The sequence below is a fragment of the Trichomycterus rosablanca genome, chromosome 12 (assembly GCF_030014385.1).
Source record: "Trichomycterus rosablanca isolate fTriRos1 chromosome 12, fTriRos1.hap1, whole genome shotgun sequence".
In the NCBI taxonomy this organism is placed as follows: Eukaryota; Metazoa; Chordata; class Actinopteri; order Siluriformes; family Trichomycteridae; genus Trichomycterus; species Trichomycterus rosablanca.
In genome coordinates this window covers 17,225,875-18,379,307 of record NC_085999.1, presented here as the reverse complement: position 1 = coordinate 18,379,307, position 1,153,433 = coordinate 17,225,875, and the positions used below count along the sequence as shown (strand labels likewise).

Below are 1,153,433 nucleotides of genomic sequence, written 5' to 3'. Positions count from 1 at the left end.
GGTAAACCGGCGACAGGGTCATGGGCGGCCAAGGCTCATTGATGCACGTGGGGAGCGATGGTTGGCCTGTGATGTCCGATCCAACAGACGAGCTACTGTAGCTCAGATTGCTGAAGAAGTTAATGCTGGTTCTGATAGAAAGGTGTCAGAATACATAGTGCATCACAGTTTGTTGTGTATGGGGCTGCATAGCTGCAGACCAGTCAGGGTGCCCATGCTGACCCTTGTCCACCGCCCAAAGCGCCAACAATGGGCACGTGAGCATCGGAACTGGACCACAGAGCAATTAAAGAAGGTGGCCTGGTCTGATGAATCACATTTTCTTTTACCTCACATGGATGGCCGTGTGCGTGTGCGTCGCTTACCTAGGGAACACATGGCACCAGGATGCACTATGGAAAGAAGGCAAGCCGGCGGAGGCAGTGTGATGCTTTGGGCAATGTTCTGCTGGGAAACCTTGGTTCCTGCCATCCATGTGGATGTTACTTTGACACGTCCCACCTACCTAAGCATTGTTGTAGACCATGTACACCCTTTCATGGAAATGGTATTCCCTCATGGCTGTGGCCTCTTTCAGCAGGATGATGTGCCCTGCCACAAAGCAAAAATGGTTCAGGAATGGTTTGAGGTGTTAACTTGGCCTCCAAATCCCCCAGATCTCAATCCAATCAAGCATCTGTGGGATGTGCTGGACAAACAAGTCCGATCCATGGAGGCCCCACCTCTCAACTTACAGGAGTTAAAGGATATGCTGCTAACATCTTGGTGCCAAATACCACAGCACACCTTCAGGGGTCTAGTGGAGTCCATGCCTTGATGGGTCAGGGCTGTTTTTGCAGCAAAAGGGGGACCAACACAATTGTGCATTTATTTTTTAAAATGCCTTAATATAACATTCAGATGTGGAGATTACAAACACAGACACATTAGTAAGAGTGGACGAACAAATCGTTGGGTCTTTCATTAATCAAGTTCTTTATTTACCATGCTAGAAAACCTGCTTCACTTTTTAACAAAGTAACTTAGGATGCATACATGTTAAATTTACTTATAGTTACAAAAACACTGGAAGCCACCTTAAGAGAAAGCAGCAAACTTAAACACACCTCGTCTGACTTTTGTAAACCTGCTGAATACATCTTGTTCTTGAGTTCAAGAGGCTTTTTGTTTGTATTTATTTTTACTGTGTAGCAGTGGCAAGAAGGTAAATACCAATCAAGCCTTTCTTGTCTTAGTCCCCCACCAGTTTCTATCTTGGCGCAACTTTGGCACATTCATCACTTGACCCTTTTGCTTAGTGCGAGATTTGACAACCCTGCCACACTTGTTGTCTGATTCTCCTCCCCATGATGCACCATACATATTCAGTAGGAGACAGATTCGGACTGCAGGCAGGCTAATCAAGCACACACACGGTGTCCATGAAGTCAAGCTGTTGTAGTGCATGCAGAATGAGGCCTGGCATTGTCTTGCTGAATTAATCATCGACTTGGCTCCTTCCTTTTCCAGCATGTGCCCTATGCACAAAGCAAGGTCCATAAAGACATTATTTAAGTTTGGTGTGGAGAAATTCATGTAAGCTCTGACCTCAAGCACATTAAGCACCTTTGTGATAAACTGGATCACTGATTTTGAGGCTTCTTCAGTTCACAAATTCTCTTTTGTTTAAATTCTCACATACTTTCTAAAAAATCTTGTGGAAAGTCTCCTTAAAACAGCAATGAGTTCCAAAAAGACCATTCCTAAACAAGATTCTTCTGGTTTGTAGAAGGGTCAACTTGGCATCCCAATAAAGCTGCTAGATGCTGAGCCAGGTCATTGCTGGACTTCTTCCAGTCACTCGAAGAAGAAACTTTCATCAGATTTTAAAAGTAAAAGCCTTCCAGTTCTTTTTTGTCTTTGACCTCTTTTGATTCTTTAATTTTTAGTATAACTGTTGGATAGCACATCTTGAGTATCCAGTTTTAGCTGATTTCTTTTGAGAGTGGCCTTGCTGATGAAAAATGATGTTTTGTTATGTTATGTCAGTCATGTAATCTTTGCCATTTTTAATGAACTGATGTGTTACTCTTAATGATTTCACATTTGAACTACATTTTCTGTTGTTTTACTCCGAGGTGGTTCTGACGGAAACATGTTTATCCACCCGAGGTTGTCGAGACTGCAATGGCAACAATGCTGCTCCTGCTAGATTTGACGGGAACCTGGCATGTTTGCACTAAAAAATGTCAAGAACTCACTGCAGACTTTATCACAAACTGGACATAATAATGAAGAACTCCAATAATTTTTTTGCTAGTTATAACTTTTAGTTTAATTTAATTTTGTGTATGTATGATTTGTGTGGATTCTGTTCATTCAAATTGTCCTCCAGGCTGCCCAAGGACGATGGGGGTCCCTGCTGAGTCTGGTTCCTGTCAAGGTTTCCTTCCCACTGTTGACCTCAGCTTGCTCAACAGCGGTTTTTGGTCTGTCTGTCCTGGATTCTGTAAAGTTGCTTTGAGACAATGTCCATTGTAAAAAGCGCTATACAAATAAATTGACCTTGACCATTGAAAGTTGGCCTTATACATATGGTAGTTTATAGCTGCGGGGACTTCCATAAGTACTAAGCACATTTGGGAAGACTGTCCTGAAGTGTTTTGTAGTAATTTTCTGGTATATATTTATCTTTAAATATGCTTTCACTGCATTAGCATTGTGCTTGGGATCATTATCATGCTGAAAAATAATTCCCAATCGGGTGGTTTCCAGAAGGAATGGTACATGATGAATTAAAATCTGTCTGTACTTTTCAGCATTCATTAATCATGTAGTTTGAACAATATTACCCACAACACTGGCAGAAATGCAGCCCCAAACCAAGACAAACTGTCTACCATGTTCACTGAAGGCCTCCATCTCTCTCCAACTGATCCTCTTACCAGTTCTTTTTTGTCCTTGACGTCTTTTGATTCTTCAGTGTCTAGTATAACTGTTGGAATAGCTTGAGTACCTTGAGTATCCAGTTTTTTGCTGATTTCCAGCTGATTTTCCTTTGAGAGTGGCCTTGCTGATGCAAAAGTATGTTTTTATGTCTGTCAAATTCTGTGATCTTTGCTATTTTGAATGAAATTATGTAATTGAAAGTTGGTCTTATACAATTTGTTGTTTATAGCTGCTAGGGAGGGGTGTAAATTCCATGGTTTGTTTGTTTTAAATGCTACAGAAAATGGCTTATGCAGGCAAAAGTCAGTATTTAGTGTGACTTCCTTAGACAGTAAGCATATTTGGGAAAACTGTCCTAAAGTTTTCTGTAGTAATATTCTGGTATATTATACTAGGCTTCTTTCAGCACTTCCCAAAGGTCTTATTTAGATTCAGTCTGTCTTTTATTTCTTTCTCTGTCCAGGTTTGTTTGTTTATTAGGATTTTAACGTCATGTTTTACACTTTGGTTACATTCATGACAGAAACGGTAGTTACTCAATACACAAGGTTCATCGGTTCACAAGGTTATATCGAACACAATCTTAGACAATTTTGTATCTCCAATTCACCTCACTTGCATGTCTTTGGACTGTGGGAGGACACCGGAGCACCTGGAGGAAACCCACGCGGACATGGGGAGAACATGCAAACTCCACACAGAAAGGACCCGGACCGCCCCACCTGGGGATCGAACCCAGGCTCTGTCCAGGTGATCCCATACTGCCTGTATAGTATAGTAGATAATCTGTGGAGACCAATCTATGAGATCATTATCAGCTGTTTTTCTCTATAAATATGATTTCAGTGCATTAGAATTCAGATCATTATTATGCTAAAAAATAATTCCCAGTCACATGATGAATTAAAACCTGTCTGTACTTTTCAACATTCATTATTTATTCAATATTGCCAACAACACCAAACCAAGACAGACTGTCTACCATGTTTCACTGAAGGCTTCCTTCTCTCTCTCCAACTCTTTCTCTCACCAATTGTGAATGATTAATCCAAGTTTGCAATGTTTGGGTCCAATCACTGTACAGTATTATACTCTTTTCACTGATGTTTATTCCAATATTTGTGAGGTAAGGCATATCTTAGCCTTTTGACCCTGTTTCCTTTCCACTTTCTGTAAAAGTGACTACTGCTGAACAAGAGTCTTCTGGTTTGTAGAAGAGTCAACTTGGCATCCTGATTAAGCTGCCAGATTCTGAGCCAGGTCATTGCTGGACTTCTTCCAGTCGCTCAAAAAAGAAACTCTGAAAAGATTAAGCGTTCCAGTTCTTTTTTGTCCTTGACCTCTTTTGATTCTTCAATTTCTAGTATAACTGTTTGAATAGCACATCTTGAGTATCCAGTTTTAGCTGATTTTCCTTTGAGAGTGGCCTTGCTGATGAAAAACGATGTTTTCTTATGTTATGTCTGTCAAATTGTGTGATCTTTGCCATTTTAAATGAAATGATGTGATTGAAAGTTGGTCTTATACATATTAGCAAGCTTCCAATTAATTAAACGGTTCTGTTCTGCTCTTTGGAGTATAATGTTTTATATACTGACCAGCCATAACATTAAAACCACCTCCTACACTCACTGTCCATTTTATCAGCTCCACTTACCATATAGAAGCACATTGTAGTTCTACAAGTACTTACTGTAGTCCATCTGTTTCTCTGAATGCTTTGTTAGTCCCCTTTCATGCTGTTCTTCAATGGTCAGGACTCTCCCAGGACCACTACAGAGCAGGTATTATTTGGGTGGTGGATCATTCTCAGCACTGCAGTGACACTGACATAGGTGGTGGTGTGTTAGTGTGTGTTGTGCTGGTATGAGTGGATAAGACACAGCAATGCTGACGGAGTTTTTAAACACCTCACTGTCACTGCTGGACTGAGAATAGTCCACCAACCAAATATATCTAGACAACAGCGCCCCGTGGGCAGTGTCCTGTGACCACTGATGAAGGTCTAGAAGATGACCAACTCAAACAGCAGCAATAGATGAGCGACCAACTCTGACTTTACATCTACAAGGTGGACCAACTAGGTAGGAGTGTCTAATAGAGTGGACAGTGAGTAGACAGTATTTAAAAGCTTTAACAGCGCTGCTGTGTCCGACCCACTCATACCAGCACAACACACTCTAACATACCACCACCAGGTCAGTGTCACTGCAGTGCTGAGAATGATCCACCACCCAAATAATACCTGCTCTGTGGTGGTCCTGTGGGGGTCCTGACCATTGAAGAATAGGGTGAAAGCAGACTAAAATGTATGTAGAGAAACAGATGGACTACAGTCAGTAATTGTAGAACTACAAAATGCTCCTTTATGGTAAGTGGAGCTGATAAAATGGACAGTGAGTGTAGAAACAAGGAGGTGGTTTTAATGTTATGGCTGATCAGTGTATATTGCATGTGCTCATCCCAAATCTCCTTTAAAGCTTGGATCAACATAAACAGTGGAAGAGTGGACCACAAGGCCAAATGACTGTCAGGCACTATTGGCAGCATGTGTGTCATCTAAAAAAATGCCTTCTTCTGACAGCAAAAGTTTATGCTGTGCTGAGTCTGTAACTCTGAATGAGATGTTATTTCATGCCCTGACTTCGGGTGTGCATCAAGGCAATTTACAGACACATAAGTCAGCCTTTGTCTCTGCAAATGGAAGGAACAAAGGCTTTCTAAATAGCTTTCCAGTCGTAGTCATGAGGAAAAAAATTGCCTTGAACTTGAAATCACCACCACTCACAGGGATGTGGACAAGAAAAAAGAAAAACATTTGTTAAAGGTGCAGAGGTCAGTGCTTTTTTGTTTTTGCTATTTCAAACAATATGGAAATATTTGGAATGCACAATGAAACCTAACTGCTAAAGCAATATTTTTTACTTCCCCCTTGCCTGTCATTTTATAGACAGGTCTTCAAGAGCCCTTCACTTTTGCCCATCTTTACAAATGCAAACTCTTGTTCTAAATCAAGGATTCACTTAATAAAAAAGTAAAGCTACTACAGCCATAAAGAAAATGAAGTGTGGTGGCAAGGTAGCACATTTGATGGAGTGAGTACTCTACAGCAGTGGTCCCCAACCACCAGGCCAAGGACCGGTACTGGTCCTTGAATCATTTATTACCGGGCCGCACAGAGTAGTAAATAATTAGAGATCGCTACAAAAGCAATGAAAACACTGCTTCCATTTCCAACACACTACGGGTGTTATTGTCTCCTATCACCCCTAGGTGGGAGTGTTTTTGCAGCGAAAAAAGCTCAGGGTTCATACTGATTTTCCATCATTTGTGAGTAGTATTGTTATTCTATTTTAAATCTCCCTGCTCCCGCTGGTCCGTGAAATTATATCCAGAGGTGTATAGTAAAAAAAGTAGTTTTTTGGAGTATCTGTACTTTACTGGAGTATAAAAATTTTCAGCAACTTTTACTCCATTACATATTCTAAAGAAAACATTTACTTTTACTCTGATACATTTGACGTATGCAAATTCATTACTACAAAATAAAACTACAAGATTTTTTTTTAGCTAAATGATGTAAGATGTGTGACCTGTGTGCAGGTTTGGCGAATCTGCGCTCGTAAGTTAGATCGGCTGTTAAACACCATTATTGCGCAAGTGCAAACAAGAGTGCGCAATTGGAGTGAAGCACATCGTTCACCCAAAGACACGGAAATACCGGCATTTCAGGACCTCCCCGTCCAACACACTGATGTAAGTTAAGAATGATTAACAAAGTAAAGCCACAGCATCATTGTTTTTATTTCTTATTATTAGCATTAACAGTGTTCAGATATCTAGCTAATATTTTCGATTACATTTAAACCACAAATATAATGTATCGCTAAATTTGTTTGAAATTAATTCAGTGCAAAACTCATGAAGACATGTCCATCATATTCAAAAACTTACCTGCCGAGAAATATTTATTCAGATAACTTTTTTATTACACCGACAGAGAAAAGATTAATGTTGTTGAGAGAAATGCACGTCTTTAACCCTTTAATGGTCTCAACAAAAAAATAATGTTAAAAAAATCATTTCTTTGCTTTTTCTAGTTTTCAACTTTTCCAACTTTTCATGGATGATTTTTCAGCTGCTGACTGTTGACATATAAGTTAGAAATGTTGTTTTCTTAAAGTAAGAATACCAGTATTTTTTTTGTTTAACACATGCCAATCAGGGAGTAGATACGGCCCAAAAAAGATAATTTAAATACAGCTAATTTTTACCCAGGTATTTCAACTTAAACAAATGGTTGAGCAGATCATTAAAGGGCTAAAAGTTCCACACGTTTAGTTAATTCTGCCAAAATTCTGTGGTTTTAGATTATTGGGATATATCTATGCCTTGAATGTACTACCCAAATCAAAAAATTGGGACAGTATAGAAAATGCAAATAAAATAGACACAGTGTTTCTTACATTTACATCGACTCTTATTCCATCTTATGTGAACCCAAAATATTTCATGTTTTGTCAACTTCATTTCAATTCTTAACATACACATGCATGCATTTTAGGCCCACAACACATTCTAAAAAAGTTGGAACAAGGCAATTTAGGGCTAGTAATAAGGTAAAAAAAAAAAAAAACTAAATAATGACATGATTTCAAATAGGTAATGTCAACAGCTGATTATAATCATGAATTGGCATGAATCATGCTCAGATGGAAGGAAGAAAATAGGTTAATTGTTAAGGTGGTTTACAGGCTAAAAAGAACAATCTCCATATTTTTTAAAATTCTAATCACTTCCATTTATACTAACAGCATTTACTTTTACTTCTACTTTTAATACTTAAGTACATTTAATATCAGAAAATTACTTTCGATACTTAAGTACATTAAACATCAGATACTTTTACTTCATGTACTTTATCCACCACTGATTATATCTTATATGAAACGGTCCATGGTGCAAAAAAGGTTGGGGATCGCTGTTATACAGCAGCATGGTTCTTGAGGTCCATGGTTTGATCCTCATTCTGGTCACTGTCTGTTAGGGCTGTGAAATGTTCCTGACCTTTTACTAAAATATGCAGAAGGTGAATTGGATGCACTAAAGTCTTCCTAGAAGAATGCAGGCTGTTACAGATTTAAACATTTAATCCCATGGTTTTGAAATAAGGTTTTCAATAAGATTGAGGTCAGGTGTCCACATAATTTTGGCCATATAATGCAGATAAAAAAGAAAGGTAATGGCAGTAAACCTAACAAAAACTAACATTTAACCTATCCTCAGAGACTTCCACGTTTTTCACTGTGAGCCACAAAGAAGTTAAAATGTGACTAGGAGCTGAAAATTGCTTGGCGCTTCTCTCTGGGTGATGGTATTCCTGTAGATCAGGTGGCGCCCACCATTGCAGAGTGTCTGCTAGCTTGTGTGAATGGATTTTGGATAAGAAGCTTGAGTGTATTGACACTGCTCGGGTCACAGCTTGTAAAGATGTGGTAGCTGGATTCACATGTCTCAGAGGAAGCACAGGCTTTGTTACCTTATGTAGGCTTTAAAAAGTTAGCTACATTAAGCTGAGACAATGCAGTTGATCTCTGTCAGCCACCAAAAATCCTGGGAGGTAATGGCCTCATGTACAACAAACCATAATGTACACTGATCAGCCATAACATTAAAACCACCTCCTTGTTTCTACACTCACTGTCCATTTATCAGCTCCACTTACCATATAGAAGCACTTTGTAGTTCTACAATTACTGACTGTAGTCCATCTGTTTCTCTGCATGCTTTGTTAGCACCATTTCATGCTGTTCTTCAATGGTCAGGATCCCCACAGGACCACTACAGAGCAGGTATTATTTGGGTGGTGGATCATTTTCAGTACTGCAGTGACAATGACATGGTGGTGGTGTGTTAGTGTGTGTTGTGCTGTTTTGAGTGACACCTCACTGTCACTGTTGGACTGAGAATAGTCCACCAACCAAAAATATGCAGCCAACAGCGCTCTGTGGGCAACGTCCTGTGACCACTGATGAAGGTCTAGAAGATGACCAACTCAAACAGCAGCAATAGATGAGCGACCGTCTCTGACTTTAGATAGGAGTGTCTAATAGAGTGGACAGTGAGTGGACACAGTATTTAAAAACTCCAGCAGTGCTGCTGTGTCTGATCCACTCATACCAGCACAACACACACTAACACCCCACCACCATGTCATTGTAACTGCAGAGCTGAGAATCATCCACCACCTATATAAAACCTGCTCTGTGGTGGTCCTGACCATTGAAGAACAGGGTGAAAGAAGGCTAAAAAAAGTATGTAAAGAAACATATGGACTACAGTCAGTAATTGTAGAACTACAAAGTGTTCCTATATAGTAAGTGGAGCTGATAAAATGGACAGTTAGTGTAGAAACAAGGAGGTGGCCATAATGTTATGCCTGATTGGTGTATAAACCTTCTATGGCTGCCAGGTACAGGGTGATTTGATTTCCATCACATCATGAAAATATGATAAGCTATAAATGCTGATGATAATAATAAAGGGAAGAAAGTGAAGGAAGAAAAAATTGAAAACACATGTATTAAGGGAAACTGGCTGTTTGTGCACTGTGTTCAACATTTTATGTTCTATAATTTCCCATTTTACAACACAGAAACTGCAATGTTTTCATCAAGAACAGCCAGTTGCCCCACAGGCAACAGAATTACTACTTTTTTACACTTGGAATTCATCAGTTCCAGTCTGTGTGATCACACCAGACGCCACCTTTCTGATTCTGCATTTTCATCTGCAGTGCTTTGATTTCAGTGCCATCTGTCGAATGCATTTGTGAATTTCTCAGTCTCCACAAAAGCACTTAGAAATTCAATCAGCCTGGTTCTGAAGAATTATGAATATGAAATTTTTTTTTCCCTCTTGGGCACTCCCTGGAAGCTTCGGAAAAGTCACCATGAATTATGGCTTCAATGTTTCACTTACTGACTAATCCCATGTTGTCTAGAGTCACTTTCACTATTGTTCTTCTTTTTTCTGAATCACATAAATGTAAATTAATAAATAAATAAAATGCTTGACATTCCCAAAAAAAATAGAGCCAAATGACATCATGTCTAGTAACCAAGAACAGGTCTGTGGTATCATATTATATTTGGACACTGTTAGTGCACAAGTTAAAAAATTAAAACAAAGCAGTAATGTGCAGTACTGAAATCTCACTCTTTTATACCTGTGACAGTTGCAAGATGTCACTTTGTTAGCAGTTAATTGTTTGCTTTCTGTTTGCTAATGTTATCTTAAGAAGATGATTTGAATTACAGTATATTTAAAACAGGTTAAATAAATCACTAAACATATTAGTCATAAAAAACATTACTGAGGTCAGACATTTATGTAGTATAAGAAGGTTTGGGGTCTGGGCTCTGTATAGGTCACTGTAGTTTCTATACAACAAGCTCATTACATCCTGCTAAAAAGGGGCATAAATAATCAAGACAACAAATGTGATTTGATAAGTTTATTACTATGTTATTATGTGATGGCAAGTAGACATGAAAGCATTTTAATCACCTTATATTAAGATGTTATGATTTATTTTTGATAAAGGCATAAATGTGGATATGAGTCACAGGCCATCGGCTTTAAATATCCCACATACACACAAGAATGAGATGAGATTTCCTTTAATGATATTAACTTACCCCTTCAGTAAAGGAACCTGCAGCAAATCTATAGCTGTCCCAGTGGAAAGTGACTTTGTTCCATGCTCACCTCTACAGCTCAAATAAGGACTCTATAGATCAATACCTGCTCTGTAAAGGTGACCTCTTCACACCGTCACTTGGACCTGGCTCTCCAGAGATATAATATTCTGTGCATCTGAGTGAGTCATGTGTATGCTCTACAACAACTAATGACTTGAAAATCAATCCATGGCTCACAGCTGGAGTTGCATAGCTGTTGCAATTTGTGTTCCCATTCGGAGTTTTATTTTTGGATTGTCTTATACGCCTCACTAACCGTTTGATTGGCACTAGGTATTCGGCTCACCTATCAATCACGGAAGTGCAAAAAAAGAAATAAAAAATTGAACACTTGCCAAGTAGAGAAATGCCTTGTGTTTATCTGTTCTCTAAATAATCACAATCACTGAACGGAAATATGACACTGGAGACAATAAGACTGTTTACATGGATATTGCTTCTTGTGTTCTCACTCACTTACTCTCTCACTCACTCACTAAATCATTTAGTTTTTTGCCCCATTGTGTTTTTTGACTGGGCAACATGGTGGTGCATGTAATAGAATAGATGCAAATTGCTGTCAGTAGTTTGGCATGCCCTTGTTGGTTTTCTTTTGTAAGGCAAGCCAAACAGGAAATATGTAGCAAAAGCTGATATATATGGAATGAAAACCGATATACAGTATACTGGTTTTCTTTCCATATATATCAATTTTATTCGATATATATCGGTTTTCATTATATATATACAGTATAATGAATATTATATATATGTATATGGAATGAAAACCGAAATACATATATATACAGTATATACTGTATATATACAGGGGTTGGACAAAATAACTGAAACACCTGGTTTTAGACCACAATAATTTATTAGTATGGTGTAGGGCCTCCTTTTGCGGCCAATACAGCGTCAATTCGTCTTGGAAATGACATATACAAGTCCTGCACAGTGGTCAGAGGGATTTTAAGCCATCCTTCTTGCAGGATAGTGGCCAGGTCACTACGTGATGCTGGTGGAGGAAAACGTTTCCTGACTCGCTTCTCCAAAACACCCCAAAGTGGCTCAATAATATTTAGATCTGGTGACTGTGCAGGCCATGGGAGATGTTCAACTTCACTTTCATGTTCATCAAACCAATCTTTCACCAGTCTTGCTGTGTGTATTGGTGCATTGTCATTCTGATACACGGCACCGCCATTGGATGCACATGGTCCTCCAGAATGGTTCGGTAGTCCTTGGCAGTGACGCGCCCATCTAGCACAAGTATTGGGCCAAGGGAATGCCATGATATGGCAGCCCAAACCATCACTGATCCACCCCCATGCTTCACTCTGGGCATGCAACAGTCTGGGTGGTACGCTTCTTTGGGGCTTCTCCACACCGTAACTCTCCCGGATGTGGGGAAAACAGTAAAGGTGGACTCATCAGAGAACAATACATGTTTCACATTGTCCACAGCCCAAGATTTGCGCTCCTTGCACCATTGAAACCGACGTTTGGCATTGGCACGAGTGACCAAAGGTTTGGCTATAGCAGCCCGGCCGTGTATATCGACCCTGTGGAGCTCCCGACGGACAGTTCTGGTGGAAACAGGAGAGTTGAGGTGCACATTTAATTCTGCCGTGATTTGGGCAGCCGTGGTTTTATGTTTTTTGGATACAATCCGGGTTAGCACCCGAACATCCCTTTCAGACAGCTTCCTCTTGCGTCCACAGTTAATCCTGTTGGATGTGGTTTGTCCTTCTTGGTGGTATCAGTCAATCACAGTCAAGATCACAGTCAATCACCCTCACTCTGGAGCTCCATGCAAGATCTCACCTGGTGGGGTAAGAATGATTCTGAGAAAGGTGAGGTCAGTCCAGAATTTCACGGGAGGAGCTTGTCAATGATCTCAAGGGAGCTGGGAGCACAGTCACCAAGAAAACCATTGGTAATACACTTCGCTGTAATGGATTGAGATCCTGCAGTGCCCGCAAAGTCCCTCAAAGGCTCATGTACAGGCCCGTCTGAAGTTTGCCAATGAACACCTGAATGATTCAGAGAAAGCTTGGGAGAATGTGATATGGTCAGATGAGACCAAAATTGAGCTCTTTGGCATCAACTCCACTCGCCGTGTTTGGAGGCAGAGAAATGCCCAGTGGGGATGGTGTTCTTGGGGTCATATCCAGCATTTCTCTGCTCCCAGCTCCCTTGAGATCATTGACAAGCTCCTCCCGTGTAATTCTGGGCTGACCTCACCTTTCTCAGAATCATTCTTACCCCACGAGGTGAGATCTTGCATGGAGCTCCAGAGCGAGGGTGATTGACTGTGATCTTGTATTTCTTCCATTTTCGATTTATCGTGCCAACAGTGGTCTCTTTCTCACCAGGCTTCTTGCTGATGGTCTTGTAGCCCATTCCAGCCTTGTGCAGGTCTACAATCTTGTCCCTGACGTCCTTTGATAGCTCTTTGGTCTTGCCCATGGTGGTCGAGAGATTTGAACGGAAGAAACTAATTCTGTGACAGGAGTCTTTCATACAGGGACAGGACTAATTTGTGTGCCTTTTGTGCATAACATCTACTAAGCTCTCGTGGAAGGCGGACGCACTGTTCCCTGCTCCCTTATCTCTCCTGCTTGGCTTCTTCTGTATATATTGTCTCGTCTACTCTACTCTTCAGAGATTCTCTTAGCACTGCTCTTCGAAGAACAAATTATGGATTTGGTTAAATGGTCTCTGAATGCTATTGACACCATCTTCTCAACGAGGAGTTCGGGTTCGGGGGAACCCACATGCCCCGGCGGAACGCAGATGGCAGGATACGCGATGGACTCGTGGGCGAAGTGGAGAGTCGTGTGCCTGGCACCTCTTTCGTTAGAGGACATAGAAGATGTTTACCTATTCTGAACTTTGTGATTGTGGGGTTTTTGCTGATTGGATTAGGCTTTACTCTGCTGTATCGGGAAATTAAAAGAGTTGGGTCAGTTGTCAAGGGTCCCCAGAAACTGCCCAATTTGATTGATATGATGGGCAAAGCCGTCGGAACTCAGACTGTGACTATGAATCGCAATATGGAATTTATCTTGGAGAAACTAGCGGCTTTGCAAAGGGATTTGAATCAGAGACCGAATCAATCGCAGAGCATGTGTTAAGGAAATCTTTAACCGTGTTCGGATTACAAAAACAGGTCATTTCTGCTCTTTGGCTTTCCCTGCTATCAGCATGGCCTCGCTGATAAGGAAATTCCTCCGGAAGATCTGCGCTAAGGGTCATCTCACCCTCCCTCCCCTGTTCTATGTATGTTGACTGTTTTCATTCTGGGCAGCAACTGCTGTGTCGCCATCTTATCGCGAACTTTGTACAGACTTTTTGCAGGAATGAAAGAACGGACATTTTCCCAACCCATCACCCGACGCCTTCCAAACTTCTTAGCTTAATCCCACCAATACGGCAGGACGGGTCTGCAGTGCGCGCCGGCATACTGGCTGCGAATCGCTGGGGCTGCTTGTCGTAGTTTGGTTACTTTCCTATCCCTACATCCCTAACCCGTGGCTCGTTGTGTGACTATGTTATGTTATTATGTTTACATGTGCTTGTGTGCTGTAAGGAGCTTTTTTTTCGTGTTACCATAGTGTGCTCCTTATCTCCTACTCTCCCAATGTGTTACCATTTCTTGTTTAACGAATTTCCCCATTGTGGGACTAATAAAGGATTATCTTATCTTATCTTATCTTAACCGGTCTGTGGGGGTCAGAATTCTTGCTGGCTGGTAGGGGATCAAATACTTATTTCCCTTAGTTAAATACAAATTAATTTATAACTTTTATTTCATGTTTTTTTTCTGGATTTTTTGTTGATATTCTGTCTCTCTCTGTTAAAATAAACCTTCCATAAAAATTATAGACTGTTCAAGTCTTTGTAAGGGGGTAAACTTACAAAATCAGCAGGGGATCAAATACTTATTTTCCTCACTGTATATACAGTATATATGTGATGTCATCATGGAGGAGTGGAAGAGGATTCCAGTAGCAACCTGTGCAGCTCTGGTGAATTCCATGCCCAGGAGGGTTAAGGCAGTGCTGGATAATAATGGTGGTCACACAAAATATTGACACTTTGGGCACAATTTGGACATGTTCACTGTGGGGTGTACTCACTTATGTTGCCAGACATTTAGACATTTATGGCTGTGTGTTGAGTTATTTTCAGAAGACAGTAAATCTACACTGCTATACAAGTTGTACACTGACTACTCTAACTTATATCCAAGTTTTATTTCTATAGTGTTGTCCCATGAAAAGATATAATAAAATATTTGCAGAAATGTGAGGGGTGTACTCACTTTTGTGATACACTGTATATATATATATATATATATATATATATATATATATATATATATATATATATATATATATATACTGTATATATATATATATATATCGTTTTCATTCCATATATACCGGTTTTCATTCCATACATATCAGTGTTTGCTATATATTTCCTGTTTGGCTTGTCATACTTCTGGTACTCTGTTTTTTATATGAAAAGGCGGGACTGGCTACCCTTAATTGCCCCCATATGTAAGTAAATACATGGGTTAACCTGTGGTGTCCTGTCCAGAGTTTAACCCTGCTGGGAGCCCAGTCTTTGGTTTAACATGCCCCAGACAGGATGCCTATTCATCACAGGGCTTCGGCCACCGCCCCGAAAACATAGCCAATCATGTCTGTATCTAGACGCCCCACTGCGCCAGACAGAAGCCCCTATTATTATTATTATTATTATTATTATTATTATTATTATTATTATTATTATTATCATTATTATTATTATTATTATTAGTTGTAAAAAATTCTGAGCCAGTTTGTGGTTACAAATTTGAAAAGAAATTATGATCCAGTTCAAATAAACAGACAGGCATGATTGTGATCTGTGGAGGAGGCTGGGTACAGCAGTCATCTTTTCATTTTATGAAATTCAAGTAAACTCATTACCATTTTTATACAATTTGCATGAGACTGAGTTGCACAGAGCAGTTCTTCACTCCCATAACTTAGTTTAACCTAATGACTAAAAAGGCATCTGACTAAATCTGGTTCCCAATGGCTCTTTTTAGGGGGAAAAAAACACTTCAGTGAGGAGAATATAGTTCAGAATTGCAGCAAAAACAAATCAACCTCTTCAATCTATGTTCTCTTTTGCTTAGGTGCAAGATGCATTCATCCTGCAAGTGATAAAAGTCCTTTTTAGAAAGCAGTAATGGATCAACAAATTAGCATAAGAATGAGGTTTTTTGACATTGTTGAAACACATTGCTAAGTCTATACAGAAATAGGTTTATCAACCTGCTCTGAAAGAATCACTTTTGTGAGTGACATCAGGTGAACTACCCTTCAAAACAAAAACACGAGTTGCCATTTGTACCCAGTTATTTATTTCTCAATATGTAGCCATATTGTACATATGTAAAAAAAAAAAAAATGTCTTGTTTTCCAAAAAAGGAAGTTATTTTTGCACTTTGATGTAGCCATTTGGGAATGACACAACCCTTATAGTTTAAGACTACAACAACAAACATTTAATTAAGAGCAGTGCCATGTAGGTTTAAGATTCTTATGAACATCACAGATGAATGAGGGTAAATATTGTGAATTCAATTGTTAGATTTTGGTACCTTCATAATCTAATCTACAACCACAAATCAGAAAAAACTTGGGACAGCATGGAAAAGGCAAATAACAAAAAAAACACAGTTTCTTACATTTACTCTGATTTTTATTTGATTGCAGACAGGATGAACCTGAGATATTTCACGTTATATCTGCTAAACTTCATTTCATTAATTAATAAACATCCATTCCTGCAATTCAGACCTGCAACACATTCCAAAAAAAGTTGGGACAGTAAAGCATTTACCACTTTGTAATGTTGCCATTCCTTTTCACCACACTTAAAAGATGTTTTGGCACAGAGGATACCAAGTGATTTAGTGTTTCAGCTTTTATTTTGTCCCATTCTTCCTGCAAACATGACTTAAGATGTGCAACAGTACGGGGTCATCGTTGTTGCATTTTTCATTTCAAAATTTTGTATTGGGGACAGATCAGGACTGCAGGCAGGCCAGTCAAGTGCCTGTACCCTCTTCTTTCGCAGCCATGCCTTTATAATGTGTGCAGCAGGTGGTTTTGCATTGTCTTGTTGAAAAATGCATGGACGTCCTTGGAAAAGATGACGTCTTGGAAGCAGCATATGTTGCTCTAAGATCTGCATTAATGCTGCCATCACAGAAGTGTGAATGACCTTTGTCAAGAGCACTGACACAGCCCCATACCATGACAGACCCTGGCTTTTGGACTTTGCTGATAACAGTCTGGATGGTCTTTTTCGTCTTTGGTCCGAAGCACGCAGCGTCCATTTTTCCAAAAAAAAAAGACCTGGAATGCTGATTCATCTGACCACAATACACATTTCCACTGTGTGGATGGTCCAACCTAGATGCCTCCGAGCTCAGAGAAGTCGACGCCGCTTCTGGACATGGTTAACGTAAGGCTTCTTTTTTGCACAGTAAAGTTTTAAGTGGCATTTGTGCATGTAACTCTGTATTGTAGTGCTTGACAAAGGTTTCCCAAAGTAATCCCTTGTCCATGTGGTTATATCAGCTATTGTTGAGTGGTGGTTTTTGATGCAGTGTTATTTGAGGGATGGAAGATCAAATCTGCAAATTTCTTCCAATCTTTCTTTGTGGTACATTGTTTTTAAACATTTCAATAATTTTCTCAATAATAATGCTTTATTTCCTTCAGCTGTTATGTGTTATACGAGGGTTCTTCAAAAAGTTTCCACACTTTTATATTGTCGTAGAAACTGGTGAGGGTGGGAGGAGTAGTAATTGGTCAGATCTGAGAGACTGAGAGAGCTTATAGTCTGGATTTCCACCTTTTTGGACCATTCAAAGTAGCTTTAAGGGAAAAAGATTTTCAAGTGATGATGATGTTAAAGCATTGGTGCATCAGTGGCTACGCACTCAACCAAAAACATTAATTGCTGATGGCATTAAAAAGTTGGTACGATGCTGAAAAAAATGCATCGGAAGGAGTTTTAAAAAGTGCGGAAACTTTTTGAAGAACCCTAGTATAAGTAAGAACCAGAGATGTGTTCAAAGTGTGTTGCAACCATTGTGAAAACTAAAGAGCTGTCACAAAATCTGAAAGAGGAGATCATTTTATTGCACCTACCAGGCATTGAGTATAAGATTTCCAGCAAACCTTCTCAGCCAAGCCGCTCAGGTGGTGCAGCGGTAAAAAGAGACGCTGCAACCAGGGCTGGATTCTGAGTACCTCGTATCGAATCCAGCTCTGCTTCACCGGTTCGAAGCTGAGTGGCTGTATGAGCAACGATTGGCCGGTTGCTCAGTTGGGGGGTGGGACAAAGAACCGGATGTGGGTCTCTCTCTGTCAGAATGCGATTGTGACCTCTGCCGGCTCATTAGAGGTGCCTGCACAGAGATGAGGAAAAGTGCCCTTAGAGTGTGTCTCTCCGCATGCAACGCTAGGTGGCACCACACTCATCAATGTGTGGGTGGCAAAAATGCATCCGGCTGCTGCCCATGTTTCGGCGGGGATATGGGTTAGCTTCGATCTCCTCGGTCAGGGCAGGGTTCGGCATAGACAGAGATGCAAATTGAACATTTGAATGCGCTAAAGGGGGAGAAAAAGGGGAAAAAAGAAAAAGAAAAGAAAAAACCCTCCCAGCCATTGAAGGAAGACCAAAATGTATTCCGAAGGCCTCAGCAATCTCATCAGGACAACAAACAAAACCTCCTGTGTTACTGCAAAAGACCAAGGCTTCTTCAGAAGAAATTTATGTAATCTGTGGTTAAATTGAACATTGGTGATAACTGGACTTTCTAGCAAGACAATGATCCCAAACCAAAACTTGAATAAAGAATCAATCCCTGAATATGCTGAATTTGTAATCGGTCTGCTTGCTGTGAAGATTGACAGGGGGACCAATCTACAGAATCGTGTTCATTAAGGCCAGTAGGGGGCATAGGGACGCAGATGATTCACTATGTCAGTTCCTTTGTCAAAAACCAGTGGGAGTCCTTCTATTTAATCATGGTTTGCCCAGCCAAGTTTGTCATGATGGCCAAACAGTGTGACACCGGCTGAGTTTCTTGCTAAAGTGCCTCTGGTTTAAGCCTGGCATTATGGTTTCAAAGGAAAGAGCAGGGGGTTTTTTACAGAGCAGGTCCCACATATGATCAAAGCTTCGCTAGTTGGTGAAGAGCTGTCCTCAAGTTTCAAGTTTGTCATTTGTTCAAATGTTTAGCAGCAATTGTACATTGAAATGTGTGTTGGAAGGCTTGGGAACTCTATGCTATAATAAAAAAAAGTACAAATAAAATAACAATATAATAAATAGGCTTATATATGTATATAAAATATAAACAAGAAAAAGAAAAATATAGAAAAATATATGTAAAAAATTGCAGTTAAAGTGCAGATATGCATTGTAAACAAAGTGAACATTGCAGGAATTGTAAACATCGAACCATAGTGAACATTGCAGGCATTGAGAACATTAGAGGGATTTCCATCCACCAACTTTTGGCAAATTTCGAAAATGCGCATTAAAAAACCTGGATGGAAAAGCTCAAAATTCGAAAAAAGACCCAAATATCGCAAAAAAAAATTTCACGCTTGAACGAGGTGGAAAAGTTAAAATATCGCATCGGCAAAATGCGTAAAACGGGGATGGAAACGGGTTTTGCGAATAAACTATGACGTTTACTGCTATGATGACGTTTAGGATTGGAATGTGTGTACCATCCAGTGCACCGTACACCTGTGGTATGTGAAGCACTGCATAATTACTGCTATTTCGTCTGCCTCCTGCACATTTGGTAATACGACGTAATGTTTCATTAGTTTTGATGTTATTGCTTGGCATACAGCGTATACACTACGGTGAACTGTTGTTACGCTTACGCCGAACGTCTCGCCCACTACATACGCCCACCACTGTATTCTGCACAAGTGGCCAGCTTGTACAAGGCAATAGCAAACCTCTTTTCAGTTGGCACGGGTGGCCGGTGACTGTAAACTTTTGGCTCTACAGATGACCCGATCATGGTGCATAGCTTATCAAAGGCTGATTTTGACATTCTGAAATTCTTGATCCAAAGCTAATCTGAAAAATGGTTCTGCACAATGTTCTCCCAAAATCGTTTAGTGCGTTTACGTTCCCAGATGCGAGGTGAACGTTGCCGTGGCACGGAGATTTGAGCCCACAACATAACCATAAAAAGATGGCAAATGGTTGTAAATATAATTCTACTTAAAGCAAAAACCAAATTAAATCTCTCCATCTTGCTCGTTTCATTGCAGCACGTTGACACATTTACATTTTCAGCATTTTAGCAGACGCTTTTATCCAAAGCGACTTACAGTTATGACTAAACACAATTTTGAGCAATTGAGGGTTAAGGGCCTTGCTCAGGGACCCAACAGTGGCAACTTGGCAGCGGTGGTGGGGTTTGAACCGGCAACCTTTTGATTACTAGTCCAGTACCGAATCCACTGAGCTATCACTGCCCCACGTCATGTAAAGGTTTTTTCACATAACTGTAGTTGATGGAAACGCAACATTTTTCGCAAAAAAAATGTTCTGCCGATATTTCGTAAATGCGCATTACACTTGCGAAACGTTTGGATGGAAACCCGGTTATTGAGCCATAGTGAACATTGCAGGCATTGTAAACATTGATCCATAGTGAACACTGCAGGCATTGTAAACACTGGCAAGATTAAAACAGCTGTTAATAATGCTAGTAATAATAATAGTACTACTACTACTAATAATAATAGTAATAATAAAAATACTGCAGGAGTCCAGATTGCCACATCATGTATGAAGTGATGTGGTGTTGAAATTGCACATGCCCAAATGTGAGTGTTGGTGAGTGATAGACAAAAAGGTGAGTTATGCATTGTTTAGCATTCTGATGGCCTGCAGGAAAAAGCTGTTTTTTAGCCTACTGGTCCTGGATTTTATGCTGCGGTATCGTCTGCCTGATGGCAGTTTTGTGAACAGTCCGTGTGCAGGGTGTGTGTGGTCTGAGGTAACTTTTAAAGCTTTCTTTGGACAACGGCTGCGGTAGATGTCCTGTAAGGCTGGCAGCTTGTGACCAGTGATGAGCTCAGCTGCTCTCACAACTCTCTGAAGGGCCTTGCGGTCATGGAGAGAGCAGTTACTATACCAGACAGTTATGCAGCCTGTTAGTATACTTTCGATGGTGCACTTATAGAAGTTCTCCAGAATTTTGGGTGGGAGACCAAACTTCCTGAGCCTGCAAAGATAGTACAGTCTTTAACGAGCAGACTTCATTACTGACTTAGTGTGGAGGAACCACACTTGTTCCACAGCAGCTCCTCTGATGTACAATGGGGCATGTCCATCCTCATGCCACTTCCTGCAGTCTACAATCATCCCTTTAGTTTTGCTGATGTTGAGGTGGCTGTATCATTCAGCCAGCTCTCTGACCTCTTCTCTGTAGGCCGTCTCGTCAGGACAGTGGTGTCATCAGCAAACTTAAGTATGATGTTAGAGCTGTGTTTAGCAACACGTCATGAGTAAAGAGAGAGTACAGGAGGGGGCTGAGAACACATCCCTGTGGAACTCCTGTGTTAAGAGTCAGAGTGGAGGAAATGTGGTCACCAATCCTTACCACTTGAGGTCTTCTCAATAAAAAGTCCAAAATCCAGTTGCAAAGATTGGTGTTGAGTCCAAGGTTTAAGTTTAGTGGTGAGTTTCATAGGGATTATGGTGTTGAATACAGAGCTGTAGTCAATGAACAGCATCCGCACGTAGGAGTTTTTGTTGTCAAGGTGAGTCAGTGCATTGTGTATAGCCATAGCAATGGCATCCTCAGTGGACTTGTTTGGTCGGTACACAAACTGAAGGGGCCTACCCATTTTAATGCGGTAGGACAGGTCCAAGGTTTGTTTTGGGTTTTTTTACCTTCTGTTTTTCTGAGAGCTTGGTTGTCTCAGGCTGGTAAATCAAGCCTTCATTGGATTAAGTTTTCATTTTTATTATTTTTTATTTTAAATCTTGCAGGTACAGGGCTACACCTGGCACCTTAGTGTTAAAGCGGGACATATTAAATCACAGGAGTAACCTTTTCAGTCTCCAGATTTAAACCCCATAAAATCTGTGGGATTTTAAGTAAACAGTTGCAGTAGGAAAGCCATCAAACGTTAATCAGCTGGAAGCTTTTGCATGAGAATAATGGATGAAGATTCTTCTCTGAGGCTGGGGCTTGAATAATAGTAGATGCTTGTCAAGGGAACTAGATTTCTGTTAAGTCAAATTTATGTCTGCTTACATTATCAAAATGACCTTTGTGTACCAATAAATATTTTAATCAGGTGGTGCAGCGGTAAAACACACTAGCACACCAGAGCTGACATTTTGAGCTCGTCGGTTCGAAACTCAGCTCTACCATCTGGCTGAGCTGGGTGGCTATATGATTGGCCTGTTGTTCATACAGGAAGGGAAAATCCGGATAGGGACCTCATAACTGATGCAATTACGACCTCTGCTGGCTGCATTGAGTAGAGGAATAATGCAATCAGGGTGTGGCTCTCTGTGCACAAAGCTGAGCAGCATATGCGTGCAGTTGAAAAGATGCAGTCAGCTACTGCACACATGTTGGAGGGGGCGTGTGTCAGTTCGCTCTCCTCAATCGGGGTGGGGGTCAGCACCAGTAGAGAGGAAGCATAACGCAATTGGGCAAAAATTTGATGCGCTAAAAATCGGGAGAAAAAGGGAGAAAATGCATTAAAATAAAATGAATAAACAAATATTCTTTGTGTATTTACTATGTCTGTAAGTTACACACTACAGTTTAATCTATACAAATAATAATGTTGGTAATATAAATTTAACAGTGGGGGTTAACATGGTCGACATCAGGTGCAAAGATAGTGATTCTGGCACATTAAGTAATCATACAGTGCACAGACCAGTGTAAGTTCATAGTATTATACATAGTGCATATACTTAAACTTATATAACTTATATACAAAAGTTAAGACTACAGTACATCCCAGCATTCAGATTATTCTCCTTGACCCCTTAAGTTTATCCAAGAATCTGACTGAGGTGGAAAGGTGCATCCAGATGTGTTGACACATTGATTACTGTTTCCTATCAGCGCAAAATGACCACAGCATGTGAGAATTAAAAGAAGCTTCATTAAGTCTTATTAAAGCACGTGCTGCTGCTGAGAGGGATTTCTGAGAGAGTGTCAGACTGATGGAGATGTTCATTAGTCATGCCAGTGCCATGAAAGCAGTACGTCTAATGAGTTCATTACCAGCTATGCTTATTTAATGAAGTACCTCACATGCATTTAAAGAATCATTTTAAATTGTATGTGTTAATCTGTTGTAACTTTTTTAAACTATAATAACTGAAAGATTTACTTCTTATATCTCAATATGAATAGACTATTTAGAGACTTGTCCTGAAGCTAGTGTTGTTTTGGCTTCATGCTTTGGGACATGCCAAAAGATGAATGAAGAAAAGAGGTTTTCTTAAAGAATTGCTTTCATCAGGTGTGATGCTTGCTGAGTTTAATTTTTATTTCTTTTTTCATGTTGCCAGAGTCATTTACATGCTTCCCCCTTTGCTTAGATGGCTTGAATATGCCTTTTGAACTGCTGCAGTGGTCCATATTTTGGAGCTCTTTTAGTGTGACCACTGGGGTCTTTCCAACCTTAAAGGTTTGTTTGTTTCTTTATTAAGATTTTAGATTTAGACAAACTTTATTGTCATTCATTATACACAAGTGTACGCAGAACGAAATTTTGTTGCAATTAGCTCGCATGGAATTTAAAAGTAGAATTGATACATGGTAGCATAGAATTTAGGATATAAAAGCATATGAAAATAAATGTACAGCAGCACAGATTTAAACAAAAAAAGTATATGATATAAATGGCAGCACAGAATAAAAAAAAGTATATGAATATATAGATATATAGCAGCAGGAATTAAAATATAAAGGTATATGATATATAAATATATATATACAGTATATATATAGAAATAGCAGCATGGAATTAAAATATAAAGGTATATGAATATACAACAGCAAAAAAAGAAAATATTATAAGGTGCAATAGTGAAAAAGTGGCCTGTGAGATTAAAAAGTGTTCATATATATTTACAGAGGTAGATAAATGAGTGCACAGAAGGGCATGGTGTCCAGTATTGAACCTAGAATAGTTCAAGCAACATATAGCCATTTAAAAGTGTTATGAGTTCAGCAGTCTGATGGTCTGGGTGAAAAAACTGTTACAGAACCTGGTAGACCTGCACCGAATGCTCCGGAAACTTTTTCCAGAAGCCAGCAGGGAAAACAGTCCACAGTGAGGGGTCATGTTTTACACACTTAGGTTACATTCATAACAGAAACAGTAGTCGTTCGTTACACAAGATTTATCAGTTCACAAGTTTAATGTCCAACACAGTCATGGACAATTTAGTGTCTCCAATTTACCTCACTTGCATGTTTTTGGACTGTGGGAGGAAACCGGAGCTCACGCAGACACGGAGAGAACATGCAAACTCCACACAGAAAGGACCCGGACCGCCCCACCTGAGGATCGAACCCGCACCTTTTTGCTTTGAGGCGACAGCGCTACCCACTGAGCCACTGTGCTGCCCCCAACCATAATGGGTAAATACATGTATGCTGATAATTAAAAATTGCAGTTATATACATTCACAATTTAATACATAACACAACAAGAGTCAAGGGAAATACTTTCGAATGCATTTACTAAAACAATATAGATGGTTGGTCAAATCATTACAATATTTACAGAAATTAATGATAATTACTGCTAGTTTGATTGCAGTGGATAATCACACTTGTTATTGGATATTCTTTTATTATTATTGTTATTATTATTTAGCCAACACCTTGCCAACCACCTATCAACACACTAGCATTTGCCAAGTATGCTAGTGCAAACAATAACACACATCTCATCAAAATTAAGACCGGGAACACCCCACAAAAGCTGCAGTTTTGGAGATGCTCTGACCCAATCATTAATGAAAATTAATGATTTAGTAATGGGCAGCACGGTGGGTAGCACTGTTGCCTCACAGCAAGAAGGTCCTCAGTTTGATCCCCAGGCAGGGCGGTCCGGGTCCTTTCTGTGCAGAGTTTGCATGTTCTCCCCGTGTCTGCACGGGTTTCCTCCGGGAGCTCCGGTTTCCTCCCACAGTCCAAAAACATGCAGTCAGGTTAATTGGAGACACTGAATTTCCCTATAGGTGAATGGGTGTTTGTATGTGTGTGTGTCTGCCCTGCGATGGACTGGCGCCTCGTCCAGGGTGTTGGTGTATGTCTTGTGCCCATTGAAAAGCTGGGTTAGGCTCCAGCCTCCTAGGACAGTTTTGTTCTTGCATGTTCCTTAATGTTTAATTTAGTTTAAATCAGTGCTTAATCCTGGTCAGGGTTGATTGAATATATATTTAATCAAACTTTAATTTATTAAACACCTGAGTCAGAAATTGAATTATTCTAAGAATATAGCATTTTGAAGGTTCATTAGTGTGTTATAGGCTGTTTACAAAACAATTATTTTCTAATATTTCTTCAACCAATAAAAGTCAACTTAAGGATTTACTGTTTAGGTCATTAAAACCAACTTATATCATTTTTTCTCACTTTTTTCCATAATGTTTTAGTTTAATTTAACTGGGCTAGTCAGGATATCTGCTAGAGAAGAATAGCTGCAGATGTTGCAATATCTATCTTCTACCTTCTGCTAAGCTTAATTTTTTAAAGTCACATACATTCAGCAGCTCTGTGAGGGGCACCACAGCAAGTTTCACGGCATGGATCATAACACTCCTCAGCTCATCATAACACAGTACATCACACATAAATACAAATCATAAGCTCTATGCACAGCTGACAAGAAAACTCATCACTGGTGTCCACAATGCAGAGCTGCGGCTGAAGAAAGACTGGATTTACTACTCTCACAGATCTATCATAACAATGTTGGGCAACATCACACACACACACACACACACACACACACACACACACACACGTATATGCTAATACATTTTCTAAAAGGCAGCATTTTTCACTTTACAAGTGCAATATTGGTTTCCAGAAACAGCCTATGTTATTAGTTTGCACCCAGATAAGATTGAAAATGGCATCCCTATAATTCCAGATTGCATTGCTGAAAATACGTTTTATACTTTTCTCAGGGGTATTTTTCTCCGAATATCACTGATTACACAGGGGACAAGGAAGACAAGGAAAAAGGGTTTATGCAAGTAAAAAAATAATAAAATATATAAATATATATTCTACACTCACTGTCCATTTTATCAGCTCCACTTACCATATAGAAGCATTTTGTAGTTCTACAATTACTGACTGTAGTCCATCTGTTTCTCTGCATGCTTTTTTAACCTGCTTTCACCCTGTTCTTCAATGGTCAGGACCCCCACAATCCACCACAGAGCAGGTATTATTTAGGTGGTGGATCATTCTCAGCACTGCAGTGACAATGACATGGTGGTGGTGTGTTAGTGTGTGTTGTGAGTTTTTAAATACCATGTCCACTCACTGTCCACTCTACTAGACAGTCCTACCTAGTTGGTCCACCTTGTAGATGTAAAGTCAGACACGATCGCTCATCTATTGCTGCTGTTTGAGTTGGTCATCTTCTAGACCAGGGGTATTCAACTAAAATTTAAAGAGGTCCAGTTAGAGAGAATTTCTTGAAGCAAAGGTCCGGAATGCCTAACTGTTTAATTAATATCAACATCTGCATGTAATCAATAACTGACTGTCAAATCAAATTTTGTTTTTAGGATTTTAACCTCATGTTTTACACTTTGGTTACATTCATGGCAGGAACGGTAGTTACTCATTACACAAGATTCATCAGTTCACATGGTAGATCGAACAGTCATGGACAATTTAGTGTCTCCAATTCACCTCACTGCATGTCTTTGGACTGTGGGAGGAAACCAGAGCATCCGGAGTAAACCCACGCAGACACGGGGAGAACATACAAACTCCACACAGAGAGGACCCGGACTGCCCCACCTTATCAAACTTTTCTCTTACCAAAATAAGAGAAAATAAAAAAAATTGTGCTTCAGTGGGAAGTAAGAACAGAAAAGAGTCTGTCCATTCCAGATTTATACTGTATTTTCGCTGTACATGTTTCCTTTTTGGACAGTGCTATTTGTTCCTTATTTTTCTCTCCCTTTCTGTCTCACTCGTCTTATTCTCAACTTTCTCCGGCACAGTCGTGTGTATCTCTCCCTTCTTTTTCTCTACATTTGCCGTCTTTCGTTTTCTCTCTACCGTCTTTTCATGTGTAACACGCCTCTAACTCTCTCATCTGTCTGCACTGTAGAGTAGCTGTGTTTACTGTCTGGAATGCACAGACTTCATTGGTTAAGTGGTATCACGTGGGAACTCGCATGCAAATTGGTCTGTGCGTTTCCTCATCCACTAAACCACTACCGTAAAGACTACAAAAGCTGTGCCGGTTAAAATTGAAGCGCTCCGTCAGGTTTTTAACCATAACTTTCTGTTTTGGCTGTTGGTCCGGGTCCGTAAGGGACAGCTTCTGGGTCCGGACCCGGACCGCGGTCCGCCTGTTAGTGACCTCTGTTCTAGACCTTCATCAGTGGTCACAGGACACTGCCCACGGGACACTGTTAGCTGAATATATTTGGTTGGTGGACTATTCTCAGTCCAGCAGGGACAGTGAGGTATTTAAAAACTCCAGCAGCGTTGCTGTGTCTGATCCACTCATACCAGCACAACAAACACTAACACACCACCACCATGTCAAAAACTCCTTCAGTGCTAAGAATGACCCACCACCCAAATAATACCTACTCTGTGGTGGTCCTGTGGGGGTCCTGACCATTGAAGAACAGCATGATACTAACAAAGCATGCAGAGAAACAGATGGACTACAGTCAGTAATTGTAGAACTACAAAGTGCTTCTATATGGTAAGTGGAGCAGATAAAATGGACAGTGAGTGTAGAAACAAGGAGGTGGTTTTAATGTTATGGCTGACCGGTATATATATTTATATAAAATGTAAAAGGGTTTTTAAGAAAATATCACTGAAATCTTGTTAGTGTAACATAAACCGACCTTTTTAAATTTAGATAGAAGAGTAAATGTCAGGAAATGCATTTTAATGCTGTGTACCATTTCATCTGAAATGAGAGATTCCTCTTACACGCTCTAAAGGTTTATTATAGTATTAAATGATAACTCCATTATGTCTATTAATGGACCATAGTTGGAAATATGACCTGAGCTGGAGCTATTGTTTCTGTAATTACAGTTAAGTGTGCTCTATTTGTTCTGCAGCTCTGACTTCAAGGTCATAGAGCTGATGTAAAATACCCTGATCAATAAATTAACATGTAATAAATTAACTTTTAACAGACCTTGCTAAATATTTAAAAATGAAGCCACTCTAGGAATTTGCAATTCACAAAAATTTGAAGTTTAGTGGTCAGATTGTTACAGTATTTACAGAAATTGATAGGGAATTTATTTAACAATCATTATAAGTGTAAAACTAATTTGTGGATAATGTTGTAAAAAAAACTATTAGTATGATAGCAGTACACAATCACACTGTTGGTATTTAATAATAATAATTAATATTATTATTCAGACTGTTTTTAGCAACCAGTTGGCAACCCTAAATCTTTAACAACATGTTATCATGGCAACCGTCTAGTTATATCCTAGCAACCACCTAAGAAAACCTTAACAATCAGCTGAAGTCATGTTCGCTGAATACGGGTGTCGTTTTGTTCCGATGCCGGTTTGCCACAACGCTATTTATTAGCAACAGTCTATGCTCAGTACATTGGTCTCGGAGTGGCTTATTAGGGTCGTCGCGAACAGTGCTGGTCACAAGGCATGTTGATTGGCGTGCTCGATAACGGGGTTGTATAGAAGTCGGGGCTGACAGTGACTGTGTGGTGCTGATGGGACATGAACATTCCTGCTGCTTAATGGTATTTGCTGTTTAATGGTATTTACACTCTAAAGGTCCTATACTGGTGGTGCTCTGGGTACCAAGGACGGAGTCTTCAGGTCAAATACACTGCTGTTTTGCCTATGCTGGAAATTTGCGTGGGTTATTTGCAACAGATTGTCATGTAATGTTAATTCTTTGCATTTTATAACATTATAATTGTTCTTTTGGTTTATTTGCTATTTTGATATTCTTTCATCAGGTATATTGGTAGTGCCCTTTCGCATTCTTTTTACACTTGGCTGGTGGAATCGTCACTATTTTGGGGGTTTGTAGTGAGCGTGTGATTTCTTAGTGTGGTTTGGAGAAGTAGAACAAAGTGCAAGAATTTGCCCAACCAATATACCTGATTTGCTTGATTGTCTTTTTGTTATTTCATTTGTAGATCTGTATGTTTAGGCCCTGTGTTATATTAATATCGAAAGATCTTAAATTGTATTGTATTTTATTATTGATACTGACCCTTTTAAAAACATTTAGTAAATCTCAATTGAACCAGATCTCCCGTCTCTTTTAAAATTTCAAACGTACCTGTGTGCTGGTGGGTTTACTGGTATTATATTCCTAGGGTGAGATTCCCTAGGTAGCGTTGTCAGACAAAACAATAAAATAATAAAATAAAATAAAACTTTGTAGCTTAGGTGAACCGTCTCTCAGTGTGGTTGGCTGTGTGCCTCCCCACACTCCTGAGACTTCTGCCCTTCTCCCCTGCCACGCACACACACCTGTCTAAGCAAAAGTATTCATATCCCACCAAATACATACTTACACAGACATTATCACATACACCGATCAGTCATAACATTATGACCACCTTCCTAATATTGTGTTGGTTCCCTTTTGCTGCCAAAACAGCCCTGACCCATCAAGGCATGGACTCCACTAGACCCCTGATGGTTGGTTGGCAGCAGATCCTTTAAGTTGTGAGGTGGGGGCCTCCATGGATTTGACTTGTTTGTCCAGCACATGCCACAGATGCTCGATTGGATTGAGATCTGGAGAATTTGGAGGCCAAGTCAACACCTCAAACTCGTTGTTGTGCTCCTCAAACCATTGTTGAACCATTTTGCTTTGTGGCAGGGCGCATTATCCTGCTGAAAGAGGCCACAGCCATCAGGGAATACCGTTTCCATGAAAGGGTGTACATGGTCTGCAACAATGCTTAGGTAGGTGGTGCATCCTGGTGCCGTGTGTTCCCAGGTAAATATAAGCTAATAGATTTGTGTTTGTGTGTATGTGGGGGTGGGAGTTGTGTAGTATGTCTTGCAACATGGTAAAGAACCAGAAGTGAAGACTAATGATTGAGTAATACTAAATACAAAGTTTCGTTCTTGCCTGTTCCTTGATGTCAGGTTATGTCATTATAATCAACTGCTTTATCCTGGTCAGGGTTGCGGCAGATCCAGATTCACCAGGAAAGAATAGACCTAGGACAGGAATACTTTGGACAGGGTGCCAATTCATTAGTAGGCTTCGACCGTATTCCTAAGACATAGCCATACGTATGTGTGAGTGCCCAACCAACCGATAGCACCACTGAGATTTTTTTTACCAGTTGTTCTCAACAATTTAGATCTTGCCAATTTCCAGCAAACAATGGGGCCTTTCCTAGCACACAACTGCCAGCTATTCAAGAGGGTGAAGCTAACACTTGCTCCTGCTAGACACATAAAGCTAAACACAAGCGACAGCTCATGCAGTGTGAATGAGAAGATCAAACCACCTTGTTTAAACTGCCTTTATAACTAAGCCAGAGCACAAAACTTTCTAATTGACTGGCAGGTGTAAATTTACACTGGTGTAATTTAAGGTGTAATTTTCTCATAATGGGACCGTTCTAAAATACATCAGATTCAACGTTTAATCAAACCTATATATCAATTTGAAAAGTAATTATTACAGCCAGCACAAATAAGAGTAATATTACATCCAAATGTAGTTGTATTATGTTTGAAACACACAAAACTTGAATGGAATCGGAGACACAATAGATAACATTAAGCAACTGACAGCAGCAATAAGGATTTAACAGAGCAAGAAATCAATACTACAGCAGAGAAAAGGATTCAACAAACTGGAACACTGGAATTAGACAGTTTTTGGAGAATCTCTTAAAGGAAATTAACCCTTGACTTGATAATAGACTTTACTACATCAATAAATGTTACACCTAAACTGTTTTATTTGATTTGTCATTACCCTTAATGTACAATTAAACTATCAATGTTAATATGCACATTAAATTATTATTAGTCTACAGTCTTTGAATCAATAAGCAACTCTAAAAATAGCTATAAATTGTCATAAATTTTCCTATAAAATAGAAATTTTAAAGTATCTAGTTATGCTTGTCACGAATCCAGCCTCGCTGTGCTCCCAGAGCTCATGTTTATGTGCCACGCCCCTGTCTCCAGGAGCACATGGTTAGGATGGCCTTGTTCATAGTTCCAAGTTGACACCCCTCATGATGATTGGCTGATTATGCTAACGATCCACAGCTGAACCTCATTGTATTGTAAATGCTCAAGGCATTTAGGCACGTTGCTGTGGATTATTTACCAGAGGCTATTTTGATGGTGCCTCGTTATGGCTTTCATGGTTAGACTGGTCAATGATAAAAATTTCTATTTTTAATCTGTGGTAGCATATAGGGCTGTGAAAAAGTATTTGTACCTTCTCATTGATTAGAGAATGTTAAACAGAATGCTATATAAGACAAAGATAATTCAGGTAAAAAAAATAAACATAAAATGCACAAAATAATGAAGTTAAATTATCTCTCTAGCGGTCAGGGTCTTTTTTTGTTTTCTCCATCACAAGTCTAATGACATGCAGTTAGACATGCAGAGACCTGTGTGGCAACCTGTTCAGGGTGTTTCCTGCATTTTGCTTAATAAATCAGACCCACCTCAACCCTGACCAAGATGAAGAGGTGATAAAATAGACAATGAATGAATGATCATCAATAATCATGTCTGTATTCTGGCCAAGATCACCATTGAAACTTTGAACCCAGATCTCAGCAGTGGTGGGTTTACATAATAGACTACCTATCACCTGAACACCTATCAGCAACCAAATGCTTCCAATTCACTAAAATTATTTACACTGACGTGGGATTTTATGACACTTTGCAGATTTGCTTTTATTCAACATCACTGAAAGACATTGTCTTGAAAAAATGTGTTTACATTCATAACAGAAACTGTAGTTACTTGTTACACAAGATTCATCAGTTCACAAGTTTTATTGTCAAACACAGTCATGGACAATTTTGTATCTCCATTTCACTTTACTTGCATGTCTTTGAACTGTGGGAGGAAACCCACGCAGACACAGGGAGAACATGCAAACTCCACACAGACAGGACCTGGACCATCCCACCTGGGGATCAAACCCAGGACCCTAGGGCTGTAGAATAATTATTTTTTATCCTGGTGGAGTACTCTGAAGCTTTAAACACATTTTTTATAATTAATATTAAATTATGTAGTTGCAGTGTGGTATTAAGGGGGAAATAGTTTTACAAATTTAAGGAAATATATCTAAAGAATCAAGACTCCCAAAAGACTTACAATTATGACTGAATACAATTCTAGCAAATAAGGCCTAAGGATCTTGCTCAAAGGCCCAACAGTGGCAATGTGGCAATAAACTAGGGGGCTTGAACTGGCAACCTTTTGATTACAGGTCCAGTACTTTAAAACTGCTGAGCTATAACTGCCCTATGTTGCAGATGCAATACTACAAAAAATGCCAAAAGATCCTCATGGGACTAAATATCACTCTGATGTTTACTTACCCTGAGGCTCAAAAACCTTGTCCTGATTTGGCTTGGTACCATTTTTTTTCTCCATTTATGAGTGTTAATAGTACACAGTGTTAATCTTTAGAAACTAGAAAATACATAATTAATGCATTTTTGTAACCAAGCCCCCAAGTTTTGTGAATAATTACCATGTATTTTTGCATAATTTATAAATGTATTTATATAAAATGATATCATTACCATGCATAATTTACTGCGGTTAAAGACATATTAAAGAGGATAATCAAGGCACCCTGTAGGCATTTTAAAAGATGTTATAAGAGAACATTAAGAATCTATACCAACCTTTGGCAATGTGGTTACTGAGATTGTGAGAGTATGTATCATTTAACTGGTTGTCCAGGTTTGATGGCACCATGTTTCTCTGTCATGTTTGGTGCACAGGAGTAAATGTAGTACCCCCCCCCCCCCCCCCACCACCTTATTAACATATCTGTGCTGTGTATAAAAAATAAAATAATGTTACTCATCCTCATAGAGAGGGTAGCTGTACAATAGTTGACACCCAGTTAGTGGGAAGGAAATAACTATACAGGAAAAGAAAATTGACAAAAGTCATTAGACTTAGCATCAACAGCTAACTGAACTGCCACTGATATCACTTTATATCCTATATTCCTTCTTCATTTTCATGTTTACGGTGGGTACAGAGCATATCCAGTTAACACTAGGTGCTGGGTGAAAAAACATATGAGAGGGTGACAATCCATCCCAAGACATTATACACATACACCAGAGGCAATTAGCTTTTCCCTTCATCTTTTGAAAGTATCCAAATCAAAGAGTGGTACCTTGAAACTGGATGTCAATTGGTTCTGGAAGTGGCGTTGAGTTTAAAAGGTGTTGAGTTTCAAGGTTTTTTTCCAATAAGGATGTATAGGAAACCTGTTAATGCGTTTCATGGTCCTGTGGAACTGCATATACAGGTGCTGGTCATAAAATTAGAATATCATGAAAAAGTTGATTTATTTCAGTAATTCCATTCAAAAAGTGAAACTTGTATATTATATTCATTCATTACACACAGACTGATATATTTCAAATGTTTATTTCTTTTATTGTTGATGATTATAACTGACAACTAATGAAAACCCCAAATTCAGTATCTCAGAAAAGTAGAATATTACTTAAGACCAATACAAAAAAAGGATTTTTAGAAATGTTGGCCAACTGAAAAGTATGAACATGAAATGTATGAGCATGTACAGCACTCAATACTTCGTTGGGGCTCCTTTTGCCTGGATTACTGCAGCAATGCGGCGTGGCATGGAGTCCATCAGTCTGTGGCACTGCTCAGGTGTTATGAGAGCTCAGGTTGCTCTGATAGTGGCCTTCAGCTCTTCTGAATTGTTGGGTCTGGCGTATCGCATCTTCCTCTTCACAATACCCCATAGATTTTCTATGGGGTTAAGGTCAGGCGAGTTTGCTGGCCAATTAAGAACAGGGATACCATGGTCCTTAAACCAGGTACTGGTAGCTTTAGTACTGTGTGCAGGTGCCAAGTCCTGTTGGAAAATGAAATCTGCATCTCCATAAAGTTGGTCAGCAGCAGGAAGCATGAAGTGCTCTAAAACTTCCTGGTAGACGGCTGCGTTGACCTTGGACCTCAGAAAACACAGTGGACCAACACCAGCAGATGACATGGCACTCCAAACCATCACTGACTGTGGAAACTTTACACTGGACCTCAAGCAACGTGGATTCTGTGCCTCTCCTCTCTTCCTCCAGACTCTGGGACCTTGATTTCCAAAGGTAATGCAAAATTTACTTTCATCAGAGAACATAAGTTTGGACCACTCAGCAGCCTTTTTGTCTTTAGCCCAGGCGAGACGCTTCTGACGCTGTCTCTTGTTCAAGAGTGGCTTGGCACAAGGAATGCGACGGCTGAAACCCATGTCTTGCATACGTCTGTGCGTGGTCGTTCTTGAAGCACTGACTCCAGCTACAGTCCACTCTTTGTGAATCTCCCCCACATTTTTGAATGGGTTTTGTTTCACAATCCTCTCCAGGGTGCGGTTATCCCTATTGCTTGTACACTTTTTTCTACCACATCTTTTTCTTCCCTTCGCCTCTCTATTAATGTGCTTGGACACAGAGCTCTGTGAACAGCCAGCCTCTTTAGCAATGACCTTTTGTGTCTTGCCCTCCTTGTGCAAGGTGTCAATGGTCGTCTTTTGGACAACTGTCAAGTCAGCAGTCTTCCGCATGATTGTGTAGCCTACATAACTAGACTGAGAGACCATTTAAAGGCCTTTGCAGGTGTTTTGAGTTAATTAGCTGATTAGCGTGTGGCACCAGGTGTCTTCAATATTGTACCTTGTCACAATATTCTAATTTTCTGAGATACTGAATTTGGGGTTTTCATTATTTGTCAGTTATAATCATCAACATTAAAAGAAATAAACATTTGAAATATATCAGTCTGTGTGTAATGAATGAATATAATATACAAGTTTCACTTTTTGAATGGAATTACTGAAATAAATCAACTTTTTCATGATATTCTAATTTTATGACCAGCACCTGTACAGTATTTTAGGCTAATGTAAAATAATGGGGTTGTTTTTGACATGTATACACTGAAAACAACACAAATATAATATGAAGAAGACTGAAATGCATTTGAAAACAGTTAAAAACTAATACAAATACAATAAGACCTGTACTTTACCCTTACATCCTTATGCTTATGTTTTCTTATGCTTCTTAATTGTGGGGATGCTTGATCTTGGAATACCGTATTCCGTTCAGTAAAGGCACATTTACATGAGAAGCGTCAAAATCGCTTTCGTGTGCCGGTGCACAAAGCTTAACGTGACTTATTGTACTAAATCGAGCGAGAAATTTCATTAGTGAAGAGATCTTATGAGCAGTAATAATTAAGAGAGGTTTAGTGTTCTCATGTTGTTCTTTTAATACATTGAGTCACATTAAGCTTTTTTTAAATGATAAGTGTTTTAGACTCTCTTGGAAAAGTTGATTCTCACAATTTCTCAGAACCCCGAGCTATAACACAAGTTTAAAAGTGAAACAGAAGTCCCAAAAAATCCAGATAAACACAGATGCATGTGGAGCTTTCAGAGTGAATCTGATGATTATTCCACACACATGCAGAATCGTCTCATATTCGCACTTTGATGACGTTTTACTGGGTCGCTCAAGCTGAGCGCTGAACAACGCGTCTGTTCATTGTTAATTTAAAATGTAATAATAATTTTTTAAAAAGCTGAACACGCCGCTCAGGTGGCGCAGCGGTAAAAAGACACGCTGCAACCAGAGCTGGATTCTCGAATCCAGCTCTACCTTACCGGTTCGAGGCTGAGTGGCTGTATGAGCAACGATTGGCCAGTTGCTCAGCTGGGGGGCGGGACAAAGAACCGGATGCGGGTCTCTCTCTGTCAGAATGCGATTACGACCTCTGCCGGCTGATTAGAGGCACCTGCACAGAGATGAGGAAGAGTGCCCTTAGGATGTGTCTCTCCGCATGCAACACTAGGTGGCGCCACACTCATCAATGTGTGGGTGGCAAAAATGCATCCAGCTGCTGCCCATGTTTCCAAGGGGATATGGGTTAGCTTCGATCTCCTCGGTCAGGGCAGGGTTCGGCATAGACAGAGAAAAAGCACGATGCAAATTGAACAATTGGATGCGCTAAAGGGGGAGAAAAAGGAAAAAAAAAAAAAAAAAGAAGAAGCTGAACATTTACATTTACATTTTCAGCATTTAGCAGACGCTTTTATCCAAAGCGACTTACACAATGAGCTGAACACAATGAGCAATTGAGGGTTAAGGGCCTTGCTCAGGGACCCAACAGTGGCAACTTGGTGGTGGCGGGGCTTGAACCGGCAACCTTGTGTTTACTAGTCCAGTACCTTAACCACTGAGCTATCACTGGCCCACTGAACATGAGTTTAAGGTAAACGTCGAGTTTAAAGGTACACATTTCTTGACAAAGGGTGTCAAGTTTTAAAGATTTCGAGTTTAGGAGACGTTGAGTTACAAGGTACCACTGTACTTGGAATAACTTACAAGGACAACAATGTAAACTTAAGACAGGTGGTAATCAGGGTCAAATATCACAGCCAGGAGCCAGTCTCCTGAATCTGTGCAACATTTGTGAACAAGTTGTAAATACCACAAATGTTGGCAATTCATATGGAATAATTTCCAGCCCATAATCACAATATATATTGGGGGGATTTTATTCAAATATGGTTAAAATATCGCCCCTATATACCAATGTAAAAATATATATATAAATAAACATATTGCACTCTCTAGCTTTGCTTGTTATAATCCAATCAGTATTCCCATCAGTTGTTGATAGGGCACATACTGTATTATTGTAACACTGCACATCAGCACTTCTCTTCAGTCTGTATAACAGCTCTGCATGAAAAGGCAGCATTAATGTCAATATGTCATTTTGTGCTGGAACTTAAATTGTTAATTTGCTTGTCAGTAATTGTCAGCAATTGTATGAAGTAAAAGCAAACATGTATAGGTGAAAACAGGCTGATTTGTGAGTGCTAATCATTCCACCATCACTAATGTTAGATTTACACATAGCGACCAACAATAGTCAATTAACATTAATGTCTGTCTATCTATCTATCTATCTATCTATCTATCTATCTATCTATCTATCTATCTATCTATCTATCTATCTATCTATCTATCTATCTATCTATCTATGTATAGAAAGTCAGTGTGAAGTCTCATTAAATTGTTAATCATTGTAGTGATGCATGTGTTACGTAGTAAACGATACCAGCTTTCATTTATTGCGAGTTGTATATATTGCATTTTATGGTATACTGTTTGTAAAAAATAGAAGCACTAGTGTTAAAAGTGCAAGTAGTTTGCTGCTCAGGTGGTGCAGCGGTAGAACACTCTAGCACGCTGACATGTCGAACTCGTCGGTTAAAAACTCAGCTCTGCCATCAGACTGGGCTGGGCGGCTACATGAACAACGATTGTATTGTTGTTTATACAGGGTGGGAAGCCAGATATAGACCCCATAACTGATGCAATTACAACCTCTGTTGGCTTATTGATGATGCCCGCACACAGTCGGGGAAAAAATGCATTGATCAGGGTGTGGCTCTCCGTACACAAAGCTGATCCACATATAAACTCGTCTTGTGCAGGTGAAAAGATGCAGTCAGCTACTGCACATGTGTCGGAGGGGGCGTGTGACAGTCTCGCTTTCCTCAATCAGCAGTGGAGATCAGAATCAGTAGAGAGGAAGCATAATGCAATCGGGTCATTGGATATGACTAGATTGGGAGAAAAATGTTGAAAAAAAATAGTGCAAGTAGTTTTGTGCAGCTGTAGTTGGTTAGCTGTAGTTGGTTAGTCTATGGTAAGAAATACAAGTTGTGAGGCGCCCAGGTGGGATAATCCGCTAGCACTCCCTGAGTTCTAACCACAGCTCTGCTACCAGTCTGTTGGGTGCCCCCTAGCAGGCTAATTGGCAATGTCTGCAGCAGACAAAATTGGGTATTAAACTCTGCCAGGTGGGAAAAAGACAGAACTGAAAGTGGGTGGGGTCTTCAATGCTGTGCAAGGATTTTGGTTAGTAGTTCAAGGTGCCTGTACAGACAGTGGAGGAGCACAGGGATCAGTGCATGGCTCTTCGCATGCAAATACTGGCCTGACAGGTGAATTCACTGTATGTGTAGGCAAATATGAAGGGGTCAGTGGACTGCGCACGCATTGGAGGGAGTGCAAGGCAGGCAAAAATACCCTCCTCGAAGTCTCCATCAGCGAAAGCAGGGAGAAATATAAAAAAAATAAGTATAAAAAATATAAAAAAAGTTGTTTTTTGACAATATTTCTTTAATGTTTATTCTGGTGCATTCAGGGTGTGCAAGGATGCTGACAGAGCAGTGAGAGCAGGTACCATAGAGGTGAGTGAGAAAATGAGCAAATATTAAAGAGGAGATTAGAATGTAGGACCAGAGGAGGAAAAAGGGCTAGTGAAGATAGGTTGTGAGGAGAGCAGAGCAGAGCAGAACAAATGTTCATGCTGCCCACTATCGTGTACTCATACGTAAATAAACCAACAATTTCCTAAACCTTGGTCACAAGCTGCAATTGGCTTCATATAGCAAAGGTCACAGAACTCATGTGTTATGTATATGTGCCACACCTTCTGTCTCCAAGAGCACATCGTTGAATTGTTTATGAATTTATGTTGACGCCTCTCCATGTTAAGCTAATGATCTACAGCTGAACCTCATAAAAAGAAGACTGCTCATGTACATCGACCAGGTAAAACATTATGACCACTGACAGGTGAAGTGAACAAGACTGATTATCTCTTCATCACGGTACCTGTTAGTGGGTGGGATATATTAGGCAGCAAGTGAACGTTTTATCCTCAAAGTTGATTTGTTAGAAGCAGGAAAAATGGACAAGTGTAAGGATTTGATTGAGTTTAACAAGGGCCAAATTGTGATGACTAGACGACTGGGTCAGAGCATCTCCAAACCTGCAGCTCTTGTCGGGTGTTCCCGGTCTGCAGTGGTCAGTATACAGTATATCAAAAGTGGTCATGGACGTGGGGAGCGAAGGCTGGCCTGTGTGGTCTGATCCAACAGACGAGCTACTGTAGCTTAAATTGCTGAAGAAGTTAATGCTGGTTCTGATAGAAAGGTGTCACAATACACAGTGCATCACAGTTTGTTGCGTATGGGGCTGCATAGCTGCAGACCAGTCAGGGTGCCCATGCTGACCCCTGTCCACAGTCGAAAGTGCCAGCAATGGGCACGTGAACATCAGAACTGGACCACATAGCAATGGAAGAATGTGGCCTGGTCTGATGAATCACGTTTTCTTTTACATCATGTGGATGGCCGGGTGCGTGTGTGTCGCTTACCTGAGGAACACATGGCACCAGGATGCACTATGGGAAGAAGGCAAGCCGGCAGAGGCAGTGTGATGCTTTGGGCAATGTTCTGCTGGGAAACCTTGGGTCCTGCCATCCATGTGGATTTTACTTTGATACGTACCACCTACCTAAGCATTGTTGCAGACCATGTCCACTCTTTCAATGAAACAGTATTCCCTGAAGGCTGTGGCCTCTTTCAGCAGTATAATGTGCCCTTCCACAAAGCAAAAATTGTTCAGGAATGATTTGAGAAGAACAACAACGAGTTTGAGGTGTTGACTAGGCCTCCAAATTCCCCAGATCTCAATCCAATCGAGCATCTGTAGGATGTGCTGGACAAACAAGTCCAATCCATGGAGGCCCCACCTCGCACTAACACACACCCCCGCTGACGGGTGTGCAGTAGCCGACTGCATCTTTTACCAGCACAAGACGAGTTCACATGGGGCTCAGTCTCACAAATGAAGAGTCATGCACTTAACTCCATAATCCCCCATCTCTAATGCAGATGCCATTGATCAGCCAGCAGAGGTCGTAATTGCATCAGTTATGAGGAACCCCCTCTGGCATCCAACCGGACAGATAAGCCAATCATGCTTCATATAGGCACCCAGCCTGTCGGTATTAGAGCTGAGATTCGAACTCAGGATTTCTAATATTTACTTATTACTAATAATTTACCACACATTTATCTCTGGTGCTAACTGTGTAAGGACATAGATACTAATAATATCCCCCCTCTTTTTGTACACAAAAAAAGCTAAATATGATAAGAGAGGCACAAAATTATAGTTCCAAGGTTCCCCGTTGTTCTTATTTGTGGTGTGATTTTAAGAGCAGTTCTGTGAACAATGCACCCCTGAACTAGACTTTCCACATCTGAAAGAGCGCAAAATTATCCGATGGGATAAATACAGCAAGTGATCAATGAATACAGGGAAGAGAAAATGGCAAAAATGGTTATAAGCTCTGTGAGCACTACAGTACAACTCGGCATGAGTCGTCTAATGGATACACTTTCATTATTTAGACTACAGATAAGAGAAAAACATCACTCAGTCAGCTTTAATGATTGATGAGTCCTATAAGGGATTTTTTAGCTATCTCATGTCAGTGTTTGGGGTTAAACGTAAAAACACATGGGGAGAGCTAAATCATGATGGGATTTCAAGGTTGGATAAGTCCTGCAGTGGTCTATATATATATACGAGATCTTTTTGAAAATTTCTGCTATGACAAATATTTATTACCAGTAAAAATATACACCGATCAGCCATAACATTAAAACCACCTTCTTGTTTCTACACTCACTGTCCATTTTATCAGCTCCACTTACCATATAGAAGCACTTTTTAGTTCTACAATTACTGACTGTAGTCCATTTGTTTCTCTGCATGCTTTTTAAACCTGCTTTCACCCTGTTCTTTAATGATCAGGACTCTCACAGGACCACCACAGAGCAGGTATTATTTAGATCATTCTCAGCACTGCAGTGACACTGACATGGTGGTGGTGTGTTCGTGTGTGTTGTGCTGGTATGAGTGGATCAGACACAGCAGCACTGCTGGAGTTTTTAAATACCGTGTCCACTCACTGTCCACTCTGTTAGACACTCCTACCTAGTTGGTCCACCTTGCAGATGTAAAGTTAGAGACGATCGCTCATCTATTGCTGCTGTTTAAGTTGGTCATCTTCTAGACCTTCATCAGTGGTCACGGGAAACTGCCCATGGGATGCTGTTGGCTGGATATTTTTGGTTGGTGGACTATTCTTAGTCCAGCAGTGACAGTGATGACCCACCACCCAAATCATACCTACTCTGTAGTGGGAGACTCCTGGGAGAGTCCTGACCATTGAAGAACAGGGTGAAAGGGGGCGAACAAAGCATGCAGAGAAACGGATGGACTACAGTCAGTAATTGTAGAACTACAAAGTGCTCCTATATGGTCAGATGAAGGTAAAGGATGACCCACCTGGTTCAATCAGTTCTAAATCTGACTATTCTTTTTTGATTAAGTTGTATACATGAAGATATTATATTCCGATCCAGCTGTTATATCGGATTATTAAACTGCAAGTAAACATGGCTATTGGGTGGTGTTGAGTTTAGGGGGTATTCCCACCTCACATCCATAGATTTAATATGACACCAGACCCACCACATTTACATTTCCGACATTTAGCAGACACCTTTATTCAAAGCGATGTACATTACAGTTACAGTATACAGTCTGAGCAACCGAGGGTTAGAGGCCTTGCTCAAGGGCCCAACAGCAGCAACCTGGCACTGGTGGGGCTTGAACCAGCAACCTTCTGATTACTAGTCCAGTACCTAGTCCACTGTCATCAAGGACACCGTGGATCTGGTTTCCTAATAAACAGTGAACGCCAGGCAGGATTTCGCTCTAGACAGGGCCTCGATCCATCACAGGGCTTCAAACATCCCCTGAAGATGTTGCCAGTCATGTCTGTGTAGGCACTGCTGTAATAGACTGCTGCACCACCCATGCACTCATCTATAAAAAGCCATGTTTTTCTTAATGTAAACATAGTATGGAACAAACTTTGACCTCAAACTGTCAGTCAGAATCTTTATTTCGCCAGGTACCAGGTATACAGTAGTGTTCAAAAAAATAGCAGTGATTTTAAAAAAGCGAATAAAGCACAAAATCATTATAATAACTTTTATTTCCATAAATGCAAATGCACTGAAAATACTACACTTTTAATTCTAAATCAAAACATTAACAACATTTAGCCAGTTTGTGTTAATCCTTTACAGAAAGTTAAGAAAAATGAATATTAGGCTGTTCAAAAAAATAGCAGTGCCAGCATTTTTCTTTAAAAACTCAAAAAATGTGTCTATAAACTGAAAATGTTTGAGGTTTCACTTTACTTTAAATTACTGAACTAATATTTAGTGGCATAATGATTGTTTCCGAGATCTGTGTTGCATGGAGTCGACCAACTTCTGGCACCTCTGAACAGGTATTCCAGTCCAGGATGATTAGACGACATTCCACAGTTCTTCTGCAATTTTGGATTTTGCCTAAAAAAAAAAGGGGATTGGGCTGGTCACTCTATTACCTCAATCTTGTTTGTCTGTAACCAAGATGTTTTGGGTCATTGTCATGTTAAAACACCTATTTTAAGGGCATTTCTTCTTCGACATAGGGCAACATGATCTCCTCAAGTATTCTGATATATTTAAACTGATCCATGATCCCTCGTATGTGATAGACATAACACCATGGTATGAAAAACATCCCCATATCATAGTTTTGTACCACCATGCTTTACTGTCTTCACAGTGTACTTTGGCTCGAATTCAGTGCTCGAGGGTCATCTGACATACTGTCTATGGCCACTTGACCCAAAAAGAACAATTTTGCTTTCACCAGTCCACAAAATGTTGAGCCATTTCTCTTTGGACCAGTCAATGTGTTCTTTGGGAAATTTGAACCCATTCAGGACGCGTCTTTTTCTTAACAACGGGACTTTGTAAGGAGTTCTTGCTGGTAAATTGGCTTCACTTAATCATCTTCTGTACTCACTGGGAACTTCAGATGTTTCTTGATCTTTCTGGAGGTGATCACTGGCTGAACCTTTGCCATTCTGGCTATTCTTTGATCCATTAAAACAGTAGTTCCACGCTTCCTTCTGCATCTTTCAGGTTTTGGTTGTCACTTTAAGGCATTTGAGATCATTTTAGCTGAGCAGCCTATCATTTGCTGCACTTCTCTGTATGTTTTTTCCCTCTAAAATCAACTTTTTAATCAAAGTACCCTGTTCATCAGAACAATGTCTGGAACAACCCATTTTACCCAGTATTTCAGAAGGAAATGCGCTATGACCAACCTGTGCAACATTTGCCACCCTCCTACCTTAAATAAGGGCCAAAATTGACACCCGTACTTCTGCAGAATGAATGACTTCACCAATTGAACTCCTCACTGCTATTATTTTGAACAACCCCCTTTCAATCAATGCTTTGATTACTCAGAATGAACGGCATGCATGTCCTAATTGTTGGGTTTGTTTTGTTTTCAATACACTTTCAAGTAAATTTTTTGCTATGTAGAAATAGCATTTCTACTAAAAACATTGATTTATCAAGTTAATGGTGTTGGACTGCTATTTTTTTGAACACCACTGTACAAGGAATTTCTGTTGGTGCAGGTGTCAACATATAAACATCTAATTAAATAATAGCAAGGTATACTATATATAAACATAGAATGAAATAACACAAGGTATATAATGAAGATGTACAGTACACTGAAGACTTTAAGTAGAGAATTGAAAAATTATACTATATGTATAACTTAAAAATGAACAACACAAGAGCAACACAAATGTATATTACAGTACAAGTATAAAAAATTGTGCAATAGATATTCCAAGTAAATAAGGTGCAAATGTGCAGCATGTTTGTTGAAGTCCATGTGCTTTTGTTAAAGCGGGGGAATGTGGGAATAGTCCTTGTGGGAATAGTCCTTGTTAAGTATGGTGATGGCCTGTGGAAAGAAGCTGTGGAGGTGACGGTTGGTCCGAGTCATTAAGGCTCTCAGTCTCGGTCTCCACTGGGATGTAAACCACTGGAAAAACGAGTGACCAGGGTGTGAAGAGTCTGCCATGATCTTCTCTGCCCTCTTTCTCATCCTAGAGGAGTACAGATCTTCAAGTGTGGAAAGCTGGCAGCCAATGATTTTCTCTGCACAATCAGATCTTTATCTCAATCCAACAGAGAAATTTTACAGAAAAAATATGAAAAAATGCAAACAAGCAAGCTGCTCCAGCATTTAAAACGGAGGTAAATGAAATGTTTGTATAATAATGTATAATAAAAACTAGTACTGGCTCGATACCACTTTTTCATGTCTGATACCAATATTGATACTGCAAATTGAGTATCTGCCGATACTGATACCAATCTGATACCGCAATTTCTCCTCTCAAACAACTAAGCAGTAATAATACATGTCTCAATGCACCATGGTTATAGTAGCTATCTAAATAACAATGCTCAGACTGTGTAACAAATATACTAAAGGAATAAATACAGAACCTACAACATCACACTTATGCAAAACTGCCCTTTTTACTTTCACTTTTACACACAGAACATTTAGCAGTAATTTTGATTTCACTTACGTTCGAGTTGTTGTTCACGTGACACATTTCGCTTTACGGCATGTCGTCCAAAGTGTCTATAATTGAAAGATGTGGATGTCAATCAAACGCGATGGACTAATTAGAATTGACGCAGGGTTGAGATTTTCCGTTAAAGTTCTGTCACGTTTTTAGATTATTAAACCCTGCTGGATTTTGAGGAGGACATCTGTGGCTAAACGGGAAACAGTGTAATTTGTTTTATTTCGTAACATTAATGAATTCATCATTGAGGTTGTGAGATATATCCAAGAGATAAGATAGGTTCAAGATAGGGGACAAGGTAGGTTTTCTCAGGTGAGCGAGTTATCATTTATAAAGTGATTTTTATTGTGTTTAAACAGTGTTTTTAGTTGTGGCAGTAGTAGATGATTTTTTTTAATGCTAAAAGTTTAAATAGATTAGTTAATGTTAATGATGTCATCAAGTTACGGCAGTTGCCGAGTGAGCTGGCAATAGACGGCGCTCTGTTGGAACGTATCCTCGTGTGTTATTTGCTTTACACACAAACAATGGCCTTATTTACATTAAGTGTTATTTAGATTAAGCAACAGTATCGGATCGGATTACATGTTTTTTTCCTTCGATATCCGATCCAGTGATTTGGGCCAATATCGGACCGATACCTATAAAGAGTATCGAATCGGTGCCAGCCCTAATAAAAACGATGGAATTAAATATTATGATGCTTTTACAGTGTTTAAAACAAATATTTCACCCTTTTACCCTCATAAGTCTGTGTCAAATCAACTAAGAAAATATTTGGATTATGGTGAACTATACATTATTTTCCTCACCTAAATTTATTATATGAAAACATTAAGCAAATACATAATTACACTAAAATGACAACAACTCAGTTTGCTTTCTGCCATGATGGTTGGTAAGCAGTGGTGTACAGCAAGTTTGTTGTCATACCACAGATGTAAGATTAATATTAGGACATTGAATGCAAGTTTCTAATGCAAAAAAGTGTGACTTTACTGTGTATTATCTGACTTTACAATCATATAGATTTGTAGGTGCACTGGTTTTAATTATGTATATATAATTATATAACCATTCATTAGTTATAAATATTAGGATTGTAAGAGATTAAATTTGACTGTAGTCTGAGCTGTTAGTAAAATAACAACCAATAGGCAAATTGAATCCAGCTGCCCAAATTCATGTCTAGTTGGTATTTATTTTTATTGTTACCTGAATTTTTGTATTGATTTCCACATTATACAGGCTCATTATAGCACACCAGTATAGCTCTTTTGTATTGTAAATTAAGCTCATTGTTTTATCTGTCTCATTCTTTCTGATTGCATGTCTCCCTCCAATCATTCTTTAGATTTGTATTTAATTAAATGAAGAGGCTCTCCTTAGAGTCAAATAAGCAAAATATGTCTTCCATTGACAGAAACTCAATATGCTGTGTCAGTAGTTTTGTGGTAAAATTTTCATTATGGGTATAAATGTGCTTAGATAAATAAATTGCCATTCATTATATAAAAAGTGTTATATTTAAACAGAGTAGCAGAGTTTACACATGTCTGTCTGTCTTAATTTAAAATCTCTGGTTGAAAATGAAAAATGCACATGGACGTTGTGTGAGGTTGTAGGTGCATCGGTAAAACACGGTGAGAATTATGTCTAACTTCATATAGAACTTATATTTAAACAATTTAAATAATGTTAAAAACAACATTTAATTTTGAATTAATACTTGCATTGTCATTTTTGTCCTGTTTATGTATGTACGAGGGATCTTCAAAAAGTTTCCACCCTTTTATATTTTGTTGGAAATGGTAGCAATTAGTCGTGTCTGAGAGACTGAGAGAGAGTTTATAGTCCAGATTTAGCGCCATCTGATTTTCTCTTTTTGGACCACTTGAAGAAGCTTTAAGAGAAAGAGGATTTTCATGTGATGATGATGTGACTATAAATTATAAAAATGTTTAAAAACAAAGTTTCTCAAAGAAAAATCTGTATCAAGAACAAGAACCGTCATCCATCAATAGCAGATATAACAACATGAGCAAGAGATTACTTTGGCAAACCTTTGTCAAGCTCTACAATAAGGAGTTACATGCACAAATGCCATTTAAAACTTTACTGTGCAAGAAACCTTATGTTATCCACGTTCAAACATAATGTGAGGTTCTCTGGGCTCAGAGGCATCTGGGATGGATCATCACACAGTGGAAATGTGTATTGTGGTCAGATGAATCAGCATTCCAGGTCTTTTTAAAAATGGGCGTTGTGTGCTCTGGACCAAAGACTAAAAGGACCATCCAGACTGTTATTAGTCCAAAAGCCAGGGTCTGTCATGGTATGGGTTTGTGGCAGTGCACTTGGCAAAGGTAATTTACACTTCTGTGATGGCAGCATTAGTGCAAAAAAGGACATTGAGATTTTAAAGCAACATATGCTGCCTTTAAGATGTCATCTTTTCCAGGGACGTCCATGCATTTTTCAACAAGACAATGCAAAACCACATGCTGCACACATTACAAAGGCATGGCTGCAGAAGATGAGGGTACGAGTACTGACCTGTCCACAATAACTAATGTGATGGAAAAATGCCAAAATGAAAACCTTGTACTGTTGCACATCTTAAGACGTGTTTGCAGGAAGAATGAGACAAAATAAAAGCTGAAACACTAAATCACTTGGTATCCTCGGTGCCAAAACATCTTTTAAGTGTGGTGAAAAGGAATGGCAACATTACAAAGTGGTAAATGCTTTACTGTCCCAACTTTCTTTGGAATGTGTTGCAGGCATAAAATGCAGGAATGGATGTTTATTAATAAATATAATTAATGCAATGAAATTAAAGTCAAGGTAAACGTAAGAAACACTGTATTTTTGTTTCATTTTTAGCATTGTATGACAGCACTTTGTTGTGAAATGTTAAGATGAAATTAGTTTACTATTTTTCACATACTAAACCAGTCAAATTAATACACACACACACACACACACACGGGGCAGCACGGTGGCTAAGTGGGTAGCACTGTCGCCTCACAGCAAGATTGGGTTCGATCCCCAGGTGGGGCGGTCCGGGTCCTTTCTGTGTGGAGTTTGGATGTTCTCCCCGTGTCTGCGTGGGTTTCCTCCGGGTGCTTTGGTTTCCTCCCTCAGTCCAAAGAAATGCAAGTGAGGTGAATTGGAGACACTAAATTGTCCAAGACTGTGTTTGATATAACCTTGTGTGAACTGATGAATCTTGTGTAATGAGTACCGTTTCCTGTCATGAGTGTAACCAAAGTGTAAAACATGATGTTAAAATCCTAATAAACAAACAAAACAAACACACACACACAAATGCAAAGAAACAAAGACTAGTATAGTGCATAATAAATTTATGTCTTAGACTTTAATGCAAAAACAAATGTTTGCACAAACCATGGAGCACAAAGCATTTTATAAAACAATATGATGTAACCTCAAAATACAAAAAAGTCAAAAGAAACAATAATCCTCATTAGATATCTCTCATTCTCTTAATTCAATTCAAACATAGCTTTATTGGCATGAGAAATACGGACATTCATATTGCCAAAGCTTCTCTGTTTCTCCGAGTCTTTCTCTCCCTGTGGATCCCTGAGTCAGTCTTTTTCTTTCTCTGTCTCACTCTGATTCTCTCTCTTTAGTATAAGCTGGAAAATAGATCTTTATGTACTACAAATCCTAAATGGTCGAAGGTGAGAGCAATGCAATTTCTCCACATGAATAATTAATTGCCGTATTTACATCAGATTAAGCTGGACTAGAAATGTCAGAGAACTGAACTGAGAACTGAAAAAACGGCCTGATTTAAATAATAATACAGTTTATTGGGATATATTTCAGCTGAGTAAGTTTGGTGAGTTCATTTGTGTGAGAATGGAATGAAAGTTAAATTACCCTGCACTGTGTCCTTCAAGCTTTGACGCAAATTATTGTTCATATTCACATCAGTAGGCTGCACTGAAAAAAAAAGTATGTTGGATTTACATGAAAAAAATATGTACATCGGTTGCACATAATAAAGTTATGTTTACTTAAAATTAAGTATTCATGTTCTACACACTAAAGTATTATTTGTTAAATCAACATGACTTTTTTATATAAATGTAAATCTTTTCATTAACGTAAAGTATAATCAATTATTATTTGTTAAACTAACATGACTTTTTTATACAAATTTAAAGCTTTTCATTAATGTAAATTATTTTGAAATATCATTTATTAAACCAACATGACTTTATTATGCTAAGTACACATAGTGTGTTAAACTAACCTATCCCCAGGTCAACCTGATACTATTTAGTTATAAACCTTTGGCATCAATTTTACATTTTCAAATTATTTTGTAACCTGATTCATGTTAAGTAGTGTATTTTGTACCTAACTAATTTTGCCTAATCTTTTACCTACAACATTATTTTTTCAGAAAGCCAACATGGCAATAAACACACACACACATTTCTTTAAAAAACACAAAATATCTGTATTTAGTAACAATACCAATCATTTTTATAAATTTACTCTGAACTGCACTATTGTGAGGATTTGGCCTTTTCTTCCTCAAACAACTTTACCAGGAAAATAAATAAGTCATTAAAAAAAAAACCTCTGTGTGCATATACACAAAACATATAACATTTGGGAAAAAAAAAAAAAAAAAAAAAAAAAAAAAAAAAAAAAAAAAAAAAAAAACACCAATCAGCCATAAAATTAAAACCACCTCCTTGTTTCTACACACACTGTCCATTTTATCAGGACCCCCACAGGACCACCACATTATTATTATTTGGGTGGTGCATCATTCTCAGCACTGCAGTGACACTGACATGGTGGTGGTGTGTTAGTGTGTGTTGTGCTGGTACGAGTGGATCAGACACAGCAGCACTGCTGGAGTTTTTAAATACCGTGTCCACTCACTGTCCACTCTATCAGACACTCCTACCTAGTTGGTTCACCTTGTAGATGTAAAGTCAGAGACGATCGCTCATCTATTGCTGCTGTTTGATCTTCTAGACCTTCATCAGTGGTCACAGGACGCTGCCCACGCTGTGAACACGGTATTTAAAAACTCCAGCAGCACTGCTGTGTCTGATCCACTCATACCAGCACAACACACACTAACACACCAGCACCATGTCAGTGTCACTGCAGTGCTGAGAATGATCCACCACCTAAATAATACCTGCTCTGTCATGGTCCTCGGAGAGTCCTGACCATTGAAGAACAGAGTGAAAGCAGGTTAAAAAAGCATGCAGAGAAACAAATAGACTACAGTCAGTAATTGTAGAACTACAAAGTGCTTCTATATGGTAAGTGGAGCTGATTAAATGGACAGTGGTTTTAATGTTATGGTTGATCAGTTATATAATGTGTTTTATAAAGAAAATGCATAGTAAACATCCATTACTACTGGAACCCAAAGCAATATCATTCAGTAGTAGTATGCAGTGGTTAAATCAAATTTTCTTTTCAGTGGTGATTGGAACATGGGTTCACAATGTCTGCAACACAAATATAACTATTCACTATTTAGCATGAATATTACATATAAAAACTGCAAATTTCTCTAAAACAGAGCATTTCACACCAAACTACACTGAATGAATTTGTTGACATGCTAACCATTCATTATGCAAAAACATTAGAGAACAAAGAGTGATCCACATGACGCAAAGAATTCTTACGTACAAGGCTGTAAAAATCTATTTGCACCTTCCCAAATCTTCTACTGTTGCCAATGTCACATTCCAATGTTTTACAGCTTTCAAATAACATTAACACAAAATAAACAACACAAGCAAACACAAACACAGCTTTTAAATGATCATTTAGTTTCATGAAGATGTATTCAATACAGATAACACCGATAACCGATAATCCAATTGACAAATGTGTTCGGTGTTACTAGGCATGACTGCAGCTTTTAAATAATAGTTTAGTTTATTGAACATGTGAAATAGTAATGTGTTTACTCATGTTGACTATCTTATATTAAAATTAGTTTACAACTCATAGACATTAAAATGTAACAAATGAACAACAATATAAGAAATTGGGAAGGAGCAAATACTTTTTTTTACAACACTGTAGTTTTCAACTCTGGACAGCTAATATCTTTGATAAAAGCAGTAGGTATTGGTCGAACCTCAAACAAAACAGTAAGACTTTCCTTATAATATTTGTGTTTACCTAACAATGTAGTGTTGTAAATCTGTTAATAACAAAGGCCCCATAAATGTGCAAGCGCTCAAACGATTATAATGACTTGCTTCCCACCATTACAGTCTTCAACAGTAAATAATGCATGAACAAATCACCCCAAATCCAACAGGAAAGGGGGTACTGTACCACTTATAAATAATATATGCATATATAACAAAGCATTTGAATGCAAGGTTCACATATGTTCACAAAAATCAATGAGAGGGGTCAGAACAGAGGCTGAGGCCAAGATACCCTCTATTCAGTGATTCATTCCAAAACATGTCAGTTTACTGATAAAGTCTGTTTTTAAGGACTTGGACTTTCTTAGAGAGTGTGTTGCCTTCCAGCTCCATGACAACCTTCTGAAGCACTTCGAAGGTGTACTTGAGTTCAGGAGGGTAGTTTAGGTTTAGAGAATACATTAGGCCAAACAACATTGCAGAAGCTAATGCAACGTTATCCAACTCCTGCAAGACCACTTGACCCTCAAGGACAATCCCAATGTCGTCTGGTTTATCACTGGCATCTCTTTTTTTTAAAACATATATTCCCAGTGTGGTCTCCTCAATGGATCCCTGGATGAGGGCTTCATCTGCTGCCTGAAGAACACACAGTCACAAAATAAGATTACACAAACACATTGCTTATGTGTAGAGGAAATATTGTACTGCAGAATGAAAGGACAGGTTCTGAAGTTAGCCTACACATTTTTGTGAATGATCGCACTGGGCCCCAAAATGGATTTCAACTGCAATATTCTCATCAGAATTATTATTCTATGTACTGTATTTTATTACCCATATTCATTTACATGCTAACAAGTCACTGGCAATAAATTGCCAAAGAGCAGGCATATGTTGCTTTTTCACCATAGTAAAAATCCATACTGTCACAGCCCCATCATTACAATATTGATATCTGACTTGGCTGATATAGAATTTCAATAAATAGACATTGTAAATAGTACTCACCACATACTCTCTCAAGAGGTTTTCTGGATCCTCGTTGAGGTACACACAAATTGCCTTGATAATACATTCTCGTCCTAAATCAACATCATCATTCTATTCAAAGGGAATAAGCAGAGCAAGTTGTTTGCTTAAAGTCTTTTTCCTTTTAATCAAATGCTACATCAACAAAGCAGTACTTTTTTCAAGGAAGTATACTTACTTGAGCCATGGGTGCTATGATGCTCTCTAGGTGTTTGCCTATTTGTCCTCCTCTCTTTTTAAACAGAACCATCAGTTTCTCAGAGTGCACATCTAACTGAGAGAGAAATCTGGACTGAAGGGGCATGGTGGTAATCCGCTTAAATTCAGCATTTATCTGAAAACAAGAATGATTAGACATAAACGTGCTGTGAAGCAGGAATTTGGAAAGAAATACAATGAAAATGTTTGTCACCCGTTTATTTACTATAAGCAAGAGGAAGCTTAAGTTTAATTTGTACAGCAGTTCCTAAGTTCACAAATAATTAGTATTATGACCTCTGGAGCTTGGCCTGGGGGTAGTGTACGACGGGGAGTTCCTGGTGGCTATAGGCAGCCCACATAACCTGGTCAAGCTCAGCCCAAAAAGGCAACATGGAAGGATCTTGTGGACCCACTACCCAAAAAATCCAAAGTAAGGGTGTGGTGCAGTGTTTGTTGGCCACATGTTTGTTGGGCACATAAGCGGACTACATAATGACGATAATTTGTCTAAAACTAAGGGGGGCCGTCAAGCAGCCAGCAGATAATTTTACAAAAATATGCCAAATGTTTAGCTTTGTGGCAAAGCTCAACAGTTAGGCTTCATACAAACAGCTTTTGTTTTAGCTTGTTCATAACATCTCTGTGTGTAGAATGTTATAAATTACATACCTCGCTTACGTCAAAGAGTGCTGGCCATCTTGCCTGAAAGTCTTGTATCATTGGTGTATCACGAACCACTTCATGTCTCCTGTATGCAAATGTCTTTTCCATTTTCATTCTCAGTACTTCCCTGTTGCTCTTCTTCTTAACATCTGAAAGAAGCTCAACTCTCACACTCTCAAGGCTCTTAACAGATTCTCCAGCAGGATAGGAGGGACAGTAGTTCACTTCAGACCTCCTAGGTTTTTTTATGCCAAAAGCAGCACTTGATTTGCCCTCTGGTTTGTGCTTAAGAGAGTTTATTGTCACCTCTGGACACCCAAGCTTTCTCAAGTGAGTGCGGTAGATTGCCAGTTTATTCTTCAAGCTAGCTTTCCATCCAGCAAATCCAGTGAGGGAGCCTTTCTCAGTCAGGCAAGGATGCTTTGAGATGAGGGCCTCTCCAACAGTGTTAAACTCTTTATCAGTGACATAAACTTTAAACGTAACTATTTCTTGCACCAGGCCGTCAAGAATGTTTGACTTCAGTTTTGGATCTGGAATAAGCAATGTACCATTTTCCTTGTAAGCTGCATTGCCCTGATGAAGTTTCAACTCTGCATCGTAACAAAACTTAGGAACATGAAAGATTCTAGGCCAAAATGACCGAGAGCTTGATGATGATGACTCTGACTCTGGTGAAGAGAGTATATCTGTGTCAACACTAGACAGAGATGAGGATTCATCAACCGAGCGATGGGCAGTAGCTGAGGTAAAAGAGATATTAGCACAGTGGGGAGCTGAAGCGTCGGTTATGGGAATTACTCTGATTGTCCCTCTATCCTGTACTTCATCAATTGAAGTAAGGTTCATAAACTCATTTGCAAATAGTGCATCCATAAATTGAAGCCTAAAATTAAAGTGAACTTCACACTGTCTTTGTACCTCATCAACAAGTTCTTTGATAGATTCAGGAAGTCCATTTTGGAAAGTTATCCTCTGACTGCTGTTGTCACCCAGGATAACTCTGAGAACTGCTGGGGAATACATCCTTCTATGCCTTAGTCTGTTAAGAGAAAGTAAGAATAGTGATTAGGTTAAAGCATAATTACTTATTATTTTAGGTTAATCAGATTTTTTATTTTATTTATTTATTTTTATTGTATTGAAACAACCATGTATTGAATAGGATGTCAGGTTTCTCATTTTTAAACTGATTCTAGCCCAGGCTTTTATTTTGTAGTCAAATCATAAAACATCATCAACTACTCCACTTATCCTTTTAGGGTCATGGTGGCAATAGGGCAAGCAAAAAACCCAGATGTTTCTGCCAGGGGCCCCTTCCCCCACACTGTGCCCAACAAACACTGCACCACACCCTTAATCTGGATCTTGCGGGTAGTGGGTCCACAACATCCTCCCACGTTGCCTTTTCGGGTTGAGCTCGGCCAGGGTTAAATGGGCTGCCTAGCCACCAGAAACTCGTTGTTGGACACTACCCCCATGCCAAGCTCCAGGGGTAGGTCCTGGTAACCCTTTCCTGGGCAGGGCACACAGTGTGCTCTCCTTTGGGTTCATAAGGGCGAAATATGGATCGTGTTTGTTTGGATCTTCACTCCAGACCTGTTCACCTTGGGAGACCCTACTGGGAGCTCTTGGCAACCTAGCCCTGGAGTTCATTAGATCACACAAGTCAACAAAATTGCATATATGTACAAAACAGAACACTTTTAATGACAACTTTGGGGAGAGTTAACCAACCTTTAATAATGATATGCCTTTTTAAGGTCACCATACGGCTTGATCCAACCATGTAACAGGCCAGTGGATATGTGTCAGTGAGTTCACTGAGTGCCACAAGTTTTATTTCTCTGGACGGGGACAAGCTTAGTTCAAAGGCTCTGTAGTGTTCACTGTACCACCCACACAGAACTTTTACAATAAAAAACAGACTCTCATGTATTACACACGTCTGAATAATTTCAGCAAACTCTGGTAATCCACCTGCTGATCCATGGACAACTATCATGCCATTACTGTAGGCTATGCCACTACTTGATGCATTCTTGGCAAGATGAACTTCAGACATGCTAGGGCATTTTAGCCTAATAGCCTCAGCCACTTCCTCCTTCAGTACATCAACTGGAACTGTGGATACATTAGATACATTTAGGCTAGATGTACCATAGGATGGCGAGTTTATGTGAAAAGCAATCATCATTTGATGTTTTGAAGCCAAAGTAAGAGGTATATTCTTAAAGCACCTGGTGTGTTGCACAATGTTCTTAAAGAAGCCATGCTTGGCTTCAAATCGCATTGTCCAAACTGCAACTACTGGTCCAAAACATCTTATCATCTGAGGATAGTGCTCAAGATAGTGGTGCTTCGGTAGAATTCGGACATCAGGGAACAGCTCTTGGTACCTCTGTCTGTGGTCAACAATTTTGCTGTCAAGGAATGAGATGGATTCATCAGTATGCACGGGAGCAACAACTAACTCAACAATATCTTTCAAATCCATCAACACAAGCCACGCTGGCTCATTTTCTGGCACAAGATGCCCAATCACAAATGGAAGCAGCCTCAGTAGGCTCCAATTTTCATGAGCGTTGCCGCCAATAGTTTTACGAACCAAGACACTCTGTGGTACAATGTGTGGCTTATTCGTTTTGTCTGACCATTTATAGGGAAAAGCCAATATAGCTTTATTCAAGTGATCCAATGTAAATAACTTTTTTGAAATCATTGATGCCAAGCAGTACGCCAGCTCAACAGGCACAATGCCCTCAAATAAGTCATGAGCAATGTCAGGAGGGAAACCGGAGACAACATGAAAATGAGACAGATTTTTGGTAAAAACACACTCCCTTTTAACTCCAAAGCAATGTGCATTGATCTCACAAGCTGTTTTTACATGTTCTGCATGGTCCTCTTTAGTTCTCAGCCTGAAAGCACCAGATGCAACACAATGATTCCTAATATCACAACTCCTTCCTGTGCAAAACCGACAAAAGAAATCACCAGAAAAACTTTCTATGAATCCAGCAATACTGTGAGCTCCCAAGTTATCAGCCACAATACACAACACTGTACCTTTAAGAGACCTGCCAAACAAAGGCACATACACACCATGGTCCTCAAGAGTTTTTAGATCTTGAAGAAGAGGTTCCAAAACTTTGTCATAACCGTAAGTTTTTACAAAACCACTCTTACAAAGTACTGCAAGATAAATAGACGACAACGACGAGTGGGAGCCTGGTGGCAAATTACCTAAAATCCAGTAAATACCACAAAGCTTGTGTTTTTTCCGGGAAGTGCCTAGGGGGTTGCAGGTCTCAAAATCATCAATATAGAGACGCAGTGATATTCGCAACTCATCTGCATTCAGGAAGCTGTTTTCCTTAAAATGTAAACCATCTTCAGGTGACCTGAATTCATAAGATGGGTCAAGTTCGATGTCCTGCTGTTCTCTATGATTTTGAATAATCCTATCAAGAATGTCTTTTCTATTTAAAATTTGCTGCAAAGATTTTAACAGTGGAACATACTGAAAAGTGTGTTTTTTTTTATGATCAAGTATGTAAGTAATTGGTTCCACAACATTGAATTTTTCCTTGTAGTACTGTTTGCGTCGATACGAAGTGCTTAGAGGGCCACCTTTTTCAATTGCTTTTGGAACAGGGTTAGATGAGCAAACCGCTGTGGTGATTTCTGTAACTACAAATTCATCAACATGTAGGTTGTGATGCTGAAAGATATCCCTTACAGCATCTTTTGATAGTGGAACTGATGCAGAGTTTATCAAGTAAAGTTCTTGTAAAAATTCATCAATAGCTGTACCTGGCACATGGACTAAATATTCCAACTTCAGTAAGGCTGCTGCAAGCTGCTGCTCAATTACACTTGGAAGTGCCTCATGTTCATTGCTTAAATCAAGAGATGTATCAGAAACTCCCTCTTTCACACGCTCGCAATCCTGACTATCAGTAAAAAAATTATCTAATGATGGAGCTGTTAGTGTAGTTGTTTTCACAATACCTGGTAAGAAGTCAGTTAACTTGTGAGGTGTGTGTCGGCGACTCTTATGAGCTTTAAAGGTTCCATAAATACTGGTTTGAAAACTACAGCCAGCAAACATGCAGCTGACGTTTTCATTTCTCTTTAGATGCGTGTTGATGTGTATAAAAAACTCCCTTTCATTAGCTAAATTCTTGCATGCACATAAGTGACAGCTAAATATAGACAACTCTTTATGTGTCTGATTATCATGTGTGGAATGCACCCTACTTTGATGTACGATTAAAGCATTCCATGTCTTAAATGTACATGGACATTTAGAATATGTACATGGATAGCGTATGGTGCGTCCAAAATGTGGGTGTTTAAGTTTGTAATGGTTAAGTAGTTGTAACCTACTTCCAACAGCTACTGAACACCCTTTACACTGCCACATTTACTAGAGAAAGAGAGACAAACTATGGTAAGGTCAGGTTATTTACAAAATAAGTCTTGCCTCACAAAATAATTAAATGCTGCATACCACTATTCTCTACCACTCAAAAGCATACATTTAGATGCCACCTTTAAAACCAAAACCACTGTAGTGTAATTCAACAGCCATCCAATAAATCCCACCATCATAATGGTTGTCATTTTTAGTCACCTGTGTTTAATGGAAGTGTTAATTAACATTCACAGCAACTTTAGGTGCTGTAGTTTGTGGTGCTGTTTAATTTGTGTTGTACTGAGGAGTGTTAATATTTAGAATAATTAGGTTTAACTATATTAGTGACACCCATCTAAATCAGTTTCAACAAAAAAATGAACATTAGAACCTTAAAGAAAGTAAGACTCACTTCAGGGCTGTTGGAAAAAAGTTCATAACAATGATGTGCATCTAAAAAAATAGAAATTATCTATATTCTTGCAATTCTTTTAGCACATTTTTTAAGATGAATAGCATCAGTCATGCTGTGGAACAAGTAAACCAACAAATGCATTTGAATAATAATGCTCACCACTAAAGAGCCTTTGACACAGCACTCAGAGCAAAGTTGGAGGATACCTATAAAGTACAAAATAAATTGTATTATTTCATTTAAAATAATTTTAAACTTTATTTTTTTTTAACTAACTACTTCATAGAAATCAAGTAAATCTAACATCTAATCCACATTTCAATTTAGAGAAACACATTTGTGGTCTGTTTATATAAATTTCAAACATATACTTTTAAGTGTTAAATCATTACATTTACATTAAAATAAGATTTTGTTCAAAATGAAAAAAAAATGTACTCACCACAATTGCACAACCTTTGGAACAGCACTCAAGAGGCCAAACAATGGCACTAGATGAAAAAAACGTCTAAACAGTTTAAAAAAAAAGTTATTTGTAAAGTAAAATAAACCATAGGAATTTACAGTGAGACTCCATAAAGGCTTTTAGAATGAGAAAACTGACCAACACCGTCTAAAGAATTATAATATTATTTAACTAATGAAGTTATCTCATATATATAAAGTCTATTTTCACAAGCGTTAGCTTGTTTTACAATAGTAACGTTTTAAAAAAAACTACCATTTATTACGGATTTTAAAAGAGAAGTTCTGTCACATACATTTTCAAAATCTAAGACACATTACCGCATTATTAATACTGATAAAAAAAAGTTAACGTTTAAGCATTAACATAAACTTCGTTTCGCTCGAAATTATCGGCATATCAAAAACTAAACTTGTTCAAATATTGCATGTAAACAAACTACCTCTAACACTGACTGAAACTTAATAAGTTTTAATTACCTTTTCCGTGTAGTTTGCGGTCCACATCCACAGTAAATCTTTCAAAAGCGAGGGAAAATATGGCGTGCTTCAACAGTGACGGTTTTCTGTCCTCGAGACTGACCCCCGAAGGCGAAATTTCCCGGGTAATAAAACATAACTACTTTAATTATTCTTAACATGATTGAAACTAGCAGAATTTACATACCTAAAAATTGAAATATATTTACAAGATTTAAACATGTTCTGAAGAGAAATATAAATAAATTATGTAATATATACAAACTGCATATTTGTAATTTGAACAGCCCTCGAGTTTCCATTTTTTCAGTGTGTCTACAGTGATTATTTAAACAATCTCTCACTTTTGTGGCCTTTTTGTACACCCGAGAGTTTTACAGGCCTATAGGAACATCCTGCTCATTCTTTTTCCTCAATATACTGTATCTGTCCCTAACTTTATAAGAGCAGAAGAATAGAGGTAGCTGATGTTGTTACATTTACATTTTCGGCATTTAGCAGACGCTTTTATCCAAAGCGACTTACAATACTGTGACAGTATATTGTCTAAGCAACTGAGGGTTAGGGGCCTTGCTCAAGGGCCCAACAGTGGCAACCTGGCAGTGGTGGGGCTTGAACCAGCAACCTTTCAATTACTAGTCCAGTACCTTAACCACTAGGCTACACTAGGCTACAACTTCTACATAAAGTTTATAAACAAGAGCCCTTTTGTTCCTGTTACTTTTTTGTAGCTAAATCTCAAATGTCATTGACTTTGACTTAGTGCTCTGATAATGGATCAGTTATTTTAAGCTATGTGAGGAGTGACTGTGAAGTGCTAAGGACGTTATTTAGGAGTCAGTATAAGTGTTTATGTTACTCAGCCACATTCTAAACAGTTGTGCTCAGAAATTAAACAAAAACGTCAAATAAATTTGCAATAAATTTAAAACAAAAATACAGTGGTGCTTTAAAACTCAATAGCTGCATCCGAAATCACATACTTCCATACTCAATAGTATGCGAAAGCAGTACACAAGAGCGGTTAGTATGTCCAAATACATAGTATACGTAAAAAGGTACGCGAGAGATACCCGGATGACCTACTTATTGGGCAGCCATGTTTGAGTATGCAAACGATGCACACTTTCGGTCCACTAATGTATCCCATAATTCAACTGGAGCTGCATAGGCGTTCGAAGCGGAAGAAGAAACAAGAAAGAAAACGAAGAGTCCTCTGTTTACAAGTGTAATTAAGATAAACAAAATAAAATGTTATTATTGCGTACAACCCCAAATAACGTTATGATTAGCGCAAAAAGACGATAAATATCCAAAATTTTCGCGAGTGGGGCTTGTAATGAGCACGCGATCTGTAACTATGGTGATATTACGTCATCACGTCCTCACGTCATCACTTGACGTTGGTAAGATGGCGGATGCATACTGCACACTTCTGTATTGAAAGCGCGTACTTCTTTACCGGCCGAGCGGTGCGTACTTCCTCAAATCTAGTACTAGATACTAAAACATTGAACCTTGATACCATGAATAGGGTGTCAGTCCATTTCAGGAGAACACACACTCACATATTCAATTACTCACACCTAAGGTATAACCCCCCCCCCCCTCCCCCAAAACAGTGGTAGCCTAGTGGGTAGAGCTTTGAGTTATCAACTGAAAGGTTGAGAATTCAAATTCTAGCTCTGCCATGCAGCCACAATTGGGCCTTGAGCAATGTTCTTAACCCTCTCTGCTTCAGGGGCGGTGTATGATAGCTGACCCTGTGCTCTGACCCCAGCTTCCAAACAAGCTGGGATATGCAAAAAAGAATGTACTATACATGTATATATGCTTATAGTCCGAATTTAGCGCTATCTGATTTCCACTTTTTCGGACGCTCAAAGAAGCTTTACGGAAAGAAGATTTTCATGTGATGATGTAAAAGCAGTGGTGCATCAGTGGCTATGCGCTCAACCAAAACATTTTTTTGCTGATGGCATTAAAAAGTTGATACAATGCTGGGAAAAATACATCGAAGGCTGATTATGTAGAAAAGTGATGTAATTTGTTTTTGAAATTCTTAATGAATAGAGTTTAAAAAGTGTGGAAACTTTTTGAAGAACCCTCATATTATTCTAGCTCCAGCTAAAAATTTCAGCAGTGCTATCTCATTGCTAACTGATTATAAACACATCTGGTGTATGAATAAAGCAAGGAGCATAAGTCTTTATAAATGTACTTGAGACTCAGGGTCGGCTGTCATGAGTAGGCGAGCACCTGGCAACAACGGCGCCAGGTATAACTTAGCACATGCAATGTTAGAAGGTTGAATCCAACTGTAGGATACTTAACTAGGGAAGAACAAAACTGTAGCTAAAAAGCCACAATTGAAGAATAAAGAAAGGGCGCTCAGGTGGCTCAACGGTAAAACACACTAGAACACCAGAGCTGACATTTCGAACTCGTCGGTTCAAAACTCAGCTCTGCCATCCGGCTGGGCTGGGAGCCTACATAAACAACGATTGGCTGTTGTTCATACAGGGTGAGAGCCGGACGGGACCTCATAACTGAGGCAATTACGACCTCTGCTGGCTGGTTGATAGCGCCCACACAGGGTTGAGGAATAATGCGTTGAGCAGGGTGTGGCTCTCCGTACACAAAGCTGTTCCGCATATGAACAGGTGAAAAGATGCAGTCGGCTACTGCACACATGTCGGAGGGGGCATGTATCAGTCTCGCTCTCCTCAATCAGGGCAGGGATCGACGTCAGTAGAGAGAAAGCATAATGCAATTGGCTAATTGGATACGCTAAAAAACGGAAAAAAACGGGGAGAAAATGCATTAAAAAAGAATAAGGAAAAAATATAACTTTAAATAATAAAACCACAAAACAAGACCACTAGAGCAGAAACACTGCACTTCACGTGATTGCCAGAAAACTCAAAAAACACAGTGATGGAACGTAAAAACAATCCAATGCTGGAATCCCCCCCTAACAGCTGCCAGATACACAAATGAGTTGCAAACAAAATGCTTACCAGACAAACAAAGAAAGTAAACTTTGTAAACTGGCAGCAGCTAAAAATGAGGGATGCTGCTGCACCAACCACGGAAAAACTAGAACCAGACAGAATACTGCTATCATCCACCATCTGGGTTCCCAAAAGCCAGAGCAGGAGATCAGCAGCCAAAATGCTAGCAGAAGAAGCTGGGTATTTGTCATATTTTTTATCTAAACCAGGGGTGCCCACACTTTCATGGCTTGAGATCTACTATTTCAGTGGGCAGGTCATCGCGATCTACTAAAGTTGGCCTCATTCTTTTTCAAAAAAGCTTTGAAGCTTTTTTAAATGCACTTCAGTTGCCTCTATTGACATTTAGCTTTACAGGGCAAACGACTGAAAATCACACTAACTTGGTGTCGGCCAGGTTTATGTAGTCTGGTCAATAGCTGCTGATGCCAATTCTCAAGCAGGCTTTCAAGTGTTCATCAGTAAGAGTGGACCGATATTTAGATTTAATTGTGCTGATTCACACAAGTAGGTTGATCCAAAAATGCTGTCAAATATGTGGCACATTTTCTTACGTTTGGATATTTTTCCTCAGTCAGCAAGTTCCAAAACTGTCCAGCAGAGGCCCTTGACTTCATATGAATGTCAGATTGTAGGGTTAAAATTTCTGTATGTAGCATGAGATCTGAATATTCTCTGTCAGCTTCTTCAGCGTATGAATGAAACAGCCGTCTTTGCAGTGTTCTTGCCCGAATCGAACCGTTTTTGGTTTCTTTGTGCTTGGTTGCACACTCCTCTTCACAAACAGTGTAGGTTACACAAGCAAAAATGCAAAAATGGCACAAACTGGCAACTGATGAATGAAAACGTAGTAGATTTGCTTTACGTGGGCTGAGGCGTAGCTATGGTAACAAACCGCAAATTAAAGAAACAGTGGCCACATTTCATGTCGATCACGTTGACCTGTTTGAATGAGGCGTGGTCTACCAGCGTGCACTGTGCGATCGACTGGTAGATCGCGAACGACGTATTGGGCACCCCTGATCTAAACGAACAACAAATTGAACTAACAAACAAAAAGACACGTCACAATTCCAGCCTCTATGTGCTCCTGGAACCTGGAACTCGGGTGCACCTGCCACGCCCACCTCTCCAGGAATTGGTCCCCGCTGCTAATTAGATCCAGCTGCACCTAATTTCAGAGGATTTAAGTGTCGCTGGGGAACAGGTGAGCGGAGACTATTTTTGTTAGTGATGGGCAGATGAAGCCTTATTGAAGCTTTTGAAGCTTCCTAATTGTGCTGAAAATGATTTAAAGCATTGACATCAGAGCAGAGTGACTCCTGGTTGCTTTAAAAATTTATTGCAGCCTGCAGCTACTCAACACTATGAAATATACAACCTTGGTGGTTTAATGGATCACCAAATATTTGTTTTCATCTGCAAATAATTATCTTTACTTTAATAAAGCATTGTGTTGAAATTTGTCATGTACAATTCTCTGAGACTCAAAGGAGTGATCAGGGGTTTGACTGTCTCTTAAATAGTCAGTAAGATAAGGGACAGCACCAAAGAGGGTGAGGGTAGGGACTTCAATACAAGCTCCGATACACTGATACCCCTTTTCCACCGACGCAGCACTGAGCCCGTTCCGGTTCCTGAACTTGATTTTGAACCGGTTCCGCGTGTTTCCACCGGAAAAAAGAGGTTCCAGACAGCGAACTAGCGGGCCAATCTGCCACCACAGAATACTTGGTTTTTCAGCCCGAACCGTGACGTCCGTCAGTGGGCGTGTCATGTTGTACAGCATAGCACGTTAGCAACAATGGCGTCAGCTGGTGTCTCATATGGAGCTTATCGCTGCATTTTTATCTTTTAAACTTCACCTGATTACATTTCGAGCCAGTTTGCCGCTGATATTTTCAAAGCGCCTTTAAAAAGGTGAATTGTGTGATATTACGAGATAAAAGTGACCCGGACAGAACGAACACCGCTTAACATGGAAAATAAAGCCTGAAGCTTTTTCAACTCCCCAAGCTGCATAAACACCACACGTGAAGTGAATACAGTTAAACACAGATACATGTAGTATTTTAGACGGGATTTGATGTTTATTTCACACAGATGGATGTTCGTGTTGTGGAACTTTAATGATGTTTTATCGCTCAAGCCGAGCGCTGAGCAAATCGGTTATTTGCGCAGAGAGTCGCGGTGAAAGCGAAGCGCAAAAAGCTTCTCACGTTAATAAACTAAAGAAAACAACAACTGAGACAAACACGTCACGTCTTCTTATCACCGATAGTTAGATTGATGCTTTTTACATAAAAACAAACATCTGTAACAGCAGCACAAATGCTCGCACATAATCCACACACTCCGCCATGTTATTACTTCTCTTAACTCTTAGTAATAACGCCCACCGATGATGACGCTGCTTGGTTCTCAAAAACTGGTGGAAACGCGCGTCGGTTCGCCACAGAACACCAAGGTTCTAAGAAACCTGACTTGTCTTTGTTTGTTAGCCTTTGTCTTAGCCTGTTTAGCTCTGTTTAGTTCTTGTTTAGCTCAGTGTTTAGCCTTTAGATTAGATTAGCATCGTTCATGTGTGTTTAGTTTAGGTTAGCTTAGCATTTAGCTTAGGTCATGTCTTGTGTTTGTTTGTTTACTATTGTCTTCAGTTATTAATAAAAGTTTTGTTAGACATCTCTGCGTGTGTGTCCGCCCCCTCTTGTCTCGTCCTAGCCCATAAACATGGCTGGATTACTGACCGGGCCAGTGGGGCCAGCGCCCAGGGGCCCTTGAGGTCAGGGGGCCCCGGGGGGGCCCTGGCCCAAAACATTTTGCGATGCCTATCAACATTTATGATACAATATATTTTTATTTCCGAGGGCCCTCCATTTTAAGGATCCTCTGACTATTAGGGACTTTGACCCCAGGGCCTCTTGGGGGCCCTAGCCATGCTTTTGGGGCCCCTAGCCATGCTTTTGGGGCCCCTAGCCAACTCTTTGCCCAGGGGCCCAGACTATCCTTAATCCGTCCTTGCCCATAAAGCGTTACAACACACAGGAAGTCAGAAAACTCATGCCTGAGCTGAGTTCAAAAAACAATTATGAAGAACTGTATCATGGTGCAGCTAGTAATGATTAGCCACAGATGATGCTTTGTAGTGCAGGTAAAAAATGCACCTTCACCTCAACCCCCCGTCAGCCGGCATGAGCAATCATTAATGAATCAGGTTTTATTTCAGTTTTATATTCTAATTTTTATACTACCTCTGGTTTGCTGCTTTTCTTTTGTACATTTCAGTATATTCACTGGACTGGTTTGTTTATACGCAATATTATCAATATGTACCAAATTCATTGTAAGTATACAGTCAGTTTTTAATTTAGAAGCATGGAAATATTATGATTTAGTGCCTAACCAAACAGCAGTGTCATTAGAAAAGTTACTGCAAATCTAAAAACAAGTGTGATTATTATGTGAATGCATGATGGATAATTAGGGCTTGTTTCCTTCCCGGCCATAAAAATTACAAAAAAAGAAGAAAAACAAGAAGTACATGGTTATTTTTGCTAATGATGCAACATAACCCCTCTGTCAATCTGCATGTAACACTAACTCTTCCACATTAAAACCAGAAAGGACTAATGGCTCTAATATGATATAACAGCCTAGATGCCACCTTTAATTGAGGCTCTGATTGTCTGAAGTGGGCTCAGTGTTGCAGTAATTAGTAATGATACACTGTTAACCCCTTGACCTTCCGCCAGATACGACACCGCCCTTCTCTTCTTCCTTGGCCTAATTGCAGCTTCCCCACGGAGGAAACTCGATCTAATGCTGAGCTTTCACTCTAAACACATCTGAATTAAATGTCTATCAGACCACCATAGTTAATCACGCTGTGTGCTCTTAGATTTGTGTTGAGTATACAGTAAGTAGTTTGAAGGTGACATGGTGAACATGCAGTTCACGTCATGTATATTATTGAATTAAAAATACATAGTCTGTATATGAGTGTTTAATGGAAATGTCTATTTTACAAAGGCTTCTGTCAGTTTTAAAGTAACCAGGCAACCTACATGCAATTTGAAAGGTAAAAATAGAAGTAGAAATCTATATGTCATTGACAAAACATACTAATCTCGACAAATACTGGAGCCAGATGCATGGACGACATACAGGTACCAAGGACCCTTTACAGCAGTGGTCCCCAACCACTGGGCCATGGACTGGTACCGGTCCATGGGTCATTTATTACTGGGCCGCACATAAATAATAAGAGATTGCTACAAAAGCAATGAAAACACTGCTTCCGTTTCCAACATCCTATCTTTGTAAAGCAGGATTTTCTGCAGTGATGGCAACCAAAAATAATTGGAGACCGCTGCTGTACATCATCTACACAACCTGCAGTGCATTGTGCCCTCTGAAGTACTTAAGAAACTATTATACAAAATGTTTAGATACAATTTTGCACCTACTCTTACTTGAAATATTGCTCTAAATTGGGTACTTGTTTTAATGATATCATGCACAGCAACACTGGTCACTATATATACACAACCCCAAATCAGAAAAAGTTGGGACAGCATGGAAAATGCAAATAATAAAAAAAAAACACAGTTTCTTACATTTACTTTGACTTTTATTTGATTGCAGACAGAATGAACCTGAGATATTTCATGTTTTGTCTGCTCAACTTCATTTCATTTATTAATAAACATCCAGTCCTACATTTCAGGCCTGCAACACATTCTAAAAAAAGTTGGGACAGTAAAGCATTTACCACTTTGTAATGTTGCCATTCCTTTTCACCACACTTAAAAGACATTTTAGCACCGAGGATACCAAGTGATTTAGTGTTTCAGCTTTTATTTTGTCTCATTCTTCCTGCAAACATGACTTAAGATGTGCAACAGTACGGGGTCGTCGTTGTCGCATTTTTTGTTTGCAAATTCTCCACACATTCTCTATTGGGGACAGTTCAGGACTGCAGGCAGATCAGTCCAGTACCCGTACCCTCTTCTTCCGCAGCCATGCCTTTGTAATGTGTGCAGCATGACCTAGACCTAGAATGCTGATTCATCTGACCACAATACACGTTTCCACTGTGTGATGGTCCATCTTGATGCAGTGGCGTCTGAGGGATCAATGATCACGGGCGTTCAGCTTGAGCTTGCGCCCTTGGCCTTTACGCACTAAATTTCCTCCCAATTCCTTGAATGGTTTAATAATATTAGGCACTGTAGAGGAAGAAATGTGCAAATCCCTTCCAATCTTTCTTTGAGGTACATTGTTTTTAAACATTTTAATAATTTTCTCACACATTTGTTGAGATCTGATCATCTTTGCTCATCAAAGACTCAGCCTTTCCTCGATGCTGCTTTTGTACCAAACCATGATTACAATCACCTGTTGACATCACCTGTTTGGAATCACATCATTATTTAGTTTTTTCACCTTATTAGCCCTAAATTGCCCCTGTCCCAACTCTTTCTGGAATGTGTTGCAGGCCTAAAATGCAGGAATGGAGGTATATTAACAAATAAAATGAAGTTGATCAGACAAAACATGAAATATCTTGGGTTCAAACTGTCTGCAATTAAATAAAAGTCAAAGTAAATGTAAGTAAATGTCCCAACTTTCTGATTTGGGGTTGTACATAAAATTTCCCAAGGTGTGTGTGAGTGAATGTATAATATACAGTATATATGCATGTGTGTTGCCTTGTGATAAATTGGCACCTTAATTCGTGAGTATTTTTTCCCTGGACCAAGTGTTTCCATGAGCACCAGACCCAAGGCAACCCTGACCAGATTAAAAGGGTTAGTGATAATTTATGTTTACAAATTAATGTTTGATGTTCAGTAAATTACAAACTGCTACAATAGTGAACAAGACAGAAATGCATCACCAGTGTTTACAGATTTGCTTTCTGAAAGTAATTTTGTTTCATGCATCTGGTTTGATGAAATAAGTGAAAATGAAAGCAGTTTAATCACCCATCATAGTACAAATTCACAGAAAATGACAGCTTAAATCGGTTGTCACAGTGATCATCATCATTTGTTATCATTTGTGTGCTAATACATGCAAATGCAACCCCCACAGGAAGACATTATGGGTTTCCTGTTGGGATTAATCATGAGTGAAAATGAAAAACGTACATGTCCAATCACTGTCATATCTCTTTAGAAACATTTATATGTCAGTTATCAGATTATGTGGGTCTTAAAATGATTAGAGCTGGTTTATTGTGAAATATTTTAGGAAGTTCTAAATAAACTACAGCTGACAGGAATTTAGGCATGTTTTGATATACAGATGAGGGCTTAGAGTTTATGATTGATCCTTTAAAATTAAAAGGAAGAATTTGAAGAAGTCTCCTGCAATAACACAACAACCCAAAACATGCTATCACATCATTTATTTTAATAAACAAAAGAAAGGCGCTTACTGTGACCCTTGTAGTCTGTATTTGACTTTTATTTATTTATTTATTTATTTACAGTGGTACCTTGAAGCTCAGCGTCAGTTGGTTCTGGGAGTGGCATTGAGTTTTAAAGTTGTTGAGTTTCAAGGTATTTTTTTCCCATAAGGATGTATGGGAAACCCGTTAATGTGTTCCTTGGTCCTGTGGAACTGCATATATTTTAGGCTAATGTAAAATAATAGGGTTGTTTTTGACACTTATACACTGAAAATAACACAAGTATAATATAAAAACACTAAAATACATTTAAAACAGTTAAAAATAAAATAAAATCTACAATTACCTTTATATCTTTATTGTTTCCTTATGCTTCTTAATTGTGGAGATGCTTGATCTTGGAATACTGTATTCCTTAGCAAGTTCAGATGAGAAGCAACACAATAGCTTTTGTGCTGGCTGTCCCGTTATTTCCTTTGGAGTGTGCAAGTGCACAAATCTTAATGTGACTTCTTGTACTTAAACAAGCGAGAAATGTAATTAGTGGAGAGAACTTATGAGCAGTAATAATTAAGAGATGTTTAGTTTTTCTGTTGTTCTTTTAATACATTAAGTCACGTTAAGCTTTGTTTTTAACGATAAGCATTTTAGACTCACTTATTAAGCTTATTCTTACAATTTACAGTCAGAACCCTGAGCTATAACACAAGTTTAAAAGTGAAACAGGAGGAAAATCCAGATAAACATAGAGATGAATCTGCATTTTTGTGGAATAACCATCAAATCCACTCTGAAAGCTCCACATGTATCTTAGTCGCACTTTGATGATGTTTTACCGCACTGCTCAAGCCAAGCACTGAGCAAAGCAACGATCGCACACACGTCAAGGTAAACGTCAAGTTTAGGGGTACAAATTTCTCGACAAAGGGTGTCGAGTTTAGGGGGCATCGAGTTACAAGGTATTACTATTTATTTGTTTATTATTATTATTATTATTATTATTATTTTTATTATTTAATTTATGTATGTGTGACTGTGTATGTATGTATGTATGTTCAGTTGGTTAGTATCCTAATCCGAAAGGCCATGACGCATGATAAATAGGCCAGACAGTGACATATGACAAGAATCACTTGCTGCCCCACTGTGACATATTTGTATATAAAATGTGGCAGCATTATTAAACATGCAATAAAGGTATTACAACTGAAAGAATAAATAAAAATGTGCTAAGGGTATTTAATGAGTTCAAATGGTATATAGACAAAATATGCTGATAAAACTCATTAAACAGCATCTACATCATGCAGAAAGATATGTAAACTGCAAATTGTCAGAAATGAGAAGACTTGAATACCAGTACACCAGTAACAACAATACACTCAATAGTTATATTCATTTATATCCTGGTCAAGGATGTGGTGGGTTTGGCTTCCCAAGAATCACTAGGTGCAATGCAGTATCACACACTAGACAGGATGCCAATCTGGGCCTCTGCCACCCCCTCCCCTTCCCAGACATAGCCAATTATGTCTGTATGTTGCTGGGTTGTTGTTGCTAGTCAGTTAATATGCTAACAGTTGAGTTGCTAAGGGGTTGCTAAGTTGTTGCTAGGGTGGTGTTAGCCAGTCGTCAAGGCATATAAAGTGGCTGCTAAACCATTACTAAGTGGTTGTTAAATTGTTACTAGATGGTACCTGAGGTGTTGCTAGGTGAGTAGTAGGATACAGGGGTGCCAAGTTGTACTAGGGTTACTAAGCTGTTACTGGGTGGTTGCTAAGGTGTGTCAAAGACATAGCCAATCATGTCTGTATGTAGACACAGGCCTACAGATAGCTAGCATAATTTACTGGTGCATCTTCTGAGCTCCCTTCACAAAGTAGTGCATCATTTAAAGAGCTAAAACTTCTAGCATTGTATCTTTAGTAAAGCTGCATCCATCCTTTAGTCATTTGAATGTTTATAAAGTGAAATAGCAGAGCAATATAAATGTTATATATATTTTTTATATATTTTATATATATTATATATATACAGTATATATTACATGTATTCCGATTTTCATTGTTATTGTAATATTTTACAATACCCCTAGCCACTTGCTAATGTAGAGGGTCGGCTCACCTAGCGGCTGCGGGGATGCTACGTGTCTTTTGCTGCGTGAGGTGGTGGAGCTGTGGGAATAAAGGCACACGACAAGGTAGAGTTCACTTTAACTGTTTAGTCAGGACTTTAGTGAGCGTTACAACACTTTAGCCTAGCTCCAGCACCCAAACTATCTATTGGGTTCAATGCTGGGGCCATACGCGAGTCTGATATACAAAACTAACTAACTGCAGAACGTCCAAACGCACATGTATAAACCGGGTGCTGCTTTCTGATTGGCTGAGCTGAATGTCACTCACATATCGCCGCTACAATATTGTAATATAATAACGACCTGTTGCAGCCAATAGGCCCCAGTGCACCTGCCCTTCTGGTAGTTACACCCCTGGTTCTGAATGATCATAAAATAATTATCATGTGCAGGATTAACATTGGTTAATCTAAGTGCTTGTTCCTCTTGGTAACAAAATATTGTACATGATTTGTTACATTACATGATTAAGCTAGTAAACTGACATCAAACACAACTCTGCCAGCAGAATATATATATATATATATATATATATATTCTGCTGGCAGAGTTGTGTTTGATGTCAGTTTACTAGCTTAATCAGAATTAATGATATTCCCTGGTCCTCATAAGTCAGAGTTTTTGCAGTCTTCTGTTTAAACAGTCTAATACATTTACTCAAGAACAGCGAATCCCTTCCCTTTCAGGGTACAGATAATGTAATTCAGCCACGCATGGCTGCGTGGTACGTATATTAAAGTGGAGGATAGACTTCCTTTCTTACATTATCTTACCTATTTGTTACCCAGTCATTACAATAAAAATGAAAGTTGACGGCTGGTGCACTGAGATTAATAAAAGGAGGAAAGAGCACAGTGATACAGTTGGTAATTAATCAATTATATATATATTTAATACAATTAAATAAATAAGTGCCATTCTTTTTTAGTTTATAAATGTAGTCAACTAAGGGCGTCTTGTTGGGTAGCACTGTCTCCTCACAGCAAGGAGGTCCTGGGATTGATTATTTTACTGCTTCAATACAAATTGCATTTATTAAACACAATGTCTAGGTTTCTACTCTACTTTATTGTTTTAAACATTAACCTAGTTTAATTTAGTAGGGAGGTTCCTCTCAAGGTTTCTTCCTGTATGCTGTGGTTCCTCTCAAGGTGTCCTATCAAGTTTTTCCTTGCCACTGTCGCCCTCGGCTTGCTCAACAGGGTTTTTGGTCTGTCGGTCCTGGATTGTGTAAAGTTGCTTTGAGACAATGTCCATTGTAAAAAGCACTATACAAATAAATTTGACTTGACTTGACTTGAGTAGGGAGGGAGAGAGGAAGGATGGCTGGAGTGTGCAATTTTAGTTTTAAATAAAATCAGGAACTAAGGAAAATTAAAGGGATGTGAGATGTATTCCCCCACCCACGTGATTTACATTGCCTTTGTGCCAAACCCAATTAGATAGTCCCTAACTTGTTTAAATGATTCTTGTCATAAATAAACTACATAATCTGTGATTACATGTCAGACGTAGTTGACATAGATTAGTAGATTAGGAGTCAGAAGATTGGATGGATGGATGGATGGATTGGATAGATTGGATGGATAGATTGGATGGATAGATTGGATGGATGGATAGATTGGATGGATGGATGGATAGATTGGATGGATGGATGGATAGATTGGATGGATTGGATGGATGGATGGATGGATGGATGGATGGATAGATAGATTGGATGGATAGATGGATGGATAGATTGGATGGATGGATGGATAGATTGGATGGATGGATGGATGGATAGATTGGATGGATGGATGGATGGATGGATGGATGGATGGATGGATGGATGGATAGATAGATTGGATGGATAGATGGATGGATAGATTGGATGGATGGATGGATAGATTGGATGGATGGATGGATGGATAGATTGGATGGATGGATGGATGGATGGATGGATGGATGGATGGATAGATTGGATGGATGGATGGATGGATGGATGACAGATAGATAGATGACAGATAGATAGATGACAGACGGATGGATGGGTGGGTGGGTGGGTGGATGGATGGACAGACGGATGGATAGATTGGATGGATGGGTGGGTAGACGGACGGACGGACGGACGGACAGACAGACAGACAGACTTTATTAATCCCAAAGGAAATTAAGGCCTCAGTAGCAAGTTACATAATCAAAAGTAATAGTACACACTACAGAGATTTACATTATACAAACAAGAAGAGCATTATGTAATACCATACTGGGGTACTGTATAGTGTCCTGAAGAAATTTCTGGATCTATTTTTGACACTTAGTTAATAATAGATATTGGAAAGAGTCAAGTGAGATGGGCTCTTTAGAGACTGTACTATTTTAGCTCTTAAGGCAGTTTCGTAAATAATTGGTAGCATAATGGCAATTTCTGTTGTCGTTTCAGTTCATTTTTGTTGTTTTTTGTTTGTTGTGAATTTTATTTAACCAAAACAAAAAAACAACAATTGTAAAATTAATAGTAGTAAATAGTACAACTCTCTCCTGAACTTGTGATGTCCACTTATAAAAAATAGAAGATATTAAGATTTTTTAAACACAAAATAAGTGGATAATAACTTGTAGCATATGAAGAGCAATTAGTCTACAAATTATAATTAGTTTAAAAATATTGCAGAAATATACAGCAATTTACAATATCATAAATGACTTCCTAGCAGTTTTCATCTTATAATGACTTGTGCAAGTTAAATACAAGGTAAAGTACATTTTATACACTACGTTTGTAATAAGTAGTACTTATAGACAAAACTGTGTCCAATGTCTGACACAAAAAAAACATTAAAAAATTAGATTAATATAAACTTGATTAATATAAACTATGATTCCTTAGGTGTACTGAGGTTGCTAAGCTGCAGCTAGGTGATTGCTAGGTTGTTGCTAATCAGTTGCTATGCTAACAGGTTAGTTGCTAAGGGGTTGCGATTCCTAGGCTGTTTCTAGGTGGTTGTTAAGGTGCTGCTAGGCGGATGCCAAGGTATATTGAGCTAGGCAGTAACCAAGGCATATAAGGTGGTTTTAAAGCTGTTACTAGGTGGTTGCTAAGGTGCTGCTAGGCGGATGCCAAGGTATATTGAGTGCTATACCTAGAGTGTTGCTAGGTGGGCAGTAGGATGTAGGGTTGGTTGCTGGAGTTTTTGCCAAGTTGTACTGTGTGCTAAGGTGTTTCTGATGATTGCTAGGGTGTGTTCAAGTAAATGTGTGTGGGAGGGATGTAAATAGTAGATAGGTGATTGTGTGTGCAATCATGTATTTTGTGGAGGTGTGAATACTTTTGCCCAGATAAATGATTGTGTGTGTGCAAACATGTATTTTGTGGGGTTTTGCTCAGACAGGTAATTGTGCAAATGCGTGCAAGCATGTATTTGCGTAAGGGCAGTTGTAGCCTAGCGGTTAAGGTACTGGACTAGTAATCGAAAGGTCACCGGTTCAAGCCTCACACAGCCAGGTTACCACTGTTGGGCCCTTGAGCAAGGCCCTTAACCCTCAATTGCTTAATTGCTCACAGCACTGTAAGTCGCTTTGGATAAAAGCATCTGCTAAATGCCGAAAATGTCAATGTAAATTTGGTGGGGGTGTCAATACTTTCCTTCAAGTAGGTGATTGTATGAGTGCAAGCATGTATTTGGTGGGGTATGAATACTGTAGCGTCACCGCTAGGGGGCCGCCACGGGCTTTACCCAGAAGCCCTTGCGGCCATGCTGTCCAGGCTTACCGTAGTCGTGTAGCCCAGTGATGGGGCTGGGGTGGCTGTGGTGAGAGCTGGATAGGCAGTTTATATGTTTGTCTGTTGTATGAATGTCTGTGTGTGTGAATGAGTGTCTGTCCAAAACCACTGAGTGAACTGCCAAGGGCAGCTCACTCGCGGCTCCGACGCTCTCCTTCCTACTCGCCGGCGCTACAATACTTTTGTTCAGGTAGGTGATTCAATGTATGTATGTATAGGAGTGTGAATATTTGTGGTCACATTAGTGATTGTATGTATGCATGTATTTATGTATGTATGTGGGGGGTAAATACTTTTCTTGTGATACCTGATTGAATTTATGTATGTGTATTGTGGTAAATGGGAGTGAATGTAGATCAGCGTTACTGAACATGAGAGAACGGGACAGAAAAGGGGATAAAAAATGGGTGTGACGGGTGAACGAGCGTGCATATCTAAAAGTTGTACACAAGCACATCTTCATCGATCAGACTGAACATGCTGGAGTTGGTACCGTGTTGATATTTCAAAAACTGTGAGACAAGTTTTTGAAAAAATCCACCAGAAAAAATACTACTACTACTACTTCTATTTCTAATAATAATAATAATCATTGTCATAATAATAGAAAAAGAAAAGTAATAAGAAAAATAAGATAATGTTGGATAACAATAGTAACAATTAAACTTGAGCACTTAACAATATATAACATTCATTTGTTCATTGTATAAACGAATTCATTTGTTATCACTTACCCTTTGCCTGTTGTGAAGACATCTGAAAAAGTAATGTAAGACTGTCCCCTGCTGGATTAAACTTCACATTTATTTTTACACACACACACACACACACACACACACACACACACACATATTTGGCAAGAAATGACATAAGCATAAATAAATGAATGACAAAATGTGCATATGTATAAATAAATGCACATATTTAATAGTTTAATAGTTATTTGTTTAAACAGTTAAATATTGAAACAAATAACTGAATAAATATTGTTGTTGTAAATATGGCATGTTAAAATACAACTCCAAATCAGAAAAAGTTGGGACAGCATGGAGAATGCAAGTAATAATAAAAAAACACAGAGTTCCTTACATTTACTTTGACTTTTATTTGATTGCAGACAGGATGAACCTGAGATATTTCATGTTTTATCTGCTCATCTTCATTTCATTTATTAATAAACATCCATTCCTGCATTTCAGGCCTGCAACACATTCAAAAAAAAGTTGTGACAGTAAAGCATTTACCACTTTGTAATGTTGCCATTCCTTTTCACCACACTTAAAAGACGTTTTGGCACCGAGGATACCAAGTGATTTAGTGTTTCAGCTTTTATTTTGTCCCATTCTTCCTGCAAACACGTCTTAAGATGTGCAACAGTACAGGCTCGTCTATGTTGCATTTTTCGTTTCAAAATTCTCCACACATTCTCTATTGGGGACAGATCAGGACTGCAGGCAGACCAGTCCAGTACCCGTACCCTCTTCTTCCACAGCCATGCCTGTGTAATGTGTGCAGTATGTGGTTTTGCATCGTCTTGTTGAAAAATACATGGACGTCCCTGGAAAAGATGACGTCTTGAAGGCAGCATATGTTGCTCTAAGATCTCAATGTATTTTTCTGCATTAATTCTGCCACCACAGAAATGTAAATGACCTTTGCCAAGGGCACTGGCACAGCCCCATACCATGACAGACCCTGGCTTTTGGTCCTTTTCGTCATTGGTCCCGAGCACACAGCGTACATTTTTTCCAAAAAAAGACCTGGAATGCTGATTCATCTGACCACAATTCACGTTTCCACTGTGTGATGGTCCATCCTAGATGCCTCCGAGCCCAGAGAAGTCAACTCCGCTTCTAGACATCTGATTTGGGGTTATAAATGTCTTGGGAGAAATTGCATAAATATAAATAAAAAAATGCACAAAATATTAATTTTATCTATAGATGAATCAATAAATTTTTGTCATAACAAAAGATATATTAAAATCAGAAAAGTGCATTTTCTGATGAAAATTATGAAGTGGTTGTGCAGCTTAAATGATTCATAGGTGATGACAATGGTAAAGCAAAATAAACAAATTATTTTTTAGGACAAAGGTTGAACTCTTTAAGATTGCTGGAGTTTTTAAATACCATGTCCACTCACTGTCCACTCTATTAGACAGTCCTACGTAGTTGGTCAACCTTGTAGATGTAAAGTCAGAGACGATCGCTCATCTATTGCTGCTGTTTGAGTTGGTCATCTTCTAGACCTTTATCAGTGGTCACAGGACACTGCCCATGGGGCACTGTTGGCTGGATATTTTTGGTTGGTGGACTATTCTCAGGCCAGCAGTGACAGTGAGGTGTTTTTAAACTCCATCAGCATTGCTGTGTCTGATGCACACACAGCAAAAAGATCCAGGGTTCAATCCCCAGGTGGAGTGGTCCCGGTCCTTTCTGTGTGGAGTTTGCATGTTCTCCCCATGTCTGCATGGGTTTCCTCTGGGAGCTCCTGTTTCCTCCCACAGTCCAAAGACATGCAAGTGAGGTGAATTGGAAATACTAAATTGTCCAAGACTGTGTTCGATATAACCTTGTGAACTGATGAACCTTGTGTAATGAGTAACTACCTGTTCTTGTCATGAATGTAACCAAAGTGTAAAACATGACGTTAAAATCTCAATAAACAAACAAACAAACACAAATCATTCCTCACAATAGTACAGGGCAACATCCCATTAAGACATCAGGCGTCACCTTCTTGTGAGTAATCAGTTCGCTACGGCTGCATTAAGGGGCTTTCCTGAGCACAGTTGGGTGGTTCTGGGGAGATTTGTGGTGAGTACTATGGTGTTATAAATATGTTATCTAGTGTTGAAAGACATTGTTTGTTCCTGCTTTTTTAAACATTAAAAATGATCATATTCATCAAGATTCCATCAACAGAAGATTTGAATGCAGTGTAAAGCGTTTTAAAATTAGAATACAGTAGACCCTTGACTTACGAATTTAATTGGTTCTGAAGGGTTGTTTGTTAGTTAAACCTATTTTTCCCATAAGAAATAATGTAAATAGAATAAATCCGTGCCAGACCCCCCAAACCACCCCCTTACCTAACCTTTCTAATGTCTTAAATAGTCTTTTTTGTTATAAATACAAGTATATTGTCCCTTAAATCTGAATCCTTTAATAAACAATAATAAACAACAATACACAGTAGTACTGTACTGTACATAAACACACATCACATTTCAGTACAGTACGTGTGCTGTACTATACACCATAATAAATTTCCTTCTTCTCTCTCACTCACTGTCCCCTCTGTCTGATACACAGTGACAGCTACTGGCAGGAGTAATTATATAACAACAAATGTAATAGATTTTTTCATTTTATCACCATTGCACTTCCTCTGCACCTTCTCTGAGGACATTTTAATATTGAATTTTACAAAATACACCAAAAATGTCCGAATGTTACACAAAATTAAATTGAACTAAAAGTTATAACTAGCAGTTTGGGTGGGTAAACAGGTTTCCGTCAGAACTGTGTGCTCAAGTAACTACAATTCTTAATATACCCAAACCTCTTGATCTTTCCTTTTCTTTTTTAAGACATCCAGTTCTGTGAGTGTAGTGGGTGCTTCTGTTCTACTGTTTAAGCTCAGCAAATTCTTTACTTTGTTCCGTCTGCTGAGATTTAAAAGCCTCAGATATTTGAACTACTGAGTAGAGGTAAGTGCCTTTATAGTCAAAGAAGTTTCAATAGCTTGCAAGAAAAAAAACTTATGCTTATGTTTCTTTGGGCTATTATTAAATGTTCTTCCTGTCATCAGTTCCACAGCTGGAATATTGGAAAGATCGACAACATCATTAAAGCTCTGCAGATGTGAGCAGGTATCCTGTTTATTAGCCACCTGCTTGTTAGTAATCAGTTCACTACAGCTGCATTAAGGGGCTTTCCTGAGCACAGTTGGGTGGTTCTGGAGGGACTTGTGGTGGGTAATATGGTGTAATAAGTTTGTTATCTAGTATTGAAAGACGTTGTTTGATCCTGCTTTTGTTAAAGCAATAAAATGAAGAAATAATACACTTATTATTTTCAGGGTCTTACATTTTTTTTTTACATGTTTAATCACTCACTTTTAATTGGATTCTTTATCGCTTTGTATTTTACCAGGAAAAAACACTGCATTACAAATATGCAAAAACTACACTATATTGCCAAAAGTATTCACTCACCCATCCAAATCATTGAATTCAGGTGTTCCAATCACTTCCATGGCCACAGGTGTATAAAACCAAGCACCTAGGCATGCAGACTGCTTCTACAAACATTAGTGAAAGAATGGGTCCTTCAAACTTCATGTGGCCTTCAGATTAGCTCAAAAACAGTGCGTAGAGAGCTTCGTGGAATGGGTTTCCATGGCCGAGCAGCTGCGTCCAAGAAACAAGTACATCACCAAGCGCAATGCAAAGCGTTGGATGCAGTGGTGTAAAGCACGCCGCCACTGGACTCTAGAGCAGTGGAGACGTGTTCTCTGGAGTGACAAATCACGCTTCTCCCTCTGGCAATTCGATGGAGTCTGGGTTTGGCGGTTGCCAGGAGAACGGAACTTGTCTGACTGCATTGTGCCAAGTGTAAAGTTTGGTGGAGGAGGGATTATGGTGTGGGGTTGTTTTTCAGGAGTTGGGCTCGGCCCCTCAGTTCCAGTGAAAGGAACACTTAATGCTTCAGCATACCAAGAGATTTTGGACAATTTCATGCACTCACTTTTGTGGGAACAGTTTGGGGATGGCCCCTTCCTGTTCCAACATCACTGTGCACCAGTGCACAAAGAACACCTTTGGGATGAATTAGAGCGGAGACTGTGAGCCAGGCCTTCTCGTCCAACATCAGTGTCTGACCTCACAAATATGCTTCTGGAAGAATGGTCAAAAATTCCCATAAACACACTCCTAAACCTTGTGGAAAGCCTTCCCAGAAGAGTTGAAGCTGTTATAGCTGCAAAGGGTGGGCCAACATCATATTAAACCCTATGGATTAAGAATGGGATGTCACTCAAGTTAATATGGATGTGAAGGCAGACGAGCGAATACTTTTGGCAATATAGTGTATGTACCATGCTATTTGCCAGATGCTGACTGGAGTACACTACACTGCTTTATTCTGGTTACAATCCTGGTTGGTCCAGCTTCCCCAGAAATCCATTGCGGGTCCTAGAAACAGGGAAGTACATGAGACTATAGGAAATGAATATGGTCCAGTGACTACTGTGTGTGTGTGTGTGTGTGTGTGTGTTTGCCCTATGGTGGAGTGGCAACCTCTCCAGGGTAATTCCTACCTTGCACCCACTGCTACCCTGACCAGAATTAAGTGTAAAACAGACAATGAATGAATAAATAATTCCCAAGGTGTGTTAGGTGTGTCTTGTCTTTTTGTTTTACTTGAGCAACTATAACTGACTATTCAGCACATAAATGACCATAATAATACTGAACAATGCAGCATATACCAAAAAGTATAATAAAAAGAACATCCTGACCAATCAGCTCTTTAAATCATCATTCCACCACTTTACCATGACTGGGAGGCTCGTTCAGTCTTGGCAGGAGCTCAGCTGATCAGGAAAAATCCTAGGCAGTGTGTCCACTTCTCGGGTGAGCCTCTGACAGGCCGGGAAGCACCCCCAGGCAGTGTGACTCACAGACAATTGCTCTGTTTCAGTTAAAGCCGAGTAACATGCCAACAATTGTTTCTCAAATGGAGTACAGCTTTCTCCAGCATCTGGCAACATCTGCGACCAAAACCCAAGAGGAGCATTTGTTCCCCCTGTTTTTGCCCCAGACTCCAAGTAGCATACATTCCTTGTATTGTCATTGTAATTCAATGTCCCCATCATGGAGGTGTGCTAAATCCAAGGCCTACTTGATGGCTTCTTTAGTCAGATCAAAAGCAGTTTGTTGCTGTTCTCCCCATTCAAATTCTTACTTCTTCCTAGTCACATGATGAAACTGACTCAATATTTGAGACAAATGTGGAATATGATGTCTCCAAAAACATCTGTGTGTGGGGAAAAATACTTTTTATCAGGAATTTGATTCTATGTACTGTATGTACTGTATGTGTAATGTCAGTGTGTGAAAAAATGTGAGTAAAAGGGCCAAAAAAGCGTATACACACACATAGATATGTTATGTTATGTTATGTTATGTTATGTTTGTTATAACCATCTCTGTACTGTTTGGTGGTTGCACTGTTTTAATTTTTGTTTTTTCAACTTTTTAGTACCTTAGGAGAAGACACTAGAACATTGTTGTATGGCCACTGTTATTATTATTTATTGCCAAAGAGTGTGCAACAAGATAGCAATTAACCTCCACATGATAAAATGGGGGATGCCAAGGATAAAGTTAAACATTTGTATCGGTTTCACAAATAAAAAAATACACATCTCCTGGCACAGCAGCATCAGTTTCTTAGTATTAGAATAATGAAATTGATTTGCAAGATACTGTTAATAAGGTATTTTGACTTCATTCTTGAAATCTGGTGTGTGTGTGTGTGTGTGTGTGTGTGTGTTGGTAAATGATTTTTTTATTTAACTGACATTAGATTAGATTAGATTAGATTCAACTTTGTCATTGTGCAGAGTAAACAAGTACAGAGCCAACAAAATGCAGTAGCATCTAACCAGAAGTGCAAGATAGAGATTATTTACATATAATACACAGTTAAAGTGCAAAAGTGACCAGATAAGTGAAATGAGGAGACATATAAGAATATTAAGACTATTAAACAGATAATGATGATTGTACAGTGTACAGACTAATATGTACTTACTGTAAGGAAAAAAATGGAACAGAAGGACGTCTCTCCAACTTGGTGAAAATGGTCAATCTTTATTACAGGTAGCAGTAGCAAGACACACAAATGTATCTTGGGAACAGCAGAGCTTGACTGAAACCACTCATGTTTAAAACACACAACATATATACATTTAAAAAGAACCATATATGGGCTTCCTCTCTTGCCCTTTTACGGGTTTCCTGTAACGTATGTGTATTACACAAAGGCAGTGCAGACAAGATGGAACTGTCACCTAGATCCTAATTGGTCTAATTGTCTTTGAACACCTTCATGTCTAGGCCGATCCCTTTGTCTGTGATGGCTGTTGATTACTCATTATTTTCATCCCTTTCAAGTTGGTTAGAGCCTGTGAGAGCTGTCTCTGCACTTCTTATTTCATATGAAGAAGAAGAAGAAGAAGAAGAAGAACCTTTATTGTCATTATACTTGCATACAACGAAATTTAGTTAGACACTCTCCGAAAGATAAAAAGAAGAAGCAAAGTATTTACATAAGCATATGGTTATTAAAAAGAGGCAAACATATTTACATAAGCATATGGATATTTACACAATAACCAGTACAATCTAAAGTATGGATTTCAAGATAAATAATAAAATAAAATATGGGTGAATATGAATATGTAAAGTGACTGTGCTGTGTGGAGATACCAGTTCAGTTTCAGAAATGATTTATGTTGAGTGGGAGAATGGTTGTATGAAGATGTGCAAATACGCAATGTTCAAGTTCACAGTCTATGAGGTGTTGGGAGGGGTGATGGAGGCCACTGCTCTTGGAAAAAAGCTGTTTCTCAGTCTGTTCGTGTGTGCACGAATAGCTCTGTACCGCCTCCCAGATGGTAGCAGGGAGAACAGATAGTTCCCAGGGTGTGTTGCATCCTTACTGATGCTGTCGGCCTTGTTCTGTAAACGGCTGTTGTAAACACTGTCCAAGTTGGGGAGTTCGGTCCCGATGATACGTTCCGCCGCTCTGACCACCCGATGTAGGTCCTTCCTCTCTGAGGCTGTGCAGCTGGAGTACCACACAGTCATGCAGTTTGATAGGACGCTCTCGATGGTGCTGCGGTAGAAGTTCACCAGTTTTAGCTTTCTCAGGAAATAGAGTCTTTGATGTGCTCTCATGTTCAGGTACGAGGTGTTCTGTGTCCATGTTAGATTGTTGGATATGTGGACCCCAAGGAATTTCACACTCTCCACACGTTCCACTACTTTTCCAGAGATGTGAAGGGGGTGATGTTCAGACCTCTTTGTTCTCCTGAAGTCCACGATGATCTCCTTTGTCTTGGAGGTGTTAAGTACTAGGTCATTGACTTTGCACGATTCACCCAGACATTTCACCTCGTCCCTGTAGGCACATTCATCACCATCTGTAATTAGGCCAACAATTGTGGTGTCGTCAGCAAATTTAATTATCGTGTTGGAGGTGTGGATTGGGGTGCAGTCGTGCGTGAACAGGGTGAAGAGCATGGGGCTCAGCACGCAGCCCTGCGGGGTACCGGTGTTCAGGATCAGAGTGGAGGAGGTGTGACGTCCTATCCTGACACATTGTGGTCTGTCCGTGAGAAAGTCCAAAACCCAGGAGCAGATGGAACTGTCCAGGCCCAAGCACCCCAATTTCTTGACCAGTTTGTGAGGAATTACGGTGTTGAACGCAGAGCTAAAGTCCACAAATAACATCCTCACGTACGTGTTAGACTGTTCCAGATGTGACAGTGTGGTGTGAAGTGCCATGGAGACAGCATCTTCAGTGGATCTGTTTGTTCTATATGCAAACTGATGTTGATCCAAATCCGGGGGTATGATGTCTCTGATATGTGAAAGAACCAGTCTCTCAAAGCACTTCATGACTACCGGTGTTAGTGCCACTGGTCGATAGTCATTAAGGCATTTCACTGCAGACTTTTTGGGTACTGGTATGACTGTGGAGGTTTTAAAGCACGTCGGGACGGCAGCTTGTTTTAGCGAGAGGTTAAATATGTTTGTAAAAACCTCAGCTAGTTGGTTGGCACAGACCTTTAGTGTCCTTCCAGAAACTCCATCTGGGCCCGCTGCTTTGTTGGGGTCCACTTTCTGCAGGGTGGTTCTCACCTGATGACACTTTAGAACCAGTGTCTGCTCCTCAACAGGTGGTGTGATGTGAGAGGCAAGTCCGCTGTTTTGCTGATCAAAGCGAGCGAAGAACTGATTTAACACATCAGGTAGACTGGTGTCATTACTGTCCTGCAGGGTGTTGGTCTTGTAGTCCGTCAGTGTTTTAATTCCATTCCACATGCTGCGGGGGTTGTTGTTCTCAAAGTGCTCCTCAATACGCTGTTTGTATCTGCGTTTGGCCTCCTTAATGCCTTTTTTGAGGTTCCTTCGAGCTATTGAATAGGCATGTCTGTCTCCAGTCCTGAATGCTGTATCACGTCTTTTAATCAGAGTCTGTACGTTCCTGTTTAACCATGGCTTCTGATTAGGAAACACTTTTATTGTTTTTGTTGTGAGAGCATTCTCAGTGCAAAAGTTTATTTATCCCATGACTGATGATGCATATTCCTCCAAATCTGCCCCCTGTGCAAACAAATCCCAATCTGTGTTATCAAAACAGTCCTGCAGTATTGAGGTTGTATCCTCACTCCACACCTGTACAGTTTTGATTGTTGGTCGTGTCCTGCAGATCAAAGGTTTGTACACTGGGGTCAGGTTCAAGGTGATGTGGTCCGAAAGTCCGAGGTGTGCAGATGCTTTGGCTTTGTATGCATGTGGAATGTTTATGTACACCTGATCCAGAATGTTTCTTTCTCTCGTGGGAAAATGCACACATTTATGAAGTTTCGGCATGACCGACTTCAGGTCTGCGTGGTTAAAGTCCCCTGCCACAATAACAATTCCGTCCGGATGTTCTGTCAGCTGGTTGTTTACAGCGTCATGAAGCTTGCTCAGCGCTAGCTTAGCATTAGCTTGTGGAGGAATGTATACTGCCGTGATTATAACCGCGGTGAATTCCCTCGGAAGAAAGAACGGTCTGCATCGCAGTGTTAAAAACTCCAGATCCGGTGAGCAGTGTGTCGCTGTGATGTCCGTGTCTGTGCACCAGCTGTTGTGGATGTAGATGCACACACCTCCACCTTTGCGCTTCCCGGAGTCCTCTGTTCTATCCGCTCTGTGGACGGAGCGACCGGCTAACTCGATAGCAGCATCGGGAACAAAGCGATTCAGCCAGGTTTCTGTAATGATCATCACACAGTTGTTTTTATCGTGTGAGGTAATCCGGAGCCTGATCTCATCCATCTTGTTGACAAGAGACCTGGAGTTGGTCAGAAGGAGACTCGGAACGGCTGGTCTGTAGGGGTTAGCCTGTAGCCTAGCGTGTAGCCCGGCTCGCTTCCCCCGTTTCTGCTTTCTGTCCCTACGCCGCCTTCGTCGCTTTGCCGGGAGGATAGCTCCATGGGGCTCAGGTGAGCGAAGTATCTCCGGTGGAATGTTTTTTGAATTAAAAGTATACTCCTTGTACTGTTCACTGATGCAGATAAGTTGTGCTCGAGTGTATGAGCAGCTCACTGCTACTGTTACATGTACTGACAAACATAGAACAAGAAAAAAAACGAAAAAACTACAAAGGAAGGGAGAGCATCGAGCCGCTGCGTCTGCACGCGCCGCCATCCTATCGAAAAAGTTAAACTAAGCCAGGTGGTCCTCAGGAAGAGACACCCTGGTATATACGTTTGATTATGATAATAATGCCATTGAGTGCAGTGGGGTAAACTAGTTATAATTGGGTCCATGCTGTAATTCTTACATTACAGCGTAATGAAGGTGACTAAAGTGGCTACATGAATGGGTAATGATGAGAATAAATAAAGTGAAGTATAGCAAGTACAGTGTATCACAAAAGTGAGTACACCCCTCACATTTCTGCAAATATTTTATTATATCTTTTCATGGGACAACACTATAGAAATAAAACTTGGATATAACTTAGAGTAGTCAGTGTACAACTTGTATAGCAGTGTAGATTTACTGTCTTCTGAAAATAACTCAACACACAGCCATTAATGTCTAAATAGCTGGCAACATAAGTGAGTACACCCCACAGTGAAAATGTCCAAATTGTGCCCAAAGTGTCAATATTTTGTGTGACCACCATTATTATCCAGCACTGCCTTAACCCTCCTGGGCATGGAATTCACCAGAGCTGCACAGGTTGCTACTGGAATCTTCCACTCCTCCATGATGACATCACGGAGCTGGTGGATGTTAGACACCTTAAACTCCTCCACCTTCCACTTGAGGATGCGCCACAGGTGCTCAATTGGGTTTAGTCCATCACCTTTACCTTCAGCTTCCTCAGCAAGGCAGTTGTCATCTTGGAGGTTGTGTTTGGGGTCGTTATCCTGTTGGAAAACTGCCATGAGGCCCAGTTTTTGAAGGGAGGGGATCATGCTCTGTTTCAGAATGTCACAGTACATGTTGGAATTCATGTTTCCCTCAATGAACTGCAGCTCCCCAGTGCCAGCAACACTCATGCAGCCCAAGACCATGATGCTACCACCACCATGCTTGACTGTAGGCAAGATACAGTTGTCTTGGTACTTCTCACCAGGGCGCCGCCACACATGCTGGACACCATCTGAGCCAAACAAGTTTATCTTGGTCTCGTCAGACCACAGGGCATTCCAGTAATCCATGTTCTTGGACTGCTTGTCTTCAGCAAACTGTTTGCTGGCTTTCTTGTGCGTCAGCTTCCTTCTGGGATGACGACCATGCAGACCGAGTTGATGCAGTGTGCGGCGTATGGTCTGAGCACTGACAGGCTGACCTCCCACGTCTTCAACCTCTGCAGCAATGCTGGCAGCACTCATGTGTCTATTTTTTAAAGCCAACCTCTGGATATGACGCCGAACACGTGGACTCAACTTCTTTGGTCGACCCTGGCGAAGCCTGTTCCGAGTGGAACCTGTCCTGGAAAACCGCTGTATGACCTTGGCCACCATGCTGTAGCTCAGTTTCAGGGTGTTAGCAATCTTCTTATAGCCCAGGCCATCTTTGTGGAGAGCAACAATTCTATTTCTCACATCCTCAGAGAGTTCTTTGCCATGAGGTGCCATGTTGAATATCCAGTGGCCAGTATGAGAGAATTGTACCCAAAACACCAAATTTAACAGCCCTGCTCCCCATTTACACCTGGGACCTTGACACATGACACCAGGGAGGGACAATGACACATTTGGGCACAATTTGGACATGTTCACTGTGGGGTGTACTCACTTATGTTGCCAGCTATTTAGACATTAATGGCTGTGTGTTGAGTTATTTTCAGAAGACAGTAAATCTACACTGCTATACAAGCTGTACACTGACTACTCTAAGTTATATCCAAGTTTCATGTCTATAGTGTTGTCCCATGAAAAGATATAATGAAATATTTGCAGAAATGTGAGGGGTGTACTCACTTTTGTGATACACTGTATATACAGTATACACATTACTGTTGTGCTGGTGTAAACACAATAGCGCCATGTGCAAATTTGCAAAATACTGATGGGTATATACAGTCGAGATGGTACATTTGTAAAAAGTACAGAGTTGAGTTTGGTACAAAGTGCAGTGATATTTTTACAATGGTGTGCTAGAGTTTAGCAGGGTTAAAGGAAAAAAGCTCTTCCTGAGCCTGCTGGTGCGAGAGCGAAGGCTCCTGTAACGCCTGCCAGACGGAAGTAAAGTGAAAAGTCCATGGTTAGGATGAGAAACATCCTTGATAATGTTCCTCGCTCTGCCCATGCACCTTTTATTGTAAATGTCCTGTATGGTAGGTAACTGGGTGCCGGTGATGCGTTGGGCGGTTTTAACCACCCGCTGGAGAGCTTTCCGGTCAGCTGCGGAGCAATTGCCGTACAACACAGAGATGCAGTTTGTAAGAATGCTTTCAATGGTACAGCGATAGAAGTCCACGAGTATTCTGGGACACAAGTAGGTTTTTTTGAGTCTCCGTAGAAAGTAAAGGCACTGTTGTGCCTTTCGGACCAGGACTGATGAGTTGAGGGACCAAGAGAGATTGTCGGAGATGTGGACGCTGAGGAATTTGAAGCTGGGCACCCGTTCTACTACAGCACCGTTGATGCAAATAGGGGCGTGTGCCTGACTTCCTGATCTTCTGAAATCCACAATAATATCTTTTGTTTTCCCTGTGTTAAGCTCCAGGTTGTTGTCCTCACACCAAGCAGCCAGATGCTGAACCTCCTCCTTGTAGGCCGTTTCATCGTTGTCTTTGATTAAGCCTATCACCGTGGTGTCATCCGCGAACTTGATTATAGAGTTGGAACCATAAACAGGAACACAGTCGTAGGTGAACAGGGAGTATAAGAGGGGACTCAGCACACAGCCTTGTGGCACACCAGTGTTCAGGGTAATGGAAGCTGAGTGGAGGTTGCCTAACAGACTGGGGTCTATTAGAAAGTCCAGAATCCAGTTACAGAGTGATGTGCTGATGCCAAGCTGACTGAGCTTCAAAATCAACAGCTTGGATGGAATCACTGTGTTAAATGCTGAACTGAAGTCGATGAAAAGCATTCTAACATAGGTGTTATGGCAGTCCAAGAATCACAAAGAATTACAAAGAATCAGAATGTTTATTATTTGGCAAGTACAAGATAGATTAGATTAGATTAGATTAGAATAGATAGATAGATAGATAGATAGATAGATAGATAGATAGATAGATAGATAGATAGATAGATAGATAGATAGATAGATAGATAGATAGATAGATAGATAGACGGATAGACGGATGGATAGACGGATAGATAGACGGATAGATAGATAGATAGATAGATAGATAGATAGATAGATAGATAGATAGATAGATAGATAGATAGATAGATAGACGGATGGATAGATAGATAGACGGATGGATAGATAGACGGATGGATAGATAGATAGATATATAGATAGATAGATAGATAGATAGATAGATAGATAGATAGATAGATAGATAGATAGATAGATAGATAGATAGACGGATGGATAGATAGACGGATGGATAGATAGACGGATGGATAGATAGATAGATAGATAGATAGATAGATAGATAGATAGATAGACAGACAGACAGACAGACAGACAGACAGACAGACAGACAGACAGACAGACAGACAGACAGACAGACAGACAGACAGACAGATAGATAGATAGATAGATAGATAGATAGATAGACAGACTTTATTGTAATTGTAGTTATATGAAACTTTGTTTGGTAGCTCTCAGTGTTACCAGCAGCAATAATATAATAAAAATAAGATAAAAATATTAAAATATATAAGAAAGTACAAATATATATAAAATTATATATACATATATAATTATATATATATACATATATACATATTTAATCTGGTACAGCACAAAAAAAAACTTGGTACAGCACAAACAGGTAGTATTATTATTATTATTATTATTATTGTGTTATATACATACAGTGTATCACAAAAGTGAGTACACCCCTCACATTTCTGCAAATATTTCATTATATCTTTTCATGGGACAACACTATAGACATGAAACTTGGATATAACTTAGAGTAGTCAGTGTACAACTTGTATAGCAGTGTAGATTTACTGTCTTCTGAAAATAACTCAACACACAGCCATTAATGTCTAAATAGCTGGCAACATAAGTGAGTACACCCCACAGTGAACATGTCCAAATTGTGCCCAAAGATCCTATGATACAATGGAATGGTTCACAAATAAACTTATCCAGGTGAAAATGGCCAAGTCAAAGTCCAGACCTGAATCCCATCGAGAATCTGTGGAAAGAGCTGAAAACTGCTGTTCACAAACGCTCTCCATCCAACCTCACTGAGCTCGAGCTGTTTTGCAAGGAAGAATGGGCAAAAATTTCTGTCTCTCGATGTGCAAAACTGATAGAGACATACCCCAAGCGACTTGAAGCTGTAATCGCAGCAAAAGGTGGCGCTACAAAGTATTAACGCAAGGGGGCTGAATAATATTGCACGCCCCACTTTTCAGTTTTTTATTTCTAAAAAAAGTTTAAAATATCCAATAAATTTCGTTCCACTTCACGATTGTGTCCCACTTGTTGTTAATTCTTCACAAAAAATTACAATTTCATATCTTTATGTTTAAAGCCTGAAATGTGGCAAAAGGTTGAAAAGTTCAAGGGGGCTGAATACTTTTGCAAGGCACTGTAAGTGAGTACACCCCACAGTGAACATGTCCAAATTGTGCCCAAATGTGTCGTTGTCCCTCCCTGGTGCCATGTGTCAAGGTCCCAGGTGTAAATGGGGAGCAGGGCTGTTAAATTTGGTGTTTTGGGTACAATTCTCTCATACTGGCCACTGGATATTCAACATGGCACCTCATGGCAAAGAACTCTCTGAGGATGTGAGAAATAGAATTGTTGCTCTCCACAAAGATGGCCTGGGCTATAAGAAGATTGCTAACACCCTGAAACTGAGCTACAGCATGGTGGCCAAGGTCATACAGCGGTTTTCCAGGACAGGTTCCACTCGGAACAGGCTTCGCCAGGGTCGACCAAAGAAGTTGAGTCCACGTGTTCGGCGTCATATCCAGGGGTTGGCTTTAAAAAATAGACACATGAGTGCTGCCAGCATTGCTGCAGAGGTTGAAGACGTGGGAGGTCAGCCTGTCAGTGCTCAGACCATACGCCGCACACTGCATCAACTCGGTCTGCATGGTCGTCATCCCAGAAGGAAGCTGACGCACAAGAAAGCCAGCAAACAGTTTGCTGAAGACAAGCAGTCCAAGAACATGGATTACTGGAATGCCCTGTGGTCTGACGAGACCAAGATAAACTTGTTTGGCTCAGATGGTGTCCAGCATGTGTGGCGGCGCCCTGGTGAGAAGTACCAAGACAACTGTATCTTGCCTACAGTCAAGCATGGTGGTGGTAGCATCATGGTCTTGGGCTGCATGAGTGTTGCTGGCACTGGGGAGCTGCAGTTCATTGAGGGAAACATGAATTCCAACATGTACTGTGACATTCTGAAACAGAGCATGATCCCCTCCCTTCGAAAACTGGGCCTCATGGCAGTTTTCCAACAGGATAACGACCCCAAACACAACCTCCAAGATGACAACTGCCTTGCTGAGGAAGCTGAAGGTAAAGGTGATGGACTAAACCCAATTGAGCACCTGTGGCGCATCCTCAAGTGGAAGGTGGAGGAGTTTAAGGTGTCTAACATCCACCAGCTCCGTGATGTCATCACGGAGGAGTGGAAGAGGATTCCAGTAGCAACCTGTGCAGCTCTGGTGAATTCCATGCCCAGGAGGGTTAAGGCAGTGATAATAATGGTGGTCACACAAAATATTGACACTTTAGGCACAATTTGGACATGTTCACTGTGGGGTGTACTCACTTATGTTGCCAGCTATTTAGACATTAATGGCTGTGTGTTGAGTTATTTTCAGAAGACAGTAAATCTACACTGCTATACAAGTTGTACACTGACTACTCTTAGTTATATCCAAGTTTCATGTCTATAGTGTTGTCCCATGAAAAGATATAATAAAATATTTGCAGAAATGTGAGGGGTGTACTCACTTTTGTGATACACTGTATATATATATATATATATATACAGTGTATATATACAGTGTATCACAAAAGTGAGTACACCCCTCACATTTCTGCAAATATTTCATTATATCTTTTCATGGGACAACACTATAGACATGAAACTTGGATATAAGTTAGAGTAGTCAGTGTACAACTTGTATAGCAGTGTAGATTTACTGTCTTCTGAAAATAACTCAACACACAGCCATTAATGTCTAAATGGCTGGCAACATAAGTGAGTACACCCCACAGTGAACATGTCCAAATTGTGCCCAAAGTGTCAATATTTTGTGTGACCACCATTATTATCCAGCACTGCCTTAACCCTCCTGGGCATGGAATTCACCAGAGCTGCACAGGTTGCTACTGGAATCCTCTTCCACTCCTCCATGATGACATCACGGAGCTGGTGGATGTTAGACACCTTGAACTCCTCCATCTTCCACTTGAGGATGCGCCACAGGTGCTCAATTGGGTTTAGTCCATCACCTTTACCTTCAGCTTCCTCAGCAAGGCAGTTGTCATCTTGGAGGTTGTGTTTGGGGTCGTTATCCTGTTGGAAAACTGCCATGAGGCCCAGTTTTCGAAGGGAGGGGATCATGCTCTGTTTCAGAATGTCACAGTACATGTTGAAATTCATGTTTCCCTCAATGAACTGCAGCTCCCCAGTGCCAGCAACACTCATGCAGCCCAAGACCATGATGCTACCACCACCATGCTTGACTGTAGGCAAGATACAGTTGTCTTGGTACTTCTCACCAGGGCGCCGCCACACATGCTGGACACCATCTGAGCCAAACAAGTTTATCTTGGTCTCGTCAGACCACAGGGCATTCCAGTAATCCATGTTCTTGGACTGCTTGTCTTCAGCAAACTGTTTGCTGGCTTTCTTGTGCGTCAGCTTTCTTCTGGGATGACGACCATGCAGACCGAGTTGATGCAGTGTGCGGCGTATGGTCTGAGTACTGACAGGCTGACCTCCCACGTCGTCAACCTCTGCAGCAATGCTGGCAGCACTCATGTGTCTATTTTTTAAAGCCAACCTCTGGATATGACGCCGAACACGTGGACTCAACTTCTTTGGTCGACCCTGGCGAAGCCTGTTCCGAGTGGAACCTGTCCTGGAAAACCGCTGTATGACCTTGGCCACCATGCTGTAGCTCAGTTTCAGGGTGTTAGCAATCTTCTTAAAGCCCAGGCCATCTTTGTGGAGAGCAACAATTCTATTTCTCACATCCTCAGAGAGTTCTTTGCCATGAGGTGCCATGTTGAACATCCAGTGGCCAGTATGAGAGAATTGTACCCAAAACACCAAATTTCACAGCCCTGCTCCCCATTTACACCTGGGACCTTGACACATGACACCAGGGAAAGACAACGACACATTTGGGCACAATTTGGACATGTTCACTGTGGGGTGTACTCACTTATGTTGCCAGCTATTTAGACATTAATGGCTGTGTGTTGAGTTATTTTCAGAAGACAGTAAATCTACACTGCTATACAAGCTGTACACTGACTACTCTAAGTTATATCCAAGTTTCATTTCTATAGTGTTGTCCCATGAAAAGATATAATGAAATATTTGCAGAAATGTGAGGGGTGTACTCACTTTTGTGATACACTGTATATATATACAGTATATCAGTATATATATATATATATATATATATATATATATATATAATAGTGTATATGTACAGAATGTAAAGTGATCTGTGCATTAAATAGCAGCTTGGGGAGGGCAGGGTTCAAAACAGTTTGATTTGTTGACAAGGAATTTCTTTTGGTGCAGGTGTCAACATATATAAATCTTATTGAATAATAGTTAAGGGAACACTATACATAAACATAGAATAAACAATACAACAGCAACATAGACGGTACAGAATCATATAATGTGTGCTGCTGTGTCTGATCCACTCATACCAGAACAACACACACTAACATACCACCACCATGTCAGTGTCACTGCAGTGCTGAGAATCATCCACCACCTAAATAATACCTGCTCTGTGGTGGTCCTGTGGGGGGCCTGACCATTGAAGAACAGGGTGAAAGCAGGTTCAAAAGGTATGTAGAGAAACAGATGGTCTACAGTCAGTAATTGTAGAACTACAAAGTGCTTCTATATAGTAAGTGGAGCTGATAAATGGACAGTGAGTGCAGAAACAAGTCGTTGGTTTTAATGTTATGGCTGATTAGTGTATGTTTGACCTGTGATGGACCCTGGCGGTAGTAAAACAGACAATGAATGAATGAATGTTCTGGTGCGTGTTGTTAGTCATGATCAGGTGCGTCAGTAGGGGGCGCTGCACGTTTCAGTGTGTGGGCGGCTGAGAGTCAGCACGTGTTTCTGGAGACATACCGCCTCACAATGTCATGGCGACCACTACTTAGCAAGTTTACCTTGTTTTACTAATAGATCATCAGAGATAGAGGTTAGTACATTTCGTTCGTGTTTGGAACGGGTGCTGTTTTTATAATCAGTATTAAAAGCGATTAAATGCGACATAACTAGAATTAATTCGTGTTGCTGTGTAAAAAGCTGGCCATGCTTAGCTGGCCTGCTAAGAGGCCGGGTATCGGTTCGCCTTTGTTAGCGTAATTAGCAGTCGGTTAGCGTACAGAATGGTAATCACTTATTTGTGTTTTTAGCTACTTCTTTTATGTTGTTTACTGGGTTAAACGCAATGTTTTAATTTAAACGACAATGCTTTGCTAAACTAGCGCAGATATCCAGGCTATGAAGGTTTGTTCTGGTAACATTAGCTTATAGGCTAGTTGGGAGCGAGCTAGATGCTTTTGACTGCGTCCTAAATCCCTTCGTAGTTTACTAAGTAGTGTGGTAAAATAGTGCGCAACAAGGGATGTCGTTTCTTGCTTTCTAGCGCGTAGGGTGTAATTTGGGACACAACCCGTTTTCAGTTACTACTGAGACGAAACAACCGCTATCACTTGTAGCAGGAAAGTTGGGACTTGAAGGTAATTTATAAACGCGTCAATCGTTGTTTATACAGTATTTTATAATATTAAGTAAGTGTTTATGAATTACATATGTGTAGTTTATTCCTTTTAATAATTCAGACCAAGTTCAAAACGTTATGTCAGCATTTCTGTGGCTTCATCTCTTTAACGATATTCCGCACACTGTACTTACATCCCAACGTGTTTATTTTCTTACAAAAGATTATTTGCTTTAGTTTTCGACCACACGATGTTAAAAACAAGTAGCTGAATTTTAATGCTTTATTTGTGATAATAGTAGATTTGGTTAGTGTTGGGTGGCTAATTCTAGAATCATCTGTACTTAAAACGCTAATGCAGCTACACACCGGATCCAATCTAAGTTCATATTTCTAATGTGGCTTGTTTGTTGATATTTACATTCAGCTCCATATGAGACATTTGACTTTATTTATAGAACAGAAAACTCAGCACCGTCCAGCTAGACTTGGCGGGAATTGTTAGTTACAGTAACTGACCACTAGGGTTAGATAGACAGACAGACAGACACCGTATTTATCCCGAGTAGGCCTGGGCGGTATGACGGTATACCGTCTTTGATTCCTCATACCGTATGGATTGTACAAATACTGCAGCATAGTTAATACAACAGCTGTAGGCTTCAGTACGCAGCAAATCATATAATATTCCTCTATAGACAGTTGAGAACGAAGCTTTCAGAGCAGTAATTAAAACAGTGGATTTCAGGTTTGTCTTACAGGTCGAAAATACTTCAGGTCAGTTGCTAAACCAACGTTATACGCTTTTATTTTATTATATTATATAAGTTTTATTTGTTAAAGTGGGAGCTAAGGGTAACAGTTTAAGACTTAAATATTAAATAAACAATAAAATTGTATTTATCGCAGCTGTTCCATGTGTACTGATTCCATCACATTGTGTCATTTTGTTGGGCCAAGCAAATATTATAGTATTCAAAACCTTCATTATAGACAAGGTGAAATTAAAACTGTTTATATTCTATGTACTTATGACAGTAGAATAAGCCACAGACATTTAAAAAGTCCCAGTAATACACAAAAAAAAAAAAAAAACGCACAGTGACATACTGTGAGACCGTCAGAATTTTTAAAAATACCATGATACACATTTTTGGTCATACCGCCCAGCCCTAATCCTGAGGACAATTATTGATGGAATTATTGGGTTGCACCAGTGTTGACACTCTCCATTTTAAGAATTCCCAAGATCTTGCCACAAAAATCCCAAGATTGTACTAAAAATCCCAAGTAACTGAAGTAACTTATAATAACATATTTTCACAATTATTCACAAAAATCCTGAGTGACAGGAGTTACGCTACCGTGGAAATTAGCGTTTGGTTATTATTTTAATTAGTATTCACTTTGTCTTAATAACGCTGTGTGTGCGTGGGTTATATCAGCATAACAACGTGTTTAATACACCGCTGTTTGTGTAGCGCAGTGGGCAGAGCGCGAATATTTTTGCGCCCTAGGTCCGAATCCGGCTTAGGGCGAAACTAAAGTAACACAAGCAAAGCCTATGCAGCGCTATGGGGGCGCTGAGGTGGACATAGCGCTGCTTTTTTAATTGCTTGAGTGCAAATTAAAAATCCCAGGATTGCTTGGCAAAGTCCCCAAATTTTAAGTCGATCCCCCAAATCCCGAGGTCTTGGGAAAATCCAAAGGAGTGTCAACACTGGGTTGCACAGATAATCGTAATTCTATGACTATCAAAACTGTTTGGCCCCTCAGTCAATCAGTTTAGCAATCACATTTGACATCAGTGATCTAATAGTTAGTACATGGGATATGTTTAACTGCTGATAAAGATGTTTGATGTAGCTCATAAATAACCAGCTGTGCAAACAATTTGTAGATGTAAGTTAATTTACCAAGTGCACACTGTCCATTTCAAAGTGATACAATATAAACACACCTGGATTATGAATAAGTTCTTAATGTTGCCATTAACACGTTTGTCCCAGTCTTCATCGGGTCATCCTGTAAGTATTGTACAGTAACATGTTTTTCCCCCCTCATTTGTTGTCCTGATGAGATTGCTAAGGAATCTGGACAACATTTTGGACTTTGAAAACAGCAGATAACCTGCCTGGCTGTAAAAGAATTTCCCAACAGTACTCCCAGTGGTGTCTTTAGGAATGTTCAAGGTTTTGGAAAACATCTTTTGGTGCAATTAAGTAGTTTTTGTGTTAGCTTCTTAGTTTTCACTGTGTTTGCAAAACATTTAACTAGGGCTGAAACGATTCCTCGAGTAATTCGATTACAAAAAATGATCGATTCAAATTTTTCGCATCGAGGAATCGTTTATTCCATACACCGATACCTAGCTCACGGTGTTCCGCACGGACTTTCACTTTCACAACGCGTTTACGCTGTGTTCAGGTGACGCGAGGAAGCCCCAGGGCTGCGTCCCAAATCTCTCAATTAAACAGTACCTAACAGGACTTAATCCGGGTACTTTTCACCTGTTTGTACACGCTCGTACTGTCCAGTATGTAGTAGCGATTTGAAACGGAGCCGAGATTTGAAAGCGCGGACTGTAAAATGGAGGGAGAGAGAGAGTATAGCGGGATGAGCAGAGAGGAACAGAGAAAACGACTGAAAGTTTGAGATCAGTTGCACAAATCAGAGGCAATGTTTATGTATTATTGTTTATTATATATGTATATATATATATATATATATGTGTGTGTGTGTGTGTATATATATATATATATCAGTCCCCTCCAAAAGTATTGGAACAGTGAGGCCAATCCCTTTATTTTTGCTGTAGACTGAAAACATTTGGGTTTGACATTAAAAGATGAATATGAGACCAAAGATCAACATTTCAGCTTTTATTTCCAGGTATTTACATCTGGATCTGATACACAGTTCAGAAGATAGCACCTTTTGTCTGAACCCACCCATTTTTCTTGTGAGCAAAAGTATTGGAACAGGTGACTGTCAGGTGTGTTTTGTTGCCCAGGTGTGTCCTGTTACACTGATTATTTAAACAATAAATAGCGCTGATTGTCTATGCTCACAAGAAAAATGGGTGGGTTTAGACAAAAGGTGCTATCTTCTGAACTGTGTATCAGATCCAGATGTAAATACCTATATACAGTGTATCACAAAAGTGAATACACCCCTCACATTTCTGCAGATATTTAAGTATATCTTTTCATGGGACAACACTGACAAAATGATACTTTGACACAATGAAAAGTAGTCTGTGTGCAGCTTATATAACAGTGTAAATTTATTCTTTCCTCAAAATAACTCAATATACAGCCATTAATGTCTAAACCACCGGCAACAAAAGTGAGTACACCCCTTAGTGAAAGTTCCTGAAGTGTCAATATTTTGTGTGGCCACCATTATTTCCCAGAACTGCCTTAACTCTCCTGGGCATGGAGTTTACCAGAGCTTCACAGGTTGCCACTGGAATGCTTTTCCACTCCTCCATGACGACATCACGGAGCTGGCGGATATTCGAGACTTTGCGCTTCTCCACCTTACGCTTGAGGATGCCCCAAAGATGTTCTATTGGGTTTAGGTCTGGAGACATGCTTGGCCAGTCCATCACCTTTACCCTCAGCCTCTTCAATAAAGCAGTGGTCGTCTTAGAGGTGTGTTTGGGGTCATTATCATGCTGGAACACTGCCCTGCGACCCAGTTTCCGGAGGGAGGGGATCATGCTCTGCTTCAGTATTTCACAGTACATATTGGAGTTCATGTGTCCCTCAATGAAATGTAACTCCCCAACACCTGCTGCACTCATGCAGCCCCAGACCATGGCATTCCCACCACCATGCTTGACTGTAGGCATGACACACTTATCTTTGTACTCCTCACCTGATTGCCGCCACACATGCTTGAGACCGTCTGAACCAAACAAATGAATCTTGGTCTCATCAGACCATAGGACATGGTTCCAGTAATCCATGTCCTTTGTTGACATGTCTTCAGCAAACTGTTTGCGGGCTTTCTTGTGTAGAGACTTCAGAAGAGGCTTCCTTCTGGGGTGACAGCCATGCAGACCAATTTGATGTAGTGTGCGGCGTATGGTCTGAGCACTGACAGGCTGACCCCCCACCTTTTCAATCTCTGCAGCAATGCTGACAGCACTCCTGCGCCTATCTTTCAAAGACAGCAGTTGGATGTGACGCTGAGCACGTGCACTCAGCTTCTTTGGACGACCAACGCGAGGTCTGTTCTGAGTGGACCCTGCTCTTTTAAAACGCTGGATGATTTTGGCCACTGTGCTGCAGCTCAGTTTCAGGGTGTTGGCAATCTTCTTGTAGCCTTGGCCATCTTCATGTAGCACAACAATTTGTCTTTTAAGATCCTCAGAGAGTTCTTTGCCATGAGGTGCCATGTTGGAACTTTCAGTGACCAGTATGAGAGAGTGTGAGAGCTGTACTACTAAATTGAACACACCTGCTCCCTATGCACACCTGAGACCTAGTAAGACTAACAAATCACATGACATTTTGGAGGGAAAATGACAAGCAGTGCTCAATTTGGACATTTAGGGGTGTAGTCTCTTAGGGGTGTACTCACTTTTGTTGCCGGTGGTTTAGACATTAATGGCTGTATATTGAGTTATTTTGAGGGAAGAATAAATTTACACTGTTATATAAGCTGCACACAGACTACTTTTCATTGTGTCAAAGTGTCATTTTGTCAGTGTTGTCCCATGAAAAGATATACTTAAATATCTGCAGAAATGTGAGGGGTGTACTCACTTTTGTGATACACTGTATATATATATATATATATATATATATATATATATATATATATATATATATATATATATATATATATATATATATATATATATATATATATATATATATATATATATATATATATATATATATATATATATATATAATAAACTCTTCAAACTGTCCTGTATGCAATTAATAAAAACATATAATATATAGTTTGTTTCAAGAGACATGTCGTATTTAATCTTACGTATTATGTATTTATTTTTGCTCTTTATTAAAGCAAAAGTATTTCTTATCCGATTACTCGATTAATCGCTGGAATAATCAATAGAATACTCGATTACAAAAATAATCGATAGTTGCAGCCCTACATTTAACACATCACAGCTACAGCAAATAAATGGTCTAATCATGTTGTAACCCAACTTTAGGTATTACAGACAAACAGTAAGATTTAAGATCAGCAATATTATGTAGTAGGGATGTAACGATACACTCTACCCACGATGCAATGAGATTCACAATACAATTTTTTTCTGATTTTTTTTTTTACTGAAATTGAAGACAAATTATGATAAAGTTTCTTTTTATTATTTCTCTTAAAAAAAGAAAATTAAATACTGTATTTGTGATTATCTTTTATTTATCTAAATAATGAATGAGGTTTTATTGCTGAGGTAGGTACAAACTAGGGGTGGGCGATATGGCCTTTAAGTAATATCACAATATTTTGGGATTTTTTTGCGATAACGATATTCACTAGCGATATATAAGAACAAGCGTTCCGCTTAGCACTTTTGTGTTTTAAACGTTCTCAAATGGTAACGTGTATTCTATGTTCGTTCACTGACAGATTTTGGCCTCACATCATTCTCGGACTCATACAGTGACTGACGCTCCTCAGACTCACGCAGGTGCTTTTGCTTTAGGTGCTGAAATAAATTTGATGTGTTGCCACTTTTTGTCGTCTCAGTATTTTTGCATGTTTTGCAAATTACAGTCGTTTGCTTGGGGTCTGACCTTCTGTATCCGAAAAACTTCCACACTAGTGATGTAGCTCCCCTTTTAGGGACTAGTTCGTCCTCAGTGCTAACTCCGGTACTACTCTCTGCATTGGTCGCCATTACTTCACTGTTACTCGCTTGAGAGCGAGTGACGCGCGTTTGCTAACAATATCGCGATATGACAAAAATCATATTGCATTTACAACTAAACCGGTATTATCATGAACGATATCATATCGCCCACCCCTAGTACAACATATGCAAAACAATTTTGAATTAAGCCGCAATTTGGCTGAAAAACCCTGAATTCGGCAACCAGGCGAGGTGTATAGCGCCAGTGCCTTCTGCTGTTTAAAGTGAATATCGATTCATTTTACATGTCAAATCGATTTGATCAGTTATTAACTGTATTGTGGTCCATCGTTACATCCCTATTATGTAGTGGTTGAACAATTGTGATGTCGCAATTTTAACAAAATATCCTGCTACCGTAAACTACTACAATACTCTTCATTTATTTATTTGCTGCATCTTTCATCTGAAAGACTTAATTTAGAGCAACAGAAATGTTTAGAGTTATAAATCCTTATTTTTAGGGGAGTTAAGTATTTGTGTAAGGATGCTATTGCCTAAACCTAAAAGAAATGTAATTTAGGGTCAAGATGGCCCTATGCAACAAGAAAACAATTAAAGCAACACAACAAGCCCACCTTTAAATTATTATATATATATATATATATATATATATATATATATATATATATATATATATATATATATATATATATTTTATACATTAGTGCTTAATCTTTAGGAAAATTCTGGCAGTATGGCTAAGTGATAACACTATAGCCGTTGTTGGTAAAGCGTACACTGATGGTACAGTTTTTGTTGTACTGTTTATATGGTACACTTAGACTACTAAAGATTTGTAAACCTCTTTCAAAATAGTGCTGATAATCTTGAATAAACTGTTTTTTGTGAAAGAAGTGATTAAGCTTGGCAGTAGAGAGAGATATTATTGTGTAATTAAAGGGTACACCAGATCTGCATTGCGAACATTTAAATAAAACAAAAAAATTAACATTTGGTAGAAGTAGTGTATCATGTAGTGCACCAGTTAATACATAATTCTAAATACTGGCTGGTTCTGAGGGCTTATACCAACTTTATGTAGCATAATACATTGTTTTACATATCATTCTTAATATGTCTACAAATCCACTGTTAAAAGATTCTTTATACATGTTATTAAAACATGACTACTCTATTTTGTTTTCAACAGTGACAATCACAAGGGGCCCTCTTCACACCGAAAGGCTGAATATAACGAACTTTCCACCAGTCTGAAGAATGGAATGTGTTGTGAATGCCAGTGCTGGTATGCCTTTTTTTTCCTGGTTTCAGATAGGGATGCAAAGTAGGGCTGAAACGATTCCTCGAGTAATTCGATTACTAAAAATGATCGATTCAAATTTTTCGCATCGAGGAATCGTTTATTCCATACACCGATACCTAGCTCACGGTGTTCCGCACGGACTTTCACTTTCACAACGCGTTTACGCTGTGTTCAGGTGACGCGAGGAAGCCCCAGGGCTGCGTCCCAAATCTCTCAATTAAACAGTACCTAACAGGACTTAATCCGGGTACTTTTCACCTGTTTGTACACGCTCGTACTGTCCAGTATGTAGTAGCGATTTGAAACGGAGCCGAGATTTGAAAGCGCGGACTGTAAAATGGAGGGAGAGAGAGAGTATAGCGGGATGAGCAGGGAGGAACAGAGAAAACGACTGAAAGTTTGAGATCAGTTGCACAAATCAGAGGCAATGTTTATGTATTATTGTTTATTATATATGTACAGTGTATCACAAAAGTGAGTACACCCCTCACATTTCTGCAGATATTTAAGTATATCTTTTCATGGGACAACACTGACAAAATGACCCTTTGACACAATGAAAAGTAGTCTGTGTGCAGCTTATATAACAGTGTAAATTTATTCTTCCCTCAAAATAACTCAATATACAGCCATTAATGTCTAAACCACCAGCAACAAAAGTGAGTACACCCCTTAGTGAAAGTTCCTGAAGTGTCAATATTTTGTGTGGCCACCATTATTTCCCAGAACTGCCTTAACTCTCCTGGGCATGGAGTTTACCAGAGCTTCACAGGTTGCCACTGGAATGCTTTTCCACTCCTCCATGATGACATCACGGAGCTGGCGGATATTCGAGACTTTGCGCTCCTCCACCTTCCGCTTGAGGATGCCCCAAAGATGTTCTATTGGGTTTAGGTCTGGAGACATGCTTGGCCAGTCCATCACCTTTACCCTCAGCCTCTTCAATAAAGCAGTGGTCGTCTTAGAGGTGTGTTTGGGGTCATTATCATGCTGAAACACTGCCCTGCAACCCAGTTTCCGGAGGGAGGGGATCATGCTCTGCTTCAGTATTTCACAGTACATATTGGAGTTCATGTGTCCCTCAATGAAATGTAACTCCCCAACACCTGCTGCACTCATGCAGCCCCAGACCATGGCATTCCCACCACCATGCTTGACTGTAGGCATGACACACTTATCTTTGTACTCCTCACCTGATTGCCGCCACACATGCTTGAGACCATCTGAACCAAACAAATTAATCTTGGTCTCATCAGACCATAGGACATGGTTCCAGTAATCCATGTCCTTTGTTGACATGTCTTCAGCAAACTGTTTGCGGGCTTTCTTGTGTAGAGACTTCAGAAGAGGCTTCCTTCTGGGGTGACAGCCATGCAGACCAATTTGATGTAGTGTGCGGCGTATGGTCTGAGCACTGACAGGCTGACCCCCCACCTTTTCAATCTCTGCAGCAATGCTGACAGCACTCCTGCGCCTATCTTTCAAAGACAGCAGTTGGTTGTGACGCTGAGCATGTGCACTCAGCTTCTTTGGACGACCAACGCGAGGTCTGTTCTGAGTGGACCCTGCTCTTTTAAAACGCTGAATGATCTTGGCCACTGTGCTGCAGCTCAGTTTCAGGGTGTTGGCAATCTTCTTGTAGCCTTGGCCATCTTCATGTAGCGCAACAATTCGTCTTTTAAGATCCTCAGAGAGTTCTTTGCCATGAGATGCCATGTTGGAACTTTCAGTGACCAGTATGAGAGAGTGTGAGAGCTGTACTACTAAATTGAACACACCTGCTCCCTATGCACACCTGAGACCTAGTAACACTAACAAATCACATGACATTTTGGAGGGAAAATGACAAGCAGTGCTCAATTTGGACATTTAGGGGTGTAGTCTCTTAGGGGTGTACTCACTTTTGTTGCCGGTGGTTTAGACATTAATGGCTGTATATTGAGTTATTTTGAGGGAAGAATAAATTTACACTGTTATATAAGCTGCACACAGACTACTTTTCATTGTGTCAAAGTGTCATTTTGTCAGTGTTGTCCCATGAAAAGATATACTTAAATATCTGCAGAAATGTGAGGGGTGTACTCACTTTTGTGATACACTGTATATATATACAGTACAGGCCAAAAGTTTGGACACACCAGCCAAAAGTTTGGACACACCAGCCAAAAGTTTGGACACACCTTCTCTTCAATGTTTTTTCTTGATTATTTTTATTTTCTACATTGTAGATTAATACTGAAGACATCCAAACTATGAAGAATTATGTAGTGAACCAAAAAGTGTTAAACAAACCAGAATATGTTTTATATTTTACCAACTCTACCTCTGCACAACCCAACTGATGGTCTCAAACACATTAAAAAAGCAACAAATTCCAAAAATTCACTCTAGACAAGGCACAAACATTCATTGAAAACCATTCCAGGTGGAAACCTAATAAAGCTGGTTGAGAAAATTTCAAAGAGTGTGCAAATCTGTCATTAAAGCAAAAGATGGCTACTTTGAAGAATCTAAAATATAAAACATATTCTGGTTTGTTTAACACTTTTTTGTTTACTACATAATTCCATATGTGTTCCTTCATAGTTTGGATGTCTTTAGTATTAATCTACAATGTAGAAAATTTAAAAAAAAATTAAGAAAAACCACAGGAATGAGAAGGTGTGTCCAAACTTTTGGCCTGTACTGTGTGTGTGTGTGTGTATACATACATATATATATATATATATATATATCAGTCCCCTCCAAAAGTATTGGAACAGTGAGGCCAATCCCTTTATTTTTGCTGTAGACTGAAAACATTTGGGTTTGACATTAAAAGATGAATATGAGACCAAAGATCAACATTTCAGCTTTTATTTCCAGGTATTTACATCTGGATCTGATACACAGTTCAGAAGATAGCACCTTTTGTCTGAACCCACCCATTTTTCTTGTGAGCAAAAGTATTGGAACAGGTGACTGTCAGGTGTGTTTTGTTGCCCAGGTGTGTCCTGTTACACTGATTATTTAAACAATAAATAGCGCTGATTGTCTATGCTCACAAGAAAAATGGGTGGGTTTAGACAAAAGGTGCTATCTTCTGAACTGTGTATCAGATCCAGATGTAAATACCTATATATATATATATATATATATATATATATATATATATATATATATATATATATATATATATATATATATATATATATATATATATATATATATATATATATATATATATATATATAATAAACTCTTCAAACTGTCCTGTATGCAATTAATAAAAACATATAATATATAGTTTGTTTCAAGAGACATGTCGTATTTAATCTTACGTATTATGTATTTATTTTTGCTCTTTATTAAAGCAAAAGTATTTCTTATCCGATTACTCGATTAATCGCTGGAATAATTAATAGAATACTCGATTACAAAAATAATCTAGTAATCACACTAGTAGATAGCGCCTTATATAAACAGGTTATCAAAATTCTTTACTTTTGCTTTACTTTCAAAATTCGCATCTCCACTTTATATATTAACTTTTTTATCTAGTCTGTTTAGTTTCACTGCAGCAAGTGTAAACTTGCTCCGGTCAAGGGTCAAATTGGCCTCATTGCCTCAGTTACTTTTTTGTTGCCCCAAGTCTGTTTTTAATAAACTAGTTTGAACAATAATAAACTACATAAAATATACCCCAATATCAGCACACACCACAATCAATGCCAACTAACAGAATGGAGCAATCTATATGGACTAGATGCCGCATCAGACACACCCAATTAACTCATTCACACCTATTGAGAGGGCGACCCCCACCAACATGTCAAATATGCCATACTATCATAACAATAAAACACATCATTATTGAATGTCACAAATACAGTACAATAAGGAATCAATTAGGAATTCCAAGTAATATAATAGCTTTCCATTGTAAATGCTATAAAAACAGAAATAAAATGTCTTGCAAATACTGGACTAATTAAAAACATCTGAAAACAGACAACATAGAAAACAGAATACATCCAAAATTTAACAAAACGCCGCTCAGGTGGCGCAGCGGTAAAAACACATGCTAGAACCAGAGCTGGGATTTCGAATACATCGTATCGAATCTCAGCTCTGCCTGTCGGCTAGGCTGAGCGGCCACATGAACAACGATTGGCCTGTTGTTCAGATATGGGCGGGTTTAAGCCGGATAGGGTCTCTCTCTCATAACTAAGGCAATTACGACCTCTGCTGGCTGATTGATGGCGCCTGCACAGAGATGAGAGAAGAGTGCTCTCAGGGTGTGTGTCTCCGTACACAGTTCTGAGCTGCACTGCACTCGTCAAAGTGTAGGTGATAAGATGCATACGGCATGCTGCACACGTGTCGGAGGGGGCGTGGGTTAGCTTCGTTCTCCTCAATCAGAGCAGGGATCGGCATTGGTGGAGAGGAAGCATGACGCAAACGGGCAATTGGACACACTAAAAAAAGGGAGAGAAATTTTAACAAAACACCTCTCAGCCATGATTGTTAACTTCGTGTAGACATGGCATTAAACCTCCCAATCAACCAATCGTTTACAAACTGAAAAACTGAGGACTCACATATGAAGATATGAAAAAACAAAAATGAAACAAGAAAGACTATGACTTGATCTATTAATAAAAACAAAATTCAATGATCCTGCCATGAATGTAACCAATGTGTTAACATGCCGTTAAACCAAAAACTGTTGCAGTATTCCTGCACCATTGCACAACCCTACATATGTTTTTACTATGCATTTGGTAGAAATGTGACTATTGTTTCTTTGCAGCAGAGGGTGGGGATCCATCTGAAACTGTTCTGCATGAAGACATTGTGCTTAAGGAGGGTAGTGAAACCCCGAAAAAGAAAAATAAGAAGCACAAAAAACATAAAACTAAGAAAAAGCGCAAGAAGAAAAAAGATGAAAAGGATAGCAGCTCTGAATCTGGAGTAGAATCAGATGGTGGTTCACAAACAAAACTAAGGTAAGATCTTGGCTTTGCTGCTAACAGTGAACTCTTGATTTGTGTCATCACATGGGTTTTAAAAGTACTTTTTATGTGTAACGCAGTACGAAAAAAGACACGTCCAATTTTGAGACTGGTGAACATGAAGACAAAGAATCCACGAAAAAGACTGTTACAGGTAAGTCTAATCAATTGTTTGTCCTCAAAACAATACAGGTGAGTGGATTCTGGTCTGATTGGTAACTTATGTAAAATTGTTTTTAATTGACAGAACATCACGCTGGTGATTCCAAGGCCCGTAAAACCAAGCGTCACGCAGGGAAAAAGAAGAAGAAGAAAAAACGAAAAGAAGAAGAAGCGCAGCAGAAAAACTCTCCTCGTTCACAGTCAGTCAGTACATCTGATTCAGAGTCAGACTCGGAGACTGAATCGAATTTTCCACAAGCACCCAGCTCGGACAGAAAGTCACCAGTGAGCGTTTCAGTAAAGCTTTCAAACAACGGGTGTAAAGACAAGAGTTTCCAAGACGATGAGAAAAAAGAGCATGTGACCGAGCACAGTGAAAAGGAATACACAAAACCAGCATGGGGGGAAAACGAGTCCCTTCAAGATGCACACACTCAGGCTGTAATTAAAGACGAACACAGTGAGAAGGACACAGAAATGGAAAATTCTGACACAAATGGAAGTTTTACTAAAACCCAGGAGCTCCCTGATATCATCCCCAAGCAGGAGAATGTACACAAAGAGCAAGTTGTCCAGAAGAACACAGCCAAGGCACCAAATGGGGAAAAGGGAGACAAAGATAAGGAGTCGGTTTCCAAATTGAGGTCTCGGTCACGTTCTAAAGATAAAAGAAGTAAACTAAGCCACAGTCGTTCAAAAACTCCAAAGAAATCATCAGGTCGTCGCAAAGATAGATCACCATCGAGAGAGAGGTCTGTTTCTATCTCAAAAAGAAAAAGTACCCGAAGGAGAAGCTCACGGTCTCCATTAGATAGTCGAAGGTCTAGATCTAGATCTGCCAGAGGACCAAGGCGTAAGTCGAGATCCCTCTCCGGTAAGAGAAGGCAACGTTCTGACTCCAGGTCTCGCGCCAGGACTAAAAGATCACGAACCAGGTCCCCACGGCGTGGGCGCAGATCAAGATCTAGATCTCAAGTAAGGCTACGTCGTTCAGCGTCAAGGTCAAAACGATCCGTTTCCCGCAGAAAGAACCGCTCAAGATCACGCTCTAGATCAGTTCGCAGAGGCAGGCGCTCACGGTCACGCTCCCGAAAGAGGTCACCAGTGTCCCGGACGCGCAAATCTCGTTCCAGGTCAGTCAGGAGAAGGAGACGAACTCGCTCGAGGTCCGTCGTGATCCTCAGGAGATCTAGATCCCGTCTAAGGAGAAACAGGCATTCCAGGTCAAGATCTAGAAACCCGAGAAGACGAAGCAGATCTCCCTCTCCTGTCCGTTCCAGACGCTCTAAATCAAGGTCTCCAGTTCGAAAAAGGTCACAATCCCCACGTAGGAAATCGGAATCAAGATCTCCTAGACGCAAAAAGCTTTCAAAATCCCGATCTGTCTCTCGTCATTCCAAGACGGCGTCTCCCAAATTAAGTAGAGCGTCAAAACAAAGTAAAAGCAAGCGATCAAGATCGAATTCACCAAGGCACACATCTAGATCCAGTTCAAGAGGAGTTTCCTCAGATAGAAGTCCTAGTCCAAATAGGAGTAGGTCGAAATCTTTATCACGCGCCAAGGAATCGTCAGTCGAGCTTCAGAAAGAAATTAAAAGTAATTCTAAGGAAATATCAGAGACCAAAACACAAGAAGCCAGAACTGAGGAAGAACCTGCTGCCCCGACAAAAGGGTGGAAACCCCTGTCAAGTGTATCTGCATCTCCAGAGAAGGAATCAAATGAGAATCCTGAACAGTCAGAACTTGAATCAAAAATAGAAGACTCTGTGAACGAGACTGAAAGAGCTTTGAAATCCACTGATGGACCAGAGAAATCTAGATCAAGGTCATCTTCATCAGAACCTGAGCATGAAAGTAGTGGATCAGAGGATGTGCAGTCTGATCATTCAAGATCATCATCACCAGGTCCAGTAAAAAAAGAATCACCAGTAAAACCCCAAAGATTGTCCAAGTCACCTGTACCTAGAAAGAGGTCCAGGTCTGTTTCCTCTCCACGTAAGGCGCCTTCCAAATCTAAATCCCTTAGTGCTAGAGAAGTATCTAAATCTCCTGTACGGAAAAGAAAATCTAGATCTCCGTCACGAGGCAGAAAGAAGAGATCGACATCTAGATCACCTACCCGGAGAAAAAAATCGCTTTCGAGATCAGTCACTCGTAGGGGTAAATCAAGGTCCAAATCTCGAACAAAGACCAAGCGCTCGAAGTCTAAATCTCCCAAAAGGAAACGTTCCAAGTCCAGGACACCAGTGAGAAAAAGACGCTCTAGATCCCGCTCCCCTGCCCGACGGAAAAGATCAAAGACTCCTGATAAAAGCAAGCGCTCAAAGTCCCGCTCTCCTAACCGGAAGAGGAGGTCCAGATCCCGATCAAAGGGCCGGCATTCAAGATCGAAGCGATCTCGCTCTATTTCCCGCCGTAAAAGACCCGTTTTCCGAGGGCATTCCTTTGACAGACGAGATCGCTGGAAACGTGAGCCAAGCCATTCTCCTGTTCTCATCCTGCGCAAAAGAAGGTCCACCTCAAGAGCCCGGCGTAGCTCTAGCAAGACGCCACCACGTCTTACTGACCTAGGTACGTGACCTTGTTTATTAATGCAGTTCAAAGTATCCTGTTATGAGTAGCTTAATTCAATCATTTCTAATCTTTCTTCACAGACAAGGATCAGCTGTTGGAGATCGCTAAGGCTAATGCTGCAGCAATGTGTGCTAAAGCAGGGATGCCTATCCCGGAAAGCCTTAGACCAAAGGCTATTCTCCAGTTGCCTCTGCCAACTCCCATCCCAACTCCCCTGTCTTTGCCGTTGCCCTTGCCAATTCCCAGCTTGCCCCTGAACTTGTCGATGGGACTACCTGGTATGTCTGCCTTGCCAAACATGCCTATGAACGCTGCTGTGGCTAGCATGACGGCAGCCACCATGACTGCAGCTCTATCGAACATGGGAGCTTTGGCAACCATGTCTGCCATGCCTCCGTTGCCCACCATCACCAACAAACCCCCACCGGCTCCTACTCCTAATCTTGCAAACATTGAGGAGGTGAAGAGAAAAGTAACACAGCAGGCTAACAGCATCAGTATCAAAGAGCTGACGGAGGTGAGAGAATACCAGTGGACACACAAGTTTAAATTAAAAACCATTATTATTTTAGAACTACAGTTATTTAACTCTAATTTTGTTTTTGGTCAGTATAGCAAGTTGAGATTTTTTTTTTCTTTAAGACTGGATTGGTACAATTACAAGGGATCTTCAAAAAGTTTCTGCACTTTTATATTTTGGTTGGAAACGGTGAGGGTGGGAGGAGCGCCTGGTCGTGTCTGAGAGACTGAGAGGGAGCTTATACTCCGGATTTATCACCATTTGATTTCCACCTTTTTGGACCGCTCAAAGAAGCTTTAAGGGGAAGAAGATATTCATGTGGTGGTGATGTGAAAGCAGCGGTGCATCAGTGGCTCAACCAAAAACATTTTTTTGCTGATGGCATTACAAAGACGCTGGGAAAAATGCACCGGAAGGTGACTATGTAGAAAAGAGATGTAATTTGTTTGTGAAGTTCTTAATAAATAGAGCTAAAAAAGTGTGGAAACTTTTCAAAGAACCCTCGTCCTACCAGACGGTCACTTACTGTATGCAATTAGATAGGACGAGAGCAATTTATTTTTGGTCTTTGCTTCTTGAGTTGGTTTGACCGGAAAATGTTTAGTAAGGTTAGCATAAATGGTTTTTGTGATGTCTCAATATTGTAAAGTTTCCAATATTTATGAAAGTATGCACATGCAATGAGTGTTAAATGACAGCAATCGTACATAGCAAAGCTGTCTCCTAATCATACCTCCACATGGGTACCCGGGGCGGCGCGGTGGCTAAGTAGGTAGCACTGTCACCTCACAGCAAGCAGGTCCTGGGTTCGATCCCCAGGCGGGGCGGTCCGGGTTCTGTCTGTGTGGAGTTTGCATGTTCTCCCCGTGTCAGCGTGGGTTTACTCCGGGTGCTCCGGTTTCCTCCCACAGTCCAAAGACATGCAAGTGAGGTAAATTGGAGATACTAAATTGTCCATGACTGGTTACATTCATGACAGAGACGGTGGTTAAACAAGATTCATCAGTTCACAAGGTTACATCAAACACAAAGTGTGGAACATGACGTTAAAATTCTAAAACAAACAAACATGTTTAGCCACCACAGTCAAGTACAGTTAACATCCCCTCTTATCTGTTTGGCACAGATACTTTGATTTTCCACATCCAAACCCTTCATCACCCTAAAAAGCTTTAAAAGAATCCAGCTAGGATGCTACATACACTATGAAGGGATAGTCTTCTCATAAATTTATAAAATGTGTTTGTTTTTGCATTGCAATTAGCTATAAAAGTTTCCTGAAAGCACTAGCTACTAGTAAACAAACAAGTTGACTTCATTTTGGGTAATTTGTAACGTGGTTGTATATCATTAGATGAATCATGTCCAAGCTAAAAATTTTTTTTTCCTGTTTTTAGAAATGTAAACAAATTGCATCAAGCAAGGAAGAGATGGCTATGGCAAGACCTCATGTTTCTTCTGATGATGATGACGACTAAAACTGGTAAGAGGTCCAATTTTAAAATGTGTTTGTTGGCAATTGATAGAATCCCAAGATTCGCCTGTTTAGGGGTGAACAATATGACTACAGATGTAGGTTCCAGTATCATTATATAGTGGAACCTCGCTTTAATGGACTAAAAGGGGGGAGGGGGCACTGGTACGTAAAATGTGATTGTCAGAAACAGTGAGATTTTTTTCCTGGAGGTGCAAAAATATACAAAACACAGCACTAAGAAACACAAAAGTTCTAAACGGGCACATATGATAAACAGTAAAATGAACGACATAAATAGATATGTAAATATGCAACGTAAAACCTGTAAATAAACATTAAAATTGATGTACTGTACTATTGGGAGGAAATTTCGTTTAGCTTGTGTGGTGGAGACGTTTTTTTGCCGTGATCGTATAGTGGAGACTCAGTCTGAAGCAATGCTGGTGGCTACTGGAGCAGTGCAAGTGCATTACTAAGTACTAGAACTTGCAAAAATCAAGCATAAAACACAGAGAAGAAGGCGAGAACAAAGCGAACCTCCCAACAAAATAAAGCCCATCACTCATGTAAAGAGAGACGTCGCCGACTAGTGGACAATTACTGAACTACCGGTCTTGGTACGCTTATCGCTGGAATTTTAAACAATCAGACCACACATTCGGCCTTCCAGATTTTGTCCGTTAAATCCTTAATCGATTAAATGGAGGTCCGTTAAATCGAGGTTCCACCGTATTTGTATTTTTTTTTGTCTTTTTGTCTTTATTCACCAATATAAACCTGTTTCCAAAACATTCGATTACTTACCAAGGACAGAAAATTATTATACAAAATATTGCAGCATGCGGCACATGAAAGATTATGCAATTGGTAGATATGGAAAGCGAGAATATACTTGTGCTACTTGTGCTACACTTTTGTTATGTATTAATTCAGCTGTAAGGGCTTCACAGTGGCTCGGTGGGTCACCTCACAGCAAGAAGGTCCTGGGTTCGATCCCCAGGTGGAGGTGGAGTTTGTATGTTCTCCTCGTGTCTTTGTGGATTTACTCCGGGCGCTCCGGTTTTCTCCCACAGTCCAAAGACATGCAAGTGAGGTAAATTAGAGACACTAAATTGTCCATGACTGTGTTTGATATAACCTTGTGAACTGATGAACCTTAATAAGTAATAAGTAACTACCGTATCATGGATGTAACCAAAGTGTAAAAACATGATGTTAAAATTCTAATGAACAAACAGCATCATTAATACCATAGATGTATTTTGGACTGCGTAAATCAAGTAACGATGCTTTAAATCATAGGTAATTAGAATAGAACAGAACACCTTTATTTGTCATATATACATATACAGGTGTACAGTACAATGAAATTCTTTCTTCGCATATCCCAGCTTGTTTGGGAGCTTGGGTCAGAGCGCAGGGTCAGCCATTGTACAGTGCAAAGGGTTAAGGGCTTTCCTCAGGGGCCCAACAGTGGCTGCGTGTGAGCTGGGATTCGAACTCTCAACGTTTCTGTTGAAAGCCCAAAGCCCTACCCACTAGGCTACCACGGTCCCTGAAAATTCAGCATCTCTGTTAGCAAGTGCATGGCAAATAATCATAATTTATTATTTTTATCTTAGAAGCATGGCACATATAAAAATGTTGTAATCCATTTAAATGACATTCTGTTGCCTCTTGAGTATATAAACAGTCTAAACTTGGATTTTTCTTTGTTTTCCAGTAAATAGAAGCTTCTGGATTCTAACTTTGGCGCTACATTGCTGAACGGAAACCTGTGGTACCCATCACTGAATGAGATGAAGAGAAGGCACCACTGGTTGTTAATCGCCTGTAAATTTTTAAAAGCATAAAATGACACTGTAGAAAGCCGTATTCTTCTTACTACAGGATTTAAATTACTGTATCAGGTCATTTTGTGTGTCTTTGTGTAGATTAAGGGGCTTCATTATAGATCAAAGCAAATGTACTGCTTGGTCAGATTTAGTGAAGTGTGACTCTGGTCTAACAGAAAGAAGCAGTTTATTTCAAGCTTCTGTTGTCTTTACCCTTTTTTGGTTAATAGTATATGAATATTAGGCCACCTGACTAAATCCCACATTAAATGTAAATCTCATGAAGTATTTTTTGCGATTGAGGATTCATTGTTCTTAACTCTTTTGGAAAGTTTTTTTAATGGAAAATTATGGAGGAAATAGATTCTTGTGCACAACTGCAATTTTGTGTTTTCTCACCATCATCTTGCTTTAGGGGGGGACTTCAGGGCACAGTGTATTCGGTTTTAGAGCCTGACAGGTGTTCAGTACAATTTTATTTCACACGTTTTTGAAATGATTTTGCTCTTGCACTGTAGAAGTTTGTGCTTGAGTGCTTTGTTAGAGCAGATCTGAGAAAATGATGCATATGTATTGAGAACAGGAACTGTTCTTGTTAATAGTTTAGGTCGTGTTGTGTGTTTAGTTCAATCCTTTTTTTGCATTTGTTTTTACAGTTTCAGCAGCTTATTTAATGATACTAATGCATTGTAAGCTCATGGCTGATGAGAAAATATTTTCAAAATGTACACAAGCAATTTTAAATCAATAGTATGTACTTCACATCTACCACAATGCTGAATTAATACTTGAATTCATGAATATAGATCAACAAATACATTGATGTTAATACAAATCTGTTCAACACTGATTGTTTTGTGCAGTTTTCAACATCTCTACATTGCTTGGTCCAAATTTCACATTTATTAATACAATGTGATTAGACTTGGGGTGCGGTTTCACTGGCGCAGCGGTAAAAACACACGCTGGAACCAGAGCTGGGATCTCGATTACATCGTATCGAATCTCAGCTCTGCCTGTCGGCTAGGCTGAGCGGCCACGTGAACAACGATTGGCCAGTTGTTCAGATATGGGTGGGATTAACCCGCATAGGATCTCTCTCTCAACTAATGCAATTACGACCTCCGCTGGCTGATTGATGGCGCCTGCACAGAGATGAGAAAAGGGTGCTCTCAGGGTGTGTCTCTCTGTACACAACGCTGAGTTGCACTGCACTCGTCAAAGTGTAGGTGATACGATAGCATACGGCATGCTGCCCACGTGTCGGAGGGGGCGTGGGTTAGCTTCGTTCTCCTCAATCAGAGCGGGGATCGGCATTGGTGGAGAGGAAGCATGACACAATCGGGCAATTAAATGCGCTAAAAGGGGGAGAAAATGCATAAATAAAATATATATAGAAGTTTGGTTAAGACAAGGGTTGAAGGGTTGATCAGACTACTTTATTACAGCAGGTCTTTTGTTAAAAAAAAAAAAAAAAGAGATACCTAGCCCAAGCAAAGCTATATTGTAACTTTTTTCATACAAATACCATTCTCTGGCATACCATTTAGTATACACAGTTTCAATTAAACAGTGGGGTTTGGATATGCCTTGCTGGTAAGGTAAAATGGCTTGCTTTGTACATAATGCAACATGCGATTATTAAAAAATAAATTCCCATTCTCACTTTTCGTTGACAGTTTTGGTTTCATAATTAATTCTGTAGTTATGGTGTATGTGATTCATATCTCTTTGCATTATATACAATGATAATTATAAATGTAGACATTTCAACAAGTATTAGTGTACAAATGTCTCTTGTTGTAAATACACCGTTATCCTTGCTGTATTTTATACAGTTTCTAGCTGCATAAGGGCCAGTAAAATACCATAATGGCAGCATACAGTACAAAGCTGTAATCTGTTGCATCATGGAAACTGTGATGACAATCTGCAAGTACTGGATAATATAATTTGTTTACAAATGATGATACATCACAGTGTGAATTCTTTTTGAAAAGCACAAACAACTGAATTGTAGAGAGATTGTACAGAGAGATTAAAACACACAAACCCTTATTCCATTGGTGTTTGCACAATCATTGTATTGGTCCCATGATTGTGCACTGCTGTTGTCTTTTTGTAATGGATAAAAGCCAGTAAGTAAGACAATAACAGTGCAGTTGCCATCCTATTACTTTATTTCGTAAAGATTTTTTAAAACATATTAATGATAATGGAGCTGAATTATTTGGTTTGTATCATGTTTAAATTTTTCATTAATAGTAATTAATAGTAGGGCCATTAATAGTAGGGCCAGTGATAGCTCAGTGGTTAAGGTACTGGACTAGTGAACAGAAGGTTGCCGGTTCAAGCCCTGCCACCATCAAGTTGCCACTGTTGGGTCCCTGAGCAAGGCCCTTAACCCTCAATTGCTCATCGTGTAAGTCGCTTTGGATAAAAGCGTCTGCTAAATGCTGAAAATGTAAATAGTATGTGTGTGTGTATATACAGTGTATCACAAAAGTGAGTACACCCCTCACATTTCTGCAAATATTTCATTATATCTTTTCATGGGACAACACTATAGACATAAAACTTGGATATAACTTAGAGTAGTCAGTGTACAGCTTGTATAGCAGTGTAGATTTACTGTCTTCTGAAAATAACTCAACACACAGCCATTAATGTCTAAATAGCTGGCAACATAAGTGAGTACACCCCACAGTGAACATGTCCAAATTGTGCCCAAATGTGTCGTTGTCCCTCCCTGGTGTCATGTGTCAAGGTCCCAGGTGTAAATGGGGAGCAGGGCTGTTAAATTTGGTGTTTTGGGTACAATTCTCTCATACTGGCCACTGGATATTCAACATGGCACCTCATGGCAAAGAACTCTCTGAGGATGTGAGAAATAGAATTGTTGCTCTCCACAAAGATGGCCTGGGCTATAAGAAGATTGCTAACACCCTGAAACTGAGCTACAGCATGGTGGCCAAGGTCATACAGCGGTTTTCCAGGACAGGTTCCACTCGGAACAGGCTTCGCCAGGGTCGACCAAAGAAGTTGAGTCCACGTGATCAGCGTCATATCCAGAGGTTGGCTTTAAAAAATAGACACATGAGTGCTGCCAGCATTGCTGCAGAGGTTGAAGATGTGGGAGGTCAGCCTGTCAGTGCTCAGACCATACGCCGCACACTGCATCAACTCGGTCTGCATGGTCGTCATCCCAGAAGGAAGCTGACGCACAAGAAAGCCTGCAAACAGTTTGCTGAAGACAAGCAGTCCAAGAACATGGATTACTGGAATGCCCTGTGGTCTGACGAGACCAAGATAAACTTGTTTGGCTCAGATGGTGTCCAGCATGTGTGGCGGCGCCCTGGTAGGCCCTGTAGGCAACTGTATCTTGCCTACAGTCAAGCATGGTGGTGGTAGCATCATGGTCTTGGGCTTCATGAGTGTTGCTGGCACTGGGGAGCTGCAGTTCATTGAGGGAAACATGAATTCCAACATGTACTGTGACATTCTGAAACAGAGCATGATCCCCTCCCTTCGAAAACTGGGCCTCATGGCAGTTTTCCAACAGGATAACGACCCCAAACACAACCTCCAAGATGACAACTGCCTTGCTGAGGAAGCTGAAGGTAAAGGTGATGGACTAAACCCAATTGAGCACCTGTGGCACATCCTCAAGTGGAAGGTGGAGGAGTTCAAGGTGTCTAACATCCACCAGCTCCGTGATGTCATCATGGAGGAGTGGAAGAGGATTCCAGTAGCAACCTGTGCAGCTCTGGTGAATTCCATGCCCAGGAGGGTTAAGGCAGTGCTGGATAATAATGGTGGTCACACAAAATATTGACACTTTGGGCACAATTTGGACATGTTCACTGTGGGGTGTACTCACTTATGTTGCCAGCTATTTAGACATTAATGGCTGTGTGTTGAGTTATTTTCAGAAGACAGTAAATCTACACTGCTATACAAGCTGTACACTGACTACTCTAAGTTATATCCAAGTTTCATGTCTATAGTGTTGTCCCATGAAAAGATATAATGAAATATTTGCAGAAATGTGAGGGATGTATTCACTTTTGTGATACACTGTATATATATTTGAGCGTCTTTGACAAGGGCCAAATTGTAATCTGTGATGGCTAGACGGCTGGGTCAGAGCATCCCCAAAACTGCAGCTCTTGTGGGGTGTTCCCGGTTTGCAGTGGTCAGTATCTATCAAAAGTGGTCCAAGGAAGGAACAGTGGTAAACAGGCGACAGGGTCATGGGCGGACAAGGCTCATTGATGCACGTGGGGAGCGAAGGCTGGCCCGTGTGGTCCGATCCAACAGACAAACTACTGTAGCTTAAATTGCTGAAGAGGTTAATGCTGGTTCTAATAGAAAGGTGTCAGAATACACAGTACATCACAGTTTGTTGCGTATGGGGCTGCATAGACGCAGGCCAGTCAGGGTGCCCATGCTGACCCCTGTCCGCCGCACCAACAATGGGCACGTGAGCATCGGAACTGGACCACGGAGCAATGGAAGAAGTTGGCCTGGTCTGATGAATTACGTTTTCTTTTACATCACATGGATGTCTCGACAGGTCAGGGCTGTTTTGGCAGCAAGAGGGGGACCAAGACAATATTAGGAAGGTGGTCATAATGTTATGCCTCAGCTGATCGGTGGATCCTCCTTGGGTGGCCTGGAGGACAACTTACAAGAGCAGAATCCACACAAATCATACATACACAAAATTAAATTGAACTCAAAGCTATAACTAGCAAAAAAATAATTGGAGTTCTTCATTATTCAGTCCAGTTTGTGATGAAGTCCACAGTGAGTTCTTGACATTTTCTGGTGCAAAACACCTTTGGAATGTCAATTGCATTCATTAGTGCCTGACCCAAATTCTCTCAGACAGGATTCACATGAGTGAGATGAGCAACGTGATGGTCGTGCACATACTTTTGCTTATACATTGGATGAATGTAAAGCAAGCAAGGTGTTTCTATTGTTTTTCACATGACAAACACAGTAATCTAGTGTTTTTCCACAGATTGAAAAGATTATTTGTAGAATATGTATGTATTATGTTTTTTTTTTTAATTCCCCCATAACATTGGCTACCCCACCCAGATAAAGATAAATGGGATCAATGTGGATTCAAATGCTGGAAGAGAACAGTCTTTGACAAGTGACAGTTAAGTGGTATAAATTTGATGATCCAAAGTTTAGAAAATACACCCATCAGGCATAACATTAAAACCACCTCCTTGTTTCTTCACTTACTGTTTATTTTATCAGCTCCACTTACCATATAGAAGCACTTTGTAGTTCTACAATTACTGACTGTAGTCCATCTGTTTCTCTACATACTTTTTTAGCCTGCTTTCACCCTGTTCTTCAATTGTCAGGACTCCCACAGGACCACCACAGAGCAGGTATTATTTGGGTGGTGGATCATTCTCAGCACTGCAGTGACACTGACATGGTGGTGGTGTGTTAGTGTGTGTTGTGCTGGTATGAGCGGATAAGACACAGCAATGCCGATGGAGTTTTTAAACACCTCACTGTCACTGCTGGGCACGGTGGCTAAGTGGGTAGCACTATCGCCTCACAGCAAGAAGGTCCTGGGTTCGATTTCCAGGTGGAGCGCTCTGGGTCCTTTTTGTGTGGAGTTTGCATGTTCTCCCAGTGTCTGCGTGGGTTTTCTCCGAGAGCTCCGGTTTCCTCCCACAGTCCAAAGACATGCAAGTAAGGTGAAGTGGAGATACAACATTGTCCATGACATTGAAGACATGAACTGATAAATCTTGTCTAACGTGTTAACTACATGTCCTGTCATGAATAACCATGTCAGTAACCAAAATGTGTCAAACATGACGTTAAAATCCTAATAAATAAAAAAACAAATGTACTGCCCTCAATAAATAAAACCAGAACTCAAATATTAGACGTTCACTGTCAGTGTCTGGATTGAATTTATGTTGGATAGGTGGGTCATTCTACAGAAATGGTGGAAATGCATGTCCCTTACTTTTTCAGCCTGCTGAAACATATGATTAGACTGAGTAATCACATTAATTGTATATATTAAATAAATATGGACTGTCTCTGTAGTAATGAAACAAAGTTTATTTATATAATCTTCATTGTTTTAATTGTAACTTTTTATTTAAAACGCCAAGATTAAGAAAGTACCTTGTCCCTTAGATCGTACATGGGTGATAAGCTTTGTACTTTTCATTTAAATATATTTTTTATTAAATAAAATCTCATTTATATTTACCGTTAACATTACATAAAATACATAGAATATTGAATTGGTAAAAAAAGTATTAGAATATATATAATTTCAAATAAATATTTGTCCCCACAAACTATGTCATATTTTTAAAAACTTTCTAGCAATATATAAATTGTTATATAAATTAGTCCATATTTCAGAGTTTGTATAAAAGCCTCTTTGTTTGGCTTCTCCTGTTTTTGTGGTTTTTAAAGAAAAAAGTACAACTGCAAATCAAATAATTTCATGCAATGATGTGCAAACATGTACAATTACATTAAAAATATGAACAATCAACTATTTTTTCTTGGTGTCATCATTCCACCACTCTACCTTTAACTAAATCCTGAGGTTGTAATGAGAATGTCTTTTAAAAAATTCACATCAATGTTGGTTAAATCCAGAGATGGAAAGTTACTGTAATTGAGTAGTTTTTTTGTGTACTTGTACTTAGATTTTAGATTTTACAATCAGTAATTTTACTTTTACTTGAGTGTGTTTTGTATTAAGAATGGTAATTCGCTACATTTAAAATAACATCCGTTACTGAGTAAAAAAAAAAACTGGTGCTAAAATAAAGAAGCTGTAATGTAGGTATAGAGGAGGGAGGGAAGGAAGGGTGATTTTAAAAGTTTAACATGTTTGTCTTACATCTTAAAGGTTTTCTTTGAATCATTTAGTGAAAGTCACAACACTTGTAACCTTGACTTGTTTTGAGTTATGAGATTTGCAGTATGACGTTGTTTGGTATTTGTTGGTGATGAAAAGAAGGCTGGTTTATAGAATCCACAATTCATGCCAACTTTGGTGGTTATACAGTTTGAAAACGTTTTATGGGATGGTCTGTACTAAAATGACAGATGACACACCCCTAATTGTTTTAATTTAATTGTTTTTTTTTCTATTATATTTTAATTAAAAACAACTATTGTGTGTCCACTGTCCTGTTTGCATTACACAGAAGAGACACCCTGTCCTGTTAAAAAAGTAACTAAGTAACAATTACTCTGAGTACATTTTAAATGAGTTACTTTTTACTTGAGTACAATATTTTAGTACTCTTTCCACCTCTGGTTGAATCTTTGGTAACACCAATGACAAATAAACAGCTCATAGATTCTTATAAAAATACATATTAAAATACATAAATAGATTAGGGTTGACTATTTGTGGATTCATCAGGTTTAGGGGTTAAATAATGTAATTAAAGAAGTTTAGGGTATGTTGGAAGATTTTAATTTTAGCAGGTGTGTCACCCAGTTTTCTCCTTTTTTGTAGAATAACCCAGGTAGTTCGAGGCTTTTATTTTGAAAACGGATTTGTCGTTATTGACAGAACAAAAAAATCTAGCTGGTTCACATATTTGATCTGGTCAGTTTTGTGATTTAAGATTTTGTAACATATGATAAATAAATGTCCATGACTTCGGTCACGTGGTCAGTTTAGTTATTATATACATAAGCAGTGCAGCAGTGATTCCACACAGCTGAGTCAGGTCAAAGCTGTTCGGATCCTAGATCTAGATTAGCTACCTCACGGAAAACAATAAACCGTGCTGTTATTAAAACATTAAAACATTGAATCACCATGCAGCAGGCAGACATGCTGGAGGATGAAGACATGGTTAATGTGCAGTTTGCGCCTCTTCCTAATTCTTTAATAGCGTATAAAGTGGCCGAGGATGTTCTGAGACAAGGACAGCTTCGAGTGAGTACTGCTAACTTGACTGCTTCTAATGTGTTAAAGTCTATAGTTTAAATAATACATCATTATTCATTTACAGATTAAACAAAGTACATGATACATTTGTGCCTGATTTAATTTGAGTGTAAGCTCGTGTGGTATAATTGTTTTCTTTATAATATGCAGTGTAGTATTGTGACCACTGTGTGGTACAAAAGAGTATAATGTGATGAGCCAAGCCAAAACATTATGACCACGCCCCTTCCGTACCAAAATTAGATGAGGTATACTATAGTAAAGTAGTCTTGGCCTTGGTCGTGTTTATTTGAATGCATTTACATTCTAAATGGAGAGACAGGCAAATCAGTATACTATGGAAAACACAGTCTGAAGTGTCTCTTATTTTTATATTTAGAAGCACTCTGTAGTTCTACAATTACTAACTGTAGTCCATCTGTTTCTCTGCATGCTTTGTTAGCCCCCTTTTACCCTGTTCTTTAATGGTCAGGACCCCCACAGAACCACTACAGAGCAGGTATTATTTAGGTGGTGGATCATTCTCAGCACTGCAGTGACACTGACATGGTGGTGGTGTGTTAGTGTGTATTGTTCTGGTATGAGTGGATCAGACACAGCAATGCTGCTGGAGTTTTTAAATACCTGACTGTCAATGCTGGACTGAGAATAGTCCACCAACCAAAAATATATCCAGCCAACAGCGCCCTGTGGGCAGTGTCCTATGACCACTGATGAAGGTCTAGAAGATGACCAACTCAAACAGCAGTAATAGATGAGCGATCGTCTCTGACTTTACATCTACAAGGTGGACCAACTGGGTAGGCATGTCTAATAGAGTGGACAGTGAGTGGACACGGTGTTTACTCATACCAGCACAACACACAAACACACGACCACCATGTCATTATCACTGCAGTGCTAAGATCATCCACCACCTAAATAATACCTGCTCTGTGATGGTCCTGACCATTGATTAACAGGGTGAAAGCAGGTTAAAAAAGTATGTAGAAAAATAGATGGACTTCAGTCAGTAATTATAGAGCTACAAAGTGCTCCTATATGGTAAGTGGAGCTGATAAAATGGACAGTGTGTGTAGAAACAAGGAGGTGGTTTTAATGTTATGGCTGATCGGTGTGTGTAATATTAAAGGTAGAAAAGTAATGATTTATGTAGGTCTTATTTATTACATCTCAAAACCTGAACTATATACATGTGACCTATAATTTCTACAATTCAGTTGAAAATAAAATAAAAGACTAAATATGAACACCTTTAAACTAATACTTTGTTCAAGCACCTTTTGATTTTATGACACATCAGGCACATCTTGCCTTTCCAATCTTTGCCCACTCTTTCTTGCAAAGTTACTCCAAATCTGTCAGATTTCTAGGGCATCTCCTGTGCAAAGCGCTCTTCAGGTCACCTGCCAGATTTCCAATTGGATTCAGGTCTTTGCTCTGGCTGGGCTATTTCAAAACTTCTGGTGAAGCCATTCTCTTGTTGATGTTGAGGTATGCTTTGGGTCGTTGGGCTGAAATGTCAAATTCTGAAAAGTTGACTAAAAGTTTTGTGCCAAAATTGACTGATATTTGGAATGGTTCATAATTCATGCCAGCTTGACTAAAGCCCCAGTTCCAGCTAAGGAAAAAATAATACTGCCACCACCATGCTTTACTGTTGGTAATGGTGTTCTTTTGGTGATGCATAGTGTTGTTTTTGAGCCAAACATACTTTTTGGAATTGTGTCAAATAATTCATATGTAGGCCTCTTGACAGCTAACCGAGGACCAGTTTTCTTCTTGACATTTTTATTTTATTTTGGAGGGACGTACAGTTCTTGGTAATGTCACTGTTGTACCATATTTGATTTACTTCTTGATAAACATCTTCACTGTGTTCCATGTTATATCTAATGCTTTGGAATTCTTTGTCCTACTAGAACAGCTGAACTTTATGGGGTTAATCAGTCACGTAACTGATGGCAGGTGTCACTGAGTGTAAATATGATTGATCATTCACCTTTGAGTGGAAGCACTGGAATGCATTTAGTTCTAAAGTTCAGAGTACCAAAACAAATACAATGAAATCTACACTATATAACCAAAAGTATGTGGACAGCACTTTAAATTATTGAGTTCTCCATTACACCCAGTGCTGGAAGGTCTATAAAACGAAATATACTTATAAAATCATAACCTTACAACTTTGTGGCAACAGTTTGAGGAATGCCTTTCCAGTTTTGGAACTGTCTGATCGTCCCCCTGTGCAGAAAGTAAAGTCTGTAAAGACATTGTTTGACAAGTTTGGTATAAAGAAACCCCAGTGGTCTGCACAGTGCCCTGACCTCTACCCCACCAAACAGCTTTGTGATGAGTTAAAACGCTGAATGTCATCCATGCCATCTTGTTCAACATCAGTTCTGCCTAACCCTTTAAATGCTCCTTTAACTGAATGGGCACAAATTCCCACAGACATTACTCTACAGCAGTGATCGACCGATATGGGTTTTTTAATGGCCGATGCCGATACCGATATTTAGACGAAAGAAGTGGCCGATGGCCGATATATAAAGCCGATAATACCATTTTTTTACAACTAAAAAATACAATAATAATAATAATAATAATACAACAAAACAGAATTAATGATCTTAAATAAACATTTATTTATCACTGTATATTCTTGTTTGCTCTTTTGGCCGTTCAAAAAATTAAATAAAAAAAATTAAAACTTTAAATAAAATACAAATTATTTCAAAGGTTTCACACAAGCAGATAGCAGTATCTTTTTGTTTTTAAGAATGAACAAACATGCTTAGTGAAGACAGTTGCACATAGAAGAACTTCTTTTAAGGAGCCATTATTTAAGCACCAAACTGTGTGTGCATTGTGTTTGAGCATTTAGATAAGTAATCAAAATATAAATAAAATATTAACAAAAATATTTGTGAATAAAAAATAATGAAGTTAAAGTTAAAGTTAAATATTTGGGAAAAAAAAAAGGTTGTAAACCCTGTCCAAGTCAAGAGCAGCAAATTGTAGGAAACAGTTTCCAGTCTTGAAATAAAATGGCAATATCCTCACTGAATGTTTTCTCAGCCTCTCTTTTTTAGTAGTCCCAGTCTAAAAGCAGCAAGTTGTAATGCAGGAAACAAAGTTTCTCTGCATTTTCTCCAGTGAGCCTGTTCCTTTTCTTCTCATAAATGGTCCCAATCTCACTAAAAATTCTCTCACTGGGAACAGAGGAGGGTGGAGGACAGAGATATTTTCTTGCCAGTGGTGCAAGAAGGCTTAGACGGGTACTGTTCTGTTTCCACCATTCCAGTGGCTGACCAGTCTTGCTGTCAATTACCGGCTCCCGGAGGTAACGGTTAAGTTCATCAGAGATGTCCTCGCGGTCCTCCTTAGGATGACTGTGAGTCCCAAGAATGTTTGCGAACATTTGGTCAACAAGACCAGAGGGTTTCTTCTCCTCCACCCTCATTCGTTTGGACTCCGATCTTTGATCCTCAGTGGTCACTTGTTTGTCAGAATCACAGGTAACTGCTTGTTCCTCTTTTAGCCATTGTTTTGCCTTGTCCATCGTGCCCTCTGCTGCAAACACATGGCCCTTATATCGAGGATCCAGCAGTGTTGCCAACACCAAACATTTGGTCTCCTCAATCTTAGAGAATCTCTTCTTCAAGCTCTGCAACATTGTCTCACGGAGTGTTTTGATTCCCCTAGCAGTGGGACCCTCTGCCTGAAGCAGCATCTTCAGCACTGCAATGCTTGGGATGATGCAGGAGATGCAGGCTTCTGCTTTGCTCATCTCAAGAGTCACTTCTTCGATAGGGCCCAGTGTGTCGACCAAATTTGAGATGATATCCCATTGTTCTGCGGAAAGACTTGCAAACTTCCCATGTTCTCCTGAATACACACTCAGGGCACGCTTCTGCTCCAGCATCCTCTGCAACATGTGCAGAGTGGAGTTCCAGCGGGTGGGAACAGCTTGAATGATTCCATGCTGGGGGAGGCCAAGGTCTTCTTGAATGGCCATAAGACGCTGTTTTGCTAGAACAGAGTGGCTGAAGTGTGTTGCACATGTCTTCAACTTGCTTATAATGTCTCCGACTGCTCTCTGACTGTTGATGCCCTCATTTACCACAAGCTGCAGTAGGTGTGCACTGCAGCTGAGGTCTGGTATCTCTGCCAGTCTCATACCTCTGATCATGTTTGCACCACTGTCTCTGAGCACAAGCACCACTCTATCTAGGTCAATACCCCAATCACCCATCATGTCAAGAAACAGCCCACAGATATAGTCCCCAGTATGGGAGCCAAACATGGCTTTGACATTCAAGACAATTTGTTTCCTTTCCCAGTCTCCGTCTATGAAATGACATGTTAGACTCATCAGTGATTCAGTTTCTCCTGACCAACAGTCTGTAGTGAAAGACAAATGGGGGCCAGCATTGTCGGGTGCAGTCAGTGCTTTGATTTTCTTCACAACCTTTGTATGCACACTGTCCAACATCTCTGTGCGGTAGTACTTCTCACTTTTGAGGTTATACTTTGGCTCCACTACAGCCATCAATCGTCTAAAGCCCACATCTGAAACAACTGTGAATGGCTGGTTGTCTGTGGCTATCATTTCAGTTATTAAAGTGTCGATTCTTTTTGACCTGGGATCTGACTTTATCCATTTTCTTTGAGCATCAAACAGCTGTGTTACAGTGAGCTGAAGTAAGTCTTCTCTAGCTGCATCTTCTTTTTTCTTCTGTGTCTCTTTATAAACAGGGAGGTGGTGATGCTTCAGGTGATTCCACATGTTTGTTGTGTTTTTTTTCTTCCCTGTTTCAGCCCCCATGCTCACCAATTCACTGCAGATATTGCACTTTGCCTTTCCTGGTGCTGGCTCAGTGAAATGCTGCCACAGAACGTTAGATTTCTGTCCAGCCATCTGAAATTATTAAAACAGAAATATAGAGGGTGAGTATTTGGGTAAAAAAATTTATAAATCCTTTTTTCCATACAAATTACAATTAAATATACATGGTTATCTGAGGATAGCCATTATAGTAAGATATTTAAAAAATATATTAAGATAATAGAAAAATACATTCAGCAACACTTTCAGAACTTGACTAGAGAGCAGAGTTCAGCACGGTCAGAAATTACTCACTCAACTGCATTATTCTACACGCAACAATACTTGATACATTTAATACTAGCCAAAGATTGGCTAGTGATTTAGGATGGCAGAAAAAAACTATTACCATTAAAAGATAACCATGGTAACTGAAAATATATTAAATTATTTTAACAAGGTGCATGGGAGTTACAGTACAGGGCTCTATAACTAACTTGTTTCACAATCTTCCCAAGACATTCCTAAAACAGATATTTAGACAGATATTCAGATTATAGATATTTATTGTTTACCCATTCAGTTAAACACACTCACACGTGTGAGGAGAGACACACACACACATAGGGAAAGTGTAGAGGAGGTGCTTGTGCAGAAACTAAAAGCCCATAACGTTCGTTTCCTAATGATGTTACGCTAGCTTTCGGACCCCCGTTGATGTAAGCTAACAAGTTAGTCATAGCAAGCAGAGCCGACTCGAAATACTAAATAACGTTGGGTATCTTGGGTTATAACTATCAACTCAGTCCTTTATGATAGCAGATTGTTGAGGTGAAAAACACTTTTGAGCCCTGTAAGCTAGCGCTAACTAGCTAGCGCTGATTAGCGTTAGCTCACCAGTTTAGCTGGTCAGAGGGTTGCTAGCATTTACATTTCCAAATAAGATTATTGGCATTTCCTCTCTACATAACAGAATAGCTCTAATTATGCAGACACTTTATATGTTACAAAGAGCAGACAGTAACAAGTACTAGCTAGCGCTAACTAGCGTTAGCTAGCCGGTTTAGCTGGTCCAAGGCTTGCTAACATTACAAATAAGAAGAAAAATAAGCCAGTAACAAATACTTAGAGTTGAAATGGAGAAATTATTACCGTTTTCTCTGATGAGACGGCATGCAGCTACAGGCTGGAGGATTACAGTCCTTGTTCTTGTGCATTCACTGATGTCTGCCTGGAGTGTGGCAAAATGGACACACGGGGCGCTCTAACAACAGCCAGACCAATGACTGTATACAGTCACTGAGCTGACGGAGGCAATGTTTAAATATCGGCCTTGTGCGCACATATATCGGCCGATGCCGATTATCACAAAAATGCCAAAAATCGGCCCGATTAATCGGCCGGCCGATTAATCGGTCGATCACTACTCTACAGTCGTGTATAATTATTAGAAAAGAGTTAGAGCTGGGCGGTATGACGGTACATTTGGTATACCGGTTTTAATTCCTCATACGGTATGGATTTTTCATATGCCGCCATACCGTAGCAAAGTTAATACAACAGCTGTAGACTTCAGTAGGCAGCAAATAGGCAGTTGTGCAGATTAGATACAACTTACCAGGTAGCGTTATCATAACAGTGTTAACAAATGAGAGAGGTTTTCTCAATATGGTGGAAAAAAATAAACAAAAACAGCAAAGAAATGAGCTGTGTCTGCAGTTTAGAGTTTTTTTTATTGTTCCAACACAGATTAAAAAACACTATACTGTACGGTTTGTCGGAGCATGTTTGTTGCAAAAAAGCAAACGGTGGAGCGACATTGCTACCAGGGCAAAAATACTTCAGTTTAATTGCTATACTGGCATTATACCAACAACACCGAAGCAAGCTGGAAGCGTAGATATGTAAAGTTGTCCACTTTTCTACAACAGACCTGTGATCAAGCTGTACAATCAGTGGAGTCATACCTCAGTATAACAGTATAACTGTGCATTTCATCAGTGGTGACCAGAGATGTTCACAAGTCACAAAATACGAGTCCGAGTCAAGTTACGACGCCTTAGGCTAGAGTCCGAGTCAAGTCACAAGTCTTTTGGCTAGAGTCCTAGTTAAGTCACGAGTCAATATAATAAACACAAAACATATATTGGAAATGTAGCGTAGAAATAAACAAATATGTAAGTTCAGATAAAAAACAACAACAGATTAGCAACTGTATTTTGCCGTTTTATTTAGTGCCTTTACTTTCCTAGTCATTGTGCAAATGAATGTAGTAGTAGTAGTAGTAGTAGTAGTAGAACTTTATTGTCACTATAAATTGCAACAGGTACAATTACAGCGAAATTAGCCATCAACCCGTCCAGAACATTCAATATGACAAGGGGGGAGACAGGACAGGAAGACAGGATAAGAAACAAGAAATGATAACACATTGGGAGAGTAGGAGATTAAAAAAAACCCAGCAACCAGATTGTGCTCCCTGAGGAGCACACTATGGTAACACGAAAAAAAGCCCCTTACAGCACACAAGCACATGTAAACATAAGAACATAACATAGTCACACAACCAGCCACGGGTTAGGGATGTGGGGATAGGAAAAGTAACCAACTACGACAAGCAGCCATCCGGCGATTCGCAGCCATAACCAGCGCGCGCTGCAGACCCGTCCTGCCGTATTGGTGGGATTAAGCTAAGAGTGGAGACGTTGGGTTGGGGGTTGGGGCAGCTCTTCATTCCTGTAAGCAAAAAGTCTGTACAAAGTTCGCGATAAGATGGCGTTTTACAGCCGTTGCTACCCAGAATGAAATTTCCGTAACAAGAATTTCCGTAACAAGAAGGTACAAAAAGCTTTAATTGCCAGATTTCCAAATTTAAAAGCTTAAATTGATACGTTTTGTGTTCACTGCAAAACAAAAGCGCGCGATAAATATTGGCACAGCGGCCAAAATCCAAAACACAGCAAAAAAAAATCAAATCATAACCACTGCTTACCTTAGCTTATGTTCTTCCAGATGCTATTACATTTAGAAACGTGTGTTGTCCCATTAGAAATATAATCCGTTATTTTGTAAATGTGCTTATAATTAAAAAACCTCCAAACTTTTCCCGGTTGTGAAGTAAAACACTAACTCGTTAGAAAGCCAATCAAGCATTTCATTAACACATCATCTGTGTGACGCAAACTGAATAAATGCAAATAGCAGCATTTCTTACTAAAAATTAAAATAAGAAGGTCTGATTGGTTCAGAAAGTGGTCTTTAAACTATTAGCACCAATTCTGTAAGAGCGTTCCATTCACCACAGTTGTTCCTGTGAAGTGCACTACGTAGGGTGTTCCACCATTTTAAGTGAGATTCCAATCCAAAGGTAACGAAAATGTTAAAATGAAGTGAACTTCAAACTGTGTAGGGAGTAGGGAGCGACGCTTCATCACTACGTCGGAAGCTGGTTGTAACATTTGCCCATTGCGTGTATTGCGGGTTAAGACGGCCGGAGCGTTATTAGAGAGCAGAATATTTATAATAATAATTATTATATATACATATACAGTGCCATCAGAAAGTATTCACACCCCTTCACTTTTTCCACATTTTGTTATGTTACAGACATATTCGAGATCCGATTTGAGTATAGTTTTCTTTTAAAAAAATCTACACGAATAGCCCATAATGACAAAGTGAAAACATGTTTTCAGACATTTTTGTAAATCTTTTAAAAATTTAAAAATTTAAACATAATAGGTACATACAGTACGTATTCACACCTTTTGCTATGACGCTGAAAATTGAGCTCAGGTGCATCCAGTTTACCCTGATCATCCTTGAGATGCTTCTACAACTTGATTGGAGACCACCTGTGGTAAATTCAGTTGATTGAACATAATTTGGAATGGCACACACTTCTATAAAAGGTCTCACAGTTGACAGTGCATATCAGAGCAGAAACCAAGCAATGAAGTCAAAGGAATTGTCTTTAGACCTCCGAGACCGGATTGTGTCAAGGCACAAATCTGGGGAAGGATACAAAAAAATATCGGCAGCATTGAAGGTCCCGAAAAGCACTGTGGTCTTCATTATCCGGAAATGGAAGAAGTTTGGAACCACCAGAACCCTCCCTAGATCTGGCCGCCCGACCAAACTGAGTAATCGGGGAAGAAGGGCCTTGGTCAAAGAGGTGACCAAGAACCCAATGGTCACTAAAGCAAAGCTCCAGTGTTCCCTTGTGGAGATAGGACAACCATCCAGTAGGTCAACCATTGATAACACACTCCACCAATCAGGCCTTTATGGTAGAGTGGCCAGATGGAAGCCGCTCCTCACTAAAAGGCACATGGCAGCCCGCTTAAGGATTCTCCTTCTTCTATTTTGAAACCAAAATAGAACTTTTTGGCCTGAACTACAAGCGTCATGTCTGGAGAAAAACAGGCACTGCTCATCGCCTAACACCGTCCCTACTGTCAAGCATGGTGGTGGCAGCATCATGCTGTGGGGATGTTTTTCTGCGGCAGGAACTGGGCGACTAGTCCGCATAGAGGGTAAAATGACAGCAGCCAAATATAGAGAGATTCTTCAAGAAAACCTGCTCCACAGTGCTCTGGAACTCAGGCTAGGGCGACGATTCATCTTCCAACACAACAATGACCCAAAGCACACAGCCAAGATAACAAAGGAGTGGCTTCAGGAGCAGTCTGTGAATGTCCTTGAATCCAATTGAACATCTCTGGAAAGACCTAAAAATGGCTGTCTACAGACGCTGTCCATCTATGTACCTATTATGTTTAAATGTTTACATTTTTAATAAATTTACAGTAATGTCTAAAAACATGTTTTCACTTTGTCATTATGGGCTATTTCATGTAGATTTTTTAAAAGAAAACTATACTCAAATCGGATTTCAAATATGTCTGTAACGTAACAAAATGTAGAAAAAGTGAAGGGGTGTGAATACTTTCTGGTGGCACTGTATATATAATTGTCACACGTAACTAATGTTAACATATGCTGACGCTAGGGACTCGTTTGTTTACGAGTCTTTTTTTTTTTTCGAGTTATGAGTCGAGTCCGAGTCATTTGAAACGAGTCAGAGTCGAGTCTAAAGTTGCTGTGTGTGCTGGAGCCTATCCAAGCTTTTCAATGGGCGCAAGGTACACAGTAACACCCTGGATGGGACGCCAGTCCATTGCAGCGCAGACACACATACACACACCCACCCATTCTCCTATAGGGCAATTCAGTGTCTCCAATTAAACTGACTGCATGTTTTTGGACTGTGGAAGGAAACCGGAGCTCCCGAAGGAAACCCACGTAGACACAGGTAGAACATGCAAACTCCGCACAGAATGGACCCGGACCGCCCTGCCTGGGGATCAAACCCAGGACCTTCTTGCTGTGAGGCGACAGTGCTACCCAGGCACGTGCACAGACACTTTTGGGGGCAGGTGCTCAAGCCAAAAAAAGGGCACCCATCGCCAAAATTATTAGTAAAAAAAACAACAGTAGGATATTTAACTTATATTTTTATTTTGTTAACACAATCAATACACATCTAATCAAATAACCCAAATTATCAAATTGCATAAATAAATAAAAAACAGGCAAAAACAAGGGCATATTGTGCACGCTTTTTAATAACCAAACATCTGATACTGACACATCTCCCTCATTTGCTTGACTGCTAGATGGCCTAATCCAGGATAAAAGAGAGCTGCTACCCTGAGCTGCTTGCTGTAGTTCCTTTTCTTTCTGCTTTTGTAACCTTTCTTTTCTTGGCATTATGCTGCAAAATTTTTAAATAAGATAAATCAATGTTGTGCATAATAATCAAGAGTGACTTACTGAATCTCCATAAAGGGGAGAACACAGTATACATCATTTTACTGTTTTCTGACAGAGTTGAAGCATTACACTAATAATATACCCTTACTAGTATCAATTTACCTCACCAGACTGTCATGTAGCTCAACTTAAGACCTACCTTTGATTTCAAATCAGAAACCCACTTTGGGTAGTTAATGTTAACAATGGGCCTATTATTATGCCAATAAAATCAAATAGACAGCTAAATAACATTTTCCTATTTATTCATCATTTTTTGTATGTTGTTCTATATCATAGAGCATTATATTTAGCCTTCTACATATATTAGTTTGTAATGTTAATTACCTAGCAAAATTATTCTTCATTTGTAAACCTCAACTGTTGAAGTATAAATGCTTGCATGAAAATAACTCCTTGACTAAAGGTGACTTTTCCTACACAGCGTTTTGGCCAGGATGCTGTAATTATAAAATATTGTATATTTGTATCTATTTTCAACACTTTACTGTGAGAGATACATGACGTTCTCCTGCAAAATGTTTGTGCTCATGCTTTTTTTTTTATCTTCAGGCTTTCACATCAAAATAAGTAAGATTTTAAATGAAACAAAACTAGTGAACTTGTAAAACAGTAAAACTGTCTTTAAATTCTGTGTCTGTCTGTCTGTCTGTCTGCTGCAGTTTGTCCCCTCCCCCTTCATTAAACATGACAAACGTCAGTAAACAGCTGGACGAGGCTTTGAAATCACGTATTTCATCACTCATGAGTACAAAACGTGTAGGCAATGCGTTATGCATGGATGCTCTTTGTATGAAACACTGTCATTACCTGTCTGTCTGATGCTGCGGGTCAGATGAGTGCTAACCGGAGGAGGAGGAGGGAGGGGCAAGGCGGGGATCAGATCGGGGCAGAGTTCTCACAAGAACTCAAATAAATGCCCGTCAGATATCTAAACACTTTTGGGGGGAATAGATGACATAGAGGGTAATTTTTATTTTTAAATATTAATGAATGTAGAAAAAAATTGGGCTCCAGCAGAAAGGGCACTTTTCTCATCCAGGGCAAAAGGGCAGGTGCTTGAGCACCACTAGGGGTCTATCTGTGCAGTGCCTGGTGCTACCCACCAAGCCACTGTGCCGCCCTTAATGTATCCTGTATCAATCTGTGTGTACAATACCTTCTCGTTGACTATGTCCTCTTGTGTCCTCCTAAGACCTAAACACTTCTACTGCTTATACTAAATTAAAGTGGTAAAATGCTGAAGATCATCTAAAAACAATCTTTCAAACATGCAGAACATGTTCTTGTAAAAATGTCAGTCAGCTGATAGTAGGGTGGTGGAATATTCCACTAGGTTTAAAGTATTTGGAAAGTCTGGAATGCACTGAACTGAGATGTTTCCTTAAAGCTCATGAAAACAGTTCAGTCAGTGGAAAGTGCAAAGTGGAAAGTTGTTCCTCATAATTATAATTCAGGCTTTTGTACTGAAGGACAGTCGGAACAAGACAAGAGAAGCATTTAAACAAAAGACACTGACTCATTGGAAAACTTGAGCGTGATGGAAAATCTGCAAGTGTTGTAACCCACATTTAAATATCAGCTGGTGGACTTTTGCCCAGTCACAACATGACCACACTGTCATTATCTAAAGCCTTGTTATTGATGTTTGGCTACACGATGATCAAAAGTTGTCATTAATTATAGTTGCCTTATAATGTGTCACTATGATGACTTTATTAGTATTAGAAGTGTTGTAATCTTCTAAGTTCAGAAATAAATTATTATATTTTATAAGTAATATAGTAGATTCTAAAGGTGAATAAATTACAGGTTTGGTTTTTCAGTAAATAGGTTCTCTGTAATTTGGTTAAATACTGTTTTCACATCTATATGTTGCTTCAAATGTACTTCTAAAGAACTTTCCACTTTTGTGCTATGAACAGTGTGTTGCTGTGTGGTCATATGCTAAATTGCCACTGTATTTAAATACATGGTGTGGTTGCGTGCAGAAGCTTGTTAGTCCTCTGTGTGGTCTTTACATCAGCCACTAGCTGTTTAAAAATTGTAGATGTAGTAACCGTTTTTCCTTTCCTGCTCAAAATTGTCAGTAGTTAGTCTTTTGATGAAATTGTTATTTAAATGTAGTAATCTAAATTAAAAGAAACCTTAGTCAAGATTATATACACCCACAGTAATAGGTACATCTGAGTGTCTTCATGATTTTATAAGCTACAGACCAAGTTACACCGATCAGCCATAAGATTAAAACCACCTCCTTGTTTCTACACTTACTGTCTGTAGTCCATCTGTTTCTCTGGCTCTCCGTACACAAAGCTGATCCGCGTATGAACTCGCCTCGAGCAGGTGAAAAGATGCAGTCGGCTACTGCACACATGTCGGCGGGGGCGTGTGTTATCTTGGCTCTCCTCAACCATGGTGTAGATCAACATGAGTAGAGAGGAAGCATAATGCAGTCGTGTAATTGGATACGACTAGATTGGGAGGAATTTTGGGGAAAAATGCAATAATTATATAATAATTATCACTTTTTTTAATAATATAAAACTGAAAACATATACTGTGGTACCTTGTAACTAAACGTCACCTAAACTCTAAATCTTTGAAACTCAGCGCCTTTCGTCAAGAAATTTGTACCCTTAAACTCAACGTTTCCCTTAAACTCAACGTGTGTACTTTTTATAAAATGTATTTATTCAATTTCAAATAAACAATGAACTGCCGCTTTGTTCAGCACTCGGCTTAGGCGGTGCGGTAAAACATCATCAAAGTACGAATATGAGACGAATCTGCATTTGTGTGGAATAACCGTCAGATTTACTCTGAAAGCTCCACATGTATCTGTGTTTAGTTGGATTTTCCTCCTGTTTCACTTTTAAACTTGTATTATAGCTCGGGAGAAATTGTAAGAATCAGCTTTTTATTTCAGTGTTTTTATATTGTATTTGTGTTGTTTGTAGTGTATAAATGTTAAAAACATCCCCATTATTTTACAGTAGTTTAAAACATATGCAAGTGTACGGGACCATGGAATGCGTTAACAGGTTTCCCATGGGGGAAAATACCTTGAAACTCAACGCCTTTTAAACTCAACGCCAGTCCCAGAACCAATTGACGCGGAGTTTCAAGGTACCACTGTATACGAAATGAATAAAACTAGCATAAAAAACCAATTCCCGTTGTGAATATCATAAATATGACAACATGGCGTTATAAAAACAAACATCTACCATACAGATAAACTTTGTGAGTACACAATTACTGACGGTAGCACATCTCTTGCTGTGTACACGTTATCACCCTTATGTACCTCATTTGTCAATCGATAGGGACCCCCAGTGAGCCAAAATACATTCTGTACATCATTATACCAGCACCACCAAACTGTTGACTCGTTATTTTGACCTTACGCAAGTCACAGCAAAAATGTAGATTCATCAGACCAGACAATGTTCGTTTTCCACAGTAGGATCAGATTACTTTTTTGGCTGACAGGAGTGGAACTGTATGTATGTTTTTTCTGTTGTAGCCTATGCGCCTTTTAACGTTTAAGGTTTAACGTGTTGTACATTTTGAAATGCTCCATGCTCCCTTCGGTTGTAAGAGTGGTTATTTGAACGAGTCTGTTATTCAGCCTTTGTCATCAACAAGGCATTTCTGTGTTGCAGAACTGTCACTCCCTGGATGTTTTTTTTTCTCTGTATTAGTTCAAGCGATTGTTGTGTTCAGGAGATCTCAAGAGATTTCTACCTATTTTGATGTTTAATATACACTGCAATAAGTTTTGAATTATTCAAATTGACCTCAGTCTGTTTGTTTGTTTATTAGGATTTTAACGTCATGTTTTTACACTTTGGTTACATTCATGACAGGACAGGTAGTTTCTCATTACACAAGATTCATCAGTTCACACAAGTTTAATATCAAACACAGTCCTAAACAATTTAGTGTCTCCAATTCACCTCACTTGCATGTCTTAGGACTGTGGGAGGAAACCAGAGCACCCGGAGGAAACCCACGCAGACACGGGAAGAACATGCGCTATATACAATTAATTCCAGAATTGTATATACACACAGAAAGGACCCGGACCGCCCCACCTGGGGATCGAACCCAGGACCTTCTTGCTGTGAGGCAACAGTGCTACCCACTTAGCCACTGTGCCGCCCTGTCTCAGTCTGTGTGCTGTCATATTTAAAATATGAGTAATAATATTAGTAATAATTCTGGAACTAACTGTATATAACGTATATGTAGCAATTTATTACATTTGGTGTATCCTAATTATTCTATGATCGTATATATTAAGTTATATTTTCAAAGTAATGCAGTTGATACATACAATAATAATAATTCTGGAACTCCACACAGAAAGGACCCGGACCGCCCCACCTGGGGATCGAACCCAGAACCTTCTTGCTGTGAGGCAACAGTGCTACCCACTTAACCACCATGCCGCCCGATCTCAGTCTGTGTGCTGTCATATTTAAAATATGAGTAATAATATTAGTAATAATTCTGGAACTAACTGTATATAACGTATATGTAGCAATTTATTACATTTGGTGTATCCTAATTATTCTATGATCGTATATATTAAGTTATATTTTCAAAGTAATGCAGTTGATACATACATGGGATAATGTTATGCTTTAACATCATACAGCTGAGCTTTTTAGGTTAATAATACAAATAAAAACAGATGTGATATGTTATATTTTGTCCTCTAGCTACTATGAGATGCATTTGTTTACATAATGTGAGTAATGTGAGGTCACAAATAAAATTTTTTATTTAACAAGTCAAAAAAGAACAATCCAAGTAAAACTTTACTCTGGCGATTAAAACCAAAACAAAGTTTGGTTACAGATCACTTATTTAATGCGCTTATCGGTGAGTAGCACTGTCGCCTCACAGCAAGGAGGTCCTGGCTTTGATCCCCATGTAGGGCGGTCTGGGTTCTTTCTGTGTGGAGTTTGCATGTTCTCCCCGTGTCTGTGTGGGTTTCCTCCGGGAGTTCCGGTTTCCTCCGACGGTCCAAAGACATGCAAGTGAGGTGAACTGGAGATACTAAATTGTCCATGACTGTGACTTGTGAACCGATAAATCTTGTGTAACGAGTAACTACCGTTTCTGTCATGAATGTAACTGTTCTGTCATGACTTGTACCAGCATAATGATTTCACACTGACTGTTCAGCTCTGTTGTGTTTTCCATCCTACATTCTTTCCATTTGTTTTAGTTTGGTTTCATATTTCCACCTTTCCAATACACTGGAACAATGGTCGCACTCAGCACACACACACACACACACACAAATAGATGGCAGATGATGTGTGTCCTGACGGTGCAGTTATTGACTAATGTGTATTTAGATATAGCCGCGCTCCTCTGACACAATGCTTGGACTATTTCACCTAATAGGCTTTGGGTTGGAGAAAGGATCGTGTTTGTACTGCCTGCCAGACGTGGAGAAAAAGACGTCATCCGGGGTAAAAATAAGTCTGACGTCTTAAAGCCGAATGCCACTTGAAGTGATAGAAAGGCCGCGGTCCAATGAAAGGACAAATCCGCTGGCTCTGGATTCAAAGAGAGAGCATGAGAGAGAGAAAATGATAGAGCGAAAGAAAAAGAGAGAGACACGAAGGGAATTAACACCCATGGAAAGTATGCTGCAGAGAGCTCTTGATAACACAGCTGCTCATTGCACAGCTCAGCTGATTTAGATTTTCCATCCAGCTTATGAAGGGAGGAGGGTCAATGAGAAACAGAGAGAGAGAGAGGATTGCAGAAGTGTGATAGATTACATTTTTCCAGCATTACATGCCCAGTCAGAATGGAGTAGAGTTCAACAGAATTTGGTTCATGCTGTGACACTGACTTTCCAGGCCATGCCGTGTCGGTTTGTATAGAGATGACTCAGCATAGACAGCAGTCTGAATGGAAATGAGGTACGGAACGAGAACTGTGCTAGTTTCACTCCCTCCCTTGCTCCCTCCCTCCCTTGCTGAAGGGGCCGGGCCTGTCGCTGTACCTCAGTAGGGGGGCTCTTACATAAAGTGCACAGAACCACTGTGTTGAGCAGTCTGTCCGAGTCTCAAAGATGTCTAATCAGAAGTAAATCCTTCCAGAAGATTCCGCCTCACTCAATTCCATATTGTTTGGCTTAGACTTGTTTCTGGCTCATTTGCCTGTGATCTATTCTCGGCCAGTCAAACACAGCTCCGACTGTAAAACAGGAAGAAGGAAGAGAAAGAAAACCAAAGCAACCCGTTAAGGAAGTCAAAGTGAACTGGAATTTATTTCTGACATAGATCTCATTTCGTCTTCACGCTGGGGAAAGCAAAGCGGACCCCTCTTCGTTTTCTCAATTCCCAAATCCGCTACAGGATTCAGCGAGCATCCGTCATGCATCTGAAGACTATGAAGTGCAACCCCTTTTGCCTTATCGCATCTCTAGAGGATGTGAATCTGTTTAACAGACCTGATGCCAGGGTAGGGTATTTTTATTCTGATTCTGATTAAGGACTATTTTTAGCTCAAGTATTGGTGTAAATAATACTGGTTTCTAGCCATAAAAGTGATCGACAGAATTGTCGACAATAGTGTAACACATAGATCTGTTTAAAGATTGGTACAGATTTATAGGCGTTCGTCTTGTTTTAAATTGAGGTGGCATAATTGGGGCAGAATATCATTTAATTTCTGGGAATTTAAATCAGCTAAAATGTATGCAGGGTATTGTGTGTGGCCTTTTTGTCCACAAAGTTGCAAAATAACATAACTTTAAAGGTGTTGCAATTATAAAAAGACTGGACAGTACACTGTCCACTGAAAAAAATGGCTTTTATATAGGTATGCTTTTAAGAAATGAGGATAGCATACAATGTAATAGGATTATTTGGTTCAATCATTATTCTGAAATTTTTATTCTGAAATGAATTGGGTATATATCCCCAATCGAATATTTAACATTTAAACAAATCAGAAATAAATCTACGCAGGCTGTTCGGAAGGCCAAAGTTGATTATTTTAAAGAACAGTTCTCTCTTTGTGGTTCTGATCCGAAAAGATTCTGGAAGACGATAAAGGATCTTGACCTTTTATAAACCCTCTCCTCAGCTCCCTTTTTCACTTAAGACTGATGGAGGTGTAGTTACTGATAAGGTGCGCATGGTGGATATTTTTAATCAACATTTTACGCAAACTGGGATCAGTATTCCATCTTCTTCAAACTCCATTTTCAATACTCATGAAATTCCAAATTTGACTGCACCCATTAAACGTCCTGATCCTAAACACACTTTCACTCTTCAGGCTGTGTCAGAGGGTGAGCTCTTAGATGAATTGCTAAAGTTAGACTCTAAAAAAACAGCTGGGTCTGATGAGCTGGACCCCTTCTTTTATAGGATAGCAGCTCCCAATATTGCTGCCCCCATTGCATACCTTATAAATCGGTCCTTCTATACAGCAGAGTTCCCACAGGTATGGAAAGCAGCATTAGTACGACCTTCTTTTAAAGGAGGAGATCAGACGGACCCGAACTGTTATTGACCAATTTCTATTCTCCCTTGTATATCAAAAATAACTGAAAAACTTGTAAATAAGCAACTCACAATTTTTTGGATGCTTACAATGTTTTATCTGATGCTCAGTCTGGTTTTAGATCAGGATATGGGTGTGTCACTGCAACACTTAAAATTTTGAATGATATAGTTTCTGCGTTAGATTCTAAACAGTGTTGTGCAGCTATATTTATTGATCTAGCTAAGGCTTTTGACACTGTTGATCATTCAACGCTTTTAGATAGGTTGGGCAGCATTGGAGTCTCGGATCACTCACTGGCGTGGTTTTGAAATTATCTTGCGGATAGGGTGCAACGAGTTAAATCAGAACAATTTCTCTCGCAGCCTCTCTCTGTTACTAAAGGTGTGCCTCAGGGTTCGATCTTAGGTCCAACATTATTCTCTATATACATAAACAACATTGTTTACTCTGTTGAAGACACATTAATCCATCTTTATGCGGACGATGCAGTTCTGTATGCTATTGGTCCATCTCCGGAGGCAGTATTTTCATCGCTCCAGAATAGCTTTTTGATGGTCCAACATGCCTTTTCTAATTTGGATCTTGTGTTAAATACCACCAAGACTAAGGTTATGTGGTTTGGCAAAAGAGGTTCGGTTCACCAAGCAGTCCATGACATCATCACTGTCGATGGGGCTACTTTAAGTCAGGTCTCTGAGTATAAATATTTGGGCATATGGCTAGATAGCACACTGACATTTTCATATCACATTAGTAAATTACAATCTAAGGTTAGATCAAAAATAGGCTCTCTGTATAGAATGCGGGCCTCTCTTAGCTGATCTGCTAAACTGAAACTTGTACAAATGACCATCCTGCCCTTGTTAGATTTTGGTGATGTTATATACAGGTCAGCTCGAAAAAGTGATCTTCTGAAACTTGACGTACTTTATCATTCTGCCATTCGGTTTGCGATAAATGCTCCATATAAAACACATCACTGTACCCTTTATTCTACTGTGAACTGGCCATCTTTACACACTCGTCGTGCTATTCATTGGTTTATGCTCATATACAAAACCCTGCTTGGTTTGTCTCCTCCCTATTTGTGTCATTTATTGCAAACCTCATCTTGAGTTTATTATACTCGCGCTGCTCATCGTATTTCACTGAAGGTTCCTAAAACGAACACCATTTTTGGTCAGTCATCATTTCAACTGGCTGCAGCCATAGACTGGAACAAACTGCAAGAAACTCTAAGGCTGGATACATTTATTTCTAAGACAACTTAAAAACAAAAACAAATTACAGATATCTTAAGACATACATGCAGCTGTATGACAAACTGATTTTTCTTTTATACTATTGCTGGATGTTTCGACTATGTGTTGTTGTATTGTGATCATCGTTGTTTGTTTTCAGTGTCTTATGTAAATTTGTTTGTATGATTGTTCAAGAGGCTTTGCCTTTTGCCAGGCCGCCATTGTAAATAAGAATCAGTTCTTAATGACTTGCCTGGTTAAATAAAGTTTAAATAAAATAAAATGAAAATAAATATCCAATCTTCCCATACTCTGGCACCCCCCACTGCTGGCTGAGGAAGGCCGCTGGCTCCTCCGACATGTGAAGCCAATACAGTAGACTCTTGAGTTACGAACGGTTTACCATACGAACAACTTTAACGTACGAACAAATTTCAGATTATGAACCGAAATGCTCGAAACACGGGACATCACGAACAAGTTTTGGTGTTTTCTTTATATTTTGTAAAATTCAATATTAAAATGGCCTCAAAGAATGTGCAGAGAAAGCTTAGTGGTGAGAAAATAAAATGCTATTTTTTGTTGTATAATTACTCCTGCCAGTAGCTGTCACTGTGTATCAGACAGCGAGGACAGTGAGTGAGAGAGAAGAAAGCATTTATTCTTTCGTGCAATTACACCTACAAAATACAACACTATCGAAATAAAGAAGGAGATAATAGAGAAATATGAGTTATTGTTGTTTCTGGTAGATATATTTTATAAAAAAGAAGGAACTGTATTATGGTGTATGGTACAGCACACGTACTGTACTGAAATGTGATGTGTGTGTTTATGTACAGTACTACTGTGTATTGTTGTTTATTATTGTTTATTACAGTAAAATAATAGAATGTCTATTCTATAATTTAAGATTTAAGGGAAAATATAATTGTATTTATAACAAAAAAAGAGACCATTTAAGACATTAGAAAGGTTAGGTAAGGGGGTGGTTTGGGAGGTCTGGCACGGATTAATTCTATTTACATTATTTCTTATGGGAAAAATAGGTTTAACTAAGGAACATTTTGACTTAAAAACAGCCCTTCGGAACCAATTAAATTCGTAAATCAAGGGTCTACTGTAGCTGCTTATTACAGAGCGACATAACATAAGTGACACTTCTCTCTGTAATCTTCCACCACTCTTGCTGGCACCAGACAGCAGGAGGCGCTGGTGCAGTGGGTATATGGTACGTCTAATAATTTTAAAAAATAAATAAAAATTGTGATCAAAACAAGTGTATCATGAGCATATTACAATGGCAGACCTGTGTTGGCTTGTTTTCATTACTCTTGCCAGTCACTTTTTACACCCCAATCAGTTCATCACAATCTTTACCGCTCACAAATGAAACACAGCAGATGTCCGTGCTTAACAACTAACATTTGTTAATAAGAGGTGGAGTAGCACAATCTGCTGCTGTAATTCTCCTTGTAATGATTTCAGCCAATTTGACCCTTTGTATTTTTAAAAAACTTACCAGTTAGGAAAAAAAAAATGTATGTATATATACCGCTCACAAATACAACCCCAAATCAGAAAAAATTGGGACAGTGTGGAAAATGCAAATAAAATAAAAATGCAGTGTTCCTTATGTTGACTTTCACTTTTATTTGATTAAAGGCAGTTTGAATCCAAGATATTTCATGTTTTATCTGCTCAACTATATTTCATTTGTTAATATACCTCCATTTCTGCATTTCAGTCCTGCAACACAAAAAAGGTGGGACTGGGGCAATTTAGGGCTATCAATGAGGTAAAAAAAACTAAATAATGATGTGATTCCAAAAAGGTGATATCAACAGGTGATTGTAATCATGGTTTGGTACAAAAGCAGCATCCAGGAAAGGATGAGTCTTTGATGAGCAGAGATGACAAATGCATGAGAAAATGATTGAAATGTTTAAAAACAATGTACCTCAAAGAAAGATTGGAAGGGATTTGCATATTTCTCCCTCTACAGTGAATGATGTCATTAAATGATTCAAGGAATCGGGAGGACTTTGAGTGCATAAAGGCCAAGGGCGCAAGCTTAAGCTGATGGCACTGCATCAAGAACCACCACTCAACAATAGCTGATATAACCACATGGTTGAGGGATTACTTTGGCAAACCTTTGTCAAGCACTACAATACAGAGTTACTTGCACAAATGCCACTTAAAACTTTACTGTGCAAAAAAGAAGCCTTATGTTAACCATGTCCAGAAGCGGCATCGACTTCTCTAGGCTCATAGGTATGTAGGATGAACCATCACACATGTATTGTGGTCAGATGAATCAGCGTTCCACGTTTTTTTTTGGTTTTTTTTGTGGAAAAAATGGACCAAAGACGAAAAGGACCTTCCACACTTATCAGCAACAAGTCCAAAAGCCAGGGTCTGTCATAGTATGGGGTTGTGTCAGTGCCCCTGGCAAAGATCATTTACACTTCTGTGATGGCAGCATTAATGCAGAAAAGTACATTGAGATCTTAGAGCAACATATGCTGCCTTCAAGAAGTCATCTTTTCCAGGGACATCCATACATTTTTCAACAAGACAAAGCAAAACCACCTGCTGCACACATTACAAAGGCATGGCTGCGGAAGAAGAGGGTACGGGTACTGAACTGGCCTGCCTGCAGTCCTGACCTGTCCCCAATAGAGAATGTGTGGAGAATTTTAAAACGAAAAATGTGACGACAACGACCCCGTACTGTTGCACATCTTAAGACGTGTTTGCAGGAAGAACAGGACAAAATAAAGCTGAAACACTAAATCACGTGGTATCCTCGGTGCCAAAATGTCTTTTAAGTGTGGTGAAAAGGAATGGCAACATTACAGAGTGGTAAATGCTTTACTGTCCCAACTTTTTTTGCAACGTTTTGCAGGCCTGAAATGCAGGAATGGATGTTTATTAATAAATTAAATTAAGTTGAGCAGATAAAACATGAAATATCTCAGGTTCATCCTGTCTGCAATCAAATAAAAGTCAAAGTAAATGTAAGAAACTCTGTTTATTTGGATTTTAACATCATGTTTTACACACTTTGGATACAAATAATACAAAAACACAAACAAACATCATCATCATATGAAAATCTTCTTCCCCTTAAAGCTTCTTTTAGTGGTCCTATAAGCTCTCTCTGATCATCCGGACTATAAGCTCTCTCTCAGTCTCTCAGACTTTACTACTTTACAATTACTACTCCTCCCGCCCTCACCAAAATATAAAGTCGGGACAATAAGGTCAGGTGAGGACTCTGTCTTTTAGAAACAAGTGTGGCATTGATAGAATGTACGAAACCCTATCCGGCTACACTTAGCCCTACTGAGAATAAACAAGTGTTCCAGGCACAGTCAGGGTTTCAGACGCTAGAGCGTAAAACTGGAAATGATCTCTGGTGGGATGACGTTAAGTGTATAGGGACGTGAGCTGGATCTTTGAGTTTGACGTGAGCGGTTATTCAACACATTTTGGGATTTTGGCTCAAATCCACTTCGTTTGGCCACAGGGTTTCTCTCTCTTTTATCATTCATCTGCTCTTCCACATCCCTGATTCTTCTTCGTTACCCTGGAAACCAGCATCTTGCAGCACGCTACTGGAACATGGTCATTTATAGGCCTCGTATTGCATTAGCATTTCGTGCGTCACTGAGGATTAATATAGAAACACTCCCACAAAGTCAGTCTGTCAGAGCTGGTAAAAATAAAGCAATGCTGTCATATCTCTCTGATGTATTTTTGTGTGCATACGTTTATATGCTAGTGAATTGATTTGAGTTAACTCCAATCGTTTCTGTGTTCGTTTTCTCCCTCAGGCAAGTTTTGAGGAGCTCTTCCGTGCCTTTGACAATGAAGCCACCTTTCAGTTTTTCAAGAGTTTCAGGAGGGTGAGAATAAACTTCAGCAATGCACTGGCTGCAGCAGAAGCAAGGGCCAAACTTCACAAGAGCGATTTCAATGGCACAGAACTCCGACTTTATTTCGCTCAGGTATACTACTTTCTATATTTCACAAAGAACAAAGCCGTCATTTTTCTGGTTTTTCAGTTTTTTAAGAGGGAAAATGATTAGAAATTCCTACATATCTAATAATTGGTCTTTAATAATGGTAAAACGGCCGCTCAGGTGGCGCACGCTGTTCACCAGAGCTGAGATCTCTAATACATCGTATCGAATCTCGGCTCTGCCTGCCGAGGCTGAGGCTGAGCAGCCATATGAACAACGATCGGCCTGTTGTTCACATAGGGGCGGGATTAAGCCGGATGGGGACTCTCTCTCAGACAAGCGCGATCACAACCTCTGCTGGCTGGTTGGTGGCACCTGCACGGAGATGGGAAAGGTGTGCAATAGAGGGTGTGGCTCTCTGTACACGGCGCTGTACTGCACTGCACTCGTCAAGTGTAGGTGATAAGATGTTCAATTGTTGTGCACGTGTCGGAGGGGGCATAGAGCAGCCTCGTCCTCCCCAATCAGGAGCAGGGACCAGCTTTAGTGAGAGGATGATTGACGGGCAGAAATTTGGATGCGCTAAAGTGGGAGAAAAAGGAGGGGGATAAATAAAAAAATAATGGTAAAACATGTGCCCAGGTGGCACAGTGGGATATTTTGCTAGCACACCAGCACTGAGATTCTGAACTCCTCGGTTCGTAATTCGGCTGGGCGCCATCTAGTGGGCATAATTAGCAGTGCTTGGGGCAGACGTTGTTTCTGCTAGGGCGGGATGACCGGACTATGTGGGTGGGGTCTTCAAACACTGTGTAAGGACCCTGATTAGCAGACAGAGAGGTGACCGTGCTGAATGCATGGATGAAAAAGGGTTCCGCTAAGGGCTGCACGCAGGCCGGAGGAGACGTGAGGAGCAATGTACCCACCTCGACTGCAATCAGGGATCCCCCAGCAGAGGAAGACAAATTGACTACGCAAAATTGGGAGAAAATGCATAAATAAAAAAATACATAAATAATAGTAAAACACGCTAACACAGCAGAGCTGACATCTCGAAACTTCGTGAGTTCGAATCTCAGCTCTGCTACCGGCAGGCTGGGCGCCTACATGAACAATGATTGGCTAGTTCGCAGGGAGGGTTCAAGAGGAGATTCCTAATAACTGATGTAATTATGACCTCTACTGGCTGATCGATGCTGCCTGCACAGAGACCTGGGATAATGGGACCAGTGTGTGGTCCTCAGGTCACTGTCTCCCTTTTTGCATCGTCCCAGTTTGGATATACTCAGTTTTACTCTGGTGACATCTGCTGGTTGCATGACACCTCTGCCAATGGCAACTTTTCACCCAGCACAATCCTCTGTCCGTATTCTTTTACTGCTCATGCCCATGCCTTGACCAGAACGTAGGACTTCACACCTTCACCTTCACAACTGGCCTTCCCTTCCTCAGACATGGCCAGTTGTGTCTGTTAAGTGTTAGTCATGGCTTCAATGCATTTTTAACCAACACCAGAAATGTCCATGTACACGCAGACTAATTTTGATTTGATTCCAACAGCAATGATTCAGATATCTGACAGTACGATGTCTATACTGACACTCTTATCATTGCAATAAAAGTGAACCCAGTAATGGAAACTTATCACTTACAAATTTATTACACTTATCATCACTTATCACACTTACAGAAGGGGTCAGTAGATCAGATCAGAGAATACTTTGGATCTGATATGATACAGATCCATTTTAGGTCAGTGTTGTTTCTGATAATTAGTTTGAGAAATAACTGAATAAAAATTCAAATACTTATACACCAATCAGACATAACATACAGTCACTGTCCATGTTATCAGCTCCACTTACCATATAGAAGCACTTTAGTTCTACAATTAGTGACTGTATCCATCTGTTTCTCTGCATGCTTTGTTAGCCCCCTTTCATGCTGTTCTTCAATGGTCAGGACTCTCCCAGGGCCACTACAGAGCAGGTATTATTTGGGTGGTGGATCATTCTCAGCACTGCAGTGACACTGATGGTGGTGGTGTGTTAGTGTGTGTTGTGCTGGTATGAGTGGATCAGACACAGCAGCGCTGCTGGAGTCTTTAAACAGCTCACTGTCACTGCTGGACTGAGAATAGTCCACCAACCAAAAACATCCAGCCAACAGCGCCCTGTGTGCAGCGTCCTGTGACCACTGATGAAGGTCTATCAGATGACCAACTCAAACCGCACCATGTCATTGTCACTGCGGTGCCGAGAATGATCCACCACCCAAATAATATCTTCTTTGTGGTGGTCCTGTGGGGGTCCTGACCATTGAAGAACAGGGTAAAATCCGGTTAGAATAGTATGTAGAGAAACAGATGGACTACAGTTAGTAATTGTAGAACTACAAAGTGCTTCTATATGGTAAGTGGAGCTGATAAAATGGACAATGAGTGTAGAAACAAGGAGGTGGTTTTAATGTTATGGCTGATCAGTGTATATATGTATAATACTTACACAGTGGTACCTTGAAGCTCAACGTCAATTGGTTCTGGGAGTGGCGTTGAGCATCAAGGTATTTTTTCCCATAAGTATGTATGGGAAACCTGTTATTGCGTTCCACTGCATAACTGCTTATATTTTAGGCTAATGTAAAAATAATGAGGTTGTTATTGACACTTATACACTGAAAATAACACAAATATAATATTAAAAAACACTGAACATGTTAAGTTTAAGGTAAACGTTGTGTTTAAGGGTACAAATTTCTCGACGAAGGGTCGAGTTTCAAAGGTTTCGAGTATAGGGACATCGAGTTACAAGGTACCACTGTATAAATAAGTGCTGACTATCATAGAAATGTCTGTTTAAGGGCTTTAACATTATTAGCCAAATCAACATTTGCTCCACATCAGTCGAATACCGTATCTATTACAGTCTATCAACTCTCATGCCCATTCCTGTAATTTCTGTGCCTGACTGTTCTGGAATGTTTCCACTGTTAAGTAAAGCCAGGAAATTTTCAGTACCACTAACATTCTCCTTTTTCCTCTTCAGTCAGTACATATAGGAAGTGCACGATTGGAGCCTCCCAAACCAGACAAGCAGTTCCTTCTTTCTCCGCCTCCTTCTCCTCCTGTGGGCTGGGAACAAGCTAAGGACGCCACCCCAGTCATCAACTACGACCTTCTCTGCGCCATCGCCCGACTTGGCCCAGGTGCCGTAATTAATGGATTTACTACTGTAGACTGTCTTAAAAAGATTCAGATATTAATATTAATGGGTAAGCTTAAGACTGCAGAATAACTGGACCTACCGTGACCCTGAACAAGATAAATTGGTGGTAAACATAAAAAAAGTGAAATAAAATTATTTTTTAACATTAAGATAGTTGGAAACCAATGTATTACTTTTTTTTTTTAAATTAATTTACGTTTAGAAACACGTTAGTTTTAGTAAAGCAAAAAATTGATTGAAAAGTCATGGCATTAAAGATATACATTATAATATACATTATTATTAACATATGGCCAAAAGTAAGTGGACACCTGACCATGAGTTTGTTGTACATCTCTTTCCAAAAGCATAGGCATTATTACAAAGTTTCCAGCCTCCAGTCAGATTCTAAAGTTTCTATAGAGATTCAGTCTGAATAGCACTTTTTTAGGGCAGGCACTGATGTTGGAAGAAATGGTCTGATTCGTTCCTATTCAGCCCAAAGGTGTTCAGTGGGATGGAGGTTAGGGCTCTCTGCTGGAGAGTGGCCCTCCTCGGTCAGGAGTGGTAGTCTGCAGCAGTAGAGGTGCTTTACAATAGAATAATTGGATATGACCAAATTGGGGGAACATTAGGGGAAAATGCAGAAACAGAAAAAAAAGAATTAGAAAGTGCAGAACTCATTTTGAGGGATTCAGAGAAGTGTAAAGGTAGTTAGAGTTGCAGCTACATTACATTTGTTTACTTTTTGAAAGCAGCGGTTATATGCTTGTTAAAAGTACAATACATTATTATATCAAAGTAGTGAAATTACAAAGCAGTAAGAGACAAGACATTAGTTGTCGGTACTTTTTACAGATTACTGATAAACAGAACACTACAGTGCCAATAGCTTTCTTTACTCAATATTTTTTTTAAACGAAGTTTAGAGTTTACACTGATCTCTGCTTTTACAAAAATACAACAATCCAAAGAATGGTGCAAATGGAGGCATTTCTCTGGTGACAGGCCAATCAGCTGCTGTCAATGCTCTCAATCAGATTCAGATTCATTTTCCACCCTTTTGTTCATCTAAACATACAAACTGAAGTGAACATATGATTATGCTCCTCCATAAACACTGTCTATATCAAAAATAAAAAGTCTGATTTGCAAATATTTTAAAATAGTTCTTAGCAGAGTCCAGTGGTATGTTTGAATTACTTAAAAGTTTATGATAAGAATTAAAATGGTTCGTCTGTCTTCACCTACTTGGGTCAATCTAATTTGTCTTAATTGTCTTACTTGCTGACTTTCTGTAGGTGAGAAGTACGAGCTCCACTCCGGAACCCCCACAACTCCCAGCGTAGTGGTGCACGTGTGCGAAAGTGATCAGGAAAGTTCCGGCGCCGAAGACGACACGGAGGGCCTCAGGCGGCCACGCCCCAAAATCATCCAGACCCGCCGCCCGGATTACAGCCCCGCCATGGCCCAGTGAGTGTGAGGGGTGTGTCCTTGTGCTTTTAAGTTCGTTTTAACGTCTCCGGGCTGTGGGGCCTGAGTCAAGTCTTTTTTTCCAAAGAAGAAACCCGGAGTCAGCTCAGCCCTGCAGAGACAGTCTACGTCACCATGATCCGTCAGGGGAAAGTGGGTTCATTGCATGCATTTGTCGATATAAAGTGGCTCATTTTTCCACATCTAAAGGTCGTGGGGTGTCATGGATGGTTTCCTTTGGTGTCTATGGCAAGAAGATCAAAAGAGGCCTGCTCCAGTTGTGGCTTTATTTGTTTCCTTTCATTTGGAAAGCATGTTTTATAACAGAAGGGAGCGTTTTTAATGAAATCTATTATTACATATTTCTTTAAATGATTGTCTGTTTCTTTTTTAACATCAGTTGAGATGTAAGGCAATAATATTAGTAGGTTTTTAAGAAAAGTTAACTAATAGTACACTTTGAAAGATTGTGGTTATGGGTCTTTTTTTGTACCTCATTTGTTGTTGTAGACAGTGACGAAATTCCAAAAGATACACATTTCATCTCGTTCATTTCTTTAAAATATTGTAATGGTAAATAAATGTTGTCTGGTAAATTTGTCAAATATGATTGAGCTGGTTTACTGGCGGGTATTTCTGTACAGCAAAAATCAAACGTTTGATTTGATATGTTGGCCTAAATGGTGGTAGTTTTGTATAAATAATATCTATGACTGAAAATTAATTACCTTCATTTTATTCAAGACCATAACACTGTAAAACAGTTTGATTACACCCTTTATTAGGATTTGCACACATTATATTAAGAACATGGTAAAAGTGAGATTACCGATCTCTCAAATGCCTTGATGCTGTTTGTCTGTACATATTTGTTTACCTCATTGTAACTGGTTCATGTTTCAATTAATTTGCTTGATTTTGCAAGGTTGTTGAGTTGGTTTGGATGGATGTATAACTTTACATTAACAGCCAAAATAAACAGAAACTTTGACTTGTACTTTTGTCCTTATTTATTTATTTATTTATTTATTTATTTATTTATTTATTTTTTACAACCCAAATCAGAAAAAGTTGGGACAGCATGAAAAATGCAAATAATAAAAACACAGAGTTTATTTAAACATCCATTCTTGCATTTCAGGCCTGCAACACATTCCAAAAAAAGTTGGGACAGTAAAGCATTTACCACTTTGTAATGTTGCTATTCCTTTTCACCACACTTAAAAGACGTTTTGACACAGAGGATACCAAGTGATTTAGTGTTTCAGCTTTTATTTTGTCCCATTCTTCCGGCAAACACGTTTTAAGATGTACAACAGTACGGGGTCGTCGTTGTCACATTTTTCGTTTCAAAATTCTCCACACATTCTCTATTGGGGACAGGTCAGGACTGCAGGCAGGCCAGTCCAGTACGCAGCCATACCTGTGTAATGTGTGCAGCAGGTGGTTTTGCATTGTCTTGTTGAAAAATACATGGACGTCCCTGGAAAAGATGACGTCTTGAAGGCAGCATATGTTGCTCTAAGATCTCAATGTACTTTTCTGCATTAATGCTGCCATCACAGAAGAGTAAATTACCTTTACCAAGGGCACTGACACACCCCATACCATGAAAAAATAATTGGAATGCTGATTCATCTGACCACAATACATGTTTCCACTGTGTGATGGTCTATCCTAGATGCCTTTGAGCCCAAGGAAGTCGACACCGCCTCTGGACATGGTTAACATAAGGCTTCTTTTTTGTAGAATAAAGTTTTAGTTGGCATCTGTGCATGTAACTCTGTATTGTAGTGCTTGACAAAGGTTTGCCAAAGTAATCCCTCACCCATGTGGTTATATCAGCTATTGTTGAGTGGTGGTTCTTGATGCAGTGCCGTCTGAGGGATCGAAGATCACGGGCATTAAGCTTAAGCTTGCTCCCTTGCCCTTTACGCACTGAAATTCCTCCTGATTCCTTGAATTGTTTAATGATATTATGCACTGTAGAGGGAGAAATATGCAAATTCCTTCCAATCTTTCTTTGAGGTACATTGTTTTTAAACATTTCAATAATTTTCCAAAGACTTAGCCTTTCGATGCTGCTTTTGTACCAAACCATGATTACAGTCACCTGTTGACATCACCTGTTTGGTATTACTGGAATGGATCTTTATTAATAAATGAAATGAAGTTGAGCAGACAAAACATGAAATATCTCAGGTTCATCCTGTCTGCAATCAAATAAAAGTCAAAGTAAATGTAAGGAACACTGCATTTTATTTTATTTGCATTTTTCATACTGTCCCAACTTTTTCCGATTTGGGGTTGTATTTTAGTAAATGTGAAGTTGAGCATGCAAACCATTAAGTGTTCTTTTTATGTACCCAATTATAAATAACGAGTGGGCAATCTTTGCACTGCTGTAATGCCAGAATGATGCATGCAGAGGACTTTTCAAGGTGAAGTGTGGATTAATCCAGAAATAGAATCTGTGAGGCTCAAAAGTACGGCATGTCATTACAAATTCCTGTAACAATGTGCGGCATTGTTCCCTCTCAGCTGTAGAGCAGTTCACCAGCAAGGTCATAGAGTGATGTGATCACACAGTCCTTTGTCTCATGTTAATAACGTCTGTCTGCAGTCTGATGTTTGATATTTCTGATTCATTGGAGGCTTAAAAATACTCTCACAAATTATTATATTAAAAATATACTAACACATTACATATAAAGTGTTTCATTGTTTGTGATTTTTTTTAATCTAAAAGAGAGTGGTTTTTTTTCTTCATTTTTATCAATGGTTTAGCGTGGTACAGTTCCACGAGGAAATACTTGGTGCAAGACATTAATATACCCTGGACAGGGCATTAATCCCTGCGCCACCTGATCACTCTAGAGTGGCATTTTTTTCATTTAATTTTTTTGCTTTTTTCCCCAATTTTCCTCCCAGTCTAGTCGTATCCTATTACCCGATTGCATTATGCTTCCCCTCTACTGATGTTGATCAGGTTGAGGAGAGCCGAGACTGACACACGCCTCCTCCTGCCCAAGGTGAGTACACATGCGGATCAGATTTGTGTATGGAGAGACACACCCTGATCAACACATTATCCCTCGACTGTGACTCTCTTTAATAAATATTTTTTAACTAACAGGTTTCACAGTGATTAACATTTCTAATGAAGTATGTTACAGCAGTGGCGGCTCCTGCCAAATCTCTCAGGTGGGGCAATTGTTGCGATGATGGCCAAGGTGACCCGTTCAATGGGTAAATTAAAGCTTAAATAATTAACATCTTAAGTCATCTGTCAGTTTGCCCTCACAAATAACTTTGAACATGGAGAGAGACCAGCTTTACCATTAATCATAAAATTAAGTAAAGCCTTCACACTAACAATTTAATTCAGTCTTCATCAGATAGCATTTTATTTTAGGTGCAGCAGATCCAGAATAAAGATTGGCATCGGGGCTGATGTGCAATGAATAAAGAAGTACAATTTAACAGTTGGGGAGATACAATAAGTGCAATCACAATTCACAATTTAAAAATTACATTACTTACTTGTAATTTACTTGTAACTTATATGATTTCCCTCCTTTGTAGATACTTGCTTGATGTTTAATTTTTGTCTGGGTGGCCCTAATTCTTAAGTTGCTAATTTATCCTGATTACTACGACGACTGAATGGCATTTCCCTTAATGACACGATGGAGTTGCTCCGAACTGAGGTAATGGTAGTCATGGTGACGAGATCGCGACACCAGGTTACGTGTGGCGCAAGCACGTAAGTGCGAGCCCTCCCGGAACCCATTCAGATTGTATTGCAGCTCGAAAAAAAGAGCCTTGACATGAGAGTCTATGAGAGCAATCCGGGGCGATTTTCAATCAGACTGAAATCACCCCAAAAGGGGCGGTACTGTACGGAACACAACTCGACGCTGATTGGACTACCATATTCAGAGGCAAGACAGACTGTCCAGAACAGTCACAGCTGTAATAGAAAGATTTCTTCCCTTTCGCCCTTTGGTGGTGCGTCGCCCGATCGACCCTAAGAAACGAGCCGCCCCTGTGTTACATTATTATAATGAAACTGAAAAATGTAAGCCTGACAATCGGTCACATTTAGATATTTCTATTGAATGAAACTGCTGTGGAATTCTAGAGCTTAGAACAAAAATCTATTACTTTTACTCACAGTTTTACTATTTTTAAGATGAATGTTGAGGAAGAAATGGACCAGTGACACCACTGTACCTGTACAATGAGTCAATCTGTGGTGGAATTAAACTACTGTCAAGGACTATTCAAACTCTTACATGAAACTTGAAAATATTAAAGCATTTTTAAAGCATGTTTGGCCAGAGCAAGTCTGACCAGTCTTATGAAAATTTTGTACTGACCGTAATGAGTGGTTTAGGTTTACCTTTACTGACCTTGACTCTTCAGATTCATTAAATGTGTTGATGTCCTGAATGAGAGGGTGTGTGTGTATGTGTGTGTGTGTTTTATATATATAGGAGGGACTATAATCTCTAATCTCTCTTTGCTTCTTTCTTTGCTTCTTTGCTGAGTTGAGACACAAGAAAATCACTACATATACAGTATTTAAGTTATTTAACTGCCCACCAGTGCGAAAGGTAAGTCTTCAAGTATTTTTTCTCAAGTCTAAAGTTTAGACATTTATGTAAAATGCTGAATTATCTTTTTTTTTTGTCATTTTTTCTGCTCAAGAAAATATGCTATTGCAGAACACTACATATATACCATCTTTTCTCCTCTCCTGGCTTCACGACTACCTGAATGAAACCTGGAGCTTTTCAGCAGCTTCTCTATATACTACTGCTAACCAGACAGCTCAGCCTGTCAATGCTGTGCCAATCAAAACACAGAGCCAAGGATTCATCTACATTTTACTGATGGTTGGCCTCTTCAGCTTCTTTACCTTCGGCATCATGTTCAGCTACATCCGCTCTAAAAAGCTGGAGAACTCGCAGGATCCGTATCATCAGTATATAGCCAGAGACTGGGAGAAAGTCCTGGTCCCCTCTGCAGTGAGCAGCCAGGCTCTCAGAGGAGCTAAAAAGGAGTCTGTGGTTATTCAAAACCCTGCAGTACTGGAGCACCTACCCGGGTGAAACTTCAAGAAGCCATAGCAGTGTGAGTGAGTGAACCTAGAAAACTCCTGACTACTAAATGCAAACATATTGCTTCTAAATTACATTTAAGAACAAAACCTAATACAGCACTTCAAGTAAATTGGAATATTGTACTGCTGTGATATAATGTTAATACTGGTGTATTACTGGTGTCATCTAGAACAGAATGTACCTTCATATGTAATTAAAATAAATGTAAAATATTACTGCACATGCATACTTTTCCGTCCTTACTAACTAAACTTACTGTATCTCGAAATAGTATGTCATTATTTGTAAAAGAAATGACTTAAAGGAATTTTAAATAAACGTTTTATTGACTGATTTGTGACACTGATTCACATGCAAGTTATTATAGCTTTAACATGAATTAAAATTATTACCCAAAAGTTTTCAGCAGTCAGCAGTTTTCTATTATTATTACATTACTTACTAGCTCAAATAGACGGTGTCACATAACCCCGCTGTTAAGATCTCTACACAGGCTTCCTGTGCAGTATAGGATCCAGTTTAAAATTTTAACTATTAATTACAGGGCATTGCATGGTCAGGCTCCCATGTATTTATCAGAGCTAGTCTACCCATATGTATCGGGGGGGCTCTCTTAGGTCTAGCAGGTTGAACTTGCTGTCTGTTCCACGCTCCCGCTTAAAGACTCGTGGGGATCATGCGTTTGAGGTCAGCGCTCCAAAATTATGGAACGCTCTACCCAACTTTTTAAGAGCCGCAGATTCAGTAGATTCTTTTAAAAAACAACTAAAGACTTATCTTTTCAAGCAGGCATTTGTATGATGAATGTTTTTCAAGTTTTTTATGTTTTCATTGTTGTGCGTTTTATTATATAGATGTGTGTGTATATTTTGTCATGTAATGTTTTTGTAAAGCACTTTGTGATTCTTATCTGTGAAAAGTGCTATATAAATAAATTTTACTTACTTACTTACTTACTATTAGTAAAAAAGAAATTTAACCAACCCTTTTTAATTAATATAATGAAAATGTAGTGTTCTTTGATTTCATACTTTTCATTTATAAACATATTCAAATGCAGTGGAGGCCAAAAGTCAAAGAGTACTAGTAAAAATACTTTTACTTTGCTTCTTTTCCAAATACAGTTTGGGTGAAAATTTGAATCATGAATGTACATGCATTTTAGAATTTGGTATGAGTCTTTCTAAAGATTTATTTATAAGTATTTATTTATAAAAGAATGGCTGCAATTTAGATGAGATTCCGATGAGTAAATCAAATTCACATACACGTCAGTCTTCTGAGAGGCACCATGGCGCCTTTTGGTACGACTGTAGCCTCACACGGTGGATAGCACTGTCACCTCACAGCAAGAAGGTCCTGGGTTCGATCCCCAGGCGGGGCGGTCCGGGTCCTTTCTGTGTGGAGTTTGCATGTTCTCCCCATGTCTGTGTGGGTTTCCTCCCACAGTCCAAAAACATGCAGTCAGGTTAATTGGAGACACTGAATTGCCCTATAGGTGAATGTGTGTGTGTGTTTGCCCTGCGATGGGCTGGCACCCCGTCCAGAGTGTTACTGTGTGCCTTGCGCCCATTAAAAAAGCTGGGATAGGCTCCAGTACCCCCCGCGACCCTAATTGGATAAGGGGTTAAGAAAGTGAGTGAGAGTGAGTGAGTGTAGCCTCACAGCAAGAATGGCCAGGTTTTGATTCCCTGGCCGGGCTGAGCTTGAGAAAACTTTTTACTTGAATTGTTATGCTAATTATATAATTTGTAACAAAAAAAATGATATTCAATTTAAGAAAACACTTAATAGAACCATGTTCACTAGTGGTCTCTAAATTTTGCCAACCTTTATATTACTGGCAGAGGAACAAGTGTGCACTTACTTTATTTAAAAATGTGTATTTGCAAAGCATATACAACTCCAAATCTGAAAAATCTGGGACAGTATTGAATATGCAAATAGAAAACACAGTGTGTCTTACATATAACATTTACTTTGATTTCATTACAGACAGTATAAACTCAAGATATTTCATGTTTTCTCTGGTAAACTTAATTTCATTTGTTAATATATAGCCATTGCTGCCTTTCAGGCCTGCAACACATTCCAAAAAAAGCAGACATGGGGCAATTTAGAGCTAGTAATGAGGTATTTAAGTAAATAAATAAATACATAAATAAAGCCTTGTGTATTTTAAAACATAAAATGGTGAGTTTGGTGTGAAAGAAACTCAAATTGTCGGCAGAGAGCTGAACACCTTTGGGATAAATTAGAAAGCTGGTGTCACAGGCCCAAAACTAGCCAAGTCTAGGAAAAAGTAGTCCAGTAGTCACGAGTGGCAAAGAAATACAGGAAGCACAGCCTACTCCCCATATGCTGAGGACTTTCGGGGGGGGAAATACTGTAGGTTGATAGCTATACACATGAAAGAGATGTTTGCATGCAGCACAGGTCGGGAGTGCAATAGGGAATCGGAAAAAGTGCCATGAAGACAAAGATCGAACAAACCATTAACTGGTAATTTCTTAATATATATTTTAATTAAATTTTTTAAATAGAATGCCTTTATTTGTCATATATACATATACAGATGTACAGTACTTTATTTGCATATCCCAGCTTGTTTTTGGAAGCTGGGATCAGAGCACAGGGTCAGTCATTGTACGGTGCCCCTGGAGCAAACAGGGTCAAGGGCCTTGCCCAACAGTGGCTGCATTGCAGAGCTGGGATTCAAACTCAACCGTTCAGTTGATAGCCTAAAGCTTTAACCACTAGGCTACCACTGTCCCACTGTGCAACTGCAATGGTTAAAACAAAGTGTAAACACAGTGCAAACATCCCAGCTTTAATCATGATATATGCTTACTGCTATCAGGTCAGTGATTCAGACTTGTAATTACATTTGCTATCAAATTTTTGCAAATCTTAGAAGTCATTTTATTTAAGCAGACTCTGCATCCACATAATAATTCCCTTTCTGTTGTTTTGCTGAGACATATCCACTTTCTCTCTCTCTTCCTTATGCTTTCTCTCTTTCTCCTTCTCTATTCTGTGTTCCTGGTCAGCTCTGAGCACCTTCTCCATCTCCCTGTTCACATTAAAATGAACCATCTGCCAACTCATTAGGGGCACGGTCAAGTTAAAATCATCTACTTTCTTGTTGAGCTTAGCCAGGTCACTGGTAAAAGCAGCGCAGTGTTCTTTCCACTGGATCTGCTCTGAGTGTTTCATTGGGCTGCCCAGTCTGGCACGGACCTCCTGCAGTCTGTCACGTAACTTCCCGATTGTCTCCCTAATCTCCTTCTGGGTCACTACCCACTCAGGCTGGTAGCCATTATCTATAAGGATACGGTTCAGGTTGTGGGTCATTGGGTCAGCGTAGGGGTTGTGCTCAAACTTGCTAAGCGGTTTGCCAGCACCAGTCAGGTTGTGGAAATCACCACGTGCCATCGACTCCTGGATGAGGTCCTCCACTAGCCTCTCGACAGCCTGTGTGATCTGGATCTTCTTGCTTCGCAGACGCGTGTCCCTTACCGCCATGGCTCCTTCATCTGCTGCTGCTTTCTCCATCTTTTTATAGCGATATTCCAACACTCCATCTGTAGCTTGGTCCATGCGGAACTGCTGATACTGCCGCTCTCGCTGGCTCGGTGTTCCAAAGCCCACGCCTTCGTAGCTTAGGTACTGTCTGTGCTGTGGTGTCTGTCCTTTAACCTTTTCCTCATCCTCCTCACCCTCCTCCTCTTTTTGAGTGTACCGGGATTTAGATTCTTGCTGGGCCAGATGGGTCAGGACAGCTCGGTAAGCCTCTTCTATGTTGGAGAACAAAGCAGCATTAGCAGTAGGAGCACCAGAGTCTGGGTGGTAGAGTTTGGCCATGCGTAAGTAGGCCTCTTTGACTTCAGCATGGCTGCAGGTGCCGTCCTCAGGCAGCTGCAGCAGGCGGTAGCTTTTACTCAGATTGCGGTTTGGACGAAAACCAGATGAGAGCAAACGAACTGTGATGGTCCAGCATACAGGGAGCATAACTTTATGGTCTCCACTGCAGAGTCGGAGCAATGTAGAGCAAGTCATTGTGCTCTGCTGAACAGATCACCTGCAATATATGTAAACAATAAATGACATTTAGTTTATTATTAAACATTTACAACATAATCTACATACACTATATAAACAAAAGTATGTAGACACCTGACCATAAGCTTGTTGGACATCCTATTTCAAAACCATAGGAATTAATATGAAGTTAGCTTCCCTTTGCAGCTAAACCATTATCCACTTAAATAACACTTTACCCAAGGTTTTTAGTGTGTAGGAATCTGTAGCAATTTGAAGTGGTCAAAAGAGCATTTGTGAGGCTCCAGTTTATATAAAAGCTTTTAATTGCGGTTGAGGTTAAGGCTCTCCACAGACCACTGGAGTTCCTGCACACCAGTCATCAAACCATGTCTTTATGGATCTTGCTGTATGCACAGGGGCACAGTCATGTTGGAACAGAAAAGAGCCTTCTTCACACTGTTGCCACAAAGTTTGAAGGATATACATTATTTATATAATTGATTTTAAACATCAATTAGCAATAGATATAGCTATAGCACCAAACTGTGTTTCCATACACTTTAGGACAAAATGTGTCCTAATTGTGTATTATAATTCTTTCATGTTCTTATACTACTATTTTAGTTTTTAAACACTTCACTGTCACTGCTGGACTGAGAATAGTCCACCAACCAAAAATTATCCAGCCAATAGCGCCTTGTGGGCAGCGTCCTTTGACCACTGATGAAGGTCAAGAAGATGACCAACTCAAACAGCAGCAATAGATGAGCGATCGTCTCTGACTTTACATCTACAAGGTGGACCAACTAGGTAGGAGTGTCTAATAGAGTGGACAGTGAGTGGACATGGTATTTAAAAACTCCAGCAGCGCAGCTCATACCAGCACAACACACCAACACCATGTCAGTGTCACTGCAGTGCTGAGAATGATCCACCACGTAAATAATACCTGCTCTGTGGTGGTCCTGTGGGGGTCCTGACCACTGAAGAACAGGGTGAAAGCAGGTTAAAAAGAAGTATGTAGAGAAACAGATGGACTACAGTCAGTAATTGTAGAACTATAAAGTGCTTTTATATGGTATGTGGAGCTGATAAAATGAACAGTGAGTGTAGAAAGAAGGTGGATTTAATGTTATGGCTGATCAGTGTATTAAATTGAAGTAAAATGCAAAGTAAGGCATGTTCACTAATGGTCTAAAAGTATTGGCCCCCACTGTATGTTACTAATATTAATAATTACATGGAAGTATGTTTAATCTTTAACTAATACATTTATGCTAACAAAGCATTTAGATCAGACGTGAGTTAGATCCTATATATACGTATCACGACACTTTTGGGAAGCTCTGCGTTCGTCCAGTTTAAGATCAGATTTTTAATGTACACATTTTTTTGGTGAATAAGCTCCAATGACAGGAGTTTTGGGTCACATCCGTGTAGCTTAATTGCTAACCGTAGTAATATATCGATACCTCACTATATCTAGTCTATAGACTACTATATCATTATGACACAAAAGAGGTAGCTAGCATACCTCAGTTTATTCCCAAAGTGCTCCCATTATAAAAGTGTACGTCCTGGATATGAAAACAGGTTATGTATCAGAAACACGGGGGTTTGTTATGGTTTAAGTAGAAATGCATGCTGGGATTTGTAGTGTGCAAGCTTTAAAAAAATCCTGCAGTACAGGCACTTAACCTCTAGATGACGCCAAACACCCTTTACATTTACGGCATTTATCCAAAGCGACTTACAGTACTGTTGCAGTAAATTGTCCAAGCAATTGAGGGTTAAGGGCCTTGCTCAGGGGCCCAACAGTGGCAACCTGGCAGTGGTAAGGCTTGAAACAGCGACCTTTCCATTGCTAGTCCAGTACCTTAACCACTAGGTTACAACTGTCCACTCATAGTTCTTACTTTCACTTTGATGGCATTTGGAACACGCTGTTCTCCAAAGCGATTTAAAACTGTAACTGAGGACAACCAAGGAGTTAAAGGGTGAAGAGCCTTGCTCAGGGGCCCAACAGTGGCTTGAACCAGCGACTTGCCGATCACTAGTGCACAAAGCCACCACTTTTGTTATTAAAAATAGTTTCAATTCAAAATAGATTAACTAACGTGAATAGTATTTTAGTAATTAATATACATTGAAGTACAGCGGTACCTTGAAACTAGACGTCAGTTGGTTCTGGGAGTGGCGTTGAGTTTAAAAGGCGGTGAGTTTCAAGGTATTTTTTCCCATAAGGATGTATGGGAAACCTGTTAATGCGTTCCATGGTCCCGTGGAACTGCATATATTTTAGGCTAATGTTACATAATGGGGTTGTACACTGACAATAAACCCAAATATAATATAAAAAACAATTGAAAAACAGAGAACAATCAATATAAAAATACAATAAAACCTGCACTTTACCTTCACTTCTATGGAAGAAAGAAACTCATTGTTTCTTTCTTAATCGTGGATGCTTTCAGAGTGAATCTGATGGTTGTTCCATACAAATGCATATTCGTCTCATATTTGCACTTTGATGATGCTTTATCGCACCGCTTAAGCCGAGCGGCAGTCGCACGCACGTCAAGTTTAAGGGAAACGTCAAGTTTAAGGGTACAAATCTCTCGACGAAGGGCATAGCATTTCAAAGATTTTGAGTTTAGGGGACGTTGAGTTACAAGGTACCACTGTACATCATAGTACTGTATTCAAAATTCATTTATTTATTCATTACCCATTATTTTCATTAGCCACTTAATAGTGGTCAGAGTAATGGTGGGTTTGATACCACCTGGAAACACTGAGTGCAAGGGAGGAATAATGCCTGGACATGGTGCTAATCCACTGCTGGGCACCACCAAATTCTCAGACATAGGAGCAGTTAGAGTAACCAATCTACCTTCTGTAAAACTTCCTCCAGAAAGAGATGTGAGGTGGTGATTAGACATGTTGCTGTGCAGCATTCTGTACTAGCTGCATCACTTTAAAGCCTATATAATAATAATAATAATAATAATAATAATAATTGTTATCAACATCATTTATCATTAATTTCTTCATTTTATTTTCATGTTTTACCACTGATTTATCTTGGTCAGGGTTGCCAGTCCTTCATGGGGCCTCTGTCTGACAGATGCAATTAAGTCTGTATGTAGATGCCCAACCAGCCAATTGATCCCGGGACCTCAGTGATGCTGGGCTGGAGTAATTTACTGCTGTTGTACTGTATTGTGTTTCTGCCACGTACCCAGTGTTTCCTGATTAACAGGACCCACCGCAACCATGACAAGGATAAGGCATTTGAAGAAAATGAAATGAAATATTATTAATAAGGCATTTTTATGTAAAATCTAAGCATACATATTGTGAATCATGAAATTACTATCAATATTTGAGCCATAAAACTAAAATCAGTATTTAAAAAAAGGGTGGCATAGAGGCACAGTGGGTAGAGCCTGGGTTTGATTTACCAGCCAAGTGACTAGGATTATTTTTGTGTGAAGTTTGTTTTTCCTGAGTCCATGTGGGTTTCCTTTGGGTGCTCAGATTTTCTCCCACATGTCCAAAAACATGCAGCCAGGCCAGCCAGAAGTGTGTGTGTGTGTGTGTGTGTGTGTGTTCAGAGTGTTTCTTGCCTTTTGTCCAATGAATCGGACCCTGACAGAATAAAGCAGTGGTACAACAATGAATAAAATGGATGAATATTTAATATTTGTTCTGTCCTGTAATGTCTATTCTAACCAGCAGAGGGGGGCACAGGCCAACTGTAGTTCTAGGAGAACTACACTTCCCAGCGTTCTTTGCGCTCGTTAGCGCTCATCTCTTTCAGCTGTGTCTGACACTTTATTAGCAGTATGCATCCTGCCAAATCCAAGATGAAAAATCTCTAAATTAAATGAATGCCAGCATCGCAACGGCCTTAACCCTGAACAACTGTTAGTAATATAATTAATTAGTAATATTGTTTAGTTTTTGTTTAGTCATATTTGATAAGAAATAATTAGCTTTTTGCAGCATTGTGGGTCAATTTTGTCTCTAGGAGTTTCTTCTAGAAATTAGTCTTTAATTTCTCATGGTTACAAAGATTCCTTTGTTCAGCATGATGCATGCATTTCTAAATCCTCTATAAACATTAAATGAGACATAAGTCAGAAGATTGGCAAGACCATGCAAGCCTCTTAACCTGTTTTTAAAAACAATGAACACAAAATCCACAAGGAATCACTATTGTGTTTTTAACACTTACCCTGCCACCACTTATGTCTATGCAAAAATCTCTCACATTCAATGAAGCAACGGTGAACTGAATAGTATGCAACCATATAGCTTTAAATAATATTATTGATGAACAAATGTGATTACCTCACATTTATACTAGTTCATTCTTTCAGAACACGGTATCTGATGGAGAACATGAACTTCACACCGGTGGACTGAGTAGCTGAGGTGACATTCATATGTTCTGTTTTTTTGTGTTTTGTTTACCAAGCACTATAATAGTGTTCTTCTTTGTGTTTGTATTGTCTCTTTATAAAAATTAATTGATGAGAGACTGATTCCATAGACTTTATTTGCACACACAGCCAATAAATTATGTGCTAAAAGATTGGAAATGCAAGTCTGTACAGTATGCAATATTGTGCAATTATTACAATAATCTGTAATAATGTGCAATATCTGTATTCATGCCATAATATTTAAAAAAGGACTAGGTTACTTTGGAAAATTCTATGTAATTTTAAGAATAGCTATGCCATTGTATGTAATCAATGGACACAGTGTTTTATTGCTATTTTTATGCTTACCACATTTTGCAAAAAGGTCAACAGTAAATGGAATCCATGTTTACGCTATTTCTCCTATTTCTAATGTTAACGGACATTTATATTTCTAACACTGTCAATACTAGCCAGTAATGAACTACCAAATTTAGGTCACTGGCATTTCACTGGAGTCTAAATTACTTTTTTAGTCTAGAATGTTTATAATAACAATAATAACTATCATTGCAAACTAGTCAGGTGAAAATGTGATGGTGGTCATTTATCAAAAAATCTAGATTATCTAGATTTCTCCCTTTGTTTACATTTCTGATCAGTTTAATGTGGGTTGTATGAGTGGATTAGGCTGCCCAGTGGACCATGGAAGCATTTTGCCATCTAAAAAGATCAATACAATTAGATCAATCTGGTGGAGTGCTTTTCCAGTCGTTCTATCCATGTCACATGGATTCGCTCACAAAAGAAAAGTATTCCATATTGTAGAAAGTGGGACAGATTTTGGCTGCTCAGAATTATAAAGGAAATAAGAGGACAAAAGCAGAGGAGATACAAAGGAAAATGACAACCTTCACTGAAGAAGATCTGAACCACTATTTACAATCTCAGGTAACCTAAATAAGTACACTTTATAATAGAATTGAAACATTTGCCCAGTAGAGATATTTTATTGGAAATATTACTGTTTACCCTCAGGTGGACCTTAGACACAGACAGGTCTCAAAATCAGTAGAGGATGTACACAAAATAATAAAGGACTTAACTACTGCGGTCAGCTTAACGGATGCACGCTTCCAATCCATTGCCAACTCTGAAGTACACAACAATGGCTTTAAGGTAAAATAAACAATCGCATGTTTAGTGTCTTAAGCTTGCTGAATGTATTGCCATTAGGCTAATGTAGCTAAGAACTAAAAGAAGCTTATACACTTTGTAATCAGAAGTAGTAGCAGTCAGAAACCCTTTTTCTTTCTAAGCAAACAGTTTTTTAGCATTGTCTTACATGACCGTCTTTTAGTCTATCTTTGCTTGACTGTGGACAGTATCACTTATATCTCTCACTCATATAGCAGCTACTGATTCTTAACATATCTGTTTTTATAGTTTTTGGATACATCTCTCATTCTTTTGCTTTTTATGCATGAAAAATGTATAAATACAACTTACAATGCTGCAAAGTACAACCCCAAATCAGAAAAAGCTGGGACAAAATGGAAAAGTTTCTTACATTTACTTTGACTTTTATTTGATTGCAGACAGGATGAACCTGAGATATTTCATGTTTTATCTGCTCAACTTCATTTCATTTGTTAATAAACGTCCATTCCTGCATTTCAGGTCTGCAACACATTCCAAAAAAGTTGGGACAGTAAAGCATTTACCACTTTCTATTGCTGCCATTGCTTTTCATCACACTTAAAAGACGTTTTGGCACCGAGGATACCAAGTGATTTAGTGTTTCAGCTTTTATTTTGTCCGATTCTTACTGCAAACACGTCTTAAGATGTGCAACAGTACGGGGTCGTAGTTGTCACATTTTTCCTTTCAAAATTCTCCACACATTCGCTATTATGGACAGTTCAGTACTGCAGGCAGGACAGTCCAGTACCGGTACCCTCTTCTTCCACAGCCATGCCTTTGTGATGTGTGCAGCATGTGGTTTTGCATTGTCTTGTTGACAAATGCATGGACGTTCCTGGAAAAGATGACGTCTTGAAGGCAGCATATGTTGCTCTAAGATCTCAATGTACTTTTCTGCATTAATGCTGCCATCACAGAAGTGTAAATTACATTTGCCAAAGGAATCACATCATTATTTAGTTTTTTCACCTCATTACTAGCCCTAAATTGCCCCGTCCCAACTTTTTTGGAATGTGTTGCAGGCCTGAAATGCAGGAATGGAGGTATATTAACAAATGAAATCAAGTTTATCCTGTCTGCAATCAAATAAAAGTCAAAGTAAATGTAAGGAACACTGCATTTTTGTTTTCCATACTGTCCCAACTGTTTTTAATTTGATGTTATAATACAAAATGCTGCAAAGTAAAAATGCTTTTAAAAATAGAAGTGTTAATAATTTATTTTTTTATGTCAATTAACAAAATGCAAAGTGAATGAACGAAAGAGAAATATAAATCAAAACAGTATTTGGTATGACCACCCCTCACCTTCAAAACAGCATCAGTTCTTCTAGGTCAGGGGTTTTTCCATGATTTTTTTTACATGACCAAGGCAACACGATGCATCTTACTCTCTCTATACAAGATGTAACAGGGGGCATGGTGGCTAAGTGGGTAGCACTGTCGCCTCGCAGCAAGAAGGTCCCGGGTTCTTTCTGTGTGAAGTTTGCATGTTCTCCCCGTGTCTGCATGGGTTTCCTCCGGAGCTCCGGTTTCCCCCCACAGTCCAAAAAACATGCAATTCTCTGCGATTCATTTTTATCCAAGTGTTGGTCCCTGGGTGTAAAAAACCCTGTTCTAGGTACTCTTGTAGTAGGTAAGGGATTTTGTAAGATATATTATATTATATGATATATTATGATTTACACTTTTGTTTTGTGTTATATATAGGATCAGCCTGCTATACTGTCAAAATGGGCTGCATTACTTCAGGGAAAAAGTACATTCAATCCTGCCATTCAAGTACGGTCAATGACATTACATTTATGCACGCTAACTATCACTATAGTTATTTTCATGCTTATATATAAGATTATAATATAAGCTTTATTTATTACCAGGTGCTGACACCCACACTGTTTCTGATGTCTGTGCCACTCCGAGGATTGACAGGCTATAAGAGGAAGCCAACTCGGCAATGGAGATATTACACCCTGAATGGCTCACGGCTTCTTTCTCCAGTCCGAGAACCAGAAAAACTGCACCAGTGGCTAGAACTGGAGAATTTTACTAACCCAGCTCAGGAATGGCATGATGCCAGTGTAGCCATGGAGGGTGATATTGTGCCCTCCAAAGTGGTCAGTGTCTTCAAGGAGCTGGTAGAGGCAGCTATTAAGAGATGTGGGCTTAAAGGTAAAATAGGATTTTTTTCCCCCTTTTCTCCCACTTTAGCGCATCCAATTTCTGCCCGTCAATCATCCTCTTACTAATGCTGGTCCTTGCTCCTGATTGGGGAGGACAAGGCTGCTTCACGCCCCCTCTGACACGTGCACAACAATCGAACATCTTATCACCTACACTTGACGAGTGCAGTGCAGTACAGTGCTGTGTACGGAGAGCCACACTCTGTACCGCACTCTTTTCCCATCTCCGTGCAGGCGCCACCAACCAGCCAGCAGAGGTCGTAATCGCATTAGTCCCCATCCGGCTTAATCCCGCCCCTATCTCAACAACAGGCCAATCATTGTTCATATGGCTGCTCAGCCGGCAGGCAGAGCCGAGATTCGATACGATGTATTCGAGATCTCAGCTCTGGTGAACAGCGTGTGTTTTTACCTGAATGGCCCTTTAAAGAATTTTAAAACATCATATGGAAAATATTGACCCTCCCACAGCCAGTAGTTGTCCATTGGCATGCAAAAGAATCAGTTTTGTTCATGCAGTGATGGTCTGAAATTTTAATATGTGCATGTACTGTTAGCATATTAGTGTTGTTTTTCAGACAGATTGTGTGGATGCTCAATTGTGAAAAAAAATCTGGAAAACCACACACAAATCTATAGTATAGAGATTCTGTGGGGCCTGTGCTTTTAGTGTTAGCATAACTGCCTGTGTTAGCCTCAGGCACAATGTCAGTTGTAAACAGGCTTGCAAATACTGTTGCACATTCAGACATATGTATATATATGTGTGTGTACACCGATCAACCACAACATTAAAACCACCTCCTTGTTTCTACACTCACTGTCCATTTTATCAGCTCCACTTATATAGAAGCACTTAGTAGTTCTACAATTACTGACTGTGGTCCATCTGTTTCTCTGCATGCTTTGTTAGCCCCCTTTTCTGCTGTTCAATGGTCAGGACCACACAGGACCACTACAGAGTAGGTATTATTTAGGTGGTGGATCATTCTCAGCACTGCAGTGACACTGACACGGTGGTGTGTTAGTGTGTGTTGTGCTGGTATGAGTGGATCAGACACAGCAGCGCTGCTGGAGTTTTTAAACACCTCACTGTCACTGCTGGACTGAGAATAGTCCACCAACCAAAAAATATCCAGCCAACAGCGCCCCATGGGCAGCGTCCTGTGACCACTGATGAAGGTCCAGAAGATGAGCAACTCAAACAGCAGCAATAGATGAGCGATTGTCTTTTACTTTACATCTACAAGGTGGACCAACTAGTTAGGAGTGTCTAATAGAGTGAACAGTGAGTGGACACGGTATTTAAAAACTCCAGCAGCGCTGCTGTGTCTGATCCACTCAACACTCACTAACACACCACCACCATGTCAGTGTCACTTCAGTGCTGAGAATCCACCACCTAAATAATACTTGCTCTGTAGTGGTCCTGTGTGGGTTCTGACCATTGAAGAACAGGGTGAAAGCAGGTTAAAAAAGTATGTGGAGAAACAGATGGACTACAGTCAGTAATTGTAGAACTACAAAGTGCTCCTATATGGTAAGTGGAGCTGATATGGACAGTGTGTGTAGAAACAAGACGGTGGTTTTAATATTATGGTTGATGTGTATGTCAGTAGTGGTAGCTCAGAGCTTATGGAATTTAACAACTGATTGGAAGGTTTTCAGCCATAATACCTCAAAACTGCAACTGCTGGACCCTTGAGTGCAGCCCCTAACTCTCTGTTGCTGAGAAGTTACTTGAATGAAGGTATTTATTAAATGTTTAAGTGTAAATGTTCAAGGGAGGAAAGGTCTCTGTGGGTGTCCTTTGTTCAGAAGAGCAAAAGCAAACATACCTGGCATTTTAAATAGCTGTGTGTTTGGGGAATGATTCTGAAGGCAACATCAAGGAGAAACTTCAGCTAATGCACCATCCAATTCACACTCTATACACTTTTCTTGAAATGTTGGTACATGCTAGCTCCCTGTCCTTTAGTTTTCCTTACTAAGTTCTTTCCATTGATGTGCTAGATAAAGTGACTCTGCTGGAGTCACTGGGCTCAATGGTGCGTGTGGCTGTGGAGACGTCAGAGGTACAAATAGAGGTGGAGCTCGTTCCCACAGTGGAGGTGATGAACTGCTGGCCGAAGAGAGCTCGCTGGCCCCGACTACTACAGAGATGGCCTTTAACAGAGTGCAGTAGCTGCATCAAGGTGAGAAAATAAGGTGACAGACACAATCTGCATGCCTTAAATACCACTAAGCACCTGCACTTTATACTGTGGCTGTAGAGCTGTGTAGAGTATTTTTTGAGAGAGCACATGTCCTCTAAACCAGTTTTCCCCAACCACCGGGCCATGGATCAGTCCGGAAACTGGATTCTCTTTTTTGAGGCATATACCTATTTCAGTCACGTAAAACCCCCAAAATAAAGTTAGCTAAAATGAAACAAAAAAAAGCTTAGGGTTCCCACTGATTTTCCATCGTTGGTGAGTAGTATTGTTATGCACTTTGTGTTTGTTATTATTCTTGTCATATAATTTTATTTTAAATCCTCCCGACCCCACCGATCCGTGAAATTATATCTTATATGAAACTGGTCCATGATGCAAAAAAGGTTGGGGACCGCTGCTCTAAACCAATCCCATGTTCTTGACAAGAAAGAGAACAAAATACAAGCCGCAAGGTGGCGCAGCGGTAAAAACACACGCTGGAACACCAGAGCTGGGATCTCGAATACATCGAATCGAATCGAATCTCAGCTCTGCCTGCCGTCTAAGGCTGAGCGGCCACATGAACAACGATTGGCCTGTTGTTCAGATATGGGTGGGATTAAGCCAGATCTCTATCTCATGCAATTACAACCTCTGCTGGCTGATTGATGGTGCCTGCACAGAGATGAGAAAAGAGTGCTCTCAGGGTACTCAGTGTCTCTCCATACTCAGTGCTGAGCTGCACTGCACTTGTCAAAGTGTAGGTGATAAAATGCATACAGCTGCAGCCCACATGTCAGAGGGGGCGTGGGTTAGCTTCATTCTCCTCAATCAGAGCAGGGATCAGCATTGGTGGAGAGGAAGCATGACGCAATCGGGCAATTGGACGCGCTAAAAAGGGGGAAAAAGGGGAGAAACTGCATAAATAAAATAAAAATATTAATAAAAAAAGAGAACAAAATACAAGCTAAATAGATCAGAGGTATTTTGTATAAAAGTGGCTAAAGAGTACATTTTAAAATGATGTGTACCCATATTTAGGGTTTGTTTGACAATAGGGACATGCATATACAATAATAATGGCATACATGTTTCAAATGCCTAGATATGCTCAGTGCCAACTTCATGAAGTTAATCATTGTAAAAAATGGCTTGAGCATGAAAGCAGAACTAAAATAATAAAAATACTAATACTGACTGAGCCTCACATCGTTACAAAATCATCCTTAATGTTGCATTTTAAACACATTTTCTTCTTTCTATTTGCAGTCCTTTGGTTTCAACCTAATGGCCACTTCTAATTACCACTGGATGCTGTCGTTCTCCCGGGCGGAGCAGGTACTGCTGGCAGGGATAGATGAGGACGGTGGTTGCCGTAGAAATTGTTACAGGATGGTGCGACAGTTAAAGGAGGATATTTGGTGTCCAGGGAGCAAACCTGTCATTACTGCCCACCATTTACAGGTACATGACTAATGTGCTTTATCACCTCTGGCTTGTCCCAGAAAATGGTACTGTAGAAGTGAACTGCAGTGCATTTCCAAAGTATTGCTTATAAACCCTAGTTTTTTATTTTATTTATGCATTTTTTCCCAATTTAGCGTAGTCAATTTGTCTTCCGCTGCTGGGGGATCCCTGATTACAGTCGAGGTGGGTACATTGCTGCTCATGTCTCCTCTGACCTGCGCGTAGCCCTTAGTGGAACCCTTTTTTACCCATGCGCTCTGCACAGGCGCCTCTCTATCTGCTAATCAGGGTCCTTACACAGCGTTTGAAGACCCCACTCACATAGTCATCCCGCCCTAGCAGAAATGTGTCTGCTGCAGGCACTTCCGATTATGCCTGCTAGATGGCGCCCAGCCGACCGGTGGCAACGCCGAGTTTTGAACCGAGGAGTTCAGAATCTCTGCGCTGGTGTGCTAGCGGAATATCCCGCTGCGCACCTGTACGCCAACCCTAAGCTTAAACGGTTTCTCATCAGAGGTCACTGTCACCTAACACTAGCTCTAATCACATTCATCTTATCACTCTGATCCATCTGTTTTTCTTTTTGCTGATCCTTTAGACACTACTCTTCTGGACGTGTGAGAAATACCCGAGTTCCAGACACTGGATTGACATGAGAGAGTGTGTGCTGCGTCTGGTGCAAAAGCTACATAAATGTGTATCACAGCGCTACCTCAAGCACTACTTTGTTCGCACCTACAACCTGCTGAAATATACAAACAGCAATGAGCTAGATGATATGGCCAAAAAGATTTCAGCATTCCTTGATAACCCAGGCACATATATTCATTAGAAATATTAATTCACCTCTATAAACATTTGAATCTACTTCAGATTTAAGATTTAGATTTTTACTAGCAGTGTTTATATAGCTGATTGATAGACGTTATACAGTCGGGATGCATAGTTCAGCTTGGTAACAGTGCTTACAGATACACAATGCTTGGATCTGCTTATACTGTGTAGAAGAAATACAACTGAATTAAATAAAATTCTGTTGAATGGTATGCTGTTGATGTTTGGCAGTTTATATACACTTATTACATAGTTAACAGAGCACAAATTCTTTGGACAATTAAGTACTAATGTTAAAGAAATTATACACCGACAAGGCAGAACATTATGACCACTGACAGGTGAAGTAAATAACACTGATATATTAGGCAGCAAGTGAACATTTTATCCTCAAAGTTGATGTGTTAGAAGCAGGAAAAATGGGTAAGAGTAAGGATTTGAGCGAGTTTGACAAGGGTCAAATTGTGACAGCTAGACGACTGGTTCAGAGCATCTCTAAAACTGTAGCTCTTGTGGGATGTTCCCGGTCTGCAGTGGTCAGTATTTATCAAAAGTGGTCCAAGGAAGGAACAGTGGTAAACCGGCGACAGGGTCATGGGGTTCACGTGGGGAGCGAAGGCTGGCCTGTGTGGTCTGATCAACAGACGAGCTACTGTTGCTTAAATTGCTGAAGAAGTTAATGCTGGTTCAGATAGAAAGGTGTCAGAATACACAGTGCATCACAGTTTGTTGCGTATGGGGATGCATAGCCGCAGACCAGTCAGGGTGCCCATGCTGACCCCTGTCCACTGCTGAAAGCACCAACAATGGGCACGTGAGCATCAGAACTGGACCACAGAGCAATGGAAGAAGGTGGCCTGGTCTGATGAATCACGTTTTCTTTTACATCACGTGGATGGCTGGGTGCATGTGTGTTGCTTACCTGGGGAACACATGGCACCAGGATGCACTTTGGGAAGAAGGCAAGCCAGCGGAGGCAGTGTGATACTTTGGGCAATGTTCTGCTGGGAAACCTTGGGTCCTGCCATCCATGTGGATGTTACTTTGACACGTACCACCTACCTAAGCAGTGTTGCAGACCATGTCCACTCTTTAATGGAAACAGTATTCCCTGATGGCTGTGGCCTCTTTCAGCAGGATAATGCGCCCTGCCATAAAGCAAAAATGGTTCAGGAATGGTTTGAGGTGTTGACTTGGCCTCCAAATTCCAGCAAGAACAATTATATATTGACCATTGTCCCTTTAAACTGACATCCAGTTTTGGTTCTGTAGTTATTGTATTTGAAAAATAAAAACCTGCTGTCTTTTTTAGACATGATAATAAGTCATATTTACCTGAAGAACTAAAAAATCTGTTTTATTATTCCATTCGTTTTTTTTGTCCATAAGTTGTATATATGTAAAGCCAATAACAGAAGTACTTTACATCAGTTAATGAGGATTGATACCAGTGTAACCTAGCTTTTTTCTTTCAGAAGTATACTAAAGTGTTCTGTAGTTATTATATTTTTAATAATTACTAGACATGATTACAGGAACATGCATAAGAAAGATAATGACTACATAACTTTTTTAACAGTGATATGCATTATACGGTATAATTATAGTTTTTTACATTGTTGTTTTTTTTGACAAAAAAAGTAAACAAATAAAGACACTGTTGTCTGACAAATATGAAGTAACCCAGGAGAGAGCTGTGCCAAAGCTGGCTGACTGTAGAACAGGAAGTGTGTTGTGGACTGCATAAATAGCAAGCAGGACTCAAAAGAAGAAGAGTGTTTAGCTCTCCAGAATCAGCATCAAAGAGGAAGGCATTGATGATTCTAGGAAGAGTCGCTTTGGTACCCAGAGACTCATGAAAGAGTGTTAAAAACAAAATTGGATTCAATTAAAAAAAAATTTTTGCTTATACAATTTGAATAAGTTTGAGAGGAATTTTATATATTTATATATTGTTAATGCTTTTTCTCCCGACTTTTGGCACATCCAATTGCCCAATTGTATTATACTTCCTCTCTACTGATGCTGATCCCCGCTAGGCGAGTTCATATGTGGAGCAGCTTTGTGTACGGAGAGCCACACCCTGATAAACGCACTCTTTCCCTGTCTCTGTGCAGGCGCCATCAATCCGCCAACAGAGGTCATAATTGCATCAGTCATAAGAGAGTCCCTATCCGGCTTTTCCACCCTGTATGAACAACAGCCAATCATTGGTCATATAGCTGCCCAACCCAGCCGGATGGCTGTGCTAACTTGTTTAACCGCTGTGCCACCTGAGCGGCTAGTTTGAGTGGAATTAGGGTGATTAATTAACAATGTTTTATGCTATGGTTATTGTTTTAATATATGTAGATTGTAATTGACATTGTAAACATGACATAAAAATACATTTTAAACATTGATGTTGCAATTAAAAAAGCTCTCCTGCAAACTATAAAAGACATTGTCAGTGGTCACAAATATTTTAAGCAACAATTAGCAAGTATGGCTAAGGTAAAAGAGTTTTTTAAGTAAAAAAAGCTATACAACCATAGCTTTAACACCCTAAAAATCTTTGTCAGGAAAATAGATTTTAATAATCCACAAGTGAAAAGTGGAATCAGAAGCAGCTGTCCCCAGGCAGGGTAAATCATCTTTAGTATCCCTTAGAATAATAATAAAGAGAAGCAGTCACTGGAAAATAGTTGCAGGAAGAGCTGACAGCAACAGCAGCTACACAGCAAGCTACACAACAAGAAGCAATGAACTGCAGTAACCCCTGAACCTACACTGCATACAGAAGCACAATCAGACCACATTTAATCAGTTTAGCCTTCTTTTATTTTTGAATCTGGTCAAGTTGCATTGAGTTGACATGTATGTGTGTCTTCCTTTGGAGAAAATTCAGGGTATAAGATGGATTAGGGCTGGATTCAGGGAATTAATAAATGAAATGTAGAATCTGTTTTGTCTGACAAGTGTTTATGGTCATTGACCATTCATTTAGCCTAGTGGTCCCCAACCGGGCCGCACAGAAAGAACTAATAATTTAAGATCGCTACAAAAGCAAATGAAACACTGTTTCCATTTCCAACATCCTGTCTTTGTGAAGTGAGATTTTCTGTAGTGACGGCAACCAAAACAAAGTTACGGAGTAGACTGGACATAAGGAACACACTCTGGGTGTTATTGTCTCCTATCATCCCTTGGTGGGAGCATCTTGTTTCAGTGAAAAAAGCTCAGGGTTTCCACTGAATTTCCATCATTGGTGAGTGGTATTGTTATGCAATTTGTGTTTTTCATTATGCTCGTTGTATAATTTTATTTTAAATCCTCCTCCACCGGTCCGTGAAATAATATCATATATGAAACCGGTCCGTGGTGCAAAAAAGGTTGGGGACCACTGATTTAGCCTATCTAGGAGCAGGTTAGGCATCCAGCATGGCCATTTTTGGCTGGTGGGTCTGTTGCCACTTGCATCAATCCATTGCAGGGTAAGAAACATCTTCTTATTTGTTCCTTTATTCTAGGGACAAACTAAATCAGTCTGTTAACTTTTGCATTGATTTTAATAATTTGTTGATGGAAGAAATAGGAATCAGACACAGCAAAACATACAGGTAAAACTTTTTACAGACAGTGACCGGAGACAGTGAACTAAGGTCCTCTGGATCCATTCTGCTGATTTGATGAGAGAAGAGCTTACTTAGTGATGCTGCCAAATAGAATGCTATGTCATGGTTTAAAAATGCTTCTATTTTACCTTCAAATGTAATTTTTTTTGTTGTCTCTTGTTCCAACACATTACTGACTAACCATTTATGTAGCTTCCAGAATTAGTCCTGTCATAAGACTGCATTGTGATAATGAATTTTATCATTTTTCTTTCTGAAATGTGTTTTTGGCAAAACAATGTTGGCTCTTTAAACCATATTGTTATTATACAGTATAATTAGGATTGCTGTGGACATTTAACACAAACTCTGAAGTTGTGATTAGTTGTAAATACAGACTTGGCAAGCTGTGAGAAATCTTATGACTGCCAGCAATAAATCGATTGCTGGCAGCATAATCCCTCACAGAAGATGATTAAAATACACAAAGCCTAAAAGACAAACCAAGACTTCACAAGATCTAAGAGCAATTTTGAAGTGAACACTGTCGGCCGTAGCCCCTCAGCCTGTATAGTGATGACCTTAAAGGGCTCAATCATGAAATTATGAAAAGAAAAGAAAAAAACACTAGTCATAAAGTCTTAAAGTAATAATTTAATATAATATTAAAAGTGCAAAGTTAGATATAACTTCTTTTTTCTGTTTTACCACCGCTTTATCCTATTCAGTGTCGCAGTGGGTCCGATTCACTGGGCAAAAAGCAGGAAAAACCCTGGGCAGGTCACCAGTCCATCACAGGTCAAGCACACTTTCAGACATTCACACACACTTACTCATACCTAGGAAAACTCTTGTATTTCCAATTAACCTGACTGCATGTGTTGTGGAAGGAACCCCTTACAGACACAGAGAGAACATGCAAACTCCACACAGAAAGGACCCAGATCGCTCCACCCGGAAATCTCTTCTTAATGTGCAGTACTCAGTGCTACTCATCGAATTACTGTGCTGTCCACAAAGTTAGATATGTAAAACTATAAAGAACTATAAAGTGCTTCTATATGGTAAGTGGAGCTGATAAAATGGACAGTGTGTGTAGAAACATGGAGGTGGTTTGAATGTTATTGCTGATCGGTGTATATTAGAACAACACTACAAATAGATTTTGTGGGCAATCTCACTTCAAAGTTCTCTTTATAGTAAAGATCATGCAGCTTAGTTTCATGGCTTACGGTCCATATTGCTTGGCAACAGTAAAGCAGGTTCAGCTTTGGCTACCATCTTCTAGAATTTAATTTCCTGCTCACCAATAACTAAGGCCAAACAAAACTAATCCTCACCAGCCATAAAGCTGCTGACTGTTTGCTTGCACACCAAGTATGCTAATTATTGGCTTGACCTGTTAGTCCTACAAAATGAAAAGAAAACAAAGATCAGGTAAAGTAATACCACCTGTTCTTACAGTGCAATTATTTGCAATAGGCTCCATAAAGTAATTCTTACTTTCAGCACACTGTTGGTTCTAGCATGAACAAACTATGCATTTACGCCATAGACGCAAGTTGGGAAAAGCAATTTTAAATATTAGTTTATAGGGCACTTTATGGGGGTAGCACAGTAGTCGGTCAGCAGTCAGAATTTAAATGTCACTGGTGCCACTGGCCTGGTTGGGCACTGAACAGAAATAATTGGCCATGTTTGAGGATTTAAAGCTTAAGAGAATTCACCTTCTTGATGCTGCAACAAAGACTTCTACGTTCGGATTGAGACACTGGCTTGAGTAATGGAGGAATATAGAAAGAAAAAGTCTGTGGCTTATCCAATGGCCACTTCAAGCTTGCACTGCAACAGGTGCAACATGTTTGTTGCATGTGGGGCAACATGGTACACCTGATATAGTTGGTTCAACACCACAACATATCTGTGAAATGTTTTTGTGTGCTCTCCTTGTGTCTGTGTAAATATCTTTCTTCAAAGGGTAGACTGGTAAGTAAGTGAATAGGTAAGTGTGTGATGCCCTGTAATGAATTGGCACCCTGTTCTGCCTTGCATCCACAGGGACCATGATCAGGATATAGCATTTTTACATGCAAAGAAAGGATGTAGTGTACCGCAGGACAATGAACAGTTCACACATGGCGACCAAAAGCCAATTTTCGAGCCCTGTGATGTGATGTGCACAACGTTAATTATAAATATTTTAGCTTGTCAAGAGCTTTTGCAATGGTTTCTGGGCGAGGTTTCATATGTGTGTGTGTGTGTGTGGGCAAGTTCAAGGTCGTCACACGGAGGGGGGCTTGTCTAAAAGAAAAGTTTGAAAACCCCTGGTGTAACGGGGCGAGCGGCTTCTGTCGCCACTAGAGCTATGCGGTTCCTGAATCACCCGGGTTAATTATTCGAATCTTTGTACTGAATCAGAAATCACGAGTCCGAAATCTCAATTAACCCGGATCCTATGAGTCCTCTGAATGGCTGCTGCTAAAAACACAAGGCGGGCGAGCAGACTCACCAAAACAGCGCAGACTCAGATGATTTGGCTGAACCGACTTTACTCCAGTCCGTGAATCCAAGTAATAAGTTAAATATTCCAATAAACAAGCAGTTAAACACACTGGTGTTTGTTATGTGGCTGATTTTATACACATGCTATTATTATTATTATCAGTAGTCAAGGTATAGATTAGCAATGGAGCATATTTTCTTGTAAGCAAAACAACAAAATATAGTTATATTATTATTAAAATGGAAATGATTACAGGCTACTTTTAGGGCTGCAACTATCGATTAATTTTGTAATCGAGTATTCTATCGATTATTCCAGCGATTAATCGAGTAATCGGATAAGAAATACTTTTGCTTTAATAAAGAGCAAAAATAAATACGTATAAGATTAAATAAGACGCTTCTCTTAAAACAAACTGTACATTTTTATTCCTTGTGTACAGGACAACATTTTGATATGCAAAAACAAATACATCAAAAATAAATCAAATACTTTTAAAATGTATGCAGGCAACTTAAAACTAAGGCATAAATAATAATATAAACATCACCATAATACATAAACATCACCTCTAATTTGTGCAACTTTTAGAACTAAAGGTTTCAGGTACAGCTCGCGCATAACATAACGCTTTAATATTTTTAATGAATTTTTTCCAGCTTAAAATGATCTGAAACTTTCTGTGGTTTTCTCTGTCCAGTCTCCTCTGTTGGCCCCTCACTTTTCTCTCTCTCTCTCTATTCTGCAGTTCGCGCTATCAAATCTCGGCTGCGTCCTAAATCGCACTTCTATACTGAACAGTACGTGGGAGCGGCGAGCGTGTCCAAAAAACGTAGTATTCATTGAAGTGTACGTGAAAAGTACCCAGATTAAGTCCTGTTAAGTAATGTTTAAGTATGAGATTTCAGATGCAGCCCTCGGCTTCTTGACGTCACCTGACCACAGCGTGAACGCATTGTGCAAAAGTGCGAAACACCGTGAGCTGTATATAAATGTTTGGATTAAACAATGCCTCTATGTGAAAAATTTGAATTGATGATTTTTAGTCATCGAATTACTCGAGTTTCTCGAGGAATCGTTTCAGCCCTAGCTACTTTAGTACTGTACCACTTAAGGAGTATCATAGCCCCCATGGTCATTTTAAACCCTTGACCCATTAATATACCCATCTGATTGGTAAGTGAATCCACCCCCTATCCCCTGTGATCAAGATTCCACTTAGAAAAAAGTGTCAACTTGTCACTGACAAGAGAAGTGTGAGGTGCCAAGAGAATTAAGAGAGAAGGATTTATTTACAGAAGATGAGAGCACGGAGGACAAGTGATCTTTGGATGCATTTTTATGCAGTAAATCAATCACAATCACAATGTCAGTACAAGTGACTCAAGTGAACCGGATCACATTACTGAGTGACTCAGATTAACCCGAGTCCATAAAATGAACCGTATTTACCACCACAAGTCGCCACTGTGAAATAGAACGCGCCCAGCAGCGCGCCGTAGTTTGAAACAACTACGTTTCCCACGGGCCACCGCGCTCATCAGTGAATATTTGCAGCACCTGGGCTCGCTGCTATATTAATGCGCGTTCCCAATAGCGTGGTGTTCATAAAACATCCCCATTAGCAGCGATGCAGGTGGAAATGGGAGAAATGCCACTAAGAATAAGAAGAATTAAGCTAATGACGACATACTGGGCTAATCTACAGGGACAATGGGATACACATCCTGCGAAGAATATAATAAGAAATTGCTGGGAACACAACAAGACAAATTATAAAAGTTTTGGATGGATTGGCAATGCAAAAGCAAGAAGCATGGGATTACATAAATTACAGTATAGTCCCACAGTACCAATATCCCACATTCCTCCTTGGCTATTCCCCTTGCCAAAGGTAGATCTTAACCTTCAGAAAGAATTAAAAAACAAATCCAAACAAATACCTGCATGCAACATAGTACAGAAATACATAGATAGATATTACTTAAACTTTATACTCGTGTTTACAGATGGTTCCAAAGACCCTAAAACAGGAATTACAGGTGTGGCAGTGTATATACCAATAAATAATATACATATTAAGAAAAGGACATCAGACCATCTGGCAGTATACTCCACAGAATTATTGGCCATATTTTTAGCACTACAATGGATAGAAAAAAGGGAAATAAATAATACAGTTATTCTTTCGGACAGGTTTTCAGCTCTAATAAGCATAAAATATGGTAAATCCTCAGCCAGGACAGATATCGTTAACAAAATATTATATATGTTACACAATTTAAAAGATAAAGGTATCTCCACCAGCTTTCTGTGGGTTCCTGCCCATGTAGGAGTGGAGGGAAATGAAACAGTAGATATCCTAGCCAAACAAACTCTTAGATTAAAACAAATAAATCTACCGGTACCTTTGAGCAAAAACGAAGTTAAGGTCATAATTAGAACATGTACATACGCAATATGGCAGGAGCATTGGGATTTTGTTAAAACTGGAAGACATATGTACAATATTCAAAAACAGGTTGGAGCTGGGAGGATGGCAGGTTCTAGAAGGAGAGAAGAAAACATCATCACTCGTTTAAGAATAGGTCACACAGGACTTAATTATACTTTATGGAAAATAGGCAAACACCCAACTGGAATGTGTATCTTTTGTAAAGAACCCGAAACTGTAGAACATATACTCCTTAATTGTAAACAATATAGTACAAATAGAACACAACTGTTTGAATCATTAAAACGGGCAAAACATAATTATTTTTCATTATCAGGACTGTTAGGAAAAGAGGTATGGAGGCTAAGTTATTACATCAACAAGTTCTTAACAGAAACAGGTCTAGCGGAAAGAATCTAACAGGAATGTAGTATATTATTATTATTATTATCATTATTATTATTATTTATTTATTTATTTATTTATTTTATTTTATTTTTTATTATTATTATTATTATATATATATATATATATATATATATATATATATATATATTTTTTTTTTTTTTTTTTTTTTAATTTACTTATTATTATTATTGTTATTATTATTATTATTATTATTATTATTATTATTATGTTCCCTCCTTCCTTCTGTACAATCTCCTGGTCCGAACAAAAACAGTAAGTGGCGGTAATGCGCCTTTAAGCTGGTATGCCAACCGCCAATAAACAAAAAGAAGAAGAAGAAGAAGAAGAAAAAGCGTGGTGTTCAGGCTTTGATATTCAGTGACTGAGCCGGTATGCTATCGGGTATTCCCGAGCGGTACATACAGTAGCTATATTATTAATTTTATTTAGATATATTCAGAATAGAGCTGTAGAAAGAAACAGTCGTACAAAGAAAAGGGTAAAAAGAAAAGAAAGGAGAAGAAAATAAAGATTTAGAAAGTAGTTTGAAACGTGAACAGTGTTGCCGAGATGATTCGGCGGCTGTTCACGTTTCTCTCGCTGTAGTTCCGTGCATCAAGCGGAGGGATTCCTCACACGCTAAACGTTTATTTTGTTAGTCAGAGTTTGGTTATTATTTTAAGCAGTGTAGACGCTAAACGCGTTTTAGTAACAGGTAAAATAATTCTCCCCACACTGCTGTCTGTAACGTAGTGTACAAAGTACTGCTCACTCATATCTCCGCCCTAGATTCGAGATTCGAACCCGGCTTAGGGTGATTTTAGTTACACAAGCACCATACTCCCCCACAGGTTTACTCTTCTGCACAGTGGGGTCCAAACAGTGTGTGAGAGAATAATATTAGTAAAAGAAATAAAGGTGAACTTTACTATTGTTCCTCACACACTTTTCAAAAGCTGCACAAACATACACATTTATATATATTTCTCACAGTAAACAATGTTTTTGCAGTATGGAAGTAGGGTTTGCTATGATTTTTTGTTCTTTTTTTTTTCTGTCATGTGGAACAGGTGAAAAAAAAGTGTTGCATGGATACTATGTTGCATATATGCAACACTATGCAGTTACGGTCAAGATACCATGCTGCACATATGCAACAATTCACAGTAATGCATCCTCTAAATTCTTCAAATGTAGTTTTATTTTATCACAGAATTTAAACAAGTAACAACTTCAAAAACACAAGTAAAAACTTCTGCCAGCATGTCCGGTCCTTATTCAGACAGGTATTTCTCACACTTTATGCAAGCAACAAAAGAATACCCTTTACAGCTGCCTTGCTTGTTCCCACACCTTCCTCTTCTTTCTCCATTCTGGATAGTGGCCTACACCATCAGTAATTACATAATCATGTGTATGAATGGTCGATCTTGACTCTTTCTTGAGCTTGAGCAGTTTCTTGAGCTTTAGAAAGGGCCAGGGCTACAAGTCTGTAGGCTCTACTGTTCTTGTCCATAACTTACAGGGTCATAAAGGAGTCTGCCTCCCACTATTGTGTCTATAAGTTGCGGGACGGATTGCAATCAGTCAAAATATTGCCTAAATTATGAAAATTAATGTATATGGTTGTTTTTGATGAAGCATGCATAATGTAGCATATATGCAACAAACACGTTCGACATTGAATTACCAGAACATGCATGATGTTGCAGATATGATACACAAATATTATTGACTAACACAGACACAAAACTCATCCAATAACTGTGTAACATGAGTACAGATGTTCTCAAACCATTGTCAAATATGGTGTTATTTTTTGTTTTGTGGCACATATTCACGGGCACGCAAAATAATTCAGGTTCTCTCGCCAATAGCAGTCGCTATAAGAGATAAACATGTCAAATTTATACTTGTCAAATGTTATACACATAACCATGCAATAAACAGATTAACAAATTTTGTTTAGTGTGAAAGAAGGACTCAGTAACTCTGCTACTCATCTGACTAATAAGGTGTTTGATAGTGTAAAAAAATGCAAAAAATATATAAGTTATTGTGATTATAATCAGGTTAAAGTGTCTGCTAATATAAATACTGTAAATGCACATAAATGATCTCTTTTGGTCATGTTTATTTTACTCACAATAGCTGAACTTCCATCCTGTACAATTCCCAGATGGCTTACTTTTCAATTCATTGAAAAATATTGACCACATTATGGATGAAGTTTGCTTAAAAAGTACTGTATTAAAGCAGGAATAAAAAGATAGCTATAGATTTGACATATACAAATTGCAATATCACCATTTTCCGTTTATTTGTGTTCTATTATTAAATGGATTGCTATTCCTGCTTATCAAGTATACAGAAACAAAAAGCTCTTTGTCCAGGGTGCCTTATTATGCACAGTGTGTCATCCTGGCAGTCTCTGTTTTTCACTGTGAATGAGTGTGTGAGAGCATGTGTTGATTGTGAAGACTGCCTAGTTACGCAAACTACTTGTATAAGAGGAGCGCTTTCCTGGGCACCAAACAGTAGGAACCTGGACCATTTGTTCCCCTCTCTTTCTGCAAGCTTCTAAAAGGGGACAATGATGAATAACATCCTGCTGTGACCGGACATAAATAGTGCCTGTATTTCTCAGCTTTTTACAGCTTTCCCAGGGCATCATTTAAATGTTATAAAGTGATTTAAATATTATAAAATTATTATTTTTTTTTACATATTTTACAAAACGGCAGCAGCAACAGCAATAATAATAATATTTTCAGAGTAAAGGTTTAGATCATTTAACAACCTTTCATCTACATTCAGGTTTATTGGATTACAATAGAAAGTTATTTAGAGCACAAAGAAACAGATTAATCAGCATACTCTTCTGCTGTGGGCCTCTAATTCCAGACTAGCTACTCTACCACAATACACTCTCAACAGTCATGGACCAGATCTGACCTGGTCTTGACATGTTAAAGTATAGGTCTTATGTTAGTCATGATTCAATCTCAATGAAATACCAGGATCTACAAATGTTAATATGCAATTCAAAACCACACGTCCTACTGCCGTATCAAGAAAGCAGACCTGACACAGCGTTTTGAAAACCCCGCCCACATATTCTGGTCATCCCTCCCTGCAGGCACTGCAAATTATGCTCGCTAGATGGCGCCCAGCCGACCGGTGGCAACGCTGAGTTTTGAACCGAGGAGTTCAAAATCTTGGTGCTGGTGTGCTAGGGGAATATCCCACTGCACCACTTGAGCGCCTATTACCAGACTTTCCTACTATCCAATAACTGTAAACTAGCTTGCATTGTTACCAAACATAAGTGAATTAATTATTGAGTTTTGGAACATTTTTTTTTTTTTATGAGATGTACAGTATATTATTGTGTCCTAAATCATTTATTTAATAAAAGCCAAACCAGGTAAAACCAAGTACAAAAAATGTTCAATGCAAGTGTTTATATTCTTAATTCTGTAATGTAATGAGAGCTTGATTAATGACCTAATTATGAATGACAGATGTAAGGTTAGCTTTGCTGGTTTGTTTGTGTGTTGTCAAAAATGTCAGAACTGCTTAACTTAGTACTGGATATGTGAGTAACCATGGAGCTGACAAAGCTTATCAACTGAGATGAATAACACTAGTTTAATTAACAGCAACGATTACATGTTGCAGTTAATCATAGTAACGAATGGGTTTATGTTAATACTTTTCTTCACAGTCACATATACTGTACATATGGAGCATGTTTAAGAATGTAAGAGCAATCTGTCTGCCTTGTTTCTGTTACAGATAAGGCTTGCGAAGAAGCTATCATACTCTACCCAACACTGGGGTGGGATTATGACAACTAGCACAAACCAGCACATAAAAAGCCCATTTTATTTTCTTTTTCTATGATCATTGGCACACTTACAAAGACCATTTAGCTCCACAAGCTCCGTTTAGACAGAAGATCACCCTGTTTAATGCTTTCCTTGCAGGTATCTACTCTGGTCTTTTATTTCAGGTTAAAAAAAGCCCCGTCGTTATCTCAAGGCTGTGTCTACAGCATGACACAACACTTTTAGTATCTCAACAGAGCCTCAGGAAGATAAAACACTAGGCAGTTCAGTTAAGCTGACATGTCTGTGGAATTAGAATTTAACTGTGTTAGCACATGGCTAGTAAGAATGTGATGCAAGTGATGTGAAAAACTTGAATGCACTCTTGTATGTGTTGTTTTACATAATTTAATCATTTTAATATATGTAAAATTGTCCACTTCTTTGTTTATAGCTGCAGGGTTTGTTTATTTATTTAGAAAGTGGGTTTAGAACACCATTATCTAGCCATATCTTAGGTACTTGAGGGCTAATGGAATAAAACGTTCTTTGATGTTTGTATTGATCTAACAGTGCAAATTGACTGCAGTTGATAACCCTTTTCATCTGACGTGGTTGGCCTTTGAAGTCACCTAAAATGTGCAGTTGTTATGCACATTTTTTATGAACCTTATGGTTGAATCCTACAGTACTGTAACCATATACAATCAAAACAATTGAGGGTTATGGGCCTTGCTCAAGGGCCCAACAGTGGCAACCTGGCAGTGGTGGGGCTTGAACTGGCAACCTTCTGATTACCAGACCAGTACCTTAACCACACGGCTACAACTGCCCAATTAGTTACATATTAAAATTGTTTGGGAATGAAGATACTATTGTTGCAGCATTGCAAGTGGAACATTTGCTCGTTCTTGCTTGATACAAGTCTTCAGCTGCTCAACAATCCGTGGTCACTGTTGTCTGATTCTCTTCTTCATAATGCAGCACACATATTCCACAAGGCACACACAAGCAATCAAGCACACACTCTCTACACTCGATGTCTGTAAAGCCACACTTGTAACACGAGGCCTGGAACTGAACTGTCTTGCTGAAATAACTATGTTGTCTTCTGGACCCTAATACTATGTGGCGTTCACCTTACTTTCAGTGCCACCATGTGACCCCCTTTAACATCTATTTTAACAGTGTTTGAATTCGGTGTTCAGTGTAGACTGCAAATTTAGTACTGTACTGTAATGTCCATTACTGTTCATCATTATTATTAACATTTTATCACTGTTTATAACAGTCAATAATGGTTCATAATGGATGATCACCATTTAATAGTTCATCACTGTTCATGATCACCGCCCTGCGATGGATTGGCACCCCATCCAGGGTGTTACTGTGTGCCCTGTGCCCTTTGAAAAGCTGGGGATTGATTGATTGATTGAGTGAGTGAGTGAGTGAGTGAGTGAGTGAGTGAGTGAGTGAGTGAGTGAGTGAGTGAGTGAGTGAGTACTGTTTAGGGCAGTGGTAAGAATCCTGTGCTGACTTCTGGCTCTTCCAACCATCCTTCAGAAAGGCCCACAACCTTCTAGGTCTGGTGGTGCTGTATTATGGCTGGTTCTGACCCCCAGCTTTTAAACATGGGAAATGCAAAGGATATTCTGGAATATACAAAGAGAAGCATTTCATTGTGCTGTACAGAAAACTATGTTTAGATGACAATAAATGCATTCTTTATCTTCTGTATATTTAATAAGCCAAATTTATAACAGTTTGTAACTTTAAAATATTTTAACAGTGTTTGAATTCGGTGTTTAGTGTAGACAGCAAATTTAGTACTTTAATGCCCATTACTGTTCTTTATAATTAATGACATTTTATCACTGTTTATAACAGTAATCACTGTTTAGGGCAATGGTAAGAAAACTGTGCTATTTATTGTAAGGTTAAGGATTTGAGTTCTTGCAACTTTCCTTCATAAAGACCCACAATCCAAGGTCCAGTGGCGATGTATTATGGCCCCAGCTTTTGAACATGGGAAATGCAATGGATATTCTGGAATATGCAAGGAGAAGCAATTAATTGTGCTCTACCGAAAACTATGTTTAGATAACAATAAAGGCATTATTTATCTTCTGTACATTTATTTAACCAAATGTATAACAGTTTGTAACTTTAAAATATTACAGTTTAAACAAGTTATCATTAATGCTGCTCCTACTAGATGGGATGGGTAGCAAAAATGTCCAGAACTTACAACGGACTTTTTCACAGACAGGGCTGAACAATGAAGAACTCCTCCAGGCCACCCAAGTCTCAACTGCTCAGACTGTATACTGTAACTGTAATGTACTGTAAGTAGCTTTGATTACAGGCGTCTGCTAAATGCCAAAAATGTAATTGTAAATGTACTAGTCATTTCGGTTCATTCAATTCTATTTAATTCAACTTTATAGTCATTATACAATATGGGGTTGCACAGTATAACGAAACACTGTCAGGTTACATCTCCAATGTAGACAATGAAAGACAATAGTGCAAGACAAAAGACACACACACACACACACACACACACACACACAAAGTTGCATAAATAAAGGTGCATAGACAGACAGGTCTGAGGTAGTGAATTTGCAGCTTAGGTTTAAGTAAACAAAGTCCCAATAAAGTGCAGGTGCAATGAGAGGTATGCTTATGTTCTGGTTAGAATTGTAGGAGTTTATACCAGTTTAACTGCCCAAGGATAAAAACTGTTCTTAAATTCATCAGTGTGTATCACTTTTCATTTCTGCCTATCACAATGTCAGAGATCATCAATTTACATCACTGTTCATAAACTGATTGATACTGTATAACGTTTCATCACTGCTCACCATTGTTTATAATAGAGGAGGTGATGGCCATGCCCCCTTTGCTCTTTGTTACCATGGTAAACGGAGCATGCGTCAGCGCAGGAGTTAGTCCCGCTATAAAAACTGAGGAGTTGGTGCAGCGTTAAGCGGTTCGGATGAAACTTATTCGGGTTGTTGAAATACTATAAGCTCAACTAGGCAGCTGTGATACTTTACTGAAAGTAGGGATTTAACTGGGTCACAAGCAAACATGGGACGCGAAGTAAGTACAACTGAAATTAACCCTTATACATGCTTATAAAGTATGGTACAGTCACAGTGTTCCGAACAGTGAACTTTAATAAAGTTGGGTAATAGAAGTAAATAAAAAGGATTTCCTTTTTGGGGTAAAACTAAGAGAAGGGGACATGTATTTGGTTATTTACCTGCTTATTATTGATATAAATTAAAGTCGACAGCTGAATGGAACACTGCGACGTTACTAAACCCATAGAATAAAGCTAAAAATTCTGGAATGTGTTTGTAGGCTGACTTAACATTTGAAATACTAACAAAGCCTAAAACTTTCTTAATACTTTATTTGCAATGTAATTTTTTTTAATGAAAATATATAAAGAGATGAAAATAAGTGGGTTAAACGAATTGCAGTGGTACCTTGAAACTCAACTCAATTAGTTCTGTTACTGGTGTAGAGTTAAAAAGACGTTGAGTTTTAAGGTATTTTTTTCCTATAAGGATGTATGGGAAGCAGCCCCGGTTCTGGACTGCTTTGCTTGGGGGGGCAGTAAAACCTAATGAGGGGGCATGTTGATAGTCATGTTTTTGAAGCCAGAAATATATTCAAGGCTTGATTTGTGCATGAATGATGACAGCCAAGCTATTGATACTGGCTTAAAGTGATGTATGAGGTAAAGAAATAAAAATGCATGTTTTCGAACTTAAACTTAAAACCCAATGATTAAAAAATACATGTTGATTATGTAAATGGAGAAAAAAGATTATCTAATTGTATTTCATTTTAATACGCCCCCTTAATTAAATTGCCATTACTAATAGAACAACTCTATTTCTTGAAAGGCTTTAATACAAATTTAAGTCAAAGCTGACAAATGTACCTACACACAGACTGAGAATATTCAAACGTGGAAATAGGAATGAGTGAGAATATTTATATTATTGGGAAATTAAAATATAAAGAAAACAAAAGAATACTAATTCTGTAAAAAAAAAGTGTTTACCAGTATACCTGCCTCTCGCTCACACTAACAGAACATATACTGCCGAACTGAACTGTTTGGGGCAGTCTGCCGATTTTTATATGACTCAAAGAGCCAATCAGGAATAAGCAAGGAAATATCTTCACGCTGTAAAACAAAATGCATTTTTGTGATTGGTTCAGAGATAATTTTAAAAATAGCCGTTGCTTGCATTGTGCTTGGGGGGGCAAAGACACAATTTGGGGGGGGCAATGCCCCCCTCAGCCCTCCCCTAGCACCGGCCCTGATGGGAAGCCTGCTAATGCGTTCCATTGTCCTGTGGAACTGCATATAATTTAGGCTTATGTAAAATAATAGGGTTGTTCTGACACTTATACACTGAAAATAACACAAATATAATATAAAAACACTGAAATAAAATTAAAAAAAGTAAAAAATCAAATACAATACAAAAATACAATAAACCTTTATCTTAACTTCTTTATTGTTTTCTTATGCTTCTTAATTAGTTGAGAGAACAAATAAGCAGTAATATTTAGAAGAGGTTTAGTGTTTCTATGTCATTCTTTTAATGCATTAAGGTACATTATATTATTATTTTTTTTAATGATAAGCATTTTAGACTCGGAAAAAACTGAAACAGGAGAAAAAATCAGCTGAACACAGATACATGTGGAGCCTTCAGAGCAAATTTGATGACACAAATGCAGATTCGTCTCGTGTTCGCATGACGTTTTACAGCACCGCTCAAGCCGAGCACTGAGCAGAGCAGCAGTCGCTGCGGTACAAATTTCTCGACAAAGGGCTTGAAGTTTCAAAGATTTTTTGTTTAGGGGACGTTGAGTTACAGGGTACCACTGTACTGTATTTCATCATCAGAATTTTTGAATTTCAAAAACACCAATGGTTGAAATGTGAACTAAAACAATACGTCCTCCAACAATAAGTGGACACAAAGCTACTGGGGCCAGTGGTAGCTCAGTGGTGAAGGTACTGGACTAGTAATCAGAAGGTTGCCAGTTCAAGCCTTACCACCAAGTTGCCACTGTTGGGCCCCTGAGCAAGGTCCTAATGCTTAGTTGCTCGAATCGTAAACAAAAAACATAATTGTAAGTCGCTTTGGATAAAAGCGTCTGCTAAATGCCAAAAATGTAAATGTAAAGATACTTGTTTAAGTTAAAATGAGTAATTATGAATGACCTATTGATGTGAAATTGTTCCCACTCTAAACTAACAAAATGCCAGTAAGAAAGGTTCCTCTTAATGAACTTAATGAACTTAATGAAGCACTCTACTCAGATGGGGCGGCACAGCAAGAAGGTCCTGGGTTCAATCCCCAGGTGGGGCAGTCTGGGTCCTTTCTGTGTCTGCATGGGTTTCCTCTGGGAACTCCAGTTTCCTCCCACAGTCCAAAGACATGCAAGTGAGGTGAATTGGTGATACAAAATTGTCCATGACTGTGTTTGACATTAAACTTGTGAACTCATGAATCTTGTGTAACCAGTAACTAATGTTTCTGTCATGAATGTATCTAAAGTGTGTAAAACATGATGTTAAAATTCTAATAAAGAATTAATAAACAAACTACTCAGATGCCTTTAGGAATGTTCTTACTCACTCATGGCAACTGAATTACCTTGCTCTAAGAGGGGTGCTACTTAGGTGCTCAAATAACTTTTGCCCTATTTTGGAGTGCACAGCGACCTCCTGTTTTTAATCACTTTTTAGTCATTGTGTACTAGTTTTGTGATTCTTATCACAAAGCTTGCTGCTGTGTAACAGGTTGCTGTTGTTGTTGTCCCTCCTCTTTGGAATATGGTGTTCTCAATGTGTCAGGTCTGAATGCTTAACAGCAAAGTGCACCAGAATAGTGTGTTCTATCCAGACTAGAACTTTTAATATTCTTCTAAAAGCTGATTGTTGAAAGTTTGCATGCCAAACACTATAGTATTTAAACAATGAGAGAGGGACACGCAAACCACACAATTTCCAGTCATTACTTCTACCCCCTGATGAGCATTATGAAATAATCCCCTGGAATGTTGTGAACATTATGAAATACTGCCATGCAACTCATGATCCTCTCACATCAAGAACTTTTAATTTAAAATGCTTTTACAATCTTAGAGGTGCTGGAAACCAATTATAAGGCACTATTATTTTCCAGGTCTGTGAAAGTCTAGGGAAAAGTGGTACAGTTTGTAGAGGGATGTACTGATCCTGAGTTAAAAGCCAGAGTGATATTAAATCGATTTCTCCAAATATTTTATCACATAAAGGTTGTGTGGCATGATACATACAGTATCATCCAAGTGAACACAAAACATCATAAAACATGCAGCCAGCATTTGGTATTGGAATTTTGATATCAGTTTCATATCAAAAGAAAATAACATGGGTTTGGAAAGTCACTAAATTTTTAATTAACCTCAGTATTATCATGATGTCCATAAATATTTAATGACACAACATGTGTTGGAGAAGACGTGCAGGACTAGGGCTCAAGGTGCAGAAAGAAATCCCATACCAGGATTCCACATTCTTCATTTTTCACAGTGGTGGATAGGGATTCTGGGTAGAATTTTTTAGTTGATCTGGCATTCTGGGTTGATTTTTTTTTTTTGAAGTTGATCTGGCATTCTGGGTCGATTTAAAAAAAAAAAAAAAAAAAAAAAAAAAAAAAAAAAATTATTTGATCTGGCATTCTGGGTTGATTTTTTTTTTTTTTTTTTTTTTGGAAGTTGACCTTGCATTCTGTGTTAAATTTTTTAGTTGACCTACAAAGACGGTATTCTGGAGCACACTCAAAGCGTGAGACGTCACTCCAGAAAAGACACTCTTTTTCTGATTTGGGTTGCATTTCAAGGTGTTTTCAGTCAATGTCACAGGTACCCACAGCATAAATATTTGAGGGGATCAGAAAAATATGTAAAAATGCATGTATGTAAGTCATTTACATGGAAGTTTCCTTCATGTGCTCCGGTTTCCTCCCACAGTCCAAAGACATGCAAGTGAGATGAACTGGAGACGCTAAATTCTCCATGACTGTTTAATATAACCTTGTGAACTGATGAACCTTGTGTAATGACTACTGTTCCTGTCATGAATGTAACCAAAGTGTAAAACATGACGTTTACATGATCTGAAATATTACAGGGGGGGCAGGAGCAGAATGAGTCTGCAGCAACATCTGAGCAAAGTGGCAAGAAAAAGACCAAGAACAAGAAGGACATGGATGAACTAAAAAAAGAAGTTGATTTGGTAAGTGCTTAAAGTTTGAGACATTAATGCTGGCATTTAAAACTTAACTATATGACCCTTAAAAAAAACATTTTTTGTCATGTTTGTACAAAGAATGATCACAAGCTAAGCCTAGATGAGCTTCACCGTAAATATGGTACAGACATGAGCAAGGTAAGTGAATAATTTTCTTTTGAAGTCCTTAACAATTAATGCTTGTTTTGAATTAATATGTAATAAAAACCTAATGTCTTCCAGGGCCTTACAACTGCACGTGCACAAGAAATCCTTGCCCGTGATGGCCCTAATGCTCTCACCCCTCCTCCTACTACACCGGAGTGGGTGAAGTTCTGTAAGCAGATGTTTGGAGGCTTCTCCATGCTACTGTGGACGGGTGCTGTCCTTTGCTTTTTCGCTTATGGTATTCAAGCCGCAATCGACGATGAGCCAGCTAATGATAACGTAAGCAATTAAATACTAAATAAACTAATATGAATTGTTACTTGATTAAATTAAGCTTTGCAATGATGCAGTTGTATTTTTTTCTTTTGCAATGATGCAGTTGTATCTTGGAGTTGTGCTATCTGCTGTTGTCATCATCACGGGTTGCTTCTCATACTACCAAGAGGCCAAGAGCTCTAAAATTATGGACTCCTTCAAGAACCTGGTCCCGCAGGTAAAGCCTGTGTTAGAAAATATGCTCAAAATTTAAAGCAGCTTTTTATTTTTAACAACAATCAGTGATTACTGTAAAGATTCTATGGCTTTTCAGTGTTAGATCTACACTGCCTGGCCAAAAAAAAGGTCACCACCTGGATTTAACTAAGCAAATTGGTAAGAGCCTCCCATTGGATAATTACTGCATAGGTGATTATGTTTCAGCTGGCAACAAGTTATTTAACCCTAACTGATGCAGTGACTAGCTCCCCATTTGTTAAACAACCATGTCGAAAGACACATCCTGTGGTCGTGGACAGGATGTTAATCTGTTTCAGAAGGGTCAAATTATTGGCATGCATCAAGCAGAGAAAACATCTAAAATGAAACTACTAAACTACTAGCAGAGAAACTACTAAAATCGGGTTAAGAACTGTCCAACGCATTATTAAAAAGTGGAAGGACAGTGGGGAAACATAATCTTGCTGCAGTCGGTCAGGTCTAGGTTCAGCAACGTTATGTGCCCAAAGAATGAGGTCAGCTGACTACCTGAATATACTGAACGACCAGGTTATTCCATCAATTGATTTTTTCTTCCCTGATGGCACGGGCATATTCCAAGATGACAATGCCAGGATTCATCGGGCTCAAATTGTGACAGAGTGGTTCAGGGAACATGAGACATCATTTTCACACATGGATTGGCCACCACAGAGTCCAGACCTGAACCCCATTGAGAATCTTTGGGATGTGCTGGAGAAGACTTTGCGCAGTGGTCCAAATCTCCCATCATCAATACAAGATCTTGGGGAAAAATTAATGCAACTCTGGACAGAAATAAATGTTGTGACATTGCAGAAGCTTGTGGAAACGATGCCACAGCGAATGCGTGCTGTAATCAAAGCTAAAGGCGGTTCAATGAAGTGTGTGACCTTTTTTTTTGGCCAGACAGTATACTTTATTACTTACACAATTTAGTGTTTGGAAAAAATATGAATTTGTTGTTGGCTGCTGAAGTTTGTAAACTTATTGATTGTCATATCTTATAAAACCATAGAGAATGTAAGTATGAGGGTTCTTCAACAATTTTCTGCATGTTTTTTAACTCTATTTATTAAGACATCACTTTTCTACAGTCACATTCTGATGCATTTTTTTCCAGTGTCGTATCAATTTTTTGGTTGAGCGTCTAGGCACTGATGCACCACTGCTTTCACATCATCACATGAACATCATCTTCCCCTTAAAGCTTATTTGAGTGGCCCAAAAAGGTGGAAATCAGATGGTGCTAAATCCAGACTATAAGCTCTCTCTCAGTCTCCTAGACACGACCAATTACCAATTTCCAACAAAAATATAAAAGTGTGGAAACTTTTTGAAGATCCCTTATATAAACAGAAATATAAAAGCTGAAACACTAAATATCTACTCCAAATTCTCTAAGAGTAAAATGACATGCTCGCAACTACAAATCCATTAAGTAATTTAAAATAAAGCATACAGCATAGCTTTATTAAATTTCTGTTCTATTACACTTGTAAACAATCTTCTCAGCAAGCTCTGGTTATCCGTGATGGGGAGAAAAAGCAAATTAATGCTGAGGATGTGGTGTTGGGGGATCTGGTGGAGGTCAAGGGTGGTGACAGAATACCTGCAGACGTGCGCATCGTTTCTGCACATGGCTGTAAGGTAAGTGTGTTATGATTCACTGAGTTCATTTAAAGTTCATATAAATCTTGGGCACTCGGGTGGCGCAGCGGTAAAACACGCTAGCACAGAGCTGACATCTCGAACTCGTCGGTTCAAAACTCAACTCTGCTACCTCATTACTGATGCGATTACAACCTCTGCTGGCTGATTGATGGCGCCTGCACAGAGTTGAGGGATAATGCGTTGATCAGGGTGTGGCTCTCCGTGCACAAAGCTGATCCGCATATGAACTCGCCTTGTGCAGGTGAAAAGATGCAGTCGGCAACTGCATACGTGTCGGAGGGGGCAAGTGTCAGTCCCGGCTCTCCTCAACCAGGGTGGAGATCAACATCAGTAGAGAGGAAGCGTACTCTTGTAGTATTTCCTGCAAAAAAAAAACTTTGGTTCTATCAGGGTTTCAGCAGATTTGTATTCTTGAACTGTTGTTTACTTAAACTAGAGCAAGGTAATATTTACTATGGAAGCACTTCTGTAAGTCGCTCTGGATAAGAGCGTCTGCTAAATGCTGAAAATGTAAATGTTTGTTTATTTGTTTGTTTATTAGGATTTTTAACGTCATGTTTAACACTTTTGGTTACATTCATGACAGGAAACAGTAGTTATCTTCACACAGGGTTAATCAGTCACAAGGTTATATCGAATACAGTCATGGACAATTTGGACTGTGGGAGGAAACCCGGAGCACCCGGAGTAAACCCACGCAGACACGGGGAGAACATGCAAACTCCACACAGAAAGGACCCGGACTGCCCCACCTGGGGATCGAACCCAGGACCTTCTTGCTGTGAGGCGACAGTGCTACCCACTTAGCCACCATGCCGCCCAAATGTAAATGTAAACCTTAAATTAACTAACAAAACACAAAGAAAAGATTTTCAATGGTTTTACTTACTAACATATTTTATTAATATAAGCACATACAGTGTATCACAAAAGTGAGTACACCCCTCACATTTCTGCAAATATTTCATTATATCTTTTCATGGGACAACACTATAGACATGAAACTTGGATATAACTTAGAGTAGTCAGTGTACAGCTGTAAGTGTACAGTTGTACAGTGTACAGTGTAGCAGTGTAGATTTACTGTCTTCTGAAAATAACTCAACACACAGCCATTAATGTCTAAATAGCTGGCAACATATGTGAGTACACCCCACAGTGAACATGTCCAAATTGTGCCCAAATGTGTCGTTGTCCCTCCCTGGTGTCATGTGTCAAGGTCCCAGGTGTAAATGGGGAGCAGGGCTGTTAAATTTGGTGTTTTGGGTACAATTCTCTCATACTGGCCACTGGATATTCAACATGGCACCTCATGGCAAAGAACTCTCTGAGGATGTGAGAAATAGAATTGTTGCTCTCCACAAAGATGGCCTGGGCTATAAGAAGATTGCTAACCCCCTAAACTGAGCTACAGCATGGTGGCCAAGGTCATACAGCGGTTTTCCAGGACAGGTTCCACTCGGAAAAGGCTTCGCCAGGGTCGACCAAAGAAGTTGAGTCCACGTGTTCGGCGTCATATCCAGAGGTTGGCTTTAAAAAATAGACACATGAGTGCTGCCAGCATTGCTGCAGAGGTTGAAGATGTGGGAGGTCAGCCTGTCAGTGCTCAGACCATACGCCGCACACTGCATCAACTCGGTCTGCATGGTCGTCATCCCAGAAGGAAGCTGACGCACAAGAAAGCCCGCAAACAGTTTGCTGAAGACAAGCAGTCCAAGAACATGGATTACTGGAATGCCCTGTGGTCTGATGAGACCAAGATAAACTTTTACAAAATATAAAGAAAACACTGAAAAAAACACTGTCCGCTCTCCGCTCACTGTGTGTGTGTATATATATATATATATATAAATATATATATACAGTATATATATATATATATATATATATATATATATATATATATATATATATATATATATATATATATATATATATATATATATATATTTATATATACATATATATATATATATACAGAGAGACACGGTCGGAGTCAACTTGTTCGTGACGTCACGTGTTTTGCGAATTTCGATTCGTAATCCGAAATTTGTTTGTACGTTAAGTTGAAAAAGATCGTTCATAACCTAAAATGTGTTCGTATGGTAAACCGTTGGTAACTCAAGGGTCCATTGTATGCGATTTCAAACGCAGCCTAAGTCTTTGGTGGGTCCTTATTTTATAGCCAGTCTGTTACCAGTTCACCTGCTTATAGTGCAATCTTTAAAAACATTGTAACTTAAATATTCAACAACTTATTTTGCACCATCTATAAATCAGTCAGATTTTTTACTTTTGTTTATCCTTAAAAAATGCAATCAAGTTGGTCAGTCAAAATATCAGGTGATTATATGTAGATATTGGTTGATATCTAACTGATTTATTGTGGGTAAGAACCCCAGCAGCTGAATTCTGCAAACACTGCAACCTGTTTAAACTCGGATTGAGTGTTTGTAGTGAACAACAGTACAATAAGAAAACTGTCTTACTAGTTTTTTAATGTTGGAATAAAATGTGTCCTGTGCAACACTGAAGCTTCTAACTTGTGCTTAAGTGAATCTTTTGAAAGTCTGGAATGGTTAGTGATAGGTGTTTTTATTTTCAGCTTTCTTCAGTCACTGAATGACATGTCGGGTTTTATATTGTTAAGCCTCAGAAACCTATTCAGGTCTTTTGGTTCAGTAAAATGAATGAATAAATGAAAGAGCAACACAGAAATGCAAGACATAAGTGTGAACTCTGAATACAGATGTGCTCTTTTAAAGGTTGACAACTCCTCTCTCACTGGAGAGTCAGAACCTCAGACTCGTTCTCCAGATTTTTCCAATGATAACCCTCTTGAGACCAGGAATATTGCTTTCTTCTCTACCAACTGTGTTGAAGGTACGTTGATAACATCTACATAATATACAGGGTGGGGCATAAAGATCTCCCACATTTTGAATGAATCGACCAAAAGAACCCAACTATCTAGAAAAAAATGCTTATATTTCTGAAAAGTACATAAAAAACAGTTTTGTTTTAACGGGTTTTAAAAATTATATCAGACAAATGGCGGCCGTTGTTGGCAATACATTGATGGAGTCGTTCCCGGAAGTTCTCCAAGACTCTCCGTGTCATCTCAGGTGGTATTGCGTCGATTTCCTCTCGGATCCTTTACTTCAAATCCTCAAGAGTTCAAGGACGATGTCGGAAAACCTTTTCCTTTAGGTATCCCACAAAGGAAAAAGTCACAAGGGCTTAAATCTGGTGACCTTGCCGGCCACCCCACGTCTCCCCTTAAAGAGATCAAATGCCCAGGAAACATTTCCCTCAACACTCCAAGCGAACGTCGTGCTGTGTGAGCTGTGGCCCCATACTGCTGAAACCATACATGTTCTGTATCCAAGTCATCCAGTTTCGGGCGCAGAAAGTTCTCCAACATTTCAACAAAATGGTAGAGCCTAGCCTACCGAATGAAACCTGTCCCGCCTCTCTACTGCCACTACAGCCCATACGGTGCCCACTCCAAATGTGGGAGATCTTTATGCCCCACCCTGTACAATACATTGTGGTATCATAATAAGACAACTCTTCTGATTTACATTTGCAGAGATTACTGTCAATAGTATACCAATACTGTCAATAGTATACCAATACTGTCAATAGTATAGTACCAATGGGTAAGTCAGTAGAATCAATCATTGTACAACCCCAATTCCAATGAAGTTGGGACGTTGTGTAAAACATAAATAAAAACAGAATATGATGATTTGCAAAAAATTTTCAACCCATATTCCATTGAATACACTACAAAGACAAGATATTCATATATACAGTATATATGTTCAAATGGATAAACTTTATAGTTTTTTTGCAAATATTCACTCATTTTGAATTTGATGCCTGCAACACGTTCCAAAGAAGTTGGGACGGGGGCAACAAAAGACTGGGAAAGTTGAGGAATGCTCAAAAAACACGTGTTTGGAACATTCTACACGTGAACAGGTTAATTGGAAACATGATTGGGTATAAAGGGAGCATCCCTGAAAGGCTCAGTCGTTCACAAGCAAGGTTCACCACTTTTTGAACAACTGCGTGAGCAAATAGCCCAACAGTTTAAGAACAACGTTTCTCAACGTGTAATTGCAAAGAATTTAGGGATTTCATCATCTATGGTCCATAATATCATCAAAATATTCAGAGAATCTGGAGAAATCTGTGCAAGTAAGCGGCAAACCCGAAAACCAACATTGAATGCCCATGATTTTCAATCCCTCAGGCGGCACTGCATTAAAAACTGACATCATTCTGTAATGGATATTACCACATGGGCTCAGGAACACTTCAGAAAACCATCGTCAGTGAACACAGTTCATCACTCCATCTACAAGTGCAAGTTAAAACTCTACCATGCAAAGCGAAAGCCATATATCAACAACACCCAGAAACACCGCCGGCTTCTCTGGGCCCGAGCTCATCTGAGATGGACTGACGCAAAGTGGAAAAGTGTCCTGTGGTCTGACGAGTCCACATTTCAAATTATTTTGCCAAAGAGGAAAAGGACTGTCCGGATTGTATCAGCGCTAAGTTCAAAAGCCAGCATCTCTGATGGTATGGGGGTGTGTTAGTGCCCATGGCATGGGTAACTTGCACATCTGTGAAGGCACCATTAACGCTGAAAGGTACAAACAGGTTTTGGAGCAACATCTTTTTCAGGGACGTCCCTGCTTATTTCAGCAAGACAATGTCAAGCCACATTCTGCACGTGTTACAACAGCGTGGCTTCGTGGTAAAAGAGTGCGGGTACTAGACTGGCCTGCCTGCAGTCCAGACCTGTCTCCCATTGAAAATGTGTGGCGCATTATGAAGCGCAAAATACGACAATGGAGACCCCGGATTGTTGAGCAACTGAAGTTGAACATCAAGCAAGAATGGGAAAGAATTCCACCTACAAAGCTTCAACAATTAGTGTCCTCAGTTCCCAAACGCTTATTGAGTGTTGTTAAAAGGAAAGGTGATGTAACACAGTGGTAAACATGCCCCCGTCCCAACTTCTTTGGAACATGTTCAAAATGAGCAAATATTTGCAAAACACAATCAAGTTTATCTGTTTGTATTCAATTGAATATGGGTTGAAAAGGATTTGCAAATCATCGTATTCTGTTTTTATTCATGTTTTACGTAACGTCCCAACTTCATTGGAATTGGGGTTGTATATTAATAAGCATCTATTTGTAGGCACTGCCCGTGGTTTAGTCATCAGCACTGGGGATCGCACTGTGATGGGCAGGATCGCCACACTTGCCTCTGGTCTTGAGGTTGGACGCACTCCCATCTCTCTTGAAATTGAGCACTTCATCGAAATCATAACAGGCGTGGCTGTCTTCCTTGGAGTCTCCTTCTTTGTCCTCTCCCTGGTACTGGGATACAGCTGGCTTGAAGCAGTCATCTTTCTCATTGGAATCATTGTTGCAAATGTGCCTGAAGGTCTTCTTGCTACTGTCACTGTGAGTAACAAACATGCTTTAGTTTATGAGCTGCTCATATGATATCCAAAAATGATCTATTAGTTTACTAGACATGTAAAAAACATGATTGGTCCTTACATATGGTCTTAGCCTAGGAACATACTTAACACAAGTACATAAATGCAGGACTACATACAGCAAATAGCCAAAATATGTGTAGAACTGACCATGAACTTGTTTGATATCCTATTCTAAAACAACGGTCAGTTATAGCATACTTTATTGTTCTGGAAAAGCTTTACATAAAATTTTAGAATCAAAAGAACATTTGTGAAGGCAGACACTAATGTTGGACAAAAGGTCTGGCTTGCAGTCCCAATTCAACCCAAATATGTTAAGTTGGGGTTAAGGTCAGATCTCCGTGCAGGCCATTGGAGTTTCTCCACACAACTCATCAAGCCAATCATGCTGGAACAGAAAAGGGTCTTTGCTAAATAGTTGGAAGTATATAATTTACATACTATAGTGGATTTTATATCACTTGGGCAGTAGGTGTGGTTAAACCACATAATCCTAATAATTAGAAGGGGTGTTCCAAGATTTTTGGTGTTTAGTGTACCTAAAATACATTATTTAATTACAGTAAAGGTTCTAAACATTTGCACTTATATATATATAGTCAGTATAATGCTGCTTGCTGATCTTGTGTAGGTGTAAGCATTTTAATGTACTTTGTTGTCCTTTGCTTTTTCCTTAGGTGTGTCTCACACTGACAGCTAAACGCATGGCCAAGAAAAACTGCTTGGTAAAGAACCTCGAGGCTGTGGAAACCCTGGGCTCTACGTCCACCATTTGCTCGGACAAGACAGGAACCCTGACCCAGAACCGCATGACTGTGGCCCACATGTGGTTTGACAATCAGATCCATGAAGCTGACACCACAGAAAACCAGAGTGGAGCCAGCTTTGACCGAAGCTCAGCCACCTGGACCAGCCTGGCACGCGTTGCTGGTCTTTGTAATAGGGCTGTGTTCTTAGCGGAACAGACTGATGTTCCTATTCTAAAGGTATATTTATTTTTTTTTTTTTTCATTTTAAAGCACACCAATATTTTTTCCATTTTTGTTGTTCTGGACCAATCAAATATGGAGAAACAAATTTACATTACTTTAATCAGCCATGCACATAGAGGCAATTTAGTGCAGCCAGTTTACCTTCTGCATGTTTTGAGAGGTGGGAGGAAATCAAAGTACCTGGAAGAAACCTATATAGAAAAGATGAGAACAGTGTGTACAGTCAGTGTTATGAAGTGAGGACTGAACCCGGGACTAAAGGAACAAAGTTGCTGTGTGGCATTCTAGCTGTTGCATTGTGCCACCCCACAATAACAACTGATTCATATACACTGATCAGCCATAACATTAAAACCACCTCCTTGTTTCTTGTAACGCTTTGTGGGCTAAGACAGACAGGAGGGGCGGACACACACGCAGAGATGAGAATAACTAAACTATATTTATTAATAAACAAAAGACAGGTACAACAAGACAAGACAAGCTAACACACAGAGCTAACAAACAGAGCTAACACATGGAGGTTAAACAAACAAAAGGCTAATGCTAACAAACTAAACAGGGTAAACAGACTTAACAAGACTAAACAGGATTAACAAGGCTAACAGGGCTTACATGACTAACAGGGTGAACAAACAGGCTAAACAGACTAAACAGGCTAACGGACAGGCTAAACAAAGACTAAACAGGCTAAACAGACTAAACAGGCTAACGGACAGGCTAAACAAAGACTAAACAGGCTAAACAGACTAAACAGGCTAACGGACAGGCTAAACAAAGACTAAACAGACTAAACAGGCTAACGGACAGGCTAAACAAAGACTAAACAGACTAAACAGGCTAACGGACAGGCTAAACAAAGACTAAACCGGCGAAACAGACTAAACAGGCTAACGGACAGGCTAAACAAAGACTAAACAGACTAAACAGACTAAACAGGCTAACGGACAGGCTAAACAAAGACTAAACAGACTAAACAGGACTGAACAGACTAAACAGGCTAACAAACACACGCTAACAGACAGGATCAGGCTAACAGACAGGATCAGAACAAATCACCAAGACAGGAACTAGTAGCAAACCGTAAGGCAAAGTTACAATGAAACAAATCCAGAAATCCCCACCAGCCTCTCCCAGTTCCTCTCTTAAATATATTGCAGCTGGGGCTAATTAGCCCCAGAGAACCAATCCAGAGAGGGGAGCTGGCTGGAGGCTGATTGCTCCAATAGAGGTGGGTGTGGCAGACAGGAGCACACAGAAGGCTCAAGTGTGACAGTAGCCCCCCCTGTAGGCACGACTCCCGGCGTGCCCAAATATAAACACAAAAGGGGGTCCTGGACCCTGCGGGGCGAATTTAAAGTAATTCATAACGTTCCGAGGCAGGCATGACATAAGTGCGGTAACTCGGGGTGCCGACGGAAATCCAGAAGCGCCGTCGGGGGGCGCCAACGAGGGTTCAGAAGCACTGTCAGGGGGTGCCGACAAGAGTTCAGAAGCGCCATCGGGGGCCGCTGGCGAGGAGCCAGAAGCACCATCTAAGGGCGCCAACTCAGGAACAGGAGCGCCATCAGAGGGCGCCGACTTGAGGACAGAAGCGCTGTCAGGAAGCGCCAACGAGGAAACAGAAGTGCCGCCGGTGGGTGCCGATGAGGAAACAGGAGCACCTTCGAAGGACACCAACTCTGGAACAGGAGCGCCATCAGGGGGCGCCAACTCAGGAACAGGAGTGCCGTCGGAGGACACCAACTCGGGAACAGAAGTGCCGTCGGAGGACACCAACTCGGGAACAGAAGTGCCGTCGGAGGACACCAACTCGGGAACAGAAGTGCCGTCGGAGGACACCAACTCGGGAACAGAAGTGCCGTCGGAGGACACCAACTCGGGAACAGAAGTGCCGTCGGAGGACACCAACTCGGGAACAGAAGTGCCGTCGGAGGACACCAACTCGGGAACAGAAGTGCCGTCGGAGGACACCAACTCGGGAACAGAAGTGCCGTCGGAGGACACCAACTCGGGAACAGAAGTGCCGTCGGAGGACACCAACTCGGGAACAGAAGTGCCGTCGGAGGACACCAACTCGGGAACAGAAGTGCCGTCGGAGGACACCAACTCGGGAACAGAAGTGCCGTCGGAGGACACCAACTCGGGAACAGAAGTGCCGTCGGAGGACACCAACTCGGGAACAGAAGTGCCGTCGGAGGACACCAACTCGGGAACAGAAGTGCCGTCGGAGGACACCAACTCGGGAACAGAAGCCAGCTGCGGTGAGCCTGGCGAAGAGGCTTCGTGAGTCAGCTGCGTGGAGCCTGGCGAAGAGGCTTCGTGAGTCAGCTGCGGTGAGCCTGGCGAAGAGGCTTCGGGAGTCAGCTGCGGTGAGCCTGGCGAAGAGGCTTCGGGAGTCAGCTGCGGTGAGCCTGGCGAAGAGGCTTCGGGAGTCAGCTGCGGTGAGCCTGGCGAAGAGGCTTCGGGAGTCAGCTGCGGTGAGCCTGGCGAAGAGGCTTCGGGAGTCAGCTGCGGTGAGCCTGGCGAAGAGGCTTCGGGAGTCAGCTGCGGTGAGCCTGGCGAAGAGGCTTCGGGAGTCAGCTGCGGTGAGCCTGGCGAAGAGGCTTCGGGAGTCAGCTGCGGTGAGCCTGGCGAAGAGGCTTCGGGAGTCAGCTGCGTGGACCCTTGAGAGGAAGCATCCGGAGTCAGCTGCGTGGACCCTTGAGAAGAGGCGTCCGAAGTCAGCTGCGTGGACCCTTGAGAAGAGGCGTCCGGAGTCAGCTGCGTGGACCCTTGAGAAGAGGCGTCCGGAGTCAGCTGCGTGGACCCTTGAGAAGAGGCGTCCGGAGTCAGCTGCGTGGACCCTTGAGAAGAGGCGTCCGGAGTCAGCTGCGTGGACCCTTGAGAAGAGGCGTCCGGAGTCAGCTGCGTGGACCCTTGAGAAGAGGCGTCCGGAGTCAGCTGCGTGGACCCTTGAGAAGAGGCGTCCGGAGTCAGCTGCGTGGACCCTTGAGAAGAGGCGTCCGGAGTCAGCTGCGTGGACCCTTGAGAAGAGGCGTCCGGAGTCAGCTGCGTGGACCCTTGAGAAGAGGCGTCCGGAGTCAGCTGCAAAAACACTGGAGAAACGTCATTAATCAGCTGCACAAATGTTTGAGAATCTCCTTGATTCAGCTGTGAGGACCCTGGAGAGGCGTCCGAAGTCAATTGTGAAAACACTGGAGAAACGTCATTAATCAGCTGCACAAATCCTTGAGAATCTCCTTGATTCAGCTGTGAGGACCCTGGAGAGGCGTCCGGAATCAGCTGCAAAAACCCTTGAGAAGCTTCTTGAAACAGCTGTGAGAACCCTGGAGAGGTGTCCAAAGTCACTTGCGAAAACACTGGAGAAACATTCAGCTGCGTGGACCCTGGAAAGGCGTCCGAAGTTAGCTGCGAAAACACTGGAGAAACATCATTCAGCTGCGAGGACCCTGGAGAGGCGTCCGAAGTCACTTGGGGAAACACTGGAGAAACATCACTCAGCTGCGAAAACACTGGAGCAACGTCATTCAGCTGCGTGGACCCTGGAGAGGCGTCCAAAGTCAGCTGCGAAAACACTGGAGAGGCGTCCGAAATCAGCTGCTTGGACCCTGGATATGCGTCAAAAGTTAGCTGTTTGGACCCTGGAAAGACCGGACTCAGCTGTGAAAACACTGGAGAGGCATCCGAAATCAGCTGCTTGGACCCTGGAGAGGCGTCAAAAGTCAGCTGTTTGGACCCTGGAGAAACTGGACTCAGCTGCGAAAACACTGGAGAAAAGTCACTCAGCTGCGAAAACACTGGAGAGGCGTCCGAAATCAGCTGCTTGGACCCTGGATATGCGTCAAAAGTCAGCTGTTTGGACCCTGGAGAAACTGGACTCAGCTGCGAAAACACTGGAGAGGCGTCCGAAATCAGCTGCTTGGACCCTGGATATGCGTCAGAAGTCAGCTGTTTGGACCCTGGAGAAACTGGACTCAGCTGCGAAAACACTGGAGTCCGGACCACATTAGCAGTGGGCGCTTTGCTGCAGGAAAATTTTGCTCTCATGAGGCCCTTAAACACCTTAACCGAGTTCAGCTCAACTCCCCTGTCAGACCAAAGCTGCTTAGCCCACTCACGAGCAGCACCCCTCAGCCGAGACATCATAAATCGCACCCTGTCGATTTCAGCTGGCTGGGGGTCCAGAAGGTTCTGCAGGTAGAGCTGGCTCTGTAGAAGGAAGCCTTCGACGCCTGAGTCGCTTCCATCATATGGAGCTGGCCTACTAAGCGGGAAGGTTTGAGGAAACCTCATGGAGCCGAAGTCCGGAAAAACATGGACAAAAAACATCTCGCTGTGTCCTCTTTGGGGGATTATTCTGTAACGCTTTGTGGGCTAAGACAGACAGGAGGGGCGGACACACACGCAGAGATGAGAATAACTAAACTATATTTATTAATAAACAAAAGACAGGTACAACAAGACAAGACAAGCTAACACACAGAGCTAACAAACAGAGCTAACACATGGAGGTTAAACAAACAAAAGGCTAATGCTAACAAACTAAACAGGGTAAACAGACTTAACAAGACTAAACAGGATTAACAAGGCTAACAGGGCTTACATGACTAACAGGGTGAACAAACAGGCTAAACAGACTAAACAGGCTAACGGACAGGCTAAACAAAGACTAAACAGGCTAAACAGACTAAACAGGCTAACGGACAGGCTAAACAAAGACTAAACAGGCTAAACAGACTAAACAGGCTAACGGACAGGCTAAACAAAGACTAAACAGACTAAACAGGCTAACGGACAGGCTAAACAAAGACTAAACCGGCGAAACAGGCTAAACAGGCTAACGGACAGGCTAAACAAAGACTAAACAGACTAAACAGGACTGAACAGACTAAACAGGCTAACAAACACACGCTAACAGACAGGATCAGGCTAACAGACAGGATCAGAACAAATCACCAAGACAGGAACTAGTAGCAAACCGTAAGGCAAAGTTACAATGAAACAAATCCAGAAATCCCCACCAGCCTCTCCCAGTTCCTCTCTTAAATATATTGCAGCTGGGGCTAATTAGCCCCAGAGAACCAATCCAGAGAGGGGAGCTGGCTGGAGGCTGATTGCTCCAATAGAGGTGGGTGTGGCAGACAGGAGCACACAGAAGGCTCAAGTGTGACATTTCTACACTCACTGCCTATTTTATCAGCTCCACTTACCATATAGAAGCACTTTCTAGTTCTACAATTACTGACTGTAGTCCATCTGTTTCTCTGCATACCTTTTTAGCCTGCTTTCACCCTGTTCTTCAATGGTCAGAACCCCCACAAGTCCACCACAGAGCAGGTATTATTTAGGTGGTGGATGATTCTCAGCACTGCAGTGACACTGACATGGTGGTGGTGTGTTAGTGTGTGTTGTGCTGGTATGAGTGGATCAGACACAGCAGCGCTGCTGGAGTTTTTAAATAGTGTGTCCACTCACTGTCCACTCAATCAGACACTCCTACTTAGATGGTTCACCTTGTAGATGTAAAGTCAGAGACGATCGCTCATCTATTGCTGCTGTTTGAGTTGGTCATCTTAGAGACCTTCATCAGTGGTCACAGGACGCTGCCCATGGAGCGCTGTTGGCTGGATATTTTTGGTTGGTGGACTATTTTCAGTCCAGCATTGACAGTGAGGTGTTTAAAAACTCCATCAGCGCTGCTGTGTTTTATTCACTCATACCAGCACAACACACACTAACACACCACCACCATGTCAGTGTCACTGCAGTGCTGAGAATGATCCACCACCCAAATAATACTCTGCAGTGGTCCTGGGAGAGTCCTGACCATTGAAAAACAGCATGAAAGGGGGCTAACAGATGGACTACAGTCAGTAATTGTAGAACTAGAAAGTGCTTCTATATGGTAAGTGGAGCTGATAAAATGGACAGTGAGTGTAGAAACAAGGAGGTGGTTTTAATGTTATGGCTGATCGGTGTACATTTGTACACAACTGTACACAGAATAACAGACTTACTGTTATAACTAGATTGAACAGAAGTAAAAATTGCCTGACTGGTGTTTTTTGTCCACAGAGAGATGTTGCTGGAGATGCTTCTGAGTCTGCTCTTCTAAAGTGTATTGAACTTTGTTGTGGATCTGTGAAAGAGATGAGAGATAAATATAATAAAGTTGCAGAAATTCCTTTTAACTCAACTAACAAATACCAGGTAGGTCTATAGATTTGTTTTTAAGATTGAGGATTTTATTGGAGTATGTCGGGTCTTTTACTTAACTACAACTGGTCAAAATGTTGCATTAATTATTCTTGGCATTATTATAATATCATTTTCTTTACAGTTAGAACCCGTTAAAAGATTAACATAATTTAACCCTTGTGTGGTGTTTGGGTCAGTGGGACCCGTTTTCAATGTTTACCAAAATAAAAATGATGCTATTTATTATTATTTTAACCTCAGACTCTTTGCCTTTGGCTCATTTTGTGTGAAGAACATATAAAATAACACGTTTTTAATGAGTTCATACTGTACACCCCCCCCTACACATTTATATTACACATGTGGAGTTCCAGACAGAGAGAGAGAGAGGCAGACAGACAGAAAGACAGAGACACACAAAGAGAGAGAAAGACAGACAGACAGACAGACGTACAGACAGAGAGAAATAGATGGACAGACAGAGAGAAACAGAGAGACAGGCAGAGAGACAGAGGGAGAAACAGACAGACATGAAGAGAGACCGAGGGAGAAACAGACAGACATGAAGAGAGACCGAGGGAGAAACAGACAGACAGGCAGAGGCAGATAGACAGATAGATAAAAAAAAGACGGACAGAAAAAATGGACAGGCAGAGACAGACAGGAAGGCAGGCAGTCAGAGAGAGAGACAGACATACGTACAGAGACACAGAAAGACAGACAGACACAGCATACATGCATCAAATGAATGTATGTAACACACACAGTAAAGCTGACCCTCATGTGTTGTATAGGCCAGCATGAATAGACTGTTCAACGGGACTGATGTGTAGACTGATGTGCAGACTGATATAGATACTGTATCTGTTCAGGCTGGTGTTTCTTACACTGACTGTGACTGTTTTACATTTCTTAGGGTTGTTTCATTTTGATTTGTTCAATGTAAACCTGTTTTTCCAGCCATATTTTGATAGTGATTTTTCCTTTTTTATATTTTGTCAACATATGAGATATTTACTTTAAAATGTTACAACATTTTAACATTTACTATTTACCTGTTTTGTATGTTAAGTAAGTTATGGCTGTATCCTCCTCACCCCCGAGATGGGACGCTTTGAAAACAAACAATATCCTGTAACAACACTTGTTCATTTCAGCCTTTTAAATGACATTATACAAAAAAAAAAAGAAATTTTGCTTGGGGACTGTGAGTTATTTAGTGTCCAGTATACTGGACATTTGGAATTAAGAGCATGAAATGTGCAAGATTCTGAAAAAATTTACATATTATTATTACCATTATAACATGTGACATATCAAGTATTGTACATTTATGGCATAATGTAATACATGTTTATAATATTAAAAAGCATATACTAGTTTATACAGAAGTTAAAATTTACATTTTAATTATTTATATGAATATTTTAAATATTTAATTTAAAACTTTTAATTTTAAAAACTCAAAACCTTAAAAATGAAAACTCAAACTTTTTAATTAAAACATTTAGCTTTGTTCATTTCCCCTTTTCTTATAAACAAACTTTCCTTTTATAGATATATTTTAAAAACAAGGAACATTACTAAAACATAAAACAGAATATTCAGTTTGTGAATATTAATTTTAAATTTTAAATTATCCACATATCTATCTTTCAATATAAATATTTTGAAAATAAATGATATCTAAATTATTCAAATCAAAACCTTTTGCATTTCAGCTTTGAGTTTTTCTTTTCTTTTTTTAACGGGACCTTGTGTGGAACTCATAAAAGCAGTTTCGTTCAACCTGAATGCAAAGAAATACATTACATTTTAAACATCTTATGCTTGATTTTTTGGTGCAGCCAGGGTTTCTGCACCTCTGAAAGCTGGTGCTATCACTACCCACCACTGGCAAGTGCTCTGCCCCACTGTATCTAACATCTTGGCTTAGAATCACTTGACTCCCTATCACTATCCTGTTGATATTCATCCCACTACTCTCAACACTGCAGTCTATTACTATCATCTAGTAATTTAAGCACCTCATCTACTGTCAGCCCTTAACATACACGAAAAAGATATGTACAGCACGAAAAATGCAAAAAGTAATACTGATGCACATCTTCTAATTCATAGTTAGCATGACAAACTAAACAACATTCAATACGTTAAATCCAAATGTCCAGCTGGCTGGACATAAAACATTTGCTCGAAATTTAAGTATGCGTAAATACATATTCATCGCTTATATTGTTACCAATCATTACAAAAACCTTCTAAAAATACATCATTTCTAAAACACTTTGGTTATATGTGCACATTAATAGATAAAAACGTATGTTTTGTTCGGTCACGGAGGCAACAAGCGTCTTTCTCAACAGCTGCCATCTTCGGGTCTTTTTTCAAGAAGCTTAAAAAAAAATTCTCAATGTCTTTGACCAACCAGTAGAAAGACAGAGTTGTGTTGGAGTGTCTAAAAGTGAGTGTAACAAAGTAAAACTTCCTGTTGAGTTATAAAACCCAGAAAAAAAATGTCCAGTATACTGGACATTAGGAGTGAGGAGGGTATTAATTAAAAAACACAATAATGCGGTGGGTCCACCAGACCCGCAAACACTGGCTGAGTAACAAAACTATGAACACGACAAGTTCAGAATGGCACTTAGTAAAGTCAAACACATTTTTATCACCCAGCCAATCAGAATACAGTAATGGAGAGTCATGTATCCATAGAGGCTGAATGTTTCTTTTTTTGCATTCAAAGCCAAAGTTAAGGCAAACTGTCTTTTACTCTTTGTAGTTAGACTAAATATTAGTAATTACATTTAATAATTTATCTTAAATAAAAAAATGTGAGTTATCATGGTAAATTGCTATGCTATTTACCCAGTAAAACTGGAGAAACAGTGTGCTTGTGTACCACTTTCCTTTAAAATAGCAGTATTCAATCCAACTTAAATTAGTACACCGGGTGTATTGGACCAAAACTAAACTAGCCAAAATTCACCCAGACCTCGACCCCACCTGCGACAGATGCCATTTGGCCCTTGCTACGCTAGTTCACATGTTCTGGGACTGTCCCGCCATTACAAACTTCTGGTGATCAATCTTTCAATGCTTTTCCAACATTCTGGACAAACCCATCAAGTCCTGCCCTATGGTTGCCTTGTTCGGATTATCGCCTAGAGACGTTTTACTCTCTGCCCCACAATCCAATGTTGTAGGCTTCTCTACATTCTTAGCGAGGCGCCTAATCTGGCTTTGATGGAAACACGCCATTCCACCTACATATAACCATTGGTTAAAGGACGTTGCACAGTTTCCAGAACAGAACCAACACAGGAAGTTTCTCCCATACTTGGGGTAGGTTCCTGGAGTTTATCTCTGGCATCACTTCCCTTGACATTCCAGACACTCCTTGAATCATTTACAATACTACAAGTATTGTGGTGGACTTATGTACATGCATTTAAATGTCATTTTATAATTACTACTTTTTATTGTTTTTCTTCCTTTGTGAGTGAAGGGGGGTTGCCAAGGTAGGTTGGGGACAAGGGGGGAGATGCAAAACCTTAAAAGCGTAAAACTTAAAAGCTGAAAAAATGCACTATGTTGTATCCTCTACTAATAGTACCACTGTGTGCCATTAAGTAAAGAATGATGTGCAGTCAATTGAATGCAGTAATTGTTATATAAAACAAAAAAATTGATTTAGAAGATAACATAAATGCTTTAATCATTGTTTTGTCATTTTGGAATTAAACACATTTCTTTGTTCTAATCTGTAGCTCTCAGTGCACAAGAACCCAGAGTCTGAGTCACGATCCAAGTACCTGCTTGTAATGAAAGGTGCACCAGAAAGAATTCTGGATCGTTGCAGTAGCATCATGATACAAGAGAAAGAGCAGCCTCTAGACGATGACATGAGAGAAGCCTTTCAGAACGCTTATCTGGAGCTGGGAGGCCTTGGAGAAAGAGTACTGGGTAAGTAATGTTTGTGTTTCAAACATTAGATTGATGTGTTAATTCTGGAAGGATTCACAAATCATAATAATGGTAATATGATTGCCACCAGGATTTTGCCACCTTTTCTTACCTGAGGAGCAATTCCCAGAGGGTTTCCAGTTTGATACTGATATCGTCAATTTCCCCACTGAGGATCTGTGCTTTGTTGGTCTTATGTCCATGATTGATCCCCCTCGTGCTGCAGTACCAGATGCTGTGGGCAAATGCAGGAGTGCTGGGATCAAGGTATGGCCTATTCAATAAAATTTATTTTAATCGATAAAATGTTTTATCCTGTCTTTAAACAGAAAATATATACTCACTCTGATATCATTGTATGCTATGCTAAAAGAATTTGCTCCTGTTGTGATCCTTTTTTCTATTTGCCACACATTTGGATCTTCAAACTAAACCAAAAACTTTTTTAAATCCGTTTTTAAATTATCATTTAAAAAACGGTTCTGTTAAAAAAATTTTCCCCTTAATTACTCAACCAGTTAACCACATTTTCTTAAAAATCACTTAATATTCACAAATTATTTGGATTCACATATTCAGTGGTACCTTGTAACTCAACGTCCCCAAAACTCAAAATCTTTAAAACTCAACGACCTTCGCTGAGAAATTTGTACCCTTAAACTCAATGTTTTCCTTAAACTCAAACTCAGTTTGTTTTTTAAAATTGTATTTATTTAATTTCAAATTAACAATGAACAGTCACTTTGTTCAGCTCTAGGCTTGAGCGGTGCGGTAATACGTCATCAAAGTGTGCATATTAGACGAAACTGCATTTTATATAACCATCAGATTCACTTTGAAAGCATCCACATGTATCTGTGTTTAGCTTGATTTTCTCACTGTTTCACTTTTAAACTTGTGTTACAGCTCGGGGTTCTGAGAAATTGTAAGAATCAGCTTTTCAATTCAGTGTTTTTTTATATTATATTTGTGTTATTTTCAGTGTATAAATGTCCAAAACAACCCCATTATTATATAGCTTTAAATACACATCCACAGAACACATTAAGAGGTTTCCCATACATCCCTATGGGAAAAAAATACCTTGAAACTCAGTGCCTTTAAAACTCAAAGCCACTCCCAGAACCAATTGACGTTGAGTTTCAAGGTACCACTGTACTAGAAACACCAAGGCTTGCGTACTGCCAGCCATGACTTCCATAAAAAAATTCTGCTACATAAAGTAGACAAAAAGTCTCAACATGCAGCACATTATGTTGTAAAATTCTGCTTTAACAGAAAATCCTACACTATCTGAAAAGAAGCTAAATTAACTTTTTTTAGGAAGTTGTTTTGAATTTCTTAAACCCATTTAAAATTGTGGCAGAATCCTAGATGGGCAGAACATGCTCAAATAGTCCTCCAGTGTGGATAAACTAAGGTAATTCTGCAAAGAATAATGGGTCAAAATACCTCCACAGTGATATAAAAGACTGATGTCCAGTTATTGAAACCATTTGGTTGCTGCCAAAGGTGTCACAACCCAACTAAGTTTAGGGGTACAATGGCTTTTCAAATGGGCAATACAAGGGTTGCAAAATCTATTTATTAATGATTTTGTTCATTTGCTGTAAACACACACACACACACACACACACACACACACACACACACATTGAACAATAGTTTATTAATTAAATGTTGATTTATTTACAGTTTTAGTATTTTGTTTAAATATTAAGCCACACCATAATGACTTATAGCTATAGCAATTTTTAAGACAATCATGTCTGTCAAACTGTAAGCAAAGAAACTATAATGAGTTTATGTCTGATTGGCATTTAAAAAGTTGAGATTGCTCATAACATATGGATGCAAGTGTTCTATTTTTGACCACACAGGAATAAATGAATCTTAATTGTCTAGACCTTTTCTTGATTATATGGTAAACAAACTTCCAATTAATGACCATGGCTTGAGACAGCAAGAACATATCTAAAAAAAAACTAATATCAACAATTAATCGGTTAATTTAGAAATGTTCTTCTTGTATATTCATCACCAATAAGTTGTATATTCAATTTTGTATATTCATCACCAATTTCAGTACTGTGTTTTCCCTACTTTTTATTGTTTTAGGTTATTATGGTCACTGGAGACCATCCAATTACTGCAAAGGCCATTGCCAAAGGTGTCGGGATTATTTCTGAAGGCAATGAGACTGTTGAAGACATTGCTGCCCGTTTGAACATTCCTGTCAATGAGGTTGACCCAAGGTATAGCTGTTCATTTTTAATATGCTGCTTACCAATTGAATATTCTTCCTGTGTCCCTATTGACATAAACTGTGAATGAGTAGCTGGGTAACTTTGTGGTGCCACAATTGACTCTCGGTCCAGAGCGTATTTTTACCTTGATCAGGATGAAGTGGTTATTGAAAATATATGGTCAAATGTTAAAAATGCTACACATTTCTTGCAGAATGCATAAACATCAAACTGTATTTAAAATTGATTTAGTTTACCAAAAGCATAATTGCGTAAGGGTAGCACAGTATGTAGCATTGTCGCCTCACAGCAAGAAGCTCCTGTGTTCGAATCCCAGGTGAAGCGATCCGGATTCTTTTTGTGTGGGGTTTTCTCAGGGAGCTCCAGTTTCTTCCCACAGTCCAATGACATGCGGTCAGGCCAAGGTGTGAAAGTGTGTGTGAGTGTGTGTGTGTGTGTGTTTGCCCTGTGATGGACTGGCGACCCTGTGGTGGACTGGCTACCAGTCCAGGGTGCTTCCTGCATTTTGCCCAGTGAATTATACCCACCACGACCCTGAATTGGATAAAGTGGTGGTAAAACAGACAATGAATGAATGATTGCATTATTTATTTCATTTTATTTTCAACAATTACTTTATGCTGATCAGGGTGGCAGTGGGTCATAGATGGCAGGAATACCCTGGATAAGGCACCAGTCCATCTCAGGGCAACATTAATGTTGAGTGGTAAAGCTTGTCCCTGCTTCCAGCCAGACAAAACCCAGCCACATTTGGGATGTGTTACAACAGCATGGCTTTTTAGTAAGATAGTGCAGATGCTAGACTGGCCTGCCAGAAGTCTAGTCCTGTTCGTCATTAAAACATGTGTCATGAAATATGACAACAGAGACTCTAAGCAGCTGTTATATCAAGCACAATTGTAAAAAAAATGCACTTTCTCACCTGTTGTCCTTAGTTTTAAAGCTGTTACAGAACTAAAATGCTACTGTAACAAAATAATAAACATGCTCTTGTAGTTGTAGCCTAGCAGTTAAGGTACTGGACTAGTAATCAGAACGTTGCTGGTTCAAACCCCACCACTGCCAGGTTGCTACTGTTGGGCCCTTGAGCAAGGTCCTCAACCCTTAATTGCTTAGACTGTGTACTGTAAGTCACTTTGGATAAAAGCGTCCGCTAAATGCTGAAAATGTAAATGTAAATGCTCTCACCCAATTTAACAACAAAACTCAAGGAGGGATGCAAGTGCAGGTTACGTTTATTTACTGAGTTCCAAAGATACAAAACATGACAAGGGAGATCCAAAATCGTAGTCGGGGTCACAAGCTAAGATCTGTTTATCAGCAAACAGTGAAAACAAGACAAGGCAATAATCATGGTAGAAGAACTCTGGCAATGGTCATAGAAATCGATAGAAAGAAGATTTAGGCAAACACTTGATACAGGTTCTCGATATTCACTCATACTGGCCAGCAAATACAAGAGGGGTTAAATACAGAACAAACAAGGCAAGGTTAACTTAAAAAGGGGGCATGGAATCAAAGTAATCAATAGGACTGAAAACCCAAAGCTTTATTACTAAGGGCAGTAAATGGGTGGGAAACAAATGACTCAGACCAGTGTGAGAACTAACACTATACATTAAAACTGAAATACTGGTCAAATATAAGCAAGTTACTGCTGTTTATTTTTACTTTCATTGCTCTTACCGTCCCAGTGTTTTTGGAATTGGGTTTGTACTTGAAATAATTGAATCTTTTTTTTCAGAGATGCTAAAGCATGTGTGGTCCATGGTGGGGACCTTAAGGATCTAAACCCAGAACAACTAGATGACATTCTAAAATACCACACAGAAATTGTGTTCGCAAGAACCTCACCTCAGCAAAAACTAATCATTGTGGAGGGCTGTCAGCGTCAGGTAATAATTTTCTCCTTGCAGATTTTGTTTCTATGTCATTTTAAATTACTGAGTGATGTTAAACCAAAATCCCATTCTCGTTGAAATACATCGTGAAGTCACATAATGATGCTATGGAGCACAGATAAAAACTAATAGATATTTAATAGAGGTGTTGAACTCATCTCTCATCTCTAAATCTCATTAAATCATAATTGATGTGTGCCACAGGGAGCCATCGTGGCTGTTACAGGTGACGGTGTGAATGATTCCCCCGCGCTGAAGAAAGCCGACATCGGGGTTGCTATGGGCATAGCTGGTTCTGATGTGTCCAAACAGGCTGCTGACATGATCCTTCTTGATGACAATTTTGCATCTATTGTGACTGGTGTAGAGGAAGGTATGACTGCTATAAAAGGGTGCATTTTTTTTACTATAATAACATAAACCATAAACCATTTTAAACCATTATAAATCAAAAAGTTGTATACAAAAAATGGCATTGGCCTTTGTCCAACCTGTTTTCATTTTCTTAAGATTAAAGAGGCTGTTTTGGTCAGTGTGTGCTTACAACTGTAAATTATCTATTTAGACTGGATGATTTTTCTGATGAGTAGACACACAATGCATTCATAAAATACTTGCCCAGGCTTATCATCCTTAAAAAAAGCTTGCATGCGTGTGTGATAGACTGTTACAGGCTGAATAAATGTGCTTTTGGCTGCACCTTCAGCAAGGACAGTTGTAATATAGGTTGTGCTCGTAGTGTGTAACGGGGTAAGCGGTTTCTGCCGCCACTTGGGGAAATAGAAAGCGCCCAGCAGCACGCCGTAGTTTGAAATAAGTTTCCCACAGACCACCGCACTCATCAGTGAATATTTGCAGCACCTGGGCTTGCTGCAATATTAATGCATGTTCCTAAGAGGGTGGTGCTAACTCTTTGACATTCAATGACTGAGCCAGTATGCTATTGAGTATTCCAGAGCAGAATATATATATATATATACAGTATATATATATATATATATACAGTATATATATACATGTATATACAGTATATATATATATATAGAGAGAGAGAGAGCGAGAGAGAGAGAGAGAGAGAGAGAGAGAGAGAGAGAGAGAGAGAGAGAGAGAGAGAGAGAGCTTCGAAGCGTGATGCAATCGGGCAATATGAACTGTTTTGTCTACATGTGTGTGGGGATAACCTTTACCTACTTAGCATTAAATCTATTTCATCTACTTCATGCTGTTATGTCAATGCTGTTAAAATGCTGATAAGGCTGAGAAAGTTTAATGTACATATTACCAATAGTTGCCTTTACTTCTCGATGCCTCTTGTCTTGACAGTGTGGCAGTAAAACAATATTGTACAGTATTTTGTCAGAAATTAAGGCATCCAGTTGTTTTTTTAACTAAGCTTTCTTTGCAATTGAACAAGGATGATATAGCTGTAGACTAGTGCAAAATCTTCATACAGGCCATAACCTAAAACAATTACAATTGGCACTAAGACTGAAAACATGTTTGCTGTTTATATTGAGTTTTTTTTCTGTTCAGGTCGGCTGATCTTCGACAATCTGAAGAAGTCCATTGCCTACACTCTGACTAGTAACATACCTGAGATCACACCCTTTCTGTTTTTTATCATTGCCAATATTCCTCTGCCACTTGGAACTGTCACCATTCTGTGTATTGACCTTGGAACAGACATGGTCAGTAAAACAACCTCTGAACACCATTAAATGCTTTCTTTAGTGATTTGCTTGTAATTGGGATCCCAGCTAACTATTTTTCTTGATTAAGGTTCCAGCTATTTCCCTGGCTTATGAAGCTGCTGAAAGTGACATCATGAAGAGGCAGCCCAGAAACCCCAAAACAGACAAACTAGTGAATGAAAGGCTTATCAGTATTGCATATGGGCAAATAGGTAAGAAAGTGTAGTTCTGTGCTTTGACATTTGACATCCCTTTGTTTGAAGTTACTATAAAATTCAAGGTAGTCTTAAAATTTTAGTTGCAAAGTTTATTTCTTTTGTATCTTCTGTATTATTTTGTCATTAAAATTTGCCAGTGTTTGGCTAATTTAATAGTGAACACAGTAGAATTCAAAGAGAAAAATATAGATGTAATACATTTAGATATGTACTGTATCTATATAAAATAATTAAATTGAATTATTAAATCTATTAACCTAGGCCGCTCAGGTGGCGCAGTGGTAAAACACGCTAGCACACCAGAGCTGGTATCTTGAATACATCATATCGAATCTTAGCTCTGCCATCCGGCTGGGCTAGGCAGCCACATGAACAATGATTGGCTGTTGTTCTTAAGTATGTTGTTCTTTTTGTATTTCTTGGTAAGCCGGACCAGGTGCAATTATGACCTCTGCTGGCTTATTAATGGCGCCTGTGCAGAGTTGGGGAATAATGCTGATCAGAGGCGCATATGAACTCACCTCATGCAGGTGAAAAAAGGCAGTCGATACTGAGCACGTGTCGGAGGGGGCATGTGTCAGTTGCTCCTCAGTCATCAATGAAGGGTTGTATCGGTGGAGGAGAAGCGTAACGCAATTAGGGTAACTGTATATTGGGGGGGGATCAGAAAAAAAGAGAAAAAAAATCTATTAAACTATATAAATAATTATTTTCTTAAAATTATATGGGTATTAACAAATAATTTATGATGGTTAGGCACATCTCAGGGTGACATAAAAGATTAAAAAAGCTAAATCCCTGTGTATGGTTTTACAATACCTGGTTCCACACTCTTCTCAGGTATGATACAGGCTCTAGCTGGCTTCTTCGCATACTTTGTGATCTTGGCTGAAAATGGGTTCTTGCCATCACGACTGCTTGGAATCCGTGTGTTTTGGGATAACAAACATGTAAATGATCTTGAGGACAGTTATGGTCAGCAGTGGGTGAGTTTAACTGTTCAGTATAATAAAAAATTAATAGACAGTTTTTCTATTGCTGGTGCTTACATCTTTTTTCTTGTTTGATCACAGACATATGAACAAAGAAAAATTGTGGAGTTCACCTGCCACACTGCCTTCTTCGCCAGCATTGTGATTGTGCAGTGGTCTGACCTGATCATCTGCAAGACTAGAAGGAACTCTGTCTTTCAGCAAGGAATGAAGTAAGTTATGTCCTAGCACAATTCAGAAAAAGTTTGGACAGTATGGAAAATGCAAATAAAAGGCATAAATAAAATTAGAGAGGTGCTCAGACAGTTGTTTGATGCCAAAGCATATCTGATGGTTGCTAAGCTGTCACCAGGTGGTTGCTCAGTGGCTGCCAAAGTATACCAAATGGTTGCTAAGTCATTGCTAGGTGGTTCCTATAGTGTTGCTAGGTGGGTAGTAAGATATAGGGGTTGGGTGCTAAGATGTTTCTAGGCATTTCTATGGTAACAGGTTGATTGCTAAGATGTAGATAGTTGTTAAGGGTGGTTTCTGGTGGTTGAAAGGGTGCTGGTGGATTTTTGCTATGGTGTATGTAGGTATGTATGTGGGGGCAGGGGTGTGAATACTTTTGCTCATATATGTAATTGTGTGTGCAAACACATATTTAGTGGGGGTGCAAATACACTTGCTCATACAGGTGATATTGTGTGCGTGTTTGTGCAAGCACATACTGTACATGGTGAAGGTGCAACTACTTTTGCTCAGGCAGGTGACTGTGTGTGTGCGCAAGCATGTCGTTTGTGGGGGTGTAAATCCTTTTGCTCAGATACCTGTAAACCCTGGATCTCCATTTCCTCAGATGGCACTGCATCAAGAAATGTTATTCAACAATAGCTGATGTAACCATATGGGCAAGGGTATACAATGACAAACATTTGTTAAGCACTATAGTACGGGTCTACATTCACAAATGACTCTTAAAACCTTACTGTGCAAATAAGAAGTCTTATGTTAACAATATCCAAAAGGAGTATAAATATTTCTGAGCTTGGAGGCATCTGGGATGGACCATTACACAGTGGAAATGTGTATTGTGGTCAGATTAATTAGTATTTCAGATCTTTTTTTGGATGAAATAGACACGTGTGCTCCAGACCAAAGATGAATAGAACGATTCAGAGTGTTATCGACAACAAGTACAAAAGCCAGGGTCTGTCACAGTGTGGGTTGTGTCAGTGTCCTTGGCAAAGGTAATTAATTAATGCAGAAATGTACATTGAGATATTAGAGCAGACTGTACGGGTACTGGACTGGTCTGCCTGCAGTTCTGATCTGTCCCCAATGGAGAATGTGTTGAGAATTTTGAAATAAAAAATGTGACAATGACAACCCCTTACCATTGCACACCTGAAACACTTCATTTCTTGGCCTCTTGCTAAAACATCACAAGTGTTGTGAAAATGAATGGCAACATTACAAAGTGGTAAATGCTTTACTTTTTAAATTTGTTTGGAATGTGTTGCAGATCTGAAATTCAGGATGGACATACACTGATCAGCCATAACATTAAAACCACCTCCTTGTTTCTACACACATTGTTAATTTTATCAGCTCCACTTACCATATAGGAGCATTTTACATGCTTTGTTAGCCCCCTTTCATGCTGTTCTTCAATGGTCAGGACTCTCCCAGGACCACTACAGAGCAGGTATTATTTGGGTGGTGGGTCATCCTCAACACTGCAGTGACACTGACATGGTGGTGGTGTGTTAGTGTGTGTTGTGCTGGTATGAGTGGATAAGACACAGAAATGCTGCTGGAGTTTTTAAACACTTCACTGTCACTGCTGGACTGAAAATAGTCCACCAACAAAAATGTCTAGCCAACAGCCCCCTGTAGGCAGCGTCCTGTGACCACTGATGAAGGTCTAGAAGATGACCAACTCAAAAAGCAGCAATAGATGAGCGATCATCTCTGACTTTACATCTACAAGGTGGACCAACTAGGTAGTAGTGTCTAATAGAGTGGACAGTGAGTGGACACGGTAATTAAAAAACTCCAGCAGCGCTGCTGTGTCTGATCCACTCATACCAGCATAACGCACACTAACACACCACCACCATGTCAGTGTCACTGCAGTGCTGAGAATGATCCAACACCTAAATAATACCTGCTCTGTAGTGGTGTTGTGGGGGTATGTATAGAAGTAGATGGACTACAGTCAGTAATTGTAGAACTATAAAGTGCTTCTGTATGGTAAGTGGAGCTGATAAAATGGAAAGTGAGTGTAGAAACCAGGAGGTGGTTTTAATGTTATGGCTGATCGGTGTCTATTGACAAATTAAATTGACCAGACAAAACATGAAATATTTTGGGTTCATTCTGTCTGCAATGAAATAAATGTTAAAGTTATTGTATTTTTTGTTCCATACTGTCACAACTTTTTCTCATTTGGTGTCGTATAATAACCCTGTCTTAGGCTTTGACCTGGATTATAAAGATTTTGATCCTGTTTTTTTAGGAATAAAATCCTCATATTTGGACTGTTTGAGGAAACAGCTCTTGCAGCCTTCTTGTCCTATTGCCCAGGGATGGATGTAGCTCTGAGAATGTACCCACTTAAGTAAGCTATTTTATACGCCTAATGTATAAACATGTATAGATTAAAATACTATCAGATGAGACACAATATTTTTTTATATTACATTTGATATATTTAATTATTTCTTTCCCAGACTCAACTGGTGGTTCTGTGCTTTCCCCTATTCTCTGCTCATCTTTATCTATGATGAAATGAGAAAGCTCATCCTCAGGCGTAATCCTGGAGGTATATGCCAAATATTTATGTCCTATCTAGTAATGAATGAATGTTTTACATTTAAAAACAAATATTCTGAATGTATTATTTTGCTTGTCTGTTTAAAGGTTGGGTGGAGCGTGAAACATACTACTAGAGCATCAACGCAAGTCGAGTTCTTTTGATTAGTACAGTATGTTTATTAGTACAGTATGTTTACAGTATGGTTTTTAATCTGTAAATTAGCTTTAACTAATTTTATACATGTTTTAACTGTGAAGTGACAAATAAATAGAGCGTCCTGAGCCTTTCTTTAATCTAAACTAAGTACTGGTCTTGTAGCTTTTATTACTACACTATATTCATTACATAGAAAATACTTGTATATGAACACTTTAAAATCAAGTTGTACATTATAATTACAAGATCTGTAGGCAGGCCGCTCAGGTGGCGCAGCGGGAAAATACACTAGCACACCAGAGCTGGGATTTCGAATACATTGTTTCGAATCTCAGCTCTGCCATCCGACTGGGCTGGGCGACTATATGAACATCGTTTGGCTGTTGTTCATCCTGGTAGAAAGCCGGATAGGGATCTCATAACTGATGCAATTACGACCTCTGCTGGCTGATTGATGGTGTCCTCACAGAGTAGAGGAATAATGCTGATCAGGGTGTGGCTCTCCATGCACAAGACTGATTGGCATATAAACTCGCCCCGTGCAGGTGAAATGATGCAGTCGGCTACTGCTCACGTGTCGGTGGGGGCGTGTGACAGTTAAGCTCTCCTCAATCGGGGCGGGGGTCAGCACCAGTAGAGAGGCAGCATAATGCAACTGGGGAAATATTGGACGCGCTACAAATCAGGAGAAAAAAAATCTATATATCTATAGACAACTGCTAATGGGTGGATGGGTGATAAGGCCTGTCTTCCGGTTTTTATTTCTTTAGGTGCAGCCCTATACAAATATTTGGACACATTTAACAAATTTTTTATTAATAAACTTTAATTACAGGGCACAAATTCTGCACATTTCAATGCACATATACTGTTAATTTGTCAAATTTAAAATGTTATGAATTTACCATGTGGCAGTTGTTATGGTGGATACTATTTTATCATTTTCCAATATGTTAAATTACGCAAATTAATAAAATAAGGTATTACTGTTTGCAAAAAATGTTTGTATACAGCTGTATTGGATATGGTTAATTTCTTTTACAACAAATTAACAAACCATTTCTATACAGTCTCCTCTTACTAGGCAGCATTTTGAGGTATCTAAGAATTCGAACAGCCTTCTTCTCAGGAGCGCGTAGGATGACGTAAAATGCTGCCTATGTAGAGAGCTCACTAGGTTTTGAACACACCCTGTGTGTGTGTGCAAGCATGTAGTTGGTGGGCGAGTGAATACTTTTGCTCAGATAGCTGTAAACCCTGTATATCCAACAATTAACAATGTCCAGAGGCAGCATCAATATTTTGCTTTCACTGCGCCGATACAAAGTGCAAATTTACTCCATTTAGGTAATTGTTGGAAAATACACCCATTATATGAAGGATGCATAAAAGGTGGTATGATAATCAGGCAACAGAAATGCATGTTTATTCATGGTTATTCTTTTATTTACTGTTGCAATTGCAATTGCAATCTGCTAAACTACACGATAAAATGCTGCAGTCATTTTAGTAGAATTTAATGTGTACCTTGTGTATGTGTATCTTTACTGGCAGAAAATGCTCAAAATGAGCATCCAGACGCCATTTGAGTGTAGTTTCCCTGTAAGAAAAATAGTATTTCCCAGTTTACACGACCACAGGAACTTTATTTATACAAAGCTGATATGGCCTACTGCTTCATGGCTGAAATGCTTTTCTCATAATCATTACTGCTTCTCAAAAGCAGCAGTTAATGTTAACCTAGGAGGCAAGACATTTAAAAAACTGACTCGCTGTAAAGGGTGGCAAACATCCTATCACTGTGGTACATTATAGGGTGGTTTCCCAGACAGAGATTAAGCCTAGTTCTAGACTAAAACGGCCTTTTAACCTAGATTAACAGAAATCTGCTTTCTCAGTCGTGGCTTAAAATAGGCCTAGCTTTAACCTAATTCTGAATTATCTAATTTGATTTCTTGAAGGAAGATTAGCACTATTGCTGACTAAATTGAGGCTTAATTTAAACCTCACAGGAGGCAGGTTTAACTTCAGATTAATGTTGTTTGTCCAAGAAAACAAATAGATTACTTGCACTATGTCAGTAAAGCTGAGCGAGTACCACCAGCTAGACATGTTCTTGCTGACAAAAGTGACCCATTACTTAATTTTGATGACATTAGTTTTTGAGATCATTTTAGAATGTACAGCCCCAAATCAGAAAAAGTTGGGACAGTATGGAAAATGCAAATAATAAAAACACAGAGTTTCTTACATTTACTTTAGTTTTATTTGATTGCAGACAGGATGAACCTGAGATATTTCATGTTTTGTCTGGTCAACTTCATTTTATTTATTAATAAACATCCAGCACATATTGCTCTGAGATCTCAATGTACTTTTCTGCATTAATGCTGCCATCACAGAAGTGTTAATGACTTTTGCCAAGGGCACTGACACACCCCATACCATGACAGACCCTGGCTTTTGGACTTGTAGCTGATAACAGTGTGGATGGTCCTTGTCCTCTTTTTCAAAAAAAGACCTGGAATGCTGATTAATCTGACCACAATACACGTTTCCACTGTGTGATGGTCCATCCTAGATGCCTCCGAACCCAGAGAAGTCAACACCGCTTCTGGACATGGTTAAAATAAGGCTTCTTTTTTGCACAGTAAAGTTTTAAGTGGCATTTCTGCATGTAACTCTGTATTGTAGTGCTTGATAAAAGTTTGATAAAGTAATCCCTCACCCATGTGGTTATATCAGCTATTGTTGAGTGGTGGTTCTTAATGCAGTGTCGTCTGAGGGATGGAAGATCACGGCCGTTCAGCTAAAGCTTGCACCCTTGCCCTTTATGCACTGAAATTCCTTCCGATTCCTTAAATTGTTTACTGATATGTACTGTAGAATGAGAAATATGAAAATACCTTACAATCTTTCTTTGAGGTACATTGTCAACAAATGTGTGAGAAAATGATTGAAATGTTTAAAAACAAAGACTTTCATCAAAGACTTTTCTTTCCTGGATGCTGCAATCATCTGTTGACATCAACTGTTTGGAATCACATCATTATCTAGTTTTTTCACCTTATTACTGGCCCTAAAGTGTGGCACAGTGGCTAAGTGGGGAGCACTGTCGCCTCACAGCAAGAAGGTCCTGGGTTCAGTTGTGGTCCGGGTCCTTTCTGTGTGGAGTTTGCATGTTCTCAGTGTCTGCGTGGGTTCTTTCCAGGTGCTCCGGTTTCCTCGGAAAGTCCAAAGACAAGCAAGTGAGGTGAATTGGAGACACGAATTTGTCCATGATTGTGTTTGATATAACCTTGTGAACTGATGAACCTTGTGTAAGCAGTAACTACCGTTCCTGTCATGAATGTAACCAAAGTGTAAAACATGACGTTAAAACCCTAATAAACTAACAAAATACTAGCCCTAAATTGCCCCCATCTCAACTTTTTTGGAATGTGTTGCAGGTCTGAAATGCAGGAATGGAGGTATATTAAGAAATAAAATGAAGTTGAGCAGACAAAACATGAATTTGGGTTCAAACTGTCTGCAATCAAATAAAAGTCAAAGTAAATGTAAGAAACTCTGTGTTTTTGTTTTATTTGCATTTTCCATACTGTCCCAACTTTTTCTGAAGTTTTTTGATTGCAGTTTCTTCTCTGCTGCCATGGTTGTACTTGTATTTGCTTCTCCAGTTCAATCAATTTTAAACATTTCTGGATCCACTCCATGTTTTGTAGGCAGCTTTGCTCCACCTAATTCAGACTAGCACAGGTGGGCTAGTTTGGGACTCCATAGTCCAGGTGTTAGTAATCAGTAGTTAATCTGTGTTTCAGAAAGTCCTTTTTAAAGACATGATGAACTATTCCAGACTAAGGCCTACTCCTGGCTATATTTAAACCCTGTCTGGGAAACCACCCCTAAAAGTTTAAATCGTTGTACTGTCAGTGTTTGTGAAGATTGCACAGCTGTGTGCTTTGTTTTAAACACATGACCTAATGCCAAGTTCACACTACACGACTTTCAAGTTGTTCAGATCGCTGTACAGTTCACACTACACAACTGGATCTCTTGCACTCGGGAGTCTTTTAAGTCGTTGTGGTTTTCACACTACATGACTGATCTGCGTTGGGGGTTTCACACTACACAATCTATCACAAGAACAAATCGCAGGCGAGTCTGTCTGGTCTCCCAAACTGTTTTGTCATGAAAACATATGTGAGAAGTGACGAGGGGTTTAATGATACCACGTTCAAAAATGCACGTCAACAATAAGCGAGCGATCAAAGTTGTTTGTGCGCTGATGTGCAGCGTAAAATCAAGGAGAAAATATATGAATAAATGAATCTGAGTAGATTGGGCTATGCAACCAGCAGGGATCAACTGTTCTGTAGTGAATTCGAGGTTAATAAATATTTTTTTGCAATGCAGTGTTGGTATTATGATTTGTCGAGAACGATAAGGTTAGAAATACTGTAAAACGTGTGTGTGCCGATGTATTCTGATAGAAACTATATTATGCCCCTGACCCACATTTTTACAACTCCTCCCCCGTGTTTCCCCTCACCCTGTATCTTGCGTTCTCATTGGCTGTAGTTCGACACCGCACTCATTACCAGTCGCCCGACTGGTCCAGATTTTTAACATGCTAGATATTTTTCTCAAGTCGAATTACCGGCGAGCTGCTTGGGTCGAGTTGTTGAACAAGTTTCGATCCCCGAGCAAAAGCAGAGTTGCTTCTGTGCTGCCACATCTAGCGACGACCAGTCGGCGAGCAAAAATCAGGGCAAAAATCGGGTAATGTGAACTAGGCATAACTGAATCTACTACTTAGAAGGAAAAGCCACTCTTAACTTTTTTCCCATGAAGTGTATGTAGTGATAAATTTTGTGATTTATTTGTGTGGCAATTTCATGCCAAAATACAAAGAAACACAAAGAAAGAGGTGGGCATGGCTACCACCAAGCACATCTAAACAATTTCATTAGCAGTGAGGACGTTCTTTGTGGGAACCAGAGTTTTTCTGGACTGGATGAGTTTTAGTGTTCCATGACGACATTGTTCCTTTCATTGGCTTCATTCATTCTTTGTTCAAGCCTCATTTATTCTGAAACACCATTTGAATGCAAAATCACTGTGTTGATGATTTTTTTGTTCTTTTGAAAAAGACAGGAATAAACAAGTAGATTGGTTTGAAAACTCTTCTAATTCTAAAACTCTAAAATAGATTATTGGAGGGAAAATATTGGCATTCGTTGGTCAAGCTTTGGGATTATTTTCCCATAGTTAAACTCAACCAAATCTGACAAGCAGTTTAAGCTCCCTGACTTTTTCCCACCATGTGAGCCAAAGCATGTCATGCTACTTTTATTAGCAAACAGAAGTGGGGCCCCAGCTTAGAGAGTCATGAATTGTGCTCCTGTGAATGTGACTTGGCAGGAGCAGTTTTGTGCAGGAAGTGGAATTGAAAAAGGGAAAGAAATGGGGATCAGTTAAGAGCAACAGGTTTAAGAGATCTGTAATAATAGCATTCAGTACAAAGTTTTTCTTGGCTAAGCAGCCACATACAAGGTTAATTTCACATTTCACAAATTTAAGTGTAAACTAAATGCTATATCATTTAAAGCAGTGGACATGTAATAGTAATCACTCAACCATTTGACTCTTTAACTGATTAATCTGGCTTTGGTGGATTTGGTGAGCTACTGTAATTGCAAATCTACACTATGGTAAAGAAGAATTAAAAGTTGTGGTTTTTTGTGATGGATAAAATAGTATCTTAGTTCCAAAAAACATGATTAGCACATCAATGTCCACTGTCACAAAGAGAGGTTTATTCATCTCCCAGTGGTCTTAAATTTCTTGAAGCTGACTGGAAGCAAATCTCTGCAGTTTTGTTTCAAAATCAATGCTTTTGGAGCAGCAGGCACATTTAGAACCTGATTCATATTTTTAATTATTTACTGTTTATCTAGCTTTTTTAAATGCTTTCTTTCTTATATGATTGTGTTCGTATAATGCAAAATGATGAAACTGATCATTTAAGGTAAAATTCTTTTTTAATGCATTTTCTTCCCTTTTTTGTCCCTTTTAGCGCGTCTAATTGCCCGATTACGTCATGCTTCCTCTCCACCAATGCCGATCCCTGCTCTGTTTAAGGAGAACGACGCCAACCCACGCCCCCTCCGACAAGTGGGCAGCATGCCGTATGCATCTTATCACCTACACTTTGACAAGTGCAGTGCAGCGCAGCTCAGCACTGTGTACGGAGAGACCCATTTATTTTCTTTTTGGCTAGATTATAACAATATTTGCTTTAGATCAGGGTTTCTTAATTCCAGTACTAGAGATCTGTAGTCATTGACTCAAAGTTTGTAAATGACTCTGATAAAGAATGACTGACTAAACACATCTGTGAATTTTAAGGTTCATTAAGTGTGTTAAAATTGGACAACAAAATGTACTGGTCTACAGCCCCTGGATTGAAACTTGGCAATTCCAAAGCAAATACTGTCATGCTCTTCCTGAAAAGTAGAAAGTGTTTTTACTGCTGTTGATGGTCTGAGTATTAGTGTCAATAAAAAAAACAGACACTAGTTATAAGGACAGTTGCTTTATGGACTAATTTCTGGTGCATTCCTGCAGCTTTTGTGGTGGCATTCATGTTTTTTTTCACCATTTTGCAGCTTAAATGTGGGTTCAAATATGATAACATATTAAGTCAAGTCGAATTTATGTATGTGTAAACCAGTACCGGTCCGTGGGTCTTCAGGTGTTTTTGTCCCCAATCACCACTAGGTGGGAGCAGCGTCTCGTTGCAGCGAAAAAGCTCAGGATTCACACAGATTTTTCATTCTATAGTTATTTTATTTTAAATCCCCCTGCCCCCGCCGGTCCGTGAAATTATATCTTATATGAAACCGGTCCGTGGTGTAAAAAAGGTTGGGGACCGCTGGTGTAATGGACATTGTCTCAAAGCAACTTTACAGAATCCAGGACCGACAGACCACAAACCACTGTTGAGCAAGCCAAAGGTGACAGTGGCAATTAAAAACTCCCTTAAAATGACAGGAAGAAACCTTGAGAGGAACCAGACTCAGCAGGGACCCCCATCGTCCTTGGGTGGCCTGGAGAATAGTTTGAATGAATAGGATCTACACAAACCATACATACACAAAATTACAAAGCCTGATTGGTGTTTTCTTTGTGTAAACGTACTGCATATTTAAAGTGCAATAGGTAAGTACAATTGTTTTGTGGATTAGTGACCACTGTGATTATTCAGAGTAGTACAAGGTACAAGCCCACATGTTTTTGTAATCAGGAGGGTGTTGCTGTTCACCTTTTAAATATGCATGAAGGTTCTTCTACACACGTTTGTGAAGAAATTTATGTCAGGATATATTTGGAACACAGACCCAGAGGGTGTATAAGGCTCCGTACCTTGACTTTGTAGTATATAACCCCTCCTACCTTTTAGTCACACATACTTGCACACGAAATACCACAAAGGATTTTGTACTTCAGCTGTGGGTACAAACGTTTGATAATGTAATTGATGCAGCAGGAGCTGGTGGAAATATAGCAATTAACTAAGCTGTCAGTCATAACAAATGAAAGTGCAATCCCACAGTAAGGCTGGGATATTAACATAAACCTGTCTGCATACTGTCAACATAAACACTCTTAGTCCTAGATTTAGTCCATTTTTGAATTATGTTAGCTGATTTCCTGAAGGACTAATTTAAACCTCCCATGAGGCAAGTTTATCTTCTGATTAATGTTTTTTTTTGTCACTGAAGACACTGAAGTGGAACACAGTGTGCCTCAACAAGGAAGGCTTGTACCAGTTTGTCTCCAGGTGCTCCCAACTTTAAGGTATAAGGCATGTGGCACTTTTTATTGAGAACCTAAAGATTTATATGGTATATAAAATCACAGATTTCACGACAGTCAATAAATAATACTCATAAATTGAATTATTCAATCAATAGAAGGAACAATGAACAGCACAGCGTACCTTAACGGATCCGTATATACTCGTCCATGTTTCGACACACCGCCTCTCTGCGGCCACAGAATCGATTGGGAGTTTTTTAAACTTAGTTTTGTCTAACCGATTGCTAATGTAACTGAGCGTCTTAAGAGTTTGCTGAGTTTATAAAGAAAGACATACTGTACATAGACAAATTATCGAGAGCAAAATACTTTACTGGCTTATTTTTTTTTTAACACAGACTACAGAGATGATCATGTGTGTAAAGAAGCACACTTTTTCATTGACTATGGAATACTCGAAGGGACAAAATAACCTCAATATGTAAACACATACATTAAACATTACAGCACAGAAATAACATTATGATGCTGTATGATGCCTTATGATTGCTAGGACTTCCTTATATTACACCTCTTATTTCATACACTACATAAATTAAAAACGTTAAACTGCTAAACACAAACCTTAAATTTTGAATTTCTTAGCAAATTGCATATTACACGGGAAGCGGCTTATTTCATGGGACACGGCTCATTTCACGGTTCGTGATGCGAGTTTGACAGCTGTAAATTAGGTAGGGCCTTATATATACTGTACAGCCATTCAGAGAGTATGCAGGGCCATTTGTGAACTAAGAGAACAGTACATAAACCTCCCTGATGCTACAATCCTGGTGAACTACAAGGTATAATTCTGTGAATATGGGAACTTCCCAGGAGTCATAGCCTGCAAAGACTTAGTGACAGTGAGAATGCTCAGAAGAATTTGTTGTTGTTTATAATGTACTTGCACCCAACAACAGCTGAGCAATGGCCCTACAACCAGGCTTATATGCGCACTAGCGGTCTAATAGAGCGTGTTATTGGTGTTTGGAAGAGTCATTTTCAGTGCCTTTGGAAAGAAATTCAGTACAAACCAAAATGCTGCATTTTCATCATTGCAGCAGCTGTTATACACAACTATGTGGAACAGCATGACTGCCCAAGTTCTCCAATAGAAAAGGGTGACAATCCAGATGTACCAAGATTTAAAACAGATAGATTCATAGATTCATGTATTGCTGTGACATTTATGACATTTGCATCACTCTCTCCTTTTTCCTCATTTCCAGTTCTACTTCCAGTATCTTCATTTTCATTCCATGATCATGAAGTTTGTTTGCCATCCTTTCATGGATAGTGAGGTTTTTTTGTTGTAGTGACCAATGGCTTTACTGGCAGACATAGGTATGAGTGAGTATAATAGTGTTTATAATTTACTGTCTTCTAAAGAGATAAAGTACTGAGTGGAATTAAGTTCAGCCTATTGGTCCAGCCCTCCATAACAGTCCCAGTTTCTCATGTGGCCCCCTGCACAATTTAATTGCTCACCCCTGCTCTAGATGGACCTGTTATAGCTCCTCCTATAGGCAGATTATAGAGACAGCAATAGCACGCTATGCTCAGATAAATAGTATTCCATTTTCCAAATGTGTTCAGACACGTGAACATGTTCTTAGTGTTCCAAGCTGAGCTCTGGAGATGGATGGTCTCTCATCTGTTTAGGAATTGCTAGTCACATTCTGTTAGAAGACAGTCACAGCACATTATCATGGCAAATCAAATAAAATGCCATGCTGTAGGCATCCCAATATCATCCTGCTCTGAGGCTGCAGAAATGGTTTCCTCATCATCCGGTAACAATGATTATTTGTTTTATTGAAATGTATTCAGTTACAGCAACAACACCATTAATCACTGTGGAGAGATAGTATTGCATACAAAGTGTTCGGACTGTATCAGTGTAGGGATCATTTCACAGTTTATGCACTAGAAAAGGGATAATGTAAATTAAATGTAATGAACCTGCGTTAAACATAGACACATATCCTGAGGGGTTGCTGGCTCTAATGAGCTTTCTCTAGGAAATCAGAAACATCAGATAAAGGCTCGCCAGTGTTCTGTGATAGTGTGGTATAAAAAGTGGTGGTGCCCCTCTCCTGTTTTATGGGCCTCAGCCTTCGTCCTATTAGCTACAGAGGCAGAACAAATGGTAAGCCATGCCTAATTAGCCCACAATTAAGGACATTAAGAAGCTGTGAATAAATAGTCCTATCACTATGTGCTATGCTCTTATACAGGTCCTTCTCAAAAAATTAGCATATTGTGATAAAGTTCATTATTTTCCATAATGTAATGATAAAAATTAAACTTTCATATATTTTAGATTCATTGCACACCAACTGAAATATTTCAGGTCTTTTATTGTTTTAATACTGATGATTTTGGCATACAGCTCATGAAAACCCAAAATTCCTATCTCAAAAAATTAGCATATTTCATCCGACCAATAAAAGAAAAGTGTTTTTAATACAAAAAAAGTCAACCTTCAAATAATTATGTTCAGTTATGCACTCAATACTTGGTCGGGAATCCTTTTGCAGAAATGACTGCTTCAATGCGGCGTGGCATGGAGGCAATCAGCCTGTGGCACTGCTGAGGTGTTATGGAGGCCCAGGATGCTTCGATAGCGGCCTTAAGCTCATCCAGAGTGTTGGGTCTTGTGTCTCTCAACTTTCTCTTCACAATATCCCACAGATTCTCTATGGGGTTCAGGTCAGGAGAGTTGGCAGGCCAATTGAGCACAGTAATACCATGGTCAGTAAACCATTCACCAGTGGTTTTGGCACTGTGAGCAGGTGCCAGGTCGTGCTGAAAAATGAAATCTTCATCTCCATAAAGCTTTTCAGCAGATGGAAGCATGAAGTGCTCCAAAATCTCCTGATAGCTAGCTGCATTGACCCTGCCCTTGATAAAACACAGTGGACCAACACCAGCAGCTGACATGGCACCCCAGACCATCACTGACTGTGGGTACTTGACACTGGACTTCAGGCATTTTGGCATTTCCTTCTCCCCAGTCTTCCTCCAGACTCTGGCACCTTGATTTCCGAATGACATGCAAAATTTGCTTTCATCCGAAAACAGTACTTTGGACCACTGAGCAACAGTCCAGTGCTGCTTCTCTGTAGCCCAGGTCAGGCGCTTCTGCCGCTGTTTCTGGTTCAAAAGTGGCTTGACCTGGGGAATGCGGCACCTGTAGCCCATTTCCTGCACACGCCTGTGCACGGTGGCTCTGGATGTTTCTACTCCAGACTCAGTCCACTGCTTCCGCAGGTCCCCCAAGGTCTGGAATCGGCCCTTCTCCACAATCTTCCTCAGGGTCCGGTCACCTCTTCTCGTTGTGCAGCGTTTTCTGCCACACTTTTTCCTTCCCACAGACTTCCCACTGAGGTGCCTTGATACAGCACTCTGGGAACAGCCTATTCGTTCAGAAGTTTCTTTCTGTGTCTTACCCTCTTGCTTGAGGGTGTCAATGATGGCCTTCTGGACAGCAGTCAGGTCGGCAGTCTTACCCATGATTGCAGTTTTGAGTAATGAACCAGGCTGGGAGTTTTTAAAAGCCTCAGGAATCTTTTGCAGGTGTTTAGAGTTAATTCGTTGATTCAGATGATTAGGTTAATAGCTCGTTTAGAGAACCTTTTCATGATATGCTAATTTTTTGAGATAGGAATTTTGGGTTTTCATGAGCTGTATGCCAAAATCATCAGTATTAAAACAATAAAAGACCTGAAATATTTCAGTTGGTGTGCAATGAATCTAAAATATATGAAAGTTTAATTTTTATCATTACATTATGGAAAATAATGAACTTTATCACAATATGCTAATTTTTTTAGAAGGACCTGTATTTTGGTTCCATGTGCATCTGATCACACTTGGATTAAACATACGAGGGATCTTCAAAATGTTTCTGCACTTTTATATTTTTGTTGGAAAAGGGTGAGGGTGGGAGGAGTAGTAATTGATTGTGTCTGAGCGAATGAGAGAAAGCATCTGATTTCCACCTTTTTGGACACTCAAAGAAGCTCAAAGAAGGCAGGCCAGTCAAGCACAAACATTCTGTGTCATGCTGTAGCCATGCTGCTGTAGCATGTAAGAAAAGGAGGCCTGGCATTGGATTGCTGTATCTTTAAAACCACAGTGGTCAATGGTACCTTCACACATATGCAAATCACCCATGCCATGGGCACTGATAGACCTACCTACCATGACAGATGTTGGCTTTTGCTTGTTCCCACTGCCTTTTGGACCATCTGAGATAAGCTTGGGCCCAGAGAACCAAGAGAAGGTTGCATTTCTTTATGCAGAGGTGCACTGTGTTAAGTGAGAATGGTTTTCTGAAGTACTCTATGTGGCTATATTTATCACATTAGCATCCATGTTAAATCTTTTATCGGTGCGCCACTGAGGATGACTTTTACAGCTACACATAAACATGTTTTTGTTGGAATCAACCTACTCAAAATGAACTGTTCTTGATTACATAAATTCTGATCAGCTGATCACTTCTGAAACCAGGAACTTTGGACACATTGAGGTAAGTCGACTCAGAGTTTAAAGCTAAGTTTGTTAATCAGGCTTTCTGGAATACACCCTATGTGTTAGCAATTGGTAGATAGTCTGAGTTTCAAAAGCTCTTTTTAAAGATTAACTATTCCAGATTAAGGCCAACTCCTGGTTTAGGTTAGACCCTGTTTAGGAAACCTTCGTAGCAACAGTTGGTCAAAGGCCCTCTCCTGTACCAGTCTGCAAGGTCCCACAAGCTCATAGTCAGTTGTCCACATACTTTTTACCTGAATGAAGCATGAATTTGGTTCATTTACGATAAATGAACCATTTACAATAATTTAAATCAGCAATTCATGTACCTGAAACATTTACATTGCAAATTGTTAGTGGTGGGGCTTGAACCAGCAACCTTCTATTAATTACTGGCCCAGTACCCTAAGCATTAAATGATTGTCCTGAACCAGAAAACTACATTATAAAATATACACAAGTATTTTAAATCAACAACTACAATAAACTGTAGCTTATAGGGACAGTGGTGTAGCTTTGTGGGTAGAGCTTTGTACTATCAATTGAAAGGTTGAGAGTTCAAATCCCAGCTCTGCCATGCAGCCACAGTTGGGCCCTTGAGCAAAGGCCCTTAACCCCCTTGGCTCCAGGGATGCCATACAATGGCTGACTCTGCGCTCTGACCCCAGCTTCCAAACAAGCTGATATATGTGAAGATTTCACTGTACTGTACATGTGCATCTGTATATATGACAAATAAAAGTATTCTATTCTATTAATTTGAATTACTCATATTGGTCATAATGTGCTCAGGTGGCGTGGCTGTAAATTACTCTAGCCCTCTACTGCTGGGATCCAGGGTTCCAATTCCCAGGGGTGCTATTGGCTGATCAGGTGTCTACATACAGACATAAATTAATGAGTCTAGGGGTGTAACCGGGTGTGTTATGGCATTACACTCAGTGATTCCATGGAAAACAGACCATCCATGACCCTGACCAAGATAAAGCAGTAGGAAAACATAAAATGAAACAGGGAAAAAACTGTTCATACTGAGGGCTTTATGGTAAGCTAGACCATGACTCACTGCTGATAGTGCCACTAAATTGAGTTGACTCTATAATGAAAATCAATTCATTCAACTTTGCTGTAGCTTCTGTTTACAAAAATGTAAACATGTATAAATAATGTGTCTACGAAATAAAAAGCCTCTCACTTGTGCATGAATGCTCTGCCCATTTTCTACCCCTTTGTAATTTAGAAAGAGAATGGAAGACTCTGCACTGTAGTGAACAGTTAATGGACCTGCCACTATAGAACAGATTCTCTAGAATTTATTGGTATTTATTCCAGCAAGTTTTTTATTTACAACAGGGAGCAGAGAATATCAACTGCATAACATATGGGCGTGCAGCTCACACGTCTATGTTTCAAACCTTTAGTTTCTATAGCTACATTAATGCATTATGTGACCCGAGGGGCCACCTTTTGTCTGTTGCTGTGGCCTGTTTCAGCTGAATAACTCAGGGGTGAATAACTGCTATAGCATTTCACTGCCAGTTTGTGAGTCAGAAAGTGTAACAGCCACATAAAAGATACATTATAACAACACGTATGTGGGGATGCCAACATAATGTGACTGAACTTCTAAAAGATTATAAGAAAAACCACCCCAAATGGTAAGAGTGCTAGTGCTGGGGACAGTGGTAGTTTGGATATGCGGAAAAATAATTTCATTGTACTGTACACCTGTATTTGTATGTCTTCTTCTAATAACAAACGTGCACCTACTAATGCTATTTGCTAAAGCTAAGTGGAAATACTAATTGCTAACATGTTTAAAAGTGAGAACTGGGCACCCAGGTGGTGCAGCAGGATAATCCGCTAGTACACCAGCGCTGGAATTCTGAACTCCCCGAGTTCAGACCTCAGCTCTGCTAGCAGTTGGCCAGGCGCCCCCTAGTGGGCACAATTGGCAACACCTGCAGCAGACAAAATTGGCCATTAAAGTCTGCCGGGTGGGAAAAAGACCAGACTGAAAGTGGGTGGGGTCTTCAACACTGTGCAAGGACCCTGGTTAATAGCCTGAGATGCTTGTACAAAAATTGAAAAAGCACAAAGATCAGTGTGTGACTTTTTCACACGCAAATTCACTGAATGTATGGGTGAATAAGAAGGGGCCGTGGACTGCGCACGCGTCGGAGTGCGGAAGATGAATTGACTAGGCTAAATTGAGAGAAAAGAGGAGAAAACGCATGAATGAAATAGCAAAAAAAATTGTGAGAACTATGATAAATGCTAAACTAGACACAAAGGAATATAATTTTACTAAGGTAACCTAAGAGAAACAACTAGGAAACACTATGGGATTATTTAGAGAGGTTAGAAAGGTTACTTGGCTTACAAAGTACAACCTCAAATCAGAATAAGTTGGGACACTATAAAAAATTCCATCAAAAAACACATTTGTCCCTCTATAGTGCATAATACCATTAAATGATTCAAGAAATCTAGAGGAGTTTCAGTGCAAAAAAAGCCAAGGGTGCAAGCCTAAGCTGAACACTTGTGATCTCTGATCCTTTAGACAGCACTGCATTAAGAACCACCACTCAACAATAGCTGATATAACCACATGGGCAAGGGATTACGTGGGCAAACCTTCCAGGGTACCAGCAGTTAGTAATTTAGGAGGGAGGTTGTGCACAAGCAGAACATGAAGGAACTATTTTTCTTTACATAAGAATGTAAGGTTGATCGCTAGTACTTCCACAACAGGTGTTAGCATGTCCTTTCAACTCCTGGTTGGAGTACTATGGGCCTTACTCCAGTAATGAGCTTACCTCTCATAGCAAGTGGGACATACACTTTTTCAGTGGGAATGTCATGGGGCACAGGGCCACAGGGCAGCTTTAACTCCCTGCCAATATCCCAGAGGACTGTATAATGGGATAAGAGAGATTTTGGACTGGGGAACAGGAGCAAGATTATGTAGGTGGGACAAGGCATCTGCTATGCTGCTTCTGGATGCAGGTCTGTAGAAAATTGTGAACTGGAACCGGGTGAAGATAGGTCACCTGGCTTGTGAGTACATAGGCAATGGACTTTATTGATGTATTCCAGGTTGTTATGGTCAGATGATACCACATATGGATGGAGAACATAAAGAACTGTGGGACCACATAGAGTTGACTCACCTTATTCAAGTTTACAGGAAGATTTGGTTGGGTTATTGTCAGCTGGTGAGTGATGCTGGTCAGCATCTGAAGGATCTGAGCATTCTGTTGTTGCAGCTGTTATATTTGCTGGTGTATATTAGTTAGGATATTTTTTAACCTGACCTTTTCCACCTGTGTGATATCTTTTATACATCATAAGGCATAACTGGAATCTGCATTCTGTAATAAGGCACTGAAACAATGGGTTAGAAACACTAATTAAGATATTTATTAGAAAGTGAAACACAAGACATATACAAAACCATATAATAAAGTAAATTCTTACCAGATCAACACTGTAAGAGTTCTAAATACACTAGACATGACATACTAAGCACTGTGGTCACTCAGCCGGAGGGGGACGGAAGACAGAGGCTGCTGGGAAATGTAGTTTTTCACAGCAGAAGTCATACTAAATAGATCTGACCTAGGTATGAACAGGTAACAGTAGCACGGTTATATGATGCAAACCTTTTAACAATTCAGGTAAACTATTTATCAATTTTCTTACCTGCTAGCTGTGGTAAAGTTCCGTTATTGTAAAGTAACAATGTCTAGAAGCAACAGTGGTTTAGCTGGAAAACAGTAAGTGTTTTCTCCTGAGTTTACTTCACAGGACACAAAGTGAATGCATAATAGCTGCAATATGCTTTAGTGGAGAATAAACTATAAGAAAGCCCCAGCTGGGCTCTTATCATATTAAATGTGCAGTTGTTTGGACTGTTGCATTATGAATGAACTTGAAATAATATAAAGATTGCATTTGCCCCAAAAAAATTCTTTCTTTTTCTTTCTTCGCCTTTGTAGACACAGATGTGGTTTGTCTTACAGAGTTTAGCCTTGCTCCCAGTGAGCTGATGTAATGCTGGAAGGAAAACACAGTGTCTCATGGGTGCTACTGAAACAGGGTATATTATGTAAAGACACCCCCAAGATACACTTCAAACCAAACCAAGGTTTGAATCACAAAACAATAAAAATAGCATATGGCTAAAAGTGTGTACACAGTGGGAATTACAGAGTGTGTGTAAACAGAGTATGTAAACATTGCAATGTGTCAGTGGTTTTACCTGGTTTGGCAGTGTAAGAACTTTAGTAGTTCGCACAGAGCCACCTCAGTTATCATCTATAGAATGAATTAAAACACAAAAAAGTGGGGGGATTTTCCAAATACATGAAGTAGATAACATTCAACAGTACATAGTTTATGTGGAACAAATTAATAATAAATTCACTTTTCTTTTATTTAAATTTTTTTTTACAAGTCCATTAAATGTATTTATCTTAATTTACATTATATTAATCTTGTACTTATAATAGTCATAAATAAAAACTGGATCAAGTAAATCACACAAGCAATCTCTAGAAAAGTAAAGTAAACTCTGAATTGCATTTTTATTTATAAATTATGGACCTTTCAGTTTAGGGCACTGCTGTATTTCTCGGAAAAAATAAAATAAAATAAAATAAATTATATACGTATATATATATATATATATATATATATATATATATATATATATATATATATATATATATATATATACTGTATATATAAAGTGATCCTGCTTTGAATACTTGGTATTGTAGAAAGAAAGAAATACACCCATCTTAATTGCTGCATAAGTGCTCCCTCTTTTGGTCAGTTATCCACATTATCTACACTTAGCTGCAATGTATTTTGCAAAGACTATTATCTCCCTAACTCAGCTTTAAAATTACTGCATCGCTGGGTCAGGGTTTGAGTAATCAATCTTCACTCCATGTGATTTTATTGTTTAGATAATTTGCTAGACAACTGTGCAAAAGCTATAATATAGATGCACTAAAATGTAACACTGTTGATTCCTTTTTATTCAGCATGATACATATATTTTTCATATAATGAACTGTAGAACTGCACTCTGGACATCTTTGCTAAAAAATAACTTCCTGAGCTACCTGTTGTGCCACTTTGTCATAATAACTAAAGCATATATTTGCCACTGTTGCTTTTGGCATGCTCATTGAGGTATAATAATAATAATACATTTTATTTATGGGCGCCTTGCAAAACACTCAAGGACACCTTACAATACTTATAGTTTAACATCAGTACATAATTAATTACACAGATTAAGGGTAGGCAAGTTTTAAGGCATGTTTTGAAGCTAGGGAAGGAATCAATGGTTCGAAGGTCAGGAGGGAGAGAGTTTCAGAGATGTGGGGCAGAGTAGCTAAAAGCTCTAGCCCCCATAGTAGACAGACGCCTGTACGCCTAAATCTTTGAAAAGCTGCTGTATAACAAATCCAAGTGATAAAAAATGCTATACAAATAAATCAGAGCTTAAACTTTAATATATAATGTTAATGCTCACAGCCCCTGGGTCTGGAAATTAATACGGAGGTCTTCTTTAGAGGTACACATGACCCAAACTAGATGTTAAATTGGATGTCATCTAAAAAGAAACTTAATGTATGACTTTGTGTTATGACTTTTACCTCTAAAGGAAAGTAAATGCCAAGTGCCCTCCGTCAGCAAAAAAAAAAAAAAAAAAAAAAGAGCCATGAGATGTTTACTTGGTGTCTCTTGACAGAGACTAAAATGGCCTTTATTTCTTAGAACAGTCCTTGAATTCTTGATAGGGTTGGGAGGTAGCCATTCACAAAGATAAATTTTGGCCTCAGTTGACTATTCTAAAACTAGCTTTGACATGTTTTTGGTCATTGACCTGTTAAAACAACCAATAACCCAAAAAATAAATACAATTAAATAAATAATAAATGAATAATAATAATAATGACTGTTTTTTTTAACTCTATACATACTTCTGGACTTGATGCAGAATAACTTATTATTTGTTTCGTTCGACTACAAAATTGCAATTTAAAAGACTTTCTCTTTGTTGATGTGATCAGCAACTTCAGTCAGAACTTCAGTCCCTAAAAGTCAGTTTTGTCCCCCTGACCTTTCCATACACTTTGTGATTACATACATCTGACAATCTTATAGCCTAAGTTGCTTATAAAGGCCTCCAAATCTATGATTCACTTTATTATTATTATTATTTTTTTTTTTTTTTACAAAGAAGTATGAGTGTTCAATCATTAAACCACAGACAAGAAGCAGTTGTAAAAAAAACACCATGAGCATTCTATTTTACAATATAGATATTAATGGGCATATCCTCCACTTGTCTGGAAAGGCTTTTCACTAGAATTTGGAGTGTGTGATGTCCTTCTAAAACTTGCTTTGGGCATCCAGGGCACAGTCATGCTAAACCGGGAAAGGGCCTTCCCCAAAATGTTGCCACAATAATGGACAAGCTGGGACAGTATAGAAAATGCAAACAAAATAAAAATGCAGTGTTCCTCACATTTACTTTGAGATTTATTTGATTGCAAACAGTTTAAACCCACATTTCATGTTTTGTCTGCTTAACTTCATTTCATTTGTTAATAAACATGCATTCCTGCATTTCAGGCCTGCAACACATTCCAAAAAAAGGTGAGAGGGGGGCAATGTAGGACTACTAATAAGGTGAAAAAACTAAATATTGATGTGATTCCAAACAGGTGATGTCAACAGGTGATTGTAATCATGGTTTGGTACAGAAACAGCATCCAGGAAAGCATTCGATAAACAAAGATGATCAGAGGATCTCCAGTTTGTCATCAAATGCGTGAGTAAATGATTGAAATGTTTTAAAACAATGTACCTCAAAGAAAGATTGGAAGGGATTTGCATATTTCTCCCTCTACAGTGCATAATATCATTAAACCATTCAAGGAATCGGGAGGAATTTTGATGAGTAAAGGCAAAGGGCGCAAGCTTAAGCTGAACGCCCGTGATCTTTGATCCCTCAGACGGCACTACATCAAGAACCACCACTCAACAATAGCTGATATAACCACATGGGTGAGGGATTACTTTGGCAAACCTTTGTCAAGCACTACAATACAGAGTTACATGCACAAATGCCACTTAAAACTTTACTGTGTAAAAAAGAAGCCTTATGTTAACTGTGTCCAGAAGAGGCGTCGAAACGTCTTTTAAGTGTTGTGAAAAGGAATGGCAACATTACAAAGTGGTAAATGCTTTATTGTCCCAACTTTTTTTGGAATGTGTTACAGGCCTGAAACATAAGAATGGAGGTATATTAACAAATAAAATGAAGTTGAGCAGACAAAACATAAAATATCTCAGGTTCAAACTGTCTGCAATCAAATTAAAGTCAAAGTAAATGTAAGGTACACTGCATTTTCCATACTGTCCCAACTTTTTCTGATTTGGGGTTGTACATGAACCTTACATGTCTGTGTACAGTGCCTATAGAAAATCTTTATACCCCTTTGAAATGTCATTGCCATTTTTTGTCTTATAGCCTGAAATTAAAACTGAGAAAATATCTTTCTCCAGCTTTATTTACATATTTTGCTTAAAACATTCAAGTAATAAGAAAAAAGGAAATGGCTCCAAAAAAAGTCATCAGTTCCCTGACTTATTCCTTTGTAGAGCCACCTTTTGCTTTAATTACAGCCAATGGTCTGTTTAAATATGCCCCTACCAGCAGGGAATATTTGCTTATTCTTTCTTGCGGAATTGAGTTCAATCAAATCTCCAGGTGACAAGAAATGCACTGGTCTCAAGTCCATCTACAGATTTTTATCAGATTTAGGTCAGGGCTCTGAAGGACATTCACCATCAGTTAATGTAAGCCCTTAAGCTCCATCCTTTTTTTTGGCAGTGAGTTCAGGGTCATTGACATGCTGAAAGGTGAACCTCCTGCCCATCTTCAGCTGTCTACCAGAGTGCTGCATGTTTTTCCCAAGAATTTAGTGCTCAATGCTTCTTGTCGAGGGTGTTCTGTGGTTTTCTCTGAACATAATGCTTGAAGTTCAGTCCAGAAAGTTTAATCTTGGTCTTATCTGACCATAAATCCTTTTGCCACATAGCATCAGATTCTTTCAAGTCTTTCAGTAGACGCTTCTTTCCTGACACCCTGCCATACAGGCCAGCTTTGTGAAAAGCTTGTGAGATTGTTGTTATGTGCACAGATCAACCAATCTCAGTCATACATGCCTATAAAACCTTAAAAAGTTGCCTTTGGCCATCTTCGTAGCTTCCCTGATCAATATATGTCTGGCTTGGTCATACAGTTTGAATGGACAGCTCGATCTTGGCAAGGTATTGATGGTGCCACATACTCTTATATTCTTCTCTTAACCTGTGCTTTTCCACAACTTAATCATGGAGCCCTGCTAAAGGCACCTTTCCAACCAGGGTGAAATGTTGTGTTACCCTACACTATTAAATGTGGAATCATCTTAGTAAAGCTGGTTTAATTCTGAAGTGATCAAAACCACTACAATTGATATCAGGTGTAGGCCAGTTAGACTGGTGTGTGATTGATTGTACAGTGTATCACAAAAGTGAGTACACCCCTCACATTTCTGCAGATATTTAAGTATATCTTTTCATGGGACAACACTGACAAAATGACACTTTGACACAATGAAAAGTAGTCTGTGTGCAGCTTATATAACAGTGTAAATTTATTCTTCCCTCAAAATAACTCAATATACAGCCATTAATGTCTAAACCACCGGCAACAAAAGTGAGTACACCCCTTAGTGAAAGTTCCTGAAGTGTCAATATTTTGTGTGGCCACCATTATTTCCCAGAACTGCCTTAACTCTCCTGGGCATGGAGTTTACCAGAGCTTCACAGGTTGCCACTGGAATGCTTTTCCACTCCTCCATGACGACATCACGGAGCTGGCGGATATTCGAGACTTTGCGCTCCTCCACCTTCCGCTTGATGATGCCCCAAAGATGTTCTATTGGGTTTAGGTCTGGAGACATGCTTGGCCAGTCCATCACCTTTACTCTCAGCCTCTTCAATAAAGCAGTGGTCGTCTTAGAGGTGTGTTTGGGGTCATTATCATGCTGGAACACTGCCCTGCGACCCAGTTTCCGGAGGGAGGGGATCATGCTCTGCTTCAGTATTTCACAGTACATATTGAAGTTCATGTGTCCCTCAATGAAATGTAACTCCCCAACACCTGCTGCACTCATGCAGCCCCAGACCATGGCATTCCCACCACCATGTTTGACTGTAGGCATGACACACTTATCTTTGTACTCCTCACCTGATTGCCGCCACACATGCTTGAGACCATCTGAACCAAACAAATTAATCTTGGTCTCATCAGACCATAGGACATGGTTCCAGTAATCCATGTCCTTTGTTGACATGTCTTCAGCAAACTGTTTGCGGGCTTTCTTGTGTAGAGACTTCAGAAGAGGCTTCCTTCTGGGGTGACAGCCATGCAGACCAATTTGATGTAGTGTGCGGCGTATGGTCTGAGCACTGAGAGGCTGACCCCCCACCTTTTCAATCTCTGCAGCAATGCTGACAGCACTCCTGCGCCTATCTTTCAAAGACAGCAGTTGGATGTGACGCTGAACACGTGCACTCAGCTTCCTTGGACGACCAACGCGAGGTCTGTTCTGAGTGGACCCTGCTCTTTTAAAACGCTGGATGATCTTGGCCACTGTGCTGCAGCTCAGTTTCAGGGTGTTGGCAATCTTCTTGTAGCCTTGGCCATCTTCATGTAGCGCAACAATTCGTCTTTTAAGATCCTCAGAGAGTTCTTTGCCATGAGGTGCCATGTTGGAACTTTCAGTGACCAGTATGAGAGAGTGTGAGAGCTGTACTACTAAATTGAACACACCTGCTCCCTATGCACACCTGAGACCTAGTAACACTAACAAATCACATGACATTTTGGAGGGAAAATGACAAGCAGTGCTCAATTTGGACATTTAGGGGTGTAGTCTCTTAGGGGTGTACTCACTTTTGTTGCCGGTGGTTTAGACATTAATGGCTGTATATTGAGTTATTTTGAGGGAAGAATACATTTACACTGTTATATAAGCTGCACACAGACTACTTTTCATTGTGTCAAAGTGTCATTTTGTCAGTGTTGTCCCATGAAAAGATATACTTAAATATCTGCAGAAATGTGAGGGGTGTACTCACTTTTGTGATACACTGTACATGAGAAGGTTTGTAATGGTGACTTTACGGGGCTGGTTGCTTATGCGTATTACAGCATTAAGCAGATGCTTTTATCCAAAGCGACTTACAATTATGACTGAATACAGTATGAGAGTTAAGGGCCTTGTTTAGGGGCCCAACAGTGGTGGTGAGGCTTAAACCTACAACCTTCTGATTACTTTCAGTACCTTAACCACTGAGCTACCACTGTCCCACAATCTAGTAGTGTTTAATTACAAGGACAGCCATGTCTAACACACATGTGAAGTAGCCAACTGCATCTTTTTACCTGCACAAGATGAGTTCATATGGGGCTCAGTGCAGTGTCGCGCATGGAGAGTCACGTACTGATCTCTGTTATCTCTTGCCTCTGATGCAGGCGCCATTGATCAGCCAGCAGAGGTGGTAACTGTATCAGTTATACCTTAATCCCCTATTAAGGAATCCCTTCCACCATCCAACCAGATAGACGAGCCAATCATTGTCCGTGTATAGGCGCCCAGTCTGCTAGTAGCAGAGCTGAGATTTGAACTCACAAGTTTGAGATGTCAGCTTTGGTGTGCTAGTGTGTTCTACTGCTGCGCCACCTGAGCGCCCAAACCAGATATTTTACTAATTAACTAATTAATTAACTAAGTAATTGAAATACTTTAATGAGGTTTGATTAATGCTCTATTTGCCACTTGACTAAAAGAAATGTATGACTGAACAATGCATAAGCAAACAAACACTAACAAACAAATCTGAGACACCTAATTGCTTCTCCTCTAGTTGCAAAATGAGATTTAAGGGAGCACTTCTGACTGTGACTTTTTATATTCTCTATATTTCAATTTTCTGTACATCTGAAGGTTTTTCCATTGTTTTGTTTTTATGATCTCCAAGCTTCTATCATTCGCACACTTTCTGGGCCGCGGCAATATCGCTGGCACTATTATCATCAAATGTCTGTTCTTGCAGTATGACCAAGACTGTCCTATTCAAATAGGGATTTCTTACCACTCACTGAGAGATTGGTGTTCCATACAGAGTAGGCAATCAATAGAAAATGGAATCTGGAGAATAGACAGAGCGGGCCACTGCATGGCACCGGAAAGTATGAATTAATTATCATTTACACATTTGCATAGTTATAGTGAGTGAATGTTTTAAAACGCAAATGTCATCTGGAGAGCTGTTCATATGCAAAACTACTGGGAAAAAAGATGGTTCACTGCATCCTGCTCATGACTGAAAATACATTACTGATGTCTGAACATGCTCATTCACTGCTCTATTACCAGACTGTGTAGACAATAACGACAGACCTCTTTTAATTGCCAAAAAACCTATTTCTGCGGCATAAATTAATTATTAGGATTTGGACCCGGAGGTGCCTGAGATATCCTTGAGGCAGCTATGTGAAGCATCAAACATTGATCATTTTGAACAGAGGTCACAGCTCAAAATACTGACTGCAATTCACTTTTAATGACTAGATTTGAATATGCTCAGTCTGTTATATGAGCAGAGTATGTTTCGCAGGAAAAATATGAAGAAAAAAAAGTCAGTTTTAAAGCTGTAATTATAGAGAATAATCAGTTATGGACATTTCCTTACACTCACTATAATGCAATGCATCTACTTATTGCATTCTAACGTCAAAGAGGCAGAAATCCATTATAAGTCTCAGTACCTTTCTGCCTTTCAGCACTTTAAATTACACATAATTATAAAGTACATAAGTGATTAGAACTTTTATAAAGAATGTATAATGCCACTTTGACCCATTACATTTTTTAATAGATTACTGAAAGCTGAATTAATAGCACTAAGTTTATGAATAGAAACACCTGAGGTCACAGCTCACAGTCTTTTGAATAAAATCTTATTACTTTCACATTTTTATTTAAAGACCTAATTTAAAGTATTAGACCTGTAGTAAGTTACTTTTGCTATTTGTACTAACAGGTGAGGCATTCATTCTAAGAGTAGATAATAGGATGTTATAGGATGTAATAAAAAAGATGTTCTAGTGCTGCTGTAAGAAGGTCCTGGGTTTGCTCCCCAGGCGGGGTGGTCCGGGTCCTTTTCTGTGCGGAGTTTGCATGTTCTCCTCGTGTCTGCGTGGGTTTCCTTCGGGAGCTCCGGTTTCCACCCATAGTCCAAGAACATGCAGTCAGGTTATTTGGAGACACTGAATTGCCCTATAGGAGAATGTGTGTGTATGTGTGTCTGCCCTGCGATGGAATGGCGCCCCATCCAGGGTGTTGCTGTGTGCCTTGCGCCCATTGAAAAGCTGGGATAAGCTCTAGAACCCAAACAGCTCCCCCGGCAGCCCTGAATGGATAAGTGGTTATAAGAGTGAGTAGTGCTGCTGTGTCAACCTAAAAAATATAATTTTGCAATATAATGTTTTTTAGGACAGATTACGGTTACATTTACTTAACATTTACATTTTTGGCATTTATCAGACGCTCTTATCCAGAAAGACTTACAAAAGTACTTCCATAGTGAACATTACCTTACTCTAGTTTAAATAGACAACAGTTTAATAATAAAAAATTTTCCTTTCTTTTTAATGCAAGAAATAAATAAAAGTGTTAGTAAGTACATGTCAGCTTAAGTGCTTAGTAAAGAGGTGGGTTTTTAATCGTCCTTTGTTCTGACAGACAAGGGAAGCTCTGTCCACCAATTGGGTGCTAGAACAGAAAATATCCTTGATGCTTGTCTTCCTCAAGTTCTGGGTGGAGGATCAAGTCGAGCAAGACTAGTGGCTCAGAGGTTAGAGGGTACAGAGCTGGGTTTTATTAAACCTCGAAGGTAGTTCGGGGCTGGTCCATTTTTGGCTTTGTAGGCGAGCATCACCTAGAGGAAGCCAGTGCAGAAACACAGCAGTGGGTTGATGTGGCAGTGTTTAGGTTGGTTAAAAACCAGGAGAGTAGCTGCATTTTGGATGAGTTGAAGGGGTTTAATAGTGGACATAAGCGCACCTGCCAGGAGGGAGTTGCAGTAGTCCGAACCGTGAGATTACAAGTGACTGGACAAGAATCTGAGTGGCTTCAATAGAGAGAAATGGACGAATCTTCTTGATGTTGTAGAGGAGGAACCGGCACGATCTTGTCATGTTGGCTACATGAGTAGAGAAGGACAGCTGGTTATCCAGGACAACACCAGGGTTTTGTACATAATCAGATGGTATGATCTTGGAGTCATTAAAAAAGATGACTGGGTCTTGAGTTAGAGCTTAATCTTTAGGAATAAGTAACAGCTCTGTCTTGCTGTTACAAAGTAGAAGTGTGACACAATGTTGCAGGAGCATGACTTTTTTCTTTATTAAAACTAACATGCCCAACCACACAGTTTTCTTGCACTTTATCTAAAGGATTCAACCCAAACACTTAAAATAGCTCCAGACCATAATTTATTTACTTGACCTTTGTTCGGCCTGACAGAAATACATCTGGTGAAGTGTGATTCATTACTCCAAAGAGTAATGTGCTTAAACTACTGTCTTTACACCACCTTAATTGACTCTCAAAATAGTACAAGGTGGGCCATTTATATAGATACACCTAAATAAAATGGGAATGGTTGGTGATATTAACTTCCTGTTTGTGGCACATTAGTATATGGGAGGGGGAAAACTTTTCAAGATGGGTGGTGACCATGGCGGCCATTTTGAAGTCGGCCATTTTGGATCCAACTTTAGTTTTTTCAATGGGAAGAGGGTCATGTGACACATCAAACTTATTGAGAATTTCACAAGGAAAACAATGGTGTGCTTGGTTTTAACATAACTTTATTCTTTCATGAGTTATTTACAAGTTTCTGACCACTTATAAAATGTGTTCAAAGTGCTGCCCATTGTGTTGGATTGTCAATGCAACCCTCTTCTCCCACTCTTCACACACTGATAGCAACACCTCAGAAGAAATGCTAGCACAGGCTTCCAGTATCCGTAGTTTCAGGTGCTGCACATCTCGTATCTTCACAGCATAGACAATTGCCTTCAGATGACCCCAAAGATAAAAGTCTAAGGGGGTCAGATCGGGAGACCTTGGGGGCCATTCAACTGGCTGGAAAAACTCAGGGAACGTGCCAGCTTCAGTGCATAAAGAGGGAAACACATCATCATGTAGCAATTTCAAATATCCAGTAGCCTTGAGGTTTCCATTGATGAAGAATGGCCCCACTATCTTTGTACCCCATATACCACACCATACCATCAATTTTTGTGTTCCAACAGTCTTGGAGGGATCTATCCAATGTGGGTTAGTGTCAGACCAATAGCGGTGGTTTTGTTTGTTAACTTCACCATTCACATAAAAGTTTGCCTCATCACTGAACAAAATGTTCTGTGTAAACTGAGGGTCCTGTTCCAATTTTTGTTTTGCCCATTCTGCAAATTCAGTGCGCCGATCTGGGTCATCCTCGTTGAGATGCTGCAGCAGCTGGAGTTTGTAAGGGTGCCATTTGTGAGTAGCTAATATCCGCCGAAGGGATGTTCGACTGATGCCACTCTCCAGTGACATGCGGCGAGTGCTACGCTGTGGGCTCTTGCTGAATGAAGCTAGGAAAGCCACTGATGTTTCTTCATTAGTGACAGTTTTCATGCGTCCACATTTTGGCAAATCCAACACTGAACCAGTTTCACGAAACTTGGCAAGCAGTTTGCTAACTGTAGCATGGGAGATGGGTGGTCTCGTAGGGTGTCTTGCATTGAAATCTGCTGCAATGACCCGGGTACTGCGTTCACCAGACATCAACACAATTTCTATCCGCTCCTCACGTGTTAACCTCTGCGACATGTCAATGGCTGTAAACAAAGAGAAGCTTGTAAATAACTCATGAAAGAATTATGTTACGTTTAAAGTTTAAAGTTACGTTAAAACCAAGCACACCATTGTTTTCCTTGTGAAATTCTCAATAAGTTTGATGTGTCACATGACCCTCTTCCCATTGAAAAAACTAAAGTTGGATCCAAAATGGCCGACTTCAAAATGGCCGCCATGGTCACCACCCATCTTGAAAAGTTTTCCCCCTCCCATATACTAATGTGCCACAAACAGGAAGTTAATATCACCAACCATTCCCATTTTATTTAGGTGTATCCATATAAATGGCCCACCCTGTAGAGTGATTGATAGCAGCTGGCCTTTTGTTAGCTATTGATGTAGCTAAATGGGCTAATTTAATAAGTTTGGTTTAATAAAGCACAAAATAGCTACAAAAGTTAAAGATCTTTTAGATCATTAGATTTAGTGTTATAACTGGATGGTTAAACAGGCTAAATTAACAGATCCCTGATTAATAAAAAGCTTCTAAAGTCACAAAATACATTGCTATAGAATAAAATGACATTTGTGCTTTACACCATTCTGCCTAACACTTTAAACTGTACATGGTATTTATGCTGGCTACTTTTCTGTAAGCAAACAGCCTGAATAAAATTGACAGATATAATTGCTTTAAGAGACATATTGTCTCCATTGTCACTTAACACAGTCCACAGCTACATCAAGAAATGCAACCAGAAACTCTCTTACACACAGAGAAAGCAGAAATGCAGCCTGGGCCCAAGATTAAACAAAAAGCAGTGGAAATGTGTGATGTGATCAGCTATGTCCACATTTCAACTTGTTTTTTGGGAAATAAATTCCCACTGCTGCTATTAGCTGTTATAATCATGACATCTCTCATGGGATTGAGGTGCATCAGTGCCCATAGCATGGGTGACTTTCATATGTATGAAGGTATACAGTATATTGGGATTATAAGAGACATAAGCTGCCACCAAGAAATGGGGCTTGTATGTGGGTTTGTAGATTCAGCGGTGGTGTGATTAACACCACTTTATCTGATGTTTAAAAAAGTACTTATGGTTTTGTTGACTGCTCTGTTTTTAGCAATGGATGTGGCTGAAATAGCTACAAAAATACACTATATAGACAAAAGCTATATAAATCAATCAATTAAAATAAAGAAAATTATATGCTTTCAACTTTGTAGCAACATTTCTTGTTCCAGCATTATCTGTAAGGAAGCCTTCTCAGAAAAGTGGATGTTGTTACAGCTAGAAAGATCACACAGAGGTCACTACAGTGGTACCTTGAAACTCAACGTGGAACAGCATATGTATATTTTAGGCTAATGTAGAATAATGTGTTTGTTTTTGACACTTATACACTGAAAATAATACAAATGTAATATAAAAACACTGAAATACAATTTAAAACAGTTAAAAATCAATACAAAAATAGAATAGAGTGTGGTGGTATACAACACAGCGCGACATTGTACTAAAATGACAGAGGAATTTCATTAGTGGAGAAAACTTATGAGCAGTAATAATTAAGAGAGGTTTAGTGTTATTATGTTGTTCTTTTAATACATTAAATCACGTTGAGCTTTTTTTTTTTTTTTTTTTACCATAAGTGTTTTAGACTCTCTCGAAATAAAGCTGATTCTTACAATCTCTCAGAATCTCGAGCTATAACACAAGTTTAAAAGTGAAACAGTGAAACAAAAATCCAGCTAAACACAGATACACGTGGATACTTTCAGAGTAAATTTGAGTTATTCCACACAAATGCAGATTTGTCTCATATTCGCACTTTGATGACGTTTTACTGCATTGCTTAAGCCAAGCGCTGAACAAAGTGGCTGTTTATTGTTAAATTAAATAAATAATTTAAAAAACACATTGAGTTTAAGGTAAACATTGAGTTTAAGGGGATCGAATTTCTCAACGAAGGGCATTGAGTTTCATAAATTTTGAGTTTAGGGGATGTCGTGTTACAAGGTACCACTGTATTTTAATACCATTTTTTTTAATGGGATGTCCAACAAGCTCATGGTCAGGTGTACAAATGCTTTTGGCCATGTGTACATTTATTTAAATTTTATATATAACATATGGACCCATTTTAAATAGCTGATTAAAAAGCACAAATCTACTGGAAAGATTCAGAAAGCACCTGGGGTCACAGCTCTGACATGCCTATATGCCTATAGAAATGTCTTCAAGGCAGTTACGTGTGTTTGCTGTGTATGATGTACTGAAGTCATCTAACCGCTCAAACGGCTAATTATTACTTTAGTTTAGGGCAATGCAGTATGATAGGTAACAATCTGTCACTGTAATAGCTGATAACCTAATTGGGTACACTATATTATTCCTGCAGCCGGGGCTCAGGTTCTGTAAGCTGACAGTTGCTCTACGTTATCATGTTTACACTGCCGAGGCTCATCCTCTGTGATCAATTTGATCCTGAAGCCATTTATTTACATGGCTCACTGCATCAATGCAGCCACTATTATAATTATCAACCACCACCGATGTTTTGAAGATGACAGATACATGTTTGGAACTGATGCAGTAACTGCTAATTGCTTCATGACTTTGATTAAACTACAAGCACTTTAAATAATGAATTGTACTGCTTTCCAGGCCTGTGCTCCGAGCGGTGACTGACTGTGTGTTTTGCTCATGCAAGCATTTCTTTATACCGAGGGTGTTTAAATGGGTACACCGTCATTAAAATAGGATCAATGAGAAGGGGGGAAGTAGGCATGGATATCTGTTCCTGCTGGACTGCTGCATGGTCAGCATTCTGCAGTGTTTTTGTGTGTGTGTGTATTAGGAGAGGAGCTATGCCGTACATGCAAGTGGGTCTTTATGGTCAAGAAAAAGTGTAAAGTTTGCATTCTAACCTTGAAGACAGCCAGGAACTCACAAATCTTTTAACTTTTTGTGCCAGTAGGTAGTTATTAAACTCATTCTCAGGGATATAAGTGTCTAGGAAAATTGGACCACAGATGAAAAGAAAATGAAGAACTTTTTCTATTGTCTTGGATTGTCTTGGTGTTTTAAAAGCCAATGCACACCTAAAACCTAAAACCGTGTTCATTTAATTGACTAAATTGAAACGTTTGGGGAAACACATACTGTAGAGGCTTGAGTTATGAACAATTTACCATACGAACATTTCAGGTTATGAACGATCTTTTTCAACTTAACGTACGAACAAATTTCGGATTACGAACAGAAATTCACGAAACACGTGACGTCATGAACAAGTTGACTCCAACCGTCTCTCTCTCTATATATATACAGTGAGCGAAAATTCGGACAGCGGCCGGTGTTTTTCCAGTGTTTTCTTTATATTTTGTAAAATTCAATATTAAAATGTCCCCAAAGAAGGTGCAGAGGAAGTGCAGTGGTGAGAAAATAAAAAAATCACTATTTGTTGTTGTAAAATTACTCCTGCCAGTAGCTGTCACTGTGTATCAGACATAGGGGACAGTGAGTGAGAGAGAAGAAGGAATTCGGCTCAGTAAAGTATTCTTTCTTTCGTGCAATTACACCTACAAAATACAACACTATTGAAATAAAGAAGAAAATAATAGAGAAATATGAGAGTTATTGTTGTTTCTGGTAGATATATTTTATAAAAAAAAGAAGGAAATTTATTATGGTGTATAGTACAGCACACGTACTGTACTGAAATATGATGTGTTTTTTATGTACTGTACAGTGTATTGTTGTTTATTATTGTTTATTACAGTAATGTCTATTCTATAATTTAAGATAAAGGGAAAATACAGTAGTATTTATTACAAAAAAGACCTTTTAAGACATTAGAAAGGTTAGGTAAGGGGGTGGTTTGGGAGGTCTGGCACGGATTAATTCTGTTGACATTATTTCTTATGGGAAAAATAGGTTTAACTAACGAACATTTTGACTTAAGAACAGCCCCTCGGAACCAATTAAATTCGTAAGTCAAGGGTCCACTGTATATCAATCTATGTTTTCAATAACCAAAATATTTCTACACCAATTTAGAGCAATAATTTATATGAGGGTTCTTCAAAACGTGTCCACACTTTATTTAACACTATTTATTAAGGATATCCAAAACAAATTACATCAATTTTCTACCTAGTCACCTTCCAATGCATTTTTCCCAGCGTCGTCCCAACTTTTTAATGCCATCAGCAAAAAAATTTTTTGGTTGAGCGTGTAGCCACTGATGCACCACTGCTATCATCACATGAAAATCTTCTTCCACTTAAAGCTTTTTTGAGCGGTCCAAAAAAGTGGAAAAAATATGGCGCTAAATCCGGACTATAAGCTCTCAGCTCCACTTACCATATAGAAGCACTTTGTAGTTCTACAATTACTGACTGTAGTCCATGTGTTTCTCTGCATGCTTTGTTAGCCGCCTTTCATGCTGTTCTTCAAAGGTCAGGACTCTCTCAGGACCACTACAGAGCAGGTATTATTTGGGTGGTGGGTCATTCTCAGCACTGCAGTGACACTGACATGGTGGTGGTGTGTTAGTGTGTGTTGTGCTGGTATGAGTGGATAAGACACAGCAATCCTGCTGGAGTTTTTAAACCCCTCACTGTCACTGCTGGACTGAGAATAGTCCACCAACCAAAAATATCCTGCCAACAGTGCCCCGTGGGCAGCGTCCTGTGACCACTGATGAGAGTCTAGAAGATGATCAACTCAAACAGCAGCAATAGATGAGTGATCATCTCTGACTTTACATCTACAAGGTGGACCAGCTAGGTAGGAGTGTCTAATAGAGTGGACAGTGAGTAGACACGGTATTAAAAAAACTCCAGCAGCGCTGCTGTGTCTGATCCACACATACCAGAGCAACACACACTAACACACCATCACCATGTCATTGTCACTGCAGTGCTGAGAATGATCCATCACCTAATAAAACCTGCTCTGTGGGGGTCCTGACCATTGAAGAAAATAAAATATATACATGCCATTGGTACTAACACAACCACATACCATTACAGATGCTGACTTTTGAAGTTGCATCAGTCATTTTTCTCTTTGGCTGGGGGAAAATTATATGCATTAATTACGAAATGGACATGTCAGAACACAGCAGTGGCGGCTGCTGGTCTTGAGAGGGGAAGCTCATTGTCGGCTTACATCATAAAATTTGTCAATTTATTTATACATAAATTCTGCCCTCAGTTCCTTTCAAGAAAATGGCCTGTGATCCTATCGTACCAAGTAGGCGTCTTTTCCAGGGACTTTACCAGTGTCCTGAAACAAATACTATGTGTGTTTTTTTTTTACACAATGAACAATGGAAATGGTCAAGTAATTTCACCAAGCAAATACCAAGAAATGAGTTGCAGTTTGTCTTTCGACTTCACTCGCAAAATCCGCGATGGGACTGAAGCTCCTAGTGATTAAGTGACGGTGTAGATCTCAAAATAGCTGTCAATCAAAACGGGATTCAGCCTTTCGACTGATCCTCCAATCATCTTGCAGAAGCTCAGCGTCCAGACCCGCCCACAGCTCCATTCACCCCCAGAGACGCTCAGCGTCCGGGGGCGGGACAAAATCGTGGCATTTATCCAATGACCGTCGAGTTTCGAGGCAATAAAAAAACCATCCCATGCAGTCCCATTGCAGTGATTAGACGCTCAGCTTCTACGGGCAAATGCATTGACACTACGGGAGTTAACAAAATCGACTCAGTCGATTTGTGATAAGTAGCTGATTCTGAATGAACTCGTCTTCGAGATGAACGTGTTCTAACACATTTGTAGTCAATGAAATGTTAACACAACTGTACATATTTGACCATTTAATTTTTGACATTTTAGGGGAAGCTGAGCTTCCCTTGCAGTCTTAGAGAAACCGCCACTGGAACACAGCATACTTTTTCATTTTTTTTAAAATCTCAGATGAGCTTGAATAGTAGAGTTCTAACTTGCATTAGTAGATGCAATGATGAACTATATTTACTGACAAGGGTTTTCTGAAGTATTCTATATATTAAATATAGAAATGTATTACTTTAATGCGGTGCCATCTGAAGCATCAAAGGTCCCAAGCATTTAACAATGATTCCCACACACACCTGTAGGAATGGAAATAGAACCACAGTGCAAATGTCTACTTAAGGTAGAACAATACTGTGTTTGTTTATAAAAGACACTAACAAAAAAGTGGATAATCACAAATAAAAATCTGGCCAAATTATTAGAAACTAGAAACAAAATCAGAACAGGGATAGCACAGAACTGAAAAGTGGATGTCACAATATGAAAGGCTGCTCCGGTAATCAGCGAAAAGCCAGCTCTGGGAAAAAAAGAAAAGAAAGGTAACCCTTAGACCCTACTGGGCTGGCTCTATTGTGAGGCTCGTTCCACTGTAAGGCTCAAAACGCTGCAACAATGGAGTTCCTAGAAAGATACAGAATACTGGCATTGCATACCAACAAAAAAACTGATTGGAGCAAGCAGTCCAGCTCAGTGATTTAAGAGAATTGCAGGTGTGCCAACAAAGGAATTGGCAAGTGTTAAAGGTAGAAATCATGAATATAATGAAATTTAAGTCCATGGGTCCATGGTTCAGCTCGTAATCAGGAAAAACAGACGTCAAGCTCTAAAGATAAAAAGGACCATCCTGACTTATCAGTAAAAGGTGCAAAAGACAACATGTGTCATGGTACAGGGGTGCATCAGTGCCCATGACAGGGGTGACCTGCATATGTGTGAAGGTACCATAGATGCAGAGACACATGATGCCATCAAGGCAACATCTTTTTCTGGGAAGTCCATAATTATTTCAGCAAGACGATGCCAAATCTCATTTTGTATCAGCTACAACCACAGACACGGGACATATTGAAAATTAATGGTGCAGCATCAAGAGGAGAATCAGACCAGCAGTTTTCGCTTTTATTCAAACGCACTACTTAGACAGCAATAACATCAGGTTTCGCTTACTAAGCTAACGCAGTTAGCATCATGCTATTCAAACCAATGGGATGAGGTGGAACAACGCGCTAGCATGTCAAATAACATCTCCCTCCATGTACCGAAAACGGTTAAACTATCCCTGACATGCCCAAACTTGCAAATAAATACACTTGTACAAGTTTATACAAATTAAAAATGAATGATAATTTGTTTACATTTGAAAATAATTCCGTTCTTTGCTCTGCAGCATCTGTCATACTTATTTTTTGTAAGAAAAATTGTGCTGCGCTGAATGCTGGGATTGCCTTCACCGCTAAGGAAGCATCAGATGCTCTCTCATTCTCCGCTCTGTTCTCCATACTGTTAAAATTTTAAGATTCTTTACTAGGAAGGATATTAAGGCATTTAGGATTTCAAACAGCCTCCTTATGATGATGTAAAATGCTGTCTATGTAGAGAGCTCACTAGGTTTTCCAACACACCCATTATGAGATTTTTTTTACTTCTAAAACTAAAGCAATTCATTGTTTAACTGGAGGCATTGATTAGTCTCGCTGACCATGCACACACGCATGTTATTCAGCTCCATCTGAAAAAAAGGACTGTTGGCTACCAAAACTTGAAAATAGGGCTAACAGTGAAGATAAAACGGAGACCAAAACGATAACTGTTTTATCCGAGGACTCCACTAGTGAGGCCATCCATTCCGATGAGCCATCTAAATCAAGACTTTGGACTGTCAGTCAAAGCAGAGTATATTGAACTGGCAAACTTAGCAACTGATGCACTTTTGCCTCTATTTGTCTAGTAACGTTTTCTGCTCTCTAAATCAAAAGCGAGTACCGTTTACGATTTTTGACTAGCTGTAACTGATATTGAACAGAATTTCTATGATTTGTTTGCTTTCACATTTGTTTGCTGGTTTCTGTTTGAGGGTTGATTTGGGGTTGGATGGTAGATGATGGCGACCATAGGCTCTTAAGCAGCTGAAGCCTTGTATCAAGCAAGACTGGACAAAAATTCCACTTGTAAAACTGCGACAATTAGTGCCCTCAGTTCCCAAACCATTAAAAAGTCTTAGTACTAGGAAAGGTTATAGAAAAAATGAGTAAACATACCTCTATCCCAGCTTTTTTGGAGTGTGTTGCACTGATCATTGTAACAAAACATTGAAATTCTTCTATTTTTACATTTATCAGGTAAATAAAGATTATTTTATTCCTTTCTTATGGGAATGGAGTTTGTAGAAAAACTCCCACCTAAAACGAATTAACGTTTACTGACACATCTGCACCTCTGTGCCTCCTCTTGACTCTTAACGTGGGTGAGCTAACCCACATTCAGTAGCTGCCATGTTACATATATTCTCCTAACAGACATTTAAACAAATGTAAAATACATTTTGGTTAAGACTTGGGGTCTCAATCTTAACTTAATTTTACCCAATTGTGGTCCTTGTCCTGCTGGACATATGATGTCTAACTATACTGTCACATGGTTACAAAGCTTAATACAAGGGATAAATAAAGGATTATTCATTAAACCCACAAGCATATCATTTCAGTGGTGACAGAAAGGCAACAGTCAAGGTTTCAAAGTGCTTTAAAGCTTTTGTCTCTTTTTGCGGAAACGTGGCCCCGAGTTGTGATGTTGTTCATACTGTGTCCTTTGTTTTTCTCTGCTCTGCTTGAGGCAGGGAGTTAATGGAAAAGCTGCTCTGCAGTCAGAGGCAGGTTGAATAGTCAATGAGGTAAAAAGTACATACAGCTTTTACACAATCTGACCACCTGGTGGTAGTCACACCATTGTGATTCAGTGTCAGTGCCATTATGCAAAATTACCATTTTCTGAGTACCTGCAGCAGATAATTTGATTTAATAGTCTTCACTCATGTGGAAGGGATTTTAACTAAATTTTGGAACATGACTGCATGGATTCACTTCTATTTAGTCTCAAGAGTTTTAATAAGGTCATGAGCTTATAAGGTTATAAGATCTAGCTTGCAGTCAGCATGTCAATTTATCCCAGTAGTGTTGGATGGGTTAAGGTCAGGGCTCTGTGGAGGAAGGTCAAGTTCCTTCATACCAAACTCAGAAAACAAGTCTTTCATAGACCTGCCGTTGTGCATGGCAAAAATGTTAAGAATGTTAAAATGTTATGTTAAAGAAGAAGTGCAAATCTACAGTGATTGTACAAAATATTCAGACCCACTGACTTTTTGCAAACTGTGTTGTTTTAATTAATTGAAAATCAAAATCAAACTGAAATCTCTCATTTATAAAAAAAAAAAAAAAATTGTCAGGTGCATCATGTTTGTTTTAATTATCCTTAAGATGTGTCAAACCTGTTGCAATTTGAATTGATTGGACATACCTTGGACATAGTCTATAAGGGCCCATAATTTACACTGCAATGTCAGGACAAAAACCAAGCCATGAAGTCAGACTGGCTGCGATGCTGACCAGCATGAAGCAGTGGTAAAACAATGAATAAATGAATGAATGGATGTTCTGGTAGTCAGTAATACAGCCTTTACATGGCAGAGTTGTGACAAACCACACTGTCGAGTCACATTATTGTGACCACTAGCTAATACCCAGAGTAACTGCTGTGTGCAGCATAGACAGCAGCTAGACAGGCTGGGAGTGGCTCAGTAAGGTCCTGGTAGGTTGTCACAGGTATCTGGAGCCATGCTGACTGCAGTGCATCCCACAGCTGCTGGAGGGTGCATGGGGGAGGATTCATAGAGTGAACACGACGATCGAGGTGGTCCCACAGATGCTCAGTTGAGTTCAAGTCTGGGGAATTAGGGGGGCAGGGTAGTACTTGAAAGTCTTGGTCATGCTCTTCCAACCAGTGTCGGGCATTTATAGCTGTGTGACATGTCGCATTGTCTTGCTGGAAGATCCCATCCATGCCTGGAAAGATAATTTTACCCATGGTACACATGGTACACATGACAGCAACAAGGGATATATGTGCAGACACTGACAGATACCCACCAAGCCAGCTCACGAAACATGACTTCCTTTATAAGCTACGTGCAATGGTGACATCCAACAGTCAAAAACTCTACTAAAATTATTTTTATTGCCAATACTTGACAAAGAATTTGTGGCTTTGTTCTTGATTTTATACACTGTTTAGTTGTGAGTGAAATGTGTGAAGGATATTGTGGTCACATTACTCATACACCGATCAGCCATAACATTAAAACCACCTCCTTGTTTCTACACTCACAGTCCATTTTATCAGCTCCACTTACCATATAGAAGCACTTTGTACTTCTACAATTACTGACTGTAGTCCATCTGTTTCTCTGCATGTTTTTTAGCCTGCTTCACCCTGTTTTTTAATGGTCATGACCCCAACAGAGCAGGTATTATTATTATAGGTGGTGGATCATTCTCAGCACTGTAGTGACACGACACTGAAATGGTGGTGGTGTTAGTGTGTGTTGTGCTGGTATGAGTGGATCAGACACAGCAGCGCTGCTGGAGTTTTTAAATACCGTGTCCACTCACTGTCCACTCTATTAGTCACTCCTACCCAGTTGGTCCACCTTATAGATGTAAAGTCAGAGACGATCACTCAGCTATTGCTGCTTTTTGAGTTGGTCATCTTCTGGACCTTCATCAGTGGTCACAGGACGCTGACCACAGGGGCGCTGTTGATTTTGGTTGGTGGACTATTCTCAGTCCAGCAGTGACAGTGAGATGTTCAAAAACTCCAGCGCTCCACTCATACCAGCACAACACACACGAACACACCATGTAATTGTCACTGCAGTGCTGAAAATTATCCACCACCTAAATAATACCTGCTCTGTGGGTGTCCTACAAAGTGCTCCTATATGGTAAGTGAAGCTGATTGATAAAATGGACAGTGAGTGTAGAAACAAGGAGGTGGTTTTAATGTTATGGTTGATGGGTGTATATACTTTATATTTATTTTATATTATCTATGGATAAACAGAATACAGATTAATTCTGTAAAAAAATCAACAAATAGTAATTATTACCTTGTGTTGCTTAGTACTTTAGGTATTTCTTACAATTTCATGTGTTACATTTAGCTTTGTTGGTTTTCTTAGATTCTTTTGGGGAGAAATCCTGTTTCAAAAGCAGGTTTTTTCAAGTAAAGAAGTATTTTGGGTCAGCCATGTGCCCCTTGAGTATTCAAGTGATGTCTTTATATTAAGTATCTTATATAAGTGCATTATATTTCATTTGTAGGTTCTTTAAAATCAAACTTTGAGAGTGCATGTTGTGTTCATAAAAACACAAAAATCTCAAATTTAATTGTGCTCTGACTGTATCAAGTTCTGTATCTAACAGTGTAGCTCTGTGCATCTCTGCCTACAAAAATACAGAACCTATATAATAACCTTGATGAATACAAGAAAGAAAATGAAGTGCAGTTACATGCTTTTCTCTCACTCATTGTCAGGCAATTGTAGGCACTGGGATGGCATAAATTATTCATGTCACTGTGGTATCCTTACACATATCGCACAGACAAATGGAAGGATAAAAAATAGCCTTAAGCACGGTAGAGAGCTTCTGTGTCTGTGCTGAATGGCCGTGTGTTTTGAGCAGCAGTCCATCATGCATGTGACAGGCAGCTTGTCTTTTTGATTCTGCAGGAAGTGCTCGGTAGGAAATCCAAACTACAATCGAGGTGATTGAAAAAAAAAAACCTCTTGTTGCTTTACAACTTCATTCGCTGCCACACTTCTCTTGTCAAAATATGATAGACATGCATGACAAACAGCATGAAAATAGCCACATTTAGTCAGATTTTAGCGTGTCCAATTTCTACCCAACTGCGTTATGCTTCCTCTCTACTGGTGCTGAAGAGCGCATTGAAGAGCGCAAACTGACACACGCCCCCTCCGTGCAGTAGCCGACTGCATCTTTTCACCTGCACGAGGCGAGTTTACGGTATATGTGGATCAGTTTTGTGTATGGAAAGCCACACCCTGATCAGCATTATTCCTCAACTCTGTGCAGACGCCATTAATCAGCCAGCAGAGGTCGTAATTGCATCAGTTATGAGGTCCCTATCCCGCTTCCTACCCTGTATGAACAATAAGCCAATCATTGTCCATGTAGGTCTCTGAAGGACTACAGACCTGTTGCTTTGACCTCCTCCGTCATGAAGTGTTTTGAGCGGATTATCATAATACACATCTGCCTTATGTTAACCATGTCTAGAAGTGCCATCGTTTTCTCAGGGCTCTGAGGCATCTAGGATGGACCATGACACAGTGGAAACATGTATTGTGGTCAGATGAATCAGCATTCCAGGTCTTTTTTGGAAAAAAATGGACACCATGTGCTCTGGACCAAAGATGAAAAGGCAACAAGACTGTTATCAGCAACAAGTCCAAAAGCCAAGGTCTGTCATGGTATGGGGTTGTGTCAGTGCCCTTGGCAAAGGTAATTTACACTTCTGTGATGGCAGCGTTAATGCAGAAAAGTACATTGAGATCTTAGAGCAACATGTGCTGCCTTCAAGACGTCATCTTTTCCAGGGACGTCCATGCATTTTTCAAGAAGACAATGCAAAACCACATGCTGCACACATTACAAAGCCAAGGCTGCGGAAGAAGAGGGTACGGGTACTGAACTGGCCTGCCTGCCTTTTAAGTGTGGTGAAAAGGAATGGCAACATTACAAAGAGGTAAATGCTTTACTGTCCCAACTTTTCTGGAATGTGTTGCAGGCCTGAAATGCAGGAATGGATGTCTATTAATGAATGAAATTAAGCTGACAGATAAAACATTAAATATCTCAGGTTCATCCTGTCTGCAATGAAATAAAAGTCAAAGTAAATGTAAGAAATTATGTGTTTTTTATTATTTGCATTTTCCATGCTGTCCCAACTTTTACTGATTTGAGGTTGTATGTACGGTATATATACAGTGTATCACAAAAGTGAGTACACCCCTCACATTTCTGCAAATATTTCATTATATCTTTTCATGGGACAACACTATAGACATGAAACTTGGATATAACTTAGAGTAGTCAGTGTACAGCTTGTATAGCAGTGTAGATTTACTGTCTTCTGAAAATAACTCAACACACAGCCATTAATGTCTAAATAGCTGGCAACATAAGTGAGTACACCCCACAGTGAACATGTCCAAATTGTGCCCAAATGTGTCGTTGTCCCTCCCTGGTGTCATGTGTCAAGGTCCCAGGTGTAAATGGGGAGCAGGGCTGTTAAATTTGGTGTTTTGGGTACAATTCTCTCATACTGGCCACTGGATATTCAACATGGCACCTCATGGCAAAGAACTCTCTGAGGATGTGAGAAATAGAATTGTTGCTCTCCACAAAGATGGCCTGGGCTATAAGAAGATTGCTAACACCCTGAAACTGAGCTACAGCATGGTGGCCAAGGTCATACAGCGGTTTTCCAGGACAGGTTCCACTCGGAACAGGCTTCGCCAGGGTCGACCAAAGAAGTTGAGTCCACGTGTTCGGCGTCATATCCAGAGGTTGGCTTAAAAAAATAGACACATGCGTGCTGCCAGCATTGCTGCAGAGGTTGAAGACGTGGGAGGTCAGCCTGTCAGTGCTCAGACCATACGCCGCACACTGCATCAACTCGGTCTGCATGGTCGTCATCCCAGAAGGAAGCTGACGCACAAGAAAGCCAGCAAACAGTTTGCTGAAGACAAGCAGTCCAAGAACATGGATTACTGGAATGCCCTGTGGTCTGACGAGACCAAGATAAACTTGTTTGGCTCAGATGGTGTCCAGCATGTGTGGCGGCGCCCTGGTGAGAAGTACCAAGACAACTGTATCTTGCCGACAGTCAAGCATGGTGGTGGTAGCATCATGGTCTTGGGCTGCATGAGTGTTGCTGGCACTGGGGAGCTGCAGTTCATTGAGGGAAACATGAATTCCAACATGTACTGTGACATTCTGAAACAGAGCATGATCCCCTCCCTTCGAAAACTGGGCCTCATGGCAGTTTTCCAACAGGATAACGACCCCAAACACAACCTCCAAGATGACAACTGCCTTGCTGAGGAAGCTGAAGGTAAAGGTGATGGACTAAACCCAATTGAGCACCTGTGGCGCATCCTCAAGTGGAAGGTGGAGGAGTTCAAGGTGTCTAACATCCACCAGCTCCGTGATGTCATCATGGAGGAGTGGAAGAGGATTCCAGTAGCAACCTGTGCAGCTCTGGTGAATTCCATGCCCAGGAGGGTTAAGGCAGTGCTGGATAATAATGGTGGTCACACAAAATATTGACACTTTGGGCACAATTTGGACATGTTCACTGTGGGGTGTACTCACTTATGTTGCCAGCTATTTAGACATTAATGGCTGTGTGTTGAGTTATTTTCAGAAGACAGTAAATCTACACTGCTATACAAGTTGTACACTGACTACTCTAAGTTATATCCAAGTTTTATTTCTATAGTGTTGTCCCATGAAAAGATATAATAAAATATTTGCAGAAATGTGAGGGGTGTACTCACTTTTGTGATACACTGTACCATAGAGGATAAAATGGGGGATAGGGTAATAAAATAATCAATAAACAATAATCAATAAACTATTGTCTTATAACTTTAAACTTGTTTGCAGCAAGTCGATGCCCCTTCATTATGATTGGATGGTAATGCTAATGATCCACAGCTGAACCTAATTGCAGGTTGAATGCTTATGATATTTAAGGACTGGCTCATTCAGTGGAGGCTATTTTGACTGTTACTCTGTTCTTGATGATGGTGGTTATGTCTGGTATTTTGCTTTAAGAATCATGTACTGTAGTTCATGTATATTTTTAAGAATCTTGGTTGGTCTTAGTTAATCTCATCTTGTTTCTAATTCATGTAGCTTTCTTGGAGAATTATGTATTGTTTATGTTGCAGTCTAGTTCATGTTTAATGTTAGCTGAGCTTAGCATTTAGGATAGTCGTGTTTCTTGTGTTTAAATTAGCATTAGCAGTTAGCATTTAGCTTAGTGGTTAGCATAGTTAATGTGTTTGTGTGTCTTGTGTACTTCTTTCTTGTCTATAATGAATAAACGTTTTGAAACATCGCTGCGTGTGTCCCCCTCGTTTCTAGTCATGAGTTTTGACACTTGACACATTCAAAAAAAGTTGAGATGGGGCAAAATAAAAGTGAAAAGTTCAAGTTTTGAAAAATTACACAATAAGAAGGTTAATTGTCAACTGGTAAACATATGATTTGGTTTAAAACAAAGATCCACCAAAGACTCAGTCTTTGCAAGCAAAGATGAACCGTGGCTCACTATTTTTTGCCAAAAAGAACATTTCTCAGTGCAAGCTTGCAAATAATTTGTTTCACCATCTACTATACATAATATATTGGAAGGTTTTAGAGAATTTAGAGAAATCTCAGCCCTTGAAGAGCAATGCTAGAACCTGTTAAATATCTGTGACGTTCATGTCATCAGATGATCCTGTAAAAGAAATGCTATGATGGTAAATATAGCTACATGGGCTTGAAAGTACATTAAAAAAAATGTTACTTATTACTAGAGTTTGGAAGCAAAACTGTTTCATATTAGAACTGAACACAAAACAGCTATTAAGTCATAAACTACAAATTAGTTCTGCTTATTGGTTCCTAAACACAATAATCCTTTATTATTGTATATATCTTTCTGCAAGGATGTACTGTACGTACATTTCTGCCAGAAACCGTCTACGTTACATTATGCATCAATAGCATGTCGAAGTCAACTCTAAAACAGTGCAATTTGGCCAATGGTAAACAAAATGAAAACAAAGGCAAGGTTCAATATATTTATATATATATGGGAACCTGATAAGCTGCAAGTCAGGTTGTACACCAAATATTGCCAAACATTTTCTGATCTACTGATGTTGATCTCCACCCTGGTTGAGCCAAGACTGATGCACTCCCCCTCCGACACGTGTGCAGTAGCCGACTGCATCTTTTCACCTGCATGAGGCGAGTTTATATGTGGATCAGCTTTGTGTACAAAGAACATAATTGCATCAGTTATGAGGTCCCATCCGGCCCAGCCTGCTGGATGGCAGAGCTTAGTTTTGAACTGACGAGTTTGACATGTCAGCTCTAGTGTGCTAGCGTGTTTTACCACTGCATCACCTGAGTGCCCAATGTTGCCAAAACTTAGGGTATTTTGAAGATGATCTGAAAGAATGTACAGTGTTTGATGACTTGCAGTTCCTGGGCCCAATTGTGTAATCAGTGAGTGGTAACAGCACCTCACTTTTAGCATCTCCAGTACTTTTTTTTTTTCCAGGGACTGTTAAGTTGCATACCTTCTGGTTTATGTATTGACTTTGTTTATTTGGTTGAGGCAGCTATGTATTGTGCACTGAATACACTTTGGTTCTAGTATTTTGCCCCTGTTGCAGTCCAGACAGACTTTTAGTTTTCTCAGTGATGACTAGTAAATGTCACAGTTTAATGTTCATTATAGTTCTTAACACTATTTAAAAGTTTATCTTAGTCTATTTAGTCCATTTCCATTGAGGAATCAAAACAAGGAATCGATAAGAACCTGAATCGATAAGCAGACCCAACCAAGTTCTCTGATCCGATTCTCATTTTTTACTGCTAGTGAAGTAAAGCGAAAGCTAAAGGGTTGGATCACTGATCTGTCTGTTTTATAGATTTCAGGTATTTTTAGAAGAGAGCTAATGAGAGCCAACAATCAATGAAGTATTTAATGTAACAATCAACAAGGTAACTAACCGACTTGAAGTGTGTGTAATGTGCAAGTCAAAGACTCAGCACCGTTTCAAACTCAGAGTTTTTTATACAGCCCTGGGGTCAGCTGTAGCACATTAGTGCCAATGAGCGTTATCATCCCTGGTGTGTGTAGTTTACTTGGTACTGCAGCACATGGGTCTGCACCTCCTGCCATGGGAGGAAGCTGTCAAAGACAATCAACTTGTTACAGAGCACCTCCCTCTAGAGACAGCTTTTAATGTTCCCATGCCTGCTGCTCAATTGTGGCAGAATTCTTGGATCAGATCTGGGTCCATGATATGTCAGGCTGAAACCCAGAAACATCCTTCCAATGCAACTAGTAATTTGTTGATGCCTTTTACCTAGCACATGTTGATCATGCAGGAAGCCATCTACCATGTGACAAACCAATAGATGGTTTTGTGGGCATACTTCACTCAGAGCTGGTGTTTGGACCAGGATGTAGTGTTTGCTTATGGTCCTGTGGGTTGAATCCAGAAGGTAGGCTGATGGAGGCCCCTAAGAGCCAGCATCTAAGAGCAAACTTTCTAAAAACTTGTGAACTAAGGTTCCCAATCCCTTGTTCGTCTTTGTCAACCAATAGGTCCTATACGCCTCTGGGTGCCCTGCATGGGGGAAGTGTCAAAGGACTACAGAGTACCAACTCAAAGTGCAATATGTAGAGCGTAGGGTTAGTGGTAAAGTTTCAGAATTAACCATTATTTGGACATTAAATGGTCCCAATTAACCCCAGTTAAGTAAGGTTGACAACCAATCAAAGTCATTGCCCTGGAAAAAAAGAGGGTCCCAAATGCCTCTGCTGGCTTGTGGATGCAGTTCTACAGTTGTTGGTTGCCCAGAAAGTGTTATTGGCCTTCCACCAAGCCTTTTTGCAACTCTGAACAAAGAGCTGCACTGAGGAAATGCCCATATTTGATCTACTGCTCTGGAAATGTGACAAAACAATAGAGGGTTGTGTGGGCATCTTCCATTTAGAACTGGTGTTCGAACCAGGATGTAGTGTTTGTCAAGTCAGAATTTCTGAACTAAGGTTCCAAATCCCTTGTGCATCCTTGTCAAACAGTATGTCCTATACACCTCTGGGTGCTCTGCAAGGGGGAAGTTTGACCCCATTGCAAGATCCATGCCCTTGGCTTGGTGCAGATTAAGGCATTTGGCATCCTGAATGTAAGTCAAGTTTTTATGGTCAGTTCAGACCAGAAAGTGATGTTTGGTTCCCTCTAACCAGTGCCTCCACTTCTCAAGAGCAAGCTTAACTTGTTCCCAATGTCACAGGTTTTTTTTTTTTTTTTACGTGTTGGTAAGTGTTGATAAGATGGTGAAAGAAATATGCGTATGAGTGCATTTATTGGGGTGAGGAAGGTCATCTTCTATTTCTCCCATTGTGATTAGATTAGAAGTGCTGCTCTGGTCCAGTGAAAACTGATGCCTGCTGCAGTTACTCAAATGCAGAATCCTGCTGTTAAATCCACAAAACCCCTAAGATGAGTATCAAATCAAGAACTTGAATCTGAAAAAGCAAGATCTTCTCTACATGGTTATCCAGCCATAAAGTAACGGCCTGTCAGGTTACAGCTCTGGATGTCAACAATTAACCATTGATGCTTGTAATGGGCAGTGGGATTTTCAGAGTATGGTGGGCATACCATGGCTCCTGAGGTCTGGTGGGACAGGTTTCTGGTCTGTCAAAGGTCTACTGCTCTGTGACTGGCCCTGCCTTTTAAATTGAGCTCAATTTGGTAGCTCTGGGCATGAGGTTCTAGGTTGGAATAAGAAAGATGGGCATTAGCAAGCTGTGTGTTTCATCCACAGCATTGACTGGATGAGGTGGAATGACAAAGGCTGCTGGTCACTATGACTTTGGAAGGGGAATAGGGTGCAGAACTGTATGGCATTATCAGCAACAGACATCATCATATTTTTAGCTGACAAGGGCAGATGTACTGTTCTATTAAACCAGACAGACTATCATGAGAAAGTCATGATGTTGCCTAGTGACACAAACACTTATGAGCTGCTAAAATGAGATCCTGGTAGTGGCTAAAAAAAAGGGTGATAGATTATCTGAAGCCTTTAGAACAGGACAATGCCATTAACAGAGCTTTGTACTATAAATTATATCCGGGAGGCTACACCTAGTCTGTATGGGTTACCTAAGATACACAAACAGGATGTACCTTTACGACCCATTGTTTGTATAATTAACTCTGTGACACAACACCGCTAGTTTCTGGCATCGATACTCAACCCATTGGTAGGTAGCACGGAACATTACATTCAGAACACCATGGATTTTGTGGACAAGGTGAAGAGCTCTCTCCTAGAACTGTGTCCTCAGTCCACCTACTTTAGGTACAGGGGGCAGTTCAACAGAAACATGGGTGTGCTATGAGGTCCCCAGTCTCACCTATTGTTGTGAACTTATAAATGGAGGAAGTGGAAAAGAAGGCACTAAGGTCCTACTCAGGGACACCACATAGTCATTGGTTCAGATATGTGGACGACACCTGGGTTAAGATGAAATCCCAGGAAGTACCATATTTTACGGACCACATTAACTTGATGGACAAACACATCAAGTTCACAAGGGAGGATGCAAGTTACACCAGTTTAGCCTTCTTAGATTGTGAAATTGCAATCCGACATTTGAAAGTAGATGTGTATCGCAAACCAACACATACAGACCAGTACTTAAGGTTTGACTCCCATCACAAACTAGCAGTCATCAGGACGCTGCACCACCGAGCAAACAGCATCCCCACTGACTCTATGGCCAACAAAGAAGAGATCTCATATCAAGAAGGCCCTGGGTGAATACGGTTATCTCTGGGCATTCGTCAATGCCAGAAAAATGCCCAAAAACTGCTCCAGCAGATCTAAGGGAGAAGATGGACAACCACTGTCTAAGCACAAACCAGTGGTGATTTAATATGTGGCGAAAGTAGCAGAACAAATGAGACGCATATTTTCCAAACACTGCGTATCAGTTGATTTCAAACCCCAAAACATGCTACGCCAGAAGTTAGTTCACCCAAAGGACTGGGTCCCTCGACACAGTTAGGTGTTAGGTGCCGGGAACTGTACATCATGGAAACTAAACAGCCACTGGTGAAACAGATGGCAGAACATAGAAGATCGACCTCTGCTGGCCAGGACTCTGGGGTTTACACTCACCTGCAAGGTAGCGGCCTCTCCTTTAATGATGATGTACAGATCCTTGACAAGGAAGAACACTGGTATAAACAGGAAGTCAAAGAGGCCATCTATGTGAAGAGGGAACGACCATCCCTGACCCGAGGGGGGACTGAGAGTACATCTTTCACCATCTTACTATGCTGTGATTGCAGCTATACCCCAATCTAATTGTAATTAATGGTCATTGGAATTTGCATATGGACCTGATCACCAGGTTCCTATGTTATGTTAAGGTTTGGGTATTTACCACCAGCTCAGATTGAAGAAGTCACTTGGATGAGTGACAAAATTTATCTCTTAAACCAAACCAGCTCTTCTGGGTCCCTACCTGGCGGAGTCTTTCTGTAGGGGTCAGTGGTTAGGACTGGCAAACAGATTGATTCAGGCTGTAGGGGCCAAACAGATTCAGAAGCTGTGGATACCTAAGAACTGTCACACAAAGTGCATGTTACAAAAAATGAATAATATTTCACCGCCCTAGGCCGTATTTGATAGTGCCTGTAGAGCACTACAGACAGGTACTCTACAGTGCAGTATTGAATCCCACCTCGGGCTACAGCCAAGTGCTTTACAGTGTTAGCTAACTGGCCACTCAGAACTCAGGCCAAAAGATGAGAAGCAAATTAACTAACTGATTTAGTTCCTGAATTGGGTTAGCAAGTAAACAAATACACGAAGTAAGTTGGAAGTGAGTGTTGTTTTGAAATCCGGGCTTCATTATATAGGTCTGGTTGAGATATAGCACATTAACACTAATGAGAGCTGTTATCCCTGTTATAAGTAGAATGCTTGGGACAGTTGATCTGCATTTTCTGCTGACTAGTTACACTTTCTATTAGTGCTTGATATTTAAACAAAGAGTCTTAGTGTTTTAGGTTTGTATTAGCTTTTAAATTAAAACTTGATAAATAGAATACATTGGATACATAATATTACATAAAATCGAACAATCAGATTACCATGGTTGTGGGCTGTACGAGCTTTTGTGTGTGAATGGGGAGTATAGGTAGGTAGGTAGGTAAGTAGGTAGGTAGATAGATAGATAGATAGATAGATAGATAGATAGATAGATAGTGTGATAGTGTGATAGTGTGATAGTGTGATAGTGTGATAGATAGTGTGATAGATAGTGTGATAGAAAATTATAAGTAAGGGGCTTCTTATAAAATCATATAAAAGTATTTCACATATTTAAAGTGTAAGATGGTTTTCACATATCCAGTAAGAGGGTTTTAAGAGCACTGTGACCGAGGTCACGAAAGAGAACAGAACGTGCAAACCCAAACATAACAAGGATGTAAAAACAAAAGATATCTAAGAAAATTATCACATCACAAGACCAGAATTATTTAGAACATATTTTTTCATATTTTATGTAAGAATCATCCTCCTGATGATTTTCTTGTGTCCGACTCCAAGGAGGAGGGGTTGGCGAAGGAGAGGGCGATGGAGGTATAAAAAGACCTATGTAAAATCACTTAGTTGTTCTTACTGCGGTATGCTTCTATGCTGTATGTAAGAATCCACAATTGTGCTTTCATTAAACTTGTCATCTCTTGTGTCTGAGTTTGCTTTCTGACAGGAAAAGTTCCACGACAGACAGACAGACAGACAGACACAGACAGACAGAGTTTAAACCTGGTTTCTTTCTCCAAATGCCAAATAATCAGTGCGCCCTGATTAGGGTCTTGAGGTCTTGATGGTGTCACTGAATTGGTCAAAGAATGCATGCACTCGCTCTTTCTTCTTTTACAGGTTGCCAAAGCAGATCATTAGTCTCTATCTTGCCCTGTCCTGAACATCATCCTCCCAACCACCTGCAAGTACCCTGTTGGTCAACAGTACTAGTGGTGATTGTTTACCCAGGCCTCGAACGATTTGATATGCAACTCGACTTCTGATCCGCATATTTAATTTGACACAGCTTTATCCTGTGACCACTGATGAAGGTCTAGAAGATGACCAACTCAAACAGTAGCAATAGATGAGTGATCATCTCTGACTTTACATCTACAAGGTGGACCAACCAGGTAGAAGTGTCTAATAGAGTGGACAGTGAGTGGACACAGTATCTCCACAAACTCCAGCAGCTCTGCTGTGTCTGATCCACTCATACCAGCATAACACACACTAACACACCACCACCATGTCAGTGTCACTGCAGTGCTGAGAATGATCCACCACCTAAATAATACCTGCTCTGTGGTGGTCCTGTGGGGGTCCTGACTATTGAAGAACAGGGTGAAAGCAGGCTAAAAAAAGTATGTAGACAGATGGACTACAGTCAGTAATTGTAGAACTACAAAGTGCTTCTATATGGTAAGTGGAGCTGATAAAATGGACAGTGAGTGTAGAAACAAGGAGGTGGTTTTAATGTTATGGCTGATTGGTATATATATAAATAAAATCAGGATTTGTTCACTTCAAATCTTCTTTTCATGTGGTGTTTCATTTTGTCCACCTCTAAAATTCTTTCAGACCATGTTACAGCCATGCTTTTACAGCTGTCTGCTCTTATCAAGTTAAGTGTAGGAAAGGTGTAATCCCTTCTGTCAGGAGACAAAGGACGTGTTAGGAATGCCAATACAAGTTGCATTGTTAAAACAAAGAAGGAGTTACTAAACCTGCATGAGCAGAGTGACTAAAACAATCCTTGAAATCAAGAACACACTTTTAGATAATGGTGAATGACCCTGTGAAATGCTTCCTTTCATGCATGCTAAGCCTTTTGAGATGATACTTTCATCTTAGGGTAAACAGAAAGTGAAAAGAAGGATTAAGAGTGGCTTAAACATGCTCCAGATAGTGCTAACAATGAGGTTAAAAGAGGTTTCAGTTTTGCTGAGTAGGTTTTTATGCATATGGCCTCTGAATAATGTGATCTAACACTGGGGTCAGGGAAATGGGTGACTTTGAACTTTCCTGCAGTTAAAATTACACAGAAAAACGTGGATAGTGAAAGGTGAAGAAGATTTTTTTTACTCTTTAGTCCTCATAAGTGGTTTCAGGTGACAGTGGTTCTTGCAAAAAATTAGTAAAAATAATAGTGTGTAATGCTTTGCAGTGGATGCTACAATCACTGAGAAAGTATAAGCAAAATTAACTTATGATATGTTATGAACACAAAATTATCAATAGTGTATAATTTTAGTCTGTGTTGAAAAAAAAGAGAATGGATTGTTATTAATTTGAGGTGGCACTACATGCTTAGAATATAAAGACACTCGCTCACTCACTTTCTTAACCGCTTATCCAATTAGGGTCGCGGGGGGTTCTGGAGCCTATCCCAGCTTTTCAATGGGCGCAAGGCACACAGTGACACCCTGGACGGGGCACCAGTCCATCGCAGGGCAGACACACATACACACACACCCATTCACCTATTGGGCAATTTAGTGCCTTCAATTAACCTGACTGCATGTTTTTGAACTGTGAGAGGCAACCGGAGCTCGTGGAGGAAACCCATGCAGACACGGGGAGAACATGCAAACTCCACACAGAAAGGACCCGGACCGCCCCGGCTGGGGATTGAACCCAGGACCTTCTTGCTGTGAGGCGACAGTGCGACCCACCGAGCCTTCGTACCTCCCGAATATAAAGACAGTAAATCAAAAATGATGGACAAGATTTGTGCTCGTGAACTGCTGTGATTAGCTTTTAGTGCCCAGCCACTGTTTAACCACAGATTTCATCCATATTTGTATTTTAAGAGTGCAAACCCTGTTACACAGTAAGAGTGTAACGTCTTTTAAACAAATCTGAAGAGAGTGGCACCTGATTGGTTTAAAGAATTGGTCAAATATGATGCACAGGAAGTATCTACAGTGGTGTTCAAAAAAATAGCAGTCCAACACCATTAACCTGATAAATCACTGTTTTAAGTAGAAGTGATATTTCTACATAGCAAAAAATTTACTTTAAAGTGTAGTAGAGTAATGAAAACAAAACAAACCCAACAATTAGGACATGCATGCCGCTCATTCTGAGTAATCGAAGCATTGATTAAAAGGGGGTTCAAAATAATAGCAGTGAGGAGTTCAATTGGTGAAGTCATTCATTCTGCAGAAGAACGGGTGTCAATTTTGGCCCTTATTTAAGGTAGGAGGGGGGCAAATGTTGCACAGGTTGGTCATAGCGCATTTCCTTCTGAAATACTGGGTAAAATGGGTTGTTCCAGACATTGTTCTGATGAACAGCATACTTTGATTAAAAAGTTGATTGTAGAGGGAAAAAACATACAGAGAAGTGCAGCAAATTATTGGCTGCTCATCTAAAATGATCTCAAATGCCTTGAAGTGACGACCAAAACCTGAAAGACACAGAAGGAAGCGTGGAACTACTGTTCGAAAGGATCAAAGAATAGCCAGAATGGCAAAGGTTCAGCCAGTGATCACCTCCAGAAAGATCAAGGAACATCTGAAGTTACCAGTGAGTACAGAAGATGATTAAGTGAAGCCAATTTACCAGCAAGAACTCCTTGCAAAGTCCCGTTGTTAAGAAAAAGACGTGTCCTGAATGGGGTAAAATTTGCCAAGGAACACATTGACTGGTCCAAAGAGAAATGGCTCAACATTTTGTGGACTGGTGAAAATCGTTCTTTTTAGGTCTAGTGGCCGTAGACAGTATGTCAGACGACCCCCGAGCACTGAATTCAAGCCAAAGTACACTGTGAAGACAGTAAAGCATGGTGGTACAAAACTATGATATGAGGATGTTTCTCATACCATGGTGTTATGTCTATCACATACGAGGGATCATGGATCAGTTTAAATATATCAGAATACTTGAGGAGATCATGTTGCCCTATGTCGAAGAAGAAATGTCCTTAAAATGGGTGTTTCAAAATGACAATGACCCAAAACATCTTGATTACAGACAAACAAGATTGAGGTAATAGAGTGGCCAGCCCAATCCCCTGACTTCAATCCCAGAGAGAACTTGTGGGCTGATATCTGAAACCAAAAATGCAGTTTTGCAGAGGCAAAACCCAAAAATGCAGAAGAACTGTGGAATGTAGTGTAATCATCCTGGACTGGATACCTGTTCAGAGGTGCCAGAGGTTGGTCGACTCCATGCAACACAGATCTCAGAAAAAAATTGTTATGCCACTAAATATTAGTTTAGTTGTAACTCGATGTACCCTAAACTCAAAATCTTTGAAACTCGATGCACTTTGTGGAGAAATTTGTACCCTTAAACTCAACGTTTCCCTTAAATTCAATGTCCAGCTTTTAAAAAAAAAATGTATTTATTTATTCAATTTCAAATTAACAATGAACAGCTGCTTTGTTCAGCGCTCGGCTTGAGAGGTGCGGTAAAACATCATCAAAGTGCGAATATGAGACAAATCTGCATTTGTGTGGAATAACGGTCAAATTCACTCTAAAAGCGTCTACATGCGACATAGAATCACTAAACCTCTCTTAATCATTACTGCTCATAAGTTCTCTCCACTAATGAAATTTCTTACTCTTTGTTTTAGTACAATAAGTCATGTTAAGCTTTGTGCGCTGCCAGCTTTGTGTGAATGCACCCTTTACTGAACGGAATATGGTATTCCAAGATCAAGCATCTCCATAATTAAGAAGCATAGAGAAACAATAAAGAAGTAAAGGTAAAGAGCAGGTTTAATTGCATTTTTATATTGATTTTTAACTGTTTTTCAATTGTATTTAAGTGTTTTTTATATTATACTTTTGTTTTTTCAGTGTATAAGTGTCAAAAACAGTGGGACAGTTGTGGCCTAGTGGTTAAGGTACTGGACTAGTAAGCCAAAGGTTCCTGGTTCAAGCCCCACCACTGCCAGGCTGACATTGTTGGGCCCCTGAGCAAGGCCCTTAACCCACCAATTGCTTAGACTGTATACTGTAACTGTAATGTAAGTCGCTTTGGATAAAAGCGTCTGCTAAATGCTGAAAATGTAAAATGTAAATGTAAAAAACAACCTCATTACTTTACATTAGCTTAAAATATATGCAGTTACACGGGACCATGGAACGCATTAACAGGTTTCCCATACATCCTTATGGAAAAAAAAATACCTTGAAACTCAACGCCTTTTAAACTTGACGCCACTCCCAGAACCAATTGACGCTGAGTTTCAGAGTACCACTCTATACATAAAGATCTTACTGCATTGTACCATACTGTTACTGTATTACACAGTGACATACACAATAGTTCCATGTTTTAGAGATATACTGTATGTATATACACTATATGGCCAAGAGCATGTGGACACCTGACCACAATCTTGTTGGACATATAATCTTAAAACCATTAGCATAAATAGAGCCCTACCACAAAAAAGTATCAATATTCAATGTAAAATAAATAAATACATTTATACAGTTCACTGTTTAACAAGGTTGAGGTCAGAGCTTTGTGCAAACTTCCTCCACGTCAAACTCATCAAAGCCTCTTCACTGACCTTTTTCATGAGAGTATTTATAGGACAAAGCAGTTTTATTTTAAGATTAAACCCGAATGTAGCACATTTATTATTAAACCCTAGGCAACCCTAGGTTAATTTGCAGAATAATCTTCTGTCTGTGTTGGCCAAATGTATTTGGACATCTGACCATGAGCATGTTGGACATTCTATTAAATATATACAGCTATAACTACAGCCACTCTTCTGAGAAGACTTCTCACAAGACTTTGAAGTATATTTGTGGGAATTTGTACCAATTCAAAAGAGAGTTTGTATGGCTGGGCACTGATGTTGGTCATTCCATAGCTGATCAGTGGTGCTGAGGTCAGGGCTCTGTGCAGGCCACGAGTTATTTTAAAGCTTTTTGTCATGTCTTTATAAAGCGTGCTTTGTGTACAGGTGCACAGCAATGCTGGAATGAAAAAGGGCCTGGTGTTGCAAAGTTGAGCCATCCAATTCCTATTTAAATAACTGATTTATTACACATGTTAGCAATGGTTGTGGCTGAAACAGATAAATTCAAACATGGGAAGAGGTGTTGTAATACTTTTGTCCATATAGTGTATGTGTTCACATATAACAATGAAGTGAGCTGATCTCCCTAGCATTAGTTCTTTCATTACAGGTATAGTTGGCAAATGTTTGCGTTTATTATAAGCTGTAATCAGTCAGATTTATAGATTGAACATTATGTTTACAGTCCTGACTGTATACTGAACAAATAATCAATAAAGACAATTTGCATAAAATGATTGAAAGTATCAAATGTAAGCAAGATAACACATAGCTCAGCAGTTCTGAATATATATAGCATCTTAAACTTTTGTTTATAATTGATAATGCATCTACAGGACAATGCAGCAAGCACAGCTCAGAAATACCCACCATCCCTCGACCACTGCAATAATTTTGAGAAGTCTTTTTAGAGTCTTTTTAAGTGTTACGTAGCTCTAAAGACCGACCGTGTTTATTCAAGCAGTTTTTCCACAGTGTGCATAGATTACACATTTTACCAAAGCTCCATTCTGACATTAGTTGGGAAGAAATATTTTGTCATTTCCACTTCTTCAAATACTTGTTCCACATGAATCCGCATTGATTTGAGGGGCCTGACAGAACTTTGTGAAGATTTATGGATATATCTTATTCGGCAGTGCTATTTCCCTGGATTTCATGATGTGTGGTAATGCCCTTCCCATCAATCTATCACATCCGTGAATAATCAGCTCACACTGTTTTATAACACTGGGGAAGTCATGCCAAGTACATTCATACTTTTCATTCTCTTTCTTCAATGCACTGCAACGTGGCTCTACTACTGAGGGGGGTAATTAATAAATTAAAGAACAAACATACAGATGCAATCAAAATTCAACCCCCAAAAACTGTTTGCGACATGCCACTTTTAATAAATACTGCAGCCTTAAAATAATTCAGCTCCTGAATAGAATCCCTCAAGCAAACCTGATGCAACTAATTAATAGCCTCATTAAAACACATACTACATGGACTGGCTAGAGATAAGTTGACTGTGATGTTTGATTATAAGTTATAAATAAGTCAAGAGAGTCATCTAAAATGTTAAGTATTGAGATTATTGCCTTCCAGAAACAGGGAAAATGATACAGAAAGATAGCAATAGTTGGAAGCATAGTCTGCAAGTAAAAAGTTAAAGAAATCCTGGGTACACTACCTAGAAGTGGGTGCCACCACAAGAAGGCAGGTGGTCAAAACTCTTGAGTGACTGCAAGAAGACCTGCAGCAATAATTTGTGGAAGCAGGCACTAAGGTTTCAGTTTGCACACTAAGGTGCATAATAAAATCTGAAGGTCTCCATGCCTGAATCCAAGACGTATACCTCTACTGACCCAACAGCACAAAAAAGTCAGCTCTATGTGCTCAAAACCATGAAGTCAGATCCAATTTTCTTTGACCTATGGATCAGTGGTATGTCTATAGAAGAAAGAATGAAGCATACGCTGAAAAGAGCACCTTGACAATAGCTCGGTTGCTTCCTCTGGGACTGCAAACCGGCAGCCACTGATGGTCTGTAACGCGTTACTCTAATCTGACCACATTTTTCAGTAACGAGTAATCTAACGCGTTACTATTTCCAATCCAGTAATCAGATTAAAGTTACTTATCCAAGTTACTGTGCGTTACTATTTTTGTCATTTTCCTTAGTGAAAAGATATTTTTGCTTTCTTCTTGGCAGGGCGGAGCCAGGGGGTGGCCAGTGGTTGCCATGGCCACCATAAAGTAATCTTCGGCCACCCCTCTGGCCCCCCCACCACCGCTTTGCCGGCAATTTTTTTGCGGAAGCATTTCTGCAGGCAGGAGCAGCGCACCTCAGATGAGTAGTTCTTCACCAAAACAGTGCAGTAATACACTCAACATAAATGTCAACCACCAACACAATTACAGAAGTAGTACTATTTAGTAGTATTCGTGGCGCGCTACGAGTAAAAGCGCCAGCTTCTCTGCGCATTCCAGTGTTGCCAGATTGGGCGATTATCCGCCAAATTGGGCGGATTTTGTTGGAAAACAATTTAATAGCAGGTAAATAACACTTCTATTTAAAAGAAAATCTTCCGTTTTAAGAAGCTCCAGCATTGTAGAAGGCTATTAAAAGTAAAGTCAATTTTCAATGCTGATTTAGCGTAATAGTGTTGGTCAGTCTGTATCATATTCTTGAAAGAAAATTAAAATTTGTTTTCCATGCATTCACACTAGCATGTTCTGGGATTCAATTGAGTCTCATCAGTACACACAAGTTGGCAGCCAAATGATAAAGTATTGCAAAGGAATATCTTTGAAATATTCCGCATTATATAACTAATAAAGTAACTTGTAATCTAACTTAGTTACTTTTAAAATCAAGTAATCCATAAAGTAACTAAGTTACTTTTTAAAGGAGTAATCAGTAATCAGATTACTTTTTCAAGGTAACTATGCCATCACTGCCGGCAGCATGTGAAAAGCAAAATGGATTCAATCAAGTATGAGGAAATTCTAGGAGAGAATGCCAAGACTTCTGTAAGGAAGCCTAATCTTAAGCATCACTGGACCTTTTAAAAGGACAATAATCTTAAGCATACCCCAAGGGCCACTGAGGCTTGTCTGATTTAAAGCCCATAGAAAATATTTGGTGTGATTTGAATAAGCCAAGAATATTAGTGAACTAAAAGCCATTGACCATAAGAAATGGGCTAAGATTCCTCAGGGATGCTGACAGAAGCTGGTGTCTGGCTATGCAACACATTTGCAGCAGATCATAACAGCAAAAGGGTGCTCTACTAAGTAATAAATGCCATGGTTCCAGCTTCACCTTGCTCCCGGAACACACAGCTTCTGTGGTTTGTTTGTCGTGCCCCCTTGGTTCTGGAAGCACATGAACTTAATCATTTTGTAAAATTATTAAAATGTCTAAAGAGCTCATTAAATGCAAGTTCATAGTTTGGCATATAACTGTTTCTCAGTTTCCCAGTAAAATAAAAACTGTAAGTATACAAACACTACAGCAACAATCAGGGACTCCCCTTATTTAGCAAACTTATATGGTTCTAAAAATAGCAGGAGAAAAACTGATCAATCCCCATAATTTTTGATCTTTAACTCCCCAGGCTTGACTGCCATCATGCTATGTAGGACAGGTAAGTAAAATCCACACAATCCCCTTTGTAAGGTTATTTCAGTTCAAGTGAGAATTTAAACAGGAAACATTTTTTTTCCTCCTTGGTGCCATCACGAGCAGCAGCCTCTGCAGTAGCTCTGTCAGTTTAGTACTTTTATCGTTTTTATTTCTTGTTTGTGGCACTATTTTTGTGTTTACTTGCTGAGCTTATTATTTAGTATAGATTTCCACAAGAAGGCTGCAGAAACCCATGTTTATTCAGGGGAACAACTACTATGGACAATATAGAATGCTGGCTTGGTTCACCCTATACTGGAGGAACAGGCCCAGATGAAGAGTCTGCGCTAAACTAAAGGCTCAGTTGATAGTCATGCAACTGAGGTACAAGTCCGCTATTTCATTGGCCGCAATGAGTAATGTAAACTCTCTGTTCAAGAAGATAGACTAGCTGGCAGCTTTAATGAAGAACCAAAGGCCCTACAGAGAGTGTAATTTATTGTTCATCACAGAGACATGGCTAACCGGTGACATCCTAGACGCTAATGTTGAGGTACTGGGACTCGCTACAGTAGAGCGGACAGGGATGCAGAGTACAGTGGCACATGCAAAGATGGAATATGAAAGACTGGCACTCTTCATTAACATTAGAAGGTGCAACCTAGGACATGTAACTATTAAAGACAATATCTGCAGATGGGATATTGAGCTGTTAGCGGAGTTTGTTTACATCCCTCCCTGAGCACACACAGAAGCTGAGTGTTACATCCATCTCAGTTTTGCAAGATTACAAACACAGCACCTAGATACACCAACCAGGCATAACATTATCACCTTCCCAATATTGTATTGCTCCCCCTTTTGCTGCCCCATACGCAACAAACTGCGATGCACTGTGTATTCTGACACCTTTCTATAAGAACCAGCATTAACTTCTTCAGCAACCTGAGCTACAGTAGCTCGTCTGTTGAATCGGACCACACGAGCCAGCCTTCGCTCCCCACGTGCATGAATAAGCCTTGGCCACCCATGACTCCATCGCCGGTTTACCACTGTCCCTATCTTGGACCACTTTTGATAGATACTGACCACTGCAGACCGGGAACACCCCACAAGAGTTGCAGTTTTGGAGATGCTCTGACCCAGTCGTATAGCCATCACAATTAGGCCCTTATGCTTGCCCATTTTTCTTGCTTCTTTGAGGATAAAATTTTCACTTGCTGCCTAATACATCCCACTCACTAACAGGTGCCGCGATGAAGAGATAATCAGTGTTATTCACTTCTCATAATGTTATGCCTGGTCGGTGTACATTTATGGTGATTCCAGTTGACTTCAATCATGGCACAATAGACTGTACTCTTTTTACTTTCTATCATTCTGTGAATTGCCACACCAGGAAAAAACAGGACATCTTTTCAGACGTCCTGTACGTAAATCTGATCATAATCTAGTCTTTCTTCATCCCCAATACAAACCACATATACAAAGTCAACCAATAACCAGATGCGTGGAGTCTAATAAGGCTGGCGAGGCGCTTAAGAGCTGATTTGAATTAGCTGACTGGAATGTGCTGCAGAATTAGTTTGGGCCTAGCAGACTCTGTGGTGCCAAACAAATCTTGTGTCTTATGTATGACACGTATGTGTTTTATGGCATCCTCCCTTTATCCCTGAATGTCCTGCCGTGGGGAGGGTGGTTAACAATTTAGGGGAGCAAGGGAAGTATAAAATACCTATGTAAAATTGTTATAGTATTCTTACTGTGGTATGCCTTTATGCTGCATATAGGAATGCACAATTATGCTTTCAATAAACTTAAATCCAGCTAAGAAAAATCTCTTGTTCCACTACAAGGCAAAGGAGGTTTAAAGGTAGAGCAGAAACTACAACAGAACAGCGTGAGAGAGGTCTGGGATGGCATGGAAATCATCACATGCTACAAAACGAAAGGGAAGCAACCAAGCAAATGGGGATGTAGTGAGAGCCAAACAGTTCAACCACTCCTTTAATTGGTTTGATAGCCCTGCTGCAGTTATCATCTTTAAAACCACTCTACCAGCCACTGATGGCTACACAGTTATCACGTTTATTTCCCCTTTTTCCTCCACACCAGCTGCTGATGTTGTCCTCCCTCAACCATTACCAAAGGTCAGGTAGAGGAAAACTGAGTTGGCTTTGTCCCTACAAGGCAGCTGACCCAGACAAGACATGCCTGAAAGCGTCTTAGGCCAGTTTCCAAGAAGACACAACCCAGCATGTCAGATGACTTCAGACCAGTTGCCCTGGCATCATAAAGACAATTGGCGCTCCATCACCTCAGAACACAGGTTTATCATGCTCTGGAGTTTGCTTACCAGGAGAAGATGGGAGTGGAAGATGCTGTCCTCTATTTCCCTTTTTTCTATTCCTCACCATGATAGGGAAAGCAGAGCAGTAAGGATCATGGTTCTTTAGTGCCTTCAACACCTTCTGTTGAGAGACAAACTGTCAAAGATGGGAGTGAACTCATTCCTGATGAACTGGTTTATGGACTACCTTAAAGAGAGATCACAATATGTCAAGCTTAAGAACTGTTTATCAGGTTTGATAGTCAGTAGCACTGGTGCACCACAGGAGGCTGTCATGCCACATGCTGAATTTCTCAGACGACACTCCAATTGTAGGGTTTATTGGGGGTGGGGTGGCATGGCGCAGGTCAAGCTGGCTCTGTGATTGGCACAGAACTAGACACTTATGCAGGTGGGCAAGAAAAGAATCATTAAAAAGCTTCATGGACAATACACGCCACAGAGGAGAGTGTTTAGTGACAGACTGTTGTCTCTGTCCTGCTCAACATACAAACTGAGAAAGTCTTTTAGGCTCTAGTTGGCCTATCTGCATGTCTTTGAAAGCAAACTCAACACAAAAAGGACCCTAGCCACCAATCCTGGGTTTTGAACCGAGGTCCTTATTGCTGTAAGGCAACATCGATACGCACTGGACCATTAAATTTTTTAGTTTTTTATATTAGTTTTTACATATAAAGATTATAAAAGGGTGGCACAGTTGTTCAGTGGGTAGCACAGACGCCTCACAGCAACAAGGTCCTGGGTTCGATTCCCAGGTGGAGCAGTCTGGACCCTTGCTGTGTAAAGTTTGCATGTTCTCTTCGTATCTGTGTGGGTTTCTTCTGAAAGCTCTGGTTTTCTCACACAGTCCAAAAACATGCTGTTAGGTTAACTGGAGCTACTAAAAGTGTCCTAGGTGTGTGTTTGTATGTTTGCCCTGTGATAGACTGCTAACCCATCCATGATGTTTCCTGCCTTATGCACAGTGAATCTTACTCAAAGAACATGTGGCATGTTATGCACTTTAAACATACTTTAAACATATATAACAGTAAACTTCTTATACATTTTTTTACTCATACACAAACACCTTCCTTTCCAGAGTAAAGCTTACACTCTCACTATTTGCACCCTCTTTTATCAGCCCTAACAATCTCTTAGTGCTCTCTGTTGAGCTGTATCTGCTTAGTGTTATGTTGGTGTGAAATTGTAATGCTGAAGGTATTAAAAGCTCCTGCAATACGTTCCTTATACTGTGGTTTGTGTACCCCTCTGGACTTGTCTAATTGGACAGTGGTGCATAATTCTGATACACTACCCTTATTTGTCTTTTTTTTCATTCAAACCTTTTGCACTTATATTTTAGCTTATTGTTTTAGGGAACTGTATATGGTGGTAAAATGCACTTAAAATACTAAGAAATGCTTCCATTACTTAGAAATGAAAACAATAAAATTGACTGTTCCTTGAGGATTCCACTACTAGTAGTGCATGGTAACACAATACACCGTGGCTAGAAAATTGCTTAGGGCTCTGAAATAAAGATGCAAAAAATATGATGTGTGCCTGATTTGTTAAACAGTTCTCAGACAACAGTCTAAGAACACATCTGCTAAAACCCTGGCAGAAGAAAATATAGGTAGATGAACAGACATAGTCAGTGAAGAGCTGGGTCTTCAGTCGTGTATCAAACAGACAAGGGAGATTCATTCCACCACCTGCGTGCTACAATACTTCTTACATCTACTTTGACCATTGCAGACAGTATGAACCCAATATATTTCATGTTTTGTCTGGTGAACTTCATTTCATTTGTTAATATATTTCTATTCTTGCAATTTAGACCTGCAACACATTCCAAAAAGGTTGAGACAGTAAAGCATTTACCACTTTGTAGATTTGACATTTATTCCGTTGACACCAAGGATACCAACGTTTAAGTGTCTCAGGTGTTATTTTGTCTTCTTTTTTTTCTGCAAACATGTCTTATGGTGTACTTCGCACATTCTCTATTGGGGACAGGTCAGGACTGCAAGCAGGCTAGTCCGGTATTCGTACACTTTTTCCACAGACATGCTTTTGTAATGTGTGCAGCATGTGGTTTTGCATTGCTTTGTTGAAAAATACATGGACGTCCCTGGAAAAGATGTCTTCTTAAGGGCAGCATATTTTGCTCTAAAATCTTAATGTACTTTTCTGCATTAATGCTGCCATCACAGAAGTGCAAAGACACCACCTAATACCATGACCATGTTTTTGGACTTGTTGCTGATAACAGACTGGATGTTCATCTATGGTCTGAAGCAATGTCCAATTTATGAACACAGAGAGTGTGTGTTTGACTGGCCTGCCTGCCTGTCAGTTTTTTTTTTTAATTATGTTGCATCTTCAAGAGGAAAATTAGACAAAAGCAACCATAGTTGACAGTTGAGGCTTGTAACAAGTCTTGTAGCTTTCAAAACAGATTTTATTTACTATGATGATTATTTTTAAAATTTCTTTATTTAATTTCTTTATTTAGTTTTTATTATTATTTTTTGTATTTTCTTTAACCTTATGCCATGGCCACGTAATCCCTTGTTAGAAATTGATTTACTCCAGAGAGTGACTTTTTACATTTGACAAGATGGACTTGACATTTACAAGTCACCCATGCCATGAGCACTGATGCACCCCAAACCATGACAAATGTTGACTTTTCAGGTGGAGAATTTCTGGCTTGAGAGCTCAAAGGTCATGCACATTCAACAGTACTTTCTGGCTTTAAGAGAATCTCTTAAGATTCACTTAATCTTTTTACATTATTATTAACAATAGATGGTAAACACTAAATTATTTGCAATCGTGCATTGAGAATTTTTCATTTTGAACCAACTGGCAATTTTTTGTGTTTTTGGCACAAAGTAGTTAGCCACGATTTATTAATGCTTGTACAGTCTGATCCTTTGGTGGATTTTCCTTTTATGCCCAGTCATGATTCCCTCACCTGTTACTAATTCATCTGCATATTGTGAAACACTGTAACTTGAATATTCTATAAACTATTCACTCTTACTTTGCTATCCCAACTTTTGTTAAATGTGTTGCAGGTATCAAATTCTAAATACGTTTCTATTTACAAAATACAATAAATTAAATGACAACATTTAAAATCTTTCTACATTTGTCACTAAACAAAGAGAATGAACAAATCAAAGATTACAAATCTTTTACAGTATTTTACACATCCCAATGTGTTAAAAAAAAAAAAAAGAAAATTATAAAATGTATTAGGTCCACACAGTCTTGCATAGTTTGCCAAATGGCATACTTCCTTTTGTCTTAAAAGGTCTATCAGCTCTGAGAACAAGAGTTTTAGGCTTATAAATAAATCCTTTATAGCATCCCACTTAAAACAGTATTGATTATGTGGTGATCTGGTATAATCTCCCCAGCATTCATGCATGAATATTATGCCAGGCTCCAGCTTCACACAGCTGACTTTTTAACCACTATTTTTGCTTTCTGTTTAGAAGTTCTGTTTATAGGGTTAACAATGGAATAACTATTTTATTTACAAGCTATGTTTGTAATTGTTAATTCAACCTGATTGTATTTTTATTTGGTAAATGTATTTTTCTTTCTTTCTTTTTCTTTACTTTATTTTTGTATTTTATTTATTTTTTTTTTTTCTGGTTAGGTGTAAAAGAAATCCTTTGTCATTGTATCATATTTTTTATGACCTTTTAAGTGTTTGGATTACTAACCCTTAAAAGAGGATTAGCACTTTACTAAAAATGAATGTTTGTTCTGACATAAACCGAGTAGGCATAACATTATGACCACTGACAGGAGAAGTGAATAACACAATCTCTTCATCATGACACCTGTTAGTGGGTGTGATATATTAGGCAGTAAGGGAACATTTTATCCTCAAAGTTGATGTGTTAGAAGCAGGAAAAATGGGCAAGCTCAAGGATTTGAACGAGTTTGACAAGGGACAAATTGTGATGGCTAGACGACTGGGTCAGAACATCTCCAAAACTGCAGCTCTTGTGGGGTGTTCCCGGTCTGCGGTGGTCACTATCTATCAAAAGTGGTCCAAAGAAGGGACGGTGGTAAATCGGCGACAGGGTCATGGGCAACCAAGGCTCATTGATGCACGTGGGGAGCGAAGGCTGGCCTGTGTGGTCCGATCCAACAAACGAGCTACTGTAGCTTAAATTTCTGAAGAAGTTAATGCTGGTTCTGATAGAAAGGTGTCAGAATACACAGTGCATCGCAGTTTGTTGCATATGGGGCAGCAAAAGGGAGATCAACACAATATTAGGAAGGTGGTCATAATGTTATGCCTCATCGGTGTATATAAATCATAGATTCAATTTCATAGATTCAATTCAAGGTTCATAATCTTTACTGTTAAGCATCTTTTGTTAGATAAAACAATGCAACAAAATATTTAAAATAAGCTATAGGGTGTTTAGCTCAAGCTTGAGTTGAGGCTCAGCTGTGCTCCACAGTGGGCGCCTGCTGTGTTTGAGTAAAAATATTGAATAGGGTTTCTTCTCATTGCAGCTGCAAATGCAATTTCTGCTGTCTGGTCAAGTCTCCAGCATGAGTGGTGGAGGAACAAATAAGGCATTTTATAACTCTCTGTACACAATTCAGCTGTCTGTGATAAAACGCTGTTGGCTTGTTTAAAAAAAAAAAATGGCCACTCACTATGTGTCAGATGGGGTGGTTGGTGTCAGCGACTCTCCATAGCTAGCATGGGGATATTGCAAGCAGCAGAGGAATTGCATTAGGGAGTTGGAAATGACTAGATTGAGAGAAAAACAATGTGAGGCAGGAAACACTTCAGACAGGTCACCGTTACATCATATGACACACACACACACATTTCTGATACACACGCAATTTCTAGTAGCTCCAATTGGCTTGACTGCATGTATTTGGACTTGTATAAGGAAACCGGAGCACCCAGAGGAAACCTACGTGTACACAGAAAGGACCCTGTCCACCCAGCCAAGAAAATCGAACCCAAAACCTTCCTGCTGTGAGGCAACAGCACTTCTGTCAAATGTAAATAACCTGCCTATTGTGCAGTTGCAATAAAATTGTCAGACACTAATGATTTAAAATAAATTGTTATTAGTTATTGCAAAACTCTGGAAGTATTATAAAGAATATGACACGCCTTTTTATAGCCGCCTTGAATTACCTCTATAATATATCTCATACAGTAGTAATGTGGCCTGAGGTCTACACTGAGCTGCATGTTTACATTAATTAATGTAATAACACTAATATCTACTTTCATTAGACATTAAATCCTCATATTACTAGGTTAATTATATTGACAAAAGTATGTGGAGCATCAACACGAGTTATCATTCAAGGGAATGCATTTTTACTTCTATATAGAGTTTAGTGGTGCTATGCTTTATGCCACTGCAGCAGACGCTTGATTTTAAACGGTTTCCTACTGCTTATTAATTAAAATTTAAATTTAAGCTTATGAATAATTTATCTGGTGTTGCATTCAGTAATACTGCATTTAGTCAGTATGTCATGTTGGAAGGTAAACCTTCGCCCCAGTCTGAGGTCCAGAACTCTCTGGAGCAGGTTTTCTTCAGGATCTCGGTGTACTTAGCTGCAGTCATCTTTCCCTCTATCAGGGCTAGTCTCCCCGGTCCCGCTGCTGAAAAACATCCCTATGTCATGATGCTGCCACCGCCATGCTTCACTGTAGGGATGGCATTAGCCAGGTGATGAGCGGTGCCTGGATTCCTCCAGACGTGACGCAAAAAGTTGAATTTTGGTTTTATCAGACCAGGTTTCATATTGTTATGAGAACAATATGAAACCTGGTCTGATAAAACCAAAATTCAACTTTTTGCGTCACGTCTGGAGGAATCCAGGCACCGCTCATCCAGGCAGCACTCCTCAAATCACGCTTTTATGGTAGAGTTGTCAGATGGAAGCCACTCCTTAGTAAAAGGCACATGACAGCCCACTTGGAGGACTCTCAAACCATGAGGGTTTGAGAGTCCTCCAAGTGGGCTGTCATGTGCCTTTTACTAAGGAGTGGCTTCCATCTGACAACTCTACCATAAAAGCGTGATTTGAGGAGTGCTGCCTGGATGGTTGATCTTCTGATAAGTTCTCCTATCTCCACAAGGCTCTGTCAGAGTGACCCTCGGGTTCTTGGTCACCTATTTGTAAAATGGCCAATTTCAAAGTTTTTGCAAGCAATATTCACATTACTAAGAATCATTTTTGCATTTGTCCACAAAGCATATCATGTAAATAACCTTAAAAAAAAACTTTGTTTACTAGCTTTTCAGATTTTTGCAGGTACTTTTTTGAAATATATTAAATGATGAGTATGTTTGTTAGTACAACTTTAAAGCACGATTCATTTCATTTTTAGAAAGTAATTGGGCTTAATTATTTATGAGTATAGTTTAAACCAGGGGTGTCCAATACGTCATTAGCGAATGACCAGTCGAAGGCACAGTGCACTCTGGTAGATCGCGCCTCATTCAAACAGGTCAAAGTGATTGACATAATATGTGCCAACGGTTTCTTTCATTTGCAGTTTGTTACCATAGCTAAGCCTCAGCCCATCTAAAGCACTGCTAATCTATAAGGTTTTCATTCATCAGTAGCCAGTTTGCACCATTTTAGCATTTTTCCTTGTGTAACCTACACTGTTTGTGAAGATGAGTGCGCAACCAAGCACAAAGAAAACCAAAAACGTTTCTATTCGGGTAAGACCACTGCAAAGATGGCTGTTTTGTTCATATGTGGAAGAAGCTGACGGAAGTCAAGGGCCTCTGCTGGACAATTTTGACTTGCTGGCTGAGGTAAAATATCCACACATAAAAATGTGCCACATACTTGACTGCCAGCATTTTTGGGATCAACCTACTTGTGTGAATCAGCCTTTTCCCACATAAAAATAATAAAGTCTAAACATCGTTCCACTCTTACTGATGAACACTTGAACGACTGCTTGAGAATTGGTATCAGCAGCTATTGTCCAGACCACATAAACCTGGCTGACACCATTCAGTGTAAATCATCAGAATAAGGTTGTGTGATTTTGTTTTCAATCGCTTGCCCTGTAAAGCTGAATATCAATATAGGCAACTGAAGCACATTTTAAAAAGCTACAAAAATGATGAGGCAAACCTTTTTAAACAGTAGATCGTGATGACCTGTCGACTGAAATAGTAGATCTCAAGCCACAAAAGTGTGGATTAAATAAACCCGTGGTTTAAATAGATTGTTATGAGACATTAAAAGTTGCACTGTCTTTCTGTTGGTTGCTTGGGCATTGACACAGATGGTGGTCAAGAAAGCCTCATCTTTAACAGTGGTTTCTAAAGGTTGTTCATTCAACAAGTTCTCCCATCTCTGGACAGGACATTTAAAGCTCATTTAGAACACTCATTTAGTTTCCTACCTCCCTGACAAAGGTCTTTCTCGCCCAGATGCCTAATATAGCCAGATGACATTTTTGAAAGTTTTAAAGTGGATTATTAAGGGCACTTTGGAATGCTTCAAGCCTTAAAATATTGTTTACTATAATTGCTCTGATTTTTCCTTGGACTTAATGGCTTGATTTTTGTCTTGACATTGTGAATTGCGGGCCCTTAAAGACCCAGCTGTGTGCCCTTTCAGATTATGTCCAATCAATCGAAATTGCAACAGATGGACCCCAATTAAATTTTAGACAAGGATAATTTAGGCAAAATGATGCAACTGACCTAAATTTGGGGTGCCACAGTAAAAGTTTTGAATACTTTAGTGAATATGAGATGAAGTGTAGCTTTATTGATATACACGACAATTATTCTTTTTCCCCCTTTTTTTCTAAAGCATGTTGACAAAATGTCATTAAGTTGTTAAGTTGATTGCAGTTAATTGAAGGTGGTTTACTCATACCCAGTGTAAACTGACATAGACCTAAGAAGAAAATTTTCAAGTTTTCATATACACTGATCAGCCATAACATTTAAAACCACCTCCTTTTTTCTACACTCATTGTTCATTTTATCAGCTCCACTTACCATATAAAAGCACTTTGTAGTTCTACAATTACTGACTGTAGTCCATCTGTTCCTTTGCATACTTTTTTAGCCGGTATTACTCTGTTCTTTAATGGTCAGGACCCCCACAGGACCACCACAGATCAGGTATTATTTGGGTGGTGGATGATTCTCAGCACTGCAGTAACAATGACATGGTGGTGGTGTGTTAGTGTGTGTTGTGCTGGTATGAGTGGATCAGACACAGCAGCGTTGCTGGAGTTTTTAAATACCGTGTCCACTCACTGTCCACTCTATTAGACACTCCTACCTAGTTGGTCCACCTTGTAGATGTAAAGTCAGAGACGATCGTTCATCTATTGCTGCAAAGTGAAGGTTGCACAGGGAATGTAGTCTGAGGTGGGGTACCCCTCAGATACTGTTGGGTCTAGTATTCCCAGTGTTTCTTCCTCTTCCACTGTTGCAGATAACTGACCTCTACCTGTCTTAGCCCTCTCTTTCCTGAGTTGTGCCCCCTTTTTCCTAGCTTGACTAGCAAAGCCATGGCATTTGGTAACATAACAAGCACTGACATTGCTGGCAAAACCTGCCAGGTTCTTCTTTTTCTTTATTTGTTGAACTTCCTATTGCTTTAGACAAAAGTAGGTTTTAATTGGAAATGTAATGTTCTATACCAGTAATTTAAAGTCCTACTGGTTATTAGTTTTCAATAAATAATTTTCTTATTGAATGATTTGCTTTTTGTGATATAATAATGAGAAATTGTATGGTAATTGGTGTCTTTCCAGAGGCGGAGTCGACAAATAATTACTTAAACCTTCTTTGTAAGTTCAGAGACTTAGAAAAGCTTTTGGAAAACACTCGCAAAATTGGCGTTCTTAAAGTTACGTTGTTCTTAAGGTTGTTTGTAAATCGCTAGGATCAATCGTTATTGTAACCCTGGTGTCAGTACTTTTATATGTACAGTGGGGTCAAAAAGTATTTAGTCAGCCACTGATTGTGCAGGTTCTCCTACTTAGAAAGATGAGAGAGGTCTGTAATTTTCATCATAGGTACACTTCAACTATGAGAGACAAAATGAGAAAAAAAAATCCAGGAAATCACATTGTAGGATTTTTAAAGAATTTATTTGTAAATTATGGTGGAAAATAAGTATTTGGTCAATAACAAACAAGCAAGATTTCTGGCTCTCACAGACCTGTAACTTATTCTTTAAGAAGCTCTTCTGTCCTCCACTCGTTACCTGTATTAATGGCACCTGTTTGACATCGTTATCTGTATAAAAGACACCTGTCCACAGCCTCAAACAGTCAGACTCCAAACTCAACCATGGCCAAGACCAAAGAGCTGTCGAAGGACACCAGGAAGAAAATTGTAGACCTGCACCAGGCTGGGAAGAGTAAATCTACAATAGGCAAGCAGGTTGGTGTGAATAAATCAACTGTGGGAGCAATTGTAAGAAAATGGAAGACATACAAGACCATTGATAATCTCCCTTGGGGTCAAGATCTCATCCCGTGGGGTCAAAATGATCATGAGAACGGTGAGCAAAAATCCTAGAACTACACGGAGGGACCTGATGAATGACCTGCAGAGAGCTGGGACCAAAGTAAAAAGGCTACCATCAGTAACACACTACGCCGAGAGGGACTCAAATCCTGCAGTGCCAGGCGTGTCCCCCTGCTTAAGCCAGTACATGTCCAGGCCCGTCTGAAGTTTGCCAGAGAGCATATGGATGATCCAGAAGAGGATTGGGAGAATATCATGTGGTCAGATGAAACCAAAATGGAACTTTTTGGTAAAAACTCAACTCGTAGTGTTTGGAGGAAGAAGAAGAACCCAAGAACACCATACCTACTGTGAAGCATGGGGGTGGAAACATAATGCTTTGGGGCTGTTTTTCTGCAAAGGGGACAGGACGACTGATCCGTGTTAAGGGAAGAATGAACGGGGCCATGTATCTTGAGATTTTAAGCCAAAACCTCCTTCCATCAGTGAGAGCATTGAAGATGGAACGTGGCTGGGTCTTCCAGCATGACAATGATCCCAAACACACCGCTCGGGCAACGAAGGAGTGGCTCCGTAAAAAGCATTTCAAGGTCCTGGAGTGGCCTAGCCAGTCTCCAGACCTCAACCCCATAGAAAATTTGTGGAGTCCGTGTTGCCCAGCGACAGCCCCAAAACATCACTGCTCTAGAGGAGATCTGCATGGAGGAATGGGCCAAAATACCAGCTACAGTGTGTGCAAACCTGGTGAAGACTTACAGGAAACGTTTGACCTCTGTCATTGCCAACAAAGGTTATGTTACAAAGTATTGAGTTAAACTTTTGTTATTGACCAAATACTTATTTTCCACCATAATTTACAAATAAATTCTTTAAAAATCCTACAATGTGATGTCCTGGATTTTTTTTTCTCATTTTGTCTCTCATAGTTGAAGTGTACCTATGATGAAAATTACAGACCTCTCTCATCTTTCTAAGTAGGAGAACTTGCACAATCAGTGGCTGACTAAATACTTTTTGACCCCACTGTATGTATGTAAATATTTTTAGTTAAATATTTAAATTAAATTAAATTTTAGTTAAAATAATTCTGAAAACCAAGGAATTGCTTTATTATAAAAGATCCAAAAACATTTTACTGTGATGGCTGCTTATCATAAAAAATCTTTATAGAACAGGAAACCAAAAATCCTCAAGATGGAAAGAGGCAGTGTAACGTAATTTTGAAGCAACTGCATCCACTATTAAATCTGACAGACAGGCAGTCACATAACAGTGTAGTGGGATTTAGCCGAGGGAAAGAAACACAGATGGGACCTGAATGATGCCAAAACACCAGCCAACCAACTCCTTTTAGGTTCAAACTAAATTATATTAAGGGGTTCACAGACACTTCCTAAAAGCAATAAAATACAGCGGCACTCATACATTTGGCTGATGAAAATATCAGCGGGTTATCTGAGCCAGGATATTCGTTTCCACAAAGGAACTCACAATTTGATCAAGCCTGTAAATCAGTAAATATACAAACAAAAACACAAAAAGTACTACTAGAATAAACAATATACACAAATGAATCCCTGGGAACAAGAAATAAATGTTATGTGAATTTTTAAAACGTGCAAAAAAACAGTACTGTGCAAAAGTATTAGGCCAATTACCCTGATTGTGTCACACTTCACCTCCACCGATACAACCCTCCACTGCTGACTGAGGAGCTTCACAACTGACACACGCCCCCTCCAAAACGTGTGCAGTACCGACTGCATCTTTTCACCTGCATGAAGCGAGTTCATATGCGGATCAGCCTTGTGCACTGAGAGCCACACTCTAATCAACGCATTATTCCCCAACTCTGCGCACGCGTAGAGGTCGTAATTGCACCAGTTATAAGGAACCCAGGTCCGGCTTATCCCACCCTGTGAACAACAGCCAATCGTTGTTCATGTAGCCGCCCAGCACAGCCGGACGACAGAGCTGAGATTCAATACGATATATTCGAAATTCCAGCTCTGGTGTGCTAGTGTATTCTACCGCTGCGCCACCTGAGCGGCTTTGATTTTCTACATTTATTTTTTCAGGTCTCTTTATTAAGATACAATCAGAATATACAGGAAATATATAGACATATAAAAAAAATAACAATTTACATTACAAAATGGCTTCTACAGGCAAAAGTCAGTATTAATGTGACCTCTCTTGGCACTAAGCATATCCTCAACCTTTTTGTCCTAAAGTTTTCTAAAGTAATCTTCTGGTATATGAAACCAGGTTTTTTTTAACACACTAATTGCTTATTAGTAGGCTACTAAAAAGTGAATAGTACTGTTTTTATTCAGCTAGTGCCTCTGTTCCCTTCTGTGATTGTCTACATTTTGTGTCTATGCCAGGTCTACAAAAAAAACAACAAAGACAGTTCATTGGAGCATTCATTAACATACACTGATCAGCCAAAACATTATGACCACCTCCTTGTTTCTACACTCACTGTCCATTTTATCAGCTCCACATATTATATAGAAGCACTTTGAAGTTCTACAATTACTGACTGTAGTCCATCTGTTTCTCTACATACCTTTTAACCTGCTTTCACCCTGTTCTTTAATGGTCAGGACCACCACAGGACCACTAAATACCGTGTCCACTCACTGTCCACTCTATTAGACACTCCTACCTGGTTGGTCCACCTTGTAGATGTAAAGTCAGAGACGATTGCTCTCATCCATTGCTGCTGTTTGAGTTGGTCATCTTCTAGACCTTCATCAGTGGTCACAGGACGCTGCCCATGGAGCTCCTTTGGCTGGATAATTTTGGTTGGTGGACTATTCTCAGTCCAGCAGTGACAGTGAGGTGTTTAAGAACTCCATCAGCGCTGCTGTGTCTTATCCACTCATACCAGCACAACACACACTAACACACCACCACCATGTCAGTGTCACTGCAGTGCTTAGAATGATCCACCACCCAAATAATACCTACTCTGTAGTGGTCCTGGGAGAGTCCTGACCATTGAAGAACAGCATAAAAGGGGGCTAACAAAGTATGCAGAGAAACAGATGGACTACGGTCAGTAATTGTAGAACTACAAAGTTTTCCTGTATGGTAAGTGGAGCTGATAAAATGGACAGTGAGTGCAGAAACAAGGAGGTGGTTTTAGTGTTCTGGCTGATCGGTGTACTAGGTCTGTGATATTTCTTTGGTTGTGCATATTTTAGGTAAAAAATGCAGGGCTATAATTTTGTTGTAAAACTTAGGTAATAATACATTTTGCACCACAATTATAGCCCTGTGCAGGGGCTCTTCATGATTTTACAAATCCAGCTGTCGTTTTCTTTCAGTGTGTCAGAAAGCAGAAAAACTGACATACCATTAGTTAAAGAGTGTTAAGACTGGGTGTTAATGTAAACGCTTAAATGAAGGCCCATACTTAAAAAAGAGGAATTAATCATACAACATTATTGATCTAATATGAAATTTAACTGACCAACACTTTATCCCTGTGGCAAATATTGTTTACTATCACCATGCCAAAATTTTAGCTTCTAACTAATTCTGATCTGGAATTATTGAAGTTGGAGTAAAAAGAGTCCATGTTGGTCTCCAAAGCTTCCGACACAAAAAATCTGATTATTTTGCAGAAAAAATATGTGAGATGAATTATTTGTACTTAATAGTGTTAACATTAAATACACTTGTGCCTTTTTGGCTCTAAAGCTCTGTCTGACTATGTCAATACACATGAAATATACCCCTCCCCCACTTCTTCACATCAGTCTGTGCAAAAGCAAACTGAATCACTGAGTTAAACAAGTCAGAAATGACTCTTTTTAAACGAGTTATTCATTGGAATCGAATCAGGGAGCTGTGCTCTTATCTATGGTAAAGATTCATTCGTTTAAAATTATTCATTTGTCGATAATAAATATAAATACTGTTTTTTTTTCAGAATTTATCAGAACATCAGATATATTGTTTTGTGTTTGTAAGGTAGTAAGCTAAAATTTAAAGTAGACATTTTAAGCTTTCAAATGCTACCTTATTTACCAGCAAGGGATATGTTGATGATGTAAAACGTACAGATATTAATTCTTGTTAATGTCAGTGCCCGAATGCACTCACATGGACAGCCATAAGATATACGTATGTTACAACAGTAGAAGACCACTGTTGGTTTAACTCTTATAGACTAAAACAGAATTCTGAGGCTACAGTGGGCATAGGCTCACCAAAACTGGACAGTTAAAGATGGGAAATAATGATTACCAGGTCTAACGAACAATTCAACTTTTTAAACCTTTGGTCCAAACTTGCTTTGTATCAACAGTTTAGGTTGATGGCCCAAAATGTAAACATGTTTACAATAAAAAGGTTTTGAAGTGCTGACTGCAAAGTTGATCTTTATCCATTTTATCCCTTGAAGTACTGGAAGATTTGTAAGCAATGATCCCACATTTAGCACAAATGATTCTGCCTGAATGCTGTTGGACAGCATTCCAAGTAGTATTACACATTTCCAAGGCCTTAATAGCTTCCAAATTTTTAATTTGTTAATATTGTTTACCTCTTGTACATGGTAGATATGGGCTAATCAATTTTTCAAGAATTTGGCAGGGATGGGTGCCTAGGGTGTTTCTGCTGCATTTCAGATCATCCATTCAGGATGAGTGCCAACCGGTGCACCTGTCTGTTGGCTGAAAGGTTGATTTAAACATTGCCATATGCAAATGTGATGTGATAATGGTATTAAATCAGTTTTTTAATTGAGGTATTTTTCTCTCATCAACTCTGATCTTAATCTGTAGTTCAAAGAATCTGAACTGCCATTCATACTTACAGCAAGGTTATATTTGTTTTACATCTATTTATTATATATTTTTCTCGGTGGATCATATAGAATATATAATAATCTACAGTATTTAACTAGGTAGACTCATACATTTAATTCACTTTAACTGGTCAGATAAATGTCTAAGGATCAGGATTGCAACATAATGACATGGGCAGCACAGTGGCACAGCAAACAGTACACAGACTAGTCACATTGTTATGACCCTACTTTCGACAGCGGCAGTGCATAGCTCATGAAGGAAGTCATGCTACATACCAGGTATAAATGTCTTTCCTGGGGCATATGGGATCTTTCAGCAAGACAATGCAACATGTCACACGGCTAGAAATGTCCGACATTGGTTGGAAGAGCATGACCAAGACTTCCAAGTACTACCCTGACCCCCTAATTCCCCAGACTTGATTTCAATTGAGCATCTGTGGAATCAACTCGATCATGGTGTTTGCTCTATGGATCCTCCCCCACGCACCCTCCAGCATCTGTGGGCTCCAGATACCTGTGACAACCTACCATGACCTTATTGAGTCATTCCCAGCCCGTCTAGCTGCTGTCCGTGCGGCACACAGTGGTTACGCTGGATATTAGCTGGTGGTCATAATAATGTGACTCGACTGTGTATTTGTTCTGCACAGCTTTGTAGACCTGGGAACTTGTGTTTAAATCTTGCCTCTAGTCACTGTTTGTGAAGAGTATAGCATGTTCACCCTCAATCCAAGTAGGTTTTCTTTTGTATATTTTGTTTCTCTCCTACCTCCAAAAACATGCCCTTGGAATGCCCAAATCTAAGTGTGGACAGCATGTATTCCTGCCCGGTGCCCAGTGTTTCAATGTAGGCTTTTAACTCTCTGTAGGGCTGAGGTACCTTTTTTTTTAGTGCATCCAATTTTTACCCAATTGCGTCATGCTTCCTCTCTACTGGTGCTGACCTCCTCCCCGATTGTGGAGAGCGAACTGACACACACACCCTCCGAAACGTGAGCAGTATCCGACTGCATCTTTTTGCCTGCACGAGCTGAGTTCATATGCAGATCAGCCTCGTGCACGGAGAGACACACCCTGATCAGCATTATTCCTCTATTCTGTGCAGACGCCATCAATCAGCCAGCAGAGGTCGTAATTGCATCAGTTATGAGGTCCCTATCCGGCTCCCTCCCTTAATGAACAACAGCCAAACGTTGTTCGTATAGCTGCCCAGCCTAGCCGGATGGCAGAGCTGAGATTCGATACAACATATTCAAAATCCCAGCTCTGGTGTGCTAGAGGCGTTAGGGCCAAGATATCTTAATAGTTAAGGTTATGAACTAGTAATCCAAAGGTTGCTGGTTCAAGCACAACCAATGACAAGGTGCCACTGTTGAGCCCTTGAGCAAAGCTCTTTACCAGCAGTTGTTTGTATTGTATTCAGTCACAAATGTAAGTTGCTTTGGATTAAACCTCTGCAAATGTTTTTAGTGCCATGTTACCATGGGAGAGTGTTTACTGGGGTGGAAATAAAAGCTTGTTCCTATTATTTTTATAATTATTTATTTTTATTTATTTATTTATTTTATTGTATTGCTTTGACTACTGTTTGCCAGCTACATTAGTAATAAACTATTGTATTTTATACAACATGTAGTTCCGACCTTACAATCTGATTGGTTGAGAAGTGTTCTAAACGTGCTGATATTCGTGATAACAGCACGGTCTCTTCACACCACAATGGTATTACTCCGCTGACGCGTTGCCATTAACGACAAGCTTCATGCACACAAACACGCACGCAGGCAACACAGCCTTTTTTTCCCTGTCGCGTTTTAAATCCGTTATCTGATATACAATCATCTAGCGCACTGTGTAGGGAACATAACCAATTGTCTAATTCACTATCTAGTGCACTATGTAGGGAACATATATCCATAATCTGATACACAATCTAGTGCACTATTTAGGGAACATTAATGTGTTTGTAACGCGAACAGTTAGTTAAGCCAGTTAGCAGCTCCTAGTAGTTCTGTATTCATCCATAGCCTTTGGTGTGTGCAAGAGGTTTTTTTATTTCTTTTTTTCCCTTCGGAGGTTCTTGCTTTCTTCTTCTTCTTCTTGTTCTTACCTCCCTGAAATGAGTTTTTGCAACTTGGGATGTCTGCTTTGTAGTGTTAAACTTTATATTAGTTGTGGAACTACTTTTTGGCGGAAGGTATTGTCAATATTAAAGCATATTTAATATGAAATTCAGGGCTTCTTTGATTTATTTTCTTTCTTTATTTTGTAAAAACTGTTGTATAAAAGCAATAGAACACTCGAGGTCGTGTGTTATCGCGAATAACATCACGACTGTGATGATCTACGGCACTCACCTTCGGTTCGTGCCTGCGACCAAATCACAGCCGTGATGTTATTCGCGATAACACACGACCTCGAGTGTTCTATTGCTTAAATAGTAGCTTTCTTTAAGACCTTGCTCTTAACCACTGCTCACATGGCCACACATTTAGAAGCTAATGGATTTTGACAGAAGAATTATAATTAAACAGTGTATTCTTGTTTGTAAAGCTAGGGTGTTATTTCTGAGTGACAGTTCCTGAAATTGCTACAACTGCATGGATGATACCATTTGTTGATTAATAGGCAACTTCTATTCATATTTGTGTGTGTGTGTATGTGTGTTTTCTACGTTAAGCACACTGCTATATTTCTAGACTCAGATTTCAGTGCACATACAGTGTCGACTTAACTAATAGCTCACATTGCTAAATAATATTAAAACATTAAAAAGCAATACATATTTTGGTGTTAGCTTTTTATTGTTGATGAGCCTTTAAGGTAAAATCCTTAATGCAGATTCCCCTTCCATGACTTTCCTTTTAAATATAATTTTATATTTAATATTTGTTATATATTATTTATTCATATATAATGTATATTTCATTTATTTTAACATTTGGCTCTAAAAGCTCTTAATCCAGCATTTTTGTTTGCATTTTTCCCAAATTTTCTCCCAATCTAGTCGTATCCAATTACCCGACTGCATTACGCTTCCTCTCTACTGAAGTTGACCTCCACTCTGACTGAGGAGAGCCGTGACTAACACATGCCCCCTCTGACATGTGTGCAAGAGCCGACCGCATCTTTTCACCTGCACGAGGCGAGTTTGTATGTGGATCAGCTTTGAGAGCCCCACCCTGATCACACATTATCCCTAGTCTCGTAAGTGCATCAGTTATAAGGTCCCGTCCGGCACTCCCCTTGAACAACAGCCAATCGTTGTTCATGTAGCCCAGCCTGCTGGATGGCAGAGCTGAGTTTCGAACCGATGAGTTCGAGATGTCAGCTCTGGTGTGCTAGCGTGTTTTACCGCTGTGCCACCTGAGCACCATTCAGCATTGTTTTACCTTAGAGCTTTTCCTCTTATATTATAATTGCTTCTTGGTCACTATTTCATATCAGTTTTTCTACTAAAATTAGAGCCTTTTATGAAGATTGCTTTTTGATAAATTAAACCAAATATCACATTGCTGACTTTACTTGAATATTTTATTCACAGGGTTCAACTGGTCAGCAGGACATATATTTTAATGAAGGTCACACTGCTATATTACATCTAAATACACCGACCTTGTCCTGGTTTGGTTGGCCAGGCACCTTTTTCTCTTTTACAAACAAAACACTTGTAAATACTGAGTTGGCATTTTCATACATGCTGACAAAAGAATTTACTCATTTTCACAATTCACTGATCCAGTGCACATGCTGGGGAATTTAATAGATCCAGAACGGAATAGATTAGGTAAATAATTGTTTTTAACACTTCAGATTGTTTATTAGGTGGATATTCTTTCTGTCTGATGGCAGATTATAAAAAGTAATTTTCTGCTGATTTAATCCTGATCCTGTCTTTCAAATTTACTGGGCAACTGAATACTGGACCAGCCTGTTTATTTTAAAATCCCTCATATGTACAGAAGATCTTCTGTTTAACATTATGAGGTGGTGTGATCAGACTTTAAAAATTACAACAGTAAAAAAAAAAAATACAACACAGTGGTCTTACTCAGTATGTTACAGCTACATACATGCTTTGTTCACATAAACTGATAATTCTCAATCCTCAAGATATTCTCATAAGATTAGGAGTTTTATGTTAGTGTGTGTTGTGCTGGTATGAGTGGATCAGACACAGCAGCGCTGCTGGAGTTTTTAAATACCGTGTCCACTCTATTAGACACTCCTATCTAGTTGGTCCACCTTGTAGATGTGAAGTCAGAGACGATCGCTCATCTATTGCTGCTGTTTGAGTTGGTCATCTACTAGCCCTTCATCCGTGGTTGAAGGACGCTGCACACAGGGCGCTGTTGGCTGAATATTTTTGGTTGGTGGACTATTCTCAGTCCAGCAGTGACAGTGAGGTGTTTAAAAACTCTGATCCACTCATACCAGCACAACACAAACTAACACACCACCACCATGTCAGTGTCACTGCAGTGCTGAGAATGATCCACCACCTAAATAATACCTACTCTGTGGTGGCCCTGGGAGAGTCCTGACCATTGAAGAACAGCATGAAAGGGGGATAACAAAGCATGCAGAGAAACAGATGGACTACAGTCAGTAATTGTAGAACCACAAAGTGCTTCTATATGGTAAGTGGAGCTGATAAAATGGACAGTGTGTGTAGAAACAAGGAGGTGGTTTTAATGAGATGGCTGATCGGTGTATATACTGTATGTGTGTGTGTTTTTGCTTATTTAACTTTAAATTTACAGTAAAGTTCAAAAAGGCCCAACAAAAGCTGAGAACCTCTGTTGAACTCCTGTAATGACTCTGTATTTTACACAGTGGCTGGTTGTTCTTTGTTGTGGGGGCAGCTTGAATTGCAGAGAAAGGCCATGCCAGCTGTCAGTTAATAAAAGCCAGTGATCTGGAACATGTTCTTGCACCAGCTTTTTATGATCCTCATTTGTACTGCATCATGGCATTTGTGGTGGCACTCAGCAGTAGCATTTCAGACATTTGAACTGTGCGGCATGCCAGCATTGAGCAGCATGATCAGACTAAAAAACTACAAACTTTAAATGTCTCATTTGGTTTGAATTGCAAAGCAAACATTGGTGTGTGGGTGACATCACAAAGAAGTAAGATTAAGTGGTTTTTTTTAATTAAGAATAAAAATTCAGTAAGGAAGAATAATTGAGTTTTGTATCAGAGGCCTCCCCCAACCTCAATTAATCTCATTTAGCTAAAGCTATAAAATCACTGTTTAACCAATTAAAATGTTCTGCTCGTTTAAACCCAGACATAAGCAAACAAGAAGCATTTAATACCTGCTGTGTTCTGATTAATCCACATTAACTTCGGGACTCCAGAGGTCCATTATGATATGACATCAGAGTACAAACAGTGCACAGAACTCTTAACAAATGTATTTCTTGATTTGAACATGATTAGATGTTCAAGAGTAATTTTAGATGCATATTAAAGTATTTATTTTAAATCAACAACAGAATAGTCATGTGTATTTATGGGTTTTAATTTTATTAATTCTTTTATAATTCTTTTATCTGTGTACCCTAACCAGCAAAGTTTAAAAAACAAGCACTGCATATTCAAGACTCTGAATTGATCAATGTAAGTCTTTGGTATTGATGGAGTGGGTGGCAAACAAAGGAGGCCAAATAAAGTTTGATGGAATAGAAATTCATATTTACAACCCCAAATCAGAAGAAGTTGGGACAGAATGGAAAATGCAAATAAAATAAAAATGCAGTGTTTTTGAATTTTCTATTCCCCCCCCCAATCTAGTCGTGTCCAATTACCCTGATTGCATCCTCTATACTGATTCGACCCTTCACCACTGACTGAGGACGCCTCTCAACTGACATACACCCCCTCCGGCACGTACAGTCAGTACAGACTGCATTTTTCACCTGCACGAGTCGAGTTCATACACCGACGGGCACTGTGTACGGAGGGCCACACCCCCATCAGCATTATTTCTCAGCCCTGTGCAGGTGCCATCAGTCAGCCAGTAGGGGCCGCAGTTGCACCAGTTATGAGGACCTTTGATCCGACTTTTTACCCCTATGAACAACAGCCAATCGTTGTTCATGCAGCTGTCCAGCCCAGTCGGAAGGCAGAGCTGAGATTCGATACGATGTATTCAAAACCATAACTGTGGTGTGCTAGCGTACTTTTTACCGCTGTGCCACCTGAGTGGCAAAATGCAGTGTTCCTTACATTTACTTTGACCTTTATTTGATTGCAGACAGTTTGAACCCAAGATATTTCATGTTTTGTCTGCTTAACTTCATTTCATTTGTTAATATACCTTCATTCCTGCATTTCAGGCCTGCAACACATTCCAAAAAAAGTTGGGACGGTGGCAATTTAGGGATAGTAATGAGGTGAAAAAACTAAATAATGATGTGTAAGGGGTCGGTCCATGCCGCCGGTCACCAGCAGGGGGCCTGGGCAGTGCAGTAAGAGAGCAGCTCTCAGAACTCCAGTTCCCAGAAGCCCCAGCAGTAATTACTGCTAATCAGGCACACCTGCAGGGCTCTGCATAAAAGCTCACTCAAGCCATTGCTCAGTGCTGCACCTTTGTAGAGGGGCAGACGGTATGGTAGTTAGCAAAACTAGGTAAAAAGAAAAGAAAACGAAAGCTACAACAAACAAGTAAAAGAAAAGAGAGAAAAATAAATAGACCGACTAACAGGCCTAAATTCAGTAAGAAAATCTGTGTTAAAAGTGTGAACTGAACTTAAAGGGTTCAGCTTCCTGTCTTTAAATTTATTTCTCATAAAAACAAACATTTTAGTTAAAGGAGTGTTTCCAGCCCTAAGGCTGTGGATAATTTTGTGTTGGACTATTTACTATAGGCTCTATGCACGCAAGCTCTGTGACGCGTTTCCGTTTAGCGTTAGTCGGGCAGTCTAGCTTCTGGTTTGTTATAAACACCGGCAAATTTCTAAACACAACGTGTCGTATTGTGGTGAATATATAGAGTTTGAGTTCTAAAATTAGTAAGAAGGGTTCATGTTGAACGCTGCATCCGATGGGTAAAAGAGCATAAGTTGTTCGACACAGTGATTGCTATGTCCATATCTGGGAGCATAAATCAGCTGTTTACTGTGTCGTGAGATTAGACCACTTGTCAAGGGATGGAGCTAAACATTCGTTTTTGACTGCAATTTTTTAAAGAACGTGCACATTTAAATATTGTAAATATATATTATAGTTTATACTCTATTTCTGTTTTTAGACAATAGCAAGAAAAAACAACAAAAGCCTCTTTATTATGTAAACATACCTTTTATATCTACACTCTTTGATTATTTTATCAGTTCTACAATTATAGACTGTAGTTCATTTGTTTTTTTCTATACTGTGTTAGCCTTCTTTCTGTTCTTGATGACCAGGACCCCCACAGAGCAGGTATTATTTAGGTGGTGGATGATTCTCAGCACTGCAGTGACACTGACATGGTGGTGGTGTGTTAGTGTGTGTTGTGCTGGTATGACTGGATCAGACAGGCGGTGACTTCTCTGGGCTCGGAGGCATCTAGGATGGACCATCACACAGTGGAAACGTGTATTGTGGTCAGATGAATCAGCATTCCAGGTCTTTTTTGAAAAAATAAAAAGGACACCGAAAAGGACCATCCAGACTGTTATCAGCAACAAGTCCAAAAGCCAGGGTCTGTCATGGTATGGGGCTGTGTCAGTGCCCTTGGCAAAGGTCATTTAAACTTCTGTGATGGCAGCATTAATGCAGAAAAGTACATTGAGATCTTAGAGCAACATGTGCTGCCTTCAAGACGTCATCTTTTCCAGGGACGTCCATGCATTTTTCAACAAGACAATGCAAAACCACATGCTGCACACATTACAAAGCCAAGGCTGCGGAAGAAGAGGGTACCTGCAGTCCTGACCTGTCCCCAATGGAGAATGTGTGGAGAATTTTGAAAAAGAAAAATGCGACAATGACGACCCCGTACTGTTGCACATCTTAAGACGTGTTGCAGGAAGAATGGGACAAAATAAAAGCTGACTATATAAAATAAAAACTTTTTTTTTTTTTTATTCTAACAAGTCAATGTCTGCTTAGCTTTGGCAAATCAATAAAATTTCCATTCAAGCTATCCACCTACTTACCATTGTTATAACACTGTTAATCCACTTTAATTCACCTTTTAAAATCGGCCCACTTTCTAATCCCACTAATATAAAAATGATTAGATAAATGTTGGATCATCTTATATTATCTTTAGTCATAATTCATGTGTGATACTTGAGCAGCTGGGGCTTTGACAGCTGTTTAATAGTCTCAGCACTTGATGTGTGAAGTAAAACCCTGACCCATGGCTTGTCCTTTTTGTATTTTTTTGTAAAATGGGGAGGGTGTGGCTCTTAAAGTACAGTTGCTTGAAGTTTTAGATAACTTGTGCTTTGTAACAAGGTACATTATCATGCTGCATGTACAGTGGTGTTCAAAAAAATAGCAGTCCAACACCATTAACCTGATAAATCACTGTTTTTAGTAGAAGTGATATTTCTACATAGCAAAAAATTTACTTGAAAGTGTAGTAGAGTATTGAAAACAAAACAAACCCAACAATTAGGACATGCATGCCGCTCATTCTGAGTAATCGAAGCATTGACTGAAAGTGGGTTGTTCAAAATAATAGCAGTGAGGAGTTCAATTGGTGAAGTCATTTATTGTGCAGAAGAACGGGTGTCAATTTTGGCCCTTATTTAAGGTAGGAGGGTGGCAAATGTTGCACAGGTTGGTCAAAGCGCATTTCCTTCTGAAATACTGGGGAAAATGAGTTGTTCCAGACATTGTTCTGATGAACAGCGTACTTTGATTAAAAAGTTGATTGTAGAGAGAAAAAACATACAGAGAAGTGCAGCAAATTATTGGCTGCTCATCTAAAATGATCTCAAATGCCTTGAAGTGACGACCAAAACCTGAAATATACGGAAGGAAGCGTGGAACTACTGTTCAATTGGATCGAAGATTAGCCAAAATAGCAAATACTCAGTCAATGATCACCTCCAGAAAGATCAAGGAACATCTAAATGTACCAGTGAGTACAGAAGATGATTAAATGAAGCCAATTTACCATCAAGAACTCCTTGCAAAGTCCCGTTGTTAAGAAAAAGACGTGTCCTGAATGGGTTAACATTTGCCAAGGAACACATTGACTGGTCCAAAGAGAAATGGCTCAACATTTTGTGGACTGGTGAAAGCAAAATTGTTCTTTTTGGGTCTAGTGGCCATAGACAGTATGTCAGACGACCCCCAAGCACTGAATTCAAGCCAAAGTTCACTGTGAAGACAGTAAAGCACGGTGGTACAAAATGATGACATGGGGATGTTTTTCATACCATGGTGTTACGCCTATTTATCACATACGAGGGATCATGGATCAGTTTAAATATATCAGAATACTTGAGGAGATCATGTTGCCCTATGTCAAAGAAGAAATGCCCTTAAAATGGGTGTTTCAACATGACAATGACCCAAAACATCCTGGTTACAGACAAACAAGATTGAGGTAATAGAGTGGCCAGCCCAATCACCTGACTTCAATCCCAGAGAGAACTTGTGGCCTGATATCTGAAACACGTTTTTTTGAGGCAAAACCCAAAAATGCAGAAGAACTGTGGAATGTCGTCTAATCATCCTGGACTGGATACCTGTTCAGAGGTGCCAGAGGTTGGTCGACTCCATGCAACACAGATCTCAGAAACAATTGTTATGCCACTAAATATTAGTTATTATTAGTTAAATATTAAAGTAAAGTGAAACCTCAAACATTTTTTTCAGTTTATAGATACATTTTTTGAGTTTTTAAAGAAAAATGCTGGCACTGCTTTTTTTTTGAACAGCCTAATATTAATTTTTCTTAACTTTCTGTAAAGGATTAACACAAACTGGCTAAATTTTGTTAATGTTTTGAATTAGAATTGAAAGTGGAGTATTTTCAGTGCATTTGCATTTATGGAAATAAAAGTTATCATAATGATTTTGTGCTTTATTCACTTTTTTAAAACCACTGCTATTTTTTTGAAGACTACTGTAGATTGTGTGATGGTTAAATTGTGGCTATAAAGGGACACATATGGTCAGCAACAATACTCAAGACATTTAAACAATGCTCACATGGCATTAAGCAGCCCACTGTGTTTCAAAAATTCTTTACATTACAGCAGCAACCGTCATCACGATGCAGTTTGGGTTATTTCAGACACTACCATTTGCATATCAGATTAGCCAATGTTATTAGATCTTTAACTGCCCAGTTTTGTTTACTGTGGCTTTAGATTCCTGTTGTTGGCAGACAGGAGGGGAACATGTAGTGGTCTTTTGAGGTTGCTTTAATCCATTAACCTTAAGGTTTAATGTGTGTTAGACAATGTATTTCTGCTTAACACTAATGTAAACAATGGTTATTTGAGTTACCATAGTCTTGTCATCATTCCATCTACATAAAATAAAATTTTTACCTTGAGCTTACAGTGCTTTACACAGTTACTATGCTCTAACATATTTATCTGCAGGTTTAAAGAATTTAGACGCACCTACTGGTGTTCTTTAAGTTCTCACAAGAGTTATATACAAATGTAAACAAAGGCCGCTCTGGTGGCGCAGCAGCTCTGCCATCCGTTTAGGCTGGGCAGCTACATGAACAACGATTGGCTGTTGTTCACAGGGTGGGATAACCCGAACCAGGGTTCCTCATAACTGGTGCGGTTACAAACTCTGCTGGCTGATTGATGGTGCCTGCGCAGAGTTGGGCAATAATGCTGATCAAGGTGTGGCTCTCCGTACACAAAGCTGATCTGCATATGAACTCGCCAAGTGAAGGTGAAAAAGATGCAGTCGGTACTGCACACGTGTCAGAGGGGTGTGTGTTAGTTGCAAAGCTCCTCAGTCAGAAGTGGAGGGTTGTATCGGTGGAGGTGAAGCGTAACGCAATCAGGGTAACTGGATACGACTAGATTAGGGGAGAAAATTGGGGAGACATTTTCACAACAAAAATGATATTTTTTTTGAAGAAATGTAGAGGATTTTACTTTCCTTATGTCCAGTGTTTCTGTGGGAGCCAAACCCATCACAACCCTGGCCAGAATACAGCAGTGGTGAAAATGAAGTTAAATAACAGGCTCTGATGAGATACTAGTGTTGCTATTTCAAGCCAAAGGTACTTTGGTTTTTGTAGTTTTCCATCTGTCAGGAATGTTAAAGAGTGCTCTGGGAACATAAGTACCATATTTGCATGATATAAATGAATGAGGTTTTCTCTGCAGTATTACTCCCCTACCATTCAACAGCATACACAAGACTGGAATAGTGGTCAATTTAAAACTCTCCTTTCTGTTCTAATAAGGATGGTAAACATCAATTTTTAGCTCATCAGCACTGAACTACAAAAAAATAGATGACGTGTGCACCTAAAATTAAACTAATATTTCAGTGTTCTTACAAGTAAACAAGTGACTCCCCTTCTTGCTTTAAAAAATGTGATATAATTTACCCCTACACAGTTAACCTAACAGTTAAATGCCTTGCTGTAATTCCCCTTATATAATACATTGGTTGTACTTAAACCCCAAATCAGAAAAAGTTGGGACAGCATGGAAAATGCAAATAATAATAAAAAACACAGTTTCTTATATTTACTTTTATTTGATTTCAGACAGTATGAACCTGAGATATTTCGTGTTTTGTCTGCTCAACTTCTTTTAATTTATTGATAAACATCCATTCCTGCATTTCAGGCCTGCAACACATTCCAAAAAAAAGTTGGGACGGTAACGCATTTACCACTTTGTAATGTTGCCATTCCTTTTCACCACACTTAAAAGACGTTTTGGCACCGAAGATACCAAGTGATTTAGTGTTTCAGCTTTTATTTTGTCTCATTCTTCCTGCAAACACGTCTTAAGATGTGCAACAGGACGGGGTCGTCGTTGTCGCATTTTTCATGTCAAAATTCTCCACACATTCTCTACTGGGGACAGGTCAGGACTGCAGGCAGGCCAGTCCAGTACCCATACCCTCTTCTTTCGCAGCCATGTCTTTGTAATGTGTGCAGAGTGTGGTTTTGCATTGTTTTGTCTTGTTGAGAAATGCAGCTCCATACCATGACAGACCCTAGCTTTTGGACAGGCAACTCTGTATTGTAGTGCTTGGCAAAGATTGCCAAAGTAATCCCTTGCCATGTGGTTACATCAGCTACTGTTGGCAGTTCTTGATGCAGTGCCGTCTGAGGGATCTAAGATCACAGGCGTTCAGCTTAAGCTTGCGTCTGGCCAGAGTATTCTTTCTCTGTGGAACCAAACTCACTGTGACCCCAACCCTATGTTTAGATTGACAGCAATGGTAATGGTGACTGGCGATCAGTAATTGCTCTTCACCCTGCGTTCACACTGGAAGTAAATCGCTTGTGTATAAATTTCATCTCTGGGTAGTCCACCACTGCCTGTGCAGTTAATACAAAAACTTTGTTTGTTGTTTGCAATTGCTGCTTCTACTTGCAGAAGTTTTACAGCGTGACAATGTGTTTCTATTCCATCTCTAGTAGGAACTATTATCTAGGAACCAAAAATGGAGCATATCATTTTACGCTGGCGGAAATAAATACCACTCTGCTAAAAGCTCAATTCTTGTTTGTAATCGCCACATCGCTTTGCTTCTGTTTTGCATTAAACCTTGCTAAACAGTAAACCTTTCCTAACTATTTCACATTGCCAATTCTGCCTACTTTGCATCACCAACATTTATGACGCCTTTTGTCCCTGGAATTTATTATCTTTAATTAACAATAGAGGAGTGTCACGAATCCAGCCTCTTTGTGCTCCCGTAGCTCATGTTTTTATGCCACATCCCTTTTTCCGGGAGCACATGTTGTAGGGGTGGTTTTGTTTTAAGTGGCTAGCCAACACCCCTCAAGATTATTGATGAAGGTAATGAGCCACAGCTGAACCTCATTAGGTTCTATACTCAAGGTATTTAAGGACTGAGCGGGGGATCATTTGGTTATGGTTTATATTTCTCATGCTCAGGAGTCTTTAGTGTTTGTGATTATAGTCTTGGTCATGTTTTGTGTTAGTCAGTTCATGTTTATTCAGCATTGCTAGCTTAAGGTCCAGGATAGTTTAGGGTCAGGTTTTATGTATGTTTAGATTAACATTAGCAGGTAGCTTAGCATAGATCATGGGTTTGTGTGTCTTGTCCTGTGCTAACTAGTCTTGTCTGTTGTTAAAATAAATGTTTTTATACATCTCTGCGTGTGTGTCCGCAATTGTCCCTCGTCTGTAGCCCATTAATTACAAGGAAACTCTGATGCTTTGTTAGGTTGCATTGCTGCTAGTCTGACCGTAGGGTTACAAGGATAAAGTAGTTGTATAAAAGTATTATTTCTATTATGCATACAATCATAAATACTTGGCATTTGTGACGCAGAGAATAAGGCAGTGATCAAAACTCAGTGGTAAAGATATTGGACTAATGAACAGAAGACCACTGGTTTAACCCCAGGCTAAAAAACTATGCAATGCTTGTAATATGACATTAATACTTGACCCATACTTTACTTTTGTTGGATCGGACCACACGAGCCAGCTTTCGCTCCCCAAGTGCATCAGTGAGCCTTGGCCACCCATGACCTTGTCGCCGGTTTACCACTGTTCCTTCCTTGGACCACTTTTGATAGATACTGACCACTGTAGACCAGGAACACCCCACAAGAGCTGCAGTTTTGGAGATGCTCTGACCCAGTCGTCTAGTCATCACATTTTGGCCCTTGTCAACCTCGCTCAAATCCTTACTCTTGTCTATTTTTTAAGAGATAATCATTGTTATTCACTTCACCTGTTAGTGGTCATAATGTTATGCCTGATCGATGTATATAGCTATAGATAAACCTCTTTAAATGTCCCCTGAAGGTAGGAGTTCATTAATTTTTGGGGTCAATTTCTAAGGCTGCTGAGACCCTCAGGATAGAATGAAGGTGTCTGTCAGATGAGTCCTGTAAAATTATTTGTTTATCTTCATTACAGAGAGCAACTGCTCACACAGGTATGTAGTACCAGTCATGAGCAATGTACGGACAGTATTTGGCCTTGAGTGCGCTATTGCACTGTAGTTCTACCAGCTCCTGTCGCATGTTTATCAGTGCAGTCTGCACATCAGCTGCAAACTGATTATATAAAACCTTAAAATGTAACTTCCTGATATCGAAATCTGTAAATCATCTTGCAACTCTGTGAGGCATGTGGCAGAGCCACGCACTGATCTTCCTGCTCCTTCACTTCCTGTACAGGCGTCTCGGGCTACTAACCAAGGTCCTTGCATAGCGTCCAAGACCCCACCCACATTTAGTCCGGTCTTTTTACCCACCCGGCAGACTTTAAATGGCCAATTTTGTCTGCTGCAGGCATTTTCAAATATTCCCGCTAGAGGGCGTCCAGCCGACTGCTGGCAGAGCTGAGGTCAGAACTTGGGACTGGCCATCTGGTGTGCTAGCGGATTATCCCGCTGTGCCACCTGGCCACCCTGGTTCAGCATGTTTAGATAGTTTATGTTGGAAAAAAATGCCAGATCACGGCAGAGATGTTCACAAGTCACAAAATACGAGTCTGAGTCAAGTCACGAGTCTTTAGGCTTGAGTCAGAGTCAAGTCACGAGTCTTAAGACTAGAGTCCAAGTCAAGTCATGAGTCAATACACAACACATATATCGGAAATGTAGAAATAAACAAATAATATGCAAGTTCAGATAAAAAAACAACAGATTAGCAACTGTATTTTGATGTTTTACTTAGCGCCTTTACTTTCCTAGTCATTGTGCAAATGAATGTAATTTCTGTAACAAGAAGGTACCAGTTAAAAGCTTAAATTGATACGTTTTGTTTTCATTGCAAAAATTTCAGGCCAAAATCCAAAACGCAGCAAAAAAAAAAAAATCATAACCACTGCTTACCTTAGCTTATGTTCTTCCAGATGCTATTAAATTTATAACCGTGTGTTGTCCCCTTAGGAATATAATCCGTTATTTTGTAAATGTGCATATAATTAAAAACCTCCAAACTTTTCCCGGTTGTGAAGTAAAACACTCGTTAGAAAGCCAATCAAGTATTTCATTAACACATCATCTGTGTGACGAAAACTGAATAAATGCAAATAACAGCATTTCTTACTAAGAATTAAAATCAGAAGGTCTGATTGGTTCAGAAAGCGGTCTTTCAACCATTAACGCCAATTCTTTAGGAGTGTTCCATTCACCCTAGTTGTTCCCGTGAAGTGCAATACGTAGGGTATTCCACCATTTTAAGTGAGATTCCAATCCAAAGGTAACGAAAATGTTCAAATGAAGTGAACTTCAAACTATGTAGGGAGTAGGGAGCGACGCTGTACCACTATGCCGGAAGCTGGCTGTAACATTTACCCATTACGTGCGTTGCGGGTTAAGACGGTTAAGAGAGCAGAAAATGACATGATCAGAATGATGTCGGATCGACATTTCATTTATCTTTAATAAAAGGGAATCTTGTTGTTTCTGAGTCTTTTTTTTGCGAGTCATGAGTCGATCTCTGGATCACAGCCATGTTTCATTCTTTAGCGCTATGACTTTTTACCCTTGTTTTTCATGAAACAGATTTTTTGTGCAACTAAACACTCTCTTCTAAAACTCTTCAGCATTTTGTCTTGACTTAGCCAACGCTCTTCTGTGTGATAGAGCACACTGGTAAATTCAGAATTCATCCCATCGAGAAATGTCTGAAACTGATGGTAATTTAAACCCTCGACTGTGATGAAATTAACTGCTTTTGTGACAGCCTGCATAATATGATCTATTCCCAGCTCTTCACCAAAGGACCTCTTGGTATATAATGCAGTAGTAGGCTGTCAGCTCAGATGCACAATCCTCCTCTTACATTTATCCCACACTATCCCCACCAGTCATCTTCATCAGCCACTTCTATAAGAGAAAAGTTGGAGACCTCTTCACAAATGAAAGTTGATAGCTGAACTATGTTAGTAGTGCAGCTGCATCAACAGCTAGTGAATAAAACGTAATTTTCCTTTTTCAGTGAGCTGCTCTTGTAGATCGATGGCTAACTCATCCTCCTGATCATTCACTACATTTCTTCTAAGGCTGACTTTTGCAAATGTGTACACTACGTCTCAAACTTAAAGCACACACTGCATCAGAAAAGCACCTTTAAAAAAGGGTTAGTCTGGCTAAGCTGTTTCTTTTGGTACAGTGAAACTTGCTTTTACTGCATTATCACTTTTTGATTTTGCTTTTGTAAACATAGCCTGCTGTGCTTCAAGGCCCCTGTTCATCTCTGCACTTTCTGTTTTGTCTTGTAATGCTACCTAATGTTATACTCTTTCAGTGCAGCCGCATTATCTCTGTAAACAAGACAGATATGTTTATCCGTAAGGAAAAAGGTTTTTGAGCTCCCACCTGTGTTGAAAACCCCTGAGTTCACTGTCCACTTTTCTTTTGGTCATTTTTTAGCTAGGTTGGTGTTCATTGTTTGGACTGCTGCTGAAACGCAGTATTTGATGATATGACTGGTGTGGTAAACGCTGTTTTACAAATTGTTGTTCGGGGGAAGGGGGTCGGAGCGCACAGTATGTTGCAGTGCATTCTGGGGATGATAGCACTGTAAAACAGGCTAATATTAATAGAAATTTTATTCACGGATCAAATAGGATCTGCCTTGTGTTTGACACGTGGGATGTATGTGGGAGTAAAAATAATTTTATATTTTACACATACCGTTTCAAGGCAGATAGTGGAAGCAAAGTAAATAAAATGTATGATCATTGTTTTTATGTTTGATATTTGATCTATATGGCTATTTGATCTATATATATATATATATACAGTGCCTTGCAAAAGTATTCAGCCCCCTTAAACTTTTCAACCTTTTGCCACATTTCAGGCTTCAAACATAACGATATGAAATTGTAATTTTTTGTGAAGAATCAACAACAAGTGGGACACAATCGTGAAGTGGAACGAAATTTATTGGATATTTTAAACTTTATTTAGAAATAAAAAACTGAAAAGTGGGGCGTGCAATATTATTCAGCCCCCTTGCGTTAATACTTTGTAGCGCCACCTTTTGCTGCGATTACAGCTGCAAGTCGCTTGGGGTATGTCTCTATCAGTTTTGCACATCGAGAGACAGAAATTTTTGCCCATTCTTCCTTGCAAAACAGCTCGAGCTCAGTGAGGTTGGATGGAGAGCGTTTGTGAACAGCAGTTTTCAGCTCTTTCCACAGATTCTCGATGGGATTCAGGTCTGGACTTTGACTTGGCCATTCTAACACCTGGATACGTTTATTTGTGAACCATTCCATTGTAGATTTTGCTTTATGTTTTGGATCATTGTCTTGTTGGAAGATAAATCTCCGTCCCAGTCTCAGGTCTTTTGCAGACGGCAACAGGTTTTCTTCCAGAATGGTCCTGTATTTGGCTCCATCCATCTTCCCATCAATTTTAACCATCTTCCCTGTCCCTGCTGAAGAAAAGCAGGCCCAAACCATGATGCTGCCACCACCATGTTTGACAGTGGGGATGGTGTGTTCAGGGTGATGAGCTGTGTTGCTTTTACGCCAAACATAACGTTTTGCATTGTGGCCAAAAAGTTCGATTTTGGTTTCATCTGACCAGAGCACCTTCTTCCACATGTTTGGTGTGTCTCCCAGGTGACTTTTTATAGATATCTTTGAGAAATGGCTTTCTTCTTGCCACTCTTCCATAAAGGCCAGATTTGTGCAGTGTACGACTGATTGTGTCCTATGGACAGAGTCTCCCACCTCAGCTGTAGATCTCTGCAGTTCATTCAGAGTGATCATGGGCCTCTTGGCTGCATCTCTGATCAGTCTTCTCCTTGTTTGAGCTGAAAGTTTAGAGGGACGGCCGGGTCTTGGTAGATTTGCAGTGGTCTGATACTCCTTCCATTTCAATATGATCGCTTGCACAGTGCTCCTTGAGATGTTTAAAGCTTGGGAAATCTTTCTGTATCCAAATCCGGCTTTAAACTTCTCCACAACAGTATCTCGGACCTGCCTGGTGTGTTCCTTGGTCTTCATGATGCTCTCTGCGCTTTAAACAGAACTCTGAGACTGTCACAGAGCAGGTGCATTTATACGGAGACTTGATTACACACAGGTGGATTCTATTTATCACCATCAGTCATTTAGGTCAACATTGGATCATTCAGAGATCCTCACTGAACTTCTGGAGTGAGTTTGCTGCACTGAAAGTAAAGGGGCTGAATAATATTGCACGCCCCACTTTTTAGTTTTTTATTTCTAAAAAAAGTTTAAAATATCCAATAAATTTCATTCCACTTCACGATTGTGTCCCACTTGTTGTTGATTCTTCACAAAAAATTACAATTTCATATCGTTATGTTTGAAGCCTGAAATGTGGCAAAAGGTTGAAAAGTTCAAGGGGGCTGAATACTTTTGCAAGGCACTGTATATATATACAGTATATATACACAGTACTGTGTATATATATATATATATACGTATATATATATATATATATACACGTATACACCGACAAGGCATAACATTATGACCACTGGCAGGTGAAGTGAATAACACTGATTATCTCTTCATCACGGCACCTGTTAGTGGGTGGGATATAATAGGCAGCAAGTGAACATTTTATCCTCAAAGTTGATGTGTTAGAAGCAGGAAAAATGGACAAGCGTAAGGATTTGAACGAGTTTGAGAAGGGCCAAATTGGGATGACTAGACGACTGGGTCAGAGCATCACCAAAACTGCAGCTCTTGTGGGGTGTTCCTGGTCTGCAGTGGTCAGTATCTATCAAAAGTGGTCCAAGGAAGAAACAGTGGTAAACCGGCAACAGGGTCATGGGCGGCCAAGGCTCACTGATGCTCGTGGGGAGCGAAGGCTGGCCCATGTGGTCCAAACCAACAGACGAGCTACTGTAGCTCAAATTGCTGAAGAAGTTAATGCTGGGAAACCTTGGGTCCTGCCATCCATGTGGATGTTACTTTGACACGTACCACCTACCTAAGCATTGTTGTAGACCAGGCACACCCTTTCATGGAAACAGTATTTCCTGATGGCTGTGGCCTCTTTCAGCAGGATAATGCGCCCTACCACAAAGCAAAAATGGTTCAAAAAATGTTTTTTTGCAGAAAAAGGGGGACCAACACAATATTAAGAAGCACACATGTAAAGTACAATGAAATTCTTTCTGCATATCCAAGCTTGTTTGGAAGCTGGGGTCCAACATTGTCAATTCAAATCCAGGCTCTGCAATGCAGCCACTGTTGGGCTCTTGAGCAAGACCCTTACAAGCCATACAGTCTTTCTATTGATAGCCCAAAGTTCTACCCACTAGGCTACCACTGTCCCTAAGGTAACATTTTTTAAGCTGATAGTTAAAGTTGTGAATCAACTTTAAAGCATTGTTAGCATTGTTAGTTATAGTCAATAAATAAACATTTTTAACACATGAACACCTCTGTAATTTGCTTCCCAGCTATATCCTTTGCTTTATTTCCTGCAGCAATGTCTGAGATCAGGACTACATTCTTGCCCCCAAGGATCACTGCTCTGCTAACCTCAATTATGCCCTGCTTGATTGAAATGAATATTTAAGTGGTTGAATATAAATGAACAAAAGGCCACTTCAGTTTCCTGCTGCAGGAACTTACCACCTCTTGGCGGTACTCTTATACATTAGTCTGTTTAAAATGCTGTATTTAATAACAGCGTTAGGATAGAATTATGTTAATTCTTTCCAAATAAGGTCTTATATTTTCTCATTTTAAGCATTTAGAGAAACACTTATGACAGGTTACGAGTGGTTAAAGGCTGTTAAAACATAGTTTGTAATCATAGCATTTCTAATAAAGGTTTATTGTTATATACTCTTTAACTGTTTAAAGTAAGATCATAATGATTTAGAACATCAGCAGGAGTTCTGTCCATGGACCTTTATACACTCTAATTGCTTAGCTCCTGCATATGTGGCAAATCTAAAGTTTCCAGACGTCACTTAATCCCTAATATCACTTACAGTAGGCAGTTTTTAATATTACACCTGTAAGTGGGCTAAGTGGGTAGCGCTGTCGCCTCACAGCAAGAAGGTCCTGGGTTTAATCCCCAGGTGGTAAACTCACTTGCATGTCTACATGTCTCACTTGCAAATACTAAATTGTCCATGACTGTGTTCTAGGGATGTTTTTTTCTTTTTTTCTTTTTATTTATTTCTTTTTTTTTCTGAAATTGAAGACATAAAATACTGTATTTGTGATTATCTTTTATTTATCAAAATAATGAATGTCTTTTTATTTCTGAGGTAGGTGCAAACTATGCAAAACTATTTTGAATTAAGCCCAATTAGGCTGAAATTTGGCAACCAGGCGTATAGCGCCAGTGACGTCAACAAGGCGAGGTGTATGGCGCCAATGCCCTCTGCTGTTTAAAGTGAATATCGATTCATTTTAAATGTCAAATTGATTTGAAACGTGGGATTTTTGAATCGGTTATTAACTGTATTGTGGTGAATCGTTACATCCCTACTGTGTTTGATATAACCTTGTGAACTGATTAACTGAACTTGTGTAATGAGTAACTACCGTTCCTGTCATGAATGTAACCAAAGTGTAAAACATGATGTTAAAATCCTAATAAACAAACAAACAAACTGTAATTATGTCCATAGATGTAAGGAATGCAAGCTATTTAGTTATCAGTACATTATTAGTACAGTTAATTATAAAAATGCAGTGTAGAGTACAGCGTGCTCTTATTACTTCTAATATTAATACTATTGATATATGATCCAAATAAAGATGCTTTTTTTGCATTTTACACCCAAATTTCCTTTCAGTCTAGTCGTACCCAATTACCCGATTGCATTATGTTTCCTCTCTACTGATGTTGACCTCCACTCTGACTAAGGAGAGCCGTGACTAACACACGCCCCCTCCAACACGTGTGCAGTAGCCGACTGCATCTTGTCACCTGCACAAGGCGAGTTCATATGTGGATCAGCTTTGTGTATGGAGAGACACACCCTGTTCCTCATTATTCCTCGACTCTGTGCAAGCGCCATCAATCAGCCAGCAGAGGTCGTAATTGCATCAGTTATGAGGAACCCCCTTCAGCACCCCCCCTTGAACAAGCCAATCACTGTTCATTTACATTTTCGCCATTTAGCAGACGCCTTTATCCAAAGCAACTTACAGTAGTGTGACAGTATAGTCTCAGCAATTGAGGGTTAAGGGCCTTGCTCAGTGATGGGGCTTGAACCACGACCTTCTGATTACTAGTCCAGTACCTTAACCGCTAGGCTCCAACTGCCCTACATAGGCGTTTAGCCTGACGGTAGCAGAGCTGACGAGTTCGAGATGTAACCTCTGGTGCTAGCGTGTTTTACCGCTGCAACACCTGAGCGCCCCTATGCTTTTTATTTTTTTATTATTTAAAAAAAAAATCTATTTATTAGAGGTAATGCTGATGACATTTAGTCCTACCGCAATTGACTCCTTTGCTACGAAATCAACCTGTTGACCAAATTCCATTGACAACTGGGTTCAATTTCACTAGCAACATCCAGGCATGATTACATTAGATGGTCCTAAAAATCAGCACATAATGCCATGTTCTACAGAGATTCAAATACAGGTCAAAATACAGTAATTGTAATCTACCTGTTTGGAATTAGTTAAAAAGCCATTGCTAAGGCTCTGGGACTTGGTGTGGGTCATTATCCTCAAACTAAGCAAACTTGGAGCAGTAATGAATCCTCCTAGGAATGGCCAGCCTACCAAAATGTTACCAAAACAGCATCAGCAACTCATTAGTCCACAGAATATGTGTTCTGTTGTGGCCTTCTGAGTGAAAGGTAGACATGTGTTAGGTTATATCTGGTGTTAAGCAAACCCTGCATTGGACAATAAGAACAATACCAACAGTCAAACCTGGTGGTGTGGTGTGATAGTCTGGGGATGCTTTGCTTCTGCAAGAAATGGGCGACTTGTCATAATTGATGGAACCATAATTCTGCTCTATATCAGAAAATCCTGAAGGAGAATGTCTGCCTGTCAGTTTGTGATTTAAAGCACAGTTAGGTTATGCAGCAGGAAAATTATTCACAGCCAAGCCTACCTACCTCTGAATGGCTTAAAAATAATAATAATAATTTTAGAGTAGCCAAAGTCTTGACTTGACTCCCATTGAGATTTTGTGGCTAGACCCTAAATATGTGGTTTATCCACAGCAATGTTAAAGTCTAATTACAAGTTTTTGTAAATGTTTCATCGCAGTTGTTACTGTCAGGGGTGGCACAACCAGTTATTAGGTTTAGTGAAGCAATTACTTTTTCATATGGGTGATATTTGTTCTGAATAAATCTTGATCTTCACAGCACTGCATATTTAAGCTCTTTCTAAATTTGGTATCTGCAACAATCTCAAAACAAGTTGGAACAGGCAGATACATAAACATAATCACCACTGCTGACATCCAAGTTAAAATCTTAGTGGTACTATCAGCCGGCCTGGGCATCTACATGATTGGTCATGTCTGTTCAGGAAGGGGGGGGGGGGTAATCTTGCCTTGAGCAGGGTAATCTTGCCTTGTGCCTAGTGTTTCTGGAAGGAACACACACTGATCAGCCATAACATTAAAACAACCTCCTTGTTTCTACACTCACTGTCAATTTTTATCAGCTTCACTTACCATATAGAAGCACTTTGTAGTTCTACAATTACTAACTGTAGTCAATCTATTTATTTACATACCTTTTTAGCCTGCGTTCACCCTGTTCTTCAATGGTCAGGATCACCACATTACCACCTAAATAATACCTGCTTTGTGGTGGTCGTGACACTGACATGGTGGTGGTGTTAGTGTGTGTTGTGCTGGTATGAGTGGATCGGACACAACAGCACTGCTGGAGTTTTTAAATACCGTGTCCACTCACTGTCCACTCTATTAGGCACTCCTACCTAGTTGGTCCACCTTGTAGATGTAAAGTCAGAGACGATTGCTCATCTATTGCTGCTGTTTGAGTTGGTCATCTTCTAGACCTTCATCAGCGGTCACAGGAAGCTGCCCATGGGGCGCTGTTGGCTGAATGTTTTTGGTTGGTGGACTATTCTCAGTCCAGCGGTGACAGTGAAATCCATCAGCACTGCTGTCTCTTATCCACTCATACTGAGTGCTGAGAATGATTCACCACCCAAAACATACCTACTCTGTAGTGGTCCTGTGGGGGTCCTGACCATTTGAAGAACAGCATGAAAGGGGGCTAACAAAGTATGCAGAGAAACTGATGGACTACAGTCAGTAATTGTAGAACTACAAAGTGCTTCTATATGGTAAGTTGAGCTGATAGAGCTGGAGAGTGAGTGTAGAAACAATGAGGTGGTTTTAATGTTATGGCTGATTGGTGTATAACTCTTTAAGAACAAGTCCACATTCTTAACAGCATATGTTCAAAACTTTTTTAGCAATAAACAGCTTCTGTCTAGGGAAGAGAGAGAGCCTCAAGCACAAAATCTTTTCACTGTAAACAGCCACATTTTTTATATTACATTACCAGTTCTGCTTTTTATTGATTTTTTTAAGTGATATGTCAGGAAAAACTCCGGATGTTAAAAAGTATATACCTCCATCTCTGTGTGATTCCATTCCTTTATAAAAGTCAAGCATTGTACATACAGTACAAGGTAATGTAAATCTAAAGTAAACCAATAGGAAGTTGGGCTACAGTTTGCCCCCAGTACTGTTTTAATCCACTTGGATGACTATCTTGTACAGACTAATAGTTGTGGAATGTTGGACCAATTTAAAAAATATATAATTTGTCTTATTTCAAATGCAAATGTGTTTAGATGAAAATAATATAGTAAAAGTTGACTCATTAGACTATAATATAATTTTGCATTGCTCAGGTTCCAGGCTTTGTTACTTATATTTATAGTCAGAAGTTTCAGATTAGTGAAGGTCCCAGTGTATCATTTTTGTTAAAAATGAGTAAGAAAGATACTGTATGTCATTATTTTTGTGTTTGTATTTTTGGAGCAGTTAAGCAACTGTTCTGTGAGGTGCTATCTCTCTCTTTCAATGATCTTCCACTTGTGACCACTGTTTGCTGAAGCATAATTTTAAAACAATAAATGATTTATTTTTACTTTCTTTTATTTGAACCAGCTCATGTAATACCCAATCCATGTGCTCTGAACAGACTAGAATAGAATGGCTTTGTTTGTCATATTTACATATCGTCGTTGTCCGATGAAAAAACACGTATCTCCACTTTTAGCGGTTTTCACTTTTTTTTACATGTGTTGATTGTGGGTATAAATTTCTCTCTGTCTATAGCAGGGAATATCAATATGACCAATGAAAAGATGAAAAATCACGCAATCTCTTTAATGAGTATTTCCATTGGCTGCTAGACCCGTCCATCAAACCGCATATCTCCTCCTCCTTCCCCTCCAGTACCGTTTGAGAAAGAAGCGAAACTTGTTGCTGTGTAATGTTTCATCTCTACAGTTTATTCAGGTTATTCAATTGCATGGTTGAAAACATGATTTATATTTGTGATGTTTGAAGTTTTTTAAAAACACAATTGTATCTGATATTTATAGGGACTAAGCGTTTACACGGACTGTATGTATTAACACAATTGAACTTTTTAGTAGCTACAGTCAATAACTTGATTTACAAAGTAAAGAGATTGTCTGGAACCTTGATTGTTTCAGGTATTTATAGGTGTTTAAATGGTAAATTTAGAACAGTATTTCCCAGTCATGTTTCTGCTTAATAGATCTGTGAAATAATCGTATCTGTGTTTTGATGCTTTATCGATGCATAATATTTGATCAAAATATTTTGAAAAGCATGATTTCTGAGTTAGCCAGATAACTTATGAAACCAACAAACTGCCAACCTGATAAAGACATTTTTATTTCTGTGCTGAATTGTATCTGAATTGCACCATATGCGGTTTGTCAGGGGGAAATGTTTTTTCCTTCTCCTGAAAAGTTGCGTTTTTGGAGATACGTGTTTTTCATTGGACAGCAACGATATACAGATGTACATTACCACGAAATTCTTTTTTCGCATATCCCAGGTCTTTTGGAAGCTGGGGTCAGAGCGCAGGGTCAGCTATTGCATGGCACCACTAAAGCAGAGAGGGTTAAGGGTCTTGCTCAAGGGCCCAACAGTGGATGAATGGCAGAGCTGAGATTCAAACTCTTAACCTTTCGGTTGATAGCCCAAAGCTCTACCCACTAGGCTACCACCATACCTGAACACTTGTCACTGGGTGAGCGAATGTATAGGGACAGTAGTAGGCTCATGGGTAGAGCTTTGGGAATCATTGGCGGTGACATGTTGCACCTGGGCAGTTGTTTAATTGGGCTTTTGCTTAAACAGTGTTTGTGCCTAGCACCTGCTTGCATTTTGTTGGGCCGGTATGTTTTGTTCTAGCCTGCATAAATGTAGGCACCCTTTGGTCATTTTCATAATAGAGTAACCACCCTGGATGGGCAAGCTACCTCCAGATATAGAGTACCAACACCCATTTGATCAGAGCCCCACAGCAAATTCACACAAGATGTGGGCTGCATCAGTGATTCTTTAACTGCCGCCAGGTGTATACTGAACTTCCTTTAGTTATCATGCACTGGTGGACTGAGTAGCTAGTGTAGTAATAACTCTGTTGTCACCTCTTTATTGATGTTATTTGTATCCACTCTCCTCTGTGGTCGTGTTACTCTGGACTTATGTCCCTGTGGAGCGATTGTCTCTTTTATTTTCTGGTTAAGTCTCTGAGCTTTAGGCTACTGATTTTATCTGGTCCATTTGTTTCTTTCAATTATTTCCAGATATTTCGGCATACCTTTATTTTGTGGTTTCATTTTTTGTTTGTGGTTCTTATTGTTCTGCCTTGGTTAAAGCATCTTGCATATTAAGTTCATCCTCCTTATTCTCTCAGGTACAGGGCTACACCTGCTGCTACAGTTGTGAGGCACGTCCCACCCTGTTAACAAAAGTAATAATTATGTTTCTTTTAAGAACAGTGTGTCTTATTGGCATAAACAACCCAGTTTTGTCTAATGTTTTGGTAAATTAATTTTATTCTTCAGTGTTTGGGTACTAAACATGTTTTATAAATGATCCATCTGATCTTCATATTCACTCTGGAAGTCATGGGTAAATTTGGTAGTTGATTCAGTCTGGCAAAATAAATGAATTGATGGCCTTTGCTTGTTTGAGATGCTTAATGCATATTATGAGGTTAATAAATAGATTTAAGAGCTAACGGAGACAAATTTGTGTGAAAGCTCCTAAAAATGCATTCATTATAGAGTAAAATTAGGTTGGACTATTGGCTAGGACTTAGTTTTATATGAATAATTAATAAAGATGCACCTGTCTGTCTGGAGCCTGACTTGTACTTGTCCTGATCTGATTCCATTCTCTTAGCCAAAATCATGCTTATTGGTGGATTGGTTACTCTAAATTGACCCAACCAATGCATGACAAAATGTACAAATAAGAAAAAAAAAAAACTCAAATCAGAAAAAGTTGGGACAGTATGGAAAATTTAAATAAAACAAATGCAGTGTTCCTTATATTACCTTTGACTTTTATTTGATTGCAGACAGATTGAACCCACGATATTTCATGTTTTGTCTGCTCAACTTCATTTAATTTGTTAATATACCTCCATTCCTGCATTTCAGGCCTGCAACACATTCCAAAAAAAGTTGGGACGGGGGCAGTTTAGTGCTAGTAATGAGGTGAAAAAACTATATGATGTGATTCCAAACAGGTGATGTCAACAGGTGATTGTAATCATGGTTTGGTACAAAAGCAGCATCCAGGAAAGGCTGAGACTTTGATGAGCAGAGATGATCAGAGGATCTCCAGTTTGTCAACAAATGCGTGAGAAAATGATTGAAACTGAAATGATTGATTTCTCCCTCTACAGTGCATAAATGCACAAATGCCACCTAAAACTTTACTGTGCAAAAAAGAAGCCTTATGTTAACCATGTCCAGAAGCGGCGTTGACTTCTCTGGACTCTCTGATAACTCTGTTATCAGCAACAAGTCCAAACGCCAGGGTCTGTCATGGTATGGGGCTGTGTCAGTGCCTTTGGCAAAGGTTATTTACACTTCTGTGTTAACAGATGAGAGAGGTGTCCTCGATATGATGAAGAAAAAAAAAAAAAACAGATGGAGGATGAAGAGAGGAGGACCAAATACGTACCGGAAGAACCTGAAGAAATGAGCCTTGTCAGCAGTTTAGAACAGACTAAAACACTATATACTGCACGGTTTGTCGAGCCACGGCTGTTGCAAACAACAACATTACGAACGCAGTAACAATCCACATTTGCAAGGACACAATTCCTCTACAGACAGTCGAGAAAGAAGCTTTTAGAGCAATAACTAAAACTGTGGATTCCAGGTTTGTCTTATGGGGCGAAAATACTTCGTCAGTTGCTAAACCAATGTTATAAGCGTCCACATTCCTACAACAGACCTGTGGTCAAGTTGTACAGTGGAGTTTGCAAACGTCATTTTATTTGTTAAAGGAAGAGCTAGCTAAAGGAAGGTAATTGTACAATACTTAAATATTAAATAAACAAAAATTGTATTTATTGCAACAGTTTCACACATAGTGATTACATCATATATAGTGTCATTTTGTGGGGCCAAGCAAAGCTTATAGTGCTCACATATTACAATATTTTGTCGCACATTACAGGTACACCATTGTTTATTCATATTTAAAGCAGCTGCACTGACTTTGTGATATAATCAAATTTCTTGATGATTACATGAAACCATGGGTATTGCTAGAGAATTGTACATTACTTTGAAATGTACCATAACCCATTAAAGAGGAAACCATGGGTAAATTTGCATAAATTTCAGCAAGTAAGTAATTACCAACTGCCACTGGAATAGTTCTTGAGTATCCCAGAGTGCTATTACAATTATGTCTATAATTTCAGTTCCGGTGAATTTGGGTGTCTGCATAGTTAAGTAGATAGGGTAGAATGAAAAACAAATCACTGCTCAAATTTATTGTAATCCCTTGTCCAGGTACTCTGAACCTAATGAGAAATGAGACAAGTGCATTTGTATTATAAATGGGACTCTGCTAAATTGCTTTAGCATATCATTACACTGTGTTTGTTGAGCCTTATCAAAGGCAGTATACCAAGAACCACAGTTGTCATCTGTGACTTTTGTGTGTGCTGATATCATTTTTTTAAACAGCAGAACAAAATTGCATTTCCCAGAGGCTAAGGGCACAGGTATAAGTAGGCTATAAAGCATACATGTTAGTCTAATTTATTTAAATTCTCACTCCAGTCTTATCAAAGCATAGTTTTGCTTAAAAACAAGAGTGCAAATCAACGAACTAAAAAAATAGTGTACCCATTGAACCTAGAGCTTAAAGTATGTGCTATATAAGAAAGTTTAAAACAATTAAAGACATCTTGGGAAAGAAGCTATGAGCTTGGCACTCTTGTTTCTGGACATTTTTGCCCATTCTTCTTGGCATATCCTTGCAAGCTCCATCAGGTTGGATGTGGAGCGTCGGTACACAGCCATTTTCAGCTCCATCCACAGATGTTTGATTGGATTCAGGTCTGGACTTTCTCTGAAGCCACTCCTTTGTTCTCTTGGCTGTGTGCGTCGGGTCGTTGTCATGTTGGAAGATAAACCTTCGCCCCAGTCTGAGGTCCAGAGCGCTCTGGAGCGCTTAAAGGATCTCGGTGTACTTAGCTGCATTCATCTTTCCCTCTATCATGACTACTCGCCCGGGTCCCACTGCTGAAAAACATCCCCACATCATGATGCTGCCACCGCCATGCTTCACTGTAGGGATGGCATTAGCCAGGTGATGAGCGGTGCCTGGTTTCCTCCAGACGTGACGCTTGGTATTCAGGCCAAAAAGTTCAATTTTGGTTTCATCAGAACAGATAATCTTGTTTCTCATGGTTTGAGAGTCCTCTAGGTGCCTTTTGGCAAACTCCAAGCGGGCTGTCATGTGCCTTTTACTAAGGAGTGGCTTCCGTCTGGCCACTCTACCATAAAGACGTGATTTGTGGAGTGTTGCCTGGATGGTTGATCTTCTGATAGGTTCTCCCATCTCCACAAGGATACACTGGAGCTCTCTCAGAGCAACCCTCTGGTTCCTGCTCACCTCCCTGCCCAAGGCCCATCTTCCCCGATAGCCCAGTTTGGCCAGACGGCCAGGTCTAGGAAGATTTTTGGTGGTTCCAAACTTCTTCCATTTACGAATGATGATGGCCACTGTGCTCTTTGGGACATGTAATGCCTAGTTCACACTACACGATTTTTGCCCTGATTTTCGCTCGCGACTGGTCGGTGCTAGATTTGCCGGCTCAGGAGCAACTCTGCGTTCGCTCGGCGATCAAAACTCGGCACTCGATTACTATGTGTCAACTACTCAACTATTCAATCCGAGCGGCTCGGCGACCGAGGCGAGATTTCTAGCATTTCAGAAATCTGGATCCAAGTAGTACAACTGGCAATGAGTGCTACGTCGAACAACCAATGAGAAAGCAAGATATGGGGTGAGGGGAAATGCAGGGGAGGAGTGTAAAAGTGTAAAAGGTGGGACAGGGCATAATATAGTTTTAATCAGAATACATCGGCACATACACAAGTTTACCAGTATTTCTGACCTTATCGTTCTCTACAAAACATAACACCAACATTGCATTGCATTTAAATTTAAATATTTATTAACCTCCAACTCTCTATAGAACAATCCAAACTGTTCGCGTAGCCAAATCCACCCAGATTCATTTATTTTTTCTCCTTGATTTCACGCTGCACATCAGCGCACAAACTTTAATCGCTCGCTACTTGTTGACGTGCATTTTTGGACGTGGTATCATTAAACCTCTCGTCACTTCTCGCGTATGTTTTCGTGACAAAATGTAGTTTGGGAGACCAGAGAAGCTCGCCTGCGATTCCAGTTGGTCATAGATCGTGTAGTGTGAAACCCCCTATCGCCGATAAGTCGTGTAGTGTGAAATACACACCGACCTGAAAGACTCCCGATTACAAGAGATACAGTCATGTAGTGTGAACTGTACAGCGATCTGATGACTTGAAAGTCGTGTAGTGTAAACTTGGCATAAAGCTGCAGCAATTTTTCTGTACCCTTCTCCAGATCTATGTCTTAACATAATCCTGTTTCTAAGGTCTGCAGATAGTTCCTTTGACCTCATGGCTTGGAGTTTGCTCTGATATGCACTGTCCACTGTGTGACCTTATACAGACAGGTGTTGGCAATCCCCAATCATGTCCAATCAACTGAATTTACCACAGGTGTACTCCAATTAAATTGTAGAAACATTTTAAGTAGTATAATTGAAAACAAAATGCACCTCAGCTCACTTTTGGGTGTCATATCAAACGGTGTGCACACTTGTGTACATATGATATTTTACATTTTGATTTTTATTAAATTAGCACAAATGTCTAAAAACCTGCTTTCACTCTGTTATTGTGGGCTATTTTGTGTAGAATTTTGTGACAGAAAAATGAACTAAATCTATTATAGAATGAGTCTGTAATGAGATAAAACTTGGAGAATGTGAAAGGGGTGTACAGACTTTCCGGCTTGACTGGCTTGACTGTATATTTACATATGTGGTAAGATGCTGAGATTACAGGTGCCAACCTATCTTTCCTTGAGAAAATGTGGCACATTTATCAAGCAGAGTTACATCAAAGGCCCTGTACAGTAATCTAAAAACTTACAATACAAATATTTATCTACTAAAACTGAATCAATTGGTGTGTACAGCCTTAAAAGAGTTATAACTATTGTCCTTTCCCAACTCTCCTAAAACACGCACCAAATTTAGAATGAATGTAAAATGTAATCCCTATTTTAAAACTATGGCCTTACATAGTTAGTTAGTTGGTTGGTAGGTGTGATAGGTGGGTAAGTTTGGGTGGGTGTTGCAAAATACAGCAAATAAACAATTTTAATACTGGCACCTTACAATTATTCAATATACAATTCCTACATCACTATTGTGAGTATTATCTAGAAGTTACAAACATATGGCGCAGCAGCAAACCTGCCTGGTCAATTAGAGAAAGCCCAAAATTTCGAGGCCTTAGCATTTCCATCAGGACAAAGAAAATCCCTCATGGTACTGCAAAGGCTTTCAGGATGTTGTGATGAATGCTTGATGAGTGTGTCAGTAGAAAGCGTAGGAAGATCACTAGACAACCAAGGACTTTGTTTCTATGCTTCATGTTCAAAGGTGGCATGCGTCGTGGAGTCTGGCCACAGTCAACAGAAATATGTGAATAGGATTGCAGAGTTGTGGGGACACAGTTCTATGGTGTGATGGATCAAAACTAGAACTCTTTGGCCATACGGAAGAGTGGTTTTTCTGCAGCAAGAAAGGCGAGGCTTGTAACCAGAGCAATGTTGGACAGTCAATAACGATGTAGGGATGTTTTTTTTTCTGATGCAGGAACTGGCAATATGGATCGTGTGACTAGCATCATGAATTCACTGAAATACCAAGGCATGCTGTTTGCTGCTTCACCTCAGCGTTAGCTTCTGGATTTCCTCACTGACCGCACAGGTGGTAATAATGAAGAGCTGAGGGAGTTATTCCCTCATCATTTAAAATGCTCCATTCTCTTTAAGCTAAATGTCATGCTTATTGATGCGTTTAGGTAGCCAAATGCATTGTTTTCATAGGTGGCTGCATGCTCAATGAAGACTGTAATGTGTGTTTAGACCACTTCAGCCATGAGCCCCACAGAGCTTGAGTATTTTAACCCCACACTACTTAGATACTGACTCAGTCTTAGATACTATCTATACTGCACATTGAAAAAATCTGGCTCATTATGTCAGGTAAGAAGTGACTGTTAGCATGTTATGAGTAATCTGAAATAGAAATTCAAGCATGTATTTCCTTCTTATAGTAATATGTCTATAGGTGAAGCAGCTCGAGCTGAATGAGTAACTTCCTTTTGAATAATAGCATAGTGTAACCAAAGTGCTTTTTTGCTGATTGCCACATCTTAATTCTGCATGTTAGATACACGATCAGGCATAACATGATGGCCACTTTCCTAATATTGTGTCGGTCCCCATTTTGCTGCCAAAACAGCTCTGACCTGTCGAGGCATGGACTCCACTAGACCCCTGTAGGTGTGCTGTGGTATCTGGCACCAAGATGTTAGCAGCAGATCCTTTAACTTCTGTAAGTTGTGAGATGGGGCCTCCATGGATTGGACTTGTTTGTCCAGCCCATCCCATCCCACAGATGCTCGACTGGATTAAGATCTGTGGAATTTGGAGGCCAAGTCAACACCTCAAACTCGTTGTTGTGCTCCTCAAACCATTCCTGAACCATTTTTGCTTTATGGCAGGGTGCATTATCCTGCTGAAAGAGGCCGCATCCATCATGGAATACCGTTTCCATGAAAGGGTGTACATGGTCTACAACAATGCTTAGGTAGGTGGTACGTGTCAAAGTAACATCCACATGAATGGCAGGACCAAGGTTTCCCAGCAGAACATTGCCCAAAGCATCAGACTGCCTCCACCAGCTTGCCTTCTTCCCATAGTGCATCCTGGTGCCATGTGTTCCCCAGGTAAGGGACGCATACGCACCCGGCCATCCACGTGATGTAAAAGAAACGTGATTCATCAGACCAGGCCACCTTCCTCCATTGCTCTGTGGTCCAGTTCCGATGCTCACGTGCCCATTGTTGGCACTCTCTGTGGTGGACATGGGTCAGCATGGGCACCCTGACTGGTCGGCAGCTATGCAGCCCCATACGCAACAAACTGCGATGCACTGTGTATTTCTATCAGATCCAGCATTAACTTCTTCAGCAATTTGAGCTACAGTAGCTCGTCTGTTGGATAAGACCACACGGGCCAGCCTTCGAACCCCACGTGCATCAGTGAGCCTTGGCCGCCCGTGACCCTGTCGCCAGTTTACCACTGTTCTTTCCTTGGACCACTTTTGATAGATACTGACCACTGCAGACCGGGAACACGCCACAAAAGCTGCAGGTTTGGAGATTTGCTGCAGGTTTGCTCTGACCCAGTCATCTAGCCAACACAATTTGGCCCTTGTCAAACTCGCTCAAATTCTTACGCTTGTCCATTTTTCCTGCTTCTAACACATCAACTTTGAGGATAAAATGTTCACTTGCTGCCTAATATATCCCACCCACTAACAGGTGCCGTGATGAAGAGATAATCAGTTATTCACTTCACCCATAATGTTCATCACTTCATAATGTTATGCCTGGTCGGTTTATTTTATTAGGTAAACATCTAATTTTTTTTAAATTATTATTACCTTAGGTGATTTAGAATATACTGATTAAGATTGCTGGTGCTCTGAGCTGTAACCATTAACCACATTGAAAAAAATCTGGCTCATTACGTTAGGTAAGAAGCGACTGTTAGCATGCCATGACTCCACTAGACCCTTGAAGTGTGCTGTGGTATCTGGCACCAAGATGTTAGCAGCAGATCCTTTAACTCCTGTAAGTTGTGAGGTGGGGCCTCCATGGATTGGACTTGTTTGTCCAGCCCATCCCATCCCACAGATGCTTGATTGGATTGAGATCTGTGTAATTTGGAGGCCAAGTCAACACCTAACAAAACTAATTAACTAAGTAAAATAACATCTTAGTCACCTAAATATTGAAACATTTAAGAATTGCCTTTTCCTTATGTAGATGTTCTAAGCACTGGAGGTTTTAAGGAACAAGTCCATCTGTTACATGCTTTAAATGTAGAGTGAATCAGGTCTTTGAATAATTAAGTTTAGCCTAATTATTATAAATAAATGTATTATTTTCTTCAGTAGTTCATGATTGACAAATCCAGAGAAGTAATAACATTATTAAGTATTTTATTAGGTAAACATTGACATTTTTAGTACCTTAGGTGATTTGAAATACAGTGGTACCTTGTAACTCAACGTCCCCTAAACTCAAAATCTTTGAAACTCAACTCCCTTTGTCGAGAAATTTGTACCCTTAAACTCAACGTTTCCTTTAAACTCAACATATTTCAACATGTTTTCTATATTTAATTTCAAATTAGCAATAACCAGACACTTTGTTCAGCGCTTGGCTTGAGCAGTGCAGTAAAACATCATCAAAGTGCACATATGTGACGAATCTGCATTTGTTTGGAATGACCGTCAAATCCACTCTGAAAGCATCCACATCTATCTGTGTTTAGCTATTATCCTCATGTTTCACTTTTAAACTTGTGTTACAGCTTGGGATGCTGAGAAATGGTAAGAATCAGCTTTTTTTTCGAGAGAGTCTAAAACGCTTATCGTTAAAAAGCAGCGCAAAAGCTAATGTGCTGCTTCTCATGTGAATGTGCCTTTAATAAAGGGAATACGGTATTCCAAGATTGAGCATCTCCACAATTAAGAAGCGTAAGGAAACAAAAATGAAATAAAGGTAATGTGCAGGTTATATTGTATTTTTATATTGATTTTTAGCTGTTTTCAATTGTATTTCAGGTTTTTTTTATTATATTTGTGTTATTTTCAGTGTATAAGTGTCAAAAACAACCCCATTGTTTTACATTAGCCTAAAATGTATGCAGTTCCACGGGACCACGGAACACATTAACAGGTTTCCCATACATCCTAATGGGAAAAAATACCTTAAAACTCAACGCCTTTTAAACTCAGCGCCACTCCCAGAACCAATTGACGTTGAGTTTCAAGGTACCACTGTATACTGATTAAGATTGCTGGTGTTCCGAGCTGTAATCATTAACCAGTTTCCAAAAAAAGAAATAACTTTAATAAGTAAATTAACATCTTAGTCATCTAAATATTTAAATAACAAAATGATTGCCTTTTATTTATGCAGATGTTCTAAGCACTGAAGATTTTGTGGAACAGGTCCATCTGTGGCCTGCTTTAAATGTAGAGTGAATCAGGTCTTTAAATAATTAAGAATAGCCTACTTATTATGTTTTTTTTTTTTTTTTTTTTTTTTTTAAAAGTTCATGATTGTAACTGTGTCCTCCTTTTCCAACACTTTGACAAAGTTAGTATCTGTTACATTAACAAACTAACTTAATAAATTATTCAATAAATAAATATTAGGGCTGTCATGCGATTAAAAATTTTAATCAAGATTAATCGCGATTAAAGAACAAAATTAATTGCGATTAATCTCAATTAATCGCAAACTAATAATTAAGCAAAATTTGAACAGTTATGCACATTGTAATTGCAAGAACGTGTTTACCAATAAAACATTCATAAAATATGATACAATTATTAAATCTAAATTCATTTTAGAAAGCACATTATCTGACAAAAGTGAGGATCTTTTCCTGTTTATAACCCTGACACTGAAAACAGGTGCACCAACCATTATGTTTTGATCTAATATAAGGCATCAATAAAGCATCAAAACACAGATATGATTATTTCATAGATCTATTAAGAAAACCTTTTAATACTGTGTTTGTGCAGAAACATGACTGGGAAATACTGTTCTAAATTACCATTTAAACATCTATAAATACCTGAAACAGTCAAGTTAGCAGACATTATCTATAAGTAATTGACTGTAGCTATAAAAAAAGTGTTAATTAAAACAGTCCATGTAAACGCTTAGTCCATATAAATTTCAGATACAAATGTGTTTTTAAAAAACTACAAACATCACAAATATAAATCATGTTCACATCCATGTGATAGAATAACCTGAATAAACTGTAGAGATGAAACATCACACAGAGTTTCACTTCTTACCGGAGGGGGAGGAGGCGGAGCTACACGGTTTTGATGGACAGCTCTAGCAGCCAATGGAAATACTCGTTACAAAGCTTGCATGATTTCATTCATCTTTTCATCAACACGTAAAAATAGTGAAAACCGCTAAAAGTAGTTTTTCATCTGACAGTTCGTGCGCTTTACATCCCAATTCATCTGAAATACAGTTAATTACCACAGAGACACACATGTATGTGGCACAAACAGCCAAATAAAAATAGTTAGATAAAAATTTTTAATCTCGATTATTTTTTTTAATCGCGATGAAAATTTTAACGCGTTAATCGCGTTAATTAACGACAGCCCTAATAAATATAAATAGAAAAAATCGCAAGGTTAAGAGTAAAGCTTTTTAAAGCTTTTAAATTATATTGATTAACTTATTTTTACCTCCAATGCCTAAAATGCTTATATATTTAGATAACAATAAGGTATATTATAACCCGCCTCTCTAAGTTAATCACTAATACCCAGTTTGTCCCTTCATACCCCTAGATATAACAAATCTAGTCTAAAACAAATTTTACATGCTAAGATATTGATAGCATTTTTACATATAGATTCAGTGACTGAAGAGCATTAGGCATATTTGTAGATAAAAATTATTGTGTGAGTAGAAGAAATAATGAGATATAATTCCCTAACACTTCAGAATAAGTCATCATCAAGTGCTTCTTGTGTGCTTTAATTATCTTTGAGATGTATCTAGAACTCAGTTGGAGTCCACCTGTTGCAAAAAAAAATTAATTGCAAACCGTAGCCTAGTGGTTAAGGTACTGGGCTAGTAATCAGGTCACTGGTTCAAGCCCCACCACTGCCAAGTTGCTGCTGTTGGGCCCTTAACCCTCAATTGCTCAGACTGCACACTGTAACTGTAATGTAAGTCGCTTTGGATAAAGGCATCTGCTAAATGCCAAATATGTAAATGTAAATAATTAGACATGGCTGCAAAGGCACACATCTGGCTCTACAGTTTACACTCCATTGTCAAGAATAAAACTAAGTTCAAGAAACTGTCTGTTTTCAAATTGTGGCAAGGTATAAATCATGGAAAGGATTTAATTTTCATTTAACTTCTCATCAACCACTTTATTCTAATCAGGTTTGTAGCAGGTCCAGTTCCACTGGGAAACACTGGATGCAAGGCCGGAATACCCTGGACAGGGTGCCAGTTCATCCCCCTTCCCCCATCAGACATAGCCAATCATGTCTGTGTAAACACCCAGCTAGCAGATTACACAGCTTAGATTAAGGCCACAATGGCCTCAATCATTTAAAAATAGAATGAATGGAATGGAATTAAAACAAAACTTGGCAAACCTTAAAGGTTTTTGAGTAAGAAGAGCCTTGGTCAAGAGCATAAGAAAATGATCACTCTAAAAGATCCTGTGCAGAGATGCCCCAAATCCTGTGCAGAGATGGAAGAACCTTGGACAGTCTTCTTTGCATCAGTCCCCAAATCAGGTATAAATGGCAGAATGACAAAATTGAAGCCATAATTTACCTCTTTGGCAGTGGCGGCTGCTGGTCTTTCAAAGAGGGGAAGCTCATTGTCGGCTTACATCATAAAATTTGTAAATTTATTTATATATAAATGTATAAATTCTCCCCTTTGTTAGTTTTCAAGAAAATGGCATGAAATGGGTTGCAGTTTGTCTTCCGACTTCACTCGCAAAATCCGCGATTGTACTGAAGCTCCCAGCGACAGCTGTCAATCAAAACGGGATTCAGCCTTTCGACTGATCCTCCAATCATCTTGCAGAAGCTCAGCGTCCAAAACCATACATATCTGTATGTCCTTGATTGACCCAGCAAAGCCTAGACTTAAACACCATTGAACATCCAAAACATCCATGATAAAGCTTGAGTGGATCTGCCATGACAATGTTGATGAATTGCCCAAATCTAGGTGTGTTTTAACTTTTAATTACAGTGGTACCTTGTAACTTGCTGTCCCTGCACTTTGTGGAGAAATTTGGACCTTTAAACTCAACGTTTCCCTTAAATTCGACGTGTTCAGCCTTTTGGGTGTAAAAATAAAAAAATGTATTTAATTTCAAATTAACAATGAATAGCCATTTTTTTCAATGCTTGGCTTGAGTGGTGCGGTAAAAGGCCATCAAAATGCGTATACAAGACGAATCTGCATTTGTGTGGAATAACGCATTAACAGGTTTCCTATACATCCTTATGGGAAAAATACCTTGAAACTCAACGCCTTTTAAACTCAATGCCACTCCCAGAACCAATTGACGTCGAGTTTTAAGGTACCACTGTATATTAAAAAAAACAATTTTCAGTTAATATGGGTGATTAAATGTAGACTGATGGACAATAATTCTAATTATAAAAATTCAAAATCGGGCGGCACGGTGGGTAGCACTGTCGCCTCACAGCAAGAAGGTCCTTGGTTCGATCCCTAGGCGGGGAGGTCCGGGTCCTTTCTGTGCATGTTCTCCCCGTGTCTGCGTGGGTTTCCTCCCACTGTCCAAAAACATGCAGTCAGGTTAATTGAGGACACTGAATTGCCCTATAGGTGAATGGGTATGTGTGTGTATGTGTGTCTGCCTTGCAATGGACTGGCACCTTGTCCAGGGTGTTACTGTGTGTCTTGTGCCCATTGAAAAGCTGGAATAGGCCTCCCCCCGAGACCCTAACTGGATTAGCGGTTAAGAAAGTGAGTGAGTACATTCGAAATCAAATACACACTACAATAAGAGAGTTTAGATTTATGTAGAATGTTTTTTATCCCTAAATACCACCAATACTATTAAAATAATCATGTAAATTCAGAGAATCAAAAGGACTTTTCCTTCCACTTTCCTCTTGTTTTCTTCCCAGTTAGTGTAACATTACCTGTCATACTAAATTGTAACACAAGGACAACGTTTTAATATGCAGTGTCCTCCATTAAAAGTGAGAACTCCTTGGCTGTTTCTTTTCAGACACTTACTAAAAGTCTAATTTACTAGGTAGTGTTCCTACAAACCTTATGCTTCACTATCTGAACTCACATATTTTCTTCCTATACAGAAAACAAACGCAGAATAATAATGAGATCCTGACCTATCTCTGCTTAGAGATGTTCAAAACAGCCCTGTACTCTGCAGGTGGGATATGAATGTCTAGCATTCCTCTATAATCACGTTACCTCTTAGTCTCCATGATCAGCATGCTCTTAGCATCACAGGGGTGGCACTGCAGGCCATTTTGTAACAATGTGACAATTATATTGAAGCATTATCCATTTATGAATTTACCCAATTAAACATAATTGTGAATAATGATGATTAAATTTCATTTGCATTTAACTAAAACAAAGCATGATATTTTATCCTCAGAGCTTTATTTCAATTTGATTTTCTTTCGTTTTTAAATTACAGACAACCGAACAACTGCATTGAAGGCTTTGTTGCCCAGCAAAGCTGACATTGGAAAAAAAATAAAAAATTTCTGGAACTGATTCAGAATTTGGCAGATTTAATGAGTTTATATGACATTCTACTGTCCTTTCTCTAAACATTAAACAGGACTGACAGGTAAGTGTGTGTTTGGAGTCTAATGGTCTCCATAGGGTATCTGTGGTAACATTCCCTCTGCTGCATTAGAAAAAAAACCTCTAGCAGCTGAGATGATACATTACTGGCATAGTTATACAGTATAATGTCATTCAGTTTGTAGAACTGTCTCATAATTGTTGTTAGTGATTATGATTAACAGTATCTAGTGATCTAGTATCTGTTTTAATAGGGTTATTTCGACTACACCCATTAATTTGCTTAGATTGTACATACACTTTAGTATAGGTAACATGATCAGTGTCAAACAAGAAGTTTAGCTGAAGACTGGTAGCTGTATCTGATAACAGGCATATCATGTTATATTCTAGATCAAATGTAAATAGGTTTTACAATGCAAATAATAAAAAAAACACAGAGTTTCTTACATTTACAGACAAGATGAACCTTTTTTGGAATGTGTTGCAGGTCTGAAATGCATAAATGGATGTTTATTAATAAATCAAATGAAGTTGAGCAGACAAAACATTAAATATTTCAGGTTCATCCTGTCTGCAATGAAATAAAAAGTCAAAGTAAATGTAAGAAACTTTTAATTATTTGCATTTTCCATACTGTTCCAACTTTTTCTGATTTGGGGTTGTATATTATTAAGTAAGTATAACTCACAACACACACATTCGCCATGAGCATGTTGGTTTTAATCCCTGTTGTTCTCCACCCCAACTTCTTTAACAGCCTCTACTTTATTTCAAAGATTTTTGAGATTTTGAAGTATTTGGATGGATTGTGTGCCCATTCAGTCAAAAAAGTAGTTGTGACTCATCATCAACGTTCCAATTCTAGAACAAAGAAGGGTCCCTTTCCAAACTGTTGTCCCAAAGTCATAAATATAGAATTAATTTTGTATGCCTGTTAGCAATGGGTGTGGCTAAAACACTAAGCTCAATGCTATTTTGGCCATATAATGACAGAAAAATAACAGTCAAAGAAATAATTGAGATCCCAATACTTACAGACTTACAAATGTATGCAAACTTTTGGCTTTATGCTTTATTATCCCTCAAGCTCTTTTCAATGCACCCACTGTTTGTAAAATTTGTAAAACAAGAAGATAAGGAAACAGAGTAAAAATAGTTCCTTAAATACCTTCTAAAGGATGCTGGTGTGTCATACCAAAGAATGACCTCTAAATAATGATGTTGGTCCCCAACGTAAGAGGAAGTAATTGATTCTCAGCCAGTTGCCTACATGCACTAATAAGGAATACCATATTTTCCCAGATGTTGATAAGCTCATTTATGTCCTAGTAATAGGTTTCTGGGCCTGATGTTTAGCTACAGAATTGTCTCCTCACAAATAAGGACATCTTGGGGACCCATTACAGTCTCTATCTGTAAGATTAAGAGCTCTTAAGGTTGTGTTATAATCCTTATATGATGTTCTATCACTGTCATTCCATTAAGGTCCAGTTAATTTCTGCTATGAAGATTTTACTGGAGATACAGCAGGGGCCACAGAAATGTGCAATTTACATAATTGCACTTCTGCTATTAGCCTTTCTGTTAATGCCTTTTGGAGGCCAGTGAATCAGAACAGAAGCGGTGCTTAGCAGTTGATGTCAATATGTTATGACACATGCATTCTCCAAGAAAGAAAAAGTCCCCAGAGTCTTCTTGACAGTTATCAAAGGCTTATTACTAGCCAGAAAAGTATTCAGGAGATGTAGCCAGGTCGAAGCAGGCTTTAATGACCATTGAGGAAAAATCAGGATGAAAATTAATATAAGGCAGACTTGCAATAAATCTGAAAGCCTGGTTCTATTGTTCCTGTTCTTTTGCCTTGTCATGTGGAATTGATGGAAAGCTATGCGGTCTAAAAATGAGGAAGCACTGCAGATAAGAGAATAATGCTGCACCAGTGAAGTGAGGAGGATTCACTCTCTGGGGAGGACATCTGGACAGCATCCAACCCAGTAGGTAGAAAAAGGAGCTTTGACTTCACCACCAAATTAAATTTGCGATCCTCCGGGACATTAGTTTATGGTGGGATATATTGTACTATTATTCTTCGTTTCTTTGTTTATTGTGAACAAAGGTTAAATCCACTTTAATTACATACACTGTTTTACCTTGTTCTTATTTTGTGAGGAGAAAGTGAGCAAAAATACCCAAGTAACACTCTGGGTTAGATGTGTGAGCATTTTTGGTTTAAGTTTTTTTTTTTAACACATCCTGTAAAAAAGACCTTTCAGTCTGCTCTGCCCTATACAATTATTGGCAGAAGAGTAAAAGAGGTTAAGAATAAAAAAAATAAACCAGCAATTAATCTTCTTATATAACATCTTACAGGTTAGAGAATACAAAGTAGGGAATACCATTCTTTTTTTTTTTTTTTTTTTAGCTCACGCCAAAGGTTTTCTATAGGGTTTAGATCAAGGGACTGAGATGGCCATGGACAAAGCTTGATTTTGTGTTTAGTAAACTACTTTACTGTTGATCTGGAGATATATTTTAGATCAGTTGATTGTTGTACAATCTAACAATGACCCATTTAAAAAACATTTATTTAGTTACTTCATTTATTTATTTATTTAATTAATTTATTATGATGATTATTATTATTAATGGTTATTATTATTATTATTATTATTAGTGTTGTTATTATTATTATTATTATTATTAATGTTATTATTATTATTATTAGTGTTGTTATTATTATTTTATTATTATTTTTATTAGTGTTGTTATTATTTTTTATTAGTGTTGTTGTTATTATTATTATTATTTTTTTTATTAGTGTTATTATTATTATTATAATTTTTTTTTTTTTATTAGTGTTGTTATTATTATTATTATTATTTATTTTTTTATTTTTGCTTTGGATTTTTATTTAAAATATTCTGGTATTTAATATACTGGTTCCAGTGGTGCCAGTAGTGTTTAGTCTGGGTACTAATGTTTGTGGTTAGATAGGAGTAAAAGTTGTGTATAATTGAATAAAAATACACAAGAATAGCGAGTACACAGAGAAAATTATTTATTTCTACAAACAAGCCACTGGGTGTGTTTGAAAATCTTGTGAGCTCTCTACATAGACAGCGTTTTACGACATCCAATGCGCGCTCCCGAGAAGTAAGCTATTCGAAATCCTAGATGCCTTAAAATGCTCCCTAGTAAGGTACCTTAAATGTAAACGGTATTTTGAGTAAATAACGAGGGAGCAATCGATGCTTCCTAAGCAATGAAGGCAATCCCAGCATTCAGTGCGGCACGACTTTTCCCACAAAAAAATAACAAATATGGAGGATGATGCGGGGCAACGAATGGAGTTATTTTTAAATGTAAATAAATTATCATTGATTTCATTTGTATAAACATGTACAAGTGTCATTTTTTTGCAAGTTCGGGCTTGTCAGCAACAATGGAGGGACATGTTAGTTGACATGCTAGCATGTTGTTCCACCTCATCTAGGGCTGTTGCGATTGGTCAACCTAGTCGATGATGTCGCAAAAAATGCGTCAACGTCAATATTTTAAGTCAATGCATCATTTTTAAAACTATGCTTATAAATGATCCTTTTTAATTTCTACAACGTTTCCATCCATATAACCGTTTATATGATTTCCCTCAGCACCACTTGCTGCATGCATGACCCAAGTCGTATTTGGTCAGAAGCCAATTGTAAAGAGCTTTCAAAGAAAGACCCAAATCATCAAAAGTATGGGAATACTTAAAACTGGCACAAAAAATGTGGTTTGTAAATTGCTTTTATGGTACCACAGCAGCACTAGCGCAATGTTGCATGTCTTGTTTCATTAAACTTCTAAATCGAGGAGATCCTAGAATACCGTATTCCTTAGGGAGTTCAGTTAGGGCGCATTTTTACTTCTATATTGTTTCATTAAGCTTCTTAATCACGCAAAAAAGCTTCTCATATGAATGTGCCCTAACACTTCGCTTAGAATTTGAAGTAAGTTTTGAGTGAATCTGTAGGTTAGAATCTGGGCTCATTCTGCCGTTACTGTACGTTGGACTTAATGAGACATGCCTACGTACCTCTATTTTATTTCTGCTATAAATTTAAGCACTTTGCTTTGTGTACGAAATGCCATAAACACATGTTGCACTTTTTGTTTGATATGGAGCACTTAAGAATTTGGACATGAACCCTGTTTACATTAAATTTTGTGCCATATTATTATGCCATACAGTTTGTTGTTAAAATAAAAGATGCTTAAATGAAGGAAGGAAAATTAATCGTTAAAATCAATAAAATAGTCTATAGATTAATCGATAGAAAAATAGTAGTGGCAGCCCTAACCTCATCCCATTTGTTTGAAAGGCATGATGCTAACTGTGTTAGTAAGCAAAAACAGATGCAATTGCTGTCTAAGTAGAGTGTTTGAATAACCTGACTTATAAGTTGATGACTTATAGAATCCTCTCTATTTAGATAGCTGCCTATGTAGACAGTAAGAGAGCAAGGCAGCTCTCTAGGTTTTCGAACACACCCATTGTGATCATACAAGTTGACATCATTTTGAGTTATAAAATGAGAAACAAATATATAACACCCCGCCTCAGTACTTGGTGAAACTTGTGGTGAAAACCTTTGCCTTGATAAGCCCTAAAAAGGGATTTCTGAATTTGTGACATTGAGTTACTTTTAAGCTTGTGTTATGTCTTCAGGCATTGGAACACAGTATGATGCACATTGTGTAACTGGTGCATCATTTATAACCCATCTATGTGTTATAAATTCATAATAAATCCAATTGGAATGATCAGTTTTAATGTCACTTTTAGTCTTAATCAAGATGATAATAAATGTAGAACTTTATTTTGAACTCTGTAATGTGCATGTTTATCTGTAATATCTACCTTTCCCAACTCAGCAGGGCATGTTGGTTTCCTGCTAATTAGAATGGCCTCATTTCTATTAAAGTATGAAGTGAACCCTGTTTCTAATTTTAAATCTAGTGTAGGTAAGCATCATTTACCTGGCAGCACAACTGAGTACAAGTACAACTGATTTTCTACAATTCATCTTTAATTAATATGCAAAAGGCAAAACACACATTTTTGCACTCAGCCGAAAGGTAGATCTTGAGACAGCTGCATGTTAATCTTAGACTTGTCTTGGTCTATTTGGTTTTAGTCTTGCCTTTTTTTTGTATTTTGTTTATGCATTTTCTCCCCTTTTTCTCCCTTTTAGCGCGTCCAATTGCCCGACTGCATCATGCTTCCTCTCCACCAGTGCTGATCCCTGCTCTGATTGAGGAGAACAAATGGAAAGACACACCCTGAAAGCACTCTTTTCTCATCTCTGTACAGGCGCCATCAATCAGCCAGCAGAGGTCGTAATCGCATCAGTCATGAAAGAGATACCCCATCTGGCTTAGTCCCGCCCATATCTGAAGAACAGGCCAATCGTGGTTCATGTGGCTGCTCAGCCTTAGCCGGCAGGCAGAGCTGAGATTCGATACGATGTATTCAAGATCCCAGCTCTTGTTTCAGCGTGTGTTTGTACCGCTGTGCCACCTGAGCGGCGTCTTGCCTTTACTTTGACGAAAGTCTTAAATACCATTTTTTAATTATACCTCATTCAATAAATGCATGTACACTCGATTAATGTTTATTGACAAGATGTTTATTGTTATTTTTAAAAATATGAATCGACATTCTTATCTTACTAGCTTTAGCTCTGTGTAGCTTTTACACTGCAGTCTGTTCAGCGCTTTAGTGTGCATATTTTTCTATGAAATGGTTTGTACAGTTGGAAATAGTTATGTCAGTTTGGGTTAGTGCTTTTCCACCAAAATAACTCTGGTTCTTGAACCGGTTCTGTTCGAATTTCTTCAAACCTTGGCGTTTTGTTTTTTTTAGAGAACTGGCCCACGTTTCCAAAAGTTTTCGGTAGCCAAGCATGCGTCATCAACGGTGGACGTTGCGCAATGAAAGTAAACAGTAGTAACAAGGTGACAGAGCATGTAAAAAAGTCAATCAGGTGAACTTTAGAAGATGGAAGTGCAGCGTTAGCCTCCCTAGGAAACAACAGCAGAGCAGCACAAAAGCGGTTTTGCAGCTTCTCAAGTGAAAGCACTCAAACCTCTACACAGATGACGTCACAGTTCGCGCTGGAAAACCTAGTATTCTGTGGTGCCAGCTTCAAATGCAAGTTTTTTTGTGGAAACACGCTGAACTGGTTCAAAATCCGTTCTGCAGCGGTGAAAAAGGGGTATTAGTTGTCCTTTAAAATTTTAATTTGTTATTTAGCTAGCTAAAGAGGTTAATCTACTGAATGGTGTATTTAGGGCACATTTCACATCAACTAAATAGTACTGAGACCAAATACAAAATAGTACAAACCCAAGATCAGGATTACTCACAGTTTACTGTCTGATAGTGTTATGAAGGTTATAATGCTGTAAAAAAGCAATTTCCCACTTTTAATTTAATTCTTTTTTTATATTTAAATAATTACATATTTTAAGATACCAAATCATGGCATTGTACAAAAATAATAATGCGTCCTGTTGACATAACTGTTTTTTCCACCCTCAACAGCAATGACTGCAACTATTTTTGACAATTCAAAATTAGTTTTTAAAAATCAATATGGATACATTTTAAGCCCACTATTCTTTTCAACACTTTATTGAATCATAAACAAAGCTTTTGTATTTTGGATCATTGTCCTGCTGCATAGTCTTGTCTGAGTTTGATTGTATACGTTTGAAAGATTGTTTGTAAAATAATAATAATAATACATTTTATTTATATAGCGCTTTTCAAGATACTCAAAGACGCTTTACATAAGACAAATAATCAAAACAAATACGTACATACACCATACAAATCATAGTACAAAATCAAAATAGTACATCAACATCAAGAATAATTAAGATAAAAACAAAGAGAGCAGCATAAGACAGTTCATTAAAAATTAGCTAAATTATGAGAGAGAACAACAAATATAGAACAATTTCTTAAAATTAGACAGAAACAGGACAGATTTACATGCAATCAGGAAACTGAAAACTTTAACAAGTTTTAGGATCTAGGACTTCACATTTCTGTCGTGATCTAAGTATAAAAACTATTAAAAAGAATAGCAAAAATAAAAGCATTTATTTCGTGTTGTTACAAGTTAAATGCCATATTGAATAGATGAGTTTTGAGAAGTGACTTGAATTTGGACAGGTCAGGACAATCTCGTAGGTGTTTGGGGAGAGCATTCCATAAAGATGGAGCAGCTATGGAAAAGGCCCTGTCACCCCAGGTCCGGTGCTTGGTCCTAGAGGGTATGGACAGTAGGTTAGCCTCAGAAGAGCGAAGGCTACGGGAGGGAATGTGCTGATGGAGCAGGTCGGTGAGGTAGGATGGGGCCTGATTATGGAGAGCTTTGTGAGTGAATAGAAGAATTTTGAATTGAATGCGTTGAGCAACGGGAAGCCAATGAAGTTTTTGTAGAACAGGTGTAATATGATCACGGGAGCGAGTATGAGTAAGGAGGCGAGCAGCTGAATTCTGGATATACTGAAGTTTTTTTAGGATTTTGTTAGATGTACCATAAAGGATGCTATTGCAATAATCAATTCTGGATGTAATAAAAGCATGAATCAAGGTTTCGGCGGCAGAAAAGGAGAGTGATGGACGTAGACGTGCTATGTTTTTTAGATGAAAGAAAGCAGTTTTGGTGATGTGATTTACATGGCGGTCAAAAGAGAGGTTGCTATCAAAAATTACACCAAGATTTCGGATGTTAGAAGACGGAGACAAAGTGTCATTATCAATGGTAATTTGAAAATTTTTTGTGGTTTTTGCCAGGGTTGTAGGACCTACGATGATCATATCTGATTTTTCACAGTTTAATTTGAGGAAATTAGCTTTCATCCACAATTTCATTTCAGTGATGCAATTTGTCAGAGTGGAGTGAAGTTCAGTATTAATGGATTTGGAGGAGATGTAAAGCTGAATATCATCAGCATAGCAGTGGAAATGTAAACCATGCCGACGTATGATGTCACCAAGGGGGAGCATATAAAGAATAAACAAAAGGGGACCTAACACTGAGCCTTGGGGAACGCCTTGGGACAGTGGAGCAATGGCAGAACTACAATTGTTGATATTAACAAACTGTTGTCTGTTTACGAGATATGACCTTAACCACAAAAGGGCAGTACCAGTGATGTTGACAGAGGATTCAAGGCGGGACAGAAGAATGGAGTGATTAATGGTGTCAAAAGCTGCAGTAAGATCAAGGAGGACGAGAATATTAATTTGTCCAGAGTCTGAGGAAAGAAGAAGGTCATTTGTGACTTTGAGGAGGGCTGACTCAGTGCTGTGCTGGGGGCGGAAACCAGACTGAAATGATTCAAATAGATTATTGGAATTTAGGTGATCTTTGAGCTGTGAGGCAACAACACGTTCCAGTATTTTCGACAGAAATGGAAGATTGGAAATGGGCCGAAAGTTACTCATAATGTTAGAGTCAAGTCCAGGTTTTTTAAGTATGGGAGTAACAGCAGCCAATTTGAGTGATTGAGGGACTGAGCCAGAACTAAGAGAGGAATTGATTATCTCTGTGATAAGTGATGAGATAACTGGAAAACAACCCTTAACAAGTTTTGATGGAGCAGGATCCAAAACACAAGTGGAGCTTCGCATCCCTGTTAAGATCTCAGATAGGTCCAAATGAGACACAGGTGAGAACTGAGACAGAGGCTGGGTAATAAATTGAGATGAGATAGGCGGAGAAACAGAGATGACAGGGGAAACTGTCAGAAAATTGTGGATATTCTCAACTTTTGTTTGAAAAAATGAGAGGTAAGAGTTACACTTGTCAACTGTAAAGGAATTGGTAGTATTGTCAACTGGTTTGAGAAGTTTATTTATTGTGGAAAAGAGAGTCTTAGGATTTGTTGATCCAGCATGTATGAGTTCGGAATAGTAAGTGGATCGGGCTGCCGTAAGAGCGTCTTTGTAATGTTGAAGATAATCAGAATAAATCTGATAATGTACTGTTAGACCGGTTTTCTTATAAAGTCTTTCAAGCTGGCGTTTACGGGATTTCATTTGGTGAAGCTCAATTGTGTACCATGGTGCGGAATGACTAAATGAAACAAATTTGGTTCTCAAAGGAGCCAGCTCATCAAGACATGAGGCGAGTATGTCATTATAGTAATCGACAAGGTCAGATGAATTACTAGACAGTACAGGACAGACAGACATCTTTTTAACAAGAGAATCTGAGAAAGCAGAGGGAGAGATATATTGAAGATTCCTGAAGGATATTTTACGTTTAGCTCTAGTGATGGGCCTAGTGACCTCAATGTCCATGATGATTGTCAAATGATCAGAGACAGTAAGGTCATGGCTGGACGGCTGATGAACTAGGACACCAGTAGAGCAGACAAGGTCAAGAGTATGACCTTTTTTATGAGTTGGAAAATGTATATGTTGTGTGAAATTAAAACACTGTAACAATTCCAAAAATTCCCTGGCAAATTTACAGTTGTTGTCATCAATATGGATGTTAAAATCACCCATAAGCAGTACAGAGGATGAGAGGGCACTAAGCTGGGTTAAAAAATCTGAAAAATCAGAGAGAAAGGAAGCGTTTGGCTTTGGCGGACGATAAACTACAGCAGTGACCAGAGGAGTAGGCCCTGACAACTTGAAAGCCAGGTGTTCAAAAGAAAGAGCAGCAGGAAAAGACAAAGTGGTTATTTTAATATCATCCCTATAGACTGCAGCAACACCACCACCTCGCCCTTCCATACGAGGTTCATCAATATACGAGTATCCCATTGGCGTGGTCTGATTTAACGTAAAATAATCCAAGGGTTTATGCCAAGTTTCAGTGAGACAGAAAAAGTCTAGTTCACTGTCAGATATAAATTCACTAAGTACAGTACTTTTTGTGTTGAGTGAACGAACATTAAGCAATGCCATTTTCAAGTGGTATTGTTGTGTAGTTGGCTGTGAGGAACGAGGAAGAGAACGGAGATTTGCTAAGTCCACTCCGCGTTTCCCATCCCACTCCGTGGACAGCGTTGTCATGGAGACTACACCGCTACTGGTGTGCAAGGCAGCAGCGCTCTGATGACGTGTTTGCGGAGCGACAGTGCGCACGGCTGACCAGAAGGATGGAATAGCGTTACCGTTTCGAAGATAAACAAGCTTTCTCCGGGAGCCCCTGTGAATATAACGAGGCCGGCGAAGGAGTCCAAGCTGTTTGATGACTGAAATACACGATGGAGTAGTGCAGTTGTTGAACTTCCTCAGCTGGTCAACGGAATAGTTCAACATCGTGCCGATCCCAGGAAAACTCATCCACCGTTCACCACCGGCCGCAGACGCGATGTACAGTAGAAAGAACAAAAAGTATCAAAAGCACAAATAAAAGTATCAAAAGTAACATAAAAGAAATAGATCCACAAGGTGTGTAAAAAGATGAAAACGAAAAACGATAAAAATACAATAAAATACGGTAAAATACGGTAACGGTAGCGGCAGCCAAATGCGCCAGCGTCCACCATCACCATGGCAACTCAATTCATTTTAAAATGTTCTCACTATGATGTTCTGTATTTTCTTTCCTCAACACATTGCTTTTATAAATTTAATTTTGCCCAGTCTCATCATTGTGGCCTTATCTTATCCTATTTTATCTTAGAAACACTGACCACAATTAAGGCTAGACATGTGTGCAGTTGTTTAGCTGTTTTTCCCAATTTTTCTCCCAATCTAGTCGTATCCAATTACCCGATTGCATTACGCTTCCTCTCTACTGATGCTGACCTCCACTTCTGATTGAGGAGAGTGAGACTGACACACGCCCCTCTGTGTGCAGTAGCCGACTGCATCTTTTCACCTGCACGAGACGAGTTCATGTGCGGATCAGCTTTGTGTACGGAGAGACACACCCTGATCAATGCATTATTCCTCATCTATATGCAGGCGTCATCAGTAAGCCAGCAGAGGTTGTAATTGCATCAGTTATGATGTTCCTATCCGGCTCCCCACCCTGTATGAACAACAAGCCAATCGTTGTTTGTGTAGCTGCACAGCCCAGCCATATGGCAGAGCTGAGTCTCGAAATTTTGTGCGTGTTTTACCACTGCGCCACCTGAGCGGCAGGCCATGCACTTTCGACTAGATTGCTTTCTGCTTTTAATTGTGGTTTGGTGCATTAAGAAGAGTCTAAGCTATCAGCTATAACATTAACACATTCTAAATAACAGTGTGTAGGTCTCACTTGTTCTGCCAAAACAACTCTGATCCATCAAGGCATGGACTCTTCAAGATCTGTGAAGTTGTCTTGTGGCATCTAGCACTAAGAAAGCAGCAGATTTTTAGGTCTTGTAATTTACAAGATGAAGCGTCCATGGATCAGACTTGTTTGTCCAGCATCAACATCACACAGATGCCAGACCAAGTCAACACCTTAAACATTTTCTCAGGTTCCTCAAACCATTCCTGAACAATTTTTGCAGTTTGGCATGACGCATTATTACGCTAATGAGCCACTACTCTTAAAAAGATGTAAAGAGGCAATAATATTTTAGTAGGTGTTATGTGTCAAAGTATCCACATTAATGTCAAGACCTACGATTTCACACATTGCCCAGAGACTTCCCATATTCTCCACATTACCCAGAGCATTACACTGCCTCTGCTGGCTTGCCCTTTTCCCATAGGTCATCCTAGTGTCGACACTTTTCTCAGTAAACCACACACATACCCGGCTGTCCATATCATGTAAAAGAAAATGGGATTTATTAAACCGGCCAATTTCTTCTCTTAATTAATGTTGTAGTTTTAATGCTTACTGTCTGTTGTAGTTGCTTTTGATAGTGGACAGGGGTCAGCATGGGCACTCTGACGGATATGTGGTTACGCAGCAAGCTGAAGTGCATTGTGTCCTGACACCATTCTGTCATTGCCAGGATTAACATTTTCAGCAAATTGCAAAGTGCTACAGTAGCTCTTCTGTTGTACCTGACTGACTAGCCTTGAGCGTCAGTGAGCATTGGGTGCCCAAGACATTTACATTTTCAACATTTAGCAGACACTTTTATCCAAAGCGACCTACAATTGTGACAGTATACAGTCTAAGCAATTGAGGGTTATGGGTCCTGCTCAAGGGCCCAACAGTGGCAAACTGGCAGTGGTGGGGATTGAACCGGCAACCTCTGATTACTGGTCCAGTACCTTAACCGCTAGGCTATATCTGCCCCACACAAGACCTTGGTCACAAGACCCTGTGACCAGTTCATTGTTTGTCTTTATTGAGCAATATTTGGTAGGTGTTTGTGTGTATGTGTGTGTGATGGCTAAACTACATCAAAAAGTTTCTAATGTAGCTGATGATGGAGAGTTTTGATCAACAAGAACAAAACTAGCCAAAACAATGTTCAGAACTGCATGCTCAGCTCATAAGCTGTGCGAAGTAAAGAAGTACTAGGCCTAATAACATAAGTATATGGACATAAGTGTAACTAACATCTAACAGCATGCCTTTTGGAAATTCTCTGACCCAGTAATTTAGCCATTACAGTTTGGCCCCTACCAAAGTTACTCCATACATTCCATACATTTGCCCATCTTTCCTGCTTCCAACACATCAACTTCACTTGCTAATCAAAATATATATATTCCACCCATTTACAGGTAATCAATGCCATTCACTATACCTGTATTTAGTGTATACAACAATTTAGTGTTATTTAGTGTATTAGTTATGTTGGAATTCCCTTAGATTGTAGCTTGGTGCTTCTTTAAAAATGCTAAGATAACTGCTTTATTTTGATGGTAAGATTTAAGGTGAGTAAGATCTACAGTATACTGTATTCTACAGGGTTGGCTGACCGTTAAATTTAATTAGTTAATTTGGTTAACTGCTTAATTGAAAAAATAGAGATTGCATTATGAGCTGCTAAAAATAGCTATAATCTTGCAAAGCAACATACTGTTTATACTTGTCTTTGTGTTGCTCTCTTTAGAAATAGGCTTTGGCTGTGGTATAGTGATACAGGGACAGTGGTAGCCTAGTAAGGGAAGCTTTGGGCTATCAACTGAAAGGTTGAGAGTTTGAATCCCAACTCTGCCATGCAGCCACTTATGGGTCCGTGAGCAAGGCCCTTAACCGTTTCTGCTCCAGTGGTGCTGTACAATGGCTGACCATGCGCTCTGACCCCATCTTCCAAACAAGCTGGGATATGTGAAAAAAAATACAGTTGTACTGTACATCTGTATACTGTATGTATAAAGGACAAATAAAGGCATTCTATTCTATTCTATTTTATTCTATTTTGTGACTTAGTCTGGTCTTGACTACAACTCTGCTCAGAGAGTTAGTGAAATAAATTTCCAGTGGACTAATAACTGCCAGTAGTCACTATGCCCCTGAAATATATTTGACACAGAAAATTTTACAACCCCAAATCGAAAACGCAGATAAAAAGTGCAGTCTTAAGCCAAGATATTTCAAGTTTTGTCTGGTAAACTTCTTTTAATTTGTTAATATACCACCATTCCTACATTTCAGGCAATCATGATTTGGTGCAAAAGCAGTATCCACAAAGGCTGAGTCTTTGAGGAGCAAAGATAGGCAAAGTATCTTCAGATACATAAGAAAATTTTTGAAATGTTTAAAAACAATGCACCTTAAAGAAAGAATAGGTGGGATTTGCCTGTACAGTGCATAATATAATCAACAATTCAAGGAATTTGGAGAAATTTTAGTATGTAAAGGACTAGGATGCAAGCTTATGCTGAACACCTGTGATCTCCGAACCCTCAGACAGAACTGCATCAAGAACATTCATCAATAGTTGATAGAACCACATTGGCAAACCTTTGTCAAAGACTACAATATGAAGTTACATTCACAAATGGCACGTTAACCATGGCCAGAAGCAGTGTTGAAGTCTCTGGGCTTGAAGGCATCTGGGATGGATCATCACATAGTGGGAACGTGCATTGTGGTAAGATGAATCAGTATTTTAATTACATTACAAAGGCATATAGGGTGGCACAGTGGCTAAGTGGGTAGCATTGTTGCCTCACAGCAAGAAGGTTCTGGGTTCGATCCCTATGTTCTCCCCGTATTCGCGTGGGTTTTCTCCGGGTGCTCCGGTTTCCTCCCACAGTCCAAAGACATGTAAGTGAGGTAAATTGGAGATACCAAACTGTCCAAGACTGTGTTCGATATAACCTTGTGAACTGATGAACCTTGTGTAATGAGTAACCATCGTTCCTGTCATGAATGTAACCAAAGTGTAAAACATGACGTTAAAATCCTAATAAACAAACAAACAAAGGCATGTATGTGGAAAAGAGGATACAGGTATTTGACTTACCAGCCTGTAGTCCTGACCTGTCCCCAATGGAGAATGTGTAGAGACTTGAAATGAAAAATGTGACAATGACGACTCTGTACTGTAACACCTTAGGACATGTTTGCATACAAATGGTACAAAATAACCCCTGAAACACTTTATCACTTAGTATCCTCAGTGCCAAAACATATTTTAAGTGTTGTCAGAATGAATGGCAACATTACAAAGTGGTGAATGCTTTACCAACTTTTTCTGTTTTAGGGTTGTAAAATTATGAAAAAATAGGGACAAGCAGCCATATCAAGTATAATTCCCAGCACATCTTATTATGGCCTGTGAATCCCTTGTTAGAAATACCTGGCCCAATCATGGAGAAAATGTGTCTAGGTATTATTTTACTGCATGCCAAAACCGACAGGGACACTTAAAACCCTGCCTGCTGGTAATGAGGTACTGATATAGAGAGGGCTGACCAAATACTGGAATGATTGCTGTGACAGCCAAGCTAATGTAGAGGATAAGACCCAGGGATGACTGCCAGAGCAATGACTAAACATAGGGAAGAATTCTGATTATAGGCATGAAGGTTAGATGATCTCTCACATCCTCTGTTCCTGTACCGTCTTTCTCATAGTAACTACCTTGCATTTTAAAGGTAATATCAGCTCGACAAAAACATCCACATGCAAATGTTTAGAGCTAAGAGGTGAATGTGAATATCAGGATTGGTGTTTTAAAGGCAATAGCATTCTAAAAGTTGGGACAGTATGTAAAATGCAAATAAAATAAAAATGCAGCGTTCCTTACATTAACTTTGGCTTTTATTTGATTGCAGACAGTTTGAACTCAAGATATTTCATGTTTTGTCTGCTCAACTTCATTTTATTTGTTAATATTGATCCATTCCTGCATTTCATTTCTGCAACACATACAAAAAAAAAGTTGGGATGGGGGCAATTCAGGGCTAGTAATGAGGTGAAAAAAACTAAATAATGATGTGATTCCAAACAGGTGGTCAAAAGGTGATTGTAATCATGGTTTAGTACAAAAGCAGCATCCAGGAAAGGCTGAGTCTTTGATGACCAAAGATGATCAGAGGATCTCCAGTTTGTCGACAATTGTGTAAGAAAATGATTGAAATGTTTACAAACAATGAACCTCAAAGAAAGATTCGAAGGGATTTGCATATTTCTCCCTCTACAGTGCATAATATCATAAAACAATTCAAGGAATCAGGAGGGATTTCAGTGCGTAAAGGCCAAGGGCACAAGCTTAAGCTGAATTCCCGTGAATCTTCGATCCTTTAGACGGCACTGCATCAAGAACCACCACTCAACAATAGCTGATATAACCACATGGGTGAGGGATTACTTTGGCAAACCTTTGTCAAGCACTACAATACAGAGTTACATGCACAAATGCCACTTAAAACTTTACTGTGCAAAAGAGAAGCCTTATGTTAACCATGTCCAGAAGCCGCGTCGACTTCTCTGGGCGCAGAGGCATCTAGGATGGACCATCACACAATGGAAACGTGTATTGTGGTCAGATGAATCAGCATTCCAGGTCTTTTTTGGAAAAATGGACGCCATATGCTCCGGACCAAAGACGAAAAGGACCATCCAGACTGTTATCAGCAACAAGTCCAAAAGCCAGGGTCTGTCATGGTATGGGGCTGTGTCAGTGCCCTTGGCAAAGGTCATTTACACTTTTGTGATGGCAGCATTAATGCAGAAAAGTACAGTGAGATCTTAGAGCAACATATGCTGCCTTCAAGACGTCATCTTTTCCAGGGACATCCATAAATTTTTCAACAAGACAATGCAAAACCACCTGCTGCACACATTACAAAAGCATGGCTGTGGAAGAAGAGGGTACAGGTACTGGACTGGCCTGCCTGTAGTCCTGACCTGTCCCCAATAGAGAATGTGACAACGACGACCCCGTACTGTTGCACATCTTAAGACGTGTTTGCAGGAAGAATGAGACAAAATAAAAGCTGAAACACTAAATCACTTGGTATCCTCGGTGCCAAAACATCTTTTAAGTTAAAAGGAATGGCAACATTACAAAATGATAAATGCTTTACTGTCCTAACTTTTTTGGAAGGTTTTGCAGACCTGAAATGCAGGAATGAATGTTTATTAATAAATGAAATGAAGTTGAGCAGACAAAACATGAAATATCTCAGGTTCATCCTGTTTGCAATCAAATAAAAGTCCAAGTAAATGTAAGAAACTCTGTGTTTTCTTTTGTATTATTTGCATTTTCCATGCTGTCCCAACATTTTCTGATTTGGGGTTGTAGAAAATGCAAAAGGACTGCAACATGTACCTAAGTGGTTCATTACATAATATCTGTATTATCTCATATTTGGTACAGTGCAGAACCATGTGACTGACTGTCACAAATTCAGCCTCTCTGTGCTCCCAGAGCTCATCTGTATGTGCCACACCCCTGTCTCCAGGAGCACATGGTTGAGGTGGTTTTCATTATATTGTCAAACCTACGCCCCTCATGTTTATTGGACAAGAGCTAATGATCCACAGCTGAACCTAATTAGAGGTTGAGTGCTCAAGGCATTTAGGGAAGGTGCTGTGAAGCAGTATGCTTTTGTCTGTTACTCTGTTCATGATATTTATGGTACTTTATTGCTGTTTTTAGTTTTAGTTTTTAATTTTAGTTACTTTGTTTGGTCATTAATTGGAATGTTAAGAATCATGGTTTGTAGGTCATGTATATTGCTCAGGAATCTTTGTTAGTGTACTCTGTCTTGTGTCCTAGTTTATGTATCATGTTTAGCAAATCAGGTCTTTAGCATTAGCATTGTGTTAGCTTGTAAGGTGTTGCATAGCTTAGGGTTTAGGATGGTTAAGTCATGTTTCATGTGTGTTTAGAAATTAGTCCACAAAGTTGAATCTGGACACGTGGAGAATTGTCAAACCCCATACCAAACTCTGTGTCCAGATGAACTGATTCAACTTTGTGGATTTGTGTATCTGGATTATTAAGCATTGATCATGAGGTTTAGAAATTAGCATTAGCATAGAATTTAGCATTGTTCATGTGTTTGTGTTGTGTCTTGTGTAACCCTGTCTTGTGAATTGTAACAATAAATAAACCCTATATAACACATCTCTGTGTGTCTGCACTCATCTTCATTCTATAGCCCTTTGTTACACTGTTGCACATAATTACAAACATTAATAATATTGATATAACATTTGAGAGAATAGGGTTTTTGTTACTGGATTGCAGTGAGGATGTCATTAGCATTAAATTATCTGTGGTGATAACTTGCATGGTTTCACACTCAATGTAAATGTGGTTACACTTAGCACTTATAATGTCTTGTTGCTCATGGCTGTCACACTCATGAAGGGTGTGGTTGCCACATTTCCAATCTTTAACACATGATGGGGATGCTTGTGCAATGAATTATCCTGCAACACTCTTCCACTAGCAGATAGTTGATGGACAACTCGCTCCAAGTCCAGAATAAGAGGGTTGTGTAATAATTGCGACATAATTGGAGACACAGTTGACAGAGGACCAAAAGTGCTATGGATGGAACCCAGTTCCATAAAAAAATAGAGTGAAATCTGGAAAGAATGAAAATGGGGAAGATATCAAGTTGGATGCCCAACTATATATTTGAGAAATTAGAAGAGAGGCCAACATCAAGAAGGATAGAGACATTAATGGTTGAGGTGGTTTTGTTTATACAGTAGACTTATGAATTTAATTGGTTCCAAAAGGCTGTTCTTAAGTCAAAATGTTCGTTAGTTATACCTATTTTTCCCATAAGAAATAATGTAAATAGAATTCATCTCTGCCAGACCCCCCCCAAACCACCCCCTTACCTAACCTTTCTAATGTCTTAAATGGTCTTTTTTGTTATAAATACAAGTGTATTTTCCCTTAAATATAATATAATATAAATTATAGAATAGACATTCCTGTAATAAACAACAATACACAGTAGTACTGTACAGTACATAAAAACACACATCACATTTCAGTACAGTACGTGTGCTGTACCTTACACCATAATACATTTCTTTCTTTTTTTTAATGTATCTACCAGAAACAACAATAACTCTTATATTTCTCTATTATTTACTTCTTTATTTCAGTAGTGTTGTATTTTGTAGGTGTAATTGCACGAAAGAAAGAGTACTTTACTGAGCCGAGTTCCTTCTTCTCTCTCACTCACTGTCCCTTCTGTCTGATACACAGTGACAGCTACTGGCAGGAGTAATTATACAACAACAAATGTAATAGATATTTTTATTTTTCAACACTAGGCTTTCTGTGCAGCTTCTTTGGGGCACATTTTAATATTGAATTTTACAAAATATAAAGAAAACTGGCTGAGGGCTTAAGGCATTTAGAGAAGGTGCTGTGGATCATTCAGTGGAGGCTATTTTGACTTTAGATTCTTTATTCTCATGATATTGATGGTACTTTATTGCTGACTTTGATTACTTTGTTTGGTCATTGTAATATTGAGAAACATAGAACAGAATGCCTTTATCTGTCACATATACAGTGTATCACAAAAGTGAGTACACCCTTCACATTTCTGCAGATATTTAAGTATATCTTTTCATGGGACAACACTGACAAAATGACACTTTGACACAATGAAAAGTAGTCTGTGTGCAGCTTATATAACAGTGTAAATTTATTCTTCCCTCAAAATAACTCAATATACAGCCATTAATGTCTAAACCACCGGCAACAAAAGTGAGTACACCCCTAAGAGACTACACCCCTAAATGTCCAAATTGAGCACTGCTTGTCATTTTCCCTCCAAAATGTCATGTGATTTGTTAGTGTTACTAGGTCTCAGGTGTGCATAGGGAGCAGGTGTGTTCAATTTAGTAGTACAGCTCTCACACTCTCTCATACTGGTCACTGAAAGTTCCAACATGGCACCTCATGGCAAAGAACTCTCTGAGGATCTTAAAAGACGAATTGTTGCGCTACATGAAGATGGCCAAGGCTACAAGAAGATTGCCAACACCCTGAAACTGAGCTGCAGCACAGTGGCCAAGATCATCCAGCGTTTTAAAAGAGCAGGGTCCACTCAGAACAGACCTCGCGTTGGTCGTCCAAAGAAGCTGAGTGCACGTGCTCAGCGTCACATCCAACTGCTGTCTTTGAAAGATAGGCGCAGGAGTGCTGTCAGCGTTGCTGCAGAGATTGAAAAGGTGGGGGGTCAGCCTGTCAGTGCTCAGACCATACGCCGCACACTACATCAAATTGGTCTGCATGGCTGTCACCCCAGAAGGAAGCCTCTTCTGAAGTCTCTACACAAAAAAGCCCGCAAACAGTTTGCTGAAGACATGTCAATAAAGGACATGGATTACTGGAACCATGTCCTATGGTCTGATGAGACCAAGATTAATTTATTTGGTTCAGATGGTCTCAAGCATGTGTGGCGGCAATCAGGTGAGGAGTACAAAGATAAGTGTGTCATGCCTACAGTCAAGCATGGTGGTGGGAATGCCATGGTCTGGGGCTGCATGAGTGCAGCAGGTGTTGGGGAGTTACATTTCATTGAGGGACACATGAACTCCAATATGTACTGTGAAATACTGAAGCAGAGCATGATCCCCTCCCTCCGGAAACTGGGTCGCAGGGCAGTGTTCCAGCATGATAATGACCGCAAACACACCTCTAAGACGACCACTGCTTTATTGAAGAGGCTGAGGGTAAAGGTGATGGACTGGCCAAGCATGTCTCCAGACCTAAACCCAATAGAACATCTTTGGGGCATCCTCAAGCGGAAGGTGGAGGAGCGCAAAGTCTCGAATATCCGCCAGCTCCGTGATGTCGTCATGGAGGAGTGGAAAAGCATTCCAGTGGCAACCTGTGAAGCTCTGGTAAACTCCATGCCCAGGAGAGTTAAGGCAGTTCTGGGAAATAATGGTGGCCACACAAAATATTGACACTTCAGGAACTTTCACTAAGGGGTGTACTCACTTTTGTTGCCAGTGGTTTAGACATTAATGGCTGTATATTGAGTTATTTTGAGGCAAGAATAAATTTACACTGTTATATAAGCTGCACACAGACTACTTTTCATTGTGTCAAAGTGTCATTTTGTCAGTGTTGTCCCATGAAAAGATATACTTAAATATCTGCAGAAATGTGAGGGGTGTACTCACTTTTGTGATACACTGTACATATACAGATGTACAGTACAGCAAAATTATTTATTTGCGTATCCCAGCTTGTTTGTAAGCTGGGGTCAGAGTGCAGCGTTGGCCATTGTATTAATTCATAAATTCCAGAAAGCTGCAAGGAAAGAGAAGAACTTGTACTATAACAGTCAAAGCCCAGAAAACGTATCATAAGGCTTTTTTTTTTGCACAATAAAGGCATTGCAAATATAAAACATGGAAAAAACATTGATTTTTAGAAGACATGTGACATTATGTATAACTTTCCACATCACTTGTGGTTTTCTAAGAAATATAACTGACCAAACAATTGAAAGAATAAACAGAAGATTTCTATAAACAAGACATCAGTTGCCAGTTTTGTTGATTTTAACTACGGAGAAGAAACTTTGGTCCTGCAAGATTAAGTCAGAAAGGCTCTGATATCGCTACCAAAAAAAGAAAACCACAAAAATCAATATTATCATGGTGCAAATACTCTATTTGAGTGACTGAATATGAAAACAAATTTGGAATATCACTCAATGGCTGGCAAATTAGAAAAGGTTAGTTCATATCCTAATACTAAAAACAAGACAACAACTAGACGAGAATAATCTCCCTCACCAGTAGAATTATGCTTAAGGTTATTTAATGCAGACTAGAGGTCTATATGGAAAGAGAACTCCCAGATGTGCAAACAGAATTCAGAAAAGTCAGAGGAACAGGAGAGATCATTGCAGATGTCTGCTGGCACATAGAAAAACCAAAGGAATTCAAGGAGGAAGTCAACAGGTGAGTTTATATTTGTTTTATATTTCATGATGTTTTATATTACTCTTTTTCTGTAGCACTTTGAGATTTGTTTTCAAATGTAAAGTGCGTTATAAATAAAATGTATTATTATTATTATTATTATTGAGCACACAAAGTAATGGAAAAATAATGTCTGCTGGTAGATGGAAATACCAAAGCAACTCATCATTGTAATGTGAAATTTCTACACTAATTAACAGGCAACAGTCATGACAGAAAATGTACAAACAGGAGTGGAGTGAAATGATGCAGGATTTAGGATGTAAAAGAAACATCAATAACATTTGATATTTGGATGACAAAGCACTCATAGCAAAAATGAGAAGAATCTGAAGAAAAGTTAAAGAACAAAGTGAAAAGATGTGACTTTAGCTCAAAATAAAGAAGATAAATGTCAGCAGGTATGACCTAACTTTATCATTAATAAAGATGTTGAAGTGGTAGATAGTTGTTGCTAACTTGTTTAATTATTAACAGCGGTCAGGAATCAGTCTGTGCCTTAGCAGAAGAAGAATAAAAGACTGTATAAAAGTTAAAGATTTGCCTTTTTAAACAAAGATCAAAATTGTCCAGATTATGGTCTTCTTTGTGAGTGTAAATGCTGGACAGTAAAAATTGGGACAGAAAAAAATATAGATGCCTTTGCAGTTCAGTGCTGGAAAAGATTTTTAAAAGTAGCTTGGATGGCAAAAAGGAAAAAAAATAAATACAGTAGATCCTTGACCATAACCAAACTGAATTTGTATTATTTTAGACAAATCATAAGAAGAACCAGCTTATTAAAGAAGACAGTTATGCTTGGAAGTGTTGGAGGTAAAGGTGGAAGAGGATGGTCAGCAACAAGATGAATGAATACAATTATAAGTACAATAAATATGCCATTAAGAATCCTAAAGACCTAAACAATAGATAAATTGTTCTGGCGAAGTCAACGCCACTTCTGGACATGGTTAACATAAGGCTTTTTTTTTTTTGCAGAGTAAAGTTTTAACCCTTTGATGCACAAGCTAAGCAAACCCCTTCTAATGCACAACATGGGTGGAAAATGACCCATATTCATCCATTCAAGAATATTTTCATATGCACATTAGTCAGTTATTCATGTATTTACTGTCTTAGCTAATAAAAGCTATCTATACTAGAATATGTAAACAGCTAGCAAGCAAATAGTATTGGATATATTCAAGGGCCTAATCTTTGGTTGTCTTTCAAAAGATCAGTAAATATGTTTTTGACTACAAACACTTACAAATGTCAGTAGTTTCTGTCAAATTCCAAAGTAAATACATAAGGGTCATTTTTGACCCATGTTGTGCATTAGAAGGGTAGTAAAAAATATAAAACTGAAATAAGGATTTGTGATGATCAAAAACAAGTTAATTGAGGAATTCATGGAAGCTTGAATGACAAAATTAATTTATTGCAAAGAAATAGAAAATAAATCTCAGTTGGGTCACTTTTGACCCAGGTTGTGCATCAAAGGGTTAAGTGGCATTTGTACATGTAACTCTGTATTGTATTGCTTGACAAAGGTTTGCCAAAGTAATCCCTCACCCATGTGGTTAAATCAGCTATTGTTAAGTGGCAGTTCTTAATGCAGTGGCATCTGAGGGATCAAAGATCACGGGCGTTCAGCATAAGCTTGCACCCTTGGCCTTTACGCACTGAAATTCCTCCTGATTCTTTGAATTGTTTAATGATATCATTCACTGTAAAGGGAGAAATATGCAGATCCTTTGCAATCTTTCTTTGAGGTACATTGTTTGTAAACATTTCAATCATTTTCTCACGGATTTGTTGACAAACTGGAGATCCTCTGATCATCTTTGCTCATCAAAGACTCAGCCTTTCCTAGATGCTGCTTTTGTACCAAACCATGATTACAATCACCTGTTGACATCACCTGTTTGGAATCACATCATTATTTAGTTTTTTTCATCTCATTACTAGCCCTAAATTGCCCCCGTCCCAACTTTTTTTGGAATGTGTTGCAGGCCTGAAATGCAAGAATGGATGTTTATTGAAATGAAATAAAGTTGAGCCAACCAATCCTATTCTGTGTGGATATTATGAGGTTTGGTGGTTAAAATGTGCAATCTATATTCAAAACCTAATATCTAATCATGACAGTTACATAACTTTGTAATGTTTTATCTATTTTGTGCAAATGACCAAAGGCTTCCAATGTATCTTACACAAACTATTGCTCTGATAATCAGTTATTTGATTTTCTAGATATTACAGCCTGGGTAATATGTGACAACGAACCCAATGTCCCCTACTATTTGTTTTATTAATTTATAACAAATCTTTTGAATAAAAAAAAAAAAATCTCTTTTTTTTTCCATTTTCAACAAAGAGATATATATATCCATCTAAAGCAGTGCACACTAACTCTAACGGTCGGTCCAGATGAGCTTTGTGATAAGCGAATCTCTGTCTATGGTGCTGAAGTTCCCTGTGGCAGTCAGTTTCCAACACTCCACAGGTGCACAACCAATGTCTGAACCTCATTAACTGATAGCAGCAAAGATGGAAATATCAGCGGGGGAAAGTAAATCAGGATGAGTGCTTATATGAGAAACGGTCACACAGCAGTCGGCAGGATGCTGGCAGGACCATGACAGTCGCAAGAGTTATAAGAATTTGCTGTGGATTATACCAAGTAAATATGCCATGCCAGACTGGTATAGTGGCATTCTGCCTTTTATATGGTGTATAAATCAGTATTACTACTAGTTTTATTGCGACTCTTTGGGTCTTTGTCCTAGTCTACTATTTAACAGCTCTAGATTTCTGTAGGTTTGTCAAATTGTAGTTAAAAATTAGAACAGAAGCTTGTCATTCCACCAGAACACAAAGCCTACAATGCAGAACTTAAAGTATGAGTTAGTCATATAATCACAGCTCTGTGAAGCAATGAATCAAGTGTTACTATTTAATCAAATTGAGCACATAATTATACTCTTCTTGCAATGGGTGACTTAATTGATGAAGCTGCTACAGCTTCAAACCTAAAAAAGTTTCAAAAGAACAACTAATAAAACAAAGCACTTGAAATAAGGAGGGTGAAATAAGTAAGACTGCCAAAAACGTGACTAATTATGCTTCGCTTAGGCTGTCATTTTTATTCTGTCTAATATTTTGAACAATGCAAGTTAAAAGCAAAGAATACCAGCGTGCATAAATGATTACCATTTATTAATTAATGTTTTATTCATGTAAGCTATTGTTTATTTACCAGTATGTGGATACCCCTGCTTAATATTAATATTAGGTGATTTAGCCACCATTAATCAATATAAAATCACTGATTTACAAACATATATTCAAATGATTTCAACTTTGTAACAATAGTTTAGGAAAGCCCCTCTCCTGTTCCAGCTTGATTACGCCACTGTACACATACAGGCATTGTTTGACATGCTTGTTTGACATGAGGAGAAAATAAACATGCTGACCTCCTGAGAAGAAGAGAAGTCATGACCTAAACCCCAGTGAACAAGCCTTTTTAGAAGAATGGATGACGTCAGTTGGTTCTGGGAGTGACGTTGAGTTTAAAAGGCATTGAGTTTCAAGGTATTTTTCCCATAAGGATGTATGGGAAACCTGTTAATGTGTTCCATGTTCAGGTAAAACTGCATATATTTTAGGCTAATTGAAAATAATGGGGTTGTTTTGACACTTATGCACTGAAAATAACACAAATATAGTATAAAAAAAACCACTGAAATACAAATGAAAAACAGTTAAATACAATAAAACCTGCTCTTTACTTTTTATTGTTTCCTTATGCTTTTTGTTTATTATTCCGTTCAGTAAAGGCACATTCACATAAGAAGTGGCAAAATTGCTTTTGCCCTGCTGTGCCGTTATTTCCTATAGAGTGTGGTGGTGCACAAAGCTTAAGGTGACATTGTACTAAACAAACAAGCTTTTAATACATTAATGCCTAGTTCACACTACACTGGTCGCCACTAGATGTGGCAGCGGGGATCGAAACTCGGCTCTCGTCGCTATGTGTGAACTGTTTAGGGACTCGATCTGAGCTACTGAACAAAAATATCTTGCATGTTAAATATCTGGATATCAGTCGAGCGACTGGCAGGGGAGGAGTTGTAAAAACGTGGGGCAGGGGGCCATAATATAGTTTCTATCAGAATACATCGGCACACACATGTTTTACAGTATTTCTGACCTTATCGTTCTCGACAAAACATAATACCAACGTTACATTGCAAAAAACAATATTTATTAACCTCTAACTCACTACAAAACAATCCCTGCTGGTCGCATAGCCCAATCCACTTAGATTCATTTATTTTTCCTCATTGCTTTTACGCTGCACAACAGCACACAAACAACTTTGATCACTCACTTATTGTTGACGTGTATTTTTGGACGGAGTATAGTTAAACCCCTCGTCACTTCTTGCGTGTGTTTTTGTGACAAAATGTAGTTTGGGAGACCGGATAGACTCGCCTGTGATTCCTCCTGATGGTATTGTGTAGTGTGAAACCCCCTATCGCCGATCAGTTGTGTAGTGTGAAAACCACAATGACTGAAAAGACTCCCGAGTGCAAGAGATCCAGTTGTGTAGTGTGAACTGTACATCAATCTGAACAACATGAAAGTCGTGTAGTGTGAACTTGGCATAAGTCACATTAAGCTTTTAGCGATAAGCGTTTTAGACTCTCTCGGAAAAGCTGATTCTTACCATTTCTCAGAACCCCGAGCTATAACACAAGTTTAAAAATAAAACAGTGAGGAAAATCCGGCTAAACACAGATACATGTGGACGCTTTCAGAGTGAATTTGATGGTTATTCCACACAAATGCAGATTCATCTCATATTCACACATTGATGATTTATAGCATTACTTAAGCCGAGTGCTGAACAAAGGGGCAGTCGCACACATGTGGAGTTCAAGGGGAACGTCAATTTAAGTTATGTAAGGTACAATGGTTTATAAATCAATCTAAATGTACTGAAGATGCGATGTACTTTCTCATATAAAATACACCTAATAATATTTCCACCCCAGCATTAAATAGGTACATTTTAGAACTTTAGAGACTGTGTTACACATGCCAATTTCTCCAGCCTATGCACTAAACACAAGGTAAACTCAGAGCTTGTGGTAAAAGCATTGGTAAATTTTAATTTTTTTTGAATAATGAAATGTAAAATGCAGCATTCTTAATTTAGCTGAATAAAATGTTTACATTTTCTCACATTATTAATGTTCTTTGCCTTCCAATGGTAAATTCACTGCTATAATTTATCGGTTAATCAGGGTATGCAAGATGCTGGCTTTCCTTAAGCCATTCTTAAGGATTAAGGATCACCTGTGTAGAGCATAAACACCAGTGTTATTCAATATTTAATGCATTTAAATCAAGTCATTCAGGAGTTTGGAATTTACTTACCCTACCTTTGATGGCATATTTTTCATAAATAACTTCATTCTGCAAATAGCACTGAAAAGGTGCTGCTTCTTAAGCCTAGCCTACTGATGAAGAATATGATATTGCCCTAACGTCTCACACAATAGGCATGCAGAATAGGAAATTTAATTAAAAGAGCTTAATGCTTCTTTTTTTATTAGGCCTGCAGGCTATCCTTCCCCTTTTGCCTTTGCATATTCATGATTCCTCTCACCGCTACTCAGAGGACTTCAGAATAGAACAGCAGACGGCTGTAGTGCAAGTGGGAGCACAGCCTTCCCTGCCAGCTACAAAGCTTAGCATGGAAGTGCTGATCACAACTGACAACAAATAAAGCACAAGATAAACAGAAATAAGATGGTCGGATCTTGGTGCAGCAGTGCTTCAAAATGCATTTGGCACGGCTGCTCCCGGTGTTAATAAATCACAGGAAAAAGAGGCATGACACAAGGCACCTGGCATAAACAGTTGTATAAAAGACAATTCAAATTTAAAACAGACTAGAATGCTTATAGTGGAAAGTGATTTGTGATCACTTCAAAAAATACTAATCAGTTGTATGTAAAAATAAATGAATGAATAAATGAATATAATAATGAAAAAATGAACAATACACTCACTCAGTAATGAGTGATGGTTTTAGCCTGTACAATATGCCGCACACTGAACAAAAAAGGGTCAAGGAGAACCCCACTGCTTAAGAAAAGGCATAAGCCACAATCCCTGTGTTCTGTACGACGGCGTATTACGGCCACGTCGTATAAGTTTCGATTTCGAGAAAAAAAGTCGAAATGATTATGAGAATAAAGTCGAAATATTATGGACAAAGAGTGTGCAGCCGACTCTGGAACTCCAGCAAATTATAGTTAAAGTTTTTGTCTTTAAATTAAAAAAAGTAGGTTGCTATGGCCATAATAGTTCCACTTTAATCTCGAAATCATTGCGACTTTATTCTTAAAATAAAAACCTATACAACTTTATTCTGGAAATAATTTTGACTTTATTCTGAAAATCAAAATTTATGATTTTATTCTCAAAATCAAAACTTATGACTTTATTCTCGAAATAAACTTGACTTTATTCTCAATCAAAACTTATTACTATTCTCGAAATGATTTTAACTTTATTCTCGAAATCAAAACTTATATGACTTTATTCTCGAAATAATTTCGACTTTATATTCAAAATCAAAACTTATATGACTTTATTCTCGAAATAATTTCGACTTTATTTTCAAAATCAAAACTTATATGACTTTATTCTTAAAATAATTTTGACTTTATTCTCAAAATCAAAACTTATATGACTTTATTCTCGAAATAATTTCGACTTTATTCTCAAAATCAAAACTTATATGACTTTATTCTTGAAATAATTTCGACTTTATTCTCGAAATCAAAACTTATATGACTTTATTTTCGAAATAATTTTGACTTTATACTCAAAATCAAAACTTTGAAATCAAACTAGAGCTCTTTGGCAATGTATACCAGTGTTATATTTATTAATGATGAAATGAAGACTATAAAGAAAAGTACAGTCTACCTACAGTGAAACAACCACTAATTTAACTAATTTACCAGATTTAATTGGATTTGATGAGAATGAGCAAACCCAGGCTAGATTTTATCCAGTCCTAATAAGATTAAACATAATTCATACAAAAGGTTTTGTGTAACCTAAAGGGAGCTGAACAGTCAGCTCAGATGCAGCTCAGTACACAATGAAGTGTAATTATTATAATATAAAAAAAGTTCAAAAGGTTATAAAGTAACTTCTAAGACTCTGGAACTCCAGCAAATTATAGTTAAAGTTTTTGTTTAAAAAAAAAAATGTTGGCCAATCTTCTTAAAAGTGCCTGTGACTGGAAATTTTATATATTTTTTAGTTATTTGCATTAAACTCATAAGTTTCTGCTTTCTTAGTACAATCAGCAGAGGTAGAAGACACTTTTTGAAGATTTTAGAAGTCCAGAGATATGTTGACCTTGGCATGGGCACCCCCGCATACACTGTTTTGATACTAATGCATTCTTATGCAAGTACGGCATGTTCTTAACAAGATGACCATACTTGTAGAATGATAAACAAGACTGGTGTGGAAAGTCGGCCTTGGGCTGGGTAGCTGAGCAGAGTTAGCCTGAAGGGGCAGTAAAGCGTAGAATAAATAAGCTGATAGGGCGGGCGGTATCCACCCTTCTCTCCTGTAAAGGCCTGTGTGTGTTTGCATTATGAGATGGGTCCTCAGCTGAGTATTAAATTGGTTTTTTGTCTTTAAGGGTTATTTTAAATTCCCACAACATGTTTTAAAAAATTTTCCAAGACAAATCCAGTATAAAGTATGAATAAAAGAACAAAGATTAATATCCAAAAACAACTGCAGACCTTGTTTACCTCAGATAAGGTCAATGTTAATGATTCTACCATTAAAAGGGCGACACTGTGGCTAAGTGGGTAGCACTGTTGCCTCACAGCAAGAAGGTGGGGCGGTCCGGGTCCTTTCTGTGTGGAGTTATCATGTTCTCCCCTAGTCTGCGTGGGTTTCCTCCGGGTGCTCCGGTTTCCTCCACAGTCCAAAGGACGTGCAAATGAGGTGAATTGGAAATACAAAATTGTCCATGACTGTGTTTGATATAACCTTGTGAACTAATGAATCTTGTGTGATGAGACAGGACTACCGGTCCTGTCATGTATGTAACCAAAGAGTGTAAAACATGATGTTAAAATCCTAACAAAACAAACTACCATTAAAAAAAGACTAGGCAAAAATTTTATCCAGAGAAAAATCACTGCTAACCCAGTATAACATACAGACTTGTCCCACATTTGCCAGTAAACAACTTTATGATCCCCAAGCCTTTTTGTCGAAAATAGAACTTGACATGGGTCCCAATATATCTGGCATAAAACTAGCACAACATCACCCAGTGTGAAAATGATAGTAACAAGTCTGGCATGGTGGAACTGTGGTTTGGGTGTGCAATGCTGCTTCAGAGCGTGGGAGACTTGCCATAATAACAGAACCCAAAATTCCACAAGAGAAAATATCCATATCCACTGGGCTTGCAAAGAGACAATAATCAAAAGCACAAGATCTGAATGGCTTGAAACAAAAAAAAAATCAATTCTAAACTTAAATCCTATTAAGATGCTTTGGCAGGACGTTACATGGGCAGCTTATACTCAAAACGTTTTTATTTAAGCTGAATTTAAGTAATGCTGCAATGAAAATAAAATAAAACTACAGTGGTACCTTGAAACTCAACATCAGCTGGTTCAGGGAGTGGTGTTGAGTTTAAAAGGCGTTGAATTTCAGGCTATTTTTTCCCTATAAGGATGTATGGGAAACCTGTTAATGTGTTCCATGGTCCTGTAAAACTGCATATATTTTAGGCTTATGTAAAATAATGGGGTTGTTTTTGACACTTATAAATAAATAACACAAATTATAATATAAAAACACTGAAATACAATTAAAAATGATTAAAATTCAATAAAAATACAATAAAACCTACACTTTACCTTTACTTTTTATTGTTTCCTTATGCTTCCTAATCATGGAGATGCTTGACCTTGGAATATTGTATTCTGTTCAGTAAAGGCGCATTCACATGAGAAGCGCCAAAATAGCTTTTGCACTGGCTGTGCCGTTATTTCCTATGGAGTGTGGCAGTGCACAAAGCTTAACGTGACTTATTGTACTAAAACAATGATCAAGGAATTTCATTAGTGAAGAGAATTTATGAGCAGTAATAATTAAGTGAGGTTTGGTGTTTCTTTGTCGCTCTTTTAATACATTGTCACATTCAGCTTTTTTTTTTTTTTTAACTATAAGCGTTTTAGACTCACGGAAAAGCTGATTCTTACAATTTCTTAGCACCCTGAGCTATAACACAAGTTTAAAAGTGAAACAGGAGAAAAATCCAGCTAAACACAGATACATGTGGACACTTTCATAGTGAATCTGATGGTTATTCCACACAAATGCAGATTCGTCTCATATGCATACTTTGATGATGTTTTACTGCACTGCTTAAGCCAAGCGCTGAACAAAATGGCTGTTCATTGTTAGTTTAAAAAAAAAAGTATTTATTTAATTTCAAATTAACTTTTTTTTTTTTAACATGTTGAGTTTAAGGGAAACGTTGAGTTTAAGGGTACTAATTTCTCTCTGTTCATGCAATCACATGAGCATTTGGGAGTATTAGACGATGCTGGAAGATGGGTGACACTGAGAAATACATATTAAACTGGTTTCAGGGGGAGAAATTTATATACCATTGTGTATGGTACCTTTTTTATGGAGATAGGAGCATTAGCTGTGTCCTTTTCTTTTCATGAAGTTTTAAGATTGCACCAGAATTGCAACAGTGATCTGAAATGCTGAGTATCCAGAAATACAATATTAATCAATAATAATTGTCACTAATATGTGTTTATATAGGACAGTTAATTTAGCTCCTGTCCTGTTTAATAACATGAAGAAATTAAAATGCAATTCCAACTATGATGGGCTGACAGTTTATTCAAATGTCTTCCTGTTGTAATAACTTTATCTCAACAAGTTAATCTTATTAACATAATTGAAAATATACCTATCAGAGAGGAATGTCAGGTAGACATGCTTCTAATGGATTCTAATAACTTTGTTAAATTCATTCGTAATCATGACAGCCTTACTCTAAGATGAGCAAGGGTCACAAGATTTCATCAAGAATGTCTGTGACAGTTAATGCTAGTGAGAATTAATTGTAACATTTGCACTCTCGGGGCAGGCTGGATCAGAAGATTTCCTAAACATGCTTCATTCGCTTTTGACATTTGATAGCTCTGTACTGACCCACATTTACATTTTAAGCAAGCTATCATATCATTATGTTCATTAGTTATTCACTCTTAAGGTGTCATTAGTTACATTGAAAAATCTGCACATGTTGACCTGGTAAGCAGAGCTACTGGATAAAAATGGGCCATCTAAAATTTCATACACTGTTTCCCCTTATTTCTGTAGCCACAACCTGGCGTTGTAATAAATTGATCATAGAAGCAGGAAAAATGGGTAAGCGTAAGGATTTGAGCGAGTTAGACAAAGGGCCAAAATGTGATGTCTAGACGACTGGGTCAGAGCATCTCCAAAACTGCAGCTCTTGTGAGGTGTTCCTGGTCTGCAGTGGTCAGTATCTATCAAAAGTGGTTCAAAGAAAGGAACAGTGGTAAACCCTTCGACAGGGTCATGGGCAGCCAAGGCTCGTTGATGCACGTGAGGAGTGAAGGCTGGCCCGTGTGGTCTGATCCAACAGACGAGCTACTGTAACTTCTTCAGCAATTTAAGCTAATGCTGGTTCTGATAGAAAGGTGTCACAATACACAGTGCATCACAGTTAGTTGCGTATGGGGCTGCATAGCTGCAGACCAGTCAGGGAGCCCATGCTGACCCCTGTCCACCACCGAAAGCACCAACAATGGACATGTGAGCATCGGAATTGGACCATGGAGCAATGGAAGAAGGTGGCCTGGTCTGATGAATCACATTTTCTTTTACATCACGTGGATGGCTGGGTGCGCGTGCATCGCAACCTGGGTTAACACATGGCACCAGGATGCACTATGGGAAGAAGGCAAGCCTGTGGAAGCAGTGTGATGCTTTGGGCAATGTTCTGCTGGGAAACCTTGGGTCCTGCCATTCATGTGGATGTTACTTTGACACGTATCACCTACCTAAGCATTGTTGCAGACCATGTACATGGAAGGTCTTTCATGGAAACGGTATTCCCTAACGGCTGTGGCCTCTTTCAGCAGGATAATGCGCCCTGTCACAAAGCAAAAATGCTTCAGGAATGGTTCGAGGAGCGCAACAATCATTTGAGGTGTTGACTTGGCCTCCAAATTCCCCAGATCTCAATCCAATCGACCATCTGTGGGATGTGCTGAACAAACAAGTCAGATCCATGGAGGCCCCACCTCACAACTTACAGGAGTTAAAGGATCTGCTGCTGATATCTTGGTGCCAGATACCACAGCACACCTTCAGGGGTCTAGTGGAGTCCATGCCTCGATGGATCAGAGGCTGTTTTGGCAGCAAAAGGAAACCAACACAATATTAGAAAGGTGGTCATAATTGTCTCAAACAGGGTACAATTAAATTCTTGATTTTTTTTTTTTTTTACCTTGGGACGTAAATAATTGGACCATTTGTTCACAAATTAAGCACAAAATAAGACTGATCTTTGCTTAATTAGAAATTAGACTCACCTGTACTCACCTTGTCAGTGCTCACATAGCTTTAATTAGCCTATGAACGTTGCTTTGATGCTTAAAAAGGCCAGTTTTATTCCATGTTCCTTATTCACAGTGGCAATGACTTTCTGAGCAGACCAGAAATTATATTATCACCAAGCAAGTGATAATAAGTGCAAGTGGTACAAGACTTACTCCAAAGACCTTGGCTTCTCAGCTTTAACAGTTTAAAATGTTATTAAGAAGATTGCTACTCATGAAATGGTCAAGAACCTTCCAGAATATGGTGAAAATATGAAAATTGATGAACACTAAGTAGAGTGGTTTTGTGTAATGTGGCAAATTAAATAAAGTACAACATCCAAAGAAAACTTCAGGCTGAGCTGGAGACATCTGGAGTGATGAATGGACAAAAAAAGGCCCCATGGGCAAAGGCTAAGGAAGACCCCACAGCATAGGAAAAGACATAAGCCACAATCCCTCTGTTCTGGGATTCTATGTTCTATGGACAGATGAAATCAAACTTGAGCTCTTTGGCAATGCATACCATTGTTATACACCAATCAGCCAAAACATTAAAACCACCTCCTTGTTTCTACACACTGTAGTCCATTTGTTTTTCTGAATGCTTTGTTAGCCCCCTTTCATGCTGTTCGTCAATGGTCAGGACTCTCCCAGGATCACAACAGAGCAGGTATTATTTGGGTGGTGGGTCATTCTCAGCACTGCAGTGACACTGACATGGTGGTGGTGTGTTAGTGTGTGTTGTGCTGGTATGAGTGGATAAGACACAGCAGTGCTGCTGGAGTTTTTAAACACCTCACTGCCACAGCTGGACTGAGAATAGTCCACCAACCAAAAATATCCAGCCAACAGCGCCCCATGGGCAGCGTCCTGTGACCACTGATGAAGGTCTAGAAGATGACCAACTCAAACAGCAGCAATAGATGAGCGATTGTCTCTGACTTTACATCTACAAGGTGGACCAACTAGGTAGGAGTGTAAACTCCAGCAGCGCTGCTGTGTCTGATCCACTCATATCAGCACAACACACACTAACACACCACCACCATGACATTGTCACTGCAGTGCTGAGAATGATCCACCACCTAAATAATACCTGCTGTGTGGTGAAGAACAGGGTGAAAGCAGGCTAAAGAAGCATGCAGAGAAACAGATGGACTACAGTCAGTAATTGTAGAGCTACAAAGTGCTTCTATATGGTAAGTGGAGCTGATAAAATGGACAGTGAGTGTCGAACTGCTTTGCTTCCTCTGGGACTGAAGGTCTTGAATGTGTTACAAACTGTGTTCCCAAGTGTAAGAAAACTAGGTTTGAGTCAAATAAAATGGGTCTTACAGTAGTACAAAGACCCAAAGCACACATCCAAAAGTACATATGAATGGTTAAGAAGTAAAAGAAAGGGGAAAAAAGACTGCTTTAAACTTGCCTGCAATGAGTCCTTATCAATTGAAAAACTTTGGAGAGAGTTGAAATCTGCTGTTGGGAAAAGGAACCCTGCAAACATTCAAGAGCTTGAGAGAATTGCAGTGAAAAAGTGGAAGTATTAACCAGCAGAGAGGTGAAATAAGCTCACAGACGGCTTCAAAAACATTTCGAGGTTATCACTGTTGCCTAAGATTGTCCATGTCATTTATTTATTTATTTTAATAACTGTATATACACCGACCAGACATAACAGTATGACCACTGACAGGTGAAGTAAATAACACTGATTATCTCTTCATCACGGCACCTGTTAGTGGGTGGGCTGATGTGTTAGAAGCAGGACAAATGGGCAAGCATAAGGAGTTAGACAAGGGCCAATTGTGATGTCTAGACAACTGGGTCAGAGCATCTCCCAAACTGCAGCTCTTGTATTGCATATGTTGCATATGGGGCTGCATAGCCGCAGACCAGTCCACCACCGAAAGTGCCAACAAGTGAGCATCGGGAACTGGACCACGGAGCAATGGAAGAAGGTGGCCTGGTCTGATGAATCACGTTTTCTTTTACATCACATGGATGGCCGCCTACCTGAGGAACACATGCCACCAGGATGCACTATGGGAAGAGGGCAAGCTGGCGGAGACGGTGTGATGCTTTGGGCAATGTTCTGCTGGGAAACATTGGGTCCTGCCATCCATGTGGATGTTACTTTGATACATACCACCTACCTAAGCATTGTTGCAGACCATGGAAACAGTATTCCCTGAAGGCTGTGGCCTCTTTCAGCAGGATAATGCGCCCTGCCACAAAGCAAAAATGGTTCAGGAATGGTTTGAGGAGCACAACAACGAGTTTGAGGTGTTGACTTGGCCTCCAAATTCCCTAGATCTCAATCCAATCGAGTATCTGTGGGATGTGCTGGACAAACAAGTCAGATCCATGGAGGCCCCACCTCGCAACTTACAGGAGTTAAAGGATCTGCTGCTAACATCTTGGTGCCAGATACCACAGCACACCTTCAGGGGTCTAGTGGAGTCCATGCCTCGATGGATCAGGGCTGTACACAATATTAGGAAGGCAGTCATAATGTTATGCCTTTTTTTTTTAGTTGCTTGTATTTGGACATGCTATTAAAATATTCTAATGATACAAGGCTGGCACATGGCCACTTATGTCTGAAGATCTGCCATATATAAGACACCACTAGTTTTATTGTTTTAGTGATCAAATGACCATCCAAATTTATTATTCAGTCTTTTTTTAAGAAATAAGCAGAAAATACAGGAAATAATTTTACAAAGTTAACACACACAGACACACACACACACAGACACACAGACACACACACACACACACACACACACACAATTATTAGAACACAATGGTGTCTACAGGCAAAACTCAATATTTTATGTAGCCTCCCTAGGAACTTAGCACATCTTGAACTCTATTGGGAAGACTGTTCTGAAGTTTTCTAAAGTAATCTAAAGTAATGGTATATTATACTTTTTGCAGCACTTCCCAGAGTTCTTCTTTAAAATAAGTATTTCTTTTTTTGTCCAGGTGATCCCATACCACCTTTATAAACTTTTGGTTTGAACTCTGTGGAGGTCAGTGTTTAATAAGCTGTTTTTTTTCCTCTCTAAATGTAATTTTACTGCATTAGCAGTGTGCTTCAGATCGTATCTTGCTGAAAAATAAAAGTGTTCCTAATCAGGTGCTTTCCAAAGGGAAAAGGCATCATGAATTAAAACCTGTTTGTACCTTTCAGCATTCATGGTGAAGTGAATTAAAGGCAATACCAAGTCGATTCCATCTCCTGGTCAACATATGGATAATGTTTCTTCCTAACAGTCTTCTTTTTTGGGTGTTCTGGCTTTATAATGACTTCACACGCATATGAACTTGAGTGACACCCCATTCTTAATCCATAGGGTTTAATATGATATGAACAGCTTCAACTCTTCTGGGAAGGCTTTCCACAAGGTTTAGGAGTGTGTTTATACAGTGGTGTTCAAAAAAAAATAGCAGTACAGCACCATTAACCTGATAAATCTCTGTTTTAAGTAGAAGTGATATTTCTACATAGCAAAAAATTTACTTGAAAGTGTAGTAGAGTAGTGAAAACAAAACAAACCCAACAATTAGGACATGCATGCTGCTCATTCTGAGTAATCGAAGCATTGATTTAAAGGGGGTTGTTCAAAATAATAGCAGTGAGGAGTTTAATTGGTGAAGTCATTCATTCTGCAGAAGAACGGGTGTCAATTTTGGCCCTTATTTAAGGTAGGAGGGGGGCAAATGTTGCACAGGTTGGTCATAGCGCATTTCCTTCTGAAATACTGGGTAAAATGGGTTGTTCCAGACATTGTTCTGATGAACAGCGTACTTTGATTAAAACGTTGATTGTAGAGGGAAAAAACATAGAGAGAAGTGCAGCAAATTATAGGCTGCTCAGCTAAAATGATCTAAAATGCCTTGAAGTGACAACCAAAACCTGAAAGACGCAGAAGGAGGCGTGGAACTACTGTTCGAAAGGGTCGAAGAATAGCCAAAATGGCAAATACTCAGCCAATGATCACCTCCAGAAAGATCAAGGAACATCTGAAGTTAGCAGTGAGTACAGAAGATGATTAAATGAAGCCAATTTACCAGCAAGAACTCCTTGCAAAAGTCCCATTGTTAAGAAAAAGACGTGTCCTGAATGGGTTAACATTTGCCAAGGAACACACTGACTGGTCCAAAGAGAAATGGCTCAACATTTTGTGGACTGATGAAAGCAAAATTGTTCTTTTTTGGTCTAGTGGCCGTAGACAGTATGTCAGACGACCCTCGAGCACTGAATTCAAGCCAAAGTACACTGTGAAGACAGTAAAGCATGGTGGTACAAAACTATGATATGAGGATGTTTCTCATACCATGGTGTTATGTCTATTTATCACATACGAGGGATCATGGATCAGTTTAAATATATCAGAATACTTGAGGAGATCATGTTGCCCTATGTCGAAGAAGAAATGTCCTTAAAATGGGTGTTTCAACATGACAATGACCCAAAACATCTTGATTACAGACAAACAAGATTGAGGTAATAGAGTGGCCAGCCCAATCCCCTGACTTCAATCCCATAGAGAACTTGTGCGCTGACATCTGAAACACGTTTTTTTTTAGGCAAAACCCAAAAATGCAGAAGAACTGTGGAATGTCGTCTAATCATCCTGGACTGGAATACCTGTTCAGAGGTGCCAGAAGTTGGTCAACTCCATGCAACACGGATCTCGGAAACAATTGTTATGCCACTAAATATTAGTTCAGTAATTTAAAGTAAAGTGAAACCTCAAACATTTTCAGTTCATAGATACATTTTTTGAGTTTTTAAAGAAAAATGCTGGCACTGCTATTTTTTTGAACAGCCTAATATTAATTTTTCTTAACTTTCTGTAAAGGATTAACACAAACTGGCTAAATGGTGTTAATGTTTTGATTTAGAATTGAAAGTGTAGTATTTTCAGTGCATTTGCATTTATGGAATTAAAAGTTATTATAATGATTTTGTGCTTTATTCACTTTTTTAAAATCACTGCTATTTTTTTGAACACCACTGTATCTAATTTATCCCAAAGGTGTTCTATCGGGTTGAGTTCAGGACTCTGTGCAGGCCAGTCAAGTTCTTCCACACCAAACTTGCTCATCCATGTCTTTGTGCACCAGTGCACAAAGCAAGGTCCATAGCCATGTTGGAACAGGAAGAGACCATCCCCAAACTGTTCCCACAAAGTTGGGAGCATGAAATTGTTAAATCTCTTGGTATGATGAAGCATTAAGAGTTCCTTTCACTGGAACTAAGGGGCCGAGCCCAACTCCTAAAAACGACCCCACACCATAATCCCCCCTCCACCAAACTTTACACTTGGCACAATGCAGTCAGACAAGTACCGTTCTCTTGGCAACCGCCAAACCCAGAATCGTCCATCGGATTGCCAGACGAAGAAGTGTGATTCGTCACTCCAGAGAACACGTATCCACTGTCCAGTGGCGGTGTGCTTCACACCACTGCATCTGACTCTTTGCATTGCGCATGGTGATGTGAGGCTTGGATGCAGCTGCTCGGCCATGGAAACCCATTCCATGAAGCTCTCTACACGCTGTACTTGAGCTAATCTGAAGGTCACATGGAGTTTGGAGGTTTGTAGCGATTGACTGCAGAAAGTTGTCGAGCTCTGCGCACTACATGCCTTAGCATCCGCTGACCCCGCCCTGTCATTTTACGTGATCATTCCCAATCACTTCCACTTTGTTATAATACCACTGACAGTTGACTGTGGAATATTTAGTAGTGAGGAAATTTCACGACTGGACTTGTTGCACAGGTGGCATCCTATCACGGTACCACGATGGAATTCACTGAGCTCCTGAGAGCGACCCATTCTTTCACAAATGTTTGTAGAAGCAGTCTGCATGCCTAGGTGCTTGGTTTTATACACCTGTGGCCATGGAAGTGACTGGAACACCTGAATTCAATTATTTGGATGGGTGAGTGAATACTTGTTTGGTTATCTGGGCTTTAAATTAAATCTTAGGTTTGATTTGGTCAGTGATCCATTGGATTGTTTTCTTTGTCATCCAAGGTACTCTCAAACATCTTTGCCAGCAAGTTCAAAGGCACTGATATTCTTTTTGTCATACTTTTTTATTGTCCGGCTGTCATCATTAAGAAGAAGCACAGTCTGGATTAGTCTGATCCTTGTTTGGAGAGAAAAATCTGAAGATCTGTTTAATTTCCTTCAATCTTGTTTTGCCAAGTGCCAGTACTGGGACATTTATGTGTTTTAGCCACACAAAATAACGAATCAGTTATATAAAGGGAATTATATTCTTTCAACTTTGCTCTTTCTTCTTCCAGCATTATTGTGCCCCTGTGCACAAAGTAGGATCTATAAAACATAAAGAAAAGCTTGGTTTGGAGAAACTCCAGTGGACTGTGCAAGAACCCTGACCTCAGCTCCACTGAACAGTTTGGAATGAACTTGAACATCAGTTGAGGCTTTCTTGACCAACATCAGTGCCATACACATGTTCTTTTGACCCAATGGGCCCAAATTTTCTCTGACATACTTCAAAGTCTTGTGAGAAGCCTCCTCAGAGGAGTGGCTATTGTTATAGCTGAAAGGATGACATAGAGGTTATTCTCTTTTAATACCACTTGTTTTTTTGAAATGGGATGACCAGCAAGCTAATAATAATAGTAATACATATGGTTATAGCATTGAATATGCCATGGAAACAGCAAAATGAAATGTCAAGAGGCTAGGGAATATAGATGTGAAGAGAGAAGTAGTTTGACGGACACAAATAGAAGAGAGTTCCAGAGGCAAAAAGCACATCTGGAAGATGCTCAGTCATCAGTGTTTTGAAGGTCATATGTACGAATAGTGAGGAATCCAGCAGAGGAAGACCTGAGAGAGCTTGTAGTAAAGAAGAAGGTCAGACAGATAACATGTTGTGAGCTTTGTATGTATAAAGTAGGATTTTGAAGTGTTTGAGGTACTTGACAGAAAGCCACTGAAGATCATGTAGAATGTGTGTAATGTGATTGGTGTGACCGGATGTACAGTGTATCACAAAAGTGAGTACACCCCTCACATTTCTGCAGATATTTAAGTATATCTTTTCATGGGACAACACTGACAAAATGACACTTTGACACAATGAAAAGTAGTCTGTTTGCAGCTTATATAACAGTGTAAATTTATTCTTCCCTCAAAATAACTCAATATACAGCCATTAATGTCTAAACCACCGGCAACAAAAGTGAGTACACCCCTTAGTGAAAGTTCCTGAAGTGTCAATATTTTGTGTGGCCACCATTATTTCCCAGAACTGCCTTAACTCTCCTGGGCATGGAGTTTACCAGAGCTTCACAGGTTGCCACTGGAATGCTTTTCCACTCCTCCATGACGACATCACGGAGCTGGCGGATATTCGAGACTTTGCGCTCCTCCACCTTCCGCTTGAGGATGCCCCAAAGATGTTCTATTGGGTTTAGGTCTGGAGACATGCTTGGCCAGTCCATCACCTTTACCCTCAGCCTCTTCAATAAAGCAGTGGTCGTCTTAGAGGTGTGTTTGGGGTCATTATCATGCTGGAACACTGCCCTGCGACCCAGTTTCCGGAGGGAGGGGATCATGCTCTGCTTCAGTATTTCACAGTACATATTGGAGTTCATGTGTCCCTCAATGAAATGTAACTCCCCAACACCTGCTGCACTCATGCAGCCCCAGACCATGGCATTCCCACCACCATGCTTGACTGTAGGCATGACACACTTATCTTTGTACTCCTCACCTGATTGCCGCCACACATGCTTGAGACCATCTGAACTAAATAAATTAATCTTGGTCTCATCAGACCATAGGACATGGTTCCAGTAATCCATGTCCTTTGTTGACATGTCTTCAGCAAACTGTTTGCGGGCTTTTTTGTGTAGAGACTTCAGAAGAGGCTTCCTTCTGGGGTGACAGCCATGCAGACCAATTTGATGTAGTGTGCGGCGTATGGTCTGAGCACTGACAGGCTGACCCCCCACCTTTTCAATCTCTGCAGCAATGCTGACAGCACTCCTGCGCCTATCTTTCAAAGACAGCAGTTGGATGTGACGCTGAGCACGTGCACTCAGCTTCTTTGGACGACCAACGCGAGGTCTGTTCTGAGTGGACCCTGCTCTTTTAAAACGCTGGATGATCTTGGCCACTGTGCTGCAGCTCAGTTTCAGGGTGTTGGCAATCTTCTTGTAGCCTTGGCCATCTTCATGTAGCACAACAATTCATCTTTTAAGATCCTCAGAGAGTTCTTTGCCATGAGGTGCCATGTTGGAACTTTCAGTGACCAGTATGAGAGAGTGTGAGAGCTGTACTACTAAATTGAACACACCTGCTCCCTATGCACACCTGAGACCTAGTAACACTAACAAATCACATGACATTTTGGAGGGAAAATGACAAGCAGTGCTCAATTTGGACATTTAGGGGTGTAGTCTCTTAGGGGTGTACTCACTTTTGTTGCCGGTGGTTTAGACATTAATGGCTGTATATTGAGTTATTTTGAGGGAAGAATAAATTTACACTGTTATATAAGCTGCACACAGACTACTTTTCATTGTGTCAAAGTGTCATTTTGTCAGTGTTGTCCCATGAAAAGATATACTTAAATATCTGCAGAAATGTGAGGGGTGTACTCACTTTTGTGATACACTGTAGGTGAGAAGACGAGAGTTCTGAACTATCTGAAGCTTGTGAAGCAGAGATGAGCTGATGCTGATAAGGAGAGTTCCAGTAGTTCAAATGACTAGAAATGAAAGCGTAAATGATTGATTTAGCAGCAGATTGAGAGAGGCAGGGTCAGATTTTCGCAATATTGTGTCAGTGAAAGAAGGAAGTTTTAACAGTAGTGCAGATGTGGGCGTCAAATAAGAGAGTTGAGTCAAGGTTAACATCCAAATTTTGGGACACAGAGCTATGTCATTAAAGCACAGAGTGAGAGAATCAGTTTTATTGAGAGTTGATTGTGAATCTGTAAGGATGAGCTCAGTCATGTTGCTGAGTTTCAGGTTTGAAAGGCATGCTTTTACATGACTGAGTGGTGAATGTTTGATTGATTCAGCACACAGATAGATCTGTGTGTCATTCACATTGCAGTGAAGTGTAATTTGAAATGACGTATGATATGTCCAATGGGGAGAATATGAATGATAAACAGAAGGGGTCCAAGGATTGAGCCTTGTGGGACCCCTTGAGTGACAACAAACGAGAACAATGTGTGTTCTAACAGAGAGATAAATTGCTTTCTGTCAGTTGTAAGGTAGGAGGTGAACCAGTCTAGGGCAGATCTATGAATGTTCAGTTCATAGAGTCTTGATGGGAGAAAGGAGTTAAATACAGAGTCAAAGGTGGCACTTTGAAGAATGAGTATACTAAATGTGCCCTCATTTGCATACAGGATAATGTCATCTTAACCAGATGATCTTAACCAGTTTCTGTGCCATTGAAAAGACAAAATGCAGACTGGAATGGTTTAAAAACATTGTTAAATTGGAGTTGATTGGCTACATGACTTAATATTTTTTTGAAATGGAGGATTAGTAATGGGCCAGTAATTATTAAAACTAGTAAGGTCAGGCACAGGTTTTATTAAGTGTAGTGGTAGCTGCAGCAATCTTGTAGGTAGAGGGAACTTGGCCAAGAAGCAATGATTTATTGATAATAGCTGTTATATAAGGGGCTAGGACAGTAAGAGCAGTGTTAGTTAGGTAGGTAGGTATGTAGGGGATCAAGAGAGCAGGTGGTAGTTTAAGAAGTAGTAATGATTTCAGTATAGGAAGAAGAATCAACAGTTTTGGAGGCAGGAAGACAGAAGGAAGGTGAGTTGTTGGCTGAAGGAAGGGAAAACATCAAGGTAAAGGAGACATCTGTGGTAGTACAACATAAGGTTGTTTATGCTATTTTTTGTTAAAGAAATGCAGGAAAGATTTACAGAGTACAGAAGAAGCATCAACAGTTCATTCAGGGTGTCAATAATTTAGCAACTGTTGAAAAAGAGTTGGTGGTTGTTCGTGTTGGCGCTGTTGATATGACTGGAGAGGTAGGTTGACTCAGTGTAAACACACACATGCTGCTTACAGGTAAGGCCCTCCCTTTTAGCATGTCCAATTGCCCGATAGCATCATGCTTCCTCTCTTTGATGAGCGCAATGCGGATCAGCACTGTGTATGGAGAGACACACCCTGACGTATGCATTTTGTCACCTACACTTTGACGAGCGCAATGCGGATCAGCACTGTGTATGGAGAGACACACCCTGACAGCACTCATTTTCCATCTCTGTGCAGGCGCCATCAATCAGCCAGCAGAGGTCGTAATTGCATTAGTTATGAGAGAGTCCCTATCCCACCCCTATCTGAACAACAGGCCAATTGATGTTTTTGTGGCTTCTCAGCCCAGCCGGCAGACAGAGCTAACACTCGATACGATGTATTCAAGATCCCAGCTCTGGTGTTCCAGCATGTGTTTTTATCGCTGCGCCACCTGAGCGGCCAGGCCCTACCTTATTTAAGTTACCTTGTTTAAGTCTAGACTGAAAACATATTTATTTTCTCAGGCTTTTGATTAATATAGACGAAGGCACAGAGCTTGGGGGTTCTTGGTCATAGAAACTTGGTGATCAGGGATGTTGGGTTGCTGTCATTCTGCCTCTCTTGTCCAATCACTCCAGTTTGGGTAGGAGAGGTGGGCGCTGATGTCCTGTGAAAGCCTTCATGACCTTGTTACCTGCTCGCTCTCCCTTTTAGTTATGCTGTAATATTTAGGGCTGCCGGAATCTAAAACTCTCTGTAAAACTGTTTTACTCAACTAGCATTGTACATTATTAACTACATTCTTTGTTGTTTTACTCCAAAGGCATTCTGATGGAAACCTGTTTACCCGTCGAGGTTAAGGATTAAAGTCGAGACTGCCGTGACAACTATGCTGCTCCTGCCGGATGTGACGGGTCTGGAGTAATTGCACCAAGAATGACAAGAACTCACTACAGACTTTATTGAAGACTAGAGCGAATAACAACTCTATTATTATTTATTTATTTATTTATCTATTTATTACCAGTTATAACTTTTAGATCATTTAATTCTGTGTTTGTATGCTTTGTGTAAATCGTGTATTTATTTAAAGTATCCTCCAGACCACCCAAGAAGGATGGGCCCTGCTGAGTCTGGTTCCTCTCAAGGTTTCTTCTTGTAATTTTCAGGGAGTTTTTCCTTGCCACAGTCGCCCTCGGCTTGCTCAACAGGGGTTTTTGTATCTGTTGGTCCTGGATTTTGTAAAGTTGCTTTGAGACAATGTCTATTGTAAAAAGCACTATATAAATAAAGTTGACTTGACTTATTAACGACCATGAAAATTGCGTCACGGACCGTGAAGTGAGCCGTTTTCTGTGAAATATGCAATTTGTTGTAATATTTAAAATGTAAGGACTATGTTTAGCGATGTTACATTTTTCATTCACATAGCGTATATGAGACGCAATATGCAATCTACGGCAGTATAAATAAGTTAGTGTAACACACTGTTCTGTGGCTGACAATATTTGACATATGTGTTTACATATTGGGTGCAGTTTGTTCCTTTGGGGATTCCATAAACTGTGCTTCTCTACACTAGTGATCATCTCTGTGTAGTCTGTGCTCAAAAGAACAAGCCAGTAAAGTAGTATGTTCTAGTAGTTTGTCTATGTACAGTACATGTACTATGTACATGTACTATGTACTTTGTCCATTTTTACTTTATAAACTCAGCAAACTCTAAAGCAAACTAGGGAGCTATTAAGGTAGGCTGTGGTGTGTGCTGTAGCTTCTATTGATTATATTATTCAATTTATAAGTGTTATTTAATGACTGCCGTGAAATGTGGCACTTTAAAAATCCATGAAATTAAGGGAGATGAAGTAGTGAAAGAGACATTTAGATTTCATAGGTGCCAAGATATCAATAGATTCAGAAAAGCTGCATTAAGCACTGTAGCATTTTCTTCAGGAGATGTAGGGGCAGTATTGAGGGGGAAATAGTAAAGCTGGAGGAAGTAAGTCAACAGACTGAATTTTGTGGAAAGAAATAAGTCTTGTGTTAGAATGATGAGGTACAATGAGAGTAACTGTGAACAGAATGAGCTTATGGTCAAAGAGGGGAAACAGTATTGAGTACAGATTTAGAACAGGTAGTGCCAGTGAGCAGACTAAATCAAAAATATGGCCTTTATTGTGGGAGTGAAATCACTGAGTTGGGTGAGATGGAAACATTCGAGGAGTGAAATAAAATCGTTTGCAAGCTGAGAGTCTGGGAAGTTGACATGGATACTAAAATTACCAATTAGCAACAGGCAGGGAGAAATTGAACTGGCAACTGTGAGCAGTTCAGATAACTCAGAGAGGACATATAAATTAGATTTTGGAGGGTAATAAGGCAGCTTAAGAGCATGATATTCAACATATTTTATTGTTGTAGGACTAAGCTCTGTAATGTTCATTTTGTCACATGGTCAGGTGTTCAAATACCTTACCTGGTCAGAAAATAAATACCTTATTTTCTGAAAGCTCAACATCTACGCATCTTCAAGTAATTGGTCGTGTCTGAAAGACAGAGAGCTTATATTCCGGATTTAGCACCGTCTGATTTCCACCTGGGGCGGCACGGTGGCTCTATGGGTAGCACTGTCGCCTCACAGCAAAAAGGTCCTGGGTTTAATCCCCGGGTCCTTTCTGTGTAGAGTTTGCATGTTCTCCCCGTGTCTGCGTGGGTTTCCTTCGAGAGCTCCTGTTTCCGCCCACAGTCCAAAAACATGCAGTCAGGTTAATTGGAAACACTGAATTGCCCTATAGGTGAATGGGTGTGTGTATGTGTATGTGTGTCTGCCCTGCGATGGACTGGCCCATGGAAAAGCTGGGATAAGCTCCAGCACCTCCACCATGCGACCCTCCCCCCGGACCCTAATTGGATTTAGCGGTTAGGACTTTACGGGGAAGAAGACGGGGAAGAAGATTTCCATGTGAGAATGATGTGAACGCAGCTTCTCAAGTGGCGCAGCAGTAAAACACGCTAGCACACCATAGCTGGGATTTCGAATACATCGTATCGAATCTGTAGCATGGCTGGGCTGGGCAGCTGCATGAACAATGATTGGCTGTTGTTCATAGGGTAGGATAAAGCCAGATAGGAACTCCTCATAACTGAGCAAATAACGACCTCTGCTGGCTGGTTGATGCCGTCTGTAAAGAGTTGAGGAATAATGCTGATCAGGGTGTGGTTCTCCATGCACAAAGCTGATCGGCATATGAACACACCTCCTGCAGGTAAAAAGATGCAGTCAGCTATTGCACACGTGTGTGACAGTCTCTGCTCTACTCAATCGGGGTGGGGATCAGCTCCAGTAGAGAAGAAGCATAACACAAAGGACAAATAAAAAGAAAAAAAAAATATGGACACGCTACAGTCGGAAGAAGAAGGGACAAAATGCATCAAAAAAAAGAAAGAATGATGTGAAAGCAGCAGTGCATCAGTGGCAAAAAAAAAACAAAATTTTTTGCTGATGGCATTAAAAAGTTAGTACGATGCTGGGAAAAATGCATCAGAAGGTGACTATGTAGAAAAGTGATGTCATTTGTTTTTAAAATTCTTAATGAATAGATTTTTCATTTCTTTACTGTCCCTTCTTTATTTGTTTATTTATTTTTTATTATTTGTTAGTGGCAGGATGCAGTCCGCCCAGAAGAAGCTGGCACAACTCCGAGGAAGAAACTGTGATGAACAGAAGCGCGGACTGTGATAAAGTGTGGAAACTTTTCGAAGAACCCTTGTGCATTAATGGTAAAGTTAGTCATCTTTTTATATCTTTTTATTTATACTGAGCTAAAACCCTTTAGTCGTATCCAGTTACCCAATTGCATTATGCTTCTCTACTGATGTTGATCTCCACCCTGGTTGAGGAGAGCCGTGATTAACACACGCCCTCTCCGACACGTGTGCAGTAGCCAACTGCATCTTTTCACCTGCACGAGGCAAGTTCATATGCATTTTGTATGAAGAGTCACACCCTGATCAATGCATTATCCCTCGTCTCTGTGCTGGCGCCATCAGTCAGCCAGCAAAGGTCGTAATTGCATCAGTTATGAGAAATTCCTGTCCGGCTCCCACCCTGTATGAACAACAGCCAATCGTTGTTCATGTAGGCACCCACCCTGCCTGATGGAAGAGCTAAGTTTTGAACAGACGAGTTTTTTTTTTTGTAGCATGTTGAGTGTGTAGGTGCCACACTCATGTCTCTGGGAGCACGTGGTTAAGGAGGCTTTTGTTTAGGTCTACACCTCCTCAATTGTGATAGGTCAATGAAGCTAATGATCCACAGCTGCTCCTCATTACAGGTGTAATGCTCAGGGCATTTAAGGGAGCAGCTTAGCATCGGTTGTGTGTTTGTGTCTGGTCTTGTCTTGTGTACCCCTGTCCTGTTTTTTCAACTTTTCTTAAAAGGACCTTCAGGTCTTCCTGACTTTCTGCAATGAGTGTAATTAACATATTGAATGTTACTGATGTTTCTTTTAGCAATATTAAATCTTTGATAATCTTTCTCCAGTCCTACTCCTCTTATTTGATGTTCAGTGTACAAACAGAAAAGGAATGGTGACAGAATGCTGCCTTGTCTATCTTCTTTGCCAATGTGGAAGCAGTTTGTTTGCACATTTTCAGTGAAGACTGTGGCATGTTGATTAGTGTAGAGATTCCTCATTAGAATGATGAGATGATCTGTTATTACCATCTGCCTGAGGACATTCTATAATTTTGTGGGGTCAATACAGTCAAAAGCTTTGCTGTAATTAATGAAACACGGTTGACTTCCCTCTTGAATTCCTTGGCTTTATCAGTATACTAGCATATGCTATAATTCTACATCTTGTTTACTTGCCTTTTATTTGCATTTTACTTGCACATCTGGCAGTTATCTTTAAATGTATGTAGTCTACATAGTTTTGGTAGTGTATGATGTAAGGGAGATTGTACAATAGTTTGCACACTCCTCCTTGTCTCCTTTATTTGGCATTTCAATACAAACTGACCTCTTTCAATATACTAGCCATTAAGTGGTTTTTCAGCTTTTCAAGGCTGTGGTGTTCAATTATTTTATACTTTTTCCGATCTTATGCCATCTTTAGCATTCAAGTCTTCCATATCTAGCAGGACATTGTGGTTTGAGGTCTTGATAATTTCAATTTCAACTGCATCAAAGGCATCTGTTAATGGGCCAGAAATATGTAAAGGTTGTATATGAGATCTGATTGACATCAATCAATCAATTGATCAATCAATCACATCTTTGGCAGTTGTAGCCGTTGCCACTGTTGAGCCCCTGAGCAAGGCCCTTAACACTGAATTGCTTAGACTGTATACTTTTATTCAAAGTCGCTTTGAATAAAAGTGCCTACTCAATGCCAAAATTGTAAATGTAATCTTTATATCCAGTAATGGTCTTGTTGACATCCTTGTTGATGATAAAAGCCACTTTATTTCTCTTTTGTTGTTTGTTTAGTAAACAGTGTATTCTTCTGATTAAAAAGGTCCTAATCCTGTTGAGTTTAGTTTGCTGATCCAAAAGATGTTGATGTGTACACGATCCATTTCCATCCTCACAAATAATAATGTACATACACTAATGAGGCAAAACATTATGCCCCTTTTGCTGCCAAAACAGCCCTGACCCGTCAAGGCACGGCCTTCACTAGACCCCTGAAGGTGTGCTGTGGTATCTGGCACCAAGATGTTAGCAGCAGATCCTTTAACTCCTGTAAGTTGTGAGGTGGGGCCTCCATGGATCAGACTTGTTTGTCCAGCACATCCCACAGATGCTTGATTGGATTAAGATCTGTGGAATTTGGAGGCCAAGTCAACACCTCAAACTCATTGTTGTGCTCCTCAAACCATTCCTAAATCATTTTTGCTTTGTGGCAGGGCGCATCATCCTGCTGAAAGAGGCCGCATCCATCATGGAATACCGTTTCCATGAAAGAGTGTACATGGTCTGCAACAATGCTTAGGTAGGTTATGCGTGTCAAAGTAACATTCACATGGATGGCAGGACCCAAGGTTTCCCAGCAGAACATTGCCCAAAGCATCACACTGCCTCCACCGGCTTGCCTTCTTCCCATAGTGCATCCTGGTGCCATGTGTTCCCCAGGTAAGCGACGCACATGCACCCGGCCATCAACATGATGTAAAAGAAAACATGATTCATCAGACCAGGCCATCTTCTTTCATTGCTCCGTGGTCCAGTTCCGATGCTCATGTGCCCATTGTTGGCGCTTTTGGCGGTGGACAGGGTTCAGCGTGGGCACCCTGACTGGTTTGTGGCTATGCAGCCCCATACGCTGCATATGGTCGGTGTATGTTCATATGCCATTTTTTTGTCTTTCAAACACTGCAGTCTGAAGGTGTGCTACTTAAATAATATTTGGCTGAGATTTTACAAAATGGCTGTAAATAATTGGATGATTGTTGTTGGACAAAACTGACATCTTGCTTTAAAATAATTGGACGAATATTAATGAGGATGTGAGCAAACAGTAACTATAAACACAGTTGAAGATGCACTTAGATGACGAAAACCCAGAGAAAATCCACAATGCCAAATCAAGGCCCCAGGATTTTCAGGCTTTGTAGTGCCTGTTGAGTGCCTTGTAGCATGTTGAGTGTGTAGGTGCCACACTCATGTCTCTGGGAGCACGTGGTTAAGGAGGCTTTTGTTTAGGTCTACACCTCCTCAATTGTGATAGGTCTATGAAGCTAATGATCCACAGCTGCTCCTCATTACAGGTGTAGTGCTCAGGGCATTTAAGGGAGCAGCTTAGCATCGGTTGTGTGTTTGTGTCTGGTCTTGTCTTGTGTACCCCTGTCCTGTTTTTTGTTATTATTACATATCTTAAAACATCTTTGCGTGTTTCTAGTCTAGCCCAAATTGTTACACTAATCTTATTACCTCACTAAACTATTTTAGTAAAGAACTGTTGAATTAGTTTGGTAATTACTACACTTACAACAAAAGGTAAATACAATAATTTTATGGATGCCTTCATGTTAATTGGCCCTTGGATGATTTTCCACCAGTGTGTCTTTACTGATGATGAGGTTTTGATGAGATCAGCTGCTATATCTGTAACTTATAGGCTTTTATACTTTTATGATCCATTATAAGCTGTACTAACACTGTTGATGAAATTTCAGTTCAGTCTGTATGTCTGATTTTTGGCAGCTATTCATTATAGAGGGGCTCTGATGGAACAAAATTGCACATAATAACGTTTCTTCATCTAAGTACTGCTGTCAGTGTTGTATCGTGACGGGAGCTTCACAGAGGAGGAAAGCTCACTGCAATATGTCAAGAGTTTTTGACTGTTACACACGAGAATGTGAACCCATATTACAGCCCACAGCCTAGCATTATGGATAGATCCAAGTCCCAGAGGATGTCATTATATTAGGACTCAGCTGTACCTCTGCAGAATGTCTACTGAGAGAGAAAGCTGCCAGCAAATATAAGAAAAAGACAGAATGGCAGAGATAGATTTGAGAATGTAAGAAAGAAGAAAGTATTTCCTCGTCAGCAAGTTAGTTCCCTGTGTCAGTATTTGCAGTATCACAAAGAAGTTTTGACTCAGCTTCATAACGAGACTGGGGAAAAAAATTCTGTATGTCTGCATGCCGGGCAGGAATAGATATTTAAGCTATTTCATTTTACTGCATTGTTTATCTTGAAGACAGATGAAAGATTGTGTAAAAAAATTTTCATAACTCTGCTTAAGGACAGTCTGGAGGCAGAAGACATTATTCTATTCTGTGTTGTTTTAAACAATAAAAAAAACTCCCTGTTGAAAAAAAGGATGATTGCTGTCAAAAGATATCTGGAAATGCAATAGCACAATATTGTTTTGCCATTAGTTACCTATACACTGTTCAGCCCTTCCTAGCAGCATATGTCTCTTTAAAATCTTAGTATACACCTTTGTGCCAATGGTACCTCCCATGCTGTACCTTTACACTTTCACTGATAACAATCTGGATGGCCCTTTTTGTCTTTGTCACAAAGAACCCCCCGAAAATGAGCTGAAACGTGGATTCATCTGACCACAGCACACATTTATTTTGGTCCATCTCAGCTGCATTTTGGTATATTATTGTTGTATGGCTTTCTCTTAGCATATTATACAACCCCAAATCAGAAAAAAGTTGGGACAGTATGGAAAATGCAAATAAAATAAAAGTGCAGTGTTCCTTACATTTACTTTGACTTTTATTTGATTGCAGACATGTTCATGTTTTGTCTGCTCAACTTCATTTAATTTGTTAATATACCTCCATTCCTGCATTTTAGGCCTGCAACACATTCCAAAAAAAAAGTTGGGACAGGGGCAATTTAGGGCTAGTAATGAGGTGAAAAAACTAAATAACGATGTGATTCCAAACAGGTGATGTCAACAGGTGATTGTAATCATGGTTTAATACAAAAGCAGCATCCAGGAAAGGCTGAGTCTTTGATGAGCAAATATGATCAGAGGATCTCCAGTTTGTCAACAAATGTGTGAGAAAATGATTAAAATGTTTACAAACAATGTACCTCAAAGAAAGATTGGAAGGGATTTGCATATTTCTCCCTCTACAGTGAATTATATCATTAAAATATTCAAGAAATAGGGAGGAATTTCAGTGCGTAAAGGCCAAGGGCGCAAGCTTAAGCTGAACGCCCATGATCTTCGACCCTTCAGACGGCACTGCATCAAGAACCGCCACTCAACAATAGCTGATATAACCACATGGGTGAGGGATTACTTTGGCAAACCTTTGTCAAGCACTACAATACAGAGTTACATGCACAAATGGCACTTAAAACTTTACTGTGCAAACATGAAGCCTTATGTTAACTATGTCCAGAAGCGGCGTCGACTTCTCTGAGCTCGGAGGCATCTAGGATGGACCATCACACAGTGTAAACAGGACTGAAATGCAGGAATGGATGTTTATTAATAAATGAAATAAAGTTGAGCAGACAAAACATGAAATATTTCAGGTTCATCCTGTCTGCATGAAATAAAAGTCAAAGTAAATGTAAGAAACTCTGTGTGTTTTATTATTTGCATTTCCATGCTGTCCTAACTTTTTCTGATTTGAGGTTGTAGTTTCAGTTTGCAATTGTTTATGCAGCAGTGGACTATGTTAAGTGACAATGGTTTTCAGAAATACTCCAGTATCAATGTGACTAAATAATAGTCACAAGAAAGATCTTTCTAAGGAAATAGAATCATGAAATAATATTTAAATAGCAAAAAGTTCAAAGCCTAAGCAAAGAGCAAAAAAAATTGTACAATTAGTTCATGTCACCTCCAATGCAAAACTTAGCAGTTGTTTGTTTTTTTTTACTTACAATATAATTAATAAACATAAAAGAATATACAGTGGTACCTTAAAACTCAACGTCAGTTGGTTCTGGGAGTAGCATTGAGTTAAAAAGGCATTAAGTTTAAAGGTATTTTTTTCCCATAAGGATGTATGGAAAACCTGTTAATGCATTCCATGGTCCCGTGTAAAATAATAGGGTTGTTTTTGACACTTAAACACTGAAATTAACACAAAGATAATATTAAAAAACACTGATATACAATTAAAAACAGTTAAAAATCAATAAGTAATACAATAAAACCTTTACTTCTTTATTGTTTTCTTAATTAGAGAAGAGAACTTATGAGCAGTAATAATTAAGATAGTTTTAGTGTTTCAATGTTATTCTTGTAATACATTAAGTTACACTGAGCTTTTTTTAGCGATAAGCGTTTTAGACTCTCTCGGAAAAGCTTATTCTCACAATTTTTCAGAACCCCAAGCTATAACACAAGTTTAAAAGTGAAACAGTGAGGAGAATCCAGCTAAACACAGATACATGTGGAGCTTTCAGAGTGGATTTGACGGTTATCCACACATGCAGATTTGTCTCGTATTCGCACTTTGATGACGTTTTACCGTGCCGCTCATGCCCAACGCTAAACAAAACGGCAGTCGCACACACGTTGAGTTTAAGGGTACAAATTTCTTGACAAAGGGTGTTTTAAAGATTTTGAGTTTAGGACGTTGAGTTACAAGGTACCACTGTAATCTGTTTTGTGTTTAATGTTTCACTGGACTATATATTCAAAACAATAATCATCTTTTTAATAAATTAATGTTTTAAAATGTAAAGTATGCTAATTTCTAATAATGCAGCAAAAATAAAACTCAACCAAATTTAGATCAAATGTGTTAATCTAGGTATTATTTTGGAATGTAAAAAACCCACAGCATAGAACCTTACAGTCATGTGATACAATGACTAATTCAAAAATATTACATAATTTTGAAAAGGTTTTGACAACCTGTCATGCAACACATGCTGCTTTGGTGAATGTGCCAGCTTTGAAAAGCTTTAAACCATAAAGCAGAACTAAGAATAGCCGTTGCAAGTTTTTGTGTGAGATGGCATTGTTACTTGGTGGGTAGCACTGTCGCCTCACAGCAAGAAGGTCTTGGTGGAGTGGTCCCAGGTGGAGGGAAGTTTGCATCTTCTCCCCGTGTTTGTGTGGGTTTTCTTTGTGTGCTCTGGTTTCAATTCACAAGTGGAAAGACATGCAGTCAGGTTTATTAATGAAACTAAATTGTTCTATGGCACGGTGGCTCTATGGGTAGCAGTGTCGCCTCACAGCAAGAAGTTCCTGGGTTTGATCCCCAGGCGGGGGCGGTCCGGGTCCTTTCTGTGTGGAGTTTGCATGTTCTCCCCATGTCTGCGTGGGTTTCCTTCGGGAGCTCCGGTTTCCTCCCATAATCCAAAAACATACAGTCAGGTTAACTGGAGACACTGAATTGCCCTACAGGTGAGTGTGTGTGTATGTGTATGTGTGTCTGCCCTGCGATGGACTGGCACCCTGTCCAGGGTGATACTGTGTGCCTTGCGCCCATTGAAAAGCTGGGATAGTCCCCCCCCCCCCCCCCGACCCTAATTGGATTAGCAGTTAAGAAAGAAAGTGAGTGAGTGTGTGTGTGTCATACCCACAAAGAAGGAACAGTGGTGAAGCGGCGTCAGGGTCATGGGCGGTCAAGGCTCATTGATGCACATGGGGAGCGAGGGCTGGCTGATCCAACAGACGAGCTACTGTAGCTCAAATTGCTGAAGAAATTAATGCTGGTGTCACAGTGCATCACAGTTTGTTGCGTATGGGGATGCCCATGCTGACCCCGGTCCACCGCCAATAATGAGCACATGAGCATCAGAACTGGACACGGAGCAATAAAAGAAGGTGGCCTAGTCTGGCCTCTGATTAATCACGTTTTCTTTTACATCACGTAGATGGCCGGGTGCATGTGCGTTGCTTACCTGGGGAACACATGGCACCAGGATGCACTATGGGAAGAAGGCAAACCGGTGGAGACAGTGTGATGCTTTGGCCAATGTTCTGCTGGGAAACCTTGGGTCCTGCCATCCATGTGGGTGTTATTTTGACACGTACCACCTACCTAAGCATTGTTGCAGACCATGTACACCCTTTTATGGAAACGGTATTTCCTGATGGCTGTGACCTCTTTCAGCAGGATAATGCGCCCTGCCACAAAGCAAAAATAATTCAGGAATGGTTTGAGGAGCACAACAACGAGTTTGAGGTGTTGACTTGGCCTCCAAATTCCCCAGATCTCAATCCAATTGAGAATCTGTGGGACGTGCTGGACAAACAAGTCAGATCCAGGGAGGCCCCACCTCACAACTTACAGGAGTTAAAGGATCTGCTGCTAACATCTTGGTGCCAGATACCACAGCACACCTTCAGGGGTCTAGTGGAGTCCATGCCTCGACGGGTCAGGGCTGTTTTGGCAGCAAAACAAGGACCAACACAATATTAGGAAAGTGGTCATAATGTTATGCCTAATTGCGGTGTATGTGCTTATTACATATATCATACAAAACCGTTAATCTAATATAAAGTTTGCAAAGTTTGTTGAAACTTTTAAATGTCCTTAAATTTTCTAGGAAGGATGTTAACTACATAAAAAAATCACTTCCATTAGCCACAAGAGTCTGCATTCCAATTTATTCAAAACATGTTGGATGCAGCAGAGGTCTGGACTCTTTCACATCAAGCTTAGCAAATCAGTTTTTTACTCTTTGCACAGGTTATGGTAATACTGCATAAGGAAAGGTCTTGCCTCATTTTGCGAACATTTGGAAACATCACATTTTCTAAAATGCATTATTTAGTACTTTCAAATAAACTGAGTGATCAAGCCTAAACCATTATCTTTTTTTTTATTATTATTTCTTCACCAAACATTACAGTTTAAACTTATGATTTTAGGCAGGTTGCATTCTTCTACCATACACAAACATCATTTATTTATTAGACTTCTTGATGGGTCCTTCTAAGTGTAGATAGAGTCAGTTGTAAATGTGTGTCTGCCCTGCGATGAACTGGCGCCCCGTCCAGGGTGTTACTGTGTGCCTTGCGCCCATCGAAAAGCTGGGATAGACTCCAGCAGACACCCCGCCCACCCACTACGACCCTAATTGGATAAGCAGTTAAGAATGTGAGTGAGTGAGTGTTTAAGTGTAGGGCGACAAAGTGGCTTGGTGGGTTCTGCGTTTGATTCCCAGGTAGAGCGGTCTGGTCCTTTCTGTGTGGAGTTTGTATGTTCTCCCTGTGTCTGTGTGGGTTTTCTTCTGTATGCTCTGGTTTCGTCCCACAGTCCAAAAACATGCAGTTAGGTTAATTGGAGACACTGAATTGCCCTATAGGTGAATGGGTGTGTGTATGTGTGTCTGCCCTGCGATGGACTGGCGCCCAGTCCACTGTGTTACTGTGTGCCTTGCGCACATTGAAAAGCTGGTATAGGCTCCAGCACCCCCCCTAATTATATGAGCGGTTAAGAAAGTGAGTGAGTGTTTAAGTGTAGGGCGACAAAGTGGCTTGGTGGGTTCTGGGTTTGATTCTCAAGTAGAGCGGTTCTAGCTGTGTGAAATGTATATGTTCTCCCTGTGTCTGTGTGGGTTTTCTTCTGGATGCTCTGGTTTCCTACCACAAACCAAAAACATGCAGTCAGGTTAATAAAGAGATACTACAGTCCCCCTAGGTATAAGTGTGTGTGTGTGTGTGTGTGTGTGTGTGTTTGCCCTGTGATGAACTGGCGACTCATCAAGGGTGTTTCCTGCCTTTCACTCAGTGAATCTGACTTACTGTGACCCTGAATAGGATAAAGTGGTGGTAAACTAGACATTATAAAACGGATAGTTCCGGTCCTAAAATCTGATTGGCTGAGCCGCGTTCGAAGCCATTGTAAAATCCTCGATAAACGCACACCTAGGACCACCTCACATCATTCCATATTAATACGCCACTGAATCGAAAAAGTTAATGTTATTTTCGCCCTCATGTTGCCTAGCAACACTGTTAATCGAACTATTTTGCATCGCGGAAGAATGCTTTATTGTAAGTTTATACACCATAAATACATTTATGAATTAAACATTGTTGTATTTATTATATTTTTTGTTGACCGCCGTTTTATAAAAGCAATAAGCCACTCGAGACCGTGCGTTACTGTTATGATTTTAGCACGGGGAAAGAAGTTTTAGTTTTAGTTTTAGAAAAACGTCATCCCCGTGCTAAAATCACAGTAATGCACGGCCTCTCGTGGCTTATTGCTTTAATGAATGAATGAATACATGAATGTATGTTCAAGTGTATGGGCGTACCTAAAATTTTATGTAGTGTAAGCATTACATAATAATAATAATAAATTAATAATAAATGATAATAATAATATAAAAGAAGTATGTAGATAATAATACAAAAACATTATTTGACCAATGCACCGGCCACCCAGAACTCTCGCACACACGCAAACACACACACACACACACAAACACACACACACACACCCACACACCAAATTCCCAACAGAAAAGCAATGAAAAGAATAAATGGTTGTGCTGTGCCTTAAAAGATATCCTTCCTTTAACGCATCAAAGGCAGTTCTCACTTCTCTGAGGTGCAGGACTCAGCAAGCATTTTCCTGTAGATCTGATAGTGGTGGGCATTTAGGAAATACACGTTTATAAACCCTCTGAAGTATTTGATTGAAGTGATCTACTTGTCTCTGTGGGTTTCCAGCAGTAAATGACAGTGGCCTAACATCAGAGGCATCCTGATTTCTGATGCTGTTTCGAGAATTTTTCTTTCCAAACCTGCTGAGAGCTAAGAGGCTTTGGTAATAAATTGTAAATCAGGGCATTTAGCACAGTTTTAAATGCATATCTGAGGCATAAATACATATTAAAATAACACTTCTTTATGCATAACATATCTTCTGCAGTGTTATTCTTTATAAATGTCCCATTTGGTACTATGAATTACCTCTCAAAACATACCGAAAGCTAATTGACCGCTCTTAATACAGTGGTACCTAGAAACTCAACGAGTGGCGTTGATTTTAAAAGGCATTGAGTTTCAAGGTATTTTTCCCATAAGGTTGTATGGGAAACCTGTTAATGCGTTCCATGGTCCTGTGGAACTGCATATATTTTAGGGTAATGTAAAATAAGGGGGTTGTTTTTGACACTTATACACTGACAATAACACAAATATAATATAAAAACACAAAAAATAACACAAATATAATATAAAAACACAAAAAATAACACAAATATAATATAAAAACACAAAAAATAACACAAATATAATATAAAAACACAAAAAATAACACAAATATAATATAAAAACAAAAAATAACAAAAATATAATATATAGAAACACAAAAAGTAACAAAAATATAATTTATAGAAACACAAAAAATAACACAAATATAATATAAAAAAACACAAAAAATAACACAAATATAATATAAAAACACAAAAAATAACACAAATATAATATAAAAACACAAAAAATAACAAAAATATAATATATAGAAACACAAAAAGTAACACAAATATAATATATAGAAACACTAAAAATAACAAAAATATAATATAAAGAAACACTAAAAATAACAAAAATATAATATAAAAAAAACACTAAAAATAACACAAATATAATTTATAGAAACACTAAAGATAACAAAAATATAATATAAAAAACACTAGAAATAACACAAATATAATATATAGAAACACTAAAAATAACACAAATATAATATATAGAAACACTAAAAATAACAAAAATATAATATAAGAAACACTAAAAATAACAAAAATATAATATAAGAAACACTAAAAAATAACACAAATATAAAAAACACTAAAATAAAAATTTTATATAAAAAACACTAAAAATAACACAAATATAATATAAAAAAAACACTAAAAATAACATATCTATAGGAATAATTTTAAATGGTATTCTATGTTGTACTCATATATGTTAACATAAATATTTAATTTATATATGCAACTTAACATAACATATATAAAAAAGGCTATATGCCAACATATGATTTATTTTATTTTCAGACATTCATGTGTATATATATATATATATATATATATATATATACAGTGTTCACAAAAGTGAGTACACCCCTCACATTTCTGCAAATATTTTATTATATCTTTTCATGGGACAACACTATAGACATGAAACTTGGATATAACTTAGAGTAGTCAGTGTACAACTTGTATAGCAGTGTAGATTTACTGTCTTCTGAAAATAACTCAACACACAGCCATTAATGTCTAAATGGCTGGCAACATAAGTGAGTACACCCCACAGTGAACATGTCCAAATTGTGCCCAAAGTGTCAATATTTTGTGTGACCACCATTATTATCCAGCACTGCCTTAACCCTCCTGGGCATGGAATTCACCAGAGCTGCACAGGTTGCTACTGGAATCCTCTTCCACTCCTCCATGATGACATCACGGAGCTGGTGGATGTTAGACACCTTGAACTCCTCCACCTTCCACTTGAGGATGCGCCACAGGTGCTCAATTGGGTTTAGTCCATCACCTTTACCTTCAGCTTCCTCAGCAAGGCAGTTGTCATCTTGGAGGTTGTGTTTGGGGTCGTTATCCTGTTGGAAAACTGCCAGTTTTCGAAGGGAGGGGATCATGCTCTGTTTCAGAATGTCACAGTAAATGTTGGAATTCATGTTTCCCTCAATGAACTGCAGCTCCCCAGTGCCAGCAACACTCATGCAGCCCAAGACCATGATGCTACCACCACCATGCTTGACTGTAGGCAAGATACAGTTGTCTTGGTACTTCTCACCAGGGCGCCGCCACACATGCTGGACACCATCTGAGCCAAACAAGTTGATCTTGGTCTCGTCAGACCACAGGGCATTCCAGTAATCCATGTTCTTGGACTGGTTGTCTTCAGCAAACTGTTTGCGGGCTTTCTTGTGCGTCAGCTTCCTTCTGGGATGACGACCATGCAGACCGAGTTGATGCAGTGTGCGGCGTATGGTCTGAGCACTGACAGGCTGACCTCCCACGTCTTCAACCTCTGCAGCAATGCTGGCAGCACTCATGTGTCTATTTTTTAAAGCCAACCTCTGGATATGACGCCGAACACGTGGACTCAACTTCTTTGGTCGACCCTGGCGAAGCCTGTTCCGAGTGGAACCTGTCCTGGAAAACCGCTGTATGACCTTGGCCACCATGCTGTAGCTCAGTTTCAGGGTGTTAGCAATCTTCTTATAGCCCAGGCCATCTTTGTGGAGAGCAACAATTCTATTTCTCACATCCTCAGAGAGTTCTTTGCCATGAGGTGCCATGTTGAATATCCAGTGGCCAGTATGAGAGAATTGTACCCAAAACACCAAATTTAACAGCCCTGCTCCCCATTTACACCTGGGACCTTGACACATGACACCAGGGAGGGACAACGACACATTTGGGCACAATTTGGACATGTTCACTGTGGGGTGTACTCACTTATGTTGCCAGCTATTTAGACATTAATGGCTGTGTGTTGAGTTATTTTCAGAAGACAGTAAATCTACACTGCTATACAAGCTGTACACTGACTACTCTAAGTTATATCCAAGTTTCATGTCTATAGTGTTGTCCCATGAAAAGATATAATGAAATATTTGCAGAAATGTGAGGGGTGTACTCACTTTTGTGATACACTGTATATATATATATATATATTTATATATATATATTTATATATATATATATATATATATATATATATATATATATATATATATATATATATATATATATATATATATATATATATATTCTTTTTCTCTAGACTTTAGAGCAATATTGTTTGAGTTGGCATGACTTAGATTTGTTCAGTTCAAATTTGGGCAAAGAGGCTGCAACACAAGCATCGAAACCTTGTTCTGAGTTGAAAAGAAGTTTACTTTGTGGTATTAAACAATTTCATTTAGTGTGCTCAGGTGGTGCAGCAGGATAATCTGCTAACACATCAGCTTAGAGCTTCTGAGCTCCCAGGTTTGAATCTCGGCTTGATATATAGTGTTTTCGACATATGTTACATACAGGTATATGTCAAAAAATTTATTACACATACAGTACATGAGCATATATATTTCTACGGGCTACACATATATGTCAATATATGAAATTGTTCCAATTTCTAATAGGTTTCATATATAGTTTGCACAAATATGGGCATATATTTTATATATGAATATTTTATATATGCACATGCATTACACTTGCGTATGGAAAGATTATTTAAATACAGCTTATTTTTACCCAAAGACTAAAAGTAATGGTTGGGCAGACCATTAAAGGGTTAATTCAGTTTGGCCTAATTGGTTAAAACACATATGGCTACTTGCTGTTGGATAGCGTTTTTCCATAAATGCAATTAATATTAATTAATCATCTGCATTCATGTTTACTCAGGTTGTCAGGTTGTTACTCCGGTAAATTAAAACAATTAAGTTTGACCAAATTAAAATGATTCAGAAAGGGGCTAATACTTTTCACAGCATTGCGGTATCATTGTTCAACATGCAAAAAGTGGTGTGGATATATTTTTTGGCCAACTTAATAGAGTTCACTCGAGCTATAACACAGCTTTAAAAATGCACATTACTGCATAGCTGCAAGTCATGTCCTTCAGAATGCAAGCTCTGAGAGCCTGAGAAATTGCTCACGGACATTTAGTGTCTTGGAGATGTAAACACAGTGATGAATGTGGTGATTTGTCTTTATTGTGCTCAGGTGGGAGTTGGTGTCTGACCTACTTTATGCACATGTGAAGGTGACAGAAGATGTTGGAGGAGGATCAGGAAGATAAGAAGCTATGACTAAAACCATTTGGGGGCTTCATTAGCCCATTTAATCACCCACTTTTAAGTTATATTAATTTCAGGAGGTAATGAATCTGTTTTCTCATTTTTCTTGTTGAAAGTCACTTATTCATGAACTTATTTTCGCTTATTTGAATCAATTCCTGGGAGCATTTCTGGGAACACTGGACAAACAGCTAAAATGTATTCAAAATATAAAAAGGTGGTCAATTTATTGTCAATATATTTTACATAATGATATGTGTTAGGAGGTGAAAAGTACATAAAGTATCTGATTGAAACTTACATTACTATAGTGACTAAATACAACACCAAATCAGAAAAAGTTGGGACAGCATGGACAATGCAAATAATAAAAAAACACAGAGTTTCTTACATTTATTTGACTTTTATTTCATTGGAGACAGGATGAACCTGAGATATTTCATGTTTTATCTGCTCAACTTAAATTTATTTATTAATAAACATCCATTCCTGCATTTTAGGCCTGCAACACATTCCAAAAAAAGCTGGGACAGTAAAGCATTTACCACTTTGTAATGTTGCTATTCCTTTTCACCACACTTAAAAGACGTTTTGGCACCGAGGATACCAAGTGATTTAGTGTTTCAGCTTTTATTTTGTCCAATTCTTCCTGCAAACACGTCTTAAGATGTGCAACAGTACGGGGTCGTCGTTGACGCATTTTTCGTTTTTTAAAATTCTCCACACATTCTCTATTGGGGACAGGTCAGGACTGCAAGCAGACCTTTGTAATGTGTGCAGCATGTGGTTTTGCATTGTCTTGTTAAAAAATGCATGGACGTCCCTGGAAAAGATGACGTCTTGAAGGCAGCATATGTTGCTCTAAGATCTCAATGCACTTTTCTGGATTAATGCTGCCATCGCAGAAGTGTAAATGACCTTTGCCAAGGGCACTGACACAGCCCCATACCATGACAGACCCTGGCTTTTGGACTTGTTGCTGATAACAGTCTGGATGGTCCTTTTCATCTTTGGTCCAGAGCACACAGCGTCCATTTGTAAACAATACTTTTTTTAAGGTCATGGGCAGGTGTCCATATATTTCTGTCTATATTGTTTTATGTAGCTGAAATGATCACATAGAGGTCTTTTTTTAATAGGATGTCCAAAAAAATCATAGTGAGGTGTCCAGATACTTTTGGCCATATAATAATTGTTTACATTCTCTGAATCTATTTTAATGCATATTATGAATATTATGAGTTTTTGACCAATAGAGACTGAAGTAACACATATATTCATGGACATTCTAAACAAGGTGCCAATCCACTGCAAAGTATGAGTGACTCTTACCTAAACTGACTTACACCCAGGGTACAATTAAGTGCTTGTTTTTGGGAGGTGGGAGTAAACAAAAGTACCTGTAGGAAACCCATGTGGACACTGGAAGATCATAAAATAGAATAGAATGCCTTTATTTGTCATTTATACTGTACATATACAGGTGTATAGTACAATGAAATTCTTTTTTCGCTTCCCCCAGCCTGTTTGAAAGCTGGGGTCAGAGCGCAGGGTCAGCCATTGTACATCAAATTATGTGGAATTAAGTTGATAGAAGCTGAATGTGAGGATAAGGACCACAAGATTTATATTGTGTCATGTCACATAGCCTACACAGGCAGTGTGATTAGAACATCTGACCATGATAACTATATATGACATTGTATGTAACTGGACATAAATGGCAAACATGTTACTGTGTGCAGTCTGGTTAATTAATGTGTGAACAATGGGAAGCCAGTTACACTAATGTACTCATAGTGCAGTTTGTAAAAGCGGCTTTCTGTGCCTACTCACTTAACTGAGAGGTGTGGTGTGAGAGTTTTAAAATCAATAACTTATTGACATAATTAGTGCCAGCGCGGTGGTACAGTGGGTAGCACTGTCGTCTCACCGCAAGAACAGCCAGGGTTTGATTTCCCGGCTGAGTGGCCAGGGTTCCTTTCTGTGTGGAGTTTGCATATTTTTCCTGTGTTTGCATGGTTTTCTCTGGAGTCCAACGACATGCAGTCAGGCCAGTTGGAGCTATTAAAAATTGCCCTGTGTGTGTAGGTGCCCTGTGATGGACTGGCAACCCAGTTTAATTACATTTAAATTCAGATTTATTGAAAACCCAATTTTGTACATATGAATTATTGTTTATTGTTTACAGTCACCACCACAATTGTTGGCACCAATGTTAAGATGGGTAAAAATAAGGTTATAAGTGTAACGAATCAAGCCTCTCTGCTCCTGGACTTTGTTTATGTGCCACGCCCCCCAACTCCAGTAGCACATGTTGTTTTGTGTTCATTCTCAAGCCAGCGCCCCTGATGATGATTGGTCCCATGCTGCTAATTACTGGCAGCTGCACCTCGTTTAAGGGGTTTGCATAGGACATAAAAGAAGGCAGTGGTGAGGACTATTTTGACTTTGACTCTGTCTGTTAGCTCCCGTCTGTTTTTGTCTTGTTTTGCCTGTTTGTTAGTCTAGTTCATGTTTAGCTTTGTTTATGTGTGTTTAGCGTTAGCATTGTTTGTGTGTTTAGTAGTTAGCAGTTAGCTTAGACTAGCATGTGACCTATGCTGTCTTGTCTTGTGTAACTTTGTCATACCTTTTTGTTATTATTAAATATTAAAAATAATAAAATATAAAAAAAAAACATCTCTGCATGGGTGTCCGCCCCCTCGTCTAACCCAATATTGTTACAATAAGTAATTCACCTTTTGGTAAGTTGGCTTATTCTCACACTGAAAGAAATTAGAAAACTCTATTCTAAAAAGATCCCTCATCAGGAAATAATTATTTTTAACAACAACACAGATATTAACACCTTTAAAAAATTTTTGAAGCAAGATGTAACAAGCATTTTACATTTATAACTACCTATAATCTTACATTTACTTTAACCTAACCTGTTGTCTAACCACATACTGTATGTAAGCACCTGGCCTTTGCAGCTGTGACTTTGAAACCATGGTCTATGGTCAGAAGAAAAGAAGATTGAGCTTTTTGGCTAGAAACCACTAGTCCCAGCTCAGTGAAGCAAAAAATGCACACAGATGCCATGATGCTGCATGCACATAAAAAAGCGAGGACATCTGCATGCAGCGTCTTATGCCTTTGTGCCCTGACTGCTTTGCTCACATCCATTACTCAACATTAGACCATGGTTTTGTATTTAGGTCTGAAGTGTTTGCTGTTTTCACAGGACAATTGACTGTAATTTACTGTAATTATTGAACAGTTAGAACATGATAGCATGATGTTTAGTTTCCATTTTACTTCATTAATTAAAAAAGTTTATTGTTTGGGCCATTAATGCAATATCACTTGTAGTTGGATGCTCACAGGTATAAAAAAAAGGTATAAGTGGACACGTGGATACATTTTAAAATATACGTAAATACAGTGGTACCGTGAAACTCAACCTCAATTGGTTTTAGGAGTGGTGTCAAGTTTAAAAGGAGTTTTAAGGTATTTTTTTCCTTAAAAGGATGTATGAAAAACCTGCTAATGTGTTCCATGGTCCCGTGGAACTGCATATATTTTTATATTATTAATATAAAATAATAGGGTTGTTTTTGACATGTATACACTGAAGATAACACAAATATAAAGTAAAAACTGAAATACAATTGAAAAACAATTGAAAATCAATAAAAAATACAATAAAACCTGCACTTTACCTTTACAGTGATTACATTTGACTGTTTGAGATTGTATTGATATTATGGGTGAGTTTGTACTGATTTTTTTTTTCATTTTATTGTATTTATCTTATTGATTTCTATTAGATTTTAATGGTTTATTGATGTCTGTTACTTTCTTGCTTTTGTAAGGTGTCCTTGAGTGTTTTGAAAGGCGCCATAAATAAAATGGATTATTATTATTATTATTTACTTCTTTAATGTTTCCTTATGCTTCTTAATCATGGAGATGCTTAATCTCAATAAGGGCGTATTCACATGAGAAGCAGCAAAACCGCTTTTGCACTGACTGTATTGTTTCCTATGAAGTGCGGCAGTGCTTTCTTTGAGCCTTGTGCACCGCACACTTATGCCGCGTTGGGCTCTCATTTTTTTGTGTTTGCTGATTTTCACACTGGATATGACGCGATACAAGCAACTCCGGCTGTGCAAACAACGTGAACAAAACTTAACGTGACTTATTGTACTAAAAAACGAGCAAGGAATTTCATTAGTGGAATGAACTTATGAACAATAATGAAACAATCAGGAAAATCCAGCTAAACACAGACACATGTGGATGCTTTCAAAGTGGATTTGACGGTTTTTTCACACAAATGCAGATTCGTCTCATATTCGCACTTTGATGACGTTTTACTGCACCGCTCAAGTCAAGCGCTGAAAAAGAGGCAGTCTGATTCATGTTGTAACACTACAGTATGAATCACACTACTTGAGTGAAAACATGATATGATGATAAGATTATGTCTAAATTCATTTATTAATTTATTTATTGTTAACCTCATCCATACAGCTGTAATCTCTGTTCTAATAAATTAAGAAAATCGCAATACATTATTAAACTATAAAACCAGCTCTACATTCATCATGCAACAATTTCAACTATAATCTACACCACTGTCAATATTATTATTTTTATTTATTTATTTATTTTTGCATTTTTCCTCCCAATCTAGTCGTATCTAATTACCCGATTGCATTATGCTCTCTACTGATGTTGATCTCCATCCTGGTTGAAGAGAGCCGAGACTGACACACACCCCCTCCAACACGTGTGCAGTAGCCGACTGCATCTTTTCACCTGTACGAAGTGAGTTCATATGTGGATCAGCTTTGTGTATGAAGAGCCACACCCTGATCAACGTATTATCCCTCGACTCTGTGCAGGCGGCATCAATCAGCCAGAAGAGGTTGTAATTGCATCAGTTATGAGGTCCCGTCTGCCCCCATTAGAACAACAAGAACAACAGCAAACTAGATGGCAGAGCTGAGTTTCGAACCGACGAGTACAGAATATCAGTTCTGGTGTGCTAGTGTGTTTTACCACTCCGCCACCTGAGCTCCTCACTGTCAATATTATCGACCTAAAATTCATTATATGTAGTGAAATTAACAAATTTTCTTTTCTCTTGTTCTTTGAATCCTGCTACGCTCACATATTTTGTTTAGGAGCAGTAGACTATGACTTCTCTTTCTCTAGATGTCATTTATAGGTGTGAAATGAAAAAAAAAAAATCATCCTGGCACATTTGAGTACAATATTGTGTAAAAGGAGCATAAAAAGTTTAATACACACGTACACATTGACCCATATTGTATTTCTAGACAGACACTGACATCAAGTGCCTCTCTAGAAATGTGTCAAAGTGTGTCAAAGTGCCATGATAGTGTGACAGACAAAAAGAACATGGATTTCTGCCAGCTTGGCTCCAAATCATAGCCTATAAAAGCTATTTCTTGTACTAGCATTACATATTATTATTATTATGGAAGGGTAGAGAATATTGAGAGAGGATATTGTTAGGAATTGTTAAATGAGCAAACTCTTGGCCTTGTAGACTATGCATAAGAATACTGAATGTTTGCCAGACAATAACACAATTGTCTGTTTGTCAGAGTACGGTACTATAGAAGCATGCTGGGAAATTAAATGTAAAAATAGCAAGGCTCCTGAACCTTACTGACTCCAATCAATATTTGTTTACATCAAAACAGACTTTGAATCTCGAAGCGAAACCAATTTTGAATGTACTTTGTTCTGCCAGTGTTTTATAGTCTTTGTGCATGTTCTGTGTGATCAAGCTTGCTGTGAAGCAAGCATAGATAACTCACTATCTCTATTGGTGTGTTGTTGGCATACTGCTTTAGCTCAACCCCCACTGGTAATGACATTCCCTAATTTAAGCAAGCCATGGGGATGTATGCATTTAACATTTAGCCATTGTTGGAAACCCCCTGCATTGCAAATTATAATATATTTTCACAAGCAGCCTGATATAAAGGAAAGCTTACGTTTCAGAATAGAACTAGGAGCTTGGTGGAGGATAAGCTGGGTATGTTTGGGTATCACAAATAATAAAAATAATAATAAAGGAGCCCAGGTGGCGCAGCGGGACATTCCGCTAGCACACCAGTGCAGAGATTTGGAACTCCCCGGTTCGAAACTCGGCGTTGCCACCGGTCGGCTGGGCGCCATCTAGCAGGCATCATTGGCAGTGCCTGCAGCAGACACGTCTCTGCACTATGTGGACTATGTGGGTGGGGTCTTCAAACGCTGTTAAAGGACCCTGATTAGCAGATAGAGAGGCACCTGTGCAGAGCGCATAGGTGAAAAAGGGTTCCGCTAAGGGCTGCACGTGGGTCGGAGGAGGCGTGAGCAGCAATATACCCTCCTCGACTGCAATCAGGGATCCCCCAGCAGCGGAAGATAAATTGACTACGCTAAATTGGGAGAAAATGCATAAATAAAATAGAAAATAATAATATGTCACGAATCAAGCCTCTTTGTGCTCCTGGAGCCATGTGTATGTGCCACGCTCCTCTCTCCAGGAGCACATGTTAGAGGTGGTTTGTTTAGATGGTCAAATCATGATTGGTCCACAGCCAATTATCCACAGCTGCAACTTCTTTTAGGCATAATGAACATAGGATTTAAGGAAGCAACTGTGGCTCAGTCGTGGGAGGATATTTTGACGTGTCATGATTTTGGTTTGGTCTAGTCCATGCTTTTGTCTAGTCCGTGCGCTTGTCTAGTCCATGCTTTTGTCTAGTATGTGCGCTTGTCTAGTCCGTGCGCTTGTCTAGTCCGTGCGCTTGTCTAGTCCATGCTCTTGTCTACTCCATGCTCTTGTTCAGTCCATGCGCTTGTCTAGTCCATGCTTTTGTCTAGTCCATGCTCTTGTTCAGTCCATGCGCTTGTCTAGTCCATGCTCTTGTTCAGTCCATGCGCTTGTCTAGTCCATGCTCTTGTTCAGTCCATGCGCTTGTCTAGTCCGTGCACTTGTCTAGTCCATGCTCTTGTCTAGTCTGTGCTCTTGTTCAGTCCATGCTCTTGTCTAGTCCATGCGCTTGTCTAGTCCATGCTCTTGTTTAGTCCATGCGCTTGTCTAGTCCATGCTATTGTTCAGTCCATGCGCTTGTCTAGTCCGTGCACTTGTCTAGTCCATGCTCTTGTCTAGTCTGTGCTCTTGTCTAGTCTGTGCTCTTGTTCAGTCCATGCTCTTGTCCAGTCCATGCTCTTGTCTAGTCCATGCTCTTGTCTAGTCCATGCTCTTGTCCAGTCCATGCTATTGTCAAGTCTGTGCTCTTGTCTAGTCCGTGCTCTTGTTCAGTCCGTGCTCTTGTTCAGTCCATGCTCTTGTCCAGTCCATGCTCTTGTCTAGTCCATGCTCTTGTCTAGTCCATTCTCTTGTCCAGTCCATGCTATTGTCAAGTCTATGCTCTTGTCTAGTCCGTGCTCTTGTTCAGTCCGTGCTCTTGTTCAGTCCATGCTCTTGTTCAGTCCAATGAATCGATTCAGTTTCTAATACAAGTTTCGAGGTTGACATCACTATGAAATACTTTGTTAAGCATCTCTGCGTGTGTGTCCACCCCCATTTGTCACGCCATAGCTCTTTTGTTACATAATAATACAATTATTAAAATGTTGTATGAAGATAATGGGGTTAGTGTTAAAAACCAAAACAACTCTTATGGCAGATTATAGTACTAACATTATAATTCATTTAGTGTGTTCAACAAAAAGGAAGCTAAATGGATATTTTCTTTGTTAAACTATCCTGTATATACAGTAATTATGCATAAAAATGTAGAAAAATCTTTCTTAGTTTAAAAATCACCTAATAACATCTACTTCTACTGTTACTATATTCAATAACAAATAGAGCTTACTTGACTGTGGATTTTTGGGGAGCAAAACTATCTATGTTTCATTTCAGGCTTCAGTGAATTTGAAACAACGGATGAACATTTCCTTGGTTCCTTTCACCTTTCCTGCTGCAGAGGCATTTTTGCTCTTATATGGAGGTGCCTGTACAAATCCTCTGGGTGGAAGAAACAATTATTTAGAAGACAGCAGTGAGCATTTTTGCTCAGAGAGGTGTTAATTACTTCAAGTGGTTCAGTGGAGGTCTCTAGATTTCTTTCTTTTATCAGTGCATTAATTTAAGGGAATGTACAGGTTGTCCATGTGGAATGTAAAAAAATAGTTTTATGATTTGAACCTCACAAAGAGACTACTCGATGGGGTGCATAAGTAGCAAATGGAAACCAAAGGAGTTAATACTATATTAGAGCAAATAACTGATGCATGATCATTACATTGTATTTGTTTGTATGGCAGCATATTACTGTATTTGACTATTTACTTTTTATGTTTGCTATTTATTAAAAAAGTAAATGTAAAGAAATAAATTGTATTTGTCAGACACTGATAACTATTTTTAAGTGAATTATTTACCTACATACTTAGAGGAAGTATTCTTAAAGCAGTAAAAGAAATCAGAATAATAATTTACATTACGTTACAATAATGGGTCTTAGTAAGTGATTGGAGAAAGTAACATTTGTTTTTATCTTAAAATTAGCTGATCACAAGTGTAAACACCAAGAATAAAACAGTTAAAATGCAATAAGAAATACACCAATAAGGCATAACATTATGACCACTGACAGGTGAAGTGAATAACACTGATCTCCTCATCACGGCACCTGGTAGTGGGTGGGATATATTAGGCAGCAAGTGAACATTTTATCCTCAAAGTTGATGTGTTAGAATCAGGAAAAATGGTGATGCTAGACGAGTCATAGCATCTCCAAAATTGCAGCTCTTGTGTGGTGTTCCCGGTCTGCAGTGGTCAGTATCTATTAAAAGTGTTCCAAGGAAGGAACAGTGGTAAACCCAGCGACAGGGTCATGGACGGCCAAGGCTTATTGATGCACGTAGGGAGCAAAGGGTGGCCCATGTGATCCGATCCAACAGACGAGCTACTGTAGCTCAAATTGCTGAAGAAGTTAATGCTGGTTCTGATAGAAAGGTGTTTTGGCAGCCATAGGGTGACCAACACAATATTAGGAAGGTGGTCATATTGTTATGCCTAATCGGTGTATATCCTTGACAAACTATAGTTTTAGCAAGTTGTTTAAGATTTCTACTTTGTACATGACACACAGAAAATTTCCAACAATGTTTAGAAACAGCCTGAAGATAATTTCCCTTATTGCACTGTATCCAAATTCCGCTGGGTCAGACGTGTACATGCATCAAGTTCACTGAGCCTTTGAATAGCTTGGTCAATTCCAAAGAATGATATTATGGCTTTAAAAGCTTCTGATAGGCAAAATGACATTTGAGTTAATTGATATTGTACCTGTGCAAGTATTTTAATGCCTACCTTTCAGGCTTATTTGCCCTTTTGCTTGACATTATGGAAAGAGAAAAAAAAATCAGCCATGCAGACATCCACAAGACTGGTACATCCTTGGAAACAATTTTAATATTATGCAAGTTTAAGCACCATGAGATACAACAGACATCATGTTGTTTAGAAAGAAAACACTTTTTTCCATTTACTTTGGTGAGCAAAATACAAATCAATCCAAGAACAGCAAATAGCCTTGTGAAGATTGCTAAAGAAAATGGATGCAAACTTATCTACATCATCAGTAAAAATGCATCAGATACTGACATTACTTAAAAGGCCGCTCAGTAAGGAAGAAACTGACATAAAAAAGCAGTGCACATAGGGACAAAGATCTTACTTTTGGAGAATTTTCCTGGTCTGATAAACACAAGGCTGCACGGTAGCTCGGTGGGTAGCACTGTCGCCTCACAGCAAGAAGGTCCTGGAGTTGATCCCCAGGTTTAGCAGTCCAGGTCCTTTCTGTGTGGAATTTGCATGCTCTCCCTGTGTCTTGTGATATAAAATTTTAAGTAAGGGGCTTCTTATAAAATCATATAAAAGTATTTCACATAGTTAAAATGTAAGATGGTTTTCACATATCTAGTAAGAAGGTCTTTAAGAGCACTGCGACCGAGAACGTGCAAACATAAACATAACAAGGACAAGTTATCACATCACAAGACCAGAATTATTTAGAACACAGCAGACTCTATGGCGATATGGCACCAATATGTATTTTCTTATTTTTTAATAACACATATGTATGCTTCATGGCATCTTCCTGATGATTCTCTTGTGTCCGACTTCGAGGAGGAGGGGTTGGCGATAGGGTATAAAGGACCTACACTATATTGCCAAAAGTATTCGCTTGTCTGCCTTCACACGCATATGACATCCTATTCTTAATCTATAGGGTTTAATATGATGTTGGCCCACCCTTTGCAGCTATAACAGCTTCAACTCTTCTGGGAAGGCTTTCGACAAGGTTTAGGAGTGTGTTTATGGGAATTTTTGACCATTCTTCCAGAAGCGCATTTGTGAGGTCAGACACTGATGTTGGACGAGAAGCCCTGGCTCTAATTCATCCCAAAGGTGTTCTATCGGGTTGAGGTCAGGACTCTGTGCAGGCCAGTCAAGTTCTTCCACACCAGACTCGCTCATCCATGTCTTTATGGACCTTGCTTTGTGCACTGGTGCGCAGTCATGTTGGAACAGGAAGGGGCCATCCCCAAACTGTTCCTACAAAATTGGGAGCATGAAATTGTCCAAAATCTCTTGGTATGCTGAAGCATTAAGAGTTCCTTTCACTGGAACTAAGGGGCCGAGCCCAAAAAACAACCCCACACCATAATCCCCCCTCCACCAAACTTTACACTTGGCACAATGCAGTCAGACAAGTACCGTTCTCCTGGCAACCACCAAACTCAGACTCGTCCATCGGATTGCCAGACGGAGAAGCGTGATTCGTCACTCCAGAGAACACGTCTCCACTGCTCTAGAGTCCAGTGGCGGCGTGCTTTACACCACTGCATCTGACGCTTTGCATGGAAACCCATTCCATGAAGCTCTCTACACTGTTCTTGAGCTAATCTGAAGGCTACATGAAGTTTGGAGGTCTGTAGTGATTGACTCTGCAGAAAGTTGGCGACCTCTGCGCACTATGCACCTCAGCATCCACTGACCCCGCTCTGTCATTGTACATGGCCTACCACTTTGTGGCTGAGTTGCTGCCATTCCCAATCACTTCCACTTTGTTATAATACCACTGACAGGTGACTGTGGAATATTTAGTAGTGAGAAAATTTCACGACTGGACTTGTTGCACAGGTGGCATCCTATCATGGTACCATGCTGGAATTCACTGAGCTCCTGAAAGCCACCCATTCTTTCACAAATGTTTGTAGAAGCAGTCTGCATGCCTAGGTGCTTTGGTTGGGTTGGGTTTATACACCTGTGGCCATGGAAGTGATTGGAACACCTGAATTCAATTATTTGGATGGGTGAGTGAATACTTTTGGCAATATAGTGTATGTAAAATTACTTAGTTGTTCTTACTGCGGTATACTTCTATGCTGTATGTAGGAATCCACAATTGTGCTTTCATTAAACTTTAATCCAGCTAAAAAGAATCTCTTGTGTCTGAGTTTGCTTTCTGACAAAAAAAATCTATCACAGTCTGCATTTGTTTCTGGTTTCATCCCACATTCCAAAAACATGCAAGTGAGGTGAATTGGAGATACAAAATTGACTGTGTTTGACATTAAACTTGTGAACTGGTAAATCTTGTGTAATGAGTAACTACCTGTCCTGTCATGAATGTAACCAAAGTGTGTAAAACATGACATTAAAATCCTAATAAATAAATAAATATGTTGTGCTGGTATGAGTGGATCAGACACAGCAATGCTGATTAAGTTTTTAAACACCTCACTGTCACTGCTGGACTGAGAATAGTCCACCAACCTAAAATATCCAGGCAGCAGTGCCCCGTAGGCAGCACCCTGTGGGCAGCATCCTGTGACCACTGATGAATGTCCAGAAGATGACCAACTCAAACAACAGCAATAGATGAACGATCGTCTCTGACTTTACATCTACAAGGTGGACCAACTAGGTAGGAGTGTCTAATTGAGTGGACACGGTATTTAAAAATCTATCCACTCATAGATAGATAGATAGATAGATAGATAGATAGATAGATAGATAGATAGATAGATAGATAGATAGATAGATAGATAGATAGATAGATAGATAGATAGATAGATAGATAGATAGATAGATAGACAGACAGACAGACAGACAGACAGACAGACAGACAGATTCAACTTTATTGTCATTGCTCAGTACAGGTACAAGGCAATGAAATGTAGTCATACCAGCACAACTAACACACAACCACCATGTCATTGTCACTGCAGTGCTGAGAATGATCCAACATCTAAATAATACCTGCTCTGTGGTGGTCCTGTGGTGATGGCTGATCAGTGTATGTGACAAAACCACAGACTGGCACACTTTTCATGGTATTTTTGTTACCAGTGTTTCTCGAGGGCAGTCTTGTTTCCTTGCAGCAGGAACGGTCATAGAGGTGTCCAAATAATCACTTTCATGGATGGTTGCTGTATGGTTGTAACAATAGACTTTTCAACAACATAAAGGAAAAGGATATATCCCTACACCCCGTGGGGACCCAGTGTAAAGAAGGTCCTCAGGACCTTCTTGCTGCTCATAAAAGGAGAACGAATGGGGCAACTTCTTTGCCGTAAGGTGCGATCTGTGTCTGCAGAAGACACAGATTCTGCATTTATGCTGCCATCACTGAAGTGTAAATTACCTTTGCCAAGGGCACTGACACAACCCCACATACCATCACAGACCCTGGCTTTTGGACTTGTTGCTTATAACAGTCTGGAGCACACAGCATCCATTTGTTCCAAAAAAGATGTGAAATACTGATTCAACTGACTACAATGCATATTTCCACTGTGTGATGGTCCATCCATGATGCCTCTGAGCCCAGGGAACTGAACGCAGCTTCTGGAAACGGTTAGCATAATGCTTTTTTTTGCACAGTAAAGTTTTACTCCATTTGAAGTGCTTGACAAAGCATTGCCAAAGTAATCCCTTGCCCATGTGGTTATATCAGCTAATGATAAATGACGGTTCTTGATACAGTTCTGTCTGAGGGATTGGAGATCACAGGTGTTCAGCTTAGGCTTTCAGTCTTGCCCTTTACACAGTAAAAGCTGTATTGCAGCTGATCTGCACAGGCTTTTAGTACTTTAGCACTAATACCATCTGGGTCTGCTGCTCTTTCTGCACACAGTCTTTGTAGTGTCCTTCTCACCTCATCAGTTGTTATATAGAGGTCTGCATGTAGAGGAGCATCATGTGTGAGCGGGGGAGGACACAAAGGAGGGGTTCTCTGCAGAGATGTCCTTGGAGGTGTGTTTGCAAAAACCCATTGAAGAAGGTGTTTAGCTCATCTGCTCTCATCCACCTCTCTTCAGGTAGTGATGGCTGGGCTGATGGCTGGGCCTATATTCCTCATGCCATACTTATCACCAGCCTTAAAGGTCTGCTTTTTTATGTTTAAGGCCTTTAAGTCACCACTGATCCATGGTTTGTTTGCAAAACAACTCCAGTCTTACATGGTACAGGATTGTCCACACAGCCATTCATGTAGTCCGTTAGTATCTATATACTCAGCATGGGGGTCACAAGAACACCCCAGCCAGTTGTTTTAAAACAGCCCTTCAGGACACTCATAGCCTGAACAGACCACTTCTTGACGGTCACCACAGGTTGCCTCAGTACAAACAGTACATAAAGAGCCTTGGGTGCACCAGGTTATGGTTCCCTAGTGAAGGTAGTGCAGTAAAGCTGTAGGCCTTTTGACATTGCCATATATCCAGTGTCTTATTGTCCCTGATAGGGCAGTTGTCGTATAGTCTAAAAGTGGGTAGAAGGCAGAAGAGGTTGGTATGAATAAAGTCCCTAATGATAACTAACAGGGCTATAGTGCCTTGTCATGTTGTGGATGGCATCACACACGGAGGCAGCAGCAGCCGACGGATGTACTGTACTAGCATGATAGCCTGCAACTCTTTGGGCAGATAGTACAGCAGTAGTTCAATGTCTGGAGTGCACACTGCTGCTTTACAGTAATGAAATGAGGATTACACCACTTACTGTACAAACATGATTGATAAGAGCAACCCTCAGACAGTTTCTTGGACTTCTTGCAGTGAAAATTGAGAGCCCTTAGAGACCAATGTGTGTTCCAGAGTATGTCCGATCAATTACAATTTTATCAGGTTTATCAGGTGTCCAGTTGAGACACATAATAATGATACAAACAGCAAACACAATTTGGAGTGCCACAGCGAATGATCTAAGTACTTTCGTGGAAAAGAAATATTCAGTGTTTTTAATAATATTAAAGAAAATGATACAAAAGTATGTTTCCACATTATAGGTGAATAAGTTTGGATTGATGGGTAAAAATGGCAATTACTGTACATCTGTTTAACAGCACAATAAAGTGCGCAAAAACATACTGGGGTCAGGTTTCATTGGGGACAGGTCAGGACTGCAGGCAGACCAGTCCAGTACCCGTACCCTCTTCTTCCACAGCCATGCCTTTGTAATGTGTGCAGCATGTGGTTTTGCATTGTCTTGTTGGAAAAGATGACGTCTTGAAGGCAGCATATGAAAAGATCTCAATGTACTTTTCTGCATTAATGCTGCCATCACAGAAGTGTAAATAACCTTTGACACAGTGTAAATTAGCACTGACGCAGCCTCAAACCATGACAGACCCTGGCTTTTGGACTTGTTGCTGCTAACAGTCTGGATGGTCCTTTTCGTCTTTGGTCCGGAGCACACAACGTCCATTTTTTTTCCAAAAAAGACCTGGAATGCTGATTCATCTGACCACAATACACGTTTCCATTGTGTGATGGTCCATCCTAGATGCCTCCGAGCCCAGAGAAGTCTAAGCCGCTTTTGGACATGGTTAACATAAGGCTTCTTTTTTGCACAGTAAAGTTTTAAGTGGCCTTTGTGCATGTAACTCTGTATTGTAGTGCTTGACAAAGGTTTGCCAAAGTAATCCCTCACCCATGTGGTTATATCAGCTATTGTTGATTGGCGGTTCTTGATGCAGTGTCGTCTGAGGGATTGAAGATCACAATGTGCCCTTGGCCTTTACGCACTAAAATTCCTCCTGATTCCTTGAACTAGTTAATGATATTATGCACTGTAGAGGGAGAAATATGCAAATCCCTTCCAATCTTTCTTTGAGGTACATTGTTTTTAAACATTTCAATCATTTTCTCATGCGTTTGTTAAAATGAAGTTGAGCAGACAAAAACATGAAATATCTCAGGTTCAATCTGCAATCAAATAAAAGTCAAAGTAAATGTAAGGAACACTGCATTTTTATTTTATTAGCATTTTCCATACTGTCCCAACTTTTTCTGATATGGGGTTGTAAAAAAACACTGAAATACAATTAAAAAACAGTTAAAAATCAATAAAAAATACAATAAAACCTGCTCTTTACCTTTACTTCTTTATTGTTTACTTGCTTCTTAATCGTGGAGATGCATGATCTTAGAATACTGTATTCCTTACCGATTTCAGTAAGGGCGCATTCACATGAGAAGCACCAAAACCACCTTTGTACTGGCTGTGCCATTATTTCCTATGGAGTGTGGCGGTGCACAAAGCAACAATGAGTGAGGAATTAGCGTTTTATACTCTCTCGGAAAAGCTGATTCTCACAATTTCTCAGAACCCCGAGCTATAACACAAGTTTAAAAGTGAAACAGTAAGAAAATTCAGCTAGACACAGATACATGTGGACACTTTCAGAGTGAATTTGACAGTTATTCCACACAAACGCAGATTCGTCTCATATACGCACTTTGATAATGTTTTACTGCACCGCTCAAGCCAAGTGCAGTGGCACACACGTCAAGTTTAAGGGAAACGTTAACGTTGAGTTTAAGGGTACAAATTTGTTGATGAAGGGCTTCAAGTTTCAAAGATTTTATGTTTAGGGAATGTCGAGTTAGAAGATACCACTGTTGTAGTAAGTTAATAGAAAGTAGTGTCAAGTAATGATGAGCAGTACTTAAAACAGCATTGTCAAGTCAAGTCACCTTTATTTCTATAGCACATTTAAAAGACAAAGTGTGTCATCCAAAGTGCTGTACATTAAAATCAGGTATAAATACCACTCAACTATGCAACATTTAACAAATCATTAACATACATACAAAATAATATACATACGCACCAACATATAAACATATAAATGAAATAAAACCACAAATGGACTCAAATGCCAAAGAAAACAAATGACTTTTTAAATTTAACTTAAAGGCATCTATTGTGTGGGACTCCTTTATGAAAAGTGGAAGACTATTCCAGAGTCTTGGGGCAACTACAGAAAAGGCCCTGTCACCCTTGAACCTCATTTGAGAGCGTGGAATAGCTAAGAGCAGCTGGTTAGAAGATCGTAGAGCTCGTGGAGTGGAGTGAACTCAGAGAAGGTCTGCGATATAGCTCGGAGCCAAGCCGTGTAAAGCTTCCAGACATGCAAATGCTGCGGGGGGATCCCCGATGGATGTAACATGGGCGTCGTGCTATTCCCATAGCAATACAGCGTGTGTAAACCTCAGTAGGCAGGCGAGTGTTTGAATTTAAGCGCAGCAGCTCTGGTTTCGAGTAATAAGGCATATTACCGTATATGTAAAAGTATACGGCAGACTTTGAATTATTACCCGAGGCAGGGTAAAGTCCATGAATAAATCCAAACAGGACTAAAATTGCCACAGCAAATTCAGAGTTGGAGCAGGGCAGCAACGGCTCGTGTTAGGCAGGCGACAGTACAGATTAAGTCCAGAAAACTCCGGGTGCAATAAAATCCAATTTAAGGATGAGTCCAGACTGAATGTTGTCCTCTCGTTCCTGAAGGAGTAGTGATTATCCACCAATAAGATCATTTACTAATTAAAATTCAAAAAATAATAAAATATGGTAATAATACGGTATGGCACACAATAACGTATTTTTGTTTGACCTTTTAGATGTGAATAAATGGATATAAAGCCTACATAATCCTCATGATAGAAGTATTGCAAACCCTAAATGTCTTATGGCTCATTTTCTTATGTGTTGACAGCGGACATTATTCCACAGTTTCATTGTCATGTCCTTTAGTGTCACTTTTAAGGATACCAATATCTAATACTTTTATCTCTACTTTGGTTTCCTGAAATGTTTGTTGGATTTGACGTTTTCAGTTTTTCCTTTGTCTCTGATGAACACAGCTCTCAAAATACTCTGTATAATTTAGAGGGTGTTTTAAGCAAACTAGGGTTAATTAGGCCATGTCAGTTACAAATTATATGAAAATCGGGGGGGAGTGTGCAATCTATCAACTGCACTTAAAGCTGCAGTTGTTTTGATGCTGTAGCTTTGTGAATCAGGATTAGAGGACTTCATACATTATTCTGGACACTTGAATCAGCTTTTTTCCCAGCAAACTAAATAATGGTGAAAATAAATGTCCTAGTATAATTGTTTCACACAGAAAGCACAGTCTTCAAGGTTTAAGTAAGAAACAGTAGATTCTGTATATATACAGATCAGCCATAACATTAAAACCACCTCCTTGTTTCTACACCCATTTTATCAGCTCCACTTACCACAAAGAAGCACTTTGTAGTTCTACAATTACTGACTGTAGTCCATCTGTTTCTCTAAATACTTTGTAGCCTGCTTTTACCCTGTTCTTCAATGGTCAGAACACCCATAGTACCACTACAGAGCAGGTATTATCTGGGTGGTGGATCATTCTCAGGAGTGCAGTGACACTGACATGGTGGTGTTGTGTTAGTGTGTATTGTGCTGGTATGAGTGGATAAGACACAGCAGCGCTGCTGGAGTTTTTAAACACCTCACTGTCACTGCTGGACTGAGAATAGTCCACCAACCAAAAATATACAGCCAACAGCGCCCCACGGGTAGTGTCCTGTGACCACTGATGAATGTCTAGAAGATGACCAACTCAAACAGCAGCAATAGTTAAGCGATCGTGTCTGACTTTACATCTACAAGGTGGACCAACTAGGTAGGAGTGTATAATAGAGTGGACAGTGAGTGGACACGGTATTTAAAAACTCCAGCAGTGCTACTGTGTCTGATCCACTCATACCAGCACAACACACACATCATGTCACTGCAGTGCTGATAATTATCCACCACCTAAATAATACCTGCTCTGTGGTGGTCCTGACCATTGAAGAACAGGGTGAAAGCGGGCTAAAAAGGTATGTAGAGAAACAGATGGACTCCAGTCAGTAAATGTGAAACTACAAAGTGCTCCTATATGGTAAGTGAAGCTGATAAAATGAACAGTAAGTGTAGAAACAAGGAGGTGGTTTTAATGTTATCGCTGATCGGCGTATTTAAATTTTATAAACTGGATGTGTTTTTGTAGATATACAAATATAATAATGCATAGTAGCTAAAGGTGTATTTCAAGCAAGGACGACCCCCCCCCCCCCCCCCCATTCTTCTCCAGAGAGGCTTGTACACCAATGGAATGATCTTTCAAACACAGAACAATGTATTATTTAGCATTATCTACAGCTGCTGCAGAGTGCAGCCCTGTTCTTCTGTGGTTTTCTAAAGAGAGAAAAAAGGGAAATAAAATGACACACCTGTTCCATACTCCATCAGTCAAACAGGCAAATATTAGAGGTGACATGCTTTGACCACAGTGTCAACCATGATAAACGTTACACTCCAATTTCTCTGGCAAATAAACAATGGCTTTCCATTAAAGAAGAACTGGACTGTAGCTAAATGGGGGGCAAAGCATGTCAGGTTACAACCGAGGGCTGATAAAGCATAACCTGATAGAGCTTTTCTGGAATTAAAATCTACACTACATGGCAAAAGTATGTAGACATACAGTTAAGCACAAAGCCAAGAAATCTCCATAGAAGCAAGTGAGCTTAGTATTTTTTCATTGTGAAACTGTCATAAGAATGTCACCTTTTTAACATATTTTTGTCAAATTTCTGCCCTGTTAATGATGCCTCAGTCAAATATAAATGCTGTTTTTGCAAAGCAGAAACAGCTAGGAGCTACAACGGCTTAGAAGGAAGCAGAAGACCAAACCAACCATGTGAATCAGGGCTGCTAAGTACTAAATTATGTAGTATAAGGATTGTCTGTCTTTGGTTTTTAACACGTCTTAAGATGTGCAACAGTACGGGGTCGTCGTTGTCGCATTTTTCATTTCAAAATTCTCCACACATTCACTATTAGGGACAGGTCAGGACTGCAGGCAGGCCAGTACAGTACCCGTACCCTCTTCTTCCACAGCCATGCTTTGTAATGTGTGCAGCAGGTGGTTTTGCATTGTCTTGTTGAAAAATGCATGGACGTCCCTGGAAAAGATGACGTCTTGAAGGCAGCAAATGTTGCTCTAAAATCTCAATGTACTTTTCTGGATTAATGCTGCCATCACCGGAGTGTAAATGACCTTTGCCAAGGGCACTGACAAATCCCCATACCATGACAGACCCTGGCTTTTGGATTTGTTGCTAATAACAGTCTGGATGTTTCTTTTCGTTTTTGGTCCGGAGCACACGGTGTTCATTTTTCCCAAAAGGACCTGGAATGCTGATTCATCTGACCACAATACACGTTTTCACTGTGTGATCCATCCTAGATGCCTTTGAGCCCAGAGAAGTTGACACCGCTTCTGGACATGGTTAACATAAGGCTTCTTTTTTGCACAGTAAAGTTTTAAGTGGCATTTGTGCAAGTGACTCTGCATTGTAATGATTGACAAAGGTTTGCCAAAGTAATCCCTCACCCATGCGGTTATATCAGCTATAGTTGAGTGGCGGTTCTTGATGCAGCGCCGTCTGTGGGATAGAAGATCACAGGCGTTCAGCTTAAGCTTGCACCCTTGGCCTTTACGCACTGAAATTCCTCCAGATTCCTTGAATTGTTTAATGATATTATGCACTGTAGAGGGAGAAATATGCAAATCCCTTCCCATCTTTCTTTGAGGTTCATTGTTTTTAAACATTTCAATAATTTCCTATGCATTTGTTGACAAACTGAAGATCCTCTGATCATCTTTGCTCATCAAAGACTCAGCCTTTCCTGGATGCTGCTTTTGTACCAAACCATGATTACAATCACCTGTTGACATCTCCAGTTTGGAATTACATCATCATTTAGTTTTTTTACCTCATTGCTAGCCTTAAATTTCCACCGTCCCAACTTTTTTTAGTATGTGTTACAGAACTGAAATGCAGGAATGGATCATTATTAACAAATAAAATGAAGTTGATCAGACAAAACATGAAATATCTTGAGTTCAAACTGTCTGCAATCAAATAAAAGTCAAAGTAAATGAAAGGAGCACTTCAACTATTTTATGGTTGAGTTTGGTGAAGGAGTAAGGGCTGTTTTTCTGGTTTTAAATGGGTTCTAAGGAAGGAAAATCTTGATTTTACCAAATGCTACATTGTACAGAAATATTTGAGACAGCATTTCAGGAAATATTGTTTTCTGTCTCAGTAAATACTGTACTCTCGAAACAAGGTTCATAAAGAAACTACTTGGTGTAAACAAACTTGACCTTAACCTCCTTCAACATATTTAGAATGAGCTGCAGTGTAGACTAGCAGTAGCACCCAACTTAGCACTCAACCTCAGTGCCTGACCTTGCTAATGCTATTGTGGCAAAACAGAAGCGAATCTCAGTAGCCCTCTATTAGAATGTAATGAAAAGCCTTTTCAGAAGAGTGGAGTGTGGAAAATCAATAACATATTAATGACCCTGCTAGTGAATATGATGCTTAAGCGTCGAGTGTCCACAAACGTTAGTGCTAACTGTCTAAATAAATCTGTTGGGTGACATAAGGGTGCAGCATATATTGTTTGTGCCTCCAGTTACTGTTCGTAAAGACTTTGTCCTGATTGGGCTTCTTGTTTTCTTTCTGGTTTTCCTCCCTGTAGATGGGTTGGCTTCACTAAATGGCCCATTGGTGTAAACTAATATGAATGTGTGATGTCTTGGAAACAGCATTTACTAAAGATACATTTTTTAAAATGTCATTTTTAACCCTCCACTTCCCTTTTTATAGTGGGTGGCTCAACATTTGGTATTACCCTAACTGGTGTTCAGTTTCTCTATTTGCTCCCACTGCTCCATTACATTAAAAAGCTTTTCATGGCAGCTGGTGGGAGATGATGAAAGATTCTGTCATACGTTCCTGGTATATACACAGCCTCATGCAGTTTAATGGTTGTGTCTTATTCACTCCCGATACTGAGTTTGTTTACAGACTGCATTTACATACATAATATATAATTTATCAGATTTTAACAGCTATTTAATCATTTAAATGTCATTTATACTGCATACACCTTATCTGATATCTAAAAGTAAGGCTGATTTAACTTGGTTATGTACTTTAATTATTTTGTGCATATATACTCAAGTTTCCACAATTATGCATGAGTGTAAACACACTAGCAACATGATCCATATCAAATCACATCCAGGGAAATTACGTTTGTCACTTACTGTCACAAGTATATACACCGATCAGCCATAACATTATGACCACCTCCTGCTACACTCACTGACCATTTTATCAGCTCCACTTACCATATAGAAGCACTTTGTAGTTCTACAATTACTCACTGTAGTCCATCAGTTTCTCTGCATACTTTTTTAGCCTGCTTTCACCCTGTTTTTCAATGGTCAGAACACCCACAGGGCCACTACAGAACAAGTATTATTTAGGTGGTGATCATTCTCAGCACTGCAGTGACACTGACATGGTGGTGTTGTGTTAGTGTGTGTTGTGCTGGTATGAGTGGATCAGACACAGCAGCGCTACTGGAGTTTTTAAATACTGTGTCCACTCACTGTCCACTCTATTAGACACTCCTACCTAGTTGGTCCACGTAAAGTCAGAGATGATCGCTTATTTATTGCTGCTGTTTGACTTGGTCATCTTCTAGACCTTCATCATTTACATTTTCAGCATGCGCTTTTATTCAAAGTGACTTACAGTACAGTGACAGTATATTGTCTAAGTATCTGAGGTTTAAGGCCTTGCTTAAAGACCCAACAGTGGCAACCTGGCAGAGTGGGGCTTGAACCAGCAACCTTTCGATTACTAGTCCAGGCTACAAGTGCACTAGTTACAAGTGTGGCACAATGGCACAGCTTCAGATGTCTTTAGTTTGATCCTCACTTCTGTTAACTGTGTTTTTGAGTGTCTCTGAATGGCACATGGTGCACCAATAACCTGACCTAGATCATGCGAGTAGTGAAAATAAATAATAAATAATAAAAGCTGCACGGTTTATAAAGTCGTCATGATAACACAGTAATTTTACCATATATTATCTACAGTATATGTGAATTCTGTCTCTAAACCTTGAGGCCATATTATTGCAAAAATCTAAATTCTTGCATTTAGCTGATAATGTGCATGTATGCACACCCGCTCTGAAAATGATATCACTGGTGTTAATTATAAATATAGTTTAATTCCCATTTGCTTTTTCTTAAATATGCTTATGCTGCTCTCCTTTCCCAATTAAAGTTCAGCTCATAAGTTTTGCATGATGTTTTTAACTTTGGTAACATGGAGGGTCATCACTAATTACACATCGATTGGAGCTTAAAAACATTCTGCTTTCACAGTTAATAACCCAGCTGCATTTGAATCAAATCAATACACCTTAGGACAGTTGAATGTTATCACCTCAGGGCTTGGTGGTGGGAAAGTTGCTCAAGGTTTAAAATTCTTTAAAAAAATAACTGTAATTCTACAGCAACTACAGAATCATTTTACTGCAGAGATTTCTCTGACATTATTGTACTGAACCAAGTGAAAATATATGAAAGAAATGAAGGGGGTAAAAACAAGGGAAGAAAACTAGGATTCTAAACCTGAGTGTACCACAGGGAGGAAAAGATAAGCTGAATGCTCTGGTCTGTACTGGTTTCTACTGCAAAGGCACACAGTAACACCCTGGACGGGGCGCCAGTCCATTGCAAGGCAGACACACATACATACACCCATTCACCTATAGAGCAATTCAGTGTCTCCAATTGACCTGACTGCATGTTTTTGGACTGTGGGAGGAAACCGGAGCTCCCGGAGGAAACCCACGCAGACACGGGGAGAACATGCAAACTCCACACAGAAAGGACCCGGACTGCCCCGCCTGGGGATCGAACCCAGAACCTTCTTGCTGTGAGGCAACAGTGCTACCCACTGAGCCTGGATTGGCACTCTGTACACTCTGTATTCCTGCCTTGCGCCCTGTGTTTCCTGGTAAAACCAGACCTTACATGACCCTGACCAGGATAAAAACATAATTAGCATAAGCATAATTAGCATTAAAAGGGTATTATACTTATACATTATTGTTATATTATTATATTATATATAACCATTACAAATGATCGCCCTAGGTCTGTTACTTAAATTTTACTACAAAATGCAAATGCAAATAATAATAAAAAACACAGAGTTTCTTACATTTACTTTGACTTTTATTTCATTGCAGACAGGATGAACCTGAGATATTTCATGTTTTGTCTGCGCAACTTTATTTCATTTGTTAATATACCTCCATTCCTGCATTTCAGGCCTGCAACACATTCCAAAAAAAGCTGGGACAGTAAAGCATTTACCACTTTGTAATGTTGCCATTCCTTTTCACCACACTTAAAAAAAAGTTTTGGCACCGAGAATACCAAGTGATTTAGTGTTTCAGCTTTTATTTTGTCCAATTCTTCCTGCAAACACGTCTTAAGATGTGCAACAGTACGGGGTTGTCGTTGTCACATTTTTTCTTTCAAAATTCTCCTCACATTCTCTATTGGGGACAGGTCAGTACTGCAGGCAGTCCAGTCCAGTACCTGTACTTTCCTCTTCCGCTTTTGGACATGGTTAACATAAGGCTGTCTTTTGCAGAGTAAAGTTTTAAGTGGCATTTGTGCATGTAACTCTGTATTGTAGTGCTTGACAAAGGTTTGCCAAAGTAATCCCTCACCCATGTGGTTATATCAGCTATTGTTGAGTGCCGGTTCTTGATGCAGTGCCGTCTGAAGGATTAAAGATCACGGGTTCTCAGCTTAAGCTTGAGCCCTTGGCCTTTACGTACTGAAATTCCTCCCGATTCCTTGAATCGTTTAATTATATTATGCACTGTAGAGAGAGAAATATGCAAATCCCTTCCAATCTTTCTTTGAGGTACATTGTGTTAACAAACTGGAGATCCTCTGATCATCTTTGCTCATCAAAGACTCAGCCTTTCCTAGATGCTGCTTTTGTATCAAACTATGATTACAATCACCTGTTGACATCACCTGTTTGGAATCACATCATTATTTAGTTTTTTCACCTCATTACTAGCCCTAAATTGCCCCCGTCCCAACTTTTTTTGGAATGTGTTGCAGACCTGAAATGCAGGAATGGAGATATATTAACAAATGAAATAAAATTGAGTAGACAAAACATAAAATATCTTGGGTTCAAACTGTCTGCTATCAAATAAAAGTCAAAGTAAATGTAAGGAACACTGCATTTTTATTTTATTTGCTTTTTCATAATGTCCCAACTTTTTCTGATTTGTAATACTTGTCATGGTGCTCCTGGCTGTCAGAACACAGGATCTCAAGCGTTTGTTTATGTGCCATGCCCCCTTCAGTTTCAGAAGCACATGGACTAAGTGTTTGTGTTCATGTTCCATGCCTTCCTTGTCTCTGCCCCAGCCTACTGATTCGCCCTCATGTTCATGATCACCACCTGTTTATTGTTAATCAATGACTGTTGTGTGTTTGACTTTCCCATGGTTCCTCACTTATGGTAAGGGCTGTTTGGTTGAAGTAGGATAACTTAGCTGCAAAACTTTGGTGACGTTATAAAAGAGTTCTTGTACCTTGTTCTAACACAGGATAACCTTGAGATCTTTGTACCTTGTCATTGCCTAGCTTTGTGTCGTCTGTTTTGTCCAAGTCATAACTTTATCTGTGTTCATGTCCTTGACCTGGTTGCTCTTGTTAGCTCAGCTTAGGAAATAGCATTCTTGGTTTAGTATAGTTTAATGTATAAATAGTTTGTGCCTATTCAGTCAAAAATGCATTTGTATGGCTGGGTGCTGATTTTTAGGACAGTCTCAATTGATGTTTCAGTTCGTTTTGAAGCTGTTGAGTGGAGCTGAGGTCAGGGCTCTGAACAGACCACTGGAGTTTCTTTAAATCAAACTTTTCTTTATGTCTGTATAGACCTTGCTTTGTGAGCAGGGACACAGTAATGCTGGATCAGAAATGGGCCGTTAAACTGTTGCTGCAAAGTTGAAAGCATATCATTTATTTTATATAGATGATTTATTACACCTTGTTAAATTAGAAAGCCCAATACTGTTTTTAATATAGTGTCGCTGGTGCAGGGTTGCTTTAGTCAAATTTCATATAATGTTAGACATTTTTAGTGAAACCTTTCTATACCTGTTCTGATAAAACTATATTGTTAATTATTTATAGCAAAATAAATAATTATAAGATTGTTTACAGCTCATTTCTGAGACAGAAGTTAGCCTAATAATGCTAGATGTCTCATATACAGTACAGTAGACCCTTGACTTACGAATTTAATTGGTTCCAAAGGGCTGTTCTTAAGTCAAAATGTTCGTTAATTAAACCTATTATTCCCATGAGTAATAATGTAAATAGAATTAATCTGTGCCAGACCTCCCAAACCACCCCCTTACCTAACCTTTCTAATGTCTTAAATTGTCTTTTTTGTTATAAATACTACTGTATTTTCCCTTAAATCTTAAATTATAGAATAGACATTACTGTAATAAACAACAATACACAGTAGTACTGTACATAAACACACACATTACATTTCATTACAGTACGTGTGCTGTACTATACATCATAAAAAATTTCCTTCTTTTTATATAAAATGTATCTACCAGAAACAACAATAACTCTCATATTTCTCTATTATTGCCTTCTTTATTTCAATAGTGTTGTATTTTGTAATTGCACGAAAGAAAGAATACTTTACTCAGCGACTTCCTTCTTCTCTCTCACTCACTGTCCCCTCTGTCTGATACACAGTGACAGCTACTGGCAGGAGTAATTATACAACATTTTCTCGCCACTGCGCTTTCTCTGCACATTGTTTGAGGCCATTTTAGTATTGAATTTTACAAAATATAAAAAAACACCGTTCGCTGTCCGAATGTTCGCTCACTGTATATACTGTATATACAGTGAGGAAAATAAGTATTTGATCCCCTGCTGATTTTGTAAGTTTACCCCCTTACAAAGACTTGAACAGTCTATAATTTTTATGGAAGCTTTATTTTAGGGGTGCAGTTTGTTTTCACTGATACTGCTTGAGCTGTTTCTACAATTTAATTGGAGTCCACCTGTGGTAAATTCAACTGATTGTTGGATTGTCTGCCAACACCTGCCTGTATAAGGTCCCACAGTTGACAGAGAATATCAGAGCAAACTGCAAGCCATTGGATCAAAGTAATTATCTGCAGACCTCAGAAACAGGATTGTGTCAAGGCATAGATCTGAAGAAGAGTACAGAAAAATTGCCAGGAATCCAGGCACTGCTCATCACCTGGCTTATGCCATCCCTACAGTGAAGCATGGCGGTGGCAGCATCATGATGTGGGGATGTTTTTCAGCAGCGGGACCGGGGCGACTAATTCTGATAGAGGGAAAGATGAATATAGCTAAGTACACCGATATCCTTAAAGAAAATCTGCTCCAGAGCGCTCTGGACCTCAGACTGAGGCGAAGGTTTACCTTCCAACATGACAATCAGAATCAGAATCGGGCTTTATTGGCCAAGTATGCTCACACATACAAGGAATTTGTTTTTGGTTACACATGCTTGCAGTGCACGAAAAAATACAGTAAATACAATCTTATTCACACATCTCACTCTCTCTAACACACACATTCATACCTGTAAACATAGAAAACATTGTAAACATTTAGCATGTGCAATTTACATTGTAATTTTAAAAAGGTGCAGTTTTGTGCAATATAAAAACTATAGAAAATATAAAAATATATAAATATGAAATGGAAGTAAAGGTGAAAATCCTGTGTATGCCATTACATAAATGAAATAGGTAGTTTTTGATGTGCAAGTGTCCCGAGTATTAACAGTACAGTAGTGTTCAATTGTTCATGAGCGTAATGGAGTTTGGATAAAAGCTTCTCTGTAGCCTGGTCGTTCGGGTCTTCATGTGGCTGAAGCGTCGGCCTGATGGAAGGCACCGAAACAGGTGATGGCCAATGTGAGACGGGTCAGTGATGATTTTCTCTGCACGCTTCCTGGTTCTGGAGGCATGCAGGTCCAGCAGTGTGGGCAGCTTTACACCGATGGTCCTCTCTGCAGACTTGATGATGCGCTGCAGTCTCTTGGTGTCATGTTTTGTGACAGCGCTGCCCCACACTGTGATGGATGTGGTGACGATGGACTCTATGATGGCTGTGTAGAACTGCACCATCAGCTCTTGGGGTAGGTTGAACTTCCTCAGCTGGTACAGAAAGTACATCCTCTGTTGAGCCCTCTTGATGATGGAGTTGATGTTGCTGTCCCACTTCAGGTCCTTGGAGATCGTTGTGCCCAGGAACTTGTAGGACTCCACAGCCATCACAGTCCTGTCTAGGATGGTGAGTGCTGGCAGGGTTGGGGGGCTCCTGCTGAAGTCCACGGTCATCTCCACTGTTTTTGCTGTGTTCAGCTCCAGATTGTTCTGACTGCTCCAGAGGACAACCTGATCAACCACCTGTCTATAAGCAGACTCATCACTGTCACTGATGAGACCAATGACTGTAGTGTCATCTGCAAACTTCAGGATTTTAACAGAGGAGTCCATGGAGGTACAGTCATTTGTGTACAGCGAGAAGAGCAGTGGGGAGAGTACACAACCCTGTGGGGAACCTGTGCTGATGGTTCGGGTCCCTGAAGTACACTTTCCCAGCCTCACCTGCTGTTTTCTGCCAGTAAGAAAGTCAGTTATCCACTGGCAGGTGGAGGCTGGTACGCTGAGTTCAGCCAGTTTGCTGTGTAATTGTCCTGGAATAATTGTGTTGAAGGCTGAGCTGAAGTCCAGGAACAGAATTCTTGCATAAGTTCCCAGGTGATCAAGGTGTTGGAGGATGAAGTGGAGACCCATGTTCACTGCATCGTCCACCGACCGGTTGGCCCGATAAGCAAATTGCAGGGGGTCTAGCAGGGGGTCCGTGATTTCCTTAATGTGGTTGAGAACCAGTCTTTCAAAGGACTTCATGACCACAGAGGTCAGGGCAACAGGTCTGTAGTCATTTAGTCCTGTGGTAGTTGCCTTTTTGGGAATGGATATTATTGTGGAGCATTTAAAACAGGATGGAACCACACACAGCTCCAGTGATCTGTTGAAGATTTTAGTGAAGACAGGTGCAAGCTGGTCTGCACAGGTCCTCAGGCAGGAGGGAGAGATTCCATCAGGACCTGGGGCCTTCTTGACTTTCTGTTTTTTAAAAAGTCTCAGCACGTCTTCCTCGCAGATCTTCAGGGCAGGCTGGATGGGTGGCTGATAGTCAGATGGGTGTGAAGTGGTGTTGGATGGGAGCTCGTTGCTGGGCTGTTCAAACCTGCAGTAGAATCTGTTAAGGTCGTCGGCCAGTTGACGATCTCCCATTGTCTGTGTAGGTGGCCTTTTGTAGCTGGTGATGTTCTGCAGACACCTCCAGGCGGTTGATGGCTCATTTGTGGACATCATGCTGCTTAACTTGTTGGAGTAGTTCTTCTTTGCAGCCTTGATCTCTTTGGTTAGGGTGTTCCTTGCCTGGTTGTACAGCGCCCGATCCCCACTTCTATATGCTACCTCCTTAGACCGGCGCAGCTGTTTCAATTTGGCATTAAACCAGGGCTTGTCATTATTATATTTAATGCGAGTCCTGGTGGGAACACAGATGTCTTCACAAAAGCTGATGTAAGATGTCACAGTGTCCGTGTATTCATCCAGACTGCTTGTGGCATCATCAAACACACACCAGTCTGTTAATTCCATGCAGTCCTGAAGCCTTTCTTTAGCCTCATTAGTCCATTTCTTCACCGTGCTGACCACAGGTTTGGCACACTTGAGCTTCTGTCTGTAGGTCGGGAGAAGATTAACTAAACAGTGGTCAGATAGTCCCAGTGCTGCACGGGGGACAGAGCGGTACGCACCTTTAAATACAGTATAGCAGTGATCTAAAATGTTGCTCTCCCTGGTGGGGCAGGTAACATGCTGTCTGTATTTAGGTAGTTCGTTGTTAAGTTTTGCTCTGTTAAAGTCCCCTGAATGACCTGAAGCATACAGCCAAGAGAACAAAGGAGTGGCTTTGGAGAAAGTCTGTGAATGTCCTTGAGTGGCCCAGCCAGAGCCCAGACCTGAATCCAATCAAACATCTGTGGATGGAGCTTAAAATGGTTGTGCACCGACGCTCCCCATCCAACCTGACGGAGCTTGCAAGGACATGCCAAGAGGAATGGGCAAAAATGTCCAGAAACAAGTGTGCCAAGCTCGTAGCTTCTTTCCCAAGAAGTCTTGAAGCTGTAATTGCTGCCAAAGGTGCATCAGCCAAGTATTAGGATAAGGCTGTGTATAGATGTGTAACCCCTAAATAAACCATTTTTGTCAGTAAAATAAAATTGCATATTTTCTAAATCCTGTTTTTACTTAGTAATAATTGGTGATTGTGTGTAGATGTTTGAGGCAAAAAAGAACTCAATCTATTATAGAATGAGTCTGTAACGTAATTTTACATTTTCAGCATTTAGCAGACGCCTTTATTCAGATCGACTTACAGTACAGTGACAGTATACTATCTGAGCAATTTAAGGTTAAGGGCCTTGCTCAAGGGTCCAACAGCAGCAACCTGGTAGTGGTGAGGCTTGAACCAGCAACCTTCTGATTACTACTCCAGTACCCTAACTACTAGGCTACAACTGCACGTAATAAAATGTGGAGAAGGTGAAAGGGGTGTGCAGACTTTCTGGCTTGACTGTAAAACTACTTTCTGTAGATACAACCCAGGACATTAGGACCCATGTCTCTGTCACAGTGTGCCACTGAGCTTCCCTCATTAATTTATATTGAATAATGTTTACTGGATTTTTAATTTACAGATTACCTAACAATTAAGACTATTAGCTGGCACAGTGCCCAAATAAGCACTCAAAAACTTGAATGAAAAGCTGATATTTCTTGCTTGTAACCATACATGTGTAAAGAACAGTAACCTTTTGCAATGACTTTTCAGGATCAAATGCATTTTTGACTGGGATTGCTCCAGGTAAACAAACTTTTGTTCAATTATTTGTTTTATCTGTATGAAGGTTCAGCATCACTCAGAAACACTGTGTGGGTTGTACTGCAAACTCTTTATACCACATACTAAAATGGAAGCGTGGTGCACACCTTGAAAACACTAAGTATGTAGTTTGCTGACATGTTTTTTTTTTTAATTATTTGTTTTTATCTTATTATTAATAAGATAATTTGTTTTGTTTTTATTTTTCTCTTTTTTTTCAATTATACCCCTAATTTTCTTCCCTAATCTAGTCATATCCAATTACCCTAATTGTGTTACGCTTCACCTCTACCGATACAACACTCCACTGGTGACTTCACTACTGACACACGCCCCCTCCGACACGTGTGCAGTACCGACTGCATCTTTTCACCTGCACAAGGTGAGTTCATATGCAAATCAGCCTTGTGCACGGAGAGCCACACCCTAATCAGCATTATTCCCCAACTCTGCGCAGGCACCATCATTTAGCCAGCAGAGGTTGTAATTGCATCAGTTATGAGGAACCCTGGTCTGGCTTGTCCCACCCTGTGAACAACAGCCAATCGTTGTTCATATAGCTGCCCATCCCAGCCGGATGGCAGAGCTGAGATTCAATACGATGTATTTGAAACCCCAGCTCTGGTGTGCTAGCATATTTTACCCCTTTTACCCTTGTGTAATGACTCATCATCATTAATGACACCAATGACTGTAGTGTCATTATCACTGATGAGACCAATGACTGTAGTGTCATCTGCAACCTTCAGAATTGTAACGGAGGAGTCTGTGGAGGTACAGTCATTCGTGTACAGTGGGAAGAGCAGTGGGAAGAGTACACAACACTGTGGAGCACCCATACTGATGGTTTGTGTCCCTGAAGTGAACTTTTCCAGCCACATCTGCTGTTTTCTGCCAGTGAGGAAGTTGATTATTCACTGGCGGGCTGAGTTTGGTTAGTTTGCAGTGTAGATGTCCTGGAATAATTGTGTTGAAGGCTGAGCTGAAGTCCAAGAACAGAATTCTTGTATACGTTTCTGGAAAATCAAGGTGTTGGCAGTGGCGGTTCTAGACCATGTGAGGTGGGGGGGCCAGGCAGGGGTCAGAGGCTATGTTAGAGGGGCCAATTACTTTCTGCCCAAATGTGCATTGTGGGCATTAAGAGGAAACAGTCGATATTCCATAGAATTCAAAATTTTATTTATGCAGTTTTCAGTCTACATTTTCTTGAGTTTGATGTAAACAGATCAACAAATAATCACCATTAAAGGCATTTGCTCTGCTTAAATGTCATTTATTCAGTCATTTTCTTTTTCATATTCAATTTGAGTTCCATAAACTGTATTCCTAGGGGGGCCGTAGGGGGGGCCAAGCTGGTTGTCACAGGGGCACTGGCCCCCGCTGCCCCACCCCTAGAACCGCCACTGGGTGTTGCAGGATAAAGTGAAGACCATTGTTTACTACATCATCCACTGACCTGTTGGCCTAATATGCAAATTGCAGGGGGTCTAGAAGAGGGTCTAAGAAGAAGCAAACATTATTGTGTTCAGATCCTATTAACAGGAGTAAAGTAATATTGTAAGTACTAGTTATAAATCCACAACATACAACACACTAGACAAATATTCAAGTTGTAGAGGTGAGAAGTTCATAGATTACACATTAAAGAATCAGAGATCATTGATTATTTTCTAGCAGTTCTTAATTCACAGTTTAAGACTATAATTGCATCACATTTCTCACTGTGTTCTAAGGGAGGCACAGTAAACCAATAAAAGCCTTCTTCTTCTTTTATTTTCTTACACTTGCTCTGCCTTTTGTCACTGAACACTTCTGGCTCTTATGGAAAATTAATGATTTCCACATGCGAGTAATAGTAGCAGCTTATCTGTTAACATCAGCCTGAAGAGATTTCAGCTTTGGCCCACTGATAGCATTTCTAAAGCTATATAGCAAATTAGTGAGGGTTAAATACAGGAAAAGAGGACAAGCATGTGAGAATATGGAAATGAGAAAGGTCTAAAGAGTTGTGGTGGTCCTGATATATTAGGGCAAACTGTAGCCTAGTGGTTACAGTACTGGGCTAGTAATCAGAAGGTTGCTTGTTTAAGCCCCACCACTGCCAGGTTGCTGCTGTTGGGCCCTTGAGCAAGGTCCTTAACCATCAATTGCTCAGATTGTATACTGTAACTGTAATGTAAGTTGCTTTGGATAAAGGCATCTGCTAAATGCTGTAAATTTAACCTTTCTACTACCCCAAATCAGAAAAAGTTGGGACGGCATAGAAAAAGCAAATACTAAAAAAACATAGAGTTTCTAACATTTACTTTGACTTTTATCTGATTACAGACAGGATGAACCTAAAATATTTCATTTTGCCATTCCTTTTCACCACACTTAAAAGACGTATTAGTACAGAGAATACCAAGTGATTCAGTGTTTCAGCTTTTATTTTGTCAAATTCTTCCTGCAAACACGTCTTAAGATGTGCAACAGTACGGGGTCATCGGTGTCACATTTTTCCTTTCAAAATTCTCTATTGGGGACAGGTCATGACTGCAGGCAGGCCAGTCCAGTACCTGTACCTTCTTCTTCTGCAGCCATGCCTTTGTAATGTGTGCAGCATGCAGTTTTGCATTGTCTTGTTAAAAAATGCATGAGCGTCCCTGGAAAAGATGACGTCTTGAAGACAGCATGTGTTGCTCTAAGATCTCAATGTACTTTTCTGCATTAATGCTGCCATTACAGAAGTGTAAATTACCTTTACCAAGGGCACTGACACAGCTCCATACCATGACAGACCCTGGCTTTTGGACTTGTTGCTGATAACAGTCTGGATGGTCCTTTTCCTCTTTGGTCCGGAGCACACGGTGTCCATTTTTTCCAAAAAAGACCTGGAATGCTGATTCATTTCACCACAATACACGTTTCCACTGTGCGATGGTTCATCCTAGATGCCTCCGAGCCCAGAGAAGTCGACGCTGCTTCTGGACATGGTTAACATAAGGCTTCTTTTCTGCACAGTAAAGTTTTAAGTGGCATTTGTGCATGTAACTCCATATTGTAGTGCCTGACAAAGGTTTGCCAAAGTAATCCCTTGACCATGTGGTTATATCAGCTATTGTTGAGTGGTGGTTCTTGATGCAGTGGCGTCTGAGGGATCAAAGATCACGAGCTTTCAGTTTAAGCTTGCGCCTTTGGCCTTTACGCACCAAAATTCCTACCAATTCCTTGATGATATTAGGCACTGTAGAGGGAGAAATATGCAAATCCCTTCCAATCTTTCTTTGAGGTACATTGTTTTTACACATTTCAATCATTTTTTCACACATTTGTTGACAAACTGGAGATCCTCTGATCATCTTTGCTCATCAGATACTTTTCTGGATGCTGCTTTTGTACCAAACCATGATTACAATCACCTGTTGACATCACCTGTTTGGAATCACATCATTATTTAATTTTTTTACGTCATTACTAGCCCTAAATTGCCACCGTCCCAACTTTTTTTGAAATGTGTTGCAGGCCTGAAATGCAGGAATGGATGTTTATTAATAAATGAAATGAAGCTGACCAGACAAAACATAAAATATCTCAGGTTCATCCTGTCTGCATTTAAATAAAAGTCAAAGTAAATGTAAGGAACACTGCATTTTTATTTTATTTTATTTTCCATACTGTTCCAACTTTTTCTAATTTGGGGTTGTAGTTTTATATGTTCATTTTTTATTTCATTTAGCACAAGAAAAAAACTCATTAGTAAGTAGCTGGGTACCTGCTTTCAACCTTTGCCCCATTTCTTAGGACACAGGGTGCCCTCTGCTTTTCTACACGATGATGACCAGTTGTGATTGCACTCTGGAAACTATTCTCAGCCTCTAGCTAGATTGCTCATCCATGACCAATCGATGTGAAGGGACACATGGATGAAGCGCGTGTGTGTGTGTGTGTGTGCGGGCTCGCTCATAAGTGCAAATCCAAGAAAACCACCTGATTAATTACTGATTCAGTCCATCATGCCAGACATTTCCACTCTGTCCTGGTATTCACTATTGCTATTACTTTTTGCTGTGCACAGAAAGGGAAGACTGTCATGGCCAGAGCAATATGACATCATTACCACCAAGTGTACAAGAGCACTAAGGACAGCCTGTTCTGGCTTGAAGGCTGCGCTACATAGCATCATAAAGGGGATAAAGGAGATTCAGTCATAGAGGTGCAGTAGAGAAAACCGATCAATCTAGGTCTGGTTAATAATCACAATAATACACATTAGAACATTTAAGGGTATTAACTGTACACACTGATTACTAATTCACAATCCAGGGTGGAAAACATATGTACAACTTCAGGCTAAAGACAAAGGTTTAAATCATTCCAAGAGAAACTAAACATTTAAACACAAAATGACGTCAACTTATTAAAATTGCTTATACAGTCAAGCCGGAAAGTCTGCACACCCCTTTCACCTTCTCCACGTTTTATTACATCACAGAAAAATAGTTTATTTAGGGGTTACATTTCTGTACACACCCTTAGCCTAATACTTGGTTGATGCACATTTGGCAGCAATTACAGCTTCAATGCGTCTTGAGAAGAAGCTACGAGCTTGGCGCACTTGTTTCTCTACATTTTTGCCCATTCCTCTTGGCATATCCTTGCAAGCTCCGTCAGGTTGGATGGGGAGCGTCGATACACAGCCATTTTTAGCTCCATCCACAGATGTTCGATTGGATTCAGGTCTGGGCTCTGACTTTCTCCAAAGCCACTCCTTTGTCCTCTTGGCTGTGTGCTTCAGGTCGTTGTCATGCTGTAAGGTAAACCTTCGCCCCAGTCTGAGGTCCAGAGCGCTCTGGAGCAGGTTTTCTTCAAGGATCTCGGTGTACTTAGCTGCATTCACCTTTCCCTCTATTAGGATAAGTCGCCCCGGTCCCGCTGCTGAAAAACATCCCCACATCATGATGCTGCCACCACCATGCTTCACTGTAGGAATGGCATTAGCCAGGTGATGAGTGGTGCCTGGTTTCCTCCAGATGTCACGCTTGGTATTCAGGCCAAAAAGTTCCATTTTGGCTTCATTAGACCAGAGATTCTTGTTTCTCGTGGTTTGAGAGTCCTCCAAGCAGGTTTGTCATGTGCCTTTTACTAAGGAGTGTCTTCCGTTTGGCCACTCTACCATAAAGGCGTGATTTGTGGAGTGCTGCCTGGATGGTTGATCTTCTGATAGGTTCTCCCATCTCCACAAGGATACGCTGGAGCTCTGTCAGAGTGACCCTCGGATTCCTGCTCACCTCCCTGGCCAAGGCCAGTCTTCTTTTGGTGGTTCCAAACTTCTTCCATTTAGGAATGATGGTGGACACTGTGCTCTTTGGGACCTGTAAAGCTGCAGCAATTTTCTGTACCCTTCTCCAGATCTATGCCTTGACACAATCCTGTTTCTGAGGTCTGCAGATAATTCCTTTGACCCCATGGCTTGGAGTTTGCTCTGATATGCACTGCCAACTGTGGGACCTTATATAGGCAGGTGTTGGCAATCCCCAATCATGTCCAATCAATTGAATTTACCACAGGTGGACTCCAATTAAACTGTAGAAACATCTCAAGCAGTATCAGTGAAAACAAAATGCACCACAGCTCACTTTTGGGTGTCATATCAAAGGGTGTGCACACTCAATCCACTATAGAATGAGACCGTAATGTAATAAAACATGGAGAAGGTAAAAGGGGTGTGCAGACTTTCCGGCTTGACTGTATGTATCAATAAATATTCTTACTCAGTTTGCTGAGTTACTTTTTTGTTGTAAATCTTTATTCAGTTCTATACACATTCTCATAAATCCTTTTAAGATGTATTATGAATTCAAAGTTATTGAACAAACTGTCCAAAAATGAAGAAAATCCAATACTGTTGCTACTCCTCTTAGATTAGACATTCTACAAAGATTACATCAATAGTACAGCCTGCAGTGTGAAGAGTGGTGAAATGAATCCAAGCAAATGCAAAAAATCTAAAGCAGAATGTCCTGTAGTGTATGTTCTTGTGTACACTTTTTGAATAACAAAAATAAGACAAATGTAAAAGAACACCATGGTGAAAAGTACAGATAGCCAAATAATATTTAATATATTAGTAAAAGCACTGCACATTTTAAATTGCTTAAAATTCAGCCTAATTGTTGACTATGTTATTAGGGCACAATTCTATCCTTTCAACTGTATAACATGATGAAAAGGAATCATGAATGCCTTAAAGTTTAGACAGTTTGAAGTCATTACAATACATTAAGATAATTTACGGCTCATTTAAGGCTTAGAAATGGCAATGATTTAAAACACGTACACCGACTACGCATAACATTATGACGTGAATAACACTGATTATCTCTTCATAAAGGCACCTGTTAGTGGGTGGGATATATTAGTCAGCAAGTGAACATTTTATCCTCAAAGTTGTTAGAAGCAGGAAAAATGGGCAAGAGTAAGGATTTGAGTGAGTTTGACAAGGGCCAAATTGTGATGGCTAGACGACTGGGTCAGAGCATCTCCAAAACTGCAGCTCCTGTGGGGTGTTCCCAGTCTGCAGTGGTCAGGGAACACGTTGCACCAGGATGCACTATGGGAAGAAGGCAAGCCGGTGGAGGCAGTGTGATGCTTTGGGCAATGCTCTGATGGGAAACCTTGGGTCCTGCCATCCATGTGGATGTTACTTTGACACGTACCATCTACCTAAGCATTGGTGCAGATAATGTCCACTCTTTCATGGAAACGGTATTCCCTGATGGCTGTGGCCTCTTTCAGCAGGATAATGCACCCTGCCACAAAGCAAAAATGGTTCAGGAATGGTTTGAGGAGCACAACAATGAGTTTGAGGTGTTGACTTGGCCTCCAAATTTCCCAGATCTCAATCCAATCGAGCATCTGTGGGATGTGCTGGACAAACAAGTCCGATCCATAGAGACCCCACCTTGCAACTTACAGGAGTTAAAGGATCTGCTGCTAACATTTTGGTGCCAGATACCACAGCACACCTTCAGGGGTCTAGTGGAGTCCATGCCTCAACGGGTCAGGGCTTCTTTGGCAGCAAAAGGGGGACCAACACAATATTAGTAAGGTGGTAATTATGTTATGCCTAATCAGTGTATATAAATACAGTATATGAATATAATTTAACTTAATTACCAGTTATTATATACTGTATGTAGTTAATGTATTTAATAAATACATGAACCATACAATAGTTTGTGTGATATGAGTTTAGGTTAAATGTGCTAGTATATGTATTTATGTATTAATATACATACTATTGTATTTCTGTTACTTGTATAAAGAGCAGTAGTGTTAGTAGTAATTAAAAGCTGCAGTATAAAACTGTTACTTTAAGCAAGGACAGAGTAACATTATAAAAAAATTTAATTACTACTAAATATGCAAATCTTGTTACCCTGTAACTTATAAAATGTTAATATTAAAATGTTGGCACGTATACGTTGACAATGATTGATGCCTTAACCAACCTTAGGCACTACTTTAGTACTTTGTGAATATATATTGACATGCTAATAATAATAATAATAATAATACATTTTATTTATATAGCGCTTTTCAAGATACTCAAAGACGCTTTACATAAGACAAATAATCAAAACAAATACGTACATACACCATACAAATCATAGTACAAAATCAAAATAGTACATCAACATCAAGAATAATTAAGATAAAAACAAAGAGAGCAGCATAAGACAGTTCATTAAAAATTAGCTAAATTATGAGAGAGAACAACAAATATAGAACAATTTCTTAAAATTAGACAGAAACAGGACAGATTTACATGCAATCAGGAAACTGAAAACTTTACAAGTTTTAGGATCTAGGACTTCACATTTCTGTCGTGATCTAAGTATAAAAACTATTAAAAAGAATAGCAAAAATAAAAGCATTTATTTTGTGTTGTTACAAGTTAAATGCCACTCTGAATAGATGAGTTTTGAGAAGTGACTTGAATTTGGACAGGTCAGGACAATCTCGTAGGTGTTTGGGGAGAGCATTCCATAAAGATGGAGCAGCTATGGAAAAGGCCCTGTCACCCCAGGTCCGGTGCTTGGTCCTAGAGGGTATGGACAGTAGGTTAGCCTCAGAAGAGCGAAGGCTACGGGAGGGAATGTGCTGATGGAGCAGGTCGGTGAGGTAGGATGGGGCCTGATTATGGAGAGCTTTGTGAGTGAATAGAAGAATTTTGAATTGAATGCGTTGAGCAACGGGAAGCCAATGAAGTTTTTGTAGAACAGGTGTAATATGATCACGGGAGCGAGTATGAGTAAGGAGGCGAGCAGCTGAATTCTGGATATACTGAAGTTTTTTTAGGATTTTGTTAGATGTACCATAAAGGATGCTATTGCAATAATCAATTCTGGATGTAATAAAAGCATGAATCAAGGTTTCGGCGGCAGAAAAAGAGAGTGATGGACGTAGACGTGCTATGTTTTTTAGATGAAAGAAAGCAGTTTTGGTGATGTGATTTACATGGCGGTCAAAAGAGAGGTTGCTATCAAAAATTACACCAAGATTTCGGATGTTAGAAGACGGAGACAAAGTGTCATTATCAATGGTAATTTGAAAATTTTTTGTGGTTTTTGCCAGGGTTGTAGGACCTACGATGATCATATCTGATTTTTCACAGTTTAATTTGAGGAAATTAGCTTTCATCCACAATTTCATTTCAGTGATGCAATTTGTCAGAGTGGAGTGAAGTTCAGTATTAATGGATTTGGAGGAGATGTAAAGCTGAATATCATCAGCATAGCAGTGGAAATGTAAACCATGCCGACGTATGATGTCACCAAGGGGGAGCATATAAAGAATAAACAAAAGGGGACCTAACACTGAGCCTTGGGGAACGCCTTGGGACAGTGGAGCAATGGCAGAACTACAATTGTTGATATTAACAAACTGTTGTCTGTTTATGAGATATGACCTTAACCACAAAAGGGCAGTACCAGTGATGTTGACAGAGGATTCAAGGCGGGACAGAAGAATGGAGTGATTAATGGTGTCAAAAGCTGCAGTAAGATCAAGGAGGACGAGAATATTAATTTGTCCAGAGTCTGAGGAAAGAAGAAGGTCATTTGTGACTTTGAGGAGGGCTGACTCAGTGCTGTGCTGGGGGCGGAAACCAGACTGAAATGATTCAAATAGATTATTGGAATTTAGGTGATCTTTGAGCTGTGAGGCAACAACACGTTCCAGTATTTTCGACAGAAATGGAAGATTGGAAATGGGCCGAAAGTTACTCATAATGTTAGAGTCAAGTCCAGGTTTTTTAAGTATGGGAGTAACAGCAGCCAATTTGAGTGATTGAGGGACTGAGCCAGAACTAAGAGAGGAATTGATTATCTCTGTGATAAGTGATGAGATAACTGGAAAACAACCCTTAACAAGTTTTGATGGAGCAGGATCCAAAACACAAGTGGAGCTTCGCATCCCTGTTAAGATCTCAGATAGGTCCAAAAGAGACACAGGTGAGAACTGAGACAGAGGCTGGGTAATAAATTGAGATGAGATAGGCGGAGAAACAGAGATGACAGGGGAAACTGTCAGAAAATTGTGGATATTCTCAACTTTTGTTTGAAAAAATGAGAGGTAAGAGTTACACTTGTCAACTGTAAAGGAATTGGTAGTATTGTCAACTGGTTTGAGAAGTTTATTTATTGTGGAAAAGAGAGTCTTAGGATTTGTTGATCCAGCATGTATGAGTTCGGAATAGTAAGTGGATCGGGCTGCCGTAAGAGCGTCTTTGTAATGTTGAAGATAATCAGAATAAATCTGATAATGTACTGTTAGACCGGTTTTCTTATAAAGTCTTTCAAGCTGGCGTTTAGCTAATAGCTAGCATCAGGCAGCACTCTCAGTAATGGATGTACTTAAAGGTATCACTGCTTGTTGCTAGGGTGGTACGCTTAAGGGTGAGTAATCTGTACCATCTGTATGTGTGTAATAACTGATGAGGGCGAAAATCTGAAAGATCAACTCAAAAACAATATTTTACAACTCTTAGAGCCTCTCTAATCCTCTCTTGTAAAACACTGGGGCATTTTTCAATCAACAGATTCATGAAATCTGGAAAAATCCCAGTCTGTATAGGGCAAGAATGGAAACCACTACTTAATGTGCATGACCTTCGAGACTTCGGACATCGTTGCTTGAGAAACTGTCATGCCACTGTGATAAATATAGCCACATGGGCTCAGGATACTTCCAGCACAACACACACTAACACACCACCACCATGTCATTGTCACTGCAGTGCTGAGAATGATCCACCATCCAAATAATACCTACCCTGTAGTGGTCCTGTGGTGGTCCTGACCATTGAAGAACAGGGTGAAAGCAGTGATAAAATGGACAGTGTGTGTAGAAACAAGGAGGTGGTTTTAATGTTATGGCTGATCAGTGTATATATGCCACTGAGAAACTGTCATGCCACTGTGATAAATATAGCCACATGGGCTCAGGATACTTCATAACACTGTAGTCACTTAACACAGTATACCACTGCATCAAGAAATGCAACCAGACAAATTGTTCAATTGACTATCAATCCTATGCAGAAACACCAAGTTTTCTGACCCTCAGATGGACTCAAGGACAATGGAAACGTGTTCTGTGGTTAGGTTAGATGAGTCTAAGATTCAGCTTGTGTTTTTGGAAAAAGGACATTGAGTTCTCCATGACTAAGACACAAGAACAAAAAGGACTATCCAGACCAGTATGGTCAAACTCATTTTCACCGAGGGCCACATCAGCATTATGGTGGCCCTGAAAGGGCCGATTGTAACGTATCCTGCTGTGATTGCAGTCCTCCAGATTTTCCTCCTTTACCACAGACATGGCCTCATAACTCAAGAGACGCACCGTTTTCTCTTCCTGAAGCACAAACTTGTTTTCACTTTCATTACATTTCCTCCTTCTGCTTAATTTTTTTACTTATCTTCTTGTACATTTTGGGATTGTGTGTAAATATTTCTTAACATCTACTGGTGGGATGAGGTCACTTTTCAGGTCCCAAAATCAGCATGCATTTTATGTAGGATTTTACAGTGTTTTTTAATACAATCCTTCTGCCCTCACTAATAGTTTATCCCCCTTTCCCAGCTAGACATACAGACAGACAGCTCTCTTCAGAATACAGTCGGTTTATTTGCTTCCCAGCTGTGTGATACACTGTGTGCATCAAAATGAAGTAAAAATACAAACAATAAAAACAATAAAGAACTTAATACAGTACAAGCACACAGCTGTAGTCAAGTGTTACATCTGGTACAATATGAGATTTAACCAAATGTAAAATAGCGCTAACGAGTTAGCATTGTGTGTAAAGATACTAATTGCTATAGTAACCTAACAGTTGTATTTAATGGGCTTGTTAAGTCTGACGTCACACGTGACGTTCGGACCATTTCCGGGTCCAAACGCAAACAACTATGATATGATAAGATAAGATAAGGCTGAACCTCTGAACCTTTTTATATATATTGTAAAAGCAATATTGCACTAATTGTAATTTTCTATGTTTATTGTCATAAATATTTCCTGTTTGGTTAAATAATACTTATTTGAAGTGGAGACTTGGTATTTTAACTATTGATAATTTTTCCTGGTAATCAATGTATGCTGTTATTCATTAGTCCTCTTTGGTTAGCCCTTAAGAGGGCAGAATTGTATTGGCTCTATATACGGAAAATATATATAAAATATACGGAAAGAAAGAGGACGCGGAGCAACAGATTTTTTACCGTAGTTTTGTTTGTTATACGCCAATTGCGAACATATTGAGTTTTTATTTTGTTTTTATAAGAAACTTGGATTAATGGATAAGCCAATTTAAGAAGAAAGTTAAAATAAATAATGTTTGTGGAAAACTTATGGAACTCTGTGTCGCTGTCATTGGAAATTGGGTTTACAAACACGAGTCATAAACTTCTAGTCCTTCTCAATAGCGAACTGGACGAGAAAAGGTCTTTTATATATATATATATATATATATATATATATATATATATATATATATATATATATATATATATATATATATATATAGACAAGATGTGCAGTACACTAGTTCATGTCATTATTTAATTTCATGTCAACTCATCAAGAGGTAAGCGGTCATATTTTTAATTCATTACATGAAAACTGACATTTCTGACTCTTTGGTTTTACTTTTAATCAGTATAGCTTATAGCTTATAAAAATCAAAAATCCAGGATATCACATGTAAATTATATGAACATATTACATGTAAATTAAAAACAGCTTGAAACACGTGTAATGAATATACAATTTGACAGTTTACATTAAATTATGAACAAAAATATTACTTCATGATATCTAATTGCAAGAAAAGCGGTAGAAAGACAGTTGGGTAGTTTTTTTCCGACTCGGACACAGCACTGTGGTATATTGAAAATACGAGGGGTCTCAGCCAACTTGGACCCGGATGTGACGTTTCATAAGGTCGACACGTCACGATTTAACAAGCGGATTACGGTAAATTTGTAACTAAAACGCTGTGATATACTCACTAAACATTTACAAACAACTGAGAATATAAACGCCACTACTTACAGACGATGCTTTGGTATTATATTGCAAGATAATTATCTGTATTTATTTATTATTGTTTACATTACTGACTACGCTACCCCGTGTTTTCTTTGCCGTAAAAGTCACATGGCTTCTCAGCCAAGGTTAAAATTAGTTGCCATGACTACGATGTCACCGGTTGCCGCTTTAAAGGCGCAGGAGTCCGATTAAATTATAATTACGTCTCTGTAACAACTCGAACCATCACAACAATCTCACAACAATCACTTAAGTCATTTAAGCTCTCGCGCGGGAGTTTGACACCCCTGATCCAGACTGTTATCAGTTGAAAATGACCCAAATCATTTGCGATCTTGTATTGAGAAATGTTCTTTATGAACTGATTGACAATTCTCTTAAAATGTTGTGCACAAAGTGATGATACACAGCCCTTCTTTGCTTATATCCAGTTATGATACTCTAACCGTCCATACATTTACCTGTATATTGTGGAATGTTCAATCAAGTTGGTCAGTTAAAACATTTAAAGTCATTGCTTTGTACCTTTGTCAGTTTAATAAAGATTACTGTTTTTATTGCACTTTCAAATGTCCTAACTTTTCTGGAAATTAGGTTTATACCTTGTATGTGGGGTTCTACTAAATTCACAGGTAAATTTGCTCAATTTTACAGACCTCGTTTTTCAAAAATCACAGATTTCACAGATTTTTAAACAAAAGTGCCACATTCCACGGCAGTCATTAAAAAACATACATAAATTAAATGATAGAATAAATGGTAGGTACAATACACAGCACAGTCTACCTTAATGGATAAAAATTCTCGCCCCCCTCTGCGTTCACTGAATTGGTTGGGAGTTTTCCTAACTCAATTACCCGAGTCGTGTTTTTAACTGCTTTGACATCTTGGACATTTTGTCTAACCGATTGCTCGGTTAGCACCCTTAGTGTTTGCTGAGTTTATAAAAAAAAAAAAAAAAAAAACTGTACATAGACAAACTATTGGAAGCATAATATTTTACTGGCTTGTTTTTTGCACAGATGATCACGTGTGTAGAGAAGCACTTTTTTCCATCGACTATGGAATCCCCGAAGGGACAAAATGCACTCAGTAAGTAAACACACATCAAAGATTGTCAGCACACTACACCACAGGAAAGTCTGTTACACTAACGTAATTACTGTATGATTGTTAGGACCGTCTGATATTGCATATTGTGGATCATATTTCATACTCTACGGTTGAAATGTTAAATTGCTAAACACAAACCTTATATTGAGTTTTACAACAATTGCATATCACATGGGAAACGGCTCATTTCACTGTCCGTGATGCGATTTACATGGCCGTGAATTAGGTAGGGCCTTACTTATATGACTTTCATTTAAGATGTATGCCCAAAGGTATTTGTATCCCCCCTGCAAATTATTAAGCTTAGGTGTTTCACTCACACTTATTGCTAATAGGTATAATATGAATATATTTGATAAAATATTCATATAGACTACGTTATGTGATTAATTTTATGGTGTGGTATCGTTTTTAGGATGTTCAACAAGCATATGGTAAAGCCTCCAGAAGTTGAGCAGACAAAACATGAAATATCAAATAAATGTAGGAAACTCTGTGGGGGGTTTTATTATTTGCATTTTCCATGCTGTCCCAACTTTTTCTGATTTGGGGTTGTATTTGTACTTGTAACTACATTACACGTAGAGAGCAAATTCTGTAACTGAAGACTTTACTGTGGCCATGAAACTAATCACCCACAAGCTATTCATGCACTGAGCTACACATTAAACATTGATATAGTCAAATATATGCAAACACTGATCTGTGTGTCTCACTTGTACACAAATTCAATCGCATACCAATGAGCTGGTATACCTTCATTGGATTTGGGGTAAAATGACCACAGAGGGTTTAGCTGATGAACAGCTGTATCTCTGATGTTTTGGCTAGTAACATATTACTGTAGGTTAATGCAGTGGAGCATTTTTATTTCAAACATTACTTCCAAAACCAGATCTGTCTTACATGTTCACAAGACAGTCAAGACCGTTCTGATTGCTGTATTTGTTGTGCCTTTTTATTGTGAATTTACTTTAAATATGATGCTCTGGAGTTACTTGTCTCTCTAGATGGCAGTATTAAGTCAAACTTTTTTGTGGGCTCAAATGAATTGTACTCTTTACTGAGAAATCTGAGGTAGACTGAGTGTATGTTTGCCACTTGGCTAGAGAAAATGTTGCCTCTGTTTTTCCGAATATAACAACAGAGCCTGTGAAAACCGGCAGTAACTACAAATTGACAGTGTTCACGACGTACAGTTTTACAGAAATGTGTACAGTACATATTTCCAAATAAGTAGATACAGTGGAAACAGTCAAGCCGGAAAGTCTGCACACCCCTTTCACCTTCTCCATGTTTTATTACATTACAGACTCATTCTATAATAGATATCATAGAGTTCTTTTTTTTGTCACAAAATTCTACACAAAATAATGACACAAAGTTAAAGCCGGTTTTTAGACATTTGTGCTAATTTATTAAAAATCAAAATGTAAAATATCATATGTACACAAGTGTGCACACCCTTTGATATGACACCCAAAAGTGAGCTGAGGTGCATTTTGTTTTCACTGATACTGCTTGAGATGTTTCTACAATTTAATTGGAGTTCGCCTGTGGTAAATTCAATTGATTGGACATGATTGGGGATTGCCAACACCTGCCTATATAAGGTCCCCCAGTTGACAGTGCATATCAGAGCAAGCTCTATAAAAGGCACATGACAGCCCACTTGGAGTTTGCCAAAAGACACCTAGAGGACTCTCAAACCATGAGAAACAAGATTCTCTGGTCTGATGAAACCAAAACTTTTTGGCCTGAATACCAAGCGTCACGTCTGGAGGAAACCAGGCACCGCTCATCACCTGGCGGCATCATCATGGTGGTGGGGATGTTTTTCAGCAGCGGGACCGGGGCGACTAGTCCTCATAGAGGGAAAGATGAATGCAGCTAAGTACAACAAGATCCTTGAAGAAAACCTGCTCCAAAGCGCTCTGGACCTCAGACTGGGGGTGAAGGTTTACCTTCCAACATGACAACGACCCGAAGCACACAGCCAAGAGAACAAAGGAGTGGCTTTGGAGAAAGTCTGTGAATGTCCTTGAGTGGCCCAGCCAGAACCCAGACCTGAATCCAATCAAATATCTGTGGATAGAGCTGAAAATGGCTGTGTACCAACGCTCTCCATCCACCCTGATAGAGCTTGCAAGGATATGCCAAGAGGAATGGGCAAAAATGTCTAGAAACAAGCTCGTAGCTTCTTTCCCAAGACTCCTTGAAGCTGTGATTGCTGCCAAAGGTGCATCAACCAAGTATTAGGCTAAGGTTGTGTACAATTTAAAATAAAATAAAATAAAATTGCATATTTTCTGAACCTGCTTTCACTTTATAATTATTGGTGATTGTGTGTAGAATTTTGTGACAAAAAATGAACTCAATCTATTATAGAATGAGTCTGTAACGTAATAAAATGTGGTGAAGGGGGTGTGCAGACTTTCCAGCTTGACTGTACTTGATTGATTTGTATACCTATGTGATGACTGCAACACATTCCAATGTGTAATAATAATTTTAGACAAGGCCACGTTCACCCTGTGTTACATTGTTTTTCCTTTTAACAATTTTCTGTACATTAAAGAAACTAATTGTTTGTAAATGTAAAAGCATATGTTAGTGCTTTTACATCCACACCCCCCCTTCCCAGATTAATGGTGCTTTCACAGAACTTACTCATGCTATGCCACGCAAGCTTTTACACTTTGCATTAGTAACAATGATTAATTTTTTTTTTTCCTTCTGGACAACATCCATTATTTTCAACAAAAAAATCGGTAGACTTTTGGTACTTGTGGTTGATAGGTAGACTTGTGAAGTGTACACTGTGCAGACCACAGCACTTTTCCACATTTGCACCAGTCTACCCCAATGAGCTTAGGCTGAATCTTGATCTGCATTTTACAAGTGTAGTCACTGATCTTCAACTGTAGTCACTGAAGAGTGATTATGAGATTGAGAACAGAGGGGAATGTTGGGCTGTAGTTCAGGGTGAATCCTGAGACTACAAATGGCTTTCCTGTGGAATCCCCTCCCAGATCTGGATCAAAGAAAAAGTTCTGAGTAGCAGATACCGGTCCTGCTGCAAGGTTGGCGCCCTTCTATGGCCCGGTCCAGTTCTTCTTATGTAAATCAATTTCACTTGTTTTGGTGCTAATGAAAGGAAGACAACCATCAACACCCTGTGTCCTGGTATGTTCTGCATGCTTTTGAGACTGTGCTGGCAAACATACACTGATCAGCCATACCATTAAAACCACCTCCTTGTTTCTACACTCACTGTCCATTTTATCAGCTCCACTTACCATATTGAAGCACTTTGTAGTTCTACAATTACTGACTGTAGTCTGTGTTTCTGCATGCTTTGTTAGCCTCCTTTCATGCTGTTCTTCAATGGTCAGGACTCTCCCAAGACCATCACAGAGCAGGTATTACTTGGTGGTGGTGTGTTAGTGTGTGTTGTGCTGGTATGAGTGGATCAGACACAGCAGCGCTGCTGGAGTTTTTAAATACTGTGTCCATTCACTGTCCACTCTATTAGACACGCCTACCTAGTTGGTCCACCTTGTAGATGTAAAGTCAGAGACAATCGCTCATCTATTGCTGCTGTTTGAGTTGGTCATCTTCTAGACCTTCATCAGTGGTCACAGGATGCTGCCAACGGGGTGCTGTTGGCTGGATGTTTTTGGTTGGTGGACTATTCTCAGTCCAACAGTGACAGTGAGGTGTGTAAAAACTGCAGCAGCGCTGCTGTGTCTTATCCACTCATACCAGCACAACACACACTAACACACCACCACCATGTGAGTGTCACTGCAGTGCTGAGAATGAACCACCACCCAAAAAATACCTGCTCCGTAGTGGTCCTGGGAGAGTCCTGACCTTTGAAGAACAGCATGAAAGGGGGCTAACAAAGCATGCAGAGAAACAGATGAACTACAGTCAGTAATTGTAGAACTACAAAGTGCTTCTATATGGTAAGTGGAGCTGATAAAATGGAGTGTAGAAACCAGGAGGTGGTTTTAATGTTATGGCTGATCAGTGTATTTGCAACAGTATGTATGAATGTGCCATTCTGGGATCCTGGACTACCTGTGCAACCTGAATAGGCTGCATGTACAGCATCCACACTGAAAAAATGCAAAACTAGAGAAGCATCAGATTTGAAAGAGTAAAGGCAGGTATAATTGTTAATGGCCCCCACCTGCAAACTATTTGATGGTTGTCTTCCTTTTACAATTGCTTTTTCTGCCTAAGTGGACAGACTGATATCCCTGAAGTTTAACTTACTTGGTCATACTGTGACTATTAAGTGTTCCGTTATGAGCAGTGTATATAAGCAGTTAATTATGAGTTGAGGGGAGTTTAAGCTACAGATCACAAGGGTTTTCCCAAGTAATCCTGCGTACAATAATTTATTATAGCAGCGTGCAGATGTTTAATACAGTGCAGAGGGATTAAAGGTCTTTATACGCAGAGATTTCTTTAGATGCTCTAAATTTTTAAATAATGATGTGTACTGTAGACAGTAATTAAAATTTTGAGATGGGTCAAATTTTGCCAATGATTTACAATAATCAAGGCTCTTTTTTGGTAAAGGTTTGTCACTATTCCTGATCTACCTTGAAATTGTAGCTCATTTAGTATCTGGGGTAGCAGAAACTTGTGATTTCATTTATCATCTGGCCTACTAAACTTTTAACCTGCTATACTGCCCACTTGACTTTTAGTCATTACATGTGCAGACTTTCAGGTGCAGCAGACAGCATGTGATCTTGACTTGAACTAGTTGATCCCAGAGGTGCTGTAGTTATATGGAACATATCAGGTAAAAGTGCCATTTTTTTTTCTTTTCGTTTGAACCGTGGTGATTCATCTAACAAATAGCTGTCAACTGACCTCTTAATTAAGATTGTTTCTCGGACCCAAGGGTGCACCATTTGCCCTGGACCACTTTGTGAAAGTGCTAGCTGAAACCCTACAGAAAACCATGTAAAGCTCAACTCTCTAGCCTTGTAACAACTGTTTTATTCAAAAAACCTCAAACATTTAGTTTGTGCTTCTTCACAATAATTCCTAATCATTTGTACAAATACTGATGCATAAAAATGTGATTTTTAACATCAGGAATTAAACATTGTGAGTTTATTTAATACTGTTTGCTTACTTAGAGAAAGAAAAAGTGTTTTTCTGACATCAAGAGCTCTCTTTGTAAGTTTAAATGGATAATTTGCAACCCTGGCCACCTACCTTACCGTGTGGGTTCTGGGCTTGGTTAAATAGCCCCGGAGATGGCTGTAATGCATTAGCACTAAGAAGTATGCAGCTACTGGGAATTGTAGTCAGTTTGTGCCTACAGTGAGTGGATTTGCGGTGCAAAGGCGGTGCAAAGTACCAGTTAGAGGCATGATTTGTGGAGGGTTGGGTTTATCTGCATAGACTGGGGAGCAGCAGTGTGTATGCTCCTGAATTACTCCTTTTGATTATTAAAAAAAAAAATGTCTCATATATCTGGTGCCCAATTTCTTTGCAGGGCAGGAGGAAGATATTTGGTAGGTAATCAAACTTGTTGCCTCAAAAGGTAAGAGGGTCCGAATCATCTTTTCTGGTGATTGCAGTAGCAATTCTAGAGGCTGTGGAGTCTTGGATGTTATGAGCCCTCCACTAAACACTTCTTTTTAGCAGCTGATCCACAGAGGAAACATCGATGCCAGCCTCCTGCTTTGGAAACATGGTTGATGGTACCAAAACTGGCTCTCAAATAGAGGCATTCAGATAGAAAGGGCCACTAAGTGTTTTAGGTGTATGCCCAGAGCAGATGCTTAGGCCACAAGGTGGGACTGGCTAAGGTCAGACACCGGTGGATGTTTCCAAGCTGCATAGGTTTCTCCTCACGATTGGCATGTAATGAAGGCAGGGACAGGCCATGGTCAGGTGGTCCCGGAGGTGGTTGTTCGAATGACCAGGTTGTAAAGGAGCTTTAAAAATGATGCCAGACCTCTAGTGGGTTATTTATCCTTCAGCTTCTCTTAGAGTCCCTCTTGTAATGCTGGCATCAGTGCTTCATCGATTGATTCCCCCACTGAGCAGTCAAAGTTCTTCCGTAGCTTTTTAGTAAACTGGTCCATGGAAGAAAACAGGAAGGATCAGTTTTTCCAAATAGCGATAGCCCAGCTAAGGCCCTGCCCAGAAAGCAGTGACATAATATGGACAACCTTTAAACACTTGGTCAGAAAATATGAAGGCTGGAGAGTGGTTTTACATCATAATGTTCAGGAACAGGCAATTAGGGTTCGGGATGGTGGTTTTTTTTTTTGGCAGAATGGTGCTTGATGGTGGAAATGGTTTTGGGGGGTGGAAGGTTGGGTTTAGGGCAGGTACAAATGCCTGGGGCTAAACCATAATCTGTAGGTGGCCCAGAGTCAGCTGTCAAGCATTAGAGGTGATGAGCTTTGCAGCTCCTAGGATATACACCGATCAGCCATAACATTAAAACCACCTCCTTGTTTTTACACTCACTGTCGATTTTATCAGCTCCACTTACCATATAGAAGCACTTTGTAGTTCTACAATTACTGACTGTAGTCCATCTGTTTCTCTGCATGCTTTGTTAGCCCCCTTTCATGCTGTTCTTCAATGGTCAGGACCCCCCCTCCTGGAACCACTACAGAGTGGGTTTGGTTTGGGTGGTGGGTCATTCTCAGCACTGCAGTGAAACTGACATGGTGGTGGTGTGTTAGTGTGTGTTGTGCTGGTATGAGTGGATAAGACACAGCAATGCTGCTGAAGTTTTTAAACACCTCACTGTCCCTGCTGGACTGAGAATAGTCCACCAACCAAAAATGTCCAGCCAACAGCGCCCCGCCAACTCAAACAGCAGCAATAGATGAGCGATCATCTCTGACTTTACATCTACAAGGTGGACCAACTAGGTAGGCGTGTCTAATAGAGTGGACAGTGAGTGGACATGGTATTTAAAAACTCCAGCAGCGCTGCTGTGTCTGATCCACTCATACCAGCACAACACACACTAACACACCACCACCATGTCATTGTCACTGCAGTGCTAAATAATACCTACTCTGTGGTGGTCCTGTGGGGGTCCTGACCATTGAAGAACAGGGTGAAAGCAGGCAAAAAAAATATGTAGAGAAACAGATGGACTACAGTCAGTAATTGTAGAACTACAAAGTGCTTCTATATGGTAAGTGGAGCTGATAAAATGGACAGCGAGTGTAGAAACAAGGAGGTGGTTTTAATGTTATAGCTGATCGGTGTATATTATTGTGGGCAGCACAGTGGTGCATCTGAGAGCAAGGGTTTGATTTTTTTTGTTGTTATAGTGTTGGTTTGGCAAGAGAAGCCTGCCACAAGAAGAGTCTGTTAGAAGAAAATAATTAATAAGTGCGGTTTCCAAGCAGACTACAGGTCAAGGTTTAAGCATTGTGTGATAACCTCAGTCTATCACAACACTAAAACTTATTTTCCCAGCGTGGTACTTACGTTATAAACATGAAATAGCTACGGATAACTCCACTGTGTAGGAGTGGGTTCTGTTTAATGGTTTCTGAAGCACGCACAGAAAGTTTTAAATAAAGCTGAGCGTTATGTCAGAGGGTCAGGCGTGTGTCATGTTCATACATGTGCCGGTGGGCCTGTGGGGGTGCGGCAGAGCCCAAGGGTTTTGTCTGAGCAGCACTGCTATTGACAGGGTCAAAGACAACTACTTTACCTGTAGAATAATGATTAGCACAGGGGCTTTGCATTTATCCATATGCCTTTTTTTTACATAGCTCTACTGCTGATCAAAGTAGGATATACTGTAGTTGATAACAGTTAGGTACTGAGAGCAAGTACGGTATTGACATATAGCTAGACCTTTTGTAAGGTAATGTTAGGGGCAGAGCAGTCTTGTGATTTCAATGATTTTTACTACTGTTGTCTACTGTGGCTGAATAATTACAACTTTTTTGTAAGTTTTCTTTGTCTCTTGAGTCTCTCGACAGACGGTCTTAGCAGCTGTTTGTGAATGTATGACACATGCGTTCGTGACTTATCCTTCCAATATTGGAAAGACACGGGCGACTGCATTTGGAACAGGGAAAGATCATCCTAACCGATGTTGAAGAACATGCAGCTCTATCTTTCCTGCGTTGATTCATTAGTTCTTGGTTCCTTCTCTGTTGTCTTTCGTGAGGCTCCTGTGTGAATTGCTTCTCTCCATTTGCTCCTGTCTATTGTTATTTTCTCCCAGGCATCTGGGTTGATCTGGAGGTTGTTTAATGTGACTTTACACACAGCGCAGCTTGGGACGTCCTCATTGCCATTGTCCACCAACAAGGGAACCAAACAGGAGCAGCTTGGGGATACGAGTGTCATCCATCCGCTTGATATGACCAAGCCACCTCATTCTCCTTTTGCTTAGGATGGTTGGAATGGAGTATTGGTGAGACAACTCGAGAACTTTGGTGTTGGACACATGATCCTGACACAACACCAAGGATTTTGCGTAGGCATCGCAGATGGAATGAGTTTAGTTGTTGCTCTTTTGCCTTGTAGATAGTCCATGTCTCTGAGGCATAAAGAAGAGCACTCAGCACACAGGCATCACCACACATTTATTAAAGGGTTATTGGGGTTTACAAAAAACCTGGCACTGGAAGGTCAGTGGTTAAGATACTTAACTATTAAATGGAAGGTTGCTGGTTCAAGCCACACCACAGGCAAATGGATGGGACCCTAAGCATGGTCCCTAGCATTCATTTGCTTGCATTATAGATGGTCGCAATTGTAGGTTACTTTGGGTAAAACTGTCTGCTATAAATGCAAACATATTGTTGCACAGCAATCTCTAAGTCTATGATGTTGTTAAGCTTGATTGATCAATGCTCCAGCAACTTCCAACTTCTAATTTATCCTATACTGTCAGTAGCCTGTATAACAAAATTTGCTCTATTTGAAAAAAAAAATGAACACAGCAGATCATTCAGAATAATACTACAATCCCAAATCAGAAAAAGTGATGGAAAATGCAAATAAAATAAAAATGAAGTGTTCCTTACATTTACTTTGACTTTTATTTAATTGCAGACAGTTTGAACCCAAGATATTTCATGTTTTGTCTGTGATTCCAAACAGGTGAAATCAACAGGTGATTGTACTCATGGTTTGGTACAAAAGCAGCATCCAGGAAAGGCTGAGTCTTTGATGAGAATAGATGATCAGAGGATCTCCAGTTTGTCAACAAATGTGTGAGAAAATTAATAAAATGTTTAAAAACAATGTACCTCAAAGAAAGATTTTAAGGGATTTGCATATCTCTCCCTCTACAGTGCATAATATCATTAAACAATTCAAGAAATAGGGAGGAATTTCAGTGTGTAAAGGCCAAGGGCGCAAGCTTAAGCTGAACACCCATGATCTTTGATCCCTCAGAAAACACTGCATCAAGAACCGCCACTCAACAATAGCTGATATAACCACATGGGTAAGGGATTACTTTGGCAAACCTTTGTCAAGCACTACAATACAGAGTTACATGTACAAATGCCACTTAAAACTTTACTGTGCAAAAAAGAAGTCTTATGTTAACCATGTCCAGAAGCGACGTCGACTTCTCTGGGCTCTGAGGCATCTAGGAAATGTGGAAATGTGTATTGTGGTCAGATGAATCAGCATTCCAGGTCGTTTTTGGGAAAAAAAACTGGACGCCGTGTGCTCTGGACCAAAGACTAAAAGGATGATCCGGACTGTTATCAGCAACAAGTCCAAAAGCCAGGGTCTGTCATGATATGGGGTTGTGTCAGTGCCCATGGCAAAAGTAATATACACTTCTGTGATGGCAGCATTAATGCAGAAAAGTACATTGAGATCCCAGAGCAACATATGCTGCCTTCAAGACATCATCTTTTCCAGGGACGTTCACGCATTTTTCAAGACAATGCAAAACCACATGCTGCACACATTACAAAGGCATGGCTGCGGAAGAAGAGGGTACAGATACTGGACTGGCCTGCCAGCAGTCCTGACCTGTCCCAAATAGAGCATGTGTGGAGAATTTTGAAACGAAAAATGTAACAACAATGACCCCGTACTGTTGTACATCTTAAGACGTGTTTGCAGGAAGAATGGGACAAAATAAAAGCTGAAACACTAAATTACTTGGTATCCTCACTTGGTTAAACGTCTTTTAAGTGTGGTGAAAAGGAATGATGACGTTACAAAGTGGTAAATGCTTTACTGTTCCAACTTTTTTTGGGATGTGTTGCAGGCCTGAAATGCAGGAATGGATGTTTATTAATAAATGAAATGAAGTTGAGCAGATAAAACATGAAATGTAAATGTAAGGAGCACTGGAATACTGCCTCAACTTTTCTGATTTGGGGTTGTAGAAAAAAATAAATACTGTTAGGGGTCACCACAGCAAATCATTTAGAATAATACTAATAAAATAATAATGATAATGTTTTAATCAAGTTGTTGTTATCAAGACTATACCACTTTTAACTGCTTACCTTTTAAGAAAAGGTCAGTAATGTTCTACCAGAACTGCCTGTATGCCGGGCATTAGCACATTATTAGTTCTGAAATACAGAACCAAAAAGAGTTCAGCAGTTCAGCAGTTCACTTATCTCAAAAAGAATCCAAAAACAAACATAACCCAGCAGCCGCTGATTAGAAACAATGTAAAAGTCTTTGGTTAAAATTGTATGTAATCCTTTCAATCATTTATTTTAAGTTAGTATTTCATCCTGGTCAGGGTCTGAAGTGAGTCCAAAGACCAAAGTCACCTCATGCTAAGAAGACGTTTGTCTGGGTGGTTAGACGTAATGCAAAAACCACCTAAATACATGCCATGTCTTAGAGACTTCTAGGCAGAAAAGAAACTAGTTGCTTACACTTTTTTTATTATTATTTTGTTTATGCATTTTCTCCCCTTTTTCTCCCGACTTTTAGCATATCCGATTACCCCGTTGCATTATGCTTTCTCTCTACTGATGTTGATCTCCTACATGGATGAGGAGAGCCGAGACTAACACACGCCCCCTCTGACACGTGTGCAGTAGCTGACTTCATCTTTTCACCTGCATAAGCCGAGTTCATATGCGGTTCAGCTTTGTGTACGGAGAGCCACACCCTGATCAACACATTATCTCTCATCTCTGTGCAGGCGCCATCAATCAGCCAGCAGAGGTCGTAATTGCATCTGTTATGAGGTCCGGCACCCAGCCTGCCAGATGGCAGAGCTGAGATTTGAAACAATGAGTTCGAGAATGACAGGTCTGGTGTGCTGGCGTGTTTTACTGCTGCGCCATCTGAGCACACCAGTTGCTTACACTTACATGTGTCTTTAGTGCCATCTTATATATACAGTGTATTACAAAAGTGAGTACACCCCTCACATTTCTGCAAATATTTCATTATATCTTTTCATGGGACAACACTATAGACATGAAACTTGGATATAACTTAGAGTAGTCAGTGTTCAACTTGTATAGCAGTGTAGATTTACTGTCTTCTGAAAATAACTCAACACATAGCCATTAATGTCTAAATAGCTGGCAACATAAGTGAGTACACCCCACAGTGAACATGTCCAAATTGTGCCCAAATGTGTCGTTGTCCCTCCCTGGTGTCATGTGTCAAGGTCCCAGGTGTAAATGGGGAGCAGGGCTGTTAAATTTGGTGTTTTGGATACAATTCTCTCATACTGGCCACTGGATATTCAACATGGCACCTCATGGCAAAGAACTCTCTGAGGATGTGAGAAATAGAATTGTTGCTCTCCACAAAGATGGCCTGGGCTATAAGAAGATTGCTAACACCCTGAAACTGAGCTACAGCATGGTGGCCAAGGTCATACAGCGGTTTTCCAGGACAGGTTCCACTCGGAACAGGCTTCGCCAGGTTCGACCAAAGAAGTTGAGTCCACGTGTTCGGCGTCATATCCAGAGGTTGGCTTTAAAAAATAGACACATGAGTGCTGCCAGCATTGCTGCAGAGGTTGAAGACGTGGGAGGTCAGCCTGTCAGTGCTCAGACCATACGCCGCTCACTGCATCAACTCGGTCTGCATGGTCGTCATCCCAGAAGGAAGCTGACGCACAAGAAAGCCCGCAAACAGTTTGCTGAAAACAAGCAGTCCAAGAACATGGATTACTGGAATGCCCTGTGGTCTGACGAGACCAAGATAAACTTGTTTGGCTCAGATGGTGACCAGCATGTGTGGCGGCGCCCTGGTGAGAAGTACCAAGACAACTGTATCTTGCCTACAGTCAAGCATGGTGGTGGTAGCATCATGGTCTTGGGCTGCATGAGTGTTGCTGGCACTGGGGAGCTGCGGTTCATTGAGGGAAACATGAATTCCAACATGTACTGTGACATTCTGAAACAGAGCATGATCCCCTCCCTTCGAAAACTGGGCGTCATGGCAGTTTTCCAACAGGATAACGACCCCAAACTCCAAGATGACAACTGCCTTGCTGAGGAAGCTGAAGGTAAAGGTGATGGACTTATCCCAATTGAGCACCTGTGGCGCATCCTCAAGTGGAAGGTGGAGGAGTTCAAGGTGTCTAACATCCACCAGCTCCGTGATGTCATCATGGAGGAGTGGAAGAGGTTTCTAGTAGCAACCTGTGCAGCTCTGGTGAATTCCATGCCCAGGAGGGTTAAGGCAGTGCTGGATAATAATGGTGGTCACACAAAATATTGACACTTTGGGCACAATTTGGACATGTTCACTGTGGGGTGTACTCACTTATGTTGCCAGCCATTTAGACATTAATGGCTGTGTGTTGAGTTATTTTCAGAAGTCAGTAAATCTACACTGCTATACAAGTTGTACACTGACTACTCTAAGTTATATCCAAGTTTCATGTCTATAGTGTTGTCCCATGAAAAGATATAATAAAATATTTGCAGAAATGTGAGGGGTGTACTCTGTGATACTCTGTGATACACTGTATATAAAAAAAAAACGAAGAAGAAAGGGCAAGTGCCACAAATAAAATAGCCTAACAATGAAATAAACATGGTAGCTCACTTCAAGGGCATTGCCCAAACTATTGCCACAGAGTAAAATATAACTACTATTCATGTCCACATACTTTTGACATTCTCATAAACATGAGAAGACACCTACAATTAACCTTGTTTGAATGTTATGGTTTATTTATACAAATTTTATTCATCAAGTATGAACATGAATTTTTTTCTAATTTTAACCCTAAGCAAACCCTACATCTAGAAAACACAGTCATGTTGCCTAAAGACATTTTTCTCCCAATTTAGTCGTATCCAATTACCTGATTGCATTTCACTTCCTCTCTACTGATGTCGATCTCCACCCTAGTAAAAGAGAGCTGAGACTAACATACGCCCCCTCCGACTCGTGTACAGTAGCTGACTGCATCTTTTTACCTCAACGAGGCGTGTTCATATGCGGATCAGCTTTGTGTACGGAGAGCCTCACCCTGATCAACGCATTCTTCCTCGACTCTGTGCAGGCACTATAAATCAGCCAGCAGAGGTCGTAATTGCATCAGTTATTAGGTCACGTCCGGCTCCCACCCTGTATGAACAACAGCCAATCGTTGTTCATGTAGGTGCCCCGGCCCAGCCAGATGGTAGAGCTGAGTTTCAAACCGATGTCAGCTCTGGTGTGCTAGCGTGTTTTACTGCTGTGCCACCTGAGTGCCCACATTTTGGCACTTTTAACTTTGTAAAAAAAAAATTATACATCTCAGGGCTCTAGAGTGCGACCAATTTGGTCGCACATGCGACCTAATTTCTCAATGGTGCGACTAAAAAAAATCTCAGGTCGCACCGGTGCGACCAGGCGTCCGAGGGAAAAAAACAACAACAGATACACATTAGGCCAATATCATGGTCTAAACCAATCAGAGATAGTGAAGGGCGGGACAATATTGTAGCGGTGATATGTGAGCGACATTCAGCTCAGCCAATCAGAATGCAGCACCAGGTTTATACACGTGCGTTCGGACGTTCTGCCGTAAGTTTAGTTTTGTATATGAGACTCGCCGGATGTCCCCAGAATGGAAGTTCGGGTTCTGGAGCTCGGCGGTGTAAAGTGTTGTAACGCTCACTTAAGTCCTGACTAAACAGTTAAAGTGACTCGACCCTGTCGTGTGTCTTTATTCCCACACCTCCACCACCGCACAGCAAAAGACCCGCAGCATCCCCACCTGACAGCGGCTAGGTGAGCCGACCCTCTACAGTAGCAAGGGGCTAATGCTAGCGGTAAAGTGCCGCGATAGTGAAAGTAAAAACACGACAATATTTTCGTTAAGTAAAATATAAAAATAACTAAAAGACCAAAATATATTACAATACATGTAGTCAAAATACGCAGTGAGTGCACCGCAAGCGATTTTGGGAATCTGTGTAAAAGATTCAGTAAAGCCGATAATATAATGCACTGCATTTAAGATTACACTCTAACACACACACAAACATATACATATTAAATATACACACACATATAAATAGATATACACACATACATACACATTTACTCTATTATTTTTATTATTTTTATAAGTGTGCTATAATTAGTCTGTAATACTATAATTAACTGTAAAGAAGACAGTGGCCGGCAATAGTATATTTGTGACTGGTTCTAATACATTTCGAATTGAAAGGCTGAAAAAGCCCAATGCATCTATAAAACACATTACATGCCTCGATAAATGCACTGCCCAAGTGTCCCCTCTCCCCACTGCCCTTCATTGTCAGGCAGCAGCAAACAGATCATCAGACGAGGCCATGTTGACCAGATTGTTAGTTATTTCCAAGTCAATATTGCCTGTATGGACAGTGATTTAAAAAAAAAAAAAAAAAAGTGAACCTGTAAAACTGCGGTGTTAAATGCGATGCGGTCGAAAATTTGGGTGCACCTAACTTTTGTGCTGGTGCACCTAAGAAAAAAAGTTAGGTGCACCAGTGCAACCAGTGCAAAACGTTAGTCTAGAGCCCTGCATCTACTAATTGATGATACCATTTTTTTATTATTATTTTTTTTATTTTCTATTTTTCCCCACTTTTTCCCCAATTTTGTCTCCCCTAATCTAGTCGTGTCCAATTACCCTGATTGCGTCCTCTATACTGATTTGACCCTTCACCGCTGACTGAGGACGCCTCTCCTCTAGCACGTACAGTCAGTACAGACTGCATTTTTCACCTGCACGAGTCAAGTTCATACACTTGACGGGCACTGTGTATGGAGGGTCACACCCCATCAGCATTATTCCTCAGCCCTGTGCAGGTGCCATCAGTCAGCCAGCAGGGGCCGCAGTTGCACCAGTTATGAGGACCTATGATCCGACTTTTTTACCCTCTAACCCTGAACAACAGCCAATCGTTGTTCATGCTGCCGCCCAACCCAGTCGGAAAGGCAGAGCTGAGATTCGATACGATGTATTCAAAACCCCAACTCTGGTGCGCTAGCATACCTTACCCCTGCGCCACCTGAGCGGCTGATGATACCATTTTTACCAATAACTTGCAAATGTCATTATTGCATCATTTAGTTCAGCACATATTGCACATGCTACTCCTTCAATTAAAAATGGACTAAAACATGACTAATACATAAGCCAGAAGCAATCTTAGAAAATAGCACAGACAGGTGAACATGCATTGCAGGAGCAGCATGACTAAACTCCCAGCTGAATTCCAGCACAGGAAAAAATCTGAAAAAAGCAGACAATTGCTCTAATAGAGTCTAATTAGTGATCCCCCACAAACCCGGGAAAGAAACAGACTGCAGAAACAGAAGTGGCTGGGTTGCCACGTGTGCCAGCTACTCACATCCAGGACAGCCGTGTGCTTGATATGCCGCCACGCCACCACTGGAGGCAGCTTGCATCCAAGATGTTTATCTCGAGACGGCTGCATTTAGAGGAAAATACTATCAAAGTTCCCAGAAACCAGATCCAAATGATGCTGGCAAAAGGACAAATGGGGGAAGCCATCTCTGAAGGCAGATCATGATCAGGAAGATTCTCTTGTGTCGGCTACACTTAGAATTGCTACCAACATTACATAAAAAGTGTACCATGCCACCTAAGTTACCAGAAAAGAATCAACAGGAGCAGCCAGGCAGCTTAGAGGAGCCTAACAAGAACACAGCCTTGAGCCAAGCTTAAAATCCCCTTCAAATGGCCACCCTAGCTGACACGAATTATGTATAATTAGATGCATAATGCTTTTTGAAGTGCTTTTAAATAAAGCAGCACTTTAAATTAATCTGCATCTTTATGCCCCCTGCTGGCCATTATGAGATCGGCAAGTAAGCACAAATACATGAAGACTTTTTAATGTAATTTATAAGGTGGTTCATTTATCCATAAGTCATCTGCATGTATTTATCTATTTTTTAGCTGTTCTGTTGTGTTTACTAAGGCAGTGCTGTGTCTTTTTGATGTAGGACTAGAGTTACAGAGAAAAAAAAAACATATATTAACTCTAAAACAGAAGTAAAGTGCCATAGATCAAACACCAAAATAATGACATAAAAATAATATCAATGAAAGTGTAGGAAGCTGCCTTAACTTTTGCCAAAAAGTAGGGTTCAAAAAATAAAAAAGATGTCTACATACTTTTGGCCATAAAGTTTATAAGCATAAGTACAAACTTACCTACCTGGTTTATTTATTACCTGGTTTATTTATACCACTGGTCATTTTGTCAATGACGTACAGCAGTGGTCCACTGTCGCCTCACAGCAAGAAGGTTCTGGGTTCGATTCCCAGGAGGGGAGGTCTGGGTCCTTTCTGTGAGGAGTTTGCATGTTCTCCCCGTGTCTGTGTGGGTTTACTCCGGGTGCTCCGGTTTCCTCCCACAGTCCAAAAACATGCAAGTGAGGTAAACTGGAGACACTAAATTGTCCATGATTGTGTTCGATATAACCTTGTGAACTGATGAACCTTGTGTGTACTGGGTAGCTACTGTTCCTGTCATGAATGTAACCAAAGTGTGGAACATGACGTTAAAATCCTAATAAACAAACAGCAGTGGTCCCTTTTTTGCACTATGGACCGGTTTCATAAAGATATAATTTCATGAACCGGCGGGAGGATTCAAAATAAAATTATATATGACGTGACTAAAATAGGTACGTGTCAAACGCGTCAAGAGGAACAGATGGATATTCCGGTTTTTCACAATAAACCCGGTGGTTGGGGACCACTGATGTACAGCACTCAACATGTTTGCCCCTTTCTTAGCTTCTTAAATTTTTGCTACTTTGTCACACTTAAATGTTTCACACACACACACACACACACACACACACACACACACACACACACACATACTGTATATATATATATATATATATATATACTGTATATATATATATATATTCCAATTGCATAACTTACCCAATTGCATTACGTTTTCTCTTTACTAATGTTGAACTACACTCTGACTGAGGAGAGCCGTGACTAACACACGCCCCCTCCGACACGTGTGCAGTAGCCGACTGCATCTTTTCACCTGCACGAGGCGAGTTCATATGTGGATCAGCTTTGTGTATGGAGAGACACACCCTGATCCTTATTATCTCTCGTCTCTGTGCAGGCACCATCAATCAGCCAGCAGATGCCGTAATTGCATCAGTAATGAGGAATCTCCTACAGCACATTGAACGTTTTTTGTGTTTGTTTCTTTGTTTGTTTATTAGGATTTTAACGTCATGTACACTTTGACAGGAACGGTAGTTACTCATTACACAAGGTTCATCAGTTCACAAGGTTATATCGAACAGTCATGGACAATTTAGTGTCTCCAATTCATTCTTCTGGAAAGAGAGGTGGTTCGGATGATGTTTCAGGCCTTTCGGCAGCCTCTCTTGCAGCGTTGGACAAGGACTATGCCGAGGAGATGCCAATGTCTGCATCCTGCTCTGGGAACATAGGTGAGTCATACCCAAATTGGCACTTAAACAGAGACATGCCAATGGAGGAATGTCATTAGGTGGCAAACTCTACCCAGAGGAGGTGGTTAAAAAATTGGGGTTCATTGGTTCATTTAAGGTCTTGATTGACCATCTCCGCCTGGCTATTCGATTGGGGGTGAAAACCCAAGGAAAGGCTGAAAGAACCCCTTAGGAGTTGGCAGAAGGTCTTCCAGAACTAGCTAGTGAACCAGACCACTAGGCAAACCTTGGACACAAACCATCTTGTCCGGAATGGTCTTCGTGGTCTCTTTGGCCAAGGAGAGTTAGGGCAAAGTGATAAACTTGCATCCCTTTAAGAATTTATCCACAATGACTAAGATCACGATGAGGCCCTGGGAAGGAGGCAATATATTACAAAGTCAAAGGACAGGTGGGACCAGGGATTGGACTAAATTGAAATGTGTTCAAAAGGCCTGCTGAATGGGTTCTAAGTTCTTTGTTGGGGCCACAATCCCCAACATACTCCTGCTCATCTCTGTCTATTAAAGGCCACCAGAATCATCTGCACAGAAACTTATGTGTTCTATTGGCCCCAGGGTGTCCTGCTAAAGGGCAGAGTGGTTAATGTCTGGGCAGAGGCTGGGACAAACAGTTTACCCGGGGAGCTGTTGCCAGGACTGGACTCCTGCTGCAGAACCTCCCATATGGCCTATTTGAGCAACCAACAAAGAGGGGCAAAAGACATGGGATCCCAGGATGATAGGCTTGCTAGAGGGGTAAAGGGTTATTGAATTGGGCATTCTCTTTTGGGGACAAGTCAGGACTGCAGGCAGGCATGTCCAGTACCTGTACCCTCTTCTTCCGCAGACATGCCTTTGTAATGTGTGCAGCATGTGGTTTTGCATTGTCTTGTTGAAAAATACATAGACGTCTCTGGAAAAGATGTCACCTTGAAGGTGTTACTCTAATTTGTTGCTCTAAAATCTTAGTGTACATTTCTGCATTAATGCTGCCATCACAGAAGTGTAAATGACCTTTGCCAAGGGCACTGACACAGCCCCATACCGTGACACACCCTGGCTTTTGGACTTTTTGTTGATACCAGTCGGAATGGTCCTTTCGTCTTTGATCTGAAACATAGAGCGTCCATTTCTTCCAAAAAGATCTGAAATACTGATTCATCAGATGCCTTTAAACCCAAAAAACTCCTTATTATAATACTAGGTATTGTTTGGGTGGTGGATCATTCTCCGCAAGCACTGCAGTGACACTGACATGGTGGTGGTGTGTTAGTGTGTGTTGTGTCACTGCTGGACTGAGAATAGTCCACCAACCAAAAATATATCCAGCCAACAGCGCCCCGTGGGCAGCATCCTGTAAGATGATGAAGGTCTAGAAGATGACCAACTCAAACAGCAGCAATACAATAGAGCAGCGGCCATAACCATTTTGTCACCTACTCTTGACGAGATCAGCTGCGGATCAGCTCTGTGTACGGAGAGAAACACCCTGATCCGCACTCTTTCCCCATCTCTGTGCAGGCGCCAACAATCAGCCAGCAGAGGTAATAGTTGCATCAGTTATGAGAGAGAGACCCTATCCGGCTCAATACCCCATCCCTATATGAACAACGGGCCAATCGTTGTTCATGTGGCCGCTCAGCCCAGCCAGATGGCAGAGCTGAGACTCGATACGATGTATTCGAGATCCCAGCTCTGGTGTGCTAGTGTGTGTTTTTACCGCTGCGCCACCTGATATCATGGGTGTTCAGCTCTTTACACACTAAAATTCCTCCAGATTCCTTGATTTGTTTAATGATATTGTGCACTGTATGGGGGAAGCATATACAAATTTCTTCTGATCTTTTTTTTTTATTTAAACATTGTTTTAAAACATTTTAGATCCCCTGCCCATATTTGCTCCTCAAAGATTAAACTTTTCTTGGATACCGCTTTTGTACCAAATCATGATTACAGTCACCTTTTGACATCACTTTTTTTACCTTATTTTTCTCCCATTTTTAATGTTTTGCAGACCTAAAATGCAGTGATGGATGTATGGATGTATTGTACCATCGACACAGACTGAGCCAAGACAGTAGGAATCATTTCTGCTCTTTTATTAAAAAGAACAATTCACTTGCTGATATGAGTCAGTGGGTGGGAGAACAAGCACACACTTGCTCTTCTCGAGGTCATTAAACACATGCAACATGGGGTAGGATCCTCAACTATGTACAGACACACAAAAACGGTGATGGAACAAAACTGCATGAATTGTAACATGACTCACATGGATCAACTCTTCTCTACTCACAGATTACTCTGGTACATTTAGTTTCTCATTATTACGTAGTCATTCATTATTTAGGATTGTTGTGCCTTCATTGTCACAATCAGATGTGGCTGAGCACATGGCTCCTTTTGTGTTTGTTTTGTGTACACACCCCTCTTGTCTCCGCCTCCTCTTTCTGATTCGTCCCTGTGTAATCACCCTCAGCTGTTCCCTATGTCTGTCTTGATTACCATCTCTCTATATACAGTATATCCCTGTGTTTGTAATATCTCTTGTTGGCCGTTGTATATGGATGAGTCTAGTTTCACAAACCTGATTTAGTGTTTCTGAACCTGTCTTGTTTCCTGTTCTGGGTTTTTTCATGGTGATGTCTTGCTCTGCTTTGTTTGTCCCTGCTAACACTGTCACTTTGTATACTTATGTTCTAGTTCTAATGTCTGTTCTGTCTTAATTTGGCATATACATCAGCTTAAGTGTTAGTATTCCTTGTCTTAGTTAGGTTAGTTTAGTTTAAAGATCTGTTATATGTTTAGAATTAGCTTAGCATTTAGCCTTTAGCATTAACTGTTAGCATAGTGTTAGCGTAGCCTTTGTTTACCCCCGTCCCTGCCCTTAATACTGCTATGTTCTTGTCTTGAGGCAGTTGTAGCCTAGTGGTTAAGGTACTGGACTAGTAATCCAAAAGTTGCTGGTTCAAGCCCCACCACTTCCAGGTTGCCACTGTTGGCAAGGCCCTTAAACCTCAATTGCTTAGACAAGTCGCTTTGGATGGCAGCATCTGATAAATGTTAAATCTTGTCTTTATATTTGGAAATGAACATCTAGGATGTCTTTGCAAGCGTGTCCTCCTGCCCAGCACTGCATTCGTCTACTCTTGTTGGCCAATGGCGTGCTGCCCTCTGGGAAGACTGTGACCACTGGCCACTATGAGTAGACAAAGTGCACCCTGGTAAACATGGTGCTTTGTTTACATTGATGGAGTGAGGCGAGTTGGCTGGTTCGCTACAATATTACCAACTAAAGTTGACTGGACAAAACATGGACTCTTGGTTTCAAACTGCCTGCAACTAAAGTCAAAGTAAACTTGCGTTTTCCATACTGTTGTAATTTCAGGCCATTATTGACATTGTTTGGTGTAGTGTTAAAGCAAGATTCTATTAAGCACAACTAGTGTCAGAAAATAAATACAGACAGTATAAAGAATACATTAAAATGGAATGCTTTTAAGTGCTGTAACTGTTATACAGTATGTTATGTGATGTCTACAGAACTTTAAAAAATACGTTTGCTTTTAAGCAGAGGTGAAAAGTAACGAATTACATTTACTCGGTTACTGTAATTGAGTAGTTTTTTGTGTACTTGTACTTTTTAATAAAGCAATAAGCCACGAGAGGCCGTGCTTTACTGTGATTTTAGCACGGGGATGACGTTTTTGGCACGACGCGACACGGAGTGCCTAAAACTTCTTTCCCCGTGCTAAAATCATAACAGTAATGCACGGTCTCGAGTGGCTTATTGCTTTTATAAAACGGCGGTCAACATAAAATATAATAAATACAACAATGTTTAATTCATAAATGTATTTATTGTGTATAAACTTACAATAAAGCATTCTTCCGCGACGCAAAATGGTTCGATTAACAGTGTTGCTAGGCAACATGAGGGCGAAAAAAACATAAATTTTTTTCTATTCAGTGGCGTATTAATATGGAATGATGTGAGGTGGTCCTAGGTGTGCGTTTATCGGGGATTTTACAACGGCTTCGAACGCGGCTCAGCCAATCAGATTTTAGGACCGGAACTATCCGTTTTATAAAGTAGATTTTACAACCAGTAATTTTACTTTTACTTAAGTATGTTTTGTATTTAGAACTGTAATTCGCTACATTTTAAATAACATCCGTCACTGAGTAAAAAAAAAAAAAACGCTAAAGATCGCGTCTGGGAAACTGCTGCAGTGAATTCTGTGAAGGAAAATAAACTGGTGCTAAAATAAAGGAGTTGTAATGTAGGTATAGAGGAGGGAGGGAAGGAAGGGTGATTTTAAAAGTTTAACATGTTTGGAGTTTGATGTTTCGTTATTTGACAACATAGTCTGATGTCAAAGAATGGCAAAGTTTTGTCTTACATCTTGAAGGTTTTCATTGGGTCATTTAGTGAAAGTCACAACACCTGTAAACGTGACTTGTTTTAAGTTATGAGATTTGCAGTATGCCTGTTTGGTATTTGTTGGCGATGAAAAGAAGGCATGTCTATAGAATCCACAATTAAGGCCAACTTCAGTGGTTATACAGTTTGAAAAAGTTTTATGGGATGGTCTGTACTATTTGTTTGTTTATTAGGATTTTAACGTCATGTTTTACACTTTGGTTACATTTATGACAGAAACAGTAGTTACTCATTACACAAGATTCATCAGTTCACAAGGTTATATTGAACACAGTCTTGGACAATTTAGTGTCTCCAATTTACCTCACTTGCATGTCTTTGGACTGTGGGAGGAAACCGGAGCTCCCGGAGAGAAACCCACACGGACACGGGGAGAACATGCGAACTCCACACAGAAAGGACCCGGACTGCCCCACCTGGGGCTCGAACCCAGGACCTTCTTGCTGTAAGGTGACAGTGCTACCCACTTAGCCACAGTGCCGCCCGGACTGTACTAAAATGACACATGACACATCCCTAAATGTTTTAAATGTTGTATCAACATGTTTTTTTCTATTATATATTAATTAAAAACAACTATTGTGTGTCCACTTGTCCTGTTTGCATTAGACATGAGAGACACCCTCTCCTGTTAAAAAAGTAACGTTTACTCTGAGTACATTTTAAATGAGTTACTTTTTACTTGAGTAGATTTTTAGACTAGTAATTTTACTCGTACTTAAGTAAAAATTCATTAAAGTAATAGTACTTTTACTTGAGTACAATATTTTAGTACTCTTTCCACCTCTGCTTTTAAGTGCCTTAATCATGAGTAGCACATGGTTGCAATCATAATATCCCCAACAAGAATTTAAAACTGGTATGTGTGCCATTTTGAGCATGACACCAGCACATCTCTTCCTCTTTACTTGCTATTCTTCCTTTCTCTCTGTTCCCTTCAGCTATCTTCCTAAAGGCTTCTGTGTCTACATTCTCATTTGCCTTTCTTTCTCTTTTCATTCAATATTTCTATCTCGCCTGCCTACCTCACTCTCTATACCCCTACTATGATGTCTCTTTTTTACTCTATCTCTCTACTTCCTTTACTTTATCATTTACCCACTACAATCAATGTCTCTCTAATACTGTACTATCCTTACTTTCCCATTTACTTCACTCTTTATACCCTATTGAATTCAATTACTCTACCTCTATTTCGACCTCACACCTTTCCTCTATCCCTGCCGTCCTCTATGTCAACCCCCCCCCCCCCCCTCCCCCTCCTCTAGGTCGGATGCGCGTTCTCGTAGCAGGCGGGAGGGTAAGCGTGAGCGCGCAGAAGCTGACAGAGCTGTGGAGTGTACTGATGTGTGATGCGAGTGCGTGTGTGAGGATCGGCGCTCTTCACACATATACACACACACGCACACACAGTTTGCTCGTTGTCTACAGGCGAAGGGCTGCACCCAGACTTCAGTGCAGTGAAGCAGGGTGGCATTAGCCCTCACTCGGCCACCATGGCACGCTTACTGCTGGTCGCTGTGGTGCTGTGCGGACTCGGGGATGTAGGCGCACACAGCCCGGCGCGGAGAACAGCCGCCGCTGAGCAAGGTAAGTGCGCGGAGTCTGTATGTGTTACGCATAGCTTAATGCACAAAAAACTTATAGTGATGCTTATGCGCTGAATGCACATGCATGCTTTGTTGTACACTAACAGGTTACTACAGGGATTTGCGCTTTTACCTAGGAAAAATGTTCTCCTCACTTTATCAATGCAAGGCATGGGTCTGCGTTTTATTCAGCTGAAGCATCGCTGTGGTGGGATTTGACGCAAAAGCGCTGTATATCGCAATAAGGACACTACGGTCATCGTGGTGATAAATTAGCACCAACACTCCTGAAATTACTCGAACAGTCTATTATGCTTAATAAACACTGCACTTGTACATTTAAAATATGGTAAAAGATGCCATTCCTGCGTAAATACGTTACTGAAATTATAACTAGAAATAGCACCATGCCACTTTCTCATCCTTAGTACCAGACGGTACTGATGTGATTTGATGTACATTTTACCACAAAGCTTTGAACTTAAGGTACCATAATCAAGCTGCTTAACCACTCGAAACAGAGTGAACAGATATCCATCAGCTTGAGTTTTTCTTTCAACCAAACAAAGTGCAAATGTGTGTAGTATGGTAAAATAGACCATGGTAAAAGAACTGTAATTTAAAACAATTCAATACATTTATATACAAAATGATAAAATATATGTTTAACCCCTTAATAGTCTGCTCAACTATTTGGTCTAAATAATTGGGTAAATTAAGCTGTATTTAAATACTCTTGTTTGGGCCGTATCTACTCCTTGTTGAATGTGTTAAACTCAAAAGTATTGGTAGATGGTTTCTAACCTAGATGTCAACTTGTAGCTAGCAGCTGAAAAATTATCCATGAAAGTTGCATTATTTTTGTGATCTCAACTGTTTGATACAGGCTCATTAAAAAAAAATACTAATATTAATTGTTTAATGTAGGTATAGTCCCAAGAAATGCAAATAAATAATTATTTAAACATTATTTTTTCTGGTGAGAGCATTAAAGCGTTAACACAGAAAATAAAACAAACAAATAAATTATTAAAATAAAAAAAATACATATATCATAGTTAACAGAAACAGTTAACAGTATGTTTTAATACAAAAAATGGTCTTAATAACATCGCAAAGGATTCTGAAATACTGATATTTGAGTACCGTGTGTGTGTGTGTGGGGGGGGGGGGGGGGGTGTTGATGCTTACATTAGTTACTTGTAGTGTGTGTTAAAAGTGTTGAATGCAGCAGATATGTGAAGCACAAAATCATGGCAGTTTACAGTATACAGGTCGTATTGTGTAGGCAAGTTAATCTTTAATCTTATACATGAAACAATGTATACAAACACACCTGTCTGGTATATCTTTTAAGCAAACCCTGTGGTTTACCTGCATTTGTCATCCTACGCTGTGTTGTTTTGAAAATGCCTTTACATTTGAAGCACTTAAGTGAAATACTGTGCATACATATTCCAGTGCATAAATGCTGTCTACCATGGCAGATGCTCTTTGATTGAAAAGCCCTGGGTAACTTAGGTTGCTATAGTTATGGTTATCCACTTTACGCTGATTTACTTTTCATTGCAAAAAAACAAGACTTGAGTACAAAGAAATTAGCAGTTGTGATTTTCAGGCTGCAGTTCTTATTATTCTTATTAAATATAATAGATTTTCATTTTTTTTTTTTAAACTCCAATCAAGCATTTTTGCTGATATTGGCGCAATATCATTAGTGTACCTGATCAGTGCCATCTCTTATTAGAGTTTTCTTAATAGGAGACAAGTAGAGCTGTGGAGCCTGAAGGCAGTGAGAGCTCACACTGGGTTTTGTGTGTGTGTGTGTGTGTGTGTGTGTGTGTGTGTGTGTGTGTGTGTGTGTGTGTGTGTGTGTGTAGCCAGAAGCATGGCAGTTCAGTATGCACCCTGTGAAAAGGATTCATTCCATATTCATGTTGCACCTGCTTGATAGCTACAAATAAATCATACATCTCTGGTGAAACAAATTATACTGTCTAGAAACATCTGTTATCAGATATGATGTCGCTCTTGCCAAAGTTATTAGTCCAACTTGGATCAATACAACACGCCTATGTGGACAAATCATAAATCTTAAAACCAGCCCACCCATGTTTTGGCTGCCTAGAAATATAATTAACTAGGTTTAAAATGGAAATGTAATTTAATTCTGATGCATCGTAAGCCTTTATCCTATATCTAATAAGTAATCTAGTAAGATTTATTAGTAAGCAATATTGTATGGCCAAAAGTATTTGGACAACTGATAATAAACTTGTTGAACATCCTATTTCAAAAGGAAATTATATTAAAATAGAGTGACCTCACTGTGATCTTTTCAGCTATAACAACCACCACTAGGGATGTAACGATACGCTCTACCCACGGTTCGATACGATTCACGATACTGGGTTCACAATACGATTTTTCCCCGATTTTTTTCAAAATAAATTATGACAAAGTTTCCTTTTATTATTATTATTTGTGCTTATCTTTTATTTATCTAAATAATGAATCCCATTTCATGCCAAATAATGCTTATTGCATAAAAAAAAACTGAAATGAAATTTTACAACAAATCCAACATTAAATAAATAAATGAATACCACAAATAAAGTATCCTCACATAAATAAATTGGGCTGGAAAATCCCCTACCTGGCAACTTTGTGAAGTGCCGTCAACCAGGCGAGGTGAATAGCGCCAGTGCCCTCTGCTGTTTAAAGTGAATATCGATTCATCTTAAATAAATAACCGATTCGAATCGTGGCATGTGCACCGATTTTTAACTGACTTTTGGTGCATCGTTCTATCCCTAACCACCACCTTTCTGAGAAGGCTTCTTACAAGACTTCAGTTCCAAGAGTGATTGTATGGCTGGGAACTGATGTTGGTCAAGAAATCCTTAATTAATGTTCCAGTTCATTCCAAAGCTGTTCAGTGGGGCTTGCGATTAGAGTTTTTTTTTAAACATTTGCAGCAGTTATCAGATGTTTTATTCAAAGCAGCTTACATTTATGACTGAATCCAATTAAAGCACTTTAGGGGGTTTTCTCAGGACCCAAACAGTGGTAACTTGGCAGTGGTGGGACTTGAACTGGGCCTTGAACCTTCTGATTACTAGTCCAGTTTCTTAACCTCTAATAATGCTGAAACAGTAAAGGACCTGTTGCTGTAATTGTTGATGCTAAAACATAAATTCAAAAATTAGAAGAGATGTCCATATTATGTATATTAACAATAATAAATAAATAAATAAAAAATGCATAAATGTTTTACATGTAAGGGACTAATAAAATAAAACAGCAAACAGATGCATTCCTAGGTTTTACATAACTAATAATTACATTAATTAAGGACGGGCAGTGGTTGCACAGTATTTAATGTTCTGGTTTATTAATCAGAAGGTTAAAGTTGAACCTTTAACCTTCTGATTAATAAACCAGAACGTTAGGCACTGTACCACCACTGCTTATCCATGATAAATGCTGCAAATGCTCTGCAACTGACAAGCTGCCACTTTTGGAACTTTGTTTAAGACTCTTTAGGCTTCGGTTGGACTATATAACGTGTCAAACTCAAGAGCAAGAGCTTAAAAGACGTATGATTGTCTTAAAATACACTGTAAAATCAGACATAAACTGCATCTCCCACAATGCATGCCGATTTTGTGACCCGCAAAGTGATCGCATCCCACCACTAAATGGCGGTGTTTCTACATCAGTGTTTAACTGAGGCAGGTTTTCAACAATTGATGTTGAGAAATATTTACAAATAATCCCAAAATGTACATGAAGAGAAAATTAAAGCAGAAGGAGGTAATTTAATAAAAGATGGACAAGTGAATACAAGTTCGTGCTGTAAGAAAAGAAACTGGTGTGTTATGAGGCCATGTCTGTGGTAAAGGAGTACAATATAAATGTGGATATACATTATAAATATACAGTATAAATTTGGCATTTTGACACTAAACACAGAATTTAGCCTCCAAGAAACACAACACATTGTCTAAGGATTAAAAGGCAGACTGCAAGGATACGTTACAATCGGCTTTTTGAGGGCCACCATAATGCTGAAGTTGCCCATGGTGAAAATGAGATTGACACCCCTGGACTATATCCTATATTAATGTGTAAGTTACTTTAATTGCCAGCCAAATACATTATGTAGATTAACAAACATCAACATGACTTAGAAATTTCATAAATGTCAAATACTATAAATGGCAACAATATACATAACTTTATAATGTTTTGTATAACATAGAAATATATGGCAAGTCAGTGTGGTGTACACTTCTTTCATGATAATTGACAAGAAAAGCAACACCAATGAGCAATTTATTAATTTACGGAGTCACTTGTTTGCTGGACAAGTATAAATGTATGTGTTATTCTTGACAAATTTGCAATAGAGCAACCAAAATCATTACAGACCTCCAGCACAGGGACTTCACCAGTGTTGATTATGTATTGTGGTTCAATCGCTAGCTCATCACCAATGATATAATGATATTTAAACAATGCATACAGATCTTTGCAGTGCTAGTTCACCACAGACCTATTCACCAACCGATGCATTATCTAAATACCCAAAAAAACCATCCATGCAAAGAAATGATTTGCACCTGTGTTGGCCCTTAATGGATGCTGCCATTATACTACCACGGCTGATTATTAAATAAAAATTCAGTTGGGTCTAATTGAGTCCTTAAAATTGACTTAATCAGCTTGTATTCAGAAGAAAAAAAATGACATTTTCAAAAGCTGCATATTCATCATATCAGATGAACTTCAGATGATTCATCAACTCAGATGAAAATGTCAGGGAAATGTTCAGAGATTAGCTGTATGGTCTATTTGAGTGACAGTGCCCTCCGTATATCTCAAAAGCTCAGAAGTCCTTTCAAATGCTTCTAATTACCATTCAGTGGCTGTATGAAACTTTAATCTTGGAAATAAGACAAAGTTATCATAGTGTTTTCATTTTAAGAATAACTTAGGCTTCTATTTCTTTTTCTAATTCATTTAATAGGAAATATTCATGGCGTTCTATTTTAAATAGTGGAAAACCATAGAAAAAGACAACCAGTAATGTCACAGGGCTTAAACTCAACAATATTCACAGATAATTCATGCACATCCTAGTATATACTGCCATATTTATTCTTAATTCTAAAGTTCTTTTGTTGCTTGATACAAACACAATATTGTCACTGGTCAATAATTTAAGGGCAGCTGTAGCTTAGTGGTTAAGGTACTGGTCCAGTAATCAAAAGGTTGCCGTAGTAATCAAGCCTCACCACTGCCAGGTTGCCTCTGTTGGGCCCTTGAGCAAGGCCCAACCTCAATTGCTTAGATTGTATTCTGTCACAACTGTTAGTCACTTTAAATAAAAGCGTCTGCTAAAAGCCATAGATGTAATGTAAATGTACAGGAAAAAAAACTGCAACAATCTGCTATCTACCATGTGCATTATCCATCTTAATTAATAACATGCAATAAAATGACTAGATTGCTAGAAAGCAGTTATCCAGCTCTTTCTTTGTATACTGTAATTGTTAATAAACTTTACCATCATTATTAATTATCTTAATTACTTTGATTTAAACTTTATTACTAAGCTATACTTATAGAATAGAATGCCTTTATTTGTCATATATTCATATGCAGGTGTACAGTACAATGAAATTCTTTTTGCTCAGCGCCCCTGGAGCAGACAGGGTTAAGGGCCTTGCTTAAGGGCCCAACAGTGGCTGCATGGCAGAGCTGGGATTCGAACTCTCAACCTTTCAATTGATAGCCCAAAGCTATGGTCACCACTGTGTTTCTTATTAATTAATTAAATAATCTATTTTGTCTCCACTGTGCAAGCAGGTCTATAGTAGCCCCTCAAGGTACATGTTAACATTAGTAGTTGGTCAATAAACATATTCTTTAATGTTTTGTAGCTCAATTGTGGCCTGACTTGTGTGGTCTTCAGCTTCTCACAATATTATATCTTTATTCTTTTCTGTTAATTAATAGTAAGTGTTAATAAAATGGATTATTAATCCCTTTTGTAAGGAAATTATTATTGCAAAAATTACTACAATAGGTTATTAAAGTCTATTAAATGGGTTTTCCTAAACACTTTTATGGCATGATGTGTAGTACAACGCCAAATCAGAAAAAGTTGGGACGGCATGGAAAAAGCAAATAATTAAAAAAACACAGAGTTTCTTACATTTACTTTGACTTTTATTTAATTGCAGACAAGATGAACCTGAGATATTTCATGTTTTATCTGCTCAACTTCATTTCATTTATTAATATTATTCCTTTTCACCACACTTAAAAGACGTTTTTGCACCGAGGAGACTAGGTGATTTAGTGTTTCAGGTTTTATTTTGTCCCATTCTTCCTGCAAACACGTCTTAAGATGTGCAACAGTACGGGGTCTGAAAAATACATGGACGTCCCTGGAGAAGATGACGTCCTGAAGACAGCAGATGTTGCTCTAAGATCTCAATGTACTTTTCTGCATTAACGCTGCCATCACAGAAGTGTAAATGACCTTTGCCAAGGGCACTGACACAACCCCATACCATGACAGAATCTGGCTTTTGGACTTGTTGCTGATAACGGTCTGGATGGTTCTTTTCGTCTTTGGTCCGGAGCACACGGCGTCCTTTTTTTCCAAAATAGACCTGGAATGCTGATTCATCTGACCACAATACACGTTTCCACTGTGTGATGGTCCATCCTAGATGCCTCCGAGCCCAGAGGAGCCGACGCCGCTTCTGGACATGGTTAACATAAGGCTTCTCTTAAAGTAAAGTTTTAAGTGGCATTTGTGCATGTAACTCTGTATTGTAGTGCTTGACAAAGAGCTATTGTTGAGTGGCGGTACTTGATGCAGTGTCGTCTGAGGGATGGAAGATCACAGGCGTTCAGCTTAAGCTTGTGTCCTTGGCCTTTATGCACTGAAATTCCTTTTGATTCCTTGAATGGTTTAATGATATTATGCACTGTAGAGGAATAAATATGCAAATCCCTTCCAATCTTTTTTTAAGGTTTATTGTTTGTAAACATTTAAATAATTTTCTCACACATTTGTTGACAAACTGGAGATCCTCTGGTCATCTTTGCTCATCGAAAACTCATCCTTTCCTGGATGCTGCTTTTGTACCAAACCATGATTACAATCACCTGTTTTATTTAGTTTTTTCACCTCATTACTAGCCCTAAATTGCTCCTCTCCCAACTTTTTTTGGAATGAGTTGCAGGCCTGAAATGCAGGAATGAAGGTTAATTAATAAATGAAATGAAGTTGAGCAGATAAAACATGAAATATATCAGGTTCATCCTGTTTGCAATCAGATAAAAGTTTTTTTTTTTTTTTTTTGCATTTTCTATACTGTCCCAACTTTTTCTGATTTGGGGTTGTAAATTTAATGCTAAACGTGATAAATTAAATGTGTGTGATGCAATATGTGTACGTCAGGGTTGTTGTAAACCAGATCTTGTATTTTGTATTGTTATTATTAGAGTACCATAAAACTTTTTTTGACTCAAAAGTGCAGAGGTCTATTACTGGCTTCAGAGAAATTGCAACTAGGAAACAAAAATAACATGTAGTGGCATTGCCATGCCATTTCTAGTACAGTACAAATGGATTATTGATGTTTAACCATACATTTTTAGCTGTCTGATTCAATATTTCTCATCAGTAAGATCGTATCAATGCGTCCAGTTACCAACACTGATGTGCTCTGATGGAAAGATATTACAGCTACAGAGGTTGCTCAGACCATAGCATTATTTTATCAAACTCGCCTTTATCTTGGCGTCACATGAGATATTGATCAGCTGTAAAAGACATTTCAAGGTTACTGGAAACATATTCCCAATAACGAGTACATGGCAAAGACCAGAAAGCAGTTTAGGCACAATCATTTTATAATCTAATTAGGTGGGTGGACTCAAGAGCTTAATTAAATAAGATTATTTTAAAGCATGCTGTGTTAGCGTATTGCTCAGCTGTGAATTGTACATAATACAGCCAAGTCAGTAATGGCCTGGACCACTAGTCTGTTGTTATTTCATTACAGAGAGCATGAACCCAAGTTATTTCATGTTTTGTCTGGTCAACTTTATTTCATTTGTTAATATACATGCATTAAAGGCTGCAACACATTCAAAAAAGTTGGGACAGTAAAGTATTTCTCACTTTGTACTGTTGCCATTCCTTCTCACAACACTTAAAAGACGTTTTGGTCCCAAGGATACCAAGTGATTTAGTGTTTCAGCTTTTATTTTGTCTCATTCTTCCTGCAAACACGTCTTAAGATGTGCAACAGTACGGGGTTGTTGTTGTCGTCGCATTTTTCCTTCAAAATTCTCCACACATTCTTTATTGGGGACAGGTCAGGACTGCAGGCAGGCCAGTCCAGTACCCGTACCCTCTTCTTCCACAGCCATGCCTGTGTAATGTGTGCAGCATGTGGTTTTGCATCGTCTTGATGAAAAATGCATGGACGTCCCTGGAAGAGATGACGTCTTGAAGGCAGCAAATGTTGCTCTAAGATCTCAATGTACTTTTCTGCATTAATGCTGCCATCACAGAAGTGTAAATTACCTTTACCAAGGGCACTGACAAATCCCCATACTATGACAGACCCTGGCTTTTGGACTTGTTGCTGATAACAGTCTGGATGGTCCTTTTTGTCTTTGTTCTGGAGCACATGGCGTCCATAAAAAAAAAAAAAGCCTCTGAGCTTGACACCGCTTCTAGACATTTTCCTTGCATCATTTTAAGTGGTATTTGTGAATGTAACTCTATTGTATTGATTGACAAAGATTTGCAAAAGTAACCTCTTGCCCTTGTGGTTATATCAGCTATTGATTGATGACGGTTCTTGTTGCAGTGCTGTCTAAGGGGTTCTCCAGATTCCTTGAAATGTTTGATGATGTTATGCACTATAGAAGGTGAAATATGCCGATCTCCTCTGGCCATATTTGCTCCTCAGGACTCAGCCTTTTGTGGATACTGCTTTCGTTCCTAAATAATGATGTTTAAAATAACGTCGTCATTATTATTTTTATTATTATTATTATTATTATTATTATTATTATTATTATTATTATTATTTTACTCTGCCTTATGCAGGAATGGATGTATAGTAATAAATAAAATGAAGTTGACCTTAAGTTGATATTGTCTGCACTAATATATAAAATGTAAAGTAAGAAACACCTGTAGTTCAATATGTAGTCCTCTATATGACCTATATAATATACATACATACATATATATAATTTTTCAGCTGTATTCGAAGCATTAAGCACATGATATACCTTTAATTACAGCACCATTTTAACTCTGAATTGGTATTTTTATTCCACATGGCTTCATTATTGATGGTTCCAAAATTACTAGTAGGAGTAGAGCTACAGCATTGATTTAGGGGAAAAGGTCAGAAAATGTCTCCCTTTGTGTGGCTATTAGACTCTATTGTGTCTTTTGAACTACGAGCCAGAGCCATTGCCATTGCCTCTCAGTGGTGCTAAAACGCGACATTCTAGGCTAGTTTACAGCTTAAAAAGGTAAAAAGAAATCCCTTTCCTGCTGCTGGTGAGCTTTAAACAGTTGTAGAACCTGATTCTCAGCTTTAAGAGATTTCTCCTTTTAGATGGAGGAAATCATTTACCTTTAAGTAAAAGCATCAGACCAACCATATTTAATGTGTTGAAGTATTCTTGAGCAATTTTAAACTCTTTTCTAACTTGGCGTTTGAATTTGTAACTTCAAATCACTTTTATATTAGCATTTTTAGACATGAATAATTAGTTGCCTACCTTACAACTGGAGCAATCAAAATTGGTGCAATCAAATGAAATCTATTGAATGAAGCAAATTATTAGCTTCCAACTTTGTGGATGAATTAGAGCATTAAGTCAGATCAAAAGCTCTTCTGACTTAATTTGCTCAAATTCACCTACATACAATCCACAATCCAGCTTTTTTATATGAGTGTAGGCTGGTATCTGCGTTTGTGTGTGTGTGTTAGCTCTGTATTAATGAACATGGTTTTGGAAAGAGATCAGCCATAACATTAAAACCACCTCCTTGTTTCTACACTCACTGTTCATTTTATCAGCTCCACTTACCATATAGAAGCACTTTGTAGTTCTACAATTACTGACTGTTGTCCATCTGTTTCTCTGCATGCGTTGTTAGCCCCCTTTAACCCTGTTCTTCAGTGGTCAGGACTCTCCCAGGACCACTACAGAGCAGGTATTATTTGGGTGGTGGATCATTCTCAGCACTGCAGTGACACTGACATGGTGGTGGTGTGTTAGTGTGTTGTGCTGGTATGAGTGGATCAGACCCAGCAGTGCTGACGGAGTTTTTAAACATCTCACTGTCACTGCTGGACTGAGAATAGTCCACCAATAAAAAATATCCAGCTAACAGCACCCTGTGGGCAGCGTTCTTAACCACTGATGAAGATCTAGAAGATGACTAACTCGAACAGCAGCAATAGATAAACGATCGTCTCTAACTTTACATCTACAAGGTGGACCAACTAGGTAGGAGTGTGTAATAGAGTGGATAGTGAGTGGACACAGTATTTAAAAACTCCAGCAGCGCTGCTGTGTCTGATCCACACATACCAGAACACACACTAACACACCACCACCATGTCATTGTCAGTGCAGTCCTGAGAATGATCCACCACCTAAATAATACCTGCTCTTTGGTGGTCCTGACCATCGAAGAACAGGGTGAAAGCAGGCTAATAATGTATGCTGAGAAACAGATAGACTACAATCAGTAATTTTAGAACTACAAAGTGCTCCTATATGGTAAGTGGAGCTGATAAAATGGAAAGTGAGTGTAGAAACAAGGAGGTGGTTTTAATGTTATGGCCGATCAGTGTATAATGCATATAATAATCTTTGGCCATATAATGTAGGTCTCTAGGGGTTACAAGAAAATAGTAAGCATCACTGGGATTAAAAGAGCTGACTGCTGTCTAATAACAGAGTTTTAAATGTGCTTGCACTTAGTATCTGTTTTAATTCTGCCAAGCAAATAAATACCTCAGGTTATTAGCGCTTCTCCCCTACGGAGCTTCTTAGGGGTCACTAACGAGAAAAAAATATGTGAAGAGCAAAATCTGTACCCACGGTTTAGTAATCCATACTAAACTGTACCCACAGATTTGTAAACCGTACACTCAGATTTTAAATCCGTGATCTTCAAAACTCCAAAACTGCAGCTCTTGTGGGGTGTTCCCGGTCTGCAGTGGTCAGTATCTATCAAAAATGGTCCAAGGAAGGAACAGTGGTAAACCAACGACAGGGTCATGGGCGGCCAAGGCTCATTAATGCACGTGGAGAGCAAAGGCTGATTGTCCAAGGAAGGAACAGTGGTAAACCAGCGACAGGGTCATGGGCGGCCAAGGCTCATTAATGCACGTGGAGAGCGAAGGTACAGTTTATAAATCTGTGGGTGCAGTTTACAAATCTGTGGGTACAGTTTACAAATCCGTGGGTACAGTTTACAAATCCGTGAGTACAGTTTACAAATCCGTGAGTACAGTTCAAAAATCTGTGGGTATAGTTTACTAATCCGTGGGTACAGTTTATAAATCCGTGGGTACAGTTTATAAACTGAGAGTACAGTTTACGAATCAGTGGGTACAGTTTACAAATCCATGGAAACAGTTTATAAATCCGTGGGTATAGTTTACACATCCGTGAGTACAGTTTACTAATCCGTGAGTACAGTTTACTAATCCGTGAGTACAGTTTACTAATCCGTGAGTACAGTTTACTAATCTGTGAGTACAGTTTACTAATCTGTGGGTACAGTTAAAAAATCCATGAGTACAGTTTACTAATCTGTGGGTACAGTTTACTAATCTGTGGGTACAGTTCAAAAATCTGTGAGTACAGTTTACTAATCTGTGAGTACAGTTCAAAAATCTGTGAGTACAGTTTACTAATCTGTGGGTACAGTTTACTAATTTGTGGGTACAGTTTACAAATCCGTGAGTACAGTTTACAAATCCGTGAGTACAGTTTACAAATCCGTGGGTACAGTTCAAAAATCCGTGGGTATAGTTTACTAATCCGTGGGTACAGTTTACAAATCCATGGGTACAGTTTACAAATCTGTGAGTACAGTTTACAAATTCGTGGGGACAGTTTACTAATCCGTGAGTACAGTATACTAATATGTGGGTACAGTTCATAAATCCGTGAGTACAGTTTACAAATCAATGGGTACAGTTTACAAATCCGTGGATACAGTTTACAAATCCGTGGGTACAGTTTATAAATCCGTGAGTACAGTTTACTAATCTGTGAGTACAGTTTACTAATCTGTGAGTACAGTTTACTAATCTGTGAGTACAGTTTATAAATCTGTGGGTTCAGTTTACAAATCTTTGAGTACAGTTTACAAATCCGTGGCTATAGTTTACAGATCTGTGGGTACAGTTTACAAATCCGTGGGTACAGTTTACAAATCCATGGGTACAGTTTACAAATCTGTGGGTGCAGTTTGCAAATCTTTGAGTACAGTTTACAAATCCATGGGTACAGTTTACAAATCTGTGGGTGCAGTTTGCAAATCTTTGAGTACAGTTTACAAATCCGTGGCTATAGTTTACAGATCTGTGGGTACAGTTTACAAATCAATGGGTACAGTTTACAAATCCGTGGGTACAGTTTACAAATCCGTGGGTACAGTTTATAAATCCGTGGGTACAGTTTACTAATCTGTGAGTACAGTTTAGTAATCTGTGGGTACAGTTTACAAATCTTTGAGTACAGTTTACAAATCCGTGGCTATAGTTTACAAATCTGTGGGTGCAGTTTACAAATCTGTGGGTGCAGTTTACAAATCTGTGGGTGCAGTTTACAAATCCAGGGGTACAGTTTACAAATCCAGGGGTACAGTTTACAAATCTGTGATTACAGTTTACAAATCCGTGGGTGCAGTTTACAAATCCGTGGCTATAGTTTACAGATCTGTGGGTACATTTTATAAATTTGTGGGTAAAGTTTACAAATCCATGATTGCAGTTTATAAATCCGTGGGTACAGTTTACAAATCCATGGGTGCATATTTTGCTCTTCAGTGACCCATAAGGGGCTTCGTACTCCCCAACACAAAAAGTAAAAAGCTTTGTCTGCTGTTCCAGTGATGGATGTTTGCTGTAAGCAGTTTTTGAAGATGGTGGAATGACAAGATAGATTATTGGCAATATGCTAAGAGCAGCACCATTACTTCAGGAGGTGTTTCATCCAACACCCCCGAGGCAGTCTGCATTGTTTTTATTGGTGTTCTATTGAAAGTTTAGTTTGAGCTGGCCACAGATACAGCCAGCCATTAAGGGTCTCAACCTTTAATGGACAGACATAAAGTTTCAGACCCTTTCCTCCAGAACCCATCCAATTTGCAGGCCTGTGTCATAGTGGAACATCATTAGTCCTTGTCTGAAGGAAGCATCCACTGTACAACCTAATGGGGGAGGTATTGTGCTTTTATTGTCTTCCACAGAACATTCCATCATGTCTTAGCAATTACAAGCTGGTGAAGAAGAAATCAATGGGCTGACATTTGGTCAAATGTCTCCAGTGCTTACCTTGCCCACAGAACAATGGTCAATATTGGGGCAGACGAATGCATTTATTATCATTATTTTATTAATGTGATTTTTATTTTTAAATTAGGCTCTGTTCTCAGGCTGGACATTACCAGATAAAGTTCTAACCTATTAATTTGATTCAGATGACTTTGCACAGTTTGAGTACAATCTGATTTCATCAGCTCTGATGTTGGCATGAGGCATGAAGGCCTGGTGTTGGCAAGTGACCCTGATAAATTGCTGTTAGGTGAGGTGGAAGACACTGGCATTTAGACTAGGTGAGCTGTGTACCTTCTTCTGATTATTTGTCAGCCCTGACCTTCAGATTGGAGGCTTGAAAAAATATATTTAATTGTTTTAATAATAATAATCATAATAATAATAATAATAAGGCACTCGAGTGGCACAGCAGCACATTATGCTAACACAATGTGCTTCCATGCTGAACAGTGCACGAAAGTGGGTAGTGTGTCAGAGTACGTAGTATTCATTAAACAGTACGTGAAAAGTACCCAGATGACCTACTGCATGGACGGTCATTTTTAAGTATGCAAACACTGCACACTGCAGTCCGATAATCTATCCCATAATTCAATTGGAAAATGTTATGATTAAGTACAACCCTGAATAATGTTATGAGTAACTTTGTGGAGAACGACAGAATTCATTTTGTCTGATTTTAACATTGTTATAACTGTGGTGATGCGACGTGGCTGTGTACTAAAAGAGCTTACTGCTTTACTGGCTGAGCAGTGCGCACTGCCTCCAATTTAGTACGTACTGTTTAAGTATGCGATTTCGGACACAGCCATGGTTTGAAACCCCAGTGGTGTTACTGGCCATTTGGGCATCTAAATACAGACATGATTGGCTATGTCAAGGCCCTGCAGACAGAATTAGTGTCCTGTATGGAGTGTACTGGGGAAACCCTACCTTCTGTGACCCGGACCAGGTGAAAGCAGTAGTAAAATATAAAATAAAATGAAAAAATATATAATAATATTGTACTTTAATATTGTACTGTCATTTGTAAGTTATTACACTGCACTATTGCTTTTATTTATAACAAAATGAGAGCCAATAAGTGATTAGTGCGGTAAATTAAATGTCGGCGTATCCGACCATGTAAGTGGAGTTTACATGGAATTATTTTGTTCTTCTTTCTACAGCAGTCTAGACAGGGTTGCCTGATGTGCTTTTTTTCTGCAGACCTCAAAACTTTTGAATTGCTGTTTTTTTCTTATCTGCAGGTTTTGCCCTTTGCATTTTTGTTATCTTATTAATTGTATTTTGAGGTTGTAACTAAGTGAAATGACCTACTACATGTATTGAGAAAGATTTGTTTGAAACTCTAATTTAGTCTTAATTTTGTTATATTTAGGGAAAACGTGGAGCCTAGGTTTCTTGACATATTGAACATTAATTCTAAGTGTACTGATTACGTTATTTTCTGTATGTATTCTATCAAACATTCAGTACATTCATATAAAACCTTATTTATATTCTGAATATTAAATTTAATACAAATGTAATAAACAAACAACTATAGTTGTTTGCCAAACAGCCTAACCACTGGAAGATGCACTTGCCAGTGCACTCTAGGTTCCAGTCCCAAATCGGGTACAGTGGTACCTTGAAACTTGACGTCAGTTGGTTCTGGGAGTGGCATTGAGTTTAAAAGACGTTGAGTTTTAAGGTCTTTTTCCCCCCATATGGATGTATGGGAATCCTGTTAATGTGTTCCTTGGTCCCTTGGAACTGCATATATTTTAGGCTAATGTAAAATAATGGGGTTGTTTTTGAAACTTATAAACTAAAAATAACACACATATAATATAAAAACACTAAGATACAATTGAAAATGGTTGAAAATCAATTAAAAAAACAATAAAACCTGCACTTTTACTTATTTATTGTTTTCTTACACTGCTTAATCGTGGAGATGCTTGATCTAGGTATACCATATTCCTTAGCGAGTTCAGTAAAGGCATATTCACATGAGAAGCGGCAAAATAGCTTTTGCGCTGGCTGTGGCATGAGTGTGGCGGTGCACAAAGCTTAATGTGACTTACTGTACTAAAACAATGAGTGAGGAATTTTATTAATAGAGAGAACTTATGAGCAGTAATAATTAAAAGTAGTTTTATGTTCCTATTTCTTTTAAAACATTAAGTCACATTAATGCTACAAAAATATATAAGGCTTTTTGTGTGTCCCCAAACAAGTCAAGGGGTCTGAACACTTTCTAGATCCAAATGCATCTGATAATGGCTGATACTGGCTGAAAATTTGGAGGCAGTCATGCAAGGCTTGGGTGTTTGTTAAGCAGGGGCTTACATTAGCTTTGTGATTTAAAGCTCTGCCAACATTTCTACAATGGAGCATACTAAGTACAGTTGGAAATTTCATATTGCAGTGTTTTGTACACTAGTTTCTACAAATAAGTTTTGTCAGTCCAGTCCTCCAAGGAAAAAAAAAGACAGATATTATTAACAATATCCAGCTTTCTGAAAGCTTTTTCACAAACCCACATTGTTATAAACCACTGCATTGTATTTCTTTGCTATTGAAAAAAGGCAACATTTTGGCCCAGTGAGCCACTGTCTGTAAGGAGTTTAGTATGTTCCACCATTGTATGCATTAGTTTTCTTTGAATTATTTGATTTAATCTTACCTGCTAAAAGCATAGCAGTTAGTAGACTGGCTGTTTTTAATTGTGACAGACAACCTTCATGAATCTGATTTACAATAATAAATGGGTTAAACTATACAGTCCCTGACAGAAGTTCTGTCGCTTATCCATGTTGTGGAAACAAAAGCTTATAACCTGACTTTAAATTCATCCATTGGTTTTAGAAATGACTCAAATGAAAGCTGAAACCCTCCCAAATGAGGTTTAATTTACGAAAATTAATTTGCTTCACTGCAGAAATATTGATCATTTAATGAACACAGAAAGGTCAGATTTTGGCAAGACAAAAGTTTTGTCGCCTTGTCATATAATGCACCCAATCCTAGTTTACAGCCTCACCTGTGCTCACTAATTGATCGGTTAATTAGTGGGTGTGTATAAAAAGAACCCCAGCACCGCAGACCTTCACTTGAACTGCAACTTCACCTCTGACAAAATGCCAAAAATCCACCCTGCGACCAAAGCCTTGATTATCAAGAGGCTGAAGACCAGATCCACTGCAGAGGTGGCTGGCACCTTTAATGTGTCTCAGCGTCAAGTACAAAGAATTAAAAAAAGATTTGAATAGACTGGAGATGTTTTTGACAAGCCCAGGTCCGGCAGACCCCGCAAGACAACTGCTAAGGAGGAACGTTTGTTGGTTAGAAAATCCAAAGCCAGCCCCTCTTCCACTGCAGCAGAGCTCCACCAGGCCTGGTCACCTCAAGTCCCTGTGTCAACTAGAAACGTTTGTAGGATTCTGTCTCGAAATGGCCTCCATGGTTGAATCAGTGCCCAGAAGCCAGCACTAAACAAAAGGCAATTAAAAGGCCCACAGCCTGCTAAACGGATGGACGCTGGAAAAGTGGCAGAAGGGGGATTTCTCAGATGAATCTTCAGTTGAATTACACCACAGCCGCCGCAAATACTGCAGGAGACCTACTGGAGCCCGTATGGATCCAAGATTCACCCAGAAAACTGTTAAGTTTGGTGGTGGAAAGATCATGGTCTGGGGTTACATTTAGTATGGGGGTGTGCGAAACATTTGCAAGGTGGAAGGCAATATCAATAGCCTAAAATATCAAGAAGTATTAGCTACCTCTTACATTCCCAATCATAAAAGGGGTCAAATTTTGCAGCAGGATGGTGCTCCATCTCATACATCCATCTCTACATCAAAGTTCCTCAAGGCAAAGAAGATCAAGGTGCTCCAGGACTGGCCAGCCCAGTCACCAGACATGAACATCATTGAGCATGTTTGGGGTAGGATGAAAGAGGAAGCTTGGAAGACAAAACCTAAGAATCTTGATGAACTCTGGGAGGCATGTAAGACTGCATTCTTTGCTATTCCTGATGACTTCATCAAAATTGTATGAATCATTGTCGAACCGCATGGATGCAGTCCTTAAAGCTCATGGAAGTCACACAAAATATTAAATATGGCTCTAATAGCACCACAACTTCATTCACCAATGTTATGAAACATATCTTTGTATTTGAAGTAAATTATTTGTTTGATTTTCACATTACTTTCTGTGGGCGACAAAACTTTTGTCTTGCCAAAATCTGACCTTTCTGTGTTCATTAAATGATCAATATTTCTGCAGTGAAGCAAATTAATTTTCGTAAATTAAACCTCATTTGGGAGGGTTTCAGCTTTCATATAAGTCATTTCTAAAACCAATGGATGAATTTAAAGTCAGGTTATAAGCTTTTGTTTCCACATCATGGATAAGCGACATAACTTCTGTCAGGGACTGTACATACAACTTACACACCTTGCAAATGTTCTGTATTCACTGTCTTTACACCTTTGTCTTATGTTTTTGTGTATTGTCTTTTAGGGGTGGGTTTATAAAATCGATTTTTCGATTCGAATCGATCTTTATTTGAACGATCCGATATCGATTCATATAAACGCGAGATCGATCTTTTAAATACGCCCCTTTTTACGGTGTACACGAAATCTGTTACCCCCTTTAATTTCGCGTGACCAGCTGTTTTTTTGCGCAACGAGATCTGACCTGCACATCAGTTCAGCATGGCAGAAGCTCAAGTTATGCCTGGTTCACACTACACGATTTTTGCCCTGATTTTCGCTCGGCGACGGGTCAGCGCTAGGTTCGGGAGGAACTCGGTGTTCGCTCTGCGATCAAAACTCGGCTCTCAATCAATGTGAGAAACAGCAAGGGGAAACACAGGGGAGAGGTTGTAAACAGGTGGTTCAGGGGCGTAATATAGTTTCTATCAGAATACATCAGCACACGAGTTTTACAGTATTTCTGACCTGATCATTCTCTACAAAACAAAATATTTATTAACCTCCAACTCACTACAGAACGATCCATGCTGCTTGTGTTGCCAAATCCACTCAGATTCCTTTATTTTTCTCCTTTTTTCTACATCAGCGCACAAACTTTGATCTCTCGCTACTTGTTGATGTGCATGTTTGGACGTGGTATCATTAAACCTTTCATCACTTCTCACGTTTGTTTTCGTGACAAAATGTAGTTTTGGAGACCAGAGAAGCTCGCCTGTGATTCCAGTTGGTGATAGATGGTGTAGTGTAAAACCCCCCTATCACCTGTGAGTCGTGCAGTGTGAACTGTACAGCGACCCGGCAAATCAGAAAGTCGTGTAGTGTAAACTTGGCATAAGCTGTTCAACAGCCAGGTGTATGTTTACATTACATTTACAATGTTGTAGTGTCAGACATATAAAATAATAATAATAATAATAATAATAATAATAAATGAATGTTACTGGATTAATTATTTATGTAAACAAAATACACAAATATTTTTAATAATGAGTGTTCTTTGTACAATTATCACATTCGTTCTCTGAACATCTTTACATATTTAAACAAAACCTGTTAATGTAACTCAAATATGCCTAGCTGTGTTGAATCGAAATCGAATCGAATCGAAAATCGAATCGAATCAGGACCTATTGCCATTGCCCTATTGTCTTTTGTCTTTTGTAATATTTGCACCGGAGAAGTAGCCTGGCAGGTTTTCGTTATACTGTACAACCCTGTATTGGTATAATGACAAAGTTGAATTGAAATGATTTGAACCACACAAATATTTGATTGTTTGACATAGTATTTGATGGTGCATGAACAAGATTCTGATAAAATTGTTTTAGTATTCCACATACAGTGGTACCTTGTAACTCGACGTCCCCTAAACTCAAAATCTTTTAAACTTGATGCCCTTTTATGAGAAATTTGTACCTGTAAACTCAACGTGTTCAGCTGTTTATTTAATTTCAACTTAACAATGAACAGCCGCTTTGTTCAGCGCTTGGCTTGAGCGGTGCAGTAAAACATCATCAAAGTGTAAATATGAGACGAATCTGCATTTGTGTAGAAGAAACAGTCAAATTCACACTGAAAGCTCCACATGTATCTGTGTTTAGCTGCATTTTTAAACTTGTGTTATAGCTCGGGGTTCTGAGAAATTGTAAATCAGCTTTTCCGAGAGTCTAAAACGCTTAGTTAAAAAAAGCTTAACGTGACAATGTATTAAAAGAACGACACAGGGACACTAATCCTCTCTTAATTATTACTGCTCATAAGTTCTCTCCACTAATGAAATTCCTTGCTCCTGGTTTTAGTATAATAAGTCACGTTAAGTTTTGTGCACCGCCACACCCCATAGGAAATAACGGCACAACCAATGCGAATGCTATTTTGGCACTTCTCATGTGAATGCGCCTTTGCTGAATGGAATACAGTATTTCAGATATTTTAAAGAAGTTAAGGTAAAGAGAAGGTTTTATTGTATTTTTTAATTGATTTTTAACTGTTTTCAATTGTATTTCAGTGTTTTGATATTTGTGTTATTTTCAGTTTATAAGTGTCAAAAACAACCCCATTATTTTACATTAGCCTAAAATATAAGCAGTTTCATGGGACCATGGAGTGCATTAACTGGTTTCCCATACATCCTTATGGAAAAAAATACCTTGATACTCAACGAACGCCTTTTAAACTCAATGCCACTCCCAGAAATAACTAATGTCGAGTTTCTAGGTACCATATATATATATATATATATATATATATATATATATATATATATATATATATATATATATACTGGTGCTGGTCATAAAATTAGAATGTCATGAAAAAGTTGATTTATTTCAGTAATTCCATTCAAAAAGTGAAACTTGTATATTATATTCATTCATTACACACAGACTGATATATTTCTATTGTTTATTTCTTTTAATGTTGATGATTATAACTGACAACTAATGAAAACCCCAAATTCAGTATCTCAGAAAATTTGAATATTGTGACAAGGTACAATATTGAAGACACCTCAAAACACCTGCAAAGGCCTTTAAATGGTCTCTCAGTCTAGTTCTGTAGGCTACACAATCATGGGGAAGACTGCTGACTTGACAGTTGTCCAAAAGACGACCATTGACACCTTGCACAAGGAGGGCAAGACACAAAAGGTCATTGCTAAAGAGGCTGGCTGTTCACAGAGCTCTGTGTCCAAGCACATTAATAGAGAGGCGAAGGGAAGGAAAAGATGTGGTAGAAAAAAGTGTACAAGAAATAGGGATAACCGCACCCTGGAGAGGATTGTGAAACAAAACCCATTCAAAAATGTGGGGGAGATTCACAAAGAGTGGACTACAGCTGGAGTCAGTGCTTCAAGAACCACCACGCACAGACGTATGCAAGACATGGGTTTCAGCTGTCGCATTCCTTGTGTCAAGCCACTCTTGAACAAGAGACAGCGTCAGAAGCGTCTCGCCTGGGCTAAAGACAAAAAGGACTGCTGAGTGGTCCAAAGTTATGTTCTCTGATGAAAGTACATTTTGCATTACCTTTGGAAATCAAGGTCCCAGAGTCTGGAGGAAGAGAGGAGAGGCACAGAATCCACGTTGCTTGAGGTCCAGTGTAAAGTTTCCACAGTCAGTGATGGTTTGGAGTGCCATGTCATCTGCTGGTGTTGGTCCACTGTGTTTTCTGAGGTCCAATGTCAACGCAGCCGTCTACCAGGAAGTTTTAGAGCACTTCATGCTTCCTGCTGCTGACCAACTTTATGGAGATGCAGATTTCATTTTCCAACAGGACGTGGCACCTGCACACAGTGCCAAAGCTACCAGTACCTGGTTTAAGGACCATGGTATCCCTGTTCTTAATTGGCCAGCAAACTCGCCTGACCTTAACCCCATAGAAAATCTATGGGGTATTGTGAAGAGGAAGATGCGATACACCAGACCCAACAATTCAGAAGAGCTGAAGGCCACTATCAGAGCAACCTGGGCTCTCATAACACCTGAGCAGTGCCACAGACTGATGGACTCCATGCCACGCCGCATTGCTGCAGTAATCCAGGCAAAAGGAGCCCCAACTAAGTATTGAGTGCTGTACATGCTCATACATTTCATGTTCATACTTTTCAGTTGGCAAGCATTTCTAAAAATCCTTTTTTTGTATTGGTCTTAAGTAATATTCTAATTTTCTGAGATACTGAATTTGGGGTTTTAATTAGTTGTCAGTTATAATCATCAACATTAAAAGAAAAAAACATTTGAAATATATCAGTCTGTGTGTAATGAATGAATATAATATACAAGTTTCACTTTTTGAATGGAATTACTGAAATAAATCAACTTTTTCATGATATTCTAATTTTATGACCAGCACCAGTATATATATATATATACAGTATATATATATATATATATATATATATATATATATATATACAGTGGGGGAAATAAGTATTTGATCCCCTGCTGATTTTGTAAGTTTACCACCTTACAAAGACTTAAACAATCTATAATTTTTATGGAAGGTTTATTTTAACAGAGAGAGACAGAATATCCACAAAAAATCCAGAAAAAAAACATTAAATAAAAGTTATAAATTAATTAGTTTAATTAATCCCCTACCAACCAGCAAGAATTCTGACCCCCACAGACCGGTTATGTGCCCATGAGGCACACAAATTAGTCCTGTCCCTGTATAAAAGACTCCTGTCACAGAATCAGTTTCTTCCGTTCAAATCTCTCGACCACCATGGGCAAGACCAAAGAGCTATCAAAGGACGTCAGGGACAAGATTGTAGATCTGCACAAGGCTGGAATGGGCTACAAGACCATCAGCAAGAAGCTTGGTGAGAAAGAGACCACTGTTGGTGCGATAATTCGAAAATGGAAGAAATACAAGATCACAGTCAATCACCCTCGCTCTGGAGCTCCATGCAAGATCTTACCTGGTGGGGTAAGAATGATTCTGAGAAAGGTGAGGTCAGTCCAGAATTACACGGGAGGAGCTTGTCAATGATCTCAAGGGAGCTGGGAGCAGAGAAATGCTGGATATGACCCCAAGAACACCATCCCCACCGGACATTTCTTTGCCTCCAAACATGGCGAGTGGAGTTGATGCCAAAGAGCTCAATTTTGGTCTCATCTGACCATATCACATTCTCCCAAGCTTTCTCTGAATCATTCGGGTGTTCATTGGCAAACTTCAGACGGGCCTGTACATGAGCCTTCTTGAGCAGAGGGAATTTGCGGGCACTGCAGGATCTCAATCCATTACGGCGAAGTGTGTTACTAATGGTTTTCTTGGTGACTGTGCTCCCAGCTCCCTTGAGATCATTGACAAGCTCCTCCCGTATAATTCTGGACTGACCTCACCTTTCTCAGAATCATTCTTACCTCACCAGGTGAGATCTTGCATGGAGCTCCAGAGTGACGGCGATTGACTGTGATCTTGTATTTCTTCCATTTTCGAATTATCGCACCAACAGTGGTCTCTTTCTCACCAAGCATCTTGCTGATGGTCTTGTAGCCCATTCCAGCCTTGTGCAGGTCTACAATCTTGTCCCTGACGTCCTTTGATAGCTCTTTGGTCTTGCCCATGGTGGTCGAGAGATTTGAATGGAAGAAACTGATTCTGTGACAGAAGTCTTTTATACAGGGACAGGACTAATTTGTGTGCCTTTTGTGCACATAACCGGTCTGTGGGGGTCAGAATTCTTGCTGGTTGGTAGGGGATCAAATACTTATTTCCCTCAATTAAATACAAATTAATTTATAACTTTTATTTTATTTTTTTTTTCTGGATTTTTTTGTTGATATTCTGTCTCTCTCTGTTAAAATAAACCTTCCATAAAAATTATAGACTGGTCAAGTCTTTGTAAGGGGGTAAACTTACAAAATCAGCAGGGGATCAAATACTTATTTCCCCCAATGTATATACATACAGTGATGGCATAGTTACCTTCAAAAAGTAACTTAGTTACTTTATTGACTACTTGATTTTAAAAGTAACTTAGTTACTTTATTGATTACTTGATTTTAAAAGTAACTAAGTTAGATTACAAGTTACTTTATTAGTTACATTCAGCAGCTGCCGTAATGCAACTGGAGCTGCATAGGCGATTGAAGCGGAAGAAGAAAGATAGCGGAAAACTAAGTCCTCTGTTCACAAGTGTAAGTAAGATAAATAAAATAAAATTTTTAGAGACAAATAACAAAAAGACGATAAATATCCAAAATTTTGGCGAGTGGGGTTTGTAATGAGTCTGTAACTATACATGTAATGGTGATATTACGTCATCACGTCCCCACGTGTAGTACGTAGCGGTGTTGTGTGCATACTGCACACTTCTGTACTGAAAGTATGTACTTCTTTACCGGCCGAGTAGTTCATACTTCCTCCAATCTAGTGCATACTCTGTAAGTATGCGATTCCGGACGCAGCTCGTGACTTAATTGTCGCATAGGCCAGACGTCACTCCCCGAGATGCAAAAATAGTAACGCACAGTAACTTGGATAAGTAACTTTAATCTGATTACTGGATTGGAAATAGTAACGTGTTAGATTACTTATTACTGAAAAATGTGCTCAGATTAGAGTAACGTGTTACTGACGTCAGTGTATATATCTTGATTAAAATCAGTGCCCAATCATACAAATGCTCTTTTGACTAAATAGGCACAAATTCCCAAACACATATTTCAAAGTCTTGTGAGCTGCCTTCTCAGAATAGTAGATGTTAGGCCGCTCAGGTGGCACATCGTATCGAATCCAGCTCTGCATTACCGGTTCGAGGTTGAGTGGCTGTATGAGCAACGATTGGCCGGTTGCTCAGTTGGGGGGCGGGACAAAGAATCGGCTGTGGGTCTCTCTCTGTCAGAATGTGATTACGACCTCTGCCGGCTGATCTGAGGCGCCTGCACAGAGATGCGGAAGAGTGCCCTTAGGGTGTGTCTCTCCGCATGCAACGCTAGGTGGCGCCACACTCGTCAGTGTGTGGGTGGCAAAAATGCATCCGGCTGCTGCTCATGTTTCAGAGGGGATATGGGTTAGCTTCGATCTCCTCGGTCAGGGCAGGGTTCGGCATAGACCGAGAGGAAGCACGATGCAAATTAAACAATTGGATGCGCTAAAGGGGGAGAAAAAGGGAAAAAAAAAAAAAAAAAAAAAAAAAGAATAGTGGATGTTGTTATAGCTAAATAGATCACGTTGAGTTCACTCTATGTTTATACTATTTGCATTTGAAGTGCATCTTGACCATATAGTGCCACTGTCAAAAACATCACCTACAAAACTACAGATTTCTTTGGATGTAAAAATAATGCCAATACTAGAATCTGTTCTGAATAAACCATTGTCACTAATGTAGTATATAGATGTATAAACTCTGAGACCTTACTGCCTGACAACCTATGCTCATTTCTCCATACACTATCTGCATACTAATACATGTAGCTGTCCCATCACTTTCTTCATGACTTAGCTGTGTTGACTTATTAACTCACTTTCTGTACTTATTACCATAATTCTGTCATCTTTTCATGTCCATTTCATCTAAATGAGTCACCTGTACTGCTCTGCCACCGTTGAGCTCTTTTAGTCTTCTTCTACTTTGTGTTCTAATTAGCGATATGCTTGCTTGTTTTTGTTTCTCTTGTCTCCTCGTTGGTGAAGTGCATTCAGTCTCTTTGGATTTGTGCTGTACCTCAAGTTTGGGTCATTCTTCTGTTAGAACATAGGACGCCTTTTTAGTCAAGATTAAAGATACCTTTTTTTTTTTATCACAGCCTCTAAAACTGTAGAAATTTAAATCACTGTAAATATACACTGATCAGCCATAACATTAAAACCACCTCCTTGTTTGTACACTCCACTTACCATATAGAAGCACTTTGTAGTTCTACAATTACTGATTGCAGTCTATCTGTATCTCTAGCCTGCTTTCACCCTGTTCTTTAATGGTCAGGACCCCCACAGGACCACCACAGAGTAGGTATTATTTGGGTGGTGGATTATTCTCAGCACTGCAGTGACACTGACATGGTGGTGGTGTGTTAGTGTGTGTTCTGCTGGTATGAGTGGATCAGACACAGCAGCGCTGCTGGAGTTTTTAAATGTCCACTCACTGTCCACTCTATTAGACACTCCTATCTAGTTGGTCCACCTTGTAGACGTAAAATCAGAGACGATTGCTCATCCATTGCTGCTGTTTGAGCTGGTCATCTTCTAGACCTTCATCAGTGGTCACAGGACACTGGGCGCTGTATATTGGCTGGATATTTTTGGTTGGTGGACTATTCTCAGTCCAGCAGTGACGGTGCAGTGTTTAAAAACTCCATCAGCGCTGCTGTGTCTGATCCACTCATACCAGCATAACACACAAACACAATGTCAGTGTCACTGCAGTGCTGAGAATGATCCACCACCCAAATAATACCTACTCTGTAGTGGTTCTGGGAGAGTCCTGACCATTGAAGAACAGCATGGAAGGGGGCTAACAAAGCATGCAGAGAAACAAATAGACTACAGTCAGTAATTGTAGAACTACAAAGTGATCCTATATGGTAAGTGGAGCTGATAAATTGAACAGTGAGTGTAGAAACAAGGAGGTGGTTTTAATGTTATGGCTGATCGGTGTATGATGTCTTATTTCAAACAGATAGATCACAAAAATAACAGCTTCAAAACTTATTAACATACTCTACATGACTACAAAAGTCAGCACCCTTCCTAATGATGTTTAGTTTATTCAGCTACACTTAACAAGTGTATAACATAAGTTTTATGCTTCAGCAATTTAAAAAAGGTCCTTTTTCTCAAGCATGACTGTGCCCTTGTGCACAGTAAGGTCTATTAAGACATGGTTTGAGAATTTTGATGTGAAGGAAATCTAGTGGCCTTCACAGAACCCTGACCTCAACCCAATTGAACCTCTTTAAAATAAATTGCAAAGTCAATTGAGAGCAAGGCCTTTTTGTCCAACATCAGTGCATGACCTATCAAATGCTCTCTCGAATGAATGGCCAAAAATCTCGGACTTATTCCAAAATCTTGCAAAAGGTTGAGGTTGTTTAAATAGTGTTAAAGTTGAAGTTCTGAACTTGAACGTTTTAGCAGACAGTCTGTTTAAGTTTGCCCTATTTTTTAGTACTGAGCTGTGAGCTAAATATTATCATCACATTCAGTTGCATAATTGTGCCAGCCTGTGTGACCGAACACTGGTGGAATGAGAGCCAAGCATGCCCTATGGGAGAAACTGCATTTTCCATAGTCCTCTACACCATGTGCCACAGTGTTGTGGCAGTGAACCGATGCCGCTGAGCCAGATTAAAAGGGGAACTGTTCCAGCCGCCACCTGGCATACAGCGACGGCTAAGAATCTGATGCTGGAATAATCTAGAAAAGACACACAGCAGGGTAATTCATCCTTTTATTCTCACTTAGAAACAGACTAAAGTATTAAAGTAACTTTGCTGGCTTCTTTTTAATACTATTCTTTGATATCATCAAATTAATTACAAAATACAATTAACTACATTGTTCGGTTCGTAATCCTATTCATTCATGTTAAATCTTTTTGAAGATACTTACACTGACTGATACCGTACATGCACCGAATCATATTACACTGATCTGCATTCACTTCATGTTCTTCTTTGCTTTTGTGATAGAGCACCCCAGTAACCAGCAGCCTAGCTTTGAATGGTGCAGATCATCAGAGAAAGCTGCAGATTGCATGCTGGCCATAGATTTGCATTACTGATCTTTTTTTAGATGTAGTGACATTTGTTCAACTATGAAACCTTCATGGTCATTATTGTGTGGGGCTAGTGCAGATAATTTAGATAATGAAGCCTGTTTAGGACATTTTTTTCTGCATTATGCTGGGTACTTACACTAGGGTTTGGAGTGTCTGTAGGAATTGGGGGCGTGTAAAAGTATTCCTAATTTGTTTTATTTTTGTTCATGTACACCGATCAGCCATAACATTAAAACCACCTCCTTGTTTCTACACACACTGTCCATTTTATCAGCTCCACTTACCATATAGAAGCACTTTGTAGTTCTACAGTTACTGACTGTAGTCCATCTGTTTCTCTGCATGCTTTGTTAGCCCCCTTTCATGCTGTTTTGCAATGGTCAGGACTCTCCCAGGACCACTACAGAGCAGGTATTATTTGGGTGGTGGATCATTCTCAACACTGCAGTGCCACTCACACTCACACGTGGTGGTGTGTTAGTGTGTGTTGTGCTGGTATGAGTGCTGATGGTGTATTTAAACACCTCATTGTCACTGCTTGACTAAGAATCTTCCACCAACCAAAAATATATCCAGCTAACAGCACTCCGTGGGCAGCGTCATATGACCACTGAGGAAGGTCTAGCAGATGACCAACTCAAACAGCAGCAATAGATGAGCGATCATCTCTGACTTTACATCTACAAGGTGGACCAACTACATAGGACTGTCTAATAGAGTGGACAGTGAGTGGACACGGGTTTTAAAAACTCCAGCAGTGCTGCTGTGTCTGATCCACTCATACCAGCACAACACACACTAACACACCACCACCATGTCAGTGTCAGTGCAGTGCTGAGAATGATCCACCACTTAAATAATACCTGCTCTGTGGTGGTCCTGTGGGGGTCTTGACTATTGAAAAACAGCATGAAAGGGGCTAACAAAGCATGCAGAGAAACAGATGGACTACAGTCAGTAACTGTAAAAGTACAAAGTGTTTCTATATGGTAAGTGGAGCCGATAAAATGGACAATGTGTGTAGAAACAAGGAGGTGGTTTTAATGTTATGGCTGATCGGTGTACAGGTCCTTCTAAAAAAATTAGCATATTGTGATAAAGTTCATTATTTTCCATAATGTAATGATAAAAATTAAACTTTCATATATTTTAGATTCATTGCACACCAACTGAAATATTTCAGGTCTTTTATTGTTTTAATACTGATGATTTTGGCATACAGCTCATGAAAACCCAAAATTCCTATCTCAAAAAATTAGCATATCATGAAAAGGTTCTCTAAACGAGCTATTAACCTAATCATCTGAATCAACGAATTAACTCTAAACACCTGCAAAAGATTCCTGAGGCTTTTAAAAACTCCCAGCCTGGTTCATTACTCAAAACTGCAATCATGGGTAAGACTGCCGACCTGACTGCTGTCCAGAAGGCCATCATTGACACCCTCAAGCAAGAGGGTAAGACACAGAAAGAAATTTCTGAACGAATAGGCTGTTCCCAGAGTGCTGTATCAAGGCACCTCAGTGGGAAGTCTGTGGGAAGGAAAAAGTGTGGCAGAAAACGCTGCACAACGAGAAGAGGTGACCGGACCCTGAGGAAGATTGTGGAGAAGGGCCGATTCCAGACCTTGGGGGACCTGCGGAAGCAGTGGACTGAGTCTGGAGTAGAAACATCCAGAGCCACCGTGCACAGGCGTGTGCAGGAAATGGGCTACAGGTGCCGCATTCCCCAGGTCAAGCCACTTTTGAACCAGAAACAGCGGCAGAAGCGCCTGACCTGGGCTACAGAGAAGCAGCACTGGACTGTTGCTCAGTGGTCCAAAGTACTGTTTTCGGAAATCAAGGTGCCAGAGTCTGGAGGAAGACTGGGGAGAAGGAAATGCCAAAATGCCTGAAGTCCAGTGTCAAGTACCCACAGTCAGTGATGGTCTGGGGTGCCATGTCAGCTGCTGGTGTTGGTCCACTGTGTTTTATCAAGGGCAGGGTCAATGCAGCTAGCTATCAGGAGATTTTGGAGCACTTCATGCTTCCATCTGCTGAAAAGCTTTATGGAGATGAAGATTTCATTTTTCAGCACGACCTGGCACCTGCTCACAGTGCCAAAACCACTGGTGAATGGTTTACTGACCATGGTATTACTGTGCTCAATTGGCCTGCCAACTCTCCTGACCTGAACCCCATAGAGAATCTGTGGGATATTGTGAAGAGAAAGTTGAGAGACACAAGACCCAACACTCTGGATGAGCTTAAGGCCGCTATCGAAGCATCCTGGGCCTCCATAACACCTCAGCAGTGCCACAGGCTGATTGCCTCCATGCCACGCCGCATTGAAGCAGTCATTTCTGCAAAAGGATTCCCGACCAAGTATTGAGTGCATAACTGAACATAATTATTTGAAGGTTGACTTTTTTTGTATTAAAAACACTTTTCTTTTATTGGTCGGATGAAATATGCTAATTTTTTGAGATAGGAATTTTGGGTTTTCATGAGCTGTATGCCAAAATCATCAGTATTAAAACAATAAAAGACCTGAAATATTTCAGTTGGTGTGCAATGAATCTAAAATATATGAAAGTTTAATTTTTATCATTACATTATGGAAAATAATGAACTTTATCACAATATGCTAATTTTTTGAGAAGGACCTGTATGTATTTGAGATGGGATGTCCAGCAAGCTCATGGTAAGTTGTCTAAATACTCTTGACCATACACTGATCAGCCATAACATTAAAACCTCGTCCCTGTTGCTACACTCACTGTCCATTTTATCAGCTCCACTTACCATATAGAAGCACTTTGTAGTTCCACAATTACTGACTGTAATCCATCTGTTTCTCTACATACTGTTTTAACCTGCTTTCACCCTGTTCTTTAATGGTCAGGAGCACCACAGAGTATGTATTATTTAGGTGGTGGATCATTCTCAGCACTGCAGTGTGTTGTGCTGGTATGAGTGGATAAGACACAGCAGCGCTGCTGGAGTTTTTAAATACCGTGTCCACTCTCTGTCCAGTCTATAAGACACTTTTACCTAGTTGGTCCACCTTGTAGATGTAAAGTCAGAGACGATCACTCATCTATTGCTGTTGTTTGAGTTGGTCATCTTCTAGACCTTCATCAGTGGTCACAGGACGCTGCCCACGGGACGCTGTTGGCCGGATATTTTTGGTTGCTTGACTATTCTCAGTTCAGCAGTGACAGGGAGGTGTTTAAAAACTCCAGCAGCGCTGCTGTGTCTTATCCACTCATACCAGCAAAACACACACTAACACCACCACCACCATGTCAGTGTCAGTGTAGTGCTAAAAATCATCCACCGTCTAAATAATACCTGCTCTGTAGTGGTCCTGGGAGAGTCCTGACCATTGAAGAACAGCATGAAAGGGGGCTAACAAAGCATGCAGAGAAACAGATGGACTACAGTCAGTAATTGCTTCTATATGGTAAGTGGAGCTGATAAAATGGACAGTGTGTGTTTAGAAACAAGGAGGTGGTTTTAATGTTGTTGCTGATCAGTGTATAGATTACTTTGGATGTAAAAATAATGCCAATAATAAAATCTGTTCCGAATAAACCACTGTAGCATATAGATTTATAAACTCTGAGACCTTACTGCCTTAAAACCTGTGCTAAATTTCCCACACACTATTTGCTCTTGCTTGTTTTTCTTGTTTAATACATGCAGCTGTCCTATTACTTTCTTAGTGACTTAGCTGTGTTGACTTATTAACTCACTTTCTGTACTTATTACCATAATTCTGTCATCTTTTCATGTCCATTTCATCTAAATGAGTCACCTGTACTGCTCTGCCACCGTTGAGCTCTTTTAGTCTTCTTCTACTTTGTGTTCTAATTAGCGATATGCTTGCTTGTTTTTGTTTCTCTTGTCTCCTCGTTGGTGAAGTGCATTCAGTCTCTTTGGCTTTCTGCTGTGCCTCAGTGCACTGCAAAGGAAATGTAGATAAAGCACTCAGCCTTCATAACACAGCCTGTCACAGGCTTTCACTGCTCGCTGCAAGATAAAGAACACTAGTCTCAAAAGTTGCTTATTACTTTTAGAGGGAATAAATACCCACAATTCTTTTCAGTTTCAGCAACCATGTTAAATTGGATATATACACTTTTGTTTGAGATGGGTTATTGCACAGAAATATGCTTTGTGCTTCCTGCTGGCATCAAAAGGTGCTCAAACTGCAGGAAAGGTCAAGTATGTCTATGCTAGACAGACATGGGGCGGGTGGAGTTGAAAGCTCGGGGCTTTCATAAGCATGTAATTTTGTGTTCATATTTAGCAAGCTCTGATAGTGAGAAAAAACGCCAAACTACCAATCACTTTGATTAAACTATCAAGTCAAATCTGTAATTCTTCTTAACTGACTAGATTTGTGGACTGACGTTACTAAAAATGGAATGTTTTGCAATTAGATGTATAAATCTAATCATAGGCATATATACGCTAGGGGTGGGCGATATAATATCGTTCACGATAATATCGGTATAGTTGTAAATTCGATATGATTTTTGCCATATCGCGATATTGTTAGCAAACGTGCGTCACTCGCTCTCAAGCACGTAACAGTGAAATAAGATAAGGTGCCTTTATTGTCATTGCACAGTGTACAACGAAATTGAGTAGCAATCCAATGGTGCTTACACATACAATAAGTAAGAATAGAAGCAAAAAAATTATATACAAATACACAACACACACATAGTATGTATACGAATCTTAAATATAAAGAATAAAGACTAAACTATGGTTATAAAAAGTACAGTAGATTGTTTAAAAACAGCAGTGAGGTAGTAGTGGGATATTGCACATGCCCTGAGTGGCTTAAAATAATCGCGATTAATGCAGAGAGTAGTACTGGAGTTAGCACTGAGGACGAACTAGTCCCTAAAAGGGGAGCTGCTGTACATCACTAGTGTGGAAGTTTTTTTAACACAGAAGGTCAGACCCCAAACAATTGACCGTAATTTGCAAAACGTGCAAAAATACTGTGACGACAAAAAGTGGCAACACATCAAATTTATTTCAGCACCTAAAGCAAAAGCACCCGCGTGAGTACGAGGAGCGTCAGTCACTGCATGAGTCCGAGAATGATGTGAGACCAAAAACTGTGTCAGTGAACGAACATAGACTTCACAGGTTACCATCTGAGAACGTTTAAAACACAAAAGCGCTAGGTGGAACGCTTTCCTTATGAGCATGGAAACTGCGTCACTGAGTCAATGAGTCAGAAACGACTCTTTTTGGATGAATTATTCATTAGAATTGAATCAGAAAACTGCTCTTATCTATGGTAAAGATTCATTCGTTTTGCTCACTCTGTGGGGAACTCCGGTTCAAGAGATTCAGATGTATAAACCAATCAGAGCTTCCAAATTTAAATTTTGGGCGGAATCTCTCTCTTCATTGGTTGCTGTGTAATTGACAGGTAAGTGAACGAATTACCAGTTTTAGCTTTATGTTAAATGATCTAAAATGGTTTTCATTAGTTAGGTGGATATACACAGTTAAATATGGATTTTTATATTCTGGAAATATTTTGGAAATATACAAGATGGCCTCCAAGGTATGATTTTATACTGCTGTGTGGTTGATCTGGGTCGCGGTGCTGCTGTTTACTGTGCACTTTCAGTTTGCAATGATATCAAATATTAAACGTTTTCGGGATGTTTTCGATGCTCATTTATTTGAAGTAAAACGGACATCGTAAATGTGATTGTGAGATTCTGCTGGTTTGTTTGATATAAATATTGTCAATATGAATACAAATACAGCCTGTAATAATACAAAATATAAACACTGTAATTAGTCAGAATGTATCAGAACTACAATGTTTTGTGTTTTTAAGATAACTTATAAACAATATAAAGTAAAATACGGGCGGTGGTCTGCCATTGTACTTCATGCTTAATTTAATGTACATTTAGTAACATTTGTACTTTAGATTTCCTGACTGTCTGCAAAACAAAAGTGTTTTTAAAATAAACTTTTAAAAAAAGTGTTCTTATATATCGCGAGTGAATATCGTTGTCGCAAAAATATCCCAAAATATCGTGATATTATTTAAAGGCCATATCGCCCACCCCTACACTACGCTAATCAAAGCATACTTTGATACAGCCTACAGTTTGCCTGGTACTGATAGTAATTCCATCACAACGTTATATAAACATGTTAAGGCACTAACAAGGAATAAGGCCAATCTTTCACCTCAGGAAAGCTTTAATCCTGTAAATGCTGTCATATAAGCCTGAAATGGTTTGTGGCAGAAGAAAATCAAATTATTAAAGAGATGCATATCTTCCCCACAGTGCTCCCAAACTATATACAGTCATGTGAAAAAGTTAGGACACCCCATGAGAACCTTTGTCTTTCTGAACATATTTAAACATATGGACATTTGAGCTTCATTTGAACAGTATTGAGAGATGGAGCTTATATAACTAAACAAATAAAACTGAAACAATTACTTTTAAACACAAGTTGTAAAATGTAATGAACAAAAATGGAAATTTATTGTGAGGAAAAAGTTAGAACACCCTATGTCCTAATAGCTGGTATTTTCCGCTTTGGCTGAAAGAACCTCAATTAGACGTTTCCTATAACCATCTACCAGTCTCTGACATCGACTGGAAGAAAGTTTTTCCCACTTCTCCGTGCACAATTTCTTCAGCTGTGTGAGGTTTGAGGGGTTTCTTGCATGCACAGCCGGTTTCAAATCACCCCACAGCATCTCAGTAGGATTAAGATCCAGGCTTTGACTTGGCCATTCCAAAACTCTCCATTTCTTTCTTTTGAGCCATTCCTTGGTGGATTTACTGGAAACCAGGAAATTTCTACCTCTATGCTTTACAGTTGGTATGAGGTCCTTGTGCTTAAATGCTGTGTTTGGTTTGCGCCATGTCTTCTGTTATTGTGCCCAAATGATTCAACTTTGGATTCATCTGTGCATAGCACATTGTTCCAGAAGTCCTGGTCTTTGTCTAGGTGTTCTCTGGTAAACTTTAGTCTTGCCCTGATGTTTTTTTGACTGCAAGGGTTTCCTCCTAGGGTCTTAATAAATCACTCCTTAATTATTGCAGCACAAAAGAGTCCATACAAAGCAATTTTGGTGCTAAATAATTTCCATTAGATCGTTGTCCTTATAATTTGGGATCCTTCCCAATATCTAGTGGCTGACAAAACGTTTAGGTTAACGGATTTCTTAGTCTTCATTCAAACATTAATCTATCCAGAAAATTGTAAATTTTGAGGCCAAAGTTGTTTTACACTATAGGCATCCATGTTTTAACCAACTGTACATAAATAGTTAATAACTAATGAGATTTACATGATACAAGGATCTTTTTTCCATGTAGAAAAAGTGCTATTGTCTCACCTTAATGTCTGGGTACTTTGGTTTCCTCCTATCTTACAAAAACATGCCCTTAGGTACTTAGTTATTTCTATTGTGACAGGTCTGAATTAAGTACTATTATTTCTACGCCTCATATATGCCGTAATGATGGTATTCTGTAATTTAAGTCAGGGTTTCTTTCAGTAAACAATGTTTGCTTTTAACCACAGGATAATAGTTAGATGTTTTACATACAGTATTTAGGTACTATAATGTATTCTCTATAATACTACTATATAATATAACACTATAATAATGGTGTACACTAATATTATTTGGTTTATGAATTTGAATTTATTTACTGTCCTTGTGATGGACTGGCAGCCTGTTTGGGGTGTTTACTGTTTTTTGCTTGATAAATCAGACCCACCGCAACCAGTCACAAAATATGAGTCCGAGTCAAGTCACGAGTCATTAGACTAGAGTCCGAGTTGAGTCACGAGTCATTAGGCTAGAGTCCGAGTTGAGTCACGAGTCATTAGGCTAGAGTTCGAGTCAAGTCATGAGTCTTTAGGCTAGAGTCTGAGTCAAGTCACGAGTCAATATAATATACACAAAACATATATTGGAAATGTAGCGAAGAAATAAACAAATATGTAAGTTCAGATAAAAAACAACAACAGATTAGTAACTGTATTTTGCAGTTTTACTTGGTGCCTTTACTTTCCTAGGTACCAGTTAAAAGTTTAAAAAAGCTTTGTTTTCATTGCAAATTATGGCTCAGCGAACAAAATCCAAAACACAGCAAAATATCCATAACCACTGCTTACCTTAGCTTATGTTATTCCAGATGCTACTAAATTTATAAGCGTGTGTCCCATTAGAAATATAATCTGTTGTTTTGTAAATGTGCTTATAATTAAAAACCTCCAAACTTTTCCCGGTTGTGAAGTAAAACACGAACTCATTAGAAAGCCAATCAAGCGTTTCATTGACACATCATCTGTGTGACGCTGCAAACTAAATATATACAAATATCAGCATTTCTTACAAAAAATTAAAATCAGAAGGTCTGATTGGTTCAGAAAGCATTTTTTTCTGTCATTAGCGCTAATTCTGTAGGAGAGTTCCATTCACATTATCTGTTACTGTGAAGTGTACTACGTAAGGTAGTTCACCATTTTAAGCGAGATTCATTTTCAAAGGAGGGAGTAGGGAGCAACGCTTCATCACTACATCGGAAGCTGGCTGAAACATTTACCCATTGCGTGCGTTGCGGGTTAAGACGGCCGGAGCATTATTAGAGAGCAGAAAATGACACGATCAGAATGATGTCGGATCATAACTAATGTTGCTGACTTTTTGTCCACACGTCATTTTTTGCGAGTCACGAGTCGAGTCTAAAGTCGCTGTGTGTGTGACTTACGCAGACTCGAGTCCCCATCTCTGACCGCAACCCTGACCATGATAAACCAATTGTAAAACAGACAATAAATGAATGTTTTATTTATTAGGATTTTAACGTCATGTTGTACAGACTTCGGTTACATTCATGACAGAAACAGTAACACGTTACACAAGATCCATCAGTTCACAAGTTTAATGTCAAACAGTCATGGACAATTTAGTATCTCTAAATTGACCTCACTTGCACATCTTTGGACTGTGGGAGGAAACCGGAGCTCTCAGAGGAAACCCACACAGACACAAGGAGAACATGCAAACTCCACACAGAAAGGAACTACTCTCTTGGCTTTTGGCACTAACAAATACACTGTGGTTAGGAGCAGAACAATTGAGACTCCACTAATTGCAATAAGAACCACTGTGTAGTGTTTAGAGCATCATGTAATACTTTTCTTCAAATGGTTTATTCATTTTTGTGAATTTCAGTATTTTAATTCAAGGGTGTTGCATCATGTATGTGGCAAAAATGAAAATCATTGGAGCTGGTATGCTAGCTTTGCCTTGTTATCTGGCCAGTTATTGTCCCAGCAAACAACAAGAGAAAGGGGTCCCAGAGGCTGGGGAAAGGTTAATAAAATGAACACTTACTTTTACACCCAGCCTGTGCTTGTTTGTGTCTGCAGTAGGAGTCATCTGTTATTCTATTTTGTTAACTGGAGCAAAAGTCTCTACAGAAAAGCTTCTGCTATACCAAGTTAACAAGCAGGGACAGAAATAAGAGATGGAGAGAGAAAGAGAAAATTTTGAGAGTTTACATATAAAATAAAAACAGTGTATCTGGAGGGAGGTGGAAAAGTAAACACAATTGAATTAGGGCTGCACACATTGAGTGATATCCTGTGGCTGAAAAAGAAGAGCTTTACAGGTCCAATGCATTTTGGATCTACTTGTTTCCTACATTTTGGATGCCTACATTTATTTCAGGATTATACTGGGGTCAAAATAGTAGGTAGCCTTTTCAAAATAGGTCTGGATTTTGGTGAGTTTTAGGAAGTTATGCTTCAGGGGAAAATCTAGACATTATCAGTTGCCCTGCAATGCAGTGTTGTGACTAGGGTATTTTTCCCACCTTGTGCTGGCTCCATGTAGATTTCTTTTTCTTTAATGAATTAATATTAAGGAAGCTATTTTAAATATTTAAATATTAAAGCTCTTTTTTCTTAGACAGAAAAGATAGGATACTGGACATTCTATACCAGTGGTGTCCAAACTTTTTCTAAGAGGGCCAGATTTGATAATGTGAAAGTGCCCGAGGGCCAACAGTCTCCGATGACATTGCTATTATGTATATAGTAATATGTACATAGATATAATTTCATATATGTAACTAGCTATAGTTATAACTCTATATTCATATTAATCATAGGTATATGTTACTAATATTCTCTGTTTTTTGCACTATGCTACTATTTGCACTTCTGGTAGATGCTAACTACATTTCGTTGCCTTGTACCTGTACTATGCAATGACAATAAAGTTGAATCTATCTATCTATCTATCTATCTATCTATCTATCTATCTATCTATCTATCTATCTATCTATCTATCTATCTATCTATCTATCTAATCTATCTAATCTATCTATCTAATCTATCTATCTATCTATCTATCTATCTATCTAATCTATCTAATCTATCTAATCTATCTATCTATCTATCTATCTATCTATCTAATCTAATCTATCTAATCTATCTATCTAATCTATCTATCTAATCTATCTAATCTATCTATCTATCTATCTATCTATCTATCTATCTATCTATCTATCTATCTATCTATCTATCTATCTATCTATCTATCTATCTATCTATCTATCTATCTATCTATCTATCTATCTATCTATCTATCTATCTATCTATCTATTACTTTAAACAATAAAATATGCATGGCTACCTTTGGAGTATTTCCTGGCATACATAACCATAAGACAAAAGAGGAAAAAAAGACGTTCATATTGAACAATCCTTGACATTTTCTGGCTAACTCAGAAATCATGCTTTTTAAAATATTTTGATCTAATATTATGCATCAATAAAGCATCAAAACACAGATACGATTATTTCATAGATCTATTAAGAAAGCCTTTTAATACTGTGTTGTGCAGAAACATGACTGGGAAATACTGTTCTAAATTACCATTTAAACACCTATAAATACCTGAAACAGTCAGGTTACCAGAAAATATCTTTACTTTGTAAATCAAGTTATTGACTGTAGCTATAAAAAAGTTCAATTGTGTTCATTAATACAGTCTGTGTAAACGCTTAGTCCATATAAATATCAGATACAAATGTGTTTTTAAAACACTACAAACATCCCAAATATAAATCATGTTTACAACCATGCAATTGAATAACCTGAATAAACTGTAGAGATGAAACATTACGCAGCAACAAGTTTCGCTTCTTTCTCAAATAGTACCGGAGGGGAAGGAGGCGGAGATATGCAGTTTTGATGGACGGGTCTAGCAGCCAATGGAAATACTCGTTAAAAAGATAGCGTGATTTCATTAATCTTTTCATGAACAGGTAAAAAAAAAAGTGAAAACCGCTAAAAGTGGAGATACGAGTTTTTCATCGGACAGCGACGATTATTTTTTTTATGTTCGACTGTGCTGGCGGGCCACAAGTAATGCAATTTAAGACAGAAGATGCGGGCCGTATAAAATCCGATCGGCCGGACTTTGGACATGCCTGTTCTATACGCTTTAGGGGCAAATTATATGGGCATCCGTCTCAGTTATTGAGTTCAGATATTCCAGGCACACCCACTATGTATAAAATGTGTGTATAATTAACTTAATTTTTAAGGTTAGATGCTAGAAACACACATACATTTACATTTTCAGCATTTAGCAGACGCTTTTATCCAAAGCGACTTACAGTTATGACTTAACATGATTTAAAGCAGTTGAGGGTTAAGGGCCTTACTCAGGGGCCCAACAGTGGCAACTTGGTAGTGGTGGGGCTTGAACTGGCAACCTTCTGATTACTAGTCCAGTACCTTAACCACTGAGCTATCACTGCCCTAATATATTATATTGTGCAACATACATATTGCACGAGCCCAAATATATTACATCGTCAATCTCATGTAATGCTAACAGGTTTATAAAATGTATTATTTTATTTAGGTTAGCAGACAATAGCTTTACTTTGTAATTCAAGTTATATATACAGTGTATCACGAAAGTGAGTACACCCCTCACATTTCTGCAAATATTTCATTATATCTTTTCATGGGACAACACTATAGACATGAAACTTGGATATAACTAAGAGTAGTCAGTGTACAACTTGTATAGCAGTGTAGATTTACTGTCTTCTGAAAATAACTCAACACACAGCCATTAATGTCTAAATAGCTGGCAACATAAGTGAGTACACCCCACAGTGAACATGTCCAAATTGTGCCTAAAGTGTCAATATTTTGTGTGACCACCATTATTATCACTGCCTTAACCCTCCTGGGCATGGAATTCACCAGAGCTGCACAGGTTGCTACTGGAATCCTCTTCCACTCCTCCGTGATGACATCACGGAGCTGGTGGATGTTAGACACCTTAAACTCCTCCACCTTCCACTTGAGGATGCGCCACAGGTGCTCAATTGGGTTTAGTCCATCACCTTTACCTTCAGCTTCCTCAGCAAGGCAGTTGTCATCTTGGAGGTTGTGTTTGGGGTCGTTATCCTGTTGGAAAACTGCCATGAGGCCCAGTTTTCGAAGGGAGGGGATCATGCTCTGTTTCAGAATGTCACAGTACATGTTGGAATTCATGTTTCCCTCAATGAACTGCAGCTCCCCAGTGCCAGCAACACTCATGCAGCCCAAGACCATGATGCTACCACCACCATGCTTGACTGTAGGCAAGATACAGTTGTCTTGGTACTTCTCACCAGGGCGCCGCCACACATGCTGGACACCATCTGAGCCAAACAAGTTTATCTTGGTCTCGTCAGACCACAGGGCATTCCAGTAATCCATGTTCTTGGACTGCTTGTCTTCAGCAAACTGTTTGCTGGCTTTCTTGTGCGTCAGCTTCCTTCTGGGATGACGACCATGCAGACCGAGTTGATGCAGTGTGCGGCGTATGGTCTGAGCACTGACAGGCTGACCTCCCACGTCTTCAACCTCTGCAGCAATGCTGGCAGCACTCATGTGTCTATTTTTTAAAGCCAACCTCTGGATATGACGCCGAACACGTGGACTCAACTTCTTTGGTCGACCCTGGCGAAGCCTGTTCCGAGTGGAACCTGTCCTGGAAAACCGCTGTATGACCTTGGCCACCATGCTGTAGCTCAGTTTCAGGGTGTTAGCAATCTTCTTATAGCCCAGGCCATCTTTGTGGAGAGCAACAATTCTATTTCTCACATCCTCAGAGAGTTCTTTGCCATGAGGTGCCATGTTGAATATCCAGTGGCCAGTATGAGAGAATTGTACCAAAACACCAAATTTAACAGCCCTGTTCCCCATTTACACCTGGGACCTTGACACATGACACCAGGGAGGGACAACGACACATTTGGGCACAATTTGGACATGTTCACTGTGGGGTGTACTCACTTATGTTGCCAGCTATTTAGACATTAATGGCTGTGTGTTGAGTTATTTTCAGAAGACAGTAAATCTACACTGCTATACAAGCTGTACACTGACTACTCTAAGTTATATCCAAGTTTCATGTCTATAGTGTTGTCCCATGAAAAGATATAATGAAATATTTGCAGAAATGTGAGGGGTGTACTCACTTTTGTGATACACTGTATATATATATATATATATAAGTCTGCTGTAGTTGCTGTCTGATTCTTTTCTTCATGATGCACCATACATTTTCTATAGGAGACCGATCTGTACTGCAGACAGGCCAGTCAAGCACACACACACACACACACAATGAAGCCACACTCTTGTAGCACATGCAAAAGAAGGTCTGGCATTGTCTTGCACCTTTCACTGATAACAATCTGGATTTTCCTTTTCATGTTTGGCACAGAGAACCCAACGTCTGTTAATTCTGAAAACAAGCTGATTCATAGACACATGAGCACAGCACATTTCTACTGTTCTATCTGAGATGAGTGTGGGCACAGAGAACTTGGTATTGTTTCTGCATAGGAATGATGTATGGCTTTTTATTTGCATAGCAGTGTCAGGTTGCATTTCTTGATGCGGTGATTAATTATGCTAGGTTACAACATGTTTCCAAAGTACAGTACTTACAAGTGGCTATATTTATCACAGTATCATGACAGTTTCTCATGATATGTTAAGCACAAAAAAGCTTAAATTTAATCACATATAATTAAGCTATTAGGCCACAGAAAATTGAAGTCACTGGAAATGTAAGAATTATTCAGATTTCTTTGTAAAAGCTTGAACTCCACATTTTGACCATCCAGTTTGTTAGCTGATTCACTGGCTGATGCCAAATGATGTATGTATGCCTGTCAGATTCTGTGATCTTTGGCATTTTGAAGGGAATGTTGTGATTGACAGTTGGTCTTATACATATTAACAAGCTTCCAATTAATTAAACTCACACAACACGAGTTTACATACAATATGTATATAATACATAAGCATGTCTTTCATAAACATGGTGTAAAAAAAATGTTGTATACTGGTCAGGGTCATGGTGGGTCTGGCTTCCCCGGGGATCCTGGGGCGTAATGCAATAACACACCCTGTACAAGTTGCCATTTCATTCTTGGCCATCCCCTCAGACATAGCCGATCATGTCTGTATGTAGATGCCTGACTTGCCGATAGCACTGATGTGGATCTGAACCCTGAATATGATTGCACGTTTTGTGGCAACAGTTTAAGCAAGGTCTTCTCACCCGTTTGCACAGATTTGGAATGAACTTGAATGTTGATTGTAAATTATGGGTGTGTTTTTGTAAAACCGAGTTTTACATCATCCTACACACACTCCCAAGAAGTAGGCTGTTCGAACTCTTAGATGCCTTAAAGTGCTGTCTTACTAAGTCACCTTAAATCTGAACGGCATTTTGACAGAATAACGAGGGAGCATCCGATGCTGCCTCAGTGGTGAAGGCAATCCTAGCATTCAGTGTGGCACAACTTTTCTCACAGAGAAACAAAAATTATGGCGGATGGTGCGGAGAAACGAACTGAGTTATTTTCAAATGTAAATAAATTAATATTGAATTTTAATTTGTATAAATGTGCACAAGTGTCATTTATTTGCAAATGTTTGTTTCTGGTACACAGAGGCTGACATTAGTTGACATGCTAGTGCGTTGTGCCTCCTCATCCCATTGGTTTGAGCGGAAACTGATAGAATTGCTGTCCAAGTAGTGCGTTCAAATAACCTGACCTATAAGTCCATGACTTATTAGAATCCTCTCTACTGAGGCAGCTTCTTATGTAGGCAGTAAGCCAGCAAGGCAGCTCACTAGGTTTTTGAACACACCCTATATCTGCTGTTTTTACTCTTTCAACTACAGTACATTTGTAAGTATTCCCTTGTTATAGGCACAGAATTGGGCCAACTTGATATTAACATCCATGGTTGGAACAGCTCGCTGTCAGATTTTGGACATACAGTCTAAATTTGACATATTTGATGTTAAGAAAGCTTTGGCATTTTGAAGGGAATGTTGTGATTGACAGTTGGTTTTATACATATTAACAAGCTTCCAATGAATTCAACTTACACAACACGAGTTTACATACAATATGTATGTAATGCAAAAACATGGTGTAAAAGCCCTTATTTTTCACAGCGGTGAAACAGTCTGACATACAGATGTTATCAATGATACTAATTAGGGTTCCATTCCATTTAGGTTTAAAAGAGCCGTGTTCCAGCTAAGTGCAAGTACGGTCTGACTAAATACCTGCCATTTATCCTATAGAAGGTCTTTTATTCAGATTTTTTCTGCTTTTTAATACTGCTTTTTAATTCTCTTATACAGAGAAATAATTACATGAAGTCATTACACCATCTAATGGTGAGCTAAGACTATAAGATTATTTATATATAATCTTTTTAAAATTCCACTTATCCGGTTTCTGTCACACTAATCAGAATAAGCTGAGTGATTTTGACAGACTTAAGTGAACTAGCAATTTATCAAGCAGTGTGTGACAGAATCTGTGATAAGTGGAATTTTGACAAGCTTTTCTAGTGCACATTTACAATACAGTATCAGCCATAACATTAAAACCACCTCCTTGTTTCTACACTCACTGTCCATTTTATCAGCTCCACTTACCATATAGAAGCACTTTTGTAGTTCTACAATTACTGACTGTAGTCCATCTATTTCTCTACATACCTTTTTAGCCTGCTTTCACCCTGTTCGTCAATGGTCAGGACCCCCACAGGACCACTACAGAGCAGGTATTATTTGGGTGGTGGATCATTCTCAGCACTGCAGTGACACTGACATGGTGGTGGTGTGTTCGTGTGTGTTGTGCTGGTATGAGTGGATCAAACACAGCAGCGCTGCTGGAGTTTTTTAATACCGTGTCCACTCAAAGTCCACTCTATTAGACACTCCTACCTAGTTGGTCCACCTTGTAGATGTGAAGTCAGAGACGATCACTCATCTATTGCTGCTGTTTAAGTTGGTCATCTTCTAGACCTTCATCAGTGGTCACAGGACACTGCCCACGGGGCGCTGTTGTTTGGATGTTTTTGTTTGGTGTGGACTATTCCGACTATGAGGTGTTTAAAAACTCCATCAGCATTGCTGTGTTTTATCCACTCATACCAGCACAACACACACCACCACCATGAAAACAGCATAAATGGGGACTACCAAAGCATGCAGAGAAACAGATGGACTGCAGTCAGTAATTGTAGACCTACAAGGTGCTTCTGTATGGTAAGTGGAGCTGATAAAATGGACAGTGAGTGTAGAAACAAGGAGGTGGTTTTAATGTTATGGCTGATCGGTGTATATGTACATTGTCTGTGTTTATTAGATAAGCTTATTTAACAGATTATGCAGTAGATCACATCTGGTTCCAGATTCTGAGAAGATACAGCTAGGGTATGAAAGGGATTAAATAAATATACTCTTTTACCAGTGATGAATAGCATGTCTCATTTTTTATTCTGTTCTTTTGAGTTTGTCTCTTTTGCTTTTTCATGCTTTCATAATCATAATATGGCATAATGTTATTATGAGTGTGTGTCATTGGGCATCCACAGCCAGCAGAAGTGTAAAAAATTAATTAATTTGACTTGAGCGGCGGCTGCTACTTTTTACGCTGTAAAACCTCAGCTTGCTGAATTGAATTCTGGCCCATTAAATATGTTATTTGATAATTATGTATGCATCACAACACATGTAGAAGCTACAGCTATAACAAAAGTCTATATTAACTGAAGTTGTAGGCACTACAAAGTTATAAAAAGGGCATTCAGGTGGCACAGCAATAAAACACGCTAGCACACGAGCTGGAATTTCAAACTCGTTGGTTTCGAAACTCAGCTCTGCCATCCGGCTGTACTGGGCGACCGGATGAACAATGATTGGCTGTTGTTTATACAGGGTGGGAGCCGGACGGGACCTCATAACTGATTCAATTACCTCTGCTGGCTGGTTGATGGCGCCTGCACAGAGTCAAGGGATAATGTGGACAGGGTATGGCTCTCCGTACACAAAGCTGATCGGCATATGAACTCGCCTCGTGCAGGTGAAAAGATGCAGTCGTCTACTGCACACGTGTCGGAGGAGGCAAGTGGAAGTAGAAAGAAAATATCTTCTGTGTTTTTGCTGATCATTGTATTGTAAATATAAACATTTTGATTTTGATGACTGCAACACTTTCCAAAAAAGTTGAACCATGTTTACTCCAGTTTTCCATCAACTTTTCACAGTAATGTTACTTTTCAATGGTTTGAGAACCGAAGACACTAATTGTTGCAGTTTTGCAAGTGGAATTTTTGTCCATTCTTGCTTGATACGAGACTTCAGCTGATCAACAGTCCATGGTCGCTGTCGTCTGATTCTCCTCTTTATGCTGCACCATACATTTTCATTATAACACAGATCTGAAATGCAGACAGGCCAGTCAAGCACAAACATCGTGTTTACGGTTGTAGCACATACAGAATGAGGCCTGGGATTGCCTTGCTGAAATAATCATAAACTTGTGTCTCTCTAAAATTCCATGGGCACTGATGCACCCCTGTACCTTAACAGGTGTTGGCTGCATTTTTCACTGATAGTGGTCTAGATGGCCCTTGTAATGTTTGGCTACAATGTGGACTACACCGTGACCACAACACGTTTCCATTATATTTCAGACCATCTGAGATGAGCTAGGGCCCAGAGAACTCGAAATTGATTTTTGTTGTTCTCTTTGTGTAAGATTGTATTTCTTGATGCAACGGTAGACTGTGTTCAGTCACAATGGTTTTCTAAGGAACTCCCAAACCCACGTGGCAACTTAAGTAAATAACAACCTGTGTGTTGGCCCAATCCTCCCAATGGTGTCAGCAAAAATATTCATAAAAATGTTATTTTATTTTAATGATAGATGTCTAACAAATTGGTAAAAAATTTTTTTAAAGATGTTCAACTAAACAATCTGGATCTGATGATTGCAAATATCACTGTATATCTATCTATCTGTCTGTCTGTCTGTCTGTCTATAATGTAAAATGTACACCTTCTGTGGCAGACTTTTGACATAATGGTTAAATTCTGCAAGGCTCTGTGATATCCAATGGCCTTTAGGAATTGTTTGTTTCTGAGCCTTATTTACTTTCATTCATTTTGTTAAAGGGCAAAGCTTGATGTGGTCTGTTTCAGGAGATGTTAAAAAGCTTTCAGTTGGACACCAAAGGATTGACAGCGTCAAGCTGTGTTCTGTAATATATCTCAGCATTTTGTATTTTGTATTTTTTGCTTTTTTATTGCCAACATAACCACCATTGTATATGTATGTATGTATGTATATATATATATATATATATATATATATACAGTGTATCACAAAAGTGAGTACACCCCTCACATTTCTGCAAATATTTCATTATATCTTTTCATGGGACAACACTATAGACATGAAACTTGGATATAACTTAGAGTAGTCAGTGTACAGCTTGTATAGCAGTGTAGATTTACTGTCTTCTGAAAATAACTCAACACACAGCCATTAATGTCTAAATAGCTGGCAACATAAGTGAGTACACCCCACAGTGAACATGTCCAAATTGTGCCCAAATGTGTCGTTGTCCCTCCCTGGTGTCATGTGTCAAGGTCCCAGGTGTAAATGGGGAGCAGGGCTGTTAAATTTGGTGTTTTGGGTACAATTCTCTCATACTGGCCACTGGATATTCAACATGGCACCTCATGGCAAAGAACTCTCTGAGGATGTGAGAAATAGAATTGTTGCTCTCCACAAAGATGGCCTGGGCTATAAGAAGATTGCTAACACCCTGAAACTGAGCTACAGCATGGTGGCCAAGGTCATACATCGGTTTTCCAGGACAGGTTCCACTCGGAACAGGCTTCACCAGGGTCGACCAAAGAAGTTGAGTCCACGTGTTCGGCGTCATATCCAGAGGTTGGCTTTAAAAAATAGACACATGAGTGCTGCCAGCATTGCTGCAGAGGTTGAAGACGTGGGAGGTCAGCCTGTCGGTGCTCAGACCATACGCCGCACACTGCATCAACTCGGTCTGCATGGTCGTCATCCCAGAAGGAAGCTGACGCACAAGAAAGCCCGCAAACAGTTTGCTGAAGACAAGCAGTCCAAGAACATGGATTACTGGAATGCCCTGTGGTCTGACGAGACCAAGATAAACTTGTTTGGCTCAGATGGTGTCCAGCATGTGTGGCGGCGCCCTGGTGAGAAGCACCAAGACAACTGTATCTTGCCTACAGTCAAGCATGGTGGTGGTAGCATCATGGTCTTGGGCTGCATGAGTGTTGCTGGCACTGGGGAGCTGCAGTTCATTGAGGGAAACATGAATTCCAACATGTACTGTGACATTCTGAAACAGAGCATGATCCCCTCCCTTCGAAAACTGGGCCTCATGGCAGTTTTCCAACAGGATAACGACCCCAAACACAACCTCCAAGATGACAACTGCCTTGCTGAGGAAGCTGAAGGTAAAAGTGATGGACTAAACCCAATTGAGCACCTGTGGCGCATCCTCAAGTGGAAGGTGGAGGAGTTCAAGGTGTCTAACATCCACCAGCTCCGTGATGTCATCATGGAGGAGTGGAAGAGGATTCCAGTAGCAACCTGTGCAGCTCTGGTGAATTCCATGCCCAGGAGGGTTAAGGCAGTGCTGGATAATAATGGTGGTCACACAAAATATTGACACTTTGGGCACAATTTGGACATGTTCACTGTGGGGTGTACTCACTTATGTTGCCAGCCATTTAGACATTAATGGCTGTGTGTTGAGTTATTTTCAGAAGACAGTAAATCTACACTGCTATACAAGTTGTACACTGACTACTCTAAGTTATATCCAAGTTTTATTTCTATAGTGTTGTCCCATGAAAAGATATAATAAAATATTTGCAGAAATGTGAGGGGTGTACTTACTTTTGTGATACACTGTATATATATATATATATATATACGTATATATATATATATATATATATATATAACACTGATAAATTGAGACTCCATTTATCCCTACGGAAATTTTTGGGCGCCAGTAGTTGTACAAGCAAAATAAGACAATATTTTATATATATATATATATATACATATACATATACATATACATATACATATACATACATATACGTACATATACGTATACAGGTCCTTCTCAAAAAATTAGCATATTGTGATAAAGTTCATTATTTTCCATAATGTAATGATAAAAATTAAACTTTCATATATTTTAGATTCATTGCACACCAACTGAAATATTTCAGGTCTTTTATTGTTTTAATACTGATGATTTTGGCATACAGCTCATGAAAACCCAAAATTCCTATCTCAAAAAATTAGCATATTTCATCCGACCAATAAAAGAAAAGTGTTTTTAATACAAAAAAAAGTCAACCTTCAAATAATTATGTTCAGTTATGCACTCAATACTTGGTCGGGAATCCTTTTGCAGAAATGACTGCTTCAATGCGGCGTGGCATGGAGGCAATCAGCCTGTGGCACTGCTGAGGTGTTATGGAGGCCCAGGATGCTTCGATAGCGGCCTTAAGCTCATCCAGAGTGTTGGGTCTTGTGTCTCTAAACTTTCTCTTCACAATATCCCACAGATTCTCTATGGGGTTCAGGTCAGGAGAGTTGGCAGGCCAATTGAGCACAGTAATACCATGGTCAGTAAACCATTCACCAGTGGTTTTGGCACTGTGAGCAGGTGCCAGGTCGTGCTGAAAAATGAAATCTTCATCTCCATAAAGCTTTTCAGCAGATGGAAGCATGAAGTGCTCCAAAATCTCCTGATAGCTAGCTGCATTGACCCTGCCCTTGATAAAACACAGTGGACCAACACCAGCAGCTGACATGGCACCCCAGACCATCACTGACTGTGGGTACTTGACACTGGACTTCAGGCATTTTGGCATTTCCTTCTCCCCAGTCTTCCTCCAGACTCTGGCACCTTGATTTCCGAAAACAGTACTTTGGACCACTGAGCAACAGTCCAGTGCTGCTTCTCTGTAGCCCAGGTCAGGCGCTTCTGCCGCTGTTTCTGGTTCAAAAGTGGCTTGACCTGGGGAATGCGGCACCTGTAGCCCATTTCCTGCACACGCCTGTGCACGGTGGCTCTGGATGTTTCTACTCCAGACTCAGTCCACTGCTTCCGCAGGTCCCCCAAGGTCTGGAATCGGCCCTTCTCCACAATCTTCCTCAGGGTCCGGTCACCTCTTCTCGTTGTGCAGCGTTTTCTGCCACACTTTTTCCTTCCCACAGACTTCCCACTGAGGTGCCTTGATACAGCACTCTGGGAACAGCCTATTCGTTCAGAAATTTCTTTCTGTGTCTTACCCTCTTGCTTGAGGGTGTCAATGATGGCCTTCTGGACAGCAGTCAGGTCGGCAGTCTTACCCATGATTGCAGTTTTGAGTAATGAACCAGGCTGGGAGTTTTTAAAAGCCTCAGGAATCTTTTGCAGGTGTTTAGAGTTAATTCGTTGATTCAGATGATTAGGTTAATAGCTCGTTTAGAGAACCTTTTCATGATATGCTAATTTTTTGAGATAGGAATTTTGGGTTTTCATGAGCTGTATGCCAAAATCATCAGTATTAAAACAATAAAAGACCTGAAATATTTCAGTTGGTGTGCAATGAATCTAAAATATATGAAAGTTTAATTTTTATCATTACATTATGGAAAATAATGAACTTTATCACAATATGCTAATTTTTTGAGAAGGACCTGTATATACGTATATATATGTATATATACATATATATATATATAAATATATATATATATATATACATATATATATATATATATACAGTGTATCACAAAAGTGAGTACACCCCTCACATTTCTGCAGATATTGAAGTATATCTTTTCATGGGACAACACTGACAAAATGACACTTTGACACAATGAAAAGTAGTCTGTGTGCAGCTTATATAACAGTGTCAATTTATTCTTCCCTCAAAATAACTCAATATACAGCCATTAATGTCTAAACCACCGGCAACAAAAGTGAGTACACCCCTAAGAGACTACACCCCTAAATGTCCAAATTGAGCACTGCTTGTCATTTTCCCTCCAAAATGTCATGTGATTTGTTAGTGTTACTAGGTCTCAGGTGTGCATAGGGAGCAGGTGTGTTCAATTTAGTAGTACAGCTCTTACACTCTCTCATACTGGTCACTGAAAGTTCCAACATGGCACCTCATGGCAAAGAACTCTCTGAGGATCTTAAAAGACGCATTGTTGCACTACATGAAGATGGCCAAGGCTACAAGAAGATTGCCAACACCCTGAAACTGAGCTGCAGCACAGTGGCCAAGATCATCCAGCGTTTTAAAAGAGCAGGGTCCACTCAGAACAGACCTCGCGTTGGTCGTCCAAAGAAGCTGAGTGCACGTGCTCAGCGTCACATCCAACTGCTGTCTTTGAAAGATAGGCGCAGGAGTGCTGTCAGCATTGCTGCAGAGATTGAAAAGGTGGGGGGTCAGCCTGTCAGTGCTCAGACCATACGCCGCACACTACATCAAATTGGTCTGCATGGCTGTCACCCCAGAAGGAAGCCTCTTCTGAAGTCTCTACACAAAAAAGCCCGCAAACAGTTTGCTGAAGACATGTCAACAAAGGACATGGATTACTGGAACCATGTCCTATGGTCTGATGAGACCAAGATTAATTTGTTTGGTTCAGATGGTCTCAAGCATGTGTGGCGGCAATCAGGTGAGGAGTACAAAGATAAGTGTGTCATGCCTACAGTCAAGCATGGTGGTGGGAATGCCATGGTCTGGGGCTGCATGAGTGCAGCAGGTGTTGGGGAGTTACATTTCATTGAGGGACACATGAACTCCAATATGTACTGTGAAATACTGAAGCAGAGCATGATCCCCTCCCTCCAGAAACTGGGTCGCAGGGCAGTGTTCCAGCATGATAATGACCCCAAACACACCTCTAAGACAACCACTGCTTTATTGAAGAGGCTGAGAGTAAAGGTGATGGACTGGCCAAGCATGTCTCCAGACCTAAACCCAATAGAACATCTTTGGGGCATCCTCAAGCGGAAAGTGGAGGAGCGCAAAGTCTCGAATATCCGCCAGCTCCGTGATGTCGTCATGGAGGAGTGGAAAAGCATTCCAGTGGCAACCTGTGAAGCTCTGATAAACTCCATGCCCAGGAGAGTTAAGGCAGTTCTGAGAAATAATGGTGGCCACACAAAATATTGACACTTCAGGAACTTTCACTAAGGCGTGTACTCACTTTTGTTGCCGGTGGTTTAGACATTAATGGCTGTATATTGAGTTATTTTGAGGGAAGAATAAATTTACACTGTTATATAAGCTGCACACAGACTACTTTTCATTGTGTCAAAGTGTCATTTTGTCAGTGTTGTCCCATGAAAAGATATACTTAAATATCTGCAGAAATGTGAGGGGTGTACTCACTTTTGTGATACACTGTATATATATATATATATATATATATATATATATATACAGTGTATCACGAAAGTGAGTACACCCCTCACATTTCTGCAAATATTTCATTATATCTTTTCATGGAACAACACTATAGACATGAAACTTGGATTTAACTTAGAGTAGTCAGTGTACATCTTGTATAGCAGTGTAGATTTACTGTCTTCTGAAAATAACTCAACACACAGCCATTAATGTCTAAATAGCTGGCAACATAAGTGAGTACACCCCACAGTGAACATGTCCAAATTGTGCCCAAATGTGTCGTTGTCCCTCCCTGGTGTCATGTGTCAAGGTCCCAGGTGTAAATGGGGAGCGGGGCTGTTAAATTTGGTGTTTTGGGTACAATTCTCTCATACTGGCCACTGGATATTCAACATGGCACCTCATGGCAAAGAACTCTCTGAGGATGTGAGAAATAGAATTGTTGCTCTCCACAAAGATGGCCTGGGCTATAAGAAGATTGCTAACACCCTGAAACTGAGCTACAGCATGGTGGCCAAGGTCATACAGCGGTTTTCCAGGACAGGTTCCACTCGGAACAGGCTTCGCCAGGGTCGACCAAAGAAGTTGAGTCCACGTGTTCGGCGTCATATCCAGAGGTTGGCTTTAAAAAATAGACACATGAGTGCTGCCAGCATTGCTGCAGAGGTTGAAGACGTGGGAGGTCAGCCTGTCAGTGCTCAGACCATACGCCGCACACTGCATCAACTCGGTCTGCATGGTCGTCATCCCAGAAGGAAGCTGACGCACAAGAAAGCCCGCAAACAGTTTGCTGAAGACAGGCAGTCCAAGAACATGGATTACTGGAATGCCCTGTGGTCTGACGAGACCAAGATAAACTTGTTTGGCTCAGATGGTGTCCAGCATGTGTGGCGGCGCCCTGGTGAGAAGTACCAAGACAACTGTATCTTGCCTACAGTCAAGTATGGTGGTGGTAGCATCATGGTCTTGGGCTGCATGAGTGTTGCTGGCACTGGGGAGCTGCAGTTCATTGAGGGAAACATGAATTCCAACATGTACTGTGACATTCTGAAACAGAGCATGATCCCCTCCCTTCGAAAACTGGGCCTCAGGGCAGTTTTCCAACAGGATAACGACCCCAAACACAACCTCCAAGATGACAACTGCCTTGCTGAGGAAGCTGAAGGTAAAGGTGATGGACTAAACCCATTTGAGCACCTGTGGCGCATCCTCAAGTGGAAGGTGGAGGAGTTCAAGGTGTCTAACATCCACCAGCTCCGTGATGTCATCATGGAGGAGTGGAAGAGGATTCCAGTAGCAACCTGTGCAGCTCTGGTGAATTCCATGCCCAGGAGGGTTAAGGCAGTGATAATAATGGTGGTCACACAAAATATTGACACTTTAGGCACAATTTGGACATGTTCACTGTGGGGTGTACTCACTTATGTTGCCAGCCATTTAGACATTAATGGCTGTGTGTTGAGTTATTTTCAGAAGACAGTAAATCTACACTACTATACAAGCTGTACACTGACTACTCTAAGTTATATCCAAGTTTCATGTCTACAGTGTTGTCCCATGAAAAGATATAATAAAATATTTGCAGAAATGTGAGGGGTGTACTCACTTTTGTGATACACTGTATATATATATATATATATATATACACATATATATATATATATATATATATATATATATATATATATATATATATATATATATATATATATATATATATATATATAACAGATAAGTATACATATATAATAGGTACAGGTATAAGTGTATATTGCATATAATAGGAGTAATAATTTACTTTGTTTGATATACAGGTGTATATAGGGATAACTAATAAATATAAGGTATATTTAATATATAGGAATGAATTACTATAACAGTGGTAACATGCAGTACAGCTAATAATATAAGATAATTATAGTAATAATAACATATAATAATAGTGTAAGATAATAATAATGATAATATAACAATAATGTGAGATAATAATAATAATATAACAATAATGTGAGATAATAATATAATAATGTGAGATAATAATAATAATATAACAATAATGTGAGATAATAATATAATAATGTGAGATAATAATAATAATACGGTAAAGATAATATAAGATTAATAATAATAATAATAATAATCATAATAATCATAATATAGATTATAACCGATATACACATATAGGTATAAATATAACAATGCAAAATATTAATTTACTTTACTAATTACTTTAATTTTAATTTTATTTAACTTTACATGAGTTACATCAATTCTTAATAATTTTTTTTATTTAAATATCCATAGTGGTGTCCTTGGTTTTATTGGGTAACCTTATATAAATTAGATGTGAAACAGCAATTACAATAATAATTAGAATTATAAGTGACTGCACCAAAACACATTACACATTAACATGGATCCTGCTGACCTGAATAACTTCCACTGCCTGTCAAAAGTTTTCTCTACTGTCCACTCAGTTTCCTTGCCTGTCAAGTCAAGCCAAAACAAGGCAAATTTATTTGCATAGTGCTTTTTGCAGTGGACATTGTCTCAAAGCAACTTTACAGATTCCACGTCCAAATGAGCAACAGAAAGAAAAAAAAACCCTGAATATAATAAGAAAGAATCTTTGAGAGCAGACTCAACAGGGACTTATCCTCCTTGGGTGGCCTAGAATCTACAATATTTGGTTGAAATACTATTTGTTTGGGGTGTGCTAGATTATAAAATGAACATCTGCAGTACACTTGTGCAACACATCAACAGTTCACATGTTTCAGCCACTAATATGGTAAAAACCCTAAGATGGTACAACCCCAAATCATAAAATGTTGGGACAGCATGAAAAATGCAAACAAACAAAAAAACACAGAGTTTCTTACATTTACTTTGACTTTTATTTGATTGCAGACAGTATGAACCTGAGATATTTCATGATTTGTCTGGTCAACTTTTGGCATCAAGGATACCAAGTGATTTAGTGTTTCAGGTTTTATTTTGTCCCATTCTTCCTGCAAACACTTCTTAAGATGTGCAACAGTACAGGGTCGTCGTCGCATATTTTGTTTCAAAATTCTCCAAATATTCTCTATTGGACTGCAGGCCAGTTCAGTACCCGTCCCCTTTTCTTCCACAGCATGTGGTTTTGCATTGTCTTGTTGAAAATTACATGGACATCCCTGGAAAAGACGTTTTGAAGGCAGCATATTTTGCTTTAAGATCTCAGTGTACTTTTCTGCATTAATGCATTAAAGGTCATTTACAGAAATGGGCACTGACACAGCCCCATACCATGACAGACCCTGGCTTTCGGACTTCTTGCTGACAACAGTCTGGATGGTCCTTTTCGTCTTTGGTCTGTAGCACACCGTGTCCATTTTTTTCCAAAAAGACCTGGAATGCTGATTCATCTGACCACAATACACGTTTCCACTGTGTGATGGTCCATCTTAGATGCCTCCGAGCCCAGAGAAGTCAACGCCGCTTCTGGACATGGTTAACATAAGGCTTCTTTTTTGCACAGTAAAGTTTTAAGTGGCATTTGTGCATGTAACTCTGTATTGTAGTGCTTGACAAAGATTCACCAAAGTAATCCCTCACCCATGTGGTTATATCAGCTATTGTTGAGTGGCGGTTCTTGATGCAGTGCCGTCTGAGGGATTGAAGATCACAAGCGTTCAGCTTAAGCTTGCCCCCTTGTCCTTTACACACTGAAATTCCTCCCGATTTTTAAAATCGTTTAATGATATTATGCACTGTAGAGGGAGAAATATGCAAATCCCTTCTAATCTTTTTTTGAGGTACATTGTTTTTAAACATTTCAATAATTCTCTCACACATTTGTTGACAAACTGGAGATCCTCTGATCATCTTTTCTCATCAAAGACTGGATAACAATCATCTGTTGACATCACCTGTTTGGAATCATGTCATTATTTAGTTTTTTCACCTCATTACTAGCCTTAAATTGCCCCCGTGCCAATTTTTTTTGGAATGTGCTGCAGGCCTGAAATGCAGGAATGGAGGTATATTAACAAATGAAATGAAGTTGAGCAGACAAAACATGAAATATCTAGGGTTCAGACTGTCTGTAATCAAATTAAAGTCAAAGTAAATGTAAGGATCACTGCATTTTTATTTTATTTTATTTGCATTTACTTTATTCTGTCCCAACTTTTTCTGATTTGGGGTTGTAAAAAAAATTTGATTATTTTTTTGTCAACAGTTGGGAAAAAGTCCAGCAGGACAAAGTGCACAGTAAGATAAATAAAAAAAATGTCCATGGCTTTGGAATGGTGTGTCCAACAAGTGGTCAGGTCAGGTGCCCTCATACTTTTTGAAAAACTTTTAAAACGATATAAATTATTTTAATTAATTAATAAATATTGAATTTGTACCTTAAAAATATATATATATTTAGTTACAGCTTTTCACAAAAAGTTTGACTATTTTGACTATTTTTAAAATAGTGTTTTCTCATAAAGATAATTTAATTAAAAAGTTAATTGTCAATTTATAACTTAAGAAAAAAAAAATCAGACGAACGTCTTTCGATTAGTCTTGCGTTTATTTCAGATGACAGGATGAACCATTTTAGTCTTTTCCCAGTAGAACAACTTAAAGAGGTCTTGTCACAATATCTTGTCTCAGGGTGCCAAAATCTGCCTGAATTATTTAGCACCTCCTGTCTGTCAGGTCCATTATTCCTGTTAGAGATGCGGATACATAGATATAGACTGACAGCGTGCCTGTAATCAAATGGCTTTGTGCAATTTGGATGCCTCTTCACTCCCAGCCAGTGGTTACCTGAGGGGATTCCTTTTTTAGATAGCACTTCAAAACATTCATTTTCAGATCTGCCAAGTAAAAGCACTGAACTCGGTGTAGTTTCCCCAGGGAGTCCTAGTCACTTCATTAAAAGAAGGGCCCTTGCTCTTCATCCTCCACACTTCTTTGACCTAACGACTTTCCGAAGATTCAGCCAGAGATTAAAGCTCATTCTTTTGATTTCTTTCTTTTAAGACAATTACAGTCTGTAACTCATTTGTTTGTTTTTTATGGGGAACATACTGTTCTGCCATTTGCAATATTACTTACTGATTGAACCTCTTTTTGGCATAATTTTTACTGCAGATGCAGGTAATTGGTAAATAAAAACAAGTAATCCTTTTTAAGCAAATAATTAGAGTAAAAAATTTCCTAAAGTTTCTGCAGTGCAGCTTTCTGGTTAAAAAGGAGGCATTTTATAAAGATTTAGAAAGAAGAGGTAAAACCTATGCTACAGGATATATCAACGTTGCCTGTTATTGCGTTGGTGAGCATAATATCAGGCAACTTTTTTATGCTTTTATTTTATACAGTATAATAGTAACAATACAATTTTGTCTAAAACTGTATTAACATTAAATGCTTTCTAATAAGACAGAAAGAAATCTAGGAATAAGAATATAGAATCTTATAATGCCCCCCATAAATAAATAAATGAATAAGTGACATGTTATCTGGTAATTATCTGGTAAACCCTAGTTCCTAAATCCGTTATGTTTATAGAGTAGGGCAGTTGTAGCATAGAAGTTAAGGTACAGGACTAGTAATCAAAAGGTCACTGGTTTAAGCCCTACCACTGCTACACCATCTCCTTGTTTCTACACTCACTGTCCATTTTATCAGCTCCACTTACCATATACTAGGAGCACTTTGTAGTTCTACAATTACTGACTGTAGTTCATTTGTTTCTCTACATACTTTTTTAGCCTGCTTTTACTCTGTTCTTTAATGGTCAGGACCACCACAGAGTAGGTAATTTTTTGGGTGGTGGATCATTCTCAGCACTGCAGTGACAATGACATGGTGGTGGTGTGTTAGTGTGAGTTGTGCTGGTATGAGTGGATCAGACACAGCAGTGCTGATGGAGTTTTTAAACACTGTGTCCACTCACTGTCCACTCTATTAGACACTCCTACCTAGTTTGTCCACCTTGTAGATATAAAGTCAGAGATGATCACTCATCTATTGCTGCTGTTTGAGGACGCTGCCCACGGGGCGCAGTTGGCTGGATATATTTTTGTTTGATGGACTATTCTCAGTCCAGCAGTGACAGTGATGTTTAAAAACTCCATCAGCATTGATGTGTCTGATCCACTATATATATACTGATCAGGCATAGCATTAAGACCACCCTCCTAATATTGTGTTGGACCCCCTTTTGCTGCCAAAACAGCCCTGAAACTGTGATGCACTGTGTATTCTGAGACCAACCAGCATTAACTTCTTTAGCAACTTGTGCTACAGTAGCTCGTCTGTTGGATCAGACCACACGGGCCAGCCTTTGCTCCCCACGTGCATCAATGAGCCTTGGCCACCCATGACCCTGTCGCCGGTTTACCACTGTTCCTTCCTTGGATCACTTTTGATAGATACTGACCACTGCAGACTGGGAACACCCCACAAGAGCTGCAGTTTTGGAGATGCTCTGACCCAGTCGTCTAGCCATCACAATTTGGCCCTTTTCAAATGCTCGCTCAAATCTTTACACTTGCTCATTCTTCCTGCTTCTAACACATCAACTTTGAGAATAAAATGTTCACTTGCTGCCTAATATATCCCACCCACTAACAGGTGCCCTGATGAAGAGATAATCAGTGTTATTTACTTCACCTGTCATAATGTTATGCCTCGTCGGTGTAAAATGACATGTTATCTGGTAAATCCTTGTTCCTAAATCCATCATGTTTATAGAGTAGGGCAGCTGTAGCCTAAAAGTTAAGGTACAAGACTTGTAATCAGAAGGTCACTGGTTTAAGCCATACCACTGCTAGATTGCCACTGTTGGGCCCTTGAGCAAGGCCCTTAACCATCAATTTCTTAGACTGTGTACTGTCACAGTATTGTAGGTTGCTTTATGCTTAGTTATGGCAGACGTTGTGTACTCGATATGTACTATGCATCACTTGTACTAGCAGTGTGTAGCTGCACTCTACTAATATGTACTACTTGGAATTATGGGTTGCAGTTGATAGAATGCCTTTTTTAATGTACAACAAAATTTTTGTGCCTCTCCTTGGGCGTACATGTACAGTATATATACAAACACATACACCGATCAGCCATAACATTAAAACCACCTCCTTGTTGCTACACTCACTGTCCATTTTATCAGCTCCACTTACCACATAGAAGCACTTTGTAGTTCTACAATTACTGACTGTAGTCCATCTGTTTCTCTGCATGCTTAGTCAGCCTCTTTCATGCTGTTCTTCAATGGTCAGGACTCCCCACAGGACCACCACAGAGTAGGTATTTTTTGGGTGGTGGATCATTCTCAGCACTGCAGTGACACTGACATGGTGGTGGTGTGTTAGTGTGTGTTGTGCTGGTATGAGTGGATCAGACATAGCAATGCTGCTGGAGTTTTTAAATACCATGTCCACGCACTGTCCACTCTATTAGACACTCTTACCTAGTTGGTCCACCTTGTAGATGTAAAGTAAGAGAAAGTCGCTCATCTATTGCTGCTGTTTGAGTTGGTAGACCTTCATCAGTGGTCACAGTACGCTGCCCACGGGACGCTGTTGGCTGGATATTTTTGGTTGGTAGACTATTCTTAGTTCAGCAGTGACAGTGAGGTGTTTAAAAATTCCAGCAGCGCTGCTGTGTCTGATCCACTCATACCAGCACAACACACACTAACACCACCACCATGTCAACGTCACTGCAGTGCTGAGAATGATCCACCACCTAAATAATACCTACTCTGTGGTGGTACTGTGGGGGTCCTGACCATTGAAGAACAGCTTGAAATGGGGCTAACAAAGCATGCAGAGAAACAGATAAACTACAGTCAGTAATTGTAGAACTACAAAGTGCTTCTATATGGTAAGTGGAGCTGATAAAATGGACAGTGAGTGTAGAAACAAAGAGGTGGTTTTAATGTTATGGCTGATCGGTGTATATACACACATGTATTTACAAATAAACATATACACAGATATATATACAGAAAGTTATTGCACAGTCACTATAAATTGCACATGGATGTACTAGGATGCAGAGTTTTAAGAATTCAGTGTTTTTATGGCGGAGAGGTAAAAGCTTTTCAGGAGTCTGGAAGTGCGGGCCTTGATACTCCTATAGCGCCTACCTGAGGTCAACAAAGAAAACAGATGGCGACAAGGGTGAGATGAGTCCTTAATGATGTTTGTGCTGAATAGTGCTTAAACTAAAATGTGTCACTAATTTGAATATACCTCCTGAGATAACTATTCAGATGTGAAATTATAACACTGCAGACGGTCATCACGTTTTGTTTAAAAAAATATGATAAACCCTAGAAACAAACTGTACAGGACTTAACACAACGTGAACTGTGCACACAATGGACCGAACACACTAAACTAGATCTGACGTTAGAGCATTAGAGCACATTTCTCACTCCAAACACACTCAGCAAACAAGCCAAGAAATTGCCTGTTTACACTTGAAGTCAAATGTTAAGGGAGCAGTCATTTTCCCTGACGTGTACCAGACAGTCAATAATGTGATAGGGAGCTGTATAGGCCCAAGATACAAGGAATTATATTGCATAGCACATCTTTGAGGTACTTATATTCTCTTTGGCATTTTGACATGATGCATTTAGGATAGCGGAACACATCTTATCCGCTAAGGCATGACCTTTGGTATATTGATTTTATTCAGATCAAGGATGCTAGAAAACATTTATCAGAGGCATTGCAAATATTTTTATACCATGAACCAAAGAGTTGTTGATTTAAGTGTCAAATTAAACATAAAGCCTATGTACATTGGTGTTGGAAAGCTGCAAATCTAAAAGGTTTTGCCCTATATGAGTCATGATGATGCTACAGACACAGTGCCAATACAAGCTCAGTGCTAATATTAAAGACTAACTTGTCCTTCAGATGTGTACACACACACATTTCTAGATTGCCAATGTTGGGCCCTTGAGCAAGGCGCTTAACCGTCTAATGATATACACGAGGCATAACATTATGACCACTGACAGGTGAAGTGAATAACACTGATTATATATTCATCATGGCACCTGTTAGTGGGTGGGATATATTAGGCAGTAAGTGAACATTTTAACCTCAAAGTTGATGTGTTAGAAGCAGGAAAAATGGGCAAGTGTAAGGATCTGAGCGAGTTTGACAAGGCCCAAATTGTGATGGCTAGACAACTGGGTCAGAGCATCTCCAAAACTGCAGCTCTTGTGAGGTGTTCCCGGTCTGCAGTGGTCAGTATCTATCATAAGTGGTCCAAGGAAAGGACACCGGCGACAGGGTCATGGGCAGCAAAGGCTCTTTAATGCACATAGGGAGCGAAGGCTGGCCCGTGTGGTGGGATCCAACATATGGGCTACTGTAGCTCTTATTGCTGAAGAAGTTAATGCTGGTTCTGATAGAAAGGTGTCAGAATACACAGTGCATCACAGTTTGTTGCGTATGGGGCTGCATAGCTGCGGACCAGTCAGGGTGCCCATGCTGACCCCTGTTCACCGCCAAAAGCACCAACAATGGGCACGTGAGCATCGGAACTGGACCACGGAGCAATGGAAGAAGGTGGCCTGGTCTGATGAATCACGTTTTCTTTTACATCACGTGGATGACCGGGTTCATGTGCGTCCCTTACCTTTGGAACACGTGGCACCAGAATGCACTATGGGGAAAAGGGCAAGCTGGCGGAAACAGTGTTGCGCTTTGGGCAATGTTCTGCTGGGAAACCTTGGTTCCTGCCATCCATGTGGATGTTACTTTGACACCTACCACCTACCTAAGCATTGTTGCAGACCATGTACACCCTTTCATGGAAACGGTTTTCCCTGATGGCTGTGGCCTCTTTAAGCAGGATAACAAAGCAAAAATGGTTTCGGAATGGTTTGAGGAGCACAACAACGAGTTTGAGGTGTTGACTTGGCCTCCAGATTACCCAGATCTCAATCCAGTCAAGCATCTGTGGGATGTGCTGGACAAACTAGTCTGATCCATGGAGGCCCCACCCTGCAACTTACAGGAGTTAAAGGATCTGCTGCTAACATCTTGGTGCCAGATACCACAGCACACCTTCAGGGGTCTAATGGAGCCCATGCCTTGACAGGTCAGGGCTGTTTTGGCAGCAAAAGGAGGACCAACACAACATTAGGAACGTGGTACTAGTAGTGTGTAGCTGCACTATTACTTTGAATGATAGTTTGTAAATGACAAGACAATTTTCTCACCACCTTTGAGCTGGAACTTCACACAAGTTTCTCCAGATTTATCTCACATTTATCTCACAAACATTTTATACAGTAAACTAAAGAGCTGTTGACTTGAGTGCCAAATGAGACATAGAGCCTATGTACCTTGGTGCTGGAAAGTTGCAAATCTAAAAGGTCTTGCCCTATATGAGTCATGATGATGCTACAGTGCCAATACAAGCTCAGTGCAAAAATTAAAGACTAATGTGTCATTCAGATGTGTACACCCACACTTCATTTCTCCATAAATATTTATTAAACATAGCCTGCTTATTAACTGAAAAACAAATCTTGCAAAGATTATATGCACATAAATCTACATCCGACCCTTTATTCAAAGCTGTTTTGCCAGAGTTACAGCTGTGGGAGTCTTGGATATGGCTCTACAAGCTTTGCACACATGGATTTGGGCAGTTTATGCTATTCCTTATGGTAATTCTATCTAAGTCTTTTCTAAGTAGTGTACATGATATTCCATTGTCAGGTTTCTTCCCAGGTGTTTAATGTTTGAGCTTTAAGTTTGGTCTTTGTCTCCTGGGCCATTCATAAACATTCAGTGTTTGCCTTGTTGCCACTTCATGGTCGTTGTCATATTAAAAGATCTGAGTTTGTGTGCACTCTGGAGAAGGTTTTCTTCGAATACAGTCTCCGGTCTCACTGTCCCTGCCGCTAATGCCAAGTTACACTACACGACTTTCAAGGTGTTCTGATCACTGTACAGTTCACGCTACACAACTTGATCTCTTGTAACTGGGCGTCTTAAGTCGATGTGGTTTTTACACTACACGATTGATTGGCGGTAGGGGATCACACACTACACGATCTATCACCAGGAGGAATCTAAGACGAGTCTGTCTGGTCTCCCAAACTACGTTTTGTCACGAAAACACACGCGATAAGTGACAAGGGGTTTAGTGATACCACGTCTAAAAATACACGTCAGAATGAAGCGAGCGATCAAATTTGTGTGTGCGCTCATATGTAGCGTAAAAGCAAGTAGGAAAAATAAATGAATCTGGGTATAGGAGTAAACTAGGCTATGCAGCCTGCAGGGATTATCTGTTCAGCAAAGAGAGTTGGAAGCCAAGTAAATATTTTTTGCAGTGCATTGTTGGTATTATGGTTTGGCGTGAACGATAAGTCACAAATACTGTAAAGCTTATGTGTGTGCCAGTGTATTCTGATAGAAACTACATATATTATGCTTCTGCCTCATACATTTACATACATTTTCTGTATCTTGTGTTCACAACAATTACAACCTGATTGCAACACCTTTCACACTACATGACAGGTCCAGATATTTAACATGCTATATGCACCGACTAGGCATAACATTATGACCACTGACAGGTGAAGTGAATAACACTGATTATCTCTTCATCACGGCACCTGTTAGTGGGTGGGATATCTTAGGCAGCAAGTGAACATTTTTCCTGCTTCTAACACAGGGCCAAATTGTGATGGCTAGACATTTGGGTCAGAGCATCTCCAAAACTACAGCTCTTGTGGACTTTTCCTGGCCTGCAGTGGTCAGTATCCATCAAAAGTTGCCCAAGGAAGGAACAGTGGTAAACCGGCGACAGGTTCATTGGTGGCCGAGGCTCATTGATGCACTTGGGGATCGAAGGCTACTGGAGCTCAAATTGCTGAAGACGTTAATGCTGGTTCTGATAGAAAGGTGTCAGAATACACAGTGCATCGCAGTTTGTTGTTATGGGGCAGCAAAAGGGGGACCAACACAATATTAGGAAGATGGTCATAATGTTATGCCTGATCGATGTATTTTTCTTAAGTTTGCGAGTGAACAGTTCACACATAGCGATCGAGAGCCAGATTTTTGAGCCCCGAGCGAACTCCGATTTGCCTCCGAGCTGGCACATCTAGCGGCGACCTGTAGGCAAGTGAAAATCAAGGCAAAAATCATGTAGTGTGAACTAGGCATGAGAAGCACCTCAATGGCATGATGCTGCCACATACCATGTTTCAACATATGGATGGTATTGGTCAAATGACTTGCAGTGCATGGTTTTTGTCAAAACATAGTGCTTGCTTCCCAAGCAAACTCAAATCAGGCTGGCATATGTGATTTACTCAACAGTGGTTTAGTAGCCACTGCCATGAAAGCCTCGTGAAGTAAAATGGGGATCATACAACTCAAGCTATGCCACATAATCCTTATTTAGGTTTTAACCTTGATGAGTAATCAAACTATTAAGCCAGGTAATCAATACATGACTATCATAACACAAAAATCATTGATAGTTATATTGATATTGACATCAAATGCCAAACATGAGCCTTTAGTACCTTAATTATTAAAAGGAAGTAATTATAGTATCCGGCACAGTGGCTAAGTTGGTAGCACTGTCGCCTCACAGCAAGAAGGTCCTGGGTTTGATCCCCAGGTGGGGAGGTCCGGGTCCTTTCTGTCTGGAGTTTGCATGTTCTCCCTGTGTCGGCGTGGGTTTCCTCTGGATGCTCCGGTTTCCTCCCACAGTCCAAAGACATGCAAGTAAGGTGAATTGGAGATACAAAATTGTCCATGAATGTGTTCGATATAACCTTGTGAACTGGTGAACCTTGTGTGATGAGTAACTACCGTTTCTGTCATGAATGTAACCAAAGTGTAAAACATGACAGAAAATCCTAATAAACAAACAAACAAACAAACAATTATTGTATCATTTTAATGTATCTTAGGTTTTCAAAAGACATCATCTTTAAGCAATTCGGTTCTCACAGTTTACAAGTGTTTTATAAAGCTTTTCTTATATAAGCTTTTCTAGACAACATAATTATTTTTCTCCCATAAACAAGCTGAATTTTCACCTCTTTATATTAGTCCGGCTTTATCTAGCATGATTGAGCGTAATGAAAAAGGTCTTCTTTATGCACCACTTTGGATCAATTTGAGCTACTAGCTCTCTGAGGTGCACAGATCTTTCATGATCCTGGGAATTGGCTCCCTAATTGAAATTTCATCAACGTTTCCTTTCCCTTAGTTTTCTTTTACCTTACAAATTCAACAAAAGTCTCTGAAGCAGAATTTAAATCAAGTTTTAATTTCTGGGCCAGACAGGATTGTTCTATTCACATTCCACAGGTGTATTTTTAGACCCTTTATAGAGGCTATTCTTTGTAATGGTGCTTTGGTGAGGGTTTGTGTGTCCATCTGTTTCTCTGCATGCTTTTTTAGCCTGCTTTCACCCTGTTCTTCAGTGGTCAGGATCCCCACAGGGCCACCACAGAGTAGGTATTATTTAGGTTGTGGATCATTCTCAGCACTGCAGTGACACTGACATGGTGGTGGTGTGTTAGTGTGTGTTGTGCTGGTATGAGTGGATCAGACACAGCAACACTGCTGGAGTTTTTAAATACTGTGTCCACTCACTGTCCACTCTATTAGACACTCCTACCAAGTTGGTCCACCTGGTAGATGAAAAGTCAGAGACGATCGCTCATCTGTTGCTGCTGTTTGAGTTGGTCATCTTCTAGACCTTCATCAGTGGTCACAGGATGCTGCCCACAGAGCACTGTTTGCTGGATGTTTATGGTTGGTGGACTATTCTCAGTCCAGCAGTAACATTGAGGTGTTTAAAAACTCCATCAGCGCTGCTGTGTCTTATCCACTCATACCAGCACAACAAACCACCACCATGTCAGTGTCACTGCAGTGCTGAGAATTATCCACCACCCATGTAATACCTACACTGTGGTGATCCTGGGAGAGACCTGACCATTGAAGAACAGGATGAAAGAAGGCTAACAAAGTATGCAGAGATACAGATGGACAACAGTCAGTAATTGTACGATAACTACAGACTATCAACCAACTTGAATAAATACTTTAATAAATAAGACAAGCCCTCTAGACTGCATTAGGGGCTCTTTAAAGAAAGTGAATGGCACCAGCTTTTTGCCTATATTGGTGCATTACTTCACACTGGATTACTAAATTGGGAGAATATTAATCATTGCAGCTACTGATAGGCCACTGGCAACTTTGAAAGGCTTTCAAGTCTTTATGGCTTACCTTGGTCGCTTAGGGAAAATGGATGCAGTCAAGTACATGCACAGTTGTAAGGCCAGCTGGGTGGGCATATGGTTTACCTTTAGTCTCAACAACAAGCATAATGTCAGTGCACTAACCCTGATATTGTAGAAAATCTGCCAATGCAGTTGGGGGGGGGGGGGGGGGGTATTCTGCAAGGACGAATGAGCAAATATTCCCAGTTTAGGTGAGCTAATAGGTGTCTTAATGAAGTAGTCAATTTGGGAACTAGTTTTTCATATTTTAAGGGATTTTTATTTAAGGCTGCAGGACATAAATTATTGAATATATGTCACCACTGGATTACTCTACAATAAATAATAAATACATATATAAATCAATACATATACAACATATATAAACCCGACATCTCTAATTTGTTGGTTCGAATCTCAGCTCTGCTACCGGCAGGCTGGGCACCTACAAGAACAATGATTGGCTTGTTGTTCAGGAAGGGTGCCAAATTGGAATTCCTCATAACTGATGCAATTATGACCTCTGCTGGCTAATTAATGGTGCTTGCAAAGAGACGGGGGATAATGCGTTAATCAGGGTGTGTCTCTCCATACACAGAGCTGAGCCACATATAAACTCGCCTCGTACAGGTGAAAAGATGCAGTCGGCTACTGCACATGTGTTGGATGAGGCGTTTGTTAGTCACGGCTCTCGTCAGTCAGGAGTGGAGGTCAAGATCAGAGAGGAAGCGGGTGCAATCAGGTAATTGGATATGACTAGACTGGGAGGAAAATTAGGGGGGGAAATGTGCTCAGTTGCACAGTCACGCTAAAGTAGGAAAAAGTATTTTCCAAACTGTCGCCACAAAGTTAGAAGCAAATAATTGTATATAATTGATTTTATACACTTGTTGTTAATAGGTATGACTTAAAGATGAATATTTAGGGTGGTCTACACAGTTCTGGTCATATTGTTGGTTGGTTTTTGGGTGATCAGACTTGCTGAAAGAAGCTCACATCTACGTATGTTGTTATTAGCTGTGAAGTTATTCTACTCAGGTATCAATTTAAATGTAATATCCTTACATAAAGGCATCACTACTAAATACAGAGTCAATTCTTATTATTGATTAATTATAAAACGTTATTTTTTCCCCGTTTAGTCCACTTGTGTCCAATTCCCCAACTCTAACCTCCTCTGCTACTGCAGACCCTCGCTTTGACTAAGTAGAGCCACAGACTATTTCCAACCTAAATGTATTTGCAGCTGCTTCCTTTCACCTAAATGCTAAAAGCTTTTGGTGTACAGTTACTATATACTCACCATGAATCATACATCCTTTGTGCAGATGCACTGACCAGCCAGCAGATACCACAGTCCCAGCAACAAACTCATTCAACTTTCCTCCCTCAGGCACAGCCAATAGTGCCTGTTAGATGTCTGGTTAGTAGCACAGCTGAGATTTAAACTTAGGATCTGAGCAGTGGTGGGCTAGTGCACAATATTGCTGTGCCACCTGAGTGCTCCTTTGGATTATTATTAATATTTTTAGACAACCACTCAAAAAAGCTGTTCAAAAGGTTTCTGTATTTTCCATTTTGTCCATCCCTGATACACCTGGTTACTACTGAGTCAATGAAGAATTCTGAAAGTATAAACCACCATGCCAACATTTGTGAAGCTTTGTAAAAAAGCTATATAGTTACATTCAGTTGATATTTTAGTTGTTGATTAAGTACAATGATTGATTATGTATCCTCAGTTGTGTTGGTTTGTCTGGAGATACTTGGAATAGGCCTTGACGGTAGACTTGTCTGCTTGTCCAGTCTTCATGGAAAAATTCTTCCCTTTAGAATCTGGTGCAGACTCACACTAGAGGATGTCACACTAGAGATTAGCCATGTCGCAATTCATGTCAGCGGAGTAAGCTTTCCTGGGGATTGCAATGCTCTTTGTGCACTGAAGTTGGTGGTCAATGGTCCTGATGCTCCACTGAATGATCCTAATGTTCAACTTAGATTCACACATATAAAGGAAATTGTCTTTTAGATGTTATTCCTTTAACACAGTTCATTTATCTTCCATGGAGTCTTAGATGCTGAGATCATTATCTTTATGGCAGGACATGTTTGGATTGAGATGGTTGTAAAACATAAGGCATCTTGATCTCCCTAGATTAGTAGAAGAAGACAGGGGCATAGATGCTACAGCAATAAAATATTGCTCATGCCAGAGGTTTTGTGCATGGCAGATTTGACCCTTGGATGCTGGCTAGAGAGGAAAAATCTTCACAGAATGTTTATGAATGTAGACTTTTTTGGTGAGCATTATTCTGAAGTGCCTAAATGTAAAATAACACACAAAAGATTGTTGGTCACTTTTAATTGCTTGTCCGTTTTAACATTAGATTTTATTTGGCTTTTTTATTTAACTTTAGTGTTTTTATAAGCTGTTTAATTTCTAATGCTGCACACATTTTAAGGGTGATGCGTCATGTCTGGCACAACAGTTATATTACACTTACATAAAGTCTTTTTAATGAGTTCCAGACCAACTTTAAGGGTCTGGCACCTCAAATTATCCCTGTGTTAAAAGAAAATATATATACATACATACATTTAGCGGTGGCTAAGTGGGTAGCACTGTCGCCTCGCAGCAAGAAGGTCCTTGGTTCGATTCCTTTCTGTGTGGAGTTTGCATGTTCTCCCCATGGCTGCGTGGGTTTACTCCAGGTGCTCTGGTTTCCTCTCACAGTCCAAAGACGTGCAAGTGAGGTGAATTGGAGACACTAAATTGTCCATGACTGTGTTGGATATAACCATGTGAACTGATGAACCATGTGTAATGAGTAACTACCGTTCCTGTCATGAATGTAACCAAAGTGTAAAACATGATGTTAAAATCCTAATAAACAAACATATTGCAGTGAAAGAGCATCTCTTCAGCTACAACAAAATATTGCAGACATTCCAGTTAGTAAGAGTGTTACCTTTTTGTAAGCATTAAAGATACACAAAAATGCTATTTGAGTGCATTCTAGCTGTTTGGCTTTTATGGGACATTTGTTGTTTAAATGTATAGCGTGTTCGTCGATGAGCAGTAAAAAGATTGAATAGTTTCCTTCTGCTGAAACATTTCACGAATGTGTTAATTACAGGCTTAGAGTGTAGATAATACAGACTGGAATGATTTTCTTTTTCCTTTAAGTGCAGATATTCACTACAAACGTACACATTTTTTACTTTGTACTTACAAAAATGAATTTAAAAGTATGTATTGATGAGAATAAACTAAGCTGTTTATTAAAAAAAAATCTTAGACACCACAAATAAATTACATTTGCACTTTATTTCAAAGTCTTAGTTGGAAATTATAACTTTAAGACATTTATGGCAGGAGATCATCATATTTTAAAGCCTTTTGGTTACATTTTTACTCAAACTCTTGGCAAATTGTTTTAAACTTCAGGATTATTTAATAGACTCTCATTATTTACTCTTACTTATGTACTATTTAATTGTTTTGTATGTATGTATTTTTGTTTGTCGGACCCCAGGAAGAATAGCTGCTATGGCAATAGTAGCTAATGGGGATCCAAATAAAACAATAAATAAAACAATAAATAAATTATTAAAAAACTACATAAATTTTTTTTTTATTATTTAATTTTTTAAAATGCATTTTTCCTTTTTTCTCCCGATCTTTTAGCGCGTCCAATTTTTACCCATTTGTGTTATGCTTCCTCTCTACTGGTGCTGACCCTCGCTCCGATTGAGGAGAGCGAACTTACACACCCCCTCAGACCTGTGTGCAGTAGCCGACTGCATCTTTTCACCTGCACAAGGCGAGTTCATATGTGGATCAGCTTTGTGTACGGAGAGCCACACCCTGATCAGCATTATTCCTCAACTCTGTGCAGACACCATCAACCAGCCAGCAGAGGTCATAATTGCATCAGTTATGAAGTCTCTATCCGGCTTCCTACCCTGTATGAACAACAGCCAATTGTTGTTCGTATAGCCGCCCAGCCCAGCTGGATAACAGAGCTTAGAGTTTCGAACTGACGAGCACAATGTCAGCTCTGATGTGCTAGTGTGTTTTTACCACTGTGCCACCTGAGCAGCTATAAATTTTTATAAGATTTTAATCAGGACATTTGCCTGGCCATATACGTAAGCCTTCAACTTTATTTTTTTTTATTTCAGAAACCAGTCTGAAGTTATTTAGGCTAGATGCTATCTTTAGATTGAAGACTTTGTTCATAAAATGAGATAGAAAAGCTTGTCTTAGTTGTTTCTGTGGCTTCTAACTCTTCTTCTACCTTGCTTATTATTAGTATAAAAACTTATTACGGAATATTGTTACGGAATATGTTGTTTCAAGAACTTCTCAACTTCAGATTGTTTGACTTAATAAATATTTCTTCTTTTTATTGTTATTTTTAATATAATGAATAATTTTAATTAATATTTAATAATAATGTCCCTGAGAAACCTTATTACTCTTTATCATACGTGGTACTTGTGTTCTTACATTGACTTGTTTTTTGTTTCATTGCAGTCATTATGAATTCATTTCATTTAATAATATGCATCCGTTATAGCATTTTAGGCCTGCAATGAATAAATAACCAAACAAATAAATAAATACATTTTTTAAAAACTGCACAGGTACAGCATTTATCACTTTGCTCTAAAATATCAAAGTACTTTTCTGCATTAATGCTGCCATCACTGAGGTGTAAATAACCTTCCCATACCATGACAGATTATGGCTTTTGAACTTGTTGCTAATAACGGTTTGGATGGTTCTTTTCATCTTGGGTCCAGAGCACACAGCGTTAAATTCATGAAAAAATACAAGCTGAGGACCCGTGATCTTCAATTCCTCATACGGCAATAGCTGATATAACCACATGGGTGAGGGATTACTTTGGCAAACCTTTGTCAAGCACTACAATACGGAGTTGCATGCACAAATGCCACTTAAAACTTTACTGTGCAAAAAAGAAGCCTTATGTTAACCATGTTCAGAAGCGGCATTGACTTCTCTGGGCTCTGAGGTATCTAGGATGGACCATCACACAGTGGAAACATGTATTGTGGTCAGATGAATCAGCATTCCAGGTCTTTTTTTTTTTTTAATGGATGCCATGTGCTCTAGACCAAAGACATACTGTAATCAGCAAGAAGTCCAAAAGCCAGGGTCTGTCATGGTATAATAATACTAATTTGTCTGATCAAAATACATGTTTCCACTGTGTGATGGTCCATCCCAGATGCCTCAGAGCCCAGATAACTAAACACTGCTTCTGGTAAACGTTACGCTTCCTATCAACATCAACCCAGCAATTTTACATGTCTATATTGGAAAACAAACTATTTTGTACTGGTTAAACACATCTTCAATGGTCTGTCTTGTGCTGCACCTAAATTTCTTTATCTAGCCACATAACCACACATACAGTATATCCATTTAGCTAGAAAAAAATACACTTGATGGACAGGACTGAATTATTTCTACATTATGTTGCAGCTAGTTGCATTGTCAAGAAAACAGGGCCAAAGCAACACACTTGACCTGAAGGCAAAGATAAATTTAAATCCTACCCTTAGGCATGGCTTTACCCTGCTCTGTGTGTAGACATGCTCTAATGAAGAACAAACCGAGCCAGTCTTCAGCTAACTGCCTTCTACGTAAGCTCAGACTCTCTGAGAGAGTGATGCTTTTAGAGCAGTCATTTATTCTTATCAACTGCAAGACAACAGATTGTGTTCCATTCTGTCATCCTCCAGAAGTCCAATTCTGGAGACATTTCCAGGCTGAATTGGCTTTGAAAGCATGTCTCTGATCAAGGTTTTTTTTTGATAGTTTGATAATGTACTCCAGGGTTTCATAATAAATGAAAAATGATGGGCACAACCATGCCAGAACTTACACTTTGCCAATTACAAATACACAATTGCATGTTTAAAATCAGATGATACATGATACATGATGTCCTGAACACAAGATGTGCAGTGATTAATAGTGCTGTACAGGCGACTACAAATAAATGAATGTAATTAAATTTAGTTTTGGATTGCATTGTGAATATCTGCATTAGGGTTAAGAATTTGTTTTATTTGTTAAAGACTTGGGGCGGCATGGTGGCTCGGTGGGTAGCACTGTCACCTCACAGCAAGCAGGGTCCGGGTCCTTTCTGTGCTGAGTTTGCATGTTCATGTCAGGTTAATTGGAGACACTGAATAGCCCTATAAGTAAATGGGTGTGTGTGTGTCTGCCTTGCGATGGACTGGCACCCCATCCAGGGTGTTACTGTGACCCAACCACCCCTATCATGACCATAATTGGATAAGCAGTCAAAAAGAAAGTGAGTGGGCGAGTGAGTGTTATACACTTGAATTGTGACTTTGATGGTAGGTGGTAGGTATGTTTTACAGAATACAGAATATTAAGTAATAATAAGTTATAACACACATGGTATAGTAAAGGAAGCATTAGTGGTACATTAAAATACCATTCTGAATTGCAGTATGCAATGTTAGACTAGATAGTTTCTGGTTGTTTATGCAGCAGTTACATTTTTATTCTTATGAGCTGGGCCAAATTAAATCATGCTGTTTTTTTAGTATTTTAGTAACTACACTAATAAACAAAAACATAACATTCAACTGTATATACATATACATGCACATACAGTCAAGCCGGAAAGTCTGCACACCCCTTTCACGTTTTATTACATTACAGATTTATTCTGTAATAGATTGAGTTCTTTCTTTGCCTCAAACATCTACACACAATCACCAATAACTATGAATTGAAAACAAGGTTTAGAAAATATGCCATTTTTATTTACTGACAAAAATTTTTTTGTTTAGGGGTTACATATCTGTACACACCCTTAGCCTAATACTTGGTTGATGCACCTTTGGCAGCAATTACAGCTTCAAGGGGTCTTGGGAAAGAAGCTATGAGATTGGCACACTTGTTTCTGGACATATTTGCCCATTCCTCTTGGCATATCCTTGCAAGCTCCGTCAGGTTGGATGGGGAGCATCGGTGCACAGCCATTTTCAGCTCCTTCCACAGATGTTCGATTGGATTCAGGTCCACTGGGCTCTTTGGGACGTGTAAAGCTGCAGCAATCGTTCTGTACCCTTCTCCAGATCTATGCCTTAACACAATCCTGTTTCTGAGGCTTGCAGATAATTTCTTCTCTGATATGCACTGTCAACTGTGGGACCTTATATAGGCAGGTGTTGGCAATCCCCAATCATGTCCAATCAATTGAATTTACCACAGGTGGACTCCAATTAAATTGTAGAAACATTTCAAGCAGTATTAGTGAAAACAAAATGCACCTCAGCTTCAGACATCCCAAGTCTCCCGAAAGTTCCGGGAGTCTCCCGCATATACATAGCGGCTCCCTGATGCCCGCAAGTCAGATAAAATCTCCCAGAATCTAGAACGTGCGGCCAAGAGCGACACAAACGCGCACGCAGGCGACACAGACTTTATTCCAGATCGCGTATTAAATCCGTTATCTGATATACAATCTAGTGCACTATGTAGGGAACATAAATCAATTGTCTAATATACAATCTAGTGCATTATGTAGGGAACATAAATCTATTATCTTTCACACTATCTAGTGCACTATGTAGTACACATTAATGTGTGTGTGACGCAAACAGTTAGCTTAGTAGCTCAGTTAGCAGCTCCTAAAAGTTCTGTTATCACCCATATCCTTTGGTGTGTGTGAGAGGTTTTTTAGCTTTTTTCTTTTCTTTTGGGGCTTGTGGGGTCGGGGTCGAGGTCCGGGGGTACCTCCCTGAAATGAGTTTTTGCAACTTGGGATGTCTGCAGCTCACTTTTGGGTGTGCACACTTGTGTACATATGATATTTTACATTTTGGTTTTTAATAAATTAGCACAAATTTCTACACTGTAAAAAATGATTTTGGAGGGTTGTAGAAATAACTCATACAAATTGTTTAAAATGTACTTATGTTTATTAGTCAGCATGTAAAAGTAAATAACAACGGGTAAATCTTACCCATACTACCTATTTGTTAAAAGTAACAACAACAACCTTAAAAAATCTAATAAACTTTACTCAAAAACTGTTGGTTCTGCCCTGCATTGTGCACATGCACACGACCCGGGAAGTTACGAGCTTCTTTTTCCCCTCACATCTCTGTCAGACTGTGGTGTTACATGTAAGATTGGTATTTACCATATTTTCTGTTTATTGCATAATGTATTTAAGGTTTATTACAAGATATGTAATCGGCTGTGTGAGACAAGAATTTAAACTAATTGATGTGATATATTGAGCCAAGAATCGCATTCAGCTCAGGTTTTAAGTGGAAGCAATGCACCATCTTTGGAGAATGTAATTAATTCCACAATAACGTTTTGGTTTTGTCTTTTAAATGTTTTATAGATAATGCTTCAATTAAGTTTCTGTACCTAATTAGACATAATTAGCATAAACACTGTATAATTTCAAAAACATCTCATGTTAACCATATTCATTGGGTAGCGACCCGCTGCTGTGGACTAGAAGGGGGCGGAGCTTACCCAGAAGGACTTGCGGCAGTGATATCCAGATCTACCGTGACCGGGCTGCTCAGCGTTGGGAATGGTGCAGCTATGCTGAGCAATACATTGATAAGTGTGTATGTGGCATGAATGTCTACGTGTGAGAATGAGTTTATATCCACATGACTCAATAAAAGAGTTGTTTCATCTGTTTCTTCGTCGCAGATGCTACAATAATTTGTACTTTGTGTTTAGTATTTTTATAAACGTTAGAGTTGTTCAGTAATCTATGCAAAGTATAGAGGGTCTTTTGTGCTTATTTTCTTTTTTTTAAGACATGATTAATTCTAGAATATAAATACTGTATATTGTGTAGACAATATTTTTAGGTAAAGCTAAACTCTCCTGAATGAGTAATGGCTAGTTATATTATTAGTTAATAGATATAATTATTAAATAGATTAATATTATCTACTGGCAATTGAAGAATAAATGTTACACACTTTTTTTAAGTAGGTTTTACCTACTTTCATTTAGTATTTCAGGGATGTTCAATTTGAGTAAAATCTACCCAAACAAACTGGGTGCAAATTGTTACCTCAATTTATTTGAGTAGATCCTATAGGTGATTTTTTACAGTGTAAAAACCTGCTTTCGTTTTGTCATTGTGGGCTACTATGTGTAGAATTTTGTGACAAAAAAAGAACTTGGTCTATTATAGAACGTAATGTAATAAAACGTGGAGAATGTGGAAGGGGTGTGCAGTTTTTCCGGCTTGACTGTACATGCATCACTATTTGACTGTATATTTGTATGCATGTTTATGTAGAGTTGTGTGTGATATTTGATTAATGCTAAATGTAAAACATGTACATAATGTACATCATATATATATATATAAATATATATATATATATATATATACAGTGTATCACAAAAGTGAGTACACCCCTCACATTTCTGCAAATATTTCATTATATCTTTTCATGGGACAACACTATAGAAATAAAACTTGGATATAACTTAGAGTAGTCAGTGTACAACTTGTATAGCAGTGTAGATTTACTGTCTTCTGAAAATAACTCAACACACAGCCATTAATGTCTAAATAGCTGGCAACATAAGTGAGTACACCCCACAGTGAACATGTACAAATTGTGCCCAAAGTGTCAATATTTTGTGTGATCACCATTATTTTCCAGCACTGCCTTAACCCTCCTGGGCATGGAATTCACCAGAGCTACACAGGTTGCTACTGGAATCCTCTTCCACTCCTCCGTGATGACATCACGGAGCTGGTGGATGTTAGACACCTTGAACTCCTCCACCTTCCACTTGAGGATGCGCCACAGGTGCTCAATTGGGTTTAGTCCATCACCTTTACCTTCAGCTTCCTCAGCAAGGCAGTTGTCATCTTGGAGGTTGTGTTTGGGGTCGTTGTCCTGTTGGAAAACTGCCATGAGGCCCAGTTTTCGAAGGGAGGGGATCATGCTCTGTTTCAGAATGTCACAGTACATGTTGAAATTCATGTTTCCCTCAATGAACTGCAGCTCCCCAGTGCCAGCAACACTCATGCAGCCCAAGACCATGATGCTACCACCACCATGCTTGACTGTAGGCAAGATACAGTTGTCTTGGTACTTCTCACCAGGGCGCCGCCACACATGCTGGACACCATCTGAGCCAAACAAGTTTATCTTGGTCTCGTCAGACCACAGGGCATTCCAGTAATCCATGTTCTTGGACTGCTTGTCTTCAGCAAACTGTTTGCTGGCTTTCTTGTGCGTCAGCTTCCTTCTGGGATGACGACCATGCAGACCGAGTTGATGCAGTGTGCGGCGTATGGTCTGAGCACTGACAGGCTGACCTCCCACGTCTTCAACCTCTGCAGCAATGCTGGCAGCACTCATGTGTCTATTTTTTAAAGCCAACCTCTGGATATGACGCCGAACACGTGGACTCAACTTCTTTGGTCGACCCTGGCGAAGCCTGTTCCGAGTGGAACCTGTCCTGGAAAACCGCTGTATGACCTTGGCCACCATGCTGTAGCTCAGTTTCAGGGTGTTAGCAATCTTCTTATAGCCCAGGCCATCTTTGTGGAGTGCAACAATTCTATTTCTCACATCCTCAGAGAGTTCTTTGCCATGAGGTGCCATGTTGAATATCCAGTGGCCAGTATGAGAGAATTGTACCCAAAACACCAAATTTAACAGCCCTGCTCCCCATTTACACCTGGGACCTTGACACATGACACCAGGGAGGGACAACGACACATTTGGGCACAATTTGGACATATTCACTGTGGGGTGTACTCACTTATGTTGCCAGCTATTTAGACATTAATGGCTGTGTGTTGAGTTATTTTCAGAAGACAGTAAATCTACACTGCTATACAAGCTGTACACTGACTACTCTAAGTTATATCCAAGTTTCATGTCTATAGTGTTGTCCCATGAAAAGATATAATGAAACATTTGCAGAAATGTGAGGGGTGTACTCACTTTTGTGATACACTGTATATATATATATATATATAATGCCTTTGTCATATATACATGCATATCCCAGCTTGTTTTCAAGTGGGGGTCAGATCACAGAGTTAGCCATTGTACTGTGCCCCTGGAGCAGAGAGGGTTAAGGGCTGGATGGCAGAGCTGTGATTTGAACTCTCAACCTTTCGGTTGATAACACAAAGCTCTACCCACTAGGCTACCACTGTCCCCTAAATACAATATTTTGTATTGTATTAGGAAATGTGTGTATTTCCCTATTAAAACAAAACCCATAATTGTAAACATAGTAGCACTGATAATGAATTGTTGAATTTACTTAATCAATTAACTGAGCCATTGTTATCCAATTTAATTAAACATGCCAAAATTGAATTTCAATTCCCAAGTGCTGTTTTTTTGTCAGTTTCCATAGGGCAGTATTGGCTCTAACAGACAATAGGGCTGTTGTGGTGGCTGAAGCTATTCCAATAGCACTAGATATGATGGAAATTCAATTTAACTTTTATGCTGAACATCATATATATCTTTTTACATTAAGTGATCCCATTGTATCAGAGGTGATTTTAAAACTATTTATTTATTTTGCTCTAGACTGTAGTGCAGTGTAAGCAGTATGCCACAGCTGGATTATTAGTCAGCCAGGCCAAGCTTTTTCTTAAATGTTGGAATCAGCAGCGTACATAAAATTCATTCTTCTCTCTGCTGTTTATTTCTAATACAATCATACCAGCTATAATCAATCATCACAGGCAGTTCATCTGTAAATACATACTGTGGTTTTCATTTAGGAAGTGATTTGTCTTCACCATGTCACCGGGTCTCAGTGTAAGAGCTAGTTTTAGCCATCATTTTGAATTATTTCATGTGGAAGCTGTAATACCCTAAACCTATATGACATACACCGATCCTTGTTTCTACACTCACTGTCCATTTTATCAGCTCCACTTACCATACAGAGCACTTTGTAGTTCTACAATTACTGACTGTAGTCCATCTGTTTCTCTACATACTGTTTTTACTGTTTTAACCCTGTTCTTCAATGGTCAGGACCCCCACAGGACCACTACAGAGTAGGTATTATTTAGGTGGTGGATGATTCTCAGCACTACAGTGACACTGACATGGTGGTGGTGTTAGTGTGTGTTGTGCTGGTATGAGTGGATCAGACACAGCAGCACTGCTGGAGTTTTTAAACACCTCACTGTCACTGCTGGACTGAGAATAGTCTAACAACCAAATATATCCAGCCAACAGAGCTTCGTGGGCAGCATCCTGTGACCACTGATGAATATCTAGAAGATGACCAACTCAAACAGCAGCAATAGATGAGCGATCGTCTCTGACTTTACATCTACAAGGTGGACCAACTAGATAGGAGTGTCTAATAGAGTGGACAGTGAGTGGACACAGTGTTTTAAAACTCCAGCAGCGCTGCTGTGTCTGATCCACTCATACCAGCCCAACACACCCTAACACACCACCACCATGTCATTGTCGCTGCAGGGCTGAGAATGATCCACCACCTAAATAATACCTACTCTGTGGTGGTCCTGAAAAAGTATGTAGAGAAACAGATAAACTACAGTCAGTAATTGTAGAACTACAAAGTGCTCCTATATAGTAAGTGGAGCTGATAAAACAGACAGTAAGTGTAGAAACAAGGAGGTGGTCATAATGTTATGCCTGATTGGTATATAACAAACATGGCCAATTAAAGCAGATAACCAGACTAAGCATTCGGAATAAAAATAAGGCATTAATTCATCGTTTGCATCTCTATATCTTTCTGTGTAAATAGATGCCGTATCATTAAATTGGTGTTAGAGGGAGAGGAGTATGCAAGTGTGTGTATTTGGCAAAATGCAACATATTTACTAGGGGAAGTTCATAAATGTGATTTAATTATGTTAATTTCCAGTATAATATTAAGAAAACTAAACACTAAAAATGCAAATTAATTTAAACTAAATACAAAAACCTAAAATGTTTGTGTGTATTCACACATACAGTATAAACAAAGCATATGCACAAAACAGCAATTTATAATTTGCTACACTGGAGGCAGCACATCCTAATTATTTTTTATTAAGAATTCATTTTCCACACTTCTCTGCAGGGTTTAATATTCTACATGCGGTCTACATGCGTGGCTTCATAACACATAATAGATTCTGTAACTAAATGATTGAAGCTATTAAAAGCATTTATGCTTATTATTTAAATTATTATTATATTTTCAGTTCATAATCTAAAATGCATAATAGTTTCCATGTTTACAATTGAATTGATTTGAATGCATTACAGTTTCTTTGTTTTTATTTGTAATTAAAACAAGTCAAATGTGATAATAAGTCTGCAGAATTTAGCACAGCAGTAGTGGTAATTATTATTTTTCTTTTTTTAAATGTCTGTTCTTGATTAAAATCCAACATTAAACGCATACTAACAACAAACTATATGAGATCCACCCTACCATAAATGCTGATAGACTTCAGTGTATATACACAAGATGCCGCATAGGACACACCAAATTGACCCATACATACACCGATCAGCCATAACATTAAAACCACCTCCTTGTTTCTACACTCACTGTCCATTTTATCAGCTCCACTTACCATATAGAAGCACTTTGTACTTCTACAATTACTGACTGTAGTCCATCTATTTTTCTACATACTGTTTTAGCATGCTTTCACCGTGTTCTTCAGTGGTCAGGACCCACACAGGATGACCACAGAGCAGGTATTATTTAGGTGGTGGATCATTCTCAGCACTGCAGTGACACTGACATGGTGGTGGTGTGTTAGTGTGTGTTGTGCTGGTATGAGTGGATCAGACACAGCAGCACTGCTGGAGTTTTTAAATACTTTGTCCACTCACTGTCCACTCACTGTCCACTCTATTAGACACTCCTACCTAGTTGGTCCACCTTGTAGATGTAAAGTCAGAGACGATCGCTCATCTATTGCTGCTGTTTGAGTTGGTCATCTTCTAGACCATCAGTGGTCACAGGACGCTGCCCGCGTGGCGCTGTTGGCTGGATGTATTTTTGGTTGGTGGACTATTCTCAGTCCAGCAGTGACAGTGAGGTGTTTAAAACCTCCATCAGCATTGATGTGTCTTATCCTCTCATACCAGCACAACACACACTAACACACCACCACCATGTCAGTGTCACTGCAGTGTGTAGAATGACCCACCACCCAAGTAATACCTGCTCTGTAGTGGTCCTGTGGGGGTCCTGACCATTGAGGAACAGCATGAAAGCAGGCTAACAAAGCATGCAGAGAAACAGATGGACTACAGTCAGTAATTGTAGAACTACAAAGTGCTTCTATATGGTAAGTGGAGCTGATAAAATGGACGGTGAGTGTAGAAACAAGGAGGTGGTTTTAATGTTATGGCTGATCAGTGTACCTGCTAAAGGGAGACCAGGCCCCCCACTTGCCCCCTGTGTGGATCAAATACTTCTATTAAACACATCCAACAAATGAACACCATGAGAGCACAATTCTACAATACGAACAGCTACAAGGACATCTTCACATCAGTACACCCCCCCCTGCCAAAAAAATTTAATAAATAAATACCAAAAAAAATAAACTACTTAAACTGTTGGAATCACTTTCAATTAAAAACGCCATATAAGTTAGACCCTCATAGTCACACAAACACTCTTAACCACCATACGCACATGAAAAAATTGACCCACCACCTTGGGTTTAAATAATCTACTAGCTAGCTATGATAATAGCCATTGCAGCTGACATGGTATTAATAATTAAACAAACAAATAAACAAAATCCAACATTGGCTTTAGGAAAAAATAGCTATCAAGTGCCTTCATAGTTTTGCCAGATTTTCTCTGTGACATGACAGGAGGTGACTATTGCTTCACTTGCATTCTTTTTACCAGCAACCCACCATGATGGAGCCTAACTTTGACAGCATGAAAACATTTGGTCATTTCTCACATTATAGGTATGACAGTTAATTTACATTGACTTGTCAAGTGTTCACGGCCTGTATAAACTTAGCATTAATTAGACAGTTTGCATATCTTATGTAACTGTTCAAGGGGAATGCAGACCAGTAGTCAGATGTTGGATATTTATTTGCATACTGCATACTGCAGACAGATAAGTTACAGTGTATCACAAAAGTGAGTACACCCCTCACATTTCTGCAGATATTTAAGTATATCTTTTCATGGGACAACACTGACAAAATGACACTTTGACACAATGAAAAGTAGTCTGTGTGCAGCTTATATAAAAGTGTAAATTTATTCTTCCCTCAAAATAACTCAATATACAGCCATTAATGTCTAAACCACCGGCAACAAAAGTGAGTACACCCCTAAGAGACTACACCCCTCAATGTCCAAATTGAGCACTGCTTGTCATTTTCCCTCCAAAATGTCATGTGATTTGTTAGTTTTACTAGGTCTCAGGTGTGCATAGGGAGCAGGTGTGTAGTACAGCTCTCACACTCTCTCATACTGGTCACTGAAAGTTCCAACATGACACCTCATGGCAAAGAACTCTCTGAGGATCTTAAAAGACGAATTGTTGCGCTACATGAAGATGGCCAAGGCTACAAGAAGATTGCCAACACCCTGAAACTGAGCTGCAGCACAGTGGCCAAGATCATCCAGCGTTTTAAAAGAGCAGGGTCCACTCAGAACAGACCTCGCGTTGGTCGTCCAAAGAAGCTGAGTGCACGTGCTCAGCGTCACATCCAACTGGTGTCTCTGAAAGATAGGCGCAGGAGTGCTGTCAGCATTGCTGCAGAGATTGAAAAGGTGGGGGGTCAGCCTGTCAGTGCTCAGACCATACGCCGCACACTACATCAAATTGGTCTGCATGGCTGACACCCCAGAAGGAAGCCTCTTCTGAAGTCTCTACACAAGAAAGCCCGCAAACAGTTTGCTGAAGACATGTCAACAAAGGACATGGATTACTGGAACCATGTCCTATGGTCTGATGAGACCAAGATTAATTTGTTTGGTTCAGATGGTCTCAAGCATGTGTGGCGGCAATCAGGTGAGGAGTACAAAGATAAGTGTGTCATGCCTACAGTCAAGCATGGAGGTGGGAATGCCATGGTCTGGGGCTGCATGAGTGCAGCAGGTGTTGGGGAGTTACATTTCATTGAGGGACACATGAACTCCAATATGTACTGTGAAATACTGAAGCAGAGCATGATCCCCTCCCTCCGGAAACTAGGTCGCAGGGCAGTGTTCCAGCATGATAATGACCCCAAACACACCTCTAAGACGACCACTGCTTTATTGAAGAGGCTGAGGGTAAAGGTGATGGACTGGCCAAGCATGTCTCCAGACCTAAACCCAATAGAACATCTTTGGGGCATCCTCAAGCGGAAGGTGGAGGAGCACAAAGTCTCGAATATCCGCCAGCTCCGTGATGTCGTCATGGAGGAGTGGAAAAGCATTCCAGTGGCAACCTGTGAAGCTCTGGTAAACTCCATGCCCAGGAGAGTTAAGGCAGTTCTGGGAAATAATGGTGGCCACACAAAATATTGACACTTTAGGAACTTTCACTAAGGGGTGTACTCACTTTTGTTGCCGGTGGTTTAGACATTAATGGCTGTATATTGAGTTATTTTGAGGGAAGAATAAATTTACACTGTTATATAAGGTGCACACAGACTACTTTTCATTGTGTCAAAGTGTCATTTTGTCAGTGTTGTCCCATGAAAAGATATACTTAAATATCTGCAGAAATTTGAGGGGTGTACTCACTTTTGTGATACACTGTATGTCCTTAGCCTGTCCAATAGTCTATTTTTATGCTCCTCTGTTATACCTAAAGTACCTGAGACTTCTAATATTTACAGTGAACATAGGTGTATATATATATATATATATACACTCACTGTCCATTTTATCAGCTCCACTTACCATATAGAAGCACTTTGTAGTTCTACAATTACTGACTGTAGTCCATCTGTTTCTCTGCATGCTTTGTTAGCACCCTTTCATGCTGTTCTTCAGTGGTCAGGACTCTCCCAGGAGCACTACAGAGCAGGTATTATTTAGGTGGTGGATCATTCTCAGCACTGCAGTGACACTGACATGGTGGTGGTGTGTTAGTGTGTGTTGTGCTGGTATGAGTGGATGAGAGAATGTCCACCATCCAAAAATATATCTAGCCAACAGTGCCCAGTGGGCAGCTTCCTGTGACCACTGATGAAGGTCTAGAAGATGACCAACTCAAACAGCAGCAACAGATGAGCGATCGTCTCTGACTCTGCATCTACAAGGTGAACCAATTAGGTAGGAGTGTCTAATAGAGTGGACAGTGAGTGGACATGGTATTTCAAAACTCCAGCAGCACTGCTGTGTCTGATCCACTCATACCAGCACAACACACACTAACACACCACCACCATGTCAGTGTCACTGCAGTGCTGAGACGGATCCACCACCGAAATATATCCTGCTCTGTGGTGGTCCTGACCATTGAAGAACTGAAAAGGTATGCAGAGAAACAGATGGACTACAGTCAGTAGTTGTAGAACTTCAAAGTGCTTACATATGGTAAGTGGAGCTGATGAAATGGACAGTCAGTGTAAAAACAAGGAGGTGGTTTTAATGTTATGGCATATATTTGTGGAAACTTTTATAAAAAATTGAATAATACAATGAATAAGATGCCTTAGGAGTTAATGCAACTTTTTTCTAGGTAAACAATAATTATATTTCATGTTTTTACTCAGCCATTAGTGAGTCTTCGTGTTGATAGCAAAGATGCTGGCTTGCACTAGCTCGAATTTTCTAATGGACTTTCTGATATCCCACTGGTAAATAGTCCACGGAAATATCAAGGTGATTTTATTGTGCATATAGTGCCCAGTTAGTGTTTAAGTTCTAAAACTTTTTTAAACATGGTTTAACATGGTCTTTCAGGTCGTCTGGGTCAGTTAAACATATTTTTACTTTATTTGAATTGTATTTATTTATTTATTTTTATTTTACAAATCTGTACATTTAAAAAAAATTTAATTAAGCTGCTCAGGCGGTGCAACTGTAGAATACTCTCGCACACCAGAGCTGGGATTTCTAATACATCGTATTGAATCTCAGCTCTGCCATCCGGCTGGGCTGGGTGGCTATATGAACAACGTTTGGCTGTTGTTCGTCCAGGGCGGGAAAAGCCGGATAGGGAACTCATAACTGATGCAATTACGACCTCTGCTGGCTGATTGATGCACAGAGTCTACACAGAGTAGAGGAATAATGTGATCAGGATTTTTCTCTCCGTGCACAAAGCTGATCCGCATATGAACTCGCCTTGTGCAGGTGAAAAGATGCAGTCGGCTACTGCACACGTGTCGGAGGGGGCGTGTGTCCGTTCGCTCTCCTTAATCGGTGCGAGGGTCAGCACCAGTAGAGAGGAAGCATGCTAAAAATCGGGAGAAAAAGAGAGAAAATGCATTAAAAAATAAAGCACCTTTGATTGTGCCAAAACTATTTAACTTTAACTGGTTCTCTAGCATTGAATATACACTGCATGGCCACACTAAATGGGCACGTGACCATGATGTTAAAATGTCCATTTCGAAACAATTGCATTAATATGGAATTGCCCTTCCCCACTGTCTTATATAAGTGATTCTGTACACCTTTTAGCAATGAGTGTGGCTGAATCACCTAAATTCAATAATTAGGAGGGGTTATTTTATTACATTATTTATGCATATTTTATATATAATTTGTACCAAATTCTCAGCCTTTCATATGTAAGTGATGTGTAAGATTTCCACAAGGTCTTATTCATCTTCATAAATGAAAGCTCACTGTAGTGAGTCTAATAGCATATTGCTCCTTGATGGGACCACTAACCTCCTTGATGAGGGGCAGCAGTCATGCTGCAGGGCACTCCTTTTCTCAAACTAACATATTGTCCCTCTCAAGCCAAGCTTGCGAGTCGTTTTTGGGAGCACAATGGCTACAGACTAGAGCTAAAGTCTGTTGCTCAATGCAATTATGCTCTCTGATTATTCCCTCTTTTTCTGGACACACTGTTGAGCACATGTGGTGCAATTTCGGAAAACCTATGAGGGAATAGTCGCCCATTATCTTTAATGTTCCATAAAAAAGCCACCTGTCTTCCCATCGCTGCCTCTATGTATGGGATGGGAAGCACTGCCCAAGCTGCAGAGTGCTGTTCTCACGTATAGCCTGCCAGCCCTCTCGGCATGCGACCTTATTCCCTGTGACATTTTACACCATTAATCTCTGGATGTGGCATAAGGGAGTGTCATTTCATGTTGCACTCTAGCTATGTTTCGGCACTTTATGTACAGGGGAAGGGTTATTCACCTTAGGTTAAAATGACTGTGCCTAGCCAAGAGGTGGTGGTAATTCAATTTCCCTTACCTGAAGGACTATAGCTTAGGTGTTTTTATTTTTCTGATGGACATAGGGTCCATGAAAGGACAGACAATAAGTTGCCAAAAAGAATGTGGCTGTAATACACTGCTTAAACACACATCGGATCTCGATGGGATATGCGAAGAAAGAATTTTGTTGTACTGTACACCTGTACACATATTATGATCAGCCATAACAATAAAACCACCTCCTTGTTTCTACACTCACTGTCCATTTTATCAGCTCCACTTACCATATATAAGCACTTTGTAGTTCTACAATTACTGACTGTAGTCCATCTGTTTCTCTGCATGCTTTGTTAGCCCCCTTTCATGCTGTTCTTCAATGGTCAGGACCCCCACAGAATAGGTATTATTTGGGTGGTGGATCATTCTCAGCACTGCAGTGACACTGACATGGTGGTGGTGTGTTAGTGTGTGTTGTGCTGGTATGAGTGGATCAGACACAGCAGCGCTGCTGGAGTTTTTAAACACCTCACTGTTACTGCTGGACTGAGAATAGTCCACCAACCAAAAATTTATCCAGCCAACAGTGCCCTTTGGGCAGTGTCCTGTAACCACTGATGAAGGTCTAGAAGACCTCTGACTTTACATCTACAAGGTGGACCAACTAGGTAGTAGTGTCTAATAGAGTGGACAGTGAGTGGACACGGTATTTAAATATTCCAGCAGCGCTGCTGTGTCTGATCCACTCATACCAGCACAACACACACTAACACACCACCACCATGTCATTGTAACTGCAGGGCTGAGAATTATCCACCACCCAAATAATACCTGCTCTGTGGTTCTCCTGTAGGGGTACTGACCATTAAAGAACAGGGTGAAAGCAGGCAAAAAAGATATGTAGAGAAACAGATGGACTACAGTCAGTAATTGTAGAACTACAAAGTGCTTCTATTTGGTAAGTGGAGCTGATGAAATGGACAGTGAGTGTAGAACCAAGGAGGTGGTTTTAATGTTATGGCTGATCAGTGTATATGCAGCAAATAAAGGCATTCTATTCTATAACAACGGTCAATGAATACCAAAATCAGCAACCCACTAAGGCCTGGATTTAGCATATGTAACACTGGAACCACATGCTGATCCAATTTGCTTAGATTCATCTTGGCAATTCATAATGTGACTCAGTAGTGCGCATGGCTCCAAGTGTGTGGACGCCCTCCTGTGCGATAATGTCTGTGCATGCTCCTGATGTGATGCTGTATGGTCTCCTGCCAAACCATTTTTCTGGGCATCAGTAAAATCCTGGTCAGTCTGTGACACTACTTGCGGTGTTGAATGCACTGATACATAACATTTTAGAAGTTCTCAGTTGGATTCAGGTCTGGGGAACGTGAGGGCCAGTCAATGGCATCAATGCGATGTCGTCCTGGAACTGCCTACACTCTCTGGCCATTTGAAGCTGGGCATTGTCCGGCATCAAGCGAAACCAGGGGTCTACTACACCACAATTAGGTCTGACAGTGGCTCGACGATTTCATCCCAGTACCTTACAGTCAGGGTACCATTGGCAATCAGGTGGAGGTTCATGCAACCCTCCTAGGAAATACTTCCCCAGATAATCATTGACCTACTGACTCACGGCCAAACCAGTCATACTGTATAATGTTGCATGCAGGATAACGTGGTGATAATGGTGTTTCCGGACTCTTTCATGTCTGTCACATGTAGTCAGAGTGAGCCTGCACTCATCTGTGAAGAATGGTGGACCAGTCAATTCTTGTGTCTATTTCAGAGTGGTCCATTTTGTAGGGTCTGGCAGTGCTCCTCCTGTTCCTACTTGCACAAAGGTGCAGATACCGGTCCTGCTGCTGTCTTTTAAGCATTTAGCAGATGCTTCTTATCCAAAGCGACCTACACGATGAGCAATTGAGGGTTAAGGGCCCTGCTCAGGAACCCAACAGTGGCCCAACAGTGGCAACTTGGTGGCAGGGCTTGAACCGGCAACCTTCTGTTTACTAGTCCAGTATCTTAACCACTGAGCTATCACTGCACATGGGTTGACGTCCTTCTTTAGTCATAAGCTTTTCCTGTGTAATGGCTTGCATCCTGTTATCTTCTCCATGCTTTTGAGATTGTGCTGGGGGACACAGCATACCTACTTGTGTTGGGACATGTGGATGTTACATCCTGAAGGAGCAAGACTACTTGAAACGTGAATGTGCTGTAGGTACAGGCCTCATGATACCAGTAGTGACAAGAACGCTAGCAAAACTTAATACTAGAAAAGAAACAGCCAGAATAATAATAAGAGAGTAATTGTCTGTGACCACCACCTGCTAAACAGTTCCTTGTTTGGGGGTTGTGTTACTGTTCCCTCTCGAGTGTACCTGTTGTTACTTTCATTTGCACCAAAACGGTGGCTTATGCTTTCTAACTGAACAGGTTGATATCCCTGAAGTTTAATTGACTTGTTGTTATAGTGTGATTGTGAAGTGTTTAATTATTACATATGCAATCGCAATTATTTGAGCTGATATCAAATTGTTAAAAGTTAATGTAATTAATACAGTCAGTGACTGTTTAAAGTACTGCAAACCATAAAAAAGCCGTAACATGATACAGACTGCAGACATAATGTCTGTTACTGTGTTTATGTATATGATCTATTTATACTACTCAAGATTATACAGTAATTCCATAAAATGTATCAGTGGGCTGGATTAAAAGATATGTCAAAACTGATATACACAGTGGAGTCACATTATTATGACCACCTCCTACATTATACTACGGCAGCGCATAGTCATGGGTATATATAGACAGCGATAGGCTGTCTGCACATATATCCCTCGTTGCTGTCATGGGTAAGAGTACCATGGGTAAAGTTGTCTCCGCTGGGGCGGAAGGGATCTTCCAGCAAGACAATGCGACATGTCACACGTCTAGAAATGTCCAACGTTGGTTGGAAGAGCATGACCAAGACTTCCAAGTACTACCCTGGCCCCCTAATTCCCCAGACTTGAACTCAATTGAGCATCTGTGGGACCACCTTGATCATTGTGTTTGCTTTATGGATCCTCCTCCACGCACCCTCCACTAGCTGTGGGATGCACTGCAGTCAGCATGGCTTCAGATACCAGTGACAACCTACCAGGACCTTAGTGAGTCACTCCCAGCCCGTCTAGCTGCTGTTCAGGCTGCACACAGCAGTTACTCTGGATTTAAGCTGGTGGTCATAATAATGTGTAATTTTTCTATTTTATTTATGCACTTTCTCTCAATTTTTAGCATAGTCAATTTGTCTTCCGCTACTGGAAGATCCCTGATTGTAATCGAGGTGGGTATATTGCTGCTCGCGCCTCCTCTGACCTGTGCACAGCCCTTAGCGGAACCCTTTTCCACCCATGCACTCTGCACAGGTGCCTCTCTATCTGCCAGTCAACGTCCTTGCACAGCGTTTGAAGACCCCACTCACATAGTCCGGTCATCCCGCCTCTAGCAGAAATGTGTCTGCCGCAGGCACTGCCGATTATGCCCGCTAGATGGCGCCTGGCCAATCGGTGGCAATGCCGAGTTTCGAACCCAGGAGTTCAGAGTCTCAGCACTGGTGTGCTAGCGGAATATCCCGCTGCGCCACCTGGATGCCGACCTTCGTATGTATTATTATTATATGCTTTTTTAAACCTGAGCTCAATAATTAGGAGGGTTTACATACTTTCTGCAATATAGTGTAGATGTGTTACAACGCACATTGTGCCCAAAGAGCCTGTTTAGGCTTATTTGCCAGTCTCATACATACACAAGGACTGTCTGGCAGGTTGCAGCCTATGTTCACATAAACCAGGTGCTACTTGAGCGAATTGTAATTCAGCAATATGAGATTTTCCCCTCACATGGTTCTTTATCTCTCTAATGAGTGTCTGAGCTCTGGATAAATAAATGAAACGCTATTTAGAGTTCAGCTGAGTTGTGCTAGCGTTGGCAGAGCATGGTAAACAAGATTATTGCGTGCTTGTGTAGTGTAACTGGGAGCAAACAGTTACCTCGGGGGGGATGCCTAAAACCTAGCTGGTGGATATTACAGGATGAGGTCAGTCCTTCTTATCGGACCTGGTATTTCACAGCCTGTAATAATATTTTATGCATCTGTTGATGGACAGATCGAGACAATCTTTACACACCAAGCTGCTTAGCACTGTGGGACTAACCTGAATTAATGTGCTACCTGCAGGCAGTGTGCGTTATGACCTAAGGCTAGACTCAGCTACTCTGATGTGATTCTCGGTGAAATTCTCTTGCAAAAATTGTGAAATCAATGTATCTAGGAGAATGCACTTATTCCCAATGTCAAAAAAGTGCCTTTACATGGAACATTTCTCTTTGTGGAGGCGAATGTTGGACCAGCCAAGTGACCAGCCACTTTAGCATCCTTTGAACAATGACCTAAATAACAGAGGCCCATTTGTGGTCATCTGTCTGCATAGTGCACTGCTTCAGCCTTTAGGGTCAGTTCAATTTCCAGAGCAGAACACACACACACACACACACACACACACCCACACACACACATACACAATAGTATTAGATCACTTGTTTACTGTGTTCACCTTATCTCATTTTGTTCCACTTTGCTAAACACTCCAAGGGTGTGTTCGAAAACCTAGTGAGCTCTCTACATAGATGCATTTTACATTATCCTACGCGCGCTCCAAAGAAGAAAGCTGTTCACGGATCCTGAGGCGCATAGTGCGCTGACGTCGCCAACTTTCTGCACAGTCAATCACTACAGACCTCCAAACTTTATGTAGCTTTCAGATTAGCTCATGAACAGTGCGTAGTGAGCTTCATGGAATGGGTTTCCATGGCCGAGCAGCTGCATCCAAGCCTTACATCACCAAGCGCAATGCAAAGCATCGGATGCAGTGGTGTAAAGCACGCTGCCACTGGACTCTAGATCAGTGGAGACATGTTCTCTGGAGTGACAAAACACACTTCTCCGTCTGGCAATCCGATGGACGGGTCTGGGTTTGGCGGTTGCCAGGAGAACGGTACTTGTCTGACTGCATTGTGCCAAGTGTAAAGTTTGGTGGAGGGGGGATTATGGTGTGGGGTTGTTTTTCAGGAGTCGGGCTCGGCCCCTTAGTTCCAGTGAAAGGAACTCTTAATGCTTCAGCATACCAAGAGATTTTGGACAAATTAATGCTCCCAACTTTGTGGGAACAGTTTGGGGATGGCCCCTTCCTGTTCCAACATGACTGCGCACCAGTGCACAAAGCAAGCTCCATAAAGACATGGATGAGCGAGTTTGGTGTGGAAGAACTTGACTGGCCTGCACAGAGTCCTGACCTCAACCCGATAGAACACCTTTGGGATCAATTAGAGCGGAGACTGTGAGCCAGGCCTTCTTGTCCAACATCAGTGTCTGACCTCACAAATGTACTTCTGGAAGAATGGTCAAAATGTCCCATAAACACACTCCTAAACCTTGTGGAAAGCCTTCCCAGAAGAGCTGAAGCTGTTATAGCTGCAATGGGTGGACCGACATCATATTAAACCCATGTGCGTGTAAAGGCAGACGAGCGAATACTTTCGGCAATTGGGCAATCCCAGCATTCAGTGCAGCACGACTTTTCTCACAAAAAAATTACAAATATGGCGGATAAATGCGGAGCAACCAACGGAGTTATTTTCAAATGTAAATAAAATATCATTGATAATTTGTATAAACGTGTACAAGTGTCATTGTCATTGTGAGGGAGATGTTAGTTGACATGCTAGCGCATTGTGCCACCTCATCCCATTGGTTTGAATAGCAAGAAGCTAACTGTGTTAGCTTAGTAAGCGAAAACTCATACTATCACTATAAACACTGTCTAAGTAGCATGTCTGAATAACCTGACATAACTCGATGACATATAATCCTTTCTACTTAGGCAGTTGCCTATGTAGGCAGTAGATAGCAGGGTAGCTCACTAGGTTTTCGAACACACCCCAAGTGTTCCAGAACCTGTTATGCATGCATTTCTGGCTTGATAATCTGCCAGTATCTGCTGTGTTTGTGATAATGAGGAAAAATATATCGTTTAAAACAAAACAAACAAAAAAAATGATCATAAGCTTCTTACAAATCCAAATTTGTGACTGTAACAGCCTCCACTCTTCTGGGAAAGCTTTCTAATACTGTAAATCATACAGGCTGCGTTCATAATCGCATACTTAAACAGTATGTACTAATTTCAAGACAGTGTGCACTGCTCGGACGGTAAAGCAGTAAGCTCTTTTAGTATGCAAGTGTGCAGTATGCAACCTCGTACGTACTATGTCCGCCATCTTACCAACGTCACGTGATGCATGACATCACATCGCCACAGTTTAAAATTAATTTGTTCTTCACAAAGCTACTCATAACGTTATTTAAGGTTGTACTTAATCATGACATTTTTAATGTTTGTCTTACTCCCCCTTTCGCCATCTTTATTCTTCCACTTCGAATGCCTTTGCAGCTCCAGTGGAATTATGGGATAGATTATCCGACGCAGTGTGCCTTGTTTGTGCTGTGTTTACTGTTTAATGAATACTACGTATTCTGACACTACCCACTCTTACGTACTGCTTTCGCGTACTGTTCAGCACGAAAGTATGTGATTTCACACGCAGCCACAGTGTGTCTTTGGAAATTATGTGAAATTAGCATTTTTTGAGACCAGGTGCTAATGTTGGACAAAAAGGCCTGACTTGCAATCAACATTCAAATTCATTCAAAAGCTGTTCGAAAGGTCTAGGCTTTGTGCAGACCACGGATGTTTCTGCATACCAAACTCATCAAATTATGTCTTTATGGATTTTTTTTCGCATTGGGGGGACAGTCATGCTGGAGAAAAATAAGCATTTTATTTGTTTATTTTATATATTTACTTTATTTTATAAAGCTGCTAGTAATGGTAGAACACTGCTAAAACACCTGATTGTAGTAGATAGAAGAGTTGTTTACGAAATGTTGGCTATATTCATCTGACCACAAAACACATTTCCACTGTGTTGGTCCATCCTAGATGCTTCTGAGCCCAGAGAAGTCAACGCCGTTTCTGGACATGGTTAATCGTTTAATGATATTATGCACTGTAGAGGGAAATAAGCAAATCCCTTCCAATTTTTTTGAAGTACATTGTTTTTAAACATTTCAATAATTTACTCACACATTTGTTGACAAATTGGAGATCCTCTGATGATCTTTCCTGACTCAGCCTTTCCTGGATGCTGCTATTGTACCAAACCATGATTACAATCACCTGTTCACATCACCTGTTTGGAATCACATCATCATTTAGTTTTTTCACCTCATTACTAGCCCTAAATTGCCCCTGTCCCAACTTTTTTTGGAATGTGTTGCAAGCCTGAAATGCAGGAATGCAGGTATATTAATAAATGAAATGAAGTTGAGCAAACAAAGCATGAAATATCTTGGGTTTAAACTGTCTGCAATCAAATTAAAGTCAAAGTAAATGTAAGGAACACTTCATTTTTATTTTATTAGCATTTTCCATACTGTCCCAACTTTTTCTGATTTGGGGTTGTATGAAAAATACCTTTTATATGAATTAAGAATTTAAGAATATGTGGAAAAACACTTTGTATTGCACATAGTTATAACAATTATATAATTCTTTAATTATAATCATTTTGCTTACTTACATTTGCTTTTAGTGACACTACATTCACAGCCATCTAAATTGTACATAAGATCAACTGAGGGTAGTGCTTTTGGCTTTCATCAAAAGCTTTCTGTAGAAAAGAGTCGCATGCTTTAGCAGTCTGCTATGAGCTTGGCAGTGACCCTTATCATTCAGGTAACTACATTGACAGGCGAGAGGCAGGTCAGAAAGCAAAGCTGGAGAATTACTCCGCCAGCTCTTCAATTTCTTATTTTTGAAATGATACTGTGGCGCCCATGAGCCAAAGACTGAATTAATAATGAAGGAGTCAAGAGACACCCAATGTCCAATTCAGCCAGATATCACCTTGAGGTGACTTTACTCAGGTATTGAATCTTGATGGCGTGGAGCTATTAGCTGCAAAATTGTTCAGTAAGCCCTGAAAATAAATAAATAAATAAAATAAATAAAAATATATTATAAAACAATTTAAAAAATCATATATACACCGATCAGCCATAACATTAAAACCACCTTCTTGTTTCTACACTTACTGTCCATTTTATTAGCTCCACTTACCATATAGAAGCACTTTGTAGTTTTACAATTACTAACTGTAGTCCATCTGTTTCTCTACTTGCTTTGTTAGCCCCCTTTCATGCTGTTCTTCAATGGTCAGGACTCTGACCACTACAGAGCAGGTATTATTTGGGTGGTGGATCATTCTCAGCACTGCAGTGACACTGACATGGTGGTGGTATGTTAGTGTGTGTTGTGCTGGTATAAGTGGATCAGACACAGCAATGCTGATGGAGTTTTTAAACACTTCGCTAAGAATAGTCCACCAATCAAAAAAATATCTAGCCAACAGTGCCCTGTGTGCAGCATCTTGTGACCACTGATGAAGGTCTTGAAGATGACCAACAATAGATGACCAGCAATAGACCCACTCATACCAGCACAACACACACTAACACACCACCACCATGTCAGTGTCACTGCAGTGCTGAGAATGGTCCACCACCTAAATAATACCTATTCTGTGGTGGTTCTGTGGAGGTCCTGACCATTGAAGAACAGGGTGAAAGCAGGTTTGAAATGTATGTAGAGAAATAAATGGACTACAGTCAGTAATTGTAGACTACAAAGTGATTCTATATGGTAAGTGAAGCTGATAAAATGGACAGTGAGTGTAGAAACAAGTGGTTTTAATGTTATGGCTGATCAGTGTACAGTGTATCACAAAAGTGAGTACACCCCTCACATTTCTGCAGATATTTAAGTATATCTTTTCATGGGACAACACTGACAAAATGACACTTTGACACAATGAAAAGTAGTCTGTGTGCAGCTTATATAACAGTGTAAATTTATTCTTCCCTCAAAATAACTCAATATACAGCCATTAATGTCTAAACCACCGCCAACAAAAGTGAGTACACCCCTTAGTGAAAGTTCCTGAAGTGTCAATATTTTGTGTGGCCATCATTATTTCCCAGAACTGCCTTAACTCTCCTGGGCATGGAGTTTACCAGAGCTTCACAGGTTGCCACTGGAATGCTTTTCCACTCCTCCATGACGACATCACGGAGCCGGCGGATATTCGAGACTTTGCGCTCCTCCACCTTCCGCTTGAGGATGCCCCAAAGATGTTCTATTGGGTTTAGGTCTGGAGACATGCTTGGCCAGTCCATAACCTTTACCCTCAGCCTCTTCAATAAAGCAGTGGTCGTCTTAGAGGTGTGTTTGGGGTCATTATCATGCTGGAACACTGCCCTGCGACCCAGTTTCCGGAGGGAGGGGATCATGCTCTGCTTCAGTATTTCACAGTACATATTGGAGTTCATGTGTCCCTCAATGAAATGTAACTCCCCAACACCTGCTGCACTCATGCAGCCCCAGACCATGGCATTCCCACCACCATGCTTGACTGTAGGCATGACACACTTATCTTTGTACTCCTCACCTGATTGCCGCCACACATGCTTGAGACCATCTGAACCAAACAAATTAATCTTGGTCTCATCAGACCATAGGACATGGTTCCAGTAATCCATGTCCTTTGTTGACATGTCTTCAGCAAACTGTTTGCGGGCTTTCTTGTGTAGAGACTTCAGAAGAGGCTTCCTTCTGGGGTGACAGCAATGCAGACCAATTTGATGTAGTGTGCGGCGTATGGTCTGAGCACTGACAGGCTGACCCCTCACCTTTTCAATCTCTGCAGCAATGCTGACAGCACTCCTGCGCCTATCTTTCAAAGACAGCAGTTGGATGTGACGCTGAGCACGTGCACTCAGCTTCTTTGGACGACCAACGCGAGGTCTGTTCTGAGTGGACCCTGCTCTTTTAAAACGCTGGATGATCTTGGCCACTGTGCTGCAGCTCAGTTTCAGGGTGTTGGCAATCTTCTTGTAGCCTTGGCCATCTTCATGTAGCACAACAATTCGTCTTTTAAGATCCTCAGAGAGTTCTTTGCCATGAGGTGCCATGTTGGAACTTTCAGTGACCAGTATGAGAGAGTGTGAGAGCTGTACTACTAAATTGAACACACCTGCTCCCTATGCACACCTGAGACCTAGTAACACTAACAAATCACATGACATTTTGGAGGGAAAATGACAAGCAGTGCTCAATTTGGACATTTAGGGGTGTAGTCTCTTAGGGGTGTACTCACTTTTGTTGCCGGTGGTTTAGACATTAATGGCTGTATATTGAGTTATTTTGAGGGAAGAATAAATTTACACTGTTATATAAGCTGCACACAGACTACTTTTCATTGTGTCAAAGTGTCATTTTGTCAGTGTTGTCCCATGAAAAGATATACTTAAATATCTGCAGAAATGTGAGGGGTGTACTCACTTTTGTGATACACTGTATATACACAGACAATATTCCTTACTCTCTGCTGTTGGCACTATATGCTGGCTTTCAAGTCTTCACATTATTGTCACAGGACATAAGCTTGACAGCAGTCAGAGTGCTGTGTGATTTTCAGGGTAATTAAACTCGGGTCTGCACAGAGCGTCTTTCCAACCATTTTTCAGGAGCTTGGTTTAAAATAAAATATCCTCTTAGGCTTTTTTGTGCCTCACTCTGTCATTTTTTTGCTTATTTTCTCCATCATGCCATTCTAATCTTTACCATCACTGTGTGGTTTAACTGAGCTCCCAAAAGCAAACAGGATTGCTTTGCAGTTGTTTACTTTTGTGCAAATTAATACGTTTTGCATTCAACATGGTATCTAATAAGCTATTGATGGCTATCTTATTGTTTTCATGAGGAAAATGTATGAACTGGTGCATTGTTCTTTTGTCAAATATTGTTAGGCTATGTTAAAGAAGGATGGATTACTAAACAAAGGGAATGCAAAAGCACTGGCTAATAGGTATGTTATGTATTGTGTTTGCACAAAAAAGGAAAAGTAATTTGAGGCTAGAATTTATCTTCAATTATCTTAAATTATTTTTGGATGGCCAGAGGATCTTCAGTTTGTCAACAAATGTGTGAGAAAATTATTGAAATGTTTAAAAACAATGTACCTCAAAGAAAGATTGGAAGGGATTTACATATCTCCCCCTCTACAGTGCATAATATTATTAAGCAATTCAAAGAATGGGAAGGAATTTCAGTGCATACAGGCCAAGGGTGCAAGCTTATGCTGAACACCCATGATCTTTGATCCCTCAGACGGCACTGCATCAAGAACCACCACTCAACAATAGCTGATATAACCACATGGGTGAGGGATTACTTTGGCAAACCTTTGTCAAGCACTACTATACAGAGTTACATGCACAAATGCCACTTAAAACTTCACTGTGCAAAAAAGAAGCCTCATGTTAACCATGTCCAGAAGTGGCAGTGAGTTCTCTGGGCTCGGCGGCATCTAGGATGGACCATCACACAGTGGAAACGTGTATTGTGGTCAGATGAATCACATTCCAGGTTTTTTTTTTTTTTTTTAATGGAAGTGTGCTCCAGACCAATGACAAAAAGGACCATCCAGACTGTATTTAGCATGTCCAAAAGCCAGTGCTCTTAGCAAAGGTCATTTACACTTCTGTGATGACAGCATTAATGCAGAAAAGTACATTGAGATCTTTTTTTTGGAATGTGTTGCAGGCCTGAAATGCAGGAATGGGTGTTTATTAATAAATCAAATTAATTTGAGCAGACAAAACATATAATATCAGGTTCATCCTGTTTGCAATCAAATAAAAGTCAAGGTAAATGTAAGAAACGCTGTGTTTTTTTATTATTTACATTTTCCATGCTGTCCCAACTTTTTCTGATTCGGGGTTGTATTTAATAGTTGCAGCTCAGGATATATGTATTCAAAAAATTTGAGCCTCAGAAAAAGAAGAATGTAACAAGAATGGTAAACAGCAGTGGCATGCTAGTTCATAGAATTTTAAAATATGATTTGTGCATGGCACTGAGCAATTAGGCAGTCTCAAGGTTCAGCTGAAAGTCCACAGGACCTAAAAAGGAGAAATTGAATGCCAAAGAAAAATACAAAGGCAGCCACTAAATCCATCCTAGCAAAACTCCATAGTCCATTCACCTTGTTAGAGTTCTGACTCTAGAGCAGAGCTTTTATTGCATTCTTACGATAACTGCAAATAAAGATGGCGTCTGACACAGAAATAGATACTGAAATCAGTTCGCTGTCCTCTATGAGCACGTCTGATATATAGTCTTATTTTTACCATACAGTGGTACCTTGTAACTCAACATCCTCTAAAATCTTTTAAACGCGACTCCCTTCATGGAGAAATTTTATCCTTAAACTATACATGTTGTTTTTTTTTGTTTTTTTGATTTCAAATTAACAGTGAACAGCTGTGGCCGCTCAGGTGGCATAGTGGTAAAAACACATGCTAGCACACCAGAGCTGTGGTCTCGAATACATCATATCGAGGCTGAGTGACCACATGAACAACGATTGGCCTGTTGTTCATATAGGGGTGGGGCATTAAGCCGGATAGGGACTCTCTCATAACTACGACCTCTGATGGCTGATTGATGGTGCCTGCACAGAGGCAGGGATAGAGTGCGGATCAGGGTGTGTCTCTCCGTACACAGAGCTGATCCGCAGCTGATCTCGCCTAGTGTAGGTGACAAAATGCATACGGCTGCTGCCCACATGTCAGAGGGGGCGTGGGTTAGCTTCTTCTCCTCCTCAGTCAGAGCCGGGCCGGCATTAGTGGAGAGCATGACGCAATCGGGCAATTGGACGCGCTAAAAGTTGGGAGAAAAAAGGGAGAAAATGCATAAACATATACATTAGCCTAAAATATATGCAGTTCCACAGGATCATGGAACGCATTAACAGGTTTCCCATACATCCTTATGAGAAGAAATACCTTAAAACTCAACACCTTTTAAACTCGACGCCACTCCCAGAACCAACTGACGTCGAGTTTCAAGGTACCGCTGTATTTGATGAGTTTTTGCTCCTTTGTGTAATATATTGCCATTTATTTCTTTTCCTTAGTAAAAGTGACTAATTCTGAAGCTCACCAATACAGGTGGGTGACGGGTTGTCCCTGAAAGATACTTCCCTTTCTTGAGTTTTCATGCTGTCTGGCCAGTTCCGGTAAAAAGCCCAGACAGAGCCATTACTCGATCCCTGTGGACAAAGTGGGAGGGAGTTTGTTTGAGGAGGTCAGCAAGAACAAACGTTCAAAGGGTCAGTTCAATTACACAGTGTGTGATTGTCTAGGCTGTTGCAGTGGAAAAAGAAGTGTTCACTGTGACTCCCACATCATTTTATCCTCCTTCAAAACTGCAGCACATCAGCACTAGCTCGGTGTCGACTAGCCTCTAAACACGCACTAGTAAAGGTGGCCTTAATAAGAATACATAAGGTAAACACGGGCAGTGTATAACTGTCTATAACGGGTCACCATGGCCATTAATAAAAAGAGTATCTTTAAGATTAGGATGTGTCAAAATGTCAGTAAAATATAACGGAAGTATAAGAAGAGATACGTTTACACAGGGAGCTGTGCTTGTCTTTTGTTGGGATATGGGCCTCAGTGTGCTATGTTTGCACAGGCTTATCTTAAAGACACACACACACACACACACACACACACACACACACATTGTGCTTCCCATATAAATCGTGTTGGTGTCTATTGTCCTGAATAAGAAAATATTCTCATCTGTATCAAAGGGATTTATGGCCCATTAGAGAATAAGAGGTTATGCAAAATGAATGAATGATTAGCAGAATCTATCAAAGATTCCCTTTTGCCTCATATTTTATGGAGGTTGTTGCAAATAAATGTGGTTATTACTAACAAATTCATAGCTGAAAACAAAAGTATTGCGTTGTCCACATTCTTTCAAGGTCAGCAAGTTACACAGGGTGTACTTGTAGTTTGCTTTGCCAGGTGATTGTTTAATACATATGTATGTTCTTAATATCATTAAACAACTCAAGGAATCTTGAGGCATTTGATCTCCATTGATATCTGATCCTTCAGACAGCACAGCATCAAGAACCATCATTTATCAATAGCTGATATAACCACATGGGCAAGGGATTACTTTGTGATGTAGCACTCGACAAAGGTTTGCCAAAGTTACATTTACTGTGCAAAAAAGCCTAGTGTTAACCATATCCAAAAGTGACATCAAGTTCTCTAGGCTAGGAGGCATCTGGGATGGACCATCACACAGTTAAAAGATGTATTGTGGTCAGACAATTCAATATTTTAGATCTTATGGACCAGACTAAAAATGAAAAGAACAATCCAGACATGTAGTTATCAGCAACAAGTCCAAAAAGCAAGGGTCTGTCAAGGTATGGGGTTGTGTCAGTGCCCTTGGCAAAGGTAATTTACACTTCTGTGATGGCAGCACTAATGCAGAAAAGTACATTAAGATTTTAGAGCAACATATGCTGCCTTTAATACTACATGTCTTCCAAGGGACGTCCATGCATTTTTTAACAAGACAATGCAAAACCACCTGATCACCTGATGCACACATTACAAAGGTATTGCGGCGGAGGAAGAGGGTACAGGTACTGGACTGGCCTGCCTGCAGTCCTGACCTGTCCCTAATAGAGAATGTGTGGAGAACTGTGAACAGAAGAAGAATAGGACAGCCAGAATAGGACAAGGTAATACCTGAAACACTTCAGTACTTGGTAATGGGTTCACATCAGCTTTGTGTGTGAAACAGTAAGGTTAAATAACTCCTCGTATATTCAAAAACCTCACTTCTTGGGAGCTTTACCCTTATGTGGACAAGGTGTACTGTAAAGTCAGATAAAACATACAGAAGGGGAGGGTGAATGTTGATTGTCCTTAGAGAAAGATGGAATGAGGTGTTTTAGCAGAGGGGCGGACATGCTGCTCGGTCTGATTGAGAGCAGCTCCATTCATGATAACTTATCAAAGCAAAATACTGCAGCTGACTGACCACTTAGTCAAACGGGTTTCCTCCCTAGAGGGATAATCCCAGCCAGACTGAATTTCAATCACTAAGCTTACAATTCAACTGCATAATCTCGGTCATGGAGAAGTGAGAAAATGGGCATACAAGTCGCTTTGAGTAATGAGGGACAATCAGTGCCAACCTCTCACCCCGGATTGGATTTGGAGTGTCTGTTGAACAAACGAAGCCGCTGGCGAACTCATAAATCGTTCCACTGTTAAATACTAATTAATTTTTACCAAAGGGTTCAACATTAGCAGTCAAATGTTAATCAGTTGACAAGCTGGTCAAAAGCATGTCCTGTAGCTAACAGAATGTTCATGCTGGTAAATTCTAGGTCTACTTCTGATTTCATGTCTAGTGCCCATAGTGTTAGAGGTGTGTTAATGCTAATATTACATTGACTCTTGTCAGGTGTCCTCTGGTCAAATGATAAGATGCCAGTAAGCCATTAGACACAGGCAATTATAGCATTATTCTTTTGCTTGGCATATCTTAAGCTCCATCTTTTAATTGAAGGAACAGGGAGGCATGTCATAAATAATGAGTAGAACACTTGTTCCGCCAACTGTTAGCGTGCTGAGAACAGAAACACAATGTATGAAAATCTCCTGGTGTTTGCTAAAGTAATTTTACCCAGGGCCACATTTTTAATAGTCAAGGATAGTTTTCCCCATCAAGGCTCCATTTTTTTTGAGGAGCAATTCCTGGCTTTTTACTTGCAATGCCAGTGGGCTCTTAAAATTAGCATAGCACTGTCTTTAATTGTGTGAGTGTAATGAGAATGATTCTCAAACTTCTACAAGATTTATATAGTTTCCATATTCACAGACTTTCGATGTACTATACACCGATCAGGCATAAAATTATGACCACTTTCCTAATTGTGTTGGTCCCTCTTTTGCTGCCCCATATGCAACAACATGTGATGCACTGTGTATTCTGACACCTTTCTATCAGAACCAGCATTAACTTCCTCAACAATTTGAGCTACAGTAGCTCGTCTGTTGGATCGGACCACACGCGCCAGCCTTTGCTCCCCACGTGCATCAATGAGCCTTGGCTGCCCATGACCCTTTTTCCAGTTTACCACTGTTCCCTCTTTGGACCACTTTTGATAAATACTCTCCACTGCAGACAGGGAACACCCCACAAGAGCTGCAGTTTTGGAGATGCTTTGACCCAGTCGTCTAGCCATCAGAATTTGGCCCTTGTCAAACTTGCTCCAATCCTTACGCTCACCCATTTTTCCTGCTTCTAACACATCAACTTTGATGATCTCTTCATCACATTTTATCCTCAGTGTTATTCACTTCATCTGTCAGTGGTCATAATGTTATGCCTGGTAGGTGAACAGCAATAGCATCTGTTGTGGAAAAATAATGGGAGATGATAAATTAAAACAAGGCTTACAATTGACTGGATTGAAGAATTTATTGGCACGATTGTGTGTTCTTACAGCAATGTATCTGAAGAAGAACCAGGAACAGAGCTGTGGGCCTCTCTTTATACTGCTCTGGCCATATCACATTGGGTGTTGGACTTTGGAACCTCTATTCTGTGCTAACTGTTGTTTCTTATATAGTAACAGCCTAACTTATGTCTGTACTTTAGACTCCCAGCCTCACCTCAAACATTTTAAAGCATATTCAGGTGATATCTAACAAACATAATATCTATTTTTTCCACCTTACCCACAAAGGGTCAGTTTAGCTGCAGGCTTTCATACTAACCAGACAGGAGCTTTATTTGTTACAAATAATCAGACATTCAAAGTCCAACTAATTGAACAAATGAAACCCTGTATGATTAGTATAAAACTAGTAGTCACACTGGCCCTTTTTAAATACTTGGGCTATACATCATTAGTACATGTTAACATTAACAATGCCAGTGTTTATGGGTTTCATTTTGGCATGTTGAGTTTAAAGCAAGACACTTCTTTTTGCTTGAGAAAAATACCCCACCCCCACCTAACCACACATCATGTTCAATTTGTTTCATTGCCAAGTGACTTGTTAAATTATGCATCAGTTTTTAATTGGCTGAACCAACAGGGGACGGTTGGATTTCTGTGGAGAGTGTGTGATGTGGAAGCAAAAGCTGGAGCCAAGCCTGCAGTACTTACCCTAACCTACAATGAGGAGTCAGACCTACCAACAGCCGGGGGCTGTAAATAAAGGCAAGGCTTTCTGCCTCATAGATATTTAATTTTCCACTGCTTAAAATTACTGCTTTTCTACCGTAAAATGTGCGTTCTTTACATTTACATTTTCGGCATTTAGCAGACGCCTTTATCCAAAGCGACTTACGGTTGTGACAGTATACAGTCAGAGCAATTGAGGGTTAAGGGCCTTGCTCAAGGGTCCAACAGCAGCAATCTGGCAGCGGTGGGGCTTGAACCAGTAACCTTTTGATTACTAGTCCAGTACCTTAACTGCTAGGCTACAACTGCCTCTTTAAAAAGTTAAAGCGTTTGCTAAGGCTCACAATTCTGAAAAAAAATGTGTGAGAAACTTTTTAAAAATTGCTTATTTAAAAACCTCACTTCTTTGGAACTTTACTCCTATGTAAGTAAGGTGTACTGTAAAGTCAGATAAAACATACAGAAGCAGAGGTTGATGTTGCCATCAAATATCTAATCTAAAAAAAAAAAAAACATTAAAAATGGGGTTTGTATCTCTCTTAAATCACTATGACATCTGAGTGGGTAAATAACAACTTAAAATGTCTGTGTATATAATATATAAATTGATACATCCTGTGGGAACATTAGGAAAATGCTTTCATTTAGCATCTTTTACACTTACTTACACCGACAAGTGAAGTAGATAACACTGATTATCTCTTCATCAAGGCATCTGTTAGTGAGTGGGATATATTAGGCAGCAAGTGAACATTTTATTTAGAAGCAGGAAAAATGGGCAAGCATAAGGATTTGAGTGAGTTTGACAAGCGCCAAATTGTGTTGGGCAGACGACTGGCTCAGAGCATCTCCAAAACTGCAGATCTTGTGGGGTGTTCCCGGTCTGCAGTGGTCAGTATCTATCAAAAGTGGTCCAAGTACGGAACAGTGGTAAACCGACGATAGGGTCATGGGCGGCCAAGGCTCATTGATGCACGTGGGGAGCGAAGGCTGGCCCGTGTGGCCACTAGCTGAAATTGCTGAAGAAGTTAATGCTGGTTCTGATAGAAATGTGTCAGAATACACAGTGCATCACAGTTGCAGGGCTGTTTTGGCAGCAAAAAAGGGGACCAACACAATATTAGGTGGTCATAATGTTGTGTCTGATCGGTGTAATATGTTATTACAAACCATATAATCAGCATACCAATTTAGGCCAGTATTTAAATCTTTGAATGTAGATTCATCACAACATAACATTTATAATAGGTAAACAATGGCTGCAGATTTATTATAATAAATGAGCTTTTGATGACTAGATTAAAATTACAAGCGTAATTGGAGCGTGTGCTTTAATCGAAAGGTAAGACTGCTACTTGCTTTTCATATATATATACACACACTTAGGAATTCTATAATTAGTTTAATTAAAGATTTAAGTTGTACTAAAATTGTGATATGTTTTGTAATGATAAATATTGTACTAAGTTATAAATTGAAAAGATTCATGCTCACTAATGGTCTTTGAATTTTGTCTTCTAGTGTACATTATAAATCATTCACATGAAAGGTTTTAATATCAGTACCTCCATTACAATTACAGTGGTACCTTGTAACTCAACATCCCCTAAACTCAAAATCTTTAAAACTCAATACCCTTCGTCGAGAAAGTTTTCCCTTAAACTCAGTGTGTTCAGTTTGTTTTTTAAAAATGTTTTGATTTAATTTCAAATTTACAATGAACAGCCGCTTTGTTCAGTGCTCGGCTTGAGCGGTGCGGTAATACGTCATCAAAGTGTGCATATGAGACGAAACTGCATTTGTGTTTCACTCTGAAAGCTCCACATGTATCTGTGTTTAGCTGGAACTTTAAACTTGTGTTATAGCTCGATGTTCTGAGAAATTATAAGAATCAGCTTTTTATTTCAGTGTTTTTATATTATATTTGTGTCATTTTTAGTATATATGTGTCAAAAACATTCCCATTATTTTACATTAGCCTAAAATATATATAAGTCCACGAGACCTTGGAACGCATTAACAGGTTTCCCATACATCCTTATGGAAATTTTTTTTTTACTTTTTAAAGCCTTTTGTAGCCTTTTAAACTTAATGCCAGTCCCAGAACCAATTGACCATGAGTTTCGAGGTACCACTGTAATTATTTTTTTCTCTTCTACTTGTTGTTATTACTGTACTCAGATGATATTTTTACTGCTTTTACCTAAGTAGCCAATTACATTTGTAATAGCATTATTTTATTTCACTATTGTTTTGGCTTCTCTGCTTACATTTACCAATTATACTTGCAGTTTTCAAATACCAGATGTGATTTTGTTTATTACCGATTAGGTGTCCCAATTACTTGCATGTAGGATGTTAAAAAATAATTTGGGAACTTAAATTACTTTTACCAAGCCAGCAAATTCACCAGAATTATTGTATTTATTTATTTTTGCTATTTTGTTTTTTTACATTTTTTCCCTTTTCTCCCAATTTAGTGTAGTCAGTTAGTCTTCCGCTGCTGGAGACTCTGGTCGTGTTCGAGGAGGGTATATTTACCTGCCTTACGCTCCCTTCGGCGTGTGCGCAGTACACCGACCCCCTTTTTATTCGCCCACACGTTCAGTGAATTCGTGCGTGGAGAGCCACACATTGATCTCCGCGCTCCTCCACCTCCTGTACAGGCGCCTCGGGCTACTAACCAAGGTCCTAACGCAGCGTCGAACATTGGTCCGGTCTTTTACCAACCAGGCAGACTTTAAATGGCCAATTTAGTCTAGTGCAGGCACTGACAATTACGCTCACTAGAGGGCGTCCAGCAGACCGGTAGCAGAGCTGAGGTTCAAACTCGGGAGTTCAGAATCTCAGCACTGGGGTGCTAGCGGATTATCCCGCTGCACCACATGGGCGCCAGAATTCATTTTAAAATTGGAAGTTAGTCATGGCTAAAATACACAAATAACAGAGTATGACTACTATGTCTACTGGTCTTCCATGTCCACCCATACCACGTTCATTTAACACCAGCAAGTTTTTAGTACAATTGCAACGCAGGTATTTCACTGTGTAGTGTAAATGATAGCTGCTCTGGGAGATGTGAGCAGGAGGTTCTTGAGTCAGAGAGATAGCCATTATCATTAAGATGGGTCACATGTTTCCACTATGAGTTTAAACTGTCCAAACTGTTTTGTCCATTATACCAAAGATAGTCTTTTTTGTCATTGGTCCCTATTTGACCCTCTCAGCAGGTGACAGATATGATTATAAACTTCTAACCCCGGAAGCTGACTGCCTATGCACTGAAAGCTCTTTATGTAGGCAATGTGCAGCTTTCCTCAAGCTGTGCAGAGTGCTGTGCTAACGTGAGCCGCATCACATCATAGTTATTATCTGTATGAAAATAGACCTTCCCTCTTCCTAATGTCCCATTAGCCTCACTACTTACAGCTGCAGATGAATTGCAGGTCATTGATCTGTATTAAAAATGAAAAATGCAGACGCAACCCTGGCTGATATGAGACCTTGTCGGGTTGACTTAGTGTAAAAAGCATGTAAATTTGCAATGAAAATCCAGATATTAAAATGGATGTATCGACTCTCGTCTAGGAGGTAAATGGCATATGAAATGTATTCCTGCTTCACTGTGTCGGGGAATGGCACATGTAGCAGTGGCTGGTCCTATTATTGCCTTGTTTTATCTGCGTAGATCTGACTGCTAGGGACTGGCAAAAAAAGTGGCAAATTTATTTATAATAGGCCTAGCACTTGTGTTTGTAGAGTGGTACCTTGCAACTCGACGACCCCTAAACTCAAAAAATTTAAAACTCGACGCCCTTCGTGGAGAAATTTGTACCCTGAAACTCGAAGTTTCCCTTACACTTGACGTGTTCAGCTTTTTTCAAAAAAATTTAATTTCAAATGAACAATGAACAGCTGCTTTGTTCAGCACTTGGCCTGAGCGGTGCAGTAAGACGTCATCAAAGTGCGCATATGAGACGAATCTGCATTTGTGTTGAATAACCATCAGATTCACTCTGAAAGCTCCACATGTATCTGTGTGTTGCTGGATTTTCCTCCTGTTTAATTTTTAAACTTGTGTTATAGCTCGAGGTTCTGAGAAATGGTAAGAATCAGCTTTTCCAAGTCTGAAACGCTTATAGTAAAAAAGAAAAAGACTTAATGTATTAAAAGAATGACACAGTAACACTAAACCTCTCTTAATTATTAGTGCTCTCAACTAATGAAATTCCTCGCTTGTTGTTTTAGTACAATAAGTCACGTTAAGCTTTGTGTGCCACCACACTCCATAGGAAATAACGCCATAGCCAGCGCAAAAACGGTTTTGCCGCTTTCATGTGATTTACTGAGCATGCTAAGGAATATGGCATTCTAAGAAGGATCTCCATCATTAAGAAGCTTAAGGAAACAATAAAGATGTAAAAAGTGAGGTTTTATTGTATTTTTATATTGATTTTTAACTGTTTTAGTCGTATTTCAGTGTTTTTATATTATATTTGTGTTATTTTCAGTGTATAAGTGTCAAAACAATGCCAATATTTTACAATAGCCTAAAATATATGCAGTTCCATGGGACCATGAAACACATTAACAGGTTGCCCATACATCCTTATGGGAAAAAATACCTTGAAACTCAACGCTTTTAAAACTTGACGCCAGTCCCAGGACCAGTTGACGTTGATTTTCAAGGCACCACTATATTTGCATTGATCATAATCTAATTTCAATTAAATTGACCTTTTTGTAGTAACTGTTTAATTGTGATCAGAGTTGGGTAAGACACTCGGTAGGTCTGCCTGCAAAGTAGAAATATATCCTGGACTAGATGTCAATCCATTATAGGGCATTGCACACTCATGTTTTACTTCCCCACTCACTTAAAGCTATTCAAAATATCAAATTTTGCATGGTATTGGGAAGTGTGAGGAAACCAGAGTGCTTGTGGAATACCCACACAGACCAGGGAGAAACATGCAGAACTCCTGTCAGGACATGACTAGAGGTTCCAACTTCTTAAGACTCATAATTCTGTGCAGAATCCACTCTACCAGCTGTGCCAGCTGTGTTAATTTCAGCACATATTCACATGCTTTTTACTTGTTTAAAGACTGTCTGACTTTTACTCACATCTTAAATCATTTTTAAAGGTCAGCACACAGCCTTTAACATTGTATTACAATAGCAAACATGCTCAGAGCAGAGGTGCCAACTTGTTGGCAAGATAGCCAACCCACCTGCCTCTGCCAGTGCCTCTCATTCTCCCTGGACAGAGAGGATGAGTCGCCTTTTGACAAACCTGGCACTGGCCCCCAGTCCTTTCATACCCAGTCAGGTCCTTTAGCCTGGCTGTGCTACCATGCTATGTTTTCATAAGATTTAGCCATCTGGGTCTGCACGACAGGGGAAAAACATCCATTTAAATGCTATATCTGCCCAGGGTGGCAGTTTCCAACAGCCCATCACCCATCTCCTTTGCATTTGCAGGTGATAATGCAAGCCATCAATCTCCAGAAGTTTAATCAGTAGCTGTCAGTGCCAAAAACAGATCATATCAATACACCATCTGTTAATGTCTCATCAAGTAGCATAACTTACTTTTATGTGTTTGAGTACACAAGATCAAAATCCAGGTAATTTGAGTATTTTTAGAATAGAATTTGACATTGATTTTATTTTTTTATTGAAGTTATTTTAAAAATCTAAATGGCATTGATTTAGTACATATGTTCATTTAATTATTACTTAGTAACTAGTAGCTAAAGTGGCAGGAAATTAAATGCATGCTTTGTCATTTTGTCACCATGACTAAATCTTCACGTTCAACTTATTTTTAAAGCTATTTTAAAAATTGACTCATGCAAAGTTTTAAAGACTTTTTATTTACAACCCCAAATCAGGAAAAAGTTGGGACAGCATGAAAAATGCAAAAAAATAATAATAAAAAAACACAGAGTTTCTTACATTTACTTTGACTTTTATTTGATTGCAGACAGGATGAACCTGAGATATTTCATGTTTTATCTGCTCAACTTCATTTCATTTATTAATAAACATCCATTCCTGCATTTCAGACCTGCAACACATTCCAAAAAAAGTTGAGACAATAAAGCATTTACCACTTTGTAATGTTACCATTCCTTTTCACCACACCTAAAAGACATTTTGGCACCAAGGATACCAAGTGATTTAGTGTTTCAGCTTTTATTGTCTCATTCTTCCTGCAAACACGTCTTAAGATGTACAACAGTACGGGGTCGTCGTTGTCACATTTTTCGTTTCAAAATTCTCCACACATTTTCTATTGGGGACAGGTCAGGACTGCAGGCAGGCTAGTCCAGTACCCGTACCCTCTTCTTCCGCAGCCATGTCTTTGTTTGAAAAATGCATGGACGTCCATTAAAAAGATGGCATCTTGAAGGCAGCATATGTTGCTCTAAGATCTCAATGTACTTTTCTGCATTAATGCTGCATCACAGACGTGTAAATGACCGTTGCCAAGGGCACTGACACAGTCCCATACCATGACAGACCCTGACTTTTGGACATGGTTAACATACGGCTTCTTTTTTGCCCAGTAAAGTTTTAAGTGGCATTTGTACATGTAACTCTGTATTGTAGTGCTTGACAAAGGTTTGCCAAAGTAATCCCTCACCCATGTGGTTATATCAGCTATTGTTGAGTGGTGGTACTTGATGCAGTTCCGCCTGAGGGATCGAAGATCACAGTCATCCAGCTTAAGCTTGCACCCTTGGCCTTTACATACTGAAATTCCTCCTGATTCCTTAAATGGTTTAATTATATTATGCACTGTAGAGGGAGAAATATGCAAATTCCTTCCAATCTTTCTTTGAGGTTCATTGTTTTTAAACATTTTAATAATTTTCTCACACATTTGTTGACAAACTGGAGATCCTCTGATCATCTTTGCTCATCAAAGACTCAGCATTTCCTGGATGCTGCTTGTTGACATCACCTGTTTGGAATCACATCATTATTTAGTTTTTTCACCTCATTACTAGCCCTAACATACCCTCATATAAAAGTCAAAGTAAATGTAAGGAACACTGCATTTTCATTTTATTTGCATTTCCCATACTCTCCCAACTTTTTTTGCTGATTTGGGGTTGTAATATAATATTAAAAAAGACAAAAAACAGGCAATGTTAGTTACTTTGGCAATTTTAGATTGCTGAATTATGAGGTTAATTTTGGCAGTTTAGTGCTGTATCTTATCTATCGTGATTTCTTCCCTTTGTTCTCCCAACTTTAGCGTATCCAATTTTCCAATTGCATTATACTTCCTCTCTACTGATATTAATTTCCACCCTGGTTAAGCAGAGCAAGACTGATACATGCCCTCCGACACCTGTGCAGTAGCTGACTGCATTTTTTCACCTGCACGAGGCGAGTTCATATGCGGATCAGCTTTGTGTACGGAAAGCCACACCCTGATCAACGCATGGCGCCATCAATCAGCCAGCAGAGGTCATAATTGCATTAGTCATGAGGAATTCCTGTCCGGCTCCCACCCCATATGAACAGCAGCCAAGTTTGAAATGTCAGCTCTGGTGTGTTAGCGTGTTGTACCACTGCGACACCTGAGCATCTATCTATGTTGATCTTACAAAGCGAAATGCGCTTGTTTGAATTGTAGAAATTCACCCGTTCTTGCCTCACTACATTGGCTGCCTGTTCAGCACAGGATTCATTGTAAAGTGCTTTTATTTGTTTTTAAAGCGCCTAATGGTCAAGCCCCGGCTTATCTCAGTGGTATGCTTTCTCCCGCAACCACACAGCGATCTTTAAGATCAGCCACTCAAACCTTGTTGACTGTTCCTAGGGCTCGTTTGAAGCTAAAAGGTGATCGTGCATTTGCAGTTTATGCTCCGAGGCTATGGAACACTCTACCTCCTAATATTCGACTAGCACCTTTGGCCGATTTTTTAAAATCACTCCTAAAAACATGCCTTTATAAGCTGGCATTTGAACAGTGAGGAGCCGTGGTAATTATAATTGTTTAGTCTATTTTTATCTGTTTTATTTTGTCTCTTACTCTGTATTTTTATTTGGTTTTACTTTTTTAACATAATGTTGTCTTATGTATGCTTGTTCGATGTACAGCACTTTGGTCAACGTAAGTTGTTTTAAGAGTGCTGTATAAATAAAATTTACTTACTTACTTAACTATTTCTTTAATTACATTTTATAGATTGAACTACAAATTCAAGACCAAAAGTTTAAGCAGATGAGCACTGGCACCAGCACTGGTTAGAAATGTAGAAGCACTAAGCAGCCAAGTCAATGAGTTTTAAAATAGCAGCCAAAAAGCCATAGTAAAGATATATTTTAGGTGAAATAATTATTAGAAAAATTCTACAAATGCTTACAGCATGCTTGAGAAAGTTATGAGGACCTTGTGCAAATGAGCTGTGCATTATTCCTCACATCCCTGCCCTTAGAGGGAATTTTAGCTCTTTAGGAACCTTCATTAAGGAACAATTGGTTGACATCTAAAGGATAAAGACCATTTCATAATTTAATGTGATTCTAAAAAAGAAGTATATTCAACACCTAATGGGTAATTACTGTGAACATCACTCCAGTCTCTTTTCACCCTCAGTATCATTGTTAGTCAGAAGGGCTAGAGGAAAGTAGCAGTAATAAGCTGCTGAGCCGAGTTACATCTACTGAACTGAAATTTCCCTCACTGCATAGCAACTGCAGATGAAAGCTAAAAGTGTGTAGGTATCATAAATATGCGCCTGTATCAAAACTCAATCACTTAAATACATCTGCACAAGGTTGTTTTGAAGAGCCTTTTTTATTAGTATTGCACCTTCATCATTTGAGCCTTGGAAGCTCATATTTGCAGTAAGCAGATGTGAATAATAGCTTCTGGTGATGCTCTGACCACCACTGTCTTTCCATAAAAGTAAGCCATGATTGTGCAGTTGATCACAAAAAGGCACAGCTGGTGCTACCTTTGAACTAAGCAAAGGTTTTATGATGCGGTCTGTATTTTAAGTGTCTGTAGACAACAACATTCAATTATCGAAGGATCCGATTACAAGCACATTATCTGGTGCACATACGAGGGAGCTATTCGTGCACAGTAGGACATCGAGCAAGCTGATCTAAAAATCATTCAGACTTGATAGGGTTGCTTATCGTGATAGTGAGCCTATCTGAGGTGAAATGTACTTGTTTGTGTTTTGGTGCAAACTGCCAAGTGCAATAGAAGAATCCAGAGATTTATATGGGTACATGAACTACACACTATGTTTTATAGTTGTGGTGTTTGAGATCATACTGCAGTTGGGGCCATTGGTATTAGACTTGTAATCAGAATGTTGGATAAATGGATCAAGCCCTACTTGATCTACTGCTAGGTTGCCACTGTTAGGCCCCTAAGCAAAGTCCTTCAACCCTAATTGCTTAGATTGTACAGCATTTAGCAGATACAAGCAATACATGTAAATGAAGTGAACATCTGCTGTAACTTGATAATTAAGAGGGTTGTCCATATAGATTTTTGTGCAGGGTTTGCTTAGTGTTTATATACTAGACTACTGCTTGTTAGATCATTGGTTTAAGTATTCAGTTACAATTGTAAGCTGATTTGGTTAATAGCGTCTGCTAAATGCCTTAAATGCAAATACAGTGGTACCTTGAAACTTGACTGGGGTTGAGTTTCAAGGTATTTTTTCCCATAAGGATAAATGGGAAACCTGTTAATGTGTTCCATGGTCCCGTAGAACTGTATGTATTTTAGGCTAATATAAAATAATGGGGTTGTTTTTGACACTTATACACTGAAAATAATGCAAATATAATATAACTAAAATCCAATTGAAAAATAGTAACATACAATAAAACCTGCACTTTACTTTTACTTCTTTATTGTTTCCTTATGCTTCTTAATTGTGGAGATGCTTGATTTTGCTCACTAAAGGCGCATTCACATGAGAAGCGCCAAAATCGCTTTTGCGCCGACTGTGTTGTTATTTCCTATGGAGTGTGGCTGTGCACAAAGTGTAACGTGACTTATTGTACTAAAACAACGAGTGAGAAATTTCATTAGTGGAGAACTTATGAGCAGTAATAATTAAGAGAGGATTAGTGTTTCTATGTCGTTCTTTTATTACATTAAGTCACATTAAGCTTTTTTTTTTTTTTTTTACTTTTAGCATTTTAGACTCTCTCGGAAAAGCTGATTCTTACAATTTCTCAGCACCCCGAGCTATAACACGAGTTTAAAAGTGAAACAGGAGGTTCCAGTTAAACACAGATACATGTGGATGCTTTCAGAGTGAATTTGACTGCTATTCCACATAAATGCAGATTTGTCTCATATTCGCACTTTGATGACGTTTTACCGCACAGCTCAAGCTGAACAAAGTGACAGTCTCACACACTTCGAGTTTAGGGTAAACGTTGAGATTAGGGGTACAAATTTTAAAGATTTCGAGTTTAGGGGACATTGAGTTACAAGGAACCACTGTTCAGAAAATCTGAAAAGACAATTAAGTAGCTATTATTGCAGCGAGGAGCCAAACTTTCCATCTGAACTTCCATTTCCTAACTTGAATCTGGTCTTTAAAGTGGTGAGCTAGCATATTAGACATCTGCCAACCCTAAGCGTTCTGTATTCCATTTTTATTTAATCTGGTTACTTGAAATAAAAACTGAATAAAGGGCATTCTGGTTGTGCACTATCAATAAGATACTCCAGATTTAGGGTAATAAAGCAAGACCTCCTCTTGTGACTCCTTCTGTCTGGTTTAGGTGCTAGCTTTAGCAGTTTAGGAATACAGAGAAAATAGTGTCTCTCCATATGTTTAAGCTCTCTGTAGGAATCAGAGACTGGCCAGCGTAATGGAGCATTTAGTGGGAGTGTGCTAACAAACACTAAAGGTAAGGGGGTAATAAAATACAATTTTTAAAAAATGGTTTGGACTCTCCATTCTCATTTGGATCATTATTGGATCATAATTCTGCCATAAAGGTGCACAGACAAAAATAATCCAGGGTTTGAGATTGATCAGCACTTCAGCAGAACACAACCTGGTTTAATACCAGCAATTAAAACCAGTCTTGTATGCACCCCACTGACTTGCTCTGTTCCAGAGTTTTATTTGACCTTTTCTCACTGAGCAATTTAAGTGTGCATTACCTTCCCGTGAGACATATTTCCAGGCCAATTGTTCTGTCAGCACACCTGTCAAAGCTGTGACTCAACTCCTGGTGAGTCAGTTTCATACCCCAATTGTCACAGCTGTGGAGTTTAGGAGCTCTGGATGGTCGATGGACGAGGAATGGATGTATAATATGCAAGGCCAGTGCTCTCTGGGTGGACTGGGACTGTATAGAGCGAGTAGAAGTAAAGTTTTTTTTTTCCCTGCATCTTCACGTGGGAGGAGCTAGTACCTCGTGATCACCACTGGCATTTTCTTTATTGATTGATGAAGGATTTTGGTGCAGGATGTGCAGGTCTGCATGATTTAGCAGCGATAAGAGCATTGGGAAAGGTGGGCTTTAGTGAGCAGGGAGGTCACAGAGAGCAGGAGCAGAGCTGAGGTTGGCTAAGAACATCATTTAAATGTATCAGATAAGAGTCCGTCTCTACTGGTTTAGCATGATAAATAATGTGTGAGGGGATTTAAGGAGATACAATGGCTGAATAAAAACGGCAGGTTTTTAAATCACAATTTTTACCCGATGACCAACCAACCATCACTAGCCAGTGGTTTACAATTAACCAACAAGTTAATATCAACATACAGTTAACCAGCAGGCCTATCAAATAAATCAGTGTCCTCGGTCAACAAGGCTTTAACCTTAATCATATTACAACATATATAGAATTCTGCATCTAGAGTCGTGCCAACACAAAATGCTCAGACCATAAACTCCACTGACTACCCATCACACTTAGAATCAATTATAAAATATTTCTCACTCACAAAGGTCTTCATAGTCTGGCACTTCACTACCTACTACATTTTCTTTTACAATAAAAAAACATCAATAGTCAATAGTACAGTAGACCCTTGACTTACGAACCGTAATTCGTACGCAAACGAAACACGTGACGTCACAAACAAGTTGAGTCAGACCGTCTCTCTCTATATATCTATACAGTGAGCAAACATTCGGACAGGGGATGGCGCTTTTCCGGTGTTTTCTTTATATTTTGTAAACTTCAATATCAAAATGGCTCCATTTATTATGGTGTATGGTACAGCACTGTACTGAAATGTGATGTGTGTTTTTTTATGTACAGTACAGTGCTACTGTGTATTGTTGTTATTGTTTATTACAGTATTGTCTATTCTATGATGTAAGATTTAAGGGAAAATATACATGTATTTATAACAAAAAAGTTAATTTACATTAGAAAGACATTAGAAAGGTTAGGTAAGGGGGGGTTTTGGGAGCTCTGGCACGGATTAATTCTTTTTACATTATTTCTTATGGGAATAATAGGTTTAACTTACGAATATTTTGACTTAAGAACAGCCCTTCGGAACCAATTAAATGCATAAGTCAAGGGTCTACTGTATTAGTATAGCACTTTTTACAGTGGACATTGTTTCAAAGCAACTTTACAGAATCCAGGACTTACAGACTAAAAACCTGTGTTGAGCAAGCCGAGTGTGACAGTGGCAAGGAAAAACTCCTTTAAAATTACAGTAAGAAACCTTAAGAGGAACCAGACTCAGCAGGGACCCCCATCGTCTTTGGGTAGCCTGGTGGATAATTTGAATAAATAGGATTTACACTAATCAAACATTGAATTGAACTAAAAGTTATATGGACCAACAGATCAAAAACCCCTGTTGAGCAAGCTGAGGGCGAAAGTGGCAAGAAAAAACTCCCTTAAAATTACAAGAAACCTTGATAGGAACCAGACTCAGCAGGGACCCCCATCGTCCTTGGGTGGCCTGGAGTAAAATTTGAATAAATAAGATTTACACAAATCAAACATACACAAAATTGAATTGAACTAAAAGTTATAAGTAGCAAAAAAAAAATAAACAAATAATAATAATAATAATATTAAAGTCTGTAGTGAGTTCTTGAAATTTTTGGTGCAAACACACCAGGCTCCGTCATATCTAGCAGGAGCAGCATTGTTGGCACAGCAGTCTCGACTGGTGGGTAAACAGGTCTTTGTGAGAACCACCTTGGGGTACAACACCTTTTGTGAACACAACTTACTGTTAATGTACAATTAGAGAAAAAAGCCAGCTGTGACAATAATAAAGCTTAGTTACATTTGCCAGTATTTGGCCAAGGTAAAACCAAACATTTTTTTTCCTCCCCTAATCTAGTCATGTCCAATTACCCTGATTGTGTCCTCTATACTGATCGACCCTTCACCGCTGACTGAGGACGCCTCTCAACTGACGCCCCCCGCCCCAGCATACTTTACACTAGCATACTTTACCGCTGCGCCACCTGAGTGGCTAAACCAAACATTTTTTACACATCTCAGATTGTCATTGTATAAAGGAGATTTTTAGACTAGATTTAAGTGCTTGATTTAGCAAATTTGGATTTTGTTTTTCCTTCATTTGGTCAAGACATGCTCAGGTCAGAGTGCAAATTCCTAATACGGACTTGCCACACTCTTTTAATCTTCACTTCTCTTGGACGACTTTTCATAGAACCTTTTCACAGAATTGTCTGTGCAAAGTTTAACCCATTTAGTCTGAAGATAATTTTAACATTAGGCCTTAATGTTGGTCAAAGTGTCCTGTCAAATGTGTAAAACGTGTGAATGAGAGTGTAAAATATTTTGCATGGGTATTCGTTGGGGTGTACAGTTCAACAACTAATTCTTGGCAAAAGAAGTGGTGTACATGTTTTTTACTTCATGTATCATTTACTGGCCAACACTACTCTTGTCTTTGGTTCTATCCTCCTCAGTTTCTTTAGATTAGTCTTTTGTATGTATTGTATTTACTGTTCTTTATCTGCACTGTGTGTATTGTATTGTTTTGAAATGTACTTGTATATAGCTGCAATGGCAATGAAGCCTCTCTTGAACTCTCTTGAACTCTTGGCATAAGTGTGTTATAAATACGATCCTAATGCTGTGCTGGACACAAAGACAACATTAGCAATTGCAATGTGGTCGGGGTCCGAAGGTTGTCATGAAATAAAAGACCAATGCATCTACATGTGTTAATCTGTGAATACCTGCTCTTTAGGCAGTATTGGTCCATTGTTGTTCCAAGTGTCTGCCCAGTGAGTCATTTTCTTTTGCTAGGATTTCAGAATTACTACAGGCTTGTATTACTGGTGTTGATGTATGATAATTTATACTAGAAGTTTAGGGTTTAATTATAATTAACATATAATTCTTAGCTAATGAATATAATTAAAAAGCCTTTTAAATTACTGCATTTATAATCGCTTATTAGTTCATTATTGGTTGAATAATTAATCATTCACATTCCTAGCAGAGATGTTGCCATGTATAGTCAGCAGTACAGCTGATACAAATTTTACTGCACTTTACACAATGGCTTAACATTTTTCAAACAAAACTTTGAATAATAAAAGCATTAAAAGTAACAAGTATTTAACCTTAGTCATAACATTATGACCACTTCCTAATATTGTGTTGGTCCCTCTTTTGCTACCAAAACAGCTCTAACCCATTAGGGCATGAACTCCACTAGACCCCTGAAGGTGTGCTGTGGTATCTGGCACCAAAATGTTGAGCTACAGTAGCTGGTCTGTTGGATCGGACCACATGGGCCAGCCTTCGCTCCCCATGTGCATCAAGAAGCCTTGGCCACCCATGACCCTGTCGCCGGTTTACCACTGTTCCTTCCTTGGACCACTTTTGATAGATACTACTAACTGCAGACCAGGAACACCCCACAAGAGCTGCAGTTTTCTTGTTTCTAACACATCAACTTTGAGGATTAAATGTTCACTTGCTGCCTAATATATCCCACCCACTAACAGGTGCCGTGATGAAGAGATAATCAGTGTTATTCACTTCTCCTGTCAGTGGTCATAATGTTATTCCTGGTTGGTGTATGTTTTAATGTATTTACTGCTGTAACATTGTGTTCCACAGCACTGTCATGTTCATAAAACTGTTAGTCTCTATTTTAAAATCAGACCAGCTTCTCCACCAGTGCAAACACTGACTACCCTCAGAATTGACACATTATTTAATTATAATACTTACTAACTCCTATAGGACAGATAATACAAAACTAAATTATGAACGTGTTTACCCGAGAAGCATGTTTCCCTCCGCTCATTATCAGTGTAAATATTTATGTAGTACACAATCATTTTTATTCCTTAACCTGCTCTGAAATGATTAGAGATCACTTTATATGCAAACCTAATATTAAAGCCGTGTACCCAGTGCTATGTTATCTCTCGGTTTTCTGTTTAATAAGATTCAACTTAAAACGTGGGCTTAATCGCAGACTCACTTTGCAGAGCAGTTTCTTAACAGCTCAAGTAATTGCTAGATATGACTCATGGGACTTTATCTCTGTGGGTGTGCAAAGACTTTCACCTAGGAAATTAGGATCACCCTTATCTTGGAATATGTTTTTGATGGCAGGCTTGGTGCAACAAATAGAACATGAATCGGTGCTGTGTGCTATTGGGACTTTTGAAAAATGAAAGCCTGTGAAAAAAAGGAATAAGAAATTACCATATTTAGTTTTAGCAGTGTGCCTCAATCAGTGCTACCTGTTATGCAAATTTTGTCAAATTATTTTAAAAACAACCAGCCATCACTCAGCAGTGAACCATTACCTGAAATGTTCATAAGACCTTAATCCTTATCTGTTTACTTTGTTAAATGTCAAGGGATTTTATCATGTTAAAAACACAGAATAACAGAACATTTAGCCTTGTTACATGTATCTACCTTATGCTGGTTCAGTGGGTAGCACTGTCACCTCACGGCAAGAAGGTCCTGGGTTTGATTCCCAGTTGGAGCAGTCCAGGCCCTTTCTAGGTTTACATGGTCTCCCTGTGTCTGTGTGGGTTAAAGTGGTGGTAAAACTAACAATGAATGAATGGTTTGTTTCTGTGTTTATGCAGAGGTACACACAATACTATGTGTAAATAAATATAGGGTGATTTGCCGCTCAGGTGGCACAGCCGTAAAAACACACGCTAGCGCACCAGAGCTGGGATTTCAAATACATCGTACCGATTCTCAGCTCTGCCATCTGGTCACATGAACAACGATTGGTCTGTTGTTTATATAGGGGTTTATATGGGGATAGGGGCTCCTCATAACTGATGCACTACGACCTCTGATTTTTAGTGGCATAATAACAATAATTTCTGTGGAATAATAATAATGTAGCACTCATGGTCACCAGTTGTATTTGGTGATGTGATATCTATCATGGCAACATGCAGGCAGAGTAGACTGGACTGGATCAGATAAACATTATCAATTAAGGTTAGCGTATGCCCTTTATGGTCGATACAGTGGCAAAGCTAGTGGAGGTAATGCCTTACAGTCCTGGGGACCTGGGTTGAATCTTCACCTCCAAACAGTGTGTCTGTGTGGGTTTCCACTATGTACTCAGGTTTCCCTTCAGCCCTTCAAAAACTTGGGTAAAAATAAGCTGTATTTAAATAATCTTGTTTGGGCCATATCAACTTTTTGGTTGACATGAGTTAAAATAAAAAGTATTGGTAGATGGTTTTAAGAAAACAGCCTTTCTAACCTAGATATCAACTTGAAGCTAGCAGCTGAAAAATCATTCAAGGAAGGTGCATCATTTTTGTGATCATCTCAACTGTTTTCTTGGCGAGACCATTAAAGGGTTAAAGAAACTATCATTCTATGGATCCATGTGACCCAACATACCTGACCAGAACCAACCAGTTACTGAAAGTGAAAAAGTAAAATAAATGAATTAAAATGCTTCTTCTGTGAAGGTGTAGTGTAAAGGTGTAGCCACTGCATTTTATAAGCTAACCAGTCTCCTGAATTAATACATACTAGAAACACCTTTTAAATTAATTACAACCATCAGTCTGTTTGGATAAGACTGTACCAGCTTTGCACATCAAGATTGGGGATTATTTGCCTATTCCTTTTTCACAGAATTATTTGAGTTCAGTCAAATTTATAATCTATTTGCAGATCTTGTTAGCTATTTTAGGCCTGGGCTCTGACTCAATAATGCTCACCTTTATGTCCTTACACCCATTTGTAGATGTTCTCCCTAGAAATTTGGGTATATTTGGGTATTCAAAAGCCATTTTTCTTAATCCTGACCAGTTGCCCAGGTTGAAGAGTTCATGCTTCATAGTAGGTGCAGTGAATAGTGTAGTATATTGGGTGGTGTGTTGTGTTTTTTTGTCAAACATTCTGCTTAAATTTAAATTAGGTAGGTAGGTAGGTAGGTAGGTAGGTAGGTAGGTAGGTAGGTAGGTAGGTAGGTAGGTAGGTAGGTAGGTAGGTAGGTAGGTAGGTAGGTAGGTAGGTAGGTAGGTAGGTAGGTAGGTACAGTGGGGCCAAAAAGTATTTAGTCAGCCACTGATTGTGCAAGTTCTCCTACTTAGAAAGATGAGAGAGGTCTGTAATTTTCATCATAGGTACACTTCAACTATGAGAGACAAAATGAGAAAAAAAATCCAGGAAATCACATTGTAGGATTTTTAAAGAATTTATTTGTAAATTATGGTGGAAAATAAGTATTTGGTCAAAAACAAAAGTTCAACTCAATACTTTGTAACATAACCTTTGTTGGCAATGACAGAGGTCAAACGTTTCCTGTAAGTCTTCACCAGGTTTGCACACACTGTAGCTGGTATTTTGGCCCATTCCTCCATGCAGATCTCCTCTAGAGCAGTGATGTTTTGGGGCTGTCGCTGGGCAACACAGACTCCACAAATTTTCTATGGGGTTGAGGTCTGGAGACTGGCTAGGCCACTCCAGGACCTTGAAATGCTTTTTATGGAGCCACTCCTTCGTTGCCCGAGCGGTGTGTTTGGGATCATTGTCATGCTGGAAGACCCAGCCACGTTCCATCTTCAATGCTCTCACTGATGGAAGGAGGTTTTGGCTTAAAATCTCACGATACATGGCCCCGTTCATTCTTCCCTTAACACGGATCAGTCGTCCTGTCCCCTTTGCAGAAAAACAGCCCCAAAGCATGATGTTTCCACCCCCATGCTTCACAGTAGGTATGGTGTTCTTGGGTTCTTCTTCTACCTCCAAACACGACGAGTTGAGCTTTTACCAAAAAGTTCCATTTTGGTTTCATCTGACCACATGATATTCTCCCAATCCTCTTCTGGATCATCCATATGCTCCCTGGCAAACTTCAGACGGGCCTGGACATGTACTGGCTTAAGCAGGGGGACACGCCTGGCACCGCAGGATTTGAGTCCCTCTCGGCGTAGTGTGTTACTGATGGTAGCCTTTGTACTTTGGTCCCAGCTCTCTGCAGGTCATTCATCAGGTCCCTCCGTGTAGTTCTGGGATTTTTGCTCACCGTTCTCATGATCATTTTGACCCCACGGGATGAGATCTTGACCCCAAGGGAGATTATCAATGGTCTTGTATGTCTTCCATTTTCTTACAATTGCTCCCACAGTTGATTTATTCACACCAACCTGCTTGCATATTGTAGATTCACTCTTCCCAGCCTGGTGCAGGTCTACAATTTTCTTCCTGGTGTCCTTCGACAGCTCTTTGGTCTTGGCCATGGTTGAGTTTGGAGTCTGACTGTTTGAGGTTGTGGACAGGTGTCTTTTATACAGATAACGAGGTCAAACAGGTGCCATTAATACAGGTAACGAGTGGAGGACAGAAGAGCTTCTTAAAGAAGAAGTTACAGGTCTGTGAGAGCCAGAAATCTTGCTTGTTTGTTATTGACCAAATACTTATTTTCCACCATAATTTACAAATAAATTCTTTAAAAATCCTACAATGTGATTTCCTGTATTTTTTTTTCTCATTTTGTCTCTCATAGTTGAAGTGTACCTATGATGAAAATTACAGACCTCTCTCATCTTTCTAAGTAGGAGAACCTGCACAATTAGTGGCTGACTAAATACTTTTTGACCCCACTGTAGATAAATAGATAGGTAGGTAGGTAGGTAAATAGGTAGGAAGGTAAATAGATAGATAGGTAGATGAATAGGTAGGTAGGTAGGTAAATAGATAGGTAGGTAGATAAATAGATAGGTAGGTAGGTAAATAGGATAGGTAGGTAGATATGTAGGTAAATAAATAGGTAGGTAGGTAAATAGGTAGGTAGGTAAATAGGTAGGAAGGTAAATAGATAGATAGATAGATAGATAGGTAGATTAATAGGTAGGTAGGTAGGTAAATAGATAGGTAGGTAGATAAATAGATAGGTAGGTAGGTAAATAGGATAGGTAGGTAGATATGTAGGTAAATAAATAGGTAGGTAGGTAAATAGGTAGGTAGGTAAATAGATAGGTAGGTAGATATATAGGTAGGTAAGTAGATAAATAGATGGTTAGGTGGGTAGGTAAATAAATAGGTAGGTGGATGAATAGATAGGTAGGTAGGTAAATAGGTAGGTAGGAAAGTAGGTAGGTAGGTGGGTAGGTAGATAGGTAGGTGGATGAATATGTAGGTAGGAAAGTAGGTAGGTAGGTGGTTAAATAGGTAGGTAATTAAATAAATAGTTAGGTAGGTAGGTAAATAGATAGGTAGGTAGATGAATAGATAGGTAGGTAGGTAGGTAGGTAGGTAGGTAGGTAGGTAGGTAGGTAATAGAAAGGTACAGTGGGGCCAAAAAGTATTTAGTCAGCCACTGATTGTGCAAGTTCTCCTACTTAGAAAGAGGTCTGTAATTCATCATAGGTACACTTCAACTATGAGAGACAAAATGAGGGGAAAAAAATCCAGGAAATCAACAAACAAGCAAGATTTCTGGCTCTCACAGACCTGTAACTTCTTCTTTAAGAAGCTCTTCTGTCCTCCACTCATTACCTGTATTAATGGCACCGGTTAGACATCGTTATCTGTATAAAAGACACCTGTCCACAGCCTCAAACAGTCAACCATGGCCAAGACCAAAGAGCTGTCGAAGGACACCAGGAAGAAAATTGTAGACCTGCACCAGGCTGGGAAGAGTGAATCTACAATAGGCAAGCAGGTTGGTGTGAATAAATCAACTGTGGGAGCAATTGTAAGAAAATGGAAGACATACAAGACCATTGATGATCTCCCTCGATCCCGTGGGGTCAAAATGATCATGAGAACGGTGAGCAAAATATCCCAGAACTACACAGAGGGACCTGATGAATGACCTGCAGAGAGCTGGGACCAAAGTAACAAGGCTACCATCAGTAACACACTACGCCGAGAGGGACTCAAATCCTGCAGTGCCAGGCGTGTCCCCCTGCTTAAGCCAGTACATGTCCAGGCCCGTCTGAAGTTTGCCAGAGAGCTTATGGATGATCCAGAAGAGGATTGGGAGAATATCATGTGGTCAGATGAAACCAAAATGGAACTTTTTGGTAAAAACTCAACTCGTCGTGTTTGGAGGAAGAAGAATGCTGAGTAAACACCATACCTACTGTGAAGCATGGGGGTGGAAACATCATGCTTTGGGGCTGTTTTTCTGCAAAGGGGACAGGACAGGACGGATCCGTGTTAAGGGAAGAATGAACGGGGCCATGTATCGTGAGATTTTAAGCCAAAACCTCCTTCCATCAGTGAGAGCATTGAAGATGGAACGTGGCTGGGTCTTCCAGCATGACAATGATCCCAAACACACCGCTCGGGCAACGAAGGAGTGGCTCCTTAAAAAGCATTTCAAGGTCCTGGAGTGGCCTAGCCAGTCTCCAGACCTCAACCCCAAAGAAAATCTGTGGAGTCCGTGTTGCCCAGCGACAGCCCCAAAACATCACTGCTCTAGAGGAGATCTGCATGGAGGAATGGGCCAAAATACCAGCTACAGTGTGTGCAAACCTGGTGAAGACTTACAGGAAACGTTTGACCTCTGTCATTGCCAACAAAGGTTATGTTACAAAGTATTGAGTTGAACTTTTGTTATTGACCAAATACTTATTTTCCACCATAATTTACAAATAAATTCTTTAAAAATCCTTTTTTCTCATTTTGTCTCTCATAGTTGAAGTGTACCTATGATGATACCACAATTGTTTTAATTTGATTTATAAAATGTGCTACCTTTAAAAGCACATTTTGAACCACTGTGATTTTTTTTTGTTACCTTACACTGCTAGGGTGAGATTCTGAAAGAACAGCTGGTTTTACTTTGAATCATCATGAATCATGAAAACTAACAAGTGATGTCAGGTGGAGGCCAATTAGCCTGTTGGGTGTTTGGTTGTACCTGAGCAAGTTTGTAATGGTTACTGATTACTTCTCCATTCTAGGTATTTTACTAATTAAATTTTACCATTTGATTAGTAGATTAAATTTGTCATCTAACATGAAAGTTTGTGATCATTTATATGCACTGCACATATGTTTAATGCGTATTTTACAGCACTTATGGCTTTACTAATGTACTGTACATTGAATAGGTTATGATTGATTACCACCTTCTGCTTTTCTGTTTCTAAATCTGAACTTGTACAATATGTACCGTGCTACGTGTGTGCTTATCTCAAACTAGAAATCATTTAGATATTACTTTACTGGAATAACTTACACGGAAATGTAATATATGACATATATGCTCCTATGTCAATAATGGTTTTTCCATATGTTACCTGTAAGGTGATATCTTATTATAACATACAGTTAATGTATCCTCTGGATGTATGTAATATATGTAGATATAAGTTTTTAACATATATGAAATACCCATAATAAAATGTGTGTATGTACATATTAAACATATCTATGGGATACATTTATATATACTATTATATGTAGTATCCATATGTGTTAGCATATACAGTATATCTAATTCATATATGCAATTTTAACAACATAACATAAAAAGGCTGTATGCCAACAAAAGATTTTTCCTATTTTCTTACAATTAAATGTTGTGTAATATCCACACGTGTGTGTATATGTATGTATGGTATGTATGTATGTGTGTATGTATGTGTGTGTATATGTATATATATAAACACACACACACACACACACACGTGGATATTACATGAACTGTAAATGAACTGTATGTTATATATGTAATATATCACCTTACAGGTAACATGTATGGAAAAGCATTACTGATATGGGGCAACAACGCTGTTGGTAAAAACTGATACTGACTCAAAGAAATACATACCTAAAAATATATTTAAAAATGCATCTAATAAAACACATTTAATGCTTCTATATGTTTTTATTTTATTAAACGTTTCATTTGTCTTGTAAATTAAACTCAACAAGCTCTTAATAATCTGCTAGATTTTTCTAGACTTCAGAGCAATATAGATTGAGTTGGCAAAACTTATTTTTGTTCTGTTCAAATTTGGGCAAAGAGGCTGTAACACAAGCACGTCAGCACATGTCAATATATGAAATTGTTTCAATTTCTAATAGGTGTCATATATAGTTTGCATGAATCTGGGCATATATGTTATATATGAAAATTGTATGTAGTACATGTATTACATTTGCATATGAGAAGCATGCCCATTCTTAGTTTATATGGAAAAAGATTAATATTCTAGCCTTGGAACACATAGGACAAGCAAGTATGTCCAAATGTGCTGGCTGTACATATGCCATCTTTATGATTTAGCTCAAGAAATGCTGCAGTGCTCAATTCTCAGAGCGTTTTCATGATTTAGAAATAATGAGACACATTGTGCTCACAGCAAATATTTTAAGAATGTCAGACAAGTGATGTTATTAGCTAAGAAAATATGAGTTTATCATCAACATCTTTTATTTATATTGCACTTTTGATAAAAACCCATTGCACAAAAGGGCAAATGAAAATGTCTTTTGTATTAACCGTCATATTGATTGGCTGGCACTACTGGGTGCCAGATTTTATTTTCTTATCTATTACTACTGAATCCATACTAGAAGCCGTTATTACCAACAATTTTTATTTCACCATCATTTGGTCATATTGTGTGAAGGGAATGGAGTGATATCACTTAAGTTCCCAGTAATAGTGGATTGAGAAGAAATTGAGCTTGTGAATTGGAAAGCGCACCAGACGGGAGTTTCATTTGTCCAGATGGAGAGAGTGAGGGGTGGGCTTAGCAGATGGTGGATTTAAGTGGTGGAGAACGGATGGGTCAGCATTTTAATATATCGGGTGAAGGACTCAAACGCACATCTTCGGTCCTTTTAGCTAAGTAGAAACTTGTATATTTGTAGGAAAATGCTGCAGTGTTTTTTGTCCTTTTTTCCATAATTACAGGTAGAGAAAAGAGAGAAGCCGTTCACTTGCTGCTACAATGTAAATACTGTGCAGAAAGTCCTGTAAATTGGGCTGCATTGTTTAACATGACAGCCTGTTAAATTGCTGTTTTTCATGTTGATTAGGTGAAGTCTGGTTTAAACAGTTTATTTATATACCACCTCCTTGTTTCTACACTCACTGTTCATTTCATCAGCTTCTGATATAGAGCAAAATTCATGGTTCTATCAAAAATGACATGTCCAGGTTCTGGATAAGACCTCCTAGCCTGCTTAAAATGACCAGATAGGATTTTTTTTACATGATGTTTAGATTTAACAAGTCTGGCAGTAATCATGCCTGGCTGTTTGTAGTGAAACCGAACCCAACTGTCAATTAAATTTGATTAACTGGTTGATTGTTTAATTAACTGATTAGCAGTTGTGGGGGTAACTATCATTTAAAAAACATTTTGTGTTTAGCTTTATCTTTTTCTAATATTAAAAGTACAGTAGTTAGAGACAGATAGATAGGTAATTCATTAATCCCGAAGGAAATTTAGGCCTCAGTAGCAAGTTACATAAATCGAAATAGTACACACTACAAAGATTCACATTATACAAACACGTATCTGTATAATCACACCAACACAAAACAACAACAAAGTCTGAGGGTACATATGGAGGTGTAATTTTGGAATACATTGTAAGGCTGGTATAGATTGAAGTAAAAAAAAAGGCACACAGTAACACCCTGGACGCACACATCCACACACCCATTCACCTATAGGGCAATTCAGTGTCTTCAATTAACCTGACTGCATGTTTTTGGACTGTGGGAGGAAACTGGAGCTCCCAGAGGAAACCCACGTGGACACAGGGAGAGCATGCAAACTCCACACAGAAAGGACCCGGAGCGCCCCGCCTGGGGATCGAACCCAGGACCTTCTTGCTGTGAGAGCTTAAACTTTTGCATACACCTGTATCAGATAAAATGACCAGTCTGTTCGGCAACATGATAGATGTACCTGGCTACACCTTATATTGTTGCACCTAATAAACTGCCCACTAAGTTTAAGTGTAGGCAGGAGCAGATTAAATATCATAACTTGGCTAAAAAAGGGTTTTCAGAGGTCCTCACAGACAGTCTCTCCATCCCCACTATAACTGTATCAATTTGTTAAAAAACGAATACCTGGTTCAGGTGTGTTTGTAGCTGTTAGACTAATATGTGAACACAGGACACATCCTGGTTAAATTAAAAGGGAAAAAAGATAATTGCAAAATAGCATGCTACTAATGATTCATCCAAAGTTTGATTAATGGACTGTAATTTAAATGTGTGTGCCTTTCCATCACTGAACTCAGTAATTAGTTGCCTAAATGAAGTATGAGGAAGATGCATAAAGCATGAAGTAAGAATTATCAGCAGTCAAATTGCCAAAGAGAATAGAGCGACCAATCCACTGCATCTCTAAAGAATTCAGAATTGTTTTTAATGTCACTGGAAAATGACACTAGATATTTGGAATAGTTATATTATATCTGGAAGGTTTGATTAAAAGACCTGTGGGTCCAGTCCACACATACTTCAACTGTACTGTAAACACAACAAACAAATTTATTACAGGCTTAATCTAAGATCTAACATAAATAAATTATTAATAATAATAATAATAATAACACTTAAAAGAATATTTAGGTAGCATATATACCAATTTTCCTCCCAATCTAGTCGTATCCAATTCCCAATTATGCCTCCTGATTAAGGAGAGCAATAATGACCCACGCCCCCTCCGACACGTGTTCAGCAGCCGACTGCATCTTTTCACCTGCACGAGGCGAGTTCATATGTGGATCAGCTTTGTGTACGAAGAGACACACCCTGATCAACACATTATCCCTCGACTCTGTGCAAGTGCCATCGGCCAGCAGAGGTCATAATTGCCTCAGTTATGAGGTCCCTTTTAATAATAATAATAATAATACATTTTATTTATATAGCGCTTTTCAAGATACTCAAAGACGCTTTACATAAGACAAATAATCAAAACAAATACGTACATACACCATACAAATCATAGTACAAAATCAAAATAGTACATCAACATCAAGAATAATTAAGATAAAAACAAAGAGAGCAGCATAAGACAGTTCATTAAAAATTAGCTAAATTATGAGAGAGAACAACAAATATAGAACAATTTCTTAAAATTAGACAGAAACAGGACAGATTTACATGCAATCAGGAAACTGAAAACTTTACAAGTTTTAGGATCTAGGACTTCACATTTCTGTCGTGATCTAAGTATAAAAACTATTAAAAAGAATAGCAAAAATAAAAGCATTTATTTTGTGTTGTTACAAGTTAAATGCCACTCTGAATAGATGAGTTTTGAGAAGTGACTTGAATTTGGACAGGTCAGGACAATCTCGTAGGTGTTTGGGGAGAGCATTCCATAAAGATGGAGCAGCTATGGAAAAGGCCCTGTCACCCCAGGTCCGGTGCTTGGTCCTAGAGGGTATGGACAGTAGGTTAGCCTCAGAAGAGCGAAGGCTACGGGAGGGAATGTGCTGATGGAGCAGGTCGGTGAGGTAGGATGGGGCCTGATTATGGAGAGCTTTGTGAGTGAATAGAAGAATTTTGAATTGAATGCGTTGAGCAACGGGAAGCCAATGAAGTTTTTGTAGAACAGGTGTAATATGATCACGGGAGCGAGTATGAGTAAGGAGGCGAGCAGCTGAATTCTGGATATACTGAAGTTTTTTTAGGATTTTGTTAGATGTACCATAAAGGATGCTATTGCAATAATCAATTCTGGATGTAATAAAAGCATGAATCAAGGTTTCGGCGGCAGAAAAAGAGAGTGATGGACGTAGACGTGCTATGTTTTTTAGATGAAAGAAAGCAGTTTTGGTGATGTGATTTACATGGCGGTCAAAAGAGAGGTTGCTATCAAAAATTACACCAAGATTTCGGATGTTAGAAGACGGAGACAAAGTGTCATTATCAATGGTAATTTGAAAATTTTTTGTGGTTTTTGCCAGGGTTGTAGGACCTACGATGATCATATCTGATTTTTCACAGTTTAATTTGAGGAAATTAGCTTTCATCCACAATTTCATTTCAGTGATGCAATTTGTCAGAGTGGAGTGAAGTTCAGTATTAATGGATTTGGAGGAGATGTAAAGCTGAATATCATCAGCATAGCAGTGGAAATGTAAACCATGCCGACGTATGATGTCACCAAGGGGGAGCATATAAAGAATAAACAAAAGGGGACCTAACACTGAGCCTTGGGGAACGCCTTGGGACAGTGGAGCAATGGCAGAACTACAATTGTTGATATTAACAAACTGTTGTCTGTTTATGAGATATGACCTTAACCACAAAAGGGCAGTACCAGTGATGTTGACAGAGGATTCAAGGCGGGACAGAAGAATGGAGTGATTAATGGTGTCAAAAGCTGCAGTAAGATCAAGGAGGACGAGAATATTAATTTGTCCAGAGTCTGAGGAAAGAAGAAGGTCATTTGTGACTTTGAGGAGGGCTGACTCAGTGCTGTGCTGGGGGCGGAAACCAGACTGAAATGATTCAAATAGATTATTGGAATTTAGGTGATCTTTGAGCTGTGAGGCAACAACACGTTCCAGTATTTTCGACAGAAATGGAAGATTGGAAATGGGCCGAAAGTTACTCATAATGTTAGAGTCAAGTCCAGGTTTTTTAAGTATGGGAGTAACAGCAGCCAATTTGAGTGATTGAGGGACTGAGCCAGAACTAAGAGAGGAATTGATTATCTCTGTGATAAGTGATGAGATAACTGGAAAACAACCCTTAACAAGTTTTGATGGAGCAGGATCCAAAACACAAGTGGAGCTTCGCATCCCTGTTAAGATCTCAGATAGGTCCAAAAGAGACACAGGTGAGAACTGAGACAGAGGCTGGGTAATAAATTGAGATGAGATAGGCGGAGAAACAGAGATGACAGGGGAAACTGTCAGAAAATTGTGGATATTCTCAACTTTTGTTTGAAAAAATGAGAGGTAAGAGTTACACTTGTCAACTGTAAAGGAATTGGTAGTATTGTCAATTGGTTTGAGAAGTTTATTTATTGTGGAAAAGAGAGTCTTAGGATTTGTTGATCCAGCATGTATGAGTTCGGAATAGTAAGTGGATCGGGCTGCCGTAAGAGCGTCTTTGTAATGTTGAAGATAATCAGAATAAATCTGATAATGTACTGTTAGACCGGTTTTCTTATAAAGTCTTTCAAGCTGGCGTTTACGGGATTTCATTTGGTGAAGCTCAATTGTGTACCATGGTGCGGAATGACTAAATGAAACAAATTTGGTTCTCAAAGGAGCCAGCTCATCAAGACATGAGGCGAGTATGTCATTATAGTAATCGACAAGGTCAGATGAATTACTAGACAGTACAGGACAGACAGACATCTTTTTAACAAGAGAATCTGAGAAAGCAGAGGGAGAGATATATTGAAGATTCCTGAAGGATATTTTACGTTTAGCTCTAGTGATGGGCCTAGTGACCTCAATGTCCATGATGATTGTCAAATGATCAGAGACAGTAAGGTCATGGCTGGACGGCTGATGAACTAGGACACCAGTAGAGCAGACAAGGTCAAGAGTATGACCTTTTTTATGAGTTGGAAAATGTATATGTTGTGTGAAATTAAAACACTGTAACAATTCCAAAAATTCCCTGGCAAATTTACAGTTGTTGTCATCAATATGGATGTTAAAATCACCCATAAGCAGTACAGAGGATGAGAGGGCACTAAGCTGGGTTAAAAAATCTGAAAAATCAGAGAGAAAGGAAGCGTTTGGCTTTGGCGGACGATAAACTACAGCAGTGACCAGAGGAGTAGGCCCTGACAACTTGAAAGCCAGGTGTTCAAAAGAAAGAGCAGCAGGAAAAGACAAAGTGGTTATTTTAATATCATCCCTATAGACTGCAGCAACACCACCACCTCGCCCTTCCATACGTTCCATACTTCCATACGCCCTTCCATCCCTCCCTTTTTGGCTTTCCACCCTGTATAAACAACAGACAATCATTGTTTATGTAGGTGCCCAGCCCAGTCGGATGGTAGAGCTAAGTTTCGAACCGACGAGTTCGAAATGTCAGCTCTGGTGTGCTAGTGTGTTTTACTGCAGTCAATAATATTAACATACCAGACATGATCAAGGTCTCAAGCCTTTCAGCTTGTTGAATGACTATTTTATTTAAACAATGTCTGAAGCTTTTTTTTGGAAAATTCACACACATTTTTATTATTTTATTTTAAGAAATAGTAGAGTTATAAATAAAATGATTTTATAACTACTTCATACAGATCAGTGTTGGGTCCAGAGAAACCTGGAAACACTCAATGCAAAGCTGAAACACATGTTTGAGAGCCTGCCAGCTTATTATGGGGCGCCATCCATCTACCTACACCTAACGACAAATTAATAGTAGCCGATGCATATTCTGCAATGTGGACACAGGAGGAACATATCAAACAGTGATCATAGACAAAGTTTAAACCCAGGTGTATTTGGTGTGTAATGATTGATTGATTTATTGCACTGCATTGATTAATATTTAACAAGGTTTGATTTTTAGTTATTGCATTAATTGTATTTTAAATCTTACTTGATTGCTTGGTTGATTACACTGATCACATTTGAATAATGTTGATTGTAGTGTTGATTTTATTTGGATAAAGTTGATTGATTTTATTGATTGTATTTGAATAGTCCTTCTCATAGTATGCTATCTTACTGAGGTTGGAACGCTTGTGTGCATCAGAGAAGCAGAGAGCTTTAAGCCTTGAGTTTTAACTCCTGTCAAGGTCCCCCATGGCAGAAAGGTTTTAGCACAGGTGCTGGACTAAACCTGGATGGTGACAACACTAATGACATCAATTCTACTGAGCAGAAAAGGGAATGGTATACCACTTCTGTGCTCTATCAAGAGATCTAAATGGAAAGGAACAACAGAATGGCTGTCGGTATAGTGCCAGACGATGGGACCCACAGGTCAGAAGGCACTCTTATTTCTGAGTAAGAGTTGTGGATTCCTTTTGGGTGCAGTCATACAGCTTGGGTCAAAACCTTCGAAACATGTAGCTACTAAGGTTGACAAGAATTCAAAGCAGCAAAAACAAAATCACTTGAATTTGGAATCGTCATAGTATTATTAATGGCAAGCTAGAAGTCATGGAAATGGATTGTGGACGCATCAACATTAATGGGATCTGTGAACTAAAATAGAAGTTATAAGGTTTTAATTAAGAGTACACACTGTTTACCACTTAGGCTATGAACAACTAATGCCTAATTCACACTACACGATTTGTGCCCTGATTTTTGCTCTCCGACAGGTCACCGCTAAATGTGCTTAGGGTTGACATGCATTTTTGGACATGATATCATTACACTCCAGTCACTTCTCGTGTGTTTTCGTGACGAAACATAGTTTAGGAGACCAGACAGACTCGACTGCGATTTCTTCTGATGGTAGAACGTGTAGTGTGTGACCCCCAATCGCCGATCAGTCATGTAGTGTGAAATCCACAACGACTTGAAAGACTCCCAAAGAGATCCAGTTGTGTAGTGTGAACTGTACAGCGATCTGAACAACTGGAAAGTTGTGTAAACTTGGCATAAGAAGAAATGCAGTGGCTTTCATCTGCATCAAGCATGTTAATAAGACTGGCATGGATAAAATGGTGTGAATGATTGACTGATGTCAATCTGATTTCATGCACAATCATTTAACATTACTGCCAGTTATATTCACATCCCAACCACAGATTTTACTGAAGAAGAAATCATAAGATATTATGATGAAGACAATTTTCTAACTAAAATTGACAAGACCTAAAACCAAATGCCCTGCTTGTAATGGAAAGCTGAAATGCCAAAGTCAGCAATTAGAAGGAAAGAAAACAACTAATTAACTTTTGCAACTGACCAAAATCATACCATCAGACTTCTAAAATATAACCTGGAGAACATACCACCTGTCTTAAAAGAAAACACCAGGAGCCAGTTTCAGATACTACACATAATTTAAAGAGAACTAGAATAGCTCTGGGTGGAAGTCAAAGAGGTTATCAAAGGCGAATCAGAGAAAAACGTGGGAAGAATAAAAATTTTAAATTGGATGACTGATGATACAGTGAATAGTGCAAAAAAGAGAGAGAGGCCGAAATCAAGAAGGATAAAGATCTATTTCAGAGAGCTGAAAGGAAGGACAAGGAGAATCAACAAAAGTGTGTGTGTAAATACACTGGATATGGAAATAAATGTTGAAAAACAAGAGAATAAGATCAGGAATAAACCTTTGACTTTTTATGTTAGGGAATGTCTATGGACAGGTCACAACAATGATTAAACAGCAATGAAAGGACTACACAGAGGAACTCAAACTAAGCATTAGTTGCCAAGACACTTTTTAAAATCTCAGTTATATAGAAGAATCTGAATATTGAAGATGAAGTCAGACAAGCCACAGAAATATTGGTAATATTGAAATAGAAATATTTCAAAATTTTAAAGAAGAATATACAGTTAAAAAGATGACCAAATTATGCTGACAAATTTGAAAACCACTTAATGGCTGACTAATCAGCCATAACATTAAAACCACCTTCTTGTTTCTACACTCACTGTCCATTTTATCAGCTCCACTTACCATATAGAAGCACTTTGTTACTGACTGTAGTCCACCTGTTTCTCTACATACTTTCACCTGCTTTCACCCTGTTCTTCACAGAGCAGGTATTATTTAGGTGGTGGATCATTCTCAGCACTACAGTGACAATGACATGGTGGTGGTGTGTTAGTGTATGTTGTGCTGGCATAAGTGGATCAGACACAGCAGCGCTGCTGGAGTTTTTAAATATCGTGTCCACTCACTGACCACTCTATTAGACACTCCTACCTAGTTGGTCCACCTTGTAGATGTAAAATCAGAGACGATCGCTCATCTATTGCTGCTGTTTGAGTTGGTCATCTTCTAGACCTTCATCAGTGATCACAGGATGCTGCCCACGGGGCGCTGTTGGCTGGATATATTTTTGGTTGGTGGACTATTCTCAGTCCATCAGGGACAGTGAGGTGTTTAAAGACTACAGCAGCGCTGCTGTGTCTGATCCACTCATACCAGCACAACACACACTAACACACCACCACCATGTCAGTGTCACTGCAGGGCTGAGAATGATCCACCACCTAAATAATACTTCTCTGTAGTGGTCCTGGGAGAGTCCTGACCATTGAAGAGCAGCATGAAAGGGGGCTAACAAAGCATTTAAAGAAAGAGATGGACTACAGTCAGTAATTGTAGAACTACAAAGTGTTTCTATGTGGTAAGTGGAGCTGATTAAATGGACAGTGAGTGTAGAAACAAGAAGGTGGTTTTAATGTTATGGCTGATTGGTGTATATCCCAATACCAAACAAAGGATAGGACTAGAATAATAGTGTACAGTAAAATTATTCTAAAGGTTATTCAATGCAGACTAGAGCCTTACATTTAATAAGAACTGACAGGTATGCAAGCAAGATTCAGAAAAGGCAATAAAACACTATCGTTACAGATCTTCAACGAATTATAGAAAAAGGCAAGGAATTAAAGATGAAGTTAACATGTCGCCAGTGATTACAGCAAAGCTTTAGACCGGGTTTATCACACAATATTAAGGAATGTCTTAATGCACATGGGAATGCCAGAGCATCTCATCGTTCTAATGAGGAATTTTTACACTGATAAACAAGCCACAGTCATGACAGAATGATGCAAACATACTGGTTCCACATTGGCAAAGGAGTTAGATAAGGGTGCATTCTGTCACCATTCCTGGTATGCTGAACATTTAATGAGAGAAGCAGGCCTCAAAAATTCAATATGAAGATGTCGTCAAAGTGGTAGACAGTTTTTGCCTACTCGAATTAATTATTACCAGGAAAGGATCTGGCAGTTAGGAAATATGACACAGGATGGCACATGGCAGAGCAAATATTAAGAAACTACAGCCCCAAATCAGAAAAAGTTGGGACAGTATGGAAAATGTAAATAAAATAAAAACACAGTGTTCCTTACATTTACTTTGACTTTTATTTGATTGCAGGCAGTTTGAACCTGATATATTTCATGTTTTATCTGCTCAACTTCATTTAATTTATTAATAAACATCCATTCCTGCATTTCAGGCCTGCAACACATTCGAAAACAAAGTTGGGACAGGGGCAATTTAGGGCTAGTAATGCTGTGAAAAAACTAAATAATGATATGATTCCAGACAGGTGATGTCAACAGGTGATTGTAATCATGGTTTGGTACAAAAGCAGCATCCAGGAAAGGCTGAGTCTTTGATGAGCAAAGATGATCAGAGGATCTCCAGTTTATCAACAACTGTGTGAGAAAATTATTGAAATGTTTAAAAACAATGTACCTAAAAAAAAAAGATTGGAAGGGATTTGCATATTTCTTCCTCTACAGTGCATAATATCATTAAACGATTCAAGGAATCAGGAGGAATTTCACTGTGTAATGGCCAAGGGTGCAAGCTTAAGCTTGATGACTGTGATTTTCGATCCCTCAGACGGAACTGCATCAAGAACCGCCACTCAACAATAGCTGATATAACCACATGGGTGAGGGATTACTTTGGCAAACCTTTGTTAAGCACTACAATACAGAGCTACATGCACAAATGCCACTTAAAACTTTACTGTGCAAAAAAGAAGCCTTATGTTAACCATGTCCAGAAGCGGCATCGACTTCTCTGGGCTCGGAGGCATCTAGAATGGACCATCACACAGTGGAAACGTGTATTGTGGTCAGATGAATCAGCATTTCAGGCCTTTTTTGTAAAAAATGGACGCTGTGTGCTCCAGACCAAAGACGAAAAGGACCATCCAGACTTTTATCATCAACAAGTCCAAAAGCCAGGGTCTGTCATGGTATGGGGTTGTGTCAGTGCCCTTGACAAAGGTCATTTACACTTCTGTGATGGCAGCATTAATGCAGAAAATTACATTGAGATCTTAGAGCAACATATGCTGCCTTCAAGAGGTCATCTTTTCCAGAGACGTCCATAAATTTTTTAACAAGACAATTCAAAACCACCTGCTGCACACATTACACAGGCATGGCTGCAGAAGAAGAGGGTACGGGTAACATGAAATATCTCAGGTTTATACTGTCTACAATCAAATTAAAGTCAAAGCAAATGTAAGAAACTGCTTTTTCCATGCCGTCCCAACTTTTTCTGATTTGGGGTTGTAGAAAAGAATATCAGAATTGTTAAAAAAAAAGACATTTCTAAACTAAAAGTAATTGAGGGAGGCAAGACTACAAATAAGATTAGTGTTGGCCAGTAGATGGTACTGAGTAAATAAGTGAGGTGAAAAGCATATTCTGATTTACAGTTAGCAGCGTAAGGTTTTTATAACAGCAGAGATATGAAAAGAGTAATGTGCAAATAAATGGATGCCAAATAAGACAAACAAAATGATCCTTGACCAAATAAAGCCTCATATTGCCTTTAAACCATAAATAACCAAAATGAAATTTTCTTATGAGAAAAAAAAACAATTATATTTCTCATCAAAGAAATATCAGCATTGTCCAGACTGTGGTTTTCTCCATGGTTCTTTATAGTTGTAAAAGCTGGAGAAAAGCCTTTGAACTCTGGTGCTGGCAAATACTTTTGAGAAAATCTTGGATGGCAAAGAAGACAAACAAAATGACCCTTGACCAAATAAAACCTCATCTTGCATTTGAACCATAAATAACCAAAATAAAATTCTCCTACTTTGGGCATCTTATGGGAAGAACCAATATATATGTATATACACAGATCAGCCATAACATTAAACCCACCTCCTTGTTTCTACACTCACTGTCCATTTTATCAGCTCCACTTAACATATAGGAGCACTTTGTAGTTCTACAATTACTGACTGTAGTCCATCTGTTTATCTGCATGCTTTTTAGCCCCCTTTTTCCCTGTTCTTCAATGGTCAGGACCACCACAGAGTAGGTATTATTTAGGTGGTGGATCATTCTCAGCACTGCAGTGTGACACTGACATGGTGGTGGTGTGTTAGTGTGTGTTGTGCTGGTATGAGTGGATAAGACACAGCAGCTCTGCTGGAGTTTTTAAATACCGTGTCCACTCACTGTCCACTCTATTAGACACTCCTACCTAGTTGGTCCACCTTGTAGATATAAAGTCAGAGACGATCACTCATCTATTGCTGCTGTTTGAGTTGGTCATCTTTAGACCTTCATCAGTGGTCACAGGATGCTGCCTACGTGGCGCTGTTGGCTGGATATTTTTGGTTGGTGGACTATTCTCAGTCCAGCAGTGACGGTGAGGTGTTTAAAAAGTCCATCAGCGCTGCTGTGTCTTATCCAGCACAACACACACTAACACTGTCACTGCAGTGCTGAGAATGATCCACCACCAATATCATTAACCTATAATAATGTGTATATGATGTGTTTTATATATATAAAATGGTCAGGGTTGTGGCACCAAGAGGCTCCTACATACACGGCAGATGCCTATCCACACTCACACCTTCACTTAATCATAGCTCTGAGCAGTCTGAAGCATCTACTTTACTTTCTGCATACATTTAGGAGGTGGGTGGAATCCAGACAACCTGAAGAAAAAACACACACACACACACACACACACACAGGCACTGAGAGAAAATGTCAAACTTTTGTCACCTCCAGTAAACGGAGGTGGTTAGGAAACTTAGGTCCCCAGTTTATGTGCCAAACCAGTATAAAATTTTAGATATGTTCTGTTCTCTTTTTTACAGCATGCTATAACATTTCTGTTTTTTTATCAGATACTTATGCTGTTATCTTTCATTACTGGTTTCTATAACTGTCACTCATTGCATTTTGCCCATGCATCATATTTAACCTTTTGGTTCATTAAATATTAAAAATTCCCATATTTATAAATGGTTAAAAATCATCTTTAGGCTTAATGCAGACAACTCAAAAAAATAAATAAATAAATAAATAAATCTCATGAGCGTGCTCTCCACACTCCATAAAATGTCCATTGCGATTCGGGCTTGTTTTCTGTTTGCGCGTAATTAGCTGAGGCCATGAAGGGCACGGGCAGGCAGAGAGACATCACTTGATTACATCCATTAATCATGTCTCAGCCAGAGCACACGAGGAGGTATTTTGGCGCTGAAATGGACTGTGTCATTTTTTTTATGCTCCATTTCAACTTGATCTTCAACCCCCTTCTAACCAGATCCATCGCGTGTGTGTCACAAAATGGTCTTGGTGAGTTGCGTATCCATCAGAAGAAACATCTCTTTTTTTTTTTTTTTTTTCAAGAAGCAGCATATGGATGTGTGGGCACTTCAGAGTGCTTAAACTGTGTAGGCCAGGTGGGTTAATGTTCTGCAGTCTGCTGGAAAATAGGGATTTTTTGCAAAGAGAAAATTAATTACCTCAGCACTGATCAAAAGTATGCTGTATTTTCACATCCTCCCTTTATCAAAGTTCAAATGTCAGAAAACTAGCTGTTATTATTATTATTTTATTTGATTGATTTGAATTGGTTTGATTTGAAATTGCTTTGAAAAGGAAATGTGCATGTCTGGTGGGCATTGATAAAAATACAGTTTAACAAACATGCCTGGCCGCACACATGAAAATTCAGAAACTGAATTCATAAGACCTGTCAAACATTTCAGTTATCTAGTTCTGATGCCTCTATGCCCACTGCAGCTGCTTTTCACTGTAGACAGGAGGTAGCATGGGTACTTTGGCCTATGACTGTGCAACCTCATACAGAATTGGGTTGTAAAATAATCATTAGCCACATTAGCCCTTCTTTTCGTTCATACTAGACTCAATGTTTATCACGTGTCCAACAATCTTTAAGTGGTTTATGGTTTGTCCCACCTCTGTCCACGGTTGGTGGGTCTTACCATGGCTGTCTTGTGAGGACCCTTGCAGTTTTGGAGAAACTTTAACCCAGTCATCTGACCATAATGATTTAATTCTTATCAAAGTCACTTTGGTTTTTATACTTGATTACACACTGATCAGCCATAACATTAAAACCACCTCCTTGTTTCTGTACACTCGCTGTGCATTTTATCAGCTCCACTTACCGTATAGGAGCACTTTCTAGTTCTACAATTACTGACTGTAGTTCATCAGTTTCTCTGCATGCTTTGTTAGCCCCCTTTCATGCTGTTCTTCAGTGGTCAGGACTTTCCCAGGACCACTACACAGTAGGTATTATTTAGGTGGTGGATCATTCTCAGCACTGCAGTAAGTGACACTGACATAGTGGTGGTGTGTTAGTGTGTGTTGTGCTAGTATGAGTGAATAAGACACAGCAGCTCCGTGACATCAGCACTGTCACTGCTGGACTGAGAATAGTCCACCAACCATTCAGCCAACAATGCCCTGTGTGCAGCATCTTGTGACCACTGATGAAGGTCTAGAAGATGACAGCGTCTGTGTCTGATTCACTCATACCAGCACAACACACACTAACACACTATCACCATGTCAGTGTCACTGCAGTTCTAAGAATGATCCACCACCCAAATAATACCTGCTCTGTGGTTGTCCTGACTATTGAGGAACAGGGTGAAAGGGGGCTAAAAAGGTATTTAGAGAAACAGATGGACTACAGTCAGTAATTGGAGAACTACAAAGTGCTTCTATATGGTAAGTTGAGCTGATAAAATGGACAGTAAGTGTAGAAACAAGGAGGTGGTTTTAATGTTATGGCTGATCAGTGTATATGCTGCATTTAAACACATGTATTGCAATTAACCAACATCAAACCAAATTTTAATATATTCCTGTTTGTTAACTGCACACGTTTTGGGTCATTTCTGTATTATGGTTGGACCAGATGATGTGAGTTGGTGGATGCGGATGCTTTGCTTACATAGAAAAGTTCAGCTTAAAAGATGCAGTTAGGAACTGAGCTTACAGTTATAGCTTTCTTCTATCATTAAAATAAAACATTACGACCACTCACATTTCAATTAAACATTGTGTTTAGAACTACAGTGGTACCTTAACTCGGCGTCAGTTGTTTCTGGAAGTGTTGAGTTTAAAACGTGTTGAGTTTCAAGGTTTTTTTCCCTTAAGGATGTATGGGAAACCTATTAATGCATTCCATATTCTTGTAGAACTGCATATAATTTAGGCTAATGTAAAATAATAGGGTTATGTTTGACACTTATACACTAACAACACAAATATAATATTAAAACACTGAAATACAATTAAAAACATTAAAAAATCCATACAAAATACAATAAAATCTGCACTTTACCTTTACTTCTATAGTGTTTCCTTATGCTTCTTGATCATTGAGATGCTCGATCTTGAAATACCAAATTCTGTTAAGTAAAGGCGCATTCACATGAGAAGTGGCAAAATAGCTTTTGCAATGGTTGTGTTGTTATTCTGTATGATGTGTGCCAGTGCACAAAACTTAGCGTGACTTATTGCACTAAAACAACAAGCAAGAAATTTCATTAGTGGAGAGAACTTATGAGCAGTAATAATTAAGAGAGGTTTAGTGTTCCTGTGTCATTCTTTTAATACATTGTCACATCAATCTTTTTTACGATACGCAGTCTTGGAAAAGCTGATTCTCACAATTTCTCAGAACCCTGAGCTAGAACACAAGTTTAAAAGTGTAACAGCAGACCTGCCAACATGTACGCATTTTGCATAACGGGCACGCATTTTGACCACCTAGTACGCTTGTACGATTCCATGTACTAAAAGTACACATATCGTTCGATCTCGTATTTTGCCAGTTTCAGTCAAGTTGTCACCAAAGTTGATTTCGCCGCTGAGCCACAGAGATCTGTGCATAAGCGGAGTGCTTTCGTCCAATCAGAGCGCTTCATTTTCACCCAACCACCCCGCCCCGCCTCGCCTAGCTTCGCGCTTAAGTCTGAGACCGTATTAATGATGAGACCCGCCACGGACTGCAGTATGAATGGGATTTCTCACAACGCGAATCATGGCGTCCTTTCAAGAATAAAGTCCCGCCCTTCAACAAAAAGAGCCAATCAGCTTGCTGCTTGTGCCGAGAGCGGAGGGGGGTCAGCGTGCTAGTGGCGAACCCCCCCCTCGCTGTGGAGTTGTGCACAGGCGCAGTAGCCATAACAAGCCGAAAATTCGCGTTGTTTGTGCATTATTGAGAAAGACGCTACAAACTGTTCATGAGGTTTTTATCAGATTTTATCAATGATGTAAAATATGTTGTTCAAATGGTAATCCCCTTTCGCCCGTTGAGCTGAAAACATTGAAAAGGTAAAATTAAGACGATGAGTTAGCCCAGTATTAAACCCGATGGTATTGTTAACCACTCGTCAAGGTTACAAGGTTCATCTATTCAATATGTGTGTTGCAATTGTAACCATCACGTTTCCCTGTATTCTTACAATTTTAATATTTTTATTTATTTATTTACAAAGAAATGTCTTCAGTTTACTTTCATTTCTGACAAAATTCTCAGGAGGAATGAGTTTCCATGTGCTATACCTCTTGTACTATAGTGTATTTTCAATGCAATGTCGGGTGTGTGGTGTGGTTGCAGTAACTGTCCAAAAGTAATGGTTTACAAAGTATATGCTTATGGAGTAACTAAGGAAAGCAAAGCATTGGGCTGCATTTCAAAGTTGGTGACACACAGCCCATGTGAAGCAACAAGCAGAAAGCAGAAACAGTTTAAATAAGTAACTGTGTTCTACAGTTAATCTGTATTGTTATTATAATGACCGCAACACCGTTGTAAAGCTGCTTTGATAATAAAACTTGAGTGAAATCTAAGTGGTGGGCGGGCGGTGGTGGACTGGACTTTTTTTTTGGGGGGGGGGATTTGTACTCATAAAATTCTTTCAAGGTTGGCAGGTCTGTAACAGTGAGGAAAATCTAGCTAAACACAGATACGTGTGGAGCTTTCAAAGTGAATTTTACAGTTATTCCACACAAATGCAGATTTGTCTTATATTCGCACTTTGATGACATTTCACTGCACCACTCAAGCCAAATGCTGAACAAAGCCCCTGTTCATTGTTCAGCCAAACATGTTGAGTTTAAGGGAAAAGTCGAGTTTAAGGGTAAAAATTTCTCCCCGTTATAAGATATAACATACCACTGTATTATAAAATTAACTTCTTTATTGTCCTACTATAGGCAAGCATACACATTTGCAACATTATTGATACAAATTATATGCTGTCAGTTTTGTGGCAACAGAAAGGACACAGAAAGGCCTGTTCTTGTTTCTGCATGACTGTTCTGGGTCCATAAAGACAGATTTGCTGTGAAGGAACTCCAGTGGCCTACACACAGGCCCAATCCAACTTAACACCTTCGAGCTAGGTCGTTTTGAGCACAGTAAGTGCCTGACCTCCTAAATGCTCTTTTAGCTAGATTTCTACAGACCTACTTCAAAAAAATCATGTGGAAGCCTCCCTAGACGACTGTGGGCCCCTGGGAGTTGCAAGCTTATAGTTGCAAATAGTGTAGTGTGTGTACCTTAATATAAATGCTATGGTTTTTAAATGATGTGTCTAAGATGCTTATGATCACGCAAACGCATACTTTTGACTATTTAGTGCATTATTTTGATACTTGCCATTTTATGCCAAGTCTGATGTATGTGTCAGTACAAAATCTGTATGGCCATATGTATGTGGACACCAATCCAAACAGACTGTATTGTGTACATCTATGAATAATAATTAATATGCTCTGAAACTGCATTAAATATATGTCAGGATTGATGTCAGCTCATCATCTAAAACTTAATCCCAGCAGGACAGAGCTGTGACTTATTCCTGGAGATCAATCTCCAACCCAGTACCTAGTCATCTCTCTTAATGACTTCCAGATCAGACCATCTGATAATGTAAGACACCTTGGTGTTATCCTGGATAACCAGCTGACCTTCTCTCCTCATGTAGCCAACATGACAAGATCATGCCGGTACCTCCTTTACATCACCAGGAGGACTCGGCCATTTCTCTCTATGAAAGCCACTCAGATTCTTGTCCAGTAATCTTAGAGTTGGACTACTGCAACTTCCTTCTGGCAGGTGCTCCTATGTTCACTATTAACCAACCTAAACACTGCCACATCACCCCACTGCTGCGTTCTTTTCACTGGCTTCCTCTAGCTGCCCACATTCAGTTTAAAATACTGATGCTCATGTACAAGGCCAAAAATGGACCAGCACCAAACTACCTTCGAGATCTAATTAAAAAAAAAAAGTCTTGCTCGACTTAATCCTCCACCCAGAACTCGAGGAAGACAAGCATCAAGGCTCTTTTCTGTACTGGCACCCAAGTGGTGGACAGAGCTTCTTCAGTCTGTCCGAACATGTCTTGCTGTAATAGTAATAATACATAAATACAGTGGGGCCAAAAAGTATTTAGTCAGCCACTGATTGTGCAAGTTCTCCTACTTAGAAAGATGAGAGAGCTCTGTAATTTTCATCATAGGTACACTTCAACTATGAGAGACAAAATAAGAAAAAAAAATCCAGGAAATCACATTGTAGGATTTTTAAAGAATTTATTTGTAAATTATGGTGGAAAATAAGTATTTGGTCAATAACAAAAGTTCAACTCAATACTTTGTAACATAACCTTTGTTGGCAATGACAGAGGTGAAACGTTTCCTGTAAGTCTTCACCAGGTTTGCACACACTGTAGCTGGTATTTTGGCCCATTCCTCCATGCAGATCTCCTCTAGAGCAGTGATGTTTTGGGGCTGTCGCTGGGCAACACAGACTTTCAACTCCCTCCACAAATTTTCTCTGGGGTTGAGGTCTGGAGACTGGCTAGGCCACTCCAGGACCTTGAAATGCTTTTTACGGAGCCAAAGGAGGTTTTGGCTTAAAATCTCACGATACATGGCCCCGTTCATTCTTCCCTTAACACGGATCAGTCGTCCTGTCCCCTTTGCAGAAAAACAGCCCCAAAGCATGATGTTTCCACCCCCATGCTTCACAGTAGGTATGGTGTTCTTGGGATGCAACTCAGCATTCTTCTTCCTCCAAACACGACGAGTTGAGTTTTTACCAAAAAGTTCCATTTTGGTTTCATCTGACCACATGATATTCTCCCAATCCTCTTCTGGATCATCCATATGCTCTCTGGCAAACTTCAGACGGGCCTGGACATGTACTGGCTTAAGCAGGGGGACACGCCTGGCACTGCAGGATTTGAGTCCCTCTCGGCGTAGTGTGTTACTGATGGTAGCCTTTGTTACTTTGGTCCCAGCTCTCTGCAGGTCATTCATCAGGTCCCTCCGTGTAGTTCTGGGATTTTTGCTCACCGTTCTCATGATCATTTTGACCCCACGGGATGAGATCTTGCGTGGGGCCCCAGATCGAGGGAGATTATCAATGGTCTTGTATGTCTTACAATTGCTCCCACAGTTGATTTATTCACACCAACCTGCTTGCCTATTGTAGATTCACTCTTCCCAGCCTGGTGCAGGTCTACAATTTTCTTCCTGGTGTCCTTCGACAGCTCTTTGGTCTTGGCCATGGTTGAATTTGGAGTCTGGCTGTTTGAGGCTGTGGACAGGTGTCTTTTATGCAGATAACGAGGTCAAGCAGGTGCCATTAATACAGGTAACGAGTGGAGGACAGAAGAGCTTCTTAAAGAAGAAGTTACAGGTCTGTGAGAGCCAGAAATCTTGCTTGTTTGTGGGTGACCAAATACTTATTTTCCACCATAATTTACAAATAAATTCTTTAAAAATCCTACAATGTGATTTCCTGGATTTTTTTTTTTTCATTTTGTCTCTCATAGTTGAAGTGTACCTATGATGAAAATTACAGACCTCTCTCATCTTTCTAAGTAGGAGAACTTGCACAATCAGTGGCTGACTAAATACTTTTTGGCCCCACTGTATGTGTGTTTTAAGGCTGCCTTTTTAGCGGTGTAAAACATAGACTAACGTCATCTTCATTGAACAACAGTGGTCCTTGAGTTCTGGGTGAAGGATCAAGTCGAGCGAGACTAGTGGCTTGGAGGCTGCGTGGTACAAAGCGGGGTTTTATTTGACCTCGAAGGTAGCTTGGAGCTGGTCCATTTTTGGCTTTGTACGAGCATCAGTGTTTTAAACTGAATGCGGGCAGTTGTTGTTGAATAATCTAATGAATAGGCCAGGTTATACAGGACTATGCTGATGATTGTTTATTATTATTATTATTATTATTATTATGATTAGCAATATTATTGTTATTATTAGTATTATTATTAGTATTATTATTAGTTTTATTTGTATTATTAATATTAGTATTATCATTGTTATTATTATTATTATTAATAATAATATTATTGTTATTATTATTATTATTATTTGGTCCTAGCTTTAAATATATGGTTTAGATGGACTATATTTCTTATTATCTAGGTACTTTACAGTTATCAGGATTTTGCTGTTGGAAGTGTAAATTATGAGGCAACCAGGGATAGTACTAATTGACTTTTATTCTCTAATAAGGAGATGTAATGCAGCATTTTGACCTAACATTGACCCGTAAAGAAACAACAGAATAGCCAGCAGGCAACATGCTTTAATTATCCAATCTAGTGGTGTTAAAACAAGGATTAATTTTAAAAGCATAATGCAGTGTTTATGGGCAGCAAGGTGGCTCAGTGGGTTGTACTGTCGCCTCACAGCAAGAAGGTCTTGGGTTCAATTCCCAGGTGGGGTGGTCTGGGGCCTTTCTGTGTGGAGTTTGCATGTTCTCCCTGTGTCTGGGTGGGTTTCCTTTTTGAGCTCTGGTTTCCTCCCCACAGTCCAAGGGCATGCACATGAGGTGAATTGGAGAGACAAAATTGTCCAGTGTGTAAAACATGACGTTCAAATCCTAATAAATAAACAAATATAATGTGTTTACATAATTGTTATTGTGCTATTTTAGAAAGTAGGAATCAAATGATCAATTACAGTACATTACAGCCATTCTCACTTCATTTAAATAATTAGCAGTTTTAGTTATTGAGGTTCTCTTGTCAATAGTGTTGATAATTAATTACAGACCACACTTTTGGATGCTATCCATTTGGTCTGAGATTATTAATTGGGAGCATCAATAATAGCAGGCTGTGCTCTTCTATGCTCCGGATAGTACATCCATCATATGAGGTGAGGGCAGCCATAGCTAGGTTGGGAAAAGTCGAAGAACGTTTAACCAATAGAAACCCAGTATTGCTTCACTGTAAATCTCTCCAACCTCACCTTGTTGACAAAGTGCCATACATAAGTGATGCCTGCAGTGAGATTAGTGAACTGTGCTACTGCCTGTGGGTGTGTGCTCGGGTGATAAATCTAACCTGATATTATTCTCACCTGGATTGTAAACTGACACAGTGCTTTATGTTCATGGATTAGATAAGCATGGTCTGCTTTGGTATGGAAGAAAAGAGCAGAATGAAAGCCTGGGTAAATCAGAAAGCTGTCCGAGCAAGAGGAGAAATGCTTTTTCTGTCGAGCCGGGTTACAAGTACTAATCACACTGTGATCAAACAGCTTTTAAGGTTAGCATTGTGTTCAAAGGGCTGACGGCTGATTTTTATGATATATTATATTTTATTTTATAGTCGTTCTTTCTTGATGGCTTTATAATGAAAGAAATCACATCTATTCAGTGTGTGAGTTTCGTGCCCATGTTCTTTGACATAACCAGATGAATGAGCTCATATGTTTAGACTCTTAGTAGCACACCTGTTTCCTGGGCAGACTGGAGCAGAGCCCTGCTTGTGGAAAAAATGTTCAGTGGATAATGCGCTCATTCACACTCACGCATTTACTTTTCTCTATGTGTTTCCACCAAGGTTTCCTATGATTCAGACCTTCCTCTAGCATAATTGTTTTAATTTTGATCAGAGCTCACCACTATTCATTATGCAAACTTTTAATGTTGGATTCTTTTCATCTTGAGTGGAACTGTGCAGCAGTATTAAACATATTTTATAATAAACGTGGTAATGATGGAAAGACTTTCATTAAAATGTTTTAGAATGTGACAATCAGACAAGTTGGTGAAAAAAAAGTAACATTTTATAAGCCTTTCACACTACTCCGTTGGCAACCTGCTTTTTCCTTGGAGTCGTGATGCTGAGTTGATCCGGTCCGGTTTTCTGCTGATGTAGGATGCTACCATGGAAACCTGACCGAGGTTGGGGCCCTGGAAGAGCGTTTTGCCCCAGAGGTGCCATGACATCCCTTTTCGAGAGCACACCAGTGCTACCGGTGCATTTCCGTTCGTGGCTAGTTCTGAGGGTTCCTATCTTTCCTCTTCTTCTGAGAAGTAGGTTGTCATATTGTGACAGCCTGTTCTCAGTTATTTGCTATTAAACTCAAAAATATTGGTAGATGGTAAATGCTTTCGTGACTGCTCGGCCACATTAGTAATTTTCCAAATTTTCCGAAAAAAGACCTGGAATGCTGATTCATCTCACCACAATACACGTTTTCACTGTGTGACGGTCCATCCTAGATTCCTCCGAGCCCAGAGAAGTTGACGCCGCTTCTGAACATGGTTAACGTAATTCTTCTTTTTTGCACAGTAAAGTTTTAAGTGGCATTTGTACATGTAACTCCATATTGCAGTGCTTGAAAAAGGTTTGCTTAAGTAATCCCTCGCCCATGTCGTTATATCAGCTATTGTTGAGTGTCTGTTCTTGATGCAGTGCCATCTTGAGGGATCGAAGATCATGGGCATTCAGCTTTAGCTTGCGCCCTTGGCCTTCACGCACAGAAATTTCTCCTGATTCCTTGAACCGTTTAATGATATTATGCACTGTAGAGGGAGAAATATGCAAATCCATTCCTATCTTTCTTTGAGGTACATTGTTTTTAAACTTTTCAATCATTTTCTCACACATTTGTTGACAAACTGGAGATCCTCTGGTCATCTTTGCTTATCAAAGACTCTCCTGGATGCTGCTTTTGTACCAAACCATGATTACAATCACCTGTTGACATCACCTGTTTGGAATCACATCGTTATTTAGTTTTTCACCTCATTACTAGCCCTAAATTGCCCCCGTCCCAACTTTTTTAGAAATGTGTTGCAGGCCTGAAATGCAGGAATGGATGTTTATTAACAAATGAAATAGAGCTGAGCGGACAACATGAAATATCTCGAGTTCAAACTGTCTGCAATCAAATAAAGTTAAAGCGAATGTAAGGAACACTGCATTTTTATTTTATTAGTATTTTCCATAGTATCCCAATGTTTTTTTCTGATTTGGGGTTGTACAATTACACCGGATCTTTTGATGTTCCAGTCTATTTTCCCTCAGTTTTCTTATAATATTTGCCAAAGCCCAAAGTATCGACAGACGCCTGACACCAGTAAGCCTAGTTTGTGTCCTGTGTAAATGATCTGTGTCATCTTGTAAAAGTATATGTTATAAATACATCAGAAACCTTCGATTTGAAGGGAAAAGCTCTTAACAATCGATTCTTAAAGTTGCTACTGAAATTATAAATAATTATTCTATATTGCTCAGTGTCAGACTTGAAGATGTGTAGATGCTTTTAGTCTATTAATATTAATATTAATAACAGGAGTTTTCCAAACCTTAAATGTAGCTCTATGGAATAAAATGAACCTTACAATAGGAACTTGGTCAGAAAGCAAAGCTTTTTCGAACTGTTTTCTGCTCCCTGCAGATTCTCAAATTGAACTTCAATTGAAATTCTGTGGCAGCTGCTCAAAAAAACTAAAGGAGCAAGGGCTATAATTCCCTCCTTTACCTGTCAGTGGAGAGAGACTGAAAGCTTACAGAGCTTTTAAAGTTTGTTTGTGAAGAAGTTACATGGCTGCATCGCCAACCATTCTCTGAGTTATATTACCTCAATTGGTGCTTTAATGATGGCAATGAAAAGTACATCTTAACTTGTTGGCCCCAAATCTCCCTTAAGTGTTAATCTGAGTTGGAATCTGGTGACTGTGTAGGCCACTTACCATATAGAAGCACTTTGTAGTTCTACAATTACTGACTGTAGTCCATCTGTTTCTCTGCATGCCTTTTTAGCCTGCTTTCACCCCAGAGCAGGTATTATTTAGGTGGTGGATGATTCTCAGCTCTGCAGTGACCCTGACACGGTGGTGGTATGTTAGTGTGTGTTGTTCTAGTATGAGTGGATCAGATACAGCAGCGCTGCTGGAGTTTTTAAATACCGTGTCCACTGACTGTCCACTCTATAAGACACTCCTACCTAGTTGGTCCACCTCGTAGATGTAACATCAGAGACGATCGCTCATCTATTGCTGCTGTTTGAGTTGGTCATCTTCTAGACCTTCATCAGTGGTGACAGGACGCTGCCCACAGGGCGCTGTTGGTTGGATGTTTTTGGTTGGTGGACTATTGTCAATTCAGCAGTGACAGTGCGGTGTTTAAAAACTCTATCATCGCTCTTGTCTGATCCACTCATACCAGCACAACACACACATGGTAAGTAGAGCTGAAAAGAGGAAAGTGAGTTTAGAAACAAGGAGGTGGTTTTAATGTTATGGCTGAATGGTTTATATATGCACACACACAAACACACACATTTAAATTTTACAAATGTTTACAAATATTACACAAAGGCAAAATTACTGATTATTTTCATATATTGCTCATTTAATGAGGTAGAAATTTGCACATTGCACTTATATTTAGTAACAGTCAAGGAAAGAAAGATGTGAATCCAGATTGTTTACTGTAAAGGAGTGTCTCTGGTGCTCTGTTTGGGACGGTGCTGATTGTAAAGCCTGACAGCAGCTGTTAGGAAGGAGCTGCGATATCTCTCCTTTAAACACCACAGGTGGAGAAGCCTGTCATTGAAGGAGATGCCCAGTGCTGTGACCATCTCATGCAAGCGGTGAGAGGTGTTCTTCATTAAGGATGATGGCTTGGCCAACATCCTTCTTTCCCAACTGCTTCCACTGAGTCTAGTATGCAGCCCAGGATAGAACTTGTCTTTTTGATAGGTTTGTCCATTTTCTTCCTTCCCCAGCAGGCAACTCCATAAAAGATGGTTGATGCTACCATAGAGTCATAGAAATAAGTGAGAAGAGTTCCACTTATTTCCAGAGGAGACCAGTACCTCCTCAACAGATAAAATCTATGTCAGCCTTTCTTATACAGTGCCTGTGTGTTTTCTGTCCAGTCCAGTTTATTATTCAGGTAAACAACCAGGTACTTATAAGTGTTGACAATTTTACTATCCATTCCTTGGATGCTTACTGGTTTTGGTGAGTGAACATATTCCTTGACCACCATTTCCGTTTATGGCTAGTACTGAGGGTCTGTTATATTGCGACAGCCTGTTCTCAGTTCTTCGCTATCCCTTTCCTATCCACTTTCTCTATTGCAGTCTGCAGAAGTTTTGTTTTTGTCATTTTATCCACTTTTTGTCTTTGTTTCTCAATTATTAGTTTAGTGGCTTTTAGCCACAGTGTTGCTTTACCTTGATTGGGCATCCTGGTTGATGCTGTCCTGACTCGCTGCCTTTCTCAGATTCCTCTTCACTTGTTCTCTGTGAAGGACAGAGGAGAACAGGACTGAGTGCTGGTTGTCAAGAGCAGAGGTGTGAATCACTGAACTGTGGTGGGTGAGGGATGCAGTAAAGGTGGATGAGGGGGTTTGGAGCTAGGTTTCGATGGCAAAGGGGGTTGGACAGGAGAAACGGTAGAAGGGGAAGCAACTGCATGAGCTGGTCTGGGAAGCAGGTATTAGGGTCATTTGGGTACCTTTAATACTGCAATGGTTTTGAGGCTCCTTTAGGCTCTACTCTGGTGTTCTGCTGCAACTGGTCTTACATCCTCTTTTCTGCTGCAAGCTTTGCCCTTCCTGATCTTCCTTCTCAGCTGTTTTGGTACCTTCCTCATTTCTTCTTTATTTGCTGGTCTAATGGCCCTCTACTGCTCATTAACCTTTCATAAATTTGATAGTAACCCAGGGCTTGTTATTGAAAAAAAAATATTGTACTGTCTTGGTGGGTAGGTGTTCTCCACACAGATGTTTACATAGTGTGCGACATCCTCACTTAATGCCTGTTGTGTCAAAGCAGTCTTTTAGAGCCGTGTAAGCCTCATTAGACCAGCTTCTCACATGTGTATTGGCTGGATGCTTGTAAACAATAGTTTTTTTTAAACTGGCAGAGCATGGACCAAGTTATGGTCAGATATGCTCAGTGGGGGGTAATGTGTTTTATGCCTCTCGGTGTTAGCAAAAAAACAAGCACAGTGTTTTATTGTCTCTAGTATGACATGTTGCATATTGCTTGAAGTTCGGGAAAGTGGAGGACAGGGAGGCATGATTGAAATCTCCAGAGATCAGGATGAGTGTGTGGATGCTGCGTCTGCACTCCGCTCGTAACTGAGTGGATGATTTTACAGGTCGTGTTCACATCAGCACAGGGGGGAATATAGGCAGTTATTGTGATAGCAGTGAGAATGTGAGAATTTCCTCAGTAAATACTACCGCCTCATGCTAACAGCTAAAGGTTCAATATCCATACTGTAGATTTATCCTCAATAGTGATGTCTTGAATTACTCAATCTATCATTGATAAACACAGCCAGTCCTCTTATCGCTTTCCTATGTCTTGTCTGCACGCTGAATTGGATCCCCATCTAGTGCAATGTTAGCATTCGTGTGCTAGCTTGGTTAGCTATGTGTCCATAAACAACATTAGACCAGACTCACAGTATTCCCACTGTTGCTGAGTCAACACCGGCAACTCATTCATTTTATTGGGTAGAGATCTTAAATTCCCCATGATGACTGATGGAATTCTTCATCTCCTTGGTTCCAGGATAACAGCGGTGTTGACGAGTGCTAGCAGTTGTTCCATGATATGCAAATAGCTCCTGCTCTTCTCAGAATTTTAATTCAAGTAAAGCCTAATGTACTTGACATATTACTTAGCAAGTACAGATATTAAAGGACTTAAAATGAGCAGGCACTTCATCATTTATCTTTACTAATTGAGCTGGGTTTAGGACAAAAACACATCCTGGGCACCACTTACTCAACTATTTACTCATTCACACCCAGAGGCAATTGCAATCAGACAGTTCACCTTCAAAACTTCTTACTTCTGCTGTCTGCTCCTTTTATACTCGTGAGCTTGGAGCTGACTGAAGTATGCTGGCATTACTTTTATTGATTGGAAAAAGCTGAAATGCCGTTCCTTCAACTAGTAGAGTATGTCCAATTATGCTTTTCTGGATCTAGCTATAAATAGCTGTGGCATCTTTGGCTATGGGCTCTAATTCTTCCAGTGAAAGTGAACATTTTTCTGTTGCAACACTTGGGAGCTCAACAATATGACTAATATCTTACTGGCATAAAGGATTATAAAACATATATTATTCTGGTTATCTGCAAAATAAAGCAGCAATTGTGTAAATATACACCGATCAGCCATAACATTAAAACCACCTCCTTGTTTCAGCACTCACTGTCGATTTTTTTTCAGCTCCACGATCCATGGTCAGGACCCCCACAGAGCAGGTATTATTTAGGTGGTGGATCATTCTCAGCACTGCAGTGACAATGACATGGTGGTGTGTTGTGCTGGTATGAGTGGATCAGACTGCTGGAGTTTTTAAATATTGTTTCCACTCACTGTCCACTCCTAAACACTCCTACCTAGTTGGTCCACCTTGTAGATGTAACGTCAGATACGATCGCTCATCTATTGCTGCTGTTTGATTTGGTCATATTTTAAACGTCCATCAGTGGTCACTGGACGCTGCCCACGGGGCACTGTTGGCTGGATGTTTTTGGTTGGTGGACTATTCTCAGTCCAGCAGTGACCGTGAGGTGTTTAAAAGCTCCATCAGTGCTGATGTGTTTTATCCACTCATACTCATGTGTTTTAGCACAACACACACTAACACACCACCACCATGTCAGTGTCACTGCAGTGCTGAGAATTACCCACCACCCAAATAATACCTGCTCTGTAGTGGTCCTGGGAGAGTCCTGACCATTAAAGAACAGGGTGAAGGTGGCCAACGAAGCATGCAGAGAAACAGATGGACTACAGTCAGTAATTGTAGAACTACAAAGTGCTTCTATAGGGTAAGTAAAGCCGATAAAAAGGACAGTAAGTGTAGAAACAAGGTGGTTCTAATGTTAAGGCTGATCGGTGTATAATTAAAAAAAATCTTTTGCTTTGTAAAATTTTAAAAAAAGGATTAAAATATTTTCATTTATTATATTAATTATGTGCTCCAGTGGCACAGTGGTCTTTTATGCTGTAGCTAAGATGTTGTATTAACATTAAAGTAGATAGTGTATAGAAGAAGCATACATACAACAAATTATTGAATAATGACAGTTGTGTTTTAAACAGAAAATACAATTTAAAAAGGGAAAAAAACAAAGCTTTGGTGGTGTTTACATATTAGACAACATAGAAAAACACTACAAATGACTAGTAGAAAAGGAGCACTTGGGAAAAGCTTCATGTCTGGCGTATTTGCGTTTCCCGGGGGATTTCAGAACCTCTGTTTTGGACAAGTAGTAGTCTAGTGTAATACTGCTCTGAGCACAGTTTGAATATAAATGTGCTTAAAGGCACATGTACTTGCATTTAGGGTACAAAATGCGTTTGTGTGGATGCCTGGCCAGGTCAGTGGTTCTGAAGAGATTTGAGTTTCATTTCCAACACTGCAGTGTTGTACCAGCACATGTTGTGCTCTACTTCATGCACCTAATGAATTATTTTTCTCTTAATTTATTTTGTACTTATTTATTTTCCTAAAAATAGATTCAGAAACCAGCATTTAAGTACACGATAGATAATTGCTTAACTGAATTAGTTTTTTAATCTTCAGTGTCCGTGATAAGTTTGAATCATATCCAAATTTAGCCACAATGAAAAGGCCGGTTTTATTACATCAAGGCTTATTAATATTACTGGATTCAAGGAAGATTACCTATTAGCAGCAGAAGTTAAAATGTAATTAAAACACTCTTAAAAAGTTGTGTTGCTAAAAATGTATCCTATTTTAGCTCACATTATGACTGCTTATATATACTGTACCTATCAGCCATAACATTAAAACCACCTCCTTGTTTCTACACTCACTGTCCATTTTATCAGCTCCACTTACGATATAGAAGCACTTTGTAGTTCTACAATTACTGTAGACTGTAGTCCATCTGTCTTTTTAGCCTGCTTTCACCCAGTTCTTTAGTGGTCAGGACTCTCCCAGGACCACTACAGAGCAGGTATTATTTGGGTGGTGGATCATTCTCAGCACTGCAGTGACACTGACATGGTGGTGGTGTGTTAGTGTGTGTTGTGCTGGTATGAGTGGATCAGACACAGCAATGTCGATGGAGTTTTTAAACACCTCACTGTCATTACTGGACTGAGAATAGTCCACCAACCAAAAATAACCAGCCAACAGCGCCCTGTGGGCAGCGTCCTGTGACCACTGATGAAGGTCTAAAAGATGACCAACTCAAACAGCAGCAATAGATGAGCGATCGTCTTTGACTTTATATCTACAAGGTGGACCAACTAGATAGGAGTGTCTAATCGAGTGGACAGTGAGTGGACACGGTATTAAAAAAAAACTCCAGCAGCGCTGCTGTGTCGGATCCACTCATACCAAGGAGGTGGTTTTAATGTTATGGCTGTTCGGTGTAGCATATCCGGACAATAAAAAAGGCAATATAAAGTATATATAATTTTAGCAATTTAATGTAACAGCTTTGTTTTGCAGCCATAAATCTGTGATAAAGCACATATATGTAAATCATTACGGTTTTTATTTACCCTTTGCCTATTGTCCCAACATTTTTAGAATTATCTTATCTAATTTATAGCATGCTTTAATGTTTGGCTATTATTTATTAGATGCTAAATTTTATAGCATTCATGAAAATATATGTAGATGTATAGAATGACTAATACAGAAATTTAAATGTCTTCTTTCATAGGGAATTACCTATTTGGCCTGTTAGTTTGGCTAGTAACAAAACGCTGAATCTCAAATCTCATACTGCTCACCACATGTTAAAATATTGATAACATTAGTGAGTAGTGAGCATACAGTGTCATGAAATGTAGCCAAACTGGTGAATGTTTTGTATTTCTCATTAATTCAATTGCTATTTGAATATGTTTTTACATTTTGCGCATATAATAAATTCTGTACTTCCTAGATAATGAGGGACTCCTCTTAGTAATCAGATGTTGAAATAAATGGCCATTTTAATGTTGAGCGGTTTCACTAGGTGGACAGAGTGGTAACATAACAGCCTAAAAAATTTAGTTTGTGAAATTAAGCATTTGTATTATTTTCATATAATTTTATATATTTTTATTTCTAATTATGGTATTTTTTGTTTAAAATCAAATGTCAGTAGTGAGATATTTTATACAGAATAATTAAACGCACACATTTTAATAAGTGATTACCAAGGTACTTCTTTTGTTGTCAATGTGAAAATAAAAATAGTTTCACATCAACCAAAATACATAATTTACAAATTAAATAATAATAATAATAAAATAATAATAATAATTATTATTATTATTATTAGTAGTAGTAGTAGTATTTTATTTGTATTTATTTATTTATTTTTATTTAAGTAATTGTACATTGAATGGGTATGCTCAATATTAATGGCAAAAAAATTGCAATTATGACTTTCATTTTGCCTTAACAACTAGAATTGTGTCAGTCCAAGTAAAATAATAATGATAATTGTAGTCAGTAGATTTCAGTTTTAAAAATCAGCTGATGCTGATATGGATTTAATAGCCATTTTCAGAAAGCAAGCTTTGTAAAAGCGAATGTGTTTTGTTGATGTCATTCAGGATAATTTATTTCTTTGATTGTGTGGATGATGATGATAATGGTGTGTGTGTGTGTGTGTGTGTGTCTGTCTGTCTGTCTGTCTGTCTGTGTGGATGATGTGTGCCATGTCTGTCATCATCACAAAGTTTGACAACATGAAAGGTCACAGGCTCTGATCAGGAGATTTGTCAAACAGAATCTAATATTGGTCCATCATGTTAGGCCAGTATGAGCCTTAATGTCAGAATCTCAGCCATTCATAGCCATTGTAAACTGCACATACTTAGCGAATTGTAAATTTATTTATGACATATTGTGTCAGCGGATTTATGTATGATTTATTTATGCACAATTTTGAAAAATGATATATATATATTATATTATATTATATATACATACACGCTGTATACCCAGTCGAGGGTGCGTGTGGGAGGATCCATAGGGCAAACACGATTGAGGTGGTAGTCTTGTTCATGCTCTTCCAACCAGTGTCCAATTTTAGCTGTGTAACGTCGCATTTTCTTGCTGGAAGATCCCATCCACCCCAGGGAAGACAATTTTACCCATGGTACTTTCACAGCAGCGAGGGATATATGTGCAGACAGCTTATCGCACACCGTATATACCCACCTAGCCACCTCATGAAACATTACTTCCTTTATGAGGTACACGCTGCTGCCATTGAAAGTAGGAAGTGGTCATAATAATGTGTATATATACAGTTTCAGGGCACTTAAACTGCTCATCTATATCATTTATTTCAAGAACACTTTTTTATTATAATATAAATCAGACCTGTGCTTCTCTAATTTGCCTTTTGTACCTGTTTTAAAATTTAAATGTACTGTTATGAACTCATTAGCTCTATCTCATAAAAAAGAACCCTAAAATCTTTTACTTGATATCTGGCATAATCTGTTGTCAACACTTTCTTATGCAATTAGGGTCGTCTGCATCTGGGGTGTGCTTGATATGATATTTTTGCTCATATTTTAAAGATAATAGTGGGACAGGGTCATTGATACCATACATTATAATGAAGTCAGAGTGCTACCAACAGCCCCGCTAATTAGCTGTAGAAAAAAGGTCAGATGCTCGGTTATAAAACAGCCTACTGAGATGTACATGAAATTAGAAAATGTCCTCCCCTAATACCCTGCACATTTTAATGTGCTAGCATTTTTCTTTTTGTTAATGTGGGTGCATTTTGTTTAGTGATTATGCAGGGAATATTTTAATATGGGCGCCTGTCTAAACAGGACAAGACAACACGGGTAAAGCGAAAAGAAGGAGGGAAAAAAAGCTTTAACAAGGCCCTGATGATTTACGATATGTGGAGATGCATTTAGGAAATAAAATATTGGTATACATTGATATAATATTGGTATATAGAAATATATGTGGCAAAAATATAATAATAATAATAAAGATATTAATAACAACAATAATGATAATAATAATAATAATAAAAAAAAATAATAATGATGATTGATGATGATGATAAAAAAAATTATATTATTAATATTGATGATGATAATCATGATAATGATAATAACAATAATAAAATAATAACAATAATAATAATGATAATTATTATAATAATAATAATAATAATAATAATAATAATAATAATAATGATAATAATAATGACAATAATAATAATAATAATGATTGATAATGATTGATGATGATAATGATAATTTATGATAATAATAATAATAATAATAATAATGGTGATAATAATAATTACAATAATACTACTACTAATAATAATAATAATGGTGATTAATAATAATAATGATGATGATGATGATGATGATGATGATAATAAATCAAGCCGCAAATATAATTAAAGGTCAATTCCTGAAGGAGGATAGATTGGGATACAATGTTTAGCAAGCTCATGGTCAGGCTTCCATACACTTTTGGCCATTTATTGGTAACTTGTAACTCAATGTCCCCTAAACTCTAAATCTTTGAAACTCGACGCACTTCGTCAAGAAATTTGTACCCTTAAACTTGACGTTTACCTTAAACTGGACGTGTGTGCGACCCCCACTTTGTTCAGCGCTTGTCTTAAGCGGTGCAGTAAAACATCTTCAAAATGTGCATATGAGACAAGTCTGCATTCGTGTGGAATAACCGTCAAATTCACTCAGAAAGCGTCCACATGTATCTGTGTTTAGCTGGATTTTCCTCCTGTTTCACTTTTAAACGTGTGTTATAGCTCGGACTGCTGAGAAATTGTAAGAATCAGCTTTTTTTCTAGAGACTCTAATTATTACTGATCATAAGTTCTCTCTATGAATGAAATTCCTTGCTCATTGTTTTAGTACAGTAAGTCACGTTAAGCTTTGTGCACCAGGACACTCCATAGGAAATAACAGCACAGCCAGCACAAAAGCTATTGTGCCTTTACTGAACGGAATACGGTATTCCAAGATCAAGCATTTCCATGATTAGGAAGCATAAGGAAACAATACAGAAGTAAAGGTGAAGTTCAGGTTTGATTATATTTTTTTACTAATTTTTAACTGTTTTAATTGTATTTCAGTGGTTTTTTTTGTGTTATTTTTAGTGTATAAGTGTCACAAATAACCTCATTATTTTGCATTAGCCTAAAATATATGCAGTTCCACTGGAACATGGAATGCATTAACAGGTTTCCCATACATCCTTATGAGAACAAATACCTTGACACTCCCATAACCAGTTGACATTGACTTTTAAGGTACCACTGTATAGTGTTTTGTAAGTCATTCAGAAGTACTTTAAGACTGACAGCCCTTACATTTTGCCAGGTGCAAAATTTTAAGAGCGTGTAAAGGGCTAAAAATGTATATTTTAAATAATTACAGGATTTGATAGCACACATAGTAGCTGCCATTTAAGGGATACATAAATCCCTGGATTCTGAATGGCATGGTAGGTTCCCAGGTAGGCATATTAGAATTTTCAGCTAGGCTTACTATAGGATATCTTGACTGGCAGTTCACCTTCTGAAATGACAAATACCCTTTCTGCTTCGTGCCTATTATATATACAGATTGATAATTACTGCAGACTGGAGGAAAATGATCCTGTGCTGCGTGGGGAACTTCAAATATTTATTTAATGACCTTGAACAGAAGACATTATTCATAAATTAGCATAGGCTTTGCATGTCGCCGACATATTTTATCAAGGAAGTAAGATGAAGATTTTTGATTGAATAGAAGGTCGTTGGGAGGTTTTACGTATATTACATAAATGCATATGCATTACTTATGAGCATGCTCTATACCTTTGTGGCAAAAGGCATACATTATAACATGTAATTAGGTGCTCTTGTTAAAGGTAGTCAGTCCAATTATATTATGTCGGGTATGAACTACATTTCTGAAAGGCAGAAGAGCTTTGCGAACCTTAAATTAAAATTCAGTCCAATGAATAATTCATTGTTTACAAGGTAGATTATGCCAAGGTGTAGGAGGCTATTTTTGCGCTCTTTTCTGTCCATGCTCCTTTTGATAATTTGTTGACATGCCCCTGCTGTTGTTTGGAAAATAAAAGTGACCTCCCTGGTAACATAAGGTCAGGTTCAACCTAACGAAGGCACCGTTTTCCTCTCACATTGATTCCTCTTTCAGTCCTGTGAGGATGCAGACAGACCAACTAAAAGTTGCCATGGTAAAGGCCTTTTGGCACAGGACGTGTTTCCTGAATGAGATGCTGTGTGGAATTTCTAAACATGTGCCACCTTCAAGCGTCATTATATACTTCCCTAAACACTCCTCTTTCATACGGTGGAGCTAACTGAGCCTTTAATGCAGTCACTATAGATTATTTCTTCTGCCATTTGGGAAAGGGTGGATCAATTTGTATGAAGCAAATAATTCGGGTCAAATAGTATGAATGCTAATTCAGCGGAGTACTATTTAAGTTTCCAATTATGTTACAAAGACAGACATGTAGTCTTTATAATTCAGAAGGAGTTTAGAAGGAGGACATTTTTACATTAGTTAACATTTAACATTGCGTGTGTGTGTGTGTGTGTTGCTTTGCATTAGTTACAAATTTTGCATTTAAATCCCACAGTTAGAGCTACTGCCAGTGACTGATGGTGGTTAATTTGGGCTACGACTTCAAACACACACTGAAACGATGAAATTTGTTATATTTGTTGTAAGACTTTGACTAAATCATGGTCTATACCTTTATGTCCATTTAGTCTTTGACAGTGACAGATATTAAAACAGCTTCTGTTTTGTGTAATCAGTCAGTCAATTTAGAATAAATCATTACATTAAAATGAAAGACAAGAAAAGGAAGTAAAATTAATGTTCATTTAAAAAAAGACAAGTGTAATTACTAGGATCATAAAAAGATATGATCATAAAATAAATGTTATACTATAAATTTTACCCATAAAATAAAACACTAGAACCATTAAATTATAAAACATTAAGACAATAAGACTATAAAATTATAAAAGCTGCATAAAAGTCAGACTGTATATACAGTATATAGAAGCACTTTGTAGTTCTACAATTACTGACTGTAATCAATCTGTTTCTCTGCATGCTTTGTTAGCCCCCTTTCATGCTGTTCTTCAATGGTCAGGACCACCACAGAGCAGGTATTATTCAGGTGGTGGATCATACTCAGCACTGCAGTTACAATGACATGGTGGTGGTGTGTTAGTGTGTGTTGTGCTGGTATGAGTGGATAAGGCACAGCAGCGCTGCTGGAGTTTTTAAATACCGTGTCCACTCACTGTCCACTCTATTAGACAATACTACCTAGTTGGTCCACATGGTAGATGTAAGGTCAGAGACGATCGTTCATCTATTGCTGCTGTTTGAGTTGGTCATCTTCTAGACCTTTATCAGTGGTCACAGGACGCTGCCCACGGGGTGCCGTTGGCTGGATATTTTTGGTTGGTGAACTATTCTCAGTCCAGCAGTGACAGTGAGGTGTTTAAAAACTCCAGCAGTGCTGCTGTGTCTTATCCACTCATACCAGCCCAACACACACTAACACACCACCACCATGTCAGTGTCACTGCAGTTCTAAGAATGATCCACCACCTAAATAATACCTACTCTGTAATTGTCCTGGGAGAGTCCTGACCATTGGAGAACAGCATGAAATGGGGCTAACAAAGCATGCAGAGAAACAGATGGACTACAGTCAGTAATTGTAGAACTACAAAGTGCTTCTATATAGTAAGTGGAGCTGATAAAATGGACAGTGAGTGTAGAAACAAGGAGGTAGTTTTAATGTTATGACTGATCAGTGTATATGATCATAAAATAAATTTTCTACCATAAATTTTACCCATAAAATAAAACACTAAGACCATAAAATTATAAAACATTAAGACATTAAGGGCTATAAAAATATAAAAGCTGCATAAAAAATTAATATCTTTACATATGGTTACAATAAGTTTACATTTAAAAAATCTGTAATTTTTTTTAAGATACTTTCACTTCCACAGGAAGGCTTATCCAGCATTTCAGACACTATTACAATGTGATATGAGGGTTTGAAAAATAACACACTGACTGTGGATCTTCGCAACTGACACACGCCCCCTCTGACACGTGTGCAGTACCGACTGCATCTTTTCACCTGCACAAGGCGAGGTCATATGCGGATCAGCCTTGTGAACGGAGGGCGCTATTCCCCAACTCTGCGCATGCGTCACCAATCAGCCAGCAGATGTCGCAACCGCACCAGTCATGACAAATCCTGATCCGGCTTGTCCCACACTGTGAACAACAGCCAATCGTTGTTCATGTAGCCTCCCAGCCCAGCCGGATGGCAGAGCTGAGTTTCGATACGATGTATTCGAAATCCCAGCTCTGGTGTGCTAGCGTATTTTATTGCTGCGCCACCTGAGTGGCATAGAAAAGATATATATTTTAATAAAACCTCAGATAGTTAACAAATAGTAAAATTGAGAATTCATTTAAAAAGATGGGACAGATACTTTAAGATATCAGTATACTGTCACCACAAGGAAACAAGGCTAAGAAATGAACAAATCATACAAATATGAATTTATGAGATGTACCTAGGTCCACATGTCTCTCCACATTTCCTTCACCCTCAGGACTAATAGAAAAAGGTTTAGTTTGGTGGTCTGGTGTAGTCTGTCAGATCTCAGTAATAAAAAAGGCAGTCTAAATTGTGATCATTGACCAGGTCATTGATACAGAATGATTTGTTTGTCAATGTCCTTGCATTAAAAGGTGCATGTTGATTCCTATCGGTTTTGCAGCTAAAATTGATTCCAGTTTATGGGAACCATTACTAAGTTATTTATGTTTGGTCCCTTTACAGCTTCATTTAAAGTGTTTTGTCGAACTGAAATGATGAGTTGTATAAAATCAACATTAAAAGTGTTAGGTGAGGTAAGTAGTCATGGTGTGGTCTTTATTTTGAGCAAGTACCTGGGAACCCTTGGGGTTGGGGTGCAGTTCATCATGCGTAAAAAAGATGAAAATTGTCCTGATTTTTTAAATTTTTTTTTCTTTTTCTTCAGTTGGTGAGAGGTTTTAAATAGTTCCTTTAGAAACTGGAGCTGTCTTACACTCTCTTATTAACAAAGTCACTTGCAATGACAGTACCTGAATTTCTTGCTGCCTCATAGGAGACATTTACTACGACGTCTACCAAACGTCTCAAGTACTGGATTTAGTTTTTTATTCCTCTGCGTGTTTTGCTTATGAGAGTTTGTTAACTGACTTAAATTAATGAAACATATCTTTAACATTTACTGATCAGCCATAACATTAACATCCTTGTTTTTACACTCACTGTTCATTTTATCAGCTCCACTTACCATATAGAAGCACTTTGTAGTTCTACAATTACTGACTGTAGTCCATCTGTTTCTCTGCATGCTTTGTTGGCCCTCTTTTATGCTGTTCTTTAATGGTCAGGACTCTCCCAGGACCACTACAGAGCAGGTATTATTTGGGTGGTGGGTAATTCTCAGCACTGATGACATCACGGAGCTGGTGGATGTTAGACACCTTGAACTCCTCCACCTTCCACTTGAGGATGTGCCACAGGTGCTCAATTGGGTTTAGTCCATCACCTTTACCTTCAGCTTCCTCAGCAAGGCAGTTGTCATCTTGGAGATTGTGTTTGGGGTCGTTGTCCTGTTGGAAAACTGCCATGAGGCCCAGTTTTCGAAGGGAGGGGATCATGCTCTGTTTCAGAATGTCACAGTACATGTTGAAATTCATGTTTCCCTCAATGAACTGCAGCTCCCCAGTGCCAGCAACACTCATGCAGCCCAAGACCATGATGCTACCACCACCATGCTTGACTGTAGGCAAGATAAAGTTGTCTTGGTACTTCTCACCAGGGCGCCGCCACACATGCTGGACACCATCTGAGCCAAACAAGTTTATCTTGGTCTCGTCAGACCACAGGGCATTCCAGTAATCCATGTTCTTGGACTGCTTGTCTTCAGCAAACTGTTTGCTGGCTTTCTTGTGCGTCAGCTTCCTGGGATGACGACCATGCAGACCGAGTTAATGCAGTGTGCGGCGTATGGTCTGAGCACTGACAGGCTGACCTCCCACGTCTTCAACCTCTGCAGCAATGCTGGCAGCACTCATGTGTCTATTTTTTAAAGCCAACCTCTGGATATGACGCCGAACACGTGGACTCAACTTCTTTGGTCGACCCTGGCGAAGCCTGTTCCGAGTGGAACCTGTCCTGGAAAACCGCTGTATGACCTTGGCCACCATGCTGTAGCTCAGTTTCAGGGTGTTAGCAATCTTCTTATAGCCCAGACCATCTTTGTGGAGAGCAACAATTCTATTTCTCACATCCTCAGAGAGTTCTTTGCCATGAGGTGCCATGTTGAATATCCAGTGGCCAGTATGAGAGAATTGTACCCAAAACACCAAATTTAACAGCCCTGCTCCCCATTTACACCTGGGACCTTGACACATGACACCAGGGAGGGACAACGACACATTTGGGCACAATTTGGACATGTTCACTGTGGGGTGTACTCACTTATGTTGCCAGCTATTTAGACATTAATGGCTGTGTGTTGAGTTATTTTCAGAAGACAGTAAATCTACACTGCTATACAAGTTGTACACTGACTACTCTAAGTTATATCCAAGTTTCATGTCTATAGTGTTGTCCCATGAAAAGATATAATGAAATATTTGCAGAAATGTGAGGGGTGTACTCACTTTTGTGATACACTGTAAACATCTGCAGAGTTTTTTGGGCTGTCTGTGCCTTTTTTTTTCCAGCTATTCCACCTAATTTAATTGTTGCCCTATTGTAATTCTCCTGGTGCTGGAATCACCCCAATGCTGGCTGAGGCAAGTTGAGACTTACCACTCTCTACTCTCTACCAGTGTGCGTATGGAGAGACACTCTATACACTCAGCAAACCATCCATTACTAGTGCAGGCATCAGAGGTCACAGTTGTACAGTGGCAGTGAAACCTGGTTGGCCTTCCCCCCTCAGGTACAGCCAACTATGTCTGTTTTGACACCCAACCAGGTTGACAACTCAAGAGCTTGAAATTTTAGGGGAGGTCAGATAGCAAATTGGACTGTTGTGCCACCCTAGCCCTTGTGTTCTACTGCAAAAGTATTATTGTCCACAGTAATTTAATTAATTTAGTAAAGCTATTAATAAATAGTGTTTGCTAATGCATTCAAATGTAGAATTTGATCATTGATTGTGGCTGGGTTAAATATTGCTAGTTGAAATAATTGCAGTTAAATAAATATGTATTACATTTTACTCATAAATTAAATGATAGAATGAATAGAAGCTATAATACACAGCACAGCCTACATTAATGGTTGAATGTAAACCTAGAACATAGAGCAACAGTGCAAGGCTTCATGTTCTGTCTCAAAGATGAAATTCTCGTCCATGTTTTGACACACCCTCTCTGCGTCCACAGAATAGGTTGAGTATTTTGTTTATTTATTAATTAATTTTTTATTATTTTTTTAGAATTTCACATTTCATAGCAAATTGCATATTACATGGGAAACGGCTCATTTCACGGTCCGTGATGTGATTTTCACAGTTGTAAATTGGGTAGTGTCACAAATCCAGCCTCTCTGTGCTCCTATGTGCCACGCCCCTCTCTCTGGGAGCACTCGCAGTCTCCTGCCACACCCCTTTCGTTGTGATTGGTCTCCAGCTAATTAGCCACAGGTGAAGCTGTCAGAGCAAAAGACATATAAGGATCTGTTTGGTAAGACTCTGTTCCGTCGGTCTGCCTTGCTTTTGCCTTTGTCTTTTAGTCCTGTCTAGCCTGTTTAGCCTTTGTTTATAAGCCTTTACCTTGTTTGTTTAGTTTGTTTTGGTTGTCCTGTTAGCTCCTGTCTGTTTGTTAATGTTCATGTTTTGTTTGGTCTTGTTTCTGTTTAGTAGTGATGGCATAAGTGGGGCTTTTGAGAGACTGAAGCAAATGAAACAAATGATTCGGTAAAAGATTCAAGCTTGTGAAACGTTCGAATCATCGCACCACAGTGACATCTAGTGTCCAATCAGTGGTCTAACAGTAACATCTGTCCTATAGATCACTGAAAGAAGTGTTTTGATAGTGGTATGAATCATCATTCCTTCATATAATGGTCAATGTCCTTGACATTGACCATTATTTATTATACAATCAAAAGGGGAAGTGCTTGTGCAACCAGGCTATGCAATATTTATTACACATTGACACATACAATTGATCAGTTTCGAAACGTTTCAAAACAGCGTTACATAATGAAACCTTTTCCGGGACAGTCACGTGACTTTTTTTATTTTGATACGGACTTCAAAGCAACTTTTCGAAGCACTGAGCTTCAAATGAATCGATTCAGTTTCCAATACGAGTTTCGAGGTTGACATCACTACTGTTTAGTTTAGTTCTTGTTTAGCTTAGCTTTAGCATTAGTGATAGCATTTAGCTTAGCTTTGTTCATGCATGTTTAGATTAGCATTTAGCTAATCCTGTGTCTTGTTATTATTAAATACTTTTGTTTTAACATCTCCGAGTGTGTGTCCGGCCCCTCCTGTCTCGTCCTAGCCCAGCATTACAGGTAATGCTCTTAGTGAAAGAGCTACCAATTTTCAACTTTTACATTTTCAGCATTTAGCAGACGCTTTTATCCAAAGCGACTTACACTATGAGCTGAACACAATGAGCAATTGAGGGTTAAGGCCTTTGCTCAGGGACCCAACAGTGGCAACTTGGTGGTGGCGGGGCTTGAACCGGCAACCTTCTGTTTACTAGTCCAGCACCTTAACCACTGAGCTATCACTGCCACTAGTGATATTTAACTTAGTTAAATATCACTAACGTCATTGATTCTCACTAAAATAGCTTTTAAAAGTTTAAAATATAATTCTAGGCCGCTCAGGTGGCGCAGCGTTAAAGTACGCTAGCGCACCAAAGTTGGGGTTTTGAATACATCGTATTGAATCTCAGCTCTGCCTTTCCGACTGGGCTGGGCGGCAGCATGAACAATGATTGGCGGCTGTTCAGGGTTAGAGGGTAAGAAAGTCGGATCGTAGGTCCTCATAAGTGGTGCATGGCTGATGGCGCCCGCACAGGGCTGAGGAATAATGCTGATGGGGGTGTGACCCTCCATACACAGTGCCCGTCAAGTGTATGAACTCGACTCGTGCAGGTGAAAAATGCAGTCTGTACTGACTGTACGTGCTGGAGGCGTATGTCAGTTGAGAGGCGTCCTCAGTCAGCGGTGAAGGGTCGAATCAGTATAGAGGACGCAGTCAGGGTAATTGGACACGACTAGATTTTTCTTCCATTTAGAAAATATAGTGCAAACATTTTCTCTGTGAGTCCCGAGATATAACTTATGTGTGAGGGTCTCTGCCTGATGAGGCTTGTGTTGTAATTGACTGTTATGATAGCCAAGGCACAGCAACCCACCTTGTGTCGGGGATTCAGCCAAAATATGTACACTGCTGTCTATTGTGGACGGGATGAGCAACGCACACACTGTTGCTTTTTTAATGGAAGGGAAATATTCAGGAAATGTTGACAGAGAACAGTTGGAGGGATAATGAGACTCAGGACAAAATGAAGCTTAGGATGAAGGCTTACCAGCTGTTGAGCATCTAGTGGAAGCTCTAAATTAGATGTGCAGCTGCTAAGTGATTGTGTGTGTGTGTGTGTGTGTGGGGTAGGTATTACTCAGGTGTATATTTCATTTAGCTTTGTTTATGAAGCATGCAATCACATATTTATTTTTCTACCTTATGGTCCATGCCTCTTAGTTTCTTAGTAAACTTCAAATCCTGTCGAGAGATAAAGCATTTCCCTTTTTCCCTGATGTATGTTTATGCGATGGTGCAGTGCGCATTATAAGATTGAGTTGTGAATGAGCCTTGTGAGAAGAGATTCAAAAGAGATGAAATTGGCAGATGCTTTGTTCGCTCTTTCCTTTAAAAATAAAATCATCTGTGCATCCACCTGGTGTTTTGAAAGCCGCGTCTTCTGTCCTCTGTCTGCGAGTGACAGTTTTATGTGTTAAAAGCTGGTGACATTACAAAGGCTGAAAGACTTTAATGAGCTAGTATGTTTAGCCTAGCGAGGCTTATAATACCATGCTGGTCCAGGCTCTGTTAAGCATTTCCAATAGTTATGGTAATAAGCTTACTTTTGCCTCACTAAAAAGTGATTCCATTTTAATGCTCAGATATTTTTATCTCCCTTTTTTTGTCATCTTTGTTTGAAATTATCTTCAAATGGCCGAGACGTTTAATGGTGCATTGTATCGTTTGGTCCTTTCTTATGCAAATCCTGTTTTTGTGTCTAAGAACAGCTGATGCAACGTTTGACTCTAAATTCAGCCTCTTTTTCCCATTTTCCTCCCCAGTCTTTTGTCCTGAATAGTCAGAGTGCTAGAGAGAAACAATTGAGAAAGTGTCACAGGAGCATCAAACGCTTGATTTGTGAAGTGAGGCTCTCTAGATGTGTGAGGCAGGTTGAAGTAGCATCAAGGGTCAGCCTGATAATTCAAATTGGACTCTTTGCTTTTGAATTACCTTAACATGAAAGGAGAAGCACATCAGTGCGAGCCTCGGCTCCGGAGTCCCAAGGTTGTCGTTTCCACGGCTTCGACCACCAGTAAGAGGAATGGCTCGAAAGCTGAGAGCAGACTTTTTAAAATGGTAATCAATTCGGCTCCAATGGCAGAAATACCTTCAGGGTGGATTCAGTAAGCCAGACACTTGCATTTACTTCAGAGACCTTCTTGTCTGAGTCAGTCATGCACTAACTGGCTTTTGCTGTTTGTTTTAAACTTTGCACTTTGCACTGTAGTAAATGTGGCATGTAATTTATTTTATGCAGTGAAGAAATAAATAAAATAAAGGAATCAGTCATCATTAAGAGTGGGACATCTTACAAATTTCTATAATTTCATGCAGATGATGTAATTATGGCTTGGTAATGGTCATCTGTGTAATTACATTGACATTTTATTTCATTCTGATTAGCTGTTTTTCTCAGGAATATAGGATGAAGGACATGGACTAGATATAATCATTCTCAGTCATTGATTTTTTTACCTAATGAAGACTGCTGTTTAAATTGTGTCCAGCCTTTTAAAACATATAAAATACACTCATTCACCCCTTCTGTGCAAGTGAATTAATAAGTCAGTGTATGATGCTTGAGATTTAGGATGTGTTTCTGTCCAGTAATTCCGGGTAGCCTCAGTCTCACAACGACCTTAATTAGGATTAAATTACTCCAGTCTCTTACTGTACACCTACTATGAGTTCTAACAGGTTATGTTTCTAATAAAAAGGCCACTAAGTTTACCCATCATTTCTGCACCTGACAGACTCGCACTAGAACACAATATTGTTTCATTAATATGTCAGTTACCAGCTTGTTTATGGCCAAGACTCACTGATGCCACAGGACTTGAAGGCTGTGACATGTAGTACTGACCAACAGAAGATATATTGTAGTTGTGACACACAGTGCATCAAAACCTTTTGTGTGTGTAGCTTCACAGTTTCAGACTAGTCAAAGTGCCCATGGTTACTCCTATTCTTTGTTGAAGCACTTACAATAGGCATAAAGGCATCAGAACTTAACAATGAAACAATAGCATAAGGTAGGCTAGTCTAGCTAATCCTGTGTTCTACAGGATTATGTGGACATCCATACATATTAATATCCATCCATCCATCCATCCATCCTCTGTATATAAAGATATACAATGATTAGCCATAACATTAAAACCACCTCCTTGTTTCTACACTTACTGTCAATTTTATCAGCTCCACTTACCATATGGGAGCACTTTGTAGTTCTACAATTACTGACTGTAGTCCATCTGTTTCTCTACATACTTTTTTTAGCCTATTTTCACCCTGTTCTTTGATGGTCAGGACCCCCACAGGACCACCACAGAGCAGGTATTATTGAGGTGACAATGACATGGTGGTTGTGTGTTAGTGTGTGTTGTGCTGGTATGAGTGGATCAGACACAGCAGCGCTGCTGGAGTTTTTAAATACTGTGTCCACTCACTGTCCACTCTATTAGACACTCCTACCTAAATGGTCCACCCTGTTGATGTAAAGTCAGAGACGATCGCTCATCTGTTACTGCTGTTTGAGTTGGTCATCTTCTAGACCTTCATCAGTGGTCACAGGACGCTGCCCACGGAGCGCTGTTGGTTGGTGGACTATTCTCAGTCCAGCAGTGACAGTGAGGTGTTTAAAAACTCCACCAGCGCTGCTGTGTCTGATCCACTCATACCAGCACAACACACACTAACACACCACCACCTTGACAGTGTCGCTGCGGTGCTGAGAATGACCCACCACCCAAATAATACCTACTTTGTGGTGGTCCTGTGGGGGCCCTGACCATTGAAGAACAGCATGCAGAGAAACAGATGGACAACAGTCAGTAATTGTAGAACTACAAAGTGCTTCTATATGGTAAGTGGAGCTGATAAAATGGACAGTGAGTGTAGAAACAAGGAGGTGGTCTTAATGTTATGGTTGATCGGTGTGTATATATATACTGTATATATATGTATATATATATATATATATACAGTGTATCACAAAAGTGAGTACACCCCTCACATTTCTGCAGATATTTAAGTATATCTTTTCATGGGACAACACTGACAAAATGACACTTTGACACAATGAAAAGTAGTCTGTGTGCAGCTTATATAACAGTGTAAATTTATTCTTCCCTCAAAATAACTCAATATACAGCCATTAATGTCTAAACCACCGGCAACAAAAGTGAGTACACCCCTAAGAGACTACACCCCTAAATGTCCAAATTGAGCACTGCTTGTCATTTTCCCTCCAAAATGTCATGTGATTTGTTAGTGTTACTAGGTCTCAGGTGTGCATAGGGAGCAGGTGTGTTCAATTTAGTAGTACAGCTCTCACACTCTCTCATACTGGTCATGAAAGTTCCAACATGGCACCTCATGGCAAAGAACTCTCTGAGGATCCTAAAAGACGAATTGTTGCGCTACATGAAGATGGCCAAGGCTACAAGAAGATTGCCAACACCCTGAAACTGGGCTGCAGCACAGTGGCCAAGATTATCCAGCGTTTTAAAAGAGCAGGGTCCACTCAGAACAGACCTCGAGTTGGTCGTCCAAAGAAGCTGAGTGCACGTGCTCAGCGTCACATCCAACTGCTGTCTTTGAAAGATAGGCGCAGGAGTGCTGTCAGCATTGCTGCAGAGATTGAAAAGGTGGGGGGTCAGCCTGTCAGTGCTCAGACCATACGCCGCACACTACATCAAATTGGTCTGCATGGCTGTCACCCCAGAAGGAAGCCTCTTCTGAAGTCTCTACACAAGAAAGCCCGCAAACAGTTTGCTGAAGACATGTCAACAAAGGACATGGATTACTGGAACCATGTCCTATGGTCTGATGAGACCAAGATTAATTTGTTTGGTTCAGATGGTCTCAAGCATGTGTGGCGGCAATCAGGTGAGGAGTACAAAGATAAGTGTGTCATGCCTACAGTCAAGCATGGTGGTGGGAATGCCATGGTCTGGGGCTGCATGAGTGCAGCAGGTGTTGGGGAGTTACATTTCATTGAAAGACACATGAACTCCAATATGTACTGTGAAATACTGAAGCAGAGCATGATCCCCTCCCTCCGGAAACTGGGTCGCAGGGCAGTGTTCCAGCATGATAATGACCCCAAACACACCTCTAAGACGACCACTGCTTTATTGAAGAGGCTGAGGGTAAAGGTGATGGACTGGCCAAGCATGTTTCCAGACCTAAACCCAATAGAACATCTTTGGGGCATCCTCAAGCGGAAGGTGGAGGAACGCAAAGTCTCGAATATCCGCCGGCTCCGTGATGTCGTCATGGAGGAGTGGAAAAGCATTCCAGTGGCAACCTGTGAAGCTCTGGTAAACTCCATGCCCAGGAGAGTTAAGGCAGTTCTGGGAAATAATGGTGGCCACACAAAATATTGACACTTCAGGAACTTTCACTAAGGGGTGTACTCACTTTTGTTGCCGGTGGTTTAGACATTAATGGCTGTATATTGAGTTATTTTGAGAGAAGAATAAATTTACACTGTTATATAAGCTGCACACAGACTACTTTTCATTGTGTCAAAGTGTCATTTTGTCAGTGTTGTCCCATGAAAAGATATACTTAAATATCTGCAAAAATGTGAGAGGTGTACTCACTTTTGTGATACACTGTATATATATATATATATATATACACAGCTGCTCTTTACCTTTATGTCTTTATCTATCTACAGTAAGCTTCTATTAACAATCAGCATTTTAAACTCTCACATTTTTCTTTCTTTCTTTCTTTCTTTATTTATATTTGTGGAAGATTGAATAGCATAGGTCCCAAAGTAAACCCATGACGGTTTCTAGAGCCCAGGGGATACAAACAGCATTGTGTGAAAACCGACTGAAGTCTAAACTTGTAGACACATACACGCTACTGTATGTAGTAATCTTTGAATGACTGACAGCTGCTGGCAAAAGATCTGTCAACATAGTCAAATTTGGGCTTCTATAGAGCGACAGGGCAATGCTTTCACACTTGTACGCTGTTGCATTGATGTTTTAATACTAAAATATCTTTGAATGATAAAAACAGGTCAGTTTTGCTTTGATGTCAACATTAAGGTTTTTCTTTAAGTTATTACAGTGCCACAGATAAATCATATGAATATTATTCTCATCACAAATAATGCATACTAATAGCATTGTAACAATAATCATAAACCATGCTCATAAACCATTGTCTTTTGTAGTTACGTTTCAACCATTTCATCTCATACATGTACTGCTTTCCATCCCTTCATGTTCATCAGAGGCGGTTTTATGTGATGTTGGAGAGTATCTGTGTGCCGACCTTGTGAACTGTGTCTCTGAGAGCTGGCTCTGTGATGGAGAGCCTGACTGCCCAGACGCCTCTGATGAAATTCTTCCAAAATGTAAGTAACTCATATATCATATATCATAACACATTGTCATACCACCTATTTTTTTCTACCTTTGTTTCACCATTCCCATTAACATGGAGTTACGCTTTGCTGCTATCTTAGCCTTCACATTTTAGATAGGGAGATCAAAACTACTTCTGTGCTAATTTGATGTGTTCGCTACTGGGAATAATTCCCTTTAGAGGGCTTAGAAATCTTATTAGGACAACAAAGAAAAACCCACGCAAATCTGTCAGTGGCAACCATAAGATCACTTAGTAGCAAGTGACTGCAGTGTTAACTGGGATATACAAGAGGAATTTTGGATAGGCAGTGATGAATCAAACTAGAATGGTTTGGTCATATGGACCAGTGGTTTGTCTGGCACTGGAAAGGTGAAGCTTATGATCAGAAGCTTACTATCTCAACAGTAAAGCATAGACGCAGGTCAGTGATGATATGGGGATGTTTCTCTTCTCCTGGAACTGCTAGTCTTGTCATTACAGAAATACCAACCCATTTTAGGAGCATTGTTATGAGAAAATGAACATCAATGAATACTATACTTTCCAGCAAGGGAATAATCCCAAGGACACTTCCAAGTAAGCCAATGCTTGGTTAAGGAATCAGTCCTGTAATATTCTGAAGTGGCTTTACCCCTTTTCAGATGTAAATCCAATAGAAAACCTTTGGTGGTATTAAAAGAAAGCAGTTACAGCAAGAAAGCAATCAAACCTCAATTAAACCTCACTTAGCTTCACGGGAGAGGAATGGGCATGAATTCCACAAAAGATGTGTCAGAAGCTTGTTAAGCACTTACTGGAATCAATTTGTTAAAAGAACCAGATGTTTTTCATTTTATCTTAAAATTAGGTGGCTCGGTGGGTAGCACTGTTGCCTCACAACAAGAAGGTCCTGTGTTTAATTTCCAGATGAAGGGTCTGGACACTTTCTGTCCTTCCCGTGTCTGTCTACACCGACCTATGTATCTACTACCAACCAGACATAACATTATGACCACTGACAGGTAAAGTGAATAACACTGATTATCTCATCATGACACCTGTTAGTGGGTGGGATATATTAGGCAGCAAGTGAACATTTTATCCTCAAAGTTGATGTGTTAGAAGCAGGAATTATATAATTATTAGATATTAGAAAGCTGGTCATAATGTTATGCCTAATCTGTGTATATCTATGTCTATCTATCTATCTATCTATCTATCTATCTATCTATCTATCTATCTATCTATCTATCTACCATCTGTCTGTCTGTCTGTCTGTCTGTCTGTCTGTCTGTCTGTCTGTCTGTCTATCTGTCTATCTATCTATCTATCTATCTATCTATCTATCTATCTATCTATCTATCTAATCATCTACCTAGCTGTCTATCTATCTATCTATCTATCTATCTATCTATCTATCTATCTATCTATCTATCTATCTAATCATCTACCTAGCTGTCTATCTATCTATCTATCTATCTATCTATCTATCTATCTATCTATCTATCTATCTATCTATCTATCTATCTAATCTAATCTATCTATCTATCTATCTATCTATCTATCTATCTATCTATCTATCTATCTAATCTATCTATCTATCTATCTATCTATCTATCTATCTATCTATCTATCTATCTATCTAATCTAATCTATCTATCTATCTATCTATCTATCTATCTATCTATCTATCTAATCATCTACCTAGCTGTCTATCTATCTATCTATCTATCTATCTATCTATCTATCTATCTATCTATCTATCTATCTATCTATCTATCGTGTTTCTCAGTTGTGGTATAATAATAGTAGAATCACAATGTTCACAGCGACCACATAACTTGACTTATATCTCTGCGCTTGTCCCATTATTGAATCAGGTGCTGAGCGTTGAACATATTTATAATCTAAACTTTCACATTACTCACTTGTAGGCATATTTATGAAAAAGATTGATCAGTGAGTGTTATGTAGCTACACCCAATTACTTTTCGTTGGCGTTGGAGCTCCTCTCCAACATTAATTTATTCCATATTCCAGGCATAGCGGGCCAACTCTTCCCTCCTCTGCTATTCTATTATCATTTAGATTAATCATGCTGGCTCTGTTTTATGTACAATGTCTCTGAATACAAGCCAGACTTATTTATCACTGGGTTTCTGAGCAGCTCATTAGCATGGATTAGATCTTGATAAGAAATGGAAGTCTCGACAAAATATGTTATGAGATCAAATATTCATATTTACAAACTGCTGTAACTTCCACAATGTGGGTATAATGCCAACATATGATTGTTTAAAATATAGGTTTGAATGATCAATGAAACAAGATTTTTTTATGTTTTATGTGTAAATCACTACATAATACATTACAAAATTAAAACTGTATAATAATAAGTAATAAATTACATTAGAAAGTCAATTCATCCTTTAAGATATATTAATGTACAGGTATATGCATTTGTGCAAAACTGAATAAATAACAGAGAAGAGAGGTTTGGCTCATAACTGGCATATCTATACCAACACAGTGTGTATTATTAGTGGCTGAAAATACTAAAAATAATATACTGTAGGTACATAAACAAGTCATGCTTTATTTTCTTATGAGTTTATTATTTTTACTTTGTTGCAAGGATCACTGTGTGCCTTGGAAATCTCTGTGGCATGAACATTGTGAAAAGCAGATTTAAGATGAGCAACACCATTCTGTGGCAGATAACAGTGTATTTTTAATAATCTAGCCTCTACAGCTGAAAAAATATCAGTGACAGTAATTCACAGATATACACATTTCCTCCAAAATAATGCCAAACTCTACAGTATAAACAGTGGATATAAAAAAAAGTACGTCTACAGACCGCTGTTAAAAAAATAGTAGGTTTTGTGATTTATATATACACACCGATCAGCCATAACATTAAAACCACCGCCTTGTTTCTACTCTCACTGTCCATATTATCAGCTCCACTTACCATATAGAAGCACTTTGTAGTTCTACAATTACTGACTGTAGTCCATTTGTTTCTCTGCATGCTTTGTTATCCCCCTTTTCTGCTGTTCTTCAATGGTCAGGACTCTCCGAGGACCACCACAGAGTAGGTATTATTTGGGTAGTGGATCATTCTCATCACTGCAGTGACACTGACATGGTGGTCGTGTGTTAGTGTGTGTTGTGCTGGTATGAGCGGATAAGACACAGCAGCACTGATGAAGTTTATAAACACCTCACTGTCACTGCTGGACTGAAAATAGTCCACCAACCAAAAATAACCAGCCAACGGCGCCCTTGTGACCACTGATGAAGGTCTAGAAGATGACCAACTCAAACAGCAGCAACAGATGAGTGATCGTCTCTGACTTTACAGCTACAAGGTGGACCAACTAGGTAGGAGTGTCTAATAGAGTGGACAGTGAGTGGACATGGTATTTAAAAACTCCTTATCCTCTCATACCAGCACAACACACACTAACACACCACCACCATGTCATTGTCACTGCAGTGCTGAGAATTACCCAAATAATACCTGCTCTGTAGTGGTCCTGTGGGGGTACTGACCATTGAAGAACAGGGTGAAAGCAGGATAAAAAGTATGTAAAGAAACAGATGGACTACAGTCAGTAATTGTAGAACCTCAATGTGCTTCTCTATGGTAAGTGGAGCTGATAGAATGGACAGTGAGTGTAGAAACAAGGAGGTGGTTTTAATGTTATGCCTGATCAGTGTATATATACTGTGTATGTAGCATGGCACCTCTTGACTTGGCAACATTTGACCACTTCTCTTGACAGATTATATTTTAACAGGTATAGATATTCTTTGGGTTGTTGTTTTGCTGACAGGTAAAATTCAGCTGTGGGTATTATAGAAAAGTGAAAGTGTTTGGGAGCCACAACAACTTCGCCGTGAAGTGGCAGACCATGTAAAGTACTGAGGCACATAGTGCATAAAAGTTGCCCAAGCTCTGCTAACTGCAGATTTCCAAAGCCCCTCTGGCATTAACATCAGCACAAAACCGTGCACCGGGAGCTTCATGGCATGGGTTTCCATGATCGAGCAGCTGCATGCAAGTCTTACATCACTAAGTATAATGCTAAGCTTCGGATGAAGTGGTGTGAAGCATGAGTCTGGATTTGCTGAATACCAGAACATTACCTGTCTGACTGCATTGTGTCAATTTAAAGTTTGGTGGGGTTTAATAATATGAGACTATTTTCAGGGGTTGGCCAAGCCCTCCTAGTTTTAGTGAGGGGAAATCTTAACGCCTCAGCATACCAAGACGTTTTGGACAATTGTATGCTTCAAACTTTGTCGGTACGGTTTGCATTTTTCCCCAATTTTCCTCCCAATCTAGTCGTATCCAATTACCCGATTGCTTTACACTTCTTCTCTACTGATGTTGACCTCCACTCTGACTAAGAAGAGCCGCGACTTACACGTCCCTCCGACACGTGTGCAGTAGCCGACTGCATCTTTTAACCTGCATGAGACAAGGCCTGCCAGGCTGCCAGTAGCAGAGCTGAGATTTCAAACCGACGAGTTAGAAATATAAACTCTGGTGCTAGCGTGTTTTACCGCTGCGCCTCCTGAGTGCCTGGGAAGGCCCATTTCTGTCCCATTTCTTACCCCAACCAGGCCTTTGCCATCCAGGCCCTTTTGTCCAGCATCAGTGTCTGACCTCACAGATGCTTCTCTGGATGAATGGGTAAAATTCCCCCACAAATGCTCCAAAATCTTGAAAAAAAAGCCTTTCCAGAAGAGTGGAAGTGGTTATAGCTGCAAAAAGGGTGATATTAGGGAATTAATCTATTATTAATCTATTATTTTATGCCTTTGAGTTTTAAAAAGGGGTGTCATAGGTGTATTTTGGTATATTGGTATCTGTCTATCTGTCTGTCTGTCTGTCTGTCTGTCTGTCTATCTACCTATCTATACTGATCTATCTATACTTTCTGAGTTTATAATACAAAAGAAAAAGCACTTGCGTTGAGAGCTTTTAGATTTATTTTATTTATTGACTTATTTTTTATCATATGAATATACTGTAGTTCAGTGATAGCGTTTCCATGTTCTGCTGCTGTGGAATGTAATCATCTCTCTGTGGTGCCTCAAGCGATGGGTGGCTGAGTGCTTCCAGTGCCATATGGCCAGAGGGAACCGGGCTTAGTCTTTCATCTAGCAGGTCTGTGAGACTAACCAGACTATGGGAGTTAGCAGGGGAGGCTGGGAAATAGCTTGCTCTGCTCTAAATTGGAAAAGAAAGTGTGGAGAAAATCAGCATTGGAGAACAGCATCAGTAGAGAGGAAGCGTAATGCAATCGGTAATTGGATATGACTAGATTGGGAGGACAATTGGGAATATATATATATACAGTATATGTATACCATACACAAACTACTTTAGCCTGGTCAAAAATGCAGCTGATGTGGTTTCACTAGGAAACTCAGGTTGCAAGGCAAAAATAACCTGAACAGAGCACCAATCCATTGTAGGGCTACAGCCACCCCTCAGACATAGCCAATCAAGTCTGTCTACACCACCTAAGTGCTACATTAAGGTGATATTAGTTGTAATAAGAAGTGGCTATTAATATTGTTCATCTATGTATCCCTCTTTTTCACATATTCTCACAGACACACAGGCACACATTCCGTACTCAGACTTATTTTAAAAAGCTTTTACAAAAAAATAAGCATTTAGATATACAGTTGCTTGATGGTTTGAGTTATACTATTAATATACTATTAATTAAAAAAAGTGTCATGACAGGCTTGAAAAAACTTTGACATTTTGAAACATTTTGGCTTGTTTTACCTCATATTTTATTCTTGTTTTTAACTCTTAATACTACTTGAGGAAATGGTTTGTAAGAAGATGTACTAGGCATAAGGGTGGCACAGTGGCTCGGTGGGTAGCACTGTCGCCTCACAGCAAGAAGGTCCTGGGTTCGATCCCCAGGCGGTGCGGTCCGGGTCCTTTCTGTGCGGAGTTTGCATGTTCTCCCCATGTCTGCGTGTGTTTCCTCCGGTTTCCAAACAAAAAACTAAATATGCAGTCAGGTTAATTGGAGACACTGAATTGCCATATAGGTGAATGGGTGTGTGTATGTGTGTCTGCCCTGCGATGGACTGGCACCCCGTTCAGGGTGTTACTGTGTGCCTTGCGCCCATTGAAAAGCTGGGATAGGCTCCAGCACCCCCACCCTAATTGGATAAGCGGTTAAGAAAGTGAGTGAGTGAGTGTACTAGGCATACTACAACCATTAACATACACATTATTTGATTATGGCAATTCAACATCATACCTTACTGTATGATAACCTGGTGCTGGCCTATTACTGGAGTTTAATCATTGATTTGAGGTTTCTAATCATTTACACAAGTATTAAGATTTGTTGGGTTTGTACATCTTTTGAAAACAACACAGCAGAGGAATAATAAGTTTGTCCCAGACTGCCTAGCATACCAGTTATGACTGTACCAAATAGCCTGTCAATATAGTACAACACAAACACAAAATGGGATTCAAATCAATATATAAAATGTGCTTTGGGACACAGCCCAAGTGTTTGAAACAAAAGAAAACAATATTTTAATAAGAAAAATGCATAATGTTTGATTTCAAACATTAAGGAATGATTACTAGTAAAATAACTTAAGAGCAACTTATTGGAAGATAATATTCAGTTAGTTTAAAGCAATAAACTATTGTGCTTATCAATGTGGTGCTATCAGTCTGGCCAGTTGACCAACAGACACATCTGACCTAGCTGTGTCTTTGGATAGGTAAATCACGTTCATGTTTATACAGTAGCTTTGCATTTGTGAGACAAGTTGTGAGAGTGTGCAGTTATGAGATCGTACTTGCAAAAAGATTTATAATGACTGACCATCTTGTATCATGTTTTAATATTAGAACTGTTTATTTCTTATGTATTATATATGTAACACACACGAGTGCTAAGGTGGCACAGTGGTTAAACAGTCTAGCACACCAGACCTCTTGTTGGTTCGAAACTCAGCTCCGCATCCGGCTGGGCTGGGCGGCTACATGAACAATGATTGGCTTGTTGTTCATACAGGATGGGAAGCCAGAAAGGGGCCTTATAATTGATGCAGTTACGACCTCTGCTGGCTGATTGATGGCGCCTGCACAGAGTCGGGGGGAAAAATGCGTTGATCGGGGTGTGGCTCTCTGTACACAAAGCTGATCTGCATATGAACTCACCTCGTGCAGGTGAAAAGATGCATGTGTTGGAGGAGGCGTGTGTCAGTCTCGCTTACGTCAATCAGCAGTGGAGATCAGCATCACTAGAGAGGAAGCGTAATGCAATCGGTAATTGGATATGACTAGATTGGGAGGACAATTGGGAATAATGCTATATATATATATATATATATATATATATATATATCATACACAAACTACTTTAGCCTGGTCAAGGATGCAGCTGATGTGGTTTCGCTAGGAAACACAGGTTGCAAGGCAAAAATAACCTGAATAGAGCACCAATCCATTGTAGGGCTATGGCCACCCCTCAGACATAGCCAATCAAGTCTGTCTACACCACCTAAGTGCTACATTAAGGTGATATTAGTGGTAATATGAAGTGGCTATTTATATTGTTTATCTATGTATCTCTCTTTCTCACATATTCTCACAGACACACAGGCACACATTCCATACTCAAACTTTTTAAAAAGCTTTTACAAAAAATAAGCATTTAGATATACAGTATATATTTTTTAAATAATATTATTTCTATTATATATAATTTATATAAAATTACATTTTTTGTATTAATATTTATTTTATATTTATTTTATATATATTTATTTTGTATTAATATAATTTTTTATTTATTGGATATTATTATTTATTTTTATTATTTATTTACTTTAATAAAAATAACTTTTATTAAAGGTTATTTGTACCCAGGCTTAGACTGTAACTGATAGATTTCCATTTGATGTCTGGTGCTAAAGCCACCTTGGGGGAGTAGAGTTGGAATTTTATGGGCATTCTGCTTCTCCCGGCCACTTTCATATTAAAATAAATAGATAGTAAATGTCTCCATCGCCAAGGAGAATTGGCACCTGCAGGAAAGAGGTTTGGAAGGTAATGTAGCATAGCATCTTGTTATTGAGCTGAAGGACAGCCGTTTTGCATTGTGCAATATTTACTTGTGCAGCTAGTGGGAATATGCTTAGTGGGGAAAAATGGGAAAGGTTTGACAGGGGCCTAAAGCTGTAACTAATGACACATTGTTGCTGTATATTTGGGTGTTCTGGATTTTAAGAGTTACATATACAATACATTGAAATCTAAAACCAGTCAAATTATTATGTTGTACTGTCCGATTATGTTGCTGCGCTGCTATAGTAGTCTCCGCTTTATAAGGGAGGCTTTCCTTTGTTTGTTTTCTCTTTTTCTCAGATTTTTTCCCTCAATTTTCTTCGCTAATCTAGTCGTGTCCAATTACCCTGATTGCGTTACGCTTCACCTCTACCAATACAACCCTCCACTGCTAACTTAGGAGCTTCACAACTGACACACGCCCCCTCCGACACATGTGCAGTACTGGCTGCATCTTTTCACCTGCACGAGGTGATATGCGGTCATATGCGGATCAGCCTTGTGCACGGAGAGCCACACCCTGATCAGCATTATTCCCCAACTCAACTGCACAGGTGCCATTAATCAGCCAGCAGTGGTCGTAATTGCACCAGTTATGAGGAACCCTTGTCCGGCTCATCTCACCCTGTGAACAACAGCCAATCATTGGTCATGTAGCCAACCAGCCTAGCCGGATGGCAGAGCTGAGATTTGAGACGATGTATTCAAGATTCCAGCTCTGGTGTGCTAGTGTATTTTACCGCTGCGCCACCTGAGCGGCTTTCTAGTAAGCTTTGAAACATGTCTGCTGAAATTGTCATTCAACTGTTAGTTGAATTAGTAATGTTGTTATGTCTGGTAATGTAAAGTGTTATGTATAGCAATTTTTAATATCTAATATTGGTATTGGAATCTAATATGGTATCCTTAAACAACAAATTATGTTAATTACAGATTATTTAGGGTGCTGTGGGGTGCTTTGTCACTAGTGGCACAGTTTGGGAAATAAATGCCAGTATTGAATGCCACTGTATGCTGTAGCATAGTTTTTTTTTTTACTAAAACAAGACTCCTGCCATCTTAAATGTCACCATGGTGAGCAGCTGTTGTTTTATTCTGGCATCTGCCAAATCCAGACCTGTCTATCAATGTGCCAAATTGTAATGCCTGATTTACACTGACATTTCAGAGCCTGTGTTACCACTGCTGCAGTCCAGTGGAAATGTGGTTTACACCACTTCAGACTCTGCTTTGCACTGTACATGGTTACAGCTTTTTTGAATAACTGGTCTATGTAAACATTGAAATGCTGGTCAGATGGAGATGATCCTTTTAATTTTGTGGGAGCTTCCTCTGAATGATACCATCTGCTTTGTTGCAGCAAATAAATAAACAGAACAGACAAAGAAAAGCATTTCTGTAAAAGTTGGGGAGCCAATAGCTTTTTAAATGACTTTAGTGCTTGAATGCAAATTATAAGGGGCTAAATATGGTGGTACAACAGTTTATTATTCTAGCTTACTACCTGTAGAGTGTTGAGTTATGGATCTATGTAGGAATTTTCCATTGCTAATGACATGTGGTAAAGAGTGCACATGCTGGTCTGTGGTTTCCCTTGGTCAGTATACAGTGTATCACAAAAGTGAGTACACCCCTCACATTTCTGCAAATATTTTATTATATCTTTTCATGGGACAACACTATAGAAATAAAACTTGGATATAACTTAGAGTAGTCAGTGTACAACTTGTATAGCAGTGTAGATTTACTGTCTTCTGAAAATAACTCAACACACAGCCATTAATGTCTAAATAGCTGGCAACATAAGTGAGTACACCCCACAGTGAACATGTCCAAATTGTGCCCAAAGTGTCAATATTTTGTGTGACCACCATTATTATCCAGCACTGCCTTAACCCTCCTGGGCATGGAATTCACCAGAGCTGCACAGGTTGCTACTAGAATCCTCTTCCACTCCTCCATGATGACATCACGGAGCTGGTGGATGTTAGACACCTTGAACTCCTCCACCTTCCACTTGAGGATGCGCCACAGGTGCTCAATTGGGTTTAGTCCATCACCTTTACCTTCAGCTTCCTCAGCAAGGCAGTTGTCATCTTGGAGGTTGTGTTTGGGGTCGTTATCCTGTTGGAAAACTGCCATGAGGCCCAGTTTTTGAAGGGAGGGGATCATGCTCTGTTTCAGAATGTCACAGTACATGTTGGAAGTCATGTTTCCCTCAATGAACTGCAGCTCCCCAGTGCCAGCAACACTCATGCAGCCCAAGACCATGATGCTACCACCACCATGCTTGACTGTAGGCAAGATACAGTTGTCTTGGTACTTCTCACCAGGGCGCCGCCACACATGCTGGACACCATCTGAGCCAAACAAGTTTATCTTGGTCTCGTCAGACCACAGGGCATTCCAGTAATCCATGTTCTTGAACTGCTTGTCTTCAGCAAACTGTTTGCGGGCTTTCTTGTGCATCAGCTTCCTTCTGGGATGACGACCATGCAGACCGAGTTGATGCAGTGTGCGGCGTATGGTCTGAGCACTGACAGGCTGACCTCCCACGTCTTCAACCTCTGCAGCAATGCTGGCAGCACTCATGTGTCTATTTTTTAAAGCCAACCTCTGGATATGACGCCGAACACGTGGACTCAACTTCTTTGGTCGACCCTGGCGAAGCCTGTTCCGAGTGAAACCTGTCCTGGAAAACCGCTGTATGACCTTGGCCACCATGCTGTAGCTCAGTTTCAGGGTGTTAGCAATCTTCTTATAGCCCAGGCCATCTTTGTGGAGAGCAACAATTCTATTTCTCACATCCTCAGAGAGTTCTTTGCCATGAGGTGCCATGTTGAATATCCAGTGGCCAGTATGAGAGAATTGTACCCAAAACACCAGATTTAACAGCCCTGCTCCCCATTTACACCTGGGACCTTGACACATGACACCAGGGAGGGACAACGACACATTTGGGCACAATTTGGACATGTTCACTGTGGGGTGTACTCACTTATGTTGCCAGCTATTTAGACATTAATGGCTGTGTGTTGAGTTATTTTCAGAAGACAGTAAATCTACACTGCTATACAAGCTGTACACTGACTACTCTAAGTTATATCCAAGTTTCATGTCTATAGTGTTGTCCCATGAAAAGATATAATAAAATATTTGCAGAAATGTGAGGGGTGTACTCACTTTTGTGATACACTGTATTTAAGTATATCTTTTCATGGGACAACACTGACAAAATGACACTTTGACACAATGAAAAGTAGTCTGTGTGCAGCTTATATAACAGTGTAAATTTATTCTTCCCTCAAAATAACTCAATATACAGCCATTAATGTCTAAACCACCGGCAACAAAAGTGAGTACACCCCTAAGAGACTACACCCCTAAATGTCCAAATTGAGCACTGCTTGTCATTTTCCCTCCAAAATGTCATGTGATTTGTTAGTGTTACTAGGTCTCAGGTGTGCAAAGGGAGCAGGTGTGTTCAATTTAGTAGTACAGCTCTCACACTCTCTCATACTGGTCACTGAAAATTCCAACATGGCACCTCATGGCAAAGAACTCTCTGAGGATCTTAAAAGACGAATTGTTGCACTACATGAAGATGGCCAAGGCTACAAGAAGATTGCCAACACCCTGAAACTGAGCTGCAGCGTTTTAAAAGAGCAGGGTCCACTCAGAACAGACCGTTGGTCGTCCAAAGAAGCTGAGTGCACGTGCTCAGCGTCACATCCTGACAAACTGCTGTCTTTGAAAGATAGGCGCAGGAGTGCTGTCAGCATTGCTGCAGAGATTGAAAAGGTGGGGGGTCAGCCTGTCAGTGCTCAGACCATACGCCGCACACTACATCAAATTGGTCTGCATGGCTGTCACCCCAGAAGGAAGCCTCTTCTGAAGTCTCTACACAAGAAAGCCCACAAACAGTTTGCTGAAGACATGTCAACAAAGGACATGGATTACTGGAACCATGTCCTATGGTCTGATGAGATCAAGATTAATTTGTTTGGTTCAGATGGTCTCAAGCATGTGTGGCGGCAATCAGGTGAGGAGTACAAAGATAAGTGTGTCATGCCTACAGTCAAGCATGGTGGTGGGAATGCCATGGTCTGGGGCTGCATGAGTGCAGCAGGTGTTGGGGAGTTACATTTCATTGAGGGACACATGAACTCCAATATGTACTGTGAAATACTGAAGCAGAGCATGATCCCCTCCCTCCGGAAACTGGGTCGCAGGGCAGTGTTCCAGCATGATAATGACCCCAAACACACCTCTAAGACGACCACTGCTTTATTGAAGAGGCTGAGGGTAAAGGTGATGGACTGGCCAAGCATGTCTCCAGACCTAAACCCAATAGAACATCTTTGGGGCATCCTCAAGCGGAAGGTGGAGGAGCGCAAAGTCTCGAATATCCGCCAGCTCCGTGATGTCGTCATGGAAAAGCATTCCAGTGGCAACCTGTGAAGCTCTGGTAAACTCCATGCCCAGGAGAGTTAAGGCAGTTCTGGGAAATAATGGTGGCCACACAAAATATTGACACTTCATGAACTTTCACTAAGGGGTGTACTCACTTTTGTTGCCGGTGGTTTAGACATTAATGGCTGTATATTGAGTTATTTTGAGGGAAGAATAAATTTACACTGTTATATAAGCTGCACACAGACTACTTTTCATTGTGTCAAAGTGTCATTTTGTCAGTGTTGTCCCATGAAAAGATATACTTAAATATCTGCAGAAATGTGAGGGGTGTACTCACTTTTGTGATACACTGTAGATGTGCATGAGGCAGAGGTTGACAGTGCAGAGGATGTGTGTTTCAAATGTAGGTAGGTATGGTCTTACCACCACAATTAATCTCTAACCTCTAGACAGTGCAACTATGTTAGTACACTCCTATGTACTTTTATTTAGGTGGTGTAATGTGGTGGTAGCTGATCAAGAGCTGCTCCATGTCATAAGTCATGTCATGTCCCTCTGTGTGGCCTATTTTGGCCGACAGATAGGGCACGATGGCACAGCAGTGCTTGATCTGTCTATCTCTCTTACTTACCAATCACCTGTGACTTCTGTCCCTTTACACTGCCTAGTATGGCTGGCAAATGAGGTATGGAGGCCAAGTTGCATGTGAGTTGTCAATTTCTCTAGACTGACAATCTTGATTACTAACCTGTGTGTTATGAGCGTTGATATGCCATTTTTATATTTTAATATTTAATTAATTATTTATTTACTATTCCTGTGTTTTGTGGGTGATGTAGGATGTCAGTAATAGATAGATAGATAGATAGATAGATAGATAGATAGATAGATAGATAGATAGATAGATAGATAGATAGATAGATAGATAGATAGACCGATCAGCCATAACATTAAAACCACCTCCTTGTTTCTACACTCACTGTCCGTTTTATTAGCTTCACTTACCATATAGAAGCACCTTGTAGTTCTACAATTACTGACTGTAGTCCATCTGTTTCTCTACATACTTTTTTAACCTGCTTTCACCCTGTTCTTCAATGATCAGGACCCCCACAAAACCACCACAAAGCAGGTATTATTTAGGTGGTGGATCATTCTCAGCACTGCAGTGACACTGACATGGTGGTGGTGTGTTAGTGTGTGTTGTGCTGGTATGAATGGATCAGACACAGCAGCGCTGCTGGAGTTTTTTTTTATACTGTGTCCACTCACTCTATTAGACAATTCTACCTAGTTGGTCCACCTTGTAGATGTAAAGTCAGAGACGATCGCTCATCTATTGCTGCTGTTTGAGTTGGTCATCCTCTAGGCCTTCATCAGTGGTCACAGGATGCTGCCCACAGGGTGCTGTTGACTGGATGTTTTTGGTTGGTGGACTATTCTTAGTCCAGCAGGGACAGTGAGGTGTTTAAAAACTTCATCAGCGCTGCTGTGTCTGATCCAATCATACCAGCACAACACACACTAATACACCGCCACCAGGTCAGTGTCACTGCAGTGCTGAGAATGATCCACCACCCAAATAATACCTGCTCTGTTGAAGAAGAGGGTGATAATATATGGTAAGTGGAGCTGATAAAATGGACCGTGAGTGTAGAAACAAGGAGGTGGTATTAATGTTATTGCTGATCGGGGTATATACCACCCAAGTGCCCTATGCTGTACTTTTTATAATACTTTTACTTTTTTTTCAGTTAGTCCTCAACTCTTTCGTGAACTGCAAAAAGTACAAGGTTGTCACTTGAAGAACATTTCAAAATCTGTCAGATTTGCTGTCATGGCACCATTGGGTGACATCAAAATACTAAAGCCTACATTAAGCCCCTGCTGTTGCACCAAGATGCGAGTGTTGATACACAGAGTGCTTTGATGCAAGACAGCAAATACATAGCTCAGTTAGGAAAAAGGAATCTACCGGATAACACCTGCACAGAAACACACCTGCATATAAACAAGCGTAGACTCCGCTGGGATACACTGTCTGTGAAACTGACAGGTGCTAATCTACTGACAGTTTCCCTTATAAACATTTTGTTTCCTATTGACATGTCACTTCTGATATTAAGGTGGTCTTGCTAAAGTTCTAGCTTTTTTCTTTCTCTGTTTTAATTATGCTGTACTTTAAAACTTCATTAATTTTACAGTTTAATTGTTTTTCATTCTCATACATTTTTTGGCCATTTTGTAAACAATATTCCACCCTTTTACTGTGATAAGTAACAAATATTTTTGTAGGGCAATCACTCTTGTTTGTTTATTGATGTGTGTACTCACTGTAGTGTACTGTAATGTATTGCCTCATTACAAATGAACTGTGTTTATACAGAAGCATAATATGACTGGAGTTCCTGTGTGGAGTGTTAAACCCACTCACATCTACACTCACCTTTACACTTTATTAGGTACACCTATCCACTACATACATTAATTTTTCATAAGGCAAAATTACCGTGCTAATGAATTTTTTTGGGAATACAATTATTGATCTATTGCTTTGTATACTTTGTTACCCTCAAAGGACCCCGCTAACCAGATGATGATTGCATGGTGAACCATTCTCAGTAATGAAATGGAAGTGTGTGTTGTTCTGTTATGACTGTATTGGGTGCCAGAGCGTATGCATAGAGACTAGACTTTTTTATACACAACATCTAAATTTTTTAGACCTTGATCATTGGACACATTTCGATCACAGAATGCTGTTGGCTTTATATTTGGAGCTCTGATATCAACCTAGCATTGATATTTAGATGTTTAAAAATTCCACAGTGATGCACCTGCTAAACTGTAATGTCATTACCATGTTAGTGTCATTGCAGTGCTTAGAATGGTTCATCACCCAAACAGCATTAATTCAGCGGGGGTCTTATAAAAGTCCCTTTAGGCTGATAAACTAATTACAGCGGGTGACAAAGTGTACACAGGTACAGATGGATTAAAATATTTGTATTTGCACAAAGTTTATTATGTATTATAGGTGTGGCTAATATAATAATTAATGAATGTACTAATGTAGTGTATATTAGATAGGTGCACTTAATAAAGTGATACATTTTTTTTTTTACTTTTTTTTTTTTTACTTGTATTACAGTTGTAATTATATTTTTGTTACCGTAGCAGTAATGGGGTTGTCAACACTAAGATATTCAAATTACTTCATTGGCCAAAAGGGTTGGGAACCCCTAAGTTATGGTAAATTTTAAAATTGTTGAATGTTGAACAACTATGGTTTTTAGAACTCTTCATAGCATCTTTTCATAATACAGTGGTACCTTGGAACTCGACGTTAATTGGTATGGGAGTTTAAAAGTCGGAGTGGGAGTTTCCAGGTACTTTTTTCCCATAAGGATGTATGGGAAACCTGTTAATGCATTCCATGGTCCTGTGGAACTGCATATATTTTAGGCTTATGTAAAATAATGGTTTTGTTTTTGACACCTATACACTGACAACAACACATATAATATAAAAATAAAAATAAAATTGAATAATAGTTGAAATAAAAATCAATATAAAAATACAAGAAAACCTGCACTTTACCTTTATTTCTTAATCATGGAGACGCTTAATCTCGGAATACCGTATTCCTTAGCAGGTTCAGAAAGTGAACATTCACATGACCGCTTTTGCGCTGGCTGTGCCGTTATTTCCTATGGAGTGTGACGGTACACATCTTAACGTGACTTATTGTACTAAAACAACAACTGAGGAACAGTTGCACACACTTCGAGTTTAAAAGAAACGTCAAACGTCAGTTTAAGGGTACAAATCTTCTCGACGAAGGGCATTAAGTTTCAAAGATTTTGAGTTTAGGGGACGTCGAGTTACAAGGTACCACTGTATTATGTAAGGTAGATGGTAAAAGACCTAAATTATTTGCAATCTTCAGCAACAAATGATCATTTTAAACTTCTGAATGAATTTTGGCCAAGTGGTGAGCCGACCCATGTATGCTTGAAAAGACTGCACCATTGGTGGATCCCTCATTTTATACCCAGTCAGGATGCTGTCAACTACTACCATTTCACCTGCTTATTGTGGAATTTTTTTTTTTCTCTTTTTCTCAGATTTCCCCCCCAATTTTCTCCCCTAATCTAGTCGTATCCATATACCCTGGTTACGTCACGCTTCACCTCTACCGATACAACCCTTTACTGCTGACTGAGGAGCTTCGCAACTGACACACACCCCCTCCGACACGTGAGCAGTACCTACTGCCTTTTTTTACTTGCACGAGGCGAGTTCATATGCGGACCAGCTTTGTGCACAGAGAGCCACACCAGTATCAACATTATTCCCCAACCCTGCGAAGGCACCAATCAGCCAGCAGAAGATGAATTGCACCAGTTATGAGGAACCCCGGCTTTTCCGTCCCTGAACATCAGCCAATCATTGTTTATGTGGCCGCCCAGTCCAGAAGGATGCCAGAGCTGAGATTCGATATGATGTATTCGAAATCCCAGCCCTGGTGTGCTAGCATAGTGGAATTTTTTTAAGAAAAAGTGTACATTTAATTTTCTATGAATTTATTTCTCTTATTTTGCCCCATATTTGAGTGTGTTGTAGGCATCACATTCACAATGTGTTCAAATTTATGAAATACAATCAAGCTGTTTAACCATATCATTCAAATTCATGTACAGTGGACCCTTGAGTTACGAACGGTTTACCATAAGAACATTTTGGGTTACGAATGATCTTTTTCAACTTAATGTACGAACAAATTTCGGATGACGAACCGAAATTCGCGAAGCACGTTACATCACGAACAAGTTGACTCCAACTCTCTCTCTCTCTCTCTCTCTCTCTCTCTCTCTCTCTCTCTCTCTCTCTATATATATATATATATATATATATACAGGTATATATATACAGTGAGCGAACATTCGGACAGTGGACGATGTTTTTACGGGGTTTTCCTTATATTTTGTAAAATTCTATATTAAAATGTCCCCGAAGAAGCTGCAGAGAAAGCGTAGTGTTGAAAAACATTTGTTGTTGTATAATTACTCCTCCAGTAGCTGTCACTGTGTATCAGACAGAGGGGACAGTGAGTGAGAGAGAGGAAGGAATTAGGCTCAGTAAAGTATTCTTTCTCTTGTGCAATTACAAAATACAACACAATTGAAATTAAGAAGGAAATAATAGAGAAATGTGAGAGTTATTGTTGTTTCTGGTAGATACATTTTATAAAAAAAGAAGGAAATTTATTATGGTGTAAGGTACAGCACACGTACTGAAATGTGATGTTTTTTATGTACTGTACAGTACTACTGTGTATTGTTGTTTATTATTGTTTCTTACAGGAATGTCTATTCTATAATTTAAGGGAAAATACACTTGTATTTATGACAAAAAAAGACCATTTACGACATTAGAAAGGTTAGGTAAGGGGGTGGTTTGGGAGGTCTGGCACGGATTAATTCTATATACATTATTTCTTATGGGAAAAATAGGTGGTCTTTAGCCCGTGAACGGGCTTTGAATTTTTATGTTTGTGTTTCTCTGTATACTGTCACACCGTCAAAATATCATTGTTGGTAAACAAGGAACCTTCTGATAGCTTAAAATCTCTAGTTTTTAGCAACGTAAACATTGAGCTTATTTTGTTTATAAGTTCTTTTAAAAACACAAAAGAATTGTAGGTCTGAAAAATTTCTGCCAGAAATACAGCCTTTATATTTTGTAATATTATACTGCGGTACTTACTTTCATACCGACAACATTTATACCAAACAAGCCAGCACAACTTCACCATCACATTTCTGCTGTTTGTTTTACTTCAAATACATCAGCATCCAAAATATTACAGAAAAGTTTTACATCTGATAAAGCTCTGCCATCATTGCATAGCATGCAATGCATCAAGCACTCGGTAAACAACACCACCGCGACAAATGTATATCAAACAAAAGTATTAGAGCTAAACCAGCACATACCTGGATATTTTATCTTCAAGCTGAGTCCAAATTTATGTTCATTAGTCCTTCCATTCCAGATAAAATCCACTTTTTGTAAATGTTTACAAACACCGGCGGCCATTTTGAATAGTTGCAAGCATGTTGTATAAGTTTATAAGTCAATAACACGCGAATATCAGATCGTATCATAATGAGAGAGCGCTCACAGTAATCACAAAACCTTCCTCTAACAGATAGCGTTCCCTGTTTTGCTGTGAGATTGCGCAATACCTCTACAGCCAATGTAGAGACAGTATCCATCTCACCACCTAATACTTGTTTTTCATTGGAGAAATGCAAAAATATTAGCATATTTTGCTTTTGATTGGAGGACCAGCTTATATCCCGCCCCTCTTTTTGCATTTAGCCTCTCGGATTAGTCTAAACAGCTGTATTTCACCAGCCGTCACCATGGATACACATTACGCACGCTGGTATGTGGGCTTCTGAATCAGTAGAGTGAGTCAAACTTTTCTCTTAGGGCTGATAATACAGTGTGAATCAATTTAAACGACTCAGTTCGTGAAAAGTTCAACCGGCTGCATGTATTTTGTTACAAATGTAGCGGTTTTTATATGTGTGTGTGCGCTGGGGGAAGGGAGCGCTTACTGGCTCACTGTGAGAGTTCATCACTCCAAAAAACACTCAAATGTTATAAATAATGACTTTATAAAGTATAAATAATGCATTTTACACATTTTATCTGCAGTATAATCTGTTTATTGTCAGTTAGAAAGCTATGGAAAGCTTTGGAGAGCAGTAAAGTGTGATGCCACTCCAGGTGCAATAACTCAAAATCAGAATGAGTTAGAGGTCTAAAATTTGGGCCTGTGACAGAAAACCCTTTTGACTACAACTCTATATATGTTCTGTAGATGGTCTGCAGACCTGCAGTCCTACTTATACTCACTGAAACTTTGGCTTTAAAAAAAAATGTAAAAAGCGCCTACATTTTGGGGTGTTTTTGTCATCATTTGATCATTGTAACATAACATCATGGCATTTGGCTGTGTTTTTCTGATACTTTAAAGGGTTTTCTATAACACTGAAGTATAATTTTTGTGTTATCTTATAAACTTTCTGAATGAGAAGCCTTAGAAACTAGGTATGTCTTTCAGGCGGAAAATGCACAAAAATAGGCCGGACTAACAAGGGGTTAACTAATGAACATTTTGACTTAAGAACAGCCCTTCAGAACCAAGGGTCTACTGTATTTGTACTTTTGTCAGTTAAGGTTTAAGATAATAAACAAATTCACATTTTCTTGTTTTTATTTCATTTTGGACATTCATGTCCTAAATTCTCCTGATATGGTGTTTGTATTTATTGCTGGGTTTGGATTTCTATAGTTTCCCAAGGATAAGCTTGTGCAAATTTCATTACAGATACTAAAAAAAATCCTCAACCAGATCTTCTCTAGAGGGTGATAGAACTTCTAAGGAAATGTTATGAAAATTGATAAGCAGACTATAGTATATTCCACATAAATGAATAAAATGCCCAAAGCTACACAGACTGAAAATGTTTTAAATGTTTACAGCATAAAATTTTGTCTTTGCTTTTATCTATGTGTTGTGAGAAACTGGCACACACTTCGGTAATTCTATTAAGTTGGGCCCAAGCCAAACCATGATCTACACTCAACAGTAAATTTATTCCTGGAGTAATGGACTGTCAGAAGCAATGCTATAAAATGCCTCCTCCAAATAATTGTTGAAAAGTTAGGTATTTGTCTTATACTGTTCTGCTCCATTGTCATGCATTATTTATGTGAAAGACATTAATGCCACAACACTCCCATTGGAATAAGCCTATACTGCATATATACATAATAGCAGGCATCAAAACAGCTGGAAATATAGAATTTCTATCAGACTTGCCAAAAGTCTGCCCCCAAGCTCATGGGAATGTATCACGGGCATTGTGAGTGACTGGGGCACTCGGTGTTTAAAAATGCATAGCTCTGTGAAGGTACTGATTCCCTTGCAGCAGCTTGCTCATGATGCATGGACACTTTATTGAACGCTGAGTACTTTCGAATGTGATGTATTGAGATCTGGTGGCTTGGAAGGTGTTCCCGGTTGAAGGCATTGATGGCTCCATTTCACTAGATGTAATTACATTACTTGGTGGTGATAAATGGCTTTAATTACATTTCAGCTGTTACTTTGAGTATATGCATGGTCAGTGCAGACCAAGGAACAACAGGCTCAGAGTATGTTTTTGTAGTCTTACAGTCCATGTTGGGAGCTCAGACAATGAACCTGAACAAGTGTGTATTTTTACCAGTAAGGCCAGCATTTTATTTAATGTTGGTCTTAAATGCCATCAGACATAATTAATGCTGCTCTGTAAGATTTAATTGTTGTGGTTTGTGTTGTGGACAAATAAGGTGAGATGATACATAAAAACAAAGATTACAGTTGACTAGATTGGAGAATTTATTGGCACGATCCTGAATTCCTTTAGCAGTGTATGTGTAACGGAACAAGAAACAGAGCTTTGGGCCTCTATTTATATTGGTCTGGCCATATCACATTGGGTGTTGGACTCTGAAACCTCAATTCTGTGCCAACTGTTGTTTCTTATCTGCTTACAACATTTACAACAGCTTATCCCTGTAGTTTAGACTCCCAGCCACATCTCAAGCAGCCACAGCTCAAGCAGCCTCATAAGGATTTAACAACTAGTATTTAATGCAACCCGTGGGCAGCTTCCTGTGACCACTGATGAAGGTCTAGAAGATGACCAATTCAAACAGCAACAATAGATGAGCGATCATCTCTGACTTTACATCTACAAGGTGGACCAACTAGGTAGGAGTGTCTAATAGAGTGGACAGTGAATGGACACGGCATTTAAAAACTCTGATCCACTCATACCAGCACAACACACACTAACACACCACCACCATGTAATTGTCACTGCAGTGCTGAGAATCATCCACCACCTAAATAATACATGCTCTGTGGTGGCTCATATGTAGAGTAACAGATGGACTACAAAGGGCTTCTATATGGTAAGTGGAGCTGATAAAATGGACAGTGAGTGTAAAAACAAGGAGGTGGTCATAATGTTATGGCTGATCGGTGTAGCACTATCCTGTTCACAAAGAGCCATGTAGAGATAAAAAAGAAATGTCTGAATGTAGCCCAGCAAAGGACTAACCAGAGGAGATGATCGATGTGACAGTGAGTCCTGCAGCTAAGCTTTCTGACATTTGAAGTTGAACCCATATGGACATCAATATGAATGCCTTTGGCTTTCTGAGCAAACCTCAAATCAAACTGACCAGCAGACAGCACAAACAGACAAGTCTTGCCCTTATGCAAATGGCAAATGGATATTCTACACACACACACACACACACACATAAAATTTTGTAGTTTGCAGAATTTTTTGTCCCCCAAATTCAAAGAAGAAAAAAGTCATATGAACAACTGCAGGATAGTGTTTTTTTGCTCCATAAACATAGTGTCCATTATTTTTCATTAAAAAAAAGTTTATGTTTCAACTTTGAGAAGGCAGTAGCATACCTAAATGTTTTTGATGTATGGTTTCTGCATTATGTAGAACAGTAATAACTTGAGTATTCCAGAGTCTATGTGGTTATTTTCAGTACATGTTGTTTTTTAATGCAGTACCATTAGTTTTTGTCATTTATCTACGACAAAAAAATGTCTTAGTTGTTTATTTATTTTAATCTTAATAAGGTTATGGACTGTAGTTGGTGAAATTTAGGAACAGTGGTAGCCTAGTGGGTAAAAGCTTTGGGCTATGAACTGAAAGGTTGAGAGTTCGAATACCAGCTCTGCCATGCAGCCACTGTTATGCCCTTGAGCAAGGCCCGTAACCCTCTCTGCTGCAGGGGCGCCGTACAATGGCTGACCCTGCACTCTGACCCCAGCTTCCAAACAAGCTGGGATATGTAAAGAAAGAATTTTGTTGTACTGTACACCTGTATATGTATATATGACAAATAAAGACGTTCTATTACATTTCTACATTCTTTGCAATTGTGTAGGATACATTGTTCTCAAACTGGTAACTGAAGTACATGTTCATGCATTATTTTAGACTGAAAGTTTGGAGTTTACATTCTTTGATTTTCCCCCTAATGACTGAAAAACTCAAAACTCAAACCACATACATCGACTAGGCATAACATTATGACCATTGACAGGTGAAGTGAATAACACTGATTATCTCTTCATCAAGGCACCTGTTAGTGGGTGGCAGCAATATATTAGGCAGCAAGTGAAGATTTTATCCTCAAAGTTGATGTGTTAGAAGCAGGAAAAATTGGCAAGCGTAAGGATTTGAGTGAGTTTGACAAGAGTCAAATTGTGATGGCTAGACGACTGGGTCAGAGCATCTCCAAAACTGCAGCTCTTGTGGGGTGTTTCCAGTCTGCAGTGGTCAGTATCTATCAAAAGTGATCCAAGGAAGGAACAGTGATAAACTGGTGACATGGTCATGGATGGCCAAGGCTCATTGATGCATGTGGGGAGCGAAGGCTGGCCTGTGTGGTCTGATCCAACAGACGAGCAACTGTAGTTCAAACTGTAGAATAAGTTAATGCTGGTTCTGATAGAAAGGTGTACGAATACACAGTACATCACAGTTTGTTCTGTATGGGGCTGCATAGCCACAGACTAGTCAGTTAGGAAGGTGGTCATAATGTTATGCCTAATCGGTGTACAGTACTAATTGCTAAGTAATTAAATTAAATAGTAACAACACCAACGTTAATGTTATAATTTGTGTTGTATTATATATTCATTTTTATTATCTGTATTATTATGGGGCAGCACAGTCACCTCACAGCAAGAAGGTCCTGGGTTCGATACCCAGGTGGGGCGGTCCAGGTCCTTTTTGTGAGAAATTTGCATGTTCTCTCCGTGTCTGCTTGGGTTTCCTCCAGGAACTCCGGTTTCCTCCCACAGTCCAAAAAAAGACATGCAGTCAGGTTAATTTGAGACACTGAATTGCCCTATAGGAGAATGGGTGTGTATACGTGTGTGTGTGTGTGTGTATAAGTGTGTCTGCCCTGCGATGGACTGGCTCCCTGTCCAGGGTGTTACTGTGTGCCTTGCGCCCATTGAAAAGCTGATATAGGCTCCAGCACCCCGCCCACCCACACCCACCCCCCCACCCAGCAACCCTGATTGGATAAGCGGTTAAGAAAGTGAGTGAGTGACTACATTATTACGCATTAAAACAGAATTCTGTGGGTTGAGCCAGACAATCTTCTCTAGATGTTGCTTCATATTTGACTGCTGCTCCATTACATGGAGATTCCAGATAAACAGACAAAGCATTGTTTTTAAGCATGCCTAACAACAATGTGTATAACGTCAAAGCATCATTCTTACTGAAGTATAGTGCGTGCGTGCGTGCGTGCGTGTGTTAAGCTACTTTGAAGAATAAAAGTAGCCAAGCTAGTACATCATTCCACAATGTACATCTTGTACTGCTTTCAATACCAAAATAAATGGATGAATTGGATGAATGGACAAAACCCTAAGCTATTACTATCTTTTCCATAAATTAAGAAATGAGAAACATATGGTTCCTATTTTTCAAAACAATAAAAAGCTGTTGAATTTAGATTAATGGGTGGCCTTTAATGTTAGTCAGGTACAGACCTAGATGTTCTATCATATATGCAGAGATTACATTAAACAAGCTAGATACTGTAAGGATTGTAAGACTTTAGTTCACTGAAGCACAAGCCTGCACTGTACTGGTTTCCCTTTATGTTCTGGAGATAAAGTTCACCCACCTTCTCCAATTGTTACTGTATATTTTGCACACTTTAGATCTTCAGGCTTCATAATTTGCTTGTTCCTCAAATTAAATCCATCAGTCTTGTTGCTGGACATCCTCTGTCTCTTATCTTTGACTCTTCTACACGTATGTAAAATCGTCCCTCAACTGTACCCTTGTCTTGTTTTCATGTCTGTGTTTTCCCCTGCCTTGTCTGCACCCCCTTGCTGTTCCTTTGCATTGCAAAGTGTTTCCTAGAAATATTTTCATGATCTACCCTGATTATAGTTTTTGCCATGGTTAAAGAGTTTACTAATTATCAGCCATAACATTAAATCCTTGTTTCTACAGTCACTGTCCATTTTTTTCAGCTCCACTTACCATATAGAAGCACTTCCATCTGTTTCTCTGCATGCTTTGTTAGCTCCATTTCATGCTGTTCTTCAATGGTCAGGGTCCCCACAGTACCACCACAGAGTAGGTATTATTTGGGTGGTGTATGATTCTCAGCACTGCAGTGACACTGACATGGTGGTGGTGTGTTAGTGTGTGTTGTGCTGGTATGAGTGGATAAGACACAGCAGCGCTGCTGTGGAGTTTTTAAACATCACACTGTCACTGCTGGACTGAGAATAGTCCACCAACCAAAAATATATCCAGTCAACAGCGCCCTATGGGCAGCGTCCTGTGTTCACTGATGAAGGTCTAGAAGATGACCAACTCAAACAGCAGCAACGACAACCAACTAGGTAGGAGTGTCTAATATAGTGGACAGTGAGTGGACATGGTATTTAAAAACTCCAGCAGCGATGCTGTGTCTTATCCACTCATACCAGCACCATGTCATTGTCACTGCAGTGCTGAGAATGATCCACCACCCAAATAATACCTACTGTGTAGTGGTCCTGTGTGGGTCCTGACCATTGAAGAACAGGGTGAAAGCAGGCTAAATAGTATGTAGAGAAACAGATGGACTACAGTCAGTAATTGTAGAACTACAAAGTGCTTATATATGGTAAGTGGAGCTGATAAAATGGACAGTGAGTGTAGAAACAAGGAGGTGGTTTTAATGTTATGGCTGATCAGTGTATACACTTGTGTCCTGCCTTCTATCACCTCCCTGCAGTACATCATATTTGTATTTTACTATGAAATGGTTCTTCTTATAATGTGTCAAACATAGAAGTGATTTAGATTAGTTATCTGAGGTTTGAGTGGAATATTTGGATTGATTAGGTCAAGGATTCAATTGTGTGTCTTTGTTGCCATTCAAGGTACTCTCAAATTTTTGTCAGCATCAGAGTTTGAATGTCACAAATTTCTATGCTCCTACAGGGTCAGAGCGCAGAGTCTGCCATTGTACGGCACTCCTGGAGCAGAGAGGGTTAAGGGTCTTGCTCAAGGGCCCAACATTGGCTGCATGGCAGAGCTGGTATTCGAACTCTCAACCTTTCAGTTGATGGCCCAAAGCCCTACCCACTGTCACTAGTGGTATTATTCAACCGTCATTGCAAATTACGTTTATTAGCAACTTACAAACTTACAAATTTACTTTTTGTTTTTTTTATTAACCAATCAAAACTATTTCATTAGCAACACAACTAATATAACAAGTGGTTTCTCCATATTCAACACAAAATACCACTTTAAATGACTTCTGCAGTCTCAGAATTATGTAACTTTTTAATGACGAGCATCTTTAGTACCTAGTTAATCACTTTTTGCTTTTATGACCTGTTGCAAACATGATTCATAGCCAGACATCAGTATCTGGCAGCATTTCTGATGAATCTTAGCCCATTCCTCATGGTTACTGGCCTCTAGTTCACTAATATTCTGGAGTTTGTGTTCTGCAACTGCCTTTTACAAATCACACCAAATATTTTCTATGGGGTTCAAGTCAGGCGACTGTACCAACCACTCCAGAATCTCCCAAAATCTTCTGAAATCTAGCCTTGGTGGACATTGAGGTGTGTTTGGGAATTTTGTCCTGTTGGAATTACCAATGATATCCAAGCTTCAGCTTACTGACAGAAGCTTTGAAGTCTTTTTCTCGCTTGTCAACCTCAGCAATTAAGCACCCGGAAGGCTTTAACCTGGGTGTGTTTTACACACGAGCTCTACTCAGAGGAATCCTCAGCTCTTCCTCTGTAATTCGTCGAGTGCCTTCTGACCAGAGGGTCCTATCTTCTGGCACAATACAGTCAATCATTCTGCTTTTCCTTTTCATTTACTGTCCCTAGTAGAGAATAGAAGTGGGTTACCATTGTCTTTTTTGGAATTGTTATGATCACCTTTGTGGTCGTCTGCCTCTGATAACATTCTATATTGATATTGTCCAATACATAGTTGCAATCAACATTATAGAATGCCTTTATTTGTCATATATACACATATACAGGTGTCTAGTACAACAAGGTGTACAGGGTCAGAGCGCAGAGTCTGCCATTGTATGGCACCCCTGGAGCAGAGAGGGCTAATCGCCCAACATTGGCTACATGGCAGAGCTGGTATTTCAACTCTCAACTTTTCAGTTGATGGCCTAAAGCCCTACCCACTAGGCTACCACTGTCACTAGTGGTATTACTCAACCATCATTGCAAATTATGTTTATTAGCAACCTACAAACTTACAAATGTACATTTCTTTTTGCAATAAACCAATCAAACAAAACTATTTAATTAGCTCAATACAACCAATATAATATGTAATAATGAAGTGTTTTTTTTTTTAATTCAACACAAAATGCCACTTTAAATGACTTCTGCAGTCTCAGAATTATGTAAATCCTTGATGACATGCATCTTTAGTACCTAGTAAATCACTTTGCATTTATGACCTGTTGCAAACGTGATTCATAGCCTTACCCCAGTTTCTGGCAGCATTTCTGAAGAATCTTAGCCCATTCCTTATGAGTAATTGCCTCCTTCTTACTAATATTCTGGGGTTTGTGTGCTGCAACTGCCTTGTTCAAATCACACCTAATATTTTCTATGGGGTTCAAGTCAGGCGACTGTGACAGCCATTCCAGAATCTGCCAGAACTTCTTTTGAAACCAAGTTTTGGTGGGCGTGTTAGATAAGAGATATCCTTTATTTGTCATATATACATATACAGGTGTACAGTACAATGAAATTCTTTCTTCGCATATCCCAGCTGGTGTTGGAAGCTGGGGTCAGAGCGCAGGGTCAGCCAACTTACGGCGCCCCTGGAGCAGACAGGGTTAAGGGCCTTGCTCAAGAAAATTGGGATTGTTGTCCTGTTGGAAGATCTAATGGACAGAAGACATGACATTTTATCCTAAAATTTCCTGATACTTAATTGAATTCAGCCCCCCACACACACATGCTGCAGGTTTCTTGTGCCAGAGGAAGCAAAGCAGCCCCATTGCATCACCAAGCCACCGCTATGCTTTAGTGTAGGCAGAGTGTTCTTTTCAGCACATGCTTCATTCTTCTTCCTTCAGACATATCGCTGTTTTATAGGTACAAAAGGTTTCAATTTTGTTTCATCACACTACAGAACAGAATCCCAAAGTGTATTTATTGGGTTTAAATGTATTGAAGTTATCTTTTCTTGTGTTTTTATCTCTAGCACACCTGATGCAACTAATAAGCACTTATTATATAGTGTCATATTAGGTATTATTATACAGTTATATCAGGTGTATTGAACTATTTAAATTGTTCTTGTTTGATAAGTTTATTGAAAACAGCTGAAATATTGTGTGTACGTTTTGCTAATATAGCTGATTTGCATTAGGGGTTAGATAAATATGATTGCATCTTTATTTCATAAAAATAATCCTTTCTGGAGATAAAGCTTCAGCCGTCATAGCTTTCTGCTTCCTTGATGCACACAAGCCTTCTCGGTTGTCTGTCACTGGAAGGTTGTAAATCTTTCTTTGTATTTTTGTCAGTTAAAGATTCAAAGGAATAAAATGCAATGTAACTGCAAAAAAAAAAAAATGTACACAATGGAAATGCACTATAATTCTATCTGTCTGTATCTTCTTCTCTCTTTAGGATATATACACTGTGCAGCCATAACATTCAAACCACCCCCTTGTTTCTACACTCACTGTCCATTTTATAATCTCCACTTACCATATAGAAGCAATTTGTAGTTCTACAATTACTGACTGTAGTCCACCTGTTTCTCTGCATGCCTTGTTATCCCCCTTTCATGCTGTTCTTCAAAGGTCAGGACTCTCCCAGGACAATTACAGAATAGGTATTATTTGGGTGGTGGATGATTCTCAGCACTGCAGTGACACTGACATGGTGGTGGTGTGTTAGTGTGTGTTGTGCTGGTATGAGTGGATCAGACACAGCAGCACTGCTGGAGTTTTTAAATACTGGGTCCACTCACTGTCCACTATATTAGACACTCCTATCTAGTTGGTTCACCTTGTAGATGTAAAGTCAGAGATGATCGCTCGTCTATTGCTGCTGTTTGAGTTGGTCATCTTCTAGACCTTCATCAGTGATCACAGGATGCTGCCTATGGGGCGCTGTTGGCTGGATATTTTAATTAGACAGACAGACAATTTGACAGACAATTCGACAGACAATTAGACAGACAGGCCGACAATTAGACAGACAGACAATTAGACAGACAGACAATAAAACAGACAGACAAACAATTAGACAGACAGATAGACAGACAATTGGACAGACAGACAGACAATTAGACAGACAAACAATTAGATAGACAGACAGACAATTAGACAGACAGGCAGACAATTAAACAGACAGACAATTAGACAGACAGACAATTAGACAGGAAGTCAGACGATTAGACAGACAGACATGCAATTAGACAGACAGTTATACAGACAATTAGACAGACAGACAATTAGACAGACAGGCAGACAATTAGACAGACAAGCAGACAGATAGGCAGACAATTAGACAGATAGACAGACAGACAAATTAGACAGACATTTCGACAGACAATTTCGCAGACAGGCAGGCAATTACACAGACAATTAGACAAACAGACAATAAGACAGACAAACAGACAGACAAACAATTAGACAAACAATTAGACAGACAGACACTTAGACAGACAGACAATTAAACAGACATGCAGACAATTAAAAAGAAAGAGACAATTAGGCAGGCAGACAATTAAAAACAAAGACACAATTAGACAGACAGACAGTTGAACAGGCAGACAGACAATTAGACAGACAGACAATTAGACAGACAGTTCGACAGACAGACAATTACTCAGACAGGCAGGCAATTACACAGACAGACAATTAGACAGACAAACAGACAATAAGACAGACAAACAATTAGACAGACATGCAGACAAGTAAAAAGAAAGACAGTCAATTAGGCAGGCAGAAAATTAAAAAGAAAGACAGACAATTAGACAGACAGACAATTGAACAGACAGGCAGACAATTGAACAGACAGACAATTAGACAGACAGACAATTAGACAGGCAGACAGACGATTAGACAGACAAACAGACAATTATACAGATAGACAGACAATTAGACAGACATATATCGAGGCATTTTGTGAAGGAATGTTGCAGCCTGAATGCTTTAAAACCTGGAAGCATTAGCTTTAAAAGAATAAGCGAAGCCTCCACAAGAGAGGTGTCAGAAGCTGGTTAGTGTTTACAGAAATTGCTATTTAGAAGTTAATTAAGCTGACGGCTGTTCCATCATGTACTGAGGCTGGAGGTTTTGCACATGGACCTTTGTCAAGAGAAGAAAATGTTTTTCATTTAAACTCAAATTGTCATTTTATGTTATCAAAATTGCTTGTATGTATTCATAAAATACCCTTTCTCTTTCTACCGAGACTTCTCGTTGTATATTTTCATTCAGCTGTAATGCCCAGGTTGAGTGGTCCGGGTCTTTTCTGTCCTTCCCATGTCTGTGTGGGAGCTCTGGTTTCCTCCCACAGTCCAAAAACATGCAGTCAGGTCAATTGGAGACATGAGTGTGTGTATGTGTGTGGCGTCCCATGCAGGGTGTTACTGTGTGCCTTGCACCCATTGAAAAGCAGGGATAGGCTCCAGCACCCCGCGACCCTTACTGGATAAGCGGTTAAGAAAGTGAGTGAGTGAGTGTACACCGATGAGGCATAACATAATGACCACCATCCTAATATTGTGTTGGTCCCCCCTTTGCTGCCAAAACAGCCCTGCAACTGTGATGCAATGTGTATTCTGACACCTTTTTTTATCAGAACCAGCATTAACTTTTGGATGGGACCACACGGGTCAGCCTTCGCTCCCCACGTGCATCGATGAGCCTTGGCCGCCCATGACCCTGTCGCCGGTTTACCACTGTTCCTTCTTTGGACCACTTTTGATAGATACTGATACTGCAGACGGGAACACCCCACAAGAGCTGCAGTTTTGGAGATGCTCTGATCCAGTCGTCTAGCCATCACAAATTGGCCCTTGACAAACTCACTCAAATCCTTACACTTGCCAATTTTTCCTGCTACTAACACATCAACTTTGAGGATAAAATGTTCACTTGCTGCTTAATATATCCCACCCACTAACAGGTGCTGTGATGAAGAGACAATCAGTGTTATTCACTGCACCTGTCAGTGGTCATAATGTTATGCCTGGTCAGTGTATACTGATTGATGCAATATTTCTTATTTGGGCAGCAGCTGTATGCATCTTATCACCTACACTTTGACGAGTGCAGTGCAGCCTAGCCAGCAGAGGTCGTAATTGCATTAGTCATGAGAGAAAGACCCTATCTGGCTTAGTCCCGCCCATATGAACAACAGGCCAATCGTTGTTCATGTGGCCGCTCAGCCTCAGCCGGCAAGGCAGAGCTGAGATTCGATACGATGTATTCGAGATCCCAGCTCTGGTTCCAGCGTGTGTTTTTACCGCTGTGCCACCTGAGTGGCCGATTTTATCTGTTTATTCATTGTTATGAATGATAAAGCGGTAATCGTAATTAGCAAAGCATCCAAGACTTGAGCCATAAGGCTTTTATTGCACATTAAATAGATGGATTAGCAAGTCTCAGATGATTCTCCTTCATTCATATTGGGAAATTAGGGTAAATATCACCATGACTTTTTGATTAAAAGTAATACGTGCAAGACATGACAAGAATTACATATCTGTTTGCCAGCAAACATGGCAAAAATGGTATTGCATCCTTTTTTCAGTTTTCTTTCTGAGTTCATAAAAAAATAATAAATAAATAAATAATAAATAAATAAATAAAACCTTTGTTGAAGGTCTGCTTTGTGTGGCGTGAGCATGAAGGGCTCATCTGTATTCCGATTGTTCCTGGAACAGGATTTGATTTCCTGAGACCCCTGTGTGATAGGCTTGGTTTTTCAGCACTTCTAATTGAGGCTTGTATTTGCGTGTGTTGCTGAAGGCCATGTTACAATAAGACTGACATCTCAAAGAGGAAGCTTTCTGCTGAAATGAATCATGAATGAGAGAAATAATGTGCTCATTTGGAGTTTTTGAACCATGACCAGCATCTGAAAACAGGTGATTAGAAATAAAGCTGTTATTCTGTTTCATATTTTGTGTACTCTTATTTAAACTCGTTTTGAGTGCAGTACTTTGTGGGGAACGGCATGTAAACACCACTGATCATTATCATCCTAATAATAATAATTATTTTTTATTTCTATTTTATCCTGTTTTTTTCCCAATTTTGCGTAGTCAGTTTGTTTTCCGCTGCTGGGGGATCCCTGTTTGCAGTTAAGGTGGGTATATTGCTGCTCACGCCTCCTCCGACCCACCGCAGCCCTTAGCGGAACCCTTTTACCCCTTTTCCACCGACGCGGAACGGTTCTGGTTCCGGTTTGCAAACTTGATGTTTAATCGGTTCCGCATGTTTCCACTGAAAAAAAGAGGTTCCACACAGTGAACTAGCATTCTAATCTGGCACCACAGAATACTTGGTTTATCAGTGCGAACTGTGACGTCATCTGTGTGCATGTCAAAGTGTAGAGGTTTGGGTGCTTTTACATGAGACATTATACCATTATATAGAATTAAGACCACTTTCATCTTTTAAAGTTCACCTGATTAAATTTTGAGCCAGTTTGCCACTGATATTCACTGATATTTTCAAAGCGATGAACTGTGTGATATGACGTGGTAAAAGTGACCCGGACAGTACAAACGCTTAATGTGAAAAATAAAGCGTAACGTGGCTTGTTGTACTAAAACAATGACCGATGAATTTGAGCTGTACAGACCACTTATAACCAGTAATAACAGAGAAATTGAGTTTCTGTGTCGTACTTTTTTTTCACGTTACGCTTTTTTAGGTGAAGTTTTTTGCGGATCCAGAACCCCAAACTGCATAAACACCACACGTGAAGTAAATCCATCTAAACACAGATACATGTGGAGCTTTTAGACTGGATTTGATGGTTATTTCACACAGATGGATGTTCGTGTCATGGAACTTTAGTGGTGTTTTAGCGCTCAAGCTGAGCGCTGAGCAAATCGACTATTTGCGTTGAGGGTCGCGGTGAGAGCTTTTGGTTGAAAAGCCCTATTTTTCACCTATGCACTCTGCACAGGCGCCTCGCTATCTGCCAGTCAGGGTCCTTACACAGAGTTTGAAGACCCCACCCACATAGTCCGGTCATCCTGCCCTAGCAAAACCGTGTCTGCTGCAGGCACTGCCAATTATGCCCGCTAGATGGCGCCCAGCTGACCGGTGGCAACGCCGATTTTCGAATTGAGGAGTTTAGAATCAGTGCTGGTGTGCTAGTGGAATATCCCGCTGCGCCTATAATTAAACAATTTGTCTGAAAATAATATAACCTTAATAAACTGTATAGTGTAATAATAGTAATGAAAATAATATTGAATAAATTGTGTAGAGTATAAATTGGTCAGTAAAAGGGTGCTCCGGTTTCCTCCCACAGTCCAAAGACAAGCAAGTGAGGTGAATTGGAGATACAAAATTATCCATGACTGTGTTTGATATAACCTTGTGAACTGATGAACCTTGTGTAATGAGTAACTACCGTTCCTGTCATGAATGTAACCAAAAGTGTAAAAACAAACAAACTGAAGGCACAGTGGCACTGTACTGTACTTAAGGCACATTTTTAAGCAAACCATCAACCCACTCACCCACCCAATTTCCCCAACTCATCAACTGTAAGTGGAAGTGAAAGAGTCCAGGGGCGACAACAGCTTAGCATCACAGCTTACAGAATAGGTGTGAGAGTGCTAGAGTGCTGATGTGTGTAGTGTTTAGTGTTTAATAGTGATCTGTCCTTAGATGTGACCAGTGTTGCCACTCCTTGGGATTTTTCCCAAAGATCTTGGGATTTGGGCGATAATCTTGGGATTTTTAATGGCAATTTTATGGTCTACAGTCATGGATAAGGAACGACAAAGCGTACTACTACTAAATAATAAATTTTGGGTGTCACTGGTCATTTCTACTGTACTGTACGCAAGAACATGACGTCATGTCTGTCAGCATCCGTGCATTTTACTTTTTTTTTCTCTCTTTTACTCAGATTTCCCCCCCCAATTTTCTCCCCTAATCTAGTCGTATCCAATTACCCTTATTGTGTTACGCTTCCCCTCTACCGATACAACCCTCCACTGCTGACTGAGGAGCTTCGCAACTGACACACGCCCTCTCCGACACGTGTGCAGTACCGACTGCCCCTTTTCTCCTGCACGAGGCGTGTTCATATGCGGATCAGCTCTGTGCACGGAGAGCCACACCCTGATCAGCATTACTCCCCAACGTAGTGCAGGCACCATCATTCAGCCAGCCGAGGTCATAATGGCACCAGTTATGAGAAACCCTGGTCTGGCTTTTCCATCCCTGAACAACAGCCAATCGTTGTTCATGTAGCCGCCCAGCCCAGCCGGATGGCAGAGCTGAGATTCGATATGATGTATTCGAAATCCCAGCTCTGGTGTATATATATACTGTATATATATATAAACAGTAGTGTTCAAAAAAATAGCAGTGATTTAAAAAAAGTGAATAAAGCACAAAATCATTATAATAACTTTTATTTCCATAAATGCAAATGCACTGAAAATACTACACTTTCAATTCTAAATCAAAACATTAACAACATTTAGCCAGTTTGTGTTAATGCTTTACAGAAAGTTAAGAAAAATGAATATTACGCTGTTCAAAAAAATAGCACTGCCAGCATTTTTCTTTAAAAACTCAAAAAATGTATCTATAAACTGAAAATGTTTGAGGTTTCACTTTACTTTAAATTACTGAACTAATATTTAGTGGCATAACAATTGTTTCCAAGATCTGTGTTGCATGGAGTCGACCAACTTCTGGCACCTCTGAACAGGTATTCCAGTCCAGGATGATTAGACGACATTCCACAGTTCTTCTGCATTTTTGGGTTTTGCCTAAAAAAAAAACGCGCTTCAGATATCAGCCCACAAGTTCTCTATGGGATTGAAGTCAGGGGATTGGGCTGGCCACTCTGTTACCTCAATCTTGTTTGTCTGTAACCCATTTTAAGGGCATTTCTTCTTCGACATAGGGCAACATGATCTCCTCAAGTATTCTGATATATTTAAACTGATCCATGATCCCTCATATGTGATAAATAGACGTAACACCATGGTATGAGAAACATCCCATATCATCATTTTGTACCACTTTGCTTTACTGTCTTCACAGTGTACTTTGGCTCGAATTCAGTGCTCGAGGGTCATCTGACATACTGTCTATGGCCACTTGACCCAAAAAGAAAAATTTTGCTTTCACCAGTCCACAAAATGTTGAGCCATTTCTCTTTGGACCAGTCAATGTGTTCTTTGAGAAATTTGAACCCATTCAGGACACGTCTTTATCTTAACAACGGGACTTTGCAAGGAGTTCTTGCTGGTAAATTGGCTTCACTTAATCATCTTCTGTACTCACTGGTAACTTCAGATGTTCCTTGATCTTTCTGGAGGTGATCACTGGCTGAACCTTTGCCATTCTGGCTATTCTTTGATCCATTCAAACAGTAGTTCCACGCTTCCTTCTGCATCTTTCAGGTTTTGGTAGTCACTTTAAGGCATTTGAGATCATTTTAGCTGAGCAGCCTATCATTTGCTGCACTTCTCTGTATGTTTTTTCCCCTCTAAAATCAACTTTTTAATCAAAGTACGCTGTTCATCAGAACAATGTCTGGAACAAATGCGCTATGACCAACCTGTGCAACATTTGCCCCCCTCCTACCTTAAATAAGGGCCAAAATTGACACCCGTACTTCTGCAGAATGAATGACTTCACCAATTGAACTCCTCACTGCTATTATTTTGAACAACCCCCTTTCAATCAATGCTTCGATTACTCAGAATGAACGGCATGCATGTCCTAATTGTTGGGTTTGTTTTGTTTTCAATACTCTACTACACTTTCAAGTAATTTTTTTGCTATGTAGAAATATAATTTCTACTAAAAACTTTGATTTATCAAGTTAATGGTGTTGGACTGCAATTTTTTTGAACACCACTGTATATATACAGTATATACAGTATATATATATATATATATATATATATATATTAGGGCTGTCAAACGATTAAAAATTTTAATCGCGATTAATCTCAGAATTTTACATAGTTAATCGCGATTAATCACATTAAAAAAAATCTGTGTAAATGTTATAGAAAACAAGGATTTTTAAGTGAAATGTTACAATTAAAATGGTGAACACATTTTATGCTAAATGTACTTATGTTAAAAACTGCTGGGACAAGAGAAAACTGTAAGGGAGTTTTATTCACTCACATACTAGGCAGTAATACTATCCAGCAGAGACCCTTGACTTCGTATAAATGTCAGATGCGCAGTTATTGTAACAGACTTTTCTGTGGTTGTATTGTGACGATGGTTTGATGGACGTTTCTACACAAAGTGAGTGTGTTTTCACTAGGGATGCATCGATACCATTTTTTCCCAACCGAGTACGAGTACAAGTACATGTATTTTTGTACTCGCCGATACCTATTTAGAATGATGCAATCTGGAGCATTATGGGATAGTGGAGTTTTTAGTGTAAAATAGTGCAGTGGAACAGTTGCTTGCCATCACTAATTGTAAAAAAAAAACACCGCACAGACATCATTGAGAAAGCTTCTGACAAGCTAACGTTAACGTTCATTAATAAACGCACGTCATTAACGTTGTGCACATCATACATGCGATGCGATTCTGCTGATTGAAATATTTACTTTAAAAAGATAATACAGTCCGATCCCATCTGAGCCGATTCTATCAGCACGTTCGTGGTTCACCTCGGTAAATCGTAAACGACTCTGAGTCGACTCCCGCTCTGTGGTAATAACCAGTATAATTAAGCCTGAGCTTTATAATGTAAGCGAGTCACACAAAATGTTCTGTAGTATTTGGTGTTTATTTACAACCGCATCATTTATCATAACAGTAAACACGGAGAGATGACTGAGAAAAGAAACTTACGCTGCGCTTACAATTAATCGATTCCTGAATCACTTGTATCGACACTGTGAACAGAGTATTGAACACAAACAGCGGTCGCTGCTTTTGTAACCGGTTTATCTTCGCTGTTAGCTCTATTTTAAAGGGTTTTTTTTGTGAAACGGAACTAAATAACATTAAACGTGCATGTGAGCGTGGTCAGTGAGAATAATTCAATCTGTCTCCCGTGGGTGAAAAATGAATTGCTTTAGTTTTAGAAGTGAAAAAATCTCGTTAATCTCGTTAAGTGCGTTAACGGCACTAGTTTTTTTAATCGCGTTAAATTGAGAATGCGTTAATGCGTTATTATCGCGTTAACTTCGACAGCCCTAATATATATATATATATATATACATATATATTTTTTTTTTATATTGCAATTTGTAAAAATTAATACTGATAATGATCCCACTTTTCCTTTGTCAGTTAACTCATGATTTTTGTTTTTGTGAATAACTGTAAAAATACGTTATATACATTTTTACAATTTTTGTGGCAACTCTGGATGTGAGTTTTAAAAAGTCTCTACAAACAACAGGACACAAAGTGCTTGAACACTGATTAAGGTTCCATGGTTTGGAACACAATCCTAGGATCACTGTGTGTAATAATATACAGCATTGGATGATATGCAAATAATAGTTAGCAATAGATGAGCGAACGTCTCTGACTTTACATCTACGAGGTGGACCAACTAGGTAGGAGTGTCTAATAGAGTGGACAGTGAGTGGACACAGCATTTAAAAACTCCAGCAGTGCTGCTGTGTCTGATCCACTCATACCAGCACAACACACACTAACACACCACCAACAGGTCAGGGTCACTGCAGTGCTGAGAATGATCCACCACCCAAATAATACCTACTCTGTAGTGTTCCTGGGAAAGTCCTGACCATTGAAGAACAGCATTAAAGGGGCTAACAAAGCAAGCAGAGAAATAGATGGACTACAGTCAGTAATCATAGAATTACAAAGTGCTTCTATATGGTAAGTGGAGCTGATAAAATGGACAGTGGGTGTAGAAACAAGGAGGTGGTTTTAATGTTATGGCTGATCGGTGTATAATGGTCTGGGGCTGGAGCCCTTAGTTCCAGCTACAGCATAGAATGACATTGTATACAAAGGTGTGCCTCCAATCCTTTGCTTCTCTCAATGCACAAGTAAAAAATGGTAAAATAATGGGTTGAGTTTGGTGTGGAAGAACTTGACTGACCAGCACAGAACATTAAACTTAACCCCTTGACTATTGGAATGAAGTGGACTGTACTGTGAGCAAGATCTTATTGCTTAACAGCAGTTGCCAGACCTTAATAAAATCTACTTGCAGAATAGAAGCATATCCTTCCAATTATGAAATATTTATGATCACAAAAAGCAGACCAACTCCATTTTATCATCCCTGAAATTGCAATTATTCTCTCAGCAGGAAAAGACGTATTGGATTGTTCTGCATCGGTTTAGTTTATTTATTAGAATCCACAATCACTGTGAGTAGATTTTTTTACAATTATAGTCACTTATAAAGCATATAAAACCCACTATACTCTAAAATATTGTTTGCTTTTTCTTATCGCACTCTTCTCTACATTGTATGATTTTTTAACAGTTGTGTCAGGCCTGGCAATTTGGTAGAAGGCAATGAGAAATGATTTCCAATCATCTTTCAACTGCACACACACCATCTGTGTCATTGTGCTGGGTAGATCTCAGACTGCTGAATATTCATCTCTTTCCTCTTCTGATTAGATTAGTCTCCAATCAGTTTATGAGTGGAAATGATTCTGTAATCAACTACACGGTTTTATTAAGATAATGGCAGTTTATTGCAGATCTTGACTCTTCTTGTTAACAGTCTGAAGTAAGCTACATGCAAGAGCTCATTGCGGAGATCTGGTCCCATATTTATTCATGAACAATAGCAAATTGCAGCGTGAACATGTAATTACGGAGGTGCTTGCCAGTGTATACAGTTTGAAATTGAAAATTAGCAGAGATATTAATCATCAACACTGGACCTTGAAAACCACAAATTTTTTGTATTTATTTACCATGCAACAAAAAAGAACAGTCTAAACAAATAGCTTTTTACTACATTGTTCTGCTCTGTAATGAATGACTGCTGCAGCAGCCGTTGTGTTTGGGCTTTAAATGTAAGTAGTTCAGGACACTTATGTGTTTGTAAGAGGCCCCTGGGCAGTGTACTATTAAGTTAGCCCACCACCACTGAGATTTCATGATATACTGCGTCATCCTAGTCAGGGTTGTGATGGGTCCAGCTTCCCTGAAATCACTAGATGCAGTGCAGTATCACAACCCGGACAAGACGCTGATCTATCACGGGCAAATATTATGTCTGTATGTATATGCATAGCCCTGCCATGGGATTCGAACCCTGGATTCTTGCTGTAGTGGGTTGGTGCAATTTGCCCCTGCAACACCTGAGCCCCACCAGTGAGATCCAAGTTCAAATCTTAATCTCAGTGGTGCTAATAGCCAGCTGAGTGCCCTTAAGAGATTGGCTGTGTCTGGGAGTGATGGTCGAAGCCTATACACTGATCAGGCATAACATCATGACCACCTTCCTAATATTGTCCCCCTTTTGCTGCCAAAACAGCCCTGACCTGTCAAGGCATGGACTCCACTAGACCCCTGGTGCCATGTGTTCCCCAGGTAAGCGACACACACGCACCCGGCCATCCACGTGATGTAAAAGAAAACGTGATTCATCAGACCAGGCCACCTTCTTCCATTGCTCCATGGTCCAGTTCCGATGCTCAAATGCCTATTGTTGCCGCTTTTGGCGATGGACAGGGGTCAGCATGGGCACCCTGACTGGTCTGCGGCTATGCAGCCCCATACGCAACAAACTGCAATGCACTGTGTATTTTGACACCTTTCTAACAGAACCAGTATTAACTTCTTTAGTAATCTGAGCTACAGTAGCTCGTGTGTTGGATCGGACCACACGGGTCAGCCTTCGCTCCCTACGTGCATCGATGAGCCTTGGCCGCCCATGACCCTGTCGCCGGTTTACCACTGTTCCTTCCTTGGACCACTTTTGATAGATACTGACCACTGCAGACCGGGAACACCCCACAAGAGCTGCAATTTTGGAGATGCTCTGACCCAGTCGTCTAGCCATCACAATTTGGCCCTTGTCAAACTCGCTCAAATCCTTACGCTTGTCCATTTTTGCTGCTTCTAACACATCAACTTTGAGGATAAAATGTTCACTTGCTGCCTAATATAGCCCACCCACTAACAGGTGTTGTGATGAAGAGATAATCAGTGTTATTCACTTCACCTGTCAGTGGTTATAATGTTACACCTGGTCGGTATATATACATATATACACACACCCTGGACTGGCTGCAATCCATGGCAGGGCTTCAGGCACCCCTCAGACAGAGCCAAACAAAGCAAGAAAAATAAATAAATAAAATAATAAAAAAAGCTCTTAAGCTTTTTTTAAGCAGCTTAAGAAGCTCTTTAAGCTCCTTGATTGTCACTTGTGTTTAAAGAATTAATTTACATCAGACGATTTTTTATCAAGGACTGTCCTGCCAACATCAGACTTCTCAACTCAAGTCTAAACTGATGAACACGGACACACACCCACACACACTTGCACACACACTGACACAATTTCACTTACACACATACACTAAAACTAAACATCTGCACACTGCAAACACACATGCATACATTAACTTGCGTACACACGCACACTCACAAACAAGCATGCATACATCCACATATGTACATACACACACAATTAGACTGTCACACAAATACACACAGGCATACATACACATACATAAACTAGCACTCAAACTTACACACACATACATACACACTCACAATGTGGCAAATAATTACTCTCACACGTATACACTCTCACACACACACACACAATCATACACAAACTTCAATGCACAAACACACACACACACTAACATCCATATACTCACAAACACACACACTTAGACTCTGACAAACAATTACAGTCACACAAATACACACACGCATACATACACATACATAAACTCACACACGCACTTACACATACACACACACTTAGACACTTAGACTCTGACACACAATTAGTCACACAAATGCACACAAGCTCACATACATAATACATACATAAACTAACACTCACACTTACTCTCTCTCTCACACACACACACACACACACACACATACATACATACACAATCACAATGTGGCACATAATTACTCACACATATATACACACTCACACATTAACACACGCATAATCACAAACACACATGAATACACTTATACATTTACATTTTCAGCTTTTAGCAGAAGCTTTTATCAAAAGCGACTTTGTTGTGAAGTTGTGACAGTATACACTCTAAGCAATTGAGTGTTAAGGGCCTTGCTCAAGGGCCCAACAGCAGCAACCTGGCAGTGGTGTGGCTTGGACCGGCAACCAATTGATAACTGGTCCAGTACCTTAACCACTAAGCTACAACTGCCCTTGTACATACACATACACACATACACACCCTCACACACACAAACTCATACACAAACTCTCTCTTTCTCTTTCTCTCATACACACACACACACACACATCCAAAACAGTCTTGCTCCCAGGACTCTGACAACTCCAGTACATGCAATTACCTAGTGACTATATTACTTGAATATTTGCACAATATTGCAATTTGCACAGTATTGCATTTTTGCACCTTACTTTTTAATATCTCTGCTGCTTTATAAACCCTACACTGTACACTGTATATCAGAATATGTTTTTTACCTCTCCTATCATGTACTGGCCAACACTGCACTTGTCTTTAGTCCCACTCCCACTTTAGTCCCACTGAATTATGGGATAGATTATCGGAACGCAGTGTGCTGCGTTTGCTTACTCAAAAACGGCCATCCATGCAGTAGGTCATCCGGGTACTTTTCACATACTGTTTAATGAATACTATGTATTCTGACACGCTACCTGCTCTCGCGTACTGCTTTCGTGTACTGTTCGGTATGGAAGTGTGCGATTTCGGACGCAGCCCTAGTTTTTATCTACCTTGCTTTTAGGGGCACAGTCATGCTGTCAAGAGACAAAAAGTTCATACGTCCTTGGTAGAAGGAATAAATGAACACTCTTACAACATTCAGTGCCCAGTTAGTACGTCTTTGTTGGCTGGGGATCAGAACTTTGATGTAATAAGGACTCTGGAGATTTGTAAGAGGCCTTGTCACGTGGGATATAAATCTCATACTAAGTGGCTGTGTTGCAGTTCTGGTAATTGATACTGGTGTAGTTAAGGTGCAATGTGACACATTCACAGCATGCAAAATGGAAGCTAATGTTTCGCTTAGACATGTTTTATGTGCTCAGCAGATGAGGGTCACCTACGTGCCTCATGAATCTTTAAACAGCTGCTGGGTGCAGCAGTGTCAATAAGGAAATCTCTGAGGCTGGATTCTCTCTCTCTCTCTCTCTCTCTCTCTCTCTCTCTCTATTTCCATTTCTCAGCATCATCCAAGCATCTGTTAGGTTTGAAGAGGAATGCTAAAATGTGAAACTAGGCTGTCAAGATTAACACATTAATTCATGTTAATTTAGTGCTTGCTGTGCAAAATGCATAAAGCTTCCTCTGTCTGAGCCACACTGCTGTGACTAATGATGATGGTTAAAATAAAAGAGATGAATAGGTTAAACACAATGGGGATTTGAACTGAGAATTCAGTTCACACTCTGAGATTAGTAACATTGATGTATGCATGCATCATCTTTTGTTAAGATATATTGTAACTTTATGGGTTACATTTTCACCTCAAACCAGAGTAAGAAACCCGAACTCAGCTTGCAATTTAGAAGACCGTGCTGTAACTAAGATGTTTTATCAATATTTACATTTACCCTTTTTAATATACAAAAAGTTAGGACAGTATGGAAATGCAAATAAAATAAAAATGCAGTGTTTCTTACATTTACTTTGACTTAAATTTCAGACAGTTTGAACCTGAGATATTTCATGTTTTGTCTGCTCAACTTCATTTCATTTATTAAGAAACATCCATTCCTGCATTTCAGACCTGCAACACATTCCAAATAAAAGTTGGGACGGGGGCAATTTAGGGCTAGTAATAAGGTGAAAAAACTAAATATTGATGGGATTTCAAACAGGTGATGTCAACAGGTGATTGTAATCATGGTTTGGTATAAAAGCAGCATCCAGGAAAGGCTGAGCTTTGATGAGAAAAGATGATCAGAGGATCTCCAGTTTGTCAACAAATGTGTGAGAAAATGATTGAAATGTTTAAAAACGATGTACCTCAAAGAAAGATTGAAAGGGATTTGCATATTTCTCCCTCTACAGTGCATAATATCATTAAACGATTCAAAGCATCAGGAGGAATTTCAGTGCGTAAAGGCCAAGGGTGCAAGCTTTGATCCCTCAGATGGCACTGCATTAAGAACCGCCACTCAGCAATAGCTGATATAACCACATGGGTGAGGGATTACTTGGCAAACCTTTGTCAAGCACTACAATACAGAGTTACATGCACAAATGGCACTTCAAACTCTACTGTGCAAAACAAAGCCTTATGTTAACCATGTCCAGAAGCGGCGTCGACTAGTCTGGGCTCGGGGGCATCTAGGATGGACCATCACACAGTGGAATTGTGTATTGTGGTCAGATGAATCCACATTCCTTTTTTGGAAATAATGGACGCCGTGTGCTCCGGACCAAAGACGAAAAGGACCATCCAGACTGTTATCAGCAACAAGTCCAAAAGCCGGGGTCTGTCATGGTATGGGGCTGTGTCAGTGCCCTTGGTAAAGGTCATTTACACTTTTGTGATGGCAGCATTAATGCAGAAAAGTACATTGAGATCTTAGAGCAACATTTGCTGCCTTCAAGACGTCATCTTTTCCAGGGACGTCCATGCATTTTTCAACAAGACAAAGCAAAACCACATGCTGCACACATTACAAAGTCATGGCTGCGGAAGAAGAGGGTACGGGTACTGGACTGGCCTGCCTGCAGTCCTGACCTGTCCCCTATAGAAAATTAAAACAATTAAAAAAGCGACAAAGACGACCTCGTACTGTTGCACATCTTAAGACGTGTTTGCAGGAAGAATGGGACAAAATAAAAGCTGAAACACTAAATCACTTGGTATCCTTGGTGCCAAAACATGTTTTAAGCAGGAATGGAATGCAGGAATGGATGTTTATTAATAAACGAAATGAAGCTGACCAGACAAAACATGAACTCAGGTTCATCCTGTCTGTAATCAAATAAAATTCAAAGTAAATGTAAGAAACTCTGTGTTTTTTTTTTATTATTTGCATTTTCCATGCTGTACTAACTTTTACTGATTTGGGGTTGTACAATTGTACAATTGGTTACTAAGTGAGCGTTCAAAGATGTTTGACCGCTGATGAGTAGCGTAAAAGCAAGTAGGAAAAATAAATGAATCTGGGTGAAGGAGTAGATTTGGCTACATGACCAACAGGGAGTCTTCTGTTCTGCAGAGAGAGTTGAAAGTCAGATACAATTTTTTGCAATGAAGTGTTATTATTATGGTTTGGAGTGAAAGTCACAAATACTGTAAAGCTTGTGTGTGCAGATGTATTCTGATAGAAACTATATTATGCCCTTGTTCCACATATTTACACCTTCTCCTCCAGGGTTTCCCTTCTGTATTTTGCATTCATAACAATCACAACCTGGTCGCAACACCTTTTACACTACATGATTTTGAGTCACCGACAGGTCCAGATATTTAACATGCTAGATATTTTTTCTTGAGTCGGCGAGTGCTCTGCACGCCGCTCAGATTGAGTTGTTGAACAGTTCACACATAGCAATCGAGAGCCAATTTCCGAGCCCCGAGCGAACACCGAGTTGCTTCTGAGCTGCCACATCTAGCTGTGACCTGTCGGCGAGCGAAAATCAGGGCAAAAATCATGAACTACATTACTGATTGCAGTCCATCTGTTGCTATGCACACTTCGTCACACTGTTTATGACCATATTGATCAATTGAAAGGGACCCCCACTGACAGTTTTTCTAGTATACAGTAGCATTCTGTACTGAAATAATAACTGACACAAACATTTGAATGGCATTGTGCATTTAATTGTGTTTACTCTGATAAATGTTTATTTAAACTGCTTTAGAATTGTTTATTTAGACTGCCAGAAAGTTGAGCAGGATTAATTACTCTGGAAAATGTAGTTCTAACTGTGCCGGCGTAGTAGCTGTGATGTTATACTTAGATATATGTAGAATATGTATTATATATATAATATATACTGTATATATACAGTATATATATATTTATATATATCATATAATATCATATAAATATTTCTGCTGTAACAACCACTGTTGTGATCTTTTCTTTAGGTGATGTAGAAATGATAATCAGTTGCCCCCTCAATCACATACAATGCCCGGGAAGAAGAAAGTGCATTCACTTCAACAAGCTGTGTAATGGGGCCAAAGACTGTGAGGATGGTTTTGATGAAGGCGTTCACTGTAGAGGTAAGATGCTGTATTCTAATCAATATAGCTAATGCATATATCTGATCATCTGACATCTCAGCTCTGCCATCTGGCTGGGCGGCTACATGAACAACAATTGGCTGTTGTTCGTACATCGTACAGGGTGGGAAGCTGAATAGGGACCTCTTAACTGATGCAATTACGACCTGAGCTGGCTGGTTGATGCCACCTGCACCGAGTAGAGGAATAATGCTGATCACTGTGTGGCTCTCCATACACAAAGCTGATCCATATATGAACTCGCCTCGTGCAGGTAAAAAGATGCAGTCGGCTACTACACACGTGTCGCAGGGGACTGTGTGTCAGTCTCGCTCTCCTCAGCATCAGTAGAGAGGAAGCATAATGCAATCAGGTAATTGGATACAACTAAATTAGGTAGAAAATTGGGAAAAGTGCTAAAAAATACCGTTCATGTTAAAATACTGGTTGATGAACAGCAAAAAATAACAGTAAGCAAATCAGATCTAACATACCAACTAATTCTTCTAAATCTTAGATAACAGTGAGGATTACAGTGATTCTCAAAGGTCTGAAATATTCTGAAATATTCTGCAGCTATCACTGTTAGATCATATGATCACCGCAGGTCCACTTATAGGTGCAGTGCTAAAATGCCTAGAGTCAGCTGTGTAGAGCAGCCAAATCGTCTCTAATTTTATTTAAAAAATGAAACACCAGGAAGCATGTGTTTTTGCCTTAGAATTTATTTGTGATTTGTAAATTTGTTTCACCAAATTTAACAACTGACAGTTGATTTAAGAACTGAACTGCCAAAGTTTCACACATCATTACAGAGATTCAATGTTGTGCCCAAATCTAACAGCATAAAATTTAACACCCTAAAGGCATGTGCTGTTTTTCAAGTGCTTTGAAGGTTTTATACAACCTCAAATGAGAAATGTTTGCGACAGTATAGAAAACACCCATACTATTCCAACTTAAGCCAGACTAACAAACAAAAAATAATAATAATAATAACGTAATTTAAATTGTAAACCAAGCAACACACAAAGTCAAAAACAGCTCATTTTTATGCATTGCTGTAAATGTGCTGGTAAACCAAATGTATGCAGTAAGCCTATACATGTGAACATGTGTATACCAGTATTTTTCAGCAAACATAATTAATATTTTGCATCATGTTCCAATATTAAGACAATACAATACTTTACATAAGTAAAGTACCTTGTTATGTTAGCTACTGTTAGGAAGAGCATCTCTAAATAAAAGTTTAAATGCTGAACTATACAGTCATCACATTATTATGATCACCAGCTAATATCCAGAGTAACCGCCGTGACAGCCACTAGACGAGCTGGGAGTGACTCAATAAAGTCCTTGTAGGTTGTCACAGGTATCTGGAGCATCTGCAGTGCATCCCACAGCTGCTGGTGGGTGAGTGGGGGAAAAAAGCAAAAGCAAACATGACAATCAAAGTGGTCCCTCAGATGCTCAATAAGGTTCAAGTCTGGGGAATTAGGGGGGCAGGGTAGTACTTGGAAGTCTTGGTCATGCTCTTCCAACCAGTGTCAGGCATTTCTAGCTGTGTGACATGTCGCATTGTCTTGCTGGAAGATCTCATCTGCCCCAGGGAAGACAATTTTACCCATGACGACAATAAGGGGTATATGTGCAGACAGCCTATCGCACACCTTATATACCCAACAAGCCAGCTCAAGAAACATGGTAATAAGTGGTCATAATAATGTGACTGTTTTATATTACAGTTACTGTTCTTATTTAATAAGGCTTGCTGCATTATTAACACATCTTAGCAACATGTTTGATAGTTTAATAGGTGTGTTAATGCTTAATTACTATTGATGGTCGACTATCAGTTTTAAGTTTTTGGCAAAAAATCACTAGTAACTGTTAATATTTATTTATTTATTTCATTTTCCCCCCATGTTTCCTCCCAGTCTAGTCGTATTTAATTACCCGATTGCATTACGCTTCCTCTCTACTGATGTTGAATTCTCCTCTGACTGAGGAGAGCTGTGACTAACATGCCCCCTCCGACACAAGTGCAGTAGCCGACTGCATCTTTTCACCTGCACGAGGCGAGTTCATATGTGGATCAGTTTTGTGTACAAAGAGACACACCCTGATCCTCATTATCTCTTGTCTCTGATGCAGATGCCATTGATCAGCCAGCAGAGGTTGTAATTGTATCAGTTATGAGGAGTCCCCTCCGGCACCCTGCCCTTAAACAACAAGCCAACTGTTGTTCATGTAGACGCCCAGCCTGCCTGGTGGCAGAGCTGAGATTGGAACTGACAAGTTTGAGATGTCAGCTCTGGTGTGCTAGGGTGTTTTACCGCTGCATGTCCTGAGTGCACTTAATATTTTTAATAAGCCTTCCAATTACAAAGTATGTAAGACACACTTGATTGTTGGTACTAGGCCAAATGTTGCAGGTGTTTACTGGTATAATGCACAATTGTGCAAAGTGGACAAATTACCAAGGTTAAGCCAGGAGCTACAAAACAGGTTGAATAGAACAGTAGTGCATAAGCAGCAGGTGTAATGTTGGACACTGCCTGTTGTTGATCACAATCATACAAAGCACAAAAACAAGCATGTAAGAACCACCTGGCCTGTGTGATATAACAACGCAAACTCAGCATGCTGCTTTGGGTGTTTGCCCATTAGCTGCCCAAACCTGTGACCTTTAGTGAACTGAAAATTCACAGCCTCCACTTACATTGTGCTATGACTTGCTGATCCGGCCTTTTGATCTATTACCTGTCTAAAGAGAAGCCACTTACCCATACTAAGCAGAAGGGATTACTGTGTCGGAGTAAATTTACACACTCGTACAGTGCTCGCAGCAACACATTCTGGTTTATTCGGGGTTCAAAAGTTGTTGCTTTCTCACTTAAAAAGAGCATTCGTCTCCTAAATCCATAATTCAATGTGGCACCGTGTTGTGAAGACAGGACGATTTGAGCTAGCAGACCTCTGTAGATTGGAAAGAGAACCAGCTCTCTGTTGTGTCATATTTTGCTGAGTTCAAGCTCTCATCTCTTAAGCCCGATGCCATTTTACCTGCCTGCCCTGAAGGCAGATCTTTTCTTGTACTGCAAAAAGCCCTACAAAAGGTTCCCAACACTCGATTGATGGAGTCTATTGATGCAGCAGAGATAGAGAAAGTGGGGGCTAAAGTTTGGGTTTGTCAAGATGTGGAACAAAGCGAGCAGTGCCTGGAGGCTACACTGATATATCACTGAAAGTTATAAATGACATTATGTTCATTGTTCTGCTCTTGCATGTGTTTGTTTTAGATACAGCTAATTAAGCAATAGAAACAGAGGCAATAAATTCTCTCTGTGCTATTTTCTTCCTTCTGTGTTTACGCTTTTTCAGTCTAACTCTAATGTTCCTTTTATTTAAACTACAGATGCTCAAGCCTGTCTTGCTTTAAGATTAACTGTGATGATGCTACAGTTTTTAAATACATGAACTTTGTTTATACTGCTAATAATGTAATAATTGAAACATACATTGTTTAACAGTTTTTTATTACTGATGTAACAACGTTGTAACTGGTCTATTTAATAAATTATGTTCAACTTCTATTGTATATGTACAACCATATGCCATCTTTCTATTTACGCTATGAACGCCATTGCAGCTCCAGGGGTTTAAAAAGCTCTATACAAATAATTGACTTGACTTGAATTATGGGATAGATTATCGGACCGCAAGTGTGCTGTGTTTGAAAACTCACTACTAAAATTACTACCCATGCATAAGGTCATCAGGGTACTTTTTGCATACTGTTTAATGAATACTATGTATTCGGACACACTACCTGCTCTTGCGTACTGCTTTCGTGTACTGTTGTACAGTATGGAAGGGATTTCGGACGTAGCCCATAATCAAAGGTGTATCCTATCTTGCAGTGTTTCTGGATAATATGTGGGCTCATTGTGACCCTGATTAGGATGAAGAAGTCACTTTACTTCTTCACCAACCACTAAAAAGTATTATGCATCATATTTATTACTGTAAAATCAAGTCCAAATAATTAATACTGAATCTAAAAATGCATATACACTTTTGTATTTATTATTATTATTATTATTATATTTATTTATTTATTGCAATATTGGCTTTATTTTTTATTCAGCTTTTGATGTATTATTATTATTTACTTATTTTTTACAATATTGGTTTTGTTTATTTATTTATTTATATCTTATTTATTATTATTATTATTATTATTATTATCATTATTATTATTATTATTATTAATAATAATAGTAGTAGTAGTAGTAGTAGTGGTATTTGTTTTATTTTTTGTGCAGTATTGGATTAATTTTTTTATTCAGCTTTTGTTTTATTATTATTTACTTTTTTGCAATATTGGTTTTGTTTATTTATTTATTTATTATTTATAATATTGGCTTTGTTTTATTATTATTATTTATTTATTTATTTATTTTTATTTTGCAATATTGGCTTTTTATTTTCAATTATTATCATCTTTATTATTATTATTATTATCATTATTATTATTATTTATTTATATATTTATTTATTTATAAATTTATTTATTTTTGCAATATTGGCTTTGTTTTATTATTATTATTTATTTATTTATTTTTATTTTGCAATATTGGCTTTTTATTTTCAATTATTATCATCTTTATTATTATTATTATTATTTATTTATTTTTGCAATATTGGCTTTGTTTTAAAAGCTGCTTTGGTAGTTCACAACACTAACCACTGCAAACCTGCAGCTTTTGTTTTATTATTTATTTATTTATAAATGTATTTATTTTTTGCAATATTGGCTTTGTTTTAAAAGCTGCTTTGTTAATCCGCAGCACTAACCACCGCAAACCTGCAGCTTTTGTTTTTACAGTCGTGGTGCCTCTAGGGACACAACACGTGAATAATGAGCAGTATTTTAAGACTGTTGGAAATGTTATTAAGCAGTGTGGAGGCAGTCAGTCTCTGTGGAGTTTGCCAGTGGCTAGCATTCGTTTGGTGACTTACGCGTTTGCTGGCGTAGGTGTCAGGGTGGATGTAATGAAGTGTGATAATCGAATGAGTAAATTCAAACCACTGTGTGGTTCAGGCTAAGACATATGCTAGAGGTTTCTCACCACATGCCTACACACACCTACAGAATATGCACTCTGGTACAGAAGGGGAATTGGGGTCAGTGTGGAGAACAGCATCTGCTTCTTTGTTGCAACTGTCTCTCCGCCTCTCATAATGAATATATAAAATCAGTCCCAGAGGATGTTGTGTCCATATGGAGGAGAAAGATTATTCTGTTTCACTCTTGCTGAATTTAAGTGTGCTTTATTTTAATCATGGGAGCAAAGGTCTGACGATGGAAAGCAGATATTACAAACTTTATTTTTTGCCAAACTTTCTTATTATTTGTTATAACTGAACATTGTTGAATAACAGGTGGAATAGAATAAACAGCAAAGTTATATAAACGTAAGAAAGACGCTGCTAAATATTCATTCATGCATTTATTCATTCATTGTCTTTTTACCACTGCTTTGTCTTGGTCAGGGTCGCAGTCAGTTCAGTTCACTGGGGTAAAGGTAGAAAACACTCTGGACAGGCTGCCAGTCCATACATGCCAAACACACACACATTTACACCTAGGGCAATTTTGACTGTTTTTGGACTGTTGTAAAAATTATAAACTTTATTTTGAAATCTCTCAATAATTTTTAACCCAAAATGGTTATAAATTTGACCTAATACAGAATATAGTTAGCAAAAATTTAAATTCTTGAAAAAAGGTCCTTCATTTTGGACCTGACACACTAAGCCCCATGCTCACCAGGAACTTGCCATTCACATGGTTTTGAGTAATTATTATGTTTAGGCAGGGACTAGGAAATTAAAGATTAAAGTAGTGACTTAGAAAGTTAAAAAGTCATGTTATATGAATAAACAAGACTTCTTATTCACTATTACAAGACAACCAACTTACAGTTGGGGTACAGCACCGGTACAGAGACCGGAAAAGAGTGTGGATCATGGTGTGTCTCTCCGTGCCCAGTGCTGATGCGCACTGCACTTGTCAAAGTGTAGGTGAAAAAATGCATACGGCTGCTGCCCATGTGTCTGAGGGGGCATGGGTTAGCTTCGTTCTCCTCAATCAGAGCGGGGGATCGGCATTGGTGGAGAGGAAGCATGACGCAATCGGGCAATTGGACGTGCTAAAACGGAGAAAATGCATGACGCAATTGGGCAATTGAACATGCTAAAAGGGAGAAAAAGGGGAGAAAATGCATAAACAAAATAAAAATTAAAATAATAATAATAATAATAATAATAATAATAATACAGATAAATGTTGTTGAAAATAGGCTGAGATTGACCTGTGGGTGGCACAGTGGTAAATTAAATACAGACATGATTGGGGCAAGGTCCAGCAATAAATTGGCAGCCTGTCTGGGGTGTGTTGTTACTTTGCTCCCAGCGATTCTGGGGATACCTGACCAGGATGAAGCAGTGGCAAAAGCATGAAATAAAATAAAATTTCCTACAGTTTGTATTAAGAAAAATTTATTGTAAATAAATACATTGTAAAAGGGTGCAGATGCTAGACTGGCCTGTCTGCAGTTCATACCTGTCTCTGTTATAATGTAATAATATCATGTGGAGCATTTGGTAGCACAATGCAAATTAGGGTGCTTGGAAGATGTAGCGGTTTAATGCACTAGTGTACCAGTGCTGAGATCCAAGTTTGAATCTCTGATGAGCCACCAATATGACCGAATGTACAACCTTTGGACGTTTGTAGTTTTTGACTTTTTATTTAAGAACTGATTGTATAGTTTGGAGGCAGCTTGGTGTTAAAATGTAGATTTTATCTTTTTTTTTTCTACAACCCCAAATCAGAAAAAGTTGGGACAGCATGGAAAATGCAAATAAAAAAAAAAAAACTGAGTTTCTTACATTTACTTGGACTTTTATTTGATTGCAGACAGGATGAACCTGAGATATTTCATGTTTTATCTGCTCCGTTTCATTTATTAATTAACATCCATTCCTGCATTTCAAGCCTGCAACACATTCCAAAATTCGTTTCAAAATTCTCCACACATTATCTATTGTACCCGTACCCTCTTCTTCCGCAGCCATGCCTTTGTAATGTGTGCAGCATGTGGTTTTGCATTGTCTTGTTGAAAAATGCATGGACGTCCCTGGAAAAGATGACGTCTTGAAAGCAGCATATGTTGCTCTAATATCTCAATGTACTTTTCTGCATTAATGCTGCCATCACAGAAGTGTAAATGACTTTTGCCAAGGGCACTGACACAACCCCATACCATGACAGACCCTGGCTTTTGGACTTGTTGCTGATAACAGTGTGGATGGTCCTTTTTGTCTTTGGTCCGGAGCACACGGTGTCCATTTTTTCCAAAAAAGACCTGGAATGCCGATTCTTCTGACCACAGTACACATTTCCACTGTGTGATGGTCCATCCTAGATGCCTCCAAGTTTACCTTTCAAGTTTACACACTGAAATTCCTCCCAATTCTTTAAATCGTTTAATGATATTATGCACTGTAGAGGGAGAAATATGCAAATCCCTTCCAATCTTTTTTTCAGGTACATTATTTTTAAACATTTTAATCATTTTCTCACACATCATCTTTGCTCATCAAAGACTCAGCCTTTCCTGGATGCTGCTTTTGTACCAAACCATGATTACAATCACCTGTTGACATCACCTGTTTGGAATCACATCATTATTTTGTTTTTTTTTCACCTCATTACTAGCCCTAAACTGCCCCCGTCCCAACTTTTTTGGAACTTGAGTTCAAACTGTCTGCAATCAAATAAAAGTCAAAGTAAATGTAAGGAACACTGCATTTTTATTTTATTTGCATTTTCCACACTGTCCCAACTTTTTCTAATTTAGGGTTGTATTAAAAATACCTGGAACAATGTTCATGAAAATAAATAAATAAAGACCCTTTCATTTTATGCTGAAATGAAATGTTTGAATGGTCACATCCATTCCAGGAATACTGTACGTATTGAAACCCGGATGACGCTGTCTACATTCAGACAAGCATTACATCTATTGCTCCATGATTTGTACCAATTTATGTCTTGACTGTCTGCTTCTGATTTACAGAAGCAGTGTGACCCTGTTTTCAGTACTCTTGAACTAAGGTATTGTTAAAGGACTGGAACAGCATCATAGCCACCTGCTTGTTCATGTTATTTTTAAATGTGCCAGGTTATTAACCTTCTCACCAGTATCCAGGGCAAGCCAGCATTGCTCTTGTGACTATACACCGATCAGCCATAACATTAAAACCACCTCCTTGTTTCTACACTCACTGTTCATTTTATCAGCTCCACTTACCATATAGAAGTACGTTGTAGTTCTACAATTACTGACTGTAGTCCATCTGTTTCTCTGTATGCTTTGTTAGCCCCCTTTCATGTTGTTCTTCAATGGTCAAGACCCCCACTGGACCACTATAGAGTAGGTATTATTTGGGTGGTGGATCATTCTCAGCACTGCAGTGACACTGACATGGTGGTGGTGTGTTAGTGTGTGTTGTGCTGGTATGAGCGGATAAGACACAGCAGCGCTGCTGGAGTTTTAAATACTGGGTCCACTCTATTAGACACTCCTACCTAGTTGGTCCACCTTGTAGATGTAAAGTCAGAGACGATCGCTCATCTATTGCTGCTGTTTGAGTTGGTCATCTTCTAGACCTTCATCAGTGGTCACAGAACGCTGCCCACAGGGTGCTGTTGGCTGTATATTTTTGGTTGGTGGACTATTCTCAGTCCAGCAGTGACAGTGACGTGTTTAAAAACTCCATCAGCACTGCTGTGTCTTATCCACTCATACCAGCACAACACACACTAACACACCACCACCATGTCAGTGTCACTGCAGTGCTGAGAATGATCCACCACCCAAATAATACCTACTCTGTAGTGGTCCTGGGAGAGTCCTGACTATTGAAGAACAGCATGAAAGGGGGCTACCAATGCAATAATGGTTGGATGAGTCTAGCTTTTATTTTGTTAGAATATGTTATAATGTAATCTTTTCCAGAACGGAGATGGAAATTACCTTTCAGAATATTACCTGTGTTTATTTTAAAGCCAAAGTCTTTAAAAAAGAATAGAGATGTTATAGTCCCCTTTTTTCAAACAGCCAAATCAATGCCATAGTTTTTGATAGCTAATGATTGTTTTTCTTTATATCCAATCAAACGAGAGCATTATAATTAGTTTATCTTATAAACCAGGTAGAAATTCCTACTGTGATATAATCTTCTGCTTTATAATTAAGAAAGAACAAACTGTTAATATATAATGCCACTGTTGCGTAGTAATGAAAAACAATGTTGCGCTTGTACTCTTGCTCTTTCCCTCCCTCTCTATGCCTCTCAACAGCATTCAATTATTTCACTTGATTAACTTTTCATTATCAACCTTTCAAACAAACAAACAATTCTCTCCTGGGCCAGGGCGACTGTGCTAGAGCAGCCTCTGATCTGAACAGGAATACACATGAATATAGTATGAATCATTTAATACTTTTTTTTTTTCTTTAATTAAAGAGGAAAAAAAAACTACAACCAGTACTTTACCATGTCAATGAAATGCAGTGGCATAAATAATAGAATGCTACTCTAACTATATGTTGCAATTTCGACCAGGATTAAAGGTTACTTTATGTAATCACAAAAGTAAAAAGTAAACCATGGTGTTATTGTCAGACTAAAACAAAATGTGAATCTCAAGCACCTCATTTAAATATAATAATAGGAGGGTAGCACATATTGATGAATTAAATGAAATACCTCATTCAAGAAATTGTTCATAAAAAAAATGCAACTCATTGTTAAAATTTGCATTTTATATTTATTTTAATAAAATATAAATATTATTTTAATAAAGGGTGGGTCTATGAAGACAAGTTTTGAATAACTAATTTGATGGATAATTCTGTAATGTCAATTTACTTTTCATCATGGCTTCCTTCTTTCAAATGAGTAATTATAATTGACTGCAGCTGGTCACATCTCTGTGCTAATTTAAATAGGGAAGGTTTGACCAAACCCACCAAAATTCATGGAACAGGTTGGAACAGACAAGCAAAACTTTTACGTCATGCTGAGAGGAAATTTGCCAATATAGTCAGATGGTGCCTATTTTGGAGCTAAAGCCTTTCTTGCTTGCATGGTATCCTTTAACCCCATAGTGATATAAGACTTGCCTGACTGTTAAATGTGTGAGCTCATTTAATTGCAGTAAAATTACAGTTGCAAACACACAGATAAAAAGACTTTACCTGTAGTTGCTAATTGTCATGTTTTTACTGGTCCATCTGGACAAATTTTATATGAATCTAAATGTCTAACCTACAATATTTGTTGCCAACATTTAGTAATTTAATTCTATGTAGTTAATTTCATTTCATTTTCATCAACTGTTTATCCTGGTCAGGGTCGTAGCAGGGTCATGGCAGGGTTCCCCAGGAAACACTAGGATGGGTTCTTGACTTCATTGTAGACCTCCATCACACTGATCCATCGCAAGGCTTTGGCTATCCCCTCCAAACACAGCCAATTATTTCTGTCTGACTGACAGCACAGATAAGATTAGATTCTGGATTATTGTTGTCATTGTTATTATGCTAGTTCACTGCAGTGCTGTCAGGTGGTCGAGCGTTTATATGCAGACATAACTGCCTATCTGTGGGAGAGGTGGGGGTGGGGGGGGGGTTAAGGCTTTTGTTGACTTTTGTTTCTGCAGTACGCCCAGTGATTGTGGGGAAACTTGACCCATAGTGACCCTGACCAGGATAAAGCGATGGCAAAAGATAATAGTAAAAATTAAAATAATAATAATTAGGGATGTCACACGATTAAAATTTTTTAATCATGATTAAAGAACCAAATTTATCGCGATTAATCGACTGCAAAAATAACTAAGCAAAATGTAAACAGTTATGCACATTTTTATTGCATGTTTAGCAATAAAAAATTAATACAATTATGATAAATTATCTTTAGAAAGCCAGCCAATGCCTGTATAGAGTTGTTGACAGCTACATATCTTTCAACCAGTTATTTAAAATGACAAGTCTGTTCACATTATCTGGCAAAAGATCCTGTTCATAACCCTGCCACTGAAAACAGGTGCTCAGGGTACTACAATGAACCATTCCTATATGCAACACATATGAAGTCATGTAAATCCACATCGTTAACTATGTTAAAGCATCTACAGTTTATTGCGATCCATTTAACACCAGTGTTTGTAATGTTCCCACGACGTGTACAGTCCATGGGCTTTCCCTCCAAATTCCTTTTAAATGAAGCTCATTTTGCCTGTAGCGCGTATCCGTGCTCGCAGACGTTTGACGAGACAAAGGTCTGCTTTGACCAAATATGATATTGAAGCGTCAATTAATAACTGTAATTTTGTCTAATGATGATTTCTCATGCTTTCTGAAAACAAAAATTATTATTGGAAACACCCCTACATTTCGCAATATGTAGCAGCAGCAGCTGGAGTAATTTGTAACTCATGACTGCAAACTGGAAAAAGACCCGTGTTATCGCTACACAGTATAAACACAATGTTGCTGTGTTAATGCAGCGTAAATTACCACAGTGACGTATGTTTAAAGTGGCACAAACATAGCCCAATAAAAATCGCTTGATAAAAAATTTTATTCTAGATTAATTTTTTAATCGCGATTAAAATTTTAATGCATTCATTAACGCAATTAACGACAGCCCTAATAATAACAATAATACATTATTATTATTATTATTATTATTATTATTTTAAAAACAAGTTCTGGCAGATATTTTTTAATGAAGTTCAATAAGTGAGTTTTGCCTTTAAAAAAAAAAATATAATAAAAATAAATAAATAAATAATTAATTACAGACTGATGTTTGGCAGACATGAAGCTAGAACTCCACATATTACCCACGCAAAAAAACAAGAATTATTTTAAAAAAGTGACAGGTCTAGAAATCAGTATTTAATGCCTTAGTGTTTTCATATAGCACATCAAATCCTTGAGTTTTCACATAATTTAAGAAAACAGTTTAACAGTATTGAAACTTGTAGGAGAAGAGACTTTTTTTTTTATCTTTTAGCAGGGGTGATGCTCTAAAAAACGTTCTGATGGCTTAGTTTATTAAGTCTTGATTTATAGACTCTGCTTTGGTGGACAGAATATATTTCAGGTCAAGTTACACATAACTTTTTAATGAGTAAAAGATCTAATTAAAATTCAATAAAACTAAAATAGTTAACTGTTTATTATTAACCCTTTTGGTGACCATTTTCAGATGCAATTTAAGACAGTTGCAAACAACTTAAGACATTGCAGATACAGTTATTTATTATTATTATTATTATTATTATGATTGTTGTCATTATTAATTATTTGTTTATTTATTTACTTATTTACTTACTTACTACTTACTTACATACATACAGTACATACATACATACATACGGGCGGCACGGTGGCTAAGTGGATAGCACTGTCGCCTCACAGCAAGAAGGTCCTGGGTTCTATCCCCAGGTGGGCAGTCTGGGTCCATTCTGTGTGGAGTTTGCATGTTCTCCCCGTGTCTGTGTGGGTTTACTCCGGGTGCTCCGGTTTCCTCCCACAGTCCAAAAACATGCAAGTGAGGTGAATTGGAGATACTAAATTGTCCATGACTGTGTTGGATATAACCATGTGAACTGATGAACCTTGTGTAATGAGTAACTACCGTTCCTGTCATTAATGTAACCAAAGTGTAAAACATGACGTTAAAAATCCAAATAAACAAACAAACAAACATACATACATACATACATACACACACACACACACACACATACCTACACACTTTCATACATTTGCCAAACTTTGGAAAAGTAGTGGTGGCTGGGTTCTCAGATATTTTCCCACCTCCTCAAGCTAGATTTAAAGTAACTGCAGGAACGTTGTAAACAGTAAACGATCACTAGGTTCCCAACCTGCAGCCCTAGCACACAATACACTATGACTTACTGTTTAGCTCAGTCTAGGAGCATCAAGAGAATCAAGCCTCAGCCATAACCCACTTTAAATATTAATGATACTGACTGGAAAAGGAAACAGGAACTTACAATTCTGTCTACTTTACCTATTTTAAATTGTAAGAAAATTAACCTCAATGTCAACTTAGATCTTTCTTGTCTTAGGCTTTCTAAGTCTTACTGGTCCAGGTCCAGTTGCTGCTAGCCATGATTTTAATTATTTAATTAGTGTACGCTTTGATAAAAACGCATGAGAAGTCAAGACAGAAAATGAAAATTATATATATATATATATATATATATATATATATATATATATATATATATATATATATATACAGTGTATCACAAAAGTGAGTACACCCCTCACATTTCTGCAAATATTTCATTATATCTTTTCATGTGACAACACTATAGACATGAAACTTGGATATAACTTAGAGTAGTCAGTGTACAGCTTGTATAGCAGTGTAGATTTACTGTCTTCTGAAAATAACTCAACACACAGCCATTAATGTCTAAATAGCTGGCAACATAAGTGAGTACACCCCACAGTGAACATGTCCAAATTGTGCCCAAATGTGTCGTTGTCCCTCCCTGGTGTCATGTGTCAAGGTCCCAGGTGTAAATGGGGAGCAGGGCTGTTAAATTTGGTGTTTTGGGTACAATTCTCTCATACTGGCCACTGGATATTCAACATGGCACCTCATGGCAAAGAACTCTCTGAGGATGTAAGAAATAGAATTGTTGCTCTCCACAAAGATGGCCTGGGCTATAAGAAGATTGCTAACACCCTGAAACTGAGCTACAGCATGGTGGCCAAGGTCATACAGCGGTTTTCCAGGACAGGTTCCACTCGGAACAGGCTTCGCCAGGGTCGACCAAAGAAGTTGAGTCCACGTGTTCGGCGTCATATCCAGAGGTTGGCTTTAAAAAATAGACACATGAGTGCTGCCAGCATTGCTGCAGAGGTTGAAGACGTGGGAGGTCAGCCTGTCAGTGCTCAGACCATACGCCGCACACTGCATCAACTCGGTCTGCATGGTCGTCATCCCAGAAGGAAGCTGACGCACAAGAAAGCCTGCAAACAGTTTGCTGAAAACAAGCAGTCCAAGAACATGGATTACTGGAATGCCCTGTGGTCTGACGAGACCAAGATAAACTTGTTTGGCTCAGATGGTGTCCAGCATGTGTGGCGGCGCCCTGGTGAGAAGTACCAAGACAACTGTATCTTGCCTACAGTCAAGCATGGTGGTGGTAGCATCATGGTCTTGGGCTGCATGAGTGTTGCTGGCACTGGGGAGCTGCAGTTCATTGAGGGAAACATGAATTCCAACATGTACTGTGACATTCTGAAACAGAGCATGATCCCCTCCCTTCGAAAACTGGGCCTCATGGCAGTTTTCCAACAGGATAACGACCCCAAACACAACCTCCAAGATGACAACTGCCTTGCTGAGGAAGCTGAAGGTAAAGGTGATGGACTAAACCCAATTGAGCACCTGTGGCGCATCCTCAAGTGGAAGGTGGAGGAGTTCAAGGTGTCTAACATCCACCAGCTCCGTGATGTCATCATGGAGGAGTGGAAGAGGATTCCAGTAGCAACCTGTGCAGCTCTGGTGAATTCCATGCCCAGGAGGGTTAAGGCAGTGCTGGATAATAATGGTGGTCACACAAAATATTGACACTTTGGGCACAATTTGGACATGTTCACTGTGGGGTGTACTCACTTATGTTGCCAGCTATTTAGACATTAATGGCTGTGTGTTGAGTTATTTTCAGAAGACAGTAAATCTACACTGCTATACAAGTTGTACACTGACTACTCTAAGTTATATCCAAGTTTTATTTCTATAGTGTTGTCCCATGAAAAGATATAATAAAATATTTGCAGAAATGTGAGGGGTGTACTCACTTTTGTGATACACTGTATATATATATAATATTTTACTCTTTTACTTTGTTCTTCAATGGTCAGGACCACCACAGAGCAGGTATTATTTAGGTGGTGGATGATTCTCAGCACTGCAGTGACACTGACATGGTGGTGTTGGGTTACTGTGTGTTTTGCTGGTATGAGTGGATCAGACACAGCAGCACTGCTGGAGTTTTTAAGTACTGTGTCCACTCACTGTCCACTATGTTAGACACTCCTACCTAGTTGGTCCACCTTGTAGATGTAAAGTCAGAGACGATCGTTCATCTATTGCTGCTGTTTGAGTTGGTCATCTTCGAGACCTTCATCAGTGGTCACAGGACTCTGCCCACGGGGCGCTGTTGGCTTGATGTTTTTGATTGGTGGACTATTCTCAGTCCAGCAGTGACAGTGAGGTGTTTAAAAACTCCATCAGTGCTCTTATCTCTTATCCACTCATACCAGCACAACACACACTAACACACCACCACCATGTCAGTGTCACTGCAGTGCTGAGAATGATTCACCACCCAAATAATACCTGCTCTGTAGTGGTCCTGGGAGAGTTCTGACCATTGAAGAACAGGGTGAAAGCAGGTTAAAAAAATTAGGAGAGAAACAGATGGACTTTAGTCAGTAATGTGCTTCTATATGGTAAGTGGAGCTGAAAAAATGGACACTGAGTGTGGAAACAAGGAGGTGGTTTTAATGTTATGGCTGATCGGCGTATACATAAATTGGCCATCTTCTTATGTAGAGTTCAATTATCCAGCTGTGCCAGGCATATTTTTATATTCATGACTCTAGCGATGTCAAGTTGCATTTTGTGCTGTCTTTTCTTACCTACATTTCCGAGTATAAAAATATCCTGTTATGGCCTCTAATGTTCAAGAAAATGTTCATATTTTTGAATAGAACTTGATTGGAAAAGCAACAGGATAAATTCAGCTGTAATAACTCCCAAGGATAAAAGCAGCCACTTTTGTCACACATTTCCAAAACTCCAATAGCTCCAATTATGGTGTGCCCTATGCCACTTCACCCCATGCTTGGCATTGTGCATGACAATATATGTCCAGTGTTTTGCTGCTCTTCTATTAAAGCTCTATTCATAAAGCTCTCGACTAACAATACATGTGCTTCCTCTTCACACAAACCGCATTTGCAGCTCTGGAAGAACAGAAATTGTAAAAAAGTTACTCCTTGTAATGGTTCCATCTCATATCATATTGCATAAAAGTGTAAAATTACCCAATTGTGGTCTCTAATTTAACTGATAATAATCATATTTTCATATACAAATTTAAACTGACAAAACAGTTGGATAGATCCAGATGTATCACGCCCTGAAGGATACAATTAGCCACTAATCTGATGAGGGCAGTAAATTCATGGCGTAGTTAGTAACATTTCAAGCATCTCCAATGGCTGCAGCTCGCGCTCCAGTCGGCATCTTAATTTGGTCCCTTATTAATTAGAGAGTTTCAAGATCAAAAGCATAAGCTGGGGAGATGAAAGTTCGCCTTGGGGTCCAAAGGCCATAAAGGTCCTGGGAAATTGTAATTAGTCCATATGGAGATGGAGAAATTCAGGCTGGCCTCTCTTGTGACAAAGCACCATAATGGAAATGGAGTGGTTCTTATTAAAGCACCATGTTGAACTCTCTCTCTCTCTCTCTCTCTCTCTCTCTCTCTCTCTCTCTCTCTCTCTCTCTCTCTCTCTTTCTCTCTGTAAGTATGTTTATTAATAGACATAGAGTATAAATAAGAGTGTGAGTATACATATTACTGAGGAAAAAATGATTTGCCCCTTCACAATTTCCTCAATTTTTTCGGAGCTGGCTAGGTTCTAAAAACCAGCACATGATGCCGTGGTCTGGAAAAGGTTTCAAGGCTTTAGGACTTCAGCAAACCACAATGAGAGCAATAACCTAGAAATTATATATACATATATATATATATATACAGTGTATATATACTGTATATATACGTATATATATACAGGGGTTGGACAAAATAACTGAAACACCTGGTTTTAGACCACAATAATTTATTAGTATGGTGTAGGGCCTCCTTTTGCGGCCAATACAGCGTCAATTCGTCTTGGAAATGACATATACAAGTCCTGCACAGTGGTCAGAGGGATTTTAAGCCATTCTTCTTGCAGGATAGTGGCCAGGTCACTACGTGATGCTGGTGGAGGAAAACGTTTCCTGACTCGCTTCTCCAAAACACCCCAAAGTGGCTCAATAATATTTAGATCTGGTGACTGTGCAGGCCATGGGAGATGTTCAACTTCACTTTCATGTTCATCAAACCAATCTTTCACCAGTCTTGCTGTGTGTATTGGTGCATTGTCATCCTGATACACGGCACCGCCATTGGATGCACATGGTCCTCCAGAATGGTTCGGTAGTCCTTGGCAGTGACGCGCTCATCTAGCACAAGTATTGGGCCAAGGGAATGCCATGATATGGCAGCCCAAACCATCACTGATCCACCCCCATGCTTCACTCTGGGCATGCAACAGTCTGGGTGGTACGCTTCTTTGGGGCTTCTCCACACCGTAACTCTCCCGGATGTGGGGAAAACAGTAAAGGTGGACTCATCAGAGAACAATACATGTTTCACATTGTCCACAGCCCAAGATTTGCGCTCCTTGCACCATTGAAACCGACGTTTGGCATTGGCACGAGTGACCAAAGGTTTGGCTATAGCAGCCCGGCCGTGTATATTGACCCTGTGGAGCTCCCGACGGACAGTTCTGGTGGAAACAGGAGAGTTGAGGTGCACATTTAATTCTGCCGTGATTTGGGCAGCCGTGGTTTTATGTTTTTTGGATACAATCCGGGTTAGCACCCGAACATCCCTTTCAGACAGCTTCCTCTTGCGTCCACAGTTAATCCTGTTGGATGTGGTTTGTCCTTCTTGGTGGTATGCTGACATTACCCTGGATACCGTGGCTCTTGATACATCACAAAGACTTGCTGTCTTGGTCACAGATGCGCCAGCAAGACGTGCACCAACAATTTGTCCTCTTTTGAACTCTGGTATGTCACCCATAATGTTGTGTGCATTGCAATATTTTGAGCAAAAGTGTGCTCTTACCCTGCTAATTGAACCTTCACACTCTGCTCTTACTGGTGCAATGTGCAATTAATGAAGATTGGCCACCAGACTGGTCCAATTTAGCCATGAAACCTACCACACTAAAATGACAGGTGTTTCAGTTATTTTGTCCAACCCCTGTATATATATATATATATATATATATATATATATATATATATATATATATATATATATATATATATACTGATCAGCCATAACAACCACCTCCTTGTTTCTACACACACTGTCCATTTTATCAGCTCCACTTACCATATAGAAGCACTTTGTAGTTCTACAATTACTGACTGTAGTCCATCTGTTTCTCTATATACTGTTTTAGCCTGCTTTCACCCTGTTCTTCAATGGTCAGGACCACCACACAGCAGGTATTATTTAGGTGGTGGATCATTCTCAGCACTGCAGTGACATTGACATGGTGATAGTGTGTTAGTGTGTGTTGTGCTGGTATGAGTGGATCAGACACAGCAGCGCTGCTGGAGTTTTTAAATACCGTGTCCACTCACTGTCCACTCTATTAGACACTCCTAACTAGTTGGTCCACCTCGTAGATGTAAAGTCAGAGACGATCGTTCATCTATTGCTGCTGTTTGAATTGGTCATCTTCTAGACCTTCACCAGTGGTCACAGGACGCTGCCCATGGGGCGCTGTTGGCTGGATATATTTTTGGTTGGTGGACTATTCTCAGTCCAGCAGTGACAGTGAGGTGTTTAAAAACTCCATCAGCACTGCTGTGTCTTATCCACTCATACCAGCTACATAATCCGTGGTGGTCTTGTGGGGGTTCTGACCATTGAAGAACAGGGTGAAAGCAGGCTAAAAAGTATGTAGAGAAACGGATGGACAACAGTCAGTAATTGTAGAACTACAAAGTGCTTCTACATGGTAAGTGGAGCTGATAAAATGGACAGTGTGTGTAGAAACAAGGAGGTGGTTTTAATGTTATGGCTGAACGGTGTGTATATATAAGTTTGTGTGTCTGTGTGTGTGTGTGTGTGTGTAACACATATCTTGTATTTTCAGTTCATAAAACCTCAAGGTCTTCTCATAGATGAAAAGCCTTCTATCTCTGTGGTGGTTAAACATTTTGTCATTCAGGGACAATGGTTCATACTGCACATATAGAACATGTATTTTTTATAATGACATCAATGTATATAAATATACAGTACATTAAAAATAAACATTTGTTTTACATTTATTTATTAATTTATTTGTATTTGTTTAGCTGCACCCTTTTAGCTGCATCTTAAACTACAGTACATACAAACTTACTCATAAAACTTACTTTACATCAGTAAAACACATATATTTGTCTATCTTTTTTGAAAGAGAAAGTTTAATTGCAGCTTTCTGCGACTTTTGAAAATTAAAAGCATTGTGTTGTAATTGAAAGTACACATTTCAATCCAAACCCATAATAACAATAGATTTTCCAGTAAATACTACATTGGGCTGAAAGGCTGCTCTTTAACCAGATCTGCCACACATTCTTTGGTATGCAAGTAGTCATTTTCAGAAATGCATTGATGTGTTTCTTTGTTGCCGGCTCTGTATGAAAATAATTGTGGGTTGTTACACTTCTATTCTACCGAGACCATGCCAGAAGTATCAGAGTGACAGCTGCCAGCAGAACACAAAAAGACATGGAAGTTTATTGTTGGGTTGTCTTTAATAGAAAATTGCTATGTTTATTAAATCAACTGTATGCACCACTGTGAAGTAAAATATGCAGTTGATAGTTTCGCATTAACATGCCGCCTTTGTCATCCTGAAGTTTAGTTTAATTTAGGAAAAAAGCTGTCCTCAGTAAAGATGACAATCTATTCCTGAATCAAATATGTATAAAAAATCTACTTCATGCAAATTACCTGATTAATGAGATTCCAGTAACTGTTAAGGAAGTCTAATTGACTGCAGGTATAGTTAATAGGAATGTAATACTTGCAACTAGAGCTGGGTGATTCCTGAATCCCGCGTGTTAATGATTCGAATTTTCAGCCGCTCAGGTGATGCAGCGATAAAAACACATGCTGGAACCAGAGCTGGGATCTCGAATACATCGTATTGAATCTCAGCTCTGCCTTGCCGGCTGAGGCTGAGCAGCCACCTCTCTCTCATGATTGGTGCAATTACGACCTCTGCTGGCACAGAGGTGGGAAAAGAGTGCTTTTTGGGTGTGTCCCTCCGTACACGCAGCTAAGCTGCACTGCACTCGTCAAAGTGTATGATAAGATGCATACAGCTGCTGCCCACGTGTCGGAGGGGGCGTGGGTTAGCTTCGTTCTCCTCAATCAGAGCAGGGATTGGCATTGGTGGAGAAGAAGCATGATGCAATGGGGCAATTGAACGTGCTATAAAGGGAGAAAAAAGGGAGAAAATGCATAAAGAAAATATATATATTTTTTAAATTATTCGAATCTTTGTACTGAATAAGGAATCACGAGTCCGAGGTCTTAATTAACCCGGATCCTATGAGTCCTCTGACTGGCTGCTGCTAAGTAGACAAGGCGAGTGAGCAGACTCACTAAAAACGCCGCAGACTCAGATGATTTGGCTGAAACCGGCTTCACTCCAATCCGTGGATCTAAGTAATAAGTTAAATATTCCAATAAACAAGCGGTTAAACACACTGATGTTCATTATGTGGCTGATTTTATGCACATGCTATTATTATTATTATTATTATTATTATTATTATTATTATTATTTAATATTATTATTATTATTATTTAATATTATTATTATTTAATATTATTTAATATTATTATTATTAATTATTATTATTATTATTAATATTAACATTATTATCATCAGTAGTAGTGGTATAAATTAGTAATGCAGCATATTTTCTTGTAAGCAAAACAACAACAAAATATAGTTATATTATTATTAAAATGCAAATGCCTTACAGGCTACTTTAGGACTGTACCACTTTAGGAGTATCATAGCCCCCATGGTAATTTACTGACTGTTTGTTTTGGTGCCACTGTGGCTACCTGACTGGGTCAAGTTACCATAGCAATTTGTTTTTGGCCATCCCTCTTGAACCCTTGACCCATTAATATACCCATCTGATTGGTAGTCCACCCACCTCTCCCTCCTCCTTGTCCCTATCTCCCATAATTCATTTGTTGTTATTTATGTTTGTTTGTTAAGTTGTGTTTGTTTGTTTCTTGGTGTGTGGAATTTATATTAAAGTTAAAATTTAAAATAAACATATGTAACCTAATAATGTGTCTATGTAACTTTACAGTTGTAATTTATTTCATTTATTGGACGGTTGGGGGGGACTCAAGTGAACTGGATCACATTACTGAGTGACTCATTAAGCCGAGTCCATAAAATAAACCGAATTTACCACCACCACTTGCAACAATTAGGAAACCTGTGGAAGAAACAGACAGTTTAACACTGTTGTGCATGCTTTTCATGTTCTCTAAACCATGGCAAGCTAAAAAGAATGCTCCAGATTTTTGTTGTTGGCTGACAGCAGTGCAATGTGGCATTTTGCGGTTGTAGCCCATCTGTCTCAGGATTTGATGTTTACTGAGATTTTTCTTTTTTTACCACAGTTCTAGAGGGTGGTTATTTGGGTTACTGTATAAAGTAATTTTAAATTAATCATATACATGTAAGGATAAAAGATATAAGCAAAATAAACACCGATCAGGCATAACATTATGACCACCTTCCTAATATTGTGTTGGTCCCCCTTTTGCTGCCAAAACAGCCCTGACCCGTTGAGGCACCACTAGACTCCACTAGACCCTGAAGGTGTGCTGTGGTATCTGGCACCAAGATGTCAGCAGCAGATCCTTTAACTCCTGTAAGTCGTGAGGTGGGGCCTCCATGGATCTGACTTGTTTGTCCAGCACATCCCACAGATGCTCGATTAAGTTGAGAGCTGGGGAATTTGGAGGCCAAGTCAACACCTCAAACTCGTTGTTGTGCTCTGCAGACCAGGAACACCCCACAAGAGCTGCAGTTCTGGAGATGCTCTGACCCAGTTGTCTAGCCATCACAATTTGACCCTTGTCAAACTCGCTCAAATCCTTATGCTCACCCATCAACTTTGAGGATAAAATGTTCACTTGCTGCCTGATATATCCCACCCACTAACAGGTGGCGTGATGAAGAGATAATCAGTGTTATTCACTTAACCTGTCAGTGGTCATAATGTTAAGTCGGGTCGGTGTAAATGTAACTAGGAATGTTCATCAAATATTCATATAACATTAAAAGCTGAATAGTAATGACCATAATAATAATGGTTTACCTTGTTCAGATTACTGTAAACACTGAAACAATATTGTAGTTAATGCCATTTGTTGGTTAGCATGCTTCATCACTAGTAAATATGTTACTAATTTTAAATACATGTTTTAATTACACCATAATAGTCACAGCTCTTTACATCTTAGTGCGTTTGTCAAACTCAAATCCGGCCCACCACATCATTTTAAGCTTAAAGACGTATGATTGTCTTAAAATACACTGTACATAAACTGCATCTCCCACAATGCATGCAAATTTTGTGACTCGCAAAATGACCACATCAAGTTTTCAAATTAGCGTTTAACTGAGGCGGTTTTCCAACAAGTGATGTTGAGAAATATTTACTAATAATCCCAGAATGTACAAGAAGACAAAATTGAAGCAGAAGGAAGGTAAATTATTGAAATATGGGAAAGTAAATACAAGTTTGTGCTTCAAGAAAAAACACCGGTACGTCTCTTGTGGTATGAGGCCGTGTCTGTGGTAAAGGAGTACAATATAAATGTAGATACATTATAAATATACAGTATACATTTGGCATTTTAGAATTTAGCTTCCAAGAAAAACAACAAATTGTCCATGTCTTAAAAGGCAGACTGCAATCACAGCAGGATACGTTACAATCAGTCCATAATGCAGATGTGGCCCACAGTGAAAATGAGTTTGACACCCCTGTGTTAGTGATATCTGTGTGGTGTGGGTCACTATAAAGCCTTAAACTTGTTGGCACAACTTAAATGTACCCTTATTGATTTCAACAGATTTTTACTACTGGTTTTGTAGATTTGCAGTATCAAACTTGGTTACTGTTGCTGCAGCCTGTGATGTGAGATTGAATTCCGATGCTTTAACAGCCTGGTAGGTTTAAGTGGTATTGAGCCACATTGGGGTTCCGTCTCCTGCCAACAATCCCCAACTAAACAATTAAAATGTAGCATATTGTCTGCTTGCGTGGGTGCTCATTTCGCAGCATATGATCTTAATAATTTAATAGGATGTATAATCTGTTGCTTGGCTACAGTGACGACTCAAAGTAGGAAAGAACAAATATTGATTTGAAAAGAAGGTAATTAGTGCACCTCGAACAAGTATTCAACCTGTTTTCTTTCACCACATCAATAATTGCCACAGCCTCGTATTTGTATCAATTTAGCAAGGCACTTTCATATGACCTGGCATGCCAGATGTCATATTGACCATCGCCAAAAGCTATTATACCGATGTTTTTAAAAAAGTCCACTTCAGTAAAGAGAAAAAAGCAACCCATCATTAACTGATGGTTCTGTTCGAGATTTTTTTCTGCCAAAAACAAACAAATTGCTAAGTTGAACTGGTAATTGCTGGTCTTGGGTCCAAAACACAACAATTGGTAATTGATGACTAGAAAAATAAATAAATAATAATAATAATAATAATAATAATAATAGTAATAATAATCATAATGATAATGACAATGACAATGACAATGACAATGATAATAATAATAATAATAATAATAACAATAATAATGACTGATAATAATAATAATAATAATAATTACAATGACAATAATAATAATAATTATAATAATAATGACAATAATAATAATAATAATAATAATAATAACAATAATAATAATAATAATAATAATGACAATGATAATAATAATAATAATAATGACAATAATAATAATAATAATAATAATAATGACAATGATAATAATAATAATAATAATAATAATAATAATAATAATAATAATAATAATGACAATAATTATAATTATAATAATAATAATAAATTACACTCTAATGTTACATAACTGCTGAACATCAAACTTCCCTTGCAGGTTAAGCTGGCTTTTATCTGAGATGTCCGTTCAATGTACACATGTGCTTCTCAGTCAGTGCCGACCAGATGGGCAGTACCCTGTTAAAAGCTTTTCTGGAAAAAATGATTTCATTCATTTTAACATGTAAACATATACATTTTATTTTGTTTGGAGGACTTGTCTTTATCAGAAGAAAGTAACATTTTTGTTTGTCCACAGATTTTATTCATATTTTGTCATATCTTTAATGAGCAACAAAGCCTTATAAAATAAAAATGACATAAAAGAGGACAGTTGTCTGTGGGCTTAAATTGGCTAATCTAATAAAATTACTGTGCCAGCAGTCATTATTGCTGTCATTCAGAGAATTTAAACTATAGTCTAAATTTAAACTATGAGTTGTTGTTTGTACAGTGGCAGCCTAGTAATAAGAGATTTGGGCTATACATTGAAAGGTTGTGGGCTCAAATCCTGGCTCTACTGTGCAGCCACTATTGGGCCCTTGAGCAAGGCTCTTAACCCTGTCTACTCCAGGGGCGCCGTACAATGATTGACCCTGCAATCTGACCCCAGCTTCCAAACAAGATATGCAGAAAAATGAATTTTATTGTACTGTTCATGTGTATATGTACAGGTATATATGACAAAGGCATAAAGGCATTCCATTAACACAATTATATTTGCTGGATTATCAATGAAGTTTTTTGTTTAACATTGTGTAATGTAATGGGTTCACCTGACGTGGGAATCATGTCCATCTGCTTTGTGCTGCAGCTGGGAGAGCCCTTTAAATGTTGTTCTCATTGGGTCATTGGGCTTTTTCTTGCTGGCTCATTAATTTATCATAGTACGTTGTCTATGCTTTGGTGACACTTGCACACCCTCTGAGACAGGTATTTATTTATTTATTATTTATATTATTATTTTTTTCTGCCAGCTCAGACATTTTTTCAAATTTTTTTTTTTTTTTTGAGAAACTCGGCAAGTTGTTTTAGTGCGCTTTGGCCATCACAAAGTGACCATAAAGTGATCATGTAATGACTACTCTGCTCGTTTGTAATTGCCACTGACACATACTGGGTTATTTTTTTCCTGTTTTCATTTGTGGTCGTGTGTTTTGTGTTCTAATGTCCCTGTGTGGGGCCACTTAAGGACATTCACAGACTTTCTCAGAAGCCACTCCTTTGTTCACTTGGCTGTGTGCTTCGGGTCGTTGTCATGTTGGAAGGTAAACCTTTGCCCCAGTCAGAGGTCCAGAGCGCTCTGGAGCAGGTTTTCTTAAAGGATCTAGGTGTACTTAGCTGCATTCATCTTTCCCTCTATCAGGACTAGTCGCCCCGGTCCCACTGCTGAAAAACATCCCCACATCATGATGCTGCCACCACCATGCTTCACTGTAGGGATGGCATTAGCCAGGTGATGAGCGGTGCCTGGTTTCCTCCAGACGTGGTGCTTGGTATTGAGGCCAAAAAGTTCAAGAATCTTGTTTCTCATGGTTTGAGAGTCCTCTAGGTGCCTTTTGGAAAACTCCACGCGGGCTGTCATGTGCCTTTTACTAAGAAGTGGCTTCCGTCTGGCCACTCTACCATAAAGGCGTGATTTGTGGAGTGCAGCCTGGATGGTTGATCTTCTGATAGGTTCTCCCATCTCCACAAGGATACGCTGGAGCTCTGTCAGATTGACCATCGGATTTCTGCTCACATCCCTGGCCAAGGCCAGTCTTCCCCGATTGCTCAGTTTGACCGGGTGACCAGGTCTAGGAAGATTTTGGTGGTTCCAAACTTATTCCATTTACGAATGATGGTGGCCACTGTGCTCTTTGGGACCTGCAGCCATTTTTCTGTACCCTTCTCCAGATCTATGCCTTGACACAATCCTGTTTCTGAGGTCTGCAGATAATTCCTTTGACCCCGTGGCTTGGAGTTTGCTCTGATATGCACTGTCAATTGTGGGACCTTATATACGCAGGTTTTGTCAATCCCTAATCATGTCTAATCAGTTGAATTTGCCACAGGTGGACTCCAATTAAACTGTAGAAACATCTCAAGCAGTTTCAGTAAAAACAAAATGCACCTCAGCTCACTTGTGGGTGTCATATCAAAGGGTGTACATATGATATTTTACATTTAGATTTGTAATAAATTAGCACAAATTTCTAAAAACCTGCTTTCACTCTGACATTGTGGGCTATTTTGTGTGAACTTAATCTATTATAGAATGAGTCTGTAATGTAATAAAACGTGGAGACGGTAAAAGGGGTGTGCAGACTTTCCGGCTTAACTGTATATAGAGGTAATACCATATATGTAAATAGCTATAGTTATAATTATTATATTAATCATAAATATACACCGATCAGCCATAACATTAAAACCACCTCCTTGTTTCTACACTCACTGTCCATTTTATCAGCTCCACTTACCATACAGAAGCACTTTGTAGTTCTACAATTACTGACTGTAGTCCATCTGTTTCTCTACATATCTTTTTAGCCTGCTTTTACCCTGTTCTTCAATGGTCAGGACCCCCACAGGACCACCACACAGCAGGTATTATTTGGGTGGTGGATCATTCTCAGCACTGCAGTGACACTGACATGGTGGTGGTGTGTTAGTGTGTGTTGTGCTGATATGAGTGTATCAGACACAGCAGCGCTGCTGGAGTTTTTACCATGTCCACTCACTGTCCACTCTCTTAGACACTCCTACCTAGTTGGTCCACCTTGTAGATGTAAAGTCAGAGACGATCGCTCATCTATTGCTGCTGTTTGAGTTGGTCATCTTCTAGACCTTCATCAGTGGTCACAGGACGCTGCCCACAGAGCACCGTTGGCTGGATATTTTTTGGTTGGTGGACTATTCTCAGTCCAGCAGTGACAGTGAGGTGTTAAATACTCCATCAGTGCTGCTGTGTCTTATCCACTCATACCAGCACAACACACACTAACACACCACCACCATGTCAGTGTCACTGCAGTGCTGAGAACAATCCACCACTCAAATAATATCTACTCTGTAGTGGTCCTGTGGGGGTCCTGACCATTGAAGAACAGCATGACAGGGGGATAACAAAGCATGCAAAGAAACAGATGGACTTTAGTCAGTAATTGTAGAACTGCAAAGTGCTTCTATATGGTAAGTGGAGCTGATAAAATAGACAGTAAGTGTAGAAAGGAGGAGGTTATGGCTGATCGGTGTATAAGTGTTTTGTACAATACCATTTGCACTTCTGGTAGATGCTAACTGCGTTGCGTTGCCTTGTACTTGTACTGAGCAATGACAATAAAGTTAAATCTATCTATCTATTTATTAAGTGAAATGGAAATTAGAGGCGGGAGGGTACAGTAAGCTTCAGACTTTTTGGAGGAACAAAGCAGCAGTTCAGAGTATGAGTTCCTCTACTGTTCTTCAAGTATTTTTAAATGATTACTAACAAGTGTTCTTGTAATTTCATAGCTGTGTTTCTGTCTTGGCACCTCTTTAATTCTCTCTGCAGCTCGACTGATTCCCGCCTTCGGCTCACGGCTGTCAGCACACCCGCACATCTTTGTGCTGACGGCTGAGGAAGTGGGTTGAAGAGAACGAACTCTAAACGCAATCTTATCTTTTTTTCCTTCTTTCTTTTTTTCTTTTTTCAACATATCTGCAGAACTCCTGTCAGCCTGCCACGAGCTTCGCTGTCGCTATGGCTGCATCATGACCAGGAATGGTACGTTCTGCTTCTGTGCCGATGGTTTCGAGGTGGGAGAGGACGGGCGCAGCTGCGGAGGTAGGTCTTTCACCTTCAGCTCCGGCCATTTTGTCAGATTAAACAAGAGCGATCGTTCTCTTGGGGGTCGTTTAACACTTCATGTCTGGCTTTATATGACACCTGGCATTGACTTCTCAAAAGCTAAATACAAAGTTCAGCGTGTCACTGATTGATTACACAGAGTTGCAAGCAAAGAAAAGTTTTGGAACCCTTTTGGATTCTGCTTTAATAACAAAATATGGAAGGGCCGACCATGAAAATCATGCAATGAACCGTGAAATTTAAGCTCTGTGTTTACCAGACATCTTTCATTCTCGTAGCATTCAAGTGTCTTACATTTACTGGTTACATTTTGGGGCCGCGCCAAGTTGGCGCAGCGGGATATTCCTTAAGCACACCAGCACTGAGTTTCTGAACTCCTCGGTTCGAAACTCGGTGTTGCCATCTAGCGGGCATGATTCCAGTGCCTGCAGCAGATACGAATTGGCCACCGTATCTGCAGGGTGGGGTCCGGAATATGTGTGGGTGGGTGGGTCTTCATACGCTGTGAAAGGATCCTGATTGGCGGAAGAGGAGAAGAGGAGGGCTGTACACATGTCGGAAAAGTCGTGTACAGCGACGTGCTCTCCTTGGATGCAATCTGGTATCTCTCAGCAGTGTCTCATATTTCACTATGAGACGGTTCTAGCAATCCTACGGCAATTTAGTTAACAATTGCTTAGTCAAAAAGTCCAAGATGTCAAAGTCTAAAACACTAGTTGGGTAACGGAGTTTACTGAGTTTGCAGTGCCTGCAGCAGATACTAATTGGCCACCGTATCTGCAGGGTGGGGGCCGGACTATGTGTTGGTGGGTGGGTCTTCATACGCTGTGTAAGGACCCTGATTGACGGAAGAGACGCCCGTGCAGAAAGCAGGGGTAAGAAGAGGAGGGCTGTACACGTGTCGGAAGAGGCGTGTACAACGACGTGCTCTCCTTGTATGCAATCTGGTGTTTCTCAGCAGCGTCTCATATTTCACTATGAGACGGTTCTAGCAATCCTACGGCAATTTAGTTAGCAATCGCTTAGTCAAAAAGTCCAAGATGTCAAAGTCTAAAACACTAGTTGGGTAACGGAGTTTAAAAAACTCCCAACCAATTCTGCGGACGCAGTGGGGGTCAAAACATGAAGCCTTGCACCGTCACTGGATGTTCTAGGTTTACATTTAACCGTTAAGGTAGGCTGTGCTGTGTATTGCTGTTCCAATTATTCTATAATTCAATTCATAAGTGTTGTTTAATTATGTAGTTATCCAGTGAATTTAGTAGGGTCCTAATTATTAATAATAATAATAATAATAATAATAGACATGGTGGTACAGCTGGTTGAATTCTGCACACCCCAGGTTCTTTAGTAATTGGGTCTACTCCTTGCTTTTGTTCACTCTGTGAGTTTAGCATGTGGTTTTCCTGTTAACTGCATCTTTTCACTACATCACCTGCATGAGATGAGTTCATATGGGGCTCAGTTTGCACACGGAGAGTTACACACTGATCTCCCCCATCTCTGGGCAGTTGTAGCCTAGCGGTTAATGTACTGGACTAGTAATTAAAAGGTTTTTGGTTTAGGCTCCACCACAGCCAGAGTGCCACTTTTGGGCCCTTTAGCAAGGTCCTTAACCTTCAATTGCTTAGACAATATACTGTCACAGTATTGTAAGTCGCTTTGGATAAAAGTGTCTGCTAAATACTGAAAATGTAAATGTAAACCCCTTGCCTCCGGATGCAGACGCGATCACCATCATCATCGTGAATCAGTTATGAGGGGGTGGCTTGGTGGGTAGAACTGTTGCCTCACAGCAAGAAGGTCCTCGGTTCAATTCCCAAGTGGAGCAGTCCAGGTTCTGTGTGGATTTGCATAGTCTCCCTGTCAGGTGAAGTCAGGTAAATTGGAGATACAAAATTGTCCATGACTGTGTTTGACATAAAACACTTGAACTGATAAATGAAGGAATCCCCTCCGGCATCCAACCCTGACGGACGAGCCAATCATTGTCCGTGTAGGCACCCAGCTTGCTTGTAGCAGAGCTAAGACTCAAACTTACGAGTTGAAAGATGTCAGTTCTGGTGTGCTAGCAGGTTTTACTGCTGTGCCATCTCATAAACATAAAGGGGGTACATTGGCTGCTCTAAATCATGTCAAAATAAGTAAGTGAATATGTAAGTGGCCCTTAACAAAGTAAACAAATTACTAAAAAAGTATATAATTAAACAGTCCAGGATGTAAAATATGTGAACCTTCAGAGTAATTATTTATCTAAAAGTCAGGTGTATTAGCTAATGAGATGAGATTAAAAAGCACATTGTCTAAAAGGAGGGGATTAACAATGGTGTACAGGGGGTTTAGTGCCTCTTAGACTATCTTTTAGAGTGGTCCTGAAACTATTGCAGGAGGAGCACAATGTTGAATGCTAAAAATTAGAATTGTTGAATGCTAGAAATTAATGCTTTTTAAAGGGCTGGCAGAAAAACCTGTTTCTTGTCTGTGTGTGCAAAAGTGTCATTAAATTATGATTCTAAATTATTATTCTATTTATTAAAGGACACCACATAATAAAATTAAATACTACATGATGTTCCATGCCAGCACGACCACCTGAAAATTGTTTTACAACATTTCACAATGTTCTGTAGTATGGGACAAAGTTAAACTGTATATGAATGGAAAAGGCACTCTCATACTCAAAACCTAAAGCCATCTGTGAGTTATGGCAGAGAACATCATGCATCAGGCTTGTTTTGCTGCCTTAAGGCCCTGACAGCTTACAATTTTAAAAAGGTACAATGAATTTAATACTGTATCAAGAAACTCTTGCAGGGGATGTCACATGAAGCTCAATCAGTTGTATGGCACAACCAAACAATGACTTGAAACACATACAGTGGGGCCAAAAAGTATTTAGTCAGCCACTGATTGTGCAGGTTCTCCTACATAGAAAGATGAGAGAGGTCTGTACATCTGTTTCATCATAGGTACACTTCAACTATGAGAGACAAAATGAGAAAAAAAAATCCAGGAAATCACATTGTAGTATTTTTAAAGAATTTATTTGTAAATTATGGTGGAAAATAAGTATTTGGTCAATAACAAACAAGCAAGATTTCTGGCTCTCACAGACCTGTAACTTCTTCTTTAAGAAGCTCTTCTGTCCTCCACTCATTACCTGTATTAATGGCATGTGTTTGACATTGTTATCTGTATAAAAGACACCTGTCCACAGCCTCAAACAGTCAACCATGGCCAAGACCAAAGAGCTGTCGAAGGACACCAGGAAGAAAATTGTAGACCTGCACCAGGCTGGGAAGAGTGAATCTACAATAGGCAAGCAGGTTGGTGTGAATAAATCAACTTTGGGAGCAATTGTAAGAAAATGGAAGAAATACAAGACCATTGATAATCTCCCTCGATCCCGTGGGGTCAAAATGATCATGAGAACGGTGAGCAAAAATCCCAGAACTACACAGAGGGACCTGATGAATGACCTGCAGAGTGCTGGGACCAATGTAACAAAGGCTACCATCAGTAACACACTACGCCGAGAGGGACTCAAATCCTGCAGTGCCAGGCGTGTCCCCCTGCTTAAGCCAGTACATGTCCAGGCCCATCTGAAGTTTGCCAGAGAGCATATACAGTAGATGATCCAGAAGAGGATTGGGAGAATATCATGTGGTCAGATGAAACCAAAATGGAACTTTTTGGTAAAAACTTAACTCGTCGTGTTTGGAGGAAGAAGAATGCTGAGTTGCATCCCAAGAACACCATACCTACTGTGAAGCATGGGGGTGGAAACATCATGCTTTGGGGCTGTTTTTCTGCAAAGGGGACAGGACGACTGATCCGTGTTAAGGAAAGAATGAACGGGGCCATGTATCGTGAGATTTTAAGCCAAATTCTCCTTCCATCAGTGAGAGCATTGAAGATGGAACGTGGCTGGGTCTTCCAGCATGACAATGATCCCAAACACACCGCTCGGGCAACGAAGGAGTGGCTCCGTAAAAAGCATTTCAAGGTCCTGGAGTGGCCTAGCCAGTCTCCAGACCTCAACCCCATAGAAAATTTGTGGAGTCTGTGTTGCCCAGCGACAGCCCCAAAACATCACTGCTCTAGAGGAGATCTGCATGGAGGAATGGGCCAAAATACCAGCTACAGTGTGTGCAAACCTGGTGAAGACTTACAGGAAACGTTTGACCTCTGTCATTGCCAACAAAGGTTATGTTACAAAGTATTGAGTTGAACTTTTGTTATTGACCAAATACTTATTTTCCACCATAATTTACAAAAATTTTTTTTAAAAATCCTACAATGTGATTTCCTGGATTTTTTTTTCTCATTTTGTCTCTCATAGTTGAAGTGTACCTATGATGAAAATTACAGACCTCTCTCATCTTTCTAAGTAGGAGAACTTGCACAATCAGTGGCTGACTAAATACTTTTTGGCCCCACTGTAATTACATCAATAACAGAGCAGTTACAAAAGACGTTTTGTCATGGGCAAGTTCAGACCCTAACCTTTATCATATACCCAGAAGTATGTTGACATGCCTTCTAGTTATTATTACAATATTTATTTTTTAACGGTGCAAAACCAGTACCACCAAGCCTGTATTTAAACCTGTAAATGAAAGACCAATCAGTTAATTAGTATTGGTAGATTATACCAAATCTTTTCTAAACACTCCAGAGACTAGTGTAAATGGACAGGTGCACTGATGTGAAACAGCGCTTACAAAAGCCACAGCATGGCCACATTAAGCTGGTTTTATGTATTTGGGTCACGTTTGAGCACACCTAATTTGTCATAAGTGACTCATCCTCTGTGTGCAGATCATGATGAATGCGCAGTGTACGGGACATGCAGCCAAAACTGCCTGAACACCTACGGGTCATACCGCTGTAGCTGCACAGATGGCTATATGCTGCAGTCGAACAGACACTCCTGCACAGCTAAACAGGGTAAGAGCTTGAAGAATGAATGGTTGCATCTGCCTTGCATGTACCCCTCCCTCCACACACACACATTGAAATAACAGTGCCCCATTATGTGTCAGAATTACTGAAGCATTACTATAATACAGTTTTAAACCACACTTTTTTTTCTCAATGATTTCAATCTAAAATCTGTGTTTGTTTAAAGAAATCTTTTTTTTTTTTTTAATTGGCTCAGTTTAAATTATTAGCAAACAAAGATACTGAGACATCTAAGCTTAAATACAACAATAACAATAAGCACAACTATAATAATAATTACAATAAGAATAATTACAATAATAATAACAACATAATAATAATTATTATTATTATTACTATTATTATAGTTTTTATTATTACTAATTACTATTATTATTATTATTATTACTAATTACTATCATTATTATTACTATTATTATTATTGTTATTAATATTATTATCATTATTATTAATTACTATCGTTATTACTATTATTATTACTATTATTATTATTATCATGAGGAACTCGATTAGCACAGCGATGTTTCAACGTACAATGATGTCTTGCCCCCGTTGATAACATCTTGGTTTGTATCTGATGTATGATAGCAGCAGGCCAGACGTCTACACAAAAATGATTAGCTATGTCTAAGCGTCTTGGGTTGGCCAAAGTCCTCCGATGAACTGGAGCCCTGTCCTGGTTATTCCCGCATTTTCTGGATGGAACCGGCCACAACCCTGACCAGGATCAAGACGTTGATAATAATAATAATAGTAATAAAATAAATAAGTAAAGAATTAATATTTAATATTGTTGATGTATTTTGACCATTTCAACCGTTTAATGATCAGATACATGATTGTGTAGGTTATTGTGGTAAATTTTGGTAAAACTACAGCCACATTCATTTAAGACACTTGCAAAAATGTAATTAAGTTCGCCTTGTGGGTGTTTTTCATTGGTTTTGTTTTGCTACATTTTTTACTTGTCTTGATATGTCACAGTATTTTATTTAATATATTATTGGCAACCGTGGCATTTAAAAAAAAAAAAAAAAAAAAAAAAAAAAAACATAATAAGTACCTCGATCATTGGGCTAAAAAAAACTGTGCAGGGATTGTACATATAGAATACCCTGAAGGACAGCTATTCCTGATCGATATCAAGCCCATCTATAGATTACATGGCTAATGGCACCTGGGTGGCAAACCAGCTCCTCATGAGTCTGAAATCCAATCATGTTTATCATTCGATCTCAGAATTTGTAATGAGGCTTTTATAGGATAACAGAGGACTGCGATTTTAGACACATTCAAAAATCAGTTCTGCAAATAATCTGGACGGCTAACATTGCTCAAGACAGTGATGGATTGTTAGACTGTTACTGCTGGTAGAATTTCTTTTAGGTGAATGAAGCAGAGTGGCCTGTTTTGTCTCTCACCAGCTAACATAATTAGTGCAAGGCTTGCGTAAAGGTTAGAGAGAGTAAGTTAATTACAGTGATTATGTAGCTGCCTGTTGTCATTTCCAAGCTTCTGATGCATTTTTCATTGGTTCCACAAAGAAAGCATCCTGGTTTTACAGTCTGTATGGCAGATGCAGATTTCCTGACATAATTTTCTGTCTTTTAATAAATTTATCATATCAGGCACATCACAAACCATGAATAATAAGTCTTATTATAAGACAATATGGGCTGATGTAACACTTTAAAGGTTAACTTTTGCATAGGAGTTTGTGACCTAAAAAAGAGTATTAAAAAAGTATATTTGTTGGTCTGTTAAACCTGAACCAATTTGTAATTGGTGGAATTGGACTAGATTTTAAGGTAGAATACTCATATTGGGAAATGGCTTGTAGCACTGGGATGCTTTTAATCAATGTGACTTCTGTCCTTGAGGAATAAAGTGAATATCATTACCCATAAACTTATAGGTATTGCGTGTCGCTTACATTAATATTTATTTAGAAGAAAGTGGTTGGAGTGGAGTAGAAGGATAGCTATGGGGTTTCCATTTCTTGTAAAAGCTCATGCATATAAATTTCAGCAGATTCCTACTTTGCATAGCCATCACATTAGGACTAACTGATGATGAAATATACATCTGTGAAGTGAATAATATGATTAAAAAAAATAATAATAATGAAGAAAAAAATATTTGTCATTTGTACAACCCCAAATCAGAATCGTTGGGACAGTATGGAAAATGCAAATAAAATAAAAATTCAGTGTTCCTTACATTTACTTTGACTTTTATTTGATTGCAGACAGTTTGAACCCGAGATATTTAATGTTTGTTTTCTGCACAACTTTCATTTCATTTGTTAATATACCTCCATTCCTGCATTTCAGGCCTGCAACACATTCCAAAACACAAGTTGGGACGGGGGCAATTTAGGGCTAGTAATAAGGTGAAAAAACTAAATAATGATGTGATTCCAAACAGGTGATGTCAACAGGTGATTATAATCATGGTTTGGTACAAAAGCAGCATCCAGGAAAGGCTGAGCTTTGATGAGCAAAGATGATCAGAGGATCTCCAGTTTGTCAACAAATGTGTGGTAAAATTATTGAAATGTTTAAACACAATGTACCTCAAAGAAAGATTAGAAGGGATTTGCACATTTCTCCTTCTACAGTGCATAATATCATTAAACCGTTCAAGGAATCGGGAGGAATTTCAGTGCATAAAGGCCAAGGGTGCAAGCTTAAGCTGTACTCTGTTGATCTTCGATCCCTCAGACGGCACTGCATCAAGAACCACCACTCAACAATAGCTGATATAACCACATGGGTGAGGGATTACTTTGGCAAACCTTTGTCAAGCACTACAATACAGAGTTACATGCACAAATGCCACTTAAAACTTTACTGTGCAAAAAAAAAAGCCTTATGTTAACCATGTCCAGAAGCGGCGTCGACTTCTCTGGGCTCGGAGGCATCTAGGATGGACCATCACACAGTGGAAACGTGTGGTGTGGTCAGATGAATTCGGCATTCCAGGTCTTTTTTGGAAAAAATGGACGCCGTGTGATCTGGACCAAAGACGAAAAGGACCATCCAGACTGTTATCAGCAACAAGTCCAAAAGCCAGGGTCTGTCATGGTTTGGTATGGGGTTGTGTCAGTGCCCTTGGCAAAGGTAATTTACACGTCTGTGATGGCAGCATTAATGCAGAAAACTACATTGAGATCTTAGAGCAACATATGCTGCCTTCAAGACGTCATCTTGTCCTGACCTGTCCCCAATAGAGAATTTTGAAATCGTACTGTTGCACATCTTACGACGTGTTTGCAGGAAGAATGAGACAAAATAAAACATGAAACACTAAATCACTTGGTATCCTCGGTGCCAAAACGTCTTTTAAGTGAAAATAAATGGCAACATTACAAAGTGGTAAATGCTTTACTGTCTCAACTTTCTTTGGAATGTGTTGCAGACCTGAAATGCAGGAATGGATGTTTATTAATAAATGAAATAAACTTGACCAGACAAAACATGAAATATCTCAGATTCATCTTGTCTGCAGTCAAATAAAAGTCAAAGTAAATGTAGGAAACCCTGTTTTTTTTATTGTTTGCATTTTCCATGCTGTCCCAACTTTTTCTGATTTGGGTTGTTATTGAGTATTGTGATTTATGTCAGTGGTGATTCAAATACAATAGAATACTGTTTATTTATTATGTCCATTTAAATGTTATGGCGAATGTTAATGCAAGCTGAAAACATAACTATTTTAAAGCCTGAATTAGGTCAAGGAGGAGATGTACAAGAGTCTTCCAGGAAAAAGCTTTGTATTTCAAAAGTAAATTACTGTTATTACTACCCTACATGCTAAGTGATGTTAAGAGAGGATGGCATTTCTTTTTTAAACATTAAGCCAATAAACATATTCTCACACAAAAAAAAATACATAAATAAATGTACAGTGGTACCTTGCAACTTAATGTCCTCTAAACTCAAAATCTTTGAACCTGAATGCTTTTCATTGAGAAATTTGTACCCTTAAACTCAACAATTTCTTTAAACTCAAAGTGTTCAGTTTGTTTTTTAAAAATGTATTTATTTAATTTCAGATTAACAATGAACAGTCACTTTGTTCAGGGCTCGGCTTGAGTGGTGCAGTGTGCATATTAGACAAATCTGCATTTGTATGAAATAACCATCAGATTCACTCTGAAAGCATCCACATGTATCTGTGTTTAGCTGGATTTTCCTCCTGTTTCACTTTTAAACTTGTGTTTACCTTGTGTGCACTCGAGGTTCTGAGAAATTGTACGAATCAGCTTTTTATTTCAGGGTTTTTATATTATATTTGTGTTATTTTCAGTTTATAAGTGTTAAAAAGTCCATGGGACCATGGAATGCATTAACAGGTTTCTCATACTGCTGTTTACTGTTGTTTACATGCCACACTGCACTTTATACATGCTGTATAATACTGTAACTGTATCTTACCTTACTTTACTATTTATCTTATGCTATTTTTATATTTTCTGTACATATGCAAATTATGCTAAACATGTAAATTTGTACATTGTCTACATATTGTCTTGTCTGTATAATGTATTGTTTGTAAATTGTAGAGAGCTAACAACAGCCAGAAACAAATTCCTTGTGTGTGTAAACATACTTGGCGAATATAGCTGATTCTGATACATCCTTATGCGAAAAAATACCTTGAAACGCCTTTTAAACTCAACGCCAGTCCCAGGACCAATTGACATTTAGTTTCAAGGTACCACTGTATTCTCCTTATTTAATTCTCTAGAGAGCCACATTTACAGTAGAGATGTTGTAGCAGTGTTTTGGTTGTTTTTTGCCAAACATAATCCTTAGACCTCAGTTCAACTTCAATCTTCATATCATCTGACCATTAAACCTTTTGCTCTTTTACATCTAAATCTTCCAGGTTTCATTCTATGTTCCCATTCACACTACATAAACCTGCATTTTCTCATCACGCTAAGTGCTGTAATTGACTAAAAAAAAGTCGGATATTATGCTGACGTCATTATTTCTGCCTTTTATTTTAGAGCCCGGTGACAGCCCTGCCACTCTGATGATTGCAAGCTCGGATAATATCATAATCACAGCTCTTAATGGATCTGGTATGCAGATTCTGAAATTTCTGGACTCAAATGAGACCCATACATTGGACTTTAACTACAATGAGGAAGCACTATGTTGGGTTACATCTGGAAAGCTTTGGTGTACCAAGATGAAGAAACCAAGTGGATTTTCTAAAGAACGAGAAATTAAGGCAGTGCAGAATCTTCACAGTAAGTTAATATTTGCATTTCATTTAAAATACAGCTATATATACTGTATATTTCTTTATTTTTGGCAAAAATGCGGAAATTGTATGTATACACACGCTGACAAAATTGTTGGTACCCTTCCGTTAATGAAAGAAAAACCCACAACGGTCATTGAAATAACTTAAAACTGACAAAGTAATAATAAATAAAAATTTACTGAAAATCAACTAATAAAAATCAGACATTGCTTTTGAATTGTGGTTCAACAGAATCATTAAAAAAAAAAAATAATAATAATAATAAAACTGGCCTGGACAAAAATGATGGTACCCCAAGAAAAGATTAAAAATAATTTGACCATAGGGACATGTTAAACTAAGGTGTGTCCTGTAATTAGCATCACAGATTTCTTCAAACTTGTAATCAGTCGGTCTGCCTGTGTTGTCTCAGGAGATTAGAAAGATAATTATAGACAAACATGTTAAAGGTTAAGGCTATAACACCATCTCCAAGCAGCTTGATGTTCCTGTTACTACAGTTGCACATATTATCCAGAAGATTAAGGTTTATGGGACTGTAGCCAACCTCCCTGGACATGGCCGCAAGAGGAAAATTGATGACAAAGTGAAGAGATGGATAATGCAAATGTTAACCAAAGAACCCAGAACAACTTCAAAAGAGATTACACGTGAACTCCAAGGTCAAGGTACATTAGTGTCAGATCGCACCATCCGTCGCTGTTTTAGCCGAAGTGGATTTAATGGAAGACGACAGAGGAGGAAACCACTGTTGAAAGCAAATCATAAAAAAGTGAGACTGGAATTTGCCAAAATTCATATTGACAAGCCACAAAGCTTCTGGGAGAATGTCCTTTGGACAGATGAGACAAAACTGGAGCTTTTTGGCAAGTCACATCAGCTCTATGTTCACAAACGCAAAAATGAAGCAGCCAAAGAAAAGAACATGGAGGAGGCTCAGTTATGTTTTGGGGCTGCTTAGCTGCATCTGGCACAGGGTGTCTTGAATCTGTGCAGGGTACAATGGAATCTCAAGACTAAGGCATTCTGGAGCGAAATGTGCTGCCCAGTGTCAGAAAGCTTGGTCTCAGTCGCAGGCCATGGGTCCTCCAACAGGATAATGACTCAAAACACACAGCTTAAAACATCCAAGAATGGCTAAGAGCAAAGCATTGGACTATTCTGAAGTGGCCTTCTATGAGTCCTGATCTAAATCCTAGTGGAAGGAGTTGAAACATGTGGTCTGGAGAAGGCACCCTTCAAACCTGAGACAGCTGCAGCAGTGTGCTCACGAGGAGTGGGCCAAAATACCTGTGGACAGGTGCAGAAGTCTCATTGAGAGTTACAGAAATCGCTTGATTGCAGTGATTGCCTCAAAAGGTTGTGCAATAAAACATTAAGTTTAGAGTACTGTAATTTTTGTCCATGTCAGTTTTATTAGTTTGTTTTTTTCAATTATTCTGTTGAAATACAACTGATTTTCATTGGTTGATTTTATTTGTTATTACTTTTTGTCAGTTATTTCAGTGACCAGTGTGTTTTCCTTCTTTAAGGGAAGTGTACCAACAATTTATTTATATATACTGTATATATACAGTATATATATATATATATATATATATATATATATATATATATACAGTGTATCACAAAAGTGAGTACACCCCTCACATTTCTGCAGATATTTAAGTATATCTTTTCATGGGACAACACTGACAAAATGACACTTTGACACAATGAAAAGTAGTCTGTGTGCAGCTTATATAACAGTGTAAATTTATTCTTCCCTCAAAATAACTCAAAATACAGCCATTAATGTCTAAACCACCGGCAACAAAAGTGAGTACACCCCTAAGAGACTACACCCCTAAATGTCCAAATTGAGCACTGCTTGTCATTTTCCCTCCAAAATGTCATGTGATTTGTTAGTGTTACTAGGTCTCAGGTGTGCATAGGGAGCAGGTGTGTTCAATTTAGTAGTACAGCTCTCACACTCTCTCATACTGGTCACTGAAAGTTCCAACATGGCACCTCATGGCAAAGAACTCTCTGAGGATCTTAAAAGACGAATTGTTGCGCTACATGAAGATGGCCAAGGCTACAAGAAGATTGCCAACACCCTGAAACTGAGCTGCAGCACAGTGGCCAAGATCATCCAGCGTTTTAAAAGAGCAGGGTCCACTCAGAACAGACCTCGCGTTGGTCGTCCAAAGAAGCTGAGTGCACGTGCTCAGCGTCACATCCAACTGCTGTCTTTGAAAGATAGGCGCAGGAGTGCTGTCAGCATTGCTGCAGAGATTGAAAAGGTGGGGGGTCAGCCTGTCAGTGCTCAGACCATACGCCGCACACTACATCAAATTGGTCTGCATGGCTGTCACCCCAGAAGGAAGCCTCTTCTGAAGTCTCTACACAAGAAAGCCCGCAAACAGTTTGCTGAAGACATGTCAACAAAGGACATGGATTACTGGAACCATGTCCTATGGTCTGATGAGACCAAGATTAATTTGTTTGGTTCAGATGGTCTCAAGCATGTGTGGCGGCAATCAGGTGAGGAGTACAAAGATAAGTGTGTCATGCCTACAGTCAAGCATGGTGGTGGGAATGCCATGGTCTGGGGCTGCATGAGTGCAGCAGGTGTTGGGGAGTGACATTTCATTGAGGGACACATGAACTCCAATATGTACTGTGAAATACTGAAGCAGAGCATGATCCCCTCCCTCCGGAAACTGGGTCGCAGGGCAGTGTTCCAGCATGATAATGACCCCAAACACACCTCTAAGACGACCACTGCTTTATTGAAGAGGCTGAAGGTAAAGGTGATGGACTGGCCAAGCATGTCTCCAGACCTAAACCCAATAGAACATCTTTGGGGCATCCTCAAGCGGAAGGTGGAGGAGCGCAAAGTCTCGAATATCCGCCAGCTCCGTGATGTCGTCATGGAGGAGTGGAAAAGCCTTCCAGTGGCAACCTGTGAAGCTCTGGTAAACGCCATGCCCAGGAGAGTTAAGGCAGTTCTGGGAAATAATGGTGGCCACACAAAATATTGACACTTCAGGAACTTTCACTAAGGGGTGTACTCACTTTTGTTGCCGGTGGTTTAGACAATAATGGCTGTATATTGAGTTATTTTGAGGGAAGAATAAATTTACACTGTTATATAAGCTGCACACAGACTACTTTTCATTGTGTCAAAGTGTCATTTTGTCAGTGTTGTCCCATGAAAAGATATACTTAAATATCTGCAGAAATGTGAGGGGTGTACTCACTTTTGTGATACACTGTATATACAGTGGGGTCAAAAAGTATTTAGTCAGCCACTGATTGTGCAAGTTCTCCTACTTAGAAAAATGAGAGAGGTCTGTAATTTTCATCATAGGTACACTTCAACTATGAGAGACAAAATGAGAAAAAAAAATCTAGGAAATCACATTGTAGGATTTTTAAAGAATTTATTTGTAAATTATGGTGGAAAATAAGTATTTGGTCAATAACAAACAAGCAAGATTTCTGGCTCTCACAGACCTGTAACTTCTTCTTTAAGAAGCTCTTCTGTCCTCCACTCGTTACCTGTATTAATGGCACCTGTTTGACCTCGTTATCTGTATAAAAGACACCTGTCCACAGCCTCAAACAGTCAGACTCCAAACTCAACCATGGCCAAGACCAAAGAGCTGTCGAAGGACACCAGGAAGAAAATTGTAGACCTGCACCAGGCTGGGAAGAGTGAATCTACAATAGGCAAGCAGGTTGGTGTGAATAAATCAACTGTGGGAACAATTGTAAGAAAATGGAAGACATACAAGACCATTGATAATCTCCCTTGGGGTCAAGATCTCATCCCGTGGGGTCAAAATGATCATGAGAACGGTGAGCAAAAATCCCAGAACTACACGGAGGGACCTGATGAATGACCTGCAGAGAGCTGGGACCAATGTAACAAAGGCTACCATCAGTAACACACTACGCCGAGAGGGACTCAAATCCTGCAGTGCCAGGCGTGTCCCCCTGCTTAAGCCAGTACATGTCCAGGCCCGTCTGAAGTTTGCCAGAGAGCATATGGATGATCCAGAAGAGGATTGGGAGAATATCATGTGGTCAGATGAAACCAAAATGGAACTTTTTGGTAAAAACTCAACTCGTCGTGTTTGGAGGAAGAAGAAAAACCCAAGAACACCATACCTACTGTGAAGCATGGGGGTGGAAACATCATGCTTTGGGGCTGTTTTTCTGCAAAGGGGACAGGACGACTGATCCGTCTTAAGGGAAGAATGAACGGGGCCATGTATCGTGAGATTTTAAGCCAAAACCTCTTTCCATCAGTGAGAGCATTGAAGATGGAACGTGGCTGGGTCTTCCAGCATGACAATGATCCCAAACACACCGCTCGGGCAACGAAGGAGTGGCTCCGTAAAAAGCATTTCAAGGTCCTGGAGTGGCCTAGCCAGTCTCCAGACCTCAACCCCAGAGAAAATTTGTGGAGTCTGTGTTGCCCAGCGACAGCCCCAAAACATCACTGCTCTAGAGGAGATCTGCATGGAGGAATGGGCCAAAATACCAGCTACAGTGTGTGCAAACCTGGTGAAGACTTACAGGAAACGTTTGACCTCTGTTATTGCCAACAAAGGTTATGTTACAAAGTATTGAGTCGAACTTTTGTTATTGACCAAATACTTATTTTCCACCATAATTTACAAATAAATTCTTTAAAAATCCTACAATGTGATTTCCTGGATTTTTTTTTTCTCATTTTGTCTCTCATCTTTTTTTATTCTTTTGGCTAATACAACTGCTAGATTAAAGTTTATAGACTGAAAAGGGCTTTTCATGGAAGAAATGCAAAAGTAACCCAAATTTCTCAACACTGTCATGCAAATCAACAGCAAGAGGAAACATTATTGCTGTTAAGAGGTTCTACCAGATATTAATTACAATGTCTACATACTTTTTTACAGCCTGGCTGCAAATAAATCAATTAATAAATCAATGTATTTGTGTATTTATGTAAGAACATATTGTGAACTAAACCCTCAAATTGTAAACTATGACAAAATGAGCTCTGAGAACTGTTCAATTCATGTTGAGTCCTTTACTCAAGCCAATTTTAAGCTTCAGTCTTACTCTGATAAAACAGGATGCACGGTCTGTTTATTATTACATTGTTTAATGACAAATGTCAGTTCCAGATAAGCTGCTGTCATGTCTGATATTTCATAAGATAATGTGTCTGGTTTTATATAATGAGGTGAGAAAAAAAACTCAACTCACCGTGCACAGGTTCTGGACCCAAGGGCAGAAACCAGGCAGAAGGAAAGAAAGAATTCATACCCAAAAGGCATCAGGAAAAAAAACCCACACAAACAAGGGTGTGCGTGGAAATAAAAAAAAAAAATAAAAAAAATTGCTAGATGTGGGATTCATTTCCGCCCTGAGCACGAGATACACGAGATACAAAGAAAGATATGTCATATTAAAAGCCAATGAAGGGCTAAATATTAGAGATTTCTCTAAATAACAAAGGAATACAAATGCATAGACTGTTTATCTTACTGGCTAAATGAAATGACTCACTGTTGTGGCACAGATTCAGCTCTCCTAAAAAGAGCCACATGCAGGTGCAACAACTCATAATTGATGAGCGCTTCAGCTCCTGGGTGGATATGTGCTTCTGTTATACAACTCTTTAAATATACAAGGTGAATCAGGTGAAATTTAAAAGATGAAAGTTTAGCACCAAAGCTGTTTAGCAGCTTCTCATATGAAAGCACCCAAACCTCCACACTGTGACACACCCACAGATGGCATCACGGTTCGTTCTGAAAAACCAAGTATTCTGTGGTGTCAGATTAAAAAGCTAGTTCGCTGTCTGGAACCTCTTTTTTTGCGGTGGAAGAAAATCAAGTTCGCGAACCGGAACGGAGCCGGATTCGCATCGGTGGAAAGTGGTTATTGGTGTCCTCAGTTCCCAAACCATGCCCCAATCTGTTGCAGGCAATACATTCTAATTATGTTTATACTGTATTTGCAAAGTACAATTGAGTTGATTAGTGAAAACATAAAAGGTAAATAAAGAATCAAGAGAATTAAGAAAATACAGATTTTTCTTTTTATTGCAGTTGACAAAAACCCAACTTGTTTTTTCTGGGAATGGGGTTTGTGCCTATTAAATTGATTTAAAAAAATGTTTGTATTCTCAGAAGCGCTTTTATGTCATTATATGTTTATTTTAATATAAAAATGTAAGGTTTACTTTGTGTTGCTATGATATTTCCCTTACCATGGTCACTTACTGTTTGTCTAACATTGTCTTCTTTTCTTCATTTAGATGTTGAACAAATGGTGATTGACTGGATTACGGGAAACTTTTATTTTCTGGACAAAGCGAATGCCAGAATATTCGTTTGCAGCTGGAATGGAGACACTTGTGTCACTGTTATCGAACAGGACTTGTTTAATCCTAAAGCGATAGCTGTGGATCCTCTCAGGGGGTGAGTAGAATATGCATTTGCTATGTCAGATTTAACAAAGGTGCAACATTCTGAGCTTAGAAGAATTCTGAGCTTAACTATAAAAGTGCAACCTCTTATTCCAATCATTTACACATTTATACATACACCGACCAGCCATAACATTAAAACCACCTCCTGGTTTCTACAATTACTGTCCATTTTATCAGCTCTACTTACCATATAGAAGCACGTTGTAGTTCTACAATTACTGACTGTAGTCCATCTGTTTCTCTGCATACTTTTTAGCCTGCTTTCACCCTGTTCTTCAATAGTCAGGACCACCACAAAACCCCCACAGAGTAGTTATTATTTAGATGGTGGATAATTCTCAGCATTGCAGTGACACTGACATGGTGGTGGTGTGTTAGTGTGTGTTGTGCTGGTATGAGTGGATCAGACACAGCAGTGCTGCTGGAGTTTTTAAACACCTCACTGTCACTGCTGGACTGAGAATAGTCCACCAACCAAAAATATTCAGCCAACAGCGCCCCATGGGCAGCATCTTGTGACCACTGATGAAGGTCTAGAAGATGACCAACTCAAACAGCAGCAAAAAAGGAGCGATCGTCTATTTTAAAACTCCAGCAGCGCTGCTGTGTCTGATCCACTCATACCAGCATAACACACACTGCAGTGCTGAGAATGACCCACTACCTAAATAATACCTGCTCTGTGGTGCTCCTGTGGGGGTTCTGACCATTGAAGAACAGAATAAAAGGGGGCTACCAAAGCATGCGGAGAAACAGATGGACTACAGTCAGTAATTTTAGAACTACAAAGTACTTCTATATGATAAGAGAAGTCGATAAAATGGACAGTAAGTGTAGAAACAAGGAGGTGGTTTTAATGTTAAGGCTGATCGGTGTATGTGCCTAAAATGCAGCCATGTGCTAAATATTTGCTCTTCTCTGTGAACGTACCTGCTGGTGTAATTTTGCCATAGCACCTTTTGTCAGGAGTTTGATTAGTATTCCATGATGTATCCAGCATATCTCAGTATAAAACTCCCCAGCTGAAATACAGATTATTATTATTATTTTATTTCCTACACCAATAAAACACTGCAGAAATGAGCCGGAATCAGCTTGTTGAACAGCTGATTCCCTTAAAGAAGAAAATAGCAGCGTGATTATTCCAGTTATCAATGGCTAAAAGGGAACTCAGTTGTAATATGCCCAGTGAGATGAAACTAGGAGCATCGCTGAGTCTGGCTACGGCTGTATTCACAAGGGAGCATAGAAAGAGCTCAGAGACTCTGTGCAGGTTTTTAATGAGGCTCCCTTAAGTAAAGCCAAGTCTTAACACCAGTATTTGAGACTATAGTGCAGACCACAATTGAGAGCTGTGGCTGAGGCATCAAAAAAAACATTCTAGTCTTTAAAGTGCTTTGTGGAGAAACACTGATGCTTAATAACTGTCAGCCATCCACCTTATTTTTTTCCCCCCGTGGGTTGTTTACGCACTATATCACATTTGATCATTTACAGATCTGTCTTAGTTGAGGGCACATATACCAATCAGCCATAATATTAAAACCACCTCCTTGTTTCTACACCCACTGTCCATTTTATCAGCTCCATTTACCATACATAAGCACTTTGTAGTTCTACAATTACTGACTGTAGTCCATCTGTTTCTCTGCATGCTTTATTAGCCCCCTTTTTATCCACCACACAGCAGGTATTATTTAGGTGGTGGATCATTCTCAGCACTGCAGTGACAATGACATGGTGGTGGTGTGTTAGTGTGTGTTGTGCTGGTATGAGTGGATCAGACACAGCAGCGCTGCTGGAGTTTTTAAATATCGTGTCCACTCACTGTCCACTCTATTAGACACTCCTACCTAGTCGGTCGACCTTGTAGATGTAAGGTCAGAGACGATCGCTCATCTATTGCTGCTGTTTGAGTTGGTCATCTTCTAGACCTTCATCAGTGGTCACAGGACGCTGCCCACAGGGTGCTGTTGGCTGGATATATTTTTGGTTGGTGGACTATTCTCAGTCCAGCAGTGACAGTGAGGTGTTTAAAAACTCCAGCAGTGCTGCTGTGTATTATCCACTCATACCAGCACAACACACTCTATTATCTATTATTCAGGCTACATTTTTCAGTAGTGAGGTTAGAACATTTATACCTTGTAATCAACTACATTCTGAGAGATCTTTTTGGATGAAATTTCCCTTTATTTTGTTTAGAACACAAATGGCACTATAATGGTTCTATTGGACATTCCTTCATATTAAAATATTGTAATCCTGACTCGTTTTAAATGACTCGAACTTGACTCATGACTCGCAAAAAAATGACTCGTAAACAACAAAGGTCCCTAGCGTCAGCACGTGTTAACATTAGTTACGTTGATGAAGCATCGCTCCCTACTCCCTACACAGTTTGAAGTTCACTTCAGTTGAACATTTTCATTACCTTTGAATTGGAATCTCACTTAAAATAGTGGAATACCCTATGTAGTGCACTTCACAGGAACAACTGGGGTGAATGGAATGCTCCTACAGAATTGGCGCTAATGGTTGAAAGACTGCTTTCTGAACCAATCAGACCTTCTGATTTGAATTTTTAGTAATAAATGCTGTTATTTGCATTTATTCAGTTTGCGTCACACAGATGATGTGTTAATGAAATGCTTGATTGGCTTTCTAATGAGTTAGTGTCTTACTTCAAAATTGGGAAAAGTTTGGAGGTTTTTAATTATAATCACACATTTACAAAATAATAATAATAAGGAATTATATTCCTAATGGGACAACACACGGTTATAAATTTAATAGCATCTGGAAGAACGTAAGCAGTGGTTATGATTTTTTTTGCTGTGTTTTGGATTTTGGCCGCTGTGCCGTGATTTATCGCACGCTTTTGTTTTGCAATGAAAACAAAACTTATCAGTTTAAGCTTTTAACTGGTACCTTCTTGTTATGGAAATTACATTCATTTGCACAGTGACTAGGAAAGTAAAGGCACTAAGTAAAACGGTAAAATACAGTTGCTAATCTGTTGTTGTTGTTTTTTTATCTGAATGTACATATTATTAGTTTATTTCTATGCTACATTTCCAATATATATTTTGTGTATATTATACTGACTCGTGATTTGACTCAAAATCTTGTCTTAAGACTCGTGACTTGACTCGGACTTGTATTTTCTGACATGGCACTGAAGCATCCTTATTTATGCTCACTGCTTGACTTGGATTAGCTTTTTTTCCTGAGCTATGATTGAAAACTGTGGCACAATAATCCTAACCCATTGAACTGCATGAAGAATCAAGAGCACTGCTTGTGCTGGCCTGGATCCTGAGCATAAGAGTGAAGTATGCCTGGATGTGCAATCAGAGCTTGGTTGTTGGAAGTCAGTTTGTTGTAATAGTGGACATTAAAGCAGAGAGGAACTACTTATATTACAATTATGCCAATACAAAGAACTAAGCATTTCATAATGTGTTTAAGGCTTGGGGCCAGTGCAAAACTAATTGACCCATTAGCAGTGTTATGCTATACATATATTCATTTTACTGCTATGTAATGTGTTGGCATTTTAATTATTGGATTCTTTGAATTAATGGATTCTACAGCATGTCTAGTTGTTTAGTTAAAAGCACAATTGGTCCAAAGTTATTGGCTTTTAAGGAGTCCTCCATCCAGTTACTTTCCTGATACACATTTATGTTTGTGTCAGAACTTTATCTCCCGACTGTAAATTACAGCTTTAAAGCAGCCCATAATACAAATCACTGCCATCCATTATTTGATTTTGCCTTGTCTACACTGTTATGGATTTTTAGTGGAGAAAAATGCTGATTTACTGTCAACAAAAGGCCACCATTAAGAAAATTTATCCATATATTTGAAAACACCTTTCTACAATGATAACTATAACAACACTGCTCAGGGCGCTCAGGTGGCGCAGCAGTAAAACACGCAGTTGTCAGTTCGAAACTTAGCTCTGCCATCCTGATGGGCTGGGTGGCTACATGAACAACGATAGGCTGTTGTTCATACAGGGTGAGAGCCAGACAGGGAACTCCTTGTCCATTTTCAGCTCCCCTTACCATATAGAAGCTTTTTGTAGTTCTACAATTACTGACTGTAGTCCATCTGTTTCTCTGCATACTTTGTTACCCCCCTTTCATGCTGTTCTTCAATGGTCAGGACCCCCACAGGACCACTAAAATGTAGGTTTTATTTGGGTGGTGGATCATTCTCAGCACTGCAGTGACAATGACATGGTGGTGATGTGTTAGTGTGTGTTGTGCTGGTATGAGTGGATAAGACACAGCAGCACTGCTGGAGTTTTTAAACACCTCACTGTCACTGCTGGACTGAGAATAGTCCACCAACCAAAAATATCCAGTCAACAGTGCCCCCATGGGCAGCGTCCTGTGACCACTGATGAAGGTCTAGAAGCAGCAATAGATGAGCGATCATCTCTGACTTTACATCTACAAGGTGGACCAGCTAGGTAGGAGTGTCTAATAGAGTGGACAGTGAGTGGACACAGTATTTAAAAACTCCAGCAGCGCTGCTGTGTCTGATCCACTCATACCAGCACAACACACACTAACATACCACCACCATGTCAATGTCACTGCAGTGCTACAGATGGACTACAGTCAGTAATTGTAGAACTACAAAGTGCTTCTATATGGTAAGTGGAGCTGATAAAATGGACAGTAAGTGTAGAAACAAAGAGGTGGTTTTAATGTTGTGTATGTAGGCATAGTCATGTGACTGTAAGCATTTTGTACAACAGACATTAATGTGGAATCTCTCCTTAATTTTTGTAAGATAAGGTTGATGGGCTGATGGGGGCCTGGCTCCCCATTGCCATTTAAATGTACCCTATGGGTGTTCAATATGGTTGACATCAGGGTTTTGTAAAAGCCACTGGTCTTCCTCCATGACAAGTAAGTCATACCGTACCAACTGACCTCACTTTTTACACAGAGACACAGTCATGTCGGAAAAGTAAAGTTTTATAATAAACCCTATAATGATTGTAGCTTAAATATGTAAACTAAATTATTAGTGACTAGTAAAGCATTAGCTTAATATCTAGCTAGCTAAGAATGCTGCACCATTGGCTTTGGTTTTAAAGGTTAGTATTGACCGACGTTGCAATAAGCAGAGACTGTTTATATTTTATCTTCTTTTTATTTTATCTTCTTTTTATTTATGTAAAGCGCATGCACTTGTGCTGGCCTTTAAAACACTCACAGTTTGCAGAACAATGGAAGTGTTTTAAAAACTGGATATAGTGGGTACCATTGGACCCTATTTATTGCATTATTCAATTGTCACACTGTCCCAGTGGAATTCTTGCTGCTGTTTATCATCATCTTTTATTCATGATGGCTAAGTTGAGCCCTGGACCATCTCAACAACTCGCACAAATAAATGTTTACAAAACAAAATGTCAGTTGACAGAACAATGTTCTATTTTATTGACAATTGTCATATACATATGTGTATAAATTGACATTGTACTATGAATTGACAAGTGTTTTACAATTGGCATTGTAGGAAAGTTGTCATAATAGGGTGCTTGCGTTGTCCAGCAGTAAAATACACAGCCCACTACCGCCTACTACCATTTAAATAAACTCCAGTGGCCTGCACAAAACCCTGACCCCTGCCAAACTGAACAGCTGTAATATGAACTCGAACATCACTTGAGGCTTTCTTGACCAACATCGGTGCCCAGCCACTTACCCACCCAAGGTTGAAGCCTGCAAGTAGAGACTGCCATGCCAACAATGCAGCTCCTTATGGATATGACGGGAAACTGGCATGTTTGCACCAAAAATTTCAATTTACTTTATCACATACTGGACTGAACTCCAATTGTATTACATTATTATTATTATTATTGTTGTTGTTGTTGTTGTTGTTGTTGTTGTTGTTGTTGTTGTTGTTATTATTTTCCCAGCTTTTCAATAGGTGCAAGGCACACAGTAACACCCTGGACGGGGCGCCAGTTCATTGCAGGGCAGACACACATACAACACACACCCATCCACCTATAGGACAATTCAGTGTCTACAATTAACCTGACTGCATGTTTTTGGACTGTGGGAGGAAACCGGAGCTCCAGGAGGAGACCCACGCAGACATGGAGGGAACATTAAAACTCCGCACAAAAATGACCCAGACCACCCCGCCTTGAGGTTGAATCCAGGACCTTCTTGCTGTGAGGTGACAGTGCTACCCACCGAGCCACCGTGCCACCCTTGTGTAAATCCTACTGCCTATTTTAATACCATGTTTTTGAAATGGCATGTCTAACAAGCTCATGGTCAGATGTCCAAACACTTTTGGCCATAGAGTGTATGTAGGATCGTTATTACAGGTATGCAGGTAGTACAGCTCTATGTTTGAGAAAATCTTGGATTGATCCTTGACTGGTGACTCTGTTAACCTTTCTCAATTATTGTGGAAGGATTCCGTTTCGGGTTTTAACCGCTTTAGCGCATTTTCACAAAAAAAACTTAGAATTGCTGGAACCAAAGAATACTAGGGTTTTCAGCGCAAACCGTGGCGTCATTTATGGGCGTGTCAAGTTGTAGACGATAGATAAAGCAACAATAGCTGTAAAGTTTACAATATAAAATATTTAATTAAAGTTGAAAAATATAAATGTTACATTTTGTGTGTGTATACAAAAACTGACAAACTATACACCAATTATCAGGCTGCTAGTTTTCTTTTCACTCGTATACTAAACATCTGCAAATGAAACTTTTCACATACCCGACAAGGCATAACATTATAACCACTGACAGGTGAAGTGAATAACACTGATTATCTCTTCATCACGGCACCTGTTAGTGGGTGGGATATATTAGGCAGCAAATGAACAAGCAGGAAAAATGGACAAGCGTGAGGATTTGAGCGAGTTTGACAAGGGCCAAATTGTGATGGCTAGATGACTGGGTCAAAACTGCAGCTCTTGTGGGGTGTTCCCGGTCTGCAGTGGCCAGTATCTATCAAATGTGGTCCAAGAAAGGAGCAGTGGTAAACCGGCGACAGGGTCATGGGCGGCCAAGGCTCATTGATGCACATAGTGAGTGAAGGCTGGCCCGTGTGATCCGATCCAACAGACAAGCTACTGTAGCTCAAATTGCTTGAAGTTAATGCTGGGCCTGATAGAAAGGTGTCAGACTCCATGCCTTGACGGGGCAGGGCTGTTTTGGCAGCAAAAGGGGGACCAACACAATATTAGGAAGGTGGTCATAATGTTATGCCTAATCGGTGTATATTCATCTTGCACAGAATAGCCTTTTACGTTTTTTTTTATCACTAATAGTTGATTGATGCTTGCTATTTGCATAAAACTAACTCGTAATGCTCACAGGCAGTGGCGGCTGCTGGTCTTTCAAACAGGGGAAGCTCATTGTCAGCTTACATCATAAAATTTGTCAATTTATTTATATATAAATTGTGCCCTCTGTTCCTTTTCAAGAAAATGGCCTGAAATGGGATGCAGTTTGTCTTTCGACTTTACTCGCAAAATCCGCGATGGGACTGAAGCTCTAAGTGATAGCTGTCAATCAAAACGGGATTCAGCCTTTCGACTGATCCTCCAATCATCTTGCAGAAGCTCAGCGCCCAGACACGCCCACAGCTCCATTCACCCCCAGAGACGCTCAGCGTCCGGGGGCGGGACAAAATCGTGGCATTTATTCAATGACTGACGAGTTTTGAAGCAATGAAAAAAAAAACTCCCATGCAGCCCCATTGAAGTAAAGAGACGCTCAGCTTCTGCGGGCAAATGCATTGAGCTACGGGAATGTATGAGAAGTTCGAGTCAGTCGATTTGTGATAAGTAGCTGATTCTGAATGAACTCGTCTTCGAGATGAACGTGTTCTAACGCATTTGTAGTCAATGAAATGTTAACACAACTGTACATATTTGACCATTTAATTTTTGACATTTTAGGGGAAGCTGAGCTTCCCTTGCAGTCTTAGAGAAATCGCCACTGCTCACAGGTAATCCACGTGCTTCACCAATATGTCAGTACTATTTACTTCCCTTGCACAACGCCTACAGTTGACGCATATTTGGCTTCCAAAAACTGGTGGAAATGCGGCCTGGTTCTTAGAAGCCGGAATGGAACCAGTTCAAGAATTCTTTTGGTCAAAAAGGGCTGTTAGGGTTTCACACGTTCCCTATTTGTCTGTGTAGTTTCCTCTCATCTCTAAGTATTTAGACCCCTAGTTTTTATGTGTTGTGAGTTTGATTTTAAATAGATATTATTGCCATTTAGCCATTACATCATCCATATTGGCAAATCTGGAAATCTCCTTTTTACAAAAGTATTTAGAATTTCTATTCTGAACTTTATAAAAGCCTATTTAGCAGCAATTACAGCTTTAAACCTTATTGGTTATTTCTGTACAAGCTTTGTACACTTAAAACTGTGCAGGTTATGCTATTCTTCATGACAGATAGCCCCAAAACCACTTCGGTGTTGTTTTGGCTGTATGCTTTGGGACATTGCTGAGTTAAAACGTAAACTGTTGCCTAAGTCTGAGTTGTTAATGTGCTCTGAAGAAGGTTTCTTACAAATGTTCCTTTGTTCGGCTGTCCCTCAGTTCTGTCCCTTAGTTCTGCTTGAAGCAACCCCATAGCATGATGCTGCCTCCACCATGTTTCAGCATGGAATAATATTAGCCAGGTGATGAGTCCCTAACATGCTATCATATGCCTTTTTCTAAACAACCTTTCATCCTGCCTCTTTGCCATAAAGGCCTGATATATGGAGTGTTACAGAGCTGGCTATCTACCAACAGGTTCTCCTATCTCTGCACAATACTTTTGGGGCTCTTTTACAGTGACAGATGTGTTATTTTGTACCTCCCTGACCGAGGCTCACTTTTTCAGGATGGCCGACTCTAGGAAGCTTCAAAGGTTATTTTAAGCTTGTTCCATTTCAAAATGATTAAGGTCAGTGTGGCCTTTAGAACAAATCCTTAGTTATTGTTTTATATCCCTTCCCTAATCTATGTCTTGCCCCAATTTGATTGGGGAGATCACACGTAGTCCTTTAAATTTATAGACTATTTTTTGTCCTGAAAAAGCAGTGTAAATTGCAGGCCATTTCCAAGACATGTCTAATCAATTTAAATTAAGTTCTACACATGTCTCAAGGATAATTAAAGCCAACAGGATGAAGCTGATCACATTTTAGGGTGTCACAGCAAAGGGTCTGAATACTTTTGTGAAAAGAAGAATTTAGTTTAATTAATTAATTGATAATAATAATAATAACAATAATAACAGTAATAATAATAATAATAATAATGATGATAATAATGATAACAGTAATAATAATAATAATAATAATAATAAATAATAATAATAAATAATAATAATAATAATAATAATGATAATAATAATAATAATGATAATAATGATAATAATGATAATAATAACAGTAATAATAATAATAATAATAATAATAATAATAATAACGTTTTCAATGAATTATTGGTTATTAAGTATACGTAGATTGTTTATTACAGTTTTGTCAATTTAAAATAAAATCCACAACAAAATGAGGTGCAAAAATGAAAGGGTGTAAAGACTTACTAAATCTACTATAGCTGTGAGTGAGTGAGTGAGTGAGTGAGTGTGTGATGCTCATTAATGGATTACCATCCTGTTAGTGGTGTGTTTCCATCTTGTTTCTAATGTTCCCAAGGTAGTCATTAGACCCAAATCGACCCTAATCATGAAGACGAATGGATTAATGTAAAAGATCCAGTTGAATTTATGCAGATTTTTTTTGTCAGTGCACTAAGCTTAGTAGTTACACCGATCTTCCAAAACATTAAAACCACCTCCTTGTTTCTACACTCACTGTCCATTTTATCAGCTCCACTTACCATATAGAAGCACTTTGTAGTTCTACAATTACTGACTGTAGTCCATCTGTTTCTCTACATACTGTTTTAACCTGCTTTCACCTTCTTCAATGGTCAGGACCCCCACAGGATCACTACAGAGCAGGTATTATTTAGATGGTGAATCATTCTCAGCACTGCATGACATGGTGACAATGACATGGTGGTGGTGTGTTAGTGTGTGTTGTGCTGGTATGAGTGGATCAGACACAGCAGTGTTGCTGGAGTTTTTAAATACCGTGTCCACTCACTGTACACTCTATTAGACACTCCTATCTAGATGGTCCACCTTGTAGATGTAAAGTCAGAGACGATCGCTCATCTATAGCTGCTGTTTGAGTTGGTCATCTTCTAGACCTTCATCACCAGGGCTCTGCCTACAGGGCGCTGTTGGCTGGATGTTTTTGGTCGGTGGACTATTCTCAGTCCAGCAGTGACAGTAAGGTGTTTAAAAACTTTATCGGCATTGCTGTGTCTTATCCACTCATACCAGCACAACACACACTAACACACCACCACCATGTCATTGTCACTGCAGTGCTGAGAATGATCCACCACCTAAATAATACCTATTCCGTAGTGGTCCTGTGGGGGTCCTGACCATTGAAGAACAGCATGAAAGGGGGCTAACAAAGCATGCAGATGGACTACAGTCAGTAATTGTAGAACTACACAGTGCTTCTATATGGTAAGTCGAGCTGATAAAATGGACGGTAAGTGTAGAAACAAGGAGGTGGTTTTAATGTTATGGCTGATCAGTGTACATATACAGACGTACAGTACAACAAAATTATTTCTTTGCGTATTCCAGCTTGTTTTGAAGCTGGGGTCAGAGCGCAGGGTCAGCCATCATACAGCTCCCCTGGAGCAGAGAGGGTTAAGGGCCTTGCTCAAGGGCCCAACAATGGCTGCATGGCAGAGCTGGGATTCGAATTCTTAACCTATCAGTTGATAACCCAAAGCTCCACCCATTAGGCTACCACTGTCACATTAGACAACAATAGACATTAGACTGCTGTGAACCCAACACTGCATTTCACCAAAAGTAAAAACATGGTGGTGGTAGTGTGATGGTTTGGAAATGCTTTGCTTCCACAGGACCTGGACAACTTGTTATGATTGGAACTATTAATTTTTCTCTATCAGAAAATCTGCCCATCTGTTTGTGACCTGGGTTATGCAGCAGGACAACGATCTGAAGCACACTAGCAAAAATAGCTCAAAAGAAACCAAACCAGGGTGTTGAAGTCCTGAATCCCAGTGGGATGTTGTAGCAAGCCTTAAAAGTGCTAAATTCAAACCATTCTGCAAAGAAAATCGGGGCCAAATGCTTTGAGAGCGATGTAAAAGACTCATCACAAGCTGTTTTATTGCAGTTGTTACAGCCTAGGGTGGCACAGCCAGTTGTTGATTTTAGAGGTAATTACTTTTTAGATAGGAGATATAGGTTTTAGGGAATAGTGCTGTAGTGAAAGGGTGTACCTGGTCTGCAACAACGTTTAGGTAGGTGGTACATGTGAAATTAACATTTACATAAATTCCAGGACCCCAGGCTCCCCAGAAGAGCACTTTTCAGAGCATCACACTGCCTCTACCAGCTTGCCTTCCTCCCCTAGTGCATCTTTTTTTTCTTCTCAGATAAGTGGTGCACACACAGAATGAAATCCAGATAATGCCAGCAAAAAAGCATGACTGATAAGACTAGGCCATCTCTTTATTATATTCTATTATTCCGATTGTGGGCACTTTCTGCAGTTGACAGTAGTCAGAGTGGGCACTCTGACAAATCTGAGCCTACATAGCCCCATATGTAGCTTTGAATGATCATGACCTTGTTGCTGGTTCACAAGTTGTCCTTGGATTGGATTAACTTTTGGAAGTTTCTAACTACTGCATGCTGAGAACACCCCACAAAACCTGACCCATGTGTGTAGTCATCACAATTAAAAATTTATCAGACACGGATCCTTGTGCCTGCCCTTGAAGAACTGACTGTTTATTTGGTGCCTGATATATACTACATCTTACCAGGTGTAGTAATATATGACCAGAAATGTAATATATGACATACTGTATATGCCCCTACAGTCAAGCCGGAAAGTCTGCACACCCCTTTCACCTTCTCCACGTTTTATTACGTTAAAGACTCATTCTATAATACAGTAGATTAAGGTTTTTTTTTGTTGTTTTTTTTTGCCTCAAACATCTACACACAATCACCAATAATTCCAAAATAAAAACAGGATTTAGAAAATATGCAATTTAATTTTACTGACAAAAATTAGGGGTTACATATCTGTACACACCCATAGCCTAATACTTGGTTGATGCAACTTTGGCAGCAATTACAGCTTTAAAGCGTCTTGGGAAAGAAGCTACGAGCTTGGCGCACTTGTTTCTGGAGATTTTTGCCCATTCCTCTTGGCATATCTTTGCAAGCTCCGTCAGGTTGGATGGGGCCAAAGCCACTCCTTTGTTATCTTGGCTGTGTGCTTCGGGTTGTTGTCATTTTGGAAGGTAAACCTCCACCCCAGTCTGAGGTCCAGAGCACTCTGGGGCAGGTTTTATTCAGGGATCTTGGTGTACTTAGCTGCATTCATCTTTCCCTCTATCAGGACTAGTCACCCCGGTCCCACTGCTGAAAAACATCCCCACATCATGATGCTGCCATGCTTTACTCTAGGAATGACATTAGCCAGGTGATGAGCGGTGCCTGGTTTCCTCACTTCCCTGGCCAAGGTCCGTCTTCCCCCGATTGCTCAGTTTGACCGGGCGGCCAGGTCTAGGAAGATTTTCGGTGGTTCCAAACTTCTTCCATTTATGAATGATGGTGGCCACTGGGCTCTTTGGGACGTGTAAGCTGCAGCAATTATTCTGTACCCTCCTCCACGTCTATGCCTTAATACAATCCTGTTTCTGAGGTCTGCAGATGATTCCTTTGACTCCATGGCTTGGAGTTAGCTCTTATATGCACTGTCAACTGTGGGACCTTATATAGGCCCCAATCATACACACACACACACATATATATATATATATATATATGTATATATATATATATATATATATACAGTATATATACAGTATATATATATATATATATATATACAGTGTATCACAAAAGTGAGTACACCCCTCACATTTCTGCAAATATTTTATTATATCTTTTCATGGGACAACACTATAGAAATAAAACTTGGATATAACTTAGAGTAGTCAGTGTACAGCTTGTATAGCAGTGTAGATTTACTGTCTTCTGAAAATGACTCAACACACAGACATTAATGTCTAAATGGCTGGCAACATAAGTGAGTACACCCCACAGTGAACATGTCCAAATTGTGCCAAAAGTGTCAATATTTTGTGTGACCACCATTATTATCCAGCACTGCCTTAACCCTCCTGGGCATGGAATTCACCAGAGCTGCACAGGTTGCTACTGGAATCCTCTTCCACTCCTCCATGATGACATCACGGAGCTGGTGGATGTTAGACACCTTGAACTCCTCCACCTTCCACTTGAGGATGCGCCACAGGTGCTCAATTGGGTTTAGTCCATCACCTTTACCTTCAGCTTCCTCAGCAAGGCAGTTGTCATCTTGGAGGTTGTGTTTGGGGTCGTTATCCTGTTGGAAAACTGCCATGAGGCCCAGTTTTCGAAGGGAGGGGATCATGCTCTGTTTCAGAATGTCACAGTACATGTTGGAATTCATGTTTCCCTCAATGAACTGCAGCTCCCCAGTGCCAGCAACACTCATGCAGCCCAAGACCATGATGCTACCACCACCATGCTTGACTGTAGGCAAGATACAGTTGTCTTGGTACTTCTCACCAGGGCGCCGCCACACATGCTGGACACCATCTGAGCCAAACAAGTTTATCTTGGCCTCGTCAGACCACAGGGCATTCCAGTAATCCATGTTCTTGGACTGCTTGTCTTCAGCAAACTGTTTGCTGGCTTTCTTGTGCGTCAGCTTCCTTCTGGGATGATGACCATGCAGACCGAGTTGATGCAGTGTGCGGCGTATGGTCTGAGCACTGACAGGCTGACCTCCCACGTCTTCAACCTCTGCAGCAATGCTGGCAGCACTCATGTGTCTATTTTTTAAAGCCAACCTCTGGATATGACGCCGAACACGTGGACTCAACTTCTTTGGTCGACCCTGGCGAAGCCTGTTCCGAGTGGAACCTGTCCTGGAAAACCGCTGTATGACCTTGGCCACCATGCTGTAGCTCAGTTTCAGGGTGTTAGAAATCTTCTTATAGCCCAGGCCATCTTTGTGGAGAGCAACAATTCTATTTCTCACATCCTCAGAGAGTTCTTTGCCATGAGGTGCCATGTTGAATATCCAGTGGCCAGTATGAGAGAATTGTACCCAAAACACCAAATTTAACAGCCCTGCTCCTCATTTATACCTGGGACCTTGACACATGACACCAGGGAGGGACAACGACACATTTGGGCACAATTTGGACATGTTCACTGTGGGGTGTACTCACTTATGTTGCCAGCCATTTAGACATTAATGGCTGTGTGTTGAGTTATTTTCAGAAGACAGTAAATCTACACTGCTATACGAGCTGTACACTGACTACTCTAAGTTATATCCAAGTTTCATGTCTATAGTGTTGTCTCATGAAAAGATATAATGAAATATTTGCAGAAATGTGAGAGGTGTACTCACTTTTGTGATACACTGTATATATATATATATATATGAAAACAGTGTATTTCAGTGTGAACTCCAGATCTTGCAACAATGCTGTTGGTAAAAAGCTGAATCTGACTTAATAAATGCACCCAATAAAACACATTTAATGCTTCTAAATGTTTTTATTTCATTGCGAGTTTAATTTGTCTTGTTACACTCAACAAGCTCTCCAAAGTCTGCTCGATTTTTCTAGACTTCAGAGCAATATCGACTGAGCTGGCACGACTTATATTTATTCAGTTCAAATTTGGGCAAAAAGGGCTGCCACACAAGCTCCAGAACCTTGTTTTTCTGACTTTGCAATATTAAAACCTCATATTGGTTCTCAGGTGGTGCAGTGGAATAATCCACTAGCACAGAAGTGCTGAAATTCTGAGCTCCCAGGTTCTAACATTGGTTCTATCTATATAGTATATAGAAATAAGCAAAAAAATGTATTACACATACATGAGCATACATATTTCTATGGGCCACACATATGTCAATATATACTACAACAGTTCCAATTTCTATTAGGTTTCATATATAATATGGACGTATATGTTATATATGGAGATGTTATATATGTACATACATTTGTGTATGGGTTGTGTCATGTATCCATGTGCTTCTAAGTGCCACACCCCTCTCTCCGGGAACACTCTCAGTCTCCAGTCAATGCCCCTTTTTTGATTGGTCCCCTGCTAATCACTCACAGACATATAAGGAGGCAGCTGTGGCGGATTCATTGGTTTAGGACTATTTTGGTTTATCTTGGTCATGGCGGTCTGTGCATAGCTCATGGTTGTTTGATTTGAATTGGACTTTGATTCTGTCTGTGAGGTTGCCCTTGCCTTTGTCTTACATTTGTTTTGTTTGTTTGGTATGTTTGTCAGTTCCTGTTAGCTCCTGTCTGTCTGTTAGTTACTGTCTGTTAGTTACTGTCTGTTTGTTCCTGTTTGTTAGTCTAGTTCATGTTTAGCTTTGTTCTTGTTCAAGTTTTGAAGTCCTGTTTGTGTTAGTCTAGTTCTTGTTTAACTTAGGTTTTATGTTCATGTTTAGCTTAGCTACTGTGTGTTTAGATTAGTGATTAGCATTAGCATGTAGGTTAGCTTTAGCATGGTTCATGTATGTTTAGAGTAGCGTTAGCATTTAGCATAGGTCACATGTTAGTCTGTCTTGTCTTGTTTAAACCTGTCTTGTGCAACCTTGTTTTGTCTTTTGTTATCATTAAACTCTTTTTGTTATAACATCTCTGCGTGTGTGTCCGCCCCTCTTGTCTAGCCTAGCCTGAAATCGTTACAGGTTGTTGGTGATTACAATGTTGTGACTATTAGTGTAGGAGATTCATTTTCAAAATGTCTGGGTATCTCTTTCAGGTTGTTAAACCCTCTTCAGTTCTCTTTAGAACCCTTGCACATGGTTGCTTTATGAACACAAGCTGTGCTTTATTTGTTACGCTTCTTAGTCTTTCTGCTCTTATCCTAAATAGGAAAATCCTGTTTTGCAAAGGGTTTTGCATACCCTGTTAAACCTCTATGAAACATGTACAGTGGCACTGCTTCTCTATTTATGGGGGATTAGCTTTTGTGTATTCACATGATAATGGGCATAATATTTAGAGTATTTAGAATAAATGGAAAATACATATTCAAAAAAGCACAGGGAGAAAAATGGCCCATGTTTAACCTGTGTATGTGTAATTGTCTCTTGATGCATGCTCAATAATCCAGGTACACAAATCCACAAAGTTGAATCAGTTCATCTGGACACAAGTTTGTTGTAGAGATAAGTTTCGTCACTCATCCACTTACGAAACGTATCTTTACAACAAACTTGTGTCCAGATGAACTGATTCAACTTTGTGGATATGTGTAGTTGTGTGCAGATGATTGTTGGGGTGAGTAGGTAGGTGTGTTTACTTGGGCGTGTGTAGCTGTCCCCTTTTGGAACTTCTTATTGACTGTTTAGACACACCCCATCTAGTCGTATCCAATTATGCTTCCTCTCTACTGATCTTGACCTCCACTCTGACTGAGGAGAGCCATGACTAACACACGCCCCCTCCGACGTGTGTGCAGTAGTCGGCTGCATCTTTTTACCTGCACAAGGCGAGTTCATATGCGAATCAGCTTTGTATGGAAAGTCACACCCTGTTTCCATTATCCCTCTTCTCTGTGCAGGCGCCATCAATCAGCCATCAATGAGCCAGCAGAGGTCGTAATTGCATTAGTTAGGAGGAATCCCTCTGGCACCCTCCCTTTAAAAAAAAAAAAGGGCAATTGTTGTTTGTGCAGGTGCCCAGCCTGCCACTTGCAGAGCTGAGATTTGAGCCGACGAGTTCAAAATGTCAGCTCTGGTGTGCTGCGTGTTTTACTGTTGTGCCTACATAACTGATTTGGCACATTTTTTTTTAACACCAGATGCCTTTCCTAACACAACCCCCTTTATTTTTATTAAAGCTTGGGATCAGCACTGACAAGTGCACCTCCCAATGACTAATCTATTTGTCCCCCCCCATCCCTCTCAGACATAGCTAATCATGTCTGTGTAGATGCCTGTATGGCCGATAACACTACAAAAAATGTAAATCCTGGATTTCAGTGATAGCTTTTTTGAACCACTATTATAAGTTAAAAATGATAGATTGCAAAGAGTATAGAATGTTGAATTGGAAAAAGGAAGCATTGTAAGCAAGGTTAAATCAGTGTTTTTGTGCAGTACAGTGTGAATTACAGTTACATGTCAGAAAGGAGCAGAGTTATGTAAGCCTGGAGCAATACAAATATTCTTATGGCAGCTATGCATAGGGCACAGTGTTTATGAAACAAATTCAGTTCATTTTGATATTCTTTTGATTTGTTTTGCCATGTTTAGGCTACGTGTGATAGGATTCAGTCTTTAACATCACAGTTATGCTGTTACACCTGGTTCTTTTGTCACGTCATGCTCACCACCCTTGTCTACAACGTAGATATACACTATATTGCCAAAAGTATTCGCTCGTCTGCCTTCACACGCATATGAACTTGAGTTACATCCCATTCCTAATCCATAGGGTTTAATATGATGTCGACCCAGCCTTTGCAGCTATAACAGCTTCAACTCTTCTGGGAAGGCTTTCCACAAGGTTTAGGAGTGTGTTTATGGGAATTTTTGACCATTCTTCCAGAAGCGCATTTGTGAGGTCAGACACTGATGTTGGACGAGAAGACCCAGCTCACAGTCTCCGCTCTAATTCATCCCAAAGGTGTTCTATCGGGTTGAGGTCAGGACAGTCAAGTTCTTCCACATCAAACTCCTCATCCATGTCTTTATGGACCTTGCTTTGTGCACTGGTGCGCAGTCATGTTGGAACAGGAAGGGGCCATCCCCAAACTGTTCCCACAAAGTTGGGAGCATGAAATTGTCCAAAATCTCTTGGTATGCTGAAGCATTAAGTGTTCTTTTCACTGGAACTAAAGGGTCAGAGCCCAACACCTGAAAAACAACCCCACACCATAATCCCCCCTCCACCAAACTTTACACTTGGCACAATGAAGTCAGACAAGTACCGTTCTCCTGGCAACCACCAAACCCAGACTCGTCCATCGAATTGCCAGATGGAGAAGCGTGATTCATCACTCTAGAGTCCAGTGGTGGCATCCTTTACACCACTGCATCTGACGCTTTGCATTGTGCTTGCTGATGTAAGGCTTGGATGCAGCTGCTCAGCCATGGAAACCCATTTCATGAAGCTCTCTAAGCACTGTTCTTGAGCTAATCTGAAGGCCACATGAAGTTTGGAGCTCTATAGCGATTGACTCTGCAGAAAGTTGGTGACCTCTGCCCACTATGCGCCTCAGCATCCATGGACCTCTCAATCACTTCCCAATTGCTGGAATTCACTGAGCGACCCATTCTTTCACTAATGTTTGTAGAAGCAGTCTGCATGCCAAGGTGCTTGGTTTTATACACATGTGGCCATGGAAGTGATTGGAACACCTGAATTCAATGATTTGGATGGGTGAGTGAATACTACTGCTTGTGTGATAAGTGGTCTGATAGACACAGTAAATGGAAAAAAGGAAAGTATATAGAACCCTGTGAATTTCTGCACACTTTGTTGTAGTAATGGGTTACAGTATCATGCCCATCTGCCATGCCATTTTGGGCAGCAGGGTACATGGAGGTGCAGATTACTGACAGTGGTGTATTCTTCTACAGTTGTACTGATGTGGATTGTGTCATGCCTCTCAGATGACAAGTGTAGTACTCCACTAGCATAAATTAAATATGAAGGATGCTAAAGCAAGGCCGAACAATACTGTGGTCAAATAGTCACAAACAAAAGAGGCATGTCTGTGGCAGGGTGGTCATTGTCATGTTTAAACCTGAACTGTTGCCTGTTGTTTTTGCCAGACATATTGTTTGCTGTTCTGCCTGAAGAGTTTAGTTTTCATCTCATGAGCCCCAGGATTCAATTACTTTACGTTGCCAACATCCTTTACATGCCATTTAGCGGCTTCTGTTGTGCTACTTTGCCAGAGAGACCTAGACCTAGTCAATTTAAAGCACAGCAGGTGGACGACTCCTGAGTTGTAAACACATCTCAAGGACAATTTGAGGCAAACAGGATGAACCTGACCACAATTTTAATGCCTCAGCAAAGGGCTCAGGGCAGTGGTAGCTCAGGGGTTACGCCAGTTCAAGTTGTCTGCTGCCAGTTTGCCACTGTTGGGCCCCTGAGCAAAGCTCTTGGCCATCAGTCAATTGAATTATACTTGGTAACAATTGTAAGTCAATTTTAAGTGTCTGCTAAATGCCACTTATGGTTTGAAGTGTTTGTTGAAATGTTTAGCTATGGGCCGTTCAGGTGGCGCAGCGGTAAAAACACACGCTAGCACACCAGAGCTGGGATTCTGAATACATCGTATCAAGTCTCAGCTCTGCCTGCCGGCTGGGCTGAGCAGCCGCATGAACAACGATTGGCCTGTTGTTCAGATATGGGTGGGATATTAAGCTGGATAGGGACTCTCTCATAACTAATGCTATTACGACCTCTGCTGGCTGATAGATGGCGCCTGCACAGAGACGGGGAGAGAGTGCGGATCAGGGTGTGTCTCTCCATACACAGCGCTGATCCGTATTGCACTCATCACAATGTAGGTGACAAAATGCGTACAGCCATAACATTAAAACCACCTCCTTGTTTCTACACTTACTGTCCATTTTATCAGCTCCACTTACCATATACAACCCCTGGCAAAAATTATGGAATCACCACTCTTGGAAGATGTTCTTTCAATTGTTTAATTTTGTAGAAAAAAAAGAAATCACAGACATGCCACAAAACTATCATTTCTCAAACTGTCAACCCTCTGGCATTAAGAAACAATAAAAAAAGAAACAAATATAATAGTTGTGGTCAGTCACAATTGCTTTTTTTTAGATCAAGTAGAGGAAAAAAATATGGAATCACTCAAATCTGAGGAAAAAATTATGGAATCATTAGAAAACACTGCACCATTATTACTTTGTTGCACCACCTCTGGCTTTTATAATGGTTTAAACTCTCTGAGGCATGGAGTTAACTAATGACAAACAGTATTCTTCATCAATCTGCCTTCAACTGTCTCTTGCTGTTGCCAGATCAGCTTTGCAGGTTGGAACCTTGTCATTGACCATTTTCTTCAATTTTCACCAGAGATTTTCAAATGGATTGAGATCCGGACTATTTGCAGGCCATGCCATTGACATTATATGTTTTCTTGAAGGAAAGTTTTCACGTCCTTTGCCCTATGGCAAGATGCATTATCATCTTGAAAAATGAAGTCATCATCACCAAACATCCTTTCAACTGATGGAATAAGAAAAGCGTCCAAAATTTCAATGTGGACTTTGGCATTTATTGAAGACCATCTCCCCTGTGCCTTTACCCGACATGCAGGCCCATATCATCAACAACTGTGGAAATTAACATGTTTTCTTTAGGCAGTTATCTTCATAAATTTCATTGGACAGACACCAAACAAAAGTTCCAGCATCATCACCTTGCCCAATGCAGATTCGCGATTCATCACTGAAGATCACTTTTATCCAGTCACCCACAGTCCACGATTGCTTTTCTTTAGCCTACTTTAACCTTGTTCTTTTCTTTTTAGGTGTTAATGATGGCTTTTGTTTGGCTTTTCTGTATGTAAATCCCATTTCTTTTAGGTGATTTCTTACAGTTCAGTCACAGACATTGACTCTACTTTCCGGCCACTTGTTTCTCATTTGTTTTGTTGTGCATTTTCTGTTTTCAAGACATATTGCTTTAAGTTTTCTATCTTGATGCTTTGATGTCTTACTTGGTCTACCAGTATGCTTCCCTTTTACAACCTTCCCATTTTGTTTGTACTTGGTCCAGATTTTAAACACAGCTTACTGGGAACAACCAACATCTTTTGCGACATTCCACAATGATTTATCTTCTTGAAGGAGTTTTATAATCCTCTCATTTGTTTCAACTGACATATCTTGTGTTGGAACCATGATTCATGACAATCTGCTTTGTGCAACAGCTCTCCGAGGTGTAAGCACTCTTTTTAAACTGAAGAATAATTAGCAAATCTAATCTGCTGCAGATGTTTTGTTTTTAAACTGCAAATTACAGAGTGATTCCATAATTTTTTCCTCAGATTTGAGTGATTCCATATTTTTTTCCTCTACTTGATCTAAAAAAAAGCAATTGTGACTGACCACAACTATTATATTTGTTTATTTTTTTTATTGTTTCTTAATGCCAGAAGGTTGACATTTTGAAAAATGATAGTTTTGTGGCATGTCTGTGATTTTTTTTTTTTCTACAAAATTAAACAATTGACCGAACATCTTCCAAGAGTGGTGATTCCATAATTTTTGCCAAGGGTTGTAAAAGCACTTTGTAGTTCTACAATTACTGACTGTAGTCCATCTGTTTCTCTGCATGCTTTGTTAGCCCCCTTTTCATTCTGTTCTTTATTGGTCAGGACCCCCACAGAACCACTACGGAGCAGGTATTATTTGGGTGGTGGATCATTCTCAGCACTGCAGTGACACTGACATGGTGGTGGTGTGTTAGTGTGTTGAGCTGGTATGAGTGGATCAGACACAGCAGCGCTGCTGGAGTTTTTAAACACCTCACTGTCACTGCTGAACTGAGAATAGTCCACCAACCAAAAACATCCAGCCAACAGCGCCACATAGGCAGCGTCCTGTGACCACTGAGATCATTCAAACAGCAGCAATAGATGAGCGATCGTCTCTGACTTTACATCTTCAATGTGGACCAACTAGGTAGGAGTGTCTAATAGAGTGGACAGTGAGTGGACACGGTATTTAAAAACTGTGTCTGATCCACTCATACCAGCACAACACACACTAACACACCACCACCATGTCAGTGTCACTGCAGTGCTGAAAATGATTCACCACCTAAATAATACCTGCTCTGTGGTGATCCTGACCATTGAAGAACAGGGTGAAAGCAGGCTAAAAAAAGTATGTAGAGAAACAGATGGACTACAGTCAGTAATTGTAGAACTACAAAGTGCTTCTATATGGTAAGTGGAGTTGATGAAATGTGTACATATATATATATATAGTTAGTGTGGATACTTTCATATTGTACCATGCACTGTATTTATTTATTTATTTATTTATTTATTTTTGCTGGTATCACATTAAATGTCACTCATACCAGTTATGTAGTGTTACATCAAGAACATGGAATTACTTATATGCTTTAGGGCAGTATGTATAAGAAGTAGACAGCCCAATAATAATACAAAAAAGCTGTTAAACATAATGAATCTTTTATTTTTGTCATGTTTTGTGTTTATTCTTCGGGAACAGTTCAGCACTGCATGAGTGTTTAGTCTGAGATGCTTTTATTTTGGAGCTTTGATTTAAAGTGCTAATTAAATTTGTGTTTAAACTATCAGCTGCTAGGATTCTGTAGAGTGAAGTAAATGAGGCTTTGGTTTACAGATACTTGTTAAAGCTTTATTGCCAGATTGAGGAACTAAATGCAGTTTTGTATTGTTCTTGTCTGATCTTAATCATGTTAAGTAATACTTGTTCATGCAGCCCAAAAAAGTTGGGACTGAATGAACGAACAAACGAATGAACGAACAAACAAATGAACGAACGAACGAATTAACAAATGAATAACATAACACATTAGCATTTACATTTTTGGCATTTAGCAGACGGTCTTATCCAGACTTGTAGAGGTGCTTCTACAGTAAACATTGTAGTAGACAGTCCAATGACACAAATCTGCTGAAACCCTGTTAGAACAAAGTTTCTATTTTATTTATTTATTCGTCTATATATACATTTTTTATAGAAGGTAAGTGCATGTTATTTCTCAGTCTAAGTGCTTAGTAAAGATGTGGGTCACAGTGACATACTCAAATGTTTGAATATACACCGACCAGGCATACCATTATGACCACTGACAGGTGAAGTGAATAACACTGATTATCTTTTCATCACGGTGCCTGTTAGTGGGTGGGATATACTAGGCAGCAAGTGAACATTTTATCCTCAAAGTTGATGTGTTTGGAAGCAGGAAAAAGGAGCAAGCGTAAGGACTTGAGCAAGTTTGACAAGGGCCAAATTGTGATGGCTAGACAACTGGGTCAGAGCATCTCCAAAACTGCAGCTCTTGTGGGGTGTTCCCGGTCTGCAGTGGTCAGTATCTATCAAAAATGGTTCAGAAAAGGAACAGTGGTAAACTGCAGACAGGGTCATGGGTGGCCAAGCTCATTAATGCACATGGGGAGTGAAGGCTGGCCCGTGTGACCCGATCCAACAAACAAGCTACTGTAGCTCAAATTGCTGAAGAAGTTAATGCTGGTTCTGATAGAAAGGTGTCAGTCTACAGTTAAAGGATCTGCTGCTAACATCTTGGTGCCGGATACCACAGCACACCTTCAGGGGTCTAGTGGAGTACATGCCTCATCGGATCAGGGCTGTTTTGGCAGCAAAAGGGGGACCAACACAATATTAGGAAGGTGGTCATGTTATGCCTGATCGGTGTACATGGGAAGTTTGTTCAACCACTTGTGTGCTAGTACAGAAAAGAGCCTTGGTGTTTCAAGGTCTCTCCCAGGCAAAGATTTCAAATCAGATTAGGGTTTCAAGATGAAGATGAAGAAGCACAAAAAAATGGGCTACACTGAAGACTGAAGATGCAGTGGTCAGCCAAGGAAACTTAGTGCAGTAGATGAAATATGCATCATGCTTACTTTTCTTCAAAATCGGAAGATGTCAAGCAGTGCTATTAGCTCAGAACTGGCAGAAACCAGTGGGACCCAGGTAACCCAAACTTCTGTTTGGAAAAGTCAGGCCAGAAGTTGTCTTCATGGAAAAATAAGGCCAGAAAGTCATACATTTCATGTGGAAACAAGGCCAAGCGATTCAGCCTTGCAAAAAAACATAGAAACTTGGGTGCAGAAAAATGGCAGGAGGATTCTGGAGTAATGAGTCAAAATTTTGAATTTTAAATTTTGGCTGTAACACATGGCAGTTTGTTTACTCAAGGGTTGAAGAGCAGTACAATAGTGATTGTCTGCAGGCAACATTGAAGCATGGTGGAGGTTCCTGCCAAGATTGGGGCTGCATTTCAGCAAATAAAGTTGGAGACTTGGTCAGGATGAATGGTGTCCTCAATGCTGAGAAATACAGGCAAATGGCATCAGGAAGGCATCTGATTGGCTTCAAAATTATTCTGCAGCAAGACAATGATCCCAAACATACAGCCAGTGTCATTAAGAACTATCACAGAGCCCTGATCTGAACGCCATCGAGTCTGTCTGGGATTACATGAAGAGACAAAAGGATTTGAGAAAACCCTACACTCACAATCTCCCTATGTGCAAGTGTACCACTGTATAAATGATTCTGTCTTGAAGGCAAAGGGTAGTCACACCAAATATCGATTTAATTTAGATTTTTTATTCTCTTTTATTTATTTATTTTGCTATTTGTTGATTGACAAAATCAAATATTAACACTTCTATTTTTGAAAGCATTCCTACTTTAAAAGCTTTTTTTCACATCAGCATAAAACTTTCCTAAGTAGTTCTGGGTTTGGGTTGTTTGGTGTGTTTGTTTGGTGGTTGAGTTTGTTTGCTTGGTGGTTGAGTTTGTTTGGTGGGTGAGTTTGTTTGGTGGGTGGGTGAGTTTGTTTGGTGGGTGAGTGAGTTTGTTTGGTGGGTGGGTGAGTTTGTTTGGTGGGTGGGTGAGTTTGTTTGGTGGGTGAGTGAGTTTGTTTGGTGGATGGGTGAATTTGTTTGTTTGGTGCTTGAGTTTGTTTGGTGGGTGGGTGAGTTTGGTTGGTGGATGAGTTTGTTTGGTAGGTAGGTGAGTTTAGTTGGTGAGTGAGTGTGTGGTGGGTGAGTTTGGTGAGTTAAGTTTTTTTTTGGTGGGAGAGTGAGTTTGTTGAGTTAAGTGGTTTTGAGTGTGGGTTGTTTGGTGGGTGGATGAGTTTGTTTAGTGAGTGAGTTTGTTTGTTTGGTGGGTGAGTTTGTTTGGTGGGTGGGTGAGTTTGTTTGGTGGGTGGGTGAGTGTTTGGTGGTTGAGTTTGTTTTGTGGGTGGGTGGTTGAGTTTGTTTGGTGGGTGGGTGAGTTTGGTTGGTGGATGAGTGTGTGGTTTTGAGTTTGGGTTGTTTGGTAGGTGAGTTTGTTTGGTGGGTAAGTTTGTTTTGTGGGTGGGTGGTTGAGTTTGTTTGATGGTTGGGTGAGTTTGGTTGGTGAGTGAGTGTGTGGTGGGTTTGGTGAGTTAAGTTTTTTTTGGTGGGAGAGTGTTTGTTGAGTTAAGTGGTTTTGAGTTTGGGTTGTTTGGTGGGTGAGTATGTTGAGTTAAGTGGTTTTGAGTTTGGGTTGTTTGGTGGGTGAGTTTGGTGGTTGGATGAGTTTGTTTAGTGAGTGAGTTTGTTTGGTGGGTGGGTGAGTGTTTGTTTGGTGGTTGAGTTTGTTTTGTGGGTGGGTGAGTTTGGTTGGTGGATGAGTTTGTGTGGTTGGTGAGTAAGAGTTTGGTGGGTGAGTCTGGTGAGTTAAGTGGTTTGGGGTTTGGGTTGTTTGGTAGGTGAGTTTGTTTGGTGGGTAAGTTTGTTTGGTGGGTAAGTTTGTTTGGTGGGTAAGTTTGTTTGGTGGGTGGATGAGTTTGGTGAGTTATGTAGTTGTAGGTCTTGTTTGGTGGGTGAGTTTGGTGGTTGGATGAGTTTGTTTAGTGAGTGAGTTTGTTTGGTGGTTGAGTTTGTTTTGTGGGTGGGTGGTTGAGTTTGTTTGGTGGGTGGGTGAGTTTGGTTGGTGGGTGAGTTTGTTTGGTTGGTGAGTGAGTGTTTGGTGGGTGAGTTTGGTGAGTTAATTGGTTTGGGTTTTTTTGTTTGGTGGGTGAGTTTGTTGAGTTAAGTGGTTCTGAGTTTGGGTTGTTTGGTAGGTGAGTTTGATGGGTGGGTGAGTTTGAGATTTCAAAATATATACCAAAGAGATACTCAGCAATACATTTATTTACATTTACAGCATTTAGCAGATGCTTTTATCCAAAGCGACTTACACAATGAGCAACTGAGGGTTAAGGGCCTTGCTCAGGGACCCAACAGTGGCAACTTGGTGGTGGCAGGTCTTGAACCGGCAACCTTCTGTTTACTAGTCCAGTACCTTAACCACTGAGCTATGAGCTATCACTGCCCTGTACATGAAATAACATAGGAAACAAATATTGGTTATTTTCGACCCATGTTGTGCATTAGAAGGGGTTTGCTTAGCTTATGCATCAAAGGGTTAAGCAAACTACTATCTAACAGTAGCCGCTGCCGCTCAGCTTACTTTTTTTAGAATGTCCATCATACTGTTTAGTCTGCATTCCCCTGAGTAAATGTGCCTGTTCTACTCTGTTTTAGGATGCTCTTTTTCACGGACTATGGAAATGTGGGCAAACTGGAGCGCTGCCACATGGACGGCACAAACAGAACTTGGCTTGTGGAACATAGGATTGAGCAGCCAACCGCAGTGGCACTGGACCTGGTAAAGAAGCTGGTATACTGGTCAGATGCATATCTGGATTACATCGAGGTTGTGGATTACAATGGCAAAAACAGACACAGCATCTTTCAAGGGAGTCAAGTAAGTGCCAAAAATCCTGCGTAGTTGGAATGGCATTTTTATGCTGTTAATTTGTCTGAGTGCAATTTCTGTACTGTGTAGGAGGCTTAAAAGCTGTAGATAACTTGACAGTGAAATTAACTTTAATCTACTGGACTGCTTTTATGGTTATTGTATTTGCAGATGTTATTGAACTTGCTTTATGTTGATGCCATATTGGTGTTTTTTAATGGGCCCTATTTTTCCAAAGACAGGGCCGAGGGCAGCTCTAACAGTTATTACTTGTGCATTAATTTTAGAATTAAAAATAGCTAAAGCTGGCATCCCCAGCAGCTACTGTATCTGTTTTCTCTTAGGTGTTAATTTCATAGGCACATTTAGGGATTAATTTGCCTAAATGAATATACAAATTAGATGCAAAATTGTAGGAAATGCATTTACTAATGAAAAATTTCATTTGAAGTGCACTTATGAGACCAATAATTGGGGATTATTATCATTCAAAAGAAGAAACCTAATTGGTCTCTGATTATGTAAGAGAGGAGGAGGCGATGCATTAAGAGAGGTGTTTATAATGGTTTATTTTCTCTATAAAATATGGCATTTTTCAGCTTTCTCTAGAATTGTGTTTGCCCTTGTGATTTCATTGTTGTTTAGAGGCAATTTCACTGCTTCATTACACCATATCAGCTTACCTTTCCACCTACCTCTCTGACATAGACCGTACTCTTACATGTATTTTTTTAATTACTAAAAACTAACATGCTGGCTTAGTAAAACAAAGAAATAATATTAATCACTATGCACTTTGTATCATGCAGTGTTTTAGGTTTAGTGTTTAGTGCCTAAACCTTAATCAGCAAGCAAGTTTCTATACTGTCTCGTCCTGTGTTGCCTACTCACCAGTGGGGCCTATTTTGGTTAGCTTTGCCTTTGGCATATGTTTGCTTCCTAGCACATGTTCTTTTGTTATCATTAAACTCTTTTTGTTAAACATCTCTGCGTGTGTGTTCGCCCCCTCGTCTCTTGTCTCGTCCCGATTCGTTACACCTTACTGTCACTGTAGTTTGAAGGCATAACAATTATTCATTGATTTAACATTACAAAGAGCAATGGCCAACATCCTGATACGGATTGGTTCCCTCTGCAGGGTATTTCCTAAAATAAACCAAAGTGGGTAAATTTGAAGAATGAAATGAAGTAAGAACATCATAACGGTTATTATATTTTATCAAATTACTTTATATAAAATATATCATATTTTATTAGGCCTTTTATTAGGGGTTTCTCTGTCTGTGCCAGACATAGAGAATTGATACTAAAAAAAAAAGAAAAAAGCACACCTTACTTTTACATACGTTTTTAAGCAATTTGTACTTTTAGTACTTGTAGTAGATTTATTAATGGATAGTTTTTACTTGTACTACAGTGTTTTTTTCTTTCTTTTCAGCTATCTTCTTCTTATTACTTTTGTAATTTATTAATTTATTTTTTTACTGCAGCTGAACCTTTTCTGCATACATGAAGTGGTGCAATTTAGAGACTGAACACTTATTTTATACATTTACAGTTAACGACCAGTGAATAGGATGCTTTTTGGGTTTCCATCAGTGTATTAAAATAGTTATGCATGCAAATGTATTGAACGAAAGATTACATAAACAAATCCAAATCATGGATTTATATACACTATATTGCCAAAAGTATTTGCTCTTCTGCCTTCACACGCATATGAACTTGAGTGACATCCCATTCTTAATCCATAGGGTTTATTATAATGTCGGCCCACCCTTTGCTGCTATAACAGCTTCACCTCTTCTGGGAAGACTTTCCACACGGTTTAGGAGTGTGTTTATGGGAATTTTTGAAAATTCTTCCAGAAGCGCATTTGTGAGGTCAGACACTGATGTTGGATGAGAAGGCCTGGCTCGCAGTCTCCGCTCTAATTAATCCCAAAGGTGTTCTATTGGGTTGAGGTCAGGACTTGCTTTGTGCACTGGTGCGCAGTCATGTTGGAACAGGAAGGGGCCATCCCCAAATTGTTCCCACAAAGTTGGGAGCATGAAATTGTCCAAAATCTCTGGGTATGCTGAAGCATTAAGAGTTCCTTTCACTGGAACTAAGGGGCCGAGCCCAATTCCTGAACAACAACCCCACACCATAATCCCCCCTCCACCAAACTTTACACTTGGCACAATGCAGTCAGACAAGTACCGTTCTCCTGGCAACCGCCAAACCCAGACTCGTCCATCGGATTGATTTGTCACTCCAGAGAACATGTCTCCACTGCTCTAGAGTCCAGTGGCAGCATGGTGAAAAGCTTTGATAATATAAGGCTTGTATGCAGCAGCTCAGCCATGGAAACCCATTCATGAAGCTCTTTACACACTGTTCTTGAGCTAATCTGAAGTCCACATGAAGTTTGGAGGTCTGTAGTGATTGACTCTCCAGAAAGTTGGCGACCTCTGCGCACTATGCGCCTCAGCATCCGCTGACCCGCTCTGTCATTTTACGTGGTCTACCACTTCGTGGCTGAGTTGCTGTCGTTCCCAATCGCTTCCACTTTGTTATAATACCACTGACAGTCGACTGTGGAATATTTAGTAGTGAGGAAATTTCACGACTGGACTTGTTGCACAGGTGGCATCCTATCACGGTACCACACTGGAATTCACTGAGCTCCTGAGAGCGACCCATTCTTTTACAAATGTTTGTAGAAGCAGTCTGCATGCCTAGGTGCTTGGTTTTATACACCTGTGGCCATGGAAGTGATTGGAACACCTGAATTCAACGATTTGGATGGGTGAGTGAATACTTTTGGCAATATAGTGTATGTATGGAGATTATCGCATAGATAACAAACAGTTAACTTTAAAAAAGAGCATTTTTAACATAAGATTAGGATTTTTCACCACCTGCTATACAAAACATTGTGTTAAGATTTAGAAAATCCAGACAAATTGACACAAAGGAGAGGAGTTAATAATGAAATGTCATACAAGTGTTACCTGAGGGTGTAGCTGTTTCTTATTTAGACTGTGACTAAACAGAAACCAAGGCTGTGGTTATGGTTTTTATTATTATTATAGTTTTGTACAATTGGACATACTGTGATTTGTATCCACACAAATATGATGGTTGGCTGTTTTACTTTGTTCAGGGCTTGTTTTTGAGCTAAGACGTTTTATAACCACTACTTTCTTTACAGATAGAATAGAGTTTAAAAATATCTCTTGGTTATAATCCTTACATGATAATCAGGGTCAAAATTATATCCAGAATGTTCTACAAATATTAGTACATTATGTGCTTGTAATGTGTGCAGCAGTACAGTAGTACAGCTTTGGAATATGTAGTGGCAGGATTTTCAGTCTTTTATTTGTAGCTTTTGATTTTACTGTATGTTGGTTTATTATTATATTTCCACTTATAAAATGTTCATGTTTTCTACAGAAATCTGGTTTGAGTTGGCATTGTGTCTTTTACCTTTTGTTTTATTACCTTGAGGTGATAAATGCCTTTTGTTTTAGGTGGCTTACCTGCATGGATTAGCTGTCTTTGAGGACTACTTGTATGCCATTCGCTCCGAATCCCTTGCTGACTCTGTGGTGGATGTAATACGGATTAATCGCTTTAATGTCACAGAGCCAGAAATGCTAACCAGCATGGGAAACTCCAAAGCAATACGTGTTTACCACAAACTCAGTCAACCAAAAGGTAAAGTGCTTGCTAGTCTCTGTGTGACCTGAATGATTATTTGGCCAGCCAAATACTCGCCTATATAATTTTTAATGCAAATGTTGACCCTGACACAGAAAATGTTCTGTGCTGGTGTTTACATAATACCAGCATGTTTTGGTTGATAAATATTGTGTCTTTTTTTCAGTCCGGGGGCATGCATGTGAGGTGAACTCGTATGGAAAAGCAGGAGGATGCTCGCACCTCTGCCTGCTCAGTGGGAGTTACAAATCGAGAAGCTGTCGCTGCCGAACAGGCTTCATTCTGGGAAGTGATGGCCAGTCCTGCAAAAGTTAGTCTGCTTTAGTGCACTTTAAATTTTTCTCCTTTCCTACAACCCCAAATCAGAAAAAGTTGGGACAGTATGGAATATGCAAATAAAATAAAAATGCAGTGTTCCTTACATTCGATTGCAGACAGTCTGAACCCAAGATATTTCATTTTATTGTCTCAACTTCATTTCATTTGTTAATATACCTCCATTCCTGCATTTAAGGCCTGCAACACATTCCAAAACTAAACTAAATAATGATGTGATTTCAAACAGATGATTGTAATCATGGTTCAGTACAAAAGCAGCATCCAGGAAGGGCTGAGTCTTTGATGAGCAAAGATGATCAGAGGATCTCCAGTTTGTCAACAAATGTGTGAGAAAATGATTGAAATGTTTAAAAACAGTGTACCTCAAAGATAGATTAGAAGGGATTTGCATATTTCTCCCTCTACAGTGTATAATATCATTAAACGATTCAAGGAATCGTGAGGAATTTCAGTGCGTAAAGGCCAAGGGTGCAAGCTTGAGCTGAACGCACGTGATCTTCGATCCCTCAGACGGCGCTGCATCAAGAACCACCACTCAACAATAGCTGATATAACCACATGGGTGAGGGATTACTTTGGCAAACCTTTGTCAAGCACTACAATACAGAGTTACATGCACAAATGACACTTTACTGTGCTAAAAAGAAGCCTCATGTTAACCATGTCCAGAAGCGGCGTCGACTTCTCTGGGCTCGATGGCATCAAGGATGGACCATCACACAGTGGAACCGTGTATTGTGGTCAGATGAATCAGCATTCCAGGTGTTTTTTGAAAAATAAATATGGACTCTATCTGCTCCGGACCAAAGACGAAAAGGACCATCCAGACAGTCCAAAGGCCAGGGTCTGTCATGGTATGGGGTCATTTACACTTCTGTAATGGCAGCATTAATGCAGAAAAGTACATTGAGATCTTAGAGCAACGTATGCTGCCTTCAAGACGTCATCTTTTCCAGAGATGTCCATGCGTTTTTCAGCAAGACAATGCATAACCACTTGCTGCACACATTACAAAGGCATGGCTGCGGAAGAAGAGAGTACAGGTACTGGACTATCTCAGGTTCATTCTGTCTGCAATGAAATAAAAGTCAAAGTAAATGTAAGAAACTCTGTGTTTTTCCATGCTGTCCCAACTTTTTTTGATTTCAGTTTGTGCAAAGCATTTCTAGTTAAACTTATCAGACTGTATGTGTTTTGATTTTATGTAATTGTAAAAGAAAGCATTTAATTTCCAGGCAGGATGTCAGTGACTGTGTTCACAACACTGATATTTGTAATCGGATATGTTTCTCTATATATGAGCTACATGTGTGTGTCAGGTCATTTTTACCCAACTACAAAAGTTGAGAGATTGAGTTGCTCGTATGTTCGTGTATCTTTCCCACTTATTTCAGTTGACAGAGATAAAGATGAACACTTAAGATAGCTTTGCTTTAGAATGATGATCTGCGTTCAAGCTATTGATTGGCTATTTTCATGATTCATTATGTGCGGATAATGTCATTTTAACATTGGCCTGCGTGTGTAGCCCCAGGTGATCAATTGACATTTTCTCTCTTTGTCAGTGAAAATTTGAGGTCAATTATTAATAATGCTGTCAGGGAGCTGTGGTGATGCACCACCAGTAATAAAGACAGTACTGCATTGTGTGACATTTTGATGTATATTTGTGGTCAGATTTTTTTTTTTATTATTCTTTACATACACTGATCAGCCATAACATTAAAACCACCTCCTTGTTTCTACACTCACTGTCCATTTTATCAGCTCCACTTACCATATAGAAGCACTTTGTAGTACATACATCTTTCACCCTGTTTATCAATGGTCAGCATCCCCACAAGACCACTACAGAGTAGGTATTATTTGGGTGGTGGATCATTCTCAGCACTGCAGTGACAATGACATGGTGGTGGTGTGTTAGTGTGTGTTGTGCTGGTATGAGTGGATCAGACACAGCAGCGCTGCTGGAGTTTTTAAATACCGTGTCCACTCACTGTCCACTCTATTAGACACTCCTACCTAGTTGGTCCACCTTGTAGATGTAAAGTCAGGCACGATCGCTCATCTATTGCTGCTGTTTGAAATGGTCATCTAGACCATCATCAGTGGTCACAGGGCGCTGTTGGCTGGATATATTTTGGTTGGTGGGCTATTTTAAGTCCAGCAGTGACAGTGAGGTGTTTGAAAGCAGGCTAAAAAAGTATGCAGAGAAACAGATGAACTACAGTCAGTAATTGTAGAACTACAAAGTGCTTCTATATGGTAAGTGGAGCTGATAAAATGGACAGTGAGTGTAGAAACAAGGAGGTGGTCATAATGTTATGTTTAATCGTGTTTATTTATTTTACCCTACCCCACTTCCTTTTAGACTTAGTGCTGAATAATCTTATGCTCAGTGTGATATCTAGGTCTCAAAGCAGCTTAATTGTCTTCAAGGTAACAGAGTTCTCCCTCTTGGAATAATAAATGGAAGTGACAGGTGTGTGTGGTCTCACCCACACTGGTCGAGTCTTGTGTTGAAAGAACCTCCACAGCCGAACTACTTAGATACACTAATGATGATGATGATGATGATGATGATATATAGAATAATAATACAAATAATTAAATAACAATAAAAAAATAGCAATAATAATAAAATAATAACAATAATAATTAAATAATAATAATAATTAAATAAAAATAATAATATAATATTAATAAAATATTAATAATAATAATAATTAAATAACAATAAATATAATAACAATATTAATAAAATAATAAAAATAATTATAATAAGAATTATTATTATTATTGTTGTTTGTTGTTGTTGTTATTAATTATAATTTTTATTATTATTTTTGTTGAATGCCAACTTTTGTTTTTGTTAATTATTATACTTCAATAGCATATATCCACCTTTAAGCCACTATAAGCCACTCTGGTTGTTTGTGTGTATCAAAAAGTAAAGCTGAAATAACTGTAGAGTGGCTTTACTTTTTGACACACCCAGACACCCACCCCTCTCTTGGAGCCATATTTACACCTGCGAAAAATGTTCTTGTTGTTTTTCAATTATTAAAATACAATAAATTAATAAAATTATTATTAATGATAATAATAAAGGCGGCACAAATGGCAGCACTGTTGCCTCACAGAAAGAAGGTCCTGGGTTCTATTCCCAGAAGGAGTGGTTCGGGTTCATTTTCTCCCCATGTCTGTGTGGGTTACCTCTGGGTGCTCCGGTTTCCTCCCACAAGTTCAGAAACATGCAAGTGAGGTTATTTGGAGATACAAAATTGCCTTGTGTATTTGTCTGCCTGTCCCAAAACGGTTTAATTGTCTTTAGGGTCTCGCTTTTCAGGTTGATAAATTGAAGTGATAGGTGTGTGGTCTCACCCACACCAGCCGAGTCTCTAAGGAAAAGAGGCTAGCAGTAAAATAAGGAGTTTCGTCTGCTCTGTAAACACACCTGCATTAAATCCCAATCCTTTTACTTACACCCGCCCCTCTCCTGAGGCAGAATTTAGACCTGCAATCATACACTCAGACTGTACACCCCTTCAATGATTCCCACAGCAACACAAGGCTAATTTATTAGTTTGGTGGAGCCATTGATCACTTTTCTTGCTTCCAAGTGTTAATCTGACAACAGTGGATTTATTGTTTAAGCAGAGTCTCACTTAACAAGAATAACATTACTGTAGACTGACAAATGAATTAATCTGCTCAATCAAGACAAATCACATCTGGGAGTACTAAGTGCTCTTGATTGCTCTATTCATTTCTCTGACCTGCCAGGCTTCCTGCCAAAATGTGCCTTTGGAGATTATTCCATAACGTATGTACGTAGTCACGAAGAAGCATAGGAGGTCACCTTTAAAGTCTCCCATGATGCCTGAGCTCTCTGAATTGTTAATGCATGCAGCGTTTTAGGAGCTTGTGAAATGCTAAATAACTGTTCATTGACCCAACACTGCTATTTTTTTTTCTTTACAGAGCCCAAGAATGATCTCTTCATTTTCTATGGAAAGGGTAGACCTGGAATAATCCGTAGCTTGGATATAAATGCCAAGTCCAGCAGTGAACACATGGTTCCAGTGGAGGACCTGGTGAATCCACGGGCATTGGACTACCATGCTGAAAGTGGATACATTTACTTCGCTGACACCACAAGTTTTCTAATAGGGCGCCAAAAGACTGATGGGAGCAGCCGAGAAACTATTCTTAAAGATGGTAATTAGACGTTTTGTAAATAAAATTTGTATTTTATTGGTACCATTGGCTCAGATGTGATCTCAGAACCATGTCAGGTAGGTTGTCTTAGAGGGGAATAACTGGTGCTTGGGTGGTTCAGCAGTCTGATACCCTAGCTTACCACCACAGATACTGTAGTTGGAGTCTCACTGGTAACACAGTGTCACAAAGGAAGGAATTGCCCAATTGGAAATTACCACCTTCAACTGCACTGCAAGGGCACTTCTACTGTTTAATTGAGGTGCATTTTCTGTAAGAATCTGCCTTTGGTTGGTAAAAAGACAGTGTGTCCAATTTGAGGTTTGTTGAAGGGTACATGTGCTAGCTTAAGACCCAACAGTTCCAAATTCTAAAGCCTTGTGAAGAATGACTGTATAATAATAACAATAATAATAATAATAATAATAATAATAATAGTAATAATAGTAATAATAGTAATAATAATAATAATAATAATAATAGTAATAATAATAGTAATAATAATAACAATAATAATAATAATAATAATAATAGTAATAATAATCAATAATAATAATAATAATACTAGTAGTAGTAATATCTCAGCTCTGCTATCCGGCAGGTTGGACGCCTACATGAACAATGATTGGCTGTTGTTCATACAGGGAGCTGGACAGGTATTCCTCATAGCTGATGCAATTACAACCTTGGCTGGCTGATTGATGGCGCCAGGGAGTGTTTCTCCGTACACAAAGCTGATCCGCATATGAACTCGCCTCATGTAGGTAAAAAGATGCAGTCGGCTCCGACACGTGTGTCAGTCTCAGCTCTCCTCAACCAGGGTGATCAACATCAGTAAAGAGGAAGCATAATGCAATCGGATAATTAGATACGCGGAGGGGGGGATGCATACACAAAACAAAAAAAGGAACCAGATTATCATGTACAAACCCAAACTACTTAACCTAGATGCTAACACTCCTAAAACATGACAAGCTGATTTTAAATTTTGAGTTGATAACTATACAGAAGGTTCTTTTTTCTTTTCGGTCCAGAAAACACAATGTCGGAATGTGTGTTTTTGGATGTTTTGATATATGGTGTCCACTGCGCATAGTACATAGAGTCTTAAAGTGCACTTGTAAATGCAGCTATGATCTGAATTTACAGACAAGGGTTTTTAAATGTCCCCTGAGACTATGTGGTAATAGTCATTATTGATGTTCATTATGTTTAATAGAGTGCCGTCTGAGGGATTAAAGGTCATAGTCATTCAGTATTGTTTTTACATGTACATGTAAAATTCCTTACAATTTTTCATTTAAATATGGTGTTCCTTTTTACCCATAATATCATAACCAGTGAGAGGGTCCAAAAAAGCTGTTTTTAATAATTTCAAATACTTTTATTTTCTTGTCTCAATTAAATCACTGACCAGGCATAACATTATGACCACTGACAGGTGAAGTAAATAACACTGATTATCTCTTCGTCATGGCACCTGGTAGTGGGTGGGATATAGGCAGCAAGTGAACATTTTATCCTCAAAGTTGATGTGTTAGATACAGGAAAAATGGGCAAGCGTAAGGATTTGAGCGAGTTTGACAAGGGTCAAATCGTGATGGCTAGACGACTTGGTCAGAGCATCTCCAAAACTGCAGCTCTTGTGGGGTGTTCCCGGTCTGCAGTGGTCAGTATCTATTAAAAGTGGTCCAAGGAAGGAACAGTGGTAAACTGGTGACAGGGGCAGCCAAGGCTCATTGATGCACATGGGGAGCGAAGGCTGGCCCATGTGGTCTGATCCAATGGACGAGCTACTGTAGCTCATATTGCTGAAGAAGTTAATGCTGGTTCTGATCGAAAGGTGGCAGAATACACAGTGCATCACAGTTGCAGGGCTGTTTTGGCAGCAAAAGGGGGACCAACACAATATTAAGAAGGTGGTCATAATGTTATGTTTGATCTGTGTAGTATAGGCGTCATTTATAAACTAGCATTTATTTACAGAAATCATGGTTAGTCAAAGTAAATATTGGTGACTGTAAAAGCCAATTAAATACCCACACAATTCACATTGCAGATAAACACTGTGCTTTAGGCTACTATAAAAGGATTAGAAAACCACACCAGTGCTTTAAACACACAATTAAGAGAACAAAGTAAACAGTAAACAGTAGGTATGTTCATAAAACAACAATGTTACAGACTCGGTTTGCTTTCTATAATCCAGTACATTGTTCTGCTTGTTTCATTGACTAAATTTATATAAAAATGCACAGACTGCAAGAAATGCGACTGGGTTTTAGAGGAAAATCCTGTGGGCTTAGCCTGTGCTTTAGTAGCAATTTCCTACCAATGAATAAAAATCCCAGATGTGTATTTTTATTATAAGATCACATCTGGTTTTGTCAGACTAACCACTGAATTATTTATTTTTGATACTGATACCTAATACTGATCCGGTTCCGATACTCTTGTTGTGCTTTTCCACCAAAAGAACTCTGGTTCTTGAACCTGTTCTGTTTGGGCTTTCCTCGAACCTTGTTGTTTTTAGAGAACCAACCTGCGTTTCCACCAGTTTTTGGGAGCCGAGCATGTGTCATCAATAGTAGACGTTACATGATGGCGGAGCGTGAGCAAAAAGCATGAGAAGTGTTTTGCGCTTCACTCACCGTGACACTCGGCACAAATAGCTGCTTTGATCAGCAACTGGCCTGAGCTCTGCGGTAAAACATTACTGAAGTGTTCCACGAGTCGAACATCCATTTGTGTGAAATAACCATCGAATCCACTTTAATAGCTTCCACATATATCTATGTTCAGCTGTATTTACTTTACTGTGTGAAGGTTTTACTTTTAAACTTGTATTATGCAGCTCGGGGTGCTGAGAATCAGCTTCTCGGAAGAGTCGAAAAAGCTTAATGTAAAAAAAAAATAATAAAAAAAAAAAAAAAAATGCTTAATGTACTAAAAGTCAACATAGGAACACTAAATTTCTCTCAGTTATTATTGGTTCTTAGTAGAGCTGTCGGTAATTGCTTTAAGTAACATGATTAACGTGCTAAAATTTTAATCACGATTTAAAAAATCAAGATTAAAATTTTTAATCAAACTATTTGTATTGGGCTATGTTTGTGCCACTTTAAATATGTGTCTATGTGGTAATTTGTGCTGCTTTAACACAGCAACATTGTGTTTATACTGTATAGCGATAACATTGGTCTTTTTCCATTTTGTATTAACATAGTTAACAATGTGGGTATACATGATGTTATACATGTTGTAAAATGGTTGATTGTAGTACCCTGAGCGCCTGTTTTCAGTGGCAGGGTCATGAACAGAAAAAGATCCTCACTTTTGCCAGACAATGTGAACAGACTTGTCATTTTAAATAATTGGCTTAAAGATGGGTAACTATTAACAACTCTATAGACTCCTTCTAAAGATAATTTAGATGTAATAATTTTATCATAATTGTATAAAAATTTTTTATTGGTAAACAGGTGGCGCAGCGGTAAAAACACATGCTTCAACTGACTGGGATCTTGAATACATCGTATCAAATCTCAGCTCTGCCTTGCCGGCTGAAGGCTGAGCGGCCACATGAACAACGATTGGCCGGTTGTTCAGGTGGGCGGGACTAAGACGGATATGGGTCTCCCTCTGTCAGAATGGTGCAATTACGACCTTTGCTGGCTGATTAGAGGCGCCTGCACAGAGATGAGGAAAGAGTGCTGTCTCTCCATACACAACGCTAGGTGGCACAACACTCGTCAATGTGTCGGTGATAGGATGCATGCAACTTGCTGGACACGCTAAAGGGGGAGAAAAAGGGGGGAAAATGCATTAAAAAATTTTTTAAAAAAAATGTGCATAACTGTTTATTAATTTTTGCTGTCGATTAATTGCGATTAATTTGGTTCTTTAATCGCAATTAATCACGATTAAAAATGTATTTGTGCGACAGCCCTAGTTATTAGTGCTCTGTACTGCCAAAATTCCTTGGCCGTTTTTTTAGTACAACAAGCATTGTTAAGCTTTATTTTTCACATTAAGCGTTTTTCGTACTGTTCTTCTACCTCATCATATCAAACAGTTCATCTCACGGGGGGTGCTTTGAAATGTTCAGGGACAAACTGGCTCAAAATTCAATCAGGTCAACTTTAAAAGATCCATAGGAAACAATGGCACAGCAGCGCAAAAGCAGTTTTGCAGCTTCTCATGTAGAAGCACCCAAACCTCTACAACTTGACACGCCTACAGATGACGTCACGGTTCGCACTGAAAAACCTAATATCCTTTGGTCCCAGCGGTGAATGCTAGTTTGCAATTTGGAACCTCTTTTATTTGTTGGAAACACTCTGAACAGGTTTAAAATCTAGTTAGCGAACCAGAATGGTGCTCGTTCTGCGTCGGTGGAAAAGGGGTATTGGTGAGGCTGTTGTTCTTTACATGTTCTTGCATCTCATTCATAATGTTTACTGTACTGTAGAAACATATATATTCAGCCATGATACCAGTATTTGGCACAAATTATTGTATTCTTTTACACATACACTGATTAATCAAGCACTTTCTCCTTTTTCCTGCAGATCTAGACAATGTAGAAGGCATTTCCGTAGACTGGATTGGAAATAACCTATACTGGACAAATGATGGCTACAGAAAGACAATCAGTGTGGCCAGACTGGAGAGGGCTGCTGCCACTAGGAAGACTCTTTTAGAGGGAGACATGTCTCACCCCAGAGCTATCGTAGTGGATCCACTCAACAGGTGAAGTATTCCCAGTGGCTATTTTTGTCCTGTATTGAATGCACAGAACTGCAAGGTTTCATTTTGCTTTTATTCATGGCATCTGCTCATGAATTACTGTTGTTTATATACACCAATCAGGCATAACATTATAATAATATTGTGTTGGTCCCCCTTTTGCTAGCAGACCCAAGGTTTCCTAGCAGAACATTGGCCAAAGCATAACACTGCCTTTGCTACCCACGTGCATCAATGAGCCTTGGCCTCCCATGACCCTGTCGCCGGTTTACCACTGTTTCTTCTTTGGACCACTTTTGATAGATACTGACCACTGCAGACCGGGAACACCCCACAAGAGCTGCAGTTTTGGAGATGCTCTGACCCAGTCGTACAGCCATTACAACTTGGCCCTTGTCAAACTTGCTCAAATCCTTACGCTGTCCATTTTTCCTGCTTCTAACACATCAACTTTGAGGATAAAATGTTCACTTGCTGCCTAATATATCCCACCCACTAACAGGTGCCGTGATGAAGAGATAATCAGTGTTATTCACCTCATCTGTAAGTGGTCATAATGTTATGTCTGGTCGGTGTATTTTTGCATAGTTTACTATTTTATTCATGTGTTTTTTAATGTATTCCTGCTAAAAAAACATTTGGTGGTTTTAGGCAAATCCACATGCAAATGGCTATGTGTCAGGGTATGAGTCGGAGCAAAGTTCAGCCTGAGCAGCATGGGCAGTGTGTGATCCAAATCCAAGTCAAACACAAAAGCTCTGTCCTCATTGTAATGCATTTCCAAACATTTGTTTGCCCCATGCTTTGCCTCAGATGCAGTGGAAAGGATAACGGTTGCATTAAGCTTTGCATGAATAAAATAAAATGTTGGCGTGTTTCTCAGGAAGGAATTCAGTGTGGGGTAAACATATTGTTTTTCTCTGGCATTAACAAATAGTAAATGAAACAGTCTAAAGGTTGGGCTTGTTGGTTTTTATGCTAGGGTGAGACCATGGAGAGACCATGAACCAAATACTATGACACTACAAGTATACAGTCTGAATTGAGAGAAATCCAACCTTTTATTTACAACCCCAAATCAGAAAAAGTTGGGACAGTATTGAATTGCAGTATTTCTTACATTTAGTTTGACTTTTATTTAATTGTAAACAAAAATGAACCCAAAATATTTCATCTTGTGTCTGCCTAACTTTATTTCATTTGCTAATAAACATCCATTCCCACATTTCAGACCTGCAACTCATTCCAAAAAAAGTAGGGCCAGTAAAGCATTTACCACTTTGTAATGTTGTTATTCCTTTTCACGACACTTAGATGATATAGAACCAAGGATACCAAGCGATTAGGTGTTTCAGGTGGTATTTTGTTCCACTGTTCCTGCAAATATGTCTTAGGGTGTGCAAAAATAAGGAGTTGTCGTTGTTGTATTCTTAGTTTCAAAATTTTCCACACATTCTCTATTGGGGTAGACAGGCAGGCCAGTCCAGTACCCGTACCCTATTTTTCTGCAGCCATGCCTAATGTGTGCAGCATGTGGTTTTGCATTGTTTTGTTGACAAAGGATGGATGTCACATTGAAAGCAAGATATCTTGCTCTAAAATCTTAATACTTTTCTGCATTAATGCTGCCATCACAAAAGTGTAAATGACCTTTGCCGAGAACACCGACCCCAACCCCATACCATGACAGACCCTGGCTTTTAAACTTGTTGCAGATAATAATCTGGATGGTCATTTTCATCTTTGATCTGGACCACACAGCATCCATTTCTTTCAAAAAAGATTTGCACTGTACACTGCTGCTGAACATGGTTAACATAAGGCTTATTATTGTACAGTAAAGTTATAAGTGGCATTTGTGAATGTAACTTTGTACTGTAGTGCTTGACAAAGGTTTGCCAAAGTAATCCTTTTGGTTATATAAAAAGGTTTTGTGTTCACTTATCTTTCCCATATTGAAAAATGTGTTCTCCATTATAACAAAGTCATGGATTAATAATTAAAGGTTTCTAGACATCGTGACAAAAGTAAAACATAAATGAAAAAATGCTTTAGCAATGTGTAAATATCATTTCTTGATGAAGTGGTTTCAGTTACAGATTTGGGTTGACTGTTTTGGATATGTGTGGCACGGTGGCTCGGTGGGTAGCACTGTAGCCTCACAGCGATCCCCAGGTGGGGCGGTCCGAGTCCTTTCTGTGTGGAGTTTGCATGTTCTCCATGCAAACTGTGGGTTTCTTTTGGGTGCTCCGGTTTCCACCCACAGTCCAAAAACATGCAGTCAGGTTAATTGGTGACACTGAATTGCCCTATAGGTCCAGGGTGTTACTGTGTGCCTTGCGCCCATTGGAAAGCTGGGATAGGCTCCAGCACCCCCCTCGACCCTTATTGGATAAGCAGTTAAAAAAGTGAGTGAGTGTTTTGGATATGGCCCTTGTTCTATTGTATTGATTAAAATTGGAACGAAGCAGTGTGTGGTAATACATATTTTATAAACCCTTGTCAGCCAATCAGAAACAAGGATTTTTTTATTGACCATGATATAAAACTGTGGAAGTACTAATTAAATATCATTTCCTACTTAGTGAATTATTCATATGCACATCTAGCTAAGATAAAGTGTAGGCAAAACATAAAATACCCATGTGATGTGTTTTGTTACTGAGATTTAAATAAGGATTAGATTTATAGGTCTAAACACGGCACTAACTGTGGTAATACACGGGTCAGTGGAAGTGTGCTTGTGCATGCATATCTGTAATCACAAATGGCACAGGCAGTGAAGATTTGAGCTTGATGGCGTGAAGCCAATCTCATTATCACCTTCTCTGGGTGTGAGGAAAACTGATGAATCCTGGGAAGCAACTTTCAGTTGTACAGAGTTAGAAAACAAGCATTACTACTGTCACTGCATTGAAGATAAAGTGTTCAGAGCGTGTTGTGTTAGACCGCCTGTGCTGTATGGTTCAGATATGCAGTAATTATTATTAATCCATAATCACTCTGATTATAATTATTATAAATGATGGAACACCGCTGCTTGATATTTAATAACAGTGTACGTGTTCGCAGTATGATAAGCATACACTTTTCACTTGGTAAATTGCATCTTGTAATCCCAGGCATTGTTGATTATGAAGTTATTTAGAGATGGAAAGTGACCGTGGAATGGTTTCATTATTTATAGACACAACAGGTTTATTAGCCTTGAGCCACAATTGTCTGCATCTTTTAAACCTTGACTTGATGCAATTTATTCCTACCTCTTGTATGTAATGGAATTATTGCTTGTTTAATAAAGGTATTGAAAACTAAATGAATAAATGGTGGGGAAAGCAATAGGATGTGACTCAGTGCTTGACATTATTGAAAGTAATCAGAAGGTATGTTTACAGTGCAGTGAAAGCACAATAAGGCATAAATGCAATAATCTGCCAGCAGTTTATAACATAACTCATGTTCTCATAGGAGTAAGTTCTTAAGTCTTCACTCTGCATCACTGCCATCAGGCTCTATATTTCCATAGTCCTCTGATATGAATTTTTAAGCCAACAAAGGAAAAAGGAACTAACAAAGTTTTAGGATTGGAAATGCTGCAGTAGAGAAGACTACTTAGTACTATTTGAGACTGAGCTACTGGATATTAGTGAGCAGAAAGCTCTACGTTTATCCAGACTCTTATGAGAACCAACGTTTGCCTGCACACTATATAGTATATACAGTGTATCACAAAAGTGAGTACACCCCTCACATTTCTGCAAATATTTTATTATATCTTTTCATGGGACAACACTATAAAAATAAAACTTGGATATAACTTAGAGTAGTCAGTGTACAACTTGTATAGCAGTGTAGATTTACTGTCTTCTGAAAATAACTCAACACACAGCCATTAATGTCTAAATAGCTGGCAACATAAGTGAGTACACCCCACAGTGAACATGTCCAAATTGTGCCCAAAGTGTCAATATTTTGTGTGACCACCATTATTATCCAGCACTGCCTTAACCCTCCTGGGCATGGAATTCACCAGAGCTGCACAGGTTGCTACTGGAATCCTCTTCCACTCCTCCATGATGACATCACGGAGCTGGTGGATGTTAGACACCTTGAACTCCTCCACCTTCCACTTGAGGATGCGCCACAGGTGATCAATTGGGTTTAGTCCATCACCTTTACCTTCAGCTTCTTCAGCAAGGCAGTTGTCATCTTGGAGGTTGTGTTTGGGGTCGTTATCGAAGGGAGGGGATCATGCTCTGTTTCAGAATGTCACAGTACATGTTGGAATTCATGTTTCCCTCAATGAACTGCAGCTCCCCAGTGCCAGCAACACTCATGCAGCCCAAGACCATGATGCTACCACCACCATGCTTGACTGTAGGCAAGATACAGTTGTCTTGGTACTTCTCACCAGGGCGCCGCCACACATGCTGGACACCATCTGAGCCAAACAAGTTTATCTTGGTCTCGTCAGACCACAGGGCATTCCAGTAATCCATGTTCTTGGACTGCTTGTCTTCAGCAAACTGTTTGCGGGCTTTCTTGTGCGTCAGCTTCCTTCTGGGATGACGACCATGCAGACCGAGTTGATGCAGTGTGCGGCGTATGGTCTGAGCACTGACAGGCTGACCTCCCACGTCTTCAACCTCTGCAGCAATGCTGGCAGCACTCATGTGTCTATTTTTTAAAGCCAACCTCTGGATATGACGCCGAACACGTGGACTCAACTTCTTTGGTCGACCCTGGCGAAGCCTGTTCCGAGTGGAACCTGTCCTGGAAAACCGCTGTATGACCGTGGCCACCATGCTGTAGCTCAGTTTCAGGGTGTTAGCAATCTTCTTATAGCCCAGGCCATCTTTGTGGAGAGCAACAATTCTATTTCTCACATCCTCAGAGAGTTCTTTGCCATGAGGTGCCATGTTGAATATCCAGTGGCCAGTATGAGAGAATTGTACCCAAAACACCAAATTTAACAGCCCTGCTCCCTATTTACACCTGGGACCTTGACACATGACACCAGGGAGGGACAACGACACATTTGGGCACATTTTGGACATGTTCACTGTGGGGTGTACTCACTTATGTTGCCAGCTATTTAGACATTAATGGCTGTGTGTATATATATATATATATATATATTATAATTTCTACACAATAAACCTTTTTTAGATAGATGGTGGATTATTCTCAGCACTGCAGGGACAATGACACGGTGGTGGTTTGTTAGTGTGTGTTGTGCTGGTACTACTATTAATATTAGTAGTAGTAGTAGTTATTATTATTATTAGTAGTAGTAGAAGTAGTATTAGTAGTAGTCGTAGCAGTAGTTAGTTAGTTTTTATGAAATACATCATTAAAATCACATTATTATTATTATTTTTTTTATTGTTATTATTATAAGTAGTAGTAGTAGTGGTACTTATTATTATTACTATTTTTATTATTTTATTATTATAAGTAGTACTAGTAGTATTTATTATTATTATTATTTTATTATTTTATTTTTTTATTACTTATTATTATTATTTATGATTATTATTATTATTATCATTACTATTTTTATAAATACTATTATTATTATTATTATTACTATTTTTATTATTAATATTATTATTATTATTACTAGTAGTAGTAGTAATAGTAGTTATTATTATTAGTAGTAGTAGTAGTAATTTTTATTATTATTATTATTATTATATTACTATTATTATTAATATTATTATTATTATTAGTAGTAGTAGTCGTAGTAGTAGTAGTTAGTTAGTTAGTTAGTTTTTATGTAATACATCATTAAAATCACATTCATGTCTGACAGCACTTTAAAATGCAAATAAAAATGTAATGGAATCTTTTAAATACCATGAGGTCCCAAAATCAATTTAAGCTTTTATTATCATCTAATATATTTTTTGCTAGCTGCAGTCTGTTAGCTTAGACCTATTTTTAGGAATAGTTCTGAGGCCTCATTATTAGGTACTGGCCATCTATCAGGCAAGCAGGTGGCAGGGTGATCTCTATCTGTCCGACTAGATGGGATTTCCCTGCTGAAATAACACTCGTCTGTCCCTTTTTCTATCCCTATATATCTCTCTGCAATACATCTTTCTCTTTCTCTCTCTCTCTCTTACTTTTGCAGCTTGCCAGTAGCCTGCTTTAATATGATAAGAGTTAACTTACCTGACTCACTAACCTCCCCAGCATCTTTATCTCACTTTTTCTCATTTGGACTCAATCTATTTACAATCCTTATTCCATTTTTTTTCTGTTTGTTATCGCCACTCTGGTCCACTCTTGCTTATTGTGCTCTCAATGAATATGAAACATACAGTCAGTCTCTCAGGAAGAGCCAAATTCTCTGCAAAACCTGTAACAGCATTTGGAGTGCTCAACTTATTATGCTATATGGCCAAAGGTATGTGAAAACCCCCTCTCGACTGATAAGTATTGGTGTGTCAGCCACACCCAGTTGCTAACAGGTTTAAAAAAACAATTCTGTCATACAAATTGTATGATTTTATCTCTGTGGTCACATGCATGAAAGTGAGGTTGATAAACTTTAAAGAGTTTAAAGTTTGTTTCAAGTTTGAAAAGTTTTTGATGGTGGATTAGAGCCACTGTAAAACGTTTCAATTTCAAGAATAAAGTCGAAATTATTTCGAGATTAAAGTCGAAATGATTACGAGAATAAAGTCGAAATTATTTCGAGATTAAAGTCGAAATTATTATGAGAATAAAGTCAAAATACTGTATTATAGCCAAAGAGTGTGCAGCCGTCATAGGCTTGTCAGTTCAGAGATGCTGGAAGTACTTGGAGGTCAGCCTCCAATGCACACGCGTTACTGTGGTTATCCAGTAACTCGTGATAATTTTTTTTAGTTGTTGTTTGTATTGTATGCTTCCATTCACATGACATGATGACCAAACCCGTCAATGCAACCATTTATAGCGATGCCATATGGCTTTAGTTTATCGTATTTAGCTATTGCCATAATATTTCGACTTTATTCTCGAAATCGAAACTTATACAACTTTATTCTTGAAATCATTTTGACTTATTACTTTATTATCTTTTTTTTTTACAGTGGCCCTAATACACCGTCGTACCTCTACAATATTACTTAAGTAAAAGTCTTAAAGTATGTTTAATGTACTTAAGTATCAAAAGTAGTTATCTGTTATTAAATGTACTTAAGTATCAAAAGTAGTTATATGTTATTAGATGTACTTAAGTATCAAAAGTAGTTATCTGTTATTAAATGTACTTAAGTATGAAAAGTAGTTATCTGTTATTAGATGTATTTAAGTATCAGAAGTAGTTATCTGTTATTAAATGTACTTAAGTATGAAAAGTAGTTATCTGTTATTAGATGTATTTAAGTATCAAAAGTAGGTATATGTTATTAAATGTACTTAAATATCAAAAGTAGTTATCTGTTATTAAATGTACTTAAGTATCAAAAGTAGGTATATGTTATTAAATGTACTTAAGTATCAAAAGAAGTTATCTGTTATTAAATGTACTTAAGTATCAAAAGTAGGTATATGTTATTAAATGTACTTAAGTATCAAAAGAAGTTATCTGTTATTAGATGTACTTAAGTATCAAAAGTAGGTATCTGTTATTAGATGTACTTAAGTATCAAAAGTAGGTATATGTTATTAATTGTACTTAAGTATCAAAAGTAGTTATGTTATTAAATGTATTTAAGTATTAAAGGTAGAAGTACAAGTTAATGCTGTTAATAAAAATGCAAGTCTCAGAATTTTTCATAAATATGAAGCATGTTCTTTTAAGCCTGTAAACCACCTTAACAATGAAGCCGACCTCACACCTACAGAAAAGCCAGGTCTTCACAACATAAGACTGTATAGAACAAAATACATTTTCTTTTTCTCCCTCTGAAAATGATTTGTGCCAACACATGATTACAATCACCTGTTGTTTGTAACCAAAGTGTGTAAAACATGATGTTAAAAATCCTAATAAACAAACAAACATTCATGACAGAAATGGTAGTTATTCATTACACAAGATTCATCAGTTCACAAGTTTAATGTCGAACACAGTCATGGCCAACTTTGTATCTCCAATTCATCTCACTTACATGTTTTTGACTGTGGGAGGAAACCGGAGCTCCCGGAGGAAACCCATGCAGACACTAGAAGAACATGCAAACTCCACACAGAAAGGACCCGGACCACCCCACCTGGGTATTAAACCCAGGACCTTCCTTCTGTGAGGCGACAGTGCTACCCACTAAGCCACCGTGCTGCCCCAATTGCCCGTTGCCATCACCCAACTTTTTTGACTGACACTTTTTTTGTGTTGTAGGCCTGAAATGCATGTATCTGTACAGTATGTTAACAGTTGAAATGAAGTTGACCAGACAAAACATGAAATATATTGGGTTCAGATAAGATGGAATAAGAGTCATTGTAAATGCAAGAAACACTGCGTCAATTTTTTTTGCATTTTCTATACTGTCCCAACTTCTTTTCTGATTTAGGCTGTACTTCTACTCTTCATACTCAAGTACATTTAATATCAGCAAAATTACTTTGATACTTACAATAAACATCAGATACTTCAAGTTGAAGTTCTGGTAAGATACCTGTACTTTTATACTTTATGCACCACTGGGAGGAACTTTAGTGGCTTGCTTGAAGACCTAGCCTCAACCCCACTGAATACCTTAGAAATGAAATGGAAAATTGATTCGGAGTCCAGCCTGCTTCAAAAAACATTAGTGCCTGACCTTACAGATAGCCTTGTCCTACAGCCTGAATTCTAAACCACTTATGTACTTTTTACACATCTTACTTTACACATTGTGTCATTTGTTTTCTATGTTTTTACAGCTTTATATCCCCATTTTCCTTTTGTTTGTGGCTTTTAGCCACAATTTTGGTCTACCTTGGTTAAGCATGCTGCATATTGGATTCACTGTCAGTTCTTGGGGCTACATCTGGCACCTCAGTAGCAAATCACGACTCACTCTGTTACTGTTATTTTCCGTGTGAATTTTGGCATGTCTTCCTGTGCTCTTCAGACGCCCCTGTTCCCTCTCATCTCACAAATATTTGCTTGGAGGTGGATTCTCTGCTCATTGTTTTACTAACATTGTTTTCCCTGGCAGGTCTTTTTATGTCCTCAATCAAATCTCAGCAGTTGATTTAGAAAGCAACTTAACACCTGGTTCTACTCCAATCTTGTATCATCCCACTGCTGTATTTCCTCCACTGGCATTCTGTAGCTGCCCATATCGGATTTGAACACTGGTACTTGCCTGCAAGGCAAAACGGTTTAGTCTAACCTGTCTGAAAGTACTGGGTCATGCCTTTTTAAACCCTTTAGGACTCAATGAAAACATCATCACGTCCTGTTCTGGCACACAACTAGTAGACTAAACTTCCCCAGGCTGTCCAAACAGATATTTCTGAAGTCTTTTACTGACTAGTAACTGTAAACATCTAATCACAATCCTTCTGTTACTGCTTTATTCTTATTATAATGGATTTGGAATATGTCCCAGCAACATTGAATGGCATGAATAGCATAATTATCATTATTATGCTAAATATGCCCACCCATTTTACATTATACATAATTAAATTTCCATCATTCTGTTTACATGTGAATAGAAATGTTGACCATGCTCATCTGAGTGCCGAATCTCCCACTAGTCCACATGTAGCAAGGGTTTCATCATTGATAAGGGTGAAAAGCTTCTGCTGCCCACTGAAACAGCAAATCCCTTAAGTACACTAACTAAAGAAAGGATCATGTCTAAACATTGACCTGTTCGCTTCTCAAATAACACAGCACCCTTGAGAATGACTGTTTACTTTAACAGGCGTGATGCATGCTGAAGCAGAGCAGTGCGAAAATAAACAAAGCCACTTGAAAGATTGTCAGCATGGATTAACCTTCTGAAACAGTGAATGGATACTTGCTGGGTGACAGATCATAGGGACTTACATCCTTTATTACCATATTTTGCAAATTTCGTTGATGTTATTGTCCTTATCTAGTGAATCTCTGTGCTGAATAGATTATTGTGATAATTTAGTAGAATGTTAGTGCGATGTATACACTGATCAGCCATAACATTAAAACCACCTCCTTGTTTCTACACTCACTGTCCATTTTATCAGCTCCACTTACCATATAAAAGCACTTTGTAGTTCTACAATTACTGACTGACTAGTCCATCTATTTTTCTACATACTTTTTTAGCCTGCTTTCATCCTGTTCTTCAATGGTCAGGACCACCACAGAGCAGGTATTATTTAGGTGGTGGATCATTCTCAGCACTGCAGTTACAATGACGTGGTGGTGGTGTGTTAGTGTGTGTTGTGCTGGTATGAGTGGATCAGACACAGCAGTGCTGCTGGAGTTTTTAAATACCGTGTCCACTCACTGTCCACTCATTTAGACACTCCTACCTAGTTGGTCCACCTTGTAGTTGTAAAGTCAGAGACGATCGCTCATCTATTGCTGCTGTTTGCGTTAGTCATCTTTGAGACCTTCATCAGTGGTCACATGACGCTGCCCACTGTTGGCTGGATATTGTTGGTTGGTGGACTATTCTCAGTCCAACAGTAACAGTGAGGTGCTGCTGTGTCTTACCCACTCATACCAGCACAACACACACTAACACACCACCACCATGTCAATGTCACTGCAGTGCTGAGAATGATCCACCACCTAAATAATACCTGCTCTGTAGTGGTCCTGGGAGGGTCCTGACCATTGAAGAACAGCGTGAAAAGGGGCTAACAAAGCATTCAGAGAAATAGATGGACAACAGTCAGTAATTGTAGAATGACAAAGTGAGTGTAGAAACAAGGAGGTGGTTTTAATGTCATGGCTGATCGGTGTGCAGTGCAATGTATATATCAATTGCTTTATCCTGGTCAGGGTCACAGCAGGTAGAATATTAGGAAACACTGGGAGCAAGGCAGAAATAGACCTCACAGCAAGAAGGTCCTGGGTTCGATTCCCAGGCGGGGCGGTTGAGGTCCTTTCTGTGTGGAGTTTGCATGTTTTCCCAGTGTCTGCGTGGGTTTCTTCTGGGAGCACCGGTTTCCTCCCACAGTCCAAAAACATGCAGTAACACCGTCCAGGGTGTTACTGTGTGCCTTGCGCCCATTGAAAAGCTGCGATAGACTCTTAAATTGGCTCCTAGTGTCAGGACCTAAGTCATATACAAAGCTAGAAAAAATGGGAAGTAAATAAGTGCCAGACTGAGGTTTTCAAAAACCATAAGATTTAAGATGTTGAAGACTGGAGTAATGTCATTTTTGATTAGTCCAGTTTTCAGCTGACAGAGACAGTATACGGGGAAAACACTGTTACCCATTGGTTATTTTGACCGATTGTCATTTTCTGTAATTAAATGCTCTACATTATAATATTTTATTTGGAATTTGGGGAAACCTGTGTAAAACAGGTCACTTTTGTGTCTTAAGTCATTATTATGGATTTTAAGACAGGACAGTATGTTGCTGGATTTCTGCAGGAGCTGGCCATATGGACACTTAAAACAAGCACACACAATGGGCAGGATATGAATAAAATAAAATACTTCAGCACTCATTTATTGACTGATGAGAAGAAAAGCATCCAGAGGAGATTTAAATGGAGTTGTGATAATAATAAAAAAGACACTTTGACTATTTGCTTATCATTCCTATGGTTCAGATGTTAGCTTGGGACTAAAACAAAGATAAAAGGAACAAAACTAATAGATTCCACACTATATTTCAAATGTCCAGGTTGTGGACACATCACCATATGCTGGACATCCCATTCCCGTATTTTGACCGATTGTCATTTTCTGTAATTAAATGCTCTACATTATAATATTTTATTTGGAATTTGGGGAAACTCTTAAGTTATTAATTCCAAATGTAAAGTAATTTATTGGGGTTAATATTAAGGCACAGACAAAAGGAAGTGAACACAACATAGTAAATGTGTATTATCTATTACAACATCAGTAGATCATTATTGTTAAAAGTCTAACCAATCAGAAAAAAAGAGGTTTTCCCTTTTTTAAAGATTACATGCACAGAAAACATGTAATCAACAATTACATCACTGTTTTAATAAGCTTTATCTATTTCAGCTGGATGTACTGGACCGACTGGGAGGAGGATGAAGTAAACGACAGCATTGGCAGAATTGAGAAAGCCTGGATGGATGGCTCTCACCGCAAGATATTTGTCACCTCTAACATGCTGTGGCCGAATGGGCTCACCCTGGACCACGGGAGCAGCACGATGTACTGGTGTGATGCGTATTATGATCACATCGAAAAAATCTTCCTCAACGGTACAGGCAGAATGGTACGTTTTTTGAAGAACTGGAGGAATTAATATGACACAGACCTTAATATTTAATCATGTGTTTAATTGGTACAGATTCATCATGAGAGAAAAATACTGAATAAGAAATGAAACCATCCGCTGTCAGTGTGTTTCATTACCCCACTGTTACTATAACATTTACCAACTGGTCATTAAAATGTATTTTAAGGAAGACTTTTTCCTGATTAAAAGGATCAGCGGCCAGAAAGTGTAAAACGGGTCACTTGTGTGTCTTCAGTCATTATTATGGATTTTAAGACAGGACAGTATGTTGCTGGTTTTCTGCAGGAGCTGGCCATATGGACACTTAAAACAAGCGCACACAATGGGCAGGATATGAATAAAATAAAATACTTCAGCACTCATTTATTGACTGATGAGAAGAAAAGCATCCAGAGGAGATTTAAATAGAGGTGTGATAATAATAAAAAAAGACACTTTGACTATTTGCTGATCATTCCTATGGTTCAGATGTTAGCTTGGGACTAAAAACAAAGATAAAAGGAACAAGACTGAAAGATTCCACACTATATTTTAAAAGTGCAGTATGTGAATACATGACCATAAGCTTAATGGACATCCCATTAATATGCATCTGTTAACATTTACATCATTTAGAAGAAAGATCTATCTAACGTGACTTACAATTGGGACCAAATACAATTCAAGCATTAGACGGTGGCAAACAATGCCAGCTGGGTGGTGGTAAGACCAATCAACAACCTTTTGATCTCTAGTCCTGTTTTTAGCTACTGACCTACCATTGTCCTGGAATCAGTTTACAAGATTTGTGTATCTGAAGGTGGTTGTGTCTATTAAATCACTCACTCACTCACTCACTCACTCACTTTCTTAACCGCTTATCCAATCAGGGTCGCAGGGGGGTGCTGGAGCCTATCTCAGCTTTTCAATGGGCGCAAGGCACACAGTAACACCCTGGACGGGGTGCCAGTCCATTGCAGGGCACACACACACACATACATACACCCATTCACCTATAGGACAATTCAGTGTCTTCAGTTAACCTGACTGTATGTTTTTGGACTGTGGGAGGAAACCCACACTGACCTTCTTGCTGTGAGGCAAAGCTATCCACTGAGCCTCCATGCCGCCCTCTGTTAAGTTAAAAAAGTAATTGTAAGGTCAGGCACTGATGTTGGAAGAGTATATGTGGCGCACAAATTACTTTATTTATAAAATTTCTTATTTAATTCCTTTGCAAGGAATTAGTTCACTTTTTATGGTCAATAAAATTATTACAAGATTAATACATTAAAACAGTACGTAACTTGGATGTTATTGCATTATAAACTGATAATGTAATGTTTCTGAGGTAACTGCTTTGGCCTGAGAGCACTTTAATTCACTTTGTCATTTTTTGTACAAATGTGCAATGGGGTCAAAAAGTATTTAGTCAGCCACTGATTGTGCAAGTTCTCCTACTTAGAAAGATGAGAGAGGTCTGTAATTTTCATCATAGGAACACTTCAACTATGAGAGACAAAATGAGAAAAAAAAATCCAGGAAATCACATTGTAGGATTTTTTAAGAATTTATTTGTAAATTATGGTAGAAAATAAGTATTTGGTCAATAACAAACAAGCAAGATTTCTGGCTCTCACAGACCTGTAACTTCTTCTTTAAGAAGCTCTTCTGTCCTCCACTCGTTACCTGTATTAATGGCACCTGTTTGACCTCGTTATCTGTATAAAAGACACCTGTCCACAGCTTCAAACAGTCAGACTCCAAACTCAACCATGGCCAAGACCAAAGAGCTGTCGAAGGACACCAGGAAGAAAATTGTAGACCTGCACCAGGCTGGGAAGAGTGAATCTACAATAGGCAAGCAGGTTGGTGTGAATAAATCAACTGTGGGAACAATTGTAAGAAAATGGAAGACATACAAGACCATTGATAATCTCCCTTGGGGTCAAGATCTCATCCCGTGGGGTCAAAATGATCATGAGATCGGTGAGCAAAAATCCCAGAACTACACAGAGGGACCTGATGAATGACCTGCAGAGAGCTGGGACCAAAGTAACAAAGGCTACCATCAGTAACACACTACGCCGAGAAGGACTCAAATCCTGCAGTGCCAGGCGTGTCCCCCTGCTTAAGCCAGTACATGTCCAGGCCCGTCTGAAGTTTGCCAGAGAGCTTATGGATGATCCAGAAGAGGATTGGGAGAATATCATGTGGTCAGATGAAACCAAAATGGAACTTTTTGGTAAAAACTCAACTCGTCGTGTTTGGAGGTAGAAGAAAAACCCAAGAACACCATACCTACTGTGAAGCATGGGGGTGGAAACATCATGCTTTGGGGCTGTTTTTCTGCAAAGGGGACAGGACGACTGATCCGTGTTAAGGGAAGAATGAACGGGGCCATGTATCGTGAGATTTTAAGCCAAAACCTCCTTCCATCAGTGAGAGCATTGAAGATGGAACGTGGCTGGGTCTTCCAGCATGACAATGATCCCAAACACACCGCTCGGGCAACGAAGTAGTGGCTCCGTAAAAAACATTTCAAGGTCCTGGAGTGGCCTAGCCAGTCTCCAGACCTCAACCCCACAGAAAATTTGTGGAGTCTGTGTTGCCCAGCGACAGCCCCAAAACATCACTGCTCTAGAGGAGATCTGCATGGAGGAATGGGCCAAAATACCAGCTACAGTGTGTGCAACCCTGGTGAAGACTTACAGGAAACGTTTGACCTCTGTAATTGCCAACAAAGGTTATGTTACAAAGTATTGAGTTGAACTTTTGTTTTTCACCAAATACTTATTTTCCACCATAATTTACAAATAAATTCTTTAAAAATCCTACAATGTGATTTCCTGGATTTTTTTTCTCATTTTGTCTCTCATAGTTGAAGTGTACCTATGATGAAAATTACAGACCTCTCTCATCTTTCTAAGTAGGAGAACCTGCACAATCAGTGGCCACTGTAAGTTAGGATGCTACTATAAAAAAGGCAGAAGCCAAATTTTAACAACTTCCAGAAATGCAGCTGACTTAGGGTCATCTGAGATAAATGCCTTTAGCTTATCTGAGATGGACATTCAGGGATGTTTCTTCTTTTTTAGAACAATAATCATGCTGCAGGTGTTATAGCAGTGTGATTATACAGTAAAAAAACGGTGATAGACTGGCCTGATAGTGCACGGCGCCCAGGTGGCACAGCGGGATTCTGAACTCCTCGGTTCGCAACTTGCCGTTGCCACCGATCGGCTGGGCGTCATCTGGCGGGCATAATTGGCAGTGCCTGCAGCAGATACTAATTGGCCACCGTATCTGCTAGGGTGGGGGGTGAACTATGTGTGGGTGGGATCTTCATACACCGTGCAAGGACCCTGATTGGTGGATAGAGAGGCGCCTGTGCAGAATGCATGGGTGAAAAAGGGTTCCGCTAAGGGCTGCACACGGGTCGGAGGAGGCGTGAGCAGCAATATACCCACCTCGACTGCAATCAAAGATCCCCCAGCAGTGGAAGACAAATTGACTACGCTAAATTGGGAGGAAAGTGGGGAGAAAATGCTTAAAAATGCTGCAGGTTTTATAGAAGTGTGGCTATATAATAAGAGTGGTGATAGACTGGCCTGCTTGCAGTACAAACCTGTTTTTAAAATGACAGACTGTTATAAAATCAAGTCAAATTGTAATTATTATTATTATTATTATTATTTTTTATAACATTAGCAATTAGTGTTCTTTGTTCCCCAAATCTTTCTGGATGTTTGTAGAATTGAAGTTGATGTTTGTTTGTTTATTGGGATTTTAACATCATGTTTTACACTTTGGTTACATTCATGACAGGAAACGGTAGTTACTCCGTTACACAAGTTTCATCAGTTCACAAAGTTATATCGAACACAGTCATGGACAATTTAGTATCTCCAGTTTACCTCACTTTGGACTGTGGGAGGAAACCGGAGCACCCGGAGGAAACCCACACGGACACGGGGAGAACATGCAAACTCCACAAAGAAAGGACCTGGACCGTCCTGGGGATCGAACCCAGGACCTTCTTGCTGTGAGGCAACAGTGCTACCCACTTAGCCACTGTGCCGCCCTAACACAGTGGTAAACATGGACCTGTGTAAACATGTTTACATACAAATGGAGAAAAAATCTTGTCTGTTGCTGTTTTTATTGAAGACATGCATTAAACAATTCAATAATCATTACTGATTTATTTATAATTAAATAGTGATTAGTAATTACTATAATAAAAAGTCCCAGCTGTTTTGGAATTTGATTTGTAATAAGAATTCAAACATGCTTGAACAGTGGACCATCCACAGCAGTATCCAGAACTATAATTAACGACCAGCCTGTTGTATGTGACCTAGGTGGTGTACAGTGGCAAGGAGCTGAATCACCCCTTCGGGATTTCACACTACAGAAACTCCATCTTCTGGACGGAGTACATGAACGCCTCCATCTTTCAGCTGGATCTGCTTTCTGGTGAGGTTGCTCTGTTAAGAAGCGAGAGACCTCCACTTTTCGGCCTTCGAGTGTTTGATGCACAGAATCAGCAAGGTAAGCACTTTCCAAAAATAAATAAATAAATATAAATAAATCATTAGTCAAGTAGAAGTTGTCAAAACTAGTAATAATTTTGATTTTAGAGCAAAAGCTAATATAATAAAGTATCAAATTTAGTAGGCTAAATAGGTACATAGATAATAGATTAAGCTGGATGACCAGCAGTAATACATCTGGCAAAAGGCATTTCATTGATTCATCTATCAGTTATCAGTGAAAATGTCCTTTAATATGTCATGTAATTTACACCGATCAGCCATAACATTAAAACCACCTCCTTGTTTCTACACTCACTGTTCATTTTATCAGCTCCACTAACCATATAGAAGCACTTCGTAGTTCTACAATTACTGACTGTAGTCCATCTGTTTCTCTGCATACCTTTTAAGCCTGCTTTCGTCTTATTCTTCAATGGTCAGGACCCCCACAGGACCACTACAGAGTAGGTATTATTTGGGTGGTGGATCATTCTCAGCATTGCAGTGACACTGACACGGTGGTGGTGTGTTAGTGTTTGTTGTGCTGGTAAGAGTGAATCAGACACACCACTGCTGGAGTTTTTGAATACCATGTCCACTCACTGTCCACTCTATTAGCCACTCCTACCTAGTTGGTTTGCCTTGTAGATGTAAAGTCAGAGACGATCGCTCATCTATTGCTGCTGTTTGAGTTGGTCATCTTCTAGACCTTCATCAATGGTCACAGGACGCTGACCATGGAGCGCTGTTGGCTGGATATTGTTGGTTGGTGGACTATTCTCAGTCCAGCAGTGACAGTGAGGTGTTTAAAAACTCCATCACTCATACCAGCACAACACACACTAACACACCACCACCATGTCAGTGTCACTGCAGTGCTGAGAATGATCCACCACTCAAATAATACCTGCTCTGTAGTGGTCCTGGGAGAGTCCTGACCATTGAAGAACAGAATGAAAGGGGGCTAACAAAGCATTCAGAGAAACAGATGGACTACAGTCAGTAATTGTAGAACTACAAAGTGCTCCTATATGGTAAGTGGCGCTGATAAAATGGACAGTGAGTGTAGAATCAAGGCTGGTGTATATGTTTAGTCAATTGACTTAAGGTAGCACAGCTTAAAGGGGTATAATTTGTAGGAGTGTTTGTTAAAAAAAAATAATATTAAAAATACAAGGAAATAAACCCAAAAGTAAGTAGACACGTCTACCTCTAAGAAGGATTTTTATGTTTTGTGACATTGTAATTGTGACAGTGATGTTTGTAGCTGCAGGTAAAGGGCTGGAACTGTACACTAGGAAAGATTGAGACTGCAGTTGTGTTTAGACTGCTCAACGCTGCAGGATGATAACTGTCATCTGTTCTAATAAGCAGCCGTAACACCCAGTAGGGGGGGGGGTACCTCAGCAGGGTACCGCAGGCTGGCTGATGTTTGACCATCTTGAAAGGACAGATATGAGAGCACTAGTGTGCGGTTCAGATGTGGTAATGCGAATTCTGAACTAGTGTCCTTAGCACCTCCGAGAGAGCTGGCCTCCAGTGAAGGACTCTGGTTGTGTCACATTATCATTGGCACAAAGCCTTCAGAATAAGCATAGCAAAAAAAGTGGTTTTTTGATTAGTTCTTGGGGTGAGTTGAGTAGGGATTTTTGCTGTCCCTTTTCTCCGAGCTCTTGTCATTCGAGAGAATAATTGCATCCCCTCTACTTGTACTAGCTCAGATTGGCTTACACAAAACACTAACCCTTTATCTCATTGGTCCAGGCAGTGGCTTCAAACTCTCACCAAATTAAACCTAACAATAGTTCTCATGCCTCAGTGTAATAAGTGACGGCTTCCTTCCTGCTCATTGCTCTGAGCTTGGCTGTATTGTTCACAAGATGAATTGCTTCTCTGAGAGGATAGAAGTGTCGGATGACACCAGTGATGTTCTTCATATTTTGACGTGACATGTATCTTCAACTTTGCTCAAGTGCAGAAAAGTGGTCATAGATCTCTGTTATACCCCTGTGCATTAAGGATAAAAATTGTTCAAGGATAAAGGCAGTAAATACACATACATCACCCAGGCATAACATTACGACCACTGACAGGTGAAGTGAATAACACTGATTATCTCTTCATCACGGCACCTGTTAGTGGGTGGGATATATTAGGCAGCAAGTGAACATTTTATCCTCAAAGTTGATGTGTTAGAAGCAGGAAATATGGACAAGCGTAAGGATTTGAGCGAGTTTGAAAAGGGTCAAATTGTGATGGCTAGACGAATGGATCAGAGTATCTCCAAAACTGCAGCTCTTGTGGGGTGTTCCTCATCTGCAGTGGTCATTATCTATCAAAAGGGGTCCATGAAAGAAACAGTGGACAACCGGCGACAGGGTCATGGGTCAGGGCCAAGGCTCATTGATGCACGTGGGTAGCGAAGGCTGGCCCGTGTGGTCCGATCCAACAGATGAGCTACTGTAGCTCAAATTGCTGAAGAAGTTAATGCTGGTTCTGATAGAAAGGTGTCAGAATACACAGTGCATCACAGTTTGTTGCTTGTGGAAAAGCAAAAAGGGGGACCGACACAATATTAGGAAGGTGGTCATAATGTTATGTCCGATCAGTGTATGTTATGATCATAAAGCCAAAGATAGAGACTGAGGTAAAACCAAAGGTTTTACTGAAAGAAGATACTTAAAAATGTGCTTTGTCTATATGGACAAGCTACCAAACTTATTTTGTCACCAACAACCAAACTTTGCTTTTTTTTAAATCGCTAATAATTTGCAACTTTTTATTAATTAATGCCAATGGTTTCTGTCTAACAAGTTTATGTTTAGGTGTTATAAAAAAAAATTAATTAATTAATTAAAAATATAATGTATATATAATGTGTCAAAATAATATGATGGTTCTTCAAAAAGTTTCCACACTTTTTAACTATTTATTAAGAATTTCAAAAACAAATGACATCACTTCTCTACGTCACCCTTCTTTGTGATGCATTTTTCCCAGCGTCATACCATTTTAATGCCACCAGCAAAAAATGTTTTTGGTTGAGCGTGTAGCCACTGATGCACTGCTGCTTTCACATCATCATCACATGAAAATATTCTTTCCCTTCTTTGAGCGGTCCAAAAAGGTGTAAATCAGATGGCGCTAAATCCAGACTATAAGCTCTCTCAGTTTCTCAGACACGACCAATTACTACTCCTCCCACCCTCACCCTAACTAAAATATAAAAGTGCGGAAACTTTTTGAAGATCCCTTGTAATTGGTAAAATACCTGGTCTGGCTAAATAATCCAGTGAATTACAGTAACCATTATAAACTGTCTGGTTCTCACCTGACTTAAACTGTAGTAAATAAAATGTTTCTTAAGGACTCTAGTTAGGATGCTGCTAATTTCTGAGTAACAGGACAGGTCACGCCTCACAACTGAGGTGTTAAGTATAGCCCCACACCTGAAACAGATGAAAACAAACCCAATATGCAGGATGTTTAACCTGTAACTTAGTGGCAGCCATCCAAGAGCTGCTCCAAATCAGGAGTCATCTCCCTCTGCAGTTTGGTATGGTTTTCTGCTGATGAGGCTGTCTGCATTGTGTTTATCCCTGGTGTTGTGGCTTGTTGTGCCTCATGAGGGAGAACCCTTGGCAGAGTGAATTGCCCCAGAGTTGGCAAGGCGTCCAGTTATGCACAGGGGAAGTGCACAGGGGAAGACACAGCAGCACTGCTGGAGTTTTTAAATACCGTGTCCACTCACTGTCCACTCTATTAAACACTCCTACCTAGTTGGTCTACCTTGTAGATGTAAAGTCAGAGATGATCGCTCATCTGTTGCTGCTGTTTGAGTTGGTCATCTTCTAGACCTTCATCAGTGGTCACAGGACGCTACAGGGCGCTGTTGGCTGGATATTTTTGGTTGGTGGACTATTCTCAGTCCAGCAGGGACAGTGAGGTGTTTAAAAAAGCATTGCTGTGTATTATCCACTCATACCAGCACAACACACACTAACACACCACCACCATGTCAGTATCACTGCAGTGCTGAGAATGATCCACCACCTAAATAATACCTGCTCTGTAGTGGTCCTTGGAGAGTCCTGACCATTGAAGAACAGAATGAAAGGGGGCTAACAAAGCATGCAGAAAAACATATGGATTACAGTCAGTAATTGTAGAACTACAATGTGCTTCTATATGTAAGTGGAGCTGATGCAATGAGTGTAGAAACAAGGAGGAGGATGTTATGGCTGATTAGTGTACGTTTCTTGTGTTTATAAAAAAAACCTCTTATCTTTCAATAAACTAAGGCCTTCATACTTTGACTTGGTGTCAAGGGACAGGATTTTAAGTAAATCCTAACAGTCACTTGTTTCTATTAATTTGGCCACTTATTTATTTGCACGGTATCATTTTACCTTGCAAATGAGGAAAATTGGTTATATTTCCTTTAATGCAAGTGTTTAAGGAATGCTGTAGTGAGGAGTGTTTAGCCCACGACATACTATGGCTTAAAATCCACAAACAAAGTGATATCAGGAAAATAACAGAGGTGGCCAAAATAATAGCAACAAACAAGACAAAACATCCATAGCCTGCTAGGGGATAAAAAAAGGTCTAGGAAAGAAAAACAAAACTCATGGTTCTCAAAATATGACAAGCTGAAAGCAAGTTTTTTAGAAAAAGAGTAAAAAAAAAGGAAACTCAAAACAAGCCAGTGACATACCAAAAGCTTTCGCTTATGCCTAGTTCACACTACATGATTTTTGCCCTGATTTTTGCTTGCCGACTGGTCGTCGCTAGATGTGGCAGCTCGGAGTCAACTCGGCGTTCACTCTGGGATCAAAACTCGGCTCTCGATCGCTATGTGTGAACTGTTCAACAACTCTGTTGATGCATGCTCAATAATCCAGGTACACAAATCCACAAAGTTGAATCAGTTCATCTGGACACAAGTTTGTTGTAGAGATACGTTTCGTCACTCAATCCGAATGACTTCTTCAGTCTGAGCTGGTGTTGAATACCCCAACCTTATATGCAGTTGATTTGCATAACGACCGATCACTGCCCATTGCATAACAATGGAACCGGTGATCAGGTCCATATGCAATTCACAATGACCATTAATTACAATGGTCATGTGTGTCTTTCACACGTGATTGAGGTAAAGCTCCTATTACGGCGTTGTACGATGGTGAGAGATGTACTCTCGGGCCCCTCCCCGGTTCAGGGATGGTCGTTCCCTCTTCACGTAAATGGCCTCTTTGACTCCACGTTCAAACTAGCGCTCCTCCTTGTCAAAGATCTGCACATCTTCATCATTAAATGGTGCACGAGGCTCCACCCAGAGCACGAGGACCACCCTTACCACGGACCAGGTGTGCACACTTCTAGAACTGTATCTTCAGTCCACCTACTTCTTGTACAGAGGACAGTTCCACAAACAGAAACATGGGTGTGCTATGGGGTCCCCCGTCTCACCTATTGTTGCTAACCTGTACATGGAGGAAGTGGAAAAGAAGGCACTAAGGACCTATTCAGGGACACCACTGAGTCATTGGTTCAGATATGTGGACGACACCTGGGTTAAAATAAAATCAGAGGAAGTACCACATTTCACGGACCACATCAACTCGGTGGACAAACACATTAAGTTCACAAGTGAGGATGTAAGCAACAACGTTTTAACCTTCTTAGACTGTGAAATTGCTAGTAAAGATGGGGGACGTTTGAAAGTAAATGTATACCGCAAACCAACACACACGGACCAGTACTTAAAGTTTGACTCCCATCATCCTTTGGAGCACAAACTAGGAGTCATCAGGACGCTGCACCACCGGGCGAACAGCATCCCCACAGACACTACGGCCAAGGAAAGAGAGAAATCTCATGTCAAGAAGGCCTTGGGTGAATGTGGTTATCCCAACTGGGCATTCGTAAAAGTGGGAAAAAGGCCCAAACACAGCTCTAGTGGATCGAAGGGAGGAGAGGAACAACTGCGGTCTAAGCGCAAACCAGTGGTGATTCCGTATGTGGCGGGAGTATCGGAACAATTAAGACGGATATTCTCCAAACACTGTGTTTCAGTTGCTTTCAAACCCCAGAACACGCTACGCCAGAAATTAGTTTACCCTAAGGACCGGGTTCCTCGACACTAACAGAGTAACGTAGTGTATGCTGTTAGGTGCCGGGAGGATTGTCGGGAACTGTACATCGGGGAAACTAAACAGCCACTGGCGAAACGGATGGCCCAACATAGAAGATCAACCTCTTCTGGCCAGGACTCTGCGGTTTACACCCACCTGCAAGCCAGCGGCCACTCATTTAAGGATGAAGATGTGCAGATCCTTGACAAGGAGGAACGCTGGTTTGAACGTAGAGTCAAAGAGGCCATTTACGTGAAGAGGGAACGACCATCCCTGAACCGGGGAGGGGGCCTGAGAGTACATCTCTCACCATCGTACAACGCCGTAATAGGAGCTTTACCCCAATCATGTGTGAAAGACAAACATGACCATTGTAATTAATGGTCATTGTGAATTGCATATGGACCTGATCACCGGTTCCATTGTTATGCAATGGGCAGTGATCGGTCGTTATGCAAATCAACTGCATATAAGGTTGGGGTATTCAACACCAGCTCAGACTGAAGAAGTCATTCGGATTGAGTGACGGAACGTATCTCTACAACAAACTTGTGTCCAGATGAACTGATTCAACTTTGTTGATGTTCAACAACTCGATCTGAGCGACTCGAGAAAAATATCTAGCATGTTAAATATCTGGATCAGTCGGGCGACTGGCATTGAGTGCGGTGTCAACTATAGCCAATAAGAACACAAGATACGGGGTGAGGGGAAACCCAGGGGAGCAGTTGTAAAAATGTGTGGCAAGGGGCATAATATAGTTTCTATTATCGTTCTCGACAAAACATAATACCAACGCTGCATTGCAAAAAATATTTATTAACCTCCAACTCACTACAGAACAGACAATCATTGCTGGACGCGTTGCCCAATCCACTTGGGTCAGTCATGTAGTGTGAAATACACAACAACTTAAAAGACTCCTGATTGCAAGAGATCCAGTTGTGTAGTGTGAACTGTACAGCGATTTGACGACTTGGAAGGTTGTGTAGTGTGAACTTGGCATTAGCGTGGGTCCAAATGTGTGGACCATCCAGACTCATCCAGGGCGGTTCTGTTGTGACTGCCACAAAGTGTGGCGGGGTTCCCAGAGAGTGCTGGCATCTGAGACGGCTTTAATAACAAGCTGTACAGATGGCTGGCCTAGATGACATTTGACAAAAACGAGCCTTTTTGGTAAAACGTGTCACACTGAGTCTAGAAAGATTCTCATAATTTGTGGTAAAAGCTTTTCTGATTAAATGAGACTTTTTGAACTAAACTTAATAACTAAGTCCACCACCCAAAATACATCATACCTAAGGCTGTAAAGCATGGTGCAGGCGGCATTATGTTGTGGGGTGTTTTCTTCAATAGGGAACTGGGCAATTGGTCAGTATCAAAGAGGAAACAGACACTGCTAAGTACTCAAATCTTTGAGGAAAATAAATGCCCCCCTGCTAGACAACTGTATTTTTGTACTTGATTTTAAGCAGGAAATTGGGGTGGCACAGTGGCTCCGTGGGTAGCACTGTCAACTCACAACAAGAAGGTTTGGGTTTTTCAAAAAAGCGACAAATCTAGCGACTTTTTCTGGTGTTACTGAAGACTTTTGGAGACTCGGACGTGAAAGCACATATCGTTCTGCAGTTACTGTCCTCAACGAGCAGCGGGTGGTGCCATGGGATGGCCAAAATGATAGAAACAAACAAGACAAAACATCTACAGCCTGCAAGGGAATAGAAAAAGGTCTAGGGAAGAAATAAAAAAAATAAAACTCATGGTTCTCAAAATATGACAAGCTAAAAGCAAGTTTTTTGGAAAAGAGTGAAAAGAGAAAACTCAGAACAAGCCAGTGACATCCCAACCCCACCAACAGCTTGCGCTCATGCCTAGTTCACACTACACGATTTTTGCCCTGATTGTCGCTTGCCGACTGGTGACCACTAGATGTGGCAGCTCGGAAGCAAAACTCTGGGATCAAAACTCGGCTCTCGAACGCTGTGTGTCAACTGTTCAACAACTCGATCTGAGCGGCTCGAGAAAAATATCTAGCATGTTAAATATCTGGATCAGTCAGGCGACTGGCATTGAGTGCAGAGTCGAACTATAACCCAGGGGACCAGTTGTCACGTCCAGACTGCAAATGAATCGCTCATGCCCAAAGCCACCGACTCACACAGTCTCTGTCACTTGCTCACCTCGTCCAGTGTGTATGTGCCTCTCTGTGAAATAAGCTAAACATCTAGCTAGCTAGCTCATCGTGTCTCAGTCTAAACTGTACGCTCAAAAATACAGAAATGAGTGGGAATCAAAGGCTGGTTGAAGCCGTTTATTGGAGATGATACACGGGCATACTGCCTGTATTATAAGGCTGATATAGCATCAAAATTGGGCCAAAAGTATTGAGAACCAAAAAGCAGATTTTGAGAACCAAAAAGAAAATTTTTGATATTCAAAAAGCAGATTTTTAAACATCTCACTGTCACTGCTGGACTGAGAATAGTCCACCAACCAAAAATATCCAGCAAACAGTGCCCCGTGGGCAGCGTCCTGTGACCACTGATGAAGGTCTAGAAGATGACCAACTCAAACAGCAGCAATAGATGAGCGATCGTCTCTGACTTTACATCTACAAGGTGGACCAACTAGGTAGGAGTGTCCAATAGAGTGGACAGGGAGTGGACACGGTATTTAAAAACTCCAGCAGCGCTGCTGTGTCTGATCCACTCATACCAGCACAACACTAACAAACCACCACCATGTCATTGTCACTGCAGTGCTGAGAATGATCCAACACCTAAATAATACCTGCTCTGTGGTGTGTGTAGAAACCAGGAGGTGGTCATAATGTTATGGCTGATCGGTGTACTTCTTTTGAAGAACCCCAGTTTTCGTCTCTACCTTTTAAGTGAAAAAAAAGGATATACACGTTCCTGAAAAAACTATGTGATCAGTTGTTCAGCCCTATATTTTTTCTTTAGGTGACAACGCTTGCAGAGTGAATTATGGAGGCTGTGCTACCCTCTGTTTGGCTATCCCAGGGGGCCGAGTGTGCGCTTGTGCTGACAACCAACACCTGGACAGGAACAATGTCACCTGCTCAGGTAGGCCACAATAAACCCATTCATACTGAAATATGCATAAGTACAGACCTGCTTTTAATATTCACTTTGAGTGACAAATACTGACAGATTATGTGAATTATGAGAATCTGTGGTCTGTGGGTTCCTCTGTAGATCTGTCCGGTGACGAGGAGCTGAAGTTCTGCAGAAATGAAGAATTTGAGTGTAAAAATCAGCGGTGTGTGAGAGCCTCATGGATATGTGACGGAGATGATGACTGTCTAGACGGCAGTGATGAGGAAGAGCATGTCTGTGGTGTGTGATTTTTTTTTTTTTTTTTTTTTTTTAATGTTTGTTTGACCACCTGCTGAGTGTGTTCCACTAAAGCAGTCAGAGTCAGTACAGATTTACCCACTGCATGTTTATCATATTACCATTTTAATGCACTCTGTATTCGACACTTATCTGCTGATCACATTTCTGTGTTGACCTACATGCGCAGACCAGCATGCCACCAAAAATTAACACTATATGCACTATAGATTCATTTTCACTTACGCAGTCAGATCAGATTACACTGTTTTGTTACTAGTAATGTACAACCCCAAATCAGATAAAGTTGGACAGTATGGAAAATGCAAATAATAAAACAACACAGAGTTTCTTACATTTAGTTTGATTTTTATTTGATTGCAGACAGGATGAGCCTGAGATATTTCATGTTTTGTCTGGTTAACTTTATTTCATTTATTAAAAAACATCCATTCCTGCATTTCAGGCCTGCAACACATTCCAAAAAAAGTTGGGACAGTAAAGCATTTACCACTTTTCACCACAATTAAAAGACGTTTTGGCACCAAGGATACCAAGTGATTTAGTGTTTCAGCTTTTATTTTGTCTCATTCTTCCTGCAAACACGTCTTAAGATGTGCAACGGTACGGGTTCGTCATTGTCGCATTTTTCGTTTCACAATTCTCCACACATTCTTTATTGGGGACAGATCAGGACTGCAGGCAGGCCAGTCCAGTACCTGTACTTTCTTCTTCTGCAGCCATGACTTTGTAATGTGTGCAGCATGTGGTTTTGCATTGTCTTGTTGAAAAATACCTGGACGTCCCTGGAAGAGATGACATCTTGAAGGCAGCATATGTTGCTCTAAGATCTCAATGTACTTTTCTGCATTAATGCTGCCATCACAGAAGTGTAAATGACCTTTGCCAAGGGCACTGACACAGCCCCATACCATGACAGACCCTGGCTTTTGGACTTGTTGCTAATAACAGTCTGGATGGTCCTTTTCGTTTTTGGTCCAGCACATGACTTCAATTCTTTTTCAAAAAAGACCTGGAATGCTGATTCATCCGACCACAATACACGTTTCCACTGTGTGATGGTCCATCCTAGATGCCTCCGAGCCCAGAGAAGTCGATGCCACTTCTGGACATGGTTAACATAAGGCTTCTTTTTTGCACAGGAAAGTTTTAAGTGGCATTTGTGCATGTAACTCTGTATTGTAGTGCTGGACAAAGGTTTGCCAAAGTAATCCCTTGACGATGTGGTTATATCAGCTATTGTTGAGTGGCGGTTCTTGATGCAGTGCTGTCTGAGGGATCAAAGATCACAGGCGTTTAGCTTAAGCTTGCACCCTTGGCCTTTACACACTGAAATTCCTCCCAATTCCTTAAATGGTTTAATGATATTATGCACTGTAGAGGGAGAAATAAGCAAATCCCCTCCAACAACATTTCAATCATTTTCTTAAGCATTTGTTGACAGACTGGAGATCCTCTGACCATCTTTGCTCATCAAAGACTCAGCCTTTCCTGGATGCTGCTTTTGTACCAAACCATGATTACAATCACCTGTTAACATCACATGTTTAAAATCACATCATTATTTAGTTTTTTCACCTTATTACTAGCCCTAAATTGCCCCGGAATGTGTTGCAGGCCTGAAATGCAGGAATGGATGTTTATTAATAAATAAAATGAAGTTGACCAGACAAAACATGAAATATCTTGGGTTCAAACTGTCTGCAATCAAATAAAAGTCAAAGTAAATGTAAGGAACACTGCATTTTTATTATTAGTTGTATTTTCCATACTGTCCCAACTTTTTCTGATTTGGGGTTGTGAAAAGAAAGACTGTAGGTAAACGAGAGACAAAGAACAAATGTTCATGAGTAGTATTTATTTTAAAATATACTCTGTGTCTATTTAATATTCATTTTCAGTGGTTTATAATCGTGTCATGCAGCTTGCCTTGTTCTGTTACTCGTAGTACATAATTATAGACTTATTAATATTCTGATTCCATTTAAATACCAAATCTTGTAAGTTCTTAAACTAAGGTAACCTTTTTTTTTGTAGCAAATTTGATATGTGTCACTGTGGCTCGGGGGATAACACTGTCGCCTCACAGCAAGAAGGTCCTGGGTTTGGGTTCCCAAGTGGAATGGTCCGGGTCCTTTTTGTGTGGAGTTTGCATGCTCCTTCAGTGTTGATATAGAATATTATAGAAAAATAGAGGGTCTTTATTTGTCATATGTACATACACACATGTACAGTACAATGAAATATTTATACATACAGTGTATCACAAAAGTGAGTACACCCCTCACATTTCTGCAAATATTTCATTATATCTTTTCATGGGACAACACTATAGACATGAAACTTGGATATAACTTAGAGTAGTCAGTGTACAACTTGTATAGCAGTGTAGATTTACTGTCTTCTGAAAATAACTCAACACACAGCCATTAATGTCTAAATAGCTGGCAACATAAGTGAGTACACCCCACAGTGAACATGTCCAAATTGTGCCCAAATGTGTCGTTGTCCCTCCCTGGTGTCATGTGTCAAGGTCCCAGGTGTAAATGGGGAGCAGGGCTGTTAAATTTGGTGTTTTGGGTACAATTCTCTCATACTGGCCACTGGATATTCAACATGGCACCTCATGGCAAAGAACTCTCTGAGGATGTGAGAAATAGAATTGTTGCTCTCCACAAAGATGGCCTGGGCTATAAGAAGATTGCTAACACCCTGAAACTGAGCTACAGCATGGTGGCCAAGGTCATACAGCGGTTTTCCAGGACAGGTTCCACTCGGAACAGGCTTCGCCAGGGTCGACCAAAGAAGTTGAGTCCACGTGTTCGGCGTCATATCCAGAGGTTGGCTTTAAAAAATAGACACATGAGTGCTGCCAGCATTGCTGCAGAGGTTGAAGACGTGGGAGGTCAGCCTGTCAGTGCTCAGACCATACGCCGCACACTGCATCAACTCGGTCTGCATGGTCGTCATCCCAGAAGGAAGCTGACGCACAAGAAAGCCCGCAAACAGTTTGCTGAAGACAAGCAGTCCAAGAACATGGATTACTGGAATGCCCTGTGGTCTGACGAGACCAAGATAAACTTGTTTGGCTCAGATGGTGTCCAGCATGTGTGGCGGCGCCCTGGTGAGAAGTACCAAGACAACTGTATCTTGCCTACAGTCAAGCATGGTGGTGGTAGCATCATGGTCTTGGGCTGCATGAGTGTTGCTGGCACTGGGGAGCTGCAGTTCATTGAGGGAAACATGAATTCCCACATGTACTGTGACATTCTGAAACAGAGCATGATCCCCTCCCTTCGAAAACTGGGCCTCATGGCAGTTTTCCAACAGGATAACGACCCCAAACACAACCTCCAAGATGACAACTGCCTTGCTGAGGAAGCTGAAGGTAAAGGTGATGGACTAAACCCAATTGAGCACCTGTGGCGCATCCTCAAGTGGAAGGTGGAGGAGTTCAAGGTGTCTAACATCCACCAGCTCCGTGATGTCATCATGGAGGAGTGGAAGAGGATTCCAGTAGCAACCTGTGCAGCTCTGGTGAATTCCATGCCCAGGAGGGTTAAGGCAGTGCTGGATAATAATGGTGGTCACACAAAATATTGACACTTTGGGCACAATTTGGACATGTTCACTGTGGGGTGTACTCACTTATGTTGCCAGCTATTTAGACATTAATGGCTGTGTGTTGAGTTATTTTCAGAAGACAGTAAATCTACACTGCTATACAAGCTGTACACTGACTACTCTAAGTTATATCCAAGTTTTAGTTCTATAGTGTTGTCCCATGAAAAGATATAATAAAATATTTGCAGAAATGTGAGGGGTGTACTCACTTTTGTGATACACTGTATATATATATACTGTATATATATTGTATATATATATATATATATAGAGAGAGAGAGAGAGAATACAGAAACTAGCACATTAGGCAGTTACATCAGGTTCAGGTAGACGCAGATACATGCGATAAAAAGACACACACAGATCATCCACACGTGGGTAGACAGACATAGAAAGACACACGGTGAAGAATATACAGTCGAGTCACATTATTATGATCACTTCCTACTTTTGACGGCGGCAGCACGTAGCTCATGAAGGAAGTCACTTTTTGTGAGCTGGCTTGGTGGGTATATAAGGTGTGTGATAGGCTGTCTGCACATATATCCCTTGTTGCTGTCATGGTTAAAAGTACCATTGGTAAAATTGTCTTCCTTGGGGTGGATGGGATCTTCCAGCAAGACAATGCAACATGTCACACAACTAGAAATATCCAACATTGGTTGGAAGAGCATCACCAAGATTTCCAAGTACTACCCTGGCCCCCTAATTTCTCAGACTTCTGTGGGTTTAACTCGATCGTTGTGTTCGCTCTATGGATCCTCCCCTATGCTCACTTCAGCTGCTGTAGGATGCACTGCAGTTAGCATGGCTCCAGATACCTGTGACAACCTACCATGACCTTTTTGAGTCACTCCCAGCCCATCTAGCTGCTGTCCGTGCTGCACACGGTGGTTACTCTGGATATTAGCTGGTGGTCATGATAACATGACCACCAGTCCCTGGAAGAGATGACGTCTTGAAGGCAGCATATGTTGCTCTAAGATCTCAATGTACTTTTCTGCATTAATGCTGCCATCACAGAAGTGTAAATGACCTTTGCCAAGGGCACTGACACAGCCCCATACCATGACAGACCCTGGCTTTTGGACTTGTTGCTAATAACAGTCTGGATGGTCCTTTTCGTTTTTGGTCCAGCACATGACTTCAATTCTTTTTCAAAAAAGACCTGGAATGCTGATTCATCCGACCACAATACACGTTTCCACTGTGTGATGGTCCATCCTAGATGCCTCCGAGCCCAGAGAAGTCGATGCCACTTCTGGACATGGTTAACATAAGGCTTCTTTTTTGCACAGGAAAGTTTTAAGTGGCATTTGTGCATGTAACTCTGTATTGTAGTGCTGGACAAAGGTTTGCCAAAGTAATCCCTTGACGATGTGGTTATATCAGCTATTGTTGAGTGGCGGTTCTTGATGCAGTGCTGTCTGAGGGATCAAAGATCACAGGCGTTTAGCTTAAGCTTGCACCCTTGGCCTTTACACACTGAAATTCCTCCCAATTCCTTAAATGGTTTAATGATATTATGCACTGTAGAGGGAGAAATAAGCAAATCCCCTCCAACAACATTTCAATCATTTTCTTAAGCATTTGTTGACAGACTGGAGATCCTCTGACCATCTTTGCTCATCAAAGACTCAGCCTTTCCTGGATGCTGCTTTTGTACCAAACCATGATTACAATCACCTGTTAACATCACATGTTTAAAATCACATCATTATTTAGTTTTTTCACCTTATTACTAGCCCTAAATTGCCCCGGAATGTGTTGCAGGCCTGAAATGCAGGAATGGATGTTTATTAATAAATAAAATGAAGTTGACCAGACAAAACATGAAATATCTTGGGTTCAAACTGTCTGCAATCAAATAAAAGTCAAAGTAAATGTAAGGAACACTGCATTTTTATTATTAGTTGTATTTTCCATACTGTCCCAACTTTTTCTGATTTGGGGTTGTGAAAAGAAAGACTGTAGGTAAACGAGAGACAAAGAACAAATGTTCATGAGTAGTATTTATTTTAAAATATACTCTGTGTCTATTTAATATTCATTTTCAGTGGTTTATAATCGTGTCATGCAGCTTGCCTTGTTCTGTTACTCGTAGTACATAATTATAGACTTATTAATATTCTGATTCCATTTAAATACCAAATCTTGTAAGTTCTTAAACTAAGGTAACCTTTTTTTTTGTAGCAAATTTGATATGTGTCACTGTGGCTCGGGGGATAACACTGTCGCCTCACAGCAAGAAGGTCCTGGGTTTGGGTTCCCAAGTGGAATGGTCCGGGTCCTTTTTGTGTGGAGTTTGCATGCTCCTTCAGTGTTGATATAGAATATTATAGAAAAATAGAGGGTCTTTATTTGTCATATGTACATACACACATGTACAGTACAATGAAATATTTATACATATATATATATACTGTATATATATTGTATATATATATATATATATAGAGAGAGAGAGAGAGAATACAGAAACTAGCACATTAGGCAGTTACATCAGGTTCAGGTAGACGCAGATACATGCGATAAAAAGACACACACAGATCATCCACACGTGGGTAGACAGACATAGAAAGACACACGGTGAAGAATATACAGTCGAGTCACATTATTATGATCACTTCCTACTTTTGACGGCGGCAGCACGTAGCTCATGAAGGAAGTCACTTTTTGTGAGCTGGCTTGGTGGGTATATAAGGTGTGTGATAGGCTGTCTGCACATATATCCCTTGTTGCTGTCATGGTTAAAAGTACCATTGGTAAAATTGTCTTCCTTGGGGTGGATGGGATCTTCCAGCAAGACAATGCAACATGTCACACAACTAGAAATATCCAACATTGGTTGGAAGAGCATCACCAAGATTTCCAAGTACTACCCTGGCCCCCTAATTTCTCAGACTTCTGTGGGTTTAACTCGATCGTTGTGTTCGCTCTATGGATCCTCCCCTATGCTCACTTCAGCTGCTGTAGGATGCACTGCAGTTAGCATGGCTCCAGATACCTGTGACAACCTACCATGACCTTTTTGAGTCACTCCCAGCCCATCTAGCTGCTGTCCGTGCTGCACACGGTGGTTACTCTGGATATTAGCTGGTGGTCATGATAACATGACTCGACTGTGTATATGGAGTACCTTTCCTCCCACACCAGCCCTCTGCTCATCATTAGTTCATGAGTTAATCAATATTACATGCTCTGTTAAATCGTTTAAAGCTAAATTATTGTTTTGACTATGATAAATACTATAATATCTCTGCTATAATGATTAGAATTGATCAATCATTTTTAGCTGTGCTTTATCTTGATGTCCTATAATGTCTATACTTTGTAGTTTTTTTTTATTGTCTATCAATTTTATTGGTTATTAGTTGTCTGTTGATAATGTGTTTGTTGTAATATCACTGAATAGAGCTAATAGACAAAAAAGGGGCCACCTAAAAAGAAGCCAGTTGGAAACAGGACAGATGGGAGCACATTAAAAATGAATAATTCTCTCTTTTTTTGTAATTATATGTAGCTAACCACAGCTGCACTGTGGACCAGTTCAAGTGTCCCAATAACCGGTGTATTCCCAAGCGATGGCTTTGTGATGGAGCCAACGACTGTAGTGACAATGAGGACGAGTCCAACAGAACATGCTCAGGTAACACTACAACCCATTGATCTAAAGAGTAATAATTTATTGATGTTACTACTAATGGTCATAATAAATATGCAAACTATTAGTAACTATGTTGGTGAATGATCTCTAAAAACAAAACTTATACTAGTTTGTAGGTTAAAACAATGACATTCTGTCTTTCAGGGTGTTGTTCATGTAAACAAAATATGCTAGCATTATAATGTTTCTTTAGTATGTCATAAACATAAAAGTAAAAGATAAAGTTGAGTCTCAAAAGAAAAGACATTAAACCTTACCCAGTTTGTACCTTATATCTGTACCTTTTCAGGAGAGTTCAAGTACATACTGAAACGAAACAACGTTCCTCCAGGACCAGGGTGCAACATAGAACAAAAGTGCAAGACAATACAATACACAGTGCAGATAAACAACAGTACAATAAATACAAAAAGGCCTACAATAAATACAAAAGACATTTCATTAAAGGAGATAAGACTACAGACAAAGGTAGTGATGGCCAGTACATGGCACTGAGTAGATGGTAAGTGAGGTAGAAATATACAGTTAACAGTAGAGGTAGAAGTAACCGCTTAGTTAATGAATTACCAATTTTAGCTCGGAGAGAATAAATTATCCGACTAAGACTGTTTTCGTTAGTTACAAGGTGGACAAAGACAGTTGGATATGGAAATATATATTCTGGAAATACTTTGCAAACATCCAAGATGGCCACCAAGAAGGAAAACATTTACAAAAAGTGGATTATATCTTTAATGGAACAACACACTGATATAGATTTGGTCTCAATTTGAAGAAGATAAGCTCAGATAAGCAGCGGTTATGATTTTATGCTGCTGTTTGGTTGATCTGGGTCACGGTCCTGTTGTTTACTGTGCACTTTTATTTTTCAGTGATAACAAATCATTATCAAATAGCGAACTTTTCGGAGGGTGGGGTTGATGCTCATTTATTTGAAGTACAATGGACAGCATGAATGTATTTGTGAGCTTCTGTTGGTTTGTTAATATTACGAAGTATGAACTCTGTAATTTGTCGGAATTTATTGGAACTACATTGTTTAGTGGTTTTAAGGTAACTTATAAACAAGAAAAGTAAAATTACATTGCTAAAAACTTCATATTTTAAGCTTTCAAATGATACCTTATTTACCAGCAAGGGATATGTTGATGATGTAAAGCAGTTACAAGAACTGCCATAGAGTTAACACATTATAAGTACAAATATCCTAAAAAAAACTACATAATTTATTTACCAGAGTACAAAATACATGAAAAGCATATTAAATTCATTGACTTCCAGGGCACACTAATCAGCTTAAAGACTCCTGTAGAGTACAAAAGTCAAAAAGCCCCAAACAAATTCTCACCTCAGTTACTAATGACTGATTTTCCTCTCAGCTGTGTCATAGATGCATTTATAACCTGTTGTCTCATTATCACTCCTCAACATTGAGGCCAAAGATAATCACAAGGTTTTCATAGGCAAATGCTCAAAGGAAGCAATAGACATTGCAGAATCTCAACAAGACTCTTCTTGAATGACAGTAAAGTCACTGTGGTTAAAGTATTGGACTAGGAACTGGGACACGGCTGATATTCACCACCAAGTGTCCACTGTTGGGCCCCTGAGCAAATTTGTAAATGGATTTGGATTAGGACATCCTGTAAATGCTGTAAATGTACTATTTGAAAGTGACCTTAGAAACAGTATGTGGTCATCCCTTGACTACTAGCTTGTCTGTTGGATCGAACCAACATGGACCAACCTTCGCTCCCAACGTGCATCAATGAGCCTTGGTTGCCCATGACCCTGTCGCTGGTTTACCACTGCATTTCAGAACCTTACAGATGAAAAATAACTTTATGGATGGGCTTCGTAGCACTCAGCTCAGACCCACCTGAACATCAGTCTCCATCAGTAACTAGATTAGAAGCTACCTCTTTGACAGAAGCATGTGGATGGGACATTGTCTGCATAGAAGACTTTAGATTCAGCTCATCTGAACTACACCTTGAACAAAACCATCCAATAAGAGCTACTTCTGTAAGAGGTTTTCCTTTGGTAGCTCCAAAAGTTCAGCTTCTCTCAGCTTCACCCTATCCTAGTCTTACATATTCAACATTCAAGTTTCTTATCACCTCATTCATCACTGTTTTACCTCAGCCTCAATTTTTAGACAGACTACAGTGAACAATTTGCATGACAGAAATCCTGACTGGCCTGCAAGATCTCTTCATCATGGAGCCTCTGTGAAGCTACTGCCAAAAGAAGAGCTGTAAATAATCCCACACCACCAAGCAGCCACCTGTTCCAGAAGCCACCATCAGAAATGAGTTTCTTTATCAAAATAAGCACTGCTTGTTTTGATAAACTGATATATCCACATAAGAAATAGTCCAAGACTAGCTTATAAAAAAACAGTATGACTTGTCCTTTGTTCAGTAGGGCACTTCCTTGCTCACTGTCCATTTCCAAAAATTTATTATAATATAATAATAATAATGATAATAATTATAAAAATAATAATAATAATAATTATTATTATTATTAGCAGTATTATTATTATTATTATTATTATTATTATTATTATTATTATTAGCAGTATTATTATTATTAGCAGTATTATTATTATTATTATTATTATTAGCAGTATTGTTATTATTATTATTATTGTTATTATTATTATTATTATTATTATTATTATTATTATTATTATTATTATTATTAATCTGCTGCAGAGTACCCACTCCCTGGAGTTTTATGGTGTTGAATGGATGGTGACTTTTATTTTGATGAATTGTCAAGTCAAACCAAATACCCTTCTTACATACTGCAGTAAAACTTCTTTCTGTGACATTCCTGCTCTGATAATGCTGTAAAATCAATGGAAGTGTGGGACAGGTTTGATAAATGCGCTCACATCAGCACTGTGACATGCCTGTAGTACAGCTCGATTTCTTAGCTATAACACCAGACTGGCTTCTCCTGTCAATTAAGCACTACTTTTTGCTAATTGGCTACTAATTATCATTTCCAGCCTTCAGCCTTTTAGAGTCGGGAGCATGGTAGCATAAGGGTAGCATAATTCATAACTTTAATCATTTTTTTTAAATAGAAAGAATAAATGGAAGCTACAGTACACATTGGTTGGGACTTTTCCAAACTCAGTTACCCGAGTAATGTTTTTAGCTGCTTTAGACTTCGACATCCTGGATATTTATCTAACCGATTGCTAGTGTACATAGACAAACTATCGGGAGCTTAATACTTTACTGGATTGTACTTTTAAAGCGCTGCACAGAGGTGATCACGTGTGTAGAGATGCACAATTGTTCATTTATTATAGAATCCCCAAAGGGGACGCACTCAATACGTAAACACATACATCAAACATTGTTAGCACATTACACCACAGAAAAGTCTCTTACACTACCTTAATTGCGGACACTTTTTGCATATTGCGCGTCCTATTTCATACGCTACACGCTACCTTAAATTTTGAATTTCACAGCAAGTTGTACGGTCCATGACATTATTTTCACTGCCGGGAATTAGGAAGGGACTTGATATTCTATAATATGTACAATATATAATCCTTGTTATATACATTGATCAGCCATAACATTAAAACCACTTCCTTGTTTCTACATTCACTGTCCATTTTATCAGCTCCACTTAACATATAGAAGCACTTTGTAGTCCTACAATTACTGACTGTATTTCATGTGTTTCTCTGCATGCTTTGTTAGCCCCCTTTCATGCTGTTCTTCAATGGTCAGGACCCCCACAGGACCACCACAGAGCAGGTATTATTTGGGTGGTGGATGATTCTCAGCACTGCAGTGACACTGACATGGTGGTGGTGTGTTAGTGTGTGTTGTGCTGGTATGAGTGGATCAGACACAGCAGCGCTGCTGGAGTTTTTAAATACCGTGTCCACTCACTGTCCACTCTATTAGACACTCTTACCTAGTTGTTCCACCTTGTAGATGTAAAGTCAGAAACGATTGCTCATCTATTGCTGCTGTTTGAGTTGGTCATCTTTTAGACCTTCATCAGTGGTCACAGATGCTGCACACGGGGCGCTGTTGGCTGGATATATTTTGTTGCTGGACTATTCTCAGTCCAGCAGTGACAGTGAGGAGTTTAAAAACTCCATCAGCATTGCTGTGTCTGATCCACTCATACCAGCACAACACACACTGACACACCACCACCATGTCAGTGTCACTGAAGTGCTGAGAATCATCCACCACCTAAATAATACCTGCTCTGTAGTGGTCCTGGGAGAGTCCTGACCATTGAAGAACAGGGTGAAAGTATGCAGAGAAACAGATGGACTACAGTCAGTAATTGTAGAACTACAAAGTGCTTCTATATGGTAAGTGGAGCTGATAAAATGGACAGTGAGTGTAGAAACAAGGAGGTGGTTTTAAGTTTTTTAAGTTATGGCTGATCAGTGTATAATGATATAATAATAATAATAATAAAAATAATATATAAGCTCGTTTTCCATTTCTTTTGCAGCCAAACAGTGCCAGACTGGTCAGTTTTCTTGTGGAAATGGTCGCTGTATACCCCAAGCTTGGCTCTGTGACCGCGACGATGACTGCGGTGACATGTCCGATGAGTCCACTTCTTGTGGTGAGTCACTGACCCTCTGTCTGCTACTAGCAAAACGGTAGCTGTTGCATGCGCATTACTGTTGCATGGCATTACTTAGCCGCTGAGCCTGCCTCGCTTTTTGTGACAGCAGCTGTCTCTGGGATTATCCTCCCAGAGAAGAGCCAGGTATCAGTATTCAGAACATGCTAACCAAGCACATTCTGCCAGCCACTAAGTCTCTGCCTGTAGCTGCAGAAAGGAAACAGGGACTAAACTTGAATGAATGGGCTTCTAAGCAGGTGATGGTAATACAAATCTCCAAGTGATTCTATGATCCGAGCTTACCACAACCACATCCCTGACTCTGAGAGCGGATACGAGCAAATAACCCAGGCTGTTCAGGGAAATGGTAAAAATATGTGTTTGGTGTGAATTTCCGTAATGAGTTTTTATATCCTATGAATGACAATTTCTGACTATAGGCCTCCAGAATAAAAATATTCCTAGTATGCTTTTTAGAAATATTTTAAATGACAATAGAGCTGTTGTGCTTTTATCTCCAAATAAAAATTACAAAAAGAGCTTTGGACTATCAATTGAAAGGCTAAGAGTTTGAATCCCAGCTCTTCCATGCAGCCACTGTTGGGCCCTTGAGCAAGGCCCTTAACCCTCTATGCTCCAGGGGCACCGTGCAAAGGCTGACCCTGTGCTCTGACCCCGTGCTCTGACCCCGTGCTCTCACCCCAGTTTCCAAAAAAGCTGGGTTATGTGAAGAGAGAATTATGTTGTATTGTACATGTGTATGTATACAGTATATGACAAATAATGGCATTTATCTAATTCTGGCTAAAGTAATAGCACACATACAATTGTGGCGCAGAGGTAAAATACGCTAGCATACCAGAGCTGGGATTCCAAATACATGGTCTCGAATCTCAACGTACGTTTTACTGCACCGATCAAGCCGAGCGCTGAACAGTCACACACACTTTGAGTTTAAGGGAAACGTTGAGTTTAAGGGTACAAATTTCTTGACAAAGGGTGTTGAGTTTCAAAGATTTTGAGTTTAGGGGATGTTGAGTTACAAGGTAACACTGTACTTAACCCGAATTTTCTGACCTTTATGTGAGCGACAATGTTTTATTCCATTAATATTTTATTGGCTTTTAAATCCATGTGAAGATATACTTTATTTGTCATATATACATATACAGTTGTACAGTACAATTAAATTCTTTCTTCGCATATCCCAGCTTGTTTGGAAGCTGGGGTCAGAGCACAGGGTAAGCCGTCGTACGGCGCCCCTAGAGCAGACAGGGTTAAGGGCCTTGCACAAGGACCCAACAGTGGTTGCATAGCAGAGCCTGGATTTGAACCGCCAATCTTCCGGTTGATAGCCCAAAGCTCTACCCACTAGGCTACCACTGTCCCCATATGTCTGCATATGTTCTCCAGTCTGCATTGTTAATTAATTATAGTAGTAAAAAGTGTTTGTTTGATTTAAATTCAGCTGCAGTGTGTTTTTCTAAGATGACTTGGTTAAAGATTATAGCACATTTTACAAGCAAATTAATGTAAAGTACATTTAATTTTGCGAGTTGTAAGTTTTTTCCTATAGTTTTTCTTGCAGTAGATATGCATTTTATCTGCTTATACAGCAGAATACATTATTTAAGTAATCAGCCACAAAGTGATTGTTTCTATCCTGAGACTCTAGAGTGAGCAACGTGGTGTAGTTTATTAATCTAAAGATATATTTTACCGCATTTTGATTTTAATCCCACTAGTACTATAAGTGTTTTTTCAGTCTATGCTTTAGTGTCAGGCTTTATACCTGGGGACCCTGAATTCATTTATTCTTGTTGTGAATAATGTGCTTGGTTAGATCAGAAAAATACTTTATCCGTTAAAAATTGGCCTTCAGTAAAGGCTTTGTCTGATAAATGACTCATGAGATGTGACCCCATATTACTCATATGCAGCCAAGCATATGTAGCATCAGCATAAAAAGCTTGACACTAAGCTATCTTCTGACTAAAAAAATCTGTTTTACTTTTGGTATTGGATGTCCTGCTGTATTTAAGAATAAATTAATGTAAATGACCTGCGTGTGCGTTTATTCATTTAGGGTTGTCAGGTGTTTCCTGAGTAAATCCCAGTGCAGGCGGCTCTGTGCCCTGAGTGGGTTGTTCTCATAATAACAAGCATAGGTCTTAGAAAATAAGAACTGATAGCAGTTCTTGTTTAATGGGAAAACGTTTGCAGCACCATTATGGTCAGTACTGTACTAAGTACTATACCAAAGCTTACATTTAAATAATTAAATGACTTTAATTATTCAATTAATTCACTGTCAGTCATTAATATAAGTAATTTCTGAAATACTTATGACTACATGTAGCTTTTATTAGAGTATTCCATATGTATAAAGATACACCGATCAGCTATAACATTAAAACCACCTCCTTGTTTCTACACTCACTGTCCATTTTATCAGCTCCACTTACCATATAGAATTGTAGTTCTACAATTACTGACTGTAATCCATCTGTTTCTCCGCATGCTTTGTTAGCCCCCTTTCATGCTGTACTTCAATGGTCAGGACCCCCACAGGACCACCACAGAGCAGGTATTATTTGGGTGGTGGGTCATTCTCAGCACTGCAGTGACACTGACATGGTGTTTGTGTGTTAGTGTGTGTTGTGCTTGTATGAGTGAATAAGACACAGCAATGATGCTGGAGTTTTTAAACACCTCACTGTCACTGCTGGACTGAGAATAGTCCACCAACCAAAAATATATCCAGTCAACAGCCCCCTGTGGGCAGCATCTTGTGACCAGATGTCTAATAAAGTGGACAGTGAGTGGACACGGTATTTAAAAACTCCATCAGCATTGCTGTGTCTGATCCACTCTGATACCAGCACAACACACACTAACACACCACCACCATGTCATTGTCATTGCTGTGCTGAGAATGATTCACCACCCAAATAATACCTGCTCTGTGGTGGTCCTGAAGAACAGGGTAAAAGCAGGCTAAGAAAGTATGTAAAGAAACAGATTGACTACAGTCAGTGATTGTAGAACTACAAAGTGCTTCTATATGGTAAGTGGAGCTGATAAAATGGACAGTGAGTGTAGAAACAAGGAGGTGGTTTTAATGTTATGGCTGATCAGTGTATGTGTTAATGAATTCAATTTTCAACAGGAGGGACTGTTAATGACAGGGAATCAGGTGTGGAGTACATTTACTATTTAATTAATTTTGTGTTGTTCTGTGTTTTATATCCAGTGTAGCTTTATATTTTACATTAGCTAATTCCGCTGAATTTTACACTAGCTGAGGTTATGTGGGGGTAAAAATTACAACCCAAGACATCCATTAATGTAGCCATGGTGTTAAATATCTTCTAAGGTTACAACTTAGGAGCAGGTTTAAATATTTAAAGAAATTTTATAAAAGACAGATGGTGATGGGAGAAACATTGCATTTTTGTGAAATGCTTATTAAATGTAAAATAAAAAAAAATAAAAATAATAATAAAACATAGTAACTGAACTACTACTCCCTGATGCCTAAAAAAAACAATACCAACATTCTAACATTGCTGTGTTTTAAATTATAACAGTGTACCTGGCTGAATGGCAATGAGAATATGGTCTGAATGACAGTATGTACAATAACATTGTGAACAACCTTGGACTAAATAAGACCTATAGAAATATACTATTTATGAAAAGCATTTTATAACTTCCTATTTTACTTTAACAACTTATGAAGCAGACTGATTGCTTTCACAAGTTCCATTACCACGTGGTGCAAATTGACATAAGACATGCCCAGGTACAGAAATGTGTCGGTATAGACTTACTTGCATTCCTTCCTTCCTTCCTTCCTTCCTTCCTTCCTTCCTTCCTTCCTTCCTTCCTTACTTCCTTACTTCCTTCCTTCCTTCCTTCCTTCCTTCCTTCCTCACTTTCATGCCTTCTTTCCTTCCTTGCCTTCCTTCCTTCCTTCCTTCCTTCCTTCCTTGCCTTCCTTCCTTCCTCACTTCCTTGCCTTCCTTCCTTCCTCACTTTCATGCCTTCTTTCCTTCCTTGCCTTCCTTCCTTCCTTCCTTCCTTGCCTTCCTTCCTTCCTTCCTTCCTTCTTTCCTTCCTTCTTTCCTTCCTTGCTTCTTTCCTTCCTTTCTTTCTTCCTTCCTCACTTTCATGCCTTCTTTCCTTCCTTGCCTTCCTTCCTTCCTTCCTTCCTTCCTTCCTTCTTTCCTTCCTTTCTTTCTTCCTTCCTCACTTTCATGCCTTCTTTCCTTCCTTGCCTTCCTTCCTTCCTTCCTTCCTTGCCTTCCTTCCTTCCTCACTTCCTTGCCTTCCTTCCTTCCTCACTTTCATGCCTTCTTTCCTTCCTTGCCTTCCTTCCTTCCTTCCTTCCTTCCTTCCTTGCCTTCCTTCCTTCCTTCCTTCTTTCCTTCCTTCTTTCCTTCCTTGCTTCTTTCCTTCCTTTCTTTCTTCCTTCCTCACTTTCATGCCTTCTTTCCTTCCTTGCCTTCCTTCCTTCCTTCCTTCCTTCCTTCTTTCCTTCCTTTCTTTCTTCCTTCCTCACTTTCATGCCTTCCTTCCTTCCTTGCCTTCCTTCCTTCCTTGCTTTCCTTACTTCCTTACTTACTTGCATGCCTTCCTTCCTTCAACACTTGCATGCCTTCCTTCCTTCCTTCCTTCCTTCTTTCCTTCCTTCCAACACTTGCATGCCTTCCTTCCTTCCTTCCTTCCTTCTTTCCTTCCTTCCAACACTTGCATGCCTTCCTTCCTTCCTTCCTTCCTTCTTTCCTTCCTTCCAACACTTGCATGCCTTCCTTCCTTCCTTCCTTCTTTCCTTCCTTCCAACACTTGCATGCCTTCCTTCCTTCCTTCCTTGCCTACTTACTGTACCTACTTACTTACTTACTTGCATGCCTTTCTTCTGTCCCTATGTACCTACTTGCATACCTTCCTTCATTCATTCATTCATTGCATACTCTCTTCTTTCCTTCCCTTTTCCTTTCTTTTCTTGCTTTTCTTGCTTTTTATTTACTTTTCCTAACCTTGTCTTGCCTTGCTTTCCCTTCCTTTCTTTCTTTATTCCCTTCCACTTTTACATATATGGGCTCTTTTAATCAATGATCATTACTGTGGTAAAATATGCAGGGTCAATTACAAACATGCAGTTACTAAATATTAATATTATTAATATAATATAATTAATACTTTTTGTTGTATTACCTCATATTTTCATTAGTGATTTCATTAGTTTTGATGATTTCAGATGGTGACTTTTTTCTGTTCATAAAATCTTGGCTAGCTTGAATGCATTTATGTACAGAATAATAAAAAGATATGGAAACACAAAGGTAATCTAAATAAATAACATTATTGATAAAATTGTATACACTGACAATTTAATAATCTATGTTGTTGTATGTGTATTTTTGGCCAAGTAGACATACAGTATATTCTGTTCTTATTTTATTAGTCAATAAAAGAGAGTAAAACACTAAGATGTAAAGATCCCTAGGCATACATGTATTTTACTAGGACAATGTATGTAAACTTTTTATTTTCTTCATGTGTAAGTGCAGAATGATTATGAGCACAGCTACATTTTTAACTAATGAAAAGAATAATGTGACTCCCATTTATCTTTCACACCCAGTGAGGTAAACATGCCTTTGAAGGTTCCTTTACCAAGAGATGCAAATTGCTCAGATTATGTTTGTGCCTGTTACCTATGCTGCGTCTGGAGCTGCCGGAGCACTCTCCCACACATACAGAGCCGGTGTAAGCAGTAATTAGAGCGTATGCTTGGCTTCACTTAATCATAATCAAGCTGAGTTGAAAGAAACATATTTGCGGGCATTTTTAGGTTAGTGCATAGTGGAAATCTGGTGGCATTGCGGCACTGTGGCTTAAACACCTGAATCACTGTGGCTCTGGATATTGATATTTTGTTAGAGTTCTCTAGGCGGTCATTTTTTTTTGTTAGCATTTCAGTGCTTTGAACAATTTAGGCACTGTGATAATCCAAGATCATCTTCACAAACAGTTGTTTTGACAACATTGATTTCAGATGCGGTTTGGGACTTAATAGAGTGCTGCTGTAGGTACAGACCTCTGTTCATTGCACTTGTAACCCTTGCTGCATGCGGGCACATATAGTGGTACCTTGAAACTCATGTCAGTTGGTTCTGGGAGTGGCATCAGGTTTAAAAGACGTTCAGTTTCAAGGTATTTTTCCCATAAGGATGTATGGTAAACCTGTTAATGCGTTTCATGGTCCTGTGGAAATGCATATATTTTAGGCTAATGTAAATTTAATGTAAAAGACTAACTGGGCGGCATGGTGGCTAGGTGGGTGGCACTGTCGCCTCACAGCAAGAAGGTCCTGGGTTCGATCCCCAGGTGGGCCTGTCCAGGTTCTTTTCTGTGTGGAGTTTGCATGTTCTCCCCGTGTCTGTGTGGGTTTCCTCTGGGTGCTCCGGTTTCCTCCCACAGTCCAAAAACATGCAAGTGAGGTGAATTGGAGACACTAAAAACACTAAAATCCTAACAAACAAACAAACAAACAATAAAACACTAACTCGTTAGAAAGCCAATCAAGCATTTCAAACTGAATGAATGCAAATAACAGCATTTCAGATTTTTCAGAAAGCGGTCTTTCAACCATTAGCGCCAATTCTGTAGGAGCGTTTCATTCACCCCAGTTGCAACATTTTAAGTAAGGGGCGGAACTACAGGGGGGGGGGCGGGGGGGGGGGGGGGCAGGTGCACTGGGGCCCATGGCGGGGGGGGCCTTCCACGACTTGCACTCGCCAGGTCGTTATTTTCGTTAAGTAAAATTAAAATAACTAAAACTGTGCATATACGTGTATATATATATATATATATATATATATATATATATATATATATATATATATATATATACTGTATATATATATTGATTGATGGCGCCTGCACAGAGATGAGAAAAGAGTGTGTCTCTCCGTACACAACGCTGAGCTGCACTGCACTCATCAAAGTGTAGGTGATAAGATGCATACGGCATACTGCCCACGTATCGGAGGGGGGCGTGGGTTAGCTTCGTTCTCCTCAATCAGAACAGGGATTGACATTGGTGGAGAGGAAGCATGACTCAATCGGGCAAAGGGAGAAAATGCATAAAGAAAATAACCCCAGCAAATATCGAAGTTGTTCAATATCCTCAACATGATCAAATGTAAAGGGTTTCTTTATTAATTTATGTTTATTTTTTTATGTATTTATTTATTAATTTATTTTTTACTTACTTGATACTACACCTGTAAAACAGACCCAGATCATTTGGCATACTGCCAACCAATAAAACCTTGATCATTTCTTCAGTGAAGGCCTTTTTACTTCTTTAAAGTTTAAACAGGGGTGGCTTGGTGGGTAGCACTGTTGCCTCACAGGTTTCCCAGGTGGACCGGTCTGGGTCCTTTCTGTGTGAAGTTTGCATGTTCTCCTCTTGTCTGTGTGTGTTTCCTCCGGGAGCTCTGTTTTTTTCCCCTAGTCTAAAGACTAGGTGAACTGGATAGATAAAATTGCCTGTCACAGTGAACTTGAACTGATAAATCATGTGTAACCTGCAATGAATATTAAAATCCTAATTAATAAACAAATAATAACATCTAATAGTGGTGTTCATGATGCCACTCATGCCAGCCAAACATGCGAATCATATTAGGCTTGTATTTTCCTTTCAGATGCAGTTTGGTATCGAGTGTTGTGACTATTTACTTACTATGCATTGTAGCACTCAGCAGTCATGTTTTGTAGGCTTGTGTGGCATACCACTGCACAACTGATTTATCATTATTCCTAGACACAGCCACTTCATCATATCAGCATTGAAAATTAGACTGGCTTGCTGTAAGGGAGTGCAACTGTGATAACAAATCTCTTAGCTGGCTAGATGCCATGATATGACAGTGACATGGTAAAAATATCTAAGTTTTTCAGAATGGCTTATTCTTTAGCAAGTGTATGAATGTAGAGATGGCATAGCCTCTGTTAGTTTATGGTCTGTGATTCTGGGCACCTGCTTCTTTTTTTTTTTTTATTGATTCTGTTATAGTATATTTGCCACAACAAATAGATTCAAATCATTAAACAAAATATGGTATTACACAAAGGAAACAAAATTATAACAAATTTAGCAAAACATGCTGTTTATGAAACAACAAGTCATGTAACAACTGGGCACGTGAGCATCGGAACTGGACCACAGAGCAATGGAAAAAGGTGTCCTGGTCTGATGAATCACGTTTTCTTTTACATCACATGGATGACCGGGTGAACACATGGCACCAGGATGCATTATATGAAGAAGGCAAGCCGGTGGAGGCAGTGTGATGCTTTGGGCAATGTTCTGCTGGGAAACCTTGGGTCCTGTCATCCATGTGGGTGTTACTTTGACACGTACCACCTACCTAAGCATTGTTGCAGACCATGTACACCCTTTCATGAAAACGGTATTCCCTGATGGCTGTGGCCTCTTTTAGCAGGATAATGCACCCTGCCACAAAGCAAAAATGGTTCAGGAATGGTTTGAGGAACACAACAATGAGTTTGAGGTGTTGACTTGGCCTTCAAATTCCCCAGATCTCAATCCAATCGAGCATCTTTGGGATGTTCTGGACAAACAAGTCCGATCCATGGAGGCCCCACCTCACAACTTACAGGAGTTAAAGGATCTGCTGCTAACATCTTGGTGCCAGATACCACAGCACACCTACAGGGGTCTAGTAGAGTCCATACCTAGACCTACACTCAATTTCCATTTTATCAGCTCCACTTATCATATAGAAGCACTTTGTAGTACTACAATTACTGACTGTAGTCCATCTGTTTCTCTGCATGTTTTTTTAACGTGCTTTCACCCTGTTCTTCAATGGTCAGGACCCCCACAAAGTAGGTATTATTTGGGTGGTGGATCATTCTCAGCACTGCAGTGACACTGACAATGGTGGTGGTGTGTTAGTGGGTGTTGTGCTGGTATGAGTGGATCAGACACAGCAGCACTTCTGGAGTTTTTAAATACTGTGTCCACTCATTGTCCACTCTATTAGACACTCCTACGTAGTTGGTCCACCAAGTCAGAGACGATCGCTCATCTTTTGCTGCTGTTTGAGTTGGTCATCTTCGAGACCTTCATCAGTGGTCACAGGACGCTGCCCACATGGCGCTGGATATTTTTGGTTGGTGGACTATTCTCAGTCCAGCAGTGACAGTGAGGTGTTTAAAAACTCCATCAGCGCTGCTGTGTCTTATCCACTCATACCAGCACAACACACACTAACACACCACCAACATGTCAGTGTCACTGCAGTGCTGAGAATCATCCACTACTCAGTAATACCTGCTCTGTAGTGGTCCTGGGAGAGTCCTGACCATTGAAGAACAGCATGAAGGGGGCTAACAAAGCATGCAGAGAAACAGATGGACTATAGTCAGTAATTGTAGAACTACAAAGTTCTTCTATAAGGTAAGTAGAGCTGATAAAATGGACATTGTAGGACTGCCCCATATTACAGTAAATGATTTCACAACAATAATACAACAAAAATCTATATCCAGAGAAGTCTGGTCTTAAGTGAATTAAAATCTATTTAAATAAGTACTTCAAACCAAAATGCAGCTTGACTTTTAAGTGACTCATTCACAATTAAAAACAACTGCACATGGAGAGTTATATTAGTTTAATTACCAATTAACAGCATGTAGAACAGCTATACAAGAGCTCTGATAATTAGCAATTTGGTGTGTGACATTTTAGATCAACATAAGCAACTAACAAAGTCACAATAAGTCTAAATTCCATGTGTGCAAGTAACTAACTCTGCTAAGTTGTTCGATTTTTAAGGAGAAATATGACGTGATGGCAGAAAATGCTGGATTTTTCCCCAACCACTTTTTTTTTTTTTTTTTTTTTTTTAAAGTGTGTCATGATTTTAAAGTTCTATGCAATGACTCATAACTAAATGCTGGCCTGACTCACTAATAACTGTAGCGTGGGAGAGAAGTCAAGGAGTCGACTCTACCCTGCACTGAATTACTTTTGCCTAGTTTGCTACAGCTAATGAGAGAAGATATTAGATGGAACTGTGACCGCAGCCAGCCCACCAGCTATTCGATGCACCAAACGGCAGGTCGATAAGGGACCTAGGAGTTTGCAGAAGGCTTTCCAAAATTGGCTTGTAAAATGGGGTCCCTGATATGACACTGGCCAGTTTGTCCAGAACAAGTTTGTCTTGGTGGTCTCCTGCAAATAAATCTGTCCATTATAACAAAGATAATTGTGGTGAAGAGTGGCAACAATGGAATAGGCCTGCAGAACGAGTATGAGAGATGACATGTACTGATATGTTTCTGAATGTCCTTGTCTATTAAATACCACCATTACTGTCTGAGCAGAAACTATTGTGTTCTTGGCCCCAGGGTGGCCCACATTGGGAAGAGTGTTGCCATTGCAGAATTCATCCTTTAAAGGTGGTAGGGATGAAAAGTTTGCCCAAGATGCCATTTCAGTTTGGGCTCTTGCCTCTGAGCCTGTCACCATAGGCAATAGGATTCTTGCTGGGTAAGGATGAGGTTGAAAACTCCAGCTGCCTTAAGATGGCATCAGGTTTAGTTTTCATGTAAAGTTTAAGCAGTCCAGGAAGGGGGTTCATCTGGCCTGGCATGAGTGGAGGTAGCATGCTTCACTTCTAATAGCTCCCTGTTCCCAACATCATAGTTTCTCTCAGATGATGTCAGTGAGAAAAGTAAGCACAGGGGTGTTGTTTGTTATCTTGCACTAAATTTCGGGACAGGACTGCCCCACCCCTGCATTGTAGTGGAAACGGTCAGTGAAGCGGACCTTGGGAGGGGACTATTGTCATGCCTGGCCATCCAGGATGTTTTTGCCCAACACTATTGCCCAACCACTCTCATTCCTGGAGACGATTGTCTAATTGGATGGTCAGCTTATAGAGGGTCTCTGAGGAGGTTGCCGAACCTGAGGTAGCCAACTCATTGTTTAGATCCTCTGAAAGACCATCCTGGAATGCGGTGCAGAACTCAATGGCGTAGTCACAGGAGCCACGGAGGAGCCATGAGGCAGACACTGGGCCACTTGCCAGTAAGCACTGTTTGGTGAGTACCAACATACAATAAATTGGATGGGGGAGAAGGCACTGCTTCCTGGGGTGTTCCACCAGGGCCATCCAGGATGTTCTTGCCCAAGAGCTTCACTCGAATTTTTGAAGACGATTGTCTAATTGGATGGCCAGCTTATAGAGGGTCTCTGAGAAGGTTGCCGGACCTGAGGTTGCCAAGTTGTCCTTTAGATCCTCTGAAAGACCCTCCTGGATAGCGGTCATCAATGCCTTGGAGTTCTATTCACTCCTAGCTGCCAGAGTGCAGACTTTGATGACATAGTCACAGGAGCCATGGAGCAGCCATGAGGCAGACACTGGGCTACTTTTGGAGCAGTTAAAGGTCTGCTGGAACTTGAAAGAGGACAAATCGGGCCAGTTTTTTCCAAATGTCTGTGATCCAGTTAAGGGCCCACCCTGAAAGCAGGGCAATAATGTGGGCAGCCTAAAACCGCTCTGCTGGAAATCTCGAGGGCTGGTGATGAACTGTAAGAGAAAACCAGTCAGTAAGCACTGCTTGGTAAGTACCAAATTACTAGAAATTGTGGGAGGGGGGCGCTGCATCGTGGGGTTTCCACCAGGGTCTGCAGCTGGATCAATATCTGCTGCAACTGCTGTTCATGATGCTGGGTCCATTGCTGGCTGAGTCTTTCTGTAATAGGGTGGTGAGGGCAACAGAGTGAGACAACTCAAACTCTGGACAGAATCAGGATGTGGAAAGGGCGTGTAAGCCTATGTATAAAAAAAGGACACTGAATCTGATCCTAGCATACAGCAAGGAGCTTTCCTGCAAAACTCAATGTAGTCCCAAGCTGAATACTCATCGCAGGGCTTATTAGCGCTAATGCACTGCAGCTGACTTCAGAGCTATACAGTGTAGCTCAGACCTTAAAATGGTGCTGGGTTTTTGCTTTAGCAAGACGTAGTCTGTAAAGTCAAATTGCTCGGTGTTACAGTCTACGTATTCAAATATATTACGAGAGCTTTCTGTCCTTTAAATCTCTTTTAATGCAAGCATTATTCTAAATTAAATTAATGATCCAAATCCATTTTTTTTTTTTCCTTTGGTAAATTTCACTTTCCTGAAGCAGGTAGTATAATAGATAGATGGATGGATACATACATAGATAGATGGATGGATGGATGGATGGATGGATACATAGATGGATGAATGAATGGATACATAGATGGATGGATGGATGAATGAATGGTTGGATGGATGGATGGATGGATGGATGGATACATACATAGATGGATGGATGAATGGATGGATAGAGTGATGGATACATGGGTGGATGGATTGATGGATACATAGATGGATGGATGGATGGATGGATACATACATGGATGGATGGATGGATACATACATGGATGGATGGATGAATGGATACATAGATGGATGAAAGGATGCATACAGAGATGGATGGATGGATGGATGGATACATACATAGATGGATGGATGGATGGATGGATACATGGATGGATACATGCATAGATGGATGGATGGATGGATGGATGGATGGATGGATACATGGATGGATACATGCATAGATGGATGGATGGATGGATGCATACATAGATGGATGAATGGATGCATACATGGATGGATGGATGGATGGATACATATATAGATGGATGGATAAATGGGTGGATACATGCATAGATAGATGGATGGATGGATGCATACATACATAGTTGGATGGGTGGATGGCTTGATCCCGAAGAAAATGAAAGAAAACTAGTTAAATTAAAGAACACCATTGGACTGTGCTAGCCTATCACAGCTTTTCAATGGGCGCAAGGCACACAGTAACACCGTGGACAGGGCGCCAGTCCATCGCAGGGCAGACACATACACACACATACACACACCCATTCACCTATAGGGCAATTCAGTATCTCCAATTAACCTGACTACTTGTTTTTGGACTGTGGCAGGAAACCGGAGCTCCTGGAGGAAACCCACGCAGACACAGGTAGAACATGCAAACTGCCTTGCCTGGGGATTGAACCCAGGACCTTCTTGCTGTGAAGCGACAGTGCTACCCACCGAGCCACCGTGCCGCCCCTCTGTCCGTCCAGTAATCAATAATTAATAAGCACCTCTATAACCAGGTCACAACACTGTACTTTGTGTACACTCCGGCTCCTTATCACAGACAGGGCGGCACGGTGGCTCTGTGGGTAGCACTGTCACCTCACAGCAAGAAGGTTTGCACGTTCTCCTCGTGTCTGTGTGGGTTTCCTCCAGGAGCTCCGGTTTCCTCCCACAGTCCAAGAACATGCAAGTGAGGTGAATTGGAGGCACAAAATTGTCCATGACTGTGTTTGACATTAAAGACTTGAACTGATGAATCTTGTGTAACCAGTAATTACCTGTTCTGTCATGAATGTAACCAAAGCGTGTAAAACAATAATAAATAAATAGTCTTATCACAGACAATTCAGGATATGTGCTTTTCTGTAATACAAGGTCTCAAAATTCTGATGCATTTAGGGAAAAGCTATGACAGTGTGCACAACACCCATAAGAAAGCTGAATTATCTTTAGTGTCAGTGTAAAGTCAAATTTACAGTGCATCATTTTCATACTGTTTCAGATTTTTATCTTTTTCATTAGCCTTAGTATTTACCCATCTGCACAAAATGTAAATTACTTGTAAGATTTTTTGATTCAATACCCTTTTTTTTGGCTTCTATTATTTTATTTCTCTGATTTGTTACATGTAATACCCAACTGGGTTAAACAAGCAAGTACACAGTGGTAAAAAAATGTAGTTTTATCTGTAGCTTAAGGCATCTAAACATTTATACACTGATGTTCCAAGATAGCTGTCTGCTGCTATAATATTGCCTTCAGCACTTTTCCCACAGACTCGACGGGCTTCGTTTTTCCACTCGTTCACAACTTCTTTTTCATTAACCTCAAAGAGAAAACACCAATAATTCATCTTGACATTTTTCATGACCTTCAGGTTGCACTGATCCTCCTGTAAAAAATAGCTGTGGAATTTTCCCTCCTCTTCTTTTTTTTTTTTTATTTTTTTCATTATTTTCCCTTATTTTCTTCTAAATGCAGATAGCAAAAGTCTATCTCTACATATTTTCAAAGACCACCAGATGGGACGAAACCCTCCAAATGTAATTTATTAGCATGACAGAGCAATCAATGCCACACCAAACCTTTTTTGCAATATTTCAAAGCTTAAATGCGAAATGAAAAATGGGCTTTATGCTTCGTTGCATCAAAGAGACAGTGATATATTGGGTTGGGTTTGGAGCGTTGGAGTCTTTTAAATGCATGTTACTCATGGCTTCCTTTTCTGCTCACAGCCTTTCCCACGTGTGAGCCGCTTACCCAGTTCAGCTGTTCCAACGGAAGGTGCATCAGCATCAAGTGGCACTGTGATTCAGGTGAGTCAGTGGTTAGGGGATGACTGTCAATTTTATATTTCTGTTTAAATTTTTCATCTTTTAGTTCAAATTCCAAAAATGCTGTTTAAATTCCAAAACAAATTGGGTCAGTGGAAAAAATGTCAATAAAAACAGACTATTATTACTATTAAAGTACAGATCTCAATAATAAATAAATGAATAGGAAATAAATAGCTGTTTTGAAAGTTCCAAATAAGGTGTTTTTAATTTAACCCTTGTGTGGTGTTCATAGTTTTGTTACTCAGCCAATGTTTGCGGGTCTGGTGGACCCACCGCATTATTGTGTTTTTAATCAATACAGCCATAACTTACTTAACATACAAAATATCAGATGTTTACAAGCAATAAAGACAGCATATTTGGTTAACATTTACTATTTACCTATGCTGGATCATATTTATAAATAACAGCACTATCTGTTTGTTGTGATAAAATATACAAAAGGAAAAATCACTATCAAAATATGGCTGGAAAAACATGTTTACTTCGAACAAATCAAAATGAAACGACCTTAAGAAATGTAAAACGTTTGTCAGTGTAAGAAACACCAGCCTGAACAGATACAGTATCTATATCAGTCTACACATCAGTCCCATTGAACACATTCTGTTCACGCTCGCCTATACAACACATGAGGGTCAGCTTTACTGTCTCTCTGTCTGTATGTCTGGCTCTCTCTCTCTCTGACTGAATATTTTTTTTCTGTCTGTCTCTGCCTGTCTGTCTGTTTTTTTAATCTATCTCTCTGCCTATCTCTCTGTGTCTGTTTTTTCTGTCTCTCTGTGTCTGTCTGTTTCTTTCTGTCTGAGTAAAGGGACACACTTTTATACCTGCGGGTCGAACACCACATGTGTAATATAAATGTGTGTGTGTGTGTGTGTGTGTTGGGGGGGGGGGGGGGGGGGGGGCATACATATTTTGTATGTTCTTCACACAAAATGAGCCAAAGGCAAGGAATCTGAGGTTAAAATAATAATAAATAGCATCATTTTTCTTTTGGTAAACATTGAAAACAGGTCCCACAGACCCAAACACCACACAAGGGTTAAATTATTCATTGAATTTAATAATGTAATTAAGTGTGCCAGTCTTACATTACCCCGTTCCAAATTTTTTAATGTGTCGCTGTCATCATATTTCAAATTAGTGTGTATTTACTAAGCTCCAAAAAGTTGATAAGGTAAAAGTTACATAACTATTTACTCTAAAATTTTAAATTAAATTAAATTAAATTAAATTTACTCTTTAACTTTAGCTACTGTCTTAACATTTTTGGAATATAGTGTCATCCAGTCTTATAAATGTATAATTAACCAATTATAAACAGTGTTTACTTCATTATGAACTAATCATGAATAAATCAAGTTAAGTATTTTATCAGAACCAGACTTTATTGGCCAAATATGCTCACATATACAAGGAATTTGACTTTGGTTATACAGATCTTAAACACACACACACACACACACACACACACACAGCAGGACATGTTGTAGTTGGACAGAGTAAAGGGACACACTTTTATACCTGCGGGTCGAACACCACATGTGTAATATAAATGTGTGTGTGTGTGTGTGTGTGTGTGTGTGTTGGGGGGGGGGGGGTGTGGCATACATATTTTGTATGTTCTTCACACAAAATGAGCCAAAGGCAAGGAATCTGAGGTTAAAATAATAATAAATAGCATCATTTTTCTTTTGGTAAACATTGAAAACAGGTCCCACAGACCCAAACACCACACAAGGGTTAAATTATTCATTGAATTTAATAATGTAATTAAGTGTGCCAGTCTTACATTACCCCGTTCCAAATTTTTTAATGTGTCGCTGTCATCATATTTCAAATTAGTGTGTATTTACTAAGCTCCAAAAAGTTGATAAGGTAAAAGTTACATAACTATTTTAAATTAAATTAAATTTACTCTTTAACTTTAGCTACTGTCTTAACATTTTTGGAATATAGTGTCATCCAGTCTTATAAATGTATAATTAACCAATTATAAACAGTGTTTACTTCATTATGAACTAATCATGAATAAATCAAGTTAAGTATTTTATCAGAATCAGACTTTATTGGCCAAATATGCTCACATATACAAGGAATTTGACTTTGGTTATACAGATCTTAAACACACACACACACACACACACACACACACACACACACACACACACACACACACACACACTCACACACACACACACACACATTCATACCTGTAAACAATTAGCATGTGTAATTCACATTATGGGTTAAAGGTGCAGAGTTATGTGCAGTATAAAAACTATAGATATATACTACATATAAATAAGAAATAAAATGAATGTGAAAGACCAGTGTAAGCAGGGTTGCGAGTCATTATATAAGTTAAATAGGTCATTTGTAAATGAGCAACTGTCCCAAAGATTAACAGTTCTGTAATGTTCAATTGAGCACAATGGAGTGTGGAAAAAAAGCTTCTTTGTAGCCTGGTTGTTCTGGTCTTTATGTGGCTGAAGCGTCGGCCTGATGGAAGGCGCCGAAACAGGTTATGGCCAGGGTGAGACGGGTCAGTGATGATTTTCCCTGTGTGCTTCCTGGTTTTGGAGGCATGCAGGTCCAGCACTGTGAGTGGCTTTACACCAATGGTCCTCTCTGCAGACCTGATGATGCGCTGCAGTCTCTTTTTGTCATATTTGCCCCACACTGTGATGGATGTGGTGATGACAGAATTATTATTAGTACCTTATAAGTACTGTAATCAACTATTTTATATCCAGGCTTTCTATCAGCAGTTAAGTAAATGAAAGAAAGTTTGAAGCAGCATTGGGCGAAAGTGTTGGTTTCATCTTCAGAGAAGAAGAAGGAATGATGGCAGCGAAATGGAAGTGGTGAGATCGATGGCAACAAAGCTCTGCCACTGCTGCCAACAGACCAGGACGTTCAGTGTACAAAAAACAAAGCACCAAGTGGTGGGCGCAAAGAGGAGGATGTCTGCCTGGAAAATCCTCTGCGCTATGAATTGGCCACCTGGAAACAATACACAGCTAATGACATGCCATCGACGACACTCATTGACACTGGATTCACCCACAGTTTAATCCAGTCTGGCATTATTTCGCACCGCCGTCAATGGAAAGCCGCCACAAAAAATTTGGAAACGGGGACAGGGCAAGCAGCGAGGATCCAAGGGAAGCAGCAGCTCATTCTAGAGCTTGGCAGGTACGGTTGTCCTAGCAATGTGTTCGCTGGCGAGATCGAAACGACAAAAGTAAAGCGTTAAAACAGCGGTTCTAAAAGAGCAAAACTGCAATGCCAAGACAGACAAGGGTGAACCAGTCTCAGTAATTCTAGTGAGTAATGTAAGTAATGTAAATCACTGATGGTCTATTTTCTTCAATGCTACTCTGCTTTTTTAAAGCCCTTAGCAGCTCCTTTTTCTGTCACTTCTACTTCTGTTACTTTGTCTTTTCCCAACCTGAGGTTAGCCTGAGGTCAGATAAAAATATAGAAGCAATATCACTAAAATGAAGGAGAGACCTCGAACTCCTTAGCAATATATTACAATCAGTCTCTGTCCTTTTCTCGTCCCTATGTGTCTTTTGTGTTTGTAGATGACGACTGTGGAGACGGCAGCGATGAGGCATTGTGTTTCCATGCCTGCTCCAGTGGTCAGTTCCAGTGCTCCCAGGGTAGGTGTATTCCTGAACACTGGGCCTGTGACGGAGACAATGATTGCGGTGACTTCAGCGATGAGAATGTGACCTGTGCAGGCAGTTCTGCTGGTAAGAGACTAGTCTCCATGGCAGCATACAGCATATGACTCATTGCAAGTGACTGAGAATGAAAAATTTTTTTACATGTGTGTGGTCTTAATTGTAGCATATGTATATACACCGACCAGGCATAACATTATGACCCCTGACAGGTAAAGTGAATAACACTGATTATCTCATCATCACGGCTTCTGTTAGTTGGTGGGATATATTAGGCAGCAAGTGAACAATTTATCCTCAAAGTTGATGTGTTGGAAGCAGGAAAAATGAGTTTGACAAGGGTTAAATTGTAATGGCTAGATGACTGGGTTAGAGCTCTTGTGGGGTGTTTCTGGTCTGCAGTGGTCAGTATCTATCAAAAGTGATCCAAGGAAGGAACGGGTAAACCGGCGACAGGATCATGGGCGGCCACGGCGCATTGATGCATATGGGAAGCGAAGGCTGGTCTGATCCAACAGACGAGCTACTGTAGCTCAAATTGCTGAAGAGGTTAATGCTGGTTCTGATAGAAAGGTGTCAGAATACACAGTGCATCACAGTTTGTTGCGTATAGTGCTGCATAGCTGCGGACCAGTCAGGGTGCCCATGCTGACCCCTGTCCACCGCCGAAAGCACCAACAATGGACACCTGAGCATCGGAACTGGGCAATGGAGCAATGGAAGAAGGTGGCCTGGTCTGATGAATTACGTTTTCTTCTACATCACGTGGATGGCCGGATGTGCATGTGTCGCTTACCTGGGGAACACATGGCACCAGGATGCACTATGGGACGAAGGCAAGCCGGTGGAGGCAGTGTGATGCTTTGGGCAATGTTCTGCTGAGAAACATTGGGTCCTGCCATCTATGTGGATGTTACTTTGACATGTACCACCTACCTAAGCATTGGTGCAGATAATGTACACCCTTTCATGGAAACAGTATTCCCTGATGGCTGTGGCCTCTTTCAGCAGGATAATGCGCCCTGCCACAAAGCAAAAATGGTTCAGGAATGGTTTGAGGAGCACAACAATGAGTTTGAGGTGTTGACTTGGCCTCCAAATTCCCCAGATGTCAATCCAATCGAGCATCTTTGGGATGTGCTGGGCAAACAAGTCCGATCCATGGAGGCCCCACCTCACAACTTACAGGAGTTAAAGGAACTGCTGCTAACATCTTGGTGCCAGATACTACAGCACATCTTCAGGGGTCTAGTAGAGTCCATGCCTTGATGGGTCAGGGCTGATTTGGCTATATCGTGCTTATATCGTGATTAGTTGTCTGCATAATTTGTTATGTATGGTGTAGATAGTGGTTCTACACAGATGTTAGGAATATGAGACGTTACAAAACCACAGAGACTGGGTAACACAGCTGATTAGCAAATTAACATAAAGAGCAAGCAAGATAACCATCAAGTCAGCTGCTCATAATTGGCTTAGTGCGATGTCCCTAATTTGCTGAACATAAGTTTGAAACTTTCTCCCCCCACTACTTGGCAGATCTGATCGTATCTATTCTCACTAGAAAATGACCCTGCATATTTGAATCCTTTAATCTATAGTAATTACCTCTGAAAGCTAAGATGGGGCAGTGCACAGCTTTCAGCTCACTAGCTTGTCACAGAAATGAGGAAACCATTCATCAGACGAGATCCAGGCAGAGACCTTCAGCCCTCGTCTGTCTCCAGAGGAATGCCCATCTTACCGTTACTCAATGAAGATCTCAGATCAGTGGGCAGCCCTCACTCTGAAGGTGTGAATTGCTGGAGACAATGCTAACATGCACGATCAGGCTTTAAGCAAATAAGCCTGACACCACGCTGCACTTTAGTTTAGCACTTGTCTTCAAAGAGACAACTGTGTAAACTGGTGTTAAGGGTTTGTTTTAGCTGTATTAAGCCGCATTTAGCATCTCTTAATTGTTTGTGCAAAGACTTAATTGTTAATGGACAACATGCGGTAAATACGGAATTATACTTTATATAGCACTATAGGGCAGTTGTAGCCTAAGGGTTAAGGTACAGGACTAGTAATGAAACATTCGCTGGTTCAAGCCCCACCACTGCCAGGTTGCCAATGTTGGGCCCTTGAGCAAGGCCCTTAACCCTCACGTCACTTTGGATAAAAGCATCTGCTAAATGCTGAAAATGTAAATACTTAAATGCTGTGTAATGTATATTCATGCTTTGGATAACAGCAATAACATGATACTTACACCGATCATGCATAACATTATGACCACCTTCCTAATATTGTGTTGGTCCCCCTTTTGCTGCCCCATATGCAACAAACCGTGAGGCACTGTGTATTCTGACACCTTTCTATCAGATCCAGCATTAACTTCTTCGGCAGTCTGAGCTACAGTAGCTCGTCTGTTGGATCGGACCATACGCATCAATGAGCCCTGGCCGCCCATGATCCTGTCGTTGGTTTATCACTGTTCCTTCCTTGGACCACTTTTCAATAGATACTGACCACTGCAGACCGGGAACACCTCACAAGAGCTGCAGTTTTGGAGATGCTCTGACCCAGTCGTCTAGCCATCACAATTTGTCTCTTGTCAAACTCGCGCAATTGCCAATTTTTCCTGCATCTAACACATCAACTTTGAGGATAAAATGTTCACTTGCTGCCTAATATATCCCACCCACTAACAGGAGCCGTGATGAAGAGATAATCAGTGTTATTCACTTCACCTGTCAGGGGTCATAATGTTATGCCTGGCTGGTGTATGTTCATTTTTATTTATTGTTACTATTTAATGGGTTGGCAAATCAAAGGATCTGACCTTTACAGGCAATTTTTACCTTTAGGTCATGTTAGAAAAATTCTAATAAACTGGGATAAAACCATGTTACTTAATTACAACAAATAACTTTCATTCATTGATTCATTCATTCATTTATTTAGGGGACAGTGGTAGCCGAGTTAGTAGGGCCTTGGGCTATCAACTGAAAGGTTGAATGTTCCAATCACAGCTCTGCCATGCAGCCACTGTTGTGCTCTTGAGCAAGGCCCCTAACCCCTCTCTGCTCTAGGGGCACTGTACAATGGCTGACCCCGCGCTCTGACCCTAGCTTCCAAACAAGCTGAAATATGCCAAGAAAGAATTTCGTTGCACTGTACATCTGTATATGTATATATGACGTTTCATGTGACAGACAGGTATATATTAAATGTTGGGATGATGGTGGTTACTTGTAGTCCACATGTTGAATGCAGCAGACAAGATCAGCATAAACACCTGAGAGACTTTGATAAAGGGTCAAATTGTTATGGCTAGATGCCTGGGTTGAACGGCTGCTTACAGAGTGCTCATAAACAAAGTTCCCAGATGGGACAAAGGCAAGAACCACCAAGAGGTGGTTTGTTCTTGTATATGATAGGTCCAGGACCAACACTGTTTAATAGGGATGTAACAATACACTCTACCCACGATGCAATGCGATTCACGATACTAGGTTCACTATACGATTTTTTCCCGATTTTTTAAAACAAAATTAAATGGAAAACAAATTATGACAAACTTTCCTTTTATGATTTTTCTTTAAAAAAATAAAATAAAATGGTGTATTTTTGCTTATCTTTTATTTATTTAAATAATGAATGCCCTTTTACTTTTATTACAATGCTGCACATTTCCCTTTTTGTGTAAAAAAAAACAAAAAATGAAATAAATCCCACATTTAAAAAAATACAATAATAATAAATAATACAAATAAAGTATGCTCACATAAATAAATTAGGCTGGGAAATTCCAAACCTGGCAACCCTGTAGTGACGTCAACCAGGCGAGGTGAATAGCTCCAGTGCCCTCTGCTGTTTAAAGTGAATATCGATTCATTATACATGTAAACCAATTTGAATTGTTACACATCGAATAGTTACACATTACGAATCGATTTTTAACTGTCTTGTGGTGCCTTCTGTTTAAGTATAGAGTGGTCTTGCGTTTTAAAGTAATTTTCCCATCTACAGGATATACAAATCACTAGAATTACAAATGGAAAATAGTGGCATTTACTTGTAAAGCTTGAGCCACAAATTGTGTAGTATTCTACAGGTTAAAAGCTTTTTAACAAGTGATAATTTATTATTCATTTGTTTAATAGGTTTGGTTACTTATAGCAGCAGTCCCCAACCTTTTTTGCACCACGGACCAGTTTCATATAAGATGAAAATAAAATTATATGATGAGCATAACAAAAAACACAAAGTGCATAACAATACAACCTACCAGTGATGGAAAATCAGTGGATATTCTGAGCTTTTTACTGCAACGAGATGCTCCCACCTAGGGGTGATAGGAGACTATAACACCCGAAAATGTGTTCCTTATGTCCAGTAGCCCAGTGGTTGTGACTGTGGTTTTTAGTGTATTTCAGTGTATTTCAGTAAAATAGTATAAATGCTTATCAGTATAACTGCTATAATCCATATTTCCTGCAGTATTACCCCCTGTGGAATGCAGCAGTGAGGAGTTTCACTGCCGTACTGATGGCACCTGTATTCCTGAGCGCTGGCGCTGTGACGGGGACAAGGACTGCGAGGACAGCAGTGACGAGAGGAATTGTGAGGGCATCAAAAGGACATGTGACCCTGAAGCCAAATTCACCTGCAAGCACTCGGGTTAGTTAATGTTTTATATACTGCTAAAAAGATTCAGTAAAGATTACTCGGCGCAGCTCTACAAAGGACCGCACATTTACATGCACACACACACACACACACACACACACACACCATCTTTATACCCAGTGTTGTGTCTAGATTACTGAGACATAAACAGATTTAATTTGCATTAGCTTTGTTTAAATGCCATAACAGACATACTGTAACAGCCATAACAGACACACGTAAAAGAAAAAAAAGAAAAAGGAGTGATCATTAACAGAAATAATCTTGCCAAGAGTTTGTTAAAAGGAAATGCAGCCAGTGAGAGTAGAACAGGGCATAATTATTATAGATAAATGCTGGATAATTGCCTAATAATAATTTTAAGAGACGTCAATATCTTAACTAACTTTGGTTCTCCACACAGTAACTCCAGCCTATTCCTAATAAAGACTGCCTTAACCCTACATTTATTTAATTTGTACACTTAGTAAATTACAGAACATTGCACTGCTAAATTAAACTGCCTAGTATTTTGCACATTTGAGAGGTAAAATGAAATTAATGAGTACTAATTAAAAAGAACTTTTAGTCCAAAGTGTAGCATTAAGAAATTCATTTTGAAGTTGTAGCACTAAAAATTCCAAGCTTAGCAAAACATTCTGCTCTATTACATCTTTAAATAAAATTAGTCACAGTGAAAATGTTTAATAGTACATTTTATTGCAATGAATGCCTCTAGAATTGTTTTGTTCTTTTCCTGTAGTGTTCTGTTCCTTATCCCTTGGTGCCAACCATTCATTCACCCTATGCTGTGTCTAGTTTACTGGAACATAGAACAGATTATTTTTTGCCACTGCATTGTTTGAGTGCTGTAAAATTTAAAAGACTATAGCTTTAAAACACTAAGATCCTTGCCAAGACATGACTATAAAACTAAGCTTGTGCCCAATTTACTAAATATTCAAATAAAAGTACAAATAGGTTTAGTTAAATAGACATGCAACTAGGGCTAGCATCTTACTACTGACTACTATAAACAATTCAGAGCTAACAACATAAGCAAAGATAAAAACATGTAAAATCAATGAGTAAATTAGGATTGTATGTAAGAAAATTGTTTTCTATTACTAAAATCAGCAACAAAGGATAGCTAATAAGGGTAAACCCAGAAAAACAATACAGTGGTACCTCAAAACTCAACATCAATTGGTTCTGGGAGTGGCGTTAAGTTTCAAGGTATTTTTTTCCTATAAGGATGTATAAGAAACCTGTTAATGTGTTCCATGGTTCCATAGAACTGCATATAGTTTAGGCTAATGTAAAATAATGGGTTTGTTTTGACACTTATACACTGAAAATAACACAAATATAATATAAAAAAACACTAAAATACAATTAAAAAAGTTAAAAATAAATATAAAATGCAATAAAACCTGCACTTTACCTTTACTTCTTTATTGTTTTCTTATGCCTCTTAATCGTGGAGATGCTCGAACTTGGAATACAATATTCCGTTCAGTAAAGGCGCATTCACATGAGAAGTGACAAAACCGCTTTCACGCTGGCTGTGCCGTTATTTCCTATGGAGTGTGGTGGTTCACAAAGCTTAACGTGACTTTTTGTACCAAAACGAGTGAGGAATTTCATTAGTGGAGAGAACTTATGAGCAGTAATAATTAAGAGAGGTTTAGTGTTCCTATGTCGTTCTTTTAATAGATTGTCACATCAAGCTTTTTTCACATTGTGTTTTAGACTCTTTCAGAAAAGCTGATTCTTACAATTTGTCAGAACCCCGAGCTACAGGTATATCACAAGTTTAAAAGTGAAACAGGAGGAAAATCAAGCTAAATACTGATCAATGTGGACGCTTTCACAAGTAAATTTGACAATTATTCCACACAAATGCAGATTCGTCTCATATGCACACTTTGATGATGTTTTACTGCGTTGCTCAAGCCAAGCGCTGAACAAAGTGGCTGTTCATTGTTAATTTGAAATTAAATAAATATATTAAAAAAAAAAACAGATGAACATGTTGAGTTTAAGGTAAATGTTGAGTTTAAGGGTACAAATTTCTTGTCGAAGGGCATTGAGTTTAAAAGATTTTGAGTTTAGGGTTGAGTTAGAAGGTCCCACTGTACCAAAAATAATTATTAATATTTATTAATAATAATAACAATAATAACAACAACAACAAAACAACAATAATAATAATAATCATCATCATCATCGTCATCATCAATCATAATAATAATATTAATAACAATTATTATTCTTGATGTTATTATTATTATTGTTATTATTATAAATAATTAGTACTTAACAGTATCAAACTAAATTTTTTTTTACTTGATTATTTTTAATTGTGGGTAATTGTTTTAATACTTCTATTTTCTCATAGTTTTCTTAATCAATCAATAAGAAGCGTCACTTGACAGAATCACAAATGTATTAAAGATTCCGTTAGGGTTAGAAACAGTGGATCATTTAAAATCATCATACAAAACCCCTTTATTTATCTAGGCTTGGGACCAACGCTAAGGATATGTGTCCCATCCAGTGACGAGGTTTATGTGATGCCGTGTGACTGCTGTATTATGAGCCCAGCCCTGGATTTGAACCCACAAAACTCAGGCACTACTTTTACAGTAGCAAAATGGCTCAAAGCATTAAGCCACACAAGCTTATGTGACAGAATTAAAACAAATAAATTAACCTTTCATCGTATTATTTTTATTTTATTTTATTCTACTCTTTATTGTATTCTACTCTCTTATTTTGTCTAACTGTATTTACTTTGTGCTGGAGCTGCTGTAACACTTGAATTTCCCCTATGGGGATCAATAAAGGAATAAAGTTAAAGTTAAATTCATGTAGTGATTATAATATATCATATATTTGTTTTAGCTTAATCATGCTAGCCCACCATATATGAATCTCAGTGGTGCTATTGGTTGACTGTGAGTTTACAAAGACATGATTCGCTATGTCTATATGAAGGGGGTGAAGGCCAAAGCCATGTGATGGATTGATGCCCTGTTCAGGGTATTCCTGTTCTGTGCCTACTGTTTCCTGGTTTACCCTAAAGTGGTTAATGAAAATAAAATAAAATAAATAAATAAATAAATAAATGAATAAATAAATAAATAAATAAATAAATGTATTTAATTCTTTGTACATATCTGTTAATTCCAACTGAAATGAGAAATGATAAAATGGTTGACTAATTGAAGCTTTTATACATGCAGGAAAGACTAATAAGACTAATCTTTTTTATTCTATTAATATTAATAATCTTTCTATTTCTATTAATATGGTAATAATGCTACTTTTGCAGATTGAGCTTTGTATTAATAAATGTGTCAGCTAGTAGGGATGTGATAGCCCTACTATTTTGCATATGTGAATTGTTTGTAATATACACCTCAATTTTAGATATTTTACATACAATACAGGTGCACACTTGGTGTAATTGTTAAATAAATTATGCAAAAAATACAGAAAAATGAAATAGAAATAAAAACTGTTTTAAAATAGAACTGTTAACTTTTCGTTAAACAAAATTGTTCAAAAAAGGCTAAATAGATGTCCACTTCTCAAACACGAACCTGAAACTGGATCTTCTTTTTTCTTCTCATGCTTGTTTTCCGCACAGTTTACATTTACATTTTAATTTTCTGCATTTAGCAGACGCTCTTATCCAGAGCGACTTACAGAAGTGCTTCCATAGTAAACATTTCATTTCTCTAGTTTAAGTAAACAACAGTCGAAGAACACATCTGCTGAAACCTGTTGGAACCAAAGTTTTTTTTTTTTTTTTTTTGGAAATGGAAAACAACTGTTAGTAAATAAGTACAAGTCAGCTTAAGTGCTTAGTAAAAAGGTGGGTTTTTAATCGTTTTTTTAAAGACAGCAAGAGACTCAGAAGTTCGGATAGACAGAGGAAGTTCGTTCCACCACTTGGGTGCTAGAACAGAGAAGAGCCTGGATGCTTGTCTTCCTTTAGTCCTGGGCGGAGGATCAAGTCGAGCGAGACTGGTGGCTCGGAGGTTGCGCGGTACAGAGCGGGGTTTGATTAGACCTCGATGGTAGCTTGGGGCTGGTCCATTTTTGGCTTTGTAGGCGAGCATCAGTGTTTTAAACTGAATGCGAGCAGCTACAGGAAGTCAGTGAAGAGAACAGCTGTGGGGTGATGTGGCAGTGTTTAGGTTGGTTAAAAACCAGACGGGCAGCTGCATTTTGAATGAGCTGCAGGGGTTTAATAGTGGACATAGGAGCACCTGCCAAGAGGGAGTTGCAGTAGTCCAACCGTGAGATTACAACAGTTTCTCCAGTTGTGCAAATTGCGAACCAGAATAATATCTGTTTAATTTAGCCATGCAGTCAACACAGTAGAATTTTTGCATTTTGTTTTGAATTAATCTTTCACTCAGTCACCTAGAAAACACTGAACGTGAGGCATCAATACAAACTAGACAAGGTGCTAATTGATTGCAGGGCGTCACACTTACCCATTTAATCGGTCACTTATATCCTGTGAGGTGAGAAAAAACCTAAGTACCCAGAGATAGCTTCGACCTCCTCACAGACAGTAACCAGAGTCAAGGTTTGCACCCATTTCCACATGATCCTGGTGTTATGTGGCACCTACGGTATCTGCTGTGCACACATGCCTACATTTTTTTTTCCAATTTATAGTACTAAAAGATGGCTTACATATTTTTTTTTCTGTAACCTCTTAAAATAAAATTAATCATAGTAAGATGGATTAAAGTTTATGATTTATGCCCTAAGTAAAAAACACTACTGGAAAGCACAATAAAAGAACATTACTCATTTAGTGTTTTGTTCTTTCCATCTTTTGATTCCTGGTGTTCTTATGCCGTAAGTTGTGTCTAGACCAATGAAACATGAAAAGATTAATTTTCCTGCAGCTTTGTTTAAGCTCTATAATAGGCTGGAAAACATGTAAGCTTAATTATTATGACAAAGGTCTTTGTCAAGACATGCAGAACTTATTCATCAAGATCACAAACAAATAGCCCGCATTTACATATCCATACAAATAAACTGTGCTTGTACTTTGTGGGCATGATGATAATTTATTTTAAATAGATGTGCACAAATCAACAAGTGCAAAAGACAAAATGTTCTGTTCAGTTTGCACCTGGTTTTCCTGGTGAGGGTTGCGGTGGCAACAGACTGTAAGCCCAGACTTTTCTATCCCCAGCCACAGGTTTCTGCTCCTACTGGGTGATCTCCAAATATCCCTGAGCCAACTGTGGGATATAATCACTCCAGTTAAGCATATATATATGTGGATGTCTTGTACACATACAGTTACACTGATCAGCCATAACATAAACATTACACTGTCCATGTTATCAGCTCTACTTACCATATCGAAGCACTTTGTGTTTCTACTATTACTGACTGTAGTCCATCTGTTTCTCTACATACATTTTTAGCCTGCTTTTACAATGTTATTCAATGGTCAGGACCCCCACAGGACCACTACAGAGCTGGTATTATTTTGATGGTGGATGATTATCAGCATTGCAGTGACACTGACATGGTGGTGGTGTGTTAGTGTGTGTTGTGCTGGTATGAGTGGATCAGACACAGCAGTGCTGCTGGAGTTTTTTTATACCGTGTCCACTCACTGTCCACTCTATTAGACACTCCTACCTAGTTGGTCCACCGTGTAGATGTAAAGTCAGAGACGATCGCTCATCTATTGCTGCTGTTTGAGTTGGTCATCTTCTAGACCTTCATCAGTGGTCACAGGACGCTGCCCACTGGGCACTGTTGGCTGGATGTTTTTGTTTGGTTGACTATTCTCAGTCCAGCAGTGACAGTGAGGTGTTTAAAAACTCCATCAGCATTGCTGTGTCTTATCCACTCATACCAGCACAACACACACTAACACACCCCCACTATGTCAGTGTCACTGCAGTGCTGAGAATGATTCACCACCCAAATAATACCTGCTCTGTAGTGGTCATTTGAGATTCCTGACCAATAAAGAACAGCATGAAAGGGGGCTAACAAGGCATGCAGAGAAACAGATGGACTACAGTCAGTAATTGTAGAAATTCAAAGTGCTTCTTTATGGTAAGTGGAGCTGATAAAATGGACAGTGAGTGTAGAAATAAGGAGGTGGTTTTAATGTTATGAATGATCGGTGTATAATCATTCATATTTTAATACACAATCTAAATAATTAAGTTTAGGTACCAGTTAGGTTGTGTTACATTTATTCATTAAATTATTATCCAGACAGTAAACATTTCTCCCAGGTTTCATTCACACTAGTTATGCTCCATTTCTCCCGCACTAGCCAAGTGACTGCCGGCTCTTCCCAATACCTACACTCAACATGATAAAAGATATACTATATAAAGTGTATAAAAATATATGTAGTCACTTGGCTACTGCGGGAGATTGTGCATAATACTATGAATGATCATAACTGTATGTGTGCAAGTGAAAATACATTATTTGTTAGTAAGACATCCATTTCTTTGGAAGGTTTCTTAAAAGTAAACACACAGAATTGACCAGAAAAACAATAAAAATTTGCCTATAGGGTTTCAAAATCATTTTTTTTTAAATATGAGCTTGATCATACTGTATCTTCCTTTATTTAGTTTTATCAACACACTATCTACAGCCGTTGTGCAAACTGTGCATCAGATTAATGTGTTCCCTGATATTGGTCACCTAGTCATGCAGTCTGCACTCTCAAAATGCCTTTTATATTTGATAAGTAATCAATCACTGCTGAGTCTAAAAAGTACTCTTCACTTTTATCTAACCGTCAAATATTGAAAACAAACATAAATATTAAATTTATGTTAAAATTAAAATTAAATAATTTTATTATTATTATTATTTGTTGTTTTGTTGTTGTTGTTATTATTATTATTATTTATATTATTATTATTATTATTATTATTATTATTATTATTTTTATTATTATTATTTGTTGTTATTATTATTATTATTATTTCTATTATTATTATTGTTGTTGTTTTTTATTATTGTTATTATTATTATTATATTGCTGTATATTTATTTTTAATTTGTTGGAAAAATTCAGGATAAAAACATGTAATTATGGATAAAAATTACTGTTAATTGTAATTTTTTTTTTTGTTAATTTAAAATATAAAATACTCTGTTCCATCAAATTTGCATTGCTTGTAAGGATAAAAGAAGATTCTAAAATCAGTTCAATTGAGCCTGCCCTGTTTATTTAAATCAGTTGTGGTTGTTCATATTTCATTTGCATTGAAATATCAGTGTGTTTACCTGGGAGTTTAACCAGCTGTTTCATCTCCAGGAAAGTGCATCAGTAAGAACTGGGTTTGTGATGGTGACAACGACTGTGAGGATCGCTCAGACGAGGAGTCATGCACGCCGTCTCTGTGTAGTCCTCCGACGCATCCCTGTGCGAATGACACATCCATCTGCCTGCACCCTCATCAGATCTGCGATGGGAGGAATGACTGTGCTGATCAATCTGACGAAGGCCCTTTTTGTGGTGAGTGCTGTTTTTGAAGCTTGGTATTGGGTGTGTTTTGAGGTTTTCTTGAAGGTAATGCACTTAAGCTCATGGGACTATTAAGGTTGAAGACAGTGTCACCCATGCTCAAGCAGCTTCTAATTCATGGCAGACATTTATTTAATGGTTCTTAGATTACATCTCACCATCTGGCAGAATGTCCTTTTAGCGTATGGAGACAGATAGGGTTTTCTTTCTGATGTTAGAAGGTAAAAACTGTTCCATGTATAACACCAAATCAAAAAAGTTGGGACAGTATGGAAAATGAAAAATAATGAATAATAATATTAATAATAAAAAATTTTACATTTAATTTGACTTTTATTTCATTGCAGACACAATGAACTCAAGATATTTTATGCTTTGTCTGGTCAACTTCATTTCATTTGTTAATATACATCCAGAGCGGCATGGTACATCCAGGGTAGCATTGTCGCCTCACAGCAAGTAGGTCCTGGGTTCGATTCACAGGTGAAGCGGGCTGGGTTGTTTCTGTTTGAAGTTTGCATGGTCTCCTCGTGTCTGTGTGGGTTTCCTCCTGGAGCTCCGGTTTCCTTCCACAGTCCAAACACATGCAAGCGAGGTTATTTGATAGAATGTTAATTTACACTAGAAGTAGTAATACATAATTAATTACTACTTGGAAAATGTATATATGCTTAGAGTATGATTGCCAGTAGTCATATTCCAATATTTTAAGAACAGTGATACAGTAGAATGTTACTAGATGTGTACATGGTGTATGTGATAAGAAGTGTGTCACTTGCATTGTATGACGTCCAAAACCCAGTTCTAGCTGATTTAGACCAGTTCCTGTGTTAATACATACAAGGTCACCAACGAGTATAAAAGGATGGTTATTTTTTCCTGTGTTATTGCATTCACAGAGCCTCTGTGTGAGACTCTGTCAGTGTGATCCTTCCTTGCAGACAAGACTAAAACACTTTTCTACTCACAATCCAGTCTCTGGGCTATTTTATTAAAGGTTATAAAACGGATAGTTCCGGTCCTAAAATCTGATTAGCTGAGCTGCGTTCGAAGCCGTTGTAAAATCCCCGATAAACGCACACCTATGACCACCTCACATCATTCCATATTAATACGCCACTGAAAAGAAAAAGTGAATGTTATGTTCGCCCTCATGTGCCTAGCAACACTGTTAACGAACTACCTGGGGTCGCGGAAGAATGCTTTTTGTAAGTGTTTTTGTAAATAAAAACATTTATAAATTGAACATTGTTGTATTTTATAATAATTTATGTTGACCGCAATAAGCAATAAGCCACTCGAGACCGTGCATTACTGCTATGATTTTATCACGGGGAAAGACGTTCCCCATGATAAAATCGTAGTAACGCACAGTCTCTCATGGCTTATTGCTTTATTTTGCCACCACACACCCTAGGTATGAGTGTGTGGGTGAATGTAAGTGAGTGTGTTTGCCCTGCGATGGACTGGCGATTTGTCCAGGGTGTTTTCGTTCGCTCAGTGAATCTGACCCACCGTGACCCTGAGTAAGATAAAGCAGTGGTAAAACAGACAAAGAATGAATGGATGAATATATGTCCATTCCTACAATTCAGGCCTGCAACACATAAAAAAAAAGTGAGACAGTAAAGCATTAACTACACCCCCAAATCAGAAAAAGTTGGGACAGTATGGAAAATGCTAATAAAATAAAAATGCAGTGTTCCTTACATTTACTTGGCCTGCAACACGTTCCAAAAAAGTTGGGACAGGGCAATTTAGGGCTAGTAATGAGGTAAAAAAACTAAATAATGATGTGATTCCAAACTGGTGATGTCAACAGGTGATTGTAATCATGGTTTGGTACAAAAGCAGCATTCAAAAAAGGCTGAGTCTTTGATGAGCAAAGATGATCAGAGGATCTCCAGTTTGTCAACAAATGTGTGAGAAAATTATTGAAATGTTTAAAAACAATGTACCTCAAAGAAAGATTGGAAGGGATTTGCATATTTCTCCCTCTACAGTGCATAATATCATTAAACCATTCAAGGAATCGGGGAAGAATTTCAGTGCATAAAGGCCAAGGGCGCAAACTTAAGCTGAACACCCAGGATCTTCGATCCCTCAGACGGCACTGCATCAAGAACCACCACTCAACAATAGCTGATATAACCACATGGGTGAGGGATTACTTTGGCAAACCTTTGTCAACCACTACAATACAGAGTTACATGCACAAACTTTACTGTGCAAAAAAGAAGCCTTATGTTAACCATGTCCAGAAGCGGCGTCGACTTCTCTGGGCTCGGAGGCATCTAGGATGGACCATCACACAGTGGAAACGTGTATTGTGGTCAGATGAATCAGCATTCCAGGTCTTTTTTTTTTTTTAAATGGACACAGAAAAGGATTTTCTCATTTGGGGTTGCACTTTGTAATGTCGCAGTTCCTTCTCACAACACTTAAAATATGCTTTGACACTAAGGATACCAAGTGATAAGTGTTTCAGGTGTTATTTTGTCCCATTCTGACAGCAAACACGTCATAAGGTGTGCAACAGTACAGGGTTGTCATTGACACATTTTCCATTTCAAAATTGTCCACACATTCTCTGTTGGGGGCAGGTCAGGACTGCAGGTTTGATAGAACTGTATGAATTACACAGCATTGTCCTTAATACAAAATGTCTCAGTTTCCTTTTAAATCCTGTAAACTGTACTGATCCTCTGTTAGGTCCCAGTGAGTAAAAGGCTCAGGTTACATTATTTGATTGCACATTGATGTTTCTTTCAGATAGTATCTGACATTGCAACAATAATGAATACCAGTAAGAAAACGCAGTGTGCTCAGTGACAAGATTGATACACCCTGGAGCAAATCAATGTGTATTGTGTTTACCGCCTCATGGTTGAACAGACCCCGAAGATACTCTATTTAAGGCAGCACACAATATCCAGGAGTGTTCCCTCGGTTCATGTATTAAATTCTATCCTTGAGCTGGTGTAACGAACACTAGCACATGTTCAAAATTGGTACAATATAATGACAGCCCGCCTGAAATAGCCTACGATGATGGGTTTGCTTCAGTAGCCATCACTGCGAAAATAATCTCAAGAGAATGGCCGACGTGTTATCCTTTAGACTGTGACAAGGCTGACATTTTTGTACATTTAGGCATGTTACCAAGCGAAGCCCGTGGGAGCCAACTGGCCCTGCGCAGGAAGAAGACTCATCGGGCAGCATGAAAGGACCCACTAACGCTCAGGCTCCTCATTGCCTATTAGATCATACAGTGGCACCTTGAGGGGCTGATTGATTTGAGCCAGCACAGCAAGCCTGTCCCTCGTGTACCCTCGGGGAAGAGACGGCTTTGCTTCTCCGTGGGTTTCAGGATCCCCCGAGGAGAAAATTAAATTATTGTCAGTGCAGTGGGGATCTTCTTAATCACTAAAAGAACAGTGTCCTTGAAACAATGTCATTTTATCCATATTAAAACCGAGTTCTGCTTGGTTTACAAGAGTTCAGGAGGAAAAAGAAACTGTAGAAAGATAGACAGAGAGTCTGAGTTTAACATTTTATCTGGCTTTAAGGTCTACAAGTAATAAAAACATCCTCATCGTAGGCGTAGTTCTTTTTTTTTTCCATACATGTACTGCACAAAGCCAGTTACTTTAATGCAATCTTGCAGCTACTTCACTTCTTAATAGTGTCTGAATTAGCATAATGTTCTTTTTTTCCAGACTTTGCTAGAAATATTGATTAGCCAAGCCTAATTAGGGTGTGAAGATTTATTTTCTTTCCTGAGAAAAACACCATCTTGCAGCTGTGTTTTTCTACCTCCTACATTATCAAATTCTACCTCATTTCAGCTCTTTGCTTGGGGGATTGATATACCACCCAACCATTGGCAAACTACATTGTGGCGACCGGCCGGCTCGCCATTATAATAGACAGACGGGGGGCATTTCCCCTGCGTGCTTCACTGGCCGTGGGAGTCTGGCATCCCAGAATCCAGTATGGCCAGAACCAATCCCTTTGTGGAGAATAAAGAGTGGGTTTTGCGGTTAGGCTGGCATTTCTACTTGTATGTTCATAATTATTATGTGTTGTGTTTGTAATATACAGTTTTCAAGATATACTTTGCGTTTAATGTGTGAACCCGTTCTGTGCTAGATAGATATAGCGGGGGTGGTCTGTTCTAGCCTCTTTTTCGTGCTCTGTAAGTGGTTCAGAAGCGACTGAGTTTAAAGAGAGCATAAATGTCTCGTTCTTCCTCGCCGTCACCACAATATTAATATGTAGTAACTGCTATACTACAAGCTACATTGTAAGAGTAACAACACAGACTATACTGTACTGCTTTATTATTATTATTATTATTATTATTATTATTATTATTAGTTATTATTGTTATTGTTAATTATTATTATTACTACTATTATTATTATTATTGTTATTATTATTATTATTATTATTATTGTTATTATTATTATTATTATTTTTATTATTGTTATTATCACTACTATTATTATTATTATTACTATTATTATTATTATTATGATATTATTATTACGATTATTTTTATTATTGTTATTATCACTACTATTATTATTATTATTACTATTATTATTATTATTATGATTGTTATTATTATTACGATTATTTTTATTATTGTTATTATCACTACTATTATTATTATTATTACTATTATTATTATTATTATGATTGTTATTATTATTACGATTATTTTTATTATTGTTATTATCACTACTACTATTATTATTATTACGATATTATTATTATTACTATTACTATTACTATTACTATTGTTATTGTTATTCTTATTGTTATTATTATTATTCCTAATGGTCTGAGAGCTCTGAATGATTTTGGCACATTAAAGAAGAGGGTTAAGAACCCCCCCTCCCTCCCCCCGATTTTAATTAACATTTTATTCCTCATAACAAGTGCACCTGCCCTTTTAAATTGGTTCTATTATTTGCTGTTTTATCTTAAATGTTATTTTGTTGTTGTCATTTGTAAAGCTCGTTATGAAACGATTATAATGATTATGTTATTATTATTATTATATACAATAATTAGTATTATTGTAAATTCAGATGTCAGTGTTTGAGTTACATGTTAAAATTGCATTAATTGGCCGCTCAGGTGGCGCAGCGGTAAAACACGCTAGTCAGTTCGAAACTGAGCTCTGCCATCTGGCTGGATTGGGCGGCTACATGAACAACGATTGGCTATTGTTCATACAGGGAGGGGAGCCGGATAGGGACGTAACTGATAACATAACTGATTCAATTACAACCTCTGCTGGCTGGTTGATGCCGCCTGCACAGAGTCGATGCATTGATCAGGGTGTGGCTCTCCGTGCACAAAGTTGATCCACATATGAACTCGCCTCGTGCAGGTGAAAAGATACAGTCGGTTATTGCGCACACACAGTCTCACTCTCCTCAAACAGAAGTGGAGATCAGCATCAGTAGAGAGGAAGCGTAATGCAATCGGGTAATTGGATACGACTAGACTGAGAGGAAAATTGGGAAAAATTCAAAAAAATAAAGGAATAGGAATAAATATGTTGAAGTTGGTTCCAAGAAGGCCTGGCTCACAATCAATGTTCTATTACATCCCAAAGGTGTTTAGTGGCATTGAAGTCAGGGATGCAGGCCATTGGAGTTTTTTTTTTTTACTCCAAGCTTGCCCTGCACGTGCTGCAGGTTTCCATTGCCAGAGGAAACAAATCAGCACCAGAACATCACCAAACTTAACTGTAGGCAGGGTGTTCTTTTCAGAGTATGTTTCATTCATTCTCCTTCAGACATTGTTCCAGTTTTGTTTCATTGCTCCACAGAAGAGAATCCCAGAACTTCTGTGGCTTATTTATATGGTTGTGAGCATACTGGGTCATATTGATGTTGCTTTTAGGTCAATAGAGGTGTACATCTTTAAGTCAGGGCATGAAGAACTTCAGTGTTTAGTATGCACCTTACTGTTCAAACTGAAACTTCAGTGTCTGCTGCCACCAAATCTTGCTGCAAGTCTTTTTACAGTTACTTGAGATTATTTGATCACATGCCTCATTAGGAATCTGGTAGCAGCTGGTGATGCTTCCTCTTTTTGTCACATCCAGGTAGTGTAGCTAGTGTTACTTTTACTTTGTACTTGAGAACTATGCTTACAACTGAATGCCTTGAGATATTTTCTTACAGCCCCCTCCTGGTTTGTGCAAGGCAGTTATCTCTTAATTTTTTGGACAACTCTGTTTCTGATTTTCTAACATGCAAGCAGACATCATAGCAAACAAACCCCTATATAGACCCACTATTGGATCTGTTTTATCTAAGCACACCTGATAAAACTACTGAGACAAAAAATGATTTGCAAATGTGTGCTATTATGAGGGATTATATTCAGGAGGTTGAGACAGCAGTTGTTATCTAATGTGACATTTTGTGTTGAATTTGGAGAAACCACTTGTTATATTAGTTGTGTTGAACTACTTAAATGGTTCTTGTTTGATTGGTTTATTGCAAACATCTGAATATATACACCAACCAGGCATAACATTATGACCACTGACAGGTGAAGTGAATAACTCTTATCTCTTCATCACGGCACCTGTTAGTGGGTGGGATATATTAGGCAGGATTTGAGGGAGTTTAACAAAGGCCAAATTGAGATGGCTAGACGGCTGGGTCAGAGCATCTCCAAAACTGCAGCTCTTGTGGGGTGTTCCCGGTCTGCAGTGGTCAGTATCTATCAGAAGTGGTCCAAGGAAATAGCATTGTAAACTGGCGACAGGGTCATGAGCGGCGGCTAAGGCGCGTTGATGTACGTGGGGAGCAAAGGCTGGCTTGTGTGGTCCGATCCAACAGACGAGCTACTGTAGCTCAAATTGCTGAAGAAGTTAATGCTGCTTCTAGTGCATTGCAGTTTGTTGTGTATGGGGCTTCATAGCCGCAGACCAGTCATGGTGCCCATGCTGACCCCTGTCTATTGCCAAAAGCGCCAGCAATGGGCACGTGAGCATCGGAACTGGACCACAGAGCAATGGAAGAAGGTGGCCTGGTCTGATGAATCACGTTTTCTTTTACATCACGTAAATGGCCGGGTGCGTGTGCGTTGCTTAGCTGGGAAACACATGGCACCAGGATGCACTATGGGAAGCAGGCAAGCCGGCAGAGGCCGTGTGATGCTTTGGGCAATGTTCTGCTGGGAAACCTTGGGTCCTGCCATCCATGTGGATGTTACTTTGACACGTACCACCTACCTCAGCATTGTTGCAGACCGTGTATACACTTTCATGGAAATGGTATTCCCTCATGGCTGTGGCCTCTTTCAGCAGCATAATGCACCTGGCCACAAAGCAAAAAGGGTTCAGGAATGGTTTGAGGAGCACAACAACGAGTTTGAGGTGTTGACTTGGCCTCCAAATTCCCCAGATTCCCTCTCAATCCAATCGAGCATCTGTGGGATGTGCTGGATGAACAAGTCCGATCCATGGAGGCCCCACCTCACAACTTACAGGAGTTAAAGGACCTGCTGCTAACATCTTGGGCACAGATACCACAGCACACCTTCAGGGGTCTAGTGGAGTCCATGCCTTGACGGGTCAGGGCTGTTTTGGCAGCAAAACAGGGACCAACACAATAATAATGTTATGCCTGATCAGTGCACTTTGTACATTTTGCTATTTAACCTAATTAACAATGGGGGTTGAATTAATGTAATTACAACTGTAGTTACTAGTTAATGTCTCTGTTAAACTAACACTTCTCTCCCTGGATGACTGGGAGACTGATAAAGCAGTTATAGTCTAGTGGTTAAGGTACTGGCTGGTTAAGAGTGTCTGCTATGTAAATTTGGACTAATGATCAGATCACCATTTCCAAGTTGCTAGTGATGGGCCCTGAGCAAGACCATTGACCTTCAAGTGCTCAGATTTGTAAGTCGCTTTGGACAGAAGCATTTAAATGCTGTAAATGTAAGCAGCTTCACCCTTTGAAGGAATTGAGGCCATCTGCTACAGGCCTGTCTGGTCTGCAGGGGCTGTTCATGGAACATACTGATCCTTTGAGGCATGCACCAAATGCAAAATTCATATATAACAAAAAAAGGATCACATAATACAAAGAACTACACTTTGATTCTAACCTTATAAAAATATCCCTACTAATTGCAAAAATACAATTAAAATGCAAAGATCATCTGCCCATTTTTGCTTCTCACTGATTTTGTACCAGATCATGAATACAATCACCTTTTGACATTACCTGTTTGAAATCACATCATTATTGAGTTTATTGTACATCATTACTAGCTTTAAATTATCCATGTCCGAACATTTTTGAAATATGTTTCAGGTCTGAAATGCAAGAATGGATGTATATTAACAAATTAAATGAAGTTGACCAGACAAAACAATGAAACTGAACTGCTAAGCTTTGGTTAGAACCCTCTTTTAATCATGTTGATATTATAATCTTTCCTCTCTGTTTACTTAGACAAATGCTTACAGACAAACGGAGGCTGCAGTCACCAGTGTAATGTGGCTCCCAGTACTGGAGTGGTCTGTTCCTGCCCAGCTGGCCTTCACCTGGCGTCAGACAATAAAAGCTGTGAAGTGCTGGACTACTGCACCCGACACCTGAGGTGCAGTCAGATATGTGAGCAGTTTAAGACCACAGTCAAGTGCTCGTGTCACCCCGGCTGGAGGCTGGCACCAGATGGAGAAAGCTGCCACAGCACCGGTAAGCACATGATCTTTATTGCATAGAAATTAGTAAACTAAATGTAGCATGATTTTCTTTGTAGAAGACACACTTTGGAGTTAATTCACTTAACCCTCCTATTACCTTCAAATTTACTAACACCTTTTATCTTTGGGGTCAATTTGACCCCAGCAATTTAAACCACCAGAAAATGATTATAACTAAAAAATTTTACCCAAGTTTATGTCACATACTTGTTTGTTGACCACTTAAATAGCCTTTCAAAAAAAAACATCCCCAACACCCCCCACCCCCCTTATACATCCAGAATACCTGTTTACGCGAATATGGAGAAATATGCAGATCACCATAAAATCTCATTGATTGACCTAAAATTGGTAGAGATCTTTTTGGTGTTTTAATAGTTTTAAATCATTTATAAGTATTAAATATTTTTGTTATCTATAACATTTGGAATGAAAAACTATTTTTGTTATCAAGAATAGTAACATGTATTATGTTTGAGGTCAATTTGACACATACAATTTCAAAAATTTAGAAGGATTTTATTTATAAAACAGATCATCATCTTCAGCATGTATTGTGTAGACATGTATTGTGTAGACATTCATCCACAGTCACATGGGGGCCTGGATTGTAAAGAAAGGGTAATCGCTGAACCCACTTGTCCCATACATCCCATATTGCTGCAGGTTTGTCACGCTCTCATCAGCCCTGCCTTGTTTCTCTTTCATCAAACATATGACACGGGAGAAAACATGGAATGTGTTTAGAGACATGGTGGCTGGAAATATTGCCCTTCCAGTGCCAGCAGCCCAAAGGCTTGATGTTACTTTGCCTTTTGACTTGTACACTCCTGCCAAAATGAGCAACCCAATGTAGGCTTGCATGTGGGTCACATCCAAGTCTTTCCAACTGTCCCCATACACGTGCCCTCTAAATTTGTCATCTCAAGTATATCCTTTTCAATTGATGGTGTCATGAAGAGCCCAAATGCAGATTTTTTTTGTCTTGGACATGGATGACAGTGTATCTGGTGGGGCCTGGAACCATTTTGATGACATTAGGAGCACTAAGTCTACACTGTTGTTCAAGTGGGGAGACAGACCATAATAACTTTTCATTTTTGGAAGGTAGTGTGTTTGCTGGTGGTTGAGAGACAAAAGAATGGTAAACACTGACGGTCCCATTCTCATCAGAGCAGGATGCCTCATAATCAGGGTCCTCCTCAACATCATCCTCTGTCTCTATTCACGGGAACCATATTTTTCTGTCCCCACAGCATGGGAAATATCAAAAACCTCGCGAAGATGATGTTTTCCCCTCCCCCATGTTGTGTGAACTATCAGTGGTTCACGCACTACTACAGTTATGGTTATGTTAGGTTAGGGCCTTAAAGTTTTTTAAAGATTATAAAATTGCATGTCATAGTGACCTCAATATCATCCTAAACAACCAAAACAAATGTGTGTAAAATGTTGATATTTCTTTTATGTTTTATACAGCTAAAACAACCTGGGGTCAAATTGACCCCAAAGAACACCGATGCGTACAACATGTGTACAGGACATTGAAAACATATTATCATGTTAATTTTATGTTTACCCAGTTGTCCCCATTAAATTAGGAAAAGTCATTAAATATGAAGCAAAAAAAAATGATGTCAATTATTTATTTGAAGACGTTAAACATTGAATGGGGTTACCCCAAAGGTAATGGGAGGGTTAATTATCTTTATTATATTTAGCGTAGTCAATTTGTCTTCCGCTGCTAGAGACACCAGTTGTGTCCGAGGAGGGTGTTTTTGCCTGCCTCACGCTCCCTCTGACGCATGCGCAGTCCACCAACCCCTTCTTATTCTCCCACACTTTCAGTGAATTCACCTGTGAGGCCAGTATTCGCATGCAGAGAGCCACGCACTGATCTCAGTGCTCCTCCACTTTCTGTACAGGCGTCTCGGGCTACTAGTCAGGGTCGAAAATCCCACCCTCTTTCAGTCCGGTCTTTTCTCACCCGGCAGACTTGAATGACCAGTTTTGTCTGCTGCAGGCATTGCCAATTATGCTCGCTAGTGGGCACCCAGCCGACCGGTAGCAGAGCTGAGGTTCGAACTCGGGGAGTTCAGAATCTCAGCGCTGGTGTGCTAGCGGATTATTCCTTTAAGCTTTTAGATGGCATCATATAGGAAACCCTTATGCTACTGTGATAAATATAGCCACATGGGCTTGGGAGTACTTCAGAAAACCATTGTCATTTAACACATTATGCCGTTATGTCAAGAAATTTCAAACTGTAATTCTTATAAAGAATTCTGAAGTGCCCCAGAGTTTTCTGGACAAAAGCTCATCTTAAATGGTCTGTGTGCTGTGGTCAGGTGAGTCCACGGAGTCGTAGCCTAGCAGTTAAGGTACTGGACTAGTAATCAAAAGGTCACTGGTTTAAGTCCCACCAACACTGCCAGGTTGCTGAGCAAGGCCGTTAACCCTCAATTGCTCAGACTGTATACTGTCACATTACTGTAGGTCACTTTGGATAAAGGTGTCTGCTAAATGCCACAAATGTAAAATGTAAATGAAAAGGACCATCCAGACTGTTATCAGTAAAAGGTACAAAAGCCAATGTCTATTATCGAATGACCCTTGAGCTTTCAGATGCCGTGGCATGAGAAACCCTTATGCTACTGTGATAAATATAGCCATATGGGCTTAGAAGTACTTTAGAAAACCATTGTCATTTAACACATTCCGCCAGTACAAATGCAAATGCAATCTGAAACTCACAAAGAGAAAGCCATACATCAATTCTTTTCAGAGGTCCCAGAGTTCTCTGGACTCAAGCTCATCTCAAATGATCCGTGTGCTGTGGTCAGATGAATTCACAGAGTTATAGCCTAGCGGTTAAAGTACTGGACTAGTAATCAAAAGGTTGCTGGTTCAAGCCCCACCAACACTGCCAGGTTGCTGCTGTTGGGCCTTTGAGCAAGGCCGTTAACCCTCAATTGCTCAGACTGTATACTGTCACAGTACTGTAAGTTGCTTTGGATAAAGGCGTCTGCTTAATGCCTGTGGCATGAGAAACCCCCTTATACTGCTGTGATAAATATAGCCATTTGGGCTTGGAAGTACTTCAGAAAACCATTGTCATTTAACACATTATGCCAGTACATTAAGAAATTCAAACTGGAACTCTTATAAAGAAAAAGCCATACATCAGTTCTATTCGGAAGTGCCCCAGAGTTCTCTAGACTTGAGCTCATCTCAAATAGTTTGTGTGCTATGGTCAAATGAGTCCACGGTTCAGCTTGTTTTCAGAAACAATGGATGTCGAGTTATTGCCAGAGATGAAAAGTCAAGTCATAGCCTAACGGTTAAGGTACTAGAATAGTAATCACAACGTTGCTAGTTCGAGCCCCAACACTGCCAGGTTGCTGCTGTTGGGCCTTTGAGCAAGACCCTTAACCCTCAAACCCTCAAAACTGTATACTGTCACACTTTGGATAAAGCCATCTGCTAAATGCTGCAATTGTAAAATTTAAATGAAAAAGACCATCCAGACTGTTATCAGTAACATGGATTGGGGTGCATTAGTGCCCATATCTTGGGTGACTTGATGCGATAAGGGATTTTAGAGAGCTACATGCTTTCATCAAGGTGATGTTTACAAACAGGATCTGTAAAGTATTGCGACACCTCTTCTAATTATTGAATTTATGTGTTTCAGCCACAACAATTGCTAATAGGTGTAATACATTAATTATATAAAGGAAATTATATGCATCTGACTTTGCATCAACAGTTCCAGCATGACTGTGACCCTGTGCACAAAGCAAGGTTTATAAAGACATGAGGAACAGCTTTTTTCAGATAAACTCCAGCCTGCCCAGATCTCTGAACTCAACATCTATTGAGGCTTTCTGAACCAACATCAGTGCCCAGTGAAACAAATGCTCATTTGACTGAATGGGCACAAATTCCCACAGATACACACAAGTCTTTTGAGAAGCCTCATCGGAAAAGCGGCTGTTGTTTTTAAGCTCAAAAGATCACACAAAGGTCACTCTATTTTTATACCATTTGTTTTTGAAATGGTAAGTCCAACAGGCTCATGGTCAGGTTTCCAAATAACTTTAGCCGTATAATGTAAAAATGAATACCTAAGTAAAATTTTACTTAATATTCTCATTTGCTTTTGCAGCTGTTAATGAATTCATAGCAGGGTTACGGGCATTTTGAGCTTTATGTGGTGTATGTGCTCAGTGCACAAAGCAATAAAAGGAGCAATAATCCAATGACAGCAGGATACACAATCTAGAGATTTCCAGTGAGAGCTAATGTCTTTACAGCAGCATGCCTGCCAAAGGCTTTTAAATTGTCTCGGGCAATCAAAAATGGGTCATTAGTCGGAGGACGACAGTTAGCATCTGTGTGATGTGCTGGGGGTCGAGCCCTAAAAAAAAGCATATGCACAGCGTAACCGACTTTTTATCTCCTAAAACTGCAACATTAATTGGTCTGCTTAGAATTGTTGAATGTGATGTAAAGACGTGTGTATTTCTTATTTGTCTCTTCTTTTGGTGTCAGATCCCTTTGAAGCCTTCATTATATTTTCCATTCGGCATGAGATAAGGAGAATCGACCTTCACAAGCGGGACTACAGCCTACTGGTGCCTGGGCTCAGGAATACCATCGCTCTGGACTTCCACTTTAACCACAGCCTGCTGTACTGGACAGATGTGGTGGAGGACAAAATATACAGGGGGAAGCTTTCAGACACAGGAGGTAAAGCCCTGCATTACCATGGGACTCAGCTTGTGGTCCGGATTTGTTGCAAATGGTTGGGGGTAGTTGCACGAAACAGCCAGTGTGAGCTTCAAGTGAAAAATCAAGTGCTTTACTAGATATCTGGTATAATAGTGTAACAGTTATAATTAGGTTTAGTTTAAAAGTCTCTTACTTTTAGTAATTACTGTTAGTGTTCATGTTGAGCAGCTGTACCTTTTATTATTATTATTATTACTATTAATAATAATAATTTTTTTAATTTATTTATTTGTAATACTATATGCCTGAATTAGCAAGCTTACACAATTTGATTTTTTTATGTGATTTGTTAATTGTGTGCTTGCATGAGGCACTTGGTTGGCGCAGCTCTCAGTGGCACCAATCTCAGTGGTGTTTTAATTGGTCTGGCATCATACTGTATATGATTGGATATGTCTGAGGAGGGGGGAATGGCAGAACAGCCTAGCCATTGGGCCGCCCATCTATTTCTCTACATACCTTTTTAACCTGCTCTCACGCTGTTCTTCAATAGTCAAGACCTCTACAGGACCACCACAGACTTCAGTGACACTGACGTGGTGGCGGTGTGTTAGTGTGTGTTGTGCTGGTATGAGTGGATCAGACACAGCAGTGCTGATGGAGTTAACACCTCACTGTCACTAGTGGACTAAGAATAGAATATCCAACCAACAGCGCCCAGTGAGCAGCGTCCTGTGACCACTGATGAAGGTCTAGAAGATGACCAATTCAAACAGAAGCAATAAATGAGCGATCGTCTCTGACTTTACGTCTACAAGGTGGACCAACTATGTAGGAGTGTCTAATAGAGTGGACAGTGAGTGGACACGGTATTTAAAAACTCCAGCAGCGCTGCTGTGTCTGATCCACTCATACCAGCACAACACACACCAACACACCACCACCATGTCAGTGTCACTGCAGTGCTGAGAATGATCCACCAACTAAATAGTATCTACTCTGTAGTGGTCCTGTGGGGGTCCTGACTATTGAAGAACAGGGTAAAAGCAGGCTAAAGAAGCATGCAGAGAAACAGATGGACTACAGTTAGAAATTGTAGAACTACAAAGTGAGAGCACAAACAAGGAGGTGTTTTTAATGTTATGTTGGGTATTTATTTTTCTGACTACCCACCCCCAATAAATAGATAGAATTTAATAATGCAAATATACTTCTTTATGCCCGATTTTAAGTGTGGAGATTGGTGATAGTGTGCTGCCCTGTGATCAACAAACTCTGTTAAGTGTGTATTTATGCCTTATATCATTTTGTTTAGAATAAGTGGTTATGGAAAATAAAACAGAATGAACAAAGGTGAATGTGATCAGAGGTAAATGTGCTCTGCCCTAATAAAAAATTGGTTCTTGGTTCCTAGTCAATCCTGTGGTGGCAGGGTGTGTTTTTAGTAGCAAAATAATTCCAGACCCGCCATGACAGAAATGGGGCTCAATCACAAAGGAAATCACAAAATCTCTGAATGAGTTGATGAATGCTGCTAGTTCTCTTGGTGACCATTTAGCACTTTTGACCACTGCTGCAGTTCCATCATTTCCTCTTTGTGGCTGCTGCCTTTGCTATGGCTATTGTCTAGCAATTGTTAGCATTTATCAAGCTCCCACAGCCATGGATAATTGCAAACAGCTGGATTGTAGACAGTTTTGGAAAGTCTTTAATGTTTAATAAAAGTCCCAGGGAGAGTGTCCTTCCATCTAATGTCAATCTGCTTTCCTACTGTGCTTGCCATTTTTGTAGAAGATGAGGTTTGGGAGAAATGAACATACGGGGGAAGATTGCACTGTTGCTGGGATTTCTGCTAACCATCAAGACTATTGGCGGTGTTAGTGATGTTGGTGTGATTGCTCTTGCAGGAGTCACTGGGATTGAGGTTGTGGTTCAGCATGGGTTGGCCACCCCCGAGGGACTGGCAGTGGATTGGATTGCTGGCAACCTTTACTGGATTGATAGTAACCTGGACCAGATTGAGGTTGCCAAACTGAATGGAGAAATGAGAACTACGCTGATTGCAGGTGGGATGGAGCATCCACGTGCTCTCGCCCTAGACCCAGGACAAGGGTAGGTATTATTCGCCAACATTTAGCCATTTAATATACTTTTATATGTTTCTATTTTTTTTGCAAGTTATGACTTTGTTAGTGATCATATATAGATGTAATAAAGTTTATATATTTTAAAACTTTTCCTAAGATTAATGGTAACTATGGTTAAAAATGTATATGAGCTGTTAATAAGCAGTGACAAAATCATGCAAAACCATGTAATGTACACTGATCAGCCATAACATTAAAACCACCTCTTTGTTTCTACACTCACTGTCTATTTTATCAGCTCCACTTACCATATAGAAGCACTTAGTAGTTCTACAATTACTGACTGTAGTCCATCATGCTTTGTTAGCCCCCTTTCATGCTGTTCTTCAATGATCAGGACTCACAGGACCACTACAGAGCAGGTATTATTTGGGTGGTGGATCATTCTCAGCACTGCAGTGACACTGACCTGGTGGTGGTGTGTTAGTGTGTGTTGTGCTGGTATAAGTGGGTAAGACACAGCAGCGCTGCTGGAGTTTTTAAACACCTCACTGTCACTGCTGGACTGAGAATAGTCAACCAAACAAAAATGTCCAGCCAACAGCACCTTGTGGGCAGCGTCCTGTGACTGCTAATGAAGGTCTTGAAGATGACCAACTCAAACAGCAGCAAAAGATGAGCGATCGTCTCTGACTTTACGGCTACAAGGTTGACCAAACAGGTAGGAGTGTCTAATAGTGGACAGCGAGTGGACACGGTATTTAAAAACTCCAGCAGCGCTGCTGTGTCTGATTCACTCATCCCAGCACAACACAACACACACTAACACACCACCACCATGTCAGTGTCACTGCACCACCTAAATAATACCTGCTCTGTGGTGATCCTGTGGGCGTCCTGATGTGCTCCTATATGGTAAGTGAAGCTGATAAAATTGACAGTGAGTGTAGAAACAAGGAGGTGGTTTTAATGTAATGGCTGATTGGTATATATATATGTATCAAGTTTAGGGGAAACGTTGAGTTTAAGGGTACAGATTTCTTGATGAAGGGCATTGAGTTTAAAGATTTTGAGTTGAGGGAAGTTAAGTTACAAGGTACCACTGTTGTTTGTTTTGTCCATATAGTGTGTCTATATTTATATATTATTTTTCTGGTTGCTACAGCAACCATTTACCTAAATCATCCTAAAAGGTGTATTTTTTAATTATTGGGTTTTCTTTTTTTCATCTTTGATCATTTTAATCCTTTCCTTGTTTGGCCGGTGTGTGCCACACCACCCTATCTCTCAAGACTCCATGTGGAAAGAAGAAAGCCTCAAGTCTGTCAACAGGAGCTCAAAATAGTCACAGACTTATCCTGACAGCATTCAATGCTCAGCAAGTGCTAGTTGGCACTAGAAATGAATAAAATGCCGTCTGCTGGCTTCTGTTGCCCATTTCAAGCAGTGAAAATAATTTTCCTTTAGCGCCATGGGTGACGCAGAAAGGACATACCCGGTATCTTCTCTCGCAAGCTGCATCTCACATTGGCAGTTAGCTGAGTAACATACTGTAGACTGTATCAGTGGAGGCTGGAGTGCTAATTTGAAACAGAAGTTTCAAATGAAGTAGTTTAACAGTATGACTTTTTTTTTATTAAAAAATGGGGGATGGGGGGTTCTAAGAAGAGAACAAAAGTAAAAACTACCGTACAGCAAATGATTACAGTTCTGCATTACTTACCCATTAAATATGACACAGTATTCATCATAATAGGCACATTCTACAAAAACTCATAACAAAAGCAATTGTAATTTTATGGCTGTACCAAACACATTATTCACACGCAGTCCAGGCTGAATAAAGTACATCAACCTCTTGGATAGTGACTTCTACAAAAGACAGGGGTTCTGAGTTATGAGACACTTTGCTGCCACAGTGTTTTAGTCATAAGATTTTACAGGAAAATATCACTGATTCAGCAAAAGTCCCAATGCCATGAGTATACACCGATCAGCCATAACATTAAAACCACCTCCTTGTTTCTACACTCACTTCCCCACTTACCATATAGAAGCACTTTGTAGTTCTACAATTACTGACTGTAGTCCATCTGTTTCTCTGCATGCTTTGTTAGCATGCATGCTGTTCTTCAATGGTCAGGACTCTCCCAGGTGGTGTGTTAGTGTGTGTTGTGCTGGTATGAGTGGATAAGACACAGCAATGCTGATGGAGTTTTTAAACACCTCACTGTCACTGCTGGACTGAGAATAGTCCACCAACCAAAAATATCCAGCCAACAGCGCCCCATGGGCAGCGTCCTGTGACCACTGATGAAGGTCTAGAAGATGACCAACTCAAACAGCAGCAATAGATGAGCGATCGTCTCTGACTTTACATCTACAAGTTGGACTAACTATGAAGGGATAATAGAGTGGACAGTGAGTTGACACGGTATTTAAAACTCCAGCAGCACTGCTGTGTCTGATCCACTCATCCCAGCACAACACACACTAACACACCACCACCATGTCAGTGTCACTGCAGTGCTCTGAATGATCCACCACCCAAATAATACCTGCTCTGTAGTGATCCTGTGGGGGTCCTGACCATTAAAGAACAGGGTGAAAGCAGGCTAAAAATGTATGTAGAGAAAAAGATGGTCTACAGTCAGTAATTGTAGAACTTCAAAGTGCTTCTATATGGTAAGTGGAGCTGATAAAATGGACAGTGAGTGCAGAAACAAGGAGGTGGTCATAATGTTATGACTGATCAGTGTATTTACATCATAATGGTTGTGGTGTTTCATAATGGCAAGTTAGGCTGAGATCCAACTGAGATGCCGTGGCATAACCCAAAAGAAGCTGGTTAAGGAATCACTGCATGGTCAAAATTCTTGATTACATTATTTCTGCTGGATTAAGTTTTACCAGTTGATAAATGTAAGGGTTTACATACTCTTTATTGCCAAAAAATATGTTTTTTGTATACTTTTTTGTTCTATTTATTTATGCAATTTTTCTCTTATTTTTTTCTGATTTAGCGTGGTCAACTTCAAATAATGCTGATCAGGGTGTGGCTTTCCATACACAAAGCTTATCTGCATATGAACTCACCTCGTGCAGGTGAAAAGATGCAGTCGGTACTGCACACGTGTCGGAGGGGGCGTGTGTCAGTTGCGGCACTCCTCAGTCAGCAGTGGAGGGTGGTATCTGTACAGAGAAAACGTAATGCAATCAGGGTAATTGGATACAACTAGATGAGGGAGAAAATTGCGGGGAAATTGCAGTGGTCACTGTTGCAGCTGAGGAGAAACCCCATCCAACTCCAAACTGAGAAGCTCAAACTCTGTGCTGTGACAGACCGGTATCTTTTATTGCATATTAGAGCATTACTTGTTAGAACAGTGCTGTTATAGACAATAATGAACACCTTCTGACCAGTCTGAATTGAAGATGGAACACAGCTATATTATTAGCGATTATTACTGAGGATTTATTGTCTGGTGTATTTATCTCTGTATCACAATATTGAAGGGTGCTTATTTATAGCAGTGTAAAGGACATTACTCTAGTAATTTATTAGCAGATGAGTCTGGTAAAGGCACTTTGTACAATGTACCCTGCAGTGCAGAAATTAGCTTGGTCTACAGTATATCATAAATGGTTCATAAAAATCACAGCTCCCTAGAAATGACAAAACTAACAGTTTGCTTGTCTATACAGTGGGGCCAAAAAGTATTTAGTCAGCCACTGATTGTGCAAGTTCTCCTACTTAGAAAGATGAGAGAGGTCTGTAATTTTCATCATAGGTACACTTCAACTATGAGAGACAAAATGAGAAAAAAAAATCTAGGAAATCACATTGTAGGATTTTTAAAGAATTTATTTGTAAATTATGGTGGAAAATAAGTATTTGGTCACCCACAAACAAGCAAGATTTCTGGCTCTCACAGACCTGTAACTTCTTCTTTAAGAAGCTCTTCTGTCCTCCACTCGTTACCTGTATTAATGGCACCTGTTTGACCTCGTTATCTGTATAAAAGACACCTGTCCACAGCCTCAAACAGTCAGACTCCAAACTCAACCATGGCCAAGACCAAAGAGCTGTCGAAGGACACCAGGAAGAAAATTGTAGACCTGCACCAGGCTGGGAAGAGTGAATCTACAATAGGCAAGCAGGTTGGTGTGAATAAATCAACTGTGGGAGCAATTGTAAGAAAATGGAAGACATACAAGACCATTGATAATCTCCCTCGATCTGGGGTTCCACGCAAGATCTCATCCCGTGGGGTCAAAATGATCATGAGAACGGTGAGCAAAAATCCCAGAACTACATGGAGGGACCTGATGAATGACCTGCAGAGAGCTGGGACCAAAGTAACAAAGGCTACCATCAGTAACACACTACGCCGAGAGGGACTCAAATCCTGCAGTGCCAGGCGTGTCCCCCTGCTTAAGCCAGTACATGTCCAGGCCTGTCTGAAGTTTGCCAGAGAGCATATGGATTATCCAGAAGAGGATTGGGAGAATATCATGTGGTCAGATGAAACCAAAATGGAACTTTTTGGTCAAAACTCAACTCGTCGTGTTTGGAGGAAGAAGAGTTGGCTGAGTTGCATCCCAAGAACACCATACCTACTCTGAAACATGGGGGTGGAAACATCATGCTTTGGGGCTGTTTTTCTGCAAAGGGGACAGGACGACTGATCCGTGTTAAGGGAAGAATGAACGGGGCCATGTATCGTGAGATTTTAAGCCAAAACCTCCTTCCATCAGTGAGAGCATTGAAGATGGAACGTGGCTGGGTCTTCCAGCATGACAATGATCCCAAACACACCGCTCGGGCAACGAAGGAGTGGCTCTGTAAAAAGCATTTCAAGGTCCTGGAGTGGCCTAGCCAGTCTCCAGACCTCAACCCCATAGAAAATTTGTGGAGGGAGTTGAAAGTCCGTGTTGCCCAGCGACAGCCCACAAACATCACTGCTCTAGAGGAGATCTGCATGGAGGAATGGGCCAAAATACCAGCTACAGTGTGTGCAAACCTGGTGAAGACTTACAGGAAACGTTTGACCTCTGTCATTGCCAACAAAGGTTATTTTACAAAGTATTGAGTTGAACTTTTGTTATTGACCAAATACTTATTTTCCACCATAATTTACAAATAAATTCTTTAAAAATCCTACAATGTGATTTCCTGGATTTTTTTCTCTCATAGTTGAAGTGTACCTATGATGAAAATTACAGACCTCTCTCATCTTTCTAAGTAGGAGCACTTGCACAATCAGTGGCTGACTAAATAGTTTTTGGCCCCACTGTAGGTTCAAGTACACTGTAATAAATCTGCAAAAACATCATTAATTTTATGGTTATTTTCTTTGCAGAATTGTTTTCTGGACAGACTGGGATGCTAACTTTCCCCGGATTGAGGCTTCATCGATGAGTGGAAGTGGGAGGCATGTAGTGTATAAGGACATGGAGATAGGAGCCTGGCCAAATGGACTCACACTAGATCATTTGGAGAGTCGCATAATATGGACAGATGCTCGGTAGGCGAGAATTATAAATATATATTTCTACCTTCATCCTTCCACCTCCAACACACACACACACACACGCACACAAGTTCAAGAACCTAAAGCATGTTTTAATCACACAAATTCCACGAGTTAGTTTTACATTAATTATGACTTACAAACTGGTTATAAAAATCCTGAAACAAATGTAAAAATGTTAATGTAGTTTTAGTTTTTTGCTCATGCACCAAAATGCTAATGCATTCTCCTTCCATCCAATGAATCCATCCATCCATTAATCCATCCATGTATCCGCCCATCCATCCATCCATCCATCCATCCATCTATCTGTCCATTCATTTATCCGCCCATTGATCCATCCATTCATTTTTTATTTATCCAGCCATCCATCCATCTACCAATCTGTCCACCCATGCATGCATCCATCCATGTGTCCACCCATCTATCCACCTACTTATTAATGTATCTGCCTATCCATCCATGCATTATTATTATTTTTGCACATACATCTAAATGCTAATGCATGCTTCATCTGTCTATCCATCCATTTATGCATCCATCCATTTATCCATACATTTATTTATCTATCCATCTATTCTCCATCTATCCATTTATCCATTTATATATCCATACATCCATTCATCCGCCCATCCATCCATCCATCCATCCATCCATCTATCCATCCATTTATCCATTTATATACCCATCCTTCCATTTATCCATTTATATATCCATCCTTCCATTTATCCATTTATATATCCATACATCCATTTATCCATTTATATATCCATCCTTCCATTTATCCATTTATATATCCATCCTTCCATTTATCCATTTATATACCCATCCTTCCATTTATCCATTTATATATCCATCCTTCCATTTATCCATTTATATACCCATCCTTCCATTTATCCATTTATATATCCATCCTTCCATTTATCCATTTATATATCCATGCATCCATTTATCCATTTATATATCCATCCTTCCATTTATCCATTTATATATCCATCCTTCCATTTATCCATTTATATATCCATCCTTCCATTTATCCATTTATATATCCATCCTTCCATTTATATATCCATCCATCCATTTATCCATCCATTTATCCATCCATCCTTCCATTTATCCATTAATATATCCATACATCCATTTATCCATTTATATATCCATACATCCATTTATCCGCCCATCCATCCATCCATTCTTCCATTTATCCATTTATATATCCATCCTTCCATTTATCCATCCATCCATTTATCCATTTATATATCCATACATCCATTTATCCGCCCATCCATCCATCCATCCATCCACTCTGTTGGTCCTGAATTTTGTAAAGTTGCTTTGAGACAATGTCTATTGTAAAAAGCGCTATATAAATAAAGTTGACTTGACTTGACTTGACTCCTTCCATTTATCCATTTATATATCCATCCTTCCATTTATCCATCCATCCATTTATCCAGTTATATATCCATCCATCCATCCATTTATCCATCCATTTATCCATTTATCCATCCTTCCTTCCATCTATCCTTCCATTTATCCATTTATATATCCATACATCCATTTATCCATCCATCCATCCATCCATCCATTTATTCATCCATCCATTTATCCATCCATTTATCCATCCATCCATCTATCCATCCATCCATCCATTTATCCATTTATATATCCATACATCCATTTATCCATCCATCCATCCATTTATCCATTTATATATCCATACATCCATTTATCCATCCATCCATTCATTTATCCATCCATTTATCCATCCATCCATCCATCCATCCATCCATCCATATATCCATCCATTTATCCATCCATCCATTTATCCATTTATATATCCATCCATCCATTTATCCATCCATCCATCCATCCATCTATCCATCCATCCATTTATCCATCTTTCCTTCCATTTATCCATTTATATAACCATACATCCATGTATCCATCCATCCATCCTTCCATTTATATATCCATCCTTTCATGTATCCATTTATACATCCATCCATCCATTTAACTGCCCATCCATCCATTCATCCATCCATCCTTCCATTTATCAATCCATCCTCCATCCACCCATTTATCCGCCCATCCATCCATTTACTCATCCATCCATTTATTCATCCATCTATTTATCCATCCATCTATTCTCCATCCATCCATCTATTTATATATCCATACATTCATCCATCCACCTGCCCACCCATTCATTTATCCGCCCATCTATTCATACATCCATTTTTTGCTCATGCATCAGAATGCTAATTCATGCTCCTTCCATCCATCAATCATACCATCCATCCACCCATATATCCATCAAACCATATATCCATCAAACCATATATTCATCAAACTATTAATTCATCTATCTATTTATGTATCTGCCGATCCATCCATCCATCAAACCATCCATTCATCCATCCATCCATCCCCCCGTATATGTATGATTAATTATTAAAACATAAAAAAAAAAACATTTAGCTTGTTTCTTTTAAAAAATATAGGAAGATATTATGATTAGAACAATAAGCTTCTTTCTGAACAATCTTATGTTAAAATGTTAAAATATTACAGCAAATATTTTACTGTGCAGCAGGTTATTTTTTACATTTTCAAGAAACAAATACTTTAAATGAATACTAATATCTGTTATAATAATAATAAGATAATTCTATCTAAATTTACTAAAAATTGCTGCCGGATTGTACGATTTTGTATGATGATATATTTCCCCACATCTATAGAATATTTCCACTGCCTAAGACATGTCTTTTTCTGTCACTTGAATTCATGAAATAGAGTCCCTTAGGACACCTATCAGCTGTAACACCTTGTCAGCAGTGACAGTACCCGACTGGTGGGTGAGAGAAGGTCTAACATGATATTCCGTGTTTCTCCAACAGCTCAGATGCTATCTTCTCAGCATTGTATGATGGTACTGTGGTCATTGAGATCCTAAGAGGCCATGAATACCTCTCACACCCTTTTGCTGTCTCTCTCTTTGGAGGGAGTGTGTACTGGACTGACTGGAGGACTAACACTCTCGCCAGGGCTAATAAATGGTCAGGACAGAATGTTACTGTAATTCAGAAGACAAGTGCACAGCCATTTGACCTTCAGATCTACCATCCAAGCAGACAACCACAGGGTGAGTATTGCTGTTTCATTTAAATACAGTGGGGATGTTGAACTAAAATCAAGTATCAGATTAAAATGCATTGTAAATCAGCAAGGGCAGTGTGTAGTTGTTGTTGTATGAGGAAAGTACCAGCAGATTATTACAATTATTTAATTACATCACGTTTATCAACTGCATTATGCTGGTCAGTGTTGCCGAGAGTTAGGTTCCACCCGGAAAGGGCAGCACGGTGGCTCAGTGGGTACTGTTTCTGTCATGAATGTATCCAAAGTGTGTAAAGTATGACTGTAAAATCCTAATAAATAAATAAATAAATCCACCCGGTAAACACAGGGCAAAGGCAACAATACCCTGGACAGTGTGCCAATACATTGCAGCGCTTCGGCCATCCTCCCATCAGATGGGCTAGTTATACAATGATATGTCCTTTAAATAAAATGTACCTAAACCATTTTAGTTTTATATAAATGGTTGTCATAATATTTAACAGTATCTTCATATTAAGAAGTAGTAGTAGTAGTAATAATAATAATATTAATAATAATAATAATTGTAATAATACAATAAATAAATAATACTAATAATAATAATACAAATGATGATAATGATAGTATTAATAATGATAATATTATTAATAATAATATTATTATTATTAATAATAATAATAATAATAATAATAATAATTAATAATAATAATGCTGATTGGTAATACTATTAATAATAATAGTAATAATAATTATAATAATAAAAATGATGATAATAATAATAATAATAATAATAATAATAATAATGCTGATTGGTAATAATAATGATGCTGATTGTTATTAATAATAATAATAATAATAATTATTATTATTATTATTATTATTATTTAAATGAATAAATAAATAAATAAATAAATAAATAAATACAAAAACACCCCCTACCCCAGTTATAGTATTATTATTATTACAGTTATTTTCTATAGTAATCATTTTTTCTACTTTCATTTTTCTTTGCTATTCTATAAAGGTCATTGTGGTATAGCACACTGAATATTAATATCACCTTTAGTTTTACTTACTAATGGCCTGATGGCTCAAGCTTTAAATCCTTCTCTAATTCTGTTTCACAGTGATTAAATCCCTGTGGATAATATATTACAGTAGCTAAATATGAGTCAGTGATAAATCAAACAATGTAAAACTTAATGCTTAGCTCACACTGTCCCAAAACTTACAAAAGATGCCCAAAAAAAAACACAGTCATGTTCTGTTCTTACAAATTCCATTGAATCCGCATCACGCTGTGCTGCATGTTACTAGAAATTATATGATCTGGGCTAGTGTAGATTTTACTCACTGACCACTGTGATGTGAGAATTCATTAGTGCTGATTCCCGTTGTTCATTCATTTTTTTCTGCCCATCAATGAGGCTCCAGCGGGGTGGTAAATAATTAAAAAAGTGGTCATGCAGTGAACAAGCCAACCTAATGCGATCTCTGGATGTGTTCCCCTACTATTCTGAAATTAATTTTAATTGTGTCTCAGTAGTAAGTCAAGCAGGTTTTTCTTTCCTTTGCTTCTTGGCCAGTATGGACAGCTTCCATTTATCTTTACATTGCACACTGTGCCCTCTGTGACTTTAGCTACTCCAGAATAACACAGTGTAATGAATATGGTAACAATACATTAGGAACACACAGTAACAGCACTATGTGTTCAGTAATTATTCTTACTGTTTGCTCATGCTCAACATTTATTTATTTCTTTTTTTATTTATTCATTTATTTTTTTCCTGTTTTTCTTTGTTTTTTTGAATGATGGGTAAATCGAATCCTGGTTATGTCTTAGATGTGGTAGTACGTAAATGATTACTGCCTCTTGACACAACAATTTTAATGCCGCTCAGCTCCATGGTCCTGCAAATCTAAATTGAAATCTAACCTTCAGACACCGTCTGTAAAGAGTATGACATGTTATAGCTGTGAATTTGTTGTGTATGCTTTTATACAGACAACATAGAAATAGATAGATTGTGCTACTGCTGTTAGGTGACTAAATATAAAATGAACTTTTACATTCATTTTTATATGACAATGTGTTCTTAAAAGTAGGTGTAAATACATTACTTTTTATTTATACTTTTAGAAAGCATATAAATACACCGACCAGGCATAACATTATGTCCACTGACAGGTGAAGTGAATAACATTAAATATCTCTTAATTACGGCACCTGTTAGTTAGTGCAAGTGAACATTTTATCCTCAAAGTTGATGTGTTAGAAGCAGGAAAAATGGGCAAGTGTAAGGATTTGAGAGAGTTTGACAAGGGACAAATCTTGATGGCTAGATGACTGGGTCAGAGCATCTCCAAAACTGCAGCTCTTGTGAGATGTTCCCAGTCTGCAGTGGTCAGTATCTATCAAAAGTGGTCCAAGGAAGAAACAGTGGTAAACCGGTGACAGGGTCATGGACGGCCAAGGCTCATTGCGAAGCCTTACCCTTGTGGTTCGATCCAACAGACGAGCTACTGTAGCTCAAACTGTTGAAGAGGTTAATGCTGGTTCTGATAGAAAGGTGTCAGAATACACAGTGCATCACAGTTTTGTTGCGTATGGGGCAGCAAGAGGAGGACCAACACAATAATTGGAAAGTGGTCATAATGTTATGCCTGATCGATGTATTTATATCAATATAATATTGCTTTTGGAGTAAGATTTTACTGCATTACTGAGGCTTTTGAGGGGCGAATAATTATAGCTTTCTAAATTTAAAACCTGCAATGTGCACAATTTACCATAAATGCTGACCGAAGCTAAATTAATCACATTTGCCCCACTTCAGCCCACCCAGAACAGCAGTAACCCCTGCCAACACATGCTCGACTCAGTTCAGTCAGTTCAGATCTTCTGTCACTGTGGTCCAGTGACTGTTTTACTCTGATAAGTGTCGACAAATTGTGCCACGTTGCCAGGAAGGCCAATAAGTATAGCTAATCCAATCTTAAAAAGCCCGCTGGGAAAAGCTGGCTATCACTACTGTCCAAGATCGCAGCTAACAGGCCGGAGAAATTGGGTTTGTGTTCTGTGTTAGTGTGTTGGCAAGGGACGGGGGAGAGATCTCTGAAGGCCAGAGGGGTAAATTAAAAGAAACTCTCCATGAGTTTACGGGACTAGACTACAGGCATCAACAGGTTGTAAATGTGTTATGAGGGGTGAAAAAACTGAAGGCAGGGTTTTAGAACTCTCATAAAACATTAGAGGAAGGGTGGAGGGCAACAGTCCTGTATAAAGGATGGGGCGAGCTTTTGGATTTCTGTTTAAGGACAATATTAGTAGAGTTTCTGTGGGTACATATCAAAAGAAAAAGCAAGCAAGCATTATCATTTCCCATTGATTTATTAACATTTTTAATGCCTTTAATTATCAATTGATTTGACTGTAAATGGGCACTGGATAAAAGTGTCTGCTAAATCTAAATCTAAGTCTTTATTTTTTCTTTGGTAGACCTCCAACAAGATTTTAGAGTTCATCTGTAGGAATGTGTGTCTGTTCTGTAAAAGAAAAGCATTTCTGAGGTCTCTGATGTTGGACAAGAAGGCCTGTCAGGCAGTTGTTGTTTCATTTTATCCTCAGGGTGTTTAATTAGGTTGAGATTAGGGCTCTATGCAGGTCACTGGAATTCCTCCACATCCAATGGATCATGGGCTCCATTCAAAAAAAAGTTGGGACAGTAAAGCATTTATCACTTTGTAATGTTCTTATTCCTTTTCACCACACTTAAAAGACGTTTAGACAGCGAGGATACCAAGTGATTTAGTGTTTCAGGTGTTATTGTGTCCCATTCTTCCTGCAAACACGTCTTAAGATGTGCAACAGTACGGGGTCGTCGTTGTCGCATTTTTCGTTTCAAATTTCTCCACACATTCTCTATTGGGGACAGATCAGGACTGCAGCCATGCCTTTGTAATGTGTGCAGCATGAGGTTTTGCATTGTCTTGTGGACGTCCCTGGAAAAGATGACATCTTGAAGGCAGCATATGTTGCTCTAAGATCTCAATGGAATGCTGATACATCAGACCACAATACACGGTTCCACTGTGTGATGGTCCATCCTAGATGCCTCTGAGCCCAGAGAAGTCGACGCCGCTTCTGGACATGGTTAACATAAGGCTTCTTTTTTGCACAGTAAAGTTTTAAGTGGCATTTGTGCATGTAACTCTGTAATGTAGTGCTTGCTCTGTAAAGGTTTGCCAAAGTAATCCCTCACCCATGTGGTTATATCAGCTATTGTTGAGTGGTGGTTCTTGGTGCTTCTTGGTGCAGTGCCGTCTGAGGGAGATCCTCTGATCATAGTGGCAGTGGTAGCACAGTGGTTAAGGTACAGGACTAGTAATCAGAAGGTTGCTGGTTCAAGCCCTGCATCAGCCAGGTTGCCACTGTTGGGCCCTTGAGCAAGGCCCTTAACCCTCAATTGGTTCTGACGTATACGGTCTCAATTGTAAGTCGCTTTGGATAAAGTGTCTGCTAAATGCTTAAAATGTAAAATGTAATGTAAATGATCATCTTTGCTCATCAAAGACTCAGCCTTTCCTGGATGTTGCTTTTGTACCAAACCATGATTACAATCACCTGTTGACATCACCTGTTTGGAATCACATCATTATTTAGTTTTTTTACCTCATTACTAGACCTAAATTGAACCCGTCCCGATTGACTGTCTGTAATCAAAAAAAGTGAAAGTAAATGTAAGGAACACTGCATTTTTATTTTATTTACATTTTGATTTGGGGTTGTATTAAATTGGTAGTATCACCTGTTTGCACTAGGTGTGGCTAAAACACCAGAACATAATAATTAGAAGTCATGTCAACAAACGTAGTCAAAGAGTGTATCAAAGCATTGCTTTAGTAGTATTAATCAAACGTACTGCCTCTGTTTATACAAAATATTTCAAACACAGAAATGTCTCCAGAAAACCTAATGAATGTATAATTAATCCAGTGACTATCCAGTTTTTGATTTAATTACTTATTTGTTATTCTTGCTTATTGTAAATTATTGCAAAAATATGCCAACTATATGCCAAGCAGCTCAGCAAAAAAATAAATAAATGAATAAACAAATAAATAAATGGGCTCATTTTCCAAACCCCACTGGAGCAATTATTTACAAGATGCAATTCGTTTCAGAGTTAATTATGCATTGAACTAAAGCGCTGGGTTCATGAAAGGGTTAAGGATTGTAGAACTGGGGGCAGTTTGCTTCTTTCAGAATGTGGAAAAATCAACATCTTAAAAATTTCAAATAATCTCTAATGGCTTGCGTAACTGTAAACATGACTGCACTTTGAAATAAAAAGCTGAAGAATGATATTATGTCAGAGTAAATCCTATTAGCGAGCCATTTCCAAAGAACAACTGCGAGGTCCTGACCTCCTCAAGCTCAGCTACAAACCATGAATGAATTTCTTTAAATTAAATATCTTTTAAAAGAAGTAAATCTTTATTTATTATTATTGTTATGTATTATTATTATTATTTGAATAGTGTTAGCCAGGGCCATAAGTCATAAGTTTGTGGTTTTGACTAAATATATGTATTTTGTTGATTCTTCACATTAAAATAAGTAAATTTAATTATTATTTATTAAAAACGTTTAAAAGTGCAAATGTGCTTATAAGATAAACTGTAAAAAGAAAATAAAAGTCACTCACTCGCTTTCACAATTGCTTATCCAATTAGAGTCGCAGAGGGGGGGGGTGTTGGAGCCTATCCCAGCTTTTCAATGGGAGCAAGGCACACAGTATCACCCTGGAAAAGGGCGTCAGTCCATCGCAGGGCAGACACACATACACACACCCATTCACCTATAGGGCAATTCAGTGTCTCCAATTAACCTGACTGCATGTTTTTGGACTGTGGGAGGAAACCGGGGCCCCCGGAGGAAACCCACGCAGACACGGGGAGAACATGCAAACTCTTCACAGAAATGATCCGGACCGCTCCACCTGGGGATCGAACCCAGGACCTTCTTGCTGTGAGGTGACAGTGCTACCCACTGAGCCACCGTGCTGCCTGAGAATAAAAGTCTTAGAACTTAAATAATCTATGAAAGCATAAGATATAAGAAATATCATAACCTGGGTCTCGGGGGTCCCAGAAAAATTATTTGAACACAGAGAGGGTCTAAGAAAAAAATAAAAAGGTTGAGAACAACTGTATTAAATAATTAAATAATTCTACAGTTGTATTGTATTAATTAATTATATAAATAATATAAAATGTCTGTGATTATCTCTTCATCACGGCACCTGTTAGTGGGTGGGATATATTTGGCAGCAAGTGAACATTTTATCCTCAAGTTGATGTGTTAAATGCAGGAAAAATGTGCAAGCGTAAGGGTTTGAGTGAGTTTGACAAGGGCCAAATTGTGATGGCTAGACGACTGGTTCAGAGCATCTCCAAAACTGCAGCTCTTGTGGGGTGTTCCCGGTCTGCAGTGGTCAGTATCTATCAAAAGTGATTCAAGGAAGGAACAGTGGTAAACCAGCGACAGGGTCATGGATGGCCAAGGCTCATTGATGCACGTGGGGAGTGAAGGCTGGCCCGTGTGGTCCGACCACAGAGCAATGGAAGAAGGTGGCCTGGTCTGATGAATCACGTTTTCTTTTACATCACGTGGATGGCCGGGTGCGTGTGCGTCACTTACCTGAAAAACACATGGCACCAGGATGCACTATGGGAAGAAAGCAAGCCTGCGGTGGCAATGTGATGCTTTGGGCAATGTTCTGCTGGGAAACCTTGGGTCCTGCCATCCATGTGGATGTAACTTGACTCGTACCACCTACCTAAGCATTGTTGCAGACCATGTCCACTCTTTCATGGAAACGGTATTCCCTGATGGCTGTGGCCTCTTTCAGCAGGATAATGCACCCTGCCACAAAGCAAAAATGGTTCAGGAATGGTTTGAGGAGCACAACAATGAGTTTGAGGTGTTAACTTGGCCTCCAAATTCTCCAGATCTCAATCCAGTCGAGCATCTGTGGGATGTGCTGGACAAACAAGTCTGATCCAAGGAGGCCCCACCTCACTACTTACAGAAGTTAAAGGATCTGCTGCTAACATCTTGGTGTCAGATATATACTATTATAATATATTATATAAGTATATTATATACATAATTATTCAATAATTTTCTTCAGGATAAATAAAGTATCCATCTATCTCTCTATCTATCTGTTACGGCATGACTGCCTTAACATTTATTAGTCAGGTCGGAAATTTGTTAATAACCTAACATTTGTCAAATAACATTTATTACACCCAGTAATCACCATCAGTAAGCCATTCCTGAGTGTAATAAATTCTTTATATGATACCAAAGAACTAGCAGAAATAGCTGACACAGGACTGGTAATGCACCAATGTGCTGTGCAGTGCTTACACAAACAGGATTGTAGGGAAGGAAACCTTATCTGTGACCTTATCACAAAAGTCAATGACTAAAATATGCTAAACAGCATCTACTGTAAATAAGCCAGAGTTGCTTTGGAGAGTGTTGTGATTAAAATATGTAACTGTTTGACCACAATCATCTTAATCACAAAAAAGCATTTGGAAAAAAGAGCAAAAGAGAAAAAAGAGAAGCATTTAATAAAAAAATAAGGTGACATCATTTTGACTAAATATCAGAAATTTTAAATGAAAATGCGGCAGTGCCACAAGTGCGTCAACCTACACAAAAACGTTTTGTTGTATTTCCATTTTATTAAAATTAATGTACCATTGCCGCTCAGGTGGCGCAGCGGTATAAAGAGACGCTGCAACCAGAGCTGGATTCTGAGTATCTCGTATCGAATCCAGCTCTGCCTTACCGGTTCGAGGCTGAGTGGCTGTATGAGCAATGATTGGCCGGTTGCTCAGTTGGGGGGTGAAACAACCGGATGTGGGTCTCTCTCTGTCAGAATGAGATTACGACCTCTGCCGGCTGATTAGAGGCACCTGCACAGAGAAGAGGATGAGTGCCCTTAGGGTGTGTCTCTCCGCATGCAACGCTAGGTGGCGCCACACTCATCAATGTGTGGGTGGCAAAAATGCATCCGGCTGCTGCCCATGTCTCGGAGGGGATATGGGTTAGCTTTGATCTCCTCAGTCAGGGCAGGGTTCGGCATAGACAGAGAGGAAGCGCGATGCAAATTGAACAATTGGATGCGCTAAAGGGGGAGAAAAAGGGGGAAAAAAATTTTAAATTAATGTACCATTCCACATTTATATATGTATATATTTGTGTGCAAACTTCATTAACCTGATTCCTTGATTCTTAAATTCTGTTTGTTGACCTCACCATTCATGAAGAAATTTTTAGCACTTTATAGGCAAAACAGGATTTATCTGAAGTTACTGTGTCATGCATTCTGCATTTTTTATCCGATGATCCAAGCACCTTAATTTAGTAAGAATAGTGGTTGCTGTTGCTACATCTGCCCAGCTTTCGGTTTACTGACAACAGAACCTCAGTCTCTCAGAATTAGGCAAGAAGTATAGCACTGTGGGGAATGGGAGGAATGTTTGGGTGGAGGCACTGGTTGAAATAATCTGCAATTACATGTGTACACGTGTTCATTGGAAATGAGGACAATCTCAACATGTCTGCTTGTGATAAGGCCATCCTTTACGCCACCTGCACGCAAGTTGAATCCAAGATGACAGCATTTAAGATGGCTATCTCGTTGTTGACATGACGTAACAGAATTCCATTTTTATTTTATGTGGGTATTTAGTTACTTTTAATAGCTAACTATATCCCTATTACAAAATTTGCAGGCTGTCATGAGTCATGACAATCTTCAACTGCAGTCAAATAACAAATTTCAGCATGACATCAGTTGTATGACATACTTACAGTATGTCTAAATCATAATAGAAGGTACATATCAAGTTAAACCAAATCAAATTTCAAATATAATTTTTGATATAATCTATGTATTAAAAATGCAGAATTTCATCAGTTATGTTCTATTAAATCTGTTCTAATTGCCTAATACGTCCCCTTTGAATAAAGTTGTACCAAAAATCTTTAACAATTTTTACATACCTAAATACTGGTGCAGTGGTACCTTAAAACTCAACATCAATTGGTTCTGGTAGTGGTGTCGAGTTTAAAAGACGTCGAGTTTCAAGGTATTTTTTCTAAGGATGTATGGGAATCCTGTTAATGTGTTCCATTGTTCCGTGGAACTGCATATATTTTAGGCTAATATAAAATAATGGGGTTGTTTTTGACATTTATACACTGAAAATAACACACATATAATATAAAAAAAACACTGATATATAATTGAAAATCAGTTAAAAATCTATCTAAAAATACAACAAAACATGCACTTTATTTTTACTCATTTATTGTTTCTTTATGCTTCTTAATCGTGAAGATGCTTGATCTTGGAATACAGTATTCCGTTCAGTAAAAGCGCATTTACATGATAAGCAGTAAAACCACTTTTGCACTGCTGTGCCGTTATTTCCTATGGAATGTGGTGTTACACAAAGCTTAACATGACTTATTGTAATAAAACAGTGGAGAGATAATAATAAAAATAATAATAAAATAGTGGAGAGAACTTATGAGCAGTAATAATTTGAGAGAAGTTTAGTGTTCCTATGTCATTATTTTAGTACATTAATCCACGTTACGCTTTATTATTTATTTATACATTTTTTATGATGTGTTTTAGACTTGGACAAGCTGATTCTCACACTTTCTCAGCACTCCGAGCTATAAAACAAGTTTGAAAGTAAAACACAGATACATGTGGACGCTTCCAGAGTGGATTTGACTGTTATTCCACACAAATGCAGATTTGTCATATATTCGCACTTTGAAGACGTTTTACTGCACCGCATAAGCCAAGAGCTGAACAAAGCAACTGTTATTTGTGTGGAATAACAGTCAAATCCATTCTGAAAGCTGTATCTGTGTTTAGCTGTATTTCACCTGTCTTATAGCTCGGGGTTCTGATTAAAAATAAATAAATAAATAAAAAACGCCTTTAGCTTTGATTACGGCACGTATTCGCTGTGGTATCGTTTCCACAAGCTTCTGCAATGTCACAACATTTATTTCTGTCCAGAGTTGCCTTAATTTTTCCCCAAGATCTTGTATTGATGATGGGAGATTTGGACCACTGTGCAAAGTCTTCTCCAGCACATCCCAAAGATTCTCAATGGGGTTCAGGTCTGGACTCTGTGGTGGCCAATCATGTGTGAAAACACGTCTCATGCTCCCTGAACCACTCTTTCACAATTTGAGCCCGATGAATCCTGGCACTGTCATCTTGGAATATGCCCGTGCCATCAGGGAAGAAAAAATCCATTGATGGAATAACCTGGTCGTTCAGTATATTCAGGTAGTCAGCTGACCTCATTCTTTGGGCACATGACGTTGCTGAACCTAGACCTGACCAACTGCAGAAACCCCAGATCATAGCACTGCCCCCCACAGGCTTGTACGGTAGGCACTAGGCATGATGGGTGCATCACTTCATTTTAGTATATATTATATTACCCGATTATATATATATTAAAGGCTGGAGGTCGAATTTAAGAAAAACGTTGAGTTTAAGGGTACAATTGTGTCAATGAAGTGCTTTGAGTTTTAAAAATTTTGAGTTACCAAGGTACCCCTGTATTTAATTACTGTCAGCACTTGTGTCAGCACATTTGTTTGTGTAAAAGTACAAGTAACATTGCCACAGAAAATCTTTTTTTAAACATCCTGTTGTACCAAGCTCACAGTAGCTTTTATTTCAGTAGCACCTCCAGTGTTCTTAGAATAGTGCTGACAAGGACAGCTTTGTGAGAAGTGAAAAGGCAAAGCGAGCTAATTGACTGTTCTCTTGTGACCTCCTAGCCATTATCATGTAATCTGCGTGGTCAGCATTAGTTCCTGATAAAGTACCTCAGAAATGGGCCACTCATGATGCAAATATGCTAAGGTTTATTTCCGAAAACCTCTTTTAAAGTGTTGTGTCCCTGTACTGTTAGAGTACAAGGATATTAGAGGTCTGAATGGATAATATGTACGACGAAGTAGAGTAAGTGAGGAGTAAGCACTTTTGTGTGCTGTTTGCCATTAGGGTTTTGCTCCACATCCTTTTCCTCTCGCAACTAGCTATCTCTTTGTTTGCTTTATATCCATTTCTGATGATTTCCTGTAAGTATACACATTTGCGCTCTTACTTTTCTTGCCTTGAAGGCCGTATCACTTCATCAGGAAAAAGTAATTTCCTTCATTTTCACCGTAGCTGCCGTACAGAGTGTTTTGATTGTTTGCCCATGTCTGTCTGCAATAACGAGTTCTGAGCACAATTTGTTCAACTGATGTCAGCAAAGGTTAGCCAAGATTCTTTAAAAGATGACTGTATTCTTGAACCAGGAGCCATTACACTTGCTATTGATTTTTGTCCTCTGTGTGGGTTTTTATTTTTGATTTATTTATTTATTTATTTGTGTGTGTGTGTGTGTGTGTGTAAATGTGTGTCATTGCCGGTGTTGCAGCCTCCAACCCCTGTGAGGAAAATGGTGGAAGAGGTCCCTGCTCTCATCTTTGCCTTATTGATTACAATCGTACCGCCTCATGTGCCTGCCCCCACCTGATGAAGATCTCACCCAACAATCATTCCTGTGTGGGTGAGTACACTCCTCTTTACCCCTACCTGCTCTAATACACCCACGTCAGATGGTACAATGATACAAACACAAGTTGTGTGTGTGTGTGTGGTAGTGAGCTTTATAGTGAGATATTTATCAGCAAACTAGTAATGTAAGGTTGCCACTGTTGGACCCTTGAGTAAGGCCCTTAATCCTCAATACTGTAAGTTGCTTTGGATAAAAGCGTCTGCTAAATGCCGAAAATGTAGATATAAAAATGTAAATAAATACATATTCATATCATTATGACTGTTATTTATAGCCGCATTTGAATTCCAGCTCTGCCATGCAGCCACTGCTGGGCCCTTGAGCAAGGCCCTTAACACTCTCAGCTACAAGGGCGGGTGGGCAGACGGACGAACGGATGGATAAATAGATAGATAGATAGATAGATAGATAGATATATGTAGATAGATAGACAGACAGACAGACAGACAGACAGACAGATATGGATAGGGGGGATAGATAGACAGATTGATAGACAGATAAATAGATAGACAGACAAACAGACAGCACAGAGAGAGAGAGAGAGAGACAGATAGACAGATAGACAGATAGACAGATAGACAGACAAACAGACAGCACAGAGAGAGAGAGAGAGAGAGAGAGAGAGAGAGAGAGAGAGAGAGAGAGAGATAGATAGATAGATAGATAGATAGATAGATAGATAGATAGATAGATAGATAGATAGAGACATATAGACACAGACAGACAGACAGACAGACAGACAGACAGATAGACGGATCCATAGACAGACAGACAGATAGATAGACAGACAAACAGATACAGACAGACAGACAGACAGATACAGACAGACAGCCAAACAGCCAGATAGATAGACAGGTAGATACAGACAGAGAGATCGATCAATAGACAGGTCGATAGACAGACAGACAGACAGATAGACGGATCCATAGACAGACAGACAGACATATAGACAGAAAGACAGGTTGATAGATAGATAGACAGACATATAGTTAGATACAGACAGAGAGACAAACAAATAGATAGATAAAATATGTTTAGTTTTCAAGTTCATGGGTGGTAAGGCCATTTTTTTACATGGTAGACTACAAGTCTATGTTGATATAAAGCCCACATGACTGTGTTTGGGCTCATGCGGTCCATTAGCTTCCAGTGAATGGCAGGCCAGTTGCCGGTCGCAGTCAAATCAGCCCTATTTATATGGATACAGAAAAGTCACTAGCTATAATCAATCATAATAAATGACAAGGAGTTTGAAGACTGTACCTCTAAGTTAAATTACATTTTTTACATCACTGAATTATAATGTAATTTGCTATATGTATCTTTTAAAACCAACTTATAAATGTCCACATTAATTTTTCTAATCTTGTCTTTTTGTTTTACTTCTAACTCCCCAGCATTAAAGAAATTTTTGCTGTATGTCAGACGCTCAGAGATCCGAGGTGTGGATATTGATAATCCTTATATGAACATCATGACTGCTTTAACTGTCCCCGACATTGATGATGTCACGGTAGTAGATTACGATGCCCTGGAGGAACGAATTTATTGGGCGGATGTGAAGACTCAGACAATAAAGCGAATCTTCATTAATGGAACAGGCCTTGAGACAGTCATCTCAGGAGGTAAGGCAGTATTTTAAAAGAAAATGACAGATCTGCTCTCCTTTACTGAGGCTGATGGCAGATTCAGAGTAAATAAGTATAAAATAAATTACTGCTGTTTTATTTATTAGCCTTTAACACATTTATTTGTAGACTGAGGTCCCTGCGGGGAGATTTAGAGTTGGAAAAATAATGTTTGAAGTTTTCTTTCGCTGACACTCAGTTTAATTTGTTTTTGTTTTACTTACTGAAAGCACCTCTCCACAGTCAGACTGGATCAGAGAACTGAAATGAATAAAGATGGGGAATGCTTTAGGAGATAGTGTAGCATTAAAAAGAGAAGTTTAGGGTTTTGTAGGATTGTTGTTTCTTAAAACTGCATTTCAAACAAAGGGAAGTGTGCGATGAGCACCTCTACGGCACTGTACAAACACAGTTGTTAAGCATGTTAATTATTTAATATTAAATGCCCGAATCATTTTACCATCATTTCACCACTTACCATATAGAAGCACTTTGTAGTTCTACAATTACTGACTGTAGTCCATCTATTTCTCTACATGCTTTGTTAGCCCCCTTTTATGCTGTTCTTTAATGGTCAGGACTCTCCCAGAACCCCTACAGAGTAGGTATTATTTGGGTGGTGGATCATTCTCAGCACTGCAGTGACACTGATATGGTGGTGGTGCGTTAGTGTGTGTTGTGCTGGTATGAGTGGATCAGACACAGCAATGCTGATGAAGTTTTTAAATACCACATTGTCACTGCTGGACTGAGAAAAGTCCGTCAACCAAAAATATCCAGCCAACAGTGCCCCGTGGGCAGCATCCTGTGACCACTGATGAAGGTCTAGAACAGTGGTTCTCAAACTTTTTAGGAGAGCCAAAAGTTCCAAGTACCACCTATGTTTCTCATCACAGAACCACATATGGCACACATTAATTAGGTGTGTGTGTATATACTGTATATTAGTGATGGGAATTATGGCTTCTTGAAGGGAAGTTTCAGAAAAATCCTCTTTTGTGCAGAGATGTGACTGTTTGTTTCTGCTTTAAAACATAAGCATAATGAAATAACCAGATTTAACACAATTAAACAAGTTTATTTCTCAATTATTTGTCATTATACTACTAGCTCTAACTCTCTGTGTGTGTGTGTGTATGAGTATGCATACGTGCGAGTGTGTGTTTATGTGTGTGGTGTTAGTGTATGTGAATGTAAGTGTGTGTGTGTCTTGCTGGCTCTCCGTGATACTGAAAGTGCAGCTCTTATTACGATTATTATGTTTTGATTAATTCCCTCTACTGATGCGAAGCTGATGGGTGGATTACAGTCGATAAGAACTGTGCAGAAATAAAAGACTCGGTTCCTTTCGTTCATTTTAGAGATCCGTTCAATAGAATCGGATCGTTCACAATCGACTCATCATTAGTATATATGCAGTTACCACTGACCATTTCAGTGAGTGTGCCTGTTTAGCGGAGCAGCCTTGTGATGTCAGGAACGAGATCAGTGAGATTCAAACGCAGATCTGGCTCTGACAAAAGCGAAGTGAACTTAAAGTATAGACGTAATGAAGTACGGTGTCTGCGTAGCCCCGAATATTTTTAAAAACACATTCGTTTTAATTAAACTGATTTTATTAAAACAGAATTATAAGAACTTTGAAACAGATTTTATTAGTAATTTACACATTTTGTTTCATATTTTTTTTATTTATAATTATTAAATTATTTATTTTTTCGGTGCATGTAATTACTTTTCCGAGATTATCTGGCGTACCACCTCGTGCTGCTTCACGTACCACCAGTGGTACACGTACCACAGTTTGAGAACCACTGGTCTAGAAGAAGATAAACGATTGTCTCTGACTTTACATCTACAAAGTGGACCAACTACATAGGAGTGTCCAATAGAGTGGACAGTGAGTGGACACGGTATTTAAAAACTCCAGCAGCGCTGCTGTGTCTGATCCACTCATACCAGCACAATACACACTAACACACCACCACCATGTCATTGTCACTGTAGTGCTAAGAATAATCCACCACCTATATAATAGCTACTATGTAGTGCTCCTGTGGGGGTCCTGACCATTGAAGAACAGCATGAAAGGTGGCTAACAAAACATGCAGAGAAACAGATGAACTACAGTCAGTAATTGTAGAGCTGAGTAGTGTTTTAGCTGCTTTAGACTTTGACATCTTGGACATTTTGTCTAATCAATTGCTAGTATAACCAAACGTCTTTAGTGTTTGCTGAGTTTATAAAGAAATAAATAAACTGTACACAGATAAACTATTGGTAGCATAATGATACTTTACTGGCTTGTTCTTTTGAGGCACAGCACAGAGATGATCAAGTGTGTAGAGAAGCACCCTTTTACATTGACTATGAAATCTCCAAAGGGACAAAATGCACTCAATATGTAAACACATACATCAAACATTGTCAGCACACTACACCACAGAGAAGTCTGTTACACTAACGTAATTGCTGTATGATTGCTAGGACCACCTCATATTGCGCCTCATATGTCAAACACGAGTTTCACAACAAATTGCATATTACATCACGGTCCGTGGCGCGATTTTCATGGTCGTGAATTAGGTAGGGCTTTAAATATGATCATGATTACATATACATGTAACACTTAGTTACCAATTTACAAAATTTTACCTTTTTAGACCTTATGATATTAACTGAATTTACCCAAATGGACCCCAATATGTTGACCAACAAAACAGAAAAAACTAGGGCAAAGGTGAGCCTTTATGTCTACTGCATGCACCCCCTTCCATGTGCCGACTCTAAACTTGTGCCAGCAGTCATTGTTTTTGTCACTCATTTATCTTTACTTTTAGCCCTATTTTTAAGTTTTGCTAGCCAACGGTCCTTTTTTCAGACTGAACTGGATAACATTAAATGTGTGTGTGTGGTCAGCGAGACTAATCAAATATGTCTCCTGTGGGTGAAAAATGAATTGCTTTAGTTTTATAAGTAAAAAAAAAAAAATCTAGTAATACCGTGCCCCCCTGGACAGGTTGATAACCTCTGGTCTACTGGAGGTGGAAGAATACTGAAAGATGAGTGCGGTTCTCTGTACGTGTTAAGAATCCACAGCCGGCTGAAATGAAGATGCGTCCTTCGCCTTTACCCATTTCATTAGTAGACATGTAGAGTAGGCATGTACTAGCCTGCAGCCCTGCTCAACCAGTAAAGGTGCAGTGCAGCCGATCTAGGTCACAAAAGTGCACAAGGAAATTGAGCATATCCAAAATTGGGAAGCAAATAAGAAAACGAAAATATAGTGCAACAGCTAATACTATGAGGATTGTCATGCATGTCATGCAACCCCAAATCAGAAAAAGTTGGGACAGTATTGACAATGTAAATAAATTAAAAATGCAGTGTTCAAGATATTTCATGTTTTGTCTGCTCAACTTCATTTCATTTCTTAATACACCTCTATTCCTGCATTTCAGGCCTGCAACACATTCCAAAAAAAGTTAGGACGGGGGAATTTAGGGCCAGTAATGAAGTGAAAAACTAAATAATGATGTGATTCCAAACAGGTGATGTCAACAGGTGATTGTACTCATGGTTTGGTACAAAAGCAGCATCCAGGAAAGAGTGAGTCTCTGATAAGCAAAGATGACCAGAGGATCTCCAGTTTGTCAACAAATGCATGAGAAAATTATTGAAATGTTTAAAAACAATGTACCTCAAAGAAAGATTGGAAGAGATTTGCATATTTCTCCCTCTACAGTGCATAATATCATTAAACGATTCAAGGAATCGGGAGAAATTTCACTGTGTAAAGGCCAAGGGCGCAAGCTTAAGCTGAACGCCTGTGATCTTCAATCCCTCAGACACCACTGCATCAAGAACCGCCACTCAACAATAGCTGATATAACCACATGGGTGAGGGATTACTTTGGCAAACCTTTGTCAAGCACTACAATACAGAGTTACATGCACAAATGCCACTTAAAACTATGTTAACCATGTCCAGGAGCGGCGTCGACTTCTCTGGGCTCAGAGGCATCTAGGATGGATCATACTCTATGCCAAAACATGTTTTAAGTGTGGTGAAAAGGAATGGCAACATTACAAAGTGGTAAATGCTTTACTGTCCCAACTTTTGTGTGTTCCAGGCCTGAAATGCAATAATGGATGTTTATTAATGAATGAAATGAATTTGAGCAGACAAAACATGAAATATCTCAGGTTCATCCTGTCTGCAATGAAAATGCTGTCCCAACTTTTTCTGATTTGGGGTTGTACATGTTAGTGTCAAAATAAACCTGTTTAGTATTCCATAAACTTCCACATGTTGTGTGCTTTTTAACTTATTAAAAATGTCTGTAGTGAGGTATCAACTGATCACAGTGTCTGCAAGGCCGAGCATCTTCTATCTACCCTTGTGCTATTGTAAATGTAACTGCATTGCTGTATTTGCAGACATTCAGAACTGCCGAGGTCTAGCGGTAGACTGGCTCTCGAGGAATATGTATTGGCTGAGTACTGAGAATGAAGAGACCCAGATCAATGTTGCTCGACTAGATGGAGCACTGAAAACTTCAGTCATTCATGGGATTGACAAACCAAGGTGCCTGGCAGTACATCCAGCCAAAGGGTATGAATTAATGTTTCTTTAATGTTGATTTTGTTTTTATTTAATAATGTACAGCTAAATATATTGTTTGACATGTTGAAAAGACAAATTATAATCTTTAAGAAGAGCTCTGCATTTAAATTTACTACTACTACTAATAATAATAATAATAATAATAAAATGTATATGTGCCTTATCCGTAGTTCACACTATATGATATTTGCCCTGATTTTCGCTCGCCAACTGGTTGCCGCTAGATGTGGCAGCTCGGAAGCAACTCAACGTTTGCTCGGGGATCGAAACTCAGCTCTCGACCGCTATGTGTGAACTTTTTAACGACTCGATCCGAGCGGCTCGCCGAGTGCTCGGCTGAAGAAAAACATCTAGCATGTTAAATATCTGGACCAGTCGCCGACTTAGAATCGTGTAGTGTAGGCATTGCGAGCAGGTTGCGAGTGGCAGCGAGTGCTATGTCGAAGTGTAAAAACGTGGAACAGGGGCATAATATAGTTTCTATCAAAATACATCCGCGCACACACAAGCTTTACAGTATTTGTGATCTTATCGTCCACGACAAACCATAATACCAACGCTGCATTGCAAAAATATTTATTAACCTCCAACTCACTACAGAACAGACAATCCCTGCTGGTCGCGTCGCCCAATCCACTCAGATTCATTTATTTTTTCTACTTGCTTTTACGCTGCACATCAGCACACAAACAACTTTGATCGCTCACTTATTATTGACGTGCATTTTTGGACGTGGTATCACTAAACCCCTTGTTCCTTTTCGCGTGTGTTTTTGTGACAAAACCAGATAGACTCGCCTGAGATTCCTCCCGGTGATATATTGTGTAGTGTGTGACCCCCTATTGCTGATCAATCATGTAGTGTAAAATACACAATGACTTAAAAGACTCCCGATTACAAGAGATCCAGTTGTGTAGTGTGAACTGTACAGCGAGCTGACGACTTGGAAAGTCATGTAGTGTGAACTTGGTATTACTCTAAATTTACACTAGCTGCTAGTCACTGATGGTCTGTCTTTGTCGGTTGTGTAGAATACCTTTGTTGTTCTCATTGTAGGAGTGAACAATAACAAAAAAATGCTTTAGGGCAAAAAATACAGTTTACAAAATTATGTATATATACAGTGGGGTCAAAAAGTATTTAGTCAGCCACTGATTGTGCAGGTTCTCCTACTTAGAAAGATGAGAGAGGTCTGTAATTTTCATCATAGGTACACTTCAACTATGAGAGACAAAATGAGAAAAAGAAATCCAGGAAATCACATTGTAGGATTTTTAAAGAATTTATTTGTAAATTATGGTGGAAAAAAAGTATTTGGTCAATAACAAACAAGCAAGATTTCTGGCTCTCACAGACCTGTAACTTCTTCTTTAAGAAGCTCTTCTGTCCTCCACTCGTTACCTGTATTAATGGCACCTGTTTGACCTCGTTATCTATATAAAAGACACCTGTTCACAGCCTCAAACAGTCAGACTCCAAACTCAACCATGGCCAAGACCAAAGAGCTGTCGAAGGACACCAGGAAGAAAATTGTAGACCTGCACCAGGCTGGGAAGAGTGAATCTACAATAGGCAAGCAGGTTGGTGTGAATAAATCAACTGTGGGAGCAATTGTAAGAAAATGGAAGACATACAAGACCATTGATAATCTCCCTTGGGGTCAAGATCCCATCCCGTGGGGTCAAAATGATCATGAGAACGGTGAGCAAAAATCCCAGAACTACATGGAGGGACCTAATGAATGACCTGCAGAGAGCTGGGACCAAAGTACAAAGGCTACCATCAGTAACACACTACGCCGAGAGGGACTCAAATCCTGCAGTGCCATGTGTGTCCCCCTGCTTAAGCCAGTACATGTCCAGGCCTGTCTGAAGTTTGCCAGAGAGCATATGGATGATCCAGAAGAGGATTGGGAGAATATCATGTGGTCAGATGAAACCAAAATGGAACTTTTTGGTAAAAACTCAACTCGTCGTGTTTGGAGGAAGAAGAAGAACCCAAGAACACCATACATACTGTGAAACATGGGGGTGGAAACATCATGCTTTGGGGCTGTTTTTCTGCAAAGGGGACAGGACGACTGATCCGTGTTAAGGGAAGAATGAACGGGGTCATGTATCGTGAGATTTTAAGCCAAAACCTCCTTCCATCAGTGAGAGCATTGAAGATGGAACGTGGCTGGGTCTTCCAGCATGACAATGATCCCAAACACACCGCTCGGGCAACGAAGGAGTGACTTCGTAAAAAGCATTTCAAGGTCCTGGAGTGGCCTAGCCAGTCTCCAGACCTCAACCGCACAGAAAATTTGTGGAGTCCCTGTTGCCCAGCAACAGCCCCAAAACATCACTGCTCTAGAGGAGATCTGCATGGAGGAATGGGCCAAAATACCAGCTACAGTGTGTGCAAACCTGGTGAAGACTTACAGGAAACGTTTGACCTCTGTTATTGCCAACAAAGGTTATGTTACAAAGTATTGAGTTGAACTTTTGTTATTGACCAAATACTTATTTTCCACCATAATTTACAAATAAATTCTTTAACAATCCTACAATGTGATTTCCTGGATTTTTTTTTCTCATTTTGTCTCTCATAGTTGAAGTGTACCTATGATGAAAATTACAGACCTCTCTCATCTTTCTAAGTAGGATAACCTGCACAATCAGTTGCTGACTAAATACTTTTTGGCCCCACTGTATATATATATATATATATATATATATATATATATATATATATATATATATATATATATATATATGCGTATATATATATATATATATATATATATATATGTACATGCTGTAATTTGCACATGATTGGTAAAATCCCAGTTTAATGGTGTGCATCACAGTGTCTTTGTTTCTGTATCACTGTTGTTTGAATTGAGAGAAAATAATTGAAGAAAAGCCATACAACAATGTACACGAGATCAGCTTTTGATTAATTCCATTACTTAAAACATTTTTCCCTTATGGTTCATCTAAATTAATAAAGTCGTATGCCAAGTTCACACTACACGACCTTCAAGTTGTTCTGATCGCTGTACAGTTCACACTACACAACTTGATCTCGTGTAATCAGGAGTCTTTTAAGTCGTTGTGGTTTTCACACTACACGATTGATCAGCGATAGGGGGTCACACACTACACCATCTATCACCAGGAGGAAGCTCAGACAAGTCTGTTTGGTCTCCTAAATTACGTTTTGTCAAGAAAACACACGCGAGAAGTGACGAGGGGTTTAGTGATACCACGTCCAAAAATGCACGTCAACAATAAGCGAGCGATCAAAATTGTTTGAGCGCTGATGTGCAGCGTAAAAGCAAGTAGGAAAAATAAAAGAATCTGGGTAAAGGAGTGGGTTTGGCTGCACAGCCAGCAGGAATTGTCTGTTTGCAATGTAATGTTGGTATTATGGTTTGGCGTGGACGATAAGTCACAAATACTGTAAAGCTTGTGTGTGCTGATGTATTTTGATAGAAACTATATTATGCCCCTGTTCCACATATTAACACCTTCTTCCCCAGGGTTTCCCTTCTGTATTTTGCGTTCATAACAATCAGAACCTGATCACAACACCTTTCACACTACATGATTTTGAGTCGCTGACAGGCCCATATATTTAGCATGCTAGATATTTTTCTTGAGTCTGCGAGCGCTCGGATCGAGTCGTTGAACAGTTAACACAAAGCAATCGAGAGCTGATTTTAGAGCCCCGAGCGAAAGCTGAGTTGCTTTCAAGCTGCCACATCTAGCAGCGACTTGTTAGCGAGTGAAAATAAGGGGAAAAAATCGTGTCATGTGAACTAGGCATTATTTGCCATAAAGTTTAGTAAGTTTTTTCTTGCCCTAGCTTTGCTTATTTGGGGTTTTATATCTGTTTTTGTCAAGCTAGACAAGAATGTATCCTGCCGTATTTAAAATCACTTTAGATAAAAGTGTCTGTCAGAAAGATTCAGTTCAAAGTAAAAGTGGCTGCTTGTGTGTTTAAATCAAGGTGGCATATACTGTACAGTACTGTGCAAAAGTCTGGCTACAATCAGGTTTAGGGAATCAGCAAACACATTCAATTCTCAAGATGTGGTACTCAAGCTTTTATGAAGTGCCAATGCAGTGAAATCATAATTGGAGAGAAAAACAGCTGTTAAAATACTGTCGGTCATAGACTGGCCTCCACCTGACTGGCCTTCAGACCTGAATATTATAGAGGCAGTATGGGAACACCTTGACAAAGAAAGAAATAAAAGAAATAACTTTGGAAAGTAATATACCCAAAGATTACTTCAGGAAACCTTGAGACAGTCTCCCCAACGGTTCACTATGTGCTTAATGCCAAGGGAGGTCACACTATGTGATGACATTTGTCTGTAGCAATTTTATTAAAGATAATCCTGACTTTATAGAAAATATATAACATTGAGGTTAGGCAGGCCTTGATCAACATCAACATTTATTGTTCCCAAAGGTGAGTGGTCAGGGCATTCAGGGCACTGTGAAGGTCATGTTGGTTCTTTCACATCAATGTTTTGTTCTAGGGGACATCAGCAGTGGGTGTAATATGAATAGCAGCTTGTTGTGTGTGTTTAGACATAAACATTGTTTTGTTTTATTTTTAAAACCTTGAAGGAAGACATATTGGACAGATGGAAATACGATAAATATAGCCAACATGGATGGGAGTAACAGGAAAGTTCTTCACCAGAACCAGAAGGAACCAGTAGGTAAGTTAAGTAAATTTACTCTTACTTTCTTAACCGCTTATCCAATTAGGGTCGTAAGGATGCAAGGCACACAGTCTATCGCAGGGCATTTACTAAATTTAATTAAAGTAAATTATAAAACCCTCTCTTTTCCTTTTTTTCTGTTGTCTTTCTATTGCCTTATATTGCTATTTTCCATAAATAAATAAGAAAAAAGTATTGCATGTATTGCATCCAGCATTTTGGCAACTGCAGTGCCCCATATTTTTTGACCTTGTCATTGGACTGTGGATCAAGAGGCCTCGTCTTCTTCTGGCTCTACAGTCTGGCCCTCCTCTTCCTCATCTCCTGACAGTTCTAAATCTAACTCTTCTGCATAAATTCTTAATTAAATCTTTTCTGCCTTACTCAGCCCTCTGCTTCCTTGTATAGAAATAGGCTAAAAACAGGGGTAGTAAGTCCTGCTGTCCACTACAAAGGACGTTGTTTAAATGTTGTGTTTTGAAAGGGTTAAATTTGCTGTACATTTCTAAAATCTTTCTAAATTGATGTTAAGACTCTCATATTGATGAAACAATTTGATTATTAGAAACAAAAACATAATATCAGCAAAAAAAACCCCTGATCTTGTACCTTGCTTGTTGCCATAAAATGTGGAATATGAGATGGCAGCCATTTGGAAAAACAAGTCTATGAGCTCTGTTTGCCACACCCCCACAAATGTGATATCAGTAAAAAGCCCAGGGTGTACTCTATACAGTACAGTAGTACTCAAATGAATGGCATAAATGGTACTTCAAGAGAGAGTTATAGATCTCAGACTCATGTCCATCACAGAGGACAAAAATTAATTGCTTGGTCTCAGGAGGATATATACAGGGTGTCCCAAAATGAACTGACATTTAAAAATCTTTTTTTTTTTTTCTCAGTTGAATAATTCTATAATTTTATACACAGGTGTGTACAAACGTTAGCTATGTTTTCTTAATAATGTCCATTATTAATGGCCTTTAATGTTAGTGGTAGCAAATAATGAGATGTCAAACTTTTCTATGTATGTTTATTTATTTTATAGATTTTAATGATTATAATTTAATGCTTTGTCTAAAATGACACATCAGCTGTCTGCGTTCCATTTAATATTCATAATGGAGATAAATTACCTATATTTTGTAAGCAGTAGCTATATTAAACAGGCTTTTCCTGGAGTCTATCACAAAACTGTGTTTGTAATGAAAAAGGATTAAGGTAATCGGCTATGTAAGTACAATTTCAGCAAAGTAGGTCTTAACAGTAAGCATCAGTAGATTAAAATCATTGTTGCATCACTGTGTTGTTTTTAGCACAGACAAATTTAATTCTGACCTTAAAAACACATTAAGGATAAATCAAAATGCTTATAATTACCAGTATGCCATCACCGTACATGTGAACTACGCTCTACTAGTTCTTGATCTAACACTTCACTTTCCTTTCAGGACTCTCAATAGACTTTCCAGTCAGCAAATTGTACTGGATTAGCTCAGCTAATGGCACGATCAACAGGTGTAATCTGGATGGCAGTGGCTTTGAAGTGATAGAAACAGTGAAAAAGGACTTAACTAAAGCTACAGCTCTGGCAGTCATGGGTAAGTGAGGCAGCTTTTACATTATTATACCACACTGAGTTCGGGGCCAAGCGTCGCACAACACTAGAAGGCTAAACGATTTTGATAGCTCGGTGGCTAATCCCACTTTATATGCTGTATAATCATGATTCATCAAGTACTAATTTTCTCATTAGTGTAATAATGAGAAAATGTGTACTTGATGAATCATGATTATTTGTATCTTTGGAACCAGACTGTAATATTCAGTAATGTAAATGGTTATGACTGCGCAGGGGTCTTCACTCTTATCCACACAGAGCCTATTTGGCTGCATGTTTTATTAAAACATTAACATCAACTGATTAAAAAGTATCAGGTGTAGTTACTGCTTAACTGTAAAGAAAACCCTCAGACACTAATTTGGAATGTATACCAGAAGCCTCCCTTTGTTGTTGCTGATTGTGGTCCAGTTAAGACAAATTCTGATTATACAGGCTTTCTAAATCTATTTAATCCATTTAATGTCTTTAATTTATCAAGAGGACAAAATGAGGTTTTACACACACACACACACACACACACACGTTAAGTTGTATTCATTAATGGCTTGTTGGCATTATGCCTTACATATTGCCTGTATCTTGAACTAAAGAGGTCAGATAAAAGAAAATTGCACATATTGCAGTAATTAGCACTTCTGCCATGTGGGATCAAGTGTGTATTGACATACAGCAGTGCCTCTTTAACTGTAAACACAGCACAACATTTGGCTGAAACAATGTTGCTTGCAGACATGACGTTTGACCCAGATTTGAGTTTGAAATTCTAGTCATCTTTATTTGTGCCAATCCTTATACAGTCAATCCGGGAAGTCTGCACACCCCTTTCACCTTCTCCACATTTTATTACATTACAGACTCATTCTATAATAGATTGAGTTCACACAAAATATCCCACAATGACAAAGTGAAAGCAGGTTTTTAGACATTTGTTCTAATTTATTAAAAACCAAAATGTAAACTATCATATGTACGCAAGTGTGCACACCCTTTGATATGACACCCAAAAGTGAGCTGATTTTGTTATAACTGATACTGTTTGAGATGATTCTACAATTTAATTGGAGTCCATCTGTGGTAAATTTAATTGTTTGGACATAATTGGGGATTGCCAACACCTGCCTATATAAGGTCCCACACTGGACAGTGCATATCAGAGCAAAGTCCAAGCCATGAAGTTCAAGGAATTATCTACAGACCTCAGAGGATTATGTCAAGGCATAGACCTGGAGTACAGGTCCCAATGTGCACAGTGGCCACCATCATTCATAAATGGAAGGAGTTTGGAACCACCAAAAATCTTCCTAGACCTGGCCGCCTGGCCAAACTGAGTGATTGGGGAAGACAGACCTTGGCCAGTGAGGTGAGCAGGAACCTGAGGGTCACTCTGACAGAGCTCCAGCGTATCCTTGTGGAGATGGGAGAACCTATCAAATCACGCCTTTATGGCCAGACGGAAGCCACTCCTTAGTAAAAGGCACATGACAGCCCGCTTAGAGTTTGCCAAAAAGTACCTAGAGGACTCTCAAACCATGAGAAACAAGATTATCTGATCTGATGAAACCAAAATGTAACTTTCTGGCCTGAATACCAAGTGTCATGTCCGGAGGAAACCAGGCACCGCTCATCACCTGGCTAATGCCATCCCTACAGTGAAGCATGGTGGTGGCAGCATCATGATGTGGGGATGTTATTCAGCAGCGGGACCGGGGCGACTAGTCATGATAGAGGGAAAGATGAATGCAGCTAAGTACACCAAGATCCTTGAAGAAAACCTGCTCCAGAGCGCTCTGGACCTCAGACTGGGGGCGAAGGTTTACCTTCCAACATGACAACGACCTGAAGCACACAGCCAAGAGAACAAAGGAGTGGCTTCGTAGAAAGTCTGTGAATGTCCTTGAGTGGCTCAGCCAGAGCCCAGACCTGAATCCAATCAAACATCTGTGGAAGGAGCTGAAAATGGCTGTGTACCAACGCTCCACATCCAACCTGACGGAGCTTGCAAGGATATGCCAAGAGGAATGGGCAAAAATGTCCAGAAACAAGAGTGCCAAGCTCGTAGCTTCTTTCCCAAGACGCCTTAAAGCTGTAATTGCTGCTTTAAGTATTAAAGTATTAGTTTTAGTTAGTGCATCAACTAAGCATTAGGCTAAAGGTGTGTACAGATATGTAACCCCTAAATAAACCATTTTTGTCAGTAAAATAAAATTGCATTTTTTATTGGATGTTTTCACTTTATAATTATTGGTGATTGTGTGTAGATGTTTGAGGCACAAAAAGAACTCAATGTATTATAGAATGAGTGTAACGTAATAAAACGTAGAGAAGGTGAAAGGGGTGTGCAGACTTTCCGGCTTGACTGTACCATAACCTGGTGTGACTGGGGTTTAAAAGTCAAGACACGTGTTATATGGCATCATGTTGGATCTACGATGTTTTCTTTACCCTGTATATTTTTAGTTTTACTTGTATTGTAGGATTTTACAGTTTCTTAACTTCTTCTCATGTTTCTCTGGTTAGAGATTCGGTTTCTGACTATATTGCACTGCTGAAATGGATCGTTGTGTAGTTGGAAAATAAGGTGAAAAGTCATAAATATTAGATGATACATGACACACAGCAAATCTTTACTGGCTGGAATTATGCCATAAAAATGAAAAATAATGAGCTGAGGGAAGGTAACAAAATATAACACAGAACACAAATGAGATTTACCTGTTTCACATTAGGCACACCACTGGAAGCAAAATAGCTCATCAACACAGGGAAAAGTAAATTAACACCTCAAGAGTAAATGGTACAGTCTTGCCCACGGCGAGAAAATAAGTTTGTATGATTGATTCTTCTCCAGATGGAGCAGGATAATAAAGAGTGGTTGTCTGTGTAGACACCCGAGTGATGCAGAGCATCTGCTTTTTAATCATACCATTTACATTATACTGGGTGACTCAATTATTTATCTTTCTATATGCCAGGAGCATTAACTAAGGGGATCAGAAACAGCTGTATATGCATGCTGGCAGTGATCAAGGAGGATAGAAATGTTGGCTTCTAGTTACTTCTAGTTACAGAGCGACTTACAGAAGTGCAGAAGTTTAAGTAAGGCAGTTGTAGCCTAGCAGTCAAGGTACCGGACTAATAATCAAAAGGTCACTGGTTCAAGCCCGACCACTGTCAGGTTGCCACTGTTGGGTCCTTGAGCAAGGCCCTTAACCCTTAATTGCTTAGACAGTATACTGTCACAGTGTCACACTGCAAAGTGCCAAAATTGTAAATATAGACAACAGTCCAAAAACACAAATCTGCTGAAACCCTTCGAACATTTGATTATTTAAGAGTGTTAGTAAGTACATGTTAGTTCTCAGCTCAAGTGCTTATTAAAGAGGTGGGTTTTTAATCATCTTTTGAAGACGTTGAGAGGCTCAGATTTTCAGACAGACAAGGGAAGCTCGTTCCACCACTTGGATGCCAGTACAGAAAAGAGCCTGGATGCATGTCTTCCTCAAGTTCTGGGTGGAGGATCAAGTCGAGTGAGACTAGATGCTCAGAGGTTGCGTGATACAGATTGGGGTGTGATGATCTCTTTAAGGTAGCTTGTAGCTGGTCCATTTTTGGCTTTGTAGGCGAGCATCAGTGTTTTAAACTGAATGTGGGCAGCTACAGGAAGCCAGTGAAGAGAGCACAGCAGTGGGGTGATGTGGCAGGTGCATTTTGAATGAGTTGAAGGGGTTTAATAGTGGACATTAGAGCACCTGCCAGGAGGGAGTTGCAGTAGTCCAGCTGAGAGAGTGCAAGTGACTGGATAAGAATCTGAGTGGCTTTCATAGAGAGAAATGGCCAAATCTTTTTGATGTTGTAAAGGAGGAATCTTGTCATGTTGGCTACATGAGGAGAAAAGGACAGCTGGTTAGCCAGGACAACACCAAGGTTTTGTGCCTTGTCAGATGATTAGATTGAGAAGACTAGGTCTTGGGTTGGAGATTGATCTCTAGGAATAAGTATCATACTGTCAAAGTTAAAAAGGTATCATTTATTAATCTTTGCCTTGGAGTCAGTGTTTACAAAGACCTTGTACCACCATACCCCAACAAGAATACAGTAATTATTAAAAAATAAAATAATATATTCGCCTCCAAGCCGTTGATTAAAAGAATACACACACCGATCAGCCATAACGTTAATTAAACCACCTTCTTGTTTCTACACTTACTGTCCATTTTATCAGCACCACTTACCATATAGAAGCACTTTGTAGTTCTACAATTACTGACTGTAGTCCGTCTGTTTCTCTGCATGCTTTGTTATTCCCCTTTCATGCTGTTCTTCAATGGTCAGGACCCCTGCAGAGTCACCACAGAGTAGGTATTATTTAGGTGGTGGATCATTCTTCAGTGGCACTGACATGGTGGTGGTGTGTTAGTGTGTGTTGTGCTGGTATGAGTGGATCAGACGCAGCAGCGCTGCTGGAGTTTTTAAATACCGTGTCCACTCACTGTCCACTCTATTAGACACTCCTACCTAGTTGGTCCACCTTGTAGATGTAAAGTCAGAGACAATCGCTCATCTACTGCTGCTGTTTGAGTTGGTCATCTTCTAGACCTTCATCAGTGGTCACAGGACGCTGCCCACGGGGCACTGTTGGCTGGATATTCTTGTTTGCTGGACTATTGTCAATCCAGCAGTGACAGTGAGGTGTTTAAAAACTCCAGTAGCGCTGCTGTGTCTGATCCACTCATACCAGCACAACACACACTAACACACCACCACCATGTCAGTGTCACTGCAGTGGTCTGAATGATCCACCACCCAAATAATACCTGCTCTGTAGTGGTCGTGGGAGGGTCCTGACCATTGAAGAACAGCATGAAAGGGGGCTAACAAAGCATGCAGAGAACACTGACAAAATGACACTTTGACACAATGAAAAGTAGATTTACCTCACCTCAAATTTATTCTTCCCTCAAAATAACTCAATTTACAGCCATTAATGTCTAAACCACCGGCAACAAAAGTGAGTACACCCCTTAGTGAAAGTTCCTGAAGTGTCAATATTTTGTGTGGCCACCATTATTTCCCAGAACTGCCTTAACTCTCCTGGGCATGGAGTTTACCAGAGCTTCACAGGTTGCCACTGGAATGCTTTTCCACTCCTCCATGACGACATCACGGAGCTGGCGGATATTCGAGACTTTGCGCTCCTCCACCTTCCGCTTGAGGATGCCCCAAAGATGTTCTATTGGGTTTAGGTCTGGAGACATGCTTGGCCAGTCCATCACCTTTACCCTCAGCCTCTTCAATAAAGCAGTGGTCGTCTTAGAGGTGTGTTTGGGGTCATTATCATGCTGGAACACTGCCCTGCGACCCAGTTTCCGGAAGGAGCGGATCATGCTCTGCTTCAGTATTTCACAGTACATATTGGAGTTCATGTGTCCCTCAATGAAATGTAACTCCCCAACACCTGCTGCACTCATGCAGCCCCAGACCATGGTATTCCCACCACCATGCTTGACTGTAGGCATGACACACTTATCTTTGTACTCCTCACCTGATTGCCGCCACACATGCTTGAGACCATCTGAACCAAACAAATTAATCTTGGTCTCATCAGACCATAGGACATGGTTCCAGTAATCCATGTCTTTTGTTGACATGTCTTCAGCAAACTGTTTGCGGGCTTTCTTGTGTAGAGACTTCAGAAGAGGCTTCCTTCTGGGGTGACAGCCATGCAGACCAATTTGATGTAGTGTGCGGCGTATGGTCTGAGCACTGACAGGCTGACCCCCCACCTTTTCAATCTCTGCAGCAATGCTGACAGCACTCCTGCACCTATCTTTCAAAGACAGCAGTTGGATGTGACGCTGAGCACGTGCACTCAGCCTCTTTGGACGACCAACGCGAGGTCTGTTCTGAGTGGACCCTGCTCTTTTAAAATGCTGGATGATCTTGGCCACTGTGCTGCAGCTCAGTTTCAGGGTGTTGGCAATCTTCTTGTAGCCTTGGCCATCTTCATGTAGCGCAACAATTCGTCTTTTAAGATCCTCAGAGAGTTCTTTGCCATGAGGTGCCATGTTGGAACTTTCAGTGACAAGTATGAGAGAGTGTAAGAGCTGTACTACTAAATTGAACACACCTGCTCCCTATGCACACCTGAGACCTAGTAACACTAACAAATCACATGACATTTTGGAGGGAAAATGACAAGCAGTGCTCAATTTGGACATTTAGGGGTGTAGTCTCTTAGGGGTGTACTCACTTTTGTTGCCGGTGGTTTAGACATTAATGGCTGTATATTGAGGTATTTTGAGGGAAGAATAAATTTACACTGTTATATAAGCTGCACACAGACTACTTTTCATTGTGTCAAAGTGTCATTTTGTCAGTGTTGTCCCATGAAAAGATATACTTAAATATCTGCAGAAATGTGAGGGGTGTACTCACTTTTGTGACATCACAAAAGTAAGTACACCCCTCACATTTCTGCAAATATTTCATTATATCTTTTCATGGGACAACACTATAGACATGAAACTTGGATATAACTTAGAGTAGTCAGTGTACAGCTTGTATAGCAGTGTAGATTTACTGTCTTCTGAAAATAACTCAACACACAGCCATTAATGTCTAAATAGCTGGCAACATAAGTGAGTACACCCCACAGTGAACATGTCCAAATTGTGCCCAAATGTGTCGTTGTCCCTCCCTGGTGTCATGTGTCAAGGTCCCAGGTGTAAATGGGGAGCAGGGCTGTTAAATTTGGTGTTTTGGGTACAATTCTCTCATACTGGCCACTGGATATTCAACATGGCACCTCATGACAAAGAACTTTCTGAGGATGTGAGAAATAGAATTGTTGCTCTCCACAAAGATGGCCTGGGCTATAAGAAGATTGCTAACACCCTGAAACTGAGCTACAGCATGGTGGCCAAGGTCATACAGCGGTTTTCCAGGACAGGTTCCACTCGGAACAGGCTTCGCCAGGGTCGACCAAAGAAGTTGAGTACACGTGTTTGGTGTCATATCCAGAGGTTGGCTTTAAAAAATAGACACATGAGTGCTGCCAGCATTGCTGCAGAGGTTGAAGATGTGGGAGGTAAGCCTGTCAGCGCTCAGACCATACGCCGCACACTGCATCAACTCGGTCTGCATGGTCGTCATCCCAGAAGGAAGCTGACGCACAAGAAAGCCCGCAAACAGTTTGCTGAAGACAAGCAGTCCAAGAACATGGATTACTGGAATGCCCTGTGGTCTGACGAGACCAAGATAAACTTGTTTGGCTCAGATGGTGTCCAGCATGTTTGGCGGCGCCCTGGTGAGAAGTACCAAGACAACTGTATCTTGCCTACAGTCAAGCATGGTGGTGGTAGCATCATGGTCTTGGGCTGCATGAGTGTTGCTGGCACTGGGGAGCTGCGGTTCATTGAGGGAAACATGAATTCCAACATGTACTGTGACATTCTGAAACAGAGCATGATCCCCTCCCTTCGAAAACTGGAGGATAGGATAACGACCCCAAACACAACCTCCAAGATGACAACTGCCTTGCTGAGGAAGCTGAAGGTAAAGGTGATGGACTAAACGCAATTGAGCACCTGTGGCGCATCCTCAAGTGGAAGGTGGAGGAGTTCAAGGTGTCTAACATCCACCAGCTCCGTGATGTCATCATGGAGGAGTGGAAGAGGATTCCAGTAGCAACCTGTGCAGCTCTGGTGAATTCCATGCCCAGGAGGGTTAAGGCAGTGCTGGATAATAATGGTGGTCACACAAAATATTGACACTTTGGGCACAATTTGGACATGTTCACTGTGGGGTGTACTCACTTATGTTGCCAGCCATTTAGACATTAATGGCTGTGTGTTGAGTTATTTTCAGAAGACAGTAAATCTACACTGCTATACAAGTTGTACACTGACTACTCTAAGTTATATCCAAGTTTTATTTCTATAGTGTTGTCCCATGAAAATATATAATAAAATATTTGCAGAAATGTGAGGGGTGTACTCACTTTTGTGATACACTGTATATATACTGTATATACAGTATATATATATTTCAGAATTTTAATATAAACACTACACCAAGATTGTATATACTGTATATATATATAGACCAATCTTGGTGTAGTGTTTATATTAAAATTCTGACTTGAAGCATAAAGCACAGTTGAATACCATGGCAGATGTTAATTGCAAATCCAGCTCTGGATTACAAAAATTTCGAAGCCTTTTTATATGCTGCAGTCACACTTTAGCTATGATTCTCTCCCTGATTACTGACCTAGGATGCTTAAGCAGGTGTGCTAGAGCGATTTATAACTCTCAGTTTTTACTGTGCTGAAAACTGGGCTTTCAGTTGAGGCCATTTCTGACTGTGACTTTAAGTTCCTATAAAAAGCTGAATAGAGGCCACCTGAAAGACTAATGGTGTACTTTTAAAGAAGTAGCAGGCTACAGAATAATGACAAAATGAAGCTTTCTCTGGGTGCCATCCATCACAATTAGTCCGTCTTTGTCACTGGAAGAAAATGCTCTCTTTTACTTTTCCAGGGCCTTCCTAGTCCGCATAGAAGACATATTATCTCCTTGTGAAGGATAACTAATACAGTGGTACCTCAACGTCAATTGTTTCTGGGAGTGGCGTTGAGTTTAAAAGGCGTTGAGTTTTAAGGTTTTTTTTTTTTCCTCCTATAAGGATGTATGGAAAGCCTGTTAATGCGTTCCATGGTCCAGTGGAACTGCATATATTTTAGGCTAATGTAGAATAATGGGGTTGTTTTTGACACATATACACTTAAAATAACACAAATATATTAAATAAACACTGAAATACAATTAAACAGTTAAAAATCTACCAAAAATACAATAAAACCTGCACTTTACCTTTAATTCTTTATTGTTTTCTCATGTTTCTAAATTAGTGGGGAGAACAAATAAGCAGTAATAATTAAAAGAGGTTTAGTGTTTTTATGTCATTCTTTTAATACATTAGGTTACATTATTATTATTATTATTATTATTATTTTTTTTTTTTAAGAAGCGTTTTAGACTCTCGGAAAAGCTGATTCTTACAATTTCTTAGAATCCCGAGCTATAACACAAGTTTAAAATTGAAACAGGAGGAAAATCCAGCTAAACACAGATACATGTGGAGCTTTCAGAGTAAATGTTACTGTTATTCTATACAAATGCAGATTTGTGTCATATTTGCATGACGTTTGACCACACCGCTCAAGTCGAGAGCTGAGCAAAGCAGCAGTCGCTCACACATTGAGTTTAAGGGTACAAATTTCTCGACGAAGGGCGTTGAGTTTTAAAGATTTGTTAGTGAGGAACGTTGAGTTACAAAGTACCACTGTGTAGACCCTGTGTGAAGTGTTTTTTTTTTGTTGTTGATTCATGTTTGCTTATTGTTCTTTCTACGGGATTGAACAGTCACTGTTTGTTAGGCAAATTACATAGCAATATAGAATTATGCATTTTAAACAATGTAAGTTGATATAGTGTTAAAAGAGATGCAACAACATTTCTGTGTTTAGATTGCCTTCTAGTGCAGGGGTTTTCAATTTTTTTGGACATGTGCCCCTTTCAGTAAGCCAACCTTAAACTTGCCCATCTGATCAACCCTTGCCTTAAAACCATTGCGAAATCTCTGAACAAGCTAATTATTTAATTAGCATCGTGCACATAATACATACAATGCATTTTTGCTGGTTTACATATTTACTTAAGGCGGCATGGTGGTTAAATGGGTAGCAGTTTCCTCGCAGCAAGTAGGTTCTGGGTTTGATCCCCAGGTGTGGCGGTCCGGGTCCTTTCTGTGTGGAGTTTGCATGTTCTTCCCGTGTCCACATATGGATTCCTCCGGGTGCTCCAGTTTCCTTCCACAGTCCAAAGACATGAAAGTGAGGTGAATTGGAAATACAAAATTGTCCATGACTGTGTTTGATATAACCTTGTGAACTGATGAACCTTGTGTAATGAATAACTACCGTTTTTGTCATGAATGTAACCAAAGTACAAAAAATGACGTTAAAATCCTAATAAACAAACAAACATGTTTACTTCAAAAAGATAATACAACCCTATCTTATTCAATGCATCGGCTGAGCCGGTTTCTGCGAGCACTTTATAAAAATTTGGTGTTCAATATCAGTTACAGCTAGTCGTAAATCATAAGCGTAAATCATAAGCGGTACTTAAACGAAACGGTACTTCACAGAGCCAAGTAGAGGCAAAAGTACATCAATTGCTAAGTTGCCAGTTCAGGATACTCTGCTTAGACTGACAAAACTATTGATGATTTCTCATCGGTATCGATGTTACCGGAATGGATGGCCTCGCGAGTGGAGTCCTCGGCTAAAACAACGCAGTCATTGTTTTTGTCACTGATTTATCTTCACTGTTAGCCCTGTTTTTAAGTTTTGCTAGCCAGTGGTCCTTTTTTCAGACTGAGCTGGATAACATTAGACATGCGTGTGTGTGTGGTCAGCGATACTAATCAAATATGCGTCCTGTGGGTGATAAATTATATGCTATAAAAAAAATCTCATTATGTCACTCCCCCCTGGACAGGTGCTCATCAGGCACCCCACAGGTGTTCTACCCCCTGTTCTAGTGTACCTGTTTTTAGCTAACGTTAGTAATTGCAGCCCATTCATTATGGGTTGCTATTAATGGGTTAAAAGACGTGTTTGCCCTCAGTCATTCTACAGATGTGTGTTGTTTTTTTGTTTTTTTCATTTAGCTCAATTTAGTCTTTTAGCAAAATGTGATATACACCCATCAGCCATAACATTAAAACCACCTCCTTGTTTCTACTCTCACTGTCCATTTTATCAGCTCCACTTACCATATAGAAGCACTTTGTAGTTCTACAGTTACTGATTGTAGTCTGTTTCTCTGCATGCTTTGTTAGCCCCCTTTCATGCTGTTCTTCAATGGTCAGGACTCTCCCAGGACCACTACAGAGTAGGTATTATTTGGGTGGTGGATCATTCTCAGCTCTGCAGTGACAATGACATGGTGGTGGTGTGTTAGTGTGTGTTGTGCTGGTGTGAGTGGATCAGACACAGCAGCGCTGCTGGAGTTTTTAAATACCGTGTCCACTCACTGTCTGCTCTATTAGACACTCCTACCTAGTTGGTCCACCTTGTAGATGTAAAGTCATAGATGAGATGATCACTCATCTACTGTATTTCTGCTGTTTGAGTTGGTCATCCTTGAGATCTTCATCAGTGGTCACAGGATGCTGCCCACGACACTGAAATACAATTAAAACAGTTTAAAATCAATCAAAATACAATAAAACCTTCACTTTACCTTTAATTCCTTATTGTTTCCTCTTGTTTCTTAATTAGTGGAGAGAACAAATAAGCAGTAATAATTAAGAGAGCTTTAGTGTTTTTATGTTGTTCTTTTAATACATTAGGTTACATTATTATTATTATTTTTAATGAAGTGTTTAAGACTCTCTTGGAAAAGTTGATTCTTACAATTTCTCAAAACGCTATGACACAAGTTTAAAAGTGAAACAGGAGCTAAACACAGATCAGAGAGCTGAGCAAAGCAGCAGTTGCTCACACGTTGAGTTTAAGGGAAACGTTGAGTTTAAGGGCACACACGGGGCGCTGTTTTTTGGATATTTTTGGTTGGTGGACTATTGTCAGTCCAGCAGTGACAGTGAGGTGTTTAAAAACTCCATCAGCATTACTGTGTCTTATCCTCTCATACCAGCACAACACACACAAACACACCACCACCATGTCAGTGATCCACCACCCAAAAAATACCATTGAAGAACAGCATGAAAGGGGGCTAACAAAGTATGCAGAGAAACAGATGGACTAAGGTCAGTAATTGTAGAACTACAAAGTTCTTCTATATGGTAAGTGGAGCTGATAAAGTGGACAGTGAGTGTAGAAACAAGGAGGTGGTTCAAATGTTATGGCTGATCTGTGTACAGTGACATGGCTTTAAGCATCCTCACCTTGTATCGTAACTTATTAGCTTCTTTGACTAATTATACTAACAGCAGCACAATATAAAAATCAGCTTTTACTCCATCCATGATGCCACTTAAGTTTTTTAGCATTTATTTTACTATTATTTTACCCCAACTGCACATAAATCCGTCTTTTTGGATTCTGTTTGGTTTGGAGTCTTTCTATCACATAGTAGCTATACAAAGTACTTTTTTTAAAAAGCACTTGTGCAAACTTGTTTGTACAAACTGATAAAAGTGTTCAAGACAGATGGTTACTGTTGAAAACTATGATTATTTGTTCTCCGTGAGGGCTTTACTTAGACCTTGTAACTCTGAAGTGCACAATTGAACTTGTGTGTGAGTGTGTGTGTTCTATCTATCGATGTGTCCCTGTCTAGGTGAGCCTGAGAGTGGAAGGATGCTTATACAGGCTTGTGTGTGGGTGTCTGAGTGGGTAGTATTTGGAAAGTAGTTTTCGTGCTTTTGCTTTAGTGTTTAGCAAACTCTATGGTAACTTTTTTTTCTAATATATTAACTGCTTTAATATATAGCATAATATCATCACGAGTGCTATTTCTTTAGTGAAAAAAAATATTCTGTTCAAGAATTAAGGGAACACAAATCCCAAATTGTACGTTAATAATGTAACGATGATCAGTGGAAGCCAAAATCATCAACCTGTTGATGCCAGAATTCAACACAATTTGACTCAGTAGTGTGTATGACCCCCACGTGCCTATATGCACTCCCACTAATGTCTGGGATGGTGTCCTGTGGGATCTGCTCCCAGTACCTAACATGAAGGATACCGTTGGCTCGTCCATGGAGGTTTGTGCAACCCTCCAAGGATATTACTGACCCACTGCCAAAACAAGTCATGCTGAATTATTCTGAGTTAAAGGCAGAATAACATTTACCACGGTATCTCCATGAACCTTTGAACCTGCTCTAGCCTGTGGAGAGAACATGGTGCAGATTGTGGACTTGCCGATTTTGGTGTTCTTTGCCGGATGCCAATGAAATATCCTGGTATCTCATCCATGGAGAGCAAACATTCTTATAATGACATGTATGAATGTGCCATACTGGAAGAGCTGGACTTCTTGTGCAACTTAAAAGGGTTGCAGGTACCACCTCAGGCTACCAGTATTGTCAAGGACACTAGCAAAATGCAAAACTAGAGAAGAATCAGTCAAGATTGATGAGGTAAGAGTACCTGTCTGTGGCCACCACCTGTAAAACCACTTTCTTTTTAGGCGGTTGTCTTGCTGTTGCCTATTTTTTGCACCTTGTCACTTTCATTTACACCAAAGCAGCTGAAATTGCTTCACAATCGCTTATGCTTCCTGCCGTGTTATATTGATATTTCTTGAAGTTTAATTAACTTGGTGTTATACTGTGATTATTAAATGATCACTTAATTTTTGAGCAATGTATATTAGCACAAAAAATGGCATAATTGGGGGTTGGGAGAGTGAGTACATTTATTGTAAGAGCCCTAAATGAAGGAAGAGGCCAACAAGTAATGTACCCGTTGTTCTGTTTTGACTTTTAAAAGTTTACCAGATAAATAATATTAAGAGAGGTTTAAGATACTCAAACAACAATGTATCTTGAAATTCATTAGAACTCAAGTTTTCCTCTAAATGTTCAATGATTCAGCCTGATAATGTTTGTATGTATTATGTATTATTAAAGTTTTAATTTGAAATACAATTAATAATAATAATAAGAAAAATGTGAGTTTAATAATTAACCTTAAAAAAAGTTACAACCTTCTATGTCATGAGCTTAGTAAACTTAGTTATACAGTGGGGCCAAAAAGTATTTAGTCAGCCACTGATTGTGCAGGTTCTCCTACTTAGAAAGATGAGAGAGCTCTGTAATTTTCATCATAGGTACACTTCAACTATGAGAGACAAAATGAGAAAAAAAAAATCCAGGAAATCACATTGTAGGATTTTTAAAGAATTTATTTGTAAATTATGGTGGAAAATAAGTATTTGGTCAATAACAAAAGTTCAACTCAATACTTTGTAACATAACCTTTGTTGGCAATGACAGAGGTCAAACGTTTCCTGTAAGTCTTCACCAGGGTTGCACACACTGTAGCTGGTATTTTGGCCCATTCCTCCATGCAGATCTCCTCTAGAGCAGTGATGTTTTGGGGCTGTTGCTGGGCAACACAGACTTTCAACTCCCTCCACAAATTTTCTGTGGGGTTGAGGTCTGGAGACTGGCTAGGCCACTCCAGGACCTTGAAATGCTTTTTACGGAGCCACTCCTTCGTTGCCCGAGCGGTGTGTTTGGGATCATTGTCATGCTGGAAGACCCAGCCACGTTCCATCTTCAATGCTCTCACTGATGGAAGGAGGTTTTGGCTTAAAATCTCACGATACATGGCCCCGTTCATTCTTCCCTTAACACGGATCAGTCGTCCTGTCCCCTTTGCAGAAAAACAGCCCCAAAGCATGATGTTTCCACCCCCATGTTTCACAGTAGGTATGGTGTTCTTGGGATGCAACTCAGCATTCTTCTTCCTCCAAACACGACGAGTTGAGTTTTTACCAAAAAGTTCCATTTTGGTTTCATCTGACCACATGATATTCTCCCAATCCTCTTCTGGATCATCCATATGCTCTCTGGCACATTTCAGACGGGCCTGGACATGTACTGGCTTAAGCAGGGGGACACGCCTGGCACTGCAGGATTTCAGTCCCTCTCGGCGTAGTGTGTTACTGATGGTAGCCTTTGTTACTTTGGTCCCAGCTCTCTGCAGGTCATTCATCAGGTCCCTCCGTGTAGTTCTGGTATTTTGCTCACCGTTCTCATGATCATTTTGATCCCACGGGATGAGATCTTGCGTGGGGCCCCAGATCGAGGGAGATTATCAATGGTCTTGTATGTCTTCCATTTTCTTACAATTGCTCCCACAGTTGATTTATTCACACCAACCTGCTTGCCTGGTTGTCAATTTTAATATTTTTTTTTTGTATTATATGTATTATATGTATTATAATACACATAATAAATTAGAAATTAAATAAATAAATAAATAAATAAATAAATAAATAAATAAATAAATAAATAAATAATTTTATTACTGTTAACATACACTATTTACTCTGGACCACTTCAATTTTAAATATATGTGTAACATCCACTATATGGCCAAAAGTATTTAGACTCTTTTGACTAAGCTTGTTGGTCATCCCGTTATAAAAACAAATGGCATTAAAATAGCGTCAATGTGATCTTTTTTTTAGATATAAACAACAGCCCTTCTAAAAAGGCTTCTCACAAGGGAATTTGTGCCCATTCAGTTAAAAGAGCATTTGTATGGCTGTGAACTCACGTTGGTTAAGAAAGCCTTAATTAACGTTCCAGTTCATTCTAAAGCTGTTCAGTGCAGCTAAGGTCAGGGTTCTGTGCAGGCCACTAGAGTTTTGTTAAACCAAGCCTTTCTTCATGTCTTTATAGACCTTGCTTTGCATACAGAGGCAGAGTAATGCTGGATCAGAAAATGACCAGCTATGTTGCTGCTAAGCACATTATTTACTTTATACACTGATCAGCCATAACATTAAAACCACCTCCTTGTTTCTACACTCACTGTCCATTTTATCAGCTCCACTTACCATATAGAAGCACTTTGTAGTTCTACAATTACTGATTGTAGTCCATTTGTTTGTTTGCAAGCTTTGTTAGCCCCCTTTCATTCTTTTCTTGAATGGTCATGACTCTCCCAGGACCACCACATAGCAGGTATTATTTGACACTGACATGGTGGTGGTGTGTTAGTGTGTGTTGTGCTGGTATGAGTGGACAAGACACAGAAGCACTGATGGAGTTTTTAAACACCTCACTGTCACTTCTGGACTGAGAACAGTCCACCAACCAAAAATAGATCCAGCCAACAGCGCCCTTGTGACCACTGATGAAGGTCTAGAAGATGACCAACTCAAACAGCAGCAACAGATGAGTGATCGTCTCTGACTTTACATCTACAAGGTGGACCAACTAGGTAGGAGTGTCTAATAGAGTGGAGAGTGAGTGGCAGGTATTTAAAAACTCCAGCAGTGCTGATGTGTCTGATCCACTCATACCAGCACAACACACACTAACACACCACCACCATGTCAGTGTCACCTACTCTGTGGTGGGTCTGTGGTGGTCCTGATCATTGAAGAACAGAGTTAAATGAGGTAAAAATGTATGTAGAAAAATAAATGGACTACAGTCAGTAATTATAGAACTAAAAAGTGCTTTTATATGGTAAGTGGAGCTGATAAAATGGACAAAGAGGTGGTTTTAATGTTATGGCTGATGTAATTTACCTCATTACAAATATATTTAATGTCCCAAACGTCAAATCACTTAAATAAAAGAATAATACTAAGAAAATGTATGAGAAAGGATCACAGCTTGCAAACATAAAATTAGTAGTTTATTTATTTATTAATCTCAGACTGCTCATCCTTTCATACCAACAGATGGGCGAAGATCCATCGGGTATTAGGGGTGGTTTCTATCAAAATCCTTCTGTGCATGGTTTCACTGCAGCACAGACTCATTGTAATGTATAATGTTGCTTTCAACCATATTGATCTCTCATTTGCTAATTACCCGCTCAAAGTGATAAAAATAAGCCTTTTAGAATTCTGTAGCTGCGATTTAGCTCATTCAAGGTTAATCAGGAGTATCGAACTGGTATGGAACAAACAGCTTCTTCCTAGCCCCTTACCGAATGGGTGTAATCGATTAGCTATTTGGAGCACTGCATGTGGGTTCGTCTAAAACCAACGCCCTATAAATAGTGAACTAGATTACGATCTCAGATGTTTGCACCTCATCTTTGTCACATCTCTCCAAATAAAGATATTTACCAAAGTTAAAAACATGTCATGATCTGGGTTTTAAATCCTATAAAGGTGCCTGGTCTGTAGAGCAGTGAAAATGCTATCTGATGGTTGCCACAGGCTGTATAAATGCCAGGTTTCAATTTTCTGGTCAAGTGCAAAGCAGAAAGTGGTGACAGATCATATCATTTTTTGGGGTTTGTAGGGGGGAATATATACCTAAAATTATTTACAAAGAGCTAGCCTATAGTGGTGTTTGTTAGATGCAAAATTGACAGAATGTTAACAACAAACAAATCCAAGTACTTCATTACATCGCAAGCACATCTCCAATAAACACCAGTACAAGGTAATATAAAGAATTAAACGATTTTATTGACGAGTCAGGGGTGCTCTTTTCTTATAGAAGCAATAGTTAGATACACTGATGAGGCATAACATTGTTAACCTTAACCTAATATTGTGTTGGTCCCCTTTTTGCTGCCAAAACAGTCCTTCAGCTGTGATGCACTGTGTATTCTGACACCTTTCTATCTGAACCAGCATTAACTTCTTCAGCAATTTAAGCTATAGTTGCTCGTCTGTTAGATCAGACTGCATGGGCCAGCCTTTGCTCCCCCTGTGCATCAATGAGCCTTGGCCGCCCATGACCCTGTCGCCGGTTTACCACTGTTCCTTCCTTGGACCACTTTTGATAGATACTGACCAGTGCAGACCGGGAACACCTCACAAGAGCTGCAGTTTTGGAGATGCTCTGATCCAGTCGTCTAGCCATCACAATTTGGCCCTTGTCAAACTCACTCAGATCCTTACGCTTGCCCATTTTTCCTGCTTCTAACATATCAACTGAGGATAAAATGTTTACTTGCAGCCTAATATATCCCATCCACTAACAGGTGCTGTGATGAAGAGATAATCAGTGTTATTCACTTCACCTGTCAGTGGTCATAAAGTTATGCCTGGTCGGTGTATGTCCATTTGGCTTTCTTTATAGGATATTACTTGAAGACCTCTCCCTTAGTTATAATCATATGAAATGCTTACAATGAAAATTGCACTTGATGGGCAGTGCTAAAGCACATGCCATTTTGTTTACTTAAAGCCTCAAACATTTTTCATTTACATTTTTTTTTACCATTTTAGCAGACACTTTTATCCAAAGTGACTTACAGTACTGCGACAGTGTACAGTTTAAGCAATTGAAGGTTAATGGCCTTGCTCAAGGGCGCAACAGCAGCAACCTGGCAGTGGTGGACTTGAACCAGTGACCTTCTGATTACTAGTCCAGTACCTTATCCACTAGACTACAACGTCCCCTCATTTTTCATGTCACCACCTTTTACATCACAAGAAGGCAAGCCGGCGGAGGCAGTGTGATGCTTTGGGCAATGTTCTGCTGGGAAACCTTGGGTCCTGCCATCCATGTGGATGTTACTTTGACTCGTGCCACCTACCTAAGCATTGCTGCAGTCCATGTGCACCCTTTCATGGAAACAGTATTCCCTGATGGCTGTGGCCTCTTTTAGCAGGATGATGTGCCCTGCCACAAAGCAAAAATGGTTCAGGAATGGTTTGAGGAGCACAACAATGAGTTTGAGGTGTTGACTTGGACTCCAAATTCCCCAGATCTCAATCCAATTGAGCATCTGTGGGATGTGCTGGACAAACAAGTCAGATCCAGGGAGGCCCCACCTCGCAACTTACAGGAGTTAAAGGATCTGCTGCTAACATCTTGGTGCCAGATACCACAGCACACCTTCAGGGGTGTAGTGGAGTCCGTGCATCAACGGGTCAGGGCTATTTAGGCAGCAAAAGCGGGAGGTCATAATGTTATGCCTGATCGGTGTATATATGCTGTATGTATATATAGAAACAACCTGTCTAGAAAACATAATGTTATTTGATACATAAAATAAAATGCCTTTAATAGGGTTGTCTGGCAATGTAAAGGCTAAAGGTCTCAAATAGCAGTACATAATGCCACATTCTAAAAAGTACATTCAATTACAGATGGGGAAACAAATTCTTTGAATTATACCAGTCTGGAAAGGGTTACAAAGCCATTGCTAGGGCTCTGGGACCCCATCAAACCACAGTAAGCCATTATACACAAATGGAGCCATTATCCAGAAATAGAGCCATTATCCACAAATAGAAAAAATAATACTTGGAACAGTGGTAAACATTCCCAGGAATGACTGGCCTACAAAAATTACAACAAGAACGCATTGATGTGTTGTCCATCAGTTTGTGACCTGAAGCTCAAGCACTGTTGGTTTATGCAGCAAGAAGGTGATTCAAAACAACTGCTACTGTCAAGATCAGGTTTTAGGTTTAAGGGGGGCAATTACCTTACCACATAGGTGATAAATGTTTTGAATAAATCTTTATCTTGTGAAATAACAGCACATATACCAACCAGGCATAACATTATGAGCACTGACAGGTGAAGTGAATAACACTGATTATCTCTTCATCAGGGCACCTGTTAGTGGGTGGGATATATTAGGCAGCAAGTGAACATTTTATCCTCAAAGTTGATGTGTTAGAAGCAGGAAAAATGGACAAGCGTAAGGATTTGAGTGAGTTTGACAAGGGCCAAATTGTGATGGCTAGACGACTGGGTCAGAGCATCTCCAAAACTGCAGCTCTTGTGGGGTGTTCCCGGTCTGCAGTGGTCAGTGTCTATAAAAAGTGGTCCAAGGAGGGAACAGTGGTAAACCGGCGACAGGGTCACTGATGCACGTGGGGAGCGAAGGCTGGCGCGTGTGGTCTGATTCAACAGACGAGCTACTGTAGCTCAAATTGCTGAAGAAGTTAATGCTGGTTCTGATAGAAAGGTGCCAGAATACACAGTGCATCGCAGTTTGTTGCGTATGGAGCTGTATAGACGCAGACCAGTCAGGGTGCCCATGCTGACCCCTGTCCACCGCCGAAAGCACTAACGATGAGCAGCTCATGTGGCAAAGTCAAATGACATTAAAGAGCTTATTACCAATTACCAGATCTAATAGATTGGAATGATCCAACAGATTAGAATGATCCAATATACTGAAATGTGGTAGAACATGATATTGGCATCAAGAATGTGCAGTGCTTGATGGAATTATGATAACAATGATTAGAATTTTAACCAAATTATGGATTATATGGTGAAGGGATGAAGGCCCCACTAGGGAAAATAATGTCAGGTAAATAGCGGCTAAGGTTGTGTACATTTTCCATTCATATGAGCTGGAAAGAAATTGTCCACTTTTCATCTAATGACTTACCATTTAGTTTGATATCTTGGCCCCCCTGGTGTGAGATTACATCCTTCTTTCCTGCAGCACACAGATATGGTTTAGACTCAGAGCCAAGAACAATCTCTGAGGCTCCAGGGGTAAGCATTGCCTAAATAGGAACAACAAACAAGCTCGCTTTTTGCACTGATGTTCTCATATTGGTTACATTCCAATGCTTTATGAATCTTTTCAGACCATGGCACAGTGCCAGACTGTTCTAAACTCTGCTTCATTGAGGCTTTGTCAAAGTAGTGTAGTGTAGTATAGTGTAGTGTAGTAATGAGCTAAAGCACACCTAGGCACAGGGCTCATTGAGAAAATGCACCTGCATGACAAAACCACGTACTCAGATTTCGGCATGCAAAATGAATGATTTCTGTGCTTAAACAGGTGGCAGGCTGTGGTGGGCCGATGACGATCTGGCACAGTTGGGCACAGTGGCCAAAAGGGATGGGCGCAGTCTTGTAGCATTGCGCAATAAAACCAGCGGAGTGGTCCACATGAAGGTGTATGACCGAGACGGCCAAAAAGGTGAGCAACTTTGTATAAATAGACTCTTGACAGGTTAAATATAAAATCTAAAAGGCGCTCAGGTGGTGCAGCGGTAAAACATGCTAGCACACCAGAGCTGACAAACTTGTTGGTTCGAAACTTAGATCTGCCATCCAATTGGCTGTTGTTCAAGGGCAGGGTGCCGGAGGGGATTCCTCATAACTGATACCAAGTGATTTAGTGTTTCAGCTTTTATTTTGTCCCATTCTTCCTGCAAACACGTCTTAAGATGTACAACAGTACGGGGTCGTCGTTGTCGCATTTTTTGTTTCAAAATTCTCCACACATGCTCTATTGGGGACCTCTTTTTTTTCACCTCATTACTAGCCCTAAATTCCCCCCATCCCAACTTTTTTTGGAATGTGTTGCAGGCCTGAAATACAGGAATGGATGTTTATTAACAAATGAAATGAAGTTGAGCAGACAAAACATGAAATATTTCAAACTGTCTGCAATCAAATAAAAGTCCAAGTAAATGTAAGGAACACTGCACTTTTATTTTATTTGTATTTTCCAAACTGTCCCAACTTCTTCGGATTTGGAGTTGTAAATACATAAATATGAGAAATTAGAGGCTACAGTTATATTGACTGTGCTTGGTCTATCTGCCTTATTTGATAATGGGGTCACCGCAAATTAATACAAAACCAATTCCAGCTTATCAATATAATAAAAGATTATAAAATAGACAAAACTAAATAGTTTGATGAGAATGAAAAGAATGGGCTTTAAATGTCAGGCACTTTTTAACACTAATATTAAAACATCATTTAAATCTTCTGAAAGAATGTCTCCAGTATAGTTTAGAGACTTGAAGGAGTTTATTTAAAATGCTTTGAAGTTGTTTTGCCCTTCACTTTACTAAACCACATATTGGTATTTCCTTTAACTTTTTACCTGTCTGTTTATGTTCAAGGGTGTGACTTTGAAATGCTTCAGAACAGTAAGTACACGGTAATGTAAAATTAAAATGGCCTGTGAAATTAGATGTAAATGGGAAATAATGGCTGACTGGGTTTTCAAGGATTTTAATTTGCGTCTGATTTAATTCTGCATAGATTATAACGAGTAACCTTTGTAGTTTATTGTTTGAACATTGCGTTCGGTTTGATAACACAAATAGATCCTCCCTTTCTTTTTAATATGTAAAAGTGCACTGCAGACTCAAGATTTATTGGCAAATCGTTCTTCCATTTTCTAAGTTATTAGGCAAATAATTCAGGGTAATGGCAGCTCCATTAACAACGTTGCCTTGGATCCCACTAAACTGTCCATTTAAATAAGGAACGACCATTAAGTAGGCTGTGATGTATATCTATCCAGTCCCTAAACTTCTCAAGCAGCAGTTAGCTTCTCTATTCATATTCAGTGCTGTCTCATTACTGTTTGGACTGCTACAGCAGGCTCTCCTTGGGAGCACAGCGGGGTGGATGCTTCCTACGTGTGTCCCATTAGTTATTCAGAGACACTATCAAACTACAGCCAGAGTTTAGAAAAGTTTTGTTGATGCATTCAAACTTGTGGGTGGTATATTTTGTTTTGTAGGTAGGAATGCCTGTCAGCTGAACAATGGCGGCTGTTCTCAGCTCTGCCTTCCTACATCTGAGAATACCCGGAGCTGTGCCTGCACCGTGGGCTACAATCTGCGTCCGGACCGCCTCTCCTGTGAAGGTAGGTACAGGAACAGAGGTATTAAGCAGATAAAGTATGGGAAGAAAGCTGTTTCACTTAAAGATATTCACAACAAGGCATCATGTGATTAACTATTATGTCACAATAACTAATTATTATATTTCCTTATAATAAACAATGTTGTTATAGGACTTTGGATTATAAAGCAGCATGCTTTTAGTATGATTTATTCATTTATTTATTTTTTAAGAAACAAAATAATAATAACAACAAAACAACAAGAAACAATAAAATATTAATAATAGTAATAATAATAATAATAATAATAACAAAACAAGAAACAACAAAATAACAACAATAATAATAATAATGATAATAATAATAATAATAATAATAATAACAAAACAACAAGAAACAACAAAATAATCTTAATAGTAATATAATAATAATAATAATAATAATAACAAAACAAGGAACAACAAAATAACAATAATAATAATAATAACAATAATAACAAAACTAAAAACAACAAAATAATAATAATAATAATAACAAAACAACAAGAAACAACAAAATAATAATAATAATAATAACAAAACAAGAAACAACAAAATAATAATTATATTATTATTATTATTATTATTAATAATAATAATAATAATAACAAAACAAGAAACAACAAAATAATAATAATAACAAAACAAGAAACAACAAAATAATAATAATAACAAAACAACAAGAAACAAAATAATAATAATAATACTTATTATTATTAATTATTATTTTTATTATTATTATTATATTTATTTATTTATTTATTATTGTTCTTTTATAAATCTTTAGTAACTGCTTGATCCTGATCAGTGTCAAAGTGCATTCAGGGTCACCCAAAACACTAAACAGCCAAAACACTAAACAGCCAAAACACTAAGTACTAAGCAACAATCCATACTGGACAAAGTACTGGTGGACACTGTGTCCAATATGACTTTGAAATGTGAGAGGGGAAAAAATAAAAAGAAATAAACAAATAAATTAATAAACAAATAAATAAGTAAAATAAATAAATCAAAATAAATAAATACTTAAATAAATAAATAAAGTGGATACAAGCAGAACTTATTAAACTAAAATAGTAACGAGGTGTAGTTAAATCCTGGTTCCCAGAACACTGGTACAACTATATGCTGTGCCACCATTGTACACCGTCATTTGTATCAAAACGTCCTACATACAATTTTCAGCTCTAAATTAAAAATCAGGGCGGCATTGTGACACAGCATGTCTTGTGTGTGTCACACAGCTTCTGGGGCCAGTGTTCAATCTCACTTCTGATTACTACCTGTGTAAAGCACATTTTCCCAAGTGTACATAGAGATCTATGTGGTATTCTAGATTATTTTTACTGTTAAAGCAAACAGCAGAAGATAATCTAGCTTCTCTAAATCATCTCTTGATATAACGAAGTATAAATAAGTGAATAAGTAATGCTTTGCTGTAACCCACTCAGGGTATGTTTTTACTTGGTACCCAGTGTTTAGGGATATGCCTTAGATTTCAAGTGCGCCAAATAGGATCAGTGTTTACTAATGACAATATTAATACATATTAATAATGAATATCAATTTCTTATTGCCAGGATGCATTTACATTATATCACACGAAGGAGGTCTGATTTACAAACCACATGCAATCAATGTACATATAACTCTGCTGTATAAATTATTAGGTTGTATATTGTTCAATTATTTATCATTGACATTTATATTTTTTTTCCTAGTTCCTAAAAACATTCTAAAGGTTTACTAACTTTAGCCTACAATGTATTTATTGTTTCAAAAGGAAAGAAAAACGATGATATGATGATATGATTTGATATTTTGCCAAGACTTGACCATACTGCTGACAACTAATTATAACATTGGTTTTTAATTCAACACATATGATGTCTGTTTTCCCCATTTTGCATCCTAGCAAGCACTATGTCCAAATTTACAAAAATAAATACCAGCCCTATATGTCATTGGTGTTGGTTTTCTGTTTAACAGGATTAAGCTCCTTTCTGATGTATTCTGTGCATGAGGGAGTGCGTGGAATCTCTCTGGACCCCTCTGACCATGCAGAAACTCTGATGCCCATTACTGGTACCCTCTTTGCTGTGGGAGTGGACTTCCATGCAGGTAAGCATTTATCACTCAATCAATCAATTACTTTGGAGTCTTGGGGTGTGTTCGAAAACCTAGTGAGCTGCCTTGCTGTCTTACTGCCTACATAAACCGGGTTTCCATCCAAACGTTTCGCAAGTGTAATGCGCATTTACGAAATATCGGCAGAAAAAAAGCGAAAAATGTTGCGTTTCCATCAACTACAGTTATGCGAAAAAACCTTTACATGACGTGTCAACGCGCTGCAGAGAAACAAGCAAGATGGAGAGATTTAATTTGGTTTTTACTTCAAGTAGAATTATATTTACAACGATTTGCCATCTTTTTATGGTTATGTTGTTTGCAGCTAAGAGACGTCGGGCAGAACGAGCAATGGCCCATCTAATGTGGGCTCAAATCTCCGTGCCACGGCGACGTTCACCTCGCATCTGAGAATAAACGCACTAAACAATTTAGGGCGCACATTGTGCAGAACCATTTTTCAGACGAGCTTTGGATCAAGAATTTCAGAATGTCAAAATCAGCCTTTGATAAGCTATGCACCATGATCAGGTAATCTGTAGAGCCAAAAGTTTACAGTCACCGGCCACCCATGCCAACTGAAAAGAGGATTGCTATTGCCTTGTACAATCTGGCCACTTGTGCGGAGTTCGGCGTAAGCGTAACAACAGTTCACCGTAGTGTATACGCTGTATGCCAAGCAATAACATCAAAACTAATGAAACATTACGTCGTATTACCAAATGTGCAGGAGGCAGAAGAAATAGTACAGTGTAATTATGCAGCGCACCACATACCACAGGTGTACGGTGACTTAGAGCTTGAAACGTCATCGCTTATTTGCAAAACCCGTTTCCATCCCCTTTTTTCGCATTTCGGCGATGCAATATTTTAACTTTTCCACCTCGTTCAATCGTGAAAACTTTTTTTTGCGATATTTGGGTCTTTTTTCGAATTTTGAGCTTTTCCATCCAGGTATTTTAATGCGCATTTTCAAAATTCGCAGAAAGTTGGTGGATGGAAAACCGTCTATAGGCAGCTACTGTATCTAAGTAGAAAGGATTCTACTAAGTCAATGACTTATAAGGCAGGTTGTTCGAACGCGCTACTTAGACAGTGATTCCATCAGTTTTACCATTGAAATTTTAAGATACCTTACTAGTGAGGATATTAAGGCATCTAGGATTTTGAACAGCCTCCTTCTCTGGAGCTCGCGTAGGATGCCGTAAAATGCTGTCTATGTAGAGAGCTCCCTAGGTTTTCGAACACACCCTTAGTCTTAGGTGTGTTAGTGTGTGTTGCTGCTGGAGTTTTTAAATACCGTGTCCACTCACTGTCCACTCTATTAGACTCTCCTACCTAGTTGGTCCACCTTGAAGGTGTGAAGTCAGAGATGATCGCTCATCTATTGCTGCTGTTTGAGTTGGTCATCTTCTAGACCTTCATCAGTGGTCACAGGATGCTGCCCATGTGGTGCTGTTGGCTGGATATATTTTTGGTTGGTGGACTATTCTCGATCCAGCAGTGACCGTGAGGTGTTTAAAAACTCCATCAGCACTGCTGTCTTATCCACCATGTCATTGTCACTGCAGTGCTGAGTCTGTAGTGGTCCTGGAAGAGTCCTGACCATTGAAGAACAGGGTGAAAGCAGGCTAAAAATGTATGTAGAGAAATAGATGGACTACAGTCAGTAATTGTAGAACTACAAAGTGCTCCGATATGGTAAGTGGAGCTGATAAAATGGACAGTTAGTGTAGAAACAAGGAGGTGGTCATGTTATGCCTAATCGGTGTATAAATAAACATCCATCGTCAGAGCAAACCAAAGCACCTGAAAAGCATCAGCGCTTATGAATTACAGGTGACTGTTATTAATAATGCTGGGAAAGGCACGTCTCTGAACTGCTAAACTGCTGAATATGCATTCAGCATCCACCTTGTTACACTCTATGTAAAATAAAGCCTGTACCACTTCTCATGCCTCACATTTATCACAGTGTTCACTGTCAAACATGCAGTCTAATATTAGCTACACATCTTTGTACTTGCTCACAGGTAATAGAAAACCTACATTTCAGATTTTATAAAAATAACAGGTTAAAGCAGGTTAAGCAAGTCAATGCTGGCGGTTCCAAAAAAATGCTTTTCGTATTCCCTAAAACCAGCATCATAAGGGACGCACTTATATATTAGCCGATTCATCAAAGGGATGGAGCGTACAGACGGCTGTGCAGGATCTCGGTGGCATGCTGGAGATTTTGTCAGTCTATGCATTATTCATGCCTCAAATGGGCTGTTCTGAAGTGATTTCGCTGCAGCTCGACTGCAACATGATTGACCCTGTTTATTGAGAATTCAATTGTGACAAGTGGCATGAGAAATGAGGGTAGGTAGGGGAAGCGGTCCTCATGTGATGCCACCGACTTATTAAAAGCCAGAAATATGAAATAGATTTTTATTTTTGTTACTGTATGTCCTCTCAAATACACATATAGATTTTGGTTGAGAACTATGGAGAATTAGTGTGTATTATATGCATTTTATTGTGCACCAGTTTTAATTTACCTGGGTTTAAATAAGTAAATACACCAATCAAGCATAACATTATGACCACCTTCTTAATATTGTGTTGGTCCCCTTTTTGCTGCCAAAACAGCCATGACCTGTTAAGGCATGGACTTCACTAGACCCCTGAAGGTGTGCTGTGGTATCTGGCACCAAGATGTTAGCAGCAGATCCTTTAACTCCTGTAAGTTGCGAGGTGGAGCCTCCATGGATCAGACTTGTTTGTCCAGCACATCCCACAGATCCTCGATTGGATTGAGAGGGAATCTGGGGAATTTGGAGGCCAAGTCAACACCTCAAACTCGTTGTTGTGCTCCACAAACCATTGCTGAACCATTTTTGCTTTGTGGCAGGGTGCGTTATCCTGCTGAAAGAGGCCACAGCCATCAGGGAATACTGTTTCCATGAAAGGGTGTACACGGTCCGCAACACTGCTTAGGTAGGTGGTACGTGTCAAAGTAACATCCACATGGATGGCAGGACCCACGGTTTCCCAGCCGAACATTGCTCAAAGCATCACACTGCCTCCGCCGGCTTGCCTTCTTCCCATAGTGCATCCTGGTGTAGTGCATCCTGGTGTCATGTCATCCACACGATGTAAAAGAAAACGTAATTCATCAGACCAGGCCACCTTCTTCCATTGCTCTGTGGTCCAGTTCCGATGCTCACGTGCCCATTGTTGGCGCTTTCGGTGGTGGACAGGGGTCAGCATGGGCACCCTGACTGGTCTGCGGCTATGCAGCCCCATATGCAACATACTGCGATGCACTGTGTGTTCTGACACCTTTCTATCAGAACCAGCATTAACGTCTTCAGCAATTTGAGCTACAGTAGCCACTGCAGACTGGGAACACCCCACAAGAGCTGAAGTTTTGGAGATGCTCTGACCCAGTCGTCTAGTCATCACAATTGTCAACTATGTCAAACTCGCTCAAGTCCTTACGCTTGCCAATTTTCCTGACTCTAACACACAAATTTGAGGATAAAATGTTCACTTGCTGCCTAATATATCCCACCAACTCAGAGGTGCCGTGATGAAGAGATAATTAGCGTAATTCACTTCACCTGTCAGTGGTCGTAATGTTATGCCTGATGGGTGTAAAGTCTAGTTAGTACATAATCTAAAATTGGTTCTTTAGAGATTTTTATGTTTTAATTTAATATTAGTAAAACATCAGATAACTGGCCTAAATCACAAACCCACTTCTGTGTGCAAAAATGTAATGAAAGCTGAAAGTTGTTAAGCTTCTTCAGGGATGGATTTAATAATAGTACTTTACTGAGTACATTAATAAGGTCCAGAAACTCGATAAAAGTAAACAAGCACTCGAGTGACCTTGGTGGAAATCATAGAGTATATATGCCTTATAAAACTGGTTTTTATTTTTAAAAAAGAGGGATAAAACATTTTAGCAGAGAAAAATACTGTCACAGGAGTCAAGAAATATCCTACCTTACAAGAAGTACAACTTTTCTGCTTCCACAAACTAATAAACTTAGAAAAAAACAGGTAGAAGGCAAAATGTAATCAGAACAAGAAAGCGAGAAGGCAACACAAAGGGGGTGTCTAAATTTGTTGTGTTGTCCAGTTTCAAATCTGTAAGCTTTAGCTTAAATTTGTTTGTTTACTTTCTGAACATAGACACAGAGCTAGACATAGAGGTGACAATGGCGAAATGCAATTCTGTGCAAGCTGGCATTGCTTTCTGCACTCGCATTGTGTCTGTGATTAGCATTCAATTTACTGAAGCTGAAGGTCATCTCACAAATTACAGCAGGCAGCAACTATTAAATGCATTTTGAGTTCTGGTGTGAAATTGTCAACCACAGAGTCATTTTAACTGGTGTCATAACAACACTGATATGGCTGAAAACACATTAGAAAGGTAATGAGTTTCATCCTGTAGAAAACTCTGTACACTATACACTGTCATTACAAATAGAATCCACCTGTTTTCTTTTTTCTTGTTTCTGTTTTCATGTGTAATTATCTATCTATATATGTCTGTCTGTCTGTCTATTTGTATGTCTATCTGTCAGTCTGTCTATCTATCTATCTATCTATCTATCTATCTATCTATCTATCTATCTATCTATCTATCTATCTATCTGTCTGTCTGTCTGTCTGTCTGTCTGTCTGTCTGTCTCTGTCTGTCTGTCTGTCTGTCTGTCTGTCTGTCTGTCTGTCTGTCTGTCTGTCTGTCTGTATGTATGTCTGTCTGTCTGTTTGCCTATCTATCTGTCTGTCTGTCTGCCTATCTGTCTGTCTGTCTGTCTGTTTATCTGTCTGTATGTACAGTTGTGTTCAAAATAATAGCAGTCCAACATCACTAACCAGATCAATCACTGTTTTTGGTAGAAATTATATTTATACATGGCAAAAAACTTACTAGTAGGTGTAGTAGAGTAATAAAAAACCAACAGACCCAACCATCATGACATGCATGCTGCTGATTCTGTGTAATTGAATAAGTAACTAAAAGGGGCGTGTTCAAAATAATAGCAGTGTAAAGTTCAATTAGTGAGGTCATTCATTCTGTGAAAAAATGGGTGTCAAACAGGTGGCCCTTATTAAAGTATAAAAGCAGCAGATGTTGTACATGCTGGTTATGGTGCATTTCTCTCTAAAAAACAGAGTGAAATGGGTTGTTCCAGACATTGTTCAGAAGAACAGCGTACTTTGATTAAAAAGTCGATTGGAGAGGGAAAAACCTAAAAAAGTGCAGAAAATTATAGGCTGCTCAGCTAAAATGATTTCAAATGCTTTAAAATGGCAACCAAAACCAGAAAGACGTGGAAGAAAATGGAAAACTACCATTCGGATGGATTGAAGAATAGCCAAAATGGCAAAGACTCAGCCAATGATCAGCTCCAGGGAGATCAAAGAAGGTCTAAAGTTACCTAAGAGTACTGTGACAGTTAGAAGACGCCTGTGTGAAGCCAAGCTATCGGCAAGAAGCCCCCGCAAAGTCCCATTGTTGCAAAAACGACATGTGCTGAAGAGGTTACAATTTGCCAAAGAACACATTCACTGGCCTAAAGAGAAATGGCGCAACATTTTGTGGACTGATGAAAGCAAGATTGTTCTTTTTGGGTCTAGTGGCCGCAGACAGTTTGTCAGACGACCCCCGAACACTGAATTCAAGCCACAGTACACTGTGAAGACAGTGAAGCATGGTGGCGCAAGCATCATGATATGGGGATGTTTCTCATACTATGGTGTCAGGCCTATTTATCGCATACCAGGGATCATGGATCAGTTTGAATACATCCAAATACTTGAAGAGGTACAGGAAAGCTAAATATTGAAGCATTTTTCAGTTTAAACAGTAAATGTTTGAGTTTGTAAAGAAAAATGCAGACACTGCTATTTTTTTGAACAGCCTAATATTCCCTTTTCTTCTCTTTCTGTAAAGTAATAACACATTTGATCAATTTTAATTCATGTTTTGATTTGGAAAAGAATGTGCAGTGTTGTCAATGCATTTGTGTGTATGAAAATAAAAGCTATATAAGAATTCTGAGCTTTATTCACTTTTTTAAACACACTGCTATTATTTTGAACACAACTGTATATCTATCTGTCAGTCCATCTGTCTATCTATTTATTTGTCTTTCTATCTGTCTGTTTATCTGTCTGCCTGTTTGTCTACCTATATATCTGTCTGTCTGTCTGTCTGGCTATCTATCTATTTGTCTATCTGTCTGCCTGTTTGTCTACCTATGTATTTGTCTGTCTGTCTGACTGTCTGTCTATCTGTCAGTCTGTCTGTCTATCTATCTGTCTGACTGTCCGTATCTGTCAGTCTGTCTGTCTATCTGTCTATCTATCTGCCTGTCTGTCTGTCCATCTATCTGCCTGTCTGTCTGTCTATCTATCTATCTATCTATCTATCTATCTATCTATCTATCTATCTATCTATCTATCTATCTATCTATCTATCTATCTATCTATCTGTCTATCTATTTATCTGTCTTTCTATCTGTCTGTCTATCCATCTATCTGTCTGCCTGTTTGTCTACCTATATATCTGTCTGTCTACCTATATATCTGTCTGTCTCTGTCTGTCTATCTATCTATCTGTCTGTCTCTGTCTGTCTGTCTGTCTGTCTGTCTATCTGTCTGTCTATCTGTCTGTCTATCTATCTATCTGTCTGTCTGTCTGTCTGTCTGTAAGTCACCTTCCGATCCATTTTCCCAGCGTACCAACTTTTTAATGCCATCAGCAAAAAATGTTTTTGGTTGAGCGTGTAGCCACTGATGCACCGCTACTTTCACATAATCATCACATGAAAATCTTCTTCCCCTTAAAGCTCCTTTGAGCATCCAAAACGGTGGAAATCAGATGGCTGCTACTCCTTTCACCCTCACTGCTTCCAACCACCTTTTTGAAGATCCCTCATATAACCCAACTGATATGCAATATTGGGTCTGTCTGAAAACCTAGTGAGCTGACTTGCTGCCCACTGCCTACCTGCCTATGGCAATTAGGTCATCACAGTTTTCTCTTAACACAGTAAGCCTTAGGCCATTCAAACCAATTGGCTGATCCGGCACAACCCGCTAGCTAACATCTCCTTTTGTGTACCAAAAATGGTTAAATTATCACTGACAAGCCCATATTTGCAAATAAATCACACTTTAAAATCAATGTGTATTTATTCACTGCTAAGAAAGAACTGGAAGCTCACTGGTTATTTAGTCAGATTATCACTTAGAATTAAGGCACCTCAGTAGGCAGTAGTAATCTTTTGTCTGCTAAACATTAGCAATTGAGTTACAAGCCAACAAAAGCATTAAAAACATTCAAAAAATGAATGTTTCTTATGAACAACATTCAAAAAAGTCAAAGGCACAGCAGGACTATGCTCCTCCTGTCCCTAATATATTTGCCCAAGGAAGCTTGGCCAGAAGTGCTGACCTCAGTTAAAGGACTCGGCAGACAGATGGACAGTTCTTCCCCGCTCCATCATTGCCCTGTACAAGGGCAGCATGTTACAGCTCAGCTCAGGTAAGCTGGCGGAACCTGAGTCCAGTTTAGCATGAAACAGATGTGAGCCTTCCAGCTGGCTGCCATCACATGCAAGAATTCCGTTATCTGGGTGCATTTACATGAGGGTAAAAAATAAACCGGTCCCTGTCACTGTGCATATTTACATGGGAAAGAAGCCGTGGAGCTGATGTGTGTGCTGGTTTTAAATCCCAACATGCAGGAAATCAGCATATTTTATGATTTGTGTGAATAATTTGTGATTATAAGCTATATCAGATGTGTTATCAGAAAAGCAAAGCATTTATATGCTGTGTTGAAATGACGCGAGCGGTTTGTTGAATGCATTGACAGGAGTAATGGCATCACCCACGTTTGTTTTGTACAAACACAGTATGCCTGCTGTTCCATGTGAAAGAGTTGTAAGAGATGTAGTAGATAGAAGCGTCTGGGCTCCTGTTGTGAAATATGGGCTCCTGTTGTGAAATATGGCTTCCTGTCTGCAGGCAATGACACAGTCTACTGGACAGATATGGGCATGAACCGCATCTCCAGAGCCAAAAGGGACCAGACATGGCGAGAACACATTATTACCACTGGCATCAGCAGAGTGGAGGGGATCGCTGTGGATTGGATTGCAGGTAAGATATCTATATATGATGTTATTATTTACAATTTAGAAAATGTGCTGCAAGAGGGATAAGTGTATGATTGCTTCAGAATGTGGTCTGACTTTAATACCATTAAACACCTTTAGGATCAACTGGAAAGTCAATTGCGAGCATTCAAACATCACTGCATGACTTATCAAATGATATTTTGCCTAAATTAACACAATTAATATGAAGAAAAGATAAGAGCTGAGAAAGATACCCAATATCTAAGTTTACTCTTCTCAGAAAAGACAGTGGTACCTTGTAACTTGATGTCCCCTAAACTCAAAATATTTAATATTCTTTGTCAAGAAATTTGTACCCTTAAACTCGACGGTTACCTTAAACTCAATGTGTTCAGCTTTTTTATGTATTTATTTAATTTCAAATTAACAATGAACAGTCGCTTTGTTCAGCGCTTGGCTTGAGTGGATCAGTAATTCGTCATCAAAGTGCGAATATGAGACGAATCTGCATTTGTGCTCCACATGTACCTTTGCTTAGCTCATGCTCATGTTTCACTTTTAAACTTGTTATAGCTTGAGGTTCTGAGAAATGTTTTGAAAGAGTCTAAAACGCTTAGCGTTAAAAAAAGCTCAACATGACATGTATTAAAAGAACGACATAGGGGGCCGCTCAGGTGGCGCAGCGGTAAAAAAAAAACACGCTGGAACCAGAGCTGGGATCTCGAATATATTGTATCGAATCTCAGCTCTGCCTGCCGGCTAAGGCTGAGAGGCCACATGAACAATGATTGGCCTGTTGTTCAGATATGGGCGGGACTAAGCCGGATGGGGTGTCTCTCTCATGACTGGTGCAATTACGACCTCTGCTGGCTGATTGATGGCGCCTGCACAGAGATGAGAAAAGAGTGCTCTTAGGGTGTGTCTCTCCATACACAGTGCTGAGCTGCACTGCACTCGTCAAAGTGTAGGTGATAAGATGCATACAGCATGCTGCCCACGATCGGAGGGGGTGTGGGTTAGCTTTGTTCTCCTCAATCGGAACGGGGATCGGCATTGGTGGAGAGGAAGCATGACACAATCGGGCAATTGGACACACTAAAAAGGGAGAAAAAGGGGAGAAAATGCATAAATAAAATATATATAAAAAAAACTCAACATGGTTTTTATTTATTTAATTCCAAATTAACAATGAACAGCCGCTTTGTTCAGCGATTGGCTTGATTGGTGCAGTAAGACGTCATCAAAGTGCGCATATGAGACGAATCTGCATTTGTGTGGAATAACCGTCAAATTCATACTGAAAGCTTTCACATGTATCTGTGTTTCGCTGCATTTCTTCTCCTGTTTTACTTTTAAACTTGTGTTATAGCTCAGGGTTCTGAGAAATTGTAAGAATCGAGTCTAAAACGCTTATTGTTAAAAAAATCTTAATGTATTAAAAGAACGATATAGAAACACTAAACCTCTCTTAATTATTACTGCTCATAAGTTCTCTCCACTAATAAAATTCCTTCTCCACAATAAGTCACAAGCTTTGTGCACTGCCACACATAGGAAATAACGGCACAGCCAGCTCAAAAGCTAGCGTGCCAGTTCTCATGTGAATGCGCCTTTACTGAACTGAATACAGTATTCCAAGATCAAGCATCTCCATGATTAAGAAGCGTAAGGAAACAATAAAGAAGTAAAAGTAAAGTGCAGGTTTTAATGTATTTTTATTGATTATCAACTGTTTTCAATTGTATTTTAGTGTTATATATATATATATATATATGTATATATATATATATACAGAAAAAAAACTTTAAATAAAGGTTATAAATTAATTTGTATTTAATTAAGGGAAATAAGTATTTGATCCCCTACCAACCAGCAAGAATTCTGACCCCCACAGACCGGTTATGTGCCCATGAGGCACACAAATTAGTCCTGTCCCTGTATAAAAGACACCTGTCACAGAATCAGTTTCTTCCATTCAAATCTCTCGACCACCATGGGCAAGACCAAAGAGCTATCAAAGGACGTCAGGGACAAGATTGTAGACCTGCACAAGGCTGGAATGGGCTACAAGACCATCAGCAAGAAGCTTGGTGAGAAAGAGACCACTGTTGGTGCGATCATTCGAAAATGGAAGAAATACAAGATCACAGTTAATCGCCCTCACTCTGGAGCTCCATGCAAGATCTCACCTGGTGGGGTAAGAATAATTCTGAGAAAGGTGAGGTCAGTCCAGAATTACACGGGGGGAGCTTGTCAATGATCTCAAGGGAGCTGGGAGCAGAGAAATGCTGGATATGACCCCAAGAACACCATCCCCACTAGGCATTTATCTGCCTCCAAACACGGCGAGTGGAGTTGATGCCAAAGAGCTCAATTTTGGTCTCATCTGACCATATCACATTCTCCTAAGCTTTCTCTGAATCATTCAGGTGTTCATTGGCAAACTTCAGACGGGCCTGTACATGAGCCTTCTTGAGCAAAGGGACTTTGCGGGCGCTGCAGGATCTCAATCCATTACGGCGAAGTGTGTTACTAATGGTTTTCTTGGTGACTGTGCTCCCAGCTTCCTTTGAGATCATTGACAAGCTCCTCCCGTGTAATTCTGGACTGACCTCACCTTTCTCAGAATCATTCTTACCCCACCAGGTGAGATCTTGCATGGAGCTCCAGAGTGAGGGTGATTGACTGTGATCTTGTATTTCTTCCATTTTCGAATTATCGCACCAGCAGTGGTCTCTTTCTCACCAAGCTTCTTGCTGATGGTCTTGTAGCCCATTCCAGCCTTGTGCAGGTCTACAATCTTGTCCCTGACGTCCTTTGATAGCTCTTTGGTCTTGCCCATGGTGGTCGAGAGATTTGAATGGAAGAAACTGATTCTGTGACAGGAGTCTTTTATACAGGGACAGGACTAATTTGTGTGCCTCATGTGCACATAACCAATCTGTGGGGGTCAGAATTCTTGCTGGTTGGTAGGGGATCAAATATTTATTTCCCTTAATTAAATAAAAATTAATTTATAACCTTTATTTGAAGGTTTTTTTCTGGATTTTTTGATGATATTCTGTCTCTCTCTGTTAAAATAAACCTTCCATAAAAATTATAGACTGTTCAAGTCTTTGTAAGGGGGTAAACTTACAAAATCAGCAGGGGATCAAATACTTATTTTCCCCACTGTGTATATATATATATATGTGTGTATGTGTGTGTGTGTGTGTGTGTGTGTGTGTGTGTGTGTGTGTGTGTGTGTGTGTGCTATTTTTAGTGTATAAGTGTCAAAAACAATCCCATTATTTTACATTAGCCTAAAATATATGCAGTTCCACGAGACCATGGAACGCATTAACTGGTTTCCCATACATCCTTATGGAAAAAATACCTTTAAACTCAACGCCACTCCCAGAACCAATTGACGTTGAATTTCAAGGTACCACTGTAATGTGTCAATCCAAATGACTATTAGAGGATTTTGGAAGCATTTACCTGAAGCTTAATAAAATGAAACTTGATAGAACAAGATAATTGCCCACAACATATAAGTGAAAAAATGCTGTTGTAAAACCTAAGACTAGTTATACAAAAACATTTACAAGCCATTGAAGCCAAAGGAGGGTACAAGAAAAAAATTAGCACTGGATTAAATAATTTAGCAGTGTGTTCAGCAAATAATAAAATGACTATTATCTCTGTGTTAGTAGAGTGTGTTTTGTGCATTATATCAGATCACATCTGTGCTTATAGTGCTGTAACATATCTTATATTCAATTCATATCCATTTGTCCCACTAAGGTAATCTCTACTGGACAGACCATGGTCTCAACCTAATCGAAATAGCTCGCCTGAATGGTATGTATCGCTCAGTGGTGATCTCAGAGGGGCTGGACCAACCAAGAGCCATCGCAGTCCACCCACAGCGAGGGTACGTCACCTTAACAAAACTCAAACCAAGTACATGCATTGATTTTTAGTATCATCTTCCTCAAATGCCTTTGGCCTTTGGACATGTTTTACAGTCGACAGCATTTATTCAGAAAATCGAGCCCTGTTCAGTGAACTGAATCTCTGGTTAAGTCAAAGTTTATTGTGAAAATACACAGCTCGAAATGCAGTTTTTCAATGGACCACCAACCAGGTGTTTTGTAGATTATACAGCACTAGGTATCAATTTGCATGGCAATTAAAATCAAATCTGTAATTATGTTAACCCTTATAAAATCTCACTGGCAGATTCAAAATGCTACTTTTTATAAAATCTGTGAAATTTCAGGTCGAATATTTACAGCACTTTAGAGAGTAGAACCCTACTTTTCTACAAGATCAGTATTTTTAGGTCTTATGTAATAAACACTATGCATTTTTTATTATGAACTTGCTCATACAATTACTGACTGCAGCCCATCCGTTGCTCTGCACATTTGTGGGGTACTGGTATGGTGTATCAGATGCAGCAGTGTTAGGATTTGTAAATGCCTTATTGTCAGTGCTGGGAGGTGAACAGTGTCTTGGGATAAGAATGTTTCCAGCCTGTTTATGATGAGTGCTCCTGGAGTGAGAGGTGTGGCACTTAAACCAACTCCAGGAGCACTATCGTCTCCTGCCACGCCCCCTCACTGTGATTGGTCACTAGCTAATTACACACTGGCATTTAAGAGGAAAGCTGTGGGCCCGCCAGTGGGAACTATTGTTATTTGATTTGATGCTGTCTGGTCTGGTCTGGTCTGGTCTGGTCTGGTCTGGTCTGGTCTGGTCTGGTCTGGTCTGGTCTGGTCTTACTCTGACTCTGACTCTGACTCTGACTCTCTCAGTTCAGTTTGGTTTATCTTTATCCTGTCGGTCTGTACATAGCTCATGTTCGTTTGATTTGGTTTATCTTTGTATTTGTCTTTGCGTTTGCCTATGCTTATGCCTGTGTCTTTGTTAATTTGGTGCCTTTATGTTATTTTAGTTTGTTTGATTTGTTTTGTTTGTCCTGTTTGTTCTGTTTGCCTTTTTTTCCCGTTTGTCTGTATGTTCCTGTCAGTTTGCTCCCATTCATTTGCTAATGTTTGTTTTGTTTGCTCTGTAATGTTTGTTTGTTACTGTTCTTGCCTTTTTTAGTCTTGTTTGTTTGTTACTGTTCTTGCCTTGTTTAGTCTTGTTTGTTTGTTACTGTTCTTGCCTTGTTTAGTCTTGTTTGTTTGTTACTGTTCTTGCCTTTTTTAGTCTTGTTTGTTTGTTACTGTTCTTGCCTTTTTTTAGTCTTGTTTGGTTGTTACTGTTCTTGCCTTTTTTAGTCTTGTTTGTTTGTTACTGTTCTTGCCTTCTTTAGTCTTGTTTGTTACTGTTCTTGCCTTGTTTAGTCTTGTTTTTTTGTTACTGTTCTTGCCTTTTTCAGTCTTGTTTGTTTGTTTGTTACTGTTCTTGCCTTTTTTAGTCGTGTTTGTTACTGTTCTTGCCTTGTTTAGTCTTGTTTGTTTGTTACTGTTCTTGCCTTTTTCAGTCGTTTGTTTGTTTGTTTGTTACTGTTCTTGCCTTTTTTTAGTCGTGTTTGTTACTATTCTTGCCTTGTTTAGTCTTGTTTGTTTGTTACTGTTCTTGCCTTTTTCAGTCGTTTGTTTGTTACTGTTCTTGCCTCATTTAGTCTTGTTTGTTTGTTACTGTTCTTGCCTTTTTCAGTCGTTTGTTTGTTACTGTTCTTGCCTCATTTAGTCTTGTTTGTTACTGTTCTTGCCTTCTTTTAGTCTTATTTGTTTGTTACTGTTCTTGCCTCATTCAGTCTTGTTTGTTTGTTACTGTTCTTGCCTCGTTTAGTCTTGTTTGTCTTAATCTAGTTCTTGTTTTAGCTTAGGGTTTAGTATAGTTTAGTTACGTTATGTGTTTAGACTAGTATTAGCAGTTAGCATAGCATTTCGTATAGCTTAGCACGGCAAGCCGTAGCCTAGTGGTTGGGGTACTGGACTAGTAATCAGAAGGTTTCTGGTTCAAGCCCCACCACTGCCAGGATGCTGCTGTTGGGCCCTTGAGCAAGGCTCTTAACACTCAGTTAAAAATATGGACCAACATATCTTGTTTTCAGCTACATGTTTTGGACAGAGTGGGGAAAGAATCCCTGCATAGGCCGAGCACGGTTGGACGGTTCAGACCAGGTCATGCTTGTTAATTCTGGCATCGCTTGGCCAAATGGGATCTCCATCGACTATGAGGTACAGTACGGCTCTCTCTCTTCTTCTCTCTCTTCCTCTCTCTCTTTCTCTCTCTTCATCATCCTCTCTGATACTCAGAACTCGAGTCATGCTCCTCATCTTTCTTTCTTTGCTGATGATAAAATGGACCTGTACAAAAGAAGACGTGCTGATGTGCATTTTCAAATTGCTTTCTAGGAAAATAGATTATACTGGTGCGACGCTCGAACCGACAAGATAGAGAGGATCAACCTTGAGACTGGGGAAAGCCGGGAGATTGTACTATCAGCCGCCAACGTGGACCTGTTCTCGGTGGCTGTGTTCGGGGCTTATATCTACTGGTCTGACAGGTAATTTATTATTTTACTAAATGCTAAGCTTTCTAAAAGTGCCTAAAAACAGCTGCTGCAGTTCAGCCCCTCTATTTAGGGCATTCCCAGCGAAATTCCTAACTATAACATAGAGTTTATGTACAACCCCAAATCAGAAAAAGTTGGGACAGTATGAAGAATTTAAATAAAATAAAAATGCAGTGTTCCTTACATTTACTTTGACTTTTATTTGATTGCAGACAGTTTGATCCCAAGATATTTCATGTTTTGTCTGCTCAATCAAATTTGTTAATATACCTCCATTCCTGCACTTCAGGCCTGCAACACATCCCAAAAAAAGTTAGTAATGAGGTGAAAAAACTAAACAGGTGATGTCAACAGGTGATTGTAATCATGGTTTGGTACAAAAGCAGCATCCAGGAAAGGCTGAGTCTTTGATGAGCGAAAATGATCAGAGGATCTCCAGTTTGTCAACAAATGCATGAGAAAATGATTGAAATGTTTAAAAGCAATGTACCTCAAAGAAAAATTGCACTACAATACAGAGTTACATGAACAAATGCCACTTAAAACTTCACTGTGCAAAAAAGAAGCCTTATGTTAACCATGAAGTCCAGAAGTAGCGTCAACTTCTTTGGGCTCAAAGGCATCTAGGATGGACCATCACACAGTGGAAACATGTATTGTGGTCAGATGAATCAGCATTTCAGGTCATTTTTTGGGGTAAAATGGACACCATGTGCTCTGGACCAAAGAGGAAAGGGACCATTCAGCCAGGGTCTGTCATGGTATAGAGCTATGTCAGTGCCCTTGGCAAAGGTCATTTACACTTCTGTGATGGCAGCATTAATGCAGAAAAGTACATTGAGATCTTAGAGCAACATATGCTGCCTTCAAGACGTCATCTTTTCCAGGGACGTCCATGTATTTTTCAAAAAGACAATGCAAAACCACATGCTGCACACATTACAAAGGCATGGCTGCGGATAAAGAGGGTACGGGTACTGGACTGGCCTGCCTGCAGTCCTGACCTGTCCCCAATAGAGAATGTGTGGAGAATTTTGAAATGTAAAATGTGACAACGACGACCCCGTACTGTTGCACATCTTAAGACGTGTTTGCCGGACAAATGGACAAAATAAAAGCTGAAACACTAAATCACCTCGGTTCCAAAACGTCTTTTAAGTGTGGTGACAAGAAATGGCAACATTACAAAGTGGTAAATGCTTTACTGTCCCAACTTTTTTTGGAACATGTTGCAGACCTGAAATGCAGGAATGGATGTTTATTAATAAATGAAATGAAGTTGAGCAGACAAAACATGAAATATCTCAGGTTCATCTTGTCTGCAATCAAATAAAATGTAAGAAACTCTATGTTTTTTATTATTTGCATTTTCCATGCTGTCCCAACTTTTTCTGATTTGGGGTTGTAAATTTAACGTGGGATAGTGTTTTTTACTTAGCTAACTTTTGTATTGTAGCATGTTTTTTAATTATATAAGTACCATTATTGTCACTGATGCCAGTTTTCTTTTCTTTTTTGTTTCTGTGGTGCTGATTGGGGTAGAGCCCACGCCAATGGTTCCATTCGCCGTGGACTTAAGAACGATGCCAGCGAGGCCGTGACGATGAGGAGTGGACTGGGCGTCAACCTGAAGGATGTGAAAGTCTTTAATAGAGGCCGGGAGAAAGGTTGAGGTTTCAACTTAATGTATTTTTCTTTAATGTGTCTTATTTTCTCTTCAAAATGCTTTTTTACTGGGACTCCAAAAGCAAATTTTTAGATTAATTACCATTTAATTATTCAAATTAGCAGAAGTTTCAAACTTCTAATGCTGCAGTCAGCAAAAAGAGAGGAAACAAAAAACGACTTGGTGCTCTTGTGGCATGTAAATTAAGTCACAGGTTTCTGCTCTTAGTGCAATTGTATTATTATTTTATTTATTTATTTATTTTATTTTATCAGACTTTTTTGTCTGATAGATATTGCATCATAACAGACAATACAGCCCTTAATTCTAAGCACTTCACTCTCAACCATCAGAATAACCTATGCAGGTAGAGTTCTATAGCAGAAATGTACAGTATTTACCCCCTTGAGAGCCCAACACAGACTTACACATTTACAAAGTCACTTACTCACACACAAAGAGTGGGATGAATCCAAATTTCCTCACAATGACTGGAGGCAAAATCAAACCTTGGTCCCCAGGACCCATATTGATATAGTATAAATCATATTTCATAACACAAGTTCCTTTGCAAGTTGCTTGATAGCATATTTCTATTGAATGAGTCCCCTAATCCCTAAAATGTCCATACTGCAGTTTTAAATACAAATCAGATACTGCATTGTACAGTATATCTACTGTAATACTCAATGTATATGTTTTCAAGTGAAGTGACAGAAAAGTTACACTGACCAGGCATAACATTATGATCACTGACAGGTGAAGTGAATAACACTGATTATCTCTTCATTACGGCACCTGTTAGTGGGTGGGATATATTAGGCAGCAAGTGAAAAATCAGCAAGCGTAAGGATTTGAGCGAGTTTGACAAGGGACAAATTGTGATGGCTAGACGACTGGGTCAGAGCATCTCCAAACCTGCAGCTCTTGTGGGGTGTTCCTGGTCTGCTGTGGTCAGTATTTATCAAAAGTGGTCCAAGGAAGGAACAGTGGTAAACCCGCGACAGGGTTACTGATGCACGTGGGGAGCGATGGCTGGCCCGTGTGGTCCGATTATGAGTTTGTTTAAGTGGATCGGACACAGCAGCGCTGATAGAGTTTTTAAACACCTCACTGTTACTGCTGGACTGAGAATAGTCCAGCAACCAAAAATATCCAGCCTACAGCGCCCTGTGGGCAGCGTCCTGTGACCACTGATGAAGGTCTAGAAGATGACCAACTCAAACAGCAGCAATAGATGAAAGATCGCCTCTGACTTTACATCTACATGGTGAACCAACTAGGTACAAGTGTCTAATAGAGTGGACAGTGAGTGGACACTCCAGCAGCGCTGCTGTGTCTGATCCACTCAACCAGCACAACACACACTAACACACCACCACCATGTCAGTCACTGCAGTGCTGAGAATCATCCACCACCTAAATAATACCTGCTCTGTAGTGGTCCTGTAGTGGTCCTGAACATTGAAGAACAGGGTGAAAGCAGGCTAAAAAAGTATGTAGAGAAACAGATGGACTACAGTCAGTAATTATAGAACTACAAAGTGCTTATATATGGTAAGTGGAGCTGATAAAATGGACAGTGAGAGTAGAAACAAGGAGGTGGTTTTAATGTTATGTCTGATCAGTTTATCTGACCTATTTAATAAATATCGGTTTAGTTTTGAGTGCAAAATTAAGGAGCGTGTGAGTGCATGAGAGTACAGAGATTCTAGATAAGCACTAGTGCTAAGCCTGTTGAAATATTCAGGTTTTGTTCGGTGTATTAATAATGAAGGTAGCTTAATATTTCAAATATTAAACTGTGAGCTGAGCCAAGAAATTAGATTTAAAAAAAGAACTTTAAATGTAGGGCTTTATGGTTTAATGATATGGCCCATGTGACAATCTATATAGTGTTATATCAGATACATTGGGCTAATAGGATCCTAATAGTAGCTATATGCACACATTATTTTTTGTCCAACTCACCGTACTGTGAAACATAACATAATGCATAATTAACTTTGATGTCTGTCTTTATTAACATACTTCAATCAGACTCTGAATGCCAGAGTAAATTATGTGTTTTCCTTCTGTAGGCACAAACCCCTGTGCTAAAAATAACGGCGGCTGCCAGCAGCTCTGTTTTCACCTGGGCAGCGGCAGAAGGACATGCTCGTGTGCTCACGGCTACCTAGCAGAGGATGGCTTTGCCTGCCAGAGATACGGGGGTTACCTGCTCTACTCAGAAAGGACCATCCTAAAAAGCATCCATCTGTCAGATGAGAGCGACCTTAATTCCCCTCTGCAGCCGTTTGAGAAACCTGAGTTCTTTAAGAACGTTATAGCTTTGGCCTTCGACTATCGTCTGCACATGTCTGACCACAACCGTATCTTCTTCAGTGACATCCACTATGGGAATATTCAGATGATTAACGACGACTGGTCTGGAAGACAGATTATAATTGAAAGTAAGTGTTAAGTATTATTTGTTTTTATGTTCTGTATTTAATTTACAAATGAAAGAGATGGAATAGGAATGGAATTCCCTGCACAAGGAAAAGAGCGAGATGTTGAAATGGAAGAAATTGCACACCAAATGTAACCAAATTTAACCGAAAGATATATCCTTCCATCCATATATCCATCCATCCGTCCTTCTATCCATCCATCCATATATACTGTATATATATAAATAAATAAAGATATATCCATCCTTCCATCCATTTATCCATCCGTCCGTCCATCTATCCATTCATCCATCCATCCATCCATCCATCTATCTATCCATCTATATATCCATCCTTCCATCCATCCATCAATCCATCCTTCCATCCATCCATCCTTCCATCCATCCATCCTTCCATGCATCCATCCATCCATTTATCTGTCCATCCATCCATCCATTCATCCATTTATCCATTTATCCATCCATCCATTTATCCATCCTTCCATCCATCCTTCCATCCATCCATCCTTTCATCCATCCATCCATCCATCCTTCCATCCATTTATCTTTCCATCCATTTATCCATCCGTCCATCCATCCATTTATCCATCCATCCATTTATCCATCCATCCTTTCATCCTTCCATCCTTCCATCCATTCATCCATTCATCCATTTATCCATCCATCCATTTATCCATCCTTCCATCCATCCTTCCATCCATCCATCCTTTCATCCATCCATCCATCCATCCTTCCATCCATTTATCTTTCCATCCATTTATCCATCCGTCCATCCATCCATTTATCCATCCATCCATTTATCCATCCATCCTTTCATCCATCCATCCTTCCATCCATCCATCCATCCATTTATTCGTCCGTCCATCCATCCATCCTCCTGTCCGTCTGTCCATCCATTCTTCCATCCATCCTTTCATCCATCCATCCTTTCATCCATCCATCCATCCTTCCATCCATCCATCCATCCTTCCATCCATTCATCCTTCCATCTATCCATTGTTGTCATTATATAACTCTTTTAAAACAGACTGATTATTATTATTATTATTATTATTACTACTACTTATGTTGTTACTTACAGACTAAACGTAAGTCCTCAGGACATGAGACCTGGTCAACAAGTAGTAGTCCCTCCCACTCATCAGGTGCTCAAACTTAGCCTGATTTACCTGATAGTGATGCTTTAACTGCTTTAACTCAAAACTCATTTAATCAATTGTCACCAAACTTCAAAGGCACTCAAAGCATTGGGGGTTCATAAGCTATGGCAAAAATATGGTGTAACTGCAGTGCTAGGTGGTGCTATACCATGGAAGACAGTTAAACACAAACAAAAATGATCTAATTGACATGAAATTTGGCTGATTGGCCTGATGGTGATGCTACAATGTAACTTCATATTTCAATGCCCAAGGACAATTTTTCCCCCTGATTACTTGTCTCAAGAACCATATAGTTTCACTTATTTATATGCAAACGTTTTTGAGTTTGAAGTAGTCTCTGGAGTTTAACCCCAAATACACAAATAAACTGCTTCAACTCAGAAAGCATTTCATTGATTGTCACCAAACTTCAAAGGCACTTTAAAGTATAGGGGGGTTGTAGACTATGGCAAAAAATAGTGTAACTGCAGTGCAAGGTGGTGCTATATAGTTTCACCCATTTAGACTTTAAGCTAAGTTGCATTATAAGCAAAATCTCACATTTTTTATTGCGAAGTAGCCTCTGGACTTTAACTGCACATACACAAATGTTGTATCAAAGGAGCCCTGATAACTTCAACTTTAATAATTATTAAAACCATGTTGGAAAATTATATAGTGTTATTGCCAGATACTGATCAAAAACATGAGTAGAGCAAGCCAATCATAGATCACACATATAATGCTTTACCTCAAATAGCATTTGTTTAGTTGTCACCAAAATATAAGCATAGGGGTTTTGTAGGCTATGGCAAAAATATGGTGTAACTGCAGTGCTATGTGGTGCTATTAATTTATTTATTAGGATTTTACCATCATGTTTTACACACTTTGATTACTTTCATGACAGTAAACATAGTTACTGGTTACACAAGATTCATCAGTTTAAGTCTTTAGTGTCAAACAATTTTGTATCTCCAATTTACCTCACTTACATGTCTTTGGACTGTGGGAGGAAACCAGAGCACCAGGAGGAAACCCATGCAAACTCCACACAGAAAGGACCCGGACTTCTCCACCTGGGAATCAAACCCAGGACCTTCTTGCTGTGAGGCGACAGTGCTACCCATTGAGCCACCGTGCTGCCCTAGGTGGTGCTATAACATGCAAGATATAGTAACAAAATTTTTTTAATTAAATAAATAAATAAATAATTATTAAATAAATAAAATATGTAAATGAATGAAGACATAAATAAATACATTTAATTAAATAAATACATTAAAAAATAAATTAAATAAATAACCAATTAATGTAAAATTTGACTGATTCTATTATTATTATTATTATTATTATTATTATTATTATTATTATTGCTGTTATTATTATAAAGATATAGGAAAGCTTCTGCTTCATTCTTTCAGTCATACAGATGTAACATATCTCTGAATATTTAACATACACCGATCAGCCATAACATTAAAACCACCTTGTTTCTACACTCACTCTCCATTTTATCAGCGCCACATACTATAAAGAAGCACTTTGTAGTTCTACAATTACTGACTGTAGTCCATCTGTTTCTCTACATACTTTTTTTAGCCTGCTTCCACTCTGTTCTTCAATGGTCAGGACCCCCACAGTACCACCACAGAGCAGGTACTATTTAAATGGTGGATCATTCTCAGCCCTGCAGTGACAATGACATGGTGGTGGTGTGTTAGTGTGTTGTGCTGGTATGAGTGGATCAGATACAGCAGTACTGCTGGAGTTTTTAAATACTGTGTCCACTCACTGTCCACTCTATAAGACACTCCTACCTAGTTGGTCCACCTTGTAGATGTAAAGTCGGAGATGATCGTTCATTTATTGCTGCTGTTTGAGTTGGTCATCTTCTAGACCTTCATCAGTGGTCACAGGATGCAACCGATGTGGCTGGATATATTTTTTGTTGATGGACTATTCTCAGTCCAGCAGTAACAGTGAGGTTTTTAAAAACTCCAGCAGCATTGCTGTGTCTGATCCACTCATACCAGCACAACACACACTAACACACCACCACCATGTCAGTGTCACTGCAGTGCTGAGAATGATCCACCACCCAAATAAAACCTACTCTGTGGTGGTTCTGGGAGAGTCCTGACCATTGAAGAACATCGTGAAAGAGGGCTAACACAGCCCAGAAAAACAGATGGACTACAGTCAGTAATAGCAGAACTACAAAGTGCTCCTATATTTCAAGTAAAGCCGGAGGTGGTTTTAATGTTATGGCTGATCGGTGTATTTCTGAAGAGTTAATCATCCGTCTCACTCTTGCCCTAAAGTAAACTTTCTGTTCAGAGGGGAAGTAAAGAAATATTGCTTAGAAATCAAAATAAAACCTAAAGTAAAAATCAATTGTTGCAACGTTTATTGTGCAGCAGACAATGACAGTACTTCTGGTCTGGCCATTTTAGATGAGCCATTGATGACCCCACTCAGCAAACATTTTCTGTTTGTTACTCTTATTAAATAAGAGCTTGGTTGCCTGTACATCAAACTTTTAATGCAGATTTTTTAAAGGAAAACTCTGACACAGATTGTGGCAGCACTGGGGCATTAGTTTTCATCATGATGTCGAGTTGTCAATGCAGTGACCCGTATGTCGTTAAAAGTTTCTCTACTGTATCCATTCCTGCATCTTAGCAACCACTTGTGAAAAGCCATTTGCTGGAACCTTAAGTGTCAGGTCCTATGATGTATAGCCGTGTCCCACTGCATGCTCTACCCTGTAAGAGCATTATAATGGCCACCTCCATCTTTCTTCCACTAAATGGGAGCCATTTAACTGTCAAAAATGATGTTTACAACATTGCATCTTTCTCCTTATGCCCACAATTGATGGAGTAAAATCTCTTGACATCTTTCCATTCTCACCAAATCTGTAGCACAACTAGGTAAAAAAGGGTTGATGCATTTTAAGATCCTGACTGTCATGCTTATTGATTTTTGGGGGTAATTTATGCAGCATTCTGATAGCAATCAATATCTGTTTCCGATGTGGCACACGATGAAGAAGTTCAGTGCCTAATGGTACTTTATTACCAATTATTGCCCTAATGAGCCGAATGAGACACATATTCTCATCTGCATGCGAAAATGATTTACCTAATTACAGCTGAAACAAGGCGTTCTGCAACATGCACTTTATAAGTGCCACATTTTTGCAGTGGACAGAAGGTTCTTGTTAGCCCTGTTAATAGTGATTTGCAGTGTTGCTTTCTGTTTCAGCTGCTTTACAGAAATAGTGTTGATCTAGTTGGGACAGTGGTAGCTTAGTGGGTAGAGCTTAAATCCCAGCTCTGCCATTCAGCCTGTTGACTGTTGGGACCTTGAGCAAGGCTCCTAACCCTCTCTGCTCCAGGGGCACCGTACAATGGCTGACCCTGCGCTCTGACCCCAGCTTCCAAACAAGCTGGGATACGCGAAGAAATAAATTTGTTGTACTCTACACATGTATATTTATATATGACGAATAAAGGCATTCAAGGTTGTAAATAACACAACAGCTATTTAGGGTAAAACAGCAGCTTATATGTGTAATTATGCTGTAAATACCATAAAGAAACTGCCATATACACTGATCAGCCATAACATTAAAACCACCTCCTTGTTTCTACACTATCTGTCCATTTTATCAGCTCCACTTACCATATAGAAGCGCTACAATAAGTCACTGTAGTCCATCTGTTTCTCTGCATACTTTTTTTGACTGCTTTCATCCTGTTCTTTAATGGTATTATTTGAGTGGTTTCATTTTTAGCACTGCAGTGACACTGACATGGTGGTGGTGTGTTAGTGTGTGTTGTGCTGGTATGAGTGGATAAGACACAGCAATGCTGATAGATTTTTTACGCACCTCACTGTCACTGCTGGACTGAGAATAGTCCACCAACCAAAAATATCCAGCTAACAGCGCCCTGTGACCACTGATGAGGGTCTAGAAGATGACCAACTCAAACAGCAGCAATAGATGAGCGATCGTCTCTGACTTTACATCTACAAGGTGGACCAACTAGGTAGGAGTGTCTAATAGAGTGGACAGTGAGTGGACACGGTATTTAAAAACTCCAGCAGTGCTGCTGTATCTGATCCACTCATACTAGCACAACACACACTAACCCACCACCACCATGTCAGTGTCACTGCAGTGCTGAGAATGATCCATTGAAGAACAGGGTGAAAGCAGGCTAAAAAGATCTGCAGAGAAACAGATGGACTACAGTCAGTAATTGTAGAACTACAAAGTTCTTCTATATGGTAAATGGAGCTGATAAAATGGACAGTGAGTGTAGAAACAGGGAGGTGGTTTTATTGTTATGGCTGATCAGTATGTACAGCGGGGGAAATAAGTATTGAACGCATCAACATTTTTCTCAGTAAATATATTTCTGATGGGACTATTGACATGAAATTTTTACCAGATGTTGGTAACAACCCAAGTAATCCACACATATAAAGCAGTCAAAACAAATAAGTCCAAAAATTAAGTTATGTGAAATGAAGTGAAATGACACAGGGAAAAAGTATTGAACACACTTACTGAAATTTATTTAATATTTAGTAGAAAAGCCTTTGTTGGTAATGACAGCTTCAAGACGCCTTCTGTATGGAGAAACTAGTCGCATGCATTGTTCAGGTGTGATTTTGGCCCATTCTTCCACACAAACTTCAGGTCTTCAGATCCTGACGGTTCCGGGGGCCTCTTCTATGAACTCTGATTTTCAGTTCTTTCCATAGATTTTCAATTGGATTTAAGTCGGGTGATTGACTGGGCCATTCTAGCAGCTTTATTTTCTATCTTTGAAACCACTTGAGAGTTTTCCTGGCTGTGTGTTTGGGATCATTGTCTTGCTGAAATGTCCACTCTCGTTTCATCTTCAGCATCCTGGTGGATGGCAGCAGATTCTTCTCAAGAATGTCTCGGTACATTTCTCCATTCATCCTTTCTTTAATTATATGAAGTCTGCCAGTACCATATTCTGAGAAACAGCCCCACACCATGATGTTCCCACCTCCAAACTTCACTGTTGGTATGGTGTTATTGGGGTGATGTGCAGTGCCTTTTCTCCTCCAAACATGGTGTGTGCTATGACATCCAAAGAGTTAAATTTTGGTCTCATCTGACCAGACTATATTCTCCCAGTATTTTATAGGCTTGTCCAAATGTTGTGCAGCAAACTTTAAACGAGCTTTAACATGCTTTTTCTTCAGTATTGGAGTCTTGCGCGGTGAGCGTGCATAAAGGCCATGGCAGTTGAGTGCATTATTTATAGTTTTCTTTGAAACAACTGTACCTGCTAATTCCAGGTCTTTCTGAAGCTCTCCGCGAGTGGTCCTTGGCTCTTGGACAACTCTTCTGATTATTATTTTGACTCCTCTGTTAGAAATCTTGCGAGGAGCACCTGGCCGTGGCCGGTTTATGGTGAAATGATGTTCTTTCCACTTACGGATAATGACCCCAACGGTGCTCACTGGAACATTCAGAAGTTTAGAAATACGTCTGTAACCAATACCATCAGTATGTTTTGCAACAATAAGGTTGCGAAGGTCTTGAGAGAGCTCTTTGCTTTTACCCATCATGAGATGCTTCTTGTGTGACACCTTGGTAATGAGAAACCTTTTTGTAGGCCATCAATTAGGACTAAACCAGTTGATATTAATTTGCACTGATGGGGCAGGATAGGTTTCTAAATACTGACATATTTCAGCTGGTGTTTTGGCTTTCCATGCCTTTTTGCACCTCCTTTTCTTCATGTGTTCAATACTTTTTCCCTGTGTCATTTCACTTTATTACACATAACTTAATTTTTGGACTTATTTGTTTTGACTGCTTTATATGTGTGGATTACTTGGGTTGTTACCAACATCTGGTGAAAATTTCATGTCAATAGTCCCATCAGAAATATATTTACTGAGAAAAATGTTGATGCGTTCAATACTTATTTTCCCCGCTGTGTATATATATATATATATATATATATATATATATACTGTATATATATATATATATATATATATATATATACTGTATATATATATACATATATATATATAAAATAAAATTTTATATATAATTTATATAATATATATATATATATTAGGGCTGTCAAACGATTAAATTTTTTAATCGCGATTAATCTCAGAATTTCATATAGTTAATCGCGATTAATCGCATTAAAAAAAATCTGTGTAAATGTTATAGAAAACAAGGATTTTTAAGTGAAATGTTACAATTAAAATGGTGAACACATTTTATGCTAAATGTACTGATGTTAAAAACTGCTGGGACAAGATAAAACTGTAAGGGAGTTTATTCACTCACATACTAGGCAGTAAATGTCAGATTGTAGGTTAGAATTTCTCCATCAGCAAACATTGTAGATCAGCGGTGCTTTAGGTGGGATAAGGCGTAGTTATTGTAACAGACTTGTCTGTGGTTGTATCGTGACGATGGTTTGATGGACGTTTCTACACGAAGTGAGTGTGTTTTGACCCTTTGGGGCTTCCATAGTTCATGAACTAACGTGCTCGACTCAGCTTTCCGGTATTCGGTACAGAAGAAGAAGTTAATTAAGTGTAATAAAGTGTTCTGCTCCCGACAACTTGTGAATATAGCGTGTATTTATTTCTTTATTATGCAAGTGCATCACTACCACGATCGGTTACATTATGTTAACAAACCGCAAATGAAAAACGGTGGCAAGTCCGACATTAAAATGTTTGTTCTACCAGTCAAGTGTCAACATGAACTAGAATTTGCGTTAATGGCACTAATTTTTTTAATCGCGTTAAATTGAGGTTGCGTTAATGCGTTATTATCGCGTTAACTTCGACAGCCCTAATATATATATATATATATATATATATATATATATATATATACAGTATATATGTATATATATATATATATATATATATATATATATATATATATATATATATATATATATATTTGAGTTGGTTTTTTTCTTAATTTATTCATTTATTTATTTATTTATTCATAATTATAATCATGATTGGTCATCCTGCATACAATAGGCAAGTTACATTGTACTGCATTGGATGTTTCATATTACTGTTACTGATGGACAAATATAGTCATTGGGCTCTGCAGTATATTCTTGCTTTTTTATCGAATTATAGAAAATCAGTACTGGGAATGCTGGGGCTATGGTAGCCCAGGTAAAAATCAATACGCATAGCCACTAGCTGTTCTTTGCTGCTAAATACAAAGCTTTTTCTGGTTTAATAAGGGGTTCCAGATCCAAATATTTCAGAAAAAGTTCAGATAAATGCAATAAAAATGAATCTGTAGTTACTTTTCTTAAACCATTTTTTAGGTTATATAAATTACTAACATAAAGTGGTTAGAAAAGGGGTAGGGAAGAAAATAAAACTATATACTGTAGTTTAACAGGCTGCTCAAAAAAAAGGACATATAGGTAACCTTTAAAACAAGCCAGGGACAGGAATACACCAGGGGCACCTCAACCCCACCAACCTATGAGGATTTACATGTGGGTCTGCTTCGGAAAAGGTATGTCACGTATTCTCGGAGACAAATCACTCTCTCTGAGAGGTTCTATTGTGAGGCCTGAACAGTGCATCCTCAGCCAGATTTTCATGAAGGTATAAGATAAAGGTATGCTGGCACCCAACATATGTGGCATTTAAACAATTAGAAGGTCTAGTGTGTGCCAAGAAAACATTTCATGCCACCAGCCTGAAGCATGCCACATATACCAGTTCTGATCTGAGTGTAAGTATTAACTGAGGCTTTAGACCAGTGTCTGTGTGATGCATATTTTTCTGCTGCTACATGGCTGGCTAAATAAGAAGATCTACAGGTGTTCCTGATACGATGGCGAGAAAGAATACACAGCATTACACATTACACCTTCTTGGACACTTCAAGGGCATGTTCCTATTATGAGTTATATATTGTGGAAAAAAAAAAGTGACTTATAAAAAGTGACTTTCTTTTGCAGATGTTGGTTCTGTGGAGGGTCTGGCCTACTACAGAGCTTGGGACACAGTGTATTGGACCAGCTCTACCACATCCAGCATCAGCAGGCACACGATAGACCAGAGCAGACACGGAGCCTTTACCAGGCAGCCTGTTGTCACCATGTCTGAAGAGGACCATCCACATGTGCTAGCTCTGGATGAGTGTCAAAAGTGAGTAATACTTTGTACATCTATTAACAGAGAGCTGGCTTGGTGGGTATATAAGGTGTGAGATAGGCTGTCTACACATACATCCCTCGTTGTCGTCATGGGTGAAAGTACCATGGGTGAAATTGTCTTCCCTGTGGCATGTCACATGGCTAGGAATGTCTGACACTTTTTGTTATGTAAATATATATATACAGTATATTGTGGTTGAAAGAAACAAAACTTTATTTTTCAACAATGTTATTTATTTATTTTTTATCATCTATCCTTTGTAGTGGACATTGGGTCTTGTTTGATCAAAAAATCTAATCAAGTTTCATTTTATATATACTGTATATATATACAGTGTATCACAAAAGTGAGTACACCCCTCACATTTATGCAAATATTTCATTATATCTTTTCATGGGACAACACTATAGACATGAAACTTGGATATAACTTAGAGTAGTCAGTGTACAGCTTGTATAGCAGTGTAGATTTACTGTCTTCTGAAAATAACTCAACACACATCCATTAATGTCTAAATAGCTGGCAACATAAGTGAGTACACCCCACAGTGAACATGTCCAAATTGTGCCCAAATGTGTCGTTGTCCCTCCCTGGTGTCATGTGTCAAGGTCCCAGGTGTAAATGGGGAGCAGGGCTCTTAAATTTGGTGTTTTGGGTACAATTCTCTCATACTGGCCACTGGATATTCAACATGGCACCTCATGGCAAAGAACTCTCTGAGGATGTGAGAAATAGAATTGTTGCTCTCCACAAAGATGGCCTGGGCTATAAGAAGATTGCTAACACCCTGAAACTGAGCTACAGCATGGTGGCCAAGGTCATACAGCGGTTTTCCAGGACAGGTTCCACTCGGAACAGACTTCGCCAGGGTCGACCAAAGAAGTTGAGTCCACGTGTTCGGCGTCATATCCAGAGGTTGGCTTAAAAAAATAGACACATGAGTGCTGCCAGCATTGCTGCAGAGGTTGAAGACGTGGGAGGTCAGCCTGTCAGTGCTCAGACCATACGCCGCACACTGCATCAACTCGGTCTGCATGGTCGTCATCCCAGAAGGAAGCTGACGCACAAGAAAGCCAGCAAACAGTTTGCTGAAGACAAGCAGTCCAAGAACATGGATTACTGGAATGCCCTGTGGTCTGACAAGACCAAGATAAACTTGTTTTGCTCAGATGGTGTCCAGCATGTGTGGCGGCGCCCTGGTGAGAAGTACCAAGACAACTGTATCTTGCCTACAGTCAAGCATGGTGGTGGTAGCATCATGGTCTTGGGCTGCATGAGTGTTGCTGGCACTGGGGAGCTGCGGTTCATTGAGGGAAACATGAATTCCAACATGTACTGTGACATTCTGAAACAGAGCATGATCCCCTCCCTTCGAAAACTGGGCCTCATGGCAGTTTTCCAACATGATAACGACCCCAAACACAACCAATCCAAGATGACAACTGCCTTGCTGAGGAAGCTGAAGGTAAAGGTGATGGACTAAACCCAATTACCTGTGGCACATCCTCAAGTGGAAGGTGGAGGAGTTCAAGGTGTCTAACATCCACCAGCTCCGTGATGTCATCATGGAGGAGTGGAAGAGGTTTCCAGTAGCAACCTGTGCAGCTCTGGTGAATTCCATGCCCAGGAGGGTTAAGGCAGTGCTGGATAATAATGGTGGTCACACAAAATATTGACACTTTGGGCACAATTTGGACATGTTCACTGTGGGGTGTACTCACTTATGTTGCCAGCCATTTAGACATTAATGGCTGTGTGTTGAGTTATTTTCAGAAGACAGTAAATCTACACTGCTATACAAGTTGTACACTGACTACTCTAAGTTATATCCAAGTTTCATGTCTATAGTGTTGTCCCATGAAAAGATATAATGAAATATTTGCAGAAATGTGAGGGGTGTACTCACTTTTGTGATACACTGTATATATATATATATATATATATATATATATATATATATATATCAGTTTTCATTCCATATATATCAAGTTTCATTTATATATATATATCAAGTTTTATTTTATATATATCAGTTTTCATTCCATATATATCGAGTTTCATTTTATATATATCAGTTTTCATTCCATAGTAGTTTTGCTACAAATGCTTTGCTGGTCTTTATCCTCGCCTTTCTTGCACCAGACAAATCGTTAATCAATGTTGCTGAGCAGTTCCACTTTTGATTTTGTGTCCCAAAAATCTCCAGACCTATCAAAATTTATTTTGGCATTTTCCATTTGACCCTTTTTTGTGCTTCTTGATCAAAAGAGGCGTGTGTTGTGAAGTCTGGTCATGAATTCTTTAGTTGTTAAGTGATCTTCTTATGTTGGCCACTGACACACTCGCGAGTCTTTTGCTGTAACATGGGAGTTTCACTTTGTTGCTCTGATGAGATTGATAAGGTGAACAAACAGGCAAATTTGCTGCTATGCCATAAGTTTAAAACATCTGGAAGTACACTTAATGGTTCTCTAGAAATGTTCAAGGTCTTGGAAATCATTTGATTCCCATTGCTCTTTTGGTGCAGTGAAATGCTCTCCTTTCTCATTTTTTGTGACAGTTTCTATGTTTTCATCATGATTACAACACACCTTAAACCATCTCTGGGTGGTGCTTGTATTATACATCACAGCTGAAGCAAATGAAGGGTCGAGTTCCCAGTGGTTTAATCATGTTGTCATACAGACTAACAGTAAGTTTTAAAATCAGCAGTATGATGTAGGGGGTTGAATAATTGTTTTATGGCAGCATAAAGAAAATAGCCTGCTACTGTATAATATTTCATCATTTATTTTATTTTGTTCATTTGCTGTATCATTCACCTGATAAAATCTTCCACTAGCTTATCTGTCAGTGATCCTTAAAAAAACAGTGCTCAGAATGGACTGTCAGCTAAATACTAAATAACAGTGTAACTCAACGTCCCCTAAACTTGAAATGAGAATCATCTAAGCTGTCTTTGTTAACTAAATAAAGTGGTGTCCAATGATCAGTGTTCTTGCCAGTAGAACAACATGTCTGAATAAAAAAGATATCATTCTAACACACATACATATAAAGCAACAATGTTAAACAGAATAGTAACTAATCACATGCCTAGCAGAGTGGACCACAATGTTTTGGTTACTAAATAGCTTGTTTATGTAAAAATGGTTTATGAACTTAAAAGCATTAAGAAATTATTTTATGTTGCATGATATCATTCATCATGTTTCTACTGACTTGTTTTAACCTTTTAAAATAATAATAATAACAATAATAATAATAATAATAATAATAATAATGGTTCTACTAATAATAATAATTACAACAATAATAACAATGATAATAATAATAATAATATTGATACTACTACTACTAATAATAATAATAATAACAATAATAATAATAATAATAATGATAATAGTAATAATAATGATAATAATACTACTACTAGTAATACTACTACTAATAATAATAATAATAATGATAATGATAATAATTATAATAATAATAACGATAGGGCAGCACGGTGGCTTAGTGGGTAGCACTGTCACCTCACAGCAACAAGGTCCTTGGTTCGATACCAAGGCGGGGCAGTCCGGGTCTTTTTTGTGAAGAGTTTGCGTGTTCTTCCCGTGTCTGTGTGGGTTTCCTCTGGTAGCTCCGGTTTCCTCCCACAGTCCAAAAACATACAGTCAGGTAAATTGGAGACACTGAATTGCCCTATAAGTGAATGTGTGTGTGTGTGTGTGTGTGTGTGTGTGTCTGTCTGCCCTGCGATGGACTGGCGTCCCGTCCAGGGTGTTACTGTGTGCCTTGCACGCATTGAAAAGCGGGGATAGGCTCCAGCAACCCCCCGCAACCCTAATTGGATAAGCGGATAATAAAATGAATGAATGAATGAATAATAGTAATAATAATAATAATAGTACACATCTCGGACCCCCCGGGGTCCTCAAACCCCATTTTAAAAAACCTCTGCTATATGAGTTACAAGCAGTAACCTTTCTCAGCAGGAAGCTGCCGCATTCTAAACTAATACTATTACTGCAACTATTTCATTTATTCAACGTCTAGTAGCATTGCATCATTATTAAGTTGTTCTTTAATCTTTTCTTTGTGTTTTCATTGTTAATATGCAGCTCATGTTCAAAGCACTTCAGTCAAATCAGAGAAGAAATGGGGCACTGGGAAAGAAAATAAAATAGACAGCTATAAAGTATAACATTAGCATTTGAACATAAAAGATGACCTTTCTTGTCTGATTATTTTTCCACAAGTTGGTGAATGCTCTTGATCGGGCTTCTTGACAGACCTCAAGGACCACACAATCAGGCGGTGGTTGAATAATATGACATTATGTATATGAAGCACAAGCGCAGGCTGGGGACTAAATGAATTAGTCATTGGCTGGTTTGGCAGACATACTCCGTCTGTAGGAGGCTTTCAATCCTCAAAGCATTTTAGACGCTTTATGTCACAACACTTTTAAGTTATCAAAGCTTTTTTTTTTCTTCATAAAGAGGTCTTTTAACTAATTTTATTCAGCATTAAACCCAGCAGAACATAATAAAGATATTTTTTATATGCACAGAAAATGCTAATGTACACTATACCCCGATCGGCCATAACATAAAACCACCTCCTTGTTTCTACACTCACTGTCCATGCTATCAGCTCCACTTACCATATAGAAGCACTTTGAAGTTCTACAATTACTGAGTGTAGTTCATCTGTTTCTCTACATACAGTACCTTTTAGCCTGCTTTCACCCTGTTCTTTAATGGTCAGGACCATCACAGAACAGGTATTATTTAGGTGGTGGATCATTCTCAGCCCTGCAGTGACAATGACATGGTGGTGGTGTGTTAGTGTGTTGTGCCAGTATGAGTGGATCAGACACAGCAGCGCTGCTGGAGTTTTTAAATACTGTGTCAACACACTTCCCACGCTATTAGACACTCCTACCTAGTTGGTTCACCTTGTAGATGTAAAGTCAGAGACGATCGCTCATCTATTGCTGCTGTTTGAGTTGGTCATCTTCTAGACGTTCATCAGTGGTCACAGGACGCTACCCATGGGGCGCGGTTGGCTGGATGTTTTTGGTTGGTGGACTATTCTCAGTCCAGCAGTGACAGTGAGATGTTTAAAAACTCCAGCAGTGCTGCTGTGTCTTATCCACTCATACCAGCACAACACACACTAACACACCACCACCATGTCAGTGTCACTGCAGTGCTGAGAATGATTCACCACCCAAATAATACCTGCTCCGTAGTGGTCCTGACCGTAGTAGAACAGCATGAAAGGGGGTTAACAAAGCATGCAGTGAAACAGATGGACTACAGTCAGTAATTGTAGAACTGATAAGTGGAGCTAATAAAATGCACAGTGAGTGTAGAAACAAGGAGGTGGTTTTAATGTTATGGCTGATCGGTGTATACCCCCCTTATTATTAAATTTAGACATTTTGCCACACCTGATGATAACAGGTGTATAAAATCTATGACATTAAATAAATCCTATTTTAATTTTTTGACAACTGTTTGATTATGGCCCTATTTTATTCTAGTATTAATGTGACCCTGTGTACAAACTGTACACAGTAGATGTAGTTTTGTTGTAGAACAAAACTGAACAAAGCCCTGACCATGAGCATAATAATCACTTTTGGGATAAACTGAAATCTTGTGGAAAGCCCTACCAGAGAAGTGGAGAAAGAACAATGGGGTGACAACTAAACCTTTTGTGCTTCGCTCACTGTGAGGCTGGGCACTGATTGCTGCTTTGCTTAGCAGTTGGCTTAAACAGTGCAGTGAAATGCCATCAAAAGTTTACCACCACACAAATAATTATTTGTGTAAAATAGCCATCAAATCCATTTTGAAACCATCCACATGTATCTAGGTTTACTTTTGGCCTACAGGTTTAAGTTACTTTCGTTTTGGACCACAGGTTTGCCAGGTGAAGAGTAGAGATGACCTATGACCAGTAATGATTGATCACATTTATCACATCGTATGAAACAGTTTGTCTCTAATGGTTCTTTGATAAGGTCTGTCCGAACGTGTTTCTGTCCGAACATCTGTGCGCAACTCTCGCTGTCTTCAAAAGACGATTACAAACCCACCTCTTTACTAAACACTTAAGCTGACATGTACTTACTGCTCTTATTAAAAAACTAACAGGTTTTTAGCAGATTTGTGTTCTTGGACTGTTGTTAAACTAGAGTATGGTAGTGTTTACTATGGAAGCACTTCTGTAAGTCACTCTGGATAGGAGCGTCTGCTAAATCCCGAAAATGTAAATGTAAATAAGGACAGTGGCAAAATGTAAACATTCAGTCTGGTTTAAAATCATTAGCCAATGATTTAAAGCTACAGAACAGTGTTTAAAGCGCTACTGCGCTTGTCTGACAATGAACATGCATTGTGTACAAACGTACAAATACACTACGACACTACAGAACTGTGTTTAAAATGCTTATTTGAGCTTGTCTGATGCTGAAAATGCGTTGTGCATTGTAGCTCTAAACAAAGTAATAAGAATGGATAATTACTCTAGACACTGTGCTTCAAGCGCTTCTTTGAGCTTGTCTGATGCTGAAAATGTATTTTGCTATGTCAAGCTCATCAAGGTAATAGGAATGTACAAAAACATGAGCGATCATCATCATTTGCAAAAAAATTATATTTCTAATAAAGAAGATCTGGGTTTCCACTAGTGCCAACTACTTGATCCACCAAGGAGCAAAATGAGTCAGCAGAAAAAGTTGGGCAGCTCCTCGATCCTGACTTTAAGCCTGGAAAAGAAGCTGGTCTGACCTTAAGCCTGACACATCTGCCTTAAACAAATGAGTGCTCACAATCACAACAAACAGACAGGAAAAGAGATCAAATAAAAGCAAAAAGGGTCATGAGATCGGTTTATAAACGACACTCATCGACTGAAGCAAATAGTGCTTAATGAGGCGGAAAGACTGCCCTTGAAGTGCCATTTAAAGGAAGCAGCACTGTCAATCATCTGCACCTCCATGCCCTTACCGGCCCATAATGGCACAAAGATATTACAAATAAAAAAAAGAAAAGGGTTTTCTCTAATGCCAGCTACTTAATCCACCAATGAGTGGCAATCCAAGCTCAGGAAAGAGTATACATAAAGCAATACACTGGCAAAATGAGTCGTCAGAAAAAGTTGGGCAGCTCCTCGATCCTGACATTAAGCCTGAGAAAAGAAGCCAGTCTGACCGTAAGCCTGACACATCTGCCTTAAACAAATGAGTGCTCACAATCACAACAAACAGACAGGAAAAGAGATAAACTAAAAGCAAAGACCAAGCAAAGAGGGTCATGAGATCGGTTTATAAAGGAAACTCATCGACTGAAGCAAATAATGCTTAATGAGGCAGAAAGACTGCCCTTGAAGTGCCATTTAAAGGAAGCAGCACTGTCAGTCATCTGCTCCTCCATGCCCTTGCCGGCCCATAATGCCACGGTAGGTGAGCGCGTTACCGCAATCAATGCTTCCTGTAGGCTTATATTTACATTTACATTTTCTGCATTTAGCAGACACTCTTATCCAGAGCGACTTACGGAAGTGCTTCCATAGTATGGAAGGTTGACATGATCCAAACGTACAACCCCAAATCAGAAAAAGTTGGGACAGCATGGAAAATGTGAATCATAAAAAACACAGAGTTTCTTACATTTACTTTGACTTTTATTTGATTGCAGACAGGATGAACCTGAGATATTTCATGTTTTGTCTGGTCAACTTCATTTAAGTTATTAATAAACATCCATTCCTGCATTTCAGGCCTGCAACACATTTCTAAAAAGTTGGGACAGTAAAGCATTTTTCACTTTGTAATGTTGCCATTCCTGCTGACCACAATACACATTTCTGTTGTGTGTTGGTCCATCCTAGATGCCTCAGAGCCCAGAGAAGTCGATGCCGCTTCTGGACATAGTTAACATAAGGCTTCTTTTTTTGCGCAGTAAAGTTTTAAGTAGCATTTGTGCATGTAACTCTGTATTGTAGTGCTTGACAAAGGTTTGCCAAAGTAAGGGGATATATATATATATAGTATATATATATATATATAATAATTTTCTCACACATTTGTTGACAAACTGGAGATCTTCTGATCATCTTTGCTCATCAAAGACTCAGCCCTTCCTGGATGCTGCTTTTGTACCAAACCATGATTACAATCACCTGTTGACATCACCTGTTTGGAATCACGTAATTATTTCGTTTTTTCACCTCATTACTAGCCCTAAATTGCCCCTGTCCCAACTTTTTTTGGAATGTGTTGCAGGCCTGAAATGCAGGAATGAAGGTTTATTAACAAATGAAATGAAGTTTATCTTGGGTTCAAACTGTCTGCAATCAAATAAAGGTCAACGTAAATTTAAGGAACACTGCATTTTTATTTTATTTGCACTTTCCATACTGTCCCAACTTTTTCAGATTTGGGGTTGTAATTGTAAGACATAGTCATAACTGATTTGATGGAATTAACCTGAATAAATTTATTGCAGCTCTAAAAATGTGAACAAAAAAAAAACCTCAAAATGCAGACTGATAGCCTGTGGGCTAAAGTGCTAATATAAAAGTCATACTGGTATTCATATTATGTGCTAACCTTAGGTTCACTCACTAAATTAAACTTCCAGCCTTTGAGAGAATATCCTTAGCTGGATATCTGGCACATTTCCATATGGACTGTAGACTGCTGTTAATTATAATGTAATTCGAAATAATTCATTGGCACACAGTGCCGTGCTTTCACTAATTTTCTATTAGTCTGTGCGAGTTGGACTTTGTCAGAAGGTAATTTAAGAAGAAGGCTGTTCAATTAATGTGAGTCTCAGTATAGATTGTGCTGGTAGTGTTTCACATCTAATCTTGATGTAGCTTTTCAAAGGGTGGGAAGAATAACCTAAAAACATAGAAAGTAAAAGTATTGTAACGTTGGATTAATTTATTTGTTTTAGCCTAAACCAGACTAGAATAAAACAAGTTCCATTGTGGCTATTTATTTTAGGAAGAGTCACTTAGGAAGTAACAGTAACAGTAGTAACTGGCTGAGCCTTCCTAACATCAATAATCAATATGAAAACTGTATTTCTCAACATGCAACTCAACTACACAAGTCCAAGTCATATTTCCCCAATCAAAAAGTCAGGTGGAGTGGTGCCCAGGTGGTGCAGTGGGATATTCCGTTAGCACACCAGCGCCGAGATTGAACTCCTTGGTTCGAAACCAGTAGGCGGGGTCGTCAAATGCTGTGCAAGGACCCTAATTGGCGGATAGAAGCTTCTGTGCAGAGTGCATGGGTGGAAAAGGGTTCCGTTAAGGGCTGCGCGCTGGTCGGAGGCGTGAGCCGCAATATACCCTGCAAAAAATGTCCAGCAGCGGAAGACAAATTGACTACACTAAATTGGGGGAAAATGGGAGAAAAACACATACAATATATATAGTCATATAAAATATTAAATTTTTATATTTATATGTATTTTATATAAAATATAAAAAGTCAGGTGGGTATGGCCTCCATATCCATTACCATTACAGTATGACTGCATAGAATGTCTATTAAATTATGTGCTATCAGCCAGTCTGCACAGACATGGTTGAAGGTATATAGCTGAAGCCCTGCAATGAATCATTGCCCGTTCCAGGCTATTCCTGCCTTGCTCCCAGTGTTTTCTGATCAAACTGCACCCAGCACAACCCTGACCAGAATGAAGCACTTGATACAAATTATTATTTTAAATTATTTTACTTGACAGCAAAGTCTGTTTGAATGGAAGAGGGATGTCAGTGTCCTTCATCTGGCTTCACATGTTTTAGTTAGTTTAGCTTTAATTTCTACAATTTTTAGCTGTCATGTGGGGGGGGGGAAATTAGCACTAATTAATAATATATAGATAAAAGGTTTTTTTTATGTGTATAGTATGTATTACACCAACTACAGAACTACAGCCCACTACAGAACTAACCTGTCAGCCAGGCAATTAAAAAGTGACAAATTAAGCAAAACTTTATACACTACGCCACAGGATATGGACCCCTGTCATGGGCGGAGGCCAATGCGCGTTGACTCTTAGTATGAGAGCTGGTGAAATCACCTCAGCTTTCTCTTAATTTAATGTTATTTAAATAGATAGCTCATTAGAACATCTTTATTTATAGCAAAATGTATCAATAAAACAATATAAAACTTTTTATAAAAAAGTTTACACTTTTAAAGTAATTTGCAAAATCTTTTGCCTGTTTTTAACAATAGTTATGCAGTTCAGTTGAGTTTCCTCAAGATACAGGGTGATGACAACTGTCATAGAAATAATTGGATGATTTCTTTCTGCTTACATTAGGGGTTGTAACAGTGGATCATCTGTTTGCATATTTAATTTGACACTATTTTTATGCTGGATGCCTTTCCTGACACAATCCTCCTATCTATCCTGGCTTGTGACCAGCACTAAGCGTGCTATGTGGGGGGAACGAAAAGTATCACTAATTAATAATATATAGATAAAAGGTTTTATGTGTTTATTATGTATTACACCAACTTTGACTGCTGTTGTATTTAGCGGGTCACCACGGCAGACCGATAGTCTAACCTCATGTAAGGGTGTGATGAGCAAAAGTGATGAAACAAGATGAGATAAGAGTCTCTAATAAATAAAACCAGCAAAGTATTTCATAATAATTATACTGTAGTAATACATAAAGTAAGTTATTTAAGTGTTAGAGTACATGTAAACCATTGCTACTCACTGAGTAAATGAGAGACTATTTATCCTATTTATTGATTTCTTCTTTTCTTATTATGACTCATGTTGCTTTGATGTGTCATTTCTTTTGAATTTGCAGCCTAATGTTCTGGACTAACTGGAACGAGCAGCGGCCAAGCATCATGCGCTCCACACTTGCTGGGAAAAATATAAAGGTGGTCATTAGTACAGATGTGTTCACTCCTAATGGACTCACTATTGACAACAAAGCAGAAAAGCTGTATTTTTCTGATGGCACCCTGGGCAAAATAGAACGATGTGAATATGATGGCTCCAATAGACATGTGAGTATAACCTTTCTGCTGTGCTTTATTCTTTAGAGAATTGGGGCATTGATTTTCATTTACTTTTTTGTCAAGAAACACATCTATTTGTTGGTTCATTTTGTTTGCTTCCATGCATTTGTTTGTCTTCTATTGAACGTAAAATTGAAAATTTTACTTTTTAGCAGAACCTGAAAATTAGAGGGGAAAATTAATTAACTGAGAGACAGATTGCACTATTGTATTGTACAGTATTGAGGGTGATTTATTAAAATTCAAGAATTTCGCTGTAAAAATGTGTATTTGCCAGGCCAAAATTGAAGCATAAATATTTTACTCACAAGGTCAAGTTTTAAGTTAAGTTTCTTCATCTTAAAATGTTTTTGTATTTATTTATTTTTTTCTATTATTATAATTATTATTATTATTAATAATGATTATTATTATTATTGTTATTGTTATTATCATTATTATTATTATTATTGTTAATATTATTATCATTATTATTGTTATTGTTAATATTATTATTATTATTATTGTTAATATTATTATCATTATTATTACTATCATTATTATTATTGTTGTTTTGTTATTGTTATTATTGTTATTATTATTATTATTGTTAATATTATTATTATTATTGTTATTATTATTATTGATATTATTATTATTGTTATCATTATTGTTGTTGTTATTATTATTATTATTCATAGTCATTGTAGTAGTAGTAGTAGTAAATTGTCCTGGGATGACAACAAATTGTCATTCCTGGACAGCAGGCCTCATGCATCACGAGCCCCCACACCCTTACCCCTTCCTGATATAACCAATCATGTCTGTATGTAGAGTGGCCAATAACACCACTGGGGATTCAAACCCTGAATCCCGGGGTTGTAAGCTTGCATAATTTATTGCTGCGTCACTCAAGCACTCAGTAGTAGTAGTAATATTTTTAACATTTTATTTGTATCAACTACTTTTATCCTGGGCGCTCAGGTGGCTAGCACACTACATGAACAACGATTGGCTGTTGCTCATACAGGGTGGGAGCCGGACAGGACCTCATAACTGATGCAATTATGATGCAATTATGGCCTCTGCTGGCTGATTGATGGCGCCTGCACAGAGACGAGAGATAATGCGTTGATCAGGGTGTGTCTCTCCGTACACAAATGCTGGAAGGAAGCAAAATGCAATTGGATAATTGGATACGACTAGATTGGCGCCATGGCGCTCTAACCATGGAGCTTTTTCTTGCTTCTTGTTAATAGCTGACACTGAATCACAGTAATGTGATAGAGGTCTACAGCAGATTATTTGTCTCCATCTTGCCCTGTCCTGAGCATCCTTCTCTTTCACCCCAACCTTATGCATGTCTTCATTTACCACATACTTAAACCTCCACTTTGACCATCCCGTTCTCCTCCTGCCTGGTGGCTCTAACTTCAGCCCATGCATCAATTTCACCTTCATAACTTTTGTCTCCAAAACATCCTATCTGCGCTGTCCCTCTAATTACAGTTCCTAATTCTGTCCATGCTCATCACTCCCAACGACAATCTCATCATCTTCATCTCTGCCACCCCCAGTTCCCTCTCCTGTCTTTTTGTAAGTGCCACCCTTTCAAAGCTATATAACATAGTTGTCCTCACTTCTGTGTTGTAAACTTTTCCTTTCAGTCTGGCAGATACCCTTCTATAACAAATTACTCCTGCCAGTCTACGCCACCCACTCCACCCTGCCTGCACTCTCTTCTTCACCTCTCTACCACACTCTCCATTACTTTGTACACTCAAGTACATTCTCGAGTACATTCTTGATGCATTCTTTATGCTCCTAGCCTTCCTTTCTTTCCACTTGGTCTCTTGTACACATAGTATGTCAACCTTCCTCCTCTCTATTATACACCGATCACCCATAAAATTAAAACCACCTCCTTGTTTCTACACTCACTGTCCATTTTATCAGCTCCACTTTGTAGTTCTGCAATTACTGACTGTAGTCCATCTGCTTCTCTACATGCTTTGTTAGCCCCCTTTCATGCTGTTCTTCGATGGTCAGGACCCCCACAGGACCACCACAGAGCAGGTATTATTTGGATCATTCTCAGCACTGCAGTGACACTGACATGGTGGTGGTGTGTTAGTGTGTGTTGTGCTGGTATGAGTGGATCAGAGAGTTTTTAAACACCTCACTGTCACTGCTGGACTGAGAATAGTCCACCAACCAAAAACATCCAGCCAACAGCGCTCCATGGGCAGCGTCCTGTGACCACTGATGAAGGTCTAGAAGATGACCATCTCAAACAGCAGCAATAGATGAGCGATCGTCTCTGACTTTACGTCTACAAGGTGGACCAACTAGGTAGGAGTGTCTAATAGAGTGGACAGTGAGTGGACACGGTATTTAAAAACTCCAGCAGCACTGCTGTGTCTGATCCACTCATACCAGGACAACACACACTAACACACCACCACCATGTCAGTGTCACTGCAGGGCTGAGAATGATCCACCACCTAAATAATACCTACTCTGTGGTGGTTCTGTGGGGGTCCTGACCATCAAAGAATGGGGTGAAAGCAGGCTAAAAAAGTATGTAGAAAAACAGATGGACTACAGTCAGTAATTGTAGAACTACAAAGTGCTCCTATATGGTAAGTGGACCAACAGTACAGTACTAGTGGCCATTGTTAACCCAGACCTCGACCGATCTGATATTTGATTTGGGACAGTTTATACTCCAAATGCCTTTCCTGATGCAACTCTGCCTATTTACTCAGGCTTGGGGCCTGCACTTAGAGTGTACTGATACATACACCCCCAATCCCAATGGCTAGGTTAATAATAATAATAATCATGATAATAATAATAGTTCTCTGTGGGCCGCGTAGATAAATTAGCTGAAACATTTTTGCATGTGGATGTACACCCACACTCTATTAAATCTTACCATGGAGCTTTTTCTTGCTTCTTGTTAATAGCTGACACTGAATCACAGTAATGTGATAGAGGTCATAAAATCGAGATGATAGTGTCTTAATGACCATACAACAAACTACACAGTCATTCACATTTACTGATGTGCTGCTTCATAGACTGTGCTAAAGATCAGTTTAATAATGATTCATTATCCCTAAAATATACTTAAAATATTTCATTCTAAATGTAGTATATTCTATTGTTTAGCCTTTTGGCTGTTTATCAGTTATCTGAACAACAATTCCACTCTGTTTCAGTTTTTAATTTGTGCTTGACACGACCTGTTCTCAGCCCATCTCAATTAGTCACACATGAGCTAACTTGGCCAGTACAGACTACCTAAGTGTCTTCCACTTTGCCCTCCCTAAGGCACGATTCCAAAGCCTGCAACTGCTAATGAAGGCTTACTTTAAGACCACTACAGAACTAACCTGTCAGCCAACCAAGTAAAATGTGACAAATTAAGCACAACTTTATACACTACGCCACAGGATATGGACCCCCGTCATGGGCAGAGGCCAATGGGCGTTTACTCTTAGTATGAGAGCTGGTGAAATCACTTCAGCTCTCTCTTAATTTGATGTTATTTAAATAGATAGCTCATTAGATCATCTTCATTTATAGCAAAATGTATCAATAAAAACAATTTTATACAAGTTTATACTTGCTTACTTACTATGCCTTTCTTGACACAATCCTCCCATGTATCCTGGCTTGTGACCAGCACTAAGGGTGCACTGATATGTGTCCCTTAAGAGTTAGGTTCATGTAACACCATGCACCTTCTGTATTTGTGAGCCCAGCCCAGGATTTAAACCCCAGGAATTCAGGCACTGGTGTTATCTGAGGTGTGGCTCTTGTCATTATGCAACACAAGCTTACAAATATCAAATAGTAACAATAGTAATAAAATATTAAATATTAAAAATACATTTCTTTTTTCAGTGTTTTTAGCTGCTTTAGACTTCGACGTCTTGGACATTTTGTCTAATGCTAGTGTAATCGCAAATTAGGTAGGGTCTAATTAGGTAGTTATGAATTATTTTATCAAATAAATAAATAAATAAAAAACTATTTGCAGATTTTGCTTTATATAACTGCTATAAGCAAAAATATAAGTTCAAAGTATAAACAGTTTAGGTTGCCTTTTATTAACATCATGACTTATACTATTGTCTAATTGTAATTATATTTAGTTATAAATGAATAATTAGAAATTCCTGTATTTTAGATTTTAGCAGTTTGTGATTTATCAAGTATTGTCACATATCCAGCCTGTCTAGGCTCTTGGACTTTGTTAAAGTGTCACAAGCTCTTAGTCTCCAGCCAACGCCCCTTTTTTGATTGGTCCCCTACTAATCACCCAGAGACATATAAGGAGGCAGCTGTGGACCAGTCAGTGGGGACTATTTTGATTTGAATCTGACTTTGCTTTTGTCATGTCGGTTTGCTCCTTGCTCATGTTATTCTGATTTGATTAGCTTGGCCTTTGTCCTGTCTGTTTGCTTCTCGCTCTTGTTGTCTTAAATTTGAATTTGATTTGTCTGTTTGCCTTTGCTTTGTTTTGTTTGTCTAGTTTGTCTTAGTCTAGTTTTTGTTCAGCTTTGTTCATGTTTGTTTAGTGATTCTGTCTTGTACCATGTTGTTAGCTTAGCTTAGGGTTTAGGTTCATGTTTCATGTTTGGCATTTAGTTTAGCTTTAGCTATGTTCTGTGTGTTTAGATTTAGCATTTAGCTTTTTTGCTCTTTTGTTATTATTAAATCATTGTTTAACATCTTTACGTGTTTGTCTAGCCCCTCTTGTCTCGTCATAGCCCATTTCGTTACAAGTATAAAAGTCATTTGCTGTTTTGTTTTTTTCTTCAGCATGCCTTAAAGAGCTGTTACCAGACTGATACACAATTTGCACAATGGTTTTGATTATATTTATAATAAGACTCTGAGAAAGAAGCATGTTTACATGTTAAAATTTAAAACAGACAAACTAATTGTATTAACTTTTCAACCTTGTCTTCGGATGAAGCAATAGATTATGCTAGCCCACAACCCAGGGATTCATGGTTTGAATCCCCAGTGGTGCTATCGGCCACTCTACATACAGACATGACTGGTTATATCAGGAAGGGGTAAGGGTTTGGGGGCTTGTGGTGCATGAGGCCTGCTGTCCTTTTCTTAACCTACAGTTTAGTTAGAGGCTAGAGTACTGTAATAAAGGAGTTTTATTTTATTGTATTTAAGCGTTTTTGTGTAGCATTTATTATATTTTCACAATATTTACAGTCAACATAACTTCGCAGACACAGATTATTGGATTTAAGTAAATCTGTACTACTTATTTAATATTTTAAAAAATAATGGGCTGTATTTTTTGCATATTGTCAATATATTAGTGCTCAATATTAATTAATACTAATACATTATCTGATATCCTCTTAGTACCCTAGCTAACTCCTAAAGTATAGAAAAGCATCTATGTAAACTGATTCTGTATCAGACCAAGACTCAGCAGCAGATTGTAGTCTTACTGCTAGTAGCATGAGCAGGTCCTGACACAATCTTCCTATTTATCCTGGCTTGTGACCAGAACTAAAGGTGCACTGATATGTGCCCCTCAATAGTTAGGTTCACGTAACGCCATGCACCTTCTGTATTTGTGAGCCCAGCCCAGGATTCAAACCCCAGGAATTCAGGCACTGCTGTTATCTGAGGCGTGGCTCTTGTGAAGTTCAAAGTATAAACAGTTTAGGTTGCCTTTTATTAACTGCTTGACTTATACTGTTGTCTAATTATAATTATATTGAACTATAAATAAATAATTATAAATTTCTATGTTTTAGATTTGAGCAGTTTGTGATTTATCAAGTGTTTTTGTGTAGCATTTATTATATTTTCACAATATTTAGTCAACATAACTTAACAGACACATTATTGGATTTAAGTAAATTTGTACTGCTTATTTAATATTTTAGAATATAACTTTTTGCATATTTTTAATATGACTTTAATATTAGAGCTCAATATTAATGAATACTAATACATTATCTAATGCTGATATCCTCTTAGTAACCTAGCTAACTCTTACAGTATAGAAAATCATCTATGTAATCAGATTCTGTATCAGACCAAGACTCAGCAGATTGTAGCATTACTACTAGTAGCATGAGCAGGTTGTTTTCAAATTCACGTCTGTGCAGCGTTGCTAACTAAAGAGTGTATTTGACAACTCTGATTTTACATAAACAGAGATAATTGGTGTTGGAGTAGAAAGCTTGTACCGCAAATTTAATTTCTAGCCAATATGCTCCATCAAAAACCATCTGGCACAGTCCCCATCTTCCCTCCTCTGATCGCCAGTTGTTTGCTCAAGCTGGGCTCTCTTAATCAACACCTGTCCTATTAATCCTGCTGTGGTGGTGGGGCTAATGTGATCATGCCTACAAGCGTGTTGCTGTTAATGGTTGAGGCTCCAGAGGCTCCTCTCGTCGCTGGCCCGGAATGTCCCACAAGGAGCCGTGTGATGTATATCTGTGTCCGCCGCCATGACACTTGCATTAACACTCACTGGATCTGGGCTAAACTGGTTGTTGGGGGATTATGCACAGGATGTGTCCTTTACCCACACATTAGTTTTCAAATCTTCAGACACTCTTTTGCCTACATAAATTGACTTCTTTCTCTGTTGTGTTTATGTTTAAAAGTATGTGGATGTGGAAATATTTTAGTTTTCTCCTTATTCATTTAGAATAGAAGAACGCCTTTACTTGTCCTACATACACTGATCAGGCATACCATTATGACCACCTTCCTAATATTGTGTTGGTCCCCCTTTTGCTGCCAAAACAGCCCTGCAACTGTGATGCACTGTGTAATCTGAAACCTTTCTATCAGAACCAGCATTAACTTCTTCAGCAGTTTGAGCTACAGTAGCTCGTCTGTTGGATCGGACCACACGGGCCAGCCTTCGCTCCCCGCGTGCATTAATGAGCCTTGGCTGCCCATGACCCTGTCGCCGGTTTACCACTGTTCCTTCCTTGGACCACTTTTGAGTTGACTAGAGCTGCAGTTTTGGAGATGCTCTGACCCAGTCGTCTAGCTATCACAATTTGGCCCTTGTCAAACTCAAATCCTTACGCCTGTTCATTTTTTCCTGCTTCTAACACATCAACTTTGAAGATAAAATGTTCACTTCCTGCCTAATATATCCCACCCACTAAAAGGTGCCGTGATGAAGAGATAATCTGTTGTAATCACTTCATTTGTCAGAGGTCATAATGTTATGCCTGGTCGGTGTACATATAAAGATGTACAGAACAACGAAATTCTTTCTTCACATATCCCAGCTCGTTTGGAAGCTGGGTTTAGAGCGCAGTGTCAGCCATTGTACGGTGCCCCTGGAGCAAAGAGGGTTAAGGGCCTTGCTCAAGGCCCCAATAGTGACTGCATGGCAGAGCTGGGATTCAAACTCTCAACCTGTCAATTAATAGTCCAAAGCTCTACCAACTGGGCTACCACTGTCCCGTACTCATTTTACCAGGTGGTGGAAGTATGGTGGCACTAAAAACACTGGGACCAAAGGACTAAACAATCAAAAGGGCAAGAATTGTATCTCGACCAAACCCCCATGTGAACATGAGGAAAATATGCAGGGGGGAAACTTCTCACAGGCAGTGAGTAAAAGTGTTCATTAAACCCAGTTTCCCAGAAACCATGCTGCTGTGTGGTGTTCATGCTGAGAAGAGACACAATATAATCTGTGCCAATAAATAGAATTTGGAATAAATGGCACTTAATTGGGCAGAAGGTTGGCAGAGCAGGTAGTGTTGGTGACACACAGTTCCAGGCTTCCATCCAGAGATCAGGTTAATGTCTGTTTGTAGTTTGGCGTGTTTTCCCTTATGTCTGGGTGGGTTTCCCAGGTAATCCACTTTTCTCATACACTGATCAGGCATAACATTATTCTAGCTTTTCAATGGGCGCAAAGCACACAGTAACACCCTGGACGGGGCGCCAGTCCATCGCAGGGCAGACACACACACACACACACGTATTTACCTATAGTGCAATTCAGTGTCTCCAATTAACCTGACTGCATGTTTTTGAAATGTGGGAGGAAACCGGAGCTCCCGGAGGCAACCCACGCAGACACTGGGAGAACATGCAAACTCTGCAAAGAAAGGACACGGACCGCCCCGTCTGGGGATCAAAGTGAACTTTATTGTCATTAAGAGATTGCGTTCCTCAAGCTCCAATGTGCAGAATATGAAAAAAGAGCATACACAAGACAAAATATACATTAAGTTTAAAAAAAAGATATACATTAAGTAAAAAAAATAAAATGAAAAAATGAATAAATAAATAAAAAAAATATATAGATTTCACAGACATTATAGACAGACATAAAATACACGTTAAGTAAAGTAAAAAATATAAACACACTAAGTAAGAAATATTGCACATAATTTGCAGTGGTGAGTTACCAGTCTAATAAATAAATAAAATGCCTAATGTTAAACACTTAAGTTATTGCACAGAATATAATAGAAGAGTAGCAGCATGATGTAGGTATTTAAATCTTAATAAATAAATGTGTTTAGAAAGTCCGTAAGTGTGAGCAGGTATGTTGTGTGTTAGATGTTAAGTATAAATATATACATATATTGTATAAAAAATATAGAATTAATATAGTATTTAGTATAAAAATATGCATGCACCCGCTTAAGTGTATTTCCCAATTGTACCCAGTACTAGGAGGGGTTAAAACTCTCACCAAAAAAAAAGTCCTTACTGTCTAATCTGAACTACCCATCTACAGAAGTATGAACTAATTAAAGTGTACTTGTTTGTGAAGTTTGTAAAGCCATGTAATGGATTGACACCGCCTCCAAGCTGCACTTCCACATTGTTTTTAGTTTTTTTAGGACTTTCTAAGACTCTGGATTCCATGCAGTCCTGACCAGGATGAAGTTCTTACTAAAGATGAATCTCTTTTAACGTTCTGTTACAGGTTATTGTAAGGTCAGGACCAGGGACATTCTTTGGCTTGGCTATTCATGGAAACTACATATTTTGGTCTGACTGGACACAGCGTGCTATAGTCCGAACCAACAAGTTTACAGGAGGGGAAACCAAAGTGCTGCGAGCGGACATCCCTCATCAGCCTATGGGAATTATTGCAGTGGCCAGGGACACCAATAACTGTGAGTATTTATACAAGCTAAGATCTTGTGTACATTGTACGCAATATAAACCCAAAGACTTAGCCTTTTGTGGATACTGCTGTTGTTCCAAATCATGATTACAATCACCTGCTGACATAGGGCTGGGCGGTATATCGCAAATATCGATATATTTGATATTACTTTTTACACGATGTTGAAAATGACCATATTGTAATCGAATCAGGGGGCTGTGCTCTTATATATGGTAAAGATCCAGCAACTCCATGAATCAGTTCATTTGGTTCAGAGATTCATTTTTGGTTTAGGCATTGAAAAACAGCTGTATAAACCAATCAGAGCTTTCGAATTCAGATTTTGGGCGGAATTCATTATTGGTTGTAGTATAAGTAAACAAATGACCAGTTTCAGCTTTTTACCGGGAAAGCCGAGAGAATATATTATTTTAAACGGTTTTCATTAGTTATGTGGTTAAACACAGTTGGAAATGGATTTATATATTTTGGAAATATTGTGCAAACATACAAGATGGACTCCAAGAAGGAAAATAAAGTGGATTATATTCCTAATGGAAAAACACACGGATATAGATTTGGTCTCAGTTTAAAGAAGAGAAGCTCAGGTAAGCAGCGGTCATGATTTTATGCAGCTGGTTTGTTTGATATAAATATTGTCAATATTAATACAAATACAGCCTTGTAATAATACAAAATATAAACACTGTAATTAGTTAGAACTACAATGTTTTGTGTTTTTAAGATAACTTATAAACAAAATAAGCTAAAATATGGGCAGTGGCCTGCCTTTGTACATTATATTGTATCATATTGTATATTTCCACTTCTTAAAAGCATGTCGAGATATGAGTTTTTTAGTCATATCGCCCAGCCTTATGTTGACATCACCTGTTTAAAATCACATCGTTATTTAGGTTTCTTTTTTTAGTTGACTTTCCACTGTACCAACTTGTGTGGCAGGCCTGAAATGCAGGAATGGATGTATATAAACAAATTATTTATTTTTCTATACTATTCCAACTTTTTTTTTCTAACTTGCGGTTGTAGTTTGAAATTATGTAAAGAAATGTTGGTAGATTTATATACTTTGGGTCCTGTTTTACTGGTCTACTTTATATAAAACTGAAAACATGCTGAGTCTCTCATTGCCTATAACATTCTGCTTACATCTTAATGATTTCCTTAAAGCATATAGCCCAGATGGAGCACTTCTGCTGGCTAAATGAGGCTTTCTGTTAAACCCTTGTCATTTTGTAGCTCTGCCAATAAAAATGTGCTTTCCATATATCTTCCATAAAGATATAAAGAAAGCTCAAGTAAGTAAAGTAAAGCTCAACGTAAGTGATGTTGTGGTTTTTGACATAATCAGGGATGTAGGAACTGGGGTGAAACCAGGACTTGTGTGCATACACAGATCAGGCATAACATTATGACCACCTTCTTAATATTGTGTTGGTCCCCCTTTTGCTCCCCCATACGCAACAAACCGTGATGCACTGTGTATTCTGACACCTTTCTATCAGAACCAGCATTAACTTCTTTTTGAGCAATTTGAGCTACAGTAGCTCGTCTGTTGGAGTGGACCATATGGGCCAGCCTTTGCTCCCCACGTGCATCAATGAGCCTTGGCCACCCATGACCCTGTCGCCGGTTTACCACTGTTTCTTCCTTGGACCACTTTTGATAGATACTGACCACCACAGACCGGGAACACCATCGTCTAGCCATCACAATTTGGCCCTTGTCAAATTTGCTCAAATCCTTACGCTCGCTCATTTTTCCTGCTTCTAACACATCAACTTTGAGGATAAAATGTTCACTTTCTGTCTAATATATCCCACCCACTAACAGGTGCCGTGATGTAGAGATAATTAGTGTTATTCACTTCACCTGTCAGGAGTCATAATGTTATGCCTTGTTGCTGTATGTAACAATGTAACAATGCATTAAATTAAAATCCTGTCCACTAAACATCATATTATTTACAGTTAAAAAAAGTAAAATGCCTGATAAATGAGCATGAAGTGTTTGATAATTTAGGAAGTGTTTTTTTAGGTTGATTCGTATCAGCCAGGCATCTGCTGCTTGTAGCTCTTTAAATCTGTAAGAAGGGATGTATGATGCTAAATGATAAATTGTTGGGGGCTTAATTTGCTGGGAGGAAACCTTAAGTGAGAGATGTAATTAATAAAAAAGTAGCCTTGAGTCGCAAAAGGTTGCTGCTGAAGTGTCGCAAATGTGAAAAGTAGGACGTTGGGAAATGGGTTTAAGAGGCTCCCGGCGGCTTGTGTTCATCAGCCTGCTGTGAGGGATTTTCGCTTCTCATTTATTTCATCATAGCAAATGATTGCAGCTGACTGCCATCGACCGTTTCTGCCGGGGGAAAAGTAACAGTCATTGATGCTGGCGAGACAAGGCCATTAATAGACACATTATTGATGCGCTGCTGTTTTTAAAAACAACATGTGTATCTTGATTTAAACAATGATCATTTTTCATCCGAATCGTCACAGATTTTTTTTTTTCTTTTTTTTTTTTTTTTTTTTGATAAGAGGGATGAGTGGCCAATGTGATATTAAGACCCCATTTTATAATCATAGACTCATTGTGCAGTGAATTATTGATGACGCAATTATAGATGTGGGGTTTCTTTGTCCACAGAGGCTTAGCTGGCATAAGTCGTTACTGTCTTAGTGTTTTTGTGCTATATATACACTGTGTTGTGCAAAAGTCCTAGGCCACCACTAGCTTTGTTAGTTTAAATGACTATCTATATTTATCCTTTGGTTTGTTGATTAAGATACAGACAGAAAATACAGGAAATATACACTGATCAGCCATAACAATAAAACCATCTTTATTACCTACCATATAGAAGCACTTTGTAGTTCTACAATTACTGACTGTAGTCCATCTATTTCTCTACATAATTTTTTTTTACATACATACATACAGGACCACCACAGAGTAGGTATTATTTGGGTGGTGGATCATTCTCAGCATCGCAGTGACACTGAGTGGATCAGACACAGCAGTGCTGCTGGAGTTTTTAAATACCGTGTCCACTCACTGTCCACTCCTACCTAGTTGGTCCACCCTGTAGATGTAAAGTCAGAGACGATCGCTCATCTTTTGCTGCTGTGTGGCACTGTTGGCTGGATATATTTTTGGTTGGTGGACTATTCTCAGTCCAGCAATGAAAGTGAGGTGTAAACTCCAGAAGCACTGCTGTGTCTGATCCACTCATACCAGCACAACACAAACTAACACACCACCACCATGGCAGTGTCACTGCAGTGCTGAGAATGACCCACCACCCAAATAATACCTACTCTGTAGTGGTCCTGGGAGAGTCCTGACCATTGAAGAACAGGGGGCTAACAAAGCATGCAGAGGAACAGATGGACTACAGTCAGTAATTGTAGAAATACAAAGTGTTCCTATGTGGTAAGTGGAGCTGATAAAATGGACAGTGAGTGTAGAAACAAAAAGATGGTTTTAATGTTCTGGCTGATCAGCATATACAAAATAATAGTCACAAATAATGTGTGTTTTGGCCAAACAGTTTGTGCGTGTGTGTGTTTAATGCACATCTGTGTGTATTTCTACAGGTGAATTGTCCCCATGCAGAGTGTTGAATGGCGGTTGTGGTGATCTGTGCCTCTTGACCCCTGACGGCACAGTCAACTGCAGCTGCAGAGGAGAACGAGTGCTGCTAGATGACAACAGATGTGTGTGTAAGTCTCTTGGATTTTGTTCTCTCTAGAACAAGAAAGGCTCAAGCTGAATACTTTCTGGTGGTGGTGTATTTAAGCTAATGTACATGTTAAACCATGTGTTCTGTGGTTCAGCAATCTATCATGCCAGCTTGTCACCACTTAGTATTCTGACACACAATAGTTTATGCATGTTGTAAATAGTTTACATAACAATATGCAATTTCCAGTGCATGACTGCAGTGCATGTTTTTTTGTGTCACTCAGTGATTAGTAATTAACTGTTTTTTTCTTTTTGTTTTTTTCATAATTAAAACTCTGATATTATTTTAATATGTTTAAACAGTTGTAAATAGCAGCAAAAAATACCAGTTTAATAAAAAACTGCAATGCTTTTTGAGAGCATTTTAGAAAACCCTCACTATCCAGGCCTGCATGTTTTCAGTTTAAATTATGTTGCCAATAATGGTAATGGCTTATGGTGCTGCATTTTAAGATTATTAAAAGATTCATGAAAAGAAGAAGAATAATGGTCATCTTTTGGATTTTTCTTTATTATTATTTTGCTGCTACTACTACTACTACTACTACTACTAATAATAATAATAATAATAATAATAATAATAATATAATAATAATAATTATATAATAATAATAATAATAATAATAATAATATTAATAATAATGATGGTCATCTTTTGGAAGATTTTCTTTATTATTATTTGAACACTACTGCTACTACTACTAATAATAATAATAGTAATAATAATAATAATTATTATTATTATTATTATTTATTATTATTATAATTAATATTATTATTATTATTATTATTTAATTATTATTGTTATTATTATTACTTATTTTTTCAAAGTTATTATTATTATTATTATTATTATTACTATTACATGTTATTATTATTATTATTATTATTATTATTATTATATTTGTTATTATCATTATTATTATTACTTTTTTTTGTTGTTTTAAAATGAAACACCCCTGACTAGTTAATTCACACTGCAGCAGCTAGTGGACATAGTTGACATACATAGTTGGCATGACATGCAATAGGTGATGTTATTTTGGAAATGCTCACTTGTCTTACTATCTAAACAACATGCGGTTTTTTTTTTTCTGTGAGTGAAATTTCCACTTGTGGTTTCATGTTTTAATTGATTTGCTTTTGGTTTAACCAAATTTAATCAGCCTTTCCTGTAAAACACTTCATACTTCCCCCAAAAAGTAGTTTCCAGGTAGTTTTGGTCCCTATACCAATAACACTTTAGGTTAGGTGGTTTAATTAACTGCGCCACATACAGTGGTACCTTGAAACTCAACGTCAATTGGTTCTGGAAATGGCGTTGAGTTTAAAAGGCGTTTTAAGGTCTTTTTTTCCCCATAAGGATGTATGGGAAGCCTGTTAATGTGTTCCATGGTTTTGTGGAACTGCATATATTGTAGGCTAATGTAAAATAATGGGGTTGTTTTTGACAGTCGCACACATGTTGAGTTTAAGGGAAACGTTGAGTTTACAAATTTTGAGGGTACAAATTTCTCGACGAAGGGTGTTCAGTTTCAAAGATTTTGAGTTTAGGGGACATTGACTTACAAGATACCACTGTATATAGCTTTACTTTAAGCTGAAAAGGGCCAGCATTTGGTATGGTTTTAACTTGTTAGTTTAGGGTTTACCAAAAATTGACTGTGGACATGTTTATGCTGTTTATGCTGTTTTCTATCCAATAATGTATCAGTAGTTGGCAGCTTAAACCACCAACCAACTAATGTAGGTGTGAGCTGCTTTTAAAAAGGGTAGGCAGAATACAACTTACAGGCATGTAGCCTCCAGGTCAGTTAAGATATAGGTAATACAGCAGCATGCACATTTTCAGCAAGCTTGCTCATCCTGTGATATTTGTGTGTTATAATTTTGGGTCTTAAAGTGTGATGACCACCCCACCCTCCTTATTCCCCATAGAGGACAAACTGTATTCTTCTAAAGCCTGTTGCTTTTATCAGTTCATTTATGGCTTCTTGTTTTTGTTCCTTTGTCATAAAGAGTTAAATCATTTTCTGCTTCTGCAGCTGAGAACTCCACATGCAGCATCCACACCGAGTTTGAGTGCGGAAACAGCGAGTGCATCGATTACCAGCTGACCTGCGATGGGATTGCTCACTGCAAAGACAAGTCAGATGAGAAAATGCAATACTGTGGTAAGTAAGCGATTCTGGCTCCTTTCCCACATCATAAACAGAGTAAACACCATCCTCCAGTGCACTTAAAAAGGCAAGTCTAGGACCACCATTAAGAGCAAATAAAGGAGTGTGTGTGTGAGTGTGTGAAGGTCATGCTTTTATTGTGTATGCTTGCCGTGATGTGATAGAATCCCTTTTTGCTATCGCTTATTATATTGCTAGACAACAGGAGCTGCAGAAGGGGGTACAGACCTTGCTACAACAGACGCTGTGTAGCCAATAATCACTTTTGTGATGGAATTGATGACTGTGGTGACAACTCAGATGAAGCGTATTGTAATAGTGAGTAATTTGTACACCTTATCTTAAAAAAGGAGTACAAAAAGAGTCCTCTGTATATAATAAAAAATTTTCTCTTGCAGATGTCACATGTGCTGCCTCTGAGTCAGCCTGCCAAGATGGAACTTGCATACCAATGTCGTCATGGTGCAACCAAGTCATCGACTGTGCTGATGCCTCTGATGAAAAGAACTGCAGTAAGAAAAAATATTACACTGCAAGTTTACTTAAGCCTTAACACATTTGTAATCATAAGTATACATTTCAATTTTCAATACATTATATTAAAAGGCCAGTATAATCCTTTGCTGTTAACTATGCCAGTGTACCACATGAACAACGATTGGCCTGTTGTTCAGATATGGGTGGGATTAAGCCGGATAGGGTCTCTCTTTCATAACTAATGCAATTACGACCTCTGCTGGCTGATTGACGGTGCCTGCACAGAGATGAGAAAAGAGTGCTCTCAGGGTGTGTCTCTCCGTACACAGTGCTGAGCGGCACTGCATTTGTCAAAGTGTAGGTGATAAGATGCATACGGCATGCTGCCCACGTGTCGGAGGGGGCGTGGGTTAGCTTTGTTCTCCTCAATAATATAAAAAAAACTGTGCCAATGTTCACATGGTAAAGGGCCGAATGGTAACGCCGCTGTTAGAGCGGGTGCTGCACAGCAACATAGTGACCTGGGTTTAATCCTGACTTTTATCAAATGTATTGACTCATTATTTGATCCCCTTAGAGAATATAATAGCATTATAGTGGTCTCTTCCAAGATGACAGTATCTATAGGTGCTTGAGGGGTGCAGCTATTAGATTTGTATACTTAATATAACTAAATGGTTAGTAGTATGCTGTCTTGTGCATTATTTACTTAGTTATGTTGTGCTTAAGATGTGGCTGGGAGTCTAAAGTACAGAGATAGCAACATGCCTGTTATTAAGCTGTCTTAAAGCTGTTGTAGGCAGATAAGAAACAACAGTTAGCACAGAATGGAGGTTTCAAAGTCCAACACCCATTGTAATATGACTTGAGCAGTATAAAGGGAGAGCTATAGCATCTGTTCCTTATTCTTCAGCTATTCCACTTATGTAAGAACCCACAATCATGCCAATAAATTTTCCAATCCAGTCAACTGTAATCTTTGTTTTTTTAGTCAGGCTACATTGACATGATATGCAGCTTTTGTGCTGGCTGTGCCATAATTGTTCCCGGGCGGCACAGTGGCTAAGTGGGTTGCACTGTTGCTTCACAGCAAGAAGGTCCTGGGTTCGATCCCTAGGTGGGGCGGTCCGGGTCCTTTCTGTGTGGAGTTTGCATGTTCTCCGGGTTCTCCGGTTTCCTCCCACAGTCCAAAGAAATGCAAGTGAGGTGAATTGGAGACACTGAATTGTCCATGACTGTGTTCAATATAACCTTGTGAACTGATGAATCTTGTGTAATGAGTAACTACCGTCCCTGTCATGAATGTAGCCAAAGTGTAAAACATGCCGTTAAAATCCTAATAAAAAAACGAACCATAATTGTTTCCTGTAGAATGAAGCACAATCGCCACTGTGATTTCTGAGCAGCACACACAGCACAGATTTGCAGCTTTAACTCACGACTTTTACTGCTTGCCACTGCTCTCAAGCTTCAATCTAATTGAACTTTTGACCTTCTTTTAAACACCGCCAATGAGAGAATTGTTAATATGATGTAGTCTGAAGTAAAGCACAGACATGGTGTAGAGAAAGTAATTTTTACTATTTCACAAAATGTTGAACTGTTGTATTATTTATAACACTGTGAAAAAATAATAAAAATAGAAACAAATAAAATAAGGTATGGCGAAAAGTAAACTGTGAAACTGGGATTGCATTTCAAATAGCAACCCCGCATGTACTAATTATGGAATGGCTTGTTGTGACTTTGTATCTCTTTAATAAAATTCAATGCACCATTTAATTCAAGCAATAAAGTTTCATGAACCCATTTCTCTTTTTTATCTTCCCACGTCTCCATATTGCAACCATTGCCAAAGCGTTCTTGTGAAACTGTCAGTACTGACAGTCAGAATTGCATATTGTTTTCAGGATCACCGCTGAGTGGTACAGCCAGCAAAAAAGTGGTTTTGCCGCCTATCGTGTGAAAGGTGTAAATGATGTGGTAAGCGTCAATACAGTATGTTCCCAGCCTTACTGTGAACAGAGTGCCAAATACTCATCGTGCGAATGTATCTTTAATCACTCTAGCCAACGATCGCTGGTATCCAGGGTTTGAATTCCCAGTGGTGTTATCAGCCAGTCGGAAATCTAAATACAGAAATACACCGATTAGGCATAACATTATGACCACCTCCTTGTTTCTACACTCACTGTCCATTTTATCAGCTCCACTTACCATATCGAAACACTTTGTAGTTCTACAATTACTGACTGTAGTCCATCTGTTTCTCTCCATAACTTTTTAGCCTGCTTTCACCCTGTTCTTCAATGGTCAGGACCCCCACATGACCACCACAGAGCAGGTATTATTTGGGTGGTGACTTAATCTCAGCACTGCAGTGACACTGACATGGTGGTGGTGTGTTAGTGTGTGTTGTGCTGGTATGAGTGGATAAGACACAGCAGCGCTGATGGAGTTTTTAAACACCTCACTGTCACTGCTGGACTGAGAATAGTCCACCAACCAAAAATATTCAGCCAACAGCGCACCGTGGGCAGCGTCCTGTGACCACTGATGAAGGTCTAGAAGATGACCAACTCAAACAGCAGCAACAGATGGAGGTGGACCAACTAGATAGGAGTGTCTAATAGAGTGGACAGTGAGTGGATACAGTATTTAAAAACTCCAGCAGTGCTGCTGTGTCTGATCCACTCATCCCAGAACAACACACACTAACACACCACCACCATGTCAGCGCCACTGCAGTGCTGAGAATCATCCACCACCTAAATAATACCTACTCTGTGGTGGTCCTGTGTGGGTCCTGACCATTGAAGAACATAATAAAACAGGCTAAAAAGGTATGTAGAGAAACAGATGGACTGCAGTCAGTAATTTGGTAAGTGGAGCTAATAAAATGGACAGTGAGTGTAGAAACCAGAAGTGATTTTAATGTTATGGCTGATGGGTGTAATTTGCTATGTAATTACTATTACTGTTGTTATCAGATTCTTTCCAAATTGCAAATATTCATAATAGTAATTACACTAGTGGTAATTAGTCACCTTTTTTGGGACACAACCTTTTTCATATGTGACTATACGACTATATATAATGTATATATATATACATTTAAGCTACATGTGCACATAGTCTTATTGCAGGAATCTGTGACTAATAACATTTAAGAGCAATAACACCATGAATATTACATAAGTAAATATATGAGCCTAACTTGCATATAATATAACAGTTAAACTGATTGAAATGCTTTTTTCCCCCACAGGTTACACAGATTGCCAAGAGTACTACAAAATGGGAGTCGCTGAAAAGGGTTTCATTAGTTGCAACTCCACATCTATGTGTATTCATCCTTCCTGGGTGTGTGATGGAGCCAATGACTGTGGGGATTATGCAGATGAGATGAACTGTCAGGGTAATTCTCTTCTCTCTGTGCTTTGCAGCTTGAGTAAGTCAGGTTCTATTAAAACCAAATTAATTTTGTCAAAACACTGTTTATGAAGAGTGTAATGAAGCTGAGACAAGCCCCTGTCTTATTTCTTTATGCTTCAGTGACCATCAAAGGTGCTTAAAGAGGGAGAATAATGTTGGGTATTTGTCAGTGCTCAGAGGGCAGCAGGATTTCGAGTACTCCCCTAGTGTGGGTTTTCTTTACAATCACTTAAGCCTATGAATCCTGCGAGTTCAGAGTTTATAGTATGTCGTGACCCTGAGAGAAGCAATAACTGGCTTAATTTATCAGTGAGATATCCACTGAACCCTTATACAGAGAAGAAAAGCCCCAGTGATACAGCTCAACACGATTGTTCGGTTGTAAGCTGTTCATTTTCATTTATCCAGCTGCAAATGGAAAACAGCTGGTGTTTCATTAGATTTTTGCAACGAGGTGTGTATCAAGGGAGGGATAATGACCAGAACAACCAGTGAACATCCCATAAGGCAAGGCAAAGCAAAGCACCGGTTGTGGCTTACCTTTATATAGTCGATTCTACATTTTCCTCTCCGTGTTTTTCCTCCCTCAGTCTCTCATGGGCCCAGGTGTGAGGAGGGGCACTTCGCCTGTCCCAGTGGTAACTGTATCTCAAGTGTATGGCTCTGTGATGGTCAGAAGGACTGTGAGGATGGAGCAGATGAATTTCAGTGTGGTAAGCACAGCTTTTTCAAGTATCAGACATGCAATTTGATTTATCATTTGAAGATAGGGAGTGGATTAATTTATTAGGTGTAGATTTATAAATTTATACATGCTTCGATTGTATCAGATCTGCTAATACTGACGCCTAGTAAAGAATTCAGGTAGTTTAAGAAAGAACCTTTAGGTGAAAAGCTATGCACTCTGGCCCTGATGTATTTGGATGTACCAGTGCAAGACTGTATATGTAACCTAACATTACACGTTATGTGTAGTGATTAAGACATTGCAACAGAATTACAAGGTATAACTTTTCAAATGATCAAAGAAAGTGGAAAACATGTAAATGAGAGTCATAACAATAGTAGGTAATAATGGTCTTCTGGCATTCAGCTGTAGTAACTGCTTTGTCATTGTCGTATCTTTTATTTCAAAATTTCCCACACATTCTCTATTGTGGACATGCTGCCATGCCTTTCTAATGTGTGCTCCATTTGATTGGCTTTATCTTGTTAAAAATGCATGGACATCCCTGGAAAATATGCCATCCTAAATGCAGCATGTTGCTCTAAAATATCAATGTACTTTTCTGCATTAATGTTGCCATCGCAGATCCTGACATACAACTGACCACCATAACATACCCTGACTTTCGGACTTGTTGCTGATAACAGTCTTGATGGTCCATTTTGTCTTTGTCTGGAGCACATGGTGTCCATTTCTTTAAAAAAAAAAGTTACATTTTAATTTGTCTGACCACAATACACGTTTCTACTATCTGGTGGTCCATCTCAGATCCCTCCAAGCCTAAAGAAGATAAGATAAGATAAGATAATCCTTTATTAGTCCCACAGTGGGGAAATTCACATCGTTGCAGCAGCGAAGGGATAGTACAGCACTCAGTATAAAAAGATAGACAATAAGAAGAACAATGTATAATAATAATGTCAGGAAAAAACTCTGAAAAATATTTACAAATAATTGCACATAGGAAAAATATTGCACATTGTAATAATTTCACATGGGGAAACAGTTGCACATAGTTATGAATAATTTAAAGTGTGTGTGTGATCTGCCTGGAACAGTGCTGGTTATACAGTCTAAAAGCAGCAGGAAGGAAGGACCTGCGGTACCGCTCTTTCCCACATTTGGGAAAGAGCTTGATACTCCTTCTGTACATGGTTAATATATGGCTTCTTTTCTGCACAGTAAAGTTTTAAGTGGCATTTGTTAATGTAACTCTAGATTTTAGTGTTTGACTAAGGTTTGCTGAAGTAATCTCTTGCCCATGTGGTTATATCAGCTATTGTTGAGTGGCGGTTCTTGATGCAGTGGTGTCTGAGGGATCAAAGATCACTGGCGTTTAACTTAAGCTTGCGCCCTTGGCCTTTGCGCACTGAAATACCTCCCAATTCCTTGAATTGTGTAATTATATTATGCACTGTAGAGGGAGAAATATGCAAATCCCTTTCAATCTTTCTTTAAAGAACCTTGTTTCTCAACATTTTTAAAGGTTTTGTTTTCCCCCACACACTTTTGTTGACACACTGGAGATCCTCTGCCCATCTTTGCTCATCAAAGACTCAGCCTTTCATGGATGCTGCTTTTGTTTCAAATCATGATAATCACCTGTTGACATCACCTGTTTGAAATTACAATTATTATCAATTCTAGCACTAAATTGGCTTGTTCCAACTTTTATTGGACGTATATTAACATAGGAAATAAAGTTAACAACGTATCTTGGGTTCATACTGTCCTGCAAAGTATGTAGTAAAAGTCATGGTAAATGTAGGAAACAACTGTACTTTGTGAAACGTTCTTTACTGACACTGAAACACACTGAAAGAAGTCAATTTTCCTAACGTAATCAACTGTAGTGCTAAACTCCAGTATAAGCGCTTTGCTTAAGCATATTACAATGTTACCACTGATAATCCTGCTTTCGTCTACTATCAGTGACCCCTCTCCCTTTAGCTAACATTTATCTGACAGTATTCATCTTTCACATACTACATATAAAATAGTATAAAAAAAAGGACACCATCATTTGTCTTTAGTGTTTAATATGTAGCATGACGAGCATAATGTACAAACCCTTTGGTCACAGTACCACATCACAGACCACAGTTGGCACAGCTCCAGCTGTGTGTGGTTTGAGACACAGTTTTTTTATGCAGAAAGAAGCAGATCCACTGCTTACCTGTATACTAAATGTCTGTTTTTGTGTTTTATATTTCACATTTTACACTTGTGTTGTGTGCATGATGCATTTTGTTGATTTCTTAATAATGCATTGTTTTGCTAAACAAACTCTCCCTGCTTTCCTTCCTAATTCCTGCTAATCAATCTCCCATTGTGTTTCCTTTAGATTTGTCTTTTTTATGTACAATTTGCTCAGAGTTGGCAGTCACTTAAACTGTTCTCACATATCTTTTGCTAGATGTAAGCTATGATTTAAAATTTTTTTTTTTTTTTTGCATTTTCTCCCTTTTTCTCCCTTTTACCGCGTCCAATTGCCCGATTGCGTCATGCTTCCTCTCCACCAATGCTGATCCCTGCTCTGATTGAGGAGAACAAAGCTAACCCACGCCCCCCTCCGACACGTGGGCAGCATGCCGTATGCATCTTATCACCTGCACTTTGACGAGTGCAGTGCAGCTCAGCGTTGTGTACGGAGAGACACACCCTGAGAGCACTCTTTTCTCATCTCTGTGCAGGTGCCATCAATCAGCCAGCAGAGGTCGTAACTGCGCCAGGCATGGGAGAGAGACCCCATCCGGCTTAGTCCCACCCATATCTGAACAACAGGCCAATCGTTGTTCATGTGGTCGCTCAGCCTTAGCCGGCAGGCAGAGCTGAGATTCGACACGATGTATTCGAGATCCCAGCTCTGGTTCCAGCTCTGTATTTTTACCGCTGCGCCACCTGAGCGGCCAGCCTTGTCTATGATTTATTGTACATAATCCGATCCACAAAACAATAGCCTATGAATGATAAATGTCCTGCAGTGAGGGTATGGTAATTCCAAGATTTTGTAAGTTATGCAGTTTGCACTAGGCTTTACTTGGCCAGTATAACTAAATATTTAGCCACTTTTGTTTTTGTTATTTAATATACACACCCCATTTCCCAAAAAAAATGCAATAAAACAAGAATCTGTGATTTCCAATGCTTCCACTGACAAACGTAATTGTATTATGAAAATAAAAACAATTTAGAATTTGATACCTAAGTTAAGGGACAATGGTTTTCAAAAGAACTCCCAACTACTATATTTATCACAGTACCCTGACAGTGTCTAATGCAATGCTCTCTGATGGCTTAAAGGTCATGCACATTGAACAGTGGTTTGTTTGAGACTAACTGTGATTTCTCCAGATTTCCTGAATATTTTTATAACAACATGTACGGTGGATGAAGTAAGGACAAAATTATTTGCAGTTGTGCATAGAGAAATATTCTTTTTGACCTGATTGACAATTCCCCCAAGTGCTAAGCCACAACCCATGTATGCTTCAAAGACTGAGCTTTGAATGAATCCTTTATTTATACCCAATTATGATACCCACACCTGTTACCAACGTACCAATGTATAACCTGAATATTCTATCATTTTTTTTCTTTTTTTTTTTTTACTTTAATTTGACTTTGATTTTTGCCCGTCCAATTGCATCATGCTTCCTCTCCACCAATGATGATCCTCGCTCTGATTGAGGAGAACAAAGCTAACCCACGCCCCCTCTGACACGTGGGCAGCAGCCGTATGCATTTTGTCACCTACACTTTAACGAGTCAGTGCAGATCAGCACTGTGTACAGAGTGACACACCCTGATCAACACATCAATCAGCCAGCAGAGGTTGTAGTTGCATTAGTTATGAGAGAGTCCCTATCCGGATTAATATCCCACCCCTATCTGAACAACAGGCCAATCGTTGTGGCTGATCAGCCCAGCCATGTATTCGAGATCCCGGCTCTGGTGTTTCAGTGTGTGTTTTACCTATGCGCCACCTGAGTGGCCCCAAGTGTTGATCCTTTTGTTTTTTAGGTCCATCTTGCAACTGTTTTTACAATAGTTTTAGTAGTTTTGTAGTAGATAAGTGGTATGTGTAGTAAATTAATGAATGAATGGATGGATGTATGTATGTATGAATGATTAGTTCAGAAGTCCAAGACCAGACTGGTATACCAGCCTAACATTACCTCAGTCAGACAAATATTTTCTTTTGTTTTGTCCTGTTACTGTATTCCAATGAATGTTTTACTTTTATGATGGAGCTCTTTGTTCCACATAAAACGTTTAATGCAGACAATTATCCCACACAGAAACAAACATTACTCCCTTAGGGTAAATTTTGCAAGCACTTACTTTACTGCAGGCTTTGATGTAATATTCATGCAGAGCATGCTTTGCCATTAGAAAAGCCTTTTTTTCTAGAAAAGAAATAAAAACATCTAGTGAAATTAGTTGGATGCATTGTCTTTGTTTGGTCATACATCAAGTTTCAAAAAAGTCATTAGATAAATGCAGATTAAAACAGAAAGCAGTTTTTTTTTTTTTGTAAATTGTCTTTTACAGGTAAAAAAAATGAGATATTTATTCCCCACCAAGTTGGAATCAGGCAAAACTTTGTGGAATAATAATAATAATAAAGCAAACACAAATAGACTAATATTGCAAGCTGTGACTTTACAGTCCTTATGTGGCACTGCAATGTCAAGGCACATTCTCATTTATTCATTTATTGTCTGTTTCACCACCGCTTTATCCGATTCAGCATTTGTGGTGGGTACAATTCACCAGGTGAAATGTAGGAAACACCCTAGATAGGTCACCAGTCCATCACAGGGCAAACACACACACTCATACTTAGGGCAATGTAGTACCTTCAATAAACCTGACTGCATGTCTTTGGATTGTGGGAGAAAACCGGAGCACCAGCAGGGAACTCGCATGAACAGGAGGAGACAGGAAGTAATCAAACCTAGGACCTTCTTACTGTGAGCACACAGTGCTTCCCACTGAGCCACCGTGCCATCCCAAGGCACATTCCGCATGTGTTATAACAGTGTGGCTTTGTAGTGAGAAAGTGCAGGTGTTAATCAAGTGTGGAATTAAACATAAATAGGGAAAGAAAATCGAGTTTCACAACTACAACAATTAGGGTCGTCAGTTTCTAATAATTAGAGAATGCTGTTGAACGTTAATGTAATACAGAGGTAAAATGATTCCCTTTAAAACTTATTGCAGACAAATTATGAATAAAAATAAAAGAAAGAAATTCCAAATAATAATAAAATTGTATTATGTAGTGAATTGACAATACATTAATGTGTATTGGTTTAAATTAAATCAGATTTAAATGGATTAAAAAAAAGAAGACAGCCCTCCAGTCCTGTCGTCAGTTCCAGTTCTGCCCTGTTCCAAGTCCTGTTATCATATAAATATATATATATATATACAGTGTATCACAAAAGTGAGTACACCCCTCACATTTCTGCAGATATTTAAGTATATCTTTTCATGGGACAACACTGACAAAATGACACTTTGACACAATGAAAAGTAGTCTGTGTGCAGCTTATATAACAGTGTCAATTTATTCTTCCCTCAAAATAACTCAATATACAGCCATTAATGTCTAAACCACCGGCAACAAAAGTGAGTACACCCCTTAGTGAAAGTTCCTGAAGTGTCAATATTTTGTGTGGCCACCATTATTTCCCAGAACTGCCTTAACTCTCCTGGGCATGGAGTTTACCAGAGCTTCACAGGTTGCCACTGGAATGCTTTTCCACTCCTCCATGACGACATCACGGAGCTGGCGGATATTTGAGACTTTGCACTCCTCCACCTTCCGCTTGAGGATGCCCCAAAGATGTTCTATTGGGTTTAGGTCTGGAGACATGCTTGGCCAGTCCATCACCTTTACCCTCAGCCTCTTCAATAAAGCAGTGGTCGTCTTAGAGGTGTGTTTGGGGTCATTATCATGCTGGAACACTGCCCTGCGACCCAGTTTCCGGAGAGAGGGGATCATGCTCTGTTTCAGTATTTCACAGTACATATTGGAGTTCATGTGTCCCTCAATGAAATGTAACTCCCCAACACCTGCTGCACCCATGCAGCCCCAGACCATGGCATTCCCACCACCATGCTTGACTGTAGGCATGACACACTTATCTTTGTACTCCTCACCTGATTGCCGCCACACATGCTTGAGACCATCTGAACCAAACAAATTAATCTTGGTCTCATCAGACCATAGGACATGGTTCCAGTAATCCATGTCCTTTGTTGACATGTCTTCAGCAAACTGTTTGTGGGCTTTCTTGTGTAGAGACTTCAGAAGAGGCTTCCTTCTGGGGTGACAGCCATGCAGACCAATTTGATGTAGTGTGCGGCGTATGGTCTGAGCACTGACAGGCTGACCCCCAACCTTTTCAATCTCTGCAGCAATGCTGACAGCACTCCTGCGCCTATCTTTCAAAGACAGCAGTTGGATGTGACGCTGAGCACGTGCACTCAGCTTCTTTGGACGACCAACGCGAGGTCTGTTCTGAGTGGACCCTGCTCTTTTAAAACGCTGGATGATCTTGGCCACTGTGCTGCAGCTCAGTTTCAGGGTGTTGGCAATCTTCTTGTAGCCTTGGCCATCTTCATGTAGCGCAACAATTCGTCTTTTAAGATCCTCAGAGAGTTCTTTGCCATGAGGTGCCAAGTTGGAACTTTCAGTGACCAGTATGAGAGAGTGTGAGAGCTGTACTACTAAATTGAACACACCTGCTCCCTATGCACACCTGAGACCTAGTAACACTAACAAATCACATGACATTTTGGAGGGAAAATGACAAGCAGTGCTCAATTTGGACATTTAGGGGTGTAGTCTCTTAGGGGTGTACTCACTTTTGTTGCCGGTGGTTTAGACATTAATGGCTGTATATTGAGTTATTTTGAGGGAAGAATAAATTGACACTGTTATATAAGCTGCACACAGACTACTTTTCATTGTGTCAAAGTGTCATTTTGTCAGTGTTGTCCCATGAAAAGATATACTTAAATATCTGCAGAAATGTGAGGGGTGTACTCACTTTTGTGATACACTGTATATATATATATATATATATACAGTGTATCACAAAAGTGAGTACACCCCTCACATTTCTGCAGATATTTAAGTATATCTTTTCATGGGACAACACTGACAAAATGACACTTTCACACAATGAAAAGTAGTCTGTGTGCAGCTTATATAACAGTGTAAATGTATTCTTCCCTCAAAATAACGCAATATACAGCCATTAATGTCTAAACCACCGGCAACAAAAGTGAGTACACCCCTAAGAGACTACACCCCTAAATGTCCAAATTGAGCACTGCTTGTCATTTTCCCTCCAAAATGTCATGTGATTTGTTAGTGTTACTAGGTCTCAGGTGTGCATAGGGAGCAGGTGTGTTCAATTTAGTAGTACAGCTCTCACACTCTCTCATACTGGTCACTGAAAGTTCCAATATGGCACCTCATGGCAAAGAACTCTCTGAGGATCTTAAAAGACGAATTGTTGCGCTACATGAAGATGGCCAAGGCTACAAGAAGATTGCCAACACCCTGAAACTGAGCTGCAGCACAGTGGCCAAGATCATCCAGCGTTTTAAAAGAGCAGGGTCCACTCAGAACAGACCTCGCGTTGGTCGTCCAAAGAAGCTGAGTGCACGTGCTCAGCGTCACATCCAACTGCTGTCTTTGAAAGATAGGCGCAGGAGTGCTGTCAGCATTGCTGCAGAGATTGAAAAGGTGGGGGGTCAGCCTGTCAGTGCTCAGACCATACGCCACACACTACATCAAATTGGTCTGCATGGCTGTCACCCCAGAAGGAAGCCTCTTCTGAAGTCTCTACACAAGAAAGCCCGCAAACAGTTTGCTGAAGACATGTCAACAAAGGACATGGATTACTGGAACCATGTCCTATGGTCTGATGAGACCAAGATTAATTTGTTTGGTTCAGATGGTCTCAAGCATGTGTGGCGGCAATCAGGTGAGGATTACAAAGATAAGTGTGTCATGCCTACAGTCAAGCATGGTGGTGGGAATGCCATGGTCTGGGGCTGCATGAGTGCAGCAGGTGTTGGGGAGTTACATTTCATTGAGGGACACATGAACTCCAATATGTACTGTGAAATACTGAAGCAGAGCATGATCCCCTCCCTCCGGAAACTGGGTCGCAGGGCAGTGTTCCAGCATGATAATGACCCCAAACACACCTCTAAGACGACCACTGCTTTATTGAAGAGGCTGAGGGTAAAGGTGATGGACTGGCCAAGCATGTCTCCAGACCTAAACCCAATAGAACATCTTTGGGGCATCCTCAAGCGGAAGGTGGAGGAGCGCAAAGTCTCGAATATCCGCCAGCTCCGTGATGTCGTCATGGAGGAGTGGAAAAGCATTCCAGTGGCAACCTGTGAAGCTCTGGTAAACTCCATGCCCAGGAGAGTTAAGGCAGTTCTGGGAAATAATGGTGGCCACACAAAATATTGACACTTCAGGAACTTTCACTAAGGGGTGTACTCACTTTTGTTGCTGGTGGTTTAGACATTAATGGCTGTATATTGAGTTATTTTGAGGGAAGAATAAATTTACACTGTTATATAAGCTGCACACAGACTACTTTTCATTGTGTCAAAGTGTCATTTTGTCAGTGTTGTCACATGAAAAGATATACTTAAATATCTGCAGAAATGTGAGGGGTGTACTCACTTTTGTGATACACTGTATATATACTGTATATACACTGATCAGCCATAACATTAAAACCACCTCCTTGTTTCTACACTCATTGTCCATTTTATCAGCTCCACTTACCATATAGAAGCACTTAGTAGTTCTACAATTACTGACTGTAGTCCATCTGTTTCTCTACATGCTTTGTTACCCCCTTTTCATGCTCTTCAACGGTCAGGACCCCCACGGTGCAACCACAGAGCAGGTATTATTTGGGTGGTGGATCATTCTCAGCACTGCAGTGACACTGACATTGTGGTGGTGTGTTAGTGTGTTGTGCTAGTATGAGTGGATCAGACACAGCAGCACTGCTGGAGTTTTTAAACACTGTGTCCACTCACTGTCCACTCTATTAGACACTCCTACCTAGTTAGTCCACCTTGTTGATGTAAAGTCAAAGACGATCGCTCATCTATTGCTGCTGTTTGAGTTGGTCATCTTCTAGACCTTCATCAGTGGTCACAGGACACTGCCCACGGGGCGCTGTTGGCTGGCTATTTTTTGGTTGGTGGACTATTCTCAGTCCAGCAGTGACAGTGAGGTGTTTAAAAAAGTCCATCAGCATTGCTGTGTCCGATCCACTCATACCAGCACAACACACACTAACACACCACCACCATGTCAGTGTCACTGCAGTGCTGAGAATGACCCATTACCTAAATAATACCTGCTCTGTAGTGGTCCTGGGAGAGTCCTGACCTTTGAAGAACATCATGAAAGGGGCTAACAAAGCATGTAGAAAAACAGATGGACTACAGTCAGTAATTGTAGAACTACAAAGTGCTTCTATATGGTAAGTGGAGCTGATAAAATGGACAGTGAGTGTAGAAACAAGGAGATTGTTTTAATGTTATGACTGATTGGTTTCCCCCCAATTTTCTCCCCTAATCTAGTCGTATCCAATTGCCCTGATTGCGTTACGCTTCACCTCTACCGATACAACCCTTTACTGCTGACTGAGGAGCTTCGCAACTGACACGTGCCTTTCGACACGTGCTCAATACCGACTGCCTCTTTTCACCTGCATGAGGCGAGTTCATATGTGAATCATCCTTGTGCACGGAGAGCCACACCCTGATCAGCGTTATTCCCCAACCCTGCTCAGACGGCATCAATCAGTCAGCAGAGGTCGTAATTGCACCAGTTATGAGGAACCCTGGTCCGGCTTACCCAGCCTGTAAACAACAGCTAATTGTTGTTCATGTGGCTTCCCAGCCCAGCCAGATGGCAGAGCTGAGATTTGATACCATGTATTCAAAATCCCAGCTCTGGTGTGCAAAAACTTTATTTATGTTAGTGTAACACACATTAACACTACAGTTTTTAAAGAATGTGGAGGAAACAATAAATTTTTTTAGGTGAAGCTTTGTTAAGGATTTGCAGTCTTGGCATTCTTTTAAGCAGCTTCATGAAGCAGCCAGCTGGGCCACTTATATATGCTGATCACTTGCTGGCTGCTTTTTACTGCATGAATGTATGATTAGCATTTTACAGGGTAATAAATACATTTAATGTACTTTTTAACAAAGCTTTATCTTGAGAATTGCCTTTGCTGTTTGCATTTATGCCAGCAGAACTTCTATTTTCAAATTCAGTAGAATGTATTCCCAGATTATCAATATGAAATATGTGTTTATTTAGATTTATATTATAAGTGATGTTTACGTCAACCTTTTTCACCACAATCCTCAATGACTTTCAGCTATTTAAAATACAGAAAACTGCTTGAATCCCAGAGAATTTGTCATGGTCTGCATGGGGATATAAGATCTATTTTATATCTTGCCCTATGGGATCCATAACTTCATTCTCCAGGAAGGAATTTTGCTGCCTTTTCATATGTTTGATGTCTCGGCAAGATTTGTTCATAACTGAATCTTCTATAAAGCCACAGTGCTTCAGTTGTTATACGACTGAACTCAGAGTTAACCTTTTTAAAACACTATTTTACTTTTTTCCTACCCCATTCAAATGATTAGATAATCTTTGGCCAGGGCTTATATTCAGGCAGATCCTTATTATTGCAAAAATGTCCTCACTTTGTGAGACATAATGCAAGTGGTTGTCATAGTTCGCAAACAATTTATGGTTATAAAAAGTCTGAGCTATGTTTTCATTACCGACATAATACAGTCTGATGTTTCTGCTTGTGACTAACCATGTTAGTAAGAAAACAGCCACAATTCAACATTTTTTATGTTGATGCTTTTATGTTCTGAATTCAAAAGACCATGACAAGAGGAAGTAAATTCAACAAACAGAGGAGACAAGCATTATTATTTTTCCTAATAATACCTTCTTCATGTGTTATTACTCACCTCTTTTGAACTTTTTGTTTCTTGTAGATTCTTCTTGTCTCTGGAACCAATTTGCTTGTTCCAAGAATAAATGTATAGCTAAACAATGGCTGTGTGATGGAGAGGACGATTGTGGGGATGGCGTGGACGAGAGTGATGAGCTTTGTGGTAAGCAGTTTTGAAAAAGCTTTCTTATATATACACTGATCAGCCATAATATTAAAACCACCTCCTTGTTTCTACACTCACTGTTTATTTTATCAGCTCCACTTACCATATAGAAGCACTTTGTAGTTCTACAATTACTGACTTTAGTCCATATGTTTCTCTGCATGCTTTGTTAGCCCCCTTTAATGCTATTCTTAAATGGTCAGGACTCCCCTAGGACCACTACAGAGTAGGTATTATTTATTTAGGTGGTGGATCATTTTCAGCACTGCAGTGACACTGACATGGTGGTGGTGTGTTAGTGTGTGTTGTGCTGGTATGAGTGGATAAGACACAGCAGCGCTGATGGAGTTTTTAACACCTCACTGTCACTGCTGGACTGAGAATAGTCCACCTTCAAAAATATCCAGCCAACAGCACCCTGTGGGCAGCGTCCTGTGACCACTGATGAAGATCTCGAAGATGACCAACTCAAACAGCAGCAATAGATGAGCGATCGTCTCTGACTTTACATCTACAAGGTGAACCAACTAGGTAGGAGTGTCTAAAAGAGTGGACAATGAGTGGATACAGTATTTAAAAACTCCAGCAGTGCTGCTGTGTCTGATCCACTCATACCAGCACAACACACACTAACACACCACCACCATGTCAGTGTCACTGCAGTGCTGAGAATTATCAACCACCTACAGTGTATCACAAAAGTGAGTACACCCCTCACATTTCTGCAGATATTTAAGTATATCTTTTCATGGGACAACACTGACAAAATGACACTTTGACACAATGAAAAGTAGTCTGTGTGCAGCTTATATAACAGTGTAAATTTATTCTTCCCTCAAAATAACTCAATATACAGCCATTAATGTCTAAACCACCGGCAACAAAAGTGAGTACACCCCTTAGTGAAAGTTCCTGAAGTGTCAATATTTTGTGTGGCCACCATTATTTCCCAGAACTGCCTTAACTCTCCTGGGCATGGAGTTTACCAGAGCTTCACAGGTTGCCACTGGAATGCTTTTCCACTCCTCCATGACGACATCACGGAGCTGGCGGATATTCGAGACTTTGCGCTCCTCCAGCTTCCGCTTGAGGATGCCCCAAAGATGTTCTATTGGGTTTAGGTCTGGAGACATGCTTGGCCAGTCCATCACCTTTACCCTCAGCCTCTTCAATAAAGCAGTGGTCGTCTTAGAGGTGTGTTTGGGGTCATTATCATGCTGGAACACTGCCCTGCGACCCAGTTTCCAGAGGGAGGGGATCATGCTCTGCTTCAGTATTTCACAGTACATATTGGAGTTCATGTGTCCCTCAATGAAATGTAACTCCCCAACACCTGCTGCACTCATGCAGCCCCAGACCATGGCATTCCCACCACCATGCTTGACTGTAGGCATGACACACTTATCTTTGTACTCCTCACCTGATTGCCGCCACACATGCTTGAGACCATCTGAACCAAACAAATTAATCTTGGTCTCATCAGACCATAGGACATGGTTCCAGTAATCCATGTCCTTTGTTGACATGTCTTCAGCAAACTGTTTGCGGGCTTTCTTGTGTAGAGACTTCAGAAGAGGCTTCCTTCTGGGGTGACAGCCATGCAGACCAATTTGATGTAGTGTGCGACGTATGGTCTGAGCACTGACAGGCTGACCCCCCACCTTTTCAATCTCTGCAGCAATGCTGACAGCACTCCTGCGCCTATCTTTCAAAGACAGCAGTTGGATGTGACGCTGAGCACGTGCACTCATCTTCTTTGGACGACCAACGCGAGGTCTGTTCTGAGTGGACCCTGCTCTTTTAAAACGCTGGATGATCTTGGCCACTGTGCTGCAGCTCAGTTTCAGGGTGTTGGCAATCTTCTTGTAGCCTTGGCCATCTTCATGTAGCGCAACAATTCATCTTTTAAGATCCTCAGAGAGTTCTTTGCCATGAGGTGCCATGTTGAAACTTTCAGTGACCAGTATGAGAGAGAGTGAGAGCTGTACTACTAAATTGAACACACCTGCTCCCTATGCACACCTGAGACCTAGTAACACTAACAAATCACATGACATTTTGGAGGGAAAATGACAAGCAGTGCTCAATTTGGACATTTAGGGGTGTAGTCTCTTAGGGGTGTACTCACTTTTGTTGCCGGTGGTTTAGACATTAATGGCTGTATATTGAGTTATTTTGAGGGAAGAATAAATTTATACTGTTATATAAGCTGCACACAGACTACTTTTCATTGTGTCAGTGTCATTTTGTCAGTGTTGTCCCATGAAAAGATATACTTAAATATCTGCAGAAATGTGAGGGGTGTACTCACTTCTGTGATACACTGTAAATAATACCTGCTCTGTGGTGGTCCTGAGGGGGGTCCTGACCATTGAAGAACAGGGTGAAAGCAGGCTAAAAAAGTATGTAGAAACATAGATGGACTACAGTCAGTAATTGTAGAACTACAAAGTGCTTCTATATGGTAAGTGGAGCTGATAAAATGGACAGTGAGTGTAGAAATATATATATATATACAGTGGGGAAAATAAGTATTTGATTCCCTGCTGATTTTGTAAGTTTATCCCCTTACAAAGACTTGAACAGTCTATAATTTTTATGGAAGGTTTATTTTAACAGAGAGAGACAGAATATCAACAAAAACATTAAATAAAAGTTATAAATTAATTTGTATTTAATTAAGGGAAATAAGTATTTGATCCCCTACCAACCAGCAAGAATTCTGACCCCCACAGACCGGTTATGTGCACAAAAGGCACACAAATTAGTCCTGTCCCTGTATAAAAGACTCCTGTCACAGAATCAGTTTCTTCCATTCAAATCACTCAACCACCATGGGCAAGACCAAAGAGCTATCAAAGGATGTCAGGGACAAGATTGTAGACCTGCACAAGGCTGGAATGGGCTACAAGAACCATCAGCAAGAAGCTTGGTGAGAAAGAGACCACTGTTAGTGTGATAATTCAAAAATGGAAGAAATACAAGATCACAGTCAATCACCCTCACTCTGGAGCTCCATGCAAGATCTCACCTCGTGGGGTAAGAATGATTCTGAGAAAGGTGAGGTCAGCCCAGAATTACACAGGAGGAGCTTGTCAATGATCTCAAGGGAGCTGGGAGCAGAGAAATGCTGGATATGACCCCAAGAACACCATCCCCACCGGACATTTCTCTGCCTCCAAACACGGCGAGTGGAGTTGATGCCAAAGAGCTCAATTTTGGTCTCATCTGACCATATCACATTTTCCCAAGCTTTCTCTGAATCATTCAGGTGTTCATTGGCAAACTTCAGACGGGCCTGTACATGAGCCTTCTTGAGCAGAGGGACTTTGCGGGCACTGCAGGATCTTAATCCATTACGGCGAAGTGTGTTACTAATGGTTTTCTTGGTGACTGTGCTCCCAGCTCCCTTGAGATCATTGACAAGCTCCTCAGCATCGGAACTGGACCACGGAGCAATGGAAGAAAATGGCCTGGTTTGATGAATCACGTTTTCTTTTACATCACGTGGATGGCCAGGTGCGTGTGCGTCGCTTACCTGGTGAACACATGGCACCAGGATGCACTATGGGAAGAAGGCAAGCCGGCGGAGGCAGTGTGATGCTTTGGGCAATGTTCTGCTGGGAAACCTTGGGTCCTGCCATCCATGTGGATGTTACTTTGATACGTACCACCTACCTAGGCATTGTTGCAAAGTAAACAATGAAGAAAAAAGATAAATCTAAATTAAATCATTATTTGGTGTGGCACAGGAATCGTGCACACAGGAAGATTGTTCTAAACAGCTTGGTGAACTAGCCACAGATCTTCTGTGGATGTAAGCTTTATTAAATCCTTTTGTCTCTTTGTGTAATCCCAGACAGACTCGATGGGCTCTGTGGGGGTCATATAATCAGTTTCAGCACTTTTTGTTCTTCTTCACACTGAAGAAAGTTCTTAATCACATTTGCTGTAAATTTGGGGTCAGTGCATCAATGCTGCAGAATAACTTTGAAGCCAATCAGACGTCTCACTGATGGTAATGCATGATGGGTTAGTATTCCTGTATTTCTTAGCATTGAGGACACCATTAATCCTGACCAAGTCTCCAACTGTATTTGCTGAAATGCAGCCCCAAACTTGCCAGGAACCTCCACCATGCTTCACTGTTGCCTGCAGACTCTCACTATTATACTGCTCTCCAGCCCTTCAGCGAACAAACTGCCCAGTTCCTATGTTTGTGTGCATAGTTAAGTCGCTTGGCTAGACATTTCCGAATAGTAGATGGGTGTACCTGGGTCCCACTGGTTTCTTCCTGTTCTAAGCTGATGGCACTGCTGGACTTCCAATTTTGAAGGGAAGCAAGCATGATGCGTCTTTCATCTGCTGCACTAGGTTTCCTTGGCCGACCACTGCGTCTACTGTCATCAATGTTCCCGTTTCCTGTGCAACTTCCAAAAAGCTTGAACAGTACATCTTGAAACCCTAGTCTGCTTGGAATCTTTGTTTGTGAGAGATCTTGCTGATGCAGTATAACTACCTTGTGTCTTGTTGCTGTGCTCAGTCTTGCCATGGTGTATGAACTGTGACATGAAACTGTCTTCCACATCCTCACCTTTATAGCTTTGTAGTTTAACTGTTCCTCGCCCAGTTTTAAGCCTGTTAGACAGCTGTTTCTGTTTCAGTTAATAACCATGTTTCAAGCGCCACTCAGGTGGCGCAGCGGTAAAGTACGCTAGCGCACCAGAGTTGGGGTTTTGAATACATCGTATCGAATCTCAGCTCTGCCTTTCCGACTGGGTTGGGCGGCAGCATGAACAACGATTGGCTGTTGTTCAGGATTAGAGGGTAAGAATGTCGAATCATAGGTCCTCATAACTGGTGCAACTGCGGCCCCTGCTGGCTGACTGATGGCGCCTCCACAGGGCTGAGGAATAATGCTGATGGGGGTGTGGCCCTCCATACACAGTGCCCGTCAAGTGTATGAACTCGACTCGTGCAGGTGAAAAATGCAGTCTGTACGGACTGTACGTGCTGGAGGGAGCGTATGTCAGTTGAGAGGCGTCCTCAGTCAGCGGTGAAGGGCCGAATCAGTATAGAGGATGTAATCAGGGTAATTGGGGGAGAAAAATTGGGGAGAAAAGTGGGGAAAAATAGAAAATTAAAAAAATAAGTAAATAAATAAATAAAAATAACGTGTTTCAACCTACGTAATAAAAAAATTATAACTATTATCACCTGTTTGGTATAAGTGATTAATCATACACTCTGAATATAATCCTTCTGACTACAATCCTGAAGACCACAAGCACTTATTCTTTTCTCCAACTATTCAATTGGACCCAAAAGTTTCAAACTTGGATTCAACACTCCATAATACTCTTTTCCACTGATCTTCATTCCAATCTTTGTCAGCTCTTACCCTTTTCACTCTGTTTACTTTCTGTAAAAGTAGTTTCTTGGCTGCTAATGTTTCAAAAAGACTATTCCTGATCAAGATGCTAGATTGTAGGAGGGTCAACTCGCTGGATTTCTTCCAGTCTCCAGTGTCTCAAAGAAGAAACTCTGAGAAACTTCTCGTCAGATTTTAAAAGTTTTCTTGGTCTTCCACTTTTTCATCCTTGACCTCTCCTTTTTTTGTATTATAAGAGAATTTATGTATGCCCACATACATAAAAATGTATGTGGGCATTTTACTATCGCTAAAACAACAAATCTAATAGAGGCCTAAGACATTTTCACAGTAATGTACAGTGTATCACAAAAGTGAGTACACCCCTCACATTTCTGCAAATATTTAATTATATCTTTTCATGGGACAACACTATAGACATGAAACTTGGATATAACCTAGAGTAGTCAGTGTACAACTTGTATAGCAGTGTAGATTTACTGTCTTCTGAAAATAACTCAACACACAGCCATTAATGTCTAAATGGCTGGCAACATAAGTGAGTACACCCCACAGTGAACATGTCCAAATTGTGCCCAAATGTGTCATTGTCCCTCCCTGGTGTCATGTGTCAAGGTCCCAGGTGTGAATGGGGAGCAGGGCTGTGAAATTTGGTGTTTTGGGTACAATTCTCTCATACTGGCCACTGGATATTCAACATGGCACCTCATGGCAAAGAACTCTCTGAGGATGTGAGAAATAGAATTGTTGCTCTCCACAAAGATGGCCTGGGCTATAAGAAGATTGCTAACACCCTGAAACTGAGCTACAGCATGGTGGCCAAGGTCATACAGCGGTTTTCCAGGACAGGTTCCACTCGGAACAGGCTTCGCCAGGGTCGACCAAAGAAGTTGAGTCCACGTGTTCGGCGTCATATCCAGAGGTTGGCTTTAAAAAATAGACACATGAGTGCTGCCAGCATTGCTGCAGAGGTTGAAGACGTGGGAGGTCAGCCTGTCAGTGCTCAGACCATACGCCGCACACTGCATCAACTCGGTCTGCATGGTCGTCATCCCAGAAGGAAGCTGACGCACAAGAAAGCCAGCAAACAGTTTGCTGAAGACAAGCAGTCCAAGAACATGGATTACTGGAATGCCCTGTGGTCTGACGAGACCAAAATTAACTTGTTTGGCTCAGATAGTGTCCAGCATGTGTGGCGGCGCCCTGGTGAGAAGTACCAAGACAACTGTATCTTGCCTACAGTCAAGCATGGTGGTGGTAGCATCATGGTCTTGGGCTGCATGAGTGTTGCTGGCACTGGGGAGCTGCGGTTCATTGAGGGAAACATGAATTCCAACATGTACTGTGACATTCTGAAACAGAGCATGATCCCCTCCCTTCGAAAACTGGGCCTCATGGCAGTTTTCCAACAGGATAACAACCCCAAACACAACCTCCAAGATGACAACTGCCTTGCTGAGGAAGCTGAAGGTAAAGGTGATGGACTAAACCCAACTGATCACCTGTGGCGCATCCTCAAGTGGAATGTGGAGGAGTTCAAGGTGTCTAACATCCACCAGCTCCGTGATGTCATCATGGAGGAGTGGAAGAGGATTCCAGTAGCAACCTGTGCAGCTCTGGTGAATTCCATGCCCAGGAGGGTTAAGGCAGTGCTGGATAATAATGGTGGTCACACAAAATATTGACACTTTTGGCACAATTTGGACATGTTCACTGTGGGGTGTACTCACTTATGTTGCCAGCCATTTAGACATTAATGGCTGTGTGTTGAGTTATTTTTAGAAGACAGTAAATCTACACTGCTATACAAGCTGTACACTGACTACTCTAAGTTATATCCAAGTTTCATGTCTATAGTGTTGTCCCATGAAAAGATATAATGAAATATTTGCAGAAATGTGAGGGGTGTACTCACTTTTGTGATACACTGTATATATAGGGTTGGATTCACAGACAGGGATTTTGAATGGAAATTCTCCATTTAAAGCAAAATGTAGTCCTGGACTAGCCTTAATCCCTGTCTGAGAAACCAACCCATAGTGTTTCAGTTTAAATAGCCTTAAAATGATCTTAACACCTAATATAAAATATGGATTAAAATTGATTAAAAATTATTAATAATAATTGGAAAAAAATAAATATTTACCTTTAATTGGCTTTGAAGGAAACAAGTTCTCATAAGCAGGGGTGTAAAATAACATTTAAAGTAATTTAAAGTCTGGAAGTTTTGTTTTGGTAGAATTAAATCATATAGTTTGTTTATTAATTTTTTTTTTTTTTTTTTTTCAGTTCATTTGTATGTGAGCTGGTGTGATTAATGGTACAACACATGCTGCTGGTAACAGCAGTGCCTAAGTTCTGAGGTTTGATTCCCATGCTGAAGGTGCCTGATGTTATGTGAACCTAGCAATTGTGGCTATACAAATCAGTGTACATTAAAACCACCTCCTTGTTTCTACACACACTGTCCATTTGATTAGCTCCACTTACCATATAGAAGCACTTTGTAGTTCTACAATTACTGACTGTAGTTCATCTGTTTCTCTACATGCTTTTTTAACCTGCTTTTACTCTGTTCTTTAATGGTCAGGACCCCCACAGGACCACCACAGAGCAGGTATTACTTAGGTGGTGGGTCATTCTCAGCACTGCAGTAACAATGACATGGTGGTGGTGTGTTCGTGTGTGTTGTGCTGGTATGAGTGGATCAGACACAGCAATGCTGCTGGAGTATAATAATACCAAATAATACCTGCTCTGTGGTGGTCCTGTGGGGGTCCTGACCATTGAAAAACACCATGAAAGGGGGATAACAAAGCATGCAGAGAAACAGATGGACTACAGTCAGTAGTTGTAGAACAACAAAGTGCTCCTAGATGGTAAGTGGAGCTGATGAAATGGACAGTGAGTGTAGAAACAAGGAGGTGGTTTTAATGTTATGGCTGATCAGTGTATTAACAGACATCACTAAAGTTTGTAAGGTCAAACAATACATGCATTTTTATGCATTTTATGCTGTCCTGGTCCCAAACTGTACTGATATGCTTTTTTTGGTACCTAGGCTCGGTGACGTGTGGACCTAAATTGTTCAGTTGTTTGGGGTCATATGCATGTGTACCCAAGCGCTGGCTCTGTGATGGAGAAAGAGACTGTCCTGATGGTAGTGATGAACTAGCAGCTGCTGGCTGTGGTGAGAATCTTACATGTTTCATATCATTTCAATCAACCCTCTTCTGACACTTAGAGCAACACTTTGCTACACTTTGCCAAAATGGAGTGTATTTTGTGGTCATTCCTGTGCCTATGTTTTAGTTATTCCTGCAAATAGGAAAGTAAAAGATCAAATTTAATACTTAACTTTGTAATTTTACTGAAATTAGTGCTCAATATCTGTTTCACACTATAAAGCCAGAAGTATGTGGGGCAATGGTAGGTCAGTTTTTAAGGTAGAAATTGCGACCTAGGTAGTCATTGTTGTGCCCTTAATCAAAACACTTAACCTTTAATTGCTTGAATTACATTCATTCATATTTGTAAGTTGGTTTGCACAAAGACATCTGCTAAATGTCCCATTATATATATACTGTCACACAGATGATGTGTCAACGAAACGCTTGATTGACTTTCTAACGAGTTTGTGTTTTACTTTTTAATTATATTATATATTTAAGTTTTTAATTATATGCACATTTACAATATAACAGATTATATTCCTAATGGAACAACACACGGTTATAATTTTAATAACATCTGGAAAAAAATTAGCTAAGGTAAGCAGTGGTTATGATTTTTTTTTTTGCTGTGTTTGGGATTTTGGCCGCTGTGCCGTGATTTATCGCGTGCTTTTGTTTTGCAATGAAAACAAAAAGTATCAGTTTAAGCTTTTAACTGGTACCTTCTTGTTACGGAAATTACATTCACTTGCACAATGACTAAGGCGGTAAAGGCACTAACTGAAACGGCAAAATACAGTTGCTAATCTGTTTTGCGTATATTATATTGACTCGTGACTTGAATCAGACTCTAGTCTATAGACTCGTGACTTGACTCGGACTCTAGCCTAAAGACTCGTGACTTGACTCGTATTTTGTGACTTGTGAACATCTCTGGTTCAGGGTAGCAGTTGATTTTATATGCTGATTTCTGCTCACAGCTCCTAATAACACGTGTGATGAGAATGCCTTCAGATGCCTGAACAAGGCCTGCATCCCCAAAAGCTTCGTGTGTGACCATGATAATGACTGTGGAGATGGATCAGATGAGTCAGTTGAGTGCAGTGAGTGCATTTACTTTTATTACTTTGCTGTTTATGTGCAAGTGGAAATACAGAGGTCTCTCATTTCAGTAAATATCAGATAAACCCATTTATTCATTCATTCATACATTCATTCATTGTCTGTTTTACCACCACTTTATCCAGGTTAGGGTCACGGTGGGTCTGATTCATTAGGACAAGTTACCATCTAAAGTTTTGATTTGTATTAAACCAGGGTATAAGTAAACTTTAAATGAATTAATTGAATATGGTGAAGTGTGTTTCATCTAATTTGACCTTTCAGCTAATTGGTAAGCTTTTAGCTAACTGTGTGGGAAGTTTAATTCTGTCATTAGGCTGCAAAAATTATGAAAATATTTTAGACAAAGTTGTTGCTTTGTTTGCATAATTAAATACATGATTTATTCTGAATTAAGTGTTTAGTGTACCTGTAGTTGATTGGTAAATTAAAAGTGAAAGGGCATGGCGTTGGTGGAAGATCATTAACAATCTGTCATTGTGCTTGGCCATTACACTGGAATGTTAATTACTGTAGTTGCCAGAGCAACTATTTTGTATTAAATGTTTGGAGAGAAGAATATAATTTGAATTCCAACTTGGATCTGCTGCTAATAGTTATGTTATGTTTGGTTGCCACCACCAGAAAAAACACTTTAAAAGTACTAGTTTGGAAAAAAGCTCTGTTTCTGCACTCTACTGGATCATGTACAACTGCTGTTTTATGGACTTATGTCAGATCCTGTAAAATGTAAAGTCAGGTTCCTCTCAAGGTTTCTTCCCGTATGTTAAGGGAGTTTTTCCTTGCCACTGTCGCCCTCGGCTTGCTCAACAGGGGTTTTTGGTCTGTTGGTTCTGGATTCTGTTGCTTTGAGGCAATGTCCATTGTAAAAAGTGCTATAAGTGCTTGAATTTCTGAAACATTTGGTACTTTTGCATCATTAACTCTTGCACCCTTAAGACTTACATCTTTGTCTTTAATCTTTTGTCATTTATGATTTTGTTTGGTGTTTTTAACATTGTAAACCATCGTCATTAACACATTATCATAACACATAAAACCTTGGATGAAAATTTGATTAATAAATTAATAAATGTGGAACCAAAATGTGGATAAATATGGAACCAGATATGTGTACAAAACATTCTTGAGTGTGTTGATGCATTTAATAAAGGTTTCTACATCCTTGTTTTAAAATCATAATTACAAATCATCTGCACATGAACATACGCATGTATTCTAATATGACTATACACATTTTTTTCTAAATTTATATGATACAAAACATGCAATAAGAATGTCATTTTTAAGAATTAGTTATGGTAAAACAATTCCAAAAGATTTTTAGTAACTAATACTGTATTGTAGAGAACTCAATACATATGTGTGTAAAAGTTAAGACTGGTATTGTTTAAATTGTTATAGGAGCTTCAGAGTCTACAAGCTATTTTAATGTACAGAGAAAATGGTACAATCAGTAATTGTCTCCAAATGCTTTAAATTTACACCAACCAGGCATAACATTGTGACCACTGACAGGTAAAGTGAATAACACTGATTATCTCTTCATCACAACACCTGTTAGTGGGTGGGATATATTAGGCAGCAAGTGAACATTTGATCCTCAAAGTTGATGTGTTAAAAGCAGGAAAAAATGTGCAAGCGTAAGGATTTGAGCGAGTTTGTCAAGGGCCAAGTAGTGATGGCTAGACGACTGGGTCAGAGCATCTCTATAACTGCAGCTCTTGTGGAGTGTTCCCGGTCTGCAGTGGTCAGTATCTATCAAAAGTGGTCCAAGGAAGGAACAGTGGTAAACCGGCGCAGGGGAGCGATGGATGGCCCGTGTGGTCCAATCCAACAGATGAGCCGAAAGCGCCAACAATGGGCACATGAGCTTCAGAACTAGACCATGGAGCAATGGAAGATGGTGGCCTGGTCTACTGAATCACGTTTTCTTTTACATCACGTGGATGGCCGGGTGTGTGTGCGTCATTTACTTGGGGAACACATGGCACCAGTATCCACTAGGAAGAAGAAGGCAAGCTAGCGGAGGCAGTGTGATGCTTGGGGCAATGTTCTGCTGGGAAACCTTGGGTCCTGCCATCCATGTGGATGTTACTTTGACTCGTGCCACCTACCTAAGCATTGTTGCAGACCATGTACACCCTTTCATGGAAACGGTATTCCCGGATGGCTGATGTGGCCTCTTTCAGCAGGATAATGCGCCCTGCCACAAATGCCACAAAAAATGGTTCAGGAATGGTTTGAGGAGCACAACAACGAGTTTGAGGTGTTGACTTGGCCTCCAAATTTCCCAGATCTTAATCCAATCGAGCATCTGTGGGATGTGCTGGACAAACAAGTCCAATCCATGAAGGTCCCACTTCGCAACTTCCCGGAGTTAAAAGATTTGCTGCTAACATCTTGGTGCCAGATACCACAGCACACCTTCGGGTCAGGGTCAGGGCTGTTTTGGCAGCAAAAGGGGGACCAACACAATATTAGAAAGGTGGTCATAATGTTATGCCTGATTGGTGTGTGTGTGTGTGTGTGTGTGTGTGTTTGTGTATATATATATAATAGTACAGAAATATTTTCCTGCAGTGATGGCAATGATAGTACATGTCGGCATGCTAACAGTATTGTGTCTCCTGCAGTGTACCGCACGTGTGGACCAGATGAGTTCCGCTGCGCCGATGGCCGCTGCCTGCTTAGTGCGCAGTGGGAGTGTGATGGTTACCCTGACTGCCCGGACCACTCGGATGAGCTCCCCCACAATCTTAAATGCCTGGCAGCTGGTAAAGTGCTGATGAAACCTCTTTGACTGATGGACATAAGTGTTTATAGCACATCTAAAGGGAAAACAAATGGCAGCGGGGAACAGCATGCATAAAAGCTAGGGCTTGAAGTGAAAAAGGCTGACCTGAGGGATGGCATGTTTTTGGCTGAATGCACCCAGGATCTGTAAAAAGCCTTTGAGCTTGGTGCCACTTGTGGAATGCTTGAAATAGCATTTGCTCTTTGCTGTTTTCCAGCTTTTATGGCAACGTTTGTAGCATCAAGGTAGTAAACATTGTTTTGACAATTTGGTCCAAAAGCATATTTCAGTAAGGTTTGTGTCTTTTCATCTTTTTACAGAGAGTCTCTGCAATAGCTCGTTTTTCATGTGCACCAATGGTCGATGTATTTCTGAAACAAGCCTGTGTGACCAGAAAGATGACTGTGGGGACCGCTCAGATGAGAAAAACTGCAATGTGAATGAATGCCTCAATCGACGTGTCAGTGGCTGTACACAGGACTGCCAGGATTTACTTGTAGGATATAAGGTTGGTGAATATTTATATTAATAGACAGTAATTATTCTTTAAGTTTATTAGCCACCACTGTGGTCTGGTGAAATACATGGATGATTGGCACAGTTTGAATATTTACTGCACCAGAAAAGAATAAAGAAAATAAAAGAATGAAAGGAATAGAGTGGTCGTCTAGTCCTATTACAAATGACTATGATAACTGAGATGAGCACTATTGAAGCACTATTAGTATTATTTAACACTTCATTAATATCAGTATCATTTTTGTAGTATTATTAATATATACACCAATCAGCCGTAACATTTAAACCACCTCCTTGTTTCTACACTCACTGTCCATTTTATCAGCTCCATTTACCATATAGAAGCACTTTGTAGTTCTACAATTACTGACTGTAGTCCATCTATTTCTCTACATACTATTTTAGCCCCCTTTCACTCTGTTCTTCAATGGTCAGGACCCCCACAGGACCACCACAGAGTAGGTATTATTTGGGTGGTGGATCATTCTCAGCACTGCAGTGACACTGACATGGTGGTGGTGTGTTAGTGTGTGTTGTGCTGGTATGAGTGGATCAGACACAGCAGCACTGCTGGAGTTTTTAAATACTGTGTCCACTCACTGTCCACTCTATTAGACACTCCTACCTAGTTGGTCCGCCTTGTAGATGTAAAGTCAGAGGCCCACAGGCCGCTGTTGTCTGGATATTTTTGGTTGGTGGACTATTGTTAGTCTAACAGTGACAGTGAGGTGTTTAAAACTCCAGTAGCGCTGCTGTGTCTTATCCACTCATACCAGCACAACACACACTAACACACCACCACCATGTCAGTGTCACTGCAGCGCTGAGAATGATCCACCACCCAAATAATACCTACTCTGTAGTGGTTCTTTGGGGGTCCTGACCATTGAATAACAGCATGAAAGGGGGCTAACAAAGCATGCAGAGAAACAGATGGACTACACTCAGTCACTGTAGTCAGTCATTTTTTTGCACTGGGGCCCATGAGCTCCTAGTTATGCCACTGATCCTTATTATTATTATTATTATTATTATTATTATTATTAGTAGTAGTAGTAGTAGTAGTAGTAGTCATAGTAGTAGTAGTAGTAGTAGTAGTATTCAAAGTATAGTGCACAACACGCTGCTGTTAGATTCAAGCTTTTTCAACAACCAAAGCAAGTGGCTTACAGTAGCATTTTAAATTCACTTAAATGCACCCTAAGAGAAAACAACAAAAAGCAATGTTGGTATAAAGTAGCCCTGTAATGGCACAGTTTAAATGGTGGCACCAAAGTGATCATAATTGATTTGTTGAAAATGGATAGCTTACAGGCAAAACCATTTCAATTACTTATTTATTATTTTTCACCTGTGTGGGTATTCCACCCAAACAATAATAGAAAAGACTGTGTTGACATTTATAAATGCTCTACCAGTCTTTCCTGCAGTTGAACCTGCATTAACACCTATGGTTTTATGGTTTTAAGAGCTTGTGTGCATGCAGATGGTTATGATGCCTCCAAACACAAACCCCAACAGTTGGTAATGCCTATGGACTGCTGTTCCATAAGTTTGTAACTTCCAGACAATGCTCCCAATGGTAACTCTGGAAATGTTTAAGGACTTGGAAATCATCTTATACTCATTGACATTTTGGTGCAAAATAATATTAATAATAATAATAATAATAATAATCTACTTCTTCTTCCTCAGCCTTTCTCCCATTCGGTTGCGGGGTCGGCTCTTGGCGGATCATGATCCGCATTGATTTGGCACAATTTTTACGCCGGATACCCTTCCTGACACAACCCTCCCTATTTTATCCGGGCTTGGGACCAGCACTACGATGCACTGGTTTGTGCATTTAGCGGCTAGGTACATAGGTATCTAGGTATCTATTTTTTCCAATTAGCCTGGTGGCATGTTTTTGGACTGTGGGAGGAAACCGGAGCACCCGGAGGAAACCCACGCGGACACGGGGAGAACATGCAAACTCCGCACAGAAAGGACCCGTACCGCCCCACCTGGGGATCGAACCCAGGACCTTCTTGCTGTGAGGCGACAGTGCTACCCACTAAGCCACTGTGCCGCCCCTATAATAATAATAATAATACAAAAATAATACTAGTATTACCGAAGTGTTGAATAACAGCAGAAACAACCTAAGGGTCAAGTTTCCAACTTTAGACTGTCAGTATGTTTTAAAATCAGCAATATTATGCAGGGGTGAAGTACTTGTGACAGTGTTAACAAAATATCCTGCTACTCATTCAGTTCCTTTGTTCATTTGCTGTAACCTCAACTGACATACTGACAAGACGTTGATTAAAGCCTAATCTAGCTCTGCAGACAAGTTTAAAGTTTTTTTCCTTTGGGGGTTGAATATTTCAGCTTGCAAGTGTAATACTCTGCTGGAGCTTATCCCAGCTTTTCCATGGGCGCAAGGCACACAGTAACATCCTGGACGAGGCACCAGTTCATTGCAGGGCACACACACATACACACACCCATTCACCTTTAGGGCAATTCCAGGAAACTGGAGCTCCCAGAGGAAACCCACGCAGACACGGGGAGAACATGCAAACACTGCACAGAAAGGACTTGGACCACCTCGCCTGTGGATCAAACCAGGACCTTGCTGTGAGGCGACAGTGCTACCCCCCGAGCCACCGTGCCGTGTCAAAAATTATACTAATATTACTTAAGTGTTGAATAATAGCTGAGGCAACCTAAGGGTCGAGTTCCCAATGGTTTAATCATGTTGTAACCCAACTTTAGGTCATACAGACTGTCAGTATGTTTTAAGATCAGCCATATTATGCAGGGGTGAAGTAATTGTGTGACACTGTTAACAAAATACCCTGCTACTCCTTCAAGTTCATTGGCTGTCAGTTGATGCTAATTGAACCATAATCTAGCTCTGCAGACAAGTTTAAAGTTAAAAATCATATTTTTTTTCCTTATGGGGTTGAATATTACAAGTGTATTACTCAGGTTGACTTCTAAGGTTTGCGTTAAATCCAAAGACCTGTTTAAGATTTGCTGCTGATTTTAAATGCTAAATCCTCTGCATATCAGTATATAGATACACTGATAAAGCAAAACATTTGGGCCACCACCCAAAAATGTGCCGGTTTCGTAACCATTGTGCATATCACAGTCCGGGATATATTCATTGCTATAACAAGAAGCAATTTTTCTTTGAAATAGGCCTAAATGTGGCACCAAATTGATCCTAATTGAATTGTTGAAATTGGATAGCTCAAAGGCAAAACCGTTTGAATGACTTTTTATTATTTTTCATCTGTGTGTGTGTAGTGTAAGTGCTGGCCGGGATTCCGCCTGAAGAATGATGGGAAAAGCTGTGTTGACATTGATGAATGCTCCACCAGTCTTCCCTGCAGTCAAACCTGCGTTAACACCTATGGATCTTACAAGTGCTTGTGTGTAGATGGTTATGAAGCATCCAAACACAACCCCAACAGTTGCAGGTCTCTCTCAGGTAATTATAGCTATTTCATATTACATGTGATATATGTCTTACTTAATTTAAATTTCTAGTTTTTATTGTTTCTAAAGAGATATTTGTGAAGTAAATGATATAAGACCTAATCAGACTGGTCGGTTCGAAACTCAGCTCTGCCATCCGTCTGGGCTGGGCGACTACACGAATAACGATTGGCTTGTTGTTCATACAGGGAGGGAGAAGTCGGATAGGGACCTTATAACTGATGCAATTACAAACTCTGCTGGCTGGTTGATGGTGTCTGCATCGAGTTGAGTGATAATGCGTTGATCAGTGTGTGGCTCTCCATACACAAGGCTGATCTGCATATGAACTCGCCTCGTGCAGGTGAAAAGATGCAGTCGGCTACAGCACACATGTCGGAGGGGGCTCGTGACGGTCTTTCTCTTCTCAATCAGGGGTGGGGGTCAGCACCAGTAGAGAGGAAGAATAACGCAATTGTGTAACAATTGGAAGCGCTAAAAATCGGGAGAAAATTAAAAAAAAAAAAAAAAAACATTTAAGACCTTTCAGTATGACTCTTTCTTCCTTTACACAGCTGAAGAGCCGTTTCTTATTCTCGCTGATCATCATGAAATTAGAAAACTAAGTGTTGATGGGTCCAATTACACTTTGCTAAAACAGGTAAGCATTTCTCTTACCATAGCATTTCCTCCTTATAGCTCATCAGAACTGGCGGTTAAAATACCCAGGCAGATGTAATCTGTCTGACAAAATGTGCTACTATAAATCACTGTGGTGATTCACAGAACAGGACATGAAATAGAACTGTTAAACGCTTAATAGGGTCCCAATTAAGAGCCATGGTGATGTGATTGTGATAACAACACGCTGCCAGTTGCTGGCCCTCTCCTTTGAAAAGACTAATTGAAGTCATTAAATGGTGCATTTTCTTTGTGGAGCTTCACATTAATTGAGTGAAAACAAATTGTCATGGCATGCCTGCGAGGCAGCAACACCTCCATGCCACAATGTTGATTTATTTCTGTTTTTGTCGCCACTCTGTGGTCCTCAGAAACAGAAGAACTATATTAGGAAATAAATAATTTTATTTTAATATACAACCTTAAATCAGAAAAAGTAGGGACTGTATGGAAAATGCAAATAAAATAAAAATGCGGTGTTCCTTACATTTATTTTGACTTTTATTTGATTGCAGGCAGTTTCAACCTGAGATATTTCATCTTTTGTCTGCTCAACTTCATTTCATTTGTTAATATACCTCCATTCCTGCATTTCAGGCCTGCAACACATTCCAAAAGAGGTTGGGATGGGGACAGTTTAGTGCTAGTAATGAGGTGAAAAAACTAAATAATGATGTGATTCCAAACAGGTGATGTCAACAGGTGATTGTAATCATGGTTTGGTACAAAAGCAGCATCCAAGAAAGTCTGAGTCTTTGATGAGCAAATATGATCAGAGGATCTCCAGTTTGTCAACAAATGCATGAGAAAATGATTGAAATGTTTAAAAACAGTGTACCTCAAAGAAAGATTGAAAGGGATTTGCATATTTCTCCCTCTACAGTGCATAATATCATTAAACCATTCAAGGAATCGGGAGGAATTTCAGTGCGTAAAGGCCAAAGGCGCAAGCTTAAGCTGAACACCCGTGATGTTTGATCCCTCAGACGGCACTGCATCAAGAACCGCCACTCAACAATAGCTGATATAACCACATGGGTGAGGGATTACTTTGGCAAACCTTTGTCAAGCACTACAATACAGAGTTACATGCACAAATGCCACTTAAAACTTTACTGTGCAAAAAAGAAGCCTTATGTTAACCATGTCCAGAAGCAGCGTCGACTTCTCCGAACTCTGAGGCATCTAGGATGGACCATCACACAGTGGATACATGTATTGTGGTCAGATGAATCAGCATTCCAAGTCTTTTTTTTTTTTTTCAAAAGGATGCTGTGTGATTCGGACCAAAGACGAAAAAGACCATCCAGACTGTTATCAACAATAAGTTTAAAAGCCAGGGTCTGTCATGGTATGGGGTTGTGTCAGTGCCCTTGGCAAAGGTCATTTACACTTCTGTGATGGCAGCATTAATGCATAAAAGTACATTGAGATCTATGAACAACATATGCTGCCTTCAAGACGTCATCTTTTCCAGGGACGTCCATGCATTTTTCAACAAGACGATGCAAAACCACCTGCTGCACACATTACAAAGGCATGGCTGCAGAGGAAGAGGGTACGGGTACTGGACTAGCCTGCCTGCAGTCCTGACCTGTCCCCAATAGAGAATGTTTGGAGAATTTTAATACGAAGAATGTGACAATGACGACCCCGTACTGTTTGCAGGAAGAATGGGACAAAATAAAAGCTGAAACACTAAATCACTTGGTATCCTCGGTGCCAAAACGTCTTAAGTGTGGTGAAAAGGAATGGCAACATTACAAAGTGGTAAATGCTTTACTGTCCCAACTTTTTTTGGAATGTGTTGCAGGCCTGAAATGCAGGAATGGATGTTTATTAATAAATGAAACGTTAAGCAGATAAAACATGAAATATCTCAGGTTTATCCAGTCTGCAATGAAATTCTGTGTTTTTATTTTTATTTAGTTATTATTTGCATTTTCCAATTGATATTTTCCAAATAAGTTTTGCAACTTCTTTGTTTTAAAGCAAGCAATAACATTAGGATTGTGTCGAAGTGACCTTAATGTTTATTAAAATGTATTAGTATTGTTGAGGCGCAACATATTGTAAGACTTCATAATTCCAGGTTCTGCATAGTGCAGCTACAATGACTATATAATTGCCTATTCAATTATTTAAGATAATCATCATTTTCTGAGATGTCTGCTTAAAGCGATGTCCATAAAAACGTGATTTGTTGAGTGTGGTGTGAAGGAACTCCAGTGACCTGCACAGAGCCTTGACCTCAACCCCACCGAAGAGCTATGGGATTAATTAAAGTGTTGAGTGCAAGCCAGGCTTCTCGTCTAACATCACTCCATATTAATGCTCAAACCTGGCATGTGCAGAAAATGCTTATCATTAGCCCCTGATTACTTCAGTTTGGTCCTGAGTATCCACTCATACCAGCACAACACACTTTAACACACTGCCACCATGTGAGTGTCACTGCAGTGCTGAGAATGATCCACCACCCAAATAATACCTACTCTGTGGTGGCCCTGACCATTGAGGAACAGGTTGAAAGCAGGCTAAAAAGGTATGTAGAGAAACAGATGGACTACAGTCAGTAATTGTAGAACTACAAAGTGCTCCTATGTGGTAAGTGGAGCTGATAAAATGGACCGTATGTGTAGAAACAAGGAGCTGGTATATAGTGTATATACTGTATCATCTTTACTACATTTGTTATTTTGATCTAATTATAAAACCCACAATGTCTGTCAAAACCTGGCCTGAGTTCATCTTGGTGTGAATCCCAGAGGTCTCTTTGTGACTTCTGGGAGAGTCTTGATGATCTAATGAAGGTGTCAGGCCTGCTTTCGCTCGTCATCACCGCTGTCGCCCGATCTTAGCGTCCACGCTCAGGTGAGCACTGGGGGTGCCGGTGAATGGCGACCTGCCTCCGCTGACTGACAGATTACTGATTTCAACATGACAGTAACGGATGTAGCCGAGCATATTGTTGGAAGGGTTTGCTTCAGCACATTCCTCATTCATCCTCAGGCATGTATTGCACAACCTGCCCTTTCAAAATCAATGCGTCGATTAGATATCAAAGGAATAGTATACACACTGCGTTTCTCATCTACATCGCTGCCAGATTCACTCAGAGAGACAGGGAGAAAAGTGCACATGAAGTGGCTAATAAAGCTCTGCAGCTAATTGAGTAACAGAACAAAGCTGCACGTCTTGCTCTTTTGTGTATCTGACGTGCTGTGCTTTTTGATATCGATCGGTTGCTGACTAAATGCCAGACATCTTTGATTTATGACTGCTGAAAAATAGCTTCAAACTTTTTTTTTCCTCTTTACTTTTGAAAGGGTCTTAACAGCATCATTAGCTTGGATTTTGACTACAGAAAGGAGTTCATCTACTGGGTAGACTCAAGTAGACCCAGTGGCCGAAGGATTAACAGGATACGGTTAAATGGCAGTGATCTTAAGGTAGGGTTATTCCCTTCTTTATTCCTAATGAAACGTTTCTTTACAGTTTAAAACCAGGGGTGTCAAACTCATTTGCAAAGGGCCGATTGTAAGGTATCCTGCTGTGATTGCAGTCTGCCTTTTAAGTCTTGGACAATTTGTTGTTTTTCTTGGAGGCTACATTCTGTGTTTGGTGTCAAAATGCCAAATTTATACTGTATATCTATAATGTATGTCTACATTTATATTGTACTCCTTTACCACAGACACGGCCTCATAACACAAGAGACGTACCGGTTTCTCTTCTTGAATCATAAACTTGTGTTCACTTTCCCATCTTTTATTAAATTACCTCCTTCTGCTTGAATTTTCTCTTCTTGTACATTTTGGGATTATTTGTAAATATTTCTCAGCATCACTTGTTGGAAATGCTGATGTGGAAACTTGATGTGGCCACTATGCAGGTCACAAAATCGGCATGCATTGTGGGAGATGTAGTTTATGTACGATTTTACAGTGTATTTTAAGACAATCATACGTCTTTTAAGCATTTGTGGGCCACATATACAGTAGACCCTTGAGTAACGAACGGTTTACCATACAAACATATCGGGTTACGAAATGTTACCAAAATTCGCAAAACACCCTCTCTCTCTCTCTCTCTCTCTCTCTCTCTCTCTCTCTCTCTCTCTCAATTCAATTCAATTCAATTCAATTCAATTTGCTTTATTGACATGACAAATTTACATATTTGTATTGTCAAAGCTTACATTAGTATATATAAATATTTGAAAAAAAGAACAAGTATATACATAGAAAAAAAATGGTAATAAAATATTCATTATGTATAATAATATTATTATAGTATAGTATGTCTCTCTCTCTCTCTCTCTCTCTCTCTATATATATATATATATATATATATATATATATATATATATATATATATATATAAAATTCAATATTAAAATGTCCCCAAAGAATGTGCAGAGAATGCTTAGTGGTGAGAAAATGAACAAATCTATTACTATTTGTTGTTGTATAATTACTGCCAGTAGCTGTCATTGTGTATCAGACAGAGGGGACAGTGAGTGAGAGAGAAGAAGGAATTCGGCTCAGTAAAGTATTCTTTCTCTTGTGCAATTACTCCTACAAAATACAACACTACTGAAATAAAGAAGGAAATAATAGAGAAATATGAGAGTTATTGTTGTCTCTGGTAAATACATTTTATAAAAAAAAAAGAAGGAAATATATTATGGTGTATGGTACAGCACACGTACTGTACTGAAATGTGGTGTTTTATGTACAGTACAGTACTACTGTGTATTGTTGTTTATTATTGTTTATTACAGTAATGTCTATTCTATAATTTAAGATTTAAGGGCAAATATACTTGTATTTATAAAAAAAAGAGCATTTAAGACATTAGAAAGGTTAGATAAGGGGGTGGTTTGGGAGGTCTGGCACGGATTAATTCTATTTACATTATTTCTCATGGGAAAAATAGGTTTAACTTATAAACATATTGACTTAAGAACAGCCCTTCGGAACCAATTAAATTCGTAAGTCAAGGGTCCACTGTAATGACGTGGCAGGCCAGATTTGTCCCGCAGGCCTTGAGTTTGACACGTTGGTTTAAAACTATCTGGTTATTTATTAATGCATTCATTTGTACCTTCATTTAATACAAATTACATGTTTCAGTAAAAGTTGAGAATAAATATTATTGGCAGTATTGTTTGATGGTTCATTAAGACTATTAGAGGTTACACTTAAACTTACCTCACAACCAGCTGTACTTGAATATAAACTAGCATTGTCTGTATGTTTATATGTCTGATGAATATACACTTTATGTAAAAAAATGTGACAATATTAATCTACTACATGCATTTATTTATGTTTATTTCTTTGTATCAAGGGCCACGTATCAATACCCACACCTTACGTGAGCATAATAATTAATAACTACAAGATATTGGTTTTTGAGGCTTCTCAGAACTTAAATAATCTAATAATGCCAAATTAATTAACTAGCTGAACTTAAATTAACTGTCTGAAAACCTAGTGAGCTCTCTACATAGATAGCATTTTACGTCATCCTACACACTCCCACAGAGAAGGCTGTTCGAATTCTTAGATACATTAAATTGCTGCCTACTGAGGTGCCTTAATTCTAAGCAATAATCTGACCGAATAACAAGGGAGCATCCAAAGTGGTGAAGGCAATCCCAGCATTTAGTCATTAGCTGGCATGCTAGTGGGTTGTGTCGCCTCAGCCCATTGGTTTTAATAGTCTAAGGCTAACTTCACCGAAATCACTGTCTAAGTAGTGAGTGTAAATAATCTGCTTAATGACTTTGATGTCTTATTAGAATCCTCTCAGGAGCGACACGGTGGCTCAGTGGGTAGCACTGTCGCCTCACAGCAAGAAGGTCCTGTGTTCGATCCCCAGGTGGAGCGGTCCGGATCATTTCTGTGTGGAGTTTGCATGTTCTCCCCGTGTCTGTATGGGTTTCCGTTGGGAGCTCTGGTTTCCTGCCACAGTCCAAAGACACGCAAGTGAGGTGAATTAGAGATACAAAATTGTCCATGACTGTGTTCGATATAACCTTGTGTCATGAGTAACTACTGTGTAAAACATGACGCTAAAATCCTAATAAACAAACAAACTTTTCAAATGTAATTAAATTCTCATTGAGTTTTAATTTGTATAAAGGTGCACAAGTACAATTTATTTGCAAATTTGGTGACAATTTAACTGTTTTCAGTACATGGAGGGAGATGTTAGCTGGCGTGCTAGTGGCTTGTGTTACCTCAGCCCATTGGTTTTAATGGTCTAAGGCTAACTTCACTGCAATCACTGTCTAATTAATGACTCTAAATAATCTGCCTCATGAGTTAGATGTCTTACTAGAATCCTCTCTACTTAGGCAGCTGCATAGGTAGGCAGTAAGTAGCAAGGCAGCTCACTATGTTTTCAGACAGACTCGTTGTGTTGTTTCGTTAATTAGTTCCTAAATACTTTAATCATCTTTTATGCTTTTTGATTGAATAGAAGCACAGTTATCTTAAGTCTGGCTGCTTTCTAACCAGGCAGCTTTCTAGTTAATTTACTGATACATATGGTGGGAAACACAACACATAATTTGTCACCCTGTGTTAAATTCACGGTGACATTTAGGGTGAATTTAGCTACTAAGGCTCATGTGTGAAATTAAATTATAATTAAAATTACTGCAGCATGTGCATGAAAAATACATTTTTAAAAATGCTTTAGGGTCATGTCAGGTTTTAATTGGCTCTAAGGCTATCTGTAAATTATCATACTATATTGCGTGTCAACATAGTTAAGACAGCATTAGTAATTAAACATTTAAATTATACATAATTTTAGTACCCACTGAGGTTTAGGATACAGCCCGACTTGATGGATGGATGGGTAAGTAGGTGAATGAATGAATATATGTATGAATAGGTAGGTAGGTGGATGGATGGATGGGTAAGTAGGTGAATGAATGAATACATGTATGGATAGGTAGGTGGATGAATGGATGGATGGATGGGTAAGTAGGTGAATGATTGAATATATGTATGAATAGGTAGGTGGATGAATGGATGGATGGATGGGTAAATAGGTGAATGAATGAATACATGTATGGATAGGTAGGTGGATGAATGGATGGATGGATGGGTAAGTAGGTGAATGATTGAATATATGTATGAATAGGTAGGTGGATGAATGGATGGATGGATGGGTAAGTAGGTGAATGAATATATGTATGAATAGGTAGGTAGGTGGATGGATGGATGGATGGGTTGTTGTTTAAAACTGAAAAAGGTCTGAGTGAGCATATCCATGCATAGTCGAATAAGCTGACTACTTGCTTTTTGAAACCGTAAAACTGTAAATTAACAATGATAATTCATATAAATAAAACATTGATCTATCTGTACAGTTTGTAGAACTGTAGAACGATTCATCTTGTACAAACACTTACAGACAAAGTCACACAGCTGTGATTGTAAATGCTTACTCCAACCTTGTAGGGTGTGTGTGTGGGGGGGGGGGGGGGTCATAAGGACCACAGGGCTGTGTCTCAGATAGAACTGCATGTGATGCCCCTGCTGAGCCATGCTTTTCTCCATCTCGTTAGTTTTAGTGCCGGGCCAAAAACCTCATTTGGATCCATTAGAACCAGCGCCCCTCACTCGTTCTGATTTATCTCTTCCTTTCAGCATGAGCTAAAGCCATCTCCAAGCCATTAGGATTTGGGAAAATAATTAGAGCACTGAAAATGATTACACTATGACTGTATGTTTAGCCTTTCAGCAAAAACAGATTTTAGTCCTTGCCAACAGTTTTCTGTGGTATGATTTACAAGAGAATTGTCTTTACACTTCTGTAAAGATCTACAGGATAGTGAAAAAATATTTAAGATGGTCAAAAGTATGTAGACACCTCACAATGAGCTTGTTGGACATCCTATTCCAAAACTATAGTCTTTAATGTAGAGATTCTCCCTTTCCCTTTGCAACTATAACAACCTCCACTGTTATTCAAAGGCTTTCCACAGGAATTAGTCTTAATAGCATTTTTGAAGTCTGGCACAGACGTTTGATGAGAAAAGTCAGCTTCTACATTTCAATCTATTAAAGTCGGGGCTTTTTAGGCCACTACAGTCCATTCTTATCATACCCTGTGGATGAATTGTCAGGATGCCCAGTTTAATTTATACAGGATATTGGGGCTGCAGATTTCCATACCAGCTAAACACTAGTACAACTACTTTAATCCACTTTAATTAAATGACTGATCAGTGCCTGGTTGGTATGAAAACATGTAGCTAGATTTGACACTCCTGCTCTACAGTAATAAGGGGACTCAAGCATTGCTAGCAAAATGGTCCATACAACATAACAGAACAATCAGCTGCCTTTCAGTGTAGGTGTGAGGCATTCCATTTTCTTGGTGTGTGCTACACATACACTAGTCCTTCACAGCACCTATGGTCTATGCATTTTCTGCAGGAATATAAATGAAGAAATGGATGGATGGGTGGATGGGTGGGTAAGTATGTGGATGGATGGATGGATGGATGGATGGATGGATGGATGGATGGATAGAGTTAGGTAAGTGTATGGATGGATGGATGGATAGACGGATGGATGGATAGGTATAGATAGGTAGGAGGATATACGGATGGATGGACGTATGGGTGGATGGATGGATAAATAGTTAAGTAGGTGAATGAAAGGATAGATGTATAGATAGGTAGGTAGATTGATGGATGGATGAATACAGTGGGGCCAAAAAGTATTTAGTCAGCCACTGATTGTGCAAGTTCTCCTACTTAGAAAGATGAGCGAGGTCTGTAATTTTCATCATAGGTACACTTCAACTATGAGAGACAAAATGAGAAAAAGAAATCCAGGAAATCACATTGTAGGAATTTTAAAGAATTTATTTGTAAAATGTGGTGGAAAATAAGTTTTTGGTCACCCACAAACAAGCAAGATTTCTGGCTCTCACAGACCTGTAACTTCTTCTTTAAGAAGCTCTTCTGTCCTCCACTCGTTACCTGTATTAATGGCACCTGTTTGACCTCGTTATCTGTATAAAAGACACCTGTCCACAGCCTCAAACAGTCAGACTCCAAACTCAACCATGGCCAAGACCAAAGAGCTGTCGAAGGACACCAGGAAGAAAATTGTAGACCTGCACCAGGCTGGGAAGAGTCAATCTACAATAGGCAAGCAGGTTGGTGTGAATAAATCAACTGTGGGAGCAATTGTAAGAAAATGGAAGACATACAAGACCATTGATAATCTCCCTCGATCTGGGGCCCCATGCAAGATCTCATCCCGTGGGGTCAAAATGATCATGAGAACGGTGAGCAAAAATCCCAGAACTACACGGAGGGACCTGATGAATGACCTGCAGAGAGCTGGGACCAAAGTAACAAAGGCTACCATCAGTAACACACTATGCCGAGAGGGACTCAAATCCTGCAGTGCCATGCGTGTCCCCCTGCTTAAGCCAGTACATGTCCAGGCCCGTCTGAAGTTTGCCAGAGAGCATATGGATGATCCAGAAGAGGATTGGGAGAATATCATGTGGTCAGATGAAACCAAAATGGAACTTTTTAGTAAAAAATCAACTCGTCGTGTTTGGAGGAAGAAGAATGCTGAGTTGCATCCCAAGAACACCATACCTACTGTGAAGCATGGGGGTGGAAACATCATGCTTTGGGGCTGTTTTTCTGCAAAGGGGACAGGACGACTGATCCGTGTTAAGGGAAGAATGAACGCGGCCATGTATCGTGAGATTTTAAGCCAAAACCTCCTTCCATCAGTGAGAGCATTGAAGATGGAACGTGGCTGGGTCTTCCAGCATGACAATGATCCCAAACACACCACTCGGGGCAAGGAGTGGCTCCGTAAAAAGCATTTCAAGGTCCTGGAGTGGCCTAGCCAGTCTCCAGACCTCAACCCCAGAGAAAATTTGTGGAGGGAGTTGAAAGTCCGTGTTGCCCAGCGACAGCCCCAGAACATCACTGCTCTAGAGGAGATCTGCATGGAGGAATGGGCCAAAATACCAGCTACAGTGTGTGCAAACCTGGTGAAGACTTACAGGAAACGTTTGACCTCTGTCATTGCCAATAAAGGTTATGTTACAAAGTATTGAGTTGAACTTTTGTTATTGACCAAATACTTATTTTCCACCATAATTTACAAATAAATTCTTTAAAAATCCTACAATGTGATTTCCTGGATTTTTTTTTTCTCATTTTGTCTCTCATAGTTGAAGTGTACCTATGATGAAAATTACAGACCTCTCTCATCTTTCTAAGTAGGAGAACTTGCACAATCAGTGGCTGACTAAATACTTTTTGGCCCCACTGTAGATGGATGGATAAGTAGGTAAATGAAATGATAGATGTATGGATAGGTAGGTAGGTGGATGGATGGATGGTAAGTAAGTGGATAAATGGATGTATGTATAGATAGGTACAGTGTATCACAAAAGTGAGTACACCCCTCACATTTCTGCAAATATTTTATTATATCTTTTCATGGGACAACACTATAGAAATAAAACTTGGATATAACTTAGAGTAGTCAGTGTACAACTTGTATAGCAGTGTAGATTTACTGTCTTCTGAAAATAACTCAACACACAGCCATTAATGTCTAAATGGCTGGCAACATAAGTGAGTACACCCCACAGTGAACATGTCCAAATTGTGCTCAAAGTGTCAATATTTTGTGTGACCACCATTATTATCCAGCACTGCCTTAACCCTCCTGGGCATGGAATTCACCAGAGCTGCACAGGTTGCTACTGGAATCCTCTTCCACTCCTCCATGATGACATCACGGAGCTGGTGGATGTTAGACACCTTGAACTCCTCCACCTTCCACTTGAGGATGCGCCACAGGTGCTCAATTGGGTTTAGTCCATCACCTTTACCTTCAGCTTCCTCAGCAAGGCAGTTGTCATCTTGGAGGTTGTTTGGGGTCGTTATCCTGTTGGAAAACTGCCATGAGGCCCAGTTTTCGAAGGGAGGGGATCATGCTCTGTTTCAGAATGTCACAGTACATGTTGGAATTCATGTTTCCCTCAATGAACTGCAGCTCCCCAGTGCCAGCAACACTCATGCAGCCCAAGACCATGATGCTACCACCACCATGCTTGACTGTAGGCAAGATACAGTTGTCTTGGTACTTCTCACCAGGGCGCCGCCACACATGCTGGACACCATCTGAGCCAAACAAGTTTATCTTGGTCTCATCAGACCACAGGGCATTCCAGTAATCCATGTTCTTGGACTGCTTGTCTTCAGCAAACTGTTTGCGGGCTTTCTTGTGCGTCAGCTTCCTTCTGGGATGACGACCATGCAGACCGAGTTGATGCAGTGTGCGGCGTATGGTCTGAGCACTGACAGTCTGACCTCCCACGTCTTCAACCTCTGCAGCAATGCTGGCAGCACTCATGTGTCTATTTTTTAAATCCAACCTCTGGATATGACGCCGAACACGTGGACTCAACTTCTTTGGTCGACCCTGGCGAAGCCTGTTCCGAGTGGAACCTGTCCTGGAAAACCGCTGTATGACCTTGGCCACCATGCTGTAGCTCAGTTTCAGGGTGTTAGCAATCTTCTTATAGCCCAGGCCATCTTTGTGGAGAGCAACAATTCTATTTCTCACATCCTTAGAGAGTTCTTTGCCATGAGGTGCCATGTTGAATATCCAGTGGCCAGTATGAGAGAATTGTACCCAAAACACCAAATTTAACAGCCCTGCTCCCCATTTACACCTGGGACCTTGACACATGACACCAGGGAGGGACAACGACACATTTGGGCACAATTTGGACATGTTCACTGTGGGGTGTACTCACTTATGTTGCCAGCTATTTAGACATTAATGGCTGTGTGTTGAGTTATTTTCAGAAGACAGTAAATCTACACTGCTATACAAGCTGTACACTGACTACTCTAAATTATATCCAAGTTTCATGTCTATAGTGTTGTCCCATGAAAAGATATAATGAAATATTTGCAGAAATGTGAGGGGTGTACTCACTTTTGTGATACACTGTAAGTAGGTGAATGAAAGGATAGATGTATGGATAGGTAGGTAGGTAGGTGGATGGATGGACATTCTACAGAGCCCTGTGGGATTTAGCTTGCTTAATTGTATCATACAGTACTCCTGTCTGACAGCATCTGCACTTTCTTTAGTCATTTCATTTCAATCACACTAATGATTCCATAAAAAGTCTATGATTAAGCCTATTGTGGTAGAAGTCCAGGAGGTGTAACCAGATAAATATCAAGAATAGTGCTACACTAATCCTTCAGCAAAAGCAGAATTAGATCTGTGGAGCTCATCATTACTGTTTTAAAAGACAGATGAAACAGTAGGGTGTTTGACATTTTACATGGTTTGCAAGGTAAAAGGGAGTGAATAATTTATCCTTATAAGCTCTGACCTTTATAACCTGAAAGAACCTTTATAAGTCCAGTTCGCGTTTGCTGAATGTTTTTAGTCTATAATAAGCTTTTTTTCCCTTTTTTTTCTTCAAGAAAACCTATGGCCATTTCTAAACTAGCTTCCCTGCTTTGATCTTTATAATTCATAAATATAAAAATTCATTAATGACCCTGGGTGTACAACACTTTCTTTGTGCTGCTCATGTTATACTGGCTGCCTTTGGTAATGGCTTTGGTGCAATAAAATAAGAAAGAAAATGCAATAGAAGGGTGGGCCAGAGACTTCAGACTCGACGTTTCAAATGACTCGGACCCGACTCGTGACTTGCAAAAAAATGACTCGTGCACAACAAGAGTCCCTAGCGTCAGCATGTGTTATTCTGATCATGTCATTTTCTGCTCTTTAATAAAGCTCCAGCCATTTTAACCCGCAACACACGCAATGGGTAAATGTTCCAGCCAGCTTCCGGCATAGCGATGAAGCGTCACTCCCTACCTTTGGAATCTCACTTAAAATGGTGGAATGTACCCTATGTAGTGCACTTCACTGAAACAGCTTGTGTGAATGAAACGCTCCTACAGAATTGGCGCTAATAATTGAAAGAACGCTTTCTGAACCAATCAGACCTTCTGATTGTAATTTTTAGTAAGAAATGCTGTTATTTGTATTTATTTAGTTTGCAGCGTCACACAGATGATGTGTCAATGAAACGCTTGATTGGCTTTCTAACGAGTTCGTGTTTTACTTCACAACCAGGAAAAGTTTGGAGATTTTTAATTATAAGCACATTTACAAAATAACGGATTATATTCCTAATGGGAAAACACCGTTATGAATATAATATCATCTGGAAGTACAGAAGTTAAGGTAAGCAGTGGTTATCGATTTTTTGCTGTGTTTGGGATTTTGGCCGCTGTGCCGTGATTTATTGCGTGCTTTTGTTTTGTAATGAAAACAAAACGTATCAGTTTAAGCTTTTAATTGATACCTAGGAAAGTAAAGGCGGTAAGTAAAATGGCAAAATACAGTCACTAATCTGTTGGTTTTTTATCTGAACTTACATATTATTTGTTTATTTCTACGCTACATTTCCAATATATGTTTTGTGTAGATTATATTGACTCGTGACTTGACTCGGACTCTAGCCTAAAGACTCGTGACTTGACTCGGACTCTAGCCTAAAGACTCGTGACTTGACTCGGACTCTAGCCTAAATACTCGTGACTTGACTCGGACTCTAGCCTAAAGTCTCGTGACTTGACTCGGACTCTAGCCTAAAGTCTCGTGACTTGTCTCGGACTCTAGCCTAAAGTCTCGTGACTGGACTCGGACTCTAGCCTAAAGACTCGTGACTTGACTCGGACTCTAGCCTAAAGACTCGTGACTTGACTCGGACTCGTATTTTGTGACTTGTAAACATCTCTGGTGTGGGGTAATGTTAGTGCTGATACGAACCATGCTAATATCTTATTCCATTACATTTCAAATTGTTGAAACTATATATTATAATTTGATATTTAGCAGATCATCTAAGATTATATATCATGTAGGGAATATATCTGTGTATGTGTGGGTGTATATTGCTGTTATTCCATGTGCTATATACAGGGTGGAAATGAAGAAAAAAGTCATGTTTAATCAGCATAAATACTACACGCAGAGAAAATGTTTCACACATTTCAGCTTTTTTCTGTTGATATATTCAAATGTTGACATTTTACTTTAGTTAACCTTCTATTTCCATGGAAGTCAGAACTTTAAATCAATGTCTCACAAACTCACCAGAAACCCATAAGCTTTTCCTTCTCACCACGAATATTAATATGTAATTTCTTCCACAAAAGTCGTAAAGGCATTGCTCAGAAAATTTAGAGGTAATGAAACAGACTTGTAAATTGGTCCAGCTATACATCACCATCTTTCCTTTGCCCCATCCCTAATAATTCATGTTCCTCCTGGTTTATGCAATTACGCTGATTCTCTGGTTTTGCACTAAATGCCCTGTATGTTCTTCTAGGTTTGAAAAAAAAACCTCATGCAACCTAGTTATTGTTTGTTATTAAACATTATATTATATTTTATTATATATACAACCCCAAATCAGCAAATGTTGGGATAGTATGGAAAATGCAAATGAAATAAAAATGCAGTGTTCCTTACATTAACTTTGACTTTTATTTGAGTGCAGACAGTTTGAACCCAAGACATTTCATGGTTTCTCTGCTCACCTTCATTTCATTTGTTAATATACCTCCATTCCTGCATTTCAGGCCTGCAACACAGTCCAAAAAAAAGGAGCAATTTAGGGCTAGTAATGAGGTGAAAAAAACTAAATAATTATGTGATTCCAAACAGGTGATGTCAACAGGTGATTGTAATCATGGTTTGGTCTTTGATGAGTGAAGATGATCAGAGGATCTCCAGTTTGTCTACAAATGTGTGAGAACATGATTGAAATGTTTAAAAACAATGTACCTGAAGGAAAGATTGGAAGGGATTTGCATATTTCTCCCTCTACAGTGCATAATATCATTAAACGATTCAAGGAATTGATCCCTCAGATGGCGCTGCATCAAGAACCGCCACTCAATAGGAAATGGGTGAGGGATTACTTTGTGCAAACCTTTGTCAATCACTACAATACAGAGTTACATGCACAAATGCCACTTAAAACTTTACTGTGCAAAAAAGAAACCTTATGTTAACCATGTCCAGAAGCGGCGTCAACTTCTCTGAGCTTGGAGGCATCTAGGATGGACCATCACACAGTGAAACCGTGTATTGTGGTCAGATGAATCAGCATTTCAGGTCTTTTTTTTTTTTTTTAGAAAATGGACCTGTGTGCTTTGGACCAAAGACGAAAAAGACCATCCAGACTGTTATTAGCAACAAAAGCCAGGGTCTGTCATGGTATGGGGCGACGTCAGTGCCCCCAAAGGTCATTTACACTTCTGTGATGGCAGCATTAATGCAGAAAACTACATTGAGATCTTAGAGCAACATATGCTGCCTTCAACATGTCATCTTTTCCAGGGACGTCCATGCATTTTTCAACAAGACAATGCAAAACCACATGCTGCACACATTACAAAGGCATGACTGCAGAAGAAGAGGGTACGTGTACTGGACTGGCCTGCCTGCAGTCCTGATCTGTCCACAATAGAGAATGAGTGGAGAATTTTGAAATGAAAAATGTGACAATGATGACCCCGTACTGTTGCACATCTGAAACACTAAATCACTTGGTATCCTCGGTGCCAAAACGTCTTTTAAGTGTGGTGGAAAGGAATGGCAAAATTACAAAGTGATTATTGCTTTACTGCCCCAACTATTTTGGAATGTGTTGCAGGCCTGAAATGCAGGAATTTTAATTATTAATTATTAATTATTTATTTATTAATTATTAATAAATATCTCAGATTCATCCTGTCTGCAGTCAAATAAAAGTCAGTAAATATAAAAAAACTCTTTTTTATTATTTGCATTTTCCATGCTGTCCCAACTTTTTTTTTGATTTGGGGTTGTGTATATATATTACATAATGCCAAACTTAACTATTTTTCTTTAACCCTAGTTGCTTAGACTGAAATTTGAGTCTAATGAGTCTTATGTATATACTGTATTTAAATGTCCTCTGCTAGGTTGTTCACAGAACAGCTGTTCCCAGTACTCTGGCTGTTGACTGGATTGGGAAGAACTTGTACTGGTGTGACATAGAAAGGAAGACGTTGGAAGTATCCAAATCCAATGGCCTTTATCCCACAGTCTTACTCAGCTCTGGTCTAAGGAATCCAACAGATCTGGCACTTGATGCCCAATTAGGGTACTGATCCAACACCATTTTTTTGTAGTTGATATATTAACTTTAATAATGTATTTATTCTGAGTTTGGGGACACTATTATGTTCAGGTATGTGTTCTGGATTGACTGCTGTGACAACCCACATGTGGGCCGTGTTGGCATGGATGGACAAGGCCAGATGGTGATTGTGGACAAGGAGATCTACAGCCCATCTGCACTCACCATTGATTACACCACCAAGAGGATCTACTGGGCTGATGACAGTCACATCCTTTTTGCCAACATAGACGGCACTCAAAGGCACAAAGGTAGGGGGATATGCCTTTCTGTTCCAGTGTTTTCTTCAGCTGGGGTAAATATTTGATTAAAAAAATGCTGCTTAGGGATGAGCTCTTTTGAATTTAGCACTATTGTAAGTTTAAATTCTTCCTAGTCACTGTATCAGCATAGATCATTACAATAACACAGCAAAACACTTTATAATATTTGTATTCTGCATTTATTGGTTGGGAAATATGATTTAATTTGGTGCTATATTCCATCTTAGTCTATGTCTTGCCCTGTGTTTGCACGTTAGTGCATGTGTGCATTTTTACATGGTATCATGTACACCTGTCTAAAATGTAATGGAGATAAAACACTTAGTATAATGTAGACAACTGTATGACTTTGGTATGTTTAGACACCTTCAATTATTTATGATTATTATCATAATAACAGCAACACCTCCGGCTGGGCTGGGCGGCTACATGAACAACGACTGGCTGTTGTTCATACAGGGAGGAAAAAGCCGGATAGGGAGCTCATAACTGATGCAGTTACTACCTCTACTGGCTGATTGATGCCATCTGCACAGAGTTGCGATCAGGGTGTGGCTCTCCGTGCACAAAACTGATCCGCATATGTACTCGCCTCGTGCAGGTGAAAAGATGCAGTAGGCTACTGCACACGTGTTGGAGGGGGCGTGTGTCAATTTGCTTTCCTCAATTGGGGCGGGGGTCAGCACCAGTAGAGAGGAAGCATAATGCAATTGGGTAAAAATTGGACACTCTAAAAAAAAAACGAGAGAAAAGAGGGGAAAAGCAGCACCTTTAAACTTAAGATTGTAATTACAAGAATACAATAAAATTGTCACTTAGGAGGCGCAGCGGTAAAATACACCAGCACACCAGAGCTGGGATTTTGAATACATTGTATTGAACCTCAGCTCTGCCATCCGGCTGGGCTGAATGGCCACGTGAACAAGTATTGGCTGTTGTTCAGGGATGGGATTAGCCGGACCAGGGTTCCTCATAACTGGTGCAATTATGACCTCTGCTGGCAGATTGATGGCATCTGCACAGGGTTGGGGAATAATGCTGATCAGGGTGTGGCTCTCCGTACACAAAGCTGATCCGCATATGAACTCGCCTCGTGCAGGTGAAAAGAGACAGTCGGTACTGCTCACGTGTCAGAGGGGGTGTGTGTTAGTTGCGAAGCTCCTCAGTCAGCAGTGGAGGGTTGTATCGGTAGAGGTAAAGCGTAACACAACCAGGGTAATTGTATACGACTAGATTAAGGGAGAAAAAGGTGACTATTACTGTTATTATTATTTAATATTTTGTCTTTAATACATTACTTTGGGGAACTAATCCCAGAACAGATAAAAGCACACAGAGTATAATTAAAATATATATTTCCATAAAATCAGCAATGACCAACAATGCAGGCAGTCAGACATTTAGTAGTGATAAAAATGGATAACATATTAAATGTTAGTACACCTGTTTGATTTTATGATCTCATCAACAAATATATATATATTTCTAGACCCCTATGCCAGTGCTGAGAATGTAGGTAGAGAAGGCTTATAGTACTTGTGCCGTGTTAATGTGTTTTGGCCTGGTGTCTGAGAAGAATGGTGCCCTATAATATGTCATTAGCTGACTTGAATTGTCCATCAGCAAAGTCATTTGGGTTGGCTATGTCATCAAATGAGTCTGCTTGTCCTGAGATTGCTGAAGAACTCTTATGACTCGGTTTGCACAGATTCAAGTGGATATTGCGCTGGAGGTAATCTCTGGCATCAGTCGACCATGGCTTTAGTTACGTCTGCTTTTCTGCAGACCGCAGACAAAGCCTAATGATAGAATTTGTGAGAATGTTTTCAGTACAGATTGCATTGAAGAAAAGCCGTGGCATCTAAAACATTGAATTGTATTGTATTGGAAGACTGAATGGGATTAGAACTGAATCAGCCAGAAATAAAGCAGAAAACATGACAACAAGCTTTTGATCAGAGATCCAGGATAAATGTGCGGTATGCAACTCTCATGGTTGTGAGATCAATATACAGAGAACACCTTTGTTTGTCATATATACATATACAGACGTACAGTACAACTAAATTCTTTCTTCACTTATCCCAGCTCGTTTTGAAAGCTGGGGTCAGAGCGCAGGGTCAGCCATCGTACGACGCCCCTGAAGCCGAGAGGGTTAAGGGCCTTGCTCAAGGGCCCAACAGTGGCTGCATGCCAGAGCTGAGATTCGAACTCTGAACCTTTGGCTTGATAGCTTAAAGCTCTATCCACTATGCTGACCCCGTTCTGTCATTTTACGTGGCCTAACACTTCGTGACTGAGTTGCTGTCGTTCCCAGTTGCTTCCACTTTGTTATAATACCACTGACAGTTGACTGTGGAATATTTAGTAGCGAGGAAATTTCACGACTGGACTTGTTGCACAGGTGGCATCCTATCACGCTACCAAGCTGGAATTCACTGAGCTCCTGAGAGCGACCCATTCTTTCACAAATGTTTGTAGAAACAGTCTGCATGCCTAGGTGCTTGGTTTTACACACCTGTGGCAGTGATGGAAGTGATTGGAACACCTGAATTCAATTATTTGGATAGGCGAGTGAATACTTTTGGCAATATAGTGTATGCTGTTACAATATCTGACACAAAACATAATAGAGTTAGTAAGTTTCCTGTACATTTTAGAAAGACGGAGGAATTACTGACGCACACAGACCTTCTTTTTCATCAGCCTGTGACAGATCATTAAGGAGAGCTCTAATGCGTACAGGGTATCATGCTGTTGTCTGTGTATTACCCCACCACTCAGGCCAGCAACTTGATCAGAAGGCATCACCGTTGCAGGGGCATGAAGGTGACCCCCAATTCAGCCTTTCCTTTCTTAGACACAGCCAGTTGTGTCTGTAAAGCTCTTGACTGATGACTCTGCTAGGACTAAAACCTGGGTCACAAGCGACTATGGGCTAACATAAAACCTAAATGCTCCTGAGTGTGGATTCTGGTTTAATTTCTTGTTAATGTTAATTATTTCTATCCTTAAGTATCCAGAACCCATACTAAGAAAGTTGATCAGGTCTTTGAATAAGCTGTATTGTGTTTGTTTGATACCCTTCTACCTTAGTTCCACACAGCCACATCCAGGGTGTGATGGGCCTGACCTTGTATGAAGACTTCATCTACTGGACAGACGGAAAATCGAAGTCTCTCCGACGTGCCCACAAAACCTCTGGTACCCATGCTGTTGAGCTTCTTAACTCCTGGCAGGCCATTAAATCTCTAACAGTTTATCACCCTCTGCGCCAGCCGGAGGGTAAGGATCTTCTTTACTAAGCTTTACTGCCTTCTACAGGTAAAAATGTTCTGTTTTAATACATCTTTCATCCTCTAGTCCCCAAGCATCAATGCCAGGTAGCTAACGGTGGCTGCAGTCACCTGTGCCTTTTGTCTCCCGGTGGAGGACACAAGTGTGCATGTCCTACCAACTTCTACCTGGCTGCTGATAACAAGACCTGCCTGTCCAACTGCACAGCTAGTCAGGTCAGTAAGCTCTTACTGTCTTGGTCTGTCTTATTTGTGATGATGTGTAAGTGATGATTAATTAATACCCAACATTCTGCTCATTTGGCTTTGTGCTGCAGTTTCGCTGTGGGACTGACGAATGTATTCCATTCTGGTGGAAGTGTGATACTGTGGACGATTGCGGCGATGGTTCAGACGAGCCAGCAGACTGCCGTAAGTTTCAGACTGATTTCAAGCTAACCATATAAAAACGTTGTAAGTAATTGTCGGTCCAGTTTCTCCACCTCTTGATAACACTACCTAATATGTAATGTTAACTAAAATAAAAACTAATTTCTGTGTATAAAATATGCTATTTCCCATTGATTAACTAAAGGTTAGCGCCCAGGTGGCACAACAGGATTTTCCGCTAGCACATCAGCACAGAGATTCTGAACTCCTCGGTTTCCACCAGTTAGCTGGCCGGCATCTAGCAGGCATAAACACCAGAGTTTGGGGTTTTGAATACATCGTATCGAATCTCAGCTCTGCCTTTCCAACTGGGCTGGGCGGCAGCATGAACAACGATTGGCTGTTGTTCAGGGTTAGAGGGTAAGAAAGTCGGATCATAGGTCCTCATAACTGGTGCAACTGCGGCCCCTGCTGGCTAACTGATGGGGCCTGCACAGGGCTAAGGAATAATGCTGATGGGGGTGTGGCCCTCCATACACAGTGCCCATCAAGTGTATAAACTCGACTCGTGCAGGTGAAAAATGCAGTCTGTACTGACTGTACATGCCGGAGGGGGTGTATGTTAGTTGAGAGGCGTCCTCAGTCAGCGGCGAAGGGTCGAATCAGTATAGAGGATGCAGTCAGGGTAATTGGAAAAGACTAGATTAGGGGAAAAAATTGGGGGGAAAAGTGGGGAAAAATAGAAAATTTAAAAATAATAATAATAATAAGTGCCTGCAGCAGACACGGTTCTGCTAGGGCGGGATGACCGGACTATATAGGAAGGGTCTTCAAACGCTGTGTAAGGACCCTGATTGGCAGATAGAGGGGCTCCTGTGCAGAGTGCATAGGTGAAAAAGGGTTCCACAAAGGGCTGCACGAGGGTCAGAGGGGGCGTGAGCGGCAATATACCCACCCTGACTGCTAACAGGGATCCCCCAGCAGCGGAAGACAAATTGACTATGCTAAATTGGGAGAAAATAGGAGAAAAATGCATAAATAATAATATAAAATAAATAAATAACTAAAGGTTGTGCTTGGGTGGTGCAGCGGTCCATTGCGCTTGCCTAACTCAGGGTTTGAATCTTTATGTCTATGTCTAAAGCCCTGTAATGGATTGGTTCCCTGTCCTGAATGTTCCAGCCTTGTGCAACCGAACCTATCGTGACTCTGACCAGAATAAAGTGGTTGATAAATAAAAGGAATAAATAAATGTTATTCTTTGCTTTTTGTAAATAATCCTAATTTACTTAATACAAAACTTAAATTATTGTCTAGAATGTCATATTTCTTTTGTATAGCAGTCTGTTGTTAAAATTACTGCTTTTCCGAAAAGGGCAGAAGGCGTTTAATTCCAAGAAGCAATAATTGCTCTACGACTAAATAAAATACATACTTCTGCAAATTTCTGACTATTCTGTAAGGTCACTGTAAATTTTCATTTTTGCAGCCGAATTCAAATGCCAGCCTGGGCGCTTTCAGTGTGGCACGGGTCTGTGTGCCCTCCCTCCATTCATCTGTGATGGGGAGAATGACTGTGGAGATAACTCAGATGAAGCCAACTGCGGTAAGCTCAATGATGTTTCTCTAATGCTGTTTGATTTTAAAAAGCCAGCCTTAGTATGCAGCACTTGTTGCACGCTACATTTACTCTGCTCTATTTACTTAAGGAGAGGCATTTTTGGTTGAAGTGAATGAATGAATAAATCTCTGAATGAATTATAGATGCAAAGCATGTGTTAAATTAATATAAATGAATATTAATAATAATATTAATAATAATAATAATAATAATATGACATGTAATTAATATTTAGTATGTATTTATTTTGATAGTCTGTAACTTCAGAGTGATCAAGTATTAGGCACAACCGTCATACAAAACCTAATATGTCTGTTTGCATTTACTGAAAATAAAACCTTTCAATCAGAGTCCTGTTAAAAATGGTATTACCGGCGCCCAGGTGGCGCAATGGGATATCCCGCTAGCACACTAGCGCCGAGATTCTGAACTCCTTCACTTCATTTATTAATTAACATCCATTCCTGCATTTCAGGCCTGCAGCACATTCCAAAAAAAGCTGGGACAGCAAAGCATTTACCACTTTGTAATGTTGCCATTCCTTTTCACCACACTTAAAAGACGTTTTGGCACCGAGGATACCAAGTGATTTAGTGTTTCAGCTTTTATTTTGTCCCATTCTTCCTGCAAACACGTCTTAAGATTTTCAACAATACGGGTCGTCATTGTTGTATTTTTCATTTCAAAATTCTCCACACATTCTTTATTGGGGACAGATCAGGACTGCAGGCAGGCCAGTCCAGTACCCTCTTCCTCCACAGCCATGACTTTGTAATGTGTGCAGCATGTGGTTTTGCATCGTCTTCTTGAAAAATGCATGAACGTCCCTGGAAAAGATGACGTCTTAAAGGCAGCATATGTTGCTCTAAGATCTCAATGTACTTTTCTGCAGAAGTGTAAATGACCTTTGCCAAGGGCACTGACACAACCCCATACCATGACAGACCCTGGCTTTTGGACTTGTTGCTGAAAACAGTCTGGATGGTCCTTTTTGTCTTTGGTCCAGAGCATACGCCATCCATTTTTTCCAAATAAAAAAACCTGATATGCTGATTCATCTGACCACAATACACATTTCCACTGTGTGATGGTCTGGACATAGTTAAGATAAAGCTTCTTTTTTGCACAGTAAAGTTTTAAGTAGCATTTGTGCATGTAACTCTGTATTGTAGTGCTTGACAAAGGTTTGCCAAAGTAATCCCTCACCCATGTGGTCAGCTATTGTTGAGTGGCGGTTCTTGAAGCAGTGCCATCTGAAGGTTTAAAGATCATGGGCGTTCAGCTTAAGTTTGCGCCCTTGGCCTTTACGCACCGAAATTTCTCCCGATTCCTTGAATGATTTAATGATATTATGCACTGTAGAGGGAGAAATATGCAAATCCCTTCCAATCTTTCTTTGAGGTACATTGTTTTTATACATTTCAATCATTTTCTCAAGCATTTGTTGATAAACTGGAGATCCTCTGATCATCTTTGCTCATCAAAGACTCAGCCTCCTGGATGCTGCTTTTGTACCAAACCATGATTACAATCACCTACTAACCCTAAATTGCCCTTGTCCCAACTTATTTTGGAATGTGTTGCTGGTCTGAAATGCAGGAATGAAGGTATATTAATAAATGAAATGAAGTTGAGAAGACAAAACATGAAATATCTCAGTTTCAAACTTTCTGCAATCAAATAAAAGTGAAAGTAAATGTAAGGAACACTGCATTTTATTTTAGTGCCTATATTAAATTAATCTTTCAAATTGATTGTCTGTTTCTGGATAGTCTTCTGAAGAAGTATGGCCTTTATCAAGAGGAAGTAGTAAACACTTCAGTCTACCAATATTTGCTCTGCTTATAATGCAGACCATGTGTAAAATAACCTAGCAATAATGTCTAAGAATTTTTTTCTGGGTAACAAGTCATCTTTATTGTTGTTTTCCTTGAAGGTCCTATAGCAAATAACTCTATCATCAAGTAATCGATAACCACTTTAAAAGCGTCAGGTCAGGAAAGATTACTGAGCATTTTGAAGCCCAATAAGAGTAATTTGGATGTATTGTAGGCAGCTCTGATTTCTACCATAACAGTGATTAATGAGCTGTATTGTCCTTTATATTCAATATGCTCCTGCAGTTTGTACATTATCAATTCAGTGTCAGTACTCGGTTCTAATTCAACCTTTAAAAAGTCCTTTTCGGATCATTTTGATTTATGTAATTGAATCCCTTTCTACCTAAAGCCTCATTTTTTTCTTACAGTCCTCCCCTGACCCTTTGTAATGACATCCTGCAGCAGGTATTGTACTGAAACCTGATTTGCTTCCTTTAAAATGCCATCTTTCTCTGCAGATACATATATCTGTCTGTCAGGACAGTTCAAGTGCACCAGGAGGCAAAAGTGCATCCCGTTGAACCTGCGCTGCAATGGACAGGACGACTGCGGAGACGGCGAGGATGAAACAGACTGTCGTAAGAAATGCAATTATATGTTAAGCGCTTGCTATTAAACACAGTCGATAGCAGTCCTTATGCTCTTAAATTGAAGGGTGTGGTGACGGAATTAGACAAACACGCACTAATTTCCATTTCCCTGAGGAGCAATAATGATCTAGACGGGCGAATCTCAAAACAGCCTTTTGTGGCGGTAAATTAGTCTCGGCTGGACAGGAGCTAACAGATACTGATTAGGCATTTGTTGGGATGATGGTGGAGTTCAAAGGTTTTTCATGCCAGGGCTAAAATTGGATATCATGGAAAAATAAAGTAGCTGGTTGTGCGGTGTTTTACTCCCCAGATGTACACTATATTGCCAAAAGTATTCGCTTGTCTGCCTTCACACACATTTGAACTTGAGTGACATCCCATTCTTAATCCATAGGGTTTAATATGCTGTCGGCCCACCTTTGAAGCTATAACAGCTTCAACTCTTCTGGGAAGGCTTTCCACAAAGTTTAGGAGTGTGTTTATGGGAATTTTTGACCATTCTTCCAGAAGCGCATTTGTGAGGTCAGACACTGATGTTGGATGAGAAGGCCTGGCTTGCAGTCTCCACTCTAATTCATCCCAAAGGTGTTCTATCGGGTTGAGGTCAGGACTCTGTGCAGGCCAGTCAAGTTCTTCCACACCAAACTCGCTCATCCATGTCTTTATGGACCTTGCTTTGTGCACTGGTGTGCAGTCATGTTGGAACAGAAAGGGGCCATCCCCAAACTGTTCCCACAAAGTTGGGAGCATGAAATTATCCAAAATCTCTTGGTATGCTGAAGCATTAAGAGTTCCTTTCACTGGAACTAAGGGGCCGAGCCCAACTCCTGAAAAACAACCCCACACCATAATCCCCCCCTCCACCAAACTTTACACTTGGCACAATGAAGTCAGACAAGTACCGTTCTCCTGGCAACCGCCAAACTCAGACTCGTCCATCGGATTGCCAGACGGAGAAGCGTGATTCGTCACTCCAGAGAACACGTCTCCACTGCTCTAGAGTCCAGTGGCGGCGTGCTTTACACCGCGCTTTGCATTGCGCTTGGTGATGTAAGGCTTGGATGCAGCTGCTCGGTCATGGAAACCCATTCCATGAAGCTCTCTACACACTGTTCTTGAGCTAATCTGAAGACCATATGAAGTTTGGAGGTCTGTAGTGATTGACTCTGCAGAAAGTTGGCGACCTCTGCGCACTATGCGCCTCAGCATCCGCTGACCCCGCTCTGTCATTTTATGTGGCCTACCACTTTGTGGCTGAGTTGCTGTCGTTCCCAATTGCTTCCACTTGTTATAATACCACTGACAGTCGACTGTGGAATATTTAGTAGTGAGGAAATTTCACGACTGGACTTGTTGCACAGGTGGCATCCTATCACGGTACCACACTGGAGTTCACTGAGCTCCTGAGAGCCACCCATTCTTTCACAAATGTTTGTAGAAGCAGTCTGCATGCCTAGGTGCTTGGTTTTATACACCTGTGGCAGTGATGGAAGTGATTGGAACACCTGAATTCAATTATTTGGATGGGTGAGTGAATACTTTTGGCAATATAGTGTACATCTGACTCATGGCACAATAAATCTTGCAGCCTGCAACCTCACAATGGTTATTATACACCCTGTCAAGATGCAAACCCACTAAACAATTAGCATGACCTTTAATTTTGTGTCCACTACATAGAATTACTATTTAAAGCATTTCTTTAAAGCAGTTCTTGAAAGGTGACTCACATCCATTCAGATATTCTCTTTTTGTGGTTGGGTTGGATGTTGAGTGATAAGGTCATGCTCCCAGTGGGAAATCCAGTTCAATCCAATGTTTCAAATGTGGGTTATTTTCCATGCTGAAACAAGTGCTTTGCCCAATCAATTGCTGCCAAAGCCACAGTGCATTATTATGTTTCTACACTAAAACTAAAAAGCCCAGTCCAAGCGTTAAAAATCTCAATCAATTTCAAATCAAAGGATTCAAATCAATGTTCCTGATTCATTTCATTTTTACTTATTATGGAAGCTGAGCAGCACAGTGGTGCCGCTTAAATAGTGGTTCAGCAACATGGTTCATGTGGAGCTGTGTTTAATCCTCATTTATGTTGAGTAAGTGAATTGTGAGTAAATTATATGAAGCCCTGTGATGAATTGGTGCCTGTCCAGGGTATGTTTTTGATAATTGTAGCAAAATCTTGTATTTTTATGCCATTTACTAAAGCAACATGCCATTGTGGGGGGGCATAATTCTTGGTAGACTATCCTTTCAGCTTTAATAATGCGTTAGACAGTTACATTTACATTATTTAGCAGATGCTTTTATCCAAAGCGACTTACAATTATGTCTGTACACAATTTGAGCAATTAAGGGTTATGCCAAGTTCACACTACACTACTTTCTAGTTGTTCAGATCACTGTACAGTTTACACTACACAAGTGGATCTCTTGCACTCGGGAGTCTTTTCAGTCGTTGTGTATTTCACACTACATGACTGATCGGCGATAGGGGGTTTCACACTACACCATCTACCATCATGAGGGATCGCGGGCAAGTCTGTCTGGTCTCCCAAACTACGTTTAGTGACGAGGGGTTTAATGATACCACGTCAACAATATGCGAGCGATCAAAGCTGTTTGTGAGCTGATGTGCAGCTTAAAATCAAGGATAAAAAATAAAGTAATCCAAGTGAATTGGGCTACGAGACCAGCAGTGATCGTCTGTGTAGTGGGTTGGAGGTTAATAAATATTTTTTGCAATGCATTGCTGGTATTATGTTTTCTTTTTGGTATTATGTTTAAGGTCAGAAATACTGTAAAGCTTGTGTGTGTGCCCATGGATTCTGATAGAAACTATATTTTACCCCTGTCCTATGTTTTTACAACTCCTCCCCCTCGTTTCCCCTCACCCCGTATCTTGCGTTCTCATTGGCTGTAGTTCGACATAGCACTCATTGCCAGTCGCCCAACTGATCCAGATATTTAACATGCTAGATATTTTTCTCGAGTCTGTGAGCGCTCGGTCAGCCAATCTGATTGTGCAAGTTCTCCTACTTAGAAATATGAGAGAGGTCTGTAATTTTCATCATAGGTACACTTCAACTATGAAAGACAAAATGAGAAAAAAAAAAATCCAGGAAATCACATTGTAGGATTTGTAAAGAATTTATTTGTAAATTATGGTGGAAAATAAGTATTTTGTCAATAACAAAAGTTCAACTCAATACTTTGTAACATAACCTTTGTTGGCAATGGTCAAACGTTTCCTGTAAGTCTTCACCAGGTTTGCACACACTGTAGCTGGTATTTTGGCCCATTCCTCCATGCAGATCTCCTCTAGAGCAGTGATGTTTTGGGGCTGTCGCTGGGCAACACGGACTTTCAACTCCCTCCACAAATTTTCTATGGGGTTGAGGTCTGGAGACTGGCTAGGCCACTCCAGGATCTTGAAATGCTTTTTATGGAGCCACTCCTTCGTTGCCCGAGCGGTGTGTTTGGGATCATTGTCATGCTGGAAGACCCAGCCACGTTCCATCTTTAATGCTGTCACTGATGGAAGGAGGTTTTGGCTTAAAATCTCACGATACATGGCCCCGTTCATTCTTCCCTGAACACGGATCAGTCGTCCTGTCCCCTTTGCATAAAAACAGCCCCAAAGCATGATGTTTCCACCCCCATGTTTCACAGTAGGTATGGTGTTCTTGGGATGCAACTCGGCATTCTTCTTCCTCAAAACACGACGAGTTGAGTTTTTACCAAAAGTTCCATTTTGGTTTCATCTGACCACATGATATTCTCCCAATCCTCTTCTGGATCATCCATATGCTCTCTGGCAAACTTCAGACGGGCCTGGACATGTACTGGCTTAAGCAGGGGGACACGCCTGGCACTGCAGGATTTGAGTCCTTCTCGGCGTAGTGTGTTACTGATGGTAGCCTTTGTTACTTTGGTCCCAGCTCTCTGCAGGTCATTCATCAGGTCCCTCCATGTAGTTCTGGGATTTTTTCTCACCGTTCTCATGATCATTTTGACCCCACGGGATGAGTGCGTGGGGCCCCAGATCGAGGGAGATTATCAATGGTCTTGTATGTCTTCCATTTTCTTACAATTGCTCCCACAGTTGATTTATTCACACCAACCTGCTTGCCTATTGTAGATTCACTCTTCCCAGCCTGGTGCAGGTCTACAATTTTCTTCCTGGTGTCCTTCGACAGCTCTATGGTCTTGGCCATGGTTGAGTTTGGAGTCTGACTGTTTGAGGCTGTGGACAGGTGTCTTTTATACAGATAACGAGGTCAAACAGGTGCCATTAATACAGGTAACAAGTGGAGGACAGAAGAGCTTCTTAAAGAAGAAGTTACAGGTCTGTGAGAGCCAGAAATCTTGCTTGTTTGTGGGTGACCAAATACTTATTTTTCACCATAATTTACAAATAAATTCTTAAAAAATCCTACAATGTGATTTCCTGGATTTTTTTCCCCTCATTTTGTCTCTCATAGTTGAAGTGTACCTATGATGAAAATTACAGACCTCTCTCATCTTTCTAAGTAGGAGAACTTGCACAATCAGTGGCTGACTAAATACTTTTTGGCCCCACTGTAGCTATCGAGAGCAGAGTTTCAGTCCCAGAGCGAACGCCGAGTTGCTTTCAAGCTGCCACATTTAGTGGCGACCAGTCAGCGAGCGAAAATCAGGGCAAAAATCGCGTAGTGTGAACTAGGCATTAAGGCCCTTGCTCAGGGACCCAACAGTGGCAACTTGGTGGTGGTGAGGCTTGAACCGGCAATCTTCTGATTACTAGTCCATTACCTTTACCGCTGAGCTACCACTGGCCTTTTTAACCCAATTCCAGTAATTCCAGCACCACCTTAGTTGTTTTCTTTGTTTGACACAGGCCAATAATTTCTTCTGAAACAAAGTAACATATTTTTCATGACCATGGAATATATCTTCCAGCATGACTGTTTAAGAAATGAGAAGATACTTACTGAATCAGTTAGGGTTGAAAGAATTGTTTCTGAAACTGAGACATATTAATTACTGCAGTAATTGTCCAATTAAAGCCGTTCAATCCAAGTTGCTAGTGGCTGCTAGTGGCAGCCTTTTACAGCATCTTCTGTTACCGTCTTTGTCTTTTTGTATTTATTTCATGTTTTTCGGACTCATTTTTTCCTGATATAACACTCTTTTACTCATATATTTAGGTTTTTGTATCTTATTTTTGCATTACATTACTACAATTTTTTAATTCTGTCCTGTACTACATGTCATTGTGTGATGCTTGTGATAATTGTAAGTGCTGCTGTAATACTGCAATTTCCTCTCAGGGATCAATAAAGTAATCAATCAATCAATCAGTCAAAAATCTCTGTACAGTGGTACCTTGAAACTCAACGTCAGTTGGTTCTGGGAATGGCGTCAAGTTTAAAAGGCATTGAGTTTCAAGGTATGGGAAACCTGTTTATGCGTTCCATGGTCCCATGGACTTGCATATATTTTAAGCTAATGTAAAATAATGGGGTTGTTTTTGACACTTATACACTGAAAATAACACAAATATAATATAAAAAACACTGAAATAAAAAGCTGATTCTTACAATTTCTCAGAACCCCAAGCAACACAAGTTTAAAAGTGAAACGGTGAGGAAATTATAGCTAAACACAGATACATGTGGACGCTTTCAGAGTAAATCTGACCATTATTCTACACCAATGCAGATTCGTCTCATATGCGCACTTTATTGACGTATTACCGCACCGCTCAAGCTGAGCGCTGAACAAAGCAACTGTTCATTGTTAATTTGAAATTAAATAAATTATTTTTATTTAAAAAACGAACTATTTAGGGGCTGTTGAATTACAAGGTACCTTTGTATTTAAATTACGACCAGAAAATCTACTGTGTTGTATGTTGTGTTTTAGCAATTTCTTGAAGAATAAAGTCTCTAATATGTATTTAAATACCACATTTATCCATTTTAATTTTTTGTGGCAGCCGAGAGCACGTGTTCGCCAGAGCAGTTTCAGTGTAAGACCACCATGCATTGCATCTCTAAGCTGTGGGTGTGTGACGAGGACCCGGACTGTGCTGACGGCTCTGATGAAGCAAACTGCGGTAAGTAAACTGCCTGTATTATTCACAAATCAAAGCCTCATTTGACCTCGCAAGGATGTGGGAGACCGAGACACAGACTAATGTGTATTCTGCTGGCCTCTGCAGTCTCCTGGCTCACTGATGGAGGGTGGTCAGCCTTAATCAAGAACCACAAAGGGTTTTTGTTGTAGCTTGTAACAATTCACCAGGGCCTGTTCTGTTAGCGGAATATCTGATTTAGTTTGACAGTATCACATCAGTATTATCCTCACATATTACACTCTTCCAATGCAACATGACCTTGTCAGTTAATAAGCAGATGTATTAATGATGGCCTTTCTAGTTCATCTAAACATTTTTCTATGCAAAGTAAAATAGAAAAACTAAAGAACCAAACAGAAGACTAATATTATCCATGCATTTAATATTATTATTATTATTATTATTATTATTATTAATAATAATAATAACAATAATAATAATAATAATAATAATAATAATAATAATAATAATAATAATAATTATTATTATTATTATCGAGCCAGCACCATGGCTCAGTGTGTCAGTGGGTAGCACTTTCAAATCACACCGAGAAGGTCCTGGGTTTGATTCCCAGTTGGAGCGATCTGGGTCCTTTCTTTGTAAAGTTTGCATGTTCTCCCTGTGTCTACGTGGGTTTTCTCCGCGAGCTCTGGTTTCCTCCTACAGTCCAAAGACTACCTGTCCTGTCATGAATGTAACAAAAGTGTGTAAAACATGACATTAAAATCCTAATGAATGAATAAATAAATAAATAATTTACAGTCTGAGATGGAGGACAGCTTTTGGGCAAACATCAAAAAAAGTCAGCCGATTCAGTTTGTGTGATTTGATTAGAGTTGTGGCCATGTCTTATAAAAACCATGTTACAAATCTCGAAGATGTCTTTCTTCTAATCACCAGTATAAAAATAATCTGCAATTTGTGCCACAGTAGTTGAAAGAAGCAATTAATTGTAAAAGACAGTTATGCTTGGAAGAGTTCATTGTAAAAGATGAAGAGTACAGCCGGCAGCAAGGTGGATGGATACAATTACAGGAACAATAAATTAAGAAGACTGAGGCCCCAAACAGAAGACAGAATATTTTGAAGAAACATTATCCATGCATTCTATAATAATAATAATAATAATAATAATAATAATAATAATAATAATAATAATAATAACAAAAATAATATAATTTTTAAGGCAGCACCGTGGGTTGGTGGGTAGCACTTTCAAATCACAGCAAAAAGGTCCTGCGTTTGATTCTCAGGTGGAGCGATCTGGGTCCTTTCTGTGTGGAGTTTGCATGTTCTCCCCATGTCTGTGTTGGTTTTCTCCGGGAGCTCTGGTTTCCTCCCACAGTCCAAAGATATGCAGTTAGGTAAACTGGAGATACACAATTGCCATAGGTGTGACTATGTGTGTTTCTCTGTGTGTGTGTGTGCGTGTGCGTGTGTGCGTGTGTGCGTGTGCGTGCCATTTAATGAACTGGCATGTTTCCTGTCCAGGGTGTTTTCTACTTTTTTCCCCAGAAATGTGGCAGTTGTAGCCTAGTGGTTAAAGTACTGAACTAGTAGGCAGAAGGTTGCTAGTTCAAACCCCATCACTGCCAGGTTGCCACAGTTGGGCCCTTGGGCAAGGCCCTTAACACTGAATTGCTTAGACTGTATAATGTAAGTCACTTTGGACAAAAGCGTCTGCTAAATTCCTGAAAATGTAAATATAAATTGCACCCACCGCAACCCTGACCAGGATAAAGCGGTGGTAAAATTCAGACAATACATGAATGAATGATTTATTATTATTATTATTATTATTATTATTATTATTATTATTATTATAGTCTACTCACCATGGCTGTCTGTTGTCGTTGTTCCATGGCCATGGCCCCGGCAGATTTTAATCTTTGCAATAACAAGTAATGTAAAAATAATATACAAAAGTTTGGCAGATTCATAACCAAAAGGCTAAAAGTTTTATTATTGCAGCAGTAAATCCAAGGTTTTACATACTCTTAGCAACATGGACTGTGAATAAGAAAATAATAATAATAATAATAATAATAACAACAATAATAATATTACTATTACTACTACTACTAATAATAATAATAACAATAATAATAATACTACTACTAATAATATTAATATTAATAATAACAATAATAATAATACTATTACTAATAATAATAATAATAATAATATTAATAATAATAACAACAACAACAGCAATAATAATAATAATAATAATAATAATAATAATAGTAATAATAATAAAGACATAAAACACATAAAAAGCTAATATTTCCAAAACCACTTTGAAAGGTAGTCTTGTCATACCACAGAAAACATTTATATGTAAATACAATCATAAACTATGTTTACTGATAAGGGTTAAATTGGTTATATTTGTACAGACACACACACACGCACTATATATGACATCTGAAGGATTCAAAACCTGTTATGGACAGTAGCTGATAAATCCCAACATTCATGCACTATTATGTACTATTTCTTTTTTTTTTTTTTTTTTTTTTTTTTTTTTTTTTTTTTAAATGTTAGACTGTTTGCTGACACAGTTTTTGTAAAGTGACCAATTTTCATAATGTATTATTTATTTTATGTATGTATTATTATTATTATTATTATTATTATTATTGTTATATATTTTATATATTCCACAATTATGACACCTGTGAAAATTTCCAAAACAGTTATAATAAAAAGCAGAGACCTTTTGTGGAAGTATGTGGAGTCATGGAACAAGTCTTTAAAGTAGAAAGAAAGTGGAAAGAAAATATATTTTATATTCCAAAAGCATACCGCCCACTCTGTAAAAGAGTGGACTTGTACGGCTGCCAGTAGAAATGAATCACTTTACTACAGTAATAGATAATTTGCTGATGATGTGACTGCAGAAGGATCAGCAGGATGAATTCTAAAAGGAACAAAAGCACATTAACCACCCCAGCCAACTGGGTCAAAACTCAGTAGATGGCACAACGCAATGCAGCAGAAGAGTGGCCTGATAAACTACCACCTGCAGAGTCCAGCAGTAATGCTTTTCATACATTTATTAATAACAGACCTATTATTAGTTACTTTCAGAGTTTGATGAAGACATTCCTCCCCATATGTAGGTTAGCATTGAAAATAGACAATTTACAGCAGTTGATAGGGTAGGGCAGGTTAGCTTGGTTGTTAGGGTCCTGGACTAGTGATCAGAAGTTTGCTGATTTAAGCCCCACCACTGCCAAGTTGCAAATGTTGGACCTCTGAGCAAGTCACTTAATATTTAACGGCTTGTATTGTATTTGTCACATCTGCTTAGTGCCATAAATGTTATCCTTATCATCGAAACACATTACACAAATTGTACACATATTGTTTTAGATTTGAGTGTGGTTTTATTTATACAATCTTTGCCACCAATATGGACATTCGTATTCCCAAAGCTTAGTTACATATTTAGGAAATATATAACAAAGACAATAATAACAATATAAAATATACAATATATGAAAAGTTACAGATATTTATATAAAAATTTAAGAAAAGCAGTGCAAGTGCGATTTGAAACTCAGCTCTGCCATCCGGATGATGATTGGCTGTTGTTCATACAAAGTGGGACCCGACCGGGACCTCATAACTGATGCAATTACTTCTGCTGGCTGATTGATGGTGCCTGCACAGAGACGAGGAATAATGAGCTATCTGGGTCAGGGTCTCTCCGTACACAAACCTGATCCGCATATTAACTCGCCTCGTGCAGGTAAAAAGATGCAGTCGGCTACTGCACACCTCTCCTCAACCAGGGTGGAGATCAACATCAGTAGAGAGGAAGAATTGGGTAATTGGATACACTAAAGTTGGGAGAAAAACGGGAGATAATGCATTAAAAAAAGAAATAAATAAAAACAGTGCAAGTGTTAACAACAATTACAAAAAAATAATAAAATTTTAAGGTCCTACCAAACCATTTCTGCTAGGTTTTAATCAGGACTTTGACAAAACCGCACCAACACTTTAATTGTGTCTTTTAGTCGTACAGATTTGTACTTTATTTTAAGTCATTGTCCTCCTGAGTAACCCAATTACATCTTAGCTGGAGCTCATTGACTACTGATCTGACAGTCTTCTCAATAATTTTTTTTTTTAATGATGACAAGTCATCCAGGTCACGAAGCAGCAAAGCAAAAAACATTCACACCATCGAATTAGTAGAATGTTCTTACTATAAAAAGTTGTATTTGCTTTTTGCAAGCCAATAAAGAAACAATTTTTGTCCTAAATATTCCGATCCTTATTAATTTGTCCATGGATTACAATCACAAAATGTGTAAATAAGTGAGCACTGTTTTTTCTCTTTCTACACTTTCATAGATCCAAGAAATGATTGTTATTCTTTTTTAGGTCTCTCTGTGCTGGTTATGATTGCATTCTTTATTAGTTTTACACTGACTGAGAATAATACCTCAGTTATTGTACTAGTAAATAATGTTGTCAGTTTGGTTTAGCATCTTATGAATCAAAAACCAGCCAATATAATTTGTAAAACCCGGCTAATTACATAGTCTATAAAAAGCTTTATTTTCTGCTGTCGATTAAGAAAATACAATCAGTAAATATGACAGTTTTCTATAGACATTCAAACACAATATTCTCATCACTGGTCTAATTTGGAAAAGCTGGGCTATCCCCGGCTGAGCATCTAAGTCTAATGGACTATCAGTAACCCAGTAGGCATCATCCTACTGAAAGAGAATGCAAGTGAGCAGGCAAGTATCTCTAGATGTCTTTGACTCCATTGATTTTTCCATCACCTAACATTTAATATATGACAGTTCACATGTAATTGCAGATTTTTAACCCAGCCCGTGCAATTGTTGAGTCCAATTTTTTAGCAAGTGGATTTTCACTGTTGTATTATAATAAATCAAACCTTATTAGTGAAATTACAACAGCAGGAGGCGATACGCACACTGCCAAGGTCTACAGTGGGTCTAATTTTGTAGATTTGACAACGGAGCTAGCAAAGGATTCAAGGTGTTAGTGAATAAATTATGGCATTATAGCACAGCATGCAGCATGAGCAGTTCATGCTTTTCTCTTTTATTAAGTCTATAAAGTTTAATATGAGGACTTTATATAGACTGTAAAATATGGAGCTTTTGCTCAAAAGTTAGAAATGCATTACTCATATAGTAGATTAGACAGGCTGAAATGTTCTTAAATACAGTTATTATTATTATTATTACAACCTCAAATCTGAAAAAAATTTGAGACAGCATGTAAAATGCAAATAATAAAAAAAACAGAGTTTCTTACATTTACTTTGACTTTTATTTGATTGCAGACAGGATGAACCTGAGATATTTCATGTTTTGTCTGCTCAACTTCATTTCATTTATTAATAAACATTCATTCCTGCATTTCAGACCTGCAACACATTCCAAAAAATGTTGGGACACACTTAAAAGATGTTTTGGCACCGAGGATACCAAGTGATTTAGTGTTTCATGTTTTATTTTGTCCCATTCTTCCTGCAAACACGTCTTAAAATGTGCGACAGTACGGGGTCGTCGTTGTCACATTTTTTCGTCTCAAAATTCTCCGCACATTCTCTGTTGGGGACAGATCAGGATTGCAGGCAGGACAGTCCAGTACCTGAACCCTCTTCTTTCACAGCCATGCCTTTGTAATGTGTGCAGCATGTGGTTTTGCATTGTCTTGTTGAAAAATACATGGGACATCCCTGGAAAAGATGACGTCTTGAAGGCAGCATATGTTGCTCTAAGATCTCAATGTAGTTTTCTGCATTAATGCTGCCATCACAGAAGTGTAAATGACCTTTGCCAGAGGCACTGACACAACCCCATACCATGACAGACCCTGGCTTTTGGACTTGTTTCTGATAACAGTCTGGATGGTTCTTTTCGTCTTTGGTCTGGAGCACACAGCGTCCATTTTTTCCAAAAAAGACCTAGAATGCTGATTCATCTGACCACAATACACGTTTCCACTGTGTGATGGTTTGTCCTAGATGCCTTAGAGCCCAGAGAAGTCGACGCAGCTTCTGGACATGGTTAACATAAGGCTTCTTTTTTGCACAGTGAAGTTTTAAGTGGCATTTGTACATGTAACTCTGTATTGTAGTGCTTGACAAAGGTTTGCCAAAGTAATCCCTCACCCATGTGGTTATATCAGCTATTGTTGAGTGGCGGTTCTTGATGCAGTGCCGTCTGAGGGATCGAAGATCATGGGCGTTCAGCTTTAGCTTGCGCCCTTGGCCTTTACGCACTAAAATTACTCCCGATTCCTCGAATACTTTAATGATATTATACACCATAGAGGGAGAAATATGCTAATCCCTTCCAATCCTTCTTTGAGGTACATTGGTTTTAAACATTTCAATCATTTTCTAACACGTGTTGACAAACTGGAGATCCTCTGGTTTGCTCATCAAAGACTCAGCCTTTCCTGGATGCTGCTTTTGTACCAAACCATGATTACAATCACCTGTTGACATCACATCATTATTTAGTTTTTTCACCTTATTATTAGCCGTAAATTGCCCCCGTCCCAACTTTTTTTTTGGAATGTGTTGCAGGCCTGAATTGCAGGAATGGAGGTATATTAACAAATGAAATGAAGTTGAGCAGATAAAACATGAAATATCTTGGGTTCAAACTGTCTGCAATCAAATAAAAGTCAACGTAAATGTAAGGAACACTGCATTTTTATTTGATTTGCATTTTCCACACTGTCCCAGCTTTTTCTGAGTTGGGGTTGTATTTTACTTTGGCTTTATAGGTTTTATCCTCACTGTATGTCCATTTTGCTGAAGCCCAATAGGCAGCATTGTAATAAAATGTCTGTCTTAGTTTTTTTTTAGTAGATACTATACTTTTTCTGCCTGAACATTGACCTTGGCTCTTGCTTCTGCACTACTCTAAAAGTATGCAACACAAACATTAAGTAAACAGAAGCTTCTTTGTTCTATTTCTTGCATGAAGCTTGTGTAAAGTTTTCGACAGTTAAATTCAACTGATGTCACTGTAGGGGGTCGTAAGGGGAAGGATGTCGGAAGAGGGGAGGTGCAGTAAGTAGTAACACACTGGTATTTTATCTCGTATGCTGTATTAACACTATATTGGGCATGTTTTGAACTCTGTGTCAAACATGAGTTTGGGACACCCTGAGGAAATGATGATTACATGTTGACGTGCTGCATCGGCATATTAATATTCATGCACCTTTGAAGCCATTTTCATTTGTGTGTTTGTTTACGGCTGATGAAAAAAAAAAAAAGATGAAAAGACCTGTGGACCTCATGAATTCCGCTGTGAGAATAACAACTGCATCCCGGATCACTGGAGGTGTGACAGCCAGAATGACTGTGGAGACAATTCCGATGAGGAGAACTGCAGTAAGTCTTTTTGCCTTTTTGTTCGCTTCAATACATCAGGCTGCTTGTGTGCTTTGTTTTAGTTCTTGTGCAAGATTGTGCACCTCCTTGTTTCTACACTTACTGTCCATTTTATTAACTCCATTTACCATATACAGTGTATCACAAAAGTGAGTACACCCCTCACATTTCTGCAGATATTTAAGTATATCTTTTCATGGGACAACACTGACAAAATGACACTTTGACACAATGAAAAGTAGTCTGTGTGCAGCTTATATAACAGTGTAAATTTATTCTTCCCTCAAAATAACTCAATATACAGCCATTAATGTCTAAACCACCGGCAACAAAAGTGAGTACACCCCTTAGTGAAAGTTCCTGAAGTGTCAATATTTTGTGTGGCCACCATTATTTCCCAGAACTGCCTTAACTCTCCTGGGCATGGAGTTTACCAGAGCTTCACAGGTTGCCACTGGAATGCTTTTCCACTCCTCCATGACGACATCACGGAGCTGGCGGATATTCGAGACTTTGGGGCATCCTCAAGCGGAAGGTGGAGGAGCGCGAAGATGTTCTATTGGGTTTAGGTCTGGAGACATGCTTGGCCAGTCCATCACCTTTACCCTCAGCCTCTTCAATAAAGCAGTGGTCGTCTTAGAGGTGTGTTTGGAGTCATTATCGTGCTGGAACACTGCCCTGCGACCCAGTTTCCGGAGGTAGGGGATCATGCTCTGCTCAGTATTTCACAGTACATATTGGAGTTCATGTGTCCCTCAATGAAATGTAACTCCCCAACACCTGCTGCACTCTTGCAGCCACATACCATGGCATTCCCACCACCATGCTTGACTGTAGGCATGACACACTTATCTTTGTACTCCTCACCTGATTGCCGCCACACATGCTTGAGACCATCTGAACCAAACAAATTAATCTTGGTCTCATCAGACCATAGGACATGGTTCCAGTAATCCATGTCCTTTGTTGACATGTCTTCAGCAAACTGTTTGTGGGCTTTCTTGTGTAGAGACTTCAGAAGAGGCTTCCTTCTGGGGTGACAGCCATGCAGACCAATTTGATGTAGTGTGCGGCGTATGGTCTGAGCACTGACAGGCTGACCCCCCACCTTTTCAATCTCTGCAGCAATGCTGACAGCACTCCTGCGCCTATCTTTCAAAGACAGCAGTTGGATGTGACGCTGAGCACGTGCACTCAGCTTCTTTGGACGACCAATGCGAGGTCTGTTCTGAGTGGACCCTGCTCTTTTAAAACGCTGGATGATCTTGGCCACTGTGCTGCAGCTCAGTTTCAGAGTGTTGGCAATCTTCTTGTAGCCTTGGCCATCTTCATGTAGCGCAACAATTCGTCTTTTAAGATCCTCAGAGAGTTCTTTGCCATGAGGTGCCATGTTGGAACTTTCAGTGACCAGTATGAGAGAGTGTGAGAGCTGTACTACTAAATTGAACACACCTCCTCCCTATGCACACCTGAGACCTAGTAACACTAACAAATCACATGACATTTTGGAGGGAAAATGACAAGCAGTGCTCAATTTGGACATTTAGGGGTGTAGTCTCTTAGGGGTGTACTCACTTTTGTTGCCGGTGGTTTAGACATTAATGGCTGTACATTGAGTTATTTTGAGGGAAGAATAAATTTACACTGTTATATAAGCTGCACACAGACTACTTTTCATTGTGTCAAAGTGTCATTTTGTCAGTGTTGTCCCATGAAAAGATATACTTAAATATCTGCAGAAATGTGAGGGGTGTACTCACTTTTGTGATACACTGTAGAAGCACTTTGTACTTCTACAATTACTGACTGTAGTCCATCTGTTTCTCTGCATGTTTTGTTAACTCCTTTCATGCTGTTCTTCAATGGTCAGGACTCTCCCAGGACCACCACAGAGTAGGTATTTTTTGGGTGGTGGATCATTCTCAGCACTGCAGTGACACTGACATGGTGGTGGTGTGTTAGTGTGTGTTAGTGTGTGTTGTGCTGGTATGAGTGCGTCAGACACAGCAGCGCTGCTGGAGTTTTTTTAAATACCGTGTCCACGCACTGTCCACTCTTGTAGGACACTCCTACACAGTTGGTCTACCTTGTAGATGATAAGTCAGAGGCGATCACTCATCTATTGTTGCTGTTTGAGTTGGTCATCTTCTAGAACTTTATCAGTGGTCACAGGACGCTGCCCACGGGGCGCTGTTAGCTGGATATTTTTGGTTGTGGACTATTCTCAGTCCAGCAGTGACAGTGAGGTGTTTTAAAACTCCATTAGCATTATAGCTGATCGGTGTAGTATCCACTCATACCAGCACAACACACACTAACACACCACCACCATGTCAGTGTCACTGCAGTGCTGAGAATGATCCACCATCCAAATAATACATGCTCTGTAGTGGTCCGGTGGGGGTCCTGACCATTAAAGAACAGCTAAGGCATGCTAAAAAGGTATGTAGAGAAACAGATGGACTACAGTCAGTAATTGTAGAACTACAAAGTGCTTCTCTATGGTAAGTGGAGCTGATAAAATGGACAGTGAGTGTAGAAACAAGGAGGTGGTTTTAATGTTATGGCTGATCAGTGTATCATTTTTAATAGCTGCAGATGTTTAACAAAGACAGTATTTATGTAGTGTTTATAATGGCTTTTCTTTCAGTCTTGAGCTATGTCACAGTATTTACTCACCCGTTTCTTAGTGATTCTGCACTTAAATTAGAGAGCAGCAAAATAGTGGCATGAGAAATTTAAATTAATATTATTGTACATTTCATGTACATAAGGTTCACAGTAAACATGCTAACATTGAGTGAGTGTCCAAGCTTACTAGCTTATTTAATTTCTAACTTACCTCAAATCAGGTACAAAACTGTAGTATTTATATTCTGTAATACAGTGGTACCTTGTAACTCAATGTCCCCTAAACTCAAAATCTTTGAAACTTGACGCCCTTCGGCAAGCAATTTGTACCCTCAAACTCAACGTGTTCAGCGTCTTTTTAAAAAAATTATTTATTCAATTTTAATTTAACAATGAACAGCTGCTTTGTTCAGCACTTGGCTTGAGCGGTGCAGTAAGACGTCATCAAAGTACAAATATGAGATGATTCTGCATTTGTGTTGAATCACTGTCATTCACTCTGAAAGCGTCCACATGTATCTGTGTTTTTTTTTTTATATATATATATTTTCTTTAAGCATTTTCTCCCCTTTTTCTCCCTTTTACCGCGTCCAATTGCCCGATTGCATCATGCTTCCTGTCCACCAATGCCGATCTCTGCTCTGATTGAGGAGAACGAAGCTAACCCACGCCCCCTCCGACACGTGGGCAGCATGCTGTATGCATCTTATCACCTACACTTTGACAAGTGCAGTGCAGCTTAGCTGTGTGTAAGGAGGGACACACCCTAAGAGCACTCTCTTCTCATCTCTGTGCAGGCGCCATCAATCAGCCAGCAGAGGTCATAATTGCACCGGTAATGAGAGAGAGACCCTATCCAGCTTAGTCCCGCCTATCTGAACAACAGGCCAATTGTTGTTCATGTGGCCGCTCAGCCTCAGCCGGCAAGGCAGAGCTGAGACTCGATACGATGTATTCGAGATCCCAGCTCTGGTTCCAGCATGTGTTTTTACCGCTGCGCCACCTGAGTGGCTAAAAAAGAACTCGACACCTTTTAAACTCAACGACACTCCCAGAACCAATTGACGTTAAGTTTCAAGGTACCACTGTATTAGGCAGTTGTAGCCAAGCGGTTAAGAGACTGGACTAATAAGCAGAAAGTCGCTGGTTCAAACCCCACCACTGCCAGGTTGCCACTGTTGGGCCCTTGAGCAATCAGATTTGAACTTGTAATTTTGTTTCAAATAGATGGGCAGTATAAATAAATAAATAGCTTTATTGCTGCTTACTACTTAGCTTCTGTTCCAGAGTATTGAACTGCACATTGACACATTGGGTAACACTGTTGCCTCACAGCATGAAGAGTCTGGGTTGGATTCTTTAGCTAAGCAAGTTTCTCAATAAATATAAAGTGATAGTTATACAATAATCAGCCTCATGTTATAAGTAACCCAATTAAACTGTATAAACCTAAAATAGATTTACATAAACATTAGAAATGGTGTAGCTAATAAAGCAGCTATAAAGTACAGTTGTTTTACTTTACAAGATGCTTTACTTTAGCTTAGTTACATTTTTGTAACATAACTTGTAGCTACATTTTATAATAGCTATCCAGTGTGTTATTTTATTGCATGCTATTGTTTCATTGTCTTTTCTTCTATATTAGCATTATATTATATCCTGTCCTGATGTTGGATTAACTTCTGTAATGTAAGCATCTTTGTTGACAGTGCTAACTATCGCTATCTGATAGCACATGCTGAGTGATGGAGTTGGGATGGGATTGAGAAAGTTCTACCTGACACTTTTAGACAACCTCATTGCTAATCAGCCTGTTATAGCTCCTCTTCCAGACCTGTAAACTTTGTGAGAAATGTAGAAACAGATGGCACAATGACATATTGATGAGTTTTGGTGACGCAGTGATTTTACCTGCATTGCAGTTCTCAGTCTAAACAGTCTCAGCCCAATGTTGCAGTATTTGATCTATCTTATTGTTTTGCTTCCAATGCAGAACCAGTGACCTGTAATCATAAGGACTTTGCCTGTGCCAACGGGGACTGCATCTCTGCGCGGTTTCGCTGTGATGGAGACTATGACTGTGCTGATAATTCAGATGAGGTTAGTGGTCACCAGACTTTACCTCTCTCACATGGAGACAACATGTGACTTGCCTTTACAGCAGTTTTTTTAGCGTTATCTTGTGGGAGATGGAGAATTTTATAATATTTGTAGGTGTACTTTGAGAAATTAGATTACCCTAATATATACTCTGTTCCTGATAAAGCTGGGACATCTTGTAAAATGCTAATAAAATCAAAAGCCTGTGAATTGTTAATTCTCTTGTTCCTTTAAGTAAGGAGTAAGTCCCTTTAAGACCCCTTCTTATTCGCCCACACATTTGGTGAATTCATGCGTGGAGAGTTAAGTACTCAAGCTACTAACCAATGTCCATACACAGTGTCGAAGACCCCACCCACTGTTTGGTCCCACCCGGCAGACTTTAATGGCCAATGTTGTCTGCTGCAGGTACTGCCAATTATGCTCGCTAGAGGGCGCCCAGCCAACCGGTATTATCCCGTTGCGCCTTATTCACCCTTTTTTTCTGTTTTATTTATGCATTTATGCAGTCGAGGTGGGTATATTGCTGCTCACGCCTCCTTTGACCCATGCTCAGCCCTTAGCGGAACCCTTTTTCACTTATGCACTCTGCACAGGCGTCTCTCTATCTGCCAATCAGGGTCCTTACACAGCGTTTGAAGACACCACCCACATAGTCCGGTCATCCAGCCCTAGCAGACTTGTGTCTGCTGCAGGCACTGCCAATTATGCCCGTTAGAGGATGCCCAGCCGACCGGTAGTTCAAACCTCAGAATCCCAGTGCTGGTTTGTTAGCGGATTATCCCACTGCTCCTTATTTACACTTTATTAATAATTAATGATAGGATACTAATTGTTGTAGCTTTGCAAGTACACCATCAAATCTGAAAAAAATAAAAACAAAGATGGGACTGTATGGGACAAAAAAATTCAGTGTTTCTTATGTTTACTTTTACTTTTATTTCATTGCAGACAGTATGAACCCAAAATGTTGTCTGGTTAACTTTATTTCATTAATTAATAAACAACCATTCCTGCATTTCAGGCCTGCAACACATTTCAAAGAAAGTTGGGACAGAAAAACATTTACCATTTTGTTATGTTGCTATTCCACTACACCAAGGATACCAAGTGTTTCAGGTGTTATTTTGTCCCATTCTTCCTGCAAACACAAAGTAAATGTAAGAAACACTGCAGAGTGGGTCCGGTTTATCTGGTGAAATGCCAGTCACCAGTCGGTCACAAGGCACACATACACGTGTGGTATTTTTTTAGCTTCTATTGGCCTTAGTGCAATGTTCCTGAAAAAAATTTAACCCAAGCCCCTTCTTGCTGTAAGGCAAAAGCATTACCCACGGTGCCACAGTGCCACCCACAAGACATTGTAACAGTTCAATATGAAAGTTATTACAGCATGCAATAGTTTCTCATTGGCATATAAGGATGACAAAGGGCTTATTGTTTATAGGTTTATGTGTCTGCTGATATATGTTACTCATAAGACAATAAATGACGAATCACAATAAAAGGTTAGAAGAGACAGTGAGAGAGAGAGAGAGAGAGAGAGAGAGAGAGAGAGAGAGAGAGAGAGAGAGAGAGAGAGAAATACAGCAAAAGATTTTTAGGTTTAACCTGCTGAGACAAATATTCATAAACATGCAGCCAAAAATAACTTCAGACTTAAAAAGAAGGTGAAGGTGCTTGTAAGGCTCTTGCCTGGTGCCTGCATAACTTGAATCACAGTAACTATATATTGAACTGCAAGTTTACCAGAGAGAACGTTAAAATTGGTATGCCTATAGATAAATTAGACAAAACTGAACAAAAATCTATTATAAATCTACTGTATATAACTGCCAAAAATAGCTTATGCCTAGTTCACACTGCTTGATTTTTGCCCTGATTTTTGCTCGCCGAGAAGTCGCCGTTAGATGTGCTGGCTCGGAAGCAACTTGGTGTTCGCTTGGGAACCGAAACTCAGCTCTTGATTGTTTGTGTGAACTGTTCAACGACTCGATCCAAGTGGCTCACCGAGCATTCGCAGACTCAAGAAAAATATCTAGCATGTTAAATATCTATACCTGTCGGTGAGTCAAAATCATGTAGTGTAAAAGGTGTTGCAAGCAGATTGCAAGTGGCAGTGAGTGCTATGTCGAACTACAGCCAATGAGAATGCAAGATATGGGGGTGAGGTAAAACCTGGGGGAGGAGTTGTAAAAACATGGGATAGGGGAATAATACAGTTTCTATCAGAATACATCGGCACACACACAAGCATTACAGTATTTGTGACTTATCGTCCAAACCATAATACCAACACTGCTTTGCAAAAAAAAAAAAAAAAAAATACCTTCAGCTCACTACAGAACAGACAATCCCTGCTGGTCGCGTCGCCCAATCCACCCTGATTCATTTATTTTTCTTACTTGCTTTTTTACGGTGCACATCAGCACACAAATAACTTTGATCACTCGCTTATTGTTGAGGTGTGATGTATCTGGAACATTGGCCTCTACTCTCCCGAGCTACTCAAATGATCGGTTTGATACTGTTTTGGTTTGAAATAATTAATTTGCTTGTAAAACCAGAATAGTGTCAGCGGAGTCATTTCTTCATTTCTCGTCTATACCTCATTGCTAAGGAAGACACTTCAGGTGCATTTTTGGACAAGGTATCATTAAACCCCTCATCACTAATCGTGTCTGTTTTCGTGACAAAACATAGTTTAGGGGACCAGACAGACGCATCTGAGATTCCTCCTGGTGATAGATGGTGTAGTGTGTGACCCCCTATCGCCAATCAATCGTGTAGTGTGAAAACCACAACGACTTAAGAGACCCCGGATTACAAGAGATCCAGTCGTGTAGTGTGAACTTGGCATTAGTAACACTGTAGGAATGTTATTCAATTTCCATCCATCCATCCAGAATTTTGCTGTTTCTTTATTTATGCTTATAAACACACATTTCAAGATACAAAATCGAAAGACAATGTGTGTACCTGCTAAAAAAAAATATTAATTTTAATAAAATAATTATTTTGCATTCAGTTTTATTTTATATTAAGAAATAATTACTTAAAAACCTGCAAGACCTAATTTTACTCAGCAATGGTCACAAACGTTGATAATAAAGAATACAAAATAACACATTAAAAGGGGTTTATGCTGAAAATTAAATGTACTTTTTTCCTATTGGTCATACACCGATTGGGCATAACATTATTACCACCTTCCTAGTATTGTGTTTTGCTGCCAAAACAGCCCTGACTCGTCGAGGCATGGACTCCACTATACCTCTGAAGGTGTGCTGTGGTATCTGGCACCAAGATGTTAGCAGCAGATCCTTTAACTCCGGTAAGTTGCGAGGTGGGGCCTTGGATCGGACTTGTTTGTCCAGCACATCCCACAGATGCTTGATTGGATTAAGATCTGGGGAATCTGGAGGCCAAGTTAACACCTCAAACTCGTTGTTGTGCTCCTCAAACCATTCCTGAACCATTTTTGCTTTGGCCAGCCTTTGCTCCCAACGTGCATCAATGAGCCTTGCCCACCCATGACTCTGTCGCCGGTTTAACAATGTTCCTTCCTTGGACCACTTGTGATAGATATTGACCACTGCAGATCGGGAACACCCCACAAGAGCTGTAGTTTTGGAGATGTTCTGACCCAGTCGTCTAGCCATCACAATTTGGTCTTTGTCAAACTCGCTCAAATCTTTACGCTTGCCCATTTTTCCTTCTTCTAACACATCAACTTTGAGGATAAAATTTTCACTTGCTGCCTAATATATCCCACCCACTAACAGGTGCCGTGATAAAGAGATAATCAGTGTTATTCACTTTACCTGTCAGTGGTCATAATGTTATGCCTGGTCAGTGTATACTTGGTGTGTTTTACAGTCTTTTACAGAAGAGCTTACTGGCACAGTTTCCTGATCGTGAGACAGCATTTATCATGCTCCCCTTGTGCTTTGTGAATTTTCAGAAGGACTGCGAGGCCCGCTGTGCACAGGACCAATTCCAGTGCCATAACAACCTTTGCATCTCCGCTAAGTGGCTGTGTGATGGCCAGGAGGATTGTAAGACCGGCGAGGATGAGAGGAACTGCCCCGGAACAGGTAAATCTTAGCAATTCCTAATCACTTATTTTTTTCTGTTTGTTCATTTGCACCGAGTAGAATTCATAGCAAGAACTGGCATCGCTCTTATTCTAGCAATACCAGCCAGCCTTAAAATTTTAATTGGACATTTTCGGTTTGGAAAACATCAAGGTTTGGAGCTTCCCTCATTATCACTTAGTTATACTTACTTATACAGCTTTAGAAAATCTAATAGCCCGGTGGGTGTGGAGTGGGGTCAGGGTTGGGTCTTTCAACTTTTAAGGCCTTTAAATAAGGTCAACACTTTCTAGCACACACCTTTATTAAACTACATGCAGATTCAAACCGGGTGTAGTAGTGGAATATCCCGCTGTGCCACCTGGGCGCCCTGTCATGTCATGTACTTTTTATGTCTATGTACTGTAGGTTTCCTTCTTTCAGAAACATACCAGTAGATACACTGATCAGCCATAACATTAAAACCACCCCTTTTTTCTACACTCATTGTCTATTTTATCAGCTCCACTTACCATAAAGAAGAACTTTGTAGTTCTACAATTACTGACTGTAGTCCATTTGTTTCTCTGCATGCTTTGTTAGCCTCCTTTCATGCTGTTCTTCAATGGTCAGGACCCCCACAGAGCAGGTATTATTTGGGTGGTGAATCATTCTCAGCACTGCATTGACACTGACATGGTGGTGGTGTGTTAGTGTGTGTTGTGCTGGTATGAGTGAATCAGACACAGCAGCGCTGCTGGAGTTTTTTAACACCTCACTGTCACTGCTGGACTGAGAATAGTCCACCAACCTAAAATATCCAGCCAACAGCACCTCGTGGGCAGCGTCTTGTGACCACTGATGAAGGTCTCAAACAGCAGCAGTAGGTGAGCGATCATCTTTGACTTTACATCTACAAGGTGGACCAACTAGGTAGGAGTGTCTAATAGAGTGGACAGCCAGTGGACACGGTATTTAAAAACTCCAGCAGCGCTGCTGTGTCTGATCCACTCATACCAGCACAACACACACTAACACACCACCACCATGTCATTGTAACTGCAGTGCTGAGAATCCTCCACCTAAATAATACCTGGTCCTGTGGGGGTCCTGACCCTTGAAGAACAGGGTAAGAGCAGGTTAAAAAAGCATGTAGAGAAACAGATGGACTACAGTCAGTAATTGTAGAACTACAAAATGCTTGTATATGGTAAGTAGAGCTGATAAAATGGACAGTGAGTGTAGAAACAAGGAGGTGGTTAATGTTATGTTTTTTTTTCCTTCCAATATCCTGTTTTTATTCATCCAGAAAGGAAGGGATCTGCCCCTGGTGATCCCCTGTCATTTTGTGTATGTAGCCCATTCTTTATCTGTCAAGTCAAAGTCAACAATATGTGTGATCTTGTGTGTGTGTGTGTGTGTGTGTGTTTGTTTCTGTTGTCTTTATGTATTTCTTTCTCTTGTAATGTTTTCTGTAGTGCTCCCCTCCTGTTCGATAAATGAGTACGTGTGCGCCAGTGGCGGATGTGTGTCTGCTAGCCTGAGGTGTGACGGGCATGACGACTGTCTGGACAGCTCTGATGAGGTATGTCTTCCTGCGAGGCCCTCGCTCGTACGGGTGAAACGTCGTACCCCGGGTACACACGAGGCACCGGTCTGATCTGCAGCCTGTATTCGTATTCGTACCTACTTTATATATCTATCAAATACAAAATGAGACATCAATACTATTATTATTATGTATTATTAAATCCATACAAATAAAGAACGTAAACAGAATTATGTGCTTACATTTTTAAAATCGTTTAGAGTAGGCAATGTGCCGCTCACTGTTTCCATGGAAACATTGCTCCATTTTTTTCTCCTCCTCCATAGTTAGGTGAACTTCATCCTAGAGTGCCGTTCTGATTACTTTAGTGTCTTTTTCCTGGCCTGTCGACAGATGGATTGCGTGAAAGAGTGTCGAGAGGATGAGTTCCTCTGCAGGAATCATGCCCACTGCATCCCGAAAAGATGGCGCTGTGATGGTGTGTTTGACTGCATGGATCACAGCGATGAGGAGAACTGTGATCAAGGTATATAAAAATCGGATGTTTTTGTTACACTTACTGACCACCTTGCATTTCCATTGTGTGGCTGGCAACAGATTCACCAGAATCCTGACCAGGATAAAGTGGTTATAAAAATTAAATAAGTCCCAACAGTGTAGACAGTGAGCATCACAATGTTACACAGTAAAACCCACGTTGCTTTTATAGTCTTCTAAACACACACACACACTTTTACTTTTTCTGCGTTTAGCAGATGCTCTTATCCAGCAAAGTGCTTCCACAGTAAACATTTCATACTTTAGTTTAAATAAACAACAGTTCAAGAACACAGATCTGCTCAACCCTGTTAGAACAAAGAATAGGTAGAAGATTAGTACGTGCATATCATTTTTCAGCTCAAGTACTTATTACTACCTCCAGGATTAATTTCCTTTGGGATTAATAAAGTCTGTCAGTCCATCTGTCAGTCTGTGTGGCCATCTGTCTGTTTGTCTGTTGTTGTCTGTCTGTTTGCCTATCTGTCTGTCTGTCTGTCTGTCTGTCTGTCTGTCATTTATCTATTCATTTGTCTATTTATTTATCTGTCTGTCTATCTATCTATCTATCTGTCTGTTTCTCTCTCTCTCTGCCTATCTATATTTCTGTCTGTCTGTTTCTCTCTCTCTGCCTATCTACTGTATATATCTGTCTGTCTGTTTCTCTCTGTCTTCTGTTTATCTGTCTGTCTTTCTATCTGTATGTCTGTCTGTCTGTCTGTCCGTTTCTCTATTTATTTATCTATTTATCTGTCTATATCTGCCTGTCTGTCTGTCTGTCTGTTTATCTGTCTGTATATCTATCTATTATACCTGTCTGTCTGTCTGTCTGTCTGTCTGTCTGTCTATCTATCTATCTATCTATCTATCTATCTATCTATCTATCTATCTATCTATCTATCTATCTATCTATCTATCTATCTATCTGCCCATCTATCTATCTATCTGTTTGCCTGTCTATAAATCTGTCTGTCCGTCTGTCTATCTAATGATCTATTTACTTTTCTGTCTGTCTGTCTGTCTGTCTGTCTGTCTGTCTGTCTATTTATCTATCCATCTATCTGTCCGTCGTCTGCCCGTCCGTCTGACTATCTATCTGTATGTCTGTCTGTATATCAATCTGTCTGTCTATCTATTGAAGAGGTCGGTCTTTTAACGCTACAAAAATAAAGATTAACACTGATGTTGATGTCCTTAGTTGTGTACATAGGACATGATTCTTAATTAATTTAGGGAGTCCAAAACTGACTTAATCAATCAGGTGGCAGTAGTAGCTTAACAGTTAAGATATTTAAGCCCTCATCACTGCCATGTTGCCTTTTTACAGCCCTTGACAAAGCGTTTTATTCTCAGCTGGATTGTGTTTAGTGACAATTGTAGGTCGCTTTGGATAAAAGTGTCTGCCAAATGTCCTTAATAGCAATTAAAACAGTTAGCAGTAAAATAAACAGTCAAATGTCAGCTTAATTGCTCACTGTTTCACAATGGTGTGCGATTTCTGGCTAAAGTCACTAAGTTCCAGCCCTATCACACCTATTGGAACACAGACAGGCACAGTAATCACCCCGGACATCTGCATAGCAGCCTGGCCAACTGAATTATTCAAGCATCAATCTCAGTAGTAGTGGGCTAAAATAACAGACTGCTGTGACACCGGAGTGCTGCAGTGACAATATATACAAATGTATTTATTGTATACAAAATTGTTACCCATTGTGATTGCAGGAGCTTTTTTCTGCCGCCCTGATGAGTTCATTTGCAACAATACCCTGTGCAAGCTGCACTCTTGGCTGTGTGATGGTGAGGATGATTGCGGGGACAACTCTGATGAAGATGCTGAATTATGTGGTGAGAGGTCACATTCATACTTCTGCCTAATAACAATTTGCTTAAAAAATACAATAATACATTTTATGCTATTTGGGGGGGCGCGACAGTTTGACTGGCTGTAAATGGTCAATTAGTCTGGTTTTACTATTGAAACGTTTTTATATGAAAGTAAAATGAACATTTGTGTCTCATGCTATAAATTACTGATAATAATTTCTCCGAATTCCATATAAAGAATGTCAATGACAGCATTTATTTGAGGAAAATTACACCTGGGTATTATTTATGCCCAGAATTGAAGGCCCCACCATCCCATATTGGAAACATGTATTATGGGCAGACAAATCAGTATTTCAGATCTTTTTTGGAAGAAATAAACGCAGTGTGTGCTGGACCAACGACATAATCAAATGTTGCGGGGGATACTCATAGTAAACGTGTTAAATGAGCAATGATGAGCTATTAAGTGTTGAGTGACTTTAATAAGAGCCAAATCATTTTGATCAAACAACTGGGTTAAAGTATTTAAAACAGTAAGTGGTGCCCAGAGGCAGCCGTGGTGAGTACTTATTTATTAGCTTTTATAATATACACCGATCACCCATAACATTAAAACCACCTAATTGTTTCTACACACATTGTCCATTTTATCAGCTCCACTTTGTAGTTCTACAATTACTGACTGTAGTCCATCTGTAATTGTAGTATGATAAATAGCCTTTTATTTATTTATTTTTCTTCACCCCCCCCCCCTCAATTTTCTCCCTTAATCTACTTGTATCCAATTACTCTGATTTTGTTGCATTACCCCTCTACTGATACAACCCTCCACTGCTGACTGAGGAGCTTTGCAACTGACACACGCCCCCTCCAACACGTGTGCAGTACCGAATGCATCTTTTTACTTGCATGAGGCGAGTTCATATGCGGATCAGCTTTGTGCATGGAGAGAGCCACACCCTGATCAGCATTATTCCTCAATTTGCCATCAGTTAGCCAGCAGAGGTCGTAATTACACCAGTTATTAGGAACCCTAGTCTGGCTAATCCCACCCTGTGAACAACAACCAATCATTGTTCATGTAGCCGCCCAGCCGGATGGCAGAGCTGAGATTCGATACGATGTATTTGAAATCCCAGCTCTGTGTGTGCTAGCTTGTTGTACTACCAAAAAAACCCTACCCCTGAGTAAAGAAAGACAGGATAGATTTTTTTTCTTTGATTTTTATGGCTTAAATGCCATAAAATATGATATTAAACTCTTTTAAAAAAAATAGGGTTTCTGGATCCACAGGGTGCATTATGATAAATAATGACAGAAATGTTTCCCTGATGATAAGGCAATAATTCATTTGTGCCCAAAGACAAAAAAAAAATGGTATGCTATTTAAATTGATCTTGTTCATAATCACAAATTGGTTGGTTGTTTGGGGCATGCTTGTGGAAAAATGATCAACATTAAATAAAATGGCTTAAAACAGATGTAATTGCTAGCCCCAGGTCTAACATTAACATTGCTTTTGTACTGACAGAGTCACAATACTCCACAACAATAAATAAAGATGTTTTCATGAATAAAGTCATAATAAGGCTTTAATAAGGCTAGTTTGACTGGATCCAGTATATATATATATATATATATATATATATATATATATATATATATATATATATACAGTGTATCACAAAAGTGAGTGCACCCCTCACATTTCTGCAGATATTTAAGTATATCTTTTCATGGGACAACACTGACAAAATGACACTTTGACACAATGAAAAGTAGTCTGTGTGCAGCTTATATAACAGTGTAAATTTATTCTTCCCTCAAAATAACTCAATATACAGCCATTAATGTCTAAACCACCGGCAACAAAAGTGAGTACACCCCTTAGTGAAAGTTCCTGAAGTGTCAATATTTTGTGTGGCCACCATTATTTCCCAGAACTGCCTTAACTCTCCTGGGCATGGAGTTTACCAGAGCTTCACAGGTTGCCACTGGAATGCTTTTCCACTCCTCCATGACGACATCACGGAGCTGGCGGATATTCGAGACTTTGCGCTCCTCCACCTTCCGCTTGAGGATGCCCCAAAGATTTTCTATTGGGTTTAGGTCTGGAGACATGCTTGGCCAGTCCATCACCTTTACCCTCAGCCTCTTCAATAAAGCAGTGGTCGTCTTAGAGGTGTGTTTGGGGTCATTATCATGCTGGAACACTGCCCTGCGACCCAGTTTCCGGAAGGAGGGGATCATGCTCTGCTTCAGTATTTCACAGTACATATTGGAGTTAATGTGTCCCTCAATGAAATGTAACTCCCCAACACCTGCTGCACTCATGCAGCCCCAGACCATTGCATTCCCACCACCATGCTTGACTGTAGGCATGACACACTTATCTTTGTACTCCTCACCTGATTGCCGCCACACATGCTTGAGACCATCTGAACCAAACAAATTAATCTTGGTCTCATCAGACCATAGGACATGGTTCCAGTAATCCATGTCCTTTGTTGACATGTCTTCAGCAAACTGTTTGTGGGCTTTCTTGTGTAGAGACTTCAGAAGAGGCTTCCTTCTGGGGTGACAGCCATGCAGAGCAATTTGATGTAGTGTGCGGCATATGGTCTGAGCACTGACAGGCTGACCCCCCACCTTTTCAATCTCTGCAGCAATGCTGACAGCACTCCTGCACCTATCTTTCAAAGACAGCAGTTGGATGTGACGCTGAGCACGTGCACTCAGCTTCTTTGGACGACCAACGCGAGGTCTGTTCTGAGTGGACCCTGCTCTTTTAAAACGCTGGATGATCTTGGCCACTGTGCTGCAGCTCAGTTTCAGGGTGTTGGCAATCTTCTTGTAGCCTTGGCCATCATAATGTAGCGCAACAATTCGTCTTTTAAGATCCTCTGAGAGTTCTTTGGCATGAGGTGCCATGTTGGAACTTTCAGTGACCAGTATGAGAGAGTGTGAGAGCTGTACTACTAAATTGAACACACCTGCTCCCTATGCACACCTGAGACCTAGTAACACTAACGAGTCACATGATATTTTGGAGGGAAAATGACAAGCAGTGCTCAATTTGGACATTTAGGGGTGTAGTCTCTTAGGGGTGTACTCACTTTTGTTGCCGGTGGTTTAGACATTAATGGCTGTATATTGAGTTATTTTGAGGGAAGAATAAATTTACACTGTTATATCAGCTGCACACAGACTACTTTTCATTGTGTCAAAGTGTCATTTTGTCAGTGTTGTCCCATGAAAAGATATACTTAAATATCTGCAGAAATGTGAGGGGTGTACTCACTTTTGTGATACACTGTATATACAAAATCTGGATATCACAAAGAACCCAAAGTCTAACCCTAAATTAACATAACATTTCTGGATGTTTAAATGTAATTAAAGAACCAATATAATCTACACTGAATAAGAATCTCAAGGCCAGGGGCTTCCAGCACAGCAGCCAGAGATGTAAAACTTGCTTGAATGTGGACAATGTCATCGGTACTCTATAAGCCTGTAATTTTATAGGTGGCATTTATGGGTTTTCTTCATGAAATTGAACTATATACAGTGGTACCTTGAAACTCAAAGTCAACTGGTTCCGTGAGTGGTGTTGAGTTTAAAAGGCGTTAAGTTTTAATGTATTTTTCCCCATAAGGTGGATGGAAACCTGTTAATGCGTTCCATGGTCCCGTGGAACTGCATATATTTTAGTCTAATGTAAAATAATGGGGTTGTTTTTGACACTTATACACTGAAAGTAAAATATAAAAACACTTAAATACAATTAAAAATAGTTAAAAATCAATATAAAAGAATAAAATAAAACAATAAAACCTGCACTTTACCTTTACCTCTTTATTGTTTCCTTATGTTTCTTAATCGTGGAGATGCTTGATTTTGAAATATTGTATTCTGTTCAGTAAAGGTGAATGAGAAGCGGCAACATAGCTTTTGTGCTGGTGTGCCGATGCACAAAGCTTAACGTGGGGATAGGAATTTCATTAGTGGAGAGAACTTATGAACAGTAATAATTAAGAGAGGTTTAGTGTTCCTATGTCGTTCTTTTAATACATTAAGTCACGTTAAGCTTTTTTTTTTTTTTTTACGGTAAGCGTTTTAGACTCTTTAAAAAAGCTGATTATTACAATTTTCAGCACTCTGAGCTATAACACAAGTTTAAAAGTGAAACAGGAGAAAAATCCAGCTAAACACAGATACATGTGGATGCTTTCCGAGTGGATTTAACGGTTATTCTACGCAAATGAAGATTTGTCTCATATGCGCACTTTGATGACGTCTTACTGTACTGCTCAAGACAAGCGCTGAACAAAGCTGTTGTTCATTGTTAATTAAAAATAAAAAAATTATAATAATAATTTAAAAATAAAAAAGGTATAAATTTCTCGACACTAGGCGTCATTTCAAACATTTTTAGTTTAGGGGACATTGACTTACAAGGTACCACTGTACATTGTAATAGATATAATCAAACTAGCCTTGTTTATACAGGCACAAAAAAATTCACCAACTATCATAATCACTTAACACTCCACCAGATCAATATTAAGCACAGATATGCAGATAAAAGTATGTGGATACATAATCTTGAGTTTGTTGGACAGCCCATCCCAAACCACATTGTAGCATATAACAGCCTCCACCTCTCTATGAAGACTTTCAACAAGATTTTATTGTATCTGTGGGAATCTGTGCCTGTATATATTTACAGGAGTATTTTTATAGATCTGACACTGATGTTGGATGTAAAAAGCCTGGCTTAACAATCCAATTAATTTCAAAGGTGTTCAGTGGGATTGAGATCAAGGCTTTTTGCAGGCTTTAAAAGTTCCAGCCAATTCAACTCTTTTGCCAACCTTGGTTAGTGCACAAGGGCAAAGTCATGCTAAAATAGGAAAGGCTTTTTCCAAAACTGTTGCTGAAAAGTGTTTCATATAATTGACATTTTACACCTGAATTTGATCATTAGGAGGGTTGTCCACATACTTTTGACCCACCTACATGTGTAACATATTTGATAAAAGTGTGTTATAATCAATCACTCATCAGTTAATTTAAATAAATAAATACAAATAAAATAAAATGCAATGTTCGTTACATTTACTTTGACTCAGACAATTTGAACCCAAGATATTTCATGTTTTCTCTGCTCAACTTCATTTCATTTGTTAATATACCTCCATTCCTGCATTTCAGGCCTGCAACACATTCCAAAAAAAGTTGGGACGGGGGCAATTTAGGGCTAGTAATGAGGTGAAAAAACTAAATAATGATGTGATTTCAAACAGGTGATGTCAACAGGTGATTGTAATCATGGCAGCATCCAGGAAAGGCTGAGTCTTTTATGAGCAAAGATGATCAGAGGATCTCCAGTTTGTCAACAAATGTGTGAGAAAATGATTGAAATGTTTAAAAACAATGAACCTCAAAGAAAGATTGGAAGAGATTTGTATATTTCTCCCTCTACAGTGCATAATATCTTTAAACCATTCAAGGAATCTGGAGGAATTTCAGAGCGTAAAGGCCAAAGGCGCAAGCTTAAGCTGAACACCCATGATCTTCAACCACATGGGCAGAGGATTACTTTTAATCAAGCACTACAATACGGAGTTACATGCACAAATGCCACTTAAAACTTTACTGTGCAAAAAAGAAGCCTTATGTTAACTTTATCCAGAAGCGGCGTCAATTTCTCTGGGCTCAGTGGCATCTAGGATGGACCATCACACAGTAGAAATGTGTATTGTGGTCAGATGAATCAGCATTCCACGTCTTTTTTGAAAAAAAATGGAATCTGCGTGCTCCGGACCAAAAAAAAAAAAAGAACCATCCAGACTGTTATCAGCAACAAGTCCAAACGCCAGGGTCTGTCATGGTATGGGGCTGTGTCAGCTGAAACACTAAATCACTTACATTACATTTACATTTTCAGCATTTAGCAGATGCTTTTATCCAAAGTTACTTACAGTTGTGACAGTATACAATCTAAACAATTGAGGGTTAAGGGTCTTGTTTAAGGGCCCAACAGTTGCAACCTGGCAGTGGTTGGGCTTGAACCGGCAACCTTCAGATCACTAATCCAGTACCTTAACCTTAACCACTAGGCTACAGCTTCCCTTGGTATCCTTGGGATCCTCGGTGCCAAACGTCTTTTAAGTGTGGTGAAAAGGAATGGCAACATTACAAAGTGGTAAATGCTTTACTGTCCCAACTTTTTTTGGAATGTGTTGCAGGCCTGAAATGCAGCAATGGATGTTTATTAATAAATGAAATGAAGTTGAGCAGATAAAACATGAAATATTTCAGATTCATCCTGTCTGCAATCAAATAAAAGTCAAAGTAAATGTATTTGCATTTTCCATGCTGTCCCAACTTTTTTCCGATTTGGGGTTGTAAATAAATCAGTGAAATCCCAAAACTGCCGCCATGACATACGTCTGTGTAGCTTTGTGTGCAGTAAGCTATAAGTAGAATTGTGTGTGTGTGTGTCCACGTTGTCAGGAATCAGTTTATTTTAATCTATTTCTGTTTGTGCTGTTACTATGCATCTTCAGCTAAGCTACCTTGCCCTCCCACAAGACCACACCGCTGCAGAAATGACAGAGTGTGTTTGCGGCTTGATCAAATCTGCAACAGTGTGGATGACTGCGGCGACAACTCAGACGAAGAGCAATGCGGTAAGCAAATCCACCACCTCCCACCCCCAAACCCACAAAACTATTAATGAATGAAATAACTAAGGTATCTGTTATTCAGCAAACATGACTCCATAATATACCACAGTGAGCTGCTCTGCTGTACTTTCTTGGCGCTGCGTTTTGTTGTGAGGAAATGAAGTGTGAAACTAAACGTTTGAATGTGCTCCAAACCAGAGACTGTGTCTGCCAGACCAAAACCGTGTGGGAAGACTGAGTTTACCTGCAGTAACAAACGCTGTATACCTACTCAGCTGCAGTGTGACTTATTTGATGACTGTGGGGATGGAGGGTCCGATGAACGTGACTGCAAGGCCTGTAAGTATCCAGTGTGAGCAATGCGTGTGGTTTTTTATGACCTACAATTTATTTATATTTATATATACACCAATCAGGCATAACATTACGACCACCTTCCGAATATTGTGTTGGTCCCCCCACTTTTCTATCAGAACCAGCATTAACTTCTTCAACAATTTGAGCTACAGTAGCTCGTCTGTTGGATCGGACCACACGGGCCAGCCTTCGAACCCCACGGGCCAGCCTTCGAACCCCACATGCATCAGTGAGCCTTGGCCACCCATCACCCTGTCGCCAGTTTACCACTGCTCCTTCCTTGGACCACTTTTGATAGATACTGACCACTGCAGACCGGAAACACCCCACAAGAGCTGCAGTTTTGGAGATGCTCTGACCCAGTCATCTAGCCATCACAATTTGGCTCTTGTCAAACTCACAAACGCACATTTATCATCAAGTTTGAGGATAAAATTTTCACTTGCTGCCTAATATATCTCACCCACTAACAGGTGCCGTTTGAAAAGAGATAATCAGTGTTATTCACTTCACCTGTCAGTGTTCATAATGTTATGCCTGGTTGGTGTAACACTGGTTACATTCATGACAGGATTCATCAGTTTAAATGTCAAACACAGTCATGGACAATTCTGTATCTACAATTCACATCACTTGCATGCTTTGGACTGTGGGAGGAAACCGCAGCTTCCGGAGGAAACCCACACAGACATGGGGAGAACATGCCAACCCCACACAGAAAGGACCCGGACCGCTGCACCTGGGAATCGAACCCAGGACCTTCTTGCTGTGAGGCTACAGTGCTACCCACAGAGCCACCGTGCCACCTACAAAGATCATAAAAAAGATCACTCAGCAGCAATGTGATAGCTGTCTATAATCATGGGTTTTTAAGGATGTGTGCTTCAAATCTTAAAAAAAAAGAAATGATAATACAGTGCTGTTACTGCATATTTGCCACATTTAGAACTAAATGTACTAAGGTGCACATTTATGCTATTGCCATATGTGCTTACATTGTATCTGACTTTAGAGATCTATATATGTATATGTAATGTATCTCTATCTATTTAAAAATATCTATAAAAACTACATCTAAAACTACATCTAAAACTACCTATAAAACTACCTATTTAATTTATATAATGGCACACAACATTGCAGGAACATACACAGGAATTTCACATTCACTTCCATTTCTTATTTATATATTTTTCTATTTTTCTATAGTTTTTATATTGCACACAACACTGCACCTTTGAAACCCATAGTGTGAATTGCACATGCCAATGTTTACAATGCTTACAGGTATGATTGTGTGTGTTAAGGAGAGAGTGAGCTGTAAGAATAAGATGCAAGCATCTGCAAGCATCTGTGTAACCAAAAACAAATGCCTTGTATGTGTGAGCATACTTGGCCAATAAAGCCTGATTCTGATTCTGATGTAAACATAAGTCCAATAAGTTAATTCAAACATAACCTTGCTAAATTGCCAGTTGTTGCATGTTTTAAAACAACACGGCTGCAGATGATCAACACATGGTTTTGGCAGGTAAAACAAATGATGTGCAAAACCATGATATGAACATAATATACAATGAGGTATATATATATATATATATATATATATATATATATATATATATATATATATACTGTATATCTCTTTTTCATACACAAAGCTAGGTTTTTTATGCAGAAAGGTTAAAACCAGAGATGAATAGGTTTTCAATGAAAACATTTTACAGAAAAAACAGAAAAAAAAGTTTCAGGGTTCAATTCCCAGGTGGAACAGTCCGGGTCCTTTCTGTGTGGAGTTTGAATGTGGGTTTCCTCCAGGAGCTCCAGTCTAAAAACATGCAGTCAGGTGAATTGGAGATAGAAATCAGACCTAGGTATGTGTGTGTGAGTTTGTTATGATGGACTGGCGACCTGTCCAGGGTGTCTCCTACCATTTAACCCATGACAACCTTGATAAAGGGGTGGTAAAATGGACAATAAATGAATAATTTATTTAATCAAATAGCATTAATTATTACTTATATTATTAATAATTATGTAAGTATCAGCCCCCCTAAATTATTGCACCAGCAAAATAGCTGTTAGTTTACGTCAACACTCCCACAACCTTTGATCTAGATTGTGTAAGTCATTGCTGTGGAGACATATTAGTTCACTCTTCTTTCTAGAACTGCTTTTAATGAGTCACTTCTACAGATTTGTGTGTAAACTGCTTGTTTTAATTCTCAATACAGCATTTCTACTAGTTTAAAAGAACTGGTTATTTGAGTAATCAAGGGTCAGCTTATATTTTTTATCCACATTGTTTTTACTTTTTGGCTAGTCACGCTTTATCAGTCTAAAATCATCTGTGAGACGTACATTAACGTTTTCTGAAAGGGAGTCATTTCTTTTTATAGCACTTTATGTGATGCATTCACTGCCAAAACTAAATCAGAAGGTTTTTAAATGACTGTGGAAATACATTTACCAGGTGTTACACCTCAACGCTCTTTTTTATTTCAGCTTTAAATGGAGATATATGTGGGAAGAGGACGAATCCGTGTGGAGAGGACGCAGTGTGTAATCAGAGCAGTACTAATAACATTTGCCAATGCAAACCTGGATTTCAGAGGAATCTCAAGACTAAACAGTGTGAAGGTATTTTAAACCCTTAACTGAAAATTTGGTTTCCAACCTTGCAGTGATGTATGACATAGATCAGCTAAAATCTGTGTCACGCAGCTTATCACTTTTTAGAGATGTTAAGTGGGCGTCCAAAAATTTGCAAATAGGTGGACTGGTAGGTGTAAACTGCTCAGGGTTGAATAAGGGTTGACACAGTGTGTGATGCCCTGTGATGGACTGCAAGTTAAAAATAATTGAGGGTTGTACAGTGGCACACAGAAACAGTTTGACATGTTGTCCATGTGGGTTGGATGGACTGGTACCCTGTTCAGGCTGTATTCTCATTTTGCACTCAGTGTTTTTAGATACACTGATCAGCCATAACATTAAAACCACCCCCTTGTTTCTACACTCACTGTCCATTTTATCAGCTCCACTTACCATATAGAAGCACTTTGTAGTTCTACAATTACGGACTGTAGTCCATCTGTTTCTCTACATAAATTTTTAGCCTGCTTTCACCCTGTTCTTCAATGGTCAGGACTCTCCCAGGACCACTACAGAGCAGGTATTATTTAGGTGGTGTATCATTCCCAGCACTGCAGTGACAATAACATGGTGGTGGTGTGTTAGTGTGTGTTGTGCTGGTATGAGTGGATCAGACACAGCTGGAGTTTTTAAATACCGTGTCCACTGACTGTCCACTCTGTTAGTGTCACTGCAGTGCTGAGAATGACCCACCACCCAAATAATACCTGCTCTGAAGGGGGCTAACAAAGCATGCAGAGAAAAATGGATTACAGTCAGTAATTGTAGAACTACAAAGTGCTTTAATATGGTAAGTGGAGCTGATGAAATGGACAGTGAGTGTAGGAAAAAGGAGGTGGTAAGAATGTTATGGCTGATCAGTGTATATACAGTGTATCACAAAAGTGAGTACACCCCTCACATTTCTGCAGATATTTAAGATCTGTCTCGCGTGTGTACATTTGGTTACTGTCTTTAGGGAGTTTGCTTTTTGCTTTTCATGTCCATGTGGATGTTCTCTGTTTTCTTCACACCTATAAGACTGCAACCCTTATCAGGATGAAGCAGTTAGTAAAATTAATAATTAAAAAATAAATGATCTATTCCGATGCCATCAGGGTAACATTAGGCTCATGTTCTGCTGCTCAGCTTTGGAAACCCATCTCTACAGCTTGCACTGAACAGCTCTTGTGTTGTTTTTGCATCCAACAGCATTTAAGAAACTGATAGTAAGTGCAATCTGTCTGAGTGCAATGCAATCTCAGACAGACAATTGTTGTGATATACAGAGTTTAAGTGTTTTTACTTCAATCTAAAACCACCTGCACTTAACTGAGACAGCTCTATCAAAGCAGAAAATTGAAAACCTGAATTGATAGCAACCTATGACGATGCCTCAGTCACTTAGTCATTATAGTCAAACAATCAAAGTCAATGTTTGTCTGTAAATGTGGAATTTCTTTATGCTTTGTTATATACATCTGTTATCAGTCATATCAGTGTGCAAGCAAAACATGTCTGAATTGTCAGATATAACCGAAGAAACATGTAAATATTATTATGCTTATGAGTATTATTATTATTATTATCATTATGCTTTGCTTATGCTTATGATTATTATTATTGTTGTTGTTGTTGTTAGTATTATTATTGTTATTTTTTGATGTTGTTGTTATCATTATTAATATTGTTGTTGTTTTTGTTGTTAGTATTATTATTATTGTTGTTGTTATTGTTGTTGTTATTATTACTTGTTGTTTTGTTGTTGTTAGCATTGTTATTGTTGTTATTTTTGATGTTGTTAGCATTATTAATATTGTTGTTTTTTTGTTAGTATTATCATTATTGTTGTTGTTGTTGTTATTATTATTATTGTTATTATTTGTTGTTGTTGTTTTGTTGTTGTTAGTATTATTATTGTTGTTATTTTTGATGTTGTTAGTATTATTGTTGTTATTTTTGATGTTGTTGTTAGCATTATTAATATTGTTGTTATTTTTGTTGTTAGTATTATTATTATTGTTGTTGTTATTTTTGATGTTGTTAGCATTATTATTATTATTGATGTTGTTGTTGTTAGCATTATTAATATTGTTGTGATGTTGTTGTTGTTAGTATTATTATTGTTGTTAGTTTTTTTTAGTGTTGTTATTTTTGTTGTTAGTATTATTATTATTGTTTTGTTGTTTTTAGTATGTTATTATTATTATTATTATTGTTATTTTTTATGATGTTAGTATTAATATTGTTGTTGTTTTTGATGATGTTGTTAGTATTGTTGTTGTTGTTGTTGTTTTTGATGATGCTGTTGTTAGTATTATTATTACTATTATTATTGTTATTTTTGATGTTACTATTATTGTTGTTTTTTTTTTATGTTGTTAGTATTATTATTGTTGTTATTTTTGTTGTTGTTAGTATTATTATTATTATTATTATATTATTATTATTTTTATTAATTATATTGTTGTTTTATTAATGCATTTACTAATACATAATATTATTATTGTGATTAACATTAATAATAATATAAATTTTAGAATCGTACAAAAATATGTGGATTGCTCTATAACATATGTCTTTTAATTTTCAGAAATCAACGAGTGCCTTCATTTTGGCACATGCTCACACATTTGCATAAACACTAAAGGATCATACAAGTGTACATGTGAGAAAAACTATAAGGATGTTAATGGCAACTGTATAGCTAAAGGTAAGCACCTGTATTTTCCAATGATTTCTTTTTGCCTAGTGTTTAATTGTTAACTAGCTACAATGCTTTTACTAACAATATGTGACAGAACTAAGTATATAGGATTATAGCCCTAAATATTAGTAATTAGAATGCCTGGTTTATTTTTTTATTTAAAATATGTATTTAAAGTATCCATGCTTGTAATAGACATTATAATGAGTTATGCATCTGCTTAGTAACTTAATCTATTGTGTTAATTGTTATTGTAATTAGCATTTTTCATGCATTGCTTTAGTATAATCTACACTGTATAATTTGTTTTATTGTGTATAAATGTATTAAAACAATTGATGTGCATCTGTAATTTACAAACTGTTGTCTTAAACCCTAAATGGAATTTAGCCACCTCTCATTTTTTTTTGCATATTATTAACTCAACGGGCAGGACCAGAAGATCGAGTGCTCTACATAGCTAATGACACTGAAATCCGAAGTTTTGTGTATCCATTTAACCAGAGCCATGGACACAAAGTACTTGCTCGCATTGAGGAAAATGCCCGCATCATTGGGATGGATGCTCTGTTGCACCAACAAAAGTTCATCTGGGCTACCCAGTTTAATCCAGGTGGACTTTTTTACAAAGAAATCATAGACAGGAGTCAAACTAAAACAAACGCTGGAATAATAGTAAGTATTGTGGAAGGCATGCCAGTTTTTGTGTTGCCTCAGAGACATTCTACATTTCTATATGTTTGTATGAGTTTACATCTAAATTAAGTATACATTGTACATTAATCTACATTTAAAACAATGATTTATTTTACTTCTTTTTACAGTGTGCTGATTTTCGGAGACCTAGAGATGTGGCAGCTGATTGGGTAACTGGAAATGTCTACTGGACAGACCACTCGAGAATGCACTGGTTCAGCTATTACACAGCCCACTGGACCAAGCTGAGATACTCTATTAATGTGGGTCAGCTCAAGGGACCCAACTGCACTCGGCTGATAACTGACATTGCAGGAGAGCCATATGCCATTGCCATCAATCCTGTAAAAGGGTGAATTTTTGGGCTTATTTTTCTGTGTTATATTTCCCTATTGTGCTGTTTTATGAACAACACAATGAACCTTGATCATAGAAAACCTTATAAATTATGAATATATAAAGAAACTAAAGATTTAATTTAGCCACATGGTTATGAAAGTAAATTAATCTTCATTGACAGGGTTCAGCAGCTGAAAGAGTCATATTTTGTGTGTTTTGTGTTTTTAGTGCTAGTAACAGCAGTGCCTGAGGGATCCTGGGATTTGAATCTTGGGCTGGGTTACAAATACAGAAAACGCATGACGTTATGTGAACCATTGAGGGGCACAAATCAGTGTACACTGATCAGCCGTAACATTAAAACCACCTCCTTGTTTCTACACTGTGTCAATTTTATCAGCTCCACTTATCATATAGAAGCACTTTGTAGTTCTACATTTACTGACTGTAGTCCATCTGTTTCTCTACATACTTTTTAAACTTCCTTTACTCTGTTCTTCAATGGGCAGGACCTCCACAGGACCACCACACAGCAGGCATTATTTAGGTGGTGGATCATTCTCAGCACAGCAGTGACACTGACATGGTGGTGGTGTGTTAGTGTGTGTTGTGCTGGTGTGAGTGGATCAGACACAGCAGCACTGCTGGAGTTTTTAAACACTATGTCCACTCACTGTCCACTCTATTAGACACTCCTACCTAGTTGGTCCACCTTGTAGATGTAAAGTCAGAGACGATCACGTGTCTATTGCTGCTGTTTGCGTTGGTCATCTTCTAGACCTTCATCAGTGGTCACAAGATGCTGCCCATGGGGTGCTGTTGGCTGGATATTTTTGGTTAGTGGACTATTTTTAGTCCAGCAGTGACAGTGAGGTGTTTAACAACTCCATCCACTCATACCAGCACAACACACCCAAATAATACCTGCTCTGTAGTGGTCCCGTGGGGGTCCTGACCATTGAAAAACAGAGTAAAAGGAGTATGAAAAAAGTATGAAACAGATGGACTACAGTCAGTAACTGTATAACTACAAAGTGCTTTTATATGGTTAGTGGAGCTGAAAAAAATGGACAGTGAGTGTAGAAACAAGGAGGTGGTTTTAATGTTATGGCTGATCAGTGTATTTTAGAAGAATGATAATGAAAAATGTAGTTGTTTATTTAGCCACATATCTACATTTGCTGGCTTCACTCTGCACACTGTTACAGGTTTTGTAGCTAGTTGGCTAATTCATAAATTATGAACCGAATTATGTTCTCCCATTTCCAACTTTTCAATATTATTATTATTATTATTATTAGTTCCTTTATTAATATTTTTATTTGTACCACAAATTCATTAAACCACTAACAATATCTCAGAGACATTACAAATATATCATTAATGTGTTACAGGATGATGTATTGGTCAGTTATTGGTGACCACTCCCACATTGAGGAATCAGCCATGGATGGCTCCATGCGTAGAGTGTTGTTGGATAAAAAGCTCAGGAGACCCACAGGTATTTTACTAATTTTTTTCTGCACTTATACAATCTGTTACCCTCTCTATCCTTTAATAATTTAGTTCTACCATCCATTGTACAAACCCTTTTTCCAGAAGTTGGGACATTGTGTAAAATGCAATAAAAAGAAGAATCTGTGATGTGTTTATTCTTTTAAATTTTTTTATTAAACTGACAAAAGTAAAAAGAAAAGATTTCCAATGCTGTCGTTTTTACCAACGGCCACTGTAACAGTATCCGTCTCCCTCATCATGCCTCAATAGTCACGGCAGAGGCTCATGCGCTCCTCTTGGCCATCAGACACATAATTATTAGTCCCTATAAACACTACGTGATTTGCTCTGACTCTAAATCCTGCATGCAAGCTCTTGAGTCCATGAGAACAGATCTCCCAATCATCCAAGGACTGCTTAAATTGGACAAAGAACTTTACACCCGAGGAGCTTCCATTGTCTACTGCTGGATTCCCAGTCATTGTGGCATAGAAGGTAATAAAAAAGCAGATAGCTTGGCGAAGGAAGCGAGAAACAAAGAGATTGCTTGGAGATACATCCCAATAACTGATGCCTACCCAGAAATCAAAGATTACTGCAGAATAAAATGGCAAGATTGGTCCAGCAATTCCCAAAACAAACTGCATAAAATAACTCCAATAACTGTCAATTATGTGCTACAACCCTTACAATTAAACATATTTTGTTAGAATGTTCTAGAATTTTAGCCATCAGAGACTTGAGAAGATTTCTCCAATTAAAATTCTGAACTTTTTAGACAGACTTCATATAAAACAAATGATCTGAACAAATAATGATGTACAGTGTCAATATCTGTCTATGCCATAAATATAGCCAGTATGTTGCCGATATGGCAATAAACCCAAACAAACAAACCAACGGCTAATTTCCAATGCTGTCATTAATCATGTTCATTGTATTTTGTAAATATGAACACATTTTGAATTTGATGCCTAAAACACAGTCAGAACAAGTTAGGACAGAGGCATGTTTACCCCTGTGTTCCATTGTCTTTCTAACTATTGACACTTTCGATTGGTTTTGGGAACTGAGGAAACTAATTGTTGCTGTTTTGCAGGGGATTTTTTTTTACTAAATCTTGCTGGATTTGAGACCTTCGGTGCTTAACAGTTCATGGTTGCCATTGTCTGATTCTCCACTTCATGATGCACTATATATTTTCAATATTAAACAGATCTGGACTGCAGGCTAGTCAAGCACACACACTCTGTGTCTATAAAGCCAGACTGTTGTAATGCATACAGATAAGGTCTGGGATTGTCCTGTTGAAATAAATCTTGTTTATAGGGAGATCTCTCAGCTTTTGCTGATAACAGTCTGGATGGTCCTTTTTATTTTTGTCACAGAGATTTTTCCCCCAGAAAACAGGTTATGTCTTGGGGACCAATAGGCTAATATACAATATGGGACATCTCTAACCCATGTTCCCTTATATGTTTATTATCATCATAGGATTAAGATAAATTTCCTTTAAGATTCCTTTATAGATTAATGCAAAAGCAACAGTATTTACCATCACCACAAGCGTAAAATAATTTTTGAGAGTTCTGATTGCAGTTGGAATTGAAAATTAAAACCAGAGATAAAAAGGTATTATCTGATTGCACAATTTGCAATCATGAAAATAATGTCATAAGATTCCACATTTACAAGCCACAATATCCTCAGTAGACTTGTCTTATAATTGCATTGCCTTGTGATAATTTGATTTCTTTTTGTGTGCTTATTGTTAAGCTTGAGCAAGTCACAGTACTTATTTTAGAAACAAAGCCAAAAAGCATGGATCATCATACACAGTCGTCACATTATTATGACTACTTTCTACTTTCAACGTTGGCAGTGCATAGCTCAAGGAAGGCATGTTTCGTGAGCTTGCTTGTTGGGTATATAAGGTGTGCGATAGGCTGTCTGCACATATATCTCTCATTCCTGTCATGGGTAAAATTGTCTCCCCTGGGGCGGATCTTCCAGGAAGACAATGCGACATGTCACTTGGCTAGAAATGTCCGACATTGGTTGGAAGAGCATGACCAAGACTTCCAAGTACTACCCTGGCTCCCTTATTCCCCAGACTTGAACTAAATTGAGCATCTGTGCACCTCGATCATCATGTTTGCTCTATGGATCCTCCCCCACTCGCACCCTCCAGCAGCTGTGGGATCCACTGCAATCAGCATGGCTCTAGATACCTATGAAAACCTACCAGGACCTTATTGAGTCACTCCCAGCCCATCTAGCTGCTGTCCGTGCTGCACATGACGGTTACTCTGGATATTAGGATTTTGATTTTTGTCTGTATTTTACAATTTGAGTTTTAAACCTGACAAATTGCCTTTCTGGTTTGGGGTAGTAAAAGGGGGAATAAAAAAGATCCATATTCAGGAAAAATATTTTTGTCAAAGGACATGACAGAGACCATACTTAAATGTAATTTTGGAACAGACATCTACAGAGTAGTCAATTCATTAGATTCACCCTTCTTGTCCATAAAATCATTGGCCATTTTAGGAGCTACACCTTTGTGTCTTTACACTTACTGACTGTAGCCTAGATAAAGTAGATAAAGAGATTACCATCCTGCCGACCAGATATTATGTGGTATTTTAGGTGGTGGATGATTTTTACCACTGCATTAACATGTTAAAGACATGGCGGTGTATGTTGTACTTGAGTAAGTGGATTAGCTGCAGCAATACATATAGGAACACCTTTAGAGACTGAAGCTATTTTTTTCATGCACAGTTGTGATGAAGAGAACCTTAACCAGCACTGGTGTTATTGATAAAGAGGGGAAAGTGAACGTGTGTAATTTGGGATAAAAAGAAAAATGCTAAAGGAAATGCTGTCACTTCTCTTTACTTTTATATGGATAAAGTCTCCAGCATTTTCTTTATGGGATGATTAACATTTGTTTTGCTTGAGCTGACCTCCTAATTTTAAATGAGCAGTTTGAGTTTGCTTGAATGCAGTGCATAAGGAAAGACCTGTTTATTGATTTGAGTCAAATTCATAAGAAAAATAAATGTCTCTAATGTCTTTCCATAGGATTAGCGATTGATTACTTTGGCCAGCGTTTGTATTGGGCTGATGCAGAGCTCTCAGTCATAGGAAGTGTGGGCTTGGATGGCTCTGATGCTCTGGTGGTCATCAACGGCAAACAGGGTAAGATGAACAAAGACTGGATTATTTGTCTCATTGTCAAATAAGCAGCACACACAAATCACGTCACTGTAAAATCATCATTTTCAGGTGGTGCTGATGATCGATTTAATTATAATACATCCATTTTAGACCACAACTTTCATTTTAGTTTTTTGGAAAGTTTAAATAAATGTAACATGAATTTAATTAGCTGATTAGCTAAGCCCTTTCTATAAAGGATACAGATTATAATCGTTTAACAATCCATGAACAAAAACACACCGTTCTATTTAAAACTAATACTTATTAAATATTAATGTAATTAGGTACATCCGATATTTGAATTATTAGAGGATGTCATGGCCAGACAAAGCTGCACATTACTCATATCAGTTAGCAATGTGGCAGCTGACTTCTGACCTTTTAGCTATTTGCTGAATTTAAAAACATGTATATGTTGACAGATTTGGATACTGAGAATACAATGATGCAAATTTTAATCTTAATTCTGAAATCTTACAGTCTACTGTTGACAAATGTTAGCTAAGATGGCTAGCAAGCTTTATATCATGGGATGAAAATTGCATATACAGTGGTACCTTGTAACTCAATGTCCCCTAAACTCAAAATCTTTGAAACTCGACAGCCTTTGTGGAGAAATTTGTACCCTTAAACTTGACTTTGAACTTAAATTCGACGTGTTCCGGCATTTTAAAAACATGTATTTATTTCATTTCAAATTAATAATGAAGAGCCGCTTTATTCAGCACTCTGCTTGAATGGTGCAGTAATACGCCATCAAAGTGCGCATATGAGACAAATCTGTATTATAGCTGGGGGTTCTGAGAAATTGTGAGAATCACATTTTCTGAGTTTAAAATGCTTATCATAAAAATAAAAATAAAGCTTAACGTGGATTAATGTACTAAAAGAACAACACAGGAACACTAAACTTCTCTTGATTATTACTGCTCATAAGTTCTCTCCACTAATGAAATTACTCGCTCGTTGTTTTAGTACAATAAGTCTATATAAAAACACTAAAATACAATTGAAAATCAGTTAAAATCAGTTCTTTATTTTTACTTCTTTATTGTTTCCTTGTGCTTTTCAATCATGGAGATGCTTGATCTTGGAAAACCATATTCCGTTCATTAAAGTCGCATTCACAGGCAGTGCACAAATGGTAAAAAAAAGCGGAAAAGCTATTTTGTCACTACTCATGTGAATGCGCCTTTACTGAGCAAATTATGGTTTACAGAATAAGGTTTTATTGTACTTTTATATTGATTTCTGACTGTTTTTAATTGTATTTCAGTGTTTTTATATTACATTTGTGTTATTTTCAGTGTATAAGTGTCAAGAACAACCCTATTATTTTACATTAGCCTAAAATATACACAGGTCCACGGGACCATGAAACCCATTAAGAGGTTTTCCATACATCCTTATGGGGGAAAAAAAAACCTTAAACTCAACACCTTTTAAACTCAACATCAGTCCCAGAACCAATTGACATAGAGTTTCAAGGTACCACTGTACATGATTGTAATAGATTTTATTATGTTTAATTAGAATGAAGCTCAGGCACTGTGTAACATATGGGCTAAACGAAACAAGAGGGGTACACACATGCAGAGATGCTTAACAAAAACATATTTAATAATAACAAAAGACAGGTAGAGCTGGCTCTGAAGAGGGAAGCCTTTGACACTAATGATCCACAGCTGCTCCTCGGTGCAGGTAATGCTCAGGGCATTTAGGTGAGCAGCTGTGGATCCTTCAGCATCATTGACCAATCATAACAAGAGGGCGTTTACTTGTCACTGAACCTCTCCACCATGTGCTCCAGGAGCACAGAGGCCCGATTCATGACACACTGGCAGTTTTTACTTGCAACAATCAGCAAGTTCTAACACAAAATATTTTTTCTTTACATTTATACAGTTTAAAATTACTGTCAAACATTTTAAGTTTATAATAATATTGGTCAATATTAAATTGCTATTTTGTTTCTTTTGCAGGTATAGCTCAGCCATACAGGATCGATATTTTCGAGGACCTTATATATGGAACTAATCTTAAACATGAGATGTTTAGAGTTCACAAGTATGGCAAACAGCCTGTTGAGCTTCTGGATCTGGTCATAGAAAAAGCTACCAATGTCTTGATCACCCATCGTTTCAAGCAGCAAGATGGTAATTTTCACTTTTCAGTATCTTACTTACTTGTATTCCCATTTAAAACCTCAGTTTTAAGTGTGTTAAAATTAGTTTTTAAGATATCAAAAGTTTTAGAACAGCCCTATAATATTTATTAATTTACATAAAGGTTATTGCATGGTACTGCAAAATGCTGTGGTAGCCTTTTGGGTCAGGATTCCAGGCAAGTTGGCGACTTGGAATCCACTTCATGACACCTCCTTTTTCAAATCTGAGTTTGTGTCTCACACTGAGAAACCATTATTTAACTTTTAAAGGATCACTGTTGAAACTAAGACTGACCAGTATTAAGCTTTTCTGTGAGTTGCCTATCATGCAAGTTGTTGACTCAAATGTTTCTTTTGATTCTTTTGTGGTTTTGGGTTCTGTCAGAGTATGTCCCAGTTTTCATGTGCCTTTTAAGATTTCGGCGTTCTTCACAACTTCTCTATGGCCAAGACAAACATCTCTAAGGAATATAATGATCTGCCGCTCATCTTTTGTGAAATGTCTTTTTTTGCTATTCCATTGGCAATATACTATAACTAAGACCCTAATTCACGACCGTGTAAATCGTGTCACGGACCGTGAAATGAGCTGTTTCCCATGAAATATGCAATTTGCTGTGAACAATTTGCTGATTTAACATTTTTCATTGCACTATAAGGTGGTCCTTCCAATCCTACAGCAATTTATTTAGCAATAGGTTAGTCAAAATGTCCAAGAAATTGAAGTGTAAAGCAGCAAAAAATACGACTCAGGTAACTGACATCGTTACCTGAGTAAACTCTCAACCGATTATGTGGACGATGGTGGGGGGTGGGGTGTGGGGTGTCAAAACACAGATGAGTATTTTTGAGACTGTTGCTGGATTTACAGTCAGTTGTTAATGTAGGCTGTGCTGTGTATAGTAGCTTCCATTTATTCTGTCTTTCAATTTATGAGTGTAATTTAATGACTGACGTGAAATGTGGCTAAACCCTGATTTTTGATACCTTGAAATTAAGCAAACTTTCCCCCTAAATTTAGTAGGGTCCTAACTATAACATGCAGTGCAATATTGTCAAAGTACTGACCTAGAGAGTGTAGTAAAATAGTCTGCTCCAACAGACTGCTTTAAATCACTGGTTTTGTAAATCAACAAAATTTGGGACAAAACTTTATATGAGGCTTCAGCTTCAAGTGCTTATGTTTGTAAAATATAATGAAGTTAATTAAGAAAAACATTGGAAATGTATCTTTCTACTTCACGCCAGAGTGGTAGTGCCAGATGTTGAGCCAGGTCCTTGCTGGACTTCTTCCGGTCCTAAAAGTTAAACTTCTTATCAGAATTTTTTTTTTTTTGGTCTTTGTCCTTTTTTTCTCCTTGATCCCTCCTGATTCCTGTAATTTGTTTATAACAGCCTTAATATTGCATCTTGAGTATTCAGTTTAGCTGATTTTTGCTGAAAGTTGGTCTTATTAGCACTATAACTTAAAGTCTTGCACAACCCTGGTAGAGACCTTTTTCACAGCAGTCATTTTGACATGAAACACTCACTCACTCACCCACTGTCTTAACCGCTTATCCAATTAGGGTCGTGGCGAGGGGTGGTGGTGACGGGGGTTTGGTTGCTGGAGCCTATCCCAGCTTTTCAATGGGCGCAAGGCACACAGTTTTTGGGGCGCCAGTCCATCGCAGGGCAGACACACACACATACACACACCCATTCACCTATAGGGCAATTCAGTGTCTCCAATTAACTTGTTTTGCATGTTTTTGGACTGTGGGAGGAAACCGGAGCTCCTGGAGGAAACCCACGCCGACACAGGGAGAACATGCAAACTCCGCACAGAAAGGACCCGGACCGCACTGCCTGGGGATCAAACCCAGGACCTTCTTGCTGTGAGGCGACTGTGCTACCCACTAAGCCACCGTGCCGCCTAACATGAAACAGTAGAACAAATAAATGTAAATAAATATATGGGCATCCAAAACTACAATATTGTAGATGAATAAATATAGGATCTTAGTAAAAAAAACTTATTTTGTGTATTTTTTTTTAAAATAAATATATTACCAATTTACTAATTTAATATAGAACTAAGAACAAGACCTATAATGGTTTGTAAAATTTGTCCTGCTAAAATTTAACAGCACTATCTAAAATTCAATTAACTTGATATTAAAAACTGTGATTAACCGCCTTTAACATGTACAGTGATGAAACATCCATTTTTTGCTACTTCTTGATCAGAAAGCACACTTTATTGCTAAGAATCCTACACGATATTACATTTTCTGAGTTCTGTTAATAAGCTTAGATCTCCAACATATTACTGCTTGTTCTGCTGTTGCGATGTGAGCCAGCTGTGCACCTTGCTTATTAACACCAGACTTTTACTCCAAGAAACTTGCACTGCTAGCAAAGGTGTGTGATCTTCAGGGAAAGAAAAATATCAATTTGCCTTTCTGTGATCTTTTTAAACTTACTTTGATCCTAACGTTTCACAGGAATCAATCCCAGCATCAAACTGTAGAGTAATGGTAGGGTAAATCTGGAAGCTTTGTGATCAAGTTTCATTAATGATATTTACAAGTGGCATGGCTGGTTATTTTAAAGAGGTTGTATTTTAGTGAGGGTCAGGCTAAGTCTATTACAAAGACACACAGATAAATGTGAATCTTGCTTAAAACTTTGTTAAAAATCTTATTAAACTGTCTAAAATTTAAATCTTAATTTCTTAATGTATTTCTTGCAAGTAGGATGACTAAGGAACAATGATAATTCAATTGGACATACCAAACCACATTGTACTTATTTATGCAGTATATACTGTACAATACAGAGTAGTATTTTACACAGTACAATACTAATGGTATAATTACTCCTATTTGGTGCATAGGTTGCATTTTGTGATGTAGCTGGAAATAATGAATGAATTAATCATCAAATTGCATGCCTGTGAAGCATGGGTTGGCAAGGCTCATTGATGCACGTGGGGAGCGAAGGCTGGCCCGTGTGGTCCGATCCAACAGATGAGCTACTGTAGCTCAAATTGCTAAAGAAGTTAATGCTGGTTCTGATAGAAAGGTGTCAGAATGCACAGTGCATCACAGTTGCAGGGCTGTTTTGGCAGCAAAAGGGGGACCAACACAATATGAGGAAGGTGGTCATAATGTTATGCCTTATTGGTGTAGGTAACAAATATACTAAAGATAGATATCCGGATATAGATATACAAATATACTAAAAAGCTATTAAAAAAACAGGCACCCAGGTGGCGCAGCAGGATATTCCGCTAGCACACCAGCACCAAGATTCTGAACTCCTCGATTCGAAACTTGCATTGCCACCGGTCGGCTGGGCGCCATCTAGTGGGCATGGTTGGCAGTGCCTGCAGCAGACTCTAATTGGCTACCGTGTCTGCTAGGGCGGGATGACCAAACTATGTGGGTGGGGTCTTCTGGCGCTGTGCGGTGACCCTGATTGGCTGATAGAGGCGCCTGTGCAGGATGCATGGGTGTAAAAGAAGCGGTCCGCTAAGGACTGTGCACAGGTGCTACAGAATTAAAGACTTTGGCATTGATCAGGGCATTGTTGGCTCCTGAGTAGCAGAGAAACAAGTCCTTGCTTTATAGTCCATACCCGAAAGTATGGACTATAGTCCCAGACTACTGGGGCCTGCATTGACTGAAGCAAGAAGTAGATTGGTCATGCTCTCTGGGTGGGAAAATTTCTGTCAGACTTGTTAATAATGCAGCACCAACCAATCCCAGGCGACTGTGAGCTCTTGCGATTGAACATTGGTAAGAAGAGCCCCTTTCCAATCGCATTAACCTAGCTAATAACATCATAGGATCTGCAGCATGTAAATATGCTATAGGCTCTCAGCAGGGTCTCTGTAAGAACATTCTGGTCTGGTGGCTGCAATTGAAAATTGAAATAAGGAAAAAAGGGGGAAAAAAAGTTTTGAAAACTCTTGGGCCTCGTTGCATGTTAGGACAGTTTAAAACCAAAATTAGCTAGGGCTCCCAAACGTGCACTCTTGTTATACAATCAGTAATTATCCTGAAAGACTGAAGCAAAAACAGATTAATTAGGAGAAAAAGGAAAAAAGAAAGCAAAGAAAAATACAAATGTTTTTATTAAACAAAATGTTGATTTCACAGCACTGGAATTATTTCACACTCTGGTGTTTGCCCCCTTCCATGCTGTTCTTCAGTGGTCAGGACTTTCCCAGGACCACTACAGAATGGGTATTACTTGGGTGGTGTGTTAGTGTGTGTTGTGCTGGTGTAAGTGGATCAGACACATCAATGCTGATTGACTTTTTAAACACCTCACTGTCACTGCTGGACTGAGAAAAGTCCACCAACCAAAACTATATCCAGCCAACAGCGCCCCGTGGGCAGTGTCCTGTGACCACTGATGAAGGTCTAGAAGATGACCAACTCAAACAGCAGAAATAGATGAGCGATCGTCTCTGACTTTACATCTACAAGGTGGACCATCTAGGTAGGAGTGTTTAATAGAGTGGACAGTGAATGCACACGGTATTTAGAAACTTCAGCAGCGCTGCTGTGTCTGACCCACTCATACCAGCACACCACACACTGACACACCAACCACCATGTCAGTGTCACTGCAGTGCCGAGAATCCTCCACCACCTAAATATGACCTGCTCTGTAGTGGCCCTGTGGGGGCCATTGAGAAATAGCATGAAAGGGGGCAAAAAAGTATGTAGATATACAGGGGTTGGACAAAATAACTGAAACACCTGTCATTTTAGTGTGGGAGGTTTCATGGCTAAATTGGACCAGTCTGGTGGCCAATCTTCATTAATTGCACATTGCACCAGTAAGAGCAGAGTGTGAAGGTTCAATTAGCAGGGTAAGAGCACAGTTTTGCTCAAAATATTGCAATGCACACAACATTATGGGTGACATACCAGAGTTCAAAAGAGGACAAATTGTTGGTGCACGTCTTGCTGGCACATCTGTGACCAAGACAGCAAGTCTTTGTGATGTATCAAGAGCCACGGTATCCAGGGTAATGTCAGCATACCACCAAGAAGGACAAACCACATCCAACAGGATTAACTGTGGACGCAAGAGGAAGCTGTCTGAAAGGGATGTTCGGGTGCTAACCCGGATTGTATCCAAAAAAACATAAAAACACGGCTGCCCAAATCACGGCAGAATTAAATGTGCACCTCAACTCTCCTGTTTCCACCAGAACTGTCCGTCGGGAGCTCCACAGGGTCGATATACACGGCCGGGCTGTCATAGCCAAACCTTTGGTCACTCGTGCCAATGCCAAACGTCGGTTTCAATGGTGCAAGGAGCGCAAATCTTGGGCTGTGGACAATGTGAAACATGTATTGTTCTCTGATGAGTCCACCTTTACTGTTTTCCCCACATCCGGGAGAGTTACGGTGTGGAGAAGCCCCAAAGAAGCGTACCACCCAGACTGTTGCATGCCCAGAGTGAAGCATGGGGGTGGATCAGTGATGGTTTGGGCTGCCATATCATGGCATTCCCTTGGCCCAATACTTGTGCTAGATGGGCGCGTCACTGCCAAGGACTACCGAACCATTCTGGAGGACCATGTGCATCCAATGGCAGTGCCGTGTATCAGGATGACAATGCACCAATACAGACAGCAAGACTGGTGAAAGATTGGTTTGATGAACATGAAAGTGAAGTTGAACATCTCCCATGGCCTGCACAGTCACCAGATCTAAATATTATTGAGCCACTTTGGGGTGTTTTGGAGAAGCGAGTCAGGAAACGTTTTCCTCCACCAGCATCACGTAGTGACCTGGCCACTATCCTGCAAGAAGAATGGCTTAAAATCCCTCTGACCACTGTGCAGGACTTGTATATGTCATTTCCAAGACGAATTGACGCTGTATTGGCCGCAAAAGGAGGCCCTACACCATACTAATAAATTATTGTGGTCTAAAACCAGGTGTTTCAGTTATTTTGTCCAACCCCTGTTCATCAAACCAATCTTTCACCAGTCTTGCTGTGTGTATTGGTGCATTGTCATCCTGATACACGGCACCGCCATTGGATGCACATGGTCCTCCAGAATGGTTCGGTAGTCCTTGGCAGTGACGCGCCCATCTAGCACAAGTATTGGGCCAAGGGAATGCCATGATATGGCAGCCCAAACCATCACTGATCCACCCCCATGCTTCACTCTGGGCATGCAACAGTCTGGGTGGTACGCTTCTTTGGGGCTTCTCCACACCGTAACTCTCCCGGATGTGGGGAAAACAGTAAAGGTGGACTCATCAGAGAACAATACATGTTTCACATTGTCCACAGCCCAAGATTTGCGCTCCTTGCACCATTGAAACCGACGTTTGGCATTGGCACGAGTGACCAAAGGTTTGGCTATAGCAGCCCGGCCGTGTATATTGACCCTGTGGAGCTCCCGACGGACAGTTCTGGTGGAAACAGGAGAGTTGAGGTGCACATTTAATTCTGCCGTGATTTGGGCAGCCGTGGTTTTATGTTTTTTGGATACAATCCGGGTTAGCACCCGAACATCCCTTTCAGACAGCTTCCTCTTGCGTCCACAGTTAATCCTGTTGGATGTGGTTTGTCCTTCTTGGTGGTATGCTGACATTACCCTGGATACCGTGGCTCTTGATACATCACAAAGACTTGCTGTCTTGGTCACAGATGCGCCAGCAAGACGTGCACCAACAATTTGTCCTCTTTTGAACTCTGGTATGTCACCCATAATGTTGTGTGCATTGCAATATTTTGAGCAAAACTGTGCTCTTACCCTGCTAATTGAACCTTCACACTCTGCTCTTACTGGTGCAATGTGCAATTAATGAAGATTGGCCACCAGACTGGTCCAATTTAGCCATGCAACCTCCCACACTAAAATGACAGGTGTTTCAGTTATTTTGTCCAACCCCTGTATATATATATATATACAGTATAACTTGCTGTGATGGTGAAGCACAGGGGTAGTGCAGGATTGAAAGCTGGTTATCGTGATTTGTATTTCATTTATTGATTGATTGATTGATTTTGTTGCTTTTCTTAGTGGCCAACCCGTGTCTGAAAATGACCTGTGACTTCATGTGTCTGCTCAACCCAAGTGGTGCCAGTTGCATCTGTCCGGAAGGAAAGGCTCTGGTTAATGGCTCCTGTATTGACCCCAGTGTTTCAGGTCTGCTTTTTGTCTGAGTTTTGCTGAGCTTTTAGCATTCTTTATATTTTACTTTTACATGTATTTTAAAACACTTATGTAAGCAATAATTTAGTGCTCTGCTGATTTGAAATCAACTATAATTTTTAGTAAACTCAGAAGCAAAAAATCTTACAAATACGATTTTCTCGTACTGAAGGTGAACTGTGCCGGCCTGCTTGTGAGAATGGGGGCCGCTGTGTGGCCAATGAAAAAGGGGAGTGGCGCTGTTATTGCTGGCCTGATTTCTCTGGAGAGCGCTGTGAAATCAACCACTGCACAGACTACTGCTTAAACGGGGGCACATGTACAGGGTCACCACTCGGTAAGAAAAACCTTCACCTCTGTGTCAGCTTATTAAGATTTTGTCCTATTTTCATTTAAACAAGCTCTTTCTCTCTGGGCTGTGCCATATACATATCCATATTAACTGTTTCATGATACTTCGTGATACTAGAATACATATTTCTTAAAAGATGCATCCAGGAGTGATCTGCAAACGCTGTGTTATCATTTCCCCTTAATCAGGTTAAGGCAGTAATGTAATACATCTATGTAGACTCATAGGAAGACAGGATTGGGCGAAAAGGCATGCACATTATTATTTATTTTAAGTAAAAAAAAGAAAACAATATATATAAAAAAAGAAAACATGGCATTTAAAACCCCAAATCAGAAAAAGTTGGGACAGCATGGAAAATGCAAATAATAAAAATAACAGAGTTTCTTACATTTACTTTGACTTTTATTTCATTGCAGGCAGTATGAACCTGAGATATTTCATGTTTTGTCTGCTCAACTTCATTTCATTCCAGTACCCGTACCCTCTTCTTCCGCAGCCATGCCTTTGTAACGTGTGCAGCATGTGGTTTTGCATTGTCTCAGCAGATGTTGCTCTAAGATCTCAATGTACTTTTCTGCATTAATGCTGCCATCACAGAAGTGTAAATGACCTTTGCCGAGGGCACTGACACAGCCCCATACCATGAGAGACCCTGGCTTTTGGACTTGTTGCTGATAACAGTCTGGGTGGTCCTTTTCGTCTTTGCTAATTCATCTGACCACAATACACGTTTTCTCTGTGTGATGGTCCATCCTAGATGCCTCCAAGCCCAGAGAAGTCGACACCACTTCTGGACATGGTTAACATAAGGCGTCTTTTTTTGCACAGTAAAGTTTTAAGTGGCATTTGTGCATGTAACTCCGTATTGTAGTGCTTGACAAACATTTGCCAAAGTAATCCCCTGCCAGTGTGGTTATATCAGCTATTGTTGAGTGGCGGTTCTTGATGCAGTGCCATCTGAGGGATTGAAGATCACTGGCGTTCAGCTTATGTTTGCGCCCTTGGCCTTTACGCACTGAGATTCCTCCTGATTCCTTGAATCATTTAATGATATTATGCACTGTAGAGGGAGAAATATGCAAATCCCTTCCAATCTTTCTTTGATGTACATTGTCTTTAAACATTTCGATCATTTTCTCACACATTTGTTGACAAACTGGAGATCCTCTGATCATATTTGCTCATCAAAGACTTTGTACCAAACCATGATTACAATCACCTGTTGACATCACCTGTTTGGAATCACATCATTATTTAGTTTTTTCATCTCATTACTAGCCCTAAATTGCCCCTGTACAAACTTATTTTGGAATGTGTTGAAGGACAGAAATGAAGGAATAGAGGTATATGAACAAATTAAATTAAGCTAATCAGACAAAACATGAAATATCTTGGGTTCAAACTGTCTGCAATCAAATTAAAGTCAAAGTAAATGTAAGGAACGCTGCATTTTTATTTTGTTTGCATTTTCCCTACTGTCCCAACTTTTTCTGATTTGGGGATGTATAATCAATCAACTATTAGACAAATTATTTGTACCTGGCTTCTACATACTGACTCATGCTTATCGGATAAAAAGTAACTCCTTAAGTTTATTTTGACACCTCATTTATTATTATTATTACTACTATTATTATTATTATTATTGTTATTATTAATATGATGATGATGATTAATATTGTTATTATTTTATTATTTGTTATCTTTTTTTTTTTTACCTCAGATTTAGTCTCAGTGATGATTTGCAACAATAACATGAGTTCTTGTTTATTTGTATAGCTCAGATTATAGCTCACATTAAAGCTACAGTTTATTTTAAAAAACGGAGACTTCTAAAAATGTATTTATTCATATTTTTTAACTGTATTAAATGTTTAACATGTGTCAAAACAACAAAATGTCAAACTTTGTTAATTTTTTTTATTGTTGATTTTTATTACCCATGGCAATTGCAATTTTAATTTAATTTAATTATGTTTGTCAAAATAAGTCAAGAGAATTTGCTTCTATCTCTGTTGTACAAAACACCACTTATCTGGTGTAGCAATGTTATAGAAGCTTGGTCTAGATTCACAATTCATTGAGTGCCGTCGTTGAATGATTTTAATTTAGAGTGAGACATCTTTATCAGCCTTGCCACCTGTGAAAACAATAGTGCTAATAACAAAATCAGCCAAGTGTGTATCCAGGCCTGAATTAAAGTTCTGCAATCAGTCATATGGAACATGAAGAACACATTAATTACCTCTACATCTTTCAAATATTCTTCTAAAATTAAATTAATTATACCCTTTGCTTGGGTAAATGTTTACTGCTTGGTGGTTTTAAATTATGAGTTTACTTATAATTTGTATACAAATACAAAATCTTCCACATGCAAAATAGCTGAAAAGCTTTATTTGTTTAAGTTAATATTTGTGCATTGTTATGAAGCTGTCTAGAGAAACATTGTTTCCTTACAAAAATGTGTTATCTGTAAAAATAGGCAATATAAATAATTTAAATAAGTGAAGCATATTTCATAGTGCATATTAAGCATAATCTATGCATTTACAGTATATAAATATATAATATACAGTATGTGATATATAATTAAACATATATAATCTATTTATTAAACATGTTATTCATTATACAAACCTACCTTTTTACCCTTTATATATTCTTGTTCTAGTTTATTACTTTTGCTAACAATTGCATACATTGTTATGCTCTTGTCATGGAAAAAGTAGATTTTTATGCTTAATATTACTAAATTGTTAGTATTATGCTGTTTTGTGCATTAAATCCTTAGTCTAAAGTACAGAGATAAGCAACATGTCTGTGTAAGCAGATAAGAAACAACAGTTAGCACAGAATGGAGGTTCCAAAGTCCAACACCCAATGTAATGTAACTAGAGCAGTATAAAGGGAGAGCCATCGTATCTGTTCCTTGTTCTTCAGCTATTCCACTGCTGTAAGAACCCACGATCGTGCCAATAAGTTCTTCCAATCCAGTCAATTGTAACCTTTGTTTTCATTTACTATCTCACTTTATTTTTCCACAACACTAAGATGATTTGACGAGTTTGGTGTAAAGGAGCTCTAGTGGTGATTTTCTACAACCTCGGAGCCTAAACTCACAAATTATTTGTTGTTTTGCATAAAAGTGTCTGCTAAATGCAATACATGTAAATGTAAATTGCATCTGTTTGCAAGCATACTGTATGTGTGGGACTGTGTGATGAAGATTAATCATTTAAAAAATACATTATGTAAGCACTTTGTTAAAAAGTTTAACATCAGAGTTCAAATAGAGTTTTTAAAAATGTAAGTAAATTGTTATTAATCAGAAAAGCTTTAATCCATAACATCCACTCTTGCCCTCTGCATGTTGCACGTTTCCAGTTTCAGATGCAGCAAAGCAGCCCCAGAGCATCACCAAGCCACCGGCAGGGTGTTCTTTTCAGTTTATGCTTCATTTTTTTCTCCTCCAGGCATACCACTAATCCATAGGCCTGAGGAGCTCCAGTTCTGTTTTATTGCTTCACAGAACAGGGATTAAGCATATTGGAGCTGACTTTTCTTATGCTTTTGGGTCAGTAGAGGTGTAAGTCTTGGAGTTCGGGCATGGAGACCTTCAGTGTTTAGTATGTGTCTTACTGTGCAAACTGAAACCACAGTGCCTGCTGCCATCAAATCTTGCTGCAGGTCATGGGTTTTGGTCCACCTGCCTTCTCAGTAATCTGGTGGCAGCCTTCTTTTGCCAGTAGCCAGTGTTCCTTTATCTTTGAACTTGCAAACTTTGCTTTCAGCTGTATCTCCAGGAATATTCGGGTTCCTTTACTATCATTTTGTATATTTTTCTTGTTTGTGCAAGGCAGTTATTTTGTCTTTTAACTTTTTGGACAACTCTCTTAACTCTCATATGTCTAACATGCAATCAAACATCACATTCACATCTGGGTATTGTATGTGTTTTATCCCAACACACCTGATGCAACTAATTAAGTATTTGATTAGTTGCATCATGTCTGCCTTAGACAACACGTGATTTGCAAATTTGTGCTTTTATGACAGATTCTAGGGTTAAATAATTCTGAGACTCTAGTATTCATTAAAATGGCATTTTGTGTTGAATCTGGAGAAACCACTTGTTACATTAGTTGTATTGAGCTATTTAAATTGTTCTTGTATGATTAATTGCAAACATCTGTTAATAAACCTAATTTGCAATGGGAGTTGAATAATTTTGATTGCAACTGCAAGTACAAATATCATTTTTTTTATATAACTGTAAGAAATAAGGAAACTAAGCATGTAATTGTAACACCTAATAATTGTGTTGTACTGAATTAAAAAAAGTAAATAAGTAGATACAATTTCAAACTAATTTTTGACCTTTTCTACTTAATATGTGTTCAGTTTAACTAATTTTTATACATTGCAAAATGGTACCTTATTTAAATAATGAAAAGCTTAATTTGCACATAATTATTTCTTGCGTCAGTTAAAAATTGACCTTAAAAGTTCTGTGAAATATTCCTGGAATAATAATCATACTCATAAAAATCTAATGCTTAACATACTGTAACCATTAGCAAGAAACCACTTTTTCAGAATAAGTCAAAAGGGTACAAAATGCAAAAGTGGTGTTTTAATAAATAAATATATTATGCTGATTAATACTTTAATGCTGCCATCACAGAAGTGTAAATGACTTTTGCCGAGGGCACTGACACAACCCCATACCATGACAGAGCCTGGTTTTAGGACTTGTTGCTGATAACAGTTTGATAACTCCTTTTCATCTTTGCTGATTCATCTGACCACAATACACATTTCCACTGTGTGATGCTCCATCTTAGATGTCTCCAAGCCCAGAGAAGTCGACACCACCTGTGGACATGGTTAACATAAGGCTTCTTTTTTGCACAGTAAGGTTTTAAGTGGTATTGTCCCATGTAACTCTGTATTGTAGTGCTTGACAAAGGTTTGCCAAAGTAATCCCTCGCCCATGTGGTTATATCAGCTATTGTTGAGTGGCGGTTCTTGATGCAGTGCCGTCTGAGGGATCGAAGATCATGGGCGTTCAGCTTAAGCTGCATCCTTGGCTTATACGCACTGATTCCTCCAGATTCCTTGAACCGTTTAATGATATTATGAACTGTAGTGGGAGAAATTTGCAAATCCTTTCCAAATATTTTTTTTGTTTTGTTTTTAAACATTTCAATCATTTTCTCACACATTTGTTGATAAACTGGAGATCCTCTGATCATCTTTGCTCATCAAATACTCCGCCTTTCCTGGATGCTGCTGCTGTTGTACCAGACCATGATTACAATCACTTGGTAACATCATTATTTAGTTTTTTCACCTCATTACTAGCCCTAAATTGCCCCCGTCCCAATTTTTTTTTTGGAATGTGTTGCAGGCCTGAAATGCAGGAATGGAGGTATATTAACAAATGAAATGAAGTTGAGCAGATAAAACATGACATATCTTGGGTTCAAACTGTCTGCAATCAAATAAAAGTCAAAGTAAATCTAAGGAACACTGCATTTTTATTTTATTTGCATTTTCCTTACTGTCCCAACTTTTTCTGATTTGGAGTTGTACTTTTCTGGTCCTTTTTTTCAGTATTCCAAAAAAAGATCTGAAATACTGCAATCTAACCGCAATACACATTTCCACTGTGTGATGGTCCATCCTAGATGTCTCCAAGCCCAGAGAACTTGACATCATCTCTGGACATGGATAACATAAGGCTTCTTTTTTGCACAGTAAAGTTTTAGGTGGCATTTGTGAATGTAACTCCGTATTGTAGTACTTGACAAAAGTTTGCTAAACTAATTGTTTGCCCATGTGCTTCTTATCAGCTGATGAATGATGGTTCTTGATGTAGTGCTGTCTTAGGAATTGGACATTATGGGTGTTCAGCTTAGGCTTGTGCCCTTGCTTTTAATGCACTGAAATTCCTTAAATTGTTTAATGATATTATGCACTGTAGAGGTAGACATCTTCGAATTCCCTCTAATCTTTCATTAAGAAATTTTTTTTAAACATTTCAATAATTTTCTCATGCATTTGTTATTATTGTTGTATTATTTTATTTATTTATTTTGGGTTATGTACATTGGACTGTTTATCTAATATATGTATTACTCAAATACATATTTAATTAGTAATTAGCAAATACTAAAAAGAAACCACATATAACATTTGATTGAGGGTATTTTTTTTCCCCCAAATAGGAAAGCCGACATGTCGCTGTGCTGTGGGCTTCACCGGGCCAAACTGTGAGCGTAAGGTGTGTGATAATTACTGTCTAAATGGAGGGACATGTGATGTCAGCCAGGGCAACCAGCCGGTGTGCCGCTGTTTAGCAGAATACACGGGTGATCGCTGCCTTTTCCGTAAGTGCAAAATACAAGCCATGTTTGCTCTGTTACTTACTGATTTATGAGGTTACAGTTGTATTTAATTAAACTTTAAAGTGCAGAATGTAAGACTCACCTGAACTTTGAAAGATTTTGTATAAATATAAATCAAGCTTTTAAGCACCTAAGCACAGATGGCCTTCACAAATAGAGAGAATTAACAAAAAGGTTTTAAATGACCATTTGTTTTCACTTACCTTCAATCTAATATTCAAAGTTAATTACTTCTTAGAGCTTATTAAATTACTGAATACTGAGCCATCAGCATTATTAGCATAAAAACAGATAGAAACACTTGGCCATTGCTATCAATAAAAAATAATTATATTAAAGTGCTTGATTTAAAAAAAGAGAAAAATGTTTTAAAAAGATACTAGATGACCTTGAGTTGTTTGTGCTGCAGCTAAAAAGTGTTCTCTGATATAACGATTTTCCTACTGTGGGTTATAGAATTTCATATCACTATAGCACGCACATGGGGTGATGTTTTTCCATTGATGAACTACTGTAGATATTTGATGCAGACAATTAACTCTTATTAAAGCCCTGTAAAAAGTCCAATTAAATCATCAGATAATCCTGAGCATAACTTTCCCCTTGAATTCTAATTAGGCACTCACTAATGGATTTTTTTTTCCTCTCTGTGTTGTTTCCATGACAGACATCTGTCACCATTACTGTGTGAACTCCAAAGCCTGCACATTGTCGAGCTCGGGCCATGTGGAGTGTGTGTGTCCAGGTCGATATGAAGGGATCAAATGTGACGTGGACAAGTGCCTACGGTGCCATGGTGCCCCCTGCATTATTGATGCAGAGACTGGAGATGTGGCCTGCAAGTATGTTTCATGTTTGATTACAATTTTAGATAATAAAAATCTATATTTAGATAAAACAGATATTGCATGACATAACTGACCAGTGCTATCTTTAGTAATAATAAAAAAAAATCATCAAAATTCTATTTAACTGTAATAAAAAAGTAAACCTGAGATATTTCATGTTTTGTCTGGTCAACTTCATTTAATTTATTATTATACTTCCATTCCTGCATTTCAGGCCTGCAACACATTCCAAAAAAAGTTGGGTCAGTAAAGCATTTACCACTTTGTAATGTTACCATTCCTTTTCACCACACTTAAAAGACATTTTGGCACCGAGGATACCAAGTGATTGAGTGTTTTAGCTTTTATTTTGTCCCATTCTTCCTGCAAACACGACTTAAGATGTGCAACAGTATGGGGTCGTTGTTGTCACATTTTTTTTAAATTCTCCACACATACTCTATTGGGGACAGGTCAGGACTGCAGCCAGTCCAGTCCAGTATCTGTACCCTCTTCTTCCACAGCCATGCCTTTGTAATGTGTGCAGCATGTGGTTTTGCATTGTCTTGTTGAAAAATACATGGACGTTCCTGGAAAAGATGACATCTTGAAGGCAGCATATGTTGCTCTAAGATCTCAATGTACTTTTCTGCATTAATGCTGCCATCACAGAAGTGTAAATGACCTTTGCCATGGGCACTGACACAGCCCCATACCATGAGAGACCCTGGCTTTTGGACTTGTTGCTGATAACAGTCTGGATGGTCTTTTTCGTCTTTGGTCTGGAGCACACGACGTCCATTTTTTTTTCCAAAAAGACCTGGAATGTTGATTCATCTGACTACAATACATGTTTCCATTGTGTGATGGTCCATCCTAGATGCCTTCGAGCCCAGACAAGTCGACGCCGCTTCTGGACATGGTTAACATGAGGCTTCTTTTTTGCACAGTAAAGTTTTAAGTGGCATTTGTGCATGTAACTCTGTATTGTAGTGCTTGACAAAGGTTAACCAAAGTAATCCCTTGTCCATGTGGTTATATCAGCTATTGTTGAGTGGCGGTTCTTGATGCAGTGCCGTCTGAGGGATCGAAGATCACAGGCATTAAGCTTAAGCTTGCACCCTTGGCCTTTACTCACTAAAATTCCTCCTGATTCCTTGAATCGTTTAATCATATTATGCACTGTAGAGGGAGAAATATGCAAATCCCTTCCAATCTTTCTTTGAGGTACATTTTCTCACACATTTGTTGACAAACTGGAGATTTCCTGATGCTGCTTTTATACCAAACCATGATTACGCCTGTTTGGAATCACATCATTATTTAGTTTTTTCACCTCATTACTAGCCCTAATTTGCCTTCGTCCCAACTTTTTTTGGAATGTGGTGCAGGCTTGAAATGCAGGAATGGAGGTATATTAACACATGAAATGAAGTTGAGCAGACAAAACATGAAATATCGTGGGTTCAAACAGTCTGCAATCAAGTCAAAGTAAATGTAAGGAACACTTTTTTAAGGAACACAACATTTTTATTTTTTTTGCATTTTTCATACTGTCCCAACTTTTTTTAATTTGGAGTGGTACATAAATGTGCCACACAAATGAGAAAAAATACAAAGATACAGAGGGAAGAAAAACTGGATCAAACATTCTGTAGTGTATTTCTAATTTCTAAACTAAATTTTTGAGGCTATTATGTTGTTTTATAATAATACAACTCTGGCTGCATCATGTCTAACCTTTCCAGCACCATTTAAAGTACTATAAGCTTTTAGTCTTCAATAGTCTGATGCCTGCCAGTTTACGTCCCGAGTATGCCATAAGCTGTTTGTTGGCGAGAGCTGGGAGCAATTAGCCATGCTCTCTGGATAGGAGGAACAGAATTGCTGTGCCAATTCCTTTAGCATCAAACATGCAACACCATCCAATCCTCAGCATCCTTGATGCAATGTGATTAAAAGCTGGTGGAAAGCACCTTCCTCTGAACACCTTCATCCGGCTGAAGCTCATAAAAATGTGGTTGGCTGGCTGGCTGTGGATGTGTCGCAGAAGCATGTGCTTGCCGGATTGATGACTAGTATGTGATGGGAGACTCTAAAAATAGGTGGAAATTGGAATGTCTATTATATTATATTATTATAATTATTCATCAAATACATTTACATTATTTGCCAGACCACCCAAGGAGGATGGGTCCCTGCTGAGCTTGGTTCCTCACAGCATGTTGTCCTTGACCATTGCCATGACACGCTCAACCAAAAAATTTTTTTGCTGATAGCATTAAAAAGTTGATACGACACTGGGAAAAAATGCATTGGAAGGTGACTGTGGAAAAGTGATGTAATTTGTGATGCTTTATGCTTTGTTAGCCCTCTTTCATGCTGTTTTTCAATGGTCAGAACCACTACAGAGTAGGTATTATTTAGGTGGTGGATCATTCTCAGCACTCCAGTGACACTGACATGGTGGTGGTGTGTTAGTGTGTGTTGTGCTGGTATGAGTTGATCAGATACAGCAGTGCTGCTGGAGTTTTTAAACACCACACTGTCCCTGCTGGACTGAGAATAGTCCACCAACCAAAAACATCCAGCCAACAGCGCCCGGGGGAACGTCCTGTGACCATTGATGAAGGTCTAGAAGATGAGCAACTCAAACAGCAACAATAGATGAGTGATCGTCTCTGACTTTACATCTACAAGGTGGACCAACTAGGTATGAGTGTTTAATAGAGTGGACAGTGAGTGGACACAGTATTTAAAAACTCCAGCAGCGCTGCTGCACTCATACCAGCACAACACACACTAACACACCACCACCATGTCATTGTCACTGCAGTGCTGAGAATGATCCACCACCTAAATAATACCTACTCTGTGGTGGTCCTGTGGGGGTCTTGACCATTGAAGAACAGGGTGAAAGCAGGCTTAAAAAAAGGATGTAGAGAAACAAATGGACTACAGTCAGTAATTGTAGAACTACAAAGTGCTTCTATATGGTAGGTGGAGCTGATAAAGTGGACAATGGACAAGTGTAGAAACAAGGAGGTGGGTTTAATGTTATGGCTGATTGGTGAATATATATATAGGTTACTGGTTCAAGCCCCACCACTGCCAGGTTGCTGCTGTTGGGCCCTTGAGCAAGACCCTTAACCCTTAATTGCTCAGACTGTGTACTGTAAGTGTAATGTAAGTCACTTTGAATAAAGACGTCTGCTAAATGCCAAAAATGTAAATGTTCTGTTATTCAAATTATTTTCCCAAGCTTTAATCTGCTGGATTTGGATTTTGAAGTAGGAGCTTTTTACTAGCTCACCACTGTTCTATGTATTTTGTAATTAGTGCAGATAAATTAGCCCTATTTAAATGAGCTATAATTATAATCACTTATGAGGAATTAGGAAGGCATGTCACAAAGTTTAATGTTTTAAACATTTTAACATGACAATTAATAATGTCATATTTTTAGAAATCTTACAATAACTTTTACTTTAATTTTAACTTAATTGTATTTTTTATTATTTATTTTGGATCTGTTTTAATCTGTAATTTTTGAGACCTGAAGAACTTAAATAATACGTTCATTATTTTTTCAAACAGTCGTGGATTTTGCCATTCCCACCAACGTTAGCCAAAGCCATTATCACATACAGTGTATCACAAAAGTGAGTAAACCCCTCACATTTCTGCAGATATTTAAGTATATCTTTTCATGGGACAACACTGACAAAATGACACTTTGACACAATGAAAAGTAGTCTTTGTGCAGCTTATATAACAGTGTAAATTTATTCTTCCCTCAAAATAACTCAATATACAGCAATTAATGTCTAAACCACTGGCAACAAAAGTGAGTACACCCCTTAGTGAAAGTTCCTGAAGTGTCAATATTTTGTGTGGCCACCATTATTTCCCAGAACTGCCTTAACTCTCCTGGGCATGGAGTTTACCAGAGCTTCACAGGTTGCCACTGGAATGCTTTTTCACTCCTCCATGACGACATCACGGAGCTGGCGGATATTCGAGACTTTGCGCTCCTCCACCTTCCGCTTGAGGATGCCCCAAAGATGTTCTATTGGGTTTAGGTCTGGAGACATGCTTGGCCAGTCCATCACCTTTACCCTCAGCCTCTTCAATAAAGCAGTGGTCGTCTTAGAGGTGTGTTTGGGGTCATTATCATGCTGGAACACTGCCCTGCGACCCAGTTTCCGGAGGGAGGGGATCATGCTCTGCTTCAGTATTTCACAGTACATATTGGAGTTCATGTGTCCCTCAATGAAATGTAACTCCCCAACACCTGCTGCACTCATGCAGCCCCAGACCATGGCATTCCCACCACCATGCTTGACTGTAGGCATGACACACTTATTTTTGTACTCCTCACCTGATTGCCGCCACACATGCTTGAGACCATCTGAACCAAACAAATTAATCTTGGTCTCATCAGACCATAGGACATGGTTCCAGTAATCCATGTCCTTTGTTGACATGTCTTCAGCAAACTGTTTGCGGGCTTTCTTGTGTAGAGACTTCAGAAGAGGCTTCCTTCTGGGGTGACAGCCATGCAGACCAATTTGATGTAGTGTGCGGCGTATGGTCTGAGCACTGACAGGCTGACCCCCCACCTTTTCAATCTCTGCAGCAATGCTGACAGCACTCCTGCGCCTAGCTTTCAAAGACAGCAGTTGGATGTGACGCTGAGCACGTGCACTCAGCTTCTTTGGACGACCAACGCGAGGTCTGTTCTGAGTGGAACCTGCTCTTTTAAAACGCTGGATGATCTTGGCCACTGTGCTGCAGCTCAGTTTCAGGGTGTTGGCAATCTTCTTGTAGCCTTGGCCATCTTCATGTAGCGCAACAATTCGTCTTTTAAGATCCTCAGAGAGTTCTTTGCCATGAGGTGCCATGTTGGAACTTTCAGTGACCAGTATGAGAGAGTGTGAGAGCTGTACTACTAAATTGAACACAACTGCTCCCTATGCACACCTGAGACCTAGTAACACTAACAAATCACATGACATTTTGGAGGGAAAATGACAAGCAGTGCTCAATTTGGACATTTAGGGGTGTAGTCTCTTAGGGGTGTACTCACTTTTGTTGCCGGTGGTTTAGACATTAATGGCTGTATATTGAGTTATTTTGAGGGAAGAATAAATTTACACTGTTATATAAGCTGCACACAGACTACTTTTCATTGTGTCAAAGTGTCATTTTGTCAGTGTTGTCCCATGAAAAGATATACTTAAATATCTGCAGAAATGTGAGGGGTGTACTCATTTTTGTGATACACTGTACATACATAATTAATAGCTTTTTACATTTACCCATTGCTCTATTTTGCAGCTGTACCAGTGGTAGAATAGCTTCCAGTTGCCAACTTTGTGATGGCTACTGCTACAATGGAGGCACCTGTCATCTGGATCCTGACACTAACCTGCCTTTCTGCCAGTGAGTAATAAATCAATAATCTCATTTTATCTGGCTTCAGACCCCTACATTTAGATGTGCACAGATCCTTAGTATTCATTTAAGCAACACTGCCCAGATGTTAGAAAACACAGATGCTTTGCTCATCAGTGCCAACCAGAATGGCTCATCATGGGACATGAATCATAGGGCATCTAGTGTCTGTTTAAACCAGTTTTAGCTTTCAGAAAACCCTCACATTTTAAATTAAGCCTTAGGAAGCAGATGTTTCACATTACATATACTTTAAATCATTATATTTAAATTAGTTGACACTTTCAATAGATTTTGTCACTGAGTAATATAAAAGATCTCGTGTGTAATAGTGCAATATAATATATACAGTATATACACACGGTGGGGAAAATAAGTATTTGATCCCCTGCTGATTTTGTAAGTTTACCCCCTTACAAAGACTTGAACAGTCTATAATTTTTATGGAAGGTTTATTTTAACAGAGAGAGACAGAATATCAACAAAAAATAAAATAAAAAATCATTAAATAAAAGTTATAAATGAATTTGTATTTAATTAAGGGAAATAAGTATTTGATCCCCTACCAACCAGCAAGAATTCTGACCCCCACAGACCGGTTATGTGCCCATGAGGCACACAAATTAGTCTTGTCCCTGTATAAAAGACTCCTGTCACAGAATCAGTTTCTTCCGTTCAAATCTCTCGACCACCATGGGCATGACCAAAGAGCTATCAAAGCTATCAAAATTGAGCTCTTTGGGATCAACTCCACTCGCCGTGTTTGGAGGCAGAGAAATGCTTGATGGTGTTCTTGGGGTCATATCCAGCATTTCTCTGCTCCCAGCTCCCTTGAGATCATTGACAAGCTCCTCCCGTGTAATTCTGGGCTGACCAGGTGAGATCTTGCATGATGGAGCTCCAGAGCGAGGGCGATTGACTGTGATCTTGTATTTCTTCCATTTTCGAATTATCGTGCCAACAGTGGTCTCTTTCTCACCAAGCTTCTTGCTGATGATCTTGTAGCCCATTCCAGCCTTGTGCAGGTCTACAGTCTTGTCCCTGACGTTCTTTGATAGCTCTTTGGTCTTGCCCATGGTGTTTGAGAGATTTGAATGGAAGAAACTGATTCTGTGACAGGAGTCTTTTATACAGGGACAGGACTAATTTGTGTGCCTCATGGGCACATAACCGGTCTGTGGGGGTCAGAATTCTTGCTGGTTAGTAGGGGATCAAATACTTATTTCCCTTAATTAAATACAAATTAATTTATAACTTTTATTTAATGTTTTTTTTTCCTGGATTTTTTGTTGATATTCTGTCTCTCTCTGTTAAAATAAACCTTCCATAAAAATTATAGACTGTTCAAGTCTTTGTAACCATAACATTAAAAGCACCTCCTTGTTTCTACACACACTGTCCATTTTATCAGCTCCACTTACCATATAGGAGCACTTTGTAGTTCTACAATTACTGTCTGTATTTCATCTGTTTCTCTGCATGCTTTGTTAGCCCCCTTTCATGCTGTTCTTCAATGGTCAGAACTCTCCCAGGACCACTACAGAGTAGTCATTATTTGGGTGGTGGATCATTCTCAGCACTGCAGTGACACTGACATGGTGGTGGTGTGTTAGTGTGTGTTGTGCTGGTATGAGTGGATAAGAGAGCACTGATGGAGTTTTTAAACACCTCACTGTCACTGCTGGACTGAGAATAGTCCACCAACCAAAATATATCCAGCCAACAGCGCTCCATGGGCAGATTCCAGTGACCACTGATGAAGGTCTAGAAGATGACAAACTCAAACAGCAGCAATAGATGAGCGATCATCTCTGATCATCTCTGACTTTACATGTACAAGATGAACCAACTAGGTAGGAGTGTCTAATAGAGTGGACAGTGAGTGGACATGGTATTTAAAAACTCCAGCAGTGCTGCTGTGTCTTATCCACTCATACAAGCACAACACACACTAACACACCACCACCATGTCAGTGTCACTGCAGTGCTGAGAATGATCCACCACCCAAATAATACCTGCTCTGTGGTGGGTCTGTGGTGGTCCTGACCATTGAAGAACAGGGTGAAAACAGGTTTAAAAAGCATGCAGAGAAACAGATGGACCACAGTCAGTAATTGTAGAAGTACAAAGTGCTTCTATGTGGTAAGTGGAGTTGATGAAATGGACAGTTATTGTAGAAATAAGGAGGTGATTTTAATGTTATGGCTGATCTGTGTGTGTATATATATATATATGGTTAAATATGTGGTTAAATGTATTTTTAAGATTAGTGACAAGAACTGACAGCAGGAAAAACAAGAGAAGGCATCTTTCTGGAACTGGTAGTTAACAAGTCCCAGTCAGCCTTCAGGCACTAACAAAAAAAAAGGGATGTTTATATTCATATTGAATAGTTTCTCATTTGTTCCAAATAGTTTTTTGTTGTTTGAATGACATTCTTAGCAAATCCTGGTCAAATTGAAAAGATAAAATCAATTTCTATGCAAATAATCACACTGGGTTTTGTGTGAGGGTAAAAGATTCTCATAAAGTGGTTTATTCACTCACTCCCGGGCTGAGAAAATATATGCATCAATGTTTCTTTCTGTGTGAATATGTCATATCCTAAATGCTGACAAAGTAAACGAGCTGTTAATGCTTATCAAAAAGTCATTTTGAACTGTGAAGCAAACATCTGCTCCTCCAAGGCAAACCCATGTACCCATAATGCTCTCCAAGCAAATGCTTAGTAACCGAGTGGAGGAACTCAAAAGAAATAAACTATTAAATGAAAAATCCACCCTGAATGACTTACACATCAATGATCATTCTGTGACATTTAATAACGTCATACATTTCAACTGTCTTTCGACAGCATGTTGAAAAATGGTTTGTGAGGAACTAAAGATCTAGCGTTCTTATAAAGGGGGACGGTACAATGTACGTACATATACAATGGTGATGTCAATTGGTTTTGGGAGTGGCCTCGAGTTTAAAAGGCGTTGACTTTCAAGGTATTTTTTCCCATAAGGATGTATGGGAAACCTGTTAATGTGTTTCATGATCCCATAGAACTGCGTGTATTTGAAGCTAATGTAAAATAATAGGGTTGTTTTTGACACCTGTACACTGAAAATAACACAAGTATAATATAAAAACACTGCAATACAACTGAAAAACAGGTAAAAATCAATATAACTTCCTTATTGTTTCCTTATGCCTCTTAATTGAAGAAGAAGAAGAAGAAGAAGATATACTTTATTTGTCATATATACATATACAGATGTACAGTACAATGAAATTCTTTCTTCGCATATCCCAACTTATTTTAAGCTGGGGTCAGAGCGCAGGGTCAGCCATAGTACAGGGTTAAGGGCCTTGCTCAAGGACCCAACAGTGGCTGCACAGCAGAGCCTGGATTTGAACCGCCAATCTTCCGGTTGATAGCCTAAAGCTCTACCCACTAGGCTACCACTGTCCACTGTAATTGTGGAGATGGTTGATCTTGGAATACCGTATTCCATTCAGTAAAGGCACAATTTAGAAGCGTCAAAATTGCTTTCACGCTGGCTGTGCTGTTATTTCCTATGGTGTGTGCTGGTGCACAAAACTTAACATGACTTATTGTACCAAAACAATGAGCGAGGAATTTCATTAGTGGAGAAAACTTATTAGCAGTAACAATTAAGAGAGGTTTAGGTTTCCTATGTCGTTCTCTGAATACATTGTCATGTTAAGCTTTTTTGTAATGCATAAGTATTTTAGACTCTCTCGGAAAAGCTGATTCTCACACTTTCTCAGAACCTTAGCTGTAACACAAGTTTAAAAGTAAAACAGGAGGAAAATCCAGCTAAACACAGATACATGTGGATGTAGATTCATCTCATAGTCGCACTTTGATGTTTTACTACACCGCTCAAGTCGAGCACTGAACAAAGCTGCAGTGGCACACACGTCAAGCTTAAAGTTGAGTTTAAGGGTACAAACCTCTTGACAAAGATTTCGAGTTTAGGGGACATCGAGTTACCATTGTATCTTCATTGTACATGGTGTCTGCATGTTTAGTACTATTTTCTCCATTTTTCTCCAATTTAATCATCTCCAATTATGCATGCATGACACCAGTGCTGACAAAAAAGGGCCACGAACTAGCACTTGCCTTCGCGAACGTGTGCCCACTGACTACTTCTTCTCTTGTACCAACCCCTCTACCAGACAGTAGGCACTATTGTTGCAACAGCAAGGTTGTGACTCCCCATCCGCCCTTTCCTCTCACACATGGTCAATTGTGTCTGTGAAACAGCTGTCCAGACTGCTGCACATCCCAAGTACCTGGCTAAAAGTATTTTATTCAGGTGTTATTTGTTTTTTGGTGGCTAAAACATGTCTCTGCTAATGACTCAAACAAAATAACATGTAATAAAACCTTTAAACTGCGCTTAATTGGGAATAAAAGTGCTTGAAGCTCATGTGTTAACAGCTAGTAATACTGCTATTGCCTACTGTTGTTTCATTAAAAAAATCTTAATAATTTTGAGATCATATCTTTAATAGCAATGTTCATAGATTTTGAGCAAGTTTGTACTAGCTTCATCCATTTTAATAAAAAATGAAATGGGGCTTTGTTTGTTTCATCTATTTATCATTCATTTATTTCCAAAAACTGAGTGCAAGGCAGGAATATTCCCTAGATAAGGCACTAATCCATCTTTAATCTGCATTTAACTGTAAACAGTGCAAAACATATTTATTGTTCTATTTTTGCTTCTTTTATTATTGTTGGCTTATTTCAAGTTTCTATTTTCTTGTGTCATTAAGACAGAAGCATTTTACCATTGTGTCACATGACCTTTCTTTAAACAACATTGAAAATATGGAGACATCCTGTATGTTGATACATTATTTTGTCATACAAATCATTGTTTTTTTAACTATTTATAGCCTTAGTTGTTTTCGTCTGTGCCTAATGGAATGCCATAAGTTCTCAATGGGAGGCAGGTCTGGACTGCAGGCAGGCCAGTCTAGCTTCCATACATTCCTGTTGTACAGCCATGTGGTTATACAGTAGAATGAAGCATGTTGCTTGTTGTCATGCACTGACCTTAAAAAAAGAGACATTATTCAGAAAATAGCATATGCTGCTCTGAAACGTCTTTTAGAATAAATGGTGCACTCACATATTTAAATGTTATGCTGGTAAGTGGCACGTAAATGCTTTTTTTTATAAGTGGCTCAAAAAAAGACATCTGTAACATTGTATTTGTACTATTAAATAAGATAACTCAATGTCACTCCCAGTATACCACTGTATACTTATATACACCGATCAGCCATAACATTAAAACCACCTCCTTGTTTTTACACTCGCTGTCCACTATTATCAGCTCCACTTACCATATAGAAGTGCTTTGAAGTTCTACAATTACTGACTGTAGTCCATCTATTTCTCTACATATCTTTTTAGCCTGCTTTTACTTTGTTCTTCAATGGTCAGGACCCCCACAGTACCACCACAGAGCAGGTATTATTTAGGTAGTGGATCATTCTGAGCACTGCAGTGACACTGACATGGTGGTGGTGTGTTAGTGTGTGTTGTGCTGGTATAAGTGGATCAGACACAGCAGCGCTGCTGGAGTTTTTAAACACCGTGTCCACTCACTGTCCACTCTATAAAACACTCTTACCTAGTTGGTCCACCTTGTAGATGTAAAGTCATAGACGATCACGTGTCTATTGCTGCTGTTTGAGCTGGTCATCTACTAGACCTTCATCAGTGGTCACAAGATGCTGCCCATGGGGCACTGTTGGCTGGATATTTTTGGTTAGTGGACTATTTTCAGTCCAGCAGTGACAGTGAGGTGTTTAACAACTCCATCCACTCATACAAGCACAATACACACAGGGCTGAGAATGATCCACCACCTAAATAATACCTGCTCTGTGGTGGTCCTGTGGGGGTCCTGACTATTGAAGAACAGGGTGAAAGCAGGCTAAAAAAAGTACGTAGAGAAACAGATGGACTACTGTCAGTAATTGTAGAACTACAAAGTGCTCTGAAATGGTAAGTGGCACTGATAAAATAGACAGTGAGTGTAGAAACAAGGAGGTGGTGTTAATGTTATGCCTGATTGGTGTGTATATATAAATATATTTACAGTATATATACAGTGTATCACAAAAGTGAGTACACCCCTCACATTTCTGCAGATATTTAAGTATATCTTTTCATGGGACAACACTGACAAAATGACACTGACACAATGAAAAGTAGTCTGTGTGCAGCTTATATAACAGTGTAAATTTATTCTTCCCTCAAAATAACTCAAAATACAGCCATTAATGTCTAAACCACCGGCAACAAAAGTGAGTACACCCCTAAGAGACTACACCCCTAAATGTCCAAATTGAGCACTGCTTGTCATTTTCCCTCCAAAATGTCATGTGATTTGTTAGTGTTACTAGGTCTCAGGTGTGCATAGGGAGCAGGTGTGTTCAATTTAGTAGTACAGCTCTCACACTCTCTCATACTGGTCACTGAAAGTTCCAACATGGCACCTCATGGCAAAGAACTCTCTGAGGATCTTAAAAGACGAATTGTTGCGCTACATGAAGATGGCCAAGGCTACAAGAAGATTGCCAACACCCTGAAACTGAGCTGCAGCACAGTGGCCAAGATTATCCAGCGTTTTAAAAGAGCAGGGTCCACTCACAAAAGACCTCGCGTTGGTCGTCCAAAGAAGCTGAGTGCACGTGCTCAGCGTCACATCCAACTGCTGTCTTTGAAAGATAGGCGCAGGAGTGCTGTCAGCATTGCTGCAGAGATTGAAAAGGTGGGGGGTCAGCCTGTCAGTGCTCAGACCATACGCCGCACACTACATCAAATTGGTCTGCATGGCTGTCACCCCAGAAGGATGCATCTTCTGAAGTCTCTACACAAGAAAGCCCGCAAACAGTTTGCTGAAGACATGTCAACAAAGGACATGGATTACTGGAACCATGTCCTATGGTCTGATGAGACCAAGATTAATTTGTTTGGTTCAGATGGTCTCAAGCATGTGTGGCGGCAATCAGGTGAGGAGTACAAAGATAAGTGTGTCATGCCTACAGTCAAGCATGGTGGTGGGAATGCCATGGTCTGGGACTGCATGAGTGCAGCAGGTGTTGGGGAGTTACATTTCATTGAGGGACACATGAACTCCAATATGTACTGTGAAATACTGAAGCAGAGCATGATCCCCTCCCTCCGGAAACTGGGTCGCAGGGCAGTGTTCCAGCATGATAATGACCCCAAACACACCTCTAAGACGACCACTGCTTTATTGAAGAGGCTGAGGGTAAAGGTGATGGACTGGCCAAGCATGTCTCCAGACCTAAACCCAATAGAACATCTTTGGGGCATCCTCAAGTGGAAGGTGGAGGAGCGCAAAGTCTCGAATATCCGCCAGCTCCGTGATGTCGTCATGGAGGAGTGGAAAAGCATTCCAGTGGCAACCTGTGAAGCTCTGGTAAACTCCATGCCCAGGAGAGTTAAGGCAGTTCTGGGAAATAATGGTGGCCACACAAAATATTGACACTTTAGGAACTTTCACTAAGGGGTGTACTCACTTTTGTTGCCGGTGGTTTAGACATTAATGGCTGTATATTGAGTTATTTTGAGGGAAGAATAAATTTACACTGTTATATAAGCTGCACACAGACTACTTTTCATTGTGTCAAAGTGTCATTTTGTCAGTGTTGTCCCATGAAAAGATATACTTAAATATCTGCAGAAATGTGAGGGGTGTACTCACTTTTGTGATACACTGTATATATATATATACAGTGTATCACAAAAGTGAGTACACCCCTCACATTTCTGCAAATATTTCATTATATCTTTTCATGGGACAACACTATAGACATGAAACTTGGATATAACTTAGAGTAGTCAGTGTACAGCTTGTATAGCAGTGTAGATTTACTGTCTTCTGAAAATAACTCAACACACAGCCATTAATGTCTAAATAGCTGGCAACATAAGTGAGTACACCCCACAGTGAACATGTCCAAATTGTGCCCAAATGTGTCGTTGTCCCTCCCTGGTGTCATGTGTCAAGGTCCCAGGTGTAAATGGGGAGCAGGGCTGTTAAATTTGGTGTTTTGGGTACAATTCTCTCATACTGGCCACTGGATATTCAACATGGCACCTCATGGCAAAGAACTCTCTGAGGATGTGAGAAATAGAATTGTTGCTCTCCACAAAGATGGCCTGGGCTATAAGAAGATTGCTAACACCCTGAAACTGAGCTACAGCATGGTGGCCAAGGTCATACAGCGGTTTTCCAGGACAGGTTCCACTCGGAACAGGCTTCGCCAGGGTCGACCAAAGAAGTTGAGTCCACGTGTTCGGCGTCATATCCAGAGGTTGGCTTTAAAAAATAGACACATGAGTGCTGCCAGCATTGCTGCAGAGGTTGAAGACGTGGAAGGTCAGCCTGTCAGTGCTCAGACCATACGCCGCACACTGCATCAACTCGGTCTGCATGGTCGTCATCCCAGAAGGAAGCTGACGCACAAGAAAGCCCGCAAACAGTTTGCTGAAGACAGGCAGTCCAAGAACATGGATTACTGGAATGCCCTGTGGTCTGACGAGACCAAGATAAACTTGTTTGGCTCAGATGGTGTCCAGCATGTGTGGCGGCGCCCTGGTGAGAAGTACCAAGACAACTGTATCTTGCCTACAGTCAAGCATGGTGGTGGTAGCATCATGGTCTTGGGCTGCATGAGTGTTGCTGGCACTGGGGAGCTGCAGTTCATTGAGGGAAACATGAATTCCAACATGTACTGTGACATTCTGAAACAGATCATGATCCCCTCCCTTCAAAAACTGGGCCTCATGGCAGTTTTCCAACAGTATAACGACCCGAAACACAACCTCCAAGATGACAACTGCCTTGCTGAGGAAACTGAAGGTAAAGGTGATGGACTAAACCCAATTGAGCACCTGTGGCGCATCCTCAAGTGGAAGGTGGAGGAGTTCAAGGTGTCTAACATCCACCAGCTCCGTGATGTCATCATGGAGGAGTGGAAGAGGATTCCAGTAGCAACCTGTGCAGCTCTGGTGAATTCCATGCCCAGGAGGGTTAAGGCAGTGCTGGATAATAATGGTGGTCACACAAAATATTGACACTTTGGGCACAATTTGGACATGTTCACTGTGGGGTGTACTCACTTATGTTGCCAGCCATTTAGACATTAATGGCTGTGTGTTGAGTTATTTTCAGAAGACAGTAAATCTACACTGCTATACAAGTTGTACACTGACTACTCTAAGTTATATCCAAGATTCATGTCTATAGTGTTGTCCCATGAAAAGATATAATGAAATATTTGCAGAAATGTGAGGGGTGTACTCACTTTTGTGATACACTGTATATATATATATATATATATATATATATATATATATATATATATATACTGTATATATATATATATATATATATATATATATATATATATATATATATATATGTACAGTGGGGGAAATAAGTATTTGATCCCCTGCTGATTTTGTAAGTTTACCCCCTTACAAAGACTTGAACAGTCTATAATTGTTATGGAAGGTTTATTTTAACAGAGAGAGACAGAATATCAACAAAAAATCCAGGAAAAAAATATTAAATAAAAGTTATAAATTAATTTGTATTTAATTAAGGGAAATAAGTATTTGATCCCCTACCAACCAGCAAGAATTCTGACCCCCACAGACCGATTATGTGCACAAAAGGCAGACAAATTAGTCCTGTCCCTGTATAAAAGACTCCTGTCACAGAATCAGTTTCTTCCGTTCAAATCTCTCGACCACCATGGGCAAGACCAAAGAGCTATCAAAGGACGTCAGGGACAAGATTGTAGACCTGCACAAGGCTGGAATGGGCTACAAGACCATCAACAAGAAGCTTGGTGAGAAAGAGACCACTGTTGGTGCGATAATTCGAAAATGGAAGAAATACAAGATCACAATCACCCTCACTCTGGAGCTCCATGCAAGATCTCACCTGGTGGGGTAAGAATGATTCTGAGAAAGGTGAGGTCAGTCCAGAATTACACGGGAGGAGCTTGTCAATGATCTCAAGGGAGCTGGGAGCAGAGAAATGCTGTATATGACCCCAAGAACACCATCCCCACCGGGCATTTCTTTGCCTCCAAACACGGCGAGTGGAGTTGATGCCAAAGAGCTCAATTTTGGTCTCATCTGACCATATCACATTCTCCCAAGCTTTCTCTGAATCATTCAGGTGTTCATTGGCAAACTTCAGACGGGCCTGTACATGAGCCTTCCTGAGCAGAGGGACTTTGCGGGCACTGCAGGATCTCAATCCATTACGGCGAAGTGTGTTACTAATGGTTTTCTTGGTGACTGTGCTCCCAGCTCCCTTGAGATCATTGACAAGCTCCTCCCGTGTAATTCTGGACTGACCTCACCTTTCTCAGAATCATTCTTACCCCACCAGGTGAGATCTTGCATGGAGCTCCAGAGTGAGGGTGATTGACTGTGATCTTGTATTTCTTCCATTTTCTAATTATCGCACCAACAGTGGTCTCCTTCTCACCAAGCTTCTTGCTGATGGTCTTGTAGCCCATTCCAGCCTTGTGCAGGTCTACAATCTTGTCCCTGACGTCCTTTGATAGCTCTTTGGTCTTGCCCATGGTGGTCGAGAGATTTGAACGGAAGAAACTGATTCTGTGACAGGAGTCTTTTATACAGGGACAGGACTAATTTGTGTGCCTTTTGTGCACATAATCGGTCTGTGGGGGTCAGAATTCTTGCTGGTTGGTAGGGGATCAAATACTTATTTCCCTTAATTAAATACAAATTAATTTATAACTTTTATTAAATTTTTTTTTTCTGGATTTTTTGTTGATATTCTGTCTCTCTCTGTTAAAATAAACCTTCCATAAAAATTATAGACTGTTCAAGTCTTTGTAAGGGGGTAAACTTACAAAATCAGCAGGGGATCAAATACTTATTTCCCCCACTGTATATATGTATATGTATATACAGTATATATATATATATATATATATATATATATTTATATATATATTTATATATATATATATATATATATATATATATATATATATATATATATATATATATATATATATATATATATATATATATATATATATATATATATATATACTGTATATGTGTGTGTGTGTGTGTGTGTGTGTGTGTGTGTGTTTTGCATTGTACATACTGTCCCAGCTTTTATGGATTTAAGGTGTGTGGCTAAACTAATTCTGTAATAGTTTTGTTGAAAACAACTGTGGTATACGTAAGTCTGATTATTGTTTTGTTAAATGTCAAGACTGTACATGAATTACAGTTTTTACAGTAGCACAATACATAAAAAATACCCATTATAATCGGATGTGGACATCCCACTGTGTCTTATGATAAAAATTTTAATTTTGGATTTTTCATTTTGTTTAGTAAGGACAAGTTTTATTATTATTATTTTATATTTATTGTATTTTTTTAACTGACAGCTTTGTGATTTGCTCACACCACTGAAATTTCTTGCAGCTGCACAGCTGGTTTCAAGAACCAGCGCTGTGATGAGCTGGCCAACCCCTGTGATTACTACTGTCAGAATGATGGGATATGCACAATAACATCCTTTAACAAACCCCGCTGCAAGTAGGTCCCCATCAGCACCTTTCTTCCACCTTCCCACTCAGCGCTTCCATCTCCAGCCTGCTTCATTCTGCTTAGCATTTGCCGTCCCTCATGCATAAACCCAAGCACAGACATGGCATTTTGTCTTAGGCCCATAGTCACTATGCCTATATCATTCTGGAACATATAATCTACATATTCTCTAAATAAAATCATTCAGCTCCTCAGACAGTGTGGATGCACCCGTGCTCTTAGTGTCATACTGGCATATTATATGTAAGGTTAGCAATATCTTTGAATATAATTTTAAGTTAATGCACAACATAGATGTGATTGAATAGTATTTGCAGTATGAAAAGGGCAGTTAATTATATATAACCAAACCTTAGCATTTGGTGGGTCAATGGTGGGTAGTGGCTCACAACATTGTGTGAAACTTGCTCAGTTCATCAGCATGGCATGGATGACATGTATATGTGTAATGGTTACCATTGATGCAGATGCAGAAGCATGTGTCTCTCTAAAATATTGGGATTGTAGAGAGACACATGTTGCCATCTCCCAAGAAGTCCATGATTATTTCAGCAAGACGATGTCACAACAGCGTGACCTGCCTGCAGTCCATATCTGTCTCTTACTGAAAGTGTCTGGTGAAGCATAAAAAGGGAATCAGATGACAGTGACCATAGACTGTCGAGCAGCTGATGTCTAATATGAAGCAAGAATAGACAAAAAATCTACTTGCAAAACTGTAACAATTAGTGTCCTCAGTTCCTAAATTATTAAAAAGTCTCAGTAGGAAAGGTGATGGAACATAGGGGTAAACATGCCTCTGTCCCAAGTTTGTGGAATGTGTTGCAGGCATCAAAATCTAAATGAGTAAATGAGTAAAACACGCTAGCACACCAGAGCTGATATTTCAAACTTGTTGGTTTGAAACTCAGCTCTGATATCCGGCTGGGCTGGGCGGCTACATAAACAACGATTGGCTGTTGTTCATACAGGGTGGGAGCTGGTTAGGAACTCCTCATAATTGAAGCAATTACGATCTCTGCTGGCTGATTGCATTGATCAGGGTGTGGCTCTCCGTACACAAAGCTGATCCGCATATGAACTTACCTAGTGCAGGTAAAAAGATGCAGTCGACTACTACTGCATACGTGTCAGAGGGGGCATGTGTCAGTCTCGCTCTCCTCAATCAGGGCGGGGATTGGCATCAGTAGAAAGGAAGCATATTTGAACTGGGTAATTGGATACGCTAAAAAGTCGGGAGAAAAAGGGGAGAAAATGCATAAACAAAAATATAAACATAACGTGTGAAAAACTAAAAGTGTTCATATTTACAAAATTCAATGAAACTGATCAGTAAAATTTTGGAAATCTACTTCATCAAATATATAAAGATTCAAGAAATTAACAAATCACATTCTTCTTTTTTATTGCATTTTACAAAACATTTTTTTCTTGGATTTTAAAATCCAGATGTTTTGTGTAGTAGTAGCAGTAGTGGCAATAGTAGTAGTAGGAGTTGCAGTAGTAGTAGGAGTTGCAGTAGTAGTAGAATGAGTAGTAGTAGTAGTGGCAATAGTAGTAGTAGTAGTAGTGGCAATAGTAGTAGAAGTGGCAATAGTAGTAGAATGAGTAGTAGTAGTAGTATAATGAGTAGTAGTAGTAGAAGTGGCAATAGTAGTAGAAGTGGCAATAGTAGTAGTAGTGGCAGTAGTAGTAGTAGGAGTTGCAATAGTAGTAGTGGCAATAGTAGTAGAAGTGGCAGTAGTAGTAGTAGTAGTAGTAGTAGAAGTGGCAGTAGTAGTAATAGTAGTAGTGGCAATAGTAGTAGTGGTAATAGTAGTAGAAGTGGCAATAGTAGTAGTAATAGTAGTAGTGGCAATAGTAGTAGTAGTAGAATGAGTAGTAGTAGTGTCAATAGTAGTAGTAGAATGAGTAGTAGTAGTGGCAATAGTAGTAGTAGTTGTTGTAGTAGAATGAGTAGTAGTAGAAGTGGCAATAGTAGTAGAATGAGCAGTAGTAGTAGAAGTGGCAATAGTATTAGTAGTAGAATGAGTAGTAGTAGTAGAAGTGGCAATAGTAGTAGTAGTAGTGGCAATAGTAGTAGTAGTAGTAGGAGTTGCAATAGTAGTAGTAGTAGTGGCAATAGTAGTAGAAGTAGCAGTAGTAGTAGTAGTAGTAGTGGCAATAGAAGTAGTAGTAGTAGTAGTAGTGGCAATAGTAGTAGTAGTGGCAATAGTAGTACCAGTAGTGGCAATAGTAGTAGAAGTGGCAGTAGTAGTAGTAGTGGCAAAAGTAGTAGAAGTAGTAGAAGTGGCAGTAGTAGTAGTACTAGTGGCAATAGTAGGAGAAGTAGAAGTGGCAGTAGTAGTAGTAGTAGTGGCAATTGTAGTAGAAGTGGTAGTAGTAGTAGTAGTAGTGGCAATAGTAGTAGTAGTAGTAGAAGTGGCAGTAGTAGTAGTGGCAATAGTAGTGGAAGTGGCAGTAGTAGTAGTAGAAGTGGCAGTAGTAGTAGTAGTGGCAAAAGTAGTAGAAGTTGAAGTGGCAGTAGTAGTAGTAGTGGCAATAGTAGTAGAAGTAGAAGTGGTAGTAGTAGTAGTAGTGGCAATAGTAGAAGTAGTAGTAGTGGCAATAGTAGTAGTATTAGTAGTGGCAAAATTGGTAGTAGTAGTGGCAATAATAGTAATAGTGGCAATAATAGAAGTAGCAGTGGCAGTAGTAGTAGTGGCAATAATAGTAGTAGTAGAAGTGGCAGTAGTAGTAGTGGCAGTAGTAGTAGTAGAAGTGGCAGTAGTAGTGGCAGTAGTAGTAGTAGAAGTGGCAGTAGTAGTAGTGGTAATAGTAGTAGAAGTTGAAGTGGCAGTAGTAGTAGTAATAATAGTAGTGGCAATAGTAGTAGTAGAATGAGTAGTAGTAGTAGTGGCAATAGTAGTAGTGGCAATAGTAGTAGTAGAATGAGTAGTAGTAGTAGAATGAGTAGTAGTAGTAGTAGTGGCAATAGTAGTAGTAGTAGAAGTGGCAATAGTAGTGGTAGTAGAATGAGTAGTAGTAGTAGAAGTGGCAATAGTATTAGTAGTAGAATGAGTAGTAGTACTAGAAGTGGCAATAGTAGTAGTAGTAGTGGCAATAGTAGTAGTAGGAGTTTCAGTAGTAGTAGAATTAGTAGGAAAAGTGGCAATAGTAGTAGAATGAGTAGTAGTGGCAATAGTAGTTGTAGTAGAAGTGGCGATAATAGTGATAGTGGCAGTAGTAGTAGTAATAGTAGTAGTGGCAATAGTAGTAGTGGCAATAGTAGTAGAATGAGTAATAGTAGTAGTGGCAAAATTAGTAGTGGCAATAGTAGTAGTAGTAGAATTAGTAGTTGTAGTGGCAATAGTAGTAGTAGTTGTGGCAGTAGTAGTAGAATGAGTAGTAGTAGTAGAAGTGTCAATAGTAGTAGTAGTAGAAGTGGCAGTAGTAGTAGTAGTGGCAATAGTAGTAGAAGTGGCAGTAGTAGTAGTAGAAGTGGCAATAGTAGTAGTAGTAGTAGTAGTGGCAATAGTAGTAGAAGTAGAAGTGGCAGTAATAGTAGTAGTAGTAGTGGCAATAGTAGTAGAAGTAGAAGTGGTAGTAGTAGTAGTAGTAGTAGTGGCAATAGTAGAAGTAGTAGTAGTGGCAATAGTAGTAGTATTAGTAGTGGCAAAATTGGTAGTAGTAGTGGCAATAATAGTAATAGTGGCAATAATAGAAGTAGCAGTGGCAGTAGTAGTAGTGGCAATAATAGTAGTAGTAGAAGTGGCAGTAGTAGTAGTGGCAGTAGTAGTAGTAGTGGCAGTAGTAGTAGTAGAAGTGGCAGTAGTAGTGGCAGTAGTAATAGTAGTAGTGGCAATAGTAGTAGTGGTAATAGTAGTAGAAGTTGAAGTGGCAGTAGTAGTAGTAATAATAGTAGTGGCAATAGTAGTAGTGGCAATAGTAGTAGTAGAATGAGTAGTAGTAGTAGTGGCAATAGTAGTAGTGGCAATAGTAGTAGTAGAATGAGTAGTAGTAGTAGAATGAGTAGTAGTAGTAGTAGTAGTGGCAATAGTAGTGGTAGTAGAATGAGTGGTAGTAGTAGAAGTGGCAATAGTATTAGTAGTAGAATGAGTAGTAGTACTAGAAGTGGCAATAGTAGTAGTAGTAGTGGCAATAGTAGTAGTAGGAGTTTCAGTAGTAGTAGAATTAGTAGTAGAAGTGGCAATAGTAGTAGAATGAGTAGTAGTTGTAGTAGAAGTGGCAATAGTAGTAGTAGTGGCAATAGTAGTTGTAGTAGAAGTGGCGATAATAGTAGTAGTGGCAGTAGTAGTAGTAATAGTAGTTGTGGCAATAGTAGTAGTGGCAATAGTAGTAGAATGAGTAATAGTAGTAGTGGCAAAATTAGTAGTGGCAATAGTAGTAGTAGTAGAATTAGTAGTTGTAGTGGCAATAGTAGTAGTAGTTGTGGCAGTAGTAGTAGAATGAGTAGTAGTAGTAGAAGTGGCAATAGTAGTAGTAGTAGAAGTGGCAGTAGTAGTGGCAATAGTAGTAGAAGTGGCAGTAGTAGTAGTAGAAGTGGCAATAGTAGTAGTAGTAGAAGTGGCAGTAGTAGTAGTGGCAGTAGTAGTAGTAGAAGTGGCAGTAGTAGTGGCAGTAGTAATAGTAGTAGTGGCAATAGTAGTAGTGGTAATAGTAGTAGAAGTTGAAGTGGCAGTAGTAGTAGTAATAATAGTAGTGGCAATAGTAGTAGTGGCAATAGTAGTAGTAGAATGAGTAGTAGTAGTAGTGGCAATAGTAGTAGTGGCAATAGTAGTAGTAGAATGAGTAGTAGTAGTAGAATGAGTAGTAGTAGTAGTAGTAGTGGCAATAGTAGTGGTAGTAGAATGAGTGGTAGTAGTAGAAGTGGCAATAGTATTAGTAGTAGAATGAGTAGTAGTACTAGAAGTGGCAATAGTAGTAGTAGTAGTGGCAATAGTAGTAGTAGGAGTTTCAGTAGTAGTAGAATTAGTAGTAGAAGTGGCAATAGTAGTAGAATGAGTAGTAGTTGTAGTAGAAGTGGCAATAGTAGTAGTAGTGGCAATAGTAGTTGTAGTAGAAGTGGCGATAATAGTAGTAGTGGCAGTAGTAGTAGTAATAGTAGTTGTGGCAATAGTAGTAGTGGCAATAGTAGTAGAATGAGTAATAGTAGTAGTGGCAAAATTAGTAGTGGCAATAGTAGTAGTAGTAGAATTAGTAGTTGTAGTGGCAATAGTAGTAGTAGTTGTGGCAGTAGTAGTAGAATGAGTAGTAGTAGTAGAAGTGGCAATAGTAGTAGTAGTAGAAGTGGCAGTAGTAGTGGCAATAGTAGTAGAAGTGGCAGTAGTAGTAGTAGAAGTGGCAATAGTAGTAGTAGTAGTAGTGGCAATAGTAGTAGAAGTGGCAATGGTAGTAGTAGTAGAAGTGGCAATAGTAGTAGTAGTAGTGGCAATAGTAGCAGTATTATTAGTGGCAATAGTAGTAGTAGAAGTGGCAATAATTGTAGTAGTAGAAGTGGCAGTAGTAGTAGTGGCAGTAGTAGTAATAGTAGTAGTGGCAATAGTAGTAGTGGTAATAGTAGTAGAAGTTGAAGTGGCAGTAGTAGTAGTAATAGTAGTAGTGGCAATAGTAGTAGTAGTACAGTAGAATGAGTAGTAGTAGTAGTGGCAATAGTAGTAGTAGAATGAGTAGTAGTAGTATAATGAGTAGTAGTAGTGGCAATAGTAGTAGTAGTAGAAGTGGCAATAGTAGTGGTAGTAGAATGAGTAGTAGTAGTAGAAGTGGCAATAGTATTAGTAGTAGAATGAGTAGTAGTACTAGAAGTGGCAATAGTAGTAGTAGGAGTTTCAGTAGTAGTAGAATTAGTAGTAGAAGTGGCAATAGTAGTAGAATGAGTAGTAGTTGTAGTAGAAGTGGCAATAGTAGTAGTAGTGGCAGTAGTAGTAGTAGAAGTGGCAATAGTAGTAGTAGTAGAAGTGGCAATAGTAGTAGTAGTAGTAGTAGTGGCAATAGTAGTAGAAGTGGCAATGGTAGTAGTAGTAGAAGTGGCAATAGTAGTAGTAGTAGTGGCAATAGTAGCAGTATTAGTAGTGGCAATAGTAGCAGTATTAGTAGTGGCAATAGTAGTAGTAGAAGTGGCAATAATTGTAGTAGTAGAAGTGGCAGTAGTAGTAGTGGCAGTAGTAGTAATAGTAGTAGTGGCAATAGTAGTAGTGGTAATAGTAGTAGAAGTTGAAGTGGCAGTAGTAGTAGAAGTTGAAGTGGCAGTAGTAGTAGTAATAGTAGTAGTGGCAATAGTAGTAGTAGTACAGTAGAATGAGTAGTAGTAGTAGTGGCAATAGTAGTAGTAGAATGAGTAGTAGTAGTATAATGAGTAGTAGTAGTGGCAATAGTAGTAGTAGTAGAAGTGGCAATAGTAGTGGTAGTAGAATGAGTAGTAGTAGTAGAAGTGGCAATAGTATTAGTAGTAGAATGAGTAGTAGTACTAGAAGTGGCAATAGTAGTAGTAGGAGTTTCAGTAGTAGTAGAATTAGTAGTAGAAGTGGCAATAGTAGTAGAATGAGTAGTAGTTGTAGTAGAAGTGGCAATAGTAGTAGTAGTGGCAATAGTAGTAGTAGTAGAAGTGGCAATAGTAGTGGTAGTAGAATGAGTAGTAGTAGTAGAAGTGGCAATAGTATTAGTAGTAGAATGAGTAGTAGTACTAGAAGTGGCAATAGTAGTAGTAGGAGTTTCAGTAGTAGTAGAATTAGTAGTAGAAGTGGCAATAGTAGTAAAATGAGTAGTAGTTGTAGTAGAAGTGGCGGTAGTAGTAGTAGTGGCAATAGTAGTAGAATGAGTAATAGTAGTAGTGGCAAAATTAGTAGTGGCAATAGTAGTAGTAGTAGAATTAGTAGTTGTAGTGGCAATAGTAGTAGTAGTTGTGGCAGTAGTAGTAGAATGAGTAGTAGTAGTAGAAGTGGCAGTAGTAGTAGTAGTGGCAATAGTAGTAGAAGTGGCAGTAGTAGTAGTAGAAGTGGCAGTAGTAGTAGTAGTAGAAGTGGCAATAGTAGTAGTAGTAGTAGTGGCAATAGTAGTAGAAGTGGCAATGGTAGTAGTAGTAGAAGTGGCAATAGTAGTAGTAGTAGTGGCAATAGTAGCAGTGGCAGTAGTAGTAGTAGTAGTGGCAAAAGTAGTAGTAGAAGTGGCAGTAGTAGTGAGAGTAGTAATAGTAGTAGTGGCAATAGTAGTAGTGATAATAGTAGTAGAAGTTGAAGTGGCAGTAGTAGTAGTAATAATAGTAGTGGCAATAGTAGTAGTAGTACAATGAGTAGTAGTAGTAGTGGCAATAGTAGTAGTGGCAATAGTAGTAGTAGAATGAGTAGTAGTAGTAGAATGAGTAGTAGTAGTAGTAGTGGCAATAGTAGTAGTAGTAGAAGTGGCAATAGTAGTAGTAGAATGAGTAGTAGTAGTGGAATGAGTAGTAGTAGTGGCAATAGTAGTAGTAGTAGAAGTGGCAATAGTAGTGGTAGTAGAATGAGTAGTAGAAGTGGCAATAGTATTAGTAGTAGAATGAGTAGTAGTACTAGAAGTGGCAATAGTAGGAGTTTCAGTAGTAGTAGAATTAGTAGTAGAAGTGGCAATAGTAGTAGAATGAGTAGTAGTTGTAGTAGAAGTGGCAATAGTAGTAGTAGTGGCAATAGTAGTTGTAGTAGAAGTGGCGATAATAGTAGTAGTGGCAGTAGTAGTAGTAGTGGCAATAGTATTAGAATGAGTAATAGTAGTAGTGGCAAAATTAGTAGTGGCAATAGTAGTAGTAGTAGAATTAGTAGTTGTAGTGGCAATAGTAGTAGTAGTTGTGGCAGTAGTAGTAGTAGAATGAGTAGTAGTAGTAGAAGTGGCAATAGTAGTAGAAGTGGCAGTAGTAGTAGTAGAAGTGGCAATAGTAGTAGTAGTAGTAGTAGTGGCAATAGTAGTAGAAGTGGCAATGGTAGTAGTAGTAGAAGTGGCAATAGTAGTAGTAGTAGTGGCAATAGTAGCAGTGGCAGTAGTAGTAGTGGCAATAGTAGTAGTAGAAGTGGCAGTAGTAGTGGCAGTAGTAATAGTAGTAGTGGCAATAGTAGTAGTGGTAATAGTAGTAGAAGTTGAAGTGGCAGTAGTAGTAGTAATAATAGTAGTGGCAATAGTAGTAGTGGCAGTAGTAGTAGTAGAATGAGTAGTAGTAGTAGTGGCAATAGTAGTAGTGGCAATAGTAGTAGTAGAATGAGTAGTAGTTGTGGCAGTAGTAGTAGTAGTAGAATTAGTAGTAGTAGAATGAGTAGTAGTAGAAGTGGCAATAGTTTTAGTAGTAGAATGAGTAGTAGTAGTAGTAGAAGTGGCAGTAGTAGTAGTAGTAGTGGTGGCAATAGTAGTAGAAGTAGAAGTGGCAGTAGTAGTAGTGGTGGCAATAGTAGTAGAAGTGGCAGTAGTAGTAGTAGTAGTGGTGGTGGCAATAGAAGTAGAAGTGGCAGTAGTAGTAGTAGTGGTGGCAATAGTCGTAGAAGTGGCAGTAGTAGTAGTAGTAGTGGCAATAGTAGTAGTAGTAGAATGAGTAGTAGTAGTGGCAATAGTAGTAGTAGTTGTGGTAGTAGTAGTAGTGCCAATAGTAGTACCAGTAGTAGTAGTAGTAGTGGTGGTGGCAATAGTAGTAGTGGTGGCAATAGTAGTAGAAGTAGAAGTGGCAGTAGTAGTAGTGGTGGCAATAGTAGTAGAAGTGGCAGTAGTAGTAGTAGTAGTGGTGGTGGCAATAGAAGTAGAAGTGGCAGTAGTAGTAGTAGTGGTGGCAATAGTAGTAGAAGTGGCAGTAGTAGTAGTAGTAGTGGTGGTGGCAATAGAAGTAGAAGTGGCAGTAGTAGTAGTAGTGGTGGCAATAGTCGTAGAAGTGGCAGTAGTAGTAGTAGTGGTGGCAATAGTAGTAGAAGTAGAAGTGGCAGTAGTAGTGGCAATAGTAGAAGTAGTAGTAGTGGCAATAGTAGTAGTATTAGTAGTGGCAAAATTGGTAGTAGTAGTGGCAATAATAGTAAAAGTGGCAATAATAGAAGTAGTAGTGGCAGTAGTAGTAGTAGAAGTGGCAATAGTAGTAGTAGTGGCAATAATAGTAGTAGTAGTAGTGGCAATAATAGTAGTTGTAGTAGTGGCAATAGTAGTAGTAGTAGTAGTAGTGGCAATAATAGTAGTAGTAGAAGTGGCAGTAGTAGTAGAAGTGGTAATAGTAGTAGTATAAAATGCACAAGACAGTAAATACAAAAGCATGTATTTAAATCTACCCTCATTAAAAGACATTCTGATTAACAAATCATATTCTCAGCTATTTAAATAATAATAGCCAAACGTGCTAATGTACTTTTTTAATTTATGGTATTAGACAGAATCTTTTATCCCCAGTAAGATAAGTGGCTACAAATTGAGACAATTAGCAGGTGTTCAAAATGTTGTTTTCATATACAGTGTATCACAAAAGTGAGTACACCCCTCACATTTCTGCAGATATTTAAGTATATCTTTTCATGGGACAACACTGACAAAATGACACTTTGACACAATGAAAAGTAGTCTGTGTGCAGCTTATATAACAGTGTAAATTTATTCTTCCCTCAAAATAACTCAATATACAGCCATTAATGTCTAAACCACAAGCAACAAAAGTGAGTACACCCCTTAGTGAAAGTTCCTGAAGTGTCAATATTTTGTGTGGCCACCATTATTTCCCAGAACTGCCTTAACTCTCCTGGGCATGGAGTTTACCAGAGCTTCACAGGTTGCCACTGGAATGCTTTTCCACTCCTCCATGACGACATCACGGAGCTGGCGGATATTCGAGACTTTGCGCTCCTCCACCTTCCGCTTGACGATGCCCCAAAGATGTTCTATTGGGTTTAGGTCTGGAGACATGCTTGGCCAATCCATCACCTTTACCCTCAGCCTCTTCAATAAAGCAGTGGTCGTCTTAGAGGTGTGTTTGGGGTCGTTATCATGCTGGAACACTGCCCTGCGACCCAGTTTCCGGAGGGAGGGGATCATGCTCTGCTTCAGTATTTCACAGTACATATTGGAGTTCATGTGTCCCTCAATGAAATGTAACTCCCCAACACCTGCTGCACTCATGCAGCCCCAGACCATGGCATTCCCACCACCATGCTTGACTGTAGGCATGACACACTTATCTTTGTACTCCTCACCTGATTGCCGCCACACATGCTTGAGACCATCTGAACCAAACAAATTAATCTTGGTCTCATCAGACCATAGGACATGGTTCCAGTAATCCATGTCCTTTGTTGACATGTCTTCAGCAAACTGTTTGCGGGCTTTCTTGTGTAGAGACTTCAGAAGAGGCTTCCTTCTGGGGTGACAGCCATGCAGACCAATTTGATGTAGTGTGCGGCGTATGGTCTGAGCACTGACAGGCTGACCCCCCACGTTTTCAATCTCTGCAGCAATGCTGACAGCACTCCTGCGCCTATCTTTCAAAGACAGCAGTTGGATGTGACGCTGAGTACGTGCACTCAGCTTCTTTGGACGACCAACGCGAGGTCTGTTCTGAGTGGACCCTGCTCTTTTAAAACGCTGGATGATCTTGGCCACTGTGCTGCAGCTCAGTTTCAGGGTGTTGGCAATCTTCTTGTAGCCTTGGCCATCTTCATGTAGCGCAACAATTCATCTTTTAAGATCCTCAGAGAGTTCTTTGCCATGAGGTGCCATGTTGGAACTTTCAGTGACCAGTATGAGAGAGTGTGAGAGCTGTACTACTAAATTGAACACGCCTGCTCCCTATGCACACCTGAGACCTAGTAACACTAACAAATCACATGACATTTTGGAGGGAAAATGACAAGCAGTGCTCAATTTGGACATTTAGGGGTGTAGTCTCTTAGGGGTGTACTCACTTTTGTTGCCGGTAGTTTAGACATTAATGGCTGTATACTGAGTTTTTTTGAGAGAAGAATAAATGTACACTGTTATATAAGCTGCACACAGACTACTTTTCATTGTGTCAAAGTGTCATTTTGTCAGTGTTGTCCCATGAAAAGATATACTTAAATATCTGCAGAAATGTGAGGGGTGTACTCACTTTTGTGATACACTGTATAATCATATATTTAAAAGAATCTTAATTGGTAGAATTAACATATACAAGTACAAGTACATGGTATGCTCAATAATTCATGTTAACAAAATTAACATGCTAATAAATTAACAGGTCTGGGTCCTTTCTGTGTGGAGTTTGCATGTTCTCCCCATGTCTGGTTGGGTTTCCTCTGGGTGCTCCGGTTTACTCCCACAGTCCAAAGACATGCAAGTGAAGTAAACTGGAGATACGAAATTGTCCATGACTGTGTTTAACATTAAAGACTTGAAAATGAAATGATGAACCTTGTGTACTGACGAACTACCTGTCATGTCAAGAATGTAACCAAAGTGTGTAAAAACATGAGGTTAAAATAACTAAATAAATAAATGTAATTTTATTATATTTTATTAGGATTTTAATGTAATACTTTTACACACTTTAGTTACATTCTTGACAGGACATGTAATTACAGACACAAGATTGATCAGTTCAAGTTTTAATGTCAAACAGTCATGGACAATTTTGTATCTCCACTTTTACCCACCAAGCCACCGCCCCTTTTAGAATCATGTTGTTTTGGGTTACTTTATATAATAAATTTAGTTTTTTAGATCAAATAAAATGTCTGGTACATTAAACACTACTTTAGTGGGCCGCTCAGGTGGCGCAGCGGTAAAAACACACGCTGGAACCAGAGCTGGGATCTCGAATATATTGTATCGAATCTCAGCTCTGCCTGCCGGCTAAGGCTGAGCAGCCACATGAACAACGATTGGCCTGTTGTTCAGATATGGGTGGGACTAAGCCGGATGGGGTCTCGATCTCATAACTAATGCAATTACGACCTCTGCTGGCTGATTGATGGCGCCTGCACAGAGATGAGAAAAGAGTGCTCTCAGGGTGTGTCCTCTCCGTACACAACGCTGAGCTGCACTGCACTCGTCAAAGTGTAGGTGATAAGATGCACACGTGTCGGAGGGGGCGTGGGTTAGCTTCGTTCTCCTCAATCAGAGCAGGGATTGGCATTGGTAGAGAGGAAGCATGACGTAATCGGGCAATTGGACACACTAAAAGTGAGAAATAATTATTTTAGTATTTATAAGTTTAATTAAACAGCTTATTTTGTTCATAACCACTCTCATAAAACTCAGTCAGAGGTTCTGCTCTACACACATACATACATGTCACCCATTTAACTCAAAGTAAAAGTGAAACAGCCTTGTCCTTGTGTGATCTGTTCCACTTATCATGCAGCATGTGTGGATTGATCTTTCTTCTCTTTGATTCTGACTTTTATCCATTTTCTGTGTGAATTGTCTCCAGGCTTCACTGTCTGTTCTAATCTTCCATATTTCTACCGAAGTGCTTAGAATGTTTAAACATCAGCTAATCTTTCTCGTGTGGCTGATTTTAATCAGGTGTTCAGCCAATTGGTCGGGGACACAGTGTGAACGGCCCGCCCCGAAGAGCAGCCGCTCCGACAACACACCGGGAGGTAAGAGAGCAAGAACAAGGTTTCCTCCTTCATTACTGCATACTCATGACTGATTAAAATCTGAGCCTGCTGCTTGTCATCTGCCTGCTTTCAGGGAGTATGTAGCAAGGGCATCAAAGCATGGATAAATATGATTTATGATTTAAAGATTCAGTGTAATCCCCAGCGGGTTTAAATCTGCTCTAAACCAATAAAACCAGCACTGATTTATCTGTAGGTTATTTGCAATATGCAGATATGTAGCACATGGCAATGTTTTTATTTATGTGTCTTTAAACAATGTCCTACAGAGCCATAAACACTGCTTCTTGGTTGGTGTGTAATTAAGGCATAGAAGCAATGCACTGTTTTGTCATGGCTACGTAATAAAACATATTAGGTAGCTTTTTAAATTAATATATGATAGGTGTACACAAAGGACAGAGAAATACAGACGCTGTTAGCAATTTAATAGCTTATCAAAACTATTTAGTATTTCCTTTATTATTGCCATTTTAATAAATAATAATAGTAATAGTGTATTTTCAATAAATAATAACTGGTTTTGGAAAGATAGCTTTCACCCTGACTACGCTTCTAAGAGCCAAATTGTGATGCCGCGATGACTGGGTCAGAGCATCTCCAAAACTGCAGCTCTTTTGGGGTTGTTACCGGTCTGCAGTGGTCAGTATCTATCAAAATTGGTCCAAGGAAGGAGCAGTGGTAAACCGGCAACAGGGTGGACAGGCCAAGGCTCATTCAAGGTTTAAGCAAAGGCTGGCCCTTGTGGTCTGATCCAACAGATGAGCTACTGTAGCTCAGATTGCTGAAGAAGTTAATATTGGTTCTGATAGAAAGGTGTCAGAATACACAGTGCATCGCAGTTTGTTGCGTATGGGGCTGCATAGCGCAGACCAGTCAGGGTGCCCATGCACTGATGGCTTATGGCCTCTTTCAGCAGGATAATGTGCCCTGCCACAAGCATAAATGCTTCAGGAATGGTTTGAGGAGCACAACAACGAGTTTGAGGTGTTGACTTGGCCTTCAAATTCCCCAGATCTTGATCCAATCGCGCATCTGTGGGATGTGCTGGACAAACAAGTCTGATCCATGGAGGCCCCACCTCACAACTTACAAGGAGTTAAAGGATCTGCTGCTAATATCTTGGTGCCAGATACCACAGTGCACCTTCAGAGGTCTAGTGGAGTCCATGCATCAACGGGTCAGGACTGTTTTGGCAGCAAAAGGGGGACCAACACAATATTAGGAAGGTGGTCATAATGTTATGCCTCATCGGTGTCATTCAATGTTGTACACCTATAAGTATTTCATTATCTATTGTATATGTATAACTTGTATAATGGAGTAAGAATTGGTTGTGCTGTTCTGTAAACATGCCTTGACCACTGGTTTATTTTTATTCTTCTTCACCACAGGAAGCATAGCCATCATTGTGCCTCTAGTCCTGCTGGTTATTTTGATTACAACAGTTGTGGTTGGAGTCTGCATCTGCAGAAGGCAGCAGAGGTAATAAAAAAACACAGTGTGTGGCTAAGAGGTCAGACACACTCTGGTCCAGTTTACTTTTTAGTATGCTTTAGTATGTGTGTAAGTGTGCTAAAACCAGCAACAAACACTGTGCAAGTTTATTTATTACCAGGGTTTATGAAGAAGTGTATTTCAAAAAGGATTATTTACCCAGATACACTGATCAGCCATAACATTAAAACCACCTCCTTGTTTCTACACTCACTGTCCATTATATCACCATATAGAAGCACTTTGTAGTTCTACAATTAATGACTGTAGTCCATTTGTTTCTCTACATACTGTTTTAGCCTGCTTTCACCCTGTTCTTCAATGGTCAGGACCCCCACAGGACCACTACAGAGCATTCCCATCATTCCCAGCACTGCAGTGACAATGACATGGTGGTGGTGTGTTAGTGTGTGTTGTGCTGGTATGATTGGATCAGACACAGCAGCGCTGCTGGAGTTTTTAAACACTATGTCCACTCACTGTCCACTCTATTGGACACTCCTACCTAGTTGGTACACCTTGTAGATGTCGGTCCACCTTGTAGATATCAGAGACGATCACTCATCTATTGCTACTGTTTGAGTTGGTCATCTTCTAGACCTTCATCAGTGGTCACAGGACGCTGCCCATGGGGCACTGTTGGCTGGATATATTTTTGGTTGGTGGACAATTCTCAGTCCAGCAGTGACAGTAAGGTGTTTAAAAACTCCATTAGCACTGCTGTGTCTTATCCACTCATACCAGCACAACACACACTAACACACCACCACCATGTCAGTGTCACTGCAGTGCTGAGAATGATCCACCACCCAAATAATACCTGCTTTGTAGTGGTCCTGGGAGAGTCCTGACCATTGAAGAACAGCATGAATGGAGGCTAACAAAGCATGCAGAGAAACAGATGGACTACAGTCAGTAATTGTAGAATTACAAAGTGCTTTTATATGGTAAGTGGAGCTGATAAAATGGACAGTGAGTGTAGAAACAAGGAGGTGGTTTTAATGTTATGGCTGATCTGTGTATATTATAATGCCAGCTGAATGATTTAGCCTACAGTATGTTGTTTGTGTTAATGAACATGAATAAAAGAATAAAACTAACCGTTGCTTTTTACCAATATTAAGGTTACTTTGGAAACACAATAGCAAATATTTGTATGAAATCCACCTATCTACCAAATAAATTGTGTTTTTAACGTAGCTACCATAAAGATAAATTGTGTATGCAGTTACTGAGTGTAATCCATCTGTTGCTCAATTTGCTTGTCACCTCCCACCCCCATACTAGATTTATCAATTAAAAGGGACTACCATGGTACCCCACTGACCAGATTTTATTTGGTATAAACTTTCTGGCCAGAGATTTAAAGGAGGGGTAGGCACCTTGGAGAGTTTAGTTTCAAAACATGCCACAATGGTACTCTACTGGGCCAGGTGTAGGTGCAAGGATGTTTAGAGTAAACTTAATTGCAGGATTTAAAGCCACAACAATGTATAATGAATAACTTAATACTTGATGGCTTAAAATATTAAAGTAACAAAGAAAACCATAATCATAAACCAAAACTGAAAGCAGAGAAATGACAGATAAAAGCAAGAATGAGAACATGATTGTCAGCTATATGCCAGCTGCTTGATCCACCAGCATTTGACAATCTTGTCAAAATGTTTTTTTTTTTTTAAAGAATAAAGATAGAGACCTCAGAAAAACCAGCAGCAGCTATAAAAGGAAATGCTGCCTCCTCAGCTGACACTGCTTCCATCCATCTTGGATTCTTTTTGTGGTTTCCTTCTGATGACAAAAGGCCCGGAGCCAGAATAGTGCCGCATCCCTGGCTAAGTTCTCTAGAAAAAAAAGATCAAGAATGCCGACATATGCACCGGCAGGAAAATGGGTCAGACTAAGTTTTAAGGGACTTCTTCAGCTGAAGTGAATAAATTCTTAATGTGGCTCAGAAGTTGTTGATTTAAGGAACCGGAGCTGCAGACAACTTTTTTTTGTTAGCCCCTCCATAGTGTCATGGCAGGTGGGCATGATGCTGTAATTCACGCCAGCATAATTTGTAGAGAACTGTTAAAGATAGACGTTCATTAAGTATTTTATAAACTACCATACAGATGAACTTCATGCATATATTTATTGACTTAAGGCTCATTTGCTCTGAATCCTTTTTATAACTATGTCATGCTTTTTGAGGTTAGTCTTTGGTCAGAGTAGATACTAAAGACAAATTAATAAATTAATGATCAGTTTGCAGAAAAACAAACAACTCTTGTATAAGCATATGTCTATTTTACATCTTGAAAGTATGTTTCTAATCTGCTCTACCCTAGGGACAAGCAGGTACAGCGGCAGCCCATGACCAATGGAGGCATGAATGTTGAGATAGGCAACCCCTCCTATAACATGTATGAGGTGGACCATGACAACCACGTGGATGCAGGAAGCTACCTTAAACCAAATTTCACGCTGGATCCACACAAGGTATGTGAACCTAAGGTGTATATAGAGTGTATATTTTTCTTACCAATCTATAAAAGATTGGGTCGTACCTCATGAGTGAAGTGTTAGGTTAAGCCCCACACCTGCAAGAATAAAAGGGATCCCAAGTGCAAGATATTTAACCAAGAAAAAAACAATATTGTGAATATAAGGCCACAACAATGGATAAAAAACAAAAACGGTGGACAAAATAACAGAAACCAAAGTAAAAATTAAAGACACAGCCTACGACTGACATAGTAGATAGAACAGGGATAGCACAGAACTGATAACTGGTTGTTACAATATTACACGCTGATCTGCGAGAAGAAAGATAGGAAACCCTCAGAACCATCCAAGACTGGCAATGCACAGATGGCAGCCCAATCCCACCAACTGGCGCAGCCAGGATTGACAGGTTGATCTACTCCAGAAACGGAACAGTACTCCGCCTTGGAGGCAATCCGCTCTCTCAGCAGCTCCTTTGTGAGACATAAAAACACAGCGACATCAGCAGGGTTTCCAGAAAGAAACAAGTCTGCTGGCATTGAACGTCAGTGGAAAACCGGTCTGAACTGAGCAGCACAATATCATAGCAGGTTTACCAACAGTGGAGCTGGCAATTCTGAGAGGACAAAACCGTGATATGTAAAAAAAGTTCATTTTGGAGAAACTGACACATCATCTGCACCTCTTTGCACCTGCATCAAAATGACAATGCAGATAGACATGACTCAAAGTTACACAATTACTATAAAAAGTCAAGACAATACAGCAGTGGTGTGCAACAAAAAGTTGCCCATTTCTGCTATCAGACCAATACTAAAGACTAAACCAACTGAAGATGTTAGAAATCTACCTGGAGGCAGATGTATGTTATTACTGACCACACACACACACAGTTAAGAGAAAGGTTCGAGTGGCCAGATAAAATAATCTTTAGGAATCACAATTGGGAAACTGTAGGCATTTGTTAGGTCTTGGGTTAGAACATCTCTCTACAATCACATGCCACCTAGAATCAAGTACAAGTTTGGGAGAGTTGTCAACAATCAGCAAACTCAAGTGCCTAAGTTTGCCAAATGTTACTGGAACATAGTGTAGTAAAGTACACCGACCAGGCATAACAGTATGACCACTGACAGGTGAAGTGAATAACACTGATTATCTCTTCATCATGGCACCTGTTAGTGGGTGGCATTTATTAGGCAGCAAGTGAACATTTTATCCTCAAAGCTGATGTGTTAGAAGCGGGAAAAATGGGCGTCACGTGGATGGCCGGGTGCATGTGTGTCGCTTACCTGGGGAACACATGGCACCAGAATGCACTGTGGGAAGAAGGCAAGCCGGCGGAGGCAGTGTGATGCTTTGGGCAATGTTCTGCTGGGAAACCTTGGGTCCTGCCATCCATGTGGATGTTACTTTGACACGTCCCACCTACCTAAGCATTGTTGCAGACCATGTACACCCTTTTGTAAAAACGTCATTCCCTGATGGCTGTGGCCTCTTTCAGCAGGATAATGCACCCTGCCACAAAGCAAAAATGGTTCAGGAATGGTTTGAGGAGCACAACAACGAGTTTGAGGTGTTGACTTGGCCTCCAAATTTCCCAGCTCTCAACTTAATCGAACATCTGTAGGATGTGCTGGACGAACAAGTCCGATCCATGGAGGCCCCACCTCACAACTTAAAGAGTTAAAGGATCTGCTGCTAACATCTTGGTGCCAGATACCACAGCACACCTTCAGGGGCACACCTTCAGGCTGTTTTAGCAACAAAAGAGGGACCAACACAATATTAGGAAATGGTTATAATGTTATGCCTGATCGGTATATATATTTTGCCAATATACAGAAGTACAGCCCAAATTCAAATCTTAGCTCTGTGTTTACACTAACAGCAAAGAACTGAGATCTGGTGATGTACAGCTGCAGTATAGTTTAACATTTAGCAAAGATGAGTGAAGCAATTTTGCCACTTCCACTGGGATTTTACCACTGGACGTACTTCCTTAATTAGTCCTATTTTAAAACATTAGCATTTAATTCCAATTAGGTTTTAGTTTCTGTGAAAGATAATTACCCATTTTATTACAGCAAGGCTTAATTAATAATAAAAATGAACCTGCTTACAAAAGAGCTTGATTAGTGTTTACTAAGGTTACTAATTACCATATGTTTAAATTTTTAAATAGCTTGTGAATACAACCTGCAACGGGCATAAACTAATCTAAGATGAACTAATGCAAAGTAAAAACCCGTGCCCTGGTCTGACCAGTCTATTTCATATTTGTTTTTGAGTACTGTGTGCTGTCATTACATTTCACAGAGAATTATGTACTTGTCTGAGCAAGACAACTTCAGTCCACAGTTTGCATGTTTATAACAGCATGGCTAAAAAGCACACATGCTAGGTCAAATTATTAAAGTAATTTAAAACATTCAACTCTCACAACTACAGCAATTGGTGGCCTCTGCTCCTAAAGCATTACAACATCTTATTACAAGTAAAATGTGATGGAACTGTGTCCCATGATTTGGAAGACATGGCAGGTATTATATTTAGCATATGAAAACCTTAATGCGGCCAGGTGGTGCAGCGGGATACTCCGCTATCACACCAGCGCAGAGATTTTGAACTCCTCGGGTTCAAAACTTGCCGTTGCCACCGGTCGGCTGGGCGCCATCTAGCGGGCATAATTGGCAGTGCCTGGAGCAGACATGATTCTGCTAGGGCGGTATGCCCGGACTATGTGGGTGGGGTCTTCAAATGCTGTGTAAGGACCCTGACTGGCAGAGTGCATAGGTAAATAAGGGTTCCACAAGGGTTCCACAACTGCAATCAGGGATCCTCCAGCAGCAGAAGACAAATTTACTACACTAAATTGGGAGAAAATGGGAGAAAATGCACAAATTAAAAACAAACAAAAAAAAACCCAATAATAATAATTTAGGATTTGGAATAAAACTGATTTACAAATTTCTTTGCTGAATGGAATAAATAGAATGCCTTTATTTGTCATATATACGTATACACATGTACAGTATTGAAATTTTTTTTCTGCATATCCCAGCTTGTTTTGAAATTTGGGGTCAGAGCACAGGGTCAGCCATTGTACGACACCACTGTCTCAAACCAGCAGCTACCAGTGCTGTTTCATTGAATTGAGGAAATAGGCATATTTTTAAAAAACTGCATTAGCATGGTAACAGACAGGTCTTCCAAACAACCTGGGATATATATACAGTGTATCACAAAAGTGAGTACACCCCTCACATTTCTGCAGATATTTAAGTATATCTTTTCATGGGACAACACTGACAAAATGACACTTTGACACAATGAAAAGTAGTCTGTGTGCAGCTTATATAACAGTGTAAATTTATTTTTCCCTCAAAATAACTCAATATACAGCCATTAATGTCTAAACCACCGGCAACAAAAGTGAGTACACCCCGTAGTGAAAGTTCCTGAAGTGTCAATATTTTGTGTGGCCACCATTATTTCCCAGAACTGCCTTAACTCTCCTGGGCATGGAGTTTACCAGAGCTTCACAGGTTGCCACTGGAATGCTTTTCCACTCCTCCATGACGACATCACGGAGCTGGCGGATATTCGAGACTTTGCGCTCCTCCACCTTCCGCTTGAGGATGCCCCAAAGATGTTCTATTGGGTTTAGGTCTGGAGACATGCTTGGCCAGTCCATCACCTTTACCCTCAGCCTCTTCAATAAAGCAGTGGTCGTCTTAGAGGTGTGTTTGGGGTCATTATCATGCTGGAACACTGCCCTGCGACCCAGTTTCCGGAGGGAGGGGATCATGCTCTGCTCAGTATTTCACAGTACATATTGGAGTTCATGTGTCCCTCAATGAAATGTAACTCCCCAACACCTGCTGCACTCATGCAGCCCCAGACCATGGCATTCCCACCACCATGCTTGACTGTAGGCATGACACACTTATCTTTGTACTCCTCACCTGATTGCCGCCACACATGCTTGAGACCATCTGAACCAAACAAATTAATCTTGGTCTCATCAGACCATAGGACATGGTTCCAGTAATCCATGTCCTTTGTTGACATGTCTTCAGCAAACTGTTTGCGGGCTTTTTTGTGTAGAGACTTCAGAAGAGGCTTCCTTCTGGGGTGACAGCCATGCAGACCAATTTGATGTAGTGTGCGGCGTATGGTCTGAGCACTGACAGGCTGACCCCTCACCTTTTCAATCTCTGCAGCAATGCTGACAGCACTCCTGCGCCTATCTTTCAAAGACAGCAGTTGGATGTGACGCTGAGCACGTGCACTCAGCTTCTTTGGACGACCAACGCGAGGTCTGTTCTGAGTGGACCCTGCTCTTTTAAAACGCTGGATGATCTTGGCCACTGTGCTGCAGCTCAGTTTCAGGGTTTTGGCCATCTTCATGTAGCCTTGGCCATCTTCATGTAGCGCAACAATTCGTCTTTTAAGATCCTCAGAGAGTTCTTTGCCATGAGGTGCCATGTTGGAAATTTCAGTGACCAGTATGAGAGAGTGTGAGAGCTGTACTACTAAATTGAACACACCTGCTCCCTATGCACACCTGAGACCTAGTAACACTAACAAATCACATGACATTTTGGAGGGAAAATGACAAGCAGTGCTCAATTTGGACATTTAGGGGTGTAGTCTCTTAGGGGTGTACTCACTTTTGTTGCCGGTGGTTTAGACATTAATGGCTGTATATTGAGTTATTTTGAGGGAAGAATAAATTTACACTATTATATAAGCTGCACACAGACTACTTTTCATTGTGTCAAAGTGTCATTTTGTCAGTGTTGTACCATGAAAAGATATACTTAAATATCTGCAGAAATGTGAGGGGTGTACTCACTTTTGTGATACACTGTATATACACAAATACAATAACAATAACATTACAACCACCTTCTTGTTTCTACACACATTGTCCATTGTTCTTCAATGGTCAGGACTCTTCCAGGACCACTACAGACTACGTATTATTTGGGTGGTGGGTCATTCTCAGCCCTGCAGTAACACTGACATGGTGGTGGTGTGTTAGTGTGTGTTGTACTGGTATGAGTGGATAAGACACAGCAGCGCTGACAAAGTTTTTAAACACCTCACTGTCACTGCTGGACTGAGAATAGTCCACCAACCAAAAATATCCAGCTAACAGCGCCCTGTGGGCAGTGTCCTGTGACCAGTGCTGAAGGTCTAGAAGATGACCAACTCAAACAGCAGCAATAGATGAGCGATCGTCTCTGACTTTACATCTACAAGGTGGAGCAACTAGGTAGGAGTGTCTAATAGAGTAAACAGTAAGTGGACACTGTGTTTAAAAACTCCAGCAGCGCTGCTGTGTCTGATCCACTCGTACCAGCACAACACACACTAACACACCACCACCATGTCATTGTCAGTGCAGTGCTGAGAATGATCCACCACCCAAATAATACCTGTTCTGTAGTGGTCCTGTGGGGGTCCTGACCATTGATAGACCGTTTGCAATTAGCTTTATGGAATTAAAAGGTTTTAATGCTTTACATAAGCTGCATTTTTTGAACACATTTCAAGCCCAAGTGTGTGTGTTGCAGGGGTGGTGTGTAAAATCGAGTGACCCTCACACTCTGAAAATACACTCTATACCTAAAGAAGTTATACCTGGACAGGTGAAATTCTTTGACCGTTTTTGGTGTGAACATTGCATGAAGGACAGTCATCATGTGATCATCAGTGTTTGTGCATGTCATGCCATGTCATGTGGATTGTGCTGGTCTGATTATCCATGTACCTTCTTTGCCTATAATTTATAACAATATCTAGAAGTAGAAGTGTTCTTGATGTATATGAAGTATTATACAGTATGTGGCCAGATGAATGAGGACACTCATTGAATTAATAAATCCATCTATTATACAGCTATAATTTCTGAATATAATCGCTGGCAGTAGAATGGGTTATACTGAAGACTTTTGACACAGCGCTATTACACTGTCAATGCCAAGTCTGTAAGACAATTGTCTACCTGCCTAGAGATTTAATGGGGGTTATTGTAAAGTAGAGACACTAACATCCATCCATCCATCTATCTATTCATCCTCTATCTATTCATCATCTATCTACAACTATATAGCCAAAATATTCACTCACCCATTTAAATCATTAAATTCAGGTGTTCCAATCACTTCCATGGCCACAGGTGTATAAAACCAAGCACCTAGGCATGCAGACTGCTTCTACAAACATTAGTGAAAGAATGGGTCGCTCTCAGGAGCTCAGTGAATTCCAGCGTGGTACCGTGATAGGATGCCACCTGTGCAACAAGTTAAGACATAAATTTCCTCACTACTAAATATTCCACAGTCGACTGTCAGTGGTATTATAACAAAGCGGAAGCAATTGGGAATGACAGCAACTCAGCCACGAAGTGGTAGACCATGTAAAATGACAGAGCATTTGACACTGAGGCACATAATGTGTAGAGGTCATCAACTTTCAGACCAGAGTCAAATGCTACAGACCTCCAAACTTCATGTGGCCTTCAGATTATAAGGCTTAGAGAGCTTCATGGAATGGGTTTCCATGGCCGAGCAGCTGCATCCAAGCCTTACATCACCAAGCGCAATGCAAAGCGTCAGATGCAGTGATGTAAAGCACGCCGCCACTGGACCCTAGAGCAGTGGAGACATGTTCTCTGGAGGGACGAATCACGCTTCTCCGTCTGGCAATCTGATGGACGAGTCTGGGTTTGGTGGTTGCCAGGAGAACGGTACTTGTCTGACTGCATTGTGGCAAGTGTAAAGTTTGGTGGAGCGGGGATTTTGGTGTGGGGTTGTTTTTCAGGAGTTGGGCTCGGCCCCTTAGTTCCAGTGAAATGAACTCTTAATGCTTCAGCATACCAAGAGATATACCAAGATTGGATAATTTCATGCTCCCAACTTTGTGGGAACAGTTTGGGGATGGCCCCTTCCTGTTCCAAAGCACAAAGCAAGGTCCATAAAGACATGAATGAGCGAGTTTGGTGTGGAAGAACTTGACTGGCCTGCACAGAGTCCTGACCTCAACCCGATAGAACACCTTCTTTATATCAATCCATCCATCCATCTGTCCATCTATCTATCTTTACACTGACAAGCCATAACATTAAAACCGCCTCTTTGTAGTTCAACAATTACTGACTGTAGTCCATCTGTTTCTCTACATAAATTTTTAGCCTGCTTTCACCCTGTTCTTCAATGGTCAGGACCACCACAAAGCATGTATTATTTAGGTGGTGGATCATTCTCAGCACTGCAGTGACACTGACATGGTGGTGGTGTGTTAGTGTGTGTTGTGCTGGTATGAGTGGATCAGACACAGCAGTGCTGCTGGAGTTTTTAAATACGATGTCCATTCACTGTCCACTCTATTAGACACCCCTACCTAGTTGGTCCACTTTGTAGATGTAAAGCCAGAGACGATCGCTCATCTATTGCTGCTGTTTGAGTTGGTCATCTTCTAGACCAGGGGTGCACAACTTCTTTTTACCAAGGGCCGATTTCACATAAACACCTAAACCAGAGGGCCACACATTTCATTTTTACAGACCTGTCCACATGAATGTGTAATACAGTTAGGGCTGGGTGATATTGAAAAAAAAAAATGCGATTATTTTCAAATGTATTATTGATTCTCGATTGCGATTGCAATTTTTTTTTTTTTTTTTGTATAATGCAATTGAAATTTTTTTATTTAAAAGACTACAGAAATGCAAAAATAGTAACAGCACCACCTAATTATCCTTTCAAGGAACTCTTTATAACTTTATAACATTAACAATAATTAACAATAATTAACAATAATTTGAACAAAATAGAAATCTTAATTAGCTATATCCTTTATATAAAAAACTCACAAACAACTCACTTTAAATAATGTGCAGCATAAGAAAAGTGCAAAACCACAAACAGTTCTTTACAGGTTTTTTAAAAGGAACACAAGCCTGTTTACTGTTTCCACCATATAAGTGAGTCTGTATCAGTATCCACACTGGGGGGACATCGAATAAGCACTCAGCTCAGCTTTGATTTTGTCCTCTTGTGATTGGGGGGTGGATGGAGGGGGCACATTGCACGTCTAACCATATGGACTACAATTCCCATGCTCCCCCGGACTGCCACGTGAATATCACATGTCCCCGGTCAGCCAATCCTGATCGCGCTCACCGTCTCCGGAGTTTTGATTCAGTTCAGCTGTGTTCGGTTCCATGAATCTTATTTAAACTCTTCTGTTTTAGTCTCGTTGTGAAGTTTTGCTGATTGTGTTTGTGTCCTTATTTCAGAATCTAACCGTTACCGTGTATGATCCTTGTTGTCTTCCGTTTCCTGCCTGTCTGTTTATCCTCTGGTTTTGGACTCTGCAGGGTTTTGTACACTGTTTTTGCCCTTTTGATATTAAACTTTCCCTGATTTATATTCCGCGAGCGTCTGGTCAGTTTCTGCCTCATGACATGTTGGTATTTTAATTAAAATATAAAGTATGTAAACAATTGCGATTGTCACATTCTAACATCATGTGAAAACGTTCATTCGTATTAATCGTGAAAATCGCCCAGCCCTAAATACAGTTACATAAAATCAGGTACTTACAAGAAATGTGTTGGTCAGTGGGAGATACTGCAGCGTCTTTCTGACACCAACTGATCAATGTGGTCGCAAGCACAGCAGACATGAGAAAATACCTGTATGTCCATTCAGGGTTAAATTTCATATGCTCGAGATCCACTTCTCTTTTTTTACTCGTACTTGGTTTGGACAAACACATGGTACAGCTGAAGTAACTTGTATTTACATAATTAAATTTTCAGTCGCAAGTTCATGGAATTACCCGGTGAATTTAAAGTGACAGCATCATTTACTTAAAAATGCATCAGCACTTCATTTGGCGGGCCGGATCGAGAGTTTTGCCGGGCCGGATCTGGCCCGCGGGCCGTATGTTGTGCACCCCTGTTCTAGACCTTCAACAGTGGTCACAGGACGCTGCCCACGGGACGCTGTTGGCTGAATATTTTTGGTTGGTGGACTATTCTCAGGCCAGCAGTGACAGTGAGATGTTTAAAAAACTCCAGCAGCATTGCTGTGTCTGAGCCACTCGTACCAGCACAACACACACTAACACACCACCCCCATGTCAGTGTCACTGCAGTGCTGAGAATGATCCACCACCCAAATAATACCTGCTCTGTAGTGGTCCTGTGAGAGTCCTGACCATTGAAGAATGACAATGTGTGTAGAAACAAGGAGGTGGTTTTAATGTTATGGCTGATCGGTGTAAATCTATCTAAACTGATGCTTTTTTTTTATGTTGGGTGTCCACATAATTTTGGCCATGTAATGTATTTCAGTATAATAATCATCCAAAATTCAGATGTGTGTACTTCTTAAATGTACAATTTCCACATAAAATCAAATTAATGTAAAAATGATTCTATCTCTCCTCTACAGCCTATGAACTACTCAAACCCAGTGTATGCCAAGATATACATCGATGATCAGAACTGTCGGAAACCAGTCATCAGCATTGATGAACGAAGAGAGCTTCTCCCAAAGAAACTAGAGGGGACAATTCGGGAAACTGCCGCATAGCCTGACATTACACTTTGTACTGTTTTTTTACGCCAGTGTACAAAATGTATAAAAACTGAAAAAACAGATTTTTCTATTTCTTATCAGGTCCTGCTAATGTACTTACGTTTGCTTTTTTTTTTGCTTTTTTTTTTGGACAGCAGCATTACCTCTCCACATCTGAGCTATGGACTTTGAACTTAATAGTTTTTCTTTTTTTATATATGTATTATTCATTAGGATATTTGAACATAGATTGCACAATATATAAAGCTGCTGGTTGCAAATAACCCATCCATAACAAGAAAACGGCAGTAGCAAACATTTTCCAGAAATGTATTTTTGCTTTATTGTGTAGTTATACTCACTGATTGTGGCATAATCATTTTGTTTTATGGTACTGTAAATACTTTCAGTTTTATTATGTTTTAATGATCATCTTGTTTATTCTTAATTCTTGGTTACAGCATTTACTTGAAACCCTTTGTGTGTGTGTATGTACATGTTTTCTGTTTGTTTGTCTCTATAGAGGGCTACAGATAACATTACATTAAGATTTAATTCATAATTCATCTCATTGTGTTTTTGGTTATACACTGTGTGCTCATAATAACAAACTGCCCAGTCATATTTGTCACTTTTCATTGAAGTGATTTGCCTTTTATCACTTAAAATAATGCTGCAAATAGGAATCACTGTCTCCTCATACAGTTCAACAACACAATATGCTGGAGGGGCCCAATACCTAATGAACAATTTGTGAAAATTCATCATTATCTTCGTCTGACAATTTGCATTTTACGAGGTAATTCAGCACAGTGGAATAGCAATCCATCTGCTGAATTTCATCCTCTATTAAAAGTTGTGTCTAACACGTTAAGGACACTTCCAGTCATTTATCTTGTTTAAAGTCTGGCTTATGAAAATGCAAGCGAAAAGACGCCCAAAACTAGCAGACTGATTATTATTGATCAACTTCAGTGGCAGTAGAATTAGGTATCTGATGGCTGACTCATCATACAGGCTGTGATAGAGGAGTTAATCTTACTTTAGCGCTTTGTTGAGAGTGTTATGTATGGAGATACATTGTCTGTTACTTCGAGAGAAATGTGAATAAGACAGGATTTTATAATTTTGTATTTGGTTTATATGTTGTTTGGCTGCTTGTATTTTGGGAAAATGTATTAAATGTAAGTACTTTTTATATAAAAACAAATCAGTATGAAATAAAAGCATTTATTTCCATTTTGCATCTTTTAAAAAGTGGGTTGTGTTTAAACTGCATTTTAGTACAGTTGTAATACTGTTTGTATTACTGATAAATAGGGCCCTACTAAATTCACAGAAAAATGTGCTTAATTTCACGGACCTCGTTTTTTAAAAATCACAGATTTCAGGGATTTTTAAACTTAAGTGCCACATTTCACGGCAGTTATTAAATAACACCCATAACTGAATGATAGAATAAATGGAAGCTACAATACACAGCACAGCCTACCTTAATGTATATGTAACCCCCCTCTGGTTCCACAGAATCAGTTGGGAGTTTTCCAAACTCAGTTTTGTCTAACCGATTACTAATGTAACCGAGCATCTTTAGAGTTTGATGAGATTGGGAGTTTGAAAGAGTATAGAAGCACACTTTTTTATTGACTATGGAATCCCAATGGGAGAAATGCACTCGATACGTAAACACATACATCAAACATTGGGTCTGTCTGAAAACCTAGTGATCTCTCTACATAGACAGCATATTATGTCATCCTACGCGCTCCCGAGAAGAAGGCTGTCCGAATTTTTTCGATGCCTTAACATGCTCCCTACTAAGGTGCCTTTATTCTAAGTGATAAACTGACTGAATATCAAGGGAGTGTCCGATGCTTCATTAGCAGTGAAGACATTACAGTAGACCCTTGAGTTACGAACGGTTTACCATATGAACATTTTTGGTTACGAACGATCTTTTTCAACTTAACGTATGACCAAATTTCGGATTACGAACCGAAATTCGCCAAACACGTGACGTCATGAACAAGTTGACTCCGACCGTCTCTCTATATACAGTGGTGTTCAAAAAAATAGCAGTCCAACACCATTAACCTGATAAATCACTGTTTTCAGTAGAAATGCTATTTCCACATAGCAAAAAATTTACTTGAAAGTGTATAAGAGTAATGAAAACTAAACAAACCCAACAATTAGGAACATGCATGCCGCTCATTCTGAGTAATCGAAGCATTGATTGAAAGGGGCTTGTTCAAAATAATAGCAGTGAGGAGTTCAATTGGTGAAGTCATTTATTCTGCAGAAGAACGGGTGTCAATTTTGGCCCTTATTTAAGGTAGGAGGGTGGCAAATGTTGCACAGTTTGGTCATAGCGCGTTTCCTTCTGAAATACTGGGTAAAATGGGTTGTTCCAGACATTGTTATGATGAACAGCGTACTTTAATTAAAAAGTTGATTGTAGAGGGAAAAACATACAGAGAAGTGCAGCAAATTATAGGCTGCTCAGCTAAAATGATCTCAAATGCCTTGAAGTGACAACTAAAACCTGAGCGGAAGGAAGCTTGAAACTACTGTTCAAATGGATCGAAGAATAGCCAAAATGGCAAATACTCAGCCAGTGATCACCTCCAGAAAGATCAAGGAACATCTGAGGTTACCAGTGAGTACAGAAGATGATTAAGTGAAGCCGATTTACCAGCAAGAACTCCTTGCAAAGTCCCGTTGTTAAGAAAAAGACGTGTCCTGAATGGGTTAACAGTTGCCAAGGAAACATTGACTGGTCCAAAGAGAAATGGCTCAACATTTTGTGGACTGGTGAAAGCAAAATTGTTCTTTTTGGGTCTAGTGGCCGTAGACAGTATGTCAGACAACCCTCAAGAACTGAATTCAAGCCAAAGTACACTGTGAAGACAGTAAAGCAAAGTGGTACAACTTGATGATATGGGATGTTTTTCATACCATGGTGTTATGCCTATTTATCACAGACGAGGGATCATGGATCAGTTTAAATATATCAGAATACTTGAGGAGATCATGTTGCCCTATGTCGAAGCAGAAATGTCCTTAAAATGGGTGTTTCAACATGACAATGACCCAAAACATCTTGGTTACAGACAAACAAGATTGAGGTAATAGAGTGGCCAGCCCAATCCCCTGACTTCAATCCCATAGAGAACTTGTGACTGACATCTGAAGCACGTCTGGCACCAAAAATGCAGAAGAACTGTGGAATGTAGTGTAATCATCCTGGACTGGAATACCTGTGCAGAGGTGCCAGAAGTTGGTCGACTCCATGTATCACAGATCTCGGAAACAATTATTGTTATGCCACTAAATATTAAAGTGAAACCTCAAACATTTTTTCATGTTATAGATAAAAAATTTTTGAGTTTTTAAAGAAAAATGCTGCACTGCTATTTTTTTGAACAGCCTAATATTCATTTTTCTTAATTTTCTGTAAAGGATTAACAACTGGCTATATTTTGTTATATTTTGTTAATGTTTTGATTTAGAATTGAAAGTGTAGTATTTTCAGTGCATTTGCATTTATGGAAATAAAAGTGGAAATATAATGATTTTGTACTTTATTCACTTTTTTAAAATCACTGCTATTTTTTGTACACCACTGTATATACAGTGAGCGAACATTCGTACAGCGGATGGTGTTTTTATATTTTGTAAAATATATTTGTTAAAATGTTCCCAAAAAAGGTGCAGAAAAAGCGTAGTGATGAGAAAATGAACAAATCTATTGTTATTTGTTGTTGTATAATTACTCCTGTATCAGACAGCAGGGACAGTGAGTGAGAGAGAAGAAGGAATTCGGCTCAGTAAAGTATTCTTTCTTTCGTGCAATTACACCTACTAAATACAACACTACTGAAATAAAGAAGGAAATAATAGAGAAATATGAGAGTTATTGTTGTTTCTGGTAGATACATTTTATAAGAAAAGAAGGAAATTTATTATGGTGTATGGTACAGCACATGTACTGTACTGAAATGTGGTGTGTGTTTATGTACTGTACAGTACTACTGTGTATTGTTGTTTATTACAGTAATGTCTATTCTATAATTTAAGATTTAATGGAAAATATACTTGCATTTATAACAAAAAAGACCATTTAAGACATTAGAACGGTTGGGTAAGGGGTTTGGGGGGGTCTGGCACGGATTAATTCTGTTTACATTATTTCTTATGGGAAAAATAGGTTAAAGACTTGACTCCTTGTTTCTACACTTACTGTCCGTTTTATCAGCTCCACTTACCATATAGAAGCACTTTGTAGTTCTACAATTACTGACTGCAGTCCATTTGTTTCTCTGCATGCTTTGTTAGCCCCCTTTCATGCTGTTCTTCAATGGTCAGGACTCTCCCAGGACCACTACAGAGCAGGTATTATTTGGGTGGTGGATCATTCTCAGTCCTGCAGTGACACTGACATGGTGGTGGTGTGTTAGTGTGTGTTGTGCTGGTATGAGTGGATAGGACACAGCAATGCTGTTGGAGTTTTTAAACACCTCACTGTCCCTTCTGGACTGAGAATAGTCCACCAACCAAAAATATTTCCAGCCAACAGTGCCCCGTGGGCAGCGTCCTGTGACCACTGACGAAGGTCTAGAATATGACCAACTCAAACAGCAGCAATAGATGAGCGATCGTCTCTGACTTTACATCTACAAGGTGGACCAACTGGGTAGGAGTGTCTAATAGAGTGAACAGTGAGTGGACACGGTATTTAAAAACTCCAGCAGCGCTGCTGTGTCTGATCCACTCATCAACACAACAAACACTAAAACACCACCACCATGTCATTGTTCCTGCAGTGCTGAGAATGATCCACCACCCTAATAATACCTACTCTGTAGTGGTCCTGGGAGAGTCCTGACCATTGAAGAACAGCATGAAAGGGGGCTAACAGAGCATGCAGAGAAACAGATGGACTACAGTCAGTAATTGTAGAAGTACAAAGTGCGTCTATATGGTAAGTGGAGCTGATAAAATGGACAGTGAGTGTAGAAACAAGGAGGTGGTTTCAATGTTATGGCTCATCGGTGTATAGCAATGACGAGCTGAATTTCGAGCCCGAGCTGCGACCTGTCGGCAAGCAAAATCGTGTAGTTTGAACTAGGCATTATAGGCTGTGTCAGATAGTATGCATGTAGAAATAGTATGCATATTCAAATGCTACAGTGAATTAAAAGATATTCAGACTTGTTTGATTTAGTATTAAGGTAATTTTTAAGTGTTTTTAAGTGACTTTTTAAGTGTTAATCAATCATACATCAATAAATTAATAAATTAATGAATTAATAAGTAAATAAATCCATGACATTGTAATAGACCAGACCCTGTCACAGCTTTTGGCCTTCCATTAGTCATGATACGTTATCAAGCCTCTCCCAGCCTCTAGGGGGCAAAGGTGCTACTGCTAGTGCTGGAAGTTTACAAAAAGAAGGAGTCATGGAGGGAACAGTTGCCAATAGAATATTTGAAATGGTGGTGGGGTAAAATGTTTGTACAGACTAGTTGTGTGTGCTGCTATAAAATGTTTTACACTGAAGGTTATGGCATCTGATAAAGCAAATAAACTTGACTATTTGTGACTTTGGTTAGAGAATCCTTACCTTTAAATACTGCAATTATTTTTGTAGTTCTTTTGACCTGGTTTCCTCAACAAGAAAATGGAATGAGTGTTACAATGTCCAATAAACTGTCTGTGGATGTCTGTGATCAAACTGTGTCAGAGTCCAAGACAAGGATTTCAGTTCTCCATGTGCTTCTTTTTGTGTCTATCTTGGTCATTTCTGGCCACCAGCATACGACCTTTGGACCTAAAGGATTAAGTACACATTCAATTTGGCTGGCTACTCATTGTAGCCAGCCTTGTACCCTCAAGGACTGCAGTTATTATTGTAGTTCTGTTGACCTGGTTTGTTCAAAAAAGAAAGGAGGGCTGAGTGTTACAATGGCCTGGTGATAGATTGTGTAGTGTGTGACTCCCCTATCGCCGATCAGTCGTGTAGTGTGAAAACCACAACGAATTAAAAGAGTCCTGATCAAGTTGTGTAGTGTGAACTGTACAGCGATCTGAACAACTTGAAAGTTGTGTAGTGTGAACTTGGCATAAGGCTATGAATGTCACCAAAACAACAGTGGCTTAGAATTTAAAATTTTGAATAAGCGTGGCAGAATTATGAACCTTAACTATGTTGGCTGTCTGGCTAAAGTGGGCGTCCTGACAAAAAAAAGTGGTCTTGGTCATAGAGGTTGAAAGAAGCCAACCATCACTCTAAAACAACTTCAGAAGTCCCAAGCAGAAATGGGAGATGGTAGACAACTAGCTCTGTAGCATTCCACTGTTAGGGTCGTTGAACAGTTCACCTAGCAATCGAGAGCCAATTTTTGAGCCCTGAGTGTTAACTAGGCATTTGTGATTGAAAACAGTGGGTCTGTCTTAAAACGTAGTGAGTGGCCTTGTTGCCCACTGCCTACCTAGGCAGCTGCCTAAGTAAAAAGAATTCTATTAAGACATCAACTTATAATGCAGATTATTTGGACACAATAATAAGACAGGGAACGTCACTGCAATTTTGCTTACTAAGCTAAGACAGCAAACCAATGGGCTGAGGCGACACAACCCGCTAGCATGCCAGCTACCATCTCCCTCTATGTACCGAAATAGTTAAATTGTCACCGACAAGCTTGAATTTGCAAATAAATTACACCTCTACACCTTGATACAAATTGAAAATCAATAGAATTTATTTACATTTTAAAAGAACTCTGCATTCATCTGCCATATTTGTATTTTTTTGTGAGAAAAGTTCCCGCACTGAATGCTGGGATTGCCTTTACCGCTAAGGAAGCATTGGATGCTCCCTCGTTATTCAGTCAGATTATAGCTTAGAAATAAGGCACCTATAAGGCAGCATTTTAAGGTATCTAAAAATTTCTTCTCAGGAGTGCGTGCAGAATGACGTAAAATGCTGTCTATGTAAAGCTCACTAGGTTTTTGGACAGTCTAAGATGACTCTATGACTGTTTCTGGGAGTAGTAGAGGCAGTTACTGTAATCTAATTTAGTTTTTTAAAGAAGGATCCTTAGCCTTGGCAAGAGCAGCCCTAGATCCAATTAAACTTCTAATGTTTAATTGTCCTATAAACGGTTTAACAGATTATTTGGTGAAAAAAAGCATTGTGGCAAGTACTAAGGTAAGTTTGAGTGATCAACACAGAAATGAAACCCTGTTTGGAAATAATAGAGCCAAATGGTAGCATATAGACAATAAATAAAAGAGCTTAAACTGACATTAATGGTGTCAGATACAAGATAAATTTTTTGAGACTAAAGCAGTACAACAACCTGAAAGTCCAGAGAAATCAAGAGCATTTCCAAACTCGTTAGACTATATTTTGTGGTAAGATATGATAGTTTTCAACTAATGTTTTGATGCTGCAGCATCAAGAGTAAAATCAATGACCTTATGATCACAAACACCTAAGTCGGAACCAATAAAATGTCTAATATTAATTCAGATGTGCAAATAATCTCAGTTGTGTTTTCATGTTTAGGTGGGTGGGGAAATAAATGAGTTGAAAATCAAAACAATCTAAAACAGATTATTTATTTAGTCAAACAGTGAATCAATGTGAATAATTAGGTCTCCAATTAGCAGTACCCTAAAACAGAAGAAAAAGTTAAGGTAATGTGTTCATTAAACTTACGAAACAAATAAAATTAAGCAGTTATTAGAATAGGGTAGTACTGAGAAATGTAATGGCAAAATACTTCAATAATTAAGCTTTTGAAGAGTTTGCAATGGACTAATTTATTTAAAACACAACTGCAAGTCCACCTTCCTTGGAGTGGTCCCCTAGGTTTACCATGTTATTTGTACCCAGAGAGCAAGTTAAAATCAATATAATTGTTTGGTTGCTGCCAGATTTCACACAAAAAAATGTCCAGCCCTGCATCCATAAACATTATTATAGTTTTTGAAGCAAACAGTTTGACCCAACTGATATAGCGGGGGAATTTGAGCTATTCCCAGTGCGACGCTGTGCCTACAAACGTGGTTGAGCTAGCCAAGCTGTAGTGTTCAGAGCAAATTAACTAAGAAGGACTAAACAACTACTCTGAGTCCCAGTAAAATCACCTGAATAAGCCCAAGGCAAGCACCTTTTATTGACACCCAAGTTAAATACCACATTAGCTATCAGATCCACAATTCACCTAAAGCTAAAGTTTGTGGGAGAGGGCAGTCGAAAACATCACAAGACCCACAATTTAAAAGAAATTGGAAACTTACTTGCTAGATGGCAGACTGTCACAGTGTGAGATCTGTAAGGGCTTGTGTTACCCTGATGACAGGTAATCCAACACACCAAATGAGACACATCCAGGTATTAGACCACAGTGCAGAAGTCTATATTTCTCATATTTGTCAAATTAGCCTTGTTGAGCAAAATAAATGAACAAAACAGCCACAACACATTTCTAGAGAGCAGCAGCAGACAAAGAAGCTGGTGTACACTTGTACTTGAATACCCTCTGAGAACAGCTGCTCAACCAGCAATCAAGCCATTTATAGCACTTTTTAAATCATTACAACGTATTAAAAAAGAAGACAGCCTGGGCAAAAGTAAGCTTTGTAAAACATTAAGCAATTTTAATGTAAGTAATAAAAGCATACATGCATATTACCCTTAGGTGCATCAACTGTGCATCAATCAGTTGCATCACCTTGTTAATCAATGCCTACAACTAAATGCTTTCTACAATTTGATATCAGACATACAAGTTGCTGCAGAGAAAGTTTAGTCCCTCTTTAGGTTCTTGCATGAACTGCTTGGTTCAGATCTTGCCACAGCATGTTTCTGGGTTCAAAGTCAGGACTAGACCACTTCTAAACTTTACTTATTTGTAGCCATTTATTAATTGTGCAGCTGAATATTTGGTTACACATCAATTTTAATTCATTAACAGACGACCGTATGCCAGGGGTGGGCAATTTTCCAGTGTCTTTATAAAAACCAGTACATTGTAAACCGATCAGCAATAACATTAAAACCACCTCGTTTCTACACTCACTGTCCATTTTATCAGCTCCACTTACCATATAGAAGCACTTTGTAGTTCTACAATTATTGACTGTAGTACATCTGTTTCTCTACATACTTTTTTAGCCTGACTTCACCCTGTTCTTCAATGGTCAGGGCCCCCACAGTACCACCACAGAGCAGGTATTATTTAGGTGGTGGATCATTCTCTCAACAGTGTGTGTTGTGCTGGTATGAGTGGATGAGACACAGCAGCGCTGCTGGAGTTTTTAAATACCCTGTCCACTCACTGTCCATTCTATTAGACACTCCTACCTAGTTGGTTCACCTTGTAGATGTAAAGTCAGAGACGATGGCTCATCTATTGCTGCTGTTTGAGTTGGTCATCTTCTAGACCTTCATCAATGGTCACAGGATGCTGCCCACGGGTTTAACAGTAGATTTAAACTGTAAACTGACTTCAGTAAATGAATACTTAGAAGTCTATGTCTTGTTAAAAACTGTACCGTCTCTATCAATCGCACTCAGTTCTGTTCGCCAATACATTACGGTGAAGCTGGATACGCTCGCACACATGTAAATCAAAACTTACGGAAATTTAAAGAAATAGCATCAAAATAAAAAAATAAAAATCCTGTTGTATTGCATGTGTGATGTACGTCTGATTTTTAATTGCCTCATGCAGGCCGGTTGGGGACAGCCAAAGGGCCACGGGCCGTACAATGCCCAGGTCTGCTGTATGCTTTCCTTTTAAATGTATTTGTTCCCTCAACAGCAAGTCTACCAGTTCCTGATTCAGCAAAGCACAGATAGAGCAATTACTTTTTGTCACAAAGGTTATATTCATGTTGGGTTATCTTATCATTTACAAGGGATCTTCAAAAAGTTTCTGCACTTTTATGTTTTCATTGGAAACGGTAGGGGGGAGGAGTAGTAATTGGTCGTGTCTGAGAGACTGAGAGAGATCTTATAGTCCAGATTTAGTGCCATTTGATTTCCACCTTTTTGGAGCAATCAAAGAAGCTTCAAGGGGAAAAAGATTTTCATGTGATGATGTTAAAGCAGTGTGCATCAGTGGCTACTCGCTCAACCAAAAACATTGTTGGCTTATGGCATTAAAAAGTTGGTACGACGCTGGCAAAATTGCATCGGAAGGTGACTATGTACAACCCCAAATCAGAAAAAGTTGGTACAATATGGAAAATGCAAATAAAATGAAAATGCAGTGTTCCTTACTTTTATTTGATTGCAGACAGGATGAACCTGATATATTTCATGTTTTGTTTGGTCAGCTTAATTTCATTTGTTAATATACCTCCATTCCTGCATTTCAGGCCTGCAACACATTCCAAAATCAAAAAATTGGGACAGTAAAGCATTTACCACTTTGTAATGTTCTTATTCCTTTTCACCACACTTAAAAAAACGTTTTGGCACAGAGGATACCAAGTGATTTAATGTTTCAGCTTTTATTTTGTCCCATTCTTCCTTCAAACACGTCTTAAGATGTGCAACAGTTCGGGGTCATAGTTGTCACATTTTTTGTTTCAAAATTCTCCACACATTCTATATTGGGGACAGGTCAGTACTGCAGGCAGGCCAGTCCAGTACACTCACCCTCTTCTTCCGCAGCCATGCCTTTGTAATGTGTGCAGCATGTGGTTTTGCACCTCATTACTAGCCCTAAATTGCTCCCGTCCCAACTTTTTTTGGAATGTGTTGTGTTGCAAGCTTGAAATGCAGGAATGGAGGTATTTTAACAAATGAAATGAAGCTGAGCAGACAAAACATGAAAAATCTTGGCTTCAAACTGTCTGCAATCAAATGAAAGTCAAAATAAATGTACAGAACTTTGCATTTTTATTTTATTTGCATTTTCCATACTGTCCCAACTTTTCCTGATTTGGGGTTATAGAAAAGTAATGTAATTTGTTTTGTTAGAAATTCTTAATAAATAGAGTTGGCTGGCAATGTGGCTCAGGTAGCACTGTTGCCTCACAGCAAGAAGATCCTGCATGGGTCCTTTCTGTGTGGAGTTTGCACCTTCTCCTCGTGTATGTGTGGGTTTTCTCTGGGAGCTCTGGTTTCCTCCCACAGTCCAAAAACATGCAAGTGAGGTGAACCTGAGATACAAAATTGTCCATGACTGTGTTTGACATTAAACTTGTGAACTGATTAACCTTGTGTAATGAGTAACTACCTGTTCTGTCATGAATGTTACCAGTGTGTAAAACATGACATTAAAATCCAAATAAATACATAATAGAGTTTTAAAAAAAATAAGTGCAGAAACTTTTTGAAGAACCCTCGTACATTTTACTAAATGTGATCCTAAAATGCAGTTAGGTTTCTTTTGTGTAGTTTTGTTATCTAAAATCAGTTGTCAGTCGTAAAGCAGCAGTCAGTTGTAAAGGTGGTGATTGTATTTTATACACCACAATTTAATTAGTACTTGACATTTTCATATTTGTATCTAAATGCAAACAATGTCTCAATTCTCTTGAATCCCTGTTTGACTTTTTTTCTTTATCTGGCAGGATTGTGGCAAAGACATTAAGTCCTTATTTGTGGTGACATTTCCTTTGGTAAAATTCATGCTTGGATGATTGTAAGCCTGTTAATGAGGTAGCAAAGCCAATTCGAATTCAAAACATGATTCTACACTTAACTCAAAGCTCTTTGGTATTCAAGATTCCATGTTTCTTTTTCTCATAACAGATGAATCACAACATGTTCTATGTTATATATGTATATATATATATATATATATTTTTTTTTTTTTTTTTTTTTTTCTTTTTCTTTATGCATTTTCTCCTCTTTTTCTCCCTTTTTTTAATGTGTCCAATTGCCCCATTGCATCATGTTTCCTCTCCACCAATGCAGATCCCTGCTCTGATTGAGGAGAACGAAGCTAACCCACACCCCCTCCGACACGTGGGCAGCATGCCGTATGCATCTTATCACCTACACTTTGACGAGTGCAGTGCAGCTTAGCTCTGAGAGCACTCTTTTCTCATCTCTGTGCAGGTGCCATCAATCAGCCAGCAGAGGTCGTAACTGCACCAGTCATGAGAGAGAGAGACCACATCTGGCTTAGTCCCACCCATTTGAACAACAGGCCAACCGTTGTTCTTGTGGCTGCTCAGCCTCAGCCGGCAAGGCACAGCTGAGATTCGATACAATGTATTCGAGATCCCAGCTCTGGTTCCAGCGTGTGTTTTTACCGCTGCGCCACCTGAGCGGCAACATGTTCTATGTTTTAACATTCTCTTAATATAATTAGCATGTTTAATCTGCATAAGTGCTGGTTTATGACTAGTCAGTGTGTAATCAGTGTGTAAGAGTCGGTATGGCCAATCAAGTGTCACAGAAATCTAGTGCAGGCAGGGTTTTTCTCCCTTATACAGTAAATCTATTTACAGTATTTTTTTATATGCACATTATGGGTTTCTTTTTCATTATCATATATTACCTTCCAGTTTTTATGTATGGCAATATCAACTTCACAAACCACTCGTGACTTTGTTCAAGATAATTGCAATCCAACACCCCAGTAACTCTCCAAATTGAAAATATGTCATATCACTATCCTTTTAAAATCATCTCATACAGTAGGGAATGTGCTGAAAAGAAATATGATAGTAATTTACTTTGGTTCCTATTTTTATATGATAAGTTTAGTAATGGCATCAATGCAAGCCTCTCACTAATGAATTAATGAAGTTGGTCAGTTTTATTCATGCAATAAAAGGTGGAAATTTAAATTCATTATGACAGTGAATGTTATGTGGGTGTGTATGTCATTTAGAATGCAGACAGACTAGAACATTTGATGTCCAACATATAAAAAGATTTATGTTTTCATTTAATAGCATCATTAGATTCCAGCAGGTCCTGTAGTAGTAAGCTATGTTAAACAAAACTGCAGCTGGTAGAATGGGTGTAGAGTGGCAACAGGGGTTCTGTCACTGTAATTTTGCATGTTTCCCAAGCCTGGGTGTTTTTTTTCCCCACTGGGTACTTTAGTTTACATCCACTTTCTGAAAATATTCAGTATTACTGGCTGCCAAAGTTGTCCATGATTTGGGTTGGCTATGTAATTGTGTTTCATTTAGATGGATTGGTCCAATATCCATTGTTCCAATATGCCTTGTTCCAAGTGATTTTGGGTAGCACCAGATACATGGTAATCCTAAGCAGAATAAAGTGTTTATTACAAATGTAAGCACTCCCTGGTAACAGTAGTGTCTGAGGTCCAGGAGTTTAAATCCCAGGCTGGGCTTACAAATACAAAAGGTACATGGCATTTAATGAACCTAGCCATTGGGTAGACATATTAGTGCCGGTCCAAAGCTAAAGAGTTGGGTTGCATCAGGAAGGTCATTAATGTTAAAAACTGTGCTGTATCAAATATGCAGACAAATGATTCATTGTGGCGACCTCTAACAGGATTAGTCGAAAGGAGTCAGTATTAGAGCTGCATATTTATACCATATCTATTTTGAGCTGCATATCTATACCATATTTATTTTGAGCTGCATACTGACCACACATCACTTTTAGCTCATTTAACCTCTAGTTCATTTCAATTTTGTGTATGTATGATATGTGTAAATTCTATTCATTTAAATTATCCTCCAGGCCACCCAAGGAGGATGTGGGTCCATCCTGATTCTGGTTCCTCTTTGTTTCTTCCTGTATTTTTAAGGGAGTTTTTCTTGCCACTGTCGCCCTCGGCTTGCTCAACAGGGGTTTTTGGTCTGTTGGTCCTGGATTCTGTAAACTTCCTTTGAGACAATGTCAATTGTAAAAAGCGCTATACAAATAAAATTGACTTGACAATTGGTGTTATGTCTGCTTACTTTTTATAATATTTCAGTCCTAATTTTATAATTTTTTTTATTACTAAAACAAATTAAGAATTTAAACTTCCATGATTTATTATTCTTTCCTCAGTGACAGATCTACAGCATTTGCACATATATTTATAATGTATTATAAATTGATGTGCCATTTTTCTTACAATAAAGCTTCATTTTCTTGTTTTTCTAAAAAATGGACATAATTTAGGACCATAAATAAACAGCTGAACCATGTACTCTCAACACAACCCAGTGTAATAGCCAGGTGAGCTGCATGTTTGTGAAAGGACTAATATAATTGCATTTCAAAACGAGCTGCAAGGTTTCCACTTCCTTTCAAGCTCTGACAAATGATTTATTTGGCTAGCAATAACCTCAGAAAAGAATCGGGATAAAATTGGATTTTCTATCCTTTTTAGAGCACACGGTGATTACGTCCCTGTTTGGGCTCTCATTTTCCCCTGGGCTGGGTGCATTTCAAAGGGTTTTGTATTTGGTTCAGAGTTGTGTTTACAAGCCTGCAGTGTTTGAGCATGTGTGGATAAGACTGTCAGCACCTGTACACAATACGTACTGGGATTTAGATGATGATGATGGAGGTGCATGATTATACCTCCCAAAAGGCCAGGGCATTTTCCCCATGAGTTTGTTCAGGATAACAGGAAGTAGGTTGGGCGAAGCCACTATAAAGAAGAAAAAAAGGCAGTGTACAATGGTAGGTAATGTATATACTGCTAAACCCTAGGATTTCTTTATTGTTTTGTACTTTTTGGTGGTAGTTATAAGTTTTCCTGATAATTAAATGCTGACCCTGCCAGCATAAAATTGTGGTGATTATATTATTCTGATGTTTGGATACAGTTAAATCAGATTTAGTTAGCTGATCAGCATACTTAGATTTTGTGTCCAAAATTACATGAAATGTCTCAGAATACAAACACCAAGACGCTTTACTAATTTAACATACTGCTTAGTAAAGTAGCATGCTCATTAAGACATTAACCAAATTAATATTCAAGTCACTCTGGATAAGACATCTGGCGTAAAACGTGAATGTTTGTCTAAGATCCAGCCTCTGTCATGTTTTATATACACTGATCAGTCATAACATTAAAACCACCTCCTTGTTTCTACACTCACTGTTCATTTTATCAGCTCCACTTACCATATCGAAGCACTTTGTAGTTCTCGAATTACTGACTGTAGTCCATCTGTTTCTCTACATACTTTTTATGGTCAGGACCACCACAGAGCAGGTATTATTTTGGTGGTGGATTATTCTCAACACTGCAGTGACACTAACATGGTGGTGGTGTGTTAGTGTGTGTTGTACTAGTTTGAGTGGATCAGACACAGCAGCGCTGATGGAGTTTTTGAATACCTTGTCCACTCACTGTCCACTCTATAAGATACTCTTACCTAGTTGGTCCACCTTGTAGATGTAAAGTCAGAGACGATCGCTCATCTATTGCTGCTGTTTGAGTTGGTCATCTTTTAGACCTTCCTCAGTGGTCACAGGACGCTGCCCATGAGGTGCTGTTGGCTGGATATTTTTGGTTGGTGGACTATTCTCAGTTCAGCAGTGACAGTGAGGTGTTTAAAAACTCCATCAGCATTGCTGTGTTTTATCCACTCATACCAGCACAACACACACTAGCACACCACCACCATGTCATTGTCACTGCAGTGCTGAGAATGATCCACCACCCAAATAATACCTGCTCTGTGGGGGTACTGACTATTGAATGAACAGCATGAAAGGGGGCTAACGAAGCATGCAGAGAAACAGATGGACTACAGTCAGTAATTGTAGAACTACAAAGTGCTTCTATATGGTAAATGGAGCTGATAAAATAGACAGTGAGTGTACTGTAGAAACAAGGAGGTGGTTTTAATGATATGGCTGATCAGTGTATGTGCCATGCTCCTCATGATTATTGGACAATGGCTAATAATCTACAGTTGAACCTTATTGCAAGATAAATGCTCAAGACATTTAAGGAAGCTTCTGTGGAAGCTGTTTTGACTGTTATTCTCTTCATTAGTATGGTGGTACTTATGGTGGTATGTTTTCGGCTTGGCAGATCTGTTGTTTGGTATCTTGCTTGAGTATCATGTATTGTAGTTTATGTATCTTGGTTAGGGTATCTTGTCTTGCAGTCTTGTTCATGTTTCTAGTTTGAAATCTTGCTTAGAGAATCATGTGTTTTTTGTTGCAGTCTAGTTCATGTTTGGTGTTAGCTTGCAGGGTATAGCTTCGGGTTTTGGATAGTTTAGGGTCATGTTTCATAGGTTTAGATAAGCATTAGTAGTTAGCATTTAGCTTAGTTCATGTGCCTGTGTCTTGTCTTGTATAACCCAGTTTTGTCCATTGTTATCTCTGTGTGTGTGTCCACCTTTGTCTACCATCTTGAGCCCATTGTTACAATGTTACTTTATTTTGAGAGATTTGACATTGTTGCTGTGAATTTATTGAGGAACTCAAAAAGTTACACAACTTACACAATAGGAATTTGTGTACATTTTATAAATAAAACGTTTAGTTTGAGTCACATCCACTGATTACAACTGTATAAAATTAATAGCTGTAGAATCTGTGGTACTGAGAGCTCAGATACTCTAAAAGTAGCATTTTTTTTAGGTAAATGCAGCATTAACAACCTGTAAGACGTGTTTGCAGGATGAAATAACTCATGAAACACTTGATCGCGTGCCAAAATGTCTTAAGTTTTGTGAGCTGTAATGGCAACAGAAACACAGGATTAGAGGTGTATTATTAAATAAAATGAGGTTACCAGACAAATCATGAAATGTCTTGTGTTTATACTGTCTGCTATGAAATAAGTCAAAGTAATGTAAGAAACACTTACATAAATATGATGCCTTGTTGCTTGGATGCAGCCAATCAAAACCTGTAATAGTTGTGATAGAGAAATTCAGGCTTTGACAGACTTCAGTTTGATTCTGTTAGTGGTACCTTGAAACTTAAAATCAATTGGTCCTGGGACTAACACTGAGTTTAAAAGGCATTGAGTTTCAAGGTATTTTTCCCATAAGGATGTATTGGAAATCTGTTACTGTGTTCCATTGTCTCGTGGACTTATATATTTTGGCTAATGTACAATAATGGAGTTTTTTACACTTATACACTGAAAATAACACAAATATGATGTAAAAACACTAAAATAAATCTGATTTTTACAATTTCTCAGAGCCCTGAGCTGTAACACAAGTTTAAAAGTGAAACAGTGCAGAAAAACCCAGCTAAACACAGACACATGTGGATGCTTTCAGAGTGAATCTGACGGCTATTCCACACAAATGCAGATTCGTCTCATATGCACACTTTAATGACGTATTACCGCACCGGTCAAGCCAATCGCTGAACAAAGTGACTGTTCATTGTTAATTTTAAATTAAATAAATAAATAAATAAATAACAAAAAAAAGTGAACACATTGAGTTTAAGGGAAACGGTGAGTTTAAGGTTACAAATTTCTCGAGTTTTGAAGATTTTGAATTTAGGGGATGTTGAGTTATAAGGTACCACTGTATTTTTATTTAAATTCATTGAGAATAAATTTAGCCAACACTTCATTTTCTCCTGCAGTGTCTGACCTTTATGTTCTAAACTGAAGTTGGCCACCGTTGTAATCGTTTTGAGCTACTGATTACAGTTTTAATTATGCATTTAGGCGTTTCAAAGAGAATACACTCCTTACAGGAACTTTGCCTAGTCTGGTGAGACTAGCACACCACTCAAAATGCAGATGTGCCTGTGTGTCATGCTGAAGGCAGTCTTGCCCTTTTCTCACTCCAGGCAATCAGATAAAACAGTAGGAAATAAGATGGGCAGAGGCTCAGACTAACATCTTTATTCTGAGTGTCAGCACTTCAAGGACTGAATCACAAACTCCTGCTGATGTTATTTTCACTTTGTTAGGACCATGTCTTCATCCTTGTAGCCTTGATACACAGTAGATTACATCAAAGTTCAGTCTTTACTGAGGAAAAGTACAAAATCCCCATCAGCCTAAGGTGCTGACGTAAGAAATATAGAGCAGTGACTTTTTGCATGGGAATACAATGTACAGCTTAACTGTGGACAGAGACACATGTTCCACCAGCTCCTACTTTACTACATAAAAAAGTGAAATAGTGTTGGAGGTTTTTGGGTAAATTTCCTAATGGCATAGGGTGCCAGTTTGTGATGTCCGCCTGACCTTGGCAAATAGTCCACTGTTTTAGGTAGACATTTGTTTTTTACAGATGATCTTGAGACATATAGCTGCTTAGAAATGCTTCCAAATGACATTCTGATATTGTAAAAAAAAAAAAAAAAAAATTATCTAATAGGGTTGAGGTCTGATTTGGGCATGCAATTTTATAATTAATAATAATAATAATAACAATAATAATAATAATAATTATTATTATTATTATTTATTATTATTATTATTATTATTATTATTATTTATTTATTATTATTATTATTATTATTATTATTATTTATTGATTACTATTATAATTTATTGATTTTATTATTATTATTGATTTATTATTATTATTATTTTACATAAGTTAAGCAGGAAAGTAAGTGTTATTGTTATTATTATTTATTATTATTACTATTATTATTGATTTATTGGTTATTATTATTTATAGATTTTATTATTATTATTTATTATTATTATTATTTATTATTATTATTATTATTTTGCATGTAAAAGTTAAGCAAGAAAGTAAGTGTTATTATTATTATTATTATTATTGATTGATTTATTATTATTAATTTACATATAAAAGTTTTTTTTTTTTTTTTTGCCTTTTCACAATTTTCCTCCCAATGTAGTCATATTCAATTACCCAATTGCATTTTGTTTCCTCTCTACTGATGCTAACCTTTACTCTTGACTTAGGAGAGTCGTGACTAACACCCTTTGACACGTGCACTAGCCTACTGCATCTTTTCACCAGCATGAGACGAGTTCATTTGGAGCTCAGTCTTGTGCACAGAGAGTCACACACTAATCTCCATTATTCCCCGCTTTTGATGCAGGCACCACTGATTGATTAGTATAGGTCATAACTGCATCAGTTATGAGAAATCTTCTCAGGCTTCCAACCCAACTGACAAGCCAATTATTGTCTGTACAGGCACCAAGCCTGTTGGTATCAGAGCTGAAATTTGATCTCACAAGTTTTGGATGTAAGCTCTGGTGTGCTGTGCCACCTGAGCACCCAACACTAATTAATTTGACTGACAGCAGATGAGGTATATGATTTATTGCTCTATAGCAACTTTTTTGTCAGTTTTGCCATAACCAGTTGCAACAATGGCCGAAGACCTCCTGCATTCATGTGTAGCAGTAATAGACTTAAAGTACAGAATCCAGGCTGCCCTACCTTATACCATTGTCTGCCCTGGCCCACAGGCTTCAGAAGTGCTGCACTTAAGAATTATTCCTCTAAAGAGTTAAATGACAAATACTATTGCCATTTTATCAGTGAACACTACATCACTGTATGCTTAATCTTCTATAATTATTACTTAAAGGGATGTTCACATCTGTCGTCATTTGAAATAAAAAGCAATAAACATAAATAAAAAATGAAAAAAAATTGTTTGTATAGAGTATTTGCATAATCATTTTATAACCCCAAATCAGAAAAAGTTGGGACAGCATGGAAAATGCAAATAATAAAAAAAAACACAGAGTTTCTTACATTTACTTTGCCTTTTATTTCATGGCAGACAGGATGAACCTGAGATATTTCATGTTTTGTCTGGTCAACTTTATTTCATTTATTAATAAATGACCATTTCTGCGTTTCAGGCCTGCAACACATTCCAAAAAAAGTTGGGACAGTAAAGAATTTACCCTTTGTAATGTTGCCATTCCTTTTTACCACACTTAAAAGACATTTAGGCACCGAGGATACCAAGTGATTTGGTGTTTCATGTTTTATTTTGTCCCATTCTTCCTGCAAACATGTCTTAAGATGTGCAACAGTACGGGGTCGTCGTCGCATTTTTTGTTTCAACATTTTCCACACATTCTCTATTGGGGACAGGTCAGGACTGCAGGCAGGCTAGTCCAGTACCCGTACCCTCTTCTTTTGCAGCCATGCCTTTGTAATGTGTGCAGCATGTGGTTTTGCATTGTCTTGTTGAAAAATGCATGGACATCCCTGGAAAAGATGACATCTTGGAGGCAGCATATGTTGCTCTAAGATCTCAAAGTACTTTTCTGCATTAATGCTGCCATCACAGAAGTGTAAATTACCTTTGCCAAGGGCACTGACATTCTGCTCTATTCCATGACAGACCCTGGCTTTTAGACTTGTTGCAATAACAGTCTGGATGGTCCTTTTCATCTTTGGTGTAGAGCACACGGCGTCCATTTTTTCCAAAAAAGACCTGGAATGCTGAGTCATCTGACCACAATACACGTTTCCACTGTGTGATGGTCCATCCTAGATGCCTCAGAGCCAAGAGAACTGGACATGGTTAACATAAGGCTTCTTTTTTGCACAGTAAAGTTTTAAGTGGCATTTGTGCATGTAACTCTGTATTGTAGTGCTTGACAAAAGTTTGCCAAAGTATTCCCTCACCCATGTGGTTATATCAGCTATTGTTGACTGGTGGTTCTTGATGCAGTGTCGTCTGAGAGATTGAAGATCACGGGCGTTCAGCTTAAGCTTGCCCTCTTGGCCTTAACGCACTGATTCCTCCTGATTCCTTGAACGGTTTAATGATATTATGCACTGTAAAGGGAGAAATATGCAAATCCCTTCCAATCTTTCTTTGAGGTACATTGTTTTTAAAGATTTCAATAATTTTCTCACACATTTGTTGATAAACTGGAGATCCTCTGATCATCTTTGCTCATCAAAGACTCAGCCTTTCCTGGATGCTGCTTTTGTACCAAACCATGATTACAATCACCTGTTGACATCGCCTGTCTGGAATCACATTATTATTTAGTTTTTTCACCTCATTACTAGCCCTAAATTACCCCCATCGCAACATTTTTGGAACCTTAGCTGAGAAAAAGCTCACAATCAGAGGGCTTGAACTGATTCCACTTGGCTCGGGTGAGTTTTATGGTTGTGTAACAGTAGAGATGTCGATTTTACTTGGAATGTTCTTTTGTTTTATACACCGATCAACCATAACATTAAAACCACCTCATTGTTTCTATACTCACTGTTCATTTTTATCTCCACTTACCATATAGAAGCACTTTGTAGTTCTACAATTACTGACTGTAGTCCATCTGTTTCTCTGCATGCTTTGTTAGCCCTTTTTCATGCTGTTCTTCAATGATCAGGACCCCCACAGAGCAGATATTATTTACGTCATTCTGAGCACTGCAGTGACACTGACATGGTGGTGGTGTGTTAGTGTGTGTTGTGCTGGTATGAGTGGATCAGACACAGCAGCACTGCTGGAGTTTTTAAATACCGTGTCCACTCACTATCCACTCTATTAGACACTCCTACCTAGTTGGTTCACCTTATAGATGTAAAGTCAGAGACGATCGCTCATCTATCGCTGCTGTTTGAGTTGGTCATCTTTGAGATCTTCATCAGTGGTCACAGGACGTTGCCCGCGGTGCGCTGTTGGCTGGATATTTTTGGTTGGTGGACTAATCTCAGTCCAGCAGGGTCAGTGAGGTGTTTAAAAACTCCAGCAGCGCTGCTGTGTCTGATCCACTCATTCCAGCACAACACACACTAACACACCACCATGTCAGTGTCACTGCAGTACTGAGAATGATCCACCACCTAAATAATACCTGCTGTGTGGTGGTCCTGTGGGGGTGCTGACCACTGAAGAACAGGGTGAAAGGAGGTTAAAAAAGTATATAGAGAAACAGATTGACTACAGTCAGTAATTGTACAACTTTAAAGTGCTTCTATATGGTAAGTGGAGCTGATAAAATGGACAGTGAGTGTAGAAACAAGGAGGTGGTTTTAATGTTATGGCTGATCAGTGTATGTGTGTTTTATGCTTGGCTTCCACTACCCATGTGTTTGATTGGCTTCTGAATTGTATACATTGTATAAAAATTCCAACTTGTTTGATAATTATTTTAGTTCAAGTTTTGTGTGATTTTGCATACTATGCATCAAAATCTAAGTAGGCAGATAAGAATCTTGAGGCTTTTTGCAGGGCATGACAATCAGGGAAAAAAGAATTTGCATCAATGTCTTACGGAGTAAGAAATATGGACCTTGAAGTTTGTTGTAGTGCTTGACAGGTTTGCTGAAGTAATTTCTTGTTTATGTGGTTATGTCAGATATTGATGAATGACAAGTCTTGATGCAGTTCTGTCTAAAGGGGTTGAAGATCACAGGTGTTTAGCTTAGACTTGCACCCTTGGCCTTCACACACTAAAATTTTTTGTCATTTTTAAAATCATTTAATAATATTATGCACTGTAGATGGAGAAATATGCAAATCCCTTCCATTCTTTCTCTGAGGTACATTGTTTTTAAACATTTCTATAATTTTCTCAGGCATTTGTTGACAAATTGGAGATCCTCTGTCCATTTCTGCTCATCAAAGACTCAGCCTTTTGTGGATACTACCTTTATACCATGTCATGATTACCATCATCTGTTTGAAATATTATTTTTTTCTGTAGTGCTGTAAGTATTCGCACTTCACACGATTTCTTCTATTTCACTATCTTTCTTCTATAGTCACATTTAAAATGTATCATATCATATTTCAAATATACAACACAGGTATTTTTGTTCTCTTTGGTCAGCAGTGGACTGCACCTTGCAACTTTCTTCACATGCCATTTTCTTAAGTGTCTTTCTTGTTGTGTTTGAATTGTGTACATTGACTTTAACTAAGGAATGTAAGGCCTGGAGTTCTTTAGGTATTCGTCTGGTTCTTTTTGCAATCTCCTGGATGTGTCGTGCTTGGAAAAATTTAGTTTTGTCGTTTTTGGCCTCTACTGTCCAAAGGTCACCACTGTTTCAAGTTTCTCCATTTGTGGACAATGGCTCCATTTGTGGACAATGGCTCTCACCCAAGTCCCAAAACCTTGGCAGTAAATTTTGTTAAGTACAGTAGACCCTTGAGTTTACGAACAGTTTACCATACGAACATTTCGGGTTACGAGCAATCTTTTTCAACTTAACGTATGAACAAATTTCGGATTACTAACAGAAATTCGTGAAACAAGTGATGTCACGAACAAGTTCACTCAAACTGTCTCTCTCTCTCTCTCTCTCTCTCTCTCTCTCTCTATATATATATATATATATATACAGTGTATCACAAAAGTGAGTACACCCCTCACATTTCTGCAAATATTTCATTATATCTTTTCATGGGACAACACTATAGACATGAAACTTGGATATAACTTAGAGTAGTCAGTGTACAGCTTGTATAGCAGTGTAGATTTACTGTCTTCTGAAAATAACTCAACACACAGCCATTAATGTCTAAATAGCTGGCAACATAAGTGAGTACACCCCACAGTGAACATGTCCAAATTGTGCCCAAATGTGTCGTTGTCCCTCCCTGGTGTCATGTGTCAAGGTCCCAGGTGTAAATGGGGAGCAGGGCTGTTAAATTTGGTGTTTTGGGTACAATTCTCTCATACTGGCCACTGGATATTCAACATGGCACCTCATGGCAAAGAACTCTCTGAGGATGTGAGAAATAGAATTGTTGCTCTCCACAAAGATGGCCTGGGCTATAAGAAGATTGCTAACACCCTGAAACTGAGCTACAGCATGGTGGCCAAGGTCATACAGCGGTTTTCCAGGACAGGTTCCACTCGGAACAGGCTTCGCCAGGGTCGACCAAAGAAGTTGAGTCCACGTGTTCGGCGTCATATCCAGAGGTTGGCTTTAAAAAATAGACACATGAGTGCTGCCAGCATTGCTGCAGAGGTTGAAGACGTGGGAGGTCAGCCTGTCAGTGCTCAGACCATACGCCGCACACTGCATCAACTCGGTCTGCATGGTCGTCATCCCAGAAGGAAGCTGACGCACAAGAAAGCCCGCAAACAGTTTGCTGAAGACAAGCAGTCCAAGAACATGGATTACTGGAATGCCCTGTGGTCTGACGAGACCAAGATAAACTTGTTTGGCTCAGATGGTGTCCAGCATGTGTGGCGGCGCCCTGGTGAGAAGTACCAAGATAACTGTATCTTGCCTACAGTCAAGCATGGTGGTGGTAGCATCATGGTCTTGGGCTGCATGAGTGTTGCTGGCACTGGGGAGCTGCAGTTCATTGAGGGAAACATGAATTCCAACATGTACTGTGACATTCTGAAACAGAGCATGATCCCCTCCCTTCGAAAACTGGGCCTCATGGCAGTTTTCCAACAGGATAACGACCCCAAACACAACCTCCAAGATGACAACTGCCTTGCTGAGGAAGCTGAAGGTAAAGGTGATGGACTAAACCCAATTGAGCACCTGTGGCGCATCCTCAAGTGGAAGGTGGAGGAGTTCAAGGTGTCTAACATCCACCAGCTCCGTGATGTCATCATGGAGGAGTGGAAGAGGATTCCAGTAGCAACCTGTGCAGCTCTGGTGAATTCCATGCCCAGGAGGGTTAAGGCAGTGATAATAATGGTGTTCACACAAAATATTGACACTTTGGGCACAATTTGGACATGTTCACTGTGGGGTGTACTCACTTATGTTGCCAGCCATTTAGACATTAATGGCTGTGTGTTGAGTTATTTTCAGAAGACAGTAAATCTACACTGCTATACAAGTTGTACACTGACTACTCTAAGTTATATCCAAGTTTCATGTCTATAGTGTTGTCCCATGAAAAGATATAATGAAATATTTGCAGAAATGTGAGGGGTGTACTCACTTTTGTGATACACTGTATATATACATACAGTGAGCAAACATACAGACAGTGGACGGTGTTTCTCCGGTGTTTTCTTTATATTTTCTAAAATTTTATATTAAAATGTCCCCAAAGAAGGTGCAGAGAATGCTTAGTGGTGAGGAATTGAAAAAAAAATCACTATTTGTTGTGTTGTATAATTCTCCTGCCAGTAGCTGTCACTGTGTATCAGACAGAGGGGACAGTTAGTGAGAGAGAAGAAGGAAATCGGCTTAGTAAAGTATTCTTTCTTTTATGCAATTACACCTACAAAATACAATACTATTGAAATAAAGAAGGAAATAATAGAGAAATATGAGAGTTATTGTTATTTCTGGTAGATACATTTTATATAAAAAGAGAGAAATTTATTATGGTGTATCGTACAGTACACGCACTGTACTGAAATGTGGTGTTTTTTATGTACAGTACAGTAATACTGTGTATTGTTGTTTATTATTGTTTATTACAGTAATGTATATTCTATAATTTAAGATTAAGGGAAAATATAGTTTTATTTATAACAAAAAAGACAATTTAAGACATTATAAAGGTTAGATAAGTGGGTGGTTTGCGAGGTCTGGCATGGATTGATTCTGTTTATATTATTTCTTATGGGAAAAATAGGTTTAACTAACGAACATTTTGTCTTAAGAACAGCCCTTCGGAATCAATTAAATTCGTAAGTCAAGGGTCCACTGTAGTTGATTTTGTAGCAAAGGTGTTATTTACTTCCACATAGCGTAGGGTAGGGCTAGATGAACTTTCTAGACTGAGGATTGACTTTAGCTGAGTTAAGGGACATATTGCTTTCTCTGGTAAAAGAAGTAGGAAACATAGGATTTGTCAAGATTGCTGTGAGACGACAGTGCTACCCACTTAGCCACCGTGCCGCCCAAGTTATTGTTGTAGAAGAGGAATGTTAGTCTGTGATGGTTGGTGAGTAGCTGGTTTGTATTGCAGTTATCTGGTTAAATCTGTATGTGCATCATTACTGTCTATAGTGCTCATGTACAGCCATCAGTTGCTGCTGTGGTAATTAAAGTTCTACATTGAGTGATCGTGCTGTTACTAGGATGCAATGTGTGCACACTTCAATTAAGGCACAGGCTGATTTTGATAAAATGATATACCTGTGGTAATAATTGTAGTCATTTTGTTTGTTTTACATGGCTTTTCATCTCATTTCTTTAAGATGTTTTCTTTCTGCTGTTAAATGCATGATTGCTCATGTATTCAGCAACTGCATTATTATTTAAAACACTTTGTGATCAAAACGAATCAAAGCATTGTCTGTTATACAGAGTTATTGATAGATTTGGTTTATTACTGACACATTATTTGTGCATGTGTCACTTATTAGCAAATTCATCTGTCTTTTTCGCTGTCTGTGACTTTACGTTACACAGACTTTGATAGATCATCCTCTTCACAGCCAGTCCAGTGAAGCTGAGCATTTTGTGGAACGCTTGTGGAGGCCCAGATGGAGGAGGAGGAAGAGGCTGACACCCATCATTGCATTAAAAGGTCACATTTACAAAGTCACACTTTGCTGTAAAAGAATATTGACACATTATTAAAGTCTGCTCAGTTTTGTATAACTTTTGTAGTACAGTGGTACCTTGAAACGCGACGTCAGTTGGTTCTGGGAGTGGCGTTGAGTTTAAAAGGCATTGAGTTTTAAGGTATTTTTTCCCATAAGGATGTATGGAAAACGTGTTAATGCATTCCATGGTCCAGTGGAACTGCATATATTTTAGGCTAATGTAAAATAATGGGGTTGTTTTTGATACTTATACACTGAAAATAACACTAATATAATATAATTGTCAAATACTGCTTAATGAGTGGTCTGGAGACGAGGATGCAGAACACGTAATGTTTATTAGGGTACAACAGGAATCAAAAGAATACGGTCGGCGGAAGTAGGGCAAAAAATAACAAAGAAATGGATGACGAGAGAAAAGAGGAAATACTGGAGAGAAAAAAAACAATGTTACTAAGAACTAACAGAAAAACCTAGATAGGACAGTAAGAGACAGAGAGGTGGTGAACTGAACGAGGCGGCCAACGGATGGGACCGAGAGCAAGTAGAGTGAGAGAGAAGTACAGGGAGAGCGAGGGATAGGAAAAAAGTAAGAGAGTTAGTAGGGGGAGATAGAGAGAGCGTTAGTTCACCGACAGAGAAGATGTTAGTAGGAAAGAGAGAAATGTTAATGAAAACGAAAAAAGAAAACAGGACGAACTACACAAGCACAGGTAGGGACGCGCCGGAGGAGCGGGCTAGGGTGAGACCTAACTCAGCCCCAGCCGGCCAAACACAAAACACCTGTGAGTACAAACAATGCTCCAAACAAACAGCGATAGAGGAAGAGGAAAAGGAGTGAGAAACCTATGGATCTAAACAAACAAAACACTGGAGCAACAATACAGAGACCAGGACAGTTCACACACACACCTAAACACAGGTTAACTTAATGCTAAGGAGAACAGAGAAAGGAGAAGGGGCGCGCGTGTAGGAGAACGCTGGGAAACACACAGACTAACGTAAAACTGAACACACTACGCACACACGCACACACTCACCCGACGTAGATAAACACGGAAGTAAATAGCAGGAGAAAAGGTAACTGGAAAAGGTATCGCTCGGTATGACGGCAAATCAAATACTTCGCACTCGAACAGTGAAAACGGAAACCTTAAATAGAGAAAGAAAGAACCCGGAACTAATGAACCGCACCCTGTGAATGGCAAGCGCGCAGATTAGAAGGCGGGGCTAAGAGAGCGCGTCACCGAGGGAGAGTCAGCGTCGGGATTTCTTACATAGCCCCCCCCCGAAGAGGTCGTCAAGGGGGGAACACCGGGGACCACAACAGACGACCTGGCAGGACCATCTCGGGGAGGGCAGGAGCGGGAAAAAAAACTGCGGGTGGCTCTGCTCAGGGGACGGTGCTCGGCAGGAATCGGCGGGGAAGGAGGACGACGTACGTCAGGAGCCGACTGGGAGAGAGGGCGACCCCTAGGCCTAAGGGGAAGTGAACGGGCAGGTCTACCTCCGCGGGAGCGAGGCGGTCTGCCTCGGGGTCGGGGAGCCGGGCATTGGGGATGCGTCAAGTGGAACTGGTCGAGCAGAGCTTTATCAAGTATGTCAGTCCTCTTAGTCCAAGATCTCTCTTCCGGTCCGTAACCCTCCCAGTCAACTAGATACTCTAGTCCTGTGTCAGTCCTTCTAGAGTCTAGGATACTGTCGATGGTGTATATGGGACGGTCGTGGGGAAGTTCTTGAACGAGATGTTGGTGGGGTTGGGAGTCAAGGGGCCCAGGGGTGAAAGGTTTAAGGAGGGAGACGTGGAAAGAGGGGGATATTTTAAGACGGGGGGGTAGCTGAAGGGTAACCGTCACGTCGGAAACCTTCTTGATTATAGAGAACGGCCCGATGTATCTGGCCGTAAGTTTTCTGGAGCCGGGGGTACGGATGTCCTTCGTGGATAGCCATACCTTGTCTCCCACCTGGTACGTGGGACCCTCACTCCTTCTGCGGTCAGCGAAGCGTTTCGTCCGGGCATTGCTCTCCGTTATGCGCTGGTGAACAGTCTCCCAGATGTCTTCGCTTCTCCGGAACCACTCGTCCACAGCAGGGGCGTTGGAAGGGGTGGGGTCCCATGGAGCGAAGGGGGGTTGAGAACCTAGGGTACACTGAAAAGGGGTTATCCCCGTACTGGAGCTCCTCAGGGAGTTTTGGGCGATTTCAGCCCATGGGAGGAATGTGGCCCAGTCATGTTGGTTACTCTGGCAGTAGGATCGTAGGAATTTAGACAGCTCCTGGTTGGCCCGTTCGCACTGTCCATTACTCTCGGGGTGGTATCCCGACGTCAGGCTGATGGATGCACCCAATTTCTTCACAAAAGCCTCCCAGACGGCCGAGGTGAATTGGGGCCCTCGATCAGAGACAATGTCTTCTGGGAGGCCATAGTGACGAAAAACCTCATGGAAAAGGGTTTCCGCGGTCTGGAACGCTGAGGGCAGTGCGGGCAGAGCAATGAATTTAACCCCCTTGGAAAAACGGTCCACGATCGTGAGAACCGTGGTATTGCCCTCAGATACAGGGAGATCCGTCACGAAATCTATCGCTATGTGACTCCAGGGACGATATGGGACGGGTAAGGGCTTAAGCTTGCCTGCGGGAAGCTGACGAGGAACCTTCGAGGCGGCGCAGGTAGCGCAAGAGGCGACGTCTCTGCTTATTTCGGCCCGCATGGCAGGCCACCAGTATTTGTGTTTAAGCCTGTCGAACGTCCGATCGGCCCCCGGATGACCCGAACTAGGGTTCGTGTGTGCCCACGAGATGAGTTGGTGACGGAATTGCGGGGGAACATAGGTCTTATTAGGTGGAGGTTTTATCTCACCGGGCGGTGGTTCCTTGATGTTGACCTCCCGAATGTCCTTGTCCATCTCCCAGGAAATGGACTGCACAAAGGCTCGTGAGGGCAGGATGGGTTTGACTGGAGTTTCGGCCTTTTCCTGATTGTCATACCTTCGTGATAGAATGTCGGCTTTAGCGTTGTCCTTGCCCGGCCGATACGTCACCGTGAAGTCAAATCTGTTGAAGAACAGGGACCACCGGGCTTGCCGGGCATTAAGTCGACGAGCACACTTAAGATATTCTAGGTTTTTGTGGTCCGTGATGACTTGGACTGGGAAATTAGCACCCATAAGCCAGTGGCGCCACTCCTCGAAAGCAAGTTTGATAGCTAGTAGCTCCCGGTCTCCCACATGATAGTTTTGTTCGGCAGGCGTGAGTTTACGGGAGAAATAAGCGATGGGGTGCAGTCTAGGAGGTTCGCCTTGGCGTTGGGAGAGGATGCCTCCTAGACCCCGGGAGGATGCGTCGATCTCGACAATGAACGGAGACTCGGGATCCGGGTGAGCGAGCACCGGGGCAGTGGTGAACACTCTCTTAAGCCTCTCGAATGCAGCCTCTGCCTCCTTGGACCAGGAGAGCCTCTTGGGTTTACCTTTTAGTAGGCTGATCAAAGGGAGTGCGATCTGGCTGAATGAACGTATGAAGCGCCGGAAGAAGTTGGCGAACCCCAGGAAGCTTTGCAGTTCCTTGATGGACTTGGGAGTCCTCCACTCTAGCACTGCTTTGACCTTCGTAGGGTCCATCTGGATCCCTTGGTCATTGATGATGTAACCTAGGAAGGCAATCTCCCTCTGGTCAAATTCGCACTTCTCCGCTTTAACGTATAGTCCTTGTTCCAGCAGTCGTTTCAGAATACTCTTGGTGTTGACTTGGTGGGAACTGGAGTCCGGTGAGTAGATGAGGATGTCGTCGAGGTAAACAATAGCACATTTACCCAGGAACTCTCTTAATACATCATTCACCAAACACTGGAAAACAGACGGAGCATTGGTTAGCCCGAAAGGCATAACCAGATATTCATAGTGTCCCGCTGTGGTACTAAAAGCAGTTTTCCACTCGTCGCCCTCCTTGATTCTCACCAAGTTATAGGCATTGCGAAGGTCGAGCTTGGTGAATATCTTGGCTTTCCGTAGCTGTTCCAGTGCTGACGGGACGAGAGGAATGGGATAGGTATAACGTTTGGAGATCTTGTTAAGCTCTCGGTAGTCTATGCAAGGGCGGAGCGTCCCATCCTTCTTGGGGACAAAGAAGAAGCTGGAGCTAGCTGGGGACTTGGAAGGACGGATGAACCCTTGCGCTAGAGCCTCGCTGATGTACTCCTCCATAATCCCTGTCTCCTTGACGGATAGAGGATAGGGCGTAGCACGAGGGATCTTGGAGCCTGGCAGTAGGTCAATGGCGCAGTCGTACTCGCGGTGAGGTGGCAGACGACAGGCGTGGCCCTTGCTGAATACCGTGGCTAATTCCTGATACTTGGGAGGGACGTTAGCAGGAAGGATCTCCGAGGGGGAGTTAGTAGCCGCCACAGACCTGTTCTTGGTTGGCGACGTCAGACACCGCTTGAGACATTGTGGTGACCACGCCAAGATGTCCAGAGGAACCCAAGCCATAGTGGGGTTGTGGTCTCGTAACCAAGGTTGACCCAGGATGATGGGCGAGATGGTGCCGGTCATGATGTACAGGGCCCTCTTCTCCTCGTGGAGAGCCCCTATGCGTAGGGAGATAGGGATGGTGCGATGGGTGATGTTACCCACAATCTTACCATTGACTCCGGAAATACGTTGGGGTGCTTGGAGAGGAATTGCTGGTATCTGGAGTCTCTGCACCAGACTGTCCTCGATGAAGTCACCCTCCGACCCGGAATCAATCAGAGCCGCTAACACACACACATTGGAGTTGTGAGACAACTGGATATTGAGGCGAGACTCGGTCTTATGGATGGAATGAAACGTGCTCACCTTATGAAGATTGGGGCTCTGTGATGACGTCTTGGTTCTCTGAGCTCCTCCTGCTGCTTCTGCTAACCTCTCCGGCCTAGACGGGCACTCAGGGAGTTGGTGACCAGCCTCTCCACAGTAGAGACAAAGATGGTTTCTCAGACGTTCTCTTCGCTGCCGTTCAGTCAGACGAGTACGACCCATCTCCATGGGTACGTGGCTCGAGGTGCTAGGGAGCTGACGGTTCTGACTGGAACACGGGTGCTGAGTCGCTAACAAAACATGGTGATCTAGCTGGATGGATAACTCGATAAGTTCCTCGAGGCTCATGTTTAAGGAGCGATAAACTAGTTCTTTCTGGAGATTGGGTATGAGACCGGCCTTAAACTGGGATATAAGTGCTGTCTCATTCCATCCACTAGAGGCAGCTAAGGTGCGGAACCTGAGGGAGTATTCAGCAACCCTTCTTTTCCCTTGGGTGAGCTGACGGAGCTCGTCCCCGGCCGAGACGCCATGACGAGGGTGGTGGAACGTACTACGGAAAGCCTTAAGGAATCGCTGCAAGTCCTGGGCTTCGGGACCATTGGTGAGCCAGATGGCCGTGGCCCACGAGGAGGCCTCACCAGTGAGCCTAGAGATAAGTAGTGCGATGGCATTGCGTTCTGGAGTGAGCGGTCTGCTGGCTAGGAACAGTGAGAATTTAAGTAGAAACTCCTCACAGCTCTCGGGGTCCCCGGAGTATG

The 1,153,433-nt window shown here is 39.5% G+C and overlaps 8 protein-coding genes, 2 long non-coding RNA genes and 1 other non-coding gene across 17 annotated transcripts; 8 read left to right on the top strand and 3 right to left on the bottom strand.

Moving 5' to 3' along the window:
* Positions 1-51,082: 51,082 nt before the first annotated feature.
* On the bottom strand, positions 51,083-53,352 carry LOC134323812 (uncharacterized). Its single transcript, XM_063005339.1, has 5 exons — positions 53,346-53,352; positions 52,760-53,286; positions 52,068-52,223; positions 51,869-51,961; positions 51,083-51,496 (listed from the first exon to the last, which is right to left on the bottom strand). The coding sequence occupies exons 1-5, from the start codon at positions 53,350-53,352 to the stop codon at positions 51,185-51,187; spliced, it is 1,095 nt and encodes a 364-aa protein (XP_062861409.1). The 3' UTR covers positions 51,083-51,184.
* A 39,290-nt stretch (positions 53,353-92,642) lies between these two features.
* sona (SON DNA and RNA binding protein a) lies at positions 92,643-113,660 on the top strand. 4 transcript variants are annotated; one of them, XM_063005770.1, is made up of 8 exons: positions 92,643-92,732; positions 100,313-100,408; positions 105,219-105,414; positions 105,501-105,574; positions 105,668-108,154; positions 108,238-108,674; positions 110,075-110,160; positions 111,878-113,660. In XM_063005770.1, the coding sequence occupies exons 2-7, from the start codon at positions 100,381-100,383 to the stop codon at positions 110,153-110,155; spliced, it is 3,303 nt and encodes a 1,100-aa protein (XP_062861840.1). In that variant the 5' UTR covers positions 92,643-92,732; positions 100,313-100,380; the 3' UTR covers positions 110,156-110,160; positions 111,878-113,660. The 4 variants fall into 4 exon arrangements, with proteins under 4 accessions (XP_062861840.1, XP_062861842.1, XP_062861839.1 ...); XM_063005772.1 differs by lacking the exon at positions 92,643-92,732 and adding an exon at positions 93,219-93,276 and having other exon boundaries at positions 105,222-105,414; XM_063005769.1 differs by lacking the exon at positions 92,643-92,732 and adding an exon at positions 93,219-93,276.
* Positions 113,661-119,631: 5,971 nt separating this feature from the next.
* rcan1a (regulator of calcineurin 1a) lies at positions 119,632-149,049 on the top strand. Of its 2 annotated transcripts, none has more exons than XM_063005626.1 (4): positions 119,632-119,955; positions 143,265-143,438; positions 146,438-146,597; positions 147,898-149,049. In XM_063005626.1, exons 1-4 carry the CDS (start codon positions 119,836-119,838, stop codon positions 148,071-148,073), a joined length of 630 nt encoding a protein of 209 aa, XP_062861696.1. In that variant the 5' UTR covers positions 119,632-119,835; the 3' UTR covers positions 148,074-149,049. The 2 variants fall into 2 exon arrangements, with proteins under 2 accessions (XP_062861696.1, XP_062861697.1); XM_063005627.1 differs by lacking the exon at positions 119,632-119,955 and adding an exon at positions 136,724-137,128.
* Positions 149,050-152,787: 3,738 nt separating this feature from the next.
* LOC134324701 (potassium voltage-gated channel subfamily E member 1) lies at positions 152,788-153,267 on the top strand. Its single transcript, XM_063006629.1, has one exon. It carries the CDS (start codon positions 152,788-152,790, stop codon positions 153,184-153,186), a length of 399 nt encoding a protein of 132 aa, XP_062862699.1. The 3' UTR covers positions 153,187-153,267.
* Positions 153,268-155,466: 2,199 nt separating this feature from the next.
* On the bottom strand, positions 155,467-158,867 carry dnajc28 (DnaJ (Hsp40) homolog, subfamily C, member 28). The gene is made up of 2 exons (XM_063006338.1): positions 158,777-158,867; positions 155,467-157,279 (listed from the first exon to the last, which is right to left on the bottom strand). The coding sequence occupies exon 2, from the start codon at positions 157,255-157,257 to the stop codon at positions 156,121-156,123; it is 1,137 nt and encodes a 378-aa protein (XP_062862408.1). The 5' UTR covers positions 157,258-157,279; positions 158,777-158,867; the 3' UTR covers positions 155,467-156,120.
* A 3,627-nt stretch (positions 158,868-162,494) lies between these two features.
* mab21l3 (mab-21-like 3) lies at positions 162,495-169,721 on the top strand. Its single transcript, XM_063006600.1, has 7 exons — positions 162,495-162,623; positions 162,711-162,851; positions 164,585-164,656; positions 164,755-165,046; positions 167,071-167,252; positions 168,522-168,716; positions 169,318-169,721. The coding sequence occupies exons 1-7, from the start codon at positions 162,576-162,578 to the stop codon at positions 169,549-169,551; spliced, it is 1,164 nt and encodes a 387-aa protein (XP_062862670.1). The 5' UTR covers positions 162,495-162,575; the 3' UTR covers positions 169,552-169,721.
* A 15,603-nt stretch (positions 169,722-185,324) lies between these two features.
* atp1a1b (ATPase Na+/K+ transporting subunit alpha 1b) lies at positions 185,325-225,301 on the top strand. Of its 3 annotated transcripts, none has more exons than XM_063005352.1 (23): positions 185,325-185,426; positions 189,538-189,642; positions 189,736-189,795; positions 189,880-190,083; positions 190,184-190,297; positions 191,833-191,967; positions 194,757-194,874; positions 197,212-197,480; positions 198,199-198,507; positions 204,592-204,726; positions 208,488-208,683; positions 208,775-208,950; positions 210,802-210,938; positions 212,695-212,845; positions 213,056-213,224; positions 214,385-214,539; positions 214,631-214,754; positions 215,601-215,746; positions 215,834-215,964; positions 218,253-218,354; positions 218,467-218,558; positions 218,657-218,694; positions 224,785-225,301. In XM_063005352.1, the coding sequence occupies exons 1-22, from the start codon at positions 185,415-185,417 to the stop codon at positions 218,683-218,685; spliced, it is 3,069 nt and encodes a 1,022-aa protein (XP_062861422.1). In that variant the 5' UTR covers positions 185,325-185,414; the 3' UTR covers positions 218,686-218,694; positions 224,785-225,301. The 3 variants fall into 3 exon arrangements, with proteins under 3 accessions (XP_062861422.1, XP_062861421.1, XP_062861420.1); XM_063005351.1 differs by having other exon boundaries at positions 218,657-218,721; XM_063005350.1 differs by lacking the exon at positions 224,785-225,301 and having other exon boundaries at positions 218,657-218,855.
* Positions 225,302-406,006: 180,705 nt separating this feature from the next.
* On the top strand, positions 406,007-406,143 carry LOC134324762 (small nucleolar RNA SNORA16B/SNORA16A family). The gene has a single exon (XR_010014223.1). It is a non-coding gene; the product is annotated as a small nucleolar RNA SNORA16B/SNORA16A family (small nucleolar RNA).
* A 30,251-nt stretch (positions 406,144-436,394) lies between these two features.
* On the top strand, positions 436,395-446,882 carry LOC134323873 (uncharacterized). The gene is made up of 3 exons (XR_010014121.1): positions 436,395-436,450; positions 437,548-437,617; positions 446,771-446,882. It is a non-coding gene; the product is annotated as an uncharacterized LOC134323873 (long non-coding RNA).
* A 186,298-nt stretch (positions 446,883-633,180) lies between these two features.
* lrp1bb (low density lipoprotein receptor-related protein 1Bb) lies at positions 633,181-1,121,632 on the top strand. Its single transcript, XM_063005338.1, has 91 exons — positions 633,181-633,193; positions 633,351-633,533; positions 678,744-678,881; positions 706,743-706,862; positions 711,708-711,836; positions 716,869-717,114; positions 723,433-723,595; positions 750,140-750,362; positions 753,872-754,058; positions 754,228-754,371; positions 758,385-758,621; positions 763,193-763,373; positions 775,502-775,721; positions 780,089-780,278; positions 789,363-789,485; positions 789,618-789,758; positions 796,924-797,049; positions 801,577-801,693; positions 816,183-816,263; positions 819,878-820,048; positions 824,468-824,647; positions 831,981-832,181; positions 840,692-840,937; positions 845,500-845,697; positions 847,587-847,791; positions 853,130-853,294; positions 856,204-856,448; positions 867,980-868,111; positions 869,518-869,745; positions 874,189-874,363; positions 879,001-879,095; positions 880,553-880,702; positions 901,235-901,375; positions 902,942-903,067; positions 905,077-905,208; positions 913,255-913,389; positions 917,154-917,283; positions 919,420-919,546; positions 919,724-919,875; positions 921,427-921,551; positions 923,632-924,003; positions 933,175-933,364; positions 944,240-944,444; positions 953,407-953,599; positions 957,207-957,332; positions 959,400-959,528; positions 959,733-959,852; positions 959,933-960,046; positions 963,280-963,429; positions 964,037-964,159; positions 975,271-975,390; positions 983,847-983,975; positions 984,939-985,061; positions 987,717-987,857; positions 988,198-988,385; positions 991,697-991,880; positions 992,443-992,528; positions 995,878-996,000; positions 1,008,624-1,008,805; positions 1,008,893-1,009,092; positions 1,012,201-1,012,389; positions 1,012,468-1,012,616; positions 1,012,718-1,012,811; positions 1,014,259-1,014,375; positions 1,016,729-1,016,848; positions 1,022,844-1,022,963; positions 1,030,282-1,030,398; positions 1,035,026-1,035,132; positions 1,039,097-1,039,229; positions 1,040,687-1,040,793; positions 1,041,151-1,041,283; positions 1,043,020-1,043,142; positions 1,049,700-1,049,822; positions 1,050,018-1,050,158; positions 1,052,682-1,052,816; positions 1,055,404-1,055,523; positions 1,055,951-1,056,192; positions 1,056,342-1,056,565; positions 1,057,947-1,058,053; positions 1,061,137-1,061,253; positions 1,063,257-1,063,430; positions 1,070,487-1,070,612; positions 1,070,791-1,070,955; positions 1,077,207-1,077,368; positions 1,078,054-1,078,228; positions 1,083,554-1,083,658; positions 1,095,229-1,095,342; positions 1,107,841-1,107,917; positions 1,109,333-1,109,423; positions 1,111,769-1,111,919; positions 1,121,399-1,121,632. Exons 1-91 carry the CDS (start codon positions 633,181-633,183, stop codon positions 1,121,537-1,121,539), a joined length of 13,818 nt encoding a protein of 4,605 aa, XP_062861408.1. The 3' UTR covers positions 1,121,540-1,121,632.
* LOC134324466 (uncharacterized) lies at positions 640,421-652,320 on the bottom strand. The gene is made up of 3 exons (XR_010014182.1): positions 652,079-652,320; positions 640,755-640,837; positions 640,421-640,675 (listed from the first exon to the last, which is right to left on the bottom strand). It is a non-coding gene; the product is annotated as an uncharacterized LOC134324466 (long non-coding RNA).
* Positions 1,121,633-1,153,433: the final 31,801 nt, after the last annotated feature.

Bases quoted from the DNA above. Each gene is read 5' to 3' on its own strand.
- mab21l3 (XM_063006600.1), top strand. From the start codon at position 162,576: ATGACAACCTTCACTGAAGAAGATCTGAACCACTATTTACAATCTCAG. The intron at 162,624-162,710 runs GTAACCTAAATA...GTTTACCCTCAG, and splicing joins ACCACTATTTACAATCTCAG to GTGGACCTTAGACACAGACA. The intron at 162,852-164,584 runs GTAAAATAAACA...TGTTATATATAG, and splicing joins TACACAACAATGGCTTTAAG to GATCAGCCTGCTATACTGTC.
- atp1a1b (XM_063005352.1), top strand. The intron at 213,225-214,384 runs GTATGACTGCTA...TTTTCTGTTCAG, and splicing joins TGTGACTGGTGTAGAGGAAG to GTCGGCTGATCTTCGACAAT. The intron at 215,965-218,252 runs GTAAGTTATGTC...CTGTTTTTTTAG, and splicing joins GTCTTTCAGCAAGGAATGAA to GAATAAAATCCTCATATTTG.
- lrp1bb (XM_063005338.1), top strand. The intron at 987,858-988,197 runs GTAAAGTGCTGA...ATCTTTTTACAG, and splicing joins TCTTAAATGCCTGGCAGCTG to AGAGTCTCTGCAATAGCTCG. The intron at 1,077,369-1,078,053 runs GTAAGTGCAAAA...TTTCCATGACAG, and splicing joins GGGTGATCGCTGCCTTTTCC to ACATCTGTCACCATTACTGT.
- sona (XM_063005770.1), top strand. From the start codon at position 100,381: ATGGAATGTGTTGTGAATGCCAGTGCTG. The intron at 105,415-105,500 runs GTAAGATCTTGG...TGTGTAACGCAG, and splicing joins GGTTCACAAACAAAACTAAG to TACGAAAAAAGACACGTCCA. The intron at 108,675-110,074 runs GTGAGAGAATAC...TCCTGTTTTTAG, and splicing joins GTATCAAAGAGCTGACGGAG to AAATGTAAACAAATTGCATC.
- LOC134323812 (XM_063005339.1), bottom strand. The intron at 51,962-52,067 runs GTAAGTATACTT...CCCTTTGAATAG, and splicing joins TCATAGCACCCATGGCTCAA to AATGATGATGTTGATTTAGG. The intron at 51,497-51,868 runs GTGAGTACTATT...TGTGTTCTTCAG, and splicing joins ACCTCTTGAGAGAGTATGTG to GCAGCAGATGAAGCCCTCAT.
- LOC134324701 (XM_063006629.1), top strand. From the start codon at position 152,788: ATGCTATTGCAGAACACTACATATATACCATCTTTTCTCCTCTCCTGG.
- dnajc28 (XM_063006338.1), bottom strand. From the start codon at position 157,257: ATGACTTGCTCTACATTGCTCCGACTCTGCAGTGGAGACCATAAAGTT.
- rcan1a (XM_063005626.1), top strand. From the start codon at position 119,836: ATGCAGCAGGCAGACATGCTGGAGGATGAAGACATGGTTAATGTGCAG. The intron at 143,439-146,437 runs GTATACTACTTT...TTTCCTCTTCAG, and splicing joins TCCGACTTTATTTCGCTCAG to TCAGTACATATAGGAAGTGC. The intron at 146,598-147,897 runs GTGCCGTAATTA...GACTTTCTGTAG, and splicing joins CATCGCCCGACTTGGCCCAG to GTGAGAAGTACGAGCTCCAC.